Source organism: Muntiacus reevesi, chromosome 5 (assembly GCF_963930625.1).
Source record: "Muntiacus reevesi chromosome 5, mMunRee1.1, whole genome shotgun sequence".
NCBI classification, from domain to species: Eukaryota; Metazoa; Chordata; class Mammalia; order Artiodactyla; family Cervidae; genus Muntiacus; species Muntiacus reevesi.
Genome location: NC_089253.1, coordinates 90,489,224 through 91,642,656, shown reverse-complemented (window position 1 = coordinate 91,642,656; position 1,153,433 = coordinate 90,489,224). Strand labels below are relative to the sequence as shown.

Below are 1,153,433 nucleotides of genomic sequence, written 5' to 3'. Positions count from 1 at the left end.
ACATGGAAGCAACCTAGATGTCCATCGACATATGAATGAATAAAGAAGTTGTGGTACATATACACAATGGAGTATTAGTCATAAAAAGGAACACATTTGAGTCAGTTCTAATGAGGTGGATGAACCTAGAGCCTATTATACTGAGTGAAGTAAGTCAGAAAGAGAAAGATAAATATCATATACTAATACATATACGTGGAATCTAGAAAGGTGGTACCGATGAATTTATTTGCATGGCAGCATGGAGAAAAGACTGATGGACCTGGGGGAGGGGGAGGAGAGGGTGAGATACATGGGGAGTAACTTGGAAACTTACATTGCTGTATGTAAAACAGACAGCCAAGGGGAATGTGCTGTGTGAAGCAGGGAACTCAGACAGGGGCTCTGTATCAACCTGGAGGGGTGGGATGGGTGGGGAATGGGAGGGACATGTGTATACCTATGGCTGATTCATGTTAAGGTTTGACAGAAAACAACAAAATTCTAGAAAACAATTATCCTTCAATTAAAAATAATAAAATTTTAAAAAAGACAATTAGGAATAGCTGCCATCCACCATCCATTCACCCATCAAACCATCAAACCGTATACACTTCAACCATCAATCCACCCACCTACCCATAATCAGTTAAGCTATTTCAAATCCTGAAAGATGATGCTGTGAAAGTGCTGCACTCAATATGCCAGAAAACTTGGAAAACTCAGCAGTGGCCACAGGACTGGAAAATATCATTTTTCATTCCAATCCCTAAGAAAGGCAATCCCAAAGAATGCTCAAACTACTGCACACTTGCAGTCATCTCACACGCTAGTAAAGTAATGCTCAAAATTCTCCAGGCCAGGCTTCAGCAATATGTGAATCGTGAACTTCCAGATGTTTAAGCTGGTTTTAGAAAAGGTAGAGGAACCAGAGATCAAATTGCCAATATCTGCTGGATCATCTAAAAAGCAAGAGAGTTCCAGGAAAACATCTATTTCTGCTTTCTTGACTATGCCAAAGCCTTCAACTGTGTGGATCACAATAAAGTGTGGAAAATTCTGAAAGAGATGGGAATACCAGACCACCTGACCTGCCTCTTGAGAAACTTGTATGCAGGTCAGGAGGCAACAGTTAGAACTGGACATGGAACAACAGACTGGTCCCAAATAGGAAAAGGAGTACATCAAAGCTGTGTATTGTCACCCTGCTTATTTAACGTATATGCAGAGTACATCATGAGAAACCCTGGGCTGGATGAAGCATAAGCTGGAATCAAGATTGCCTGGAGAAATATCAATAACCTCAGATAGGCTGATGACACCATCCTTATGGCAGAAAGTGAAGAGGAACTAAAAAGCCTCTTGATGAAAGTGAAAGATGAGAGTGAAAATGTTGGCTTAAAGCTCAACATTCAGAAAACTAAGATCATGGCATCTGGTCCCATCACCTCATAGGAAATAAATGGGGAAACAGTGGAAACAGTGTCAGACTTTATTTTGGGGGGCTCCAAAATCACTGCAGATGGTGATTGCAGCCATGGAATTAAAAGAAGCTTACTCCTTGGAAGGAAAGTTATGACCAACCTAGATACCATATTAAAAAGCAGAGACATTACTTTGCCAACAAAGGTCCGTCTGGTCAAGGCTATGGTTTTTCCAGTGGTCATGTATGGATGTGAGAGTTGGATTGTGAAGAAAGCTGAGCACCAAAAAATTGATTCTTTTGAACTATGGTGTTGGAGAAGACTCTTGCGAGTCCCTTCGACTGCAAGGAGATCCAAGGAGATCCAGTCCATCCTAAAGGAGATCAGTCCTGGGTATTCATTGAAAGGACTGATGCTGAACCTGAAACTCCAGTACTTTGGCCACCTCATGTGAAGAGTTGACTCACTGGAAAAGACCCTAATGCTGGGAAAGATTGAGGGCAGGAGGAGAAAGGGATGACAGAGGATGAGATGGCTGGATGGCATCACTGACTCAATGGGCATGGGTTTGGGTAGACTCCAGGAGTTGGTGATGGACAGGGAGGCCTGGTGTGCTGCGATTCATGGGGTCGCAAAGAGTCGGACGCGACTGAGCGACTGAACTGACTGACCCATAATCTATCCATTCACTTACCCACTCATTCATCTACTCACCCATCTATCTGCCATCCATCTACCAACCTACCCATCCATCCACCACCTATCCATCTACCTCTCTATTCATCTTTCCATCCACCTACTCATCCAACATTCCAAACATATATCTACACTTCATCTATTTATCTATTCACCATCCACTCATCCACCATCCATCCACCATCCACGTATCCACCATCCATTCATTCACCATCCACTCATCTACCATTCATCCATCCCTCCACCCATTAACCCATCTATCCACCCACTCACCATTCATTCATTCATTTACCCACACATTTTTACTCACCCACCCACCCTTCCACCATCCATTCACCCATTAGTTCATCTGCGGAAATGAAACCTCATTTGAAATGGAGTCAGGAAGCCCTGAATGAAGAGCTCTCATATGGGCACCCACTCATGGCAAACCACATAACCAAAAGAAAGACAGAAGAAGAGTTATTTTGACAAGAAAGGACATTTTCACATAGGGATTTCATCTCCTTTTAAAGAAAAAGAAAGATCCCTCCCTGCCCCAGTCCAATTGCAGCCAATGAGAAACCCTCACAATCTCAAATTTTTGTTTTTCACCAGTGAACTGTTATTCAAAGCAAACCTCCACTATTTCCTCCTAAAACTTAATAAAAGCTAACCTTCCTTTTGTCTCTTCGGACTGTCCTATGTCTCCATTCACCATAGCTTGTTTGTCACCAATTGTAATTTCTCCACTTATTATTGCTGTTGTTGAGTCATTAAGACATGTCCAACTCTGCCCAGCCAGCCAGGCTCCCCCTGTCCTTCACTATCTCCTGGAGTTTGCTCAAATTCATGTTCATTGAGTCAGTGATGTTATCTGATCATCTCATCTTCTGTTGCCCCTTTTTCCTTTTGTCTACAGTCTTTCCCAGCACCAGGGTCTTTTCTAATGCATTGACTCTTCTTATCAGGTGGCCAATGTATTGAAGCTTCAGCATCAGTACTTCCAGTAAATTTTCAGGGTTGATTTCCTTTAGGATGGACTGGTTTGATCTCCTTGCCATCCTAGGGACTCTCAAGAGTCTTCTCCAGCACCACAATTCAAAAGCATCAATTCTTCAGGGCTCAGCCTTATGGTCCACATCTGTATGTCACTACTGGAAAAACATAGCTTTGACTATACAGACCTTTGTTAGCAAAGTGATGTCTCTGCCTTTCAATAGGGTGTCCAGGTTTGTCATAGTTTTTCTTTCTAGGAGCAAACGGTTTTTTAATTTTATGGCTGCAGTCACCATTCACAGTGATTTTGGAGACCAAGAAAATAAAGTCTGTCACTGTTTCCATTGTTTCCCCATCTATTTGCCATGAAGTGATGAGACTGGATGCCATGGTCTTTATTTTTTGAATGTTGAGTTTTGAGCCATCTGTTTCACTCTTCTCTTTCACCCTCATCAAGAGGCTCTTTCTTAAAAACCATTACAATATTGTAAAGTAATTAGCGTCCAATTAAAATAAATAAATTTTTTAAAAAGAGGCTTTTTCTTTAGTTCCTCTTGGCTTTCTGCCATTAAAGTGGTATCATCTGCATATCTAACGTTGTTGGTATTTCTCTTGGCAATCTTGATTCCAGTTTGAGTTTCATCAGCCCAGCAGTTCACATGATGTATTCTGCATGTAAATTAAACAAGGTGGGTGACAATATACAGTCTTGATGTACTCCTTTTGATCCAGTCAGTTGTTCCATGTTAGGTTCTGTTTCTTCTTGACCCATATACAGGTTTCTTAGGAGACTATTTCCAATTAAATTTGAGTCTGCTTTAATAGTTTGTCAGTTATTTTATTTAAGTTTCACATTTTCATTCATCCATCTACAACCAGCTTTTCTGGGTTTGTACATCATTTTTATTCAGAAAGTGAATATCTTTGGAAAGTTTCCCAAAGTGAGTTTTTCTTTCTGTTTCTTCCCTGTCTGTGTGTCCACATGCTGGGCGGTCCCTTTGTCAGGTGTTTGGTTAACACCTGGGCTAGGCCAGTGGGTCAAGGAAGTCAATAATGGTGGTGTAAGACTGGGTTTCACTCAAGTCTTGCTAAGGATGAGATCTTCTTGTCCTCGAAGTGCAGAAGACCAGGCATAGAACAACCTCGGGAGCAGAGCTGGGAAGGGAGACTTGGGGTCCACAGGAGGGTGCCACCACCTGCACCAGCAGCCAATGCCTTGGCACGGAGTTCTTTAAGCCAGGGTGGGGCAGTGCCTGGAATGGGCCAGTCTGGAGGCATGTCGATATATGTGAGCATAGTGGAGCCTGGCAAAACCTGGCCAAGTCTAGGCAGCATCTGGAGTGGTGGGGTGAGGGCAGTGACCCAATTGGGCCAAAGAACCAAGGCTCAGCAGGATCTGTTAGTGGTGCGTGGTATGATGAGAGGCATAGCCCAGTTAAAAGAGGTGGGGCCAATGCCGCAGTGATCACAGGTCTGAAAGAGGTCAGTTTTCATTCCAATTCCAAGGAAAGGCAATGCCTAAGAATGTTCAAACTACCACACATTTGTACTAATCTCACAGGCTAGAAAAGTAGTGCTCAAAATTCTCCAAGCAAGGCTTCAACAGTACATGAACTGAGAACTTCCAGATATTCAAGTTGGATTTAGAAAAGGCAGAGGAACCAGAGATTAAATTTCCAACATCCGTTGGATCATCCAAAAAGCAAGAGAGTTCCAGAAAGACATCTACTTCTTCTTTATTGACTACATCAAAGTCTTTGATGAAAGACTGGCACAACAAGGTGGCACTGATCACAACAAACTGGAAAATTCTTTAAGAGGTGGGAATTCCAGACCACCTTCCCTGCCTCCTGAGAAATCTGTGTGCATGCCAAGAAGCAACAGTTATTACTGGATATGGAACAACAGACTGGTTCCAAATTGGGAAAGGAGTAAGTCAAGGCTGTTATACTGTCATCCTGCTTATTTAACTTATATGCAGAGTATATCATGTGAAATGCTGGGCTGGATTAAACACAAGCTGGAATCAAGATTGCCAGGCGAAATATCAATAACTTCAGATATGCATATGACACCACCCTTATGGCAGAAAGCAAAGAACTAAAGATCCTCTTGATGAAGGTGAAAGAGGAGAGCAAAAAGGCTGACTTAAAACTCAATATTAAAAAAACAAAGATCATGACATCCGGTCCCATCACTTCATGGCAAATAGATGAGGGAAACAATGGAAACAGTGAGAGAATTTATTTTCTTGGGCTCCAAAATCACCTCAGATGGTGACTGCAGTCATGAAATGAAAAGATGCATGCTCCTTGGAAGAAAAGCTATGACAAATCTTGACAGCGTATTAAAAAGCAGAGACATAATTTTGCCAACAGAGGTTCACCTAGCCAAAGCTATGGTTTTTCCGGTAGTCATGTATGGATGTGAGAGTTGGACCATAAAGAAAGCTGAGTGCCAAAGAATTGATGCTTTTGAACTGTGGTATTGGAGAAGACCCTTGAGAGTCCCTTGATCTGCAAGATCAAACCAGTCCATCCTAAAGGAAATCAGTCCTGTGTATTCATTGGAAGAACTGATGCTGAAGCTGAAGTTCCAATATGTTGGCCACCTGATTGAAAGAGCCAACTCATTAGAAAAGACTCTGATGCTGGGAAAGATTGCAGGCAGGAAGACAAGGGGCTGACAGAGGAGGAGATGGTTGGATGGCATCACCGACTTGATGGACATGAGTTTGAGCAAACTCCTGGAGTTGGTAATGGACAGGGAAGCCTGAACTGGAATTGCCACAGTCCATGGGGTCACAAAGAGTCAGACATGACTGAGCGACTAAACTGAACTGAATGCAGGGATGGAAGGGAGCGTGGTCTTGGTGGCGGGAAGGAGCCAGGTGCACCAAGTCAAGGCTGGATGAGGCCTCCCAGGACTGTGTGGGTAGAGAAAGATTCGTGGTTGGGAACACAGGGGGCTTGTCAGGCCAGAGGTGGGGATAATATGGTGAAATCACAGCCCCTGACTGGTGGGGCTGGATGGGCCCCAGTTTCATGTTCCATTCCTGAGATCAAGGGCTCTGTCTCTCGGGCCATCAGGAGTCACCTGCCCCGCACCTGTTCTGAGGTCTAAGGTGCACAGGATTTATGTCTCTGTTTCTGCAGGCCGAGCTCTCCCTGCCCAGGTGTGACACTGAGTGCTTCGTGCCCATGCTGGCTGCCTAGGAGTCAGAGGCTTTCAAGCCTCTACCCTTTCCTGTGGTCTGGATCACACACTCCAAGCTCATCTCTGCCCAGACTGAGGAAACAGATGGCAGTTTGCCCCAGATAACACCAATGGCTGTGTGTGCTTGCATGATGAGTGGCTTCACTCATATGACTCTTTGTGAATGTAGCCTGGGCTTCTCTGTCCATGGGTTTCTCCAGGCAAGAATACCGGAGTGGGTCATCATGCCCTCCTCCAGGGGATCTTCATGACCCAGGAATAGAACCCATGTCTCTAAATCTCCTGCATTGACAGGTGGCTTCTTTAACCACTAGTGCCACCTGTGACACCAATGGCTAATATTTATCAAATTGAAAAAAGAAAGATTTTTTTTTTGCCATTTCTAGGTAACTGTATCCTAGACAGTATCTGAGTGCCTCAGTATCTGAGCAACTCAGACAGAGATGCTCAAGATGGTTTAAAGCTAGTGTTAATTTTAAATAAAGGTAGCAGAAATTATTTCCATGTTAATTCATAGGCTCCAAACCCAAGCTGGATCAGTCAATGCTGGATCAGACTGAGGGCTTTGAACAGACTTGTCATTTACAAGAATGCCCAGAATAAAAGAAATGGATTCTAATAGGGCTCCCTTATATCAGATTTTAAACAACTCCACAGTTTTATCACAAATAAACTTTTTTTTAAAGGAATTAAATCAGTATTATTTAGAAAGTTAATTCTGAAGCCCATTTCTGGATTTTGTAATAGAAGTTAAGTATGGTCGTAAGAGTACTCTATGGCTCCTATAATTGAAGGTTAATAAAATGGATTAATTTCACAGTCTGAATTACAGGACGATGTATTTTTACCTTATGAAAGAATTTTTTTACTTGATATTTAGTTGTGTTTTTGCACCTAATTAAGATTTTGAGTCACCACATGGGAATAAAAATTCTTTTTGAGAAATTGCTGAAGAAAATTGTATGGTTTTGTTTGGCATTGAAAAGACATTGGTATATAACATATTTTTTAAAGTATTCAGTACTTACAACAGAGAAGGACACGGCAACCCACTCCAGTATTCTTGCCTAGAGAATCCCGTGGACAGAGGAGCCTGGTGGGCTGCTGTCCATGGGGTTGCACAGAGTTGGACATGACTGAAGCGACTTAGCATGCATGCATACATTGGAGAAGGAAATGGCAACCCATTTCAGTATTCTTGCCTGGAGAATCCCAGGGATGGAGGAGCCTGGTGGGCTACCATCTGTGGGGTCGCAGAGTGTCAGACACGACTGAAGCGACTTAGCAGCAGCAGCTGCAGCAGTACTTACAAATATTCCCATTTACAAAGTATTGAGAAATATTTGTTCTTAATGTTCTGAGTCATTTAACGGGCTTATGTTTTCACACACAATTGGACACAGTTGCAGACTAATTCATGGTCATCCCTGCTGGAAAGCCTTATATACAGGACACGCCCCTGAACAGATGTACATCGATCTAATCTACAGTTTTCAAAACAAAATGCTGCTCCAACATTCAAAGAAAACAGCTAAAATATGCTTTGACCTGTTTGTCATTCCCTGCTGAAGATGGAGATGTCTGACAATAAGGAAATTTTATTTCTGCACTTGATCTATATTTTGCTTTTTATATTTTTATTTCAGGCACAGGGAATGAATGTAGGGATTTTAGTAGCCCTCCTGAAATTAAAAAAAAAAAAAAAAAGATGCTAGAATGATCCAAAGTTTAACGCACTCTGGAGGGAGAAATTGATGATACATGTTATTTAAGGAAACTTGACATCACTTTACTGACCTCGTGAATATTTTTCTTCTGAAAGGAAATATCCTATTTTATTCTGCTTTTTTTTTTTTGCCTCTCCAGGCAGCATGTGGAATCTTAGTTCCCCCCAACCAGGGATCAAACCCATGCCCCCTCCATTGGAAACCTGCTCTTTTAACCAATGGACCGCCAGAGATGTCCCTCTCCTCTTCTTTAAAAAAAATCCATTGACAGCTGTTGACTGTATTAGTATTTTAATAATATGGTACAGAGCATTAATTTCCCTTCTTTATTTTATCAGAATAAAGCAATGACGAAAGGAAATTTTCTCCTGTGTCCTTGTTGATTTAGAACTTCTCTTTTGCAGTCCCCACCATCTTTTGAAACTGGACTGACAGTTCAGGTTGCACTCAGATAAATGTGGAGTTCTTTATATTTTTTCATTTCTCTGATTTTGAATTAACATGTAATGAAAGATTTTTGCTGTACAGTTCTATGACAGTTGACAATTTGATAGTTGTGTAACCACCACCATAATCAAGGTGCGGAATAGTTCTATCCACACCTCAGGATCCCTTCATGCTGACCCTCTGTGGTCAGTGCTTCCTCCCACCCACATCCTGGAAGTCCCTTTCTCATCCCTAATGTGTGCCTTTGCAAGAATATCATCTAAATGGAATCATGCAACAGAGAACTTTTCGAGTCTAAATTCTTTCATTCAGCGTAAAGCATTTGAGATTCATCTGAGTCAATATTTCAGTTTTTTCATTATCTTGAAGTATTCCATTTACTTGCGTTCCACAATTTGTTTATTCATTCGCTATTGGAAGAGCAGTCTCTGATGATTATGAGTAACACTGCTGTGAATGCCAACATACAGACTTTGTGCAGATCTAAATTTTTCCACTTGGGAGTAGGAGTATATTATTGGCACTATAGAAATGACTCTGTGTGATTTCTATTTCATTTGTTTGCTGTTTTTTGTGGGGAGAGTTGGGAGGTGTTTGTTTCTTATTGAAGTGTAACTGATGTACAGTGCTGTGCTAGTTTCAAGACTACAGCAAAGTGATACAGGGCTTCCCTGGTGGATCAGTGGTAAAGAATCCTCCTGCTAACGCAGAAGACACAGATTCGATCCCTGGGTTGGGGAGATTCCCGTGGACAAGGAAATGGCAACCCACTCCAGTATTCTTGCCTAAAAATCCCATGGACAGAGGAGCCTGGCAGTCTACAATCAAAGGAGTCACAAAGAGTCAGACATGACTTCATGAATGAACAGCAATTATATATATATATATAATATATATATATATATATATATATATATTCAAGGGCAAGCATTTATTTATGTATTATTTATTATTATTTATTTATGTATGTATTATTCATACATAGACTCAGAAGATCCCTTCCCCAACTCTCTTCTCTCTCTGCTGATTCCCATGGATCCCTTTCTCAGTCCTTCGGCTAGAAATCCAGCTGCTTTTCCTTGCCACTTTATACGTCTGCTGCTGGGGGTCTCAGGGCAGGGCCTGGAGAGAAAAAAAGAGAGAGAGAAAGGAAAAACAAAACAGGAATTCTTCTATGCTGTGGTTCATATAGGCCCCTTTTCTTCGTTCTTTGGCTCTCCCCCAAAAAAGAGTTGACCTATTCTATGATGGGGCTTTCCTTGGCCCAAAACCAGAAAGAAAAGGGCGGTGGGGGGGGGGGGAACAAAGACAAAACAGAAAATCTTCCACCTCTCCTTCAAGTTTGATTTCCCTACCAGTTCATCTATCATTTACTTCTCAGAGGTCCCAAATAGTTGTTCTTTATACTTTGATTTCTTCCCTTCCAGATGAGTTGCTATGGTTCAAAGGGATACAAGTACCCCAATGTTCATTGCAGTGTTATTTACAGTAGCCAAGATAAGGAAGCAACCTAAATGTCAGTGGACAGAGGAGTGGATAAAGAAGATGTGGTATGTATATACAATGGAATACTACTCAACTATTAAAAAGAATGAAATAATGCCAATCGCAGCAACGTGAATGTACCTAGAGATGACCATACTGAGTGAAGTAAGTCAGAAAAAGAAAAAAAAATGGGGAATCTAAAAAAAAATGATACAAATGAATTTATTTACAAAACAGAATCAGACTCACAGACTTATAAAACACACTTAGGGTTATGGGTGGTAGGGGGACAGTGGAGGAGTGGGGAAGAAGGGGAGGGAGAGTTAGGTATTTTGGGATTGACCAATACACACTGCTACATTTAAAATAGATAACCAACAAGGACCTACTGTATAGCACAGAGAACTCTGCTCAATATTATCTAACAACCTAAAGGGGAAAAGAATTTTACTAAGAATACTGCTGCTGCTGCTAAGTCACTTCAATCGTGTCCGACTCTGTGCGACCCCATGGACAGCAGCCCACCAGGCTCCTCTGTCCACGGGATTCTCTAGGCAAGAATACTGGAGTGGGTTGCCATTTCCTCCTCTCTTAAAAAGAATAGATACTTGTATATGTAACTGAATCACTTCCCTGTAGACCGGAAGCTAACACAACATTGTTAATCAATTATACTGTAATGTAAAATGAAGATTTTTAAAGAAGGAGGACTTGTCACTGGAGTTGAAACTCTGTCTAAATAATAACACAAATTAGGCTAAAAATTGTTCTTTTCCTCCTTTTTTCTTCATAGATATCTCATTGTCATACTTTAGGCCAATCTTTAAATAGTAACATTTGCATTCAAAACACCAATGAACACACCACACACAACTTCAACCTCTTTTCCCGAACTGTAGACCAAATTCAGGCCCTCAGTAGAAGCATGCAAGGAAATATTCTCCTTACGTGAACAGTTTTTAAAAACTAAGCCTGGAGAGTGTGTCTGTCATTCTTTTGACCTTCACAGCGTTGATATCATGGTTAGTCTGTATCCTATACTCTTCATCTTGTTGGCTTAAATATATGGGGCAGTATAACTTAATCAGTGTGAACTGAATTGCATTTTAGAGAAAGCATTTTGCTGGCAGTAGAGTGTAATTACATTACAATGGGAGATTCCATTTTCATTAAATACAACTTCTACTCTTACGTGAGATCTGTCTTAAAGTCTCTACCATGTAAGTGTTAGGATTGGAGATTCACCCTCTGGACTCTCTGTAGGTAGATTCTTTCTGCTAATTTGGGAAGACCAAAGTTTTTAGAAGGAAAGTTATTTTCATTGATTTGAAAATGAGAAAGGTTAGATTGTAGCTGAGGGAATTTGATGATTTCTTTCCTAGTCAATGAGACTGGAAGTTTCTCAGTGTGGGTAGGTCTTACAGTTTAAAGAATGTCCTTCAAATTGATCTATGACTGAATTTTTTTGTATACATTTTACAGAAAGATGAGCTAAAGCTGTTATGAAATTGATTTTATTGGGTTTTATTCTTTCTTCCTCTTCTTTACCACTGTTAGTATGGCACACATTAATAAACTATTGTTTAGACTCTGAGACATTGTTTCTTTTTTTTAATTAATTAATCTATTCTTCTGTTGTTGTTTGGTTGTGCTGGGTCTTCATTGCTGCAGGCAGGCTCTCTCTATTTGCAGTGATCAGGGCCTACTCTCTAGTTCTGTGTAGGCTTCTCATTGTGGTGGCTTCACTTGCTGCGGAGCAGGGGCTCTAGAGCCCACGGGTTCAGTAGTTGTGGTACACGGGCTTAGTTGCCCTGAGACATGTGGAATCTTCCTGGACCAGGGAATCGACCTGTGTCCCCTTCTTTGGCAGACAGATTCTTAACCACTGGACCACCAGGAAAGTCGAGACATTATTTCTTTCTAAGAATCATGACTACTAGATATTGTTTTACTTGGATCGAAAATATAGAATTCAATATAGAATTGTGGGAGCAGCTCAGGTTCTGGGGTCTGACGTATCTTGTGAGGGGGTGGGTGGTCCCTCTCATAAGCAGTTTTTGACAGGAAAGAGCTCTCTACAGGAAAGACTTCTCTGCAGAAGCCCCTTTCTGTCCTGTCACTTTGGCAAAGTTATATTGTCACTGACCTTAAACCAGGCATCCCCTTGCTCTACTCATCTCTAGTCCAAAACACACCTTTCAAATCTTTTGATCAAGCAATATCTTGCCTAACCCCTTGGTTCTCTCCAAAGATCAAAGCAGTAGAGATGAAGAATAAGTAGCTAAGAGATCACCAGATCCCTTCTCTAGCTTCCCCTTCAGTAATCTCAAGAGCCAACTGTATGAACAAACTGTGTGAACAAGATAGCATCTAGGGACTTCCCTGGCGGTACAGTGGTTAAGACTCTGCACTCCCAATGCAGGGGGCCAAGGTTCAATCCCTGGCCTGGGAAGATACCACGTGCCACGTGGCAACTAAACCCATGAACCACAACTACTGAGCTGAAGCTCCAGAGCTGGGCAAACTCTAACCTTAACCCTAACCCTAACCCTACTACTGAAGCCTGCAAGCCCTAGAGCCTACCTGCTGCTACTACTGAAGCCTGCGAGCCTGAAGTCTATGCTCCGAAACAAGAGAAGCCCGCATACCATAAGGAAGAGTAACCCCACTCTCTGCAACTAGAGAAAGCCTATGCAAAAAGCAGCGAAGATCCATCCCAGACAAAAATAAATAATTAAAAAAAAATTTTTTTTAAGGAATACCTTATTTAAAAAAAAAAAAAAAAAACGCTACTGGGACTTCCCTGAAACTCTGCACTCCCAAAGCAGGGGACCCAAGTTTGATCCCTGGTTGGGGAACTAAGATCTCATATGCTACAGCTAAGCCCGTGTGCCACAACTGGAGAAGTCTGCCACCGCAACAAAGACTCAGTGCATCCAAAATAAAACAAAACTCCTCCACCGCGTGACTTGCAACAGACGTAACGTGGGGAAGAGACCCTGTGTGATTTCTGCAGTTGGGTCATAAAAGATAATCCATCACTGGGACACTCACCTCTGGAGACCTAAGTCACTGTGTAAGCAGCTACTCCTGAAGCCACCATACCATGAGAAACCCAGACCACAAGGAGAGCCACACATAGGGATTCTCACTGAGAGCCCCAGCTGGGTTTCCGCAGACCACCAGGTGCCAGCGTGGCATGGCAGTGAGGGTGATTCTGGGGTTAGTCTAACCCCAGCTATGGCGTTGCCTTCAGGCACCAGGTCTCTCCAGCTAAAGGTCAAGGCTTTGTGGAGCAGGGACAAGTCACCCTTGTCTGAATTCCATAATCCATGAACATGTTACAATTTTTAACCCTCGAAAGACATTTAATGTGCTTAGAACAAACTCTTTACCCAAAGCATGAACACTTTTTTTGTTTGTTTTGTTTTGCCAATGGGTATTTTTGCTTTTTTTAATTTTTATTTTTTATCTTTACTTAGAGGATAATTGTTGTTGCTGTTGTTCAGTTGCTCAATCATGTCCAACTCTTTGCTACCCCATGGACTGCAACATGCCAGGTTTTTCTGTCCTTCGCCATCTCCTGGAGCTTGCTCAAACTCATACCCATTGAGTAGGTGATGCCATCCAACCATCTCATCCTCTGTTGTCACCGTCTCTTCCTGCCCTCAGTCTTTCCCAGCATTAGGGTCTTTTCCAATGAGGAGGATCTTTGCATCAGGTGGCCAAAATATTGGAGCTTCAGCATAAGTCCTTTCAATGAATATTCAGGACTGATTTCCTTCAGGGTGGACTGGTTTGATTTCTTGGCATTCTAAGGGAATCTCAAGAGTCTTCTCCAACACCACAGTTCAAAAGCATCAATTCTTTGTTATTCATCCTTCTTTATGGTCCAACTCTCACATCCATACATGACTACTGGAAAAACTAGACAGGCCTTTGTCGGCAAAGCAGACCTTTGTCTGCTTTCTAATACGCTGTCTAGGTTGGTCATAGCTTTTCTTCCAAGGAGCAAGCATCTTTTCATCTCATGGCTGCAGTCACCATCTGCAGTGATTTTAGAGCCCAAGAAAATAAAGTCTGTCACTGTTTCTATTGTTTCCCCATCTATTTGCCATGAAGTGTTGGGACCAGATGCTATGATCTTCATTTTTTGAATGTTGAGTTTTAAGTCAAATTTTTCAGTCTCCTCTTTTACCTTCATCAAGAGGCTCTTTAGTTCTTCACTTTCTGCTATAAGGGTGGTGTCATCTGCATATCTGAGGTTATTGATGTTTCTCCCAGCAATCTTGATTCCAGCTTGTGCTTCATCCAGCCTGGCATTCCACATGATGTGCTCTGCATAGAAGTTAAATAAGCAGGGTGACAATATACAGCCTTGATGTACTCCTTTCCCAATTTGAACCAGTCCATTGTTCCATGTCCAGTCCTAACTGTTGCTTCTTCACCTGCATACAGATTCCTCAGGAGACAGGTAAAGTGGTCTGCTTTCCCATCTCTTGAAGAATTTTCCAGTTTGTTGTGATCCACACAGTCAGACTGTAGTGTACTCAATGAAGAAGTACATATTTTTCTAGTTTGCATTGATATACAATATTTTTCTTTCTCTTTCTGACTTACTTCACTCTGTTTAATTCATAATTTTTTATACTTATGACTGATTCACGTTGTTGTATGGCAGAAACCAACACAACTTTGTAAGGCAATTATCCTCCAATTAAAAACAAAAAAAAACTGGAAAAAACCAAAAAGTAATTTTGGACACAGTACACAAAATAATGATAACAAAACACAGTCACATGGTCTGATTCTCTAAAGTAGAACTTTGGGAATCTCCAATCAATTTACTAATATTCTAAATGTTCATCCAATGAGCCTTGCTATGTTTCTACAGATTTGAATGTTGCACTGAGAATAGCTGCTCAAAGATAGTTCCTTCTGTAAATCTCCACAGTTTTCTAAAATCAAGTTACCTGTGAACCCATTTGAGTTCTCACTCCCTAAAAGCATGCTATGTAGTAAACTAGCAGGAAGTAGTGGGCAGAGACTGATTCCCAGGACGTGTAATCCATGAATATATTAAAATGATTGTTTTATGCCATCACATTTTGGGGCTGTTTGTTACACAGCACTAGTAACCAATCCAGGGTCAGCCTCCAATGAGTGCCCTGGATTTGCTTTTTCCATGAGTTCTCTCTGGCTCTTTACCAGCTCCTTTCCTTTGTCCCTTGAATATTTCCAGAATAGCTATATATAATATAGTGGCTGCTCTAGCTTCTAAACTCCATAGAGAAGAAATCTTGCAAATTCTAGCTCAGCCTTCTTCATACAATAAGCTCAAAATCGATATTGCTGTCAGATTTAAGTTTTATTAGATTCAAAATTAGATAAAAGAACTTCTCTGGTGGTCCAGAGGTTAAGAATCCACCTTGCAATGCAGGGGACACAGGTTCAATCCCTGATTGGGGGATTGATCAGGGGGATCACATGCCATGAAGCAGCTAAGCCGACATGCTGCAGCGACTGAGCCTGCCTGCTCTGAAGCCTGTATGTCACAACTAGAGAGCCTGAATGACACAACTATGACCTAATGCAACCAAATGAATAAATATTTCTTAAAAATCATTTTTAAAAGTTGTTAAATTTTTTTAAAACTGGAACAGTTTTCCTTTTTTTTCATTCTCCATTTTTTAACAGACCCACACACTACCACCAGGAGTCCTAGAGCCCATGCAGACAATCACATGTGTGAGAACCCTGAGAAAACCAACCCAGCCACAGTGGACTGATCCCGCCTTGAACACAGTGCAGAGGCAGTTACTGAACATTCTGCCTTTGAAAAAACAAAAGCAGTAGTATTTGCTTTCTTAAAGATCTAGAGGAATCAGCATTTTAGAGTTACAGGTTTCCGTTAAAAGGCAGAAGTTTCCGAAGGACTTGGGAGCAGGTGGTACCAGGTGGCAAAAGAACTGACATTTCACAAAGGACCTACTCACAGCTGCCAAACACAATTAGGTCTTCCGGATTTCAGCATTAACCCTGTTGTTGTTGTTGTTTAGTCGCTCAGCCATGTCTGACTCTTTTGGACCCCATGGACTAAAGCCCACCAGGCTCCTCTGTCCATAGGATTTCCCATGCAGGAATAATGGAGTCGTTGCCATTTCCTTTTCTAGGGTATCTTCCTGACCCAGGAACCGAATCTGCATCTCTTGCATCTCCTGCATTGGCAGGCACATTCTTCACCACTGAGCCACCAGGGAAGCCAGGCATTAACCCTAGAGTACAATTTTTCTTACCCTTCTCTCACTTTGGGCTTTAGCTCAATACATCAATACAGCCATTATATTTACACAGTAACTCTTCTGCAGCTTTAAAGTCCAAATTTGGCCATTCTTACAGGCTGTATTTCAGCTTTTATTTCTTTCTCTCTGAGCTGGCCCTGTTCTTGACTGCCAAGTAGCAGGTGGTATGATTCCATCAACATGACCATGGCAATATCACAAAATCGTCATTCTGTTTTTTTCCAGTTCTTAAGAGATTCCATAATGGAATTAAGTTGCTGGAGTGGCCTTTTCCATTTGTGGGGCCCTGCAGTGGCCTTTCACAATGGCAACACCCTATAATGAGTTTCTCACCATAGCGTAGGGTCTCACATAGCAGGGTGCCAACGTCCAGAGGGACTTCTATGTTACCTTTGGGCTTGGGGACATACTTACAATCTGGTTGCTAAAGCAGAGGTTGGGGAAGCAGAAGGACAAAATTCTTCTTCCTGATAATGAATGTGATCACACATAGCATCAAGTTGAAGCATTAACTTTATCCATAGCAATAAACACATTACTTTAAAAATACTTGAAATTTATTTTTTATTTTTTTATTTTTTTTTCAGTGGGTTTTGTCATACATTGATATGAATCAGCCATAGAGTTACACGTATTCCCCATCCCAATCCCCCCTCCCACCTCCCTCCCCACCCGATTCCTCTGGGTCTTCCCAGTGCACCAGGCCCGAGCACTTGACTCACTCATCCCACCTGGGCTGGTGATCTGTTTCACCATAGATAATATACATGCTGCTCTTTCGAAACATCCCACCCTCACCTTCTCCCACAGAGTTCAAAAGTCTGTTCTGTACTTCTGTGTCTCTTTTTCTGTTTTGCATATAGGGTTATTGTTACCATCTTTCTAAATTCCATATATATGTGTTAGTATACTGTAATGTTCTTTATCTTTCTGGCTTACTTCACTCTGTATAATGGGCTCCAGTTTCATCCATCTCATTAGAACGGATTCAAATGATTTCTTTTTAACGGCTGAGTAATATTCCATGGTGTATATGTACCACAGCTTCCTTATCCATTCATCTGCTGATGGGCATCTAGGTTGCTTCCATGTCCTGGCTATTATAAACAGTGCTGCGATGAACATTGGGGTGCACGTGTCTCTTTCAGATCTGGTTTCCTCAGTGTGTATGCCCAGAAGTGGTATTGCTGGGTCATATGGCAGTTCTATTTCCAGTTTTTTAAGAAATCTCCACACTGTTTTCCATAGTGGCTGTACTAGTTTGCATTCCCACCAACAGTGTAAGAGGGTTCCCTTTTCTCCACACCCTCTCCAGCATTTATTGCTTGTAGACTTTTGGATAGCAGCCATCCTGACTGGCGTGTAATGGTACCTCATTGTGGTTTTGATTTGCATTTCTCTGATAATGAGTGATGTTGAGCATCTTTTCATGTGTTTGTTAGCCATCTGTATGTCTTCTTTGGAGAAATGTCTGTTTAGTTCTTTGGCCCATTTTTTTATTGGGTCATTTATTTTTCTAGAATTGAGCTTCAGGAGTTGCTTGTATATTTTTGAGATTCATCCTTTGTCTGTTTCCTCATTTGCTATTATTTTCTCCCAATCTGAGGGCTGTCTTTTCACCTTACTTATAGTTTACTTTGTAGTGCAAAAGCTTTTAAGTTTCATTAGGTCCCATTTGTTTATTTTTGCTTTTAAAAATACCTGAAATTTAAAACAGATTAGAAGTGAACTCGGGATATTCATTGGTGATCAATTTTCTTTTAACACGAAACCATTTAGATTGACATTTTATAGGTTTGACTGCAGCTAGGCTAAAAAGTAGAAATGACCTGCCATGAGTAGCCTAAAGTGGACGTGTAGAAAGAAGATGCTGAGAATTCTTGCCCTGGATCGAGCATAAGGGGCCTAGGAATTTAGGGCATCAACGAGGAAATGAGCACATTTAAGGGCTTCAAATGTTAAACAGTTGCTTCTCTCCATCAAATGAAGAACCTGAAATAGTCCTGACTCTTGGATTCATTCATTGCTTTGTCAGGCTAGCCTTGAAGTTTAACTTATACATCTATATTTATGATCCACATCTGTCTCTTTAATAACTCTTTTCACCTAAACCACACTTCCAGCTCACAATTCCCTTTCACATAGACAGCACTTTCCTCTGAAATGCAGCAATTCCAGAAAAGCACTCAGCAGTCTCCGCTGTCTTCTCCCCACTCTCAGGCAGGTTCTGTTCCCTGCCCCCACCCCCACCCATAGGGACCAGCCTTGACCTTTGATGCATCATCTCTGAGTCACCGCTCTTCTGTTCTTTCAATAAGAAGGTTGAGGTAGCTCTTCCCGAAAAAGTCTGTACTCTTCTCTTCATTCCTTCTCCATCCTTAGTGCTGTCTCTACTCCAAGGTTTTCATCAGCTGCCAGAGCCAACAGGACGAACCGGCTGCTAAAAATCCCCCAGCCATCTCATCCAAGACTCAATGTCTAAGACGAAGGAGGTGAAGGGCTGTGCTTCTGCCTCACTAGACCACTTGTTAAGTGAGAGGTTTAGGCATGATTTTTTAAAAAAATTAATTTATGTATTTTAATTGGCGGTTAATTACTTTACAATATTGTGGAGGCTTTTGCCATACATTGACATGAGCCAGTCATGGGTATACATCTGTCCCCCCATCCTGAACCCCCCTCCCTCTTCCCTCCCCACCCCATCCCTCTGGGTTGTCCCAGAGCACCGACTTTGAGGGTCCTACTTCATAGGCATGACTTTTGACCAACTGACTTGTGTCCAGAAGATGGCTGGGTGTCTGGGAATCATTTCTGGGATTGAGGAATAATTGAGGTGACAATTAGCTGGGGGAAGTTGAAGGGACAGAGGCTCTATTTGCTAACATTTTGAGGTTTGATCCATGAGGCTCAGGGTAGACTTTCAGGAAGGGAATCCCACCTTGCCTCTGGACATTTTTCTTCCTTCTGCTTCTCTGTTCCTTCATTGACAAATTGGGGATGATGACACCACCCTTATGGCAGAAAGTGAAGAGGAAGTAAAAAGCCTCTTGATGAAAGTGAAAGAGGAGAGTGAAAAAGTTGGCTTAAAGCTCAACATTCAGAAAACTAAGATCATGGCATCTGATCCCATCACTTCATGGGAAATAGATGGGGAAACAGTGGAAACAGTGTCAGACTTTATTTCTTTGGGCTCCAAAATCACTGCAGATGGTGATTGCAGCCATGAAATTAAAAGATGCTTACTCCTTGGAAGGAAAGTTATGACCAACCTAGATAGCATATTAAAAAGCAGAGACACTACTTTGCTAACAAAGTTCTGTCTAGTCAAGGCTATGGCTTTTCCAGTGGTCATGTATGGATGTGAGAGTTGGACTGTGAAGAAAGCTGAGCACCGAATAATTGATGCTTTTGAACTGTGGTGTTGGAGAAGACTCTTGAGAGTCCCTTGGACTGCAAGGAGATCCAACCAGTCCATCCTAAAGGAGATCAGTCCTGGGTGTTCATCGGAAGGACTGATGCTGAAGCTGAAGCTCCAATACTTTGGCCACCTCATGGGAAGGGTTGACTCACTGGAAAAGACCCTGATGCTGGGAGGGATTGGAGGCAGGAAGAGGAGGGGACAACAGAGGATGAGATGGCTGGATGGCATCACCGACTTGATGGACGTGAGTTTGAGTGAACTCCGGGAGTTGGTGATGGACAGGGAGGCCTGGCATGCTGCAATTCATGGGTTCGCAAAGGGCCGGACACGACTGAGCGACTGAACTGAACTGACGTTGCTTACCCCTAGGTTTGGTGTGGGGATTAAAAGTGTTAATATAGCAATGTGCTCGACCAGTGTTAGGTGTGATAATGATGGTGGTGCTAATGGTTTTTTTTAATTATAAAGAGACACTTGAAGGGGAAAATTTACATGCTACTCAAAGAAATCTACATATTTAATGTGATCTCTATCAAATTACCCATGACATTTTTCACAGAACCAGAATTTAGAATTCTAAAATTAATATGGAACCGTAAATGATCCAGAATCACCAAAGCAATCCTGAAGAAAAAGAACAAAACAGGAGGGTTGGTTAAAAAAGAATAAAATAATGCCGTTAGCAGCAACATGGATGGATTTAGAGATTATCATACTAAGTGAAATAAATCAGAAAGAGAAAGACAAATACCATTACTTATATGTAGAAACTAAAACATGTTACAAATTAACCTATCTATGAAAAAGAAACAGAATCATGGGCGTAGAGAACAGACTAGTAGTTGCCAATGAGGAGGGGGTTGGGGGAGGGATGAAGTGAGGTTGGGGTTAGTAGAAGTAAGCTTCTGTATACAGAATGGATAAACAAGGTCCTACTGTATAGAAAAGTATAATCAATATCCAATGATAAACCATAGTGGTTTATCACAATGGAAAAGAATATTTAAAAAGAATGTGTATATATATACCCGAATCACTTTGTTATACAGCAGTAACTAACGCAACATTGTAAATCAACTATACTTCAATTTAAAAAATTTTTTAAATAAAAAATAAAGTGTATATATTTACTGACATATAATTGATTTACCGTGTTAGTTTCAGGTGTGAAGCAAGCTGATTCATTTCCTCCTCCAGGGGATCTTCCTGACCCAGGGATCGAACCCAATTTGATCATTATACATATATATTTTTTCAGATTATTTTCCATTATAGGTTATTACATGATATAAAATATAGTTCCCAGTGCTATGCAGTAGGTCCTGATTGCTTATCTATTTTAAAGCAGTATGTATCTGTTAATCCCATACTCCTAATTTATCCCCCTCACCCCATTTTTTTGCTCTTTGGTAACCATAAATTTATTTTCTATGCCCATGAGTCTGTTTTTGTTTTGTAAATAAATTTATTTGTGTTATTTTTAATACTCCACATATAAGTGATATCACATGCTATTTGTCTTTCTCTTTCTGATTTACTTCACTTAGTATGATAATCTGTAGGCCCATCCATGTTGCTGCAAATGGCATTATTTTGTTCTTTTTTAACCAACTCTCATCATTATTCAAGAATCATTAGAGTTCATTCAGGAATTATGTTTTGTAACTGAACTAAAAGAGTTGAATGTTTATCACAGGATGCTCTGTTTTTCTGGGCCCACATTTGAGATGCTAAATCTCAGAGGCAGCAGAGATTTCTATATCAGTGCTTAAGTTAAATGACATTTTGTGCTTCTGTCATCCAGACAATAGGTGGAAAGTGAGGTGGGGTGGGGAAATGCCATCTTTCCTTATTTCAGTTTATTCTGAGAACTTTTTCCAAGGGAAATATCACAAGTGCTGAATGGAATCTTCTATTTAATTAAGATATTAAATGAAGATATTTAAAGCCTTTAATTTATTTGATAAATTAAAGACTTTATTTGAACGTTAATGTGTGAATTAAGCCTCCAAACTGTGTTTTCACTTCATCCATAAGTAGATATTTGAGTTTTCAAAAGTAATATTGCAGGCCATTTCCTGGTGGCCCAACGTTGAGACTTCTCACTCCCCATGCAGGGGTCCCAGGTTCAAGCCCTGGTCAATCCCACATGCCACAAGTAAAGATCCACACATCACAATGAAGATTTAAGACCCCACGTGCTGCTATGGAGACCTGGCACCTCTCCTAAAATAAGCAGCATTGCAAGGAATTCCCTGGTGGTCTAGGGGTTACTCTATGTTCTCACTGCTGAGGGCCCTGGAGTTCAATCCCTGACTAGGGAACAAGATCCCATAAGTTGAGTAGTGTGACAAAAAAAAAAAAAAAAACACCAAACCACTTTGCAACTAAGTGGGGAATTGCTGGTTATCTATTTATAAGGCTTCCCTGGTAGCTCAGCTGGTAAAGAAACCGCCCGCAGTACAAGAGACCCTGGTTCGATTCCTGGGTTGGGAAGATCCCCTGGAGAAGGGATGGGCTTCCCTGGCAGCTCAGACAGTAAAGAATCTGCCTGCAATGCGGGAGGCCTGGGCTCAATCCCTGGGTTGGGAAGATCCTCTGGAGGAAAGCATGGCAACCCACTCTAGTATTCTTGCCTGGAGAATCCCCATGGACAAAGCAACCTGGAGGGCTATAGTCCATGGGGTCACCTAGAGTTGGACATGTCAAAGCGACTAAGCACACACACATTTAAAAGGAAAAATAGAATCCCTACCTCACACCAAACATAAAAGTCAGTTCTAGATGAACTAATTAAAATGGTAAAAACTTCATCAAATTAAACCGTAAACCTAGATGACTTTACTGGTATAATGCTATTCTTACCCTGTAGTCTCATTTTACAACAAAGTTCTATAGTATACAGAATCAACCCTAGTGATTACAGGCATGCATGCATGCTCAGTCTCTCAGTTGTGTCTGACTCTTTGTGACCCCAAGGAGTATAATCTATCAGGTTCCGTTGTCCATGGAATTTTCCAGGCAAGAGTACTGGAGTGGGTTGCCATTTGCTACTCCAGGGGACCTTCCCAACCCAGGGATCAAGCCTGCATCTCTTGTGGCTCCTGCATTGGCACGTGGATTCTTTACCTCTGTGCCATCCAGGAAGCCCCATTACAGGCATACATACATACTGCAGTTTGGTTTGAGACCATTGTAAAACTGTGAATATCCAAATGAAGTGGGTCACACAAATTTTTTGGTTTCCTAATACATACAGTTTTGACTTCCTAATGCAACATAATGCAAAAGTTATATTTATACTATCCTATAGAATATTAAGTATGCAATATCATTATGTCTAAAAAATAATGTAAATATCTTAATTATAAAAAAACACCTTCTTGCTAAAAAAATGGGAACCATCATCTGAGTCTTTGGCAAATTTTAATCTTTTCACAATAGCAACATTAAAGATCACTGATCAGAGAGCACCATAGTAAATATCATACTATTAATATTATTAATAATAATAAAATTTAAAATATTGCAAGAATTACCAAAATGTGACTTGGAGACACAGAGTGAGCAGATGCTGTTGGAAAAATAGCTTCAATAGACTTGCTCAACACAGGGTTGCCACCCACCTTCAATTTGAAAAATGCAATTATCTCTGAAGCCCAGTAAAGTGAAGCACAATAAAACGAAGTGTACCTGCATCTGACCAAGTAATATAGGTTACTTTAAACATCATGTGGACCGTGGATGAGAGTCAAGTTGGAAGCCTGCTGAAATAAGCCAGGCAAAAGAAATAATGACATGAATTAGGAAAGTGGTTGTCAGGATTGAATGAAGAGACTGGATTCTGGATGCACACACTGGGATTTTTTAATGAGTTCAATATAGATGATGAAAGATAAGCAACATCTAGGAATGCTTATCTGTTATCTGCCTTGGGAAAGGAAGTGAGAGGAGTTGGTTTATGGGGGAAGATGCTATTGCTTTCCAACTGTGGTGTTGGAGAATACTCTTGAGAGTCCCTTGGACTGCAAGGAGATGAAACCAGTCAATCCTAAAGGAAATCATCCCTGAATATTCACTGTAAGGACTGATGCTGAAGCTGAAGCTCAAGTACTTTGGCCACCTGATTCGAAGAGCCGACTCATTGGAAAAGACCCTGATGCAGGGAAGGCCTGACATCAACAGGAGAAGGGGGCAGCAGAGGTTGAGATGATTAGATAGAATCACCAACTCAATGGACGTGAATCTGAGCAAACTCCAGGAGATAGTGAAAGACAGAGGAGCCTGGCGTTCTGCAGTCTAGGGTGTTGCAAACAGTCAGATACGATTTAGCCACTAAACAATAGTAGCATCATGCTATAATTTATTGTGAAGTTTGTCATTCATTGAGGTATTGAGTTGGCCAAAAAGTTCATTCAGGTTTTCTATAACATGTTACAGAAAAACCTGAATGAACTTTTTGACTAACCCAATATATTCTATGGATCAGGCCCTGTGCTACATGATTTAGATGTAAAATTTCATTTAAATCCTCATAAAAAGCCTGTAATGTAGGTGCTATTGTCTTCGTTTTATAAATGAGGGAACAGACCCAGAGAGGCTAAATAACTTTTCAGCCATCATAGTGGAGGAACCAGGGTCAACGCAGGGCTGTCACACACAAAGCAAGAATGCATGACGAGGTTGGAATATTATGAGCGTGACCCATCTGTGAGGACTCATGTAATGGGTGACACATCCAGCAGGTAATTGAATGTATGAGGCTGAGCCTTTGGGGGTTAGTTCTGGTGGAAAAGCATTCCAGGCAGAACAAACAGCAAATTCAAGTGCCGTATAACAGGAAAGAGTTGAGTGGGTTCAAGGAACAGAAAGTCAGTGATCCTAGAGCATAAGGGATGAAAGGAAGAAGTGAGAGATGAGATGGGAGAGACCTGGAGAGACATGGGGGCAAGGCTCTGTCCTTTGGGTTGAGAGGACTGCAGATGGCAGCCGTCCTACACCTGGTCCAACAGCTGCGGCTGGGATCAGGCTGGGAGCCTTTGTGTCTCAGGCTCTCACTGTTGCCCTCCATATGGGGGTAATAAAGACCTGACATTTTCATGCAAGTTTTGTCCTGATAGAACTAACATGTGCCTCTACCCCACTCTTACCCAGTGCTTTTTAAATGAAAGAAATTATCTTCCAGTCTCTTTGGGCTCCAGGTTAGATTCTCCTCTTCTGAAGAGGTCCAGCCAACTGGTTAGGGAAGAGGGTTTTTGCTGGAGGTAGGGGTGCGTGCTAAGTCGCTTCAGTTATGTCCGACTCTTAGTGATTGCAGCCTGCCAGGCTCCTCTGTCCATGGAATTCTCCAGGCATAAATACTGGGGTGGGTTGCCATGTCCTCCTCCCAGGGATCTTCCCTACCCACGAATCAAACTCACATCTCCTGCATCTCCTGTATTGGCAGGTGGGAGGCCTGGAGCTAGGGATTAAGTGCCAACAATTTTACCACTTTGGTAAAGGCCCTGGAAATCATTTCTATTAACATCAGGTCATATGTACCCTAAAATGGCCTTGGTCAGTGTTGCTTTTCCTCTGTTCTTATATCCTGCCCATGAGCACATATTTTCTTTCTTCTGGTGAGTTGTACACAATCATTAGACTAAATTATTGGAGAAGAGTATCCCTAATAAGTTACCCTCCTTATGGCAGAAAGTGAAGAAGAACTAAAGAGCCTCTTGATGAGAGTGAAAGAGGAGAGTGAAAAAGTTGGCTTAAAGCTCAACATTCAGAAAAGTAAGATCATGGCATCCAAGCCCATCACTTAATGGCAAATAGATGGGGAAATAGTGGCTGACTTTGTTTTTCTGGGCTCCAAAATCAGATGGTGATTGCAGCCATGAAATTAAAAGATGCTTACTCCTTGGAAGGAAAGTTATGACCAAACTAGATAGCATATTAAAAAGCAGAGACATTACTTTGCCAACAAAGGTCCGTCTAGTCAAAGCTATGGTTTTTCCAGTGGTCATGTAAGGATGTGAGAGTTGGACTGTAAAGAAAGCTGAGTGCAGAAGAATTGATGCTTTTGAACTGTGGTGTTGGAGTAGGTTCTTGAGAGTTCCTTGGACTGCAAGGAGATCCAACCAGTCCATCCTAAAGGAGATCAGTCCTGGGTGTTCACTGGAAGGACTGGTGTTGAAGCTGAAGCTCCAATGCATTGGCCACCTGATGCGAAGAGTTGCCTCATTGGAAAAGCCCCAGATGTTGGGAAAGATTGAGGGCAGGAGGAGAAGAGGACGACAGAGGATGAGATGGTTGGATGACATCACTGACTCAGTGGACAAGGGTTTGGGTGGACTCCAGGAGTTGGTGATGGACAGGGAGGCCTGGCGTGCTGCGGTTCACGGGATCACAAAGAGTTGGACAGGACTGAGAGACTGAACTGAACTGAACTATCTCATTCCCTGGTGGCTCAGATGGTAAAGAATCTGCCTTCATTGCAGGAAACCTGGGTTTGATTCTGGATTGGGAAGATCCCCTGGAGGAGGGGATGGCAATCCACTCCAATATTCTTGCCTGGAGAATCCCATGAACAGAGGAGCCTGGCCGGCTACAGTCCATGGCATTGCAGAGCTGAACACGACTGAGCAACTACCACACACTCACCAACACTATTTCCTTCTCTTTAATTTAGGGGCCTGGCAACCTCTGAGGTTAACAGACCATGGCAACCAGCTCCATGGCCTCAAACAAGCCAGGTTCTTTTCATCCACAGAAGGGGAGGCAGGAATTCATTGATCTTTTGTTCTTTTCCACCCAGCACTCTGAGCACCCGCCAGACGTCTGCATCGAGTGGTATTTACTGCCCTCTGGTGGTAGAGGGAATTTGCTCTTTCCAGTTGATTGACATTTTTTTTTAGTGAAAGCTAAAATATCAAGTTTTGCAAGAACACAGGCTTACATATTATTATATTTATATCTGGGTGACATCCTTAGTATAGAAAGAAAAAAGGGAGAAGGAAGGGAGAAAAGGAAGAAAAAGGATGGAGGGAAGGAGAGAGGGGAGAGGCAGAAAACAAGCCACAGCCTTTTAGAATCTGAGTAGGCTAATCTCTGACCCAAGAACCAAAAAAAAAAAAAAACTCCAAACCTATTCCTTATTCTCCTTGACTAGTACTCCAAATTTGGATTTGTAAAATGAGCCATGTGTTTTACTATCCATTTGATATACTTTTCACATAAGAGTTAGGTGAAAAAAGTTTGCTGCCCACAAACTACTGAAATTAGAATCTTAGGGTTTTGTGATTTTTTGTTTTTACTTTTTAAAAATACATCTTAATCTACTTTTCATTGGAGGATAATTTCTTTACAATGTTGTACTGGTTTCTACCATACATCAATATGAATCAACCTCAGATATACATATGTCCCCTCCCTCTTGAAGCTGCTTCCCACCTCCCACCACATCCCACCCCTCGAGGTTGTCACAGAGGACGGTCTGAGTTCTCAGAGTCATAATACAAATTTCCATTGGCTATCTATTTTACATATGGTAGTGTACATATTCCCATGCTGCTCTCTCCATTCATCCCATCTTCTCCTTCCCCCAACATGTCCACAAGTCTGTTTTCTATGTCTGCATCTCCACTGCTGCCCTGCAAATAGTTTCATCAGTACATCTTTCTAGGTTCCATATATACACCCATTGGTATACGATATTTGTTTTACTCTTTATGATTCGTTTCATTCTGTGTAATAGGCTCTAAGTTTCTGTGATTTTTAAAGTTCAAATCTTAGAGTAAAATTTCCCCTAAATTTATATTAGAATCTGTTTGGATCAATTTCATTATAATATAAACTTTATGACTCTATAGAAATTTTTATTTTAGGCTTTTTAAAGAATGTGTTTAATGTGTAATTGTTTTTATTCTAGTACTTTAAGAATGCATTCTTATTATCGCTATTTACTAGTTACTCTTAAATTTCTATATGCAGTATTTGCTGTGCTATGCTTAGTTGCTCAGTCGTATCTGACTCTTTGGGACCCCAGGGATGGTAGCCATGGTTCCTCTGTCCGTGGGGATTCTCCAGACAAGAATACTGAAGTGGGTTGCCATGCCTTCCTTCAGGGGAAGGGGCCATTATTCAGTCATCCAAAATTCTGTTTGAGGTTTCCTGCTTTTTTCAATGAAATAACAGGGTTATCAGCTGAGAGTGAGAAGCAAGCAGAGGTTATTGAAATTTGAGAAGCCAGGGGAAAATTCAAGATGGTCATCTGGACATGGCAGAAAGCCACCTGACCAGGGAAATGTAGGGCAATGGGTCATGATGAGGAACCCTGGAGGTCTCCGGTAGGAAGTATGATGAGAAAGCAGGCCTCTCATTGAGCTTTTCTCCAGCCCCGCCAGCTTCTGGAGTGCAATCAGGGAGTGGAATTTAACTGGGGTGAGATTTTCCAGTGAGCTTGTTAGTAGAAAGGGACTGGAGGGACAGTACATCATAGAATCTAAGCTGGGGGAAGAAGAAGCAAGAATGTGCAGCTAAGACAGAGAAAGACAACTATTATCTGGTATCACTTATATATAGAATCTTTAAAGAAAGTTATACAAATAAACTTACAAACAAAACAGAAATAGATCCACAGACACAGAGAACAAATTTATGGTTACCAGAGGGGAAGAGAGGGTCATGACTGGAAGTTTGAGGGACTTCCCTGTGATCCAGTCGTTAAAAATCTGCACTTCCACAGGTCCAATTCTTGGTCAGGGAGTAAGACCCTGCATGTCATGTGGTGTGGCCAAAATTTTTTTTAATTTAATAATAAAAATAAATGATACAAATTTAAAATGAAAAAATATAAAAATGAAAATAAATTTTAAAAATTGGGAATTGGGAATGAACATATACACACTACTATACAAAAATGGATTCTATTATACAGCTCAAGGAATAACTGTGAGGGAAAAAATCTGAAAATGAATATATGTACTTATACATATATATTATATATATGAATCACTTTGCTGTACACTCAGAACTAACACAACATTGTAAATCAACTATACTTCGATTAAAAAACAACTATAAAAAATAGAATGGACTGCTAGACAGGAAAATGTGATCCAATCTGCAGATTACAAGCTGATGAAGAATTTGGTGTTGTCAGCAGTAGAGAATGTAAGTTGGAACTGAACAGTGCAGCCACGGGTTGGGGGGATGCTTAAAACCAGAATTTTTAAAGATGGTGCAGTTATTGGAAGAGACAAGTTCTCTCTAACCTTGACAAAAGAAGTGGCGACTGAGGTGTTAGGAGAGAGGAGGCCAACTTTAGATGGGTCATGGATAGCTTATAATAAGAATACAATGCTTGGGACTTCCCTGGTGGTCCAGTAGTTAAGAACCCAGACTCCCACTGCAGAGGGCATGGGTTTGATCTCTGGCTGGGGAACTAAGATCCCACAAGCCATGTGGTGTGGCTGGGAGAGTGGAGGGGAGAATACAATGCTAATGGGCTAATGGTGGGGAGGAAGCTACTGAACCTGATGCTAAAATGTTTGTTACAGGAAAGGAAGGGTCCTAGAGGTGATGCTACCTCAAATCCAGCCTGTAGACTTTGATTCTGCAGCGTGCACAGGGTCCTGGGTGGGCAGCCAGAGGACCACTAAGCAGGACCAGGAAGACCTCACCCAGGGGGTTTTGTGACGATGACCTTGGGTTAATTCCACTCCCTGATTGCACTCCCTGATTGCACTCCAGAAGCTGGCGGGGCTGGAGAAAAGCTCAATGAGAGGCCTGCTTTCTCATCATACTTCCTACCGGAGACCTCCAGGGTTCCTCATCATGACCCATTGCCCTACATTTCCCTGGTCAGGTGGCTTTCTGCCATGTCCAAGGAAGACAGTAGGGGCTTGGGAAGCTGGGTGTGATTAAGACTTGATACACAGGGCATGGAGAGTGAGGTTTGAGATGGGAAGAAGAAAACCATGTTACTCTGTAGTCAAACACTTCTGACATCAGATGGATGTGTTTTTGTGGTTTTTTTCCTCCACACCAACCAATTCACTAACCTGAAGTCCTACAATGCAGTTCAAATCTGGCAGTAAATACTGGTGTTAGAATAGACCTCACAAGCCAAGGGCTCAGTCCCATAAGACTGCCTCTCTTCCAATGCCTATCACAAGTTCCTTCAGTATTTCTGACTGATGAGCTATAAATTGAGGGAACCCCTTAGCCCCTCCATCAAGTTTAATAATTTGCAATAACAACTCATAAAACTCAAGGAAACAGTTTACTTATTACTACCATACCCCAGATAGGCAACTGACACATGGGCAAATGATCATAAATGCAGAGAACCTTCCCGATCAGTGAGGGATCTGAGCTCCACATTTAACTCCTCAATCTGGGAATATGAGCCCCCAGTACATCTGTCTTTGAAGGCCAAATCAGGCCAGGAGCCAGCTAAAATTCACATAATAGGGATCCTAGAAAAAGAAGAAACAGAAAGAGGCAGAGAATTTATTAGAAGAAACAGTAGCTGAAATGTTTACTAATCTAAGAAAGGAGACAAACATCCAGACACAGAAAACACAGGAGTCCCAAACAAGATGAATACAAGGAAATCCAAACCAAGACACATTATAATTAAAATGACAAAAATTAAAGATAAAAAAGAATCTTAAAAGCAGCAAGAGAAAAGTAACTACTTACATGCAAGGGAAGAAACCCTGCAAGCATGAGGGAAGTGTCATGATATATCAAAGTGATGAAAGGAAAAAACCTATGACCGAGAACACTCTACTGGCAAGGTTATTATTCATATTTGAAGGAAAGATAAAGAGTTTTACAGATAAGCAAAATCTAGAAAAGTTCAGCACCACTAAACTGGCTTTACAAAAATGTTAAAGGGGTTTCTCTGAGTGGAAAAGAAAAGACCACAAGTAGAGATATGAAAACTATGAAAGAAAAAAAATCTATATATAGATTCAGTTACATATATATATATATAAAAACAGAATCACTCTGCTGTACACCTAAAACATTGTAAATCAACTATACTTAAGCTTAAAAATGTAAATGGAATACATGTTCTGATCAAAAGACATAGAGTGGCTGAATGGATAAAAAAATCTAGACCTGATTTTGGATGCACATAGCAGTAAGTGGTAACTTGAAGCAAGCAGCAGCAAGCGGTAGCTGAAAGCAAGTTCCTAGATCTGGAGTCCTAACCCCTAGATCACAGGAGCCAGCAGTTAGGGCTAAGGTCCCTAGTCTTTGCCTGCCTAGTCAAGAATTCAGGTGAGGAGGCCAAAGGTAAAGAGTAAAGTAAGAAGTTTACTGAAAAGAAAAGTACATGCAGAAAGACTCATGGGTGAGCTCAGAGAGTCATGCCTTTGGGAATTTAAATCCTTTATAAGGGGGCGGTTTTGCCTGTCTTTGTCTTCCCTCAGACCAAGCATCTTGCTTTGTCCCTCTCTGGTTAATTTGTCTCAGGACCCTCCCCTGGGGTGTGCACGCAAGTCTTATCTAAGATGGATCTCGAAGTAAAGGCTTCTGGGACAAGCAAGACTCATTATGACCTGGAATTATCCTCTGACCTTTTATTCCAAGGAGTCTTTATGCACATATATAGTGTCTCCAGGATCTTTTACTCAGACAGGGTTTTTGTCTCTCTGTGTCCTTGCCATGATTATTCCGTTCAGGTGTTTACAAAAGACAAAGACTAGCTATTTACCTTGTTTATAGTGTTACTTCCACTAAGGACTTCCTTGCTTCTCAGCTGGTAAAGAATCCGCCTGCACTGCAGGAGACTTGGGCTCCATCCCCGGGCTGGGAAGATCCCCTGAAGAAGGGAAAGGTTACCCACTCCAGTATTGTGGCCTGGGGAATTCCATGGACTGTATAGTCCATGGGGTCACAGAGAGTCAGACACGACTGAGCAACTCACTTTCACTTTCTCTAAGAGCAAACAGGAGGCTGATTGTAAATTCCTTAACTGGAATCCATCTATCTCGTCTCAGGAAATGCAAAGAGGAGGCTGGCTGATTGTAAATATCCAACTGGGAGCTCAGTCTATCTCCTACCTCAGACCCATATAAATGCTGCCTCAAGAGACTCATTTCAAATCTAAATACACACCCAGACTGAAAATGAGAGATTGGAAAAATGCATTCCAGGCAAATGAAAAGAAAAAAACAAAATTTCAAACGAAAAAAAGACAAAGAGGAAATTACATAATGATAAAGGATCAATCCAACAAGAAGATATAACAATTTTAGATGTATATACACCCAGTATAGAAGCATCTAAATACATACAGCAAATATTAACAGACATAAAGGAGATATTGACAATAACACAATAAAAGTAGAGAACTTTAACACCCCACCTACATCAATGGACAGATCATCCAGACAGAAAATCAATAAGGAAACAGTGACCTTAAATGACATGTTAGATCAGGTAGACTTAATAGATATAATATACAGAATATTCCATCCAAAAGCAGAAGAATACACATTTTTTTCAGGTGCACATGGAACATTCTCCAGGATAAATTACATGCTGGGCCACAAAACAATTCTCAATAAATTTAATAAAACAAATCTTAAGAAAATATTAGCAAACCAAATTCAACAACGCATTAAAAGGATCATACACCACGATCTAGTGGGATTTATCTTAGAGATGCAAGAATGACTCAGTATCTGCCAATCAATCAGTGTGATATATCACATTAACAAATTGAAGAATGAAAATCATGTGATCATCTCAATAGAGGCAGAAGAAGTTTTTGACAAAATTAAACATCCACTTATGATAAAAACTCTTGACAAGTGGATATAGAGGATAAAAACCTCAACATAATAAGGGCTATATGTGATAAACCTGGCTTCCCCAGTGGCTCAGTGTTAAAAAAAACCTCCTGCAATGCAGGAGATGTGGGTTCAGTTCCTGGGTTGGGAAGATCCCCTGGAGGAGGGCATGGCAACTCACTCCAGCATTCTTGCCTGGTAAGTCCCATGGACAGAGGAGCCTGGCAGGCTACAGTCCAGTGGGTCACAAAGAGTTGGACACGACTCAAGTGACTAAGCATACACACACATGATAAACCTACAGCCAACATCATACTCAAATGTGAAAAACTGAAAGCATTTCCTTTGAGATCAGGAACAAGCAAGGATACCCACTCCGGCTACTTTTGTTCAACAAAGTATTGGAAGTCTTGGGGTTCCCTGCTGGCTTAGTGGTTAAGAATCCGCTTATCAATTTAGAGGACACAGTTTCGATCTCTGGTCTTGGAAGATCCCATGTGCCTTGGGGAAATAAGCCCATGAGCCACGACTACTGAGCCTGTGTTCCACAAACTATTGAAGCCTGCAAACCTAGAGCCTGTGCTCACCAGCAAGAGAAGTCAGTGCAGCGAGAGGCTCGCATACCGCAATGAAGGGTAGCCCCTGCTCACCTCAACTAGAGAAAGTCTGCACAAAAAGCGGTGAAGACCCAGAGCAGCCAAAAATAAATAAATAATAAAAACAACAGCAACAAAGTATTGGAAGTCTAACCCATAGAAATCAGACAAGAAAAAGAAATAAAAGAAATCAAATTGAAAAGGAAGAAGCAAAACTGTCACTGTTTGCAGATGACATGATACTATAGATAGAAAATACTAAAGACAGCATCAAAAACAATTAGAATAAATAAATTTACTGAAGTTTCAGAATATAAGCTAATTTACAGAAATCTGTTGCATTTTTGTATACCAAAAATAGCAGAAAGAGAAATTAAGAAAACTGTCTCATTTACAATTGCATCAAAAAGAATAAAATATCTGGGAATGGATTTAGCCAAGGAAGTAAAAGAGTTGTTAGAACTGGATATGGAACAATGGACTGGTTCAAAATTGAGAAAGGAGTACATCAAGGCTGAATATTGTCACCCTGCTTATGTAACTTATACACAGAGTACCTCATGAGAAATGCCAGGCTAGATGAAGTACAAGCTGGAATCAAGATTGCAAGAAGAAATATCAATAACCTCAATATACAGATGACACCACCCTTATGGCATAAAGTGAAGAAGAACTAAAGAACCTCTTGACGAAGGTGAAAGAGAGTGAAAAAGCTGGCTTAAAACTCAACATTCAGAAGACTAAGATCATGGCATCCGGTCCCATTACTTCATGGCAAATAGATGGGGAAACAATGGAAACAGTGACAGACTTTATTTTCTCAGGCTCCAAAATCACTGCTGATGGTGATTGTGGCCATGAAATTAAAAGACTTGTTTCTTGGAAAAAAAGCTATGAGCAACTTAGCAGCGTATTAAAAAGCAGAGGCATTATTTTGTTGACAAAAGTCCATCTAGTCAAAGCTATGGTTTTTCCTGTGTGAGAGTTGGACTGTAAAGAAAGCTGAGTGCCGAAGAATTGATGTTTTTGAACTGTGGTGTTGGAGAAGGCTCTTGAGGGTCCCTTGAACTGCAAAGAGATCAAATCAGGCAATCCTAAAGGAAATCAGTCCTGAATATTCTTTGGAAGGACTGATGATGAAGCTGAAGTTCCAATACTTTGACCACCTGATGAGAAGAACTGACTCCTTAGAAAAGACCCTGATGCTGGGAAAGATTGAAGACAGGAGGAGAGGGGAAAAACAGAGGATGAGATGGTTGGATGGAATCACCAACTTGACGGACATGAGTTTGAGCAAGCTCTGGGAATCAGTGATGGACAGGGAAGCCTGCTGTGCTGCTGTCCATGGGGTCACAGAGAGTCGGACATGACTGAGGGACTGAACTGAACTGAAAAGACTTGTACTCAGAAAATTATCAGACACTGATGAAATAAACTGAAGACAATACAAATAAATGGAAAGTTTTACCTTTCTTACTGATTGGAAGAATTAATATTGTTAAAATGACTGTACCACCCAAAGCAATCTATAAATTCAATGCAAAATTTGTATGGAAATGCAAAGACCAAATAGCCAAAGCAATGCTGAGAAAGAAGAAAAAAGTTGGAGGTATCATCCTCCCTGATTTCAAACTATTATTACAAGGTGTATGTAATCAGAACCATATGTTACTGGCACTAAAACAGACACATAGATCATTGTAACAAAATAAAGAGCCCAGAAATAAACTCATACATATGTCGGCAATTAATCTGCAACGAAAGAGGCAAGAATATATAATGGGGAAAAGACAAGCTCTTTCATAAATGATTTTGGGAAAACTGGATAGTTATATGCAAAAGAATGAAACTGGACTACTTTTTCACATCATACGCAAAAATAAACTCAAAATGGATTAAAAACTTAAATGTAAAACCTGAAACCATACAATTCCTAGCAGAAAACATGGGGAGAACACTCCTTGACGTCAGTCTTTGCAAAATTTTTTTTGTTATATCTCTCAGGCAGAGGGAAACAAAGCAAATATAAATAAGTAAGACTACATCAAACTAAAAAACTTTTGCATAGGAAAGGAAACTATCCACAAAAGGAAAAGGCAGTCTATTGAATGGGAGGACCAATTTGCAAACAATACATCCATTAAGGGGTTAATATCCAAAATACACCAAGAACTCATTCAACTTAACATTAAAAAAAAAAACTCAAAAAATTCAGGCAAAGGATCTGAATAGATATTTTTCTAAAGAAGACATAGAGATATCCAGTAGACACATGAAAATATGTTCAAATCACTCATTATCAGGAAACACAAGTAAAAACCACAATAAGGTATCACTGCACACCTGTCAGAATGACCATCATTAAAAAGAACAAATACCAAGTACTGGCTAGGCTGTGGGGAGGAGGGAACCCTCCACCACAGCTGGTGGGAATGTAAATTGGTGCAGCCGCTGTGGAAAACAGCACAGAGGTTCCTCAAGAAATTGAAAATATAACTGCCATATGATCCAGCAATTTCATTTCTTGGTATTTACCTGAAGAAAACAAAAATGCAAATTTGAAAAGATATCTGCACCCCAATGTTCACTGCAGCTTTATTTACAATTGCCAAGATAGGAAAGCAACCCAAGCATCCATCAATAGATAAATGGCTAATGAAGATGTAGCATATGTACAGTGGAATATTGTTGTTGTTCAGTTGCTAGATCACGTCCAACTGTTTGTGACCCTGTGGACTATAGGCCGCCAGGCTTCTCTATGCAAGGAATTCCCCAGGCAAGAATACTGGAGTGGGTTACCATTTTCTTACCCAGGGGATCTGCCTGCCCCGGGGTCAAACCTGCATTTCCTGCTTGACAAGCGGATTCTTCACCACTGAGTCACTTGGGAATGGAATGGAGTATTCCAATGGAATATTACTGGAATGGAATATTACTCAGCAAAAAAAAAAAAAAAAGAGAGAGAGAGAGAGAGAGAGAGAGAACATCGCTCCATTTACAGCAACATGGATGAATCTAGAGAGCATAATGCTATGTGAAATGTCAGACAGAAAGACAAATCCTATATGATCTCACTTATACATAGAATCTAAAAAGCAAAATAAAAACATACAGATACAAAGAACAAATATTTGGTTGCCAGAAGGGAGGGCACTTGTGGGGTTGCAAAATAGATGAAGAAGATTAAGAGGTACAAACCTCCAATTATATGACAAATAAGCAACAGGTATGTAATAGGTACAGCTTAAAGACTATGGCCAACAATATTGTTATAACTTTACATGGGAGAGATGGTTACTAGAATGATTGTGCCGAACATTTTACAATGTATGCAAATGTCAGATCATTACAGACTACACCTGAAACTAACATAACACTGCAGTTAAGTATAGTTCAATAAAAAAAGAAATGGAGGTTTCCCTGGTGGCTCAATGGTAAAGAATCTGCCTGCCAACGCAGGAGACTCAGGTTCGATCTCTGGTCCAGGAAAATGCCACATGTGGTGGAGCAGCTGAGCCCCAGAGCCACGACTACTGAGCCTGAGCTCTAGTAGCCCTGCTCTGCAACAAGAGAAGCCATGGCAATGAGATGCCCTTGCACCACAACTAGAGAGTAACTGCCACTCTCTGCAACTAGAGAAATGCCCACGGAGCGACGAAGACCCATCACAGCCAAAATAAATAAATAAATAATTTTTTAAAAAAGTACAGTCAATAATATTGTAATAACTTTATAAGAGGAGAGATGGTTACTAGAATTCCTGTACTGATTATTTTATAACATATGAAATTGTTACGCAGGACACCTGAAACTAACATAATACTACATGTCAACTATGTTTCAGTAAAAAAAGAAATGATTGAATTATAGAATATTGTATTATAAACATGTCATTAGAAAACTTTAGAGGGAAAAATGAACATTCACAGTGTTGTGTAACTATTGCCACTATTTCCAGAACTTTTTCATCATTCTTCCTGCCAGCCCCTGTTAAAGGACAATTTTGCAACAACTATAAACATTTTTATTTTATTTTAAAATGCAAAATATTTTGATTCGTTGTTTTAATCAGTTTAGAACATGTATTGAAATTGAAAATAAATGTTAACTGTTTCCTCTCGATCTGTATTTATATAATAACAAATCTGGATAGCACATGAAAGATGGACTCTTTGAAAGTAATGACGTAGATAAGCCAGGTTATTTGGTGTTTGAAATACCTTTCAGAAAATGTTTGTTAAATTCTGTGAAGAACACAAAATGGTAAAAATTTTAATGGAGCATCACTGAATCTACAGGTCAATAGCTTAAAATATTACTTTTTTTATATCAGAAAACACGACTTTATTTTTCTACCAAGATGTGTCACTTGTGTACCTTTTATGTTTTTTGTTTTTATTGGAGTCTAGTTGATTTACAACGTTGTATTGGTTTCAGCTGTAGAGCAAAGTAAATCTGTTATACATACACATATATGCACTCTTCTTTAGATTCTTTGCCCATATAGGTCATTACAGAGTATTGAATAGAGTTCCCTGTGCTATATAGTACCTATAAACATTTTAAATTTACATGCCCTGCCATCTAGCAGTTTCACCTCCAGGGCTCTATAAAACTATCCATGAGAATGAGAGGAGAAATTCACTGCTGTATTAATATTCAATTTAATAGCTAAGAAGTATATATAGTCGAGTGGAATGGCCTAATTAAAAAATATCATTGAAAATGTGTTATTGAAAACAAATTTGTTTTTACTCATTATCTGTGGCAACTTAAGCATTTATCATTTGAGATTGTTTTAACACTCTTATTCTATATCTTGATTTAAAATTTTGTATCTCAGGGACTTCCCTGGTGGTCCAGTGGCTAAGACGTCACCTTCCAATGCAGCAGGTACAGGTTCGATCCCTGGTTGGGGACCTAAGATTTCACATACTTCGAGGCCAAAAAACCAAAACATGAAACTGACGCAATATTGTAACAAATTCAATGAAAACTTTAAAAATGATCTACATTAAAAAAAACTTTACAAAAATAAATAAAACCTGTAATATTAAAAATTATTAAACTTAATCATTGATACGTAAACATTTTAATAGAGAATGATTTTTCCATAGTATTCTCTATGAACATTTAAATTTACTTCAGGAATGCCTTATATTTGAGATCTATATGCCAGAAGAAGAATTCCACTTTTAAGAACATGTTCTTCAAACAGTGTTCTAGCGACACAGGAATAAGCGAGCGTGGGGTAATTTCAAGCACCGAACGTGTATTTGTTACCCTTACACAAGCCACGTGGGCTTCCCTGGAGGCTCATACGGTAAAGAACCTGCCTGCAACGCGGGAAGCCCAGGCTGGAAGATCCCCTGGGTTGGAAAGATCCCCTGGCGGAGGACATGGCAACCCAACCAGTGTTCTTGCCTGGAGAATCCCCATGGACAGGGAAGCCTGGTGGACTACAGTCCATGGGGTCACAAACAGCTGGACACGACTGAGTGACACAGCACACAAGCCATGCAGGATTTTGTCTTTTAAAATAAGGAAACACTGTTTCACTGTCAAACATATACTCAGAACTCACTTGTAAAGTTTAATAAATGGAATGTTTTACAGCAGAGGGAAGTGCATGCAAAGACTCCTGTATGTGTTTCAGTGAAGGAGGAAGAAGTGAAAAACCGCAGTGGTTATCAGACTGCCAAGTAGCACAGAGGATGAGCAGGCAGCCCCACTTTGGACAGTTTTTCTAGGATTGATTTCTTGGGACCTCTTAGGACCAGACCAGTCAGTGTCTATATTTGGAAACACCATGACTGCAGGATGTCTGATTATAATTACACTGAGTTATTGGCATTGACTGCAATCAGGAATGCTAAATTGCTCAAGAGAAGTGCTATTGCATTGAGCACAGCTAAACGTGTTTTTCGTGCTTATTTAAGAAGAATGTAAGATCGTTCCTTGAGTGCTTGATTTGCAAAGGGGATGGTGCTAAATGTTGTATTTATGTCATCTATGCAACTGTCCCATGACATTTTAGGCAGGAGGAAACCATTATCCTCATTAAAGAATTATGTTGACTCAGCCAAAAGGGATGGCGACAGGGATCAAACCTCAAACTGGCTGAATCCAATGCCCATGAACTGAACCCAGATACTGTATGGCCTCAAGTTGTCTATTAGGTGTATCAGATGGGAGAGTTCACTAAAGATTCTGGCTTGCTATATATCTTTAATAATAGTGAAAAGAAATCTTGAAAGAGCACAATTTGGGATTTCTTAGAGATGGTTAGGCTTCCACGGTAGTGGAAAAGAACCCATCTGCCAATACAGGAGACATAAGAGACTCAGGTTCAATCCCTGGGTGGGGAAGATCCTCTGGAGGAGGGCATGGCAACCCACTCCAGTATTCTTGCCTGGAGAATCCCACAGACAGAGGAGCCTGGCAGGCTATACTCTATAGAGTCACAAAGAGTGAGACACGACCGAAGTGACTTAGCATGCATGAATGCATAGAGATGGTTAGATAGCATTGCTGGCTCAATGGACATGAATTTGAGCAATATCTGGGAGGTAGAGAAGGACAGAGAAGCCTGGTGTGCTGTAGTCCCTGGGGTCACAAACAGCTAGATACGACTGAGCGACTGAACAAGTATGCCAGCCTGTGTGCATCTAATGCCACCTCATCTCAGTTCTCTGTGTTTGACAGGTTAAGTTGTCTCTTCCACACTGGGGTAAATTGTTTATTTCCCAGTTTCCTACCAACACCAACAGCAGAAACTGAAATCCCATCCAAGTCTCAGATCCTCTGAAGAGAAGCAAAGTCAGAATGCAAAGGGAATGATATGCCTCTCAAATGGAAGGTAAAGTCTTTTAAGTTTCCCCCCAATTAGCCCAAAGTGTAAAAGAACACTTAGATGGTGCTCAGCCAATGGAAAAGAATTCACCTGCCGACACAGGAGATGTGCAGGTTCAGTCCCTGGGTGAAGATCCCCTGGAGAAGGAAATGGCAACCCACCCCAGTATCCTTGCCTGGGAAATCCCATGCACCAAGGAACCTGGCAGGCTAGAGTCCACGGGGTCACAAGAGTCAGACACGACTCAGTAACTAAACAACAGCTGTCATGCAATTCCCTCTCCCTGATGGTATGAACAGCAATCATGATCAAAGCTCAAAGAAAATACACCACCATCAATCTTAGAGTTCTCAGGAACCATAGTGAGCAGCTCACCCAACCTGGCTTCACTGGGTAAAAGGTAGGAATTTTGGCAGGATTTCTTACAGTAAGAGAAGAGAGTTGATGTTGCAGGAATATTTTCTTGCCACTCATTCGATAAATGGCTGGCTCCTAGTGTGCCTCCTTGATGTCATTCATTCACTCATTCATTCAACCTACAGTCACAGGCACTTTCCAAGGATCACAGCAGAGAGTCAGTGGTAGGCAGACAATAAAGACAGACATATACAAGGTGATGTTAAGCAGTGAGGATGACTGGTGACAGTGAGTTCTCTCCAGGTTACAATTTATACAACAGTCTGTACAGCCCAATCTCTGTCATGATCAAAGCCATTTTCTGGTATTAAGATTCTGAGTTCCTCTTAGCCCATAGAGCTGGGGTGTGGGGTGGGGTAGGAGGTGAAAGTGGGGAGGGAGGAAGGAAGCACTTTTTCAGCTGACATCTTTCCTTTGCTGACATCCATTTCCTTCCTTACAAGTTCATTTCCTTTTCGAAATTCCCATGCACCAGAAGAGCTTGTTTTGCAGAATACTGTTGCTACTGGTGCCCTAACATCACCCATGAGTTTGACTGCTTCTGGTAACCTGTCTTCAGAAAGATTGAGTGATGGATTGGAATGGCTTTTATATAATAGTAAGTACATAGTTAATGTGTACAACTGGAACTTGGAATCTTTTTGAAACTCTTGCCAACATCAATTTCCTTCTCCCGCTGACCTCTGTTTCTCCTGGAAAACCCCGGGGTGGAGGGCAGGATGGGTGTGAGGATGGGAGGAAGTGCACTCCCCCTATTCTGAGCCTTTAGAGGAACTTCAGCCCTAGTGGAGCTGGACTGCTGCCCCTGCAGGGTGAAGCTGTTACCTGAAATGAGCTCTCCAAGCCTCCAATCAAATGGGTTCTTTATCTCCCATCCTCCAGCCTTCCATACATGCCCCACCACCCCAATGCTGGCAGAGGATCCCAGAGAACCTGGTGGCAGGCAACCCCCTCTCCCTTCATGGGGCCCAGAAATCTACCAGCCTCTGCATTTGCCTGGCCCCGCTGGATACCTCCACCCTCATTACCTGTGCTCCAGCCACACCTTGTCCACCCATCAGGGTGCCCCCACCTGATTCCCATCTAGACTCTCTCCTTAACATCTGCACATCACCTTGCTCAGGCCTCTCCCACTGAAAGAGAACCAAATACTCCGCTTCAATGAGGTTGGCCAAACTTAGCAGTAAAGATACAGAACACCCATGGGCAGCCCCTGGTGGTCCACCTGAGCTCTCACTGCAAGGACTCACTTTCAATCCCCGGTCAGGGAACTAAAATCCCACAAGTCCCTCGGCGTGGCCAAAACAGGAAGGGGAAAAAAGGCACCTAGCTAAATCTGAATTTCAAATAAACCCCAGAAAATTTTTGCTAAAAGCATGTCCCAGATAGCGGGACCTATTATAATGAGAAATTATTCATTGCTTCTCTAAAGTTCAAATTTAACTGGGCATCGCTGTTTTATCCCAAGACCCCACAACTCCATGTGGCTCCCCATTTCTCACCCCAACACTTTTTTTTCCACTAACTTTTACAGGTTTGAGTTCACCTGCTGTCACTTACCATGAATTCTCAGTTTCCCATACTCTACCTTTCCCCTGAAAACCTCTCATTAAGGTTAATACCTTGTAGCTAAACCCAGTGTATGTTTCACTGTCAATTGTCATGGCATCTTGGTGACCTTGGATCATCCTGAGTCTGCCATCATCTTCTGGATGCTGGAGACCCTGCCCTGAGCCTCTGCCAGGTCGTTTTCCCTGTCCTCCATCTCCTCACCCACCTCCACCCATCCTTTGGCCTCTCCACTGAGGTATCCCAAAGGGTCCAGGGCTGACTTTCCTCTTCTTCTTCCAGGGTTTATTGCTTCTGCTGATGGTACCACTGTCCTCCTAACTGCCCAAGCCAGGAATCAGGGCCTCATTCCCCACCACCCCAACCAGATGAGTCTCCCACCTGGAAGAGTTCCTGATCTCTTTAATCTATTTTCCTTACTGTAGTCCAGGAGATCTTTCTAAAATGCAAAGCACATCAGGTCCCTTCCCTGACTCCCTTGTCAGTGTCCAAAGTTGAAAATCTGAGCTTCTTAACTTAGGTTCTAAGATCTGAGTATGTGGTCCCTGCTAGCCTGCAGCTTAGAATGGTAAAGACCTAATAGAAGTAGAAGAGATCAAGAAGAGATGGAAAGAATACAGAGAAGAACTATACAAAAAGATCTCAATGACCTGTGTAACCAAGACAGTGGTCACTCATCTAGAGCCAGACATCCTGGAGTGTGAAGGCAAGTGGGCCTTAGGAAGCATCACTACAAACAAAGCTAGTGGAGGTGATAGAATTCCAGCTGAGCTATTTAAAATCCTAAAAGATGATGCTATTAAAGTGCTGGACCCAATATGCCAGCAAATTTGGAAAACTCAGCAGTGGCCACAGACCCATAAAAGGTCAGTCTTCATCCAGTTCTCGAGAAGAGCAGTGCTAAAGAATTTTCAAACCACCAGAGGGTTGCCCTCACTTCTCATGCTAGTAAGGTTATGCTCAAAATCCTTCAAGCTAGACTTCAGAAGTACTTGAATTGAGAAGCTCCAGATGTACAAGGTTGGTTTAGAAAAGGCAGAGGAATCAGAGATCAAATTGCCAACATTCGCTGGATCATAGAGAAAGCAAGGGAATTCCAGAAAAGCATCTACTTCTGTTTCATTGACTACACTAAAGCCTTTAACTGTGTGGATCATAACAAAAGGTGAAAAACTCTTAACGAGATGGGAATGCCAGACCATCTTATCTGTCTCCTGAGAAACCTGTATGTGGGTTAAGAATAAACAGAACCAGACGTGAAACAATGGACTGGTTTAAGATTGAGAAACGGGTACAACAAGGCTGTTTATTTTCACCCTGCTTATTAAACTTATATGCAGAGCACATCACATGGAATGCCGGTCTGAATGAGTTACAAGCTGGAATCAAGATTGCTGGGAGAAATATCAACAATCTCAGATATGCAGATGATACCACTGTAATGGCAGAAAGTGAAGAGGAACAAAAGAGGCTCTTGGTGAGGGTAAAATAGGAGAGTGAATAAGCTGGATTAAAACTCAATATTAAAAAAAACAAAGATCATGGCATCTGGTCCCATCACTTCATGGCAAATAGAAGGGGGAAATGTTAAAGCAGTGACAGATTTCCTCTTCTTGGGCTCTAAAATCACTGCAGATGGTGACTGCATCCATGAAATTAGAAGACGATTGCTTCTTGGAAGGAAAGTTATAATAAACCTAGACCTCATATTAAAAAGCAAAGATATCCCTTTTCCAACAAAGGTCCATATAGTCAAGGCTATGGTCTTTCCAGCAGTCATGTGTGGATGTGAGAGTTGGACTTTAAAGAAGGCAGAGCACCAAAGAATTGATGCTTTCGAACTGTGGTGCTGGAGAAGACTCTTGAGAGTCCCCTGGACTCAGTCAATCCTAAAGGAAATTAACCCTGAATACTCACTGGAAGGACTGATGCTGAAGCTCCAGGACTTTGGCTATCTGATGTGAAGAGCCGACTCATTGGAAAAGGCCCTGGTGCTGGAAAGATTGAAGGCAGAAGGGGAAGAAGGCAACAGAGGATGAGATGGTTGAATGGCATCACTAATTCAATGAACATGAACTTGGGCAAACTCCAGGAGATGGTGAGGGACAGGGAGGCCTGGCGTGAGATCTCAAAGTGTCTGACACAGCCTGGTGACTGGACAACAACCTGCAGCCTCCTTCATCTCCTCTGCCCATCCCCTGACCCTGACCCTCCCTCCTGTTTACCTGGGTACCTTGCTCCTTCTGGAAAACTCACAACCTGAGTAGATATCACCTATTCCTCCCAATTGTCCTCACCCTCCCCCAAGGAAGCCCTCCCTCCACCCTTGTTATGTGTATACTTCCCCACCAAGCATTCAGGCTCCCTAGCACACAGCTGTCTCTTTACCAGCCTGGAGGCTCCAGGAAGGCTGCACTCTCGCCTCCTAGTTCCTGTTCTGTTCCTAGCACATAATAGGTCCTGGTAACATTGCATTAGTCAGTCCCCTGGACTCAAAGCTGACAAGAGGGAGGTGGGTCTGTTGTCTTGGTGTCCTAGCATGGGGCTGATCAGAGCACATGGAGGATGCAGGTCCAATGAAGAGCCCTTGTATTTCATAGTCATCCCTTCCACGAATTTGTCAGAATCAGCCACTTCCATGAATTTGTAAAAGGTGTGTTGTTTGAAAGGTTGAGCAACCTAATTTGAAACATAGCTATCTGAATGAATATTGATATAAAAAAAACAACATTCATTTTTATATGTGAATAAAAGGTAAGTTGTTGGAGTCAAAGAAATCCCAGACTCAAAATCTTTCACATAGCTTGACACTAAAGTCTGTTTCCGGTGTTTACAAAGAATAGCACATCAGGGACTTTCCTGGTGGTCCAGTGGTTAGGAATCTGCCTGCCAAGGTAGAGGATACAGGTTTGAGTCCTGGCCTGGGAAGATCCCATATGCCTCAGAGCGACTAAGCCCGTGTGCCACAATTACTGACTCCATGTCTGCTCTAGAGCCTGTGAGCTGCAACTACTGAAGCCCACGTGCCCTAGAGCCTGTGCTCTGCAACGAGAGAAGCCACGAAATGAGAAGCCTGTATATCGCAGTGAGGAGTAGCCCCTGCTTGCCACGACTAATTTTTTTAATTTTAATTAAAAAAAAGAATATCACATCAATTCACTATTAGCCTTTATGATTTGACATTGCAAGGGGTATAGAACTTTTTTAAAGTAGGAATTTTCTTAGGTATTCCTTTTTCCTGTGAAAGCAATCAGTGTATGTTTTATTACAGAGTCCTTTTTATTTTATGCTTTTTATAGAGCCCTTAAAAAAAACATAGGTAATGATTGTGTTGCTGGTCTCACCACACACAGACCGCACATAACTCACACCCTCTGTCATCTGAGTGCACACCCACCCACAGTGGAAAGCTCTGCTCCGCAGAGGAGGGAGGCACGCATTAGAGCCACCCGGTGCCCCTCATATCAAAAGTTTCCATCAGACCAACACCTTCCACCAGAGGAGAAAATCAAAATTTGCTTCCGAAGTCACCAAGGCTGTTTTGAAGCACCTGGAAGACTGTTTCCAACTTGTCCATCCCTAAATAGGTTTTTTCTTTTGACCAGAGCAACTTCTATTCAACTTAACTAGTGGATTTCCTAAATTAATCCCCAAAGGGGATCATTGAGTTCTGTCTTGATTTTCATTCTTCATTAACTGTCATTTAGGGGGAAAGATGACTCATACCCCCAAGTTCCTGTGTTTTCATTTATACCATTTAGACTTTACGCCAAGATATACTATGATAAAAGTGTGGTACAGTCTGTGTAATAAATACAGCCCAGGTCAGATAAGTAGAATGAATTGTGGATTTTCTGTGTTTATAATCTAGGACAGATGAGCTATCCTGGGTGACCCAAGCCTGTGGGGGATGATCAGTTCCTTTGTGTTTATGGATAATGGGCAACAGAGAATTAAACACAAAGGCGCCAAAGTGGTGAGTGAAAGCCATGTTGGAATTTAGCGTTGTAGTTTGGAAGAGAGAGAAAAAAATTACACCTAACTCTGTTCTGAAGCAACACTGGTAAAATCCCTCAGCTTTGCTTTGCCTCTTATTTTACACCACTTTGTTCATTTATATCTTTTGGCCACACGGCACAACATGTGGGATCTTAGTTCCCTGACCAGGGATCAAACCCATGTTCCCTGCTGTGGAAGCAGGGAGACTTAACCACTGGGTTTCCGGGGTGTCTCTGCCTCTTATTTTCAAAGGATTGTACCACCAATGACTGTTCTCTTATTCTTGCCAGAATACTGGGTTAACAGGACTCTTACCTGAAGCATCCTCGTCAGGTCCCCAAAATTAACAGCCAGAGACTGCCTATGAGCCATTCAGAGTTGGTCAAAGTGTTCAAATCAAATCCCAAATGTTCTCATTCTGGAAGACTAATCATGCCCATTGTTACTTTTTCATGTGTTTGATGAGATTTCCTAGAAAGTTTCAGAAAATCCTCCACAAACATTACAGTCTTTTGCCAGAAACAACAAACTCTTACCAAAATAGTAAAGAAAAAGCTAATGAAAGGTACTTCCTTGACTTAAATTAAAATAGCAAATGTTTTCTGAACACATATTCTGTGCTGTGTGCTGGGTTCAGTTGTATCTGACTCTGCAACCCCGTGGATTGTGGCTGCCTAGCTCCTCTGTCTATGTGATTCTCCAGGCAAGAATACTGGCAGTGGGGTGCCATTTCCTTTTCCAGGGGATCTTCCCAACCAGGAGTCGAACCTGCATCTCTTGTGTCTCCTGTATTGGCCGGTGGATTCTTTATCACAAGTGCCACCTTTATTACATCCTACTCCAAAGCAAATTTTAAGGTGGAAGAAGGAATACCTAGTGTTATACCTGTTGCTGCACTAAATTTCTTTCAGGCAGAAATTTTCTTGGAATGTGACTGAAGTTTAGATCCAAATCAACATGACAGAACCATTGGCTGAGTTATCTACAATCAAATGCTTTTTTTCCCCAGAAAAATCATTTGATGTAATTCAACACCCATTCCTGATTACAAAATGGAAACTAGCCCTCGTCACAAACCAGGAATAGAAGGGAACTTCCTTAATTTGATCGAGTATATTTACCAAAGAAATAATAATAATACCCTGAAAGTATCCTCTATAAATAAGACTTTAAAAAGACTATCACAATGTTCTGGAGGTCCTGGCATGAAGCCAAGCAGTACATCAAGCAAACGAAATAAAATATAAAAGACTAGAAAAGGAAGAAACTATTATTATCACAAATAACATGATTGTCTATAGAGAAAACTTTAAAGAATCCACATACATGCTCTTAAAAATAATAGGAAAGTTTAGGAAAGAGACTGGTTAGAAAGTAATATAAGAAAATCACTGACATCGCTCTACTCCAATAACAAACAAAATCATTTAAAAAGCAACAAAAATGAATCTAGAGATAAATCTAACTAAAGCTGTACAATTTATAGAGAAATTTTATGAAACTTTATTGAAGGACATCAAAGACTTGTCCTGCCAAGTATCGAGAGCTATTATTAAACTAATGTAACAAAGACAGTGTGTATTGGTGCAGGACAGACAAATTGGCCAATGGAATAGAATAGAGATCCCAGAAAACACTCATAGATAGAGGGAAACTTGGGAAATGACAGAGGTGTACTACAGATCCATAAGGAGAAAAATGGCCTATTGATTAAATGATACTGGAACTAATGGTTATGCATATAAAAAACTCAAAATTGGATCATTACTCAGCGCATACACAAAAAATTTTCCTGATGGATTAGAATTAAATGCAAGAAACAAAACTTAAAACTTTTAGAATAAAATGTGGGGAAAGATCTTTATGATATTGGGGGAGCAAAAGATTTCTTTAACCAGGACGCCAAAGAAATGTTAACCATATAGTAAAAGAGTTGTAAATTTAACCATATTAAATTAAGAATGTTACCTCTTATTAGCGTCAAGACAAAGAGAGACACTACAAAAAGAGAAAAAATTGCAAATAAAGCAGATATTTATAACACATATAAGTAATGGAAGATTATTATCAAGACTACATAAAGAACTTCTATGAATCAATAAGAAAATGACAAATAATCAAATCTTTTTAAATGGTTAAAAACCACCACCTAGCATTTCTCAAAAAAGAAAAAAAAAACTGGTATAAAAATGTGACAAGATACCCATTAGTAATGAAGGAAATGCAAAATAAGAGCATGGTGAGATGCCATCCTATACTCCCTGGGTTGGCAAAATTAAGACTCTGAAAATACCTGAGGGTGGCAAGGATGAAACATAATGGGGTGCTTGTACACTGCTGACAGGAGCACAAATTAGAACAACCGCAGTGAAAAGCGGTCCAGCCCTGCAGAAGACTCTTTATTGCTCAGAAATATTTGCTGCCCCTCCCTGTGTGAAGATTGTACTTTCCGCCCTATAGTCGCCCATAGTTGGCTGCATGACTTTTTCTTAAAGTTAGAATCTAGTTAACTATATATGAGCAAAGTGACCTGTATTCCTTTGCCACAAGATGGTCAATGTTCCAAGGAGAAGCTGCTCTGGGATTTATACACCTAAATCCCAGAGTGAAATAACATGTGACGGAACCACAACCAGCCTGCTGTGGGCATATCATGAAAGCCAGAAGCGCACCCCTTTTGTGTGGTTGTGACCCATTACGACTTTGGAGGTGGGTACACTTGTTTTTTCTGCATAATTTAGCACATCCTTACTGATACGGGTACTAGCTCATAAAGTTGAACATTCAAATGCCTTAAGATCCAGAAATTCTTACTATAAGGAAGTTTCCCTAGAGACACTCATCAATGGGAAACACACAAAAGAACATTCATAGCAATATTTTTCATAATTATAAAAAAAAAACCTGGAAACAACCCAAATGTCCTGTAGTTCAAAGTGGATTTGATAAATAATAGTATATTTGCAAGACTATACAGCAGTCAAAATGAAAGCATTCTAGCTACACAAAATAACATGAGTGAGTCTTATAAATATACTTTCCAGTGATTAAAGCATAGTAAGACTCCACACAGCACAATACCATTTTCATAAAGGTCAATAACAAACAAAAGTAAGTAAACTAATTGTGGGGTACATAGTCATATGATAAATGGGTTTTTTTTTAAAGCAGAAAAATGATAGACAACATTCCTGTGAGAAGTTTCTGGGTTTGGGGTGGGGAAGTGGATTGGAGATGAAGGAAGGAAGGAGCACAAGGATGGATGCTCTGATCCTGACTTTGACCCTATATGTCAGTTATTAAATATTCTAGGCTTTGTGAGCCATACCGTCTCTGTCACAACTACTCAACTCTGTTGTTGTAATGCAAAGGGCACCTGAGGGTGGCTTGTGTTTTCCCAAAAAACCTACTTACAGATTCCAAAATTTGAGTTTCAGCTAATTTTATGTGTCATGAGATAGTATTCTTATTTTGATTTGCTTTTAACTATTTACACATGCAAAACCATTCTTAGCTCATAAACCGTACGAAGGCACACAGCATCTCAGATCTGGCCCATGGAAGTTTGGCAACTCTTATTTGGTTGGGTGATGTGTTCATGGGTCTCCTAGTTCACGTGTATCAAATATTATGGTTAAAGTGTTTTAAGAATATAAAAAAGTAAGTTGTGACTCAGAGGGTAGTAGGACAAAGGCAGAAGATGTGAAGATGGAGAGGACCACAGGATACCCACAGACTCTTTTCAAAACTCTTCACCAAGGTCTGCTCTTTTTCTTTCTTTTTCCCCTTTTTGTTTGTTTTTGACTGCATCACACAGGATGAGGGAATCTTAGCTCCCCAACCAGTGATCAAACCTGTGCCCTCTGTATTGGGAGTGTGGAGTCTTAACTGCTACACCACCAAGGAAGTCCCAAGGTCTGTCTTTTTTTTTTTTTTTTTTTGCTTTTGACCCCAAACTTGGGCCATGATGATGACTGTCATCATTCTCTCCCCCAACAGTGGAGGAGGCCCTTATGGAGGATGCTTGAACCAATGGAAAATCTGGTCAGGGATATTGTCTGAATCTTACGGCTTATTGCCACATATCATATGAGCACCAGAAAAAAAAATAGAACTGATTTTGATTATCATTTTAGCTGCACCATTGGATTCCATGATTAAATTTAAAATATATGTCTCTGGATTTCAAGAAAACTAGCCTGAACCTCTTAAGCAGTATCTACAAAATGCCCCCATTATCACCAGTTCTGTCCCATTTTTTGTTCTGTTAAAAGTGGTACATCTTCAAAGGCCAATTCATTAGCGTTTAGGAAAAGTTTGTTGGGGTAATCTTGGGTGTGAGCTGGAATGATGTTTTAGAAAGGTACAATAGTGGGATCCTTCATATTTCTCCTGTGATTCTTCTCAAGAGAGTCCCAACACATCTTCACAGTTCACACTCTCCTTCCTCTTCTTCTGGAAATCGGCAGCTACAGGCATCTTCCTCTTGGGCTGTTTGTACTGGTCTCATAAATGCTAAAAGGTAATTTAAAATAGTTATCTTTCATTGTCTATTTTAATCATTTAACATCCATTTTCCATAAACCCCATTTGCAGAACATCTCTAAGCAGCAAACACTCTCAACTTTAGTTTGAACAAACTCACCAGCAAGAGAGGTAGTAGCAAATATAAACTTTTTTCAGGATTATTTAAGATTTTTTTTCTTTTTACCTAATACTGTTTTATTGGTCCTGAACAAACTAGTTTCTTTAGTGTCCACAAAAGCTAAAAACAGTCTTGAGCATGAGTCATTATAGCATAAAATTAGTCATGCGCCAAACATAATGGCAGTTTCAATTCAGCAGCACATGTTTTAGTCTTGAGGGTTACTTAGATTACACATTAGACAGTTTCATTTGAATGAAATGCTTACAGCTCTGAGATGTTAAATATACTCCCACTGCTTCCATCGATTAGTAAGTAAAGAACTGATTTATGCACTAGCTTCCAAATTTTCATTTATGTGTTAAAGTATTTGTGCTATTGTTGAGTAACTTGCAATTCTAAAATATATATTAAACTTTATATATAGCTAACACACACACACATATAGCTGTGGCCTCACACCCAAGTCCATCAGTTAAAAAATATATATATATATATACATATATAAAATTATATATGTCATGTCTGACTCTTTGCAACCGCATGGTCTGTAGCCTGCCAGTCTCCTCTGTCCATGAGATTTTCCAGGCAAGAATACTGGAGTGGGTTGTCATTTCCTTCTCCAGGAGAACTTCCCAACCCAAGGATTGAACCTGTATCTCCTGAATTGGCAAGCAGAGTCTTTACCACTGAGCCACAGGGGAAGCCCATATACATAGGCATATCAATTTAAATATATATATATATACATATAAATACCATATATAATATAATATCAGTTAAAATATATATATATATAAATATATATGCAGGTATGTTTTTATACCCTGACAAAGCAAAAGGCCCTTCCCCAACTTTACATGCATCTTAACTGTAAAAAAATAACCAAAGCTCAACAAGCACACCATCTCCAAGATCTTAAAAAAAATTGGCAAGATACTCAGAATTCCCAATAAGATGTCCTTTTCCTTTTGAAATAACATCAAAGATTAATTTTTAAATGAAAATTTGATTCTGGAAAGACAGAGTAATCATACTTTCTTCTATTCTTCCTGCTAAGTATTGCTGAAAATGCTGGACCTTTTATATAACAAACATAAGAAGAATCTGAAAGGTGGCAAGAAAGTAAACCAGTTAATGATCTTGGAACCCAAGGAACTATGGCCTTGAGTTCCCTGAGTATTCTTTCTGCTTCATATGCCCTGGACTGGGAACTGTAAAAGTGGACTAATAAAAATGGTCCCACATCCAAACCCACCACTAAGACCCAGTAGAGCATTTAGACTTATACCCTTGCCAAGTGCTATCAAGGCTCACTGGACCATCCTCATTAGGGTGGCATCAGAGGAGTCCTAGTGGAGAGTTAGGACTTCATCACCACTCACAGTATCAAGGTCACCCCAAATCCCATCCATTTATTATCAGTGGAAACCATGTGGGGAGCATGAACAAAGTACCTCAACCTAGTCATATCAGTGGAGGCTTAGTGGGGAGCCTGAACCCCCACACATGTCTAGCAATAACAAGGATCCCATCCTGAGGAGGTTTAGGTGATGTAGATATTAGAGGTATCGGGCAAGGACATGAAAGTAGCCATCGAAAAGATGGATGCTTCAACAAACAATTGGAAACACACTGGAAACAAATGAAAAATAAATACAAGGTCTTAGGAAAGAATCAGGTGGCAATTTTAGAACTGAAAAATTACAATAACCAAAATTAAAAATATCAGTGAATGAGCTCAGCACAAGAATGGAGAAGAAGGAAAGGAAAGAATCATTACCCCATCTGAACAGAGAGAAAAGATTGGGGAAAAAGTGAACAGAGCTTCAGGGACATGTGGGACTATAGGAAAAAAAAAAAAAGACTAATATTGATGTCATTGGAGTCCTTGAAGAAAAAGAGAAAGGGAGTAGGGCTGAATTAATTTGACGAAATAATGGCTGAAAATTTGCCAAATCTAGAAAAAGGTTTAAATCTACAGATTCGGGAAGCTAACTGAATCCTGAACAGGACTATCCAAGGAAATTCACACATTTCAGTTTAAGTTTTGAAAACAAAAAGAAATCTTGAAAGCAGCCAGAGAGAACTAACACATCACTTAGAGGGGAAGGGCAAATTAAATGACAGTGAATTTCTAATGAAAGCCAGAGAAAGAAAACACAGAAAACAAAAATAAAATAACATCTTAAGTCCTAACATATAAGTAATTATATTAAATGTACATTTTTAAAATATACCAATCAAAAGACAGAAATTAGTAGCATGATGATTATATGTTGTCTATAAGAAATTTACTTCAGATATAAAAATGTAGGAAGTTTGAAAGTAAAAGGATGCAAAAAGATATACACATAAATTTTTAGAAAGCAAGAGTGGCTATATTACTATCAGATAAAGTAGACTTCAGAACAAAGAAAACCAGCAGACACAGAGAGGGAACTTACATAATTAAGAGTCAGTTCACCAAGAAAGCATGGCAGTATTACATATGTATAGAACAAGCAACAGAGCTACAAAATAGGTGAAGCAAAACTGATCAAACTGAAAAGAGAAATATACAAATTCACAATTATATTTGAAGAATTAAATGGCCTTCTTCCAAGAGTTGATAGAACCACTTGACAGGAAATCAGAAATGATATAGAAGAATTCAGCAACATCATCAATTAATGGGATTGAATTGATATTTATAGGACAGTCTATCCACCTTTTCAAGAGTCTAAAGGAGGACATCAAGGCTGTATATTGTCACTCTGTTTATTTAACTTATATGCAGAGTACATCAAGAGAAATGCCAGACTTGATGAAGCACTAACCAGAATCAAGATTGCCAGGAGAAATATCAATAATCTCAGATATGCAGATGACAGCACCCTTAGGCAGAAAGCAAAAAGGAACTAAAGAACCTCTTGAAGAAGGTGAAAGAAGAGAGTGGAAAAGCTGACTCAAAACTCAACATTCAAAAAACAAAGATCATGGCATCTAGTCCCACCATTTCATGGCAAATAGATGGGGAAACAACGGAAACAGTGACAGACTTTATTTTCTTGGGCTCCAAAATCACTGCAGATGGTGACTGCAGCCATGACATTAAAAAGATGCTTGCTCCCTGGGAGAAAAGCTGACAAATCTAGACGACACATTAAAAAGCAGAGATATTACTTTGCTGACAAAAGTCTGTATAGTCAAAGCTATGGTTCTTCCTGTAGTCATTATGGATGTGAGAGTTGGACTATAAAGAAGGCTGAGCACCAAAGAATTGATGCTTTTGAACTGTGATGTTGGAGAAGACTCTTGAGAGTCCCTTGGACTTCAAGAAGATCAAACCAGTCAATCCTAAAGGAAATCAATCTTGAATGTTCATTGGAAGGACTGATGCTGAAGCTGAAACTCTAATATTTTGGCCACCTGATGTCAAGAGCAGACTCATTAGAAAAGACCCTGATGCTGGGAAATATTGAAGGCAGGAGGAGAAGGGGATGACAGAGGATGAGATGGTTGGATGGCATTACCAAGTCAACAGACATGAGTTTGAGCAAGCTCCAGGAGATGGTGAAGGACAGGGAACTTGGAGTGCTGCAGTCCGTGGGGTCACAAAGAGTCGGACATGACTGAGGGACTGAACAACAACAATAGAACAAAGACCAAGACAGACCATGACCTGGACCATAAATCAAACTGCAGCAAATTTAAAAGAAATCACACAGAGGGTGTCCTCTTACTATAACAGAATCAAAATAGACATCAACAACAGAAAGAAAAACCAAAAAATCACCAAATACTAGGAAACTAAAAACCACACTATTAAATAATCAAGAGAAATACAAAAAATACATTGAACTGAAGGAAAATGGAAAACAACATATCAAAATGTGTGGACACAGCTAATTTAGTACTGAGGATACTTATAATATGAAGTTCTTATATTAGAAAGAGGAAAACTCTCAAACCAATAACATAACTTCCACCTAAATAGAAAAAGAACAAAATAAATCTAAGGCAAGCAGAAGAAAGGAGATAATAAAGGTAAAAGCAGAAATTGGTGAAACTGAAAATAGAACAACAAAGAAAATCAATGAAACAAAGAGATGGTTCTTTGAAAAGATCAATAAAATTGACAAATCTCTACCAGAACTTATTCAGAAAAAAGGAGAGTGGCACACATTACCGGTATCAGTAGGTGACATCACTACCGACCTGTATACAACAAAAGGATGGTAAGGGAGTAGTATAAGTAATTTAAGCACATAAATTTGACAACTTCAATGAAATGGACCAAGTCCTCAAAAAACATAAACTACCATAATTCACTCAATTTGAATTAAATAACTTCAATGGCTTATTAAGGAAATTGAATTTGTAATTAAGGAACCTCAAAAAGAAAACTCCATGTTCAGATAGCTTCACTAGACAAAACTATTTAAAGAAGAACTAACACCAATTCTACACAATCTCTTTCAGAAAACAGAGGGAATAAATCCCAACTTATTTGAGGAAGTCAGTATTACCTTGATACCAAAACCAGACAAAGACAGTACAAGAAAAGAAAACCACAGGTCAATATTCTTCATGAATATAGCTGCAAAAATTCTTAACAAAATATTAATGAAGAGAATATAAATATATATATAGAATATATATATATATAAATAATTATATAACTAAGTGGACTTTAATCCAGGGATGTAAGGTTAGTTTGAAATTCAAAAATCAACATATAGGATTCACCATCTCAACAGGCTAAAGAAGAAAAACCAGATAATCAAATCAATGGATACCAAAAAAGCACCTGACAAAATTTAGCACTAATTCATGATTTTAAAAAGATCTTCAGAGCACTTTCTCAACTTAATAAAGAATATCTACTAAAAAGTCTGTAACTCACATCATACTTTATGAAAGACTGAATAGTTTGGCCCTGGGTTTTTTTTTGCAGGCAATGATATCCACTCTCACCGCTATGACTCAACATAGTCCTGGACACTCTAGTCAGCACAGTAAGGCAAGAAAAGAAATAAAAGGCAAATAGATTGGAGATGAAAAAGCACAGCACTTTTTTTCTGCAGATGACACAATGAGCTACATAAAAAAATCCCAAGAAATCTACACAATACCCTAGAACTAGTAAGCAAGTTCAGCAAAATCATAGGATAAGACTCAAAGTACAAAAAAACCAATTGTATTTCTATATACTAGCAATGAACATGTCAAAAAACAAAATTTAAGATACAATATCATTTGCAATTGTAAAATTTAAATATTAAGGCCTAAATTAAAAAGGCATGTGCAGGACTTGTATGCTGAAAACTACAAAGCACTGATGAAAGTAATCAAAGAAAATATACATGAATGGAGAGACACACTATGTTCATGGATTAGAATAGTTAACATAGGAAAGATCTCAATTCTTCCCGAACTGATGTACAGATTTAACACAACTACTATCAGAATCCCAGCTGACTTTTTGTAGATAGAGATAAGATTATCCTAAAATTATCTTCATGAACTAGAATAGTCAAATGAATTAGAATAGTCAAAACAATCTTGAAAGAGAAGAATAATGTGGGAGGACTCATTCTACTCTATACCTAATTTCAAGACGTTTTTACAGCTACAGTAACCAAGACTGTGTGGTATTGGCAGAAGGGAAAACACACAGATCAATGGAAGAGAAGAGAGAAACCAGAAATAGTCCCCACACAAGTACAGCCAACTGAGTTTTTACAAAAATGCAACATTAATTCAATGGAAGCAGAATAATCTTTTCAATAAATGATGCTGAAGCCACTGGCCACCCATAGGCAAAAATAATAATAGTTTTAAAATATTGATCTGAAACTCTCACATCTTATATAAAACTTAACTAAAAATTAAACATATATTTAAATGTAAAACATTTAGCATACGTCATGGGAGAAAGTCTAAATCTTTGAGATCTAGGACTTAATAAAGAGTTCTTAGATGTAATCCCATAAATTAAAAAAATTGGCCAGTTGGACTTCATCAAAATTAAAAACTTTCTCTGTGGAAGATCATGTGAAGAGGATGAAAAGACAAGTGACAGACTGGAGAAAATACTTACAAGCCTCATATCTGATAAAAGACTCATATCTTGGAACTTTAAAAAATAACTCAAATGTCAAAAGTAAGACAAGCAATCTAATTAGAAAATGGGTAAAAGACATGAAGGAACATTTCACTGAAGAAGACTGACAGATGGAAAATAAGTACATAAAAAATGTTCAGCCTTTAGGGAAAGGCAAATTAAGCCCACATTAAGATATTAGTGCATAACCATTCAAACAACTGAAATTAAAAATTGCAACAATGCAAAATGCTGACAAAGATGAGGAAAAACTGGATCTCTCACACCTTGCTGGTGGAATGTTAAATGGCACAACTCCTGTGGAAAAGTGTTTAGCAATTTCTTTAAAAAATGAACACATACTTATCATATGACCCAGTAATTGCACTCCTGGGTGCAATCTTGAAGATAATTACATTTCTTCAAGATATGTAAGCTTATGTCCACATAAGTCCTGTACATGATTATTCATAGCAGCGCTAATGTAATAGTCATGGAATAGTTCTGCATTTTGATTGTGCTGCTGGTCTCACCAATCTACTTGTGTGATAAAATGACATACACTAAACACAGGTGGCTCATGGTAAAGAACTCACCTGCCTCTGCAGGAGATGCAGGAGATGTGGGTTCGATCCCTGGCTCAGGAAGATCCCCTGGAGGAATAAATGGCAACCCACTCCAGTATTCTTGCCGAGAGAAGCCCTTGGACAGAGGAGCCCAGTGAGCTACAGTCCCTGGGGGTCACAAAGAGTCAGACACAGCCGAGCAACTGAGCATACACATGCACACAAACTAAACACACAAAGTGTGTGCAAGTCAACTGCCTGGTTTGGATATTACGTGCTGTGTGCTGTGCTATGCTTGGTCACTCAGTCATGTCCGACTCTTTGCGACACTAAGGACTCTAACCTGCCAGGCTCCTCTGTCCATGGGGCTTCTCCAGGCAAGAATACTGGAGTGGGTTGCTACGTCCTCTTCCAGGGGATCTTCCCGACTAAGGGATTGAACTCAGGCCTCCGGCATTGCAGGCAGATTCTTTACCATTTGAGCCAGCAGGCAAGCCCAAGAATATGGGATTGGGTATCCTATCCCTTCTCTAGGGGATCTCTAGGGTCTCCTGCATTGCAGGAGGATTCTTTACCAGCTGAGCTACCAGATAGTTAAATATGATGCAACCCCATGAATGGCACATACGACTTTTCCGGACTGTCTTTACAACTTCCTGTGAATCTCTATTTCAAAATAGAAAGTTTTAAAAAATAACCTAAAATTTTTTTAAATGGATGACAGTTCCATTGAAACTCCCTAATTACTCATAAATACTTTTGAAAACCATTTTATAAAGAACTTTATTGCCATTTGGGGTAAAGCTGGGACAGATAGTTGTTTAAATCAGAAGTTTCGGTGAGAATTTAGAGGTTTAAATCATAGGTTAAGACCTCAAAAAGAGAATCAAAGAACAAACCACAGGGTCGGAAAATATATTTGCAGCCCATGAACTGTAGACTAAAAAATTCCTATAGGTTAGTAAGAAAAGGACAAACAACCCAATGGGAAAAGGCTTAAAAGATCAGATGATTTGCAGGAGAGGAAATCCAAGTGACCAAACATAACATGAAAAGATGTTCAATCTCACCAGTAATCAGGGAAATGCAAATTAAAACCACGAGATACTACTACACACCCACCAGACAGATAAAAATTATAAAGTCTGATAATGCTAAGTGTTAGCAGGGATTGGCGCAAAAAGAATTCTCGTATGCTGCTAATTGGACTCTTATCACTCTCAAAAAGTTTTATAAATCTAGTACTATGGACCAAGATGGATATGAGTTTGAACAAGCTCCGGGAGTTGGTGATAGACAGGGAAGCCTGGTGTGCTGCTGTCCATGGGGTCACAAAGAGTCAGACATGACTGAGCATCTGAACTGAAGGACCAAGATACATACTCCAGTGCCTTTATTCCTAGGTTTAAAAAAAGTAAAGAAAGAAACGTGCTTATGTACACTGAGATACATAGACAAAAATATCCAAATATTATTTTCTCTAAGAGCCCCAAATTGAAAGTAACCCAATTGACCAGGAATATTAGAATGGATAAACAAACTGTGATACAGTCCTTCAATAGAAGAACATTTAACAATGGAAATCAACTCAAGATAAATGCCACACTTGGATGAATCATAAAGATACAATGTTGAGTGAAAGGGGGAAGGAAAATATAGAACAGATATAGTGTGATTCCACTGGTCTGAAGTTCACAAGCAGCCAAATTAAACCATGTTCTTGGGTAGCAAAACTATAAATAAGAGCAAGGAAGTGAACACCGTAAGAATCTAGTTGTGGTTAGCACTAGCAGAGGGAGGGTTTTTAATCTGGAAGGAACACAAGAAGGGCTTCCGGGGAGCAGAGTGTGTTCTATTTCTTGACATGGGTAGGGTTCCACAGGTGTTCATTTTAGAGTTGTTAAACAGAGGAGCCGGGCAGGTTGCAGTCCATAGGACTGCACAAAGTCCGACACAACTGAAGCAACTTAGCTCACATACATGCAAACTTTACGTGCGTGCATTTTTTTTCTGTGTATTTAAAAATGTTGAAAAGATTTTATATTGTTTACAAAAAGAACCTTTATACAAATCAGTGTTCTGCATCTTTAGAGAAGACTTTACTAGTACTTTCCCTCCTATATTTAAAAAAAATTTATATAAATATTTGACATTTTCTTGAAACAATGTAGGACTTTATGTCATTATTACTGATATTTTGTCTCCAGGGTCTTTGCCTTTTTTAAGAAAAATATTTATTCTTAATTGGAGGATAATTGCTTTATTTGAGTCTGTTCTAGTTAACTGGATGAACCTAGAGCCTATCATACACAGTGAAGTAAGTCAGAAAGAGAAAAACAAATACTACATACTAACACATATACATTTCGTACGTGAGTGCTTAGTTGCTCAGTCTATCCAACTCTTTGCGACCCTGGACTGTACCCGTCAGGCTCCTCTGTCCATGGAGTTTTCCAAGCAAGGATACTGGAGTAAGTTGCCATTTCCTCCTCCAGGGGATCCTGACCAGGATCAAACCAGCGTCTCTTAAGTCTCCTGCATTGGCAGATGGGTTCTTTATCACTAGCACCACCTGGGAAGCTATGTATGTGGCAGCTAGAAAAATGGTACTAATGAACCTATTTGCAGGACAGGAATAGAGACGCAGACAAAGAGAACCGACTTGTGGACACGGCAGGGGAAGGAGAGGCTGGGATGAACTGAGAGAGTAACATTGAAACATACACACTGTGCGCATCCACACTTAGCTGCTCAGTCTGTCCAACTCTTTGTGATCCTGGACTGTAACCCGCCAGGCTCCTCTGTCCATGGAATTTTCCAGGCAAGAATACTGAAGTGGGTTGTCACTTCCTACTCCAAACATATACATTATCATATGTAAAACAGATAGCTAGTGGAAAGTTGCCGTGTAACACAGGGAACCTGAGAGGGGAAGGAGGGAGTGGGGAGTGGGAGGAGGTTGAAGAGGGAGGAGACGTTATACCTATGGCTGATTCATGTTTTTGTATAGCAGAAACCGACACAAGAGTGTAAGGCAATTATCCTCATATTTTTAGCAACTTACAAGTAGACACTCTCTAATCATATTATGATGGTCTGGGCTACATTACAGAGCTCTTGGAGCGACCCTCTTGTATATGAATTCCTCTTAGTAAGTCTTTCCTGTTATCTAAGGTTCTGTCCTCCACAAAGTAAAAAATGCAGATTGCCTCCATCTATATGCCCTTTGGAATAAATATTAATAGCTTTTATTTAGTGAATATTGACTCTACTAGACACTTGCTGAATTCCTTATAGAAATAGAATCTTGTGTAGTGAGCGGAACCCATCATTGAAATTTCTCATTTAATCCAGATCAGTGTCCTAATAACTCATCCCATTAAAACCACTTCAAACTCTGTTTTAGTTCTCTAGGCCTACTTCTAACTGTGAGTCTAGCTCAGGTCAAGGTCATTCATCAGCCACAGGAGTCATGCTAATGGGGCAATGTTGTTTTTCATTGCTCTTTGTCAGTGTCCTGTATTCACAATTGAGTGGACACACACACACACACACACACAGAGTTGTCCAAGGCTGCAACGTACTTAGAGTGGTAATTTTTCCAGAATCTTTGGGCTATGTTCTGCCATCACTAATCTTTCTCCAACTCAGCCATGGACCTTTGAGGCTGGGCCACTCTTTGTTGTGGGGCTGTCTTGTGCATATAGGATTTTAGCAGCACTGCTGACCTCCACTCACTCGATACCAGAGCACAGTACCCCCTCCACCACCTCTTAGGCTGTGACCATCAAAACTGTCTCCTGACACTGCTGAGTGTCCCCTTGGTGCCAAATTGTCCCACTGGATACCCACTGTGCTATACTAACCTAACTTCTGTAATTAAAAAAAAAAATCATCTTTCTCTTTCTACTGCAAAACGTCTAGCCTCAGAAAGCTCATATCTCACACTTTTATATTCATCTTACGTTGTTTGAATATATACAGGAGCTTCTTTCTGCCCTGTTTAACCACAGAGAAACGGAGAATCACGAAGGACGCCAGGCACAGCATGGCAGCTGATATCAGGGCAAGGAAGAAGATGATGATCTTGGAGGTGAGACCTGTAGAAAAAGACGAAAAGGAGAAATATCATCTGACATCCCTCATATGTGGAATCTTACAAGTAATGATACAAATGGACTTACTTACAAAACAGAAAGAGACTCACAGACTTAGATAACGAACTTATGGTTGCTGGGAGAAGAATGGGGGAACGGATAGTTAGGGAATTTGGGAAGGTCATGTATGTACTGCTATATTCAAAATGGATAACCAACAAGGTCCTACTACATAGCACATGGAAGTCTACTCAATGTTATGTGGCAGCCTGGATGGGAGGGAGGGTGTGGAGGAGAATGGATACATGTATATATGTATGGCTAAGTCCCTTAGATGTTCACTTGAAACTACCACAACATTGTTACTTGGCTATACCCTCAATACAAAATAAAAAGTTTAAAGTTTGAAAATCAAAAAAGAGCAAAAGGAAAACTGAGGCAGAAATATAATTTTCCAAATATGCTGATGTAAACTTGCATTTGTAAACTCTTCACCATGAGAAGAGGTGCTTCGGGCATCTCCCACCAGCTCTCTTAGTAAACTTGCCTGCTTGCTTGTTAAGAAAACTTAAAAAAAAACCACATACACACACCAAAAAAACCCTTAATAATGTTGTTCCTTTGTTGTTGTGTTTTAGTGACTAGAAAACACTGTCCGACTCTTTCGACCTCATGGACTGTAGTGTACCAGGCTCCTCTGTCCATGGAATTCTCCAGGCAAGAATACTAGAGTGGGTTGCCATTTCCTTCTCCAGGGGATCTTTCTGACCCAGGGATTGAATCCACATTTCCTGCATTGGCAGGCAGATTCTTTATCACTGAGCCACCAGGGAAGCCCAATAATTTTCCTAGAAACCCACAAAATTAAGTGGTTTGGTCTTCTAGGATGTAGGAAACATGGGACTCTATCACCATTGTTATTTGGCAAGATCAAAGGGGTTAGTGTCTGTTTGGATCCAATCTCACCTTACTCTGTTCACTAATATGTAGCCCAGACTGAATAATAAACACTGATGAAAGGAATGGGTCCCTTGAAGCCAGGCTAAGAGAAAGAAGGCGTGTCGGAGGTGCCTACTATAGATTGACATGCAAGACATCAGGACATTGGGGTGATTCAGAGACCAACCAGAATGGCCATGATACATTCACTTATTTAACAGCAACAAACCAGCTACCTGGCTCTCTCCCAGGGGCAGGCACGATGGTGGAGGATGCATCTGGAGAGACGTCAGGTGACGGTGGTCCACATACTACGTCACTTTCCTTCGTCCCGTTTACAAGGACAGCCTTTCCATTCAAAGAACAGCTTAGAGGGTCCAATGAAAAGAGTTCAAGTAATTAATTAAAGTACAGATCACTCTAATTTTAAAAGACTGACATTTTCTACTTGATTAAGCAGTTCTAGTGACAAAGGTATGTGGATCTGGGTTTATAGGCAAAGCAAGGATATTTTTAAAAACTTCACTGAGCATTGGGCTTCCTCCAGTGGTCACCTGGCTTTCATGGCCCTCCACGATCCATCTCACTCTACCTGCCTAACTGGCTGCTTCTTCCTTCCTAGTCTGGAGGGTCCTGGCCCAGGATAGCCTACATCAGGCTGTTGCCTGGTTAGTCTGTCACCTCCACCTTCTTAAGTGCATTTGAGCATCTCTGGCACAGACAGGACTGACAATTTAGCACAGGGTTGTGGTAGTGGTGTGTGTGATAGTTGCTCAGTCATGTCCGATTCTTTGCGACCCCATGGACTGTAGCCAGCCAGGCTCCTCTGTCCATGGGATTTCCCAGGCAAGAATACTGGAGTGGGTAGCCATCCCCTTCTTGAAGAGATCTTCCCAACCCAGGGATCGATCCCTGGGTCTCCTTCATAGGGTTAGGATCTCCTAACCCCATGATGTGTTGGCATATGACAGATCAGAGTTTGAGTCCTGAGTTGGTCTTTTTGCAGAATGATCTTGAGCAAGTTAGGAAATTTCTCTGCAGCTCATCTGAAAAATAAGATATCCATGTCCCAGGGCTGTTGTGAAGAGTAAATGACCCTATGTGTCTGGTTCACTCCCTATTAATGGTAGCCATAATCATTGTTGGGGCTTCCCTGGTGGTTCAAATGGTAAAGAATCTGCCTGAAATGCAAGAGACCTGGGTCCAATCCCTAGGTTGGGAAGATCCCCTGGAGGAGGGCATGGCAACCCACTCCAGTATTCTTGCCTGGAGAATCCCCATGAATAGATGAGCCTGGTGGGCTACAGCCTGTGGGGTTGCAAAGAGTCAGACACGACTGAGCAACTAAGCTGTTTGTGGTCATCATCAATATCATCATTATTGTTCTATGTCTCTCCCCTGTCCTTTACTTAACATGAACCCACCCATTCCCCAAAGCCAGTTCAATCCCACTTTCCACACAGACTCACTTCACTGCTCAGAACTATTTGTGTCAAAAGACAAAAAACAAAACTTTCTAATGTTCTATGAATCAATACTTTTGTAAAACACAATAAGAATGTAAATGTAAAATAATAATAAAAATGATTTTGTAAGAAAATAAAATGCAAAAAGAACAAAGGCATACAATATACACTGTTGGCTGTTTGACTGCCTGGGATGGTCTTATTTGCCCAAGTCTAATGATTCTAAGGAAAGGAAACATCCTTTACCCTCTTCTATATCATTATCAGTGCTGGCACGAGCACTTGAAGATGGACTGATCAATAAGGAAAGATTAGAGGCAGCAAAGAGATTGGAGGGAGACAGAAGAACCCTTGGGGCAGACAGTAACTAAGTTCCACTGGCAAATCTGACTTAGTTGTTCTGGGCATTACTCCTGGAGAAAATGCCCATTTTGGCAAACCAGTCACAATGACCTCATACCATTCCCGTGCTGCCTATTTGCACAGTTACTCTATATTTACACTTGACTGGTTTAAAAAAGCATCAGTGAGTGGGAGAGAAGTTCAAGAGGGAGGGAATATATGCATACCTATGACTGATTCATGCTGATGCATGGCAGAAAACAACACAACGTTGTAAAGCAATTATCCTCCAATTAAAACAATTAATTAATTTAAAAATTTTAAAGCATCAGTTAGAAAAGTTAACCCAAACACTTTACTTTGCAAGCAAAAAAGAAATGATACATACTCTGTCCAAGGTCGACAGATGCCATGTTCACGATCATTAAATGTCCCAAAAGAGCAGTCTTTACAACCTTTTATAAAAATTAAAGGAATAATAAAAGGAAGCATTTTTATCATTTTAAACTTTCCCTGAGATGAACATGATCTCATAACAATAAAGTCATTAATTTAATATGATCTGTGCTGATTATCCAACAATTCTTCCTGAATTTCATTAGTGATAAACAACTCTTCTCGAACAGTATATGATAAATATAACCCTGTAATAAAGTTATTAGCTTAATACAATCTACACAGATTGTTGAACAGTTTTTCTTGAGATGAAACCCTAATAGGACTAAAGGTTTTACTCTAATTATATGTATTGTATATGCATGAAAAAGCGTGCTTCTGGTGAAAAATGTTGTCATCTCAAGTTATTTCCATTGACTGAAAAGTAATTTTGCAAATATCAGATATGTGACTCCATGGTTCATTATTTATCACTTAGAGGTTCTACAAATCTGTTTTATAATCAAAGGACCATGAAATAAGCCAATGATGTAAATCTAGATAATAAATATGCACCCTACAAGAGGAAACTTACCCTCATTTGTTAACTCTTGACCTTGTTTACAGTCCTTTTCACACATGGTACATCCTACCCCTTGGCAGTGGAATCCCGAAATGCATTCACACTCTGCATTGCTGGTGGGGGAACATGGCTTCTTGATCCTGAAAATACCTACAAAGTCCGTCAGGGTTACACCGACACTTGACCTCCAAATACAGGAAGCAAATTCATGTTCTGCAATAAAAACTATGCTCGTTCTACTTATAATGTTCCTTAATGACCTCAGGGGCTTTCCTGGTGGCTCAGCGGTAAAGAATCATCCTGCAATGCAGGAGACTCGGGTTCAGTCCCTGGATTGGGAAGATCCCTTGGAAAAGGAAATTGCAACCCACTCCAGTATTCTTGTTTGGGAAATCTCATGGACAGAGGAGCCTGGTGGGCTACGGTCTACGGGTCATATAAGAGTTGGTCTAGACTTAGCAACTGAACAAACAAGGACCTCAGAGTACAAAGCTCACTTTTAAATGAGCTAAAATGAGTTTCTTTAACTAAAGAAGACATTTTACATTCTGCTATTAAAAAAATTCTCTCTTGTCCAATGAATGCTTCCTCTAATATTTAAAAAGCTCAATCCACCAGTGTTGGCTGTTACAGTAAATTATTTTACTGGACCCTCCCTGCCTACTGACAGAGGAATCAGTCGACCTTACACTTCAGACTTTCAAACAAGATCAGTACACTAGGGAATAAAAACTTGTCTTCCCAACATATATCGGCATAAAGACTACATTTTTAAAATCATACCTTCACACTTTCTGCATATGTCACAGGACTTCTGTCCACTTGTGCTGGAGAAACTATTTAAAGGACAAGAAATGCAAGACTCCTGACTGCTTTTCCCACAGAAAGTACCTAAAAAGGGAAGATAAGAGCTCTTAATGTTTTTCAATGGACAGTCATCACCTGAAGTATTATGAGGTTCACAAGAAAACCAGAATACGAAATAAAGATTCGATTTCTATGTTGTAACATAGCAACAGACTTTGTTAATCGACTATTTTAAATTATCCATTTGGGGCTTCCCTGGTGGCTCAGCGGTAAAGAATCCACCTTCCAATGCAGGAGATATGGGTTTGATCCCTGATCCGGGAAGATCCCGCATGCCTGGGAGCAATTAAGCCTGTGCGTCACAACTGTTGAGCCTGTGCTCTAGAGCCCACGAGCCACAACTACTGCAGCCCAAGCACGCCAGAGCTCATGCTCTGCAAAAAGAGAAGCCACTACAATGAGAAGACTGTGCACCGCAACTAGAGAGGAGACCCCGCTTGTCACAACTAGAGAAAAGCCCACACAGCAACGAAGACACAGTACAGCCAAAAAAAAATCCATTTGCACGGTTGCCCTAGGTGTAATCATAGAATTAAAAGTAGCAAAGTATGGATATAGCAACAAACAAATCAACAGAAAAAAATGGTTTTCTTTATCTATTGAATAAAACAGAGTTTCTCTTGATTGATCTGGGAGACCAGTATGACTGGATTAAGGGGGAGATCAATGTCCTTTATTGGCACACTAACATTTAAATGTGTCTGCCTTTTCCCACTCTGTTAAGCCACTTGCTTATTCCTTGCTGCACTTGTCCTCATACACCAAGCTATTTGTTGAGGTCTTTTCCTGTACCGTGCACTGATCTAAGCCCATCATACAGTCTTTCCAGCAATCAATCCTATGATAGGTCCTCATACCAACCCCTCATGACAAAGCTGAGGCACAAGAGATTAAGTGACAAGGCTATGTTCACATAGCTAAGATGCAGCACCCAAGAAATATTTGTAAATGAATGAATAAAAGATATTAATGGAAGGGAGGGATAAATTAGAAGTATGGGATTAATAGATACACTGCAATATGTATATGTATATGTGTATGTGTATATATATATTTATATACATATATACACATACATATGTATATAAATATATATATATATAAAGATCCCCTGGAGGAGGGCATGTCAACCCACTCCAGTATTCTTGCCTGGAGAATTCCATGGACAGAGGAGCCTGGTGGGCTACAGTCCATGGGGTCACAAAGAGTTGGACACGACTGAAGCAACTTAGCATAAACAAGCACAGATATACATATATGTGTGTGTGTGAATCATGGAAGATTCCCCTGGAGAAGGGAATGGCTACCCACTCCGCAGTCTTGCCTAGAGAATTTCATGGACAGAGGGGCCTGGCCGACTACAATCTATGAGGTCAAAAAGAATCAGACATGACTGAGCAGCTAACACACTGAAACTGATGCAATATTATAAATCAACTATAGTTTAATTTTTTAAAAGGATCATTAAAACAGAGCTCATTAGCTCTGACTACCAGACTAACCAAACCATGTTTTCAACAGATCAAGCACACGTGATAATTTGGTTCTTACCTGCTGAACAGTTACAGAAATCCTGCAATGATCGTGTCCTCTCAAGATTCATGACCAATAGCACAGTAGCCACTATGTTGTAATAGCCATTTCCCATGATGAAATCTTGCATAGATTAGCCAAGCAGAGTCCAATAGAATTTTAATCAAAGTATCTGGTTTCACAAATACCCACTCTGCAGAAGGTAAAAATTTTCAAGGATGAGGTGGTTTCTCCTTTCATAATTATCAACAGTTCACCTATTTATTACCTGTGCATTTCTACAAGCTCACAACTCAAGGGTTTTCCAGAGCAATTAATGACGGAATACCATAGAAAATGTAGCGAATTCATAAAAACTTCTATGATAAGAACTGCATGACTAAATACACAGCTTTGTGCAGATTTGCCAAAGTCTATGAGTGCACTTTCCAACATGCTTTGCCAAAATGCAGAAATAACAATAGCAAGAACTTTGGGGACTTTCATAGTTATTTAGCATTAGCATCTAGATTTCAACAACAGCAGTGGCGTACTGTCCCTGAAATAACAGTCCTTAAAAAGAGAATCCGACAGTTCAACTCCATGAGAGGACACCTCATTATTAAAATTCCTTTGTCCAAACAATATGTAGAATTACACCTAACTGCTGAAATGTTGAAAGATTGCCCTGCTGAACTCACTATCACACTTTTCTTAATAGTTATGCATTTGTTCATTTTGAGATTTGAAGTCATAAAACTAGAGTCAACAATCTCTAGAGACTAGGTTCCTGGCCTTTATTTAATGGGCTGTGGAGTGAAATTCATTAGAAATTAGAAGGGAAGAAAGTCTAGAAATGTACAAAGGGAACAAAGACCCCATCCTCATCCCTATTCCGTTCCTCCCTCCTCCCCCCACCATCTGCCCCAAATGGACAAACCTGGAGATTGCAGGGCTGCTGAAGAACTTTCCTTCTCCTTGATCTTCAGAGCAGTGAGATTCTGCAGCTGAGAAGAGCTGCAGGTCAAAGACTCTCAGAGGGGAGTTTGGTGACTCAGCCGGGGGCGGGGCCTGGTGGGAAATCCCCAGAGATGGCTCTGTGAGGTATAATAGCTCGCTTGGTATTTGCTGACCTTAAAGTCCTCTAGAGCGTCTCTCCCCACTTGATAACGCAATTCAAACTAAAAGCAGCCCCCTACTGTTAGGGTATTTTTGTTTGTTTGTTTCAGATGACTTTGGCAAACGGATTTTTGTCACTTTTAAGGCATCCTCAATGTAATTGAAGCCCTCAACCGGCTTCCCTTGTAGCTCAGTTGGTAAAGAACCTGCCAGTGTAGGAGACCCAGGTTCGATTCCTGGTTTGGGAAGATCCCCTGGAGAAGGAAATGGCAACCCACTCCAGTATTCTTGCCTGGAGAATCCCATGGACAGAGGAGCCTGGCCGGCTATAGTCCATAGGGTTGCAAGAGTCGGACACGACTTAGCAAGTAAACCACCACCAGTGTATTTGAGATTAGAGGGAAGAAACCCACTTCTAAAGAAAGATCAGCATTCCTGTCAATTACTACCCCTTAACCCTATAATAACAGGGTTAATCACTATAGTACTAGTGATGCTATAGCTATAATTTATTTACTGCAGCTGATGATCCAGGCACCAGAGAAGTAACTAAGCTGCAAATGATCCCTAAGAGTTGATATGATGATGAGGAGGAGGAGGAGGGCATTATGCAAATAAGAACGTTGGAGCTATGAGTCTGGCCAGATTATCAGCAGGTTGAACCAAGGAAAACTCGACTCCTTTTGACTGTGCGCCTTGCTGCATGGGTGAGATGGAAGAAGGAGAAAGAAATGGAGGGGAACTGGAGACAAAGGAAACAGAATTTATGTGGCCGGTGACTTCATTGGGTGATGCTGTGATCTATGAGAGTTTTTGTTGTTATTGTTGTTTGGTCGATAAGTTGTATCTGACTCTTTGTGCCCCCATGGACTGTAGCCTGCCAGGCTCCTTTGTCCATGGAATTTTCCAGGCAAGAATACTGGAGTGGGTTACCATTCCCTTCTCCAGGGGATCTTCATGACCCAGGGATCAAACCCATTTCTCCCACCCTGACAGGTGGATTCTTTACCACTGAGTCACCTGGGAAGCCCAAGAAGGATTTTAGAAAATCGTTATTTCAAATTAAAAAAAAAAAGAATAAGAGGATCAGGAGAGGAGGAGGAGCAGGAAGAGGAGGAAGATGCTTTCAAAATGCTAAAACACTGAGTCCAGGTAGGGGCCCTCAGGAAGGCAAGTAAAGCAACTAAGAGGAAAAGTGATTTCCAGTAAGACAAATGTTTTTCTATCAGATCCAAACAGTTTCCATCCCTGGGTCAGGAAAATCCCCTGGAAAAGGAAATGGCAAACCACTCTGGTATTTTTGCCTGGAGAATTCCATGAACAGAGGAGCCTGGTGCACTATGGGGTCCATAGAGTCGCAAAGAGTCATACCTGACTGAAGTGACTTAGCATGAATGCATGTGTGCTTAATATATGCCCTCTTTCAGGGGATCTTACAAACATCAGGCGTCAAATCCAGGTCTCCCGCATTGCAAGTGGATTCTTTACCATCTGAGACACCAGGGAAGCCCCTTACATGTTTCCACAACTCCTATTATGCCATCAACCTCCTTAGAAATGTTCATGGCTCCCTGTTGTGTACAAAAGAAAACCTGGACTCTGTAGTCCAGTATCAAGGACTTTCCAGATCTGATCTGAAGTTGTTTAAAAAAAAAAAATATATATATATATATAGTCACCCTTTGTACATAAATTACTGTACAAAAATTACACCTGTTTAAATGTGCACATTTCAGTGGAGTTTAGAATATTCACTATATTGTGCAGCCATCACCAGTATATCATTTCAGAACATTTTTGTTAGTCCAAAAGGAAAATCTGTATATCCATTAGCATCACTCCTCAATCCTCCTTCCCCTAGCCCTTGGTAGCCACTAATCTACTTTCTGTTTCAGTGAATTTGCCAGTTCTGGACATTACATATATTTATACATAAAATCATATGCAAGCTGGTCTTTGGTGTTGGACTGCTTTCACTTAGTATAGTATTTTCAAGGTTCTTTCATGATGCAGCATGTATCAGTAGTCCCTTCCTTTTTCAGGGCTTAATACTATTCCATTCTGTAGGTTTACCACATTTTGTTGATCCATTCATCAGTTGATGGACATTTGAGTCATTTCCACTTTTTGACTGTTACGAATAACGCTGCAATGAAGATCATTGTACAAAGCTTTGTAAGAACATGTTTTCAGGTCTCTTGAGTGTGGAATTGCTCCATTCTGTGGTCATCCTGTTTCACTTTTTGAGGGATTACCAGGCTGTTTCCCACAGCAGCTGCAGACTTTTACATTCCCACCAGTAATGAATAAGGGTTTCAAATTCTCCATATCCTTGCTACCACTTCTTGGTTTTCTGTGGGTTTTTCTTTTTCAACAACAACAAAATTTTTTATTATAACCATCCAAGTAGGTGTCAAATATCTCATTGTGGTTTTGATTTGTTACTCATGCCCCAATTTTATCAACCTCACCCACACCCCATGAAAGGGGAATAGTAGAGTATAGCATGTGGTTAAGAGTCCAGGCTTTCTTGTCAGGGTGATCTCGATCAAATCTAGGTTTTGCCATCTTGATGGTCATGCAAATTTGGGCAAGTTTCTTGGGTTCACTCAGTCGTGTCCGACTCTTCACAACCCCATGGACTATAGCCTGAAAGGCTCTTCTGTCCATGGGATTTCTCAGCCAAGAATACTGGACTGGGTTGCCATTTCCTCCTCCAAGGGATATTCCTGACTCATGGATCGAACCCATATCTCCCGTGTCTCCTGCATTGGCAGGTAGATTCTTTACCACTGTGCCAACTAGGAAGCCCCCACACTACACTTAACCTTAGCCAAAATGCCGAGAACCTCCCTAAATCTCAGCTTTTCCAACCATACCTTACAGATACAGGAACATTGTACCTCATCTTCATTTAGAGAGGATTAAATGAAACAGTGAATATGAAGTGCTTAGTTCAATGCCTGGCACATAGTTCTCAAGAAAAGAGTAACTGTGATTATAAGACTTATTGTTACAAAAATTTCCCTCCCTAGTATCCCATAGCAATGATCAGTAAAGCAACCAGGGCATGTGGCAAGAGAGAAGAAAAATGCCTGGGCTATTTACGAATTTAGTCCTAGATTCTGAGCATCATCTGAGGGTCATTCTCCCTGTGATAACTGTGGGAGCCCCTCCACCAACTTCAGCAGAGTTGGTCAAATGTAGGAGCATCACAATGTAGAAATTGCACTGCTGATAGTTTCCTAACACTTTCAACGTCACAGCCTAACCTCATTTACATGTGGGGTTCTGGGTTTAACACAACAGTCTGACATTTAACTGGACTTATATTTTTATTTAACTCAATGCTACTTGCTAATTTACATTTTGGATATTCTGTGGGCAGAGGTATTACCTCCCCTGAAAGTGATTATGTTTCGTTTCCTAGCACAGGAATTAGCTCACTTTTTGAATCTTGGCCAATGACATAAGACTTTTTACTGAGCTCAAAAGATTCTCAAGATTAGTTTTACCAGCCTACAGTTAAACGAAATCAACCACTTCAGAATTATTCTACCGAAGACTGTGCACAGATGGCTTCATTCAGATGTGTCAAGAGGTTTATAATGTTCACATTACTGCATTCTTGTTTGATAAAATCATAATAGGAGGCTAAAGCAATTCTATTGCTAGCTAGATGCTCATAATGTTTAAGCTAGCCAAAGATATAATACTCTTTAGTGCAATTTTCATTTGCCTTAAAATATATATCACATTGCTTTATTTATTTTAGCCTTCTAAACTGTCCAAGGCAACAACAAAAAAACTCTTCCGAAAAGCCTTCCCAAACTAAATCAGAGATAACCCCAACAAAGTATCAACACTAACAACATCAGCAAAAATATTTGTTTCATCATATTGTAAACATCTCATTCTAAGCCAGAGCAGAGATTTTAATTTGATTGGTTGTGGATCTAAGACTGAATATCTCAAGTAAGTATAGTTTGAGGCTAAACAGCATGAAGGTTCAACTACTCTAAATAAGATAAAAGATGATACTTAGAGAAAGAGAAATAGACCCTCAAAATAAGCTTCCTATAAAATATGCTCCTGTCTTGCCAGCACACATATTAGATGTAATCTCAACCATAGATTATTCACTATCTGCACTTGTTATTTCTCCAAAGTGAAAGTGAAAGTCATTCAGTTGAGTCCAACCCTTTACGACCCCATAGACTATACAGTCCATGGAATTCTACAGTCCAGAATACTGGAGTGGGTAGACGTTCCCTTCTCCAGGGGATCTTCCCAACCCAGGGATCAAACTGGGGTCTCCTAAATTGCAGTCAGATTCTTTACCAGCTGAGCTACCAGAGAAGCCCCTATTTACCCAAAGGTGAATTTTTTAAAGGTTCAGTGTCCCCACCCCTCCCCCAAGCATCTATCCATCCAGCACAGGGAACAGTCTCTGTTAGGGATAGTCGAGGCTCGTGATGCCAATAGGAGTTCTGACACATGGGAAGGGGTCAACTAAAAAGGAAATAGAAAAGAGAAAGTGACTGGGAAATCAGAGGAAGAAAGCAGAGTGGAGCAAAGAAGGAAGCACATATTGTAAAGAAAAGTGGGACGTCAGCAGCCATCAAATATGCTGGCTTTTCCTCCCTCTTCACGCTTTCTGTGTGATAGCCAGGTCTCTGTGAGTGACCCATAGATCTGTGCCTCCAACCTCAGACCACCTCCAACGATGCAGTGCCCAGGACAAGAGGGCAAATGAAGGCCTGTATTGCATATGTCCAGACACTCAGAAGAAACACATCAAGCTAAACACACTGTTGCATAAAATCCATTCTGTCCAGGGCAGGGCCCCACAGATCCAACACAAACAATGAACACACGGTGCTTCATGCTGGCACAGGGAACACATAATGGTACCAATGGCTCTACCACCCTCGGAGATAACACTGTCTGGCCCCAGGTAAATACCTCCCCACAGCTCTTCTCTCCATCCTAAAACCCAAGGGGACACAGTCTCTGTGCTGTGCTGAGCAGCCCCACCTCAGAGAGTGTGAGCTACTGAGGTACAAGGACTAGGAAAGGCAATCAATTTGTCAAATCCTTCTCAGAGACCCATGCTGCAACACATTCTTGAATAATAACAGATTATGCGAGAATATTATGTGAAATAAAAAGCAGAGACATCACTTTACTGACAGAGGTCCATCTAGTCAAAGCTATCATTTTTCCAGTAGTTATGTATGTTTGTGAGAGCTAGACTATAAAGAAGGCTGAGCGCCGAAGAATTGATGCTTTCAAACTGTGGTGCTGGAGAAGACTTTTGAGAGTTCCTTGGACAGCAAGGAGGTCAAACCAGTTGATCTGAAAGGAAATCAACCCTCAATATTCATTGGAAAGACTGATGCTGAAGCTGAAACTCCAATACATTGTCCACCTGATACAAAGAGCCGACTCACTGGAAAAAACCCTGATGCTGGAAAAGATTGAAGGCAGGAGAAGGGGACGACAGAGGATGAGATGGTTGGATGGCATCACCAATTCTATGGACATGAGTTTGAGCAAACTCCAGGAGATGGTGAAGGATAGAGAAGCCTGGCATGCTGCAGTCCATGCAGTCACTAAGAGTCAGACACGACTTAGTGACTGAACAACAACAACAAATAACTTCCCAGAAGTCCCAAGTGTCTATGATCTTGACGTGACTTATGTTCCGATTTGTGGTTCTCAAAGTCCTTGTGAATTACCATGGAATTCAAAATAATTGCACAAGGGACTTCCCTGGTGGTCCAGTGGCTAAGACTCCATGCTCCAAATGCAGGGGTTGTGGCTATTGTTCATCATTCAGTCACTAAGTCATGTCTGACTCTTTGAAACCCCACGAACAGCAGCATGCCAGGCTTCCCTGTCCTTCACTGTCTCCCGTAGTTTGCTCAAACTCATGTTCACTGAGTCAGTGATGCTACCTAACCATCTCATCCTCGGCCACAATGCAGGGGGCCTGGGTTCAATCCCTGGTCAGGGAACTAGATCCAGCATGCTGCAATTAAGACCTGGGCAGCCAAATTAATTAATTAATTTAAAAATATTTTTAAAAGAAAGAAATGTATTTTGAAAAGTAATTGCACAAGAAATCTGAAGAAGGCTTGCAATATTAAGTGGTTCACATCACTCAAATCTCCATTTATGTAGTAAGTAGCATGAGAACTGTAATATTGGTTCCTTACAGGAATATACTAGGACACTGAATCCCAGAATGCCAGACATTTTTACTTTTTATAAAAGTATTTAATAAAATTTAATTGAATTTCATAAAATAAAAAGGTTAGATATATTTAAACAGTTTTAGATATTTGGCTTTTAACAAGTATCCTATTTTAATAGATAATTTTGAAACTTTTAGAAGAAAAATGACTTTTTAAAAAAATGTGACTTATGTATTTACTGTTGGCTGTGCTGGGTCTTCATTGCTCTGCTTGGGCTTTATCTAACTCCCACCAGCAGTGGCTATTCTTCATTGCAGTGTTCAGGCTTATCTTTGTGATGGCTTTTCCTGTTGCAGAGCACAGGCTCTAGGGTGCACAGGCTTCAGTAGTTTTGGCTCCTGGACTCTAGAGCGAGGGTTTAGTAGCTATGGAGCACGGACTTAATTGCTCCACCACATGTGAGATCTTACCGGACCAGGGATTAAACCCAGGTCCCCTGCATTGGCAGGCAGACTCCCATCCACTGTGCCACCAGGCAAGTCTGAAAAAGAACTTTAAAACAAATGTGAAAAAAATTTTAACTTAAAAATTCTTCATACTCACATTACATTACACACATACATTATACTTCAAGTACAATTATATTGCATTTTTTAATCCTTTAAGTCAACAAGTTGTCATCAAAACACAAAATCTCAACTATAACAAATGAAAATGAAGGCAAGAAAAATAAATTTTACAGACCAAGTGTATACTAATTTTTGAATTATATGTCTTTACGGCCCATTCAAACATTTCCAGGCCATCAAAGAACACTGATATCCATAGTAATGAAATCCAGTCATCTGTGATATTTTCCCCACCTTTGTCACATAAAAGCGATAACTTTTTTATTTTGTTAAGTCTGAAGATTTCTCTGTTGAAGTAGGAAAACAGAACACATTTAACACTGGCTGGATCTGCCACCTTTAAATGATGTAGGGTGTGTGAGCTCTATTTCTACACTTGCTTAAGGCCCACAAGTGTTAGTGAAAATGTTGAGAGGCATGTAGTGGGCAGTCAAGAAACCTTTATTGAATGAATGAGTGAGGGAAGTAATGAGGGAATGAGTGAATGAGTGAGGGAATGAGTGAATGAATGAATTACTCCAGTCTCAGAGCCTGCCTACTTCTTCATGACCTAAAATTTTACTTCCCTCTCTCTTCCTTGGAAAATTGTGCTCATGTATAAACCCCAACTGAAGCTGTACAGTTTTCCTTTCCCACAATTGCTTTTCTGCAAATGGCTCACATTTCCTGAGGGTATACTACCTGCAAGGCAGTTTTATATTTACATAGTTCCTTCAGTTATTCCTCACAATAGCCTTCATCCTAAGGGCACCAAGAGGGCTAAGTAGACCGCCCACTGTCCCCTTGCTGGAAAGGAGCTGAAAAAGGGGTCAGACTCAACTGTCTGACTCCAGAGCCCATGCTCTTACCGAAGACTTAACCTTTCATCTTGTAGCCCCAATGCCTGCGGGACTCCACAGAATAATGCTCTTGAGTTTGTAAATATAATACAAAGGGTTTTAAAGGAGACCAATCATATCAAAATATGCTTACCAAATATTTAAAACTGACTTGTGATATAATACATGGGCTTCTTCATGATCACATTACTGTCATAATTTCAGATTCACCATGAGCATAAATGGTATTTGGGGGTATCAGCAAGAACCTTAATGTGATATGGAAATAACTAATTTCTTTCAGTGCAATACCACAGGACTGTTTCTTTGGCTATACTTTGTGAAATTTTAAATTCAAAATTGAAGGTTAAGTTTCCATTAGAAATTAGTGAAAATGAAAGATGTGATTTTCCTCATCCAAATCCACAGACCCCTGAACTTTATCTGTGCCCCTTGGGCAACTGAGGATCCACAACCAAGCATCACAACTCCCGTATCAAATCTCTTTGCTACCTTTCATGCATGCTAAGATAAATGTCTTGTTTTGAGGCAGGTACTCAAAGCTTAAATAGGTTTCAGTTCAGTCGCTCAGTTGTGTTCAACTCTTTGCGACCCCATGAACTGCAGCATCAGGCCTCCCTGTCCATCACTAACTCCCAGAGTTCACCCAAACCCATGTCCATTGAGTCAGTGATGCCATCCAACCATCTCATCCTCTGTCGTCCCCTTCTCCTCTTGCCCTCAATCTTTAGCTCTGGGAATTTGCTTGTTCTCCAAGAAGAGCTATCTTCACTTCATTTTTTTCAAATTCTTATATGAAATCCTATCACTGAACCTTAAGGCAAAAACTCTACCTATACATTCTATCCCTCACCTTCACTAAGATGGTACATCTTCATGGCATATCGTTTTCTCTGTTCCTCTCTTGTGGGCCTATCAGCATTGAGTTTAAACAGATTTCAACTATTGATAAATAAATGTTTTGTAATTCCCAAGTGTGCAGTGGTGAAGAATCCACCTGCCATGTCCAGGAGACAAAGGAGACCTGGGTTCAGTCTCTGGGTTGGGATGATCCCCTGGAGAAGGAAATGGCAACCCACTCCAGTATTCTTGCCTGGAAAATTTCACAGACAGAGAAGCCTGGTGGGCTGTAGTCCTTGGGGTGGCAAAGAGTTGGACATGATTGAGCACACATGCACAGTCTTAATAATGGCAAATACAGGTTGCTTCCTGCATTGCAGATGGTTGTGTTTCGGCACATTAAAAACTTTATGTAGCCTCTTACCAACTGTAGGAGGTAAGAATTATTGTTACTCTCCTAATGGTAAAGAAATAGAAGCTGAGAGAAGTTCAGTTAACAGCCAAGTATTAATGGCAGTATTACTCTAGGCCAATGGTCTAGCTTTTTCTCTATTTACTCCTTTAATCCACAAGAACCTTTGAAGTTATCCCTGTTTTGCAGATGAGGACCCCAAAGCATGAAGGATAAGTAATTGGTTCAGGATCACTTAGCTAGCACAGGGCAGAACTGAGCTGGAACCCAGAGAGGTCACATGCAGAGCCAATATTTTTGCATCACACACACACACTGTCACATTTAAGGAACAGAGAAGTCAGGGTTAGAACACAGTCTCATTCTAATGCTACCTTAACATTTGACTACCTGTTGTGACTAACTCGGAGCTACATGTAATGGAGCTACTCATTTCTGTGAATGAATAAAAAGATGTGTTGACTCAGCACTGAGTCAACTCAGTTGACTGAGACTGTCAACTCAGTGGTTTGCGAGCTCAGTCAAAAACCACACTTGATCTCATCTACGTGAATGATTGCCAAGAAACCAACTTTGAGAAAAAGAGCTGCATCAATAGCCCGTAGTAGCCACTTTTTGTAGGGAGCCAAACTAACCAAAATAATACTAAAAAATTTTTTTTAATTGAAGAGCTTATCACCAAAAACTATTAAGTAAACAAGGGCTCTGTATCTTTTAATTTTGCTGGAGAGAGAGTTGTCATGAACCATGAAGGCTTGGGCTGCAAATGAAGACAGTTGCCACAGCTATATCACTCTAACAAGCAATATATCCTTGAAGTTTATGACTTTAAAGCCAAAGGCCAAGTTCTGCTTACAGGGTATTGGCTCCCTGCCCCTAGCATTCACTTTAGCCCTTGGGAAGGTAGAGGTTTTTAAATGTATCTGATTATTTAATAAACTCAACTTTTTTCAACAAATATTCAAGTATTGTTCCTGCAAATGAAAAGCAGGACAACATTAGGAGATGGTTTTGTTTCCTTTCGAACTTTTTTTAAAAAAATAATTTTTATTGGACTATAGTTGATTTAACATGTTGTGTTAGTTTTTTCTGTACAGCAAGGTGAATCAGTTATACATTCATATATTCACTCTTTTTATCTTTGATTTATTTTTTGGCTGGGCCACATACCATGTGGGATCATAGTCCCCAGATCAGAGGTCGAAATGCTTAGTTCCCAGACCAGGGATCCAATGTCTAGACTTGGAAGCATGGAGTTTTAACCACTGGACCACCAGGGAAGTTCCCTATCCATTTTTTAAAAAATTGCTTTCCTATATAAGTCATTACAGAGTAATGAGAAGAGTTCCCTGTGCTATACAGTAGGCCACTGTTTAACTATTTTACATATAGTACTGGGTGTATGCCAATCCCAGTCTCCCAACGTATCCCTCCCCTCTTTTCCCCCCAGCAATCATAAAATTGTTTTCTACATCTGTGAATCTATTGCTTTTTTGTAAATATGTTTATTTCTACTCTTTCTTTTAGATTCCACATATAAGCAGTATCATTCGCTATTTGTCTTTTTCTGATGTACTTCACACATTATGTCAATTTCTAGGTCCATCCATGTTGCTGCAGATGACATTATTTCATTCTTTTTTATGACTGAGTAACATTTCCTGGTGGTCCAGTGGTTAGGACTCTATGCTTTCACTGCCAAGGGCAAGTCAATCCCTGGTCAGGGAACTAAGATCCTACATGCCTTGCAGTTCAGCCAATAAAATAAATAAAAGCAAAAGTGCATTCCCTCTGAACTTTCAAAAAATGATCAGTATTATCTATCCTAATAATTCCATGCACTGGAGTGGTATAAATTCATTTCTTCCTCCAGGAAATCTGCCTCCTCATCTTCTGCATTTCCATTCTAATGAAAAATCACTGCAAAAAACACTGGTTTTCATTAAGATTTTTTTTTCAGTGAAATGTCACCACACTGAATAAGAGTTCCAGTGTATTTGTGTGCAGGTTGTGAATACTCTATACATATGTATTGGTTCTATCCCACCCAAGCAATCTCCACGTTTCCTTGTTAGTGTTTTAATTCTCCATCCCTTATTGATTCAATAAATTCAATCCAACAAGCATTTCTTGAATGCCTAATGCAACTGTGTCACGATCTGACCCACAATCTTCTCCTGCTTTGCATCCCACCACTCCCCTTTGGCCTGACTCCTTTGCTGTTCTTTAACATACTAAACACATCTCTGCCTCAGGGCCTTGCCTTTGCTGCTCTCTCATCTAAAATCTCTTCCTCCCTCTTTTGTAGGTTTCCCCAGGTTTCCTCCTCAGAAATAAAAAGCCTTCTCCTGATCACTCTCTCTCCATCTCCTTTGCACCTAGAGTACAGCTGGGCACATGACAGGCACCCAGTAAGTGTTTCTTGAATGGCTTCTGCTGTTCTGTGTTCAGTTCAGTTCAGTCGTTCAGTCGTGTCCAACTCTTTGTGACCCCATGGACTGCAGCACGCCAGGCTGCCCTCTCCATCACCATCTCTTGGAGCCCGCTCAAACTCATGTCCATCTAGTCGGTGGTGACATCCAACTATATCATCCTCTGTCGTCCCCTTCTGCTCCTGCCTTCAGTCTTTCCCAGCATCAGGGTCTTTTCCAATGAGTCAGTTCTTCCCATCAGGTGGCCGAAATATTGGAGCTTCAGTTTCAGCATCAGTCCTTCCAATGACTGATTTCCTTTAGGATTGACTGGTTTGATCTCCTTGCAGTCCAATGGACTCTCAAGAGTCTTCTCCAGCACCACAGTTCAAAAGCATTAATTCTTTGGTGCTCAGCTTTCTTTATGGTCCAACTCTCACATCCATACATTACTACTGGAAAAACCATAATTTTGACTAGATGGACCTTTGTCAGCAAAGTAATGTCTCTGCTTCTTGCTGTCTAGGTTTGTCATAGCTTTTCTCCCAAGGAGCAAGCATTTTTAAATTTTATGGCTGCAGTCACCATATGCAGTGATTTATAAAGTCTGTCACTGTTTTCATTGTTTCCCCATTTATTTTCTATGAAGTAATGGGGCCAAATGCCATGATCTTCATTTTTTCAATGTTGAGTTTTAAGCCAGCTTTTTCACTCTCTTCTTTCACTTTCATCCAGAGGCTCTTCAGTTCCTCTTTGATTTCTGCCATAGGGTGGTGTCATCTGTGTTGAGGTGATTGATATTTCTCCCAGCAATCTTGATTCCAGCTTGTGCTTCATCTAGCCTGGCATTTCGCATGATGTACTCTGCATTTAAGTTCAATAAGCAGGGTGACAGTATACAGCCTTGATGTACTCCATTCCCAATTTGGAACCAGACCATTGTTCCATGTCCAGTTCTAACTGTTGCTTCTTGATCTGCATACAGATTTCTCAGGAAGCAGGTAAGGTGGTCTGGTATTCATATCTATTCAATAATTTTCCACAGATCGTTGTGATCCACATAGTCAAAGGCTTTGGCATAGTCAATAAAGCAGAAATAGATGTTTTTTCTTGAATTCTCTTGCTTTTTCTATGATCCAGTGGATGTTGGCAATTTGATCTCTGGTTCCTCTGCCTTTTCTAAATCCAGCCTGAACATTTGGAGGTTCTCAGTTTATGTACTATTGAAGCCTGACTTGGAGAATTTTGAACATTACTTTGCTAGTGTGTGAGATGACTGCAATTGTGTGGTAGTTTCAACATTCTTTGGCATTGCCTTTCTTTTGGATTGGAATAAAAACTGACCTTTTCCAGTCCTGTGGCCACTGCTGAGTTTTCCAAATTTGCTGGAATATTGAGTGCAGCACTTTCACAGCATCATCTTTTAGGACTTGAAATAGCTCAGCTAGAATTCCATCACCTCCACTAGCTTTGTTTGTAGTGATGCTTCCTAAGGCCCACTTGACTTCAGACTCAAGAATGTCTGGCTCTAGGTTAATGATCACACCATCATGGTTATCTAAGTCATTAAGGTCCTTTTTGTATAGTTCTTCTGTGTATTCTTGCCACCTCTTAGTATCTTCTGCTTCTGTTAGGTCCATACCATTTCTGTCCTTGATTGTGCCTCTCTTTGCATGAAATGTTCCCTTGGTATCTCTAATTTTCTTGAAGACATCTCTAGTCTTTCCCATTCTATTGTTTTCCTCTATTTCTTTGCTTTGATCACTGAGGAAGGCTTTCTTATCTCTCCTTGCTATTCTTTGGAACTCTGCATTCAGATGCATATATTTTTCCTTTTCTCCTTTGCCTTTAACTTCTCTTCTTTTCTCAGCTATTTGTAAGGCCTCCTCAGACAACTATTTTGCCTTTTTGCATTTTTTTTTCTCTTGGGGATGGTCTTGATCACTGCCTCCTGTACAATGTCCATATGAACCTCCGCCCATAGTTCTTCAGGCACTCTATCAGATCTAATCCCTTGAATTTATTTGTCACTTCCAGCTTATAATTTTAAGGGATTTGATTTAGGTCTGTTCTGTGAGGCATAGATAGAAAAGGCACCATCCCAAAGTGGCCACAATGCAGAGAGGAAAGAAGAAGCTTATACATGTAATTTTTTTAAGGTCTCGTAGCCTTATAAATTCTATATTAGGATGACAAAATAATATGCGAATATAGTTTCCTGGAGGGATTGACAATGCAATTGGGTTTTGCATTGAAAGTATGGTACATACTTTCAGAAGGGCATTCCCATTACAGGGAACTGCTCTGTGGAAGCGCGAAGAAGCCAAGTACAGAGTGTATTCGAGGAACAAAAAAATGACTGAGGGAGAGTAAGAGGTCAGAATATGGAAGATCAGGCAGAAATAAGGTTTGAAGCAGTGTGGAGGGATCCCAATGTCCTCCACAACTCCTCTATGGATTTTAATCCCCTATATAGTGGCACACTGCCTAAGTCAGCACATCCACAGACCCACACAGACATGCAAAAGTCTCCAAAATATTTTGTTCTCACCCTGGTGCAGCCATAGTTTAACAATCTTCAGAGTAAGTGGGCCTCAAGAAAAGAAAGGGACACAAGATGCAGTCAACCCGTAAGAAGTCAGGAAGGTTCTGCTAGTTTCAAATGTGTTGCTGGGTGAAAGCTGATTACCTCGCCTATTGAGAGAAACACTAGCATGGCTCCTGGATTATCTGAAGACATTACTGAAGCAGAATTAAAGGACTACCATAGGGAATAACAAGAAGGGATTCAACATTTCAATTCCTTTGAGCTTAGAGAGACCTAGGGCGTCGCCAAGCTATGGACAGGTGCTGTGCAGTCCTAAGTTGCTTCAGTCGGATCTCTGGGCATGAATACTGGAATGGATTGCCATGCCCTCCTTCAGGGGATCTTCCAGACCCAAGGGTGGAAGCCCAGTCTTTTACATTTCCTGCATTGACAGGCATGTTCTTTACCACTAGTGCCAAGTGAGAAGCCCAATGGACAAACGTTACTTTTCACATTTTACAAATGAAAAGGGTTTTTTAAACTTAAGATAACCCATATTGAAACCATTATCAGATCTTACTCTACTTCCAGAAATAAGATGCCAATAGAGGAGAGCATGGTAGCAACTATTCTGCAGGGGAAAATGAGAAAAAACGTACAGTGTTGCTTTTCACAAGGCTCTGCAGGTTTTCCAATAAGCTATCAATGAGGTGAATTCACTGGATGCTGCAAAGCCCGGGTTTTGATTCTTCAAAACACCACGACTCAGAGACCGGGGACAGGGTCAGTGTCGTCGTTCCCTCGCGCACCCACTGGCCTCGGCCACCAACCGGTCACCAGAGCCCATCTGAGAGCATGAGGTGAGGAGCGTCGATTTCCTGTCTCCCCCTCGCAGGCCGCAACTTTCCCCGGAAGTCCGCAGGGTCGCTAAGGGGCAGCGATCCCACGGGTGCGGTAACCCCGATGTGACCGGTCGTGGCGCTCAGACACTTTTCGCCGCCCACAAGGAAGCGGCCCTGAGGGCGCAGCTAGTGCAGCCGCTCCACAGCTGCGGGAAACACGGCCAGAGTCCCCGCCCGAGCTGAGAACGCACGCCGCCCCGCCCCCCTCACGCCCCACCCACGGCAGCGCGGTTCGACCAATCCAAGCGCCGCGCGTCCGAGTCGACGGAAGTGGGTCTGACGTCACTGCGGGTCGGCTGGCCGGTTTCCGGCGCCCGGCTGGCCGTGGGAGTTGTGCTAGGTGGCCCACGCTTGGGGGGGCTTTTCACACGGGGTGGGAGTAGAGGCGAATCTTTCTCGGGCCCCTCGCAGACCTCGGTGTCAGAATTTCCCCCCTTTCGCCAGCGCTGCCTCAAATGTCAGGGCTCGCCCACTCTTCTCCGGTCTCGCCAGCCTAACCTTTTGGGGGCTCTCAGGGGAAATTCGCCATTTCTGCTGGACCTGTCTAGGGAGTGCCCTGACCCCAACCTTTACTGGATGTTGAAAAATACAATTATTTAATGCCCCAAATGGCCTTTTTATGCCCAGTAACTGCAGTTAGCACCCCCATCCCTGTCCCCAACGCTGCACCACCTTTTGGTGAAGAGGAAACAGGTTAGGTTAGTATAGGGTAGTATTACCCATTCACCCTCTGGTGAAATGAATTTGACGTAGGAAATGAGGTTAGAATAGGAATAAGAAATTGGTTGAAATCACATCGTAAACTGCAGTATTGTACACATGTAAAGTATATCAGTCCTGAATATTCATTGCGAGGACTGATACTGAAGCTGAAACTTCAATACTTTGGCCACCAGGTGCGAAGAACTGACTCACTGGGAAAGACCCTGATGCTGGGAAAGATTGAAAGCAGGAGGAGAAGGGGACGACAGAGGATGAGACGGTTGGATGGCATCACATTTTTTGAGCAAGTCCAGGAGTTTGGGACAGGGCAGCCTGACATGCTGCAGTCCATAGGGTTGGAAAGAGTCCGACACGACTGAGCAATTGAACTGAACTGAACTAAAATTATTTAAATCTGTGGCTATCGTCAAAGAAAGGAAAGACTGTCTTATAGGGTGAAATTAGGATGATATTTGCAGGTGTTTATTGAACACCTGCTATGTGCCAGGCCTGCAAGAGATGCTAGGGATTCAGTGATGATCAAGACAGAAAGGTCCTATCATGGAATTCACAGGGTTAAGGGGAGACAGATAATAAATAAGTAAACAAAAGACAGAAAATGCAGGAATAAGTGCTATCAATGAAATAGAAGGATATATTCATAGAAAATTAGTTTTATTAAGATGAGATGAATATATAAGTGACCCATGAAAAAAATAATAAACCTGGCAACAGTTTCTTTTCTATTTATTGTGATCAGGCTAATTCTAAGAAGTTGCTTTTTAGAACCAGGATCAGAAGGACTGTGACTGGCTGCTGAGAATGTAGGGAACCTTACCTTCTTAAGATCTCTGACTGGACCTGAGAATTAAATTGGCATAAGACTTAGGAGAAAAAGCATACAAATTAGTATAAGCTTTACCATGACCTGGGAGACTTCCTAAGGAATTGAGGACTCAAAGAAGAGGTAGAAAGCCTAAGTGTGTATACACTGGATTGTGCTGAAAGTGGGAATTGTGGGAAAGTAAAAGAAAATCAGAGGAAGACAGCAATTATTTTAAGAGTCTCTCTATGCAAATTCGTAGACTCGACTCCCTCTCTGATATTAAGAATGTTTCTTTCTTTTTGGTGCATAGGGGGCACTTACTACAGAAGAGTATCATCTGCCTTGGGGAAAAAAGAACTGGGAGTGTGGCTTTCCTTGCACCTATTGTTTTTATGTCCCTTTAACGCAAAATAATTGATATTTTGAAAGGGCATATTTGGAAGTGGCACATCCTACAGTCCTTCACTCACATTATCAACATCATTTCTCGATTGTTGGGTTGTGAGCTCCACAAAGCAGATCAGTATCTCTTAAATACATATTGCAACAGCTGCGAGAAACTGAAAATTTTAAGCTCCTTGAAAACAGGGAGAGTGTTTTAGTTTCTACTTGCCCCAAGGCCTAAAGACTTGTCAAATGTCAGAAAATGTAGTGGATAGGATGGCATGGTTTTACCTGGAAACAAGGGACTGAACTAGGGGACGTCTTTATTTCTCATACTAGAGCAAGGTTTTTAGGGGAAATGGTTTAATTTTTTGACTTTGTTTTGTAAATGTGTAATGAGAAATAAGTATGAACTATAAGGTTGAAGGGTGTCAAGTTGCTGACTTATTAATAAGTAATATTGATAGATTCTATGGTGAGTAGAGTGTGAAATCTGACATCAGAAATCTGATTTTGACCAAGACTCTGCAGGACTTTATACAGTCATTTCATCCCTCTGGACCTCAACCTCAGCATCTGTGAAATGAAAATTATGTTCATACCCACCAGGAAGTCAATATACGATGTCTAAAACCAACATGTGAGAAATAACAGTAGTAGTATATTGTTTTAAAATAATCACCAGAAGAAATCATTTAAAGAGTTGAAGAGAGGAGGGCTGGAGAGCAGGGCTGAGGGGTATGAAGAAAGGAGTCAGGAAGCTGTTTTTTCATGATGAGTCTTTGCAGGGGGTATTAGTGGGCTGTGTAACAAAACCTGGGTACTGCTCTCTGTTCCCTGGGGAAAAGGTCTTCCTTATGACAAGGCGAAAGTACAAGCAAGCAAGCCTCATAATCACATCACTGCTTTACAAGGGTTTGATCAGGTCATGTCTGTTACCATTCCATTAGCCAAAGCAAGGACAAGCCCAAAGTCAAGGGGCTGCAGGTGAAGAGGAAAGAGAAAATATTTCTGAAAAATAATCCAATCTACCCTAAGAAACACTTGAGTTTTGAAAACTGTATGCAGTGTATTCATTTGGTGAAAATTCACACTAAGGTCCATTTCAGATCCTAATGGTGATGTAGCTAGGAGTGGTAACTCAGATTCTCTCTCTCTTTTACTAAGCATTATCTTGCCATTTTTATTCTGTCACGGCTGTCTCGTGCTGCAGCAGGCCACCAGCACAGTTGTCGCCTTACACGTTTGCTATGGACACTGGAATAAAACAGCTTGTTTTCTCTTCGTTTTCCTTCCATCTACCTAAATCCCTCCTTTGTTTTTGAAGCATGTCCTGATCACTTGCCTCTTTTCCCTCTCTGTCTCTCCTATTTCCCACACTACTTCAAAATGAAAAGGGGGCAATTTTTGCCTGCCTCCTTTGCAAATAGCCAAAGGTGATGTCATTCAAGGACTCCCCAAACCTTTTCTTCTTAAAATGCAACATGATTGAAGACACTTATATTTTTCGCATGCATGCAGAAAATAGTGTTGCATTAACAGCATTGCATTAATCTATTCACCTTTTTTAAGAAACTAGAAACCACTCTCACCACCACTGTAAGGGTCACATGAAATGTATGGAAGTGTTTTGTAAACTTAAGAAAAACAACCTCTTGCTTCTTGAGAAGATACATGTTTTTAATATTAATTTAATTTTTAATATTAATATTCCATTTAAATTGAAACTAAAAACACTGATGTTTAAAAATCCTTTTTGACCTCATATTACTGGTGAGAATGCTAAGTGATTCAACTTGTATGGAGTCAATCAAATGTACTTCCCACTTCTGGAAATTTACCCTCCAGTTATACTTGCACGAGTAGCACCTAAGAATATGATCATTCAATGCAGTGCTTTTGACAGAAAACAATTGGAAATAACCTAAGTGTTGACAGTAGGACACCAGTAAATAAGGGCTTCCCATGTGGCCCAGAGGTAAAGAATCCACCTGCCAATGCAGTAGACTCAAGAGGTATGGATTCAATCCCTGGGTCGGGACTATCCCCTGGAGAAGGAAATGGCAACCCACTCCCATATTCTTGCTTGGGAAATCCAATGGATAGAGGAGCCTGGGAGGCTACAGTCCATGGGGTCAGAAAGAGTCAGCCACAAATGAGCATGCACGTGGCAGTAAATAAGATATGGAACATGCCCACCCACAGTGGCATACTATTTTATTCAGGAGAAAAATAAAATGAGAAACTTCTTTTTGATATGGAAAATCTTCAAGGTATTCTTACTATGGCAGTGGCAGCAGGAAGGGAAGTATATAACAAAATAGTCTGCTACATTTCTATGAGAAAGGAAAACAATAGTATTTGTATTTGCTTGTGCATGCATAAAGAAACACTGGACGTATGCCCAAGAAACTAAGAATGTAGTTACCTAGAAGGTGGGAATGGAATTGGATGGGAACCCAGCTAGTTCTATGGAATCATTATCATTTTGAATTTTGAAACTAGTAAATGTATCACTAATCAAAGACTTCTAAAAACATAATTTGAGATTGTTGACCTTAAAAAAAATAAGACATTCAAGGGAAAGTCAACATTTATTAGATTTTAGAATGAAATTGGGGAGGGCTGTGGTGGTTTTTTTTCATTGGCTGCAATTATGGGCAGCTTGTTGCTGTGTCAGAAGGAAATTTTCTTTCTTTCCCCGAGCCTGTGAGGTGCAGTGAGTGATATGTGTATTAGGCCCTCCCTTCATGGTTTCTGCACTCCACTCTGATTTAGGTTTCTTTTGTGCATTTTCACAAGATTAGAATTTCAATAACTTAATTAATCAGGCATGGACATACATCAATTTATTGCATTTAATTGTGCTTCACAGACATTTCATTTTTACAAATGGAACGTTTGTGGCAACCCTGCATCAAGCAAGCCTACCAGTGCTATTTTCCCAATGACATTTGCTCCCTTTGTGTCTCTGGGGTACACTTTGGTAATTCTCCCAGAACTAGAAGTGGAGCCTGAAGATGACTCAGTTGCTGCAATCTCATGATAAAGCTTTATCTTCAGGAGACGAGATGTAACTTTTTAACTGATGAACAAAATAAGTGGTTTCTTGAGTGGGAATCTACTCCTGGTGAAGATACTATGAAATTGAAATGACGACCAAGGATTTATAATATGACATAAACTTAGCAGACAAAGCAGTAGCGGGGTTTGAGAGAATTCCCATTTCAAAAAAGCTTTACTGTGGGCAAAATTTTACCAGATAGTATTGCGTGATAGAATGTCTCCTTTCTGTAAGGCAAGTGCAGAGAAAAAGAGAGCGAGCCGGGCATTCAGGCAAGAAAAGAGAAATTTATTAGAGGGAAATGAGAGGGTGACTGGCCCTTGAGGAGAACCAGCGTCCTCCCTTTCTGACGGGGTCTTTCTTATACCCCACCAATGAAAAATTTTCTGAAGGGATGGTTAATTTTAGCCTATAGTTGAGTCCTGTGATCATAGCTGGAGGTCTGGAATTTGGTGGTCTTGCAGCTTTGAGAAGAGAGGTGCCAGTGAGAAAACAGAATGTCATTTGGGCAATTTGGTCAGTCTCAAGGATCACTGTGATTTTATTCTTTGTTTGAAAGGTCTACATAATGAGCCATGTTAATAATGAGGCTCCCCCCGCTGCCCCCCCTCCACCCCCGCAATGTGGGCCTTATCACTTCAGGAAAGAGCCAATTGACCCAGCAAATTTTATTAAGAAATTGCTACAGCCACCCCCAAACTTCAGCAAGCATTGCCCTATATTGTCAGCAATATCCCAGGTTCCACCAGCAAAACCTTTTCATCAGGAAAAAGATAGGACTCACTAGCTCAGTTGATGGCTAGCATTTTATAGGAATATTTTTTAAATAAAGCATATACTTTTATTAAGACATAATCCTATTGCATACTTAATAGGCTACATATAATTTTCATTATGCACTGCTGCTGCTGCTGCTAAGTCACTTCAGTCGTGTCCAACTCTGTGTGACCCCAGAGATGGCAGCCCACCAGGCTCCCCCGTCCCTTGGATTCTCCAGGAAAGAACACTGACTGGAGTGGGTTGCCATTTCCTTCTCCAATGCATGAAAGTGAAAAGTGAAAGTGAAGTCGCTCAGTCGTGCCGACTCTTCACAGCCCCATGGACTGCAGCCTACCAGGCTCCTCTGCCCATGGGATTTTTTTCCAGGTAAGAGTACTGGAGTGGGGTGCCATTGCCTTCTCCGTCATTATGCACTAGAAACAAAACAAAACAAAACAAAAACTGTTGTCTGAAAGCCAATCTAGTGTCCCTGACTTCTGTGTTCAGCCCCTATTCTAGTCCTGTGGGTGAAGCATTAAACTCTATTAAAAATACTATTTTGAAAACAAAATACACATGAAATTAGCTGAAGGAGGAAACAGACAGAACAAGCTCCATCTTGAAAGCAGGACTCCATCTTGGGCCAGACTGTGGACTTTGAGCTATATGCCCAGTATCTATGGAAACGACATACCAACTGGAAAACCAGGCCCCTTGGATGGAAGAGCCCCAGGGCTCGTACCTAGACTCTCTGTTGCCTAATACCCTAATTATCTGTGTAACCGAATAGAATCATAAATTCTATTATGCTTATTGGGGTACGACCACAGACCTATTGATAATTGTCCACTGTTAGCTACCTAGGCTTAAGGCATATGAATCACGGGTAAACTTTGATTGTATCTTTCTTCTCCTTTGTTCAGACTAGTTTCAGGGAATTTGGGGAGGTGGGTTTGGGCACTTACACTCAGGGTATATAAGATTTTCAGAAAAACTGGTCAGGATCCTTGGCTAAGAGGAGACTCTTCCTTGAGCCCGCCTGTGTAATAAACTGCACTCCACTATCTGCATTGTCCTTCTGAGTGAGTTTGTTTCCCAGAACGTGTGGCTACAACATTTGGAGCATTGGCCGGGAAACTCCTCACTTTGAGGAGACAAGTCACATTTGGGGCTACTCCGAGGCCTTGCGGCTCGAATCTTCTAGAGGGGGGAAGGCACCTCGCCCTTCTGGAAGGATTCTGCTTCTCAATGTCCGGACCTTTCATGTTATCAGGTAGTGGATGGCAGCAGGGGAACTGAGCACTCAGTTGAGGAGGAACCCACCTGGTAGAGTGGAAGAGGGGGCGTGATCACTCCCCTGGGAGGGATTAGAAGGGGCACAGACCCACAGGAGCCTGGAATAGGCAGGCATCCCTGAATGCCACAGTACCTTTGTTAGGAAGAGACTTGCTATCTAAATTGGGGGCACTTGCTGTCTAAATTGACCTTTCTCCCCACAAAAGACCCACTGTTCGAGCGGACTCAACCACCTATTTACTCTTCCTCTCAGGAACCCCTCAAGATGAATGGAGGTTGCACAGTCTCACCGGACGGGCTAAATAGTCAAGAGAGAGTTAACTCAACCATTTCCTGAGGTCTGGGCGGAAGACCACTCCCCTCCCCCCAGGCTTGCAAAACAAGTCCCACTGTTAATATAACTCAAACCCGGTATAATTATGTCAGCACCCGCCTTGGGCCTGCCAGAACTTGCTAAGCCCCCGTTTACTCTTCACGTGACTGAAAAGGACAAAGTGGCTATGGGAGTGTTGTCCCAGATTCCGGGGACATGGGACAGATCAGTGACTTATCTCTAATCAGCTGGACAATGTTCCACGGGGTGGCTGGGATGCTTATGGGCATTTGCTGCAGTTGCCTTACTGGTCCGGGAGGCAACCAAGCTGAGTTTGAGCCAAGATTTGTTCGTAAATATCCCGCATGAGGTCAACACTCTCCTGCGAGGGGACCCCCATAAATGGCTGTCAACATCCTGGATTACTCAATACCAGGGACTGTTATGTGAGAACCCGCATGTTACTACTGAGCGTTGTCAGGCCCTGAATCTGCCACTCTCTTTTTGGGCCCTCACATGATTACAAGGAAATATGCCAGCAGGCCTGACTTGAGAGACCAGCCAATCTCGGACCTAGATTCGGTTCTGTATACCAATGGCATCAGCCTGGTGAAACAAGGACAATGAATGTCGGGATACGCAGTGGTCATGGGAGAAACCATCGTTGAGGCTAGCTCTCTGCCATCACACTGGTCCGCTCAACAGGCCGAACTATATGCTCTAATCCAGGCCCTCCAGCTGTCAAAAGGTAAGAAGAGAAACATTTATGCAGACTCCAGGTATGCTTTTGCCACACTACAGGGCTCTGTATAAGGAGAGAGGCCTTTGACAGCTAGTGAAAAAGATATTAAACATAAGGAAGAAATTAAGACCCTATTAGATGCTGCCTGGGAACCAGAAAGGGTTGCAGTCATACACTGCTGAGGACGTCAAAAAGAGGATTAACCCCCCCCCCCCCCCGGGCTCAGGGAACAGACTAGCAGATAAGACCGCTAAACAAGCAGCCGAGGGCTTAGGGGTGACAAGTGAAGCCCCTATTAAAGCTCTCATATTGGTGGAGCTACCTGAGCTAATGCTGGACTCTCCAAAATACCCTGAAGCCCAAAACCAACTAGCCAAAGTGGAAGGAGCCATCAAGACTGAAAAGGGATGGCGGGAATCACCAAATGGCAAATTATTGGTACCGGAGGAGTTGGCACCCACTCTGGTCAGCCAAACACACCAAGCGACCCATCTAGGCCATGATAAACTGGAAGAGCTAATTTGAAAATATTTCTTGGTTCCCCACCTCTCTTCCCTATGCAGGACAAAAATCTCAGAACTGCACTGCCTGCTCACAGGTCAATGCTGCCTCTCAGACAGAGAGGCAGTTTCTGCCACAGACAGAAACTTCCAGGGATTCAGGTAAAAGACACGCTGCCCTTTGAACACCTGGAAGTGGACTTCACTGAAATGAAACCTCACCGACACTACCATTACCTGCTGGTCATAGTATGTATGTTCTCGGGTTGGATAGAAGCTTTTCCTACCTGGACTGAAAGAGCATCAAAAGTGGCCTGGTGCCTGCTTAGGGAGATATTTCACAGATTTGGATTTCCTACCAGCATTGGATCGGACAATAGCCTGGCTTTCATAGCTGATTTAGTATAACAAGTAAGCAAAACTTTAAACATCAAGTGGAAATTACATACAGCATATAGGCCCCAGAGTTCTGGGATGGTGGAAGGAACCAACCGGCCACTTAAAGAGACACTCTCCAAGTGGATCCTAGAGACTGACTGCTCCTTGTTTGGAGGACTTGCTTGGAGGGACTTGTTTCTGATGACTCTGCTCAGACTCAGGATGGCCCCTCGGTCCCATGGCTCTTCTCCATACAAAATTGTGTATGGGAGGCCCCCTCCCATAATAAAACAGTGTCAACAAATTTGCCTTAGGTAAGGGGAAATGAGATTTCACAGCAGATGGAACAGCTGGGTGAGGTAATAAATCAGGTAACTAAGTTTGTACAAGAAAGGGTGCCATTTCCCCTTGGGGAACAGATTCACGAATTTGTGCCCGGGGAGCAGGTGTGGTCAAGGACTGGAAACACAACTCCTTGGCCCCACACTGGAAGGGTCCATATACTGTTGTTTTAACCAGCCCGACTGCAGTTAAAGCTGCAGGTGTCACCCCCTGGATCCACCACAGGAGGGTGAAGAGAGCATACCACGCAGACCCCGAGGACGCCGAGTGGACTACACAAAAGGACCCCACTGATCCCCGTGAAACCAAGATCATCTCAAAGAAGAAAAAGAGATGAAGCTCTACAATCAACTGCTGCTACAAGGACTTGCTGGTATCATCTTGAGACTAACCATAGTTTCAGTATAAACAGGGACCTGTGCTATAATCAAAGTTGAATGTGCGTATATATTCCTGATTTATCTGGCTATATATCAGCCACCCTAGGTGACATGAAAACTCTGGTAAAAGTTACATCTGATGATAATCTTCCTGCTTGGACTTTGGTACTATCTTGGGTGAAGGGTGATTGGTGGAAAACTATATTTACCATTGTTATAGTTGCCTTGATAGTTCTGCTTTGTGGACCCTTTATTTTACAACATATTACGAACTTTGTAACCCAAAGGTTGATGTCATTCTCCCAAATTGAAGGTCAGAGAGTCAGGGTGCAATATATCCCTATGAATGATGCTCATACTATGAGTTAGGAGCATCAGGAGTGGGGAATGAAGGAGGAAAAGAGACAGACAGGCTCCATCCTGAAAGCAGGACTCCATCTTGGGCAGAACTGTGGACTTTGAGCTATATGCCCAGTATGTATGGAAACAACATACCAACTGGAAAACCAGGCCCCCTGGATGCAAGAGTCCCAGGGCTCGTACCTAGACTCTCTGTTGCCTAAAAGAATACCCTAATTATCTGTGTAACCAAATAGAATCACAAATTCTATTATGCTTATTGGGGTATGACCACAGACCTATTGATAATTGTCCACTGTTAACTACGTAGGCTTAAGGCATATGAATCAGGGTTAACTTTGAATGTATCTTTCTTTTCCTTTGTTCAGACTAGTTTCAGGGAATTTGGGGAGGTGGGTCTGGGCACCTACACTTAGGGTATATAAGGTTTTCAGAAAAAACTGGTCCGGATCCTTGGCTAAGAGGAGACTCTTCCTTGGACCCGCCGGTGTAATAAACTGCACTCCACTATCTGCATTGTCCTTCTGAGTGAGTTTGTTTCCCAGACTGCGTGGCTAAAACATAGCAACTAGCCAAATCAGTCACAGAGGAACTGGGGAGACCTTAAAGAGTCATAACAGAGCAGAGGTGACTAGACAACGCGCGCCAAAAAACAGAACCATGCAAAGAGAGCCCCGAGGGCACAAAGGAAGTATGAAGGAACTATTTTATTTTGTAAAAATGCGGGTTTAAAGCAAGCCTAAGCAGCTCTTCAGACGAGCACAGCGAAAAACTTGGAGCATGAAAAACGGGTTAAGTTCAGCGCGCGCTGGGGGCACGCTGGGCCGTCCTTCAGATGCGGGAGATTTCGGGAGAATGCGTGAGTTTAGAGGATTCCGCTTTCGCTTGTTGGTCCAAATGGAATCAAGCCTAGGCATACAATCTAGACGCAGAAAGGCACGAGTTACCGTAGGTTCCCCTAGGTGAGTTCGCCCGGATATGACATCACGTGAGGCGAGCTACGTGGGTCTGCGCAATGCGGGGCTAAGGAGCCAGGCAGGGCGGCGCGCGCCTGCGCAGTGCGGGGCTGAAGGCCAAGCCTGACGGCGCGCGTGCGTGCGGGCGTGCGCGCTTGCGTGCGTCCTGGTTTAGTGCGGTACCGGCCCAGTGGTCACCGGTGCAGAAGTGCTGACGGAACGGGCCGAGGCTGGCCGTCTGTGGGAAGAGAGGCGAGGTTCAGGTCTGGGCCATGGGGAGCGCGGCTCAAGCTTAGGCCGTGGAGCGCGGGCCGCCCGCTGTACCCCTAGAGGATCCCCGAACCGGGGCGGACCCGGCCGGCGTCTAGCCGCGTCTGAGGAGGGGGAGGTCTCCCAGGGTTCGCAGAGAGCGCCGTTCGCTCGCCAGCGTAGTAGCAACGCTGAAGCTTCTAGAATTTGCGTGCATAACATCGCACCAGCCTGCAGCTAGTTAATCTTGTGTTTGTTGACATCGTTTACTAAAATCTGTGTTGCATGGGGAACAAAGTGCAGAAAAATAGGCTAAAAGCGATTCAGACCCCGGCATAGCGGCCGTCGTTTACAACGAGAGAGCTAAGTGCGAAGAATCTTATCAGGATTGAGTGTAGCGTGGGGGAATTACCATTTTTCTCCGTTATTTTTTTTGTAAAGCGTGTTCAAATATGTAACACTGTTAACCGCCCCCGAAAATTTAGTGCAGTTACTGGAACTAAAAAATAAAATCCCCTCCAAAAATCTCAGGGGGTATTGCTAAAGACAGTATTTCTTCTTTTATCCATTAGGTTTAGTCGTTTTTCTGTGAAATAGTACTTGAAAAAAGGCAGCTTTGTATTCCCCTCTCCCTGAATTGTGTGAAATGAAAGGCCTATGTGATTATGTCTTAGAAAGCTTCATTTTCAATATATTAGAAATTAGATTTTTATAAACGTGATGAAATCTGAACAGTAACCAATATGTTGGCAATCTTGCTGTGATGTCATATCAAAAAACAGGAACTGAAATTGTTTTAAGTCAATATTAACCAAGAATGCTGTTTTATTGTGTTTTGCCTATCAAAATCTTTTTCCCTGGGAAGCACTTGGTTACTCTGCTTAAAAGTGTTCCTTAATCTGGTTTTTAGGTCTCCTACGGTTGCAGTGAAAGTTTCTTGAAAATCTTGTTTTGATTGAGTCTTTAATAAATATAAAAATGGCTTCAAAAAGAGCTCTGGTCATCCTGGCTAAAGGAGCAGAGGAAATGGAGACGGTGATCCCTGTAGATGTCATGAGACGAGCTGGAGTAAGTCCCTCAAAGTTTTTTAGCCCTCCTCCATTTGAAAGCATTTTTGGATTCTTATAAGTGATTTTGGATAGAGTATTGTTGAATGCACTTTCTGAAATATTTCAAACATACACAATGGTACAGAGGCTATGTAATAATTACCTGTTTAACTGCTGTCCACATTTAATATTGTTAACGTTTTACTATATTTCTTTCAGACCTGTTTCTTGAAGACAAATGCTTAAAAGGAATAAACATTGCAAAGCTCTCTTTGTTTATTTACCTAATTCAGTTCCCTTTCTGGCCCCAGAAATAACTGCTCTCCTCACAGTGATGTGAATTCAGCCCATGCATGTCTAAAGTAACATTAGACTGTGGTTCTCACTCTGCATGTCTGCATTATAAACCTTTATACACCCACATAACCATAGTGAATGCTTAAGTATCCTTTACTGAGTTGTGGATACCATTCTAAGCACTTTTACTAGTTTTTAAAACGTTAAAATCACCTTAAGAGTTACTGCCATCCTCTTGTTACAGTTGAAGAAACAGGCGGAGAAGCAATCAACCAGTGAATCAGATATTTAAATAAGTGAAGTAATCACATTGTAGTAAAGAATGTAGATACAGTTTATTTAAAATTGCTGCTTAGTATTGCATATGGGAATATGCCCAGTCTCCATTCCTCTGTTGTATTGTTTTACAGCATTATAGTGCTGTAATACTTTTTTTTTCTTTTGTCCCGGTTTTATTGAGATATAATTAACAAACAGCTTTGTGTAAATTTAAGGTGTACAGCATACTTAAATATATCATGAAATGATGACCACCATAAGGTTAGTGAATATCTGTCATCTTGTATCAATACAAAATAAAGATGTAGAGAAAAACATTTTTTTTCCTATGATGAGAACTCAGGAATTACTCTTAAAAACTTTTGCATATTATATACAACAGTATTAATTGTCCCTATCCTGTTGTACATTCATTTCTAATGCTTATTTATCTTATAGCTGAACATTTGTAATATTCCTGTGCAGGTTTTTCTTGTTTAAAGATATGAAAGTTTTTCTAGGCTCTGAGCTTAAAAGGAATTGCTACTTGCATATATGACGTTACTAGATTTTGTCAAATGACTCTCTAAAGTACTAATATGTGGGCCCACCAGCAGTGAGGAAAATTCCTGTTGTTCTCAGTATTGTCAACTTTGTGAATTTTTGCAGGGCAGTGGAGTAGTATTTCATCATCTTAACTTGCATTTCTACCTTATGAAAATACCAGGAGGGTTACAGGGCAACAGCAACTTTGCAAGGTGTTTTATAGATAGGATGATCATATGATTTATCTTGCAGACAGGAACACTTGTGGAAGAAAGGAGGCTAAGCAGATGGGGTACTGGGACAGCATCTTTAATTCATACTGTCAAGCAAACTGGGACAGACCTAGTGGTTAAGTATATTTAGCCAACTTAATAGCCTAAAGTCAGCATGGTTTTGTTGCAGTATTTCCTGCCAGGTTATTTTAGAACACAGGCCAGCTGTGAAAATGTTACTCTAAATTTATGTTTCAGTTTTCTTAAATATCATGATGACGTCTTCCTCTTAGATTAAGGTCACCGTTGCAGGCCTGGCTGGAAAAGACCCGGTACAGTGTAGCCGAGATGTTGTCATTTGTCCTGATGCCAGTCTGGAAGATGCAAAAAAAGAGGTTTGTTCTCTAGACTTGGAATCGTTCCTTCCTACCACTTCTTTATCAGTTTCTTGAACTCTCTCTTAGCTACATCTAAAACTGTCATTAGCACAGACTTATTTTAAGAAAGTTACTTTGCTTAGAGGTCTTCAGCACTAAATTAAGCCCTGGGGAGTGGAGAACTTTGCCTTTTTCACTCTGTATCTTCGGAACTTGGCAGGTCCCGGATACCTCATGTGCTTGGTGTGGGTGGATGGGCAGGACACCGTCACTAGTGTTCTGGCTCATACGGGCAGCCTTGCCTCCTTCTGTAACTACATTACTTAGTATGAGAGTCACCTGCACATTTCCCATTCATTTCTTACCCTTTATTCGAAAGCTGCTTCTTATCTTTTCTTTATCAGTGACACAGGCGTGGGGTTGTGTGATTCATTTTACACGGAACAACTCATATTTGATTCGTGGTTGGATTAAAGGAGGAGTGAGTTCTCCTTAAATTGTGTCACCTTTTCAGTATCTTCAGAATTGAGGTTCTTCCTTTTGTGGGGGACCAACACTTTTGGGAATCCGTCAAGAGCTGTGGTCCCTTTCCTCAGAAGCATGCCTGCCCACACGTACCAGACACTTGAGCCTGCGCTTTCACAGGGCTCAGGCTTCAGGGGCCAGTGTGACAGAAGTGTGGGGCACACCCTCTTAGAGCAGGGATGGGGCAAATCACCACCCATGACAGCTTTTCTGTGCTATGAGGAGCCTGGGAGTAGAATTCCCCATACCTAGCTCTCCTCAAAAGCGTAGAAAAATGCATTCCTCTCTGATAAATTCACATATCTCACTGCTAGATTGTGAAGTATAAGAATGTTGATATTTTGTAGAAGTTGTTGAATCTCTAAATAGCAGATTAAAAATGAGAGAGTAGCAATATGTGTTTCTTGCCTGTTCTTTTTTGTCCTGTAGGGTCTTTCTGGGTGTTCTAGAATAGTGGTTACATTTTGTGTCTGTTTATTGTTCAGTTTCTAAATGGAGTGAAAGAAATTTTCATACTTGACAGATTTTAAGTTTTGCTTGGCTTTGGAACAACATAGGACATTTCATAGTCTTTAAAAGTAACTAAATAGTATATGTTGGAGTAAAAATGTACTAGATTTTCATTTTATTATTTACTTAATGACTAAATTTTTTTAAGCTTTTTTAACATTTGAAGATACTGTATTAAATCAATTTCTATTTCATAATTTAAGCAAGTTTGAAATCATTAGATTTCTAGGGTGTTTTGGTATCTGAGATAATAAAATATTGTGTCATTTTTTTAATACCCGAAGTTCCATTTTACTTAAGGTTAAAACATTCTTTTGTGTCTTTTAAAGTTTTTTTTTTATTACTGTGTACATTCTTGTTGAAAAATATCACATACAGTGTAGACAAACACAAAGTCACGTGTTATTATTAATGTCCCTTTCTCATTCTTCCCTTCCATGCTCCCTGCATCAGTTGGCAGTTTCCTTTGTCCATGAGTATCTATACTGTTCATGTGGGTGTGGATGTGTGTGGGTGTAGACACACACATATGCATTCACATACATTGATTCTTTTTACAAGAGTGAGATCATGCTACACCTGCAATTCTGCAGCACAGACATCATTTCGTGTTACTAGTATATGGAGGTTTTCTGCATTGTTGGCTAGTTACATTATTCCGTTATAGAGAAACGCCTTGATTTATTTAACTTTCTCTATGAGCAATATTTTTGCTGTGACCATATTTAACATATGAATGTGTTGCTGTTTAATGCACATTTCAAATAAAACATTTTCACTTTCTTATTTTTTGAATTGTTACAGGGACCTTACGATGTGGTGGTTCTGCCAGGAGGTAATCTGGGTGCACAGAATTTATCTGAGGTAAAGTGTGTAAAGAGAGTATTTCAACATCTTGTATTCTGTTGTTTTTGTTATTAAAATACTTCAGGAAGAAGGCTGTGACTAGAATAGGAAAAGATGAACAAAACAGTGTTCTAGCTTAATTAAAAAAAAAAGTCATTTCTAATAACATTTACTGTAGAAGTAAGCAGAATTGGTGGAACAGTTGTGAATAGATTCTGTGAATAGAGTCCAAATGTAAGATTACTTTTTCCCCCCCTAAATAGCAACAGAATGGTTTATTTTGTGCTTGTGAAGGGATAAGCATTGAAAGTTAAGAGACTGGCTGTCTACTCAGCCATTGGAGTAAGGGAGATTGCTGGAGCCTAGAGCTGCCAGCTTGAATGAGAAATGGTATAAAGGAAGCCACTGCTTCTTCATTCTGTTATGTGAAGCGTCAGCCTGCAGGAGGGACGAGAGAAGGAGGTGAGCGGGGCAGGGACTTCCTGAGACAGAAACTCATGAACCAGCCCGGTCAAGTCAGACATTTGGGACCTTGGGGCGCTCTCCTCACTTTGCTGTCTGAAAAAAAGAAACCTAAGCAGCACCTTCCCTCTTTTCTGTATCCCCAGAGTACAAGATGGCAAAGGTTAGCATGCCCAAGGGAAATAGCTTTTCTCATCTCATCTTTAAACATCTTTAAGGAGAGGGTACCCTTTTCTATATAAACGTTGTGGTTGGGTTTAAGCCTGTAGAAACACTGAATTTGGTAGTTTCCGTATTGATGATTTAGCAATACTGTTGAAAAACAGATGGAAGATCTTGTGGTTAAGCTAAAACCAGATTCTACTGAAGTTTCTAGCTGAGATTGGCTGTGGCTTATTGACAATTTGATGTACTTTGGTTCTTTGACTAGTCCGCTGCTGTGAAGGAGATACTGAAGGAACAAGAGAAGAGGAAGGGCCTCATCGCTGCCATCTGTGCAGGTAACCTCAGGCCGGCCCCTGTCCAAGTGTGTCTTCAGCTTGCTTCAAAAAACACACGACAGGGTTGTCTTTGAGTACGAGATTGTGTTCCCAGTACTTCATCCACTTCCTAAAGCATGAAGGGCTTCTCTTTCGGTGTGTTTAGTTGGGGGCGTGAGGTTGGTATCATGGCAGGAGTGACTGCAGTTCCTCCATTTTCTGCCTCTCCCTGCCTTTGGTGTACCTTCTGTGGAACCTGTTGTTTTCTGTGTTTGATGGACCTGGAGGAAAGCAAGGCCCCTCTGGAATTGAGTAAACAGTTGTTATAGCCAGTCCCATTGCCAGAGAGGACTTCTGCCAGCACAAGGTTAGCAAGAATCAGGCCAGCGTTAACAATCACAGATTTGCCCTGAGCTTGCCCCGGGGGCTTCCCACCTGGTCCGCAGTGTTGAGCTCCAAGTCTGAGGTACTGTATATTCTCTGCCACATGATTTAGGGTAAAGGTGGTGGTGCTTTGCAGGGGTCCTCACATCTTTGAAACCTAGTAATACCAGTCCTTTGGTTTTTGATACCATTTTAAAGTCCATTCTTTTTGCTCTAATATGAGATGATATTTCGCCTTCTTCCATTTTTTTCATAGTGCAATATTGGCAGGTGCCTTCCTTATTCATGGGTCTTCATTAAATGTTTTATCAAGAGAGCAGATAAGCCAATGAATGGATGGTTAGACAAAATGACACACTATTTTGTTCAATATGGTAGACTTTTTAAAAGAGATCGTAGTCATAGGCTGGGGGTCTGGGGACTGTGCCTTAGAGCAGTGGTTCTCACAGTCTTTCCAGAGGGTTTGCAAGGGCAGAGCAGATATGCTCACACATTATTTGCCTTTTTGCTTTTAATTCTCACAGGAATTACATCAGAGAATGACAATGACATCATTCAGGCATGGCTTGCGTGCTAAGTGTTCTTAGCTCATAAACCTTTCAAGTTTTAATTTCTGGCATGGCAGTTACTGATAAATGTAACTCACACTAATAGCTGAAGGGACCCTAAGACTTGAGTGTTTGAGAACCCCCGAGTAAGAGACCAGGAAGGACTGAGGGGCATCCACCTGGCAGTCCTCGTCTTTGGGTTCCAGTCAGCACTGACCTCTGACCTGCCCTTGTGGCTTAAGGATTTCTCTGCTAAAGGACACTGCAGCCAAGTAGCTGCACTGCTCCTTAAGGAGGAAGACATCAGTTAGTTCAGTCACTCAGACATGTCCAATTCTTTGTGAACCCATGGACTCTAGCACACCAGTCTTCCCTGTTCATCACCAGCTTCCAGAGCTTGCTCCAACTCACACATGTCCATTGAGTTGATGATGCCATCCAACCATCTCATCCTCTGTTGTTCCCTTCTCCTGCCTTCAATCTTTCCCAGCATCGGGGTCTTTTCCAGTGAGTTAGTTCTTTGCATCACGTGACCGAAGTATTGAAGTTTCAGCTTCAGCATCAGTCATTCCAGTGAATATTCAGGACTGATTTCCTTTAGGATTGGCTGGTTTGCTGTCCAAGGGACTCTCAAGAGTCTTCTCCAACATCATAGTTCAAAAGCATCAGTTCTTCAGCACTCAGCTTTCTTTATGGTCCAACTCTCACATCTATATATGACTACTGGAAAAACCATAGCTTTGACTAGATGGACCTTTGTCAGCAAAGTGATGTCTGTGCTTTTTAATATGCTGTCTAGGTTGGTCATAGCTTTTCTTCTAGAGAACTCTTCAAGAAAATTAGAGATACCAAGGGAACATTTCATGCAAAGATGGCCATAATAAAGGACAAAAATGGTATGGACCTAACAGAAGCAGAAGATACTAAGAAGGAGGAGGACATAGGTGCTATTAGTTATATAAGGACTTAGTCCAGTCCACCCTCACCCCACCCCACCCCACATGCTGACCCCTCACCTCTGTCACATTCTTAGTGCTTAGTGCTTTGACCAAAGGAAGAAAGGAAGGGTTTGTATTGGGTTTCCCCCCTTAGGATTGCTGAAAGTAAAAAATCGCGTGTCAGTTTGTCATTTTGTGTCACTAAGGTAGCAGAATCATGAGCTGCTTCCAGTTCCCAGTGTTGTGCTGAGGCAGGATTGACTCCCAGGCTGTTAAGACGTGCAGCCCTTGTCATCATTTACATCCATGCTATAAACGGCGCTGGTAACATGTCATCTGGTTGAATGTCCTGCACTGCTCTGCTGGGTGCTATAGAAGACCGGAGAAGCACGATTGTGTGTTGAGGAGAGATTCGAATGAGCAATGGCAGAGATTGGGATGTTTCAATCAACAGATGAGAACAAAGATGAGGCTTAGATGTTACACTTATGGATTGGGAATGGTTTACTGAACTGAAGGAATGTTAACTTAACCCCTAATAATGAGTGAGAGCGAGAGAAAGAACCTGGAAGGGAGGCTTTCTGGAGAAAATAAAATGAGACTTGGGGAGAGGGGGGAGGCGTGAGGGGTATGGAAGCTAGTTGGCAGGTGCTGGGCTCCAGGTACAGGCTCAAGCTCTGGGACACCTGGAGAGGCTAGGACCCTTTCCATAAATAACCACATGGTGGCGCTGTTGACTTCCCCTCTGGTCCTCCCTGTTCACTGTGATTCTGTCCACTGTGCCCTCTGCTCCCAGCTCAGAGCTGGACCCCTATATATTTATTTATTTATATATATATATAATTTATTTACTTTTGACTGTGTGCTGGGTCTTCATTGCTGTACAACCTTTTCTCTAGTTGAAGAGAGCAGGGACTACTCTTGGTTGTGGTGCACAGGCTTCTTATTGCAGTGGCTTCTCTTGGTGTGGAGCACAGGCCCTGGGCTTCAGTAGTTGCAGCACGTGGGCTCAATAGTTGTGGTTCTCGGGCTCTAGAGCACAGGCTCAGTAGTTGTGCACTGACTCAGCTGCTCTGTGGCTTGTGGGATCTTCCCAGACCGGGGATTGAACCTGTGCCTTCTGAAGTGGCAGGCGGAGTCCTTACCCCTGAGCCACCAGGGAAGCTCCCAACTAGGATTTTCATGCCCCAGAAAGCCATAATTTTGAGTTTACCATACATTTATTAACATCATTGTAGGCAACAGTTTTATCACCTGGAGGGAGCAGCCTAAAAATTTCTGACTCACCGTATCACCACTGTCCTCAAGTATGATCCATCATCTCTTGAAATTTGCTCTAAAATGTACTGGAGGAAATGATTGTTTCTTAAAATCTTATAAAATAAGAAAGATAATGAATCCATTCAAATAAAATTGAGTGATAATTATGACAGACTTAAATTTTGCTTCCAAACACAGCTCTTGAGTACAACAGATACAAGTAAGGAGGGAGGAGACATCAGGCATGTTTAAGAGGCTTTTGATGTAAGGTATAAATGAGGACTTGGTCTGAAACTGACACCTGATGTTAGACCGACAACTTATGTAATTAGGTGATATTGTTTGATCTTCCTGTTAGTAGCTGCTAAGATCTTGAGTCGACCATAGGTCTGTTATGTAACTACTTTTTCCTTGGACCTGTGTTGAAAAATGAAAGGTCAAAAGAGCAAGTGCTTGGGTTTGCTGGAGCTGAAGTGCGCGAGTCTGTCTTGGGACCTTAGCTGCAGTGCCCTAACCATTTAGAAGGTCACAGTGTTCTTCTGAAGTTTTTCTAGGTTTGACATGAGGCATTAGAAAGTTTTTCTTTGTTGTTGTTTTTTTTTATTTTTGACTTAGAGAAAAAAGATAGAGGGACTCCTTTTAAAAGAAAAAACAGATTTAAAATAACAAAAGGTAAGAAATCTTTCTGATTTTAGTCTCTATTTGAGAATTGTTACAAAATGATTATCAATAAAGTTGACCACTCATTAAAGTCTCAAGTTGGCACCTGCATTTTTTTTTTAAGCTTCGTTTTAAGAGAGACAGTGTAGAGGACCACAGCGGGCATTTGTGCTCTTCAGTGCGTGGTTGTAAGAAAGAAACGCCAGCGCCTCTGTGTCTCAGCCATGTAGGCATTTCATGGGTGTCTCCTCTGGGGCTGGGAAAATGTCCCATTCAATTTAATATATTCATTTATTATATGCCACCTGATATATTTGGGTAGATGGGTGAGTGCTGGTCTTTCATTTTCAAGTAGAAAAGTAAAACTAGTCCATGAAATAGCAGTCAAGCCCAGAGATTCAGAGCATGCTGGTTGCGTTTAATGTATAACTAAGTCTTCCATTTGCAAAGAGGCAAGAGTTTAACCCTCAGTGGTCTCCCATTCTTTGTACCCCTGTTACACTTGCAACCTGTTCCTTGAGGGGGCATGGTTTGTTTATCTCTTTGCTCCTTAGGTATAAAGGTAAATCTTTCTGATTAAATGGTTATTGAGGTGTTTTGAGTTTGTACATTTTTGCCACACATGTTCTGCAGATGGTTGATTATAAACATACTTTACCTGTCATATTAGTAAGTGTTTAGTTTCAGAATCATAAGTATATTTTTGGGTAAGAGCCCCCTGATTCAAAGAATGCTCTTGTTGCTGCGGTTTTTAAAACATGGGTTTTTCTGTGCACACACTTAAATCTCTTTATTCATCTTTTTAGGTCCTACAGCTCTGCTGGCTCATGAAATAGGTTTTGGAAGCAAAGTTACAACACACCCACTTGCTAAAGACAAAATGATGAATGGAAGTAAGTACATACTTATATTCTAACGTGCAGAAAGACCTCCGAAAGCTGTGCTGTGGCATTGTCTCCCGCTTGGAATACATTTTGTACATAGGGATTCTCTGTGGGTTGGGGTGTGATGTGTTCCTCACTTTCTTTGCAAGTGTTTTAATGACAAAGACCGGCTAACGGGGTGGGTCTCTGTGTGTAGGTTGCCTAATGGGGTACAGGGGCTGATCTAAAGGCCAGCCAGGTTCCTCATGGTCAGATTGAAGTGGTTCCACGATGCCACTTTAACTAGTTTATTAAATACTTTGCCAACAGTCTGAGGATAAAATTTAAACCTTGATGGCAATTTCAGAGGGTGCCCTTTTGCCCATAGTCCAGAGTAAAATGGACATTGCTCCCTTCCTGCAGAGGAGGCCTGCTCCTTCATTGACAGGTTCCTTTGTAAATATTAACATCAGCCAGACATTTAACTTTTGTACATATATTTTTATAAAAACAATTTTCTATTCTTGGTAAAAGAAAAAAACAAAAAACAAGCATTACAGAAAGGAATGAAGTAAAAGTAAATGATTCCCTTCTCTGACCTCCCTACCCCCTTTCTACTTTTCAGAGGTAACTTCTGTTAGGTTTCCTGTGTAACTCTAGAATTTTCTTTGCACATACTCATTATCCTTTGTAGTTTAATATTTTTACTCAAATGAGAGCTAGTAAATATGTTCTGCAGCTTGCTTTTCAAACCTAACGTTATACCTTTCTTCTCCCCTAACTTATCATTTCTCTTATGTTACTTGGTACTTGGAGGTTATGTTTTTAAAAACATTGTCCCTGCCCTTCAGGAGTTAATAGCTTGCAGAGACATGTGCACCAAATTTAAAAATACATCAAATTTCAAGTTATGAGGGCAGTGTATAGTTAGCGGCACAGCAGGGTCACTGTGCTCCTGGATGTGCAGCTGTGTCGTGATGGACGCTGCCTCAGAAACAGTGCTGCTTGGCGTGTGGTTCAGAGCGCCAGCCAGGCAGTGTCTTCCTCTGCCACCTGTGCCTGGCGTGCATATCGAAGGGAGCAGAAACCGAAACCAGTGTAGAGAAAGGGACGTCACACTGGTGTGGATATGTGCAAGGGAATCAGAAATTCCCACTTGGAAATCATGAGTGGCTCAGCTGGCGTTCAACCAGTGGGGAGACTTGGTGACCAGCTCCATTTTTAAAACACCCACTAACCAGCAGCCAATGGTTACATCAAAAGACTGATAATATCAAGAGCAGATTTGAAAACAGCTGTGCTGCTGATACATTTTCTCGCCGTATCAGTTCTGCTCTGGACTTACTCTGAACTAAAAGTAGGGCAATTCATGTTCTTTCTTCGTTCATCTTTTCATAGCAAAGTAAAGTGATGCATTTTTCATTTTACTGCCTCATAAAACAACACCTTATTTTTTAAAGGAATGTTAGGTTTGCAGCAAAATTAAGCAAGGAGTATAGAGTTTCCATAAACCCTCTGTGCCCCCATCCCCACCTCCCTCCCCATCCGCTTCCTTTCCCACACAAGACGGTACCTTTGTAACAGTCGATGAACCCGCACTGACACATCATCACCACCCAAAGTCCATAGTTTACCTTAGGGTTCACTGTTGGTGTTGGACATTCTGCATATTCTTAGATTTGATCCAGGGTAGTATGTTTTTTTGAAAAATCTATAGTTTTATTTTAGTTGATAGATACTAAATTGTCAATAAAACCATCAGTGTGAAAATTGATTTTTTTTTTTAAGACTCTGACTTTTGGGCATTTTTTAACGTAGGGGTTTAGTTTACTTTGAGCAAATGGTGGGATTTTGGAGGGTCAGAAAGAGCAGAATCAGGCTTCCATTAGCAGTAACGACTCGTGAGAAGGAGGAAGCGAGTGGAACGTGTTCCCCGTTATCTGCTTGTGTATCTTTGTGGCTCTTTCCTTGTAACACCTCAGGAAGACGAGGCTGATCAGAAATAGAAGAATATGAGATTGTTGACTCTTGGGCACTTACAGGGTACATTCACATGTGTTTTCTTGAACCTGGCAGCCCCGGTACCCAGTAAGGCACGTATGGGCTTCACCGATGAGGAAACAGGCCGCTTGCCTGAGTCGGTCCGGAACTGGGGCCCCGTTTCTGTCCACATGAGGCCCACACACACTGAGGTCACCAGGTGTTGGGTTCAGTCAGCAAGACCTCTTGTAAGAAAAAAACATTTGCAGTGTCTGCATTCTGAGAAGTGGAGCTGTAATCACTTCCTGGGTGAGGAGGCCCTTCTGCTTGTCCTCATCGTGAACTTCAAATTAAGAGCAGTGTGACATTTTTCTACTCACATAAGCCATCCAGTCTGAAGGACAGAGTGTTTCCATTTCTCAGCTTTAAAATAAAGAAGGGGTGACTTCAACTTTTTGTTCAGTTCTCGTTTCTGTGGTTTACTGAGCGGCTGGATGCCAGCTCCCAGGGACGACCAGGGACTCCGGAGCAGGTGACTCCCATGAGGCTCCAGCCCCACCCCTCCCTGCCCCCAAGGGCTGGTCCCGTAACCTCACTGGGCCTTGATTTCCCCATCTGCCACCTGAGGAGGACCGTAGGTAGCCCCTGCCTCTCGGGGCTGCTGACAAGGCTCGGTGAGTCAATGTGTGTGACACACCTGGACGTCTGTGGGTTACTGAAGCTGTGTCAAAGGGCCCACCAGTCAATGCCTGGCTGTGCCTGGCTCTGGGCTGAGTGCTGGGGATGCAGAGCAGACAGACTGCTACCACCAGGCCTCAACTTGTTGGGTTGGCATCATGCCCATTTTACAGAAGAGAAAAACAGGGAGGTCAGACAGCTGTTAAATAGCAGACAGAGGTTTGAATCTGGCAGACTGACACCTGAGCTGATGTGCTCAGGGGTCAGTGGCTTTTCCTGGAAGGGCTGGATAGTAATGATCTAGGGCTATCTGGGCCGCCGCGTCTCTGGGGCTCCCAGACCACAGAGGTGAGGGTGTGCAGGTGAAAACGGCTGTTGGTTACTACCCTGTGGCCCCTAGCCTCCCCCGTTGCTTCGTCTCTGCGCTTTGAGAGAAGCTTTGGGGTGGGTGTTTGCTTAAAGTTAAAAAGGAATGAACACCTCCTGCAGGTTGACCAGGAATGGACTGGTGTGCAGGTGTTGTTTTTCTCCATCTTCACCGCTAGGTGGAAGTGGTCTGTAAGCAGACCTTTAGCTCTTGGCTGAGATTTTTTATAAGAACCGGAATTTTTAAACATTTGTAACCAGTGTAAGCTGTATTTGTAGTATTTTACCAACAAAGAGGTTGTTACCTGAATCATTCAGAGCCGTGCCTTCACTGTCTGTGTCTCGGTGTCCATCTCAGCTCCGGGTTCTCTACTTCAGTACTTGGGATGATCTCTAACCAACAGTAAATGATGTTAGCTTAGGTAAACCTCTCCCCTGCAGACCAGGGATACCCTTTTTTTCTGTCGAAGGGTAACTGCGAGTGCTCACGGACTGTCGTCAATTGTTTCACTGGGTGACTTGATTTGTGATGAGGAGAGGAAGCCTTGAAGCAGGGCAGTGGTGTTTGTCCCTGGGAAAGGACAGGCACTTTGGGACATGGTCTCTAAAGCTTGCTGGTGCAGCAGGAGCATCTTGCTCAAGCGCGCTCTTCTGTGTGAGCATCAAACAAGCATTTCCTGAGCTCTTCTTTGGGCTCCAGGGACAGAAAAGGGGACAAGATCAAGCCATGTTCTCAGGGCTTCTCAGATGGGGAGGGGGTAGAGGTTGTGTGGTGCTGCAGACCCGACTCTGCCTGCAGGGACCAGATGTGGCAGGATTGCACAGAGGACCGTTGTGGGCTTTTGACTCCAGCCCTGAATCTGTTTGTCCTTCAAGGCCTATGTCATTGAGCAGTGTCATCATGCAGCCAGGCGGCCAGGAGTCCTCACTGGTGTCTCCCCATGTCCAGTTCCTCCCCAGGGTCTTGGCATTTTATCTTCAAGGCACACCTCGGACCTCCATGGCCTCTGTCCTGTCCAGGTCACTGTTTACTCCCAGTGGGTTCTTCTTCGTCTCCCCTCTGCTGCTTTCTGCCCTGTCTTTGTGTGCAGGCTGGGTCCCAGGGCTTGTGTACCATGATGTGGAGTTGAGGGTCACTTCAAGTTGCCAGAGAAAGTGGCGAAGGCTTCTCATGGGGGGCACCTGGGTGTGCTGTGGTTTGCACTGTGGAACGTACCCTGTTTGGTGGCACTGAGAGTGGAGGGAAAGGCAGGAGGAAGGGGGACTGCACGCAGAGGCCCTGCATTGAGGCAGCGGGCAGGGAGTGTTCATTCACTCTTTGCTTCACCTGATACTCGGGAGCACCTCCCTGGTGCCATTAGCATTCTAGACTGGACGGGTAGGTGAGGGCTCAGCATTTCACAGACCAGAGGTAAACAGGAGCCAAACGGTTTCCTGGGTGCTGGGAGGGTGCGTGATAGGGTGACCTGGGGGGCCTGGTGAGAGAGGGGTCCATGCTGAATTCAAAGGTCTATGCTGAGTTGCTGAGGGGAGCTTTCTGGGCAGAGGGAACAGCCGGGGCAGCTCCTCCAGGGCCGAGAGGACTCCAGTGCCCTCTGTAGCAGAGCTGCAAGCTTCAGGCGGGAGAGTGGGCCCTGGGGCGCTGCAGGATCAAGGGGCCAGGCCATGTGGGGTACTGCTGCATGAGAGGAGTTTGGGCCTGGTGCTTGTGCAGTGGGAGGATTTGGTGACTGTCTGATGTGGAATGTGAGGGTGGGGGGTGGTTCAGGGAATCCCAGCTTTGAGCCCTCAGATCTCCTCGGAGGTGGTAGTGTTTACTTCATGCGAATATAGGAGCAGCCTGTTTCTTACTACATTTGCAAAGATACAGCCAGCTGTGGCCTCCGAAAGCAGGCAGTACCTGATGAGAAAGTAGGTTTCTCCCCACTTGCACCTCTCTCTCCCTACCCATGACACATTGTGCGTGGTTTCTGCTTGTTTGCTTTGGAGGCAGCAGAAAGTGTGCATCACCCAGGGGGTCTGTATATTACAGGTCATTTCTACCTTCAGCTCTGGTTCCCCTACATCCCCCTTCCTCCAGCATTTTATAGGGAAGGAAAAATAATTTTCCCTTGTATCCTTCTGAGTTCTTAGTTGAGACCCTTGTTACAGAAGACAGGTTGATTGGAGAAGAACAAAGTTTATTAACATGTATACTTTGTTTGGGCTTCCCAGGTGGCGCTAGTGGTAAAGAATCCGCCTGCCAATGCAAGAGACCTCATTGGGGGCTGTGGAGGCTACTGCGGAGGCCTGGCAGGCTACAGGCCATGGGGTCGCAGAGTCAGAGACAGCTAAGCAACTGAGCACTGTAACTCGTGTTTACATGGAAGAGCCCCAGGGGAAAATGAGTAACTCCCTGAGATGGTTTAGAATTCTGGCTTAAATTGCATCTTAATAGGGAAAGGGGAGACAGGCCTCTCAGGGGAAGGTAATTGGGTTTTTGGAAAGATGAAAGGGCCCTTTGAAGAGTAGATGGGAGGAATGATAGTTTATGACAAGGTTTGTCTGGGTGTAGTATCAGCTCCTGGTTTTCTCTTCTGATTGATAGAACTTCTGGGAGGGGGTTTCTGATAGCTGAGTTCCTTTTGGACAGTCAGTGTTTAGGCAGGAAAGGGGATTCAGAGAAACCCTCTCCCTTTCTGTCCTGCTGTGCTCTGAGAGCTGGGGGTGCCTAGTGGAGTTATGAGTGACTGGCTACAGTGTTGGTGTTGTGAGCTTTTGCTTTTTTTTAAATCTTGGCTTGTTTGTATTTTCATTTTTGTGAGACAGTAGTGTGCAGTAAGAGAATGGAAGTGTAGAGTGGTGTTTATGGCTGTCCTGCATAGCCCACAAGGACGTAACCCTTCTTTGTTTTTATTTCCCAGGTCATTACAGCTACTCCGAGAACCGTGTGGAGAAAGACGGCCTGATCCTCACCAGCCGGGGGCCAGGAACCAGCTTCGAGTTTGCTCTGAAGATCGTCGAGGTGCTGGTCGGCAAGGAGGTGGCTGACCAAGTGAAGGCCCCACTGGTTCTTAAAGATTAAAGTGGAGAGGCTTGATGATGGTCAGAGAGACAGGCCATTTGTAATCCAGCCTCATTGTGTTCACTTTTAAAAGGGGGGCAGTCATTGTGCAGAGTAGCCGTCTTCCTCACTCCCTCCCCGTCCATTTGTGGCTCTGAAATGATAGCTATGGAGAGATTCCGTTATATCCTCCCATTTCTGAGCCTTGATTGCAGAATAAACAGGGCATTTAGCAAACTACCGACTGTTCCTTCTTTTCTCCCTGGTCTCTGTTTCCTTGTGTGAAACCAAGTGGTATCAGCTTTGTCTGCAGCTTTTAACTATTGTTCAGTTGTGTCCAACTTTTTGCAACCTCATGGACTGTAGCCAACCTGGCTCCTGTGCCCATGGAATTCTCCAGGCAAGAATACTGGAGTGGGTTGCCGTGCCCTCCTCCAGGGGAACTTCCTGACCCAGGGATCTAACTCCGGTCTCCTCCATTGCAGGCAGGTTCTTCACCATCTGAACTATCAGCAAAACTGGTAACTTGTAACTATTGATCTAGCTGCTGAAATAACTGAACAGGGGACATGGTTCACACAGCAAGATGAAAACACATAAAACAGATGAAAGAGGCTTGTGACTTCTCTCCGATTCATTAACTGTATCCCTAATGTGCTATTAAAAATACCAGCGCTGTTGGCTTACTGGTGAATTTTTGTAAGTCAGTTCCTCGTCTCCCATTGCAGAAAAAGTCCTGAGATGGGAGTTGAGAACCTCTCAAGGCTGATTTCCCCTCGTGAGGGAACAGCACCCAGCTCTTTAAGCTGCCCAGGTTTCTAGGTGGGGTGGGTGAGTTGAACGCCAGGGCATGGGCCCATCCAGTCAGAGCTCAACACACTTGATCATGCAGCTCAGGTGAGACCTGTCAGTCAATGAGATTCTGTTCTGGGAGCTGCCCTGCCTCCTGCGGCTCTATCTGCCAGGTGCTCAGGAGGACTGGCCCTCGCATGGCACTAGAATGAGAGACAGGAAGCTGAGGACGAGGCTTGACCCAAGATCTGTCTACACCTGAAGCAGGACAACTCCTGAACTTTTGAACACGTGTCAATTCCCTTGACTTTTGTGTTGGTGGAATCATTTTTATAAATGACTGATGAGATGGGAGTGAACTGACGGCAAAGGGCTGAGCTACTAAGTAAAGCTGCCGGACAGAGAACGTGCGTTGCTGGGCGGCCCCATCGTTGGCTGTCCTTCCTCTCCTCCCATTCCTCCTGGGCACAGGATGGACAGAAGTGAACTGTCTGAAAAGGCCAGGCCAGCTGGTAAGTGCTTGAGGTGTGTGGGCTGTCACGCTTCCATCACAACTGCTCAGCTCTGACCAGGCTGCACAGAAGCACCCACAGCCAGCCTTCAGGACCACCGGGCAGTAAACCCCCCTTCACCAAACCAGGCAGCAGCTGAGCTGCTGTTGGCAGTCCTCAGGCTGCAGTTGGCAGATTGACTGGTGAACCAGAAGGCAAGGTGGATGTTCATTACTAAAAATGCAAATAACTGCTTGTTGAGCTGCTTGTTTTGATTAGCTCTGTGATGATGTAAACAGGATGTGAGGAGGGGGAACAGGAGAGACCTCGAGGGGTGGGGGCTGCTGAGGCTTCAGCTGAGACCTGAGGGCAGGTCCGGCTCCATCAGCAACTGCCAGTGGTGCTGCACCTACAGTGTGCCAAGCCTGATCCTGGGGCTGGAGTAACCATGGGGAGACACGGTCTGCTCTAGGTCTTCTGTGTAGAGTTGTTCAGTCGCTTAATTGTGTCTTAACTCTTTGTGACCCCATGGACTGCAGCACGCCATCATCAACTCCCTGAGCTTACTCAAACTCGTCCACTGAGTCAGTGATGCCATCAAACCTTCTCATCCTCTGTCATCCCCTTCTCCTCCTGACCTCAATCTTTCCCAGCATCAGGGGCTTTTCCAATGAGTTGGCTCTTCACATCAGGTGGCCAAAGTATTGGAGCTTCAGCTTCAGCATCAGTCCTTCCAATGAATATTCAGGACTGATTTCCTTTAGAATTGACTGGTTTGATCTCCTTGCAGTCCAAGGGATTCTCAAGAGTCTTCTACAATACCACACTTGGAAAGCATCAATTCTTCGGCGCTCAGCCTTCTTTATGGTCCAACTCTTAACATCAATACATGACTACTGTAAAAACCAAAGCTTTGACTAGACTGACCTTTGTCAGCAAAGTAATGGTCTCTGCTTTTTAATTTGTCATAGGTTTGTCATAGCTTTTCTTCTAAGGAGCAAGCATCTTTTAATTTCATGGCTGCAGTCACCTTCTGAAGTAATATTGGAGCCCAAGAAAAGAGTCAGTCAGTTTGCATTGTTTCCCCATGTATTTGCCATTAAGTGATGGGACTGAATTCCATCATCTTTGTTTTTTGAATGTTGAGTTTTAGGCCAGCTCTTTCACTTTCATCAAGAAGCTCTTTAGTTCCTCTTCACTTTCTGCCATAAGGGTGGTGTCAATCTGCATATCTGAGGTTATTGATATTTCTCCTGGCAATCTTGATTCCAGCTTGTGCTTCATCCAGCCTGGCATTTTGCATGATGTACTCTGCATGTAAGTTAAATAAACAGGGTGACAATATACAGCCTTGACGTACTCCTTTCCCTATTTGAAACCAGTTGGTTGTTCCATGTCTGGTTCTAGCTGTTGCTTCTTGACCTGCATACAGATTTCTCAGGAGGCAGATAAGGTGGTCTGGTATTCCCATCTCTTGAAGAATTTTCCACAGTTTCTTGTGATGCACACAGTCAAAAGCTTTAGCATAGTCAATGAAGCAGAAGTAGATGTTTTTCTGAAATTCTCTTGCTTTTTCTATGATCCAAAACGAATGTGTGGGGTTGGGAGAGAGGAAAAGATCTACATTCTATGTGGAAAAGCAGAGAGAAGAGGCAGTGACAGACTGTTCCGCAGGGTGTGTAGAGAGGCCTCTTTGAAAAAGGGCCTGGGGGGAGACTTGGTATCTGCTGAGAGCATTCCAGGAAGAAGAAACAGGAGGAGCTAAGGCCCTGCAGCTCGAGTGAGGCGGAGCACTGGGTTGCAGAGGGCTTGCTCGAGGGGTGGGGTTGGAGAGGGAGCTGGTGCCACCGGGAATGGTCAGAGGAGGGCCCTGACCCTTTTTGGTCTAGAGGTCAGCTCTGTTGAGAGAGGACCCCGTGGGGAGCAAGAATGAGGACCCCAGAGGTGGGCACCCATGTGGGTAAGAGGGAAACCATTTCCAAGATTCCATCTTGAACACAAAGTCACATGGAGACTTGGTGTCCTTAGCCAGAGAAGGAGCCCTTGTAGTAGGTTGGTGAATTTGGAGTTCAGATCAATGAATTTGAAAGGTCTATATATACTTTCAATGAAGAAAGACTCAAAATCTGTTATGTTGAAAGTCACAAATTACTGACATTTATTATTATTCATTATTAACAGTGAACATTAAAAACTCTTGAAGTACTTCCCTGGCAGTCCAGGGGTTAAGAGTCCGCAGTTCTACTGCTGGGGGTGTGGGTTTAATCCCTAGTTGGGAGAGTGAGATCCTGCATGCCTTGGGGCCAAAAAAGAAAAAGGAAACAAATTGATTATTTGGTTTAAAAAAACAACAAAGCTCTTGCAAGTCACAAGCATATTGTACCAGCAACCCCCACCTCTGATTCAGCTCCCTGAAATTTGAGTTGATCTGCAGGAAGGGGGCAAGGAAAGGTGATTCCAAATGGACAAAAGGGAAAGAGTATTTTTAAGAGGCTCAGGTTATCAGAGTCCAGGAGATGTAGTGGTTTTTTCCCCCTGTGTTTGGGGTGGGGGTTCCAGGATCTGTTTTATCTAAACCTTGGGCCTTTTCTGGCCAGGTCAGGAATTACTGGCTTTAGGCATATCGATAACATTTAGCTGCCTCCAGCCTCTCTATCTGCCAGCTTCTTTCCTAGGCTAAACACACCTAATCTCTTCCTTCTAGGAAGTAAAGGTGGGAGGGGGCCATGTTGCCCAGAAAGAGAACTTGGAACTTGAGGAGGGGTGCTGTCCACATTTCCAAGTGATCTGGACTTGGAATTTAGGTGTGTGGTCCATCCAGCTGGACAGGCTTCCTCCTCATTCAAGGGTCACCCCACTTTGGGCATCACTTCCTTCACTCTCGACATTACTTTGCCAACAAAGGTCTGTCTAGTCAAAGCTATGGTTTTTCCAGTAGTCATGTATGGATGTGAGAGTTGGGACCATAAGGAAAGCTTATGGGGCTCCTTAAGGAGCACCGAAGAATTGATAATTTTGAACTATGGTGTTGGAGAAGGTTCTTGAGAGTCCCTTGGACTGCAAGGAGATCAATTCAAACCAGTCAATCCTAAAGGAAATCAGTCCTGAATATTCATTGGAAGGACTGATGCTGAAGCTCCAATACTTTGGCCATCTGATGCAAAGAGCTGACTCATTGAAAAAGACCCTGATGCTGGGAAAGATTGAAGGCAGGAGGAGAAGGGCACATCAGAGGATGAGATAGTTGGATGGTATCACCAACTCAATAGACATGAGTTTGAGCAAGCTCCGGGAGTTGGTGATGGACAGGGTAGTCTGGTGTACTGCGGTCCATGGGGTCACAAAGACTTGAGGTGGGGTACTGTCCACATTTCCAAGTGACCTGGGTTTGAGCAATTGATCTGAACTCCTTCATGCTCACCTTTGTGGCTTTGGGAGCCCCGGTGCCTGCCCAAGACCGCTTGCAGAATTAGGGAGGAGGTGAGGTCTGGAAATCAAGTCTCACCCAGAGTCCAGTCCCCTTGACTGAAAGGAGCAAATCCCTCTTGCAGAAAGTGGCTCTGAGGCCCTGACCTAGCAGCTCTGGGCCACAGCCTTCCCAGCCGCTTCACTGGTCTGGAGGTGGCCAGGCTGCAATCCCCGAGGCTCTGGGCAGTGGTGCCCCAGGGAAGTGACAGCCAAACTGCTCTTCCGCAGGGGGTTGGTGATTGTGATTTGGATTCTTGGTGAAAGCCTGATGAATGAAATGAAGGAAGGGCTGTGTCCCAGGTGCTGAATAGAGCAGGGAGGGCCCAGGGCTGACTGGATGGCTAACTCTGACTCTTTTCAACTCCATGGAGTATTAGCCTACCAGGTTCCTTTGTCCATGGGATTATCCAGGCAAGAATACTTGAGTGGGTACCCATTGCCTTCTCCAGGGGATCTTCCTGACCCAGGGATCTAACCTAGGTCTCCTGCATTGCAGGCAGATTCTTTACCATCTGAGCCACAGGGAAGCCTTAACCTTTCACAACTGATACAAAAGGAATCCTTACATTTGTCACTATTTTGTCCTTTTTTTTTTTTTTCCACTGATTATCTCTCTTAAAAAAAAAATTATTTATTTGCTTTTGGCTGTGCTGGGTCTTCGTTGCTGCATGAAGCCTTTCTCTAGTTGCAGAGGGTGTGGGCTACTCTTCATCACTGTGCTTGGTCTTCTCATCTCGGTGGCTTATCCCGTTGCAGAGCACAGGCTCTAGGGTACTCGGCTCCAGTGGTTGCAGCACAGCAGTTGCCCTGCGGCTGTGAGATCTTCCTGGACCAGAGATCAAACCCGTGTGCCCTGCATTGGCAAGCAGATTCTTAACCACTGGACGACCAGGGAAGCCCTCGCTGATCACGTCTTAGGTAAATTTTCTCTACTGATTTACAGGCTGGCTACTACATTATGCCATCCCTGGTGGCTCAGTGGTAAAGAATCTGCCAGCAATGCAGGAGACATGGGTTCAGTTTCTGGGTTGGGACGTTCCCCTGGAGGAGGAAATAGCAACCCACTCCAGTATTCTTCTCTGATAGCTCAATTGGAGCCTTAGTTGGGGCTTCCCTGATAGCTCAGTTGGTAAAGAATCCACCTGCAATGCAGGAGACCCTGGTTCGATTCCTGGGTTGGGAAGATTCCTGGGCTGGAGAAGGGGAAAAGCTACCCTCTCCAGTATTCTGGCTTGGAGAACTGGGTTTCCAGGGTTGCAAAGAGTCAGACAGGACTTAGTGACTTTCACTTTCATTTGGGCTTCCCTTGTGGCACAACTGGTAAAGAATCCACCTGCAATGCAGGAGACCTGGGTTTGATCCCTGGGTTGGAAAGATCCCCTGGAGAAGGGAAAGGCTACCCACTCCAGTATTCTGGCCTGGAGAATTCCATGGACTATACAGTCCATGGGGTTGCAAAGAGTCAGACACGACTGAATGACTTTCACTTTCACTTTTCCAGTATTCTTGCTGGGAAAATATCACAGATAAACTGAGTGACCAAGCACACTTGCTTGCTTGTTACTACATCATGAAACTCAGTTCTCCCAATATCCCCACAAAGTTGTCATCATCTGTTGTAAAAAGAAGAGAAGCCGTCTCTTTGTCCTGTGCTTTAGGTTGCCCATGGATCAAAGGCAGCCATAAAGGGGGAGTTACGTTTTTTAAACTGTGAAGCACTAAATGTAAAGTATGATTTTAGCGTGACCAGCACTATCATCTTAGAGTCTGGATATGTGTTCTATATTCTAGGCTGTTGCTTCTCCAAGGAATGAGAAAGACATTCCATTTTTCTGAGGAATCACTTCATGTTGTTTGGTTGCTAAGTTGAATCTGACTCTTTTGCGACCTCATGAACTGAAGCATGCCAGGCTTCCCTGTTGTTCACTGTCTCCCAGAGTTTGCTCAAACTCATGTCCATTGAGTTGGTGATGCCATCCAACCATCTCATCCTCTGTCACCTCCTTCTCCTTTTGCCTTGAGTCTTACCCAGCATCAGGGCCTTTTCAAGTGAGGTGGCCAAAAGTATCGGAGCTTCACATCAGGTGGCCAAAGTATTGGAGCTTCAGCTTCAGCATCAGTCCTTCCAACAGATATTCAGGGTTGATTTCCTTTAGGATAGTTAGTTATTTTTTTAAAAAAACCTCCTTGCCTTAGCCTTCGGTCAGGGACCTGGGTACCTACAGAACTACCTACTACTGCAGGTCAGGGCCACTGCGCCTCCCCCCACACAGACAACGTGGGGCAGAATCAGTGAGGTGCATGGGAAGGGACTGAGGAGCGCCTGGGCTGGACACACCCTGCTAGCCTCTCCCCACAAATCCCAGCTCCAGCCTCTAGGTGCCTAGGGCAGGAGGGCTAGGGCTCTCACATGGCCTGCTGCCGAACAGGATTCACCATCATCACCATCATTATCACCATTGCCATCAGCATCGCCATCTGGACTTCCTGCAGCCCGCAGGGTCTGTTTCAGGTTCCCCGAGTCCTGGGCCAGCTGCTATCTATCCCAGACTAGCTGCAATCTCCCCCCTGGGCCTCACAACTCAGCTGCTATTTTGCTTTTTCAGTTCTACCTGGGATCACATTCTCAGGTCTTCACTTTAAACATTTTGTTTTGTATTTTAATTCAGCCTGCTCTTGGAGATTTTTCCTTGGCTTGAAAATAACATTAGGAAAGTTCATTGTCTTAAAAAAGAAAAAGAAAAGTTGTGGGGAACAAAGGAGCCGTGTGCAGCCACAGACGTTGGGTTGATGATGATGGGATACCAGGCACTGCCTTCCAGGAGAGCAACCAGGGTCCGGCCGTGGGGCCTCCGTTGATGTCCCAGCTTTGCTTGAGAGGTTTTCTTCAAAACCAAGCAAAAATGAGAAAGCCACAAAGGCATGTTTGACTCAGATTTCTTTGTTCAAGTGGAGAATAATATTTCACAGAGTTTACTGAAGAGTGAGTTGTGCTTTGTTTTAAAAGACACATGGAATGTAGCCGGTGTCAGTCCTGAATGCCTGTGTCCTGAGGGCTGGCCCCTCCAGCCCCTACTCTGCTCCAGCCTGTAGGGTGGAGGCCTTGGACCCACCTGCCTTGATCCTCAGGTCACCAATGTCATGTGTAGTCTGTTTCATAAAAGTAGGCTTCTCCTTTAGCCTCGCTGAATGACTAGCCCTCGGGGTGTTAGAGGCAGTCTCGTGGCTCAGATGGTAAAGAATCTCCCTGCAGTGCAGGAGACCCAGGTTCGATCCCTGGGTTGGAAAGATCCCCTGGAGAAGGGAATGGCAATCCACTCCAGTCTTTTTGCCTGGGAAATCCCATGGACAGAGGAGCCTGCAGGCTACAGCCCTTTGGGTCCCAAATAGTCGGACACAACTGAGCGACTAACACCTGCCAGGTGAGAGACAGGAAAAGATGATGATACGGAAACTGATAGTCATGCCTTAGAGCCTTAGCCCCTCCCCTTGATTTGCCTTAAGCAGAGAATCAACTCAAGAATAATGGACAAGTTGGCAAGCAGGAATGAGCTCACCTTTTTCTTTAATACTTGGTTATACTTCTTTGAAGCCAAAAGGAGAAGGGGGCGGCAGAGGATGAGATGATTGGATAACATCACTGACTCAACAGAATTTGAGCAAACTCTGGGAGATGGTGGAGGACAGGAGCCTGGTGTGCAGGAGTCCATGGGGTCGCAAAGAATGGGGCACAGCTTAGCAACTGAATGACATAAGCTTGTTCAGCTACATATGTTTCTCCATCCCTAATACAAGCATAATCAACACTCATCGTACTTACAACAGAGTAAATTACCTCTGGATTGTGGATAATACTATGCTATTAGTCCATGAGGCATCAAGCTCAATGCCACCTGAGTCTTCAAGTACTTTAAAAAAAAAAAGTAATTATACTGCAGGCACGTTCCACCGTTTATCCATTGTATTGCCGATGAATATTTAAGCCCTTTCCAGGCTCACAGCATTTTGCTCACATCTCCTGATACATATGGGCGAGAGTTTCTCCAGCTGTTGTTGTTCAGTTGCTCACTGATGTCTGACTCTTTGCGACCCCAGGGACTGCGGCACGCCAATCTTCCCTGTTCTTCACTGTCTCCTGGAGTTTGCTCAAACTCATGTCCATTGAGTCGGTGATGCCATCCAACCATCTCATCCTCTGTTGTCTCCTTCTCCTTTTGCCTTCAGTCTTTCCCAGCATCAGGAGCCCCTGGTGATTCAAATGGTAGAGTCTGCCTGCAGTGTGGGAGACCCAGGTTCAATCCCTGTATTGGGAAGATCCCCTGGAGAAGGAAATGGCAGCCCACTACAGTATTCTTGCCTGGAGAATCCATGGATGCCATGGCTATCTTGCCATGGATGGAGGAGCCTAGCAGGGGTCCATGGGGTCGCAGAGTCAGACACGACTGAGCGACTTTACTTTCACTTTCCCAGCATCAGGGTCTTTTCCAATGAGCTGACCCTTCGTATCAGGTGACCAAAGTATTGAAGCTTCAACTTCAGCATCAATCCTTCCAATGAATAGTCAGGGTTGATTTCCTTTAGGACTGATTGGTTTGATCTCTTTACAGTGCAAGGGACTCTTAAGAGTCTTCTCCAGTACCACAGTTCAAAAGCATCCTTTCTTCAGCGTTCAGCCTTCTTTATGGTCCAACTCTCACATCTGTACATGACTACTGGAAAAACCATAGCTTGGACTATATGGACTTTTGTCGGCAAAGTGATTTTGAGATACCTGCAACAAATTCAATGTGATGCACAAAATCTGTATTCTTTTGGTTCATAGAAGTCACAAGTACTAGTGACACAAAGGTTTACTTGGTAATAGAAGGAAATGGAAAGTCTCAGTTACAGTTAGTGAAAACACAGCCATTGTTTTTTGCCCATTTAAGTACATGGACCCCCCTGAGTTCTAATTACATACCTAGGTTAAGAACTCCTGCACTAGGAATTGCTAAACCATATCCCAAGCAGTTCTGGTAATTTATTCTCCATGAGCAGTGAGCAAGAATGACTGTTGCATCATATCATGAGGCCATTAGTTATTATCAGACTCTTAAGTTATTGCCAGTTTGGTGCATGTGAAATAGTTATCTCCTGGAGGCTTTACTTTTCATTTTCCTGGTTACTCAGGAAGCATTTTTCTTGGGGTTTCTTCTATGTAATGACTCTCTTTTTCTCATTTTCCTATTGAGTTTTTGTCTTTTTATTTGTAGGGTTTTTTTGAAATACATTCTGGATATTAATCATTATTGTTTTGACTTTAATTTAAATAAAGAAGAAAAAAGCAAAAGCCCTGTTAATTTATGTTTTGCAGATATCATCTGGATTGTGGCTTGCCTTTTCACACTTCTTAAAAAAAATGATGTATATAGTTGATTTACAATGATCTGTTAGTTTCAAAGTACAGCAAAGTGATTCATTTACATATATATACTAGATTCTTTTCCTATATACCTATATTCAAAATATATATATTAGATTCTTTTCCATTATAGATTATGAGATATTAAATATAGCTCACAGTAGGTCCTTATTATTTATTTTATATATGGTAGCTTGTATCTATTAATCTCAAACCCCTAATTTATCTCTTCCCCCAATTTTCCCCTTTGGTAACCATAAGATTGTTTTCTATATATGTGAGTCTATTTCTGCTTTGTAAATAAGTACATTTGTATCATTTTTTTAAGATTCTATATGTAAGTTCAGTTCAGTCGCTCATTCCTGTCCAACTCCTTTTGCAGCCCCATGGACTGCAGCATGCCAGGCTTCCCTGGCCTTCACCATCTCCCAGAGTTTGCTCAAACTCATATTCTTTGAGTCAGTGATGCTATCTAACCATTTCATCCTCTGTCACCCCCTTCTCCTCCTGCCCTTAGTCTTTCTCAGCATCAGGGTGCTTTCCAATAAGTCAGCTGTTCCCATCAAGTGGCCAAAGTATTGGAGCTTCAGCTTCAGCATCAGTCCTTCCAATGAATATTCAGGACTGATTTCCTTTAAGATTGATTGGTTTGTCATATGTTTGTCTTTCTCTGACTTACTTCACTTTGTATGATCATTTCTAGGTCCATCCATGTTGCTGCAAATGGGATTATTTTATTATTTTTTTTATAACTAAGTAGCCTTATCATTATGGCATCTGTGATAAAACAACATTTCTTAGTTTTAATATTGTAGAATTTGTCTTTAGAGTTCATTCTAAATTCTTCCCTATCTGAAGATTGTAATTATATCCAGTTGTATAGTTCACTAAATTATTTAGTTTTGCATTCCACTTGTAAGCCTTTAAGCCATTTGGAAGCAACTTCGTGTATGTGTGAAGAGGGTTTCCCAGGTGGTAAAGAATCCTCCTGCCAATGCAGGAGACACAGGTTCAATCCCTGGGCTCGGAAGATACCCTAAAGAAGGAAATGGCAATCCACTCCAGTATTCTTGCCTGGGAAATCCCGTGGACAGAGGAGCCTGACAGGCTACAGTCCATGGGGTTGCAAAAGAATCAGATACAACTTAGCGAATAAACAACAATAAAAATGTGTAAGGTAGGGCTCTGATTTCATTTTTTCCCCTAAATGGTTAATTAGTTGTCCCAGCACCAAGTGGTGAATTATCTCTCTTGCCTCCACTAATCTGCTACTCTAGTTCTGTCCTAAATCAAGTTGCCATAGTGTTTATCTTAGTTCCTGGGCTCTATTCTGTTTCATCAGTCTGTCGGTCTGTGTCTCATTAGTACCATGCAGGCTAGTTTCTTTCCCTGGTGGAGGTGATTCTCCCAACTTCTTCAGAAGTTCCTTGGCAATTTACAGCCTCAGCTCTTCCAGATAAATGTTAGAATCAGCTTATCAAGTCTCACAAAATATGCTGTTGAGATTTTTTAAAATGGAATTGTATTGAATTTGTGGAGCAATTTAGGAAAATTTGACATCTTTCTGATGTTGATCCTTCTTAACCAAGAATACAATATTCTATTTACATCTTCCTTTTTAAAAAAGATTGTTTATTTATTTATCTAATTTTTTGGTTGTGCTGTGTCTTCTTTGCTGTGAGCAGGCTTTCTATTCTCTAGTTGTGGTGCATGGGCTTCTCATTGTGGTGGCTTCTCTTACTGTGGAGCGCAGGCTCTAGGTACGTGGGTTTCACTAGTTGTGGTTCACAGGCTTAGTTGCTCTGTAGCACATAGAATCTTCCCAGATCAGGGATCCAACCTATGTCCACTGCATTGGAGGTGGATTCTTATCCACCGTACCACCAGGGAAGTCCCACTTATGTCTTCTTTAATATCTATCTTCCATAATCTTTTCTAATTTCCCTATCAAGAGCTTGTACTTCTTTCATTAAATTCATTGTTAATCTAATCTTTAATCTTTCTGCCTTTCCTCCCTCTCCTTCCTCCTCTTCCTTCTTTTCCCTCCTTCTCTCTCTCTTTGTCTTTTCTTTCTTTTTCTTTCTTCTGATACTGTAAATACCTTTGAAAAATTGTTTTCTGATTTTTGCTGGTATATAGAAATGCAGGTACTTTTATATATGATCATGTACTCAGACTTTTAAATTCTCTCATTCTACTATAATTAGCTATAAATTATCCTGGATTTTTTTATGTAGACATTCATATCATCAGCAAAGAATGACAGTTTAGTTCTCTCTTTTTGGTCCTTAGATGTTTTACTTTTCTTGCCATTCTCTTCGGGTTAGGATCTGAATTTAGTAAAATTCTAAATTCAGGTGATCACAATAGGCATCTTAGATGGTACTGTATTTTAAAGGGGATGAAATAGAACTTTTTTTTTTTTTTTTTTTTTTGCAGTTAGAACATTTACTGTGGACTTTTTGGTTTTGTTGCTGTTGTTAGGTTTCTGTTGTTGTAACAAATTATCACAAATTTAGTTTAACAACCTGAATATATTATCTTGCAGTTCTGGATGGTCAGACATTCAACATGGGTCTCACTGAGCTAAAATCAAGGTGTGGGGAGATGTGTGTTTCCTTCTGGGAACTCCAAGGGAGAATCCATCCCTGTGCCTTTTACAACTTCTGGAGGCCCCTGCACCCCTTGGCCCAGGGTCCCATCATCCATCCTCTAAGCCAGGAGGACAGCATCTCTCTGACTATTCCATAGTCACATTGTCCCCTCTGACTTACGGCAGCCAGTCAGGAAATTTTCTCCACATCTAAGGATTTGTGTGATTCTTTTGGGGCCACCTTGTTGTTGTTCTGTCACTAAATTGTGTCCTATTCTTTGCAACCCCATGGACTGCAGCACACCAGGCTTCCCCGTCCTTCACTTTGCTCAAATTTATGTCCACTGAGTCAGTGATGCAATCTAACCATCTCATCATCTGCTTCCCTCTTCTCCTCCAGCCCTCAGTCCTTCTCAGCATTAGGATCTTTTCCAGTGAGTTGGCTCTTTTCATCAGGTGGCCAAAGTATTGGAGCTTCAGCTTCAGCATCAGTCTTTCCAGTGAATATTCAGGGTTGATTTCCTTTAGGATTGACTGGTTTGATCTCCTCGTTGTTCAAGGGACTCTCAAGAGTCTTCTCCAGCACCACAATTCAAAAGTATCCATTCTTAGGCACTCAACCTTCTTTTTGGCCCAACTCTCACATCCATATGTGACTACTGGAAAAACCATACCTTTGAATATATAGACCTTTACCCTAAGTTATCTGCCATTTCAAGGTCCTGAACCTTAATCATATCTTCAAGTCTCTTTTGCCATGAATGATAATCTATAGGTTCTGGAGATTAGAACAGTGGCATCTTTGGGGGAGGCAAGGTGGGGGTGGGAATATTATTCTGCCTGTTGTAATAATATTCTTTATTAGTTAAGGAAATATACTTCCATTCTTGGTATGTTAAATTTTTGTCATGAATGTTGAAATTTATTAAATGTTTTTCCCATATCAATTGAGATCATTAAAGCTTTTTTCCTTTAATCTGTTAATATGGGGGATTTTATTAGTGGATTTTGTAATCTACTAATCTCATGCATGCCTGAGTTAAACCCAACTTAGTCATCATGTTTTATCTTTTTTATACATTACCAGATTCTGTTTGGTAAGTATTTAATTTAGGATTTTTTTTGCATCTCACATGTAAGGTTGAACTGGAATTTACCTTTCTTGTAGAATTTTAGTATAAAGATTATGCTAAGGTCATAATTTGAGTTGGGGAATGTTCCTTCTTTTCTTTTCTGTAGAAACATTTGTAAATGAATAAAATTATATATTCTTTGAATGTCTGATGAAATTACCCTCTAAATCAATCTAGATCTGGTGTTTTCTTTGTGGTGAGATTTTTGTTTTAAACTGAACTGAAATTCACATAACATAAAATTAACCATTTTAGAGCATGAAATTGCTGGGTGTTCTATGGGTTTGTAATTTCCTATTTAACTTTTTGAGGAACCATCATTCAAATTCTTTCCTGGCAATAAGATTATTCAGGCTCTTTTATCTTCCTAAGATGGTTTTAGTTAAGTTATATTTTGTCTAGGACTTCATTTACATCATCTAAGTTCTCAAATTTATTGGCATAAGATAGTTTATAATTTCTTAGAATACTTTTAATCTTGGCAACCACCTGTAATTTTGTCCCTGTTTTCATTCTTATTATTGTTTATTTGTGCTTTTTTCTTTTATTGCTATTTTCTTTGATCAATAATCATGCAAGGGATTTGTCTATTTTATTAGTCTTTTCAACAAATCAACTTTTGGCTTTGAAAATACTTTATGTTTTATATTTTATCTACTTATGAGAAACTTCTTACTTTTTCCTTTCCAGACTTTTCAACCTCTAAAGTTGGATGCTTGGCTCATTAATTTTGAGATTTTTCTTCTTTTCTAATGTAAACACTCAAGGCTCTACTTTAAAAGTATGTGTGTGTGTATATATATATATACATATATATATATATATTAAAAATATATATACACACACACACACACACACACACACACATACATTTTATTTTAAATATATATAAAGTTCCAAATTGGGAAAAGAGTATGTCAAGGCTGTATAATGTCACTCTGCTTACCTAACTTATATGCAGAGTACATCATGCAAAATGCAGGGCTGGAGGAAGCACAAGTTGGAATCAAGATTGCTGTGAGAAATATCAATAACCTCAGAAATGCAGATGACACAACCTTTATAGCAGAAAGCAAAGAGGAACTGAAGAGCCTCTTAATGAAAGTGAAAAAGGAGAGTGAAAAAGTTGGCTTAAAACTCAACATTCAAAAAGTGAAGATCACGGTATCTGGTTCCATCACTTCATAGCAAATAGATGGAGAAACAATGGAAACAGTGACAGACTGTATTTTCTTGGACTACAAAATCACTGCAGATGGTGACTGTAGCCATGAAATTAAAAGACACTTCTTCCTTGGAAGAAAAGCTATGACCAACCTAGATAGCATATTAAAAAGCAGAAACCACAAAGATCTGTCTAGTCAAAGTGATGACTTTTCTAGTAGTCATACATGGATGTGAGAGTTGGATCATAAAGAAAGCTGAGTGCCAAAGAATTGATGCTTTTGAACTGTGGTGCTGGAGAAGACTCTTGAGAGTATCTTGGACAGCAAGGAGATCAAGCCAGTCAATCCTAAAGGAAATCTATACAGTCCATGGAATTCTCCAGGCCAGACTACTGGAGTGGGTAGCCTTTCCCTTCTCCAAGGGATCTTCCCAACCCAGGGATTAAATGCACATCTCCCGCATTGCAGGCAGATTCTTTAGCAGCTGAGCCATAAGGGAAGCCCAAAAATACTGGAGTGGGTAGCCTATCCCTTCTCCAGCGGATCTTCCTGACCCAGGAATCAAACTGGCATCTCCTGCATTGTAGGTGGATTCTTTACCAACTGAGCTATTAGGGAAGCCCCCTAAAAGGAAATCAGTCCTGAATATTCATTGGAAGGACTAATGCTGAAGCTGTAGCTCCAATACATTGGCCACCTGATGCAAAGAACTGACTCATTGGAAAAGACCCTGATGCTGGGAATGATTGAAGGCAGGAGGAGAAGAGGATGACAGAGGATGAGCTGGTTGGATAGCATCACTGACTTAATGGACATGAGTTTGAGCAAGCTCCAGAAGCTGGTGATCCACAGGGAAGCCTGGCGTGCTGCAGTCCATGGGGTTGCAAAAGAGTTGGACACAAAGGAGCGACTGAACTGAATTGATAAATACAGTACATATATATATATATATATACATCAATTCATGTTAACATTTGACTCTGATTATTTCCAAGTGCATGCATTTCTTTTCAGTTTATTTAGCTGTATTTTTGCTATTGATTTCTCACTTAATTATAAGGTGGTAAGAGAACCTGATTTGCACAGTAACAACCTTTTGTATTTCGTTGAACCTTAGCAGTTCATTGGTTTTGTAAATATTTTGTATGTAATGGAAAAAAAATGTGTCTTCTCACACCCATCAGAATACTAAGATGAAGAAAGTAGGATGAAGCTGAGCAGTGATGATGGGGGAGCACCTGGAATGCTCCTGGTGGGAACATAAATTGCCACAATCAGTTGAGCAAACTTATTGGCAACATCTGCAAACAATATAGGCTCAACCTACTCAACAAAAATATGTACACGTGATCGTCAAAAGACATGTCAAAAAATTTTCATCTCAGCACCATTTGTATTAGTGGCGAGGAGGAAACTAAATGTCCATTAGTGAAAGAAGGGATAGACATCCTGTGATTTATTCGTATAATGGAATAAAAACGAAAAGACTTTTCTGTGTGCACAAGTCTCACAAGCATGATAATGAGCAAAAGAGATACAGAAGAGTTTCACTGTACAATTTCTTTTACACAAAGTAAAAAGGGACACAATAAATCTGTAGTGTTAGGATCAGGATGGTGGTTACCTACAGGATGGATTGTAACTGGGGAGGGGACAGCAAGAAGGGGGATATTGCAGTGCCGAGAAGTTTTATTTCCTGGTTTAAAACAAGTCCTGGCTCTATAGTGTGTCCATTTTGTGAGAAATCATCGATTGAAATGTTTTTGCCTGTTTCTTTATTTTTGGCTTCACTGGGTGTTCATTGCTGTATGCAGGCTCTCCCTAGTTGTGATGAGTGGGGGCTTCTTTACAGTTGTGCTGCACAGACTTTTCTTGGCAGTGGTTTCTCTTGTTGTGGAGCATGGGCTCTGGGGTGTGAGGGCTTAGTTGCCTGGTGGCACATGCCATCTTCCCAGACCGAGGATCAAACCCATATCCCCTGCACTGGCAGGCAGATTCTTAATCACTGGATCACTAGGGAAGTCCCGAGTCACAGAGATATTTTTTATTAATTTTTTGGCTATGCTGGGCCTTCATTGCTTTTGCACAGGCTTTCTCTAGTTGCAGACAGCAGGGCTACCCTTCGATGTGGTGCGTTGGCTTCTCATTGCACTGGGTTCTCTTGAAGAGCACAGGTTCTATGGTGCACAGGCTTCAGTAGTTGTGGTTCACTGGTGTAGTTGATCGAGGCATGTAGAATCTTCCCGGACCAGGGATTGAACCTGTGTCCGTCCCCTTCAGTGGCAGGCAGATTCATATCCACTGAGACACCACGGAAGTCTTTGAGTCATATATTTTTGATCTGTGTACTTTTCTCTATGTTCTCATTCAGTTAAAAGTTTAGTTTAAAAATGTCTATTCTTGGGAAAAAATCTGAAAAAGAATATATATATATATGTATAAATATATATATATATATATAGAGAGAGAGAGAATAACTTTGCTGTATAGCTGAAACGTTGTAAATCAATTATGCTAAGTGCTATGTTGCTTCAGTTCAGTTCAGTTCAGTAGCTCAGTCATGTCTGACTCTTTTTGACCCCATGAACCACAGCACACCAGGCCTCCCTGTCCATCATCAACTCCTGGAGTTTACCCAAACTCATGTCCTTTGAGTCAGTGATGCCATCCAACCATCTCATCCTCTCATCACCTTTCCTGCCTTCAATCTTTCCCAGCATCAGGGTCTTTTCAAATGAATCAGCTCTTCACATCAGGTGGACACAGTATTGGAGTTTCAGCTTCAACATCAGTCCTTCCAAAGAACACCCAGGACTGATCTCCTTTAGAATGGACTGGCTGGATCTCCTTGCAGTCCAAGGGACTCTCAAGAGTCTTCTCCAACACCACAGTTCAAAAGCATTAATTCCTCAGTGCTCAACTTTCTTTATAGTCCAACTCTCACATCCATACATGACTACTGGAAAAATCATAGCCTTGGCTAGACGGACCTTTGTTGGCAAAGTAATGTCTCTGCTTTTTAATATGCTGTCTAGGTTGGTCATAACTTTCCTTCCAAGGAATAAGCGTCTTTTAATTTCACGGCTGCACTCACCATCTGCAGTGATTTTGGAGCCCCCCAAAATAAAGTTTGTCACTGTTTCTACTGTTTCCCCATCTATTTCCCATGAAGTGATGGGACAGGATGCCATGATCTTAGTTTTCTGAATGTTGAGCTTTAAGCCAATTTTTTCACTCTCCTCTCTCACTTTCATCAAGAGGCTCTTTAGTTCTTCTTCACTTTCTGCCATAAGGGTGGTGTCATCTGCATATCTGAGGTTATTGATATTTCTCCCAGCAATCTTGATTCCAGCTTGTGCTTCATCCAGCCCAGGGTTTCTCATGATATACTCTGCATATAAGTTAAATAAGCAGGGTGACAACATACAGCTTTAATGTACTCTTTTTCCTATTTGGAACCAGTCTGTTGTACCATGACCAGTTCTAACTGTTGCTTCCTGACCTGCATACAGGTTTCTCAAGAGGCAGTTCAGGTGGTCTGGTATTCCCATCTCTTTCAGAATTGTCCACAATTTATTGTGATCCATACAGTCAAAGGCTTTGGCATAGTCAAGAAAGCAGAAATAGATGTTTTTCTGGAACATTCTTGCCTTTTTGTTGATCCAGCAGATTTTGGCAATTTGATCTCTGGTTCCTCTGCCTTTCCTAAATCCAGCTTAAACATCTGGAAGTTCACAGTTTACTTATTGCTGAAGCTTGGCTTGGAGAATTTTGAGCATTACTTTGATAGCGTGTCAGATGAGTGCAATTGTGTGGTAATTTGAGCATTCTTTGGCATTTCCTTTCTTTGGGATTGAAATGAAAACTGACCTTTTCTAGTCCCATAGCCACTGCTAAGTTTTCCAAACTTGCTGACATATTGAGTGCAGCACTTTCATAGCATCATCTTTCAGGATTTGAAATAGCTCAATTGGAATTCCACCACCTCCACTAGCTTTGTTTGTAGTGATGCTTCCTAAGGCCCACTTGACTTCACATTCCAGGATGTCTGGCTCTGAGTGAGTGATCACACCATCGTGATTATCTGGGTCATGAAGATCTTTTTTGTACAGTTCTTCTGTGTATTCTTGCCACCTCTTTTTAATATCTTCTGCTTCTGTTAGGTCCATACTGTTTCTGTCCTTTATCGAGTCCACCTTTGCATGAAATGTTCACTTGGCATCTCTAATTTTCTTGAAGAGATCTCTTCAGTTGTGTCCAACCCTTTGTGATGCTATGGACTGTAGCCTGCCAGGCTCCCCATCTATGGGATTCTCCAGGCAAGAAGTAGGTTGAAGAATACTGGAGATTATTTGAATGGGTTGCCATTTCCTTCTCCGGGGGATCTTCACGACCCAGGGATCAAACCCGGATCTCTCACATCTCCTATATTGGCAGGCAAGTTCTTTATCACTATCGCCAACTGAGAAGCTCCCCAAATCAACTGTACCTCAATAAAAATGCTTTAACTGATGGATACAGTGTTTATATATCAGTAAATCAAGAATGTTAACTGTGCTAGTCAAATCTTCTCTATCCTTATCTACTTCTTACACACTTGATATCAGTTACTAAGAGAAGCATGTTCGACTTTCCCGCTGTAATGGTGGCTTTGTCAGTTTCTTCTCACAGATGTGTAAACAATTGCTTTATATATCTTGAGCCTATATTATTAGATGCATGTAAGTTTAGAATTGCTATCTCCTCCTGGGAAACTGAGTTTTTAAAAGCCTTGTGTAATAGTCTTCTTATTGATTTTTGCTTTAATGTCTATTTTGTTTTATGCTTAGTAAGGTATTCCAGGTTTTTTTTGGCCACTACTTTCTGGTTTACTGGTTTAATTTTTCTACATTTTCAAATTTTTAGTGTCCTTACATTTTGGAAACACCTCTTGTGGATAACATATGGAAGAATTATTTTTTAAAATCTGGCACAATATTTTCTTTTAACTGGCATCTTTCTTCTGACTCCCATTGTTGCAGTTGAGAATTTAGTCATCTAATTGCTATTTCTTTGTAGGTGATTTTTTCCCCTTCCTGCTGTGGCTGCTTCTAAAACATTCCCTTTGCTTTGGTGTTTTGCCCTGCGAATCCATGATTTGTGGATTTATTTCTTCCTTCCCTCCTCCCCCCTCCCTCCCTCCTTCTCCTTCCCTCCCTTCCTCTTTCTCCCTCCTCCTTCCTTCCTTTTAACCTGCTGGGATTCATTAGAATTTCTGGATTTGAGCCTGGGTATATTTCAACAATTCTGGCAAATTCTCGCAGATCAGCTTGTCAAATATTGCTTCTTCCTCATTCCCTTGTCTCTTCTTCCAGATAATGTAATTTGCCTCCTTTTTTTAAACAGTATCTTTCATACTTCTCAAGCTCTCTTTTCCAAGATTTTTGTATTTTGGTACTGCATTCTTCATAATTTCTTCAGATCCATCATTGAGTTCATTAACTCTTCAGCTGTTTCCAACCAGGCGGCTTACATGTCCTTTTAATTATTCATTTTAATCATTATATATTAATTTTATTTTAAAATGTTTTATTCTTTTTCAAATCTATTTGTTTTATTCATGTTTATTTATTTAAGTATACCAAACATATATGTTTTATGTTCTATGTCTGATAACTCTTTTTAAATTAAATTTCATATTGAAGTATGTTGATTGACAATGTTGAGTTAATTTCAGGCGTACAGCAAAGTGATTTACTTTACTTAGGGTTAGGGTTAGGGTTAGGGTTAGAATATATATATATTCTTTTTCAAACTCTTTTCCCACTTAGGTTATTACAGAGTATTGAGCAAAGTTCTCTAGGTCCTTGTTGTTTATCTGTTTTAAATATAGCAGTATGTGTCTAATAATTCTAGAATTTAAAGTCTTAGCATTTCTGTCTATGCTGTCTGTGGTTCTTCTGTTTTTACTTATGGTGCTTTGTTTCCTTGTGTGTCTTATGGTTTTTGCTTCAGAAGTGTTCATTTTCCTTCATTTTTAATTCTGTAGGATTCTTTGAGGTTCAGAATAATTTTGAGTTCCTCCCAGAGAGAGTTTACACTTGCTTCAGAAAGTCACCTGAGGGACCCTATCATTCTAACCTGAGTGTGTGTGTGATCAATTTCAGAGCTCAGTGTAGGAAACAGAAACAACCTACAGCATTTTAAGACGTTGTTGTTGAGTTGCTAAGTCACATCCGACTATTTGCAACCCCATGGACTGCAACATGTCAGGCTTCCCTGTCCTTCACTGTCTCCCGGAGTTTGCTCAAACTCACATCCATTGAGTCTGTGATGCCATCCAACCATCTCATCCTCTGTCACCCACTTTTCCACCTGCCCTCAATCTTTCCCAGCATCTGGGTCTTTTCTAAGGAGTCAGCTCTTCGCATCAGGTGGCCAAAGTATTGGAGCTTCAGCTTTAGCATCAGTCCTTCCAGTGAATATTCAGGGTTGATTTCAAAGGGGTTTAAAACAGGAAATTAGTGAAGTGAAGTGAATTCGCTCAGTTGTGTCTGACTCTATGTGACCGCATGGACTGTAGCCTACCAGCCTCCTCTGTCCATGGAATTTTCCAGGCAAGAATACTGGAGTGGGTTGCCATTTCCTTCTCCAGGGGATCTCCCCAACCCAGGGATCAAACCCAGGTCTCCTGCATTGTAGGCAGATGCTTTTACCATCTGAGCCACCAGGGAAGTCTCCTAAAACAGGAAATTAGGTGCTTATAAAATCACTGGAAAAACTGGAGTCATGGTAATTGGGAAGCATCCCCCTGATCTGTTGAGTTGAAGACCATATCACCATAGTTTTGATTCAGGCATAAAGAAGCCAGGGTTAGGAGGCTACTGCTTTTGTAGCTGTTACCACAACAACCATAATCTACCCACAAAGCTGCTGATAAAACCCTGAAAGGCCGAGTCTGGCCACCGCCAATCTTTTATATTCATCTCCATGAACTTAGTTGTCAGCAGAACAGTCTCTGCCTCAGTTGCAGCTACCAAACCTAATGTAGGTCCATGCAGCTGGCCGAACCTATTTTACATCTGGGCTCATCTGCTGGCTCAGTGGTAAAGAATCTGCCTGCAGTGTAGAAGACCTGGGTTTGATCCCTGGGTTGGGAAGTTCCCCTGGAGAAGGGAATGGCAACCCACTCCATATATACATGTATGTATATGTGTGCATGTATATATATATATATATATATATATATATATATATATGTATGTATTCTTTTTCACATTTTCTCTTATAGAGAATATGTTTTGATACTACACTCAAAATATTGAGCATAGTATCCTGTGCTATATATTCATAGTAGGTCCTTGTTGGCTATCTGTTCTATATTTAGTAGTGTGTATCTGTTAATTCCAGCCTCCTAATTTATCCCTCTCCCACTTTCCCCTTTGATAATCATAAGTTTGTTTTCTATGTCTGTGGATATATTTCTGTTTTGTAAATAAGTCCATTTATATCTTTTTCTCCTTAAGATTCCACATATAAGCAATATCATATGATATTTGTCTTTCTGCGTCTGGCTAACTTCACTTATTATGACAATCTCTGGGTCCATCCGTGTTGCTGCAAATGGCATTAATTCATTCTTTTTATGACTGAGTTATATTCCATTGTGTATAATTATACCACATGTTCTTTATTCATTCATCTATTAATGGATATTTAAGTTGCTTGTAAGTCTTGGCTATTGTAAATAGTGCTGCAGTGAACATTCGGGTGCATATATGTTTTTGAATTAGAGTTTTCTCCAGGTGTGTGCCCAGGATGGAATTGCAGGGTCATATGGTAGTATGATATCTATTTTTAGTTTTCTAAGGAGACTCCATACTGTTCTCCATAGTGTCTGTAATTTACATTCTTACCCACAATGGAGGAGGGTTCCTTTTTCTCCACACCTTTCCAACATCTATTTTTGGTGAGGTTCATTCTGACCAGAGTGAGGTGATACCTCATTGTAGTTTTGATTTGCTTTTCTCTAATAATTAGTGAAGTTAGCCTGTTGGCCATCTGTATGATTTCTTTGGAGAAGTGTCTATTAGGTCTTCTGCTTATTTTTGTTGTTGGTGTTTGCTTTTTTACATATTGAACTGTATGAGCTGTTTGTGTATTTTGGAAATTAATTTGGAAATTAACCCTTTGTTGGTTGTGTGGCTTGCAAATATTTTCTCCTGTAGGTTATCTTTTCCTTTGCTGTGCAAAGCCTTTAAGTTTAATTCAGTCCCATTTGTTTATTTTTGTTTCTATATTTTGTTTTTATTTCCATTGTTGCAATTTATGTCAAAGAGGGTTAATGGGAATTTAACTTATTCCCCTTCTGTGATTACTGAAACGTTTTGACTTATTCTTGCAATCTTATGTTTGCTTTTTACCATGATTTGTCATGTTAAATCTCTTCTCTTTCTTACCATTTGTTGGATTAATCATTCTCTTAAAGTTTCATTTTCTTTTTCATTAAGGGTTTTAGGAGCCATACATCCAGTTTCTGCCATCCCTCCTGAGACAATTTTGTAGCCTTGTTTGTTTTCGTGCTGTAGTTTGAATACCATGTGTGCGCATGTGCATGCTCACTCTCTCAGTGGTGTCTGACTCTTTGCAGCCCCATAGACTGTAGCCCAGCAGGCTCTTCTGTCCACAGGTTTTCCCAGGCAAGTGTTTTGCATTTCCTCCTTCAGGGGATCTTCCCAACCAGGGTTTGAAACCCAGTCTTCTGTGTCTCCTGCATTGGCAGGTGGATTCTTTACTACTGAGCCATCTGGGAAGGCCCTTGAATACCTTCTGCTTACCTTAGAGTTTGTTTTCTTGTTCACATTAAAAATCCTTTCTTTTGCAGTATTTAATCTGTTGTCAGACTCCTGAAGTTTTTTTCAGGTATAGCATTTTTCAGGTCTAAGATTTCCATTTGGCTCTCTTCTTACAATTTCTATATCATTCCTAAAAAGTTGTCCCTAGGGACTTCCCTGGTGGTCCAGTGGCTAGGACTCCCCACTCCCAGTGCAGGGAAACGGGGTTTGATCTTTGATCAGGGAACTAAATCCCACATGTGGCAAGTTAAGAGTTTGCATGCCACAACTAAAGATCCCAAGTGCCTCAGCTAAGACCTGGCCCAGCCAAATAAATATATGTTAGAAAAAGTCAACCCTAAATCTTTACCCATTATATCCATCTTTTCCTGTCAAATCTTTAACATGTATAATAATTATTTTCACATCTTCACTAAGTCTGGCATATGGCTTTTCTGTGGGACTTCTTCTATGGACTGCTTTCTTCTCTTGATTATGGGATGTACTCTCCTGCCTCTTTGCAGGTCTCATAAATTCTGATCGTACCCTGAACATTATGGGCGATGCACTGTAGTACAATGGTTTCTGTCATCTTCCTCTGAAAGGTGATGAACTTTGTTCTAGAAAGCAGTTCAATTACTGGCAGATAAGCTTTGATCCCATGGCAGCTTAGTTCTCTGCTTTGTTCGGGTAGGTTTACTTCCGTTTTGCCCTCAGTCTGGGATGTGGACCTCACTTCTAAAATATCACCCTTCTGGGGTTTTAGTAGAAAGTCCAAGGGGTTTACCAAGCACCTCGAACTTGAGTGGACTTAAATCCCAAACTCTGTGCATGCAGTTGGGCAGCTGCTGAAATCTCAGCTCCATCCTTTGCCGCTCCAGGTATCACTTTCAACCACGCTCCCTGGAGGCATGACCCATACACATACTGTACCGGAGTCAGCCGAGGACTGAAGGGGTGTTTGTACACAGATTTTGGGGGCTCCTCCTTTTGGGATCTTCCCTCCCTCAATTCCCAGCTGCTCTGGCAGACCTAAAACCCAACTTCTATCTTTTCAGTCCTGTAAGACGGCCTGCCAAGCAAGAGATGTGGGTTCGATCCCTGAACTGGAAAGATCCCTGGAGAAGGAAATGGCCACCCACTCCAATATTCTTGCCTGGGAAATTCCATGGACAGAGGAGCCTGGTGGGCTACAGTCCGTGGGCTCACAAAAGTGTCAGGCGCGACAGCAGCTAAACAACAAGACGGCCACTTTCTGTTTGAGTTCTGTTTCTTGTGTGCAGAGAAAACTAAGAACTCTCAGGGGAAAGCTGGTTAATCATGAATCACCCCTGGATTCCTTCCTTCTAGGGCACTGGTTGCTTTCTAGCACCTTCACATAGTTGTTTTTTATATTTTTCCCGAGTTTATAATTGTCACAAGTAGGCTGGGTAAATTTGACACAGATTCTGTGTATAATCTGAAGCGAAACTTATCCTGTAGATTTCAAAAAACATTTATTTATTTATCTGGCTGCACTGGGTCTTAGTTGTGGCATGTGAACTCCTAGTTGTGGCATGTGGGCTCTAGTTCCCTGACCAGGGATTGAACCCAGGCCCCCTGCATTAGAAGCACAGAGTCTTGGCCACTGGACCACCAGATTTTTAATATACACTGTGCGTGCTCTGTCGCTCAGTCATGTCTGATTCTCTGTGGCCTCATGGACTAAAGCCCATTGCATGCTTAGTCGCTTCAGTCATATCCGACTCTTTGCCACGCTATGGACCGTAGCCTGCCAGGCTCCTCTGTTCATGGGATTCTCCAGGCAAGAATACTGGAGTGGTTTGCCATTCCCTCCTCCAGGGGATCTTCCCCCGCTAGGTGATCGAAATTCGTGTCTCTTACCTCTTCTGCATTGGCAGGCAGGTTCTTTACCACTAGCGCAACCTGGGAAGCCCATAGCCCATTAGGCTCCTCTGTCCATGGAATTCTCCAGGCAATACAAGAGTGGGTTGCCATTTCCTTCTTCAGGAATCTTCCTAGTCCAGGGGTCAAACCCATGTCTCCAGGCAGATTCTTTACCACTGAGCCACCAGGGAAGCCCCATGTATACTAACAGTATTCAAAATATCCAGAATTAATCAACTCTATCCTCTTCTCCAAAAAGACAAAAACATGCATTTGATTTCACTTCCCCCATCGTTCTTTTCCTTGAATTAATCTGGGATCTTAGTTCTCTGTTATTATTAATTTTTAGCTATGCAATGAAATGCATAGAAATTATTTAAATTGCACTAGAAGTTGTAATGGCTGTCCTGTTTGTCTCTGCCCATTGGATAACACAGTTTCCTCCTTCTTGGATTCTTTCTTTCTTGTTCTGTTTCACCTTGAGGAATTCCTCCAGAAAGCAAATCTGAAAGTTATAGACGTCCTGAGGTTTATATGCCCTAAATACTTCATGTGACCTTTCACCTGAATGCTAATTTGGCTGGGAAAAGGACTCTGAGATCAAAGTCATTTTTTCTTAGATTCTTGATATTGATATTGCTCCATTTTCTTCCAACATCCTGTGTTGCTAGGGCCCATATAATTCCTACTTCTTTGTAGATAAGTGTCTCCTTGTTTTATATTGGAAAGGATTTCCCCCTCCTTCCTTGGTATTCTGAAGTTTTGGGAAAGGTGTCTGGGTGTGTTTTATTTCCCAGGTAAGTCATTTGTGACTTGAGAGCCCTTCCCATGTGAAGACCTGTATCTTTTCTTCAGATCTGGGAAATTTTCTTCTATTATGATTTTAAAAAAAATATTTATTTATTTGTCTATCTTAGCTGCAGTACACAGGATCTATCATTGTAGCACATGGGCTGAGTACCCATACACATGTTCAGCCACCTGATGCAAAGTTTGGACTCATTGGAAAAGACCATGATGCTGGGAAAGATTGAAGGCAGGAGAAGAAGGGGACAACAGAGGATGAGATGGTTGGATGGCATCACCGACCTGATGGATATGAGTTTGAGCAAACTCTGGGAGATGGTGAAGGACAGGGAAACCTGGTGTGCTGCAGTCCATGGGGTCACAAAGAGTCAGACACAACTTAGTGACTGAACAACAACAAGGCATGGGGGATCTTGTTCCCCGACCAGGGATTGAACACTTGTCCCCTGCATGGCAAGGCAGATTCTTAACCACTGTGCCACCAGGGAAATCCCTGTTATGTTTTAATAGTATTTCTTTCATGCCATTCTCCATTCCTGCCTCCTCAGATTCTAACTGTGTCTTTACTTTTCTTCCCCTTTTCTATTCCCTGAATCTTTTTTTTCCATATGTGCTTAGGTGCTCAGTGGTACCTGACTCTTTGTGACCCCATGGACTGCATGCAGCCCATCAGGCTCCTCTGTCTATGGGGATTCACCAGGCAATAATACTGGAGTGGGTTGCCATGCCCTCCTCCAGGGGCTCTTCCCAACCCAGGGATCATACCCAGGCCTCCCACATTGCAGGCAGATTCTTTTACCGACTGAGCTACCACGGAAGCCCAAGAATACTGGAGTGGGTAGCCTACCCCTTCTCCAGGGGATCTTCCTGATCCAGGAATCAAACCAGGGCCTCTTGCACTGCAGGTGGAATCTTTACCAGCTGAGTTACCAGGGAAGTCCCCCCCCTCCTTTTTTTTTTTTAAATGTCTTGTTTTTGTGTCATGTAATACTGTGTCTAATCTCTGAGGATTATTTTCATGTGTTTGCTTTGTGAAATGTTTGCACGGGTGCTGGTTTCTATTTATAGAGTTTTGTGCTCTTCTTGATATTAATTTTTTCCCAAAGGCTCAATGATTTTTCATTTTATGCTCATGTTTGCGTTTGAAAACTCCCCTTCTTCTGTTGGTGGATCCAGGATCAGATCTCATGTCCTAGGAAGAGGAAGGGTCCATGCTTCTGGACAGGGTGTGCAGTGGGGATGGGTCTTTTTCATCAGGTAGGGCTTTCCATCCCACCTGGAGACTTCCTTGCCACCTGGGGCCTGTCTCTTGGACACCAGCGCTCTAGCCTGGAGGCAGACACTCACTGGCACGGCTTAGCGCAGGGTTGGGGGTGGGAGCGGCTGGCCAGCAGATCCTCTGCAAGTGGTTCCGCAGATAATCACCCTGACGACTGCCCCAGGGCTGCTTCCTGTTCTGTGCCCATAAACACAGAACTTTCGCAGAACTCTTGGAACAGCTTTCACAGAAGTCATTGCCTGCGAATACTTTAACCTTCCTTTTCCTTTGATCCGATTGCTCCATCAGACCACATCTATCTGCTCTGCATCTTTCATGAATTCCTGAAACAGTCTACTCTGCCAAGAGGTATTTTTGGCTTTTATTCTTCATTTCGGGAGATTTCAGGAGATGTTTGGCAGGGAGTCAGGAGGGCTATATGTGTTAGGCCGTGGATGGACTCCCCACAGCCCTGCTGTGTTACATCCCTGGCTGTGAACTACCAGAGGGGCTCTGACAACTGCTGAGACCACGTGCCGCAGTTGCGGAAATCTGTGCACTTAGAATCCATGCTCTGCACCAAAAGAAGCCACCTCGACGAGAAGCCTGCGTACTGCAACTAGAGAGTAGCCCCCACTCTCCACAATGAGAGAAAGCCCGTGCATAGCAGTGAAGACCCAGAGCAGCCAGAAATAAACAGAGGCAGTTAAAAAAGAAAATTAGGGGCTCTGCACCACTCCAAATAAGCTAAAAGACCTTCCAACGTCAAAATTTGTAACCAGAAAAGGAGTTGAAATCATAGCCTCAAAATTAAACGACAAAATTTTAGAAGAAAACCTTTCTGTGAAATTCCCACCTAGAACCAGTTACGGGGAAGTGGGGTGATTGATAATTTCAGAGAAGTATAAATGGGCTCTTCTAAGTCAGCCACAATCTGCGTCAGTACACACTGATGTATAAATAATACGGCGAAGTTTTATGTGCAACTCAGGGCGTGGCACTTATGTATGATTCAGAAAGAATAATATGAGTTTGCATAGCTGGAAATGAGCATTGGGTGGGGATGAAGCAAGGACAGAATTATAATGCACACTGGGTGGGATGATGTGTGTGCGTGTTGTCACTCAGTCACGTCTGACTCTTTGCGACCCCATGGACTGTAGCCCGCCAGTCTCCTCTGTCCATGGGATTCTCCAGGCAAGAATACTAGAGTGTGTTGCCATTCCCTCTTCCTGCGGATCTTCCCAACCCAGGGATTGAACCTGGGTCTCTTGCACTGTAGGCAGATTCTTTGAGCCACCAGGGTAGGAAGAGAACACCCCTTTTTGCCTATAAGGTTGTTCAGAGGAAGCTCTGTATCCAGAAAACTGTCTTGTTAGGATTACTGAATACATAGACTCATTAAGAATAGGATTTGAGAAAAAAAATAGACGTAAATAGATGTCTACAGACTGATCAAAACTTCAGATAAGCAGATGATACCATTCTAATGGCAGAAAGTGAAGAGGAACTAAAGAGCCTCTTGATGAAGGTGAAAGAGGAGAGTGAAAAAGCTGAGTTGAAATTCAGCATTCAAAAAACTAAGATCTTGGCAACAGGTCCTACCACTTCATGGCAACTAGAAAGGGAAAAAGTGGAAGCAGAGACAGATTTTGTCTTCTTGAGCTCCCAAATCACTGCAGATGATGATTGCAGCCTTAAAATAAAAGGTGCTTGCTCCTTGGGAGAAGAGCTATGGCAAACCTAAACAGCATATTAAAGAGCAGAGACATCTCTTTGCTGACAAAGGTGCGTCTAGTCAAAGCTATGGTTTTTTCCAGTAGTCATGTACGGATATGAGAGTTGGACCCTAAAGAAGGCCGAGTGCTGAAGAACTGATACTTTTGAACTGTGGTGCTGGGGAAGACATGAGAGTCCCTTGAACTGCAAGGAGATCAAACCAGTCAATCCTAAAGGAAATCAACCTTGAATAGTCATTGGAAGGACTGATGCTAAAGCTGAATGAAGCTCTAATACTTTAATCACCTGATGTGAAGAGCCAACTCATTGGAAAAGACCCTGATGCTGGGCAAGAATGAAGGCAAAAGAAGAGGGTGGCAGAGGATGAGATGGTTAGATAGCATCACCAACTCAATGGACATAAAATTTGAGCAAATTCCAGGAGATAGTGAGAATTGGGAAGCCTGGCATGCTATAGTCCATAGGGTCACAAAGAGTCGGAGACTGAACAACAACAACAGCCTGATACTCCTAGCTTTAGAGGAGAATATTTAAAATGAGGATTTCACGGACTTTCTTGCTGGTCCAGTGGCTGAGATTCTGTGCTCCCAATGCAGGAGGCCTGGGTTTGATCCCTGATCAAGGAAGTAGATGCTACAACAAGAGTTCACAAGCTGTAACTGAAGACTGAAGATCCCATGTGTCGTGGCTAAGACCAGGTGAGGTCAAATAAATGAAACAAATATTTTTAAAAAGATAATAAAATGAGGATTTCAGTTTGATAAATCAATTTCTTTGTAAGATCCTTATCAATGACCAGATAAGTGGCCATTTGCTTAATGCCATTAAACTGTGTGGTTTCTTGCAGAAGGAACAATCGAACTGATTCAGCATCCAGTGAGCTTGGAAGAAGGAAAAAAAAACAAAACAAATAACAAACCTGGAGCTTTGAAAACAAAAACAAAAACAGATTTCTGGCTGCTCTCCTCAAAATCCTCCCACACGGCTGACTGACAACAGGATCAACACCTGTTGGGTTACCCCCTCCCACGGCTCAGCTTTCTTTCCTGAATAAGCTGCTGACCGGCATGTGTCAGTTGAGATTTTGGTCTCAGTGACAGTGACTTTGTTGCTTGGCTCTGCACAGGTGTTTTTTCTTTTTATATATTCAATTTTTAAAAAAAATATGTATTTATATATTTGGCCATGCCAGGTCTTAGTTGTGGCCTGTGGGGTCTGTCTAGTTCCCTGATCAGGGATTGAACCTGGGCCCCTGCATTGGGAGCACTGAATCTTAGACTCTGGACCACCAGGGAAGTCCCCAAGTGTCTTTTCTTTTGAAGAAGATGGCTTGGTTGTAAGGTGGATGCTGCTGATGTCTTCACAGAAGATTTCAGCGTGCCCTGCGAAGCCCCTGGGAAACAGAAGTTTCTAACTGTTGGCTGTCAATATGATCCAGGAGCTGCAGGAACAGGGTCCATCAGTCAAAGTAGCTTCCCATGATCCACCTCGTCGTGGGCCACAGCTTCATCATATGGAGGAAAACCCAGCTGCTTGTGGACCTCATATTGTGTTTTTTGCATTGGTGCTGCTGCAATGGCCAGCAGTTTTCTGCCATGCAAGTTGGAGGTCTGGAGGAGGTGGAAAGTTGAGCTGGAAAGACTGAAAAGGTAGAGCTTGGTCAGAACCTTGCTGGGAGGATACAATGGTGGCAATGCTTGGAGAAGAGCCGCCTGGTGAAATGAACTCTTGTTGTCTTTGGAAGGCGGTTGTTATAATTTATATTGAAATGACGCACGGTGCTCGGAGGAGCCTCGCCCACCCGGCTGCTGCGAGGGCAGTGAGAACTGTTCCCGCAATCTCTTCACAGTTCTGGGATCATGTGAGCCGGGCCACCTGGTCTCCTGCGAGCCCCAGACGTGTAATTAAAGGCTCCTGGGCCGGGACGATGCGTGGACAAGTCTTATCATGCATCTGGGCTGCTGTGGGTGCGCTGAGCTGGTCTCCCAGGCCTCCCTGTGTCTTGGGATCCTGCCTCAGCTTCTGCTTAGCCAGGAACTGTGATTGGTTACTATCAATAGACAGAAAACCGTGTACAGGACACTAGTACCTGCAGGAACCCCAGCACGGCCAGGGAAACAGGCAAAATAAGCTTCCTGCGCACCAAGTTAGGGGCTGTTCCGGGCTCGGTCAGACAGATGGACTCGTCCTGCCTTACACAAGAGGGGAGGGGACAGAAGTCACGCAGTCCCCAGAGGAGGCACTAGGCTCATCCCTCATGACTGCGATCTTTGAAGAAGCACGCCAGAAGCATGTGATGAAGATGTTTATTTGACATGGATCCAAAGTGATTGCCAAGGAATGAAGCTGCTGCCTTTCTGCATCGGGGCAAGAAGTCAAGATGATGAATGCTCCTACATTCCCAGGGATTGGTCCCTTGATTATAACCAGTTGGTTCCCCCCTTGCTGGCTTCTGCTTTGGTTGTGGGAAGGGGAAGGGCAGGCTTATCTGCCATCAGGGATGCTGTTTTAGAGGACTTGCTACAGGTGGGCTTGCTTGGGGTTCCTGGCCATTTTATGGGATCATGGGGTGAAGGACGACGGCATAAGGGAGGCACGTGTAAGCCTAGTGGCCTGCCAGCAGCTCTCTTTCTAGGCAGGGGAAACCTTCCCAACCAGCCCCACCCGCCAGGTGGCCATGGGCTGAGGAACAAAGGGCTGTCAAGGGCTGCTCTGACGTGAGAGCACTTCTACAAGTGTGGGGAAACATGCGCGGTGTACGTAGGTTTGCCACTAAGTTCTGGGCATATCATGTGAGAGCCTAGGTGCACTTGTTTAAACACGCTCTAGTCACAGATCTGGGTGGCTGAGGAAGAAGTACCTTGAAATTTGATACATGCAAGTGAAAAGCAAGCATGAAAATTCACACCCTTAGATTGCATTACGCATGCTTGAGTTACATTATTTCACTCAGTCTTTTTTTTTTTTCTCCATTCCCTGAGCTCTTTTAAAAAAAATATCATTTATTTATTTGGGTCTTCGCTGCTGCGCAAGGGTTTTCGCTAATTAAGGTGAGCAGGGGCTACTTTCTAGATGCAGTACGAGGCTTCTCATTGTGGAGCACAGGCCCTAGAGCATGTGGGTTCAGTAGTTGTGCTCAAGCTTAGTTGCCCCAAAGCATGTAGGATCTTCCCAGACTGAGGCTCGAACCCATGTCTCCTGCGTTGGCGGGCAGAATCTTAACCACTGGACCACCAGGGAAGCCCCTCACTTGGTCTTGATAAAAGGAGAGGCAGCCAACTTTGAATGGATTTGAATCCTCTATCCTGTTCTCACTTCTCTCTACTTTATCCAAATAAAACTCCAAAACTTCTCTTAAAAAGTGTAAGGTTTGAATGTGGAGAGGAGAAGGGTTAGAACATTTGTCAAATGGCCTAGTCTGCAAAGCAAACAAGTCTCTGAGTGTGTTTTAGTTTGACCCAAACTTACTTTCTCAAGAACAAGAATTCATACACCTACCCCTCAAGCTCTAGGACTGGTTTAGGAATTCACAGTGTGCCTCCTGGCTTGTCTCAGGTTCAGATTCAAAGATATGGAACATTAAGTCTCTGTCTATCTGAAGGCCTTTAAAGGAAAAATCATTCAGAATCCTCAAAGTTTGAAGTAATATTTTTACTCGAGTTAATGAAAATTAATCTTGCAGAAAATCTTGGCAGATCAAAATGAACATGAGTCAGTTCTGTCTTCTCAACTACCATTACCAAAATGTAGAAATTTTTACAAGGTAACATATTTTTAAAGCTTATTGGCTTTTCACAAAATGCCTAACAGAATGACAGAACGAATTTTTAAGTTAATTTTTTAAAGTAGGACCTAAGTCTATTTTGATGTAACTATTGCTAAATAAAATACTGTATTATGTGTGTTGTGACAATGTAGTCAGCTTCCTGGGGTTATTTTTGGCCGTACCCCGGAACTCCCCGACCAAGAATTGAACCCACGCCTCTTGCCGTGGAAGTGTCCTAGCCACTGGACCACCAGAAGTCCTCACTTTCCTGGTTTTGATAATGGATGATAATTATATCTTATTGTTGGGGAATCTAGGTAATGGGTCCAGGGGACCTCTCTGTACTGTTTTTGAAACTTTAGAATCTATAATTAATCTCAAAATGAAAGTTAAAAAAAAGAAAGAAAAGCTATATATGAAATAACCAGGAGCTTATTTTTGAGAAAAAGTCTCCATGTACTATAAAATAATAGATTATGTGATGAAATTAAGAACTATTACTGGGACTGCCCTGGCAGTCCTGTAGTTAGATTCCATTCTTCCACTGTAGAGGGCATGGGTTTGATCTCTGATCTGGGAAATAAGATCTCATATGCCTAGAAGTGCAGCCAAAAAAAGGAGAACTAAAATACAGAATAGCATAATAAATATTTTGATTCTTGAACCAGTGGGCAGAAGTAGTTCTCTTTTCTATGAATTGCTCTAGAAAAATTGACAACTTTCTTGTTTTGACTCAGGGCCCTAGCATTGAAGAAACATCCTCTTAATCTTTTCATGAAACAGTTAAGACAGCCCTTGAGACCTAAGGAGAAATAAACAACATATAAACCAGGTTAAACGTCATTAGAATGTGGAATTTTGTGAGACTGGCAATGCATATTTGATTGTTGCAGCCTAGAGAGACTTTGAATTTAATATCATTCAGATTTGGGGTTGACTTACAAGAGTCCTCTTGAACTTAGTTTCTGTTTTCTACCATGAAACAATCCCTAATAATAAATTCCTTCTATTTTTTATAGGGCTGGGCCTTGCTCTGCTGTGGTCTCCCATGGATGGGAAACAGAGACTGTGGGAGGCTGAGAGGCGCCTCCATTTCCTGACTTAAAGCCAGAGCTTTGTTACTGGGTATGATCTGTCTTTAAGAGAGACCTCAATAGTGTGTTCAGTGGTTGCTAAGAGTGGCTATTTCCTCGACATAACGGCCTTATCAACACTAAGATAGCAGGCCCAGGGCTGTCCTAGGCCAGGAAGGGCTTAGCATTCGCCCTGCTCTGTGTGCTGGCCGAGGACTGAGTTGGCAAATGGATAGCATTCTGGTTGCTAGTGGCAATGGCCAAGAAGAAACAGCAAAAGATAATACTTTTGCAGGACTTCCCTGGGAGTCCAGTAGTTAAGAATCCGCCTTCTAATGCAGGGACACAGGTTCAATCCCTGGTCGGGGAGCTAAGATCCCACATGTCCCAGGGCAACTGAGCCTGTGGGCTGCAACTAATGAAGTCTGCACACCACAATAAACCCAGCGCAGCCTGCCCCCCGCCCCCCACCCCGACCAAAAAAAAAGAAAAGATAACATTCTTGCAATCAAGGAAAAACTCAAACGTGAAGAGGAAAGCAAATACACAATGAATTAAAGATTGTCTTGACCACCGTGGACTTCCCAGGTGGCTTAGCAGTAAAGAATCTGCCTGCCAATGAAGGAGACATGTGCTCCATCCCTGGATTAGGAAGATTCCCTGGAGAAAGAAATGGCTACCCACTCCAGTATTCTAGCTTGGAGAATCCCATGGACAGAGGAGCCTGGCGGGCTTCAGACCATGGGATTGCGAAAGTCAGACAGGATTTGGAGACTAAACAACTTGACCACTGTACAAAGAAAAGTCAGTGCAGAAAGCTGGGGGATACTTATGGCGGCCCAGACCACATACCTGGGACTGCCTCCCACCTGAGGCCCTCAGCCTGCTGTTTCTACCTTGAAGTATTATCTTCAAAGCCAATTTTTCTTCTTTCCCACCGTCCGACACTCAGATCTCAGTTCTGACAGCCTGTCCTGAAGTCTTCTTGTTTCCAATCTGTTCTCCATACCACTGGCCTTTTGAAAACACATCCCACCCCCATCCATCCTCCGCTTGGACCTCTGGGTGGTAGCCACCACCCTTTCCCATTGTCCATCTCACTGTATAACTTCTGGCCTCTGGAAAGCACCCAGCTCTCCTCTGGCCTCAGTGTCTCCTCTCCTGTCCCTCCTTGTTCACTCTGCCTCCTTCAGCTCAGATTCTACCCCTTCAGACCCTATCACCTTGGGAGATGCAGCGAGGGGAGGGGGTGCTTTGTCATCCTGTCACCACCACCATTCACGCCTTCCTAGGGTTTATCACAAATTGTCATTATGTACTGCTTCAAATTCCTGGGTGTGTGTCCCAAGGATGTAGTTACTCAATGAATGTCTTATAAATGAGCTCAAATCCATTTCTTCATTTGTTAAATGCCAGAAATAATGCCCAACTTGTGGGCTTAGGGGGAGCAACAGAGAATCAGAAAACCAACTCATGCACCAGGCCCTCATTGTGTGCATTAATGGTTTACAGGTAATTGTCAAAGGTAATTCCCGTAGGTATCAACCCCCGCTCCCCTACTAACTTTACCAATGAGAAAACCAAGGTACAGATTTTGAAGAATCCACCTAATGGGTCATTAGAAAGAGCCTGAGCTGGACTTTCAGCCCAGATTGTCTGTGTTGAATCCTCACTCTTGACCCTGGCAGGAACCGAGTATAGGCAAGAATGCAGCCAACGTCAGCGGAAGCTTTGCTGTCATGTGGGAAGCTGGAGGGCAGAGGAACGCAAAGAGAACTAGGCGAGTGACACTGGACGGGAGGGCGCCCTCCCCAACAGCATCCCCGTTTCCTCCTACTTCCCAAAACTGTGACCGAGAGGCCGGGGCAGGCTGTACTTCCTTTGGGGGCTTCAGGTCAAGCAAAAAGCAGGGCCTTCCAAAGGACCCAGGGCAATCCAGACCTAGTCCTCAAGCCCAAGATGAGACATGTCACGTCCACGTCAGAGCCGCTTCCTTCCTGTTACAGTCCACTTGATGGGGACATCCCTCCTCACAGGGAAACTGTTTCCACGACAACATACCAGCATCAATTCAAAAGGACCCTTTTAATTGTTACAGGTCAATACAAACACAAACAGCTCAGTTTTGCTGTTGTCTGTATACTACTTAAATCTAAATTACTCAAATTATTTGTGATTTTAGGGAATGATGGTAAATTTCAAGTGTATATTAGACCCTAAAACATCTTCCTTTCTGCTTAAAAGTGGTCAGGTTGTCATATTACTCGAGACACAAAATTGTATAAGAGTGTAGGCAAGAAACATTATTAACGGTGTCATAAATAAGTATTATAACTTTATTAAAATGAAAAGACAATATTCAAAATAATGCAACAAAAAATGAATAAAATCCTTTGTCCAATACTGTACACATAAATGCAGAAATCAGTGCCTTTTTCTAAAGCATGTTTTAACCTTCATTTAGTTCATACTAAAATATAAGCTTTAAATAGCTCAAATAACATCACTCAGCAGTTTAAACTGTAAACAGCTTGTTTAATGTGGAGAACATTGCAATAAGGTACTTCTGTTAACGAGCACCATCTCTTCTGTGCTGCTCTACACAAGATAAACACAGCAAAGCATGTGAAAGTGGAACATGAGCTTTATGTCTCACCAGATCTGAGCGGAGCAGCCTGCCGTGAGGATTTCCAAAGTAGATGATGTGACCTCCGGTCTTAAGACATACTGGGCTGTTGGTCAGAAGGGTTTTACTTAGAAAGCAAATAATCCCCAGGAAATACTGAAGAGGAACCAGCAACACAAGGCCAGCTTGTGTTGTATTTGTTTATTCATATGCAACTAAAATAGGGGAGGGAAAAAAAAGAAAAGAAACCCACAACACACATCTCCACACAGATACTCTCAACCCAACAGCTGACTGCTTCATTATTGCTTCAACTGACATCCTCAACACTGGCCAAGAGTCTGTTTTTCCCCATGCGTCCTGCATTTCCTGGGGGTGGGTGGAACAGAGAAGGAATGGTAAGGAAAAATGACTTATTCTGTTACCTTCCCATTTTTCATATGAGACCCGGACAGGTGAGAATACGGTACCAAAGGCGCTGCCATCCCTCCAGCAAGACCTACGGGATTTAGGTCTCAGGACGACTTAAACCAGGCACGTGAAGTCACGGAAAGAATGTATGGCCTGCCCTCCATGGAAAAACTGCTTGTAAAAATAAATGAAACAAAACAGAACAGGCCTCAGAGCTGGCAATCTTCAACCTTATTATGCAAAAAAATAATAATATATATATATAATATTTTATGATTCTGAGCTAAACAATACTGTATTCTCTCCCATTTGCTCAATTTTCAGTCTCTCAGGAGCCATCCTCCAGCTTGAGTTTTATTGTTCTAAATATATATTACTCTAAAACAGGAACTACTGGGTTAACTTGCAACTAGAATCTATGATTTTATCACAAGTGTAGATGCAGGCGTCTAACGTGCACACATATGCGTGTCCCTTGTCCTTCCTCCCTGCATTGCATCTTTAAATGACAGGCTTGAGCAGACTTTTCTCTGACGCTCACACGGTCAGGGATGCTCAGCACCTCAGCACCTCCTGCCTCTCTAAGCCCTTCCCGTTCAGACGGAGAGTTCGACACTCTGAGCCTGTGATCTGGACTATTTTCCCGGGGAACCTTGACGGGTCTGGGGAACTGCGAGAGAACCACTCGCTCCCATGGCACCTCTGCTGAGCTGGGACTCCAGGGTCTAAGGAGAAACCACATAGGAGAAATGTTTGCGCTTCACATGGCCTCCCAGGTCCACTCGTGGCTTTAGGTCCAGCTTTTCTGGGGCTGAAGAGATACTGCCATTGGCCAGGATGGGGTGGACGGGGGTGTTCCCGTGTGTTTCTTCTGCTTCCCTAAAAAATTTTTCGAATCTGTCCAGGTAGGGCGGCCTCTCAGGGAGCAGGTAGTAATGCGTGGAGCTCACCTTCTTCCCATTTTCAATGATGGGCAGGATGCAGGGCGCCTTGCCGGCAGCTCCCTCACTGTGCTGTCTCTGCAGGGCTTTGCTGCTCACGTACTTGGGGTCGGGGGCAAAGCTCTGCGTGGGGGGCATGACCCCATTGAGGTAAGATGGGAGGCTTTTGGGGCTTGGGGTGCGGGAGTTGCTCCGGGACAAGGGCTCTCTCGGTGGGACTTTGGGGGGCCTGTCCTCATCGCTGTAGGTGCTGGAGGTGACCTCGGCCGACCACCTTCTGTAGTCTGGCTTGGCTGGCCGGGGAGGGATGGGGACCCGAGGGGGAACTTCGGGCTTGTCGTCGTCGGAATTGGGGGAAGCCCTGTGCACGGAGCTGGAGATCCTGATGGCTGGCTTGTTGAAGGAGCCCGCGGGGCCTGAATGAGACCTCCTTAGCCTCCGGTGGGCTTGAGGCGGAGGGGGGTTGGCACTCGGCACCCCAGCCACCTGGTCGGGTTCTTGGCTGAGATCCACGGCGGAGACGGTTGGGGTGTCGAAATACGCATAGTTGATCTGTCCGCATCCCCGGAAGCTGCGTCTGCCGGGGCCATCGGCTCTGAAGTCGGAGAGCCCGCAGTCTTCCAGAAGGAAGTCCGTGTCCGAGCTGGTGAGGAACTCGACCTCGCAGTCCGTCTCATCCAGGGCAAGGTCCTCGGAGATGGGCAGTGGTGGCAGGGGCCGGGAGCCCCGCTCGCAGGGCACTGGGCCAGAGAAGAGGGACAGGGGACTCTTGACGGGGGTCAGCGGGGGTGTGGCAGCACAGACCCCGTTCACCGCCAGCTTCTTCAGTCCACACGCCACCCGGTCCTCCTCCTGCTGCACCCAGCCTTCACTTGGGGGGATGATGAGGGGAGGCAGGCGGGACTTCGGAGGGGGGCCGGGCTCTGCACAGTGGCTGCTGCTCATCGGGGTGGATCTGGAGGTGCGCCCTGGAAGGAAACGAGGTTATGGAGGATGGCCTGTGCTCTCCCCACGGCGGGGACCAGACCCCACCCCAGCAACCCGCATTCCTGTCGCCTTCGGCTGGGTCACTCGTGGTGAAACACCAGCTGCTGGAATGCTGAGCACACCCAGGCAACTGCCGCGGGTGTAATCAAGGGCCTGGAGGTGGGGAACGCACCTGATCTGGTTCAAAGAACAAATTATCTCTTCCATCGTCTTGGCCGTGTGCGCGGCGCACGCCCACACGCCCCAGACAGGTTCTGTGACGTGTGCGAAGTCCATGGAAGGCAAGCAGCATGTAATTTGGGGAGCCAGGCCACACCAACCTGGCCATTTGCAAGACGGGCCACCCAGGACACGCGGGGCAGGCCTGAGATAACGAGGCCTTACCCAGTCCATCACGGTACCCAGAGCTGGTGGACTCACCCGTGATGTGACAGGCAGCCCTTGGCAAAAATCTAAGGGACATGATGTTCACACTAGAAGGGCTGATGATACACAAATTCGTCTAAGTTTCTGTCAGTACCTGTACTATTCTGTTACTTTCAAACGTGTTCGAAGCTAGTAAGGAAGAAGAGAGCTCGTGTCTGAGGTCCCAGAGAGTTCAGTGTGTTTCCTGGCTGGGGTGGCCTCACGCCTCCACACAGAGACCCAGTGACTCCAGCTGAGCCACCGAGAGCCTGACAAGAACACGCTGACTTCAGGATCTGCTGCCACTAGGGGTCAGACGCCTGTCGGAAATGGCCTCAGTCACTTCCTCATTTAGAGAAGAGCGCTGGGGGACAGGCTCCCCCGGGGCTGCCAGCCTCCTCTCCCCATGCCGAGGGCACCCGGGTTCTCAGGACGCTCTGGACACGTACCGATGGAGGTTAGCTGCTCCTGCGCCCGCGAGTTCAGACTGTAAGCCATGGTTATTGGGTCGATGTTTAAAAAGCCGCTGAAAGGGAAGGACGGACATCTGGGTCACAAACAGGTAGCAACCACATCCCCTCTCTTGCTCCGACGTCACCCGCTCGGGGGCTCTGGCAGCCCCACGTCCTGCACTTACTTCTCAAACTCGCTGCGGCCACCCCAGCAGGCATTCAGGCTCCCCAAGGCTTGGCCATCGTGCAGAAATCCAGTTTTTAATGGGACTCTGATCTCCTGAGCAGCCACTCCTGCCATGGACATTGTGCCTTATTCTGGGACGTCTTCAGACTTGCGATGCCCAGGGATGCGTACAGTCAACCAGTGGCTTTCATTCCCTGGTTGGGGGGGGTGGGCACAGAGGAGGTTAAGAGCAGCATAAACAATCCCAAAGCATGAGGAACTCGAGGGGTGAGAATTTCAAGGCCTGCAGAACAGAAACATCCAGTTACAAACTTCCACCCAGTCATGTTTACATTTGCTGCTGCTGCTGTTCAGTTACCATGTTATGTCCGACTCAGCGACCCCACGGACCGCAGCACGTCATACACTACTGAGTTCTTACTTTTCACAAGGTTACGTAAATGCAGACATTAGAAGTCTTTTTTGGGCAGTGGTAGTGGTGGTAAACACAGGCTTCCCAGGTGGCACTAGTGATAAAGAACCTCCTTGCCAATGCAGGAGACATTAAGAGATGTGGATTCAATCCCTGGGTTGGGAAGATTCCCTGGAGGAGGCAATGGCAACCCACTCCAGTACTCTTGCCTGGAGAATCCCATGGACTGAGGAGCCTGGCGGGCTACAGTCCACAGGGTTGCAGAGAGTCGGATATGACTGAAGCGACTTAGCATGCATGCGGTAAATACTAAGATGTTTTCAGCCAATGAGAAACAGTCCGTCTCTGGCCAGGGCAGACCCTGGGGGGTTGGGCGTGGGGGGCAGACAGGTGCACACAGAGAGGCCTCACACAGATGTCTCTCCAGTCTCCTAGCAGACCGACCTGCCCGTGTGTGGTTGTGCTGAGCGTGGAGCTCATTCCCTACTCCCTGCACCCCACCTCACCCCACCCCACCCCACCCTGTCCCAAGCTAAGACAGTCATTTCAGGAATTACTGTGTTCGATATGGCAGCACCACTGATCAATAAGACCCGATGCGTTGATGAAGCAGAGGGTCTACAGCTGTCACCTGATGACCCCACAAGCCCAGCACTTATTTAGATTCTGTATTTCAGGATTGGGGGGTGGTGGTGGAGGGTGGGGATGGGCCCTGGGAAGACAAATCGTCCAGTCACTATTTGTGCAGGAATCGAGAAGTGCTCACGCACAGAGGACACTCACTCCCGTTCTCCTGTAAAAAAATCAAGTTCTGCAGGATGACCGGCTTCGGGCAGAGGCCTGGACAGCATCCTCCTCCTTTTTAAAGGCAAACTGATGTCTGCATTCTCTGCATTCTCCCTGGTGGAGTGCCTAGTAATTTATGTGCTGCCTTGCTCCGAGGCATGGGTGAGAGAGGCCAAGTCAGTGCAATTTCTCCTAATTCCCCTCTCTTCAGACTCCTCCAACCCCAGTGGGATGCCACGTTTCTGGAGCCCCCCTCCCCTCAGCACCCCCTCCCTCTCTTTAGTTTCCTGTATTCGTTGGCGAGGTGTATTCCTGATTAGCACCCATCTCTGCCCCCTTTTCAGACACTCCCATCTGCTTAGAACAAGTCGAGAACATCCCCTGTCGACGCTGTGTGTCACAATGACCCCTTCTGTGATGTGTACATACACTTCATGATCCCTTCTCGTCCTCTGGCCAACTGTGTTTGCAGAAACCAAGAGAGCTGGGTGCTGCGCTGAGGACTGTGGGGGACACGGGTGTGAGAGAGGGGTGTGCGGAGCAGAGGGAGGCGGCACACGGGTCAGGGTTCTGTTTTAGGGACCAATCTGTCACCTCCTAGGAGACTGTGAGCTCAGGAAAGAAGCTGTGTCCCAGTCATTAATTATCACCATCTGAACAGGAGCAGGTGCTATGTTTGTACAACGCCATCAAACTATTAGTATTGTCAATATCAACTGAATGTATACAATATGTAAGGCACAGAACTGTCTTTAAGTTAAGGGTCTAAAAAAACACTCTGCAAATATTACTATTTTTTTTTTCATAAAAAGGAATGTAGAGACAGTAGTTTCAGTGACAAAGGACCAAAGGGCCCAATTACCACTTCTCAGCTTTTTTACTCTCCCAAAGTCAGCTGTTTGAATATACTAGGCAGAGACTTAATAGGTTTATAATATTATTTCTAATAGTCAAACTTTATCTTTCATCAGTCTCTAAAGATAAAGAAAAGGGGGTGGGAAACCCATCATTTCCGAAATCTAAGTTATTTAGGGGAAGTCTTTTCTGTTGTTCTTTAGGGTTGGTTTTTAGGTGAGGAACACAGAGAAATGTGTTTTTACTTCCTTTGAATTCAATCTAAGCTCTAAGAAAAAAATTTTAAAGACAAGCTTTAGAAAAAGATTTGCTAGACACTTCTCTGTCCCTGCCTGGTGGTTTAGAGTGCTTTTCCTAAGAGATCTACAAGCGCTGGCAGGACGACAGGGAGCGTATCTGCGGTGATAGAAAAATGAAAGGCCAGAGAGGAAGAAGAATATGGTATTTAAGTGGTTTGAAAGCACACGTTTGAAGATCGCCCATCCAGATTACAGGAAAGTGCTGCGGGGGACTGTGCAGGCCCAGCCCCCACCTGTCTGCAGGCCAACAAGAACTACCAGTAATTACTGTGTGTCAGACTCCTAATGCCATCTAAATCTTCGCTTTCAACAGAGTGATTGTGTAACCATCGCCTCTGCTGAAATGGCCTCGGAATCCTGGCCCTCCGTATCAATGGTCCCTTAACATTCTGTATATGTTCTAGAAAAAGTTATTTTTCGGTCATTGTTTCTATCACCTACTTGTTAGCTTTCTTAAAGGGGAAAAAAAAAAATTTTTTTTCAGTATAAAAAGAATTGTGTTCACTGAGGCAGCTCGCTTGTGACCACAATAGTGTCTTTGTGCATTCATCGAAGGTGACCTGCCTCTACATTTCAATGGGGAATTGTGAATGGGCTGTGTTATGAAACTGTCCAAACCTCCCACTGGCTCGCACGGGGAGCTCCGCGGCAGTGTCACTGCTCTCTCTCCCTCCTTCTGGAGAATAACTCCCCACGGCGGACTCCCAGGAGGGCAGCCTGCTCCGGCTCCAGAAGCCAACTTCTACAGGGTGTTCCTCCGGCAATGAACTGTGGGTGGGGGGCGGAACCACCTGGAATTCTTTTATGCCTCTCAAAAAACTCTAGAAGCATTCAACATGTGTACCTCTTGGAGTGGGGGTGGTGGATCCATCCACTGGTCAACCCCAAGTTAAAAGAAATGTGTGCGGAGCTCAAGGAAACAAGCTGATGCTGCTGCGTTGTGAATTTCGTCCCCGTACATGTGTAAAATGAGCTCTGCCTTACGATTAATTAGGAAAACAACTGCAAAAAGATACCCCCCTCCCCCGCCCCGGGGAAAACCAGGATTGACAAGTCCAAGATGGCACTAGGTGATGAAATGCAGAAACACAAAACCTGATGGCAATCTGGGCAGCCTAGCACACTGCCCAGGGTCTCCATAGTCTTGGGTATGGTAGCTCTTCTGAAATACGTGGACTAATCTTTAGCCTTTTAGGGTCCAAAATGCTGTTCAATACCAATGGCAGGTGTGAACTCCTTTTTCCTATTAATATCATTTTTTTTTTTCTTAATTCAAAGAAAAACAAAGGACAACCCTAAAACCATCTGTTTCTTGAGGTTGCCTCTTTACTTTCTCTCCTAACAACCTGGGCCCCACCTTGAGTTCTGATCCCTGGAGAGGGCTTCAGCCCCGCATCACAGCTCCTGAATCCCAGGTCCAGCCCTGGCTCAAGCCTCCACTTTGCATGTCCTATTGTCTGGTGATTGCCTTTCCACTTGGATGGTCCCCTGGCATCTGGAACTCCACAAACCAAACCCCTCTTGCCACACTCCCTTCCCAAACTAGTTCACAGTCTAAGCAGATCACACGTCTCCCAAAGGCACCATTTTTATCCTGAGCCACAGCAGAACTGCGTTGAATCACCAAAGGCCAGAGCTTATTTCTATGCTGTTTTTCTCAAATCTATCTTCCTTCCGTCCTAAGCTGCCTTGGCTATGAAGATCCCCAATCCATCCTACATGCTGGATCTCTGTCCCTGACCTAGCCTAAGCTCAAGCTTAGATCTTCCGCTGCTCAAAGACCTTCAAAGGCTTCTCCATACATGCCGCTCAGCCTACCATTGAAGGCCTCCAGAACAAGGCCCCAGTCCACCTTTTTCAAGCTCTTGCTTCTCCTTTCCCCAAACTGCTGTTAGAAACCAATATGTCCTTCAGGGCAGCTTCTCACGCTACCTCCTCTGTGAACCTGCTTCCTCCGGAAAAGCCAGAGAAGTGTCTCCAGGGCCTGATTATTCTGTGCTGTGCCCCAGTCCCCTTCTAGCATCCTGATTTTCTACAACAGGACTCTCCGCCTCCCCTCCTCCAACAGATCCTGGTCTCATTCATCTCTAACACGTGCTTATTAACCGGACTCTGAGAAAACATCCATCTCATTTTTTTAAAAAAAGTAATTACACGAAAGACTCATGTAATTTATAATATAAATCAGTGAAGAAGGGGAAAAGCACAGATTTGTAAGGGATAAACTTAACATTTGATGACACTGCTCAATTATAATACAAGTCTAGGAACATGGAGCCGGCAAGGAATGCTCACTAAATTCATTGCCAAAACCCAAAGTGGACGGTTCTGACACTGGGTAGTAAAAAGATTAGAAGCTTAAATGGTTAACACTGTAACTTTCCACACTGGCAGCTGTTACTACATGCTTGGTTAAAGCAATCAGGTGGGGGCTTCCTAACAACAGAAACAATGTCACCTTCTCTTCTGGATTATAAGGCACCTACTGTGTTTTTGCTGCTAAATTTAAGTTCATTTTCCTAAAAAAAAAAGGGAGGTACACCCAAAAGCACCTTCCACATTCTTTATTAAATAGGTGAAATCACATGCTTTTTGTTTGAGGATAACCTCTTTGATACTGTTCTTTAAAAAACCAGGCTACCTTAAGACAGTAACCTAGATATGCTTACCTGGCCACAGATCTCATTAATAAATCTCAGAAGCAATCCACGAGAGGGGGAGGGGCACATTTTTGTCACACGACTCATCCAGTTCTGCTCAGTGCTTCCTTATTTAAAAGTGTGATGTAATTTCCTTCTTTCAATCTGGTTTAAGAACCTGATTTCTGTTTATTCAGGGTGATAAATGGTCTTCTCAGCTGCATTTAATAATTACCTCCCTAACAATTTCCATATCCAGGGAGATATCAGGTAACTATATTTAGAGCCAAAATTTGAGAAAAAAGAAAGACTTCAGACTGTGACAAATACCAGGATTTTAGATTCCACCCCCTCCCCCCACCAAAGAAACCAATTAATCTTTCATTCTGAAAATGTCTAAAATAGTCACCTTTGGGAAAGTTAAAAAGAAAACAAAACCAAACCTCACTATTTTTCCTGTGATCAGTGTCTATAGCACTAATGGCCAAGCGATCTGCACTGAACATTCATTCAGTCTGGCTGTTCTAGAGGGTTTTCACTTTTATTAGGAATATGAGAAAACTTACTGATTTGCTCTCACCTAACACATTCCATGTTCACATCTGCTGTGGTGTTGTGTGGTCTGAGTTGATTTATTGAAAGCAGAAGGCTCTTCAAAAATCACTGGCTCTAATTTCAGGGTGTTTCTCAGATTTTAACAGGTGTGATCTGGCGGGGGCGGAGGAAGGAGGAAGAGAGGGGGTTGCAAGGTACAGGCCACTCTGTGGAAGCATCAGCAGCTTCACTCTGAATGCCCAGATGACTTACAAGGGTGTTGAATGAAGTTAATAACATGGAACGAAACTCAGTGGTTTCTGTGAAGGCGTAAGTGGCCCAGTGCAGTGGGAATGGACATATTTTGTCCTCCTGCAGCTCCAGGCCTGGTATGTAACAGCCCATTGGTAGGTGGTAAAAACCAAGGCGACCAGGAGAATATTTCACCTTCATACTGTCACAGTCAAAGCTGGATGACCTAAGTTCAGGAGCAATTCAGAACATTTTCTAGCTAAGTATTTTAAGAAATGGCAAGCCAATGGAAAACCTATTTATTCAACTCCATGGTCACTGCCAGCCTCTGGACTCCCGCCGTCTCCCACACAGCCCCGGTGACACAGCAGAAACACCCCGCGGCAGGAACAGATGCTTTTGTCCTTTGTCCCTTCCCTACAGAGCACCGCTAGTATCAGCAGAACACACAGACACACTGGAGGGAAAAATATTATTCCTTTCAGACACGTGCATGGTAGGTTTCCAATTGTAGGGGATACAGCATTTCTATTCAAATCTTAATGACGATGAGCACAATAGTCTAATGATGGGAAGCGTGTCTTTCAAACTTCAAATTTACTTAACGAGCGTTTAAGTCACCCAGTGGGTAACCTGGGATTGTTACAGTGAACAGAAACCCAGCAAGCATAATCACTAGTTCCCTGGATGCTTAGCTGACGGGCATTGTTCTAAGTGCTTTATGTGTATCACCTAATTTAATCCACAGCCCTGGGAGCTGGGTGCCTGTGATTACCCTCATTTACAGACAAGGAACTGGAGGCACAAAGCTGAGGGACCCAGGTTCTCCCAAACACCTCGCTGACGGATGATCTGAGCCACTATGGAGCCCAAGTCTTCCGGGGGCTCAGACAGACTGTCCTGGGGCTCTGTTGACTGGTAACAGTTTTTCTTGGGTAACCTTTAGTGTATCAAAGTTCCTATTTAACCTCCAGTCTCTCAAATCTCCAGTAAGAGTTATTACTTGCAGTTCTGTCCTATCTATCCTCTAAAAGGAGAGGCGGGATTAAGGTATTGATATATTCTGTGACCACCTCAAACAGTTCTTTGAGACCCTCGACCTTTAGTGACACAGGGACGCTCTGCCGTCATATAATCCGTTTGATAATAATGCAGGTCTGTCTTCACCCATAAAGAGGGGTCACAACATACACCCAGAGAGCCTCCTTTGAATCTACTCCCAGTCTGGATCTCTGTGGGGCATTATTACAATACAGTCTTATAATCAGGCTCTACTGTAAGATCCAGAATATAATGATAGAATGTCTGGTATTTGGAAAGTGTTCCACAAATGACAAAACACTTTCTAACGTGTCATCCCACTCGATCCCCACAACAACCCTGTAAGAAGAGGCAGGGATCATGATCTCCATTTTGCAGAGGGAGTGAAGTGAGGTGAAGCATCCTCCTATCTGCTAAAGGTCAGCACGGTCCAGCATCTTCCTCGCTACACTTTCCTCACCTCTCCTTTCTAGAGTGTCTGGTTTCTCCTCCTCTTGGTTACAGGTGGGGAGACTGATGCACAGAACAGGACCTGAGCGCTGGTCCACTGGGTAGAGCAAGACTGAACTCAGCTTCTGTGTTTAGCTCATGGGTTCTTAAGAGGGCAGGGTTTCACTGATATTTTCGCAAATAGTTACCAGATGCTTACTCTTTTTGACTGGATACGACGCTCATTGAAAAGGACATGGTGCTGCCTAAGGAAGGCCCAGTCTAGTGAGGAAAGAGCTAACAGGCAGGCACGCAGTTTCAGATTGTGGTCACTGCCAAGGGACCAAATGGGGAACAGTAAGAGGACAAGGAGGGATGAGGACCTATTCATGCAGGCAGTGAAGGCAGGCTTCTCTTGCGTGATTTTTCAAATGCGAATCTAAAGGATGAAGAAAATGCAGCCGTGAGAAGACTCAGGAGGATAGCATTTCATGCAGAGGGGAACAGTATCTTCAAAAGACAACCTGTGATCGTCGAGTTTCATATTCTGGGGGGGCCTTTATGTAACAAGAGCTCTTGGAACAGTATCTTCTCATCCTTACCTTCCTACTGTGTCCTCTGTTAGACTGTAATGTTTTGTGGAATCATGGCACTCTGGAGTTGAAAAGGGCTAACTCATGTAGCCAGAGCCCCATATTTAAAAAATATATTCGATGGCCTTTTGGTAATATTGCCCAATTTGATGGTACAAGGGACTGGATTCAAGTATCAGCAGTGACTCCAAATGGCAGAACTCTTTTTTTCCCTCTTCTGAAATCTGAATCCCATGCTAATTCTCCCTTACCTTAAAATAATTGCTGTATGAAGCTAGTCAATTAGGTTCAGAACCCTCGAAACTCACCAATTTTATCTATCTTTACAAAGCATGTGTTTATGCTGTGCAGATAATGCCAGAATGCCACAACGAGATTTTGTTTCTCTAGTGGGTTATCCATCAGCTTTTAAAATGCGTGACCAAACAGCAGCACCAAAGGATACTCCAGAACCCTGATGCTGCAGCACTGATTCAACTGTATTTAGATCAAGAGTTGTGCCTCTGCTAGAGGGAGCCTGTGACATTCAAATTCCTGGAATTACCCTTGGCACCACCTTTCCCCTCCTCTGTTCATCTTTCTAAAGAAACCTGATGGTATGCAGACATTCAGGTCAGTTTCCAGCATGTTAGATTGCACCTGTAATTTGGGTGGCTTGCTTTTAAAAGCTACCATTACTACCAGCAGAAGGGAAGAACTACCTGGTTCGGCTTCCGAGGAGCGGCAGTTAAGAGCGCTTTCCACACAAAAACTCAGGTGTACACTGTAATTAAATCTCACAGAACCAAGCGACTAGCGTCCACTGTGAACTTAAAGGAGGAAACCCAGTGCATGACAATGCCAGGTCTCCCTATCTGTCAAAAATACGAATAATTCAGACTTTTCATAACAGCCATTCGAAAAAAGCAGATTTGCTTTCTGAGCTTTATCAGTGACCGGTGCAATCCTGCTGAATTTTAAAATGTAAATTAGCTTTCCTGCAACTATTTATCAATCATGAATTAACGTACAAAGCTGCCTAAGACAGAAGCTGTGCAAGGCAGGGTTCCTGCCCTTAAGGAGTCTACAGTCTAGTATCTGTTGAGTTATACATTGTTAGTCCCAGTGAATGTCCACAAGAACACACAGCTGAAAAGGAAACCTCTGTGTTTGAAATGAAGGCAATGAACTCCATGCTATAACCAATTTGTAATTCTCTTCAAATTTGCTAATACCTGCAAATGAGCCTGACTGATTGATAACATACTGATAACCAATCACCGTCAGCCTGTTAACAAGGACCTGATTTCTTTCATTTTGGTCTTAACAAAATTTGGTCATTTCCTGAAATGGGTATCAAAATGCCTTTAAGGAAGTCTTCACTTACAGCTACATAATTCCAGTGAGGTTGAAAAAATAAAAGAAAAAGGAAAAACAAACAAAAAAACAGAAATGCAGTTTAAAAAAGAAAGCAAGACAAGGTATGGTGAACTTAATCAGATGCCTCAGTCTCCTCAACAAATGCTTTCTCACTGCATTCTTAACAGATTTATAAAAGCTTGCAATTTTGCAGAACACTTGTTCTCCAGAAAAGAAGGGGGGGAAAAAGCATTTTAACCTCACCTTTCTTCACCCCTGACAGTTGCCTAGAAACCAGTCTTGCCCTACCTGTGTTGCAGGTGTACCTAAAGTCACCAACACATCTCTTTTAAAGCTACAGTCTCTATTCTGGCTGCACTTAAGTTTATGACTAACAATCTATTCATATTTTTTATCAGGTAAGAGACTGGTTTCTTTCAAGCAATGACGAAATCCTAATAAAGACTTTGAAAGCACCAATACAGTACTAATCCTGGTGAAAGAGTCATCTCATTTGTACAAGACTACGATATACATATAAATACCCACACGCACACAGGCGAAATATCTAATAAGCGTTCACGTTTCGAACACAATTCTGCAGTTCTTGAGACAGCATTTAAGACGTTCTAGCAAAGAATCGCGTTCCTGGGAGGACGAGGAGGAGGGCACCGGGCTGCTCGGATGAATTAAGAACACCGACTGGGGATGACTGTCGTCTCTGAGACCAAGCAGTGGGACCGCGGGTCAGAACCCGCGCCGATCCCGGCCCCCAGCAGCTCTCGGACCCAGTCTGCGGGCGCGCGGTGCGGAGCAGACTCACGCAGCCCCGGGAAAGTGGAGGAAAGAGCCCGAGGCCGCCGCCAACCCGCAGCCGCAGGACCCGGCTCGCCGCTCCCGGAGCCGCGCGACTCCAGCGCGCCGGGCTGGCCCCTCCCTCCGTCCCGGGAGACTCGCGTCGGGAGACCCTCTCCATGCCCCGGGGACCCGCCCCGCGTCGGGAGCCGCCCGGAATCCCGAGGGGCTCGGCGCCGCCCTTCCCGCCCCGGGCCCATGGGCCCCTTACCCCAGCAGAGCCGCGGCTGCCCCACGGCGCCCTCCCGCGCATGTCCGTCCCGGCTGTCTCAGCGCCTCGGGCTCAGGGGCCCGACACCGCGCAGGCGCCTCGCCCCACGCCAGCCGCTCGCTCCCGCTCGCACTCCAACCTCGCACTCGGCCGCCGTCGTCGCTACCGCCGCCGCCTCAATATATAGCGCGGGGGGCGGGGCCGTGACGTCATCGCTCACCGCCCCACCTCCGCCGCGCAGCCAATCCCGACCTCGATCCGCTTAAAGGGGCGATGTCGCGGTCAAGGTGCTCGCGTGGGGTCCACTGGCGTCGGGTGGCCCCTCGCCAGGGAAGCAGTCTTTGTCTCCCGAGGGACGTGTTTTTGGCCTGCTGCGGCCCGGGCGTCCTTGCTCTGCCGAATCCGGGAGGCCGCTGCCCAGCTCCGGGTACTCCTTCCTCTGAATCTTCCTCTGAAGAGTGCAGGCCGCCCGGCCTCGGCCGCGGTTCCTGTGCGAACCAAAGGCGGCGCCATGCCTCGCACGGGGTTTCCTTCGTTTGCAGCCGTGCGGAGGGTTTTTTCTTCCACGGTCCGCGGGCCGCGTGGGTGGGCCGAGGGCACCGCGGGGAGGCGAGCGGAGCTTCTGCGGGCCGGCCTGGGGAGGCGGGGGTGGGGGTGGGGCGGCGCATCTCCCGCCTGCAGGACCCGCGCTCACCACGAGGCCCGCGGGCCGAGAGTGGGAGGGACAGCGCGGGGCATCAAGGGTCTGCGCAAGATAAGGAAGGACAGAGCGGGGCATCGGAGGATAGAGTGGGCGGAGTGGCACAGTGTGAGACAGCGAGGGTCAGCGAGACCACGTTCGTGAGGGTGTCTGGCCATCTCTCCTCTGACCACACGTCTGGACATGGAGGCCAGGCCCGGCTGGCTATTGACCCGGATAGGGCCGCCCGTGGGCTTCCAGAAGGTGTCCCCCACCCTCAACCCGGTGTCCACTTGAGTTCCAATCTCTTGTTTATATAATAGACCCACACAGACCTCAACATCTCTTGGCATCAGGGCAGCCACTGATGTCCAAGGACAAAACACCAGCGAGCCGGCGGGAGGAGGTTTCTCAGGGCGCCAGTGATGCAACTTAGGCTTATAGTTTAACCGTAAAATAAATAATACAAATGATAACAAACCAAGAGTAACTAAAGTAAGAAAAAAAGCAAACAGACGGAAACCCTCCAGTTTTAACTAGAGCAAATCCCCTGAATGGTACTCTGTTGGGTAGAGGCCGGAGACCTCCTGCTGACCTTTTTGGTCTCTTCTGCAGAGGCCGTTTTGCATTTCAGCAAGTAATGCCGGATAGTTAGACATTTAGCGCTGCCTAATTGGGGTAGTTTAACATATGGAATGAGATGGCGACCTCATTATCAGGTTAACTATTAACTTTACACTGCATGAAATGATTTGCTTTCTCGGCACTGTTATTTACTTTCTTTTAAATTTAATTCAGAGGCCTAATTTTGAATTCAAGGCCTTAAACACCAAAAAAAAAAAAAAAAAAGAAAGAAAGAAAGAAAAGAAAGAAAGATAAAACAAGAAAACTCTTTTATGTGCAAGATGTTTAGCCAAGAGAACACTATCCTCCCATTTTGATGGGCTCCTTTGGGTCATTTTCTTGGGTCATTTTCATGTCTAGGCTACTTATCAACAGTTCAGCTGTTCCATCTGTTAAGTTTTCTTATTGCCATTTGGTATTATTTTAGGAAATGATGGCAATTAGGCATAACTAATCGCTAACTTTTTTTAACCAAATCAACTAGGTTTTTTGATTCACAGTTACACAGATTCCCCCCCCCCTCCATTTTGGTTTCACTAAAATTTACAGCTTACCCATACAACAATTATCAGTGTAAAAAAGGGATCAACATGAGAACTTGCCAGAGAACGTCTTTTCAGACCTCACAGTCCAGCATTTAATGAATGGGGACTTAGCTGAGCTCAAGTTTCACCCAAAAGGAACTCTAGTTGCACTATTTCAACTCGCCACAATACAGCTGTAATTTGTGCTTTGGCCTTATTGGCGAGCTTTTACATTCTCCCATTCATTAAACAGTGATAATCACTAGAGCAACCATCAAACACACCCCTTCTTTGGAGAAAGAAGATCAACAGGATACTCACTATAGGGCTGGGAGTTGGGAGCCGAATGAGGGGCTAATGTTTTGGTAAATTATAAAAAAAAATAAACCCCACAAAATCACAGGAGTCATTCCTCATGAATCCAATTTTTTTCTTCTAATCTATTTAAAACTTGCAAAATAAACATCTTAAAATTTTTTCTTTATTGAAATAGAGTCGACCTACAATGTAGTGTTAGTTTCAAAAATACAATGAAGTGATTCAATTATATATATATGTGTATATATTATTTTTTTTTAACATTCTCTTCTATTATATGTTATTATACTGAGTATAGTTTCCTGTGCTATACAGTAGGCTCTTGTTGATTATCTATTTTAGATATAATGAGTATATTTTAGTTCTAAACTCCTAATTTATCCTCCTCCCCAAAATAAACATTTTGATTTATTCATTTTGGAGGAAAAAACTGATGGCTTACTGAATTTTGCTTGTAATGATATTCACATAATATGGCTTTCTCAGCTGTGGATGGATTACATGAGAAGGCTTAACCCCACAAATCTTTTATCTAAGACTCTATTAATGATATTTTGTAATAGCACTAGCATGTCAATAATGCTGTGGAATATTTGGGGAAAAGTTTAAAAGGAAAATGCTAAGCAAGTTGAAATGAGCCTTTTGTGTTTATCAAGTGATCATTTGGTGACTTTTCACAGATTAGAACACTAGTCTAGAGGTTTAGGGGAAAAAGTACCTTCTGTGTACTGAATCTAGCATGTTTTAAATTATCTCCAGTAAGGAAGAAATTTAAAGTCAGGATGTTTTTTCACATCTCTCCGAATCCATCTAATTTTGAGGTCATCTCCCAAGGAATTTATATTATCTGATGTTATTTAATATAAAAGATTCTAAACATAACATCTAGAACATTAGACTTATATCACATTGACCCAGATTGTCACTTTGCATTTGTGCTTCTTTCAGAGGAAGAACAGGGGGAGGTTCTGGCTCAGAAATCTTAGGATCACAATCTCTGCTCTCCTGAGGACATTGTTCCTGTCTGTCCTCTCCCAGCATCCTTGCAAGTCGTGTGTAAGCTCACACTGTGCCAGAGGGAGGCCTTGCGACCCTTCTGAATTTCTGTTTTGATTTTACATGAATCCTGTAGAAGAGGATCACAGTTTGGCATTTGTTCATCTTGATGACAGATGTTTTGTGTTTTGACTTGTTTATAGAGACATATTTTAAAGTGAGACACTTTCTGCATCACCTGCTTAGTCCTAGAGCCTTTTCTATTCATGATATATGTAGACATGCACTTTCAAAAAACTAATTTATAGATGTGTGCAACTAAAAAATACATGACACTAAAAGAATGGCATTTCGTATAGGTCATTTGTTTAGTTGTCACTTTATGTTTTGGAAACATCTGGGGACACACACACACATAGATACATGCACATATATATGTATTGGAAATATACATGTATATATATATATATATTTATTTATACAGTATTTCCAGTAAACCTTGTGGATTATTTTAGACACTCACACTGATAAGGACTGAGATTCACCCATGAGGGTTGCCTCATCAAATCAAAGTCTGCATGGAGCTTTCAAATTTAGCAGTCATTTGAAGTTTCACAGAAAAAGATTTTCTTTACAACTTTCATTTTCCCCAGGGATATTAATGAAGGATATTACTTCACCTTCTTAACTTTCCCCCTAAATATATATATATATATATGCAATATATTCAGCCTGGGAAAAGACCAAACAGGTTGGTTTTAATTTATCTGTCTACTGGTTTAAGTGTTAGGGCCAGGGCTTACCTGTCTTTGCTTAGTATGAGTTTCGGAGGGCTGTTTGTATACTTTTCTTTTAACTGGGCCACTTTTTCATTTAATGCTCCCTTAACAAACATTTGATGCTATTGGCAGTTATTATATTTCTAGTTTTATCCCATTTCTAGAACTTGAAACCTTTTTTATTGTCCCATAGATACATTAATGTATAGATTTTTATAAGACAATTTTTTTCAAATTTCTTTGAAACACTAATCTGATTTTTATCTTCAAATTTTAACATGACATTTTCTTCCAAGTAAATGCTGTATTTCCCATGAGCTGGCCAGTAGGGTGTGCTCTAGCCCCTTGCCAAATTAATTAATTAATTAAAAATATTAATGTCAGCTCTTCATTAAGAGATTTCAGAAATATTTCACTCCTACACTGCCACCAACATAGATGAGGTATGGTTATATAGATACAAGCTAATAGTCTAGCACACACAACATATATGGAAAGTTACATCATCGTATGAAAGCAGGAAAACAGAGCTGTTTACTTCTTTGGATTTAGTTCTAAAATAACTTGATATGAGGACTTCCCTGGAGGTCCAGTGTCTAAGACTCCTTGCTTCCAGTGCAGGAGGCCTGGGTTCGATCCCTGGTTAGGGAACTAAGATCCTACATGCCACAACTAAAGATCCCACGAGCCACAAGTAAGACCCTACAGAGCTAGTATGTAGCCAGTGCTTGTGTGTGTGCTCCGTCATGGCCAATTGTTTTGCAACTCTGTGGACCAGGCTTCCCTGTCCATGGAATTTTCCAGGCAGGAATACCTTAGTGGCTTGCCATTTCCTTCTCCAGGGGATATTCGTGACCCAGGGATTAAACCTATGTGTCTTGGGTCTCCTGCATTGGCAGGCAGATTCTTTACCACTTTGCCACCTGAGAAGCCCTCAGATCTGAAATAGCCAAAAAAATAAAAATAGTATTTTTTAAAAGGCTAACATGGTGTGATTTTACCAAGTTGGTTCCTTGGTAAGAGATATTTTCTTTTCTTCAGGATAAAAGAAGGAAAATGGTGCAGTGATGAAGGGTCTGTATTTGGAGGGATGAGTTTGAATCCCCACTCTGTCACTAGTTATGAGGTGGGGCTAACAGTACTTCATACTCCGTAGGGTTACTGTTCAGATAAATAAGATTATACACCTAAAAGTATTTAGATCATGGTCTGGTCCCAGTCAGTATTCAATATGTGTTGTTATTCAGTCACTAAGTCATGTCTGATTCCTTGCGACCCAATGGACTTCAGCCCTCCAGTCTGGCCTGTCCTTCACCATTTCTTGGAGCTTGCTCAAACTCATGTCCATTGAATCAGTGATGCAATTCAACCATCTCATCCTCTGTCATCCTCTTCTCCATTTGCCTTTAATCTTTCCCAGCATCAGGGTCTTTTTCCAATGAGTCAGCTCTTTGCATCAGGTGGCCAAAGTACTGGAGCTTCAGCTTCAGCATCAGTCCTTCCAGTGAATATTCAGGGTTGATTTCCCCTAGGATTGACTGATTTGATCTCCTTGCAGTCCAAGGGATTCTCAAGAGCCATCTCCAACACCACACTTGGAAAGCATCAATTCTTCAGTGCTTAGCCTTCTTTATGGTCCAACTCTCACATCCATACATGACTACTGGAAAAACTATAACTTTGACTATATGGACTTTTTTTGGCAAAGTGATATCTCTGCTTTTTAAAATGCTGTCAAGGTTTGTCACAGCTTTTCTTCTAAGAAGCAAGTGTCTTTTAATTTTGTGGCTGTAGTCACTGTCTGCAGTAATTTTGGAGCTCAAGAAGATAAAACCTGTCCCTGTTTACACTATTTCTCCATCTATTTGCTATGAAGTGATGGGACTGGATACCATGATCTTCGTTTTTTGAATGTTGAGTTTTAAGCCACCTTGTTCACTCTCTTCCTTCACCCTCATCAAGAGACTCTTTAGTTCCTCTTCGCTTTCTGCCATTAGATGTTCAGTTCAGTTCAGTCACTCAGTCATGTCTGACTCCTTTTGACCTTGTGGACTGCAGCAGGCCAGGCTTCCCTGTCCATCACCAGCTCCTGGAGCTTGCTCAAAACTCATGTCCATCAAGTCAGTGGTGCCATCCAACCATCTCATCCTCTGTCATCCCCTTCTCCTCCTGCCTTCCATCTTTCCCAGCATCAGGATTTTTCCAATAAGTCAGTTCTTTGCATCAGGTGGCCAAAGTATTGGAGCTTCAGCTTCAGCATCAGTCCTTCCAATGAAAATTCAGGACTGATTTCCTTTAGGATTGACTGGTCTGATCTCCTTGCAGTCCAAGGGATTCTCAAGAGTCTTCTCCAACGCCACAGTTCAAATGCATCAGTTCTTCAGTGCTCAGCTTTCTTTATGGTCCAACTCTCACAACCATATGTGGCTACTGGAAAAAACCATAGCTTTGACAAGATGGACCTTTGTAGGCAAAGTAAGGTCTCTGCTTTTTAATATGCTGTCTAGGTTAGTCATAGCTTTTCTTCCAAGGAGCAAGTGTCTTGGATGCTATGATCTTAATTTTTTGAATGTTGAATTTTAAGCCAACTTTTTCACTCTCCTCTTTCACTTTCATCAAGAGGCTCTTTAGTTCCTCTTTACTTTCTGCCATAAGGATGGTGGCATCTGCATATCTGAGGTTATTCATATTTCTCCTGTCTATCTTGATTCCAGCTTGTGATTCATCCAGCCTGGAATTTCACATAATGTACTCTGCATATAAGTTAAATAAGCAGGGTGACAATATACAACCTTGACATACACCTTTCCCAATTTGGAATCAGTCTGTTGTTCCATGTCTGGTTCTAACTGTTGCTTCTTGACCTGCATACAGATTTCTCAGGAGGCAGGTCGGGTGGTCTGGTATTCTCATCTCTTGAAGAATTTTCCACAGTTTGATCCACATAGTCAAAGACTTTGGCGTAGTCAATGAAACAGAAATAGATGTTTTTCTGGAACTCTCTTGCTTTTTCAATGTTCCAACAGATGTTGACAATTTGGTCTCTGGTTCCCTTGCATTTTCTAAATCCAGCTTGTATATCTGGAAGCTCTTGGTTCACATACTGTTGAAGCCTGACTTGGAGAATTTTGAGCATTACTTTGCTAGCATGTGAGATGAATGCAATTGTGACGTAGTTTGAACATTCTTTGGCATTGCCTTTCTTTGGGATTGGAATGAAAACTGACTTTTTCCAGTCCTGTGGCCACTGCTGAGTTTTCCAAATTTGCTGGCATATTGAGTGCAGCACTTTCACAGCATCATCTTTTAGGATTTGAAATAGCTCAGCTAGAATTCCATCACCTCCACTAGCTTTGTTTGTAGTGATGGTTCCTAGACCCACTTGACTTCACATTCCAGGATGTCTGGCTCTAGGTGAGTAATCACAGCATTGTGGTTATCTGGATTCATTAAGATCTTGTTTGTGTAGTTCTTCTGTATATTCTTGCCACCTCTCTCAATATCTTCTGCTTCAGTTAGGTCCATACCACTTCTGTTGAATTGTGCCCATCTTTGCATGAGAAGTTCCCTTGGTATCTCTAATTTTCTTGAAGAGATCTTTAGCCTTCCCATTCTATCATTTTCTTCTATTTCTTTGCATTGGTCACTGAGGAAGGTTTCTTATCTTGCCTTGCTATTCTCTGGAACTTTGCATTCATATATGGATATATCTTTCCTTTTCTCCTTGCCTTTTACTTCTCGTCTTTTCTCAGCTATTTGTAAGGCCTCCTCAGACAACCATTTTGTCTTTTTGCATTTCTTTTTCTTGGTGGTAGTCTTGATCACTGCCTCCTGTACAATGTCATGAACCTCCATCCATAGTTCTTCAGGCACTGTGTTTATCATATTTAATCTATTTGTCACTTCTGCTGTTCAATCATAAAGCATTTGATTCAGGTCATACCAGAATGGTCTAGTGGTTTTCCCTACTTTCTTCAATTTCAGTCTGAATTTTGCAATAAGGAGTTCATGATCTGAGTCACAGTCAGATCCTGGTCTTGTTTTTCTGACTGTATAGAGCTTCTCCATCTTTGGCTGCAAAGAATATAATCAGTCCAGTTTTGGTATTGACCATCTGATGATGTCCATGTGTAGAGTCTTTTCTTGTGTTGTTGGAAGAGGGTGTTTGCTATGACCAGTGCTTTCTCTTGGCAGAACTCTGTTAGCCTTTGCCCTGCTTAACTTTGTACTCCAAGACCAAACTTGCCTGTTACTGCAGGTATCACTTGACTTCCTACTTTTGCATTCCCATCCCCTGTGATGAAAAGGACATCTTTTTTGGGTGTTAGTTCTAGGTCCTGTAGGTCATCATAGAACTGAAGTTCAGACTTGGTGCTAAAAGAGGGGAGAGTGGGCATTGAAAAGGTTTAAGTTTGCATGTTAGAGATGTCACTCTTACTGCCATGGATATTGTGTGACCAAAAGAGTTTTAATTGGGGGCTGTGGTGGTGGCTAAATTATCTTCCTAGTTCTGCATTATCATTTCATGTTAGGGCATCAGTTCTTCTAATCCTGGGACATGGAGACCTGCACCAATACTTGGCAGCGATTACAAAGTGAATGCGAAATAAGAAGAAAAGGGAAAGACAAATGCACAGATTTAGGGTCAGCTCCTTGGTTTTCAGCTTCCCTAGAGACTCAGACAGTAAAGAATCTGCCTGCAATGCAGGAGACCTGGATTGGATTCCTGGGTCGGGAAGATCCCCTGGAGAAGGGAATGGCAACCCACTCCAGTATTCTTCTCTTGGTTTTCAGTACTTAGGGTGACTCTCTACCCCTAGCACCACCTAATAATAATAACTAATATAGCTAACAGTTTTATAACATTTACCAAGAATTAGTAAGCAGCATTACTGCATTACCAGCATTACCAAGATGCTGTCTTAGGGCTTTGCGCTCAGTCACTCAGTCATGTCTGACTCTTTGTGGCCCCACGGGCTGTAGCCCACCAGGCTCCTCTGTCTATGGAATTTTCCAGGCAAGAATGCTGGAGTGGGTTGCCGTTTCCTACTTCAGGGGGTCTGCCCAATCCAGGAATCAAACCCACGTCTCCTGCATTGGCAGGCAAATTCTTTTTCATCTGAACTATCTAAGAAGCCCTTCTTAGGATTTTATGACTATTAATTTAACTTTCACAACAATCCTATAAGGTACATGTTATTCCTATATCTAGTTTATGACTGAGGTTAAATAATATGCCCAAGGTTGCACAACTAATAACTGTGGATTCAAACCTAGGGCAGTTAATTTGCTTTAATCACCCCCCAGTACTTCCACTGTCATGTACAGTGAAAAGGGGAATACAAAATCAAAAATAGAATAGCTATCCTCATGCTATCATTTAGAATTTTTTAATTTGCTAGTGAAAGAGAATCCAACTCACTCTTGATTAAAAAGGGAAGACAAAAAGGAATTCAGTGGTTCAGTAACGGAAAAGTCTGAGGTTGTGTAGCTACATGCACAGTTGTATTCAGGTGCTCCAATGATGTCACCCCGATTAGGACTTTATCTCACTTGTGGCTTTGTCCTCTTTTGTACTGACTTCATCTTGAGGTTCCTCAGTGGTGTGGTGGCTGCCAGCAAACTATAGAGTCAGCTGATTAAAAAAAAAAAAGCTCATTTCACAGTTTGAACAAAAGCCCTGAGTCTTACTCTCACTAGTTCAAACTGAAGGCCAAGGAATGCAATGCTCAGATTGTCCAAGCCTGAACAAGAGCCCACCTTTGGAGCCAGGAGTAGAATCCGTGCCATTCAAAGCACATCAGGTAAGACTAGAGGAGATGGTCGTCCCCACAGTAAAATGAGAGAATGAACTAGTTTTCTACAGTAAAATTACAATGACGTGTCATTACACATCATGTGCAGTTGCTGCTGTATTGCGTGCTCAGTCGTGTCAGATTCTTTGTGACCCTTTGGACTGGAGCCTGCCAGGCTCCTCTGTCCATGGAATTTTCCAGGTAAGGATCAGGTTGCCATTTCCTACTCTTGGGAATCTTCCCTACCCAGGGATTGAAATCTCGCCTCCTGCATCTCCTGCATTCACAGGCAGATTCTTTACCACTGCACCACCTGGGAAGCCCATACACATCACATGGCCACAACAATTTTCTTATCTATAAGTTAAGCATTTAACATTAACTTGCAAATATCTTCATGTTTTCTGTCCTTCGACCTTGATGATATCACATTATCACACTTTTATTTATTTAAAATTTTATTTATTTGTTGATTGATTTTTGACTCCACCAGGTCTTCGTTGCAGTGTGCAGTCTTCTCTTGTTGTGGTGCATGGGCTTATTTACCCTGTGGGATGTGGGATCTTAGCTCCCCAATCAGGGATTGAACCCTTGCCCCCTGCATTGGAAGGCAGAGTCTTAACCACTGGACCACCAGGAAAGTCCCCTGTGTTATCACACCTTTTTGACGCCCCTCCTCTGTCACCCATCCTTCTCTTTCTTGAACACTTAGCTGTAGGTATTCTCTGAAACTGTCTTTACTTGCTTCTAATTTAGCCATCTCATTTAGTCCCTGAAGTTTTGTGATCCCCTCTGTAGGCACTGGACCTAAATCTAATGGTAACCCTATCTTCCTTCCTGACCTTTCATTCCATGTTTTCAATTTTTTACTAGTGCTTCTCCCTTGGGTACCTGTTGCGGATTTCTTTTCTTGGGAAGGTTTTGAGATTGAGGATGTTTTTTAGAGTTTGCTCTTGGGATCTATTGAAGGGAGGAAGAAGAAGCAGACTTGGGCAGAAGACATTGAGCAGTGATACAGACCTCTCCTGGACCTGTGGAAAACTTTATAGACAGATTGTCCCAACACGGGCAAGGGAACTGGGCTTGTATTCCTTCCGTCCTCATCAGTCAGTCATTGGATGTGAGTTGCCCTTGGGAGTAGAAGTAACCTTGGGCAAGATCGTCTTCTTTGGCTGCAGGTAATCTGCAAAGAGAGTTGACAAAGACCATTTTCTGGCAGCAACCTAGATGTCTGAGGACTAATCCTAGAGGTATGGGTTTCAGTGCTCAAGGGAAGTCCGGGTAGCTCATCAAGCCTGGGTAGCCTTCTTTATGCTACCTGCTCTTAGCCTCTCCTTCCTCTCTAGTTTTGTTGGTAGTTTTGTTGATGTTTTTACTTAGATATTTTGAGACTATATTATTAGGTGCATACAAGTTTGGGATTGTTTAAAATGCCTGGTAAATTGAACATTCTGTTACTATGGAATGAATCTCTACCCCTAATTATAAGTTTTGCTTTCCAGTTTGCTTTGTTTGATATCACTCTAGTCATACTGGCTTTCTTTTACTTAGTATGTCAGTGAATCTTTTTCCAATATTTTCTTTTTATCTTTGAGTTCCCTTAAGTCTTAGATAAAAAGTCTTGTAAAAAGCACAGAGCTACAATGAAAAAATAATCTTTGTCTTCTAAGTGGGGGTATAGTTACTAATAATTATTGTGATTACTGATATATTTACTGACAAATAGAATTCATTTTTACCATTTTATTCTGAACTTTCTATTTGTCTTGCTTTAGGGAGTTTCTTTTTCTTCTTTCTTGCTTTTTTGGTACTTATTATATTTTTCTCAGCCCAATTTAGAAGTTATACCCTCTGTTTTTCTTTTTTAATGTGTTTATATAGACTGTAAAATGCATACTTGACATAGAAAAGTCTAAAACGATTATTTTTATCCTCCTGAAAAATGCAGTGAATACTTTGGGAATATGTTAACTCAAATCGCTGCCTCCCATGTTTCAGTGCATTGTCTATAATTGTATTCCCTTTCTCCATCACCACTAATTAGACATTGTTATCATTGTTTATACAGTCAATATTTATTTAGATTTACTTTATATCTTTTCTGTTCATCATGCCTTTTTGTCCCTCAGATGTTATTTTAGGGCTAGTTTTCTATCTCCCTACTATATATTTCTTTTGAAAGTTCCTTTGAAGGTGATATTTTGATTGAAAACTCTATCAGTTTTTGTTTGCTGATAATGTTTTTCTTTATCACCCTTCTTCTCAAGAGATGGTTTCATGTATGTACAACTGTGAGTTGACAATTTTTTCCTCAGAAATTTGAAAGTGTTATTTCACTGTCTTTTAATATTATCATTATTGATGAAAAATTATTTGTCAGTTTAATGGTCTTTTCTTGCAGGTATCATCTTTTCTTTCTGTCTTTAAAGACTTTCTTTTTGTTGATCATTTCTGGTTTATGGAAGTTCTTTCATTTATATTTGAGGAATGTTGTATTTCATTTGTTCTGGGAAAATGTTAGGCATTATTTTTTTTGCCTCCTCCCCATTCTTTCCTCTCCTTCTATAAGTTTGATGGGTAATAAACCCTCTTACTCTGTCCTTTACGTCTCTTATCTCTCTTGTACTTTCTATTTCTGTCTCTCTGTGTTGGAATTTGTGTAATTTTTTCACATCTATCTTCCAATCTGTTATTATTCTCTTTCACTGTATCTGCTGCTTAATATTAATGTGCTTTGTAATATCAGTGTTATTGCACTGATGCATTGGACATGAACTTGGGCAAACTGTGGGAGATGGTAAGGAAAAGGGAGGCCTGGTGTGCTGCAGTCCATGGGGTTGCAAAGAGTCAGACATGACCGGGTGACTGAACAACAACAATATCAATGTCATATTTGTCATTTTTAGATATTGTATTTGGTTCTATTTCAAATATGCTTGTTCAGTTTTAATAATTTCTTTTTTCTTCTCTGATATTTTCTTTTATTTTTAAAATTATAGTAGACATAATGATTTACATTTGGTATCTAATAATTCCAATGTAGGCAGTCTTTGTGGGTCTACTCTTGATGTTTGTTTTTTTCTGCTTACTTTTGCTCTCTCTCTGCAATATATTTCTTTTGAACATTCCTTTGGGGCTGATATATTAATTAAAAGATCTATCAGTTTTTGTTGGCTTGTCAGTTCAGTTCAGTTCAGTTCAGTTCAGTTCAGTTGCTCAGTTGTGTCCGACTCTTTGTGACCCCATGAATCGCAGCACGCCAGCCCTCCCTGTCCATCACAAACTCCCAGAGTTTACTCAAACTCATGTCCATCAAGTTGGTGATGCCATCCAGGCATCTCATCCTCTGTCGTCCCCTTCTCCTCCTGCCCCCAAATCCCTCCCAGCATCAGGGTCTTTTCCAGTGAGTCAGAGCTTCGCATGAGGTGGCCAAAGCATGGGAGTTTCAGCTTCAACATCAGTCCTTCCAATGAACACCCAAGACTGATCTCCTTTAGGATGGACTGGTTGGATTTCCTTTCAGTACAAGGGACTCTCAAGAGTCTTCTCCAACACCACAGTTCAAAAGCATCAATTTTTTGGGCTCAACTTTCTTCACAGTCCAACCCTCACATCCATACATGATCACCGGAAAAACCATAGCCTTGACTAGACGGACCTTTGTTGGCAAAGTAATGTCTCTGCTTTTTAATATGCTATCTAGGTTGGTCATAACTTTCCTTCCAAGGAGTAAGTGTCTTTTAATTTCATGGCTGCAATCACCATCTGCAGTGATTTTGGAGCCCCAAAAAATAAAGTTTGACACTGTTTCCACTGTTTCCCCATCTATTTCCCATGAAGTGATGGGACCAGATGCCATGATCATGGTTTTCTGAATGTTGAGCTTTAAGCCAACTTTTTCACTCCCTCTTTCACTTTCATCAAGAGGCTTTTTAGTTCCTCTTCACTTTCTGCCATAAGGGTGGTGTCATCTGTATATCTGAGGTTATTGATATTTCTCCTGGCAATCTTGATTCCAGCTTGTGCTTCTTCCAGCCCAGCGGTTCTCATGATGTACTCTGCATATAAGTTAAATAAGCAGGGTGACAATATACAGCCTTGATGTACTCCTTTTCCTCTGTTGGCTTATAGATGTCCTTTATTTTAACCCTCCTTCTTAAAAGATAGTTTCATGTATATAAAACTCTTAGTTGACAATTTTTTCCCTTGTGTAACTTGTTTCCTCATGCATTTCGTACTTTTTGATTTGAAACTTTTATTCTCTGGAACTTTATCTATTGGAATTCAAGAATTCCTGTTTGTTTATGCTGGACACCTAGGGGCACTACTGAGATAGGATCACTTGAATAAACTGAAGTTTCGCCTAAGATCTTTTTTTGGACCACCTCAGAGATAATGTGGGTTCTGACCTATGTGAGGATGGACTTGGGCTCGGAATTCTCAAAGAAAACTTTTTCCTTTCTACCGCAGCTAAGATGTGAACAAGCAAATATCCCCTTCATCTCCCTCTTCAGACAAGCGTTCTCCTAATTCATCTACAGAAGGTGTCACCTTTTAGGATCCCAGTTTTATTCACTCTTTCATGAGGTATCTTACTCTATGCACATGCCTGGTTTTGTTTCCCCAATCCCATAAACTCAACCCATGAAAACTCAAGACCAGGAGTCAGCAAACTTTTTTTGCAGAGAGTCACAGAGTAAATATATTAGGCTTTGCAGACCGCAAGGTCTCTGTGGCATCTACTTATCTCTGCTATTTTAGAGTGAAAGCAGCCAGGGACAACACATAAATGAATGGGTAGTATTGGGTTTCAATAAAACTTTATTTACAAAAAAAGGTGATAAACTAGATTAGTCCCTGGGCCATAGTTTTCTGACTTCTGGTCTAAGCCATCAGGAAATGGCTGATGCCCTCAGAGCAAATGCCAACTTCATCATTTTCTTACCTGCCTAGAGTCAGACTTTATTCTTTTGTCAGGTCTTTGAAGATTTTACTTACTTTTTTGCCTGTTCAGCAACGTATTTATTAGGATGTTTTAGAATATTTTGCTTGCAGTTGCATTATTCTGCACTGGGAATGTTTCTCTGGATGGAAATCAGCAATGGGAGTCAGATTCATCTTGAAAATGAAAGTGAAAGTTGCTAAGTCATGCCCAACTCCTTGCAACCCCATGGACTGCAGCCTGCCAGGTTCCTCTGTCTACAGGATTTTCCAGGCAAGGATGCTGGAGTGGGTTGCTATTTCCTTCTCCAGGGGATCTTCCCGACCCAGGGATTGAACCAGGGTCTCCTGCACTGCAAGTAGATTCTTTACAGACTGAGGTAGCAGGTTTTCTCAGACTTTCAAATCACTGGGAGAAACTTTAATAACTACTTTTGCTTAACATCAGCTTCCCTGGTAGCTCAGTTGATAAAGAATCCACAGGCAATGCAGGAGACCCTGGTTCAATTTCTGGGTCAGGAAGATCCGCTGGAGAAGGGAAAGGCTACCCACTCCAGTATTCTGGCCTGGAGAATTCCATGGACTGTATAGTCCATGGGATTGCAAAGAGTTGGACACGACTGAGCAACTTTCACTTCACTTTATTTAACATATTAAGTTCAGACTTCTCAGATAGGTGTTTAAGGCTTTTAAATCTCTGTCTTTAGTGAAACTTTCCAATCCTTAGCTCCCTCTACTCCCTTTCTTTCTTTAAAAACATTACTTATTTATATTTTTGGTTGTACCAAGTCTTTGTTGCTGCACTATGGCTTTCTCTAGTTGTGGTTTTTGGACTTCTCATTTTGGTGGCTTCTCTTGTGAAGCATGGGCTCTAGGGCATAGGCTTCAGTACTCAAGGCTTAGTTGCCTTGCAGCATGTGGAATTTTCCCAGACCAAAGATCGAACTTATGTCTCCTGCATTGGCAAGCAGATTCTTGACCACTGGACCACCAGGGAAGTCCTCTACTTCCTTTCTTGAATAAGCCTTTCCCCCATCTCTCCCATTTCACTCTGTTCCCTGTACTATCCTTGCACATTCCATCCCTACTGTTTCCCATGGCAACGGCAGCCAGTTAAAACCTGAGTCTCTTTGCAGATCTCCTCTCAGATACCCTGTCCTAAATTTTCATCTCGATTGGATATGCTCTCTTGTCCAGTGTTGTGCCTTGTATTATAGTTATTTGTAAAATTGTTTTGACCATCCCTGCTAAATTGTAAACTCGTTTAGGACAGAGAACATCCCTTATCCAACTTTGTAGATTCCTCCACTTCCCTCACAGAACCCCTAGCACACGATTTTGACTAGAGCAGTTACTTAGATATTTGCAAAATGGATGAATATATAGGGTTTTTTCAAGTTGGGAAAATTCAATATTTTATTGTGAAGCCCATATCATTTCTCATCTTCAGCTCTTCCTAAGGCTCATCAGCCTCCCTGAAAGCAATTGCATTCCATCAAGAATAGAATTGCAGCTGTGCTTATATCCTACAACCCATGTTGAATCTCTTTTCACGGTATCTGAAAGTTACTGCCCACAAAATCATGACACCACCCAAAGATAACTGCTGTTGACAAGACATGTATTGTTAACAATGATATTATCCCCATTGTCACTAAGCACCCTTTCACAACAGGATATTTTCATAGCTACTTCATAATCCATCATATGGATACAATATGATTGTATCCGTATGATGACCAACCAGTCCTGAGTATTAGACTCTGAACATAATATTATTATAAATAATGTTTTTTCCGTAAAGATTTTTTGATGTGGACCATTTTCAAAGTCTTTATTGAATTTGTTACACTGTATTGCTTCTTTTTATGTTTTGTTTTTTTGGTCAGGAGGTATGTGGGATCCTAGCTCCCTGACCAGAGATTGAACCTGCATCCCCTGTATTAGAAGGCGAAGTCTTAACCACTGGACCACCAGGGAAGTCCCCTAAATAATGTTATAATGGACTGCCTTGTATGTAATTTTCCATCTCTCTGCTTCTTTCCTTAGGATAAATTCTACCAAGTAAAGAAAATGTTGAATCAAAGAGACGGATGATCTTTCAAAACTTTTTCAATTGTTAAATGGCAACCAGATTGTTGGGACACCTAGTAGAAGTACAGTGTTAACAGTTAGTGATATGCTCTTCAACTTTGGAGTTTTGAGTTAATTTCAGATTTTTTTTTCTTGTTTCTGAGGGTTGCTTTATTAGACAAAATTTTTGCATAGCTCTCAGAAAATGTGCACTTCTCCTATTGGTACTGAAGTTGAATATATATACACACATATATGTATATATATACATATACATTGAATATATGTGTGTATATATATGTATATATACGTAAACATGCACATGATGGTTAGCTCTCATATTTCCTTTGTGACTTACTTGCTCATTTCTCTTTTTTATTGTGGCATTTGTTTTCTCTTATGATTTATATATTGATGAATTAATTCATTGTATATCACACATGTTACATATATATATATGTATATATATATATATATACATTTTAGTACATATCTCTTTTTTTAATGACAATTATTTAAAATTTTAACATAATTTCAGACTTGCAGAAAAGTTGCAAGGTTAATGCAAAAATTCTCTAGGACCGTCACCCAGAGTCCTCAGATGTTAACATTTTAGTACTTTCATCTTATTCTTTTTCTTCTCAGTTTTCACTATCTATATAAATTTTATTTGAACCAATAGACATGAAGCCATGGTATATAAAAAAATAGCCATATATATGTTTAAAATAGACTTTATGGTACTTAGAATTAAAGAACCAATGTTGATAGGTTATCAGCTAAAGTGAACCATTTATTCAGATTTTCTTAGTTTTTACCTAATGTACTTTTTCTGTTCCAGGAGTCCACCTAGGACACTATGTGGCCTTATGTCTTCATGTTCCCCTAGGTTCCTCTGTACTGTGACAGTTTTTAAGATTTTTCTTGTTTTTGATGATCATTGAGTTTTGAGGAGGACTGGTCAGGATTTTGTCTAATCTCCCTCTAAAAGTGTTTTTCTCGTGATGTTACTGGTTTGGGGGAGGAAGACCATGGAGAGAAAGTGGTATCTTCATCATTTCCGATTAAGCCTGAATTTATGTCAAAAGGCTATTAACTTCGTTCGTCACTGTTGATGTTGACTTTGATCTCAGGAATCCAGAACCTTTTAATGTCTATATATAAACATCCTTGGTTATGAGCTTATTTACAAAACAGAAAGAGATTCACAGACATAAAAAGCAAACGTATGGTTACCAAAGGGGAAAGGTTGGGAGGAGGGATAAATTGGGAGTTTGGGATTAACATATACACACTACTGTAGTGATGAACAACTAGAGTGATACACTACTGTATAGTGATGAGCAACGAGGATCTACTATATATCACAAGGAGCTCTGCTCAATCTGTAATAACCCAAATGAGAAAAGAATTTGAAAATGAATAGACATACATATACGTATGACCAGTTCATTTTGTGTATGCCTGAAACTAATACAACATTGTGAATCAACTATAGTCCAATATAAAACAAAATAAACATCATCAGTGACGTTTAGGTCAGGTCAACTAGTCTGAGCAAAATTTGGAGGTTCAAGTTGTCTTTTATTTTTATTTTTTAAAAAGTGTTTTTCTTTCTTTGGCTGCTTTGGGTCTCAGCTTTGGCATGCAGGATTTAGGTTGCATCATGTGTGATCTTTATTGCAGCTTGATAACTCAGTAGTTGTGGAACTTGGGCTTAGTTGCTCTGCAACGTGTGGGATCTTAGATCCTTAATCAGGGATCAAACCCAAGTCCCCTGTATTGCAAAGCAGAGTCTTAACCACTGGACCACCAAGGAAGGTGCCTCAAGTTATCCTTTAATCATCATGAAAGCTATACAATAGCTAGAGGGCTGTTATATTCATTGCAATTCATGAACCTGAATGATACATTGATGATAATTCCTTGACTATAAGGTTATTGTTATACAGTGTGTTTTTGGTAACACTACAAATTAGGAATTAATCTTAGAATAGAAAGTCTTAAAATTGGTTCTTCAAAACATTTAGCAAATTATATGAAGGACAAAAATACTTGTGCACATTCCCTGTTATGTGATCTGTACACCTCTGTGTCCCAGATGTAGCCTTTGACTTTCTAGTATTGTTTTGCAGAAGACCACATCTTATCTATTATAAATGATTTCGCTGTCTCCTTTTGACTACTCTTGTTTTCCCATTCACTGAATAAACCTTTTGAATGTTTGAGCAGTTAGATTCCCACACCCTACGTTTGATCATTTCCAGGAACCAATAAGAAAGTTTAGCAAAGTGAATCTGAATGATTTATTTGTGCAGAAAGAATGAATTTCCTCTTAGTTGTACATCCGACACCCACACGATACCTCATCTGTGATGCTGGGAAGGAACATTTTCAGGAGAAATTTGATGCCCAATTAGTGTGTTTTAATTTAGTCAGTGGAATTTCCATCTGGCTGCAGCACATATCCTGGAGGGTAGACCAGCGCTGAGTGTAACACTTGATGAGTTTGAGACGGGTCTGCAGATACAAAGGACACGTTACTCAAGCAGGATTTGAGTCTGAGTTCCCCCACCCCCACCTCTATTTGTTAGTTACAGGATGAATGGGGACAGAGATAGTGCATGCTACTTCTTTTGCAAATAAACAACTTAATATATAACTAAGTTTATATATAAATTAAATTAACTGCCACAGGAAAGTCTGAGATTAATTAAACCTATTATAAAAAGTCAAGTTTTCATGGAAGGTTTTGGTTCTTATTATGTCTAAAAATAGAGGGGATTCCAGAAGTCTATAATCCTTATCCAAAAATTTTGTTTTCCATTTTGTGGAAGGTATCTTTTCATTCCATTTCAAACAGTAATATGTTGTGTTTTCTGGCCTTTGGTTGTTCTGTTTACATACACTTAGGAATGAGCTTAGCTGACATTGATCTTTTCTACTTTCCTAAGAATCATACTTGCTTCCTGGACACCTTTATCTCTGAAGGTCCTGTAACACTATTAAGTGATGTCCAGATTTGGCTAGCTCCTAACACTAGGAATTCATTATTTTTAAGAGGGAAAGGTGATCATGTACCTATAAGACTTAAACATTGACCTTTGCTAATACAGTTCAGATTGTGTTTAATCGTGACTATTGGGACATCATCGAACAAGCCCCAGGCAGAGACGTTTATGACAGAAACACCCTGTCCTTCCAGGACAGAACCAGAAATGTCTGCAATGTCTGTAGACTCTGGACCTCGGACTGTGTGAACACTTTCCTGGGTTCCACTGTACCCTCAAGTTTGTTTCCCAGTCATGGAAAATGGCTGTGAGAAATGATTGTGCAACTGCAAACTGTTAGTCACTTTAGATTTCCTGAATATTCCCTGTTTAATTTCTCTGGTAGCTGGCAATCGCATCGAGGATTTAAGCTGCTGAAGGGAATTCGGGAAAACCCACATAAATGTCCTGGATGAGGTTTGGCAAGCTATGTGTCTTGGTGACATAACAATGTCATAACTAGAGATTTCATCAAACACAGCAGGCAGGAAATCCCTCTTGCTGCCAGACACCCACTTACAGTCACTGGAGTCTGAGAATCATTGTTGGTTAGAATGGATTCTACACAGTTTTTAATTTGATTATCAGGCTGCTGGAATACAAATTTGGACCCGGAGTTTAGATGCAATGAGATTTTGTTAAAAATGGGCATCTTCAGAGACTTTTTAGAAAAGGAAAAGAAAAAATAAACTGTAGGAAAGTTTCTGTAAAGGGAACAACAGCTTCTCCAGGAAAAACTCAGCCTACTCCCTTGAGATGAGGCCTGAGATCTGGGGCCGGAGCTCTGCACTCAGCCTGAACAGTCAGCCAGGCCAACCACTATAGACCGTCTTCCCAGGTAACCTTTCCTCACTCCCAAGAGCCTAATGAACAGGACCTTTCATATGAGACCCCATGGACTGCAGCCTGCCAGGCTCCTTTGTCCTTGGAATTTTCCAGACAAGAATACTGGAGTAGGTTGCATTTCCTACTCCAGGGGATCTTCCTGACCCAGGGATCAAACCTCCGTCTCTTGCATCTCCTTCATTGGCAGGAGGATTTTTGTTTACCACTGTGCCACCTGGGAAGCCCTAATTTAAGACAGCATTTTGTAAATTGATGTGTTATCTTAGTCACTCTGTTATATTAGTCACTATGAAAAATAGTCTGATATGAATTTTATAACCTTCTAGAATGTTGTTTCCCAGTGTGTGGGTTTAGATTACTTCAAGATACCTTTTCTTTTCAATCATTTTTGGGGTTTTATTTAGATCTAAGACTATTACCAAATTCTGTTCTAGAATTTGGAAGCTTTTAGGAGAGAGATTGTATACAGTTAAAGGAAGTTGACTTTGACCTTCCAGTTTTCTCCATTTATACCTGCTCACTGTCACATTTTTGTATCACCCTGGGTTACTTTCTCTGACTAATTCTGTCACTTGGGTAAGCATTGAGATTCCAGGTACCACTACATATGTTTATTGGTCCCATTTTCAACACTGAAGACATTTTTATTATATTCATTGGAACATGAATTTAGTGTTATGGTTTTTTTTTTGCTTTTAAAATATTTATTTATTTTGACTGCCCCAGGTCTTTCTTGTGGCATGTGGGATCTAATTCCCTGACCAAGGATTGAACCTGGGTCCCCTTCATTAGGAGCCTGAGATCTTAGCCATGGGACCACCAGGGAAGTCCCCATAGTATTGTTTTTATTGTCTAATGATTTACCATCATATGGTGATTTTTCTGCTTTGCTCTTGCTATGGCATTGACTTAATCTGATACTATGGTGATCACTCTGCTCTTAAATTTGTGTAGGTGTCTTAGAGTATAGACCATCTTGCTAATTCAAAAGTTGACCTCTGTTCACATATGTATAACTCCAGTCATCTGTTTGTAGCAGACTAGTGGATTTTTCTCTATAGTGAAGTCCAGTCTATTTGCTAATGGTGTTCTAATTGTATCTTCAAACTGACCTCTAAGCCACAGACTCTCCCCTCAACTCCAGACATTGAATTTCTAATAGGCATTGTATTTGTTTCCTGGGGTTGCTGTAACAAAGCACCACAAACCGGGTGGCTTAGAACAACAGAAACGTATTGGTGCACAGCTCCAAAGTCAAAGTGTAGGCAGGGCCATCCTCCTTGGATCTCTAGGAAGGATTCTTTCTTGCCTCTTCCAACTTCTGGTGGTGGCCAACAGTCCTTGGAGTTTCTTGACTTGCAGCTGCCTCCCTCCCATCTCTGCCCCCATCATCACATGATCTTCTCTTAAGGACATTAATCATATTGGATGAAGGGCCCACCTAGCTCCATCCACTATGATCTCATCTTAACTAATTATTTCTGTAAAACCCTTTTTCCAAATAAGATCACGTTGTAAGGTTCTGGGGGTTGAGACTTCAGCATATCCTTTTGGAGGGACACAACATTAAAAAAAAGAAAAAAATGTTAATTTTGTACTGGGTATTGGGTATAGCCAAATAACAGATGGGCTTCTCTGGTAGCTCAGCTGGTTAAGAAACCTCCTGCAATGCAGGAGACTCCACTTTGATTCCAGGGTTGGGAAGATCCCCTGGAGGAGGGCATGGCAACCCTCCCCAATATTCTTGCCTGGAGAATCCCCATGGACAGAGAAGCCTGGTGGGCTAAAGTCTGTGAGGTCGCAGCAAGGAGTCGGACATTACTGAGCAACTAAGCGCAGTACAAGTAGCAAACAATGTTGTGATGGTTTCAGGTGAACAGCCAAGGGATGGAGCCATACAAACACATGTATCCATTCTCCCCCAAACTCCCCTCCCATCCAGGCTGCCGCATAACATCAAGCAGAGTTCCCTGTGCTATGCAGTAGGTTCTCGCTGGTTATCCATTTTAAATATAGCTGTGTGGATCACAACATTTTTAATGGAATTTTACATGACAGCTTTGTTGAGATAGCGTCCTGTGTTGTTGTTGTTGACTTTTTTCATTTGGCTGCACTGGGTCTTAGCTGCAGCATGCAGGATCTTTAGCTGCAGCATGGGAACCCTGAGTTGCAGCATGTGGGATCTAGTTCTCTGACTCGGGACAGTACCCAAGACCCCTGCATTGGATTGGCATCTTAGACACTGGGCTGCCAGGTAAGTCCTTGCATCCTGCGGTCTTCTGAAAGATACTTTCTGTTTTAGGACTTTGAATTTGCTGTGTTTCTGCCTCCACTTTCCCCCACCCACTCCCTAGTCTTCTCATGGCTTACTCAGATCATGCAGCTCCCTGCTCAAACTTTATTTCTTCAAGGAAGCCTCTTCTGATCACCCTACCTAAAATAGAAACTCTCATCCTTTTACATGTACCACTATCTGACATTTTATGTGTTTTTTTTGTTTGTTTGTTTTCTGTCCCCAAGTAGACTGTAGGATCTGTGAAAGCAGGAAATTAATCTTGCATCTGATCAATCTACCCCCAGGGCTTGAAGCAGTACCTGGCACACAATAGATGCTCAATCAATATGTGTTGAATTAACACAGGAAGGGATATCATGGTAGCATCATTACCTTATCGAGCATAGATCTGAGTCAAGTGAACAAGTAGAGTGCTGGAAGACACTACAGGCAAAGAGCCTGAGGCAAGAGCCTGCTTGGCATGTTCAAGGACCAGTGAGTCAAGGCGAGTGGTGAGAGATGCCATCAGAGGAATGGACTATGTGAAGTTCTTCCCTTGGTCATGCTGTTCTGGCCACCTGTGCTCTTTCCCTGGCTGTTCTGATGGTTGCCTTCTCATTCTTGGTGGTTTCAATGTAACCTCCCTCTTATTACTCTATGTCACACCACCTCATAGCATTTATCACCAGCAGTAAATCTATTTACTGCTTTATTATCTTGTCCTACTACCCCACTGGGCACAGAAGTTCCACGCGGGTCAAAACCAAGTTTCTTTAATGACTGTTGTGCTCCTGGAAGCTAAAACAGTGTATGTTCCCACAAGTGTTGGTTAAGTGAGTGAACAAAGATAACCTTATACTGGTAAATGAATTCCCCAGAGTAGTTTAATTCAGCTTATGAAAACATGTCTGGCTTTTACTGGAAGGAGAGAAGGAGGAGAAGAGAAAAAGGCAGCCATATCTAAATATGTTTCTACCTCCCATAATGATTACCAAATAATATAAAGATATTTCAGGCATCTTCCTATGTGACAATTCTCTATTCCCATGACCTTAAAACATATCCCCTATGAATACTAAGGCTCTGTTTTTTCTCTTACCACATGGATCAAGTTTTTACCCCACATATTTTCCCAGTGTTTCTTAATTTTCTTTTCACATATTCTTCAAAACAGTAACCATATAAAGCATATAAATATTTCTAGTCAGAGTATAAACAAGAAAAAGGTGAAATTAATGGGCTACAATTAGTAAGCACATTCATTAGCTTTTTTTTTGCCAATTCTTCATCTGTTTATTGTGTGCCTACTGTATACATGCTTCCCTGGTGGCTTAGACAGTAAAGAATCTGCCTGTGATTCAGGATACCCAGGTTTGATCCTTGGGTCAGGAAGATCTCCTGGAGAAGAGAATGGGTACCCACTCCAGTATTTTTGCCTGGAGAATTCCATGGACAGAGGAGCCTGGCAGGCTCAATAGTCCATTGGGTAGAAAAGAGTCGGATATAAATGGACAACTAACACTTTCACTTTACTATATACAAAGCACTGGGCTAGGCTCTGGGGCTTCCAGGGTGAGACCTTCCCACCTTCCTGAAGTTTATGTTCTATTGTGAAAAGGACCTAACAGAAGCAGAAAAGATTAAGAAGGGGTGGCAAGAATACACAGAAAAACTATACAGAAAAGGTCTTTAAGGCCCAGATATCCACAATGGTGTGGTCACTCACCTAGAGCCAGATATCCTGGAGTATGAAGTTGAGTGGACCTTAAGAAACATTACTACAAACAAAGCTAGTGGAGATGATGGAATTCCAGCTGAGCTATTTCAAATCCTAAAAGATAATGCTGTTAAAATGCTGCACTCTATATGCCAACAAACTTAGGAAACTCAGCAGTGGTCACAGGACTGGAAAAGGTCAGTTTTCATTCCAATCCCAAAGAAAGACAATGCCAAAGAATGTTCAAACTACCTCACAATTGCACTCATCTCACATGTTAGTGAAGTCACGCTCAAAATTCTCCAAGTGAGGTTTCAACGGTATGTGAACTGAGAACTTCCAGATGTTTAAGCTGGATTTAGAAAAGACAGAGGAACCAGAGATCAAATTGCCAACATCTGCTAGATCATCGAAAAAGCAAGAGAGTTCCAGAAAAGCATCCACTTCTGCTTCATTGACTAGGCCAAAGCCTTTGACTGTGTGAATCCCGACAAACTGTGGGAAATTCTGAAAGAGATGGAAATACCATACCACCTGACTTGCCTCCTGAGAAATCTGTATGCAGGTCAAGAAGCAACAGTTAGAATCGGACGTGGAACAATAGACTGGTTCCAGATTTGGTAAGGAGTGCGTGAAGGCTGTATATTGTCACCTGGCTTATTTAATTTATATGCAGACTACATCATGGGAAATGCCAGGCTGGATGAAGCACAAGCTGGAATCAAGATTACCGGGAGAAATACCAATAACTTCAGATAGGCAGATGATACCATCCTTACAGCAGAAAGTGAAGAAGAACTAAAGAGCCTCTTGATGAAAGTGAAAGAGGTGAGTGAAAAAGCTGGCTTAAAACTCAACATTCAAAAAACGAAGATCATGGCATCCAGTCCCATCACTTCATGGCATACTGATGGGGAAACAATGGAAACAGTGACAGACTTTCTTTTCTTGGGCTCCAAAATCACTGCAGATGGTGACTGCAGCCATGAAATTAAGATGCTTACTCCTTGGAAGAAAAGCTATGACCAACCTAGATAGCACATTCAAGAGCAGAGACATCTCTTTGCTGACAAAGGTCCATCTAGTCAAAGCTATGTTTTCTTCAGTAGTCATGTATTGATGTAAAAGTTGGACTAGAAAGAAAGCTGAGCACTGAAGAATTGATGTTTTGAAACTATGGTGTTGGAGAAGACTCTTGAGAGTCCCTTGGACAGCAAGGAGATCAAACCAGTCAATCCTAAAGGCAGTCATTCCTGAATATTCATTGGAAGGACTCATGCTGAAGCTGAAACTCCAATACTTCGGCTACCTGATGTGAAGAACTGACTCATTGGAAAAATCCTGATGCTGGGAAAGATTGAAGGCAGGAGGAGAAGGGGATGACAGAGGATGAGATGATAATGGCATCAGTGACTCAATGGACAAGTTTGAGCAAGCTCCAGGAGGTGGTGATGGACAGGGAAGCCTGGACTGGAAGTGGTGCACTCCATGGGGTTGCAAAGAGTCAGACACAACTGAGCTGAACTGAACTGAATTGAACCTATCTGCCTTCTGAGAAACCTGTATACATGTCAAGAAGCAACAGTTAGAATAGGACATGGAACAACGGACTGGTTTCAAATTCAGAAAGGTATGTCTAGGCTGTATATTGTCAACTTGCTTATTTAACTTAAATGCTGAGTACATCATGCAAAATGCCAGGCTGGATGAAGCACAAGCTCGAATCAAGATTTCGGGGAGAAATATCAATAACCTCAGATATGCAGATGACACTACCCTTATGGCAAAAAGTGAAGAAGAACTAAAAAGCCTCTTGATGAAAGTGAAAGAGGAGAGTGAAAAAGCTGGCCTAAAATTCAACATTCAAAAGACTAAGATCATGACATCCGGTCCCATCACTTAATGACAAATAGATGGGGAAACAACAGAAACAGTGACAGACTATTTTCCTGGGCTGCAAAATCGCTGCGGATGGTGATTATAGCTGTGAAATTAAAAGAAGCTTGCTCCTTGGGAAAAAAAGACAAACATAGAGAGTGTATAAAAAAGCAGAGACATTACTTTGCTGACAAAGGTCCATCTAGTCAAAGCTATGGTTTCTTCAGTAGTCATGTATGGATGTGAGAGTTGGACTATGAAGAAAACTGAGTGCTGAAAATTGATGCTTTTGAATTGTGGTGTTGGAGAAGACTATTGAAAGTCCCTTGGACAGCAAGGAGGTTAAATCAGTCAATCCTAAAGGCAATCAACCCTGAATATTCACTGGAAGGACTGATGCTGAAGCTGAAGCTCCAATACTTTGGCAACATGATGTAAAGAACTGACTCATTGGAAAAGACCCTGATGCTGGGAAAAATTTTAGACAAGAGGAGAAGGGGGCTGGAGAAGATGAGATGGTTGGATGGCATCATAAAATCAATGGACATGAATTTAAGCAAACTCCAGGAGATGGGGAAGGACAAGGAAGGCTGGTGTGCTGCAGTCCATGGGGTTGCAGAGAGTCGGACATGACTTAACGATTGAACAATAGAAGCAAATTTAGACATGTAGAGTTGCTTGCTCTATGTTTTTAGGCCCTGCCCCAAATTCTACTGATTTTTCCCAGTTGTGATCAAAATAATTATCCCAGTCCATGCAAGGCTCATCCCAGCCCCTAGACCTTCTCTATCTGTGCACTGCTGCTCCTTCTACAATAACCAAGAGCCTGCCCCTTAGGTCTGACTCTAAACAACTTGGAGAGTAGTCCACAGACTACAAGTTCAAAACTAGTCTAAAAACTATTACAGTCTGCAACAGGATGAGCAGAGAATAGCATTTAAAGACTTGGGCAATTTGGCATTACCCCAGCATCTAAGCACGTGACTAATGAATTCTTGTTGACAAAGCATAGAGCCCCTGAGTGCTGTCAAACTCAAGTGATGAGTTGGATGTGGCCCCAGATGTTCTATAGGTACAGGCAACAGGACCACTTCTTGGTTCATGATGGATTGAAAGTTAAAAGTGTTCCCTCACCATAGAGAATTTGAGCATTATTCTTGTTGTTCAGTTGCTAAGTCGTGTGCAACTCTCTGCAACCTCATGGACTGCAGCACACCAGACTCCTCTGTCCTCCACTATCTCCAGAGTTTGCTCAAATTCCTGCCTATTGAGTTGATGATGCTATCTAACCATCTCATCCTCTGCCACCCCCTTCTCCTCTTGCCTTCAATCTTTCCCAATGTCAGGGTCTTTCCCAATGAGTCAGCTCTTCACATCAGGTGGTCAAAGTATTGGAATTTCAGCTTCAACATCTGTCCTTCCAATGAATATTCAGAGTTGATTTCCTTTAGGATCAACTGGTTTGATCTCCTTGCAGTCCAAGGGACTCTCAAGAGTCTTCAGCAGCACCACAATTTGAAAGCATCAATTCCTCATCATTGTTCTAACCCACATCGTTCTTCCCTCTTGTGCGTCACCATGGTGATTCTGTCAGTATCGTCTCATTTCATACTGGATCTTTTTTTTTTTTTTTTCTAGTTGCTTTGTCTATGGAGATCTCACTTTCTTATTGGTATTTCAAGACTCATGAGGACAGAGATCATCCTTTTTCTGTGTTCTTGTCTGTCCTAGCACTTAGCATGATCCTGGTCCCATACAGTAAGCACTCAAGTTTTTTTGTTTGGGGTTTTGCAAGGGTGAAGAGGAATTGGCAACCCACTCCAGTATTCTTGTCTGGGAAATCTCAGGGACAGAGGAGCCTGATGAGCTACAATCCGTGGGGTCAGAGAGAGTCGAACACAACTGGGCACGCGTGCAATCACACATTTGTGGTGTATGCCAGGCATTGTGTTAGAGGCTTTATTTATTTACATGTATTCTTTCATTTAATCTTTGTACAATCTCTTGAAAGCTGTAATTACATGTATCATTTCCACCACTTTGCAGATGAAGGAAGTGATGTGTCAGAGAGGTGAGTAACTTGCCCCAGGTCACACAGCTCCAAAGTGGTGGTGGTCCGTCTGCCTTCAAAGCCCGTATACTTTTTTTTGTTTCCATTATTATTTAGCAAGAACATTTATTGCTAAAAGGGCATGTTACTGGATTTAGAAAAAATACATGTACTCTTGTCATTTTTCTGAACTTGCTTTGTCATGGCTCTGATGTCTTATATTTCCATTAAGGCTTTTCCCTTATATACTTTTCTCTTACTGTAGAGGATGGAGTTTTAGGCCGCCCAGTAAATTACAATTCCAGCTTTACCTTTGTATCTCTTGGGAGAAGAAAGAGACAAAGCCCTCTTCTCTGACTCTAATTAGGCTGTAATTCAGCCCCCTGTCCTCGGAGGTCGGGACACACAGCTTTAGCAGAGATCTGTGTCCTGTCTCTGAGAACAGTGGATTTGTTACATGCTTCTCTGGTGTGTCATCCTTACTGTGTCTCATATGGGGTTTTCAGATGCCGCTCTCTGGTTGTCAGGAATAATCATTTTTTAGTGTTTTTAGTAGTTTTCAAAGGCTTTTATCATTTATGGTCAATGTATATTCCTTTGTTTTTAATTTTATCAGTCTTTGACAACTATTTGGATAATTTGCTTTCCTGGGTTAGAACAAAATTGCAAATTTGATGAGACAAAGGCACGTTTACTCTCTATTAAGATCCTCAAACTAATTGTTTAATTATACTCCAGAACATAAATGTATCATTGTATTCCTTTAGATGTATTTTAGGAAACTGACTACTTAATGGATAAAATTTGAAAAAGGTCAAATGGAGATTTTTTTTTATGATATTGGCATTTCTGTGTCAGAATCAGGTCTATACTTTAAAAACAACTTTTATGTTCTAAAAACAAGGTTACTAGGGATTGTCTGAATTCAGTGTGATTCTATCGGTCCTTAATAAGTTCAAAGGAAACTTGATGATGGAAAGATGATTGAGAAACCAATTCTTTCATACTGTATTTATCTTGAGGTGACTCAGTAATTAAAAGTGAAAACAGAACAATGTGATTCAGGATGTTATTATAAGGAGGGGAAATACAAGGAAGGAAAAAATGTAAATTCCCCTCTTTGGAACTTATGTGGTCTTCTGAAAAGTCGTTTACTCAGCATGGTGCCTCTAAAATACATGCATGCATATGTATTTAGGTAATTTTTCATTAGCCAGTTATCTGTCACATCACTCTTCCTTTCATCTCTCACATCTAATTGGTGACCAAAGCCCTGAAGTCTGTCTGGTAAATGAAACTCTTCATCTGTTCCTTCCTCTCAATTCAGCTGCTCAGCAGCTGCTTTCCCTTCTTGACTTTTAACTGGTCTTCTTCTTCTTCTTGTTTAGTCACTCAGCATGTCCAACTCTTTGTCACCCCCTGGACTGTAGCCCGCCAGCTTCCTCTGTTCATGGGATTCTATAGACAAGAATACTGGAGTGGATTGCCATTTCCTTCTCCAGGGGATCGTCCAGACCCAGGGAACAAATCAATGTCTCCTGTGTTGGGAGGCAGATTCTTTACCATCTGAGCTATAGGGAAGTCCCAAACTGGTCTTTATAACTCCCAAATCTTCCATTCTTCAACTGCCTCTTACGCTGCTGCCCAAGTGGTGGCACCTTGGAAAATGCACCTGGTCATGTCGTTCCGCCACTTAAATTTCTTTCATCTTTATTTCTCCCAGAAAGAAAAAAATAATAATAAAAAAAGCAGAGACACACACACACAGAAAAGATAGAGACAAGCTAAAACAGACCTTGGCTTCTAATCCTTGCCCACCCTTCTTTCCTCCTCATCACTGGTATTCCAGCCTCAGGGACAAGCCCATCACTCCTGGGTTTGTCTTTTTGATAACACGGTGCTGTCGGCCTAGAATATCCTTTGCCAGTCACCTCCCCTCTGTGAGGACCAGTGAAGGGTTTGGCATCATCACCTCCTTGATAAACCTTTTGTGATCAACTCTTCTCTCCCTCTTCTGCTTCTTTATACATGTATATATATATATATATATATATATATATATATATATTCATTTATTCAAAATACATATATATATATTCATTTATTTGGCTGCACTGGGTCTTAGTTACAGCACATGGGATCTTCAGTCTTCATTGCAGCTTGTGGGATCTTAGTTCCTTGAGCAAGGATTGAACCCAGGCCGCCTGCATTGGGAGCGTGGAGTCTTAGTCAGTGGATCACCAGGGAAGTCCCTCTGCCCCCTCTGCTTCTGTGTTACCAAAAGCCCACTGTGTTCTCAAAATTAATCTAGGTTATATAAGTTTTAATTACTTCATTTGTATGTAATCATTGTATTTTAATAGCAATGTGGTTGAGGAGGTTGAGACCTCCATGCTGATTGCCCGGTTTCTAATTCTAGCTTTGCCATTTCCCAGCCAGGTTATTGGGTGAATTACTCAAGCTCTCATGCTCATCTGTAAAAGGGGATAATAATAGCTCCCACTTCCTCCACTGCAGTGAAGTCTCAGTGAATCAATGCAAGTAAAATTCCTCGAACACTCACTGGTTGTGACAAGCTAGTTGTCACATTGCTCATTCCTCGAGGAAGTCATTATGTGCATTGCATAGATCTCATTAGAGAAAGTGCTTTAAAAATACTTTATTTTTTATTATTCATTTAATTATATTAATTAAATGTTAATAAAGAAATAAAAGGGCTTCCCAGGTTATGGCTGTATTCATTTATAAGATAAAGAGTTGGATCATGTTAAAGGCAGTCACAACAAATTGCTGTTTGTTGGTAGGGTTCTTACTCAGGAAAATAAAAAAACTTTTTCAATAAAGGACTTGTACACTCTTGGGCAGAAAAGTTTAATGCAGTTCTTGAATTTTAGTTATTTTAGTCAGCCTTGATTGATTGGTAGATTGCCTACAATTTATTGAACTCAGTGACTCTGTTCCTGAAGAATGCAGTGCACAGATTAAGCTACATTAATGTATAGTATTCCCACTCCAGTATTCTTACTTGGGAAATCCCGTGGACAGAGGAACCTGGCAGGTTATAGTCCATGGGGTTACAAAAGAGGTGGATATGGACACAGCTTAGCGACTAAACAACAAATCTTACTAACGGTGTTAAAAGTGTTCATTTTCTCTATATTTTGGCTCTCTAGAAGTAGGAAGTAAAGACTTCTGGCAGGTCTCTTGGCCACTAGTGGTCAGGGAAATACAGTTTCATTTTTCAATTCTCCCATGGATGATCCCAGTTTTCACTGTTATAAATGATGCTGAAATGAACATCTTTTATCCAAAACTTTTGTGCACTTTTAATTATTTCCTTAGAATAAATAGATCAAAGCACAAAGCAGAATGATCAAATCAAAGGAAATGATTGAGTCTTTGCATACTAATTGCTAGCTTATTTTCCAAAAAGGGTTTTACTCATGTATACTTTTTTTTTTTTTTAACTCATTTGTACTCTTACCGAAGGCATCCCTTGTGAGTCAGTGGTAAAGAATCTGCCTGCCAATGCAAGAGACACAGGTTTCTGCCTGGGTCAGGAAGATCCCCTGGAGAAGGAAATAGCAACCCACTCCAGTATTCTCACCTGGGAAATCCCATGGACAGAGGAGCCTGTCGGGTTACAGTCCATGGGCTCGCAAAAGAGTTGGATACTACTTATCAACTAAACAACTACTCTTACCAACAGTGTTTTAAAGTGTTCATTTTCTCTATATTTCGGCTATCAAAGAGTATTTGCTTTTTTATCTTTCCTAAATTCATAAGCAGAGGAAAAAAAAAGAAAATAGGAAAAACAAGGAAGGTATAGCTCATTCTTGCAGGGGAGAAAACATTTCACTCTCACTTACATTTCTTTATTTGTTTCTAATTTAAAAATGTGTGCTTCAGATTTCTCTGTTTTTCTGTTCACAGGATTTTTAACTCCCAAAACTTTTCATATCTAATACTTAAAAAAAAAAAGCTACATAAATTAAACAAAAGAAGAGACAGAGATACTGCTATTACATGTTTTAAGTGAGATTAAGAAAGATGACAAGACTTTAAAGTTCAGAGCCTAAAGACTGACTTTTAAAAACGGCAACAGGATTTGCAACCATTGGAATCATTGAAACTCAGTTTGGAACTTGGTATTTTCAATTACTAGATAGGAGTGTGTAAAGTTTTATTAATTATAGAGAGGATTTTTGGTGACTTAAGAGACATCTGATCTACATTATTTGTGTGTGCCTGCTTAGTTGTCCGACTCTGTGACCCCATGGACGGTAGCCCACCAGGCCCCTCTGTCCATGGGATTTCCCAGGCAAGATTGAACTCACGTCTCTCTTGTCTCCTGCATTGCAGGCCGATACTTTATCAACTGAGCCAACAGAGTGGCTTTTATTATCTGTGAACTAGCTCAAAATTTTACAGTGATTTAGTGTGAAAAATGATTGGAACTATTACTCTTTTTATCCAAAAAAGTATGTGAATTAGAAAGATGCATATATAACTTTATAGTGATTGGCAGTACTTCTTTTTTTTTTAAAAGATTTTTACTTCTTTATTTTTGGCTGTGATGGCCTTCATTGCTGCTCAGGCTTTTTTCCTCTCCTTGCAGCGAGTGGGGCTCCTCTCCAGGTGCCGTGCGGGCTCTTCTCACTGCCATGGCTTCTCTTGTTCCAGAGCACGGGCTCCAGGTGCTCGGGTTTCAATAGTTGTGGCTCTCAGACTCTCGAGCATAGGCTCAGTAGTTATGGCACACAGGCTTAGCTGCTCCGAGACTTGTGGGATCTTCCCGGATCAGGGATCGAACCCATGTCTCCGGCATTGGCAGGTGGATTCTTTACCACTGAGCCACCAGAGTAGCCCTGATGGTATTATTTCATTTACTGTCTCCTGCAGTGTTCTCACTTGGTGTTTGGGTTGATGATGTGTGTATGAGAATGGGATTCATGCTTCTATCTAAAAAGTAGTCAGAGGTGAGGATTCTCAGAGATATACACGTATTTTATACACAAATAGTCTTCGTGGTATTTGCAGGCAGATTTCTGGGGACCTACAGGAGGGAAGGAAGGGGTTAAACAGAGTAGGAAGTTGCTGGGCCTGCGGCTGGGCTGACTTCTCATTAGGAAATCTGGTATTTCAGGTTGGACTGGGCTTGAGGCATGGCTGCTCCTTTGTTCAAGAGAAAAAGTGCTTGGATCTGCCTGCCCTGTCACAAGGGACTTGTAGAAAATGAACTCCAGCGCTTTCTAGCATTAGAAAGTGAGGCCGGGCACCCGAAGTCCCTTGAACACATTTCACCCCCATAAATCTAAGACCACATCGCCTGATTTCCTACGCTTGTGCATAATAACTGACCTTGCAAAGTCGAGCCCCACTGCACACCCACGCGTCCTGGGAGTGCATTTGTAAATATTAGGGATCTAGTTCACCAACCTGTGAATTCCTTTCACATCTCTGATGAGATTACCCCTTAAGGAAAAATTACCTTGAAATTGCCATTTTTGTTTCAGGTGAATTTGTTTTCCTACTTTTCATAGGTGGCAATTCATGTCTTTCTTTTTCTCTGATGACCAGCATCAGCGTGTGGATTCCTTCTTTCCATTTTTTTCCCCCAGTTGCTTTATTTAACCTGTGACTGATTAGTTAAATAGAAACAACATGTACTCCTAGAATTTAGGAGTACATCTTGTTCTCGGCCTGATAAAAAGGAGTAGACTGCACTGTTCATTCCTGTCGTTCTTTCTCCCTCCCTTCCCTTCAAAATTACCATCAAGGTCTTGTTGGAAAGTTCTTAATTAATGATAGTGTGCCCAGGGCATGTTTGTTTTGAATTAAATTGATTGGTTCATTTACAAATGTACCTACCTACCTAACTTATCTTCTGATCATATGTGAGTTATTCTGTGAATGTTCTCACCAGCCAGCTCACAGGCCTGAGGGCCGCAGTTTGTACACAGTGCCTGAAGGAAAGAAAGTGGTCAAGAAGCAAAGAATGTCTTGTCTACACAATGGAAACAGGGTTGACCAGAAGTATAGAAACCTGGGTTCTGACTGAATTCTCTGCTTGGTTGTATGATGTTGTACAATGTCATCTAAACTCTCCAGTTCCTGTTTGTTCCACTTATAAAATAGAAATTATAACCCCTCGGTGGCCTGTTTCCCCAGGATAATTGTGGAAATCCAATGAGATACTGTGTGCAAACTCACTTGGTAGAATCTCTTTCTAAAGCTCTTTCTGGAAGTAACTTGTAGTCATTATTTTGGTAAGAAAATGTGATACAGGCAGGAAAGTGCTTCCATGTTGGGAATTCATTCTGGAGTGAGGTTTTAGTGATTACTGGAAGACCCATCTTTGAATAACTCGTATGACAATTCCTTAAGGAAGTTTTCCCTGACCCTACTCCTTCCCACACCCAGATGTGTGCTCCCCAGACATGCCCTAGCCATCCTGTACTCTTGTGTCCTTTAGCATTTTGCCGACAGTGTTATCATTGTCTGTTTATAAAGCTGCAAGTCCCTTGAGGTCAGCATCTAGTCTTATCCGTCATTGTGTCCAGGGAGCCCGGTGTTGTGCACGAGTTGTTGTTGTTGTTTAGTCACTGTCTTGTCCAAGTGTTTGGTGACCCCGTGGACTGCAGCCCACCAGGCTCCACTGTCCATAGAATTCTCAAGGCAAGACTACTGGAGTGGGTTGCCATTTCCTTCTCCAGGGGATCTTCCTGATGCAGGGATTGAAACTGTATCTCCTGTATTGCAGGAAGAAAAAAAAAAATTTTTTTTAACCACTGAGCCACCTGGGAAGCCAGTTGTGCACATAGGGTACACTTAATAAACAAGTGAAATTATTTCTAATCAATAAAATCCTGAAGAAGGCATTAAATCAGAGTCATACATCAAAGGACTCTGATGGACTCTGTATGGAAAAGTCAGTGGATTGAAACCAGGCTGGTGTCCAAAAGCCTAGGTTAAAGTCCTAGCACTTATCACTTCTTTGCTATGTTACCTTGGGAAAGTGATTTAACCTCTCTGACCTTAAATTTCCTCATTTGTAAAATGAAATAAACTACCTTTCTGGGCTTTCCCTTCTTCAACACCATTAGTAAGTCATTTTTGTACTTTGCTAATGGCACATTTAATTTGGCAAATGCTCTAAAATATTTTGTTTTGATTACTTCTGCAAAATAAATACTATTAAGATACTTTGCAGTGTTTCTAAAATAATACATACAATTGTATTAAAAAAGTCATTTTGATCTTAGCTCATCCTTAGCTCTCTTCTTTCATTGTTTAGGTTTTTGGGTGATTTGAATCATGAAGGTTTGAGGGACACAGAGTATCTAAGTAAGGGTGAAGTTTTTATATAAACTCATAAACTACATTGCTGGTATGTCTTTCCTACGACCACTAGCCTAGTGGAAGCTTCTATCAGCTCTGGCCACCTAAATTATTTGCCCACATCCATTCTTGCCTGTCTCCCAGTTCCTTTCCATTAATATAGAGCAAATGTTAAAAACTTGCAAATCTGATCATATCACTTAAAGCCTGACTTCTTCCTGCCCCAAAATCAAGTCCAGGATTCTTCTGGAGCTGCTGTTCCATCTTATGTCTCTCTGTCTCTGTCGTTGTCCTCTCATTACCCTTCAGTGAGCTGGATCTAATTTCCTCAACCCCAGACTTTGTCCTGCTCTTTCCTCTGCCTGGAATACTCCTTCTTCTCTTTGTATCTGGCCAATGGTACTGTCAACCGGATTTCAGTTTCAATATCACTCTGTGGCAGGTCTTTCCCGACTCCTTAGGCTAGACTGAGGGTCGTTCTGATCTGCTTCCTGAACATCTCTATTCCTGACACTTCCTGACACTTGCTGGTCTAACGTCTCCTTCTCTAGACCAGACTGTCAGCTCCACGAAGGCAGGATTGGTTTCTCCCTATCACCTCTACACATCTAGATGCTGTGGAGTAAGGCGCAGGAGGTGCCAGGTCTGTGTTCACTGAAATAGAAGTGAACCTAGCCCAAAACAGAACATTGAATCTATCACGGTTCTCACTTGTTCAGATACTGATCCCCTTACTCTGGGTCTGGCACTGTTCTGGGGGCCGGGGATACAGTGATGAACATGCAGCTGCACATTCTTGCTCTCTTGGGGTTTACATCCTAGTCAGGAGAGTCTATTAGTAAACAAAGCCAGATGTGGAGTATGTAAGCTGATGGCAAGTGTTGGAGAATAAGAAGGCAGAAGAGAAAAGGAACCCTCCTACACTGTTGGTAGGTAATGTAAACTGGTGCAGCCACTATGAACGGCCATAAAAAAGACTAGACACATAGTTGCTATGTGATTCAGCAATCCCACTCCTGGGTATGTATCCGGAGGAAACTCTATTTTGAAAAAATGAATGTACTCCAGTGTTCATTGCAGCACTGTTTACAATAGCCAAGCCATGGAAGCAGCCTAAATATCTACCAACAGATGAAATATTTATAAATATAGATATATATAAATATATATATTTATATATATATAGATATATATAAATATCTACCAACACAGTGAAATATTACTCAGTCATAAAAAGAATGAAATAATGCCATTTGCAGCAACATGAATGGGTCTAGACAAATATACCATACCATATCACTTATCTGCATAATCTAAAAAAAATGATGGAAATGAATTTATTTACAAAACAGAAACAGACTCACAGAAATAGAAAACAAACTTATGGTTACCAAAGGGAAGAGGGGAGGATAAATTAGGAGTTTGGAATTAACATGTACACACTATTATATATAAAATAGACAACCAAGAAGGACCTATTGCGTAGCACAGGGAACTATATTCAATATCTTGTAATAAACAATAGCGAAAAAGAATCTGAAATAGAATATATGTATAACTGAATCACTTTGCAGTACACCTGAAATGAACACAAGATTGTAAATCAGCAATATTTCAATACATTTTTTTTAATAGGTTTAAAAAGAAAAAAAAGAGGATAGGAAACGCCAGGTGAGGTGGTAGGGGGTCTGTTTCTGATTGCAATAGGTTAGTGAGGAAGACTTCCTGGAGGTGGCATTTGCATCTGCAGGAGGTGAGGGAGTGAGCTAGAAGGATATTTGGGGAAGAACTTTCCAGAGAGAGAGGACAGAATTGCAGAGCAGACATTTTCAAGGACCAGCAAGAAGGCTAGTGGGCTGGAGCAGAGTGAGCTGCAGGGAGAACATGAGGAATTGAGGCCTTTGAATTTTATTCTGCATGAGAAGGGGCCATGTGAGGGTCTGAGCAGAGGAGGGGTGTAAATCCATTGTACATGTGAAGAACTGGAAGAGGGAATGGCAACCCACTCCAGTACTCTTGTCTGGAGGATCCCGTGGACTGAGCTTGGTGGCTGCAGTCCACAGGGCCCCACTGAAGTGACTGAGCACATGGTGGACGGATCCCTCTGACCTGAGTATGGAACTGGTTCAAAGGAGCAAGACCTAAAGCAAAGAGGCTTGTTGAGAGGCTTTGTGATAATCCAGGTGAAAGACGGAGGCGATTTGACCGAGTGTTGGTGGCAGGTGTGCTGAGACGCAGTGAGATTCTAGATCTATTTTGAAGGAAGGGCCAAGAGGATTTGCTGATAGGTTGGATGTGGGATGTCAGGGAAAGCAATGATTCCCAGGGTTTTAGCCTGAATGGCCAGGGGATGGAGTTGTCAATAAGGGGATGGAGAGAGACTTCTGGGAGAGCAAGGTTGGGGAGACAAGCGAGGACACTGGCGTCTACAAATGTGAGACAGGATGTTTTTTAATTCTACATCAGAGAGAGCAATTTTCTTTCATCTCTCCACGTAGTAAAGACATTGCTCCATAGGAGTGGAAATTAAAATGGCCCTTTTGTGTAAATTTCTGTGCATGCTTAGTCGCTTCAGTCACATCTGACTCTTTTGAGACACCATGGACTGTACACTGCCAGGCTGCTTGGTCCATGGGATTCTCCAGGCAAAAATACTGGAGTGGATTGCCATGCCCTCCTCCCAGGCAATCTTTCTGACACAGGGATCGAACTAGCAACTCCTGCATCCCCTGCATTGCAGTCATTCTTTATCATACAGATTTCTACATCTGGCCATTTCCTGTTGTAGCAGGACACAATTTCATTGCTCTTAGACAACACTTGGATTCTGTTTTAGAACCAATAGAACTGCTGTCCAGGCCTGATGTTTACTTTATTATATAAAAAGCTTTTCGGAAAAAGAAATTGTAAAGTGTTGTCTGCTTCTGGCCATACCTGTGTGTGTGTGTGTGCTAAGTCGCTTCAGTCATGTCCAACTCTTTGTGACCTCGTGGTCTTCTGGATCCAGGAATCAAACCCTTGTCTCTTACATTGGCAGGTGGGTTCTTTACCACTAGCGCTACCTGGGAAACCTCTCTGGCCATACCTAAGTAGAATTAAATACAACGATCTCATTACTAAGGTCTTGGGTCATTATTTAGATCATCATTAAAACAGTCATTTTCCATGGACTTCCCTGATAGCTGAGTGGTGAAGAATCTGCCTCCTATGCTGAGGATGTGAATTTGATCCCTGGTCGGGGAACTAAGTTCCCATGTGCCCTGGGGCAACTAAGCCCGCATGCCTCTTCTGAGTCCACTTGCTCTACATCTTGAGCGCCACAACTAGAGAGAAACCTGCATACCACAACAAAGATCTTACTTGCCACAAGCTGAGACCCAACTCAACCAAATAAATATTTTTAAAAAGTCATTTTCCATCATTCATCAAATAGGCATCCTGAGGACCTACTGTGTGCAGGTGGCTTTTCTATCCCATTATAAGGATGGCATGTGAGGTCTCTGGAGAGACTTGGAGCTTTTTGCCTCCAAACTGGCTTATTTTACAGTGGTTCTCTTTCCTGCCCCAGGCAGTCACCACTTCTTGTCCTTGTGTCTGCTCCTCGGTGCGCGAGGAGACTTGATGGACTCCTTGTGTCACTGCTTTGACTGTTGACCAATCTTTCTCTTCTTCTCTGCAAAGCTCCAATTAACTGTAGGTGAGATATTGCTGATTTTGCATTTTCTCTTCTGCAGTGTTACTCCTTCATTTTAACAGAGCTGTAGGCCAGGAAAACTACAGAGGGTGATGACAATGCTTATCTAGCTGGATATTACCTCTAGGCGTAATTAACTTGTTTGCTTCTCCTCAACTAGATTATGCATTTTGCAGATTCTCTATAAGAAGATCATCCTTTCCATAGGAATGCCCCCAATGCATACGGTTGATAACTGACATCTCACAGGAAGAACCAGCTCAGGAAAAGTGTTACTGGAACTATAGGACTGTGTGCCACAAAGATGAATGTTAGTAAAGGAAAATGTGTTGTTAGACCTTTGAATCAAAAAATGGATTAAAAAAATTTTTTTTAATGGATTTATCACTGAGTTAAAAAAAAAATATTGCCTAGCCATATAGAAAAAAATCTTTTAACAATAAACCATATTTCCTAAAACATATGAGTTCTTCTGACAGCTGGTTTACTCCAATTATTCAGGGTTTTTCCTGGAATTCAAGTGGTTTTCCAAGAGAATTGTTTCCCGACAAAGCTGTTGACCCTCTCTTGAAATCAAGAGAAGGAGTGAGTGTTAATTTGCATTCTCTGAGGCTTATAGAATTCTCTCTCTGTCCAGTAGTGTTTGATGGGGTTCAAATACTTATTTCAGTCACACAGATGACAAGAATCATATGAAATTAGGAAACTGCCTTTATATTAAGAGGTAAAATTGTGCCAGCCTACAAGCTAACAAATATTTTATATCTGGGATCTCAGAATTGCTGAATAAGCAGTGTTGTCAGGGAGAAAAGAAAACACTAAGATGGAAATGTCTCTAGCTGCTTGTTCAATGATATATTTTTGTCATGTTTCGTGTTACAAAATAGAGTCCGAAGCTCAGTATCATTTTAAAGGAGTGGGGGCTGTAAAGTGATAAGTGAGGCAAAAGAAATGAACTTGAAGGACAGGAAAGCACACATCCTTGTGGACCCCTGTCTCTAGGACGGAAAGGGACTTGGCAGGAACAAGCTTTCTGTGGAGTCAGAAGGGAATTTGTTTCCCAGCTGTTCTGCTGTATTTTCCTTTGCTCCCACGGTCTAAAAGCAAATACCGGATCTTAGCGCCTACAGTCCTGGTGAAGAACTGCAGTTTCCCTCATGGGTGACTCATAGACCAGAGCGAACCACCTACTGTACCAGCTGGACATGTACCAGGCCTGCTGCCCAGAGCTGCGTCTGCTTCCACTTGACCTGGCTCACTGTGCTTTGGACCATTGCTAGCACCTTCTGGGGATGATAACAATGGGGTTTATTTTATTCTATTTTTAATTTAATTTATTTTTATTTATTTATTTTTGGCTTCCCTGGTGGCTCAGATGGCATCTGCAATGCAGGAGTCCCCGGTTTGATCCCTGGGTTGGGAAGCTCCCCTGGAGGAGGGCATGGCAATACACTCCAGTATTCTTGCCTAGAGAATTCCATGGACAGAGAAGCCTGGCAGGCTACTGTCCTTAGGGTCCCAAAGAGTCAGACACTACTGAGCAACTAACATTTTTATTTATTTGATTGGACCGGGTCTCAGTTGTGACATATGGCGTCTTTTAGTTGTGGCATATGGGATCTAGTTCCCTGACCAAGAATCGACCTGGGCCCCCTACATTAAAAGCGTGGAGTCTTAGCACCAGGTAAGTCCAACGGTGGGGTTTAGACACGGATACTTTGATTCATTTTTCCTCAAATGTAGTTCTCAATTGCCACCAAGAGATCTTGGAAGACATATTTTATTTTAGCTTTCAACTGAGGATGCTTTGAGGCCAGTGCAGTTGACGTCATTGGTTGAAAATTCTGATGTGTGTCTTTGGCACATAAATAATGCATTCCTTGGAAAAGAAGGGCTTCCCTGGTGGCTCAGACAGTAAAGAACCTGCTTGCAATGCAGGAAACCTGGGTTCGATCCCTGGGTTGGGAAGATCCCCTGGAGGCAGGCATGGCAACCCACCCCAGTATACTTGCCTGGAGAATTCCACGGACAGAGGAGCCTGGTGGGCCACAGTCCATGGGGTCAGAAAGAGTCAGGACCGACTGAGCAACTAACACTTTCAGTTTCAGTTCACATTTCTTTAAATGGGGTGACCTCTTATCCCTTCTGTATCCACTTTCCCACTCCTCCATTCCAAGACCAGTTCTGAGGCTTCTTTAGAAACAGGGAAAACATTGTTCCTACACTCAGAAAGCTTTCTGAACCATCTGTGAGTATTTAGTACATAAGAATCATAGAACCACAAATGAGTACAAATACGGTGCAGTTTTGGAGAAAGGAGAAACTATTTTTGGCTCTGCTTGGACCTCAGTGTCTGTGTCTTTCAACTTAGCATTTCACTTGGTTTTAGTCCTGTTTCTGAAAATCTGTTCTGCTGGATGATAGACACCTTGAGTTGGAGGCTATGTTATTTTCACCTTTCTTTCTCCTCTCTATTCTAGTACATTCAGCAGCCCCCTTTCCTCACCACCATTCTTCCACAGGACACATAATAGTAAAAGAAAGTGAAAGTTGTTCAGTCGTGTCTGACTCTTCGCTACCCAATGGACTATACAGTCCATGGAATTCTCCAGGCCAGAGTACTGGAGTAGGTAGCCTTTCCCTTCTCCAGGTGATCTTCCCAACCCAGGGATTGAACCGAGGTCTCCCTCATTGCTGGCAGATTCTTTACCAGCTGAGTCACAAGGGAAATCCAAGAATACTGGAGTGGGTAGCCTATCCCTTCTCCAGCAGATCTTTCTGATCCAGGAATTGAACCGAGGTCTCCTGCATTGCAGCTGGATTCTTTACCAGCTGAGCTACCAGGGAAGCCCGTACACATAATAGGGCCTGTAAGCATTTGCTGACATGGTTGAATTGGGGAATGCTTTATTGAGAAGGTGGAGCTTGAATTCTACTTGAGACAGAGACAGGTCTTTGGATGGTGACAGACTGCCCCTACATGAGTCATTTGTTCTGGACCTTGAGAAGAGTTTGAAAAGCCAAAACAGAGTGGAGACACACTCTTGGTGGAATGACCATAGCAGAGCTGATGGTTAGTCTGACAATGTAAGGAGTCAGGGAGGAGGCTCACCAAGATGTTTTGGAGCTAATTGTGGTACTGCTGTTTAGTTGCAACTTTTTGCAACACCGTGGACTGTATGTAGCCCACTAGGCTCCTCTGTCCATGGGACTTCCCAGGCAAGAATACTGGAGTGGGTTGCCGTTTCCTTCTCCAGGGCATCTTCCCCAACTCAGGGATCAAACCCACGTCTCCTGCATTAGTAGGTGGATTCTTTACCACTAAGCCACCAGGGAAGCACAATTGTGATATTAGGGTGGCGCATAAAATAAGAGGACTTCCAGAGGTGCTGTGGTCAGGATGTGGGCCACATTCATGGCATTTCTTTTTTTCCCCCAATTTCATGCCCAGGACACTCTCTTCTTCTTCATTTGTTCCTTAGCACATTTATTATATTTTTGGTAGATTGACAAATGGGTGGGGTCTGTTAATATGATTTCATCTTTCCTTTCTTTGCATCTCTGTGCTTTATTGATTCATTAGTTTTAGAATTGGTTTGTTTTTAAGAAAGAGATGGAGTGCCTTTTGAAAAACTGTTGGAAAAATTGGATTGATTTCTCGGAAACTAACACAACATTGTAAGTCAACTATACTTCAATTATAAAAAAACAAAAAAAAAACCCCAAAAATTGGATTGAGAAAATTAAAGTTTTTTTCTTTTTTTTTTCTGGGAAGAATCTTATCTGGTTTTGTAGAAACACCATGGATTAAAAAAAGATACTCTTTAAAATAAAAAAGATATCTACTTTGGGGCAACTGCTTGAGATGGGAAAAGCAGGGGAAAATAGCAGGTTTGAAGAAAGAAATAAGAATTTCCTTCCTGACAGTGTTTGTAGGTCATCTGGGAAGCAATGGGAAAAATGAATTGAAATCAGGGCTTCATTTCAAGAATTCAGAGCCAGAAGGAAATTTAGCAGACAGACAGTTGTTGGAATTGGTAGATGGTACCAGGAGAGCAGGTGGAAAGGGGCCCTAACTGGGATCCACAGTGGTTCCGTGATTAGAACTCAAGACTCTACCCTCAGCAGAGACAAACAGTGTTTTCTGTGAGTTTCCACTTGTCATGCTGCGATGGAATGTGTCTGTAACTTTGATCAGATCCCGAGAGGTATCCAAAGGTCAATGAATAGATAAGGATAGATTAGAGCAAAAAGGTCAGACTCTGAGGGGAAGTCAGCATTTAAGGAGGAAGTGAGAGGAGTTTGGGAAAGAGGCCAAAAGATAAGGAGGGCAGAAACCTATTCTGGAAGTCAGGAGGACGTGGAGAGCGTGGTGTCTCGAGAGCAGAGAGTACTGACCATTAGGAAGTCATCCATGTGACTGGAAGGGCTATGGCGATGAGCAGAGAATGAGAATCAGGGAGTAGGGACCGTAAGTCCAGCCTTCTCTTTCTGAAGGTGGTTGTTGTTTTTCAGTTGCTAAGTCATGTCCGACTTTTGTGACCCCATGGACTGCAGAGTGAAAGGCCACTTTTTTTAAAAAAAATATTTGTCTCATAGGGCTCACAGAAATATGATTTAGTTTCTCTCTTCCTATGTTTACTGGTAGTGTATTGGTGGTGCTTTACTCGCTAAGTCATGTCCGGCTCTTGCGGGACCTTGGACTGTAGCCTGCCAGGCTCCTCTGCCCATGGGATTCTCCAGGCAAGAATACTAGAGTGGGTAGCCATTTCCTTCTCCAGGGGATCTTCCCGACTCTGGATCAAGCCCCAGTCTCCTTCATAGTAGGCAAATTCTTTACCAGCTGAGCTATGAGGAAATGGCACCCCACTCCAGTACTCTTGCCTGGAAAATTCCATGGATGGAGGAGCCTGGTAGGCTACAGTCCATGGGGTCACAAAGAGTCGGACACGACTGAGCGACTTCAATGTCATTGTCAATGGACTGCAGAATACCATGCTTCCCTGGCCTCCACTATCTCCCAGAATTTACTCAAACTCATGTCCATTGAGTTGGTGATGCCATCCAACCATCTCATCCTCTGCCATCCTCTACTCCTTTTGCCTTCAGTCTTTCTCAGCAACAGGGACTTTTACAGTGAATCAGCTCTTCTCCATCAGGTAGCCAAAGTATTGGAGCTTCAGCTTCAGCATCAGTCCTTCCAATGAATATTCAGGGTTGATTTCCTCTAGGATTGACTGGTTTGATCTCCTTGCAATCCAAGGGACTCTCAAGAGTCTTCTCTAGCACCACAGTTTGAAAGCATCAATTCTTCAGTGCTCAGCCTTCTTTGCGGTCCAACCTTCTAAAAGATTGACATTTGACAAAAGTATTTACTGAGTTCCCGAGAAGGGCTGGGACCTGTACCATCCATTGTAAACATGAACTTGAGCAAGGGGGCAGAAGCTTTGTGTTTGTGGATCTTAGGGTCTCGTGGGAGAATTAGGCACTGATTTTCGGAACCCAAAGTAAGTGGATCAATCATTACAAACTGAGTCAGCACTTCAGCAGGAAGAAGCAAGGTGCCCTGCATGGAATATGACCTCATCTGAGGTCAAGGAAGGATCCCTGGGGAGGCTTGAGTTCAGACCTGAAGGTTGAATAGGCGTGAAATAGTTGGGGGTGGGGGCAGAGAGAAGAAGATTCCAGGCAACTCGGAAAGTGGGTGGAGAGGGCCAAGCAGCAGTAACGGAGTCTATGCTGTTGTTGTTGGAATTTTTTTAAAATTTTTATTTATTTTTAAAAATTTATTTTTAATTGGAGATAATTGCTTTACAATGTTGGTTGGTATCTGCCATACAACAATGTGAATCCGCTATAAGTTATACATATATCTCCACCTTGAGCCTCCCTCCCACTTCACCCCCATCCCACCCCTCAAGGTTGTCACGGAGTACTGAGCTGAATTCCCTGTGTTATATTGCAACCTCCCACTGGTTATCTATTTTACACACAGTGCCATGGAGTTGAAAAGAGTCAGACACAACTGAGCAACTTTCACTTACTTACTTAGTGTATAGTAGTCCAGAACTAATGAAAACTTGGACCAGCATCCTGGCAATGAAGATAAAAGAAGCAGACAGACTCAAGAAGTGGGTTGGAGCTGAAATGAGCACCAGAAGAAAGGAGAACGCAGTGATTTAGGGACATCCTAAAATCTTTTTCTTCAGGTGCCATGTGATGGAGGCTTTTGTAAAATAAATGAATGTTTTTCATTATTTTTTATTGGAGTATAACTGCTTTACAATGTTGTGTTTCTGCTATACAACAAAGTGAATCATCTAGATGGATGATTCCCTTCCCTCTGAGCTTCTCTCTTTACCCCCTCCTACCCCACCCCCTAGGTCATCACAGAGCGTGAAGCTGAACTCCCTGAGCTATACCGCAGGTTCCTACTAGCTCTCTATTTTGCATACAATAGGGTATATACGTCAATGCTTCTCTTGTTGGAGTTTAATTGTAGACAAGAGAAACAGCAGTGGAGAGAGGGAGAGAGAGCTTGAGGAAACCAAAAACAGCAGGGGATTTATGGCAACTGGAATCAGAAACACAGATCCTATTAGGCAAGGAGAATGTATAGATACATTTATAGTTAAATAGGAGGCAAGTTGAGGCTTGAAGGCTTGATCCACCAAGAGGGGTTCTGATGTGTTAGGGGTGAGGCTGTGGCCCACAGAATAGTAGGGTCAGCTCTGGAGGAGGAGCAGCATGAACTCCAAGATGAACCCTGAAAGGGACATGGTTGTCATTTGTGGACGTGCGTGATCCTTGCCTCCTAGTCCCTTGCAAAGTTCATGTTTGAAAAAAATTTTTGTTTATTTATTTTGGGTTGTGCTGGGTCTTTGTTTCAGTGCACAGGCTTCTCACTGCAGTGGCCTCTCTAACTGCAGAGCTCGGGCTCTAGGGGACACAGGCTTCAGTAGGTGCTGCTCGTGGGCTCTAGGGTACAGGCTCCGTAACTGTGGCACACGGGCTTAGCTGCTCTGAGGTATGCGGCATCTTCCCGGACCAGGAATGGAACCCATGCCTCCTGCATTGGCAGGCGGATTCTTTACCTCTGAGCCACCAGGGAAGCTCGAAAAGTTCAGTTTTAAATTTTACAACTGGAGACAGAGTCAGGGAGTTTAAAATGCCCAAATGTCAAGTGGCTATCTTAAGCTCTATTAAACAAGCATCTTTTTCCTGAATCCACGAGGCGGTTCACTCTACCATTGGGAACAGAGCTGGTTGGGTGGTAGAGTGAGGAAGGGAGACACTCGCTTTATCACTTGGGAGAACGGGTCATCTTCTTACAGACGAAGTACCTGCACAAGTCTGTGCTTCACAGGGCATGTTAGCAATCCTCACAGTGTGGTCCAGCTGTAGGAACAGAACGAACACCAATCCATCTTTAAAAACAGACTCGTTTAATAAGAGAGACACAATGAAAAATCATGTGTCAGATATATTGAATCAAAAGTGCTTTAAATTTTTTTTTTATATTATATTGGAATATAGTTGACTTAGGCTTCCCAAGTGGCTCAGCAGTGAAGAATCTGCCTGGAATGCAGGAAACCTGGGTTCTATCCCTGATCTGGGAAGATCCCCTGGAGAAGTAAATGGCAACCTACTCCAGTATTCTTGCCTAGAGAATCCCATGGACAGAAGAGCTGGATGGGCTACAGTCCATGGGGTCACAAAGAGTCAGACTTAGCAACTAAACAACAACAACGTGTGTTTATGTTAATCCCAACTAATACACTTATTAAATGTCCTGATTCAGAAAAAGAATTAGAGTTCATTGGCTTTTGAAAAAGATGATTGGAAAAGGATTAATGTTCACCTCCCCTCCTTTTAGTTTTTTTAAAAATTATATGAGCAGAATACCCGTTAGAAAGGAATATTCTTTAATTGCTTTTTAAAAATTATTATTAATAGCGCATCAGGTTCTTATTGCAGAATCGGAGTGAATCTGCATATCACTGTTCTTCTTATATCTCATATTCTTTTCTAGGTTTGAGTATAGCTTTGTCACAAAATGGCTTTTCTCTATAAATGCATGTTTTTTGAAGATCAGAGGGAGACATATGGTCTGAGTGAGCCATGTTGGTTTATAAATGAATAGCACAGTACTGCCTGGAGGAGTGGCCCTACTTGGCAGTTTTTAAATAAATGCAGCTGGATTCATTTTCTATTCAACCCTTGGCAAACCTTCAGTGTGTACAAGAAAAAAAAAAAAAAAGCAAGCTGTGGAGGAGTCTCAAAGACTATGCTCACGGTCATCACTCTATCTGCTAGAATTGCCAATAAACGATAGATCAGCTCTGTGTCCTACTGGGGTCCTGCTAGCACTTGGGGAAGAAATTATTATTATTAAATGGATTAATACATCTAAACCCTGAGTACAGGGCACTTGGAATTTAATGAATATTAGCTATTATTGTTTTTTAAAATTATTAGTCAGAATTATTAACTACTTGGAATTCAATTGTAAACACTGAACATCCCTTTTACATATGAAATCAGGTGTAAGAAAGATTTCCATTTGGACCCTAAAAGAGGAGGAGGGTTTAGGAAAATTTTCACCAATACTGCATCTGAAAGTGTCATGATCATGGATTAAATTTCCTTCTCTGCACATATGGTGTGTTGGTTCTATACCAAAATATCCAAGTTTTATACTACACATGTTCAAAGACAACCTGGGAAAGTGTGTTTCAGTTCCATTTCAGCTTTGAAATGGATTTGTGTATTACAAAGTTTTCAAGCTCTCACAATTCGCTTGTAGGATGAGACACATTTCACACCCGATGAAGACTCCACCTTCTGAGTCCGATTCCTTTCTGAATTCCCAGGAAGACTAGGTTTTGGAATTACCCTCATAGGGCCAAATTGGACATTTGGTGTTTCCTGTTCTGTACGTGGAACCAGACAGAAGCTTTCTGAATTATCTCTAGGACGTTTCCTGATCTGTGAATATTTAGAGCATGAAGATCATGTTCTTCCCTGATTCTCAGTCTCCAAGGAACACGTGTGTATCTCATTACAACTCCACCATTTCCCGAGTTCAGTGATAAATATGTGGGTTACAGTATGTACATACATACAGAACACCAAAGGTTACCAGTACAGATTTATTGCTTGTTACATCATTTTACTGTGGGGCTGATTCACTGAATCAGTTTATTTAGCAATTAAATAATATTAAATAGGGCAACTGTACCAACTTACACCAGCCCTGACTTGGCCGGTGCTACAACCTCCTCCCTCTTCTAATCGGCAGCTTGATAAAGACGATCTCAACTCACAGGATAGACCTTGACTAGGACATGCAGCGTGAGCTTCTTGATGAGATTGTGTCTCTAAAGTGACATCTAGAACCAGAGGATTCTGTGAACCTAAAAATGTAGGCAATCCTTTTCATGAACCTAAAAATATAGGCAATCATTCCCCTTTTACGTACAGGATTTTGGATGTTCTCCTCTTGTTCTTGTTTACTCGATTCTTTGTTGTTGAGATTAGATTTCTTTGTTTGCTTTTGTTGTTTTTGACTGTGCTGGGTCTTCACCGTAGCGCACAGGCTTCTCTAGTTAGTGGCGCGTGGGCTTGGTTGTCCTGCAGTATGTGAGATCTTAGTTCCCTGCTGTTGTTTTTCAGTTGCTAAGTCATGTCTGACTCTTGGCGACCCAATGGACTGCAGTGCGCTTGGCTTCTCTGTCCTTCATGATCTCCTGGAGTTAGCTCAAATTCATGCCCATTGAATTGGTGATGCTATCTCACCATTTCAAGGCAGATTCTTAATCACTGGACTTTCAGGGAAGTCCTGAGATTAGATTGCTTTGATTACTAACTCCAGATCGTGGGTCTGCTTCTCTGTGTCGTCTTGATCAGCAAGTCAGTTTATTCCACTTTACTCAGGTCAAATTTACGATGACAAAGGTCTTTATGTTCAGTTAAGACCAGATACATTTAAATTTAAATCAAAGTTAAATTCAGTTTGTTAAAAATTGAATGTTTCCATTGCTTTATTTTTACAAGTTTCAAATTTACAGAAAAGTTGAGAAAACTGTACAAACTGAACACATTTGTACTTATCACTTAGATTCGGCAATTAGCATTCTAATATATTTATTTGTCATGTAACCACCTATTTATCCATCAAGCTGTCTTATTTTTTTAACTTTTCATTTTGAAATAATGTTAGACTTAAAAAAATGTTGCAAAAATAATACAGAGAGATCTCAAATACCCGTTACCAGCTTCCCCTAATGTTAGCATGTCTTGTAAAACATAATACAATGATTGAAGCCAGATAATAAAACATTAATATAATGTTATTCATGAATCTACAGATCTTATTTGAATTTCATCAATTTCCCCACTAATGCCCTTTGCTGGTGCAAACTGCATTTAGCAACCCACATTGCATTTAGTTGCTGTGTCTCCTTAGACTCCCCCAATGATGACAGTTCACCAGTCTTTGTCTTTAATAACCTTGACTTAAAATATATATTTATTTATTTGGCTGTGTTAGGATCTTTAGTTGTGGCATGGGGGAATCCAGTCCCCTGACTAGGGATGGAACCAGGGCTCCCTGCCTTGGGAGGGTTGAGTCTTAGCCACAGTGGCAGTTAAGAATCTGCCTGCAATGCAAGGGACCCAGGTTTAATCCCTGGGTCAGGAAGATCCCCTGGAGAGGGGAATGGCTACCCACTCCAGTATTCTTGCCTAGAAAATTCCATGGACAGAGGAACCTGGCAGGCTGCAGTCCATGGGGTCGCAAAGAGTCAGCCACAGCTGAGTGTCATAGACCAAATATGTTTTCCAAAGTTCCTTCACTTAGTCCTTTTCTTCACCACCCTCTTCAGTGTGATTGTGTTATTCATTACTAATATAATTAAGTTCATTTGTTACTGTTTGTATTCCATTTGGGGTTTCCTTCATATCTTGATTGATTTAAAAAATTTATATTTATCACTTGGGAGCAGGTAGCAATTAGGGAAACTTGGCTGATTCTAAAGTCAGGGCTAGGAACTTCCCTGGTGGTCTAGTGGTTAAGACTCTGCCTTGCAATGCAGGGGACATGGGTTTGAATCCTGGTCAGGGAACTAAGAATCCACATGCTGTGGAGCAACTAAGCCTTCGTGTCACAACTACTGAGCCTGTTCACCACAACTAGAAAGTCCGTGTGCCACAATGGAAGATCTGACAATGAAGATCCCACATGCTGCACCTAAGACCTGATGCAGCCAAATAAATAGATGAATAAATAAAAGATTACTATTAAAGTCAGGGGTATAAAGAAATACACTTTCTTTCCACCAAATTTCATCTACTCCTTGCAGAAAACCAGTCTCACTTGTTTCTCCTTCTTTTTGAAACATGTAATTAGTTAATTAATTAATTTTTGGCTGTGTTGGGTCTTTGCTGCCGTGCACGGGCTTTTCTCTAGTTGCTTCGAGCAAGGGCTACTCTCTAGTTGCAGTGCTTGGCGTCTCACCGCAGTGGCGTCTCTTGTTGCGGAGCACGGGCTCTAGCGCATCTGGGCAGCGCGTGAGCTCAGCAGTTGCAGCTCCCAGGCTCTGGAGCACAGGCTCAATAGTTATGCTGCACGGGCTTTGCTGCTCCACAGGAGGCACGATTTTCCTGGACTAGGGATTGAACCTGTGTCTCCTGCATTGGCAGGCAGATTCTTTACCACTGAGCCACCAGAGAAGCCCTCAGCTGTTTTTGATTTATCCTTCCTGTATTTCTTTTACAGAAATGACCAGATCCATGAACACTTTCACATATCTTTCCTTTCTCACACAAATCTTACTTTTTTAATTTAATTTTTCTTCCTTTCTTTTTTTTTTTTTTCTCCCACAAATCTTGCTCTTTTATGCACTTCACAGTGAGTTTCAGCCATCAGTACATTTGCCCCTACACACTTCAGCATGTCCATCATTAACCAGAGTTCAGTTTTCATGTATGGTTACTTATTTCTTTTAAGGTAAGACTCCACATACAATAAAATGCATTAATCCTAAGTGTACCACTGGATAAATTTTGACAATGCATGCACTTGTTTAATGCAAATCCCTAGCAAAATGTAGAACATTTACCATAACCTCACAATATCCTCTGACTCTTACCCAATTACCTCCTGCTTCAGCCTCTGGTGACAATTGCTATTCTAATTTTTTTCCACTGTCTATTGGTTTGGCCTGTTATAGAACTTCATAAAAATGGAAACATCTAATTGAACTCTTTTGTGTAAAGCCTCTTTCACTCAGCACAGGGTTTTTGAAATATATCCATGTTGTAATATTTATCGCTGCTATTGTCTGTAGAGTTCCATTGTTTAGATACCACAGTTTATTGGTAATCAATGTTTGGAATACAGGGATAAAAAGTGAAGGTTTCTTGTGGCTGTGAAGTTAGCCTTTTTTCATCTGGTGCTTCAGATTCCTCTGGTGTTACAATGGCCATGGCTCATGCATTTTAAATTATTTTAAATAATTCAGCTTTATCACACTTCCTTTTGCATAAATGCATAGTGCTTTTCTTTCAAAAAGCTCAGTGTTGAAAGATGATTAGGCTCTCTTTATATGGACAGATAAATATCCCTTCAGATATTCAATGTTGAAAAATTCATCTAACAAAAACCTGGTTCAGTGAACATGTATTATTTGTAAGTTACTGTGTTAGGCATTTGGAAACACAGGCATGAAGAAAACAGAGGGTTGTTTGGTGTGTATTTTAGGGCACTCAAGATATATGAGGATGCCATTGGAGAGATTTTCCATGAAGACTCTCAATCATCATCTCATTTGCTTCCTCCAAATCTCATGAGATATGCAGGGATCTTCAAATCCAATAGTTCTGATGGGTAACACTGTGCGTTGGTTTTTGTAGCTGTCATGAAAGCTGAGGGTTTTGGACTGGGATCAGCAGGAACAGGGAACAAGTAAGACCAAAATGGAAACCGACACAGGGCCCAGAGCTCTACTGCCAAACAGAAGATGGCACTAGGAAGGATTTAGTCCACTGGTGCCAACTCTCATCTCTGGAGGCAGCTGCTAAGATGCAGATAGGAGCAGAGTTAGGGCTAAATTGGCAGTCAAGTGCTGTACCCACCTTGATTTCATGGGGTAGAGGGGTATACACAGTCAGCATCTGTATAGGTGACAGACCCCTTCAATACTTTTTTTAAAAGATTTTTTTTGAATGTGGACCATTTTTTGAAGTCTGTATTGAATTTGTTACAATATTGCTTATGTTTTATGTTTTGGTTTCTTGTCCCTGAGGCATGTGGGATATTAGCTCCCCAACCAGGGATTGAATCCACACCCTCCTGCATTGGAAGGCAAAGTTTCAACCACTGAATGCGAGGGAAATCCCCACTTAACTCTTATAGATGCACAAAATAAGGCAAAAGTGTGGCTAAATAATTTGCTTGGGGACACACCATGGAAAGCACTCAATGGATGCTGAATTTAGTTGAATAGTTGAATTTAAACCTCTTCTCCATCCTACACCCCAGCCATCACCTCATCACTCTGCTCTCAAGCTCCTTCTCTTTTAAAAATCTTTATGAGTAACTTATAAAAATCTTTTTGGTAGAATACAATAACTACTAAACTTGGAAATAGTACGTTTCTTTAAACAAAAAAATATGAGCTGAAATGGAAATGACTTTCTTCTAAAACACTTTAAAGAAGCATATTATCATGTGGAATCTCATTCTGAATGAATCAGAGTACAGTAAATCTCCAAATATCTACTGAGCTGCATACTGTGGTTTCCTAAACAGGAAAATGACTTCAGCAGCATAGCCTTTTCCCCCTAGATCCAAAGCAGGCAGCTTTTTGTGCTGCTCTGAAAACATTTTAATTCTCCCCCAAGCACCATGTTTCTTGGAATTATTCACCGGAAACTAATAGTATTCTGAGTTTTAAAGTAGTTCCAACCACAAGTGACTTTGTAATAGCGCTTAGCAGTAGTATAAAAGGGATAGAGCACAATTTATGATAGCATTAGTCACATTTGCTCATAGTGACCCTCACAAAGAGAAGTGTGTTTCTATTCCACTGTGCTCACTGGTCGGATGTACTGGGTCATGACAACACATAAGAGAAATCAGTACAATGTGTTGGATAGTGTTAAGTGCTGGGGGGAAAAAATAGGCAAGGACAGGATCTTAAGCATTCCAGGGTGGAGGCAAGGAGGCAGTTGAAATGATATATCAAATGCTCAGGGAAGGCATCATGGAAGAGGTGACGTTTGAGTCAAGATATTTGTAGTATGTGAGTCATATGGACGTCTGGGGAAGAACATTCCAGACAAAGGGAAGAGTGTGTGCTAAAGCCCTGGGGCAGGATTTTGCCTGAGGAAACATAAGGGCATAGCTGGAACATACTGACTGATGGGGAGAGTAGTTGGGAATGGGCCTAGAGATGGATCTGGGGCCACATCATAAAATGCCTCACAGCAAAGACTTTGGCTTTCACTCAGTGATAGAAGATGCCACTGGGGGTGTTTGAGCTAAGAAGTGATGTGATTTGAATTGTTTCTTAGCACCCGAAGTAGAGAGAGCTGTTAAGCTCTATTGAACCAGAGAAGGAAGCACACGAACTCTTCTGAAGAAGAACAAGAGTCTCCAAGTTCTGGAGACAGGTCAGGTCTCCCCAGACAAGAAAAAATAACACAGTAATTTTTCAGATAACCGAATGTTTAGGGATTAAATGTGTAATGCTATTTTTAGAAAATAGCATTATTTTTTAAAAATGTTCTGCTCCTGGTTTCCTGTTGTATCTTTCAGAGCACACCATGAGCAAAGATAAGGAAGCATCATTTTCCAAGTATAGCACTGAATTAAAAGACGCTGTTTTCCAGTTACGGTCTTATTTTGACCTTGTAGTATCCTAGGGATAATGATGTAATCTCTCGGAGCTTTAGTTTCCTCAGTGGAGAGCATCATTGTTAATTACTTTATGGAATTACCATGTCAATTAATAACACATTAATAATCTGATGGTCATAAAGTAACTCTGAGTGTCTTTGAAATCCACATGACATAGAACTGTGGTGGGGACCAATTAGTGTCGTTATTACAAGAAACACATGGTGTTTTAGCACTAAAATGTTCATGGACAGGAAAAACTGTGGGCGACTGAGAGAAGACTGGTGTGAACTTGGAAAGAGATGAGTGGTAAGGGGGAGATGACATTTAATTTCAGGACATTTTGATGTATTTGACCAGAGATTTTGCAATGTTACTTATGAAGGGATGGACATTTTAGGAGGATGAAGGAAAAAGAGAGCATGTGTGTTGAAGTATGTCACCTCTTGGTGCTAGGATATGGTACTCAGTACATGTGACACCTTCTCCCTTATTAATACTCCATTGTTATATCTGACTAGGATAGCTTGTATTTTTAAAAGTTTAAAAGATTTCTATATTGGATATAACCAATTTATAATGCTGTGTTAGTTTTAGGTGTACAGCAAAGTGATTCAGTTATATATACATCAATTATTTTTCAGATTCTTTTCCCATATAGGTTAATACAGAATATTGAGTAGAGTTCCCTTGTCAATTATCTATTTTATATATAAGAGTGTGTATATGTCAATCCCAAGCTCCTAATTTATCCCTCTCCCCCACCATTCCCTTTTGGTAACCATAAGTTTGTTTTCAAAGCCTATAAGTCTGTTTCTCTTTCCTAAGTTAAGTTCATTTGTATAATTTCTTTTTTAATTTCACATCAAGTGATATCATATATTTGTCTTTGTCTGACTTACTTAACTCAGTATGATAATCTCTAGGTCCATCCATGTTGCTGCAAATGACATTATTTCATTCTTTTTTATGACTGAGTAACATTCCATTGTATATATGTATCACATCTTCTTTATCCATTCATCTGTCAAAAGATACTTAGGTTGCTTCTATGTTTTGGCTATTGTAAATGATCACTGGGGTGCTTCAATGATCATTGGAGCACATGTATCTTTTAAAATTATGATTTTCTCCAGATGCATGCCCAGGAGTGGGATTGCTGGATTGTATGGTAGTTCTAGTTTTAGTCTTTTAAAGAGCCTCCATACTGCTAAGATAACTCATACTTTTGAGCAGCGTGTTCAAAACACTAGCGGTTGACCTCTAACATGTATGTGCTGGATAATTATAGGCATATTGAAATGTGTGATATTTATTTTCTTTATTACACATTAATTTCTGAAACAAAATTGTGAAATCTCATATAATTGGCCACAACTTCTGATGAATAATGAGATGAACACTGGTTTATCCTCCTTCTTTCCTGCTTCCTTCCTTTCTCTCTCTCTCCTTCCTTGTCTTCCTTCCTTCTTTTCCTCCTTTCTGTTTTAAATCAGAAAACTTTTTAATATAGAAAATAATAAATAACATAACTTATTATAAATTTAATAGTAATTTATTATAAATTATAATTTATTATCAATCATTATAATTTATAATAAATTATCATTTATTTTGATAATCATTTATTATAAATAAATTTATTATATGTAAATTATAATATTATTATAATAAAAATAATAAAGAAAACTTTAAACTTTTCTGTTTTGCTACCTTTCAAAGCAAGATTATCTGTCCAAAGAATCTAGGAAATTACCTCTACTGCTTCCAACTGATTTTGTCTAGACTGCTTCTGTGAAATGGTGGCTCTTTCTTAAAGTCAAAGGATAACCAGAGTGGCCTTGGCTCTATGGAGAGCACCAAGCAGTTCTCTGAATTGGGGTCAAGATGTCTTGCTCTGGCAGGGCCCCTTAACTGCTTCGTTTATTCCTTCAACAGATAGTTTTTCAGTCATATACTGCCTTGGCACTGCAGGGCGTGGAAAGATGAGTAAGGCGTGGCCCCTATCGCCAGTGAGCTTATAATCTAACAGGGAAGTAGCTCTCGATCAGGCAGTTGGTGATATGCGTGTGTCACAAGCGGTCATGAGCAGTTAGGGGTGGGGACAGTCCCTCTGGCTCAGAGGATCAGGGCTGCTTTGTGGAAGAGCTGGTGTCTGAGTGTGTGGCCGACAGTGCGTTCAAGTCTAAAGGATGAAGAAGACAAGTGATGGTTGGGTAAGGCTGCTCAGAGAGGGTGCACTGGGAAGGGTACAGAGGAGACTTTACAGGCCAAGAGCCAGGCCTGAAACTCAGTGGGTATGTTATGGAGGGGCAGCCATCAGTTATCTTGGAGCAAATGAGTTTCAGGAGAAAAATCTGGCTAAGTAGATGTGGGCTGGATTTTGTCTTTGAAAATCAGGTCAAGGAGTTTGCAGACAGTGGAGGGTACTAGTAATCTCTGAGCTGAGCCATGACATTTGCCAAGAGCATTTTGGGGATGCTAAGCTGGCAGCCATGTAAGGGATAAAGTCAAGAGTGAAAGAAAGCCAAATGGGGAGCCTTATCAAAATAGTATCAGAGGTGAAGAGAGAGGATCAGTGGGACAGAACATAATGGAAGAGATGGGTGGAGATGAGATGTCAAAGAAGAAAATTAACACAACTCAGGGGTCTCTGCACCATGAAAAAGCTTCCAAATAGCAGGAGTTATTGAAGGGAAAGAAGAGGTAACGATTTCTCCAAAGGGCTGAGTCAATGTGAAGCTGGAAAATGGTGACATCACGAATAAGGGAAGTTGAGAGATGTCATCTCAACGTGGGGAGTTATCATCCACTCACACTGCCTGAGTTGTGGAGAGCAGCTTGCTGGCAGTTGGGTCCCTCGCGCCCCCTAGGTGTGTGATTAATGGGAGCGTGGTGTTTCTCAACTCCTCATCTGCTCAGAACCATCTAATCTCTGGGAACATATCAGATGTCTGGCTCCTGTCTTTTGGATGTATTTCCATGGGTTGTCTATGTCAGGTTGGAAGTGAACGTTTGTGCAGCTTTAGTGGAGAATAAAGGTCATGTATATACGTGCTCATTTCTAAATGGGCTGTAATTATATTCACAACCCGGGACTCCATGACTCACCTCTGCCCTTATTAACTCCACCCAATGAACTGCCTCTTTCATTCAAATATGAAGTCATTCCATCTACTTTACTTTTTAAATCTTGGGAGAGATTTAATTTTATATATATATATATATATATATTTTTTTTTTTTTTTTTTGAAGGGAATCTAAATGTTTGAATGCCACACTCTCTTGAGAGCCCCCAGTGACTCATAGGGAGACACATCCACTCCCCAAACATGAGCTGATTTGGTGTGTCTCTCTGAGATCCAGTGATTTGCACACCATCCCTGTAGGTGAGGAGAAGGGCAAAGGGTCCTTAGGTGGTGAGTAGGTTGACACATTGAACTTCAGCGAAATATCAAACAGCATAGTGGAGATTTTGGTTTCTTAATCTAAGTAGATTTAAACTCCTGGTGAGAGGGGAGAGGTAAAACAAATATGAACATAACATCCTGCTTTTAGCGCTGAGAGAGGCAGTTCACAGGAAAAGGCCATAAATCAAAAGGGGCTGGCAGCTCACCCGTGGTCAGTAAAAGCCACGTTTTCCACAGGGGAGTGAGCTGAAGTGGGGGAGGCTGGAAAACATCGGAATCCCTTTGAGTTCCTTGTAAACACTCGTCTCCATGTGTACTTGTGTTTACTACAGTCAGAAGACTGTGATCAACACAGAGACACAGTTGCTGCTCTCTCCATATAATAAAACCTATTTATTTACCCATCACAGTTGCTAAGGTAATTACAAGGGTTTGCAGATGAGTATTTAGAATCTTGGCTATGGCTGTACAATGCTGTCTTTGGGCTTCCCTGGTGTTTCAGTGGTAAAGAATCCACCTGCCAATGCAAGAGACTCAGGAGAAGCGGGTTTGATCCCTGTGTCAGGAACCTGGCCTGGAGAAGAAAATGGCAACCCACTCCAATATTCTTGTCTGGGAAATCCCATGGACAGAAGAGCCGGGCAGGCTACAGTCCATAGCTCCCAAAAAAGTCAGACATGACTTAGTGACTAAACAACAATAAATGCTCTCTTACAGATACAATCTTTGAAACTAATATCTTTGGTAATGACTTTGAAAGTATAGTTTTTTCTCTTAATAATCATGATTTTTAAAAATAAAAATAAAAAAAAAATTATTAAGAGAAAAAACTATATGTTTGCTTTAAGATTCACATCGGCTCAACATTCATGGTATGCCCACATGGGATTTTCACATATTTTACACTATTCAGGGATGTGAGATGTTTTAATTGCCTTCATTTTTTTTTTTTTTTTTTTTTTTTTTCTTTTTTGGCTGGGCTGCTCAGCTTGAGGGATCTTAATTTCCCAACCAGGGATTGAATCTGGGCCCCTGGCAGTGGAGGCTTGGAGTCCTAATCACTAGACTGCCAGGGAAGTTCCTATTGCCCCCATTATAGAGGTGGAAACTGAGGCTCAGAGAGGTTGCATAACTTTCTGAGCCTTCTACTAGTAAGTGGCAGAATAGGGACTGAAACCTGGGTTTTCGGGGTGTAAATGCTCTACAATTGTCCCATGAGAAAAAACAGACTAACCTTTAGGTTGATTAAAAAATATTTACATCTACTTTACCTCTACCCTAAAGTAAAGAGAATTTAAAATCCTCTTGGCATATAGACTTTGGAGCTGAGGACCATTTGGTTTCAGGATCTTTTCTTATCCACCCTTCCCTTTGGGGGGTTTAAAATCCAAAGAGGTTATCTCTTGGACATCCAGCAAGCAAATCTTAGGAGATATTCAGGTCAAATTGTAAAACCCATGATGTTTACATGGTCTAGATAAATTTTTATTGTTTATTTATATTTCAGTTTCCTAACTACTGGTAGTAAAACTGTCCTTACATAAACATGAAAAAAGTTCCCAGCACTCAATATAATTTTTATCTGCCTTCAAACCTTTCTGGCAATTAAATAATATGCCATCTTTGCTACTACTGTCCTTCCTCATTTGGTCCTGAAGTTGGACAAAAGTCTAAGGTTACTCTGAAGTTAATAATTAAAATCATCTCCATGTGGACATTATTCACCACGTCTTGGGAGCCTTCTTGGGTCATCTGTTAGTTTCCAGTTCTGAAAGAGCGTACTGTAGATTCTTCAATATCCTGTGATAGTGTAGATTCTTAAACAGTGTGATAGAAATTCTGATGTCTTGAGAATCCCTCCCATGCCTAATTTTTTAAAGACCTTTTTAGTTTACATTGACGAATAGGTGATTACCAATGTTGTGTTAGTTTCAGGTGATTAGTTTCAGTAAAGTGATTCAGTTATACATATACATGTATCTATTCTTAATGACTTTTTACTTAATGAACCACCTTGTCCATCTCTACTTTTAATACTTCCTCCTGTTAATCGGTAGCTGTGACAGTCAAGGTCACTTCTTCTTTATAATGTTGCTCTTCAACTAGCATCTTAGTTCAGGGGAACTGCCTTCTGAAGAAAGATTCAGAAACACACAGATTTCTGCTAAAAGAAATTTCCAATATTCTTCTATCCAATGCCTGTTTTAATACATTTTTCTAAACATAATTCTTTTTATCATCCAGACTCCTATGAGTCATTCAAAAGAAATCTAGAACCCAAATCAGGTTTTCAAACATGTATTTCCAAGCACAGTTTTGCAGAAACTGATCTATTTAAAGATCACCCAAAGGTTATTTCAGGTCGGTGAATGAGAATATGTTAATGAACAGCAGAGGCTGCGTTTGTTAATTTTTAAGGGAACTCAGATTTGTGGAGATTTTAAGTTTTTCTTCAGTGATTCATTATCAGTTTTGCAATTTGAAAGCAGTTTATGAGTCATCTGGTTTATTAATCTGTTGTCATTTCCTAGGAAAAGGACTGCCTTTCCTTGTGACTTTTTAAAGTTTAGTTCAGTTATCTGAAAGCTGTCATCCTACCCTCATTTGTCCTACTTCTTGAAGAAATTTCCTTTGTTAGTGGGTAAGGAGGCCTAGAGACTAGTGATGTAAATTATCTGAAATATTGCTGTTTGGGAGTTTATAAGTCACAGCAGAATGGATAGTTGTTTTGGGAAAGAAACACAAAAAACCTATTAAAATACCACTGTCATTTCCCCCCTGCAAGTTCTAAATATGAGTTCTCTGTTTTCAGTTATCTTGTTTCTGCTTCCCATGCAATAAATTCTAGTCACCTGTAGGACCACTGGGCCATATGATCTTTTGTTAGGATGAAAGAGCAGCTTTAACTGAAAGTCTTAAAAAAAAAAAAAGGCAAAATACCCTCAGTTAGTCAAGGAATAAAGCCAGTAGACTCGTGTTGACAAGGCCCTTGAGCAAAGAAAATAGGCCTGCTTTCAGGTCCAGACAGATCATCTAAAGTATTTTTGGATTCCTTTTTGATCAGGAAATCAGATCAACACCCTTGTAGGGAAAGGTTCACTTGGTCACAGGTGGGGCACTTTAGTTAAAGTGTCAATTTCTTAGTCCATATTAGGCAACAGGAACTCGTTGTAAGGCATTTATTCTTCATTCTGTGTCATTCAACCATAAATGACTCAGTTCTGATATTATTTACCAAGCTCCAGTGAACTCCTAGGAGAGACAGCTGGACAACACATGAAATACTGATTTTATACTCTGAGCAGGGAAAGTAGTGAGTGACAAGGGAAGGGGGAGCTTTTTCCTTAAGATGTTAACTTAATAGCTGATTCACATCCTGGGGATTTGATTGAGCTCTTAAAATGCTTCATTTCTGAAATATTATGGGCTTAATCTAAGTAATTTTGCTGTCACTCTCGGCAAAGCTTATTGAAGTTTAAGGGGGAATTTTTTAAAAGTCACATTTGAAACCATATGGGATTAGAGAAACTGAAATGATTTAGTAGCAGAAAAAAAGATGCAAAAATAGTATGGAACATTAATCTAGCATTTGGAGTGTCACCAGATCTTATTACTTTTTAAAAATAGACTTGATTTGTTACCACAGTTTTAAGTTCACAGCAAAACTGAACAGGAAGTAGAGAAAGGTCATATGCCCCCACCCTCCCCACCCCCCACCATGCACAGCCGCTTTCACCGTTAGCATCCCCCTCTGGAGTGGTACCTTTGTTAAAATCAATGAACCTGTTTTGACCCATCATAGTCACCCAAAGTCCATAGTTTACATTAGAGTTCACTCTTGGCGTTGGATTAACGTATATAAGGGTAAGTATCAAGCAAAGCACATAGAGTAGTTTTGTTGCTCTAAAAACCTCTGTGTTCCACCTAGAGATTTTTTTGTTTGTTGGAAATTTAATGATCCAAATAGCTAAAATTCAAAAGTTTTAAAAAGCACAAGAACCTGAGTGTTTAAGTGTAATGGTTGTCAAAAATCATTAATATTTTAACTTAAAGCATATAATGTTAAATGTTAAGTGTCAGCATTCATATTAAGATTTCATTAATTCAGAATATGTGTCTGAAATTTACCTTTGCAGCAGCCATGAAAAAAAAAAATCTGTTGACTAAGTAAATTAAATAGTTTAATAGCCAGGGTATCATACTAACTTTTACCAATACCCTGTCTCTGGAACTTAGCTAAAATTAAGTAATCGAACAATAATAACATAAGACAGAAAAATCTCCAAAGAATCTCTAGATATTAGGAAGATAAAATTTCTAGTATTTCTTTTTTTTAATTAATTTATTTTTAATTGGAGGATAATTGTTTTACAATATTGTGTTGGTTTCTGCCATACATCAACATGAATCAGTCATAAGTATACATGTGTCCCCTCCCCCTTGAACCTCCCTCCTGCCTCCACCCTATCCAACCCCTCTAGGTTGTCACAGAGCCCTGGGTTGAGCTCCCTGTGTCATTCAGCAAATTCCTACTGGCTATCTATTTCACATGTGGTAATACATACGTTTCAATGACACTCTCTGAATTTATCCCATCCTTTCTTTGCCCTACTGTGTCCACAAGTCTGTTCTCATGTCTGGATCTCTATTCCTGCCCTGCAAATAGGTTCATCAGAACCGTCTTTCTAGATTCTATATATGTGTGTGTGTGTGTGTTAATATATGCTATTTGTTTTTCTCTTTCTGACTTACTTCACTCTGTATAATAGGCTCTAGTTTCATCCAGCTCTTTAGGACTGACTCATGTTCTTTTTCATGGCTGAAACTGATAACAGGCATTGTAGAGAACAGTATGGAGAATCCTTAAAAAACTAAGAATAGAATTACCATGTGATCCAACAATTCCACTCCTGGGCATATATCCTGAGAGGAACATGATTGAGATATATGTACCCCAATGTTTGTTGTAGCACTATTTACAATAGCTTGGATATGAAAACAAATTGACAGATGAATGAATAAAGAAGTTGTGATGCATGTATACAATGGAATATTACTCAGTCTAATATTTCTTAATTACAAACATTTCTAAATAAACATAAGTCACAGAAGAAATCATAGCAGGAATTAGAATATATTGTGAGCTAAATAATATTAAAACACAATATATCAAAATTTGTGTCATGGAACTGAAGCACTGCTTAGAGAGATGCTTATAGCATTTAATACATATATCAGAAAAAATGTCTAAAATTAAATATCTAAGCTTCTACCTTAAGGGGCTAGAAAAAAGAGCAAATTAAACCAAACATAAGCATAAGTGAAGAGTAGAAGCTCAATAAAATAGAAAATGGTAAAAACAATAGAGAAAAATCAATGGGGCTAATAGCTGCTTCTCTGAAAAGATTAATTAAATTGATAAACCTCTGGAAAGAATGATCAGGAGGAAGAGCCAAGAGGGAGGGGATATATGTTTACATATAGCTAATTCACTTTGTTGCACAACATTGTAAAGCAGCTATACCCCAATTTAAAAAAAAAAAAAAGATTAAAAAAGAGGGGAAACACAAATTACCAATATCAGGAATGGTATCACCATGGATCCCACAGATAATAAAAGGACTATAAGGGAATATTTTGAACAATTGAATGCCAATACATTTAAAAACTAAAATGAAACACATTCTTTGAAAGATACAAGTTCCTGAAATTGATTCAAGAATAGAAAAATCTTGCATCTATTAAAGAAATTAAATTTGTGATTTAAAAACCCTGACAAAAAAATACACTCTTTCCAGATGACTTCATTGGAAAATTCTATCAAATATTTAAGAAAGAAATAATTCCTATCCTACACAAATTTTTAGAAAACAGGAGAGGTAGCATTTCCAGCTCATTTTGCAAGGCTAGGATAACACTGATACTTAAACCAGACAAAATTATTATTAATAAGGAAAACCATAGGCCAATATTCCCCATTAATAATACATTAACAATCTCTCTTTCAATATATATAAATATATCTCGAGAGGAAGAGAGAGGCAGAGAAGTTAATACATAAGGAAGATATATATCAAAATTCCAGAAATTCAAGGTTGGTTTAATTTTTCAAAATCAACAAATATGACTCATAGAATAAAGGACAAAACTATGCTCTGTTGGTGGTCCCCAAACTACCTTCAGTTTCAATAATTCTTGAGAACTCAGGGTTCAGCATATAGTCATACTCATGTGCTTAATTCCTAAAGCAGTGTGTTGTCACAACATGCAATAAAATACTCTTTACTGGAGAAGCTCAGGAGAGACTCTACCCAGGGTTTTTCTTGGGGGCTAGCCACATAGGCATTCTGCTTGGCACATACCAAAATTCCAGACTTCTAGAACAAAAGGAGGTGTTCGACATAAACCACATTGCTTATAAAAACAGTTTAGGCACAGTGAACCACTCATCAGTTCTGGGAATGGTGGGAAACCTCCCAAAACCTGTGTCGCAGCTGACAGCCAAAGGGCAATCTTACAAACAGACCTTTCAAAGTACAGCAGTTTCAGGACTGCCATGTTAACTCTTTTCTACGTGATATCTCCACGGATGCATTCCCCAAATGAATGTCATACATTGCCAAAAAATCTTTGTACAAAACTTAGTACCTATTCATAACTGATGGAAAATGGGGAATAGAAAGGAATTGCATCAATGTAATAAAGGATATCTATTTAAAAAAAAAACAAACACTTAGTGCTAACTACATCCTTCATAATGAAACACAGAATGCTTTTTCCCAGAGATTGGGAAAAAGACAGGGCTGTCCACACCAACCTTTCCTATTCAGTACTCTACTAGAGATCCTGATCTGTGCAATAAAGCAAGAAAAGGAATTTAAAAGTGTACATATTATAAAGATGTAAAATTAGTTTTATTCATGGACAATAAAATGTTTTATGTAGGAAATCCCAAGAAATCTACCAAAAAAATGTTATTAGATGTAATTGAGGTTAGTAAGGTGTTAGGAGAGCTTCCCAGGTGGCACAGTGGTAAAGAATCCGCTTGCCAATGCAAGAGACTTGGATTTGATCCATGGGTCAGAGGATTCCTTGAAGTAGGAAACAGCTACCCACTCCAGTATTCTTGCCTGGAAAATCCCATGGATTGAGAAGTCTTTGCAATCCCATGGGGTTGCAAAGAGTCAGATATGACTAACTAACTGAGCATGATGACAAAGGTTACAGGATTCAAGGCCAATATATTTACAAAACTCAACTGGATTTCTATATATTAACAATACACAATTGAAAATTCAAATGTTACTGTTTACAATAGCTATTTAGAAGCTATTTATAGTAGCTAGTAAAATCATGAAGCACCCAGGGATAATCTTAACAAAATACGTATGAGATCAGCACACAGAAAATTCCAAAATATTGCTATGAGAAATTCTAAAAGATATAAATAAATAGGTAGACCATGTGCATGGATAGGAAGACTCAATTAAAAAAAAAAAAAGATGTCGATTGTCTCCAAATTGATTTATAGACTTGTTGCAATCCTAGCTAAAATTCCAGAAGACTTTTTGTGGAAATTGGCAAGCTGATTCTAAAACTTATTTGGAAGTGGAAAGAATCTAGAAAAGCCAAAAAGATTTTGAAAGTAAGGAGCAAAGTTGGAAGACTTACATTATTTGATTTTAGGATATAATATTCAGCAACAATAACCAGACTGTGGTACTGGTATAAAGATAGACACATATGTCAATGGAATAGTATAGAGTACTAAAAATAAACCCACATAAATTTAGTCAATTGACTTTTGACAAAGTGGGCAGGATAACTCATTTGGGGGAAAAGAGAGTCTTTTCAACAAATTGTTCAGGAAAAACCAGATATCAACATGGAAAATAGTAGCCTTGATGTTTACCTTACATCCTACACACAGTTAAGAGATATGATTGAAATGGATCATGTCTCTTAGCACAAAACTTGTAGATGAATATATAGAGAAAAACCTTTGAACTCTTGGGATAGGCAAAAATTCCTTAACTAAGACACAAAAACATGAACCATAAAATAATTTAAAAATTAACTCCATCAAAACAAACATAGAGAACAGACCTATGGACACAGCGGGAGGAGAGGAGGGAGAAGATGAGATGGATGGAGAGAGTAACCCAGAAATTTCCAACACCATGTGTGAGATAGATAGCCAATGGGAATTTGACTCAGGGAGCTCAAACAGGGGCTCTGCGACAGGCTGAGGGGTGGGAGGGGGAGGGAGATGGGAGGGAGGGCCGGGAGGAAGGGGACATGGGGGTACCTATGACTGTTTCTTGTTGATGTATGAGAGGAAACCACAAAATTCTGTAAGGCAATTATCTTTCAATTAAAAAAATTAAAGAAAATAAAATAAATTTTTAAAAAATGAACTCCATCAACTTTAAAGCTTTTTCTCTTGCCACAATACTGTTAAGAAAATTAAAAAGTAAGTCACAGACTTGGAGATGGTATTTACAATACAAAAAGCGGGTGAAATGCTCAACATCACTAGACATCAGGGAAACACAAAGAAAAACTACACACACTCATTGGAATGCCTAAAATTTGAGAGTATGATAATACCAGCATTGATGAGAGAGTGTAAAAATTGGAGCTGTCACATACTGCTGGTTCAATCACTTTGGAAAGCAGCTTGGCAGTTTCTTATAAATTTATGTATATGATTCAATTCCACTCCTAGTTACTCATCCAAGATAAATGAAATGTAAGTCTATAGAAAGACTTGTGCACAAATGTTTATAGCATCTTATTCATAATAATTGCCAAAGAACTAGAAACAACCAGACTGCCCATTCACGGGTGACTGGATAAATAAATTGTGATATATCCATGCAAACATTATTACTCAATACAAAGAAACAAATTAATGATTCACATAAATGACTTTCTAAAAAAATGTGCTAGGTAAAGGAAGCCAGGTGCAAAAGAGTATCTACTGTATCATTCTATTCATGTGACACTTTAGGAAGGACAACTTGAGCCTAGAAAGCAGATCTCTGATTGCCTTGAGTCAAGTGTGTTTGCTCCAGATTCACTGGGGAAGAACACAAGAGAAGTTTGGAGTGATACAAATGCTCTATACCTTTTTTTTAATGAGTTTTTTTGATATGGATCATTTTTAAAGTCTTTATTGGGTTTGTTACAATATTGTTTCTGTTTTATGTTTCGGTTTTTTGGTAGAGAGGCAAGTGAGATCTTAGCTCCCTGGTCAAGTATCAAATCTGTATCCCCTGCATTAGAAGGTGAAGTCTTAACCACTGCACTACAAGTGAAATCCCCTGATACAGTTCTATATCTTCTTTGTGATTGTAGTTACATGGATATATTATTAATATATATTTGTCAAAAGTCATCAAATTGTACATTTAAAGTATATCTATTTTATTTTGTATAAATTCTATCTCAATAAAATTCATAGTTGATTTTTTGACTGGTTTGATCTCCTTGCAGTCCAAGGGACTCTCAAATATCTTCTCTAGCGCCACAATTCTGATGGAAGCTCAAGGACTGATGTTGAAGCTGAAGCTTCAGAACTCTGGCCACCTGATGCCAAAAGCTGACTCATTGGAAAAGACCCTGATGCTAGGAAAGATTGAAGGCAAAATAAGGGGCTGGCAGAGCATGAGATGGTTAGATAGCGTCACTGACTCAATGGACAGGAATCTGAGCAAACTCTGGGAGATAGTGAAGAACAGGGAAGTCGGGCATGCTGCAGTTCATGGGGTCACAGTGAGTCGGACACAAGTTAGTGACTGAACAGCGACAACAATTACCTCAGTAAAGTTGCATTTACATCTCCAGAACTCTATTCATCTTGCAAAACTGAAACTATATGCCCTTAAACAGCTCCTCCTTTCCCCTCCCCCACTCCTGGCAACCACCATTCTACTTTCTGTCTCTATGAATTGGACCACTCAAGTACCTCCTAGAAGTGAAATCGTACAGTGTTTGTCTTTTTGTAGCTGGTTTATCTCCCTTAGCTCAGTGTCCTCAAGTGTCATTCATTCAAACATAATTGTGAGGGGCCATTATAATGACTTCCTAAAAGCTCATGGAACCTCCTCTTTGCCACATAGATCTGTGTTTGCAGATGTCTTGCAGACAGTACTCAATGCAGAGAGATGTACTGCATTGACAGTACTCTTTGTGGTCCTAGCTGTCACTCCTGTCATTTCTTGGTACCACCCTCTCTACCCTTGTTCTACCATGGCTATCTTGCAGTGGGGATGTTTCCTTCCCCGTCCTCCCACCCCAGAGTTTGAAACTGGCTGCAAAATAATGAAACCCACTGTGGCCTTGATACCTTGCAATGTGGCCTTGATACCTTGAAGTTTCAAGGTGAAAGGGACCAGTTGCAAGGGCAGTCTGAGTGACTGGACAATTAGTAGGTGAGTACCACGTGGATAAGTACAGGGTGAAAGTGTGAAAGTTATTTGTTTCAGTCATACCCAACTCTTTGCAACCCCAGGGACTGTAGCCTGCCAGACTTCTCTGTCCGTGGAATTTCCCAGGCAAGAATACTGCAGTGTGTAACCACTTCCTTCTTCAGGGGAACTTCCTTACCCAGGGATCAAACCCCAATCTCTTGAACTACAGGTGGACTCTTTACCACTGAACCACCAGGGAGGATCTTAAGTGTATGGTACATATATTTACAGAAATATAATCTAAACTCTTTTTAGGAAGAAGAAGTAGATAAGATGTCGATTATATTCGAGAGACAAAATCTGTAAATCATAGTTACCAAGTCAAATAGAATGCTTTGAGTCCTCTGGAGGGATACTGGAGACAGACACATTATATTGTCATTATTTATATTACATGAATACATGGTGAGTGAGTGAATAAACATATTTAGCTAATTACTTGTCTTCCTGGCCTGCATGTCAGATTAAAAAAAATCGCCTTTCTATTTAAAATGGATACCTTTTCTTTTTCCCTGAACCAAGACCCTCAGACCATGTAGTCTATCTTCTTAATTTCATTTCTAGGACATGATTGATTAATAAATGAATTATCTAGTCCAGTGGTGATAATATTTTTTGCATGAGGTCAAGTCAGGAAAAATGAAAACTTGGAGGGGGGGGGATATTTTCCTCCATTTAAATAAGAGAAGACTTTGAGCCTCATGGAATATATGTAGACTTTCAAAATTTAGATTATCTTCTTATTTAAAATTTTAATTAATTAAGTTTTTGGCTCTGCTGGGTCTGTGCTGCTGCGTGAACTTTTCTCTAATTGTGGCAAGCAGGTTTCTCATTGCAAAGGCTTCTGTTGCTCTGGTGCACAGGCTCTAGAAGCTGCGTGGGCTTCAGTAGCTATGGGACGTGGGCTCAGTAGTTGCCCCCCACCAGGCTCTAGAGCACAGGCTCAATAGCTGTGGCACATGGGCCCAGTTGCCTCGTGGCATGTGGGATCTTCCCAGACCAGGGGTCGAACTCACGTCTGCTGCATTGGCAGGCAGATTCTTTACCACTGAGCCACTGGGAAGCCTAGACTATCTTCTTGATTCAGTCATCAGGTGCCCTTGTGAAAATGGAACTGTGTTGTAAAGATCCGGGCAAAGTTGCTATGCAATAAAATGAAAATTTTTCTTCTAATCTTTTATCTGAAAATTAGATCCTGTCCTGTGTAATGGCAAGAATTGGTCTGTGAGCTCTACATCATTGATACATACCCTTGGAGCTTAGGGTATCGATCTGTAACCATAACCAGTGAGACACAGATAGTATCCACCTTACATATTCTACTCAAACAGCAGTGTAGCTTAAAATATGATATTTAATGACTGGTACAAAATATAATAATACTTTAGCCATATTGTGTATAATATAGCTAACCATATGTATATAACTATAATATGCACATGAAAATTACAGGTGTGCTGCTATAGGAGAATTATTTATTATTCTTTATAAATACTGTGTATGCCATGTGCCAAACACACACCCCATAAAATTGATCAAGGTGGGAAGACAGAAGGTGCAAATCAACAGTACTAAGACTGAACTGGGGCACATAAATACAGATAGAGCAGATAAATAAAGATACACAGAGCTTAAAATGGTCAGAGAACATTAAAAACATCTTTAGGATCACAAATTGATAAATTCCTAGAAAAATATAGCTTAACAACAGTGACTCAGGAAGAAAAAGTAAACCTGACTGGTTCTAAACTCTTTGAAGAAACTGAAACACAAAACAAAATTTTCCTTTGAGAGAATGTCAAGTCCAGGTGATTCTGCTGATAAATTTTACCAGACATCACAGAAGAAATAATTCCAACTTTGCACAAACTCTTCTAAGAGAGAAGAAGTGAACATGCCTTAACTAATTTATTGAAATTCGAATAGATTTGTATAGTCGTGATAGCAAAGCCAGACAAAAATGGCACAAGAGGAGTGTCCTTTGTGGAGCTTCTTCCTACAGCTGGAAGAACTGAGGTGTAGTTACCACAGTCATTTCTCTCCAGGGACTCGTGTCTTAAGTGCCAGATTAAAGTTCTCTATGTGGGGCACTCTGTGAGAAAGTCAAACTAGACTAAATACCAAGGAGAAAAAGGAAATTTGACACCCCCTGGTTTAGAATAGTGTGTGTCCTAGCAAATGACCAAAGGCTAGCCAAATCCTTGTGGAGAGAACAAGAGTCCCCAACAGAGGTCTGTGAAAGGCAATGGAGAATAGATCAAACACAGGCTTTGGAGTGGGAGCACTGACTCCAAGACCCTAGACTACCAGAGAACTAACGCTAGGGAGTATCAAATAGTGAGAACTCTCACAAAGGAAACCCCCTGAATACAAGTCCTGCCATCACCCAACCACCAGTAGCACCCTGTGCAGGATGCCTCACCTAAACAATAAACAAAACAAAAATACAAACCCAATCATCAGCAGACAGGATTACCACCTCACTCAGCCTTGCCCATCAGAGGAAAAGCAAGCAAACAAACAAAAACCCAGCACAAATCCCACCTGATACAAAGCTTACACAAACCACTGGACAATTCTTAGGAGGGCAGAAACCAAAAGGAAGAAAGAATTCAACCTTGAAGCCTGGGAAAAGGAGACCTCAAATGCAATAAGTTAAAAAAAAATAGTGAAAAGGCAGAGAAATACTACACAAATGAAGGAACAAACTAGAAACACAAAAATCCAAATACATGAAGAGGAAATAGGCAAACTACCTGAAAAAGAATTCAGAATAATGATAGTAAAGATGATCAAAAACCTTGAAAAAAATGGAGAAAATGCAAGAAACAGTTAACAAAAACCTAGAAGAATTAAAGAATAAACACAAACAACACAATTACAGAAATTAAAAATACTCTAGAAGGAATCAATAGCAGAATATCTGAAAGAGAAGAGCAAATCAGTTAGCTGGAAGATAAAATGGTGGAAACAACTTCTGAAGAGCAGAATAGTGTAAAAAGAAGGAAAAGAACTGAGGATAGTCTCAGAGACCTCTGGAACAATATCAAATGCACCAACATTCGAATTATAGGGGTTCCAGAAGAAGAAGAGAAAAAGAAAGGGTATGAGAAAATTTTTGAAGAGATTATAGTTGAAAAAGGAAATAGTCTCCCAAGTCCAAGAGGCACAAGAGTCCCATACAGGATAAACCCAAGGAGAAACATGCCAAGACACATACTAACCAAACTAACAAAGACTACACACAAAGAAAGAATATTAAAAGCAGCAAGGGAGAAGCAACAAGTAACATACAAGGGAAACCGCATATGCTTAACAGCTGATCTTTCAGCAGAAACTCTGCAGGCCAGAAGGGAATGGCAGGATATATTTAAAGTAGTGAAAGGGAAAAATCTACAACCAAGATTATTGTACCTGGCAAGGATCTCATTCAAAATTGATGGAGAAATAAAAAACTTTTCAGACAAGTAAAATTTGAGAGAATTCAGTACCACCAAACCAGCTTTACAACAAATGTTAAAGGGACTTATATAATCAAGAAATACAAGAGAAGAAAAAAGATCTACAAAATCAACCCCAAACAATTAAGACAATGGCAATAGGAACATATATATCAATAATTACTTTAAATGTAAATGGATTAAATGCTCCAACCAAAAGACACAGACTGGCTGAATGGATACAAAAAGAAGACCCATATATATGCTATCTATAAGAAACCCACTTCAGACCTAAAGAGACATACAGACTGAAAGTGAGAGGATGGAAAAATATATTTCATGCAAATGGAAGCAAAAGAAACCTGGAGTAGCAATCCTCATATCAGACCAAATAGACCTTAAAATAAAGAAGATTACAAGAGATAAGGAAGAACACTACATAATGATCAAGGGATCAATACAAGAGGAAGACAACAATTGTGAATATCTATGCACCCAACATAGGAACACCTCAATATATAAGACAAACACTAACAGACATAGAAGGAGAAATTGACAGTAGCACAATAATAGTAGGAGACTTTAACACCCCACTCACACCAATGGAGAGATCATTAAAACAGAAAATTAATAAGGAAACACGTCTTAAATGATACATTAGATGAGATGAATCTCATTGATATCTTCAGGACATTCCATCCAAATGCAGAAGAATACACCTTCTTCTCAAGTGCACATGGAACATTTTCCAGGATAGACTACATCTTGGGTCACAAATCAAACCTCAGTAAATTTAAGAAAATTGAAATCATATCAAGCATCTTCTCTGACCACAGCACTATGAAACTAGATATCAATTACAAGAAAAAAAACTGTAAGAAACACAACACATGGAAATTAAACAACACATTTCTAAATAACCAGAAGGTTACTAAAGAAATCAAAAGGGAAATAAAAAAATTTCTAGAAACAAATGACAATGAAAACATGACAACTCAAAACCTATGGGATGCAGCAAAAGCAGTTCTAAGAGGGAAGCAATACAATCCTACCTCAACAAACAAGAAAAACATCGAATAGACAACCTAACTTTACACCTAAAACAACTGAGAATAGAAGAACAAAAAACTCCCAAAATTAGTAGAAGGAAAGAAATCATAAAGATTCAAGTAGAAATAAATGAAAAAGAAATGAAAGAAACAATAGTAAAGATGAATAAAACTAATAGTTGGTTCTTTGAGAAGATAAACAAAATTAACAAACTTTTAGCCAGACTCATCAAGAAAAAAAGAGAAAAGAATCAAGTCAACAAAATTAGAAATGAAAAAGGAGAGGTTACAACAGACAATGCAGAAATACAAAGGATTATAAGAGACCATTGTGAACAACTATATGGCAAAAAATGGATAACCCGGAAGAAATGGACAGGTTCTTAGAAAAGTTCAACCTTCCAAGACTTAACCAGGAAGAGATAGAAATTATGAACAACCCAATTACAAGCATTGAAATTGAAGCTGTGATTAAAAAAATCTCCCAAAAAACAAAAGTCCAGGATCAGATGGCTTCACAGGAGAATTCTATCAAACCTTTAGAGAAGAGCTGATGCCTATTCTTCTAGAACTCTTTCAAAAAATTGCAGAGGAAGGAGCACTTACAAACTCATTCTACAAGACCACCATCACCCTGATACCAAAACCAGAAACAAAGACAACACACAAAAAGAAAACTACAGGCCAATATCACTGATGAACATAGATGCAAAAATCCTCAACAAAATTCTAGTGAACAGAATTCAGCAACACATCAAAAAGTTCATACACCATGATCAAGTTGGGTTTATTCCAACAATGCAAGAATTCTTCAATATACACAAATCAATGTGATACACCATAATAACAAATTGAAAGATGAAAACCATATGATAATCTCAATAGATGCAGAAAAAACTTTTGACAAAATTCAGTACCCATTTATGATTAAAACTCTTAAAAAATGGGCATAGAAGGAACCTACCTCAACATAGTAAAAGTCTTATATGATAAGCCTACAGCAAACATTATTCTCAATGGTAAGAAACTGAAAGCTTTCCCCCTAAGATCAGGAATAAGACAAGGGTGTCCACTTTCACCACTATTATTCAACATAGTTCTGAAAGTCTTAGCTACAGCAATCAGAGAAGAAAAAGAAATAAAAGGAATCCAGATGAGAAAAGAAGAAGTAAATCTCTCACTGTTTGCAGATGACATGATACTGTACATAGAAAGCCCTAAAGGGAGTATCTGAAAATTACTAGAGCTAATCAGTGAATTTAGCAAAATCAATACACAGAAATCACTTTCATTTCTATATACTAACAATGAAAAATCAGAAAGAGAAATTAAGGAATCAATCCCATTCACCATTGCAACAAAAAGAATTAAATATCTAGGAATAAACTTACCTGAGGAAACAAAAGAACTGTACACAGAAAATTATAAGACATCAATGAAAGAAATCAAAGACAACATAAACAGAGAGACATAAACATGAAGAGATATTCCATGTTCCTGGGTAGGAAGAATCAAAATTGTGAAAATGACTATACTACCAATCTACAGATTCAATGTGATCCCTATAAAATTTCCAGTGGTGTTTTTCACTAGAACAAAAAATTTCACAATTCATATGGAAACACAAAAAACCCCAAATAGCCAAAAGCAGTCTTGAGAAAGAAGAATGGAGCTGGAGGAATCAACCTTCCTGACTTCAGATTATACTACCAAGCTGCAGTCATCAAGACAGTACGGTACTGGCACAAAAACAGAAATATAGACCAATGGAACAAGATAGAAAGCACAGAAATAAAGCCATGCACCTATGGTACCTTATTTTTGACAAAGGAGACAAGAATATACAATGGGGCAAAGATAGCCTCTTCAATAAATGGTGCTGGGAAAACTGGACAGCTACATGTAAAAGAATGAAATTAGGACACTTCCTAACACCATACACAAAGATAAATTCAAAATGGATTAAAGACCTAAATGTAAGATCAGAAACTATAAAACTCTTAGAGGAAAACATAGGTAGAACACTCGCTGACATAAATTAAAGCAAGATCCTCTATGACCCACCTCCTAGAGTAATGGAAATAAAAACAAAAGTAAACAAGTGGAACCTGATTAAACTTAAAAGCTTTTGCACAGCAAAGGAAACTATAAGCAAGGTGAAAAGACAACACTCAGAATGGGACAAAATAATAGCAAATGAAACAACTGACAAAGGATTAATTTCCAAAATATACAAATAGCTCATACAACTCAATGCCAGAAAAATAAACAACCCAATCAAAAAGTGGGGGAAAGACCTAATTAGACATCTCTCCAAAGAAAGCATACAGATGGCTAACAAACACATGAAAAGATGCTCAACATCACTCATTACTAGAGAAATGAGAGTCAAAACTACAATGAGATATCACCTTACACCAGTCAGAATGGCCACCATCAAAAAGTCTACCAACAATAAATGCTGGAGAGGGTGTGGTGCACTGTTGGTGGGAATATAGTTGATACAGCCACTATGGAAGACAGTATGGAGATTCCTTAAAAAACTAGAAATAAAACCACCATATGAAAAAAAAAAACAAAAACCACCATATGACCCAGCAATTCCACCCCTAGGCATATACCCTGAGAAAACTAAAATTGAAAAAGACACATGTATCCCATTGTTCATTGCAGCAGTATTTAAAATAGCTGGAACATGGAAGCAACATAGATACCCATCAACAGATGAATGAATAGAGAAGTTGTGGTACATATACACAATGGAATATTACTCAGCCATAAAAAGAAATACATTTAAGTTAGTTCTAATGAGGTGGATAAAGCCAGAACCGATTACACAGAGTGAAGTGAGTCAGAAAAATAAAGATAAATATTGTATTCTAACGCATATATATATGGAATCTAGAAAAATGGTACTGAAGAATTTATTTACAGGGCAGAAATGGAGAAACAGACATAGAGAATAGACTTATGGACATGGGGAGAGGGGAGGAAAGGGTGAGATATATGGAAAGAGTAATGTGGAAACTTACATTACCATATGTAAAATAGATAGCCAATGGGAATTTGCTGTATGGCTTAGGAAACTCACAGGAGCTCTGTATCAACCCAGAAGGGTGGGATGGGGTGGGAAATGGGAGGGAGGTTTAAAAGGGAGAGTATAATTGTGTACTTATGGCTGATTCATGTTGAGGTTTGACAGCAAACAGCAAGGTTCTGTAAACCAATTATTCTTCAACAAAAAAATTAATTAAAAAAAGTTAGTTACAATTTAAGAATATACTACCAAAATCATTAAGTAAATAGATTTAAATATGATTTAAAGAAAATAAGATGGAAAAGAAAAAAATGGTACAAGAAAGGAGAATTTCTAATCAATTTCACTGATGAACATAGCTGCTAAAAGCAAGTATTAGCAAATAGATTCAAGGATTATATGAGAAAGGTAGAGTTTATTCTGGAAAATCTATTGTAATTTTTCCCATCAGTTGATTAAGGGGAAAAAATGATGTGATTGCCCCAATCAATGAAGAAAAGCAAGTTGTAAAATTTAATATTCATCTGTAATTTAAAAAAAACTTAAACTCAGTAGAAAAGAATATTCTTAATTGAATAAAGATGATTTATTTAAAACAAGCAAGCAAAACTACAGCAAAACTCAAACTTAGTGGTGAAACATTAAAAACATTCTTTTTAAGATTAGAAACAACTCAAAGACACCAAGTCTAGTCAGTGCAATGAGACAATAAAGGAAAGAAACATTATAGAATTGAAAAGGCAGACGTAAAACAGAAACCATTCTGGATGAAAAACAAAGTCCTACTGTATAGCACAGGGAACAATATTCAATATCCTGTGACAAATCATAATGGAAAAGAGTATAAAAATAATATATGTTTGTGTAACTTGGTCACTTTGCTATATAGCAGAAATTAAACACAATAGTTTAGATCAATTAGATTTTTAAAAGAAGAAAGAAATCATTCTAGATGTATTTGACTGTCTTCTGAGAAAATCCTAAGGAATATGCAGATACATTAATAAAGGATTTTAAAAATGTGGCTACATAATCAAAATCCAAAGATCATTCCTACAATGTTGCCACACCACCAACAACAGTGACAACCAGGTAATAAAACAATACCATTTGCAGTAGTACTTGGGAATAAACATAATAAAAATGAGCAAGACTTTTGTAGAGAATGTTATAAAATTTGCCTAGCAGATATTAAAGATTTAAACAAATGGAGAATTATAGCATGCTTTTGGAGACATAACCTCCCTGTTTTTCTCCCCCAGCTTTATTGAGCTTTATAATTGACATATAATGTTGAGTAACTATAACATGTTGATTTAATACACATATATACTGCAATTTGGAGGTTACCACCAAATGTTAGCCAACATCTCCATCATGTCATATAGTTGCTTTTTCTTTTTTGTGGTGAGCACATTTAAGAGCTAGTCTCTTAGCAACTTTCAAGTATATAGTCAGCATTGTTATCTGTCATTGCAGTGCTGTACATTAGATGGCCAGATCTTATTCATTTTCTAACTGAAAGTTCGTACTTTTGAAACAGCATCTTCCCCACTCCTCCAATCCCTGGTAACCATCATTCTACTCTCTGTATCCACAAGTTTGGTTTCTTTAAGATTCCACATAGAAGTGATATCATACCATATTTGTCTTCTTCTGTCTGACTTATTTCCATAACCTGTTAAACATATCCATTCTCCCCTAAGTGACTTATAGATTTAATGTTATTCCAATTAAAATTTCAACAAGGTGTTTGATTAGGCAGAATTTGGCAAACTGAACATTTTGCTGGTTGTAAAATAGTACATACAATAAGATTTCATTTTGTAAAAGGAAAACATGCACATTCACTGCATGCATAAGTGGTCTCGAAAAATTTTGGGTGGAGAGAGTATTTATTTTCTATCACTATGTATCTAGCAGTGTAAAACAGCACCTATTTACTAACTCAAGGGTCTGTAGGTCATAGGTATGGCATGGTGTGGCTGAGTTTCCTGCACAGGGTATTACAAGGCTAAAATCAAGATATGGACTGGATTTAGTTCTTGTTTGGAAGCTCAGCAGAAACATCTGCTTACAGACATAAGCTGTTTCTTGTTGGCAATTTTTTTTTCCAACTCCTTGGGGTTGTAGGACTGAGGTGCTGCTTCCTTGCTGTCAACTGTGAGCTATTCTCAATACTTACAAGTTGTGTACGTTCCTTGCCATGGAACTCACTCCATCTTCAAACCAGCAATGGTGCAGTGAACCCTCCGTGCTTCAAATCTCTGACTTCCTTTTCTGTGAACAGTCAGAGAAAACCCTACTTTTAAAGAGCTCATGTGATTAGGTCAGGCCGACCTGAATATTTTCCCTATTTTGAGGCCAGCTAGTTTGGTACCTTAATTGCATCTGCAAATCCTCTCCCTGGCAGTACCCAGTATTTGATTGAATAACTGGAAGAAGGTATGTATGTACCAGAAGCCTGGAATTTAGGTGGGAGATTGCATCTTAGAATTCTGCCAACCACAGTGAGATTGCAAATATGTGTGTATGTGTGTATTTATATATTTTACAATTGTTTGGCGTTGACTTGTTGGATTTCAAATTCTTTATTAGGCATAATACTTGTTTTATGTCCTTGGTATACAACCTTACCAATAAATCATTTTTAAATAACAAAATTGTTGAACATTATCAAATGCTTTCTCTGTATCTATTAAAATGATAATACTATTTTCTCTACTAAACCAGAATTATAGTGAATTACATTGGTGGATTTTCTGATATTAAACTATCCTTATGTTTATGGAACACAGTGTTTTATTATTTAAATATTTTAAAAATTAAATAAAATTTAAACAGGGGGCAGCATCCTTGTTTCTCCTAAAGGAATAGTTGTAACAGTGTCTTTGAGTTCTTCAGTAGGAACTAAGGCCCCCATCCAGGTGGAGGATGGTAACTTCAGGCTGAGCACAAGATCCCCGAAGCACCGCCCTGTTACCTCACCACTAAACAATCAGGGGAAAGTCCACACATAAAGGAAGATGCAAAATTCTGAGCCTCTCCCCAAATGATTCTTCCTTTAAAAAGTTCATAGTTGAGCAGAATCTTCAGAGCTGGTTTTTGGACACAAGTCTACCTTCTCCCCATGTTATTTTTCTAAATAAGGGAAAATTTCTAGGAGCTTCCCTGGTAGCTCAGATGGTAAAGTATCTGCCTGCAATGCAGGAGACCTGGGTTTGACCCCTGGATTGGGAATGTCCCCTGGAGAAGGGAATGGCTACCCACTTGAGTGTTCTTGCTTGGAGAATTCCATGGACAGAGGAGCCTGGCAGGCTACAGTCTATGGGATGACAGAGTCCGACAAGACTGAGCAACTGTCATTTCCTTACCAACAAATACTTGCCTCTCAAATATTGACCTTTAAGCCACAAGCAGCCAAACCTGAGTTTGGTAATGGTACGTGCCTGACCGCAGGAAGTTCTGTTTGACCTGTTTGTCACCACATTCCTCTCCACAAGATCGTAACTTGTGTACAAATAAATCCGTTTGAGTCAGCCATCAGGCTGTGATTCCAGGCTTCACCTGTTACATTCCTTCTGGGCACCTCCATCACTTTTCACACCCTTCCTGCAAAGACTGGGCTAGTCCTTTCAAAGAAATTTTGTCAAAATTTTAATGTAACAGAAGATGATACCAGGGAACTTAAAACTGGATGCCAGATATATTGACTCGTAAGTCATGAGGCCCAAGTCTCGAGATTTGGTTGCTCTAGAGTGTTCTGGTGTCAATCACACTTTCTTTAACTCTCCAACACCAACTACGAGCCCTGCAATTCAATTCAGTTCAGACACTAACTGCCTGAAGTTAATGCAGACCCCACAACTTAAGGGCTCAGTGTTATAGGATGGTTCCCACATTAGAAGCCAGTGCAAGTCCTGGGCCACCTGTACTTTTGACCAACTGACCCCACAGTTGCAGGAGAGAAAGTGGGGCATGAAAGGTCAGTCACGTCTCAGGGCTTAGGCTAGCCCTGGGATTGGCTGCTGAAAGTGGGTTCTTGGTTTTGAATTCTTGGAAAGAATTTAAGAGCAAGCCATAGTAAAGTGAAAGCAGGTTTATTTGGGGAGATGCACACTCCGCAGACAGAGTGTGGGCCATCTCAGAAGGTGAGAGACATCAAGATACAGTGTTCAGTTTTTATAGGAGTGGGTAATTTCATAGGCTAATGACTAGGAGGATTATTCCAACTATTCTGGGAAAGGGATGGGGATTCCAAAGAATTAGGCCACCACCCACTTTTTGGCCTTTTATGGTTGGCCTGTCATGGTGCCTGTGGGTGTGTTATTTAGCTTGGTGATATATGACAATGGGCACATGCTGAGCATACGTGCTCAGTCACTAAGTTGTGTCTGACTCTTTGCCGCCCCAGGCCAAGTAGTTGACTCAGGCACTATCTTGGACCTATGTATGTGTTCAGTCACTAAATCAGGTCTGATTCTGCCATTCCATGGACTGCAGCACATCAGGCTTCCCTGTCCTTCACCATCTCCCAGAGTTGGCTCAAATTCATGTCCATTGAGTCTATGATGCCATCCAACCATCTCATCCTCTGTTGCCCCTTTTCTCCTGCCCTCAGTCTTTCCCAGCATCAGGGTCTTGTCCAGTGAGTCGGCTCTTTGCATCATCTGGCCAAAGTATTGGAGCTTCAGTTTCAGCATCAGGCCTTCAGTGAATATTCAGGGTTGATTTCCTTTAGGATTGACTGGTTTGGTCTTGGACCTAGTTAGTTCTAACCAGTTTATGTCATGTTCTCAACAGCAGCGTCATTTTTCTTAAGACTGTAACCTGCCCCCTTCCTGTCTCATCACCACTCCCTCCTAAATTTTGATTGTTTGCTAGAACCCAAGAAGGCACTTTTCCTATGCTTATCAGTTTATTATAAGGGACACAACTCAGGGATAATGAATGGAAGAGATGCCCAAGGCAAGACCTGAGGGGATGGTGAGTGAGGGGAAGCTGCTGGGAGCTGCTACTGCCTTCTCTGTGCACACAGCTCTCACAGTTTTCCCCTGTATTCACCAACTCAGACTCTCACCATCAAAACTTGTTATTCAAGAGTTTTTATAGAGTTTAATCTTCACCTCCCTCCCTTCCCCACTATGCACACACCATTTGGTCCTCTGGTGACCAGCTCCATCAGAGGCAATCTAGGGCCCCCACCCAGAGTCACCTTTTTAACAAAAACTCAAGTGCGATCAAAAGGAGCTCACACCTTTTGTTAATGAATGGCAAAGGACACTCCCCTGGCTCAGGAAAGTACAAGGGTTTTAGGAACTCAGTGCCAGAAACAGGGGGCAAAGACCAAATGTATTTCATATTGTTGTAGGAAGGGGGACCCCTTCCAGAGCCCAAGAGTGGGCTCTTGTCTAATACTCAGAAATGAATTGTCCGAGGGGACACACATGCTGGCAAAGAAGGAGACTTTATTAGAAAAGAGTGCCTGGAAGGAGAACAGTAGGGTAAGGGAATCCAGGAGAACTGCTCTGCCAAGTGGATCCCAGTCCCTGGATTTTTGGTGATGGGATTAGTTTCCGGGCTGTCTTTGGCCAATCATTCTGACTCAGGGTCCTTCCTGGTAGTACACGCATTGCAGGAATTGAACTCATGTCTCCTGCTTTGGCAGGCGAATTCTTTATCACTGAGCCACCAAGGAAGTCCTTAATTAGTTTTCAATATTTAAAATTTGGAGACTTTGGGTTTCTCTTAAAACATGAGAAAGGACCATGATACCAGTGCATTGGCACCAGTTGTCTGGAGGTAAACAGAGCTGTCTTTGGAGGCAGACCTGTCCTCTCCAGTTTATCATTGTCCCCTCCCCATCCCATAGCTTTCCTGACCCCAGGAGATTAACACCATCTACACATGGGTTTTCTGTTTGAACAACTCTGGGTTCATCAAGTGTTCCTGAATCAGAGGAGCAACTAAGGGAAAGATGAGTTCAAGCTCCCACTTTTGGCAACACAGTTAGTCTCAAAATACCTTTGGAGTCCCTTTCCCATAATAGTGAATTTAAAGATTTTTTTTTCCCTCATGTGTGCAGACAGGGATGGGGCCAGTGGAAGTCCTAGGAATCCCTTTTGGAGCACAGGCCATCATATTTCCCCTGGTATACACATCAATGACAGACTATAGTATAAATACTTATAGTATGTAGGTAACATTCTGTCTTCATGCCATCACTGTGTTTTCATTTTTTAAGTTCCATGTTCAGGGTGTTGGGTGTTTCTAACTTAGCAGGTGGCACCAGTGGCCAGAAATATTTCTCAGTCACATAGAATGTTTCTGAGCTCTTCCCATTGCCACTCGGGATAACAATGACTTCCATGCTTCTTTTGTGAGTGTTCTGCTCAAGACTTTTGGCTGTTGAATTCCTTTGTTAATAGCTGTAAAAATATCATGGTGGAAATTTTCAACATCACTAAAGAGCTCATAGCAGTAGAAAAAAAAAAAAGGTGCCTTTTTCATGGATGTTTCAGAGTGGACTAAAAGAAAAAAAAAAATACAAATCCGAATTCCTCAGAGAACTGACTGTGTTGAAATATTTACAGAAGGTCAAGGAGTTCTTTCCCCTAGCCCTGAGTGGAGACGTGAAGCTGCGGCCGTGGTGAAGCGAGGCCGGCCTTTCCTTCCAGCCTTGTTTATTCTGGAAATAACTCTGGAAAATGCCTCATACAGTTCCCCAGAGACCTGGAGGTGGGCCTATGTCAGTTCATGACAAATCCTAACAAACCGTTCCTCTGAATCGCTGAGCAAAATGTATAAAAAAGATCTTTCTTAGAACTTCCAGACAGACCTGAGGGACTAGAAACAAACTTGAAAGTGTGAGGAAGTCAGAGGACGGAGCTAGACCAAAAAAACACATTTAACCCAACTTTACAACTGCGTTAGATAGTGGAAATTTTACAAAGTCACTGAAATCCAAGGGTTTGAAGTGGATTTTGAAATGCTTGTTTTCATCAATTTCTAGCTCAGTAATGAAGTCATTCCTTGAGGACCAGACCAGCTGTCCCCTCTCTGTGGGTCTCTGTCTTTTGAGACTCTCCCACCTCCACCCCCACTTGGCAGCTTGTCTTTTACACCCGGTGCCTGCCCCGGGCCTGGTAGGAGGGCAGCACCCTTGGTTGTTGGATAAACAAAACTTTACATCCAGTGGGCCTCTTGGGAATGACGAAGGGATGGATGGTCATGAACAAGTCTGTCCCCAGAACAGCCGAATACAGGCTGTTGATCATGAATATGATTTCTTCCTATAAAATCTTTAAATTTTTTTTAAATTGAAATATGGTTGACTTACAATATTGTGTTAGTTTCAGGTGTATAGCAAAGTGATTCAATTATACATATATACCTATTCTTTATCAGATTCTTTCCCATGATAAGTTACAGTTGTTGTTCAGTTGCTAGCTCGTGTCCGACTCTGCAACTCTGTGGACCGCAGCACGCCAGGCTCCCCTGTCCTTCACTATCTCCCAGAGTTTGCTCAAACTCATGTACGTTGTGTCAGTGACGCTAACCAACCATCTCACCCTCTGCCACCCCCTTCTCTTTTTGACTTCAATCTTTCCCAGCATCAGGGTCTTTTCCTATGAGTTGGCTCCTCACATCAGGTGGCCAAAGTATTGGAACTGCAGCTTCAGCATCAGTTCTTCCAATGACTCTTCAGGGTTGATTTCCTTTAGGAATGACTGGTTTGATCTCCTTGCTGTCTAAGGGACTCTCAAGAGTCTTCTCCAGCTCCATAAGTTAATGTTATTATAAGATATTAAATATAGTCCCCTGTGCTATAGAGTAGGTCTTTGCTGTTTATCTATTTTATATATAGTAGTGTATATATATTAATCCCAAACTCCTAATTTACCCCTCTTTCCTCTCTCCCCTTTGGTAACCAAGATTATTTTCTATGTCTGTGGAAAAAACCTAAGTGTCCATCGACAGATGAATGAATAAAGAAGATGTGGTATATATATATGATAGAATATTACTTGGGCATAAAAAAAATGAAATAGTGCCATTTGCAGCAACATGGATGGATTTAGATTATCATATGAAGTAAAGTAAGTCAAGACAGAGAAAAACAATATCATATATTACTTATTTGTGGAGTCTAAAAAATTATACAAATGAACTTATTATTTAAAATCATTTTAATTCAAAGGCGCTCTGACTCATGCTGCTGCTGCTGCTGCTGCTAAGTCGCTTCAGTCGTGTCCGACTCTGTGTGAACCCATAGACGGCAGCCCACTAGGTTCCTCTGTCCCTGGGATTCTCCAGGCAAGAATACTGGAGTGGGTTGCCATTTCCTTCTCCAATGCATGAAAGTGACAAGTGAAAGTGAAGTCGCTCAGTCGTGTTCAACCCATGGACTGCAGCCTACCAGGTTCCTCCTCCCATGGGATTTTCCAGGCAAGAGTACTGGAGTGGGTTGCCATTGCCTTCTCCGACTCTGACTCATAAAGCACTTATAAAAGTGGGACTGGTCCTCCAAGAGTCGTTGAGGTCACTGTGGACACCTGGTGCTTTCCTTCCTCTCCTTTTCTCTCATTATTCTGATCAGTCTCTGTCCTCTTCCCAGGTTTTAAGACTTGGTGTAGGGTTAGATGGGCTTCTCAGGTGGCACTAGTGGTAAAGAGCCTGCCTGTCAATGCAGGAAACACAGGAGAGCCGGGTTCAATCCCTGGGTGGGGAAGATCCCCAGGAGTAGGAAACTGCAGCCTGCTTCAGTATTTTTGCCTGGGAAATCCCATGGACAGTGGAACCTGGGAGGCTACAGTTCACAGGGCTGAAACGGAGTTGGACACAACTGAGAGGCTGAGCAGCTATGCATGTAGGGGTAGGTGACCCAAAGTCCATCAATCTTACTTCTTCCTCAAGATTTTCCTAGCTGGCTGGATCTGAGAGAGAAAATCAATTTTCCTCCACGCTTTCGGAGTTACTAGGATATGGGACTGGAAACTGCTGGCAACCAGAGCTCCTGCTACGTGGAGAGAGAGGATCAGTAGAGAGATAAGATTTAAGCAGCTTCAAAGCCAGGTGGTCTGACTGATGGCTCGGTAGGTGAGAGTGAGGGGACATTCAGGGGGCATCAGAAGCCAAGGATCCTGTCTGCCTCTTAAGACAAACTCCATCCTTGCCTTCTGCAGTGTGCTTACCTGGGGCTGCCCAGACATCCTCTTACTAAGTTAGTTTGAATGCAGTTTGCATCACTGACAATGGGAAAAGTCTTGAAAGTACCACTAGGAAAGCCACAGTGGACTCCTCCTTGTGACCTGAAAATGCAGGTCAGACTTTAATGTTCATTAAAAAAATTATTTCAAACTTGAAAGTGCACATTTTGGTCTATGTGAGGATTTGCCCATTTTAGGGTTTTGGTGACTTTAAATTTTTTTGTTGCTTCTCTTCTCTCTTTTTTAACATTCAGTTTCTTTCCCAAACACAAGATACTTTCTGAAAGTGCTGGAGCAACACAACCATGATGAGTGTGGGCATTTACTGAGTGTTTACTGTGTACCAGGTGTTACTCTATTTGTATTAACCCTTTTCACCCTCATAGAAGTCTATGAAACAGATAGTGTCACTTCCCCCATTTAACAGGTGAGGCACAGAATGATTAAGCAGTTAACCCTGAGATCACGCAGCTAGTTAGTGGCAGAGAGAAGGTTTGCACACAAGTTTGTAAGTTCAGAGATAGAGCTCTTTTTGTATTGAAAACCATTGATTCTGTTCAGTTATGATGATCATGTTTACAACTGAATTATAAATTTCTAAGTTTTGGAAATAATTTTGTGCTATTTTTCAAGGCAATGAAAAAGCTACAAATGTCCTTAAAAGTATTCAACTCTATAACTTGAACTCACATATTTTTTTAAAAATATGTATTTGTTTATTTAGCTGCTCCTTGTCTTAGTTGCAGTATGTGGGATCTCTAGTTGCAACATGTGAACTCTTAGTTGCAGCATGTGGGATCTAGTTCCCTGACCAGAGATCAAACCTAGGCTCCCTGCCCTGGGAACTCAGAGTCTTAGCCACTGGCCACCAGGGAAGTCCTTGAACTGGTGTATTAAGAGACTCTAGCCCACAGAGGTTTTCCCCTACTTTTCTGTGGTAGAGATACATTCCCATTTCTGTACCAGCCGGACCATCCTAGGGATGGATCTTCACGCCAAGTACTGACTTCGCCAAAAAACCAAACTGGTAGCAGTCTGATCATGAGGAATGAATCTGAAACAGAAGAGGGGAGTGTTGTGAAGTCCCCAGGCCTCCTTTCCAATTCTTAACAGCATTGTATCACCACCCCATGTGCATTTGGTGAGTAAGGAACCTCATCTCTCTGGTCAGATTTTCATCCCGCAATGGCATATGATGGATCAACAGAAATGGTTAAATTGTTTAGCCCCATTTGCTAATGTCCCAGAAGCACATCGAAAGCAGGAAAAGTTCAACCAAGGTTCATCCCTCTGTCATTCCAGTGAAACATTTCACACAGTTGCTGGGGAATTAGGTTGAAACTCATAGTTGTCATCCGGGGACTTGGGTGAAGTGTTCATTTCTTACCTGTTACCATTTCCTTTTTGAGCAACTGCGAAAACAGTGATCTCCTTAAGTCTTGAGCAGAAGGGAAGAGGGGACTCAAACACCCTTGACCCTCTCATTTCCTGTGAGATTGTGAAACAAAAAGGTAAACATTTAAGGGGATGTGGTAACTGGGAACAATTGTTCCCATTGTGGAAAGAATACTGGTTTCTTTTTTACACAAACTCTTTCTAGTGGAAAGGCTGAACGAAGAAGTCAGCTCTGCCATGGGCCCTCGAGGTTGCCCAGATTCGAAAGGAGAAAATCCAGGGAGATTTGCTTTATGGGAAGTGTGTAGACTTTGAAGGGGTTAGGCTGCAGCATCCTTGAGTCACATAGAACAGTTGTCTTTAAAGTAAGTCCTTCTGAGTGCTTCGGGCCTGGCATCCTTCTACGAAGATCCGCATCACTCAATAACCTCATTACTGAGAGCCTGAAACTTGAGTGACCGTGCTGTAATCTGAGACCCCTTGCTCAGAAGCTCTTGGCAGCTCTCTGATTTTCTTCCTTTTTAGGTTTCCCTACTGCGAGCCCTTCACAGAACAAGGTCATGGTAATCTATAGCAGTGACTCACGCCAACCCTCTCCAGGCTCCTTGGCCAAACACAAGAGTCTTTTTGCAAAATCTCAGGATGGTTCCGTGATGGAGGGCAAAGGGCTCCAGCAGAACCAATTCAGTAGTGTCCCTTGATCTTTATTTTTTAATTATTCGACTGAAAGAATTCCACAGGGACTTCCCTGGTGGTCCAGTGGTTAAGACTCCTCACTTCCAATGCACAGGACATGGATTTGATCCCTGGTCTGGGAACTAAGATCTGACATGCTGTGTGGCATGGTATCCCTGTCCCCCAAAATAAATAAAAGTTAAAAAAAAAAAAAAAAGATTTCCTTCATGGCTCAGAGAATCTGAGTTAAAGAATCTACCTGCAGCTGCAGGAGAACTGAGTTCAATTCCTGGGTTGGAAGATCCCCTGGAGAAAGGAAGGGTTACTCACTCCAGTATTATTGCCTGGAGAACCCCATGGACAGAGGAGTCTGGTGGGTTATAATCCATGGGGTCACAAAAAGTCAGACATGACTGAGCGACTACACACTTAACTTCAAAAAAGAAAAAAACAGTTCCATAACTACAGGGAAAGACTTCTTTGGGGTCAGGGTGAACTATTTTTTTGTTCATTCAGCAAATGCTTACTCAGGAATTACCATGTACTTTGTGTGTGTGTGTTTCTGCCCCAGGTTCTACCATTTTATCTTTGACTTTGGTTCTTGACACAGAGCTCCTAAAAACCCTTGTAATTTTCTGAGTGAGAGAAGCACCTTTTGTTCTTAAGAGGGGGCTCCTGGATGGCTCCAGTATAGGTCAATCACCAGAAGACCAAGCCAAGATTAGAAGCTAGGCATTTTCAGCCTCGCCTCCCATTCTCTAGAGAAGAGAAAGGAGCTGGAAAATGACTTAAGGATCCATCGTGCTGCCATGATGGAGTCTCCATAAAAATCCCCAAAGTACAGGGTTCAGAGAGCTTCCTATTGGTGAACACATCCCCAGACCAGGATGGTGACACATGCAACCCAACTCCATGGGCACAGTAGGCTTCTGGGCTGGGGACCCTTGGGACCTTGTGTACTTCTTCACTTGTACACGTTATTGTTTTTTGTATAACAAACCAGTAAATGTTAGTGTTTTCTTAAGATCTGTGGTTCATTCTAGCGACTGCTCGAATCCAAGAAGGGGTGTGTAGGAATCCTGATTCATAACCAGCCAGTCAGGAGCACAGATGACAACCTGGATTTGCAGCTGGCGTCTGGAGTGGGGGATGTCTTGTGGGACTGAGTCTTTGCCCTTTGGGACAGAACAGAACTGAGTTGAATCATAGAACATGCAGTTGGTGTCTGCAGGAGGGCTGGACTATTGTCTGGTGTGGGAAAACCCACACACATCTGGTGTCAGAAGTGAAGAATTGAGAGTAGGGGAAAACAGTGTGTTTTTCCTAAACAACCTGGAATTGTCCTAATCTCTGGGCATACACTATTGCTGAAGCTGAAACTCCAATAATCTGGCCACGTGATGCAAAAAGCCAACTCATTAGAAAAGACCCTGATGCGAGGAAAGATGGAAGGCAAAAGGAAAAGAGGGTGGCAGAGGATGAGATGGTTAGGTAGCATCAGTGGGCATAAATTTGAGCAAACTCCAGTAGATAGTAGAGAACAGAGTTGCCTGGTGTGCTGTAGTCCATGGAGTCGAAGAGAGTTGGACATGACTTAGTGACTAAAAAGCAACAACTGGGCATATAGTAGTGACCAAGTCAGACAATGTGCTCAGTCTCATAGAATTTATAAGGAAATGGGCAGTAACAATTACAACTTGATAAATACTTCGATGGGCAAACTCCAGGAGATAGTGAAGGACAGGGACGCCTGGAGTGCTGCAGTTCATGGGGTCACAAAGAGTCGGACACAACTTAGTGACTGAACAACAACAGCGATGGGCCAAGCTGAGAGCCATGCAAAAATTCCCAAGCATAGTTTCTGTTCTAGGGTTTTGGTTGGGAAAGGCAAAAAGAAGGAATGATTCATCCAGACCAGGGAAGGTCTCCCTCTTACTGTCTGTTTCCTTCTAGACTGACTTATTTGAGGTGGTAAATGAACTCCTTTAAGACATATATTTAAGAGAAAATAATATGATGCCTTATTTATTTAAATTTTTGATATATTTTTACTAACCACACAGATCTACTGAAAAGTTGCAAATACAGCAGAAAAAAAACATTTTTCCTGAGCTATTTAAGAGTAAGTTGCCAATCTGATGACCCATCAAAAACAAATACGTCAGCGGATATTTCTACAAACAAGGACGTCCTCCTCCATAACTGCCATGCAACCATAGCATCAGGAAATTAGCTCTTACTCATCACCATCACCGTACCCTCAGACACCACTTGAGTTTGGTCAGTTGCCCCAAGAATGGCCTTTATGGTGAAAGGATCCAGTTCATGGTCATGTACTGATTGTGTCATATACCCTTCCTCACTGTTTCCTTGACCTTTGTGACCTTGTTATTTTTGAAGAGAATGGGACAGTTGTTTTGTAGAATGTTCCTCCATTTTCCTTTGTCTGATGTTTCCTCATTCATCTGTGTGTGCGTGCTCAATTGTGTCCCACTCTTTGCAATCCCAGGGACGGTAATCCACCAGGCTCTTCTGTCCACAGGATTTTTTCAGGCATGAATACTGGAGTGGGTTGTCATTCCCTTCTTCAGGGGATCTTCATGACCCAGGGATTGAACCCATATCTCTTAACCTCTCTTGCATTAGCAGGAGGATTCTTTACCACAGCACCACTGAGGAAGCCTGATATTTCCTCATGGTTAGATTTAAACTCTGCATCTTTAGCAGAAACATCTCAGAGGTGAGGTTGTGTTCTTATGGCATCATCACGTGTGGTGCAGGATTTTGAATTGCTCCATCATTAGATAAAATGGCATTTGCTAGGCTTCTTCAAAAGAATGAAGCCATTCTTTTGCTCTCTGCGATTAATATATATTTTTTTAAAATTATATTTATTTATTTATTTGGCTGTGCCAGGCCCTACTTTGAAGCTGCAGCATGAAAACTCCCAGTTGCAGCTTGTGAATCCAGTTCTCTGACCAGGGATAGAACTAGGGATGGAACCCAGGCCCCCACACCCCCTTGCTGGGAGCTTGGAGTCCCAGCCACTGGACCACCAAGGATGTCTCAATATGTATTTTGAGGGAGGAACTGAAAAACATCCCATTTCTCATAAAGTCCTTAATTTAATATGGATTCATGATTTTCTGTTTTATTCAATGGGTTATGTATGTGCTCAGTCACTCAGTCGTGTCTGACCTTCTATGACCCTGTGGACTGTAGCCTACCGGGCTCCTCTGTCCATGTGATTTTCCAGGCAAGAATACTGGAGTGGGTTGCCCAGGGATCAAACCTGAGTCTCTTGCATCTCCTGCATTGGCAGGTAGATTCTTTACCCCTAGTGACACCTGGGAAGCTCTCAATGGGTTGTAATCTGTTACAATTCTCTTTATGCTCAAATTGTGTTATATTTGAGCCCCTTCAAGCTGACTTCTGTGTCTCTGTGACATTTCCCTGTCATCCTTTGAGCATTTCCATATTTTCTTCTGACACAGACAGATGTTCTAGGTTCAACTTCTACATACCCTGTCCTAGCCCTAGAACCAGCTGCTTCTCCAAGGAGCTTTTAGTGGAGAATGGTACTTAGAAACCAAAATCTGGGCACTAGGTGTGCTCATGGCTATGGCGCTATTGCTGCACCAAGAACCTCTTGGTAGACAGAGCTAGAAAATACATGAATATGTCAACACACACATTCATTTCTATGTGTATTTTTATTGACACCCTTGAGTTCACACCAACACCTTCAATTTCAATCCAATATCACAGGGTTCTTTCTCATTTTCTCTCTTTCCATATTTGCAATTCCTTTCTCTTACAGTGAGAAATCTAGATCCCATTTTTCTAAGAATACTTACTTACTTGATCCACGCCCTGTATGGAATCAGTCTCCACCCCTCCTCTCCCATGTGGATTTCCTCCCTCTATCGGCTCTGACACCCCATCTGGATCTACAATATGCATAGAATCCTGACCTCTGAGTCCCCTCTCTGGGCCACCTCTCCTCACACACCTCCTTTGCTCTATCGACCTTCATGAGTTACAGACTTAATTATCGAGAAAGGGACAAGATGCTAAGGGAAGGAAAAAGGGAGGAAAAAAAAAAAGGAAAGGAAAGGGGAGACACGTGAAGGAGGTCAGGAGGGGTCATTTGCAAGCTTTTAGCTTCCGTTTCCTTTTGCACCTTTAAAGTACTGTGTTATCTATCATCACATCAGAATTCATGTTTACTTTGCACAAGTGCTCCTGGTTCAGCAGCCTCTCCATTCCTCTCTCTACTTCCCTATCTGTATCCAAGAATCCATCCATCTTAGTCTCAGCTGCTCGTGGAATTAGCTCCAGAGTGTGCAGTTCTGGACTATCTGGTTTGTCAGCGTCTTTGAAGAACCAGTTGTCTGAAAAGAATGAAGGGTCTTAGCTTCCCTCCAGCAGAGCACGTAGAAGGTAAGCACAGGACATCTGATATCTCAGGTGTGATTCCATGCAATTATGAGATCATATCTCTGACAGGGAAAAGGCAGATAAATATATCCTTTAAGGTTTTGTTCACTTGTTAAAATTCGAGTTAGCACCATTGTTTGTTTTTCAGATAATTTTGTCATTTAAATAGGTTTTCAATACCTCAGTATTGCTCAGTTCAACTTTCCTAAAGCTAATTAAGAAAGTCAGAAAAATACAACTCAGTTAATACTAAGAATTTGAAAGTCTAAAGGTACTCCTTCAATTTAAGTCTAACATTTCAAGAAGAAGATTCAACCTTCTTTAATTAATCAAGATTTAATATCTGCTTCCATTAAAATTAATTAATAAACAAAACAAAAAAAAAATCCTCAGAATAAACTTGAGCTATAACATACTTCAGTTGAAAATTTAATTTTACATTGCCTCTGCCTTGAAAAGTGGTACATCTTAGGGATTTTTAAAATAGAAGTAAGACCAGGGCAACTACAGAAAGTTCTAATATAAATGTCCAATCTAATATAAACGATTCTCATGCATAGATTATATGAGCACCTCAGAGCTCAAACACGTCAAAGATAAAAATTATCTTATTTAGGGTAATCTGGTGACTCAGTCCAGTGAGATATGCTTTTGTCAGTGCCACAGGAAAACGACAATGCTGGAATTTTAGTATTTATTTCAAGTAATATGAAATGCCATTTTTTAATAACATCAGAATTCTATTGAAAGGTTTTCAAATTCATTAGACGGTATAACTGGAGATGAAACCTGAACCTCCATAAGCATTCCATCTCTTGGAGTCTGGTTTGTCCAGGCTTTGCACCTCCTTCACATCTACACCCCTCCCCAGGAGCCGTTGGAGCCCCGTGAGCTCACAGATCACAGACCCTAATCACTGTCCCTGAGTTGGGGGGATTTGTCTTAGGATGGTGGCAAGAGGACTTGGTGGGGAGGTGAAGGTGGTAAGTGGTGATGAGGATTGGGAGAGCTTGGAGTAAAGATGTCCAGATTGGGTGGCCATCAGGAGGGTTTCAGGGGAGAAGTGTTGAAGAGCCAAAAGGCTAAGCTAATTGCCAAAAATAAAGTCTAAAATGCAATGACGTTACATTCACAAACATAATTCAGTACCTAAAAGTACTATAATATCAAAACGGAGTGAGGAGACTTTAGGAAAGTAATGGTACTGTTCACTATTTTGATTAGAATGATGGTTTCATGGATGTATGAACAGGCAAAGCTTTTCTAAATGCACACATTTACAAAAATTTTTAGTTTGGCTGTTTGGGGTCTTAGTTGAAGCCTGTGGGATCTTGGTTCTTCAGTCATTGTTGAGACATGTGGGATCTTTAGTTGAGGCATGTGGAATCTAGTTCCCTGATCAGGGATGGAACCTGAGCCCCCTGCATTGGGAGCGTGGAGTCTTAGCTACTGAATCATCAGGGAAGTCCCTAATTGTATATTTTCTAATGTGCGTTTTATCTTTTGTCTGTTTTACTTTATGCCTTAAAATGTGTGTGCTGTCCTTTCAGTCGTGTCCAACACTTCGTGACCCTATGGTCTATAGCCCACCAGTCTCCTCCGTCCATGGGATTCTCCAGACAAGAATACTGGAGTGGGTTGTCATTTCCTCCTCAAGGGGATCTTCCCAACCCAGGGACTGAACCTGGGTCTCTTACATCTCCTGCATTGGCAAGTGGTTTCTTTACCAGCACCACCTGGGAAGCCCTTATGTCTTAATAAAACTCTTTAAAAAAATATTGTAAACAGTAATGGTAGGAACCTGTACTACCATTGCTAGCTGTGTCAAAATCTGAACAGGTCAACCTGATATTCGGCTTTCTGTTTGAACCTGGGAAGGGTCTGGGCCAGTGATTTATTATAGAAATAAATTTTTTTGCCAGGTCATGGTGGCCTCACAATCTTAACTGCCTTCAGTGAATGTTTTCCATGGGGGCTGGGAATTAAGCAGAGGGCTCTGATTTACTTTTTAACTTTGATTAATCCTTGCATGCAGGTGTCGGGGAAGAAAAAAATGTTTCCTCCACCCTCTTAGGTTCTGTGCTGAGGGACTTAGAATTAAACGAAAAAAGATAGTTTAAGGAGGGCGGAATATGCAAGTTTAAAAAACATTTACATAGATGAGAGTTCACAGGAACAAAGTGGAACTCAAAGAATCAGTAGATTTGGGGATATCATAAAAGATGTAATTTTTAACCAAGGAAGGAGAGTTTGGGCTTCAAGAGATGATAAATCCTGGGAAAGAAAGTAGAAAGCATATGGGGGAACTAATGGAAGATAAAGGTTCTTATAGTCAGGGTGTTGCATGTTTGTTTAAATATTGATTTATTTATTTGGCTGAACCAGGTCTTTCTAGGTGGCACAGCTGGTAAAGAATCCTCCCACAAATTCAGGAGGCACAAGAGATTCTGGTTCGATCCCTGGGTTGGGAAGATCCCCTGGAGGAGGAAATGGCAGCCTACTCCAGTATTCTTGCCTGGAAAATCCCATGGACAAAGGAGCCTGGCAGGCTACAGTCCATGGGCTTGCAAAGAGTCAGATATGACTGAACCCATGCACACGTGTGTGCACACGCACACACACCCCAGGTCTTAGTTTCAGCATGCGGGGTTCCCTGACCAGGTACCAAACTCATGCCTCCCGCACTGGGAGCGCAGTCTTAGACACTGGACTGCTGGGGTAGCACCCAGTCAGGTCTGTTTATGCCACTCTGTCTTGCTGGCACTCTTCATCGCGGTTATGAGTTCTCTCTTCTTCTGGTACAGGGGTGGGGTGGGACTGTGGGATTTGGGGAGTGGGAGTGGGGGCAGAGGACACTTTCACCCTTGCAAATGTGTGCCCTGCTGTTAGGCAGTTAAGGGGAGAGCAGAGAGCTTCTCCTGCAGTTGCTGATTCTCAATTGCTTTCAACTCAAAATAGTTCTTATGCCAAAGAGGAAGATTTTGGGGTGGTGAATTCTGATCTTCTTCCCACCACTTTTCTCCTTCCCACTTTTAGAAGACTCTGTGCCTTGGCTCCCCACTCACGTTATTGTCACTTGATCGTGGGACAGAGAGTTACAGGAGCCTCATGCCAGCCTCGAGGACAGAGCAGGTGCCTCCTCTGGGGTTGGCATTTTGCATCTTGACTATCTCCTTGTCTGTGTCTCTGAGTCTGCACCCTGCTCCCTCCGTCTTGCCTGAGGCACCCTGTTTTGTCTGACTTTCCAGCTTCCTCTCTCTCTGCTCTCACATCTTGAGCTGGGGCTCCAGGAATGGCTTTTATCACTTTAAAAACATTGTGCATTATTTTCCCTCTTGATGTTGTTTCTGTCAGATGCACGTTGTGTCTGAGTTCACTGACTTGATGCACTTTACAAACACTGAGAATTTAGTTTTCCAAGAAAAAAAAAATCTATTTTCTTCTGTTTAATATTGTCCATATAACATCCTCATACTTAAATAATATCCTCTTCCCCCCTTTTTTTAAAAGAAGGAGCTTGGCTCAAAAACCTCAAAAGCTGTGGCCACCAACTGAGATCCTAAATTGACCTAGAAGTGGAGCTGGGTCAGCGTGAAACAAAATAAACCCCTTTCCAAGAAGTTCAGCCTTGGAGAAGAGCGTTCGTGAACAAAACCGCAGGCCCCTTGCCATCCTCCCCGCCTTTCTGCTTTGGTTGGCTGCAGTCCTGTCATCTTCCCTCCTAACCAAAACAATGCCTGAGATGATGCGGATTTTTGCATTTTTTCCCTAAAAAAAAAAAAATCTATATCTCAAATATTTAAGAATTCAATATAGAATGTACCTTTGAAAAAGTACATACTGATGTCTGAAACACAGTCCTCCAGTCACCATTAAAAAAGATTCAATATCTGACACACGTCTCAGAATTCCAAGGTCACAGATTTCTTAAACTTTGTTTTTAAGAAAAGCCAGACCAGCTCACACATGTTAAAATGTATTACTCACGGTTTAAAAGGAATAGGAAGACTTAAGTGGTTTTCTTTGCTTTTCTGGGATGTGAGTGTGTTCCTCAGATTCCTGTCCCTCTTAGTTTTTTCTCCTTCTTTTTAATCCTTAAGAAGAATTGAAGAATTGGCCAGTTCTTACCCCACCCTGCCCACCACCCCATTTTATACTTTCATAGTCTGGGAAGGGGGTCTTTGGGAGGGTTTTCAGGGTCTTTTCCATTTCCTTAACTCCCCCTTCCACCCCAAATTTTATCATGAGCACTTTCAAACAAACTAGACACACAGTGAATATAGCAAGGCCCAGTCAATTCAGTTCAGTTGCTCAGTCATGTCTGACTCTGCGACCACAAGGACTGCAGCATGCTAGGCTTCCCTGTCTGTCACCAACTCCCCAAGCTTGCTCAAATTCATGTCCATTGAGAAGGTGATGACATCCAGCCATCTCATCCTCTGTCGTCCCCTTCTCCTCCTACCTTCAATCTTTCCCAGCATTAGGGTCTTTTCCAATGAGTCAGTTCTTTGCATCAGGTGGCCAAAGTATTGGAGCTTCAGCTTCAGCATCAGTCCTTCCAATGAATATTCAGGCCCCCCATCCAGCTTATTAATCATCACTGTTTCTCAGTGCTGTTTCATCATCCTGCACACAGGGCATAATTTTGCCCATTAACACTTCAGTATGTGCCTGGGGCAGAAGAAGACTTTTTCTTTTTTCTGTGGTTTTTGTTTAGTCCCTAAATTGTGTCCAATTCTTTGTGACCCCTATGGACTACATCATGCCAGACTTCCCTGTCTCTTGGAGTTTGCTTAAATTCATGTCCACTGTGTCAGTGATGCTAACCAACCATCTTATCCTCTGCCACCCCCTTCTCCTCCTGCCTTCAATCTTTCCCAGCATCAGGATATTTTCCAGTGAGCTGGCTCTTTGCATTAGGTGGCCAAAGTATTGGAGCTTCAGCTTCAGCATCAGTCCTTCCAATGAATATTCAGGGTCTATTTCCTTTAGGATTGACTGGTTTGATCTCCTTACTGTCCAGGGGACTCTCAAGAGTCTTCTCCAGCATCACAAGTCAAAAGCATCAGTTCTTCTGTGCTAAGTCTTTCTGAGGGCAACATCATTATCAACCTAACACAACAAAATACCTGTAAAATATTAAAAAGCAAGAGAGTTCCAGAAAAACATCTACTTCTGCTTTACTGACTATGCCAAAGCCTTTGACTGTGTGGACCACAACAAACTCTGGAAAATTCTTAGACATGGGAATACCAGACCACTTGACCTACCTCTTGAGAAATCTGTATGCAGGTCAGAAAGCAACAGTTAGAACTGGACATGGAACAACAAACTGGTTCCAAATAGGGAAAGGAGTACATCAAGGCTGTATATTGTTACCCTGTTTATTTAACTTAGATGCAGAGTACCTCATGAGAAACAATGGGCTGGATGAAGCACAAGCTGGAATCAAGATTGCTGGGAGAAATATCAATAACCCCAGATATGCAGATGACACCACCCTTATGGCAGAAAGCGAAGAACTAAAGAGCCTCTTGATGAAAGTGAAAGAGGAGAGTGAAAAACCTGGCTTAAAACTCAACATCCAAAAAACTAAGATCATGGCATCTGGTCCCATCACTTCATGGCAAACAGATGAGAGACAGTGCAAACAGTGACAGACTTCATTTTTTGAGGCTCCAAAATCACTGGAAATGGTGACTGCAGCCATGAAATTAAAAGATACTTGTTTCTTGGAAGAAAAGCTATGACAAACCTAGATAGCATGTTAAAAAGCAGAGACATTAGTTTGCCAACAAAAGTCTGTCTAGTCAAAGCTACGGTTTTTCCAGTAGTCATGTATGGATGTGAGAGTTGGACCATAAAGAAAAGCTGAATGCCAAAGAATTGATGTTTTTGAACTGTGGTGCTGGCAAGACTCTTGAGGGTCCCTTGAACTGCAAGGAGATCAAACCAGTCCTCTTAAAGGAAATCAGTCCTGAACATCCTTTGGAGGGACTGATGCTGAAGCTGAAACTCCAATACTTTGGCCACCTGATGCGAAGAGCTGACTCACTAGAAAAGACCCTGATGCTGGGAAAGATTGAAGGCAGGAGGAGAAGGCGATGACAGAGGATGCAATGGCTGGATGGCATCACCAACTCAATGGACATGAGTTTGCGTAAACTCTGGGAGTCGGCGATGGACAGGGAGGCCTGGCATGCTGCAGTCCATGTGGTCACAGAGAGTCAGACACGACTGAGCAACTGAACTGAACTGTAAAATAGTAACTGCTTGGGTCAGAGTGAACCACAGCCAAGCATCTGGGGATGGGATCAGGACCACCATAGGCTGGCAGAGTTGGTGGACTGGGAGAAGTGTTGGGTGGGGACAGAGGAAGACAAGCTAGAATCCACTGATTCCTCTGTGCCTCTGTCCTGCTGGCATCATCACAACCTTGGAGAGCCTCTGTCTCCCAAGTCTGGTGAGAATTCCTCTTTTGGCTTCTACTAACCCAGAACTACTTCAAGAAAGGGATCTACAGAAATATAGCTCCAGCTTGGCCAGCATGACACGGTACAAACTGCTGCAATCACCCGATACCCAACTGACTTCAAACTTCCCCCAGGGCCTCAATTGTAAAACCCTCAGGGTTTTACAGTTTATTTGTTCAAAATTGGATCCAAATAATATCCACATATTGCATTTGACTGTTAGATCTCTTATGCTTCTTTCAAGCTGAAATAACCCCTTCCTCCTTTTTTTCCATGTTTGTTTGTTGGAGAATGTGGGTTGTCTGTCCTGTAGAAAGTTCCCATATTTTATGTAGGCTTCTTGAAAAACTAAAAATAGAGCTACCTTGTGATCCTACAATCCCACTCCTGGGCATGCATCCGAAGAAAAAACATGATCCAAAAGGATACACACAACCCACTGTGCATAGCAGCACTGTTTACAATGGCCAAGACATGGAAGCAACCTAAATGTCCATTGACAGAGGAATGGATAAAGAAGAGGTGGTACAGATATACAATGGAATAGTACTTAGCCATCAAAAAGAATAAAATAATGCCATTTCCAACAACATGAATGGAACTAGAGATTGTCACACTGAATAAAGTAAGTCAGAGAAGGAGAAATATCATATGATGTTCCTTATATGTGGAATCTAAAAAGGAATTGATACAAATGAACTTACTTACAACACAGAAAGAGATCCACAGACTTAGAGAAGCAATGTAAGCTTGCTGGGGGAGGGAATAGTTAGGGACTTTGGGAAGGTCATGTACACACTACTATATTTAAAATGGATAACCAACAAGGACCTACTATATAGCACATGGAACTCTGCTCAATGTTATGTTCCAGTGGGAGTGGGAGAGGGTTTTGGGGGAGAATGGATACATGTATATGTATGGCTCTACTGTCCACTTGAAACTATCACAACATTATTGATCAGCTATACCCCAAGACAAAATGTTTTTGGTGTTAAAAAAAAAAGACTGCATCATAAAAAAAAATGAATGATATTACAGTAAAACAATGGCCAATCTAATTAAAGTCCTTGATGCTGGGAAAGATTGAAGGTAGGAAGAGAAGGGGGCAACAGAGGATGAGATGGTTGGATGGCATCACCGACTTGGTGGACATGAGTTTGAGCGAGCTCTGGGAGTTGGTGATGGACAGGGAAGCCTGGTGTGCTGCTGTCCATGGGGTTGCAAAGAGTCAACGTGACTGAGTAACTGAACTGAACTGAACTGAATATAATTAACTGATGAAAAATATACTGAAGCTTCAAAGCTAAAAATAAATAAATAAAATGGATAACCAGCAAGGACCTATTATATAGCACATGGAACTCTGCTCAGTATTACATGGAAGCATGGATGGGAGGAGGCTTCAGGGGAGAATGGACACATGTATATGTATGGCTGAGTCCCTTCACTGTTCACCTTAAGCTACCACAAGATTGTTCATCAGTTCTACCCCAATATAAAATAAATAGTTAAAAGTTTTGGGGGACAAAAGAAAGTCCCCACATTTGGAATCTGGTTGATCCCGTCCTCCTGTGATCATGGTAGTGAGATCTAGAAGCTTGAGAGGGTTTTGGCTTTTGTTCCTATTGTTCTGTTTTGGCAAAATGACCCGAGGTTCCTTGGGTTTTTGACTCCCTCTGAGATCCAGAGCTGTCCCACATTCCAGACTGATAGGGTTGGGAAAACCAGGAAGCAGTCAGGGGGCTACCCTGCCCTAGGTCAGCTTCCTTTGAGTCATCACTGATCATGAATGGTCTCCTCTAAGGAACTGGGTAAATTCTACAAGTATAATTCTTTCAACTACCCTTGGCCTCATACCATGGGCTCATCTGTTTCCTTCTTGGCAATAGTTAGTTCACTGGCTCTTCTTTCAACTGGCTGAATATTGTAAGAATGGTGATGCCAATTTCATTTTTGACACCATCTTAGTACGTTGGTTGGATTAGCATTTAGTGGGAAGAGCCCGCACATATGCCTTCTCTATAAGATTAGGTTAAAGTCCTATTTTTTGAACAAAAGCTACTGAAGCTCATAGGAAGTGGGGCAGCCGTTCCTTCCCAAGGGTGGAAGCAGATGTACAGTAAGACCCTAACATATGAATGAGCTCCATTTTAGGAGTACTTTTGTATGTCCAACAAATTAGCTTAGATACTCAACTAACACTATCAGCTATATAGTTGTTGCCTGAAGCATGCCAGGCTTCCCCATCCTTCACTACCTCCTGGAGTTTGCTCAAACCCATGTCCATTGAGTCAGTGATGCCATCCAACCATCTTGTCCTCTGTCATCCCCTCTTCTTCCTGTCTTCAATCTTTCCCGGCATCAGGGTCTTTTCCAGTGAGTCCATTCTTTGCATCAGATGACCAAAGTATTGGAGCTTCAGCTTCAGCGTCAGTCCTTCCAATGAATATTCAGGACTGATTTCCTTTGGGATGGACTGGCTTGATTTCCTTGCTGTCCAAGAGACTCTCAAGAGTCTTCTCCAACACCACAATTCAAAAGCATCATTTCTTTGGCACTCAGCCTTCTTTATGGTCCAACTCTCATAGCCATACATGACAACTGGAAAAATCATGGCTTTGACTGTATGGACCTTTGTTGGCAAAGTGATGTCTTTGCTTTTTAAAATACGGTCTAGGTTTGTCATAGCTTTCCTTCCAAGGAGCAAGCAGCAGCTATGTGGTACTATACTGTAATAGGTTTATAATACTTTTCACACAAATAATATATAAAAAGCACAAAAAATAAAGGAAACATTTTTAATCTTACAGTACAGTATCTTGAAAAGTATAATAGTATAGTCCAACAGCTGGCACACAGGGGCTGCCATCGAGTGAAGAGGCAAGAAGAGTTACGGACTGGGGAGGGATAGGAAGTGGAAGATGGCAGAGCTGAAGGATCATCAGCAGTAAGAGATGGAGAACAAGCTGCAATGTCTGTCACACCTGACACTGATGGAATGCATGTTGATATCTTTGGAAGTTCAAAATTTGAAGGTTCATATGTAGGGGACATACTATATTCTGAGATACAACTCAGAGCAGCTTCCCAGGGACCAAAGTGGACGCCTCCATGGACCCAAAGTGAAAGTCGCTGAATCATGTCTGGCTCTTTGCAACCCCATGGACTGTACAGTCCATGGACTTCTCCAGGCCAGAATACTGGAGTGGGTAGTCTTTCCCTTCTCCGGGGGATCTTCCCAACCCAAGAGTCGAAACGGGGTCTCCTGCATTGCAGGCGGATTCTTTACCAACTGTGTAATCAGGGAAACCTGTGGACAGAAAGGGGCTCATCAATGCAGTCCATGTTTTTTCTGTGTCCTTGAACTTTTCATACCCTGGGCTCATTATCCTCATTGAAGAAAAACTTGCTCCAGCAATCACGGTGGTATTCAAGAAAGTGCTTATCAACATTGGACTCTCTTGTTTCTTGAACCAAACTCAGTTTCAGGTCATGTCCTCACTGGGTAAGAGAAATTGAAGTTGGTGCCTGGGTTTCTGTGAACTCTAGCTCAGGTTCCAGATGCCCAATGTTCTGGATACTTTGTTTCCCAGCATTGACCCCAGGACTCCGGATGAAGGCTCCTTAAAATGAATGTTTCATGCAGAGTTTGGTTTGAGGCCCATAATCCCATTGTAAGAAGATTGTATTAATCCTTTGAAGATTTTCATGGAAAAGAAAATAATTAAAATATTTTAGTAAAAACAACTGCAGCTGTGTGAGGATGCATCTCTGGGACAGACTTCGAGGAGGTTTGAGAACATCTCATCAGTACCTAACAGGTCCACAGGTTTTCTGACAGAGAATATATATCAATGCATGCTCAGTCAATCAGTCGTGTCTGACTTTTTTTGGCCCTAAGGACTGTAGTCCACCAGGTTCCTCTGTCCATGGGATTTTTCAGGCAACAGTTCTGGAGTGGGTTGCCATTTCCTACTCCAATATATATCAGTATTTGAGCTAAAGCTAATTTCTGCCCAGAATTCTGACTGGAGCAGACAGGGATGGGCTCTTGTGGTTTATACTGGGGTCACTTGGTAGAGGTGGCTCAGCTGGTAAAGAACGCACCTGCCAATGCAGGAGACATAAGAGACATGGATTTGATCCTCAGGTCAGGAAGATGCCCTGGGGGAGGACATGGCAACCCATTCCCCTATTCTTGCCTGAAGAATCCCAAGGAGAGGAGCCTGGCAGGCTACAGTCCATGGGGTCGCAAAGAGCCAGACATGACTGAGCGCGCGCACAGCAGTAGCACTGGTTAGAATTGAGTTTAAGCAAAAGGGAACGCATTAGAAGGGCCATACTGACTCTTAGAAGGGATGTGTGGTGTGGGCCCCAGGTTTGCAATGGAAATGATGCAGTTCCGGTTGTGGTTCTGGGAGTCCTGGAAGCATATCCCTTCATACCCTCAGTGGGAGGCCTGAGCCAGGGTTTTCAGTCCCATCAGGTTGCCCTGAAGGGGAAGAAGCAATTCCATAAAAGGAAGTTCGTCAGCCATCAGGATGGCAGGGTGATTACAGGGCGATTGAAACCTAACCCAGTCCACTTGATTGTTCCATAAAGCAGGAGAACCACGACCAGCTTCCTCTTAGGAAAAAATTTAGTTTCTGGGCTTAAGGGAAAAAAGAAAAAAAATGTCTAAAACCTTGAACCTAAAGGAATGCATTTGCGAAAATCTAGCTCCATAAACAATGCCATGAAAGGCCAGAAGGAAGGCTGTCAGATTGGGGTGTTTGTGTTGAATTTCTCAATTTACCACATTCCAAGAGCAGAATTTGTACTCATTGGTGGGGAATGTTTCCGAGGACACCCGGGGTCAAGGAAATGTGGTCGTTTGCATGTTGAAACCCAGAACCGTATGTTTCTACAGCTGCTGTATTACCAGCTCTCTGGGGGCGCAGGCTTAGTTCATCTTGGCCGAGGGACAACACGGCTGAGTGTCTTCTCTGGTCACAGAAATTACAGGACATCTGAGCAGAGTTAGACAGAGGAGCAGTCAGTGGGCTGGAAAGATGGGCCCTGAGCTCGAGGATCTGAGATACCAGCAAGAGATTCGGGAGGAAGTGAAGTTTGTAAACCTTGGGTGGACCCAAAGGATTACATCCTTAAAGACAACAAAGTGACATGCTTCCATTTCTATTTTTAAAAGTAAAACAATGACTAAACTTAACCTTTGGTTGGTTTTCTCTGAGCCCTGAGTGGTATCAACACCTTGGGCCCTCAGTCTGGTACACAGAAATCATTTTCACTTTTAAATTTCTTTTTTTAGAGCAGATTTTGTTCTATTTTATTTTTTGGCTGTGCCACATGGTATGCAGGGTCTTAGTTCCCCGAGCAAGAATAGAACACGTGCCCCCACAGTGGAAGCTCCTAGCCACTGGACCATGAAGGAAGTCCCCATTTTTAAATTTCTATCCATAATGCTTCTCAGATTAAAGAAAGCTTAAGGAACACTGATGGTGAAAAATAAAGGCTAAATGGCAAGATGTGTGTGTGTGCGCGCGCGCGTGTGTGTGTGCTCAGTTGAGTCTGACTCTTTGCGACCCCGTGGACTGTAGTCTGCCAGCCTCTTCTGTCCATGCAGTTTTCCAGGCAAGAATACAGAAGTGGGTAGCCATGCCCTTCTCTAGAGACTCTTCCAAACTCAGGGAGTGAACCTACCTCTCTTGTGTCCCCTGCATTTGCAGCTGTATTCTTTACCGCTGCAACACCAGAATGATAAAATTTCCACAGACTGGCTATAATATGGTTTCCCAGCTTTCTTAGTTGTTTTCATCAGATCCAAATTAAAATTTTCCAAAATTAAAAGCTAAAAATATAGGACAATGACGTCCAATCTTGCTTGTCATTTGTTAGGAATAAAGATTATGCACACCCAGGTCGTGTTTTTGCTGAGGGGTGCTTTCAACTGGCAGTCTGGAACCTTCCCATTTGTCATTTAGAAGCAAAAATAGTGTGATTTATCTATAAATAAAAACCTCAGCTATTAAAACCCAGTTTTAAAAGTGCAACATTCCAAATAATCCATAAAATCAGTTCTTTTCTGATGCCATCAATACATACTTAACTTTGAATCTACATTTGTCACAAAATGTATTGCTTTAAAATTTGCTGATAAATTATACTTTTCCTAAAGGAAATCATTTAGCATAAATTAAGCATGAGGCTCCAGGTTCAATCCCTGGGACTCTCAGTTGGAACTTAACTTCTTGTGTGGCATTCTCTGGCCACACGACCATAAAGAATCTGCCTGTTAATGCAGGAGACCCGGGTTCGATCCCTGGGTTGGGAAGATCCCCTGGAGAAGGGAATGGCAACCCACTCCAGTATTCTTGCCTGGGAAATTCCTTGGACAGAGGAGTCTGGTGGGCTACAGTCCATGAGGTCCCAAAGAGTAGGACATGACTAACTCTAAAGAGTATGTCTTTCCTTAAATGTGATAAAGTTCAAATAAACATTTTTAATATAAGTTGAGATTCGGTGATTGTGTTTGAAATTTACCATTAATCCCCCACTACCATTACAGCAACCTAAATAAAAATATTCTGCAAATGCTAGCATCTTGCTACGCAAATCCTGTCTGGCAACTTTGCTGTGTCTTTTCACCTCACTGTCTGCCAGAATGCTGCCCCTTAGGCCCTGCACATGGAAGATCTGAGTCTGCCACTCAAACCAGCTCTGGCTGATGGAGGCACAAAGGCACAGGTGGTCCTGTTGTTCATTCGCTAAGTCGTGTCTGACTCTTTGCAACCCCATGGACTGCAGCATGCCAGGCTCCCCTGTCCTCCATTAGTTCCCAGAGTTTGCTCAAACTCATGTCCAGCGGTTGTCCTGAGGGAGCTCGAGAAATGGGCAAACAGTCTGAGTCACCTGGGCTCAGAATAACACCAGAACCTGGGTGGAGCTATAATCTGAGCTGAGCTATAATCAGCCTCTTTAAGAAGTGCAAGTTCCCATTTTCTCAAAGCTTTTGAGATGAGTTGCCAGGTGCCCTTCTAGAGCAAATTTGGAAAACTTGTGCATTGGTCCATGTGCTCTTTCCTTCCATAGTGGCTCCACACTGGGCTCCCTGATGGACCCTTGTCTGTGGTCTCAGCTCTACCCCAGGTTCCATGTTCAGGTCCATCAGAACCTTGACCGGTCAGTAGCACCTGGTGTGGACAGTCACTCAGGTGTGATTAGGCACTTCACGTGACTCATGAATCCTGGGACCAGGCATCCCTAGGAGTTATTGCTCTTGGCCCTTGCATGTGGCAGACACTGTTACTTGCCTATTTAATAATCGCTATCTCCTTATCTCTAATTGCTGTTGTTATTCATTCACTCAGTCGTGTCTGACTCTTTGAGACCCCATGAACTGCAGCATACCAGGCTTCCCTGTCCTTCACTACCTATCGGAGTTTGCTCAAATTCATGTCCATTGAGTCAGTGATGCTATCTAACCGTATCTCATCCTCTGCATTCCCCTTCTCCTTTTGCCTTCACCTTTCCCCACACCAGTCTTTGTCAAAGAACTCAGTGTTGACCATTCTAGGGCTGTTCCCCATTTGAAGCAAACTGGAAAGGTGAAAAAGTGGGTGCCTCATGAGCTGACCACAAATTTTTTTAAAATGTCATTTTGAAGTGTCTTCTTCTCTTATTCTACACAACAACAATGGACCATTTATCAATTGGATTGTGATGTGTGACGAAAAGTGGATTTTATATGAAAACCAGTGATGACCAGCTCAGTGGTTGGACAGAGAAGAAGCTCCAAAGCACTTCCCAAAGCCAAACTTGCACCAGAAAAGTCATGGTCACTGTTTGGTGGTCTGCTGTCTGTCTGATTCATTATAGCTTTCTGAATCCCAGCGAAACCATTACCTCTGAGAAGTATGATCAGCAAATCAATGTTGTTGTTTTTGTTGCTGTTGTTCAGTTGCTCAGTTATTTCTGACTCTTTGTGACCCCATGGACTGCAGCACACCAGCATCCTTGTCCTTCAGCACCTTCTGGAGCTTGCTCAAATTCATGTCCATCGAGTGCATGAGGCAATCCAATCATCTCATACTCTTGTCCCCTTCTGCTCCTGCCTTCAATCTTTCCCAGCATCAGGGTCTTTTCCAATGAGTCAGCTCTTGGCATCAGGTGGCTAAAGTATTGGAGCTTCAGCTTCAGCATCAGTCCTTCCAATAAATATTCAGGACTTATTTCCTTTAGAATTGACTGGTTTGATCTCCTTGCAGCCCAAGGGACTCTCAAGAGTCCTCCAGCACCACAGTTCAAAAGCATCAATTCTTCAGCGCTCAGTCTTCTTTATGGTCCAACTCTCACATCCATACATGACTACTGGAAAAACCACAGCTTTGACCAGATGGACCTTTGTCAGCAAAGTGATGTCTCTTTATTCTAATTCACAAATCAATTAGATGTACCAAAAACTGTAATGCCTGCAGGCAGCAACGGTCAACAGAAATGGCCCGATTCTTCTCCATGAGAACACCTGACTGCACAGGGCACAATCATCACTTTAAAAGTTGAACAAATTAGACTACGAAGTTTTGCCTCATCCTCCATATTCACCTTACTTCTCACTAACTGACTACCACTTCTTCAAGCATCTCGACAACTTTTTGCAGGGAAAACCCTTCACAACCAGCAGGATGGAGAAAATGCTTTCCGACAGTTCACTGAATCCCGAAGCATGGATCTTTACACCACAGGAATAAGCAAACTTATTTCTCTTTGGCAAAAATGTGTTGATAATAATGGTTCCTATTTTGATTAATAAAGATGTTTGGACCAAGTTTTAATGATTTAAAATTCACTGCCTGAAACCACAGTTATCTTTGCAATCTAAATACTTTGTTTTTGTGATACACCACCGCCTTATCCTCTTCCTCTTTGTTTTCATCTTCCTCCTTGGAATACGGCCATGAAACTGGAGCTGGAGCAGCCACCTTGAACCATGAGGTAAGAATCCACAAAACTGAAAATGACATGCTAAGGATGGTAGAACATAAAGATATAAAAGGAGTCTGGAGTGGCATGTTGTGGAGGGTAGGCCTGCCCTAACCTTTGTGGGGCCTGGGCAAAAGTACAAACAAAGCCTATATATTGTACCCAATTTTAAAAATTATCAATCAAGTGCACAAACTGTTAAACAAAATATGTTCTATTCTCTTACCTTGACAGTATACTTCATAATGAACTTTAAAGTATGCATAAAGATACAGCTTTTATATGGCTTAAAAGTCAGCAAATTATTCAAGAAACCAAATACTTTGGTGCTCTTTTCAGTTTTCCACTGCAAATTAGTTCATCATGAATTATGATTCAGGATGTACTGGGCCTTGGAATCAGCATTCTGAGCATTAGATATCATTGTAGAGGGATGTGGACATAGTGACGTTGGATGATGCATGCCTAATGAATCACCCAAGGAACACCAGAACAAAATCTGGCAGTTTTATTATTGTTTTTTTTTTTTAATAAAGTAGATTTAATTTTGGGCTTATTTCATGATATTTTAGGCAAGAATACTGGAGTGGGTTGCCATTTCCTTCTCCAGGGTATCTTCCTGACCCAGAGATCAAACCTGGGTCTCCTGCATTACAGGCAGATTCTTTACCATCTAAGCCACCAGGGAATCCCCATGATATGATTTACGTTCTTTTAAAGAAAAAAAATTACCAACCCCTTTTATTCTTGTTAGTTTGGAAGATTTTTTTGGCTTGATCGTAAAGGATCTCATTTTTTCTCTCTTTGTACATCTTGTGCAGTGCTCTGGAAATGGAGTGAAGTTAAATAATTATGAAAACAGTTTCATAAGATAAAGTTTAGAGAAGTTCTTTATAAAGACACATGACGGATGACAGCTTTCCCTCTCCTAAATGGCAGTTGCACAGGTCAAGCAGAAGGCAAACTTAATAGGTAGCTATTATGTCAAACCACGAAGGACTTTGAATTCCGTGGTGGCAGATCCTCTAACCTCACCGCCAACACTCAGAGACTTAAATCTTCTTGCGGTTTCAGATTCAGAAATGCAGTATTTCCATCATCCTCCTCCAATGAGTTATCAAAGGGAAATGCTTCCAGAATCATCAGTGTGAAGGCAGTTATGCTTCAGAACAGCAGTTGAATGTTTACAAGGGTTCAGCTGATTTCAAAAGCATTAATGTGCAGCAAGCAGACACTGGGGCTTTCAGGAGGCAGTTCATATTGATATCCCAGAGTCTGGAAAGCTCCCCCCAAGCCCGGGAGATCAGCTTGGCCATGATCCACAGCTTTAATTGTGGAAATTCCAGTTTATTTCTACTTCTGGTCTAGACTAGACTCTGGCTACAGTCCCAGACACTCACCTTTTCTATCATTGCTCATTCAGGAAGACAGAACCCACATGTGAGAGGAGGAACTGAATTGTGTCCCCCTGAATCCATAAGTTGAATTTCTAACCCCCAGTAAGACTATATTCAGAGACAAGGCCTTTAAGGAAGTCAGGTTAAATGAGGTCATAAGGGTGAGGCCCTAATCCAACAGGACTGGTGTCTTTATAAGAAAAGGAAGAGACAATCTGACTCTCTTCCCATCTCGTGAGCACACAGACAGAAGGTGGCCATCTGCAAGCCAGGAAGGGTGCTCTCACGAGAACCTGACCATGCTGGACCTTCAGCCTCTAGAACTGTGAGAAAATAATTTCTATTTCTATCTTTCATGTTGTATCATGGCAGCTGGAGCAGACTGCTACAGTGTGGCTTGCCCCCAGTTCATTTCTAAGTTAAATGTAGTGCATGTGTGCATGCTAAGTTGCCTCAGGTGTGTCCAACTCTTTGCAACCCCATGGACTGTAGCCTGCCAGGCTCCTCGGTCCATGCACTCTACAGGCAAGAATACTAAAGTAGATTGCCATGCCCTCCTCCAGGGGATCTTCCTGACCCAGGGATGGAACCCAGTCTCTTATGTCTCCTGCATCCTTAGGCAGATTCTTTACCACTAGCACCATTTGGCCTGATCCCCTAAATTCTTCCTTCCCAGGATGTTGTGTAGGAATTTAGCCACACCACTTGTTTAAAAATAAACTATTTTAGTTTGGACTTTGCTTTTTCTGATCCCCTGGCAATTGTTATTTGAATGTGAAAGTAGAATGAAACTTTTAATTTATCTATTTAGGTCATGCAGAAGGATATGTCTTGGGCAAGGCTGCCACCCAGTTGAGACTTCCCTCTGTACTTGGAAGAAAAAGGATTGAGTGAATTATAATGGTAATACCCGTGATAAATGCCTTTTAACTCACCATATGTGATCAGACCAGTACCTCATATTAACTCTTAGAGGCATATGACACACATAATAGTATGTCTATTTCAAAGATGCTAAAAGTGAGGCTTAGAGAGGTTGAAGCCTTGGCCAAGATCGTGTAGCTGCTGGTGAGTGCCCAAACCTAGACCCCCTGCTCACGTAGGGGAAGATGAATGATTATGCTGTGTGGTGATGATTAAAGGGGTTATTGGGGGAAGTCGCCATAATAAACTGAACTATATCATGTCATTTAAAGAGGCTCCATAAGGAGAGAGTCTGTCTGTGTTTCCCTCTGCCCTATGCTGGTGCCTGTAGTCTGGGTACCACCCACCTCCACCACTTGTGACCTAAAAGCCATCCACTCTTGGCAGCAGATGCTCAGATCCTTTATCTGTTACTCCTTTTCAAAACAAGAAATATTTTCAAAGACATAGAACCATTCGTTATTTCTCTGAGTCATTTCTAAAAAGTGTAAGAAAAGCTCTTGGTAAAAGAAGTCGTTCAATTGGGCTGTGCCCCATGGTTTGTTTTTGAGATGGCAGAAAGCATCTTTTATTCCCCCTTCATCCACGCGTGGAAATCTCTCTCACAACAAGAAAAACACAAAACCGAAACACAAACTCAGTCCTAGTGAAACAGGAGAGAAACATGCAACTGAGCTGTTATTGGTGATAAAGGGGGAGGAGGGCAGGATTGTTGATATAGGGGAGGAGGGCAGATGGAGGCAAGGAACCCAAAGTCTGTGTGGTAGAGGGGATGCCAGGTGAGGAGGGGGCTAAAGACAGGAGCCCTTAAAAACCGCCTGTTCACTTCTTTTTAGACTGCATCCTGGGGCATGTGAAATCTTAGTTCCCTGACCTAAAGAGGCTCCATAAGGAGAGAGTCTGGCTGTGTTTCCCTCTGCCCTATGCTGGTGCCTGTAGTCTGGGTACCACCCACCTCCACCACTTGTGACCTAAAAGCCATCCACTCTTGGCTTTTAGTGGAAAGCCTGTAGTGGAAGCACAGGGTTTTAACCACTGGACCTCCAGGGAATTCCCTTTTCCCCCCCTTTCTTTTCTCCACCTGCTCACTTCTTTTTTCTTTTTCTTTTTTTGCTGCACTGCAGGGCTTGCAGGATCTTAGTTCCCTGACCAGGGATCAAACCTGTGCCCCCTGCAGTGGAAGCGTGGAGTCTCAACCACTGAATCGCCAAGGTAGTCCTTTTTTTCTTCCAACTTGTTTACTTCTGCTTAGGCCAGAGCTTCTTGCCCTGGCTACATCCAATCACCCAAGGGACTTTAAAAATGCTGATGCTCAAGCCTAGCCACAACCCTCCCCCCTCGCCCCCCAACTCACGCCTCCTCCCTGGGATTATGACTTGCATGGCTGGGGACACTGGGGAGAAGGATCTGGACTCCATCGTGCTTCCCTCCCTCTCTGCTTCTCAGGCTCTGCCAGGCTGCGGAGAGCAGGTGTCCCATCGGTCTCGCCCATCTGGGGAGGCTGCCGCTTTCCGGCACAGCTGGGTGGGTGCACTTAATTCTAGGGTGCAGACGGAGGATGCGCCCTTGGCTGGCAGACAGGGAGCCGCCTCCTCCAAACAGGCCTGGCGGTGAGAAAGCTGATGTTCTGACCTTCATCTCTTACTCCAGCACCCACCTTTCAGCTGGCTCTGTATACTTTCTCAGGAAGCTGCTGGAAGATGTGGTCCAAAAAGGGGGGGGAAGAACCTGAATAGCCAAGAACGAGGAAGAGGAAGCCCCAGGAAGGCGGGCTTAGAGGAGCAGAGGGAATTTCCAGGGTGGTGGTGAGGGGAAGTCCAAGGACAAGTTTATGGCACCTGTCAGGGGAACGGAGTTTAGCCACAGTTGGTGAGCTTGGGTTCCAGGAAGGAGTCTCTTGGAGACAAAAATGGAACCAACAGATTATCAGCTGGGAAGAAGGAAAGTTAAGGGATGAGGGGAGAAAGTACAGATATGAATAAAAGAAAGGAAATCCAAAATATAAGGCAACTATTTTTAAAAAGGGAAAGGAACTTGCCTGGCAGTCTAGTGGTTAAGACTGCACTTCCAATGCAGGGGGTGCAGGTTTGATCCCTGATCAGGCAACAGTGATCCTGCATGCTGTGTGGCCAAAAAAAGAAGAAAGGAAGAAAATAAGGAAACTATTAACTTTGAGACAAACAAGAAATTGCAAAAGAAACTATAATCATAGTTTATTACTTGACTCAGCAGTGAACAATATTTCACATGGTCTTAATAATATAGATTTTAAAGACTGATTTAACAAAAAGTAATGTTGTAACAAATGTAATATTGTATAATTGGGTGTCAAAGCACTAAATTCTCAGCTACCATAATGGGAAGACAGTAGATGGTATCTAAGTTGGATTAGTCAAGACAGAGTTGTAAATCAACTGTGAAAGAATGAAAGTGTTAGTCGTTCAGTCATGTCTAACTCTTTGGGACAACGTGGACTGTAGCCCGCCAGACTCCTCACTCCATGGAATTCTCTAGGCTAGAATATTGGAGTGGGTAGCCATTTCCTTCTTTCTGATCCAGTGATTGAATCTGCATCTCTTATGTCTCCTGCATTGGCAGGTGAGTTCTTTACTGTTAGGGTCACCTGGGAGCCTGTAGAAGAGTGTGTGTGTGTGTGTGTGTGTGCATGTGTGTGTGTGTTAGTTGCTCAGTCATGTCTGATTCTGTGGCTCCAGGGACTGTAGCCTGTCAGGCGCCTGGGTCTATGGAATTTTCCAGGCATGAATACTAGAATAGGTTGCCATTTCCTCCTTCAGGGGATCTTCCCAACCCAGGGATTGAACCTGCATCTCTTAAGTCTTCTGCATTGGCAAATGTGTTCTTTACCACTAGTGCCAACTGGGAAGCATTGTAACAAAATGCTAAATTGCTTCAGTCATGTCCAACTCTTTGTGACCCCATGGGCTATAGCCTGCTGGACTCCTCTGTCCATGGGATTCTCCAGGCAAGAATACTGGAGTGGGTTGCCATTTCCTCCTCCAAGGGATCTTCTGGGCCCAGGGATCAAACCTGGGTCTCCTATGTTGGGCAGATTCTTTACCAATTGAGCCTCCAGGGAAGCCCTTGTAAACCTATACTTAAAAGTAGGGAAATAACTATCAGAAGAATCTGCTAAGAGTCGGAAGTATCCACACAACAGTCTGCCCGTGATGCAGGGGACCCAGGTTCAATTCCTGGGTTAGGAAGGTCCCCTGGTGCATGGCAACCCTCTCCAGTATTCTTGTCTGGAGAATCCCATGGACAGAGGAGCCTGGTGGGCTACAGTCTATATGGTCACAAAGAGTCAGACAAGACTGAGTGACTAATACTTTCACTTTTCACACACACAAAAATTAGATGTAGACATGATATCAAAAACAGTCTTCTTGTGGGGAGGAGGGTAAAAATGCAGGGTTTTGAAAATGCATTTGAAATCAAGAGATTAGCAACTGAAAACAACCACATGTCTATAGAGACTTCTATCCAAAAACATCATGGCAACTGCAAACCAAGAATCTAGAATAGATACGCACACAAAAGACAAAGAAATCCAAACATAACACTAAGGAGAAGAGAACAAAATTGCAATAGGAGAGAACGAAAGAAGAAAGGTGTAGAGGGGGAAAGATCTACAGGAGTTGGAAGTATCCAATGAAATTAAATGGGGCAAGTGACCACTCTTTTGGTTTTGTAATGAGCCTTTTAACACTGTTTGACAAGACAAGCCTACACACACCCAAACCAGACACTCATGTTTCATCTTAATAAAAATGTAAAAACAGTTTGGGTTTATATTCATTTCGCACCTCCTGCTCAAATCTCAGAGAAGGCAAGTGTAACCCAATATACACCCCAAGAAGAACTTGTACTGTCTTTTTAATCTCTGGCCTATAACCAAGCTGTGCATACTCTACCTGCATAATGCCAACGTATTGTTAGGAAAAACAGTTAGCTATGTATTAAGAATTCTGGAGTGTCTTGAATAGCAGAAAGTGCAATTCTGTCTGCTTATTTCTGATAAGCAGCTACTTTAAAAATTTTTTTATTTTATTGTAGCTAATTTACAATATTGTTAATTTCTGCTGTACAACAAAGTGACTCAGTTATACATATATGTGCTCCTTTTCATATTCTTTTCCTTTTATGATCTATCACAGGACATTGAATATAGCTCCCTATGCTATACAGTAGGACCTTGTTTATCCATTCTCTATATAATAGCTTGCATCTGCTAATCCTAAAGTCTCACTCCATCCCTCCCCAATCCCCCCTCCACCCTTGGCAACCACAAGTCTATTCTCTACATCTGGGAGTCTTGATGAACAGCAGTTTGGATTTTATTCCAGCTAGGAAGCAGGAAAATTTGGTGTCTGTAATTTTTGTGCATGTTGAGGTAAACTCCTGCTGAGTTCTCTACCTGACACAGCAATGCCTGGCCCACATCGTACTTAGAAAGTGCGTGGGATGCTCTAGACTCCCAGAGTTGGAGGTAAGAGTCAGCCCACAAGTCTGCTCTGTTAGCCAGATCTGTGGTAAACCTTGATTCTACCTGGCAAGGTTTTAAAAAGTGAACTTTGTAGTGTGAACTGTTATGCATATTAAAATACAAACTTGTATTCCTGTTTACTTCCAAAGAGGCTTAGAGGCAGCTTTCAATAAAGTGATAGTAATGAAAATCAGTAAAAATCAGTTTCTTTCTTCTTCTTACTAATCAGTAAAAATTGGTGGCTCAGGGGCAAATAATCCACTTGCCAAGCAGAGATGTGGGTTTGATCCCTGGATCAGGAAGATCCCCTGGAGAAGGAAATGGTTACCTGTATCCTTGCCCGGGAAATCCCATGGACAGAGGCGCTTGGCAGGCTATAGTCCATGGGGTCACAAGGGTCAGACACAACTTAGTGTGACTAAACCACCACCACTAAAAATCAAAAGCAATCAAGATATTCTTTCGTAAGCAAATGGATAACCAAACTGTGGCACATCCATACAATAGAATATTATTCAGTGATAAAAAGAAATGAGCTCTCAAGCCACAGAAAGGTATGGTGAAGCCTCAAATACATATTACTAAGTGAAAGAAACCAGTCTGAAAAAGCTACATACCGCCTGTATGATTCCAACTGCATGACTTTCTGGAAAAGCAAAACTAGGGAGATGGTGGAACGATAAGGGTTGCCAGGGGTTATAGGGATGGGAAAGGGTATGAATAGGTGGAGCCAGGGGATTTTTATGGCAGTGAAATTTTTCAGCATGATACTTCAATGGTGGACACATGATATTATGTGTTTATCAAAACCCTTAGAGCACAGCACAGAGAGTAAACCCTAATATAAACTATAAGCTTTAATTAATAATAATGTATCAATACTTGCTTATCAACTGTAGTAAGTGTACCATGAATGAAAGATGTTAATAATACGGGAAACTGTACACAAGAAGAGGAAGGGGAGATATGGTAATTCTCTGTATTTCTGTGCAGCTTTTCTATAAATCTAAACAACTGCTTGAATGAATGAATGAATTCATTAACAAAGAATGAGTACCTCAGTGAAACCCAAAATCATTAAAATAAGAGTCAAGAGACAGGTAAAATTACAATGAAGGACTCAGGGTAAGAAAAAGAACTGAACTGAACACTGACCTTTACTCTGAATTCTCCAACAAGAAAAGGATGGATTGCACAGTGTATTGTCTGCGAAGAGGAAATGGACCAGTTTGTCAGGTGAGACAGACTCAGAGATGAATTTATTCTTAAGAGACAAACAACATAATGGGGGATGACCTTGATTGGACTTTCAAAGAAATTTTTAAGTTTATTTTTAATTGAAAGATAATTGCTTTACAGTGTTGTGTTGGTTTCTGCCATACAACAATGTGAATCAGCCATAAGCATACATATGTCCCCTCCCTCTCGAACCTCCCTCCCGCTTCTACCCCCATCATACCCCTCTAGATCATCACAGAGCACCAGGTTGAGCTCCCTGTGCTATGCAGAAGCTTCCCACTAGCTATCTATTCCATACATGGCAGTGTATATGTTTCTATGATACTCTCCAAATTCATCCCACCCTCTCCTTCCCCTGCTGTGTTCACAAGTCTGTTCTCTATGTCTGCATCTCTATTCCTGCCTTGAGAATAGGTTATCAGGTAGAGGGCGTAAAGAAAAGGGAACCCTCTTGCACTGTTGGTGGGAATGTAAATTGATACAGCCACTATAGAGAACAGTATGGAGATATCTTTAAAAAATTGGAATAAAACTACCAACAGTTCAGTTCAGGTCAGTCACTCAGTTGTGCCTGACTATTTGCGATCCCATGCACTACAACACACCAGGCTTCCCTGTCCATCACCAACTCCTAGAGTTTGCTCAAACTCATGTCCATCAAGTTGGTGATGACATCCAACCAGCTCATCCTCTGTTTTCCCTTTCTCCTCCTGCCCTCAATCTTTCCCAGTATCAGGGTCTTTTCCAATGAGTTGGCTCTTCACATCAAGTGGCCAAGTTGGAGTTTCAGCTTCAACATCAGTCCTTCCAATGAACACCCAGTACTGATCTCCTTTAGGATGGATTGGTTGGATCTCCTTGCAGTCCAAGGGACTCTCAAGAGTCTTCTTCAACACCACAGTTCAAAAGCATCAATTCTTCAGCGCTCAGCTATCTTTATAGTCCAACTCTCACATCCATACATGACTACTGGAAAAACCACAGCTTTGACTAGGCCTTTGTTGGCAAAGTAATGTCTCTGCTTTTTAATATACTGCCTAGTTTAGTCAGAGCTCTTCTTCCAAGGAGCAAGTGCCTTTTAATTTCATGGCTGCAGTCACCATCTGCACTAATTTTGGAGCCCAAGAAAATAAAGTCTCTCACTGTTTCCATTGTTTCCCCATCTATTTGCCATGAAGTGATGGGACTGGATGCCATGATCTTAGTTTTTTGAATGTTGAATTTTAAGCCAGCTTTTTCACTCTTCTCTTTCACTTTCATCAAAAGGCTTTCTCTTTGCTTTCTGCCATAAGGGTGGTATCACCTGCATATCTGAGGTTATTGATATTTTCTCCCTGCACTTGCAATCCCCTACTGGGCATATATCCTGAGAAAAACATTATTGAAAAAGACACATGTGCCCCAATGTTCACTGTAGCACTATTACAATAGCCAAAAAATGGAAGCAACCTAGATATCCATCGAGAGATGAATGGATGAAGAAGTTGTGGTACATACATACATAGGAATATTACTAGACATTTTATACCAACACCCTGATTAAAAAAAAAAAAATCCTAGAGTGTCTGATATCACACAGTAGTTAATAAAAGCAGATTTGTGAGACCAAGTGGAGTAGAGAACAGAAACATTCTTCTGCTGGGTGAATGCTTACTATGATTCAGTCTTATGAATACCCAGTTGCCCTCAGCTTCTAAGTTGAGTCAAGGCTGAGCCACACGGTTTTGTATGCACACACATTTCCTTATCTGCTCAATTGTTTTTTTAAAGGGCTGCTTTAAAAATCAACACACAAGCAGTGTTCTTGCTATGATAGATTTAGTCTTTTATAATATAATCCCCTTGCTCCTTTACTTGCTTCTGCAAAGGAAATCACAGTACCATAGAGGTTAGAACGGAAGGGACTTGGCCCATCAAGGACCTTCCTGCCCCCCACTATTACAAATGAAGGAACCCAGACAGGTATAAATGGTTTGCTCATTGGCACAGGGCTAGTTACCAGCAGAGCTGGTTCCAGGATCCAGATTGATATCAGTTAAGTGATATGCCTGACCCTTCCACTCACAGGAAATTACTGCTCTGGGCCGGGCCAGATTCTAGAGCATTCATCATGATGTGGGCGGGGACACCACCCAAGAGGAGGAGAGCCCGTGACTGCCTGCAAACAAGCTGCCTGATTGCTGTCCGCACCGCCCACCATCCTACTCCAGCCAGCTCCCCCCTCCAAGACAGGAGCTATTTGGGCTGCAGGGTTTTGAGCAGCCACACAGAAAACCCCGTTTCACCAGACGGCGGCAGACCTAGGAGTGGTGAGATGGGTGTCAGCTTATAGTTGTGTACAGGGCTAGGAAACTCGGATCTCCTGACCCTCTTCACACCCTGCACCCCTAAGCCGAAACGACGACTTTCTACCATTCAGCCTGAAAGGAAAATCTTGTCACACATCCTGCTGGCCTCATGCCGTGAGTGTGGACAGGGAGGAGCCACAACTCTGTCAGCAGAACCCCAGCTGCTGTGACTTGGGTCTTTGCCACCGGTGGCCTGTGCTGATGGCCCTGGTGGGTGTGCTTAGTTTGCCTGGCTGGGGAGAAACCCCACCAGAGGCACTTCCCGGCTGATGCTGGTTTCAAACTTTTTTTTTTTTTTTTTGTAGCTAAGAAGTGGTAAAGACAAAGTGAATCTTAAGGTTAATGAATCAAGCCGGATAAAGAATGCCGATTCTCTATCAGTAGGTTTCCTGCTATTGTAATATACAAAGACTGGCAGATTCTGTTGTGGGTGGAGGCTCTGGGGTAAACAAAGCCTGGGATTTTTTCCATCCCTGAGGACAAAGAACTTTTCAGAAGCATCTCTGGCCTCTGGGGAGCTGAGCTGCCAGGATTGATGGATGAGTGGCATTTCTCTGTCTACTGACCCTGTGGACTCTGTGTAGGAATTATTATTGGAGCTGCTGACTCTATCTTAGGATGGGCAGCCCAGGGAAAGCAGGCTGTACATAAATACAAATGTCATTTTGTGAAGACAAAATCCACACTACATGTGAAATAATTCTATGGTCAGAAGTGAGAAATATAAGTTTCATTTTTATCTGGGAAACAAAGGTGGATGTGATTATGTTTGCTCTTAGGGATCTCCCATTTCTTTTTCTTTTTCAATTTTTTGAGTTCTTTATGTTTTTGTAAAATTTTTTATTGAGGTATAGTTGACTTACAATGTTATATTAATTTTATGCATACAGCGAAATGAATCTGTTACACTATATATGCATGCATGAGTGCTTAGTTGCTCAGTCGTGTCTGACTTTTTGTAGTCCTATGAACTGTAGCCTGCCAGACTCCTCTGGGATTCTCCAGGCAAGAATACTGGAGTGGGTTGCCATACCCTTCTCCAGGGGATCTTCCTGACCCAGGGATCAAACTCTGTCTCTTATGTCTTTTGCATTGGCAGGTGGGATTTTTACCACTGGAGAGCTACCTGGGAAGCCCTATACTATATATACTCTTTGTTATACTCTTTTCCCATATAGGTCATCATGTAGTATTGAGTAGAGTTCCCTGTGCTATACGGTAGGTCCTTATTAGTTATCTGTTTTATGTTATAGTCATGTGTATGTGTCAATCCCAATCTCCAAATTTGTCCCTCCCCTCCTACCGCAGACTGCCCCATAACCATAAGTTTATTTTCTACATGTGTAGCTCTATTTCTGTTTTGTAGATAAGTTCATTTGTAACCTTTTTTTAGATTCCAAACATGAGTGATATCATGTGATACTTATCTTTCTCTGTCTGACTTACTTAGTATGATAATCTCTGGGTCCATCCATGGTGCTGTAAATGGAATTATTTCATTGTTTTTTATGGATGAATAATATTCCATTGCATACATGTACCACATCTTCTGTATCCATTTCTCTGTGGACATTTAGGTTGCTTCCATGTCCTGGCTACTGTAAATAGTGCTGCAGTGAATATCGGGGTGCATGATTCTTTTCAAATTATTATTTCCTCTGAATTTATGCCCAGGTGTGGGATTGCTAGGTCATATGGTAGCTCTATTTTTAGTTTCTTAAGGAGCCGCCATACTGTTCTCTGCAGAGGGTGCACCAGTTTACATTCCCACCAAAGTGGAAGGGCTCCTCTTTCTCTACATTCTCTCCAGCATTTGCAGATGTTTTGAGGATGACCATTCTGACCAGTGTGAGGTGAGGCCTCATTCAAGTTTGGATTTGCATTTCTCTAATAATTAGTGATGCTGAGCATCTTTTCATATGCTTTTTAACCATCTGTATGTCTTCTTTGGAGAAATGTCTGTTTAGATTTTCCACCCAGGCTTGACAAAAGAAAATGGTTTCAGCCTCCACCTGCCTCTCTAAGAGTATGGTTGGTGGAGCAGAAGGGAAGGAACAGAGAGGGTCCCTGGAGTGTGCTTTGCAGTGTGGGCTGGTCTTTCAAGGGCCAGACAGCCTCTCCAAGCTCCTCCTCCCAGTCACCCTGCCTTCATCCTGTGGCCTTCAGAGCAGCTGCCTTTCCTGGCCTTCCCCTTGGCTAGCCTGACTGGCTTCAGTCCTTTATGCCTGGGCCTTCAGCCTCTACAATTGATAGACATTTGTTTTGCTGTATGATGGAGGACTCTTATCTGGAGATTGAGTTCATTCTGGTGGAGGGAGGTTCCTTCTGTTATCCCTAAGTCAATGATGCTCTTCTGTAAGTCTCAGACTTTTCTCATATTAACAGAGCAGTGCCACATCCCCTCACCTGTCTCCCAAGACACCTGTATGGGGGTCAAGAAACAACAGTTAGAACCAGACGTGGAACAACAGACTGGTTCATAATGGGGAAAGAAGTATGACAAGGCTGTATATTGTCACCCTGCTTATTTACCTTATTTTCAGAGTACACCATATGTAATGCAGGGCCTGATGAATCACAAGCTGGAATCAAGATTGCCAGGAGAAATATCAACAACCTCAGATATGCAGATGACATTACCCTGACGGCATAAAGTGAAGAACTAAAGAGCCTCTTGGTGAAGATGAAAGAAGAGAGTGAAAATCCTGGTTTAAAACTCAACATTCAAAAAACTAAGATCATGTCATCTGGTCCCATCACTTCATGGCACATAGATGGGAAAAAAGTGAAGCAGTGACAAATTTTCTTTTCTTGGGTTCCAAAATCACTGAAGATGGTGACCGCAGCCATAAAATTAAAAGACACTTGCTCCTTGGAAGGAAAGCTATGAAAAACCTAGACAGTCTATTAAAAGGCAAAAACATTACTTTGTCAACAAAGGTACATTTACTCAAAGCTATGGTTTTCCAGTAGTCATAAAGAAGGCTGAGCACTGAAGAATTGATGCTTTCAAATTGTGATGTTGAGAAGACTCTTGAGAGTCCCTTGAAGGTCAAACCAGTCTATCTTCTAGGAAATCAACCCTGAATATTCACTGGAAGGACTGATGATAAGGCTGAAGCCCCAATACTTTGACCACCAAATACAAAGAACTGACTCACTGGAAAAGACCCTGATGCTGGGAAAGACTGAAAGCAAAAGGAGAAAAAGAAGACCAAGGATGAGATGGTTAGATAGCATCACTGACTCAATGGACATGAATTTGAGCAAACTCTGGGAGATAATGAAGGATAGGGGAGGCTGGCATGCTGCAGTCCACAGGGTCGCAAAGAGTCAGACATGACTTAGCGAACTGAACAACAACAGCAATCCGCTTGGATGACTGGGTTAGGTTTCTCTGTTAGGAAGGGAGGTGCAGACTGATTAACACAAATATTCAGTATACTTGGTGTGGCGCAATGGGAAATAGATAAATGATTTTTTGTCTTCGTACTTGGAATACAGCTTCTAAAACCCTTGGCATCTCTGGAATGATGACTCTTTTGAATGAGATGACCCTTGGCTGGAAGTCCCTAGGTAACTTCAGGTTGGGGGCCGGTTGTCAACACGATCAAGACATGATTAGACAGTTAAACTTTCAGCAGCACCCACGAACTCTCAAGCGTACACATGCACACACCAACTTCTAGCAAGGAAAGAGGGACTGGAGATTGAGTTAGTCACCAATGCCCAAAGATTTCATAAGTCATCCATTTGTAGTGAAACCACCGTAAAACCCTTCAGTGATTGAGTGTGGGTGGGTGAACACGTCCAGGTTCTGGGAGGGTGGTACTCCCAGAAAGGGTACAGAAGCTCCCCATCTTTCCAACAGACTTTGTCTTGTGTATGTGTCTCTTCCATCTGGCTGTCCCTGAGCTGTATCTTTTATCATAAAAACAGTAATAATAAGTAAAGTTCTTTCCTCAGCTCTTTGAGGACTGCCCAGATGGCACAGTGGTAAAGAATATGCCTGCCAATACAGGAGCCACAGGAGATGCTGGTTCGATCCCTGGGTGGGAAAGATCCCCTGGAGGAGGAAATGACAACCATTCCAGTATTCTTGCCTGGGTAATCCCATGGGATTGATGCTTTTGAATTGTGTTGTTGGAGAAGACTCTTGAGAGTCCCTTGGATTGCAAGATCAAATCAGTTAATTCTAAAGGAAATCAGTCCTGAATATTCATTGGAAGGACTGATGCTGAAGCTCTGATATTTTGGCCACCTGATGCAAAGAACTGACTCACTGGAAAAGACCCTGATGCTGGGCAAGATTGAAGGCTGGAGAAGAAGGAGATGACAGAGGATGAGATGGCTGGATGGCATGATCAAGTCAATGGACATGAGTTTGAGCAAACTCTGGGAGTTGGTGATGGACAGGGAAGCCTGCTCAGGCTGACACAATAACCATCATTCTGGCTTTTTTTGCATATCCAAGTTTATGATTCTGTTTAAATTCACACTTGAGACAAATATAGTGTATAATCACACATCCTGATGCTTCTGACGGGGCACACCGAGACTCTTGTATGAGGCAAATCCCCATTCTGTCCACTTCCACTTTTGGGGGGGCCTGGCTCCCCATTTTCTCTTGACAGGTGGGGGAAGGCGCAGCAGCTTCGCAACAGCCAGACCCTGTGCCCTCCTTCCCCAGACTCGGGAAGGTTCTATTTTGTTGCTGCTGTTGTTGTTTAGTCGCTCAGTCATATCCAACTCTTTGCAACCCCAAGGACTAAAGCCCACCAGGCTCCTCTGTCCATGGAATTTTCCAGGCAAGAATACTGGAATGGGTTCCCATTTCCTTCTCCAGGGAAGAGAGAAATATAATTCACAAACCATAGAATTCACACTTTTAAAATATATAATTCAGTGGCTTGTAGTATATTTACAGAGCTGTGCAAACATCATTACAATCTAATTTGAGAGCAGTTTCATCACCCCCTGAAGAAACTCTGCCCCCATTAGCAGTTATTCCTTGTCTCTCCCTGACTCCTCCAGCCCAAGGCAACAATTAATCTGCTTTCTATCTCTGCGGATTTGCCTGTTCTGGACATTTAGTATAAATGCTTAGTCACTCAGTTGTGTCTGACTCTTTGCAACACTTTGAACTGTAGCTTGCCAGGTTCCTCTGTCCATGGGATTTTTCAGTCTAGAATGCTGGAGTGGGTTACCACTTCCTCTTCTAGGGGATCTTCCCGACCCAGGGATCAAACCCATGTCTCCTGTGTCTCATGCATTGCAGGCAAATTCTTTACTGTTGAGCCATCGGGGAAGCCCTTTGGAAACACAATCATCCAATAGGTGGTTTCCTATATCTGCTTCTTTAACGTCACAGGATGTTTTCCATCCACATTGTAGCCTGTATCTAAATTCCATTTCTTCTTCTTGCTAAATATATTCCATTGTACAGACCCAGTGCATATTCCTCATCTGTTCACCAGTTGATGGACATTTGGATGGTTTCTGCGTTTTGTCTGTTGGGAATAACGCTGCTGTGAACATTTACATGCCAGCGCTTGTGTGGACGTATGTTTTCATTTCTCTCGGGTGTCCACCTCGGAGTGGAACCACACAGTCATATGGTGACTCTATATTTAACCTTTTCAGGAAGCCCCTGACTGTTTTCCACCGCAGCGGCTCTACTTTTACCTCGCCATCAGCAGGGTACGGGCTCCAGTTACTCCACATCCTCACCAGCCTGGGTTTTTCCATCTTTTTGATGAAAGCCATCCTGTGGGTGTGCCTTAGCCTGTTTGTGTTTTTGTATGGCCTGTAAGCTAAGAATAGTTTTTCTATTTTTAAAGGGTTATAACACACAGAGAGAGGAAGAAAATGTGACAGAGATGGTATGTGACCCACAAAGCTTTAATTAAACATTTACTGTCTGCCCTGTCACCTTGACCATCCTTACAGACTTCTCGCCTGCAGGAAAAAAACACTTACAAAACTTTACATGTTTCTGCTCACCGGTCTCCCACATGTGAATGCTAGCATTTTCCTTTTATACCTGGGAGATGCCTTCTACCCACCCCCCCTTTTTTTTAATATGTACATTTTATTTTTTTAATTAAAACTTTTAAAATTGTATTTATTTTTGGTTGTGCTGGGTCTTCGTCATGGCACACAGGCTTAGTTTCCCCACAGCATGTGGGATCTTAGTTCTCCAACCAGGGATCAAACCCACATCCCCTGCATTGGAAAGTGGCCTTCTTAACCACTAGGCCACCAGGGAAATCCCTCTTCTTCTTTAAGACCTGAAGCCCATCTCATTTTCTTGGGGAAAGTTTCTGGGTTGTCTTCACACTCCCATTTGCCTTTCCACGCGTTTGGCAAACACCTTCTCTGGCAGGATGCTGACCCTCAGTACACTGTTTATGTTTTTAGCCATCTGAGACCCTGAGGACAGAGATCAGGGTTGGTGTGTTGATTCTCATCTTTCTTTCAAAGCCAAGTTCTGAGCACAGCATTTGGTTATTGAAGGAGCGAAGGCCCAGAAGGACAAGATGAAACCCTTGCCCTCAGAAAGCTGAATGTCTCGTGGGGTGACACACCTTGCACATAAGACCGTGACAAGCTGCCAAGGCATTCGTGCCTCCTGCAGTGTTTTTTTAATTGAGGTTTTAAAACTTATCATCAAAATGTCCTTATTTTTTGACCATACTGCACAGCATGTGGGATCTTAGTTCCCCAACCAGGGATCGAACCCGTGCCCCTTGCATTGGAAGTGCAGAGTCTTAACCACTGGACCACAAGGGAAGTCCCAGCAGGGTTTGCTGACTGCCTTCTTGTGCCAGGCCCCATGCAGGTAGCAGGGGTACAACCATAGAAGGGAAAGAACTTTGTGTCCCCATGGAACTGAACGTGCCGGTTGCAGACTCTGTCACGTGGACACATGGCCTCAGCTGGCAGGTGGGCTCCCCTCCCTCCAGCCAGGGGTCTCCAGGTGTCGGCTAAGCAGGGACCACCTGTAACGATCCAGTTCTGGGGAAGTCCCTAGCATTCTTTACCTGAACCTCGGGTTTCCTCTTTCTAGGTTCTTAATGGGCTGGCATCTCCCTCCTTGTGGCTGGGGAGGCTGTTTGACTCAATGAAACATGAGCAGAAGCAAGGTGTGTCATTAGGGGGTGGGAGGACCTTGAAGGACCAGGGAACACTGTCCTGTTTCCTTCTCCATCTGCACTGACCGTGGGAGCACATGGCCAGTGGAGCCTCCTTCTGCCTGGATGACTCTGCAGATCAGAATTTTCCAGACAGTGCTGGACATGTCTCATAGGACTCGGAGGTCGCACAGGACTGTGGCCTGACCTAGCCTCTCCTATCTGACACAAAACCCATGTCCATGGGAGTTCCCCCACAGGAGGGTCTGGAGTGGCTACTGTCAGAGGTGGTGTTGACCCAGGCCATACAGGATGAGTGGGGCAGGGGTGGGCAGAGGGCCAGAGAGGACTCGAGGAGGGATGTGTCGCCCCTGGAAGGTTTCAGCTGAGATTGCTGCTCACAAAGACTCTGTTCCCTGCCGCCACCAACACCTCGTTTTCCAACCAGGGTTAGAGCCACTTTGCCAATGTCCCTCCCTCCCTCGGAAGAGATTCCATTAGTGCACATTTTATACTTTGTGAGTGAATACATTGATCCTTCCTTCTGCATCTTGTTTTACTTCAGAGCAGATGCATCAGTAAAATATTTCTGCTCTCTTTGGCTCACAAAATTATCCAATTCGGCAGGCAGGTCAGAGGAGAGATGAAGCAGCAAGAGTGTTTGCAGCCAGTTAACAAGAGTCAAGACCTCTCTTACGGAATCGTGCTCTGGTCCAAAGCACCATCCATGAGTCTGGGTGATGGTGGCATATGGTCTGTTTTATTTCTAAAATCAAGGACTCACTGCTGAAGCTGGGCTGGAATTCTTTTTTTTTTTTTTTTTGATTGGAGGATAATTGCTTTACAATGCTGTGTTGGTTTCTGCCATACAACAATGTGAATTACTCATAAGTATATATATGTTCCCTCCCACTTAAGCCTCCCTCCCACCTCTCTAGGTTGTCACAGAGCTCTGTGTTAAGCTCCTGGTGTTACACAGCAACTTTCTGCCAGCTATTTATTTTACATACGGTAACGTATATGTTTCAATGCTACTGTCTCAATTTGTCCCACCTTCTCCTTGTCTCACTATGTCCACAAGTCTGTTCTCTAACTTCTGCATTGTTATTGCTGTCCTGCAAATAGATTCATCAGCACCATTTTTTTCTAGATTCCATATATATGTGCTGTTGCTGTTGCTGGTTAGTCACTAAGACATGTCCAACTCTTTGCGACCCCATGGACAGTAGCACTCCAGGCTTCCCTGTCCTTCACTGTCTCCCAGAGTTTGCCCAAGATCATGTCTATTCAATCAGTGATGCATCCCAATCATCTCATCCTCTGTCATCCCCTTCTCCTCCTGCCCTCAATCTTTCCCAGCATCAGGGTCTTTTCCAATGAGTTGGCTCTTCACATCAGGTGGCCAAAGTATTGGAGCTTCAGCTTCAGCATGATAGGGTACAAGAATATGTGCATTAATACATCGTATTTGTTTTTCTCTTCCTGACTTATTTAACTCTGTAACAGGCTCTAGGTTCATCCAGCTCACTACAACTGACTCAAACTTGGGCTGGAATTCTTAACTGAAGTTTGAAAAGTATTCCATGTTTGCTTTCTTGTTGCAGGTCATACATCACTGTTTTCTGTCACTTTCATGAGTCTTGTTATTCAGAAATAATGACATGAATGATTTTAGTGCTGGGAAGAGTTAATTTACTAAAACAGTGTCAGCATAGAGGTGTTGATGGGATTTCAGAAAAACACCATAACAGCATCATTCCTTGCTCGTCCAGGACAGCTATCTTCACTCCTTTTCTCATGGGCTGCAAGATCTATCAGAGAAGCATCTGGTGAGGGTCCCCAGTAAGCTGTCCACTGCCAGAGCTGGATTGTTTTTCTTCAGTGACAAGGGAGGGGAGGAACAATGATGCCCTTTACTCACCAGTGACTAAATAGCAACCTTCTGGGCCAAGAAGCCCAGGTGCAGGTGTTTTCTCTACAGGGAGTGTGCGAGCTGAGTTTTATGGGCTGCAAACTCCTATCAGAAGTTGATAAGAGAACTTCTGGGCCATTGGTTCTCCACTGATTGAACATGGATTTCCTAAGCCCCAAGTGTGAAACAGCTGAGGATGAATCATCCCCATGAGCCATGTTCTGCACAAAAAAAATCTAACTATTGCCAACAAAGGTCCATCCAGTCAAAGCTGTGGACTGTGAGAGTTGGGCCATAAAGAAAACTGAACAATAATGAATTAATGCTTTCAAACTATGCTGCTGAAGAAGACACTTCTGAGTCCCTTGGACTGTAAGGAGATAAAACCAGTCAATCATAAGGAAACCAACTCTGACTATTCATTGGAAGGACTTATTCTGAAGCTGAAGTTCCAATACTTTGGCCACCTGATGCAAAGAACAGACTCATTGGAAAAGATCCTGATACTGTAAAGATTGAAGGCAGGAGAAGAAGCGGACGACAGGGGATGAGATGGTTGGATGGCATCACCGACTCAATGGTCATGAATTTGAGCAAGCTCTGGGAGATAGGGGAGGACAGGGAAGCCTGATGCTCTGCAGTTCACGCGGTCAAAAAGAGTCAGACGTGACTTGTTGACTGAATAGCAACAGCAACTACTGTAAACGCGCACACACACACACACACACACACACCTTCAACCTGGTAATCAGGGCCCCTGAGGAAGTGGTGATATCAGACAGATAGTGTGTGCCACTCCCTACCCCGACTCAAGTTACAATCAGAAAGTGAGATCTGATAGAAGGGAGGAAAGAGGGAAGCCCCAAGAGACTCCTCAGAAGGAGCCAAGACATGGAGGGGATGTGTCAGGAATCATGGGCAGATGTGTAGCTGTAATTCCGTGTATGTGTGTACATCCCAGGATTTAAGTCTCAGGGGGTGAGCCACCTCCGGGTACCCTCCCCACAGCCTCCCTGCTGCTCCTGTCACCTGGGCCCTTCAGAGGGGCCCCTCTTACAAGACAAGCTCCCTTACCGGGCTGGTGGGTCCCCTGGTCACACAATCTCACACAGCCATGGCTTTTCAGAGTTAGGATACAAAGGTGCCTCTCTGAGAGCAGACATTGCAACGCTTTGGGGCTGCCAAAGTTCTGAATGTTTTATAAGTCATACTTCACGGCCATTCATCTTCTGTCCCAGGAACACCAAGTTCTTCGAGGTCGGGATCTGAGTCTCACTCCTCATGGGGCTCCCCGCGTACCCATGAACCACACGTGCAACATCCTTTGGCTCTGTGTCTCTGTCTCTCTCTTTGTCTGTCTCTCTGATGGAACTGCCACCAGCTGATCAGAGTCTGTGCCTCCGTTCCTTTTTCTTTTTGAGGGCCAGTCTTCATGGAAAGCAATAAAATTTAAAGCTCTTTAAAATACCTAGGATACCACCCTCTTCAGGGACTTAATATAATTACCGTGTGTGATGAGTTAGCACAAACGTAACAGGTGAAGGTGAGTAGGCTGGGGCACTCACTGGAAAGTTCAGAGGGGCTCTCCAGCTTCAGGCTGTGCTACCCCCAGGGGCGGCGGAGGTGGCGGGGGCGTTCCGGCTGATTCCTCTGCAACCTCTGAGCTGTAGGCAGGTGGTACTGCCTTCAAATGGCCCCTGCAGGCCTTCCCCCCTTATGTTTGAGCTGTCTTCACCTTATCTGGTCTCCACTGGCCCCATCCAGAAGTCAGGATAAAATACTTCAGTGGAAGTGGGGGAATCAGGTGCTGTGAGCAGTAACACCAATGGGGGTCAGTGGGCAGTCTTAAAATGGGTGAGAGAAAGAGAGGGAGGGAGGGGGAGTGAAGAGGAAGAGCAAGGGAAGGAGAGGAAGAAAAGAAAGGAAGAGAGGGAAAGAGGAAGAGAGGGTGTGAGGAAGAGAGATAGAGAGGTAGGGAGGGAAGGAGGGGGAAGAAAGAAAAAAAGAAAGAAGGAAAGGAAGGAAGGAAGAGTCTGGCACTCTTCCCAGGCATCTCACCCACAAACTGGTTTAGGCCAGTGGGACGGGGTGTTCTGCAGAGCAAAGATCATGTGATCACACAGTGTGAACAAACAGATGGTGTATCATTAACAAAATGCAAGGCTGCGTCTCACCATCTCTGCAGGGTGTCAGTGACCCAGGCAATTTAATTAAAAACATAAAAAAATAAACTAAAAGTGACAAAGGCCAAAGTTTCATCCTGTTCAGATTCAACCTTGCCAACCATGTGGAGTGGCTGCCTGCCATGCAGGCCAGCACATCCGGCCCTCTGTGAAAGGTGGCCAGTCTGCCTTGTCCCGTCCGTGTCATCCAATCTTTGTTCTAGCTCAGAGCAGAGGGAGGGGCTCCAGGACAGGGACCTGTCCCCTACTTTCTCCTGGGGAGTCAGAATGGCAAGCTGCAGAGAGGATCAGGCGGTGCACATGGTGAACCTTGAGTCCACACAAGCAGGTGTCACCTTGGTACTGGGATGCAGGTTCCAGGTGGGCTGGGAGGGCTCAAACACAAGTTGGCATCCAATGCCCCACTCTGCTGTAGGCAGCCTAAGGTGATGATGTCAGGGCTGCGTACCTGGGGCTCTACCATCCCCCAGTGGTGGGCACCTTATTGAAGCCAGCCTCGGTGTTCTCACCTGCAGCATCACGGCAGGGTTCTTTCTTGGGAGAATCCATGCGAAGAGCAGATAAAGGCCCAGGACTGTGCCTGGCATGGTGGCCATCCTGAATCCAACTCCTTGTGCGGAGGCTGCCTTAATCACCATGGCCAAGTTGAGCCAGGATACGCTGGCCTCACAGGTGGATGGGGCTCTGTGGGTATCATCAGCAAAGAAAGGGAGGGCTCCCCTGGCGGCTCAGTGGTAAAGAATCTGCCTGCCAATGCAGAAGATATGCGTTTGATCCCTGGTCTGGAAAGATACCACATGCCACTGAACAGCTAAGCCTGCGAGCCACAACTACTGAGCCTGAGCTCTAGAGCCCGTGCTCTGCAACAAGAGAAGACATTGTCGTGAGAAAAGCCTGCACACCACAGCTAGAGAGTAGCCCCCACGCACTGCAACTAGAGAAAAGCCCATGCAGGAACAGAGATCCAGCACAGCCAAAAATAATAAAAAGGAAGGGAAGGGACAGACAGGGACAGGGAGGGAGGAAAGAGCAGCCAGGACTTCCTTGGAGCCGGCTGGCGGTGGCACGGTGTGGAGCTCTAGCAGGCTTGCAAAGGCACCAGCAGGCACAGAGCTGTGTGGCTCCAGGCCTTGCCTCCAGGCAGAGGTGCTCCAGCAGGAGCTCTTCTTTGGGGACCTGATGTGATGGATGCGTGTTTTCAAAGGCTCCTTTGCCGTCATGGGGAACTCCTGTCCAGCAGTGGTGCTGGGCTGCACCAAGGCAAAAGAGCCTCAGAGCAGACACAGGGAGAGGTTGAAGGGAGTTAGGGACAGGGTGGGAATCTATGAGCAAGAATATAGAGGTTTTTAGAAGGGCATATAATTGTGGGCCTCTGAGAATGCAAATGAAAGAATTGCTGTTAATCCTAAGTCCAGATCCAAAGAGTTTGGAGGGCTTGTTTGTATGTCACCATCTATGGAGAGCAGTTGTTTAGTTGCCAAGCTGTGTCCCTCTCTTTTGTGACCCCATGGACTGGAGCCTGCCAGGCTCCTCTGTCTATGGGATTTCCCAGGCAAGAATGCTGGAGTGGCCATTTCCTTCTCTGGGGGATCTTCCTGATCGAGGGATTGAACCCACATCTTGTGCATTAGCAGGCAGATTCTTTACCACTGAGCCACCAGGGAAGCCGTGGAGAGCAATAGCTTTCTAGAAATTCTCAATAAAATGTAACGTGGATAAACCTTTTAGCCCAGGGATGCATCTAGAAGAAGCACAAACCTAAGATCACGAGGCTTTCAAGAGAAACATTCATCTGTTACGCTCAAGCTCTTTTTGAACAGATGGCAGAGAGCATCAGACAACACAACCTACACAATGAACTGTTCTGAACCAGGTTCCCCACCTCTCCCCTCAAATTTGTTCGTCATTTACTGTAAGCACCCAATACATGCTCTGCTCTAGATGCTGAGCTGGCCAATGGGACCCTGAAGGTCTCTGGGCTCTGCCTTGTTTAAACTGTGATCTGAATGACCAGAAGAATCCAGTCACACAGAGAACTGAGGGGAAGACTTTAAGGGAGAAGGAATAGCGTGTGCAAAGGCCCTGAGGTGGAAATGAGCCTGACACGTTTCTGGAAAGCCAATGTAGCTGGAGATTGGGAAGCAGGATTGCCAACACCAGATACAAGGGTTGTGGGGAGATGGGAAGGGGCTAGGTCACAGAGGACCTTTAGGGTTAGATAAAGGGTCTGACTTTTACTCCCAGTATGTGGAATAGTCATCAGAAGGGAGTTTGATTCAATTTACCTTTTTTTGTCTTTATTGAATTTATTACAATACTGTTTCTGGGTGTTTTTTTTTTTTTTTTCTTTTGGTTTTTGGTCCTGAGGCATGTGGGATATTAGCTCCCTGACCAGGGGTCAAGCCTGCACCCCATGCCTTGGAAGATGAAGTCTTAACCACTGGACCACCAGGGAAGTCCCTCGATTTACATTTTAAGAGAGTATCCTGGGTCCTGGTGAAGGATGGAGTCTGAGTGTTGGTGGTAGATGTGGTGAGAGCAGAGAGGAAATTATTACAGAATCCTGGCTTCAGGGACTTCCCTGGTGGTCCAGTGGCTAAGACTCCACACTCTCAATACAGGGGGCCCAGGTTCACTCCTTGGTCAGGGATCTAGATCCCACATGCTGAAACTAAGAGTTCACATGCCACAACTAAAAATCCTGAATGCTGAAACTAAGACTTGATGCAGCCAAATAAATAAGTAAATATTAAAAAAAGAAGAAGAAGGAGAAGAATCCTGGCTCCCGCTGGGGTGCGGGCAAGGAGATCCACAGACATGAGTGACTGGAACACGCTTCAGACTAACAGGACTCTACTGAGGGTTGGAAGTTGAAAATGAAAGGATCATTTCTGTCCTCACAATGTGAGAGTGAATTGAGAGTGTGGTACATGGGAAGGTGGCGATTCCTGCTGTGGTAGTTTCATTTACTTCTGGGTTTTTGTTTTCATTTGTTTTTGTTTTGTTTTTTTTCAGGGAAGGTTAAGAAAGGATGCTCTGTTGGAAGGGAGGGAGAGTTCAGAGTAGAGAACTGTGGTTCTCAAATATTAGGGTGAGTCAGAATCACAGGAGTGAGTGGAATGAGTGAAAGTCACTCAGTTGTGTTCGACTCTTTGAGACCTCATGGACTATACAGTCCATGGAATTTTCCAGGCCAGAATACTGGAGTGGGTAGCCTTTCCTTCTCCAGGGTATCTTCCCAACCCAGGGGTCAAAAGGTCACCTGCATTGTGGGCAGATTCTTTACCAGCTGAGCCACACAGTCTGCCCTCTCACCTCCCCCCCATCCCCGAGTTCCTGATTCAGCAGGTCTGGGACGGGGCCTGAACATTTCTAACATGTTCTCAGGTGATGCTGAAGCTGGCTTCCTGGGCTCCTCTTGGAGAAGGAATGGAGTTGATTAAGGAGAGTGCAGGAGGCATGTCTTGAAGACTGGGAAAGCAGTGTGGTGTGTGCTAAGTCACTTCAGCTGTGTCCGACTCTTTGCTACCCTATGGACTGTAGCCCACAGGCTCCTCTGTCCATGGGATTCTCTAGACAAGAAGACTGGAGTGGGTTGCTATGCCCTCCTCCAGGAGATCTTCTAAATCCAGGGATCTAACCCGAGTCCCTATGTCTCCTGCATTGGCAGGTGGGTTCTTTATCACTAGTGCCACCTGGGAAAGCAGACCCAGGGGCATTTCTAGACAGAATGAGTGCCCATTGGAGATGTGTAGCCACTGGGACTCTGTAGATGATACAGCGCTGGGGGTCCATGCAAAACCCAACTGATCTTTAATAGCAGGTCCATGTGCGAGAGAAAGCTTGGTGTGGCCCTACATCGAAAGAAGATTGAACAACTCTACACTCACTCACAAGCTTTAAGTTGTAATAAAAAATGTTCAGAACAGAATCCCCTTGGCATTATTATCTAAACAAACTTTATGCTTGACTTTGGGATTATAGAACTATTCCACTTTGGAAACCAATTTAGTGATACCTCAAAACTGAAAATATACATTATCCTAAAACCCACACACAACAGTACAGTAAGCCCCCTATATACAAACCCACAAGTTGCACACTTTCAAAGATGTGAACATACACTCCATCAGTGTCAGGTGTGAGGGACATTGCAGCTTGCCCTCCAACTCCTGCTGCTGACGACCCTTCAGCTCTACCGTCTCCCACCTCCTCTCTCTCCTCCAGTCAGTAACACTTTTGCCTGGTGACTTGATGCCAGCCCCTGTGTGCCAGCTGTTGGACTGTACTACTGTTTACCTTTTCAAGGTACTATACTATAAGATTTAAAAAATGGATATTTTTCTTTGGGGGTTTGTTTTTTATGTATTATTTGTGTGAAAATTGTTATAAACCTACTATAGTACAGTACAGTACTTAACAGAAGCAGAAGGTATTAAGAAGAGGTGGCAAGAATACACAAAAGAACTATACAGAAAAGATCTTAATGACCCAGATAACCACAATGGTGTGATCACTCACCTAGAGCCAGACATCCTGGATTGCAAAGTCAGGTGGGCCCTAGGAAGCATCACTATGAACTAAGGTAGTGGAGGTGATGGAATTGCAGTTGAGCATTTTTAAATCCTAAAAGATTATGCTGTGAAAGTGCTGCACTCAATATGCCAGCAAATTTGGAAAACTCACCAGTGGCCACAGGACTGGAAAAGGTCAGTTTTCATTCCAATCCCAAAGAAAGACAATGCCAAAGAATGTTCAAACTACCTCACAATTGCACTCATCTCACATGTTAGTGAAGTCACGCTCAAAATTCTCCAAGTGAGGCTTCAACGGTATGTGAACTGAGAACTTCCAGATGTTTAAGCTGGATTTAGAAAAGACAGAGGAACCAGAGATCAAATTGCCAACATCTGCTAGATCATCGAAAAAGCAAGAGAGTTCCAGAAAAGCATCCACTTCTGCTTCATTGACTAGGCCAAAGCCTTTGACTGTGTGAATCCCGACAAACTGTGGGAAATTCTGAAAGAGATGGAAATACCATACCACCTGACTTGCCTCCTGAGAAATCTGTATGAAGGTCAAGAAGCAACAGTTAGAACCAGACATGGAACAACAGACTGATTCCAAATTGGGAAAGGAGTACTTCAAGGCTATATATTGTCACCCTGCTTGTTTAACTTATATGCAGAGTACTTCATGCAAAATGCCAGGCTGGATGAAGTACAAGCTGGAGTCAAGATTGCCAGGAGAAATATCAATAACCTCAGATATGCAGGTGACACCACCCCTATGGCAGAAAGCGAAGAGGAACTGAAGAGTCTCTTGATGAAAGTGAAAGAGGAGAGTGGAAAATGTTGGCTTAAAGCTCAAAATTCAGAAAGTGAAGATCATGGCATCCAGTCCCATCACTTCATGGCAAATAGATGGGAAAACAATGTAAACAGTAACAGACTTTCTTTTCTTGGGCTCAAAAATCACTGCAGATGGTGACTGCAGCCATGAAATTAAAAGACATTTGCTCCTTGGAAGAAAAGCTATGACAAACCTAGACAGCATATTAAAAAGCAGAGACATTACTTTGCTGACAAAGGTCCATATAGTCAAATCTATGGTTTTTCCAGTAGTCTTGTGTGGATGTGAGAGTTGGACCACAAAGAAAGCCGAATGCCAAAGAAATGATGCTTTTGAACTGTGGTGTTGGAGAAGACTCTTGAGATTCCCTTGGACTGCAAGGAGATCCAACCACTCAATCCTAAAGAAAAATCAGAATATTCAGTCCTGAATATTCATTAGAAGGACTAATGCTGAAGTTGAAGCTCTAATACTTTGGCTACCTGATGTGAAGAAGTGAATCATTGGAAAAGACCCTGATGCTGGGAAAGATTGAAGGCAGGAGGAGAAGGGGACGACAGAGGGTGAGTTGGTTGGCTGGCATCACTGACTGGAGGACATGAATTTGAGCAAGATTCAGGGGTTGGTGATGGACAGGGAAGCCTGGCATGCTGCAGTCCATGGGGTCGCAGAGTTGAACACGACTGAGCGATTGAACTGAACTGAACAGTACAGTACTGAATAGCCAGTTGTTTTAGTTGGGTACCTTGGCTAACTTTGTTGAACTTATTGGACTAAGGAACACACTCTTGGATCAGAGCTCACTCATAGGTAGGGGACATACTATAATCATTGCTTCTTTTTTTTTTAAACAAAAACTTCTTTGTTGTAATGAATTCAATAAACACTTTAAAACTGGTCCACATTAAAAAAAATCAAAAAAATATATACAACTCAGTGGTCTTGAACATATTCACAATTTGTGTATATTAATATTATTAATATTAATTTATTAATATTAATATTCTTAATATTCTTCAGAAGATCAGTGCATGTGGTAGGTTCATATGAAAGAGTACAATGCATGTCAATGAGAACAGATCAAATCTGTTCTCTTCCTCCTTATGTGGTTGTTTGATTTTTATCAAATGCCTTTATGCATGTTGGATTAGTTATATACTTTTTCACTTAGTTCAAATTCTGTTAATCTCTCATTGAGATGATTATATGAATTCATTTCTAATGGGAGAGAATTCTTTTACATATGAATAAGCTTGGTCATGAAACCCTAATACAAATAAAACCTCTATTTCAAAAAACAAAACAAAATGCTTAGGATTTGCATATTTTACTTTTTAAAAAATAATTTTTATTTATTTGGCTGTGCTGGGTCTTAGTTGTGGCATGTGGGATCTAGTTCCCTGACCAGGATTCAAATCGGGGTCCCCCGCATTTGGAACACAAGAGTCTGAGCCATGGACCACCAGGGAAGTCCCAAGTCTTTGCTGTTGTTTTTTTTTTAGATTATAAGACTTCCCTCTATGTTCTGTTTTTAAAAAATTTGAAGTATAATTTATATATGAAAAATGTGCAGATTTTAATGGTATAGTTTGATGAGATTTGGAAAATGTTTACACCCATGGAACCACTATCCCATTCAAAAAATATATTTCCATTTCCCCAGAAAGTCCCTTGTATCTTCTTCCAACCAATAATCTCTCCCCGCCAAAGGCTGCCACTATTCTTTCTTCTGTCTCCATAAATTAATGTTGCCTGTTTTAGAATTCCTTATCAATGGAATCATACAATGTTTACTTTTTTGAGGGCAGTTTTTAATTATTGTTCAGCATAAAGTTTTTGAGTTTCACCCATGGTATTGAGAGTATTCACAGTAATATATTTGTTTTTCTTGTGGAATATTTTATTGTGTGACTATAAGGGGACGACAGAGGACAAGATGGTTGGATGACATCACTGACTCAGTGAACATGAATTTGAGCAAACTTCAGAAGATGATAAAGGACAGGGAAGCCTGGCATGCTGCAATTCACAGAGTCGCAAACACTACTTAGAGACTGAACAGTAACAATATGATGTTGTGGTTACTCATTTATTTGTTGATGAATATTTAGTTTGCTTCCAGTTTGAGGTTGCTACAAATGATACTATGGTAGATATTCTTTTTTGTGTACCTCATTGTTTTTTAAAATATAAAAACATTTGTCTCCAATGTATTATTGATAGTTTATATAGTTTTGCTGGCCTTTAAGCTCTTTAGAAATGGCATTATGTTTCAGCAGGTCTTCTGGGACTTATTTTTCCCTTAGAATTTTGTCTTTAGGGTTAATATATCATATGACATACAACTGATTTTTTAACATAGCTCTTACAAGCCATCGTGCTAAATTATCTTACTATTTTAAAATGTCTATTTATCTATCTTTTGGATTTTATTTATAGAAAATCATATAATCTGCAAATAATAACTGTCCTGATTCTTCCTTTCTAATGTTTATGCCTTGAATTTATTTTTCTTATTACATCTTCTAGAATGCCAGTAAATTTAGAGAAAGAGCAGTGAATAGTGACATTTGTGATTTGTTCCTGACTTTAAAAAAATACTTTGAACATTTCTATGTTTATAGTGTTATTTACATTCTCTGTATCAGGCTACAGAAGTTTTATCCTAATCCTAGTTTACTAAGGTCTTTTTTTAATCAAAATAATTATAAAATTTTATTAATATTTTTTCTAGATCCATTGAGTTTACCCAATTTTTTTTTTCATTCATTCGACTACTAAGAGTTAGCCAAACTCAAGGTGATGGGCACAGTCCACCAGGCTACCGAGTTGGCCTGAGACTTCTGACACCAGTCTCAAATTGAGGGGTCTCCAAGGCCACCTCTGCTCAGAGCATCTGGCTACAAATTCAGGGGCCTGGACTCTCTCAGGGTCACTAGAACAATTCATCAGGCTCAGGGACATGTTATATGTAACAGTTACTGTCTTATTATAGTAAAAGGATATAAAACAGAGCCAGACAAGGGAAGAGATACAGAAGGCAGAATATGGAATTGGGAGGGTCAGACACAAAGCTTCTGTGTCCTCAGGGATGCACAGCCCTTGCAGCATCAGCGCAAGCAATACACAGAGTGTTGTAAACCCACACAGCTCCCCAAAGCTTTGCTGTCCATATTTCTTTTCCCAATTTTATTTATTTATTTTTGGTTGTGCTGGGTCTTTGTTGCCGTGCGGGCCCTCCCTAGTTGCCGTGAGTAGGGGCCATTCTCCAGCTGTAGTGCCTGGCTTCTCATTGTTGTGGCTTCTCTTGTTGCAGAGGATACGCTCTAGGGGCTTAGCAGGGGTTTAGCATAAGGGCTTTAGCAGTTGCAGCACGTGGGTTCAGTAGCTATGGCTCCTGGGCTCTAGGACAACAGGCTCAAATTTGTAGCACAAATTTGGCTTAGTTGCTCCACGGCATGTGGAATTTTCCTGGATCAGGGATCAAACCTGTGTCTCCTGCACTGGCAGTCAGACTCTTCACCACCGAGCCATCAGGGAAGTTCTGCTGATTAAATTATTGTCCATGTGGTTAACTTCAGTTTCCAACAACTTTCTCCGTGTCCTGAGGTCAGGCTGGATTCAAGTGCCCCAAAGCCCCAACTCTCTCATCAACCTGGTTGGTCTTTCTGGTGCGGCCAGACCCCACCCTGAGTCATCTTATTAGCATAAACGCTCAGGTGTGTCACAAGGGGCCCACCGTGAATAACAAAGACACTCCTATTACTCAGAAAATTTCGAGAGTTTAAAGGTTACCTCCCAGGATCTGGGACAGAAGCCAGATCTGTCTTTGGGCAAAGTTAATTTTTCACTACACAATGACATTCACAGATTTCCTCATTTCAATCCAACCTTGCATTCCTGGAAAAATAAAACATCATCTGTATTAAATATGGTTGGATACATTTTGCTAATTTTTAAAAGAATTTTACACCAATGTTTATGAATGACATTAGCGTATTTTTCCTTTGTTTTACTGACTTTGCCTGATTTTTAAAATTGATATTGTACTGAACTCATAGAATAAGTTGGAGAGCATGTTTTCAGTCTTTCTGTGTGCTAAAAGAATTTTTGTTGGGTTGGAGTGATGAGTCTCCTGAAATTTTGAGGAACTAGCCTGTAAAACCAGAGAAGGCAATGGCACCCCACTCCAGTACTCTTGCCTGGAGAATCCCAGGGACGGGGGAGCCTGGTGGGCTGCCGTCTATGGGGTCGCACAGAGTCAGACACGACTGAAGTGACTTAGCAGCAGTCTGTAAAACACTGTCTGGTGTTTTGCTGTGGAAGGTGTTTTAATACTGCTTCAGTGTTCAAAAATAATGATAGGATTCTTCAAGCGTTCTATTACTATTTCTTCTTGAGTCATGATTAATAAATTATATTTTTCTAGAAATTTGTTTCATCTAATTGTCAAATATATCAGCATAAAACTTCATTGTATTCTCAAGTTTTGCTTTCTTTTTTTATGAATGAATGAATGAATGAATGAATGAATGGCAGTGGTGGGTTTTCCTTGCTGCACTCAGGCTTTCTCTCTAATTGCGGTGAACCAGAGCTACTCGTCACTGTGGTGTTGATTATTCCTACTGTGTGATGTTTCTTCTCCTACTCATTGATGCCTGCTCTTTTCTTTATGATTTTCTCTTTTCTCTTTCTTTAGATTTTTGCTGTGATTTTTGCCATAGCATTTTTAGTTAGGAGTTTGCTCATTAAATTTCAGCCTTTATTCTTTGCAAATGTAAGTATTTAAGACCATGCAATTCCCTCTGAGAGCAGTTTTTACCATAATACACAAGTTTTAGAGAACCTCATGGGCAGTATGGTTTTATGATTATTCCAACCATTTCTAAATTTTCATTCTAATTTCTTTTTGGAGTCATGAATTACTCAGAATTCTGTTTTTTAAGTTCCAGTGTATAAAACATGGTATCTTTTTGTTATTGACACTACTTAATTAGGTCTTGGCTTCCCTTGTGGCTCAGATGGTAAAGAATCTGGCAGCGATGCAGGAGACCTGGGTTTGATCCCTGTGTTGGGAAGATCCCCTGGAGAGGGGAATGACTACCCACTCCAGTATTCTTGCCTGGAAAATTCCATGAACAGAGAAGTCTAGTGGGCTACGGTCCATGTGGTTGCAGAGTCTTGGACACAATTGAGCAATTAACACATTCACACTTTCACTACTTAATTACATTTTGTTCAAAGAATGTGATAGGTATGTGATTTGTTTTTGGAAATTTGTTGAGATGTGCTTTACTTTATTTTTTATTTATTTATTTTTTGCCACACCATTTGGCATGTGGGATCTTAATTCTCTGTCCAGGGATCACAATTGACCCCCCTGCAGTGGAAGCACAGATTAATAACCTCTGGATTGCTAGGGAAGTCCCCTGATTAATTTCTGTACCTGTTTCATATGTACTTAGGGAAAATGGATTTGGTTGTTATATTCAGGATTTTACCTGTGTCCATTATATCAAGGTTTTTAATCAAATTGTCTAAATATATTTATTGATTCATTTTTGCTGCTCGACTGACCAATAATTGAGAGAGAGAGATGTTGGATTTGTTAATTTCTCCCTATACTACTAATTTATAGTAGTACATATAAATTTTTGATTTAAATGGTGTGAGACTTTACTGGATGTGTATCCATTTAGAATTCTTATGTCTTCCTAGTAAATTGAAAAATTTTCCATGATTTAGTAACAGTTTTTGTCTTAAAGATCATTTTTGTGTGTGTGATTTTGATGAAGGTATGCCAATTCTCCTTTCTGGTGTATCTTTTTTCGTCCTTTTAATCTCAACTTTTCCACGTCCTTTAGTTTTAGTTGTCTCTTAGGCAGAACTTCTCCCAGTATGTCTGCCTTTTAACTTATGGGCTTAATCCACTTATATCTGTGAGGATTATGACTACTGTGAATATAAACTTTCACCATCTAAATGAGGGCACAGAGGAGAATGAGTCTTGAGGTCATACATCTTCACCAGTCATTAAAATGAGTGATCTGACAACTCAGTCCTGTTAATTGCCTTCCACTTTTCCTCAAAAGGGCTTCTATTAAGTTTCAAATCTTGAGAAAATGTTACTTTCTGATTAGGCATAGGAATGGAATCAAATCTTTGGGAAATTAAAGAATCCACTTAATTTCTCAAAAGATTTCTCAGGAAACTCTGAGACGTAGCAGAGAGTTGAGTGCTGGACAGAACTGACTGCTAATCTTTGCTTGGTCCTTTTCTAGCTATGTGATTTGGGGTACATTCCTGAATTGCTCTGAGGCTCATCCTTCTGCTGGAAATAAAAAATCACCACACCAGTTTCCCCAGGATTCTCTGCCTGTGGATGGGATCACCTGTCATAGAGTGGGTGCCCAGACTATGTTTTCACTCTCTATGTTCCTCCTTCCTCTTTCCAAGGGCATGGCCTTAATGATGTCAAGAACATTTTGTAAATATTACAATAAGATGTGTCACTGTGATTATTACTTATTAAAATCACTTTGCTTTCTGACTTAGGTGATTCATTTCAACTTAAAGAAAGATTTGAACAAAACAATAACTGCCTCATTTCAGCAGCCAGTTCTGTGTTGATCATGATGTCAGTCTACACTGGCATAGATTTCAGGTAATTACTGAGCTTTCTGAAGCTGTTTGTTTGCATATTTGTCTGAAGGCAGTTAAAGTGTGACTTAGGTAATGTGATTGTATTCTCAGGTATTCACAGAGATCAAAACACAGATTTGAAAGGTGCCAGAAGGAATAAGAAGTTCCCAGTGTGTAAGAGTAGAAAAGTACAAGAAAGTGAACACACTCAAGGTTGGCATTTTGTAAAAATAAGGAACTTAGACATCTCTCTTTTCTAGGCTCCTTTGACCCATCAGATGCTGATAAAACAGGGTATTTATTATCTGTCACAAACCTTGTGTTGTTCCTTTTCCCACATTTTTATCATCATCAAATTTTTGAGTGTCCGTGAGTGTTACATAGTTTTGATGTGATTGCCATTTGACTGGAAGGTATTTGAGTATCACTCTGTGCTCAGTTTTCTTTTTTGTTTTGTTTTGTTTTTGTTCATGCTCTCCAGCAGCTTGGAATCTAGCATGAAATCTCATAAGGAAGATGACACAGAGGAAGTGTGAAAATGCACACAAAAACTATGCTTATACCTTTGCGTTTTTCATGCATGTCATGGTTTGGCTAAGGAGGAAACATGAGATAATCAGAGAAGCCTTACTCGAGAGGCTGTACAGAATCTCCTCCCAATGCTGATTGCCACTTTGTGGCTGTGTGATCTTGGGCAAGCTGCTTTACATCTCTGTGACTCAGGTTCTTCAACCCTGAATACAGACCGATCATGCCTTCTTTATAGGGCAGTTGTAAGGATTAAATGAGTCAGTACCTATGAAGCACTTGCTGTGGTCTACAACTTCCCAACATATTTGCAGATTATATAGACTTCACGTGAGTGACAGAACTATTGGTCCCAGGTACCTGGCTGCAGACTTAATTTTCTTGGGCTCCAAAATCACTGCAGATGGTGACTGTAGCCATGAAATTAAAAGACACTAGCTTCTTAGAAGAAAACCTATGGCAAACCTACACAGTGTTTTAAAAAGCACAGACGTCACTTTGCCGACAAAGGTGCATGTAGTCAAAGCTATAGTTTTTCCAGTAGTCATGTATGGATGTGAGAGTTGGACCACAAAGAAAGCTAAGCGCCAAAGAATTGATGCTTTTGAACTGTGGTGTTGGAGAAGACTCTTAAGAGTCCCTTGGACAGCAAGGAGATCAAACCAGTCAATCCTAAAGGAAGTCAGTCCTGAATATTCATTGGAAGGACTGAGGCTGAAGCTGAAGCTCTAATACTTTGGCTACCTGATGTGAAGAAGTGACTCATTGGAAAAGACCCTGATGCTGGGCAAGACTGAAGGCAGGAGGAGAAGGGGATGATAGAGGATGAGCTGGTTGGATGTCATCACACATGAACATGAGTTTGAGCAAGATCTGGGAGTTGGTGAAGGACAGGGAAGCCTGGTGTGCTGCAGTCCATGGGGTTGCAAAGAGTTGGACTGAGTGACTAAATTGAACTGAACTGATTCTTTGGAAAGACTGATACTGAAGTTGAAGCTCCAATACTTTGGCCACATGATGTGAAGTGCTGACTCACTGGAAAAGACCCTGATGCTGGGAAAGATTAAGGGCATGAGGAGAAAGGGGCTGGAGAGGATGAGATGGTAGGATGGCATCATTGATTCAATGGACAAGAATTTGAGCAAACTCTGAGAGATAGTGAAGGACAGGGAAGTCTGACATCCTGGGATTGCAAAGAGTCAGACACGATTGAGTGACTGAACAATGTTTGGCTATGAGCATCCCCGTCTGTTCCCCAGTATGCTTGAAACTTTGCATTTTCTATGATGGTCATGAGATGACAAAGCCTGAGGCCTCTGTTAGGTCTGGTTCTCTGTTCCTGAGGATGTGGGTATCTTGGTGACAAATGCACGGGTGAAGTAATACAAGGCCACCATTATGAGTTTGTACTTGGGGACTTCCTCGGTGGTCCAGAGGCTAAAACTTCACCTTTTAACGCAGGGGGAGCAAGTTCAATCCATGGTCGGGGAGCTAACATCCCATGTGCTGTAGGGTGCAGCCAAAAATTTTTTAAAAAGAAGAGTCTGTACTTGATCTATTGACATCAGAAGTTTTTGAACTTTTATTTGATCTGTTGGGAGCAAAAGTATTTGCCACTTGGGAGCACAGCCAAGACCAAAAACAACTGAAGTGACTTATGCCTCTTTAATTATCAAGAGGCAGAATATATTTTAAATTAAAAAATGTGAAAAATGATTCTTGAGAGTAAACATTTGCTGTAGGGGCTAGATTCCTACTTCCTCAGATAAAGTAAAAGCTGTTACTCCTTAAGAAGTCTGATTTTGCAGGACTGGCTCTGTGCTGTGCTGACCACCACATGACCAGAGGTGCTGGGGACGTGGGGCATCGGATTGAATGTGCTCAGTTAAACATAAGATGGCATGTTGCTCCTTGTGAAATGTGGGTCTGGACACATATGCTTCCTTACATGAATCTCCCCACTTTTATATAGGTCTGACAATTTCCATAATTAAAAGTTTTAAACATTCACTCAGGTAAATAAAAGATCTTTATTTAGGATAAAAAATGCTATGGAGTCATGATTAACTCTTTTATTGATATTTATATACATTTTTAAAGCTTTTATTTATTTTTTTGGCCACAATGGGTCTTTGTTGCTGTGCTGGCTTTCTCTAGCTTTCTCTAGTTGTGAGCGAGGGCTCCTCTCGAGTTGTGGTACTCAAGCTTCTCACTGCTGTGGCTTCTCTTGTTGCCCAGCATGGGAACTAGGCCCAAGGGCTTCAGGAGTTGCAGCACATGGGCTCAGTAGTTGTGGCACACCAGCTCAGTTGCTGCATGGCATGTGGGATTTTCCCAGACCCAGGATTGAACTTGTGTCCTCTGCACTGGCAGGCAGTTTCTTAACCACTGGACCACCAAGGGCATCCCCATATTTGTATTCTTAAGAAACTTTCTAAACCATCCAGAAAGTCTGATTTCTCTCTTTTCTGTCATTTTGAGACCAGAGTTCATGAAAAGTAATAAATCATGAGTTAGCTTTCATGGGCACTAATTAATAATTGATAATAATAATAATAATGGCTTCCCTGGTGGCTCAGATAGTAAAGAATCTGCCCGCAATGTGGGAGACCCAGGTTCAACCCCTGGGCCAGGAAGATCCCCTGGAGAAGGGAATGGCTACCCACTCCAGTATTCTTGCCTGATGAATCCCAGGGACAGAGGAGCCTGCCGGGCTACACTCCATAGGATCGCAGAGTCAGACACAACTGAGTGACACTTATTTAATAACAGTAATAACAGCGAACACATAAACTTCCATTTATGATAAGAAGGGCACACTTTTGACCACTTGGCACATATCAGAGAGTTCTCACCACAACCCAATGAGGTGGGTATTTCATTATCCCCATTTTATGGAAGAGGAGACTGAGGCACAGGAAGTAACTTGTTCAAGGCCACCAGCCAATATGTGGCAGAAAAAAAAGTGAAAGTATTAGTCATTCAATCATATCCAACTCTCTGTGACCCCATGGACTGTAGGTCACCAGGCTCCTCTGTCCATGGGATTTTCCAGGCAAGAATACTGGAGTGGGTTGCCATTTCTTACTCTAGAGGATCTTCCCAACCCAGGGATCGAACCCAGGTCTCCTATATTGCAGGCAGATTCTATACTGACTGAGCCACCAGGGAAGATAAATTAAAAGCAGAACATCAAAGCTCACAAAGAGAAAAGTCTCAAACTCCTGTATAATATATCAGTGATAAACAGTAACCTATCCAGACACAGTACAGAATACAAAAAGTGAGAATAAGTGGAGAAGGTGTTAGGGAAAAGTCAGGAAAGTTAAACTGTTTTACTCTTCCATCATTATATGGAAAAGCACACCTATTTAATATTTTAACTGTGCTTACAGGAGTGACATAGTTGATAGCACTGAGAAATTTTTCTATACTAGAATGTTAAACGTTTAAAATATAATTATCTAATTTTAAAAGTTCTAATTTTCAAATATTTAAAATAAAATTTTAGATAGTTTATTATATCTTAGAAGTTTATTTTGTGAGGATTATTTATCTTAGGTCAGATATTGACTTCTGTTATTGAACATTCGCTATTGGACCAAACTCTGCATTCACTGAACCTCTAGTAGCTAAAATTCTGTAAAACAGGAATGAAATCAAACTTTATCTTAAAAATGATAAAGTCTAGCAGAGACTTACCAGATAGTAGTTACAGAAGAAGTAATCATTCAAATATGGGATAGGGAAGAATTTAACTAGATCCATGGAAGAAAGATAAAGAGGTTGGGATCAGTGATGAATTCAGGTTGAGTGACAGTTGGCATTTAAAACAACAACCGGAAGTCCATTCTCTATGAACATTGTAAATCAACTAGACTTCAGTCAAACAACAATGACAACAACCACCACACTGGTATGATTTGGAGAGTCTCTGTGTTTTGCATCTATCAGTTATGAAATGTTATACCAAGTAAGAGCTGACATGACATCAGACCCTAGACAGGGTGTAGAACTGATCGTAAAAGTAGGTTTTTTAGTAACTAAATACACAAACTGGAACTGTTCCATCAACAAAACAGTTAATCAAGAGGCATCTGGATTCCTTTTTCAGGAATGTGAAAGTTTAATAGAAGTTTGCAAATATATGTTCTTTGTGTTTACAGCAATCTGAAAAAAAGGAAATATCACACTTGTTAATAAGATTTGAAAAATATGAAGACTCCTTAAATCAATCAGTCCAAAGATACTTAGTGAGGTCAGATTATTTGTCAGGCACTGTCTTTGACATTATTGTCACCTCCAGGGCTGGGGCTCCCGGCCTCTGAGATGATCTCAAGCATCTTGAAACATTGTACTCAGTTGCTCAGTTGTGTCCAATTCTTTGCAACTCCATGGACTATAGCCTGTCAGGCTCCTCTGTCCATGGAATTTTCCAGGCAATACTGGAGTGGGTTGTCATTTGCTTTTACATCTTGAAATATTGGGGTCCTGAAAAATTGTATTGACTACTAAATAAAGGAGAAAAGGTCCTGAAATAATGTTTGGATACCTCTGAAATGTGACACATCATCAACCTTGTTGGTTTATAATTTGTAAGCATCTCATTTCATTAAAAAACCACCTGGAGGGTCTTCCCTGGGGTCCAGTGGCTAAGACTCCGTACTCCCAAACCAGTGGGCCCAGGTTCCATCCCTGGTCAGGGAACCAGATCCCACATGCCACAACTAAGACCTGACACAGCCAAATAAACAAATATTTTTTTTAAAAAGCTATCTGTAGATTACATATCTTCCCTCTTTCACTATGTCCCAGTTTGCGTGATAACTGCTGAGAATGTCACAGCTAATCATAAGTAGTTATCTGGAGCCTAATCATTTCAGAAGCAAAATGATCAAAGCTGTTTCAGATATTTTCATGGATAGAAGCTTGTGGGGCTCAGGTGTTTTTTATTGTGTCTGGTACAATGTGGGTGGGGTCCCCACCTGTAAGAGTCCTCAGGTCTAAGTCCTGGAACAGACAGGAAACTTGTTTTGTTTCTCTGACTATTGAAATACACACTCTTTGCAGACTTCAAAGGATCCTGGAAGGAACACAGATGGAAATTTCAGATAATCCCCCACTCAGAGACACCCCCTATTAACATTTTGATTCAAAATAACTTCCAAAGTTTGCTCTATGCCTCAATCCACATAAATGGATTTTTAAGTAGCTTGATTGAGATAAAATTCACATTTTGTTTTTTTGGCTGCATGGGGTCTTAGTTGTGGATGCATGATCTTTTTCAGCTGCAACATGTGGGATCTAGTTCCCAGACCAGGGATCAACCCAGGCCCCCTGCATTGGCCACTGGACCACCAAGGAAGTCCCTCACATGCCATTTAATTTACCCGCTAAAAGTATACTCTTCAATGGTTTCTAGGATATTCACTGAGTTGTACCACCATCACTACAATCAATTTTAGACCATTTTTATCATCCCCATCAAAAAAACCTCTATCCATTAGCAGTCACACTTTCCACTCCAAATCACTCCCAAACCAGCCCTCAGTTCAGTTCAGTTGCTCAGTCATGTCTGACTCTGAGACCCCATGGACTGCAGCACACCGGGTTTCCCTGTCCTTTACCAAGCCCCCCCGAGCTTACTCAGACTCATGTCCATTGAGTCGGTGATGCCATCCAACCCTCTCATCCTCTGTTGTCCCCTTCTCCTGACTTCAATCTTTCCCAGCATCAGGGTCTTTTCCAAGGAGTCAATTTTTCACATCAGGTGGCCAAAGTATTGAAATTTCAACTTCAGCATCAGTCCTTCTAATGAATATTCAGGACTGATTTCCCTTAGGATTGACTGGTTTGATCTCCTTGCAGTCCAAGGGACTCTCAAGAGTCTTCTCCAACACCACACTTCAAAAACATTAGTTCTTTATCGCTCAGCTTTCTTTGTAGTCCAACCAGCCCTAGGCAACCACTAATATACCTTCTGTTTCTATGGATTTGCCTATCCCAGACATTTCATATAAGCCAAATTAGACAACATGTGGTCTTTTGTATGTGGCTTCTTTCATGAAGAATAATGCTTTCAAGTTTCATCCACGTTGTAGCATGTATCAGTACTTCATTTCTTTTTATGGTAAACAATATTCCATTATTTATAGACAAACCACAATTTATTTATCCATTCATCACGTGATGGACTTTTGGGTTATTTTCATTTCTTAGATCTTTCAAATAGTGCTGTGAAATTTGTAAACAAACTTTCATGTGGACACCTTTTTATTTCTCTTCGGTATATACTTAGGTTTTTCCAGTAGTCATATGCAGATGTGAGAGTTGGACCATAAAGAAAGCTGAGTGCCAAAGAATTGATGCTTTTGAATTGTGGTGCTGGAGAAGACTCTTGAGAGTCCATTGGACTGCAAGGAGATCAAACCAGTCAATCTTAGGAAATCAACCCTGAATATTCATTGGAGGACTGATGCTGAAGCTGAAGCTCCAATACTTTGGCCACCTGATGTGAAGAGCTGACTCATTAGAAAAGACCCTGATGCTGGGAAAGATTGAAGGCAACAGGAAAAGGGGACAGCAGAAGATGAGATGGTTAAATAGCATCACTGACTTAATGAACATGAGTTTGAACAAACTCTGGGAGATAGTGAAGGATAGAGAAGCCTGGTATGCTGCAGTCCATGGGGTCGAAAAGAGTTGGACATGACTTAGAGACTGAACAACTGCCAACTGCAATAAACCTAGTAATGGAATCACATCAGATAATGACTCTAATCTTTTGAGGAACTGCCAATCCATTTTCCAGAGCAACTGCACCATTTTCATTCCCACTAGCAGGGTCTGAGGATTCTAATTTCTGAACGTCCACATCGACACATTATTTTTTATTATAGCCGCCTTAGTAGTGAGAAGTGTTACATAAGTAGGTTTGTAAGAAGGAAGAAGAGGAGGAGAAAGAGATGAGATCATTTAATATGCATTTTTATTTCTTTTTCAAGTAACATTTAATGGTAGATATCACTCCAAGTCAGCAAATATAATTTTAAATGCCTGTATGCGATACCATTGAAAGGTAACCCAGTAGCTTAATTAATCCTTCTTGTTGGACACTGTCCATGCTTTCACTTTTTGCTATTATACACAGCAAATTTGGAAAATTCAGCAGTGGCCACAAGACTGGAAAAGGTCAGTTTTCATTCCAATTCCAAAGAAAAGAAATGCCAAAGAATGTTCAAACTACTGCACAATTGCACTCATCTCACACGCTAGTAAAGTAATGCTCAAAATTCTCCAAGCCAGGCTTCAGCAATATGTGAACCGTGAACTTCCAAATGTTCAAGCTGATTTTAGAAAAGGCAGAGGAACCAGAGATCAAATTGTCAACATCTGCTGGATCACCGAAAAAGCAAGAGAATTCCAGAAAAACATCTATTTCTGCTTTATTGACTATGCCAAAGCCTTTGACTGTGTGGATCACAATAAACTTTGGAAAATTCTGAAAGAGATGGGAATACCAGACCACCTGACTTGCCTCTTGAGAAACCTGTATGCACATCAGGAAGCAATAGTTAGGGATGGACATGGAACAACAGACTGGTTCCAAATAGGAAAAGGAGTATGTCAAGGCTGTATATTGTCACCCTGCTTATTTAACTTATAGGCAGAGTACGTCATGAGCGATGCTGGGCTGGAAGAAGCACAAGCTGGAACCAAGATTGCTGGGAGAAATATCGATAACCTCAGATAAGCAGATAACATCACCCTTATGGCAGAAGGTGAAGAAGAACTAAAAAGCTTCTTGATGAAAGTAAAAGAGGAGAGTGAAAAAGTTGGCTTAAAGCTCAACATTCAGAAAACTAAGATCATGGCATCCGGTCCCATCACTTCATGGCAAATAGATGGGGAAACAGTGGGAACAGTGGCTGACTTTATTTTTCTGGGCTCCAAAATCACTGCAGATGGTGATTGCAGCCATGAAATTTAAAGACACTTACTCCTTGGAAGGAAAGTTATGACCAACCTAGACAGCATATTAAAAAACAGAGACATTACTTTGCCAACAACGGTCCGTCTAGTTAAGGCTATGGTTTTTCCAGTAGTCATGTATGGATGTGAGAATTGGACTATAAAGAAAGCTGAACGCCGAGGAATTGATGCTTTTGAACTGTGGTGTTGGAGAAGACTCGAGAGTCCCTTGGACTGCAAGGAGATCCAGCCAGTTCATCCTAAAGGAGATCAGTCCTGGGTGTTCATTGGTAGGACTGATGTTGAAGCTGCAACTCCAATACTTTGGCCACCTGATGCGAAGAGCTGACTCATTTGAAAAGACCCTGATGCTGGGAAAGATCGAGGGCAGGAGAAGGGGATGACAGAGGATGAGATGGTTGGATGGCATCACCGACTCAATGGACATGGGTTTGGGTGGACTCCGGGAGTTGGTGACGGACAGGGAGGCCTGGTGTGCTGCGGTTCATGGGGTCGCAAAGAGTCAGACATGACTGAGTGACTGAGCTGAACTCAACTGAACTGCGCTTCAGTGGCTAACCTTATACTTCTGTGACTTTGTACATTTGTCCTTTTATGGCTCCTTATGTTAAAACACTGACTTTTCTTAAGATCTTTGATGGATATTGGCAAGTATCTTTCCAGAAAGATTCTACCAGTGTATTCCCCACTCCTATCCTTATCCATAGTGGTTTTATATTAATTTTTTTTAATGTAATAAGCTAAAAAGTCTCGTTTTAGTTCAGATATCTTTTGCAGCTCGTCAATCATTTTTTAAAATTGCCTAATCATAGTCTGTTTTTCTGTAGGAAAACTTTTTTGTTGCTGATTCTTTGTATGATTTTTATTTTTATTTATAGCGATTTTTTAATTTATATTTATTTATTTTTTTATTTATAGTGATTTATTTATAGTGATTTTTATTTTTAATGTTGCAGAAGATATATTGTCATCAGTCTTTTAACTTTGATTATGGTATTTTTGCATTCAGATATGTGCTCAGTTGCTTAGCTTTATCTCACTTTTTGAGACCCTGTGGGCTGTAGCCTGCCAGGATCCTCTGTCCATGGGATTCTCCAGGGAAGAATACTGGAGTGGGTAGCCATTCCCTTCTCCAGGGATCTTACCAACCTAGGGATCGAACCTGTATCTCCTGCTTGGTAGGTGGATTCTTTAGCACTGGACCACCTGGGAAGCCCACTTCACACATACACAGAAACACACACACACACACACAAATTTAGTCGAAGTAAGGGAGATTCCACTCCCAGGGCCCCTCCCTCAAATTTTACTAAGTCCACAGCTATTATTGGGCTGGGGGCCCTTCCTGTAAGAACCCTTTTTGCTTCCTAATCTTGCCTACCTTCCTCACTTGTGGGTGCCAGATTTAACAAATATAAATACAGGACACTCAATTAAGCATGGATTTAGATAAACTATGCGTCTTTTTTTGTTGTTAGCATAAATTTGTCCCTTGTAACTTCTTACCTGATGGCCCTCCCCCTCTGGGTCTGGGCTCACAGACCAGGTGTCATGGCCCAGTCCTAGAACATAATCCAGCTTCCACTGGTCTCAGTTGATCAGAATCAGTAGCAGTTTGAAAGCCACTAGTGGGGGTCATGTTTATTTAGACCCAATTGAAACCAGAAGAAGAGGGGAAGTGGGGGAGGGAGTATGGGGAGTATTTTATTTTATTTTTCAGTTCAGTCACTCAGTCGTGTCCAACTCTTTGCGATTCCATGGACTGCAGCACACCACCCTTCCCAGTCCATCATCAACCCCTGGAGCTCATGTCCATCAAGTCAGTGATGCCATCCAACCATCTCCTGCTCTGTCATCCCCTTCTCCTCCTGCCTTCAATCTTTCCCAGCATCAGAGTCTTTTCCAATGAGTCAGTTCTTTGTATCAGATGGCCAAAGTATCAGAGCTACAGCTTCAGCATCAGTCCTTCCAATGAATATTCGGGACTGATTTCCTTTAGGATTGACTGGTTTGATCTCCTTGCAGTCCAAGGGACTCTCAAGAGCCTTCTCCAGCTCCACAGTTTAAAAGCATCAATTCTTTGGTGCTCAGCTTTGCTAGGTGGTATTTTTACCCATGGCCCCTGCAGTGGAAGCACGGTGTCTTAACCACTGGACTGCCAAGGAGTCCTTATGTTCATGTGTGTGTGCTCAGCCGTGTCTCACTCTTGGCAACCCTTTGAACTGTAGACCAGACTCCTCTGTCCATGGGATTTTTCAGGCCAGAATACTGGAGCAGGCTGTTATTTCCTTCTCCAAGGGATCTTCCTGACCCAGGAATCGAACCTGCATCTCCTGTGTCTGCTGCATTGCAGGCAGATTGTTAACCTGCTGAGCCATCAGGGAAGCCTTAAGTCCCTATAGGAGTAGTTTAAATTTATTTTAATGCAGCCTATAAACTTGTCTTTGGTGGTCCAGGGACACGATGGGATGGAAGAGGGTGTGAGGATGGAAGCAACCTCTCCAGAAAGGTTGAAACCACCTGGGACCTAGCCCAGCTTCCCATGGCCACAGTGATGTCCGTTCTGCTAAGCCCCTATCTGGTGGACTTTCTCACATAGCTTTGATCCAGGGGCCTCTGTGGCTAAAGTTATGAGTGGCCTACAATTGTCCCAGTTACATTTGTTGGGTGAGGGTTAGGGTTCAGCAGAAAATCCAGGAGGATGACGAAGTCAAACGCATGGATAACTCTGGACATGCCTCTTTCCTGTGTCCTTTAAAGACCGTAACTGTGGATGATTTTGGCTTCCATAGAATCCCACACAGGAGAAGACTGAACCAGAGAATTCCTGAGAGTTCTTCCTTTTCTGTGATGGTTGAGTCTGTGAAGGGCTCACTAAGCCATGGGTTCTGAGCCTGAGGTCCGATGAGCTTCAGTTCAGCCTTCTGTGGCCAAGATAGTTTTCTTCCCTCTGAATCCGTGAATAGCCAGCATACGTCTTCAATTCGAAAGGGAACAGAGAAGAACTTGGGAACGAAGGAGAAAAATGCATCGCACCTGGACAAACAACTCAAAGCAGATGGTCCATGAAACAAAGATCAGCCATGCTATGTTCATATAGAAATGCTCACATATTGTTCAGAAAATCATGATGAACTGCTTACCATCTCCCCCAGGAACTGAAGGAGAGGAAATTGGTCCAAATCGCAACAGGAAGTTTACATTATAGTAAAAAAAATTTTTTTTAATCCACCCACAGTTAGTGGTCCTTGATAATGTTATTGTGTCTCTGGGAGGATGTACGTGTTCTGGTACATGCTCGCTCAGTGATACAGAGATTCTCACATGTACATCTTGTGTGGGCTCAAATCCCAGTGCTTTGAAATTCAGATAGATCAAAATCTCACTGAAACCTGGGTAGGAATCAGCATCTCAGATGAAAACTTAAATAGTGACAGATGTCTGAATGTTTGCCTGAGCAAATAAGACTTCGGCACTCTGCCCATGTTTGGTGTCACTTCTCGAAAAGGCTACTCTGGCATTTATTAGGCATGACATCATTTTCTCTTTTATGAGCTGAAAGGATGAAATATCAAGAGAAGGAATTAAATATACAGAACTGGGGGCTGGGAGACATTTAACTACAAGGACCTTCCTTATGACTGTGACATAAGGAGGCTGATCCACCCAGCCTTTGCCTTGTTTGGACAGTGACTAGGCCATTAAAATTGTTTTTGAAGCTACTAGAAATAGAATCAATTGCTGTTTGCTGTGATATCAAAAACATATGTCTTGGGCTGGGAAAAGAGAGAACGAGGAAGCAACAAACAATTAGGGAGTATGTTTTAATCTGGGTTGAGCTTTGGAACATTTACATTAGCAAATGTATATTCTAAAAACAATGCTATACTTTAGAAAAAAATCCTTTCTATGAGAAACATGAAAATAAAAATCCACCCAGAACGGGCCTTTCTGCAGCGCTTCATGGGTGATCCTAAGGTCTGACATTGGGGTCTACCTAATGAGGGCTCCCCAAACAGCCCTAGTGTCCTGATTTTATCCTTTTAATCACACCTATTGTCACTCCAAACACGGCAGGGGAGCATGAGAATTTCTTTGCGTGTAACTGAAAAACCTAGAAAGACTGGGTAGCTTAATTGACTAGGTAGCTATTATTCTCCTGCTGCTCTGCATCCAGCCTCGAAACAGGGTTAGTGCCTGCTTCCAAGGAACATGATGAAGCTGGAAGCTAAAACAAATATCCATGAAAAACATCAGACCCAAGAGAGCATTTTTTTTTTCAATTTATTTATCTTTGGCTGTGCTGGGTCTTCTTTGCTGCAGGCGGGCTTTCTCCAATTGCAGCAAGTGGGGGCTACTCTAGTTGTGGTCCCAGGGCTTCTCACTGTGGTGTCTTCTCTTGTTGTAGCGCACAGGCTCTAGGGCTCTCAGGCTTCAGTAGCCGTGGCATGTAGGCTCAGCATGGTGGGCTTGTGACCTCCAGAGCACAGGCTCATTGGCTGTGGCACACAGGATCGGTTGCCCCGTACATGAGATCTTCCCAGACCAGAGATCAAACCTGTGTCCCTGGTGTTGCAAGGTGGATTCTTAACCACTGGACCACCAGGGAAGCCCAGAGAGCATTCTTGAGTTACAGGAAAGTTGGGTCACAAATGTTGGTGAGTGGAAGACCCACACCCAGGAGGCTCCTATCATCCTCAGAGAGATTACAGGAGCTGGAGCTACCTGAAGAGAAGAGGAACAGGAAAGGAAGAAAGAATAAGATGTGGACCAATGAAGAAAGGTGAGGGAGGAGATGGAATCTGGAGTTGATGGCCTTGGAGGAGATAGGTTTGGTTGCAGGGGAAAGAGAAGAGCTTTAGAGTGGGTTATCCTGAGGGGTCCCGTGCCCAGCAATTCCAAGTACAGGACTGGCCAACTGAGCAAGCTGGAGATAAGGTCTTAGGGGTCATCCTCCTGGAGATGCAAAGTTGAAGTCCTAAGAATGGAGGGATCCAGTCAGGAACAAGAATGCAAGGGACCCCAAATTCCTCCTCTCCCCCTCTTTCTCTGTTCCCCTCTTCCTTCCTTCCTTTCTTGGCTGTCCCCTCCCTAATTTTTTTATTCTCTTACCTCTCCCTTTCCCACTTGCATCCCCCACCTTCCCATTCTTCAGTATTTGATGGGTGTTGTTTGGTTTTTTAGGGCTTCCCTGGTAGCTCAGACAGTAAAGAATCTGCCTGGAATGCAGGAGACCTGGGTTCAATCCCTGGATCAGGAAGATCTCTTGGAGAAGGAAATGGCAACCAACTCCAGCATTCTTGCCTGGGAAATCCCACAGACCAGGAGGCTGGCAGGCTATCGTCCATGGGGTTACAAAAGAGTCAAACATGACTTAGTGACTGAGCATGCACACATGCATTTGATTTTTATAAGATCTTGCTATTTGTGTACTGCTATTTCAGTGCATGTACTTCTGTTAAATTTTATTTTGGAATAATTTAAAATTTCCTGAAAATCTGCAAGAATAGTTCAAGGTGTACCCTTTGCTCAGGTTCATTCATTGTTTACACTTTGCTCTGTAGGCTGTGTCTACCACACACACACACACATCTGAAAGTGTTAGTCACTCAGTCATGTCCAACTCTTTGTGACCCCATGGACTGTAGCCCACCAGGCTCCTCTGTCCATGGGATTTCTCAGGCAAGAACACTGGAGTGGGTAGCCCTTCGGATGAAACCTGGGTCTCCTGCATTGCAGGCAGATTCTTTACCATTTCAGCCACCAGGGAAGCCCACACCTAGATTCATACTTTTTCTGAACCATTTCAGAGTTAAGTAGGAGGCACTGTGCCTCTGAACACTTCAGCGTGTGTTTCCCAATCACCAAGACATCCTCGGATACCACCACACCACAGTGACCAAGATCAGGAAATTTAACGTAAAGAGAAAGCCAGGATACAGTCCACAATCTAAACTGGAATTCCACCAGCTGTCCGCATGTTGTCCCCGCAGCTCCTCTCCCAGGTCTGAGACCCAATCCTGGATGGCGGGGGCCTTAGTCATCCTTTCTTTTCCACCCACGCCTTGTACACCTGGGCCTCTGATCTCCCAGGTCTTAGAGAAAGGTCACCCCGTGACGCTCCTCCTAATACGGGTCCTGAGCCCTTCCTGCAGCACTTTGCTCCCTGGCTTTATCAAGTTATCTCTTGGTCCACATCCTCTTTTATTATCTCTTCCTTTTGATAGCCGCGGATACAGCCTGGGGGCAGGCGGGCTGGACTTCCCAGTGGCCCTTCTGGGACTGTGTGACCCTGGGCATCTTAGCCCCAGCTCAGCCATTTGTGGAACAAGGATGATGACTGCATCCATTTCACTGGGGTTTCTGGGGGACAGACGGATAGATCGATTGTGAGAATTGAATGACTCCAAATGTGTGAGTGCTTGGCACACACTAAGTACTCAGGAAATAGAAGCTGTTCTCCCTTTCCTCCATCCTTCATCATTACCATCCTTGTCATTGTTTAGAAAAAGCGCCTGGCACAGAGTAGATATCCAATAAAATATTTGTTGGACAACTGGGTTTAGGCGGAGGTGGTGGGAGGCAAGGGGGGAAAGAGAGGAGGATGCCAAGAGAGCATGTGGAGCTGGACCCGTCATTTCATCAAGTCCTTTCATTCTGCAAATCCCACCTTTGGGAGATGCATGGTTCCCAATGATGCAAGAATCAATTACACACAAGGAAATGGGATGCACTGTAACTAGACTCACTTGCATAAAAGTGTTAGGGTGCAGGTTCCTTCACCAGCAGGACTGGTGGAACAGGGATGCGTGTTCAGGGAGCCCCTTCTGGATTGAACTGTGAATGATCAGGAACAGATCGGTCTTTGTTGTTATCATCACAGCTTGGCAAATTGAGCACTACCGAGCTCACAAACAGACAGGATTATCCTTACTTTGCAGGTATGGAGTCTAAGGCTCTGAGAGATGATAATAGATGGAAGACCTCAAGTTCAGCCAAAAATCTGGGAAGGTGAGGGCAGAGTCTGTAGTGGAGAGTGAGAAACATCTTCCGCTAAAACTGGGAGCAAGAAGAGACAGGGAGAAGCAGCAATTCTCAGGGATTACTGGAGCGTGACTGGGGGACGCAGCTGTGGATTCAACTGCCTTGTCCTATTCAGGTTTTCTGAGAGAGGATGGAGAGAGGTCCTGAGGCCAAAGAATAAGCCTCCCCATCATAGGAGCTGGGAAATTTTGCTAGGAAGAAAATTAGAGGTGATCAGAAGGTCTGAGCTGATGGGGCACCTGGCTCTGTGTCTCCAGAGGACTCTGTGATTGGGATCAGGAGTAGGGGGGCCCAGGGAGGAGGCTCAGTGAATAGCAGGGGTTTCCAGAGCTGTAGGGGGGGGGGGGCGGGTGCATGGAGGTGGTGGACTCCGGGCTTCGGGGTGGAGAGAGGCTCCAGTGCCCGGATGGACTCCCACGCGCTGAGTCAGTGCCCCTTGTTGATTCAGGCAGGAGTTCGTGCCCTCGGTAAACTAGGAGTGGTCATGACCCAGGAGGGAGGGGGAGGGAGGTCCAAGGCCAGAACCTTTGGACGTGTCCACGTGCAGGGAGGAGGGCGGGGAAAGGAAGCCAAGTTAAAGACAGGCAAGAAGCAGCTGGAGAAGCAGGAGATGGCTGTGCTCAGAGCCCACCTGTGGGGAGGGGTCAACTCCAGAGGGTGATCCCAGAGGTGGGGTGAGGGAAGGTGGGGATGGGGCCTGGGGACCCCAGGTGTTTTGTTTACCCATCCAATGTCAAGGGATGAAGGTCTGACCTGGAAAAGAGGAGGTGGTCGATACTAGTTAACATGTAAAATCGGGGAAAAGCAAATTGTTTGAATCATACCCATATTTTCCCAGTTACCCCTCCCCAGCCCTCACCTCTCACCTGATGACAGAGGAGTGGGGGCTGCCCCCACCCAGACCAGACTTCACAGGGTCATCACTGAATCGTCCATCGAGCAGTTACTCCAGATATTCTTGAATGTCACTGAGCCCCCGGGAACAGAATCATCTCATGGTCTTCTGAGCCCTGACAGCTTTACTGATTTTTTTTCTTCTTAACTGACAGTTTTAGCTGATCTGATTTGATGAGGGTGAAGAAAAGCCCAGGACCCACGTCTTCTTCCTTTAGCGGTTGTTTTGATCTCACCCTGGCAGAGGTGCAGAGAAATGCAAACCACTTCCTTCCAGCATCGCTTTTTGATTTTGGAGAGTCCCTTGGACTGCAAGATCAAACCAGTCAATCCTAAAGGAAATCAACCCTGAATATTCACTGGAAGGACTGATGCTGAAGCTGAAGCTCCAATCCTTTGGCAACCTGATGTGAAAAGCCGACTTATGGGAAAAGACCCTGAAGCTGAGAAAACCTGAGGATAAGGGGGTGGCAACAGAGGATGAGATGGTTGGATGGCATCACCGACTCAATGGCCATGAATCTGAGCAAATTCCAGATGATGAAGGACAGGGAAGCCTGGCGTGCTGCAGTCCATGGGGTTGCAAAGAGTCAGACATGACTTAGCAACTGAACTGAACTGAGCTTCTTCAGCACCCACTAGAGAAAAGAGCTAAAAAGCTTTTTTTTTTTTTTTGACTGAGCAGCATTCAGGATCTTAGTTCCTGGATCAGTACCCCTTGCATTAGAAGTGTAGAGTCTTAACCATTGAACCACCAAGGAAGTGCCTAAAAAGCTTTTTAAATTCAGGTCCATGGAAGAAGATTAGCTGGATTGTCCTGTGAAGAGGGGGCATGGCTCACCCGAGGTGACAGAGGGCAATTTGGCAAAAGCTTCTGTGTGCCCCAGGAAGTACCAGGCTTCAGAGTGAGCACTGAGAGTGCAAAGGGGGTCCTGGCTGCACACATCACCTCTGTTGGGAAGGTTTGGACCGCACTTGACCTTGAGAGTGGCTGGAGGGTGCCTGAGGCCAAGTCCTCAGAGAGCTCGAAGATTTGGGGTCCGCAGGGCCTGGAGGGTGACAGTGATGTTCAGCCAGACGGCTGGGAGAGGAGACCTGGGGACCAACCCTGGGGCCCCTTCTTTTTGCCTCAGATTCTTGGGTAAGCTCTTGGAGGAACAAAGTGTCCTGATAGTAACTGAGGGTGCTGCCTTCCTCGTCCTGTAGAACAGGATGTGGCCATTTGGGTACCCAGTTCACCGCTTGCCCTGCCCCAGAGCTGCTAAAAGGAGTCTACACATGCGTCCTGACTTATACTCGAAATGTTCAGATCACTTTTCCCACATTTTAAATGTTTCCTGCATTTCTATTCTTTTATTGTGGAAAATTTCAAACACACAGAAATACACTAGAACTCACCCACCTCACAGATAATGTTGTTTCAACTGTAACCCCCGCCCTTTATGTCTTCTTCCTCTATGATTCCTTTTATATGTATATAAACTTTTTAACGAAGTCAACTATCAATGGTAACTCACTCCGGTATTCTTGCCTGGAAAATGCCATGGACAGAGAAGCCTGGTGGGCTACAGTCCGTGGGGTCGCACAGAGTCAGAGATAACTCAGCACAAGCAACGTTAGAGAAAAGTACACAAACCATAAGTGTACAGTTCAATGAACTTTTGCATCCTCCCGCATCATTTCAAAGCCACTGTGTTATATTATTTCACCTACCTATTTCATCCTTAAAGATTTTTTTTGTTGTGGTAAAAAGTGCTGCTTTGAGTTTTAGCATCTTAATTATTTTTAAGCGGACACTTCGGTAGTATTAAGTGCATGTGCACCCTGCAACAGAGCTCAGAGAGTCTTTTCACCTTGCAACACTGACACGCAATTGCAAATCCTTTTTAACAAGCATCAGGGAAGAGCTAAGCTGTCTCAACTGCCTGAAAAAAAAGTGCATGCATCCTTCTTATATCACAGCACCTGCCAAGGAAGACAGGGAAGGAACACACGGGGGTCATGATTATATATACCTGACGCCAGAAAGGCTCTGTAAACAGGAGGCCGACAGCATGTGCTGCTTGGCAGGCATGCTCCCTGGAGGCACAATGATTACGGGGTGGACGGCACGTAGGAAATGAGATGAGGTCAAGGCTCCTCGGCCTGGGGGCCGTCACCTTTGTTCCTGGGGAGTGACTTGTCGCTCGGTTAGCAGTGCGCTGCGGCCTGCAAGGAATGAAGGGAAAAGTTGATTAATGTGTTTCTAAAGGGAGTGGAGGAGAGTGCAGAGCCTTGGCCGGCTTCCCCACTGAACCAAAGGGTCTTTGACCCCCACCCCCACCACGTCTGGGCTGGGCAGTGGGAATGGCTGAAGCCAGGGAGACTGTAATTCCTCAACCCGATTCTATCATTCTTATTTACATTCTATGTCCTCTCTTTCAAGAATATTTTTCTGACATTTGCCTTCTGGCAGAGCTGGGGCCCGTGCGTGGGAGTTGTGGGGAGGTGGACTTGGCTGGAAGCAAGGAAGAATTTTCTTAGTCAGAGTTGTCCAAAAATGGAACGGCCTGACTCAGAAGGCAGTGTGTCCCCAGCCTGGATAAAGTCCCGGAGAGGTCCTTTCAGGGGAGCACTCCCTCTGCTGCCACCGTCGTGTGCAGAAATCAAGGATGACCACTGCTTTCTGAGCACCTACTGTGTGCCAGGCATTGCTCTCCTGTGTTTGTGTGGACTGACCCACTTTATCATCAGATAGCCCATTGTAAAGATAGGGAAACTAAGGCCCGAAGAGGCTTACTGACCTGCCCAAGCTATGGGTCACGACTGCTAAGTCACTTCAGTCGTGTCTGACTCTTTGTGACCCTATGGACTGTAGCCCACCAGTCTCCTCTGTCCATGGGATTCTCCAGGCAAGAATACTGGAGCGGGTAGCCATGCCCAAGCTGACGCACTGCAAAGTGAGGGAGGCAGGATCAAGAGCCAGGCAGTCTGCTCCCCTCCCTCAACCCCCCCACTGTTTATAACTCTGTGAACCGTGACCTCAGGTGAACACCCAGCCGGGTGACCAGCTGTTGTCTGCTAAAGTGAGCTGAAACGGCAGTTGACTCAGCATGCAACATCCGATGAGAAGGCCGGAGGACTGCCACATTCCAGACCCCACAAGTAACAGGGGCTGGGTTTGCTCAGGACTGTGTCTAAGTGACAGGTGGACTCCAGGGCCCAGACCTCCCAGCCCAACCGTCCAGCTAGCAATGCCCTTCTTGACCCCGAGGCGTGTAAACTGGCTTCTTGCCTCGTTCCTTCAAGTTTATCCTCCGGTTTCAGGAATCCATCCCAAACTACCACTGCCCCTTCCCCGAGGCTGAGTCCTTGCCTTGGTCATCTGCCCAGGTCGTGGTCGCTATGAGGAAGCCTCAGGGTCTGGAGAGGCAGGCAGGCCAGCCTTGGAATCTGGGCGTGAATCCTGATTCTCCCACCCCCAGGGGAAGGTTGCTTACACATCTGATTCCTCGGGCAGGAAACCGATGCCTGTTTCATAAGACTGCGGTGAAGATTACCAAGTGATCACATGGGAAGTGGCCAAGCGCATGGCAGCCTCTATGGACGATGGTAACCTCCATCATCTCCCTCTATTGACGGAGGGTCTTGTCCTGAGCTCAGGGCTTACTGAGCCCCTAGGGTTGTTGTTCAGTTGCTCAGTTGTGTCCAGCTCTTTGCGACCCCGCGGACTGCAGCACGCCAGGCTTCCCTGTCCGTCATCATCTCCCGGAGTTAGCTCAAACTCATATTCATTGAATTGGTGATGCCATCCAACCATCTCATCCTTTGTTACCCACTTTTCCTCCTGCCCTCAATCTTTCCCAGCATTAGGGTCTTTTCCAAAAAGTCATGTGGCCAAAGTATTGGAGTTTCAGCATCAGTCTTTCCAATGAATATTAGGGTTGATTTCTTTTAGGATTGACTGGTTTGATCACCTTGCTGTCCAAGGGTCTCTCAAGAGGCTTCTCTAAAAGAACTCACATCCACAAAGTCTGAGGAAGAAGGTTCTTGGGTATGAGTTTGCCCTGCATTGGGAGCAGGGAACCAACTGCTACGTGGGCCATAGCTGGGTGGAGCTAAGCGGTCCCTTTGAGCAATTCTCAGAATCAGAAAACTCGGCTCTTAGCTCTATGGTCCGCTGTTTGTAAAACAAGAAATAACTAGAAAATCCCTAAAACTCCTCCTAGCTATAAAAGTGTTCTGGTTCATGATCAGGGGAAGGAGGAAAATGTGTATGTGACAAAATAAAAATACTTTCTGCAGTGGGCCAAGAAAAGAGAACAGAAGTAATTCACCTTTCAGTTCAGCCCCACACTGTTGAAAATTCAGGCTTCTGCACAAGGCACCTCCTGGTTTCCTTCTGTTCAGATTGCACTATGGCCCCCGAGGGACATTTCTGAAGTCCCTGACAACAGATTCCAATCAGGTGAATTGGCTGTAACTTTACACCATGTAGGCTTCCCGGGGGCCTGGAAATCTTAAACATTTATGAGACAGTTAACAACAAGTGAATACTTCTCAAGCTTTATCCAAGGTTGTGTTTCCCCTGCAGTATCATAAAATAGGTTAAAATAATTTTTCTGATTTTGCACTTGGGATAACTGAGGTACAGAAAGGTTTAGTCATTTTTCCAGAATGTGTCTAGGGAGAGAAACCTTGGGTCTTGGAATTGGCTAGATCCTTGCTGGCTAAGCAAGCTGTGGGATCTTTACCCATCACATCTTTGAAGAGAGGAGAGTTTCTTCTTGCTTTCCCTCAAATATTTTCTCCACATTGCTGCACCTGCTATATTTGGAGAAGATTTCTGAGGGGTGAAGTTATTATAAAACCTCTGTCTCCTCTCTGCATTTCAAGACCTCTTAGCCCTGCAGCCAAACTTTCATTTGCAGTAAAGGAGTAGCTTCCTTCATTGCTAAATTCACTGTCTCAGGACATAGTTTGGGCCAGAAAGAATAACAATATGGGTGTTTTTAACCACTTGAAGCATCTGTTGTTATGACACAATCTTTAAAGCCTTTGTTAACTTTTCTGATTACGATCACCACGGTACATTCTTTCCCACGTGTCTGGTCCTTTATTGGGCCAGCCCGACCATCCAAAATTACAAGATTTCTGAAATCCCAACCATTCTCTGTCCCAAAAGACGATGAGCTTTAGGATTCATCGGTGGAACTGGGCAAAGAACTGAAGGACAACTGGTCAGGTTGGAAGGACACAAGATAGAAACATTGATACCTGGATTTTCCCCAAACCCTTTCCCAACGATACAAATCAATGCAGCCTTGAGTGTAGGAAGCACTTGCCCAGATAGGGAAATCTCACAGGCAAACACTGCCTGTCCCCTGTGTTTGCTAACTTTCTCTCCCAAGTTTTAAAACTTACTGACACATTTAATGAGGTGATAATACTCCGTCTTAGAAACTGTGCCCCAGTGGGGGAAAAAGCAAAAATAATTTTAGGGAATTTCACATTTGAGTCTCTTATGGAAGGAAAAATCTCCGTCACAGATGTGGATAGGAAAAAGAGGACTTGGCTGTTAGATGTGGGTCATGTTCTCCACATGGGTTTGGATGGGCCAAGGCACCCGGGAAATCCACTGTCTGAAATCAGTAAGGTTACAGTGTCCTGAAGATCTCCTCACTGGGAAATTTGACAGTGTCAAGGACATGGAGTAGAGTCGGTATTTTCTCAGCTACTTTGGATTTATGTGATGGTCTAGAAGGGGAGATTTCAGTCACCACTCTGGAACTTTCTTATATCTTTTCTAAGCATATTCTGTGATCTTTTGGAGAATGACAACCAAGAAGGCTCCCAAGCTCACCGAACTCACACGGCTCACTATCAGTCACATGCGATCCACATGATCCCAGGATATGATTTAGGTTAATTTAGGACATGATGCTAATTTACGCTATGATGCTAAATTAAGCCTCATGCTTTTAATCCATTTCCCAATAATAAAATTTTTTAACTTTTTTTTTTTTATTGAACTATAGTTGATTTACAATGCTGTATTAGTTTCAGGTACACAGCAAAGTGATTCCATTATATGTATTATTTAAATTAAAAAAAATTTTTTATAATGCTGTGTTGGTTTCTGCCATACAAGAATGCAAGTCAGAGATAATTATACACACACCTCTCCCCCCATCCCACCCTTCCAGGTCACCACAGAGTGCCAGACTGGGCTCCTGTGCCATACAGCAGCTTATATTCTTTTTCATATTCTTTTTCCTTATAGGTTATTATAAGATATTGAGTATAATTCCCTGTGCTGTATAGTAGGTCCTTATTGGGCACCTATTTTATATATAGTAGTGTGTATCTGCTAATCCCAAGCTCCCAATTTATCCCTCCCTCTCCCCCCTCTCAGTAACTGTAAGTTTGTTTTCTACGTATGTGGGTCTCCTCCTGTCAATAACACAAAAGTTTCACAGAGGAAAAATCACGGCACATTGTCACAGAGACGGTTTGGTCATTCTATACATGGCCTTCCTTATTCAACTCTGCCCAGCAGCAGAAGGGATGTTCACTAACCTCTCCTTTTATTGTACACCAAGCCCAGGATCTGAGATGCTGTGCATTCTCATGCAGTAAGTCTAGATCCTTTTCTGCTGTTTTCCATCGCCAATAATCATAAAAGCTGTTTGTTGCCAGGAAGCCATGGGATCTTGTATCTCCCACTCTGGGTTTTCAGATCATAAAATGGGCTTTGTCATGTGCTTAGAATCATAAGATGCTTTTAGAGCTAGAAAAGATCTTGAAGATCACATTGCCTAATCTCCTTTCACAGGTGAGAAAGTCAGGCTTGGATCAGGTGACCCTAGGCCTCTGGCTGTGGTGGCCAAGCCCACAGGACTACAAGGACCCCGGCAAGTGAGCGTGGTAGACCAGTTCACTCCAGCAGCCCATGTGCGCTGAATGAGGAGGAGCGCACAAAACACAGACAACTCTAAAGTACACAAACCTGAAAGCATCGGCCAGGCCAGGCTCTTTAGCCAAGGTGAAATGACACCCGTTGTAGGGAGTTAGGGATTTATGAGGCCCCAGGGCAAAGTAACAATGCAGGACTCCTTGTTCAGAGAGCAGAAAAGGGATTTCCCTGGCGGTCCAGAGGTAAAGACTTTGCCTTCCAATGCGGGGGATGCGGGTTCAAACCCTGATTGGAGAGCTAAAATCCCACATGCCTCATGGCTAAGAAACTTAAAACCAGAAGCAATGTTGTAACAAATCCAATAAAGATTTTTAAAAAAAAGGGCAGGAGGAAAACTTTGTCCTTTCTTCCATGGTCTCTGTCTGCACCTGCCATGGTGTCTTCCATTTGCTGTTTAATGAGGGTACTTATTCAGATGGGGGGTAGGGGTGGTACAGACATCTCTGGGAGTACAGACCATCCCCTACCAGGGGTCTGGGAACCCTTTGACTTTGAGAGGGGGGTGAGTGTGTGTCCCCAACGCTGACTCTCCTCCCACCTGGGACCAGGCCCCACTGGTGGTAGAGGGTATCAGTTGTCACTGGACAGGGGCAGAGAAGGGGATCTGGGTCCCCCAGGGCACCAGGGAACCAGGCAGGAGGCAGCCAAGGACCCATAGGAAGTGGACCGGAAGATCATGTGTGCGACTCCAAGCCTCTGACACGCGTGCTTCATCATCCCACTGAACTTCATTCACAAACCACAAGATCAAGGATAAAATTAGTAAGTTCAAGACCATAGTCACAGAGCATGAAACCCTGTGTGCTTGGTCTCCTCTGAGCATCGGAGCCAGTGTGTCTGATCCTCACATATTCAGGCCAGGGGTGAGTAGGCTGGGACCTCTGCCATGGCCCTGGGCTGACAGAGGCCCAGGCCCTGCAGGGATGCAAGCTTGAGTCTTTCTTATCTGCGGCCTTTATCTACAACCTTTCCTGAGAGGGTAGGGGATAGGGCTCCAGCTCGGACCAGCATGACTTGGTGATGGAAGATTTCGGGCTGGACTCTGTCTCAGCTTCCTTGGTGGCTCAGATGGTAAAGAATCCACCTGCAATTTGGGAGACCTGGGTTCCATCCCTGGGTCAGGAATATCCCCTGGAGAAGGGAGTGGCTACCCACTCCAGTATTTTTGCCTGGAGAATCCCATGGACAGAGGAGCCTGGGGGACTACAGTCCATAGCGTCGCAGAGTCAGACAAGACTTAGCAACTAACAAACTTTTTCTGTCTCAGGTGGTGGCTGAAAGAATTCTCAGGTTAGCAGGTGAATAATATAGCTTATTAAAGTTGATATCACCCTTCGAAGAAGCACTCTTCTGAGAGGTGTAGAAACGGGGCTGCCAAGGGCCCCATCCCATTCATCTGAATCCTTCATTGGGTAAACACAGGTTTTGCCATTCGACCCAGGGATTGAACCTGGGTCTCCCACATTGCAGGTGGATTCTTTACCATAAGCCCCCAGGGAAGCCCGAGTTTTGCTATTTAAGATGGCATCTTCTGACAGCACAGACCTTCCCTCCTCAGTGTTGCTGGACCCTAACCTCTCTGCTCTTTGCTGGGCTGTCAGTGTTAACACTCATTTGATGGAGCCATGGGATTTAACCCTGAAAGACCCCACTGAGAAAGACTCAGACCGTAGAATGGGGAACTCCACTCCTGAAGTCCCCACCTGCCACAAAATGTTCCCTGGGAAAGAATCTTGCATTTATTTGTTCATTAAACATCATGGAGTCCAGGCACTGTTGTAGGTACTTTACAAAAATAGTTTGCCTTGATCATAACCCTGTTATTATTCCTGGTTTTCAGGTACAGAGAGAGAGGATCAGTGATTCCCAGAGATGTTAAAAAGTGAGCTCAGAGAATGGGGAGCTGGTTGGGATATTGGGATTGGTATATATACACTGCTTCCCTGAAGGCTCAGAGGTGAAGAATCTGCCTGCCATGCAAGCGATGAGAGTTCTATCTCTGGGTCGGGAAGATCCCCTGGAGGAGGAAATGGAAACCCGCTCCAGTATTCTTGCCTGGAAAATCACATGAACAGAGGAACCTGGTGGGCTACAGTCCATGGGGTCGCAAAGAGTCGGACACAACTGAGTGACTAAACAACAATACATACACTACTAGGTAAAAAATAGATAACTACAAGCAGGAGACTTGGGTTTGATCCCTGGGTCAGGAAGATCCCCTGGAGAAGGAAATGGCAACCCACTCCAGTATCCTTGCCTGCAAAATCCCATGGACAGAGAGGCCTGGCAAGCTATAGTCCATGGGGTCACAAAAGAGTCAGACATAACTTAGCAACTAAATAACAACAGCAACTGAGAACATACTGTATGGTATATGGAACTGTACTCAATGCTCTGTGGTGACCTAAAGGGAAGGAAATCCAAGGAAGAGGGGATACACTGTATATGTGTGGTTGATTCACTTTGCTCTACAGCTAAAACTAACACAACATCTTAAAGCAGTTATATTCCAACTAGAAAAGAAGAAAGAAAGAAAGAAAATGGGGAGCCAGGAGCCAGTCCTGGTCAGCTCCAGACCCTTAGCCTCTGGCTCCACTCGGCTGCTCGGTATTCATGCTGGGGGCTCTAGGCCCCCAGGGCTATCTCCTTATCAGCTTAGTTGCCACATGGGCACAAGGCCTTGGGTCACGGAGCAGAGCCACTTTCAAGGATGATAAGTTTAGGAGATGCTGCAATAGGCCGGCCACCTGCAGGAGGTAGAGAACTACAGTGCCCACCTGCTGCCTTCTCAGCTTCTCATGACAAAGGGATGTTTGCTTGGTGAGCATCTCAGGGACCCTTCAGAGCCTGTGTTGCACCCACCCCACCTGCATCTGGTGGGTGTGAGGGTCTTACTGGCGACCTTGGGGAATCTGAGTTTTCTTTCTTGCAGATGAGTTACTATGAGTTTGTAAATAACTCCTGAGGGGTGTCCACTGCTCAACATTGCTTTGGGCTATTGGCCTTGAAACAATGACTACCCACAGGCTGCAAAGGGGATCCTGCCTAAGGGTAGAACAGGGGGGCTGGGGGCTAGAGAAAGCCACTGACAACCTCTGCCCAGCGAGGCAGGCTGGTGACTGGTCCCATCTCGCTGCTCATGAGCCCTGTGGCCAGGCGCCCAGAGGTGGGTGGAGTGAACAGGTGGCTCTACTGTGGAACATTACAAAAAAAAAAAAAAAAACCCTGCAAAGCATGTGTTGTGCCTTCAGGGAGAGTTGCCAAATTCTTGCCCTTGGAATAATGTTTCAGGTCTTTCTATTAGAAAAAGGCTTAATTTGGAGAATGAGGGAGGAAGAATGAAGTCCAGGAAGGAATAGTCAAGTTAGCATAAAGCCCCAGGGTCTCTGAAAATCAGAGAAGAACTTTGTCACGGGAGCCTGTTCTAAGGACAGAGCCCCCACCTTCCCTCACCCCTGTTTCCGCAAAAGGAATAATCAGAACCACAGCTGAATTCACAGAGTTCAGGCTGGCACATCTGATCATAGACACAAGCACCCCGTGGACCTCTCACTTCAGCTTTGAGAAAACAAGATTGTGTTTATGTGGTTGGTCTCTGCACGCCCAGTGCCAGGGCAGCCCCCAGACTTGGGGGACCCGCCGACTTGGCAGCAAGCGCTCTCCGCCACCCTGTCCTCGTTAGCCCTGCTCAGGCTCAGCAGCCCAGGGAACTGTGAGTCATCCGCCTCCTTCTCAACCACGACGTGTTTCTGGGAATGTGAGAGTACTCAGCGACGTGACATTCCTTAGCTCGTAGTAGGAAGGCAACTCCCCACTTCCTTTCTCGTCACGTTGCATCATCTTTCCCAACAGGACCGGACAGATTTACTTGAAACTTACATGCCTTTAGGAAAGAAGGACCTGAGTCCACGTCCAAGCCCCACCCTCTCTTTATAGCTCAGCCCGGTTATCCTGTCCTAGAGGAAGAGGGCAAGTGTCATGAAAGACATACGTGACGTACGTTCTGCGCTCACCTCGCCATCATGAAAACAGGGATGCGACAATCAAGGCACCTGTGTGTCGCGACACACAAGTACATGGTGCCTAGTTCACTCATATCAGTTCAGGTGGGGGTATCTCAGTTTTTAAAAAATTCTACGCACTTATCATCTCAGAGTAAGTCTCGGAAAGGTAAATGATCTCTGCGAAACTTTGGCCTGTGGGTAAACTTTTGAACACTGAAATCCTGGGAGAATGTTATTTATTAACAATGTGGTTAACAGGCAAACACTGGGGGTTTGTGGACAGGAGATGGGGCGGGGGTGGTGGATACAGAGGTGACAGAAAGTGAATCTGTTCCCACGAGGGCGCAGAGTCATGGTGGGGAATGGACCTTCCATGGCATGCAGTCAAGGGCAGTGAGGTCGGGGGAGGGCAAGGGTGGGGCTCAGGGGAGGGGGCACTGAATGTCCTGGGGGAGGGCTGGGAGGACCAGCTGCAGGAAGGATGTTTGAACTGGGCTGGGAGATGCTGAGATGGGGTACTGGTATCCATTTGGGTGATAGGGCCACCACAGAGAAGGTGGGAATTGTGCAGGAGAGATGGACAGGAAGTGGACACAGAGATGGGGAGGTGGCAGGCAAGGTGGGTAAGCGCAGGTGACAGAGTGACCAAGCTGGAAATAGGCACAGGCCAGGGATCCATGCAAGGACAATTCAGGTTTTAGTTTGTAGACGGTCACAAGCCATTGAGAGTCTCGAGTAGATGAAAGCTCCAGAAATTAGGCCTGGGAAAGGCTGAAGGTGGGAGGCCATGTCTGTGCCACAGGTAGGCTGGGACTGCACTCAAGAGATAGCAAAGGCCAGAGAAGGTGAGAAACAGTAGTCATGGTGACAGAGCGCATCGGAGCTCATCCCTTAGACATACTAAGCACTTCCTGTCTCCTTTCACCATCAGAACCTCGGTCCTAAGAGACAGTTCTATCAGCCCGTCTTACAGATGAAGAAATTGAGACTCAGAAAAGGGAGGGAACTGCTTCCGGACACATCATGTGTCAGCAGCAAGGCCAGCATTTCAATCGAGGTCAGTCTGACTCCAATCCCACCCCGTATCATGGAATAACAGAACTGTTTGGCACCCAGTTGTGGGAGGGGTGGGGAGCTGTTCTGGCGGTTTCTGCCTGGGTGCCTCTGAGGAAAGATGACGGTGGGTAAGATGAGGGCAGGCATGATAAAGAGGAGGAACTCATAACTCATCTGATTGGGACCAAAAGAAAACACCAGCAAAATACCACGGGTGGTATTCATAGTCTGGGATCAGACCTAGAGGCCTGGGGCGCATGTAAAAGGTGAGACCAGAATTGTCCACTTGATACAAGGGAAGATTGTTTATATCTCGGGGGCAGGAAAGCAACGTGCAAGCAGAAATGGAGGAGCACGGCTTCAGCCAGGGGCTGAGCTCCTTCCTGCCATTTGTTGCTACTGTTATTGTTTAGTCGCTCATTTGCATCCAACTCTCTGCAACCCCGTGGACTGTAGCCCGACAAGCTCTTCTGTCCATGAAATTCTCCAGGTAAGAGTACTGGAATGAGTTGCCACTTCCTTCTCCAGGGGATCTTCCTGACCCAGGGCAAACCCTTGTCTCCTGCACTGGCAGATAGATGCTTTACCGCTGAGCCACAAGCGCCTGCTGTGCATTCTGACAACCAGCCCTTCTGCTATTGCCATCTTGAGTTACAGGTGAGAAAACAGAAGTTTGGAGACTTAAGTCATCACCTGAAGCCATACTGTCAGTAACGGTAAACCTGGCACTTGAGCCACAGTCTGACTCCCGAGGGCATTCACATAGACAATTGTGGGACAAAGTTACCCAACAGGGGTTATCAAGCAGCACCGGAGTGGCAGGCTACCCACAACTCCTCTAGCTGCTTATCTGCCTCCTGTCGCTAGTTCATAAGCACTATTTTTATAACAGAGACAAAAGGAGTTTTATAAAAGCAAAATGGTGGATGTGCAATTGGATAGGCTTTTTGGAAGACAATTTTCCAACCTCCATCAAAACTGAAAACTTGGCTTACTCTTTGACACAACAGTTCTATTTTTAGAAAAAAATCAAAGGAGACCCGCAGAGCATCTACCTAGAGACGCATATACAACGCAGCAGATTAGAGGCAACTTGAAAATACCATCAATGTCTAGTAATAAAAGGTTGAGATAAATTTTGGCTCAGTCATACAGTTGAATTCAACACCAGGTAGCATTAAAAATGATTACACCGATTGAAATGGGTGTGTAAGGATTATTCACAATGACGGCACTTCCCTGGAGGTGCAGTGGGTAGGACCCCGCACGTTCACTGTTCGGGGCCTGGGTTCGATCCCTGGTTGGCAAACTAAGATCCTGCATGCCATGTAGTATGGCCAAAAAAATTTTATATGATATATTAACATATGAGTAAAATACACTACAAAACACTATCTACCAGTTGGTCTTATTTTTGTTTAAAGAATTCATTCATATGAATACATTCATTAAACAATTCAGCTTTTTAGAAAAATAGCATGCAAATATCTAGTTCTAATTGTGATAAATGTTCATCAGAAGAGGCTGCACTGAATGTATGTGACGGGGAGGAAATTCAGTAAGAGTTGTAAGGGTGTATGTTAAAATACTTTGTGGCTTTAATTATTCTTTTTGAAACATTTTTTTCTTTTATATTGGAGCATAATTGATCTACAAGTTTGTGTGTTTCAGATGTACACCAAAGTGATTCAGTTATACAAATACACATATCTATTCTTTTTCAGATTCTTTTCCCACATGTTATTACAGAATATTGAGTTAATTTTTCTTTCCATGGTGGGTGGTGGTGTAGTCACTAAGTCATGTCCGACACTTGTGACCCCATGGACTGTAGCCTACTAGGCTCCTCTGTCCATGGGATTTTCCAGGTAAGAATACTGAAGTGGGTTGCCATTTCCTTCTCCAGGGGATCTTCTCACCCAGGGACTGTCATCCCCTTCATTCCAGGCTGTCTCTTGCATTGCAGGCAGTCTTTACTGACTAAGCCACCATCTGTATTTTCTAGTTTTTTTTTCCCGACAGCAAAAATGGATTACTTGGGGAGAAATATTTAATTTTAAATAAAATTTAAAACAGAAAGGAAAAAAACTGAGGTAGAAAGAAAAGATGAAGGGTATGTGAGTTCAAGGGCTGATGGAGGAAAGACTTTCCAGAAGGTAGTTGATAGCATCAGCTGCCTCTGAAAGATTCAAGGGGATGAAGACCAAGATGAAGAAAGGAGGTATGTATAGAATCCAAAAAGAAATGATACAACTGAACTTACAAAACAGAAAGAGACTCACAGACTCAGAGAACAGATCTGTGGATGCTGGGAGAAGGATGGGGGAAGGGTAGTTAGGGAGTTAGGGATGGACACGTACGCACTGCTATATTTAAAATGGACAACTAACAAGGACCTATGTACAGCACAGGGAACTCTGCTCAGCCTAGATAAAAGGAGAGTTTGCAGGGGGAATGGATACATGTACATGTATGACTGAGTCCATCTGATGTTCACCTGAAACTACCATAATATTGTTAATCGGTTATACCCCAATACAAATAAAGTGTTTTTAAAAAATGAGGTAAGAAGGGAGACACACATGACCTCACCCAACTTACAGAAAATGTTTATTTATTGTTACTTATCTCCCGCCACTTTCCTCTCTCAGCTCAGACCTCCATTCTCCACCGAGTCCTTTCAGCTTCCATTACCTGGTTATGGAGCTTCCCAGGCGGCACTAGTGAGAAAGAACCCCCTTGCCAATGCAGGAGACCCGAGAGAGGCAGATTCAATCCCTGAGTCAGGAAGATCCCTTGAAGTAGGAAATGGCAACCCATGCTGGTATTCTTGCCCAGAAAATTCCACGGATAGAGGATACTGGTGTGCTACAGTCCATGAGACCGCAAGGAGTAGGACACAACTGAGTGATTGAACACTATGCCTTTACCTGGTTATTCTGTGGGTGATTCAAACTTGGCATTAGAACTGCCTGCACCCTCCACCCCTTCACTCCAGCCCCCGAACAGTCAGACAGGCAGAAAGACAGAAACCAGACTCATTCACCTACATTCTCCATCTTTCAAGCTACGCCACCATCCACCCAAACAGAGCGTCATCCTAGATTCCTCCCTCCCCTCTCACTATACACATGTAAATGATCCTTAAATATCTCTTTGACTAAGCTCTCCTCTCTAACCTTGAGGGGACAGCCTTAGTCAAACCTTCCTCATCTCTTGTGTATACTGATTCACCTACACCTTAATCCATCCTCCACACCTTCATCAATTCTAAATGCCATTGGACCATTTGACTCACACCTGACACCCTACTCCCATTCTGTCAAGAATAAATCTAACTTTAAAATATTGCAGATAATGAAGCAATAAGCATCTGTGTGCAAACAATTCAGTTTTTTTCATCCAAATTATTTCCTTGGGATAAATCCACCCCTCTGATATTGAATACTAATGCACCCCACTGGCATTCTTCTTCAATATAAATGTTTTTAGAGTTTGTAGGGAAAGTAAATTTTAATTTCTGTGCCCTGACTGCCAGAATTTTTTTCTCCCGTTTATGTCAGGTCCAAGTTACCTTTTTATCAAGAAAGAAATTATTTTCATTTCAAAGCATGGTATATATAAGCACCTTCCTCCCTCTAGTTTTTGATTTTGCTTTTACACTCATACGGCTTCAGGTTATAGAAAGTGAAAGCTGCTCAGTGGTGTCCGAGCATGGACCCCATGGACCATGCCATCCATGCAATTCTCCGGGTCAGAATACCGGAGTGGGTAGCTGTTCCCTTCTCCAGGGGATCTTCCTAACCTAGGGATTGAACCCAGGTCTCCCACGTTGCCAGCAGATTCTTTACCAACTGAGCTATCAGGGAAGCCCCTGAGGTCACAGAATCTTTTCTCTAATTGGCAGGCATTTCAAAAGCTTTGCAATGTGATGATTTCTCCCCAGTGAGCTCTTAAAAATTGGGGCAAGGATGAAAAGGAGGTTGGGCTTACTTTCTTCGAGGTGCTCCAAGTTAATAGTTTTTTAAAAATGGGGAGAGTCATCTGTATTCAGAGAGTAGTTGACTCTTACTAGCCTAGTGGGTCATTTTCTCTTTTTGAAAACGAAGAATGTCATGGGTGAGGTCCCTAGATGGGGAGATATGGAAAATCTCTTCTGAATTGACTGTAGCCATTTTGGGCAAACTTTAAACTGCTTGGGATTGACATCATGATAAAATGACAATTGAATGAATGACTGAGCCATTCTTCCTCGCCCTCCATAGAATTACCCAGGAATATCCTGAGCAAGGAGGCCAGGACCATGAGTGCTTATACCTGCTGGGCAGATTTAAATGATTGTTTTGGGGGTAGTGGAGAGATTTCAGAACCTGGTTCATCCATATAAATCATCAAATAGATCTTACCATCTCTAGATCAGATACACATTTTTAGTGACATAACTTTTCCTCAGATCAGGAATACTCTGTGAAACGGTGTTTAAAAATGCCTTTCTCACAATAACAGACTCACAGAGGTCAAAAACAAAATTATGGTTCCTAAGGGGGAAAGGGAGCGGGGACAAATTGGAAGTCTAGGATTAACAGATACACACCACTATATATAAAATAGATAAACAACAGGACCTGCTGAAAAGCACAGGGAACTATAGTCAGTATCTTATAATAACCTGCAATGGAAAAGAATCTGGAAAAGAATATAGATAGATAGTGTAGGATAGCTTGATAGATAGCTCTTCATTTGAAGGTCTGATGCTAAAGCTGAAGCTCCAATACTTTGGTCACCTGATGTGAAGAACCGACTCATTGGAAAAGGCTTGATGCTGGGGAAGAGTGAGGGCAGGAAGAGAAGGGGGAGCAGAGGATGAGATGGTTAGACAGTATTATGGACTCAATGGGCATGCATTTGAACAAACTCTGGGAGATAGTGGAGGACAGATGAGCCTGGTGTGCTGCAGTTCATGGGGTCACAGAGTTGGACACAACTTATCCACTGAACAACAACAGAGAGAGAGAGAGATAAATTACTTTGCTGAACACCTGAAACTAACATAGTGTTGTAAACCAACTATAGTTCAATTATAAATATCTTTATCAAACGCCCACAAGCCTCTGACCTCCTTTATCATCCTCACAGATGACCCAAACATCAGCAAAGAACACCTCTCTCTTCTGAGACAAACAAACCCACCTACACTTGGCCCTCCCTACCTTCCTTGCTCTCTTGCTCAGTAAAGGTCCCTGCCCCAGGGCCTTTGCACAGCTACTGACTCTGCCCACAGGCTCTCAGGTGACACTAGTGATAAAGGATCTGCCTGCCAATGTAGCAGACATAAGAGATTCAAGTTGGATCCTTGGGTTTGGAAGATCCCCTGGAGGAGGAAATGACAACCCACTCCAGTATTCTTGCCAGGAGAATCCAATGGACAGAGGAGCCTGATGGGCTACAGTCCATAGGTTTTCACAGAGTTGGACACAACTGAACGACTTAGCACACACACCTGTGGGCTAGCTTACGAAGCAGATCTGTCACTTCTTGTCTCCAATGCTGTTACCGTGGCCAAAGGTAGACCAGCTCTTTGGTGGACCACTCAAACACCTTCCCCCTGTGTGACCTGCCTTCACTCCAGCTCTGCAAAATTCATGTTCCACTCAGCAGTGGGGATAATTGTCTAATAAGCTAAACAGAATTACATCACAGGCCTGTTCATAGCTGGGCATGGCTTACAGTTCCAACCTCCCCATCTGTGCCTTCCTGTGCCACCTGGTCCTGACCTGGTTCTCCTATCTCTCTCCTCATCCACTCTGCTCTGGCCACTCCGGCTGCTTTGGGGGACCTCAGTTACTCGAACCCGGAGGTTGTTCTCTCTGCTGGGAAAGCCTCACACCACCACCCCCTTTCTTATCCAAGCGAAAGAAAAGTGAAAGTTGCGACTCTAGGACAGAATACTGCAATGGGTAACTTTTCCCTTTTCTAGGGGAATCTTCCCAACCCAGGGATCAAACCCAGGTCTCCCTCATTGCAGGCAGATTCTTTACCTGCTGAGCCACAAGGGAACCCCAAGAATACTGGAGTGGGTAGCCATTTCCTTATCCAGGGGATCTTCCTGACCCAGGGATCAAACCCACATCTCCCGCATTCCAGGTGGATTCTTTACCACTGAGTCACCAGGGAAGCCCTATCTCTGACTTAGTGGTGTTTATTTTCTTGTTGATGTGTGTTTTCCTCCCAGTCTCCTTAGTACTCAGAAAGGACTGGGACCAGGAGGCACTCAGCACAGGCCTGCTGAGTGGGAGAATAAAACTCCCTGAATGATCACCAATGAAAACGTCCCAGTTGAAGAGGAGGAGAAATCCAGCATGTTAGGCTTGGGAGGGTCTTGGACAGCATCCCTAAGGTGGGCGTCCAGACTCTGCCGGACCTCTTGCATGAACCGAGAGCTAATTCTCATTCAGGGCACAAATTTTCCATGGCACTAGTGATAAAGAACCTTCTTGCCAATGCAGGAGACTTAAGAGACACAGATTCAATCCCTGAGTTGGGAAGATCCTCTGGATAAGGGCATGGCAACCCACTCCAGTATTCTTGCCTGGACAATCTCATGGACAGAGTAGCCTGGCGGGCTACAGTCCATGGGGTCGCAAAGAGTCGGACACAACTGAAGCAACTTAGCAGAGTTTTCAAGAGTTTATTTAATAACCAGGGCTTTCCTTGTGGCTCAGCTGGTAAAGAATCTGCCTGCAATGTGGGAGACCTGGGCTCGATCCCTGGGTTGGGAAGATTTCCTAGAGAAGGGAAAGGCTACCCACTCCAGTATTCTGGCCTGGAGAACTGAGTCCCAAAGAGTCGGACATGACTGAGCGACTTTCACTTTCACTTTCTATTTAATAACCGCACTCTGAATCACCACTTAGTGTAACATTTATTAAGCACATGCTAAGTGAGGGAGTATTAATAAAAAATTAATTAAAAAAAATAATCCAAGCCGGTGCTCCAACTTAGAAGAAAGTGAAAGTGAAAGTTACTCAGTCGTGTCCAACTCTTTGCACCCCATGGACTATACCATCCATTGAATTATCCAGACCAGAATACTGGAGTGGGTAGCCTTTCCCTTCTCCAGGGGATCTTCCAACCCAGGGGTCGAACCCAGGTCTCCCACATTACAGGCAGATTCTTTGCCAACTCAGTAGAATAGGTCTAAAGAGGTCTTTCCCAGCTGTCTCAGTGTGAGTAAAGGATTGTGAACATTAAAAGATAATGTAGGTAGGGACTCCCCTGGTAGTTCAGTGGCTAAGACTCTGAGCTCCCAATGCAGGTTCAATCCCTGGTCAGATAACTAGATCCCACATGCTGCAACTATAGATCATGCAGCAACTAAGATCGGGAACAGCCAAATAAATAAATACCTTAAAAAAAAAAAATGGTGGGGAAGACCTCAACAGAGGCACCAATGCTGAACTGCACATTGAACGATTAACGTGAAATTTATCAATAAAATTTCCACAGATTTCAGAAAGAGGGACCCACACTGAACGCAGAAGTCTGGAGGTGAGAAAGCCCTTGGCTGCTTCTAGCCTAGTGCTTCCCTATTAGACTTGTCTGCTTGTTAAATACAGATTCCTGGGCTCCCTCCACCCCCATCCTGACTCCACAACTCAGACCTTTTGAATCAGAATCCACAGGGCAGGAGCCAATGAGCCTGGATTTTTACCTGGTGCCTCGGGGCACTCTTGTGACCAGCAAGTTTGGGAAAGCTGGACTGAGCTGCAGTAAGTGGCTGATGGTGTTTTGGATTCATCAAGACTTTGAATCTTAACACAAAACCCTTTGGTTCTTTTCTTTTAGAGGAGAGGCCACAAATTCTTTTTAAAACGTGATGAAACAAACAAGCCTTTTCTGAGAAAATGCTTCTCCCTGACACACAACATTTGAATACCTTTTCAGGAACCCAAGGGTCTGCTCTTTGAAACCCAGTGGGAGAAGCTTGAGGGCAGTGATTGCAATCAAGAGAGACCTTGGATAACATCGAAGGCAGTTCTCATAGCGGTGCAGAGATGATGGCAAAGGGCTCTAGGTGGGAAGTCTAGTCAGTGGGTAAATGAGGATGGAGAATAAAGGATGTAGATGAAAGTCAGAATGAGGTTTCCAGGGCACGTGACCAAGAACTAGGCAAGAGCCTGGAGGGGGCAGAATTCAAAGGGAGGGAGGTTCACCTTGGAGAACCCTGCAAAGAGGGACATGGGGGTAGGGGTGCAGAGACCATGACCCAGTTCCTTGTCATGTCCAGTTTACAAGGAGTGGAAGGATTTCAAGGAATCAGGCACTGCTTCAAGGAATTTCAAGGAATCAGTGGACATTCAAGTAGAAGTTTAGAAGGGGGCCCAGGCTAAGAAAGTCAAAGCTGTGGTTTTTCCAGGAGTCACGTACGGATGTGAGAGTTGGATCATAAAGAAGGCTGAGTGCTGAAGAATTGATGCTTTTGAACTGTGGGCTGGAGAAGACTCTTGAGAGTCCCTTGGATAGCAACGAAATCAAACCAGTCAATCCTAAAGGAAATCAATCTTGAATATTCACTGAAAGGACTGATGCTGAAGCTAAAGCTCCAGTACTTTGGCCATCTGATGTGAAGAGCCAGCTCACTGGAAAAGACCCTGGTGCTGGGAAAGATTGAGGATGATGGCGCTACCTACTCAATGAACTTGAGTTTAAGCACACACCAGGAGATAGTGAAGGACAGGGAAGCCTGGTGGGCTGCCATCCATGGGGTCGCAGAGTCAGACCAGACTTAGGGACTGAACAAGGAACTACAGGTAAGATTCAGTGCTAGAAGAGGATGGGTGACAGCTAATGCTGTGAGAGCCCTTGGCCTCCTCCGGGAAGAAGTGGTAAAGTGAGATGAGAGGCAAGACCCTGGAGAGATTACCTATGAAGGGAGGGAGGAGAGGAGCCAAGGAAAGGGGAGAATCAGAGTAGGAGGAGACAGACAGACAGAGAGAACAAGGAACAGAAGGGTCAAGCAAACGAACTCTGCCAGGCCATTGGACTGGGCAGCTCAGAGGTCACTGGGCATCCTCAAGACAGTCTTTTTCTTTAGCTAACCCTTGTCCTTAGTGATAAGGAGACAGGCAGTCTGCAATTTACCTGCAAATGGTTTAGAAAAAAACACAGATACATAGAGAGAGAATGATCAAGCAAAGGTGATAAAATATTCCCAAGGGGAAAAGCTGGGCAAAGAGTTTGGGGAACCTTTTTGTAGTATTCTTGCAATGTTTAAGTTTGAAATGTTAGAAACATAGAAACTCTCTTGTTTAAAAAAGAATAGTTTGCCAAGAGTCAGGCAGTGTGGGTTAGCCTGTGAAGATTAAGCTTTGGAGAAATCTGAGGCTGTGTGTGTTAGTCGCTCAGTCATGTCAGACTCTTTGCCACCGCATGAACTGTACCCCACCAGGTTCCTCTGTCCATGGAATTCTCCAGGCAAGAATACGGGAGTGGGTAGTCACTCCCTTCTCCAGTGGATCTTACCTAACCCAGGGATCAAATCCAGGTCTCCTGTATTGCAGGCAGATTCTTTATGGTCTGAACTACCAAGGAAGCCCACAGTTGAGGCTGAAAGAAAGAAAAAGGAGGGTGGGATTTTTTGGGGGCGGGGGGGGGGGGGTAGGTTCACTGAAAGGTATCTGGGATCTTAGTTCCCCCACCAGGGGCGGAATCGGCGCCCTCTGCGTTTCCCTGGTGACCCAGTCTTGGAGTGGCACGTGGGGCCCTTTGCAAGCTGGGGCCATTTACCCCCGTGGGAGTTAGGTGGGCCCTCCTCCAGTCGGCCGCCGGAAGCGATTGCCCTTTTAAGGCGCGGGCCGCCGCGGTGAGTCACGCGGCCCGCCCGGTGGGGCTGCCCCGCCCGCCCCCCTCGTCCCCGCGCCGTCAGCGCGCCCCGCCCCCGCGCCGAGGGGCCCGGCGGCCGCGGCGCAGGAAGTGGGCTCTCGGCGCCGCTCCATTCCTTTCTTCTGAGCCAGGCGTCTTCGCGCCTTTATCAAAGTTATTTTTACACGTTGAGAAATGTTCGAGTGAGCACTTGTGCGGTGCCACCTTCCCCTTGTGGCACTGGGGCCTTGAAGAAATTCCCCCGGCTTATTTATAGGCTCTGTGTATTTTTACTCGGGTCCCAAACTTGTGCCTCTTGGAAGTGGTGATCTGAGTGGCCCGCAGGTCTGGAGGGAGTCCCGGCTTTCTGATCAGGGATCCAATAACAGGGATTGGCCTGTGACCTGGGGGAGCCCCTGCGGGTCGAGAGGAGGGACAGACCCAACCAAGTTCAATGCTACAGTGCAGGGTGGTGTTGGAGACACTCTCCCCGTCCGCCCCGTGCGGGCAGAAAGTGACCTTGGCCACCCAGCCCTTCCTGGGTGCGCTTTTATTTCAGCCCCCCACTCCAGGTGTAAAATCAGACCATCTTCATCCTCCCTGACTGGTTGCCACCTGCTGAGAGCTTATCAGTGACATCAGACCTTTTTAAAAATATTTTTTTATTTTCATTTATTCAGCTGCTGGGTCTTAGTTGGGACATGCACATGTGTGTTTAGTCGCAGCATTTGGACTCTTAGTTGTGGCATGTGGGCTCTAGTTCCCCAAGGAAGGATGGAACCCCCAAGCCACTTACATTGTAGCTTGTAACCACTGGACCACCAGGGAAGTCTCAGACTTTTGAGAAAAGTGATGGTTTAGCTTTTGCTTGACTGTGAGGCTCAGATATACACATCCTGTTAGTCTCTTGGGGCTCCATACGCTTCAGTGGAGCCCCACTTCACAGGGAATCCCACTTCAGGGAGCCAGAGAAGCTTCTAAGGTGGCAGGAGTTACCCCTTGCAGGGTAGGGTGGGATCCTTGAGGAGTTGACTGCTTAGCACCCTGTTGGATGGGCGAGCTCACAGCCAAGGACAGAAACACTTTGGAAGTAGAAGAAAGTCCAGGTGTGACATAAAGAACAGGTTTCAAAGCCACCACATGCGTCCCCCCTCGTATGTATTGTTGTTCAGTCACCAAGTCGTGTTGGACTCTTTGCAACCCCACGGACTGAAGCATGCCAGGTCTCCCTGTCCCTCACCATCTTCCCGGGTTTGCCCAAGTTCATTTCCATTGAGTCGGTGATGCCATCCAACCATCTCATCCTCTGTGGCCCTCTTCTCCTTCTGCCTTTAATATTTCACAATATCAGGGTCTTTTCCAATGAGTCGACTCTTTGGATCAGGTGGGCAAAGTATTGGAGCTACAGCTTCAGCATCAGTCCTTCCAGTGAGTATTCAGAGTTGATTTCCTTTAGGATTGACTCGCATGTATTAACACAGTGAAGTTTCCCAGGGATTGCCCAGAGAGGGTGCAGACTTAGAATCCTGGAAGACACCTTTGGCAAAAACTCCGAAGTTGTCCTTGAACGTTCAGATTCCCTGTGTAACTGATTGTCTTAAGCCTGATGGAGCCAAGCTTTTGAGGGCCATCTTTGGGGCTCAAAACTCAGCACTGAGTAAACCCCATCTTGGTTCTTTTACATTTCCCTGGAGCAGTTAGATTTTCCATTCTTATGAGTCAGGGCCTGTTGAATTTATTTTACATTTATTCTAAAACAGCCTGGATTTGGCTGAAGTCATCCTCATTCAGCACTAGACTCTAAAACTGCATTAGCCCGGCAGTTGATTTTGCTCTTACTCTTCCCAGAAAATGGGTCTGTGGGTGGAACCTGGGGGATTATAGACCCGGGGTCCCAGGCAGATATTCTGCAGCCTCTGGTGACTCGCGGGGGCCCCTGCTTCCCGAACCAGCAGCCTGGGGGGTTCCTCCCTGTGTTTTGTTTGCAGTAGATGGATGGACGTGCAAAGGACAGGAGAATCATTAACGAAGAGAATTGAAGCAAAAGAGACTTTCTGCCTAAACTAGTCTCCAGCTAAGAGACAGCCCTCAGCCTGCATCCCTTTCAACCCTCAGTTTCTGGAACTTCGTAGCCACTGTTGGGGAACCATTCTAGGCAGGCATATGGTTAGTGTTAAGTGCTTCATCTTTTCATTTCTACCCTATAGAAAGCGAATGTCTACTTTAGCCAGCTGGATACTGACCCAAAGCATCCACTCTGTGCAGTCACTTGGTCCTGACCTAAGATGTCGACCCATCTTAAAGCAGGTAGACAAACACCCATTCTAAAATCTGATTTGAACTTTTGGTTATTGAAAGCATTGCTTTCTTCTCTTGACTTCATTACTTTATACTTCATTAATTTAAAGAGTTGTTGGGAATTCTCTGGTTGTCCAGTGGTTAGAACTCAGTGCTGTCATTGACAAAGGCCGGAGTTTGCTTCCTGGTCAGGGAACTAAGGTCCCACAAGGTATATGTTGTGACAAAAAAAAAGCTTTTATTAAACAGTTATGAAAATTACAAAGTTCCTGAGAGCAAAAATGCAAAAAGTGTTTTAAATGTTGAAGTAGGTATTACTGTTTACTTTAGCTGTCCAATTTTCTATGGTTTTGGCCTAATTTGCTTATGTATCTTGAGATATGGGCTTCCCTGGTGGCTCAGTGGTAATGAACCGCCCTGCCAATGCAGGAGATGTGGGTTCGATCCCTTGGTTGGGAAGATCCCTCGGAGAAGGCAACCCACGCCAGTATTGTTACCTGGGAAATCCCAGGGACAGAGGAACCTGGAGGGCTACAGTCCACAGGGTTGCAAAAGGTCACAATTTAGCAACTAAACAACAGCATACAGGCATACTTTTTATTGCAATTCATGTTATTGTGATTTACAGATATTGCGTTTTTTACAAATTGAAGGTTGTGGCAACCCTGTGTCAAGCAAGCCTGTCAGCACCATTTTTCTAACAGCATTCGCTAGCTTCATGTCTCTGTGCCACATTTTGGTAATTCAACATTTCAAACTTTGTCATTATTATATTTGTTATGATGGTCAGTGATTTTTGATGTTACTATTGCAAAAATTTTATAACTCCCTGAAGGTTCAGATGATGGTTAGCATTTTTTTTTAAATAATGTAATCAAGTTATGTATATTGTTTTTTAGACCTCATATTTAATGGATGACAGTAAACCTAATTTTATATGCACTGGGAAACCAAAAAATTTGTGTGTTTTGCTTTATTGGTATTCTAGTTGATTGCAATGGTCTGGAACCAAACAGACAATCTCTGAGATATACCTGTAATGAAATTAACTTCATTTTTCTACTTTTATGCTTCAGGACATGGGAAGAATATGTTTAATGTGATTTTGAAAATCACCGGGCTTTTGAAGGAAACATGCTAAACAAGCATTGCTCATCGTGTATCTAGATATGAACAAATATGCCAGTCTCAGCGTCCACTGAAGTTCATCAACAACGATACTGCAGAAAGTGGCTAGGTCTGGAGTTGATGCTTTCTGTCTAGTGAGTGAAAGTTGCTCAGTCATATCTTTGCAGCCCCATGGACTATACAGTCCATGAAATTCTCCAGGCCAGAATACTGGAATGGGTAGCCTTTCCCCTCTTCAGGGGATCTTCCAAACCCAGGGATCAAACCTAGGTCTCCCACACTGCAGGCAGATTCTTCACCAGCTGAGCTACAAGGGAAGTCCAAGAATACTGGCGTGGGTAGCCTATCCCTTCTTCAGCAGATCTTCTCGACCCAGGAATCGAACCAGGGTCTCCTGCATTGCAGGCGGATTCTTTACCAACTCAGTTATCAGGGAAGCCCTTCTGCCTAGAACTATTCTCTTTAACTGATTGATTAATTTGGCTGCACTGAGTCTTAGTTGAGGCATGCAAAATCTTCTGGTTATAGCATGACTCTTAGTTGCAACATGTGAAATCTGGTTCCCTCACTAGGAATTGAACCCTGGCCCTCTGCATTGGGAATGTGGAGTCTTAGCTACTGGACCACGAAGGAAGTCCCCAGGGCTATACTATTGTACCTTCTGTGCTATTCACAGTTCCAGAGGGGACAACAGACCTGATGAGAACCCAGGTACCCAACCCTGGGGCTGAGTTTGCAAGATTATGAGTTAGCCACCCAGAGGTGTCATGGGCTAAAGACACCTGGAAGGTCCCATCTATTCATGGGGGTTCTAAAACCTAGCTTCTCAGAAAACCTAGAAATAAGATGTTTTTTCCTCCTAAATGATTTATTCTTTTAAATAATGGCAGTCACGTCAACTGTAATTTATTTTAGCCTCACCAGATGGAAGTATATAATAATTTACATACATGTTGTAAAAGACGTTTTGCTGAGCAGTAAAGATCAGAGAGAAAATATCTAATTTATGTGACACAAAAACATTTTTCTAGATTTTAGAAGCCCTCCTTTGTATATTATAAGTTTAATGTTGATTTAAATGATTCTTCTCTATTCCCTAAATAAAGCTGCCAGGGTGTCCAGGGGGCAAGCCTCTGTTTTCCCAGGGACTTCCTTGGTAGTTAAGTGGTTAAGACTTTGTCTTCCAATGAGAGGGTGTGGGTTTGATCCCTGGTTGGAGAGCTAAGATCCAGTAGCCTTGTGGTCAAAAAACCAAAACATAAAACAGAAACAGTATTGTAATAAATTCAATAAAGACTTTTTTTTTTCAAGAAAAGAAAAAGTTCCGCATTTTAAAAAAATCTTTAAAAAAAATTCTATTTTCCCCTATTTTGAGTTTCTGTAGTTTTGAGGGCGGTAGAACTAAGTTTCGTTTAAAATATCACAGAAGATCAAAACACACCATCCCAAAGCACACCACTTTGGCATAAGGATTGTTTTGAGCTGAAGACAACTGAGAAAAAGCAGACACAGGAAAGGCAATCTGCTGTCCTGCTCTCTGCCTGAAAGTAGGTCATAAATTTCCCTGGTGAAGATGTTCTTCCCTCCCTCGTACCAGGAAGACAGGAGCAACCTTTATCACTGGAGATGGAGATGGCGCCAAGATGAGTCTGTATAAACAAAACCTCCTTTATCTTGTAGTACTTTCTGCAGTATATTTACTTTTCCACCATTTACCCCTCCTAGAGACCCAAATCCATTTTCCTGTCTTTTCTCAAAAATGTATTGCCCTTTGCTAAAATGGTATATAAGCCCTCTGAGTTTAACCACTTCATTTCTTTTCTGTGAAGTCCTCCATGCATGTTAAAATTTAAATATTAACCCATGCACGTAAAAATTAAAATATTAACATCAAATTAATATCAAACAAAATTTGTATGCCTTTTTCTCTTGTTAATCTGGCCTTTATCAGCCTAATTTGCAGGCCCTAGCTCTGAAACTTAGGAGGGAAGAGTACAATTTTTTCTCCCCCAAAAGTATTTTCTAAACAGACTAAAATGGATGGTCCTATAATCTAATCCAATCTGTAAGATTTTATAATATAATTTTTGAGAAAGAAATGTCCAATTTATCACCATAGCTGGAAGCATTTGAAAATTCTTTCTAGGTTTGTTTTCTCTCCAGAAGCCCCAAGAATATTCATTTCCTGAGTCTGGAAACAAACAGATAAGAGATTCCAAATGCAGAGATTTGAAGTTTAAAACAAACATGAATTCTTTTCCCATTTGCCAGGTGATTCACTACCTACCTGTTCTTACTGGCTGTGCTAACTGGTCATCATTTGCTAATAGTAGCCAAGCCTTTATTCCTGATCATGGGTAGGAAAAAATGTGAGTGTGTGTGAAGGAAGTGGCTTATGGCTTTCTTGGAATAGGGGTGGTAGTGGGGTGGTGGAGATGAACCAGAGTCCGAGAAACAAATGCAGTTTAGCTCAGCATCATCACCTTTGTCATCACCATCACCTTTGTCTTCTTTCTTGTCTTCCTCCTCTACGTCGTCATCATCCAGTCATCCTATCTGCCCCTGTACACCATGCCCAGCACAAAAGCAAGCACTTCACAAGCATCATCTCACAGTCACGGAGAATCACAATCTTTCTTGGGATTCTACTCGCCTACAAGACACTGTGATGATCGTTCCAAGGACTGACAATGAGCAGTGTGCATTTTCCTGAGTAGAGCCACAAATGCAAACTGGTTACTGGGTCCAGAGAGACAATGGATCAGTTCAGGACCAGGTTTACTTCTTAGAAGGAAGAGTTCCCAGAAAAAATTGATTCACTCATTCAAGTAAGATCTGGAACGCCTGTAAGGAATGGAGACTGTGCTCAGTGCTGGGGTTCCAGGGATGAACCGGGCAGAGATGGTCCTGCTGTGAGTCTTCTGTTTCTAAACAGACCCAGTAAGAACCGAGGAAGCAAGCAGTTGAAGATGCGGATCCTCTCAAAGCCAGGACATGATCAAAGAGAGCAGAGGACTGTGATGTCAAAGAGAGAAGAAAGCCTAGCTGCTCCCTGAGATGGGAGAAACCGTATCTTCTGGTGAAACGGGGACCAGGAAGGTCTCTGGGAGAGGGATGAGTCACGGGAGTGGAGTACTCTCAGTCAAGGGGAGCGGCCAGGCCAAGTGGACCTGACATGGCCGTGGGAGATGAGCTGTGTCCCCGAGCCCCCACCCACCCATGTGCCCACCTGCTGCAGTGTCCACCCAGGAGCCGCTGGTCCATGTAGCACCTTCAAGAGACTGTGAGGGCCTGGGCCTGACACAGAAGGAAGCAGGGGAGAGTTTCTCCAGTTTCCTCCTGCTGAAATGGGAACAGTGGAAAGAGAAGATGAGGGAGGTGAGTGACCGGTTATTTGGCTTTTGACTTCCTGGATCTTGCACATCTTAAGATACAAGAGAAAAAAGGCCTTTAGCTAGAAGTGATCGCATGGGGCAGGGTCAAGAATCTGTTTTCCCAACGACCAGCTGCATCCCAAGCAAGCTTGGAGCTGAATATTGCAGAGGAGGGAGGAAAACTCCCAGGCATCAGTGACTTGCTGTGGAGGATGGCAGGGTGGTGTAGAAAGAACTGGAGGGCAGGAAGTGCCCAGTGATTCACGAGGGGAATAGTTAGGACAGGCAGAATAATGCTCATGGCCCGGAGATAGGATCTCACAGAGAAAAGCTGTGCAAGACTCACCCCATCCCAAAGGGAGAGACCCGGCTGTAAGCCTGAGGGACGCAGGGAGAGGAGGGACTCATCAGGAAGGTAAGAGAAAGCCAGAAGGTGGTTGCTGTCATGGCATCTGGACCCAGGAGGTATTCCTCCTGGGACAGAGCTCCCCAAATGGGCAGGGAGCAGCATCTAGGTGTGACATCTGAAGGAAGCCTCTTCACGTAAATCAGATTCTTTTTGATTTAATTTTAATTTTATGTTGGCGTACAGTTGATTTATGGGCTTCCTGAGTGGTGCTAGTTGTAAAGAACTGACCAGTCAAAGCAGGAGATGCAAGAGATGCGGGTTTGATCCCTGGCTCAGGAAGATCCTCTGGAGGTGGCCATGGCAACCCACTCCAGTATTTTTGCCTGGAGAATCCCATGGACAGAGCAGCCTGGTGGGCTATAGTCCATAGGGTCTCAGAGAGATGGCCACAACTAAAGTGACTTAGCATGCACACATGCATAGTTGATGTATAATGCTGTGTTAGTTTCAGGTATATAGCCAAGTGATTCAGTTAAAGGTATACATATATCCACTCTTTTTTTGGTTCTATTCCCTAATAGCTTATTACAGAATATTGAGTAGAGTTCTCTGCATTATACAGTATGTCCTTGTTGATTCTATCTATAGTAGTGTGCACATGTAGTCCCAAATTCCTACTAATTTATCCCTTCCCCCACTCCACATTTCCCCTTTGGTAACCATACATTTTTTTTTGAAGTCTGTGAGTCCCAAATCAGATTCTTTCACAAACTAAAATGTATTGAGTATCAGCCCTTAGTCAGGTCTAGGCTAGACATGGGGTACACAGTGGTGAACAAGACAAATATCAGAGTCCCTGCCCTCTCAGAGCTGACCTTTCAATGGCAGGAAGCAAGTGAAAACTGAAACCAAAACCGACAAGTAAGCAGACTAATAAATACAATCATTGCAACTCTGAAGAAATAAGAATAACCACAGGGGACCTTATCCTTGGACCTGATTAACCAAGGATAATCAAAGGAAGCCTCCTGGAGGATGTGGAATTCAGCTGGAGACTTAAAAAGGAAGAGAAGAGATGAAATAGCAGGTGCAAAGGTCCTGGGGCAGGAAAAAGGTGGACCTGTTCAAAGGCTAGAATTCAGCTGAGACCTAAAGGAAGAGAAGAGGAGACGAAGTAGCAGGTGCAAAGGTCCTGAGGGTAGAAAATAGTTGGACCTATTCAAAGATTGGAATTCAGCCTGAGACCTAAGGGAAGAGAAGAACAGATGAAGTAGCAGGTGCAAAGGTCCTGGGTCAGGAAGGAGTTGGAATACTGGAAGGAATGGGGCAAGAGTTGCATTGGATGAATTTGGTGAGAATGCCAGGGGCTTTCAGGGTATTCAGCAAGGGATGACATGACCTGCTCCACATTTTTTAAGAAGCCCATTTTCACTGCCATGTGGAAACTAGATTGTAGGAGCTTCTAGCAAGCTCTTGACCTGCCATGTGAACCTTTTCATGTCTCTGAGAAGCTATCCCTAGGAATGGCCACCACATTGAGGGGCTTTACCCAAGCAGGAATGACAGAAACCCTGGAAATAAGCATCTTGCAACCTTTAGTGTTCATGATAGTTGAGAAGGATAACAGTAGGTGTGTTTTCTGATCTTTAGCTTGGGAGATTTCAAAAGACATTGAAGAGCCTATGATTCCAACATGTGCATCTCAAAAGGCGAGATCAGTTCAGAAAAAATTGAAAATTCCAGCTGTGTGATTACAAATGACTTTCTTTCTAATGAGAGGGACATGGGCAGTGGCTACAGATATCATTCCACAGCAGAGCTGAGATTTTTAAGGGACAGGTACCTAAAAGGAAAGGTGACCTAACTGTGACCTAACTAAAATACAAGAGACTGATACGACCTCTGAGAATAATCTCAGGAATGCAAAGCACAATAGAAAGGAAAACTTAAAAACAATGAGCAAAATCCACTACAATATTGTAAAGTAATTAACCTCCAACTAATAAAAATAAATGAAAAAAATAAAAACAATGAGGACAGCCATTTGCAGCAACATGGATGGGCCTAGAGATCATTAAACTAAGTGAAGTAAGTCAGACAGAGAAAGATAAATACCATGTGATACCACACATGTGGAACCTAAAATATGCCGCAAATGAACATCTCTATGAAACAGAAACAGACTCACAGACATAGAGAACAGACTTGTGTTTGCCAAAAGGAAGAGGGAGTGGGGGAGGGAAGGATCAGAAGTTTGGAGTTAGCAGATGTAAATTACTATATATAGGATGGATAAACAACAAGGTCCTACTGTATAGCTGAGGGACCTATAGTCGATGTCCTGTGATAAATAATAGAAAAGAATATAAAAAAGGATATATGCGTGTTACTGAGTCACTTTGTTGTACAGCAGAAATTACAACATTGTAATCAACTACACTTCAAGTAAAAAAGTAAAAACAAATAAGGGACTTCCCTGAGGTCCAGTGGTTAAGAATCCTCCTTCCAATGCAGGGACACACGCTCAATTCCTGGCTGGGAAACTAAGATCCCACATCCTGCAGGGCTACTCACCTGCATACCAGTCCTGAGCCTGCGCTCTGCAACAAGAGAAGCCCAAGCACTGCAACTAGAGATAAAAGCCCACGCTCTGCAACAAAGACTCAGCACAGCCAAAATTTAAATAACAATAATAACAAAATAATTAAAAAATAAAAACAGAGGGCAAGACTCCTGGGAAGTGCAACTGATAGTAAAGGTGCAGTGTGGCTGGCAACCAGGGAAGTGGAATTCGTCACTTCCTGTATTGTCTCTGTATTTTCGTCCAGGGGGAAATCTTTAGCCCAAGAAAGAGGAAACCTGCTGGACGCGGAGGACAGCCAGGACAGAACTCTGGGAGGGCAGGGGGTCCTGCTTTCTTTGTCATCTGCAGTATCCCCTGGGCCCAGGTTGTTGTTCAGTCACTAAGTTGTGTGCAGCTCTGCGACCACATGGACTACAGCACACCGGGCTCCTCTGTCCTCTGCTATGTCCCAGAGTTCGCTCGAGTTCTTGTCCACTGAGTTGGTGACGCTGTTTACATTCGTTGAGTGAACGAAGCATGTGCACAGGCAGGCATCAGTGAATGAATGACATTCAATCAGTGAATGACATTCAATCAGTGAATGAATGACACGAGTGCTATGGTGTTGCTGTGGTAAAGATATATGCCAACTATCCAGGCTGGGGTCACAGACTCTTCCTGAAAGAGGACTTTGTCCTTTTCTTTGGTTTCCCAACATCTGTTTGGCAGCCTCTGTGTAGGTGGGAGTGTTGCTGGGAGGCAGCCTCATCCACCTATTCAGCAGGTGAGGGGATGAGAGATTCTGTTTCTGGCCAAGCTACAGATCTGAGACCTGCAATTGGCTTATCATGTGCAGTTGTGGAAGCAGCAGGGACTGCTGAGAGATTTTGCCAGCCAAGATTCTGCAGGGTGGCCTCATTAGAACACAGTATTGATGGGCAGGCATGGCATGGGCTCTGTCCCCTGCTTCCCTATAGCCAGCACCCCCACCCCATCCTTGCCTACTTTGTCGTTCTTTCTTTTACACTTTTTACCTTGAAATAAGTATGTTTGTTGTTGTTCAGTTGTTCAGTCAAGTCCAACTTTTTTGCAACCCCATGGACTATACCCCCTTCCCCTCTCCCAGACTCCTCCGCCCATGGGATTTCTCAAGCAAGAATACTGGAGTGGGTTGCCATTTCTTACTCGAGGATCTTCCTAACTCAGGGATTGAACCTGCATCTTTTGCATTGGGAGGTGGATTCTTTACCACTGAGCCACCAGATATGCTGTGTAAAGACGTGAGGGCAGATTATTCTAGGTGCGATGTGGCAGCAGCTAGGGGCTCTGGGCAGGCGTCCAGTGGAGAAGCAGGAGAAAATCATGCTGAGAGGAGGGAAAGAGCAGTCCAGGGAGAGACCCAGATGGCATGTGCAAAGGTCCAGTGGTAGAAAGGTTAGTCTGCCCAGAGAGCCAAAATAAGACCAGAGTGGTGGACAATTGTGATTACAGAGGAATGGCCCAGCCGAGGGCATTGAAGAGGCAGGAAGGGCAGATCACTTTTGAATTTTATTCTAGATCCCCTGGGAAGTCATCAGAGAGTTTTAGGTAAGAAATGAGAGGAGGCGCGAGCAATAGCTCAGGTGAGAAAGTCTGATGACTTGTACCTGAGTAGTGGCAGTGGAGACAGAGACAGGATGCCTCTGAGAAATCTTGGCGATCCAATTGGTAAGCTTTGCTGCTCAATTTGACAAAGGGTTGGGGTGCAAGGGGGAAGGAAGTAAGAAGCAGGACCCCCAGGTTTCTGTCTGAGCAGCTAGGGAAAGGATACTGCTCACTGAGAAAGAGGCAGGTGGAAATGGGTGGCCTTAGGGAAGAGGTTGGATATCTCAGGAGAGCAGTCAAAGGACTGATTGGAGATGCGGGTCTGGGGTGCATCTGGATCAGATGCCAAGGCCATTGGTATAAGTCTGGAGAACATGAACCACCAACCATAGTTAAGGTCTTGGGGATGAGGGAGACAGAAGAACTCTTAAGAGTGGTTAGAGAAGACAGCCCAGGATCCAGCTCTGGGTACCCCACTATTTTAGAGAGTAGGTGGAAGTATCTTCAGTGAAGGAACCCCAGGGGTAGTTGAAACAGTGAATGTCTTAGGGTGAGGGTTGGGTGTAGTGGCAGTGGTGCTGGTTGTCCTGGAGAAATGGGTAGGATGCCTCTAAATATTTGAGGAGTGACCACACATAAGGGTATAGACTCCAATTGCTGTATGATCTTTGGCTTAACCTAATGAAAAGTTGCCCATATCCAGAGCTGTGCAGAGATGGCCAAAAGGATCTAGAGGGAATTCATTTGCAGCTGGGCACTTGGAGATAATCTTCTAATCTGAATTTTATGATTCTAGTTCTAGAGTAGGTCTGCACCAAGGGAAAAAAGAAGAATGCTTTATTTCAAAGTTAGTCTTTTTAATAAAATGTAAGCCATTAGGATTTCCCTCGTGGTCCAGTATGTAAAAAGCCACTTGTCAATGCAGGGGACATGGGGTTGACCCTCGCTCTAGGAACATTCCACAGGCTGTGGGGCAACTAAGTCCACGTCCCACAACTACTGAGCCCATGTGCTCTAAAGCCCACGCTCTGCAACAAGAGAAGCCGCTGCAGCGAGAAGTCCGAGCACCACAACAAAGAGTAGTCCCTACTTGCCGCAACTAGAGAAAGACCCAATGTAGCCAAAAATAAATAAATGAGAAAAAATGTAAATCACTAGGCCATTTGACACACATTTGGTGAGTTCCTCGCAGCGTGCCAAGCTCTGGAACACCGTGGTTAGTGCCGGGGGCAGAGCTTCCCTGCCCTCAGGGACTGTGGGGATGGACACTTTTAGATCTCTGTAAATGTGCATATTTATCTTTTATTCATAAAGTGCAAGTCAGGGACCATGTCCACATTTTCCTGTTGGTCCCTGAAGAGTAGCAAGAGATCATGAGTTCGTTTTACAACTGATTTAACAACTCTTGACACATTCAACCAACAGGTGAAACACAAGTCTCCAGCATTTAGAAAAGTATTAATTTTAGAAAGTTGAGTGGATAAGGACCTGTTCCACATGCTCACCAGTAACATGTCCCCTTTTACCAAAAGAAAAAACCATAGATTGGCCACTAGTATAAGCCACAATGGTGAAGCTGGTCAGATTGGACATGTCAGTACTGAGTTGTTTACTGTACACACACTTCATCTTTTCCTCCTAGACCCTTCCTGAAAGCCATGTCTGTGCCAAAAGAAACAGTGTAAACAAAACCAAGGGTGTGTGATGCAGGTAGTAGTTCATGGTGTTTGCACTTTTCTCTAAAGGCCTGGCTCCTATTCCCTTGTTATATTTTTCCTCCCTTAGAAAGTGCCAGGCATTTGTTATCAGCCTGTGTTATTCCTTCACAGGAATATTGTGAGAGGACAGTATTGACAGAGGACACTGAATGAACAGGAAGTGGAGTGGGAGAAGGGCTTGAGGAGGGAGATGTCGGAGGGTGGAGAATGTCAGGTGGGAACAGAAACCCAGCCAGCTAAACGGATCTATTTGCCATCTTTTCATGGCAAATAGAAGGGGGAAACTGTGGAAGCAATGACAGGTTGTATTTTTTTGGACTTAAAAATCACAGCAGACAATAACTGCAGCCGTGAAATTAGAAGATGCTGGCATGGCAACCCACTCCAGTATTCTTGCCTGGAGTATTCCACGGACAGAGGAGCTTGGTGGGCTACAGTTCATGGGGGTCACAAAGAGTCAGACACTGAGAGACTGAGTGTCAGACACAGAGTCAGACTGAGCGACTAACACTTTGCTTCTTGGAAGGAAAGCTACAATAAACCTAGACAGAGTATTAAAAAGCAGAGTACATCACTTTGCTGACAAAAGTCCATGTAGTCAAAGATATGATTTTTCGAGTAGTAACGTATGGATGTGAGAGTTGGACCATAAAGAAGGCTGAGCGTCAAAGAATTGATGTTTTTGAACTGTGGTTCTTGAGAAGACTCTTGAGAGTCCCCTGGACTGTAAGGAGATCAAACCAGTCAATCCTAAAGGAAATCAACCCTGAGTTTTCATTGGAAGAACTGATGCTGAAGCTGAAGCTCCAATACTTCGGTCACCTGACATGAAGACCTGACTCATTGGAAAAGATCCTGATGCTGGGAAATATTGACGGTAGGAGGAGAAGGGGGGCGACAAAGGATGAGATGATTGGATGGCACCACCGACTCAATGGACATAAATTTGAGCAAACTCTGGGCAATAGTAGAGGACAGAGGAGTCTGGCATGCTGCAGTCCATGGGTTTGCAAGGAGCTGGACATGACTTAGCAACTGGACAACAACAACAAATGGGTCAGAGAGGGAGGCTGGGGGCAAGATGAGGGGAAAACAGATTGAAAGGAAAAGCTGAACAGGCAGGGGTGGTGAAAAATGGATAGGCTGTCAAAAGAGCAGCAGCTAAAGGTGATTCTCACCAGGGCCTCTCCTTTGAAATAGATCTGCTCCTCTGTTCTGCTATTGTTGTGCATTCTCATATCACGAGCGTCAAAGGTCAAATTCCAGAGGTGGGGCAGGTAGTCTTCTGGGCTGAGCTTTTGCTACACTTGATGAAAAGGTGGGGCAGGTTGGTGGACACCTATTATGGAGGACAGGTACTTCCTCCAAGAAAAATCTAGTAGGGGAGATGTGATGCATTCATGATAAAGAAAGAAGGGAGGTGTCCTGATAAAAAATAACACCTACTTTTAATAGGGTGGTGAGATGCTGGGGATGAAGCTGAGCTTGCAGAGAGATGGAGGAGGATGTATCCAGCAGAAAGTGAAAGTGAAAGTTGCGTCCGACTCTTGCGACCGCCATGGACTATTCAGTCCATGGAATTCTCCAGGCCAGCATACTGGAGTGGGTAGCTTTGCCTTCTCCAAGGGATCTCCTCAACCCAGGGACGGAACCCAGGTCTCCAGCATTGCAGGCGGCTTCTTTACCAACTGAGCTATCAGGGCATCCAGCAGAGAAGGTAGAAGGCAGCAAATTCAGAGCCATGAAGGGAGACAGAGCAGAACAGAGCAGGAGCTGAAGCAGGTAGTACTTGAGCATTTTTTTCCCCCTCAGTACATTGAGAAACCATAAAAGGGTCTTTAAAAAGAAGGTAACATGATCTGATTTTTGCTTGCAGAGATTGCCCTGACTGTAGGGTAGAGAATAGATTGGACTGTTAAGCATAATCTGTGGGTGCTCAGTCAACACTGGGTTGTGGATGAGAGTGGGGCATGGGGCATGTAGGGGAGGGAAAAGTTGTCCTCTATCCTTTAGCTTCTGTGACTAGAGTGTGTGAATTAAATTGACAAAAGACAGACTCATAGGGAAGATAATTGAAAGCCCAAAGAAATGGCTAGACTTGGGGGCTTATATACCACTTTAACAAAGGGCAGCATGGCAAATAGAGGAGGAAAAGGTGGGAGTAGTGACAGATTTCGTCATCTTGGGCTTTCAGATCACTGCGGATGGTGACCGCAGGCATGAAATCAGAAGACGTTTGCTTCTTAGCAGGAAAGCTGTGACAAACCTAGACAGTGTGTTGAAAAATAGACATTACCCTACCAACAGAGGTCTGTATTGTCAAGGCTATGCTGAAGTTGAAACTCCAGTATTTTGGTCATCTGATGCAAGCAGCTGACTCATTGGAAAAGTCCCTGATGCTGGGAAAGATTGAGGGCAGAAGAAGAAGAGGGCACCAGAGGATGAGATGACTGGATGGCATCACCAATGCAATGGACATGAACTTAGGCAAACTTCAGGAGATGGTGAAGGACAGAGAGGCCTGGCATGCTACAGTCCATGGGGTCACAAATAGTCGGACACAGCTGGGCGACTGAACAACAGCAATAATATATAGTGGAGAAGTACCAAGACAAAGGAACCCCAGTTTCTTCTAGGGCCAGTAAATTACAGAGAGGTAAATATATGGGGGCTTCCATTGTGTCTCAGTGGTAAAGAATCCACCTGCCAATGTAGGAGACATGGGTTCAATCCCTGGTCTGGAAAGATCCCCTGGTCTCATAGAGTCAGACACAACTAAGCAACAACAAATACATGGGTAGAGCTAGTGTCAGGTAAAGTTCATTTAGTAAGGCCTGTTTGTGCAGACTCAGTTCAGTACTGTCTCTGTCTCCGGTGATAATGTTATGCCTGATGTCCGAATCCCTGAGCGGGAAGAGAGAAGGCTTCCAAGACAATGCAACTCGCAAAAAAAGGGAAGTTTATTGCTGACTCGAGTCAGGGCTCCTGCCGCGCGTCCAACGCAGTGGTACGGGGTCAGAGAGCGCTGAGCTCAAGCTGCTACCCAATTTATAAGGTGTGCATAAGCCGTTGGTAGCTGGCTTAAGCGGATTGGTTACATGTTTGCAAAGTAATCTTATTGGCCCAAACCTTCACGGGCTTTTTTCAAACTTGGGCGTTTGCGGGCTTTTCTGCTTTCCCCTGATTGGTTCCCTTTTTCTTGCTAGGCGCATATTGATTGGCTGGCTCCAGGTGGCCTGATAATCATGTTACCCTGGAAAACCAGGCTTACTCCTAATCTAGGCTGCCTATCATGGCGCAGCCTCACATTAAGAGTTGGTCTAGCATGGGAGAAGGGTAGGGGACAACCTGGCAAGGGGAGTTTATGCCTTGCTTTTAGGCAAATATTGAGAGCACAGAGAGCCCTTCCTGTGGCTACTTTTTCTCAGTTGCCTTCAGCCCCAAATAAACCTGTGCCAAAGCACCTGATTGAGGGTGGCATGTTTTGATCCCCTTTGAAGGTATGGGGATAGGATCAAGCAGACCAAGGAGTAGGGGGATATCAGTTATTACAGGAAGGAGACAACAAATATAGCAGATGCAGGAGGCCCAGAGCAGGACTTTGAGAATCCTTTGGTAAAAGGAAGAGCTAGCAGATACCATGGAGCCAAGTTCAAGACCCAGGGTGTCCTTGAAGGTGGAGAGAACCTCACAGATACCAGGCACCCAAGTAGGCAGGCCATGGAGGAGGAAAGGGCAGAAGGCACTGTGAGTCTAGATAAATAATCAGGTCCAAAGTCTGTGGAGGCTAAATGGGCCAAGAAGAACCAATGGGTCCATGGGAGAAGTGCCAGCAGGCTGGCTGTCTGCCCTCTGTCCCCTTGGTTCATCATCTTACCCAGGAGGGAAGGAGCTATGAAGAGCCATGTGTCCTGGAGGGTCTTGATGGAAGAAAATACAATCCTCTTAGGTCTTCTGCAGTGAAGGGCAAGGTGATTCAGGGAACAGGGTCTGGCGGTTAGACAATGGTGTTCACAACTAGAACTTTTCCTGTTTATCCTACAGGTTTACTTGTACAAATGCACAAAGACATATGGTCCAAGGATGTTCATTAAGGCATTATTTGTAATAGTAAATAGAATTGCTGTTGTTGTTCAGCTGGCTTTGGAGCAATTAACTCACTGCCCCACAACTACTGAGCCCATACCCTGAAACTTCTGAAGCCCACACACCTAGAGTCCAAGCTCCACAAGAGAAGCCACCGCGATGAGAAGCCCACACACAGAAATGAAGAGTAGCCCCCACTCACTGCAACTAGAGAAAGCCTGAGCACAGCAATGAAGACCCACCACAGCCCCCCAAATTAAGTAAATAAATCTTAAGAAATAATAAATAAGTCCAATGCAACACCAATGAAAAGCCCCAAAAGGATTTTTTGAGAAATTGACAAGCTTATTCTGGAGTATAGGTGGAAGAACGCATGGCCAAAACTAGTTAAGACCATTTTCAAGAAACAGGACAAGGTGGAAATTTTGTGGGTTTGTCTTTTTAAATGTCAGGACTTATTATAAATGTACAGAAGTTAAGATGTGGTGTATTGACTCAGAAAGAAACAAGCAAACTAAAGGACAAAGCTATGACAAAGCTAGGTAGTGTATTAAAAAGCAGAGATATCACTTTGCTGACAAACGTCCATATAGTCAAAGCTATGATTTTCCAATAGTCATGTGTGGGTGTGACATTTGGACCATAAAGAAGGCTAAGTGCTGGAGAATTGAAGCTTTTGAATTGTGGTGCTGGAGAAGACTCTTGAAAGTCTCTTGGACTACAAGGAGATCAAATTCATCAATCCTAAAGGAAATCAACCCTGAATATTCATTGGAAGGACTGATGCTGAAGCTGAAGCTCCAATACTTTGGTCACTGATGTGAAGAGCCAACTCACTGGAAAAGACCCTGATGCTGGGAAAGATTGAGGGCAGGAGGAGAAGTGGGCAACAGAGGATGAGATGGTTGGCTGGCATCATCTACTCAATGAACATGAATTTGAGCAAACTCTGAAAGATAGTGAAGGACAGGGCAGCCTGGCATGCTGCAGTCCATAAGGTCACAAAGAGTCAGACACAACTTAATGACTGAACAACAACAAAGGAACAGAGCTCAAAAATAAGCCTGCAGGTTTATGAGTATTGATCATGCAATAGAGATGGCATTGTCCTGACAGGGTTTGGGCATACTACTCCAAAATACAGCACCTCAACATATTGACTGTTTTTATTTTTATTTGTTTTGGCTACACTGAGTCTTCTTTGTGGAGCACAAGGGTTTTCCCTGGTTGCAGTACACGGCTTAGTTGCTCCCAGGCATGTGGGATCTTAGTTCTTCAACCAACCAAGGATTGAAGCCATGTCCCCTGCCATGGAAGGCAAATTTCTAACCACTGGACCTCCAGCGAGATCCCTGGCATATTGAATATTTTTAAATGAAAAGATTTGAGAAATGACAGGTGCCAGAAGGACTCTGACTTTCCCATGAAGCAGGTCATAAGACCCTCATGTGAGAGGTCCCCTCCCTGTACTTGGAGAAAAGGAGCCTTTTCGACGCCAATGATGGACGGATACTGAGAGGAACCTGAAAGAATAGACTTTGCTAAGTTCTCCCCAGTTCACTACCCTGGGCTCATACTCTTTTTTTCTATTACATTTTCCCACAATTTTCCACTCTTGATCAAACTTGGCATAAAAAAAAACACTGAAGCTTAACTGTTTCTTCAGGTCTTCCTTTCCTTATACTGGCTCCTGTATCTCATGCAACTTGTATTTAATGAATTTGTCTGCTTTTCTCCGGCTAAGCTTTTGTTACAGAGTCCCAGTGAGAGCACAGAAGGGTAGAAGGAAAGGGATAATTTTCCTCCCTTAATAGTAGATTAGCAATAAAATATTTGATTGTATCAATTGGAACTGAGCAACTGATTGTGTATATGAAAAAAGTAAATTAGACCCTCACTTTGGGTGTTGTTGATAAGCTTCTGCTATAGCTGTGGCAACCTTTTCAATTGCATGGATTTGTATATTGGGGAAAGAAACAGGATTCCAGTGTCCCTGGGGCAATGGGATTAGGGGAACCAGGAAGTGGAGGGTCTTTTGAGTTATACCCAAGTGCGTGTCAGCAGCTCTTGAGCACAAAAAGCAGAGGAAATAAACTCTGACTCTGCTGGCTGACATTGTAGCCTAAAAAATAAATTAAATGAAAACCCTGGGAGCAAGTTGGATGTTGAGATTTCTTGTGGTTTTGATCTAGTCCTCACATGAGGATACAGTAGCTTTGCTTATTTCACAACCAAGTGAGTTTGTTTCCAACTGTAAAAATGATTTGGTGCCGGATATCAATTTTATGACCTTTCCCTGGGTGTAAAGACTGGAAATGCTGGAGGAAAATCTCTCTCAAATACAAGTGCTCACCACATACCTTCCTGCCTCCAGGAGTGAGAGCTAGTGGAGAGCTAGCAAATGATTACATTATTTATGCAATAAAGCCTGATACATCCATAATAAAAGTTAATGATTATGCACAGACTTTCAGATACTTCCAAAGAGTCTAGACTAAAAAACACTAAATCTTATGTTCACTCTTGCAAATTCCATGGCAGTAGGATTTTAAATTTGCTTCAGTAACAGCCTAAGGCTATTAGCAAACATATTTTTTCTTTTGTCATCCAAACAGCTTCACTTAGGAAAGCTCTGTCAAAACTCTCAGAATAGGTCTAGGCTGTAAACTGTGTTTCAAAACATCAAAAAGATATAGTGCATGCTCAGTTGTTTAGTCATGTCCGACTCTTTTGCAGCCTCACAGACTGTAGCCCACCAGGGTCCTCTGTCCATGGGATTCTCCAGGCAAGAATGCTGGAGTGGGTTGCCATGCCCTCCTCCAGGGGATCCATTGGCAGGCAAGTTCTTTACCACTATTGCCACCTGGGAAGTCCTTGTCTTTTGATGGTACCATACTGTTTTGATTCCTGTAGCTTTATAGGAAGTTTTACAATCAGGAAGTGTGAGGCCTCCAAATCTGTTCTTTTTCAAGATTTTTTTGGGCTCTTCTGAGTCCTTTGAGATTCTGTATGAATTTTAGGATGAATTTTGTTTTGCACAAAATATTGTTAAAGATTTTGATAGAGATTGCATTGAATCTGTACATGTTACTACTACTTTTTAAAAGGCTTATCAAATGGGCATATTGAAATGGTATTTTGCTGTATTTTGTTGTTGTTTATTTGGCTTCACCAAGTCTTAGTTGCAGCATGTGGGATCTAGTACCCTGACTATGAATGGAACCTGAGCCTGCTGCATTGGGGACACAGAGTCTTAGCCACTGGACCATCATGGAAGTTCTGAATTTTGCTGTATTTTAATATGCATTTCTCTTATTACAAATAAAACTGGCTATTTGTACCTCCCCTTATCGAATTGCCTGCTATCCTTTGCCCACTTTTTCTATTAGAGTTTTACTATCACATAAATAGAGGGTGTTACAAGTAGCAACACTTCTTTTGTTACATAAAATCACCAAATACTCATTGGGCACCTTTTTAGATGAGGCCCTGAGTTGGATGTTGGGCTACAAGTTGAGGTTGGAAACAAGATCAGAATCCCTGCAGTCGTGGGGCAGGAAGGTAGATAGTGTGGAAGAATTACCCAAATACATAATAACGACTTGGGATAAGTAATACAGAGGTAAGGACCAGAGTGTGATAAAGAGGATCAAATCTAATCCAGGGTTCAGGGAAGTCTTTTCTCAGGAAGTGACGCTGTAACTATGATTTAAAAGATGAATAGGTAATAGCTAGGGCTTTCCTGGTGGTCCAGTGGTTAAGAATCCTCCCCCCAATGCAGGAGACACAGGTTTGTTCCCTGGTCCAAGAAGATCCCACGTGCTGTGGAGCAACTAGGCCTGTGTGCTACAACTACTGAGCCCGTGCTCTAGAGCCTGCAAGCAGCAACTGCTGAAGCCCAAATGCCTAGAGCCTGTGGTCCACAAGAGAAGCCACTGCAGTGAGAAGCCCAAGCACTGCCAGGAGCTAGAGAACCTCACTCACTGCCAATAGAGAAAGTCCTTGCACAGCAATGAAGATCCAGCACAGCCAAAATTTAAATATTTTTTTTAAAAAAGGAACTAAAGATGGTGTGTGGAGTTGGAGAGCATTCCTGGCAAAGATATTAGCAGGTGCAAAGGCCCTGAGGCCAAAGAAGCTGGTTATGTACAAGGACATGAAAGAAGGTGGTTTGAACTGAAATGTGAAGGGAAGTGGGAATCAGGCTTGGAGACTAGAGATCCAGGTGAAGGCATCTGACCATTGGTCAGAAGCGATTTCCCCTTTCTTAAGTGAAGTAAAGTGAAAATCGCTTAGTCGTGTCCCACTCTTTGCAGCACCATGGACTAATTCCCCAGGCCAGACACTGGAGTAGGTAGATGTTCCCTTCTCCAGTGGATCTTCCCAACCCAAGAACTGAACCCAGGTCTCCTGCATTGCAGACAGATTCCTTACCAGTTGAGCCACTAGGGAAGCCCAAGAATATAGATATATCGACAACCACCTGAGGCGTAGGCTTACATCTTGTGGTTTTGCTTTTGCTTCAGAATAGTTTTATTGGTTTGGATACACTTTTTCCACACTCAACTTTTCCTCTTCTACTTTGACACACATATTCACTTGGAGTCTTCATTGAAGTCTTCGTCACCCCATAACTCGTGTATTGTAATGTTATTGTGTACGTCAGCAAGTACCTCGAAACTGGGAAGACTGAAGTTACTGCCGGTTGCCATGGTGAGTTTCAGATTCTGCACCCTGGACACAAATTTCACAAGGTCCATCTCAAGCTGGTTTAAGGTATCGAACATATAGTCTTCGTTGGGGGAAGCCTTTTTATTTTTCTTTCCCGAAGAGGCAAGTGAACCACCCCGAAGGGCAGGAAGAGTCTGCACAGTACTCTCGTCACTGTCTCCTGGAAACTTCTGTATCACAAACAGCACAACGAGGAGAAAAAACCAGTGCAACTTGCTTCCAAGCCAGCCTCGATCATGCTCTGGTAGATTCTGCTGAATTCGAAAGTGCCTTCCGCAGGGCACCTTCCCGGGGAGTTCTATGGTGTCATCTCTCAGACAGAAGAACACAAAAGCACAGAAGGAGGACACACACGTAAACCAGAAAAGGAACCACATCACAGACCGCATGGTGAGCAGCAAGGAAGTGGCTCCTGGCGCGCTGGTCTGCCCTGGCATCTGGAGACTGAGGACCAGGCAGGGCGGGGCCTTGGTGACGTCACAGAGGGCCCCGCCCTGGCCTGAGCCCGGCTGGCCATTGTGATGACTTCAGGGCAGAGAACAAGGAGGCTTGCGGGGGTCAACTGGGAGTAGGGCTTAAAGGGAAGTGGTGATATTTCCATCGGGCAATCCAAAAAGAGGCGGGGAGTGATGGAATGCTATCTCCTTGCCAGTGTATTCTTTCTGAACCTGGTGCTCTACTGGGAGGGTGGGTCCATCTTTTATTTTTAGTTTTCCCTTTGTTGAATCCAAACACTGTCGTGAGCAGAGCAGACCCCCAGGCATGTGCCCCTGTAAAGTAGAGAGCCAAAGGGAAAGAAAGATATTAAACCAGAGGCTGCAAATGGGGAGCCACTGATGTGTTTTGTATGGCCTACACTGTTCCTACAGATGATTGTGCTCAGTCATGTCTGAACCTTTGAGACCCCACGGACTGTAGCCCACCAGGCTCCCCTGTCCATGGGATTTCCCAGGCAAGATTACTGGAGTGGGTTGCCATTTCCTTCTCCACATCTTGTGGTTTTCTTCTCCCCTCTCCGCTCTGCCATTTTCTTGGATGAATTCACCTTCCATCACCCTGGTGCTTTCCTTAATAGGTTCATCCATTCAGACATTTATTTATTCCACAAATATTCACTGACCACCTTTGATGTGCTGGCTAATCAATAAGCCAATCTCAGATACTGATAAGTTCTTAGAGGTGGATGAAGAGGGGAAAAAGTAGAGGAGAGTCAACTGGGTGGCCGTTGTAGGGCCAGTGTGGCTGGAGCTCTGGGCGGACACCATGGGGCAGAAGGAGGGATGCTGGTGCAAGCCCCTCCTCCTGCCAGGGTGGAGATGGGATCTTCTTCATGTTCAGGACAAAGGGAAGTCACAGATGATTTTCCATCAGGTTTGTGTTTGGGAAAGCAGTCTAGCTAGGTTGGGGATAATGAAGACAGGGCAGCAAACCCAGAGGTCCTGGGAGGTCATTCAGTGGCCCAGGTGGAAGATGAGTGTGTCCTAAGAAAAATGGGCTTCCCTTATGGCTCAGCTGGTGAACAATTTGCCTGCAATGCAAGAGACCTGGGTTCGATCCCTGGGTTGGGAAGATCCCCTGGAGAAGGGAAAGACTGCCCATTCCAGTATTCTGGCTTGGAGAATTTCATGGACTGTACAGTCCATAGGGTCACAAAGAGTCAGACACGACTGAGCAACTTTCACACTAAGAAAAAGCAGCGAACACAGAATGACATGAGTGGATGACTCTAAGGTGTTCAAGAAGGTGAATTCACAAGACCTGGCGAAGGGCAAGTCAGGGAGGGCGGTGGGGGGAAGCCCAGGATGTAGACTCAGGTCCTGGGGGTAGATCCAGAGAGGATGCCTTTTAGTGAGAAATGGAACTCTGCAAGGGTCCCACTGGCAGGGAGGACCTTGAGTTTGGTTTTGGTGAGTTAGTGCTTGGAGGCGCCGATGCAAATAGCAAGTTGGAGGAGGCAGAGAAAGGGCAGTCTGTGGATTTGATATATTTCTAGGGGGAAAACAATAAGATCTTTAGATCCATTGAACACTGGGAATCAGAGAGGCAGAAGTGATGAGGAGGAACTGGAGTCTCCAGCTTGTATCACCTGGAAAGATGGTGGTGGTGTTTATGATAAATATTTTTACTTGTTTGCCTTTTACTTTTGTTTGGGGTGAGATTAACTTAGCTGACCATAGGAGAATAGTTTGCCTGTACATTTTAAGAACATTAAAGTGAAATATATGTTGGTCACAGAAATTTGGGGCCATGCTAAACCAATATCCTAAAATAAAACCCTCATTATCTCCAAGAAAAAATATTGAGTTGGCCAGAAATTTCATCTGGATTTTTTTGGCAAGATCTTATGGAAAAACCCAAACGAACTTTCTGACCAACCCAATACAAATCTTGTGCATTAACCCAGAATAATCAGAAGAACTGATTATTCATTCATCAGTTCTTCTTTTATCAAGAGAATGTGAGTTTGCTTATAATATTCCCAGACCATTGTCTCTCAAAAATCATTGAATTCCAGTAGCGATTAAAAAAAGTCCCAGATTGTAGGGGAGCGAGGGACTGGGAGCTTGGGATTAGCAGGTGCAAACTATTACATATAGAATTGATAAACAACAAGGTCCTACAGTAAAACACAGGGAACTATATCCAATATCCTGTGATAAACCATAATGGAAAAGAATATAAAAAGAGTGTATATATAACTAAATCACTTTGCTGTACAGCAGAAATTAACACAAACTTACAAATCAACTATACTTCAATTTAAAGAATGCATCCCTGACTTAAAAAAAGGAAAAGTCTCAGGTTATAAACTGACAATGTAACCTGAAAGTCGCTCAGACCTGATGAATCGCTTTTTAAGCACACACGAAAACAACAGTTTCTCTTGTTCCCAGTGCAGCTTGGAGCCACAAAAATTAATTACATCACCTGCGAAATTAGTCCTATGTTTTGCATCCAAAGGTCAGTGTTCTGACTGAGAAATGGTTTAGTGCTTTCAAACACAGGGCTGAGCACATAAATATTTATCACAGGAGGACAGGAACTCACTGTACACGCGTGTTTGCCTTATCAAGCAGTTACCTGGGGCAACAAGTAAGTCTGTCTGCTTCCTGTCCCAATTTCTTTTGCCCAAGACCTTGGGCAATTGTTTATTGGACAGAGTGTTCTGTCCCATTTCTCTTCTGGGAATAAAGGCATAGAGTGCTAAACAAACACACCTCCTGGTCTACCAATACCTGATTTCTGGAGAGGAGAGGGTTCTAGGTGTTTGCTAGAAAAATCAAACACTTATGAAAGAGAAAACTGTTGGCTACACCCAGCAGAGAACAGAAAGCATGCATTTCCCCATTCCTGATTTGCTTGTTTTCATTACGGTTTTGAATGCTTTCCATGGACTTTATGGAATGTTCAAGCTTTTGATGGTGAAGATGATGCAACAGAGATACGGGCAAGCAACAGTTCCTAATCGTGATTTGTGGTAAATGCACAGCCTTGTGTTTTATTAGTTTTCTATGTTCATAAGATGAAAATGTTAAAGAAACATTGGCCAAGTCAGCTTGAATCTGGCTACATATTTGTTTTGGCCACTCTGAGTTTTCATTTCACAAGTTCTCATACAAACCAGCCGAGGCCATTGTTACATAAGAAAGTTTAGCTGGACCGGGTGCCAACAAGTCAATTCAGCATTTCTCTGTCTCCTCACAGTGGTCTCAAGGAATGGCTTCGTGAATCTTCCGGCTTAAACTAAATAAACTCATATGCAGGGAAACTCTGACAACAAGTTATTTTTCAAGTGTTCGTTTCCATATCCTCCAAGATTCTGGTTCTCACTAATGGATCAGTAGACACCCGGTGTAGATTTATCATAATCAATTTCAAGTCTATTAGTCTCTTCCACCTGCTGACCTACTAACTCTGAAGGTTTATTGGCAACTCCAGATTGTTGTTTGCATTTAATTTTGCACATATTTTAATTTGCATTAAATTCAACAGGCCATTTATATCTCTTTCTGAATTGCCTGTGGAGTTTTGATATTAGCTATGTAAAGGATAGGGCTTCTCTTGTATCTCAGACTGTGGAGAATCTGCCTGCAATGCAGGAGACCTGGGTCAGGAAGATCCCCTGGAGAAGGGAATGGCTACCCATGCCGGTATTCTCACCTGGAGAATTCCATGGACAGAGAAGCCTGGCAGGCTACAGTTCATGAGGTGCAAAGAGTCGGACATGGCTGAGCAACTAACACACACCTATAAAGGATATTTTGGAAGTAAAGCTATAACAAACCTAGAAAACATAATAAAAAGCAGAGACATCACTTAGCTGACAAAGGTCCATGTAATCAGAGATATGGTTTTTCTAGTAGTCATGTATGGCTGTGAGAGTTGGACCATAAAGAAGCTTGAGGGCTGAAGGATTGATGCTTTCAAGACTCTTAAGAGTCCCTTGGACAGCAAGGAGAGCAAATCAATCAATCCTTAAGGAAATCAACCCTGAATATTCACTGGAAGGACTGATGCTGAAGCTAAAGTTCCAATGCTTTGACCACCTGATGCAAAGAGCCATTTTATTGGAAAAAACCCTGGTGCTGGGAAAGATTGAGGGCAGGAGGACAGGGAGTAACAGAGAATCAGATGGTTGGATGGTATCACCAACATAATGGATGGACATGAATTTAAGCAAACTCTGGGAAATAATGAAGGACAGGGAAGCCTGGCATGCTGTGGTCCATGGGGTTGCAAGGAGTCAGATATGACTTACAGATTGAACAACAACAAAATGTAAAGAATATCAAGCGTATCAACATTTCTTTGTTACATAAAATTACTAACTATCCTTTGGGCATCTCTCTGGTCTTGGGCATTGTGGGCAGATTCTTTTGTTAGTTCTAAATGTACCCCTGCCAAGCTTCATGAGATAATCCTTCCAACCAATTTCCCAAAATTTGGTAAACAAGCTCATGTTGTTATTTAATGACTGCCTGAGGACAGGGCTTGGTCTATCTTCTGCATTTTGAGTGCTAGATGTGCCCAGACCAAGTAGGCATTTGGTAAATATTTGTCTAATGGACAGAAAATCCTTCAGAAATTATTTTCTAGTTTCCCTTGATCTATCCTCTTAATAGGTAAAAAAAAAAAAAAAAAAAAAAAATTAACTTTTTTATTCTAACCCCAACAACAATTTCCCCTCCTTGTGATTATTTTCATGGTTCTCCTTCAAGCTATTTTCTTGACACAAATAATTTTAAATGTGGACTTCCCTGGTGGACCAGTGGCTAAGACTCCATGCTCCCATGCAGGAGTCCTGGGTTCTATCCTTGGTTGGGGAACTAGATCCCATATGCCAACACTAAGAATTAACATGCCACAACTAAAAAAAGAAAAAAAAAAATCTCTTGTGCTGCAGCTAAGACCTGGCACAGTCAAATAAATAAAAATTTTTACAAAAATAGTTAAAAGTGTATATGATGTCCCTGGTTGTACACAAAAATATGGACATATTTTCATAAAATCCTGCCTTATGTGTTTTATGGGCTTTTGGCCACAGGGATCTATTAGCCAATATGTTCAATGGAATAGTCTGTTGTAACTCCCTGAAAACTGATATAATGGAGCTTATTATCCTGTAATTATCACTTGTGTTATGATGCCAAGTTTCACTGATTCATTAGCTTGTGCTTGTCCTTCCTGAAACGAGTTTTCAGGACTACACAATCCTACGCACGTGTGGCATAGGTGACGCATCACAACTGTGAATGAACTGAGAAATTCTGGGTGGCTCCCTCTTGTTCCAGAACCTCCCCCATGTCCAAGTTCAGTTGTGCCTGAGTTCCAGTCCTGTTCATCCATTCCCTGTTTATTAGGAATATCTGTGTCAGATATTACATGAGGCACCAGCAGCAGAGATTTTTGCCTGGGGCTAACGATTTCTTTTCAAAAGTAGGTTCAACCTGGGTAGATATCACATGAATCACAGATGTCTTGGTGTGAATTGATTTATGAGGTCCCTTAAGTTCACCAAGTCCGGAAGGGGTGGAGTCGAGCTTCCCACCCAGGCATTCTGGCTTCATGTATTCCAAAAGTGTCATCCAACCACGTCATCATCTGGGGAGGATACACATTTACTGGGATGGGTCTGCCATTCCCCAAACATGTTTGGAATTACTCTCTTGGAATCTGATGAGAAGTTGTAGAACTCGGGGGGACTTCCCTAGTGGCCCAGCGGTTAAGACTCTGCACTTCCAGTGCAGGGGGCGTGGGTTCCTTTCCTGGTTGGACAACTAGGATCCCAAATGCCAAGCAGCACAGCCAAAAAAAAAAAGAGAAATGGAGAGAATCTAATTACAGCTCTACTAGCAAGCAGATAAGATATTATAAGTGAATGGCTTCAGTTCTCCAACTCCTGTTTTCTCCTTTGTAAAATAAGGAGAACAGACCCATCTTATGAGATTCCTTTCAGCTCTACAAATCTGTGGTCCTGTCTCAACAACAGCATCTCCTTTTGTCATGAGTTTGATTTCTATATAAAATGGGGAGATATATAGGCTTGCTTGGCTTATTGTACTGAGTTGTTGGGCAGAGGATGTGAGATAAAGGCTGTGAAGACAAAATGATGAAGTGTGAGCTAGATGTAAGTTGCAGTCTTATGATGATATGTTCTCCAGTCTTCAGATTGCTACTTTCTCTAGCCTGCAACTCATATTTTAAAATTAATTTTTATTGGAATATAATTGCTTTACTGTGTAGTGTTAGTTTCTACTGTAGAGCAAAGTGAATCGGCTATATGTATATAAACTCTTTTTTGGATTTCCTTCTCATTCAAATTACCACAGAGCACTGAACTATACAGTAGGTTCTCATTAGTCATGTCCAACTCTTTGCAACCCTATGGACTATGGCCTGTCAGCCTCTTCTGTCCATGGGATTCTCCCGGCAAGAATACTGGAGTGGGTTGCTGTGTCTTCCTCTAGGGGATCTTCCCAACCAAGGGCCTGAACCCAAGTCTCCTGCAGCTCTTGCATTGCAGGCAGATTCTTTACCCCTGAAGCACTGGGAAAGCCCAATTATCTATTTTATACATAATATCAATAGTGTATATATTTTGAAATTCATGAGTAAAAATGCATGGTGCATCAATGTCATGCCTATACCTTTCCAGACTCTGGAGGATGAGCAGCCGTATGGACCCAGTGCTCAAGGAGCTTAACTTACATTCAAGTGAAAGGTGAACACAAAGATAAGACAACTGAGCGCATATGTTCATCTAAGTTGAGAAGACTGCCACGGAAGCTGGCTAAAGGTTGAGCTAAAGATGCACAGCTCACCCTGCAGAGCTCTGTCTCTTGGAGGAAAGAGGTCTAGTCTGAGATCTGAAAGCTGCTACTAGAGGTTGAATTGTACCTGCCCACCCCTCAAGATCTGTCAAAGGCCCAACACCTAGTACCTGTGAAAGTCACCTTATTTGGAAATAGGGTTGTGATAGAAACTGTTAAAATGAGGTCATACTGGAGTGGGACTTCCCTGGTGGTCCAGTGGCTAGTTGGGTTTCCCAACTAACAGCTGTAAAGAATCCGCCTGCCAGTGAAGGAGACACAAGAGATGCCACTTCAATCCCTGGGTTAGGGAGATCCCCTGGAGGAGGAAATGGCAATCCACTCCAGTATTCTTGCCTGGAAAATTCCATGGACAGAGGGGTCTGGCAGGCTACAGTCTCTGGGGTTGCAAAGAGTCAGATGCAACTGAACACACAAGCTGGAGTAGAATGGGCCCTCACTCATTATGATGTATCCTTAGGAAAAGAGACAATCGCAAAGGAGAGTGCCATGAGAAGATGGAGGCAGAGGACTTCCTTGATGGCCCAGTGCTTAAGAATCCACCTGCCAGTGCAGGGGACACCGGTTTCACCCCTGGTCGAGGAAGATTCCACATGCTACAGGGCAACTAAGCCTGCCTGCCACAACTATCAAGCCTGTGCACTCTAGGGCCAGTGCTCTGCAACATGAGAAGCCCATGCACTAGAGAAAGCACATGTGTAGCCACAAAGACCCAGCACCGTCAAAAATAAGTAAATAAAATTTTTTAAAAATGAAGATGGAGGCAGAGGCCAGAGCGATGCAGCTACAAGCCAAGGACTGCAGGTGACACGAGAAGTTGTACCAGACAAGGAAGGAAGCTCCTCTTTAGGTTTCTAAAGGAATGTAACTCTGCCAACATTCTGATTTTGGACTTCTTACTTCCAGAACTCTGAGAGACGAAATTGCTGTTTTAAGTCACTCAGTTTTCAGTCATTTGTTTCAGCAGCCCTAAGAAACCAATACCAGTGCAAAGGAGCTAGGCACACAGAGGATGAAGGCAGAGGGTCCCAGGGCTGCAGATACAGCATTCGCATTGTCTCTAAGGAGGCAGAAACCTCAGTAAATGCAAGGAACCAAGACAAAGCTTAGGAGGTACAGCTCTGCCAGGAACAAGTTCCACCAGGGAATTTGTCTGTATGCTTGTGATAGTGATGGGACTTAGGAAGGGTGGTCAGCCGGAGAACAGCAGAACATGCCTGGTGAGAAGGGATGGAGGGAGCTGGAGCCCACAACCTCATCAGGAGGTTGGTGACCCATAGCTTGACATGGGGCAGTGAGAGGATGGTGGTGCTGGGTTCTGGAGTAAATAAGTAGACCAGGAGTGGATTAGGTTTGGGCAGGCAGAAAGGAGAGGAAACACACATATGACTGAATTTTAGATAAATACTTTAGTGAAATTAGTTTTCAGGCTGGTGGGTGGTGATGCTCTTCATGAGCAGGTTTTGGGGAGGAAAAGGTTCAGGTGGGGTATGAACACCACGGGTTTGCTGAACTGATGTGACTTGGCTCAGTCTTTGCTTTTACTCATCAAACTTGGCATCAGGTGACTTGGCCGATTCCAAAATTTAAGTCCCCTTGTCCTCCTCAAAAAGGTTGCAGGAATCCCTGTAGCAGATATCAGGAGAGCCTCTTGCCTCCAAAAGGAGTTTCAATGACGTCGTTCCAAAGGGCGTGATCATTTGACTAATCCTTGCGCTTTGAAGAGGAAACACCCTTGGAATACGTAAGTTCTGGTGTCTTTGTAAAAACAGTAGATCTCATTTCTTCAAAGCCAGACCTCCTTGAGTCCAGATGTAGAAAGATCGTGTCAGAGCACGTCGTAAAGATGCCTCACTACAAAGACCTTTTTAAGTTAACATTATCAAAGACTGCTTAAAAATAAATAATAAATGTATTTTCCCATTCCCATTTAATGAGTACCTTTTTAAGTTTTAAGTTAATCATGAGCTAAGAGTCTCATGATTGAAGCAACGTGTAACTAGAAGTTCGTAACCATCATGCCAATGGCATTTTCAGCTTGTGACTCGGTTTTTCTCGGACTTTGGATGATGCTTATGATCATAGAAAAACAGACTAGCTTTTGTGGTGGTTATTTTTATATGAAATGCTCTGTACTATAAGGCTGGGGAAAATGACTATAAATACAGTATTTGGGATGGCAATCAAAGGGCAGAGGTAACAACATTGTAAATTACCTATATGTCAACAAAAAATTAAAATAAAATAAATAACCATTAAAGACATACTGTACAGAACATAGAACTATATGTAATATTTTGTAATAATCTATAAGGAAAAAGAATCTGAAAAAATGTATATATAATAAATATATAAAAAACTAAATCACTTTTCTGTACGCCTGAAACTGACAAGCATTATAAATCAACTATATTTCAATTGAAAATAAAATAAATAATCAACAAGGACCTACTATATAGTACAGAGAATTATATTCAATACTTTGTAGTAATCTCTAAAGGAAAAGAATCTCAAAAAGAATATATATATATATACACATATATATGTATATATGTATGAAAGTTGCTCAGTTTTGTCCGACTCTTTGAGATCCCCAGAATACTGGAGTATTCTGGAAAGAAAAAAAGCCTTTCTCTTCTCCAGGAGATCTTCCCAACCCAGGGATTGAACCCAGGTCTCCTGCATCACAGGCAGATTCTTTACCAGCTGAGCCACAAGGGAAGCCCATATATATGTATATACACATAAAACTGAGTTACTCTGCCGTACACCTGAAACTAACACAACATTGTAAGTCAACTAGACTTTCATAAAAACAATTTTTAAAGGTAGAAGCAGCCAGTTCAAACATAGAGCTTTATTATTACTGTTGTTATTATGTAGCCACACCTCATGACTTGTGGGATCTCAGCTCCCCGACCAGAGACTGAACCAGGCCACAGCAGTGAAAGTTTGGAATCCTAACCACTCGGCCACCAGAAACTCCCGATACAGTCTAAAACCACATGAACAGTCATGTCTGGTCCAAGGTCCCCTTTTCTTCTGGCTTTCCCTGGGTGATGTCATCAGCCCAGGGGCTTTATTTATTATCCACATAGCCTGATGATCCCTCAGTTGTGTAGTCAGAGCCTGGTCCCACTCAAGAGCTTCAGGCTGGGTCCCCCCAACTCCTGCTAGGTCCCCACAGTCAAAGGCTCTGGAATCAGACATGCCCCAACAGAACTCTCAGCTTCCCACACACACCTGCTCCTCCTGAGTCCTTCCTGAGAATAACCAGCACCACCTCCCCACCGGGGCAGCATCAGACTGCAGGTGTTTTGCTCCTGGTCTCCCCAGCACCCGCCCCATGCCCATCACCCTGGCCCAGCCTACCTTCGTCAGTCACCTGCCTCATCGCCAAATCGCCTGCCTTCCGATCTGTTGTCTACACCACAGCCAGGATCATCTTTCAAGAACGCAAGTCTATTTATTCAAGTCACATCCCTTCAAAGAAGGAAAACAGTCCTTCGATGTCTCCCCATTTATTACTACAAAGGTGAAGCCCTTAACTTGACATCCTGTTCTAAGTGAAGGGTCCTCTTCATCCTTATGGGAACACTTCATCCTTCAGTCCTTCCTCCCGAGAATACTTCCAATACTTCCTCTTTCAGTCCTCCCTGACCTGCCTGAGTGGATATGGTGCCAGGTCACTCCTCTTTAGGGCACACATTTTACAATGCACCGAGATGGCTGGTTTACGATGTGACGTTTACCCACACATTCAGATGCATGGAAATGTCTATTTCCCTAGTCCTTACCAGTCAAGATCACCTGTGAGCCTCTATCCTGTCAGCAAGTGGGAAGGTCAATGTGGCTCATTCTTGGAGCTCCTGCACCTCTCTCCATCCCAGCCCAGTGCCCTAGCCAGATGAAATGTCAGCAGCAGTCCCTCCCATCCAAGGGCCACACCTGGTAACTTAGGACACCCTCATCTAGCCCACTGTCATTCCTGGACATGAGTGTCGTGGCCCAGACAGGTGTCCTGGTGCCCAAGCTGCCCCCAGGAGTAGGCACAGGGCCACTCTCTTCATGCAGTTGTTCTCCATTCACTTACCAGTCTCAGGGACTCCTTCCAACCAGGGGCAGCCACCTCTCTCTCCGCAAGGAATTTAGGTTTTTCCAGAACACAAGGAAGAGGTGGCTTCCAAATAACTTGTGTTCATCCGCCCTACCCCCAACCCCAGGGGGACTCTCGGGAAGGGAGAGGGGAGAATAGAGGGAACTCACCACAAACTGGTGCCCATGGCTCATCCTGGATTGCATCCCTTCGCCCAGCAGTGACTCTAAGACCGCCATGTCCCTCTCATGGAATTGCCCCACCCAGTGGCTGGTCATCAGGGGAAGACCAGAGGAAGGTGTGGGGAATCAGAGGCCTGGAGACACTACAGTGACTTTGTAAATGGGGCAACCACTTCAGGGACCAAGTCAAAGACATCTAGTAAAGTTAAAATGCTCATTCCAGCCATCATTAAAATGTCTACAAATAATAAATGCTGGAGAGGGTGTGGAGAAAAAGGAATTGTTGGCGGGAATGTAAGTTGATGCAGCAATTATGGAGAGCAGTATGTGAATTTCTCAAAAAACTAAAAATAGAGCTGGCATATTGTCTTCCAAGCCTGCTCCTGAGCACATATCTGGAGAAAAATGTAATTTGAAAAGATACAAGCACCCCAGTGTTCATAGCAGCACTATTTCCCAAGACAATAGCCAAGACATGAAAGCAATCTAAGTGTTCATGGACAGATAAGTGGATAAAGAAGATGTATAATATACATATACATATAAACATACCACATATGGGTTTCCCAGGTGTCACTAGTGGTAAAGAACCTGTCTGCCAATGTAGGAGACGTAAGAGACTTGGGTTCAATCCCTGGATCAGGAAGATTCCCTAGAGGAGGACATACCAACCCACTGCAATATTCTTGCCTGGAGAATCCTACGGACAGAGAAGCCTGGCAAGCTACAGTCCATGAGGCTGCAAAGAATCAGACACAACTGAAGCGACTTAGCACACACGCATGCACACATATAGTATATATATGTACAATATACATATACAATGTACACTACATATACAATGGAAAGGGCTTCCCTGATGACTCACTGGCAACAAATTCACCTGCAGTGCAGGAGACGTGGATTCAGTCCCTGGGTGGGGAAGATCCCCTGGAAAAGGAAATGGCAACCCACTCCAGTATTCTTGCCTGGAAAATTCCATGGACAGAGGACCCTGGCGGGCTACGGCCCATGCAGTCACAGAAGAGTTAGACAAGACTTAGTGACTAAATAGCAACAATACAATAGAATAATACTCGGCCATGTAAAAGAATGCCATTTGCAGCAACACGGGTGGACCTAGAGATCATCACACTAAGTGAAGTTAAGTCAGACACAGACAAACATCGTGTATCAGTCATATGTTGGATTTTAAAAAATGATACAAATGAACTTATATGCAAAACAGAAGCAGACTCATAGACATAGAAAACAAATTATGGTCACCAAAGGAGATAGTTGGGGAAACTGGGATTAGCAGATACAAACTACTATATATAAAATAGACAAAAAGAACCTACAGTTTAGCACAGGGAACTATAACTTGAAATCTAGTAATAACCTAAGGATATATATTCTTTTCCACTTTGTTGTACACCTGAAACTAACACAACATTGTAAATCAATTATACTTCAAAAAAAAATTCTAAGCAGAAAACAAAACCCCAAAGCATCTGTTTATTCACCAGTCAGTTCCACATGTCTACAGTGAAACCTAGAGATGTGAACACACTATGGATATTCCTGGTAGCATAGTTCCTCAGAGTGAAAAGCTGCAAAGAATCTGAACATCCTTCAAAAGGTAAAAAGATAAATCATAAAATATCCTTATGTAAAATAGCATACAGCTGTAGTCTTTCATGTTTGCTTATATAATCCTTAATGGGATTTTGTGAAACTACATTCCCTTCAGTTCAGTTCAGTTGCTCAGTCATGTCCAACTCTTTGAGACCCATGAAGCATCACATCAGGCTTCCCTGTCCATCACCAACTCCCAGAGCTTGCTCAAACTCATGTCCATCAAGTCAGTCCAACCATCTCATCCTCTGTCGTCCTTTTCTCCTCTTGCCTTCAATCTTTCCCAGCATCAGGGTCTTTTCCAAGGAGTCAGTTCTTTGCATCAGGTGGCCAAAGTATTGGAGTTTCAGCTTCAGCATCAGTCCTTCCTTCCAAAGAATATTCAGGACTGATTTCTTTTAGGATTGACTAGTTTGATCTCCTTGCAGTCGAAGGGACTCTCAAGAGTCTTCTCCAACACCACAGTTCAAAAGCATCAATTCTTCAGCGCTCAGCCTTCTTTATGATCCAACTCTCACATTCATACATAACTACTGGAAAAACCATAGCTTTGACTAGACAGACCTTTGTCAGCAAAGTAGTGTCTCTGCTTTTTTTTTTTTTTTTAAATATTATTTTATTAGTTGGAGGCCAATCACTTCACAACATTTCAGTGGGTTTTGTCATACATTGACATGAATCAGCCATATAGTTACACGTACTCCCCATCCCGATCCCCCCTCCCACCTCCCTCTCCACCCGACTCCTCAGGGTCCTCCCAGTGCACCAGGCCCGAGCACTTGACTCATGCATCCCACCTGGGCTGGTGGTCTGTTTTACCATAGATAATATACATGCTGTTCTTTCAAAACATCCCACCCTCACGTTCTCCCCCAGAGTTCAAAAGTCTGTTCTGTACTTCTGTGTCTCTTTTTCTGTTTTAAATGCTGGAGAGGGTGTGGAGAAAAGGGAACCCTCTTACACTGTTGGTGGGAACGCAAACTAGTGTCTCTGCTTTTTAATATGCTGTTTAGGCTGGTTGGTTATAGCTTTACTTCCAAGGAGCAAGCATCTTTTAATTTCATGACTGCAGTCACCATCTGCAGTGATTTTGGAGCCCCCAAAAATAAAAAGTCTGTCACTGTTTCCATAGTTTCTCCATCTATTTGCCATGGAGTGATGGGATTGGATGCCATAGTCTTCATTTTTTGAATGTTGAGTTTTAAGCCAGCTTTTTCACTCTCCTCTTTCACTTTCATCAAGAAGAGAGAATAGCATTAAAACATTGATATTACCATATGTGAACTAGATCACCAGTCCAAGTTTGATGCATGAAACAGGGCAGTCAAAGCCAGTGCACTGGGACAGCCCTGAAGGGTGGGATGGGGAGGGAGGTGGGAGTGGGGTTCAGGATGGGGGACACATGTACACCCATGACTGATTCTTGTCAATGTATGGCAAAAATGACAATATTGTAAAGTAATTAGCCTCCAATTAGAATAAATAAATTACTTTAAAAAAAAAATAAAGAGGCTCTTTAGTTCCTCTTCACTTTTTGCCATAGGAGTGGTGTCATCTGCATATCTGAGGTTATTGATATTTCTCCCAGCAAACTTGATTCCAGCTTGTGCTTCATCCAGCCCAGCATTTCAAATGATGTACTCTGCATATAAGTTAAATAAGCAGAGTGACAATATACAGTCTTAACATACTCCTTTCCCGGTTTGGAACCAGTCTGTTGTTCCATGTCTTATTCTAACTGTTGCTTTTTGACCTGCATACAGATTTCTCAGGAGGAAGGAAAGGTGGTCTGGTATTCCCATCCCTTGAATAATTTTCCACAGTTCGTTGTGATCTACACATTCAAAGGCTTTGGCGTAATCAATAAATCTGAAGTAGATGTTTTTCTGGAATTCTCTTGCTTTTTCTATAATCCAACGGATGTTGACAATTTGATCTCTGGTTCCTCTGCCTTTTCTAAATCCGGCTTGAACATCTAGAAGTTCATGATTCATGTACTTGAAGCCTGGCCTGGAGAATTTTGAGCATTATTTTGCTAGCATGTGAAATGAGTGCAATTGTGCAGTAGTTTGAACATTCTTTGGCATTGCCCTTGTTTGGGATTGAAATGAAAACTGACTTTTTGAGTCTTGGGGCCACTGCTGAGTTTTCTGAATTAGCTGGCATGTTGAGTGCAGCACTTTCACAGCATCATCTTTTAGGATTTGAAATAGTTCAACTGGAATTCCATCACCTCCAACAGCTTTGTTTGTAGTGATGCTTTCTAAGGCCCCCTTGACTTTGCATTCCAGGATGTTCCTTCTGTAGGGGATCTTCCAGACCTAGGTGTCAAATCCATGGCTTCTGCATTAGGAGGATTCTTTACCACTGAGCCACCAGGGAAGCCCTTTTTATGACTTATTGATAATAAAAAAGTTGAATTCTTTAAAAATCTCAAGCAGTATAAAGACAACTAGAAATAAACAATGTTATTGCTATTTGTTCAGTAGAAATTGAGAGAGGATTAAGCAGTAGCTCAAATGGTAAACAACCCGCCTGCAATGCAGGAGACCCAGGTTTGATCTCTGGGTTGTGAAGATCTCCTGAAGAAGGAAATGGCAACCTACTCCCGTATTCTTGCTTGGAGAATTCCATGGACAAAGGAGCCTGGCAGGCTACAGTCCATGGTGTCGCAAAGAGTTGGACACAATTGAGGAAGTAACACTTTTCACCTTCAGCATCTTGACCAATATCACCAACGTTAAGAAAAAATCTCTAGTTGTGGAAATGATAGATAACGCAACAGCTATCTGTTTAACGGAGAGAGCCTTGGAAGAATCTGATGTCGTTTCAAAACATCAAAAATCTTAATTCATACAGATATTAGATGAACACATGTCAAAGGTTTCGATGGTGGTGGTTTAGTTTCTAAGTCATGTCCAGCTCTTATGACTCCATGGACTGTAGCCCACCAGGCTCCTCAGTCCCTGGGATACTGGAGTAGGTTGCCATTTCCTTCTCCAGAGGATCTTCCCAACCCAGGGATTGAACCCACATCTCCTGCATTGTAGGGCAGATGCTTTACTACTGAGTCACCAGGGAAACTGTCAAAGATTTCATTGTTGTTGTTCAGTCGCCCATTCGTGTGCAACTCTTTGCGACCCCATGGACTGCAGCACACTAGGCCTGCCTGTCCCTCACCATCTCCCAGAGTTTACCCAAATTCAAGTCAAAGATTTTGCTGTGCTTTGTCACTCAGTTATGGCCAACTTTCTGTAACCCCATGGACTGTAGCCCACCAGCCTCCTCTGTCCATGGGGATTCTCTAGGCAAGAATACTGGAGTGGGTTGCCATGCCCTCCTCCAGGGGATCTTCCCAACCCAGGGATCGAACACGGTTTTCCTGCATTACAGGTGGATTCTTTGCCGTCTGAGCCACCAGGGAAGATTTTACTTAACTCATTAATTGAAGAAGGGAGCAGAAGGACATTACAATCAGCTCAGAGGAAAATCCAGAGAACTCACCCTGTATAAAAATATCAGGAATGCTGAAACAAATAGATGTGCAGTTTGAGGCAAAGCAGGTCAATATCCCTAGGGAAATAGTTTATTTGTATCTCCATTGGACAATATTTGTTTGCATTTCTATCAACAAAAAGCAATTGTATTTCTATTGGTCTCTATAACTTACAGAGCTGTGAGCTAACTGCACAGATGGTGCATCTAAGCCAGGAGTGAAGACATCCACCACTATTTTTTTGCAGATTTCGAAGTTTCTCACAATTTTTCTTGGTAGTGTCATTTCCAATATCAAATCATAGCTCAGAGCTGCTAGTGGTATTATATAGCTAGTGATACTCATGCCCAAGAAACAACCAAAATTATACCCACAATGTGTAAAAATCAACAAATAATTTCTTTTCATTTATTTTTATTAGTTGGAGGCTAATTACTTTACAATATTGTTGTGGTTCTTGCCACACATTGACATGAATCAGCCATGGATTTACATGTGTTCCCCATCCCTCTGGGTCTTCCCAGTGCACCAGCCCTGAGCACTTGTCTCATGCATCCAACCTGGGTTGGTGATCTGTTTCACCCTTGATAGTATACTTGTTTCAATGCTATTCTCTTAGAACATCCCACCCTTGCCTTCTCCCACAGATTCCAAAAGTCTGTTCTGTACATCTGTGTCTCGTTTTCTGTTTTGCATATAGGGTTATCGTTACCATCTTTTTAAATTCCATATATATGCATTAGTATACTGTACTGGTCTTTATCATTCTGGCTTACTTCACTCTGTATAATGGGCTCCAGTTTCATCCATCTCATTAGAACTGATTCAAATGAATTCTTTTTAATGGCTGAGTAATATTCCATTGTGTATTCAACAAATAATTTAGATATTGCTAGATCTACTTGATGAATTGTTTATGCTACAATGTATCACTTTAAAATCAATTTTATTAAAATATATAATTCCATTTATTTAGAAATTTAAGATGTATATTTTAAATTCTCATATAGTATTTAAACTATTTACATATTTTATAAAATGTCATGTTTAAGTTTGTGCAGTGGTAAAGAATCCACCTGCTAATAGGAGACACAGTTTCAGTCCTTCAAACAGGAAGATCTCCTAGAGAAGGAAATGGCAACCCACTCCAGTGTTCTTGCCTGAAAAATCCCATGGACAGTGGAGCCTGGCGGGCTACAGTCTATGGGGTCACAAAGAGTCGGACATGACTGAAAGACTGAGGGCACACATTATCATTCTATTTATGTCTAAGACATTATCAATTATTTCTAGTACGGCTCCTGCATTTACACACACCAGTACACACATTCACATGTGTAAGAACTGGATACAGTGCAGAGAAGTGCTGATGAAATCTTCCAGAGATAAGGAACCAATCTACAAAAAAAGCCCAAAAAAAAGCCCATCAGTTCTATTTCCAAAACATATTCATCTCCCTCCCCTTCTTTCCAATCTCTGCTCACCAGCATCTCTTGCTTGTGTAGTCTCTAGTTCCCTGCTTTCTCAGCTACAATCCATTGCCTGCCCTGCAGTAGGGTGATCTTTAACAAAGCAAATCGGATGTTATCGCTACCCTGCACACACATTCACTGGTCCCCTTTACACCTAGGATAGACCCTGAATGCCCTCCCTTAGCCAGAACAACTGTGCAAATACTGAGTTGCCTCTGATTTTATATCCAATTAAAATTATAAAGGACTTACTTGCCTGGCAGTTTAGTAATTAAGACTCCATGCTTCCAATGCAAGCAGCACAGGTTTGATCCCTGGTCAGGGACCAAGATCCCGCATGCTGTGTCGTATATATATATATATATATATATATATATATATATATATATATATATATGTATAGATAGATAGATATATTTTTTTAATGAAAGAAAGAGATGCCTCATCTATCAGAGCTGACATTATGGTAATGAATGATAAAGTCCTTGAACCCGTAAAATTAAAATAATTTATGATGGAGAAGAGAGAAATATTATAGGAACAAGAAAGGATATGTAACCATTTGAAAAAAGCTTAACAATTCTTGACACGGCCAAGAAAAAAATTTTTTTAATTATAAATCTTTTCCCCTATCCCATCACTTCATAGCACACCCCTATTTCATTCTTTCCATCATTTGTCAATTAAATATAATATTATGCTACATAATATAAGATTTTATCTCTATTATTTAAGATTTAAGTAGGTTTTTTTTCTTTTCTTTTTCTTTTTTTGGCTGCAACATGCCATTTGTGGAATCTTAAGCCCATGAATAGGGATTGAATCCAGGCCCACGGCAGTGAAAGCACCAAGTTCTAACCCCTGGACCACCAGGAAATTCCCCTATATGTCTTTCTTGCAATAAAGTCTAAGTTCCATGAGTTCAGGAATATTTGAGCACTTTATTTAATACTGTGTGTTCCAAGTACTTAAGGCAGAGGCAGGCACATAGCAGGAGGATGATGAAGGGCCTGAGACGTTAAGCCTGCAGTTTCATAGATGCTGGCGGAGGATATAAGGCATCCAGTTCAGAGATAAAGGGCTCTGTCACTCACACTACAGCAGGCAGCAGAGTTTCATGTTTGCCCTGATTTCTGTTGCTCCTCAAGTCCCAGGCAGCTGAATGGAGCAGTCCAGGGGCAAACTGCCTGCTCAGTGCGTTGGAGGCACCCTGACTTCAGGGAACCCAGATCTGTTATAATGGGCGCAAACACACCTGCCTCATCTCTGCCCTAAGAGTGACTTTATCACATCAGAGAGTAAACAATCCTGCCCTTTGCCCCCAAGGGACACACTATCCCTGTCTTCCAGGGTGTTGACTAAACAAACATCCTTGCAAAGAGAATGCAGGGCAAAGGCTGCCCCTGTTCCCAAGACATGCAGAAATGCAGGACATCTGTGGAAATTGTCTCCCAGCAACAGCCCTATTGTTCTCTTTCACATCATCCTGGGTTGGTATTTTTGGGGGAAGGAGTCTTTGCACACTTGTCACTCTTTGCAAAGATCTTGCTCATGTATGTATTTCCTGATTGCCAATCTACTGCACCAACTTCCACTAGAGCATAGATTCCTCAAGTACAGTGACCTTCTCTGTATTGCCCAGGACTGGATCTCTAGCCACCGGGAAAGAGCTGGAATAGGGAAATAGCACATACATCCATGACATAATCTACAAGGAAAAAAATGAACAAAATACTTTCAGATTAAGAAGGTGAGAACTATGACAAAGAGTGTCTGGTGTGAAGGAAGTGGATGGTCTCAGAGAGGAGGAGATGACAACGTGGAGAATGGGCTTGCAAAGAAAAGAGAGAAGGCAGAGATGTCAGTTAGGAGTTGTTGTAATGAAGAAAGGAGAGATGAATGGAGGTTGAGTGAGGTGAATGGAAGATGAATTTCAAGTGTTGACGACTGGGAAAAGCCAGAGGAACAAGGGGAGGATGGCCAGGTCAAGAGGAAAGGCTTGGACTTAGTCTTACAGAAAGTAAATGAAAGTAAACGCAGGAATTCCCTGGCTCTCCAGTGGTTAGGACTCCATGCTTTTATTGCTAAGGGCATGGGTTCAATCCCCAGTGGGGGAACTAAGATTCCACAAGCCATGCAGCTTAACCAAATAAATAAGAATACAAACAAACAAAAAGAAAGTAAAGGCACCTGCAGCAGAAGGTAAGGAGTGAGACAAATGTCAGCCACACCAAGGCAGGCAGGCCCAGCAACTCCCAGCGCCTCACACTTTGATTAGTATGGGGTACTTCGTGCTCATCTGCCTAGCTGTGTCCAACTCTTTATGACCCCATGGACCCCAGGGGCTTCCCTGGTGGCTCAGATGGTAAAGAATCTGCCTGCAATGCAGGAGACCCTGGTGGGATCCCAGGGTCAGGAAGATCCCCTGGAGAAGGAGATGGCACCCCACTCCAGTACTCTTGCCTGGGAAATCCCTTGAACAGAGGAGCCTGTCAGGCTACAGTCCATGGGGTTGCAAACAGTCAGACATCACTGAACAACTGACACTAATACTTGAAGCTGGGTACTTTACACGCACTAACTCATCCCTTGATGGGTGAGGAAACTGAGGCTGAGTAGCTTCTCCTGGGCCACACTCAGTGGATCCAGGGAGCTCCCACCATCTGGCCTGGAGTCTAAGTTCTTCACCCATCACAAGTTATGGTGACATTCTCTGGACTGGGAATTTACAAGTCCAAGCCATAATCTAATATAACCTGAAAAAGGGCATTCACCTTCTTTCCCGAGAAAACACCTGGTCTCTTCTCCTGCCCATCAGGCATCTGAGGTCATTAACTGCTTCAAGGGCCATCACTCCAGGATGAGGTTCTAAATGTCACACCTGGGAAGAAAGAAAACAGGGCTCTGGCCAACTAAGCAGGTGCAAGATGCTGAGGCTTTGGGAATTCCAGTGACCGAAGGTCAAGGGCCCCAAGGAAGTAGCCATTTGCCACACACGGTGCCCTGTACCCGCCAAGTTCTCCATCAGCCCTGTGAGGTGGTACCACTGGGGGACAAGACAGGCAGGTGCCACCTGGCTCCCTGGAAGATGACAGAGCATGAGGCACTGAGTCCGTGCTGGTGTATCTGATCCCCGTTCCCCAAAGGAGGGGGGATTGTCTGCCATTGCCGAAAAGTGATCGCCAGTATTGACCACTACACCACTTCCACCAGGAGAGACCTGGGACGCCGAGCTATATCTCAGCTAAGGCCACCTTCTCTACCACCTCCAAGCAAAAGCCATGTTATTTCTCCCTCATGCACCCAGGAATTCAGACAAAGAACCAGGCTCCTGCTCTCTGTGTATAGAAGGTTTTAATACAAGCTATTAATCCACCCTCCCCCCCAAAAAATCAACTCATTTTTAAGGGGATAATTACAATGTATGCATCTTATTGGAATATTCTGTTTCGACTGAAAGAAAGTGAAGTTGCTCAGTTGTGTCCGACTCTTTGCGACCCCGTGGACTGTAGCCTACCAAACTCTTCCGTCCATGGGATTCTCCAGGCAAGAATATTGGAGTGGGTTGCCATTTCCTTCTCCAGGGGATCTTCCCGATCCAGAGATTGAACCCGGTTCCCCACATTGGAGGCAGACGCTTTAACTTCTGAGCTACCAGGGAAGCCCCAACCAATGGCCAAATATGAGCTCTAATAATACAGGGAATTCTTGTTAATTTGGGGGGAGTGTGCTATTTCATTTTTTTTTTAAAGAATCTTTATATTTTAGAGGTATATATTGATACAGCATGGAGATCAAACCAGTCAATCTTAAGGGAAATCAACCCTGAATACTCATGGGAAGGACTGATGCTGAAGTTGAAGCTCCAGTATTTTGGTCATCTGATGCAAATAGCCAACTCATTGGAAAAGTCCCTGATGCTGGGAAAGCTTGTGAGCAGAAGAGTAAGACGACATCAGAGGATGAGATGGCTGAATGGCATCACCCAATGCAATGGACATAAACTTGGACAAACTCCAGGAGATGATGGGGGATAGGGAGACTTGGCGTGCTGCAGTCCATGGGGTCGCAAAGAATTGGATATGAATGGGCGACTGAACAACAACAGTGAAAAATTAATTGAGGAAATTGTATCTGGGGTTTGCTTGACAGTAATGATAGGGGACAAGGTTTTGTTGAGGTGCATGTTGGGTATATCAGTTCGTGACATTTTTCTCTTATTTTTATATTTGTCATTTTTCACAATAAAAGTTTTTAAAGCACCTCAACAGATTTTAAAACAAATTTGCAATGTGATTTCCCCACATTTGTCCTTAATTACTATCAGTTCCTCTCTCAGAGCTTTGTCAGGGTATTTCCCTTCCACATTTGCCCTCCCGAGGATGGTTTTGGGGGAGTCCGTTGCTGTGATCGGCCTTTGCCTGTAGCTCTGTTAATCTTCCAGTAGCTTTTCTTCTTGGGTAAGAATAGGCTTCTCAAATGGCCCCAACCAATCAGAGAAAAGACAGTGATTTTCCTTTCTGGGTTTCCTTCACTCTTTCTCCAATGTGAGAAAGAAGCCAAAAATGAGAAGAATTATAGTGTGCCGCCACACCAAGTAAGGAAGGTCTCTGTGCTGGCTTTTGTGTTCAGAAAAGATGGATTTTCCCCTTTATTCTTAAAAAGGAAACAGCATGTCTGTCTTCTAACAAATATTATCCGCTCCTGGGTCCTACTTAGGACTTACACCCATTGCATTCACTCTGCTGTTTTCCCCAGGAACTATCTATTATCTCAGAAACAAGCCATCTATTATCTCAAGTACAAACTAGATTAGAAACCAGAGTTCACTGGACTGCCAAAGGAATTTGGCTCCTCCTAGCAAAAACCTTTTTTAAAAATTTAAACAGAAAATTTAGTTATTGGGTGTATTAAAATGTCTGAAAAGATACTCATCACAAAAATTAACATCTTAAAACTCGTTCATGACAACTTTTGTAAAATCAGGACCCAAACATGACTCTTGCATCTGTGCATAAGGATCCTGTAATGAAATTTATGCTTCTCTGGTGATGGGCAGCCATGCGATGTTACGACAGTGGCTTCAACATGGATGTGAAATTGTGCTTCCCATTCTCCCTTGAGAATCATTTTTGTTTGTTCCACAGGATATGAATAGTCTCATTGTGGAGGTTAGGAAATGCTTAACATGTGATCAGTCATGAAAACTTTGATTACTTCAAGAAGGGGGAAATATTTGTAAACTCATAGATGAAACTTTAGAAATTGAAAAATGGGGCTTCCCTGGTAGTCCAGTGGTTAAGACTCTGAGCTTTCAGTGCAGGATGGTATGGGTTTGATCCCTGGTTAGGGAGAGAAGATTCTATGTGCCAAGAGCTGCAGCCAAAATTTTTTGTAAAAGATTATAAATTGAAAAATACAAAGTGTATCAACTGCCAGAATCTCATAATAGGAGAGAATGTTCCCAAACTCCTAACCTCAACACCCAAGCAAAATATTCAATGTGGCAGACTCTCTTCTCTTCTGGGGCTATAACTCTTTGCATTCTGATGAAAGCAGCATTCTGGAGGACAAGTAGAATGGGAATAAATCTGTCCCTTTCTCTCTTCTCTCATTGAGTCTACCTCTGGTGGAGTCAACCGCTTTCACCCGGTTCCCCAGCTCCTCACGGGAGGGGATAACTCAGAGCCTCTCGTAAACTCGGATCAGCGCACCATGGGGACGGCCTGCCATAAAAGTGTCTTCTCTCATTTTCAAGGTAAACAAATGTTATTGCCACCAGGAAATAGACCACATGAAAAGAATCATTGGGAACCTGAAAGAGCTGCCCAGACAGTAATTCTTTTCAGTTTCCAAGTTCATTACCCTCATTAACTCAACTCAGTGGGACAGAACAAAAGCCTTCTCGAAAGCCCCATAAACAGGAGGCAAATGTATTCCAAATCTGTGATGGTAAAATTAGGAGAGTGATTCTTCTTCTTGCTCACGATGCTTTTCAGTCTTTCTCTTTTGATCGGTTTGCCTTGTCTTCAAATTCTTATGCCCTGTATTACAAAGTACTCTTTAAATCTTGAACTCATGGATGATTTGGATGGATGGGAGGATGAACAGTCATAACCCCACATCCCCCAGTTTAGACAGTAACTGCGGGAGGTAGCAAGTGTCACAGACAACTTGGTGAGAAACATAAGTGACTGATGGGGGAAGATGAAATCCGATGAAGGCACCAGGGTCTGTGAAATTTCTAGAGGTCCTGTGGTCTGTGATATGCCAGGGTTTGCCCTCCAAAGTGAAGGTTTTACTGAGTCCAAGCTCATACTGCTCACTGCAGACAGGCCAGTAAATCGAGAGACAAGGTACTGGGTAAAGAAACAGCAATTTTATTCGGAAAGCCATCAGACCAAGAAAATGGTTGACTCGTGTCCCAAAGAACCATTTTCTCTGAGTTAGAATTCAGGCTTCTTTTATACTGAAGTGGGAGGGAGCAAATTCAAACACTTCCTGGTTCCAGTCAAACTCTGGAGGGGATGTGTTAATTTCTTCCTTCCTGCAGCCATGCATAGGTTGGTCTGGTCAGGGTGTTCCTGTGAGCTAATCAGAGGTGTTTTAACTTAATGCTCACTACATGTGAGGCAGGGTTCTCAGAGATTGGCCATTCTGTAATTACTGTTGTTCTTGTTCAGTCACTCAGTCTTGTCCAACTCTTTGCAACCCCATGGACTGCAGCACGCCAGGCTTCCCTGTCCTTCACTATCTCCCAGAGTTTGCTCAAACTCATGTCCATTGAGTCAATGATGCCATCCAACCATCTCATCCTCGGCCATCCCCTTCCCCTCCTGCCTTCAATCTTTCCCAGCATCAGGGTCTTTTCCAATGAGTCAGCTCTTTGCATCAGGTGGCCAAAGTATTGGAGCTTCAGCTTCATCATTAGTCCTTTCAATGAATATTCAGGGTTGATCTCCTTTAGGACTGACTGGTTTGATCTCTTTGCAGTCCAAAGGACTCTCCAGAGTCTTCTCCAGCACCACAGTTCAAAACCATCAATTCTTTGTTGCTCAACCTTCTCTATGGTCCAGCTCTCACATCCATACATGACTTTTGAGAAAACCATAGCTTGACTATATTGACCTTTGTCAGCAAAGTGATGTCTCTGCTTTTTAATACTCTGTCTAGATTGGTCATAGGTTTTCTTCCAAGGAGCAAGTGTCTCTTAACTTCATGGCTACAGTCACCTTCTGCAGTGATTTTGGAGTCCAATAAAGTCTGTCGCTGTTTTCATTTTTTCCCCATTTATTTGCCATGCAATGATGGGACCAGATGCCATGGTTTTTTAAATGTTGATTTTTAAGCCAGGTTTTTCTCTCTCCTCTTTCATCTTCATCAGGAGGTTCTTTAGTTCCTCTTTTCTTTCTGCCATTAAGGTGGTGCCATTCTATATGATCTAAGCTTATAAGTAACATCAATTTAGTGATTCAGTTTCAGTTCAGTTCAGTCGCTCAGTCATGTCCGACTCTTTGCGACCCCATGAATCGCAGCACGCCAGGCCTCCCTGTCCATCACAAACTCTCAGTGATTAACTTGTAGCAAAAGCAACAGAAGAAAATGGTTAAAGTAAAAGAAACAGATCCAATATGGAGTCAGCTTTGTTCTTCCTTGTTACAAAAGAACAGTCACTGCTCTTTGAGTCCCTTCCATCAAGTGAGAATGAGGAACATGCTTGGAGAATTGCTGGGTTTGGGAGACTACATATGTCATCTTTAGCTTCCCAGTTGCCAAAAGCCACCAGTTTGGAAAGAGCCAAAGAGCCAGAGAAGGCACTTCAGTTTGGACAAGCTATAATGTGGTGGCTCTGACCCTCAATGTCTGTGGCCCAGCCTCACCCCATTGAGAGTTGCCTGTCTTATCGCGTGGACAAGCCCCCCTGGCTTTACAGGATGCTATGATGGTTAGTTCTGTGTCAACTTAACTGGGCCACAAGGTGCCTGGATGTTTTGTCAAAACATTATTCTGGGTGTGTCTGTAAGGGTATTTCATAATGAGATTAACTTTGGAATTGGTAGACTGAGTAATGCAGATTGCTTTCCCCAATGTGGTGGGCCCCATCCAATCATTTGAAGACCTGAATAGAACAAAAGGGTCAACCCTCTGGCAAGTAAGGGAGGACTCCTCCTGCCTGACTGCTTTGATCTTTCTCGTGATTTTGGACTCAGACGGATTCATTGACTCTTTCTGGGTGTCAAACCTGCTAGCATTCAAACTGGAACTACACCATCAGCTCACTTAGGGTCTCCAACATCCTGACTGCTGTAGATCTATGGTCTTATGAGCCTCCATAATCATCTGGGCCAATCCCTTATAATAAATCTCTGTACATAAATATGTACATTCTATTGGCTCTGGTCCTCAGTAGAATACCAACTATTGCAGATGCTGACATGGTTTTCTAAGAGCTCAGTTACTGCATCAGATGGGAGTCCAGAGCTTGTGAAAGTGAGTGCTGTCAAGGAGGTTGAACATCCAGCTTCCATCCAGAGGTTCATGCTTGCTGCCTTTCTCCCTGTGGCAGGAATATGCATGTCTGGAGACCCAGGAGTGGAGGTAGGAGTATTCACCCCTTCTTTTTCTTTCTTTACTTTTCAGTTACATATAGAATTTGTTTGTGGTGCTAAATTTACCTTTTAACTCATAGTCTGTATGCTGCTGCTGCTAAGTTGCTTCAGTCGTGTCCAACTGTTTGTGACTCCATAGACTGGAGCCCATCAGGCTCCTCTGTCCATGGAATTCTCCAGGCAAGAATATGAAATGGGTTGACATGCCTTCCTCCAGGGGATCTTCCTGACCCAGGGATCAAACTCACATCTCTTACATCTCCTGACTTGACAGGCAGGTTCTTTACAACCAGCACCACCTGGGAAGCCCAGTCTGCAGCACATCCACATGGAATTGTGACAGAACCAGAGGAAAAACAGACTTTCCTCCAGATTCTGAACTTGAAACTGGATACATTTGTGTATGAGTGTTGTTGTATGTGTATGAGGGTGTTGAGGTGTTGTATGTGTATGAGGGTGTTGGATAGTAAAGAGGTTCATTTTCATTTGCACATGTAATAATTGTGTTTTATTTCAGGCTGTTCTGTAATTATTTGCATATGAAGCAGAATGCATGGTTGTTGGGCAGAGGGGGATGGTTTGGAATGACTGTCTTATTACTTTTGTTTGCTGACACTCAACTTTCTGGGCTTCCCTCATAGCTCGGTTGGTAAAGAATCCACTTGCAATTCAGGAGACCCCAGTTCAATTCCTGGGTCAGGAAGCTGGAGAAGGAATAGGCTCCCCACTCCAGTATTCTGGGGCTTCCTTTGTGGCTCAGCTGGTAAAGAATCTGCCTGCAATGCAGAAGACCTGGGTTTAATCCCTGGGTTTGGGAAGATCCCCTGGAGAAGAGAAAAGCTTCCCACTCCAGTATTCTGGCCTGGAATATTCCATGGACTGTATAGTCCATGGGGTCGCAAAGAGTCAGACACAACTGAGCAATTTTCACTTCACTTCACTTCACAGTGTGACAATACAGGTTGGGAATCTAATCCTCTCTAGTTGGATGCAATCCTGATAAAATTGTCCATTAAAAGGCTCTTCCTTCCCTTGCCAAGGACTGGGTTTGTGACACCAGTTAGATTGATCAAGTATTCTCTCTCTCTGAAACTGAAATGCTTAGCAGAATTGTGCAAATATTTCAAATGGCCAGAACTGGGTTATCCCAGAGGGGACAACCTGATGAAATTATCACTTTGTTCCTGTTCCCCTGGTCCCTGTTCTTGTTCTTTCCAAGTCTGGTGCTTCACTTCTATTTTTTAAGTTTATTATTTACTTATTTATTTATGTTCAGCTGTGCTTGGTCTCTGTTGCTGAGAGCAGGCTTTCTCTAGTTGCAGCAAGCAGGGGCTACTCTGTAGTTGCGGTGTGTGGGCTTCTCATTGCAGTGACTTTCTCTTGTTGCAGAGCACAGGCTCTAGGCACTTGGGCTTCAGTTGTTGTGACATGCAGGCTTAGTTGCCCCAGGGCATGTGGAATCTTCCTGGGCCAGGAATTGAACCTGGGTCCCCTGCATTGGCAGAAAGATTCTTAACCACTGGACCACGAGGGGAGTCCCTGATTCTTTACTTTTACTTCGATCCTTGGAACTACTCCATCTCCTCATCAATTTCATTTTAGCTTAAACTTGCCAGAGCCATTGTCTCTGATGGTTGAATGCATGGCAGCGGAGAATCACTCTGGGAGGGTGCATGGTGAAAACAGAAGAGATCAGAGAGCTGGAGGAAGGTGCGAGAGTGTATGAGACAGAGGCCAAGGCAGAGATGACGATCAGCAGGGGACCCAGGGGAATGGTCAGAAACTGCAGGTTGTCCAATAATGGACAAGGGCCTACTGGATTTTGCTGGTGGTTTCTCTGTGACCTTGATGAGAGCACTTTCAGCCTGATGGTGGGGAAGCTTGGTTGCAGTGGGTTGAGGAATGAGTGATGGAAGAGAGGGGTAGACAGTGAGCAGAGACAATATTTTTTTTCTCCTTGAGAATTAGGTTTGGAAATTACATTCCTCTTTTATTTATTTATTTTTTGAAGTATAGTTGATTTACAATGTTGTGTCAGTTTCAGATATACAGCAAAGTGTTTCAGTTAAACATACACATACATATTGGGTTGGCAAAAAAATTTGTTTGGTTTTTCCGGAAGATGGTACAAAAACTCAAATGAACTTTTTGGCCAGTCCAGCATATCTATATCTTCATTTCTATATCCTTTTTCAGATTCCTTTCCTTTATAGCTTATCACAAAATACTGAGTATAGTTCCCTCTGCTATATGGTAGGTCCTTGTTGTTCATCTATTTTATATATAGGAGTGTGTCTGTGTTAATTCCAAGCTCCTAATTTAACCCTCCTTCCCTAAGGGATAACCATGAGTTTGTTTTCTGTGTCTTTGAGTCTGTTTCTGTTTCTTAAATAAATTCATTTCCATCATTTTTTTTCTAGATTCCATGTCTAAGTGATATTATATGATATTTGTCTGGCTTATTTCACTTAGTATAATAATCTCCAGGTCCATCCATGTTGCTGCAAACAGCATTATTTTGTTTTTTCTTACATCTCAGTAATATTCCATTGTGCATGTTTGTATCTCACATCTTCTTTATCCATTCATCTGTCGATGGACACTTAGGTTGCTTCCATGTCTTGGTGACAGTATCTTAGTTAAGACAGAGGTTGGGCTGCTTTCACATACATGACAGCCGCTCAGACAAGACACGGGGTTACGATAATCCTATGTGCGAGACGGCAAAAGAGACACAGATGTATAGAACAGTCTTTTGGACTCTGTGGGAGAAGGCGAGGGTGGGATGAATTGAGAGAGTAGCATTGAAACATATATATTATCATATGTGAAACAGATCGCCAGTCCAGGTTTGATACATGAGACAGGGTGCTCAGGGCTGGTGCACTGGGATGACCCAGAGGGATGGGATGGGGAGGGAGGTGGGAGGGGGTTTCAGGATGGGGAACACATGTACACCCATGGCTGATTCATGTCAATGTATGGCAAAAACCACTACAATAGTGTAAAGTAATTAGCTTCCAATTTAAATAAATAAATTTTTTAAATTAAAAAAAAAAAAGACACGGGGTTTATTTCTCTCTCCTGTGCAAGCCTGGGGTACATCGGGTGGGCGGCTCCATCCCACCAAGTTATCCAGTGGCTTCTTCTACAGTCTGCTCTGCCCCCACGCCACCCCTCCCCAGGTGCCACCTGTGTCCATCCGGTCAAGGGCAGCTCACAACCTCAGTCCACGGTCCAGTCCTCAGGGAAGGAAACGAGGAAGCGAGGGTAAGCCTCTCCTCTGAGACACACTTCAGAGCAGCCCACACCACCCCATGCAGACCCCAGGCCAGAGCTCAGTGGCATGGGCTCCCCAGCTGGCAGGAGGGCAAGAGAGGCTGACCACATAGTCACAAGCGCCCGACCAGCCAAAGCCAAGGGAAGTTGTTTCCAAAAGAAAGAAGGGGACTGGATGACGAGGAGCCAATAGCAGTCTCTGCTACAGACAAGCGTGCCCTTCGGTTGACTTGTGAGGGAAGATGGGGAAGTGGCTGGAGGAGTGCTGGTCCCAGGACCAGGAGACAGAGATGCTAAAGACACAAGAAGAAGAGATGAAAATGAGGGGGATCTCGGAGAGGAGGGGGCTGTAGACCAGTGCACAAATGGAGAGCTTGGCCTTGGAAAGGATGAAGGGAAAGATGAAAAAGGAGACAAAGCTCAAGGAGGCTGGCAGACTTGGTGGCAGCCAAGGGTGACTATTGGTTGCCATTTTCTGCATAAAATAGGAACCCACGTCTCCTAAAAATTGAGAGGGAAGGAGGGCAGCTTAGTTTTTGATAGAAATGGTCCTTGTTGGAAGTTCTGATTAGGTGAGGGTGACTGGATCACTTGGCTGGACTGAGAATGCAGATGAAGCTGATGACCAACCATAACCCCAGTCTTGGTGACTGGGAGATTTCAGCCAGGGGTGCAAAGCAACCAGACACAGGTTCTGAGAACGCATGAAGTTGGGCTCCTCCAGTCTAAGACCATCAGAGGAAAGAAATAAGGATGCTTTTCTTGGAATGATGACATAGCCATTTCAATGTGTCTCCCAGAATACAGTACAGGGAAAAAAAAAAAAGCTTTTTTTAAGGTTTATTTTCTTTGTTTTTACAAACATAGGTCTGGGGAAGGGTACAGATGCTAATCATCACTTCCACAAAGTCCAACTTCTTTTTTTTTAATTCCTTATTTATTTTTAATTACTTTTATTTATTTTTATCTGAGTTACAATGTCATGTTAATTTCTGCTCTACAGTAAAGTGACTCAGTTATACATGTATATGTATATTCTTTTTCATATTCTCTTTCATTATGGTTTATCATAGGATATTGAGGACAGTTCCTTGTGCTATACAGTAGGACCTTGTTGTCTATCCATCCTATATACACTAGTTTGCATCTGCTAATTCAAATTCCCAATCCTTCCTTCCTCCACCCTCCTCCCTGCTGGCAGTCACAAGCCCGTTCTCTGTGTACTTGGACCTTTTAAACAAATGTATGCATTTCCCCTGAATAACAGGCACCATCCATAAATGCATGACAAGATGTTCTTTGTAACGTTGAGAAAGACTGGGACGTGAGCAGTGACCACCCCCCCCACCCCCACCCCTGCGCCTGGGGGCGGTGGGGAAGGCTGGCCGCCCTGCTGCGTGGGATGGCGCAGGAAGGATGTCAGCGTCCTGGCTCACCAGTAATTGGTGAGCGTCATGGGTAAAGAGTTTTATGGCCTGTAATAGTTTTCTGTAAATGAAAATTGCTCCTCCTCGCTGGGCAATTTAGTTCTATCTGAGTTAATCCAGGAAAGTCTTATTCATATGAACTATGACACACATGAGTCAAGGGCTCAGTGACACCCAGAGACTTAACAAGTCTCTGTCATCCTTTCAGTCCTGGGACGGCCGCTTCCAGGGGCGATTTGAGGTTGGTCTTGCTCTGTGTTGACCATTTCTGGATGAGTCTTTTGGGATCACTGGTGGTAGGATGGGGGTGGGCAGGGGTCTTCCATAGGATTTTCCCCTCTTGGATTTGACCAAGTTTATCAGCTACAGGCAAGTGCAGCCAAAAGACTTTATGAGCATCATTACTGGTTCAGTTTCCATGAGGAACCAGGTTCCTGAGAAGTGATTATTACAATAATCATAACAGCAATGACAGGTTTCCTCTAAGGGACGTTCCCAGTTAGGTCTTCTGTAATTTTCCACAGGGGGACTAGTAAGGCAGAAGAAAACTTTTCTCTTGCTTTTATATGGATTCTGGGGTCCACTTATGTTCTTGAATTTAAGCCTATATTTCATAACCTTTTCCCTGAAAGGCTCAGAACTGCCAAAAAAATATTATCTTTCGATAACATGATAGAACACAAATGGTTTAAGGATAAGCCTCATGGGCAAATAATCCTCTCCCCTGTTGGGGGGCCCCCAAGGGACAGGCAAGTGTAAGACAGGCAGTGTCTTCCCTGACTCGCCATTTGCTGATACTAACAGCACCTTGCATTTATAAAGTAACTTCGAATTTCAACTTGATGCTGTCACACCATGCTATATTTGTATGAGCGGGATAAAAGAACTTTCACATTTTATTGTGAATGAAATGACTCCAAGCCGTTTGTTTCCTGGGGAGAGTTAGGCAGATTGCACCAAGCCTCTGAATAGAGAACAGAAAATGTGTTAATATAATGTGGAGTAAGCTGTTTGCTGGACATTATTTCATTGCCTGCATTACTGGTACAAATGAGTCATAAATACTATCAAGATATGTGTAGATTTTTAAACATTAACCTAGAATCTGAGAGTAAGAATAACCATGAGTTGAGGATAAACTTATAGGGTAAGAGATTCTATTTTATATGTATATACACGTCACTAAGTTCTTGATTGGGTGGGTCTCCACTTATTCTTAAAAGGATAAGCTAGTTAGGAGGAAAAAAGCACGCTTACTAAAACATAGCTCCTGGGGGCTTCTCTGGTGGTCCAATGGTTAAGATTCCATGCTTCCCCTGCAGGGTGCACGGGTTCGATCTGTGGTCAAGGAACTAAGATTCCACATACCATACAGAGGAGCCAAACATTTTTTTTAAATTAAAAAAACAGCATGGCTCCCATGTTTCAAGGAAAGTTCTCTGTCAAGGGAGATTCTCATCCTTTCATTTTATCCTTTATTTATAATCAGGTCTTTGCTGGCAGCCTGGACATCTCACCCTGATACACACACACACACACACACACACACACACACACACACACACACAATAACGAATACCCACAAGAATAAAGAAAACTGAGTAAAACAGACCTTACTCCCAGTTCGTAATGAAATTCTCAGAACCCAATCCATTATGATAATGGGTCATTCCTATCAAAATAGGGATCCATAATTTTCAGTAGATCCCCAATTTTGAAGATTTGCATCAAAACATGTTTGTTAAAGTGCCTACTTGCATTGGGCACTTCTTTCTGGCTTCCATTTCAAATCCTCTCCACCTCCCCTGTTTCTGTAGTTAGTTCTGAGCAGACTTCTACCCACTTTGCTCAGAGCAGGGATTGGGGGTCAGGAGGAGGACTACACCTGTCTCAAACCCAGGTGGAATGCCTCTGGTAACAGGTGATGCAGGGGGACCATTTGTTCTTGATCTATGCCCAGCTCAGAGATGTGGGGAGATAGAGTCTAGTGAGTGATAGTTATTCAGTCAAGTCCAGCTCTTTGTGACCCCATGAACTGTAGCCCGCCAAGCTCCTCTGTCCATGGAATTCTCAAGGCAAGAATACTGTCGAGGGTCTACCCCTAACCAATGGTGGACAGGACCTGGTGGATATAGTCTTCCCCCGTTTCTCCCTGGGAGGACAATTCTGAGAGTAGTTTTGTTTGATAAGGCTCCAGAGAGAGTCTCACAAAATGGAACAACCTGGATGAGTCAATAATACATCACTGACTTTCTCCCCTTTCATGTCTGTGACCCTCACTTCTGTTTTCTAGGCTTATACACTCCCAGGTAAACTACTTTTACACAAGCCTTTCTCAGAACCCAGATCAACAGCGACTTGAGTTTATTTAAAGAAAAATCCCCCACTTAATTATTACTTCTATCAACATTTTAATCTCCTACCCAGGGAAATTAAATTTTAATATTCCATGACAGTTTTAACCATGAAGCTTGACTGTCTCACTGTGACACCTGCTGGAATTGTGTTGGTGATGATTAAATAGTGTAGATACCTATGGACCTTAGGGGCAGGTTAAGACTGTGGAAGGGATGTGGACTTTGAGTTTCCAGTCAAGCCCCACCTCTTGCTAAATGTGTGACCTTGGGCAGATCACTTAACCTCTCTGAGCCTCTTTTATGAAATGACCTAACAAGCAAACTAGAAGTTAATGACAAATGAAACATGAAAAGACCTTTCACCTGGAAATTTTAAAACTTCTGATCTGTCAAGTTAATGAACAAATATCAAATGAAATTATACAATGTCTTGAAATAACAATGGTAAAAACACAATAAAATGCCTAAGATAGAGAGCAAAAATTGTAACATTTAACCCCTGTATAAGTACAAATAAAGAGAAGAAAACGAATGAGTTAAACACCCAACTCAAAAGACAGGCAAATAAGAAAGGACAAAAGTTATTGACAACCCTCGGGAAAGCTTGCAAATTCCTAGAAAAAAATATAGCCTGTCAGAACTGATTGGAGAAGAAATGGAAAACCCAGTCTTCCCTAAGTTAGCACACTCCCAATGAGAATATTATCATATTTTTTTCCTAGGACAAGATGTGTTCATTATAAAGGTCATTTGGAAGAATAAACAAGCAAAATAGCCAGGAAAATCCCACCTCCAAAGAAGTACAATGATGAAGGGTTAGTTAGCACAAGCAGATATGAAAATATATCCTAAAGCTTTTCTAATTTAAACATTGTGGTGTCACTGCATACATAAACAGACAAACCAAATGGAACAGAAAATCGAGAAATAAACCCAACTGAGCATAGAAATTTATATACATAAATGTGACTTCACAAATCAGTTTAAAAACTTAAATATATGATATTGAGATATTACATAAAAATATAAAAATTACATAGCCCAAAACACCACAAAATATGTAAAAATACAAACAACAAAGTGGGGAAAACATTTACAAATTTTATTGCAAATAAGAGGATTAATACATTAGGTTCAATTATCTGAAATTGCTGGTATTAGACCATTTTAGACCTAACAAGATAGCAACTTCATGTGGTTCAAATTAATAACTAGTATACAGAGAATTTCTAAAAAATGAGCAATAATTCCACAGAATAATGAACTAGTGATATCAATACACAATTTGACCAAAATGCAAGCAGATTTTAGCTATATGAAAAGGTACTGAAAGTGAAAGTCGCTCAGTAATGTCCAACTTTGTGACCCCATTCTCCAGGGCCAGAATACTAGAGTGGGCAGCCTTTCCCTTCTCCAGGGGTCTTCCTAAATCAGGAATCAAACCCAGGTCTCTCACATTCCAGTCATATTCTTTACCAGCTGAGTCACAAGGGAAGCCCAAGAATACTGGATTGGGTAGCCTATTCCTTCTCCAGGGGATCTTCCTGACCCAGGAATCGAACCGGGGTCTCCTGCATTGCAGGCGGTTTCTTTACCAACTGAGTTATGAGAAGCACACTCATAAAAATCTATCCCAAAGATTGCAAAAATGCCCAAAAGATATGCAAAGGCAATTCAATGCAACACTGTGTGTAAAGCAAAAGACTGGAAACAACCCAAATCTCTTGACATCTGAAAGAGTAATTTCTCCAACTTTTATTTTCTGGGACTATCTTAAACATTATTGGATCTTTATATTTCTACACACATTTTTGTTTGTTTTGGCTGCTCTGGGTCTTCGTTGCTGTGCACAGGCTTTCTCTAGTTGTGAGGAGCAGGGACTACTCTCTAGTTGCGGTGTGTGGGCTCCGCATTGTGATGGCTTCTCTTGCCTCAGAGCATAAGCTCTGGGCCCACAGGCTCAGTAGTTGTGGCATGTGCGCTTCTGTAGTTGTGGAACAGGGCCTTAATTGCTCCGAGGAGTGTGGGATCTTCCTGGACCAGGGATTGAACCTGTGTCCCCCGCATTGTCAGGCAGATTCTTATTCATTGTGCCACCAGGGAAGTCCTCTATATACATTTCTGAATCTATTTTTCAATACACACACACACACATACACACACGCCCTGCTGAGAGCTCTGTGTTGGGATTACATTGAATCTTGTAGATCAGTTTGACAGAACTGACATCTTTACAGAACCGAGTACTTAGTCCATGAACATTTAGTTAGATCTCCTTTAATTAATCCCAGTAATGCTTTGTAGTTTCCTGTGTAGAGAATACAAGCATCTGTTTTTAAGATTTATTCCTGTGCCTTTGGTGTTCTTAGGAATAATTATAAATAGCATCTTATTTTAAAATTTCACTTTCTAGTTGTTCAGTTCAGTTCAGTTGCTCAGTCGTGTCACATTCTTTGCGACCCCATGGACTGCAGCACGCGAGGCCTCCCTGTCCATCACCAGCTCCCAGAGTTTACCCAAATTCATGTCCATTGAGTCGCTGATGCCATCCAACCATCTCATCCTCTGTCGTCCCCTTCTTCTCCTGCCCTCAATCTTTCCCAGCATCAGGGTCTTTTCCAATGAGTCAGCTCTTCGTATTAGGTGGCCAAAGTATTGGAGGTTCAGCTTCAACATCAGTCCTACCAATGAACACCCAGGACTGATCTCCTCTAGGATGGACTGGTTGGATCTCCTTGCAGTCCAAGGGATTCTCAAGAGTCTCCTCCAACATCACAGTTCAAAAGCATCAATTCTTCTGCGCTCAGCTTTCTTTACAGTCCAACTCTCACATCCATACATGACTACTGGAAAAACCATAGCTTTGACTAGATGGACTTTTGTTGGCAAAGTAATGTCTCTGTTTTTTAATATGCTGTCTAGGTTGGTCATAACTTTCCTTCCAAGGAGTAAACGTCTTTTAATTTCATGCCTGCAGTCACCATCTGCAGTGATTTTGGAGCCCCAAAAAATAAGTCTGTCACTGTTTCCACTGTTTCTCCATTTATTTGCCATGAACTGATGGGACCTGATGCCATGATCTTAGTTTTCTGAATGTTGAGCTTTAAGCCAACTTTTCCCTCTCCTCTTTCATTTTCATCAAGAGGCTCTTTAGTTCTTCACTTTCTGCCATAAGGGTGATGTCATCTGCACATCTGAGGTTATTGATTTTTCTCCCGGCAATCTTGATTCTAGCTTGTGCTTCATCCAGCCCAGTGTTTCTCATGATATATTCTGCATATAAGTTAAATAAGCAGGGTGACAATATACAGCCTTGATGTACTCCTTTTCCTATTTGGAACTAGTTTGTTGTTCCATGTCCAGTTCTAACTGTTGCTTCCTGACCTGCATACAGATTTCTCAAGAGGCAGGTCAGGTGGTCTGGTTTTCCCATCTCTTCCCATCTCTTTCAGAATTTTCCAGAGTTTATTGTGATCCACACAGTCAAAGGCTTTGACATAGTCAATGAAGCAGAAATAGATGTTTTTCTGGAACTCTCTTGCTTTTTTGGTGATCCAGAGGATGTTGGCAATTTGATCTCTGGTTCCTCTGCCTTTTCTAAAACCAGCTTGAACATCTGGAAGTTCACGGTACATGTATTTCTGAAGCCTGGCTTGGAGAATTGTGAGCATTACTTTATTAGCGTGTGAGATGACTGCAATTGTGTGGTAGTTTGAGCATTCTTTGACATTGCCTTTCTTTGGGATTGGAATGTTCTAGTTGTTACTGGAATATAAAAAAATAGTTTCATTTTTTTCCACATTGATTTTGCAGTGACCTTGCTAAATCCACTTATTAATTCTAATAGTTTATTGGTATATTTTAAATTCTTTGGTACCCAGGCCATCATGAGGTCTGTGAATAATGATAGTCTATACCCTACATTTGAATTTTCATATTACTTTTTTTTCAGTTTACTGATCTGGCTAGGACCTACAATATTTGCTACAGGTTTTTTTGTACATACCATTTACAATATTCAAAAAACAAAAATCATGGCATCCAGTCCCCTCATTTTATGCAAATAGATGGGGAAACAATGGAAACATGACAGACTTTATTTTCTTGGGCTCCAAAATCACTTCAGATGGTGACTGCAGCCATGAAATTAAAAGACGCTTGTTTCTTGGAAGGAAAGCTATGACTAACCTAGATAGCATATTAAAAAGCAGAGATATCACTTTACCAAGGTCCATAGAGTCAAAGCTATGATTTTTCCAATAGTGATATATGAATGTGAGAGTTGGACCATAAAGAAGGCTGAATGCCAAAGAATTGATGCTTTTGAACTGTGGTGTTGGAGAAGACTCTTGAGAGTCCCTTGACAGCAAGGATTTCATACCAGTCAATTGTATAGGAAATCAGTCCTGAATATACAATGTAGGACTGATGCTGAAGCTGAAACTCCAATACTTTGGCCACCTGATGTGAAGAACTGACTCATTGGAAAAGACCTTGATGCTGGGGAAGATTAAAGGCAGGAGGAGAAGGGGACAACAGAGGATGAGATGGTTGGATTGCATCACTGACTCAACAGACATGAGTTTGAGCAAATTCCAGGAGATAGTGAAGGTCAGGGAAGTCTAGTGTACCTCAGTCCACGGGGTCACAAAAAGTCAGACATGACTTAAAGACTGACTAACAACAACAAGCCTTAATCTTCTTGCTTATTAGTTATTGAGAGAAGTGCATTGAAAAATTTTCACTCCCACTGTAAATGCAGGTTTGTTTATTTCTCCTTGTAATTCTGTCCATTTTTGCCCTATTTTGAGTTTGTAGTATTAAGTATGTTAAATTTAGCATTCTTTTATCTTTCTGACAGAAGTGACTTTTTTCATTATGAAATGTTCTCCTGTATCTGTAACAATTCTCTTTGACATAAAGTCTACTTTGCCTGTTACTAAGATTGGTACATCAGCTTTGTTTGGTTCTTTTTTTCATGGTATATCTTTATCCATCCCATTTTGCTTTCAACTTTCCTATAACATTCTATGTAAGCTGGGTCGCTTGTCAACAGCATATAGTTGAGTTTTTTAATCTGGTTTGATAATTTTTAAAATAGTGACAGTCTTTTAATTGGAACTAGTGTCTTTACATTTGATGTACTTATTAAATACATAAATGGGCTTAATCTTTTCCTCTTTTGTTTCCTTATTTTGGATTAGATATTATTTATTATTTCATTTTCTCTCTCGATGAACTTGGTTATAGATTCTTTTACTGTTCTTTTGTTGGTTTTCCTAGCAATTACATTTTACAACTTTTATTTATTAAAATCTAGTATAAATGGTACCTTTACCCCTTCTCAGAAAGTGCCAGGGGAAAGAATGTCCCCCTTACCTTCCTAGGCTTGATAGTTGAGTCTGTGAAATAAACAGGAGAAAAATTATATATATTTATTAATGTTTAATATTACCTAATATGATTAGGTACACACATATATTAATTTTAATTAACAATTAATTTTATATTAATTTAATATAGATAATTAATACCATACCCAAAATGGAGGTGATATTTGAAAACTTACATACCATCTTCATAGGGGAAAGGGGAGTGAGAGGTGGATGTCTCAGGATAGAGTTACTGCTCTTTCAGGAAAGATGAAGGGCTCTTAGGAAACAGGTTAGAACGTGCTTCCCAAGTGGCGCAGTGGTAAAGAATCCACCTGCCAATGCAAGAGATTTAAGAGATGCAGATTCGATTCCTAGGTTGGGAAGATCCCCTAGAGTAGTAAATGACAACTCACTCTAGTATACTTGCCTGGAAAATTCCATGGACAGGTGAGCCTGGTGGGCTGCAGTCCATGGCATCACGAAGAGTCAGACACAACTGGGCGCACACACACATAACAAAATAATGATGACAATTTTAAAAACTAGGAGTGAGAAAACAGATTGGAAGAATGATAGTTGGTGAGAAACTTTGTCCAAGTATACTGTCACTTTCTACCTTCCTCTCCTACGAAAAGAGTCCATCTTCCTGGTTCATGAAACTCCCAGAAAGAAGAAGGGAATTTAAGACAATTGAGTTCTGTTCCTTTCAGACACCTGTTTTTAGATAGATAAGGGGGCTCCAGAGAAGCCTGCTTTTGCTATTTTTTTTTAAATGCTTTCAGCTCAAAATAATCAAGATAACAAAGTGGTGTATTTGGAGGTGGCATGTACTGGACTTAACTCCTTTACTAGTGATGTATAAGATGGAACTTAATAGAAATTATTATTTTACATCTACTTTCTTGTCCTGAGTTTCAGGAAGGCAGGAGATGGGAGAGATGATGTGCTGAGGAACTTCCCATTTCTCTTATGATGCTCAGTTGTTTGGAAGATCTGTTATGCTGTGGTGCCTCCAAGCTGTCCACACCTCTGTCCATGTGTCTCCCCAGATGTCTCCTGCCATTCTCGCCAGACCTGGCCCCATGTGGCTCCATTACATCTACCCACACAGAGCTGGCATCTTGGCCATGTTACATCTGGCCAATTTCATCAGAAGTGTGCTGCTTTACTTGGAATTTTTATAAACTTGTTTTGTTCATGGCTTCCGACTCACCATGTATTCCATACTCCTCCACAGGGCAAATGGAAATGAAGCCTTTTACGAAGCTTCCCTTTTTTAAAACTGGAAAATTGGCAGCCAAGGTGGCTTAAGAGTGAATCGGAAAGTCTGTCAAACTCACAACATGACCCTTTGGAAGGTGAGGGACATTTATGAGTTTGTTTATAGAAAACAGCAGAGCCAGTGCTATGTTTACTTGGCTCCGTGCTGGGATTCTGACCCTTTGATCAGATAAGATCTCATCACAGAGTGTTCTCACTGGTTTTCCTGCAAGAAACAGCACTCAGTTGGGAAGGCGTGAAGTTCCATGAGACAAGCCAGCATTCTGGGGGCAGGTGGACTGAATCCCATCATGATAGGTTACCTTCCTTTCCTCATAACACTTGACCTCCAAAGCAAAAGTTCTCCAGCGTGGTCCTTTCCAGAAAGATCTGGTGTTGGAACATCATGGTATTTCTAGGGAGTGTGGGAGTTTCAGGAAAGAATAAAATCTGATTCCATGTTGGATCTGTTCCTTTTACTTTAAGCTTTGCTTCCCATTGCTTTTGTTCACTGAAAGGATACTGTCTATATGGAATGTCCTGCTTTGGGGAACCCTTCCCCTTTGACTGAATATTAAACCAAAATGCCTTTGTTCAGGGAAACCTCCTAAACCTATCCATCTGTGGATAGGAAGGAAGAAATGAACACATCCCTCCCCAAGGGCTTCCCTGGTGGATCAGATGGTAAACAGTCTGTTGCCTGGAGAATTCCATGGACAGAGGAGCCTGGGAGACTACAGTCCATGGGGTCACAAAGAGTCAGACATGACTGAGTGACTAACCCTTTCAATAAGTATTATCAACCTTTTCCCCTAGGTTGACCATTCCTGGAGCTATTTGCAAGGTTAATGGCCTTCTTACTTTACTTCCTTACCTCCTCCCTCTCTCTGTTCTATAAAAGAACCTGGCATCCAGAATTCAATAAGATGGTTATTTTGACATTAGTCTGCCATCCTCTCAATCTGCAGGCATTCTGAATAGTCATGTTCCTTGCCTCACCACTTTGTCTCTGATTTATTGGCCTGTCATGCAGCAAGCAGAGCAAGGCAAGCTTGGACTCTGTAACTTGCTGACAGCTGACAAAGTAGGTAAGATGTATTTGACTCATGTAGGTCACACACAGTGAAGACAGAGAGAGAGAACCATAAAAGTTGGCCAGAGTGAGGCAAAAATGGAAGTGAAACCCTTTCCTTAGAGCTTGTTTCTTGGAACCAGGGTAGAATAAGAATGCTAAGCCGATTCAAGACCAGCTCATTTGCTCACTCTGTGTCAGGCACAGCTCTGGATCTGGGGACACAGAGGTGCTTGCGGTCCCCTCCTTAAGTTCAAGGGGCTCCCAGCCCAGGAAGACAAACAGGGCATGGGAGACCAGCTCTGCAGGGCTGAATAACTGTGTGGAGGGTGGGACAAAAAAGAGGTTCCAAGGGTGAAGGCTGAACTGAGCTGAGGATGGGCTCCAGGGTGGGGAGAGGGGTTGCCTACAAAGGCCTTACAAGCATCAGTAGTGACCTTGGCAGGAGCGGTTCCCAAACTGTGTTGGGTGATGCCACCATTTGAAATATCTATACTTTACAAAGAGGCAAGAATATCTCTAACTTCACTTTCTGAAAGGGAGATGGAGTTCAGTGGTGAGGTGTCCTCGTGAGTACGGTCAGGCATAGTCTCTGATGGTCACCGGCCATGATGCTATCAGGGAGCTGGGATTAATGGGCATTCTGGCCAAGCTGGAAGCAGGAAGGGTCTCCTCCCAGCCTCCTCCATTCCCATGCTTTGGGCATTCACCCTGCATGGTCTGGATTCTGGAAATTTCCTTATAACAACAGCTGTGGATTTCCCTAGTGGTCCAGTGGCTTAGAATCCACTTTCAAATGCAGGGACATGGGTTCCATCCTTGGTCAGGAAACTAAGATCCCACATGATGCAGGACAGCTAAGTCCATGTGCCGCAATGAGAAGCCTGAGCACCACAACAAAGAACCAGTGCAGCCAAAAAGCAACAACAAAAAAGGTATTGAACAAGAGCTGAAGGGGTATGCTTTCTAAATGGGGTGAGGTGGGGTCATGCTACAATCACTCTCCAGCAGAGACAACCTCTGGGTCAGCAGGAGACAAAGGGTAGGACACAGTTGTACTTCATTTCCTTCACATTTTCTACCTCATAGGGCAAGACAATATGATTTTTCAAGCATCAATTCCTTTGGACTTTAGCTTGCAAAGGAAATTAACACCTGTACTTCAGGGACTCCCCAGAAACATGAAGATGGGAAAGGGGTTGGTATTCAGATGTGGAGCCTTTCTATTTTGCTGGCTTGGACCTTTTATGTTGTCACTTAATCTGACAGGGCCTCTTATTAGCTATATTGAACATATTGCTGGGCCTTCTGGCAGTCAAGTTGTTAAGTCTCCTTGTTTCCAATGCAGAAGGCAAGGGTTCAATTCCTGGCTAGTGAACTAAGATCCCACGTGCTGCATGGGGAAGCCAAAAAAATGAAAAATAAAATTTTAAAAAGGAAAGCACTGCTGGAAATAATTAGGATAGAGACATAGTGGATGATGTGTTTTCTCATCAGGAAGGATTCAAAGTGCTCTGAGCATTATCTTCATAAATACTCTTTTTAACTCATTTCAAAGTCTGCAGAAACTAAATCTACTGGAGAAGATCTTAGGACTCTGCAGCAGTCCTGAGGTTCCCCCAACAAGAGCAGAGAATGGTATATGGTGGCGGGGGTGGGGGAGTGGTGGGTGTTAGGACAGCCCCACAGGCCAAGAAGTGAGTTCTCTGATGAATACATTTGGAGAAGGAATGAACATGCTCAGCTGAGCCCCTCTAGCTTTGGAGAGCTGTGTAACCAATAGCGGCCAACTATTCACATGGTGATCAACAACTACCAACTGTGGTGGAAAACAAGTCCTCCTCATTGTCTTCATGACATGAAGTGTGGCGAGCTCTGACTCTTCCCTTTGATGCCTTCTCAGATCTGAAATGAACACTGTGAGCTGGCTAACAGTGGGGACTCAGTACCTAGTTGCTGACTGAGTTGCGAGATCTCTGAACCTCCAAGAATTGCACTCTAACCACTAATGTTAATGAGATGGTTCCAAGAAAAGCTGTTCTCATTGGTTATTGATGACTAGATTGATAACAGCCAAGGAGGTCTCTAGGGATATAATGCAAGATTCAGACAACTAAGTTCCCTTTAACCCCTCTGAAAGTGTATTCTCTTAAGTGTGTTATCATCAATAGGTCACAAATAACCCCAAAGCTCAGGGGTCAAATGCAACTATGAAAAAACAATCCAGTAGAAGTTGTCCTCCTCCAACCCTCCACTAGTAACTCAGGGATCCTTTCTGCTTTCATCTTCCATCTCTGGCATCTAGAAAGTCTTTGTTAACAGCCCCTGAATAAGAGAGAAAGGATGCAGGGAGTTCACACCTGTTCTTAAATGCTTTGAACTGATAGTAACCAGTCCCTTCAACTCACATTCCCATTGGTCAGAATTCAGTCACATGATCCCACCCCACCCCAAAGGATACTGAGAAAGATAGTCTTTCTGGGTACCCAATAAGAAGTAATGGCTTGGTGAATGTTTTCTAACATTCTCTGCTGCTAAGTCACGTCAGTCGTGTCCAACTCTGTGTGACCCCATAGACGGCAGCCCACCAGGCTCCCATTCCTGGGATTCTCCAGGCAAGAACACTGGAGTGGGCTGCCATTTCCTTCTCCAGTGCATGAAATTGAAAAGTGAAAGTGAAGTCGCTCAGTCGTGTCTGATTCTTCACGACCCCATGGAGTGTAGCCTACCAGGCTCCTCCGTCCATGGGATTTTCCAGGCAAGAGTACTGGAGTGGGGTGCCATTGCCTTCCCCAACATTCTCTAGATCCCATATATATAGACAATTGTAGAAAACAGTTGTCTTTGTTGTTTAATTGTACTAAGAGCTATCAGGAGACACACAAAGCTTTGTAAAATCAACTCACTTTTGACTACATACGACAACTTTGCTCAAGATGAAACCTGGATCTTCTGTGGATGAAAATTTTCCTCTAACCAGTTCTCTGCCTGTATTAATACAATTGCTTGTTTCTAAGTCTGACCCAAAGTAAGAGGTTTGGTCCTGCACAGATGGAATCTTACGACTCAAGACATTTTTAGATGAACACAAGAAACAAATGGGTCCACTATAATTTACACATTTGCATGTGTGAAGGTCTTGATGGCTAAAGGATGAGGAATACATGTTTCCAAGGACTTCTCCAGCACATGAAAGAAGCAGAATGTTTCCAATAATTATAAAGCTGAAAGCTTTATAATGCAAAAAGTTAAAGTTCTTTAACTTTTAACAATTATTTTAAATGTCCAAACAAATACCCAGTGATAAAAACCCATGTTTAATTAAAAAAAAGAAAATCCTTTGCAGGAGAAGCATTTGTTCCTTGGTAGGATTATGCTGATTAAGCAATCATAAACCCATCCCCTGAAAGTGGTCTGCCTCTCTGTGCCCTGGTGCTGCCTGGAGATGACGTTGAAGAGGACAAATGATGGAAACTAGGTTGACATGGAAAACAGAGCCCATGCAGATCTTTAAGAAAGGCCTGAGTGTAAGATGTGTATATTCTTTTAAAATCCTTCAGTGTAAACAATGGCTCAATTCCATTGGTCTGCAGAATCATGTGACTCATGGTAAAGGGTAACTGCATTTATGAGATCAGGAGCCCTTTTATCTCCAAGCACAGTTGATGGAATGAAATAGCTAGTGGCAAATGAAACAAGAGATTTGCATAAATCAATACAAAAATGCCTTTCTAGCAAAATATTTTTTTGTAACATATAAAGAGCCAGAAACTGCATGTACTCACCCAGAAGAAACTGAAGGTTGGAGCTTTGGCATAATCATATCAAAATGCATGGATGTCATCCTGAGCTCTGAATACAGAAATCAATCCATTGGAATGGTAAATCTGATTCTTGTAATTATGCATAAAGAGACCCATCCCATCTCAGGAGAGGAACACGGCAGGCATGGTACCCCAAGGCACTCTCAGGGGATGCCCCTGCCCCTTGTGAGAGGCTTCGGTACAGTGGTACACAAAGGAGGCAATCACTGCAGGCACCAAGTGGTGTGCATTTGCACAGTTAACAGGAGGAAAACTTTTAAGCAGAGAAGCAGCAAAGCACATGGAACCCTCTGAACTCTGGCTGTGCCCTGGAGAGATGAGCTTAGGGCAGGTATGATAGAACTGGGAGCCTCATGGGAGGGTGCTGGGAGGGGCTCCAAAAGACTGACCCCGTCCCACTGATGTCCAGATATTCCCAGGGAATGGGGTAGGGAAATGTCTAAGAGATTCTATAACAAAGGACTTTTCTGGTTGAGGAAAATGGCCTTGTTTTATTCCTCCTCGATGTCATAACTAGGTCATTATACTGATTGAAATTAGTTACATTACCTGTGAATGGGCTTCCCTTGTAGCTCAGATGGTAAAGAATCTGCCTGCAATACAGGAGACCTGGGTTCAATCCCTGGGTAGAGAAGATCCTCTGGAGAAGGAAATGGCTACTCACTCCAGTATTCATGCCTGGAGAATTCCATGGACAGAGGAGCCTTGCGGTCTACAGCCCATGGGGTCACAAAGAGTTGGACATGACTGAGCAGCTAACACACACACACACACACACACACACACACGTACCTGTGAATGTCATCAGGAGAATAAAGGGGTATTGGGTCTATTGGGGTCGAGAATCTGAGAATCATTAGTGTCAAGGAATAAACAAGGGGCTCTAGAGGGAGAAGATAATTTGGAGATCTTTTGCTGGCTTTGCTGTTCTTTGCAGCACTATTTTCAATAGCTGGAACATGGAAGCAACCTAAATGTCCATTGACAGAGGAATATATAAAGAAGCTGTGGTACAGATACACAATGGAATATTACTCAGTCATAGAAAGGAATGAAACTGTGCCATTTACAGAGACATGGATGGACCTAGAGACAAGGATCATACGAATGAAGTAAGTTAGAAAGAGAAAGACAAATATTGTGTAATACCGCTTATATGTGGAATCCAGAAAAATGGTACAGATGAACTTATTTGCAAAGCAGAAATAGAGTCACAGATGTAGAAAACAAACTGACAGTTACTGAACGGGGCATGTGAGAGTGGGATGAGTTGGGGGATTAGGATTGACATGCATTCATTACTGTGTATAAAACAGATAACTGGTGAAAACCTACTGAATAGCACAGGGACCCCTGCTCAGTGCTCTGTCATGACCTAAAGGGGAAGGAAATCCAGGAAGAAAGGATATATGTGTATATTTGGCTGATTCACTTTGCTCTACAGCAGAAAATAACACAACACTGCAAAGCAACTATATACCAATAAAAAAATGTTTTAATGATTAAAGTAAAATAAAAACCTAGTGACCTTGGGCAAGTTACTTCTTCTCTCCAGATCTGGATTCCTCGTTTGTGATGTACTGAGGCTGTACTATTTAATACATCCATTTGTAGAACCTTCCTATTTGGGACTATGTGATGCATGAGCAGAGTTGTCTGTAAGACCCAAAGCCCTTGGTCGTGATTGAAATACAATTAGAAATAGATCTGGAAATAACTTTTAAAAGCAATTTAAAATGTTAGATATGATATAGTAGACCTCTTGAAATATATGACCAGAAACTTTACATTTTCAGTTTTTCAGCAAACACTTTGAATGCTATTTTCCAAGAAAGAGTTCTTATAACAAATCAGTCAGGTGTCTGAAGACTGACTGCATCTCTAGAATTCCCTGGGGATGCCAGTTTCATTTTTTTCCCAAAATGAAGAATCCTCTCTGCTCTTCTACTCTGAAAAGATGACTCCATCCCAGCTCCAACTGTTGTTGTCCAGTAGCTCAGTCATGTCTGACTCTTTGCAATCCCAAGGACTGTCCTTCATCATCTCCCAGAGCTTGCTCAAAGCTCCTGAGTGTTCAACAAAAGTCCTTACAACCTTCAGAAGCTTCTCTCACCAGCCTCTGGAATCTTCTGTGTCTGGAAACAAGTCAGCAAATTGCCTTACAAAGTTCTCCAGTGTTGATTCTTAGAGGAATCAGCAGAAGGTGGCCCAGTCCTACTGGTGAGACTGAGAGAAGAGGTGGATGGGCCGCAGGCTGAGCAGCTGAAGTCGGTCCCCTGTGGACAGATACTCCAAGATGAAGACAAGAGCACGAGGGAGGAGAAGCTGAGCCCTGCCCAGATAAGAGAAAGAGACCACGTGTTTCTCATTCTCAAGGTCAGAGAGAACTTTCTGGCTATACATGGACCAAAAGCCTTCTTGGAGGTCAAAAGGGAGGGGGGCATCACCCCATAGTAAGCAATGTCAGCTACCTATAGGTCTCTTTGCTAGAATCTGTCTTGGCTAAGAGATGAGCGTGCATACATGGGAGAATCCTGAGATAAACCAAATATGTGCTCAGAGCCAAGCAAAGCAAAACGATTGGTCAAAGGAAACCTGGAAGAAAGGTCCCGTAAAAGGATGCAAACTACCACAAAGGTACGATTCTTCAAGTCCACCCATGTGTCTATCCACACATACTCTTTTTCTTCCTAATAAACACTTTACTTATTTCACTACTTCCCATCTTTGTAGAAAATCATTTCTACGAAGCCAAAGGGCCCAGGGCCTTGTCACTGGCCACTGTCCCTGGTGGTCTAGTGGCCAAGATTCAGTGTTCTCACCGCCCCAGCCTAACTTCAGTCTTTGACCAGGGAACTGAAGTCCTACTTCAAGTCACTGCAGGCTGAGGCCACCAGAGATCAAGACCAGCAGCAGATACTGTCTTGGCCTCTTTGGGGCTCGAGCTGTCCCAAGCTGAGCGGGCTCATCACCTTCCTCTAGCTGCCCAGAGGCAGACCTCAAGGTTACCAAGTTGGCTGTTTCCAAAACATGGGCCCTCAAGTAAAGAATCTAATTTTATTTGAAAGAGACAACTGCTTCTGACCAGATGCTTCCTGAATGGTTAAGGATGATCCACTGAGCCTCGTTGAAAAAGCAAGTTTAATGGAGTAAAAAAAATCTCTTTAAGAACAAGGACAACGTGGGCTGTGTTGAAGACGTAAGTGGAATTTCGCTCAGCCGGAGCAACTGTTTTCATCAGAGAAAGGATTATGGCGCTCCTGAGGGAGGTTTCCAAGAAACAGAAAAAGAGTCCCGATTCAAGTTGGGTAAATAATGAGGTGTCTGTCTGTTGGCAGCTGAAATGTTGGGCCAAGTGTAACTGTAAATACAGGCAGGATGAATGCGCTTTAAGAGGCAGATTCATTGAAGGGGAAAGCAGTTAATTGATATCAAATGGCTCACAAACAGGGATAACATCATGGTGGGAGAACCAAGAGGAGATTTGTGGAGGTGGGAGGGTCCCCACACACCCCAGTTTGTCAAGTTTAAATTAAGACAAAGCCCTTTGCGTCCAAACCCTAATTGTGGATACAGTGATACAGCGAGTGATATTTGGAGAGCTGTAACTTCTATTCAGCACCTGACTGATGTTGCTCAAAAGCAACTGACTGATATTGTTGGGAAAATGAGAAGTCAGGAGACAATACTTTAAATTATGCAAAAAAAAAAAAAAAAAGAATGAAGAGCCCAGAGTCATCATCCAGAAATCTTTCAGTTCTACTGCCCTATAAATTATTGAGGGAGTTCCTTCTCGGACAATGAGAACTATTTAATAGTACCCTTCCAAGCTCATAATTACTTCAAAGATCTTTCTTTAGTCACAAGACATCTTGGGACTTGGTTCTAAATCAGAGCTGGATGTTAAAGCGTCGCGGTAGTGCGTAAATGCAGTAGTCCAAGGGAGAAAACACAATGCTTCACTTCTTTATCACACAAAAAGAACGCTGAGTACTTGTGTTGGATGTTTTGTTTAAAGACTGTGCTGGGGGTTTTGCTCTGGAACTTATTTTTATTACAAAAGGAGCACATGCTCGTTGTAAAACAATCCCCCTCCCCACCTCTCTGTGGGTCTGAGTTAAAAGGTTAATGTCACCTGTCCCATCACAGCACCACCGCCCAGGGGTAGAAAACACTACTGTAGTTCAGTGTGGGTCATTCCAGACTCAATCTTGGCACATACAAACTATATGAATGTGCCCCTCTTTTTCCTCTAAGCTTCCAGCTAGAAAATTAAGAGCAACCTTTAAGCATTCCTTTCTCTTGAGCTGTATTTGACCAGCTAAGTACTAGTTCAAATCATGATCTAAACCAGAAGGCTTCTCTCAGGAGGTCATCTGCTAAATGCCAAGTGCTGGGGTCAAAGTCACATTTTCAACTTTTCACCCCACAGTTGTTGAGGTGACCGTGCTTAGAGAACCAGGATCCCAGTTCCACAGCTCTGGTCTTGTTGGAATCTTACAGCTTCATCAGTTACTTCAAGCAATTGTAAATGATACCCGGGAGCCCACGTAGACCTGGGACTATAGGTTTTAACCCACCTCTATAGAGAGTACCTGGGGGTCCAAAGGTGGTTGCTTCAAATCTGTTCAAGGTTTGGTGATCTTTGGGGGAAATCTAAAAGGAAATACAGTACAACAGTATCACTTAAAACTATAAATAGTAGGATCGTTGTTGTTGTTCAGTTGCTAAGTCATGTCCAACTCTTTGCAATCCCTGGAACTGCAGCATGCGAGGCTTCCCTGTCCTTCACTATCTCTCAGAGTTTGTTCAAATTCATGTCCATTGAGGCAGTGATGCTATCCAACCATCTCATCCTCTGTCGCCTCCTTGTCCTGCCTTCAACCTTTCCCAAGATCAGGGTCTCTTCCAATGAATCGGCTTTTTGCATCTGGTGCTCAAAGTATTGGAGCTTCAGCTCCAGCATCAGTCCTTCCAGTGAATATTCAGGGTTGATTTCCTTTAAAATTGACTGGTTTGATCTTCTTGCTGTTCAAGGGACTCTTAAGTCTTCTCCAATGCCACATTTCCAAAAGCATTACTTCTTCGGGGCTCAGCTTTCTTTATGGTCCAGCTCTCACATTCATACATGACTCCTGGAAAAACCATAGCTTTGACTATGCAGAATTTTGGCAAATAATGTCTCTCTTTTTTTAATACGCTGTCTAGGTTTGGCATAGCATTTCTTCCAAGGAGCAAGCATCTTTTAATTTCATGACTGCAAATGGACTAACCCTAACCCCAACCATTCAAAACTCACAGGGGTTTGGTTTCTTATAGTCACAGTTCCATCTACCCAGGATATTCGCTTGCTTAATATTAATTTTATTTATTTGGCAGTGCTGGGTCTTAGTTGCTTCCATCTTCATTGTGGCATGCAGGATCTTTAGTTGCAACATGCAAACTCTTAGTTGCAGTGTGTGGGCTCTAGTTCCCTGACCAGGGATCAAACCTGGGCTCCCTGCATTGGGAGCGTGGAGTCCTAGCCACTGGACTACCAGGGAAGTCCCTGCCAACCCAGGACATTTGTTAAACTTGCCAACCCAGACGTACTGAGTTAGAATCTCTGGGGGAATAGTAACAAACTTTTAAAAATATATAATTTTATTTATTTAGTTTTGGCTGTGTTGGGTCTTCATTGCTGTGCAGGCTTTTCCTCTGGTTGTAGCAAGTGGAGGCTACACTCTAGGTGAGGTGTATGGCTTCTCCCAGTGCGGAGCACAGGTCCTAGGGCACTCAGAGTTCAGTAGTTGCTGCACGTGGGCTTTGTAGTTGTGGCTCCTGGGCTACAGAGCACAGGCTCAATAGTTGTGGAACATGGGTTTAGTTACTCCATGGCATGTGGCATCTTCTACAACTAGCGATCAAACCTGTGTCTCCTGCATTGGCAGGCTGACTCTATCACTGAGCCACCAGGGAAGCCCCAGTAGCAAGCATTTTTAAAAAAAGTATCCAACTGGACTTGCATCACACCAAAGTGTGAAAACTGTTGTTCAAGAGAACAGAAGAAATAAGAAGAAAGAAGCCCTGTTTACTCCTTGGGGCTTATTTCAGGCCACACTGCGGCAAAAAAAAAAAAAAAAAAAAAATCAAGGCCTAAAGATAGGACTGGGGACCCAAGGAGACTCATGGTCTTGTCCAGTCACTGTGCAGGCAGAAATCAAATGCAAGGGCCAGGCCTTCTATGCAGAGAAGATGAAGATTTCTAAGGCTAGAATAAGTAGTTTTTTATGTTCTAAATCAATCCCTATTCATTAACAATTGGAGAATATTGAGAACTGAAAATGTGTTAGGTATTGTAGGAGGTGAGTGGCAAACTTATTTAGTGACAAAAGATAAACATAGGTGACATAATATTGAACAATGTAAGCCACTGTACAATTATCTAAATTATGTGGCTTAGGCAAGCAGCTATGGACCAACCTAGAGAGCATATTAAAAAGCTTTGCTGACAAAGGTCTGTCTAGTCAAAGCTATGGTTTTACCAGTAGTCATGTATGGATGTGACAGTTGAAGCATAAAGAAAGCTGAGTGCTGAAGAATTGATGCTTTTGAACTGTGGTGTTGGAGAAGACTCTTGAGAGTCCCTTGGACTGCAAGGAGATCAAACCAGTCAATCCTAAAGGAAATCAGTCCTGAATATTCATTGGAAGGAAGGACTAATGCTGAAGCTGAAGCTTCAATACTTTGGCCACCCGATGCGAAAAACTGACTCCTTGGAAAAGACCCTGATGCTGGGAAAGATTGAAGGTAGGAGGAGAAGAGGACAACAGAGGATGAGATGGTTGGATGGCATCACCGACTGGATGGACATGAGTTTGAGCAAACTCTGGGAGTTGGTGATGGACAGGGAAGCCCGGCGTGCTGCAGTCCATGGGGTTGCAAAGAGTCAGACACGACCAAGCGACTGAACTGAACTAAGTCAAGCAAGTTCACAGGAGACAGATGATATTTGAAAAAGTAAGACAAAGCTTTAAAACTTGGTTTTGAATTTGATTTGAATACATCCCTGGGAAAGGCAGTCAACCAGGGAAGAACAGTGTATATTCATAGACGAGTGTGGGTCCAGGGTCATGGGGCAGATGGTGCAGGTTGAAGAGGATGATGAGTCTGACTGAACAGTGGGATGATAATGGAAGGCCCAGAAAATAAAGCAGAAAGTCTAGGTTTCATGATGTGTGAAATGGTCATAAGTACTTTCCGCAGACATTGGGTTGGCCAAAAACTTCATCCGGGTTTTTCCACAACATCGTATGGAAAACCCTGAACAACCTTTTTGGCCAACTCAATATTTAGAAAGTGTTAATCCATCTCGCACTAAGGGACTCCCCCTGGAGAAGCAACTAATCTTCATCTATCTTCCAAATCTCTATGGACTCTTAAGAGTGACTTAAGTTTTCCTTGGTGATTCACTGAGCAAAGAGAAGAGCTAGGAGAAAAAATCAAAGGTTTTGGTTTAGGACTTGGTAAGTTTGAAGTGCCTATTGGATATCTAAGTGGAAAATTCAGTGGGCAGCTGAATTTAAAAGTCTAGAGAGGGACTTCCTTGGTGGTCCAGTGACAGACTCCACACTCCCAGTGCAGGGGGCCTGGATTCCATTCCTCGTCGGGAAATAGATCCCATGTGCCACAACTAAAAGATCCTGCATGCTGCAGTGAAGACCTGGCACGGCCAAATGAACAAATAAATAAAACTTTTAAGTCTAGAGAATGGGGAGATGCCAACCGGGGAAGAGATAGTGTGGAGACAGTATTTAAGTGGCAATTAGTGTATCAAAGGACCCTTTCAGTTTGCCCTGCTCCATTTTCACTGGTTAGCAGAATGGTACCTGAAATCATACCTGTTCCATTGTTCAAAACTCATTTCCAAGGCTTTCCTGGTGGCTCAGTGCTAAAGAATCCGCCTGCCAATGCAGGCAACATGGGTTCAATCCCTGGTCCAGGAAAATTCCACACACAGCAAAGCAACCAAGTCCATGCACCACAACTATGAGCCTGTGCTCTAGAGCCTGGGAACCTCACCTACTGAGACTTCACGCCACAACTACTGAAGCCCGAATGCTCAGCCCATGCACCACAAAAGAAGACACCACAAGGAGAAGCCCTCACACCACAACTAGAGAGTGGCCCCTGCTCACCACAGCTAGAGGAAAACCAGCACAGCAACAAAGACACAGCCAAAAGTAAATAAATAAATACAATTATATATATATATATAAATCCCCAAATACCAGAATCCAAATCTCAACATGGCTGAGCCCCACATCCATGTCTCTAACTCTAAGCCATATTTTTTCACTTGGCTATCTTAAGAAAATGTCTACCTCAATGATAGTGAAAATATGACACGTCAAATTTGTGGGATGCATCTTAAGTGATGCTTAGAGAAAGGCTTATATTAGAAGAGGAACAGTCAAAACATCAACAATCTAATTACTCATCTCAAGTAGTTAGTAAACAAACAGCAAACTAAATCCAAGAAAGTTGAAGGGAGGAAATACAGATTAAAATAAAAATTAATGAACTAAATAGTATAAAAAAGATAGGATCAACAAGGTGAGTTCTTTGAAGAGACTAATTGATAAAACTCTGGCAAGACTTATTAAGAAGGCTAAATAATTTATATCAAGAATAAAATATGGGACTGCACTAGACTGCTGAGGCAGTCATAACGTAGAACCACTGAATAGATTGCTTAAACAACAGAAATGTATTTTCTGTCATGGAGGCTAGAAGTCCAAGATCAAGGGGTTAGCACGGTTGGTTTCAGGGAAGGTCTCTGTTCCAGGTCTCTGCCCTTGGCATGTAGGTGGCTTTGTTCTCCCTGAGTCTTGACATGGTCTTCCTTCTGCGGATGTCTGTGTCCTAATGTTTCTTCTTATAAGTACCACCAGTCGTATTGAAATAGGGACCACCCACATGACCTCATGTTACTTTGAATGTGAATGTGAATGTCACTCAGTCATGTCTGACTCTTTGCAACCCCATGGGGTGTAGCCTGCCAGGGTCCTCGGTCCATGGGATTTCCCAGGCAAGAATGTGAGGTGAGCAGAAGTAACGCAACTTAGATTAGGAGTAGGCCTTCCTACTATCAGGTAGCTTTCGCTTAACAATGACCACTGTTTGCCAATTAGGACCAATTAGCTTTCACCGATGTTTGCCAATTAGGAAATTAGGAACGGGGTGGAAACCCCTAGGAAAGTCCCGCCCGCGCGAAAGTATTGACCAATGAAATTGTTTTGCAAACGTGTAACCAATCCGCTTCTCACTCTATAAATTTGTGTAACAGGTTGGGCTCGGGGCTCTCTGACCCACACCACTGCGTTGGTTGCGGCAGGGAGTCCTGATTCGAGTCAGTAATAAACTTCCCTTCCTGCGAGTTGCATTGTCTTGGAAGCCTTCTCTCTTCCCACTCGGGGATTCAGACATCGGGCATAACAAAGAACACTGCAATATTCTGGGAGGTGGGTCATAGAGGATCCTGCTGTGATTTATGTCAGAGAGTGTTTTGCCTATGTTCTCCTCTAGGAGTTTTATAGTTTCTGGTCTTACATTTAGATCTTTAATCCATTTTGAGTTTATTTTTGTGTATGGTGTTAGAAAGTATTCTAGTTTCATTCTTTTACAAGTGGTTGACCAGTTTTCCCAGCACCACTTGTTAAAGAGGTTGTCTTTTTTCCATTGTATATTCTTGCCTCCTTTGTCGAAGATAAGGTGTCCATAGGTTTGTGGATTTATCTCTGGGCTTTCTATTCTGTTCCATTGATCTATATTTCTGTCTTTGTGCCAGTACCATACTGTCTTGATGACTGTGGCTTTGTAGTAGAGTCTGAAGTCAGGCAGGTTGATTCCTCCAGTTCCATTCTTCTTTCTCAATATTACTTTGGCTATTCGAGGTTTTTTGTATTTCCATACAAATTGTGATGTGCACCCCAATGTTCATCGCAGCACTATTTATAATAGCCAGGACATGGAAGCAACCTAGATGACCATCAGCAGACGAATGGATAAGGAAGCTGTGGTACATATACACCATGGAATATTACTCAGCCATTAAAAAGAATTCATTTGAATCAGTTCTAATGAGATGGATGAAACTGGAGCCCATTATACAGAGTGAAGTAAGCCAGAAAGATAAAGACCATTACAGTATACTAACACATATATATGGAATTTAGAAAGATGGTAATGATAACCCTATATGCAAAACAGAAAAAGAGACACAGATGTACAGAACAGACTTTTGGACTCTGTGGGAGAAGGTGAGGGTGGGATGTTTCGAGAGAACAGCATCGAAACATGTATATTATCTAGGGTGAAACAGATCACCAGCCCAGGTTGGATGCATGAGACAAGTGCTCGGGCCTGGTGCACTGGGAAGACCCAGAGGGATCGGGTAGAGAGCGAGGTGGGAGGGGGGATCGGGATGGGGAATACATGTAAATCCATGACTGATTCATGTCAATGTATGACAAAAACCACTACAATATTGTAAAGTAATTAGCCTCCAACTAATAAAAATAAATGGGAAAAAAAAAAAAGAATACTGCAGTGGGTTGCCATTCCCTTTTCCAGGGGAACTTCCTGACCTAAGGATCAACCCTAGGTCTCTTTCATTGCAGCCAGATTCTTTACTGTCTGAGGCATTAGGGAAGGGCCTTGTTACTGGGAATATTCCTTTAAAAGGTCCCATCTCCAAATACAGTCATATTGTGAGGTGTTGGGAGTTAGACTTTAACATATGAATTTGGAGAGGGAGGGAGAGACAGAATTCAGCTCATAACAAGGACATTACTACAGCTCTTATAGACATCAAAAAGGTCACAAGAGGATATTATAAACAAATGTGTGCCAAAAAGAGTTTTAAAATTAAGATGAAGTGGACAATTTCCTTGGAAAACACATATTCTGAATAACAAAAAGTAATAGAAAATCTGAATAGCCTATAACTATTAAGAAATTGAATTCACAATTTTAAATTTTCCAACAAAGAAAACTCCAGGTAAAGCTGGCTCACTGGTGAGTTCATCTAAACATTTAACAAAGATATAATGCCAATATTAACCAAATTCTTCCTGAAAGCAGAGGAAAAAAGAGGAGAGAGAAACACTCTTTAATCTGTCTTATGAGGCCAGCATGACCTTGAAACCCAAACCTGATAGGACATTATTTAAAAGGAAACTTACAGATTAATCTCTTTCTTAAGTAAGATATTAGCAAGGCAAATCAGTCACTACATAAACAGAACAATATATCACAACTAAGTTGTGGGGGTTTTCCCAGAAAGTAATTTTAAGTCAAATTTGAAAATTAATGTTAACAGAAAAAAGAAAAATTGTGAACTTATCAATGGATTTTTTAAAAAACCTTTGATTAAACTCAATAGTCATTCATGGGAAAAATTCTTAACAACTAGAAATAGATGGGAACTTCCTTAATATGATAAGAATGTCTACAAAAACCCTATTGCATACATCATGCTTAAGATGAAATGTTAAAAGCTTTCCCTTTGAGATTAGAATTGGATGAGGATGTCTGCTAACTCCAGTTCTATTCAACTTTGTTTTAGAGGCTCTAGACAATGCATATGGCAAGGGAAAAAAAAAGACATTAAAATTGGAAAGAAAGAGGGATATTGCCATTATTCACAGGCAACATGTCTGTTAATATAGAAAAGCTAAAAGGAGCTAAGCAAATTAATGTATTTAACACTATTGCTAGATATACGGTAAATACATAAGAATTGTATTTCTAGATACTAGAAACAACTTGAAAATGATACTATTTATAATAGCATTAAAAAATAGCAGTACCTGGGAATAGATAAAAAGAAATGTAAGTCCTGTATATGATGAAACACTAATGAGAGAAATTTTAAAATTTAAAATTTAGTTAAAATTTTAACTAAATGGAGCTATTGATCTCTCTCTCTCTCTCTCTCTCTCTCTCTCTATATATATATATATATATATATATATATATATTACACACACACACACACACACACACACACACATATATCATGTTCATAGATTGTGTGTTAGTCGCTCAGTTGTGTCTGACTGTTTGCGACCCATGGACTATAGCCAGCCAGGCTCCTCTGTCCATGGAACTGTCCAGGAAAGAACACTGGAGTGGATTGTCATTCCCTTCATAGATTGAGTATTGCAGATATTTCAATCTTTCCAGATCAATCTATCATTCTAAAATTCCAAGTTTAAAAACCCAAAAGTTTTTAAAATAAATATATGTTATGGATATTAAAAGACTGAGTCTTAAGCATGCATAGTAAAGGGTTAAGAACAGTCAGAAAAGTTTTAAAGATACACACAGTTGGAGAACTTACTCTGCCAGATGGAGACTTATCATAAAGCTATGTACACATACAGGCTAATGAACCAACTGGACAGCATAGAGTCCAGAAGCAGACCCCACATATGGGGACTTGATTTGTGACAAAGATGACACCTTAGAATAGTGAGGAAAGTACACTCTTCAATAAATGGTGTTCAGCCAAGCAGATATTCATATGAAAAAAATTAAGCTTGACACTTACCTTAAACTAAAAATGAACACCAGTTCTTGATAAATTATTGGCTTATAGCTGATAATTCAGAGGGTCAGAAATCAAATTTCTAGAAAATAACAAGGGAATGTATTAACAATTAATATATTAACATAAGGTAAGGAAAGATTTCTTAAATAGGACACACACACACACTCAGGATGGTACAGATGAAACTATTTGCAGGGCAGGAATAGAGACAGAGATGTGGGGAATGGACATGTGGACACAGAGCAGGAGAAGAGGAGGTGAAATGAACTGGGAGAGCGGCATTGACATGTATCCACTACCGTGTGTAAAATAACTAGTGCGGAGTGCCGTGGAGCATGGGGCGCTCAGCTTGGTGCTCTGTGATGGCCTAGAGGGGTGGATGCTGAGCAGGGAGGAGATGTATGTATACATATGGCTGGTTTGCTTCATTGTACAGCAGAAAATAACAGAACATTGTAAATCAATTATACTCCAATTTTTTTGAAGTTAAAATTAAGAAGCCATCTAGAACATATAAATACCTATATTTTAAACCAAACAAACAAAAATCAGTAAGAAGACACCAGTGGATTGTTTGAACTACATTAAAATTGAGAATTTACAAAAGGTTTAACTTTCAATACAAAACAAATGCTTATAGATCAACTCCTAACCCAATAGAAATATAGGGAAAAGATTTGATTGGGTATCTTAAAGAGGAGATACAGAGATGACTAGTGAACGTATGAAGAGATGCTCAGCCTCATTAGTCACAGGGAAATGTAAATTATAACCACCATCATGTACCAGTATATTTACCAGATGGCTAAAAGACAAACAATACCAACTTGTGCTAAGTATGTGAGCAATACACAGCGTCATTATGGGTGTACATTTGTATAACCTTTTGGAAAACTGAGTTATCTACTAAAGCTCAATATATTTACCCTGAAATGCCATTTCTGGATGTATATCCTAAAGAAAGGGCTTCCGTGTGGCTTAGACAGTAAAGAATCTGCCTGCAACGCAGGAGACCTGAGTTTGATTCCTGGGTCAGGAAGATCCCCTGGAGAAGGGATGGCAACCCACTCTCAGAAGTCTTCTCCAGAACCACAGTTCAAAAGCATCAATTCTTCAGTGCTCAGCCTTCTTTATGATCCAACTCTCACATCCATACACAACTACTGGAAAAACCATAGATTTAACTATGGACCTTTGTCGGCAAAATGATGCCTTTGCTTTTTAACACGCTGTCTAGGTTGGTCGTAGCTTTCCTTCCAAGGAGCAAGTGTCTTTTAATTTCATGGCTGCAGTCACTGTCCATAGTGATTTTGAAGCCCAAGAAAAGAAAATCTGTGACTGCTGCCACATTCTCCCTTCTATTTGCCGTGAAGTGATGGGACCAGATGCCATGATCTTAGGTTTTTGAATGTTGGATTTTTTTTTCATTTATTTTTATTAGTTGGAGTCTAATTACTTTACAATATTGTAGTGGTTTTTGCCATACATTGACATGAATCAGCCATGGATTTACATGTGTTCCCCATCCTGAACCCCCCTCCCAACTCCCTCCCCATCCCATCCCACCCTCGCCTTCTCCCATAGAGTCCAAAAGTCTGTTCTGTACATCTGTGTCTCTTTTTCTGTCTTGCATATAGGGTTATCGTTACCATCTTTCTAAATTCCATATATATGTGTTAGTATACTGTATTGGGTTTACCTTTCTGGCTTACTTCACTCTGTATAATGGGCTCCAGTTTTATCTTTCTCATTAGAACTGATTCAAATGTATTCTTTTTAATGGCTGAGTAATATTCCATGGTGTATATGTACCATAGCTTCCTTATCCATTCGTCTGCTGATGGGCATCTAGGTTGCTTCCATGTCCTGGCTATTAGAAACAGTGCTGCGATGAACGTTGGGTTTTGAGCCAGCTTTTTCACTCTCCTCTTTCACCCTCATCAAGAGGCTCTTTAGTTCATCTTTGCTTTAGTTCTTCCTCTTTCCAGTTTCTGAAGAGACTGAAAGTTGGTAAATAAATGTCTCAGTGCTCCATCCTGCAGCAAAACAATGATAAATGAGTTCCATTTGGCTTCTTGGGCACCCCAATACGACTGAGCCCCTGCTGCCGACTTTGGTGGCCTGCTCATTCATGCATTTGTCATTAGCTTCTCTCCTTACCCTCCTTACTCTGGCTTCCTGGAAACACTTCCTACCAGCTTGGGCAGGAGTGGAAGGGGGAGCAAACTAAGACATGGGCATATCTGTTGCAGCTATTTTTTGAAAAGCCTGAAAACAATGAACATAAAAGTCAGAAAAGTGATTACCTCTGGGCAGGAATTGAGAACAGAAGAGATTCGTGATAGAGACTGCAGAAGATGGATTTCTAGGGAACTGGCAAGTATTCTTATCTAGACCTGGCTGTAGTTCTACATGTGATAAATCATTGTTTTGTGCACTGTTCTGTGTCCTATTTCATAACACAAAATACGGGCATGAAGACAAAAGATTAAAATCATCTGAAAACTTAATAGGTCTTAAATGTATTAGTTGTATAAATTGTGGTTAAGTGTTAGAAGGTTTTGTTTAGTAGATTCAGCATTTTAATATATTGAACAGATAGATAAAGCACAAAAGCACCAGAAACTTTCAAGATCCCAGTGAGTACAATCCAGGAGTTTCCACTCTCAAGACCCACCCAAAGATTGGCTGGCACTTCTCCTGAATGTTCGATGCTTACTGCTCTTTCAAAGTAAAAAAAAAGTGAAAGTGTTAGTCGCTTAGTCATGTTGACTCTTTGCGACCCCATGGACTGTCACCCACCAGGCTCCTGGGTCCATGGGATTTCCCAGGCAAGAATACAGGAGTGGGTTGCCATTTCCTTCTCTAGTGATTCTTCCTGAACCAGGGATTGAATCCGGGTCGCCTGCACTGCAAGCAGACTCTTTCCTATTTGAGCCACCAGCATGGGGGGACAGTAAATCAAATTGAACTTGGCCAGCACTGGTCAGAAGCCCAAGTCTGGGGGTCCTGATTGCCTAGCAGTTTCAAGAAAGAAGGTCTTGGGCTCCCCAAGGTGGCTTCCTCCACTAGGGTTCAGGAGCTGACCCAGCAGGGCTGCCAGGTGGGGCATATCAAAATATTGGATATCAAGTATTGCCTGGAACTCACCCATACATGAGAATTATTTGCTGTTTATATGAAATTTTAATTTAACTGGGCAGTCTGCATCTTCTTAAACAACCCTATGTTCCTGTGAGGCTGTGTCTTAGCCCAAAGATGGAGTCCACAGCCCTCCTGGGTGCCTCGATTCTAAAACCTGAGTATAAACACCCTTCTGCTCCAGCACTCCTGACATCCAGACCTGGGTTCTTGGTCTGGCTGAGCTTAGACACCAGACACGCTGCAGCTCCCCCCCGAACCCACTTTGTCCAGCCTTTGGACGGCCCAGAGTCCAGGGTTTGGTTTGGTGTCACAGGCTCCTTACAAGAAGGACACATGCTTGGAAATAGTCTGATGAAGTTCCCAGGCTGCCCATAACAATTTGTTTTAACCCATAATCTACCTGTGTAGACACAGAGATAACCACACAACTTCAGCTGATCCCATTCTGTGTAGATCAAATAAATGTGTTTAAAGTGTCCACCCTGGGTTTGGCCCTCTGCCTGCCAGGCTGCGCAGGAGGACACAAAAGGAGTCAGATTCTCCTGTCCCCCTGGGTTCTGCAAGGCAAACTCTGTGCATGGGTGTGCACGCGCACGCGCGTGTGTATGTGGAGGGCACATCAGATCCACAGATGTTGCCCAGAAAAACTAAAAGCAGTGTTGACTGAAGGACACCAGTAATCTGTTACTGTGTAATAGAGAAGAGAAGGCACCTTTCTCTACAACACATGTGGAAGCACACGCTTTCACACACACACACACACGTACACACACCTGCGGCTCTTTAAGCACCCAGTCCTTCTGAACTGGGAGCCAAAAGGCAGCTCCTGGGCAAACCATCGGCGGGGCTGCAGTCATGGGGGAGGCTGAGAAAGGAGGGTGGCGCGCAGGTGGTGAAGGTCTCCAGATGGTTTGTTTATATATATGCATGTTTATTTGGCTGCACCAGATCTCAGTCGCAGCAGGCAGGATCTTCCGATGTTTGTTGCAGCACGTTGCTGCTGCTTAGTCGCTCACTGTGTCTGACTCTGTGTGACCCCATGGACTGTAGCCCACCAGGCTCCTCCGTCCATGGGATTCTCCAGGCAAGAATACTGGAGTGGATTGCCATTCCCTTCTCCAGGAGATCTTCCCAATCCAAGTATTGAACCCACGTCTCCTGCTTGGCAAGCAGATTCCTTACCCTGGGCCACGTGGGAAGCCCTTGTTGCAGCATTCAGGATATTTAATTGCAGCATGCAGGACCTAGTTCCCTGACCAGGGATCAAACTCGGGTTCCTGCACTGGGAACTCAGCTGCTGGACCACAGGGGAGTCCCTGGGCTGGTATTGATGAAGCTGCCTCCCTCGCTCTCCTAGACCGACTGGTGGAAAGCAGGTGCTCAATAAACACCCAAGCCAGACAGCAAACACTGCAGCCAAGGCCCTCACATGCTGTGGGAGGTGTGGGCCCCAGAGTCACTCAGTCCTGGGTCCAAGTCCCAGGTTGAGTCCAGCTCCAAACCTGCCTGCCACGTGGCTTTCGCTCACCAAGCCTCAGGCTTCCAGATCCTAAAAACATGGTGCAGGTAATGCCCACTTCCTAAAGGGAGGATGATTAAGTGAGGTTTCAAGTCCATAAAAGTACTAACACAAGGCCTGGCAAGAGATCTGTTATTTAAAATAATGTTATTCATTAAAAAAAAAAAATGCAGTTGTGTGTTTTGCAGGAAAAGTCTGCTTACAAAGTTAAAAAAAAAATGAGCCTGAGCACCATGAATCCTTGCAAGGTGGGAAAAGGCTTTAAAAGCACCATCTCTTCCCTTTTGTGCCAGAGAAACGCTAGAAATGCCGCTGGCTCCCCCCACCGGCCCTCCCTGTTCTCAGGCCCCTTGCAAGTCTGGACGGTGGGGCTCTCCCACCACCTGGTGGACGACTTGGGATGGCAGGCAAGTGAGCATGCCATGGGGACCCACCTGAGGTCCTCTCCCACCTTCCCCCTTCTTCCCTCTCTTAGCGCTGAAGCCCCAGCCCATGGGCTGAGCTGTTCCTACCATTTTCTGGGTGCAAAGGACTGGTATCCAGTTATTTATTTGTGGCTGAACTGAGCTTTCTCATGAACCATCACCAGCGGTGGGCCTTCGAGGGTGTGACGGGGAGGCACTGACTTTGATACAAACTTGAGTTCAATGGGATTCTTTGAACTGTCCTTTTGGGTCTAAGTCTCTTGGCAGGCTTCCCAGGTAGTTCTTACTGGTGGGCTACAGTGCATAGGGTCTCAAAGAGTCAGACATGACTCAGCATGCACCCACGCACCAGGCTCTTTAGGATAGTGGCTTTGTCCTCCTGTTCCTCTCTAGGGGGATCTGGGGGCAGGATGGGGTTTGTGTGACCTCCTGGCTGGAGGTCTGGTTCACCAGTGTGCACTGCAGGGACCAGTGGGATTTGGTAGACCCCTGATTCCCGGGTTCTGCTGTGAAGTTAGTCACTAAGTCTGGTCTAACTCTTTTGCAACCCCATGGACTGTAGCCCACCAGGCTCCTCTGTCCATGGGATTATCCAGGCAAGAACACTGGAGTGGGTAGCCTTTCCCTTCTCCAGGGGATATTCCTGACCCAGGGATTGAACCCCAGTCTCCCGCATTGCAGGTGGACTCTTTACCATCTGAGCCACGAGGCCCTGTCTGCATCTCTCTGCCAGCCTCCACCTACCTCCCGTCCTGACTGCCCTTCCACCCCGAGGTGGAGGGTCACCCCCTCCAGGTCATTCCTCCCAAAGGGCCACTGCAGTTTTCAGCCTGGAGTAGAGCAACTCAACCCATCCTGCTCATCCCTCCAGCCAGGCAACTCAGCCCCTTATAAACACCTCCCAAGGTGAGGTGGGCTGAGTCTTTACCCCAGGGGTCCCCTCCTCATGGGTCCCCATCAGCTTGGCCATCTCCCAGCCTCCTGCCTCTTCTTCCTCCCCCAGGGCCCAGGGACAGGGGGTGGGCTTTGCCCATGTTTCCTCCCTGCCCTGTCTCTCTCCTCCCACTTTGGGCTCCTGTCTAGACCCAATGATGAGATGGAGAACCTCGTCCACAAAGAGGGAGTAACACCGAGCTCTGGTCTGGCCTTGGAGGGTTAAGAAAGGAAGCTTCTAACCTTGTAAAGTTAAAAAAAAATGTCAGTGGAATTTTTAAGTCCTTTCTTTTTTGACAGTGCCCAGATTTCAATCCTTTTCTCTGGCTGCAGAACCTTCCTTTGAATATCAAAAACGAGATAGTAGCTTTTGCTTTCTTAGCATCCCCAACTGTCCCCACCTCCCTTCCCCTCCTCCAAGATGATAAAAGCTAAAGAAGCAGCGGATGTCAGCTTCCCCCACCCTCGCCCCCCCGCCCCCCCCCCCCACACACACACACTTCCTCCAGGTCCTGGGCAGGAGCCATGGGATCCCAGCCTCCCTTTAGTCACTGAGTCCTGGCCAATGGAGTGAGTGGGATGTGGGCCTCTTGCAAGAGCGAGGGTCTCTGAATGACCACGTGGAAGTCCCCATCCATAAGAAACACCGCCTTGGACTTCACCAGTTGCTCAGTCATGTCCAACTCTATGCGACTCCATGGACAGCTCCTCTGTCCACGGGATCCTCCAGGCAAAAATACTGGAGTAGATCACCATTCTCTCCTCCAGGGGGATCCTCCCCACCCAGGAATCAAACCCTGGTCTCCTGCATTGCAGGCGAACTCTTTACCACTAGGGAAGTCTTGGACTTCACAGGAGCCAAAAATAAGCATCTGTTGTGTTAAGCTATTGGGATGTTGAGGTTTATAAGTTACAGCTGTGAGCACTAAGCTAACAAAATAGCAGGTCATTTGTGTGTAAATGCAAAATAGAAAAACACGTCGGTATTTTTTCCAACTGTTATTCCTGTTTGGAGATATGATAAGATAAACTCTGTTCTCTCATTCCCCTCTTCCTGGCCAGGGACCAGTGAGTCTTCTTTGCTCTGTGCTACACCCCTCCCTGGTGATGTCACTGTCCATAGTTCAGCTTCCGTGTGCAAGTGATTCTCAAAAGACTGTCTCTGATCCCCAGAACCACAACTCTAGTGTCCTCTGTGCCTCAAAGGCCCTGGAACTCATCCTGTCTCAAAGGCAACCTGTGACTCACCTGTGACCAGCCTCCTCTCCTTTGCCCAGGTGTTCAAGCTGGAAACTTCTTGACCCCTCCTTCCCTCCTCCCCATACCCTGCCCGCCTCCACCTGTCAATGAATCTTCTTGGTTTTACCTGCAAGTACCTGGGCAGCCACCACCTCTGTCCCTCCAGTATCACCCTCATCCTCTCCCACCTGGACAGCTCGGTAAGCTCCTCCTTGGTGCCCCAACCTGGGCCCTGATCCAATCCACTGTCCATTCCGAGCTCAGGATCTTTGCCAAATGTGGACATGATTTGTGTCACCCACTCTGATGCACATGCACGCAGGCTGAGTCGCTTCAGTCAAGTCTGACTCTTTGCGATCCCAGTGACTGTAGTCCGCCAGGCTCCTCTGTCCATGAGATTCTCCAGGGAAGAAAACTGGAGTGGGTTGCCATGCCCTCCTCCTGTGGATTTTCCCAACCCAGGGATCGAACCTGTGTCTCTTGAGTCTCCTGCATTGGCAGGCAGGTTCTTTACCACTAGTGCCACCTGGGAAGCCTGCTACATAGGACTTAAGTTTTTTCTTATTCTTGAAAAATGACGGCAGACCACAAGGTCTGAGGGCTGAGTCCAAGCTGCCTCTCCTGCCCATCCCTACTCACTGCTGCATCCCAGGCTCACCAGCTCACCCTGCGCCCTCCTGTCGCAAGAGCTCTGCACACATTGACCCCTCCACTCAGTGGTAACAGACCTGTCCCGTGTCATTCCCTCAAGGACAGCCAGCCCTTCCATCAAGGTCACATCCCCCTATTATAAGCTTTCCTAGAGCAACATGTCTGCCCCCAGAAGCTCTTTCTGTGTTGTGATTTCACTGCAGGCTGAATAATTATTTGCTTTGTCATTGATTCAGTCCAGCTCCACCCCACAGCTTTTGCATTTGCTCAGCCTGGCATGACCTCCCCCAGATACCAGCACAGCTAACCCCCTCACCTCATCGGAGTCTTCTTCAAATGTCACCATCTGAGTGGGGACTCCTCAACAGCCCTATTTAAACCACAGGAATTCCCTGGTGGTGCAATGGATAGCACCACCCAGGGAACATGGGTTTGATCCCTGGTCTGGGAAGATTCCACATGCCAAGGATCAACGAAGCCCCTGCATGGCAACTAGTGAGCCCAGGAACTAGAGTCCATGAATCACAGATACTGAAGCCCATGAGCCTAGAGCCTGTGCTCCGCAACAAAAGAAGCCACCACAATAAGAAGCCTGTGCAGTACAGCCAAGAGTAGCCTCCACTCCCTGCAACTAGAGAAAGCCCACGCGCAGCAGGGAAGACCCAGTGCAGCCAAAATAAATAAATGAACTGCAGTGCCCCCCACCACAACCCACTGCCACTATCCCTAAGCCCCTCCTCTGGGGATGACTATCTTCTGCCCTTTGTCTTGTTTAATGTCTCTCTCACGACAATGTCATGCTACAGGGCCAGGAACTTTGGCTGGTTGGTTCACTGTCTTATCCGCTGTCCCTGGGGTAGAGCCGGCACAGAGTAGCGCCTGAGACGTGTTAAGGGAATAAGTGAATGCAGTATACTTCTGGGCAAGACCAACTTATCCCATCTGCACAGTGGGCAGGGTCCAGGGCACACAGGACTTCGAGGGCTCCTCAAAAATGGTTTCATTTCTTTTAAAATAAGAAGCAGCGAGGGAAAAAGAATTCTTAGGGCAGGGGAAATGCTTTAATATGTAGTATTAATATACTCATCTTTAAATCGACACAGCCGTAAAATAAAATTTTAATATTTTTCTTCATGGAGGAAGACACCTACCAAGGCTAGAATGCTTCAGCTCAGAAGTCATAGCAAAACTGTTTCTGGCGCTTTCCTTGCAGACCCTGCCGGCCTTTAAACTTGGGAGGATGCGCAGCTGGCTGAGCTGGGGGGCCCTGTGAGAGGTCCAGAGCCTCCGCAGCGGCCGGCTGGCCAGGCGGTGCCGCTTTAAGGATGCTCTGCGGGTACCGGCCGCGGGCGGCGAGGATGCAGCCGTGACGTCACGGCCCCGCCCCGCGGGGTGATGCTGCAGGAGCAGCGGCGGGCCGGGGGCGGCCGGGCCGGGACCCAAGCTCAGCGCGTGGCAGGCAGGAGCCCGGCCTCCTCGGAAAGGGATGCCTCCTGGCTGGAACCACAGGTACCTCCCTTTCCTCCTGCGCCCTCCGCAGTTTCCCGGCTTTGTGCTGGGAGCGCCGTGGCTTAGGCCCCAGGGTAAGCAGTGTGCCAGGATTGGGGCTGGAGGTTGGCACGGAGACCTTTGTTCCTCTTGTCTAATTAAATGAACTGTCAGTGGAGCCCCCCTCCCTACCCCCCCATCTCGCCCCCTGAGTGTGCAGAACTCTCCCGCCCTGAGAAGGGTGGGTAGCAGTTGGGTGAAATTTATTTCACAGTTGCAAGGAAAGCGATCAAACACACACTGGGATTTGCCCCCAGGCTTACGCGGCGCTTATTGGTGCCTGAGGCCTGTTCCCAGGTCACCTGGGCAGGTGTCATCAGCTTCCGGTCCACCTCCCACCAGCGACTGAAAGCTCTGAATGGCTGGGGCCCTGGTGTAGCCTCTCTCAGCACCCCAGGGTTAAGTTTATGATGAGCACCAAGGATTTCTGCTTTTTTGTCAAGGGCAACATGCTGAGGTTGAAACGAGAGGGTGATGGCAATCCATTCATCCTGCCCTCGACAAGAAATAACTTCATAAGTTATTACTGGGGTTACCATAATGTTTGTGTTTTCTCAGCTTTTGTAGGGAGGTAGGACCGGGTGCTGATGAAACTCAAGTTCAGTGTGTGCCTCACCAGGGCTTTGGGGATCAATGGGCTGCCAGATTGCCACCGATCAAAAATGAGAAGTGGGCTAGGATTCAGTAGCTAGTTCACTAAATATATCCCCTGAAGTCCACCTTTCTCAGATGGTGGCTGAGACAGTAAAGAGTCTGCCTGCAATGTGGGAGACCCAGGTTCAATCCATGAGTCAGGAGGATCCCCTGGAGAATGAAATGGCAATCCACTCCAGTATCCTTGCCTGGAAAATCCCATGGATGGAGGAGTCTGGTGGGCTACAGTCCATGGGGTCGCAAAGAATCAGACACGACTGAGCGACTTCACTGAAGTACACAGAGTCCTTCACTAGTCTGGGAAGATTTCCTTGAAATATTAACTTGGAGAAATAGTAGGAGTGGGTGATTTTAAGCATTCAAATTACATGGACATTGTTTATCTTTGTTAATCATTTGGCGCCTAATCGACTTGAGGGATTTATTCTTTTAAACATCCTCTGTATTCTAGAAGGACAGTGGACCCAACATACAACCTGTGGGGGTCCAGGAATATGTGCAGATCTGGGGGAGCGGTCTGAATAGTGGTAATATAGTATGATCAAGATGTCTGGTGAATATTTGTGTTAGTGTATTAAAATTCCATTTACTAGTTTACATTTTACTTTCATTTTTTAATAACATTAAAAAAATGAAAAAAAATTTTTTCAAAAATGTTTTAAACAGTCCTTAGAATAAGCTTACCTCCCCCAGTGGCTCAGACGGTAAAGCATCTGCCTACAATGCAGGAGACCTGGATTCAGTCCCTGGGTTGGGAAGATCTCCTGGAGAAGGAAATGGCAACTCACTCCAGTATTCTTGCCTGGAAAATCCCGTGGATGGAGGAGCCTGGTAGGCTACAGTCCATGGGTCGCAAAGAATTGGACACGACTGAGACACTTCACTTTACTTTAGAATAAACTTTCACAGGCAACTTGTAATACATGTATTTTAAAATAAAAGTGGTAAGCCTGAAACTTGAAAATGAATCCATAATGAAGGCTTTTTTCAAGTTCTGATGTAATTCTGATTTAGATGAGGGAGGAGAAGTGTAGGATGGGGGGAGGTGTGAGGGTCTTCCTTTTGCTAAGACAGACCGCAGACTGTGTTTTAAAGCTGGGGGTGGTGGGCAGGTGATGGTGAAACTGTCACATCACAGGTAGAGACATGGGGTATTTAGGTAGCCCATTTTAAGCATGTGTGCTCAGTCATGTCCAACTGTTTGTGACCCCATGGACTATAGCCTGTCAGGCTCCTCTGTCCATTTTAAGTGGGTTACAAAGTTTCCCCTTTTCAAAAATATACTTCTACCCTATGCATGTAAGGCTAAAATTCTTCCAAAGTGGGCTCATGGTCCTTCACTCTAAAATGAAAGGATTTCTAATATATTTTCACTGAAGTTCACTTTATGGAAGTAAAATACCAACAGGAAAGAGAAGTGTCACATGCCTGCAGGGGCAGGGAGAGAGGCAGAGAAGGAGTTAGCCACTGAGGCAGGTGTGAGGCTGTGACCAGACAGCTGGAGTCAGGTTAAGTCTTTAACACACCTGGGCTAAGGTCTTCCTCTGACTTCTAAGGAGACAGTCTTCAGTGTTCCAGAAGGTCCTCTACTTCTGTGACACTGTAAAATGTGTTTATTTTTAATTGTAGGATCATTGCTTTACAATATTGGTTGGATTTCTGCCATACATCAACATGAATGAGCCATAGGTGTACATATGTCTCCTCCCTCTTAAACCTCCCTCCCACTTCCTACCCTTTCCCATCTCTAGGTTGTTATGGAAATGGTGAAGGACAGGGAAGCTTGGCATGCTGCAGCCCATGGGGTCGCAAAGAGTCGGACACGACGGAGTGACTGTAACAACACGGTTGTTACAGGTTACAACACGGTTGTAACAACAAGGTTGTTAGTTTGAGTTCCCCGAGTCATACATCAAATTTCCAGTGGCTATCGATTTTGCATATGGTGGTGTATAAGCTTCCATATTACTCTCTCCATCCATATCACCCTCTCCTTCCTCCCTCACTGCCCTTGTCCGTAAATCTGTTCTCTGTCTATGTCTCCAGTGCTGCCCTGCAAACGGGTTCATCAGTACCATATTTCTGTCATCTTAATGAATGAAGTTCCAGGGATAGCTAACAACCACCTGGGTTTTTTAAGGCAAGGCCAGCCAATTTTTCTGGAGTATTTCCTATTTACAAGGGCCTGAGTGAGACCTGTAAGGAACATAAACAAGATGCTTAGTTTAAAATTTAAAAAAAATCTTGACTTAATCTTCCTAAATGGATCATGTTTTTAATGAAGTATTACTTGTCTACATAGTTCTTAGGTGCCTCTGCTCTTACTGTAGAAGAGAGCGTGGGATTTTTTTTAAGGGCATGAGATAAGCCTTTTCTAGAAATGAGAGCAGACTGGTTATGTCATTCCCTGTCACCTTGGTGTGAAATCCACCTCCTACAAGATCTTGCTGATCAGCTAATCCCTTCTTGATGGGTTCATCTCTCACCATCCGACCACCACTGTGCCCAGCTGCTGCACAGAGCTCCTTTTCATGGATGGTCCCCACTGCTTAGAATGTCTTTCCTCCACTTTTTCACCTAACTTGAGGGCAAGAACTGTGTCGTCCTTTTATCTCTATAAATTCAGTATCTTGGTATTCAGTACTCAGCCAAATGGTAAGATAGGAAGGTAGGTGGGCAAGTAGATCATAGGATGGATGGATGGATGGATGGATTGCTGGATAGATAAATGTATGAAAGAGAGGATGGATAAATGGATGGATGGATGCATGGATGCATGGATGGGTGGAAGGGAGGATGAATGAATGGATGGGTGGAAGAGAGGATGGATAAATGGATGGATGGATTGGTGGATGGATAGTTTGTTGGATTAATATGATGTTCTGAATCCTGCTGGGACATCTATAGAATAAAACATTTCTATCACGATGTGTTCTGAAGAGAAGGAAGACAATCCCCGAGTGGACAGGATAGGTTGGGAGGAGTTTGGGGTGCAAATCTGACATAACAAGAGATTTCAGAGTGATTTGTAAAGAAGTTATCGACTAGCAAGAGTTTGACAGAGGGCATACAGTAAGTTAAAGCCAGAAATAAGGGCCTCATTTCTAAAGCTTAAAAACTATTTTGAAAGAAAGCCTCTACTGTTTATTTTGGTAAATAACAAGAGTTCTTGTTAGGAAACCTATCAATGTTGGGAATGACATCTCAGGTTTGGGGCCTACTTCTCAGGAAGGATTCCAAGGGAAACTTAAGGGCACTTCCCTGGTGGTCCAGTGGTTAAGGGGCACGGGTTCAGTCCCTGGGGCATGGGTTCAGTCCCTGGTCAGGGAATTAAGATCCCATATGCCTTGAGATGAGGCCAAAAAGTTAAAAAAAAAAAAAAAAGATGAAACATAGGCATCGGTTTTCTGTGAGGCAGATGGAGTGGGCTATGTCAGAGAGGTCAACCCCAATCCAGGACGTCCCCCTCTTGTATTTTTATCTGTCTCTTTCCCTCTGATCTTAGCAGCTTTTCTCTCCCTGTGCTTGGTAAAATTGACATTGGCTAAAACACACAGGTCAACAAGCTAGAATCTATTCCTGTAATATTTATAATCTAGATTAATTTCTAAGCAATGAAAACTGTTGGATGCCCAGGGGTACAGATTGCAAACCCCAGGGGGTGATGGTGGGAAACAGAGTGGGTGGGAATGTCTGTAAGGTCCGCAAGCCTGCTATTTCTCTACTGAGGCTGAGGGTGTTACACAATTTCTCAAAAAAAATAGCTTGAGGATGGAGGAAAATCTATTTCTCACCCTCCCAAATTCTTCTTGTCGCTCATTTTCTTTTTTTGTAAGCTGTATCCCTGTTCAGTGTGTTGTCTGTGACATGCAGGATTCAGGAAGTTCTGTTTATTTCTTTAAAGAGAACATTTTCAAACACTGCAAAAGTCTCAGTTCTCCTGGCTCAACTGAAAATTCATTTGTCCAGTTGATGTAAAAGGAAAAGACTTGAGTTAAACTCATTCAGCTCCTTTTAGGCTCAGATCCTTGGTTTAAGGTGGAGCATAAACTCGGGTGTTAGGGAGGGTGCCCACTGTGGCCCTCCATCCTGAGATGGAGGGGCTGTCCCCTCACCACACACTAGCGCTTGGGGTGCCTGTGGGTCCTTCTCCCTGCCTCCCCCCACCCCAGGGTGTCTGGTCTCTCTTCTCTGCTCCCCTGGGGCCTGCAGGGGAGGGCAAAATTAGCCACAGGTCCTAGAAGAGCCCTGTGTCCTTTGGGGCCTGAGAACAGCCACAGGGCTCTTGGTGGCCCCCACTCCTCCTGGTTCTTTGCCGGACCTCCCTGATGGAGCCTGTTTGGGGAACTGTCCCTTTGCGTTTTAGCGTGGGGACAAGCTAAAGGACCTGAAGGACCAACTCTTGTCCCCTTGGGAAGGTAGGCTGCCCCGATGTGAAAGCCAGGTCCAGGAGCACCGTCCATACTGAAGGCTCCACTCTGGGGGCTCAGTGTTGGCTCTAAGGGGCGCCCGTGTGAACTCCATTCCCACGTGGACAGGGTAGCAGGGCCCCGGGGTTTGAAGGCAGAGCCACCTGGATAAACTCGCTCTAATAGCAGAGGCCCTGCGGGTGACGGCTGCCCCCTGACTGGGCTTTCCCCACAGGAGCACCCACCGGCCCCCCCTGCGATGATCCCCCCGGCCAGCAGCACCCCTCCGGGAGAGGCCCTCTTCCCCGCCTTGGCCCCCCAGGACTTCTGGAGGCCCCCAGTCACTGGCTACTTGGGCTCCGTGACCCAGCACATCAGCCACCGGGCCAACAATTTCAAACGACATCCCAAGAGGAGGAAATGCATCCGGCCCTCACCACCCCCGCCCCCCAACACCCCCTGCCCGATCGAGCTGGTGGACTTCGGGGACCTGCACCCCCAGAGGTCCTTCCGGGAGCTGCTGTTCAACGGCTCCGTCCTCTTCGGCATTGAGTTCAGCTACGCCATGGAGACGGCATACGTCACCCCTGTGCTGCTGCAGATGGGCCTGCCCGACCAGCTCTACAGCCTCGTGTGGTTCATCAGCCCCATCCTCGGTGAGTCCTGCACAGCCCGCCGGCCTCCGGAGCCTCCCTAGAAGCTTCCAGAAACCTCACTGGGGGACAAGAGAGGGGCCAAAGTCGAGCCCACTCAGTTGTGTGGGGCTCTAGGTAAAGAATCCGCCTGCCAATGCAGGAGACGCAGGTTCCATCCTTGGGTCGGGAAGATCCCCTGGAGAAGGGAATGACAACCCACTCCAGTATTCTTGCCTGGAGAATCCCATGGACGGAGGAGCCTGGTGGGCTACAGTCCATGGGGTTGCAAAGAGTCAGACACGACTGAGCGACTGAGCATGCACACACGCAAGAAAACCCAGGTTTGGCCAGTCAGATCCCATCTTTTAAGCAATTTTATTTGAATCAGGCAGAGGATGTGGTGCCACATAGACTCCAGGCTGTCGCTGGAGGATCCAAGCAACACAGCAGGGGGTGGTTTGGGTCTAGGAGACTCTGCACTTCCTCGGATTCCCAAGGAGGTCACAGCAATTCCATGCCTCACGGGGGCTTGAGTTGAAAATTTAAGGAGAAGCTCAGTGATTCCAGGAGTCTGTTTATCTTTCATTTTCTAGCTTAGGGTTTTGTTGCTGGCTCGGAGTTTCATCATCTGATTCTTTAGATGCCCTGGAGACGGGTGAATGCAAGTGTTTCAAGACTCTGGGGAGGCTGTGTCCGAGTCAGTCGTGGGGACCCCAGTGTTGACTGCTGACCTTCTCGGTTTCAGGATTCCTACTGCAGCCTCTATTGGGTGCTTGGAGTGACCGATGTACCTCAAGGTTTGGAAGGAGACGCCCCTTCATTCTTGTCCTGGCTATAGGTCTGTTGTTTTGGCATCGAAATAAAATGGAAAAAAAGAAAAATTTTTAAAAATGCCCCAACTGCTTTCTCTTGGGAAAATCTAAGAATATTAACCAAAACCAGTAATCCAGCTCATATCACTGGTGTGGGAGCCGGGAGTTCCCTGTAACCTGGCTCTGGTTAACTGTGGAAGTCTCTCTGATCATATTTTTACAACAAGTTAATAGAGGAGTTCCCTGGTGGCTAGTGGTTAGGGTTCCAGGCATTCACCCCTGTGGCTGGGGTTCAATCTCTGAGTGGGGAACTGAGATCCGAAAAGCCACACAGCTCAGCAAAAAAAGAAAAAAAGTGAGTTAATAAAATCTTCTCTATTATTCCAGCTATGCTTGATGGAATAAAAACCCTGATCTAAGTGCTCTGTTTGAGGTTTGATTAAGAAGGAATTCTTGGGGCCCTCAAGATTCTAGCCTTAAGTGGCGGCTGCCGGGCCGGCAGGTCTGCGTTCCCCGAGTGACTCTGTTCTCCGTCCCCAGGGGCGCTGCTGGGCCTCTCGCTGTTGCTCAATGGCAGGGACATTGGGACGGCGCTGGCCGACACAGCCGGTGACCATAAGTGGGGCATCCTTCTCACCGTCTGCGGTGTGGTGCTGATGGACTTCAGCGCGGACTCGGCCGACAACCCCAGCCACGCGTACATGATGGACGTGTGCAGCCCGGCCGACCAGGACCGGGGCCTGAACATCCATGCCCTCCTGGCAGGTAAGGGAGGAGCAGGGAAGTGATTGAAAGTGTGTCTCTCAAACCATGGGTATCAGTAATATAGCTATATTAATATATACAGATGTTATATATCTTATCTCTATTTCATTGTATAGTTGATTTACAATGTCACGTTATTCTGAGGTGTGCAGCAAAGTGACTCACTTATATATACTATATATATATTATATAATGTACATTCTTTTGCAGACTCTTTTCCCTTAAAGGTTATTATGATATGAGTATAGTTCCCTGTGCTATACAGTGGGTCCTTATCGTTATCTGTTTTATATATAGGAGTGTATATATGTTAATCCCAAATGTTAATCTATCCCTCCCCCATCTCCTTCCCTCTTAGGTAGCCATAAATTTGTTTTCTATGTCTGCAGGTCTGTTTCTGTTTTGTAAATAAGTTCATTTGTTATCATTTTTTTTAGGCTCCACATATAAGTGAAATCATATGATATTTGTTTTTCACTTAGTATGGTCGTCTCCAGGTCCAATCATGTTGCTGTGCATGGCATTATTTCATTATTTTTAATGGACCATATTTTTTATATATATGCATATAAGTGTGTATGTATCTATGTATGAATGTGTGTGTATATAGCTGTGTGTAGATATAATTTTATAGTGTTGGTTCTTGTTGTTCGTGTAGTTACGTCCTACAAAAGTGCCATAAGTCCTGAATTAGCCAACCCCAAATCCTAGCCCCATGGAGACATACAGGGTTAGTTTGCTGCAAACATCCAATCACATCATTTTGGCCAATGGATTAATACATAACCTTGTTTTATGTGTTTCTGTCTAAAGACAGCTTATTTTGTATATATCACTGATGCATTAACCTTGAACTCACATCCCTGGTCAGTGAACTAAGATCCTGCAAGCCTTGTGGCACAGCCGAAAAAATAAGATAAAATAGCAATGGAAAAGATTTCTAAAAATCAAGGGCAAGTTGTCACACATGGGGAGCCTATATGAAGAGACTGGGTGGCCCAGCAGTTAGAAAGTCTGAGCTCTGGGAGCTAAAATCCTGAATCAGGTTTGTCTTTTTCCTCCTGTTCATGGTGGGACTTTGGGTAACTGCTTGACCTCTCCAAGCCTCAGTTGCTTTTTCTAGAAAATGCAGTTGTTTATCACTCTCTCTTTACACTGCTTTATGCATGTGGGCCCAGGGGGCTTCTGCATGGATCCAGGCAGGTAGGGTTTGGAAGGTCAGAAGAACAAATTCACTTTTTACCTTACATATATATATATATATATATATATATATATATATGTATGTATGTATGTAACCTTTTAACCCCAACTTATGATGGCTTGACTTACGATTTTTTGCCCTTTGACAAAAGCTTTTAGATTTTCTCTCTTCCCAGGTTACTGATACGCAGCCCAGTCCTCTCTCATGGGGCTTCCCAGGTGGCGCTAGTGGTAAAGAACCCACCTGCCAATGCAGGAGACATAAGAGACATGGGTTCGATCCCTGGGTCAGGAAGATCCCCTGGAGGAGGGCATGGCAACCCACTCCAGTATTCTTGCCTGGAGAATCCCCATGGACAGAGGAGCCTGGCAGGCTACAGTCTGTGGGGTCACAAAGAGTTGGAAGTGACTTAGCGTGCACACACGCCTCTCCCATGATGCTGGGCAGTGGCAGCCACCACTAAGGGTCGACATCCCTACACTTAACAGCTGATCTGTTTTTTCACTTTCAGGACAGTCTTCAGTCAGTTATATGAGATAGTCAGCACTTTATTATAAAATAAGCTTTGTGTTAGATGCCCAACTGCAGGTTAATGGAAATAATCTGAGCATGTTTAAACTGGGTGGGGCTAAGCAATGATATTCAGTAGGTTAGGTGTATTCAATGCATTTTTTTTTCCTTTTTTAAAAACTTTAAGTATAGTTGACTTACAATGTTGTGTTACTTTCAGATGTACAACAAAGAGACTCAGATATACACATATGGGCTTCCCAGGTGGCTCAGCAGTAGAGAAGCCCCTGCCAAGCAGAAGACTTGGGTTTGATCCCTGGGTCAGGAAGATCCCCTAGAGAAGGGAATGGCAATTCACTCCAATATTCATTCCTGGTGAATTCCAGGAAAATTCCAGGAAAATGGACAGGGGAGCCTGGCAAGCTACCGTCCATGGGGTCGCAAGAGTTGCATGCGACTTAGTGACTATATATATTGGAGTATAATTCCCTGTGCTGTATAGTAGATGTTCAGTTCAGTCACTCAGTTGTGTTTGACTCTTTGTGACCCCATAAACCACAGCACACCAAGCCTCCCTGTCCATCACCAACTCCCGGAGTCCACCCAAACCCATGTCCATTGAGTCGGTGATGCCATCCAACCATCTCATCCTCTGTCGTCCCCTTCTTCTCCTGCCCTCAATCTTTCCCAGCATCAGGGTCTTTTCAAATTAGTCAGCTCTTTGCATCAGGTGGCCAAAGTATTGGAGTTGTAGCTTCAAAATCAGTCCTACCAATGAACACCCAGGACTGATCTCCTTTAGGATGGACTGGTTGGATCTCCTCGAAGTCCAAGGGACTCCCAAGAGTCTTCTCCAACACCACAGTTCAAAAGCATCAGTTCTTCTGTGCTCAGCTTTCTTTACAGTCAACTCTCACATCCATACATGACCACTAGAAAAACCATAGCCTTGACTGGATGGACCTTTGTGGACAAAGTAATGTTTCTGCTTTTTAATATGCTGTCTAGGTTGGTCATAACTTTCCTTCCAAAGAGTAAGCGTCTTTTAATTTCATGGCTGCAATCACCATCTGCAGTGATTTTGGAGCCCAGAAAAATAGTCAGTCACTGTTTCCACTGTTTCCCCATCTATTTCCCATGAAGTGATGGGACCGGATGCTATGATCTTAGTTTTCTGAGTTGAGCTTTAAGCCAACTTTTTCACTCACCTCTTTCACTTTCATCAAGAGGCTTTTTAGTTCCTCTTCACTTTCTGCCATAAGGGTGGTGTCATCTGCATATCTGAGGTTATTGATATTTCTCCCGGCAACCTTGATTCCAGCTTGTGCTTCCTCCAACCCAGTGTTTCTCCTGATGTACTCTGCATATAAGTTAAATAAGCAGGGTGACAATATACAGCCTTGATGTACTCCTTTTCCTATTTGGAGCCAGTCTGTTGTTCCATGTCCAGTTCTAACTGTTGCTTCCTGACCTGCATACAGGTTTCTTAAGAGGCAGGTCAGGTGGTCTGGTATTCCTATCTCTTTCAGAATTTTCCACGGTTTATTGTGATCCACACAGTCGAAGGCTTTGGCATAGTCAGTAAAGCAGAAATAGATGTTTTTCTGGAACTCTCTTGCTTTTTCGATGATCCAGAGGATGTTGGCAATTTGATCTCTGGTTCCTCTGCCTTTTCTAAAACCAGCTTGAACATCTGGAAGTTCACGGTTCACATATTGCTGAAGCCTGGCTTGGAGAATTTTGAGCATTACTTTACTAGCGTGTGAGATGATGGGTGCTTGTTATCTATTTGATATATATGAGTATGTATTAAGTGCATTTTTTTCAGCTCATGATATTTTCAACTTATGATGGACTTATCAGGATTTAACCCTGTTGTAAGCACAGGAAGATCTCTACATGTCTGCTTTTTTTTCTTTCTTTTTTAAAAATTATGTTAGAATACAAGTAACATAAAATTTATCATTTTAGCCATTTTAAAGTGTTAGTTCTATGATACTCTCACACTGTTGGGTCATCATCACCACTGTCCGTCCCCATAACGTTCTCATCTTGTAAAACAAACTCATGACCATTAAGTAATAATACTCCAATCTCCCCTCTCCCCAACTCCTGGCAATCGCCATTCTCCTTTCTCTGTCTATGAATTTGACTACTTGAAGTAACTCTTGTGAGTGAAATCAAATTTGTCTTGGTGATGGTCTTATTTCACAGAGTGTAATGTCCTTAAGGTTCACCCATGTTGTGGCATATGTTAGAATTCCCTACTTTTTAAGACTGAATAGTGTTTCATCGCATTCATAGACCACACTTTGCTTACCCATTCATCCTTTGATGGACTCTTTGGTTACTTCCACAACTTAGCTGTTGTGAATAACGCCGCTGTGAACATGAATGTACAAATATCTCTTCAAGACTCTGCCTTCAGTTCTTTTGGGGTCTAGACACAGACATGGAATTGCTGGGTCAGACAACAATTCTATGTTTAATTTTTTGAGGAATTTCGTACTGTTTTCCACGAGAGCTGCACCATTTTACATCTCCACCAACACTGCACAAGGGCTCTAATTTCTCCACTTTCTTGCCAAATGATCGTTTTCTGAGTTTTAAAAAGTTGTTTTAATAGTGGCCATCCTGATGGATGTGAAGTAATATCTCACTGTGGCTCTGAGTTGCATTTCCCTAATGATCGGTCATATTGAGCATCTTTTCATGTGCTCACTGGCCATTCACAGACCATGTCTATGAATGTCTATTCAAGTCCTTTGCCCACTGTTTGAATCAGGCTGTTTTTTTCTTTGCTGTTGAGTTGATGGTGTGGTTCCTTAGCTGTGCAGATGTATCACTTTGATTATTTTTAAAAAAACTAAGTTCTCGCAAATCTGACCTTGATTAAGGGTCACAAATCTGCAACTATGTCTTCAGAAGGGGTGGGAGGAAGCTAGTTAGGACCATAAATATGGGAAGTTAAGAATAATAAAGGGGGGATGAAATTGGGTCATTTGTAGAGAGATGGATGAACCTGTCGGTTCAGTTGCTCAGGATTTTTGCAACCCTGTAGACTGCAGAATGCCAGACTTCCCTGTCCATCACCAACTCCTAGACCTTGCTCACACTCATGTCTGAGATTCTGTCTAGAAGGTCGACCCCTGATGTGGCTAGGTCTCCTCACTCGGAGGGTAGCCCAGGACACGTGATGGTCAGATGCAGGCTCCTGTGCGTCGCTAGGAGTAAACCAGTAGCCTAGTCAGAATACAGCTGCACTCAAAGTCAAAGGGCACATCTTTAGAAACCCAGAGGTGGGCTGGAACAAACAGCACTTTCTGGAGGTGAGAATATTCATTGCTGCTGGCTGGTGGCAATGTGACTTCACCCACATTTTTACATCGTGTTGTGTCAAATATTTATCATTTGCCGGATTCCCAAGACCATGGAATTGGTGAGGGAGATCAGAGGAAAGAACTAGATCCCTGCAGCCTTGCTGTTCCCCAAAGGCTCCAGGGCCTAGAGAGCTGGCCACCAGGGGCGACCCATTAGGGGTGACTCTTAATGGTGGTCATGCCTGAGGATGATGTCATAAGATAAGCAAGACGGGGGTGGTCCCTGGAATTCCCATGTGCACTTGTGCCGTGGTCTGTGCTGGGACCAGGTCTCCGAGTTTACACGGTCCTGGAGCTGTGGGAGGAGTGGGACCCCAGGGGGAGAGGTGACCTGGTGTCGACACTCACTCCTGGTCTTCCTATAACGCTGTGTGCAGAGGGGAACAGAATGAGGCAGGTGGTCATCATGCCCTGGCAGGTGACCCTTGAGTGCAGGTAACCAGGACAACCACCCCCCCAGCCATTTTCTTCTTCTTCTTCTTTGGGGTGTAGGTGGGACAGATAATCCATCCAGGTCCTTGGAGTGGATTTTTCAAGTCGAGTAAGGAAGGAGACACCTTCTTGGGGGCTTTCTTCCCTAACCCACAAGGAAAATTGACTGTTGCTTTTCTCCCCAGGTCTCGGAGGAGGGTTTGGATACGTGGTCGGGGGGATCCACTGGGATAAAACCAGCTTTGGGACAGCCCTGGGCGGGCAGCTGCGGGTAATCTACATCTTCACAGCCATCATCCTGAGCATTACCACCGTCCTGACCCTGGTCAGCATCCCTGAGAGACCCCTGCGGCCCCCAGGCGAGAAGAAGCCAACCATGAAGAGCCCCAGCCTCCCACTGCCTCCGTCCCCGCCTGTCCTGTGTGAGGAGGGTGCGGGCCAAACGGTCCCCTGCCCACCCCCAGCTCCCAGCCTTTATGCCAGCTTCTCCAGCCCCATCTCCCCGCTCAGCCCCCTCACGCCCAAGTATGGCAGCTTCATCAGCAGAGACAGCTCCCTGACGGGCATTAACGAGTTTGCCTCGTCCTTTGCCACGTCCAACATCGACAGTGTCCTCATCGACTGCTTCACAGGTGGCCACGACAGCTACCTGGCCATCCCCGGCAGCCTCCCGAGGCAAGCCATCAGCGTCAGCTTCCCCCGGGCCCCCGATGGCTTCTACCGCCAGGACCGCGGCCTCGGGGACCGGCGGGACGTCGCCCTGGCCACTGGCCCTGATGGGGATGTGCTGAGGGTGGGCTCCCTGGACACCTCCAAGCCACGGTCGGCCGGGATCCTGAAGAGACCCCAGACCTTGGCCATCCCAGATGCGGCTGGAGGAAGCGGCCCCGACACCAGCCGGAGAAGGAACGTGACCTTCAGTCAACAGGTAAGAGCAAACATCGGGGCTGGGGCAGAGCGGGGGACGAGGAGGGGGAAGAGCCAGGGGTCAGAGGGGACCATGTGCATGGTCCTCTCTTCATTTAGATAGATGACCTGGAAGGAAATTTGCGACCCTGGGTGAACCATTCAGGAAAGACTTGGGGCTAATGGATGAACCTCAAGGACACGCCCAGCCCCAATAGCCTGGTGCTCTTCATCCAGTCAGTGTGGGGATTCTGGGGCCCACATGAGCCCAGGTGCACTCAGGGTCCCTGCAGTGCTCTAAGAAACTGGCCACAGCAAAGGGGTGGCTCTTTCAAACACCCTTACGTTTGCCCAGAGGTGGTTCCGTGAGTTCAGCATCATATGTGCTGTCGTCATTTCTAGTCTTTTCCCCACATCCAGCCCACTTCGGCTATGTGCACCCACGGCAATGAGCCCAGACTTCCTGAAGGACAGAAATGAAACCTAAACCCTGGTGGCTGTTTCTGGGGCCTCCCTGGGTGGGCAATCTTAACTGGCCAGCCGGGAGGCTGTCAACACTGTGGATCCCAAAGGGTGCCGGAATGTTCTGGAAAAGCAGAGAACCTTCCAGAAGGTTGTCTGTGTTGTATGAGGGATTTGGCTGCAAGGCCACCAGCCGATATGTGGGATTTTAGCCATTTTCAGAGTCTGTGATCTTGAAGAGAACTACAGCCTTGCCACAGCAAAGGGGCTTCTGTAACTCAATGAAGCTATGAGTCATACCATGCAGGGCCACCCAGGACAGACCGGTTACAGTGAAGAGTTCTGACAAAATGTGGTCCACTGGAGGAAGGAATGGCAAGCCACTCCAGTATTCTTGCCACGAGAACCCCATGAGCAGTGTGAAAAGATGAAAAGATGAGCCCAGTACTTCCCAGACCGGAAGATGAGCCCCCAAGGTCGGAAGGTGTCCAGTATGCTACTGGGGAGGAATGGAGGGCAGTCACAAATAGCTCCAGAAAGAGTGAAGAGGCTGGGCCGAAGAGGAAAGGACACTCAGTTGTGGATGTGTCTGGTGGTGAAAGAAAAGTCTGATGCTGTAAAGAATCATACATTAAAGACAGTTATTCTTAGGATAAGAATATCTGGTGGTCCAGTGGTTAAGACTTTGCCCTTCAATGCAGGAGTTGTGGGTTTGAATCCTTGGTGGGTGAGCTAGGATCCCACATGCCTTGGGGCCAAAAAACAAACATTAAAACAGAAGCAATATTGTAACAAGTTCAATGAAGACTTAAAAAGAGAGTTATTCTCTCATTTAAAGTAGATGTGAGGGCCCTGTGGCCCCTTGCCCTCAGGGAACCCAGGGAATGGAGTTTCCTGAGCAGAAATCAACCTGCACAGGCCCCCAGGAGGGCAGTTCTGAAGCAAGTGACCTGGACACGCCCCTTGGACACAATTGCCCGTGTGACCGGAAGTGCCAGCCTCATCTCAATCAGGCATGCCCCCCGACCCTGTGCCTGAGAAGACACCTGATCTTGTAGGAGGCTCACCAGAGATGTTGGGAGGTGACCTCTCATGCTGCTTTTACTGTTAAATTCTGAAGTTTGACGCACCTCTTTGCATGACCGAGAGTCGATCCTAGGGCCTTCTTTTATCGTATCTTAAACTTAATGCCATCCCACCTCAAGGAAGCACTCTGCACAGGTGGTTGCCCGTCCTGCTGAGAAGTGTCCAGGCCCCGGTGGGCAGTGTCCGCCAGCTCCGATCCAGAAAGGGTTTGAAGCACTCAAAGTCACTGGAAGAAACCCATCATTGGCAGAGGGAAGTGATTTCTATAAGTGCTCAGGTCAAGGGCATGTCATGCTCACTCTTAATGACCATAGAGCAGTTCATCAGGCCTTTTGTCAGTACACTGGGCCATTCTATCCAGTTGCCCCAAACCCCACCTGGCTTCTGGATACAGTTCTTAAGTTCTAGTGGAAAGTCTCTTTTTCATCCTTTTTAAAACATTCTATTTTCAAATCGGTTCTGGGAGGAAAGTAAAAATCATGAGCTTAGTGTGAACACATCTGGGCTCAGCGGGGACGGGGTGTCAGGTGAAGTCTTGCTCCAGCAGTTATGGGTGACAAACTCTGTTGGCATGGTGGTTGCCCTCAGAACTGGCATCATGGGCTATTTCCTTCCTTTTCATTCTTCCACCTGGAGCATCCAGGTGCCGCCCCAACAAAAGCTCCTGCGTGGACCCACAGTAAGGTACCTTCTCTCCTCTCGAGATGTGTACCTCCCAAAGCCAACAGCTCACCTAGGTGGTGTCTGCACCTCCAGCCCTATGGGGGGGGGGGGGGGCTTGTCCTTCTGGGAAGAGGCTGCAAACGGAGCCATGAGTGTATTTGTCCCTGGAGCATTGCCCTGAACCCACTCGTCCCCATTTCAATGCTGGTGACGTGGGGCTGTCTGGGTACCCAGCTCCCTACCTGGGCTCCCTGGGCCCCCCTAAGCCCCCCTGTAGGCAGGCGTCCATCAGTCATGTTGAAATCTGCCTTTTACATCCTCTCTTCTGGAAAAGTCGGGACTTCATAATGTATGCTTTTGAGCCAATCCATATTTCTCTTCTTTCAAATGTATTTCACATTGGGCAAACTTACCCTCTGTGGCCGAAAGGCAGGCACAGCGAAGGGAGATTTTATGTTCAGCTGCCCCCGTCTCTGAAGAGACTAACGTTATGTGTCTCTTAAAATGTCATAAAGTCATATGACATAAGGTCATTTCTCTCATTTGGACCACGGGCCTCAGCAGGGTGGCCGGAGAACAGTAGGATGGTGTTTGGTGCCTGGTTCACACTGTCCAGGAAGACAAACCCTCACAGCCTCTGGGTCTGTGTTCCTAATTCACTTTCTCACTGAAGCAAAAGGTGGTGCTACTGGTAAAGAACCTGCCTACCAATGCAGGAAATGTAAGGGACGTGGGTTCGAGCCCTGGGTTGGGAAGATCCCCCGGAAGAGGGCATGGCAATCCACTCCAGTATTCTTGCCTGGAGAATCCCATGGATTGAGGAGCCTGGCGGGCTACAGTCCATAGGGTCACAAGGAGTTGGACATGACTGAAGCGACTTAACACACACGCATGGAGCTCCAATACTTTGGCCACCTGATGGGAAGAGCTGACACATTAGAAAAGACTCTGATGCTAGGAAAGATTGAGGGCAGGAGGAGAAGGGGGTGACAGAGGATGAAATGGTTGGCTGGCATCACTGACTCAACGGATATGAGTTTAAGCAAGCTCTGGGAGATGGTGAAAGACAGGGAAGCCTGGTGAGCTATTGTCCGTGGGGTCACAAAGAGTCGGACATGACTGAGCGACTTAACACGCACACATAGGGTGGCTGCGGTGTAGTGCTCTGATGAGGGATTTGGGGGGCTTCTCTTGCAGGTGGCAAATATTTTACTGAACGGTGTGAAATACGAGAGTGAGCTGACAGGCTCCAGCGAGCCGTCCGGGCAGCCGCTGTCCATGAGGCACCTCTGTTTCACCATCTGCAACATGCCCAGGGCGCTGCGCCACCTCTGCGTCAACCACTTCCTGGGTGAGCTCGTGGCAAAGCTTCCTGCCTGTCGTGCCCACCTCAGGTGGCCCTGCAGCGGGGGCACAGGCCCTGACCCAGGGCTAGGAATGCCCAGAGGCCTCTCCAACCCACCGGGCTTCCCCAGACACCACCAGGGGCAGGATGAGGTGGGGATGGAGCAGGGAGGTACCTGCTCCAGGTGTTCCCAGATTAACCAGGTCTCCTGGGTCTCCACGGAGCCCAGATCCTCAGGACCAAAACCTCCTCAGGCAACTCACAGTCAAGTGGGCTATCACTTTCCCACTGGAGGAATTTGTGTCTTAAGCCAGTCTGGACCCCTAACTCGTAGAGCAGAGATGTAGACACACCCAGACACACATGTATCAGGGGCTGGTCTCAAGTTCACAGGCTCAGCTTTCAGATGAATACCAAGAAGCCCCAGCTAGCATGCCATTCCCTCCAGCGTCTCTTCACTGTTGGGCTGTTGACCCTCTGATCTTAACCTAAGCTCTCAAACAATTGTGGGATGTAAAGCAGAATGACTTCCTGGAAGGCAATTTGGCAACAGACAAGAATCTTAAAAAATGCCCATAGCGTTTATCCCAGGGATCCTATTTGGTATTCGTTGCAAGGGTGTAGTCAGAGGTTTGATCATGAATCAAACCTGTACGAGGTATTGATCACAGCATGATTTATAACAGTCAAAGATCAAGATGGGCAAAAGGGTAAGCACCTAGCAATGGGGGAAGGGGTAAGTATATTAGGGTGAATCCACATTGTGAAATATTTTGCTGCCATTGAGATGGGGTTCTTTAAAAGTACTTAATGGCATAGGACACGTGCATGATAATTATTGAGGTTCCAGAGGCCCAGTAAACACCACCTCCTTCCTCTGTGAGAGAGAAATGGACGTGGAAACCAGGGGAAGGACCCCTACGGTTTTCTTGGTAACAGAGCAAATTAGGTTTCCATCAACACTTGCCCTTCCTAAGGTATTTCTCCCAGGTAAGCAGGCGATCCCCTGCCCTGCCTGTGACTGAAGCCCCACTGGCATTTTCTTTCTCCAGCAGAGGAGCGAGTGGAAAACCAGAGGTGGGGTTAACTTTCCTTCTGGTGATAGGATTCAGAGATAGAACAGAATGCAGAACTTCTCACAACAGGCCTTGTGTTATAAGAATATATATTTACTTTAAAAAGAGACAGGTAGGGGAACTTTACTGGGTGGTCCAGTGGTTAAGACTCCACGCTCCCAATGCAGGGGGTCTTGGTTCAAACCCTGGTCAAGGAACTAACTAAATAATTAATTTTTAAAAAAGGAAGGGTAGGAAACCTACAAAATTTTAACAGAGGTAAAGGCATCTCTGGGTGGTAAAGGTAATTCCTTCATATTTTTAAGAAATATTTTTTATATTTATTTTTACAAAATTAAAACATTTTTATTAAAATATTTTAAATAATTTTTAATCTTTATTTACTTCTTTGACTGCTCGGGACCTTTACTTGTGGCACACAGGATATTTTTTAGCTGGGGCATGCGGGACCTAGTTCCCTGACCAGGGATGGAACCCAGGCCCCCTGCATTGGGAGCTCAGAGTCTTAACCCCTGGACCACCAGGGAGGTCCCCCCTCTTCTTTAAGTTTTGAATCGACAGAACTCACGTGCTGCACTGGTGGTGGGTCAGAACCTGCTGGGGCGTGGGTGAGCGAGTGCCTGCCCCCCGGTCACCACCAGTGTCCCCCCCAGGGTGGCTCTCCTTCGAGGGGATGCTGCTCTTCTACACGGACTTCATGGGCGAAGTGGTGTTTCAGGGGGACCCCAAGGCCCCGCACACATCAGAAGCATATCAGAAGTACAACAGCGGCGTCACCGTGGGCTGCTGGGGGATGTGCATCTACGCCTTCAGCGCCGCCTTCTACTCAGGTACCCACGGGCCGGGGCTGGGGTGTGGGGGGGCAGGCTCGGCCGGAGTTGGGGAGGCTGGGCGGGGTGGGGGCAGGCTCGGCTCGGGGGGTGTTAGGGGCAGGTTTTGGGGGCAGGCTTGGCGGGGGCGGGTGTTGGGACAGGCTTGGGGGCAGGCTCATGGGGGAAGCAGGCTCGGCTGGGTGTTAGGGGCAGGCTGGGGGGGCAGGCTCGGCTGGGGGGCAGGTTGGGGGGTGTTGGGGGTAGGCTCGGCAGGGGTGGTGGCCTTCCAGAAGGGTGGCGAGCGGACAGGCATTGAAGGAAGCCCAGTTTGGGGGCAGACAACGTTGTGTTTTTCTCTGTTTTCAGCAATCCATTGTGGGGGTCAGTCGGGGGCAGAACAGGGGAGGGTGTGTGTCCAGACCTGAGGGAGCAACTGGCCAGAGGGCTCAGGCCCGTAGGCAAGGGCCAAGTGCGGGCCCGGGGCCAATCCGTGAGGTCACGGATGGGTGCGCCATCCACCGGCCCCCCTCAAGTCTTTCCCACGTCAGTTCCTATGGTAGCTGGTCCAGAGGGGATGGAGGTGGAGGGGAGACCAGAGAAGCAGGTGGAGTGACATGGAAGTGGGCGGTGGGGACGGGGAGCCCGCGATGATCCTGAGGTTTGACCGTGGGTGACCCACAGCCCTAGGACGCTGTGCTGGATTCCTGAGGGTGCCAGGGCCATCCCAGCGGGGGTGTGACAGGGCAGTTTTGGGGGGTGCAGCCCCCAAACTTCATCTCAGGGGTTCACCCACGTTATCAGTAAAAGGCCAGAGAATTCAGCCTTCTGGCTTTTCTGGCCACAGGCTCGGTTGGAGCCCCTCGGGGCCACCCTTGAGGTGGATGAAACGTGATGACCACATGGGGCTAAATTCTGGCTAACCTTCTCTGATGTTTATGGGGATTTGGATTTTGTATACTTTTTACATGTCACAAATTATTCATCTTCTTTGGGTTTGTTTTAAACATTTGAAGATATAAAAGCCATCTTTAACTCCAGGTGGTACAGAAACAGGCTGCAGGCTGGACTCCACCTGAGAACTGTAAACTGTGGGCCCTGTTAACGAGTTCCAGCCCCACCATCGGGACCGTGACCTTTTGTGGGGGTCGAGAGACCATATTAAGAAAGAATTTCTTGGCTCTCAATGGCAGACACCGGGGGCTTGGGTGTTTGGTGGCACCTGGACGTGGGGAAGTGGCCCTAGGGCGTTGCGAGGGGTGGCCTGTGGAGTCTCAGCTCCCAGGCCTCTCAGGGTCCTTCAAGGCTGGCCCACTGGGGTGGGGCTGTCAGGGTCCTCACATTAGGAAAGAGGCAGAGGCAGTAGGATTTGTGCAGGAATTCAGGGCTCAGCTCTAAACCCTAAACTCTGGAGCCGCTGGCCTTTCCGCCCGAAGACCCCTTCACCTGCTGCAGCACCTGGGGGCCTGGCGCCTGGGCCGATGTGAACAGGGCTACCCCGGGTCCTGCCACCCATCTGGACACCCCGTCAGTGGTCCCTGAGCTCCCCGGGTCCCTGAGCGGGATGAGCTGCCTGCCGGTTGGGGGTGCCCGGGGCGCCGGGTGGGTTGTGCTCACCTTCCTCTCCCCTGACAGCGATCCTGGAGAAGCTGGAGGAGCACCTCAGCGTCCGGACGCTGTATTTCATCGCGTACCTGGCCTTCGGCCTGGGGACCGGGCTCGCCACGCTCTCCAGGAACCTCTACGTGGTTCTGTCCCTCTGCGTCACCTACGGCGTCTTGTTTTCCACCCTGTGCACCCTGCCCTACTCGCTGCTGTGTGATTACTACCAGAGCAAGCAGGTGAGCGCCCCGGCTTCTGGCTGCAGGCCCGGCGTCCAGGCTGAGCCTCCACCTGGGCAGGGTCCCGGCCCTCCTGCGGGGCTCGGGGGCCGCATTCAAAGGGGAAGATTATCAGGATGTGTCCGCAGAGCATAAACCCCAGAGGGAAGCTGCCCACATAGGGACTCGGGAAGCGGCGAGGGAGGGGCAAGGAGAGACCCACCCTGGGGTTCCCCTCTGCCAGGCTTCAGGGTCACCTGGAAGCACCGGGCCTTGGGCACCAACCACTTTGTGAACGAGGTCAATAATATGTGAACAGTTTTTTAAAAAATGAGAATCAATGCCAAAAGTCCACACTGAGCGGGAGACAGGAGCTTAAAGAGGATAACTGACAGGACCGAGAAACGACCTGGTGGTGTCAGAGGCAAAAGGAAAAACCAGGGGAAAAGATCCTGTCTTTATGTAAAAGTTGTTGTTTTGTTCAGGGTGGGTTTTCCTTTACCAGCTTAACTGAGGAAGAATTCAGCATAAAACTACACCATTCACCCATTTCCAGTGTACAATTAAGCAGTTTTTGGCATACTCATGCCATCAATTCTAGAACATTTTTGTCACACACACCCTGCCCTTCCCTGATAGCTCAGTTGGTAAAGAATCCGCCTGCAATGCAAGAAACCCTAACTCTCCTGGTTTGGGAAGATCTGCTGGAGAAGGGATAGGATACCCACTCCAGTATTCTTGGGCTTCCCTTGTGGCTCAGCTGGTAAAGAATCTGCCTGCAATACAGGAGACCTGGGTTTGATCCCTGGGTTGGGAAGATCCCCTGGAGAAGGGAACCCACTCCAGTATTCTGGCCTAGAGAATTCCATGGACTGTATAGTCCGTGGAGTCACAAAGAGTTGGACATGACTGAGTGACTTTCACTTTCACTTTCTTTCACCTCGCCCCCCACACCCCAGCCAAAAGAAGCCTCCAAGTATCACCCCTCCAGGCCTCCCCTCCCCCAGCCCTCTATAGTCACTGATCTGCTTTCTGTCTCTGGGGATTGGCCTGTTCTGGACATGTCACATCCATGGAATCACATGACATGTGGCCTTTTGTGCCTGGCCTCTCCCAGCCTTGCCTTTTTCAGGTTCATCCATGCTGTGTAGAGTGGATCCTTGCCTCCTCATTCCTCCTTGTGATCAAGCAATATTCCCATCAGAGATTTTTAGCTGTGACTTTGAGATTTTAAAACTCTGCACTGAAGACCACTGTGATACCGGCCATTCCTGCAGCCCCTCTAACCCTGGACCTCATCACCTCCCCCAGGCCTGGGCCCAAGGGCTGGCTCTCCCCCAGGACGGCACAGGGACCTCGGCCTGTGAGCCGTGCACATGGCCTGAGTGTCACTGTCCTGCTTGTCAGCTCCCCGGAACTCCTTCACCAGATACGCGGTTCTTGGTGGAGGGAGGCCCTGCCCCATGGGAAGGGACGTGGGGCCTCGGGCCACTTTTGATGGATCAGGGTGGAGCTGGCTGGGTGTCTCAGGCCTCTGCTGCCCCGCGAGTCTTACAGACACACTGTCTCCGCTGGGTTGCAGGTCCAAGGCTCACCTGTGACCTCCCCACCGCAGTGGCCCCATGGGCCAAGATGATGTCCCCAGGATACACGCAATGCCAATTTACAGACCCCCTTGCCAGGCTGTGGGGACAGAGCCTTGGATGGGACTGGGCGGGGTAGGCAGCATCCCAGAGGTGGCCACATCTGGTCGTGGGACCAGGCCAGTCTGGACCCCAGGTGGCACCCAGCAATGGTCCTCGCGATGCGGGTGGCCCAAGCTGGGTGTAGGGTCACTCCTGCCACCCCTCGGTGGCTCTGCTCAGAGTCCCTGTGTCTTCCATCCCCCAGTGTGGCGCTGGGTGGGGCCGCAGGGAGCCCTTAGTCCAAGGTGGAGGCCACGGGCCAGAGGAGCAGGCGCTGTAGACCCTGTGGGGGTCTCTGGGTGTGACAGGCATTATAGCAACAAGGGTTCAGAAAGGGGAGGAGCTAGGGTGGAGGGGGCGTGGCCTGGCGGGCCTTGAGGGGAGAGAGGCGGGGAGGAGCCTGTGTGTCCGCCTGTACCTGCTGGTCGCGGATTCCTCTTCTTCTTGTCATCTCTTTTCACAAATATTATTAACGTCTTGGCCAGACTCCCTGTGCACCGGGGCCTGGAAACAGGGAGCTGTCGGGCGTGGGGTGCCGGGTCCCGGGCCGCAGGGGGCCTGGTCTGGCTGACATGCGTCTCCGGTCAGTTCGCAGGGTCGAGCGCCGACGGCACCCGGCGGGGGATGGGCGTCGACATCTCCCTGCTGAGCTGCCAGTACTTTCTGGCCCAGATCCTGGTGTCCCTGGTGCTGGGGCCGCTGACCTCGGCCGTGGGCAGCGCCAACGGGGTGATGTACTTCTCCAGCCTCGTGTCCTTCCTGGGCTGCCTGTACTCCTCGCTGTTTGTCGTCTATGAAATCCCTCCCGGTGACGCCACCACCACCGAGGAGCACCGGCCCCTCCTGCTGAACGTCTGAGCCCGGGTCTGGAGCAGGCGGGTTGCGGAAACCCAAGGGGCCCCAGTGGACGGAGGCGGGACAGGTCTCCTGTCGGGATGTAAATATGTGATAAGACAATAAATGGCCACAACAGAGCCTATGGTTTCTAGTGTGGCTCTTGTGAGGGGCAGTAGGTCACCTGGGCACTGGGCCACTCATCACAGCGACTTAGCGGGGGACTTTAAGAGTCACTTGTGTATACACGTATAACCAGAGGCAACCCTGCACCCTACCTCCCACTCCTACCCCCTGCCCCAGACACTGGGGCAACATCTGGAGATATTTTGGATTGTCACATCTTGGGTGTGTGCTGATGCCCTGGAATGCTAGAAACACCCTAAGGTACACAGGATAACTGCCCACAATAAAGAAGGATCTGGCCCCCAAGTGTCTACAGGGCGGGGCAGAGAGAGCCTTGCCTAACTGTACATTGCTTCCCAGAACAGAGTTAGAGTAGAAGATGCTTTGGGGTCAGAAGACCTCATACCCATTCATTCTCTAACTTATTCATTCATCCATCCACTCATCCTTCCATCCATTCACTCATCTATCCATCTATCCATCATCCATCCATCCATCTATCCATCCATTCACTCATCTATCCATCTAGCCATCATCCATCCACTCATCCATCCACTCACTCATCTATCCATCCATCATCCATCCATCCATCCATCCATCCATCCATCCACTTATCCATCCATCCATTTACTCATCTATCCATCCATCCATTCATCCATCCATCCACACATGCACCCTACAGATACCCACTGAGTGTCCTGGGAGTAACAGGCAGTGGTAGGTCCTGGACGTCTAGCTGTGAGGTCTCTGCTGTTGTGGAGCTGATGTGAGGAGGAGAGACAGATAATACCCTGTCTAGGCCTGAGGATGACATTAGGTGCTGAGAGAACATGAGCAGAGGAGGATGGGGTGACAGAGTCGGGAGTGAGCTATGCTAGAGAGAATGGGGTTGATGTGCTCGATAAGGTGGGAACCTCCAGGAGCCGATGCCCCCCACTGAACGCCCATCCTGCCCTCAGACTTGACCCGCCCACCAGTGCCTGCTCATGGACCCGGATGGACCGACTTCTTGCGGGTGTCGAGGTCCTTCACCACGGGGCTTCTCGCCATCCTTCCGTCGGCGGACACCACTGGCTGGGCCCCTTCCTGGCGCACCTGGGCAGAGACCCTTCGCCTGTGCTGTGCACACCAAGTGGAGAGGAACGTGGCCGGTCACCGTTACACCTGCTGTACTGGGGCCGGCTACTCGTACCCTCAGCGCATGGTGTGGCGGACACACAGGACACTCCGACCACAAGTCCCAAACAAGCAGCAGGGGCCCTGGCCCCTTGGCAGCCTCTGAGGAGAGTCTGGTCTCTGGGCAGCTGTGCCCATCATCTTGCTCTGACCAGTTAAGGCCAGTTGGGTGGCGGGGTGCGGGGCTGGTGGACCCAGAGGGATAGCGCCTGGGCTTTGGAGGCACTGCCACCTGGTGGCAGGACCAGGTATGGCAACGAGGCCCGAGTTCCATATCTACTTGGAGTTAGGATCTGCAGCAGGGGCCGTGAAATGAACAAGAGGAGAGGAGGGGCCTGGGAGTGATAAGCAGTGGTCGGGTTCCCAGAAGAAACCAGCCGGTAAACAGTCTGCCAGCCTCAGGGATGGCCCCTGGGCCAAAAGGGGCTGCTAAAAAGTGCCTCAAATTGCTGTTTTTAATCTCATTCCCCACACTGGCTATCCACACGGGAGGGGTTCACCAGAGATCTCTGTTGTAAAGCAGATGCCCCCTCCTCACCCAAACCCAATGAATTATGTAAACCAGAACTGGAGCTGGAGAGGCTAAGAGACCCTGAAGCAGGCACAGCTGGGGCAGGGGTAGCAGTGGGTTCAGCTCCTGGATGGGGCTGAAGTCCCTTCCAGTTGCTCATCTGTGCCCACATTTCAGCAGCACATTTGGCTGGTGCACCAAGGAAACTTCTCTGCGGGGCCTGTCTGTTCATCCAGCAAACAGGATGAAAGAAGCCAGCACCTCCCTCTGCTGAAACCTGGTCCAGGAACGAGGTACCTGGGTAGGGGGAAGCGCAACGCCTGTGCAGGCACAGGGTTGAATCAGGGGGGATACAGGGGACTCAGGCCAAGAGGAAACAGTTACAGAGGAAGGGAAGCTTGCTGGGGCAACTGGAACCCAGCAATGACCCAGGGGAAAAAAAGGACCCCTCAGATTCTGAGCCCTCAATGAGGGCAGGTGAGTCCCAGGCAAAAGCCTGCACTGCTCCATCCACAATGGCAACTGCAGCCCTGCCAGACCCAAACCTGAACTGCAGGGCCCCAGAGACAGCGCACTGACTCCTGCAGCCTCAGAGCCCAACTGGGTGGCCACATTCACTGGCTGCCTCCCCACAGGCTCATCTGGCTGTCCCTCCCTGGGAGGGGGCAGGGAGGCCAAGGGCCCCCCGGTCCCTCAGGGTCTCCACAGACCTGTGGGAGGACCTGCTCAGGGCTCTAGTGCAGGGCAGACGGTGCACTGGTCTCAGAGCCCATCAGCTTGATCCCAGGCTTCTGGGTAACCGGTTCTGTTTTGGTCCCATAGCTCTGAGTCCAGAAACACACCTGCACCAACTGGGTCAGCCAGGAGAGGCTGACAGGGGGAACGGGGGCCTGTGCTGGTGCTCTCACACCACCCTGGGTCTCCCTGTGTGGGCAGAGCAGGGATTGTAAGGCCTGAGGTTGGCAAAGGGCTCCCGGCTGGGAGGCGGGTCCCTGACACTCTGCAGCTGTTCACAGCCACCATTGCACAGCTGTGCTTCCAGCCCTGGAATTCGATGTCTGCCTGGGAGGTCGCAGCCAATCTCCTTGCTGTACCTCCTGGCCCTGCAGATAAGTGGCTCTGATTTATGTAAATCCAGGTGATGCCTAAATAACATGCCCCGTACACATGAACTTACCCTGGACCTGTATCTACGTGGCAGCCGTGCACCCGGCCGTGCCAAGCGCTACTTTCCTAGCTGTGGGGAACCAGAGGGGTTGCTGAGCCACCGTGCCCAAGTCGAGGGGCCCCCCACAGGGCCGAAGGGACACCTGGGGCCAGTTGGTCTGGGCAGCAACAGAGTGGAAACCCTGGCTGGGGGCACAGTTGTGAGACGTGAGACCCTTCCTCTCAGGCTCACAAATCCAGCAGGTTTGTTGCAGGAGACCCTCTGCCTCAGGACAGATACATGGCCTGATGGGGACACTGGCCATCGGCATCCACACCTGGCAAACTATTACAGCCTGTGCAGCTCTGATGAGGCTCCTTTCTGCAGTATCAATCTATTATCTTCATTCACAGACATGTCTTATCATTCAACCTTCCTGAAACTTCCACCTCATAAACCTGTGACTACTAAACACTTCAGCTTCATGAAAAGCAACATCTAGATGAGAGACTGCCAAAGACAGCACCCAAATTCCACCTACTCCCCCCTCCACCCACCCCATCTTCTCATACACAACCCAGAACCACAGTCACACGTGGTTGTGTGTTAAGTCATTCAGTTGACGCTTGGCAACCCCATAGGCTATAGTCCGCCTCTGTCCGTGGAATTCTTCAGGCAAGAATACTTGAGTGGGTTGATTCCCTCCTCCAAAGGACCTTCCCAACCCAGGGATCAAACCCAGGTCTCCCGCGCTGCAGAATTTTTACCATCTGAGACACCAGCGATCCTGCTTGAGGGCAATTTACTAACAAGAAGCGCTCCAGGTTGCTCTTGCTCATTACTGAGTCCAGATCCCAGATAAAAAGGTAAGTGAGTGTACAATTTCCAGAGACAGTCTTGAAACTTCAAGAAACCACACTCTGGTCGCTGAAAAACCACAGGCTGAACCCACCCTGGTGACTGCTGCCCCCTGGTGGTCACGCATACTCTCTACAGGTCACCTGGAGCAGGAGGCTAAGATCCCCCATCAGGTTCTGGATGCACTGTCGTCCTGCACGGCGCCTGCAGCGGCTGAAGGCGGGGTGGGGCCACCGGCAGGTGTCAGGGGTAGAGATGGAGAGGGAAAAAGACAGGAGCGGCCAGAGCCAGAAGCAACTGTCCTGGCTGGTGGCTCGGATATATACGGTCCGTGGAATTCTCCAGGCCAGAATACTGGAGTGGGTAGCCTTTCGCTTCTCCAGGGGATTTTCCCAACCCAGGGATCAAACCAAGGTCTCCTGCATTGCAGGTGGAGTCTTTACCAGCTGAGTCACAAGGGAAGCCCAAGAACACTGGGGTGGATAGCCTATTCCTTCTCCAGCAGATCTTCCTGACCCAGGAGAGCCAGGGTCTCCTGCATTGTAGGCGGATTCTTTACCAACTAAGTTATCAATCAAGGTGCCCACAGATTAGAGGTGTGGGGCAGAAGGTAGGGGGAGGATCTGAGAAAGAGTATAGTGGTTCCAATGCCATCACCTTTCACCCCCAACAAAGGGCCTATTGTGCCTGGGGAGTCACTGAATCTCCCGGGCCGTCAGCAGGTAGAAGCCTTCCCCAAGGGCAGTGTGCCCACCGGAGACCCTTCGTCCTGGACGATAAGCCAGTGTGCTGGAAACACCAAGAACCCAACCTTCCCTCTGCCCCCTCCCCACCCTGGGAGCCCCAGGGCAGGGCAACTGCCGACACCCCTGTCCACCCCAGGAAAGAGATACAGCCCACGGAGGACACGCAGCCACTGTAGTGTAGCTTGTTTTTATTTATGTCCACAAATATTTCAAAAAAATTACAAAATACTCAAATGGAGAGAACACAGAAGTCACAATTCTGGGTGTCTACTGCTTACACTGTGTTATCTCATGGCAAACTACTCATATATACATTTAGCTTCAAGATATATATAAACGTAGCAAATCAGAATGTACACTCCGCTCTGCTGCTGCCGCAGTGAAGCTCAACCTCGACGACGTGAACAAGATACACGTGAAACACGGAAACGCAAAACTCAACTCCCAACCAAGGCAGGAAACCCAAACGGAAACCAGGGGGTTGGGCTTCAAAGACACCACGAAGGTCTGGGGCCTCCTACACACACTGGAGTTGACCAGTGAAGGTTTCAGGTTGTGGGTTTTTAAATGGAAGAATCTCAGTGCTTCACCTGGGGACATGAGGAGAAAACCAAAACCAAACGAGAAAACGCCTTCAGACAGTTTTCAAATACAGACTCCCAAGTACTTCACTCTCTCTTCTTTGGAAAAATGGACGATAGAGAGAGGAGATCAAGAAGGTGTAACTAAACGGTAGGCATCATGGTCTACCAAAAGGGAGAACAGGAAGGGTGGGCAGGCGGGGGTGTCCGTGCAGGAGCCGGGGGCAGCAGGAAGGGGCCTGGCTCAGAGGCGTGGAGCCTGAAGCATTGAACCTGCCCCGATGGCACATTGCTAGCCTTGGCAACATGACTGCTCCTGGCCAACCGGCCATGAAAGTGATGACAAAGTTTCCATCTGAGCCTGCCTCCCCTCAAGGAGCTAAAGTTAAGGCAGAAATGGAATGAGAGAAAAATCAAAGAAAAAACCTACTACTACAAACATTTTCAACAGACCAAACAACCCCCTATCTGTCCCAACTGAAACTGAACATGGTTTAATAGACACTGGAAATGCCCTGACCACAGGTCTGAATCCAGAACCTGAATCTGAGTTAATACCTGCTGGTTTCTGGGTCAAAGTGCCAGCCTCTCGTTCGACCCCTCTGTGGTCTGGGACATGCTCCATGCCCGCTGACCCCAGGTGGGACTCCTGCTCTCTTTTTACTCTTGGCTGTGGCCCCTGCACATCATGGCAAGAAAGGCCCTCAAGGGTCTGAGAGAAGAGGGACAGACAAGGTCATGTCCAGGCAGAAAGTTTGATAAACAGGTGCATAACGGCCCCCTAGTGTCCTTACCCTCTGTTCTGGAGAAAGGGCATCACGTGGGCACCTTGAAGAGCAGAGGCAGGCTCCGGGCTTCCTGTCCCCTTGGAGAGGCCCCCACGTGGAGCCTGCCTCCCACTCTATGTCCGCGACTCCTGTCCTGCTTCCATGAGGCAGAGCGGGACAGCAAGTATGGTGATACAAGGACACAACACAGGACTGCCACCCACAACTGGACACCTCCGGGATGCTCTGACCCCAGAGCAGCCTCTGAGCGGGGCAAGGACAGCCTGGCTTCCCCACTAGGAGATCCAAATGACCACACACACCAGAAAGCAGGCTTCTGACAGATCCTTTGGCAAGCACACGTGCTTAGTGAGAATTTGTTTTCTTCAATTTTCTAGGATGTTTATGAAATAGTCCAAATATTTGGAGGGGAAAAAAAAAGGCAGTTCATCCAGACCAATCAAATGAGCGTGTACAGAAATCTACAAGGAAATCTACAACCAGACACACAGGAACATGTGCTTTCGCGCCCGCAGAGACGGAACGGGGGACACTCAACTCCTGCGCTCCCGGGGCACAGCGAGTCAGCTGAGCTCACCGCAGTCTGCACCACTGGCAAAGCACGAGCCAGGGACAGACAGGAGCGAGAACCAAAGCAGCAACACAAAGAAACGGCTTGTAATGTTGTCCCTGCAAACCCCTGGCTGCTCCCAAACCAAGCCCCTAGCCTCCTCTGCCCCTTTGTAACTAGTAACGCCCATCTGTTCCCTTTAATTAAAGGGATAATTATATATAACTTTTTATTAAAAAATCAACTCTGTATTCTGTCAATAGCTGGTAGGAATTCACAATTAGTGACATGGCTGGAAAAAATAGATCAGAATAGTAGTTCGTGGAAGGAAAAAAAAAAAGGCTGTTCTAAAATTATTTATTTACAGACGTAAAAAGCCATGCACAGAACCTCCTCAAATTATGAAGATCTCCTACAATGTATTAAAATAAAAGATTTTTTAAAAATTATAGCTCTTGGATTCCAAACTCAGATGCTGCAGACCGTGTGGGTTCTGGGACACACGCAATTGAGTGTGTCTGCACGCACTGAAGGGTGTGAACTGGGATCTAGCACCTACTGAGAAAAATCAAGGAAGGAAAAGAAAGCTAAAGCCAAACCCCAAGACTGCAGGGGCACTTTCTGGGTGTTCAGTCCAGTCCAGGACTCACTAAGTTTCTGGGGGACTGTCATGCAGGGAGACCCAAACCAGTCTCAAGGAATCCTCTCTACAAACGAACACTATGTATGCTGATACATTTTTAGTTGTGGGGTTTTTAAATATATAAAGAAATCTTTAGAAGATATTCCTTTTGCTTTTAGAGCTCCTATTGTATGTAAAAAGTCCTGTTTCTCTCCCCCAAGAATTGGGGTTTCCACAGCCAGCGTTAACAAATAAATAACTTATAACTGCTTGTCACCTTCTTTCTTCAGTCGACTAGAAAAGAAAGGAAAAAAAAAAAGGAAAAGTCATAGGTATCAGGCCTGCAACTAACTGGAAGGGTCTGGACACCCAAGCAGCCACCACACTGCTAACCCCGCCCCCCTCCCCCCGCTGTCTTTCCTCCTCAAGGCCCTCAGGAGTCCCCTGACTGGCAGGGGAACAGCCTGGCACTTGCTGATATGGGGTGGGGAGCAGGTGGGGGCCCGGCCTCCCCCAGCCCCGCCGCGCCTCACCTGTAGTAATCCTCCTGACTGGGCAGGTGGCCGCCATGCATGTGGGGGTGTCCGTGCAGCCACTGCTGCTCCATGGCCAGCCTCTGCAGCTCGGCCGACTGGGCGTGCATGGCCTGCAGCTGGTGGGCCGCCGACATGGGGGGTGGGATGGCCCCAGGCAGGTCTCGGGGGTAGGGGGTGCCTGCCAAACACCAAACAGCCTCTGCTACAGAAAGGCCAAGGCAGTGGCCGGGATGAGGCCGTCAAGGAGGTCAGGTCAGGAGAGCGCCTCCCGAGGGGAGGATCAAGAGTTCACCTACTGGGCAGGGACCAGCAGAGCACAGCCTCCGCGGAGAGGGAAGTGCAGTCCCTGCATGCCTCCCCAACTCCCGTGGGGCCCCTCCTCCCCACCTGCTGCCTGCACGCAATGCTCCTACTCCCTCTGGGCTCCTGCTGTGCATCTACAGCCCCACCCCCAGCTCCCCAGGGGCAGGGGTCTGGCTCCCAGGGCACCCAGGTATCTTCCCCCCCCACACACACAGGAGAGGCCTGCGCTGAACACAGAGTAAATGCATGAACGGGACATCAGATCAGACCCCTGACCCAACCCTCCCTGGCCCCCTCCTTCCCCAGGCATCTTCTTACCAAAAACTGGGTGACGGAGCATCTCGTGCTCATGGGGGGGCTGTCCAAGCAGAGGGTTGGGGAGGGTGCCAGGGGGGTAGGGAAAGCGCGCCAGGTGAGGGCCAGCGGTCAGGGGGTCGACCAGTGGGTGAACGGGGCCTGCTGAACCTAGAAAAAGGGGCAGAAGCACAGGGCTCGGGGGCCGCTCCCCCTCCTGGGTGGTATTCACAGCGACTTCCTCCTCTCCACAGCTGGCTTCTGGTCACCAGGCCATCAATAACCCTGACCTGCTAACCCAGAGTGGCTGTCGCCCTCCCTGCCTCCCCGCACCTGCATGGGGCTCCAGAAAGTGACAGAATGAAGAGCTGACCATGTCTTTCTTCCCCAGTCTCCTTAGCAGCCCCAATCTCATTTTGGCAAGGACACTGCATCTGCAGCGCCCCGGAGCCAACTGCCCCAGCCCCATCCTGGGCCTGGTGATGTCCACTGCCCCAGGCTGCCTCCCTGGCTCTTCACTCACAGGACCAAAGTGGGTGCTGCCTGACGGGTCTCAGAAAGTCCTGGCCTCTCCCAGTGGCCGTCTCAGCATGTCGCCTGTCTGTGCCCTGGAGTCACCCTCTCTGGCCCCGGGGCCTCTGCACCCACACTCTCTAAGCCTGAGGACGCTCCTTCCCTGGCTCCAACACCTCCCACCCTCCAGATGCCTCTCTGCAACAGTAGCGCTGCGGCTCTCAGCTCTCTGCTCAGTCTTCCTCCAGAACAGTAACTGCTCCTCACAAACTCAGACACATTTATCGACTGCCCCCAGTGGAAGGTGAACATGAACAGGGGTGTCACCAGCTTCTACAGCTGTGCTGGGAACACTGCGGGTCCTCAGTAAACACTTGTTAGGTGAACAAACATGCTGAGAACACTCGCCTGTCCTCTCGCAGGACTGAGGCCCACCTCAGTGGGCTTAACCACAAACGATGGTTGGGACCATGGGGCGAACGTGACAGCTCCTGGTTCCCGCGTCAGGTGGGGCTGGGAATGTGTGTAGGAAACTGGAGGTTGCCCTCCTTCCCTCTGGGGCCCACCCTGTCTGTTGTCTCCCTCCCTGCCCAGAAGGGGCCCAGGCCCCCACAGCAGGCCCTGACCCCCCCCCCCAACCCTGTCTGGCCAGTCTGCAGAGTCGCCCAGGGAGTGGGGCTCCAATTGTGCCGGTGTCAGCCTCAGACCAGCCTGCAGCCCTGGCCACGGACCAGTGCGCCTTCCAGAGCTCTTGCTCCTGGAGTGGACAAGACTGGGCGGTCCTGGCCAGGTGAGCTAGCTCAAAGCCGGCAGAAGCCCAAGCCCTGTTCCCCGAGGGGGAGCAGAAAAGCTCGCACTGATGACAACCCCCAGCTTCCCCGGGGTGTCCTAGTTGCCTCCATGTGGCCCCAAAGGCTCTGCCCTGCCTCTTGCTCCCAAGCAGCCACAGTGAGCACAGGCCACCTCCTCCCTCCCAGCTCCATTGCAGACACAGAACTGAGAACCCAAGCTTCATCAAGAGATGGCGAGCAGAGGGCCCCAGGTGACTGTGGAGCCAGGGGGGACGCTGGGTACCCCCACACGTGCCAGGAGCTGCAAACTCTGCTCCGGACAGCAGCCCCACCCGGGGTCCACAGCCCCCCACCCCCGAAGACCCGCGGTGGGCACCCACCTTGGTGGAGGGGGTCCTGCTGGTGGAGGTGCAGGTGTGAGTGGATGTGGGAGTGCTGGTGGTGGTGCGGGGTCACGTTGAACATCTGCAGCCGGGCCAGGGGGTCGCTGGTCAGCGAGGCCATGCGCTCAGCGTGGATGCGCTCGGCCGCCAGTCTGTCTGGGTAGCTCATCTCGGGCCGCAGCTGGGGCCCGGCCAGGGCCAGTCTCTCCCTCTCCAGGGGGTTCAGGCCGGGATGGAAAGACGCAAAAGGGTGGGGGCCGGCGGCAGGGGGGATGGTGAGGGCGCCGTGCCGGGCGAAGTGCTCCATGGGGTTGGCGGCCGGGTGCAGGGGGTCCAGCTCCGGGGGCTTCACCTCGAAGCCCGGCTTCATCCGCTCCCGCAGCTCCCGCTCCCGCAGCTCCCGTTCTCGGATCTCACGCTCCCGCAGCTCCCGCTCGCGGATGGTGGGGTCGACGTTGTAGAGGCCAGGCATGTGGTAGGCCAGCAGCGGGTCAGTGGGGTTGAGGGGCACGTAGAAGGGGTGGTTGCGGTTGGTGGGCGACATGACGTGGGGCCGGGCGTACTCGCTCAGAGTCCGGAGGGCCGGCGTGTCAGGCCCAATGTAGGGGGGCACGGCCGCGATGGTGGTGGGCGGGGGTTCAAAGGATGGCCGCATGTGGCCGGGACCGCCAAGCTGGGGGTCACTGAGGCGGCCTTCATGTGCTGAGCTAGACGCCTTCTGCAAGAGGAAAGAGGCTGTGAGGGGTGGGCGCCTGGCCCCTGGCCCAACCGACTGGGTCCCCCACCCCACCCCTGGTTCAGACCTGCCGTGACAGGGGACTGGGGCCCAGAGGGATCAGCATTTCGTGGACACAGAGGTAAGGCAGGTGGGTGCTGAGAGATAGCAAAGGGGTGGCCCACTCAAGGCGGGCGCGGGGACCAGCCCTTGACACCCACGGAACAGGCTACCCTCCAGACTCACGGCCGCTCGCTCGGCCTCGCGCTCCCGTTCCCGCTCGCGTTCTCGCTCCTTCTCCTTCTCCTTCTCCCGCTCCCGCTCCTCTCGCGCCTTCTGCTCAGCCTCTCGCTTGGCCTTCTCGATGGCCTCCTCCCTCTTCTTGGCCAGTTTGGATCCCGCCAGAGGCATGAAGTACAGGTCGGTCCGTGCACACGAGTTGTAACCCCGGTCCAGGTGTTTGTAGAACCTACAAAAGGCCCGGTGTCTCGCTGGGTCCCAGGCGAGGCCCCTGCTACCCCTTCCCTCGACGCGCCTGGGTTCCCGGGACCTCTACCTGGCGGACTGGCTGGCGTGGCTGGGGGTGTCCACCACAGTGGGCTCAGGGGACGGGCTCCGAGGCGGCGGAGGGGGGCTCTCGGGCTCCTCAGCATCGTCCAGAGCCTCTTCCTTGATCTGGACAGTGGGGAGTGGGCAGGCTGCCCCCCCAGGTACGCTGCCTCCCGAAGAAACAGCAGCCGAGCAGGGCGGCTGGGCCGAGGGGCCAGATCCCGCCGGAGGAGTAGAGGTGGGGGGACAAGTCGGAGGGGTGATGGGAGGGGGGCCCCCAGTGACAAAGGGGTGTTGCGCAAATGGGGGCTGAGGGGGCACCTGGTGGAGGCCCGCAGCGGGGTGGGAGGTGGCGGTGGGGGGCAGGCCCTGGCTCTGGGTCAGCACTGGGGGCTGTGCAGGGGACGAGGGCAGTGGCTGGCTCTGTGGCATGAGCTGCAGGGGCGGGGGGTGGGCTGAGGGCGGGTGGTGAGTGGACAGAGAGCTCAGGGGTTTCAGGGCGGGAGGGGGCGGGAGGTTGGCGTTCATGGAGAAGGGCGAGGGCCCGGAGAGGTGAGGCGGGTGCTTGTGGGCCTGGGGCGCTGGCAGCTGGGGGATGGGCGTGGTGGGCGGGGGCTTGATGTGGGGCATGGCCAGGGGTGCTGGGGGCAGGGGCTGCTCCCGGGGGGGCTGCTGGGGCTGCAAGGCCGACTGAGGGGCAGGGGCCTGCAGGGAGGTGTGAGGGTGGCCTGCTGCCTGGGACACCTGGGGAGGGAGGCCAAAGGGCTGTGGGGGCCCCGGGTGCTGCAGTAGGGACCCAGCCTGGAGGCCATGAGGGCCGGGCGGGCCCTGACTGTGCAGGGGAGGCTGGGTGTGAGGCGGGCCGGTGGTCTGGCCAGCCGGGCCTGTCAGCGGCTGCAGTGGGGGGTGTGGGGAGGCCAGCCGCTGTGGGTGGAGAGCAGGCGCCTGCTGGATGTGGGCATGGGGAGCAGCAGCTGAGGGGGCCTGTGGCTGCGTGGGGGGCTGGGAGGCCGAGGGGGACCCCTGTGAGGGGGCAGCAGGGGCAGGCGTGGGCCCCGGGGTGGGCAGCTGGGCAGTCCCTGGCAGGGCAGAGGAGGGGGCTGGGGCAGCCCCTCCAGGAGCTTGCAGGGCAGAGGGCTGCGTCGTCTGCTGGGCCGAGGAGTCCGAGTCACTCTCGTTGTCCTGGGGGCTGGGAATGCTGGGGGACGTGCTGCGATTGTCCTGGTCGATGTCTTTGGGGTCACTGCTACCCTCATCGTTGACACTGCGGCTGTCCGAGCTCTCCCCCTCACCTTCGGATGGCGAGTTGGGCCGGCTGATCTCCTAGGGTCAGAGAAGGAGGACGGAAGGTCAAGGGGAGCCAGATGCCCCCTGCCCCACCACACAGCAAGGTCTGGCTGAGGAGGCAGCAAGCAGGGACCACAGGTCCTGCCCTGACTTCGCCAGCCTTGGAGGTGCTCTAGGCCCCTCCCTGGAAGGCAGGACATGGCCACAGCCCAGGGGGCTTCTCAAGGGACAGGAGCTGCTGGGGGCAGTCAACATGGTTCAGCCTCAAGCCTCACCTGGGTTTTTGTCTTCTTGGAGCTAGCCCTGTCGGCCTCTTCTGTATCCGAGGTCCCCTTCTCCCGCTGGCGCTTGGTGCTCTTAAGAGGGGACGTGGCTTCCTCCTTCACCTTCTGTAGCAGGAAAGCCCATGAGAAGCCTCAGGCCAAGGGATGGCCCAGCAGTCTCAGGGAGTGACAACCACTTGCTGACCACTTGGACAACCTCAGGGAGTGACAACCACTTAAGATTCCCCCTACACCATGCTCCACCCCCAGAAACAAGAAAGCTCTGGAAGGGGCCAGTGGGGCCAGGAAGGAACAAGTATCTGAGGGCAGGAAACTCAAGGCAGAGGCGGCCCCCATAGGTCTGTGCTGGGAATTACGTAGACCTCTTTTTCCAGGCCCCAGTCTGCAACCCTAGGCAAGGCCTTGCTGGTGCCCATGAGGTTCCATGAACGACTGAGAGACTCAGGGGAGCTGAGTGCCGACTCCAGCAGCCCCCTACCACCTGCCCTCCAGGCAGCTCACCTTGGCCGACTTCTTCACTGTCTCTGATTTACTATCGTTGCTGGAGGTGCTGGCCGCGCTGGGAGAGTTCCGGCCACTGGAGCGGATGTCTTCATTGATGGGCGAGGCACGACCATCAGGGCTGGCTGGCTGCTTCTTCCGACCACTGCGCAGTGTAGACATCTGCCCACCCCAACCGGAGGCTGGTGAGACTCGACCCCAGTTCCCACAGAGGCCACCTGAGCCCAGTTCCCAGGCAGGAGCCTCCAGAGTAGGTCAAATCCCAGCCCCTGGCAAACCATAAGCACCCCTGGCTGTCCCTCACTGCACAGGAGTCAACATGGAACGAAGCAAGAAGGGGGTGAATGGGTGAGTTTACATGGAAAAGAGTGATTCTCAGCTTAAACTCGAAGCTCTCATCTCCTCCAGGGACTGTCCTGAATGACACAAGCTGGAAGTGGGCAGGGCTGTCTGAGGGGCAGAGGTTCGCCCAAGTGATGTTACACCTGAGGTCGGCTTTAAGTCACTCCCCCTGTTCCGTCTGCTCCATGGAACTGCCTGCTCCTCCCACCAAACACACACGCACACTGGAAGATTTCACGTGACAGGATGGGAAGTGACCCAACGAGATGAGCTGTCAAATAATGCAGCTCCGCTCCTAAAACTCCCAGGCCTTGAGGACATTTCTGCAAGGCCATGGGGCTCAGAATGGAGGGGGGGTACAACGACTCATGCTGGTCCACCAGCTCCCTGAGGAGATGCAAGGGAGGAGAGAACCAAGAGCTCTCCCCCACAGGCCAGGCATGTCCCCTCCAGGGTCTGTTCCTCTGCCTGAAATGAAACACTCCCAGTTTCCTCCTGGCAGATGCGGCCCCAGACTCCAGAGATGCATGCAGGCTGCCTAGCCGAGGGACTCACCGAGCCACGACTCCGCCGTGTCCTCATGCTATGCTTCCCGCTGAGCCCATCGTCTTCCTCTTTGACAGGCTTGAACATAAAGGGTGGGGGGTCCACAGGCTTCTCAATGGGGGGCAGCTCGCCGTACTTCTTGAAGTGGATGCGGCAGTCAGTGCACAGCAGGATGTTCTCCCGGCCCCCGTGGTGCCAGTCCTTGGAGGCTGCAGGGGGGAGGGGCGGCAGTGTGGTTGACAACCTCAGACACCAAGGTCTGGGGGTATAGACATCCGAGCAGGGAGGCCCTTCTGTGGGCTTGCCTGATGCTGGTACCACAAGGACCACGTGGCCCTGGCCTCGGCCAACACCTGTCACTCAACAGCTCAGGTGCTGCCGCCCTGCTTCTTCCTGGAAGGAGAGGATCTCAGGACTGTCTACCACCCCACCCCATCTCAGGATGAATTGGCAGGATGAGCTGGCAGCAGGCTCCCCGGAAACACAGGCACCTCCGCCCTGACCCTGAGCAAGTCTGTCCCAGCCCCTGGTCAGTGCTCCAGCCTGACTGCTAACAGGAATCTTCCACTTTCTAAATAACCCTGAAGACAATGCAGATGATCAAGTCGCCAATTCGATTCCCCAGACATTCAGAACCAGGAAGTGCCCGAGCCTGGCTGCTCCAGCGAAGGCCCCCCCTCCCACCGGCCCCACTTACTGGTGGTGAAGCAGTGGCGGCAGGCGTAGCCCTTCAGCTCCTGCTCACTGTCCTCGCTGTCGAAGTCATCCTCACTGGCAGAACTCAGGTCCACTGGGCATGATGGGCACATAAAGGGGTGGGGGAGACACCATCATGCTGGGCCAAGACTGGACCCCGTATTACCTCTGACCTGCCCCAGGCTCTGGGCCAACAGTCAGAGCGGCTCAGTAGGTTCACAAAGGACCATTTTTAATTTCTCAGGGCCAGTCATCAGAATGAAGAACTCGTGTATGAGGGGTGGTACCCAACAGTCTGCTCTGTCATTCTGGAGGTCTACTGTCACCCCTCAATCCTGGAGACGCTGGCACTGATGCCCACAGATGGTGGATCTGAACAGGGTGAGTGCATCCATGATGCCCTTCCTGACATTCTGAGGGGTTTCCTCTCCATCAAGGCCCAGTGCCCTCAAGGCCTACTGTTTCCAATTTGCATAAGCCATGTCTGTGACCCTCAGGCTGAGTGCCCTGGGTGAGGACAGGATCACAAGCCATGAATCTAGTTTTCTTTTTTTTTCTTTTTTTTTTTTATGAATCTAGTTTTCAAAGGTTAAGATGTGTGGCCTTCACTGTCATATCAGACTGCAGGTCACATGGAACCACGAGGAGGATCTCACAAAAGTAGGAGGAAGAAGAAAATGTTAAATTGGCTGTATTGTGACCACAAGTGCAGTACACTGTCTGCTAAGGGAGATCATCCTCCAAAGTCAAAAACTGCCTCAGGCAAAGGCCAGGACTTACAGATGATATTAAGTTTCAGAAAAATCTATATGCACAAGTAGTTTCTAAAACTCTTAGATCAGTCTTTGCAACACACACACACACACATGCATGCAGATAAATCACCACCCCTCCACCCCCGTCCCAACACGAGCTCTGCCAAGGACAGCTGTGAGAGCAGGCCCACCCAGAGCTGGGACATGGAAGCTTGCGGCATGTGCAAAGCCCCCACTTACAGAATTCACTGGACGGGGGTCTGGAGGGCGTGTTGACAGGCGTGGACGCAGTGCGGGTCTTGATCCTCCGGAACACGGCCTGCCTACGGTGCCTGCGGTGGGCCCGGGAGCTGGCTGCTTCTGGGGTTTTCTTCCAGTAGTAATAGAAGGTGATCAGTTCTCCCTGCAGGAGAAGGGTTGGCTGTGAGGCAGACGCACAACCTTTATCAGGGCTTTGTCACAGCAGCCCTGGAGGCCTGGGCTCACTTGAGACACACCCATGGAGCAGTCTGTGCAAAGGGCCAGTGGAGCCTGTCTGCCAGCCTGTCAGAGCATAACTTCTAGACATCAAGAACATTTATTCACTCAACAAGTATCTGCTGGGTGCCTACTATGAGCAGTTCTAAGCACTGGAGGTGCATCAACAAACCATCGACAGAAAGGAGAACCCCTGTCCTCCAGCTGTGTGTTTATGTGTTTATGTACATGTGTGAGTGTGCACGAGTGCACACAGGGAACATCTCTGTGCACACCAAGTCGGTGAATCCACACGGGGCAACATGGAAATGCCCAGCCAGGGAGACCATTCCAGAAACAACTGAAGCAAACGACTGAGGTGGCAGGAACTGGGGCCAGGAGGGAGGTTGGGAAGAAGAGAGCCCAAGTCCAGTGCTATACAGCCCCCAGACAGGCCCAATGCCCACCCCGGATGAGCCAGCACAGGGTGCTGATGGCAAAGCCGAGGCCTGGCAAAAAGACTGAGAGTGGATGCGGCAGACAGTGGTGCTGGGCAGAGGAGACACCACGTGTCATGAGGTCGCTGTGTAAAGGCCAAAGGAGCTCCTCTTTTCACGCAGGGCCCCGAAGAAACAGAGCCAAGACAGCTTTGAAAACAAAGCCAGCAGAAATGAGTCCCAATGCAACTTTTTAATAAAGGGCACTTGCGGTACTCCCAGCCTCAAGGGGTTCAACCATACGTTCACACGTATACACATGTACATACACACAATATGCACATACCTACACACATGTACAGAATACATGTGCGCACACAAATACTTGTACACACACGTGTGCATACACATATACATGCACATGGGGGTTGGGGGTAGCAATGGCATGTTCCACTAACGCTGGCTGACGAAAGACCAGTATCTTTGGGGTCTATGCTTTAAGAAAAAGTGTCTCTACTTGGAATTAAAATAGTTAAAACAGTGTGCCTAGATCAGAGAGCCTCGATCACACTGATCTTCCCTATTACATCACTACTGTGGAAAGTCAGCACCCTATCTTGGGGTGTGTTCCTGAACGTGGGAGGGTCCCCACATCTGAGAGTTGGAGCTACTTGCCCAAGGCCCACTCTGCCTCATGGAAGGCTCTCCGCTTTGTGAATGCAGGAGCCAAAAAGGAAAAGCAAAGACTGTCCACCAGTGACCTGAGATCTAGCTGGAAAGACCAATGCTGAGGAGACTGAAGAGACAAAGCAGTGCAGGTACCCCATGACACATCCGTGACCAATGGATGCCCAGTCACATGCGGTTTCTCTGAAAACACCCCCAGGAGTAAGTAAGCCACTCCCCATCCTCTTTCCAGTTCCACACAGTGGTACCTGAACAACAGGAAAATGCAGCAACTGCCCTTGGATTTCTTCCTTGTTTGCCTACTACATGTTAGTCCACAAACACAGCCTCCAATGTCCCCATAGTGAGGGGAGCGTCCTGAGCCTCTGAGGTCCCGACCTGAGATACCTCCTGAGAGGCTCCTGCCTCTTACTTCCTACCTTCCTGACATTTATCTATACTGATCTTTTGCTGTTGGCTGGCTGGAGGGCACAAACTCATAAATCCACTACGATTAAGAGATCTGTGCTGACATAAAAGTGACCTGGTTCCAGTTTTCCTATGAGGAAACAGACCAGAAGCCAAGGCAGGTCACTGTCACCCTTCAAACACTGTCAGAGCTGCAGGTGCCTCGTCAGTTCAGAAGGGCAGCTGGTGCAGTAAATCACAGCCCAGTCCCAGGGCTGGAAAGAAGAATGAGAAACCCAAAGAATTCCTGTTCCTCCCACCTCTACCTTCAGTGGAAGTTGTTTCAGGGGCCCAGGGACAGGTCTGAGACGTGAGGGGAAATGGTAAGCTGCAGGAGGCGAAACGAAATAAAAATGGGAGAGAAACCTGGAGGGGAAGCACGATCACCAGGTCTCTGCCACACCTCAGTCTGACCTGTAGGCTGTGAACAAGTCACCCTGACAGTTCTGGGCAGTCCTAGTCTGCAATTCATGGTTACAAGGGATCAGTTCTGTTTCTCAAACATGAACGAGTTTCAAATGGTATTAAGAAATGGTAAAACCTGCAGATTCAAACAGGAGAAGCCAGAGTTCAAGCCCAACATCGGATGCCGGACAGAAAAGACTCAGGAAAAGCCCAGGTTCACAACCTGAGCCCTGCACTGGTCCTCCCCGAGTACATGAGAGAGATCGGGACACACACACCTAACATTAAAATAAGTGTCAACTTATGTCAACCTTAAGTAATAGCTTGTAAACAAGGAGCCTGGGACAGATGCCATCTTCTGAGTATCAAAGATCAAAATGACCAAGTCTGAAGGACTGCTGTGGTAAAATGAAAGAATATCAATTTCCAAATTCAGGGAAGACAGGGGAGTGACAAGAAATCTCAAATACCACTGTGGACATGTAAAATGGTCGAATCACTTTGCAGAACTCTTTTGGCAGTTCTTAGAAAGCCGAATGGGCTTCCCTGGTGGCTCAGATGGTAAAGTATCTGCCTCCAGTGCGAGACACGGGGGTTCAATCCCTGGGTCAGGAAGATCCCCTGGAGAAAAGGCATGGCAACCCACTCCAGTACTCTTGCCTGGAGAATCCCATGGACAGAGGAGCCTGGCGGGCTAGTCCGTGGGGTCACAAAGAGTCGGACACGACTGAGCGACTAATACACAACACACAGAAAGCTGAACATGGACCGCATGGCTTAGCAAAGATTTCACTCCTAAGTGTTTACCCCAAAGGAATACAAGTATGTGTGCACACAAAGACTTTTACACAAATACTCATAAACACTTCACTCTTCAAAGTCCCAAACAGCACCTTAATGGGAGAACGGACAAGCATATCCTGGTACACCCACTCACGAGAATGCTACTTGGCGGTAAAAAGGTAAAAATAACTGAGAGCTACAACAAGCGGGAGCACCTCAGACATCATATTGAATGGCAGCAGCCCACACGGAAGGGCCCAGGCAGGATGAGTGGTTGTCTGCTGTCTGGTGCATGAGGCGTGGGCGACTGCCTGTAAAAAGACCTGAGGAGACCTTCCGGGTGATGAGGCTGTCCTACAAATTGACTGTGGTGTTATCACATGGATGTGTACAGTTGTCAAAACTCACTGGACCTGTGCCCTCTGAGTGCATTTTTATGATCCATATGGTATACACATCAGCAAGTTGACTGGGGGGAAAAAAATTCCAGACCAGGTTTTATTAGCTGCCTTTCATCCACTGTAATGTCTAGGAAGGGATTAAACATTGGAATGGAGCAAATCTAGGAGGATTAGAAGCAGCATACTGGTGACTGCATGGGTGGCTAGGTCTTGAGCACAAACAAAAGAGCATGCCGGGGAAAGCTCTGGTTCTACAAACAGGAGTGAAGCAGCTCGAGGCCTCCCCAGGAATGAAGTCAATTGAACTTTAATCAAACATGCATAGCGTGTGCTGTGGAGACCCACTGCACATAAATTCAGGGAACAAAAGCTGCTGCAGAAATCAATAGCTTACTGAAACATTAACACAGGCAATCATTGATCAAAAGGCAGCTCCACAAAGGCAGCCTTGCAAATTAGCTCCTGCTTGTGCTTGCAAGCAAACACAGAGGCACAAATGTTGTCGACATGAATAGCCCGTAATGATCATTTTGTCCCCAGTGCTCTCAGCTCGTCTCCCAACAAGGCCTCATAGTCAACACGCCTCTCATCTCGGGGCAGTGGTCTAGTGCCTGGGCAAAGCAGCAGAAGGGGTGAAGTCATCTTCAGGGGTTCCGTCAAGGCTGCAGCTCTTGCGGGAGGAGTGTTCATGGCCCGGGTCTGTATTTAGCAGATTCACTCGCCCTCTCCAACTCCCCTGCCTTTTCTGTTGCTGCAGGGGTGGGGTGCGGGGTATCCTACAGGTCAGATGCAGAAAGCCACTGGCAATGAGACATGTGGCCCTAGATTAAGGACTCACTTTCCTCCCTGAGCCAGGTTCCCATACAGCAGGTCTTCTGTGGGGGTTAGAAAACTAGCTGTATTAGGTCTTTCTGAGTTTCCACCAAGAGAAAAACCGGGGGCGGGGAGTGTCAGGCACAGAAGAGAAGGGAAGAAACAAGCTGCTCAGGGCAGCACTCTGTCTGGGTGGATCGGGGGCCTGGGGGAGAGAAAGAAACCAAGACACAGAAACGAGTCAGGCAGACAGAGGCTCAGTCACAGGCATGCATTATAACCAAGGCTTGGTCACTGGGAATCACGAGGAGGAATCATGGCTCCACTTCTGTGCTCTCCCCACACCCTATCCGCTCCCCACCCCTCTGGACAAAAAACCATCAGGGCAGGCTCCCCTCCCTGCATTGCCCTGGGCAACCAGCTGAAGCGCAGGGCTGGGGTGGCTCAGTGGCCTCTGTCCGATCACCTCTCACAAGGAGCTTCTCGGATGTGAACCAACTTCAGGAAAGCTCTGCTTTACCCGAGGTGGGGTGGGTGGCGGGGAGACGATAAGCCAGGAGACTTGTTCCAGGGCCCGAATGGACACCACTGGATGTGGGCCACGGGCTGGAGTGGGAGCTGACAATCCTGCTGCTGGAAACCACCTTACCAGGTCAGTTTACCTACAGGCGGTTGGTAAGCTGAAACACTGCCCGTGAACCCAGCTGCTGCTTCCTTTCCCTCATTCAGCCATCGTACTGCTAAGCCAGGAGAGGAGAGCCTGTAACCTGTCCTGTACAATAAAAGGATAATCTCTTTTCTAAAGTAAGATGAGCTACGTGTGTTCTCTGTTAACGGACCTTGGGGAAGCAGAAGTACAGACAGAACACTTAAGAGGAAGGTGCTACAGGCACTGCCAGTATCAAAGGTTCCTTCTCAGGGGCCTGTTTGTCTCTAAGACCGTCAAGGAGCACACTCCCCAGCCCCAGGGTCTCTCCCCCCCTCAGCCCGGCACTAAGTCCTCAGACACAGGCCCTCTGGGAGGCTGGTGCACAGGCTGAAAAAGGCAGTCAGCTATTTTTCACCCCAATACTGAAGCTTAAGGGCACACCCAAGATTGAGTCCAATTTGTTGTGATTATAACAAAATTATTACTGCTAATAATCCACACAAGTCTCAACACCCCAAGGTGGTGGGAGAAGAGGTCCAGGGACCCTGGCTCAGAGTCCAGGGCTGACATCTACAATTAGGTTCTCTCTTTACAAGCCAAGGAAGGCCTCAGTCTTTTATAAATAACCCATGCAGCACTGCAGGGGATATGCAGCACACCCTGCACTCAGCTCAGGGTACAGAGAGTGTTCCTTTCTCTTCCACTCCCACAACATGGTTCCATGAATCAGCAGAAACAATGCTGACCACTGGTCTTCTGTTAAGCTGTGTGAAGGAGGGCCTTGGAAAACCAGTGTCCTCCTTTCTGTACATGCAGGGAGGGGCAGGGCAGGTACAGGAGACAAGAAGTAACCCAGGTCCCTGCACACTAGGGAGAACCCAGCACCAGCCCCAGAAGGTTCCCAGTAGAGCCACCCACAAATGCCCTTCTGCTGTGAGCGGAAAGGAATTTCCTCTTTACCGAAGTTTTAACACTGCCTACACTAAGAAGTGGGGGGAGCAAAAGAGATAGCAGTGGGGAGGCAGGCCTGGAAGCTGCTCCTGAGAAGGGCATTAAAATACAGCCTCTTTCTGACCTCCAGGCCCACAGTCAGCGTGGTGGGACAGGGGCCACGAAATGGCAAGTGACCTTAACATGCCACTGACATACCCCACTGCAGGGGTCAGAAAGTGAACATTTAGAAGAAGTTCTCTTCTTTCTCTAAGACCTATTAGCAACTGTTCAGATGCTAAATATTTTAACTTGAGTACACACAGAGACTGCAGTTAAGTGATCACTACAGAAGGCCTCAAGTCAACATGCCAACGGACAGTAAGAAGCAGAGCAGCCGTTTCTTTGCTAAAACTTCTGTTTAGAGAATGCCCTTCAGTCATGGACTGGCTCCTTCTTTGGTGGTCCAGGTAAAAAGGGTGAAGAAACTCACCACTTACTTTCTGCACAGAACAGAGATATAAAGCTTAAAAGCAAAAAGCAAAAAAAAAAAAAAAAAAAAAAGTTGTGTTTCTGCAAGGAGAAGGTGCAGGAAGCAGTGACTGGTGACGAAACAAGGCCCCAACGCGGGCGGGGGTGGGGGGGTGGCAGGAGGAAAAGGATATGCACACAGCACAGAGCCTCGAAGCATCTATGCTTCGGTCCTCAGGAAGAGACAGGGAGGCCCCTGGAGCTGGAGCCAGGGAGCCTGCCTGGGATGTCCTCTGGGAAGAGCTGCTCTAACCCCTTTGATTTCCACAGCCACCTCTGCCTGTGCATTACAGCTGCACTGTTTCTTGGCAACAATGACTGACTGATTCAAGGGTAGTGAAACCAGTTTGTAAAACTTCCTGGCACAGACTCTCATGCAGGTCACTCTTCTCCTGCTCCCTGAGGACTCCAGGACGGGACCTGACGACAGAAGGGCTGAGGTGAGAGCCGGGCACGGGGAAGGACCATCCACTGAGTGCAGCGGGTAGCTGCTTTCGGCGCTCTCTCTCCAGCAGGCAACTGCTCCTCTTCCAGCAACGAGTCTGGTAATTAAAGCAGTGCTCTCCTGATTCCTGCTTTTGTTAACCAACCAGATCACCTCATCCCTGAAGGAGCCTGGACACTGTCAGCCTGCTCTCCTGCTGACGGGTATTTCCACCTCTGTGGTCTTGGGGTACATTCAGGAGGAAGATGACAGGCTCGAAGGTGCAGCAGAACCACAGCCACCTGACCGCGTGGCCACACCGAGGAAGACCCGCGCCCAGGGGCAGGCTCCCGACCCTCCATACCCTCTCCTGCTATCCAAGGTGCAGCTCCTCTCCTGGAGACAAAGGGAAGGGAGGAAAGGGAAGACTCTGGAAGTCTCTGAAGGTCTCCTAGGTTTAGTTGGTTATAATGATGAGGCCACGCAAAGACACTCGGAGACACTCCTGAACCAGGCACTCTCGCTGCCCTTTTCGTAAATCCCAACTCTGCAGGGTAAAGGGGAGGAAAAATCTTTTTTTCTTTCTTTTTAAAACAATTACCACCGCTACATTTGAACACTGTGAAGGAAAGGGGACAAGCCAAGGTTTTTTTAAACTCAAAACCATGAGATTTCCTAAGCTTTATGCTGCTTCAGTTGCTGATGTGGCCACCTGTGCTCCCACCTCTGGTCCCACACCTTCCCTCGGATGTTCAGATCTGAGGTCCCAGGCTGGCCTGTCCCCTCCCACACAGAGACCAGGCCAGTCCTCTCATCTTGTCAACTTCCGCCTCCAAATCACCGAAGGCGCCTCAAGGCCTGCAGGGAAATGCCTGGCTGCTTCGCAGCCTCCCCCAGGCGCTCCCTCTGTCCCCAGAAGACAGCGCACTATCTCTGGCTCACACCAAACAGGACGGCCAGCACGTTCCTCAGTGCTCTCTTTCTGCCGGCAGGACGCAGCCCCGTGAACCCCCACTGCTCTGTTTTCTTGACGTCTGCCCGAGTCCTCCTCACCACTCAGGGCTCCGGCCGCCACAGACGTTGTCCCACTCCTCTGTCCTGTACACACGGGCTCTCACCTGGGCTGGAGCCACAAACAAGCCTGTCCAGCGGTAAGTCTACACCCACCCCATCTGCAGGCCCACCCTAGAGTCTGGGGCACCACCTCAAACATAATGAGTGTTCAAAAAACAGCTGACGGAATGAGTATTTTCTGAGAACTAAAATTTACCTGAAGTGAACACTAAAAGCATAAAACTTTAGAGAAATGGAAGCAACACTGCCAGCTTTTGAGAAATGGACACAAGATTGCTAACATTTTATTTTGCCAGGTAAGGTCATTAAAAATAACTACCTGATCTCAACATTATTTCACAAAAGAAATGACATTTTATCTTTTCTAAAAAGTATAGTAAGATAGACAATCTCTAAACTAGAGTTCCTTAATTTGATATCTAGTGTTAACATGAACTGACTACAGTGTCCTTGCTTTTCATTTCCCACGGTCCGATGAAGACAGAATCCTTGCACCTGCACAGCTGCTTGCAATTGACTGCTCTCGGGTAGGCATCACGGCTGGTGAGAGGACGGGCTTAGGAACCCAGTGCCCCCACTTCCTCACCAGTGGCTTTATCCACAGACCAACTCATCACCCTTTTACTGGGCTGTTGTCGAATCTACAATAACGATGGCTAGGCACTATAAACATGCATTTTCCATACCTTCGTATGTTTAGTCGTCATAGTGCCCTAACATTGTCATTATCCCTGCTTTATAAATAAGATGACAAGCCACAAGGAAACTGGTCACAGCTTCAGTCGGCAGCCCTGGGGGTCTCACTCGAGTCTTATGCTCTTAATCACTCTGCTATGAAGTAAGGGGAAATAATCTTTGAAGTCTGAGGCTTTAATTTGGGTTATCTTTCTTATCTAAAGAGCTCAGTTCAATAGTATCTTAAACCTACTAACTGGACCCTGGGTAGTGGTGGCTAAAGAGCACTGTGCATCCCTGAGCACAACAGGCAGCCAGCCTTCCTACCCCAGCACCCATGAATTATAGTACCGTACCCACCTGAAGCGATTCTTGGGGGACCAAGGTCAGAGACACACATGGCAGGCACGTGTGCACAAGCCCAGAGAGGCATTGCCTTCCCACACATTTCAAGAACAGACTCCACTTCTTCGAAGTCTTGTCCCTGGACTCTCGATGGAGGCCATGGGCATGAGCATCCTTCCAGACCTGCTCACCACACCTGGGCCACCCAGTGGCTCCTGCTCAGAAGTCCTTGGCCACTTCAAGCTCTAGGCTACAAATGTCATGGACATGTGCCAAGCAAGGGGTCATCGCATGCCACTTCATCCTAAAGTCCTTCCTGGACTCTTCCTCTAGAAGGAAGTCTGAGTTTAGATCAGGTTGGGGCCCTTCTGCGCACGTAACAAAACCTCTCTCAAAATGAGCTTCGGCTAAAGTGTCTAAGTAAAGGACTGAACCAGCTCCAGCTAGAAGCATCTAAGTAAAGCAGTGACGACCTCCAATGGCGCTCAAAACCACAGATGTGATTCACGGCTCCTGGATGCGACCCCCTGAACCTCCACACTGTGGCTGCTCCTCTCCAAGCAGCTCCATTAGAAAAATCTATCTATTAGGCTTCCCTGGTGGCTCAGTGGTAAAGAATCTTCCTGCCAAAGCAGGGGACATGAGTTTGATCCCTTGTCCAAGAAGATCTCACATGCCATGGGACAAACATGCCCATAAGTCACAACTACTGAAGCCTGAGAGCCCTAGAGCCTGTGCTTGCAACAAGAGAAGCAGAGAGTAGCCCCTGCTAGCCGCAGAGAGCCCTGAAGCAGCAACGAAGACCCAACACAGCCAAAAATTACATACATAAATTTTTAATGTATCTATTTACATAAATAATTTTTAATGTATTTATTTATTTGGCTGCACCCTGTCTTAGTTGAGGCATGTGGGATATAGATCCCCAACCAGAGACAGAACCCAGTCCCCAGGCACTGGGAACATGGAGTCTTAGCCACTGGACCACCACGAAGTCCCAAATAAGTAATTTTTTAATGTAGTTATTTTTTTTTTTTAAGCTATCTATCAACTGAGCACCAGGCAGAAGGTACTGCCACTTAACAAAAAACAGTAACAAAAAAATAACAGATCTGAAAATAACTGATTTGAAGACACAGATCAAGACCATCACCAATTGGGTCTAAACTCCGACTGAACCGAAGGGCTCCCAGCCATGTGTGGGGCCCACACCAGTCCCTGGCACAGAAGCCAGGCAGTCCTAACGCAGCCACGTGATGGGCTTTCACTTAACACAGGCCCCCACCAAATTGCCCACCTTGGCGGGGGTGGGGGGACGACACTTTATTTTTGGCTTTACTGTTTGTTAACATTTTAAATATAATAATGTCAACACCAGGAATCTTGTTTTCTCTGTAAAACCTCAAGAATTCATTCACTGAAATCAGTTTTCTTTCCCACAAGCTGAATACTTCATTATTTCCTGAATTTATTTTATTGGAGTTCAGCAACAGGGCAAGTGGGATTTCACTGCCGTTGGTTCTATCACAGCATCACCCTTCTTAATGTTTTCTAGTTCCTGTAACAAAACCACAATTCTGCCAGCAAAGGGAGAGAGAGAAGAGTGAGGGGGAAAAAAGAAAGCCATAAAACTGTTAAAACCGCCATTCTCCATCTCGTAAACATTTTTCTATTTATTGGCCTTTCATTGTGTGTGCAATCTTATTATCCCTGCACAGTATCAAAGTGACACCCGTCAGGGTCACCCTATAAAATATACGTTGGCAACATAACGTTCAATGACGGGAACGGGACAAAGATGAGGGATGGGGGAGAGTGGCAGCTGCAGGACATTTTAAAGGGATCATCAGTTATAGCTGTGCATTTCCCGAGGTGGTAATTGAATATCAGGGGCCAGAGGGAAACCCATTTTTGAGTTCAGAAAGGATAGTTAAGAGAAAAATGTTTTTGTATTGGAAGCATGTAATGACTGCCAGGAAATGAGAACAGCTACTCCAGCAACACTGCCTCTTGTATTTTACAGTTTTTATGGATGCATGGCAAGTTATCAAGTTCAATCCATTTCTGCAAGTTGAATTTTGAAATAAAGGGCAGACTTCCTCATTGCAAAGAAAGGAGGGAAAGGAGTATTTAATTTTGTCACTGTATCACATTTGTTTAATAAAAGGAATGGGGCAAAGATGACTCTTCAAAGCACAAAAACACAATTACAGTACTGCATCCCTCTTCTCAGAGGTGAAATGTGTCATGTCTTTCACCTGAATTTTCGAAGATCTTGGAAAAATCCAGACAGGCTTGCAACCCACACCTGTGCTTCTCTGTGCTCCTGGCTCTCAAAAGCAGCCAGCAGTGGCTTCGTGGCAGCTTTCAGCATAGAAGATCTCCAGAAAGGAGGTCAAGGAACAGTGACTTCCCACATGCAAGTTGTTCAGGCTGGGGAGTGCCCCCCCAGTTCCTGTGCCCAAGTCCTTCATGGAGAGCTCCCAGGGAAGGAGACGGGGAACCTCCAACCCCTTATCCGTGAGAGAAGCTGACAATCAATCACCGGCAGGGGAGGTGGGGGACCCCAGATTTTGCTTGCAGGGGATGAACAGGTACCAAAGAGGGGAAAGTGGTGCAGTCACCGGCCTCTGAGGTCAGTGAGGCCACGGGTTTCCTCGCAGCTGCTTCACTGTGACCCAGGACAACTAGCCCAAGTCTGGAACACCTGATGGATACTTGAGGTACAAGACACCGAGCTCACCTGGGCGGGCGTGGTGGAGAGAGAGGGGACCACAGGATGGACAGAGAGCTGTCCACAGAGCATCAAGGAAGCCCCCACAGTAAACAGCCTGTGCCACTCCACATGGCTGCCAGCAGATAAGCGAGAGGTCACATGGTCTGCACTCCCAGGTTAAGCGAAGGTGCCAGGCACCGTTGACCACAGCTGCTCTGGGGCCGGCGGTCTCTGAGCATCATGCTGGTGACTCACGTGAACCCACTCACTGAGATTCAGAACACACGTGTGATGTGACCCCCGGACTTTGGGCTGCAGTTTATGAAAACAACTTGTGGATTTCTCATCACAGTTCATGGTGAGGGCTCCGAGGGCTCTCTCCCCCAGTTCTTATCTAGGTCTCCTGGTCTGGGGGTGCTGGTTCCCACAGGAGGCTGAGGAGTGCATGGGTGCTATGGTTATGCAGCCTGTGAGGGTGCATGGACGGGTCCTCTTGCGGGGGGTGGGGGGGGGGGGGCGCGCCTCCTTTGGCTCAGCTGCTTAGGGAAGCTGTTTTCCTGGCAGCATCTCCCACCCTAAAGGGAACCTGCAAGGTCATGCTGCCACTATGGGGCTGACTACCCAGAGGAGAGTGGGGGTGTCCCTGGTGATCTCACACACCTCTTCAACAAGCTGGGTGGAGCCAGGTCTCTAAAACAAGCTATGTGGTAAGGAAAACTACCCAGGGCTGACCAGGATATTTTCCCTCTTGTGTAATGTGATGCAGACTTACACAGCTCTTGTTCTGGGGACAAATCACCAGTGTCACCATCCTGGGTGGCTGCAATCACCCCACTCTAGCTTCCCCCTCTCCCTCAGACTGATGTGGGTGTGGCTAATAGGTGGGGCAAAGTGCTCCCGGGGGATATCTGAACCTGAACCCCCAACTTTATGTTGAGATTGGCCTGGGACATGTACATGTCCTCTGTCCACACTTGGGAAAAAATCTTTCCTTCATGCCCCACGTGTTGGTAAAAGGTCACTCTTGTGCACTGGCCTGGACTTTCCCACAAAGGGGACACTGACAGATGAGCTCTGCATTCCTACTACCCAAAACCCAAGTTCCAGAAATGACCCTAAAAAGTCAACAAACAACATCAATTCAAGAACTTTAAAACCATAAGCATTTCCAGTTGCAGAAAGTCTCAGAAACGGCCTTTATCCAGTTACCCAAAAGAGGTTAAAACCCTTTGCAGTGAAGAAGAAAGGCAGGCATTTCTCTGTGAGGTGACTTCAGACCTGAGCCCATGACCACAGGGCTTTCTGCTGAGAAAGCTGTAGAGTTGTGGCAGAGCAGGGTTTCCAAAGAGATGTCCCTTGAGCCCTGGTCTCTATTTTAAAACAGAGAAAAATATAGCATCCCACTCACTGAATTTTGACATTAAGAAGAGTCGATGCATACAGAGTATTTAGCACAGTGCTTGGCCTACTGTAAAAGACACACAAATGTTTGTTAGGACAATAGAGTTGGGTGGTGGTGGCTACAAATGTCTGTTCTTTTGCCTGAGTGGAAAATTACTGTATCACAGTCACAAATGAAACACAAAGTCCTAAGTAAGAGAAAGCAAACAAACTCAGTATTTTTAGAAACAGCAAAAGTATTAAATATTTTTTAAAATTCAAATTCAAATTTTTTTAAAAAAGCAGAACTGAGTCGAACTGGATGGAGAGAAGAGTGCAACTGTATTCATAAAGCCACAGAGATGTGTATGGTTCAAGTGCATGCACTGGCCTAAGAGATGAACTTGCTGTGTTTGTGGGGCTGACCAGGCCCATCCCTTTGAGCCACAGGCACACAGTCAAGCCTTGGTGATGCCAGTAATAACCTCACCAGTATGACAAATGAGACCCATGTATCCCAGGTCAACACCTTCTGCCACAGAGAACCACTTCTCACCTGCACCCATTAACCTATGATCAGTACAAACCAAAACAGTACAATGAGCCAGAATCCAGCCTCTGGGGACTAGTAACGCAACACAGGCTGCAGCAGCTGGGATCACGAGTGCTGTACTGAGTTCTTCCCAGTCCTCCACGACTAGTTATGTGTCCTTGGGAAGGCTAGTTAACCTCATCTGTAAAACAGGGGTGGTTCAACAGTAGCTCCCTCCTTTAATGAGGTTGTGGTTAGGCCTGAAATGCTAAGAGGTGTTTGGCACATACACTCAATAAATGACATCTATGATGTTTATTCTCTTTCCATTTGGGAAAAAGACTAGAAACTTCAAACTAAGTTCAACTCAAAGGGCTGGTTTAATTAACTGAATTAAAACAAAAAACAAAAACAAAAACAAAAGAACCACAATCTTCCAAAGAATGTTTCTGTAACTGACTTCTTTCATCTGTCATATCCCCCCGAAAACTACAGGCACATTATATTGTCAAAAAATAAGGGACTGTTCAGTTCAGTCACTCAGTCGTGTCCGACTCTTTGCGACCCCATGAATCGCAGCACACCAGGCCTCCCTGTCCATCACCAACTCCTGGAGCTTACTCAAACGCATGTCCATCGAGTTGGTGATGCCATCCAGCCTTCTCATCCTCTGTCGTCCCCTTCTCCTCCTGCTCCCAATCCCTCCAAGCATCAGGGTCTTTTCCAATGAATTAACTCTTTGCATGAGGTAGCCAAAGTATTGGAGTTTCAGCTTCACCATCAGTCCTTCCAATGAATACCCAGGACTGATCTCCTTTAGGATGGACTGGTTGGATCTCCTTGCAGTTCAAGGGACTCTCAAGAGTCTTCTCCAACACCACAGTTTAAAAGCATCAATTCTTCGGCGCACAGCTTTCTTCACAGTCCAACTCTCACATCCATCCATGACCACTGGAAAAACCATAGCCTTGACCAGACAGACCTTTGTTGGCAAAGTAATGTCTCTGCTTTTTAATATGCTGTCCAGGTTGGTCATAACTTTCCTTTCAAGGAGTAAGCGTCTTTTAATTTCATGGCTGCAATCACCATCTGCAGTGATTCTGGAGCCCAAAAAAATAGAGTCTGATACTGTTTCCACTGTTTCTCCATCTATTTCCCATGAAGTGATGGGACCAGATGCCATGATCTTAGTTTTCTGAATGTTGAGCTTTAAGCCAACTTTTTCACTCACCTCTTTCACTTTCACCAAGAGGCTCTTTAGTTCCTCTTCACTTTCTGCCATAAGGGTGGTGTCATTTGCATATCTGGGGTTATTGATATTTCTCCCGGCAATCTTCATTCCAGGTTGTGCTTCTTCCAGCCCAGTACATCTCATGATGTACTCTGCATATAAGTTAAACAAGCAGGGTGACAATATACAGCCTTGAGGTACTCCTTTTCTTATTTGGAACCAGTTCGTTGTTCCATGTCCAGTTCTAACTGTTGCTTCCTGACCTGCATACAGGTTTCTCAAGAGGTGTGTCAGGTGGTCTGGTATTCCCATCTCTTTCAGAATTTTCCACAGTTTATTGTGATCCACACAGTCAAGGGCTTTGGAATAGTCAATAAAGCTGAAATAGATGTTTTCCTGAAACTCTCCTGCTTTTTCGATGAACCAGTGGATGTTGGCAATTTGACCTCTGGTTCCTCTGCCTTTTCTAAGACCAGCTTGAACATCTGGAAACTCACGGTTCACGTATTGCTGAAGCCTGGCTTGAAGAATTTTCAGCATTACTTTACTAGCATGTGAGATGAGTGCAGTTGTGTAGTAGTTTGGTAGTAGTTTGTAGTAGTTTGGGACTGGAATGAAAACTGATCTTTTCCAGTCCTGTGGCCACTGCTGAGTTTTCCAAATTTGCTGGCACATTGAGTGCAGCACTTTCATAGCATCATCTTTCAGGATTTGAAATAGCTCAACTGGAATTCCATCACATTCACTAGCTTTGTTCATAGTGATGTTTTCTAAGGCCCACCTGACTTCACATTCCAGGATGTCTGGCTCTAGGTGGGTGATCACACCATCGTGATTATCTGGGTTGTGAAGAACTTTTTTGTACAGTTCTTCTGTGTAGTCTTTCCACCTCTTCTTAATATCTTCTGCTTCTGTTAGGTCCATACCATTTCTGTCCTTTATTGAACCCATCTTTGCATGAAATATTCCCTTGGTATCTCTGATTTTCTTGAAGAGACCTCTAGTCTTTCCCACTATTGTTTTCCTCTATTTTTTGCATTGACCGCTGAGGAATGCTTTCTTACTTCTCCTTGCTATTCTTTGGAACTCTGCATTCAAATGGGAATATCTTTCCTTTTCTTCTTTGCTTTTCGCTTCTCTTCTTTTCACAGCTATTTGTAAGGTTCCCTCAGACAACCATTTTGCCTTTTTGCATTTCTTTTCCATGGGAATGGTCTTGATCCCTGTCTCCTGTACAATGTCAGGAACCTCCGTAGAGTTCATCAGGCACTCTGTCTATCAGATCTAGTCCCTTAAATCTATTTCTCACTTCCACTGTATAGTCATAAGGGATTTGAATTAGGTCATACCTGAACGGTCTAGTGGTTTTCCCTACTTTCTTCAATTTAAGTCTGAATTTGGCAATAAGGAGTTCATGATCTGAGCCACAGTCAGCTCCCGGTCTTGTTTTTGCTGACTGTACAGAGCTTTTCCATCTTTGGCTGCAAAGAATATAATCAATCTGATTTCAGTGTTGACCATCCGGTGATGTCCATGTGTAGAGTCTTCTTTTGTGTTGTTGGAAGACAGTGTTTGCTATGACCAGTGTGTTCTCTTGGCAAAACTCTATTAGCCTTTGCACTGCTTCATTCCGTACTCCAAGGCCAAATTTGCCTGCTACTCCAGGTGTTTCTTGACTTCCTACTTTTGCATTCCAGTCCCTTATAATGAAAAGGACATCTTTTCTGGTTGTTAGTTCTAAAAGGTCTTGTAGGTCTTCATAGAACCGTTCAACTTCAGCTTCTTCAGCATTACTGGTTGGGACATAGGCTTGGATTACCGTGATACTGAATGGTTTGCCTTGGAAACGAACAGAGATCATTCTGTCATTTTTGAGATTGCGTCCAAGTACTGCATTTCAGACTCTTTTGTTGACTGTGATGGCTACTCCATTTCTTCTAAGGGATTCCTGCCCACAGTAGTAGATATAATGGTCATCTGAGTTAAATTCACCCATTCCAGTCCATTTTAGTTCGCTGATTCCTAGAATGTCGACGTTCACTCTTGTCATCTCCTGTTTGACCACTTCCAATTTGCCTTGATTCATGGACCTAACATTCCGGGTTCCTATGCAAAATTGCTCTTTACAACATCGGACCTTGCTTCTATCACCAGTCACATCCACAACTGGGTATTGTTTTTGCTTTGGCTCCATCCCTTCATTCTTTCTGGAGTTATTTCTCCACTGATCTTCAGTAGCATACTGGGCACCTGCTGACCAAGGGAGTTCCTCTTTCAGTGTCCTATCATTTTGCCTTTTCATAGGAGCTACCCCACGTCCAGGGAGCGGTGGCTGTGCGGGTGGAGAGGAGCTACTCCACGTTCAAGGTCAGGAGGCAGCCGTGAGGAGATACCCCTCGTCCAAGGTAAGGAGCAGCGACTGCTCTTTGCTGGAGCAGCCGTGAAGAGATACCCCACATCCGAGGTAAGAGAAACAGAAGTAAGACAGTAGGCGTTGCGAGAGGGCAAAGGGCAGACACACTGAAACCATAATCACAGAAAACTAGCCAATCTGATCACAGGACCACAGTCTTGTCTGACTCAATGAAACTAAGTCATGCCGTGTGGGGCCACCCAAGATGGATGGGTCAGGGTAGAAAGCTCTGACAGAATGTGGTCCACTGGAGAAGGGAATGGCAAACCACTTTGGTATTCTTGCCTTGAGAACCCGATGAACAGTATGAAAAGGGACTGTTAGGTGTAGTAAATGATAATGGTGTTTGGGGCAAGCTCAAGGTACAAGAGACAGCACAGGTCAAAGGTGAGCATTCTTCCCAAACTTTCCAAATAGAATCATCAAAACATACAGTCACTTAAAAGCCCCCCTGAGGCAACTTACAAAGCCTTGTATCTGCTCAACCCCAGGTTCTAGTCTTAGACAATCATCAGGAGAATGAGAACGTGTGGCATCTCCACACAGTTCAGCAGGAATGAGCTAAGAGAATGGGCCTGCTAATCTGCAGGTTTATCAGCTGTCCCCACACTTCAATGTAGAATTACCTTTGACCGACAGGATGGGAAAGTCCAGTTTGGAGGACTTGGAACATCCCATTATTTAACTTCATGACATTATAACTCCACTCTTAAAAGCGCCAAAAAACATTAACTACAATGAACTTCGTTAGTGAACTTTAAGAATAGTCTCTTATGAAAATGTGGAATATAACTGTCACAAACTGCTAACTGAAAACTGCTGGCTTATACTGGTACTAAAGCACCTACATCCTAACACAGTTAATAACAAGAGTAGGGATCCTCTCCTGGGAACTTAGGAAATCACCTCCTCAGTGATTCACATAGGGCAGTAAATAAAGATGCAAGCGTTAGCTGCTCCAGACAACAGCAGAGATACAAGGTTACAGACTAACCCCAGACAAGAGGAAGGCTGGCCTGATCTGTACCACTTTAAAATTCTTGTCATATGTGATCCGAAAAGCTGATGTCACAACCAGATGCTCTGAAGACATTTCCTTTGCTCCCTCTAGTGACAGGAAACAGCACAGCTCTGTACACTTCCACTCAACTGTTCCAAAATGTGCTAATAAAGCACTCAGGTTGTCTGAGTTTTAGTCCCATGACTTAGTTTCTAAGGAGTCCCAGCTGAACTTCATGTCTCACTCCCCTGGCAGGAGTGAGAATGAAACATGGTTAGTGCTCCCACGTAACAGGTTAACAACTGACCATCAACATGTCAATCATGGGCTTACTTCTCAAATGATGAAACCACCACAACCACTTCAACAACAATCTAAAAGCGAACCCAGAGCCAGAACCGCAGAGCCGTCTCTGCGCACGTTCTCCCAAGGGCCTGCCTCCCTGCCAGCAACTCCTCAGAGCTGTTCCCACCAGCCGTCAGGTTCTCGATCCAGTACCTTCCATTTCCAGTATTCCCAGCAAGTCTACGTCAAGTGTGGTCTCAGGCCTATGCAGCGCTTCAGAGGAACCAGGAGAAAATTCTCTCTGAAAGTTCTAACTATATTTTAGAATTCAACATACCCACTCTCTAAAGTCAAATCAAAAGGAATTACACACACAAAGAGTTGAATGAATATTACCAATACCTGACACAGTATAATGACTGAGTTGACTGGTCATTAAATAACTAACTTTAATGATGCCCCATGGACCCTCTTTTCAGAGTCCCTGGCAGATTGCTTGCCCTTTGCCCTGATGGAAGAGTCAGGTCCCCCAGGAAGCCTCGGGTAAAAGTACAGCTCCTGGTAAGTCAAAAAACATATAAAGAAGATCTAAACAAATTGTTAAAAATCAAGTGGTAGTGGAACAGGTCAACTAGAACATTTGTTAACTAGACAAATGTTAAAACTTGCTTCTTGTTAATTCACAAAGGAAGTGCAGGAATTCCATGGATGCCAAAAGGACCCTTAGGAATATCAGATAAGGTTGTATTTCTAGGTCCTGGTGGCAAAACAACACAACACAACACAAACCATGGCCTGAGGAAGCCTGAGAAGCTACTGGGTGAGCTTTTATCTCCAAAAGGGAAGATTTCCACCCCAAAAATCCTGATTCAGAGGAGTCAAAAGAAATGCAAAGCAGCAGCAGGTTTCAAGCCTCTAAGCAGGAAAGCCAAGGAATTTTTTTGAATTTAACATGCACTTCTGTCCCGACTGGTCAATACCAGCATATTTGAGAAAACTTGTGATACTATAGTTAACTAATCTCTCCTTAAAAATTATTCTTGAGTTAGAAAGACAGAAAAAAAAAATTTCTCTTGTGTCCTGAATAAATCTTAAGGAGAAAACAGAGCCAAGAAAACGTCCCAGTAAGCTTTCTAATTGCAAGACAAGATTTACTTCCCACATTTGGGATTACTACTCCTGAGCTCCCCTTAGTTCCTGAAACACTGTCCCACAAAGATCCTAAAGCTGCACAAGCAAGTCCTCTCCAGCCACAGGACTAGACTCTGAAACACAGACAAGGCAGAGTTCCCAAGAGCCAGTTTCCTTTCTGGAGGCAGCAAACTGAGCAGTGGCCCCAAATTCTTAGGGCTGAATTTTCAAAAGCAAAGTTTACTTCAGAGACATTACATAAGAGACAAAGGTTTTTGAAATCTACAGAGGGGCCCGGCAGGCCACAGGTCCATGGGGTTGCAAAGAGTCAGACACAGCTAAGCAACTAAAAAACAACTCTATCCTTTCCAGTGACAGAGACACATTCTATTTTCTTGGGTTCCAAAATCACTGTGGACAGTGACTGCAGCCATGAAATGAAAAGATGGTTGCTTCTTGGAAGAAAAGCTATGACAAACCTAGACAGTGTATTAAAAAGCAGAGACATTATTTTGCCAACAAAGGTCCATATAGTAAAAGCTATGGTTTTTCCAGTAGTCATGTACGTATGTGAGAGTTGGACCATAAAGAAGGCTGAGCAACAAAAACTGATGCTTTCAAACTGTGGTATTGGAAAAGACTCTTGAGTCCTGTGGATTGGAAGATCAAACCAGTTAATCCTAAGGAAATCAACTATGCATATTCACTGGAAGGACGGATGCTGAAAAGATGAAGCTCCAATAAATTTGGCCACCTGATGAGAAGAGTCCACTCACTGGAAAACACCCTGATGCTGGGAAAGCTAGAAAGCAAGAGGAGAAGGGCATGACAGAGGACAAGATGGTTGGATAGCATCACCGACTCAATGGACATGAGTTTGAGCAAACTCCAGGAGATGCTGAAGGACAGGAAAACCTGGCGTGCTGCGGTCCATGGGGTCACAAATAGTTGGACACGACTGAAAGACTGAACAACAATCCTTTGCAGGGCAGCCTGCAACTTAGGACACAGGAAACAGTGTGTAGAAATGTTTCATAATGTGACCTGAAGGGACTGCCGGAAAAGTTAGGAAAAGGAGTAAGGACAGCCCAAAATGCAAATGGACCTAGAGACCCAATCTGATGTAATTTCATTCAAAATGCCAAGGGGTGAGGCTTTGCAGCAAGACAAGCTGATTCTAAACATGTTAAAGAAGAGTAAAGGGCCAATAACCAAGATATTCTTGAAAAAGAACAAGGTGGGACTTGCCACACCAAACATCAACAATTATTCTAAAGCCAGACAGTGAGGTGCTGGTCCAGAGGCAAACAGACCAGTGGAGTCCAGAAATGGACTCATGCACTTCTGGAAATTTCATTTCTGACACAATGAGCAATATAAATCAGTGGAGAAGGGCTGGACTTCTCAAAAGGTGGTACTGGGACACCTGGTTATGTGAATTAAAAAAATAATAATAAAAGTTGTCCCCTAACATGTACAATAACCAATTCCAGGGGATTAAAGACATATATAAAAAGCAAAATTATACCTAAACTTGTATATAAATTATATAAAACTCTTATAAGATGATAAATATAGAAGACTACATATAAACAAAGAAAAAGATTCCTTATATACAAGCTCAAAACATAAAGACTGATAAATTTAATTACATAAAAATTTAATAAAACATATAGTTCTACCATAAAGAACATGGTAAGTCATAAACCGAAAGTATATTTGCAACACAAACTTTTTGTAAATATAAGGTTCATCTAGAACTCTTCCAAATCAAAAAGAAAAATTCAATTGAAAAATGAGGTTCTTCACGGAAGACGAAACAAATGATTAATAAATATATGACATGGTGCCCAGTAGCAGTACTAATCAGGAAAATACAAATTAAAACTACCCTGAGATATTTTAAATTCACAATATTAGCAAACATTTTAATGTCTGACTCTATCAAAGCGTTGGCAAGGATGTGGAATTATTGGAACTAACTGGTTTTAGTGAAAGAGAAAATCAGCACACCTATTACCCAGACTTTTGATTCCTAGGTATCCCTAAAGAATTCCTTTTATACACATACGGGGAGGCATGGACAGCAAAGCTGTATGCAAGAACAAAAAATCTGGAACAAATTGAAATGTTCATCAACAGCTGAAGAGTAAAACATGTCATGTTCATACAATGCTGGGAAATCCTGCAGCACTACCGACCCGGGGAAAGCCCAGGATAGAGGCGAGTGAAAAGAACAAGGTGCAGGAGCATCTTCTTCCTTCAAGAGTCCACTTACACACGGGGCAGAACACATGCAAAACAACACACTGTGGAAGGACACAATTATCTGAGGCAAAACCATAAAGAAAAGGAAAGGGATTCTAACAGACTGCTCAGGACCTGGTCGCCTCTGGGGAGAGGAGGAGGGGAACTGGACTGGGGAGGGACCGCTCCCGTGTCCATCAGCTTTGTGGGAGTTCACAGGAATGCACACGTTCTTATTTTTATACCTAACATGTATTTTATGGAGATTCTTTGGTAACTCCTCAATATCAAATAGAACAAAAGTTACCCAGAAGATTGTCAATCACTCCAACTGTGCCAGATTAGAAAGGTTTCTCATCCTGTTTCTAAGACAGCTGGGTGAGGCCTCACCTGCTTAGCACTGCTCAGAGCTCCTCCTCTGCCCGCTCCCACTTCCCGTCCCCAAAGGCCCTTCCTCACTAGGGATCTGTAAGAGCCGCACAGCAGATCCACTGCAGGGCTGCTTACACTTGACTTCTGGCACCTGCATGTGCGAGCTCTTCTAAACCAAAGGTGGGCCTGGGGTCTGAGACCTCTCCTTCTCTTATTCCCCAGTGTTGGATTTGTTTCCCTGAGTGTTGTCATGTCTTAAGGAAAGTTCAGTGCTTATAAAACCACACTCCCTAGAAACCACGTGAGAGCTGGGAAGGAGGACATGAGGGTCCTTCTCCCCTAGGTTAGTCTTTAAAATGATACAAATCAGCTTACAATAAGCGGAGCTGTGCTTCTAGATAAGGCCCCAAATGACTACTCTGTAGCTGTCAAAAGTTTCCCAATTAATCTACAGGATAAGTAGGCTCAAGTGGTGTGAAGAATATGTCTATGACCTCAAGTCAACCCAGAAATGTTTGTGCAAAACCTGGAAAACTCAACATGCACCTGGAGAGACAAGCTCCTAGACCCTCACCCCCAGCATTTCTTGGGTGAGGTGTACCATGCCCTGCTCTTCACTCCCAGACCATTCAGAAACCTCGCCATCCCATTCACTTATTGAAGGTGCTGTTTTCTGGCTCAGTGGCTACACCTACTCTAGTGAAGCCCAGGGTGGCAGACAGGCACACAAGGGCCAGGCTGCTGCCCGGCTTCTCAATGTCCACTCTTGATCTGCTACACCGCATTTTCCATCCTGCATCTTATAAATAAAAAGGGGAAAACTCCAAACCTGAGGTTAATTCCCTGTTTAAAATTCTTTAATGGCTTATCATGTTTCTTAGCATAGAAACCTAACAAAGAGTTCAAGAGCAGGGAATATGAAGCCAGACTGAGATCAGATCTTGACCATGTCACTTTATAAACATGGACAAGCTGCCTGGCCTGTTGCCCGTGAGGGCCATGAATCAATGCATGTAAAGGACCAAGAGGACTTCCTGGTGGCTCAGCAGTAAAGAATCTGCCTTCAATGTAAGAGATTCAGGTTTGCTCCCTGGGTGGGGAAGATCCTCTGGAAAAGGAAATGGCAACCCACTCTAGTATTCTTGCCTGGGAAATCCCACGGACAGAGGAGTCTGGTGGACTACAGTCCATAGGGTTGCCCAAGAGATGGACACGACGTAGCAACTAAATGACGACAACAAAGGACCAAGAAGCGCCTAGCACCTCAGAGGCCCCTGGAACACACTACTCTTACTGCCAGGTTGGCAAGGTCGCTGTCACCTGACCCCTCTCCCATCACTACTATTGCTCCCTTCCATTCTCATTTTTGCTCAAGGCACCACCACTATATCTGTGTTCTTGAAGATCCACTTGAGTTCCAAGTTCACCCTGTTTGAGTGCTTCTGTATCAGCTACTCCTTTGGCCTGAGTGGGCTCTTCTGATTCCATCCTTCACTCATCATCTCTGGGTTGGGAAGAACCCCTGGAGAAGGGAAAGGCTACCTACTCCAGTATTCTGGCTTAGAGAATTCCATGGACTGTATAGTTCATGGGGTCGCAAAGAGTCAGACACAACTGAGTGACTTTCACTTTCACTCTTCATCCCTGGGGTCCTAATTTAAATGAAACATCTTCAGACATATCTTCCCTGAAGTCAGGTCACTCTGTTATATTTCTACTACTTTCCCTTCATAGGACATATCAGGATTTATACTTATATAGTTAAAGGATTATTTCACTTAGTATGTCTTCTTTCAGATTTAAATTCCATGGAATGGGGGACATACCTTTTTGAGTGCTATACTTCTAGCATCTAACGCAATGTTCAGTATTCTACATATCATCAATAAATATTTGCAAAATGAATGAGTGTAAGAGACACTAATGTCAATTTGACTTCTCTTTTAAGAAACAACCTAAAAAACATGCTTTAGTTAAGGTAATGCTTTGTTTTTTGAGATTAAAAAAAAAAAAATTTGAGTTCACTATAAGAAATAAAATTCGGCAAAATATCAAACAATTGAAAAATCCAAAATCTAAACTAACCAAATCCTTTATCCTTTTAGTCTGATATTTTCCCCAACTTGGACACTGAATATATATAACCTGCTGAGAAAGCAACATTTTCCCTCTTCCCTGGGTCTCATTTTTCTTTTCTAGCTTTCTGAAAATCCAGCAAAGATAAAAACACTGGCTTTCCTATCAACACTCAATACCTGCTCTGACCACCATCCACATCATCCCTGTGCTTCCTTTCAGTTCAGTAGCTTTAATTATGGACCCAAATTATCCATAATTCCACCAGCAGTGGAGGCCATCTCTGAGATATGTGGTGACCCTACAGAGTTAGGGGCATGTTAATAGGCCAGCATGCGAAGAGGAAGGTTGTGGTGAAACATTTTTATCATGCATGCCATCCTGTCTGAAAAGTTAGCCCTTCGTGAAGCAGCTGTCTGACCAATGCAATGATGTGCATAGACATGGCTGCGTAGAGTGTGATGTGCCGTCTCAATGATCATTTTAAAGGACCTTTACTTCATAGAGAATAACATAAGAATCCTAAACTGTGTAGCATATGGACAAAAACAACAGTTTGATATCACTCAGTGAAAGAGATGCTACCCACTACACCCAATGAGGATGTACACTAAGAAAAGGAATGACGTTTAATTTATCATGAAGTATGAGAAGGAGCACGTGGGGGGCGTGTTCAGAAGAAGGAAGCGGAGACGCTCAGACAGGACCTCCACAGGACTGGCCGCTCAGTGACCACTCAGCCCCCCAAGATGATACTGCTTTGCCAGAAACTGTCCTACACTTTGTGCTGCTTTATCTTACTTTTCCAGGCATTTCTGTGAACTTTTTAGTCTTAAGCCTTTTCCTTAATTCACCAGTTGTTCTGAAAGGATCCAAATACAACAGTTCTTATCTCTATCCCCATTAAGGCAAAAAAAAACAAAAACAAAAAAAATTGCTGAGGAAGATGTGGCGTCATCTGTGGGGAGGGCTGAGCCACAGCACCTGCATTTTTGGGCTTTTCCAGTGGGAGCCACAGAGTGGCCACAGGGCCTCCTTTCAATACCTGCTACATTGCTCCAGCTGGACACTCCTTCACATCTCATTTAATTCTATCTATGAAATAGGGTTGATTTCTAGTCCTAACAGGTCGAGATGCTTTAATAATAACATAAAATATTCTTTATCACTGGCATACTGGGCCCCTCTTGACAAAGGGATTCAAGCACAAAGACTTTATTAATTTCTGTTATTAACATCAGTTGACTAGCACAGGTAAGAAAAAGCAATAACCCTTAACTCTGGTGCATCCAGAGCCGAGCAACCAAATAAATCAGGGAAGATTTCATCTATAAAAGTTTAATGGACTCAAATTAATTATGGATACTAATGTCCTGTTAAAAATGGAAACCACATTCATGAGACAGGGTGCTAAAGGCTGGTGCACTGGGATGACCCTGAGGGATGGGATAGGGAGGGAGGTGGGAGGGAGGTGCAGGATGGGGAACACAAGTACACCCATGGCTGATTCATGTCAATATATGGCAAAAAACCACTACAATATTGTAATTAGCCTCAATTAAACAAAATTTTAAAAATGGAAACCACATAAATTGAAGTTTAAAATATCTCAAGAAAAGATATTAAAAATGGAAGGCAACTTTCTCAAATGCCCTTCATTTTTCTGTGTATAATTTGAAGGGCGATTGGAAGCTTTGGTAAACAGAAACTCAAGGCTCCATCTTCTGCCCCGAGGACTGAAGTCAGCCGTGTCACCTGTGACAGGCAGACACGATACTACCCACGGGCAGCCCTTGGCATCTCATTCCGAAATTCTGCATTTCAACGTCTAATTCAAGCTCAGTGCTCCACCTGCACAGGCAGGACAGAGCCCAAATCCAACACAGGTTCACACAATTCATCTTGGGCACACAACACTGCTGCGCAGAGCTTTCCCCTCAGTGGGTAGCTAAGGAGTATAATGGAAATCCTGGTTAAAAGCAAGCCAGGGGAAAAAAAATGAGCCAGCTAAATATACTAGACAGAATTCTGAATTGCAGTTCTGAGTCACATTTTTTTGTTTTTCAGAGTCTCATAACATTTCAGATTTGACAACTTGATACAGGTAAGATCATTTTGACCGTCAAATGCTCAATTAGGCCTCACAACTACGCCAGGATGTAAGTCCCACTATCTCCATTTTATAGATGAGAAAACTAAAACACAAAGCCATCAAGTAAATTGTCCAAGGTCAGAAAGAATGGAAAAAGAATCTACACACATGTGCCAGAAATTTTATGTAAGAAGGAAGAGGTGGTTACGGAAGAGACAACAAACTCATCAGTCAAGGAATCTCATACCAGGAAGAGACATGTTTCTATTAACAGCACTCAGTGCCTGAGAGGTGGCATGAGCAAGTCAAAGCAATGACAAATCTCAGGGCTGGGTCCCAGTTTGGCCAGTCACCTAACTGCCTCAGGAGATTGTCATTAAGATGAAATAAGATAAAATACGTGAAACTGGCCTGTAAACCATAAAACCATTAAAACAAGCATATTTATTTCATTTCCACGTAGCAGTTACCACATGGAGTTACACTGGTTTTTCATAGCAAACTATGAACATTTTAAGAGTAGAAGAAAATATCTTACCCATTTTTATACCCTCAGCATCTCCCTAAAAAAAGTCTTCTAGATGGGAACTCAAATGTTTTTTGAGTGACTGGCTGACTGAATAAATAAAAAGTAAAATTTATACATTTTCAGGGCCAGTCAGAAAGCATTCAATGTGGAGAGTTTGTTAAGTTAGTAACAAACCTTTAGATAAGGTGTCCAGTACTTCCCTTAATGAGATACTGTGTTTTACCCTGTCCTCCCTCCAAAATAAATCAAGTACTAAGAAACTAAAAATAAACTTAATAATACCAAAGAATGAGCAATTTCCTCTTTGGCCTTGTTTGCATTACTAGTTTAGAGAAAAAAGGAGTCTTATTTCCTGCTCAGCTGTGCAGCCATCTGAGGACACTTGGGGCTGAAGAAGAGGAGGTTGGGGGAGGGGGTAACGGTGCTTGATTTAGAAGGGCAGAGTATTTGCTGAAGACTTTGAACAAGGTACTTTGAGACAACAATGTCAAACTTGCCTGGAGCCTTCTGTAAATAGGTTAATTTCCAAAATTCTTTTGTGGGGGGATGTAAGACATCTGTGTTTCTAAACTGGGAAGGAAAAACAAAAAAGAAAACCAACCTTCAAATGAATGCTTGCAATGGAGTGCACAGAAGGAAGGATTAGAGGCTCAACTGGTTGAGCCGATGAGTTGTTTGGACAGAATTAGACAGTGAAGGCTGAAGCAAAACAGGGACACAGACTGGAGAAGAAAGGCTCCAATGATCATTTTAGCACTTACAAGTCTGCTCTGGGGACCACCATCACCCTCTCTATGCTTAAAGGACAACCACTCCGTTAACTCCCCACCTCCAGTGGATTCCAGACAAAGAGCTCACTTCCGGGAAGGTTAGCAGAAGCCTTGAAGCCAGGGCTAAAAGCCTTAATGACTCATGAGAAGGCATAGAACTGGGTGGAAGAAAATCTCCTGGTAAAACATCACTTCTTAACTCCTGTCCTCAAGGACACATGGACTCCCAGCAGAGTCTGCAGGGAGGTCCAGGGGACTAGGCTCTGGGGTCACTTGGGCTCCACTCTGTGATGATGCGGTTTCTGTGTGGCATGAACCTGAAGCCCAGCTTCTAGATCTATATGTGAGGTTTGTTGCCCACACCCAAATTCAAAAAGTCAATCAGGTTGAAGACTGTGATGTGAACTCAATTTGAGGCATATGAAAACTCACATTAAAACATGCCTGTCCTCCTGGAATCAGCCCCCTGTTCACCTCTTCCTCTGACTTGAGTGATGGAGTCTGGAAGGAATGCAACAGACATCTACACACTGCTCAGCCACAAGCAGAGTGCTCCTGTCCTTCTCATCAACGTGGACAACTAAAGCAGCCAGCAGTCTAATAAATTGAACTTAATTCTAACAATATAAAGTACCACCCATTGCTCCTGTTTGTAATTATACAATTCTAAATGCAAAAAATCAAATTCAAGCTAACTCAAAAAAAAATTTAAGGTGAGATTTGCTTAACATAAAATTAACTACTTTAAAGTAAACAATTCCAAGGTATTTAGTGTATTCACAATGTTTGCAGCCATCGCCTCTATCAAGTTCCAAAACGCTCTTATCACCCATCAAAGGAGACCTGCACCCCTTATGAAGTAGTCCAAGTTTAAGAAAAAGGAGGAGAAAGCCGCAAGATATTCACTGTCATTACAGCATTGCTTTCTCCATGAAGTGTCGGTTTATTCATTTTCAGTAGCATCTTCTCATTTTAAAGGCATGGAGAAATTCAGAAGGTAATGACGACAAATACCTACAAGTGTGCTTTCCAATGTGCCATGTGACTGTACATGCCCAGTGAGGCAGCCATGGCGTGTCCTCCCTGGGAGGAAGCACCGGTGGCTGACACTCACGGAACACGCACCACGTGACAGATGCTGCAGCAGAAACAGCCTGGCGCAGCGGCGGACTGGCACCCTGAAGCCGCACTGTCCAGGCTCAAGTGCTGATTCAGCGTAAACTGTGCTGCCATCTGCCTTGATTTCCTCATGAGTAACGTGAAAATAGCACTTACCTCAATAGTACACACACCTCAGGAGCTGTTCTGGAGATTCACCTGTTTAAGTGCTTAGAATAGTGCCCTCACAAAATGAGAGCTCAATTCATATCACCTGTAATCACTGCTGCCTGCCTTATTTAACTTCCACTATGACTCCTTATGGAGAAGGCAATGGCACCCCACTCCAGTACTCTGGCCTGGAAATTCCCATGGACGGAGGAGCCTGGTGGGCTGCAGTCCATGGGGTCGCTAAGAGTCGGACACGACTGAGCGACTTCACTTTCACTTTTCACTTTCATGCACTGGAGAAGGAAATGGCAACCCACTTCAGTGTTCTTGCCTGGAGAATCCCAGGGAGGGGGGAGCCTGGCGGGCTGCTGTCTCTGGGGTCGCACATAATTGGACACGACTGAAGTGACTAAGCAGCAGCAGCAGCAGCATGATTCCTTCAAAAAACTAAGATCACAGCATCCGGTCCCATCACTTCATAGCAAATAGACGGGGGAAAAGTGGAAGAAGTGACAGGTTTTATTTTCTTGGGCTCCAAGAAATCTCTTGGGAAGGTGACTGCAGCCACAAAATTAAGACAACTGCTCCTAGGAAGAAAAGCTATGACAAACCTAGACAGCATATTTAAAAAGCAGAGATACCATTTTGCTGACCTGTATAAATCAAAGTTAGGCCTGTATAATCAAAGTTAGTTTTTCCAGTAGTCATGTATTGGATATGAGAGCTGGACCATAAGGAAGGGTTAGTGTGGAAGAAACGATGCTTCTGAATTGTGATGCTGGAGAAGACTTACAAGAATCCCTTTGACAGCAAGATCAAACCAGTTAATCCTAAAGGAAATATACCCTGAATATTCACTGGAATGAAGTCATTCATTGGAGGAGAAGCTCCAAGATTTGGCCACCTGATGCAAAGAGCCGACTCACTGGAAAAGACCCTGATGCTGGTAAAGACTGAGGGAAGAAGAAGGGAGGGGGACAGAGGATGAAGTGATTGGATGCCATCACCAACTCAATGGATGTGATTTTGAGCAAACTCCCAGAAATAATCAAGGACAGAGAAGTCTGGCGTGCTACATTTCACGGGGTCACAAAGACATGGACACTGACCAACCAACTAACAATAACTCTTTGAGGGAGATTCTGAGCCCCCATCTTACTAGGTGGTGATGGTTCAGTTGCTAAGTCGTGTCCAACTCTTGAGACCCCATGGATTGACTATATATAGCCTGCCAGGCTCCTCGGTCCATGGGACTTCCTAGGCAAGTATACTGGAGTGGGTAGCCAGTCCCTTCTCCAGGGGATTTTCCCATCTTACTAGGGAGGAATCTAAATTGTCTAATACCTGAGAGACTTACCAAAAGCCCCCAGGGGATGAGTGGGAGAGCTGGGCTATGACCCAGACTTCAAGTTTAGTTTGCTTAAAGACTAGGCTTTCTACCACAGAAAATATTTACCAAAATCATGTATGAGAATGAAAATGTAAAAAACTCAATATATCTGAAACCTTGTAACCAAAAGGCAGAGAACCTAACTTTGCTCTTCAGTTTAATGCTTGCTCAGTTTTCTAAGGGCTTCCCTGGTGGTTCATACAATAAAGAATCTGCCTGTTCAATCCCTGGGTTGGGAAGACCCCCTGGAGAAGGAAATGGGGACCCACTCCAGTACTCTTGCCTGGGAAATCCCATGGATAGAGAAGCCTGATGGGCCTACAGTCCATGGAGTCACAAAGAGTCAAGATATGTCTGAGAGACTAACACACACAGTTCTCTAAGCCATAGGGACTCGTGGTCCTTTGACATTTATTGCCTTTCTCCTTCACGTGATCAGTTCCTGGGTCTTCTAGTCTTTTCCATCTGCCCTGAGCACTATCCACTAACTTCAACATGCACATTTCCATCCTCACAACCGTCTGAAACTTGTCCTTTCTGATTTCAGGCTCTTTGTTCTCCAATTCATACTGATCTTCAAAAAGACTGACCTCAGCCTTCAACTTTAAGGCAGTATTAGATATTTCTCGAGCAACTATGTGCAAGACAATATGACAGAGACAAATACATATGAGCTAGACAGTCCTACCCTTCAAAAGTTCAGTCCAAAAAAGAAGGCTAAAGATGTTAATTCTGTAAGACCAAACAGAGCCAGACAAATGCCCTAAGAGGGGCACATAATTCGATGGGGGCCCTAAGGAGGGAGAGGGCATAGGAATCACATGCTCCTATACAGCAGGTCCTTGCTGGTTGTCTGTTTTATATATAGTGGTGTGCATTTGTTAATCTCAAATTCCTGATTTATCTCCACCCAAGCCACATTTCCTCTCTGGTATCATAAATTTGTTTTCTATGTCTGTGAGGCTGTTTCTGTTCTGTAAATAACTTCATTATCATTTTTTAGATTTCATAACAGAGATCATATGATATTTCCCTTTCTGACTGACTTCACTTAATATGACAAACTCTAGGTCCATCCATGTTGTGGCAAATGGTATTAATTTTTATGGCTGAGTACTATTCCACCGTGTGTGTGCATACCACATCCATTATCTGTTTCATCTGGCAATGGACACACAGGATGTTTACATATCTTGCCTATTTTAAATAGTGCTACTCTGAGTAATGGGGTGCGTTTATCTTTTCAAATTAGTGTTTCTGCTTTTTCTGGATATATGCCCAGGAATAGGACTGCTGGGTCATATGGTAGCTATTCTTAGCTTTTCAAGGAACCTCCATACTGTTCTCCATAGTGGCTGCACCAATTTACATTCATACCAACAATGTAAGAGAGCTCCCTTTTATCCATACCCTCTCCAGCATCTATTATTTGTAGACTTTTTGATGATGGCCATTCTGACTGGGGTGAGGTGATACCTCATTTTAGTTTTGATTTGCATTTCTCTAATAATTAGCAATGTTAGGAATCTTTTCATCTGCCGGTTGGTCATCTGTATGTCTTCTCTGGAGAAGTGTCTATTGAGCTCCTCTGCTCATTTTATGATTGGGTTGCTTTTTTCATATTGAGATTGGTATTTGATATTGACATTGGTATTTTTAACCTATTACATTTTCTACTTGGTTACTGTTGGTCCACAGGAACATCGATGATTTTGATCTTTTAACTATAGCAGTTCCCCTCTATTTTCACTTGTTCTAAAATTAAGTCTAGCTTTTCGATGTAGTTAAACATAGCTGCAAATCACAGTTTTGTCTCTTCTATTCCTTGTGTCTAGGTGTCTTGTACACTTTGTCTGATGACATTATATACAAATTTGAGTACACTTCTCATCTTAGTGATGACAGTGAGCATTTTTATTTTAAATGAAGTACTTATAAAATTATCACCTCTAAATATGATGCTCAACGTAGGTATTTGGTAGGTACTCCTTTTCAGATTAAGATTTCTTACTACAGTTGACCCCTGAACAACATGGGTTTGAAATACATGGAGTCACATATACGGGACTTTTTTCACAGTAAATATTACAGTACATCATCATCTGAGAGTGACTCAGCCCACAGATGGAGAGGAACTGTGCACATGGAGGACCAACTATAAGTCACACACAAATTTTCCACTGTGAGGAGGGCTGTTGCCCCTAACCACCTCCCCACTGTTCAAGGGTCACCTGTCTTCCCAGATGCCAAACGCTGTTACTATGCAGAATGTTATAATTTACTGCATGCCTCTTCACACAACTGTTTAATTGTATCTTCCAGCCCACATGCTCTTCTTTACTGTGACTCTGTCACTCCTCCATCAAAAGATAGTCTATTTCCCTCTTCTGAATCTGAGTTGGCCTCAGTAATTTGTTTGTAACCAATATAATGTGGTAGAAATGATGACAGGACATCTAAATTGATGTCAGAAAGGGCCATGTAACTCTGCCTCGCTTTCCTGAAGAGCCAGCCAGCACACTGCAAGAAGTCCAAGCCCAGTATGACCACAGAGGTACTCCTGCTGGCGGTGCCCACCAAGACCAGCCTCAGAGACAATTCTGTCACCACAGCCAGGATGAGCTGTGAGCTCCCGGCATCACCCCCAGCCATCTACTTCTTCCCAGCTGAAGGCTCAGAAAGCATAGAGCAAAGACAATCACCCCTCACAGTCTGCTGAACCACAGGAACCACGAACACAGTCCAACGGCTGTTTTAAACCACCAAGTCTGGGTGGGAAGCTACGTCATGCAGCGGTATGTAACTGAGGTGAAACTATCCTTGCATTCCTGGGATAAATCCTGCTGGATCACCATGCAGAGCTTTTAATACACTGCTCAGTTCTGATGGGTAATCAGAACATTTTGTTTCTATTTATGAAGTGAGAAACTGGGCCCTTTTTTAAAGTTATTGACACCAGCACACAGGTTACTCAAAAATGAGCACATCTTAAGCAGAACCTCTTGCCTGTCTCAAAGTGTCTAACCTATGGGTCCTTCCATTGCAGAAGGGGGAAGGAGGGTCTGGGCTGGGTGGGGAAGCAGGCAGTTAATATCCTTTCCACAAATCCTGAGGGTGCTATAAGGCATTGTCAGAGAAAGCGGGCAACAGGTCTGCAACTTACCCTCAAATAGTTCAGGGTGAAAAAAACCACACAGGCTTTTAAAGGAAGAATGAAAAAGGCAGAGTTGAAAGCGATGCAATAAAATGTTAACATCTGGGAAATCTCTGTAAAGGATATATGGGAATTCTTGATATTATTCTTGCAACCTTTCTTTGGAAGTTTGAAAGTAATTCAAACTAAAAGGTTTAAAAGGGAACTGTGCATAGAATAACCCTAACATTTTATATATGTGATACTGCAATTTAAAAACTGTGTGTCTGTGAGAGAAGAAAGGAAGAGCTAGAAATAATTAGAATAGTTGGAGATTTCTATTTCTTTTAGTCCAAATAGATTCTTTAAGAATCTAAGAGGTACTGTTTACATATATAACTTTAGGCCAAATTTTCAGCTCGAGCAAGAACGAGTTCACAGGACTCTGGGAGAAGGAACGAAGAGAAACACAATCACCCTACACAGTCCTCCGTTAGCTCCAGAGACACTTAGACACAAAAGCTAAGCCTCACAGATGGGCTTCATCAAAGCGGGACAACAGCGACACCGGTGAGGAGCACTACCCTACTGGCAAGTTCCTGATCAGGACGGACCGGTCTGGGGGTGCTGTCTGCGGAGTCCAGGGGGACCAGGGTAAGCTAGACGCAGGCTCACACGGGTTCAGCGCACAGTCTGGAAAAGATGAAGCTGTGTGGCTGTGAGCAGGCTCCACCTTCTCCTGTGACAGGACTGACAGGCTCCCAGGACCTAACCCAGAGGGAAGCAGGACCAAATTCTTCCCAAGAGAAAGAGACTGAGCATATTCTGGGGCAGCGATCAAAGAGCACCTTCAGCACAGGGCTGGCGCCAGCTCACCCAGGGCTGCATGCCAGCCGCTCCTGGACACAGGGGGATTTCAGGTCCCCATGCTTCACCACTGCAGGCTGGCCAAGGAACCCTGCTGTGAATAAAGCTCCTCTATGGTAATAAAGTCTCCCTTTCCTCCTATAAAAAGCAACCATGGCCCCAAAGGCAAGCACCCACACCACCAAGGCTCTGCCCTGGCCTCACCCCAGCTCCTGCCCTGCCTGCAAGGGCCCCCTGTGGTGGGGGCGCCTCAGTTTCCTTCCCTGCAGCAACACTGTAGCCCCCCCTCCCCGGCAGGGGTAATGGGGGAGTCAAGCAACGATGTCTGTAAAGTGCTCTCATTTGTAAGGATGAAAAGAGCTATAAATCCACAGTCACAGGGGCACTAAAGCTGCAACCACTCCTTTCTTTTGAAACGGAGAACCACAAGGAGGATCAAAGGAGGGTCTGTTGACTGCTGCTCTGGGGGCCTCCTCCCCCTGCACCTGACAGAAACCCCAGGGAGGCCTACCGTGATTTTCAGCTCAACAAAATCTCAAGACAAGTTGAACCATGGTTTCCTGGAACACCCTGAGTAGAAGAAACGGGGGCAGCAGGCGAGGGGACCGAAAGAGCTTGCACATGTGAAAGCAGGAGTTAAAAGGAGAAGGCTTGGGAAAAGTCTTACGAGGAAGAAACGGAAACACAGAGGGAAAGGTTGCTTCCCCGGGTCTCTTTCTTCACAGAAGCCTGGCATGGTGACCCAGCGAAGGCTGCAGCAGCTTGCGCAATAAAATGCTTAACCTTGGCTAAGTTAACCTTCTTAGCCATAAAAACGGGGAGGGGAGTGGGGACAAAAATCAAGCTTACGGGAAATAAACCTAATCAAAGCTGAACCGTAACAAAGGGCACCAGAAACATTCCTACTGCAGCACATCCCACAGGCTGGCCAAGAGCCCGGAATTTTCATCACAACTTTTCAAACAGGGAGAGAAGGAAAAAAAAAATACACAAAAGCATTATCAAGGCCCCAACCCAGGATACCTTGCTGTAGAACCAAAATTTGTGAGAGGTCAGCCTTTCAGGGAGTCAAAAACCCAGCGTGTGGAAACCAGCAGGCCTTTATATAGTGGGAGGGGCTCTTAAACCAACTACTGTTCCGCACTGAAGTCTCAGAGCTTCACAGACCATTAAAGGTTTCTGAACCACAGAGAAAGGAGGGCAAAGTTAAGGAAATAAATCAAAAGTTCCTCTGGGATGCACAAATGCCTACTCGGGAACAGGCTTTCAGCACGAATATCCTCCACATTAAACAACAGGGAGGACTTTTCAAAATAAAAGCAGAAAAGAGATTAATTCTGTTATAAGCAATACACTTTCTTTCCGGCTTAAAGGTTATGTGTGCTATAAAAAATGACTCCCGCAGAGTAATGGGGGGAGGTGGGGCTGGGCTGAAGGCAGGGGGTGCAGTGAAGGAAAACAAGAAGTGAACAGAAAGTCAAACAGAGAAATGCCCCCAAACAAGCTACAGGGTCCGGTAGTATTTTAGGAGTGGGATGTGAGGCAGAGGAATCTCTACCACATCTATTCTTGGCTAGCCCTGCCTAAGAAACTGAAGGAACTTTCCCATAGCCAGAAGTTTTCTTGCTTTTCCTGTGCTACATACACAGCTGAAGGCCCAGGAAATGGACCATGTCATCTTCATTGCGGAGCCGATTACATTTCTGAAGGAAGCATCACCTGTCTCAAAACCAGCAGAGGGAGTACAAGAGTACAGCATCTGAGAACAGGAAATGGTCAACCTGATACCTAAGGATCTGTGTTTATCCAAGAGACGGGCTGTGAAGCCAGATGACAGACCTTGTTGTTGCTGCTGTTCTGTCGCTAAGTCGTGTCTGACTCTGTGACCCCACGGGCTGCAGCTTGCTAGGCTTCCCTGTCCTCTACTATCTTCCAGAGTGTACTCAAATTCATGTCCACTGAGTTGGTGATGCAGCAGCAGTGAACAGATCAAATGCTGGCTTCTTACTCAGACTGGGTTAGCAGATTACAACAGATGAGGCTGTCACCCTGGGGTCAGGGTGCACTCACCATGGAGCACACTGTTGGTGTGTGCCCCACCCAACTTGGCTTCCCTGGGTCAAGTCAGTAAGGAATCTGCCCGAAATGCAGGAGACCTCAGTTCCATCCCTGGGTCAGGTAGATCCCCTGGAGAAGAAAATGGCCTCCCACTCCAGTATTCTTGCCTGGAAAATCCCATGGACAGAGAAGCCTGGCGGGATACAGTCTATGGGGTTGCAAGAGTCAGACAGGACAAGGCTCAATGAAAATCAGAAAGTCCAACGTGGAGAATGGACAGCACTCACCAGAGCAATAATTTACCTTGAAACACAGGGCTGGCAGTTTAGTGCACAAACAGCCCCTTTTCAGGCTTTATTCCCTGGAGGGACGGGGGAGACCTTCAGCTTTGCTTTCAACCCCTGAATCTGTCTGCTAAAGGCCTGCTATCTCATCTCTAGCCGCGGTTTATCACACATGCAAGAATGGACTTGAGGGGTAGTTCAGTGCTGACAGGTTCCTGTGGTGGGATCTGGGGCCATGACTGAAGCTAATGGTTTTTCCCACAAGAGAAGAGCCTACAGCTTCATGCATGATTATGCTGTGGTTTGTTACTGGACAACTCTGCTCAAGTTTACTCTGGGTGTTACAATGGCCTCACCATGGCTAGTCTCAGTGTGCACTGCTGTATCAGGTAATCTTAACACCTTCTCATTGTGGGAAATGAGAGCCAGGGTAAAGATGCTAACCTCAAGACGTGCACAACTCAACAGACTAAACAAAGCCTGCAGTGTGGCTTTCTGTTAAGCTAGGAAGCGTGCCCTGAAATAAGCACAGGTACCTGCCTCCAGGCAAGAGGGAGGGGCTGGGCAAAGACAGGACAGCCCCTCAGCTCCCCAAGCTGAGTACCCAAGGTACGGGGTGGACCCAACTTGCAGTCTGGAGCCCTGACCCATCTGAAAGCCCTCTGAGAGGGAGGGTCAACCTCCAGGAGGTAAAGTGATTCCGAATTCTGCTCAAGAAAAGGAGGGCATTTCAAATGATAGAGCTGTTCAAAACCACCTTAAACCGCATTTAAAGGGTCCACTGTCACTGGGCTCTCAGGAGCAATGAAGTACAGTCTTTGGGAAAGCTGCAGAGGGACTTGGTATTTGGAAAATTCCTCAGCAAGGATACTTCAAGGACTTCCTCTGGCAAGACATTTCAAACAAGTTTTTTAACATTTAAAACACCTAGCCCTCTAACAGCTTCCAGCCCTCCAGGCACATCTTCCAGGAGGCATGCTCTTCCTGTGGTCCCACGCAAGGTCCATAGCATGCAGGCTAGCACTGGGGTTCATGCTGACATGCACTACGGTGGGAGTGACCACCAGGACGGAGCAGAGCCCCTGCCTTCATCTTCTCCTGACACCCAGGGAGTTGGCGGAACAGGCTGATCAACTGTGTGAGGACTAAACCACAAACTGTATACATTCTCACTAGCCAGAGTCGGAAGTCACCGATTTCTAGAAAAGTGTCGTAACAATGTTAGGTATTTATAGACAAACAGAACACAGTACAAAAGAAAATAGTATGCTTTAGTCTGAGTCTAAGACAAATAGACTGGATAAATGGGTGCATATTCTTAAATTTTAAATATGTACACTTTAATATGAAGTCTTGTATAGCCATACAAGATGGCTATATAAGAATCACTCTGTCCTTTAACTGGATCATTCTGCCTAAACATCTGGTAGACATAATATGGTCAGAGAAATACAGGGACTTTTCTCCTGAGTCACCTGACAGGATTAGACCAAAAATAGGGCTTCAAGTTTTGATAAGTAAATTTCAGTCCAGAGGACAGAGCAAACGTAGAAATTTATTTTAGAAGTTTTGGGAATTCCTTGGCAGTCCAGTGGTTAGGACAGAGCCTGGGTTCACTCCCTGGTCAAGGAACCAAGATTCCTGGTCAAGGAACTGTAAGCCTTACAGTGTAGCCAAAAAAAAGTTATGTTTTGCTTTTTATCCCACTCTCTCCAGAATGTCTGCAGTTTACTTGCTGCCGGTTTTACTCTGCTACTGGTGTGTTTACAGATTCACAGGGCTGATTTGCTTTTGAATTCAGTTATCACAGAAGTTCCATATTTTCCCTCCAAAACTTAAACACTTCTCTTGACAACTTAAGGCTACAAATCTCTGACCTGGCTCAATGTACCTCATTAACACATTCCCAAAACAGAGCATTTGTGGGAAAATGAACTGAGTTCTGATCTTAGGAGGCATGTGCCTAAATCAATAATCACCAAATCCCAGAGGCACGAGACCTACACTGCTTCCAGCCCTTGAAAATAATCAAACACACCAAAGTTACCATTTCTTGCCAAACTCAAGAAAAGTCCAAACTCCTGCCCTTGGGAACAAAAGAGACAATGGCTGCAGCTGAAAATACATAACCAAACATCACAGGAAAAACTTCAACTTAATACTGTTCAAAACATCCCCAGTGGTGTTTCACTCATACGGAAAAGACACAGGATAAAAATTCCAGACTGTTTTCAAGATAATAAAATAGCATATGACGGTGACTCACTAACTGACTAAAATGAAGGAGAGAGAAAAAAAAAAATCCACCAACAGTCACTGGAACCATGCAAAGCTGCAAAGACCTGGCAACACTGAACCTCCTCCACCTCACTTGGCTCTCACCTCTAGTACACACACATACACGCACAGACACACATGCACAAATACACACAGGCACAACTCTACGTTTTGAAGCCAAGCTCCAATTGGCTAATGGCTTACTCTACTGCTTAAGACAATATTTTATTCTTGACTCGCTCGATAAACCTGCTGAGAAAAATAAACAATGGGTTTCAATCTTATAAATAATCTAGAAAACAGAATTGCTGTGCAAATAGTAGAGTTGATTTACTGCCCATGATAAACAGAATAGGAAAGTCCAATGTGCACAGTGAACCCCGAGCCACAGTCTTACTATCCTGGGACAGAGTTAATAAGGATTCCTGTCCCTTATATGGTGGAAGGCCTGGAATGTCCAGGGTTCACCCGGTCTTTAAAAGAGCATCTAAGCAGATCATGAAAAGCAACACAAACAGCAAAAGATGAGGAGGACTTTTCTTTTAAGACATTGAGGAGTTTTAAGTTTTTAAGACATAGGTACACACACAATGCATTTCAATCCCAACATTCACATATGTGTGACTATATCTACACACACACTTCATTTTGAATAAATATTAAATCAGGGCCTGTTATAGGGCACTAAAGGTGAATAAGGAGGTATTAAAATGAGATCCCTGTCCAGAAGGCCTTACATTCTATATAAATATACAGACGCATGTACATGTGCAGAAGAGAAATGCAACAGAGAAAAAAGAAAGCAGAGTCTACAGGCCAAAACTAAAACAGAAGAAATGAGTATCTTTAAAGGGCAGAAAGACACAATTTCACTGAGAGAAGTTGGGCTCTTCAGGTAACGGCCGCCAACCCACAGAGAAAGAGGTCCGTGTGGCTTTTGCAGATGTGAACCGCATGCAGAACCCCACAACCAAGCTCAGGATCTTGGCGACAGAAGCCCTAGAGCCCTCCAGGGAAGAACACAAAGCCACCGACCTCTTCACTAGGCTGTGAATCTCAGGAGTGCAAGCATCTGTTCATGCACCCCAGATATCCCACAGCACACAGGTTTTGGGTACCAAGGTTCCCCCAAACCCTTCTCTCCAAACACTCTTAATCTTGCCAGCTTGTGAGGGTAGTTCAGTCTCCTCAAAGGCCAAATCCTGGGAATTACAGAGCCACCATACAGAGGATTCAGAAAGATCTGAACATAAGAATCGTATTTTCAAAGTGGAAAAAATAACAAAGGTCATTAAAATGGAAACTCAAAAATTAAACATCTCAAAGAAAAAAAAAAATTAAACATCTCCAAAAGAAAACAGAGCTTAATGGAATCTTGGTGTCCCAAGGCAAGTCTCTCGGGCTTGCCTTTCCTATTTCCATAATACAATTGGCTTTCAAATTACACACAACAGAAAACATTTTTCAGGGGCAAGGTATCCTGCCCACCACTGGTGAGCAGCTGTGAATGAGACTAAGGTGAAGGCTTTGCATCACGTTTCAAAACAATACAATTAATTTTTACTCTATTTTCCTGAGTGTTACTCACTGGCATAATTTCAGGTAAGATTAAAATGAATTTAAAAAACCCAATTATTTAAGAATTATGATTGCTGATACATTTTAAAATTTATTTTTGACAGACAATTTATTTTTTAAAAACATCAGCAAACTGAATTTTCAAAGTTAGGATGGGGTCACGTCTTATTAAGGCTTAAAAAAAAAAACCCACTTAAAATATAAAATATGAGCTCCAAGGAGATAAACACACTGACTATAATCAGAACTTTAAAGTCTTCTTAAAGACCATTTCAAACCTTCCATTTGCTTTACCAGCTAATAAAATAAATGAGTCTATTTAGGCCTTAAAAGTGACAAATGTTTTCATCTTAAAAGTCAGCAGGTAACCAAGACCCACCAAATCATAAGAAATATATGTCAGCAAATGCCAACAGCAAATGAACAACTGATGCTTACAAGCAACGCTGCTCAATAATACCAGAAGTCCACAGTGTTTTTCATTTGAGTGCAGTTTCTACAAGCAATAGATCCCACGAAACTGAAGCACTCTCATGTCATTCCCACCAGTCCTAATAGTCCCAAAGACCAGTCTAAGATGTTTACACTGAGAACAGCAAATATCCAAGGCCCTTGGTTTAAAAAGTCATCTAATTCTCTGGGAGTCTTGATATAATCTGTTTAACCTGATGCCACATAAAACCGATTCAAAAAAAAACTAAAAATAATTACTCTAAAAATAAGTAAATAAAAATTTTAAACTCTTCTAATTTTTAAAGACCTCCCTTCCCCCACAACATCATCAGCAAAAGCTTCTTACAAGCAAATTTCTTAACTGCTTCACTCACACAAGGGCATCAGCCACTCTTCCTCAGATTTCCCTAGTCAAAACTGCCCAGTCCAATAACAATACAGTTTAGACTCTCAACGAAGAGAGTCAAGGCTCTGCTCCATTTTAATGGGAACAACTATAGGATCAAAGTACTTGCTGCCAAAATGCACTGCCTGTTTGTACGGGAGATCACTTCTGCCTTGAACGGACAATCCCAACTATGTGTGTCTACCCCAGGACAACTTATTAAGGGAAAGAAAGGTATGGCACACATCAGTCCTCACACTCACTTCCTGCCAACCTTGCAAAATATTTATGTTTCTCCTTCATATATTGGAGTTCCAGAGAAAGAAACACCTAAAAACACTGTAGTATTAAACATGCATACTGCATCATATTAATAGGCAATGGTCATCTTTTCAAATGAAAAGGTTTCTATTTGAAACAAGTAAGGGTTACTCTACGTAACTCACTATGACTGCATGTCAAAAGATAAAGAGGACAACAGTGTTTATATGAAACATGGCATCAAGACTTCCCTGAAGGTCCACTGGGTAGGAATCAGCGGTTGGATCCCTGGTCAGGGAACTAAAATCCCACAAGCAGCAAGATGCAGCCAAGGGAAAAAAAAAAAAAACTAGAGGAAATATGGCATGAGTTACAATTGTGTTTCTAGAGGAAAAAAATGACAGATGGGAAGAGGGAAGCTGTATCAGGAAATTATATTACTGATAATGAAAATAAGCCCAGATACTTTTCATTTTTAAAATTCGTTTATTTGGCTGCACCAGGTCTTAGGTGAGGCAGATGGGATCTTTAGTTGTGGCATGTGAACTTAGTTGTACAAGTGAGATCTAGGAGCCTGGAGTCTCAGTCATTGGACCACCCAGGAAGTTGCCAAATACTTTGAAATACTCTACAATCCTTTGAAAAGGGAAATGAAGCTCTACTTAATAGTGAAATAATCTACAGTTTTAACAGAATGAAAAGAACATTATTTTAAGAATGAATCTGACAGATAGGATTGAGATTCTGCAGGGCCTCATCACTGTAAACAGCAGGGCTTCCTGAACTTTACTTTGCATTCGAATCACCTGGGGAGCTCATTACAATGCAGATTCTGCTTCAATAAGAAGGGACTGGAGGCATCAAGGCTGCAATTTTAACAAGCTCCAGGTGATGCGGATAACACCGGTTTGAGGACCACACTGAGAGCAGCGAGTATATACAGCATTTGCAGTCAGAGATCTCTGGCTTACAACCAAGTATGTTATGCAACTGTAACACATTTGTGTCCTCAACAGTATCAACCAATTCAGGAAGTCCACACTTTGCTATATAACATTAGATTAAGCATTAATGAGGCTAGAAAATTGTTTATCTAAGGTTATAACCTGAAGTTAAATAAAACTTCATGCTCAACGCTGAGAGTCAGTTTTAACTTCTTAACATTAACAGAATCCAAATTACTCCATCTTAAAGCCCTCTCTCACAAGTGGTTATTCTTTGCTGAGGGAATGTGCCCTATGCAAAAGAGACTTTGCCTGAAGAAAGGAACAACTTAACGTTCAGAAGTTAAGCACATACTCAGTAAAATTCATTCTCAGAAATGCAGCTGAGAAACATGGTTGATTTTTCATATTATTTCTCAAACTAAAATGTTAAACCCCCTACATCCTATCACCCAAGGTTAAAAAAGTTCAAAGCATCAAACCCAGCTGGTCCTTTAGTCCTCTTCAAAAAAAAAAAAAAAAAAAAACACCTAAGTTTTCAGTAGAGAAAAGTCCAGATAAAATCCTTCCATTTCTACAAACCATTTTTGGCTCCCCACTTTCTGTCCTACTACTAGACTGAATTAACAAGAACCTTCCTCTCTGGTCTCCACCTTCTTGGTACTGCTGCTGGAGAATGCTCAGCTCCCATGCGATCACCTCTTTTCTCAGAATCCTTTGGTGGGTCCCCAAATTTCACCCTTTGGGGAAAGTTCAAGTTCCCCCTAGTTCCACCTCCAAGCCATAATTCTGGCTCACGTGCCATGGCATCAGCTCTTGCAGCCTTCTCCCCAACCGCACTCATGGACTTGCTGGACACGTTTTGCAATTTCCTGTCTCCATGCCTTTGCTCATGATATTTCCTACAGCTGGAGAGTTGCTTTTCCTCCATCCCCCCAACCTCGGCCTGTATCCTTCCTTCAAAGCTCAGTTTAAATACCAAATCCTCCAATTAGCCTCCCAGAAACTGCCAGCCCCCATGGTCACTGCAGGGCCTGGACCTCCCCCAGGGCCCTGAGCACACACTGCCAACCATGCACATGGCTCACTTTTCCTGCTGCAGGGCAGGCTCTTTGCTTCTCTTTACAGACACACCTCGCCATCACCATGCTCAGTGGTATACAAAATTTTCTAAAACTGAACTACACAGAATGTTTAGCTAGCTTTGAAAATGGGAAGTGGATGAAAATGAATTTCTGGTATAGTAAATATTAATGTACCAGTAACTGGGTTGACAAATAACATGAACTTATCTCTGTTGGGTGAGGTACTCCAAAATAAAACTCAAGAGATGAGAAAGACAATCAAGAGCATGTACCTGCTCCCCTTCTCTGTCCAGAGGCCAATAATCCTCTAGGGTCACCTCTTCTCTCTACCAAGTCAGGGTGGATCAAACTGTCTTCTCAGTAAAGTTGGCTGCAGCTGAGACAGGTCACTAAGTTAGTGCTCCCTCCCTGTCTAGATGCAATGCTGGCTGAACTTGTCCACACCAACAGCAGGTAGAGGTTTACACAAAGGCCAGCCACAACTCCAGGGACAACCACCCACGTGTCAGATACAGAAAGTCCTGGGTTCAAACAAACAAAGGGATGTGCTCAGCATGAAAGATATATATGTCACCTGAGTAATCATCTCATGATTTTGAAGAAAACTACAATGTGTAAAAATCAAACAAAAAATTATTTTGGGACCACCTATTATTTTGTATTATATACAACATGGATTCCTCTCCTAGTAATTAAGATTCAATTCTATTAGAAGGTCTCTTGTTTCTTCAGTCATTACCTTAGCATCAAATATCATGTGATTCATCAATCCAAAGATGACGCAGCAGTGCTTAAAGCAGAACCCAAGAGGCCCCGTTCCCCATCCATTTCTCAGAAGTTCAGCCGTGGGGCACTTGCTGTGATTTATACAAACGTACTCATACCCTAGACTCTGATGTGGTTTAGACCAAACAGTATCTTGAGAGAGAAGAGGCATACAGCCAAGGGGAAACTGAGATGCTCAGCAAAAATTCCTTACCATATTTTACTGCTTATATACATCTCATAAGCACATTGAGGGAGGCAAACAGTTCTAGAGAAAGCAAGAACTGGAAGAAAGATAAGAAGCTACAGGATATTTGCACGACTGTGACGCTAAACTACTGCAATTATTCTCCTGCGAACCATGAGGTTAACATGTAACACCCACTCAACTAAGCCTCTATAAACAGTTGGTTTTCCACAATCACAGCCACTATTCCCACTTCAGTGGGCAGCAGTATTCAGAGAAAAGACAGATTTAGCTCCTGAGTAATCAACACCAGAAACCAAAAGAGCTGGGGAAGCTGGTCATGACCACCAGCAAGCTCTGAATGTGTGACGGCACTGAATGGCCTGACGGGGATGGAACACTGCTCACAGAAGCTCCAAGACGGAGGGCTTACGCCCTTTAAACCAGGTTGTGCCATCCACACACTAGTTTTCAATTAAAGCGCTTTTCTGTAACACAGATGAATGAAAAACAGGTAACTTCATTTTATATAGGTTCAATATACCTACAAGCAGAAAACAATTCTGTACTTCTCATAGCATTTAGCCACTTTAATTGGAGGTAGACAGGAAGAACGATTGTTTTCAAGTGTTTTCATGCACACTTCATAGACGTTATCTCATTTAAATTCTCAGAACAATCCCACGGGTAGAAGGATCAGCCCATTTTACAGACAAACAATCAAGGACAGAGAGGCTGAGTAATCTGCATAAGGCCCTGTGGCAGGTAAGTGGCAGATGACTCTGGTCTCTGGCACAGCAAAAGCCAAAGATGTGCAAACATTTTATAGAGAACAGAATGCCTATAAAATTCTCATGCAAAGACACATCATTTTAGAAAAAATAATTTCCCAGGCCTGGTCAGGATTTGACCTCACAGGATTTGAACCTCCCAATGAACAACTCAAAGCAGATTGCTCAGTTAAAAGAGATCATCAAGTACTATAGTTACCAGTAAGGCCAAGAATAGAACACAGGTCTGCTGACCCTGAGCCCATGCCCAATCAGGCATGTTCTTTTGGATGCTGACACCCTTCTGAAGTTTCCAGTCAGTTGAGAATAGCAAAGAAATGAGTTAATAATTCTGGTAAATAAAACAGAATATGGAAAGTATCTAGATTAGCAAGATTTGCTACACACACACACATTTTTTTAAAAGGCATGACCATATGAAGATTTCTACGTAGCTAGTTTTGAACCAAGAACATGTACCTGAAAATTTTCTCTTCTACTGCAGCAAAAATGAAAAACTAACCTTTGCCCTCCCCTCCCTATGTGTTGTGAATGATTAGCTGACTAGTGTGGCCATGTTGATAACTAAGGAAAATACAAGATGAGTGACTCTTGCAGCTGACTAGAATACTTACATTTATCCTACTACCAACCTCTAATTGCATGCAAAAGCCAGCAGAACACCAGGAACGGTTTGCCAATGTCAGCCCTAATCCATTCTCCAATGCTGCAAATGACTCTCCCATGATGGTGCCCAGAGGAAAAGGCTGGAAACAGGAAGACTGCTGAGTGCCAGAGAAGGTGGGAGGTGAGGAGCCACATGGCTGGGGAAACAGGGGTGGCAGAGAAGTGATGGGGAAGGGTCTCAGGAAAGAGGCACCTGGAGAAGACCAGAAAGCCTGCTCAGAAGGTGGCTGTTCTCAGAACTCTGAGTCAGACATCACCAATAAGAAGGGTCAACCAAAAGCAAGAGGAAACACAGATCAGAAGACCCTACCCTAGATTAAGGGTCAATCAGCTCCCTTTCCTCAAGGGAGATAAAATGCAAATTGTTTGGCATTTCCAAATGTTAAAGACACTAGATTTTAGATTCAATGCCTAATCTTACTATTAAGTTTATTTTCTAAGAGAGAAATAAAATAATTGTCAAGGAATAACATATCAAATTTTTCGTGGTTTGAAACTTTTTTCGCAGAGCACAAGGAGAGAGAAAACTCAGGCTGAGAGGTCATAATCTGGGCCTTCACATCAGATCAGACCTATCTCCTCAGTGATCTCTCTCATTTTCATTACAATCTGGCCAAACCAAAATTCCTGTACTTGGATAAAGTCTTTTTAGTTTTTACTTCAAATAACTGAAATCCTCAGAAAACATATAAGTATTTCATTCATAGCTCCACATTAAATACCTTTTTCCAATCTGTTCTGGAAAAAGTAAAATGTAAGTTGATTATATAGGTTCATCCCTTATTTTATTGTCCATAAACAGCTTTCTTCCACCATCCTCAAAATAACCTATCTCAGCATATTCAGATGTATAATAAATATTGAAAGTTTCATCTAATTATGATTGATGAGTGCAAACCACAAATGTATATACATGAGGCTATACCTGAAATCTCAGAACCTTCTTCCCTATTATGAGCTCTGTTTATAAGGTGTTGTACAGAAAACATGTCCAGAAACATTTTGATTTTTAAAAAAAAAACCTGAAAAGAATGAAAATTGAATAAGAGGAAATCAATAAACAATACCCAACTAGGAAACCAAAATTCAAACTGCCCCACAGCTTTTGGCATGGATGTTGCTCCCAGAACAGTCTCTTCCTTCCACTCCCAAAAGCAGCTGGTGGGGATGGAGGGTTTGGGGAAAGCAACGTCAAAACCTAAATATTCACCTCCCATCCCCAGGTCCTGAAGTCACTCCTAAAGCCCAAAGACACTGTAATGAGGCTGGTCCTACTCCACTTCCTGTCTCCCCTACTCCTTGGCCTAGCCAAGGGCTCCCCCACTCTCCTCCAATACCACCTGTAGGAAATTACAGGTACAGTCAGGTAAGACTGAATGAACCTCCTACTGGCCTTCTTTTTTTAATTTTAAAATTTATTTATTTATTTTAATTGGAGTGGCATTCTCTTCATGTAACCTCACTCCCAAGATTTCTCAGCAAACCCGCTTCCCCCCCAATTTAGCAAAAGCCGTCATTAGATCTGACTCTCAGCTTTGTTTAGTATCAAAGGAATTTTTTAAGCCTCATTTCAAGCAATTTATAGGACTCTTGATATCTCTCCAATAAAAAGTACACACTTAAAAAAAAAAAGTACAAACTTTTAGGACTGGAAAATTAGTTAAAGCTACTCTCCAAAACACAGCAACCTTAACTAAATAAAAGTCCCAAGAGAATTTAAAGTATACTGAGCTACAAACCTCTTAGCTCTATTATTTGTTGATGACTTTTGATAATAACCAAATCCAAACTCGTGATAAATGGTATCTTCTATTTCAGCCACTGTATTTAAAATTAGATGTTAACTTCCCAACACCAGAGGCTTCCCTCCCCCCCACTAACCCTCTGATGCCAGAGATTCTTCGGTTCCGAAATCCACTTTCTTGGGGGTGGGGTGAGGGTAAGCATAATCTGTCACTTCACTATCTAGAATCGTAAGCGAAAACCGAAAGTGAAGTAAAACGAATAGGATCCTAGAGACCCGCCTGAGTCCGGACACAACACAGGGTTAAAGGAAACCATTTCATAAGATCAAGTGCGGAGAAGCAGCAAGAGCGAAGAGGAAAAAAATCAAGTTACATAAAGTCCAATTGTACTCACTGTTTCCTTATTGGGAAGCAGCTCCTTTCTAATTCTGAAGAAGTTCTTGCCGTACTGCCTAAGCCCCTTAACGAAGCGTTTCTGTGATAAAAAAGAAACAAATGGGATGTAAAAACCAAAAACAAAACAGGATGTCAGCAAAGCAAAGCAATCTGCAATCAGCAGAACAACAACCGCAAAGTCTGAGCGGGAATATTGACTCCGCTGGGGGAACATTTCGGCAACACAGCTGGGACCCCCGCCCACGGCCTCCATCCGGTCCCCGGTCCCGCACACCAGACAGGTCTAGGAGGACATCCTGTGTCTGAGGCCACAGGCGATCTGTGCCCTGAGTGCCTCCAGTCTCCGCAGCGGTTCGCGGAGGTATAAACAACGGAGGTATAAATACGCTCCGGGTTTCTTAATCAAGCAGCACAAGTGGTCTCCACCTGAGAACGAGGCTTCCCAGAGTGTCGAGCAAAAGAGGGAAACACAACCAAATCTGGAGACTTTCCTTCAGAAGGGCACCCTAGAGGGTTAAAAGGCCTTTCGTTAATCCCAGAAATTCACCAGCGCGGCGGAAGACCACCGGGGCCCGGACCCCGCCGACCTGCCCCGCCGTCTTGGGTACCAGAAACCGAGCCACCAGAACCCCCCGCCCGCCGCCCCCCGTTTCCTCAGCTGTCCGGGACTTTGACTTTGCCCCATTCCTCCCGGGCAGCCCCTCCCCGCCGCAGCCGGGCCCTGCAGGCTCCCCGGCCCCCACCTCGGGCGCGAAGCCGGGTCCCGCGCGCCGACGCCGGCAGCCACAGGTACCCGGGCCGCGGCGGGCCGAGCTCCGGGTCCCGGCGACGAGAGGCCGCGCCTGTCACTCGGCTCGTGCTCCACAAAGCGCAGGGCGGAGGCGGCCGGGCGGCTCGGCGTGTGACCGCGGCAGGGCCGCGCGGCGCGGGGCGCGGGGGGCGCGGGGCTGAGGCCGCCGCCGCCGCCGCCGCCGGGGGAGGAGGCCGGAGCGGCGCGCAGAGCCCGGCGCGGCCGCGGGCGGCTGCAAAAGGCGGCCTGGATCGCCGCGCCGCCCGCCGGCCCGGCTCTGGCCCCCGCCCCGAGGCTCCGCGCGGGGCCCCGGCGCCGTACCTAGGTTTCCTCCTTCCAAACAGCGGGATCCGACCCGGGCGGCGGAGCACGGAAACTTCCTCCCCGCCACGGCGGGCAAGAAGAGAGGGCGCTCGGGGCCCCTCCCGGGCCGCTCAGTCCTTGGGCTTCCCCAGGGCGGGCCGAGGCAGCGGCGCACGCCCGTCGCCCCCCGGGCTGCGAAGCTGGGGGCTGGCCCCGAGGACTCCCGCGGTCCCTCCCGCCCAGGCGTTAGCCGGCACCTCGCAGGGCGCCGTTTCACAACTAAGTCACCGCGGAAGCTTCCCAGCCAATAAATCACCTGCCCACCGGGAGGAGCGTCCCTCCCACTCCCCGCGGTGGAGACCAGCCGGGCAAATTCAGCGAAGAGCCAGAGTTGGCCTGCAAGACCGATCTGCAACCTCCTACTCCATTCCTGGAGGCTCTGCATTTTCAGATTTCACCCCTTTCTAAGATATGACTCATCACTGTCAGTTTTCAACATAATTCGTATAGTTCAAAAGGAACAATCTGTCAAGGCACAAGAAAGAAGCCAGCTCTTTTCTAGTCTGAAGAAGAGTGACCCTTGTTACTTGAAAAAAGTGTCATCCGCATGCTCAGCACGCCTCCTGGGCTAAGTGCAGAGGATCTCCTTTGGGATCTGGAGAGGAATGAGACCGCCTGCCCTCAAGGAGCCAGGCTGGCAAACAGGTAAACACATCAATCTCTGGGCCCCAAAGAGAAGCCTCAGAGGAACAAAGGGCTGGAGGTGGGGCCAGGAAGAGGAAGCACTCACTCAGTGGGTGTTTTAGAGGAAGTGACAGGAAAAGCAGGAGCCTGGCCGGTGGGCTCCAGTGGACTGCCAGCAGGGCACAGGGAACATTCTGGGAACTGCAAGGAGGACAGGGTGTGCAAAGTGCAGTGTCACAGATAAGACCGAAGAGGCACGAGAGGGCCAGGCTGAAGAGTTATGGTCCTCACAGTGAGGCCAGCAGAGAAGTGCCGGCATGACTGTTCCATGAAAAGACTAGACAGCAACTGCACCAGGGGTGGGGTGGGCCTGTGACGTGCCTGAGGGACAGACTGGCTGCGATGCAGTTGGAGAGGCTGGTGAGGGAACCCAGTGTGAGCTGGGGATAACCAGAACTCAACCTCAGCCTTCGGAATGAACACTTCTTAATCTACTTTCAGGAGTTGAGTATTTAGTGAGCACCTAACACTGGGAGGAAATTTTTAAATAACAACAAACAGGCAGTCATGGACCTTTATTCAAATGAATTCATTTTTAGCAGGTAAGATAAATGTGTCCGAGGTTATTAGATTAGAGAATGATCTGAGTCTCGGGGAAGCCAAGCATGAAGCAGTGAATGGCAGCTCACCAGTGCTGCAAGGAAGCCGAGAAGAGGGACAGACTGTCACGGTCACCGAGGTCAGATCTCAAAGAGTAGAGCATTTGCAGGTGTGGAAGGGTGAGAAGGGCCTCCAGAAAAGACAGGGGCAGGGTGGGAAGTGGTAACAGAGTCTACAGAAAGCTGAGGTGGGGTCTGGCATGAGTCAGGTGGTAGAAGAGCAGGGTCATGCAATCCAAAGGAGGGCCTGATGCCAGAGGACACACAACAGATTCACTGGGAGAAGGAGCAAAGAGAAGCACCTGAGAAAGGCTGAATCTGGAAGAGCAGGGAAGGAGCTTCCACAAACTTGAGATCAGACCCTGAGTCTTCTACTTGTTATAATCCTCTGAACATAGCTATTAAATACCTACTGTGTGCCCAGAGCCTCAGAGTCCTCATACCCTACAAGGAAGTACTGTTATCATCTCCATTTTACCAACAAGGAAGCTGAGGCACCATCAGTTAAGCAGGCAGACCAAGGTCACCCAACTCTGTGGTGAAGGCAGAATTCCAAAGCCAGGCTCTGAAATCCATGCCCCGTGTCACTGCCACAGTCTTGGTTAAAGAGGGCTAATAAGGGTCTACAGAGAATCCATTTTCAGTCATGGCACTGTCATCTGTAACTCTGCCCTTCCTGTTTTCCCCCAAATCAAATCCAGTCCCCGCTGTTCTTCCAAAGAAAGGTCTTCCGTGCCCTCCTTTCCCACCCATACAAGCACCAGTCCCAGGCCAGACTCTTGCCCTTCTTTCCTACCTGCCAATCTATGAATCCATCTCTCCCATCAGGCCACTTATGAGGCTCTGCCAAGGAACTGTCAAAACCACAGATTCCATCATGAGTCCTGTACCATCATGCCCTTGCGCACTAAAACTAGCTCTTGGACCTCTTCCGGGGTGGGGTGGGGGTGGTATTTAACCCCTTAGACCTGCATTCTCAAATGCAGGTGCACCAGGACCCCGCCCCAACCTACCCTACCACACAGACATCCACTAATGCCACCTGGCCAACACCGCCACCATCCTGGGCTAAGCTCTGACTCTGCGGTACCTTTAATACTTCTCTCCACAGCCTACTCCAGTTCACCTCAAACTTAAGCTCAAACCCCTCCTACTCCAAAATGAGACTTCCCCGACTATCCCCTTGATTCACTTGGTGTTTATTTGTCTAAGGGCTTGTATACTCATAGTCTATAAGCTCTGAAAAGACAGGCATGGAATCTTATACCACTCTGCCTCCCTAGAGCATTAGATGGGTGGAACTCCCAAGTGTTTAATACACAAATGAAACCATGAGATGACAGGGGCCTGGGCTAGGGTGGTCATGGTGGAACCAGATGGTTCAGTGCCAAATGGTCCGTTTTGAGCTTTGGTAACAGAGTTTTGATCTTATTGGCTCCATGACACCAAACTCTGCTCTTTTTCCTCATTTCACCTTAACCGTAACCTCCACAACCTCTAGAAATCTGAGTCTTCCCAAGGCTTTGTTTCAGGGTTCCTGTTCTCCAAACTCCCTCCCAACGCGATTTCCACTGTTCCTTTGACTCTAAATACCATCCAAGATTCTCACCACTATTTCTAAGGCTAAATCTATGGTCCAAGCCCATGGGGAACACTTGTCTTATAGACATTTCAAACTAACTACTTCCAGAAATATGGATCTGACATCTGGTGGTAAACACAGACCACTGCTGTCAATGTATATCAAGCACTATGCTATCAAGTGCAAAGCACCATTAGCCCACTTTTTTAAAAAAAAGGAAGTAAAAGCTTTGTGCGGCCTCTACTGTTACTTCTCTATGGAAAGCCACAAGGCCTCAGAACTGACAAAACATCTGCTTCTCAGAGACCAGCCTTTACCTTGTGGTTTACCAGAAATGTGGAGTAGCCTTTAAAATCGAAACAAAGCCAACCCACTCAGAGCAGTCAATGATTAGAATAGGTCAGTATGTTAAACAGGCTACTGATGCTGCAGTCTCCTTCCCTCTATTAACTTATGTCTCTGCAAATAAAGACCTTGAAGCTTTTGAGGTTTGAATTTCATAATTAACGTGATTGACTTATAGGTGCTAGAGGCTTCTAAAGGAAAGTTAACAGACACAGTCTGCTTAACAGCATTCTAGCAGTTGAGCTGAAATTCCACATTTCCAGTGCTTAAATTCAAGGTCTCGTCAACTGGCCTCATGAGTTACGTCCCTCTCCATTAGCTGTTCTGTCCCTGATGGAGCATAGATGCTGGAGTGCTAAGATGTCAAACCTGAAGGAGAACGAAGGCTGTTCATTTAACAGGCAGGCGCTATGGCTGGGTCACCGCCCCCCGTGCCAGGCGGCCCTGCTTATCATGTGCCACAGGCTTGCAGTCCAGCCATTCACAGATCCATGAGCCGAGGTTCTCGGGCTGCTGGCCCTGGTTTCTCTGGTGCTGTTTGTTTCCAGTCAACCTGGTGTGTTCCTTCTGAGCACAGAACAAGTCCTCTTCTATGTCTCAACCCCCAAAGCCAGATGAGATCCAAATATAAATACAGGTTTATTTATGGCAAGGAGTTTGTTCTTTGCTTTGTTTTACAACTAAGTGGGTGACTGTGTTTCAATTTTGATTTTATATTATTTACTGAAATATATTTTGACATGTATCATTCTGTTAAAGGTGTACAACAGGTTGATCTGATACGTTTATACACTGTGATATGACTGCCATTGTCTGATCATTAGCACTTCTATCATATAACATAGTTATTTACGCTGCAGACTTGAGACACAGTGCCACGGTTTTCTATGACTGAGCTGAAATGCCATATCACCATCAGAAGTTACTACATATAAGCTCTGGTTGGTGTTTAGTTGCTAAGTTGGGTCCAACTCTTTTATGACCTGATGGGCTGTAGCCCTCCAGGCTCCTCTGTTCATGGGATTTTCCAGACAAGAATACTGGAGTGTGTTGCCATGCCCGCCTCTAGGGGACCTTCCCAACCCAAGGATCAAACCCACCATGTCTCCTGCATTGTAGGCAGATTCTTTAGCACTGAGCCACCAAGGGGGGAAGCCCCCTTAAGTTCCTGACAAAGAACATTTAATTCTTGGCTTTTAAAAAAAGTGAGTTACCTGAACACAGTATTTAGTAAATTTGGATTTTAGTAGAATCTGGAGAGTTCCATTTCTCATTTTTGGTCAAATGGAAAGAACATGAGATTCAAACTTAGAAGCCCTAGGTCTGGTCTGCTCCTCTGTTCCAGAGAGGAAATTATGACATGGCTGTTTAGGGACAGCCACTTTTGAAATGGAAGATACTTAACAGGGATAAACGTAATTGGGTCAAAATGCAATAATGTTCTCTCTTACGATAAAGGAACCAGTTCAAAAGTTCTGCTCATCACTGCTGAGCCTGCCCCAGGTCTGAGCCACCCAAGCCTGTGCCCACGGGCGACGACAGCCTCACTGGCTGTCCAGATGCTTATCCTCCCCACGCGCAGGGCTGGCCTAGGGCAGGCAGCGTCACTGTTATGTGTCAGGATGTGAGAAGGGTACGGAGATACCACCCTATTCAACAATGATGGCAGCCAACAGCTGGCAGTGTCTGAAGGGCTCTATAGGGACTCATTTAAGCATCACAATAGCCTTGCGAAGCAGGGGCTCCTAATATCTCCATTTTACAGATGGGGGGGTGGGGGGGGCGGAATGTCTGTCACCAAATCCTTGAACCAGGGGAGGAGGATCAAGGGTGACAAAACTAAACCATCCGGAAACTTCAGGGATGGACTGAAGCCTGAGAATGGAGTCCAAGAGAGGGTGCGGGTCAGGAAGATGATGGGCACCTGCTGCCTGCACTTGAATTTCAAGACTTTAAGTGTTTCCCATGGATCTCTGAATGCACAGGTAAAGGCTACAGTCTCCAAACTTAGTTTAGTCTTGTCTTGGTTTGTTCATCTTTTAAATTGGCCATAAAGATACTTGTCCTACCTATCTCCAAAAAATTCTTCTTAATATCGGATAGGATTGCACACAGAAGAGTACTGGGGGGATAAAGCCAGAGAAGGAGGTGTACGCGCATCTCCCCTATGTATATATCCAACTCCCCGCGCAGCTGGTCCCAGTTGCTGGACCTGACCTGTGTCTGTGGCAGAGAAAAGAAGTGATGCTACAGAAATGGTAAAAGACAACTCCTTGGAATTAACCCCTGGCTGAGAGCTTTCAAAATTAACTCCTGCTGCTGAATTTTAACTAGTGCATCACAGTCAGAAACTCACCAGGACTTCTGAACAGTGACTTCTCCTCAGTCCTCTTATGTAACTGTTGGGAAAACACTGTAGGTATTAAAATGAGTCCCACTGTGAAGATGGCTCCTTCTCCTCTGCCCCGCTTTCTGCATAAAATTTTATGTTAATAACTTGCTGCTTCTCAGAGGGCTGAAGAGCAGGCAGATCTGCAAGTAAGCAAACCACAGTTCCCCCCAACAGAGAGACAAAAGTGTAGCCCATGAGTCAGGCAGGGGGAAAAAGAGGAAGTCCACTGCTCTCCTGAAGGCAGAGAGCAGCCGAAGAAAACAAGATGGTACCTACATGTGGGCCTACATTAAGGAGGGATAAGGGGACAAAAGAGAACACTCATACCCGGAAGAAATCAAGGCCTTCAAAACATCTGTATTCCAAGACCCCTACCTGTCCATCAATGGCTCTCACTGACCAACCACCAGATGAGAAGAACCTACTGATTTTCATCCATATACTCCTGTCTGTTACAGATTCCCATCACCCCAGACCTAAAACACACCTCCGGCTGGAGGTAGACTATTGATACTGTTTTGAAAAGTGTCATTTGGATTTTGGTTTAAAATATATAAGACATCAATGAAAGGGTGACCGGAGTAAAGCAGGATGTTTTCAGTAAACAGCCACAGAAGCAACATATCTGAGAGGAGATGTGCCAGCCAGCCAGGTGGGCCTTCCCAGGCTTTCTTGTATATTGTTCCTGATTCCTGACTCTACTTCCTAAGTACATCTTGAATTTATACACAGTATTCCAGGATGACTAGTTAAGTTCCATTCAACTAGTTATAGTTGAAAAACAGCAAACAGGACAACAATTTAAAACAATAACCACATTTTACTGATGACTCTTAACTCTCTCTCGAGACCTGGCATTCTTCCCAAGGTCAGACTAGTACCTACACTCTCTATTCCAAGTAACATCTTCTGTTCTCTCAGGACATCACAGTCTCAACGTGGACACTGGGGGCTCCCAGACCACATCCTCCTTGAAGTTCCTCAATACACTCTCCAACAAAAGGGTCACTGAGTCCATGCCACAGATGAAGAAACTCAAGTTTTGGTATATATCCTGCCCCAATCCATAGCTAATAAGGAAGGGTGAAGTAAAGAGATAAAAATTAGAAATAGGATTAATTACTTGGAATCTAGGTGCAGAAAACATTTTCTTGTATGTCTACGTATCAGAGGAATTAAAAGGTATTTGTTGTTGTTCAGTCACTAAGTTGTATCTGACTCTTTGCAACCCCATGGACAGGGTATTATCTATCTTTTCTTAAAAAAACAAAAAAAAAAAACCTCTGAAGGAAACTATACATATTAGACCACAGGACCCTCTGTCCATGGGATTTCCCAGGCATGAATACTGGAGTGGGCTGCCATTTCATTCTCCAGGGGATCTTCCCAACCCAGGAACTGAACCCAGATCTCCGTCACTGCAGGTGGATTTTTTTTTTACCATCCGAGCCACCAGGGAAGCCTGTATACCTAGACACACTTGCTCTCCGAAGCAAAAGTATCAGAGACTGAATGTTGTATATCCATGTTAAAAATTTTCCCACCAAAATCCTTGGCTTGGAGTACATGGCTCTGCCACTAAATAACTACATCCCTGATTAGGTCACTAGGCCTCTTTCAGGCTTCTGTATGTTTGTGTGTAAGATGATTGTCGGGGCTTTGTACCATCCGTCTGTAAATTCTCAGAAGTGGATGCCTCAAGTTTTCCATCACTGGGAGCTGCAGGCAGGCAGGCAGCCTCTCTCCTACCCAAAGACAGGAGGGTGACTAAAATTCTTCCAAAAAGAGACCCTGTTAATGCATGATACACTGTCAACTGTCTTACCTGGAAACTGGATAATAAATGATCATTCTTGTCTTAAGTTGGGGTGATCTTTATTGTTGAGAGTAATTTGTTATACAGCAGTAGAAAACCAATACAAGATTCATTACAAAAACCACTAAAAGCTTTAACCTCAATGGTAGTCAACTATTAATTAAATTAACCATCTTCCAATTAGACTTCCTCAGACAGTCCACAGGCCCTACAGTCCTATAACCTTCCTCTATGTTAACACCTAGCTCACAATGCCATAGGACATGACATGACAAGCTATGTAGGCTACTGAGTACACGAGGGAATCCCCAGCACCCTGAACACCCCGTGACACCCAGAGCAGGTGACCACTATCACTGGCTGAATGACTAAACAAATGAAACCGGGAGGTGACCTGGCTCGGCCTTCTCCCAAGGCTGTTTACTTTCCAGCCATTTGCCCTCCAGCTTGACTTCTGACCTGTGCTCACTGCTAAGTTTCTGACTCTAATTACTACTTACAGAATGATTTGACACCAACTTTCCTGTCCATTTAAATGTACAAGTCTCACTAGAGATAACCACACCATGCCATTCTGTGAGGCTGGTTCAGCACCCAGAGTGGAGCCCACAATGTCAAGCCCACAATCCCCTTTTCAACACACCTCTGCTCGAAAACTTCCAAGCTGATCACAAACGTCAAAAAAAAAAAAAAAAAAAAAAAAAAGTCACTCCTTGGAGAAGGGAATGGCAACCCATTCCAGTATTCTCACCTGGGAAATCCCGTGGACAGAACAGCCTGGAAGGCTACAGTCCATGGGTTGGCAAAAGAGTTGGACATGACTTAGTGACTAAACAATGACAATATTCAAACAATAGAACATTAGCTGGCCTTAGAAAGGAATGAAATAGTGATACATACTACAACATGGATGAACCTTGAAAACATCAGGCTAAGTGAAAAAAATAAAACATATGATTCTATTTACATAAGACATGCAGAATGGGCAAACATAAAGACAGAAAGGAGATTAGTGGTTGCTAAGAGGTAGAGTCATGGGAGGACTGGGAAGTGATTTCTAAAACTACGAGGTTTCCTTCAGAGCTGCTGAAAATGTTCTAAATTTGATTCTGGTGATGGATGCACAACTCTGTGAATATGTTAGAAACCACAGAGTTGTCCATTTTAAATGAGTGAATTGTAAGGTATGTGAATTATATCTCAATAAAGCTATTACCAAAAAAAAAAAAAAGAAAAGGTCACTCCATTTTCCATTCAAAGACCACACGCCCAACAGGAAAAGAACCTCATGTTTGGTTACACAGCTACTGTGCCCATGAGCAAAGGCCACTGAGCCATCCTGCTCTCTGCCTACGTGACCCTCTGAGTCTCGATGATAACGCTGAGTAGCTGAAGTCCTTTTATTACTGAGGGTCTAACAAAGCATCGCCACAGGGTGAATATCAGAGCAGCACGCTTCAATGCACTTTCAAGTCAAATGAGAACTGGCTAGTTAAGCAGCAGCATTAACAGATGTAGAAATACTGCCAGCTAAATACCTCTCACCAATTATGGCTGCCCAACTACACCCATATTAAAAATAACCCAACACTAAGAACAAACCCAAAGGGGCATTAGCGACTCCTTCTCTCCCTACCACATCACCATAATGCCCACATAAATGTCCTTGTCAGGTGGCTCATAAATAATAAGTCACTAAAAAGTTCACCTTCTTTAACAAAGTAGATCTCAGCAAAGCAGGAAAGATGATTCAACTGAAGAAAGGAATGTGGCTTGTCTACAAGTTACAGGAGAACAAAGAAGTAGAGCCTTTTGCAAAAATGATAATGAAAGGCATTTAGATCAATGGCTGCCCAATAAAAACTGAATGTGAGCCACACCTAAGCTGCTTTCTAACTGTCACTTTCTAATAGCCATATTTCAAAAAGAAATATGTTAAAAAGAAAGAAAGAAGCATGTAAAATAATACATTTTAACACAATATATCCAAAACATTATCATTTCAATGTGTAATCAATATACAAATGACTGATGGAATATCTTACAATCTCTTTTTCTTACTTGGTCTGTGAAATTTAGTGTGTGTTTTACGCTAACAGTGTCTGTTTAACACCAGCTCGGACTAGCACATTTCAAGTAATCAATGGTCACCCGCAGTCTGAACCTCCAATGATCTCTGCTCCCTTTTGATAAAACATTAAAGCGCCTAAAGCACTAAGAGTTTTCTACTAGGGAGGTAAACTAAATATATTGTTAGGATTATGGTCGATGATATCATATAGTCCTAAATGAAGTGAAAGAGTACCGGACTCTTATCTCAAATTTGGTGAAACCTGTCTTTCAGAAGGACTCAATCAAATCCAGAAGCTGTAACAACACACCCCTGCCCAGCTCCCACACGGAGGAAACTGAGGCCCTATCTGGCCCCAGGGCCATGGAGGCAGCTCCTGGACTCTGTCTCCCTTTCTCTGAAACATGACAAGGGCTGGGATTCCGTATTTAACTTCGGTCACTTTAAATGCTCTCCAAATCGGGAGGAAAATCAAGTATCCTTTAGGAAACACAAGGGGTGGAGGAGGAAAGGAAGTGTATTTCAATCACAAACGGCAAAACTCCTCAACAGGCAGATCCCAGTCTACCAGTCTAGGACAGGCACCTTCTGGTCCCACACCATCCCATGAGGGTTGCCTGTCACAAGACAGGCCATCAAGAGAGGGTCCCACACCAGGGCTGCTCTGTTGGGTTTTGTTTGGAAGAACAGTGCTGCCATGCTACCTCACTCTCGCTGCAAATACTGCTGTTAAGGGAGTGTGAACACAGCTGTGTGTAAATCACACACACAGATTTAATCCGTGTATTTACAAGGAATGTGTGTATGTGAGTGTGTGTGTATGCCTGGGCCAATGTGTGCACTTAGTTGCATCTGACTCTTCGCAACCCCATGGACTGTAGCCTGCCAGTTTCCCAAACAAGAATACTGGAGTGGGTAGCCATTTCCTACTCCAGGGGATCTTCCTGACCCAGGGATCAAACCCAGGTCTCCTGTCTCCTGCATTAGCAGGCAGATTCTTTAACACTGCGCCACCTGGGAAGCCCCATTTACAAGGAACACAAACACACAAATAGCGCATTTACATACACAGTTGGATACAGTGGGCTGTAAGCAGAGTAAGGTTTGAATTCCAAAGCTTCCTTAAAGTCTTACAAAAAGAAATGCTTAGGAAATGCTTAGCCTGCTAAATTAGGCTGAGGCTCTTCTGTCCCCTCCCCCATGCAGTCTGCCCCTCCCCCCATATTCTTCACTTGCAATGCTGCTGCAGCTAAGTCGCTTCAGTCGTGTCCGACTCTGTGTGACCCCACAGACAGCAGCCCACCAGGCTCCTCTGCCCCTGGGGTTCTCCAGGCAAGAATACTGGAGTGGGTTGCCATTTTCTTCTCCATTCACTTGCAATACTGGAAAGTATTTGAGACTTTATGAAGGAGAACTGTCAAAAAGAGCTCTAAAACTCACTTCTATAGCAAACATTAATGAACATGAGATAATTTTCAGAGCTACAAAGTTAGAAAAGAGGGGGAGGGGGCAAAGAAGGCAGAAGCAGAAAGCAGGAAGCCCTTGAAGTTCAGAACTGACTTGTCCTACACCATCAGTTTTCCCTGGTGTGGATCACTTCCACACTTAGGAAGAGGAGGACATATCTAAGGACCCACTAACACAGCAGACACTGATGCAGGATCTTGGGAGTTTTCGGCTAATGTTGAAAAATTAAGGAGCAGAGCAATCCACATTTTATGCTCACTGCATTAAATGAGAATACAGACAATACAGACCCAGGCAACAGGCAAGGTGGGCTCTGGTTCCAAGCCTGATTGTCTCAAGGCTTCACAGATGAGCCCTGGCAGGCCACGAACATTGCCTGGGCTGGGTTTCTCCCAAATATCCTAATTTATGCCCCCCGCCCCACCCCCACAAAGCATTAACTTGTAAAATGTTCGGTGTTGCAGTACAATAAAAGAAAGCAAAGGGTAATGTGTGACTAAATATCATCCTATACACATGTTGACACAGAATGACAAGTTCACTATAGGTCTTAATTTTATGCTTAAAAATGTTTACAACTAAACCTTCCAATTGATATATTTTTCTTTTAAATTTTTTCTTGATGTGGTTTGTATAAACCCTTGGTTTAAAAAAGAAGAAAGAAAAAAAAAAATCCATTTCTGAGGCTTGGGTTTACTGTTCTTACTGTTCCACCTATAAATCATCTCCCAGTCTGGGCTTGGAAAAGCACTGGCCACGGTTTGATTGCTCCAGCCCCAGGTTGCCAGGCAACCAACACAAGGGGGAAGTCTGAGAACTGCTGACAGATAGCCAAGTGGCTGAAACAACAGACTTCTCTCTGTCAAAAATGTGTTTCAGAGGGCCACTTCCCTACCTCTGCTCTCTCCTAAACACTACACGATTGTAAAATCAAAATCAAAAGGACACTGTAATAAAAACACACTTCCTGCTCAATTACTAATTGTTAAAAAGTGGTGGGGAAACCCAGATCACACAGTGTATGGCAACAGAAATGTGATACTGTAAATGAGATAAAGTCAGCAGTGTGCGAGAACCCTGACCTAAATGCAGCTCTGCAGCTTCCAGTCAGGGGACCTGGTGCGTGGAGCAAATCAGTTGGTGCAGAAAGCTCCGGGAAGAAAATAATGAATGTTGAGAAGTTAAAAGAAACAAACCAAACAATAACTAAGCAGTCACAGGCTCACATCACTTAATAATAAAACCAAGAGCATTCTCAATTGTTGTGAAACACAATCCGGAGTTGACGATAGTTTTCCCTCTTACATGGATTTCTTGCTGTGGAATAGGGAGGGCAAGGAAGGCCAGTGACCCTCGAGAACCACGCCCCCTGGTGGCTGGGCTGGGAGGGTTGGTGGTGATTCCCTAACGCTGGGCTGTAAGCTGACTTACAGTGCCCGAAGATACAGCTGTCCCTCAGCATCCTAAGAGGACTGGCTCCTGAACCCTCCAGGATATCAAAATCCTCGGATGCTTATAGAAAATGGCGTAGTATTTGCACATAACGTAGTATTTGCACATAACATATGCATGATGTCCTCCCCTATATTTTAAATCATCTCCAGATCACTTGTAATACAATATAAGTGTTATGTTAACAGTTGCTAGTGTACAGAAAATTCAAGTTTTGCTTTTTGGAAGTTGTTTGGAATTTTTTTCCCCTGAATATTTTTGATCTACAGTTGGCTGAACCCACTGATGCACAACCGGCAGGTATGGAAGGCTTACTGTACCAGGTCTGAATCTGAGAGTCTAAGGCAACATGGTAAACACCTAAGGGGCAGGCTCAAGTCAGTCACCTCACATCACAGTCCCACTGAGAACTCTGCATCATCCAGAACTCTTTGGGAACTGACTGATGCAGTGTTTGGAGAAGGTCAGCGCTCAGAACACAGCTCTTCATCTTTTTTGTGCCATAGATCCTGCTGGCAGTCTGGTAAAGGCTAACCTCTTAAAAAACAGTTTTTAAATGCCTAAAATAAAGTGAGGGCTTCCCTGGTGGCTCAGCAGTATAGAATTGCTTGCCAATGCAGGAGACATGGGTTCACTCCCTGGGTCAGGAGAATCCCTTGAAGGAGGGCCCATTGCAGTATTCTTGCCTAGGAAATCCCATGGACAGAAGAGCCTGGTGGTCTATAGTGCACAGGTTCACAAAAAGAGCTGGATGCAACAACAACAAATAAACAACAACAAATAAAGTGATATTACAATGGAAACCAGTTATCAAAACACTAAAAATGCAAACATACACACATTATTTAATAACATTAAACAAGAACTCACAGAGGGTTTTTATTTTTGTCAAGTTTTTTGGGTGGACAGGGGTGATGTTTTGTTTTATACGATGAGCTCAGATTATACACTCTTGGAGAGCAAAGACAGTAATTTATTCATCGTTAAATCACCAAGCAATGCGTGGCCTGGTTTCCTGCCCAAGGTTGACCAACTGAAGGCTCCCAGGCCGGCCCTCACCACAAGGTCAACCCAGATCCTACGGGGGCCTGACTCGATGGGTTATCCCAGTGCCTAGAAGTGGGCCTGGCAAGCAAGATTCGTATGTAAGCCCAAAGCTTACAAAACAGCGTATGCAGACACCGAAGACTTTTCCCCCTTAATTTTATTATTTATGTACTGGCTGCACTGTGCAGCCAACCAGGGATTAACCCTGCATCCTCTGCACTGGAAGCGTAGAGTCTTCACCACTTGACCACCAGGGAAGTCCCCCCAAGACACTCCAATAGGTATGTGGATTCAGTTTTAAGGGAATTCATTTCCAGAACTTCAACTTTCATACATTTTCTTTCCTAAAATTCATCTGCCTGAGAATACACCCTTGTGTGCCTCCTCTTTCACAATCATCCTCCTCTCACTTCATCACAAAGGCCTCCCTCTCTCCCATCCAGATGGCTAAGAGGCAGCACTGCCTCATGCAGGAACTCCGGGCTAGGAACAGAGGGTCAATTCAAGACACCATGAGCAATGCCAAGGTCACAACCGGAAGCCTCATGCAGGTCAGGTACTTTCCAGTAGAAGCCCACGGAGGTGTCATCTGATACATCAATGAAAATCATGTCTAATGATAAATTATAGTTTCTGATTATGGAAGGAATTTAATAAATGAGTGACAAAACTATCAATCCTATTTATGTAAACAAGGTTTCTGAGCACTTACAAATAAGTGAGGAATGAGAATAATATGATGCAGAATATGGTCTCATCCTAACAATAAGTAATATTCCTACAAAAACTAATATTTTTAAAAAACTAAGTTATTTAATTTCCAATAAACATTAAGCAGAAACTAAAACTTTTATCAACTAATATCTTGTTGTTTTGATCAACTGTGCACTAATAATTATTACAACATAATCAGAGAGGATTTTCTTTCAACACTTAGAGCTTTATTGCTAAAGAAAATAACAACACGCACATTTCTGTCTTTGGGAGTATGAAAAGGTGATCTGACAACACACTCTCAAGCACAAAATCCTTTACATCAAGGGGAAGCAGACTGGAAAATTACTAGTTACAGGTTTAAAGTGGGGAAAGATAAACTGTCAAATATTACTGCTAAAAAGGAGCCCATTTGTGTACTTTAAAAAATATATGATAATGGTTATAAATAATGATGGCATTCAAATGAAGTGGATATATTTAAAAGAGTGATGGGACAGTCTTATTTCCAAATGTCAGTATTTATGATTTGTAAGAAATCACATGCTTATGATGAAAAGAGTACATGCCAATTTAAACTAGGGAGGGAGTATATGACTTTTTAAGCAGAGCTTTTTTAGGGGCTTTATGGGGAAATTTTTTCTAACTTTGTACCTAAAAGAAAGACCAGAATTCTTCGGGTACCGGGCATATGCCACATCTCAACTAGGTTTTGTTTGTTTGTTTTTTCCCTCTTCTCTTCCCTTTTTTTCCCCCCAATTATTTTTATTAGTTGGAGGCTAATTACTTTACAATATTGTAGTGTTTTTTGCCATACATTGACATGAATCAGCCATGGATTTACATCAACTAGGTTTATCAGACTCTGGTTTTACCTCACAGAATCGAGTGTTTCTAGGGTTATTAGAAACACTTTCTAGAACCCAAAGATATGGTACCACTGAAGACCCTACATATGTGACTGCTGTTCCACTGAGACAAAGGCCCTGCTTTCTCTGAATTCCAAAACTGCTAGGGCGCTTCTCTGTTCAGAAGAATGAGGAGCTCAGACCCCTCAGGGCTCAGTTAGAGTGCTCAGGGACCTCCGTCCGATCACTCGGGCCTCAGACCCCACCAGACACAAGTGCCTGAGTTAGAGGCTGTGTTAGAGTGGGTTCTGAGGTTCCATTTCAGCTCAAGGGGAACACAGTGCCGTGTTAAACAACATCTATGAGAAATGCATGGAGAAGGAAGGGGTGCTCCCTGTGCTGCCCCTGCCCCAATGAAAGCCAGGCCCCCGCTGCTCCTGAACATGCCCTGCCCTCTCCCACGTCTGCATCTCCCGCCATGAAGGGATCCTAGGCAATGTTGCCATGAAGCTGCTCTGGGGCTAGACTACGGGGTAGGGATTCCTGAGTATCTTCACTGACCACTGGCGTGACCCTGAGCACATATTTTCCACCACTGCACACCCATGTTCTGTCACCTTCCTCCATTCTTCCATCATTTTGCGTACCCCACGACAGAACGTCCCACATTCTGCCTGGCACAAGGCTCTAGGCACCCACGTCCATCACTGAATTTCTCTCCATGCAGTGGGGAGGTCCTGTGGGGCCATCTGGCAGAGTCTTTTGCACGTACAAGTCAGGCATTTTGTTTCTTCAATGACAAATCCTATTATCAGCACCTGAGCCTTTCAGGGCCAGAATAGCTCTAATTATTTAGTTAATACTTGATTTTTCAAAAGAAAATCAATGAATCTCCAAGGAATGAAAACTGGTTCCAGACACAGACTCAACCAGAAATGGGCAGGCTTACCCACACTAATGCTTTTTCCCACCAAACTTTAATGATGTCACAAGTGGGTGGTTTTCTTTAGACAGATGGGGAGTCATCTGAGAATAGTAGAAGTGATGGGAGGGGGTAGGAAAAAAATAAAGAGAAACTAGAATTCCTTGGTTTTCTTCAAATCATGAACCAAAAAAAAAAAAAAATCACAGGACACAATGGCAGTGAGCATTCAGATGAAATCTTTCCCACCAGCAGCGGGTTTCTTTTCCTGGTTAATCTGAGGACAGCTCGAAGACCTGGGGTTGGCTTTCACAGCCTCTCCCCCAGTGCCTTGACCATGGGAAGGTATGATTGGGGGGGACCTTCCACTGTCCAGGATGGTGAACAGAGCAGAAGAAACTCTTGTAGTCTAATAAAAGGATGAAAGAAATGTTCTCCATGATGAGGAAATGAATCCTTTACTTATTAAGCTCCCTCATGCCTTTTTTCCTTTTAACGCCTGTTTGATAAAATACATCATATCAAGGAGCCATCAAAGAAAAGGAAACCACAGTGACATGTGAAGGGAACTCCAGAGACTGGACGGAGCTGCTGGTTGGGTTTAGCCACACCAACCTAGACAGCAGGTTAAAAAGCAGAGACATTGCAGTGCCAACAAAGGTCCATCTGGTCCAGGCTATGGTTTTTCCAGTGGTCATGTATGGATGTGAGAGTTAGACTGTGAAGAAAGCTGAGCGCTGAAAAATTGATGCTTTTGAACTGTGGTGTTGGAGAAGACTCTTGAGAGTCCCTTGGACTGCAAGGAGATCCAACCAGTCCATCCTAAAGGAGATCAGTCCTGGGTGTTCATTGGAAGGACTGATGCTGAAGCTGAAACTCCAATACCTTGGCCATCTCATGCGAAGAGTTGACTCACTGGAAAAGACCCTGATGCTGGGAGGGATTGGGGGCAGGAGGAGAAGGGGATGACAGAGGATGAGATGGCTGGATGGCATCACCAACTTGATGGGCATGAGTTTGAGTAAACTCTGGGAGTTGGTGATGGACAGGGAGGCCTGGTGTCCTGCGATTCATGGGGTCACAAAGAGTCGAGTGATTGAACTGAACTGAACTGATCCCCTATTTCCCTCCCAGACACAGAAAGCATTCAACCAAAGTGGCCAGAAGATCACCAGGGAGAAGTTTCAACAAGCACCAAACCCCTGTCGTCTAGTCTTTCCCCTAATCCAAAGTCATGAATAAAGGTTTACAGAATCTTTTTGGCATTTGAAAATACTCTATTATGTCCTCCATACTAGAAAATACACATCTCTGCATGACAAACACATGGACTTCCATGACAAATGACTCTTGCTTTTGTAGCAAAGTTCCCACTTCTCCTTTCAGCAAAACTCAGTCTGTCCTAAGCTCACCGAAAGCTCCTGATTCCTGAGGGTATTTATGTAGTTCTGACAAGGAACAGTTTACAGGCAATTAAGACATAACCCTGAAGATCACCAGATGGGGGACAAGTAACATGAATTATTAGAAAAACACCTATCGCTCTTCCTGAATTGACCTGAGCTCTCAGGGGCATGGTCTGCCCAGACTTGCTCAGCAGAAGGTGCTTCGGAACAAGAAGCGATGCCCCTCTGAAGAAGGTAGAGCCTGGGTGCCGCTCATGTACCGTCTTCACAGCATCTACCCAAATCACCTTACTGGTGTCCATTTATTTGTCTCTGTTCCCCACCAGGATGTAAGCACCATGAGAACAGCGTGTCCACCGCTAACTTCTATCTGGAGAACACAGACAGGGCCTTGTGCACAGTTCAATGCCCAATATTTGTTGGGTGACCAAGGAAACAAACAGCACGATATATTCTGAAGCCAACAATCCATTCTGTGATCTTACATTCTAGATATTTTTCTAGTCATAGAATCCTGCCTGGTCACCACTTGCCTCCATCTTCAAGCTCTATGTATTAATTCAGCTCAGCTCAACTTATCACCCGCTGGGCCTCACTGCCGAGGAAGCCAGTGTAAGACATGCACTTAGGAAGCACATCACTCAGCAGACCAGCACTCAGGGGCCATGTCTCAGTCTCCCCAGCACCATCACCCACAGCACAAGCTTCCTTCCCACCCCTTCCCCATTACTCTCCTCCCAACCCCTACCTCTGGCTTGGGACATCTCACCCCAGCATCCCCAACTGGTTCTTTATAGCCTAGAGAGTTACTGTCTCTTCTCCCACCCCCGTTCTCCAAGTGCCCTAACCCCCAACACCTCCCTTCATCAACATCTTCACACAAGGTGCACACAGCATCCATCTCCCTGCTCCAATGATAGGGCCAGCAGCTTGGTTCTACATGTGTTCCTCAATTCCAGCAAAGACAAGCCCGTCTGAGAGCATCATCCACAACCTTTCCCCTCATCATAACATCAACCAACGAAGCCGGCCTCTCGCTGCCTATCAGCGAACCTAAAAGGCCCTATACAGAGCTAAAATACCCTTTCTCTACCCTGCCTTCCGACAGTGCTCTCAGGAACGTGAAAAACCCTGCCCAGAGCTGCTCGCAGCCACAATTCCTGACGCCCCCTCTTACCTTCCAACCTAGCCATCCACTTATGACTGGACATCGGTGAAAATGTCTAAGATATAAAACCAGAAAACTTCTTTTCTTTACTAGTGCACAGTCACTGTGAATCCCACAAAAGCCTCTCTCTCCTTGACTGTGACTTCCAGCCCTTCAACTCCGCTGCCCTGGTTCCCCGAGTTCTGGATCCGGCCTGGACTACCAGTTACTTCAGCAACACCATCAGCACTGCCATATATGCCTCCACATCCTGACCTTGGACCAACTTTCTACCCAATTTTCCAATTAAGTTATTACGTCAACGTCAACCCCAGTTCTATCACTGCCCACATTAAAAAATACGTAACCATTTCTCACATCCTACCAAGTCAAACATAATGGTTAACAAATGAAATAGCACAGGACCCAAATCTTTCTCCTGCTTTTTGAACTACTCCTTTTCTGACTCTGTACTAAGTGGCTTTATTACTTTGTCCAGTCTTCCGCACCTCAACATAAAAATTCCCTCAAAGTCTCTTTTCTTGCTGCACTGTCTTCCCTGACAACCTCATCAGATCCTGGCCTTGCCACTTACTAGCTCTGTGATCCTCAGCAAGCTAATTAACCTCTTCAAGTTCAGCTTCCTTAACTATGACCCCCTCTATAAATGAGAAAGTTCTTCTATCTTTAGACCTCCATACCTAACTGCTACACCCACCTGTATCTTTTACAATCACTTCAAATTCAACATAAACTCTCCTCCCCTCCCCGAAGCAACTACCCTTGATGGCATGGTTTTATCAGCTGTACCAGCAGCCGCCTCCCTTGCACCAAAACACAACAGTGTCTGAGCAGCATCTCTCAACTTTTTCCTTGCTCCCTATTTCCAATCAGCTGGGCTTCTCCAAAGAGGCCATGCAGTGTAGCAGGTGAGGAGCTGGACTCGGGTACCACAAGGCTGGGCTGGAAAGCAGGCTCTATGAACCGCGCTGTGACCTCAGGAAAGTTCTCCCTCCATGTGCAGAATGTTCACAAATGAGTCACCTCAAGCCAAGTGCTCAGTGAAGCACCTGGCGCATAACAAAGGCCTTACTATAGCTCCTCAGGCCTCTGTTTTAATCCCTGCTCTTGCTTCTCACGGCCTCCACCCCAATCTTTCTCAATCTCGGCTGCACAGCAGAAGCCCAGCACCCTAGCTATATCCCAGGGGGGAGTAAAATCGGAGTCTCTGGGGCGGACCCATGTGTCCTGTGTCTGTGTGTGTGTTAAAGTTTCTTGTGTGGTTCCAGTATGTGTGTGTGTGGTTCCAGTGTGTGTGTGTTAAAGTTTCCTATGTGGTTGCAGTGTGCAACCAAGGTTGAGCACCACTGCTGGAAGCTCAGAGCTCTCAAAATCTTCCACCAGGATTGCAGACTTCACCCAGTCTTGTGGTTCTCAGGGCTGAGAATATGGGCGCCTGGGTCCCACCTCAGACAGAGACTCTGACTCAGAGCGCAGTCTGGGCACTGGGACGTTTCAAGTTCTCCAGGTGACGTTAATGTGCAGCCAAGTCTCAGAACCACGACTCCCTCACTACCACTTCTGTTCCCCAGTCCCTGTCATTGCCAGATGAATTTTCAGTGACGGTTCCAGTCCAGCCATTCCCCACACTCAAATATATGTAATTATTCCTTATTTCCTATTAAATTCAACACAAACTTCTCTTCCCATAAAGACTGGATGGCTTCAAATCAGTCACCTTATCCACTCAACCACCTATAGCATCCTTCAAACTGGGCAACCAGCTACTGACCAGCCACCCACATTCTTTAAACCTTTGTTCTTCCATTAAGATCGAGGGTACCTGCCTGCTGAAACCCCATCTATACTTCAAGGTGCCTCCTCCTCAGAGCCTCACCCAGTCTCCCTGCTGGAAAACAGAGCAGGCCGGGCTCACCCCTTGGTCTCCCACGGACGCAGCTCATAGTATCAGGAGGAGACAAGGCACTAGAAGCGGGCCTCCACTGTGGGCCAGCTCTCTCCTCTCTGGTGCCTGTGGCAACAACGTCCGACTCAAGTGCCCATTTATACCAGCGGCCAGGATCAGTCAAGGATGCCACACTGCCAGGCAATTATCAAGGTGAGTGGTGCCTCCTGCAGAGATCTCAGCAGTTAAAGAACAGATGATGTTTATTTGTCTAAAGTCCCCAAGAAGTTCCCCTCCTGTTAGATAAAGAAATCAATACCATTTTTAAATCATGTTTCTAAAAATCTCAGCTAAATAGAAAACACATTGCTTAACAGTAAACAGAGGATGAAGGGGTCTCACCAGTACCTAGCAGAGCCTTGTACATAGCAGATATGGAAACGCAGTGGAATTCAATTTGATAGAAGGTGAAAAAGAAGCCCTTTGCCTTTCCTATTCCCTGTATAATATTATCTAAGGAACATCTAAAGTTGGTTACCCAGACACTGATGATGATGACATTTGGTTTGGGGCTCTAAGAACCTTTTTATATTCATCAGAAGGAAAGGGCCTCTCCCATACATGATGTCCTCATAACAATGGAATCCTCCACTGCCTAAAATTATTCCAAACCAGCTGAGGATAACATAGTGTGATGCTTAACAACTGAATGATCCCTCTGAAAATTAGCCTAAAAGCAAGAAAATAGACCCTTGGAATGTCTGACATGGGGTTTTAAAGAAAGGTGAGAGGAGGAGACAGAACGAGGAAAGAATGAAAAATGGGAGCTGATTACAAAGTCAGAGAGCTAATGAGGAAAACAAACCACTAAGGTCAGGCTGCTCGGGCTCAAAAACTTGGGAAGCTGACAAAGAAGTTGGGCTGTCCTTGAGGACGATCTGAAAGTATCTTCTAACCTTTGCTATATTACTGCTAAAGACGAGAGAATGTTATTTCCAAGCACTGGAAGGAAAGTACCAAGTACGCACAGTCCATCCCATTCTTTAGCAGCTTCAGGAGTGTGAACAGCTTCGTCTGATGCCATCAAGGGCCCCAGGTGGTGTTCTGCTGGGGACACAGGAGAGCAGAGAGCCCAGGGCCTTCCACAAGCAAAGCCTTTTGACTTGTAGGTGAATGTCATATGGGTCTGGGGTCTGGGTCAACTGATTCCCTTACTAAGACCATAGTTAAATTCATTTTCTAAAACTTTCCTTTCAAAAATAGATAACCAAGCCTCTTTAGCTCTGTTACCCAAAAGTTGAGAGGCCCAGACAGAAAAAGAAAATGGCTAATTTAGGCTAATGGTGCCTGTATGGAAAGCAGCTTACTAGTAAATGTGACACCTCCACAGACTATAACACCAGAGGCTCCCACAGAAGACTTGGGGCTGTTCAGAGGAGGAGGGAGACTGAAGCAATGTGAAGCAGAGCCACTGAACACGGATCAGACTTTCCTCCCACTCAGAGAGAGCACATAATACTCATTACTGTGCATCTCTGTAGTCTAGAATAGTCTAGATACTGTGCATCTCCTTTATTACTGCTGATGGGAAAGGTTAGGAAAAAAATAAATTCATAATCAAAACCTACCTACAAATTAGCTGCAAGGGGAAACCAAGATTACTTAGTACTAAGAGGACACATGAGTACGCAGGTGTCCACCTTTTCACATTTCTTAACCAGAGATGATTTAGAAAAAAATATCTGCCCAGTTTTTCCTGGAAGTAAAAGGCTAGAGGTAGGCAGTAGGCCGAGACTGGCATCAGATCCAGTTTCCCATCACACAAACCTGTCAGCCATCACAAAGACCCAACTTCCTCGTGGTTACCAGTCTAAGGACCATCACCTTGGCCTTCTGCTCTCGGGCCAACATCTTCTCCCAAACCACCGGGCCTCCTCATGCCTGTGCCCCCACTTCCACCCATAGAGAGTGACCAGAGAGGAGGGGGAGCCACCCTGAGCTTCCACCTCCCCCAGCATCCAGGGCCTGCCTCAGTTGTGCTCACAGTGCCCCCGGAAGATGTGGGACAAGACAGCAAAGCAGCAGTGACTCTCTGTGTCCAAGGCATCCTCCTCCTATCTGTAGGATGGAGATCTTCCTAGTTCTGCAGGGTCCTAATTTCTGACCATTTAATAAAATGATCCAGAATGACAAAGTATACACAGTAAAAAAACAAAACAGGCTCTAGGTACAGATTTTAAAAGTTGAATGCAGTATTGGTGGGATTTCAGCCCTCAGGCCACATGATGTAATTTCAGTATTCAGAAGGATTCTCTGACTGTGTGGTTCTTTCTCACTTGCAGCTTTCTCTGCCTCCTCCTCCTCCTCGTAGGTTCTGTGGCATATTGACTCGACAGTTCTTCTGTTTCCTACTGCTGGGATTAATTACATGGAGTCTAGCTCTCTAGCAAGGGAAGAAAACACTCTTAAAGTGCCCAAATAGTGGGAGCACACCTGAGGTTTACAGGAATCCTGAGAGGAAAAATATATTACCCACATCTCACATCTTCGGGCTTACAAAACAAGACCGCCCAAGACACAGAATTCTGAGGACAGGTGGGTTAGTCCAAGTGATCAGACGAATACTGGGCAGTGCCCTTCTCTCCCTCTGTCACTCACTCACAGTAGATGCTGCAACCACATGTGTCAGTAAATATTAAGTGATGCAAGGAATGGGCTCTTAAAATCAAAGTCTATAAAGTTAGAAAATGATTGCTTCTTGGTAGGAAAGCTATAACAAACCTAAAGAGTGTGTTAAAAAGCAAAGACATCACTTTGCCAACAAAGGCCCATATAGTATTTACAGTAGCCATGTACAGATGTGAGAGCTGGACGATAAAGAAGGCAGAGCACCGAAGAATTGATGCTTTCAAACTGTGGTGCTGGAGAAGATTCTTGGAAAGAGTCCCTTGGAAAGCAAGGAGATCAAACCAGTCGATCCTAAAGGAAATCAACCCTGAATACTCACTGGAAGGACTGATACTGAAGCTGAAGCTCCAATACTTTGGCTGCCTGATTAGAACCAGCTAACTCACTGGAAAAGACCCTGATGCTGGGAGAGATTGAAGGCAGAAGGAGAAAGAGAGCAACAGAGGACAAGATGGTTGTATGGCATCACTGATTCAATGGATGTAAACTTGGGCAAACTCTGGGAGATGGTGAGGGACAAAGAAGCCTGAGTGCTGCAGTCCATGGAGTCACCAAGAGTCAGACACAACCTGGTGACTGAACAACAACAACTAGAAAATAAAACAACAGACAACCAGAAGGAGTTGGCTGGTCCTTCCAAGGGAAGCTACCAAGAAGAAAAGAGCAGGGAAGTGTCCACGTAATACTGCTGGAGTGGAAAGATGCTCTGGCCTCACGCAGGATGACTGAGAAGTCCTCCTTGATTCAGTATCAGGGACCAGCTCCACTGAAGTGGTCTGAGGATCTGGGGACTTGCGGGGAGGGGGAACATCCTCTACTAGGCTTTTCTCTTCTATTCAAGCCAGTCAAACAATGTTTTCTGACGACCAACTTTGCTCCAGGCCCTGGGCTACATTCTGGGGATACAAGACTCTAGCACTTGGCGAACATACTAGGTATGTCACTTAAGGTCTTGTTTCAATTTGTCTTCCCCACTAGAATGTCAGCTCCATAAGGACGGGGGTTTGTTTGTTCTGTTTCCTGCTGTATCATAAGAATAAGCACACAATACTACTGGGGAATACAAAAACCAGCCTGGCACTTCAGTGAACACAGCAATGGGCGGCCACCAAGGCTATTACTACTTCTACCTCAAAGAGACTAGATTTAAGACACAAGTGGGCCAAGAGGAGACAGCTTTCACGAGTTACTTCCTCTCAATGTAGGGTTCCCCCCACTGCAATCTTTTTTTTTTTTAACCTCCTGTTTCCTTCCCTAATCCTGAATTCTGGTTATCAGGCTAATAAGGTGTTTCACCTGTGAAAATGTAAGGCTCCAATGTCACTGTACACAAAGTGTTCCATGCATACACAACAAAAATTGACTTCAGTTCTGTTGCTAAGAAACTGCAGAAGGAAAGGGTTTTTCCAGCCTCTTCATTTATAAAGTAACCACTTTGTCTATCGGAGAACAAATGCAATCTCTCAAGTCCCTTCGTGCCTTGCTCTCATTTTAAAAATGAACAGAGAAAGATGATGGAGAGTGGCTGAAAGTGCATGCTATCTTCATTTTTTTTTCACGTCCTTGAAAATGAGATGGAAACATGGTTTCAATAACCCACTGCTCTCATATTTATTAATCTTTCAGGCTGAAGATTCTCCCCAACACTCCACTACTTCAAGCAAAAATGAAAAATGTCCCATAGAAATTACTCTTTGATTTTAAAAGGTTAGCCTGGGCAGTGAGAACTAATTTACGCTATGCTTGTATTCCATGTGGGGTTACTTCCCAGGTCTCTGTTCTATCCTACATTGCCCCAAGGCCCGAACATGTACACATGCATGAACATGAAAACACACACACACAGAGCCCAAGAGAATAGCACAACGCATCGTTAGCTTTCTTAATAAAAAAAAACAACACACACACTAAAATTAGGGCTTGGGATAAGGAACTTGAAAACATACTTGTTAAAGAAAATGAAAAAAAAAAGTTCTTGTTTAAAAAGAGAGAAACAGGCATACTAACTTTGAGCACAGCATAAAGAGGAAGCCTAGAAAGCAATAAAGCCATGTATGTGAAAGGCAAGGTCACAGCTGAATTTGTAGATTTAACCCAGAGGCAACTTCTACTGATATGAAACACTGAAATAAATTTTTGAAATATCTCTCCCCTTCCAATGCTTGACTTATTTCATTTACTAAAGGACTCTAAAGTACAGTTCTTTTCACAGCTTGTTACACAGTAGAATCTTTCTGCAAACTAACTGACAAAATTGATTGCCTTACACCAACTTTTCTACACATATAATTGATTTTTAATTTGGTGACTCATTTCCAAAAGGACTTGACAATAAATTCCACTCTATCCACACTATTGACTTCTTCAAGCAAGAGTCTGATTCAAAGGCTGATGGGAGTCAATTACAGAAAAGATAGTTTAGTTTCACTAATATCTGAAACATTAGACAAATTTTACCCAAATTTACATCTTCCTTTTTTAATAGTAAGGCCTGATTCTTACCATGGACCATAATAAGAATATGTAACATGAGCAACATGCATATTACTTATATGTACAATGTATGGAACATACATTATATGCAACATACATTATAATTTTTCCTTTTCTTTTTTCTACTTTCATATCTAAGGATTAAGCTGTTCATAAGAAATAGTTACCAATTTAGTTTAAAATGGGAGGAAGGGTAATCAATAGAGAGAAAAAACTTTCATCCAATTTAAAATTTACTGAGTACCTATTATGAGTTGCACTAAATACAGTATATCTATATTTTGGGTTCTAAGCAAACTGCAAAAATTCTCAGATTAAGATTTCTTTAGGAAGTGAGAATTTTAATGTTATGACTCAGTTTATATAAGTTTACAATGACATAAAATGATGTAGGTACATGAAACAAAGTGCTTTGAAGAGAGTATGAAACAAGGAAAATGTGAGACAGTGGGGAGGTCAACTTCCCATTAATGTTTTTATAATAATGTTTTCACAAAAGAGAAAGAGCCACATAAAATTTAAAAAAGAAGAAGAAAATGAATGGATTCATACTGGATGACCTACAGGTTCATCAACATTTCTTGAAAGATAATATAAAATGTTCCACAACTCTGGAAACTGGACCATCCCTAAAATAAATATAATTCAATTAAGCCTTCTCCTATATTGAATATATAACATTTAAAACCGAACACGAAGATTACAGACATCCTAAAGCTTACATGTGCAGGTTGGTAATCCTGGGCTGTAGGCGCCCCGCCCCCCACCCCGCCCCCCGCGGCTTTCACCTCCACCACCTCCTGCGGCTGTAGGGCCTTAACTTCGGTTCTGCTGTGAATTCCATTTTCTACAGCTGCCACACAAACAGTAAATAAAATTCATTGTATTTTTGCCCCACTAGGCAGCTCTGTCTTCTGGCACATCCAGATGCCTGGCTTGAAAATAGTGAACAATGAAAACAATGTTTTCTTGAGCAGACAGTCCAAAACGGGCAAAACAAAGGCCGTGGAAGGTGCTGCTGTGGCAAGGGCCCTGTGTACTCCATGTGAGTAATTCCTTGACCAGTGGCCCGGGTTCACTGGATTACAGATATTCAGAGAATTAGTCTCCCATGTCATGTCAACTTCAAAAGAAGGGTTTCTACTTATGTTTATGATAAAAAGAGTTTTAACTGAAAGATGGTTCAGATGTTTTAAAATTTATGAATCTGTAAAATCCATGTACGTGACCAATTAAGGTTTACTGTCACCATGGATTAACTCTTTTTGGATAAAAAATTTCAGAGGTTATCTGTATCTAGGTTGTTCACCTCAAAGTATTACATCAAAGTTGGTATGAAATATTTAAAGGGAATCATATTTCAAAATGGGGCTTTCTAGGTGGCGCTAGTGGTAAACAATCTGCCTGCCAATTTAGGAGAAGCAAGAGACACTGGTTCCACCCCTGGGTTGGGAAGAGCCCCTGGAGTAGGAAATGGCAACCCACTCCAGTATTCTTGCCTTCAGAATTCCATGGACAAAGGAGCCTGGCAGGCTACAGTCCATGGGGTTGCAAAGAGTCAGACACAATTGAGAGACTGAGCACACAGATATATTTCAAGATAAAAGTTATAGCTTTTGAAAGTGAAAGTGTTGGTCACTCAGTCGTGTCCGACTGCTCGCAACCCCTTAGACTGTAGCCCACCAGGCGCCTCTGTCCATTGAATTCTCCAGGCAAAATACTGGAGTGGGTTGCTATTCCCTTCTCCAGGGGATCCCACCCAGGAATTCAACTCAGGTCTCCCGCATTGCAAGCAGATTCTTCACCGTCTGAGCCACCAAGGAAACCTCCAAAAGTTACAGTTACCCAAGATGAAATAGAAGCACTCTGCAGGGACATCCAAAGCAACACAACCTCTCCTTTATGTAACACCTGGAATTATGCTGAAAGTTATTTCAGCACAAAAGTAATTCCTGAAACACAGCAAAGTGGATGGGAAGCAAAGGGTGAAACGCACAGCTCAGTGAGGCACCCAATCTTACAACCTTGCAAGGCAGGCCAAACTCCACAAGGAAAATGCAGGCCCTGAATTTTAAAAAGAATTCAATTAGCACCCCCAGTATTTCCATAATCAACAGCTGAATGCTAATTAAGAGCACAGCACCAAGCAAGCAATGGAATCCCAGTGCAATAAGCAACAACACAAGGGCGCAAATGCTCCCTTCAGCTTGCATGCATAAACAAACAGAATTAATAACTACCCGAGCATGGAAGGGTGGCTTAATCTGTTTCGATTAGGCGCAGTTCAGCCCTGGGGCCTTTGTGTTATATTTAAATGTGTTCATCATGTTTAATTAAAAACCTAATAATCTAGGGGCTTTGTTTTTTTTTTAAGTTCTGATCTGTACTTTCCTCCTCTTTCTCTTCCTGAGTTCTACTGATTTGGATGGTTTCCTGAAAAGGAACACTATTTTTAGCATGCTGTAAGTGAAACTGGTTAACCAGCAACATCACTCTCCAAGGCAGCAGCCAGTCACTGACGTGGGCTCCATCCTTGCCCATGTCAGGGGTTCAATAGCTTCATGAATTAAAGCAAAAACGCTCCTCGGATCTGACCTGGTTTATTTAGCCTGAGAGACTTCCCCACGAGAGAGCTACGAAGGTGTTTCCAGCAGTCTCTCCTCTAAAACAGAGTTCTTTTGTCACTATCTGGCTTAGACCTTGACAGAAATTGGCACAAATCTGGCATCAGTTCAAGAGAACTTAAAGTATCTCAGTCCTAAGGCAACCTCAATAAGAAATACCATATCTGTAACAACACACCAAGTGTCTAAGGAATTACTGAGAGGAAGTGTGAAATGAAAGGCCTCCTGTTGTTTAATTCTGAGGCCTAAGAGCTCAAGAATTAATGGTTATCTGAAAGACCTCGGAAGAAGAGGTCTGGTGACAGTATTAACCATAATTTGGGAACTTTTCTCAAAAGTAAACTTTTAAGGTTTCCTTTTATATGCATCACTGGATTCATATAAAAGTTTTTCTCCTGGTGCTGATGCATAATTATTAACCATTAAATGCTGGATTGAGGACAGTGTCAATTAGAATGAAGTTTAAAAACAATCATCTTAAATAAAGAGTTGTCAATACTCAAGTGCCTCAAAGGCAGAGACATTACTCTCACCATCAGAAAGTCCTCACTCTTCATTAGTCTACGAACTAGAAGGAAAATCAACTCAGAAATAAAGACTGTGAGGAACAAAGCTGGTGATGGCAGCACAGAGGCTTCAGGAGCAGCAGATAAAGGATGCAGACCTAGTTCAGCAGGGGAGTGCCTTGATGCTGAACCTTAGGGTCTGGGTTGGCAAGAGAGAGAGAGGAGTCTGTTCCCAGGGCAGAAGGCCCTCAGGGTCAGGAGGTTCCCACTCTCAGCACAGCCAGGGGTCCTAGGGCAGGTTCTCCCTGCCAACCCTCTCACACGGTGCTCCATTCATGTCTGCGCAAAGGAAAGCAAGTGCATCGATGCTGGAGTTGGGTCAGATGCTTGGCAGCTGGTCAAACTCATATACTGGAGCCAATGAAATTTAAACATAACTAGAGCATCCAAGTATACAGAACATTGAAAAGGACAAAAGAGGCAGGTCCATGTATTTATTTGAGTTGGGGCCCATTTATTTTGCTTAAATCTTCTGATTCCTGGGCTGAGAAAATGTGGGAATTTCAGTAGGAGGGGTGCACACACAGAGCAGGTATTCACTCACTGCTAAAACCAGGCTCCAGGTTAAGAGCAATGCTGGTTTATGTGCCCTACTGCCACATAAAACGATTCAGAGAGATGATCTGGACAGTTCAGGTGAGGCTTCCCTCAGCCTATCAATTACTCAATCACCCTCCCTCATTCCCTGTTGAGATTTTAGAAAGTGAACTTAACTTCCTATGAGTAAGGGAACCATTTGATCCCTGGGCTCTGTAAGGGCTGGATGACTGCCAAAACATTTCTTAAAACTTGCACTAAAACAAACATGGTAAAAATGAGCCCAGACTGACAAGGATGTATGTGGTTAGAGATGATTATCCCAGGCTGGGAGTGAGTGGCACTCTGGAGTCCTGTTACACTTTTCAGAACTAAGCCGGGCTTTTCCCCATGTGTCAGGTTCCTGATCACCCTTCACCCTACCATTTGCTCCAAGTCCCCAAGAGGCAGCAGAGGGGACACTGCCCACACTGTGTCCGATATAAGCAAATGCTGTCAGGGAAGGAAGCCAGCTCTTCTCAGCAGGAATGTAAAAGGCCCAGAGGGAATGAAAGGTCAACAGAGGAGTGAATGGAGGGGGAAAGAGAAAGGGGCTGGGGAGGCAGGAGTGAAAAGTGAGGGATGATGGCGGGGCGGGGGTGGGCACATGAAGGTGGAAGGAGAGGAGAGACCAGACCAAGCGAGGAGCCTGAGTCTGGAAAGCAGCTGTCAGGGGACATCCATGTGGACAGGCCCTAGGGTGGGCCACTGTCCACGACTGTCCCAGCCTTTTCATCTCCTTATGTCTGTCTTCCACAAAGGCGTTGTGTAGAATTTAACATTTTTACCCATCAAATCTCTTACTTCTTCTCACATAAATAGGTCTACAATGGGAAACAACATCCATGACTTTTTTTTATTTATTTATTTATTTATTTTGACTTTTTTTTAAAAACTGAAGTATACTTGATTTAAAATGTTGTGTTAATTTCTGTACAGCAGTGATTCAGTAATAGAAACATAAATATTTTTTCATACTCTCTTCATACTTGTTACAATTTATCACAAACCATATCACTTTCATACCATACTCATGGTTTATCACAGCATACTGAATATAAGTTCTCTGTACAGCACAGGGAACTATATTCAATATAGTTTTTTGTTGTTGTTGTTCATCTTTTTTATACAGAGTAGTTTGTGTCTATTAATTCCAAACACCTAATTTATCCCTCCCCCATGCCATGTTCCCCCTTTCGTAACTATAAGTTTGACTTCTATATCTATGAATCTGTTTCTGTTTCATAAATAAGTTCACCTGTGTCATATCAGACTTTACCTATAAGTGATATCATGTATTTGTCTTTCTCTGACTTACTTCCCTTAGTATGATAATCTCTAGGCCCATCCATGTTGCTGGAAATGGCATTATTTCATTCTTTCTTTAGGCTGAGTAATATTTCATTTTATGCATATGCATACACACACACACATCTTCTTTATCCACTCATCTGTCTATGGGCATTTAGGTTGCTTCTGTGTCTTGACTATTGTGAACAGTGGTGCATGTATCTTTTCAAATTAGAGTTTTCTCTGGATATATGCACAGAAATGGGATGGCTGGATCATATGGCAACTCTATTTTTAGTTTTTTAATATGTGACTTTTCAACACTGTTGAGTTTAACATTTTTACTTTGGCCACTGTCTCAAGGACAAAAGTTTGAGCTATCTGCATCTCTTTACTAATTGGGTAAACTTTCACATTCTCCATTTCAAAGCTGCGACATCGACTTCACCAACACTCTGACGAACTGAGGGACCGCTGGGAAGGCTGGCACTCTCTTATGGAAGCTTCAAGGACCATCTCGGCATCTCGACCCCTCCTTGCTGCCTCCTGATTTTTCCCTCACTCCTCTCAACCCCTGCTGCCCTCATCCACAGCATGCCACGGACAACCTCCCTGGGCACACACCCAGGATTTCACCACTTCTCACCACCACCCGCTGCTGTGCCGCTGGGTCACCAGTCCCGGGCCTAGGCTCTCACATAGCCCTGAAGCCACTCTTGCTTGAAGCAGCAGCCAGAGAGCCACTGGCAGATGGAGTCCCTGTGCTCGGAAGCCACTCATGCAGAGCAAACAGCAAGACTCTGAACACGGGTCCACAGGCCACCCAATCTGTCCTCTGGGGGACCCTCCCTGCCCCCCACCTCTCCTGCTGCTCTCCCCTCAGACATATTCCTGCATATTCCTCCAAATGTCAGGCGTGCTTTCACCTTAGGGCCCTCAATATACAAAAGGCTTGCCTCTTCACAGAAGCTAGGCCCCTGCCCGGTTACCCCCACCCCCTGCCCACTGTTTTCCTCAGCACACACTGATTTACAGGTGGTTTCCCCTCTTGAGGTGGGGCCCTGTGTTTCCCTTGATGGTGCCTAACACAGCACCTGGCATGTAACAAGCACTTGATAAATACTGCTGAAAACATGATCTAGCGGGACCAGGAAAGCCATACAATTTCTAAACACTCTCCCTTAGGCTATTTTTAAATACAGGCAAGGAACTCACAATCAATCAATATGTGTATCAGTGCCAGCTCTCATCTTAATCTCGGTCAGCCTCAAGGGCAAATGTCAAGTGGTGATGCTCATACTGAAGACTATATTTGCAAAAGCACAAGAAATCTCCCCGCCTTGTGTGGCAATTCTTCTCCCCAAAGTCACAAGGTGGGGGATGGAGAGCTCCAGTAGACCTCTTTCTGCTGGGATAAAATCCATGAGTTTGAAAACATGTACTTCTGGGAACATTTCTATCTTCCCACCTTCTTTAATAGGCTGCAGTAACAGAATGAATATGAAAGATCCGATATTGACTTAAAAGTCTGTGTTTCCTGCTCTTGACTACTGTCTTTTTGCAGGTTAGAGACCCTACCAGACTTCACAACAAAAACAAGGTGCAGCCCTAATCTAAAGAGAGTATCAACTGGTTCTAAGATAACTGAGTCTTAACAGGAGGTATCAAAAGCTAGCCTGCAACCAAACAAATCAACCAACCCAAACTAATTTTTTAAAAGAGCAACTATTAATTTCTTCTCTCTTTCCATGACACCTGGGGAAATCTTTCCCATTTTCTACGAAACCAATGCTGACTAAACTCAAGTCTTTCCATACAATTATGAGGTTCAAAGCCTCCTTATCCTGACTGACAGATGCCATGGGCAGAATGCAGCCATGACCGGATCCTGGGGACGCGGTGAGCAGCAGGCCCAGCCGCCCCTCATGCCCCACAGCAGACCCAAGGCCAACTCCCGCCCGCTCACCACTTCATCCTCGGTCCAGCTCTTCTCAATCAGCTTGGGCACAGGCTTCTTCACCAGCCGCTGCAGAGCTTTGCCAGCATCATAGCCGCTTTCATGGAGCTAAAACAATAATGACAACTTTAGTTTGTTCATTGCACCAAATAACAGAGCTGGAAGCAAATCAATAAAAAGGGGATCCTTCATTTACTCTAACAGGAGAGTCATGAGACGAGCACACGAGACTCAGAGTCACTTTAGCCAGTGCCATAACTGGCTTATATCTAACCACCCCCCAGATTCAGCTGTTCTATGAGAAGGACACAAACAGGGGAGAGAACATTCTGGCAATGACAGGAACAAGATGAAGACCAATAGTAACATTTATGGAACATTTGGCCTAGGCTGTTGCTAAAGCACCTTCTATGCACTCATTATCTTTCTTAATCCTATGAGGAAAGTATTCTCTCAGTTAATCTATGGAGTAGGAACCCTCATCACCCATTTTATGGATGAGGAGACGGAGGCATGGAAAGGTCGAGTAAAGGTACTCAACCATACTAAGCCAGCAGGCGGTGGAGCTAAAACTCAAACCTAGCCTATGTGACCCCTACTCTTGTCCCATTTCCCTCAAAGTGGCCTAAAGGCATGACAGATTATGTTCTTTCCCATTAACACATCTTAAGTCTTTCACCTGTAATTTCACTAAAAAAAAAATTTCAAGTATATAAATATAAAAACTTCAAATCTAATTATGTAACAGTATTACCAACTTCTCAGCACATATAAATGAAGATGCTGGTTTATCTACATGGGCCTTTTAAGACTGGACTTTCTCTCTGGTCTTTTTTTTTTTTTAAGATTTATTTATTTTTGGCTGTGCTGGGTCTTCATTGTTATATGCAGACTTTTCTCTAGTTGTGGCAAGCCGGGGCTACTCTTGTGGAAAGTGAAAGTGAAAGTCGCTCAGTCATATCTGACTTTTTGCGACCTCCTAGACTATACACTCCACGGAATCCTCCAGGCCAGAATATGCTCCCGACCCAGGGATCAAACCCAGGTCTGCTGCATTGCAGGTGGATTTTTTACTAGCTGAGCCATAAGGGAAGCCCCTTGTTGTGGAGCACAGGCTCAGTAGTTGTGGCTCACTGGCTTAGCTGCTCTGCAGCATGTGGAATCTTCCTGGACCAGGAATTGAACTCATGTCCCCTGTATTGGCAGGCAGATTCTTAACCACTGGACCACCAGGGAACACGGAATGTTTTTATACTCCATATCCTTTTCAACCCTGGGCAATGCCTGGCACCCCTGGCCCCTCTCCATCTTGCAAAGATACGCCTGCGTTGGCCCCTATGACCATGTCTACCTCTGGTTCCTGAGTCTCCACCTGTGGACAATGAAGAGAAAGAGCAGAGAGAATGATCCTTCTGCTCATATCGACCTCCCCAAATTGTGGCTGTCTCTCCAGATTTCTCACCGAGAACTGCCCTTTCTTTCTAAAGTCTACTTCTCTGATAGGAGCATTTGTTCTGGCTGAGACCTATACCTCCAGGAACTAACACCATCCATAGCATAAGGTGATACACAGAGATACTTGTTGAGTTAATAAATAAAGGCCTTCAACTACTGTCCCTTGATAGACTCAACCCAAATGTCCACCTCAGTGTCTTCAGGTTCATTCAGTCTGATGTTAGCTGAATACCTATTATGGTGCAGGCCACACACCAGACCCTGGGGACACAGCAGTGAACACAACACCCGCCCGCAGGGGACATGCTGATCTTTCCACAAGTGCTTCAATCCCTCATTTGAAAAATTCACCAGCATTTGCAAATCCTCAGTACAAATAAGGTGCAAACTTTACTAATTTAATGGATGAATAAATAAAAATTTTGGATATAGCAAATCTCTCCTACAACTATTTGACTGCTATTGGAAGTTAAATATCCATTTTTATTGCTCATTCATCAAAACAGAAAGTTATTAAAAATCAAAATTTCCCAAGTTAGTCTCACATTTTAGAGGATCCCAAATTACTCTAAGTCCAGACTACCCACAGATATCCAGACTAGAAATTAATTAGGAAGACAACTATCTTAAAAAAAACCAAAAACACCTCCAATCAATGATTAACACTGAATCTTTTTTTTTTGGTGGTGGTTGGGTATGGATATGGGTGAGTGTACACAAAAAATATGGATGCTAGATATGAACTTAAGTATTTTTTATGATATTCACTGTTAGAAGATTTTTAAAATAGTATACTATAAATATTATACTAAATAAATGAAATACTATACTAAAATATTAGAATTTGCAAATGTTTGAAAACTGTTCAACTGGCCTCCTTTCAGAAGTATATAAAATAAAAAGTTAGATTTTCATACTTTGCCTAAGATCCAGAACAAGCAGATATTTGCCAAGTTCTATAATATAATTAGCATCTATAATGAGAGCTTAACAGCAAGGATCAGAACTGAATAAAGGGAAAAACTGCATAGCTATTTAATTTTTTAAAAAGCACCAACCAGTCGATCCTAAAGGAAATCAACCCTGAATATTCATTCATTGGAAGGACTGAGGCTGAAGCTCCAATACTCTGGCCACCTGATGTGAAGAGCCAACTCATTGGAAAAGACCCTGATGCTGGGAAAGATTGAAGGCAGGAGGAGAAGGGGGTAGCAGAGGATGAGATGGTTATATAGCATCACTGACTCAATGGACATGAGTTTGAGTAAACTCCCAGAGATAGTGAAGGAAAAGGAAGCCTAGCATGCTGCATTTCATGGGGTCACAAAAAGTCAGACATGACTTAGCAACTGAACAACAACATGTTAGTGATACTCTGAAATCAATTCAAGTTGATCAAATCATGAATTCTGAATAAAAAGCTCATGGCAAATTAACAGAATTTTATAAGAGGTAATTACAGTAAAAGGGGTAATTATACAGAAAGTGATGAAAAACAATGGACTTTGGAGCCAGATTATCTGGAGTGGAATTCTAGCTCTACCACTTACTAGATGTGTGGCCACGGACAAGTTACTTATCCTCTTTGGGCCTCAATTTTATCATTTTTTAAAAATGTATATAATAATAGCATCTGCCTTTCAGGGCTACTGTGAGGATAACATTAGAAACTACATGTAAAATTGCTTATAAGTACCTGGCACATAGTATGCTAAATGAGTGTTAGCTATTTATTTTTAGAAGGAAGGAGAAAAAAATGAAGGAAGTTGTCTCTATCCAATTTTCATTAATTTTCTAGATTAGAGAGTAGCCTTTCCAGAGACAGAAAAAAATTGTTAAACTATAAACAAAACCACTTATGTTTCACATAATTATTCATGTTAATAATTAATGAAATTTGATTAAAACTCCAGTACAGCACACAGAAAAAAAATTAAATCTTACATGGCTGATAACAGGAAATTACTCTTAAGAACACAGGGCCCATTTCAAAAGTGAACAAGTGAATGAAGTTAAGTCATTAATCCCTATGACATTCCTGCCTTTTGGTGAACCAAGAAGAGCTTTAAATGAGCTGGAAGAAATGTTCTGAGGGACCTGCTGCACTCAGGGTTGTTTAGTTTTTCAAGGAGGGTGCTCCTGCTTGCATGGCGCCCCCAGTCTCATGAGGTGCTTTAGTAGAGAGTTTCCCCTCAAACACATCCTCGCATATGTGATTCCTTTGTTCAGAACACACTTTCCCTGACAAAGCTGTTGTGATGTATGTGGTAAGCTGAATAACAGCTAATTAATTCCCTCCGCTCATGGGATCCACTGTCAGCCTGTCTTCTACAAATAGGCCTATTCCTGACCTTTTCACACCATGAACCCAACAAGTATCCAGAGTGTCCACCTCCTCCGTCTCTGCCAAAAACACACCTGAAAAGTAAAAGTGTGGGACTATTTAACAACAGTGACAAATAGTGATTGAACACATGGAGTCAGGAGTGACTGTGCTGTCATCAAGAATTCATGAAGGTCAGTACAAGGTTCTGTCCTGGCATGCCCTCTTCCCAGAGAACCCAAAGGGACCTTTCTCAACAAGCTCCTTCTTAGCGTTGCAAACAGTTATTCCCACTTTATAGCAATTGAATCTGAGGACGTTCTGAGAGCGTTACATTTTTAAAGAAACACTTCAGTTATATTTACTAAAGATGGGCTTTTAACATATTAACAGTTGTTTCAGCCCACATTGTTTCTTTGAATATCTATCAAGCACTTTGGGAAAATTACTGGGAGTTCAGGACATCCTTCACTCCTTCTGCAAACATGTACTGAGGGCTAAACGGTGCCAGACGCTCTCCTGGGTGAGGGGGACAGATAGAGCCAGGAGAAGCACAGGAAACGGGCATCAGAAATGCTGGGCTGAGAAGCAGATTAAAGAACTGTTCTCATGTGACACGTTCACCTAAAGTTACATCTATACCCTAGGGCCCTAAAAGGCTGGGTTGCTGGGTTCCACCTTCTTTGCTTAATATACAGTATCAGGCACAAAAAAGCACTTCTTAAAAAGGATTTGTTTTCCGGAGGATTATGAAGATTTGTTTTTCTTCAGACTGGGGCCAAAATAATGTTTGAGCTAGAGCTTAACTAGTAGTTCCAACTGTATTCCTCATGTAAATTAAGAGTTTGTAAGTTTACCAAAATACTGGCTATCTCAAATTTCTAAAGATTGTCATTGAAAATATTCCGCTCTAATACTGTGTCCAACTCTGAAGAACTGGAACAATCTGAACCTGTGAAAAATATGTGGGTTCCAAATTTGAAAAACCTGATTACGACCACATGGGTACATCAGTATGGGAAATTCAGTGCCCAATATGGCTAAGGTAAAAGGTTCTTCACTGTGAATAAGATTTTCTATCATTACCCTAGAGAAGACTGCTCAAAGAAATTGCAATGAAGACCCTTAAACAGCTTCACTCTGTAGTCTTAGAAGAGCAATTAAAAAGCAAGGTAAGTAGACCTTTCTGTTCATTTTGCAGCCAAGACATATTGGGAAAATCTGGGATTAAAGCAATTTTAATATACAGAGAAATGTACCATCTTGGAGCTACTGGGTCAACATCAGTGCAAAAAGTAGGCACCAGGACAGAGCATTCTTACTCAGTCAGCTTCTAATCTTCACAAGCTCCCGTAGAGAGAAGAACCTAGACTTGTCACCATGACCCGCCAGCCAGGAGCGCAGGAAGTCATTCCACAAACCACTGTTTTCAAATTCATCATCACAGGGTGTGCACATGCACATGTCTGTATGCATACATGTGTGTGTTTTAATCCGATGATCAGTGAAGCATGCACTTGTAAATCTGCCGCTTCCACATCACTGAACTACAGGTCTGCACTTAGGCACATAAAAGGCACACTTTTAGCGATAAAAGTCATCTTCCCCTAAACCACAGGTCAGTATCTGGGAGATCTGATAACAAAATGGTGACTTTTCACCAGTGCACTAGCCTCTAAGTCACCCCATCATGGAATGGAATTCTCTTTGCTTTGCTGTTTCCCAGCAGTCTGTCAGCTGGTTCCCAGAATTTGCTCCACAGAATGCTCAGCTTGGGCTCTTCCCTTCAATTCTGGTTTGTTCACTGTCAGAGGTCCAGGTGGCTCTTCCCCGACCAGCTGTCCACTCTCCTCGGCCATGCCTTCTGCTGCCCTGAGACCCAAGGGACACCAGAGCCCCAGAGGGAGGCTGCTGTCATCACATTCTCTGTTGTCCTTCCATTCATTCAACAAGAGCTCCTGAGCAACTCTAAATGTCATGTAAAGCGCCTAAGATGGCCCTAGCGCACTAGCAGAGTGGACCGGGGGTGTGACGGTGCTAAAAACAATAGCAGCTTCTAGTAGCAAACCCCTAGTTTGGTTCTGCTTAACAAATTGAGTGGCAACACCGAATGACACAACACCAGGGACCTGGTGCCCTCTGTAACTGGACACAGCTGGCTGCTGCATAAAATGCTCTAAACAACTCAAAGATTCCAGCTGCTCAGCAGCCCGCCTGCACAACTACTCCCACAGTCAAGGGCTCTGCAGCCTCATGAGTGTGAGCACAGAGCCAGGTCAGAGCAGGGAGACAGATGCCTATTAGGTGCTTCACCACAAACCGGCTGAGTTGAGGTTCTCATCTCTGTCAAGTGGGACTAACAACATCAACCCCTCACTGTGTCAAAGGACCATGAAAAGCAATAAACGAGACACCAAGTGACAAGATACTCTGAAAGGCCAAACAGCTATAAACTGTCCAGCAGTACCAGCATGGGGAGTAATAGTTTAGCGGCACAGTTATTACAAAAGATTCTTAAACACTTGCAGGTTCAAGGTGCACACGGCGCTGGGGACTATACAGCCTCGAGTGTCCTGTGACAGCCCCTGACCTCTCTGTGATTAGTAGGAAGGAAGGGTCAGGCCACAAGAAGAAAAACACATTTCTGCGTAATTGCCCAAGTTAAACCTGCTCCTCTCACTCAGCCTGACAAATCATTCCCTGCTTATTACTTTCTATAATTTAATATATATAAGTGCTTTACTGGCAAGCTTCTCGAAAGAATAAATAATACTTAATGACTGCCTACAGTTTAATTAACTCATGATTGAACTTCTCATGGATCGCTATAAACACTAAATTATATCCTTCCTCAAAGCTGCCATGGACAGAATTCTTGTTCCAAGCTTTAACTCTCCTGCCTAAACAATTCCGAAATTTCAGCAAATCTGTACACTGGACAGGGAGGTGAGAGAATCAACCTTAATGCCTGGTTATAAAGTGTGTTATTTTATAGAGCAAGGACGAGGTCTTAATTTAAATAAGATTGAAAATGTGCACATGTCCGAACATCTCATTTATATTACAGCAATCATTAAACATCACTGGATCTGGGGCAGTCTGATTAGCATAAACTCTGCGTTATTACCACAAGGTTTCGAGTTTCTACTCCAGCTTCTCATCTGAGCTGCCATTTTCTGTCTGCGTGATGCTGCAAATAAATTCTCCCCTTGGCACGGCTCAGCTGTCAGGCACCTCTGTTCTATAATGAACCCATGAATTACATCTCCTGCTCTGTCATCCCTGGTCTCACACATCAAAATATTGTTCTTCAATTGTAATTTATAACTTAATTTAAATGTCCCTTTTACTATGACCTTTTTAGATCAAATGGCATTGCAGCTGGCAGCTACTGCCACGCCAAAGTATTCTTCTGCAATTACAGCCATTATAATAACTGTAGAAAAAGCCTATCTGAGGTTAGATTGCGTTCATGTTAAATATTAAATAATTGTAGTCTATTAGGGATAATGTTAAATTTCAAAGTCTTTTGCTCTGCAAAATACACTGTTTATTTATAAGAAATTGCCAAAATAACTTAGAAAGGGGAAAAAAAGTGGAATTTGGAAACGATCTTAAAATTCCTCACGTAGTTTTAAACATTTGAATTATTCCTAACATGAGAAAGCTGTCTGAAATCCAACAACTGAAAACGTCCTCCCATAATATATAATTCACAAATGCCTATATATTTTCATTCATTCCTCTGTCACCAATGATCTCATTCAGTTCAGTTCAGTCGCTCAGTCATGTCCAACTCTTTGTGACTCCCTGGACTGCAGCACTCCAGGCTTACCTGTCCATCACCAACTCCTGGAGCTTGCTCAAACTCACATCCCTTGAATTGGTGATGACATCCAACCATTTCACACTCTGTCATCCCCTTCTCCTCCTGCCTTCAATCTTTCCCAGCATCAGGGTCTTTTCTAATGAGTCAGTTCTTTGGATCGGGTAGCCAAAGTATTGGAGCTTCAGTATCAGTCTTAGGATTGATTTCCTTTAGGATTGACTGGTTGGCTCTCCTTGCAGTCCAAGGGACTCTCAAGAGTCTTCTCCATCAACACTTCAAAAGCATCAATTCTTCAGTGCTCAGCTTTCTTTATGGTCCAACTCTCACATCCATACATGACTACTGGAAAAACCATAGCTTTGACTAGATGGACCTTTGTTGGCAAAACAGTGTCTCTGCTTTTTAATATGCTGTCTAGATTGGTCATAGTTTTACTTCCTAGGAACAAGCATCTTTTAATTTCATGGCTGCAGTCACCATCCACAGTGATTTTGGAGCCCAAGAAAATAAAGCCCGGTGATCGAGTACAAAGCTCAAAACATGATACACACATACATTCAAAAACTAGAGTTAAGACTGAAAGCACAATGCTTAGTTTTGTTTGACCACTGTCACTCCTAATAATGCTACTTAAGCACTGGAGAGGATAAATTTCTCTGAATACTCTTATGGGTGCACATTTGAGAGATGAAGGTAAAGACACAGAATTTAACTGCTGAGAGTAAGGGCTGAAGGAAAGATTCAGTTAATTTTCAGAAAGAAATACATTTTCGCTGGAAAATGTATTTTCGCTCCCCCATAACACATTCTGAATAAGTACAACGTTCTAGAAATTATGTCAGCCCCTGAGGTCACACAGGAGAAGAGAGGGGGAAACCAACATTTTTGAGTGCTGCCTGTGCTAGGAACTTGTACATCTGTGTGTGGGCTCAGTTGCTCATTCGTGCTCAACTCTATGAGACCCCATGGACTGCAGCCTGCCAGGCTCCTCTGTCCAGGCAAGAATACTGGAGTGGGTTGCCATTCCCTTCTCCAGAGGTGCGAAGAACTTACTCAGTATATAACTTTATCATTTCACACCACTCTTTTGAGGCAAGAGTGCTACATATAAGGAAACAAAACCAAGAGGTTCAGCCTCGTGCTTGGGGCCACCTCCCTACGAAGCAGCAGAGCAAGGATTCCACATTAGCCCAGTGTCCAGGACCCCTAAGACTCAGCCCCTGCCCCTGACACCTCTACTGGACCACATCAGGATCAGCGATCTGCTGGGAACAGTGAAGTCAGGGACTCTTCCAGCTGCAGGGATGGGGCAAGCACAAGGTCTTTTCTTACACTGGGGTGGCTAGTCAGGAGTAGCTCAAAGTAGAGAAAACACACATATAAACAAAATAATGAAATAAACGTATGATAAAAACAGAAAAGTGTCAGTGACTAGGGTGCTGTTTGCTCTGTTGAAAGAGCAAGATGATTCCACAAAGCAGATTTTAAAGATCAACAGTATACATAATATGATTGACCTTGTCTATACTTAGGGCTTCCCTGGTGGCTCAGCAGTAAAGAATTCGCTGGCCATGCAGAAACCACGGGTTCGATCTCTGGGTTAGGAAGATCCCCTGGAGGAGGAAATGGCAACCCACTCCAGTATTCTTACCAGGAAAATCCCATGGACAGAGGAGCCTGGTGGGCTACAGTGCATGGGGTCACAAAGAGTTGGACACCACTGAGGGACTGAGCATGCCTATACTTAATAAAGAGCAACAGTCAAATTAAAAACACTATTCCAGGAGGAAGTAATAAAAGGCAGTTATTATGTCTAGGCAATAATTCACTTATAACAATTTCCAATGGCTAGTTCAACACTGTATCATTTCTCATTTGTAGTTCTCACACATGTATCTAGAAAACAGGTCACAATCTCCTGGCTACAGTGCTTTCGAAGATATTCTAAACCCACAGAACAGGGGCCTCAACCACAAGGTGATTAGAAAGCAAACACCAAAGGCTGGCACATCAGCTGAGGTCAGTAAACTATATTTAAAATATAGAACAAACCAAGTCTTAGCCATTACTGACCATTTGTCTGTTTTTAGCATCTAATCTGACATTGTGTTTACAAACATAAACACCTGGACAAGAGAACCTGAGATGACGCTGGCACCAAAGATGCAGGTTTGGGGGTTCCACAGAGATGAGATCTAAATGAGAGAAAGCTCCCGGCTCTGGCTTAGACTCAAACACTTGTCCTGCCACTAGCTGTGTGATAAGAAGCAAATTATTTTTCTAAGCCTCAGTTTTCTTAGCTGTAGAAAGGAAGAACATAGAATCTATGCTGAAGACCTGTTTAGGATGAAATAAGATATGTGGTCATCACTGAGCCTGATTCCCAAAGGAGGAAATGTTTCATTAAGGAGAGCTGGCTGAGAAGGGATGGGATGCGACGAGTGTCACGGGAAAGTGCTCTGGTGCTAGAAGAGTGCGTATGCCTCAGAGCACCACAGGGGTGAGCTTATCCTACAGTACAAAGAAGACAGGACTGAAGATGCGGATGAGAAGGGAAACAATGGAGAACCTGATGACCTGGGGGGCTCTCAGGAGTGAGATGCCAGGCTGTCCTGGGGGGGAAGTAACAGCATGGGCAGAGGGGCCTGGAGGACCCTGCTCTGAGCAGCAGTGTGGCCTCTGGACTCCTCCTCTGTAACAGAGGGGCTGGACTGGGTCATTTTTCGGAACCCCTCAGTTTTTAATCTTCTTTCTCTTTATATATATATATTTTTTAATGTTTATTTATTTTTGGCTAGACTGGGTCTTTGTTGCTGCATGCAGATTTTCTCTAGTTGCAGCACTCAGGTTTCTTATTGCAGTGGCTTCTCTCATGGAGCATGTGCTTTTAGCATGCAGGCTTCCGTGGTTGTGGCACACAGGCTTAGCTGCCCTGCAGCATGTGGGATCTCTCCCAACTAGGGATCGAACTTGTGTCCCCTGCACTGGCAGGCAAATTCTTTACCACTGAACCATCAGGAAAGTTCCATAGATGTTTTAGAAAGGTAAAACTCTAAAGGATATTCTATAGACAAATGAATAAATAAATGGAAATATTAATACACTCATTTAGAAAAGTAAACAAACGATATAGCCACTGAACTATACCAAACTGCCCAGGCCAAACACTGACCAGCTATTGCAGATGCTTCACTTACACCTTAGGGATTTAAGGTTAACGTCTTAACTTTCAGGTTTCTGTGAAAGCTGGACTAGCTCACGCCATGGGTCTTTAAATGAAATTATGCATAATTATCTACACAGCTCATAATTATACACACAGCTCTACATTATCTCACAGTATATAACCTCGCTTCCCTGAAACAAAACCTTTCCTCCTGCTTTCTGCGTGAGTTCCAGCGCAGGACATGAAGGACGCTGGACCGTGGCAGATCAAAGCCACCAGTCCAGGGCATGGAAAGGGAGAACAGCTCCTCAGAACTTAGCACACAAACCCACGGATGAGAAGACCCAACTTAATGATACAGAATGAGGAGTGTAACTCCAGACTCAGAGAGAAAAACTCCCAGCAGAGTCAGGAATCGCCATTATTTGTCAGCTTAGAAAGACCTATCTCAGATCACAGGCAGAAACTGTTCAGGGCCACAGTGGAAATTAAAAGACTTTTTTCATTTACTCCTAGAATCTTCACAGCCTTGAAAACAGAAAAATGGCAAGGGAAGCACTAACCAAGAGGGTGACAGAAAAACATAGCTTTTTTCCCTTATGCAGTCATTAGTGAACCCATTCCTAAATGCTCAAGTGAACTAGGAAGTACACATGAAAGATTAGCCACAGGTCAATTATAACCAGATTCCTACAAACAATTAAATTTTTTTAAAATAAAAACAACCTCAAGATCAACTGCATCAGTATTAAGAGAAACCATTTACAAAAAGTCCTTGAATTCCTACTCAGTAGAATTTAAATACAGAAACGACTGCTTCCCATCCACAGGGCTCAGTAACCTTAACCTTAGTGATATTTGAAGAGTAATTTTAAGGCTGTGTAAACAATGGTGCATTATTCTTCCTGGCTGCAATGATCAAGTAATGGAACAAAGAAAATCAAAGAGGCACACAGCAAAGCATGCAAGACTACAGAGGTGGGAATGCTTCTGAGTGACTGCTCTTTTATCTAGAAACCTCATCCAAGAACAAAGTGAGTGACTAAGAAATAAACAACGAGGCTTTGGGCAACCCCAGCAATGCCTCCAGCTAAGGCCCTGGAGAACCAAGAAGCCTCGCCCTGAGCCTTAGCTTAGCCTGCTTAGCCTCCTCACCATTCTGGATTTCTCAGTCTAACAAGAGGTCTGAAAGAACAAAGGAAAAAGACCACACAATTTCAAAACACAGCAGCAGCAGCAGAGAGCCTGATTGTGGAAGACTACCAAGCTTGGCAAATACTATACAAACCAAAGACCTCAAACTCTCAACAGTCCCAAAAGATTCTGTGTGATGGCAGCCAGCATGATAACTCAGAGGCATCAAGTGAAGTCAGACTGGAGAACACATGAAAACGTGTATCTCACTGGTGAAATGGTTGGGGGAAGGGGTAGAAAGGGGAGAAAAATTTAGAGCCATCCTTCCCCCAAATCCTTGAAGAACTAGTATTCCAAAGTACTGGAGTAGGCTGGAACACTTCTGGCTTCCCAGGTGGTGCAGTGGTAAAGAACCCACCTAACAATGCAGGAGACCAAGACCTGATCCCTGGGTCAGGAAAAACTCCTGCAGAAAGGAATGGCAACCCATTCCAGTATTCTTGCCTGGGAAATTCCATGGAAAGAGGAGCCTGGCAGAGCTACAATCCAGGGAGCTGAAACAGTTGAACATGATTGAGCACGTGTGCATACACACACACACACACACAGCTGGAATACACACTCAACCCATTCTATGGTCAAGGAGGAAGCTAACCAAAGCCAAGCAGCAAGACAGGCAAGGGTGGGCAGGTCATGTGGTGATGTAAGAAGCTCTGAGAATGACTGGCTATGGGGAAATGTCTGTCTCTTAGAGAAGAGATGGCCAGGGCAGAGCTGAAGGATAGGAGATGGAAAAGACAGCAGAGACTTTAGAAAGGAACAGCTTGAAAGGTAGCCAGGACTGATCCCAGGCCACCGCAACCAGATCTATCAGCAGCACAAGACCTTGCCCAAGAGCCCCTGAGGGACAGGGTGGGACCATCTAGGGTAGAGCCAAGGAAGAAATACTCAGCAACCTGACAGGTCAGAATAAGTCAGCTAACATGGTTAACCACAGATGATAATCTATGGTTATCTATAGATTCTATAGGTTATCTATAGATAATCTATGATAATCTATAACCACAGATGATAATTCTCTTATCTAAATAAATATATTCTTTGTATAAAGAAAGCCACATACATGGTATATTATATCAATAAAAATGTGACAGTATTTTAGCAATCAAATGTCCTTGGATTTTACAGAAATATCACAGTCACTATTAGAATACTTTTACGTTCTCAAGATGATAATGTTCACACTTAAATCTAAGTAAGTTATAACTGATAGAAAGGGGTAGGAAATAAACTATTACAGAAAATTAAAAGTAAGTACTACAATTTATTTTAGTAACACTGTATATAACATTAAAACCCAGCTGTTGGGGGCTGAAAAACCACCACCAGAAGACCTCCACATCAAACCCCGGCAATATGCAACTGCAACCTTATTTCAGAAAAGGTCTTCACAGACATGACTGTGATGAAGTTAAGGATTTTAAGATGAGAAGACAATTCTAGATTATTCAGCTGGGCCCAATATCCAATGACTAGCATCCTTACAAAAAGAGGGGCTGTGGGAAAACACGGGACAGAGAAGACCTAGATACACAGAGAAGACGGCGAAGTGAAGGCAAGCAGAGAGAGAGTGACCACCAGCCCTGCGGAGCTCAAAGCCACTCAGTGCTGGAGGAGGCACAGGATGATTCTCCCTGAGGAGCTAGAGGGAGGCATGGCCCAACTGACACCCTGATTTTGAACTCCTGGGCTCCAGAACTGTGAGAAATCTGTTGCTTTAAGTTCTGAAGTTTATGGTACACTATTTGCCAGAGCAGTCACAAGAAACTACTACACTGACCTTCAAACTTTGGGGTAAAAAAATTTATCTAGGAGAGTTGCGAGGAAAAAAAACTTATTCTGAAATATATTTCAAACTAGTATTAAGAAACACACATACTAGTACAAACACTATAAATCTTAATATTCTACATTTCAGAAGTTATGTTAATATATGAGCCCTTTTAAAACTCATGGGCCTACTTTATTCTAAGATTAAACGCTTACTTAGATTTCAACACTCATCAAATGCTCTCCCATAAGGACTTTGCAAAGAGCAGGGACTCCATCACATTTATTGCTGAATAAATAAATGAATGAATGATTGTATTAAAGCCTCTTCTTCAATGTAAAAGGGCTAAGGGCTTTTATCTTGACTTGCTAAATACTCACCATATTGATATTAATGCTTCATACTGGTTCACAGGTGCTAAAATTCCAACTGACTGATGCTATAGTAGATATTTTTCAAACCACCACGGAAGTCTCAAAACATTTTATCAGTATTTAGCACGGAAAAAAAAATCTTGTGAGACACAAATTTTTTTTAATTAGCAAAAGAACTTTCTAACTTTGGCCAAGTCAAAGTAAAAGCTTTTGTTTGCTGAGACCCTGAGAGGACAGAGGGAGACACGCAGCCAGGGGGCAGCAGGAAGGGTTTTCAATTGGCTGAATAATGAATCACCCAAAGTGCAGATTCTCAAGAGGACTGCGATGAGGCGCTGGGCTCAAGTCGGACTATCCTCATTGTCCAACACATAAAGTTTAAAACATGTGTATACGTCAGAGTGTGCTTAATAAACTGCAGGTGCTAACCACACTTCTCTCACAGAATTGTTACAAAGATCAAATGCAATCATTCATAAGAAGCACTTAAACTTTCACCTAACATATAAGCACTCAATCAACAAGTACATTTTAATTTTATTACAGCTTATTAATATTGTTGTTATTAATGACATCAGGCAGCTGACCAATAGCTGATAACTAGTAAAATGAGAGTAACACTGGTAAACTTAAGGTTCGATGTCTGGTTGAAAATTCAGTCAAAAAGCTGAGCGGGGGAGAGAATGGCTTAGCAAAGGCATTTACATACAGAAAAATGAAATAAGACAAAGACAAAACACAACGAAAAAAAAGCACATGATGTGTACATTTTCATAAAAGCTTACTGCACTGAGGTGAGCTTTCAGGGTAACTGAAGATAACTTCTTGTCACCATATGCTGATCAAATCTGGCAAGTATTGCTTTAGTGTACATGCCACATTTTAAAAGACATACAGACAGAGCTGACCACAAGGAGAAATAAAATGGTTATGAACAAAAATGGTTATACACGTGTGAATGTGAAGTCACTTAGTCGTGTCTGACTCTTCGTGACCCCATGGACTGTAGCCTACCAGGCTCCTCTGTCCATGGGATTCTCCAGGCCAAAGTACTAGAGTGGGTTGCCATTTCCTTCTCCAGTATATATATATATATATTTTCACATATTAATATACATAGAAATATACATATATAGAGAGAAATGTTCATTAGATACTGAGTTCATAGATGCTTACTGTACTATTTTTTTCCAATTTTCTGTACACTGGAATACTTTTCAAATTAAAAATGAGAATATTTTTATTATTTGATTTATATAAATATTTTATTTATAGGAAAAATATAATTTTTCCTATAAAAAACTATATTCCCTTCAATTTAAAATTTAAATTTGAGACAAAAATGCAACAAGAGATGAGAATACACAGTGAAAACTGAGGCCACTTAAGTAAATGGAACAGAAGCTTTCCAACATTCAAAGTTAAAAGAAAAAAAGATTTTTAAGTCACATATGTATTATATCTCTGAACAAAGGCTTACTCAGTCCTATATTAAACTGCCTTTCTAACCAGGTAAACTTTATTATTTCAGAATTCTAAATTAAAAGAAAATAGGTCCACATATGCACACCAAAGGGTGGTAACTTCTGATACAATTATCAGATAAATAAATGACTTACCTGACAAAGGATATGATTCTGAATTACTTACAGAGGTATTTCCACTAAGTAGACATTCCTTGCACCTGCTAATACTCAAAAATATCTGTTGACTCACTTAAACCTCTAACCCCTCCAAAACCAAGTTCACACAGTCCAAAAAAATAATTGTGAACAATTCAAGTGAGGTATTTTCTCTACAAGTATAATCTAATATTTGCCAGCATACATTAAAGTAGTAAGCATTTAATTATATTATACATGTAATTCTTTCAAACAAAAACAGAATCATACTTCAGTTTTGTAACTTGCTTTTACATTTTTCTTAATTTATGACAAGACAGTTTATTTCATGCTATCCAAGATTAAACTAGATGCCGAAAAGATTACCTACAACTGCGAGATCAATATTTGAGAAATTCCTACAAATCACTAGCTAATTCACTTTTACAGTAATACTTTCTATATTTTAGAGAATATGTTTGTTCATTCAATGAGTACTACCATGAATGAACAGAAGTATTTTTTATTCTATACATTCATTAAGTCTCTCTAGATAAAGAACTGTAAGTCAGAATATGCAGAACTAGGAGAAAAGCTGATAGCTGATAGACAACTGCTTAGTTTTGGATATGGCACTAGCTATATAATAAAAAGCAAAGCAGTGACCTACCTATAAACACACCAAATCTACCAAGGAAGATTTCAAATGACTACCTACCAAGATTTGCTGTGAGTGTATTTTGTAAAGTGTAAAGAATAAGTAACTCCAACCTATCCTACCTACTTTTCCTGACATTTTCTTCTGCCTCTAATGGACTAATTCCCAATTGATAATATAAACAAGTCATTACCTGTTGTGTGTGAATACAATGATTTTTCCATGCCAAATATGCCATGTATTGCTCCTAGAATCATTGCCTGGGAAAATCAATGGCAAACAAAAGCTCTATGGCCATTTCCCAAGTCCAAAAATCCTGTTTACTTGAGGCCACAGTCTCTACAGTCCAAGAACTGTCTCGGACAACTTAACAAGCAAGTTCTGGAAAAGGTGGATGACAAACATTAAAAGTAGATACTACTGTGTGACAGCAGTGCATCCATCTGAGTTTATAAGCATGTTGGCCAAACAGTACTAAGTTTACTGCATTACTCACACAAGTTTATGGGAAAATGTTAGGTTCTGCCATTTTTAAGCCAAATACATATCATCAAGATCCACTACCTAGTACTAGACTTTCTTGCACTTGACGCAGTGGAAAGGGGGGCCTCCAGACAGAATTTCAGGTGTGACCAATGATGGTGTATGTTTCGGTTTCCCAGCCACAAAAAATACAGAGCTGCCTAAAAGAAGGAAAAACGAAAGAAACGGCACCGGGAACTGGCTAGACTGAGAGATTCAGGTAATGGACTCACTCATCTTGTTTTCTTTGTACAAACTTGTCGCCCATACTGCAGCAAAATTGAGGTCCCAGTGTCAAAAGTGAGGTGTGTATCTGATGAAGTGCAGGGCCTGGTTCTTGCGAAGTTAAGTTATTTTATAACCATGTTAGAGAAAATACTAATGTTTCAAATAAGACAGAGAAAGGTATGGTGAATCATTACTATTTGTAAATATTTGTAAAGAACTTGATGTCACGGCTGTAAGAATTGTGAATTTCAGCAGTTACTAAGTGTTAACTACTCAGTTGATGTTTTCCCATGTACTGGTCAAGTATATTAATTAGACATTGTTCAGCTTTTTCTCAAACTGAAATAGAGTAAGGTACCTATATTGAGGCAAATGATAACTGAAACTATTGTTTTTCTTTTAACTATTTACAAACATAAAACTAGTGGTGGAACTTGACTGTAAACATACATAAAGAAAATCAAATAAAATCACACAACCCATTCACATCTACATAAATGTAATACTAGGGATTATATGGAAAAAAGTCTTAAAAATATTTGCACTGATAGCTGGTACTGGATTATGTGGTGTTTGTAGTACTTTATTATTGTTGCCTTATAGTTGTTAAACACTTTTTTTCTGTTGGGAAAAATAGTGGAACCTTAATTTGTCCAATGATGATGATATGTATTTGGTTATACACATACACGTATATAAAAACTATACCATGGACAGAGGATGAGATGGTTAGCTAGTATCACAACTCAATGGACATGAATTCAAGCAAACTCCAGGAGACAGTGGAGTACAGGGAAGCTGGGCATGCTGTAGGCCATGGGGTCACAGAGTCAGACACGACATAGCGACTGAACAACAAATGCTGACAATCAGTTGAAAAGGTCTTGGTTATATGACAAAGCTTCAACTACATGGTCTCTTTCTACATCTTTATTTATACTACCATTAACAATATGAGGAGGATTCCAATATCCTGCTATGATATAAATACAACACTAGCAAAAGTGCTTGTCAAAACTGATTTAAGTAAGATGTTCTTAAAAATTATTGGAAATAATTGGAAAAAAATATTGGATTTCCATAAATAGAAAGCATGTAGCATATCAACTAATACTCTTTTGATCCGAAATCCTGACAGACCAAAACTACCACCCTCTAACCAAGTAATCGTGACTAATCCAAATGGAGAATAATAAAAGGAGGAGAATTTAAGTAAAGGGTGTTAGCGTGGAATCAATTTAGGAGAATCCTGATCATATAATTTGTGTGCTTAGTCACTCAGCCATGTCTTTTGGACTCTCTGCAACCTCATGGACTGTAGCCTACCAGGCTCCCCTGTCCACGGGGATTCTCCAAGAAAGAATACTGGAATGGGTAGGTGTTCTCTTTTCCAGGAGATCTTCCCAACTCAGGGATAGAACACAGGTCTCCTGCACTGCAGGCGGATTCTTGACCGTCTGAGCTACTGGACAAACGATATTAAAAGGACCTTTTGGCAACACATTATTTGGGAGCTGGGTAATACTCAACATCCATTTAAGTCTGGAGCACTGCAAAGCTAATTCAGGGCCAAGTGCTTCAGGGAAGTCCATTTATAAAGAACAAACAGAAAATCTCTGAGAGAAGTTCTATAGACTTAAACGTTTTAGAATGAAAGAGAAGAACATGAAAATGATTCTGAGTGTAGGCTTACTCTGATGTGCCAACTTTACAACACCAAGTTCTGGGTGATCAAATGTGATTTGGACTTGAACCTGATTTACTTATTCCATCATTCAACAAATATTTAGTGTCTCTTTCCACCATGTACCAGGCATTGGGTTATAGCTCAGAAAACAAAAATGATTAATACTCAATGGTTAACAAACAGTGATATTTATAGATCAGAGATAAAAACAAACTATTAAGTGATTGGAAGCCTTTAATCCTTTGTTGAAGGAGATGTGGGTGTGCATAAATAAGTAAGCAAACACATACATACTCTCGTGAATATGTAAAAAGCTTAATCCAAATATCTAACAGCCACCCATATTTCAGGGAATAAAACTGTCCAGGCAAAGGTGAAATCTTTGCTGCATGATTATAAATTTTACTTATATATAGTGAACATACATATGTTTAGTGTTAGTGAAAGTAAACATAAGAATGCAAATAAGTTTCTGAGAAAGAGAAGTCAAAGAATCTGAATTTTACTAGGAAATGGGAAAGATATCTGAGCTCAAAGAATAAAATCCAATATCAATTTAGTAAAAATAAGTCAGAATAGTATCTTCCAGGAAAACTTACCCTCAAGCTATGGGGCTCTGCTGCAGCTTCCAAGCATAAATATAAAGGTCTACTTTGTATTAATAAGAGACCAAATAAATGTAAGCATTTAAAGATGGCTGAATTAATCTCATTAGAATACTATGGGCCATTTATATATTACACAGCAATTATGTTCAAGAGTTACATATAAGCTAAATGTGTACAGATAAGCCTAAAAAAACTGATAAGGGGCTTCCCTGGCGGCTCAGTGGTGAAGAATCCACCTACCAGTGTAACAGACACAGGTTCGATTCCTATTCCTGGAAGATCCCACGTGCCGTGGAGCAGCTAAGGCTGCAGACCACAACTACTGAGCCATTCCTGCAGAGCCCATGCACTGCAGCAGAGAAGCTACAACAATGAGAAGGTCACACACCACGACTGCAGAGTAGCCCCTGCTACCACAACCAGAGAAAAGACTGTGCAGCAAGGAAGATTCAGCACAGCCAAAATAAATAAATAATTTTAAAAAATATTTTAATTAAAAGAAAACTCCTTAAAGAGAAATACACAGAAACATTTCTATCTCTGATCTTTCAGAGACAGCATCATTGCTTTGTCATATTTTAACATATTATTTAACATATGCTATGTATGTTTATAAATAAAACAATTCTGCATTTTTAGGCATTCACAATTTAAAATAAAATAGTAAAACATAATAAAATATATTATGAGCAATGAAGAATTGATGCCTTTGAACTGTGGTGCTAGAGAAGACTCTTGAGAGAATCCCTTGGACAACAAGGAGATCAAACCAGTCAATCCTAAAGAAAATCAACCCTGAATACTCATTGGAAGGACTGATACTAAAGCTGAAGCTCCAATACTCTGGCCAACCCGATGTGAAGAGCTGACTCACTGGAAAAGACCCTGATGCTGGGAAAGAAAGGCAAGAGGAGAAGAGGGTGACGGAGGATGAGACGGTTGGATGACATCACAGACTCAAAAGACATGAGTTTGAGTAAACTTCAGGAGCTGGTGATGGACAGGGCAGCCTGGCATACTGCAGTCCATTGGGTCGCAAAGAGTCAGACACGAGTGAGTGACTGAACAACAACAACAAAAACATATTTTTGCTGACATACATTAAGAAGTATGCCCATAATTACTAAGAATACCCTCTTGCAGTAAGAGAAGCCAACATATTTATTACGCATTCTTCCTTTAAAACAGTACAAAACTTTTTTATGTAAGAAGCAAAAAGATAAGAAATATATATTAATGATAATGAGCAAACAAAGAACTGTGTACCTAACTATTTTACAAGTTCACCACTAAATCAAAAGTAACATCGTGTGGCCATAAAAGTAACAATATATTAACTACTTCTGTGATCCTCCAATGACACTAGCTGTGCTATTAAAAAAGTAAGTGGCTTAAGTTTCATAGGACCTGAGAATTATCTGCACTGTTAAAATGGACTAAACACTCCAAACAAAAGGTAGAGCTTGCCAGATGGGATAAAAAAGCAAGAAACAACTAGAAAGCTAAAGTACACAGGGGAGGTACTTTAAACAAACAAACAAAAAATCCAAAGTAAGAAGCTGGAAGAAGACATACCAGATGCAGACAAGAGGCATAAGAAAGCTAGAGCACTGTATTAATTTCGGACAAAACTGAATTCAAGACAAAGGGTATCACTAGGCACAAAAAGAATCATACCAAAAGAGGAACAGGCTTAGTACATGGAGCAAGATCAGTATTAGAAATGTTCATACACCTAGTAATACAATTCCCACACACGTGAAGCAAAACTAACAGAGACAAAAGGAGAAATGACCAAATTCACAATCACAGTGAAAGACTTTAATATATCCCTCAGTAACCGACAACACAACTAGATAAAAGACTGAACTTCCCTGGTGGCCCAGTGGTTAAGAATCCACCTGCCAATGCAGGCAACAGGAGTTTGATCCCTGGTCCGGGAAAATCCCACAAGCTGCGAAGCAAGCTCACCATGTTCTAGGGTCTTGCTCCACAACAAGAGAAGTCACCGCAATGAGAAGCCCACATACCACAACTAGAAAGTAGCACCCACTCTGTGCAACTAGAGAACAATCGGCATGCAACAAAAAAAGAACCAGCACAGTCAAAACTAAAATAAATAAATAAGGCAGAGAAGATCTGAATGATAATATCAACTATCCCAAAGAAACTGACAATTATAAAACTGTACACCTAATAACTGCAAAATAGAAGTTCATTACAAGTGCACATGGAACATTCACAGGATAAATCACATGCTGAGACAAGAACTAAGTCTCAGATCTCAACAGATTGAAATCTCACTGGGTACTCTTTGATCACAACAGAACTAAATTAGAAATCAATAACATTCCAAAAGGAAGGAAGAAGAGAGGGAAAAAAAATTCTAAGTCCATGTTAATTATACAATTTAATTCTACACAATTCACAGATAAAAGAAGAAATCACACATAAAATTTTTTAAAAAATTTTAACTATAAGGTTATAGAAGAACAACAAATTAAAATTTGTGTCAGTTATTTAAGACCCCACCTTAGGAAGCTAGGAGAAAAAATATTCAAATTAACCCAAAATAAGTGGAAAAGAAATAACAGAAATAAGATTGAGAGATCAATGGAATAGAAAACAACAGAGGGGGGGAAAAAATTAAAGAAACCAAACACTACTTATCTGAAAAGATTAATAATATTAATAACCCTCTATGCAGAATGACTAAGAAGAGAGAAGAAGCACACTGCTTTGTCTTCTTTCTGCTGTCCTTTCCACTGTCTGGAGAACTTTCTCTCCCTGGGCACAATGGCAACTCTTATGGAAAAACTGATTGTATCAGTTGCAGAAGAAGAGGGAACGGTTCCAAACAATAAGATCACTGTAGTGGGTATTGGACAAGTCAGTATGGCATGTGCCATCAGCATTCTGGGGAAGTGTCTGACTGATGAGCTTGCTCTTGTGGATGTTTTGGAAGATAAACTCAAAGGAGAAATAATGGACCTGCAGCACAGGAGCTTATTCCTTCAGACACCAAAAATCGTGGCAAACAAAGATTACTCTGTCACTGCCAATTCCAAGACTGTGGTGGTTAAGTGCAGGAGTTCACTAGCAAGAAGGGGAGAGGCACCTGAATCTGGTGCAAAAGAATATTAACGTCTTCAAGTTCATCACTGCTCAGATTGTCAAGTAGAGTCCCAAACTGCATCATCATTGGGGTTTCCAACTCAGCAGATATTCTCACATATGTTAACTGGAAATCAAGTGGATTGCCCAAGCACTGTGTGATTGTGAGTGGATGTAATCTGGATTCTGCTAGATTTCGCTGTCTTATGGTTGAAAATTAAAAGATGCTTCCTCCTTGGAAGAAAAGCTATGACCAACCTAGACAGCATACTAAAAAGCAGAGACATTAATTTGCCAACAAAGTTCTGTCTAGTTAAAGCTGTGGTTTTTCCAATAATCATGTATGGATGGGAGAGTTGGAGTATAAAGGAAGCTGAGCACCAAAGAATTGATGCTTTTGACCTGTGGAGTTGGAGAAGACTCTTGAGAGTCCCTTTGGCTGCAAGGAGAGCCAACCAGTCAATCCTAAAGGAAATCAGCCCTGAATATTCATTGGAAGGACTGATGCTAAAGCTGAAACTCCAATATTTTGGACACCTGATGAGAAGAACTGACTCACTGGAAAAGACCCTGATGCTGGGAAAGACTGAAGGCGGGAGGAGAAGCGGATGACAGAGGATGAGATGGTTGGATGGCATCACAGACTTGATGGACATGAGTTTGGGTAAGCTCTGGGAGTTGGTGACGGACAGGGAAGTCTGGAAGGCGCCAGTCCATGGGGTCACCAAGAGTTGGACACAACTGAGTGACTGAACTGAACTAATGGATGAAAAACTTGGCATTCATCTCAACAGCTGCCACAGATGGATTTTGGGAGAACATGGCGACTCAAGCATGGCTGTGTGGAGTGGAGTGAATGTGCCCAGCATTTCTCTCCAGGAAGTGAATCCAGAAATGGGAATAGAGAATAATAGTAAAAACTGGAAGAAAGTACATAAGATGGTAGTTGAGAGTGCCTATGAAGTCATCAAGCTAAAAGGATATACCAACTGGGCTACTGGATTAAGTGTGGCTGATCTTACTGAATCCATGTTGAAACATTTATTCAGGAATCATCCAGTGTCAACAGTGGTGAAGGGCATGTATGGGCATTGAGAATGAAGTCTTCCTGAGCCTTCCATGTATTCTGAATGCTCGGGGGTTAACCGGGTTAACCAATTTTACCAACCAGAAACTGAAAGATGAAGAGGTTGACCAACTCAAAAATAGTGCAGATACCCTGTGGGGCATCCAGAAGGACTTAAAGGAACTGTGGTTTCTGATGGCAAGGCTGTAGAAACTTAAAACTACAGTGTAATTAACCACAAGCCTTTAGTTTGTGCCTGTGTACAAGGAGCACAGTTCTCTTTTGTCTTCCTAAGTCTGTGAATCTGGGCTCCCAGAATCAAGTCTTGTGGAGGATGCTAAATAAATGAAATTCTAACACACTACTAATGGGAATGTAAAATGGTACAACCACTGTGGAAACTTGTTTGGTAAGTTTCTAAAAAGCTTACCAGCACTGCCAGGTATTTACTCAAGAGAAATGAAAATGTATGTTATTAAAAAAGACTTGTGTAACAATTCATAATGGCCAAAAGCTTGGAAAAAATCCAAATGTCCATCACCAGGTGAAAGGATAAATTACTATGGATATCCATAGACTGGAATACTACTCAGCAATAAAAAAGGCATGCACTACTGCTAGTGTGACAACATACATCTACTATAAAATTACTGGGCTAAAAGACTCCAAACCCCAAGTATTACATATAATACTATTCTGATTCATGCAACATTCTAGAAAATGCAACTGATCTATAATGAGAAAAATGTATCAGTGGTTATCTGAGGCTAGAAGCAGCACAGGATTATAAAAGAGCAGGAGGCAACTTTTGGGAGATGCTGGAAATGATTTCTACCTTGAACACTGTAGTAGGTTCATTGGTATACACATCTAAAAAAACTCATCAAATTGTATACTTTAAATGAGAGCAGTTTATTATACAAAAATTGCACTCCAATAAATTTTTTTAATATACACTAAAATTCTCATTTGGGAATAATGAAGAAAAATCTCAATTAAATAACCCAAAGGAGCTTATATTTAAAAATAGGTCCATATAATGGTAATATGGAGAAGGAAATGGCAACCCACTCCAATATTCTTGCCTGGAAAACCCTAGGGACAGAGAAGCCTGGTGGACTACAGTCCACAGGGTCATGAAGAGTCAGACCTGACTGAGCATGTACACTCAAAATCGTAATAAAGAACAAACAGTTCAAAAATGTTCTATTAGTGACTGCAGTTTTAAACATTAAACTCTTTATTTGGGGAGTTGGTGATGGACAGGGAGGCCTGGCGTGCTGCAGTCCATGGGGTTGCAAAGAGTCAGACATGACTAAGCAACTGAACTGAACTGAACTGAAATTCAAACAGTCCTACTGGGCTACTAAATATCCTATAACGCAGCCGCACTGCAGATTCCATATACTTTAAATTTCTACACTGTCCTGGGAAACAGGAAATAGACACAGGTTTATTCTAAGTTGATAAATGCTTTACATTGTTTTGACTTTATGTTATACTTTAAGAAATAATAAATACTTCTCACATGACAATGAATTTATCTTTTTAATTTACTACTTAACATAACTCAAAACACTCTTATTCCAAGGAATGTGAAATAAACATTAACTTCTCTCAAGATTTTTCCAATCACTTCACTTCTCATTAAAGAAAGTGCCTGCAACTAAAACGCTCCATGAACCAGTACAACAAAAGTATAAAAATTAAAACAGCCACTAAATGTTTCCATTCATCATAAAATGAGCACCCAACTCAGTCTTTTGATGGCTAAATGCACTTGTATTGCATAATCCGACACCTGAGCCACCCTGGGCTCGCCTAGGCAGGAAGAATTTCAAATGATGAGAAGGTAGCTTCACAGAAACAAAAACTCATAAACCAAAACCCTCCGGCAATGCTTAAGAAAATTTCAGAAGGAACTTGCTACAAAGGACCACAGGCAAAAATAGCTCAAATTATTTCTGTACAAAAGTATGTTCCACAGAATCTTTAGACGCGTGGAATAAGACAGAGAATAAATCAGATAAATTCAGAAAAAGTGTCAAAAACAGACATTTAATTAAATATGGCAACATTTTTGTTACTCAAAATTCAACTGATCAGCAGAGTCATGAAAGGAGAATTTTTTTTCATAAAGCTTTTATACCAAAACCCAACAGAAAACTAGCTCATTCCAAAGAGTTACTTTGAATATACACACATTTTTTAGGGTATTTTGAATTCACAGACATTCACAGCTACATCTGCCATAACCACTGTTGGCAGATTCATCATTTCTGAGTCTCAGTTTTCTCATCTGTAAAATAATCTGAAAGGCCCCCTCTGGCTCTATCACTGTATGTTCAGAATAAGGATTCCTTATAACCACAAAAATTCTAAGTAGCAAATAGGTGAGAAAGTAAATGGGAATATGAAAATCATTCACTTATTTGGAACATGGCTTATGCCCAAGCAAGGTGATTCAACCTCCAATATATAAGAGACTATTATAATGTCATGTAACACTCAAGAAACACAACTAGACCAGGAATAAAAACCGGCTATGTCATTCAGATATCTACATGTTTCCCCAACAAAAAGTTGCACAGCAGGAAGATCCCTAAATTGGGGTCTGTTACCAACTTTTTGGACTGTTGACAACAATCATACAAGTCACCTGGTCTTCCTGTGCTTCGGATTCTAATCTATTTAGAGACTGGAACTGATGAGTGAAAGAAGTTCCTTCCAATTACAGTAACCTCTCAAGAAAAAGACAGACAAAAAGGGTGCTTAAATGAAACTTAATCATCACCAAGAGTTGCTCAGCCTCATCTTAATATCCTATCTAAGTATATAGAACCATGCAGACTCTTTGTGAACAGATCAGAAATCCATAAAAATTCGTTATTATTTCAGATCTGATCGTTCCACATTAATGAATACACAGGAGAAGAACTGTTTCAAGGAACTATGACACACTCATTGTCCTGTGCAGCCCCACAGGATATACACTCTGAGGTCAAAAAGGAGCGTCCACAGAAGAAAACTGGTTTCAGGAATCCTGCTGCTAGCAGCGGCTCAAGCTGGGTTATTCTGAGCTGCCGTGGAGTCACAGGATTAAAGCAGATGACTGCTCACACAGGATATGTGATACAACCAACTCAGTACTGTTATGCTCGTGGGTTACATTTTACTTTTGTTTTTTTTAAGGATTATTATTTTTTTTAATTTAGCTTTGCTTTATAAACATCTGAAATATTTACATGGCTCCAAAGCCAAATCTATAAAAACCAAATTTGTTCAAAGAATATACTAAGGCTTGGAAAGCAGGGCCTCTGGATTCAGACCTTGAGTGTATGACCATGGATTGTGACTCCATTGCTCTCAACTCACTTGCCTGTGTCCACATGGTGGTGATAATGGAGCCTTCCTAAACGGGGTGCTGTGAGGATTCAGTAAGATCACTGTGCCTACTACTGGGCTTGTGAGATCTCAGTGAACTCTGACCACTATCACCAGGCTCTTGGCAGAGGCTCGCCACAGTCCTGGAGCGCAGACGCAGGTCACAAGGTCAATTTGGAGGTGCCGCATCACTGGCCAAGGTCACGGAGCCCACCACCGGGACCACGACTCCCACCTTTCAAGCCCAGCAGCACCCCACAGCACTGCCTCCGGAGACTTCAGACCCTTCATGGACCATCACCACAGACTCCCTGTGGCCGGCACAGGAGAAAGAATTTGCTTCCCACCTAGGGAACTTCAAAGGTCTCACCGTATTCAGTGCGTTGAGGGTGGTGTCATCCCGCGAGGCCGCCACACAGCCATCTTCCGTGGAGCCTCCGTCACACATCCCGGCGAAGGCTGCCATGCTCCTGTGGAGACGGGAAGAGAAGACAGCAGAGCAGACATTTCAGCCCTCGGTTCTCAGAGCACAGCTCTAGCCCAGCCCAAACTCCACCACTATACGCGCAATTAAGCCAGAGTTCTCAGGCCTGCTTCTGCTCTCATCTTAAAGATTTTTTTTTTGTTTCTCGGCAGTTCACTATTTACTCACTGAGAAAGAGAAATGTTATTCTCATTCGATTCCATTTGTTTTTCTTCCCATGCTTTATCAGTACTTAGATTTTAGTTTTGAGGGCATGAATAATCTAAAACTATCTACCAGAATGGTCAGCTGGATTATAAACTTTTGAAAGGTCAGTCTCCAGAAAATATGTAAAACTGAATCCTTTGAAATTTTACTTAATTCTTCTCAGGCTGTACATTAACCATCTCTAAGCAAACGTGGAAGAGGTGAAAAAAAACTCTCAGTAGTCACCCCTGCCCTGAAGCCTCCATCTCTGCTGTAGCCTCCAAGTTACACTGCTGACCGCACAGCAGCCAGAGTTACACCTCCATCACTGCCTTACTTCAACATTTCTGTTGCCTGTTGTTGATACTGCAGTGAGTGAGTCCCAGAAACCCCTGCAGACAAAGGAAGGCCCTGCCTGCACTGTGACATGTCTGGGACAGACGTGAACTTCTCATTTTGTAATTTAGGCATTTTTAGGTTAGCAAGTATTCATATAGGTAAGCCCTCAAAATGTAAAGTTTAGGTCGGATACCAATGAACAGCCATGGAACAAAGAAATATGGAATGGAATTTTAAGATGCACTGAATGAGCCAATTACTCAATTGTATTAAGAAGCGTTGATACTGGAATGTGTGACTTACGATGTTTTCTTTCTGAAAAGTTCTAAAATCTATGTTGGGGCAAACATCAAGGAGAAAAAAGTGACTTCAACATCGAAAGTTGTGTTTCTCCAGTAAGAAGGAGCAGGGCTCTGATTACAGAGAGCATAACAAGACGTAAAGCCAGAGAATGCCCAATATATAAACACAACTTCAAGGGAAAGGGGAAAGTTTACTGACCACTCATCAATTCAGAAAGAAGGAGGGTGTGGATTCCTATTACCTTGCTGCCCTCAAGTACATAAGGAGGTCACAGTCATTAACACCAGGCATCCAGACCAGTTCCTCATGCTGGGTCACAGTGTCTCCATCGGGAGAAGGGAATGGTTGCAAGTCGGGCAGTTTGGCCTGTAAGACAGGGATGAAGAAGTCACAATCAAGGTATGTTCAAAGAGCTGCCTGTGCAGGCAGGCCTTGGGGACAGACACAGTAGCTAATTGAACCTCTTTCTTTCAGCAGTACTGAAATAACTGAAAACTCATGAGTCACTGAAGCTGGCCCATTGCACACTCTGGGATCGTTTCACCACAGGAGATTTCATAATGGACATGATCTCTACTTAAGGAACCGCTAACAGAGTCAATGTAAACTGGTGCCAGCATGGTCCATAGAGTGAAAAAGAACTGGGCACATGTGAATAAAGAAGTAACAAAACAAAAAATGTTTTGGGAATAAGAGCTCCTTGATAAAGAAAAAGAAGGGAGAACCACACACATCCAATAAAACATGTTTACCAAGATATATATGTGTGTGTGTGTGTGTGTGTGTGTGTGTGTACATATATATATAAAATAATAGAGTCTCACCTAAGGATGTGTACTAAAACAGTGAGTGAACTACTCTACAAACCAATGCTACTTTTAGGAGTCAAGATCAATGGGTCACATATTAGTAGACATATTAATACAAAAAATCCATAAAGGTAACAACAATAAAACCAGGAGCACTAAATGATGGTGACAGAAATTGAATGAGCAGTGGTTCCAGGAGGAGAGGTCTGCTGGATAAGGGGCAGGCAGGAGCTTCTGAGATGACCCATGTTCTGTACCTTGAAATGAACTGTCACAGAGGACTGAAGAGTATACCTAAGATACAAACAGGTCACCATACATAAAGGACACCTCAATTAAAAAAATTTTTTTGGAAAGATTTGAAAAACACAGCTCAACAACCAAGATTCCAAGTCAATTTTGTTAGAAATAAAAATATTGGATTGGCCAAGAAGTTCGTTCGGGTGTTGGCATGCTGTTACGGAAAAACTGAAACAAAGATTTTGGCCAACCCAGTATTTTCAGCATTGTCTCACCCTCTACTACTGAAGCAGATCAAGTATAAACAGGCCTCATGACTTCTCAGAGGTCTATGAAAAGTCACCCATTTGCAAAACACACACGTTCTTATTTTCTCAAATCAAGAACATAGTCACACTAATTTAATATTTTAAATTAAGAGCTGCAGTTTAAAAGCTCCAGTGTCCACAGAAACTTAGGCAAAACTGTAAACGACTGAAGCAGGCAGAATGTACAGCCAACAAAAATAAAATGAGGGCCTCATGTTTCACTTTAAATGTTCTGCTGTCCACAGTAAACAAAATGCGACATCCCAGTTCAGACTTGCCACATTCCAAGTGCTCAAATCCATCCACGACAACGGCTCCCACTCTGAGCATGCACGTATTAGGTGTGAAGGGATCGGGGTGAGATGGAGAGAGTCCCATCTGGAGAACGCTGCCAGGCAAGAGTGGGAACCAGTGCTCATACATCCTATGGGTTTCCCCAAAGTCCAGAAATCTTGACTTTCATATGAAAGTTCATGGCTTTAAATGTTTGTTATTCAAGTTTTAAAAACTACTGTGTGGCAAAACTCAACATGAGTCAGTCATGCAGCTGGCAGGCTACTGTCTACACTTTCTGCTTCAGTCTATCTCCCAAGCTTCTCACTGTGTATCCAGTGCTGACCACACCCCTTCAAAATGGTGTGCTTCCTTAATTCAGTACTGAATTGGGAGCCACAGTGAGTTCTCCTAAAATTAAAGCACAACAGCAACTCATACCAAAAGGTCTCAGACATTTTGTACCAAGCTGTTTCCCTAGCACCACGTACAGTAGTTGGAGCAGTAACTCTCAAATAGTTGTTTGTGAAATTAATTAAAAAAAATACTACTGCAGTGGAGAAGAACCAACCCCTTCTAGAGAAAAAGGGACTAGAAATAGAATTTTCTTAGAGAAAAGAACATACATGCAGGTGGCTCTGAATCATAGGAAAAGATGGCCAACTGTGCTGACAAGAGAAATGCAAATTAATGACACCAAGATACCACTGCTGATCTATCAGACCAACACAGTGCCAAAGTGTGATGACACACGAGGTCATATGCTGGCACGTGTCAGCACGAACACAAAATGGTCCAGTCTCTATGCAAGGGAACGCTGTAATAGTCTTAGAATTACATGTGCCCTCTAAGCCAGCTATTCCCCCTTCTGGGGATAATATAATATCCCAAAGACAACTGGGTAAAATATAAATTTCCATGCATAACCTGTTCATCACAGCATGACTTGTAACAGAAATGACTGGAAACAGCACAAATTCCAGATGATGGGGGCTGGAAGAAAAAGCTGTTTCTCCCATGCCAAGGGCTCCCAGGAGGTGGCAGAAGAGAATGAGGAGGGGCTTTGCATACTGTGGCCGAGGGAATGCCAGGATAGAGTGTCAGAAGGTAAAAGAAAGGTGGCGGAAGTGTTTATGTTATACTACCATTTATCTAAGAACAAGGGGTGGGGGGGAATACAAATAATGATAAATCAAAACCTTTAAACACTAACAATTATCTATCAGTGAGGGAGGGAACAGTAAAAGAGGAGACAGGGAAAGGTGAACTTTCTGAACACAATTCATCTGCATGTTTGACTTTGGGGATGTGTATTTTACGTAATTACAAAAACAAAGCTTAAAGAACAATTCCCTAAAACTCTAAAGCAAAATCAAATAAACCCACCTAACTATGTTTTGAGTTTGCTCCTCTCCAAGAATCAATGGAAACAGTGACAGACTTTACTTTCTTGGGCTACAAAAGCACTGCAGATGGTGACTGCAGCCATGGAATGAAAAGACGCTTGCTCCTTGGAAGAAAAGCTATGACAAACCTAGACAGCATATTAAAAACCAGAGACATTACTTTGCCGACAGTAGGAGTCAAAGCTATGATTTTTTCAGTAGTCATGCATGTATGGATGTGAGAGTTGGACCATAAAGAAGGTTAAGCACTGAAGAATTGATGCTTTTGAACTGTGGTGTTGGAGAAGACTCTTGAGAGTCTCTTGGACTGCAAGAATATCAAACCAGTCAATCTTAAAGGAAATCAGTCCTGAATATTTACTGAAAGAATCGATGCTGAAGCTGAAGCTCTAATACTTCAGCCATCTGATGTGACCAGCCAAGTCATTGGAAAAGATCCTGATGCTGGGAAAGATCCTGGCAGGAGGAGAAGGGGATGACAGAGGATGAGATGGTTGGATGGCATCACTGACTTGATGGACATGAGTTTGAGCAAGCTCAGGGAGTTGGTGATGGACAGGGAGGCCTGGCGTGCTACAGTCCATGGGGTTGCAAAGAGTCGGACATGACTGAGTGACTGAACTGAACTGAGGAATCATTTCAGGTAACATTAAAACATACTAATTTGCTTAAAGAGCCTTAGTGGGATACATTCTAAGGCCAAAATAAAAACCGAATGCTAAGCTATTTCCAATAATCATATTGTTTATAGCAGTGTGAGTACCATTATTCTAAGCTGCTATGTAAGTATTACAGGACTAAAGCAAATGAACAATTATTTTGATGTCATTTAAAAATTGGTTTTCTGACATGGGGAAAAGATACAGATATGGATGATAGAACATTTCACCTGTAAGATTAAATATAAGGCCTAGATTATTAGAAAGAGACCATGATATATTTTATCTCTAAAACATAAATAAATTAAGGATAAAAGAAAAGGGGTGAGGGGGAAGCATATTTCCTAATCTGTTCTGAAATGGCCTGAAAACAGTATCTATCCCAGTAATAATGAACAGGGTAGCAGCCAACCAAAAAATGTCACTTTCCACTAACCAACCCAGGGAACAAAGCCAGTTCTCCTGCATTACTGGTGGATTCTTTACCATCTGAGCCAGTAGGGAAGCCCTATACTAAAACAATGAGGGATCATTACAAAAGTTTACTTCTAGATCTAGGGCAGAGAACATATACAAGGAGACAAAAAAACACCATGTCATACTAGGTAATATACTCTAAACCAAAGATCATGGGGATCCAGTGAAAAGGACACAGAAGACAGCAGGAAAAGGCACCTACTAGCCCCCAAATGGATAATTTAATCTCATCAGTAAGAATAACATTTGATTAGCATGTGAGTAATTTTAAACCCATTGATGACTACTGGAAGTTGTTAGAGAACCAACTGGTAAAAAGAGGGAAAGATTCAAGCATTTATCCTGCCTTTCCTATGTGTTTCAGGGAATCAAAAATTGACAAGAGAAAAGTTGATCAGCCAATAAAGGAAGGGATGACAGGATTAGCATATCACCATCTTAAAGTGTGAACCTAAGTAACAAGTACAATTAGACAATGAATCTACATACAGAAAGTCCCCTACATATGAATCTTCCAGCTGCAGACTTTCAAAGATGAGAGCATGCATCTGGTTCCAGCAAGGAACAAGAGCCATCAGTGGCAGGTGTACTGACATTGCAGCTTCCCCTCCATCCCCTACTGATGACGATCCTTCAGCTCTACCGTCTCCCATCTCCCCCTCTCCCTCCTCCAGTCAGTAACTCTTCTTGCCTCTTCACTTGACACCACATCATGTCTCTAGGATGTAATGGCTACCATGGCTCAATATCAACATCCATTTCAACTCAAGGGGCAAGCCAGTCATGCTAAAATACAATTTTCCCAAGTCTAGATATAGGCACATGACCCACCCATGGCAATGACATGTGGTGACTAACAGAGACTTTCCAGGAAAATCTTCCTTCTTCTAAGGGGAAAGAAGAGCAGGTGTGTATCCCTTCCCTCCTCTCAACATTTGCTGCATTTTCATTCACTGTAAGAACCACTATTAAATGCATTCAGAAAGAAGAAATGCTACCAATTAAATTACAATCACACCCCAGAATGTACAATGAAGCTTGATATCAGAGATAATGTGAACAGAAGAAGTATATCTTATAATCAAGTTCAGCTTCTGGCCTAAGGAAGAAGGCAGCCCATGGGTATAGCTGAACACCAAATCACAAGAACTGGAGAGGAGGAGAGTGGAGCCTGGTCCTCTCTGACCAGACGTGATGATATGTGAGACCATGAACAGCCATGCTCAGCCAGAGTGTTCTGGCCCTACCTGTCAAAGCATCCTACCTGATATAGAGATCAAAAGACAAGATGACAAACAGAGAAAAAAAAAATTAAAAAAAAAAAAGATGACAAACAGAACAGCAGAGTCTTAGTAAGCTCAATAAAACATGGAAGAGCACAGGTCATGACACAACAAGCTTATGGCTGACAAACATCTTAATCACTTTGACTTTTCTGAAGGAAATGGGGTTTTTAAAAAGCTAAATGAAAGCATGAAGTGAAGTGAAAGTTACTCAGTCGTGTCCAACTCTTTGCGACCCCATGGACTATACAGTCCATGGAATTCTCCGGCCAGAATACTGGAGTGGGTAGCCTTTCCCTTCTCCAGGGGATCTTCCCAACCCAGGGAGCAAACCCAGGTCTCCCAGGCAGATTCTTTATCAGCTGAGTCACCAGGGAAGTCCACAGTGACCAAATATTCACTGACAGATTAACAACCATATATACAATGAATAATTCAGCCATAAAAAGAAATCAAATTCTGACATATGCTACAATGTGGGAGCTCCCTGAAGACGTTATGCTAAGAAAACAAGCCAGACACAGGAGGGCTGATGCTGGCTGATTCCACTGAGATACGGTATCTATAGCTGTCAGATTTGTGGACACAGTAAGGATAAGGGAGGTGGCCAGGGAATGAGAGGAGGGGAGAACGAAGAGTTACTGTTTCATGGGAACCAAGTTTCAGATTGGGAAGCTGAATAGGTTCTGGGGATTGGCTGCACAACAATGTGAAGGTACTTATGGGCACTGAACCATTTGCTTTAAAGTGGTCAGAATGGTTAATTTTAGATTGTATATACTTTACCATAATTTTTTTAAAGTATGTGGTAGTCTTTAAAAAATAAATCTCTGCATTTATATAAAATTCCAAATAGCATAAAAACAGTTCTAAGTTGCTACTCAACAGAATAAAGGACCAGTTGAATAATAAGAAATAAAAACCTATTAAAGAACTTACTAAAATTCACTTTACCTGATGGCTAGGACCAACACGAATTTCGCCCTGGGTACTGTTCAGCCTCCTGTCATGAAAAGAGTACATCAGGTTAGCAGAGTACAGTTCTGACATAAAAAAGCACATGTTTTCAAGAGGCATGACACAGGAAGAATTAGCTTCCCCACTATGTGTAATCTTGCCTGCACATACACACTCCCGCCCCAACCCCACATGCAACCTTTTTCTTCTAAAAGCCTTTTTACTACAGCTTCCTGCCTTGAGTATCTGTATCATCCTTCTTTCATCCCACAGAGAGATGGACATTCCTATAGTACAAATCGCAATACATGTGTCTTCTTTTCAAAATATTTCAGGGTGCCCTACTATAAATTTAATTAAAATATAAACAAGATAGTTTATGATTCCTAGTGTACACACTGGGTCATTCATTCATTCTCTCATTTAACAAATACTAAGTACCTACTGCGACAGGAACTGTCCTGGGTATTGGGGATAAAGTAATGAAAACAATATTCCTGGCTTATGGGAATTTTCATTCTAATTTGGATTAAAAAGCAAAAGAACAAATAACAGGTCAGGTGTTGATATGGGTCATCGAACTAAAGGGGTGGTAAAGAATGAGCTTTTACAGTTCCTTATACAGGGCAGTCAGAATAGGCCTTCTTAACGAAGTGAAGTGGAGCAGAGATGTTCAGGGATGTGCGGGGATGAGCCCAACAGGCCCAGGAGGCGAAGGACCGTCTCCTTCCCATGACATTCTCACTGCACTGCTGCACTTACCCTCCCTGGAGCCAAACCCAAACCGCCCAGGCTCCTTCAGAAAACCAGCATTTCACCGAAACCATTCCTTATCTCCTCCCATGTCACCTCACACATCCTAAAAAAAGTGTGGGGTATCTTCCCCTTTCCACTCCTGGAAACATTCCCTGAAGGTCTTTTCATGCCAGGCCCTGCACAGGACCTGCAATGCGTATATACTGTGGGTGAAGAAATGCAGGCCCCGCCTCCCAGAGCTCTGGTACCTGTTGACTCCAGCCATCTGTTGACTCTCTCGGGGAGACCCTCGCCCTGCCCAGTGAGACACCCTAACTGAGTCTTACAGTCACCTGTGAGTTTTCATTATTGGGCAGAGAAGGCTTTTCTGCAACAAGAGCTGCTCAATGACTATCTGCTGACTTGGACTAAGCTGAAGAGCAGAGCAGCCAAGACCAAAAGGCAAGCCCAGTCTCTGGCTTTTCTCCCATGAATCTGATACCCCCACCACCCCCGCACGCGCGCGCACGCACACACACACACACAAACACACACACACCCATTGGCTTTGAAGCTATAAAATGAATTTCGGAAAAACTCTTATTTCTTTCAGGTCCAGCACTTCCTTCAATCTGACAATTTTTCTCATGAAGTCTTATTTTGGCAAAGAGGGCAGCAAGTATGACAAAGTCAGAGAGAAGACCAACAAAAACAAGTGGTCTGATCCTTAAGATCATCACAATCCACAATCCATCTAGCTAGGGAGGAGCAGGTGTGCCCCAGACACCAGAACAGGTCCAATCAATATGTTCATAAGTCCAATTCATTTCAGGAGAACAGTAGAAATGCTCAGGGGAGTGATCAGAATTAGGCAGGCTTCAGGAAGGGGGGAAGTTCCAGAGAGAGTCCTAAAGCAGATGAGGAGCCCAAAATCAGGGTAGAGGCGGATTCCCAAGTGGGACCAAAACCCTGCTGAGGCAGGAAACTGAAAAACAGGGACAGAGGTAGGGGTGGGAGAAAGGCTCACATGACGGGCTGCCTTCAACTCACTAGCCACCCGAGATGCAGAGCTGACGTCCCAGGGGTTTTACGTAGGATCACGAACAGCTGTTTTAGGAAACATGTAGAGGAGCCACACAGGCCATGAGGCTATTTTAATCTGAGTACTTCTTTAAGAAAAAAAAAAAAAACCAGTCAGTGTTACCCACCAGTTCTGTTCTGTAACTAGCTAAAAGCGAAAACTCGTTGCCAAAAGCTCTCTCCTCTATTTCTAAATAAATAGTTTTCAAAGACTTGCCTGCCTAGAAATAGGTCTGGCCCAAATGTATCATCTCAGAAAATTTCAGCCACAGCCCGCCTAGCAACGTGTATCCCACAGCTCAACTTTCAGGTTCTTCTAGAAGGTCTATGTTGGGCCAGGGTTCTCAAGTAGTTGGTTATGGAAGCATCTTCCCATCACTGCCACACACTGCTAAGTCCTGGATAATTTCAGGACAAACAATCCTGGTTCCTTTTTATTTCAAAGGCAGGGGTTTTGCTTGTTTCTTTTAGTATTTTAATAATCCAGTATTATATTTAGCTCAAAACTGTGCCACAGGGACTTCCCTGGCAGTCCAGCAATTAAGACTTTGCCTTCCAACACAGGGGCTGTAGCCTGGATCCTGGTCAGGGGGCTAAGATCCCACATGCCTCACAGCCAAAAAAACAAAGCATAGAACAGAAGCAACATTGTAACAAGTTCAATAAAGACTTTAAAAATGGTCATCAAAATCTTATAGAAAAATAAAAAAACCAAAAACTGCATCATAATAACTGAAAGTTACATATATATATATAAAGTTATATATATATTATATATATATATATATTCAGTTATAATAACTGAACGTCTGACTCTTTGCAACCCCATGGATGATAGCCTGTCAGGCTTCTCAGTCCATGGAATTCTTCAGGTCAGAACACTGGAGTGGTTAGCTGTTTCTTTCTCCAGGGATTCTTCTCGACCCAGGGATCGAATCTAGGTCTCCCACATTGCAGGCGGATTCTTTACCATCTCAGCCACCAGGGAAGCCCATGAATACTGCAGTGGGTAGCTATCCCTTCTCCAGTGGATCTTTGCAACCCAGGAATTGAACCAGGGTCCCCTGCATTGCAGGCAGATTCTTTACTAGCTGAGCTACCGAAGAAATCCCCAATACTAAAACCCCACAAATACTTCATAAATAACTCCTTATGTCCCACTTATTTGTATAAAAACAGAAGACTAAGAATTGTTAATACTGCTAATAATGACACAAGTGAGAAAAAAAATGTTGGGGTCTCTTAGGAGCCAAAGTGAGAAATCTATTTCTCTCTTTTATGTCAACGAAGGGTACTTATTAATGAGCAGACCGAAAAGCACAAAATAAAGCAAAGAATTCTTTAAAATTAAAAATCAAATTTTACAAAAAGGTATTTATAACATGCATTTTTTAAACATTAAGGATTCCCAGCAAGAGATACAACAAAGTTGTATTTCAGCAAGATTAGGATCCAAGGTAAACAGACAAGATAATGGCATGAGCCTACCATCTCCAGAAACTCACAGATAGAGAATACATTGCAGAAATATTTTTAAGTCCAAGAGAAAAAGGTAGATAGTGATATACCTTATTAAAGAAAACTGGATGCATCTAACATAAAAACTGTCAGAATATGAACTAAAATGAAGAGAAAAAGTAGTGCTTCCTCCTGGGAAACTGCCAGTATTCAGCTAGATCTGGAATCCCCGGAACATCTCAGCCCTTCCTTCTCCCAACAGAAGCCAAGCTCTGTGTTCAACGGTCCTCGGCTGCCAGTTCCCTGCCCGACTGCTCCTTCTGAGGTCCCCACCTCGTGCCAGCAGGTGACATTCTGCCATGAGTAATGGACATCTACCTCCACCCATTCTGGAACTGTCTAGTACAGAAACTGAGATTTCATCCCTTTTCTGTATTCTCCCAGTATCGAATACGGTACCTGTCTGACATTACTACTCATTCAAGGCAAATGGGAAATTCCTTGATTACATGAGTATTTCTACACTGCTAGAATGCACAACTTGATAAAAATCACCAGAATTATTTAAATGCAATATCAACACCATGTAGGAAACATTCAGTTATCTTATGCTGACTACTACATTTTTCCTTTTACTTAATACAGCAAATCTCAAACTTTCTGGTTTTAGGTAACCTTTACATTCTAAAGTTATTGAAGTCTTAAGGAAGCTATATTTTTGAAAAATTTCAAAATATTTGCTTATTTATTTTAGTGTAATAACAGACTTATAACACATTCTTATGAAAAACAATTTTATTTAAACAAAAAACCAATGAAAATAGAGGCACTGTTTTACATTCTCACAAATCTCCTTAAGATCTGACGTAATAGGAGACAGCTAGATTCTTGTATCTGCTTCCACATTCAGTCTGCTGCAATGAGTTCTTCTGATTAAAGTATATGAAAAAAAATAACACTAATCTCACACAGATACATAACTAAGAAAGGAAAGACCATCTGACTAGTCTTTTTGACATTATGGATATTCTTTTTGATACTACACCAAAACTCAACATGAGACTGTTACTCTAAAACCTTATCAATGATTTTTTGGACTTTTGTATGTTAAAATCTTATTGGTCTTTGAATGGATTTTCCACTCATGATCTTGTCATACATTTGTTAGATGGAAAACAGTCAGTCAAGAAGCTCCAGTACTTTTGCCAACTGATGCAAAGAGCTGACTCACTGGAAAAGAGCCTAACACTGGGAATGACTGAGGGCAAGAGAAGGTTGAGGATGAGATGGTTGGATAGTATCATGGACTCAACGGACATGAGTTTGCGCAATCTCTGGGAGACAGTGAAGGACAGGGAAGCCTGGTGTGCAGAAGTTCATGAGGTCGCAAAGAGTCAAACACAACTTAGCGACTGAACAACACAAAGGTTTGCAGATCTTCCAAATATTAATAGATATTTTTTTTAAATCACATTTATTAGTATTACCATACATCTCGTAAGAAAAGTCTGTTAATGTATAGAAGCTGTTAAGCTCAGAGTGGTGGGTAAAACTTTTTCTAAATTCTATTTATTATTTGAAAGCTCCAATCTCGCATTGGGAAAACAGCTGTTTTCCTTAAAATGGCAGGTTCACCAAGATCATGATCAAGAAAATGTCCACCAAGTACCCAAGGGAGTAACCACAGTCTATCAGTTATTCTTTCAAATAAAAATGGTGTTCCATGAAAGAAGTGGCTAGTTAAGTTTTGGACTGAAACAAACAAACCGAGTCCTCTGGTATGCACCTTCTGGTCTTTCATGTTGCTTCCCATTTCATCATAAGGAACTCAAGGGCAGGATCTGATAAAAGTAATAACGAGGCCCACAAACCAGCTTTGAGAGGAATTGTTATTCATATCATACATTATGAAATTCAGAAAATTCTGGGGGCTAACTAATTACGAAGACTGAGTTGTTTCCTGTTTTGTATTACCTGTTACGCTGTTCACTTACACTTCTTCACTCCAGCCCATCAATGTGAAATATTATACTTTTGTTGAAGAAAAGAGATGTTCACACATATAACTTGATTTAGAACTCTGACACTGTTACACAGAGAAATTCACAGGAAGAGAATGGATGCTGCATCCACATTAATGGAAAACAAAGCAAAGTTTGCAGCCACTTTCTGAGGTCATGGGGACTAGGATTAACCTGAGTGTAGAACAACAGATGCTTTTGAACTAGGGTGCTGGACAAGGCTCTTGATAATCCCCTGGACTCCAAGGAGATCAACCCTGAATATTCATTGGAAGGACTGATCATGAAGCTGAAGCTCCAACACTTTGGCCACCAGATAAGAAGAGCCAACTCACTGGAAAACACCCTGACACTGGAAAGATTGAAGGCTTAAGCAGAGGGGGCCGGCAGAGAATGAGATGGTTAGATAGCATCACGACTCAATGGACATGAACCTGAGAAAACTCCGGGAGATGGTGCTTGACAGAGGAGTTTGGCAGGCTGCAGACCATGGCGTTACGAAGAGTCAGTATGACTTAGAGAGTGAACAACTGATCAACAAGAACAACAACACTGTCCAGTGAATGTTCACTGGGATAAATTCTTAAAAATATGCTGGCGGCTAAAACTCAAAAGGGTCCTAATCGAGAAAATGACAGTTTAATCCTTCAGTAGGTAACAATAGCTAATATATAAGTAATAAATCTCACATGTAGGTGATGGATACTACACATGGAATAAGAAACCAAAGATGGAAGTCATATCCCAGGATAATGCAAGACACATCGATGTACATCTTTATCTTTGACTCAGGGTTTCCCCTCATATTACCATAAATTTAGGTAACTTATACTTGTATACCCCTTCACAAATCACAGCTTTGTTGTGGAAAAAGGGCTTGCGTAACTCAACGAAGATATGGGCCATGCTGTGTAGGGCCACCCAAGATGAACAGGTCACAGCGGAGAATTCTGACAAAACGTGGTCCACTGGAGGAGGGACTAGCAAACCATTCCAGTATACTTACTGTGAGACCCTCATGAACTGTATAAAAGGACAAAAAGATATGACACCGAAAGATGAGTCCCCCAGGTCTAAAGGTGCCCAAGATGCTACTGGGGAAGAGCAGAGGAGAACTACTAATAGACCCAGAAAGAATGAAGCGGCTAGGCCAAAGTGGCAACAACGCTCAGTTGTGGATGTGCTGATGATGAAAGTAAGATCCAATGCTGCAAAGAACAGTATTGGATAGGAACCTGGAATGTTAGGTCCATTAATCAAGGTAAACGGGAAGTGGTCAAGCAGGAGATGGTAAGAATAAACACTGACATCTTAGGAATCAGTAAACTAAAATGGATGGGAATGGGGGAATTTAATTCAGATAACCATCTTATCTACTACTGTGGGTAAGAATTCCATAGAAGAAATGGAGTAGCCCTCATAATCAACAAGAGAGTCTGAAATGCAGTATCTGGGTACAACCTCAAAAATGAGAGAATGATCTCAGTTTGTTTTTCAAGGCAAGCCATTAAATGAACGAATACTCATTTGAGGAACTGCTGCTGAAGCTGAAACTCCAGTATTTTGGTCATCTGATGCGAACAGGTGACTCACTGGAAAAGTCCCTGATGCTGGGAAAGATTGAGGGCAGTAGGAGAAGAGAGAGTCAGAGGATGAGATGACTGGATGGCATCACCGATGCAATGGACATAAACTTAGGCAAACTTCAGGAAATGGTGAGGGACAAAGAGGTCTGGTGCGCTACAGTCCATGGGGTCACAAAGAGTCGAACGCGACCGGGCGACTGAACAACATAGTTGTATGACAAATACAAGAGAAATAATAATATTAGTTACTACTTACTAAGTGCTCTCTATGTCAGGCACAGGCTTTCCTGGTGGCTCAGTGGTAAAAAATCCACCTACCAATGCACGAGAATGTGGGTTTGATCCCAGGGATGGGATGATTCCCCTGGAGAAAGAAATGGCAACCCACTCCAGTATTCTTGGCTGGGAAATTCCATGGACAGGGGAGCCTAGAGGGCTACAGTCCGTCGGGTCACAAATAGTCAGACATGACTTAGAGACTAAACAAACACAACAACAATGCCAGGTATACATTATTTCATTATTCCTTGACAACTCTATGAGGCAGTAACCAGACTTAATAGATAATAGTAATGGTAGTAATTGTAACATCAGTAACGAAACTAACAAACACACTGAACACTTTCAATGTACCAGGAATTTTGAGCTCAGCAAATTTCAGACATTGTCTTATCTAACCTTATGGATGATGACCCTGTACAGTAGGTGCTATTACTACCTGTCCAGATAAGGAAACTGAAGCTAAGAGAGTTTATAAATTGACCATGATTACACAGCTAACAGGTTGGAAAAACCAGGATTCAAATTCAAATTTAGCTGATTACAAAGTCAGAGCTCCACATTCCATATGCAGAGTGATTAAGTTACTGAACCAATATTACACAACTAATTATAAACAGAATTACTATGAGAAGACATAGCACTTTCCATACTTCAATTCTATGTTCATTTCCAGTATCAAACTAAGACAAAACATCAAAAAGCGTTTCTTAAATCTACAAATCATGTTAAAAGAGAAAAATCCATCAAAGTTCAAGGTCAACTTACATAACATTGTCAAAATGGCAAAATTATAGAGATGGTTGCCAGGTGTCGGGAATGGTGGGAGGAGAAAGGAAGGAGTGGAATACTTGTGATGACAGAACAGATCCTGATTAGGACTGTGGTGACACAAAGTTACACCTTCGGTAAGATGTGACAGAACTATACACACGCTGTACCAACATCCCAGGTCTGGGTTCTGACGCTGCCCTAGAGTGCTATACATACCCACTGGGGATGTCAGTGAAAGGTACATGGGAACACTCTTCCTGTAAAACTAAAAAATTAAAAGTTGTTTTAAAACAAAAGAAGAGGTTAACCGAATGGTGCATCACAGATAGACTATGGATAAGAAAGAAAGCCAGACATGAAAAAGATGAACAAATAACAGATAGAGTCCCTCAGAAGAGAAAGTAGAGGGTCTTTCCTGGTGGTCCAGTGGCTAAGACTCTGCATTCTCAATGCAGGCAGCCCAGGTTCGATCCCTTGTTAGGGAACTATATTACACATGCCACAGCTAAGATCCACTGCAGCCACATAAATAAATATTTTAAAAATAAATTTTTAAAAATATACTGCAAACAGCTAAAAAATTACTGAAGAAATAATGCCATAGTTAATAAGCAATGAAATTCATATTCCTTTTTTTCTTTGTATTTACTAGAGATGCCTGGTGTGGGGTCATTCTTTTTGAGACATACTTAGCTGTGAAGCACACTACAAAAAAAAAAAAATCCACCATCCTCACCAGAAAGAATTTCTCTGTGCCACTAATGTAAATAATATACATATTTCCAAACAGCTGAGTTTAATTCCCATTATTCTACACATCTTTGCTCTGGAATATGAAAAAATAGTCCCAGAAGCCAAATTACAACAATAATGGTAAGTCATTGTGTTTAGTCCTTGAGTTTAAAAAAATAGAAAGAAATTCATTGTATATGAAATCTGACACAAAAGAAACTGATGTGACAAAGCAGTGTCCATGGCAACTACAACTTAATATTTCAGTCCTCTTCAGCTGCAGTGGATTAAATAAAATGACAAGATGTTCCCTTTGAAAAGTAACCTGTTACCATGGAAACGTTTTAGTCTAAGAAGTAAACAGGGAATGGACAGAAAGGAGCAGGGAGCCTGCGACTGAATATCAAACAGGGAGAAGCATCTATGCAGAGGAGATGAGGCGGGGTGCCTGGCTAGATGCAGGAAGCTCCTTGAGAAGAGCACACCGGCTGTAAAAAAAAGAGCTGCTGGGACAACACCACGCCTTCCCCCCCAAAAAAGGGACGCTGTGAGGAAGGCCAAGGTCTGTGAATGTTTGCTTAAGATCCCCAAATATCTCTATGTGATCATGATGACTGCTTAAGACAAGAATCTGCATCTACAGATGCAGGAAAGAAGAGGGACAAGAACCTGGGGTCCTGGGGAGAAGACACAAGCTGGTAGAACAGAGGCCTTAGACAGGCAGCCTGTGTGGCTACTTTCCATCACAATCCAAACCCAGAATATAATGCACGGCCGCCCCCTGGCACATTCCCCAAAGGCTGGGACCAGTAACTCTCAAGTCAGACCCTGCTCTGTGGCTGGTGCTGTGAATGAATGAAATCACAGTGCCATCTTCCTTCATCCATCCTTCAGATCAGAATGCTCAGACAGTAGATCATTCTCATCTTTTCTGGAGGGTGTCAAGCTGAACAGGAAGACTGACATGAAATCAACAGAAGAAAGACAACAGAATCTCTAGCTACTAGCTCATTCAGAAAGTGACTACAGAGATAGGCTACGAGTCCAGAATGAAATACATCAAATTTTAGGAAATCAAAAGACAATTTACCAGAATCACTTCTCAGAAAGGTGGTGGGCAGGAGTGAAAAAGGACTGATAAGAAGGAAGACTACAACAGCATGCTGGGTGTCTCCGATTGCTTCAGCATGAATGCATATTTTTAAAGCAGTCTTTCCAGTAAGCCTGAAATTTCTTTGAAGTCTGACATAGTTTCTTTAAAAAAAAACATGTAAATTTTATATTCTTGTTGTTGTTTTTGTTGTTGTTCAGTTTCTACATGTCTGACTCTTTGCTGCCCCAAGGACTGCAGCACGCCAAGTTTCCCCGTCCTTCACCATCTCCCAGAGTTTGCTCAAACTCATGTCCATTGTGTTGATGATGCCATCCAACCATCTCATCCTCTGCCAATTCCTTCTCCTTCTGCCCTCGATCTTTCCCAGCATCAGGATCTGTTCCAATGAGTTGGCTCTTCACATCAGATGGCCAAAGTATTGGAGCTTCAGCTTCAGTATCAATCCTTCCAATGAATATTCAGGGTGGATTTCCTTTAGGATTGACTGGTTGGATCTCCCTGCAGTCCAAGAGACTCTCAAGAGTCTTCTCCAGCACCACGATTTGAAAACATCAGTTCTTCAGTGCTCAGTCTTCTTTATGTCCAACTCTCACATCTGTACACAACTACTGAAAAAACCATAGCTTTGACTAGACAGACCTTTTTCGGCAAAGTGGGGTCTGCTTTTTAATACACTGTCTAGGTTTGTCAGCGCTTTCCATCTTTTTTCAGTCTCCTCTTTCACCTTCATTTATATTCCACTCCATGACATATTACCATTCAGTGTAAGATCCAAAAACCTGAGTAAAATCATTGTGCTCTGCATGTCCCCAGGATGCCCCATGATTTGAGCACCTGAGTCCAGATGCCTGGGTGCAGGGGGGAGCATAGACTTTAGAGTCAAACAAAGCTGGACTGAAATTTCACTATCAAGATTCTGTCAGCTCTAAGTGTAATCTTCAGGATACAATTCAATCTCTCTGAGCCCATCTATGAAATCAAATTCATAAAGGCTACTTTGCAAGGCTGCTATGAAAATGAAAGATGATCCATGAAAAGAAGTTGATACATGTCTGTCACACAGGAGTCAGGACTATTATTAGCTGCAAGCACTGGCAAGAGTGAGAAAGGGAGGCAGTTCCTTTATTAGGGGTTCCCAAAGCATCACTGACCTCTCCCTCAGTCTCTGTCACAGTCAGGATTTTATATTTCACTTGTGTAATTATTTCTCTTGATGGCTATCCTGACTGAAAGCACCATGTGGGTAGGAACCAAGTCTGATTTTAGCTCAACTACTACTTCCCAGAGCCTTTGGCACTCACTAAATTTTGTTTTATTAGAAATTTTATTAAATAAAACTTTATTAAATATTTATATAAAATTAAAATTTTATTTTAATAAATGACTCCAATATTTTAACTGAACTATCATTTAGCCATGAAAGTGAAAGTGTTAGTTGTTCAGTTGTGTTTGACTTTTTGAGACCCCATGGATTATACAGTCCACCAGGCTCCTCTGTCCATGGGATTCTTCAGGCAAGAATACCGGAGTGGGCAGCCATTTCCTTCTGCAGGGGATCTTCCTGACCCAGGGATCGAACCTGGGTCTCTCGCATTACAGGCAGATTCTTTACTATCTGAGCCACTAGGGGAGCCCCTCATTTAGCTACTAAATAGCAAATCAGTGCTTCACTGGAAGTTAAAATTCATTTGTGAGAGTATACTCCCCTCCCAAGCAAATTAATCTAAGGCTTGATAAACTTTCCAGAAGGAACAAAAATCAGGATTCATTCAAAGTAAATTAGTCAACATTTCGAAGAGTCAACATTTCAAATCCATACACAAATGCAAAGGTCAAGACAGGAATTCATTAAAATCCAGAATCATAATATTTGAAATTTTCTCTGATGGAAGCTTCCTAAGAGGCCCCCTGATCCCAGCCTTCTAGCTGAACAGAAGAAACCAAGGTGGAGGAGATAAAGGTGCTTTTTTTTTTAAATAGATTCCCCCTAAATATAATTTAAAATTTAGAACCAAGAATTTAGTCACTGGCTAAAGGAATAAGAATTTCCATGCTGACAACAAGATGCAGTAAATATGGCCTCCACACAATAATATGAATATCAGGAAAACACTGGTAAAAAATTTTTTTTAAATAACATGTGAGACAGTGCTACATTCAAAATGGATAACCAATAAGGATCCACTGTATAGCATAGGAAACTCTACTCAAATGTCGGGTAGTAGGCTGGATGGGCGGGGAGTTTTGGGGGAGAATGAATAACATATATAGGTAGAGCTGAGTCCTTTTGCTGCACATCTGAAACTACCTCAACATTGTTCATCAGTTATACCCCAACACAAAGTAAAAAGTTTAAAGTCTGGGGGGGAGGGGGGAAGGATCAGAATACTAAGAAATGGGAAAAACATAATCCCAGAATAGTATCAGTTTTTTTTAATGGAATAAACTTAGATTAAAGAAAAAAAATAAGTGAGAAAGGATCTAGTTTCAAATCACTACCAAGAACCTTGTTCCACTGTCTAAAGTTCTTATTTGTCTGATCCACCCCTCAACCCCCACCAGGCAGCATATCTGTCCACAGCATGTGATTCCACCCTACCTCAGGCTCCTCGTGGGTTTTACTGTCATCATCTCCTGTGACGATGTGAAGGAAACAGATGTAAGGACCACACTCAACACACACCCAACACATACACACAGACACACACACACACACAACACACACACGGCAGTTCAGAAAACAACTTTATTTTAAAATCCCACCATAATTTTTAATGAGCAGTATTCAAAGATCAAGTCTATTTCCTGACCAAAAATGGTGCTGGCTTTCCATACACTGATATCAAACTATAATACATAGGAACAGAGTGTCCCCAGAAAAAGAGAGACTTTGGACCAAAGAAAATGTGTCTACGACACACATCTGAATGTCTCTCTGTTCCTCCTGGGAAGTCTCTCGAAAATGCTATTTTTTAGAAAAGGACCATCCCCTGTTCCTAGTCACTGTAGTGGTGTGAATATGGGGATGGAGAGGCAACAGTGGTGGCAGCTATGGTGACGACACAAGTATTAGCCTACACACACTCCTCCCTCTTCATTACAGAAATTGGTAAGAAAAGAACAATGTTTAATACTGCATGCACCAAATGCTACATGATATGAAAGTAAAGCCTTTTTTAAAACTTTAAGAAGTATGAAGGAAAACATTAACACCTAAAGAGTCTGGCCAAACATATTGGTCATTCATTTAATTACCATAATTGCTAACACAATTCCTCAGATGGTCTTAATCGAACATGTTGACCAACAACTACAGATGTTGTTAAGCTAACCATACCTACAAAAGATTGGAGACTTGAACTTTGAATTAATAACAAAAATACACTGAGCAATTATGTGTCAGGCACTTTCATATGGCTTGCTTCCAATCTTTATAACAACTGTGAGGAATATTTACCCCCATCACCCATGAGAAAACAGAAGTTCAGTTTAACAAATGTCACTTACTAAGTAGAATCTGAACCGTATCATTCAGCTCCAGATGGAGTTTTCTCTCTTACCACAGACGCCACTCATTTAATTCAGCATATTCATGCCAGAGGCCCATCTCAGGCACTCTACAGTCCAGTAAGGAAGACAATCAATCAAAGAGTCACAAACAAACATACAGTTCAGAGAACTCTGATAGAAAGTCTAATTATCCCAACTGAATTAAAATGAACTGTTTTAGTTTAAATCCAAAGTTTCACAGAGCATAAAGAGATTCAATACATTTTCTTTCAGATTTGCTTTAAAGATATATTCAAGAACCTGACTCCTTGCCTGTCACAAACTGCTCAGGGCAGATGACCATCAGTTTGGGAGGAGATTCACAAACACACGTATAATTTCAAATCTCCCTTTTGCCCATATCTGTTCTTTTTACTCTGTCAAGACAAGATGCTTTATAGCTTTAGAATGAATGTTTTTCTGTTTGAAGGACAACTTAGTTCAGTAATGACCAAAATATAAAATGAAAAATTAATTCAGAAGGAAAAAGAATCAGGACCAACAAATAACTGAAGATTCACAGACAGAGTGGATATCAGGTCCCAGGTGTCAGGGTCTTTCGATTAATTCTTAGGCTAACACAACAGAGTCTAGCAAGTGGTCAAAGGCAGGAATCTATCATAAGCAGATTCTCAGGCTCTACAAAATTTATGTTGACAGAGGAACACTTTAAATGTAGGGATCAACCTCTGACTCTGATTCAAGATGCTGACGTGATGACAAGAAAAGCTAGTAACATGGTAATATTTGGGTGAGTTTTTACTTTCATGTTCTTCTGGAAACATACAGTGTCTTCACCAGCATCCCTGATATGCAGCAGGATGGGAACAGTAAGTCATAATGCAGCTCACCAGCCTCCTTTCCAAGTCCACACCACCCAGGGCTGAGACAACAGCCCCAACAAGGGGACAACTCCCTGTGTATTTGCACCTTCACCTCCACAACCACCAGACAAGTCTCAGAGCAGAAGGTAGCTGGTCAGCAAGTAATCTCCCAAAAGCATTTTCCCAAGATGGGAACATGTGGTACAAATGCATACCACATAAGACAGTGCTCTAATGACTGACTTCAGTGGATTAGAAACAGAAATTCGACTGTTAACAATAGAGGGTCCCCACAGATCCCAGTAGTTACTACAAGACCTTGTGGTCTAATAAGCTGGCCACACACGAGCTCCACAGACCAGCGACCAGCCGAGTGGGAGGACCCAGACAGAGGTTGTCTGGCTGCCCCTATGGCTTCTTGTACATATCTGATCTGCCAAAGGTAAAAAAAGTTTAAGGAGAATTAAAGAACCACTGACAGAAAGGCAGTTCCGCAACTGTTTTCCTAACAAGTGTTCCCCTAATTCAAACAGTGGATTTTCTGAAATGAGGCAGAAACTTGAGTCCTGCAGGGCTCCCACATGTGAAACACCCAACAAGGCTGAAGCATCCAGCTCTTTCAGTTTCAAGAATGGGGGACTCCACACTCACAGGATAGGTGCAAATGGAAGAGTAGAGGTGCTTCTAAGAGAACTGAAAGACAGCAAGTCCCTGAAGCAGTGCTACCTGGGATGGGGAAAGGTCAAACTGGCCATCGGCCCCCAATTACCAAAACCAATGACAGACCTCAAAGGAATGGGGAAAGAGAGTTAAAAACGGCAGGTAATAAATGCAATAACCCTAAATCATCCCTCCTTAATCACAACCCCAAAGTGAAATTGCTAGGAGCCAGGTTATACCTCAATAATATTTTTGTGAACTGGAATGTACTGTCAGCCCTCCTAAAACCCTGCCACCCAAACCAGGGCCTCCTCACACAGGCATTAACCATGCACAGCTCCACGCTCACATAGGAGGAGCTCACATGGAGAATTTCTCCATCACCGATGAACAGGACAGTCTTCCCGTTCCTACGGGAGTCTCTCATCTGCACGGTCTTCTCTGTCCTATGGTTCCTGTCATCCTCACAAAGGCACAAAACTTAAGTGTCACTTCAAAATTTTTTCCAACTTCTATCAGAGGGAAAAAGGGCAGAAGAAACAAAAAGGGATGATTGATAAAATTCAAAAAGTTCTTATCTACTTAGGTCAGAATTCAACTTGTCCTGTATCTGCTTATCATGACTGGCTCCTTAAGTCAACAATAGTGAGAGCCATCCGCCTTGAGCCTGGTCTGAAAACAGGACGCACAAAAAGGACAACCACTCCTCAGAGGAAAGGCTGGTGCCCAGGGCCGTCAAAGAGGGAGCACAAAGCCTGGCCTTGTCGATGCTTCCACCTTCTCAGGCAGTGACTCCTCCTGTCCTCCTTTCCTACAGAATTCGAAAGTCACACAACAAAATACACATAGAGAACAAATGCCATCTTTTCCAAAAACAAAGATTACAAACAAAAAACCTGGAACCTCAATTTCTAACACAAATGTCACTGAGTATGATTTTTTTTTTAATTGCCAAGAAATTTTCCACTAGCTCCAAAAGAAAGAATGGATTGCTTCCTTTGGAAGCAACAGAAAATACCATGCCATAACCATTCATTTCTTTAAAAATCCATTTTAAGCTGATACTGTTGCAACAACAATCTAAAACCTGCATATGTCAAAATGTACGCACTATTTCAGACTTTGGGAAAAACTCGCCAGAATTATAATTTGTTCTGGCAAACAGGCTCTCAATCAAAACAAGTTCCACCCACCTTCAAAGCAACCAATAGCTGCCCACCTACCACCCTCCCTAAAACATCCAAACAGAGCGGCTCTTGGGCCCAGGCGTCCCCACCAGCCACACACAGCCTGGCAGCCTGCAGGTCTGCTCTGCAGGTGCCGAAGGTGAACGGGCTCCCCGCAGCAGGGACTCAGTGAGGCTCCCTTTAAACCGGCACCAGAGAGGAAGGGGTGAGGGAAAGGGGAAGAGGACAGAGATCTACGACACTCTACATCTGCTTCATGCGTCTCTGAGCAGACCCCACTCTCAGCTCTGATCGTACACTCTGCACTACCACCTACACGGCCAGCCAGGGCTGAATGCAAGGCTCTCAGAAACATGCACTAGGAATGATGAGATGATTCATACACATCCTCAGAAGTGAGAGACGGCAGCCCAAACCATCACACTCCTTCGGGGAGGCCAGAGAGAGAACGCCTACCTGCAGGGGCTGAACGGATCATCCATGACTAAGAGAGGCTCTGGTGAGTCTAGCTGTGTCCCTGCACCTCCACTTACTGTGGAAACTCTGCCCTTTTCTACTCTCACAACTCAAAATGGAGGCACATGCGGTCTGAGAGCCCTCGCAGAGCTCGCACTGAGCTTGTGCTATGACCTAAGCCTTCACGCAGAACGCAGAAACTTCCCCCCACACTGACAGGACTGAGCATGTGCTGTGACCCTCCCTCATCCACACACTGTCTCTCCACGCAATCAATCTCAACCCTGCTGTTTCCGTAAATAAAGCCCAGCCAACAGACTGCAGCTTCTCCCGCATACCAAGCTAGTGTGCAGGGAAGTGGGGCCGCGGGAAGGGGATCCCAGACAGCCAACCCCAGGGGCCTCGCCGGCCCGCCACCCACAGGCTGCAGACAAACACCCTGCGCTGTCTAGACAACAGTAAGTTCTGTTTGGTCTTTAAAAAAAAAGAGAGAGAGAGAGAGAAATTATGGTTTTAAATAGCAAGATGAAGAAGCAGAATTAAAAAGCACAGATATGCATGACTATACATGAGACTAATGAACAGAATACTGGCATCTACCTAGAAACAGAGTAGCGACTACATAAGGGAAACAACCCCACAAATTTCTTGTGGAAAACTGTAAACGTTTGGGGAAAGGATACATGAGCAGTTCTGGCAAGTTCTGGAGTACTGGGCATCATTGCAGCCACAGGCATAGAATGGACAGTATAGCCGCAGAGCGGCTCAACAATACTGGATTTTATACAAAGAGAATAAGCTCCCTTAGATAAGAAGTTCTAAAATTGTCTAAATAAGACATAAAATATCTCCTAAAGTGACACAAACCCAACCAGGGGTACTTAACAAAAGGAATGTACTGCTAACAATAAAAACACCACAAAGGTTCAATTCAAGAGGCCAACGAACACCCAGCCACCTAAAAAAATCTCAGTTTAGGTCTCTTGATTCAGAACTGGAGGCAAGTCTTTGGAACACTGCCTGTGAAGCAAAATTCATGTAAAAATTTAATCAGAAGCGATTTCTAAAGTTGCATAGACATACTGAGCACTAAAAAGTATCCAAGTCTGTACCAGCCCAGACGTTTTTTGTTAAAATCCTGAAAAACACATTTTATGCCTCACCCTTGACCTTCACCTCCAACAAAAGAAAAGCTGGGCTGTCAGTCATATAAGAAATGCTAGTTCTGGATGTGTATGTGGGCTTAGTTTCCATTTGTAAACTAAGAAATGATTCTGCATGTTATTACTTAGTTATAATTTAAAAGGAAAAGGAACACCATGAAACTCCCCCAAATTTATAAAGGACAAGAGAGGGTAGGAAAGAACAGTGCCAATTCTGTTTGCCATTAATGTAATAGAGTGTGGAAAAATTAAAAGCTGCTTAAAAGGATATACAGGGTCCTCAAGATTCCCAAAGTAAACGCAGGATCCATTCCATTTCCTTGGATCTCCTGTTTATGCTTTCAGATAAACTGAACTGAGACTAGGATTAAATTAAAAACTCTTGTCATGCTAAGAAAATTATAACACGAGAATACACTTAGACAAGTTTTACCTTTGACCTACAATGTGAAGCAAGTATCTACAGGTTGGAAGATCATCTTCCCTACGGGTATGAAAGATAACATGTCCCCCAAAGTATGTGCCTAGAAACTGCCTAGAGAGAAAAAAAAAAAAAAAAAGCCTTCTAAAGACAAGAGCAACTGAATTAAAACTCAGCTGTGCATTTAATCTCTAAGTCATGTTCAACTCTTTGCAACTCCAAGCCTGCCAGGCATCTCTGTCCATGGAATTTTCCAGGCAAGAATATTAGAGTGAGTAGCCATTCCCTTCTCCACAGGATCTTCCCAAACCAGGGATGGAACCCAGGTTCCCAACATTGCAGACAGATTCTTTACCGACTAAACCACAAGAGAAGCCCCATAAAAGCTCCTAAATTGCTTACTTGAAGAAATCAAATAAAATAATGATTTAATAAATTCATCATTACTCTGAAAAACCACGGAAACCATTCCACAGACCACAGCACAAACCTCAAACTGAGTCTGCGGAAGACCCAGCTCTAAGTTCAATCCAACCTCAGAATATGGAGTCAGCCCTCCTCCTCAACAGAGAAAATTAAGGAGCCCTGAGACCTGAAAAGTAAGTAAGCTAATGCACCCCTTTTAACCACACATTTCAATTCTAAACATGGTCCTGATTTCCACTGACCAAGCATGGTCCTATGCTGGGGACACCTTGGAACTCTGCTCAGTCCTTACTGGCCTCCAAGACCCAGGACTTATTTTCTCCCTCAGCTGTCTTGAACACTGAAAGTCGCTTAGTTGTGTTCAACTCTTTGTGCATACATGGACTATACAGTCCATGGAATTCTCCAGGCCAAAATACTGGAGTGGGTAGCCTTTCCCTTATCCAGGGTATCTTTCCAACCCAGGGATCGAACCCAGGTCTCCCGCATTGCAGGTAGATTCTTTATCAGCTGAGCCACAGGGGAAGCCCAAGGACATTGGAGTGGGTAGTCTATCCCTTCTCCAGTGGATCTTCCCGACCCAGGAATCAAACCCGGGTCTCCTGAATTGCAAGCGGATTCTTTACCAACTGAGCTATCAGGGAAATCCTACTAGATGCTTCCTTACTGCTGACAACCTGCCTGGACCTCAACTTCTGCCACCATGCTTCTCTAACTGGTCATCTGGCTGCCTGCAGAGCAATACACGCAACTTGCACAACAGACGCCCTAGCACCGGGTCTTCCCAGAAGCCCTGTGGCCCTGGTACCTCTACACTGTCTCCAGATTCCAGAACTCCTAGTCCCCTCTCCTCCAATTAATCCCTAGTGAACAACAGGTCAAAGATGAACACTTCTAAACAGATTAAAGGGGCGCCAAGCAGGTGAAATGCACATATTACACTAATAGAGTCTCTCTAAAACTAAAAAGGCTTATTAGATAAACACTGAATAACCACTCTGTCCACCATAATACTAATTTTTGGTGAGCAGAAAATTTATGTTTATCAAAGGTATATCAGAGCTATAACATGGAAATTTCTTATACTTTTAAAGTGCTTGCTACTCTCCAGAAATAGAAAAATGTCTTCTTTACAAACAAGAAGTTAAAAAGCAAAAAATAGCAATGAAAAGTTAATATTCAGGAAACTCCACAGAAGAACACTCACTGGAAGAAAGATACCGTATTTGACATTTAGTCAGTACTACTGATTAAAGTACTGAAGAGTACTACTACTGCTACTCTTCAATACTGTAGTACTGCTACTCTTCAGTACTATAGTATTACTACTCTTCCCTACAAGAGATGAGAAGGTTTCAGAGAGAGCTTGTTTAAATTTTATTCTGAAGTCGTCCCTGGTGTGTGGAAATGGACCTGAGTTTTATATGTTTGTTGATCTTATAGCCAGCATGCATGCAGATTTATTTTACCACATCTAATCATTAGCTCACAGATTTTCTCTGGTAAAAATACTGCTCCATTTTAATAAAAGTTCATTTATTCATTTCCAATCCTCACATAGCTTCTTTTTCATGTCTTAATGGTTATGGGAGTCTTTCTGTTGTTTCTGATTTTAGACAAAATACTTCCAACACTTTACCTTTAAGGATGGTGTCTTGCAGTAGGTTTTCACTAACTATTCTGTCAGAATGAGGGAGCTGCATTCTACAGTTGACTTGCTAAGAGATCCCCCCTTCCTGTCCCCGCAAATACTGAATGGGTGTTGAATTTCATCAAGTGCTTTTTCTCCATCAAGATGATTGTATATTTTTTCTTCTTTAATATGTTAAAAAAAAATAGTAAAATATGTTACAGATAAATTATTATTAAACTATCTGTGTATTCTATAAACCCAACTTGAGTAAGTATTTTTTAATGTTTTGCCAGATTCCATTTCCCCACATTTTATTTAAGCATTTTACATGCATGTTTGTGACCTATAAATCTTACTTTTTTATCTGGTTTTGGAATAAAGGTTTCACTTGCCTCATAAAATAACTTGGGGAACCTACACCACTTTTCTCCATTCTCTAGAATGCTGGAAGAATTAACCTGTAAAGTGTGAGTTTAATTTTTTTTCTTGTTGTCCTAATAAGAACAAAAGGAGAAGTTCTGTACAAATTATGAAAATTGCCTTTAAAGGGAGAAGGCATACATTTCTTACCTACTTCTTCTTTCTTATAGCCTTAAATCTGGAAGAAAACCAGTCTTAAATCTACAGCTACCATTCCATCACCACCTTGAGCACAAACTAACAGCTAAAGTTAAGGATCACAGAGGTGATACATAGCCCCATACCAGCCTAGGATTGCTTCCTTTCAGACTTCGCTTACATAAATAAAAGTTCTATTTTGTTTAAGTCTAGTATACAGTCTCTTTCTGACAGTTCTGCAATGACATTTTTACCATTTATTTTATCTGATTCAAGTAAATGACACACAGTTTCTTCCAACATTTTGTAATTTTTGACAGTTAGCTCAGCAGTCAAAGATATTTTATCTGTAGACAGACTACATGTTTGAATTAGGGCATGTCCTTCCCCCAAATTGCACTTGCTTCTCTCAGGTGTCCAGGGTGGCTTTTTATATTATCTTCTCATGCTGGAGTTCTTGTATTTTTCAAGAGTGCAAACTTAAGCCTCAACTGTCTTGGGAGCAAGGCCTAAAGTTACAAATTATAAGAGGACTTCTCCATCTCTTCCTCCTGTTTCTTTTTTGGTCTGGAGTCCCAAACCTAGACATGTTTCTCTGTCATTTTCCTCTAGTTCCAGATATGTTATCTAGTTTATCCTTCCACCAAAAGAATAGACCTTTGATGACCCTAACTTTACACAGGCTCTCAGCTCCATCTTCCTAAACCCTTGAAAGCAGAATCTCATCTCCTATATCTGCTGAGTGTCAAAACCAAAGATTTGCGTGAAGAGCAAATGACTCAATTCCTCTTACTGCGACTCCTGAACTTTTCAGTTTCTCTTCACTCTTGTGAGCTCAGCTCTGCATTTTAAAAGTTCTGTGGTATTTTATGCAGTATTTGTAGATGTTCATTGCAAAAGGGCTTTTGGAATGATCAAATCTGGGTTTTGGTCCTATTTTATTAAAGTTCTTCAGTAGGCTATGTTTCCAAATACATATGCTGTCTCTCAACTGTCTCCAATTCCTGCCACCTCTGGTGAATGTTTCGAGACCTCAAATGTGATGACACAGGAAAAGCAAACCAGAGAATATTTATATGCAGCTCCAGCTTTTTGTCCCCCAAAGCTGTACAAAGACCATGAGCCGTGATGAGTAGAAAAGATAACTTCACTAAGACAGAAGTGAATTTTAAGATGTCTCAGATCCAAATTCGCTAAAATAAGGAAAATCCACTCACACTATCACTTTTCAACTGAAGTACAAATATTTATGTTGAAAAAGGATGGTCACAATGTTATTTGATCATGCTATTTAAATAATGAAAAAAACCATACATGTCCAATAATATGAATTGAATAGAAAAATGACGGCACACCCCTAGGATGGTATAAACAAGCTGCTGATCACAGCAGTTTGTAAAATGTTTCATAACATGGAAATATGTTCTTAACAGAAGAAGATGAACGAATAGAGGAATGTGTGATTACTTGTACATTACGTATAAACAACGTATTAATTATAATCTTAATATACACACAAATATCTACATAAGCACAAAGATATATATTTAAGGAAAAACACAAATATGATTTACAGAAGTACCATTATAACAATTTTGCTTCTTTAATTTTTGAATTTGTCAAGTTATTCTCTAGTAAGTACATGTTTTTCTTTATTAGAAAAACAAAGTTACTTCCCAAAACAGCCAGAAGAAAATATGTTGTGTATGAATCAATCTATGATGAAACCATAGAAATTAACAGCACAAAGTTTTGAGTCAAACAGCATTAGGGTTTCCTGTTTACTAACTGTATGCCTTAGGCATCTATTTAATATAATATCAATTTTTCCTCATTTATAAAATAAAGATAATGCCAACCTAACTGAGCCTTTACAGGAACGAAATAATTAATCTAAGACAGAGTAAGCATCACTGCATGGCAGTAGTTGTTGGTATCCCACACACCTTGAACAGATGATATTACAAATTTGATTCCTAGAGGTCACATTAAGAAATATCAAATGATAAACCTACTAAAATTACAGCTCAGGAGGTCAAAATCCATCCATGTATGGGAGAGAGTAAAGTCTGGAACAGGAAACTGGAACTAAAGATAGGAACTGAGATGAAGTTTTCTACTGTTAAAGATGAGAGAATTACAAGTAAGAAAAAAGAAAAAAAAATTAGCAAGAACCTTGTGGTATTAGACTAGAACTGGAAAGTTTGGTATGACCTCATGGACAGACAGACACGCACACAGAGATACACACAGAGACACACACAGAAATGCAGATGTAAACACAGCATGTGTAATCTCCCTGACCCTCAGCCTCCAAGCCCTGTTCACTCTGAAGGCCTGAGAACATGGATACAAAGCAGTGAGCACATGGAGCACCTGATCCGGGTTCCTAAGTTTTATTCACCAAAATCTGACCTCAAAACGAGTGATAATAACAAACTATAACCTTAGACAGCAAGGAGATCAAACCAGTCAATTCTAAAGGAAATCAACTCTAAATATTCACTGGAAGGACTGATGTAGAAGCTGAAGCTCCAATACTTTGATCACCTGATGTAAGCTGACTCACTGGAGGAGACCTTGATGCTGTGAAAGATTGAGGACAAGAGGAGAAGGTGGTGGCAGAGGATGAGATGGCTAGATATCACCACCAACTCAATGGACATGAATTTGAGAAAACTCTGGGAGATATGGAAGGACAGAGGAGCCTGGCTGCTCTAGTCCATGGGGTTGCAAACAGTCACACAAGACATATCAACTGAACAACAATGACAACAGATTAACTGGCAACCATTAGTCCACCCTGATATAAATAAGTGAATAATTCAAATTATTATGAGGAAGAAGGTATCTACCGGGTCTCAAAGCAACTACCTTACAAAATGATCATCAATTATAAAAGAAAAAAGAGAAACTGTACAATTGCAAAACCTGGCAAATACCACCTTTTTCAACAAGTGAGAATGAACAGTACCAGTAATGGGACAAACTTGAATTGTTAACACTGACAGGATGTAGAAAAAAGAACACAGGACATTTGCAATATCCCTGTCAAAGATATATGATGTAAATCTAATGAGAAGGAAACATCATCAATGCAAAGTGAGCAACAGTCTATAAAACAATTAGCTGATATTCTCCCAAAGCACCAACGTCATGGTGAAGGAAGGAGAAACTTGTCCAGATTGAAAGAGAATAAACAGACCTATGACAACTAAACACATAATGCTGCACTAGATTCCTTTTGCTATAGCCTTTTGTTGAAAACCTTCAGAAGGGTCTGAGAACTCCAGGGCAATAATATTTCCTTGACAATTTCCTGATTCTGAAGGCAATATTGGGGTTATGTAAGAAAATGCCCTTGTTCACAGGAAATACACAGACTATTAAAATGTGATATAGCCTCCTGGTAACAATTAATTTCAAACGGTTCAGTTAAACAGAGGTTAAAAAAAAAAAAGAAAAAAAAGGTTTTCTACTGCACTTGCAACAGTTCTATATGATCAAGACTGTTTCCAAACAAAGTAAAATAGAATGAATCATGCAAGTAATACTCAGGACAGTGTCAGGTAAACAATATCGCTATGATTAACAACATGACTGTCACCATCATGGGGAAGATTAAATATAAATTCTTGCAAGTGCCTCTGTTTATGATTACTACTAAATGTAAGGATAATAATACTTAAGCTTCAATATTGCTTTGGGAAAAAAACCCTGCTTCCTGGAAAAAGATAAACAGAGAGGGCGCAGGTGAATTGAGGTGATCTACTTGCTTTCTACCTAATTACCAAGAGATGACTCGTGTTCAAGAAGCAAAGAACCAAGAATATAATCAGATGTTTCATGCTACAGCCAAAGTCTTGGAAGAGTCCACTGATGCTTGTATAAAACAGTATTACAGAGCTGGATTGCCCAGGGGCCAGCAGATACACAGAATGCTACAGAAAAAGAGACACAGAAGTACAGAACAGACTTTTGAACTCTGTGGGAGAAGGTGAGGGTGGGATGTTTCGAAAGAACAGCATGTATATTATCTATGGTGAAACAGATCACCAGCCCAGGTGGGATGCATGAGTCAAGTGCTCGGGCCTGGTGGGCTGGGAAGACCCAGAGGAGTCCGGTGGAGAGGGAGGTGGGAGGGGGGATTGGGATGGGGAATATGTGTAACTCTATGGCTGATTCATATCAATGTATGACAAAACCCACTGAAAAATTAAAAAAAAAATTTAAAAAATAAATAAATAACATGTTCGCCTTACTATCCCTTTTTCCTTACTATTCCTAAACACACCTGAGAGACCCAAGGTACTCTTATCTAGCAAGGGGAAACAAAGGGACTGGATTCTGGGAAAATCCATGCTTAAGAATTTAAGAATGAAGGCACCGCTTTCACATGGCCACTCTGCAAACTTGTTCTTCCTAGGACTCCACTCACTATTTCCTCCTTCCCCTCCTAACTCACTGGTCTGAGGCAGAAAGGTAAGGAAAACTTTTCCAAGAAATGAAAGGTATAGACTCAGAAAAGGTCAAAATTCACACACACACACACACACACACACACACACACACACACACACACACACACACACACACACACACACACACACACACACACACACACACACACACGGCACTGGCCAATAGGTTGAACCTACAGAGGTGGGGGGATGGGGAGATGAGGGAAAGAACAAAAATTCAATAATCCCCACCCCGAGTTACATGGAGAACAAGCTCATTTGCTATAAAAAGCCCAAATCGCTCTCTCAGTATTTTTTTTTTTTTTCAATTTTGCCTGGCAAATTTTTCAGTAAAATATTCTGACTGTAGGAATGTATTATTTCACATCAACATCACTCACATACTTACTGTAACTGTTGAGTCAGTTTCATCATGGTCAATGAAGGAATTTACCATACATTTTTTAACAACTGTATGTTTTTCAAAGATTTTATAATATTCCAAACAGAGGCAAGAATCCCCAGTGCTCGGACTTCTACATGTCAGCAAGATCAATCTCACAGTTAACAATCTACCTGGTAGAAGGGAGACTTCTTAGGAAGTAGCTCATGCTTTGCTTTTGGATTTAACATTTTACAGGGTTTTTAAAAAGATATTTCTCAGTCTTTTCTTCAAAAGAAAATTTATAATTATTTTTTCAATTCCTGAGAAGCAACTAAAAATCATGACAGTTTACAAAAGCTACCCTGTTTTTGTTGTCCACATTTTACTAAAGCTGAAATCAATCCGGTAAGTACAAGCTTTACCTATGGACACAAAGATGAACTGGCAGCACAGATCAGAACCCAGGCTGCCTGAGTCCGAAAGGAGAGATCTTTCCAGGCTGCTGGTCTTAACAAAAGGATCAAGCAGTCAGATTAAATGGCCACGAAGTACTGGACAAACAAACAACAGGGACAGGAAATGGATGGATGGTACTAGGTCTCTATGCCGGGCTCTTTTCCTAAGCAAGGACCAATCCTACTTTAGTTCAACTAAGGATATTGGTGTTTTGGCCAAATACATATATACGGGCAACTTGGTGTTATGTACTAGGACCTCTGAGCTGAAATTTACTGACTTTATTTAAAGTTTCTAACCAGATTTTAGATAAGACCCTTCAAAGAAAATGAGAACATAATGACATTATGTTGCAGGGCATGCTGACTGCAGAAGTAAATTTGGAGTGAAACTTATCTATGGAGCAGAAGTGAACACTCCCTGAGTACAGAAACATTACAACAAACTCCAAAAGGAAACTCCAGTTACTGAAGGTTCCAAGTTCTCTCTCAGCTGCCAGCCCCCTGTAGTCTGTGTTGTTCAGTTCAGTTCAGTCGCTCAGTCGTGTCTGACTCTTTGCGACCCCATGAACCACAGCATGCCAGGCCTCCCTGTCCGTCACCAACTCCCGGAGTCCACCCAAACCCATGTCCATTGAGTCCGTGATGCCATCCGTACTTAAAGCTAAAAGGATTTCTCTGGTGGCTCAAATGGTAAAGAATCCGCCTGCAATGCAGGAGACTAAGGTTCAATTCCTAGGTCAGAAAGATCCCCTGAAGGGAATGGCTGCTGCTGCTGCTGCTAAGTCACTTCAGTCGTGTCCAACTCTGTGTGACCCCACAGACGTCAGTCCACCAGGCTCCCCCGTCTCCGGGATTCTCCAGGCAAGAACACTGGAGTGGGTTGCCATTTCCTTCTCCAATGGGTGAAAGTGATAAGTGAAAGTGAAGTCGCTTAGTCGTGTCCGACTCTTAGTGACCCCATGGACTGCAGCCTACCAGGCTCCTCCATCCATAGGATTTCCCAAGCAAGAGTATGGAGTGGGGTGCCATTGCCTTCTCCACTACCCACCCCGATACTCTTGCCTGGAAAAGTCCATGGACAGAGAAGCCTGGTGGGCTACAGTCCATGGACTTGCAAAAAGAGCCGGATATAACTGGATGACTAACAACTCTTCACTAAAGCTAGAAACATCTACTCCCGTATTTTTTGCTCGTTTAGTTCCTTAAGTGTCACGGTTACAAGAACACATCACAATCCCTGAGATAAGATCCTTAGGACTAGAGGATTTTCAGAAGTAAGAACTTGGATTTAGGAAGTTCCACAGTTTATACATCACGTAATACTCCAGCAGTGTCTGAGCAATGACCCCTATACTATCATACTGGTTATTTGTAGTAAAAGTTGTGCAAAAAGCAAAGTGAACTATATTAGGAGTATAAAAAGTCTCCTATCAGTTCAGGCCAACTTTGACTTCATGGTCAAATGAATTTCAGCACCCAATATAGAAATTTTTTTTGATTTTCAGAGCTTTCAAGAATGTAATAATCAAGTTAGGGAGGAAAAGTAGCCTATAAAAGGACCTGTAATAAATGTTAGAAAAAGAAAAAGAAAAAAAAAAACTTAACATTCAGTGCTGGCCAAGATGCTAAATAAATTACGGAAAATTACATAAATCGACTGTTAACTACTATCAGAAAATTTGCTATGGAAATAACTTCATCTTAAACTTCAGTTTTAGCTGCTCACTTAAGAGTTCCCACACTAATTAAGGGGAGGGAAACAGTCATCAAAGTTAGGCGTCACAGAATCATTCTTTAACCTCCAGTGGTCTTACTGATCAGTCAGTGCACCATCTCACAGGATTATTACAACGGAATCATAATCCTCCCCAGATGACTCAGGGCACTAAGACAGCACACAACACCTGACGGACACCATCCCATGCTGGTCCCGCTCTTCCAATGATAGATAACCACACCAGAAACCAGCTCATCACACTGCCCCCTCCCTCACAAACCTGAAACAAAGGCAGAAACAAAGAGAATGCGCCCTGAGCATTCTAAAGACTGGGTTGTACATAAGGCAGGAGAAGAAGACACACAGTTTTCTAAACTCTGCTAAATCACACACACACACTTCTGATGATTTGAGAAACTATGGGACGTGTACATCAAACCTAGAACTTCAGAGGGAAAAAGTAGTGTTCATGGTGAAACCAGTGAGCTTGGGTCACATTGGTTTACCACTGGAAACATTCACACTCACTTTTTGAGACCTGCCACCAACTTACCACTTACTAGGACACATTAAAATTTTATTTGATGAACTGCTCAATTCATCCAACAACCCCCAAGCTCTTACACTACACCAAACACAAGCTGGACACAGGGAACAAGAACAGAAATGAACAAATGGGACTAAGGCCAAAGCACTAGAGTGATTCAGGATGCAGAGCCTGTAAAAGTGCTGCTATAGGGATGGTTTGGTGTTGCCTTTTCAGCTGAAATAAATAATAATAGATTTCTCTATCACATGCCTAACTCAGGTTTTAAAGCAAAATTGATGGCAAGTATCAATCAAGTATCACGACTGCCAGCAACATATAAAAAAATGAGACAAGAGTTTGTGTTTGAGTCTCCAGCTTAACACAGGTAAGTTACAAATCACTCTAAATAAGCATTCTGCAAAAATAGGTGCAAAACCAAAACTAGTGAAAAAAGAATCTGTCTGGCTGTTAGACAAGAGCTAAACACTTAAAACACAAAATTCCCTCAAACAATCTAACTTGTGCAATATGACAGCTAGTATCAAAAAGTTAAACACAACATCACTGTAATAACAGACAACTGTGCATCCAGATAGAAGACCAAGTTCAACTGTCCCACACGTCACTGGGGTAACAAAAAGATATGACCAGGCAGCTAATTAACACATATGTAAAATAAACATTCTGAAACAGAAGGCGATATTTAAATATTACCGCTGATCAGCTCCTCTGTCATTGGAAAAGAGCACACTTTTGAAAATGAAAACAAAGCTCAAATTCATTGCTTTTTTTTTTAAAGGTAAGCAAAAAAGGTGACTATTACCCCATAGTTGTTGTCTAGTACAGATATGGAGAGAAAGACTAATATATATGTTCCAACAGAGCTTAATGCAGCCTCTTAGAACCACAAAAAAGAATACATTGCCTTTTATTGACCCTAGTTTGATGACCTAAACAGCAACATTCTAAATGTTATCTATCATTTCTCAGCATCTCCCAGAAACAAGTTTTCACTAAAACAACACATATTGTACAATTACACTTAATGTAGTTCTCCCACTAACTTCCTTGAACCAAGCATCTTTCATTTCTTTCTCAATTGCTATACTTGCAGATTATGTCTTGACTGTCCTGAGCAAGTATAGACTACCTGGTCATCTAATGACCTTCTCTCTTTTTTTAAAATCCTTAATAAAACACAGTCACATGAGTGATACAGATAAATATGAATACATACAGTCTTACAGACATTCTCTCATGGGATGAATTAAAATTACAGCCTATTAGAGACAATTTCTTCTGTTAAATTACAGTATTTTGACTCTGTTGCTTTTCATTCAAAAAGCAATAATTCTATTTACCAAGATGGCTGAGAAATGGATGTATCCATCTTAAACTAGCAGTCTTACTAGAGATATTTCAGTGAGTGTTCCTGGGGATTTATTAAGGGAACAAATTACTAATCAACACAACCACAATGCCCTAGTATTTTCAGTATGGTGTAATGGAAGGTTTGACTGAATGTGCATGAGAGTACAGTTCATAGTAAGTTCAGAATACAGACCAACGAAACATACATCTTTATCTTGCCCTGTGCAAACCCAGATTTCTCACTTTTCCTTTTCTTAACAGTGAGTGAGGCGGGGTCAAGAGGGGAGAAAGCAACCAATAAGCTGCTTTAGATACCACAGACATTAATTACAGCTCTTTTCAAAGAGATTTACTACAGGACTTGGTGTCTCTCTCACTTTCTTTTTCATCTTAGGAATATACGCCCAGAAGTGCCAACACACACACACACACACACACACACAAGACCAGAAGTGCAGACAAACGCGCACGCGCGTGCGAGAGAAGTTCTCAATCTAGGGGCCCATGTGATGCACTTACCTTGTCTCAGGGTTGTAGCCTAGTATGTAGAAGAATGAATCCACTCGGGCTTTAAACTCTCTAGCAGCAAATATGTCAGAAAAATGGGAGATGTTACACTTCCCTCTGAAAATAAACAAACAAAAAATGTTAGCAATACCCTCAACTGCTTTGTAAATCAAAATACTGCTGGAAAGGTAGGAGTGAGGGAGATGTAACTCAATCCATAGTACTCCGAGAAAATGCAGAATATGGTGACAAACTCATTAATTATCTATTCAGAAAAATGGGAGTTTCCCCCCAAAATAAGAAAATGTCCAATAATATATATATTTTTTGTTTCATGATTGCTTTTACCTACAAGTTAACAACATAACTGCTTTTATCTCAGTCTTTGAGTCTTATAATAAAATTAAACAACAAAAATAAACTAAGGGCAGGATTGGGATAAAAGGATATGAAACATTTTGGGAGAAAATTTAAACCACAGTCACACTACTTTACCAAAAAATCCATCTAAAGTCTTTGTAATCATCAAAGCAAAATGGGCCTTTTCCTCCTGCTGCCTTAAGACAAGGAGAACATGTAACTGAGTATGGAAGAAATTCACTGTCTTGGAAATTAAAACCTGGGGAAATTTTAACTTTTTAAATATATACATGTGTTTGAATACACAAATACATACTTCCCAAATTTTCAGGTAACATTAAATGACTGGAAATCACTGGAAAACACTTTTCCATTGAAATACTGCAATAAAGAACAGTAAGGCAGGTTCATCTACTAACCTTAGTAACCTTAGACCACGATATAGTTTAGAGTTCTACATTACTTAACTCCTAAAGCAGAGTTTCCAGGGACCAAATGTAAATGTCACATACATCACACCATGAGGTACAGCCCACCTTCCCATGACACACACCTGTGCACACACTGGAGTATTGGGAGAACTTCCGGGATTCCCAAGAAGGCAGGTAGGTTTTAAGAATTTCAACTCCCTCAGCCATTTAGGCAACTTTAACTTCAAGTGGAAGCCAAAGGCTAAGATCAGAGTAGAGAGAACTGGTGGGTCAAAGGTTCATCAACAACACATGTGAGACACTTGCAGGGCTGTGACCTCCCACTGCTTGAGCAGGCGTTCCATTCCCACAAGGATCCATCGGCTGGCATGGTAACAACATGCACACACTTGCTGCTGGCCAAGGTGTTAGTGAAAGAAACTGAGGGATGTCAACATGGCAGTAGACGTTCATTCACTTCCTGCCAAATCAAAAAGCAACACCCTCCTTTCCCACAGAGCTTAAGTAACCTGTGACCAAAGCCTCAGTACTGGGCAGAAGACAAGATGATCTCAGATAGTTGCCATTTTAAAATTTAATAAAAATACTACTGAATTCCTGAAGTTCCTTTGGATACAACTGATTAGAAGACAGCATAGGGTTACTGAACACTTAAAATCCTTTGTTGACAACAGCTTTCCTGTAGTTAGCAGCATCCCTGGCCTCTGCCCCAAAGCACCCACATGCGCCATCACTGTGACACCCAAAAACACTGCCAAAACACTCCCAGGGAAGGATATGGCTGTGCTGTGCTTAGTCACTCAATTCTGTCTGACTCTTTTCGACCCCATGGACAGTAGCCCACCAGGTTCCTCTGTCCATGGGGATTCCCCAGGCAAGAACACTGGAGTAGATTGCCATGACCTCCTCCAGGGGATCTTCCCAACCCAGGGGTCGAACCCAGATCTTCCACATTGCAGACAGATTCGTTACTGGAGGGGCAAAACAAATAGTTTAGGGAAAACCCAGAACAGTGAGAAGAGAAGGCTGTCATCTGATAAATGACTATGAAACTGTACCAATGGGGTTTTATCTACCACTATGTCCTTCACCTGTTTCCTGTTTAATTATAAGAAGAGTATGGATTTTCATATCTTAATTTTATATTCTGCTACTCAATTTTTAAGCATATGATATAGTTTAATCATTGATTCTCTGAGGTTTTCCTATGCTATACACAGGAATGCATATGCTATGCATTCTTATACAGAATGCTAACTGTATATGCAAATAAACATAGTTTCACTTCTTCTTCATCCTTTCTTAAGCCTCTAGTGAGGGCTTCCCTAGTAGCTCAGTGGTAAAGAATTCACCTGAGAAGAAGATAAGGGTTTAATACCTGAGGTGGAAGATCCCTGAAAGAAGAAATGACAACCCATCCCAGTATGCTTGCCTGAAAAATCCCATGGACAAAGGAGCCTGGAGAGCTACAGCTCATGGAGTCACAAAGAATCAGTCCAGACTTAGCGACTGAATAACAAAAGGAAGTCTCCAGCTGCACTGTTCCGCTAATAAATGAAAACGTGGAGAGTAGTGGAAACTGAGGACATCTTTGCCTTCTTCCTGATCTCAATGGAAATGTCTCTTGGGTGTTCCCATTAAACATGACACCCACTTTAGAATAACTGTATCACAACCATAGTTTTGGGGATAAGCTTTTCCCCTAGATTTATTAACACGGTATATGGTATTAACAGAGTCTTGAGCAGTAAACCTACCCTGCATTCCTGGAATAAATCCCAGTTGGTCGTAATGTACTTTTGATAAAATATCAGAATTCTTTAAAGTACTTGATTAATTAGATGTAATATTTTTTTCTCATAAATTTCTGCTTCTATCATTACTGCTTCCTTCATTGTGCTTCTGTTGTTTTAACAGTTTGTTCATACTAGCCTTGGTACAAAATGTCCACCAACAACGAAACAGGTAAACAAAGTACTATATATCTTACAATGATATTACTAAACAATATCACACAGACACAAAATTATATACTGTATGATTCTGTTTATATGAAGTTCTAGAAGAGCATAGATGAATTGATGGTGGGAGAAATCAGAACAGTGGCTGTTTTGGGGCAGGAAGTTTAGCGAGAAGAGCTGCTAAAGGGAAATTTCTGGGATGATGGGAACATCTCGTGTCTTGTTTGGGGTCAAACAAATTTGCCAAAATTTATGAAAATGTAAACTTAAATTCTGAATTTTTGTGTATATATATATATATAAAAAGTACTGGGAGAAAATAAAGCAAGTGTCATCAGCATAGAGCTGCAGCTGTCCGTGCTGGTTCAGGAGCCCTGAGTACTGGGCAGAGGTGAAGACAGGGCTGACCTGAGCAGGAAGCCCCTCAGCCACTCAGTTGGTTCTAACTGGCTGGCATCCGTTCTGAAATAAGTTTCACATCACCTGGTATTGAAGAGCTTACGTTTTAAAGTGTGTGTACATATGTACCTTTTAAGTACTCAGTATTTTTTCCCCAGCGCTCTCCTTTCTTTATGCTCTAGCTCAGAACAGTACATTATTTGACAGTGTTTGTGAAATGGAGGCAGAGAGACTGCTAGAAGAAAACTGCCATCACGCCCACCTTGCTGAAACAGTTGCTTTCACAGCCTCCTCAGTTCTCCATTCCCCATATCTAACGTGATGCTTCTAAAGACAGGGAAGCACCATGTTTGAGGGTCCTTCTGTTCAGCAGCAACAAGAGTTTCCTGGAAAAGACTTGCTTGGGAAGTGGTTTGCTGTGATGCCCCACAGGTATGCCCTGGGCACCAGGTATGCCCTGGGCACCAAACCACCTACACAGCTCTGTGGCTAGTGGGAGAGGGCCATCTTAAGGGGATGAAAAAGAAGAGAGAACCTCCTCATACAAGCAGAGAAACAAATGGAAACCCTGGCCAGAAATTCATTCCCTCAAACTATACCCAGAATTGAGCAAGTTTTCATATACCCCAGATATGCAAACCTCAGAGAAACTCCTGAAGAGAGAGGTACACAAGCTTATGCAGACAGCTCAGAGTAGCATGCTCGTTTACAGCTCTCACTGCCACTCAACCAAAAACGAGGGGGAAAAAGACTGTGAGAGAGAGGGATTATCATGTCTGTGGCACAGGCATAGAATTTTTTTCTTTTTTTTAGGTTTCTTTTCTGTTTCTAGTTCTTCCATTTCCTTTGCTTTCCTTTATGGGTTATATGAAGGTTTCTTAGATTCCATCTTGATAGTGTATTGAGTGTATTGCTCTATATAGTTTTACAGTCAGTTCAGTCGCTCAGTCATGTCTGACTCTTTGCGACCCCAAGGACTGCAGCACGTCAGGATTTTCTGTCCATCACCAACTCCCAGAACTTGCTCAAACTCATTTCCATCGACTCAGTGATGCCATCCAACCATCTCATCCTCTTGTCATCCCCTTCTCCTGCCTTCAATCTTTCCCAGCATCAGGGTCTTTTCCAATGAGTCAGTTCTTTCCATCAGATGGCCAAAATATTGGAGTTTTAGCTTCAGTGTGAGTCCTTCCAAAATTCAGGACTGATTTCCTTTAGGATGGACTGATTTGATCTCATTGCTGTATAAGGGACTGTCAAGAGACTTCTCCAACACCACAGTTGAAAACCATCAATTCTTCAGTGCTCAGCTTTCTTTATGGTCCAACTTTCACATCCATACATGACTACTGGAAAAACCATAGCTTTGACTAGACAGACCTTTGTCAACAAAGTAATGTCTCTGCTTTTCAATATGCTGTTTAGGTTGGTCATAGCTTTTCTTCCAAGGAGCAAGTGTCTTTTAATTTCATAGCTGCAGTCACCACGTGCAATGATTTTGAAGCCCAAAAGAATAAAGTTTCCCCATCTGTTTCCATGGAAATGCAAACTATTTCCATTGTTTCCCTATCTATTTGCCATGAAGTGATGGGACTGGATGCCATGATCTTCGTTTTTTGAAGATTGTTTTCTGAGTCTTAGCCCAGCTTTTCACTCTGTTCTTTCACTTTCATCAACAGGCTCTTTAGTTCTTCTTCGCTTTCTGCCATAAGGGTGGTTATCATCTGCATATCTGGGGTTATTGATATTTCTCCCAGCAATCTTGATTCCAGCTTGTGCTTCATCCAGCCTGACATTTCGCATGATGTACTCTACATATAAGTTAAATAAGCAGGGTGACAATATACAGCCTTGACGTACTCCTTTCACGATTTGGAACAAGTCTATCGTTCCATGTCCAGTTCTAACTGTTGCTTCTTGACCTGCATACAGATTTCTCAGGAGGCAGGTAAGGTGGTCTGGTATTCTGAGCCCTTTGAAGAATTTTCCACAGTTTGTTGTGATCCACACAGTCAAAGGCTTTGGTGCAATCAACAAAGCAGAAGTAGATGTTTTTCTGGAACTCTCTTGTTTTTTCTATGATCCAATGGATGTTGGTAACTTGATCTCTGGTTCCTCTGCCTTTTCTAAATCCAGGTTGAACATCTGGAAGTTCACAGTTCATGTTCTGTTGAACCATGGTTCAACAGTTTTAGTGGTTGCTCTAAATACAATATACAACATTACTGCCAATAAATCCTCTCTGCCTTGCCACTTTTAAATTTTAATTGTCTTAAGTGCTTAAGGAACATTCTTAAATACTCCTCAAAGACACAAAAGTAAACACAAACAAATGGGAAAACATTCCCTATTCATGGATAGGAAAATTCAACATGGCATTTTTCCAAACTTCTAAAACATACTATAAAGCCTCTATGGGCTTCCCTGTGGCTCAGTGGTAAAGGATCCACCTGCAGTGCAGGTGACACAGGAGATGTGGGTTCAATCCCTGAGTCAGGAATATCCCCTAGAGAAGAGCATGGCAACCCACACCAGAATTCTTACTGGGAGAATCCCATGGACTGAGGAGCCTGGCGGGCTGTGGTCCATGGGCTGCAAAGAGTTAGACATGACTAAGCACACACATAAAACCTCTATAATTAAGAGTGTGGTACCAGCACATAAACAGACAATAGGAAACAGAACAGCAAATCCAGAATACATACTGGAAATAAAGGGGGCATCTCAAACCACTGAGGTAAAGACAGTAAATGGTACTGGGTGGGTCAGTCAGGTAAAATGCCTCTATAAAACATGGGGTAAGGGGGCTTCCCTGGTGGTCCACAGGTGAAGAATCCGCCGTCCTGTGCAGCAAATGCAGGTTCAATCTCTGCACAGGGAACTGTGATCCCACCTGCCACAGGGCAACCAAGCCTCTGAACTGCAACTAGAGAAGCAACAAAGACCTGACATAGCTCTCCTACCCCCCTAAAAAGAAAAAAATGGTGTAAGTAAGTACTTTCTAACTACGACTCAAAGTCTTGAGGGAATGAAAGAAAAGACTGGTAAGTCTGGCTAAACAGAAATAAGCTTTGCATAGTTTTTAAAATGATAAAATTAAAAGAAAACTGATGGAAGTAGGAGAAAATATCTGCAATAGGCATATTAAGAACTTTTAGAAAGGGAGAGACAAAGATAAAAACCCACAGAAAAGATATAAACAGATAATTCATAGAAATATAGACAAAACTATCCTTCAGAAATGAAAATATGCTCAAACTCACTCACTGTTAGCAAAGCAAAGTAGAACAACACTTAGATACTATTTCTCATCTATCAATCAGGCAGGCAAAGGTTTTTAAAATAACATAACACATTCTGCTGGGAAACAGAAAGCCTCAGACATTGTTGGAGGAAATACAAACTGGTATACGCTCTCAGGGCGGGAAACATACATACGTAAACTTTTCAATTCAGTAACCCTTTTCCTAGGAATCCACCCTGAAGATACTCATCCAATAATAAGGACTCGCATATGCACAAGGATATTCACAGCAGCATTGTTTATAATTGAAACATCTTGGAAACAACCTACAGAAGAGAGCAGGTGAATAAACCACAGCACAGCCACACAGTGGAATGCTACATAACTGTGAAAAAGAGTGAGCTGAATGAACTGCCATGGAGCAATTTCTAGAACCACGAAGTAAAAAACAGCAAAGTGCAAGAGAGTATGCCATCCTTCACATAAGAAAGAAGAAGGTACAAGAAAATAGACATGTACTTGCTCATCTATGAAAAGAGTACAAGAAGGATAAACTAAGAAGTAATGGGATCAGTTATCTATATCAGGTAGGTAGGCAAGAGGACGGAAGAAATGGGGAATGGGGAACATGGCATTGGGGTTCAAGACTGGATCTTCTTACAGCTCTGAACCTTGGAGCCACAGCAGTAGTCCACAAACCCTCCCTCACCAAACAACTAAACAGCTCAAATCAACGAAGAGCAACCAAAGTTGGGATGAAAGTCTAACAAAGGTGGACCTAGCTATACCATAAATAAATAATACAAGCACACCTAGGGAGCTATGAAAAACAGAACTGACCTGAATAAGTTGAGAAAACAGGCTCTTGTCCATAATATACACTATGTGAAAAAGTGTGTTAGTCACTCAGAAATGTCTGACTCTTTGTGACCCCAGGGACTGTACATAAGACTAAAGACTAAGATACAGTCAGTAAATTTGTTTCTCACAGGTGCATGGGTAACAAATTCTGAAACTAAGTGCATCAAAGAATTGGATAAAAATAAGCAAATATAAAAAAAAAAAATAAGCAAATATAAATATATTAAAAAAAAGTAAAATAAAAGCTGAGTATTTCACTGTTGAAGAAAGAAGTTATCGGTAAAGGAGAGGAGAGGGACTTCCCTGGTTAAGATTCTGTTTTCACTTCAGAGGGCGTGGGTTTGATCCCTGGTTGGGGAATTAAGGTCACACATGCAGTGAGCAATGGCAAAAATAAAAATAAAAAATAAAAGGGGAAGGTACAAGGAATCTTGTGGTGGTAGTCAGACCACCCCCTCTGCTCTGGGCCACGTGAAGACAAAGGGAGAAGCCATCAGTCTGCGCACCAGAACCAGATCCTCACCAGAACTCAAACACATGGGCAGCCTCAGACACAAACAAACACACTTGGAACCTCTAGTCCCCAAAACTCTGAGAATGAAGTTTCTGTTGCTTATAAGCCACCCAGTCTATGGTCTTTTTTTTCTAGCAACCCAAATGAAGTAAGGTGACCATGAAAACCAAATAAAGTCTTTGGTTCAATGGCATTGTTCCAATGCTATTTCTTGGTTCTGATAACTATACTGTAATTACATAAGATGCTAATACAAATGAAGACTGGGAGAGAGATACATGGAAATTCAGTATTTGTAACTTTTTTTCGTGTCCAAAAGTAGCTCCAAACAGTAGAATTTTTAAAAGACTATGACGTGTTCAAGGGCAGAGACAGCATACTATTCACTGAGGTGTTCCCAGCAACTACAGAGTCCTCCCCCTATGAGTAGCTCAATAATGTGTTAAACGATGAATGAATAAAGAAATAAATGGCTGGCAAGTTATGGTATCTAATGAAGTTCTAAGCATGTACAGACAGAACAATAAAAACAATAAAAATGCTGGAGGTGAGAGTTATTTCACATACAAAAAGAACTGCGGACTGAAGCTGGAAAATGGGTCTTAAGTTGCAACACTAAGAGCCCTGAGGGAACTTGCAGGAGCTAAAGGAACTTTGTAAACTCTAAGGAAGGGCTGAGGAACTGTACCACGATGATATTAATCTGTTTCAATTACTATACACATGTGATTCTAGCTGCCCATAACAAAGTAAGCAGATAATTTGATTTGGGTTGAAAAGGGGGCAATCAGAAGCCCAAAAGACATAGTTCAAGGTTTCTTGGTCCAGGGCTTCCAGAAAATTCACTCTAAAACATATTCCTATGACAGTGAATTCCTAGGCTAGATGACATCTTATAACCTGACCTAGTTTGGATATTTTTTCCCCAATAGGACACAGATAATCAGAAGGCTGGAAAATAGCTCTCAAGCTGATGAGACAGCTGTGACCTCCTGTCTGCCCTCCTCTATCAATACTTGAGAATCTTCTGTTACAAGTGACCTGAAAATGTTGTCCAGGACACATGTTCATAATCCAATCACAAAACAATCACTCTTGATCCTTTGATGTCAATAAAATATTATCCTTAGAGAAAAAAAAAAGTATAACAGCAAACAAACTGCAAGCTACATTTTTTTAATTGAGCTTAATCTAGCTAATCTGCTGATTCTCAGAACATCTGGAGATGACTCCTGGGGCTGAACACTTCTCCCCATGCCTGAAGTGGTCAGAGAATCCACTCAAGCCATCCCAGAGGCCACAGAGAAATGAAGTAACTGTATCTCCAAGAACTCAACACAGAACAGTACTTCATTTCACTTTTTACTTTCATCCTTTTATGCCTTTAAGAACCCAATTCAGATTCATGAGCACTACTCAGGCTACCGAGTATGAAATACTCTGTGAGAGACTTCTTCATGCTCTGTACCTTACTGGATATAGAACCAGTTCAGGGTTCTGTCGCTTAATCACATGACCTTTTTTTTTAAGTCTGTTAAAAAGAAGGCACTAAGGTTAACAAATGTGACCTTCATCATGAAACCAGGGAGCAGAGCCAGGATTCAAGCTGAAGTCTCCTAATTTCCATCTGGATCTTTTCCTATCGCACCAGTGTCAGCCAAAAATACATACCTGGGAGTAAGGAGAATTCAAAAAGACTATTAACATAATATTACCAACTGGTTAGTGATCAACGTAAAGAAGAAAAGAAAATAAACAGTTGCACAAACTTAGCCTCAAAGGTAGGAATGGGGGATAGCCAAGGCAAGAATTCAAAAACAGCAGCACAGCAATAATGCTGGACCTCAAGTCAGATTTCTACTACAGTAAAGATCCCACCATATCTTCTGGGAATAAATCTGGTTGGCGGGGGGACACGGGGGGAATGCTACAGGCTCCATTTACACAGAGAGGCTGCCTAGGAGTTCTGTTTTCCTTTTGATTTGTGATGGTGAAAGGACAAAGCTCTCTGGGCCTTTACAGCCCAACCCCAGCACCAGCTTAAAAGAGAAAAAGTTATACATCGGTTTCCTCCTGAGTGAATGGAAGGGCCAGAGCCCCCTCAGAGGCTCTATGAGCCCAAAGAATCCACACAACTGAGCACTTTGATCTCTGAGAAGAATGGTGCTAAGTAAGCACTATCGCCCTTTTTCTTTCTTTTTTGTCCTCCATGGTTTTTTTCAGAAGATTCATTTGATCCTCTTTCATGTGCCTATGGACTATTTTATTTGTCCTCTTTCAAAATTGAAGTTTATTTTTGGCAGTACTGCTTTTTACCTGTGGAGAATGAAAAAAATTCTTTCAATGGCCAAACGGTGAACAAAGAATTGGAATTAAAAAATGAAAGCCTAACCCCCACCCCCATACTTTAAAATTAGAGTAATCTAGCTTTAGTGAAGAGAAAAGGAATAGAGATTCCTGGGGCACTGCTATTCACCTTTGCTTTTATCAAAGATGATCCTACAGTGAGCACTCTGCCACTGCATACCAGGATTATTAAGCAAAAGCAAGAACCCCCAGATGAGCCTCAGATGCAGACAAATGTCAACACACCCACAAGGGTTACAGAGCAGCTACTAGAACAGATCACCAGTAACCATGTGGTGATGCTCACATTCATCTGGTGTCCTTGGGAAAAAAAACCTAACTGTCAAGTCACCCAAGAGACGCTCTGTTTGAAGCAGACAAAAATCAAATTTAAGATGCCAGTTTTATAAAACCACCTCATGATCTCTTTAAAGGAAAATGCCACACGAGAAAAAAAGCTAATCAATAAGGGTTCTAGTCGCATATACAGCAAAAAGGAGATAAGGAATCATCACCATAGCACTCCAGTCCTTTGCTGGCCACTGAAGAGATGATGACATATACAATTACAGAAGATACTGATTATAAACCGAGTCAAAGTTCATTCATCTGGCTCCACCTAGAATTATCTGGAACAACTGGTTCTTCTAAAAATGCTAAAATAGTATAAAATGACTGTACAGATCTGACTATCAGTCTCTGATAAATTTTCAAATAAATTCACTGTAAGCAAAAATATAAAAGTCCACTTAATAACCAGAGTCACTTATCTCACATACTTACCTGTCTTAACTTAAACTCTAAATTGATTAAAAATCATTCACCTCAGTCAAAGAAATAAGATTGTTGGGGGGGGGGGGGGGGGGGTGCGGGGAAGCATTCAAAACAGGTAAGAAATTACCCCAGGATCAATCCACTTGTCTTGGCTAACCGTTCAATGGTTCCATCAATCTGTCCAATCTTCCATTAATTCACTTTGTTCAGTGTGCAAGTTTAAGATTGGAAAACTATCCCCAAAAAGACATGAAAAGCTTGGGGGAATTTTGAAAAAAATTTATAAAACACTAGAGGAATTCTCCAAATGTATCTCAAGTTCTGTAAGAAGCCGAATCTAACCCCATACATGCCTTTCCTTACAGCAGGGGCTGGCAGACTACGGTCTGCAATCCAAAGCTGGTCTACCACCTGCTCTTGTACAGCCTGAGAACTAAGAATGGTTTTTCCATTTTTAAATGGCTACAAATTAAATCAGAGAAGACTTGCATCTCCTGACATGTGGAAATTAAATGAAATTCAGATTTCAGTGTTCACAAGTAAAGTTTTATTGGCACACAGCCATCTCACTTATTTACACATTGCCTCTGGCTTTTGCACTACAATGGCTGAACTGAGTAGCTGCAATTAGAGACCATGAAAGACTATCGGACCAAAAAATTTGCCCAAACCTGCCCTGTGTTAAAAGTTGCTACACTTTGCCTTGAAATAACTGACTTGAGCTATGCAGCTTTACACAAGAGGCTCCAGATGGTTCTGCTGAATACCATCTGAGCAATATAATAGAGAAATCACTCTATCTCATTGTAGCTAAATGCCAGCAAATCCCTATGATTTGTTTTTAAACTGTATTCTTCAACAAAGAAAGTGGTTCTTTCACCATTTTTGTTATTTCCAATACTGGAAAAGGTATAATAAAATCTCCTGTCTTATTTCTTTACCACTTAAGAAGCCCCAAGTCTTCCTCTCATAAACAAAATATACCAGAATAAATAAGTGTCTTTTTCTTGAAAGGGACAGAAAATACCAATGGGTTTGAAGTTCATGGTCACTTTTTTGGCGTTATTACTGAAGACATTAAGACTAGCAGCAACATTACCTCATAATAAAATCTTCAATATACTTTCCACATTCTCAAGTAATGGGCTTCCTAGGTGGCACAGCGGTAAAGAATCCGCCTGCCAAAATGCAGGAGACACAAGAGATGTGGGTATGGGGAAGATACCCCGGAGGAGGAAATGGCAACCCATTACAGTACTCTTGCCTGGAAAATCCCATGGACAGAGGAACCTGGCAGGCTACAGTCCATGGGATCACACAGAGTTGGACACAAGCAAGTGACTAACACTTTTCTAGTGGCAGAGACTGAATCTTCAGGCAGTAATCTATATAATAATCAGTCATGTCCGACTCCTTGTGACCCCATGGACTGTAGCCCGCCAGGCTCCTCTGCCCATAGGATTCTTCAGCCAAGAATACTGGAGTGGGTAGCCATTTCCTCCTCCAGGGGATCTTCCCAACCCAGGTATTAAACATAGGTCTCCTGCATCGCAGGCAGATTCTTTACCATTTGAGCCACCAGGGAAGCCCAATCTGTGTAACACCTCACCGTAAGTAATTCAGCAATAAATTTTCAAAATAAAATACATAACTACAGGGATGGGGGAGGAAGGAAGGAAGAAAAAGATATAGATTTTCCCTCCACCCAGATTAGTGAAGACAGAGGCCACCTCTGAGACCCCAACAATCTACAAAGTTCACGCGAGTGCCAGCTTGCTGAGACCACAGGTGGAGTGTGACTGGTATTACGATATCAATTGAGATCCAGATAGCTCAGACTCTACCTGCATGCTTGACGACTTCTCCTCCACAGAAGGACCACGCATCTTGGGCACTTACCTTAGGGCGGCAGCATGGTAAGTGTCAACATAATCAGAAATGAAGAGCTCTCGGTTCTTGATAACTGGGTCTGTTATGACAAGTTCTCTTCCAGAATCTGTCCAAAAAAGAAAGCAAGAAAAAATTAATTAGGAAAATATTATAACTGAGTTTCCCCAAATAGGAAAATTCTACAAAATTTTTCTTTCAGGTTCAACTTCTACAATAAAAAGGAAAATAAATAACCAGTCCTAGTCAGCAAAACCAAGAAGAGGAATAACATACAGCAGAAATAACAGGAAAAAGTGTCCTGCTGAATATGTTTTTGCCCGTAAGTAAGTTCCCACCATTTGCTGAAATGCTTAAGCACAAAATGAAAGAAGGGAAAAGAAACAACTATCAAACTTTAGCAACCTGCTAATCACTAAAATAAAAAAATCTTACTGATCTTGTGCATCTTATATTTTATTGCTATTTTTTAAAAAGAACCATCATTTAACTGCTTTAACAGAACTTTTAATAGTTTCAAAAAAGAAAAAATGGTAAAACATAGAAGACTATTATTCTTCAAAGTTGTTTGCATATTATTGCACTCACAGATTTGACCTCTAATGTGAACTTAATTTAAAAAAAAAGGAAAAGAAAACTGTTTGTGACCACTGGTTTGTTGACTCAAAACTCATCTCCCAAAGCACTGTGACGGAGTGAGACAACCACAGATATAAAGGCCAGAGAGCTGGACCACTGCCCTGGGGCCTCCACTCAGAAGACAGGCAGTCTCGGCAACTCTCTTAGCCTCTCTGAGCCCTGATTTCCTCATCCAGAGTGGGGAGTGACAACCCCTAAAGCATATAAATAATGGGTAACAAATGTCAATCAGCTAGAATGAGGACTAGCACCTTTCAAAATAAGAAGTCAATGAAAAGAAGCTACTACACATCTGAACAAATGGAATGTACATTTATGTAATGTACATTCATATGTCCACTACATATGTATATATTACATATGTATACTCATATGTCAATAGTTATTGGGTAGAAACTACAATGCGAGTGGAAGAAAAAAATAAAAGATGCTCTGAACTACTATTCTAAAAGTCAATACTCAAACTAAATTTCAAAATACTCAGGAAAGTTCTGCTTTGAAAACTGAAGTTCACAACCCTGAATTCAGAGAAGTTAAAAAATACAGTTATTTAAAAGAAACAATGCAATTCTATAGGATTTTAAATGTCATTAGTTCAACATTAGGTGAGAAAAAGGAATAAGAAGATGAAGCTACTTTAATTTCTGAAAATGTATCTTTACTCCAAGTTCAAGGAGAAGATGCTACCTGCACATGATCAGTTTGCTTCTCTTTTAAGGCAGAAACAGTAAAAGAAACCAACAAAAAAGTGAACACTCCAGTAAAGTCTTTATTTATAAAATGTTTTTTCAGTGAAAATTTTGGACAGTGGTTATCTCCATTTAATGGAATGTTTTTAGAAAGAACTTTGCCCAAAGCTAAGAAAGGGTAAGGATCAAACCAGAAGGAGATATTTACCATTTTCATTATGTCGATCCTGAACCAAATGCTGGTACACAGAATCTGGGACTTCAGACTGACGGTAGTACCATTTGACGTTCATGAGTAGATGGTCCCTCTTACTCTGAAAAGGAAAATCTAACAGCATTAGGAACAGGACTTCAGGCGCCCACAGGCGCATACCATACCCATGATCAAAAGCCCCTGGGAACAGGCGGACAGGCAGAGGAGGGGACACACAATTACTACCAGCACCACAAAAATATGGACAAGTTAATTATGAGGTCAATTTTTACATTTTGAAAAATCCCAGCCAAAATACCCTTATGACTCTATCCCTCAATTTCAGGAAACAAAGGAAACCAAACCTGAATCTATACATCTCCCCAGTTTAATTAACTAATTCATTCAGTGTTATTTTTTTTTAATTTAACATTAACTACACAGTACTACATGAATACATACTTTTTCTATCTTAAGATTTAATTGTTTTTCAAATATTTATAAACTGTTTTCGGTACACTGTCAAGGCCATTAAGGGCAATAAATCAGAAAGAATTTACCCAGCAAGACCTAACACATCTCTTCAAGGACTGCCAATCACCCAGACTGAATTATATCCTCCCTCCCTTTTTCTGTCATTTATTGCTCTATTGCAATGAACACGGCAAACTATCACTGGTGAGGAAGGTACTGAGTCCGTGGAGGGGAGATCCTATCTCATTTATCTTGGAATGTCCTGAGAACAGAACACCTTGGACATAAATATTTATGAATAAGGAAGAGTCCGTTGATTATCAGGGTTCTATAGATGTGTGTGGCATACTTAACCATGTTATCCATGAAAGTTAGCTTGTTTCTAGTTCATTCAAAGAGTAAAGGACCAAATACTGTCTCTTTCCATTTGAAGGCTGTGGAGTGCTTGAGGGGACCACCTCCGTGCACCTGGTCGAGAAGCATCTCAGCATGGCAGTAAACGACGGCTTCCAGGACCTCAGAAAACACTTCTTCAACTGAGCTGAGGGTTGTAACAGACCTCCCCAAGGTGAGTGCAACACCAGTCCTCTCAGCAGCCTCTACCTTCTCATCCCAAGTCCACAGTCAGAAATGAATGAGGGCTAAACATCGAGAAACGCTTCATGTTTATAAAAGAGATGGCCAAAGCCTAAAGTATGTCAGAGGAGCTTTCTCTAATGAAGTCAGATCCTTCGGGTTTAATAAATGAGAAGATATGACATCTTCACTAAAAGGCCAGGATGGCTCTAAACTATTTTTGCTAAAATAGCTAAGCCATTTGAAGAACCAGAAAGAAAAAAGAAAACAACTGCCAGAAGTCTTGATTGAACTCAAATGTGAAAAACCACTGTTCCAAAGAAAATACCATACACACTAGGATTCTTACTTCCACAATTAACTGTGTCAAATACAGGGCATCATTACAGATTGCATACAAAGAATAACCCTACATAATGGGTATTTTTTAGTTTTTATCCATTTTGCACTTTTATATTCTATACTATTTATACTGCAGGTGAGAAAAGGAGGACAAATCAGTAGGCTGCATTAAAAGAATACATTTTACATATAGTATAGGAGTTTGTATATAGACAGGAGTTTACAGACAGAAGCAATTACTTCCAGCAAGGGATTATGAAGGAAGGAACATCTGACCTGGGGGAAAATGGGAAACATTTCAATGAATTTTTTTCTAGGCAAAGGAGGAGATCTAAGAAAGACACAAAGATAGAGAAGCACAAGACATATATAAGACACACGCACATGGTCCACCTGCCTGCAGCCCAGGAAAGCATTCTGTGTGACACTGAGGAACCTGAACCTCACAGGAGTTTGGCCTTCGGTAGCTTCTAACAAGTGGGGTCTTCTATCTGCACAGCTGACCAAAGCCACAGGCAGTGAGATCCAAAACGGTGGGCCGTGGGAGAATAGTGGGATGGCTGCGGTTTCTTCCCAAGGCAGGGTGATAAAGAGCAAGACCAAGACGAGAGCAGGCGCCAGGGACAGAAGGAGACACATCAGAGGAGGAGGGGTTGAGTCTGGGCAGCAGCTCTCAGGGACAAACCCACTTAAGTAAATACACTGTCCACTACAGGGTCTCTTGAGCTAGAAACCATGGACACTGGACCCAGATGAGCCTGTTGCACAGCCTGCCCGGCACCCTGTTAGATGTGAGGCAGCATCCTTGGGCCTCCAGTCACTGCCAGCAGCACCCCTCCCTCCTCACTGTGACAACCACAACGTCTTCAAACACTGCCAAATGTCCCCTTCCAGTACAAAATACTCCCAGTTGAAAACCAATGGTCCAGTGGTTTTCTTTTCAAGGAAAGCTAAAGCATAATGTTAAGACTAAACACTGGTTCAAGCACTGCTGTGCTGGGAACATGGACTACAGGGAGGGGGAGGAATGTCTGTCGCGGTTCAAATCCCCACTCCATCACTTCCCTGGCATATGACTCTGAGCACATTACTAAGATACTCTTCACCTACTGTTTCTGTAAAACAGGATTATGGAAAACGACCTAAAAGGACACATAAAAACACTGTAGCTGAGCAGGTACCCAAGAGTACTATTTCCTCTGATAGCAAGTGACTCCAACTAGTGCTTCACAGAAAACATCAAGAACTTTGCTGAGAATTGTCAGAGTGATGTCTTCTCCAGAATATGGATTCTTCCAGGAGATGACAGTGATGTCTACCCACTCAGCTACTAACAGATGCTTCAACGCTCACAGGAATGAATTACCTGATAGAGCACAAAGGAATTCAGATCAACCAGTGATTCTAGCAACACTAATCTAAAATTCATACTTTTATGTATTTCTGCAACACATCTAAGATGTATGAATACCAAAACCAGACAAAGATACCACAAAAACCGAAAGTTACAGGCCAATATCTTTGATGAATATAGACACAAAAATTGTCAACAAAATATTAGCCAACCTAATCCAACAACACATAAGAAAGATCATATACCACGGCCAAGTGTGATTCATCCCAGGTTCACAAGAATGGTTCAACAAATACAAATCAATCAACGTGACACAACCACATCAACAAAAGTTAAAAACCACAGGATCATCTCAGAAGATGCAGAAAAAACATAAGGTATTTGAAAACGTGAAGGCAATGGAAATAACTTTTTAAAAGTATTAACAATGGGCAATCAGACAATGCCTCTTTTTCAAAACGAAGCCAGTGATTCTGGTGATGCCCTGAGGTATAATATCTGTGTTATCTTCTGACCCAGGCACACTTAATGACTCCACCCACACAGAATTACCACTCTGGTATGTTTGCACTTGGATTTACTACTCCTATTATCAGCCTTTACAAAGGGAGCTGAAAACCTACCGGGTTTCCCAGTGCAATACTACCTGATAACCAGGGAGTGGCGGCATTGTGCTACCAAAGCCTCCAGACTCCACATTCCACAGACGGAACACAACAAAGGGAGGCAGGCTCGGTGTAAAACAGAAGTTCTGAATGGAAGTAAATAGCTGTAATGGACACAATCTTCCTAAATAGGCTGGGAATTTAGTTGAAGATGAAACGTCTATAAAGGGAGGCACTGTGTTGCTTCAGAGACTCTAGACTAAAATCAGGTAACCTAGGATTTTGGTGCTATCCACAGTCACCAGTCAGCTGGGGGTGACCTTGGTGGAGTCATCTGCCATCTGACAAGTGAGGGACAGAACAGGATGATTCTATGGTCTAGTTCCATCCTATTTGCTTATGTGTAGACGTCTTCCCCCGGAGAAGACAATGGCACCCCACTCCGGTACTCTTGCCTGGAAAATCCCATGGATGGAGGAGCCTGGTAGGCTGCAGTCAATGGGGTCGCTAAGAGTCCGGCACGACTGAGCGACTTCACTTTCACTCATTGGAGAAGGAAATGGCAACCCACTCCAGTATTCTTGCCTGGAGAATCCCAGGGACAGAGGAGCCTGGTGGGCTGCTGTCTATAGGGTCGCACAGAGTCGGACACGACTGAAGCGACTTAGCAGCAGCAGCAGCAGACTTCTTCCCCAGACAAAACCAAGTGGCTAAAGTGGGACCGGGAAAGCACCCTCGTGCTTCCTTTGTATCACACAATGGTGTTACCTAACACTACCATCCTCAGGAGTCTCAGAAATTAAAACATGCTTTCCCACAGAAGCTGATGCTGTGCACTGAGGAAGAGCAGCAGGGAGTAGAGAGCACAGGACTCGCTCCCTCAGCCGCCTCAGATGCATGGGTACTGCTCAACCAGAAGTCTCCATCTTCTTTAACCTTTCACTAGGCTAAGACCTGCTCAAAATCACAATTAAAGGCAGCCATGAACTTGGAGATCATCTGACTGAACACAAACCACCTGGGTTTGAATCATGGCTTTGCAACTCACTGCGCTGTGTGACTTAAGGCCAATTACTTCTCCAAGGCTCAATTCTCTCTCACATAAAATGAGGGAAAATAATAGTTTATAACTCATTAGATTGTGAGAATTAAATAAATGAATATAAGTAGGATGTATTGGCTCTCAATAAATGCTGGATATCACTATCACTGTTTTACAGATGAAGAGAGAGGTTATATTAAAAGGCTGGTTATAAATTTTGCTTTTCACAGATCCAAAATTATGCTCCTAACAGCAATACAAAAACACACCAAATAGCAAATTGGGGGAAAGTTCTTCACTTTTGCAACAATTCAAGAAACATATCAAGTATTTCTAACAAATATGCCTCATCATTGACTCTGGAAGTCTGCATCAAGGTCAAAGTGCATATGAATAAGACATTTTAACACAATGCTGAATGAAGAAGGAAGCGGTGAAAAGCCTCCCAAGTGAAGGCGTCCTGGGGTATACTTCTGAACACAGGGAAGAGGTCACTGGGAAGGAAATATTTCCACTACTTTTTCTTTAAGGAGAAAGAAATGTATTGACTGCTTCCAGGTGCTGGAGGCACCAGCATGAAAACCAACAAACAGCAGCACATCCAGTCTGCTTACAGTGAAGTCTCAGTGGCTCTGATCAGGAAAGGAGACAGGCCGATTCTGGGTTGAATTATGGATCTGTCCACATACCTGGTCCAGATTTCTTGACATGAGGGATGCATGTAAATTTAAGGAGGTAAAGAGTTTAAGAGAAGACAAAACTCATCACCGTGTGGGTTTAGAAAAGACAGTTCAACTGGAAGGTTTTTGAAGGAAATGGCAACCCACTCCAGTACTCTTGCCTGGAAAATCCCATGGACAGAGGAGCCTGGTAGGCTACAGTCCATGAGGTCACAAAGAGTCAGAGATGACTGAGCGACTTCTCTCTCTAAAGGGAGGATTTCCAGATCTCTGCATGTCAGGCAATAGGTTTAGAATTAATGAATGTAAAAGTCAAAACTGAAATTAAACATTCAGAGTAAGATCACTGACAAATGCTGGAGAGAAAGGCAGACACCAGACGAGAAAGGCAAACAGGAGGCTCTGCTGAAGTGACACTGGTTCATTCTATTAGCAGTACACAAGTAGCCCAACCTAATGTAAATATATGTGATTCAAGGTCAAGAAGTCAATTTCCCTTCCTAGTGATCTTTCATGATTGTTAATACAGTACTTTTGTTGTTAGCCAATCTGTGTCCTTCCTAGGACCAGATTTTTCCTGGGAGAAATTTTTACACAATATAAAAACATAAGAAGGGACGGGGTGGATGGCAAAGGGCAGGCGCTCACTAATGACCAATTAGACAAGTACAGAGATTCCCTTTTCAATATTCCTTATTCCCAACCAGAATGGGAATAAGGATAACTTCATACTCACCTGCATTACAGAGGAAGGACCTTCTTTGCCCATCAATCACCTACCAGGCCTTGGCAGGTATCAGAACTCCCAGAGCCCTCCAAACAGGCCATTCTAGTTCCCTTCCCCCCAACTGTTATCAGATATGACAGATGAATCAAGGACAAAGACAACCTAACTAGGATATGAAGGTGGATTCATCAAATGAACAATTTGCAAAGTCAAAATAATCTTCTGGAGACAACAGAGCACTTCCTTCAAAATTTTAAGTGCTTAGTTCTTGGGAGCTCACATTTCCAACAATGGAAGGTCCAGATTCAGAGTCAGGTGAAATCAGACCAAAATCCTTGTTGTATAAAAAGTTAAAATAGTCAGGTTTTTCCAGAAATTTGGGAAATAAAAATAGTTAACATTTGTATATGATGTGGCTTAAGAAGATTCCCTCTGAAGAAACTTGTCAGGCATTTCCTCAAAATGGAGACAGTACAGTTAAGAGTTACCCTCCCAGGGGGCTGCATGGCCAATACGGAGTGGAATGTCAACCCTGCTGAGGCCACTCCACCACAGGTGATGCCTGTTGGGAAGATCGCCCACATAAGACCTTAGGACACAGTCTTAGGAGCTTCAACCATTCCTGACTGGGGGAGGGGACGAGGGGCAGAGAAAGGGATCTAAGATTACTCTTCTTCAAAGGTCAAGCACAACTCCAGGCAGGCTTCCCAGGTGGCTCAGCAGTAAAGAATCGGCCTGCCATGCAGGAGAGATGGATTCCATCTCTGGGTCAGGAAGATTCCCCTGGAAGAGGAAGTGGCAACCGCTCCAGTATTCTTGCCTGGAAAATCCCATGGATAGAGGAGCCTGGCAGGCTACAGTCCATGGGGTCACAAAGAGTCGGACATGATTCCAGGCACAAGCACAGGCGAATCAGTCCATAGGTAAGCTTTCCGTACCAATCACAAGATCATCATTACTCAACTGTGTAGATAAACACCAGGACTAAGATTAGTCCAACTGAAGTCAGGTAGGAAATATCTTGTAACATTATTTCAAACCACTACTCCGCTTCTAATATAAGACACTAGCAATGTAAAATTTTCTATACATCTATATCTAAAGAGCTTTATAGCCATAACAATTCAAAATGCCATCAGAGTTACAGGAACACATAAATGCCACCAGGGCTCAGGCCATCAAGGTCCACACATCTCAGACTTAGGCTCTGGCACGGGTCCCAGGAGGTTAGGAAAAGGCTGCAACACTGACTTCAGAGTCTTGTTCTCAAAGGAGAAAGCGCTTCGAGTATCTCCTACAGATAATCACACAATCATGTACAAATCGTGATGTACTGAGACAGTAACTAAACATTTTGCTTCATTTTATTTGAGAGGGTAGAGGAAGGGCGAGCACTTCTGACACTGAGTAAACAAAGCATCCACATTTGTTCTGTCCTAACATGCCCTTCTTCCAACTTTCTCAGATACATCCACTACCCAGTGGTGACTGAATGGAATCTGTACAAGAACTATGACTGCGCACATCTCCCTTATAGAGGCCACAACACTTGAGCTTCTAACACAGAAATCTGTTAGTGGTGTTGATGCTTAACTTTTATGTGTCAACTTGACTCTGCTAAGAGATGCCCAGATAACTGGTAAAACATTATTTCTGGGTGTGCCTGTGTAGGTGTTTCTGGGAGAGCACAGAATTTGAGTTAGTAGACTGAGCAAAGAGATTTGCCCTCCAAAGGGGACAGGCACCATCCAAATCTCTTAAGGACCCAAAAGGAACAAAAAGAAGAAGGAAGAGCAAGTTTTTTCTCTCTTTTTGAGCTGGCCATCTATTTTTTCCTGCCATCAGAGCTCCTTTCTTGGGCCTTTAGACTCTACAAGCAGCTATTTACCATGTACTGATTGGCATTTGCAAATGGACATAACCTGAAACTACACAGGGGTCTACTCAGAACTAGCATAGTGAATAAAATATATAAAAGAAACAGAAACAAACAATAGTCAAATGGATATAAGCTGCTTACTGCTGGAAGCCCTAGAATCAAGGTTGTGACAAACTCAATTCACAAACCTGTGGCACTCAATCCAAAAGACTGTTTTCAAGAGATTGCATCAGCCTCTGGGCCTGTGTAAGAGGATGTTAATCACCTGTAATCAGATGGTGAAGCATGACGGTAGAACTCAGGGAAGGCAGAAGACTTTTTACAGTGTTTACAACCAAAATGTGTGGATGACTGGTTAATACGAATCCCCAGAAAGATGATGCAACTAAAAATATGCTGAAACACTAGCTCCGATGATCAGAAATAAATCTTCAAAATCACTGCTTCTTAATGATGATTTATTAATGGTAGAACCAAAAAGATGCATGAAAACACAATTATCTCTCTCTACTGCTAACTATGGAGTTCAAAACTTAAGGCAGTTTCTATGGAGGATGACATGTATGAACAATGAAATCTGCAGCATTGAGACCAAAACTGAATGCAGAGGGTAAAGCTGGGGAAATTTGTCTTTCTTGGCCTCAGAAGATAGCACATAGCATCCCTAGGTAACCTCTGCTGTCCTTGTCCTCTCAAACTGAATAAAGAGTTTATGTCATACACTCATACATACACACACACACACACACAGATAGATTCCCCCAAATCTGCAGCAAAAATCCCTTCCTAAAAGCCAGTATTCTTTCCAGCAGCTTTGATTACACCAGAAAAATCCATAACCACAAATTTTCTATTTGACCCAAAAGATTTCACCCACCAAGAGAAAAATCGCTGTTTGTAGACAGCACCATAAGAAATTGCCAAATTGCTCATAATCCATAATTAAAGAGAATTAAGTATTCCACTGAGTTTTTTCTTAAACAATCAAGCCCCCAAACTACAAAGCTGAACACATTTGCAATACGTTAGTTGTTGTTTGATGGTGGTGGGGACAGTGACAGCGATCTTCCTCATTCTGGGGGAGTGAATCACTTCTTGCACATGACACGGCCAGAAAAGTTACAGAACTGGATCACACATCAGTGGTGGGGCAGGAGGGGAAAGGAAGTTCAAGGACAGGGTGGGGGCCTGCAGACCTCCAAAATTCTCCAGAAGTTTCACAAATTAAACTATCACATTACTTCAGAAATAAAAATCGCTAGGATTACTATGGTTAAAGAGACATCACAGATTTTACTACTAAAAACTGATGCTGAAATATCTTGAAAAGATTTCACCGAGTCAACATGTGGTTTATGAAAGTGGTTTCTCAAACTTGTTAGACTCAAGATTCCTTAAACTCATCAAAATTAATGAGGCATTCAAAGATCTTCAGTTTATGTGGGTCATATCTTATCAACATCTGCTATATTAGAAAATTAAAATAAAGAAAAATTTTAGACATTTTTACTAATTCATTTAATGATATAACCTCATTACGTTAATATAAATAATTACAATAACTAACTACTCTTTTAAAGCAAATGAGTAATACTTACATTTTTACAAATCTCGTACATTTGACTTAAGGAAAAAAATTCTCACATCTGAATCTGCAATCATCTGAATCTGCAATCACACCTCATTCAGCCTCTGTGAAGCTCCACAGTACACTCATGAGAGAACGAAGAGTAAAAAGGCAAATGATGTCTTGGTGTCATCATGAAAGCAGACTGACCCTGCAGACCATGGACCAACCACATATGAGAAGAGCTGCTCTACGGGAAGAAGAGAACAAGCTGCACAAACAGCCCCAGATGCCTCTCTGACTCTGGTAGTTGAAACAACTTTATTAATAGCAAATGGAACCATAGCTGGAAATGTTTGAAAAGCACACATGTAGTCAGAAATCAGATATTAAACAGATTTTATTTTTACTTATACAGAAATCCCAGTATTGACCAGGAAGTTAAACTCTGTTAAAAAAAAATCTAGGTAAGAAGCCTCATTTCAATCTAAGATGTTTTTCTTGCTAAAATTTGAACTCATGACACTGAGAAATATTTAAAGCTTGATTTAAACAAGAATATAAACAGGTCTATACTAAACAGTTACACTTGAAACCAGTGGTGAACCTATTAAGCTGAAAGCCTGCTAGGAAAAAGTAGGTAGAGTAACTTGGGTAACTCATTCAGCAATTTGCAATTCCAGGCAACTCTGTGGCCATTTCAAATATGGTGCTGTCTCTTACCCAAGAAAACTGGCAACACGAAACATCAACTTTTAAGAATCAAAAAGAAACCTTCTAGCTTACCATACTATGTTGAATCATCATCTTTTATCAAGATGAACTGTTTTACATGAATCCAGCATTTCCTCTTTCTAGGTGAAAACTTTTTTGTACCATCATTTTCTGAATTAAACTGCAAAATGTATAGCTGGTAACACCAAAAAATAAAACACCTTTTAGTAGCACAAAGATTTTTAGAACTGAGTATCTGCACTTCTAAGGTACACTAATTTAGGTTCAGAAATTATTTAATTCAAATAATATCAGCCTACATAATAATACAAATCCAATTCCAGCTAATACATTCTGCGTCTATGCATATAAGTCGCTTCAGTCATGTGTGATTTTGCGATCCATGGGCTGCAGCTCCCCAGGTTCCTCTGTCCATGGGATTCTCCAGGCAAGAATACTGGAATGGGTTGCCATGCCCTCCTTCATGGGATCTTCCCAACCCAGGGATCAAATCCACTTTTTCTCGTAGTTTCCTGCACTGGCAGGCAGGTTCTTTACCACATTTATTTAAGCTTGTCAATAAACAACCTCAAATAGTTTGGTTTAAAAGGGGAAAAAATCAACAGGAACCCTAAAAATTCATGTTTTCCTATTTCATTTTATGTAAACCAGTCTGTCTTAAGTATCGATCATATTTATTTTTCTTTCCTTTTGACTTAAACCAAAACAAAGACTGCAACCTTTAATACCTACTAGTCTATTTATAACTGTTCCATCTACAACCATTCTTCTAATACAAACATGCCCTGAGAGCTTATCTCAGTCCACATGCCAGACAACAAAGGCTCACTGGCCTGTTGGAAGAGCGATGGAAAGCAGGAAATGAGAGGGCTGAGTTAATCCCAGATAATCGATCAGGGTATTCAGTCAAGTACAGCCACTCTGAGGAAATGCTGCTTTAAAAAGAAAAGAAAGGAAGAAAATCAAAAGAGCCTATGACCAGAGTTACAATTCACTTCGAAATGGGTTAATTTTTGCCAAGAAGATTCCCCATCATGCTCAAGCACCAATATAACTTATATAAATGTTAATATCTTTTGAAGAAAGATCTTTTAAAATCCTTCATCCTCTATCATTTTTCAGAAGTGTTTTAATTTGGGGATTTTGCCTTATTGTTTTGGCTCATCTTTTTTTCCCCTAAACCAGCTTTATTGAGGTATATTTCTTACACAATAAAACTGTGTTTGACAAATGTGTTGTGTAACCACCACCACAATCAAGATAAGGAATATTTCCATTATCACAAAAAGACTCACTTCCTTTAGAATTAATTGATGAATCTGCTCTGCTGAAAAAGCTTTCGTGCCAGAGAATGCTTAAAAACAAACAAACAAACAAAAAACATTCTAAGCGCCTTCCTCCATTTAACACACAGAGAAATTAATATGGAGAAAGACAACTCTGAGTCAGCTGTGACACTTCTTTCTTCCAGCTGATGCTGGAGACCATAGAGACAACAACCCAATGCTCTTCAAAATCAAATAATTTACTAGATAAAATTAGGTTGAGGTGTAAAAGACTTCCTAAAAACCCAGTATATGATAACAGTTACAGAAACAATAGCGCTGAAGTGAATAAAATTTTTCAAATTAATTTTACAGCATTTCCTCAAATCATGTAATCCATATTTAATGAGCTTCTTCCAGGTATCAGGCTGTTCTTATGGGGACAGGCACTAAGGATTTGGGAGAGGAAAAGAACAGATAAAGACTCAGTCTTGACAGAACATTCCAGTGTAGGGACAGACCCTCTGGTCAATCTCTCTACCCTTCCCCAAAAAGGTCTAGGGTGGGCAGCCATGCTCTTCTCCAGGGGATCTTCCCAACCCAGGGATCAAACCCACATCTCTTGCATTTCAGGCAGACTCTTAGCCCTCTGAGCCACCAGGGAAGCCATCTCCCCTTCCAATCAAAGGTCAGAGAATAGTTAACTGTTATAAAAAAGCCACTAGCAGTAAAATCTGCCACTTAGTAACCATACAATCCAAGGCAAGTAACATTTTTTTATACTGCATTGAGTCTTTTTGGGTATCATTTTCCTTAAAACTAGCTGTCTTCTCAAAAGCACCTGAAATTGGCAGGAAGAAGTGTACTGTGACTTGACTGCATCATACAGAGAAAACCTTCATACAGAGGGCTTCACTTGTGGCTCAGTAAAGAATGTGCAGGCAATGCAAGAGACCTGGGTTTGATCCCTAGGCTGGGAAGATCTTCTGGAAAAGGAAAAGGCTACCCACTTCAGTATTCTGGCCTGAAGAATTCCATGGATTGTATAGTCCATGGGATTGCAAAGAGTCAGACATGACTAAGCAACTTGTTCAACTGAGCGACTTTTACTTTCATAAACTTTCTTTCTTTACAGAGAAAGGGGCTAAATAACCTTGATAAATCCACACACCCATCTCCCCACCCACAGGAACAGAAACCCAAGTCTCTCTCTCTCAGCCATAGATAGCTGAGCTTTGTTCACAAAAATTCTGGAAATTTCTTTTTTTTAAAAAACCTTCTTTACCTTTGTCTTTTATAAAATTTATTAAGAAAATTTCATAGGCATAAAGGTATAAAAAAGTAAGAAACTAAGGGCCAAACATATTTTAACAAATAAAACAACCAAACCTGAAGCAATTGCCTGCACAGTCCTTCTAGACAGGTTTCATGTCACTCTCCCAGAGGTAACCACTATTTGAATTTACTGTTGGTCATTCCAATGCTTTATTTATGCTTTTACTTCATATGTACGTATGACTAAAATTATAATGTATTGTTTTGCAGTTTTTATACTTTACATAAACAACACCATATTGATTTCCCCTGCAATCTCTTTATTCAGTATTATGCTTGCATGATTCTCCATTCCCTAGTTCATCCATTTTAAATGACACATATTACCTCTATGTACAATACTGCATGATTTGTTGAAAAATTTAATGCTGACAGATTACTTGGGTCATTCCTAGTTTTTCACTACTACAACCTAGGCTGCATTTTTTTTGGGGGGGTGGGGGGGCCCAAACCACAAGGCTTGTGGGATTTTAGCTTCCTAACCAGGGACTGAACCCAGGACCTTGGCAGTGAGATCACAGAGTCCTAACCACTGGACTGCCAGGAAATTCCCCTATAAGGATCCTTATTCATGTCTGTGTAAGTCTCCAAATGTTTGGTGCCACAGCTGAATATTCAAAGATAACAGTATACCACTCTTCATAACATCCTCTGATATCAACGCCTGTAGGATCTATACTGCTGTCCCAGTTTTATTCTTCGTATTGGTAATTCATTGCCTTTTCTCTGTCCCTTCTCTATCATCTTTATAAGAATTTCACTAGTCATTCCAAAGTTTCATTAGTCATTCCAAAGGAGCAAGTTCTGATATTATTATCTTTAATGCACACTTCCCTATTAATTCATTAATTTGATCTCTTATTTTCATTATTCCCTTCCTTTTCCTGGGTTTAAATTATTTTTAAATCTCTCTATAAAGATACTGGTTTTATTCTACCTTTCTTATTTTCATATATATTTAAGGCTAAAAATTTACCTCTGAGCATATCTTTAGCTATATCCAATAATTCTGACAACTCATAGTTTCATTAATCATTCAATGCAATGTATTTTCTAGTTTCCAATGGACTCTTTATTTGGCTTACAGACTATTTTAGAAGTGCACTGCTTTATACCACACATATCTAGATTTTCCAGATAATCATTTTGCTTTTTTTCTACCAACTTAATTCCATTATGCTCAGAGAACATGATCTATGTGATTTCAATCCTCTAAAATATGTTAAGACTTGCATTAAGATCCAACACAGTCATCTCTGATTAATGTCCTATAGGTTCTGAGAAGAATGCATATTCTTCGGTAACTGAGCATGGTTTCCTCTGTTAGTGGGTACAGTTTCTTTTGTTACTGGGCACAGTAACTGTATTTACAACAATTAACTCAATTTTTTTTTAACTATGCTGTTCAATATTCGGGCATCTCATGATGGTTCAGTGATTTAAAAAACAAACCACCTTCCCATGCAGGAGACTCAGGAGACGTGGGTTCAATCCCTGGGTCAGTAAGATCCCCTGGAGTTCCAAGGACACCTATGTTCTTACTCATTTATAATCTACTTGTTTGCTCAGTTACTGAAGGGGATCTTTTAAAATCCTTTTAATTTTCCAAACAGTCCCTAACAGTTTAGAATTAACTGCAGTATATTCATACAATGCATTGTTACATAGCAATCAAAATAAGTTACTGCAACATACAAAAACACAGATGCATTTTACAAACAATATGCTAAGCCAAAGAAACCAGACACAGATAAATATATATCAAATGATACCCTTTACATATAAAGTTCAAAGGCAGGCAGAACTAATTTATGATGTCAGAGCTCACAACAGGGTTAGTGTCTGGGAGGGAGCATGAGAAAAGTTTCTGGAGTGCTTACAACATTTTATTGCTTGATATGCACAGAAGTTACACAGAACTTAAACATACATATAACCCCATACATGGTACATATACAAGCATACCTTAATGCTATTGCAGGTACACTTCAGATCACAGCAATGAAGTAAACTGTGCCATCAAGCAAGTGACATGAATTTTCTGGTCTCCTAGCACATAAGGGACTTGAGCACCTGAGGATCTGGGTACCCATGGTGGGCCCTGGACCAGTCTCCTGAGGGACAACTGTAGAAACACCCCTACATGTTTCCAACTGCTTGTAGAAGAAAGTCACGTACTCCTTTGTCCTCCATGCATGCCACACCATCCTTATCCAGGGACCACCTCACCTCAAAAATGCTCATAGTGTTGCTGATATTAGAAGGCACAGAGCCTTTAAAGATGAAATCTAGAGAGACTCTAATTGAATATATTAGTAAAATGTTACATGCAATGCTACCTTCTAAAACCAGCCCTGAAATAAAAGTAGATTATGACCAACTCCTCTTGATCCTGTGATAATCAAGGCTGTAGACACACTTAAAAAGGGAAGATGTCATTCATTAAGGTGTAACTGAAGCCTCTCCTGAAAGAAAGTAGTGAACACTGTTTTTTATCATAACATTTTTTTGTCTATGTTTGCTATTTCCACAAACTCCTCTTTGATTACAGATTATGTCTTTCCTAGAAGACTATTTGGCAGCGAGCTGCTGACAAAGTATTGATGGCAGCCCTCCCTACCCACAGCCTTATTAGCATTTCTATTGCTGCACTGCACACACTGGCATTATAAATCACACACACTCAGTGTCATGCACAATAATCAAACAGTTACCTAACAACGAAGGGTATTACAAACGCATTGAACTAATCTTTGAATATATGTTCTAATAATTAAATTCCATTATGGTTTGTTTCTACCTTGAAGCCTAAGGCAGCAACATAGAAATCGAGAGCCATCCACAGTGCCCTCACATTTGCCATGAAATGTCACTTACAGAGTTCACATCCAATTACTGAACACGACCAGCCAGAGCATCTATCACTTACATTAAAACAAGCAGAACCCAGCAGTAGGGCTGGTCGGTAGCCATCACAAGGCTTAAATGGATTTCTCACCTTTCAAATATCAAGGGGTCCTCTTTCCCAGAACATCTCACTAAGGGGTTTGGCCTTTTAACAAAGAGAGCTGCCCAAGCTGAAAGAAACATTCAAAAGGCAGGACATGTTGCAAAGCCCAGCTCAGAGCCGGAGACATCTGCCCCTTGTGTTAAAATACAAAATAGTAAAAGATCCTTTATGAGAAAAATAAATACACATAAAAAGGAAGCTTTTGTCAAGGCTACTAACAAAGAAGCAAAGTTATATTAATACCATTAAGTCCTTGTTTTTGGCCAGCATCCCACTGAAATTAAGGAGCCCTCCCAGAGAGAAGATCTATTAATTTCCTAGTTTTTAAGAACAGAGAAACTGCCCCTGAAGTCCTTACCTGGAGCCCAAATCTAAGCCTGTTAACCAAACTCAAGCCTGTGAGCTCCGGTGTCGTTGCGTTATTCATGCACAGTCACCTGGACCAGGGCAAACTAAATTTCACAGATTTACAGAAAGACACATAAGAGCTTTCTACCCATCACAAACAGTGACCTTTAAAACTAGGATCATGGTAACTCCCCTAGTTCTCTAAGCCCAAAAAGCTTTTATTGTCAAAAGAAGCTTAATAGCTGACTCTACGCAATTACCACATAATATAGTCACCACTTATCTATTAACAACATCACCATATTCTATAATTTGATGGAGGGAATCACTACATACAAGGTGAATTATGGGAAAGCATTCTCAGCTCTCCTAACGTGATGTCAGAGAAAGTGTCCTTAATTGGCAGTAAATAACTATTGGGGCACAAAATGAAACAGTGCCAAGGAAAATTTAATATCATCATAGAAACGAGGAGAGTGTGGAATCAACTGCCTGGGGAACTGAGAGAGGCAACTGCCTTTTCACATTTATGCAGAAATCGATACCTGGTAACTACATCTCAAATCAGGCTCTAGAACAGTGGATCCTAACCATTGCTAGACCTTCTGTCTCTCAAGAAAACGTGCACACCATGCAAACTACTGCATGAAATGTCTGAACATTCACAGGCTCCCAGTTTAAGCACCGCTACACTTACCACCCCACCATGGAACATTTGTTTCTGTACTGTCTGTACCCCACTCAGCATTTTACATGAATGATGTGACTAACCCAAGCAACAAAACATCAAGTTGCCCTCAAGAGGTAACTTACAATACAAAATCTGAAAACCTTCACCTGGCCATAATTCAGTGAATAATATGGCACTCCTAGGCACTAGCTAGGAGAAGGCAATGGCACCCCACTCCAGTACTCTTGCCTGGAAAATCCCATGGACAGAGGAGCCTGGTAGGCTGCAGTCCATGGGGTCGCTAAGAGTCGGACACGACTGAGCGACTTCACTTTCACTTTTCACTTTCATGCATTGGAGAAGGAAATGGCAACCCACTCCAGTGTTCTTGCCTGGAGAATCCCAGGGACAGGGGAGCCTGTTGGGCTGCTGTCTATGGGGTTGCACAGAGTCAGACACAACTGAAGTGACTTAGCAGCAGCAGCAGGCACTAGCTAAAGGCAGGTCCTCACCCTCCCACCCACTTGTTATAATAGCTGAACAGGGAGGAAAAGTCCTCTAACATTATCCTAGCAACATGAGGTCCTTTCCTCTAAGCAAATCATCCTACGGGCAGATTATCCCTAGACAAAATGCTGACTCCAACAAAGCTAGTTTCAAATAAAATAGTAACTAAAAATAAATCACAGTTTCTGAACAACAGTACTGAATGTTAGGTGTTCCATTTGTGTGTGAGTTACATATAAATTTCCCAGTCTATGATATCACAAACCCAGATTCGGCTATTATGCAAAAATTTCATTATTGCACCTCTGTTACATAATAGAGACAGAGAAATAATGACCACTGTCTTCTATTATAAGCAGAAAATGGCATGAATCTTGGTCCCCTTTCCCAAAGGTGTCATAAACAGAATCTAATTTATCTTTAGTTGATCCAGCCATGATGTTCCAACATGTAGTCTATACTCTGACATGTCTCTGTATCACAGATACAAGATAGCCAGAATTACATAAGAAACGTGAAACACATTAAAAGAAGTAGAGTGTACAAAGATTCATATTTTAATGAAAGTTCATAAAAACTACATTCAAATCGCATCAACACTGAAGCTTCTCACACAGCAGAAATCCACTGTCTTTTAAGAACCTGGCCATATTTATCCTCCATTTTTCCTAAGGCAAGATATAACATACTTCCTAACTCACAGCATTTCAGAAAAAATAAACATTGCCATGACATTTTCTTGTGAATACATTTGAATGAACTCTTAAGAAAATCTTCCTGTCATTTTTTTTCCCATAAAGCAGTCCACAAAAATGTAAAAGCATGAACTCAGAGTACAAATTCATACAATTCTCCCAATTAACTCTGGGAAAAACATATTATTATCTAGATATAAAATTCTACTTCTTATGAAAAGGACACATTCATAAAGTGGACTATGTGATATATATATATAAAAATTTATGAATAAACTGTTCTTCATGCACAGTTGAATTTTTATATAAAAAATCAATAAAGTAGTGAGGATATGAAATCTAGAGGTTGACTATTACAAAACAAGATAAAAGAGGCAAAAAATAACCAAATATAAATAGTAAAATGGAAAGACACTTCAAAAATTAACAAAATAATGTGATGTAATTTGGCAAGATCTTTTCTTTTAAGTCCATCAATCTATCACAGAACCCTATGTAAATAGCCTCTTACAGAGGCTAACAGTAGCCAAATTACTAGGAGCAGGTATTAGATATCCTAAACATGTAGAAAAAAAATTCACAAAAACCAAGGTGACTTGAACAGTTCACAGCATAATCAAATAGCCATTACCACGTAATCTGACTCATTTACTCTGGAACTCATCTCATGCAATACAGTGAAACCAGCTTGATACAGGTGAACAAAACCAAATGTGAAACCTTTAAGTTTCACTCTAATGTATTGCACAATAAAATTAAAATGCAATGCAAATAAACTTTGGATGACATCCAAAAAAAGTAATTTTATAAAACAGCATTACCAAACTGTATAAAATGTTTTTTAATCTGCAATGTTTTAAAAATTGATGTATAATTTACATAGAGAAAAATGCAGAGACCTTAGGTACACTGTTCAGTTAGTTTTTATGAAGATGTACATAAACCCCTTATAATCCAAATCCAAAATAATTCTACTCTTTCATAAAGTTCTCTCAAGTACTTTCTCAACCAATCTCTACCCACCTGTAGAGGCAACCACTGATTTCTATTTCTATTTTAGAGACCAGGATAGATTTTTATATTTAATTTTTTAAAGAATTGTGCAAGTGATTGTATGGTTTTCATTCCCACCAGCAAAGTAGGAGAGTTCCTAGCCAGAAAGGCATCCTTGACAATCAATCAGTTGTCAGTCATTTCCATTTAGCCATTCTAGTGGCTCTATGGAGGCATTTATTGTATTAATAGTTTTAACTTACATTTTCCTGATGACTAATGATATTGAGTACTTTTTCATGGGCTTATCCTCCAATCATATATCTTCTTTCCTAAAGTGTCTATATTCAAGTCATTTTTAAAAACTGAATTGTCTTATTAAGTTGCAGCAGTTTTTTGTTTGAAGTTTTTAATGTATTCTAGATTCAATTCCTTTCTTACAAATGTGTTGTAAACATTTTCTGACTGTCTGAGGCTTCCTCTATGAATATTAACAACGTCTCTTGATGAATTTTTCTTTTATGGTCAGTATCATTTTTTGTTAAGTGTTGTGTTAGTGGCTCCTTGCAACCCCATGGACTGTAGCCCACTTGGCTCCTCTGTCCAAGGAATTCTCCAGGCGACAATTCTGGAATGGGTAACCATTCCCTTCTCCAGGGGATCTTCCTGACCCAGGGATTGAACCCAGGTCTCCTGCACTGCAGGCAGATTCTTTACTGTCTGAGCCACTAGAGAAGCCCCTAGTACCTTCTACCTACTCTTTAAGAAATATTTATCTACCTCAAGGTTGTAAAGATACATAATTTTTACTTCACATTTAAGTCAATGATTGTTCTCAAATTAACTCTCATGTATGGTGTGAGTTAGGGTTAAATTTTGGCTTTTGTTTCTGTTTGCCATATGGATATTCAATTGTTCCAACCTATCAGTTGAAGACTTTCTTTTCCCATTGAAAACAGTTTGACAGTATATGTATAGATTCATTTAAATTTACACCCTAGCCCTTGAGATCACTGGCATCTTAATCTCACTTTGTATGGTATCTTCAAAACTGGAAAGCAGCATTTCCTCTTATTAACATACTGTATGGTAAACATATGAAAAGGTTTTATGTAAAGAAAACCAATATAATGTTGACGCAATGGTTATATTTTTTGAGATTTTCCCCATCTGAATTATAAATATGTTTTAAAATGTATACTTATTTAATATGTATGCATACACAGGGAATTGTTGTGACACTTATAATGGCTAATGTTTGTTAGTGAAACATGTAAAAATCCCAGCTACCATTGCATGCTGATACATTATATCAGATAAATGTATATAACAGAAATAATGACACAAAACATTTCCTCAAATCTCCAATCCCAGTCATCAAACCAGTTGCCCCTTTTTGCTCGAAATAAAGAATTTCTGAAAAGTTGGTGTTTTAAGTTACGTTCTAAGAGCTACATCAAAAGGGAAAATGCAAACTTATAAAACTTACATTTGGGGTGAGGTGGTGACAAGAAGGGGGAGAACAATAGCATCTTCTCACCATCAATGGTGAGATTTCACAGGTCAATCTGAGTATTTATTTAGGAACAGACTTCTTATATGCCTGAACCTGGACTAGAAAAAATTTTAGAAGAAAGCTGAGTATCTATTGTCTCTGATATGACTGAGACCAGAACATGGGGAACTCAGTGGGGTTAGGGGACCAAATTCAGCTGGTAATTGATAAACTGCTCCTTCATTCTGGTATTCTGTACCCATCCCTCCCCTCAGAGCTTATACAGGAATGGGGCAGCCATGACAAACAGCAGGTCACATTTTAGGAATTCATGTGTTTGTGATCTTAGGCTTAGAGAAAACCATTTCAATAAAAACTAAGATACCAAGACTTGTAGGAGGATGGCAGCACAATTTACTTCCTCACTCCCTGCCATAAAAGCAGATCGACTAGAAAGGCAAACCAAACTCCACAAAATGGGGTGTTAAGGTATCTTCATGAATCCCCAAATATAAGCAGGTGGGAGAGCATAAACCACCCCCAACCATAAGACCTGTGGAAACTACCATCTGTAGGGCAGAAAGCCGAAGGAATGGTATACCTCACAAACCTAAGACCTGGAGGGTCTCAAAATCTCTGACAAATAATAATGTGAGTCAATCTGCTAACAACAGCTTGCGACTGCAGGGGATGTGTCATGGGGATGCAGGTTAGCACAGAGAGACCAGAAAAGGCTAAGCAGTCTAACCATAGATGAACTCTAAAAACTCACACAGCTTCCTCCGGGAGAATGCCCCATAACAAACAAGAAACTACCAGGAATGGAGTACAGATCGAGGAGAACAGGAACAACAGGAAAGGAAAAAGAAGAGCCAAAAGAAACTAAAGGAGGGGAACAGAGTCAGGAACTCACAAAATCTAAGGGCCCTATTTTTAACATCACACAACAACAGAAGAGGGAGCTCCATGAAGCCAAAAGAAACGACCTGGAACCACACACACCTTATAAAAGTTGAATAAAACCGTATGTGCATAAAAATAAGCAAATGTACTGAGGTTAAACCTCATACAACATTACTAATGGGGGGCAGGGGATAATAAGGAGTAGGACAGTTACCCTACAAGGAAAGCACAGCAAAAAACACTTGTGCACACGCGCATGTGCACACACACACACACACAAAACCAACACAGTAACAAACTTTTTCAAAACAGGCTAGCAGAGATAAAATAAATGATAGAAGACACTGGAAAGCAATATATATCAGACACAGGAAAACTCAGAAATAAAGACTCAACCAGAAGGAATATAAGAGTGAATGAACACAGCTAGCAATGCCGTACAAGAAAGAGAAGGCAAGAAGAAGAAAATTTTAAAATCAAAAAAGAAATTAAAAAAAAAAAGGATTCAGGAGAAAATGACAAATATTAAAGACAGGCAAGGAACAACTAACAAAAATTAGAGAGCAGAAGCTCCTAGAAAAGAAAACCAAATCAAAGGAAAACAACAAACACTAAAACGTGTAATTCAAGAAAATTTTCCTGAAATTAAAAGATCTGAAACTTCACACTTCACAAGGACACCACATACTTACACACACCAATCCAGAAGACCAAGCTTAAGATACATTCTGTTAAAATTATTGCATATGACAGGAAAAAAATTTTCTTCAGGCATCTAGGAAAAACTAACATGTGAATAATAAAACAAAGACAATTAAATTTTCAACAGACTTCACCAGCAGTCCTTTATGCCTGAAGAAAATGTAGTTGCGTATTTAAGGCACTCAAGAAAAGAAAACGTGCTATGGAAACTATTGTTACTAATACTGTATCGCAAACTTGAAAGTTGCTGAGAATTGATCTTAAAAGTTCTCATCAGAGAAAAAAAAATTTGTAAATGTATGGTGACAGCTGTTAACAAGACATACTGTGGCGATCACTTCACAATATATTCAAATATTAAACTGGGCACAAACAACCCGTTTTGAGCATTTGAGAAGTCAGACTATGCTTCTCCAGACAACTAAAATGACTAGAGAGACATCCAGGTAAGGACTAGTGGTTAAAGATAAAATAAAGAGTTACTTGAAGATCCAAGACCAAACAAGGGTTATGCAGAAGAGATTACAGTATGCACTAGTTATGGAATGTGAAAATGCAGACAGAGTACTATCATTTAAAACATGGGGGGGATCATAGTGAGGGCACAAATTTTTTTTTAATTCTTTTCAGTAATCATAATTGGTGAGGGTGGTATTAATATTGCTACTCTGAGACAGCTGTATAAGTAAGATGAGATAAAGAAAGTAATCACAGGATATTCTGTACTCCTGTGTTCCTGGGAATCAGGAAGCTCTGTGCAGAAGAAAGGAGATACGGATGGAATATGTGCTAAGTTGCTTCAGTCATGTCTGACTCTTCGCAACGCTATGGACTGTAGCCCTCCAGGCTCCTCTGTCCACAGGATTCTCCAGGCAAGAATACTGGAGTGGGTTGCCATTTCCGTCTCCAGGGGATCTTCCCTACCTGGGGATTGAACCAGTGTCTCTTATGTCTCCTGCTTTGGCAGGCGGGTTCTTTACCACTAGCACCAGCTGGGAAGCCCCAGATGGAATATGGATGATGTAAAAACTCTGTAATCCTGAATCTGAATTAGAAATATAAAATAGATAATATTTCCCAGCTCTGTTCACTGAAATTTTAGAAATTCTTAATCAATATATAAATCAAAAGATCTAGATATAATGACCAACCCAGTAGAAATGTGATCCAAATGGCCCTGAATGTTTTCTTGAAGATCACGTCTCACTAAAAGAAACCTGCGCAGTCTAGAAGAAATGGTAACTCCAAGTCTGCTGTGGAAATATGCCAAATGTGGATGGAGCATCTGAACATACCGACAGCAGGGACATGATCAGACCACTGGGGTCACATCAAACGACTTGGAAACCACCTGAAGAGGTTGTTCCAGTGGCCAACCATGGAACAATCTGGGCTTCAATAAGGATTAACAACTGCAATTATTTGAAACCCATCAGTATGTTTAAGGGTACCCCATGTAATATTTGAAAATTGGGTAAATAAAGAGAAAGAATCAAGCTTTTACCCGGTCTTTCCTAAATAAATGGTAGGCATTATAATTGGGTAGGCAAGTTACAGATGGCCAGGAAACACTGCCAGACAAAGTCATCCTAGCCAATAAATGAAAATGAAATGATGGAATCTCACAGTTTTGCAGCTCCCAAGGAATTACTGGATAGAGGCAATGACCCGGAGGTGGGGTGCGGGGAGCAGATAGACACACTGTGCCTCCTGGTGTAAGCATAATTACGTTACTTGCAATCTTGCCCAAATGGATCCGAAGTCTGAACAAACCTCTGGATTCAGCTATTAACGTGCAGGAAATGCAGTAGACGGAGGCACATCGTTAATGTCCTAGCAATCAACAACATCTAGTTTGTGGGAGATTCTTCAGGTCAAATAGCTTGACTTCTTCAATGAAGTGTTTGGAAAATAAAGGGATGAAGGGTGGCAGGAAATCTACAGATTATAACAGACTTAAAAGACATATGTGAATGCTCAGTTGCTCAGTCATGTCCAACTCTTTGCAACCCCATGAACTGTAGCCTGCCAGTTTTCTCTTTCTTGCCGTGGGATTTTCCAGGTGAGAACACTGGAGTGGATTGCCATTTCCGACTCCAGGGGATCTTCCCAGACCAGGGATCGAACCTATGTCTTCTGCATCGCCCAGTGGATTCTTCACCACTGAGCCACCAGGAAAGTGACTTAAAAGACACTACAGGGAAAACAAAACTATAGTATCCAGAGACCACACTTGAGAGATAAAACTGTATAAGAACATAAAGAAACCACTACTTCAAAAATCAGAGCAGTGGTTAATTTTGTAGGGGACTGTCATCACAGAGGAACTGGGAGATGGCTGGTGAAGTCCTCTATTTCTTGACCTGTGAGGTAGTTGAACATTATAATTCATTACACTATACCATATGCTTTGTGTGGTTATTTGTATTTGTGATTTACAGTAAGGAGTTTTGTTGTTGTTGTTGTTTTAAAAGAAACCACTAAGCCAGCTCACCTGCCTTCTGCTAAGAAAAGGCAACAGCTGAAAGCTCCAGTAACTAGAGGAGGAAACTGAGGAAAAGGGGAGCACACCTAGAGCACAAGTCTCATCACGATGAAGTAAAAGAACGCTGTCTCGGACAGATTTCAGCTGGAGACCAGATGCTGCAGATGCACTATGTGCAGCAGATAAAAGATGCATTTTACCAATGTTCACAAATGTATGCATTTCATAATTATGTGGTTAGTCGTTAAAAGACAAAATAGCAACCAAACCAAAAGAACTAAATTAGAAAATGTATGTAAGGAGCTAGAGATATAAGAAAGCAGATGGAATTGTCACAGGAGTCTACAAATGCAATGAATAGCTGCCGAGCACAAAACAGACAACAGACAGATGAGAATGTCATCCCTGGACTAAGAACACAGGCCAGGAAACTAAGGTTGAAGAACAATTTTAAAGTATAAACAAGTAGAACGAAACTCAGCATTAAATTACTTTCACATACTCATAACAAATGCCAGAACTCCTAATGGTACAAGCCCTTTCCAGTGTCTGGATCTCTTAACCCTTAAAGGACTCCTTACCCCTTCTCACACACCCAGCAGCTAGTCAATGAGCAGAAAATCTTGGACAACCTGTCACTCTGTCTTCCCAATGAGTTCTTCCTACCACTAATCTAACTTTCTTAAAACATAATTTTGATCATGTACTCAACAGGTTAAAAAAAGAAAAAAACCAGCCATGGTTCCCTGGGCTTCTCTGGTGGTTCAAATGGTAAAGAATCTGCCTGCAATGCAAGAGACCAGGGTTCAAGCCCTGGGTTGGGAAGATCCCCTGGAGAAGGGAATGGCAACCCACTCCAGTATTCTTGCCTGGAGAATTCCATGGACAGAGGTGCCTGGCGGGCTACAGTCCATGGGGTCACAAAGTGTCAGACATGACTGAGCGACTAACACTTCTATGGTTTCCCCAACCACAAATCCAGTTTCTCAGCAATACTTTCAGAGACAGGCATATCTTTCCAGCTCTATCTTTGACCACTCCCTTCACCAAACCTAGCTAGACCCCAATATTCAACAAAAAGACTGTTTCTATCTTTTGTCTAAAAAGCTTTTCTGTTTTCCCATCAAAATCCTTCAAACCCTTTGAAGTTTGACTCAAAAGTTACACTTTGAGGGTACCCTTGCCAAGTCCTGCTCATGGGAAGCACTCTAACACTTCCAAGTCCCCATTCTCTGCAAGTTTGTGGTGATCCCTCCTGCTCATTTCAAACCACATGAGCACAGAGGCCACACCAGATTCATATTTTTACATTCAATAAATTGAAAAATTTATTAAGCTCCCACTATGTGCCAGACACTGTATGGTCCTAAGGCTGTTGTTCAGTCACTCAATCATGTCCGACTCTTTGCAACCTCTTGTCCAGTCCATTGGTAAGCGGGTTATTAACTACTGGACCACAAAGAAAATTCCAGAAACATTTTAAAAGAGAAATTAACACACTTGGGGTAATTTAAAATAAGTCAGTAAAAATCCTCATTTAACTTGAAGGCATTAAAAAAAAAGAAAAAAAAAAAAGACCATCCAACCTGCAAATCTGACATATTCCAGTACTTCTCTTTTTCAGAAACATGTCTGTCTCTCTGAAATTGTATCAAAAGTCCCAGTAAGGCATCTTGGCTAGAGAAGTCCCCAGACCCACCCTCCCTACACCCACCGCTAAGGGCAGCTGCCCCGTCCAGTCTCTCAAGGAGGCCATGCTCTGTTTCACATGACTCTGGCCTGGAGCCCACAGCCGGCATATGAGGTGTGACACATGACCCCATTAAAGTGGGGCTCCGGAGGCATAGACAACAGACAGTAGAGAGGGGCCTTTTAGTTATCTTTTCCAAACAGAAACTTTAAAAAGTGAAATCCAAATCACCCTTGCACTAGAAGCAGGCCTGAGCTTCTCCCTTTGATCATCCTCCCTGCCAACGACCAAATGCACCATCTCAGAACATAGCTTAAGAAACCATGGCTCCAGGTTAAACCCAAATAGAGCATGCTGAATCGCAAATATTTACTAACATTTTCATTCATTCACTCATATCCATTCAGTGACTTGTACTGAATGTCTAACTGAGTGTGCTAGGTCCTGCAACAGTCGCAAAGTAAGAAAATTGAGGTTTTTGTCCTCAAAGAGCTTTTGTTTTCTGAGAAAGGGAAACCAAGCAAACTACTGAAAAAATTCTAATGTTCTATTGGCAATAGGCAGTAAAAAACTAGTCACACCTTATTTCATTGCATTTCTCTTTGCTGTACCTGGCAGATAATAGCATTTTGCTTTTACAAATTGAAGGTGTGGTAAACCTGCCTCAAGCAAGTCTACTGGTGCCATTTTCCCAATATCATTTGCTCAGTTCACATCTCTGTTCACATTTTGGTAATTTTCACACACTATTTCAGACATTTTCATTATTATTATATTTGTCATGGTGATCTGTGATTCGCTGAAGGCTCAGGGAATGATTAGCACTTTTTAACAATAAGGTATTTTTTAATTAAAGAATGTACTTTTTAAGACATAATGCTATTGCACCCTTAAAAGACAATCACATACAGTAGATATAACTTTTATATGCACTAGGAAACCAAAAAATTGGTGTGACATTTGCTTTACTGCAGTTGGAACCCTACAATACCACCGAGATCTGCCTATAAACCAACAAGATAATTTCAGGTAATGATCAGTGTTATAAAGATATTAAGTCTGGGCAACATCTTAGAGAATGACTAAGTAGGGGAAAGGATGAAGCCATGAGTGGGGTAATCAGAAAAACTGTCTGGAGTAGACTACACTTGAGCTGAGACCTGCAGGGTGGGGAGTCAGTCACTCAGAGACAGAGAATAAACCCATCAAATCAGGAAACAGCCTACAGTCTACACTGAACAACACAAGGGACCATGCTTAAAAAACAGCTGGTTCCCTCAAGGAGCTTAATATCACTCAGGGAGCTAAATGAACTCAGGAAACAAGTTTCATGAATCTGTACAGAATGAAGTGGAAAGCCAGGGGAGTCCTAAGGACTAGGGAAAAGTGAACTATGATGCGGCCTGCAAGTCACTCACTCAAAGCCCATGCCAGTAGAGCTGGAATTCTGATGCTGCTGCAAAAGACATATAACCATGCCTTTAAACTTACCAAAGTGAAAGCTGCAATTCTTCCCATCTTAATGAGTTCACACTTAGAAGGCGAGATGAAGGCAATGATTCCAGGCAATAGGGTAAACACACTGTTAATTTGCTGGTCTGGAAAGTCTAGTCCTCAAATTGCATTTGCTCCCCTTACCTGAGTCAGTCTCTAAGGTTCCTTGACTTCCGCTCCTGCAGCCTCCTCAGCCAGGCTGACTCACACTCCCTGCCTCCCTCCCACCGACCACATGCTCACCCAGAAGACTCCAGCAGTTTCTTTTTCTGGAACAGTGGAAGAACTGCTGAGTAGAAAGAGTTGCCAATCAATTACTCTCCAAACCACCCAGACTCAACGGTATTGTTCTGTCAGTGTCCGGAGCAACAGCAAGTCATTCAGCTATCTCAGATGTGAGGGTTTGAGTGGAGCTTCCCAAATGTTTGTTCTCTACAAAGGAGGAAGCCAGCAGACCTCTTCCCACTGAGAGCTGAAGAGAGGGCTGCAAGAGGGCCCTGCAGCGCTGCCATCAGAGTCACCATGTCTTGTCCCCACTTTCACAGGGCAGCAAGAAAGCAAAGATCAAGACACCTGTGATGGCAGTTAAGCCAAGTTCTTCTCTGTGAATAACTTGGTGGTGTGAAGAGGCTTTTCTGCGATAAAACAAGAGGAAAAGGTACATATGCTTCAAAGAGAATGGTCAAAACAACAGATGGTCTGAAAGCAAGAGAAGCCCTGACCTTCCCAGCAGCCATTGACCGTCTGTGACCAAGGCAAGCATCCTCGCTGACAGTGAACAGCAAATCCACCACCGGCACTACCTTCACTGATTAAAGGACAAACAAAAATGCCAAATAATCCCTTCGGATGAAAAATCAAGCACAATCACCAGTTTTTGATGCAAAACTGTCTCTACCCGTCAATGATAGGACGTCGTTCATCATCTTGCCATGTCCAAATTCAGCCTCTGTGACTGCAAAGTATCTACCTAACGAGAACCGCTCTAAGCCAACAAGCCATCAGTGGAAACAGTTTCTCTCCCTCGAACCCACGGTCTTCTCCCTTCTACCACACCTATCTGTAAAAGCCAATCCCAAATCCATCGGTTCATTAGGACACATCCTCCTTAGACCAATGGTCAGGGTTCCATCATGTGGCGCATTCTCAGCAATGCACACCGACCACGGCAAACACAGCTTTTTAGCTACTTTAAAGACATTCACTTATGCCTTGAACCTCTCACAAACAATTGCAGGTAAGAACTCTGATTTTCTCTTAAAGATGCAGCTATCATTCTTTTTTAAATCCCTGCCTGGAAATGTGCTTAGTAGCAAATACTACACAATAAGAGGACTTAATTCACTGGAAGGAAACACAGACTTTTATAAAAGGAAGAAATACTGTAATGCCAACATGAAGCATTACATTCATAGTGAAGACATTTTCCATACCTCCTCTTCTCAGTGAAAGAGGACAGTGAAATTAAAGTTGGAAAACACAAACAAAATTCAACTAAATAACAATCCACTTCATTTTAATAAAGTGAAAGTGACAGTCGCTCAGTCACATCCGATTCTCCAGGCCAGAATACTGAAGTGGGTAGCCTATCCCTTCTCCAGCAGATCTTCCCGACCAAGGAATCGAACCAGGGTCTCCTGCATTGCAAGTGGATTCTTTACCAACTGAGGTATCACGGAAGCCCTAATTGTATTTTAAAGCCTTCCCTACTTGGGACTTTTCTGGTGGCCCAGTGGTTAAGACTCCATGCTTCAACTGCAGGGGTCACAGGTTTAAGCCCTGGTTGGGGAACTAAGATTCCACATGCCATGCAGCATGGCCAAGTAATTTTTTAAACTTTTAAAATTAAAAACAAATAAATAAACCCCCCTACAGCTTCCTGCCTGTGTACATCTGCATACATACATACACACACACATACACTGGTATGCACTACAACATATGAAAGAGGATCATGCCAATTTCAAACCAACGAAAAGATACCTTTAAAAAGTCATCTTTGTAAAGAGTCCTACTTCTATATCTTACCCTAGGAGAATCAAACAATCATATTTGCAAGAAGATAATTTATGTTGGTTTAAGGTGAACTGTAACAAAACATAACTAAGTTCACAAATTTAGTTCTAAGTTATAAAAATATAAGTAAATTTAAAATCTGTTGCAAGTATTCTTTTCTACAAATGATCACTATATAATCTGTTAAGTCACTGTACTCTGCTTTTGGCATCCTAGATATGTTTCCCCACCTGAGATATGCATTAATTCTCCTAATCCCCAGAAATGACATCTGGAAACTGGGTGCATCTGTGGATATGATACTGTGCTGAATGGTGTTGCAGCTTCAGACCTGCCTAACTCAGCTTCCACTCTCCCTGTTTTGCTTACTAACAGAACTCCTGTGTTACTGGAACACAGTAACACAGCTGTGTTACTGCCTCCCCTGAAGCAACTGCCTCCCCTGAAGACCTGCACAAACTGAAGTCGTCAGGCAGTGGCACTAGATCAGCTCTGATGGGCCCTCCTCTCTCTGCGCCTGGCCAGAGTGGAGAATGTTTCTCCCAACCCACAGCAGGGTGACACTTTGATAAAACACAAATAAAATGGTGTGGCAATGTGAAACGGCTCTAAAAGTTTCTGAATGGTTACTTTCTGCACTCAATACATGGTGTACTAGTAACAAACACTTCAGTCTGTGGACTGTGATTTGAGTAACACCGACCGAGAACATGGATCTGACCGCAGTAGCTGCAATGGCCACCGGTGACCACAAGGAAACCTTGAGAATGGAAACCACACACCAAGGACAATGGTGCAGACAGTGGGAAACTACACACCTGACGGTCATGGCCACTCTCTCAACTTTGGTTGGCACATCCAGGACCTGCTTTCACATAAGAATACAGGCTTTTCACTGCTATGATTTGGGTTTTCATCATATACAGCCAGTCGACAGATTCTCCTACATTTGTAGACTACCACAAGACTTCCAAAGTGCTATGTTACCTCCTGTTCTTACAAGAGAATAAGCCGACTGTGAAGTAAGCAAGACAAAGTTATTACCTCGATTTGACAGACAGATGGCAACTTACGTTCTAAAATATTAAACAGCTTGCCTAAAGTAACACACCCATGAAGCACTGATAGCAGAGGTGAAAACAGAAGCCAGCTGGCTACTCCTTCTGTAAGAGCAACCTACCTCTCAGCGAAGGGAAATTATTAACACTTAGTCATAATCACAAGTAAAAGAAATGAGCAGGAGTGTGTACTCACGACAAATTACATGAAGTATGTATGACACTGGGTAGTAAGATACAGCAAAAACACTACGGTCAACTAGTGAAGACAAAGCCAGATCTAATGGCCATGGTCAGAGTGTACCACTTCATTTATAACAAAGTGTATGTGAAAAGGAGATATTGGGGCGGGGAGGGAGGGCACGTGCAGAAGTCACAGACAATTATATAATAATTTAGCCTGGCATGTTGCAGTCCACAGGGTCACAAAGAGTCGGACACGCTTGGTAACTGAACAACAACAACAAAGCCAGCACTGTAGCAACTAAGAACAAATAATACATAGCGCATTTGTTTAAGCTATGACATAAATCTTCAAACCCTAGTCTCAAATAAAATTTGAAACTCTAATATTCTATCTGTTTATGAACAGAATCTGTCAATAATTAATAATGTTTTTTAAAAACAGTTTCCATACTTATGTCATGATAATAACAATAGTGTCCTTTAAACTAGACTTGCAAGAACCATTGTCAATCAGATGAGTTTCCATGCTGTTCTTCAATGGTGAAGAGAGGTTGGCATAGATCCATCCCCACTCACTTCCCAGGATGCCTTGTGAGCAAAAGCATATTTAAAAGCTAATGGCTAGAATCAGACATGTCACCTGTGACTGTGGACTACATTTTATTTGGGTAAATTTCCTTTGTCTATGTGGCTTTCAAATGTTTTATTTCATTAGCAACAAATATTAAAGTATTTGCCCATATCAATATTTATCTGTTAAATACTAAATCAAACAGAAGCCCTATTTTTTATTAAGTAGAGATAGAAAGGTTTTTCTGCTGTCCTAATATTTTGCTGCAGTATCTTTTAATTCAAAAAATAAACCAAAAAAGACCCACAAGAAAAATTAGGACATGAACTTCAACTTCTTTTATTATGCACATTTACCTTTCAAAATTTCTCTACAGGTATAAGCTAATTACCAAAGAAGAAACAAGCTGAAAAAAACATTTAATTGCTCCTCGTATGTAAACATACTGCAAAAATCCTCCAGAATCATTAATGAGAATGAGTTCTTGCTAGGAATACCTATTAGTGTACTCTACAGAAATCATTAAGGTCAGGATGGGGGCGGGGGTGGGTATAGAGAGAAATTAAATAAATAACATATTCACCAGTTCAAAATAACAGAGGAAAGAACAAAGGAACTGCCCACTAACTCAGCAAACCACACGCCCCTTACATAGTCCTGAGGCCACAGAGAAATGCTTTGGTGACTCAGGATTAAAGCATCCACCTGCCAATAAGGTTGATCCCTGGGTCGGCAAGATCCCCGGAGAAAATGTTAACCCACTTCAGTATTCTTGCCTGGGAAATCCCATGGACAGAGGAGTCTGGCGGGCTATGTATGGTCCATGGGGTCAAAAACAGTTGGATACCACTGAGCAACTAAACAACAACAGGGGTCAGCAAACAACGGCCCACAGGCAATTATCCAGCCCACCTATTTCTGTAAACAAAGCTTTACTGGAACACAGCAACATTGTCACAGATGGTCTGTGACCAATATGACTAGAGGCCACAGAGAAGACAAAACTGAAAACATTTCTTATCTAGCACTTTACCGAGAAAGCTTGCCATCCCTGGGAGCAAAAAGCACCTGTCAGTAAGTAATAATGTTACTAGTCAGCTACCTGAGCGGTAACACAAAATAAGATGATGCACTTCTCTGGGAACCGAGCCTCTTTTTCATAAACACCTGTGTGCATAAATATGTAGTTTTAGTTTGCGAGATGTAAAATTTGCCTAGAAAAAAGCTGACCCAAGCACAAAATGTCTCCAACCTGTATTCCGGGCACAAAACAGCCTATGCCTTAGAAATCTAGTGAACTACCCTGTATTTTATCTCCCTTATAGAGAAAACCCAATTTGAATAAGAAAGCAAATTTCTCTAATGAATTAACAACCCTCAGGGATTTTTAATCTGGAGTGATGTATCTATGAAAACAATGATGACAGAGTATGTGATAGTGCTTTAGCACCACCCCACCTCCCAAAGACCTAGGAGAAATTTCAAGTTCAGGACCCCAAAGGTCAAAAGCATTATTAAACTCAACAGATGCCCAGGGCATGCGCCAGTGGAAAGGGAAAGCTAACCAAGTTTCACCTCTCACTGCTTCCACGAGGTGTTAAAATAGCAAGCTCATAACCATTTAATTTCCTCTGTTGCTCATTTTTAAACAGGCATTTGAATTTTCAAAGACATTCATGTTGTTTCTTGTTAAACCAGATACCTAAAATGATAACCCAAACAATAAGCCAATGGGCAGAAAAAATGCACAGAACTAGAAAACTGGGTAGAATAAAAACCAGCATGCTAAAATTCCATGACTAAAAGATTTAGATACGAAGATATTTTGCCTGAAATCTCAGTGTTACAAGGTTACTGTCAGAGGGAAGCACTAAGGCCTGCAGCATACCACTTCTCAGTCAGTTATATATTACAGTGCACAGTCAGTTGACAGGACAATTGACCAGGACAATTGACCTGGACAATAACCAGGCCTTCAAGGCACAACAGTTACACTGTTGTTTGTAAATAAACATTTCAGTGGGTTTTTTTTTAATGACCAATCCTTTTTTCTTTAAATGATCCATCCTGCTGATGGTTTTCTAGTCCATCTTCCAAAAGAACACATTCCTCTGCTCAACTAACCGCCTTGGGTTCACCAATCACTGTTAGGATAATGACATTTCCTCAAGAGAAGCAGAAAGGCATCTTTTCATTCAACCAAGAATAAAACCAGAGGTTGTCTGGGTCTCAGCCCTTCAGCCTTTCTCCCCAAACATAAAAGGGCAATGTCTTTTTTCTTCTAGAGAAAGCAATATGATCAGAAGAATTTCAACTGCACTCAAGACAGCTTCATAAAACAAGCTGAAAACCTAGCCTGTATTCTCGAGATGACCATTATGTGGTCATCTTGAGATAACAGGACACAGTGCATTACTCTGCAGGTTTCCTCACTAGGGTCGGCCAGTGGACAAAGAATCAGCCTCACCACCACCTCTTTTAGGCTCTTGGACAGACTACCATCCATGCCCTGTAGTCACTCACTCAACCAGAACCAACTAGACAGAAGCTGGAGCTGTGAACCTGGTCCAGGAAACAGAAAATCAATGACACAAAAAGGCAGCACAATAAAAGATGATGGCGGAAGAAGAGACGGCACAGAAGAGAAAATAATTAACCACCAGCAGGAGAGAGACTGCCGGCAGCATGACAGGTGGCACCTGGAAGGTACCCCTGCCCTGCAGCACCTGGGGAGCTTCGGGGCTGGGCCGTCATGTCCCGGAGTAGCAGCTCTCTCCGGAGAGTCGACCCCCAGGAGCCAGCCTGTGTCCACTGGACCCATGAGCTTTCCTGCAGAGGAGCCTCTCCAGGGCAGCCATGCGCCCAATGAGGCCGGGTGCCATGCACGGCAGCCACTTCCCATCCCGTCACTGAGGTCAGTCATGTACTTTCATGCTTTCTCTCTTTCCAGACTTTCTTCATTAGCATCCCTCGCCTCTCAACCCTCTCCCCTCCACACAAGATAAAGGGATTCTCTAATCTGATCCGTTTTTCCAGGGATACAGAGTTGTGACTGTTACAAGGGTTCCTTTGCCTTAGCTCACAATTCTGCAACAAGGACTAACATCTCTCAACATGGCTTCATCCGGCTAACTGGACTCTTTCTGAGACTGAATAAAAAATCTTTATAAACGGTTCTGTCTCCACCAAGAGAATACAAATATATTTAATATAAATATTAAATATAAATATATAGAACCAAAACATACTTTGGTTTTCAAAATCACCAATTTTGAGAAACTGAAGCAGAGTCTTATCTCCCCTCAGAGAGACTGCAGAAGGGCAGAAGGCTTCGAACTTCACCCAGGTTCCAACCCCACAGACAAGTTCAATGGGACAGTCTTCTTGTGCATCCACAGGACGAAGCCACATTAGCAACCCAGTCTGCTGGATATGGCAAAGGGCCACCCGTGAGAGCTCTGCCTCATGCCCTGGCCTTTGCACTATCCTGGGACCAGGGACACTCCCAGCACTAACAAGAGAACCAGGGCTAGTTTCTTTTTTCTCTCCCTGAAGCTCACAATATGGGGCTGCATTCTTTTCCACCACTTTGTTTTCAGATGGTTGGTTGGTTGTCAGCCACCTAATAATTAATATCCTCCTTCTCATTAAAAAGGCTTCCCTGATGGCTCAGCAAACTACCTCTAAAAAACAAGTCAATTTCTTATATAATTTTCTTCATAAGGGAAGAATACAAAATTCAGCATACATTAATCAATGTGTCAGGCTGACCTAACAAGCTAGAGGCATTTGATGTTTGCTATGGGTATCACTAAAACAATCCGTTAACCACCTGCCCACAGCTACAAAAGAGAAAACAGAACAAACAAGGTTTTGAAAAAATGTGAATATATCCCCACCACTTTGTTTAATAACTCCAAAAGATACAAAACCACTTAGGCAGAAGCAAATCACAAATCTATTCAAGAGCACTGTAAAGTGGAAGGAAATTATCCAAAGGGTTCCACCACCAACAGAATAATTTTAACACAAAATGCCTAGCAAATAAATACCCATATGTTGCCAGCAGATCACCAGCAGGGGCAAATCCCAGATAATGAAACAATGTCAGAAGGGCTATTTTTTAATAATTTAGCCCATCAAGGAGTGAGTATTGATTCTTGTCTTTAACAGAAGGAGAGAGTGTTATCTTCAGCCATACAGCTCAGGGACGACATCGGGGAATTTAATCACAGTCCCTTTTCTGTGATGCAATCCTTAAACTGTCACCCCTGTATTTTCTGTCACTCCTCATCCATTTCTAGAGAATCCCTAGACACCTCATAGAGGTTTCTTCCCCACTTAACCCACAGGACCCAATAGCAGCATTTCAAGTTTACAGATTAAGCATAACTATCATCATCTGCCAACTGTTTTTCTTTAAAATAATTTTAACAGTGCATCAGGTAACTTTGTGAATTCTGATCTTGGGAACAAATCTGCTAAATCTCTTAAGAAGAGACTGATATTCAATCATCATGGTTAGTGTACTGATGTCTGGACATTTGCAGACACTTTAATACATCCAAGAAGATGCTACTAACAGAAGGAAAAACCAGGAGGAAGCAGTATAAGTATCAACCCCTATGTCCCCATTCCAACATAGAAGGACATAAAGTCCCTAAACTTTCAGGAAAATTTAACCAAAAAATAAATTTAGTGGTAATACTACATTTAAGGGTATTCCTGCATTTTTATGTACCAGGAAAATATTCAAAACCAAAACAAAATTTAGACTGAAAACAAGCCGGCGATTTCCAATTGAAGTACAAATCCAACTGTTCCTATCTCAGACAGAATGTCCCACATTCCAGTTATACTATATCCCAGGGCTCCCCTAATGCCACTCAGCTTTAACTGTGTTGCTACGGACAGCGAGCCCCACCTTCCACCCTGGATGTGAGCCTGGGAGCCAGAGTGGATGTGATACCAAAGCACCTCTCCAGGATTCTCTGGATCAAGGCACTGTGATCCCAAGGGCTGCAGCCATCCAAGGTCACCACACACATCTTCCATTAGGGGACCCCAAGGCATTTTACAGCTGCCTTTTTAGGTCCTTCCGCTTTCCATCCAAACTATAAATTGTTACAGGCCCTGGGGCAGTGCAGCAGCAGCAGGGTCCATTCCCTTAGGGCCTCAAGGAGGGGCAGCAGTGTTAAGAGGCTAGAACCAAGGGCAGCAGCCCCACAAACAGCAACGCCTCCCTCTCTGTAGCAATGAATCCCTTTTCCATTGTAAGAACACAGTAGTGAAAGTGTGAAAGTCACTCAGTCATGTCTGACTCTTTGCAACCCCATGGACTGTATAGTCCCTGGAATTCTCCAGGCCAGAATATTGGAGTGGGTAACCTTTCCATTCTCCAGGGGATCCTCCCAACCCAGGGATCAAACCCAGGTCTCCCGCATTGCGGGCAGATTCTTTACCAGCTGAGCTACAAGGGAAGCTCTCCTCTAATGAAGATTCGAAGAGCAAAAGCCAGCATCATAGATCAGACACCAAATAAAAAAACAAAAAAACAGTCTCATCCTATGTTAGCTGAAAACCTGATACATGCCTGTGTAAAGGTGTATTCTATATGCAATCCACAAGCCCATGAGAATTAGAGCAGGTGAGGAAAGAAGCTAAACTTGAGCCATATACTGATATCTAATCACTAAAACTATACCCAGGAATACTCTCCTGGTCCCACAACTCTCTCATTTTTAGGGGAAGTGGCAAGCAAAGCGGAAAGATCCCCAACAGTCACTTGCTTCTAAAAAATACAAGCATGCAAACGAGGTTTCCCTGCCTAGTGCCAGTCTCTTAACTGTATTAAATGCTACACTTCATGTCAATGTTCCCTTTCAGTCACATTTAATATATTCCTTTTTGTGTCTCTATTTATCTGATAAAAAATAATAATAATGTGCATGCTTAGTCACTCAGTCGTGTCCAACTCTTTGCGACCCCATGGACTGAAGTCCACCAGGCTCTTCTGCCCATGGGATTTCTCAGGCAAGATTACTGGAGGGGTTGCCATTTCCTCCTCCAGGGGAACTTCCCAACCCAGGGATCGAGCCCACATCTCAGTATTGGCAGGCAGACTTTTTTTTACCATTGAAGCCAATAAGGAATCCTAATAATAATGTGCTTTTGTCGTATCTTTTAAATGAAGCAAATTATTAATTTAATGGTTAAGAAGCTTCCTGGAGCCAAGAACTGCTCTGAGCACTGCAAACAAAAAGATGAGTGCAACACAACCCTTTGATTGAGGGGGTTGGGGGCCAAAGTGGGGAGCCGCCACACTGCTCAGCTTGTGGCATCTTAGTTTGCTGACCAGGGACTGAACCGTGCTCTCCGCAGTGAAAGTCCTAACCACTGAACTGCCAGGGAATTGTGGACAGCTCCTTGACTGAGTGCCGAAACAACTGATTATGCAGTTGACCCTTGAACAACAGGGGTATGAACTTTATTGAACTGTGTGGATCTATGCATATGCAGGACTTTATCAAAAGACATACAGTCAGTTCTCCATGTCTAAGGATGTGGAATCGTGGATACAAAGGGCTGATGATGGAACCTGAGTGTCTAGGATGCTGGCATCTGAGGCGGGTCCCAGAGACAGTTTCCCATAGATCCCTTGGGGACACTGGGCATACAGAGAAGCCCCGCATGGTGTCAGGGACGCTACCTGACTGACTCTCTCAGAGAGAAGCAAGCGAGGGGAGGCTGGAAGCAGGAAAGGGCTAACTCAGTTTCATTTCAATGTGTACCTTAAATTTTGTAACATGATTTTGACTCTGAATGTTTACATACAATTAAAAACTAAGTAGTTCCACTGGGCAGTGGTTGAATTGGGAGACTGGGCAAATATACACTTATGAATTGAATAGGCAAATATACACTTATGCATAAAACAGATAACTAATGAGAAATTTCTGTAGAGCACCGGGAACTCTACCCAGTGCTCTGTGGTGACTCAAATGGGAAGTAAATCCAAAACAGAGGAAATATATGTATACATACAGTTGTCACTTCGCTGTACAGTAGAAACTCCACAATATTGTAAAGTAACTATACACCAATAAAAATTAATTTTATAAAACAGGGGTATACTATTAATAGATAAATCTAGATAAAGGTTGTATGTGCTAATTTTACTATTAATATTGATGATACTTATTTGTATATCTGAATTTATCTAAAAATAAAAGGGAAAAAAGTAAAGTATCAAATACAAACAACCTTCCCTCCCAAAAAACTAAGCAGTACTAGTATAACTACCACAAGCTAAGTATGTCAATAAAATAAACCTAACATGTCACAGTGGTACCAGGTGAGGGCACAGTCACAACATGGCAGTTACACTTAAACAAAAAAAAACACTTAAACAAAACTTAAACAGGTTTGTCATGAGAGAAAAATTGAGTCACCACAAGGAACTCAGTAATCTAAATGTCATACACCATCCCCTAGCCCCCAGTAACCTGGGCAATAAGCAGTCAGTAACAAATTTATGTCACAAGTGGCTATTTCATTTCAGCAAAATACCATCAAACCAATTCTATCAAATTAACATTGGCAGTTAGAATTTCATTGGTTTTCTAAGTTTGGTTTGAACTTATTTATAAATTATCCTTTAATGTTGTTTTAGAGATATAATTTGCTGGGGGAGGTAGGACATTAAGTAATATGGGAGAACCACAAAAAATTTTAAGGACATAAAACACTGAAGTTTAAGAAACACTAAGGGATCCTGGAACTGTACCAGAAGTTTTGCATCCTACACAGGGACGCCATCGGCTCTGCCTCCACAGCAGTCACTGGGGGCAGACTGCCATGTGTTGAAGCTGGCTGCCCATCACAAAATCCTGGGGAGCGCCTGGAAAAACTGTGCATTGCTGGGCCTCACTCCAGAACTACTGAAGTAATATTCTGGCTTTACAAGTGAGGAAACCAAGGTGCAGAGAGAGGAAGTAACTTGATCACTAGTAAACGCTGCCAACATGAATCAAACCAACACCATTATTTGCGCACGCGCGCGCACACACACACACACACACACACACCCTATATATATGTGTGTGTATATATATATATAAAACCACAGCCATGATATATTACTTCTAAGCAGCTTTTCTCTCTTCTGGAGTGTAAAATATGGAACAAAATACCATCACAGGTTTTTCCTCTTTCTACAAAAATAATGAAAATTCATAAAGCCCTTGTATTGCTAAAAACGGAAAGACCCTAAGGGCTCAAATGTTCTGAGGGCTTCCTCCTCTCCCTTCCCACTTCCTTAGTCTCTTCTTTTCTTTCTTTCACTTTACTCAAAAATTCCACATCTGAGTTGATGATAGGTAAATTCTGATGTATTTTTCAATGACAGAGTTTGAGGGAAAAGAGAAAACGAGTCCATTCCATAATCACCACAATGATTCAGGCAAAAAATAAAATAGGTGTTAATACCGTATGCCTGTGTATGCTCAGTCATGTCCGACTCTTTTCAACCCCACGGACAGTAACTCCCCAGGCTCTTCTGTCCATGGAATCTTCAAGGCAAGAATACTGCAGTGGGTTGCAATTTCCTACCCCAAGGGAGATGTTAATATTAGTGGGTGAAAATTCGATGGCAAACAGGACATTTCCTGCAGGCAATCTTTCTAACCCAGATATCAAACCCATGTCTCTTGCATCTCCTGCATTGGCAGGTCAATTCTTTACCATGGCGCCACCTGGGAAGTCCCAACCCATTCCAAAACTCTTGCCTGGAAAATTCCAATGACAGAGGAGTCCATGGGGCCACAAAAGTTAGACAGGACTGAACAACTGGGCACATACACACAGGACATTTACATGGTCTCAAAGTTTCTCCATATAAATTACTTCTTATTTACAAAGGAAAAGTTAGTAACTCAACCAAGTGATCAAAGTTCCCATTACCAACAATGTGACAGGTTAGCATCATCTGTCCTCTGATGTAGAGACTCAGAACACAATATAGACAACTCTGCCAAAATTAATGCATAACCAAAATCGAATAACTAGGAAGCAAGGAACTATGGGAAACTGAGCTGGACACTAAAAACAGGTCAATGTCATGAAAGGCAGAGACAGACTAAGGAGTTGCTTCAGAGTAAAGGGGACTACAGAGACACGGTAAATAGAGGTGTGATGCTGGTCTGGATATCAAGTCAGAAAAGCAAACTGCTGTAGAGGGCATTATTGGGATGTACAACAAAATGTGAATGTCTACAGATTCCCTCAGTACTGTATTGCTGTCAGATTTTCTGATTTTGATAACTATATAGTAGCTATATAAACGAATGTCCTCGTTCTTACAAAAAGAATACACATCTAAGTCTTTAGGAGTAAACAGTCAAGATGTCTGCACTTTACTCTCAATTTAGAGCAGTGTAATAGATTAGCAAGCCCAGAAACAGATCTACACAGTCAACTGATGCTTAACAAAGGTGCAAAGGCAATGCAATAGAGAAAAGAAATTTTTTTCAACAAATGGTGCTAAACAACTGGACATACATGTGCCAAAAAAATAATAATAACCTAGACACAAAAATCAACCCAAAATGGGTAACAAACCTAAATGTGAAATGAAATGCAAACTATAAAATCTTAGAAGAAGAAAACACAGAACGAAATTTAGATGACCTTGGGTTAGAAGATCACTTCCTAGACTCAACAGTAAAGGCACAACCCATGAAGGAAAGAACTGATAGATTAAAAAAAACCTCTACTCTATAAAAGACACTGTCAAGACAAGAAAAATACAAGCCACAGACTGCAAAAGACATGTCTCATAAAAGAACTGTTATCCAGAATACACAAAGAACTCTTGCATGTGTACTAAGTCACTTCAGTTGTGTCAAACTCTTTGCAACCCCATAGACTGTAGCCCACCAGGCTCCTCTGTCCATGGGATTCTCCAGGCAAGAATACTGGAGTGAGCTTCGATGCCCTCCTCCAGGGGATCTTCCTGACCCAGGGATCAAACCCAAGCCTCTTATGTCTCCTGCCCAGGCAGAAGGGTTCTTCACCAGTAGTGCCACCTGGGAAAGACCAAGAACTCTGAACACTCAACAATAAAAAATAAACAGTATGATGTCAAAACAGACCAGACAGCCTAACAAAAGATACTCCACACAGAATGTCATCAAGAAAATGCCAATTTAAACAACAGTGAGATACCACTAACACACCTAACGGAATGGCCAAAATCCAGACCAACATCACCAAATGTTGCTGAGGATATAGAGCAACAGGAACTTTCCATTCATTGCTGCTAGGGATGCAGACCTGTACAGCTACTTTGAAAAATACTGTGGTTGTTTCTCAGAAAATTGAACACACACTTGCCATACAATCCTGCAATTAGGCTCCCAAAATAGTTGAAAACTTATGTCCACACAATACCCTGCTGCTAGAGCAGCTTTATTCATAACTGCTAAAACTTGGAAGAAGGATGCCATCTTTTTCAGTAGATGAAAGGATAAATAAACTGTGGTGCATCCAAACAATGGAATTTTGTTTATGGTGAAAAAGAAACTGTTATGCATGACTTTTCATATCTTTACATGGAGGAATCTTGAGTGCATACTTCTAAATGAAAGGAGTCAACATGAAAAGGCTACATCCTGTATGATTCCAACCATATGACATTCTGGAAAAGGCAAAACTAAGGAGAGAGCAAAGAGATCAGTGGTTGCCAGGGTTAGGAGGAAAGGGAGAGCTGAACAGGAGAAGCACAGAGGGCTGTCAGGGGAGTGAAACTACTCTGTGTGAAGCTGTGACAGTGGATACATGGCATTGGAAACTTGTCCAAACTCAAACAATGTACAACACACTAAAAGTGAACCTAAAGCATACTGTGCACTTTGGATGATAATGATGTGGAGATTCATTGACTGTGAATACATGCACCACTCTGATGGGAGTATTGCTAATGGGGGAGGGTACTCATGTATGGGGACGTGCCAGGTGGCATGAGTGGTAAAGAACCCGCCTGCCAATGGAGCGGACATCAGAGATGCAGGTTCAATCCCTGGGTCGAGAGGATCCTCTGAGGGAGGGCATGGCAACCCACTCCAGTATTCTTGCCTGGAGAATCCCACGGACAGAGGAACCTGGCAGGCTACAGTCCATGGTGTTGCAAAGAGTTGCTACAACTGAAGCAACTTAGCACACACACATGCATGCATTCATGTATTGGGTAGGAAGTATATGGGAAATCTCTGTACCTCCCACTCAATTTTTGCTGTGATCCTAAAATTGCTCTGAAAAATAAAGTATATTTACAAGGAATAAAAAAAGGAAAAAATTATAAATATCTGCCATTCGATCTAACAGTACAACAGGAGATCAAAGATAAAAAACAGAAAATGCTAACTTAGAGGAGTTAGGCATAACAATTTTCAGATTCTGGAAAGGGCTGATTAAGTGAGTTACTTAATCTTCACACCAGGCACTTAGAAAAGCTGAAAACCTTGATATTTATTTGAAACGCTGTCACTAAAAATACTATGATATCCTAAAATGACGGATAACACTACAAACAAAGTTAAGCTAGACAAACTGCATGCTCTACCTCCACATCCTGAAATGTCTCTTAGTAAAACTACTTCCTGAGAACTTGTAAAGCCTGGACACACCACGTATTTGCTTATACATTTTTCAAACAGCATGAAATAGCCCTTGAAAGAAGTTAAAGGGTCTCATAGTGCCTGTAAGTAACCAAGGGTGATGCATTATCCCTGAAAGAAGGGAGAGCTCAATAAAACTTAAAAGTAACCATTACATTTCAGACAGATCTATGGTAGCAAAGACTGCTTAAACAGTGAAAGTGTTTTAAAATCCTAAGGTTATTCAAATATATGTTCTGAAAATGTGGCTCGAGGCCTCTTTTGTATAAAAGGAGCAGATGAGTATAATGGAAGATAGCCTTAAGAACAAATTAGCTGGCATTCAGCTTCTAAGGGAAAGCAGGGTGCGGAAATAACAGCTTCAAAGGAAAGGAATTCACCTGGAAGTGGGTATGTGCTCACTAATACTAACACCGGTCAACTGGGTGTTTTAAGAATTTTTTAAACTTGCTACATTAAAATTCAACAGCTAGTAATCATCTTTCATTCAGGGTAGATGGACTAATCCCCAAATTAATACAGCATCTGTACTGGCATTTTTTCTGAAAATCTGGTTTTAACACTTTTACCACAGTCAAACATAAAAGGCTTATTTTGGGCATAGTTGAAGGCAACTGGAGAAACTACAGTAAACTCTGAAAAAGCAGGATATCCTTAAAACCTCCTATAGGGCAAAACAAGCAACCAGATGACAACTCTTTATAAGCATCAAGCAGCTAAGAAATGTAATTGCGTGCTCAGGCCTTCAGTCATGTCTGAGTCTTTGGCAACCCCAAGGACTGTAGCCCCACAGGCTCCTCTGTCCATGGAATTTTCCAGGCAAGAATACTGGAGTGGGTTGCCATTTCCTACTCCAGGGAATCTTCCCAGCTCAGGGATGGAACTTGTGACTCTCGCATCTCCTCCACTGGCTTTACTTTTAAAATAGCATTTTATGATAAATATTTACTTTTAATTATTAAATGGTACCCCAAATCGCAAGTCCGTGAAGCACCTGTTGTGGAGACCACATGGGGAAAGCTACATAAAAAGACCAGCAGTGTGCCTCAGCACACAGTGACTGTTCCATGTTAGTTTACCTCCTTAGCAAACAGTTAGCTGGTTTGAGGGTTGGTTGTTTGTCTTTTGGGGGTTTTAACTATAGCCTTTATTTGAAAAATAGCCTCAATTAAAGAAATTTTTTTAATTTTTATGTCATTTTAAAGGTTACTTTCCTGATTTGAGGTTTCAAGTGACCCATACCTCAAGAGACTTTAGAGAACAGCAGTTTTTAAACTTAATTTTTAAATCTTAGGAATCTACTGATTATCATTCATAGTTGAAAAATATAAATTCTCTCCAGGAAAATGCATGTGTGTGTAAGGCTTTGCAAGCAATTTTAGGAAGTTCACAGACCCTCTTAAACTCAACAAAACCATCTAGGGACCTAGGGACTTTAGATTAAGAATATCAGAAAAACCAATCAATTATTTAAACCTGAATTTGTACAATAAAATTCTATGTGATAAGAGAGACTGCTTAATGAATGCTTATTATATACTTGACATCAGGCAAAGCAATTTAATGAATTATTTCAATCACCTTTGCAACAGCCCTTTGCGATCAGTGTACTATAGTAGCATACCCATTTATGAGTGAGAAAACTAAGGGTCAGATGGTTAGTTAACATGTCCATGTTACAGAGGAACTCATCATGAGAAAAATCTGTTCTCTGAAGGATAATGCACGAAAAACAAAACTAGTAGCTAAAAAAAAAAATAATGACTTGGTTTGATCATTCACCCATCAAAGAACATTTAAGCTATTTCCAGTAATTTTCTATTGTGAATAAAGCTGCTGTGAATATTTTTTAATGACATAAAATAGCTTGACCGACTATCAAAACATGGTCATATTTGTAACAATATCTGTTAGCTACCCCCACAGAGGTCTTAAATGCACAAAAAGATAAGAGTAAAGAATAAAAATGCTAAGTAACTAAACATCCTAGTGAGGAGCACTGAACTTCCAGTGAGGAGAGGATGGGTACGCCTGACAAGCACTCCAGCCTGCAGAGCCACACCTACAGTGGACGCGAACATGCATTCAAGTCCCCTTTAAATGGCTGCACCTCTCTGCTCTGGACAGAGCCTTTGTCACACAAATTAAACCCCAATACGATAAGGGGAGCAGCTAGGGGTGCAGAACATCTCTTCCCAGTCTGGGGAGGATCTGGACAATGCTTCCTTTGCCTTCTCACCTACCCCCCTACCCACTACCAGTAAATCAGTACTTTTTGCTAGAAGGCATCTGAGCTAACAGATTCTCAGGAATGAGTAAAAATGTTGCCTTTCTGACACAGATGCTTTTAAAATGAACAGATAAAAATTAATAAAACTTAAACCTTATGAGTTGATGCTATCATTAGTATAGAAACAGAGATCACAGATACCTGAATATGCAAAGAAAAGTTAAATTATGATGCAATCAATGCTATCCTATAAAAACTAAATTAACAAAAATAGTCTATTAGAGAAGACATCTGGTGTATCATGGCAGGAAACGTTAATGATATTGTCTGCAGCCCTGTAATCAATTTTTTCTCCCAGCAGCTCTCTCATTACACTGCATCAGATCTGTGGGCCTGCAGAATTTATGAGAGCTCCACACATGGAGGGGAGCTTTGCCAACTGGATCCGATTCAGATCCAGCTCAAATGACTTTGGCAGCATGAAGCGTTGTTAAAGAACAATCAATACGTTAGCTTTACACAGCATTGTCTGAAAAAAGATCTGTCATCTTACTACAGAATCTTCTCCAGCTTTCACAGGATGGTATCTGAGTATACCACTGATCATGGACTTAATTAAATTCCTGGTGGACATAATATTTTTACTGCTAAAAAATTAAATAAATCAATACTAGGCATCACTAATGCTAATATAAAAAGTTTACCAAAAATCAATGTTATTATGGGCAAAACCTTAAATCCATTCAGCAAATCCTGGTTAGTGAGTATTGCAATAAACGAAACAGTTTAACAATGACATCCACACTGATTAGAGAATATAGTATCGGTCTAACAGATAAAAACCATTTCATACACACACACACGTAAACAAACAAGATGGTAATTGATAAAGGCTGGAGCTTCTGAAACAGGCAAGTCAGGACTGCTAATTTGTTCCTTAAGATGCCAATATCTCTCCAGGAATTAAAATTAGATTTTTATCCACTACACTGGGTTTGATCTTCCATTGTGATTGACTATATTATATATCAGGAATTTCAAGGTTTCCATATGTGAACTTTTTTTCTGGTCTCATTCTTGATAAATCACAGTGGCAACTATCTAAACATGAAAATGTTGTTTTGACAATTATTCCTGATTTTATTACAATTATTTATACCCCATCTCCATTGTCTTGGCCCTCTTCATTCCATGCATGGATGACAGCCCTAGCCTCCTAACTGGAACTTTCAGTATTTCCCCCACTCCACACTGCTACCCAATGAATCTTCTTAAGCAGTGATAGGCTTGTCTGGAATGAAAAAGTCTGCAAAGGCTCTCTTCGGCCCAGCACGTAAAATCTTGCCTTTTCTAACCTTCTACAATTCGGCCCCGTTTCACATCCCCATGTCTGCCTCCCAGGACCCACTAACCTGTGCTCTTCTTTGATGTTCTGCAGTCATCTTCTCACAATCTTGGCTTCACCAGGCTCAATGCCTATGTTGCTTATAGGGACAGGCTGGCATGCACACGTGCAGGGCTCCTCCACTCTGCCCGCCCTACATTACCAGTGTATCAGAAACACACCTTGCTCCTCAATACCTATCTTCCTTCCCAAAGCTTTCCCACGTGCTGCTACAGCCCATTTGGAGTGCTCTCTTCTCTGAGTCGCAAGGTAATAATATTCTACAGGGAAACTGAATGAGTCATTACATAGTGCCAGTATCCTGAATCATGTGAGTACGTGCGGTGACTACTCCCTTGTGTTATTTTCTAATTGAGCATGAGTACGAGCCCCCTGGCGAGATCACATAAGACAAGAGAAAGACAGGTCTTAAACTTCTTTAGTGATTAACAGCAATCAATCAGAACAAGAAGCACCAGTCTTTCAGAAATCTTTAGCATTAAATCCTCATAAAGGAAGGAAAATGAACACAGATGTGTACACACAGCTCTCAGAGAAGGTAAGACATGAAAATAACCCTCGTGGACCACTAACACCAGGCCCTGTGCTCCAAGGGATAAAGCGCTAAAAACATTTCATCCTGCTCTGCCTCACAGCAGGCCCCGCATCACCACCAGGGAACAGAGGATTTCCGGGGCACAGCTGAGAGCACCACCTCTACACGCCAACCCAAGCCTGTCACACACTGATTCTATATCTGGCATTGCAGAAAAGCCCAGCTACCTCTGCGCAACACTCTACCAAACATCCCCCAGGAGGGCAGCACCCCACACAGTTCAGAGCCACGGGCCACAAGTCCCTAGGATCCTGGGGAAAGGCACACTCCACACGTGGACCCACTTACCCCCTTCTCCCCCATTTCAGTTGCCAACATCCATACTCGCTGCTGATTGCCAGCTCCTGCTCCTTGCAGCAGCCCAGCGTGCTCTCTGCTGGTGCCAGAGTCCCCTACACCACCACCCCCCAGCGTCTGGAACTGTCCTAGAGGGGTAAGGCAAGTCCCGTATTTGCTTCCTCTGTGCATGTACTTGTTACTCCTTTAAAAACACAGACAATACAGCACATTTTTAAAGGGGCTCTGGGGAGGGAGGCAATGATCCTATTTTATACCCTATGGGATATAAAATATTGATAGCTTTTAAAAACGGGATTCTCCTTACCCCTACAGGCCCTCGCCCGGCTTCAGAAAGATGCTGTGGTGGCTGTGATGCCACCGGCAGAGAGCATGCTGGGGGGTCACACAAAGCAGGAGTTGGAGATCTGCAACAGGCCTGGGAGTTGTGGACCTAAAAGAGAAAACAGTCTTCAGTTAACATGCCTGATGTCCCTTCAGACCCTGGTTATTAGGGGCACGCAGCACACAAGCGGGTTTCTGCACAAATCCTTTAGCAGATGGTCTCCAAAATCTCAGAGAATCTGTTTTACCACTCAAGTTAAACTTTGCGCATCCATCAAAGCTGTTTCTCACTCCGGCGTGAACAAACATATGCCCCTCTGGCTCCACACTTTCGTGTGGGCCTGTTGTAAGGCAGTATGGTGTGTGCCCCTCGAAATAACCAAGTTAAGATGTGACACAGTGTCAAAATGCAGTGACAGTGGCATGCTTTGCTTATAATAGAAACAAAAATGCAACGGTGTCAGATAAACACAACTATAAAATGAACCACAAGCGGACAAACTGAGCTTTCAGAAGAGTTTTCTAAGGACAGATGTTAGTGGCATAAGACACATACTTCATAAGGAAATGCTCAGAGTATGGGGGGTGAGGGGGCCTCAAGAGATATCCTACCATTTTCTCAAAGTCCTAGTTTCATTTTGTAAAGCTGAAGACAGAGGCTTAACACCAGAGAAAAAGACAACATCCTTCAAACAAGCTTGAGTTTGCTCACAATGCCCACAGGGTGAATATAATGAACAGGCTGGAGCATAAAGTTCAAGAAAGACATTATGTCTTTTAGGAGCCAAACCAGTTTGGTGCATATCATACATGTCTTTCTTTTTCCCCAAGAAACATTTAAAACCAGCAAAAGATTAGGGAGCAACTTCTGAAAGCCAGCACAGTCCTGGTAAGTATCACAAAGATAGCTCAGGTAATAGTTTGAACATGTTCCTTTTTCGAATACTCTAGGGAGTATATAACATTTCCAAAAATTTAACCGATCCAATTTCATGTAGTTTTTAATGAACTAAAAAACCCCATAAAACCCAAATACTTAAGCGAATCTCGGTTCTTAAAACTGCTTAGAAATTACAGGTAAGCAAACTTTTCATATTAAATCATTTTTAGGGAGTCCTATTACACATAATTCAAAGAAGAAAAGAATCCCTAACAGCTTCTTATAGTCCAAGATTTTAATATGCTCCATTAACTACTTGTTCTTTTTAAATGTCTCTGAAAACAAACAAAAGGACAAATCCCAAGAAAAAGAACTAATACGGGGAATGTCTTTATCATGATGCTTTTCTCACTCGTCAGATGACCCTCCAGAGGACCCTGGGCTCCCACACAGTATGCTTTCTGGGCAGTCAGTCTCTGACTCATACTGCCCTGGGAACACTATATAAATGACCTCTGCGAACATCAAGTGTTAATAGCCACAATCATCACCACCACACAACTCCCTCCTCCCCATACCAACACTGCAAATTTCAAATCAAAGATTCAACTGGGCACCAGGATGTACAGTACAGGCAAGAATTTTTAATGTAAGCAACAAACATTTTTGAAAAACTGAAATTCCTGTTAATCTCTTGCACTAGGAATTAATCAAACCACTCAAATCCTTATTCATTCAAATCAAGTGTTTTAAGCAAAAAACACCTTAGTAAAGCATTTCTAAACATGGCATTATTTAATATGCAAAAGTTCAAGTAATTATTAAAACATTTTATAAAGGCATCATTTCAAAGCATTTCATTACTCTCATTTATGAATCAAAAAACACTGATAGTATCTCAGTTGTCCTAATTTTTTCTTTCAATTCTTCTAATGAGTTTTTCTTGTATAATTTTGAGTTGGCCCTTAACGCAAACATCCACATATACATTAATTACAAATTTCCACTTCTAAGAAACAGAGTTGGAATGACAGCTATTTACCAGTCCTCTAGCACAGTAGCTCTCTACAAACATCAAATTGTCTCAAACTTCCTTAAGCTCCTATTAAAAAAAAAAAAAAAACAGAATACCCAGAGTTTTCTGCATTGAAAAAATTTCACATATATAGAGCAGGTTTAATAAAGTAACATTTTTAGGTAAGTATTTTATGGAAGTAAATATAATAAAACTTCAATGATTTCCTACACAGAGTCCTAAAAATCCAAATACATTAGGAGAAAATGAATTACCCAATCACACAATAATCATGAACCATTAAAACTTTAAATCCCATGAAGCCTACAATGACTGTCAATCATGAGTGAAAACACACCACTCAGAAGCTGGGTAAATGGGGCCAATAAGATACCCTGAGATATTTATTCCCAAAGCCTCAGTCTGATTTTCACTTGTGTCACCACTTTTCCCACTTAAGAACTGACACATATCATGTGAAAATGCTGTGATGATTCAAAATAACTTTCAACACGACTGCCCCGTAACTGGGGTGAGGGTGGGGACAAGCACGGCAGGTTCCCGCAAAGCTGCATCTGACTGACCATCACACTCAGGGCCAAATGACTTCATCCCACTCTTAAATTATAAACTTCATGCGAAAAGGACATTTAGTCCTTGCACACATATTCATTACTGGTGGCTCACTTCAAACACAGCATGGAGGAAGGCCACTACCCCATTACAGTTTATCACAAAACATATGGATGGCAACTAAGTGACCAAGACCTTTATTTTAAAAAAAGAAGTGGGGAAGGTGTGGTCTTCAGAAGAGTACTCTGGCATCAAGTCAGTAACTCAACTCTCCTCCTTTTTCTTTGAAACCTTTTTTAAATTGAAGTATAGGTGATGTACAATATTACACAAGATATAGGTATACAATACAGTGATTCCTAATTTTTAAGACTGCATTCCATCTATAGTTATCATAGACTGTTAGGGATATTGTACTATGCAAGATACCCCTCTACCTTATTTGTTCCTCTTAAGCCTCTACCCCTATCTTGCCCCTCCCCTCTCCTCACTGATAACAACTAATTTGTTCTCTGCTTCTTTTTAATTATATTCACTAGTTTGCTTTCTTTTTTTTAAGATACCACATATAAGTGAGACCACACAAAATTTGTCTTTCTCTGTCTGACTTACTTCACTTAGCAAGGTACCCTCCAAGTCCATTCATGTTGCTGCAAATGGCAAAATTTCCTTCTCTCCACCTTTTCTTGACCTAGGAATCACTGTATAAGAAGGGCACTGAGGCACCCAACTCCTGACAGTGAGAACAACTAAACTGACAAAAAGGAACAACTCTTTAAAGAACTGTCTCTGCTGTACTTTCCATTATCTAAGATGTGACTCCTCACTCTATAAGCAGAAAATACTTAATAACAAACTTCCAAGGTTTTCACTTCATTATCCCATACAACACCTAAGTCACAAAGCTGTAAGCAAGTGGTACTGACCTTCCTACAGGGAATGAACGAAGAGGGTACAAAGAAAAAGAAACTACAGAAAGACTCAATTTGGCAGGCTTAACTTGAGAGACTACAAAAAACCTAGAGAGAAAACAACCACTGCTTCATACAGAAACAAACCATCACATCCAAAGGCATTTTTTCTATGAACTGCCTTCTCTGGGATGTTTACATAAGACTAAGACATCATTTATCTTTGCTAAAAGTCAGTGATACAGAAAATTCAAAGCAGAACATAATAATGCCTAAAAAATATTATGACTTTGGCTACATTCACATAAACTTCCTGGAGAAAATTTTATAAATGAATTTTATAAAGTACTTTTAGAATTATTTAAATATATAAAATACCACACACTGCAGGCTATCTCAAGGTAAAGAAGCAGATCTCTTTGGGCTGTTTAATAAATGAAAGGCTAATTTGTAGTTAACGCAAGCACTGTATCAAACCACTACTAAAGTTTTTTAATAACTTTATGCAATTAACTTTTTCCACTGAAGTGTAACTTCATTCAATATTCAGTAAATATTTATTATGGATCTTACATGAGTCATGCAATATATAAATCAATGAATAAAAAAGATGAAGTATGTGCTTTTACCAAGCTTAAATCTAGAGTACCAACTAAATGTCAATGTCACAATCATCACTGCACTGTCCAGTATGTAGGCTTGATCTTCTCATCTAAAAACAAGCCATGTGCAAGGTGGGCGGGCACTTTACATCCCAACTTTACAGGTAAATAACGCAAGGTGAGGAGGGTGTAATGTCTTGCCCAGTGTCATGGAAAACAACAACTGATGAACAGACTAGCTGATGTCTAAGTGGAGCTCTCCACCCAGGCACTCTACCATCCCCCAAAACTAAATCCCAGGATAACATCTAATCTTCTCAATTAGCCATGTTCAAATTAACGTACATTTCCTGCCTCCCCTATGAGTTTTCAATACAAGGTTGACCTAACATTACAATGAACGCCCATACACCATATATTCTGTGCTGAGTAGTCACATCAGCCAAGCTGGGATTAAATAACTGTGGTGTATAACACATGTATGCACACAAGGTTGCCTGTTAGTGAAGCCTCCCTTACCTCCCAGTATTGTCTATATAAAGGTCTCTAACAAAAAACCAAGAAGATAAAGCCACTTATTCTCAGTTAAGCTTTCATTTTAAAAAAGGAAAAGCAGCTAACTGCTTTCAGTCTTCTGAGAAACTTAATTTTGGTGGAGAGAGGGCAATTTCAACAGTAAGTGGAGCTAAGCTGAAGCCCCTGACTGTTGCACTGTGGCGATCAGCTTTTGGGGTAGGGTTATGGGTCTAGACCAGGAACTAGGAAGAAATTCCAAACATTCCTCCCTCAGCTACTCACATTTGGCTACGAAACAAAGAGACACCAGATACTAAATCTTACATAACTCAGTCCCCACATTCACAGCAGTAATGGAGGTGTGTCTTTGCCAAGGTAAGGAGTGGGAGGCATCCTTAACTATTCCACATGCAGGATCAGCACTGAGACTATAAGTTGTTAGGGATGACAATGATACCAGAGCATATGCATCCATGAAGAGTTGTAACAACACCCTGAACTCTAAAAGTCAACTGGAAAAAGCGAAAATTCACTACAGACAGGTCCCAACTCCAAGGAGTCTCTATTTAATAAACCAAATAGGAGCAAAAATGGACCAATGGTATCTGCTCAAAATAATATTTGCAATAATTATCTATCTGACCTGGAAATTAATTTCATGTAACAAATAGCTGAAGAATTGATAACTGTAATAACTCAAGGAAACAAGCAACATAATTTTTATATTTAATGAATAAGAGAAATTATTAGGAATCCACACAGAATTCCCATGCAGGATATTAAAAGAATGGCTTCAACCACTCATCAGGGAGTGAAGGATCAGGCAGAAAGCACTACTCTTAGAGCCAGATGAGGAACTCTGTGGGGTCACATTGAATGGAATCTACCAATCTCAATAATCTCCATCCAGCATTCTCAAAATCCATGATTATTTCTAGAAGCAAACTAATTCTTACTATGCTAAGGCCTGGGTTCCTATAGAAATATAATTTTATTGCTTTTTTTTGTAAAAGAAGGGAATCCTTCCTCCACATCAATCCCACAAGTGTTCTCCGACAAAGGCTGACATCCACTTTACCGCAGCTGTCTGTCCAGGCAGAACCCAAGACCCCTGAGGGGAGGACCTTTGCCTTACATTCCTCAGTCCCCTTATAGCTGTACTCAACAGAGAACACAAAGTAGGCTTGCCTGTCGAAGGCCCTGGCAATAACCCAGAACATCTGAACTCACCCTGGCACATAATGCCCCTGGGGATACCGACTGGCTTGGAACAAAACCCTCAGTGCACGCTCAGCCACATGGTGACAGAAAAAAGCTGGTGGAGTGCAGGAGAAGAAAAGGCTTGCCGCTGTGAGCCCAGGCTCTTCTGGATACAGTCACTGGAGAGCTCCTCCAGCTGGCCCAAGAAGGGGGCCCTTCACTGAAAGAAAACAAGGAGGGTAATCTAAGAATCCAACAGGAAGAAGCACCAGTGCAGCAAGACTCAGGGAGAGAGTTCACTTTCTCTCTCTCTCTGCACAGCTACTCCAAACCTCTGCTTCAGCTTCCTCCCCTACAAAAGGCCTTCCCCCAGTGCCTCTGATGGTCCCCAAACACACCTTTCACTCAAACTCGCCATGATAAAAGAACTGATTCTAATTTATGTTATAAACAAAGAAAGACGTCTCTCAGTTAAACCTCAAATCCAAAAAAGATAAAATAAGTAATTAATCAACAACATGTCAAAGCTGTTGGGTTATTCCTTTCCACGGTTCCACCTGCCACATTTGGCATTTGCTGTGCACAAAACCAACCCTGCTTTCTTCTTTGCAAAATTTTGCAAAGAAACAAAGCACATTTCCTTCTGCTCATCTTTTTGCCTATTAGTTGGGTAAGCTGAAGGAGAGAAAGTCTATGATTATTCTCATCTGTGAGGTTACCTTTTCATAAGTGGTATTCAGAAACAAGGAAAGAAAGTGGGTAACCAGACAATAACTATATTTCTTCTAGAAGCACATATTTCTTCATCATCCTTGTTATTCTTACACAAAAACTATGCATACGTGCTGAATACAGAACTCAATCAGAAACACATGACCATAGCATATGTGACTTAGAAAAAGGCATCTAAACCTACAGCACCCCACTTTCCACACCATTTTAATGTGCTGCACTAGACCAATCCTGACAAGAGAAGCCTCAGCTTTTATTGTTGTTAATACCCTGAGCAATTACTGTAGCTCAGCAGGAACCTCTGCCCCAAACAGCAGCTATCACACTGTAATCAGCATCTCATAATAGACGCCGTTCAAACATGAAGGCACCTGCTAACGTGCAAAATCTGTACAAAAGGGACTCAGACTCTAAGTTAAAAGAAAAATTTTTGCAATTTGATTCCACAGCTATCTTTTCCATGGTGCACTGGTGTCACACATTTGGTGAAAATCACACACAAAGACAGTGAGCAGAGAGCGACGGCAGCACCACCAGCTAACTCTTCAAGAAACGAGGCCGCCACCCAGACTCACAGATGTCGCTGCAGCGTCTGTAAAAAAATCTCTGGAAGGCAACATATAATAAACAGCAGAAACCTCTAAAAATGGTAAAACCTCACGTTGACATAAACTCTGAACAGAAAGCATTTGATTTACAAGATTAAACTGCAAGGCCACCTTGTAAAACAACCAGAAGGTAAAAGCGATCTATCAAGAATAAAGAAATCTTAGATGTAAATGGCCTGTTTTACTTTGTTTTAAAGTAGCAAAACACATGTATTACTCAGGTGATAACTTTTGAATAAAGAAAAGTAAATGGCAGGCAACTTTTTAACTCAATAGGATATACTAATTGGACATTTGGAATCATTCAAAATGTGTTATTTTTTTTAAAAAGAGATGCACAGTTCAGAATATTATTTTCCTTAGACTGAAATATCACATACAGTGTATGTCAGAGCACAAGTATTATCAGAAGTGACAGAGGGGTTTGGAAATGGGGCATTCATAGACACTGATGTGTATCTCTACAAAGCTAAACAATTGGCATGCCTCTAAACCTAAGAATGTACAAATTGGCTCATAACCTTCAAGTACAAGAATCCTTTCTTATCATGTTTCAAAAGATCCCCAAATTACAGTATTACACATAACAATACTTTGAGGAAAATACTAAACAATAATAGTGATTCTTAACTATGTCTTGTCATTAAATAAGTTAATTTTAAAAATCACAGAAGCATACTGATACATTTGAAAAGGAGTTATACAGACATGTGTAAGGTACATTTATTGAACACTGAGAATGTTTATTTACAGACCTCTGCAAACTATCTACGAATATTGAAGGATCCAAAGTGCCCAGTCTGACAACCAATGGAGTGAAAGCAAGATTTCATTTCAGACAATCCCAGCACTTCAGTACTTGTGAAAGTTTTTCAGTGAGAAGGTATTGTAGCTATTCCATCACCAGGCAAGGCTTCCTTCTAGCAACCCCCACTCCTGGGAGACTCCCCCAAAAAAGGTTCAAGATACTCTCCATATTTGCTTAACATACCTAAGAAAGTATGCCACAGAAAATCAAAATCTCTGGCCCATTTATATTCTTTTTCCCTCCCCAACTCATCATGAAATCCCAAATTCACTTCACTTCAGGTCCTTCATAATGGCTGAGAAAAAAACTACTCAAGGGAATCTCTAAAATTATTGTCAAAACAGTTACTAAAGGAATAAAATTTTCAGAAATATTTGTTTGCAGGATGAGCTTTCTAACACTAAATGTCACTAATACAAAACCGCTTACTGCCTTATTGGAGTGTTGTAGTCACCAAGCGGTCAGCACTTTAGAGGTTAGCAGGTTACCAAGTCAACACGGAGAGCAGCGATCAACAGAGACAGCTGATGGAATCAGGAGAAAGCACAGAGCAGAATCAACAGCACACGGAAAGATGCTTACCAGTTTGAAGTCTTGGATGCTACAGATGAAATACGGTGTGTTGGGCCTCCGACTCTCGATATACACACAGTCTTTAAAAGAAAAAGAAAATTTAAAACAATGGCATTTACCTTTAAGGGAACAAAGACAGGGCCCATAAAGCCACTGCATAAATAAATAACAAAGCACGTATCTTTTATAGAAAAAATTTTATAGGTGATATTAAATTACAAATAATTTTAAGTTAAAGGGAAACAGATCTTGAGCTCTTTTTGATCACTAACTGATGATTTAAAGAATTGGTAAAGCCTCAGTTATTGTTCCCAGCAGCCCTGAAGAAGGGGAGTGGGAATCCCATGGGATTATCCATAATCAGATGAAGAAACTTCGATAAAGGGAATTACTTACTCAAGTAATTACATAACAAAACAAAATTGTGAATATCTTATTCAGACAGATGCTCCCAATCTTCATAAAGACAAACAGCTTTGCCAACTACTGCTTTATTTTTAATACATATTTTGTGAGGAAATGAATGAAATATGTAAAAAAGACTAGCTTGAACATGCTACTGCAATAACCTTTTCACCCACACAGAAAACCATCTACTAACTCATGGGTAACTTTCTATTAAATTTAAACCTAAACATGTTTTACTTTCTAATCGTAAAGAAAACGAAGGCAGCCAATCAGAGATGGAATGAAGTAAACCAAATTAGATTTTCCTCGCGGAAGAAGAGCACTTTCTTAAATTACATTTGACAAGGCGGTAGCTGGGTAATTATTTCTGATGCTCTTAACAGCTGGAGTCTAAAGGTTACTTTCTAAAATGACAGGCTAAGATATATTTGTTTTTCTAGAAGTAATGATTTTAAGAGAAGCAGCAGCTATAAAGGAATGTAAAAACTCTCGACACTACAGCCCAAGATCATCATAAAGCATAGGACATAAAAGTCTGTGCATTATTTACTGAGAAGTAATGGCATCTGCTGTCAATCACATTTTCCAGGGAGAGTGACCATAATGCCCACACTTAAAATGTCATGTTTTATCTTCCTCATGACCCGTCACAACAATGTCTTAGAATTTTCTCAAACCAGGCAGATTCCTCCGTTTCTCCAGTTCATTCATGTCAACAACACACTATACCCAGCCCCCCAAAAAGCAAAGGTCTGGAGTCCCCAATCCAGTGGAAATCCTAGTCCCACCACAGGCACCAGCAAGACCCAAGAGGCAGCCAAGGAAGACAGAGGGGCACTTCCTTCCATGAAACTTTCTGAAAGACAGCAGGATTTTTGAGGACCACAGTCATTACAGAAAAGGAAAAAATCTGAAAGTCAAACACTGAGGCATCCAGAATTTCCCAACTGATTTCTCTACTCAGATGTAGGCTCCAGAACAGCAATTCGATCTCTGAATGCAAGTGAAATGGCAGTTGAGGAATGAACTGCTGACTGAGCTTTCTATCTTGCTCCAAAGTCCAGGATGCTAGGGGAAAAAAAAATAAATAAATAAAAAGCTGTTCCATATTCAGACAACATCCAGTAGCATGCTAATCACCTGAAGGGATGAAGAGAATTCTTCCCACTGTTGTAAATATTTCTCTTCCTAATCCTAATTTGGTATTCAAGTAAAAACTGAAGAAATCCACTCCTTAAATAAAAACTGTAGCTCCAACTTGGGCAAATTTGGGGACAATCCAAGGTTGTTAATTTCCATGTTCCAATCCTTGTTTTATCCACTACCAGCACTTCAAATCTCCAGACATCTATTATTTATTCACCTCACTCATTCTGAACACAAATCACAGCCCATACACCTCTTCTTCCTATCACCTCCCACAAAGGAACTATTTTTGGTCGTTCATAATGTGCACTGTCATGCACGCTCAGTTGCTCAGTCATGTCTGACTCTTTTCGACCCCCATGGACTGTAGTCCGCCAGGCTTCTCACTGTCCATGGGATTCTCCAGGCAAGAATACTGGAGTGTCTATTTCCTTCTCTGGGGGATCTTCCCACCAAGGAATCGAACCCGAGTCTCCTGTATCTCCTACATTGATAGGTGAACTCTTTTACCACTGCAACACCTGAGAAGTCCAACACTGTCATACCTAGCTTCTAATCACTGACTTCAAAACTAACAGGTCCCTTCTTGACTAATGATCTCCACTTTCTTAAAGCTCATGTGACAAAAAAGCTTGTTGCATTCGATGCTCTGATCCCATATAACACCTTACCTTCCCTAGGCTTCACTGTTCAATTGCACCAAAGCCCACAGCCTGACTACATCAAACCCTCTTTACTATTTTATTCTTAAAGACACCTGCAGCCATAAGTGGCAGTAAATTCTCATAGCTCCTTTATAAAGAAATATCTCCTTACCCTGATAAAAAAATGTCCTTAATATTGTATAAATATATTGACAATTTAAATCCACTGTGTGGTCAGTTATTTGGCAGTCAAGATGGTCTACACTGTCCACTATCAATTTTGAGCTCAAAAAGACATACTCATTTCTGCCATCTCTGTACTCCTCCAAAGGACTGATGTATGATACTGATGTTGATAAGACTAGACAGAATTGAAGTAAATGACAGATGGTTAGATAATAAGGATTAAGAATAGCTACTCTTTTTACACAAAGAAAAGCTTTACATATATATATACATTATAATCAACAGAATCATTATTACTATAAACCCTTTACTTATAAAGACATAAAGTAGCTATTAACATATATTTAAAAAGCTTTCCAGAAGAAGAGAAAGAATCTACATTCTTTCATTTCTCACTACAAAGATACATTCAGGAAAATGATTATCTGTAAATACAGTGGTGTGTGTGCTCAGCTGTTTCCAACTCTTTGCAACACCACGGACTGTATCCCACAAGGCTCCTTTGTCTAAGGGATTTCCTGGCAAGACTACTGGGGTGGGTTGCCATTTCCTGCTCCAGGGGATCTTCCCAACCCAGGGATCAAAAGGGCATCTCCTGCATTAGCAGGCAGACTCTTTACCACTGAGCAAACTGGGAAACCATTCCCCCATCCATGGGATTTTCCAGGCAAGAGTACTGGAGTGGGTTGCCATTGCCTTCTCCGATCTGTAAATATACCTGAAATTAAATCTGTTAGAGAAGGAAGGAACATACATGATGTGAAGGACAACTACTAATAAACCTTCACCTAAACACTTCTCTGTGGTCTTACTGGAGGCTGCCCTGAGGAAGAGTGTTATCTGGAATTTGCATATCAACACCTTATTACTAGATAGAAAGTTACCTCTGTTTAAAGAGCTATCATGGCAAACCAAATTGATCCAAAAATTATAAATCTAGACATGAGATTTCAAACTACAAGGTAAGTTATATGTAAAACAGGTCATTGAATTCAGTTCAGTTGTGTCCGACTCCTTACAACCCCATGGACTGTAGCACGCTAGGGTTCCCTGTCCATCAACAACTCCCGGAGCATGCACAAACTCATGTCCATTGAGTTGGTGATGCTACCCAACCATCTCATCCTCTATCATCCCCTTCTCCTCCTGCCTTCAACCTTTCCCAGCATCAGGGTCTTTTCCAAGGAGTCAATGCTTCGCATCAGGTGGCCAAAGTATTGGACCTTCAGCTCCAGCATCAGTCCTTCCAATGAATATTCAGGACTGATTTCCTTTAGGATTGACTAGTTGGATCTCCTTGCTATCCAAGGGACTCTCCAGAGTCCTCTCCAACATCACAGTTCAAAAGCATCAATTCTTCAGCATTCAGCTTTCTTTATGGTCCAACTCTCACATCCATACTTGACTAATGGAAAAAACATAGCTTTGACTAGACGGACCTTTGTTGGCAAAATAATGTCTCTACTTTTTAATATGCTATCTAGGTTGGACATAGCTTTTATTCCAAGAAGGAAGTGTCTTTTCATTTCATGGCTGCAGTCACCATCTGCAGTGATTTTGGAGCCCAAGAAAATAAAGTCTCTGTTTCCATTGTTTCCCCATCTATTTGCCATGAAGTGATGGGACCAGATGCCATGATTTTAGTTTTCTGAACGTTGAGTTTTAGGCTAACTTTGTCCCTCTCCTCTTTCACTTTCATCAAGAGGCTCTTTAGTTCTTCTTTGCTTTCTACCATAGGGTGGTGTCATCTGCGTATCTGAGGTTTTTGATATTTCTTCCTGCAATCTTGATTCCAGCTTGTGCTTCATCCAGCCCAGCATTTAACATGATGTATTCTGCATATAAGTTAAAAAAGCAGGGTGACAATATATAGCCTTGATGTACTCCTTTCCCAATTTTGAACCAGTCTAATTGTCCATGTCCAGTTTTAACTGTTGCTTCTTGACCTGCCAATAGGTTTCTCAGGAAGCAGGTAAGGTGATTTGGTATGCCCATGGCTTTAAGAACTGTCCACAGTTTGATGTGATCCACACTGTCAAAGGCTTCAGCATAGCAATGAAACAGAAGTAGATGCTTTTCTGGAATTCTCTTGCTTTTTCTATGATCCAACAGATGCTGGCAATTTGATCTCAGCTGCAAAGAATATAATCAATCTGATTTCAGTATTGACCATCTGGTGATGACCATGTATAGAGTCATCTCTTGTGTTGTGGAAGAGGGTGTTTGCTATGACCAGTGCATTCTCTTGGCAAAACTCTGTTAGCCTTTGCCCTGCTTCACTTTGTACTCCAAGGCCAAACTTGCCTGTTACTCCAGGTATCTTTTGACTTCCTACTTTTGCATTCCAGTCCCCTATGATGAAACAGACAGGTTTTTTTTGGTGTTAGTTCCAGAAGGTCTTGTAGGTCTTCAGAGAACTGTGAAGACCTTCATATCAACTTCAGCTTCTTCAGCATTAGTGGTTGGGCCATTAGACTTGGATTACTGTGATATTGAATGGTTTGCCTTGGAAACGAATAGAGATCACTGTCATTCTTGAGATTGCACCCAAGTACTGCATTTCAGACTCTCTTGTTGACTATGAGGGCTACTCTATTCCTTCTAAAGGATTCTTACCCATAGTAGTAGATATAATGGTTACCTAAATTAAATTCGTCCATTCCAGTCCATTTTAGTTCACTGATTCCTAAAATGTCGATACTCACTCTTGCCATCTCCTGTGTGACCACTTCCAATTTACCTTGATTCATGGATCTAACATTCCAGGTTCCTATGCAATACTGTTAATTACAGCATCAGACTTTACTTCCATCACCAGTCCCATCCACAACTAGGCACTATTTTCGCTTTGGCTCAGACTCTTTATTCTTCCTGAAGCTATTTCTCCACTCTTCTCCAGTAGCATATTGGGCATCTATAAACCTGGGGAGGTCACCTTTTCATACTGTCCATGGGGTTATCAAGGCAAGAATACTGAAGTGGTTTGCCATTCCCTTCTCCAGTGGACCACGTTTGATCTCTGTCAGTATTTTGAAGTTTATATGTGAAAAAGATTGAGAATATCTTCAAAATTATCCTTGAAACTAAGTGACAAAACTTAAGAATTTATTTACATAAATGATCATAACACAAAGAATGACCAAGGTCAGAGGTCATGAAATTCCTGACATGAACCAAAAATTTTAACACCATGTAAAACTTGCCATATGAATGGGGGGAAAATACACTGCTTTGATCTGACTTTTCTAAATCATTTTAAAAATAAAAGCATGAAAAATTATTCTTTTAAATTTTTTAATTTTTCTTTCTAACCCTTCCAGTAAAAAGAACAGGAGAATCCAACTACAAGAGAATGTATTGTAAGAAGCAATTTGGAATTTAAGTCTCTCTCTCTCTCTCTCTCACACACACACACACAGATCTACTTATTATTGCTTTTAATGATTTTCAAACAAGGTTGCGTACATGCATGCTAAGTCACTTCAGTCATATCTGACTCTCCGCAACCCTATGGACTATAGCCCACCAGGCTCCTCAGCTCACAGGATTCGCCAAATAAGAACAGTGGAGTGGACTGCTATGCCCTCCTACAGGGGATCTTCCCGACTCAGAGATTGAACCCACATCTCTTATGTCTCCTACATTGGTAGGTAGGTTCTTTACCACCAGTGCCACCTAGGAAATCCTTCAAATAAGGTTAAAAAAGGTCAAATAACTCAGAAGTATTTCCCAATTGTCTCATTAATTAAGCAGCTATTTAAGAAAGTAACTTTATATGTGTGTTTACAGTTAGCACAAAAATAAAGTGGTTTTATTTGGGAAGGAAATGATGAGAATGTAAGTCAATAGCAACGTTAAAATCTCAGTTGTATGTATGCCCAGTAACCTTTTAAAGCCAAAATGATTTGCCAAAAATTTTCATGTAATTTATGAGAGCCTGGATTGTCTGAAGCTGGTTATAAAACTGGTTTCACTCCGTTAGATCAATGATCCTCAACCTGAAAATTCCCCATGGTCAACACAAGTACTGTAGATACCTTTTTTGAAAAGAGAATAATAATTTAAAAAGAACCTTTAAAGAAGGAAAAGCAAGCTAGCAATTCTGAAAGAACTGAGCAAAACTGATGCGATCCATTAAGTGCATAATACACATTTTCAAAACTGCCCAGATGAAAATGCATATTTACCAGATTAAGCTAATGGCTGTTGCACGGCAAATATATATATATTTTTTAATCTTAAAATCAGCAAGCCTGAAATGGGCCAGAAAAAAACGAGTGACACTATTACCATCCATATCAATTATTCCAAACAACACATGATGACAAATTCTTCTCTTTACTAGAGGGTGTCTGGAAATGAAACCATGGGTCGAGGTTAAGATTTATTTTCTAACATGCAGCTTCTGCCTGGAAATTGATCACACGACCAAGTGACCTCAAATCCTGTGTCCATGATTTGGGCAATGATACTGAACGGGGCGATTATGGCCATCTTTCACAACATCAGTGTAGCTTTGTGTCCAAGAATCTCTTGAGCCATCTGCAACAGCACAGCATTTGCTAAGCAGGAGAAGGAAGTCAGCCAAAACGAAAAGGCGGATTCTAGAGGCAAAGTTCCCTCTGCTTTTTCAACCCTCAACAAATCAGCAGGTCTATGAAAATAGAGCAAGAGTAGGGTCCTCTCAAGGGTAAAAACCACAGCCTGAAGCATCAGGCAGTTTGTCATCCTGAAACACAAAGAGCCTGCCAGCATCTTTCTTGATAGCCCCTCACAAGCACAGTGGACGCTGACTGCTCACTCATCGGGCACGCAGAGGGCAAGGCTCAGACTGGGGCTCCGGCCCGGGGAAGAACTTCCTCTCTGGGAACATATTTCTCCCTGTTAACCTTTGAAATACCTTCTCACCCCTCTGCAAAGCATGACAATGCCACCCTAAATAATCTCCAAAAGAAAATCTTTCCTTATAAAGAGTATACATGAACAAAGCCTTTCTCACCAACAAATTCCTGAGACCCCAGCTGGGTGGCAGAGCAGTGGCCAAGGAGGTTGACCCTTGCGACTGCTCAGCTCTCTGGCTCTCCCCTCTTCTTACACAAGGTTCCTCCACCCCACACACTCCGAACCACTTCATCAGCCAAAAGCAGTGGGTCTAACACTGCAAAATAAAGTCCACAAGCATCTTGCTAGTTAATAAGGTTGTTTCCAAATCTCCAACATACAGAAGTGTGTGTGTTTGTACACCCACACCCATGAAACAACTCTGAAACCCCAAGACCCAAACCTCAATCCCAGCATACCATCTAGCCTCCTTCAGAGCCTCTCACCTTGGTCCCCTAGTCAAACCTGTCACCATACTTCACCTCTATAAACAATGTACCACCTTTGGTATGATAAACACTTAAAAACTATAGAGGAATAAATGAATTGAATGAAAATATTAAAACAGAAAAGAAGCTGTATGAGATCCTAGCACTAAAACTATGCTCTTAAGCAACATAAACATAAATGATGCTGTTTTCTAATAAATGCTTCTCTAAGGAATAACTCAATTGCAGGATGACCTACTTCTAGCTTTTTGCTAGATTCTTTTGTGGAGAAGGAATACTAGCATTGTCTGGGAATAGTGGGGAACTTAAAAGGGAAAAGGAAACAAAAACTGGAAAAACGGCACCTCTGTTAAAAGGAAATCTTATTAGTCATTACCCTTAGCCTATGTTTGACCCTGAAAACAGTCAGCAAAATTGGCTTAATAACATCTTAAAGATTCTAAGATCTCAGGTAACACATATCCTTGGTTCTTTCCTTTTCAAACTCCATGTATTCATTTGTCTACAAATTTCCAACTAGAACTACAAAGTTTACACAGATTTTTGTCTAAAAACAACACTGTATACATCTAGCCAATATTTACCTGTCTTTATCTTCATTGCTAACAGGGAATTATCAGGCCAACAGGAAATTAAATTGAGAAGAATCAAGCTGGCAGATAGGAGGGGGTAGAGAAGCAGGTGAAAACAAACTAATCGCAAATTTGTTTAAATTTTCCATTTCTCTCTCTCTCTTCTTCTCTAGGAGTTAGAAAATCTTCTAATGCATCAAAAGCTTAAAGACTGATTTCAAGACAATTATCTTTCTAACACTAAGAAGTAATGCTGATTGTTCTGAAATAACTGCCGTTGCAAGACCTCCCCCCATTCCCAAATCAAACCCATGCAACTTGGACTTGAAAATTCTGTAAAGCAAGAAAACAAGCAAGACGATCCTGCCAACAGCAGAAATCTTATTAGTTATTCTGATATGCTAAATAAAAGCCATGGTTTGACACCCTTACTACTCAAGTAAAGAATATTTTAAGCACTCTCATCACTACATTTTATACCAAAAGTGTTCCTTAAAAGCCCTCCTTGTGACCCATACTGAATCCTTACTATGGAAAAGATTCTAGCCAGTCTTACGTCCAAACTCCAGTTAAATGATGTGGATCTCTCTAGTGCATGTGTAAAGAGCTTAGGTGCTAGAAGAGAACACAGGAAATCTAGAAGAAGGGGAAAGGCGTGCAGGATTGGGAGGAGGGGGTGTCCCTTTTCAAAACCAGTGAGGGACATCTGCCTTATGAAGCAGTGTCTCACAGCAGCAGAGACGCAAGGGAAAGGAATTCCAACACCACTCTCACTCTTGCTGCTCCCCCAACCCCGTACCCTTTCTATTGCTTGAGAAGGCAGGTAACAAGTCTATTCACTCCAATTCAGTAAATCCTGTCAAAAATAAATTCTGCTATAAAATCCCTATTAAGCAGAGGATGACTGCTGGTGGAAATGTCCTTGCCATAAAGATTACAACTAAAATGTAGCTGAGATATGTACATTTAAGAAACCAACACAGAGAGACGAACACTTTCAGGAGCTCTATGCCCAGCATTCACAGGAAAAAATAGCCAGTCACAGGTAGGTTGGAGTGAAGACGCTTCTCTTCCCACATGGCCGACAACAAACAAATTGCTAGTCTGATCTGCTGGGGTCACATCCTGCAGAGGATTTCGAGCAACACTGCCTGCTCCTTTCCAGAAAACAATGAGCTGGGAGTCTAGGCTTTACAATAAATGGTTCAACCAATTTGCAGTGCTCACTGGAAATACACAGGAGAATTCACAATGCCTGGCTATAACTCTTATTTGGCAAATGATTTTATTATAAACTGGTATCATAGTGAATCCATTTTCTTTACGGATTTTCTGCTACTGTTTAATGGACTGTCAGTATAATTTAGATTTCATCAATTTAAACTCATTCAAGCCTGGCTCCTGATTGTACAGTAAATGGAACATATTTCTACTCAACGAAATTAATGACAGTTAATTGTAGTCTGCAGTTCTCAATTTTGTAAAAGCAACTGTTCCACAATTCAAACATCAAGCTACAAAATTTCCCACACCAATTATTCTTTGTACTTTATAGGCATCTACATCTTATAAGCCTTCCTGGCAAGACTAATATATGTGTTCTTTTAATATTTTTTCCCTCTCAAATATTTACTACCAATTTTCCAGAAAGAGTTAGGACCTATATTATAATTAAAGAAAATTATCAGTCTGAACAGAGAGATATTCAATTATTACAGATTTCTTTAAGCTAACAAAACTGAAGATTAAAATTTTCTACCTTATATATTCCTTTGTAAACTGCTGGACAATTTTCTTACATATTTCAAATCAGTCACAATGTCAACAATAAGTGAAATTTATTGAAAGAAGGCTAAACTTACCATATGGATTTGGACATACAAATAATGCACACAGTGCACAGTAATTACTGAACTAATACTCTGTTTAACAGAAATTTACTTCTGAGCTTTAATAACCAGATAACACAACAGTCCCATGAGTGATTTTTCTTTTTGAGTGACTTGTCTTTCACCTAAGCACCCACACAGCTGTGTAAGAGATGTTTAAAAGAGAAAAACCATGCAAAAAAGCACCTTCAGAAAAACTTATCAAATCAAAACCCACACAGTAATAAGGCAAGCATCCAGACTCTGCTGCCCCAAAACCATAAACACCAGGTCACAGAGTGCCAGACTGCAACTCATGCAAAAACAAGAGAAGGAAAACCACAAGCTATCCTTTTCAGTCCTTTTTTCAGCTCAATGTCTACATCCGCTCAGCTGGCTTTTAATTCTCCTCTAACCATGTTCCAATCATGCCCCATCCTCAGGCTGCTGCCCTATTAGACATGCTCAAATGCAATTCCATTCAACCTCAAGTCCCAAATCAAGGTTCCCATGGTCCTTCATGTCCTCCCCAATTCAGGTGGTAACGCCCACTTACTGCCTGTTACTGACAAAGAACATCACTTGAATGAGTGTAATTTCTTCCCATAAAGGATCCCCATGAAGAATCCCATAAATTTCTCCCCATGAAGGATCAGGGACTAGCATCCTGTCTCCTTTTGGGTCTTGCCTTCTCTTACCTCCATAACAACTTGCCCAAAGTTAAAGAGCATGCTCTTCCATTATCAGCTGATTAATAAAACACTCGATACCACAGGTGACATCTAACAAACCCCAGGAAATTCTACTACCTCACCCAAAGAATATTACCATTTCAGCGGGCCTCAAATTTAATTGTTTGCTTTGATTTATATAAACTCCTATGGGCAAGTGAAGACTGTTCCCTGACTCTCTTACTCTACCAATACCTCTTCCCTTTCTCCCTTAAATCATTACAGCTTTCATGTGGGGTTTTACTGTAGTTACTATTGGTTGAGCATGTGTTTCTTCAAAAATTAAAGTCAAAGACTGAAGATATTTTAAGAATAATTTAAACTATCTAGTCACTTTTATGTGACTGAAATACTGAGACCTCATATTTTCATTAAAGATCTTTAACTCACTGTGAATTATAAATAGCATTTTACAAGTATTCAACAGATATGGGGGAGGGGGGAGAAGAGTTTCACCTACATGACAATTTCTAATTATCACCTCAGGATTCTACATGTAATAATTTTGCTTTATAACAATATATATCATTATTAGGCTAAAAAGTATTGGGGGGAGGGTGTTGGCAGGATCTTGCCTGGTAATCTGCCATCCACCTGTCACTTTTATCATCAAAATTAGCAAAGATCTGAGCAAGGTGGCAGGATTTACAGTATCTAAATGCCTCTTGATTCCTGAAATGAGATGAGAGATTTCATTTATTGTTCAAGATGTAAGCAGCTCTGGATGCTCCATATGAAACTGTACTCAACACACTTCAGCAAATGAGTGCAGCTGCTCTGGGCCAATGTAACAGTTAATGAGAGTTGTGCTTTTTGTAATTTGTACCTTGAAAAAAATCATGTTCTGAAACATCTGCTGAGAAAAAATAAATCAGAACTTTGCAGGGGAAGGGGGCGCAGATTAAGACTTCTTCATTTTAATCAAAGTTGGGTTGTGTGTATGCATGCTCAGTCGTGTCTGACTATTTGTGATCCTATGGTCTGTAACCCACCAGGCTCCTCTGGCCATGGGATTTCCCAGGCAAGAACACTGGAGTGGGTTGCCATTTCCTCCTCCAGGGGTCTTCCAGACCCAGGGATCCAACCTGCACCTCTTGCAAAGCAGGTGAATTCTTCACCTCTTGAGTCATGGGGGCTTCCCTGGTAGCACAACAGTAAAGAATCTGTTTGCCAATGCAGGGGACATGGGTTCGATCCCTGGGTTGGGAAGACCCCTGGAGGAGGAAATGGCAACCCACTCCAGTATTCTTGCTGGGAAAATCCCATGGACAGAGGAGCCTGGCGGGCTACATCCCATGGGGTCGCAAAGAGTCAGACATGACTTATCTACTGAGTGTGCACGCACGCTCTCCACAAGATTTTTCCCCAGGGATCTTCTTAAGCTAGTTTAACCAAAGTGGCAACAGGCAAATCTTGTCAAGATTACATTTAAGCTAAGAAAAGAAGACAAACATACTCTAAGGGAACAAAATCATAAACTCGTAACACATTCACACAGACTTACTGACACCACCAGCTAAGTGCTACAGATACTGAGGTGAATAAAAACACTATCTTTCCTTTGGCATGTTCACCATCTAATATTAGAACTAGTGAAAGTGAAAGTAGCTCAGTCTTGTCTGACTCTTTGCAACCCCACGGAATACAGTCCATGGAATTCTCCAGGCCAGAATACTGGAGTGGGCAGCCTTTCCCTTCTCCAGGGTATCTTCCCAACCCAGGGATCAAACCCAGGTCTACTGCATTGCAGGTGGATTGTTTATCAGCTGAGTCACAAGGGAAACCCAAGAATACTGGAGTGGGTAGCCTATCCCTTCTCCAGCAGATCTTCCCAACCCAGGAATCAAACCAGGGTCTCCTGCACTGCAGGCTGATTCTTTACCAACTGAGGTATCAGGGAAGCCCATTAGAGCTAGACATCAAAACAAATAATTTTATGTCTTTGATAATTCTAATTGTGCTTGTGTCTTACTCCCAGTGACAAAGACTGCTAGCTGTGTATAATTTCATCCTTGCCTTCCTCCTTAAGAAGAGCTGATGGTTAACAGGCCAATAGCCTCTCAAAAAACAGATCACATTTGCAAGCCTCCCTTAAAGGTGGTATGGTGACCTGACTAGATTCTGGTCATGGGCTATAAGCAGGCACAGTGTTTCAACTTCTGGAAACTGAATCCTGAGAAGAGGAGCCCCTTCTCTTCTTAGTCTTCTCGGTGGCCTGAAGACAAACACACCATCTTAAGGTGGAGGACAAGATGGATCACAAGATGACATGGGAACAGAGGCCACTCAGAACGGAGAAGCCAATTCTTTGACATATCTAAAGAACCAGAGCAAGAATTCACTAGTTCACAATTCAGCACTTCCAGTCACTGTATACAAGTATCTCTAAATTATTTTGAAATTATCTCTAATTTATTATATATTCATGGGGAACTCTCAGGCAGTCCAGTGGTTAGGACACCTTACTTTCACTGCCAAGGGCCTAGGTTCAATCCCTGGTTGGGGAACTAAGATCCCACAAGCCATGTAACGCAGCCAAAAACAAGTCAAAGAATGTTGAAAAATATAAACAAATGAACTACATTCACGAACAGAGTGACATCCAAAACAATTATTTAGGGGAATATTCTAATTTTTTTGAATAAGGAAAGCTAGGAAGAAACAGATGACCCCAGGAAATGTATAGAAACACAACACTTAACACTCTTGCTGGAATGACTCAAACAGCCTGACTGGACAGCATAAACGGTTACGTTCCAGTGGGATTACGAATCAGGTCCTAAAGGCAGATGACATAAAGCAGAACAAAGCCCACAGCTCCGGCCCTAGAGAGACTTCTCAGCTAAGGCAAGTTCTCAGCATAACGTTATCCCCAAGGAATCACAAGTAGGAATAAAAGATCGTTGCTTCTCCTACAAGATGACTGGCATTTTGTGTGGAGGGCAGATTCATGGTGTCCTAAAGGCACCACTCAGGCCCCCTCCTTTCTCTTCCACTTTGATTTTAGGACTTCTTTAGAGAGAATATGTGGCTGCTCCTCCAACAAAAATACAAGGACCACTGATAACCAAATTTTCTGGAACACTACATAATTTATAAAATTTAAGGCTGACCAGAATTCATACTACACTAAGTTCTCAGAATAAACGTGATATTTTACTTTACACTAGAAAGAAGACACAATGTCACAGTTTTACCTCTTCCTTTCCACACCATTAACTGTGGATAAAAAACAGAATGCACAAATGTGTCAGAGCCGTTCTCTGAGGTGAAGATTTACTACCTAAAGATGACGATGAGTCTCCTAGAGAACATTTTTCCAACTTCAAAACCACAAACTCAGTCACTTGCAGAGGTCAAAGTCCTACGGTACATCGGGGCTAGTTAAAAAGAATTGTAATAGCAATTCATTAATAATCGCTACAGTCCAGATACACCCTTTAACTCAGAAATTTCACTTCTAAGAAAGTGAGCAGAAATGGATAGATAAATATTTAGCAGTGTTGTTTTATAATGGAAATAGCCTAAAATCCAACTATATATAGCTAGTTATACTATGGTATCTATCGACTGATGTGGGTATGTCTAATGTTTCTGTGCATCATGGATGCCTTCAGCAATCTATACAGTCAATCTCCACCAAAAAAAAAGTTTTAAATTCACAAAAACATGTATTGAAATATTTGTCACAAAATGAGAAAAAAACTGCAATGCAATACATGTATTTCTTTATAGATTTGTTAAATACTAACACTAAGTTATTCCCCTAATAGCCTCCATAATTTCAAAGTAAACATTATTTTCAGATGTTTCTCTCTACATGATGTCATAAAAATATCTGTAATTTGTATTGGTATAACAGGTACTGCAAATATTACTATGGTTTACTGCCTACCTTCATAATTGAAATGAATGCTAAAGGTCATTTTAAATGCAATAAATTAGGGAAAATAAAGATACAATTTGTTTATCCACTCAAGTTCACAGTTTCCTGAATTCTATTCACAGTCACCTAGGTCATGGACCTCAGGTTAAGAATTCCAGTTTCAATGAGAAGCAACAATGACTGATAATTCTTGACATGGCAATAAGCTCAAGACATGTTAAGTTAGAAAGCATTACTGCAAAATAGTGAATAGCATAATCCTACACATGCTTATTAAAGAAAGTGACTATACAAAAATATATTAACGATTTAGTGGCTTTACTTTTACTTATCTGAATTTCAATTTTTTCCCTTAAAAAAAAAAGTATTATTCGTTTGTCTAAAACAAGGGGAAAAAATGCAGGAAGGAAAATATTGGGGAGAAATAAAAAGACAACCAAATATTATAAATGCATTCATGGGGCAAAGGCGAAAAGCAGCAGGTAAATTCCAAGGAGAAAACATACAAATGGAGTCCCTCTAATCATTACAGAAGTTGAGTAACGGAAATGATACTGAAAAGAGAGCTGAAAATCTGTACGTTGGTTTATCAGATGCCACAGCACTGATATTCCTGGCAGCTGGGAGATAACAGAAGTAAAACACATGACAAAACTGATGGTCGCTACAACAACTAGCCTCCACCAATCCTAACCTGAATGCCAAATGCAATTTTTAAAAAGACTGCTCTCAGTGATGCCAAACATGTATTTTTCGGATAGTTGTGGCAGACTCTGAAAGCATTCTAGCTTACGAGCCTGAAAGCTAGCCCAGGTTTTTTCTTCCTCAAAATGCCTTTCTTGCCTGTACAGAGAGCAAACTGGAAATCAGGTCTTCATTGTCCAACTGGAAATATAAAGCACAAAATTCCTTATAAGGAAGGAGCATAATTTCCCCAAGTCTAAGTGCTGCCAGAGTTAACTCTCAGATACAAACTTGAAAACTTCAGGTGTGAACAGAGGTAATTAAATCATAAATCACTACTTTTCAGTTCAACTGTTCCTGACAATATAAAAATGCAACATATCTAGTGTGACTTTTTGTGATCTTTTCTTTCCCTCTACTGAAGAGAAAAAATTATAATTATACAAAGTATTAACATTCCCTCATTCAATTTGGTAACTGTACAGTACCTATGTTTTATAATACTAGCACCAAAGGGATGTTCAGGACAAGTAAAGTCTAAGAACTAAACACCCCTAATGATAATAATGGCCTGCTCCAGAGTGAACAGCTATACATAACTTCACAGATTGAAATGTTAATGTAAAAGCCAAGAATGATGAAAAGCAACATACTAAAATAATATTAAAAGCATGTATTATAAACTCAATCCATTTCTCCTTTTTAAAAGGAACTTATAGCCACAATCTAATGCCCCCCAAAACCGTATTTTCACCACATCTCTACTGATCAGTCTAAAGTGACAGCACACCATCTGTCAAGCACAGAAAAAAAGCAGAACATCTACAGCCTTCCAACAGAACATAAAACAACCCTATCTGTGCCTTTTACAGTTTGGTTTACACTTTTACACATTACACTTACACATTATCACACTGGACATCATTGAAAAAGGCATTCCCTGAAAAAGCAGATGAATAAGAAAATTTAGACGTATGTGAGAAAATAAATTTAAGGGTTAAATGAGTAAACAAATAGTGGAATATACTTCATATGTAACATATAGCATGTTGCTACCTAGCCAGTTTGAGTACACATTTAATGAAATAATGAAAAATGAAATAATGAAAAAGATTTAAAGGTACTGGATAGTTAACACAAACATAATGATAAAGAGTCACTGTGTATGAATTTAATAGACTCAGTAAAGTGACTTTGGAAGTTTATCCATTTCCATGCATTTTAAGCATTAACTTAAAAAAAAAAAAAGGTGACTTAAGATCTTCCTCCATCTATTTTGTGCTCCTTAAAACCCATTCTGAAGTGTATACTAACACAAGAGTATTAAGGAATAGAAAAGAAAAGCCTGTAATATTTTTTTCCTGATATTTAGGGTACTCAGCTCCAAATCAAAACTCAGGCACCCAAGTATCTATTCCGAGATATTTAAACCTTTTGCAAAAGGAAAAGAAATCATTTTACACACACACATTTTAAAGTAATTCCAAGAACAATATACTGCTTCCTCTTTAAATTCACAGACATTATTTTTAATTGTGGAAAGTCTGGTTTTCTCAGCTGGTGAAGCTGTCAGAATAAATAGAAGGCAATATCTGGAAACATGACAAACACATGGGTCAAAGTCAAATACAAGCCAATCTCTGTCAAGAATGAAGCCAAATTCCTGCATTTGTATTTAAATGATGTTATCCAACCCAAATACCACCATGCCACTTCAAATCAAAATTGTTTCCTTTTAAAAAGAGCGTTTTACAAAACTGATAGAGTATAACAGATTAAACAACTTTTTCAGCAATTTCCTCAGCTACCACAAAGCAAGGCATCAAAGTATAATTATAAAAAGGGAACATTTAACAATTAATTGAGCCAGGAAAAGCTAAACCTCCAGAGCTTAAGAGTTCAAACACTTGCTCACTAAGCAAAAGGGCAGAGGATTTTAACAGAACTGCAGGAAATCTCAGTCCAATTAGACTCCAGGTAAATATAAATCTTGCTCCACTGTGATTGGGGCTCTATTCGTCTCAGTCCACCAGGCTGATTCTAGTATCCAGCTTGGAGATTCAAACAAAAGAATCCCCACCTCCAAATGGATCTCTCCCTACACTGCTGAGTTATCCAGTTTTTCTAGGGTCCATTGGAACAGAAGTCACCACAAAGCTCTTAGCTTGCTTTACACTGGACCAGTGAACAAGACTCCCCAACACACAGACACAGCTTCGAGGTTGTTACACAACACCTCTGAAGATAGTCATGGTCTGTGCCAGAATATAATGATAACATCTTAACTAACTGGCTTTCTTTTTCTCATTCAGTTTCTATTTAGATTCTTTACAGAGGATACCTACATACTTTCTTTAAAAAAAAAAAGAAAGAAAGAAAGAAACAAACACAGTTTCAAAATGCCACCATCCCAACAAACAGCTTATTTCTAAGGCATCATTTCATGACTTGTAGAGTTTGACAGGAAATACAAAAAGTTCAAATTTAATACCTAAATGGTTTCAACAATACAGACAAGTAAAAATTATTTTTTAATTTAACTGGATAAGTGAAAGTAAATAATGCTTTTTAATGTAGCATAAAACAGCAGGTGAGGGAAGAATTTTAAGGATTATAGAAACAGGCAGAACCAGAGGCCAAGGCAGGAAATCCACACAGGTCAGCACCAAGGTCACCACCATGGCCTACAGGTCAAATCTGACCCACAGCCTGTTTTTGTAAGGCCCACAAGCAAAGAATGGATTTTACATTTTTTAATGGTTGGAGAGGAAACAAAAAGAATATTTTTTGACCTGCGAAAATTACATGAAATTCAAATTTCAGTGTATATAAATATAGCTGTATTGGAAAAGCCAGCTCATTCACTTATACCTTAGCCATTACTGCTTTCATGCCACAAGGGCAGCTCAGTACTAGTAACAGAGACTGCGCAGCCTACAGCGAGTTTGAAAATACTTACTCTCTGGCCCTTTACAGATAGAGTCTGCCGACCACTAATCTAGAAATGCTCGCTAAACAAGTTAAGCAGCTCAGCTGACAATGTAAAATCTACCCCACAGAAGACTATCTTGCAAAACGTCTCTTATTTATTAATGACACATATGCTCAGAACTGTGGTGTTGGAGAAGATTCTTGAGAGTCCCTTGGACTGCAAGGAGATCCAACCAGTCCATCCTAAAGGAGATCAGTCCTGGGTGTTCATCGGAAGGACTGATGTTGAAGCTAACACTCCAATACTTTGGCCACCTGATGTGAAGAGCTGACTCATTTGGAGAGACCCTGATGTTAGGAAAGATTGAGGGCAAGAGGAGAAGGGGAAGACAGAGGATGAAATGGTTGGATGGTATCACTGACTCAATGGACATGAGTTTGGGTAGAATCCAGGAGTTGGTGATGGACAGGGAGGACTGGCATTCTGCGGTTCATGGGGTCGCAAAGAGTTGGACACGACTGAGCGACTGAACTGAACTGATGCTCAGAAACCTCCTGCTATAAAATGCTCGAGAATTCTTCCAGTGGTTAGTATCAAGCATTCTGACCTGAAAATAACAAAACCATCTTTCAGGCAATGCCTATGAGGATAAGAGAGCACCTCTAGCACTGCCTCTCTAAGTTTCTTGTCACATTTTCCATCTGGGCTGAAAACTCAGCTCATTTTATGAATCTAGATCAGAAATGGCAAACATCCCTACATGTGCACCCAAAAACAATGCTATCAACTGACTGGCGCACTCCTTCCACATGGACTGAATTCAGCCTGGATCACTTGGAACAGGACATGAAATCCATCTGCCTTCTAATATCCAGGTGATCTATTCTTTTTGAACTTCTTTAACATTCATTTCTCCTTTATCAGTTTTCTTATATCTCTTCTTTTGTGAAAACCATGTTGCGAACCTAACAGAACAACAGGGAAATGGAAGTGGAACAGGTATGCCTGCCCTCTGACGCATGAACAGGGCACTAACAGGCAAGTGACACACCATTAACTTAAAAAAAGAGGGTGTTTGTAAGTCTCTTCATCAAAATATTGAGTACACCTATGGCTGATTCATACTGTGAACATACTGTAATGCGTGACAGAAACCAATACAACACTGTAAAGCAATTATTCTCCAATTAAAAATAAATTTAAAAAAATACTCAGTTCAAAGGCATTCTTGATAAGCCCTGCATCCTACTCCCTTTTATTTACCTTCATATGAAAGCTTTAAAGGGACTTCCCTGGCCATCCAGTGGTTAAGACTTTGCCTTCCAATGCAGGGGATGTGGGTTCAATTCCCTGGTTGGGGAACTAAGATCCCACAGGTCTCACAGTCAAAAAACCAAAACATAAAACAGAAGCAATATTGTAACATGTTCAATAAAAAGACTTTAAAAATAGTCCACATCAAAAAAAAAAATCTTTTTTTAAATAAACATGCTTTAAATGAACTAGAAAAATGAAGATTCAACTGAGACACGGCCCCCCTCCCCACCTCCCGCAAAAAGGCTTTCTGTGTTTACCACAACACTCAGAGAGGGTCTGAAGGAGCAATAACTAAACTTGGTAACCATTTCCACCAAAATAAAAGCTCTCTATCAACCATGGCAAACAAACCAATTGGAAGCAAGTCCAATTTGGATTCAGACACACAAGTACACAGACCTGGGACTGCACTGTGACCGATCCATCCAAAAGGAGCCCTGAACAGCCAGAGCTTAAGCTCAATGGTAGCCACATTAACCTCAGAGCAGAGGTGTTTGAGAGCAGAGTAACGTCCCCTCTCAAAACAACCTTTGCCAGAAGTTCCGTGTGGCTTCCACACTTCACTATTTTTGAGCTTTTCCACAAGCAAAGCAGCTTGCTAGGAAAGTTTCTGACTGAGCCCACTCTGTGTCAAGAATAACTTCATGAGCTGTCATCACCACCAGCAGGCAAACATTTCTGTGAACATTTTAAATATCCACGAGGTTAACAGAGTCCTAAGAAAAGAGAACATGAGATCCTAATTGGGATCAAAGTCCCTCATCTTTGGAGGGGAAGCATACATATCTTAGGGTCCTGTTATGTTTAACAGCTTTTACAACGAAAAGTGAAATTTTTCAAAATAAATTTTTTAAAAAGTCAGGCAGTCATCCATAAAAGAATTGCAGGCTTTTCTGAATAGTCAAAGAATTAGATTATGTGAGATAAGAAGCCATCTCCTTTTACAGTTTTGAAGATGGAGACTTAGTGACTATAAATGTCTTCCATTAGTAGGTACTATCTTTTCAACCTAGGAGGATTAAAAATTAAGTAACCTCAATTTGGTGGTAATTATCTCCTTAAATTGATATGCATCTTCTGTCCCTGAGAAGATTTAGAATTATTTAAAGAAAGATTTAAGAGAATCAAAACTATATTAACATTTTGGAAGCTAATAAGAAATCAGGACTTGATATTTTTATTCTTTTTATAGTTGAAAGAATGTGGCTTGGAACAATATTCTTGAAATTACAATTAAAAAAACACACAAAACAAAACACACTACCTAGGGCCATTTAATTGCATAAAATCTTACAGGAAACTCAAACAAACTTTTGGCCAAGGCAATATATGCTTGCCCTTTCTAAAGAAGCCCCGTGTGTATGTGTGGGTATACTCATGTAATTCCCATTACGGCTCTTGAGGTGGGTACTTGAATCCCCGTTTTAGTGGTGAAGAAACAAAGGTACAGAGGTTGTCCCTTGCCGAAGCCTGCCTCTCCCATGGTAAAACTAGACTGCCCTGCACTGCTTCTTTGTAAGAAACTGATTCAGAAACCTAAGTGAGTTTACGCACAACCCTGAAATATCTAAGGCACCTTTTTAGGTCCACTTCATTGGTATATCATGATTAATTTCATTTATAAGAAGTGTTAAGTACTTTAAAGGTTTGTATTAAAAGCCTCAACAACAGAAATCAAATATTGAATTTATTTTACTTAACAAGCAACTCAATGTTGAAACTATTAACTATAAATAAGACCAATCACAATTCAAAAATCTCTTAAAATTAACTGTTAAAATTTAATTTATAAAAGGGGTAAGTTTTATAAGCTGAACTTTTTTAAAAAATAGAGCCATGTCTTCTAATTTATAACTTTTAACCAACTGAATGCCAATTTTTTAACCCAAAGTAAACTTTCTCAATAGCTCAGGACCCCTCTCAAGAAAGTCCTGATATCAACGATTCTGTACAAGTGTTTACTGCCCACCTCCTAAAGGCAGTACAGCTAAGACAGTGTTACTCAAGAGGCTGTCCATGAAACACAGCGTGAGCACATGTGGAGTCATCACCCTGCTTACGCTGTTAAGTGTCTAAGGAACAAATAACAGAATGCCTAGAATGTCCCAGACTGGGGTATATCAATGAGCTAAAAGGAAAAAAGACTCATGTCCTTCTGGAGTGGACCAGCAAGGAAAAGACAAGAGAAATGAGAATGGTGGTATTTAAACCAGGTATGAAATATCTAGGGGTAAAGGGACTGTGAGATGGGGAGAGACCCCAGAGGGGAAGTCCCGTGGGGAGGAGGTGTCAAAGCATTTCTGGATTCAGACTACGACTGGGACCCAAGAAACCGAGGTGAACAGATGACCAGGAAGCTACATCTCAGAGTTTGATGATTAACTGCTCATAAAAATGCCTCCAAGGGATTACTATTTAACACATACCTGCCATGAGTAAGGGTGATTTTCATCAAAAAAAATGGCCACATACAAAACATTTCTATTTCTTTTGGAATATATGGGTTAAGGATACACTGTGGTTCACTGCTTGTCATGTAGACACTTCAGGAATAACTGTGTGTGTGTGTGTGTGTGTGTGTGTCTGGGGAAATCTTATATTTCACTAAAAAATGTATATTAAAAATAAAATACAGGGTAAGTAAGGAGCAGCTTCAGGAATAACTGTGTGTGTGTGTGTGTGTGTGTGTGTGTGTGTCTGGGGAAATCTTATATTTCACTAAAAAATGTATATTAAAAATAAAATACAGGGTAAGTAAGGAGCAGCTTCAGGAATAACTGTGTGTGTGTGTGTGTGTGTGTGTGTGTGTGTGTGTGTGTGTGTGTGTCTGGGGAAATCTTATATTTCACTAAAAAATGTATATTAAAAATAAAATACAGGATAAGTGAGGAGCAGCTTACTCAAACTTTTGTGATTCTAAATTCAGATTTTTTTTTTAATCAGTAAGCATATCCTCAGTATGCTTAATCAGTAAGCATAATCAGTAAGAAATAACATAGCGTCGTCCAAGCAGGGACCCAGAGTGGCTGAAGAATGTCTTAGGGAATATTTAAAATACATTAAAACAACAGGTGCTGATTCAAAGGTACCAAAACAGTGCAGGTTAACCTGTGGCTTCTGTGCAGGCAAGCACAGCAGGCATGGAAAGTGGGGGCGCCTCTCTGGAGAGGGAGCCCCAGGTCAGGCATCACTTACTCATTGCACTTTAGAAAGAAACAAAAGGGCTCTCACCAGGGCAACAGCAAAATTGAAGGTTTAAATTCTCACCTACTTTTTCCTTTTCTGCTAAAATGTAACCTATATTATACCATGTAATTGCACACTCTAATCCCAGTCCCTCTATTCACACACCTCTTGCCTAGAAAGTTGCATATGAACCAGCACAAATCACACATTGTGCTGACACTGTTCCTCTATTTACCCAGCACATGCATAGCAAAACAAACTATTTATAAATATCCATATGTCGTTAGAAGTTCTCCCTGAATCTGGAGCCACAGTGACAGTCTCCTGATGAAGTGGTACATGGGGACCTCTCTCATCTATGCCCCCACCACTTCTGTATTCCACTGAGGGAAATTACCATAGCCCCAACAGGTGGAGTTTAGGGGGAGAGATAAATCAAGATATCTGTCTTTCTTTTATACAAGACACAGACATGAAATTCAAGTTCCACCAACCAACCTACTCTTCTGAGACTGTGACTGGAGCTGAGTGACAGCAAGACATGAAAGTGCTGAAGGACACTATTCTGGGGGTAGCACCTAGATGGAATGGTCAGGAGTTTCTGCTGACCCAAAATCCGAACTGCCCTCGATCCAGACAGGTGTGCACCCAGTCTGTGAGTTACTCTACCAACAAATAATTTTCATGTGAGATGTGGCCAATGTTCTCAAGTTTCCATCAAAAAACAAACAAACAAACAAACTTAATGAATACAATACGCTACATTTATCACATAAACCATGTATTTTCCCTTTCAGTTGCTGAGTTAAGGTTTCAAATTCAGTAATCAAAATTTATCCGAAATATTCTGCAACACCTCACCTCACCCTGCTCAACATACTTCTCATACTTGTTAACCATCTGTACTTGCAACAATTAATCCTTATATATACCTAGCAAGAGAGAGAAACAATTTTCGGAAGCAGGCAAGATGTACTGACTTCAGGAGTAAGAGAAAGAAAAGTAGCAGATTAATTATTTCATTTGCATTTTCTAAGAAATAGGCCTATCCCTTCTTTATGTTTCACCATAACTGTGTTTCTCATTTTCATTATCTTCAGTAATTTTTGCAAGTTTGGTTCAGTTCAATTGCTCAGTCATGTCCGACTCTGCAACACCATGGACTGTGCACACCAGGCTTCCCTGTCCATCACCAACTCCCAGAGTTTACTCAAACTCATGCCCATTGAGTCAGTGATGCCATCCAACCATCTCATCCTCTGTCATCCCCTTCTCCTCCTGCCTTCAATCTTTCCCAGCATCAAGGTCTCTTCAAATAAGTCAGCTCTTCGTATCAGGTGGCCAAAGTACTGGAGTTTCAACTTCAACATCAGTCCTTCCAATGAACATTCAGGACTGATTTCCTTTAGGATGGACTGGTTGGATCTCCTCGAAGTCCAAGGGACTCTCAAGAGTCTTCTCCAACACCACAGTTCAAACGCATCAAAGGTCAATCCATTCTGGGCTTTAACTAATTCTCCCAGGCCCATGTGGACTTACAAACCAGCTGTGTGGCCTGTTTCTCCACAGATACTACAGGAAAACAATAACTCATTTGTGCAGAGATTTTAAGGAACAGAAACAACACATGTAAAGCAAGTCCAGCATTGGAAAGGAGCAGGTGCTTTAAAAACAGTGGTCATCCATGGTTATAATGGTGTATCCATCCACGGTTACAGCTCCCTCTCTCCCTCACAACTGACAATTTGTACTCAAGCTCATATATCTGAGGTTATTGGTACTTCTCCCAGCAATCTTGATTTCAGCTTGTGCTTCACCCAGGCTGGCATTTTGCATGATGTACTCTGTATATAGGTTAAATAAGCAGCATGTCAATACATATCCTCGATGAACTCCTTTCCCAATTTGGAATCAGTCTGTTGTTCCATGTCTAGTTCTGTTGCTTCTTGACCTGCATACAGGTTTCACAGGAGGCAGGTAAGGTGGTTTGGTATTCTCATCTCTTTCAGAATTTTCCACATTTTATTGTGATCCAAACAGTCAAAGGCTTTAGTGTATTTAGTCAGAAGTAGATGTCTCCCCTTTTTAGATCTGCCTAAACTCCAGTTTGCTGTGAGTGTGCTGGGATGCTGGGCCTCTTAACCCTCAAGGCAATGCACTCATTTTCTATCTGTGCGCTAACTTGAAAAAGACAGGGAAGAACTGGTCTACATCAATGATTCTCAAATTTTAATGTGTATATAAAACACCTGGGAATCTTATGAAAACAAAATTGCTGACTGAGCAGATCCAGAGTGGAACCTGAGACTGCATTTCTAACAGGCTGCCGACCTGTGGCTGACACCAAACACTCCAGCAAGCTATGGGGTATACGTTTCACTATATTCAAAGACAGACCCTTCTTTTCCTTACAAAATAGAAAAAGATATGGTGAGCTAGTCCCCAAATTTCTACCACTTCCCATTCTTTTGGTTAGAATAACTTAAGAAGTTTCTCTTGTTTCTTCTACCCTCATAAAGTCATAACTTTTTATATGCTAAAATTCTTTCCTGTACATATGCAGGATTTGAATAACTTCCTAATAGATACTAAAAGGCAATCATTTCTTGAGGCTTAGGAAAAGGCAAAGTAAAATTTCAATAGAAACAGAAAGAAAAAAATTAATGCGATCCACAACTAAAAGTATACTAAAACGTGATTAAAAATAAATACACTTTGACAGGTGTTGCAAGGACACACAACTAAGGAAAGATGAAGTGGTCGTTAAGACTCAGGTCACTCAAACCTGAGTCCTCCTAGCAATAACACTCTTCCTGCCTGTTATGTATTGAACTGCATCTTCCCAAAATTTATACATTCGAGTCCTAACCTTCAGTGCCTCAAAATGTGACTGACCTTCTTGAAAAAAGTGATCACTGCAGATGTGATCACTTTTAATTAGAATGAGGTGGGGCTCTAATTCAATGATTTGTGTCTTCAGAAAAAGGATAAATTTGGTGAGACCCAAAACCGGGCACACAAAGAGATGCCATGTAAAGACTGAAGCTCTGCTCAGACAAGTCAAGGAACTCTCAGAAGCTAGGAGAGGCATGGAACAGATAGATCTTTTTCCAGTACCTTCAACGGGAGCACCAAACCTACCAGCGCCTTTACCTTGAACTTGCAGCCTACAAAACTGTGAGCCAATTCATTTCTGTTGTTCGGCTGTTCAAGCTACTCAGCTTGTGGTACTTATATATTATGACAGCCCTTGTAAACTCACACACTGCCTATGTTTCTTTCCTCTCAAAAAGTATCTAAAGACGACGCACAGACAGGCAATCTTATCACAGTCTAGTGTGCCATGTGAAGGTTTTGGACTCCGACTAGCAAAAAGGATCCACTGAAAAGCTTTAAGCAGATTAATATTAGGTTTATTACGTGCAAATTATCTTGTCACACAAATCAAATCATTATCAACCCTAAAGGTGCCTTTATGCCAGGATTCATGTTTCTTCTGACACAAAAAATATTCTTGCAACACAAAAAATATTCTTGTAATCATCAGAAAAACTCACACTCCCTCCCAAATAAGAATGCCTCAAGAAGACACTTTCATTTTCATGTCAATTTCACCTAAAATTCTTCTACAGATAGAAGACATGGATAAAAAGCTGCAGATAAAATGAGCTTTTATTTTCTCCAAAAATGTATGTCCTGGAACACCAAATGCCAGGGTTTTCTTTAGTTTTACTTTGAGAAGGAATGTTTGTCTGAGTGACTGCAGAAGATAAGCTTTCAATTATTCAGAAAAGCAAGACTTTAAAACCGAATTCAGCCTCTTAACTGGTCAGAGATCAACCACTCAGTGAAGAATCAGGAGTGAAAAGGTAGGACATATCATTTGCTAAAAAGTTGGTAACTCCCTTCCCCTCTTTAAACAGAAACCTGAACCAAAGGGAAACTATACATTTTTTAAAGTTCCATGCTTTAACTTTTTTTTCTAAGTAAGTACAAAATTGTAACTATGTGTCATGATTGCTATACTAACCTCACTGTGGTATAATCATTTATATATATATATATATATATATATATATATATATATATAAAAAATCACTAATTTTGTGCACACATTTGTGTGTGTGTGTGTGTGTGTGTGTGTATGTTACATCCCTTGTGGCTCAGCTGGTAAAAAATCCACCTGCAATGTGGGAGACCCGAGTTCAATCCCTGGGTTGCAAAAATCCCCTGGAGAAGGGAAAGGCTACCCACTCCAGTATTCTGGCCTAGAGAATTTGTGTGTGTGTGTGTGTGTGTGTGTGTGTGTGTGTGTGTGTCCTAGAGATTTGTGTGTGTGTGTGGCCTAGAGAATTTGTGTGTGTGTGTGTGTGTGTGTGTGTGTGTGATGTGAACTTAATCTATTTACCTAGTATTCTGGCCTAGAGAATTTGTGTGTGTGTGTGTGTGTGTGTGTGTGTGTGTGTGTCCTAGAGATTTGTGTGTGTGTGTGGCCTAGAGAATTTGTGTGTGTGTGTGTGTGTGTGTGTGTGTGTGTGTGTGTGATGTGAACTTAATCTATTTACCTAGTATTCTGGCCTAGAGAATTTGTGTGTGTGTGTGTGTGTGTGTGTGTGTGTGTGTGTGTGTGTGTGATGTGAACTTAATCTATTTACCTAGCAACTTTCAAATACACATAGCAGTATTTTTAACTCCCATCACATGCTGTACATTACATCCCCAGAACTTATTCATCTTTTAACTGGAAATTTGTACCCTTTGACTGCCTTCACCCACCTCCCTGATTCCTTATCCCCCACCTCCCCACGTGTGACAACCACTGATCTGTTCTCTGTTTCTGAGTTTGGTTTTTTTAGATCCCACAAGTTAGAGAGATCTTGTGTTATTTCTCTTTACTTTTTCACTTAACATAATGAACTCAGGTTCATCCATGTTGTGACAAATGGCAGTTTCCCTCCTGACTGAATTAAGTTCCCTGTGTAACTACACATTTTCTTAAACTTAATGTCATTTATCAGTTATATCTCAATAAAGCAAGGGAAAAGAAGGAAGAAAAAAGCAGAAAGAAATTTATATGCCACTCACAGCAAACTTTAGAAACCAATACTCTATGCTGAAAAGGCCCATAAGAGAAATCTGACTGCACACAGCTGTGTAAAAAATCAATTTGTCACCGTGACAGTCATCTCTGAAGTAGAGTAATGGCTGATGGACAACACAGAAGTTAGATTAGACACAGATGCAAAGTATACACAGAGCTCCACAAGGTTTTGATTTTGGTTTTTATAACAAGCCTGTTAAATCATCCACTGGGAAATAAATTATTCAAACTGGACTTCCAGAAGCATTATTCTGTGACATCATCAATCAGTCAATATATTTTTGAATAAAAATTTCAGAAACTTATTTATGCATCAAGTATTGGAATTCCTGGTGGTCCAGTGGTTAGGACTCCATGCCTTCACTGCCGAGGCCCCGGATTCAGCCCATGGTTGGGAAACTAGGATCCCACAAGCCATGCAGTGAGGCCAAAACAAACAACAAAACACAAGCATTATGGAATACACGCTACGTGTACACTCTTCTTGTAGATCTCAGGAATTCAATGATAAGTAAAAACAGAGCAGGTGCCTTTATGGAGGAGAGAGGCATCCTAAAATAGTAACAGAAATAAACAGAAAATTATTACTGCTACAAGTGCAAGAAGGAAAGATACATGACTCCCGGACTGTACCTATTAAGGAAGTCTGGATAATCGGCGCGTGGGAGGAAGGTGACGGCACTGGAATGGAGTACTAAAGACAGGATAGTAGTTCGGTGTGTCTGTGTGTTGGGTTGGGGGTTGGGGGGTGTGACTAACCTGAGGCATCAGCAGGTGCAAAGACCCTGAGGCAGGAGGTAACGTGAACAGTGTAACTAAAAGTTCATCAAGCTTGCTTCTAAGATCAATATAAAGCTGCAGAGATGAGGACCAGGATCAAAAAGAACTGGCTGTAACCAAGCATGAGACTAAACCTTAGCTACAACAAATTCTAAATGCTCATTTCCTCAATAAAACCTCACTCTTCTCAGACCGAACTGTATGAACATAGGACTATCTCCCAAGGACAAGCATGTATATTACATAACAGTCTATTTTTATCCTCATGTTATTGCTCACTGCTAGGCTCATTCTTAATGACATTTTGGGAGGTATTTGTAATTTAGACTTAATCTGAGTATTGAAACCAATTCAGAAAATGAAAAAATTTATCTGTGATTTCAAATGAGCATAAAAGGTCTGAAAAGACACTGTGCTCAGTTGTGTCTAACTCTTTTCAACCCCATGGACTGGAGTTTGCCAGGGTCCTCTGTCCAAGAAATTCTCCAGGCAAGAATACTGTAGTGGGATGCCATTTCATCCTCCAGAGGACTTTCCTGACCCAGGAATCGAACCCATGTCTCCTGCAACTTCTGCACTGCAGGCAGATTCTTTACCACTGAGCCGCCAGGTAAGCCCATAAAAGGTCTACCACTCAAAAACTAATGATACACTGAAGAATCCCTTATGATGCCCCATAAAGTCCCTACTGAAACCCTTAAGATACAACTAACAAAAGAGAATCTCTGCAGTTGGGTGTATGTAAGGGTTTTCATCTCCAAGAGAAGATGTTACTGTAGTACTCTGCACCAAGAAAGACAAAGACCAGAGAGAAAAAAGACAAAGAAAAGGAGAAGAAGAAAAAAAAAACCAGTTCCACCTGGGAATCTAATCACAGTAACCTACCTTCCAATTCTTCAGTGTGGGTACACCTAAAGAAGCAATATTTTAACATCTTCCACTGAGAAAGAAGCTATTGGTAGAAATCATTCACCTTCAAATGCATAATAACCCCAAATGAAACAAAACCACTGAGAAGGTCAAAGACCGTCTCCTTACCAAAGAGGCAAACATCTATGGACCTGGCAGTTTGCAAACCCCAGGCCAGGCAGCACAGGGGTATCTCCCAGCAAGTGGTTCTGCTAGAGCGCCATAGAAAATTTTCAAACCATTTTTGTTGTTTTCAGTCCTTTATAACAGCTTCCAGAGAGGCTGTATATCTTTTTCACATTTCATAAAGGTCCTCAGATTTACTGAAACAATGTCTGCCTCCCTTAAGTACACAGATCCTCCCCAAAACAAGAACCTACTGTTTTGAAAATAAGCCATTACCAACCTCCCTCCACACAGTCTTCCGAACATCAAGAAGAAAAGATTTACCACCATCCTGTAGAATATGCAATATGAATGTGCACAGTTCACAAGCTTGTTTTTCTCAAAAATGATTTTTCTCAAGGAGATATTCAGCTGAAACAGGATGCCACAGCCCCACAAATCGGGGAAATGGCAGGTTTTTGTTTTTGTTTTTTTTTTTAATGTTAAAGAAGTTTCCTTAATTGCAGTGCTTCTCCAAATCATGAATTATGACAGTCTCACATAAGGGACAGTACATGCAGCACTTCCCATATATGTTCGGCTACAAGTATTTTGGAGAAGCATTTTGGGAAAAAAAGAAAAAAAGAGTAACACTCCACTGAGAAAGGCTGGCCCTCAGTTCTGCATAAGACAGCCAGCCTTCTGACACAATAACAAATGAGATTGTCCCTTATTTTTAAGGTGTCATCCTGTAACCTATATCTAAAGAAGTTAATGCATTCTGTCCCTTTCTCATGATCTAGAAGTACACAGGTCCGTAGCAATCACTGTGCGGTTGGTCTATACTGATATATGTTCCTCGGTGGCTAAGACATTTTGACTGTCCAACATGTTAAGGGTGAATCAAAGACCCTGACAGTATGGTAACCTACACACTACCAAATCTCCACAACAGAGCTCTAATTTCCCCCAGAAACTTCAATTTTGATAACTTTATATCACATAAATATCTTCTCAGTTAATCATAAGCCAAAAAGTAGAGTGAATACAAGCTAATCTATGTAAGTTTGAAAATAATATTTTTCAAAATTCAAAACTAATTTCTATATGGGGAAAAAAATCAAGTACTTTATATGAAGTTCAGCACAGCTACAGTACAGCTCAGCAAAATAACTGTACCAGGTTAATGACATACTCTCTTTAATCTCCAGCTCCTAGAAAAACATCAAACTGGGAGGCTTCTAACTTGTTAATTACATCTCATGCAACTCATGTCATTCCTCAGCACTGTAAGCAATTCAAAGGAACTGATTTCAGCCAGTTTTTTTGTTTTTTTTTTTAAACAGACTTCTGTAAGGAAAGTACCTGAATATACACAATGTATCAAATTAAAAAGGAGGATATTGCTGGTGTTCAACAGGTTCTGAACCACCTGCTTCCCTACATCCTATCTGCAAGCTGGGTCTGTCTCTCTCTGAACAGTTGCTACAAATAACCTCAATATACTGAGTGGACACAGTCCCTTTCCTGGAAAACAAAGCAGGTTAGTTGGCTTCATCTATTATCATTGCAAAAGGAGAAGCTTAATTCTATGCAAAAGGAGATCATCAGGAGGCCATAAACCTTGGTCTGAAGGCCACTAAAAACGCCTATCTAGCTTCTGGTCACTCCTGTAGCCAATGAAAAATGACCCGTTCCCCTAAACTTGAAGGCTGACTTGTCCCACTGTGTACGCCACTCTGCAAGGCCTCTCCACAGTCTAATCTGTGCTGAAGACAAAAGGCAAAGGAGGACGTGAAAAGGGCAAAGTTCTGGGCAGACGGTGAAGTGTGAGAATGAGCAGCAGAAGACACAGACAGAAGGAGAGCCTCACGGGCAGGCCCAGAGGTGGGCACAGGGAAGAGCCAGCACACCAGCGGACTGAAGCCTGGAGCTGTTGACTACCTGGAGTTTTCCTGCCCCAGACCGCCACCCACTCTTTTGGGTTCCACATCCACCTGCATCCACAGTCTGACACCGTTTCTCAACCATAGACACCGTAAAGACCCAAAGGCACCTCACCTCCTGGTCTATAGACGACATCGTCCTCCGTGATGTATGATGTTATCTCGCCGGTGTCTGTCCTTTCGTAACGAGATTTTTTTTTCGGGGGCTTCTTTTTGTTCTTCTTCGTGGACTCCTCTGTGGTGGCACTGTTGTTGTCATTGTCCTCGTCTTCGCTGTGATCACTCTCGGCGTAATTTTTGGCTCCTCCTTCCAGGGTACAGCTCCTGCGGGGCCTAGAGTTCTCACTCTCACGCACTTTGTCTCGCTTCTCTCTCTCCCGGTCCCGATCTCGGTCCCGGTCCTTCTCTTTGTCTTTGTCTTTGTCTTTGTCAGCTGTCATGATTCGCCACGTGCCTTCTTCTGTCCTCTCACGGCTGGGCCTCCGTGAAAGGTAGACAGTAAGCCTGGGCTTCAGTCTTCTGAATTTCTCACTCAATTCCAGGGAAAATCCAACCACTCCAACAACCCCAACGTTTCAAAAATGCTAGGAAAAAAAAAGAGAGAGTGAAATTGGTTTTCCTGTAACATTTTCCCATATTTCCTTTCCTAAAATAATATTTTGTTCAATGATTCTCTTCCTTACTCATGCTTTAGCACTGGAAACTTCTTACTGGCCACAGGAAAAAAGTTAGGACAAGGGATACGAAATTTAAACATAAACAGTTGCTGGCCTCAGCTAGCATATGGTTGGGATTTTCTATCACACTAATAATGAACAATATCTGAATGCATAAGGACAAATGATGCTTTCTGTATACAAACTGTTTTTTCTTTTTAAAATGAAAAAGTAAAGTGTATCCCAGTAAACAACATATAAGGGGTACAATCATTGTGGTGCTGGAGAAGACTCTTGAGAGTCCCTTGGACTTCAAGGAGATCAAACCAGTCAATCCTAAAGGAAATAACTCTGAATAGTCACTTTGGAAGAATGGACGCTGAAGCTCCAATACTTTGGCCACCTGATGGGGAAAACCAAATCACTGGGAAAGACTGAAGATTGAAGGCAAAAGAAGAAGGCATGGGCAGATGAGATGGTTAGAGATGGTTAGACCCCATCACCGACTCAATGGACATGAATTTGAATAAACTTTGGGAGATAGTGAAGGACAGGGAAGCCTGGTATGCTGAAGTCCATGGGGTCGTGAAGAGTCGAACACAACTGAGCAACTGAACAACAAAAATACAAAAGGAGATTTGTGACCCACAATATTAATTTAAAAGGGAAAGAATCTACTATAGTAAAAATTATTTCCACCTGGAAAAACAAGTATGTAATCTGGATAGCCCTGGAAAACGTCTTAGGATGTCTCACAGTGCACTGTCTTCTGAAGACTCTTTCTAGTCACTTTTCCAAATTTCCAAAGCTTCTCTCAAGAATAAACATAAGAATTGACTCAAAAGTAACAACCTCAAAGCAAGATTCCTGTGCCTTCAATTACAATTTTCTACATCTTCTAAGTCTATTGTTCTAGTTATTTTCCAAGAAAAATGGTTTCTTAGAGATATATTATCTCTGTCTTCACAAAACAAACAGGTTCCCAAAACAACCTTTCATCTTTAGAGATTATTAGGTGGTTTATACATTCTTCCAAATATCCCCTATTAATAGTCTCCATAAATATCTCTCTAAAGCTAAAGCCCAAAAGGAAAGTTTGAACAGTAATATAATGAGAAGAGTGAACCCCACATTCCAACCCAATTCTTATTAAAAATTTTAAATTTTTAAATTTTATTTACAAGTCAGTTTTGGAGCAGTCATAATAACCAGCAATTTTTCTTTTGCAATCTTTTATCATCTTCCCCAACATCTCATCTCACTTGTTCAAGTTTGTACCAAACATTGTCTATGTGCCTCAGAAGTAAAGATACCACAAGGGAACAGCCCGTGGTCCCATCCCTCGATGCTCCAATGCAGAAAGAGAAGACAACTGGTCAACAGGAGAACCATCTGTTTCTTGTGCTACTCAGGCCAGATAGGAACATTACATGCAAACAAACAAAAGACTGTCCTCTTTACTCAGACAACAAACAAGTCAGTTTGTAATTACAGGCCTCAAATGCAGAGAAAATGCTCTTTGGTCATGCCAAAGTCGTAAACATTATCATGTACTCTCTCCAAACCTCTTAGGTCAAACTTGATACCAGAAGAGACCTTCCTATTAGCACTTCAAATATCCTTAGGCATTCAGGGGGAAAAAAAAATAAGTTAACAACCACCTTTGGGAGAGAGACCCATGAAGGAGCAATAATGCCAACAATCTATAAGCAAAGTCAGAAGTGTGAAAGTATGGAGCACAAACCTAAATCGCTTCCTTCTACAGAGGAAATGCACTCTCAGATAGGATTTCAATTTTCTAAACATATTTCCAGAAAATGAAAAATTATTCTACTGCCTGCAAAAGTTCTGCTTCAATGAATCATCTGCTAAGCAGACAGTAATAAACCCCCAAGTCCCTGGAGGCCGCTAGTGTTAGCAATTGAAAATACACAAAGAGACATATTACTTTCTCCACTGGGCTTAAGTTTAGAGCCCGAACAAGCCAATCATGCAAGAAAGAAAACCATCAGCTAACATGGTTGTTAAAACATTTCTCTTTGACACTGAAAACATACCAAGGTCTCCTGAGAGTCTAAAAAGAACAACGAGTTTAGGCTGAAAGACTCTCAGATTCAGTTCAGGACAGACATACTTCAGGGAAGTTCAAGAAAACATCATTTCCCCAAGGTTAACAAGATAACTGCTCCAGAAAACTGTGTAAAAATATTATTTCAGCACTTAAAAGAAACAGTAAAAAAAAAGTAGTAAGTCCAAATTGTACATTCAACATAACTCCCTACAAAATCATATACTGTACTTCTACTTACAAAAAACTTTTGAGTTGTTTCTGCTAAGAGTTAGCAAGAAAAAAATCAGTAATCGGTAGATAAAGCATCCACAAAATGAAACCCTGTGTGTGTGTGTCTAACTATCAGACAACTAAGAATACTGATAATCCAAAGCTAAAGTCAATTCAACTTATGTTCACATTTGTCTCTGAAATATAGCACAGTGGGGATTTTTTTTTTCCCTCTGCATTTACCACAGTAATCATCATTTTTCTGAGCTTCACTATAAAATGACCAACATGCAACAACAATGCAACATCTGAGGTAAGGGATCCAGTGGCGCTGAGAAAGGTAACTGTCATCTCAGGACACTAGAAATGTTCTACTCGATAGGTAACACTATAGAGTCTTCACTGTATAACAGCAAGGGGTTCACGAAGCAGGTCCCTGCCATGATCTCACTGGATTCTGTCTACTACTCAGTGATGTGAACCAAACAGGAGTTATCCCCCCACTTTTCAGGCTACAGAAGGGGAACTAAGAAGAGAGCATCTGTAGTGGAGTCTGAAGCAGCCCTCGCCTAGGTGAACCCACCTGACCTGATGTCAACCTACTGCTCAGGTTACAATCTATATCTTCACAGAGGCCAATTTTTCCTACGTATATCCTTGCTGATAATTAGCACAGACACATTTAAGAAACAAACTCATTTTAATCTCTCCCACCCAAACAGAAGGTACTCTTCCCCAGTAAGAAAGAAGAAAATATTGAAAATATCAGGTTGATCCATTACTCAGCCCAGTTCAACAGGAAATACGGCAAAAGACAGTTTAACAGTTAACAAAAGGAGAACTCTAATCTAAAAGACATTTTAGGTTCAAAACAATCTTCATTTATTCACTGAACAAATGTCAACTGAATGCCCACGATGCTAGTGTGTTGAATGCCCAGTGTGCTAGTTATGTGTCCACGTGTGGGGAAAATAGCTGAGAACCACATACAAACATCCCTGGCCTCTGGACCTGATGTTCCAGGAAGTGGAGAAAGATATATACACAAACATATATATATATATATCTACTATACTAAAAGAGTTTACGTAGGGAGTCCAATGGGAACAAGGGAGTATAAGAGGACTGCAATTTTAAACAATGGTCAGCGAGGCATCTTTGTCCTGAGTTAAGAGTACAGAGGAGATACGGAGACCACTGCAGCAGAGAGGAAGCAACAGCAAATGTCCAGAGGCTGGAGTGATTCAGGTACGTTCAAAACTCAGGAAGCCAGAGGGGTTGGAGTGACATGAGAAAGAGGACTGATTTTTTATAAAAATAAATGTATAGTCCTCTCACTAGTTTTCAGATTCATCAGATTGCACTTGATTTTATCTTAACTGATAAAATTTGGTAGGCTGGCTTAGTTTCAGTGTAATCTAATCAGTGTTAAAGGCATTCATTCAACAGTCAATGATACAGAACTATTCTTCACTGTTTCAGGTTACTTAAATAAACCTCTACACAAACATCGTTTGCCTCTTCAAAATGAAGCCAACAACCACATACAAACACCTTACACTACTTACCAGAAGCAATCTGGATAAAGTACTCAAATTTCAATCATGCTCAGGGCCCAAATCTCATTTAAGGAAACCACTTCTTGTCACTATTTCAGCGGTCCCAGGAGGTTTGGCCCCTTGGTAGAATTGCAAGCATAGTGGACTGAGAAGTGAAGGTTCATGCTTTGGCACTGCCAGGGCTAGTGCCTTGGGGAAATCGCTCTCTCTCTGAGTCAGCTTCACTGTTGTAAGGCTGGGATAATAACTGGGCTTCCCAGGTGGCTCAGTGGTACAGAATCTGCCTGCAGTGCAGGAGACCCGAGTCAGGAAGATTCCCTGGAGAAGGAAATAGCAACCCACTCCAGTATTCTTGCTGGGAAATCCCATGGACAGAGGAGCCTGGCGGATTACAGTCCATGGGGTCAGAAAAGAGTCAGAGATGACTTAGCGACTAAAAAACAACAACAAGGAATAATAACTAGCTATTCACAGAGCTGCTGTGAGAATTAAGTATATGCATACACAGAAAACACACTTAAGAGACTGCAAAATGCTTTATAAATGTAAACTATCAATAGTATATACCTAGGTCAGTCATGACTTATTCTTGACTACATCAGATAATACCCAATCATATGTTGTACTATGCAACATATAAACATAGCCAAACATCACCCTTACCCTCAAGAATTTATTTCCTACAAGGGAGGAGGGTGGATTCTATTCCATGATTAAGAAATAAATCATGTAAAACTGACCACAAGTGAAGTAAAGAATTCTAAAATATCTCTTTTTGCATCATGTGAAACCCACTTAGCACTGAAAACTTGCTTGTCCCACCTGAGTGCCCGATCCCTGGGTTCTACTCATTTCAGCTGCTCAAGCCAGATTCAGGAGGACACTTGACCCTCACACCAAATGCAGTTAGTGAATCCAATTAATTCTTCCTCATTCAACCACAGCAAGAAATGCTAACATTTGTCAAATACCCAACCAACCATGCACTAGGCATTTTGTTCAGCTCTCAGGGTCTACCAATCACCTCCTGAATAACTGTAATTCATCCATTGCTCCAACTGACGCAGAAAGTGCCTATTTCAAGCCATCACCATCTTTCACACAGATAACTACAACTGCCTTCTAACTGGTCTCTGTGACTACAAAATTTTGTTTTTTCCTTCCTTCCAATTCATCCTCCAATGCAGCCAGCCAAGCATCTGACCCTCCACCAGTTCTTTTTAAAAAATAGCTTTATTGAGCTATAATTCACACACCATACAATTCACCACATAATGAACAGCTAAGTGCCCACCATTCCTTTTCAAAGAGCACAGAGGCCTTCCTGTCCTGACACCCCTGCTCCTCTCCAGCCCACCTCACCCTTCTCGAATGCTCCAGCTGACCCTTCCCCTTTGTTGGCCTAATCTCTACTCACTCTTAGGGCCTCTGGATTCCTGCTGCCCAACTCCAGGAAGCTCCCAGACCCACCCAAAGTCCAGCCCCTCACTGTTTCCCACCCTGCCTGTAAAATGGCCCTCACTGACCCACCACTGGCACCTGCTGTTAACTTGTGTCCCTTCTCCACTGACTGACAAGGAGCATGACTACAGTATAATAGTCACTGGAACAACTCCTATTGACGCAATCTCCTCTCTACATCAAATCCACTAGAGTTTTCATCCTTCTCATCATGTGACCATCAGGCATCCTCTGACACACCACCTCCTTCTGGAAAGGCTCTTGTCTTCAGCCATTCCCAGCATAGTCATCTCCTAGAGTCTATTCCACTGTTCCTCCACCTCTAGTACTGGACCTATATTCATGGAGTAGTTATCTAGGCACTGTGCAGAGCCCTCTTTTCTCATCCTCTACTTTATCCCAGTCCATCTCATTGTGTCCGTCAGCACTCAGGTATCACGTCCACACAGGCAATCCACAAATGAACATGCCTACCAAACTTCTGCAGAGGCAGGTGTCTGTGAAAACTGCCCACCTGAAGTCTCCTCTGGGATGTCTCAAAGGTACCCCAACATGTCAAAACCAAGGCAGGCTCTGGTCCCACATGATCTGTCTTATGACTGGTGTCCCTGCCCATCCTATTAGGCAAGCTGGACACCAAAGCCTCATGTTCAGCGCCTCCACCATCAACAAAGCATGACACTGTCACCTTATAAATTTCTCTCAAACGCAGCTACTTGGGAGCAACCCCAACACCTCAACCTTAGTCAAAAAGCTACTAGTGTACCCTTCCTGTAACACTTCAAACTGGCTCCTCTTCAAATCCACTTCTCTGAATCCTCACAATTCTCTTTTTACACTGCAGCCAGGTCTCTGCTTTCAAAAGGTTAATGTGATTAGGTCAATCCTCACCTTAAAATACTCAGTGACTTGTCACTTCTACTAACTAAAACCCAAATCTGGGACTGTTTACTAGAAACTCAAAACCCAATACAGGGGACATGGGTTCAATCCCTGGTCTGGGAATTAAGATCCCACATGCTGCGGGACAACTAGTCCGTGCTCCGCAACAAGAGAATCACCATAAAGAGACGTCCACACACTGCAACAAAGAGCAGCCCCTGCTCACCACAACTAGAGAAAAGCCCAACAGCAACAACAAACAAATCCTCGCCTTGATCCTTTCTTTCTGCCCTTTTCTTTCTATCTGGCCTTACCCCCACCCACTTCCTAGACTTTGCCTGACCCCACTGCCTTCCCCGAGGTTCCCTGAACACACTCCCCCACCTGGAGTGAGATAGCTCCAGTCCTTCCTTCTGTCTGTGATGCTCTTCTCCTCTCCTGGTCTAGGTATCTCCTACACTTCCTTCAGGTCCAGTGCAATAGCAACTTCCCCAGGATGGCCTTTCTTGCCCAAGAGGACTAGATTAAATCCCCTTGCAGCACTTTCCACCACTGTAACTTCACATTTCTTTGTGTGATTTGACTAACATCTGCCTCCACCTCTAAGCTAGAAGTTCCATGAGGGGTTGACCCTGACTATTTTTGCCCTGTGTTGTACTCTCAGATCCTAACTCACCACCTGGCACATACAGGCTAGTAATAAATTACTTTTCTCTCCCTTCTCTGACACATAAGCTGGGGCAATTAAGAGGGCATTATGATGAGACGATGATTTGGGAAACAAAGTATTCCATGAGTGATTAACTGAGGGGCTGCTTGAGCTGGCTTATAAACCATGAACAGGAAGAGAAGGAGCCAAAAGGAGGAGGAAATGTTACAGGTTCGGCAAAAACAGTGACTGAATCCTTGTCCTTGATGGCAGACACAGGGTAAAACTAGCAGGAGCAAGCTTATGTAGAGAGGGAGAGGGAACGTATAATAGAGGCTCCTAAAACAATAAAGCGGCTAATACTCACTGAGCACTTACTATGCGCTGAGCATTTCACATATTAATCCATTCAATCTTCACTATAGAGAGAATGAGAATACAATTTATCATCCAAACTGGGACACATCTGAGAGCAGAAAGATTAATAATTGCTCAGGAAAAACATAAAGCAGGCCACATGACCACCCTAGCTATAGCTCTATTCAGTAGATGCTGTTGCTGTGTGCGTCTTCCCTGTGCAAAAGCAAGCACTGAGAGGCTGAGCAAGCAGACCCAAACCACCCAGCTCTGTGTTAGACCCAGAGTGTGGACTTAGAGCCCATCCTCTTAACCACAAGGCTACCTTCAATTACTGCCTTCAATTACACAGCCTTAAAAGCCAAGTAAGCCAATACACTTGCTAAGACTCTTAAGATGAAAATAGCATTTTGGGCAACACTCATCTCATCTGGCAGGAGATACTTTCCATCAAGAGCTGTTGTGCCATTCCAACAAGTTTGCTTTCAAATCTACTACCTCCAAAAGTATAAATTAGGAACCAAGATCCTCTAGAACTTCTCCCTTTGCCATTTCTACATTTATTGTGCCTCAATAAATGCTCTTACTTTCTCCTTTAGGAACAAAACGGATCGGTCCAAGTATACAAGACCTCAGAGACCTACCCACTCCGCGGGGCCGCAGGCAGCAGAACACGCAGAAAGAAGGCGGCGGCTGGGTGAATGCTTTCAAAGGAAAATCAGTGTTCTCTTCCTGTCCCTTTCATACCAGCAGCCTGGGAATGAAAATGGACTGACTTTTGCTCTGGAAAGGAAAGGTCACTCTAACACTTGACTCCCTGGATAAGAACTCATCAACAGCAAGCTGCTGCAGAGAACATTTCAAAACAGGCCGGGGAATCACTGACAGAGATGTGCGGGAAACAGGAGGTCAGCAGATCTGGGAGCCCACGCAGAAGTCAGAGGGTTTTACCTGAGACAGATGTGGTCCTGAGAGCAGTTCTCCCACACGAAAATAAACCAGTGTGAAGTTCTCCCACCCGAACAAATTCAACCATTTACAAGCAAACAGCTGTATGTGCACCTCCAAAGATTCTCTACATATGGGGGTAGTAAATATTTAAACTCGATCCATTTAAATATTCAGTGAGTTGAAATACTCATTCCTGGAACACGTTTTATTAAGAGAACCTAAATCACCAAGATGGGATGCATTAGTCAAATTCAGAGCGCAGCCTTTGTGTTATCAAAACAGAAGAAAGCCCAGAATGAACACGCCTTAATCACAAGTGGGTATAATGCTTAGAGCAGCTCTTCTTCAACTCCCTGAGAAGACTATGGGGAAAAAACAGAACTAAGATTGGTGAACTCTGACAAGTATCTTAATTTCTTCCAAAAAGACACAATAACAACAAAACATACAACCTGCAAAGGTGGGGAAAGTACCCAGAACAGCAAAGCGCCAGGTTATGATCAACAACCCAATTAGATAACAAACAACACATAATCTTTTTATTTGAAGCAACAGTAAGGAATTCCCAAAGATGAGATGCCCAAGTGGCTTCCCCCGCATCCCCCACCTTATAAAATTAAAAACCCTCCCTTTCTTTAAAGAACACACAAATTGATCCACACAAGCAACTGATTTCTATACCGTTAAAAAGTGAAGTTTTTCCTAATTACATATGAAATATTTTGCCTTACATGTTGCCTATAGTTGTGTCTCTTCTATTATGTAGCTAAGGAATACTCACTGCTTACCCTAAAACCATGGCTTCTCAATGGTGGTACAATTAACATTTTCAGCCAGATTATTGGGGGAGGGGAGGGCAGGAGGTTGCCTACTCTGTGAACTATCCCTAGTCTCCACTCACACAGACTCTAGTAGCACAACCCACTGCTCCAATTAGGACAAAAAAGAATATCTCCAAATACTGCCACACAGTCTCTGGGATGTGGGGGAGGGTGGGGCAAAGTTGTTCACAGTTGAGAACTGTTGCTTTAAACGAATAAAACTGTTGGTTGATCATAGAGATTTGTAAGGGTTAAGCAGCTGTGCTGCTTTATTCAGAATTATGCTTGACCAATATTGAATCCATAAGCGAACATTGTTATGAAAACTACATAATATGGCATGTTCTTCATTCTCTGAAATAAACTGGACTCTTCCTGACACAGAAATTACACAGATGTGTGAAGCTGAATTAGGAAAACAGAAGTAAATATTCTGAAAATCTTGATGCTTCCTGGCAAGCCCTGAAGGTTATCAAGAGTACTATTACTCAAGTGGAGACCTGCTCTGGTCCTGGGGCCGAATGGATGTTTCTGTTCGTACACAACTAACTGAGAAAAACGGGTGCCCTCGATGCCAAGAAACAAATGCCCATGAAGCCAAGCCCCTAGTGGGAAAGACGAAAGAATTCCTGAACTCACGCTCTCAAGGACTTCCCTGGGGGCGCTAGTGATAAAGAACCCGCCTGTCAATGCAGGAGACAATCTCTGGGTCAGGAAGATCCCCTGGTGAAAGAAATGGCTTCCCACTCCAGTATTCTTGCCTGGAGAATCCCACGGACAGAGGAGCTTGGCAGGCTAGAGTCCATGGTGTTGTAGAGTTGGACGGACACGACTGAAATGACTTAGCACACACTCTCTCAAAGCATGGCCACAGATAGAAAACCAAATGGATAAAAGAGAAACATAAAAGTCAAGTAGATGGATAAGTAAAATATGGTATAACCATAAAACAGAACATTATCCAACAAGAACAAGAAAGGAAATACTGATCTATGCTACAGTATGAGTAAGCCTGGGAAGCACTATGTGACGTGAGAAGTGCCAGTCACAAAAGACCACACACTGTATAATCCCACGTATATGGAATGTCCGGAGAAGACAAATCCATGGGGACAGAAAGCGGACCTGGAGGTGGGGGTGGGGTTTGCTATGGTTATGAGTTTCATTTGGAGATGATATAAAAGTTCTAGAATTGATTATGGTGATGCCTGCATGTACCTGCAAAAATATGAAAAGCCATTAAATTGCACACTTTAAATGGGTAAGTTATGTGAATTATATTTCATTACATCTGTTAAAACACAAACACACACAAACAGTAACATTACAAAGTTACTTAAAAAAAAAAAAAAACAACAGCTCAGGCCTTGCTATAGCTTAAAAAAAAAAAAAAATGCACCTAGCTATAAAATTCACAAGGGTTGGCTCCACCTCTGCAATTGAGAAAAACACCCTCTTAATGCTGTAAAAGCAGAGGGGTTAATTAAACACAAAGGAGAAGTTTTATTTCATGTAACACTGAGAATGAAAGAGAAACTTCCTTGAACCATAGTAATCTTTAATATGCAGGAATGCTTAGTCAGGCTTACTACCTCTGTACAACATGTTCCAAAGCAGATAAATTGGACAGGGTTCTTTCAGTTTGCAGAGCCCCCAGATTCTGAGTTAATTTGCAACCATGGCACATAAACTCTCAGAGGCTGATGAAAGGAAATGACAGGGTGGATTTTATACTTAACTTAATACAATTACACTTCACACATATATGAAGAGCCAAAAGCATTCATAATACACTTCTAATCCATGGGTACAAATTATATCAGGGGAAAAATAAAACTATAAAACCTACCAGAGCAGTCCTTCTAAAAACACTTAAAATCTGAATCTCAGATGAAAAGGAAAAGTAGCTCTGACCAAAAGCGTAAATCTAAACCAAAAGTCAGTGTGCCATTTTCCTGGACTGAGCTGTTCTAACTGCGCATGATGTGCTCTTGGTTGACCAAATGTGTTACCCTGCCATCTTTGTTAACCTGATGTCTTTCAAAGAGAAAAGCAAAAGAGTCACTAGTTCTTGGCATCTTGAATTATTCAATTCAAGATGCCAAGAACGAGCAAGTGACCAGGTAGTGATCAGGGAAGGTGGGGACACTGGTCCACAACACTTAAATGCTGTAGTTCTAACAGTGATCATCAAAGAAACACCAATGTCCAAAGTTGCTGTGAATTCCCCCATTCAATAAATATTTATTAAGCACCTACTAGGTGCCAAGCATTGCCACAGGAGCTACAGACACATGCACAACCAGAACACACACAATCTCTAACCACAGAGGCTTACAGTACAGTAGGGGAGGGGGCAGACAACACACGACAAGAAAATATACAGTATATTAGCTGGTGATGAGTGTTAAGTGCTATGGAGAAAAACAAAGTTGGGCAAAAGGGAATAGGAGGCTGTGGATTTATTCAAGGTAATCAATGATAAGGGGTCATTTGACCTAAAGGAAGTAAGGCAGCAGTAAACGTGGTTATCTGGGGGAAGGCATTTCAAGCAGAGAGAAAAGTAAGTACAGATGCCTGAAATGTGCATGCTGGGCACATCCAAACAACATCAGAAGGCCAAGGTGGCTGAAACAGTGACAACAAAGAAGAAAAGCCTCTGTGGGGTTTTGGCACAGAGACGTAGTGATCTGAGTTACATTTGAACAGACTCCCTCAGGCTGCTGAGGGGTTAGGAAACTCTGAGATCAGGCCAGGTCTCAGTCGCTCAGGGGCTAGCAGAGGCCTGACTGTGGGCAGGTTGTGCAAGAAGAGCCCTGGGAATCTGCTATCACACTGCATGCGACGTGAGACAAAGAGAAGAGGCAGAGTGGAGGCCGTAATTTGGGCTGAGCAGCCAGAAGAGCAGAACTTCCTTCACCGATAAGGAAAAAGGAGAACTGCAATTCTGTTTGGAACATTTGAGATGCCTAGCAGATATCCAAGCAGAAATGCAGGTTCAGGTTGAGAGGTCAAAAAGCTGTGGACTAGAGATTGAAACCTGGGAGTCTTCAATATGCAATCCCTACACCAACAACCATGAGAATGGATGATGTGGAAACAAACTACAGGAGATGAAACATTCAAGCTGGCAAGAGAATACTCAGAAACAAGTTAAGATATTACAGACAGACCAAATACATCAGTGAAGTGAAGTGTCAGTGACAGGATGATGGAAAGACTGTCTCAGACTACCTTCTGGAAATCCTGAGGTAAAAACAACATACTGTTTAATTCACAGAGAAGCCCTCTACATCTGCAACAGCTGCCTACAGACAAATTACATATTAATGATGTTACCAAATGCTGCATTTCATAAAACCCAGCCTGCTACAGTTTCACCTGTTTCTACTTCAGGAGGACATTTAAGACAGGAACACCCTCTCCACTTCCCACCCCATTTCAAAGAACTTGGGCCGGGTGGGGAGGGGAGAACCCTTTTCACCCTGCAAATTAATAAAAGAGAGTTAATGGATTTTAAGAAGTTTTCTTAAGTCAAATTTTTGAGGCCCTAATTTGAATACTGTAGGCTCCGCATGAAAAAAAAGAAAAAACATAGTAAATAAGTATATGAATCCAAAACAAAAGTTCAATTCCAGAAAGGACAAAAAAGTGAGATTTAATAGTCTCACTAGTGATGTTTCAGTTCAGTAGCTCAGTTGTGTCCGACTCTGCAACTCCACGGACTGCAACCCACCAGGCCTCCCTGTCTATCACCAACCCCTGGAGTTTACTCAAACTCATGCCCATCGAGTTTGAGTAACCATCTCATCCTCTGTCGTCCCCTTCTCCTTCCACCTTCAATCTTTCCCAGCATCAGGGTCTTTTCAAATGAATCAGCTCTTCACATCAGGTAGCCAAAGTATCGGAGTTTCAGCTTCAACATCAGTTCTTCCAATGAATATTCAGGGCTGATTTCCTTTCCTTTCTGGAGTTATTTCTCCACTAATCTCCAGTAGCATATTGGGCACCTACTGACCTGGGGAGTTCATCTTTCAGTGTCCTATCTTTTTGCCTTTTCATACAGTGATGTTTAGTTGGTGTCATAATTTGAGTCCTAAAGAAGTGCTGAGTCAAATGGGGGTCAGGGGATGAGAGCGTTTTGTTTTTAAATACTTGATGTGAAAAGGTTTAACTGGACTCAAAATATATGTGCATTATCAAGAAAATTATGTCAATATTTGACAATGAAAGAATGAGGGGGAAAACACATAATGAATTTTTCACAAAGTCCTATACAGACATTCCCAAAATATCTCCGGTTTACCCAGTACACTATACAATTATCTTCTGTGTATGTGGAGGGGGGCTTCCCTGGTGGCTAAGTGGTTAAAGAGTTACCTGCCAATGCAGGAGATGAAGATTCGATCCCTGGGTTGGGAAGACTGGTTGGAGAAGGAAATGGCAACCCACTCCAGTATTCTTGCCTGGAAAATCCCACGGACAGAGGAGCCTAGCGGGCTACAGTTTATGGGGGTGCAAAAGAGTTGGATACGACTTAGCAACTAAACAACAAATTTATGTGTAACAGCAGGAAGCATAAGCTCCAGGTAATTTTGACAGTGCGAGCATGTTTTTCTGTAGTTGACTGTTGCAGATTCCCCAGACTTTTTGGCACATAATGACTGATCACATTAACACTCAGAGTAGGAAGAGCCAGAAAAGGAGAGGCAGGGTCATTGCCCAGAAACAGAGTCTAGATTTCTAAAGAAGGATACTTACACGTAATTACCTAGCTGCTATCATTCACCAGCAATGAGGGCAGCACTGGTAACTTTTTCTCAGCACTAAGGTCCCTCCATGGCCAAAGTGGTACCCAAGACTGCCAGGAGCAGTCAAATGATATGTGACACACACACCAAAAAGTGCTGCACCAATAAGCTGAATGTACATTTTCCATTCTGGAAACTGAAAATGAGGAAACTGTAGGTAGAAAGAAGGAAACTGTGACGGGAAGTACAGGACAGCACAGACCTATGGAGTGTCACCTAAAGTTCCCCCTGCAGGCATCAGCAGTGACCTCTCTGGACACTCAACTTGAGATACACCTGGCTTCTGACCCCAGTAAGTTAACCCCATTGTAAGTTCACATGTGTGTTAAACCCATTGTAAGTTCACATGTGTGTGTGTGTGTGTGTGTGTGTGTGTGTGTGTGTGTGTATAAAATCAGCAATAAGTAGAATAAATTCCTATGGAGGGGTAGAATGTTCTATTTTTACCTTCTTGATAAGAGGACCAGTCACCCACTCAAGAAAAAAGCAGTCCCTATTACAATGTAGCAGCTTACTTTGTTTACTACAAGGAGCTTCAGAGGATGATGTAAAGGCCTCACACCACAGATAACATACCACAGCTCAGTGTGTAACAGATTCTCAAATAAAAACTCATTTACCTCTGGACCAGACCCTCCTGAGGAGGAGAAGAGAATGCCATTAAGACGGTATCGGGTTTCCAATACCCCTCTAAAGCAAGTTATCAGTCAAGATCTTGGAAAGAAGGTCATTAACGAGAAACCCATTAATCTGTGAAACAAAGGGCTCCAAAGATAAGTGTCAAAATAAGAAAAATTAATTAGCATGTTTCTCTAAAGAAGGAGGTGAAAGAATGTGATGTTCTAGTTTATATTAAAGCACATCCAAATTAAATCTATTGCCGTATCATTTAAAACACAAACTGTTATTAACTAATATGTACAAAAGTTGAAGCTTTTCCTATAGACCACTGGCCTTAGAGAGGGCTCATCTTGACATTTATAAATTATTAACACTGCCCTGTAACTACCACTAGACTATAAAAGAACCTTTTGACTTATAGACCTGAACATTATCATCAGAAGGAAAGTAATACAGGGAAGGGGAAAAGAAGAAAAGCTATATATTCAGAGCTTTCCAAATTAAATTTTTAAAAGTATGAGAGCAACTATCAAGGTCACATCTATGGACAATAACCGTGATAATACTGAGCAGAACTGAAGGCAGAAACGGCACTTCTTCAAGAAGCAGGTACATCTGTTAACAAGATTTTATTGGCCATGCACTGGCAGGATTAATCAATACCACAGGTATCCTTTTCTAAGCTTTCATCTCATATAGTGCAAGATAAAGATGGTAGAGCAACTGAATTGCCTGATTAAATAAGGTCTGTATTCAGACTGTTCAAAGTCAAGTTCCCTTGGCAAGTCTCAATTTTGTTTTCAAGGAAAAATTAAACTTACCAGCAAAATACTCATCCCATACTCCACAACCACAAAAGCATCAGAAGCTCAGTTTACTGTCCAATGTAAACGAATAATATATTGAAGAGTTCTAGTCTCTAGTGACCTTTATGAACACCTGGAAAATGCAAGCAAGGCAATATGCAGCATGAGAGAACATAAATTTCAAAAGCAACTGACGAATACAACCTGAAAGGCTGAAATGTAAATGGAGCATAGGGTTACAACCCCATTCTCAAAAGGAATCTTCGTTCTCACTTCAGAAAACAGAGAAATTTATTCTCAAATGTTATCAATGGAAAAACTGTCACTTCTGATTCAAGTTAATTTTATCTCATCTATAGGACCTTGGGGAAAAGGCACAGATCCCTTTATTCTCCTCCCTGCTTTATTCTGCAATGTGCAAATTGACTAACAATACAACTAACTACCTAGAGACACATGTGCCATTTTCAGCAATTGGTAATTTACAGTTTTGTTTTAGATTGCTTTTTTTTTAGCCAGATGGATATGATGTGTTGCTTCTTCCCTCTAGGTCTGTCACTTTTGATTTTTTTTTTTTTTAAACACAAATGATATGATAGGAACAGGTAAGAAGCATTTTTAAGAATATTACAGAATTTCAGAACTGTGTAGAAAACACAGTAAAACTACAGAGTAATTCATCACATTACAAAATATATAAACAATGCCAATTCTTGCTCTTCTTTAGAACAGAATGAGTTGTGGATAAGAGTAATAGAAATTCTACAACTTAACTGCACTTAACTGATATCAGGAGTTCTTGATAGGAATCTGATTGCCCAAATACCGGCCATATCAACATATGCCTTAACCCTTGATCAGGCTTTAGAAAATAATCTTGAATCCATGAACTCTCTAAAGGGCTCTCACAGTACAAGCATGGTCTCCTGGTTTCTGCTCAGATTCCTGACAGCAGGAATGTGTGCCATGTTAACTTTGAAAGCAATCAACTATCTGATGAATGAACAAAATCCATTTATTAATTAGACTTCAGTTTTCATTACCCACTAACAAGTTTTCTTCTTATAATCAAACAGCACAGATTCTTAGAGCAGAATAATGTGGTTCTCATTAATGGTCTTCTTAAATACATTAAAAAGGCTACCTTTGGGGGTTTTGTTTGAAAAATTAAATTGTAATTCTCCATGTCACACACCAGTAGATGTACCTTTATACTCCCCCTTTCATTCCAACTTTCTCTGAAAAAATAAATAAATAAAAGCTTACGTTCTTAAAACTATTAACATGTCTGTACACAAGAGAACACCCTCTGATATTATTCACTGACAGCCATGCGAATCGCTTAAGAGCTTTAATTTGGAGCTGTGTTGTTTAATATGGTAGCCACTGGCCATATGTGGCTATTTTAATTAGTTTAAATAAAATAAAATAAAAAATTCAGTTCCTCAGTCACACTAGCTGCATTTCAAGTACTCACCAGTTTTGTGTGGCTAGTAGTACCCTGGTGGACACCACAGACACAGAACATGACCAACATCAAAAAAAAAAAAAATTCTATTAGCACTGATCTGGATCTAAATGCATATAAATAAAAATATTAAGACTCCCATTTCATCAATAAACCACTCCCTTTTAATGAACTCTGGCTGCTTTAAGAACAATAATATGCATAAATATGAACCCAGAGACTTTCACCCTTAACAACAGATCATGATTCTTAGAAGAGATGGAAGAAGGAAAAAATTCCTGAGCAATCTAAGGCTTTAGATTCTAACATCTATCCTAACATTCCTTCAGCAATTTACACAACCTGACTGGAGGAGAAAACAGAGCAAGAACACGCTTTTCTCCACTGTGTGGTAGCTTTCCTCAGAACGGTCACAGCTGCCAAGTCTGAGGATCACAGGTCCCATTACCTTCTGTCGTCAGCACTACCTCTTTGTAAGCTCCCTTTCCAAACCCGCCTCCTCTGACTCACTCCACATACTATGCCATTACTCTCAGTTCGGAGCCTGCAATTTCTGGCAGACAGGCCCAACGTAATGACAGTCTGGATAAAATCGTAAGTCTATCTGCTCTCAGAGGATTTTTCCAATCCTGCACAACTGCCATGCGGGCATGTGAGAGGCTGCAAGTATTTCCTCCTAATAAAAACAAAACCCCAATTTCTGCAAAGTTGATAAGTTACCTCTGAATTTATAACACAAGATGACAGGCAGAGTTCTGTTTTTCTGCAAAACTAGAGCTTTTACGAGCATATGTTTTCAATCACTTATTTCTCAATAATGATTGAAATATCTCAAACCATCCCAAGTGCTTCGCTAGCTTTACCTGTTACCTGCTTGTATTACCACTGGCTGCTCAGACACAGGAAAGAGGCAAATGGGGGGAAAACTCAACCTTGGGTGGGGACAGTTTAATAAAAATTTCTCTAAAACTTGAATCCTAAACATCCTTCCATAATGCAATACTAAAGTAACTGCTTTAAAGCAGTAATCAAGGGAGACCTGTGTTTCTGAGTGATGTATGTTGAAGGGGGTGTTTTAATAAGGATGTGGCAAACGATTTAATGCTGGAAACACCCTTTTCGAAGAGACCTGGGGGAGAGGGGCAGTAGGGAAGGCTAGGTAAACTTGTTCAGTGATGACCATTCTGGGTTTTTGGTTACTATTTCATTACCCAAAAAAAGGAAGGAAAAAGAAGAAATGTGAGTGAATGTATGAGCTGTGTTTCTCTGGGGCACTTCCTTCCATCCTGTGAGTCCCAGGTATCAGTGATCTCTGGGGGAAAGGTCAGCCATCAGCCATGCATGTGCATGTGTGCTAGGTGACTTCAGATGTGTCCGACTATGGACTGTAGCTCTGCAGGCTCCTCTGTCCATGGGATTCTCCAGGCAAGAGTTCTGGAGTGGGCTGACATGCTCTTCTCCAGGGGACCTTCCTGACCCAAGGATCGAACCCACAACCCTTAAGCCTACCTGTATTGGCAAGCAGGTTCTTTACCACTAGCAGCACCTGGGAAACCCCAGGAAAGGAGGTCAAAATGAGAGCAACTATTCCTTCCCAAGGAAAGCATTCAGGAATCTAAGAAAGCAAACAAAAGTAGGGTGGTGGGAGAAACTTTCCCCCAGGGAATTCTGGCTTGAATGCAAAGGATTCCAGAGAAAATGTTTCCAGAAGGACTTTGACAACAAGAAGCAGCAATTCCAAAATAAGGACATTAAGTCCTATGGATAGCAGAAAAGTGGGTAACTGGGAGGAGGATTCTGAAAATTTTAGATCTTGAGGCATGATAGAATTCAAGGTAAAAAACACAGACAGACTGAAATAAAGCATCTATGCTTAAATGGATCCTTGGGAGAAGGGGAAAGAACTAAGCAGGATAAAATGAAAAGACAAAATTACACCATCTCACTTCCCCACCTGGGTGTGATAAACCTTACCCATTTAGAAGTGAGAGAACACATTTTTAGTTCACATCCAGTCCAGATCAGGAATTGCAAACATTAACACAGGAAAAGGAAACTGGTAAATAAAAGAACAAAACTGTTTCTTACTAATATGGGTCAACTTTGCAGGAATACAATCAAGAAAAATTACATCTGCTACAAATGGTAAACATAGAACAAAATTGCCAATACTGAAACACCTGAGAAAGGAAATAGGAAATCATGCAGAACAAATGCGAAAATGGAAATCTGAAAAGTCATCATAAAATAATTAAAAGTACAGACAGAAATGGGGTTCCCTGGTAGTTCAACTAGTAAAGAATCTGCCTGCAAGGCAGGAGATCTCGGTTCTGCATTCCCGGCTCTGGAAGATCTGCGCGCTGGAGAAGGGAAAGGTTACCAAGTATTCTGGCCTGGAGAATTTCATGGACTCTACAGTCCATGGGGTTGCAAAGAATCGGACACAGCTGAGCTTTACTTCACGTGACTTTCACTTCACTTCACAGACAGAAATGCTAAAAACAAGAGTTCTGGGGAGGGGAGGTCTCTAGAAACACATTTCCTGGGCTTTTAAAACTATTTGTCATTTCTAACCTACAAAGAAGCAAATAGAAACCATCCAGAAAGAAAAGGGGGGGAGGAGAAGGAGGAGTAAAATGAGATCTAAGCCACAATAAGTGACACTCCTCTCCAACAGCTCTTAGAATATGCAAGCGCTTGCAAACCAAACCAGAAATGAATATTACATAAAAGGAATAAATTAGAAGTATCTCATAGATTCACTGTTCATACACTAAATTATTTATGGTAACCAGGGAGTCTTTCCTTAATATTTCTGTCAGGTACTTTGAAAATGAAGTTTTGGAAATCACATCTTATCCATCTTAAAAGGTAAAATAGCTGGTTCTTTAGCTAAGCTTTAATTTCTATAACAAATATTTGACTTTAGAACATCTAGCACTGTGGAAAGTACAAATATTTACACAGCTTAATCATTCTCTATACATTATTCTACTTCCCCTGTAAATATAAAATGGGAGATAAAACCTAAAATCATTAATACCTAAGTTCAATCAGAAATTAAAATGTGCTACCAAACAAAATTTTAGATTGGATAACATTCAAGGTTCTGTATCATAGGCCTTCTAGTAAATCAAGAATATAAAATAGAATTTATCTATACTATAAGAGGAGCACAGACAGAAGTAGATTTTCACAGACTCCAAGGAAAAAAAAGACAGTCACAGTGGAAATTTTAAGAGTACCATTAAGGAAGTAGACTAGGAATGGAAGAGGAAACAAACATTTTTTCACATCCCAATATTCATATTACTTTGCCAACAAAGGTCCATCTAGTCAAAGCTAAGGTTTTTCCAGTAGTCATGTATGGATGTGAGAGTTGGACTATAAAGAAAGCTGAGCGCCGAAGAATTGATGCTTTTGAACTGTGATGTTTGAGAAAACTCTTGAGAGCCCTTGGACTGCAAGGAGATCCAACCATTTCATCCTAAAGGAAATCAGTCCTGAATATTCATTGGAAGGACTGATGCTGAAGCTGAAACTCCAATACTGTGGCCACCTGATGCAAAGAACTGACTCACTGGAAAAGACCCTGGTGCTGGGAAAGATTGAAGGCGGGAGAAGGGGACAATAGAGGATGTGATGGTTGGATGGCATCACCAACTCAAAGGACATGAGTTTGAGCAAGCTCCGGGAGTTGCTGATGGACAGGGAAGCCTAGCGTGCTGCAGTCCATGGGGTCACAAAGAATCAGACACGACTGAGCAACTGAACTGAATTGACTGAATATTCATATTGAGAGATTTGGACAAATACAAAAACTCAATTTGTTCTAAGTTTGAAAAGTAGGCACTTTGGTTCAATAAATTCTGCACCAGAAGTACTTTCATACACTCCACTCTCATTTCAGCACAGTCATGCAAAGTCTAGTGAGACTGGGGGCTTATCTGGGTCACAAATCTCAGTTACTCTGAATCCTAAACTATTCCAGCTCAGTGACAGAGACTTCTGCCTGAAGTCTTCCTTCCTCACCCCCAGGCTGTCCCCTGTTACTGTGACTCTGTCACATGGTGAGATTAAGTCTGTTTACTCATGTGTGAAACAGGGCCTTGTTCCTTTCACTACACTACAGAAGATCAAACCAGTCAATCCTAAAAGAAATCAGTCCTGAATATTCACTGGAAGGACTGATGCTAAAGCTGAAGCTCCAATTCTTTGGCTGCCTGATGCAAAGAACTGACTCATTGGAAAAGAACCTGATGCTGGGAAAGATTGAAGGTGGGAAGGAGAAGGGGATGACAGAGGATGAGATGGTTGGATGCCATCACTGACTCAAGGTACACGAGTCTGAGCAAGCTCCAGGAGCTGGTGATGGACAGGGAATCCCGGCGTGCCACAGTCCATGGGGTCACAAAAGTTGAACCCGACTGAGCGACTGAAGTGAACTGGACAGGATTGTTTACAGTCAGGCTCTGTATTCTTTGTAATTTCGCAACTAATAACAGCAAGTAAATTACATCTCACTTCCCTTACCTCATTTATGGAATATAAGAAATTCCTCATATTTTAAAACAAATTTCACTATCAAAGGCACAGTCTTTGACCTTGCTCCTTAAGCTGTTTGGGGGCAGGGGGAGAGGTCAGCGTTTAAAAGCAACTTCCCTATGTACATTTTTGTTGTGGTATTGATTTCAAAAATCTGTTGAGTATAATCTGTCAAGAACTCTCTAAACAATTGTGACTATGTTGTGTCTTATGAATACATTTCCTGGTTTCATTGAGATCAAAATGTTCACTATTTATTGACAATAAGCCTTCTAATACATAGATGATGACAATTAATGCTACCTATAAAACAGAGAACAGTATACTAACTCACTAATGTTTCTATATCCAGGAACATGAAGCAAGCAAATGATTATTTAAGAAAAATGCTGACTCTAAAAATATAACCTAGGACAAAAATTACAGAAACAAGTAATGATATACACTTCATAGGTACACCAGCCTCAATCAGGCTTTGTTAGCCAAAAGTTTATTAGAATGATGAGAGATTTTTTCACATGCCTTAACTCAATTCAAAGAGAAATCAAGAATCTGAGTCTCAGGAAGATAACATATTCAAAAGTGGGAAATAGGGACTTCTCTGGTGGCACAGTGGTGAAGGATCTACCAATGCAGGCAATTCCCAGTCCCAGAAAATTTCACAGGCTGCAGAGCAGCTAAACCTGTTCACCAAAACTACTGAAGCCTGTGTGTGCTCGACTCCAGTTGCCTCAACTACTGAAGCCCTGGCACCCTAGACCCTGTGCTCTGCAACAAGAGAAGCCCCACTCACCTCAACTAGAGAAAGCCTGCACAAAAGCAATGAAGACCCAGTGCAGCCAAAAATATTTTTAAAGGAAAAAATCAATTATTAAAAAGTGGGGAATAAAACTACTCAGTGCTATGATGTGGTAGAATGAGCATTGCAGAAGCCCAAAGATGCCAACCAGAAGTGCACCAACTCTGAACCTCACTTTCTTTACCTTAAAATTCTTCACCTTAAAGAACAAAAAATAAATACAACTATAAAACTCACAAACACCAACTGAATGACTTTGTAAACCAAATGCAACACATGTTACAAATTAACAATATTTTAAGTCTGTGGTGTCGCAAAGAGTCAGACACAACTGATTGAATGACTAACCCTTTCACTTTAGAGACCCAAAACCTGTAGGATTAAGAACACTGAAGCTTGAACATTCAAACAGACAGTGATATGGTGGCCCAAAGAGGCCACATGGCAAGCCTTCAACACACCATATGTTTTACAACTAAACATCCCTCTTGTGCGGCTTCCCAAGGGGCGGCACAGTGGTAAAGAACCCTCCTGCCAATGCAGAAGCCACAGGAGACATGGGTTCGATCCCTGGGTTTGGAAGATCCCCTGGAGAAGGGAACAGCAACCCACTCCAGTATTTTGCCTGGGAATTCGATGGACAGAGGAGCCTGGTGGGTTACAGTCCATGAGGTTAAAGAGTCGGACATGACTGAGCATGTAAGCCCCTCTCACGCACCTCTGCCCCCTTGTTGTCCCTTTTTCTGCATGCCTCTCTTCAGGCGTGTTCTGCACTTCTCCCGTAATTCTTTCCTACAGCATGGCACCAAAGGGCACTGCTCATATCTAATGATTCTACATTAAGGTCTAGAGAAATTAAACTGCTGAGCCCTGCTAAAAAGGAAAAAAGAGGGGGGGGAAATACCTTTCCACAAACCTCTTCAGTAACACACACTGAACTGTGCTATAAACCATGTGCTGTAGATCACCTCAGGGAAAACCAACCCCCAGAGTTACTGCTGCTGTTTTTGACAGAAAACTAGGAAAGGTATTTACAAAGATATAAAACAAAAAATACTCATTTATGCCAGAAAATAAAAACAAAATGTACTGGCATATCTGATTTTTTTTAAATCACAACTATAACTATGGAGTTATTAAACCTACTCTTAATTAAAAACAAAGAACTCTTTTTGTGCAGTGAACAAGAAGGGGCGGCCTTGGGGTCCCACCCGGCAGTTGTACTCCAACAAAAAAATTTTTAAGGAAAACAATGCTATATTAGCACTAAGTGTCAGATTTACAACAACAACAAAACACTATATTTCAACTAGGAAATTTAAAAAAACAAACAAGAATGATAAACTAAGCAATACCTAAGTTCAAAAGTGCTTGATTGTCCCTGGAGAAGCCACAATCTTATGCCCTGCAGTCCTACCCACCCATTATGACAAGGGCTATACACAGTACCTCTCCTCCTGCAACGTCAGTGAACACAGAAGACAAACTGCATAAAAAGCAAAGCTGAATTAGAAGCCCCTTCACTAGTCCAAATATAGCGCTGATCTCCTGAGTTACAATACATAATTCACTGGTGGGTTCCATTTAAGCAATCAGTTTTTTATTAAAGCCCATTTCTAAATTAATCCTCTTCAGATCCCAACTGATAAATCTAACAAATTCAGCTTTTAGCTTCTCAATAAATTGTTATCTGTTTCTAATGCTATGAAAATCAGAAAAACATTTTTATCAATTTTTTAAATAAGTATTACAGAAGTTAAAGGAAACTGAACTTAATTAATAATTGAGATAACCAAAAATTGCACATCAATATATTTAGATTTGATTTTAATCTTAGAAGAGAAAGCATTAGAAGATAAAGGCATGGAAATCAAACCAAGTACTGAGGGGCAGTGAATAAGATGACTTGATCTCTCAGCTGTTTTTCTCCTCTGTTAAATGGGAATTATGATCCTGCCTCAATATGCTGAGGATTAAGTTAAGAGTATTTTAGAGTTATAAAGAAAGGAAACGTATATTGCCATACCTGTAAACCAAGGATTCTTGCTCTGTGACTATTAAAAACAGATCCCACATCAATGCACTGGATGTAAAAAGGAAACTCCATTCATTAAAAAGTAAAAACTTCAGGCAAATTCCTTCTCCTTTTCCCATCTATCAAATGTCAACCAAATTATTCACTGATGTACTGGGTAATCTTGGCATAGTCTGATCACAATGCGATTCTCTTTATGACACCACCACTGCACTAAATTAGCTAAACACGATTGTTCTGTTCCTCTACTTGTTCCAAAAAAAACAGAAAACATTATTCTGAGTTTCTTTGATCTCTATCATTGAGGGAAATGCAATACTAAAGCAAATATGAATATAGTAATATTCAACAAATCATAATTTTTACACCTAACAAAGTCTGCTTACAGTGCCTGGGCACTGTCCTGTAAACTACAACATACATTTTCTACAAGGATGAGATTCTTTGAAAGAGTTTCATAGGCAAGAAATCTCATGATTTCCTGGTAGACAGTAAACCTAATTGCCAACTGAAGTCCAACTGGAAGAAATCAGTCTCATTATTTATGATGCTGTAATAACGATCAACATTTACAGAAGAGATGTCATTAATTCCATGTCTCGCTAAAACAAGTTCCAGGTTTGGATCTTAAGAAGACTGATTTGGTTCTCCCTGAGAGGAACTTCTAAGTACCCATTTCCTGATTCAGTAGTTTACCCACTACACTTGGAAAAGCTTTCTAAAAAGGTATTTTATATTCACTAAGCAGATCACAATTATAAATCAAATTTTCAGTAACAAGTATTCTTACTTCTTTACTTTGAAAGCTAAAACCATATTTCCAAGTATCAAACATCAAAAAGCTAACTAATGGTTCTATGGAACAGTGGAAAAAACAAAGAAGTCACTGGTTAAATTAATAAATCAATTAATGGACACTGACTTCATTTGTACATGACTGTTTAAAATTTCTTTCAATATTTTAAAAAATGTAACTGCTTTAAAGGTGCCAGATGAAACTAAACAACCCAAGAAAAGAGGTGATAAGTGATGAAAGAAATCAAAGAGGACACAAACAGATGGAGAAATATACTGTGTTCATGGATTGGAAGAATCAGTATTGTCAAAATGGCTATACTACCCAAAGCAATCTATAGATTCAATGCAATCCCTATCAAGCTACCAATGGTATTCTAGTTCATAGAACTAGAACAAATAATTTCACAATTTGTATGGAAATACAAAAAAGCTCGAATAGCCAAAGTAATCTTGAGAAAGAAGAATGGAACTGGAGGAATCAACCGGCCTGACTTCAGACTCTACTACAAAGTCATAGTCATCAAGACAGTATGGTACTGGCACAAGGACAGAAATATAGATCCATGGAACAGAATAGAAAGCCCAGAGATAAATCCATGAACCTATGGACACCTTATCTTTGACAAAGGAGGCAAAGATATACATTGGAAAAAAGACAACCTCTTTAACAAGTGGTGCTGGGAAAACTGGTCAACCACTTGTAAAAGAATGAAACTCGAACACTTTCTAACACCATACACAAAAATAAACTCAAAATGGATTAAAGATCTAAATGTAAGACCAGAAACTATAAAACTCCTAGAGGAGAACATAGGCAAAACACTCTCCGACATAAATCACAGCAAGATCCTCTATGACCCACCTCCCAGAATATTGGAAATAAAAGCAAAAATAAACAAATGACCTAATTAAACTTAAAAGCTTTTGCACAACAAAGGACACTACAAGCAAGGTGAAAAGACAGCCCTCAGATTAGGAGAAAATAATAGCAAACGAAGCAACAGACAAAGGATTAATCTCAAAAATATACAAGCAACTCCTGCAGCTCAATTCCAGAAAAATAAATGACCCAATCAAAAAATGGGCCAAAGAACTAAACAGACATTTCTCTAAAGAAGACATACAGATGGCTAACAAACACATGAAAAGATGCTCAACATCACTCATTATTAGAGAAATGCAAATCAAAACCACAATGAGTTACCATTACACGCCAGCCAGGATGGCTGCTATCCAAAAGTCTACAAGCAATAAATGCTGGAGAGGGTGTGGAGAAAAGGGAACCCTCTTACACTGTTGGTGGGAATGCAAACTAGTACAGCCACTATGGAAAACAGTGTGGAGATTTCTTAAAAAACTGGAATTAGAACTGCCATATGACCCAGCAATCCCACTTCTGGGCATACACACTGAGGAAACCAGATCTGAAAGAGACACGTGCACCCCAATGTTCATTGCAGCTCTATTTATAATAGCCAGGACATGGAAGCAACCTAGATGCCCATCAGCAGACAAATGGATAAGGAAGCTATGGTACATATACACCATGGAATATTACTCAGCCATTAAAAAGAATTCATTTGAATCAGTTCTAATGAGATGGATGAAACTGGAGCCCATTATAAAGAGTGATGTAAGCCAGAAAGATAAAGATCAATATAGTATACTAATGCATATATATGGAATTTAGAAAGATGGTAATGATAACCCTATATGCAAAACAGAAAAATAGACACAGATGTACAGAACAGACTTTTGGACTCTGTGGGAGAAGGCGAGGTTGGGATGTTTCGAGAGAACAGCATCGCAACATGTATATTATCTATGGTGAAACAGATCATCAGCCCAGGCTGGATGCATGAGACAAGTGCTCGGACCTGGTGCACTGGGGAGACCCAGAGGAATCGGGTGGAGAGGGAGGTGGGAGGGGGGGATCGGGATGGGGAATACATGTAAATCCATGGCTGATTCATGTCAATGTATGACAAAAACCACTACAATACTGTAAAGTAATTAGCCTCCAACTAATCAAAATAAATGAAAAAAAAAAAAGAGAGAGAGAGAGAGAGAGGTAAGGAGAGCTGGGGACCTTGAGTGCAGAAAACTCATGTTGCGCTGTTTTGCTGCAAGGCAGAACAGAGAAATAAGAGAACTGAGGTCAAAGAGGGGAAGATTTTGATTTTATATTTGTCTTAAGATGGGAGAAAAGCAGAAAATCTATATGATCCAACAGAGTTCAAAACATGCATGATGTGAGAGACAGAAAATGACTGTGTGAGGGAGAGGATGGGTGCTCTATCTCCGGGCAGTAGGGAAGGCAAGGTCTGTGCTGCAAGCTGGGCCTAAGGCGTAGTAGTGTCAGCAGAAGTCCTCTTTGGACTGGTTTGGTTTATCTCACTGAAGCAGAAAACCCACCACTAAGACAGAGAGGAAGTATGAAACAGTCATCTAGGAAACCAAGCAAGTGAATGGACTAGGAGAGGAAAAAAGCAGCCTTAAGGGCCCACTTGATTTTCATGAACTAACTGGGAAACAGCATGAAGAAAGTCCCATAATCTAAGAAACACCGGCCATCAGCCTTTCTACTAACAAATGAACACAAATTGCTCAAGATGGAAAATGTATAAACATATTTTGGGCACATCAAATGTAGAAACAAAGCTCTGGGAAAGTTGCAATTTCTCCAGATAATATGCTGAAAGAGACTACAACTCTTTTCACATTATATTCATAACTGCTTATCATCCCCTTGAAAGGAGTCATCAGTCACTGAAGGATTTAATAACCTTGGGCTGAAGTTAATTCCCTTATGTCAGACCAGTATAAACAAGAGATGGGTTTGAATGCCTTAAGCCAATTATATACTGTAATAGTAAATCATACAGATAAGTTATATTCTTATTCATAGAACAAATTTACACATAAAAGATTATCTAGGAACATTCAATTAATCACCAGAAACTGCCATATAAAACCTATTCCTAGTTATATTATGATGCTGCTGCTGCTGCTTAGTCACTAAGTCGTGCCCCACTCTCTTGCAACCCCATGAACTGTAGCCCACCAGACTCCTCTGTCGATGTGGTTTCCCAGGCAAGAATACTGGAGCAGGTTGACATTTCCTTCTCCCGGGGATCTTCCAACCCAGGGATCAAACCTGCATCTCCTGCACTGAAGGTGGATTCTTTACGAGGGAGTCACCAGTGAAGCTAGCACAAGACTGCAAATACACTAAAAACCGTTAACTTGTACAATTTTTTAATAGATCTGGTAAGGAAATTTTATCTCAATTTTTTTAATCTATTCCAACTTTTTGATCTCACATGAATCATTTTATCACCAGAAAGTAAAATTTTGTCCTTTTTAATCCTACTTTGTTAAAATTTAACAGGAAATAGAGCAAATACAGTATGTTCTGATGGCTCTTAAATATTTTTAGGGCTTCAGAACTCATTCAGAATGAAGGACAGAGTCTGGGTGGAAGTTTGGAGTTGAGGGTTTCCCCCCCGCTTTTAACTAATTAAAGTTTTAGGTTCTAACCCTCCCGTTTCATCCCTTTGATCAAAACATACTCAAAACACCTTGACCAAAACAAAAAGCAATCTTTTGACCATGGATAAGCCCAAATAACTCCTACATATTAGAATCTCACCAGCAAGACTAAAAGGTAAACCTATATGTAGACCTATAGAAGAATAAAATGTGCTAATTATGAATTCAGGTAATATTATTTCTTAGAGTTAACTACTACTTCACAGGAATTTTATACTTCAAATCTAACTAGCAGGCCAAACAAAGAACTGATAAATTCTATTTTTCTCTCTGAAGACAGTAAAGATAAATAAATTCAACTACTTCACCACTGAAGTTTCAAAAGTTCTCATGTTGAAATATAAAAAGCAGAAAACTCCCCACTTTGAAATAACATCCCTGTAAAGACTAAAAGTAAAGGTTATATTCTTCTAAGCAAAAGAATTATAAGACTAAACTGACAGTATTAAGGTGTTCATGGAAAGAACAATGGATATAGAGTCAGAAAACACGGCTATTAAAAGAGGCTTAGAAACTTCCAAAATGGACATTGTGAACATGAGCAGCTCAGCTGACTTCTCCTGACCTGGCTCTGTCACATGAGAAGCCAGCATCTGTTCTGCTGCCTTCTAAAGGTATTGTGAGAACCAACCAGAGGTCAGGAAGGCCAGGAGGGGTAAAGCCTTCTGCAAACAGAAGCATCATCCGCATTTCCCTCTCAAAAATCTGTCTCTGTGATAAGCTAACGATCACCTTCTACTCTTCATGTATGAAATTTACTGTGTTTTAGTCTGCTCAAGCACAATACCAGAATACCACAGACTGGGTTGCTTAAAGAAAAGTAATGTAAAAAAAAAAAAGAAAAGAAAAGTAATGTATTTCACCCAGTCTGGGGACTGGGAAGTCCAAAGTCAAGGTCCCAGCCAATTCAGTTCACTCAGTTTCCCACCTTCTCATTGTGCTGTCACATGGCAGGGTGAGACGTCACACTCTTTCTCTTCAAACAGGGACACTATTCCCACCAAAAGGCCCCACCCACATGACCTCACCTAAACATGATTACCTCCCAAAGACTCACTTCCAAATACCAAAATATTATGGGTTAGGATAAGCATATGAAATTCGGGTGTGTGTACTCATACGCTCAGTTGTGTCCGATTCTTTGCAACCCCGTGGACTGTAGCCCACCAGGCTCCTGTCCATGGGATTCTCCCAGCAAGAATACTGGAGTGGGGTGCCATTTCCTCCTTCAGGGAATTTTCCTGACCCAGGGATCAAATCGGCATCTCACGTCTCTCGCACTGGAAGGCAGATTCTTTGCCACTAACGCCACCTAGGAAGCCCATCTGAAACTGGGGAGAACACAATTCAGCCCCTAGCACTCTCCTTTGTTGTTCAGTCGCTAATTCACTCTCTTCCATGACATGCTTAATGACTGTCTTCAGGCAGAAATTAAACCTTTGTATAAATTTTATATAAAAATACATAAAATGTCTATTTATACAAATACAAATCTTCAGGGGAGTATAAAACATGGCTTACTTTTAAAAGGGCTTACTTAAGGCAGTTTACTGATAATCATAAAATATAAAACTTTAAATAGATGAGGGAACTGGATGCATAACTAAGTAGCTAAGATGTAGTCAGCATTTACCTGGACCAGTTACTGCTCTAAGCACTCTCTGGTATCACCCTCACGGCAGCCACACAAAGTAGGAACACTTTTTAGAAGAGTACTCTGAGCACACAGGGCTGACTCTGGCTCCCTCAGGCCACACTCCAAGTCTCAGGGATCATGTGGGGTACAGCGCCTGTATTCTAACTGTACACTACTATATTGTTTCTCTCATTTTAGGGACAAAGGAAAATTGAAGGGGGAGAGGGAGGACTGAGAAAATGAAACCATGAGAAAGATGTTCGGTTCATTTATGCCTTTTGTTAGATGTAGACAATATTTTATAAGCAGATAACTTAGAAGAAACTTGATTCATCACAGGACTCTAAATCCAGAAGTCAGAAACAAACCACAGGCTCAGGAGGAGGTCAGTTCCTTCTGACTGAGAGCTGAGAAAAGGCTCTCTTCTTGTGTCCTCATAGAGACAGCAGTCTGCCGTGGCCAAAAGCACCCTCAGGAAGTCCTGGATAAACCGTTCAGGACACACAAACAGCAATTCCACAGGCTCCAGACAGACCAATGAACTCACACCACACTATTCAAGTAAAGCAAATCTACCCAAAATAAAAAATACACAAGATTCTTGGTAATTTAAACAGAGACGTAAGGCTCCCTAGAAGAGGAGTTCCTAAATGAGCTCCCATCTATGGATAGGCTGCAGGAGCTCCATAAATGACTTGCAACTGTGTACTGAGGACATGCAGGCAAATGTTCACAGCTCGCTCTGCAGGAAGAACCACAGCTTACACCAATACTCAACGGAGTCTCTGACAAAAAGAAAGTTAAGAACCCTTGATAAAGGGATGAATGATCTGCGTAACCTCCAGGAGAACCTATTCAAATCATCTTCAGAACCAAGACTGTGGGGAGGCACAGGGCACAGTCAGGTTGATGTTCATCTCCAGTAAGTAACTATCAGATAGATGCAAGTATCTAGCAAGTAAGATTCAATGGATGTGAATTTGAGAAAACGCCAGGAGATAGTGGAGGACAGAGGAGTGTGGTGTGCTGCATGGCACTGCAAAGAGCTGGACACCACTAAACGACTGAACCACCACCAAAAGCAAATAAGGAAGGACCTTAGGCCAGTTTATTTTTTAAAATTCTAAGTATCTCTTTCTCTCCGTAAAATGAAATCTTTTGCCAAATGAGGAACACAGGTAACCAAGAGGTTCCACGTTTTGTTGTGATCCACACAGTCAAAGGCTTTAGTGTAGTCAATGAAGCACAAGTAGATGTTTTTTTGGAATCCTCTTGGTTTTTCTATGACTCACTAGATGTTGGCAGTTTGATCTCTGGTTCCTCTGCCTTTTCTAAATCCACCTTGTACATGTGAAAGTTCTTGATTCACATACTGTTGAAGCCCAGCTTGAAGGATTTTGAGTATTACCTTGCTAGCATGTGAAATGAGAAATGGTGCGGTAGTTTGAACATTCTTTGGCATTGCCTTTCTTTGCGATTGGAATGAAAATCTGACCTTTTCCAGTCCTGTAGCCACTGCTGAGCTTTCCAAATTTGCTGGCATATTGAGTGTGACATTATCACAGCATCATCTTTTAGGATTTGAAATAGCTCAGCTGGAATTCCATCACCTCCACTAGCTTTGTTCATAGTGATGTTTCCTAAGGCCCACTTGACTTCACACTCCAGGATGTCTGGCCCTAGGTGAGTGACCACACCGCCGTGGTTATCTGGTCATTAAGACCTTGTTTTGTACAGCTCTTCTGTGTATTCTTGCACTTCTTCTTAATCTCTTCTGCTTCTGTTAGGGCCTTACAGTTTCTGTCCTTTACTGTGCCTATCTTTGCATGAAATGTTCCCTTGGTATCTCTAATTTTCTTGAAGAGATCTCTAGTCTTTCCCATTCTATTGTTTTCCTATATTTCTTTGCATTGTTCACTTAAGAACGTTTTCTTATCTCTCCTTGCTATTCTTTGAAACTCTGCATTCATTTGGATAAATCTTTTCCTTTCTCCTTTGCCTTCTGCTTCTCTGGTTAACAGTAAGGTATCAAAATTGTGTCATCAACTCTACGTACCACAGTAACATAAGATGTTAATGAGAGGGACAACAGGGTGGAAAGAGACTGTACAAGTGGGGACTCTGTACTTTGCACTCCATTTTTCTATAAAATTAAAACCGTTCCCTGTAATAAATTCTATTGATTTAATTAATTTATTAAACAGTGGCTTAATTTTTAGTATTTTATTGTATCACATAAATAAAATATTTACTTATCCAATAATAAATGTTCATGCAATCAATTTAAGCCTGTTCACAAAACTGAAGAAAGCATTCCCCAAAAAAGGCGGGACTGCTTTAGACATTACTTTCTTCCAGCACTTTCTAATCTTCCTTTCCATTCAAAGATCAAAACTTACCCTGCTCCTGCCCCCCCACACACACTTCAGAGTGAATACTAATTGCTCTACTTCCTTCCCTGCACATCTAATGTGTTTTTTAAAAAGGTGAACATTCCATTGCTGAACACTTACCCTTTATCTATTCAATGTGAGAATTATGCCCTGTGGAAAGAGCACAGCCCATGAAAGAGATACTGCCCAGATAGTCAAAAGAATACACTGTTATTGAGTCACTAAGTCATGTCCGATTGTTTGCGACCCCGTGGACTGTACCTCACCAGGCTCCTCTGACCATAGGATTTCCCAGACAAGCATACTGGAGTAGGTTGCCATTTCCTTCCCCAGAGGATCTGGCTGACCTAGGGATCAAACCCATGTCTCCTGCATTGGGAGGCTGATTCTTTACCACTGGACCACCTAGGAAACCCAGTCAAAGAGTATACACTTAGGTAAAAAGTAGTCTACATAACTTTTCTCATTACAAGATATCCACACACACAAAAAGACAACAGTAAGAGCTAATATCTAGAATCAAAAGGAGAAAACAACTGTTTAAATGGTTTGATCTTGGTATGTTTTTCTACATAACTTTGGTCCATTAATAAAAAATGTGCTTGTCTTTCTTACCATCCCTGCTCACATATTTAAAATTCCTAGATAATGTTTCAAACTATTTGTCTACATTTTACATCTAATTTATGAAAACTGTTTCTTCCACTAAGCACACATACAGTAGGATGTGTGATCAAAAAAATTAAGACTTAGTAATCTGAGTTCTTCCAAAATAACTTTTATTAAATCCTTGTAAAAGAAAAACGCATTTATATTGGGAAGTAGATGTAAGTACTAAAAGAGTTTTTCTCTTTTTTTGTTGTTGGTTGGTAACATCAAAAACACAGAATGCTCACCATACTATATATATAAAAGTATCAACTGTATATATTTAATATATTAAAAAGGTTATTAGTAAGACAACAAAAAATATCTTTTAAAGCTAATCAAAAGTCATTCTCCAATCTCATCCCCGAGACCACGTGAAAAGAACCTGGTCGTTGGCAGCTATATGTAAGCACTAAGGCTGTCTGTGCAAAGCACAAGTCAGCCCAAGAAGAAATTCTGAAAACAATGCAAAAGGAAGGAAGGAAGCAATTTCACGTGGCATTTTACTAAAGGCATATAGGTCACGCTACTACTGCTGCTGAGGTTCAAAACCAGCAGAGACTTGACAATATCACTGTTTCTAACCAGCTATTCTTAAATTATTAGAAGATAATCTGGTGAGCTTGAGGTAAATACAGCTGTGAACACAGCAGCACACACCATCTGGAGGCGTTTGATTTAAGCAATTTTTCAAGTGTACAATATATTCAACTCTATTTTGTTCCTCTGAAGTGAAACAGTCACACACAAACTGACTTTTTTTTTCCAACTGCAACTGCAAAAGCTGATTCACTTTGTGGAAGCAAGACATGACAAACAGATCCAATTGTTCATCTTTAGAAGCAAAAGATTATTTCTGATCTATACTGGCAAAAATATTTTAGCTTTATAAAGGATCCCCCCACACTTACCTACCATATTCTTAAAACTCTTCACAAGTAACATCCGACTAATCCTCTAAAATCAAAATGTTTTCTTCTTTCTAAAGCAATTCACAGCCATTACTTCATTTTACCGTGAAAACCTGAAGAAAACTGTCATATGAATCATCATAAAATCTTACCTACAGACACAACTGCCATTAACCTCCTTAATGCATCAACCAGTTAATGCCATTAACCTGTAACCTCTTTCAGCCACCTTCCATCATTCCTTCAGTGGCTACCAAACTTCTCAACATTTCCTTACCAACTGCAAACAAGCTTCCACCATCGTAGGCCATCCTCCACCTCTTGGGCTGCTCTGTTCAAAAACTCCTCAGTAGTACCACTGACTCCTGATTAAGTAATAGATTAGTACTTTTTTTCAATAGTGTTTTCTCAGTTCTCATTCTCTAGTGCAAAACCTAGAACGTGTGATTCTACTGTCACCCCCTACACACTTTGAAGCACCATCCTCCTCCCTTTATCCCCTTTGTATTACTTTACCTTTCAGACCTCTTTCACTCAAATCATTCTTCCATTTCCTCCTCTTCTCATAACATCAGCTTTCCCTTCCTAATAACTTCATGCACAGCATCACCTCAGCACTGGTTCCTCCTGTGTGAGATTCAGTGAGGGCCCTCTGGTAGCAAAAACAACTGTCAAAGCTGGTTGGGCCACGGGTGTGAGCAGAAAGGTCAGGGGAAGCCCTTTCACAGAGGTCACCTCTAATAGGATGAAATGGAGTCTAGGAAAGAACAGGGTTCAGTCTCTGCTTTGCAATCCTGACCTCCCCACTGACCAGCTGCAGGCCTTGGTCAAACTGCTCAACTCCTCTAAGCCTCAGGTCTCCTCCCTCGTACCTCAGAGGCATTTAGACCTGCAAGAATTACACAATTCATTCAAAGTCAGACTATTAAGGAAATGAAGTCACCCCTAATCCCATCATCCAGGGATGAGCACTATTAAGGTTTGGTGTATTCTTTTCTAATCTTTTTTCTTATTAGCCTCTGTGAGTAAATGTGGATGTGCACATAACTGGAATCACACTGCAGAACAGTTTGGCATCTATGGTTTTTTCCCACTGAGCTTTACATTAAATTTTTATATCATGATGATTTTTAGTGGTTGCGTAATATTTTTTCTTATGGATGGACCATGATTTAACATTTCCCTTCTACTACTGGGTACTTAAACTGACAAATCACTATGTTTCTTTTTTGTTCCCTTTTTTTCCCTTTCCCAGAAAAAGTCTCTTCCTCCTTCTCTATTCCACCTGTGAACCAAAACGTGTTAACAATGGCTATATCATCAAATAGTATGAGAAACAATTTTATCAAGGAAAAATAAAACAATGGCTTAAAGAGTAAACATCTCATATTAAACTAAAACTCACTGGCATGACCTGAAGTTATCTTTGGAAGTTTTGTGAATCATCACCCTCTTTTTAATTTGTAGGGTCTTCCCTCACCGGAACGTAAGTGCTGTTGAGAACAGGGGCTTCTAGTATCTAGTTTGTACCTTTAGCCACCAAGGCAATACCTAGAGCATAGACAGTGTTCACTATATTAAGCACCAGCTGTCGTCATGTGTCAGGCACTTTCCTAAGCATTTTGCACATCCTCTGAGGTAAACATCATTTTTCCCACAAAGAGGCTAACAAATAACTTATCCTAGGTCTCACAGTGAAAGAGTGGTAGAACTGAGATTAGAACACAGTTGAGCTATTTACCACCAACTTATAATGAATAAATTGATTAATTATACCAGCAGCACTTCCAAGTGACAGCATTAAAATCTGAATATGCTGATTTTTCCTACTAATTAAATCTAACTACTGCTTTTCTACCTTTCATTACAAATATGTAAGTGTATCAACTATATCGAGAATTAAAAAGATTCTGGAGGGCAAGTCTATGATGCTAATCACCATCAAAATTTGGAATTTAAAAATACGGTCAAATACATATGAGTAAACTTCTGAAATAACCTGTATGGATTTAGGATACTTACTATACTTCTATTTTTCCTTTTATTCAGAAGTCTTCGGTGCCAATCTAAATGTCTTGATTTCTTTTAATTAAGGAAAACATTTTCTGATGTTACATTGAAATTATTATATTTTCTAGAAGACGTTGCAGTCTCTTTCCTCATTTCAGGTTATTTTAAGAAGGACACATTTCTACAATGAGTTAAAGAAATATCTCAACCTGAACCAGCTTCCTTTCTCTGCTAACTATACCCCAGTCCCCAACACTACCCCCACAAATCCCTCCTACAACACATCCCCCATGTTCTTCCATCAGTAAAATGGGCCACTAAAAAGGCCTCACATTAGCTTTATATATAAACAGATTTGTCAATTTTGCTTTTTGACTTTTTCTCCTTATTTTAAAAATATGGTGGACAGTCTTTGAAACCATGGTGGTCAGCACCTCTTCAAGACAAAGGCAGAGAGTAAAAAGACCAAGCCATTAAGAAAATGTCATTCAGATCACAGTCTACTTTCCAGCCTGAAAAGCCAGAGACGCAAAGCTACTCAATCTTAAAGTAAATACTTTCCAGTAACTTAGAGCCAAAAGCACATTTAAAAATAACACAGGTAGCCACACACAGCCCTGAACAGAGACATTTCTGAATCTTTGTGTTAATCATCTAGCCCCTGGCCAAACTGCTATGCATCAAAGGTTCTCTTAGTCCCCTTGGTAAGTGTAACAAGAGGTAAGAGACAGGGAGAAACATTTTAGCCATGTTATTTCCACTGAGCTAACATTTATTCTGAGTTTTACAAACTAATCCTAGAATAGCAAACAAAGACCCAGTTTAAAAAAAAGCAGGCTTCCTATGTCATTATAAAATGGATGGTTCCATAGGCTACTCAGACTAACACAATAGCAAGCAAAACCCTTTGACCTTGGAAAAGCATAGTAAATGTAATACCTACTGCTAAATTACATGGTTTACCAATTTTCTCAAAACCAAAAATAAATCCCTCACAAGTAAACTATTACACGAGTAAACAAAAGCTTGTCTTGTTCTATCATTTGCTTAAAAGCAAGCACAGTGGCGGTGGGAGAGGGATTAAGAAACACAGCCAGACAAGTCCATAAAACCTCCAGTGTAAGATAAAACTACCCTGCAGGAGCAGCCAATGCAGTCTGACCCAACAGCTGTACACAGTTGCACTAATTAAAATGAAGAGCTAGTCTACATAACACACAGGCCATTCACTGGACCTTCCAGATAAGTTGGCTGGGGTTCACCACTACACTCCCCCTCAGCAGACCTACAAGCTAAAAAAATAAATTGGCACATGGCTCAGGGCACTTGCATGTGAAAATACATACACATTCTAGCATTCAGGAATCATCACAACCACGTAGACTGGAACATATCCTATAGGCTATAAAAACCCACACACACACAAAGGAAGTGGTACGACTACATTACGTCAGCTCTCGCCTCAATTCATAAATGCAAAAACCACAAAACAAGACAAAAACCTAAACGGCCTTTTGCTGGAAACCTTCTAAGAGTGAATGGATGTAGGTTAAGTCTTTAAATATGTTACTGAACAGGACTCGTTGATGCATTGCTTTCAACAGCCACAGGGAAGGCAGAAATGTAATCTTAGTCCATTCTCTCATGCAACCAGATCAAATAACATTTCAAGCACAGCCTGCCAAGCACCAGGGCCTGCCAGAATACAATGAGCACTCAAGTGCTCTGGACTGAAAACCACCTTTCACTGGTCCCAGAGATCTTTATAAAATAGTTTAAACACTACTAAATTACAGAGTTGGAAAAAAACAAACACAAGGCTTCTAACTGCAGCTCCCATACTACTGCGAAGTTGCTGTTAAGCCTCTAAAATGTCTGCCTTCTGTTAGTTAACTAGGCAATGTACATTTTCAGAAAGGCAATTGCCTCTCACAGCCCAAGTCTAACACGCACATAAAAATGGAGAGTTTTGGTTGTGCATCTGGAAATAATTGCCCCAGATCAACGGGCTTACATGGGGTATTGTTCCCGTCTGTATGGTTTCAAATCATGTCTACTTTAAATTTGGAGCTCCTAGGAAGGAAAAAGAAAAAGTAAGAAAGGCTAGAACTGTGGGCACACGACTTTAAGGGCTCTGTCAACTCTGTTCTCAACATGCACTCAGGGTCTCAAACTTAAAGCACAGACACACATACCAAAGGGGAAAACTAACCTACTGACCTCAGTGCTCATTCACATCCTTTTTTTAAAAAAATTTCCATATGATTGAGAGGACGCCTTCGGCCAAACACCACCCCGCCCCCCAAAGAGAGCATAGGCACCAGTGGGCCAGGAAGGTGAAAGGCTGAGAGAGTAAACCCAAGGGACCAATTGCAAGTTTCTTCCTCAGCAAACAAAAAGTGGTCAAGCAGGTCTCCCCACAGCTTCAACCACAGAGCAAGGTCTGAGCAAACAGGGGAGGGGTCGGGAAGTCATCACCTCAAACCCGGGGAAGAAAAAAATAACAGTTTAAACTTAGACCAATCTTCTCCAAAACCATCCTTGCATTTTAGCTAACCTGGTAAAACAAGAGTATTTTGGATCCAGGAAACAAACTATTTTTGTCACCTAAGCAGTCCTAAATTACTTTATAACCAAGTCCACCCAATTCACTTTAGTTTTAAACCTAAATTTGCTCCACTGTAAGCAGTGAAGTTCCTAATCAAACAGCGGCTTTTGGATTACACACTGCTCATCTTCAGTTTTCCTTTTAAAGAACACACACACACTCTTTAAAAAAAAAAAAAAAAAAAGATATCTCTGCCCTAAACAAGTTTCTTAATTGGTTTATTTAACTGGGATTTCTAGAGTTTTGACAATTTAAAAAACAAAACAAACTAGTGAGCCCAACAGAACTGCCATGGGACACAACCAATACCTATTCCTGATTCCTGGAAAGCCACCGCCATTCCCGGTAATGCCCGAGCTGTTCTCCTCTCTGGGGTCATCACACACTGGGGTAATCCAGAGACTACCGTCCACCCACCTCGAGAGCCCCTGTGCCCGCAGCTGTCCAACTTCCTGGCCCAAGACCCGCGTTCCCCTAGCAGCCAGAGGCGCCGGCCACTTGCCTGCGGCGGGTCGCAGCCGCAGCTGAGCTCTCGGGCCTCCACTCCTCTCCTCCTCCTCGTCCTCCGGTGCAGAGCCCCCTCGCAAACTCAGGCCGGCGGGCACCGGCGGGATGGGCAGGTGCTCAGGGCGTGAAATGCACTTGCTAAACAAAAGGAGGCCAGGGCGGCCGCAGGGCAGCCGGGCGCGGGCTCAGGTCCCCGCGGCGCGCCGGCTCCGGGAGGCGGTGGCCGCGTCGGGCCCCGCCCGCGGCTGGAGGAAGCGGCCGCCGCGGCTCAGGCTCCTTCAGCCCGGGCGGCCGGGCCGACACTGCCACATGCCCGTGACCCAGACGCCGGGAGAGAAAGAGCAGCCTCCCCGCGGCGGCGGCGGCGGCGGTGGCCGGCAAAACCCGGGCTGGAGCCCGGCCCGCTCCGCGCGAGCCCCTGCCCGCCGCCACCGCGGGCGCGCGCGCACACACAAAGCGGCGGCAATTGTATCTCCGGACCAACTCAGCCGGCCTCCCCTCCCTCCAGACCTCCCTTCCTTCCCAACAGCCGGAACTGGGAGACTGTGTGATTGATGGCAGCTCTTAATAGCGTGGTCAGCTAGAAAATGCATCTGCAAGCAAGATATTAGAGGCAGCGCATCCCCGTGAGTGATCAGCAGTTCACACATCCTAGAGCTGCCTCTGCTTCTGCCAGGAATGTTAATGCCAACCACCTCTGACGTCTAACAAATGCAGACGAAATAACCAACAATCACAGACACGGTGAACATCTGTTTCAAAGCAGCACAAGAGGAAGAATCATCCTTTGATGTCAAACATTTCTGACCCCAATTTTCCTTACAGGTTAAGAATTCTCTGTAAGTTATTTGTTTAAAAGTCTTCTCTCCAATCTTCTTTCCCCAAGAAAATAAAGATCCATCTGCTAGACAAGGCAGAGCTTAAACTGGACTTGATTGAAATCCATCTAATAAAGAAGTAAAATAAATACACATACCTTGCCATGTGGCCTTAAAAAAACATACAATCCACCAGCCACCAGACACCTTATCAATTCCATTGTTATGGGCATCTAAATAGAACTACCAAAAGTAAATTTCAAATGGTTTCTTCTTCACCCACAATCTGGTAAATATCTATCAACTTGCTCAAATTTACCCAAGTTTAAACTATGTTCAAAACATGTATTCCCTACCAGCAACAGCCACAATCATTTTGTCCTGCCGAATAAGATACTCTACAGCAAAATTTTTTAAAATACATACCTATGGAACATAAATTCAAATTATTAAACTCACCCAGTGTCAACTCAAATTTGAAAGCTACAAGCTCAAAATTTAACTGATCACTTTTGGTACCTTTAATATTACACCTTTCACCTTCCAGGCAAGTTTCATGTAACTCACAAACAGCTTTATACATGTTATTGGATCTTCCAAGGTCCAACTGCTGAATTACTAGGTACCCTTTCCAATTGGCAAATGTTAGATTAAGTGATTTGCCCAAAGCTTCTCAACAAGGGGGTGGCATTAGGGGTGGAGGAGAAGCACAGAGAAGAACCTAGATCCTGCCCTCACTGGCACAGATAACCAAACTGACTTGCACATTTGCTATTAAACATCATTCTGTGGAGAAGGAAATGGCAACCCACTCCAGTATTCTTGCCTGGAAAAGTCCATGGACAGAGGAGTCTGGCGGGCTGAAGTCCATGGGATTACATGACTGAGCATGTGTGCACGAGGGTGGAGGGAAATGGGTTGGTAGCAATAAAGTGGGAGAACTTTAAAAAAATAAATAAATAAACATCATTCTGATTTCTTTTAAAGAAAACTCAGGTTGTTCTACAGGAGACAGAAATCTCTCTCTAAAACTACTAACAGAGCACATGTCCTGAGAGCGAGAGCTAAGGAGGCATAATGCCTTTGCCCCCTGAAATGTTGTGATGAGGACAAATCAGAGACGGTCCCCACACAAGGGCAGATCGGCTGTCTATCAGCTCCCCTTAACACCATCCTCGCTAAGATCACCTGAGGGGACCTGCAGCTTGAAACCCACCTCCTAACTAAGCGGCTCTAAGATCACTCCATCCATGTCAGAAATGAAATCAATCCTAAAGCCTAGCAACAAAAGCCACTCCTGTGTTGGGACACACTTCCATTTTCCCACCAGCTCTGTCCAGACAGAAGGTAGCACCAGAAGAGACAGGTGTTTGCTTTGCTTTGTTTCTGGTCTGCAGCACTTCAGAAACTGCTGGTTTATCCCAAGTTGGAAAAGGCTAGTGAGAACAACCGAACTGCTCTAAATTCATACTGTTCCTAGTCTCACGAAAATTCTAAATGCTTTGACAGCACTTTATGACAGCACTTCTGTTCTGTCCCAGGCTTGCACCCTCTGCTAATCCATCCACACCCAGCCCCCCCACTTTCTAGTTACACCAAGTCTTTCAATTTCCCCAAGGTGTTAGGATTTCTACCAAAGTCATCACTGCCTACACACACACACACACACACACACACAGTTTAAAGCCTACTCCTTCAGACTTCAGGTCAAGTATCAAATGTCAAATGACAGAGAAGGTTCCTCTGAGGCCCCATTCTAGGTCAAGTTCCTTTGTTATAAGTTCAAGTCATCACTGCCTTCACACACACACACACACACAATTTAAAGCCTACTCCTTCAGACTTCAGGTCAAGTATCAAATGTCAAATGACAGAGAAGGTTCCTCTGAGGCCCCATTCTAGGTCAAGTTCCTTTGTTATAAGTTCTCAGGGAACTGAGTTCATTCCTTGAGAGCATTTATCTCAGTTTGTAACTCATTGGTGTGACTTTCTGATTAATGTTCCATCAGAGAAAGTTCTGTATGTTTGCTCATCATCAAATACCCGGCATCAAGCACACACATCTTTGAAATGAATAACTGAATTGAGGGCAACAACCCTGTTCTACTCATTTTGCATATTCTCTGCACAGTTGTTGGCAAAAAAAAAGCCTCTCTCAAATAAATAGCATCTATGCAAATCAAAAAATTAAAAGTAGAATAAAGATTTTTATCCCCACTTTATAGAGATATAAATAACTTTGCCTAGGATAACTCACAAAAACACTAAGATCTAAACCTATCTGCAAGCCATACTGTTTATCTTGAGTCAGTGAGGTACAGATGTCATCATTAACATATTCAAGACAAGTTCTTCCTACTTCTGTGGCATTTAAGGAAGGGGCAACCACAAGGGGTAAGCTGCATAGACTACCAAATCCTGTACGCACACAGAGAGCAACATAAACAGAATATAACAGTTTGAAAGTACATTATACACTAGTTTGTCTTTAAGTTTCTCTGAATGCAAAAGTACCACCAAATTCTATTCTAAGTGGGGGAAAGGGTATGATCCTGACCCCTCAGTTTACACCTAGCTTTTTCTTTATTTTCAGTTATCTCCTCTCTAAAACAACTCTATTTCCCTGATAAGGGAGCCTTTGTAAAAATTCTTTTGCCCTAAGGACTCCCAGTCATTGATGACAGACATTCCAAAATTGCCCTCCCCAACTCCTCAAAGTAAAGAATTCATTTTAAACATCATTAATGTGAGCTTGTAAATTAAGGGATCTGTAGATAAGAAAGGGAAGTTCTTACAACAACAGTTTCTCAGATGTCCTGCACACCAGCACAAGAAAAAGCCAACGTGTGAGATGAATGAAAAAATATTGAGTATTCCCCATCGTCACCCCCAAATTAAGCTTCATTGTTATTTTCAGCATTTCACAAGGCACTGCTCGGTTCCCAGAGTTTACCTCAGCCTTGTCTATGTCACAAGTCTTGCTTCCTTTTGTTCTAAGTTCCATTCCATGTAAATTCCAGCTCCGGGTTTTAGAACACTCTTCATTTATCAAAACAACCCTGTCAAGTTGAGTACCATTAACAGATAATGAGAGGAGACAACAGATGTGGTTAGAAGCAAAGCACTAGTATTCTACAGGCCTCAGCATGCAGCAAAGTGAGCTGACATCTGACTTTACCCCAACATTTATAATTAAATACAGAGTCTAGTTAAACTAACATTAAGGCTATGACCGGGTACAGTAAGCAGGGGAAATGTCAAGTATAACCTTAGCAGGTAACAGTTGAACAGGGCTCAGGTTATTCCAGAACCTTAACCTTGAACAACTACCATGCCTTCCTCTCTCTGCCACCCTGCTTCTGTCATAGACAGAAGACTTGTGGTCACATGGTCGAAAGACAGAAGCTTTGGACCACTCCTTAAAACGACCAAAGGGAAAGGAGATGACATTTTTACATGAAAGTTTAAAAATAACATTCATCTAGCAAGAATTAGTGAGGTCTGTCTCAAGTGGAGTCAATCAACATCCATTCTTATAGCGTTCTTTTATAAAAAAAATCATTCAGATCAAGTAATTTGGCTCACCTAAGAGTCAAAGTGTCAAAAGATTACCAAAATCAATCAAGCAAACAAGGACCAAGGCAAGGGCTGTCTTGGTATTGTTAGCAATGTGTGCATACTCTCCTAGGATGCAGAGGTTTTGCTTTGCATGACTATGGTGACTGTGGATATATGATGCTAAGCAAACGTCTGCTTCTTTCCCTCTTCCAATTCACAAAATGGCACCACACAACAAAACTTTTCAAAACAGTTTTCAAAAGAAAAATACCAATATATAATTCTTTTTGAAGCCCTTTTGGATGTATTGATTATTACATGTTCCTACAGAAAACCCAAGCAATCCCATTCAACAAGCTGAAGTCTCTCCGGGGACTCTCTTCTAGAACATTTGCACACAAACTTCCACAAATATTTAAGAATATATATATATATTCATTCGTCTAGAGGCTCACTCTATTGATTTTTATTTCATGATAATAAAATTCTACTGTTTTTCCTATATGGCATCTTGCTTCCCTCAGATTGCAACAGACCATTAACACAAAATTCTATTGTGTGGAAGTACCGTAATTAACAAGTCCTTAATTACTACAACACACTTTGTGCTGTCACTTTAGTATAGCCTTTCTATACTAAAATCTCTAGTTCAATGAATGTGCACTTTTCAGTCAAAAAGACTGGGCCAAACTGCTCTCCAAAAAAAGTAGGCCAGTTTCCAGCACTCCTCCCAAGAGCAGGCCCCACTCCCCTGTGTGCAACCTGGTGGTTTGCCTGAGCTTTGCACTACACACTCTCCTGGATCTCCTAAGACCTGATGGCTCTCTGTTTCTTGCCATGACTGCTCCTAAATACAGGCAGTCAGTGTCCAGTCTCTTCTTATCACACCCTGGTATCTCTCATGGGTGAGAAGATTTACTCTCAAGATGCCTCTATGACAAGATTTCATTTTTCTAGCCCTTAGCTTGCTTCTTAGTCACAGATTCAGTTTGTAAATTCCCTCTGGACTCAACCACACAGCATTCCACAGACACTCTCAAATCATCCTCAACAAAATCAAAATATTCCTCCCCAACAAGTCCTGGCTTCCCCAAATTAGTCTCAGGAACTCCCATTACTCTATTGATATAAGAATTAATAGTATGCCCTTTCTTTTTAAAGGAAATCATGACATACCTTAAAATGTATGTGATATCAGAGTTAGCACATTAAACATAATATACTTCTCAGTTTTTAGCACTACTGAATAACATATTGTTTAATAATAGCTAACTACTATCTAATACATACTTTGCAAGTCTTAACTGTAAATCAAGGTTTACTAACACGGTTTTTTTAAAATACCTTTTGTACCTAATTACCTATGTGTGCAAGTTCAGTTGCTGAGTTGTGTCCTACTCCTTATGATCCCTTGGACTGTATCTCACTAGGTTCCTCTGTCCTTGGGATTTTCCAAGCAAGAATACTGGAGTAGGTTGCCATTTCCTTCTCCAGAGGATCTTCCCAACCCAAGTATTGAACCCACATCTCTTGAGTTTCCTGCACTGACTGGCAGGTGGATTCTTTAACCACTATTGCACCTGGGAAGCCTCCCTAATTACCTACCCCATTCATTAATCACATCACTTTCCATTCAGCCAACATTTAATGACTAAATCACACAGTTGCTCCATAGTTAAGGGTACTGAAGAACAGAAACATTAAAACAAACCAACTAGGATGGTGATGATCATTGTACACACAGAAAAAGACTCACACAGAGAACCATTCACATGTGTGATGCAATAATTAGGCAAATATTCCAGATTATTAGGGGAAAGTGAATTCTTATGTCTCTAATGCCAGAATCTTAATACCTACTCTTTTACATTTCAGAATAAATCTGAGTTAATTTCAACCTAGATACTGTTGGAAACTTAATATGCTCTTTTAAAATAACTAGAAATAAATCATATTCTACAAATCAGGAAGGCTAACCTTGGGTAAAACTATGAACATCACACACTCCAAATTAAATGCATAGGTACAAGATTAAGAGTGGACATTAAACTACAGGTTTCCTTTTGTTTTACACTTCCCAATACAGACTCAAGTATATGTTTGAGTGATAAATTGCTAATAAATATTTAAGGTGCTATTTCATAAAGAACAAAATCATCAACATTATTAAAATATATTCCTAGAAAGAAAGGAGGAAAAAAACAAACAGCATGCAGCACACCAAATCCTGCTTTTCTAAGAACAGTGAGCAGAAATGAAGCACTGGCTCCAGTGTGCACTCACTGCAAACTCTTCTGACACAGGAAGCTGATCAAAGGTCAGATATGGAGGTTTTAGTTTTTGCAAGTGTGTGGCCCTCTCATGGATGTGGGATGTGAAACATATCTTGAGAGAAGACAGACCTCCTAAGACAGCATCTGCTTTAAATATTTTTAAGGACATTTTCATCTCTATTTTTAAAACTTACTAGAGATCTCAGATTGTATAAATGAAATTATAATGTTCCATCAGAGTGATACTTTGAGAGGACAAAAATACAGTTAAGAGGAGAGATTTCTCATTTGGAAAAGTGTTATGAATAAGAAACAAAGAGTTCTGTAGAAGAAACAGCTCAGAATCTCAGGACCTTGACAGGATGTTTACAATAGGGCCTGACAATATGTGATAAAAATCAGTGTGGAGATCCAGCCAAGTTTATAGGAAGTAATCTTAAAACAACTAAAATCTCCAGCTGGAATCACCATATCAAGAATTTAAAATATTAAACAGACAATGCTTACAAATCCAAAACACTGTTTTGCCCTTTTCCTAAAAAAATTTTTTTCTTTGCAGTATGTTTTCTCTTGTGCTATTGCCACCAATAAACTGAACTCTTTTTAAATCACCAAGTTATTGAAGGAAAAATATAAATGCAAATGTTTCAAAACATTAAATAAGTACCATTTGCCAGATTCAACATCGCAAGTGGCATTAAAGATCCAATACTTTTCTGCTTAAAAAACAATCACTTCTCTCTAAAAGAGGTCAAAAGACTCTAGTTCAAAATATCTACTCAAACATCTAATACATCAATTAAAACAAAAATAAAAAGCCAGAGTCTAAGCATGTTTGCCCTTAACAATACAGGATGGTTTCCTTCCTTTTCTTTGGAAGGAGACATTCATTTGAACATCCATTCGAGTTTAATTTTAACTGACTAGAAAAAGCAAATATTTGGGCTGCAGGAAATACAACTTAGGACAAAGGAAGGCATGGGCTAACTTTCTAACATTTACTTCATTTGATTCATTCTAACAATAAAACCTAAACAGTGAACATTCTCTCTAATCTTCAGAGCAAGTTAACTCTACAGTGAAAACTATGCATGCCCCATCACCAGACTCTATGTTTAAACGATTATAATGTAAAGCATGTTCATTCTCACAAGTGAAAGGAAATGACTGCCAAATGCTTCCTTTACAAATTCCCCAGAATAGGGTAGGTCCCTTTAATGTGAGATTTTCCTGACACTCCAATTACAGCAGACCTTGAACAAACAGAGACGCATTAAAAGCTGACTAGGTTCTATTATCTTTTATTGAAGGCCTAGCAAAGATAGCACTGTCCAGTGCTATCTACATTTTTTTGGTGCATTAATCATTTATACACTTGAGAAAAATGCAATAGTTTTTGTTTTTTTTTTTTTAATGATAATAACCACAGGATGTAACCTCAGCGGTATTGGTCTTTTTCTTAGGAAGGTCAGAAAAGCTTTAAAAACAGGAAGTCTCTGCTATAAGGTTGAGAAATGTTTGTTTTAACAGTCTAAGGCTTTATGGCTGCAGTTTGCAGTCAGGTGTTATGGAGAACTAGAGTTTATTCTTTTCAGCCAAAGATTAACATCCCTGAGGAAAAAGCCAAAAAGGTGCCCAAACAACTAGAAAAGCGCATTATCCTAAAATAAGACTTGTTATAGAACCTGAACTATAAATCTTAGATACCTCTCTTTCAACAGTACATAGGAGCTAGGTGTAGGATGAGAAACAGTTTATCTTTCGTGATCATTTATAAAGGCAAGAGGAAAGCCATAGTAACCAACACTAAGACAACCACTTAGCAACAATCAGCAACTGGGTTAAGAACTGACACTTGCAAAAAAAAAAAAGAACTGACACTTGCCATTTAATATGTGTTTTCTGTTGATTACCTCATTTATATCATATTAATTATTGTAAACAAATATAAGAATCACCATCTTTCTTAAATGAAAATTCCTGCTAAAAAACCAAATCAGCGCAGATTAACTAAAAAACTTTTTATCTTCAAGAAAATGGTTGGTTTTTGCTTTTAAAGCCATTATAGCTTTTTTAAAAATTCCTAACATATCCAACATCAAAGATATTTTATTTATATTTTATATAAAATATCCAGTTTCATGATTCTAATCTTTATTTAGCAATTTTAAAAATGGCTTTATCAACACAATAAACTGTGTGGAAAATAATTGTTTTATCATTTGTGAATTCTATTTCATATGTAATTAAGGGATTTTTATTTTTATTGGAGTATCAGTTCAGTTCTGTTCAGTCGCCCAGTCGTGTCTGATTCTTTGTGACCCCATGGACTCCATGCCAGGCCTCCCTGTCCATCATCAACTCCTGGAGTTTACTCAAACTCATGTCCATTGAGTCGGTGATGCCATCCAACCATCTCATCCTCTGTCGTCCCCTTCTCTCACCCTCAATCTTTCCCAGCATCAGTGTCTTTTCAAATGAGTCAGTTCTTCGCATCAGGTGGCCAAAGTATTGGAGCTTCAGCCTCAACATCAGTTCGTCCAATGAACATTCAGGTCTGACTTCCTTTAGGATGGACTGGTTGGATCCCCTTGCAGTCCAAGGGACTCTCAAGAGTCTTCTCCAACACCACAGTTCAAAAGCATCAATTCTTCGGCACTCAGCTTTCTTTATAGTGCAACTCTCACATCATTACATGACTACTGGAAAAACCACAGCCTTGACTAGATAGACCTTTGTTGGCAAAGTAACGTCTCTGCTTTTTAATATGCTGTCAAGGTTGGTCATAACTTTTCTTCCAAGGAGCAAGCATCTTTTTATTGGAGTATAGTTGGTTCAAAATGTTTTAGTGCCTACTGTACAGCAAAGTGAACCAGATAAACATATATCCATTCTTATTTATTTTTCTTTGGCTGTGCTGGGTCTTCACTGAGGCATGAGGACTTTCTCCAGTTGCAGCAAGTAGGGGCTACTCTCTAGTTGTGGTGCACGGGCTTCTCACTGTGGTGTCTTCTCTTGTTGCAGGCTCTAGGTGCTCCAGCTTCAGTAGTTTTCATTCTCGGGCTCTAAAGTGCTGTGTGCTTCAGTTGTAGACCACAGGCTTAGTTGCTTCTCAGCATATGAGATCATCCCAGACAAGGGGTCAAACCTGTGTCCCCTGTATCACAAGGTGGATTCTTAACCACTGGATTACCAGGGAAGTCCATATCAACTCTTCTTAAAATTCTTTTCCCACATAGGTCTGTGCTGTGCTTAGTCACTCAGTCATGTCCGACTCTTCACGATCCCATGGACTATAGCCCACCAGTTCATGGGGTTCTCCGGGCAAGAATATTGGAGTGGGTTGCCATGCCATCCTCCAGGGAATCTTCCCAACCCAGGTCTCCGGCATTGCAGGCAGATTCACTACCATCTGAGCCACAGGGAAGCCCCCATATAGGTAATTAGAGGGTATTGAGAAGGACTGTGTGATACAAGAGGTCTGAATTAATTATCTATTTTATACATAGTAGTGTGTATTTGTCAATCCCAATCTCCCAATTTATCCCTCCCAACCAGAATTAAATGTTATTTCACAAAAACTTTAAGGCAAAATTCCATATATTATTATATGTATCCTGTCATTTAAAATCCATTCGGCTTCTAAAAGGCACTGCTTAGAAAATCATAATATCAAGATAAAATACTTTAAAATATGAACATAAAGTGTTATTACCACAAAAGTTTGTCATTTACCCCGAGGTGTGTCAAGAAGGGAAATTAAAAAGTTATCTTCTACTTGACAGTTGCAGCTACCTTAACACTTTTAATGTTTACCTCCACAATATAGCTATAGGGGATTAAACTACCTTCTTTTAACATATGGAACTAAAATGGCATTCCTTCCCTGTTAGCTCAGCTGGTAAAGAATCCACCTGCAATGCAGGAGACTCTGGTTAAATTCCTGGGTTGGGAAGATCCACTGGAGAAATGGTAGGCTACCCATTCCAGTATTCTTGGACTTCCCTGGTGGCTCAGCTGGTAAAGAATCTGCCTGCAATGTGGGAGGCCTGGGTTCAATTCCTGGTGGTTGGGAAGATCCCCTGGAGAAGGGAAAGGCTACCCACTCCAGTATTCTGGCCTGGAGAATTCCATGAACTTTATAGTCGATGGAGTCACAAACAGTCGAACATGACTGAGCAATATTCACTTTCAACCAACTAGGTGTCCTCCTTAACTTTCAAAAGGCACTCCTTTAATAACAACTTAAGCCTAGTTTTCAGTTTAGTGTACATGCTATACTGATCAGGCTTTTTTTTCCCTGAATACTTGAAGACAATAAAGCAATGCTTTCAAAATTTTGAGGAAAAATAGTATCCAACCTAAAATTCTATATCCAACCAAACTATGAATCAAGCATGAGTAAGAAATAAAGGGATTTTCAGACATGCACAGCCTTGAAACATTTACTTTCTAGATATTGTTTCTTAGGAAGTTATTTCACAAATGAAAAGGAACCCCTCCACCAAAAAAAAAAAAAAAAAACTACAAAAACTAGCCTCTAAGATGATATCCAGAGTGACACAAAAAGGAAGACCCCTTCCAACAGCCATGTGGCAGTTCTAGACATTAAATCAAGAGAAGGGGTTCCAGGAGGGATATCACCAAGAGTGATTTATAGGTATCCTATAGTTTCCATTACATTGAAAGGAATTTTATATAGTATTGTTGGAAACTATGATGCTGATTTCAAGGTAGGAATCTACAAAATTAAGCAAAGGAACAAACCAAGAGGCAGGAGGTACATGGAGTCGGGGGAAAGAAATGAATTATTAGTAGCAAAGAAGATGATGTTGTACATGAAAGAAAATTAAATCATAATACAATATGTGCTTCAGCTATAATAATATATACATTGTCATTGTAACAGAAATATTCTATGATTTAATTACAAACTGCATTTAACTGCATTAGGAAGATGAAGGAAGACAAAGTAGGTGATATAAAAAGGATAAACCCTCATCTCTCATTGGGCAAGGTCAGCAAATAATACCTAAAATATAAAATAAAAACATAAGCATATCCTTTCTCAAAACTGAGTTAACAAAAGAAATGCTTTAAAAAATTACAGTGGGCTCTCTGGGAAGTTAAGACCCAAGGATGGAAGAGGAAAGTGTTAAAAAAAATTAATGAATAAATCGTGTACCACAATTGATTCATTAAGTCCATGTATATATATTACCTAAATTGAAGGTAACAAAATGCTGCTGAAAGACAAACATTAACAAAAATGCTGCTGAAAACCTTAGTAATTTAAGAAATTCACCGTCACATACCAGTAAAGTTTCAGGATGTACTCTGGTCATCTGGTGAACATAGCTGCAAATTTCAGAGGGCGGGAGGGAAAGAAATCCAGCCAAAGAAGCTGAAAGATAGATCCTAATACACATGAAACAGAACTGAAATCTGTTTTCCTTCATACAGAAAGGTGTACTACATTTTGCCACCTGCTGGCAAGATTCCTGAAATTTAGGCACAACATTTAAACAACAAAAACTCAGTTTTTTGTGTTTTAAAGGAAAAACACAGAAACAATCCAAGAAATCAAAAAATGAATGATAAAACAACCAAATTCAATCACTATAATTTTAGTATACATAAAATGAGAAACATATCACTACCTATAGTAAAAGCTTTTAAAAGATAAATGCCATAAAAGCAAAAGTACAAACACATTATCTAGTTTCAAAGAATTTAACATAAATTTTCTAAACAATGTTTAAGCACTTTACCCATTTGTTTATTCAAAGATATGCTCTATAAACAGCTAAAAGTTTTCTTAAAAGAGAATAAGACTGATAAAGGAATATAGAGAATGTTTTCAAATACTAGTTAGAGGCAAAACTGCAAGCTTATCATCATGTTAACAGTGGTGTTTTTCAGTATCTCCCAAACACCACGCTTTCTCTTTTCTTGATAATAGTGCTGAATTTTAATGCCACTGTTTCGTCACTAAGAAGTATTCACATACCCTTCACAAGTTCATTAATAATCCTCTAAGAAGACCTAAATTAAAGCTTGGCAAGCAGTTTCTCATGAAACAAAATTTGCTTCTAGTTTGTGAGAACTAAATGTGCCAAGTGGCAAATTAAGACGTGGGAACCCACTTTAAAGGTTATGTTCTGGAAGTAATCGGTGACTCAAACAGAGGTATCATTAGGCGGCAGCAAAACAAATACTACTGGGACACCGTTTCACTTGCAATCTGCTACTTTTCAGAAGAGTAATTTTAGGATGACCACCAAGAGCTATTAGGATAAACTTTAAAGGGAGACTGACATACACTCCCTAGATTTCCATTAGAAAACTAGAAGGAAATCAGAAAGGACCCCACTTTCAGCATTAAAAGCAAGCGAAAGAGTCCAGTAATTCACAGAGAACCTGCCTTTGTGCCAACTACATTGTGTGTGCTTAGCGTCCATGGGAATGCTGACATGTGTACTGCAAGTGGTGACTGAAGAGTCAATTAAGTAGTGGGAAAGGGCTTGCAGCAAAAATTTAAACTAAAAATAATCCATTTACAGGAGAACAGTACAAAAATAAAGCTGGTTAAGCTATAATCAAATCTGTATTTCCAGTTTCAATAGTAAACACAGTTGTTAAGAGTGGTTAACACATAAGACCGTTAAGTGCATCCAATTTCAAGTATGAAACATCTGTTTTACTAATACTGCCCCTGCTATAACCTCCATTTCTTTGCTCAGAGTGTGAGAATGAGAACAAGAGCAGGTATGGCACATGAAAGGAAAAGAAGTGAGCTTACCTTAGGGAGTACTGGCCTTTCACATAAATTCCTAAAATTATAAATTCTAAAGCTGTCAGATTTCTACAGTTTTACAGACTTTCTTAAGAAATAAGGTCAGATGAAAAAGCAGTCTCTCCCCCTGCTGCTTTTCAGTCCCCACCAGCTGAGGCAGTGGGCCTGTTTCCACACTGAAGAGTCACAAAATTCAGAAAGTCAAGCCAGCTGGATGGGTAAAAGCAGAACGGCCTTGGAGTTCATGAGAAAAAAGCAATGGTGGAAGTCAATCACCTCTGACCTTCAACAGGGTACCAAGTCAACTGAACTGTCTTTGGCTCTGGGGGCTAGCACAGTTCTTTCACCAGCAGTGAGAAGGAATTCCAGGTATTTTTCAAGGGGATCTTAGTAGTGAGTGAGGCTCTCTCCTCACCTGCTCCCCTAAGAGCAGGAGGCAACATTTCAGACCCAGCTCTTGACCAAGCTGTCCAGAATCTGGTACTTCAGTCTGATGGTGAAAGGTGCCAGCTCTGGAGTCAGATGGCCAACACTGTCCCTGCTCCAAAATTCACTCACAGAGTGTTCTTGGACAAGTATACGCTCATGTGTAAAATGTGACTATAACAGTACCTCCTACATGTGATTATCACAATGATGAAATGATTCAAGCAAAGCCTTGAGCCAAGTGCAGGGCCCACAAGAAATGCTCTAATGAACACTGTGAGTTTGTGAGCACAAACTCCACATGGACTCATCAGTAAGAAACCGATGAAAACAATCAGCCTGGGCCTAAATCGCCCCATTGTAGTTCAGTCACTAAGTGATGTCTGACTCTCTGCGACTCCATGGATTGAGGCCACCAGCCTCCTCTGTCCATGGTATTTCCCAGGCAAGAATATTGGAGTGGGTTGCCATTTCCTTCTCCAGAAGATCTTCCCAACCCAAAATTAAACCAACGTCTCATGCACTGGGAGGTTGTTGTTCAGTCACTAAGTCGTGTCCAACTCTTTGCAACTCCATGGACTACAACAAACCAGGCTTCCCTGTCCTTCACTATCTCCCAGAGTCTGCTCAAATTCCTATCCATTGAGTCAGTGATGCCATCCAATCATCTCACATGTCATCCTCTGTCATCCCCTTCTCCTCCTGCCCTCAATCTTTCCCAGCATCAGGGTCTTTTCCAATGAGTCAGCTCTTCACATCAGATTGCCAAAGTACTGGAGCTTCAGCTTCAGCATCAGCCCTTCCAATGAATATTCAGGACTGATTTCCTTTAGGATTGACTTGTTTGATCTCCTTGCAGTCCAATGGACTCTCATGAGTCTTTTCCAACACCACAGTTCAAAAGCATCAACTCTTCGGCACTCAGCCTTCTTTATGGTACAACTCCCACATATGTACATGACTACTAGAAAAACCATAGCTCTGACTATATGGAACTTTGTTGGCAAAGTAATATTCCTTTTTAATACACTGTCTAGGTTTGTCATAGCTTTTCTTCCAAGGAGCTCAGTAAGGTTAGCAATTCATTATTTGTTTATAAAGAACAATACTCAATAAAAGTGGGGAGGAGGAATGCGAGAGAGGGCAGGAAAGGCAGCATTTTGCTTTTCATTCTGTTACCACTGCTGCTACTTTATTTGAACGTAGGAGGAGTGTCTGGACAGGCACTCAGCTGAGTCCTGCAAGCAGAGCAACCATCACAACAGGCAGTGCCTGTCTCAGTAGGAAGCCTATTCTTTGGCTCCTCCCTCTCAGTCCTCCTCATCCCATGGACCAAGACTGCAGTGGCATACAGAGGCAAGCAATGTCAACATGCTATTGTCTAAGCCTTCCAGCCAAAGATCTGGATAAAATTAAGTGATGTGATTCTTTGTACTCCCAATTTATGTCCTCAAGGTATTACTAAATACCCAAAGAAGTCTAAGGTATATTATAGACAAGGGTGGAGGTAGGAGGGGAGGAGCAGATAGATACACTTCCAACAGGCACTCTTCTACATACCTACCAAAGCAGAACATATTAAATTATTAAAATAATACCAGTTTACTTAAAACAAACACAGGAACAAACAATGGAGATGTGCCAATCTGCTTCAAGCTAGAGAAAAGACATGTGTCTATCAAAGAAAGGGCCTCTACAGAGTCACAAGTACTGTATTCAAATAATTTTCCATTTCCTCTGGACTAGTAAAAGCAGGCCTATCTATCGTTAATGGATTAAAAACCTCTGATTTTCTTTTTCTAAAACACTTATTTAAATGTTTACCCTTGATGGGGGTAGGGCGCACAATTAACTGGCCAAGGATTTTGCTGTTGTTTTCATGAGATCAATGTATTTCCAGTAAGCAACAAGATGGTTGGATGGCATCATCAACTCAATGGACAAGAGTTGGAACAAGCTCCGGGAGATGATGAAGGACAGGGAAACCTGGTGTGCTGCAGTCCAAGGGGCTGCAAAGAGTAAGACCTGACTGAGTGACTGAACAAACAACAAAGCAATTTCCACCCCAACATATTTTCATAAAGAGATGCTGCTCTTTTTCTAATTAGAGTGCTAGATACACAGTGAGTTTTTAACAAATAAATATTTATTGACTGATCAATTGCTTGAAATAATTATGATTTGCCCAAGGCTTGGAAAGTACAGAATGAAACAGGGGGAAAGGAACTAAGAGTTGGTGGATATTGTGTACAGAAGCACTCTGGTTAATACCTTGCCCAGGAAAAAACTATGCATTTGAAAATTTCTACGAGATCCTTCTCCAAGAGGGGACTATTACTAATCTTATTCTTTAAAAACAAAAAATAAAATAGTAATCTTGATGTTAGGAATCTTCCTCCTCATTTCACGTTGGACAAACAAGCTCTGGGTTTATGCAGGTTCCTGCATGGCTAAGGCTTTTAAATTTACACTCATCCCTTTCAGGGGCTCTGATTTTTAAGTATCTCCACCCCCGGAGAGTTAACCACAACTTATTGCCACCTCTCTAACCCTCCACATATTCTACTGCTACAATTCTCACAGGTTTAAAGTTATTTTCTTACATATTGGTCTCCACTGCTACCTGGAACTACTTAAGGGCAAAAAGCATGTTTTATTCATTTTTTGTATTCCTGAACTTCCTAAATATTTTATTCATGCCATAAAAAAAAAAAAAAACCCTACTGAGCCTACTATGTGTCAGATGCTTTAATCAGTCAACAAAAATGTATCGAACTGACACTGTTCTTACAAGTATTTGGAACACACCTGTGAACAAAGCAAAAAGAGAGTCCTGGCCACATGTTCTGCAGGGAGAAACAGAGGACCATAGATATACTACAGTGTATCCAATGTGCTAATAAGGGAGAAAAACCTTAGAGCACGGCTAAGTGTGCAGGGGGCAGGGCACCGGCTACCACATTAAAAATGGTGCTCAAGCTAGGACTCGTGCCGAAATGACACCTGAGCAAACCTTTTAAGGATGTCAGGCAGTTAGCCTAAAGCTCCAAGGGGATCTTGGAGAAGGGCATTCCAGACAGTCAGAATCTCCAGGGCAAAGGCTAGTATGTTCAGCAGTGTTTAAGTAACAGCAAAAGGGCCAGAGGAACTGGGCAGGGAGATGAAGATGAACTAATAATAAGAACAGAGAGGACCTCACAGACTATTATAGAAGTGTGGGGTTTAGGGAGGGAGGGGCTGTTTGTTTTGTTTTTGCCGTGCTGAGGGGCACAGATCTTATCTCCCCAACCAAGGCTCAAACCCATTCCCCCTGCACTGGAACCATGGAGTCCAACCACTGGACTGCCAGGGAAGTTCCAAGAGTGTTCTTAAAGTAACTGCATACCTGCAAGAGCAGACAAGAAGCACACATCCCAAGATACATATATCTGTACATGAAATTTATCCAGGTGCTACTAAAATTTTAAAACAAGATTTTTGCTGCTTCTCCTGCACCCCAATGGGTCGATCATCTTGCACATCTTGTTCCTTGGAGAAGCAGCATCCCCACTCTGAAGACCACTACCCTAGGCTACCATAGCTTGGACAGCTAACCATATATTCTTCTGTCACCTGTGAGCCATGCTTTCCTAAGACCCTCAACACAGTCTGAGAACTCTCTGTAGGCATTACAGACAACCCCAGGTTGTAGGAGGGTTGAAATGGAACGGTTTGGGGGTTTTGTTTTTGTTCCCCTATCCAAGCGTTTCTTAAAACCTCTTTCTCTTGGGTAGGAAAGAGGCACCTGACCTGGGTCATACCCTTTTCAGTACTCATCATTCTCAATCTTGGCTGCCAGGAGGTGTGGACTGTTTTTTAAATTTAGAAAACTCCTCGGGTGATTCGAATGTGCAACCATGGGGGCCACATCAGTGTCCCACACAGCTCTGCCTTCTTAATTGAACAAGCAACCACAGTCAGGAGTGATCAGTATTATTCTGGGACAGGCATAGTAAGTACCCAGAGCCAGGCAAGCTAAACCTATTTCTGAAAGCTCTTGGAACAATTAAATGAGAATTAAAAGAAGAAGAAGGAACTAGCCCATTCTGGTTTGAGGGAACAGCAGGTGCAAAAAGGCCCAGCAGTAAGAAAATATCTACTAAATTTTTAAATTCACATTCTTCATGAAAGAGATTATACATGTATGCATAAATGAACCACTTTGCTATACAGCAGAAACTAACACACCATTGTAAATAAACAATCCTTCAATAAAATACATTTTAGTTTTTGAAAATTCACATTCTTCCTTTCTCTCCCACCAACTGTCCCAGGATTGAGAGGGTCTCAGGACACAGGATTTCTCATTTTAAAATAATAAAGGTCCCAGGGACAAACTGGTCACCCCACCACTCTACCCTGACCAGGGAAAAAGAACTGCTAAAGTGATCACTCAGGTTCCAGGGCCCTGATTATACCACATTTACTAACAGGTGGAATGATCATCACATATTAAGAACAGTTCAGTCTCTTTGCACATGCTAATTTTATAAAGCAGGATTCCTAAGACATGACATGCTATGGTCGCTGCCACCTTGCATTCACTCCCACTGAGTGCTGTGGAAGTCATCGAAAGGCTTTAAGTAAGGGAGTGAAAATTAGATTTGATACTATTAACTGAGATGTGATAAGATTACAGGATCAACAGGACTAGATGATGATTAAATTGGAGGAGGGTTCCAGAGAAAGATGTAAAAACATGACCACTTTTTAGATATGACATAAAACACAAGCTGTTCTCAATTTATAACCTCAGTATGATCCATGAGTTCACTTGCGGATTCATAATTTAAACTACACATTTCCACAGAAACCATTTTATAAATTATTGTTACATTTCTAGGTCAGGTCACTAACTTACTAAATCCTTTAAGAAGTTCACTGTATTTTTCCAGTGAAAATTTTTCAGAAACAATACTGTTGATACCTGTAAAACTCTTGAAGTGAATTAAGTCATTTTCTATTTATTTTGAGGCAAAAATGTTTAATTGACAAAGGGGGAGATATTGACACTTGCACAGGGTTTAAATGGGTCTTCTGGGTATTTTCAAGGGCTGAGAAGAGGCTCTTTCTGACAACAGGTTTTACTTTGTAAATGCAAAGCCTTCTCTTACTTAGTGCAGATATGACTAGTTCAACTTTCTATATTTAACCTGCCATAATCAGAGTCAGGTTTTGTAAAGAAATATTTTCTTGAGATAACCAAGGATAAATTAAAAGAGAAAAAAAAGATGGACACTAAGCACTGCCTGAGGTAGAATGAAGTGGGTAAGAAAGACTGAGGGGAGGGCACTGCTGAGATGATGTGTGTCAAGTCCGGTAGGGGTCAAAGAACAGGAGAAGGGGGCAGGCAGCTCCTCTGGGACACAACTGAGGACAGAAATGACAGATGGATCACAAAATACTCAACTGTGTACAGCTTAGAGGCAAAGAAGAAGGGGCAACAAATTCTAAGCCACTTACTTAAGTCTCAACCATCTTTATTTGTTGAGGTCCATTCCATCCTCAGGACAGCTTCCCACTTACTCCAAGGGAGAGCCAACTTGCTGGGTTTATAACTTGATAGGTTCAACAACAGCCATCAAATGCTCTCTAATGGCCTCAGGTAACTCCAGGTCCAGCAAAGGCCAGCCATCTCCTTAACACTCTCCCTAGCACATTCAATTGTCTCACCTCATCTTTCTTTGGTATTTTTCAGGTTTCTGCCTCACTAAAATCCACCCACACAGTATATCTTAAGGCTACTATAATATTTGGTGAAAATGCCTAAGTAAAAAGAGAAGAATATTAGAGTTGAGAAAGGGATTCAGATTATACAAAGCAGACCCAAGTCCTCTGGAGAGTCATAACAAAATAAGTCAGTTCCAAAGCACTTTTGTATGTTTTAACTTAACTGACTAAATGAACTGTATAATAACAGAAAATCTCACAATTCAAATATAAATCAAAAAAACTGAGGCTCAGCTTCCTCACCCACTCTTCTTGAAAGTTACTGAATGGAAACAAATTCCACAATTCCTCATGGAAATCACCAGGTCTCTCAAAAAGGGTATTTCATACTTCCCACCTTGGAACATGGTATTGCCAAAAACAAGTATCTGCATATCCATTATTTGGTACATAGTACTATTTCTCACAATTGAGCAAGAACAAAATGAAGAGGAGGAAAAAAGAAAAGAAAAGAAAAGAAAACCTCCTACAAATGTAGGGAGTACTCTATTAAAGAAGAATCTTCAGCAAATAGGAAACTTGCAAAATTTACTTTCCTTTATACCTTCTTCTTAAAAAGGTGGGCCACAGAACTTAACCACCTGCCTTGTCCCTCAAACACTGCAAACTTCTTAAACAGCCCACTGATGCTAAAGAATGAAATTAAACTTTGGGGAAAGCGATAGTTTGAGCCAGTTTTTGCTTTGATTAAGAAGTCACAGTGCTCAGCACAGTTCAGGGCAAGTAACATCCCCATCCTCCACTCTCTGAACCTTCGAGGAAATGATGAGGCTGCCATCAAGCAAGACACAAAGGCCTCAGCTCTGACCCATCAGTCTGTGGTGCAGGAGACAAGCTACTTCTGTTCCTGTACTGGAAACCCTGATTCCAGGTCACGGCAGCAGTCCCTGGTCGAGTAATTTGGCTAGCTTTGGGTACAAAGGCACTGATGTATCAGATTTGAATGGATTTAGTCAACTTCATCCAAATGAACTACTTGGAGAGAGTCATCCTGTCTTTCCAGGGAGACTTCATGAACATCCAGCTCATGACACATGAGCTTGCCTTGCTAAATGACACAGATGCAGCAGTCAGAGAACTGGCTAAGTGGGAAACTTTTCCCTCAGGAAATCATCAAAGTCCATCCTTAATTCAGCCAAGAGTGCCACACAATGGCACACAATGGCAGAGATGAAGATTATTTCTGTTAAAGGAAGCCTTGCCAGAAACGTAACTGATAAAATTGGCCGTTTTTTTAAAAAAAAAAAAAAACTCCCATGATTTTAAAGCTACAATTCAAGCCAATATTCCAACATCATTACGAATATGAAATATTAGAGGAACCCTGAATAAAGCAAGGATGTATACTAGCGCCACCTTTAACATTATTTCTGTTTTTTATTTGTTTTTGGCCATGCCACATGGCACTTGGGATCTTAGTTCCTACACCAGGGGTAGAACCCACACCCCCTGCATGGAAGCATGGAGTCTTACCCACTGGACCACCAGGGAAGTCCCCTCCCCGCTTTTTTTAATTTAACATTATTTTTGGAAGTTCCAGTTAACTGAAGTAAGATAAGAAAAAGAGGTTTAAAAAGAGAGAGACAGACAATTACTATCTGCAGAAAATATGACTGCCTATCTGGGAATGATCCTAAGATAATAAACTAGAAAAGTATCAGAATAAGAGTTTAGTAATGTTACTATGCAATAAATAAAACTCAAGCACATCGACTAGAAATTCAGGGCAGGGGTTCACAATACAAACAACAGTCTTAGGAATAAATTTAAGAAAAAACACATAGGATGTCATAAACAAAACAACTGTATTTGTCTTATAAACATTTCATATGTGTGCAAATATGTGTGTGTGTGTGTATATATATATATACATACATACATACATACATACTTCACTGAGAACTTGAACAGAGATATACAATATTTCTACAAGAAAGTTTTCTGCCTTACTCCTCAAATTATTTCCATCAAAATCACAATATATTTAATTCCATTTGCTCACTTCTACAAGTTGAGGAGGTTAGCACAGAAACCTGGAAAAAAATATTTTAAGCTCTTGTTTCAGGCTTCGGCTTCAAGCATTAGTTATAACCAGTAAGAGAGGCCATAGGTCCATGTAACTTTTGCCAGCACATTTCCTGCAACCTCAATCTTTCCCACCAGCTTCCTGGCTTTCAATGAGAACCCCAACCACTATTTCTGACACAAAAGTGAACATTCCATTTGTATTCCACTGCTCTTCCTAGCATTCTCATCCTTCAGCGTCCTTTGCTCCTGCCTCATATCTAGCCAGAAAATCTTCAACCTGCTTCTGGGTTAGGAGGCATCCTGGTCAGTATGTAAGAATTCAGGTTCAGGAGACAGCCCACCTAGATTTAAATTCCAACTATACAGCCTACTCCCTGTGTAATCTGAGGAAAATTAATTAATTATTCCATGTGTCGGTTGCCACATCTATAAGAATAATAATACCTAGCTTAGAGTTGTACTGAAGGTTAAATAATCTAATGCATATGAAATCTTGGCACAGGAACTGACACTTAATAAGCACAAAAAATATCAGCTCCTACAGATGGGCTGCTGAGCACTGTGACAACATCACCTAAACAATGCTACATACTAATGTACGTCCTCCCATTTAAGCACCATCCTGTTGAAAGTCTCTAGTCAACACCTTTTTCTGTTCTACAACCACCCCTCTTTTGCCTGCCACTTTTAAATCTGAGTATTCCTCAGAGAACCTAGTTACATGCTGTCTTCAGAGATTTCACTGTACACTCTAAGCAATTTCCCCCCAAAGTCCTCAAGTCCTGCTTCCATAAATGATCATTAACAGATCCAGACCCAACCTCCCTCCTGAACTTCAGGTGCAGAATCATCCAACCGCCTGCTTTGGCCCCACCCTCAAGGTCCTACATGCACGTCAAACCCAACTCCGTTCCTCACACCTTTTCTTCCTCAGTATTTTCAGTGTCACTTAATGGTTAGCATCATCCACTCAAGTAAAACAATCTCTTACTTCTCCCACCTCCTCACAGTCTACCAGTTACTAAGGATTACTGGTTCCTCAGGCTTTCCAAGTGGCATTAGTGGAAAAGAACCCGCCTGCCAAAGCAAGAGACATAGAGACTCAAGTTCAGTCCCTGGGTCAGAGAGATCCCTTGGAGGAGGGCATGACAACTCACTCCAGTATTCTTGCCTGGAGAACCCCCAGGGACAGAAGGGTCTGGCAGGCTACAATCCATGGCATCGCAGAGTCAGACACCACTGAAGTGACTTAACGCACAGCACACACTGGTTCTGCATTTTAAACACCTCTGTCTCCCTCTCCTCAAGACCACCACCACTGCCTCAGTTCAGAATGTCACCATCTCCCTAACTGGTTGTATCAGTTTCCCAGGTCTCTGCCCTCAGAGTACCACAAGCTGAGGGGCTCAAACAATAGAAAATCTTCAATCTCTAATCTCTAAACCAGAGGTCAAGGTGTCCATAGGGTGGGCTTCTGAAAACTGTAAGGGAAGGGTCTGTCCCAGTCCCCTCTCTCTGGTGTGTGGATGGCCTGTGTCCCTCCACATCATTTTCCTCCTTTGTGTTTATCTCTGTGCCTCAATTTCCCAGTTAATAAGGACACCATGAACTTCCCTCATAGCTCAGTCAGTAAAGAATCTGCCTGCAATGCAGGAGACCTGGGTTCGATTCCTGGGTTGGGAAGATCCCCTGGAGAAGGAAATGGCAATCCACTCTAGTTTTCTTGCCTGGAAAATCCCATGGACAGAGGAGCCTGGTGGGCTACAGTCCATGGGCTCACAAGAGTCGGACATGACTTAGCAACTAAACCACCAACCACCAAGGGCACCATGCATGTTGGATCTGGGCTCACTCTCTTCTTAACTAACTACACTGGAATGGTCCCATTTCCAAATAAGAGCACATTTGGGGCAAGTTACTTAAATATTCAGTCCTGGCTGTCTCATCACGTGTATTTATGATTTGCAACATGAGATTAACAATATACTATATTTACTGTCAAAATTAAGTAGGATTCCTATTCAAGAAAACAAAACTTGGGGAACACATGTAAATCCATGACTGATTCATGTCAATGTAAGGCAAAAACCACTAGAGTACTTTAAAGTAATTAACCTCCAACTAATAAAAATAAATGAAAAAAAAGAAAACAAAACTTGCCCCCATGCCTGGAACCTAGTAAATGATGAATTAAAAATTAGCTGACATCACAATGATGCCAATGATGGTATTTTTGAATAAAGTTACACCTATCATTCAAATATTTTCTGAATGCCAACTGTAAGTCCAGCAGTATTTTGTGTCCTTGGGGGACATTCATGAAGATAATTATATATACATACATAGGTGGCTCAGATGGTAAAGAAACCATCTGCAATGCAGAAGACCCAGGATCAATCCTTGGGTCAGGAAGATCCCCTGGAGAAGGAAATGGCAACCCACTCCAGTATTCTTGCCCAGAAAAGTCTATGAACACAGGAGCCTGGAGTCCATGGGATCACAAACAGTCAGACATGACTGAGCAACTAACACACAATGAGCTATGGGGTTAGGTCTTGAACATGCTAATCTGGAATGGATGTAATTCAACCTTTAACACTGGCCTTACTGTCTCTACCATTGCTCACCTGGCCCTGCATCCAACTTCCTCTCACCTACTAAAGCTATCTTTCCAAAAGCCAATCCTGATAATGTCCTTCTCCTGCTTAATATTCACATTAGCTGTTTTTCATCCAAACTGTAATGATGATGGCAATAATACAAGCATTTACTGAGTGCTAACCAGGTGCTCAGGATTACTCTAAGTACATTACATACATGACACTATCCCTAAACAATGACTACTATCATTCTCTCCATTTTATAAATGAACAAACACAGCAAGAAAGGTACTAAATGACATCTGTCCAAGAAAGCCATGTGGCTGGGACATTTCAGAACCAGGACTTAAACTCAGGCTCTGCACCCCAAAATAAAAAGCTATCTAACAGGGAAATTCAATTTATTATCAGTCAATATAGGTTTCTTCTTTGATCCTTAGCTACCTCTCACAAACTACCCACAGTTCAACCCAATAAGAACTTTCACATGAGGAAAAAAATGCTTAGAAGGGATCGCTGATTCACACTAAGGCAGCCATCAAATCCTGAACACCCCACAAACATCAAATCAGACAACCATTACACCAAATTGAATGAGGTCGGGGAGGAAGTAAGGGTGAGCATGCAGAGAAGGCTGAAACTGCAGAAGGAGAACCCAGAGGAAAAAAATCTAAATACTCATCCAGAACATACCCTCTGGTGAGAAATAAGGATGAATAAACAAAGTGTGTTTCAGTGTCTGAAAGGGCTTTTACTAAGAGATGAGTAATTAGATTGCATGGCTATGGTCCAACATAATAAATACAAATATAGGGTTTTTTCCCTCTAAACAGAGCATAGGGACAACCCCAGAAGTCCTTCAAGAGAATTCTAAAAAGGAACAATATAAACTCTGAAACAAATAATATTTTAGGTGCTAACCATTTTTTTTCCCTTGAATTTGTTTTAAAATACTCTCCAACAAGGTCTTTAAAGGGCTCACTGTTGATTAAACCATTTTCATGGCCTAATGAGTTTGAGCCCTATTAATTCAGGCTGTGCTGTGTACATTGATTTTTGTCATAGCAAGGATCAACAGCAGTAACAGATCTTCAAATTAACCAACTGCTCACAGTGTTAAGTGGGGAAATGTCTGCTGTGAAATATGCAGTGTCCCGGCACTATTCAGTGCCGACAAAAGCCAACAAACAGGCTGTACTTTTAAGTTTAAGCAGGAGGAGGAAAGCAATGCCTACCTGGAGAGACAACAGTTTGGTTTTTATTTCAGATTTAAAAACCAAAAACTCTAATACTAAGAAAGCATAAAAATTAGAGACAACCGACTTTTGAGCTCTGAATTATCATCACCGGATTGCACAAATCATCAGGTAGGGACAGAACACAATAAGATCAAAACCACAAGCTAAAACAGCCTGGAAGACAGTTCTTTCCCTTAAATGAAACCTTCATATCAAACAAATATATGCAGTTCTTGTGTATGCTAGTCTTTTGACAATGGTTAAGTGAAAAGTTTTATTCCATAGCTCATCACAATTTTCCACATTTAATATGTGAAGGAGAAAACCACCTTTAATCTTCTATTGTAACTAAACCCAAACGGTGAAGTTACCACTAAAAATGACATCATTTCTATCTCCTCTCATATTAAGAAATGTATTTATTTTTTATGTATTTATTTTTGGCTGTGCTGGGTCTTTGTTGTGTGGGCTTTACTCTAATTGCAGCGCATGGGCTTCTCCTGTTGCAGATCGTAGGTTCTAAAGCACAAGGGCTTCAGTAGTTGCAGCTCCCAGGCTCCAGAGCACAGGCTGAATAGTTGTGGCGCACAGGCTTAGTTGCTCTGCACCATGAGGGATCTTTCTGGACCAGGGATCAAACTCATGCCCCCTATACTGGCAGGCGGATTCTTTACCACTGAGCCACCAGGGAAGTCCCATTTATTTTATTTTTGATAGTAACAAAAGCAACCCTGGATATCTGCATGAAATTAAGCAACCAGTTCTATGTGCCTCCTTTGCTTCTCAGGGAGTCACAAAACATGGATCAAGGGTCAAACAGCCTACTGTCGGCTTTTGTACAGCAGATAAATGAAAGAATGGTTTCCATAATAATAAACGGTTGGAGGGGGGACAAATCAAAAAAAGAACATTCCATAGCACATGAAAATTGTGTAAAATCTGATTTCAGTGTCCATAAATAAAGGTTTACTGGAAAGAGTCACATCCATTCACTTGCATAGTGTCTTTGGATGCTTTTGTGCTACAAAGGCAAGGTTGAATAGCTGCAACTCAACTATACTGCCCACAAAGCCCAAGATATTTATAATCTAGCCCTCTTCAGAAAAAGCTTGCCCGCCCCGTTCTAGCTCCTGCCAGAGATTCACAGAACATGTTATTAAAGAGAAGTGGACAGTAACATGGTCAAAAGGGGTGTGATTATTGAAAGGACACTTTGATGGGCAGATCCGGATCTGGGAAGTAAATTCCTGCTGGCGTTGACCAGCTGACATCTCCATTTCATGAAATATCCCAGATCTGAGGTTGTCATATAACCATAACACGTGATTCTCTTAAGTAAAACCAAAGGTGTGTATCCATGTAAAACAAGACAATTCAAGACATTTTATAATCAGACTTGAGAAATCTTTTCTCCTGAGCAAAAGGAGCTACTGCCATCAAAGAAAACAAACACAAAACCAACAAAATGGAGAAATGATATTGAGAAATGGGTAAACTGGAGAAACCAAAACAATGGATTGGATGAAGTCGGGAGAAAACAGTAACTAAAATTTATTCCTAAGGCTGGGGTGAGTTATTCTATACAGGAAAGTTTTCAAAAGTGTGAGTAATAAATTGAGTGCATATATTGAACAGAATATATAAGTTGAACAAAATAAATAAATTGTATTTTAGATTAAGGAAAATTAGATTAAGGAAAATTTCTCATATATATTTCATAATAGACAAGACTTTGACAAATTACATTTAAAAAAATAAGGAGTAATACTATCTACACCAAAGTAATAGTCTGTTAATTTGCTAGAATAAAACCGAAAAAAATTAATGTCTGTTAATTTCAAATTTTGAGAATTAAACAGATGTCTTGAATCCTTTGTAAAATCAAGGATTTAGTTGCTTTCTCTACATATTAAAGCTCCTATTTCTAGATACAGCATAAACAAATATTCAACCTCAAACCTTCTTCCCCAAGGAATATTCTTTGTAACTTCATATAATTTTTTAAAAAAGCTCTTTGGCTTACCTATATACCATAGAAATTCTTAGAAAATTTTTAAATACCAATTTCAGGTAAAAGTTCTGATGTGTTATATATTTTATATACATGAAGAGCATTTTATATTATTCTCCATGATTAAAATGGAAGAAAGATGCATTCAGGTGACAATACAGGTGAAGAAGCTGCTATCCAATACCAGTAATCAAATCTAATACACAGTGCTCATGCCTATTTTCCTTTTTTCCAAATGTATTTCAGTTTCAACATTACTGAAAATGTGGGGGACACTGTCATTTAAATAATTTCTGATTTGTTTCTTTCCAAAGAGCTAGGTTGAAATAAAGATTTTTCCAAAACTAAGTAAAGATCAATGGGGAGATAAATAACTAGACAAGACAAAAAGAAGATACTCTTGTTTATTAACACATACATATGGAACCTAGAGAAATGGTACTGATGAGCCTATTTGCAGGGCAGCAAGAGAGACAGATATAGAAAACAGACTTGTGAACAGTGAGGGGAAGGAGAGAGCAGGATGAACTGAGAGAGTAGTACTGAAACATAAACATTACCATATGTATTAATAAAATAGATGGCCGGTGGGAATTTACTGTATGATGATGAAGGGAACTGAGTGCCCCATAACAACCTGAGGGGTGGGATGGGGTCGGAAGGAGGTTCAAGAGGGAGGGGACATATGTATACCCATAGCTGATTCATGTTGATGTATGGCAGAGATCAACAAAACATTACTAAGCAATTATCCTCCAATTAAAAATAAATTAGTTTTTTTAAAAAAAGAAGATACTTTAGTTAGTATCTATAAATCAATCTGAACAAATATTAGAAAAAGAATCCCCATAATGGTATGTTTCTTAAATTTGTAGTATTGCGCTTACATAAGGCCTTTCATCCTAGAATTTCACAGTGCTCTAGCAAACATATTCATTTCAATCATGAATGGAAAACTTGAATTATCCTAGATTAGATAAAGAAAATGAAAACCTTAAAAAAAAAAAGTACATTTTTAAGGTCATTCTAATCAGGTCAAAATTAAAAGTTCCAAGTTCCAAATGTACATCTGTCACACTTAACCACTAAATATACTAATTTCCACAGTGTAATAACACCAGGAAATGCAATCACAAAATCCATTTCCTACATTAGCAACTAATAGTTTAAAACCTCAAATCTGAGACTTCCCTCAAGGTCCAGTGGTTAAGACTTCAGCTTCTAAGGCAGGGGGTGCAGATTCAACCCCTACCTGATGACTTATGCGTATATGAGTACAAAAAAAAAATACAAATTTCCCCAAAATATGTGTTAAGTTTAAAAATTAGATAAAAATAATGACTGACCTTTGGATCTAGGTAAATACAAACATTTGAAGAGTTTTGAAAAGTTTAACCTTGATTCAGACATTTGCCAATCAAGCATTCAACTTTCCGCTTTCAAGAAATGTTTAAAAAACTGTCAGAATAAGTCAAACTCTTCTCACTTGTCTGAACTCTCTAATAGAGGGTATATTACTTCCTACCCAAAATATTTGAAAACACAAGATATACCATTCATTTTGCTTAATGTTTCACAAATGCCTGAAAAGCAAATTCAATTCAATTTAGTTGAATCAGTAAGAGAATTTCAGTTTTTTTAAGCCAATATGTTTTAAACCAAGCACAGATATTCTCTAGGGCCAATAATTATGATATATTCTCTAAGCCAAACCTCTGGGAGAACTGTTTCCAAAACTCACATTCTACCAAATCGGGACACAGTGTGGTGGGGAAAGAGTTCAGAACACATGGATTGTTTTTCCAAAGCTCAACACCAGAAGCATGAACAAGCTGAATTATACTGCCCTCTAGAGTCTCCTTGTGATATTCTTTTTAAACTAGTAATAATGAAATTCTAACCATTCGACCCTTTCTAATTAAGCAAGCTTTCAGTATTCCAATACCACAGACTTTTTTTTTAATGGATTGGTAGTAGTCTTTACTAAAACCTATACTATTTCAATTACCACCATTATTAAAGGTCAGTAAAGAACAGCAAAGAATCCAAAACAGAATTTTATAATTTACATTTTTTAAATTTTTAAATTTTTAATTAATCCCAATTGCAGAGATTTCTAAAACAAAGATGATGTGTAGCATATACTAGTTAGCCCAGTTACCAGGAGTTCTCTTTAGCAAAACTTGAAGTTCATGCCTTTGACACAGCACACAAACCTTGGTCCCATATAGCCAGTGCTCCCTGGGACTGCTTCTCAGTTTGCATCTGTCCTCAACTCCCAGCAATTCTTGCCCTTTCTCTAGCCAAGCAACCAGAGCCCTAAAGGGATCTTAAGGAGCTAATGAGAAGCTGTGGCAACCAAGACCTGTATCAGCTGCAAAGCACAAACACCAATATCCACATTTTCTAAGCATGCAAGAAGCAACCTACACCAAGGACTCCTAGTAAATTAAAACCATCCCTCTAACCTAATAACTCTGTGGGCACCTATAACACACCATAACTTGAGAGTTTCTAATATTCTTTAGGAACTTATTAAAAGACATGCTTCACCGTTCACCACTAGTAGTATAGATTGTCTCAGCTGTTACAGTAAATAACTGGGGGCTGGGTTTTGTTTTGTTTTTCCTTGTTTTAATCTAGATTCTCACAAGACCATAAAGTAGCAACCCTACTCAAACCTTCAAGAAAAAAAAATCTGTATCTTTTCAACATCATAAATGTATGTATTAAAAACCCAAAATTAAGATGCAATGTTCCACAACAAAATACCTACTATAACTTATTACATTTGAAAGTAATCTAATAAAAATTATCCAGCGGCTCCAATCCAGTAACTAATAATAGCCTCCTTTGGGATATAAAAATGAAAATACAATTTCTATAAGCTCTGGAACAGAGCCTGTTTTTGAAAATAAAGTTTTACTGGAACACAGACATATCCATTTGTCAAAATACTGCATATTGTTGGCTGCTTTCTCATTAGAAGAACAGAGCTCAGTAGTTGCAATGGAGATCACATGGCCTGCAAAGGCTAAAATATTATCTGGCCCTGTCAATTTCAGGTCTAGAACAAATATTCCGAGTCTTTTCCAGACAGATGTTAAGAAGTATGTCATGTGCACAAGTGCAGGAAAGGGGTTGGATTGCAGAAAAAAGGATTAGAGCTGCTATCTACTCCATACTAAAAATTTTGTTGTTGTTCAGTTGCAAAGTCATGTCCAACTCTTTCCAACCCCATGGACAATAGTGCACCAGACTCCTTTGTCCTCTACTATCTTCTGGAGTTTGCTCAATCTCATGTCTATTGAGTCAGTGATGCTATCCAACCATCTCACACTCTGCCATCCCCTTCTCCTTTTGCCTTCAATCTTTCCCAGCATCAGGATTTTTTCCAATGAGTAGGCTCTTCACATCAGGTGGCCAAAATAAGGGAGCTTCAGCATCAACCCTTTCAATGAATATTCAGGTTGATTTCCTTTAGGATTGACTGGTTTGATCTCCCTGCAGTCCAAGGGACTCTTTAAAAAAGTCTTCAACAACACAGTTCAAAAGCATCAGTTCTTCAGCGCTCAGCCTGTTTTATTGCCCAGCTCTCACATCCATACCTGACTACTGAAAAAAACCATACCTTTGACAATATGGACCTTTTTTGACAAAGTGATGCCTCTGCTTTTTAATATGCTGTCTAGGTCTGTCATAGCTTTTCTTCCAAGGACAGTCTTAATTTCATGGCTGCAGGCACTGTTCGCAGTTACTTGCAGTCCAAGAAAATAAAATCTGTCACTGCTTCCAGATTTTCCCCTTCTATTTGCCATGAAGTGATGGAACCAAATGCCATGAAGATTAAAGAAAAATCCTCTAGTAATTTGGGCCATTTTGAAATAGCCCAGGGCATTCTCTATAACAAAGGCCTGTTCTGTTCTCTAAGGGATACCAGAGCAAAGGCAATTAGTCAACTCCTGTCAACTCCCTCTCACCTTCTGGTCTTAACATAAAAGGAGGGGAAAAAGGCCAAGAAACTTCTGAAGGTCACAGACCATGAATTTAGGATCCACTAAAAAACAGATTAACATAAGATTATAGAATATTTCCTCTCCCCATTGCGGTACCACCAAATCAACTGGGTTTCAGTATAAATAACAGTGGCTTAGAGCTTCAGGACAAGGTCTATTTAAGAAGGAATTCTTAGGGAAACCCAAAGAGAGCAGAGGAGAGAAAAAAATCAAGAAAACTACCAGAGGCTAAAATACCTTTCACCTTTACCTACATTACAGCAAACATTAAAAACAGCATGGCTATTTTTTATATAGCTAAATACAATCTTACCACATAATTCCACAACTGCACTCCTAGGTATGTATCCAGCTGACTTGAAAACATGTTCACATAAAAATCTGTGCACAGATATTTACAGTTGCTTTAGTTGTAATCACCAAAACCTGAAATGCAATCAACTGCTGAAGGTATAAGCAAACCGTGATACATCCATATGATGGACCGTTATTCAGCAATAAAAAGAAACAGGTACACACACATACATACACACACAACTCAAAACATGGAGCAAGGTTAAATGCATACTGCTAAGTGAAAGAAGACAGTCTGAAAGGTTATATACTGAGTGATTCCAACTACAGGACATTCTGGAAAGGGATCAACTATAGAATGTAAAAAGACCACTGGCTGCCAAATGTTCAAGGGAGGAAAAGAGGGAGATGAATAAGTGAAGCTCAGGGGAGTTAGGGCAGTGAAACTATTCTGCATGATAACCTAATGGTGGATACATGGCATTATGCATTTGTCAAAACCTATAGAACTATGGGGTTTCCCAAGTAGCACTAGTGGTAAAGAATCTGCATGCCAATTCAGGAGATGTAAGAGACATGGGTTCAATCCCTGGGTCAGGAAGATCCTCTGGAGTAGGAAATGGCAACCCATTCCAGTACTCTTGCCTGGAAAATCCCATGGAGAGAAAAGCCTGGCGGCCCACAGTCCATGGGGTTGCAAAGAGTCAGACATGACTGAGCGCGTGTGTGTGTGCATGCACACACACACACAACTATACAACAGTAAATGTGAGTCTTTATGTAAACTATGTGCTTTAGTTAATACTAATGTTATCAATATTGGTTTATTAACTGTAACAAATATATCGCCACACTAATGCAAGATATTGGAAAACCTCTGTGTGAGTGCACACAGTGCCCAGACTATATAAGAGAATTCCCTTATACTATCAGCTCCATTTTTCTATAAATCGAATAAAACTGTTCTAAAATATAAAGTCTATTTTTTTTTAAATTGTTCAGTTCAGTTCAGTCGCTCAGTCGTGTCCAACTCTTTGCAACCCCATGAATCGCAGCACGCCAGGCCTCCCTTTCCATCACCAACTCCCGGAGTTTACTCAAACTCATGTCCATTGAGTCAGTGATGCCATCCAACCATCTCATCCTCTGTCATCCCCTTCTTCTCCTGCCCCTAATCCCTCCTAGCATCAGGGTCTTTTCCAATGAGTCAACTCTTCACATGAGGTGCTGGGCATCACTTTAAGTCTTTATTCATCAGGTCAGATTCCGCATTTTTAAGAAGTCCAAGTGACGCAGATTCTAGGTCCACACTCTGGAACCACCGGGATAGGGCTCCTTCAAGTTCTTACCTTTTTTTGAGGTGTATAGTTTGTATACAATATTATATGTTTCAGGTGTACAACACAGTGATTCACAACTTTTAAAAGTTATAGTTCACTTATAGTTACTATAAATCACTGGCAATATTCCCTATGTTGTACTACATACTCTCATAACTTATTAATCTTACACATAGTACCTTATACCTCTTAACCCTCTACTCCTAACTTGCCCCTCCCCTGGCCTTCTCCCCACTGGTAACCACTAGTTTGTTCTCTGTATCTGGGAAAGTCTGTTTCCGTTTTGTTATATTCACTAGGTTGCTTTATTTTTAGATTCCACACAAGTGATACCATACAGTATGTGTCTTTCTCTTATTTATTTCACTTAGCATAATACCCTCCAAGTCCATCCAGACTGTTGCAAACGGCAAAATTTTGCTCTTCTTATGGCTTAGTATTCTATACTGTGTGTGTCGTGGAGTGGGGGGGCGGGGGTTGGGGGGGCATAGCTTCTTAACCCATTTGTTGATGCAAACAGGGTGCTTCCATAACTTGGCAATTGTAAATAATGCTAATCAATACTGGGGTGCATCTTTTTGAATTAGTGTTTTTGGGTTGTTTTTTTCCCAGATAAATACCCAGGAGTGGAGTTGCTGGGTCATATGGTAGTTCCAGTTTGAATTTTTTGAGAAAGCTCCATACTGTTTTCCACAGTGGCTGCGCATTCCCATCAACAGTGAACCAGGGTTCCCTGTTCTCCACATCCTCACAATTGTTATTTGTGTATTTTTGATGATAGCCATTCTTTCTGAAAGGTTTTAATTTGCAGTTCTCAGAAGAGTAACAATGTTTAGCAACTTTTCGTCTACTTAATCAAGTCCTAACTTTTACTATTCTATTCAATCATGTTTTCATGGGAACTATGGTGGTCTATTTACAAAATGGCTCCCACTGACCTCTGCCTTCTGGTATTCACACCTGTGTATGATGTCACCCCATAACTAAATAAAGCTGATCTAAATAGGGGTTCCCAGGTGGTGCAGTGGTAAAGAATCCACCTGCCAATGCAAGAAACTTGGGTTCGATCCCTGGGTTGGGAAGATCCCCTGGACAAGGAAATGGCAACCCACTCTGATATTCTTGCCTAGGAATTCCATGGACAGAGAAGCCTGGCAGGCTACAGTCCATTGGGTCATGAAGAGTTGGACACAACGAGCAACTGAGCACACAAATAATCAATGCAATGTTGGAGAAATTACGTCGTCTAGGCTAGGTCATAAAAGACATTGCAGCTTCTTCTTTCTTAGATCCCTACCTCTGGAATATTATGAGGACACTCAAGCAACCCTATGAAGAGGTTGCAAACAGCAAGGAACTAAGACTTCTGCCAAAAGCCAGCAGAAACTTGCCAGCTAGGACAGTAAGCAATGTTGAAACCAGATCCTCCAGCTCCAGTCAAGTCTTCCAACCTCAGAAGAGACCACAAGCCACAATCACCCAGGTAAACCACTCCCAAATTCCTGACCCCAAAATAATGTGTGAAATAGTAACACTGAAGGCTGTTTTAAGCTGCTGTTTAGGGGTTATCTGTTACACAAAAATTGATAATACAGGAGCTTAACCCAAAATATGTACATAATAGGATGTGTTATTTTTCATCCTTATCTTTATTCTAAAACAGCTGGAGAAATCTTAAAACTATTTCCACATTCATTAACAAAGTGAAGATCAGTTTAAAGAGCTTCTCCAGTTTTCCTGAAGTACTACAATTTACAGTACAATTTCTTCAGAACATAAAGGATATGGGATGGAAGGAGAAGGGCAAGAAAAGATGAGCAAAACTTTCAACATCTCCCCTAAACCACTGCTGTTCATTCTCAAGCACAAATCTGAGGAGTTTCACCTTACTGCTTAGAACTATCCTTCAATAGTTTCCCAAAGTTTGTTATAGTGAATTCAAACACTGTTCAAGGTCTGCCCTATTCCTAGCCACTAGAGTTATGGGTAGAATGAGTAACAGGTACACACAACCATGGTCTTATGATTTTATATGATCTTGGCAAGTAACTTTACCTCCCTGCCTCAGTCTCCTCATCAGTAATATCAGGTTAACTCCAGTACCAATATCATGGTTACTACAGGGATTAAATTAAAACATAAAAAGCACTGAGACCAGGACCTTACCGAAGTGCTTGATAAAGATTAGCGTCAGCAGCAGCATCATTATCATCAGCATCTGCCATTTCCCCTCTCATACCCTAGACTGGTTCAAGCCATTAAGGACTACTAGTTTTCAACTCACTCACTCTGTTTTTTACTTTTGTATAGAGAGAACTTATATTTGGAATGGCTACCTGAATTTATCTTACTCTCAACTTTTTAAGCTTTACAAAATACCTTCTTTATATAGCCTTCTCTTGATTTCCCTTTCACTTATATCCCCATAGAAACATCTATATAAAATAACTAAATTTATTCTTTGCCTTGCCTATAAAATTGTACACTTCTTGATAATATCTAATATTTATTGGTTGTTGAGCACTGTGTGCAAGTCCCTGTGCTTATATTAGGCACTTTACATGGGTGACCTAAGCTTAAACTTCTTCATAACTCTATAACAAGTATTACTATTTTTGTTTGACTGACAGTTGAATTTATACTACACATACACCAAAAAGCAGAAATTCAAACTTGAGCTGTCTGGCTGCAATTGTTGTTTATTATTATTATGCATGCATGCTCAGTCATGTCCAAGTCCTTTCAACCTCATAGATTATAGCCCACCAGGCTCCTCTGCCCATGGAATTTCCCAGACAAGCATACTGGAGTAGGTTGCCATTTCCTCTCCCAGGGGATCGTCCCAACCCAGGGATGGAACCCACATCTACTGTGTCTCCTGCACTGCAGGCAGATTCTTTACCTGATGAGTGATCTGGGAAGCCCCAATTTTTGTTACTGCCTAAAATCTAACATCTTGACATCCTGAAAATAGGTGAGGGAGGCACACAAAATTCAAGTTAATATAAGCAGGTAATAGTTTCATATACATATATATATGTACATATACACACACACACACACACACACACACACACACACATAAAACTGTAGGGGGCTGCCAGACATATACCCATTTTTATCAGCTTCTTGTTTAAGCTTTCTGGATAAGTATAAATATCTTTTTTCCCCTATACAAATAAATCGTAGTATGCTTCACATAACCTTTCACAATCTTTTTGTTAATTTCATTTATCCTGGAGGCTGTTTCAAGTTAGGGTATACAAAGTACCTCATTCTTTTTAACTGCTACATAGAATTCCACTGTATGGGTATACCATGTTCATTTAACTATTAGCCTATATTTGGAACTTTTGCTATAATGCTGCTATGATACTTCTTCAACACAAATAAAGGTATGGATAGAGGATATATGATTACAGTATAGTAAATATAGTAAATGCATATCATATAGCAAATAGATGTTCCTTGGTATCCTCAGGACTTAACCAAATCCCTTAAATAAAATAGCACAGTATTTGTATACAATCTACACACACCCTGTATACTTTTAATCTCTAGACTATTCATTAATATTTATATAATATAAATGCTGTTTAAATAGCTGCTGGGTGAGAACTTTATGGAATTATTTTCCAAATATTTTGAATATTTCCATAGTTGGTTGCAACCTCAAATGTAGAAGCCACAAAATACAGGAAGCTAATCATACAATAAAATGCAACTGCAGAATCTAAGTGGAAGGTATGAGGTGTTCACTATTTAATTCTTTCGATTCTTCTATATTTCAACATCAAATTTATACCTGTTCCTAAAATGAGTATATTTTTCTTTCAACTTTTCAATAAATCACCAATATAAAATGGCAACCCACACCAATATTCTTGCCTGGAAAATTCTATGGACAGAGGATCCTGGTGGGCTACAGTCCATGGGGTTGCAAAGAGTAGGACACGACTTAGTGACTGAGTACATGAAATAATTCCAAAAATATAATAACCTAGAAATTGCTCTTGCCCTTGGTTTGTATCTCAAAGAAGTAAAAGAGGTAACTATCAGAAGAATCACAATTCAACTTCTGTTATTTTATGCAAGGAATAGTTAAGCAAAGTAAAACTGTCCCAAGAATCTTTTCTTTGGTCTCTCAACACTTGTTTACAAAAACACTTCGTCTTCACCAAAAACAAACTTCACTATAGGCTACATCTAAGTGAAGCAAGGGGAAAACAAAAACAAAAGTTGTCCAAGGGTCACAGCTTGACATCTTTCCTTCTTAGATTTCTTCCTGTATAATTCCCAAAGTCCTACCCAATGAAGAATGATTTAACTCTTCTTTCTACAGGGGGCAAAAAAAAATAGCCAACGATGCATCTTCTAATCTTTCCATAGAGAATATGCTCATGTGTTGTTAGCTGGGTTTTGCTGTTTGTAGTAAGGGTCTGCATGAAAATATTCAGTTCAGTTCAGTTCAATCACTCAGTCGTGTCCGACGACTCTTTGCGACCCCATGAATCGCAGCACGCCAGGCCTCCCTGTCCATCACAAACTCCCGGAGTTTACTCAAACTCATGCCCATCGAGTCAGAGATGCCATCCAGCCACCTCATCCTCTCTCATCCCCTTCTCCTCCTGCCTCCAATCCCTCCCAGCATCAAGGTCTTTTCCAGTGAGTCAACTCTTCGCATGAGGTGGCCAATATATTGGAGTTTCAGCTTCAGCATCAGTCCTTCCAATGAACACCCAGGACTGATCTCCTTCAGGATGGACTGGTTGGATCTCCTTGCAGTCCAAGGTACTCTAAAGAGTCTTCTCCAACATATTACACCCAATTTATCTCAGGACGGTGCTTTGGTAGGACCAAATATTCACAAACTTTGGGGAAGGACTTTTTTTCCCTCCAAGGAATCCAAAATTAATCATTAGTATTTCCTAAATCTCTGAAAATGTAAGTTCTTGAAAGAGTAGTCATATAATTTTGAGGAACTTATATTTATTCAGTTATTGAAATTTGCAAAAAGAACTGCAGGTAAAGAAAACCCATGTGAACTATAAACAGTTGTGAGCTTTAGCAATGTCCAGGAATCAGGCAAAATTATTCAATCTTGAGAGTAAAATCCAATTAAGTGGCACTAGTTGAAATATCCCAATTTCCCTTCCAGCACACTTCAACTTACAACACTCAAAGCTCATGGTCCAAAAAAAAAAAAAAAAAAAGAAACTCATAGTCAGAGAAAAGCCTCTGTGAAATGCTGGCACCAAATAAATGTCTTAAATAGTTTTAGATTGTTGTGAACTACCAATGGTTCAGCAGAAATAAAATTTTTTAAAAAGCAATGAGTAATAAACCTAGAAACAAGAGTGAGAAACACTATGGAAAACAGGGATGTGAACTGGACACCTATTCTGAGGGTGTTATGTCCAAGCCTGTTATCACCCACCTCTACACCAGGGCCAGCCAGGAACCCCCTGCTAGGGGACTGCGGTACTTCAAGCACTCTCCTTCCTCCACTGCCAATGCTGGTCCCTCTGCTCAGAGCCGCCATCCCCCTGTCGCAGGGCAAAAGTACACCCCTTTAAGGTCCAACTGAGCCTTCACTTCCTCCATGACTCCTCGTCAGAATCCCTCTGGCACCTTATTCAGGCCGTCACTGGACACCTACCACTCACTGTCTAATAATAATAAGCCTCTTCCCACTCCCCATGCCCTCAGGGTAGAGCCTGGAGTCCTGGTCATCTCTCCCATCACGCCAACAACATCAGTCTCACCCAGCAAGGTAAGTGTGCCTGACACAGTGCTCAGGGCTTTACATACATTAACTCATCTCACCCTCGCTACAACCCAAGGAATAATAATGTATCATTTCAGCCCTGGGAACAGGATATTATTTCATCTACACACAGATGGAATAGGAGCAGAGGGTGTAATAAACCATCTACACAGCTAGTAAGTGGTGGAACTGGCATTCTCACCCAAGCAGCAAGGCTCCAAAATCCACACTCTATATATGCTAACAGGAACCAAGACCCTTGGTAAATTTAGTTGGATGGAATTTCCAGTGATACTTTGTAAATAAACAAGCAAATAAATACTTTGAAGGCTACATATGCTTTTGCTAGTTTTGCTATTTCTGGACAATTTCCATTCCTTCTATTATTTGACCTTCCAGTAACAGTCAACACTGATAACTATTCTCTCCTTCACTGATGCCTTATTCTCCTATTTTTGTGGCCAGTCTTCCTCAGGCTCCATAACAGCTCCTCTTCATCTGACCAGCATCAGGACAGTGATCTCCAGGACTCTATCATGAACCCTACTTTCATCTCTCTCCTCACATACTCCCTGAACAATCTCTAATGCAGTCTTCTGTCCAGAGCTCCACAATCCACATATACCACCAGCTCTCGGCTATCTCTGCATAGGGGTTCTGTACTCAAAACTTAGCATGTCTCAAACCAAAACAAATTTCCTGTCTGTCCCTCTTGCTGGGATCACATCAGAGCACTCCATCAGCCAGAGTCCAATCAGAACAAAACCACATACCAATTTGAACAAGAAAAGTTTTTCAAATAAAGAATGATTATTCATTCAACAAAGGATTGAAGTAATAAGAAACTGGCCAGTAAGAAGTAAAAAGAATTCTAAAGAATAAAGGAACAGATGGCACAAAAATACAACCGCACATCTTACACAACACAATACATCATCACCACTGAGACTGGTGATGGGCTGAGACAGGACACCCAGGAGAGCTCCCCCAGTCCTCAGGCTGAGACGCAGCTCAGCAAGGCTGAGTCCTTGCTGTAGAGGGCTCATATCCAGCAGAGCTTCTGGAAATCCATCCTTCAGAATGACCAAGAAACTTGTTTAACTGGAGGCACTCTGCTACCTAACTACCCGAGGGGCAGGGGTGAGGGTGGGGGAAGCGGCAAGAACCTGGACAGTGAAGAAGCCCACAGGCTGCAGAAGGTTGCCAGGCAAGACACTGGAGCCAGCAAATACAACTCCTTCCTCCTTCAGTCACTCTCAACACCTCGCCAGCTAGCCAAGGGAAAGTATTTAGAGGGTTCACATTCAGGGACAGCTTAAAGGTGCGTGGCGATAAATGGCACAAGTGGCGATAAGTGGCGATGGTGACACAAGTACCACCACCATCATCACCATTCTGGCCCAAGCCGGAAACCTAGGAGCATCTCTGATTCTTCCTTCAATCGAGTCTTGTAGGTTCTACTTTCTAAGTTTTCTTACATCCATCCGCTTCTCGCCACTCCCACTGTCAATATCCCAGTCCTGGATCACAGCATCTCTTACCAGCAATGCCATCGGAGCCATAAGCCTCCTACCACAGATATATCTTCTTTCTTTCCTGCAACTGCAACCACTGTGATCTTGGTAAAAGGCAAATCCTTCTGTCAATCCACTGCCTAAAACCTCTCAGGCATTTATCAAGTGTCCATAAGATGAGATCCAAAATCAGTAATGGTTTTGAAAATTCTCTGCATCTTTCCCCCTCAAACTCTATGCTCTGACAATAGGAACTTTTTGTTGTTTGCCATGTGAGGAGATCCTGTTTGGTCGCTTTGCTTTGCATCTGGGTAGCTTCCTCTCCCTGGAAAAGCCTTCCTTTGTCCCCATGCTGCCACACCCACTGCTCAGTCCTTTTTCAGGTCTCAGCTTAGATGCTTCCTGCTCCAAGCCAGGTGCTTCTGTGAAGTATACCCAACAGAACCTTCTTCCATATTCAGAACACATACTGAACATTACTGTAACTGTTAACTATCTTTCATACTTTTATTTCTACAAAGACCAAAAAAGAAAAATTTTCTTCCTTACCAGTGATCACAAAGAGATGTATAGGACAAAGCAGGCACTCAATGAAAATCAGTTCAGTTAATGAATCCTAAAAGAAGTAGGAAGGTGAGCTTATGATGTGAATAATAGTTTAAAAGGAAAAGATTTTGGTTTTGACATTATACCTGACATGCTGATCAGTGTACACATGATAAGACTGCCCATATATCATTCCAAGCATGAGAAAATGCCTTTGTTACATGCTTAACAACTAAGTAAAAAATAAAGTCTATTCCTCTTGGGGGGGGGGGGACCTAATTCAACCAGCTGTAATAGAAATTGGTATGGCTATATTGTATAAAGTAAGGGAAAAGACTGTTAGTTTTCAAAGTGAGCAGTGCAATTCCAATGTAGTGTGTATATCAAAGGATTCAGTTTATTTACACCCAATAATGAAAATCAAATATTACAACACAACATTCCTAGCACATCATGCTTCCACAGTAGAAAATCAATACATCATATTCCTTTTCAGTAACTTGTTTACCCAACCATAGTTCTAGAATCATTATGCAATGTAAACAGTCTTCTCAAGCACTTTCAATCCATCTGAAATCAAAACTAGGCCTTCTCTGACACCCACTCCAAAAGGGAATCTCTCTGATGACTCTCCAAAACCTTGATGGGGGCCATAAGGAGCAAAAGCCATAGAGGCAAATTGGAATATCAAATTATTTCACCACTATGAAGGATGTTTCCTCTATTTATACAGACGACAGTCTGGCCAACCAGAGCAGAATACTTGTACTTCTCCATCCCCCCACCCCGTACTCAGTCCTCAGTCCTCAGTACAGTATCACTCTAACAGCAAAAGCATAATGAACACGGGCTGGCTGTTGAGCTCAAACGACCAATCAGAACCTCCTCTGGGGGAACACTCCACAGTATAATCACTAAGGCTGCCTTGGTAAAACCTTCACACACACGCATCAAGGGTGCGCATGCCCACACACTCCACACATATCTTTAATTCTTAGTCCAAAATAACAAGGATTCAAGTATCTACCAATGACATACATCCATGTCCTTGTTTTTAACTATTTTACACCAACTGATGTAGTTCATCTTCTATAGAGTTTCTTAATACATGCATCCATAGCCTAATCAAGGAAAGCCGATCCATTAAGACGAAATACAAAAGACTTCAGAGCTATTCTCTCTAGCAAGAATGCTCTTTCCTCAGGCATCTGCATGACTCACTTCTTTGTTCAAATACCCCTTCCAACCAGCCACTCTTCAAACCCACCACTACCACACCCTCAACCGAACCCTAGCACTCCCTTTTCCGTTTCCAGCCCTTTTTTTTTCCACAGCTCTTATTACCATCAAAAACATGTCTGTACTCCTTTGTTCACTGTCTGTTTTCTGTTTATTTAAAAATAAAACAATGTTTTTGTTTTATTCAACTCTGCTTCCTCAGCTCCTGAAACACAGTAGGTACTCAACAGATATTGGTTGAACAAATGAAAACACAAATTGATCTTAATATACTGAAGCGGGAAATGAAAAGCTCTCCAAGTGGAAATGGACATATATTTAAGAGGTGATTCTCCTTAACTTAAAGACCAGAGGACTTTACAAATCAAACTGCTTCTCAAGCTGTACCCAAAAATCACTGTCTCAAGTACATTTTAACAAAAAGCAACGAATTCCATTCTGCTTTATCACGAGAAAAAAACCCTGAAGTGGAAAATGTAAATTATATATGGCTAGTTAGGGATATTACATCATACCTCTCATAACTTTACAAGGTCCAGACTAACTATACAGAGAATCCTGGCCTTATATTTGTTTGTAACAGAATTTTTCCTCCAGATACAACTCTCTTGATATTACAACTCTTTATAAACACTAAAGACTTGGTAGCTGTGTTCTTAAATACTCTCATTACCTAAAGTCCTGCACATTGTATTGTTAATGGGTACATTTTGAATCAACTAACTCTGATGGAGAAATTAGACTACTGGGTGTGCCACTTGGCCGTTAAAACAAAATAGGGAGGGGCTTCCCTGGTGGTAACAACTCCACCTGCCAGCCAGGAAACACAGGTTCAATCCCTGGTCCAGGAAGATCCCACATGCCCTGAAGCAACTAACCCTGTGCACCACAACTATCGAGCCTGTGCTCTAGAGCCTGGGAGCCACAACTGCTGAGTCCATGGACTCCACAGCCCATGCTCTGCAATGAAGAGTAAGTCACCCCTGCTCACTGTAGCTAAAGAAAAGACTGGGCAGCAATGAAGACTCAGCACAGCCAAAAAAATAATAAATAAATAAAATTATTTTTTAAATAAATAAGAAGGATTCTCTGGTGGTCCACTGGTTAAAATTCGGTGTGTTCAATGCAATGACTCGAGTTCAATCCCTGGTCAAGGAAGTATGATCCCCCATGCCCCATCGTATGGCCCCAAATAAAAGTGGGGGGTGCAGAATATAGACTGAACAAATAGCTCACAATATTTATTTAGTCAAGAATCATTTTCAGATTTTAATGGAGCAATAAAATAAAATAAAGAAACACAGAAGTAGGGGTTAACAAATTTATATTCAATATTTAAGGAAACCAAATGAACAATTCTATACGGATTTCTGTGGGAAGAGACAAAGGAAATAAAACATACGGCCTCCACACTAGAAGACTTTTAAAATCCAGCTGAGACAAAATAAATAGGAATCACAGCATCAATGAGAAAAATGTACATAGTCTGAAACGGAAATTCTTTTAAATCACCCAGATGCCAGACAACAGACACCACATATTAGAACAACTTGACTGTTTTTTTTTTAATCAACGGTACTGTTGATGTCTCACCCTAGGTTGTTATAATTATTGACAGGATGATATTTCCCCAACTACTGATACACGGCATGTCCAGCTATTACTAAGCATTTTCGTTTCTATCTCCCAAATGTCTTCCAGCTTGTCCCCACCCCCCTTCTATATCACACTAGCTGGCCTGGTTCAGCCCTTCTGATCACCTGGCTAAACCCACTGCAAACACAAGTCTGACGAAATCACTCCTCTACCAGCTTCCACCTTCCACTGACTGAAGTCTGAACTCCTTGGCTCTCTTTTAAGGATAAAACTTCTGGTCTCAGACATTACTTCTCTGTGTTCCAACTGCCTCATCTTGGCATCCACACTTTCCCACCACATAAAGCACATTTCTCTTCTTGCCTTATTTTTCAACATCTCTTACTTTTGAAAGGCCCAGTTTAAATGACATCTCTGGGAAGATGATTCCTTTGATCCTCACAATCAGGATTATCTATAGTTTCCTGAGCATCATGACAGTACTTTGGTTGTACTTCTATTGAAACAGATTGTATCTCTGTCATGTCAAATAACAGTCTGATGATAGTTTTTGTTTGTCCACCTTCCTCCTGCCTCTTTCTAAGAAAAAAATCTCTTTCTCTTTTGTGGACTTAATAATACGGAGTTTAGGTGGAAACAGGGAGGGCCAGTCAGGGTGCTAAACCCTCCAGGCCACCACGACTGGTGCAGGAATGAGCCCGTGTCCTGAGCAGGTCCACCTGGAACTGCCCCTAGAACTTTTACTAGAACCAGGAAAAACAATCATCTCTTTTTCCGGAGTCCTCTGGCTATTGGAAGCTGCAGGCAGTCAGCTCCGCTACAATGTGAGGAAAGCCTAGTGAGAGGGAAGCTAACACAGAGGAAAACAGGAATAAGATGGGGGAGGAGAGAGTCTCACTGCTTCTCTGAATCGCTGGATCCATCCAGGTTCCCCCACCAAACTTGCAGATTACACAAATTTCACAACCTTTTTTGTCTGTGGTTGATTTCTGCCACCTGTCAACCAACACAGTAACCAACATAGCAACCTGTCAACCAACAACTAATACAAGTTGTAATCATGACATGAGTTATAATTAACAGCGCTCAGGGCAGAAGGAAGACAGAGCAGCAAGAAAGTCAGTATGGGGAGTGCGCAAGAGTGATGGGTAGGGATGAGGGTGTAAGGGCTGGATGCCATTCTAAGGATGCTGGTTTTTAATGAGTTACCAAGTCAGGCTATTGCAGAGACTCATGCAAAGGAGGCACAAGATCTGCCTAAGGTTTTTAAAAGACCACTTCGTGCAATGTTGTGAAAACAGTGTGTATGTATTGGGTGAGGTGGGGTTGGGGAGGAGAGGTTGTCTTAGGAGCAGAAGACTTGTTAAGAGACTGGCTCAGGCCAGAAAATGTTTGTCTTTTTAAAAATCCATTATTTTTGTTACCAGTTACAAGTTAGGAAAGAAAGAGAAATCAATCTATGATATATATGTCTGATTTCTTGAGTATCTCTATATGCAACCCTGGTGGGCTTCCCTGGTGGCTCAGATGGTAAAGAATCCGCCTGCAATGAGTTTGATCCCTGGGTTGGGAAGATCCGCTAGAGAAGGAAACAGCAACCCACTCCAGTGTTATTGTCTGGAGAATTAAATGGACAGAGGAGCCTAGCAGGCCACAGTGCATGGGGTCGCAAAGAGTCAAACACAACTAAGCAACTAACACACACACACACACAAACTGTACCCCGCCAGGCTCCTCTGTCCATGGGATTCTCCAGGCAAAAATACTGGAGTGGGTAACCATTTCCTTCTCCAGGGCATCTTCCCGACCCAGGGATCAAACCCGGGTCTCCTGCATTGCAAGCAGATTCTTTACCGTCTGAGCCACTAGAGAAGCCAGGTACTGTTTTACTTTGAGCAAACTAAAGGAGAAGAAGGACAGGGGAGCCTGGTGTGCTGCAGTCCATGGGGTCCACAAAAAGTCAGACATGACTTAGCAACTGAATAATAACAATTACTACTTAATCATCTACCCCTGTAAGCATCACAAAAACCCCATGAAAAGGATATAATTATTATTCATCACAACTTTGGGATATGGAATTTGAAATTTGGAGGATTTAAGGAGAATGTCACACATGTCCTAGGTCACACAGTTAGTAAATGGTGTCAGGATTAAAAACCCAGAACCAATGCTCCCAACCAGCTCATTACTAACAACTCCACTCTAGTGGCTGACTCTAACAAGAGATACACGGAGGAGATCACTGTAAGTTTATTCACTTTCAAAACACTTCTTGAGAGCTTACTATTTTTTGAGAAATATACCTGGCACGAGGTACTCAATCCCAGATAATTTTTTTATGGAACTTAGAGTCAGAGGAAGGGGTCAAGCAATATATAAGTAAGTAAGCAAACAACATAATTTCAGACAATAAATGACTTGAAAATAATAAACAGTAAAAGAAAATCAATCCTGAATATTCATTGGAAGGACTGATGCTGAAACTCCAATACTCTGGCCACCTGATGCAAAGAGTTGACTCATGGGAAAAGCCCTTGATGTTGCAAAAGGTTGAAGGCAGGAGGAGAAGGGGGCAGCAGAGGATGAGATGGTTGCATGGCATAACCGACTCAACACACATGAGTTTGAGCAAACTCTGGGAGAGAGTGAAGGATAAGGAAGCCTGGCATGCTTTGGTTCACAGGACTGTAAAGAGTCAGACATGACTGACCAACTGAACAAGGTGATGTAGCATGACGGGCTAGGTTAGGCTGGGGGCCGGGGGGGGCCTCCCTAAAGGAGTAATGCTGAAGGAGGGCCTCAATCATATAGGGAAGCAAACAACAAAAATCTTAGGTAAAAGCATTCCAGACAGGGGTTAGGATAAACACAATATGTCCAGGGTGAGTCGGCTTGCCGGTTCCTGAAACAACAGAGCAGACAGGAGGCCAACGTAGCTGAAGCTAACAGAGTGGGAGCAAAGTAGAGAGTGGTCAGAGGTTACATCAAAGACTTGGAAGAGCCAACTATACCAGCATCTGGATATGGCCACAAGAAAAAATCTAGATTTTACGCCGAATAGGATAAGGAATACCTAAAGGATTTTAAGTAAGAGACTGATGTGATCTATATTTCTGAAATCACTCTCATTGCATCAAGAATGGGTTTCAGAGGGACTAAAGTGGAAGACTGGAGGGTTTCAAGGAGGTCAGCACTCCTAGAGCCACACTGGGCATACACACGGTCATTAGTTGATACAGATCTGCTGAAAGAATGAATGAATGCTGCAGGTCCAGTGAGAGACGATGACTGAGCAGACCAAAGGGCACAGTGCTGCCTCTACAACCCAGGGAAGAGCCAGAACCCTAGTGGTGTTTCAAGAACCAACAAGCATTCTTTTAGTGAGCAGTGTTCAGGCTTTTTCAGGGGCTTCTTTTCCATTCAGGTCGTGGATAAGGGCCTGGATTCTGGACTCAAAACTGCCCAAATAGGTCTTGCTTCTATCCTCTATCAGTAAATTATATACTTCCCTTCTCTGAGCATCATCACCATCCTACTCCTAGCATGTTGTCCTACTCCTCTCCCCTTCTGGCCTTTTCAACAGTCTGCCACTATAGTCTTCTTTCTCTAACTATGAAATGCCACTGGTATCTAAAAAAGACCCTAATAATGGTGAACAATCACTTCAATCAGGTAAGTCTGCAATATTCCTTTATACAACTGTTAACATCTGCAAAGAATTTAACTAAAGCAGCTCATTCTTACCCACACTGCCAGTTTAGCTTTAGTATTTGATCTTCTTTAACTTCAGAATTCTATGACAGCTGACTGACAAAAATGAGTCTGCCAATGGCTGAGATTTCTTGTCAGGGAATGAACAATGTTGAATTTACTCCAGTATAATACTAATTGACAAATTAGCTTTTGTGGTTTTCTTTTTTTTAAGTTTCCACACTAACCAAACCTAGTCCCTTTTAGAACTACTAAATAGTCCAATTAAACTCTAAAATGTTACATCATTTTGTGCCATCAAAATACCTACTCTCAAAATAACATTCCCTCCTCACAAGCCAAGGACTTAAAAAAGAAAAATACTTTAGGGCTAAACAAAATACTTTCCTATCAGGGATCATAACAAGAAAAACACCCATTCATTGAGGTTGCAGTGGTCATCTACAAACAGTCATGGTGACCTAGCAGGCTCAGCCTCTGGTTTGTATAATTCTACCTTCTCTTCCCCTTTTTGCCATAAAACTTTAATTTTGGCCACCATATATAATCACACTCTGGCCACTGACTAGCTCACATTAAATAGCACGGACTTTTTAATAATATATAAATACTGCCTCTAAAAGTAGAGTTGGAACAAAGATATATTTTACCTACTGCTAGAATCACATAATTTCTTCTATCAAATGCCTTAAGTTGCTAGAAATACATGCTATGGTTAGGCACAGAATCTTAGGATACTGTTTTCCTTGCCTGTGACAGCTCAAACTATGTAGGCACCAAATAGACAGAAACGTAACAAATGTTTCTTTGAGTAAACTGCCAAGAAACAGAACAGAAAAGCCTCAAGCTGGGAACACAGCGATGGGTGCAGGAGCCCCAGCTTCGTGCAGCTCACAGCCCACAGATCAGTGTAACTGCGCAACCAGGATCCATCAGTCAGTCACCCCAGGGAATTTCCCCAGAGCAGTGGATTCTGTGGAAACCTTCTATAACTGCCAAAAGCTACATATAATAGAAGGAAAGAAAAAAATACTAAGAAGATGTCATGCCAATTACCAATAAGGCTTTCCCACTGTAAGGGTATCTGGGGGCAGCAGGAGTGGGAAGAGGACAAATAATAATTTAATTTCATTTTTCAAAACTGAATTTAAATACTGATTAATATATGCATACATTACTGAAACACAGTGGGGCTAAGAGAGAAGGAGAAAGACAGCAGCTAAGGACAGAAAACTTAAACATTTTAAACAGGAATACAGTCTGCAAACTGGATTGTAGAAAAGATATACTCAGTCTGTGCTTTTCATATAATTCTTCCTACACATCTTTTCTATATTATCTGCCAACATTTGTGATCCTCCATGCTTTCAGGATTAATGGCTACGTTAAACAGGAAAAAAATCTCAAGTTTTTCATTGTTAAAGAATACTACTGAATGCTTTAGAATTATGAATAATTAGGATTTTAAGGTCTCATTTAATTTGGGGAGTTTCTTTTAAATAACACCTTTATTTCTCAGTGGGAAAAGGTCACAAATATTAGCTGTGATATTAACACAGCCCAAGAAAGCTTGCTTAGAAACCCTCCTTTTGAAACTAATTTAAAAAAATAATTTTTTAAGTATCCAGAAGTAAGAATAAAGACATACTTTACAAAATTGCTTTTGCTATAAAGGTGTTTTCTCACTTATCTGTAACACTGAGAAATACTTGCTATTTTAAGGTTTCTGGCAAAGGCAAACTTAATATTATTTAACTGGAGACTGGGAAAACTGGCCATTGTCACCACATAAAAACAATTTTTCTTTCATATTCTGAATCCTCTTCTCTTGATGTGACTTTATATATTTTCATATGCATAATCAACCTGCTTTTTTCCTATTCCCTCTGAAATTAATCTCTATTACTTATCAAATATGGAATGCCCTCAAGTAAGTTTTTCCGTCACAGTATGTCTTTCATAGCATCAAGCGACTATAATACTGAACATATCATTTCAAAAGCAATGATCAGTGATGTCTGTCTCCAATAAAAGGTGCTCTGAAGTGCCTGAAATACCTGAGCACACTTCCTGAAAGAGGAGGCCTTCTGCTGCCCATCAGGACCAATCAATTCCCATTAACCCTGAAAGGTACAGACATTCAAGCAGCCCTTGCTTATAAACATCCAGCAACCCCACCTCCGCCCACCCTCTGGCTGCAAAAACCAAAACAGTTAAGATGTGCCTGGAACTGAACCAAGCACTTTGTTTCAATCTTCTCACTTGCCCCTTACTGCATCCTAAAAGTATTAGGTATTAGGTATTACCGTTACGCCCATTTTAGAAATCAGGCAGCCATGGTTGGAAGAGGTTAAGTATACTGCTCAAAATTATACGAAGTCTTTAAATCAAATGTTCTCTTAACCAGATATTTAGAAGAATACGAAGGGAAGAAAGTAGGACAAGCAGGTAAATTGTGGGGAAAAAATGATCTCAGGCAACACTGGGCAGCCTAAAGAGGAGAAGAGAAAGCAAAAAGCCTCCACACCTCTCTTCCTATCCCTCCCTAACACACACATTTAATATACACACAGTTGTCACCTCGACAACTGTAACTCCACCAATTCAAAATCCATGCACACTGACAGAAAGGCAGCTCAGCACAGGGATGCAGCGTTGGGTCTACGGATCCCAACTCCCAGGGTCTGAACCCCTGCTCAACGACCTACTTACCACTGCTATAACTCTATTTAAATTACTACTCTCTGGGTTGGGGAGGGAGATGGGAGGGAGGTTCAAAAGAGAGGGGATATATGTATACCTATGGCTGATTCATGTTAAGATTTGATAGAAAATAACAGAATTCTGTAAAGTCAATTATCCTTCAATAAAAAAATTAAATAAATGACTACTCTCTCTGCCTTGGTTTCTTCATCTGTAAAATAAAGAAGTAACAGTATCTCCTTCCCAGTCTTATCACAATGATAAATGTCCTAACACACTGTCAGGAAGCACAGGACAGCGCCTGTTACAGAGAAGGGATGCAGTGAGGGCAGCCTGTTATTTATTTATACCTTATTTTACTGATACCTGGTGACTCGTACAGTCAAGAACCTATCTGCCTGGAATGCAAGAGACCCGGGTTCAATCCCTAGGTCGGGAAATCCCCCTGGAGAAGGAAATGGCAACCCACATCAGTATTCTTGCCTGGAAAATTCCATGGACAGAGGAGCCTGGCAGGCTACAGACCATGGGGTTGCAAAGAGTCAGACATGACTGAGTGACTAACACTTAAACTGCGAGTAATTCTGGAAGTTACAGGTAAGACATCTGAATGTGTAACGGTTCAACCAGATGACTGAGAGCAGAAAATGCCAAGCCCTCAAATCTGGTCTCCAGAAGCTGAGGTGGAAAAGCTGCCGTGTGGAGGCCTGCGAGGTACGCAGGTAGATATAAGGCAACAAGCTGCCAGCATCAAGCTGGGGTAGAGACAGTGGCTTTGGGCTGGTGGGTGAAGTAAGAAGGTCACATAAAAGGAATTGGGAGGATCCCAAGACAAACTCAGTTTCCTAACAATACCTAAGGTCAGGATTGTTCCCAAGGAGAAAAGAAAAAAAAACTCTTCTCCATAAGATTTCTTCAGACAAAAGATCATCACACAAGACAGTGGACAGGGGGACTAAGAGAGCATTAATAAAATACTACTGATTCAACTAGAAATCGATTCTTTTATTTTCTCATAATACGCACTCCTTCAGCTACTATGAACAGGTAAAACAGTAAGAACAAAGAATTCTCCTACCCTGGAGCACCCAGAGAAACCACAGCCTTAGTTGGTCTTGGTTCTCAATGTGTTGCCCCTGCCAGGGTCAACACAAATTAGCAGCCCAGGATTTCAGGAGCAATCAGCCTTGACCACATGTAATTTACTGTTTTGTTTTTGTTTAATTAAAAAACAGCAGAGTCATTTTATTTCCAGATAAATAGCAACACAGCAATGAAGGCAGTTCTCTGATTGTAAGTATGTTTTCATTACTTGGCCCCTACCTGCAAATGTCTCTGACAGAGAATTGAGAGGGCAGGAGAGAGATGGGCAAATTCCATGTTTCTGGCCAGGATTCCTGAATGATAACAAACTTAAAATTATGCTAACCTGGCTAGTTTGGCTCAGCTGATTCCTTCCTATCCAGGATAAAAATCTGTCAGGCCAAAGCACATGTACAATATGTGTGGTTTTATTCTAAGATCCTACTGTGCTTATTCCTGTAGCAATTAGCAAGCTGAACACAGTCCTCATGATAACTCCATAGATCAAGTCAGAGAAGGTCTGACTAAATCTTTAGCTGAGGGTCCCTTTCACTGAAAAAATTAAAAAGTAACTATATGATCAGTATCACCATAGAGTGATGCACAAAGCACTAACGATGTAAAATAAAAGGCAAAGCCGGAAAAAAGAAAACTTGATTCCCAGAAGGCATAACAGAATTTCCCCTATTCGACTGTAACGTAAGAACACTCCCCAAATAACTTTTCTTTAATCATTGCAAAAAAAGTAAAAAAGACAAAATCAAAATAAATAATACAGTAATAGCCAAAAATAACAGAGCTCTCTGGAGTAACTCAAGTAATCCTCACAACAGCCTGAGGAAGGGCCAGCATTATTATCTGCATTTTACAGACAACAAAAAGAAACAGAGGCCGAATAATGTGCCTATGGGTCACACAGCTGGTAAGTGCTAGAGACAGCCTGCCTCCTAAGTGTGCTCTTATGCATGACCATTGTGCCATTTTTCCAAAAAAAAAAAAAAAAAAAAAAAAATGTTCCTGGCTATCACCGAAAAGATTATCACGTGGTGCTGAATTCTGACTTTGTCTTGTGTTTCTTATCCTACTACCTAAGAGAAGAATTTCCTTACCAGTTTTATATTCTTGAACTAAATCTTTTAGCTTAGGAACATTCTCATTTTTAAAACAAAAAGGAAAGCAACACCATCAGTATCATTCTCCAGTAGTATAAGATGTGGAAGGTATTAAAGCACACAATCCCTATGACCCTGTTCAGAGAAGAGTCTTCAAAATAATAGACAACTGCAAAGTGGTAATTCAGAAGATTTCAAGGTAACCTAACACATATTTTATCTCACCGAGGGACAAATTTAAAAGTAAAAACACTGATTATTGATGGATAATGTGATTAGCCTTTAGTCATGAGGGTGTAAGTAAACCAAGGTTTCTTGAAATCTAGCCAGTCCCCTTTCCTAAGCTACAGTCAAGGTTTTAATTAATAAATCTATTTCCTTTGTAGGAAATTGATGTGATCAAAAGAAATAAAGGGAAACAAATGAAATTTACTAGAGATAGTTTATCTTGAAAAGTATTTAAAGCACCAAACTTTAAACCAAGTCACAATACTTAAATTTCGCTTTCAGAGCTATTACTTAAAAAAATTTTTTTTAAAAAAAAAAAAAAAAAATTTTTTCAAAAAGTCCAAAGTCCAATTTAAAGAAACTTCTGATGAGAAATTATTAAACTATGTATGTACTAGTAAAAATAATAAGAATAACCTGTCCTGAGCTACTAGAAAGAGATGCATAACGTGCTATTTTAATAGGCCTAAATGAGGAAGGATCAATATTATTTTAATTTTTAAAGGTCTGTTTATGAAATGCAATCATCCTTCATTAAAAATGCAAGCTGTGCTTCAGCAAGAGGTTAGCGTGAATGATTCATAGAGATCTCTCTCTCTCTAGCATAATCTTCCTCTCCTGGGACTTTCCTTTGGACGCTTTATCAAACCACTCAAGCTATTATTAAAAATGCTTCCCCTCGATAAGAGAGAAAAAAACACGTGCCCATTCCCAGTCCCCACTGCCTCTTCCATCTGAGTGATTTATACCTTTTCCAGTCAAAAGTACAATTAATTCTTCATCCTCCACATGTTTTTGTAACCATTTCTTTTCACAAAGCATTTAAGATTATTTTATAGTATTCAAAACACAGAATTCCTTATTTTAAAAGTTAGAGGCTTTCATTCACTTACCTACATTTCAGGGTGAATGTTGGTATTTCACTGAGATTAAAGGAAATTTACCTTTTGCTTGATGGATTTTTAAAAGATTTTAAAATGTTAACTACTCATCAAAGTCAAGGCATTCCAAATCTAAATTCAATTCTCTTCGATTTAAAAATGCTAATAAAAATGGCTATTTCAATGCAGCAGCATCTGGCTCATTACAACATTCAGTTTTAACTAATAAATCCTTAATTATTAAACTCTGGTGTTCAATTTCTTTCACAGGGATCAGCCAAACACACACTGCTACAATTATAAATACCTGGGATAAATTAGTTACAACAACACATCATAGAAAAGCCTTCTTCTTGCTTCTCCGGCTGTTAAATATGATCCCAAGTATGTCATAAGGAACATATATTTGAGAGACCACCATTAAACATTTGGGCTCTGTCGTGCATAGGCGCTGCATTTATTGGCTAGCAAATATTTAACTCTGCTGGGTACTCAACATTAATGCAGAGAGCAATTTGTCTGCTTGTGCAAACGGACAGGTTTTTTCCAAGTGCCTTTCCAGATAAACGTGTCAAAACTGAATGTAATCATATGCCCTCATTCTGGCTTTACAAAGCTGACTCTGCCTCCCCCAGCTTGATGTTTTTATTAAGGTGCCCCTGGATACAGACAAGCAAGGTATTATTGCATATCATGATGTCTAGTAAAGGCTGAAATCCCTGAGAGAATACGTTTGATTTTAAGCTTTAATGTATGTTAGGAAGTTTATCATTTTTCTCTCCCACTCCTAATTCTTTTCTGTTTTGGCTCTTTTTTTTCCTCCCTTTTTTAATCAGCAACATCGACAGGACTGACTGAATATTTTACAATGGAGTCGCAGAGTACGTGTGTTCAATCGTTTGGCTTCCCAGAAGATTCATTACAGTTACATTAGAAAGTCAAATCAGGCAATTCTGCAGTCTGGTGAAAGCTAGCATATGAAAGGAGGTTAATACAAAAGAATTTCATTTTAAATAGAGGACATTTAGGACCTTAAAAAGCAGCATTATGATAAAATTTCCAAGATATTTGTTCTGGCCTTAGCACAGGCTTTACAGGTCTAATTTCAGAGACGTCTAAATGCTTTTCTAGGAAAGAGTGAGCGCATGAATGGGAGGAAATTGTTTGATCTGCAGGGTCTGCCATTTTAATGATCGTCACACGGAGAGCACCACAAATATATGGTTTACCCTCACTCTTGGGAAGAGAATCCATGTGTCCTCTGATTACGCTGATGAAGCAGGAATCAAGTAAAAGTCAAGGTGTATTCATTTAAATCCTTATAAAGGTTATGAGTGATTTTTAATACACATCTTTCTGAGTGTAAATAAAACTAGGGGTTTTCAGGTCTCGATATGTATTTATATGACAAAATCTATAAGCTGATTTTTTTTTCCATGATTAGTAGCAGGTACAGAAAAATCTCAGACATACATGTGTTTAACTGTTACTTATGTATAAATGACTTCTCTCTCACTAGACTTCAGACCTCAATAAACTCCTAACTAACCTTATTTATTTGTTTCCAGTGGTTTATGGATAAGCAAAAATTAAAAATGACTACCTATTGGAATGAAAAGAGAAACACAAGCTCCTTGATTCAATATAGCAGATTTACAGAATACAAATTTCAAATACAAAGACTCACCTTTTTTAAGAGCTATTCGGAAGTCTAAATATCAAGGCAAGAGGGGAAGAGTGGCTAGCAGAGGTGACAGCCAGGAACGGCACTGTCTTTAGCGATACCTTTGGCAGCAGTACAGATGGACTTCAGAGGCCACTGGCTATGCTTAATTTAATATGAAGCTAAATACAGTCAAAACATCTGGTGCACTATTGATGGTTATCATGATAAATTAAATCTGACATCACACACAAACCCATTCAAACATTCTATTCAAATCCTTTTTAAAGCTAACATACACTTAGATGTGTCCTTCATCTCCTTTAATAGTCTTTTATTTTAGAAAAGGCAGGTTTTGTGGGGTCTAATGTTTACATAATTGCAGGGACTTCTTTAAGGAGAAAGACTACAAAATGTGGTATATAAAATGCCTAGAGGCTCATGCAAGTGAGGGTCCCTTTGGTGTAAGCTTCATTAGCTCCATGGACAATCCACCACTGGGGAGGGTTGAAAAGCAGTGTAAGGCAAAAACAAAATGGTACATACCAAGTGGCAGATGAAATTGGTAGGAAGAATTTAAAAATCTAAAAGGCAGACCCTTTAACTGACAACCTGCAAAGGAGTTAAAAAAAAAAAAAAGACTTTCTAAGCAGGCACATCAGCAAAAATAAACTGCCTTCGTAGAATGGATTTATCACATATTCATAAAATGCAGAACCCCCCAAGTCCGTGGCAGACCACTGGAACAAAAGTACTATATTATAAAGGAGAAAGTAAATAAAAGAACTTACCATTTTATAATAGCTATAGGACAAGGGACAAGTATTTTTATGAGCAACCATTTCATAAAACAGAATTAGATCATCTCTAACAATTTGCTGTTTTAAAAGGCAGAAGACCACTTGTAACTGAAATAACTACTGCTTCAACGGCTCTATTCCAATTCTTGTATTTTTTATTGCGCTGTTGTGAATGATCCCGTGAAAAGAACTCTTAATCCCACTGCTACAGAAAATCAGCCCCACTCACCTACACTCTTTTAAACAAAATAGACCTAAACCCCAAGTCTGAATTTGAAGGGAGGAGAGCATTTTATATAATAAATTCAGTACAATCAAAATGAGAACTATATTTCTGTTTAACTTTTCTCATCTTGACTCAAGAACTATGGGGGGAAAAGTTATTAAAATTAACACATCAAACTATCATAATTCTGTCCTTTTTATTACTGGTAATATTCTCTCTAAAATATTAGTCTGCTTTGCTGAACTAGTGTATCTTTTTGAAAGTTCTCTTTGACGATCAGTATCACTTTATCACTAGGAAAAAAATGTGCAATTTATATTAATTTGGCACTGAAAATAATCTCTTTAGTTTTAGTGGGTTTGAAATTTTGAAAATTCCCTCAATAGAAAGTCACTTACTTTTCTTCACTGCTTTCAGTGATGAAAGATAATGAAGCTACTTACCAGTCAATATAAAACACACATACAAAAATAAAATGCCAAGAAATGGCAAGTGCCACAAGGTAAATATTTTCCTACTGCTATTAAGTGAAATTTATTTCTAATAACTACTATTCTGTATAATCTTTCTATAGATTAACAAGTTACTGCTCCATTTTTTTCTTCACTAAATAACTTTTTCTAAAATTAACACTGAAGAAATACCACTGGAAATTCTCACCCTCTGCCCATAACTAAGTGAAAGGCTGCCAAAATCAAACTCTCTTTAGCATCACCAATCTAACACTTAATGTGATGCTCTACCAAAAGGGACCAACAGTTCACAGATTTCCCATAATCTTATCAGAAAAGCACATATAAAACAATGAGAAGAAAACAGGATAAGCTCATTGTCCCTGTCTGTGTTCTTAATTCTCCCCTACTGATCAAACACTGGATTAAGAGAACTAGTAGAAAATACTGCTAGCTGTTTAGCTGGACTTCAGCTCTCTTTTTTTCCACTCCTAAGTAGAACTTCAACCAAAATACACTCTATAAAGATGCTGAATATTTAATACCATATAAAACACAAAATGGGTTATTCTCTCAACAGAAGGTACAATCTAAGAAGATATTTAGTGCAGATTATCAAAGAAAACAAGTATTTATATCACTGAAAAGTTATAATTTTTCCTGAGAAAAACTAAAATTTAATATATTACTGTTAATTATTGCCTCTTCCTGACACATTAATTTAAATGCAGTTTTTTTAGGGTTTCCCAGGTAGCGCTAGTAGTAAAGAACCTGCCTGCCTATGCAGGAGCATGAGAGATAAAGGTTCAGTCCCTGGGTCAGGACAACCTCCTGGAGGCTTTTTTATAAGAGGAAAATTATTAGATCAGGCTCCGCATCTCAGGACTGACTCGTTGGAATATGGAAAGGAAACGTTATCCTTTCAATAGGCAAGGAGGAAAAACATATTCAACAAAGAGAAAGAAAAGACTAAAAGCACACAGCTAAAACCAGTGTACCTCAGGCCTTTGTTGGTATAGGCTCAAATTAGAGCTTTTTTTTTTTTTTAAAGGAATGAAAAGACTTTTGCAGCTAAATTTTTTCAAATCAAATCATGAGTCAGCTAGGTAAAGCTCTGTGGTCCCCATTCTCCACCTTCCCTTTCCCTTATCTCTGCCACCTTCAGATCAAAGAGCAACTGCCAGCCCCAGCCCCAGGGCAGGCAGGCAGTAGCCACTGCCACGGAGCAGAGAGCACAAAGGTTTCATCTGGCCTCTGTCTGTGCAGAGCGACAGCCACGCATCACTGCTCTCTATATGATCCTACCCTCGAGTCACCTGTAAAAGCATGAAGAGAAACAAAGCATGCACAAAAATTATGGGATACTGATTCCAAGGTAGAATTTTTTTTTAAACTTTGTGTTTTTTTTTAAAAAAAAAAACTACACTCATCCATGTATTCAGTCCTTCAATCAGCCATGTGTCAGGCATAATCCCCACTGACTACTGGGAAAGGAAGTGAAGATAAACAGTCACAACATGATGGGTGGAGTGCTAATAAAAGGGGTCAGGAAAGGCTTCCTGAAGGAAATGACATCTAAACTGAAGCCTGAAAAGTTAAATAACTAATAGCTGAAAAGGCAAGGAAGAAGGGAAGAACATTTGCCACCAGAGAAAAAGCTTTACCCAGGTAATTAATACATCCACGTTTGTATTTTTAAAAGCTCAAAAGGCTCCCAAGAAGATAGGAAAGAGGTAGTAAGTACAAGAAAAGATGCTAAACACCATTAGGGAAACACATACCAAAACTAAGATCAGTTCACACCCTCCGGAACAGTTACAATCCAAAAAAAACAAAGAATACAGGACTTTCCTGGTGGTACAATGGATAAGAATCCGCCTGCCAATGCAGGAGGCAAGGGTTTGATCCCTCGTCCAGGAAGACCCCACATGCCGAGAAGGAACTAAGCTCCTGTGTCACAATGACCGAGCCTGTGCTCTAGAGCCTGGTAGCCACAACAAGAGAAGCCACTGCAAAGAAATGAAGAGTGGCCCCCACTCACTGCAACCAGAGAAATCTCACACAAACCAAAAGAGACCCACTGCAGCCCCTCAAAAATTTTTGATTAATAAAAAATAGATTAACAAAAAGTGTTATCAAGGATGTGGAGAAACTGGAACATTCATTGTTGATGGGATTGTAACATGGTTATAGACACTTTGGAAAACTGTTTGGCAACTACTCAAAATGTTAAACATAAAGGGGCTGTATGACCCAGCAATTTCACTCCTAGGTGTATAAACAAGAGAAATCTAAACCATGTTCATACAAAACTTTGTACGACAATGGTTACAGAAGCATTTTTTACAGCCAAAAAGCAAAACCAATCCAAATATCCATCAACTAATGAATAGATAAATATAAAGTGGTATCTCCATACAACGGATGGTTATTTGGCAACAAAAAGGAATGAAGTATGGATATATGTTACGACATGGATGAATCTTAAAAACATTATGGTAGACAAAGATGCTGGTCACAAAAGACTGTATGATTCCATTTATGTGAAATGTCCAGAACAGGCAAACACATAGAGACTGAAAGTGGCTGGTTATGGCTGGTGGTGGGGGTGGGAGGGGCAGTGGTGTGGAGAATGGGGAAGAAATGGGAGTGACTGCTAATAAGCACAGGGTTTCTTCTAGGAGTGATTATACGCAGGTCAGGAAGCAACAGTTAGAACTGGACATGGAACAACAGACTGGTTCCAAACGGGAAAAGGAGTACGTCAAGGCTGTATATTGTCACCCTGCTTATTTGATTTATATGCAGAGTACATCATGAGAAATCCTGGACTGGATGATGCACAAGCTGGAATCAAGATTGCTGGGGAAAATATCAATAACCTCAGATATGCAGATGGCACACTTATGGCCAAAAGCAAAGAACTAAGAGGACAGTGAAAAAGTTGGCTTAAAACTCAACATTCAGAAAACTAAGATTATGGCATCTGATCATATCACTTCATGGCAAATAGATGGGGAAACAACGGAAACAGTAACAGACTTTATTTTGGGGGGGTCCAAAATCACTGCAGATGGTGACTGCAACCTTGATATTAAAAGACACTTGCTCCTTGGAAGAAAAGTTATGACCAACTCAGACAGCATATTAAAAAACAGAGACAATACTTTGCCAACACAGGTTCATCTAGTCAAAGCTATCATTTTTCCAGTAGTCATGTATGGATGTGAGAGTTGGACTATAAAGAAAGCTGAGCACTGAAAAATTGATGCTTTTGGACTGTGGTGTTGGAGAAGACTCTTGAGAGTCCGTTGGACAACAAAGAGATCCAACCAGTCCATCCTAAAGGAAATCAGTCCTAAATATTCATCAGAAGGACTGATGCTGAAGAAGCTGAAACTCCAATACTTTGGCCACCTGATATGAAGAACTGAAAAATACGACTTATTGAAAAGACCCTGATACTGGGAAAGATTGAAGGCGGGAGAGAAGGGGACGACAGAGGATGAGATGGTTGGATGGCATCACTGACTCCATGGACATGAGTTTGAATAAATTCTGGGAGTTGATGATGAACAGGGAAACCTGGCATGCTGCAGTCCATGGGGTTGCAAAGAGTCGGACACGATTGAGTGACTGAACTGAACTGATATGTTCTAAATTGATTGTGGTGGTGGTTGCATAACTCTGTGAACATACTAAAAATAATTGAATTGTATGCTTTAAAAGAGTGAATGGTTTGCTATAGGGCTGTTATAAAACGAAACAAAAATATCAAAAGGACTACAGTGGTGAAGAATACATCAGAAAGGCACAAGATTTGAACAAGTAACCTGGTTTACAAGTTGTAAAGTAACTTGGCAGAGAGACAATGGTCTGAACTAGAATAACAGAAGTGGGAGGAGATAGAAGAAAAAGAAACAATACTTGGTTTACAGACAGTGGGAATACAAGAGGGTGTTTACACTACGCAGGGTTTCTAGCTTAGATATATGAGAAGCACTTCTTGAAACAGGAAAACAAGGAAAGACATGTTTGGGTTAAGGGAAATTTACTGTAGTTTTAAGTTTAACTATTTCTATAAAAGTTGTATAAGCACTTGGAGAAGGTTTTGTTTCAAGAGGTTATAAGCTTTCCCAGTCAGGCACGTGTTTATTCAATTTTTAAATGCAATTTACTTCTAGTTATGTTTATAAATGGAACTGGATGTTAAAGGGAATTAAGTCTGTTCAAGTTGAATTAATCAATAGTTGTCTTGAAAGTTATTTTTCGTACATTTTTGTATAAAATGTACTGAACACATGAATAGACTAATGAGATTTATAAATTAAATTTGGGGCTTAAGGAAAACCGGGTTTTACATTTTTTAACTTTAATAAAGTGACTATTAATGTTGAACACCACTCATTGTAAGTAGTCAGGTATGACTGACATGTAGCACTGGTGACTAGAAATGGAGAAGTTCCAGTCTGATGGCTTTGATTTTCTCTGTGAAATTAAGCAGTGAGGTCACCTGTTTAAAAGATGGAAAGAAAGGATAAGAGGAAGGGGAACAGAAATGCTAGGTCTAATGATCAGTTGAAATAAACGTGACGGGTAAGGGAGAAGGGGACAGGAGGACCACCTGGCATTGGCACTGGCCTGGTTTGGATGTGGAGACCATGACCTCACAGAGGCATTCATCAGCTACATGATGCTTTTGTCTTTACAATTACTTAGTATGACTTTCTTCCAAACAATGTTACATGAACTTGGTCACTCTAAGGTATAAACATGCTTCCAGACTTTTGATTTTCAACTGTACTTTAAACACAGAAATAACTAAAAGGAGGGAATTCCCTGGCAGTCTAGTGCTTAGGACTCCACGCGTTCCACAGATGCAGGTTCAATTCCTGGTTGGGGAACTATTAATAAGATCGCACCAACACAAGACATGGCCAAAAAAATATAAAATTTCTTTAAAAAACAAAAGGAATAACTAAAAGGAAAATTTGCTTATTTTCTGTAGGTAAAGAGAAGTACTTCTGGATTCTAATCCTAACCATGCAAAAAAATTCTTTCCAGTAAAGAAGTTTAAAATGTAGTATCTCTTCTAGAGGATAATAAAAATATCATTTACTGTTATGCTTTAATATTATTCTCATGCCTTTTTCCCTCTAACTCCTAAGTCAGGAACCTAGTCCAGTGTTGTTCAACAGAACCTTCAGCAATAACAACATTCTGTATCTGTACTATCCAGTACGGCAGCTACTGGTTACATGACTACTGAGCATCTGAAATGAGGCTTGTAAGAACTTAGAAATTAATTTTTTATTTTTATTAACTTAAATTTAGTAGCCAATGAGGTGAGTGGCTACAAATAGACTTTTCTATTAAAGAAAGGAAGAAATTTATGGACCAGCTTAGAGCCCGAGTCCTAAGCTTATAGCACAAAAGATAAAACAAGTATGTGAATCCACTCATCCACTAACTTGTGAATACATGTAACAACACTGATCCTTGGTTTTATTTCAATTCTCATAATGCAAGAGTTCTAAAAATGGGTGTGGACAAAATGGGTGTGGATTAGAAGGAAAAAGGAAATCCATCTTATACCCCAAGACTCAATGGAATACTTGAGAGAAGGAGTCAGCATCGTTAGAATAAAAGTATTTATCAAGTATTGTTTAAAGACCCTGGTGGCTCAGAGGTTAAAGCGTCTGCCTCCAATGTGGGAGATTCGGGTTCAATCCCTGGGTTTGGAAGATCCCCTGGAGAAGGAAATGGTAACCCACTCCAGTATTCTTGCCTGGAGAATCCCATGGACGGAGGAGCCTGGTAGGCTACAGTCCACGGGTTTGCAAAGAGTCAGACACGACTAAGCGACTTCACTTTCACTAAGGGTGGACAAATCTGGTCTGAAATCAGTTTCTGTAAATTGCTGTTGTTCAGTCACTCAGTCATGTCTGAGTCTTTGTTACCCCATGCACTGCAGCACACCAGACTTTCCGGTCCATCACCATCTCCCGGAGCTTGCTCAAACTCATGTCCATCGAGTTGGTCACACCATCCAACCATCTCACCCTCTGTCGTGCCCTTCTCCTCCTGCCTTCAATCTTTCCCAGCATCAGGGTCTTTTCCAATGAGTCAGCTCTTCACATCAGGTGGACAAAGTACTGGAGCTTCAGCTTCAGAGTCTCCTTCCAATGAATATTCAACAGTAATTTCCTTTAGGATTGACTGGTTTGATCTCCTTGCAGTCCAAGGGACTCTCAAGAGTCTTTTCCAACACCACAGTTCAAAAGCATCAATTCTTCAGCACTCAGCCTTTTTATGGTCCAACTCTTACATCCGTACATGACCAACGGGAAAACCACAGCTTTGACTAGACAGACCTTTGTCAGCAAAGTAACGTCTCTGCTTTTTAATATGTTGTCTAGGTTTGCCATAGCTTTTATTCCAAGCAGCAAGCATCTTCTAATTTCATGGCTGCAGTCACCATCCGCAGTAATTGTGGAGCCCAAGAAAATAAAGTCTGTCACTGTTTCCATTGTTTCCCCATCTATTTGCCATGAAGTGATGGGACCGGATGCCATGATCTTAGTTTTCTGAATGTAAAACATTATAAAAGTCAAGTACAATTGTTTACATATCATCCATGGTAGTTTGGGAGCTACGAGGGCAGAGTTTAGTAGTTGTGACAAACACCACCCTACCCACAAAGTCTAAAATATTTACTATAAAAAAAAAAAAAAAAAAAGAAAATAAAATATTTACTATATAACCCTTTACACAAAAGTGTCTACTGACCTGTGCTCTGGCTAAGGGCTTCAAAAAAGCTGTCTGGAACAGGTAAGAGAAAAGGAAATTCCATAAGCTACAATCACTAAGTGAAGAAAGAATTCCTGATATTTAAACCATCTAGGTTATAAGAAAAAACTAAATCTTAAAACTATTTTTAAAAACCTTAAAACTCTAGACATTTTTTATTCATTTGTGGCAATGGTTTGGTAAGAGTAAAAGACTTTATTTACGTGGGAGAAAACTTCTGTTGGGTTTTACCCTTAGGAAAGAAGCAATTACAAAGAAAAAAACTAAAAACACATTCAGCAGATTTATTTAAATACTTCACTTCAAAATAAAATAAAATACTGCACTTCTAGTCCCATCTCACTGGAGAAGGAAATGGCAACCCACTCCAGTATTCCTGCCTGGAGAATCCCAGGGACAGCGGAGCCTGGTGGACTGCCATCTATGGGGTCGCACAGAGTCGAACACGACTGAAGCGACTTAGCAGTAGCAGCAGCAGTCCCATCCCACAGTGATTCCCAGGAACTCCTAATCCATTAAATGACTGCCGGGGCACAAAATGAAAACAAGCTGCCTAACTCATAGTGAAAACCTTCAGACACTGAATTCTGAATTATTCTAAAGGGTAAAAACATTATTAGTATTTTTAAAGTATGCTACTATGATGAAGATTTTCTAAAACAAAATCTGAAACAACCACTACCAAAAGCTTCTATGTCCTGTAGTCCAGAGTTGGCACCACTGAGCACAGTGTAGTCATCTGTAACAGAGAACATGCTGGCCTCAGAAGATTACTGTGAAGATTAAGGAAGGTTTTGTTACCAGGTACTGTACCTGACTCAGAGTGGGTATTTAATCTTTTATAAACACAATTGACTGGAAGAGGTCATTCCCAAGGAATTATGGATGATGAGGGTTTTACTTTCTCAACAATGCAAACCTACATTTTGAACACTATAGAAGCATTTGGTCTAACTTGGATCTAAGATGAAATGTCACCTACTGATTCAGGCTCAGGACGAAGACTGCCTCAGTTTACTTACAGCCCTTCTCCTTACTTTTGAATTACCAAAAAGTTAAAACTTTTTAACTATAAAAATTTCTCTACTACTTGATATCTTAAAGATCTAAAAGTCAAATATCTCTCTAAACAGAATGTCTAAGAAATACTATATTCTTTGAAATGCTATAGCTACAACGTGAAATTACAGTAAATCATATCCAGATGGTATGCCTTTCATAACAAGTCTCATCCAAAGAACACAGTTAATGGATTAAGTTGTCACTTTTCTACAACTCACTATTAACTGAAGGCAAAAGAAAGAATATAGTCACTACGTAAAACTACAACAATAGCATCATTTCCAGAATTTATAACACACCAAATAAACTTCATTCACATTTTATATTATGAATCAAGTTTTTTATATCTTTAAATTTTTCCATGAAATGTTTACAATATATAGACAAGCACTAGAGATTACAAGAGACACCCATACACTCACTTTGTTGTTGCTATTGTTCAGTAGTTAAGTCATGTCTGACTCTCTGTGACCCCCTGGACTGTAGCATACCAAGCTCCTCTGTTATCCATTATCTCCTGGAGTTTGCTCAAATTCACATCCACTGAGGCGGTGATGCTATCTAACCATTTCATCCTCTACCATCCTCTTCTCCTTTTGCCTTCAATCTTTCCCAGCATCATGTACTAACTACCCAGATTTAACAAATGTTAACATTTTGTCATATATGCTTCAGATCTCTTTTCCCTTAAAGCACTTAATAGTACAGTTATGGCTAGATGCTCTCCACACACTTTTCTTTTTTAATACTCCAAAAGGACCAGACATAGCCAAACTTCAGGGTTCCTGGATTTTTTTGGAGGGGGAGGGGAGTCAAACTGTGCAGCTTATGGGAGCCTAGTTCCCTGACCAGGGATTGTAACCAGGCCCTCAGCCATAAAAGTGCAGAGTCCTAACCACTAAACAGAATTCCCCCTGGAATTTTTTTTTAATCCATTAACATCGCAATTTTATTACCTTGTTTAAATTCTCCACCAAATCAATGTTCAGCCTGCAGCAAAAAATTACTATTTTACTATTGTTACACAAACCTAATGACACTAAATAATCTTAAAAAAAAAAAAAAAAAAAAAACCCTATTAGAGGAGTTCCCTAATGGTCTAATGGTTAGAACTCTGCACTTTCATTGTCTGGGCCCAAGTTCAAGGGATCTACAAGCCATGTGGTGTGCCCCACTCCACCAAAAAAATAAAATTAAACAATAAAGCTATCCTCAGAAAGACTATAAGATGGATGTATTTGCCATCACCTATATTATTAGCATTCTCGTTCACAGTTTGGTTTTTAAATGATTCCTTAGATCTGCACTGTCCAATATAGTAGAAACAGCCACACATGGATACTGAGCACTTGCATTATGGTAATCCAAACTGAGACATAAGTGTAAAATGCACACTGAATCTCAAATACTTAGTATGAAAAAAAAGAATGTAAAAAAAGCATTAGTTTTACATTATTTACATGTTGAAACAATCTTTTGGACCCAATAGGCTAATTTCACATCTTTTTTTAAAATGGTTACTAGAAAATGTTAATTACATATGTAGCTCATAGTTAACACCCACTATAATGTCTATCACACAGTGCTGTCCTAGATACACCAAAGTAGCGCCAGAATAAGAACTACAATTTCAGAACAAGACAAGAATGTCCACTCTCATCACTTCTATTCAACACAGTATTGGAAATCCTAGGTACAGCAATCAGACAAGAAAAAGAAAAAAAAAGTATCCATTTTGGAAGGGAAGGGGTAAAACTGTCATTATATGCAGGTGACAAGATACTATATATAGAAAACTCTAAAGACTCCACACAAAAACTATTAAAATGGTAAATAAATTCAGTAAGGTAGCATGATACAAGACTGACATACAGAAATCAGTTGCATTTCTTTACACTATGAACTATGAAAAAGGGAAAGAAAAAAAAATCCCTTTTAAAATTGCATCAGGAAATAAATAATATACTTAGGAATAGACCTGACCAAGAAGGTGCAAGATTTATATGCTGAGAACTATAAAACACTAGTGGTAAAGAACCCACTTGCCAATGCAGGAGATGTAAGAGACAAAGGTTAGATCCCTGGGTAGGTACGATCCCCTGGAGGAGGAAATGGCAACCCACTTCAGTATTCTTGCCTGGAGAATCTCATGGACAGAGAAGCCTGGCAGGCTATGGTCCACAGGGTCACAAAGGGTCAAACATAACTGAAGCAACTTAGCATGCACACACACACATAAAACACTGCTAAAGGAAATTGAATCTGCTTCAAAAAAATAGAAAGATATCCCACACTCTAGAAGAATTAATATTGTTATAACGGCCATACTACCCGAACCAATCTACAAACTTAATGCAATCCCTATCAAATAACTCAGGACATTTTCACAGAACTAGAACAAATAATCCTAAAGTTTACATGGAACCACAAAAGACCCAGAATTGTCAAAGCAATCCTGAAGAAAAGAACAAAGTTAGAAGACATAACCATCCCAGACCTCAAACAATACCCACAAAGCTATAGTAATCAAAACAACACGGTATTGGCACAAAAACTGATGTACAGATCACTGGAACAGAACATAGTGCCCAGAAACAAACTCACACACCTACAGTCAATTAATCTTCAACAAAGATGGCAAGAATACACAAGGGAGAAAAGACAGTTTGTCAACAAGTGGTGCTGGGAAAACTGAAGAGTCACATGTAAATCAATGAAGTTAGAACATTCCCTCACATTATACATAAAAATAAACTCAAAACGACTTAAAAACTTAAATAGAAGGCATGATACCATAAATCATAGGAGGACAACCCCAGCAAAACATTCTCTGACATAAATCACAGCAATGTTTTCCTTAGGTCAGTTTCCCAAGGTAATAGAAATAAAAGCAAAAATAAACAAACGGGACCTAATCAAATCTATAAGTTTTTGTACAGCAAAGGAAACCATAAACAAAACAAGAAGACAACCTACAGGAATGGGAGAAAATATCTACAAATGATACAACCAATAAGGGCTTAATTTCCAAAACATACAAACAGCTCATACAACTCAATAACAAAAATCAAACAACCCAATCAGAAAGTGGGCAGAAGACCTAAACAGACCTTTCTCCAAAGAAGACATGCAGATGGCCAATAAGCACATGAAAAGATGCTCAACATCGCTATTAGAGAAATGCAAATCAAAATCACAATGAGGTATCACCTCACACCAGTCAGAATGACCATTATCAAAAAGTCCTCAAAATAAATGCTGGTAAGAGTATGGAGAAAAGGGAACCTTCCTACACTGTGGGTGGGATATAAACTGATACAACCACTATGGAGAACAACATACAGATTCCTTAAGAAAACTAAAAATAGAGTTACTATGTGATCCTACAATCCCACTCTTGGACATATATCCAGAAAAATTCAAAAAGAGTCAGACTAAGCAACTAACACACACACACACACAATGAACTTATTTACAAAACAAACAGACTCACAGACACAGAAAACAAATCTATGATTACCAAAGGGGAAAAGGGGCGAGAGGTAAATTAGAAGTTTTGGATCAACTGATACAAAATACTATACATAAAACAGATAAACAACAAGGTCATACTATATAGCATGGAGAACTGAATTCAATATCTTGTAATAAACTATAATGAACAGGGAAAAGCACAGGGAAAAGAATGTTTATGTATGTGCATATACATTGGCTCATGTATATATATGGGCTTCCCTTGTGGGGAAGTTGGCTTCCCTTGTGGCTCAGCTCTTGCCTGCAATGCGGGAGACCTGGGTTCGATCCCTGGGTTGAGAAGATCCCCTGGAGAAGGGAAAGGCTACCCCTTCTAGTACTCTGGCCTGGAGAATTCCATGGACTGTGAGTGTGTGTGTGTATATATGAATCACTCTGTTGTATACCAGAAAGCAACACAACATTGTAAATCAACTATCAGTTCAGTCACTCAATCATGTCTGACTCTTTGCAACCCCATGGACTGCAGCATGCTAGTCTTCCCTGTCCATCAACAACTCCAGGAGCTTGCTCAATCTCATGTCCATGGAGTCAGTGATGCCATCCAACCATCTCATCCTCCGTCGTCCCCTTCTCCTCCTGCCTTCAATCTTTTCCAGCATCAGGGTCTTTCCCAATTAGTCAGTTCAACTATACTTCAATTAGAAAAAAAAAAAACCTACAATTTCAGAATGAAGACAGAGAAAAATATGCGAAAGTCCAAATGGTCAAAATGGTTGTTATCTAGGTGATTTAGAGAGAAGAATACTATTTAGGAAAAAGTAGGACCCCCAGATTATTCTTCTACATCACTAGGACACCCCAAATAAAACTCTTTGCTTCATTTCATTTTATTCATGTGTATCTAGAAAATTCTTTCTTTTCAGAAGTGAATTTTTTAGCAACTGAAATGGACTGAAAATAGATCTAATACAATTCATTCATCCATTTCACAATTTTTATTAATCAGGACTGGGAATACTCTGGTATCCCTGGTGGCTCAGATGGCAAAGAATCCACCTGTAATGTGGGGGACCTGGGTTCAATCCCTGAGTTGGTAAGATTCCCTGGAGAAGGGAATGGCTACCCACTTCACTATTCTTGTCTGGAGAATCCCCACGGACAGAAGAGTCTGGTGGGCCACAGTCCATGGTATCACAAAGAGTCGGACACGACTGAGCGACTAAGCATAGCACAGTAGATACAGCAGCTACCATTGTGACTTACTTTCTGGTGTCTGGGGGGTGGGGGGGAAGCAGTGATATGTAAACAATGAACAAGTTAACAAATAAGTTAAAAAAATTTACTTCAGAAAACTGTTTTGAAGAAGTTATATGAAAAAAGTCAGTAGTCATTTTTTCCAGTCCAATCCTATCTTTAGAATAAGCTTCTAGGAGTGCTTGGAAGCTGTAGACACTGAGATTTATTTTAGTGGGTGATAAATTAGTTATTTCAATGTGTTCATACTGCAAGCTCATTTTCTGTGTAAATATTTTCAATCAAAGCATTCTGCAAAACACGTGTACTATTCCCAAGGACAACACACAAGAAAATGCAAGGCAATTTATGTCATTGTCATGATTCTCATAATACTTAAATGCCCAATTTGACTTTTAATGCTTCATTAAGGGGGGAAAAAATCAGTGATTATTTACCCTTTTCCAATGAAGAAAGGCAAATAAGAATATCTTGCTGTAAACATAGCAAAATAACTTCCTAATTGTGAAGCACCCAGCATTCTTCAGTATAAATCTTCTGGTCCAGGAAATGGCACAAAGACCCAGGCTGACAAAGTCAACTTCCTCTCATGCAAAAAAAAAAAAAATCAACTGCTCAAATCCTGAGAGTTCATACTCACAGAAAATGTTTATGTACATGGCCATTTAACTGCACAACTGAGTGCACCTTCATAAATGATGTGTCAGTCAGGTCAACAGTTAAAATCACCCCTTCACTACCGCCAACTCTCAGTGCAGCCACATTCCAAAACACTATGCAGCCATTATAAACCATATTAACTTCAAAACACAATATACATTTGGGTGAGGAAAACAGAAATGTCCAGAATGTTAGAAATGTCCAACAATAATTGAATTCCGTCAGTAAATTATAGCAACTTCATACCACAGAACACTGCACAGTTACTAAAAATAATCCTGAAAGTAAATTTACTGACACTGGATGACATGAAAACATTCATATTTTACTGAATAAGCAGTAGTTGCAAAACATATCTAATGTGATACCATTTTTAAATGGATTAATACTGCCTATGAAAAAATTTGAAGAGCATATCACAAAGAGTTAAAATTAAAAATGGTATATACGTGTGATATCAATGGTATTCAACCAAATGAGATAAAGAGAAAAGGGAATTACAGAAAAGTCACAGAATGCTAGCAGAACAATCTCTGGGTGGTCTTTCTCCCTATTTACAGAAGTCTTTGACATCTGTTTCAGTCTTCCTTCTTGCCTGGGTCCTACCATAATCTAGGTGATGCAACAAGACAGACACCTGCCTAACAGCCAGGTGCCTGATCCCCATTGTTGCTGTTTAGTCACTAAGCCATGTCCAACTCTTTTGCAACTCCAAGGACTATAGCCTGCCAGGCTTCTCTGTAAGAACCAAGAGATTCCCCAGGCAAGAACAGCAGACTGCCATTTCCTTCTCCAGGGATCTTCCTGACCCAGGGAAGGATTAAACCCATGTCTCCTGATTCCTAGATAACCTCAACTCCAATATTCTCCCTCTTCACTCCATAAAGTCATTCACTTATACAGTCACAACTTGCTCTGTTGTCTGAAATCAACTAATTCAAAGGCATTCTATTCAGACCTCAGCCCTCAGTAATCCTGAATAATCGGATAAATTTGTTCAATTCCCTCCTCTGGTCCTGTTTTCTTCCTGTCAGGATGGTTCAGAGTTCACTCCTACTTACTCTCGTTCATACTCCCTGTAAAAAGTAGGAATTTCATATCTCCCGCCTCGTTTTGGTAACCAATTTAAAAACCAAATTAAAAACTTATTTAAAAACTTACCCAACTTATTGAACTTCAGTAAATTAAAAAATGAATCAAAACAGATTACTATCCTATTACATCGAGGAGAATCAAACTTTACCTTATCTTCTCCAGGCTCCTGCTGCTAAGTCCCTTCAGTCGTGTCCAACTCTGCAACCCCACAGACGGCAGCCCACCAGGCTCCCCCGTCCCTGGGATTCTCCAGGCAAGAACACTGGAGTGGGTTGCCATTTCCTTCTCCAATGCATGAAAGTGAAAAGTGAAAGTGAAGTCGCTCAGTTGTGTCTGACTCTTAGGGACCCCACAGACTGCAGGCCACCAGACTCCTCCATCCATGGGATTTTCCAGGAGATAAATCATAAAACTGCTAAAGTATTGGCATGCATTTTAACTCACGTACGGTCCATCCCTCATCTCCTGCTTTTTCCTCAAAATTATTTCATTATTCCAACAGAGCAAGATTCAATCATGTAAACGATCTAATCCACATACCTTCTCTTATAATATTCATCTATTCTCTAAATTCTTTTTATATCTTTCCTACATCTGTATTTCCCAGCACTTTATATCAAATATACAGGGTAGGTATTCAATAAACACTGAAATGCTTGAATGCTTTCGTCATTTATGCTTTGTATATTTTGTATACAAAGTATATATATTTTTGTATGCTTTTTAATTAATCTAATTTTCACAGCACTCCTACAAGATAGGTACTATTATTATCTCTACTTTATAGACAAGGAAACTGAGTCCTAGAGAAGTTAAATAATTCCCTCATTAATATAATATACTATCAGCAGAGCTGAGATTTTAACCCAGGCATCTGGCTTTCAGTCTGCTCTTGACCATCATGTCACACTGCCTCTTAAACCAAAGTTAACCTTTTGATTCCTTAACTGAGAAATCTTTCCATTGAAAAATGGTTAATAATTTCAACATATGATTTAAGTAAACATCAATTGGTACATACTTTTCATACCAACTGTAATAATCCCAAAGGCCTTTCAGATATATCTGCTTATTGTTCATAACACAATAATACATTCTTTCTAGATTCATAAACCATATCGTATACACAATTTCCTAATTTGAGTTCACTTTAAATGGTTCGGTGACTTTCTAAATTTTTTCATTTACCTGAAGTTATAGGTACTTTCTTCCCCCAAGATTGTCTCATTCTATTTTGAGTATGTAATGCACAATTCAGAGAAGGCAATGGCACCCCGCTCCAGTACTCTTGCCTGGAAAATCCCATGGACGGAGGAGCCTGGTAAGCTGCAGTCCACGGGGTCACTAAGAGTCGGACACGACTGAGCGACTTCCCTTTTACTTTTCACTTTCATGCATTGGAGAAGGAAATGGCAACCCACTCCAGTGTTCTTGCCTGGAGAATCCCAGGGACGGAGGAGTCTGGTGGGCCTCCGTTTATGGGGTCACACAGAGTCGGACACGACTGAAGCGACTCAGCAGCAGCAGCAGCAGCAATGCACAATTTGTCAGATTTTAAAAATAAGTTTTCCTCTTTCCAATTCCTCTAAAACCATCAATATTTGACCTTCCCCTTAAGTATGTTCTCTTTTATTGAATGTTAAAATAACATCAAAGTCAAAAATTAGAAGTAACACATATTAGAACTATTTATTCTTAGTGAAGCCAGTAAGCACTTAAACCTTTGAAGGAATTCTAAGTGGAGCAAGAAAGCCATCAATATTTTATCTGCTAACATTTACACGGCAACCTACTTGAAACAGTAAGTTGTATGGCTGTTTCCATTTCTGGAAGGTATTGGCTTATCTAAGAAATCCAGATTTCCTCTTTGCCCTTCTAGGAAAAAAAAAATACTGTCACGTATCACTGAATATGTTTCTTGTGTTTTATATCATCAACATTTAATAATAGAACTAACTGAAGGAAAGAAAAAAGAGAGACTGAACTTAGCTTCAATTTTTAGAACTTCTTAAAGAAAAATATCAATAAAATGGGAAAATAAAACAGAAGAGAATATTTTATTTTCTAAATGAAAGAAAAATACAGTTTTGGGGGATCCCTTGTCAGTCCAGTGGTTAGGACATAGCACTTTCACTGCCGTGGCCTGGCCTCAACCCTGGCTGGGGAACTAAGACCCTGCAAGTCACCCAACACAGCCACAAAGAAAAAGAAAAATACAGTTTCAGACGGGTCACTGTAAAACAAAATTCGTCATAATTTTAAGGAAAGGTGTAGGAGGTAGAAAAAGTAGAAAAAGCTGCAACTACCCAGACCTCAATTTGAACCCCAAATCTGCTATCACTACTAGCAGTGATGAAACAAAGTGAAAAAGTGAAAGTGAAGTCGCTCAGTCGTGTCCGACTCTGTGACCCCATGGACTGTAGCTCACCAGGCTCCTCCGTCCATGGGATTTTCCAGGCAAGAGGACTGGAGTGGGTTGCCATTCTCCAAATCTCCATTTCCCCACCTGGAAATCAGTAATAACACCTCTCTGGAAGAATGGGGTATTAGATGTAATTACAAAATACAGCAGCTAAAGCAATCCCCCTATTGCTAAAGCAATTTCACCATACTAAGCTAAAAGCAAAGAACTGGCTCACGTCAAGTTATCAGCCATTATATAAAACTTGTCTAATGTATATACTATTAGACAACGTATCAAAATAACTCCTGATCACCTGCACAGACCATTGTTTTAAAGTCCCTCTGCTCTATTCAGCTACAGGAAGCTGGTTCTTGATATGTAGTCTGAACAAGTCATCTACTTTTTTTCCAGCTGAGACTTGGTTATACCTTTTTGAACAGAAAATTGCTTTGTAAGGCACACTTCAAGTGAAAGTTCAAACTGGGGCAACTCAGAGCAGACTGGATCACATCGAATGCCAAGCATCCACATAATCCAGTTTTATGACAGATGCTGTCAAGTCCCTAGAGAATTACTAGACATGAAAGAAGGATACTGCAAGGCATGAGAAATTACTAGTCACCTTTATAACCTAAAACTTAACCTTAATAGTCAAATTTATAATAAACTGACTGAAAAATTTCTCAACTATGCCAAAAATCATGACTTATTAATACATTTTAGCTGATTAGTGGGAAAAAAGCAATTAACCAAGTTCCTTAATTATCAAAAAGTGATACTTAAAACACTTCCTTTTAGAGATCCCTATTCATTTTAATTTTTGATAGCACTTATGTATAAGGGGGCAAACAAATCAGAGAAAATAGTGTAGAAGACTTCAGTTTTTTACACAGAATTTAAAAGAAAGTTTGTTCTAATGTTTAGAAACGCAGCTACTGAATAGTTTCACTTATAATATCAAAACTCACTTACACTCTATCCTAAGGAAACAACTGTAAATATGAGAAGACACATCTTGCTACAACACAAACTCCATGAGAGCAGAGATTTTCTTCCTATTTCTATTTATTCATTACCATATCCTCACTGCCTAGAAAAGTGAAACAGCGATTAGATATTTATTGAATTTTTTTAAAGATCCATACAGTGTTATTTAGAGTAGTAAAAAATTGATAACACTTACGAATAGTATACATTCATTATAATGATGAAGACTATATAACTACACAGAAGTGCTTTTACTTTTTTAAATGACTTTTTTTTTTCTGAACCACACTGCGTGGCTTGCAGGGTCTTAGTCCCCCAACCAGGGGTGTACCGCAGGTCATGACAGTGAAAGCACCAAGTCCTAATCCCCACCCCACCAGGGAATTTCCAAAATAACATTCTATTAAGTATTAACTTAGACATTAAGAAAACTGGGTTCCAGTATCAACTCAGTCATTACTCTAACTTGTGCTCTGGGGTAAATGATGGTCTGTCAGGGCTCCAGTACCTTCTGTGAACTGCTTCCCCTACTTCTCGGCCCTCACTGGTCCATTCTCAAGCAAAGATTACAGGGAAAAGAACACACCCGAGCTACCTCAGCAAGCAGAGACTGACCACACAACACAGAAACGGGTAAGCAACCTGCACCAAATCAATGAGATCTGCCCTATCCACCCAGACTGAGAGTTTCTTGGTGATCAGCTCTTCAAGCCACACTGACATAGAACCACCCATTTTAACTCTAGGGCCCAAAGGCAGACTTGAAGCACCCTACAATAAACAGAGCCAGCAATTTAGGTCATCTGATCCTAGAGAACAATGCCATCCAGGGTGCACCAAAACATCAAGCCCAACTGTCAGAGCAACAAGAAAACACAGTATAGGTGGAAAGGGAGCAACTTCCAGCAACCTGCTGGAAATGGAAAACATGGGTCTTCATGCCAGCCAACAACTCTTATACAAAAGAATAGGCTGCTCACCAATCTGCTGGAGGAAAAGCAGCTGTTCTCAAGTCCTTGGAATAAAAACCACTACCGCCTTACTCTATTCACCTGAGACAAACCCGTAAGGACACTATTTTACTATTTTACAGACTCTTTCTGATGAAAAGCTCAAAGATTTTGCAAAAGCATCGTTTGCCCTTCACCACCTACCTCCATCCCACTTCCCTCACCCCACAGCCACACTGTCAGCAGCCGTTGTAGAACCCCCAGAGGAAGTGCAGGGCGATGCTCAGGAGCACAGACTCTGGAGCCAGACTGCCTGGGTGCAAAACTTGGCTATGTCCCTTCCGAGCTGGGTGACTTTGGGAAAGTTACCTGAAACTTTCTGTGCCTCCACTTGGGGACAATAAAATAACATAAAGGATTATTATAAAGGTTAAATTCACGTAGAACAGTATCTGAGTAACTGCTGTTGCTGCTGCTAATAAGTCACTTCAGTTGGGTCCGACTCTGTGTGATCCCATAGAGGGCAGCCCACCAGGCTCCCCGTCCCTGGGATTCTCCAGGCAAGAACACTGGAGTGGGTTGCCATTTCTTTCTCCAACGTGTGAAAGTGAAAAGTGAAAGTGAAATCATTCAGTCGTGTCCGACTCTTAGCGACCCCATGGACCACAGCCTACCAGGCTCCTCCATCCATGGGATTTTCCAGACAAGAGTACTGGAGTGGGGTGCCATTGCCTTCTCCGATCTGAGTAACTACTTAATGTCAAATCAAAAATTTCTAATGTAAGTAAATGATTTGTGACAAGGTCTATTCCTTATAAGGAAAACTAAAGACACTTAGGAATTCTTGTAGTTAATAATTACCAAACCACAAAAATTCTTAACACAAAAGAAAAATCTCCAGGGAGAAAGTATACTGGTGCCCTATAGTTTTACTGGCAAGCTATAAGCCAGGAATTTCTAACCTGCAGGTTCATGGGGGGATTCAGGCAGCCCCTAACTCCCCTGAAATTACACAAAATTGAGACATTAAGATACTTCTATATTCTTATACCTCCCGTCTTAAAAAAATTTTTGTCTCTTCACCAAATGTCTACTACCTGCAACTATTTAATTCTCCTTTCATTCTCTCTTAGATGCACTCCAAAAAGGCCCTTGACTCCACTGAAACGAGCCTTGTAAAGATCATCTCTGACCTCCACCATGCTAAAATCAGTGATCAATTCTCTGTCCTAATCTGACCTGGTTTAGTAGAATTTTCCCCCAATACATCTCCCCCTCTTAACTTGATATACTTTTCCACTCAGTTTCCAGGATGCCATCTACTATCTGTTACAGTTTTTCCTGGTTTTCCATTTTTGCTGATCTCTTCTCAGCAATTTCTGTTGCTGATTCTTCTCACCAGTCTTCTCATTTTAGTTCCTGACACCACCATCCTTTCTAGCTGCTCAGTTTCAAAATCTTGCAATCATTCTTGACTCTCCCCTTTCACCCCAAACCTACATCAAAATCCATCAGAAAATACTGCTGCTCTACCTTCAAAATACATGCAGAAGCCAAACACTTCTCACCCTCTCATTGCTACTATCCTGGCCTAAGTCACCATCATTTCTCACATGGATTATTACTATAATAGTCTCCTACCTATCTCCTTATTTCTACCCTTTTGCCCCAATCTATCACTAATACAGCTGAATGATCTTTTAAAAATACAAATCATATGTCATATCTCTGCTCAAAACCTTCCAATGCCTTCCCATTTCAATTTAAGCCAAGATCCTTAACAGGACTCCTGGGGCACCAGAGATCTACTTGCCCCTACTCCCTTACCAGTACATATTACACTTTAGCTTCAGAGTCGATACAGATGAATTGTTGTTCAGTCACTCAGTTGTGTCTGACTCTTTACGATCCCATGAACTGCAGCACACCAGGCTTCCCTGTCCATCACTAACCCCCAGAACTTGCTCAAATTCATGTCCATTGAGTCATTGATGCCATCCAACCATCACATCCTTTATCGGCTACTTCTCCTCCTGCCTTCAATCTTTCCCAACATCAGAGTCTTTTCTAATGAGTCAGTTCTTTGCATCAGGTGGCCAAAGAAATGGAGTTTCAGCTTCAGCATCAGTCCTTCCAAAGAATATTCAAGGCTGATTTACTTTAGGATTGACTGGTTGGATCTTCTTTCAGTTCAAGGGACTCTCAAGAGTCTTCTCCAACACCACAGTTCAAAAGCATCAATTCTTCAATGTTCAGCCTTCTTTATGGTCCAACTCTTACATCCATACAGATGAATGGTAGTCCCCAAAAATTTAAGTGAAAGTCCTAAACCTCCAGTTCCTGTGAATTCGACCTCATTTGGAAAAATAGTCTTTGTAGATGTAATCAAGTTAAGAATGTCAAGATGAGATCTTCCTGGATTTAGGGATGACAGACAGAGGGAGAAGAAACAGCGAAGTGAGGACAGAATCACGGACTGGAGTGGTGAGTCTCTAAGCCAAGGGCTGCAGGCAGCAACCAGAAGCCAGGAGAGAAGCATGGAATGAACAGGACCTCAGGGCCTCCAGAGGGAACCAGCCCTGCCAACAACTTGATCTCAGACTTCCAGCCCCAAAACCATGAGAGAATACATTTCAGCTATTCTCAGTAGCCCAGCCTGTGGTACTTTGTTACAACAGCCCGGAAGCTAACACAGCACCCTTCCCCTCTGGTCCTGCTCCAATCACCCTGTCTTCCTGGCTCCCACCTTTGTGCTGTCCTTTCCCTTCTGCCTGGAATGCTCAAACTCCAGAACTCCAAATGGCTAACCTGAGCGCCACCTTTATCAATAAATCGCAACAATCACACCCTTCTCTTCTGAACTCTGCTTTTTCCACAGCATTTAACACATTCTAATATACTGCACAATGTTCTTATTTATCATTTTTCTGGCTAGATGGCTCCACTAGAACATAAGCTTCACAAGGGTGAGGTTTGCTGGGTAGGGGGAGGAGGATGGGCGGGAGCTAGGGGAGGAGGATGGGCGGGAGCTAGGGAAGCATGGGAGTTTTTTCTCTTTTGTTCATTGATGTCTCCTAAACATCTATAAATATGTCAGATAGATAGCAGCCATCTGGTATATATGCTGAATAAATCTGTTGAATGAATGATGTCTTTTTCTGGAAAGAGAGTCCAGTTTTCCTCATAATAAAGTGACCTGACACCCCAGAGGAAGAGTTTAAGTCTTTGTTTTAAATCTTTAAGTGGCTAAGGAAAAGAGGATTCTAAAATTCTTACTGAATTTTAGACCTGAACCCTTAAAAAAGCAAACAAAAACCAACAAATACTCAATACTTACTATCTTGCAAACAGCAGATATCGCAAGTTTAAATTCCCACTTCAAAAGCTAAATTTTGTTTTAAAAAGAGAGAGAGATGCAATCCACTTCAATTTAGTGGCTTGTGAAACAATTTCACCCACTTTTCACAGAAGCTTCTACACTAAAGGGTGTCCCTGGCCTAAGCTACTTCTCTCTATGGCTAAAGTAATAAAGAAGAGCAGCCATAAGTGTGAAGCACTCACATAAGTCAATGTCATTTCGCAAACCTGAAGAACACTGTCAAATACTTTTCTCTACCTGGCTATAACTCTATGCAGAACACAGGAGTAGAACCAAAGCAAACCTTAACTGTCTAGCATTAGTATGCTGTAAACAAATATTTACCCAAAATACAACATCATTGTTTACAAGGCCTTGAGAAACTGTTGTAGAATAGATGTCATTTACATCTACAGCTTAGTATGAACCATAAAGCATAACGACGGGGAGCAGTCGAGGAGCAGCCGAGCACAGCAAAACTTGTTAATGGATCTGATAACAGCAGAAAGGCACCTACCGCATTCCTTATTATTATTGCTACAGCGTATTTCACAGTTAATACTAAACAGTCCTCCTTGAACACAAACCATACTAAGCACTAGAATTCAGCATACAATTCATCCAAGTATATACTCTTCAGACATACTTTTTATATTACATAAATGACTATTACAGAAGGAAATCTGAACATCTGACATTACGGAATTTGTCTTGTTCCATCAGTAAATGGATTAATAATACAATCAAGTCCCGGGCCTTACCTTTCCTGGTTCCTTTCCCCACTTCACCAGTTTAAGTTAATTTCTACAAGACCTACCAAATACTCAGAAGAAAAAGGCATTCTGAATACTATTAACTCATGTTCAACAAGAGGATTACCTTAAACTGTTTTTTAACTAGTGGTAAAATTTTCCTCTCTCCAGACACAGCACTTCACTGAGTCCAAACCTGACCACTCACATGATCCACACCACCCCTACCCTCTATCCAAGTCCCAGTGCTGCCTCTCCTGGTTTCCTGCAACAGCCTCCTCCCCAGTCTCCCTGCTTCCACTCTGAATGGCAACAGTCTTCTAAGCAATAGCCTTTCAGGATCTCTTTAAAAGAGAAATCTGATCCTGCTACACCCCTGACCAAAACCTTCACTGGCATCCCTTACACTTAAGAGCAAAAGCCAGAGGTCTCACCGTGGTCAAGGGTGACCTGTAAGACCTGCCCCTGACTGGTCTACTGATCCTTAAGTAGGACTCAGGACTTGGGCATTTGGCGTGCCTTCTGCCTGAAATGCTCTGTCCCCAAATCTCTGCATGGTTTTTATCATGTTCAAGGCGCAGAGAAGCTGTCCCTGAAAACCCTACTTCACAGGATCCGCCATCCACTCCATCACTGTCTCTCCCCTGCCTAAGCAACATAGTTGTTTCACTTTATAATTTGTTTAATTTGAATGACAGAGGTATATTTTCCTTATTCAAAATGAGATCTGGGCCAAAAAATGCGATTTTTTATATGCCACTCCCTAAGAAGTTGGACACAATAGATAAATATTTTAAATACCCATCTTTTAAAAAATAACTCTGTGCTTTGTGTATGGTTTTTCCTTATCATTTTTTATCTAAAAGCACTGAAAAGTAGTACAGTATGTACAAGAAAGTTTATGGTAGTAGTACTAGATATAGTAGGAAAAATAATGGAATAATGAAAATAATGGAAATAACCTAAAGGCCCAGTACTACACACCAATACTACATTTGCTGCTGTTTAGTCACTAAGTTGTGTCTGACTCTTTTGCAACCCCCATGGACTGTAGCCCGCCAGGCTCCTCTGTCCATGGAATTTTCCAAGTGAGAATACTGGAGTGGGTTGCCATTTCCTTCTCCAGGGGATCTACCCAACCCAGGAATTGAAATCCCATTTCCTGCATTGGTAAGTGAATTCTTTACCACTGAGCCACCTGGGAAGCCCCACCAATACCACATATTGATACCACAGCATGGCCCAAAAAAAGCAAAAAACAAATTATATATATATATATATATATATATATATATAAAGAAATAAATACATTAAAAAACAATACAACGATCATAAATAATAAGTATTCAGAAATGAAGAAGTGCTTAGGAGATATAAAGGTTTTTTTTCTTTAATGACAACAACAAGCAAGCCTAACCTTTACTCTGCTCAAGTATTTACTAATAAACACGTGCCCTGTGCCTGACTCACTGGGCAGACCAAGACTGGGCGGGAGCTCTGAGCTCTGGGGGGCAGGCTGAGCAGGCACTTTCAGTGTGGTGACATGTCCCGGGTAACACAGGTGACAAGGGAGAGCGAAGCTGAAGGCAGCCCTGACTGAGGAAAGGCTGTCAGATAAAATGTTCCCTAAATATTGAGACTTGAAGAAGAAAACAAGAGGAAACCAGGAAAAAAGGAGGGAGGGGTGGAGGAAAGAGGAGGATGAAGCAGAGTGGGTGTCTGGTGTGAGAGGCAAGAGAAGAGATGAAACAGAATCATATATATGATTTGATTTTTTTTTTTTTAGAAAACTAAAATAACTTCTGCATTTAGTGACAAGATTTTGGGTAAGAAATTTTTATAAGATATGATACTAAATAAAAGCCAACCGTGACTCTTCACCAACTATTTGGCCTTCTAAGAGCCTATTTTGTCCTGCAGCTATTTCTCTTTTCTTCAGTCCATCCCACCATCTGACCAAATTACAAGCAAGGACAGGAAGCAGCTTTAACAGCACATGAGCACATACATGTCCTTCCCAGGACTGCCCAGTGCACCTCCTACGGTCACATTACAAATCTGGGGCCCAAAACACTAAGACAGTCCTCCACAGTCTCTGGAGGCCTTGCGACTTCTACTGCCTCACCTCCATTCCTGTCAGGTGTCGGCAGGAATTCTATACCTATATCATTTGGTCCTCCTAAATCAACCCACTCCATCTCTCCACAGACTCTTTACTCTGACTAGGCTCTCTTTACTTAAACCTGTACAACCATCCTCATTCCTGCCTCAGGCTGACCTGCTAGGACTTTCCTAACCTGCTCTCCCAGTTCCTAGGCAAACAGCACCCATTCTTCAAGCATCCCCTCTTAAGCTTCTCAACAGATCCTTAGTTAACTTCTTTAACCCACAATAATCTCTAGTTAGCCTGAATCTGAACTGTATTTGTTATGCTATACAATAAGCAGTTTCACTTTTTGAACTAGAGAATTCTGTTACATTTTTGCAAGGCTTGCCTTCTAAACTGTGAGACCAAAGTTTATATTCCATTTCCTTCAGTATTAATCTTGGAAACACACATCCAATACCTGCTGGCTGGCTGAGAGATCCTGGGTGGAACGTTAAGCCAGGCAGAATTCAGTGCCAGCTGCTTCTCTCTGGAACTTCAGGTTTAAGCACCATGATTAGGATTGAATTTACATGACCCTTTAGCACAGGAAGCAGATTTACTTCTTTATTTATTCACTCATTCACTCACTCATTCATTCATTTCTAATGCAGGCAAATATCACCATCATGCAAGTCTCCCCAGCATCTTCCACATTATCTAGCAAATAAATAATAAATCTATTTGGTGAATGAATGGATTTAATGCCAGTATAAGAGAAATATGGAAGTCATAGGTATGACTAACACTTGGAGTTTAATTAATAAAGCCCCAAGGTGATCCTTGTGTCATTCTTTTTAACGCTAATACATTTATTTTTAAACAATGCTTCAAATCCTCCATACAGAGATAATGTAATTTTTCTAAAAACTAAGTAAGTTATTTTCTAGGAAGAAAGAAAGGTCAGGATTTACTTCATATTTAGGAAGGAAGGAGAGAATGAATTGAAAAACTAAGTATTGTGTCCCCCACCACTCAAAAGAGGAAAATATGTAAAACAGTAACAGCACCTAAGTTACTAGTAGCATGTAACCATAAAAAAGTATGCAAGTTCCCAAGGCAGAAAAGTCCAAGGGCAATGCTAAGTCCTTCTGCTACAGGACTCCTCTTTCTTTATTTGAAAAGAGTTACCCCCTCCCAAAGAAGAGGCTCAGGAAAAATGAACAAAATTATTGTCATCTCAGCTCTGAGTAAACAAAACACATAGAAAGGTATTTGGAATTCAGTATAACACAGGGTTAGGATGTCCAACCTCTTCCAAGAGATGTACATTCTGCTCGCCAGAAACCATCAGTGACAAGGAAAGCCCCACCCACTTACACCAGATCACACATCCACAAAACATGCAACTGCCAGAAGTGGGGCTGAAGGATCAACTTGTCAAGAGACAGGCAAAGATATCCTGTGTTTTAAAAACTAAGTGTTAAATAAATAAATTAAACTAAATAAAAACTAAGTGCTACATAAATGTCCTGGGTGTGTGTACACTTCTCACTCTGGGCTGTCAGAACCTGATGTTTCTACTTCTTCCACAGTTCTTTTCAGACTGTATTATACTGATTTTTCTCCCTATCTGTTTCTTCCTTTTGGTCATGAACTCTGTTGACAGGAGGGACACATCTTATTCATTTTTGAGCTCCCAGGGCCTAGTACAGCAAGAGACACTAGGATAACTTACTGTCGACAAGCCCAACGAACCACTCAGATGCTCCCTTACCAAAAGTCAACCTCCCAGAAAAATGGAGCTTAGCTGAGAGCAACCTCCTAAAAGCTATGGCCTTAAGTTACAGATATTTTCCATGATAATCATTGCTTCACTTATTTATCACCTTATCTATCATTTCAGAAAAACAAGACTGTCCTTTCCTTTTTATCATTGCTATAGGTACTTGGAGAGTATGATTCTCCTGAAATCTTTTGTTTTCAAATTAAACACATCCATAGGAATCATAGGAGAAGATAAGGGAACATACCGTATTTAAGAAAAAATGTTATTTTCTAATAATCAAGTAAAACAGAAAGTATAAAGGGAAAAAAACTTTGTCTGAAACCATCTACACAAGTAAAGTACACCATTCCTTGGGCTTCACTCCTGGCTCAGACAGTAAAGAACCTGCCTGAAATGCAGGAGACCTAGGTTCAATCCCTAGGTCAGGAAGATCCCCTGGAGGAAAGCATGGAAATCCATGCCAGTATTCTTTTTATTTTTTTTCTTTATCCATTCACCCATTTTTTTAATATATATTGTAGTGATTTTTGCCATACATTGACATGAATCAGACATGGATTTACATGTGTCCCCCTTCCCGATCCCCCCTCCTGCCTCCCTCTCCATCCCATCCCTCTGGGTCTTCCCAGGGCACCAGACCTGAGCACTTGTCTCATGCATCCAACCTAGGCCGGTGATGTTTCACCCTTGATAGTATATGTGTTTCAATGCTATTCTCTCAGAACATCTCACCCTCACCTTCTCCCACAGAGCCTAAAAGCCTGTTCTGTATATCTGTGTCTGTTTTTCTGTTTTGCATATAGGGTTATCGTTACCATCTTTTTAAATTCCATATATATGTGTTAGTATACTGTATTGGTATTTATCTTTCTGGCTTACTTCACTCTGTATAATGGGCTCCAGTTTCATCCATCTCATTAGAACTGATTCAAATGAATTCTTTTTAATGGCTGAGTAATATTCCATAGTGTATATGTACCACAGCTTCCTTATCCATTCGTCTGCTGATGGGCATCTAGGTTGCTTCCATGTCCTAGCTATTATAAACAGTGCTATGATGAACACTGGGGTACACGTGTCTCTTTCAGATTTGGTTTCTTTGGTGTGTATGCCCAGGAGTGGGATTGCTGGGTCATATGGCAGTTCTATTTCCAGTTTTTTAAGGAATCTCCACACTGTTCTCCATAGTGGCTGTACTAGTTTGCATTCCCACCAACAATGTAAGAGGGTTCCCTTTTCTCCACATCCTCTCCAGCATTTATTGCTTGTAGACTTTTGAATAGTAGTCATTCTGATTGGCATGTAATGGTACCTCATTGAGGTTTTGATTTGCATTTCTCTGATAATGAGTGATGTTGAGCATATTTTCATGTGTTTGTTAGCCATCTGTATGTCTTCTTTGGAGAAATGTCTGTTTAGATATTTGGTTCATTTTTTGATTGGGTCATTTATTTTTCTGGAATTGAGCTGCAGGAGGAGTTGCTTGTATATTTTTGAGATTAATCCTTTGTCTGTTTCTTCATTTGCTATAATTTTCTCCCATTCTGAGGGCTGTCTTTTCACCTTGCTTATAGTGTCCTTTGTTGTGCAAAAGCTTTTAAGTTTCATTAGGTCATTTGTTTATTTTTGCTTTTATTTCCAATATTCTGGGAGGTGGGTCATAGAGGATCTTGCTGTGATTTATGTTGGAGAGTGTTTTGCCTATGTTCTCCTCTAGGAATTTTATAGTTTCTGGTCTTACATTTAGATCTTTAATCCATTTTGAGTCTATTTTTATGTATGGTGTTCGAAAGTGTTCTAGTTTCATTCTTTTACAAGTGGTTGACCAGTTTTCCAAGCACCACTTGTTAAAGAGGTTGTCTTTTCTCCATTGTATATTCTTGCCTCCTTTGTTGAAGATAAGATGTCCATAGGTATGTGGATTTATCTCTGGGCTTTCTATTCTGTTCCATTGATCTATATTTCTGTCTTTGTGCCAGTACCATACTGTCTTGGTGACTGTGGCTTTGTAGTAGAGCCTGAAGTCAGGCAGGTTGATTCCTCCAGTTCCATTCTTCTTTCTCAAGATTGCTGTGGCTATTCAAGGTTTTTTGTATTTCCATATAAATTGTGAAATTATTTGTTCTAGTTCTGTGAAGAATACCGTTGGTAGCTTGATAGGGATTGCACTGAATCTATAGATTGCTTTGGGTAGTATAGTCATTTTGACAATATTGATTCTTCCAATCCATGAACATGGTATATTTCTCCATCTATTTGTGTCCTCTTTGATTTCTTTCATCAGGGTTTTATAGTTTTCTATGTATAGGTCTTTAGTTTCCTTAGGTAGATATACTCATAAGTATTTTATTCTTTTTGTTGCAATGGTGAATGGTATTGTTTCCTTAATTTCTCTTTCTGTTTTCTCATTGTTAGTGTATAGGAATGCAAGGGATTTCTGTGTGTTAATTTTATATCCTGCAACTTTACTATATCCATTGATTAGCTCTAGTAATTTTCTGGTAGAGTCTTTAGGGTTTTCTTTGTAGAATATCATGTCATCTGCAAACTGAGAGTTTCACTTCTTCTTTTCCTATCTGGATTCCTTTTATTTCTTTTTCTGCTCTGATTGCTGTGGCCAAAACTTCCAACACTAACTATGTTGAATAGTAGTGGTGAGAGTGGGCACCCTTGTCTTGTTCCTGACTTTAGGGGAAATGCTTTCAATTTTTAACCATTGAGGATAATGTTTCCATGCCAGTATTCTTACGTGGAGAATCCCATGGACAGAGGAGCCTGGTGGGCTACAGTCCATGGGGTCGCAAAGAGTCAGATACAACTGAGTACATCATCACTATGATATAAACTTCAAACAATTCTCTCCCTGAATTTATCATCTACAGGAAAGGTGAAGCTTCACAGAAAAATATATACCAGAAAGGTGCCTTCTTCACTTAATGAAGTCTAAGTTATATCTTTTTGTAATGCATTAAGTTTATAATAGAAAAAGTACCAAACTGTAGAACTTTTTCTGCACATCTAAAAACAAACATCAGGTCAGTAATTCACAGAAATCAGTACAAAGCAGGTAATCACAATAGGTTTACCTAATCTCTGAAATATACTCTTACTTATGCTTTTGACAAGTTTCATAGCCATCTGTTATCCTTTCTCTTATAGCCTCCACTAAAACAAAGAAATTCAAAGACTGACTGCTAATTCAATATAATAAAAACAACAAGTCTCCTGTCCAGATTGCATCAAATGGCCACAGTTCTTTTGTCAGTAACACCATGAACCAGAGGCTAAAGTCCTCACAAAGCGTCTCTGTAAGTGGTCCTGTGGTGACTGGGCCACTCAGTTACTGCTAGACAATCACCTCCTAAAGGAAGGAGGACATGTCCTACAGGACATGACTGTCACTTCATCTAAAGTAAAACCAAACCTCAACAATGCAGCCATATGCCTAGTCGGTGTCACTGGTGCTTTCTAAACTAAACAGGTGTCACAGATTAAGCTCAAAATAGGCCCACCTCCTCCATTCTTGATGCTTTAGCAACATTCAATTCTCTAACACTTCTCCCAGAGGCTGGATTCTTTTTAGTGGTGTCTTACAATTGAATTCTTCTTCTCAAGGAATGATAAAAACATGACTCCTTCCTACAGATTTTTATTTTTAAGCAGAGAAATTATCTCAAATATCCAAACCAAAGGAGAAAGCAAACTGCCTGATCACCTCATGGGAAAAGTAAGCACTTAACCAGACAACTTTCCCCTGACTCAGGGCCTTTCTTTCTTTTTTTTTTTTTTTTTAATAGAAGGAGGGAAAAAAGACCCTATTAACCTTTTTAATTACAAATTAATCTTTGACTCCCAGAAAGTAAAAAAGCTTCAAAGCTTCCTTCCTGAGCGATTAGACTGGAATAAGCAATCTAAGAAAAAAAAAAAAAACAGCCTCTTAAATCACTTCAGGGGATACATGCCAACACCAGATCACTCTAGACCTTAATATGAGAAGTTCAAGGGGCTGCAACTGAGGTGGCAGGAAAAACACTTCTATCCCTAACCTAAACAATAACCTACTGATGCCATCCTCATTATATTTTTTCCACCAAAACATATATTTACAGTGGCAGTGGCAAATAGATTCAAGGGATTAGATATGATAGAATGTCTGAAGAACTATGGATGGAGGTTCGTGACATTGTACAGGAGACAGGGATCAAGACTATCACCAAGAAAAACAAATGCAGAGGCAACATGGTTGTCAGAGGAAGACTTATGAATAGCTGAGAAAAGAAGACAAGCCAAAGGCAAAGGAGGAACATATCATGCAACAATGAGCACAATAAAGGACAGAAATGGTATGGACCTAATAGAAGCAGAAGATATTAAGAGGTGGCAAGAATATACAGAAGAACTATACAAAAAAGATCTTCATGACCCAGATAACCATGATGGTGTGATCACTCACCTACAGCCAGACATCCTGGAATGCGAAGTCAAGTGGGCCTTAGGAAGCAGCACTACGAATAAAGCTAGTGGAGGTGATGGAATTCCAGTTGAGTTAGTTCAAATCCTGAAAGATGATACTGTGAAAGTGCTGCACTCAATATGCCAGCAAATTTGGAAAGCTCAGCAGTGGCCACAGGACTGGAAAAGGTCAGTTTTTCATTCCAATCACAAAGAAAGGCAATGGCAAAGAATGTTCAAACTACCACACAATTGCACTCATCTCACATGCTAGCAAATAATGCTCAAAATTCTCCAAGCCAGGCTTCAACAGTACGTGAACTGAGAACTTCCAGATGTTCAAGGTGGATTTAGAAAAGGCAGAGGAACCAGGGATCAAATTGCCAACATCCGCTGGATCACAGTAAAAGCAAGAGGGTCCAAGAAAAACATCTACTTCTGCTTTATTGAGTACGCCAAAGTCTTTGACTGTGTGGATCACAATAAAATGTGGAAAATTCTTCAAGAGGTGGGAATACCAGACCACCTTAACTGCCTCCTGAGAAATCTGTATGCAGGTCAAGAAGCAACAGTTAGAACTGGACATGGAAAAACAGACTGGTTCCAAATTGAGAAAGGAGTATGTCAAGGCTGTATATTGTCACCTTATTTAACTTATGTAGAGTACATCATGCAAAATGCCACGCTGGATGAAGCACAAGCTGGAATCAAGATTGCCAGGAGAAATATCAAGAACCTCAGATATGCAGATGAAACCACCCTTATGGAAGAAAGCAAAGAGGAACTAAAGAGCCTCTTGATGAAAGTGAAAGAGGAGAGTGAAAAGTTGGCTTAAAACTCAATATTCAAAAAATGAAGATCATGGCATCCGGTCCCATCAAAATGACAGACTTTATTTTCTTGGGCTCCAAAATCACTGCAGATGGTGACTGCAGTCATGAAATTAAAAGACACTTGCTCCTTGGAAGAAAAGCTATGATAAACCTAGACAGCATATTAAAAAGCAGAGACATTACTTTGCCAACAAAGGTCCACCTACTCAAGACTATGGTTTTTCCAGTGGTCATGTACAGATATGAGAGCTGGACCATAAAGAACACTGTGTGCTGAAGAATCGATGCTTTTGAACTGTGGTGTTGGAGAAGACTCTTGAGAGTCCCTTGGCCTGCAAGGAGATCCAACCAATCAATCCTAAAGGAAATCAGTCCTGAATATTCATTGAAAGGACTGATGCTGAAGCTCCAACACTTTGGCCACCTGGTGTGAAGAACTGACTCACTGGAAAATACCCTGATGCTGGGAAAGATTGACTGAGCGACTGACCTGAACAGATATACTTACAGATTTCTGGGATTTTAAGACTGCTCCATTTGTCAAAAAAGAAGAAAAAGACAATGCACTATCATTCTCCAAAAAAAAAAAAAAAAAAAAATGCCTTTTTGATGTCTCTTGTCATAAAATGAAAAGAAAAATTTTATTTTAGGACAAAACACCTAAGTTCTGTAGTACAGCTGAGTGCTAACTGAGCACTCAGTAGTACCTGCTTAAAGATATTTGAAACAAATACAACTGCCTGTAGTGTTTGTATGAGAAACACACCAAGAAAATAGTGGATTTCTCTAGAGGTAACATTACAGAGGATAAATATTTCTGGATTAAGTAAAGGTTGTGGGCTGCAATTGCTGAGTTTCCTGAGAAAGAAAAAGATAACTAAAGCACTTCAGGTTTATAGGGTTTGTATTTTCAACTTATTTCCATATCCACATTTTCATTTCAGTTGATGTACTATAATCCCCATTTGACAGCTAAGGAAGCAGGTCACTTCATCACACTTCAAAGCCACAAGACAGGTCCTCTCACGCTAACTAGTCAAGCTTACTTATTAATATAATGCTCATTGGTTGTCATGGTTCAGGACAGTGTGGTGAAGCAAGAACCACATAGTGTATTTAAAAGACCCAATTATTCTCTCCTATCAAATCAACATCGCATCTCAGCAAAACATTGTTTCTAGAGTAATAAACACTGTTTCCCTCATAGGTCACCCAGTTCTCATGTCTCACCTGGACCCAAATGCACACAGCACAAAAGAATTTTATTTTTGTATTTTTTCAGGACGGTGCTTCTAAGCCAGAATATTGTCCTCAAGTGGAAATGGAAAGATCCATTAACTAAGCTAAATGCTATATTCAAGCCATTCGGTGCTCACATTAGTTTCATCCTAAGTAATCATACCACTGACCCAAGTGTCAGTCAGCACCATCTTCAATCTTCCTGTGGTTGCTCAGTTGCTCAGTCATGTCTGACTCTCTGCGACCCTATACATTGTAGCCCACCAGGCTCTTCTGTCCATGGGATTCTCCAGGCAAGAATACTGGAGTGTGTTGCCATGCCCTCTTCCAGGGGATCTTCCCAACCCAGGGATCAAACCTGCATCTCCTGCCCTGAAAATGGATTCTTTACCCACTGAGTCACTGAGGAAGCCCATCAGTCTCCCTATGAAAATCCAATTTAATCAAAACTACAAGCCAAAGCCCAAGGGACTTTATGATAGGAAAAAATCTAAAACTTGAAAAAAACCGGTAACATGAAAAGAGATGACTGTCAAAGGAGAAAATGAGGAGACACTTTAAAGGACTAGAATCAACTTCAAGAATAACCTTCCAAACAGAACAAGCATAAAAATATGGAGAAATAATAGAAGATGATGAGATTAAAATGCAAAAGAATCACAGTTTTAAGGATACTTTTACTAGGAAGAACAGGAAACTAAATGCTTAAAGTATTACTTTATAAAAATCAAAAGGAAAGAATTACTTCTACCAAAATCAACAGAAAATTACTAAGAGCCTCTATCTATACCTTTCCCCAAGTAGACAACCATATACAGATAAGGGTCCCAGACTTGGTCAGGAATAGGAGCTACTATTCTGTAACAGTCCTCAGACAGGGGCTGCCTGGGGTCCCACTAGATGGGAGACAACGCTATAGAAGACAGAAAAGATTTCACTCAAAAACTTAGTCTTCAGTTTTTACTTATCAGTATGCTCTTTTCAACACGAAAACACCTATGTGAAACATAACAGAAACACACACAGGTCAGATCACCACCACTCTCCAAGTGAAGTGTGTAATCATTTTATAATACACACACACACACAGACACTTCAGTAGATATTAAGAAATCTCTGAAATAAAAAATGAACATAGTAACTACAAAGCAGTTGAATCACCCCATAAAAAAGAAAAAAACTGTCTTATTAACCTTACACTTACCATATCTTTTAAATCTTTTTACCTCAGAAGTTTTTTCACTCCAGATTTCATATCTTTAATATGTCAGGATAAGTCAACAAGTTTGCGTTGCCTTTACCAGTTGGGCATCAGTTTCAACTACAAGTTATTTGAAAGAAATTGCTCCCCATCCAGTACCAAAGCACTGAGATTCCAAAGCAGTTGTCATGCATAATTCCATCTCAGAACCTAGCCAGCCCGACTGCACTCTCAGGTGAGACATACCTACAGACTGGAAAAATAACAAGAGAAGTTGCAGTCCCCACTTCCTATTTGGGGCCTAATATGCTGATGAACTTGGAAACAAAGAGAGGACCTCAAGTTCAGCATGACAGCTATTTACTACAAATAATACAGCAATGGTTGGCACTCAATTTTAAATGATTAAAACTCACATATGTATACTTGAAAAGGACAAATTTTATAGTATGTGAATTATGTCTCAATAAAGCTATTTTTAAAATAAATAAATGGTACTTCAAAAGAAGTATTCCATTTAATATAAACCACCCAGCTCTATTACCAAGACACAACAAAACATGTATTTTAAAATTATGATGCATAAAAAGATCATTAACTTCACTCATGGTCGAAAGTTATTTTAACAGAAGTTAAAATACTGTACAGTTTTCACCTATCAGGTTAGCAAAGATCAAGAGCTTTCAAATGTCCAGGGCTGGTGATAAGATGGGTAAATCTGAACCCTAAAACTCTGTATACACTGGCACATCCTGGAGGTCAATTCATTAACAGTTTGAAAATGAAAAATGTACACAACTACTGCTGCAGCAATTCCACTTCTAAGAATTTACCCTACAGATACACCAACACAAATTGCACAGGTATAAGGATTTTTTTAAGTCAGAACCAATTTAAGTGTCCATCAATAGGAAATTAAAGCATGCATCCACACAATGCCCCACTATGCAAATTTTATCAAAAAAAAAAAAAAAAAGACCTGAATTATAATTACAACTGACTTGAAAAATGTGTGCTTGGAATATTAAGTAAAAAGCAAAATTCAAGATAGTATGCTTAGCATGTACATAAGTGCTTATTAATGTCTGGAAGAATATTGGTAAAGTGGCCATTGCTCTGAACTGTATGAATCGATTACAATGAGTATATATTAATTTTACAATTACAACTTGTATTTAGTTTGAATGCATCAGACTCTCAAATAGTCTCACCCTGGTGTTAATCTCCCCATGCTGTGACCCCAACCTGTCTTTCCAGTGCCTTGCAGTTCCAGCCAGACCAGTCTGTTCTTCCTTAGAGAAATCAGCCTGAAGCATTCCTCTCCAAATTTGAACTACCAGCAACAGCTTCAAACATAAACCACCTGAGGTTAAAGAACAGCATCTGCCTGCATCTACTACAGAACATTTTTAAGATTGTTTTTAAAAAAGGAAATTGAAATACAATTTAATAATCTTCCTCACAGAAGCAGCAGAAGTACTCACCATTCCCCATGTTTTCCAGCCTCTGTGCCTTTGCTCCATGCAATTTCCTGCCTGAAATCCTCTTAGCTACTTATCACATGTCCAAATCCTGCCAATCCTTCAAAACACAGGTTAAACACCGCCTCCTACACCAAATCTTCCCTAAGGCCTCCAGCCAGAGCTAATGCTCTTTCTTAAACCACAGGACCATCATCTCTTAAGGCACTCTCCTCTATGGAGCACTCCATGTCTTATTCTCTATGGTGAGAAAATTCTTCAAAGGCACACAATCGTTGTCTAGGTCATTGTGTATGCCCCACCTCATACATAAATTAAACTCATGTGGTACTAAAGCATCTAATAAAAAGAGCATGGCAAGAATCTAAAAATAAAAGGCACAGATTTTTCTTCTGTATTTATATAATATTTACACATGACAAACGGCGCTGTGTACTGTGCTTAGTCACTCAATTGTGTCCGACTGTGACCTCATGGACTATAGCCCGCCAGGCCTCTCTGTCTATGGGGATTCTCTAGGCAAGAATACTGGAATGGTTTGCCATGCCCTCCTCCAGGGGATCTTCCTGACCTAGGGATCAGAACCCAGGTCTCCCACATTGCAGGCAGATTCTTTACCACCTGAGCCACCAGGGAAGCCCATGACAAACTGTAGGAGTATGAAAAGGTAAGGCTCCCTCTCTCTCCAAGCTCCTCCCCAGTGCCCTTCTATGTCTCCCTAAAAAGGAATCAGTATGATCAATTTCTTAACACTTCAGGGGTTTAAGAAGTTCCTGGACACTATAACTTTATAACACATTCACAATTTGGGGTCTAAGTTGACAGAAATAATCACTATGACAATTTATAACTGCACACTGTGTACCTGTATGCTGGAGCAAATAAAATACAACAGATGGAAAGATTAATTGTGTCCTATGAGTTACAAAACTAAAATTATCAAGAAGCTTATAGATTGTTTCAAGCATAACTATAAACCAAGTTACTAGAACTTTTTTCTTGGTGTAAAAACTGCTTAAGGATTCCATAGACTCCAAAATTTCCACTAAGCTAAGAAAAAGGTGCTAAGCCAAAACAGATAAAATACTAAAGAAAAATGTGAATGTTTTATAAAGCTAGATAGGAATATTACTAAAGTGTTTATAAAAGTATTTCTCAATATCATATTAATAGCAACAAGATGTCTACACAGTTTTCTAATTTATAAATAAGAATTAAATGTTTCTAAGAGGTCTTTAATCATGTTTAGTGTATAGAAACTTAGGAAATTTCAGTAATTATTTCTACTATAATGGATCCCATGAAAACTTGAAAACATGCAGAGTAGATTATGCTACTAAGACCAGAATGTTCAAATCAAACATCTGTTCATCTTGTTAAAAAAACTAACCTAGCAATAAAAATCTGAAATCATCATTAGATCAAAAAAACATTTTAGGAAAATTTCTATACTGAACTCATTACAGTAGTATGATATTCTTCTAAACAATATTAAAGATTGAATTACCAAATGTGTTACTACATTATCCCTTGGGATTTATGGTACAGATTGACAGCTGTCCTGCAATACCTGTCTTCCAAAGTAACAGAATCTCTGATTTTTGACTAGGCACACAGCCATCTCCAGCAAAGACTAAATTTTCCAGCACACACTGCAGCTAGCTGTGCCCTGTGATTTGGTTATAATTAGAGGGACAAAGCAGAATTGATGTGTGTGACTTCTGGGAGGTGTCTTCACAGGATGGGGATGAGATCAGTTCTCGCCCCCTCATGTCCTTCCTGCTGGTGAGGATACAAAACTGATGACAGGAACTACAGAGGCTCTTTGCCTACAAGGAGAACGCTGGATCCCCTAATGAACACGAAAGCCCCACACTGGCTCAGGGCTATCCATGATTTATAGGAGAGAAAGGAAACTTCCATCTTGTTCAAGCAGTTGTTTTGGGTTTCTGTCACTTACTGTTTTGTTAAATCTTACTTAATACAAGGCAAAACTAAGAAGAAAGGATACTATATCTATTTACTAAGTACTACTTTATTAAACAATTTCTAATGCATATTTTAAACTTACTAGGATTAAAATAAAAACTCATTTATGATTCAAATAACTATGAACCTTTAAAATGTTTTTCTATGCTATATAAGAGATATAAAAATGTCACTATGAAGAATTTATCCAAAACTTTGCTTTGGCCACCTGATGCAAAAAGCCAACTCATTGGAAAAGACTCTGATGCTGGGAAAGGTTGAGGTCAAGAGAGAAGGGGGCGACAGAGGATGAGATGGTTGGATGGCATCACTGACTCAATGAATGAGTCTGAGCAAACTCCAGGAGATGGTGAATGACAGGAAAGTTTGGTGTGCTCCAGTTTTTGGGCTCATTGTCAGACACAAGTTAGCAACTGAACAACAACAGTCAAAAATCAGACTTCCTGGGGGTCCAGTAGTTGAGAATCCACCTACCAATACAGAGGGACACGGGTTTGATCCCTGATCTGGGAAGATTCCACATGCTGCAGAGCAACTAAGCCCATGCACCCAATCACTGAGTCCATGCTCTGGAGCCCATGCTTTACAACAAGAGAAGCCACCACAACACAGTAGCCCCCACTCATCACAACTAGAGAGAGCCCACACACAGTAACAAAGACCCAGCACGGCGTGGGGGGGGGGGGGGGGGCTGGTGGCAGATAGCATTTATCCAAAAATCAGCTTCCTGAATATACATTGGGATCCTAAGATTAAGCCAAATCTCCTTTATCATGAACATCAATACTACTACCCAATGAAAGTATTCATTCAGTCATTCAGCAAGTGAAAAATGAAAGCCTACTGCGTTCCTCACCGAACACTGAACTCTGAAGGGACCAAAGCCGACGTGGCCTCTGCCCTCCTGGAGTTTACCTGAACAACGTACAGGAGCTTGCAACACCACAGGGAAGGTTCCAGGTGCCTCCTCTCTAGCGTCCAAGTTAATCATCCTCCCCTCTGTCGCCACAGTCATCTCAGACTGACTGCAATATGATCAGGTTTCAGTTCTGCTGTGCTAACATAATCATATATAATAATGTTCCTCAGAGATTACATTCCTGTTATCAAAATTAAAATCAGCACATTACCAGAATGCCACAGTAGCTATCATTAATGGTGGGCCACTTTTCCAAATGGCAAATCTTATTTATCACACGACATTTCTCCTTAGTTTCATCTCAAAGAGTAATCTTACCCTTAAATTAGAAAACTACTTTGCACCTTTCCCCAGGACCCAGGGGCTAACCTAAGAAAAGTCAGAATGTAGGGCTGCTAGACAGACAACCTCAGGCCAAGCTCACCAGAGAGCTGAAGCTGGGCCCACAAGATGCCAATCTGATCGGGTCACAGTTCAAAACACTGATCAGACTTGTTTATGTGTCTGAATATTAACTGCAGATTAAAGGTCACACACATATATACACTAGGGATGGTGATCTTGCTCTTGCTTATTTCTCTCCTACAAGTCCTAAAAGACTAATGTTTGGGTCTTCGCAGCCATAGGAGAAAGCAGGTCAGATTTAGGAGGAAGGGAGACCCCTTGCCTAGGCTTTAAGTTTTAGCAATACACATCCCAGTTTACCAGAATAGCTCTCTACTGGTATTTTGACCAAAAGCGCAATTAATAATAAAATAATATGCTGAATCTCCCACTTGCCATTGTTCTACTTACATAAAGTTCCTTTAGGAACATCACTAGAAAGAAGGACAGCTAAGCTATGACATCAGTTTACTCATTAACACGCCAAACCTCACCATTACTCTATGGTCTGGGTCATTCACTTTGTATTTAATCATGTCCTGTTCTGTAGCATTTCCTATATTCAAGGAATAGTAAAAACGTGACAGTTGCTAACTTAGAGCTTATTTGAACCCATTGCTCCCACATGATCTCCTCGCTGTCGAGAGCTGCAGATGAAGAAAGGGAACACAGTCAAAAACTAGACCTATGGATAACAATGATGACAGTAACAATTTTTTTAAAATAGGTAATATTTACAGATCACTTCTTATTTACCAGGGGGTTTCCCTGGTGGCTCAGACAGTAAAGAATCTGCCTGCAATGTGGGAGACCCAGGTTTGATCCCTGGGTTGGGAAGATTCCCTGGAGAAGGGAATCACTCCAGTATTCCTGCCTGGAGAACTCCATGGATAGAGGAGCCTGGAGGGCTACAGTTCATGGGCTCACAAAGAGTCAGACATGACTGAGTGATTAACACTTTCACTACTATTTACCAGAGGCATTTTAAACACTTTATATGTATTAATTACATTGATCCTCAAAATAAACATGAGTACTATTATTACCCTCTCATTACAGATGAGGATTGAGCCACAGAAAGGTAAGCAACTTGCCTACAGCCAGAGATAATAAGCAGTAGGCTGGGAATTGAGTCTAGAGTTCTTAACTACTTTGTTGCAACAGTACAAGGATGGACAAATACAGATTGGTAAATGTTGAGGCTCAGTGCCCAGAAAACATCCAAGGAGACAGAGTGCAACATGAGTGTGGATCTCAGAAAAGAGATCAGGGCTGCATTTATAAAACTGCAGGTTGGAAGCATGAGGTAGAATGAGGACACTCTGGAAGACAGCGCTGAGGGAGGAGTTAATGTACAGAATCATGAGGAACACCAATATTTAAGATAAAGGTGACAATTTAATTCAAATTGATAATGAAGTAAAGTGGTGTATTTATACTACACACACACACACATATATAGCACATTACAAATCAAAATATATGCTAGTTCTACCTGCTCTATGGGAACTAGAACTACAATGACTACAGGTTTATGGTAACATCCGTTTTGTTTGTTTGCTTTACTTATTTAATTTTTGGCGGTGCTGGGTCTTCATGGCTATGCAGGCTTTTCTCTAGTTGTGGCGAGCAGGGGCTGCTCTCTCTAGTTGTGCTGCATAAGCTTTTCACTGCAGTGGCTTCTCTTGTTGCAGCGCACCAGCTCCAGATCAGTGGGCTTCAGTAGTTGCAGTTCATGGGCTCAGTAGTTGCAGTTCCTAGGCTCTAAAGCACAGGTTCAACAGCTGTGGCCCAGGGCATGTGGGCTACTCCTGGACCAGGAATCAAACCCATGTCTCCTGCATTGGCAGGTGGATTCTTTACCACTGAGCCACCAGGGAAGCCCTGGTAGCATCTGTTATTAATGTACTGTTGGTCATAGCTAAGTTTTTCATGCTAACTCTTCAGGCAGGAACACCACCTCTAACACCATTCCAATGGGAGGAAATAATGTGCTCTAAATCTGAGTTCAGAAATGCTTCCCAAGGAATACACAGTTATGAAAAGAATGATGGCCTGAACAGATGACCATATTTCAATAATTCTAAGGTGCACAATGTTTTTACATTTGTGTATCATTAGAACTGGGACAGGTCTTACACAGTTTAATTGCCAGCATTATTTTCCTTCTTAGAGGTACATAAAATACGGTGCATCTTACTACTGATGGCATCTTAAAACACAATGAAATACGTATTTTAGAATACATCCAATTCTCCACATGAGTATACACACTGGCGTAGTCAAAGGAAAGCCTTCTGTCTTCCAGGGGTTTACAATCTAATAGAAAAAATATGATTAACAATATGATATAAATGCCAACAGTATGCACTATGAAGTGATAAAAGGAGTGGCAAGGCTAAAGAACTGAAGGTACTTAACTGGTGGGAAATATGAGTAGCCAAACCAAAGCAACTTAAGGCAGTGTGTCCAAAGCACAGTTTTAACTGAAATAGATAAAATGTCATGTAAGAACAACAGAAAGGTAGGAAATCAATGATATCTCAGCAAAGGCAACGGAAGAAGATGAATAATGTGAGGTTATGGTGACATCACTCTTGTCTTAGAACCAGCAACTACCTGCTAGTTTAAGTAAAGCACTGCTTGAAGATAACTAATCAAAGGGGAAACATTTTTTTAATCTTCTACCTCTCTCTCCTTTGAACGCCTGTGGCAGTTTTAAAATCTACACATTATTTGATACTCCTCCCTTCAAGAACTGAACTTAATTCCCTTCTCTTTGCCAGTAGGTTAGACTCAGTGACTTGATTCTAACTAACAGAATATGATGGAAGTGACAGTGGGTGACTTCTGAGTGCTGTGTACTAAGTCACTTCAGTTGTGTCCGACTCTGTGATCCTGTGGACTGTAGCCCACCAGGCTCCTCTGTCCGTGGGATTCTCCAGGTAAAAATACTGGAGTGGCTTGCCATGTCCTCCTCCAGAGGATCTTCCCCACCCAGGGACTGAACTCAAGTCTATTGCATCTCCTGCGTTGGGAAGAAGGTTCCTTTTTTTTTTTTTTTAAATGCTTACTTGCTTTATTAATCACCATATGTTGCCCTATTTTATTTTTATTTTTATTGGAGGCTAATTTACAATATTGTGGGTCTTGCCATACATTCACATGAATCAGCCATGGGTGTACACGTGTGAGGGAAGATCAGGATGGGGAACACATGTACACCCATGGCAAGGAGGTTCTTTACCACTAGTGCCATCTGGGAAGCCCTGTGACTTCTGAGACCAGGTCATAAAAAACCTCCTTCTTGCTTCCTTGCTCCTCCTTCCCTCCCCTCTTTCTGGGGGAAGCCAAATGCCGTGCAATGCAGTCACCCAAGTAACCATATGGAAAGGTCCCTGCGGCAAGCAACCGAGGCTCCCTGCAGGCCTTTCTGCCTATAGCCGAGTGTGTGAGCCACCTGGACGCAGAGCCTCCAGCCCCAGTCAAGCCTTCAGATACAGCGGCACCAGCTGCCATCTCAGGAGAGACCTCTGGGCCAAAACTGCTAAGCCACTTCCAGACAACCAACCACAGAAACTGTGAGAGGATAAATTTTACTGTGCTGTCACCAAGTTTTGAGGTAATCTGCTACGCAACAACACATAACTAATACAACCCAATAGGACTGTGTGTCTCTAAAACATTTATCCTTTTTTAAACTTATTTTATTGAGGTATGATCTGCAATATTTTGCTAAGTTCTGCTGCACAACAAAGTGATTCTGTTACATATATACATACACACACACACATATTCTTATTCACATTCTCTTCCTACATATATACATACACACACACACATATTCTTATTCACATTCTCTTCCATTACAGTTTTAAAGTGTTTTTTTCTTGTTTGTTTGTTTTCTGGCTGTGCTGTTCTTCGCTGCTGCACAAACGAGCTTTCTCTGGTTGCAGCGTGCAGGCTCATCACTGTGCTGGCTTCTCTTGCTGCAGAGCGCAGGCTCCAGGGAGGGGCTCAGTAGTCGTGGCACATGGGCTTAGTTGCTCTGCAGCAGGTAGATCTTCCCAGAACAGGGATCAAACCCATGTCCCCTGCATTAGCAGAAGCGTTCTTAACCACTGGACCATTAGGAAAGCCCTCCATTATGGTTTATCACAGGATACTGAACACAGTTAGTTCCCTATACTATATAGTAGGATCTTGCTGTTTATCCCCTAAAACACTATCTTAACTTCTAACAGTATACAGTATACACCAATGGCCAGTATAGAGAAAATTTCTAGAAGGCTGTTCTCTTCATCTTTACATGTAAAGATGTACACGTGTAAAATGTACACGTATTGTAAGGCTTACCTCAGCGAACTACATAGTTAAGTACCTGTTTTTGTTTATTATTTGTTAGGAGAGTCTTGCCAGTGCTTATGCTTATAAGCATAAGCAGTTGTCCAAAAAAAAAGTGATATATCTTGAATAAGAGTTCAGTTATTGGAGCAGAGTTAAAAAAGAAAAATATTGATTTGATCCAATTAAAAGATGGGATGAGGAATAACAGATACAACAATCAAAAATAACTCCAGAATGACAACTGTATAAGGTGGAAACAGCAGTTATGTGGTACCCTTGGAAGTACTAGAGTGCAAAACTTGCTTGAAGAAACACAGTACAGAGCAGGAAGGCATAACAGTAACACCCAGAATTTACTTCATTATTAAGGAAAAAAGGACAAGCCACCTGATTAACAAAGGATTAGCTTTACATGTGTTTCTCAAACTGTTCTACAGACTATTGGTTCTCATTAAAACATGATAGTTATTCTTCAGGGAAGAGGGGAGAAAAAGAAAAAACCTTTTACATACCACAGTCCTGTTTTTTAAGGCTTCAGAGTGCTAATATGCATTATAAATCTATGTGACCTCAGAAAACTTAAAATACTTGCAACATATTAATATGTCATGACTACAGTTGGGGAAACACCAATTTGGGCAGGCAGCTAGGTAGATGGGTAGATTAACAGGAAATTTTTAAAAAAGATAAATGCAATGAAATGATCTCAGCTGAAAGAGTGTGACTGACTACCAGCTATGACTCGGTAGAGCTTCTTAAAGCAAAATAAACTGTTAGATAAGCTACCAAAAGCAACAACAGCTGTACCAGATGTCAGGGAAAATGAATATGGAAAAAACGTGATAGGAAAAAACCAGAAGAAACAATTTCCCTTTGCACAGGCCACCATTCAGAATGCCTCCCATAACCTCAGCTTCTAACAGCTGGGGTGAAGGGTGAGCACTCTACCAACTAGAAGGCAAGTGGGTAGCTGAAGAGGTGGTCTGGCCCCAAACCCTCTATCAATAGTAATGGTAACTTACAACCTATCAGATCTTCTTTCCTGGGAAACTGAATATATTGAGAGTCCTTAGTGGAGGTGGAAGCAGAGACACAGACACAAAGGAACCAGAGATAAAACAGCTGAGTGAAGAGCAGAGGATTAGGTGGGTCAGCTCTGGCAGTTTAGTGCCTTGTGCAGAAAAGGAACGCCTTCTTTTGGTAGAAACTCTAAGCTAGTATGTTACTGTTCAACCTGAACAATCTTCTGCGGTGGCCCAGCCAGAGCAGCCGGACGACACCCGTCAGCCACGTTCAGTGACCCACCGAGAAAGACGGGAGAGAGGAAGGAAAGGGAATGGGCAGGAGCAACATGGTCTCTGGCTTTAACAAGGAGCATCTAGTTTAAATTCACTGGAATGAGGTTTTCATACATCAAACATGTTTTTAAATCAGTGGCCAGAGCCTCCCCATCCCACGAGGAATGGAGCCAGGTTCCATTACGTACTGTGTCCAGTAAGGACACACTTCCCCAGGGGAGCCAGGTTCTCCCAGGGGGCTAGGTTTTCACGGCCTCCCCAGCAGTTTCTTCGAACACACATGTAGACACATGCCCACACTCCCGCCGGCTCACACTCAACATACACAGTAAGTGCCACCACCGTACCACCCGCTCCCGCTTCCCACCCCCAGGAGTAAACGCATCAGGAATCAGGCCTCTGGGAACCGCTGGACACTGCAGGTGTTAATGAGCAGACACACGCGTGCTCCGCCAAGCGTGTGTGCTCCAGTGGGTTTCTGCAGGAGGGGCTCTCCATGCTGTCCAGGGATGCTGTGTGGCCGTGTTTGCTCACAAGCTCTGCTCCAGGTTAGTCCAGCCCATGGTGTAAATACTGCCCTCTCCTGAGGGGTGTCCTTATGCTACAGAGTCTGGACAGCTACACACTGCCCTGAAGTAGGGTATATGGCCAACAAACTCTTCCCACTAAGAAGGCAGCGAGGTCATCTGGTCACGAAAGCTAGCCAATATCCGCACTCCTAACAGTGCTCAGCATTCACAAGGCCCATCTGAACCTGAGGTGCTTCTGTTAGGCCTGGCCCTCACGGTTCACATTTCTGTTCCACTTCTGCCTAATACGTGAGAATGACCTGGAAGACTTCCTGTTCCTCGTCCTAAACCCTTACAGTAAATCATATGTATAACTAGTTTAAAATCAGGGCATGACCCACGGCTTCTACTTCTGATGCAAAAGCCCAAGACAAATAAGCAGTAAAGATTCCTCAAATACCAAGTGATCTATGAATTAGAGGTCGTATCATTTTGTAACGTAACCATATAAGGAAACAGTCCACAGTGAGGTATGCTGCTGACACACTGGCAGATTTTACCAAATAGAAACAATTTTACACTGGCACAAACAGGTCACCTTACCCAAAAAACCTTACACAGTATTAGCAGTTCTATTGACCTAGTTACCTAATATACAGACCCATATTACGTCTTACATTACTTGCCAAACCAACGAGTAATACGAATCATAATTCCAAACAAAATCCAGTCTAGTACATATATTTTGTATTTCAGCATGTTTGAGTTATTTGTGACCAAATGTTCATGAAAGTGACTTAAGCAAACTTAAGCATTTTCTCTTTATTCTTTAAAAAAACACTCAAACTCTATTAGGCAAGAAACTAAGCACACGCCAACAAGCTCCCCAATCACACTCAGAGAGGACAAGCAGAGCTACAAATACGGAATAATTGCCAAGCTATCAATAATTAATGACCACTTAACTATGATTCGAGAGAAATTCCTGGTTGTCGAAAAGCCCTGTGATAATGCTGATGAAAAGCATTATCAGAAACTGATTATCTCAGACAATGGTGCATTGTTTGAGGGTATATATGTGTGTGTGTGATGAAGTTCACAGCTATGTTACACTAGTGACTTGAATTTTCTGCTATCTTAACCTTCAAATCAACTGCAAAAGAAACTGCCAAGAGGAGTAAGTAGAAGAGCACAAAATTCCTCAAAGAATTTGGCATATACAGCTTATTTTACTACTTAATTTTTTATGATTATTGAAATTTGAACATGATGTCAAAGAGTCAAAACCAATTTTAAAAGCAAAGGGTCCTTACTAAATCCATAGTAATACTCAACATACGCTGGTTTTTAGAAGGGCACAAGTCATATTCTTGTACGTGTGTGTGTGTGTGTTTACAGGACCTGGCACATTTCTGTTCACTATTACAAAGAATTGCTGCAGGACCTGACAGTGATTACTGTCTCACTTTTTTAAAACTTTTGGCCTAAACAATAAATCAAAGTTCAGAAAATAACTGATGCATTTATTTCTTGATTTCGATTACATTTTTGTTGTGAATTGGTTCTGTTACTCTAGTTACCTTGCAATAAAACACTGGCAGAGAACATATTGGACTGAAATTACCTGACTCTATCACTGCTGAATAAATAATACATTTGACCTGTTCACATTTCACCGTGAAAGATCCACACCTTTAGAGATTACACTCTAAGCTTTGAAAGCAAAATGAGTCAGAAATCACATTCCTAAGAGCAGCCAGTTTGGAACAGAAGATGTTTATCTTACACCGAGTCACCCTTGCCACGGCAAACTTCTCTACCAGTTCACTTTGTTTAAAACAATTGAAATGGGTAGGATGTGCAATGATAAAAATTCTCTGAGGCATTTATCAAGCAGATTATCTCTGAAACTACACCTTGGCTTAGAGCCTCTGAGCAGGAGTTTGGCCTTCTGTGCTAATCTGTACACTTATTTCCCATTTTCTCTTGACTCTGTTTTTTCTTTTTTACTCTAACCCATAGAATAAGTTAACCTAACAGATGTAATTTTATTTATGTTTATATGACTGCTGGAAACACTACTGACATGTCACACTATTACATAAGAAAAACTGCTGATTTCAGTGAGTTCCTCTCCTACCCTTCCATCCCCACCCACCCACCTCTTTCATTAAATCTCTGAGGAAAACCTCTGGGTCCAGGGCTGGGATTTTTCTTTTCCGTAGGCTAGGTCTACTTGACCTTTTACTAATGATACTGAAAACTTTTTTAAAGACTGTTAATTATGTAGAGCTTCCAATACCAAGAATACAAAGCAACTCCTTTTTTAAAAAAATATTTCAAGACAAATTGCATTTCTCATAAAAGACAGGGAGTCCTTGGAAGTCACAATGCATAAATACTTCTAATAATAGAGCAAATTAATGTCAAGGCAGCCAATAGTGGAAAAAGTCTCAATGCAGCCATCCCTGTCAGAGGGCATCTGTATGAGCAGCTCGGGGAAGTGGCATTTGCAGGAAGGCACTACAACTGTGTTCAAAAGAAAATCATTAGGCCTCAGCCGTTAATCCCCTCCCCCATCCTCTTCCTCTGGATCCTTCAAGGCAATTAACCAGTAGAAGGTGCTATTTTGCACCCATCTAATTCACACCAACCTGCATCCTTGGCCCAGAGCTGGTTTAACCCAGCTGAACTCTTATCAGCCTATTCCCTGTCCAGTGTTCCAAGAAGCTTCTACATTAGCCCCCGAAGCAGAAAACCAGATCTTTTCTTATAACCCCTATTTACAAACCAATACACAGTGATAGCTCACTAGCTATCAAACCTTCAGATCACGAATACATCAAAACATAACACACTTTGTTAACTATTAACCTCAAAGACAATCTTTATTATCTTACCTGAGACAATCTACTTCTACCTAGAAAAGATGACCCTGGTCACAGTCACTACAGTAACAGTCGACTGAACAAATCACTGTCCCCAGCAAAGTCAGGGGCAATGAGGAATTCAAACACTGACTATAAGGCCACGACATATAATAAGGGATTTTATCTTTACAGACACAAAAAGAGAGAGCAGTTGAAACCAAGGCTGCAAAGGAAAGAAAGGGCGGTGGGTAAGAGGCGTCTCTGAACATGTTTTTGAGTGTCCTTTAGTTTCCGACATACTCTTCTCCCTCTTACAAGGCTGCGATAAAAAAAAAAAGAAAAAAAAAAAAGGCCAGACAGGAGATAGGTGAGAGAAAGCTGAAGAAGAAAAGCACCCACCCTTCCCCCATCTCCTCTCCCCTCTCCCCAAAAGAGCCGTGTTTGTCTGTGCAAACCTAGTCCCAAATACAGGAGAGAGAGAGAATGAATGTGTGTATGGAAGAACAATGAGCCCTCTGCCTGGTATTGTGTCTGTGTGTGTGTATGTGTGTGTGTGTGTCTGCCTCTTTTCCCTTCGACCTCAACAACAACAGGGAGAGCTGGAAGCCAGCTTTCTATCCAGCCCAGGCCAACGAAATCAAAACTGGTTTATAATTTACGGTGGAATTAACTCAGCAATCAGATCCAGGAAAGGCAACAGCTACTCAAAGATGATTTTATTACTGTCTAGATCCGTCCTCTCTCCCCTCCCCCAACAGACTGAGCCGAAAGACACCAGGGTACAACAGACAAAAAGGTCTCACTTTAAATGGAAAGTAATTATCAAAATTGTTTCAAATCTTAAACATAGAACTGCATTAATCTTGTGTTACAATGTTTGTTTTGCAATTCACTGTGAGTTACCCTTTTACTAGTTATCTTTCTAGTGTTTAAAAAATTGCTTTGGAGAAAGCTATTTCAGGATTCATACAAAACTACTTTCTAAATGTACCTCAAAATAGTAACACATACTGAAACATTTAAAGCGCCCAGTTTCTCAAGGACACATTCTGCTTAAATCAATGTTTGAAGTCTGTAATCCAGAAAAATTGTAAGCAAACCTTGGAAAAGAGGCAGAAGAAAATGACAATTCAACAATGAATCATTTTGTTTTCCTTTCAACAACTTCTCAAACAAACCAGTTTCAAAGCAAAGGAAACCTGCAATGCTTTCCCCCTCCCTACACACACACACAATCTATGTAAAACTACTTTTTCTTCTTTCCAAAAGCTTAAAAAAAAAAAACTACTACTACTAATAAACATGAAAGCCACTCTCCTTCAGAGAGACAAACTAAAACAGGATAAGAATCTTTTTCTACTGCAAGTGAATTTTAGTTTTAAAATTCAAGCAGCACGCAGAGAATTAGAGATTTCAAACACAAAGAATCTTCCCCTAATGGGAAAATGATACTTTAAGTCCTCCTACCCCTCACGACCCCCCAAATCCTCAAACATTCAAGAAATTCGCAGTTTCGGTCCTGGACTTCCTCCCTCCTCGCCCCCGCCCCCAGTTCAGCCCACGATTTTAGTCACATGAAAGAGTTTAACCTCAGACAAGTCAAAACAGAGCAAGACCGAGAAGCAAAGAAAGAGCCGGGGTCAGCAGGCGAAAGAGACAGTTACCTGGCCGGCACAGGGTCGAGCGGCCCCGGCCCTTGATTCCCGCCTGCCCCGCCATGCGCGGCCCCCACCCGGGACCCTGGCTTCCAAGCCGACTCCTCGGGCCCGCCCCACCCCCGCGCCCAGGACGAGGGGCCACAACTGCAGGCAGACGCCGCGCGCGGGCCACTCGGAGACTCACCTCCCCCGGATGCGCTACACCATCAATGGAGGTGTGTTCGGCCGGCTCCCGGGAAAGTGGGGGGACGGGGCTGCAGGCCCGCGGGGCTGGGGCCGCCGGACTCGGGCCGAGGGCGAGCCGGCCGCGGGAACAGAGCCAGGGGCTACGGGGGCTTCCCTCCCGTGACCTTTCGTGCGGGCCCCACCAGCCTCTGCGCTCGGCCAGTCCTTCAGGAGCGAGAGCCCAGGCTCATGTCTGGTTTAGTTTTTCTGAGGGCGAGGGGGCTCCCGGAGGATGATGGTGATTTTTTTTTTTTTCCCCTCTCAACTAGGAGAGAAAACGAGGCAGAGACAATGTGGGAGGCGAACGAGGGGAGAGGAGCGGGGAGGCGGAGGCGGGAGCTAGACCCGAGCCGGGCGAGCGTCTCGGGCGTGCGGGAAGAAGAGGAGGCTGGGAGCGCGGGGGGCGGCTCGCGAGCGTCTGTGGGAGCAGCGGCGCCTCGGCGATGGTGGCCGAGCCGCTGCGGGGCTGCTGCACCGACCCACCGCCCACTCCGCGCTCGGGTCCGGCCCACCTCGCAGTATCGCGCCCTGCCATTGGCGCGACCTGGAGTGACGCGCAAGGAGGCCTCGCCAATGGGAGGCGGAGGGCGGGGAGAGGGGCGGGACTTCTTTGAGCTTTTTATCTCTCTCTCTCTCTCTCTCTCTCTCTCTCTCTCTTTTTTTTTTTTTTTTTTTAATTTCTAATAAAATGAGCAGAAGAGAAGGAGGGGAGCGGCCGAGCCCCTGCGACGCGGCGGCCAGGCTCGAGCGCGCGCTCCAGGCGACGGCTGGGCCGTGGGCTGATCTCCCCGCTGGCTGCGTCTTTGTGCGGGTCGCGGGCCGAGGCGCGCAGCGGGCAGGTCCCAGGGGCCGGGGTGGCCGGAGTCCAGTTGCTCCTGTTATTACCAGGGTCACGGTTTGCTTTTTCAGCCACTTAAAACGCGAATTCATATCCCTGGGAGATCCGGAGTGGGTTCGAAAGATTCGCTCCAAGACTCGAAATTCTGATGCGCATTTACGTCTTCAGAATAAGTCTTTGGCAAAAGACTATTTAGAAGAAAAAAGAAATTGGTAGATTGCACTGCTAGTATGAAAAAAAAAACTATAAAAATAGCAAGCCTGAAAAGAAAGTCTCATCAAGGAAAAAGAAGGGACACAGACACAGAGGAGATTTCGGAAAGCGAGGAGTGTACACAACTCTAGGCCGTAAGTTTGAAAAATAAAATCTAAAAACAGGGAAAAAAATCCAAGTATCACCTTTTCTTTGAGAAATATTGTGTCCCACTTTCCCAAAAACTGATAATCACAGGGTCTCCACTGCTATAAGGGAATTGCGGGGCAGGCCAAACGTTCAGATTCCATTTAATATAATTTATAGGATTGAGGGGTTTGGAATTTTTAATTATGATTAGCAGTTTTTGAAATGCATATCATGCTTATTGAGTTCTTTCACAGACCCTGGCAAGAATCCAGGGTGAATCATCAACCTATTGTTGGTTTGTTAATACACTGAAATGTTTATTGGTCCTTATATCATACACTCTTCCTGAAGGAGCTCAGATCTGTATATAATAGAATAATTAAGGGATAGAACATAGCACAAAATAATTCACTCATCACTTTCAAATAAACTGATAATTTTCTCTTTGCAATATCTATTCAGGTTGCAATTTCCACATCCAACAGTTTAAAAAATAATAGGACTAATAGATACTATTTGATGGTGACCCAGACATCTAAAATCAAATGTGTCTTTATCACTACCTTTCAGAGTAACTTTCAGCAGGAAAATTCCTTTCTGCTGCAATTCCAGCTATGAAATGGGGAAACTAGTTAATACCACCATATCTCTAATAATGTGAGAACTGAATTTTACAACATCATAAATTTGATAAACAGTTCTCAACCACCTAGATACAGATGGAACTATTCCACATCAGTTTGGAAATGATGAAAAGTAAAGTGCGTTAGTTAGATGGCTTCGCTTGCCATCAAAGTCTACATTTACAGCAGCACGATTTCTAATAAATGTTCAGCTCTGTAGTGGAGGAATGGACAATGGTTCTAAGAGGATACCCAGAGGATCCTGCAGGGCCATTCAGCAGGGAAGAGAGAGGTTCTCGAAATCTGAAAGGGACTGACATCATTTTCACTTCTTTTTTTTTAAATGTAGATTTAAAAGTCTTGAAATTCCACATTGCTATAAAGCATAATATTATTGTATTGGGCCAAAAATTAGCCAACGAGATCTGTTTAACTGTAACAATCCCATGCAAGAATTGTAGTCCAGCCATAAAGTCACAGAATACAGGCTTCCTTCCAAGGAACTTAGAGAATGATAAGGTAATAACAATACACTGTAATAAGAACAACGATTAAACCACTGTTTGAAAGCTTATTACGTTCCAAGCACCAGGCAAAGCATGTTGCTTTCTTAGCCTACTTAGTCCTGACAGCAGTTCATGAAGTGTATTATTAGTATCTCCATTTTAAAGGTCAAGAAACTGGGGCTTAGGAAAGTTAAATAACTTGCTTAAGGTGAAAGAGTTCAAATATCTAGTAGGTTATTTTTCACACGATGAAATTAGAAAAAGTTTCCTTATTTTCTTTTTGGCAAGCTTTAGAATATAGGGATCACTTATCTGAACCTGATAACATCAAGAAGGACTTTTGTTAGTTATTTTATATATCTTACTATGAGTAGAGGTGATTTAATTTGTATACAGAAGTCAAATCAGACATAATACTATTATTTAAAAGAAGCCAGGAGAAAAAGAGGTTATTTAATAAATGGTGTTGAGTAATCAGATAGCTCTGTGGATAAACAAAAACAACTCAGAAAAACAGAATTTTTTTAATTAAATTTCTGTTATTCCTAAACCTCTTTCCCTAAATTATAAATGGATATTTTTTAAATGTAAAAATTGAAACCACTAAACCACTATTTCTTAGGTTGAGTTTACTTGTGTTTATTATTGTCTTCTATAACCTACATATAGGTTATGCTCATTTTTTGTATATGTCAGATATTTTGTTATTTTTTAAAATGAAACAATAAAAGTATTAAAGGAATACTAAAACTTTTTTCAGTCATAAATTGGAGAAGTTCTTTCTAAGCATGAAAGGAAGCCCAGAGGTCATAAAGAAAAAATATCAATAAATTTTGCTGCATAAATATTTTATATCACTATAAAGCATAAAAAATACCATAGCACTGCAAGAAACAAGCTAACAGGGGAAATATTTTCAACACTATGCAACAGGGCTAACTTCCTGAATACGAACAGCTTGTTCAAATTTGTAAGAAAAAAAAAAAATCAATGGAAAAACATTGATATACGTTCGTGCTCATACACAAAATATTGTGTTTGAGCAAAAAAAAAGTCACAGAAAAAAATGTGTTCAGTAAACATATACTCAAAATGAAATAAAAGCAAATTAAAATCACCTCTTAGGAATTTTTTCTAACTTCAAAAATATTGATGAGAATGTGGGGAAACAGGCCCTCTGATGCACTGTTGGTAAAAATGTAATCATTCCATTTTTTAGAACACAATTTGGCACAATCTATGAAAATGATAAATATCCATACCCTTTGATCCAGTGACTCTGCTTCTAGAAAGCCATTCTACAAATAATTTTTCACAAATGTACAAAAATATATATAAAAGACTTGCAACATTATTTATAATGGTGAAAACCAAAAAAAGCCCAACACCCATCAACAAAAAATGTTTAAATGAATTATGGTACAAACATACAATGAAATACCTTACAACTTTCAAAAAGAATGTAGTAAATCTGACAACTAATAAAGAATAGTAGCCACGATTCAGAGTTAAATGAAAAAAGCCAGTCACAGAACAATTATGTAAAGTATAATTCCATTTGTAGTCTAAAAATAACTATTTTGTATCTGCTTCAAAACATCTAGAAACTTGTCCACCCAGAAACATATCCACCAGGCATGGAAGGAAAATGAGGCAGGAAGAGGAGATTGACTTTTGACTTCATTCAACTCTGTTCTGTTTTTTTTTTTTTCTTTTTATATCAAACATGTATAATTTTTAAAGAATTCAAATTATTTGAACATATGGCCAGTAACTAGCCTTCATAATTCACCAGAAGTACTCAAGCTTTAGAACAAGTAAATTATTTTCCCCTAAAATGCCTTAAGCAAAACTGGGGTACTTTATCCAGTCTGGTAACAAACTGAAGCTCATTTCTAGGCATTTTCTTTGAATCTGCCTTTCAAGTTTATGTCGTACAGATACCAGCCAATAATGAGCTTCAGCTACCTCCACACACACATCATTGTACTTTTTAGGTCCATCCACCAGCAGTAATGGCTACTTACTCCTTTCTCGTTGCAGCCCCTCTTTCTGCAGGCATTCAGCACTCACCTTACATACCCACAGTGGGTTTGTACTTTATTATCTCCTGTGAACCAGACTTGCTCCCTCTCCAGCCTCCTTCCTCAGGACAAGAAACCCATGGCAGCCTTTGAAAGTCCCCCCGCTGAGATGGAGCAGTGGGTGATTTCTGGAGGCTTATTGCAAATTGCTGGAAGCACATGTCGTGCGTGCAGACACATACAAAAATGAAACAGATTTTCCTCCCAAAAAAGGATCAAAATCAGAAACCTCTTTCCTTTGTTTGGACATGGCTTATCGTGGGCAGCAATTAAGGTTCTCAATTTAACTCCTGACTTGATGAATTTTCTTTCAACCAGAATGAGTACAAGTGGAGCTTGCTCCTCTCTGAGTCACACTCAGCCAGCCAATAGCACTGCATGCTGTCCGAAGGCTCGGGGATTCCTTTTGGGTGAGATCTAAACCCCAAATCTGACTTCTGACCACGTGTGGCGATTGAAAAGTCACACAGGGCTTTGTGAAAGAATGAAGGGGAGGAGATGCTGATTTTCGTTGTCTTGGCCCAATTCCAAGTTTGATCATTAGCTATCCTCCTCCTTTGTCTGCCTGCCGTCTCGTGCTATTCCACACTTCCTGTTGTAAACAGCTGTCCACTGTTAACTGAGAGAGCCAAAGAGCCAGTGGATTCCACTCTGGGGAAAGCTGCATTTCAAGATTAACATTTCCTCTGCATCTATTGGTAAATTCCTTAGGTTTACCTTGGAGGGAAGGTGTAGTTTTCTAGGGAGAATAAGGTCATAATAATGGGGACTTGAAAATTATCTGCAAACCCTATTTTGTCTAAATGGTGAACAAAGAAAGCTGGCGTGGATCACAAAGGGGCCCTTGGAAGGAAGAGGCCAAAGGAAATATATTTTAGATCCTACCACATTATTTGGGTTATCAGAATTTAATCTTATAACATTGATGTGGCAGTTGCTATTAGCCACCCAAATGCATTGTCTTTTCAATCCAAGGCGTATATACACACAGAGGAAACAGGCAAGTAACTCACAATCCTGCAAAATTCACCCTCGGTCATCCAGCTTTGGTGTCTAATTTGTACATCTCTGAGTCAGTCACTTTAATGCCTCTCTCTCTTTGACACTTAAGGCATCTCAATTTCAAAATATCCACATTCCTGATCCTCTCAGCCCCAAATGTCTCCTAGTACTCCAACTTCCAGAGTAAATTCTTTGCTTACTTTTTCATCTTGAGAGCATTTTAACTTGGAAGCATTCAGAATGTCCTTCAATAAGCAAATGAAGGACTTCCCTGGTGGTCCAGGGGTTAAGAATCCAACTTGGAATGCAGGGGATGGGTTGCCATCTCCTTCTTCGGGGTATCTTTGCAACTCAGGGATTGAACCAGGGTCCCCTGCATTGCAGGCAGATTCTTCACCTTCTGAGCCACCAAGGACACCCTCTTCATTCATTTGCAATGCAGGGGATACAGGTTCGATTCCTGGTCCAGGAAAAGCCCACACGCCCATAGGGCAGCTTATCCCATGTACCACAACTACTGAGCCTGTGCTCTAGAGCCCACAAGCAGAAACTCCTGAAGCCCGTGCATCCTGGAGCCTGAGCTCTGCAACAAGAGAAACCACTGCAATTAGAAGCCCGTGTACCGCAACTAGAGAGTAGCCCCTGCTCACCATAACTAGAAAAAGCCCACACAGCAACAAAGACCAAGCATAGTAAAAAATAAATAATTTTTTTAAATAAGCAAATGAAAAACAGGTACATCATTCAATGAAATATTATTCAGCAGTAAAAAGAAATAAACTGTCAAGCCTGGAGGAACCTCTTTAAGGCATTACTGAGTAAAAGAAACCAGTTAGAAAAAAGGTTACATACATAATGTGGGATTCCAACTATATGATATTCTGCAAAAGGCACTGAAAAAGACGTTCTGGAAAAGGAATTAGAAAGATCAGCAGTTGCCAGGAGTCGGGGAGGGAGGGATGGCTAGGTGGAACCAGGGAACTTTCAGGATAGTGAAAACTATTCTGAATGATACTCTAAGGTGGATACAAACCTTAGGGCAGATACAAACCCATAAAATATGCAACAAAGTAAACGCAAACTTCAGCTATTAACTTTAGTTAACAATAATGTATCCATATTGGTTCATCATTGTAACAAATGGGCCATCATTGTAACAAATGTAACATTAAGGCAAGATGTGAATAATAGGGGAAACTGGGTCGGAGGAGGCAGATGAAAGGACACATAGGAGCTCTGTGCTGTGAACCTAAAACTGCTCTGAGAAATAAAGCCTATTAATTTAAAAAAACCAAGCATTTTAGTTCTCTTCTTTGTGTTGCAAAGAGCAGAGACTCACTCAGCATCTCAAGTAACAGCGTGCGGCTGTTCCCATAGGATGTTCCCATATGAGCAAAGCTGAACCATGCAACCTCGGGAAAAGAAGGGACTAGAAGCAGGGCTGCAGGAAGGTCAAGACCCCCAACTCTCTCCACAGATCAGCATCACTGGTCCACTGGTCTCATCTTTCCCACCAGCTGACCTCCTCACCCCTCTACACTTTAGCTTTTCTTCACTTCAAAGCGTCCGCTTTCTCATAATTTCAACTCCCTCATAATTGCAGCTTGCGTGGGGCCTCTCCCAGCTTCTCTGGTTTTTCTGGAGCTTATGACTTACCAGCTACAGCTGCTTCTGCCAGCTGCCTCATGACTTTAGTATTTCCTACTTAAAATTCCTAGGAGGGAGAAAGCTAATTGGCCCAGTTCATCATTTTAGACCCAGCCCTGTCCCCATCACTGCCCGACGGTGAGGTGCAGGTAGTAACAGCGGGGTAAACAAGGGTGAAGGATGGCAGTGAAAACCCCAGGAACTGTGGCTGAGCAGCCTGTCTTTGAAAGGGCCGGGGGGAGTTGGGGAGTGTACTGGGGGCGTGTATATCGGGGGTGGGGGAGGCAGCTTTCTAGATAAGCCTAACACCCAGAGCCTGCTTTGGAATGGTGAGTGGCAAAAAAGACTAGAATTGAGTTACTTGGCAGCTAAGTGATTCAATACATTTTTTTCATAGTTACTTTTACAAGGGACATTTGGTCTTTTTTTAAATTTTATTATTTCTATTTGGCTTCACCAGGTGTTAGTCAGAGCATGTGGGATCTAGTTCCCCTGAGAGCACAGAGTCTTAGCCACTGGACCACCAGGGAAGTCCCGCGTTTGGCCTTTCTGATGGAGAAAAACCCAAAAGGAGCAGACCGCAAGCGACAGAACGTTCATGTTCTCCTGAATGATAGAAATTTCATGAGAGTGATCCCAGAGCACAGCCCAGCAAAGACCTTCCAGCCAACCTGCCAGAGAGCCCACGGCCTTCAGACTGACAGCAAATTCCTACTGTAGTCACCCGAAGAAACAGAAAGCCAAGAAAAATGAAGACAGATCACTGTACACTGAAACACCATCTACTCCATCTGACCTAGTAATATGTGATTAATTTTCATCCCAGGGTGAAAGAAAGAGACCAGGGTTAGTGAGCCAGCAAGAGGTGACAAAATGACTTTCTCCTCAGACATAAAAACTTCGGGCAAGCTGTTTTTACCACAAATAAAAAAGGAATTTAAGCCCCATTAAGGAAGAATAAAATGAAGGGAAAAGAAGCTAATGGGAAAAGAATCTTAAAAAGAATGGAGAGTTGATGAGTGTTTGAAAGTATTTTTTTTTTAAGTATTTTATATGGAAATACTCCATCTTAAAAAGTTTAAGTGTGGGGGTACTCTTTCTGCCCCCTTCTGATACTTATGTCAGAAGCTTTCTCTATCTCCTTTAAAAATAATAATAATAATAAATAAAAAAGTTTAAGTGTGAATAGATGACTATAAATAAACTTATTCTCCTGGAGGGGGGGTGGGAATGGATACATGTGTAAGTATAACAGATTTACATTTTTATACACCTGAAGCTAACAGAACATTGTAAATCAACTATAGTCCAATAAAAATCTTTTAATAAATAAATTAAATATTCAATTTAAAATGGTAGTCCTATGAAAAATAAAGACAATTTTGATTTTTTTTAAAGTCACTTCCCTAGTGGTTCAGTAGCTTTGACTCCTTACTCCCAATCCAGGGGGGCTGGGTTTGATCCATGGCCAGGGAGCTAGATCCCACATGCCCCAAATAAGACCTGGTACAGCCAAATAAAATTACAAAATAAGTTAAAAATAATAATTAAAAATAAAGAAATAAACTAATAAAAGCAACAGGCTCATAGATCATGTCCAGCAGAGATAAAGACATATAGTATCTCCACAGAAGGCGATACTGTGATAGAGAAAAACCAAAGTTGATAGTCACCCAGTTGTGTTTCACAAAATAAGTGTTGTGCCTTAAGGGTGGTGTCATCTGCATATCTGAGGTTATTGATATTTCTCCCTGCAAACTTGATTCAACCTTGTGCTTCATCCAGCCTGGCATTTCACATGCTGTACTCTTCATATAGGTTAAATAAGCAGGGTGACAATATACAGCCTTGACATACTCCTTTCCCAATTTGGAACTAGTCTGTTGCTCCATGTCTGGTTCTAACTGTTGCTTCTTGACCTGCATACAGTTTTCTCAGGAGGCAGGTCAGGTGGTCTGGTATTCTCATCTCTTTCAAAATTTTCCACAGTGTGTTGTGATCCACACAGTCAAAGGCTTTGGCATAGTCAGTGAAGATGAAGTAAATGTTTTTCTCGAAATCTCTTACATTTTCTTTTTCTGTGATCCAATGGATGTTGGCAATTTGATCTCTGGTTCTTCTGCCTTTTCTAAATCCAGCCTGAACATCTAGAAGTTCACAGTTCACATACTGTTTAAGTCTGGCTTGGAGAATTTTAAATATTACTTAGCTAACGAGTGAGATGAGTGCAATTGTGATGTAGTTTGAACATTCTTTGGTATTGCCTTTGAGATTGGAATGAAAACTGACCTTTTCCAGTCCTGTGGCCACTGATGAGTTTTCCAAATTTGCTGACATATTGAGTGCAGCACTTTCACAGCATCATCTTTCAGGATTTGAAATAGCTCATCTGGAATTCCATCACCTCCACTAGCCTTGTTCATAGTGCTGCTTCCTAAGGCTCACTTGACTTCGCATTCCAGGATGTCTGGCTGTAGGTGAGTGATCACACCATCATGGTTATCTGGATCATTAAGGTCTTTTTTGTATAGTTCTTCTGTGTATTCTTGCCACCTCTTCTTCATATCTTCTGCTTCTGTTAGGTCCATACCATTTCTGTCCTTTATTGTGTCCATCTTTGTATGAAATGTTCCCTTGGTATCTCTGATTTTCTTGAAAAGATCTCTAGTCTTTCCCATTCTATTGTTTTCCTCTATTTCTTTGAAATGATCACTGAGGAAGGCTTTCTTATCTCTCTTTGCTATTCTTTGGAACTCTGCATTCAGGTGGATATATCTTTCCTTTTCTCCTTTGCCTTTAGCTTCTCTTCTTTTCTAAGCTATTTATAAGGCTTCCTCAGACAACCATTTTGCCTTTTTGTATTTGTTTTTCTTGGGAATGTTCTTGATCACTGTCTCCTGTATAATGTCACAAAACTCTGTCAGTGGTTCTTCAGGCACTCTATCAGATCTAATCCCTTGAATCTATTTGTCACTTCCACTGTATAATCGTAAGGGATTTGATTTAGATCATACATGAATAGTCTAGTAGGTTTTCCCTACTTTCTCCAATTTAAGTCTGAGTTTTGCAATAAGGAGTCTATGATCTGAGCCACAGTCAGCTCTCAGTCTTGTTTTTGCTGACTGTATAGAGCTTCTCCATCTTTGGCTGCAAAGAATACGATCAATCTGATTTCAGTATTGACCATCTGGTGATGTCCATGTGTAGAGTCATCTCTTGTGTTGCTGGTATGTTACGGTGTTTGCTGTGACCAGTGCGTTCTTTTGGCAAAACTCTGTTAGCCTTTGCCCTGCTTCATTTTGTACTCCAAGGCCAAACTTGCCTGTTATTTGCCTGTTACTACAGGTATCTCTTAACTTCCTATTTTGCATTCCAGTCCCCTATAATGAAAAGGATATTTTGGGTGGTGTTAGCTTTAGAAGGTCTTGTTAGTCACCGTTTCTTCAGCTTTAGTGGTTGGGGCATAGACTTGGATTACTATGATATTGAATAGTTTGCCTTGGAAATGAACAAAGATCATTCTGTCATTATTGAGACTGAATCCAAGTAGTGCATTTCAGACTCTTTTGTTGACTATGAGGGCTACTCCATTTCTTCTGAGGGATTCTTGCCCACAGTAGTAGATATAAGGGTCATCTGAATTAAATTCACCCATTCTGGTCCATTTTAGTTCACTGATTCCTAAAATGTCGATGCTTACTCTTGCCATCTCCTGTTTGACCACTTCCAATTTACCTTGATTCATGGACCTAACATTCCGGGTTCCTATGCAATATTGTTCTTTACAGCATCAGGCTTTACTTCCATCACCAGTCATATCCACAACTGGGCATTGTTTTCTCTTTGGCACCATCTCTTCATTCTTTCTGGAGTTATTTCTCCACTCTTCTCCAGTAGCATATTATCCACCTACCAACCTGAGGAATTCATCTTTCCATGTCATATCATTTTGCCTTTTCATACTGTTCAATATAGAATATCTATATTAAATATATATTCAGTGAAAGTGAAAGTTGCTCAGTCATGTCTGACTCTTTGCAACCCCATGGACTATACAGTCCATGGAATTCTCCAGGCCAGAACACTGGAGTGGGTAGCCCTTCCCTTCTCCAGGGGATCTTCCCAACCCAGGAATCAAGCCAGGGTCTCCTGCATTGCCAGCAGATTCTTCACCAGCTGAGCTATCAGGGAAGCCAATATTTAATATTGAATATCAAAAATATATTTTTGCCTTTTCATACTGATCAAAAATCCAATATGGAAAGCAAATAATATGGTTTAGAGACTCAAATGTGAAAACAAAATTAAGAAATTTTGAAGTGAAAAAGCAAGAGAGTTCCAGAAAAACATCTATTTCTGCTTTAATGACTATGCCAAAGCCTTTGACTGTGTGGATCACAATAAACTGTGGAAAATTCTGAAAGAGATGGGAATACTAGACCACCTACCCTGCCTCTTGAGAAACCTGTATGCAGGTCAGGAAGCAACAGTTAGAACTGGACATGGAACAACAGACTGGTTCCAAAAAGGAAAAGGAGTATGTCAAGGCTGTATATTGTCACCCTGCTTATTTAACTTATATGTAGAGTACATCATGAGAAACGCTGGACTGGAGGAGGCACAAGCTGGAATCAAGATTGCCAGGAGAAATATCAATAACTTCAGGTATGTAGATGACACCACCCTTATGGCAGAAAGTGAAGAAGAACTAAAGAGCCTCTTGATGAAAGTGAAAGAGGAGAGTGAAAAAGTTGGCTTAAAGCTCAACATTCAGAAAACTAAGATCATGGCATCTGATCCTGTCATTTCATGGGAAATAGATGGTAAAACAATGGGAACAGTGTCAGACTTTATTTTTCTGGGCTCCAAAATCACTGCAGATGGTGATTGCAGTCATGAAATTAAAAGACACTTACTCCTTGGAAGGAAAGTTATGACCAACCTAGACAGCATATTAAAAAGCAGAGACATTACTTTGCCAACAAAGGTCCATTTAGTCAAGGCTATGGTTTTTCCAGTGGTCATGTATGGATGTGAGAGTTGGACTATAAAGAAAGCTGAGCACTGAAGAATTGATGCTTTTGAACTGTGTTGTTGGAGAAGACTCTTGAGAGTCCCTTGGCCTGCAAGGAGATCCAACCAGTCCATCCTAAAGGAGATCAGTCCTGGGTGTTCGTTGGAAGGATTGATGTTGAAGCTGAAACTCCAATATTTTGGCAACCTGATGCAAAGAGCTGACTCATTTGAAAAGACTCTGATGCTGGGAAAGATTGAGGGCAGGAGAAGGGGCCAACAGAGGATGAAGTGGTTGGATGGCATAACCGACTCGATGGACATGGGTTTGGGTGGACCCCAGGAGTTGATGATGGACAGGGAGGGCTGGCATGCTGTGGTTCATGGGGTTGCAAAGAGTCGGACACGATTGAGCGACTGAACTGAACTGAACTGAAGTGAAATATATGAGAAGTTTTTGAACAAGGCTCGAAAAGAACAAAGTGTTCAAAGACACATTTGACTATAATATAAAGACTCTTTATAATGTTGTGTCGAAATAAGTGAAACTCACAGATTGGTTAGATCACTGTAATTTCTATTACTATGAAAGGATTAGTGATTGAAATATATAAAGAAAGATTGTAAGTATATGTGAAAAAGGAAAAAAAAAACAGTAGAAAAGTGGGAAGAGAATAAGATCTGTAGGAGAATCTGTAAGTCCAATAACCATAAAAAGATTCTCAATCTCTCATGTGTTAATTTTTGTTGTCTTAATAGTTTCAATATACACACACAGATGACCTTTCTAACAACTTAGCTTCTTTTATGTGTGTATGTGGCAAAACATACCTAACAAAGAATTTACCATTTTAACTATTTATAAATGCATAGCTCAGGAGTGTTAAATACCTTCCCATTGTTGTGCAACCAGCCTCCATTTACAAGATGAAAATCTTACAAAATTACAGCTGTATAGTCATTTAATAATAACTCTCCACTTCCTCCTCCATGTAGCATGTGGGATCTTAGTTCTCTGACCAGAAATCTAACCTGTGCCCTCCTCAGTGGACGCACTGAGTCTTAACCACTAGACTGCCAGGGAAGTCCCAGGTCTATTGACTTTAGGTATCTTCCATAAGTGAAATCAAATAGTATTTGTCTTATTGTCACTGGCTTATTTCACTTAACATAATGCCCTTATATTGATTTGCTAGGGCTGCCCTAACCAAGTACATAGAGTGGATGGTTTAAACAACAGAAATTTATTTCCTCATGGTTCTGGAAGCTACAAGTCTAAGATCAAGGTACTGACAGAGTTGGTTTTTCATGAGGCCTCTTTCCTGACTTGCAAACAGCCATCTTCTCCCAGTGTCCTCAGGTGGCCTTTCTTCTGTGCAAGCATCCCTGTTGCCTCTTCATCTTCTTGTAAGGACACCAGTCCATTGGATTAGGGCCCCAAACTAATGACCTCTCTTAGCCTTTGTCACTTCCAAAAGGCGCTATCCCTAAATACAGTGAGATAGGGGATTAGGGCTTCAAGATAGGATGATATAATTTTCTAGGGCACACGGTTCAGTCTATAGCACTCTTCATGGCTTATTCATGTTGCAGCATGTGTCAGAACTTCCTTTTTAAGGCTACATAGTATTCCATTGTATATACTTACCATACTTTGTTTATCTATTCATTGGTCAACAGATATTTAGGTTGCTTCATCAAGTTGGACTTTTGGCTATCACAAATAATGCTGCTATGAATGTAGGCATACAAACACACTATCTCTTTGAGACCCTGCTTTCCTTTCTTTTGGGATATATACAGAAGTGGAATGGGATTCCCTGGTGGCTCATTGGTAAAGAATCCACCTGCAATAAAGGAGACACGGGTTCAATCCCAGGGTCGAGAAGATCCCCTAGAGAAGGAAATGGCAACCCACTCCAGTGTTCTTGCCTGGGAAATCCTATGGACAGAGGAGCTTGGCAGGCTACAGTTCATGGGGTTGCAGGAGTCAGACACAACTTAGTGACTAAACCACCACCACAGAAATGGAATTGGTGGATCGTATGGTAATTTTATTTGTAATTTTTTGAAGAAACACCATACTATTTTCCAAAGTAGCTGCACCATTTTACATTCCCACCAACAGTATATCAGAGTTCAAAATTCTCCACATCCTCACCTGCACTTGTCATTTTCTTTTTTTTAATAGCTGTCCTGCTAGTGGGTGGGAGGTGATACCAAACACTTAGCTTCTTGAACTTGCACTTCTTTCCTCCAATGCTCTTTGTCCCAAACTTTATATTTCCAAACGCTGCCACCTCAACCTAATTTTAGTGTCAGGTATCTCATCCTATAAACACCTCCTTCTAGCTCTGTTGTCATTCCTCCATTATCCCATTCCAACAATACTTTGACTCCAGTGGGATATCTAATCCATTGATCCTAACAACTCTTCACTTTTAAGGACACTCTAGGTCCTTAAATTCAGGAGGACTTACCCCTTTCTGAAAGAGAGTTGACCTATATAAACAGTCTGTGCTCACTTACATTTCTGTTTACCCATTTCTTTTACCTTTATCCCCCCACCCCCACCCCCCACCGAATTGCTCAGCTTACAGGATCTCAGTTCCCTGACCAGGAAATAAATCCAGGCCACTGCACTGAAAGTCTGGAATCCTAACCACTAGGCCACCAGGGAACTCCTCACCTTTTAAACTGCTGAAATTAATCTAGGAGAACAAGCATAATTACTTAGCAATAGTTACTAGAATACACTGAATCATTTTCTATCTCACCTAAAATAAGTGCTTTGCCCTGTGATGTTTACAATAATCAAGGTTAATACAGATTAAAATAGACATACAAATATTGAGTATGCAAAGTTACAGTCATTGTTTGTTTTTTCTTTTAATTAATTAAGTTTTTGGCTGTGCCGGGTCTTCACTGCTACACGGACCTTTCTCTATATTCGATGAGTGGGAGCTATTCTCTAGTTGCCGTGCACGGGCTTCTCTTGTTATGGAGCAGGCTCTAGGGTGCTTGGGCTTCAGTAGTTGTGGCACATGGGCTCAAGAGCACAGTCTCAATTGTTGTGGTGCACAGGCTTAGTTGTTCTGCAGCATGTGGAATCTTCCTGGACCAGGGATCAAACCCATATCTCCTGCATCATCAGCTGGATTCTTTACAACTGAGCCCCACCAGGGAAGCCGGGCATTGTTTTTATTTTAAATATTTTCTGAGACCATGTAGTTAGGCTGTGTGTGCATAATGGCAAGTATCTGTGTGTTTGAGAATTCGGATTCTTGTCTTTCGCACCCAAATCCGGATCAGTCCTAATACCATATCTCCAGTGACCTCATGCTCTCTTTCCTTTCCATCCCTGTTTACATCCCACGGTCAATCCCTCGACTCTCTCCCTTGCATGTTTCCTCAGCAATATCCCTGCTGTTACTTCCTAGTGTTTCCTGGGCAAACTGACAACCTTGGTGATAATTCCAACTTGCAGCCTACGAGGCACCTGCACCTGTCCAGCCTAATGAGGCTGACATCACACTGCCTGTTTTCATTTTAAATTCATGACCGCAAACCTCAAGTGGCCTCTTAATGCCCTTGGCAGTCATACAATACTAACCCAGGTTCATTTCCCTCCCAATTTTCTTGCCTGTGATTTCATATCCTCTCCTATCTCCTCAAACCTCCAACACCTCATTCCTTCTTTCCAGGTTCATCTCAGATGTGGATGCAATTAGCAGAGAAACTCTGCAAACTGCCCCCTCCCCACATCCATCCATCTATCCTTCTCTAAGCCCCCACATCCTGGCTTCCTGCCAGCTGTTACACATGCATCACCAGTGGTCCTGTCAAAGCCCCACCCTCTGCTCCTGTCCTTGATCCCATCCCCCATCATTACTCAAGGATATCACTCAGCAAAGAGTGAAAGAGCTAACTTAAAACTAAATATTAAAAAAACCAAGATCATGGCATCCGGACACATTGCTTCATGGCAAATAGAAGGGGAAAAGGTAGAAGTACTGACAGATTTCCTCTTCTTGGGCTCTAAAATCACTCCGGATGGTAACTGCAGCCATGAAATCAGAAGATGTTTGCTTCTTGGCAGAAAAGCTATGACAAACCTAGACAGTGTATTGAAAAGCAGAGACATTACTCTGTCAACAAAAGTTCGTATAGTCAAGGCTGTGGTCTTTCCAATGGTCACATGCACTTGTGAGAGCTGGACCGTAAAGAAGGAAGAACACCAAAGAATCGATGCCTTCGAACTATAGTGCAGGAGAAGACGGCTGAGAGTCCCTTGGACAGCAAGGAGATCAAACCAATCTTAAGGGAAATCAACCCTAAATACTCATTGGAAGGACTGATACTGAAGCTGAAACTCCAGTATTTTGTTCATCTGATGTGAACAGTTGACTCATTGGAAAGGTCCCTGATACTGGGGAAGACTGAGGGCAGAAGGAGAAGAGGCTGTCAGAGGATGAGATGGCTGGATAGCATCACCGATGCAATGGACGTGAACTTGGGCAAACTTCGGGAGATGGTAAGGGACAGAGGGGCCTGGCATGCTGCAGTCCATGGGGTCAAAAAGAGTTGGACATGACTGTGCGACTGAACAATTTACCCTTCATCTCTCAGCAACTTACCCTTCTCCCTGCTACATCCATTTCTTGCTGTCTGCTAACTCATTCTCATTAGAATAAAGCTAAGATGTTTTTTCTTCCACCTTAGGCCTTCTGTTGACCACACTTTACATGTTACGCATTCCCTCATTTCTTTGCTCCCTTTAGAAGCAAAACACCCTTGAAAGAATGGCCTATACTTGTTTCCTTCAGTTCCTCTTTTCCCATTCTCTCTCATTTATTTGATAAATCTTTATTGAATTTGTTACAATGCTACTTCTGTTGTTTATGTTCTGTTTTTTTGACCGGGAGGCATGTGTGATTTTAGCTCCCCAACCAGGGACCTAACCCACAATCCCTGCATTGGAAGGTGAAGTCTTAATTACTGGACCACCAGGGAAGTCCTTCCCATTCTTTCTCTCTTTTATTTATTTATTTTTGGCTGTGCTGGGTTTTGCTGCAGTGTGTGGTCTTTCTCTAGTTGTAGCGAGTAGAGGCTACTCTCTAGCTGTGCTGTGTGAGCTGCTTATTGCAGTGACTTGTCTTGTGATACATGGATTCTAGCATGCAGGCTTAGTTGCTCCATTGCAAATGGGATCTTCCCAGACCAGGGATCAAACTGATGTCCCTTGCATTGCAAGACAGATTCTTAACCACTGGACCACCAGGGAGTTCAGTTCACTCCCTCAGTCGTGTCCGACTCTTTGTAACCCCATGAACCACAGCACGCCAGGCCTCCCTGTCCATCACCAACTCCCGGAGACCACCAGGGAAGTCCCTCCCCTTCTCTTTTAAATCCACTCCAATCTCATGTTGATTCAACCTCTGCACCAAAACTTTTCCTCTTGAGGTCAACATGAACTCCACGTTACTAGAAAGAAGAGGCGATTCTGTCCTCCACTTTCTTTATCCATCAGCAGTATTTGAGACAACTGATCACCACGTCTATCCTGGGGAAAAGTGAAAGTGTTAGTCACTCAGTTGTGTCCAACTCTTTTTGACCCCGTTGGACTATAGCCCACCAGGCTCCTCTGTCCATGGAATTTTCCAGGCAGGAGTACTAGAGTGGGTTGCCATGTCCTTCTCTAGGGGACCTTTCCGACCAGGGGCTTGAACCTGGGTCTCCCTCATTGCCGGCAGATTCCTTATTGTCTGAGCCAGCAAGGAATCCAGGAACTAAAATCCAACAAGCTGAGTGACCAAAAAGACAAAAACAAATGAAACAGAACAAAAACCTGAAGCAAATATGAAGAAAAAAATTTTTTTTCAAAATCTATTATCTCCTGTATTAACAAAAAGTTTTTTAAAAAATATTCAAGGAATCATTTTGCTGTATACCTGAAAATAAAACAATATTGTAAATCAACTACAGTTCAATTTTTTTTTTTAATTTAAGGAAACAAACACTAATCACAGACTCCTCATAGTATTAGGAAAAGCCATTTTCTTTCTCCTCCACATTTTTAAACACAAATCCCAGTGCTCAGTTTACAAAGACTTTTTCACCAATCTAGATAAGCTCAGCAACAGATAAGAGAAGTGTCAAGTGCCCTTCCCAGTAAACAAAGGTTCCATATGCTTTGCATAGAATCTCAAAGCTGAGCTGAATCGGATTTAAGATACAGTTTAGGAAACAGCTCTTTGAAATGTTTGATTTGTGTTGCTCAGTCACTGAATTATGTCCAATACCTTATGACCCTATGAACTGTAGACCACTAGGCTTCTCTGTCCATAACATTTTCTAGGCAAGAATACTGGAGTGGGTTGCCATTTCCTCTTCCAGGGTGTCTCAACCCAGGGATCAACCTGGGTCTCCTGCATTGACAGATGGATTCTCTACTACTGAACCAGTCTGTCCTAAAGGAAATCTGTCCTGAATATTCATTGGAAGGACTGATGCTGAAGCTGAAACTCCAATACTTTGGCCACCTGATGCAAAGAACTGACTCATTTGAAAAGACCCTGATGCTGGGAAATATTGAAGGCAGGAGGAGAAGGGGATGACAGAGGATGAGATGTTGGATGGCATCACTAACTCAATGGACATGAGTTTGAGTAAACTCTAGGAGTTGGCAATGGACAACTCCAGCAGTTGGCGTTCTGCAGTCCATGGGGTCACAAAGAGTTGGACACTTCTGAGCTACTGAACTGAACTGAACTGAGCCACCTGGGGAGCCCCTTTGAAATGTATCCCTGTTCAGAGTAGAGAATCTTTTATCTGACTTCAATCCCTATGAAAAGACTTTGGTATCAGTGCTTCTAATCACTGGGGGCACTGTTGACAGCTATACATTCAGTTTATGTCACTTTTTTTTTAACTGATATTTGATCTCTTAGGTAAATACAAACACCTACAAATCAATAAAATGGTTCCCATGAATGATAACAGCAATTGTCTCATCTAGTCAAGGATGTTAGCACTGATCTAGATCCTCAGGATAATGTAAACATACAAATATCCCTAAAAGCAAGATGTTGTTGTTGTTCAGTCACTAAGTCCTGTCCCATCTTTTCAGTCCCATGGACTGCAGCATGTCTTTCACTGTCTCCCAGAGTTTGCTCAAATTCATGTCCATTGAGTCCGTGATGCTATCTCATCCTCTGTCACCCTCTTCTCTTCCTGCCCTAAATCTTTCCTAGTACCAGAGTCTTTTCCAATGAGTCAGCTCTTCTAATCAGGTGGCCAAAGTATTGCAGCTTCAGCTTCAGCATCCATCCTTCCAATGAATATACAGGGCTGATTTTCTTTAGGTTTTGCTCTCCTTGCTGTCCAGAGGGCTCTCAAGAGTCTTCTTCAGCATCACAATTTGAAAGAATCTATTCTTCGGGGTTCAGCCTTCTTTACGGTCCAACTCTCATATCTGTACATGACTACTGGAAAAACAATAGCTTTGACTATATGGGCCTTTGTTGTCAAAATGATGTCTTTGCTTTTTATTATGCTGTCTAGTTTTGTCATAGCTTTCCTTCCGAGGAGCAAGGGTCTTTTAATTTCATGGTTGCAGTCACCATCTGCAATGATTTTGGAGCCCAAGAAAATAAAATCTGTCACTGTTTCCACTTTTTCCCCATCTATTTGTCATGAAGTTTTGGGACCAGATGCCATGATCTTAGTTTTTTGAATGCTGAGTTTTAAGCCAGGTTTTTCACTCTCCTCTTTCATCTTCATCAAGAGGCTCTTTAGTTCCTCTTTGCTTTCTGCTGTTAAAGTGGTATTATCTGCATATCTGAGGTTGCTGATATTTTGCCTGGCAATCTTGATTCCAGCTTGTGATTCATCTAGCCAGGCATTTTGCATGATGTACTCTGCATATAAGCAAGGTGAGAAAAGTACAAACTTAACAGAAGCCAAGTATTTCAAATCTGTGAAAATTTATCTTAGAATCTCATAATGCTTCATGACTGTAGAACCCCCACAATCACCTCATCAGACTCTGGTTTCAGAACCTTAAATATTATCAGTGACTGTTTTGGGTTGAACTGTGTCCTTCAGAAAAGATATTGAGATCCTAACCCCTGCCACCTCAGAATGTGACCTTGTTTGGAAGAAAGGTCATTGCAGAGATAACTAATTAAGATGAGGTCATATCACAAGACACTGCTTTAGAAAAGCTCTGTGGTGGTAGTGCTCTTCCTTGCTGTAAGTACTAATAAATCCTTCCTTCTCCTGGAAAAGAAAAAAGAAAAAGATGAGACCTCACTTTGCTGACAAAGGTTTGTACAGTCAAAGCTATGGTTTTTCTAGTAATCATGTACAGATGTGAGAGTTGGACCATAAAGAAGGCTGGGTGCCAAAGAATTGATGCCTTCTAATTATCATACTGAAGAAGACTCTTGAAAGTCCCTTGGACAGCAAGGAGATCAAACTGATCAATCCTAAAGGAAATCAACCCTGAATATTCATTGGAAGGACTGATGCAGAAGCTGAAGCTCCGTATACCTGATGTGAAGAGGCTACTCATTGGAAAAAACTCTGATGCTAGGAAGAATTGAGGGCAGGAGGAGAAGGGAAAGACAGAGGATAAGATGGTTAGATAGCATCACCAATTCAACAGACATGAATTTGAACAAACTCTGGGAGATAGTGAAGGACAGGGGAGCCTGGAGTGCTGCAGTCCGTGGAGTCACAAAGAGTCAGACACAACTTAGTGACTGAACAACATACTGGAGTAGGGTGTGTACATAGTACAATATGACCCATGTCCTCATAAGAAGATGGCCATGTGAAAGCACAGATACTCAGGGAGAGTGTCAGGGAGATGGAGGCAGAGGGCTCATGCAGTGTTTACAAGCCAAGGACCACAGGGATTGTTGGCAGTCACCAGAGCTAGAGGGAAGAATGGAACAGTCTCTATCACAGCTCTCAAAGGGAACCAACCTGGCCAATACCTTCATACTGGACTTTTGGACTCCAGAGTTGCAAGATAATAAATATCTGTTATTTTAAGCCACCCAGTTTGTGGTCCTTTGTTGCAACAGTCCCAGGAAACTACTAGAGTGATGCTAAGAGCTTTTGTTTAGTTAGGTTTTTTCTCTCCAATATGAATTGTATCCAGTGTCTTTGAAACATCAGTGCAGTTCAGTTCAGTTGCTCAGTCGTGTCTGACTCTCTGGGACCATGAATCACAGCACACCAGGCCTCCCTGCCCATCACCAACTCCTGGTGTCTACTCAAACACATGTCCATTGAGTCACTGATACCATCCAGCCATTTCATCCTCTGTTGTCCCCTTCTCCTCTTGCCCCCAATCCCTCCCAGCATCAGGGTCTTTTCCAATGAGTCAACTCTTCGCATGACGTGGCCAAAGTACTGGAGTTTCAGCTTCAACATCAGTCCTTCCAATGAACACCCAGGACTGACCTCTTTTAGCATGGACTGGTTGGATATCCTTGCAGGCCAAGGGACTCTCAACAGTCTTCTCCAACACCACAGTTCAAAAGCATCAATTTTTCAGCGCTCAGCTTTCTTCACGGTCCAACTCTCACATCCATACATGACCACTGGAAAAACCATAGCCTTGACTAGACGGACCTTTGTTGGCAAAGTAATGTCTCTGCTTTTTAATATGCTATCTATACTGGTCATAACTTTCCTTCCAAGGAGTAAGCGTCTTTTAATTTCATGGCTGCAATTACCATCTGTAGTGATTTTGGAGCTCCCAAAAATAAAGTCTGACACTGTTTCCACTGTTTCCCTGTCTATTTCCATGAAGTGATGGGACCAGATGCCATGATCTTAGTTTTCTGAATGTTGAGCTTTAAGCCAACTTTTTCACTCTCCTCTTTCACTTTCATGAAGAGGCTTTTTAGTTCCTCTTCACTTTCTGCCATAAGGGTGGTGTCATCTGCATATCTGAGATTATTGATATTATTCCTGGCAATCTTGATTCCAGCTTGTGCTTCATCCAGCCCAGCATTTCTCATGATGTATTCTGCATAGAAGTTAAATAAGCAGGGTGGAAACAAAAAAAAAATAATAAGCAGGGTGACAATATACAGCCTTGATGTACTTTTCCTATGTGGAACCAGTCTGTTGTTCCATGTACAGTTCTAACTGTTGCTTCCTGACCAAACATAAGAATACACAAATATGGGACTTCCCTGGTGGTCCAGTGGCAAAGATGCCATACTCCCAATACGGGGGGCCGGGTTCAATCCCTGGTCAAGAAACTAGATCCCTCACATCGCAATGAAGATGGAAGATCACAGCCAACTAGATAGTCAAAATATCAAAAGAAAATTTGAATTCAAAGAATCTACAAATGCACATTTCTTTGGCTATCAGAACAAGAGCATCACCACAGGTCACATAGCCTCCGGGAAAACTCTACTGCATACTCCCCATTGGATGGGACTAAAAAAAGGCAAATCACATCCTAGTTTGTTGCAAAACTAGTTTTAACCCCACAGACCCCAATAAGGGTCCCCATACCTCACTTTAAGAACTGCTGACTAATCCAAATTTTGTCTTTTTTCTCAATGAGGAAACCGAGGCTCAGTAATGGGGAACTGGCCTCCCTCATCAGCTTCCCCACTCCCTGGTGAGTGTTCCTAGAATCACAGAGCCACAGAAAAATATTGTTTACAGAAGGGCAAAAGACAAGTAATGGTGTGAAACCACCTATTAATCCAGACTAGATGCTAGTCTAGACTTTGCAACATCGTTAAGCAGAGGTCCTTTCTTTTTTTAATTTTATAGGGGTATAGTAGATTTACAGTGTTGTGTTAATTTCTGCAGTACAGCAAAGTGATTCAGTTACACATATGTATTCTTTTTCGTATTCTTTTCCTAATGGTTTAATCACAGAATATTGAATATGGTTCCCTGTGCTATACAGTAGGACCTTGTTGTTTATCCAATTCTATATATAATAGATTGCATCTGCTAAGCCCAAACTCATCCACAACCACAAGTCTGTTCTTCATATCTGTGAGTCAAGCACAGGTCCTTTAAGTGGGCTTGTGCACAGCACTCGGATATTTTAAATATTTTATTTATTTAATTTGTCTGTGCTCTGTCTTAATTGCAGCACATGGGATCCAGTTCCCTGACCAGTGATTGAACCAGGGCCTCCTGCATTGGAAGCCTGGAGTCTTAGCCACAGGACTACCAGGAAAGTCCCACACTCATTTATTTTAAAAAGTGATTTAAAGAGTATGGTTCACATTTTAAGCCAGGAACAAATGCTTTTCTTCAATATCTAGGAAACATCTGATTCTTGTGGTTTTTAAAAAATATTTATTTACTGATTTTTGGCTGTGGTGGGTCTTTCTTGCTGCATGCAGTCTTCCTCTAGTTGTGGTGAGCAGGGGCTACAATTTGTTGCTGTTCACGGGCTTCTCGTTGCAGTGGCTTCTCTTGTGGAACACAGGCTCTAGGCACACAGGCTTCAGTAGTTGTGGCATGTGGGCTTTGTTGTGGGTGTGGCACACAGGCTTAGTTGCTCTTTCGCATGTGGAATCTTCCCCAACCAGGGATCAAAATGGTGTCCCTTGCATTGCAAGGCGATTCTGAACCACTGAAACACCAGGGAAGACTGGAAATATCTGATTCTGATGTCACAGAGCCCCAGATATTATATGAAGAAAATGTGAATGCACACGTGTGTGTGCATGCATGTATGTATGTGTGTGCCTGACATATGCACTTTCTTGTAGTTGTTGTTCAGTCACTAAGTGGTGTCCAACTCTTTGAGACCCCATGGAGTGCAGCATACCAGGCTTCCTGTCCTTCACTGTCTTCTGGAGTCTGCTCAAACTCAAACTTACTGAGTTGATGACGCCATCCAACCATCTCATCCTTTGTCGCCCCCTTTTCCTACTGCCCTCAAACTTTCCCAGCATCAGCATCTTTTCCAGTGAGTTGGCTGGTCACATTAGGTGGCTCCATAATGCTCCTTGGGTTTTCAAAGGGGGTCCAAGACTCAGAAAAGGGTGATACACTACTGCATGAGGGCAAGGTCATCCAAGGGGTGCTGACTTAGAGGCTTACTCTCTCTGCTGAGTGAGAACTTTGAAATCAACCTGCTTCTCTTTTTCCTGCCAAGAACAAGGCTTTCTGCATGACTCTCGCTGATGAGTGAATGGGACCTCCCTCAGCCTTGAACCTTTCACTCCACTGTCTCATGACATGAAAACAACTGTGCATGAAACAGCCAATTCATTAAAAAGTCATGTGAAGAAGGACCTCTGCCTGCAGTAGCCTTCAAGTTACAGAATAATTTAGGGCTGGAGGTGAGGGAGAGGGCACCAAGAGGCAGAGACCCTGCCCCTTTTGCTGTCTCTTCCCCAGAATCACCAAATGTTCATATAAACATAAACCCTGAAACAATGACATATACAATCTAAATATTGTAATATTTAAATGCAAATAGGTGAACCTTCATGGACTAAATTCAGTTATAGGTAACTAAGATATTTATGATTGGAAATAAGCAGTAAATATATATATATATATATTTATATTCATAGAATATATGAAATTTATAGGGACTTGCCTGGTGGTCCCATGGCTGACTCCATGCTCCCAATGCCAGGGGCTCAGGTTCAATCCCTAATCAGGGGTCTAGATCCCACATGCTACAGCTAAGACCCAGCACAGCACAGTAAATAAATAAATGAATTTTTTTAAAAGAAGATATGAAATTTATAAATGCTATTGTTTTCCCTCCAACTATCTGACATTCAATTTCATGAGAATCAAGTATCAGTTGTTTGTCCTTGCAAGTTCATGTTCATTAATCAGCTACACCTCCCCAAATCATGTTATTTTTAGAGGATTCGGAGCAGTGAAAATTAGCAGATTGACTTCTCAGCTAAATGCCAAACTATGCAGGATGAAAACATTTTTTTTTTAAACTTCAATTGAACAAATGTTTGAAATAACTCATCTCTTATTTTTGTATATTTGGTGGCACAACAAAAAGAGGTCCTGGCTGTTTCTGGAAAAGGAAATTTCTCTTTCAAGAAGTGTATTGGTTCACCTTCAAATTCACAAATGCAGAAACTGCTTCCAGTCAATGAAGCTCTTTCCCCCTGAGTGTGATTTAATTGCATATTCCTCAAAATCCCTTCTTATGAATTCTGTTTATACCTCGCAGCAATAAAAAGTAGTTCATTCTTGGTTTTTATCTGGTAAAATATTAGCATTTAATTAAAGTATTTTGGTTTGAGTCCAAAACAGTCTCTTCACTATTCATAGAAGTTATAGGTTTTCTGATGGATGCCAAGACTGTTAAGAATGTTCATTATAATCATTACCCATCTATATATTATGGTTCTCTCTGTTTTACAGTTCATTATTTAATAGTGCTCATCTAAAAGGTTATAGTCTTTATAGGATCATTTGGCTTATTCTTAACTTGGGTAATTTATAAATAATTTCACAGATATCTTTGTGTTGTATTTGTCGACAAGGATCTGATTCAGGATATGGAATCTTTAGATTACAAATGCTTCACTGGTTTGATCAGATGTGTGCTAGGTTGCTTAAGTCATGTCTGACTCTTAACCACATCCCCTTCAGCATTTCCTTGTTTCAAATAATTATCACCTTGTCAGATAAATGCTATATCCATTCTAATGTGGCAAACTGATTTTTAAAATCATGTTACCTTCAATATAAACCTCAGAAATCAATAATCCAAGTTGTATATCCTTGTCATTAATGTACATTCATAAGAGCCTTCATATTAAAAAAAAAGGAAAGCTGAAGAAATGTAAAAAATCTTAGAAGGTATTTTCTGTAATAAAATATTTTGTGTTTCTATTGAAATCAATCAAAAGCACAAAAATTCTAAAGGAATTATATAAATGCAATAAATCATCCCAAAGAATAAGGTGCAGTTAACATCTATAGGATGGCTCCTGGTACTGAGGAAATGCACAAGGGATACATTAGCCAGATCATTGAGATTCTGGCTGATATCCCCCTTTGTCAACCTGTCCCTTATGGAGGAACACAAGTCGACTTTTGAGGCTCATTAAAAAGAGCATCTTAACTCTTAAGAGTTAAGATAAAGAGCATTTTTTATTCACATCTTAACTCAAAATCAGAACTTTTTCACTTATTCATAAAAGATAAGAATGTCTGAACCATCAGTAACAATTGGTCTATTGCACAAATATTTGTTCCCTTTCCATACCAGCCTTTTTCCTGGGAGCAGAGCATCACTTAGGATCTAGCAGTTACCTTGGAAGCCTGCTGATGCTTGCCATTTCACTAACTGCATGGCACTCCTTTGAGGCTGGTAAATAAGCCACACTGCATTTCTGAGAACAGATTTGAATGGGTCATCTTGAATTACTTTGGTCCAGTACTGCAATTTTGCCAGTGAAGACATAGATGCATGGCAGAATGGTCCATCCATAATTATTAAGCTGGGGGATTAGACCTGGAAGAGTCCTTCCAGATAAAAGTTATTTACTGTGACTTTCTAGGGGGCAAGGAGGTGGAAATCAATGTGGAATCTTATTTCTCACCCCACACAAAATACAATTTCAATTATCTAAAGAGTTAAATATAACAAATACAAATATTTAAACTGGGGGGGAATCTGGGAACTGCTTTCCTTTTCAGTCTCCCCATCTCCAAACATTGGATTGCCCAAGGTCCAGACCTCAGCTTTCTTCTCTTGTCTCTATACACTCACAACTTGGGTGCTACATCTGCACTAGCAACTGTAAATGAAAATATATAAGAATTTCCCTGGCGGTACAGTGGTTAGGGGTCCAGGCTTCCACTACAGGGGGCAAGGGTTTGATATATGGTCAGGGAATGCCATAAGATCCTTCATGGCATGGCTGAAAAAGAAACAAATGAAACTATACACTAACCATTGCCAAATGCATATATCCAGCCCAGACCTTTTCCCAGAACTGGAGACTCATATATGCCTACGTGGAAGTCAAATGGGCATCTTACACTTACAAGGGTCAAGATCAAGCTAAGCTGTCATTTCTTCGAGCCTGTTCCGTTCTTGCATTTCCTCATCTCACTTGATAGCTACTGCATCCTTCCAATTGTTCAAGGCAAGAATCATGAACTCATCCTTTTGTTTTTCTTAATCAGGAGAAAGAAGGATTTATTATTACTTGCAGCAAAGAGAACATAGGAGATGTCTCCCAAAACAGCATAGTATCTCTTGGAGTCATCCTTTTCTTTTTCTCCCCCTCAGCTGTGTATTGAGGCATGTGGGATATTAGTTCCCCAACCAGAGATCAAACCTGCACCCTCTGCAGGGGAAGTACAGCGTCTTAACCACTAGAACACCACGGAAGTCCCTGGAATCGTCCTTGTTTCCCTTCCTTACATACCCCACATGGACTATGTGGGTGAATCCTACCTTGACTATAGACACAGGCTCCGAGCATGTCTAACAACTTCCAGGGCTTCTGCCCTTGTCCAGAAGCTGCCACTTCTCACCTGGATCTTGGTTTAGTTTCCTCATACTTGTCTCCTCACCTCTGACAGTCTATGCTCTTTAGAACCAAAAGATAGATGGTTTTAAAACTTAGTAAGATTTTGCCTTATTGTTCAATCGCTCAGTCATGACTGACTCTTTGCGACCCCATGGACTGCAGAACACCAGGCTTCCCTGTCCTTCACCATCTCCCGGAGTTTGCTCAAACTCATGTCCATTGAGTCAGCGATACCATCCAGCCATCTCATCCTCTGTCACCCTCTTCTCCTTTTGCCTTCAACCCTTCCCAGCATCAGGGTCTTTTCTAATGAGTCAGCTTTCCTCATCAGGTGGCCAAAGTATTGGGGTTTCAGCTTCAGCATCAGTCCTTCCAATAAACTCCCCCACTGGCCTCCAAATAGGTCAGAGAAAATCCAGAGGATTAACCAGGGGCCTGCAAAGTGCTCCTTGATCTATATGTGTTTTATCTCCAAATTCATTCCTGGCTTCTCTCATTCTGGCCCATTTTGCTCCAGCTAAACTGGCCTCCACGATGTTATTCACACAAGCCTAGCCTGCTAGACTGGGTGCCCCAGGACACTGACATCTGTCATCTTCTCCCTGAAGGACCTTCAGTTCAGTTCAGTTGCTCAGTTGTGTCCAGTGTCCAAGTCTTTGCAACCCCATGGAGTGCAGCCCGCCAGGCTTCCCTGTCTATCACCAACTCCCAGAGCTTGCTTTAACTCACGTCCATTGAGTCGGTGATGCCATCCAACCATCTCATCCTCTGTCATCCCCTTCTCCTCCTGCCTTCAAGCTTTCCCAGCATCAGGGTCTTATCCAGTGAGTCAGTTCTTCTCATCAGGTGGCCAAAGTATTGGAGTTTTAGCTTCAGCAGGGCCCTGAAGGGCCCTGGTGTAGATTAAATTGTGTTCCCCTCCCCCAAAATGCATGACCTAGTCCCAGCCCCCAGAACCTGTGAATGTGACCTCATTTGCAAATAGGCTCTTTGCAGATACAGTCAAGTTAAGAGGAGGTCATATTATGGTATAGCATCACTTATATGTGGAATCTAAAAAAAAAAAAAAAAACAAGTTAGTGAATATAGCAAAAAAAAAAAAAAGAAGCATACTCACAGACATAGAGAACAAACTAGTGGTTACCAGTGGGGAGAAGGAAAGGGGAGGGGCAATGAGGGGTAGGGGTTTGACATGGTATGTGCTCAGTTGCTCAGTCATGTCTGACTCTTTGAGACTCTACGGACTGTAGCCCACCAGTTCCCTCTGTCCATGGAATTTTCCTGTCAAGAATTCTGTAGTGGGTTACCATTTCCTTCTCCAGGGACTCTTCCCAAGCCAAGGATCAAACCAACGCCTCTTGCATCTCCTAGCAGGCAGATTCTTTACCATTGTGCCACTTGGGAAGCCCCAGGGGCTTAAGAGATACAAACTATTATGTAAAAAATAAGCTATAAGGATGTATTATACAACACAGGGAATATAGCCTATATTTTATAATAACTGCAAGTGGAGTATAAACTTTAAACATTGCAAACCACTACATTGTACACTTGTAACTTATATAATATTGTACAACAAAAATATTTCGATTTTTGAAAGTCTTAAATTTTCTTTTGCTAAATGAGGTCGGGTGGTCTGGTGGTTAAGACTCCATGATCCCAGTGCAGGGGGCCCGAGTTTGATCCCTGGTCAGGGAACTAGATCCCACACAAGAGCCTGCATGCCACAACTAATACCCAGTACAGCCAAATAAATAAAAATATTTGAGACTTCATGCTTCCAAGGCAGGGGGTGCAGTTTCCAACCCTGGTTAGGGAACTTTGATTCCCACATGCCTCTCGATGAGTCCAAAAAATAAAATAAAAACACATTAAAAAAATGAAAGTTAAAATGAAGTCATACTGGAATAGGGTGGGCCTTAAATCCAATGACTGGTGTTCTTCTAAGGAGAGATTTAGAGATGTCCGTGAAAGAGAAGGCCTTGTGACGATGGAGGCAGAGGTTGGTTTGGGTGATGCAGCTGCAAGCCTAGGACCACCAAGGATGCTAGCATGTAGAAGAGGCCAGGAAGCATCCTCCCCAGAGCCTGAGGTAGAGACCACAGCCCTGCTGACACCTTGACCTCTGACTCCTGGCCTCTAGAACTGTGAGACAATCTGTTTTGTTTGAAGATACCCAGTTGATGCTCATCTATTATGGCAGCCCCAGGAAATTACTGCCGTCCCCCCTCAATACCAAATGCTTCACACTGTCAACTGAGGGGGAGTGGGGGAGGGGCAATACTTGCAGGGAGGGTCTCCCGGGGACTGACCTGCTCTGCACCTCTGCTCCACCGCCTCTGCTCAGGTCACCCCCATCCTTCCCTCCTGCCCCAGCACTGGTGGACTCTCCCATGGTCTGGGCATACCTCAGGGGGAGCCTTCTTTCTCCATCCTCTTGCCTGAGTCTCTCAGTGTGACTCTGCTGCTTCCCTAGCTTTTCCCTGCTGAGTCCGGACCAAGGGGCTATTGATTGTTTCTCTGCCTTTGCTCTCCTACTGTGCCGCCAGCAACTCAGATGCCTTCTCTTAAGGGAGGAGTTGCAAAGGAAGCCGGAAAAAGAAAAGCGAAGATATAAATAGTTCAAGACTTTCAAGATCTATCTTGCTTCCTTAACTAGTGGACCAGTTCACCCAAAGGCGGAACTACAGAGATCACAAACCTTAACCCATTTGTAACTAGTTCAACTCCTCTGTCATTCAATTCCTTCAGCCAATCCTCCAGGAAAAAGAAGCAAAAATGGTAGGAACAAGTGGGCAAAGTAGAACAGGCAGTGTAGTGAATGAGCTTTGTGACCTGTCAATATCTGAACAAAGGTAAGTCATGCTGTTGTTCAGTCGCTGAGTTGTGTCCAACTCTTTGCTACTCCAGGGACTACAACACACCAGGCTTCCCTGTCCTCCACTAAATCCTGGAGTTTTCTTAAACTCACATCCATTGAGTCAGTGATACAGTTTAACTGTCTCAACTTCTGCCTCCCCCTTCTCCTTTTGCCTTCAATCTTTCCCAGCATCAGGGTCTTTTCAAATGAGTTGACTCTTCCCACCAGGTGGCCAAAGTATTGGAGCTTCAGCTTCAACATCAGTACTTCCAATGAATATTTAGGACTGATTTCCTTTATGATTGACTGGTTTGATCTCCTTGCAGTCCAAGGGACTCTCAACACGGCAGTTTAAAAACATCAGTTCTTCAGGGCTTACCCTTTTTTATGGTCCAACTCTCACATCTGCACATGACTACTGGAAAAACTATATCCTTGACTATGCGGACCTTTGTCAGCAAAGTGATGTCTTTGCTTCTTAATACACTGCCTAGTTTTGTCATAGCTCTCCTTCCAAGAAGCGGTTTCTTTGAATTTCATGGCTGTGGTCACCATCTGACTTGCACACATTGTTTCAGGGATGGTGCCACTGCCTTGCACCCCCACCCCCAGCTGTGGACTGAGGACAGAGGTGGCAGAGAGTTGGTGGGAGGCAACAGATGGAAAGTCATGAAGTGGGTCCCAAAGACCAACAGTTAGAGGGCCGGAGGCTGAGTCCTCTGGGAGTCATACTCTGGCAGCAGACACAGTGAGCTCAGCAGAGCAAAGACCCCCCTAGTGACTGGAACCAAAAGGGTGGTCAGTTTTTCCTTCTTGAATAATGGTTCATGTTTCCATGTATTTTCTGTTCTATTTTTAGTCATAGTGTGATGGCTTAGGGGCTTCCCAGGTGACGCGAGTGGTAAAGAACCTGCCTGCCAGTGTAGGACACAGAAGAGACACAGGTTTCATCCCTGGGATGGGAAGATCCCCTGGAGTAAGAAATGACAACCCTCTCTGGTATTTTTGCCTGGGAAATCCCATGGACAGAAGAGCCTGGCTAGCAACAGTGCATGGGGTCACAAGAGTCGTACATGACTGAGTAATGTAGCACGCAGCATGCATGCATGTGATGGCTAATGCCTGTGCAGGAAAGGTCACTCTGATACACTTTGAGAGTAAAAACTCTATGGGAGAGGGGATGGATAAATTGGAAGATTGGGATTGACTGGGATTGACATATATACACTATAATATGTAAAATAGATAATTAATAAGGACCTACTGTATGGCACAGGGAACTCTACTCAATACTCTGTAATGACCTATATGGGAAAAGAATTTTGAAAAGAGTAGATATATGTATGTAGAGCAGATTCACTTTGTTGTATACCTAAAAGTAACAAAGCATCGTAGGTCAACTGTACACCAATAAAAATTTTAAAAAGTAACTCTGTAGGAAAGTGTGATAAGCATAACAGCAAAGAAACCCTACTATAAGTGATGCCGGGAAGAGAAGAGAGAAGTTGGGAGGAGTAGCCGGGAGAATCTGGGGCTTTATTCACAGCTCCAGGCAAACTGGTTTTGAGTCACTGGGAAACACTTCTTCTGAACCACAATGCATCCAGCCTTGTCACCAGCAGAGCTGTGGCAAAGAAAGGTTACTCATAAATAGGCCAGCTGCCAACCGCATACAGGCCAGCCTCCAGCAGTGCCCTGGGGGCTCCAAGGGAAAGTAGCCACCTCGCACCACTGTGCTCGGGGACCAGCTGTGCCTGGGACCCTGAAACCAACATGCTACCTCATCCAGATGCGGTCCAAACAGGTAAGGACCCCTTGGCTTGGGCCTTCCCAAGGAGAACAGAGGGCCAGATGGAGGTGCCAGACTCCATCTGTGCTCAGCCCTGAGTGCTCCAAGGCCCCAGAGGGCGAACTGAGATTCTAACACAAATTCAGCCAGGCCAGGACCTTGACAGTGCTGCCTGCTCCCCTGTGGCCTGAGCTGGGCCTCCTGCTCATCCAGGCTCCACTTCGCCCTTCCCTTTGCTGAATGCTTCTAAGGAAATGTAGGGGGACGTAAACTCTGATGTTTTGCCAGGATCATTGTTTTCCATTACTCTTCCTCATCCTTTGCTTATCAGGGTCAAAGGAACTGAATTCTTAATAAATCACCTCATAATCTAGTCCAGTGGAAGTTTCAAATACAATAGGAGCCCCAGGATACCTCTGTCACATCCTTGTTTTTATAAAGGAAAGGACATGAAGACCGAAACAAGTTGTGTTTCCAGCTGAAGCTCAGAAAAGGTAAATGGCCTGGACAAAGTCACACAGCCAGGTGGTGGCAGAAGTTGCTGCTCTGAGAGAGTGGGTGTGAAGTTTTTGCCTATCATCCATTCACCCTTTTTCTAGTTGCATCTTCCTTTGGGAAATGCCCCTTAATTTTAGTTCATATTGTGTGGGCTTTTTTTTTTTTTTTTTTTTCTTTTAATATTTATCTATTTGGCTGTGCTGGCTCTTAGTTGCAGCATGCAGAGAATCTTTAGTTGCAGTGTGGAAATTATTAGTTGCATCATGTGAGATCTAGTTTCCTGACCAGGGATTGAACTCGGACCCTCAGCCTTTGGAGCCCAGAGTCTTAGCTACTGGGCCACTGGGGAGGTCCCAGTTCACATTGTTGAGTGAGGCTAACTTGGTCCCAGAATCTGGGGTAAACATGTGACCCAGGCCCAAGCAGTAATTTCACCCTCAATGATTGGCTTAAGGATGGGCACGTGACCCAATTCAAGCCAGTAAGAATCAGGCTTAGGATTTTGGCTCAACAGCTGGGAGAGGGACTCTGGGGCAGCTGAGCTGAACATAAACAGATGAACATAAACAGGCCTGGAGAGCCTGACTTGACTGTGGGAAAAGCCAGCACAGAGGACAGCAGAGTGGAGAGATGGAGAGCTACTGAGTCCTGGTGACAGTCTTTCAGCTTCTGGATCCAGTCCTGCCTGAAGTCATACGCCAGTAAGTGTTCCTTTTGGTTTGAGCTCATTTGAGTTGCTCACTGCCATTTGTAAATGAAAAGTCTTGAACCAAGTGGACTCTAAATCCATGCTCTCTCCAGACTCCACACTGCCACCAGCTGATCCATCAAGCCTCTGAAGCACCATCTCAGCCCTCCCCAGGATTTCTACTTCAGCAGTATTTTGGCTTGCCAGTTGACTCAGTGGTAGAGAATCCGCCTGCCAATGCAGGAGACTTGGGTTTGATCACTGGATGGGAAAGATCCCTTAGAGGAGGAAATGGCAACCCACTCCAGTATTCTTGCCTATAGAATTCCATGGGCAGAGGAGCCAGGAGGGCCACAGTCCATGGGGTCGCAAATGAGTTGGAGACAACTTAGCAACGAAAGAATACAGTAGTACTTAGCCTCGGCCTGTCTGTGCTACATAAACTGTGTTTACCTTTAAAACCCCCCTAGGACTTCCCTGGTGGTCCAATAAACCCACCTGCCAATGCAAAGGACATGGGTTTAATCCCTGGTCCGGGAATATCTCACATGCCTTGAAGCAACTAAGCCCTTCCACCACAACTAGTGAGTTCATGCGACCCAGAATCCAAGCTCTACAACCAGAGAAACTGCTGCAATGAGAACCCTGAGCACTGAAATGAAGAGCAGGCCCCACTCTCTGCAGTAAGAGAAAACCCACACAGCAATGCAGACCTAGCACAGCCAAAAATAAATACATATATGAATAATTTTTTTTTAAGGTATGTCTTAAAAAAAAAAAAATCAGGCTCCTGGTAATTTCCTGGCAGTACAGTGATTAAGACTCCATGCATTCACTGCCAAGGGCCCTGTTTCCATCTCTGGTCTGGGAACTAAGATCCCACAAGCCTTGTGATGTGGCCAAATAAAATAAAATTCAGTCCCTGACAAGGTCCTGACCCAGGTGCTTAAAAAAACTAAGAAGGGGACTTTCCTGGTGGTCCAGTGGTAAAGACTCTATGTTCCCAATGCAGGGGGCCTGGGTTTGATCCCTGGCTAGGGAACTAGATCCCTCATGCTGCAACGAAGACCCAGCCCAGCCAAATAAATACTTAATTTAATTTTTAAAAACACTAAGAAGAAAGAGAGGGCAGGTGAACAAGCACCGGCTGTTACTTTCTCCTTTGGATCAGATTAGCCCCAGGGAGTGTGGGACCCTCAGCAGAGCCCAGGGTGCCCTCCAAGTGTTTCCTTCCACCTCCTCTCCAGTCACCCTAGGGGCTCCTCATCCTTCTAGGAAGGAGACAACTAGAGACAAGCGAACGAAGCTTCCATCCACCATCTCAGAGGAGGCAGGAACCATGACAGGGACTTGTAAGCAAAACTTTATAAGCTTGTTATCTTGTAAACTTTTATTATTTTTTGTTATCCTACAGATGTTTCCTCATAACGTCCAGGGGTGGAGGAGGAAGAAGAGGAGGTGGAGGAGAAATCCTTTATGGAGGAAAAAAATATCAAGGGAGGGAGCTAGTCTGTGGAAGTGCCTGCCTGAAGCTAGTCTGTGGAAGTTCTAGCATCACTGTTGGTTTGACAAATGCAGCTGCTCTGCTGTGGACTTGTGGGTGACAGACATCATTTCTTTTATAAATTAAAACAAAATTTTTTTGCCATTCTGTCCAGCAGACAGGATCTCACTTCCCTGACTAGGTATCAAATCTGTGCCCCCTGCATTGGAAGCATGGAGTCTTCACCACTGGACAGCCAGTGAAGTCCCAGACATCATTTCTGGCAAAAGCTGTACCCCAAGATCTCAAGGGCTGTCTCATGACATGTCACCCCCAGGCTATGTGCAGTTTACTGGGGGCTTTTGTTCCAAATCTCATGTGCCAACAACTTTGAAGAGCTCCCTACCCCCTTGTGTGAATGGGCAGTAAACTTTGTGAATACAGAGTCAGTTGCCTTTATTTGTCAGGTGCGGTTAAGACAAAGGACACCCACAAAGGCAGAGGCATTTCATTTTGGATTCCAACACTTGGGGTCAGTGGTTAATTACTAAGTCTCTGTATTCCAAGGTCACTTGAAGTGACATGAGAATGGAGACATGAATCCTATGTTAACCAGTGGATTAAGCTGAGCAAATGGCCTTCTTTCAACAGGAGGGGCCGCAGCCCAAACTGCGAGCCCCCATTACACAGCCTCCCCTGAGGTCAGAGAAAAGAGAAGTCGCTCAGTCATGTCTGACTCTTTTCGACCCCATGGACTGTAGCCTGCCAGGCTCCTCCATCCATGGGCTTTTCTAGGCAAGAATACTGGAGTGAGTTGCCATTTCCTTCTCCAGGGGATCTTCCCGACCCAGGAATCAAACTTGGGTCTCCTTCATTGCAGGCAGACTCTTTACCATCTGAGCCACCAGGGAAGCCAGATAAGCGAGGGTCAAGCCTCTGCTCTTTCAGCCGGTATCTCTATTTCTGCTTCAGGATTCAGAGTCCTCCAATGCTAATATTTCTAGATCTTATGGAGGAACTGGCCAGAGACAAGGGTCTTTTAATTTTTAATTTTTTTTTTCTATTTAGCCAGATTTTTAAAATTTATTATTATAATTTTTTAAAATGTATTTATTTTTGGTTGCGCTGGGTCTTCATTGCTGCCCATGGGCTTTCCCTAGTTGTAATGAATGGGGGCTACTCTCTAGCTGCGGTGCCTGAGCCCAAGCACCATTGTGTTGGCTTCTCTTGTTGCAGACCATGGGCCCTAGGGCACCTGGGCTTCAGAAGTTATTGCCCGCAGGCTCTAGAGCTCTGGCTCGGCAGTTGTGGCACACAGACTTAGTTGCCCTGTGGCATGTGGCATCAGACCCGTGTCCCCTGCATTGTCAGGCAGATTCTTGACCACTGGACTATCAGGCAAGTCCAGCTATGTATTTTTTATTGGGGTGTAATTGCTTTACAGAGTTGTGTTAGTTTCTGCTGTACAGTGAAGTGAATCAGCTCTATGTACGAGTGTGTGTGCTTAGCCGTTCAGTCATGTCTGGCTCTTTGCGACACCCTGGAGCCTGCTAGGCTCCTCTGTCCATGGGATTTTCCAGGCAAGAATACTGGAGTGGGTTGTCATTTTCTTCTCCAGGGGATCTTCCTGACCCAGGGATTGGACTCAAGTCTCTTGAGTCTCCTGCATTGGTAGGTGGATTCTTTACCACTGTGCCACCTGGGAAGCCCAGCTGTATGTGTATATACAAAAATATATATATACGTCTCACCCTCTATGGTCTCCATCGCACCTATCTAGGTCATCACAGAGCACCGAGTTGAGCTTCCTGTGCTTTGTAGCAGGTTCACACCAGCTATTTATTTTACACATGGGTGTATATATGTCAATCCTAATCTCCCAATTCATCCCACCCTCTCCTTCACCTACTGTGTCTACATGTCTGTTCTGTACATTTGCATCTCTATTCCTACCCTGGGAATAGGTTCATCTGTACCAGTTTTCTGGATTGCATATCCATGCTTTAATACACAGTACTACTTTTTCTGACTTACTTCACTCTGTATGACAGATCCTAGGTCCATCTACATCTTTACAAATGACCCCCCAAATATGGAACACTTCACCAGTTTGGGTGTCATCTTCATGCATGGGTCATGCTAATCTTTGTGTCATTCCAATTTTAGTGTTTGTGCTGCCAAAGCGAGTGCTACAAAAATCTTTTGATGCCACAGGCTCTTTCTGTCAAGTACTTCAGCACCTTTTGTCTGGAGGCTGGTGGCCTCTGATGTTGGCAGATAAGGTGGGACCAACATTCTGGAAAAGCTGGGGGAAGATGTGAGTGTGATGCCAGAAGGGAGAGACCGAAGGATATCACTGCCTCCCCACCCCACCCAACCCCAGACTGTCCCTCCCCAGACCAGGCCTCCCTGCCTCTCAAGTCACTGCTGATTCTCCCTGAATGAAATCAGAGAGGAACAGAGAGCAGGGCAGAGCAGACTTCAAGGCCAGAAACCTGACCCCAGAGTGCCCCTGGAAACAGGTGCTGTCACTCGGGGTGTGGGAAATTCCCAGCTCGAGCCGCTGTCTGAGCACAGAGGCGTCCAGGGGCCGGTGGTTTCCTCGGGGGCAGGGGCTCCTGGACTCACCCTCCCCATGCAGCCACCTGGGCCCTGCTCCTTTCCAGCCTGCCTGCCCGCATTGCCCAGAAAGAGCCACCCCGGCACTCCTGTGCTATTTTTCCAGTGGTGTCCAACATGGCCATGTTAGACTGCGGCCCCGGGAGGCTGGGGCAGGAGAGCCGAGGCCCACGGCTTGACCCCAGAGTTTGGTTTTAGGGGAAGCATAGCAAAGCAGGAGGCATGGCTCTCTGCCTGTTTCCTTCTTGTTTCCTTCGTCCCTGGAAAGACTGAACAAAAGTCCTCAACATTAATGAAATTGAAGGGAGGGACGTGCGTCCTGAGAAGTTCCTAGAGCAAAGCAAGCCAGGACAAGGTCCCTGGGGCCGTGTCCCCATGGTGCTGTGGTGGCCTCTCTGGCAGCCTCTGGAGTGGCCTCAACACAGCATCTGTGCAACAAGGGGAGAGCAGAAGGGACCTGCTGTCTGGGAATTTCCCTTCACCCAGTGACGGCTGGTGAAGGGAGCCACTCACCAAGCTTTGCCCAGAGCTCTGGACCACCTTGGCCCTGACCACGGGCCCCTGAGTCAGTCACAGAGTAGAGTCAACTGGGGCTGGAGTGGAGAGCTGGGAGGCTGCCAGCTGGTTAGAGCCAGTGGGATGGGCCCAGCAGGCAGGATCAAGCGGAGAGGCGAAGGGGCTCAGGGCAGCTCCCGCAGTGCCCCCTGGTGGCTAAAAGCAGCCCTAGCCCACCCCCAGGAGCCCAGACTGCTATTCAGCCGCTAAGTCCTGTCCAACTCTTCGTGACCCCCTGGACTGCAGCATGCCAGGCTCCTCTGTCCTCCACTATCTCCCGGAGTTTGCTCAAATTCGTGTCCGTTGAGTCAGTGATGCCATCCAACCAGCTCATCCTCTGTTGCCCTCTTCTCCTCCTTCCCTCAATCGTTCCCAGCATCAGGGTCTTTTCCAGTGAGTCAGCTCTTTACATCAGGTGGCCAAAGTATTGGAGCTTCAGCTTTAGCATCAGTCCTTCCAATGAATACTCAGGGTTGATTTCCTTTAGGATTGACTGCTTTGATCTCCTTGCAGTCCAAGGGACTTTCAAGAGTCTTCTCAAGCTCCACAGTTTGAAAGCATCAAATTTTTGGTGCCCAGCCTTCTTTATAGTCCAACTCTCACATCGGTATCTGACTACTGGAACTACTAGCTTACCTTCTGCCCATGGAGCAGACAGGATGAGAGAGCAGGATTGAGTCTCATTACATTTTTTGCCCTGCAGTCCTCTCTTGCCTCACCCTACCCTAGCCCTGACTTTCATCCTAGGATGATGGATGGAGGGTCACTTTGCTCTCATGCCAGGGGTGCTGAAAGCTGGGGGAGGGCTTGGGGTCCTTTCCACCCCTGTGGCCCCAGGTATTACACGTCTGGGTCCTCGTTTCACAGCAGCAGACAGATTGAAGTTTCCACACTGACACAGGAATTTTGTTTTCCCAATCCTAGCTAGATTTGAGCTCAGCTAAGGCAGCAGTTTTGACAGCCCTGACCATACCCTAAGGGTTTATACACACACACACACACACACACACACATATATATATATATATATATTTAAAGATAACAAGAAGCACAGCCAAGGGTGAGGCAGTGTGCTGGGTCGCCATGACATCTGAAAACATTCTCTAAAAACGCATTTCTGACAGTTTTGAAGTGATCTGTTGACAGTTGTTATGACTTAGGTGAAAATAACATCTTCTCAACCAAAGGTGTTAGGACAAGTGGATATCCACATGCCACAGCTTACACAAAAATCAACTCAGATGGATCCAAGACAGAAATATAAGAGCCAAAACTGTTAAACTCTTAGAAGGAAACATGGGTGTAAATCTTCAAGACCTGAGATTCGACAACTGTCTTTTAAATAGGACACCAGAAGCACAAGCACGAAAAGAAAAAAACAAATACATTTGACTTCACCCAAATTAAAACCTTTGTGTATCAAAAGACACTATCAAGAAAGTAAAAAGCAAGCTACAGAATGGGGAAAATATTTGCAAATCATAGATCTGATAGTATCCAGAATATATAAAGAATTTTTACAACTCAGTAACAAAAAGATGTAAACCAACTTAGAAATGAACCAGGACTTCCCTGGTGGTCCAGTGGCTGAGACTCCAAGGTCTCAGTGCAGAGGGCTCAGGTTCAATCCCTGGTCACGGAACTAGATTCCACATGCCACAACTAAGAGTTTGCATGCTGCAACTAAAGATCCCACACAGACAAATAAATATTTAAAAATAAAATATTTCTTAAATGGGCTGAATGATTTGAATAGACATTTCTCCAAGAAGATATACAAATTGCTAATTAGCACACTGAAAATATGTTCAACATCATTAACTGTTAAGGAAATGAAATCAGAACTTCAATAAGATAACACTGTTCAAAAAACCAGAAAATCAATGTTGGTGAAGACGTGGAAAATCCCCAGTGTATGTTCCCAGTGTTGGTGGGAATGTAAAATGGTGCAGCCGCTGTTGAAAATACTTCCGTGGTTCCTCAAAAAGTTAAACACAGAGTAAACATATGACCCAGCAATTTCATTCCTAGGTATATAAGCAAGAGAAGGAAAACATGTCCAGGAGTTCCCTGGTGGTCCAGGGGTTAAGGGTCCACCTGCCAATGCAAGGGAGATGGTTTCAATCACTGGTCTAGGATGATTCCACATGCCTCAAAGGAACTGAGCCCGTGTATCACAGCTACTGAAGCCTGCGTGCCCTAGAGCCCAGAGAGAAGCTACCACAATGAGAAACCTGTGCACTGCAACTAGAGAGGAGCCTCCACTCACTGCAACTAGAGAAAGCCCTTGTGCAGCAATGAAGACCCAGCACAGCCAAGAAAAAAAAAAAAAGAATTCCTGAACTCTGCTTAAAAAAGTTATGTCCACACAAAAAACTGTGCACGAATGTAGATGGCAGCATTATTTAAAATAGGCAAAAAGTGTGTTTCCACTTCTTGGACACTCAAATGTCCATCCATTGAGAACTCACCAGAGATCTTCCCAAACCAGGGATGGAATCTGGGTCTCCCACAGTGCAGGCAGATTCTTTACCATCTGAGCCACCAGCAAGTCCCCGAAATCCACATACAATACCTTACACAAAAATTAATTCAGATGGGTCAAAGACATAAATACAAGAGTTAAAACTATTAAACTCGAAGTGATTGGCCTCCAACTAATAAAATAATATTTAAAAAAAAAAAACAAAAAAAAAAAAACTATTAAACTCTTAGAAAGAAACATAGGTGTAAACCTTTGAAACCTTTGATCAAGCACTGGTGGCATATCCATACAATGAAATGTAAAAACAAGTGAAATATTTACAAGTCACCACATGGATGAACCTGGAAAACATCATTGTTTCTCGAGGGGCCCAGCAGCCCAGGCTGACATTTCTTGTCTTACAGCTCAGGGAGGTCCTGGCCTACAGGATCCGGAAACTTGGGAACACTCAGGTCCAAAGGGCTACCTTCTTCATGATCCCACCTTTTTAAAACATCTGAAAAAAAAAAAAAAAAAGAAAACATCTGAAGATCTGATGGACTCTGTTCTCCAGGTTTGCCCTCTCCTTTAGCTGATTCCTTCCGAGGTCATACTCTTGGACATCAACCACTATTTTTTTTTTAAATCTCTGCAATTAAAAAAAAAAAATCTTAGGTCTTCCCTAGTGGTCCAGTGGCTAAGACTCTGCACTTCCACTGCAAGGGGCACAGGTTTGATCCCTGGTCAGGGAACTGTGATCCCATCTGCTGTACACTGTGGCCAAAATTAAAAAAAAAAAAAAAAAAGTCTTCCTTTCTTTTTCATCTTCAGCACCCACCCAAATTTCTGAGCTTGACTCCTCCCTACAGAGGTGGCTGCATACCTCACGCATGGCCCGGGATGTGGCTAATGTGGACCAAGTGTCTGGTCAACACACTTGTTTATGCCTGAGGCCTCTGGTCTGTCAGGCTCCATTCTTGACTCCAGACACACTGCAGTGAGCAAAACTAAGTCCCTGCAAAATAAATCCTCATGGAATTTACGTCCTATTGAAGGAAGACCAAAAAGCAGATGCTGGACATTTTGAGTGATGTTTTTGGCTTTGAAGAAAATTCAGCACAGTAGAGGGATAGAGGGTCATCGGGGGCAGGTATGTGTGTGTGTGCATTTAAGGGGAGATGGCAGCACCCCTCTCAGCTTGAACTGTTTCTCAAAGAGTCATAGCCCCAGTGTCCTGACAGACAGGGAACTCACGAACAAGCAGACATACCCAGACTGTTGAGCAGGCCAGAGGGAAACTTTCTGGAAAGACCTGCCCAGCAGTATGGCCAGAGACAGGCAAACCCAAACCGCTCCAGGGTCTCTTTCATTTCTTTAATTTTTGTTTTTCTGGTCTTGGTTAAATAGCAAGCAGGATCTTAGTTTCCTGACCAGGGTTTGTACCTGCACTCCCTGAATTGGAAATGGAGAGCCGTAACCACTGGATCACTGGAGAAATCCTCGGTCTCCTTCTTTTAAGGTCAAGCTTAGCTGGGGTGCAAAGAGGGCAGTTTCAGCTCTTTGGGCAAAGGGAGTTTGTAAACAGCCATCGCCAGGAGGAGTCTGTAGCCTTTGGGAGGAAGTACCTCCTTGTCCTCACCTTGATGAGAGCTGCTCGAGATCACTTTTTTCCTCCTGGAAGATCCTGGTTTTGGGATCCTAGTGGCCAAAGGCCTGGTAAGACATCACTTAGGTATGGAGGATGTTTTTAAGGTGAAGATATGAGAATTCATACCTCTTGTATGTCTGTCAACCTGGGAGCACTTGCAATGTCACCTTGCAAAGGGCAACTTTCAACCCAACTTTGTGACTTAGGGTAAGACACCTAACATTTTAGGCCTCTAAGAATGATTATTAGTGCCTACTTCATAGTGTTTGGTGAGGAGTAAATGAAACGGTGAATGTAAAGGGCTGGGTCATGGGACTTCCCTGGTGGTCCAGTGGTTACGACTCTGCACTTTTGACGCATGGAACTCAGGCTCAATCCCTGGTGAGGGAACTAGGATCCCACATAATCATACGAGGAACCCAAAAACAAAAACAAAGGCTAGGTCATGTCTTAGAAAGCTAAAGTAATTGAAACAGTGGCAGTGGCATAAGGTTAGACATATAGACCTATAGAATAGAGAAACCAGAAGTAAGCTTGTATATATAGTGAGTTGATTTTCAACAAGAGTGCCAAGACTAGTCAATGCAGAAAAGATAGTCTCTTCAACAAATGGCATTGGGAAAACTGGATATCCACATGCAAAAGAATGAAATCGGACACTTAGCTCATGCCATATATAAAAATTAACTGAAAATGGATTAGAAACCTAAATAAGAGTGAAGACCATAAAACTCTTAGGAGAAAACATGGGGACAAATCTTCATAACCTTGGATACCAAAACATGATACCAAAAACACAAGCAACAAAAGAAAAAAATAAATTGTACTTCATCAAACTTAGAAACTTTTGTACATCAAAGGACACTACAAGAAAGTAGGAAACTGCCGCTCCCCCCCAAAAAAAAACAGCAAAACCCTACAGGATGGGAGAAAATATTTGCAAATCATATATCTGATAGAATTCAGAAAATGTAAAGAAATCTAGGGCTCAGCAACAAGGCAACCCAATTGAAAAACAGCCAAGTGCCTTGGAAAGAGGATAAACAAATGGCCAAAAAGCACGTGAAAAGATGTTCAACATCATTAGACAGTAGGGAAATGCAAATCAAAACCTCAATTAGATGCCACTTCTCACCTACTGGAATGGCCATAATTTAAAAAAAAAATTTTTTTTAAAAGGGAAGTAAGTGTTGATAACAATGTGCAGAAATTGGAATCTTCATACATTACTGGTAGGAACATAAAATGGCACAACTGCTGTGGAAAATGGTTTAGTAGGTCCCCAAAAAGTTAAACATAGAATTACCATGCAACCCAGCAATTCTACTGCTAGGTATCCATCCATACCCCCAAAGAATTGAAAACAGGGACTGAAACAGTTACCTATACATCCAGGTCCATGGAAGCATTATTCACAAGGTCAAAATATAGAAACCACCCAAATGTCTATTAGCAAAGTAATGGATATGTGGTATATCTATAAAATGGAATATTATTCAGCCACAAAAAGGAAGGAAGTATTGACACAGGCTTCAACATGTATAAACCTTCAAAACGTTACATCAGGGACTTCCCTGATGTTCTAGTCATTAAGAATCTGCCTGCCAATGCAGGGGACACGAGTTCGATCCCTGGTCTGGAAAGATCCTACATGACTCAGGGTAACTAAGCCCATGTGTGACAACTATTGAGCCTGTGCTCCATAACAAGAGGAGCCACGACAATGAGAAACCCATGCACCACAACGAGAGAGTAACCCCCTCTCGCCACAGCTAGAAAAAGCCCACGTGTCGCAACTCAACCAAGACCCAACTCAGCCAAAAATAAATAAAAATTTTAAAAATTATTTTAAAAGATCATTATCTTAAAAAAAAAAGATGACTATTATATGAGTCCCTTCTTCCCTGGTGGCTCAGATGTTAAAGAGTCTGCCTGCAATGCAGGAGACCTGGGTTCGATCCCTGGGTCAGGAAGATCCCCTGGAGAAGGAAATGGCAACCCACTCCAGTATTCTTGCCTGGGAAACCCCATGGACGGAGGAGCCTGGAGGCCTACAGTCCACGGGGTCGCAAAGAGTTGGACACGACTGAGCGATTTCACTTCACTTCACTTCCATGGTGGCTCAGATGGTAAAGAATCTGCCTGCAATGCAGGAGACCCAGGTTCGATCCCTGGGGAAGATCCCCTGGAGTAGGAAATGACAACCCACTCCAGTATTATTGCCTGGAGAATCCCATGCACAGAATAGCCTGGTGGACTATGTCCATGGGGTCCCAAAGAGTCAGACACGACTGAAGTGACTTAAGCGATGTAAGCTTTGCATGTACTTAATGCCCCTGAATTGTACACTTGACAGTTGTTAAAATGCTAAATTTTGCTATGTATAGTTTGCCACACACACACAAAAGATGAGGCATTATCTTTCACAGTAACTTGTCCATAAGAGCATCAGGGATCCCATAGAAGGACGGAGAGTCTGGGGAGCCTGCTCCCCTCAAGAATGTGCAGTCAGAAAGAAAAAAAAACAGAATGTGCAGTCAGGGCAGCAGTCTGGCGGCCAAAAGAGGGAGCTGGAAGGTGACTGTCATCAGTTGGATCCAGTCTCAGAAGTGGCGTCTTTGTGACAGTGATGTTGGAGGGTTTTAATTGCTCCTGAATTAATGTGCTTATTCCTCACCCCTGGGGCGCCTGGGTTTAATTACTGTCTTAGGTCACATATGCAAATGAGTCTGCAATCATTCCTGGTCCCCATGGATGGCAGCCCTGATTACCAGCCCTCACACTTTGCAGCGAGATGGGCAGGAAGAAGGGGAGGGGGGACGCCACTGGCCAGGCTGGCCTCCCCCTTTAGAGCTGACAAGCAGAATCGGATAAAGTGGTACCCTGCCTGCCCCATTTATGGGTCTTTGTGAGCTGACGAGTTCAAGGTTGTGTCTGGGGAGTCGTTGCTACCTGAAGGCACCGGGAGGTTGCTTGTCAACAGCAGAAGAGCCCTGGAGGACCTAAACTCCCGGAGCCCCTGGGGACAGAGGATTTTTACAGGAAAGGAACGGCATTGGGAAGATGTCAGCCTGCAGAAGAGACCGTGGACCCAGAGTGGCAGATTCAAAAGTAACTGCCTTCAGGAGACAATGGCCAGGGACTTCCGTGGCGGTCCGATAGTTAAGACTCCAGCCTTCCACTGCAGGGGACACAGGTTTGATCCCTGGGCAAGAAACTTCACATACTGCACAGTGAAGTAAAAAAAAAAGGAAGATGGTGGGCCCAGTGTTGGCAAGTTTTAATGTCTAATGTCAATTCATTAGAACCCAGAAATTGGAATTTTTACAAGAAATCTGTGTTTTAGATTTTTGACAACTAATTTGAATTAAAAAAAAAAACACTAGGTTGTCTGCTTTTCGGGGTGGGAGTTAACTGGGAAGGGACTCAAAGAACTCTTAGGGTGTTGGAAATGGTCTGGTGTGGTAGTAATGCTAGTTACCAGGTGCATTTTTAAAAACACATCAGACTGTACACTTAAAACAGGTATGTGTGGACTTCCCTGGTGTCTAGTGGCTAAGACTTCACACTCCCAATGCAGGGAGCCCTGGTTTCATTCCTGGTTAGGGAACTAGATCCTACATGCCACAACAAAGACCCAGAGCAGCAGATAAATACTTAAAAAACAACCACAGTAAAACAACAGGTACCTGTGACTGAAGGTAAATAAACCTCAGTGAATTTGGCTCAGTGGGTCCCCATACTTCTCTAGGGTTGCTATGAATGTTCTACTAAAACTGTTCCCTTTTTGTTCCTTCACGGCCACAGGTGCTTTCTAAGCTCTCAAGAGCTCCATCCCCTTTCCCTACGCCACGGACCTCTTCCTTTGTTATTCATGGACTGCAGCATGCCAGGCTTTCCCCATGTACCTCTTCCTAGGTAAGTGTATCAGCACTTGATGGTCTAATTCATTCTATTCTGGGTGGGAGCCTAAGTTGATGTGACCATTTCTTTTTTTAAAATTAATTTTTATTGGAGTATGTGTGCGTGCGTGCTAAGTTGCTTCAGTCTTGTCCGACTCTCCGACCCCATGGCCTGCTGGGCTCTTCTGTCCATGTGGTTCTCCAGGCAAGAATACTGGAGTGGGTTGCTATGCCCTCCCCCAGGGGATCTTTCTGACCCAGGGATGGAACATGAGTCTCTCAGGTCTCCTGCCCTAGTTGGGTGGGTTCTTAACCAGCTGAGCCATCAGGAAAGCCGCTTTATAAACTTGTGTTAGTTTCTACAGCACAGCAAAAGGAATCAGCTATATGTATACATATGTTCCCTCTTTCTTGGATTTTCATCCCATTTAGGTCACCACAGAGCCCTGAGAAGAGTTCCCTGAGTTACTCTCTAGTTTCTAAATAGTTAGCTCTTTTATGTACATTATCAGTACTGGATATGGCTATCCCAGTCTCCCAATTCATCCCCCCAACCCCGTGACCATTTATAGTACCTACTCTGTATGTGACCATTTATGGCAGGGGTCTCCAACCCTCAAGACAGAGCAATACTGGTCCATGGACCTGTTAGGAACCAGGCTCCACAGCAAGAGTTGAGCTGGTGAACCTTCATTTACTGTTCCCCAACACTTGTGTTAGCCTGAACCATCATCCCCCAGTCCCAGCGCCAGGCCATGGAAAAACTATCTTCCATGAAAGCTGCCCCTGGTGCCAAATCATGTAGAGAGCTGACTCAACTCGGAATTCTTAGTCAAGAAGCAGGCTCCTGTCCAGGCTTCCTCCCTGCAAATGGCTCAGCTTGCAGTTCTGTGACCTGTGTTGACTGCCTTCAGCTGGCATCTTCCAGTCTCAGCTGCATTCATTAAAATAAAATTACCAGTGCCAGAGGCACAGAGCATTACCAGGCTCAGAGCTGCATACTGGAGTCAGCTGGGAAATTTTTTTACCACTGAGCCTCTGGTTTCTGCTCTGAGGTTCTGATTTACTTAGTCTGGGAGGCAGAGGGGATACTTCCCTTCCAGTACAGGGGGTGCGGGCTTGATCTCTGGTCTGCGAACTAAGATTCCCACATGATGCAGGGTATGGTCAAAACTTTAAAAGCTTCTGAGGAGACTCTAGTGAGTGAAAAGTCTCTCAGTCGTGTCTGACTCTTTGCTGTATCAATTCAGTTCAGTTCAGTCGCTCAGTTGTGTCTGACTCTTTGTGACCCCATGGACTGCAGCACGCCAGGCTTCCCTGTCCATCACCAACTCCCGGAGTTAACTCAAACTCATGTCGATTGAGTTCATGATCTGAGCCACAGTCAGCTCCCGATCTTGTTTTTGCTGATTGTATACAGCTTCTCTATATTTGGCTGCAAAGAATATAATCAATCTGATTTCAGTATTGACCAACCGGTGATGTCCATGTGTAGAGTCTTCTCTTGTGTTGTTGTAAGAGGTTAGGGTTAGGGTTAAGGTTATAGTCCATGGAATTCTCCAGGTCAGAGTACTGGAGTGGGTAACCTTTCCCTTCTGCAGGGAATCTTCCCAACCCAGGGATAGAACCCGAGTTTCCCCCATTGCACTTAGTTGAATGCACCAGGGAAGCCACCAGGAAGACACGAGGGAAGTGAACTGGGGCCTCCTGCATTGCAAGCAGATTCTTTACCACCTGACCTACTAGGGAAACCTAGGGAGACTCTAAGGTATGGCCAAAAAAAGTTTGCAAATTACACTGCTTCAAATTTTCAGTTGAGTTTTGTTGCAGGAATCTGAAGTTGGGAGACAATCACAGGTGAAAAGCCAATGTTTGTATTATGAGGTTAACATTAAAAAAGGAAACGTATATAACACAAGTCCAGAGACTACTAACAAGTGCTACCAGAGATGTTTACTTCAAAAACACTTGGAAACTTAGAATCAACATTGCTTGTCCTGCTTCAGATAGAATGCCCAGGAAAAGACTGATGGTTTGTATTTCTTCCTGGCTTATTTCTGCCCATCTATGTCAGCAACATGCTTTGTTTCTGCTGGGTGAAAAGCTGTCAATCGTCCCCAGGGGCTCAGCATCCCCTGGGCCAGTGAGACCCCAGGAGCCTTCCTTCTGGGTGGAATAGATCTGAAAGGGCTCCTATCTGTCCTTTAACCTGAGTGACAAATGCCTTTAATTGCTGATCAGGAAATGTTGGGCTTTCCTGATGGCTCCTGAAATGCGGAAGACACAGGTGATGCAGGTTTGATTGCTAGGTCAGGAAGAGCCCCTGGAGGAGGAAATGGCTACCCACTCCAATATTCTTGCCTGGGAAATTCCATGGACAGAGGAGCCTGGCAGGCTTCAACTCAAAGACAGAGTCAGGCACAACTGAGCGACTAAGCGTAGGAAATGTTGACATGCAACCAAATTTAGCAATCTAAGTTTGGATGAACAAACAGTCCAGTCAGACTGTCAGGCCCAGTTCAATCACTTCCTTGTAGAATTAGTTTTTAGATGGGAACCAGTCATGCAAAGCTGGGATGGGTTAGTGGTTTTGGCTGTACACAGGAGGGCTGGACCACATTAGGTGAAATAGGGTCTTGTTATCTGGAGATGAAGGATGGCTTCAGACATTTGTGTGTGGTTGCCAAGTTCACAAGGGGTGATGGCTCTGTGATAAGATAGGAGTCCTGCTACTCAAATATTAATCTAGGTATTACTGTGAAGCTATTCTGCAGATGTAATTCAAACCACTCGCTGTGGACTCTGAACAAGGAATTTTCTTGGATGACCTGGGTGGGCCTGAATCAGGTGAAAGTTCTTAAAGCAGGGCTTACACAAGAGAGGATTTTCACCTGAACCCATGGAGTTCTTTTCTGATCATGCTCTCTTCTGACTGGCCAGCCTATGGACTCATGCCCCACAATCATAGGAGCCAATTCCTTGTGATGAATCTCAATATTGTGTACGTATCTTCTACTTGGAGAAGGAAACGGCAACCCACTCCAGTATTTTTGCCTGGAGAATTCCATGGACAGAGGAGCCTGGTGAGGCTACAGTCCATGGGGTCAGAGTCAGACACAACTGAGTGAATAACACTATCTTCTGGTTCTGCTTCTTGGGTTGATAGAGATGAGCAATGAACAAGAATGTCCACAAGGGGGCCTCACTGGGTTCAGTTCAGTCAGTCGTTTGACTTGGCGACCACGTGGACTGCAGTGCGCCAGGCCTCCCTGTTCATCACCAACTCCCAGTTTACTGGGTGATCCCCTTCTCCCTCACCCCAGCCCACCCCCTGCCTTCAGTCTTTCCCAGTATCAGGGTCTTTTCAACGGGTCAGTTCTTTGTATCAGGTCAGCATCAGTCCTTCCAATGAATATTCAGGGCTGATTTCCTTTAGGATGAACTGGTTGGCTTTCCTTGCAATGCAAGGGACTCTCGCCAGAGTATTAAAACACAATTCAAGGGATTTGTATCAAGTCGGGGAAGAAAATAAAATGCTAGTATAACACCAGACCTCAAAGGGCAGAGGGCAGAGAAGCTACAGTATTTTCACCTCTCGCTGGTGCTCATCCATTACTCCAGACGGTGCTTTCTGCAACGCTAGCACTTCATACCTGCAGTACCCAAAGCAGTGGGTATCAGCAACATGGAGCCTCTGAGCACTCGAGATCAGGCAGATGAAAATAAGGAATGAATTAAATTTTAACTTATTTAGCTGTCCTTGAGGTACCCTGTGAGAGCTCTGCATTTTTCTCTCCCAAACAAGAAGTTTGGTCCTGAAGTTGGGCCCTGCCTCCTGGCACCGGCCCACCGCTGTTGCAGGGTACCTATTGACCCCTCTCTCACCTTTTTCCCAACATGCCCTCCCCCAAGGACTCATACAACGTCCTCCACAAACTCCTGTTCCTTCTATCATGACACTTCTATCTGGTTCTTGTAGAGGTGCTTCCTGAATACCCAAGATGTGACGACAGACTCAGAGACCACTTCATACACATAGGGCATAAGTTTATGGGTCACTCAGGCCTTTTTATTTTGCACACGAACCCACTGGACACTTCAGAGATGACAATCTAGATACACATGGCTCTGAATACCTGGTGGAAGCGAGGTGAGAACAATGATTTGGGCCAAGTACGTGATTACAGAGCTAGGGTTTCCAGCAGGGCTCCAGATGGTCAGGCGTGGCTTCTGCAGCAGGTCTAAGGAAGCGGTGGGGACGTCACAGGACGAGAAGAGGGCAGCTAACTACCAGAGGCCCCTGTGGGCATCAGCCGGGGCCTCACACTGCCCGGTGACATCAGATGCAGGTCTAAGGAGCCAACGAGTGACTGCGGGGGCTCGCCCGCCCACAGCTTACTTGGCGAGCGGGTTTCTGAAGCTCCTGCCGGCAAACTTGGCCTTGCTGCCCAGTTCCTCTTCAATTCTTAGGAAGCAGGAAGAGAGATGGGGAGAGAAAGACAGACGTCAAACTTCAATGCAGTAAAATTTTCCCACCCAGAGAGATGGTCAAGGACACACTTGTTAAGAACTTCAGGACTCAACCCTCGTTCAGTCTGCCCGACTAATCCCTAAACTTGAACTTCTTGGAGAAGCCAGGAATAGAAAATATGGGCTCTTCTCATGCACCTGGTCTCCTTCCTTCCCTGCCTTCCTAATGTAAGAAATGGTAGGACTGTATTCTTAGAATACTTATACTAATACTGTATTCTTAGAATACTTAAAAAAGAAAAAAAAAAGATTTTAAAAATGAAAGATAACCCAGTTTCTTCAACCAATAAGTGGTATAGGGCAAAAAGGCGGGGGCACTTATCAGTGTGAACTGTTTGGATCCTGATAACAAAAAAAGAAATGGCCACTTTGCAACAACAGAGGAGACAGACTAGATGAACAGACCCGATGTTGGCACTAAGAAATTACCACTAATCATGGTAGAGTGGTTATATTAAAAAACAAAAGTAAATCTTTATCTGAAATATACACAAGTGAAATCACAAAATGCCTGGAATTTGCTTTAAAATTTGTCAGAAAAGGGTGTAGAGACAAAACACGGAGGGATATGAACAGCGGGTACATCACGTGATGGAGAGGGAGTACAGTCTACTATTCACTTATATTTTATATGTGTGGCATTTTCCAGGATAAAGTTTTAAAGATGGGGTAATGTGGGAGGACTTATGAAATGGACATTCCTTTTCCCTTCAAGACTAGAAGAAAAGAACAGAAGGGCAGGTCTCCTGGGTTAATAGGCAAAGCTTCCCAAGGACAAAAATGGGAGAGACTAGAGTGTCCGAAGGCGCTGAACGCTGGAAACCCTGCAGTTTACCCTTTGGCGATTTTTCTTCCTCTCCCTGAGCTCTGTTATCCTGTCCACAAAACAAGGCTGTGAAGTGAGAGAGTCACTAAGGCCCCCTTGTAGCCCCCCTAAATTCTAGGATTCAATTGTCCGGAGGGAAGTGGTTCCCTCTCCCCCCAGCAGCCACCAGGCAGGTCGTGCGGAGCAGGCCCGCTCCAGGGGAGGGCTGTCAGGTGCCTGACTGGCCCCAGCCTAACACCACTGGGGCCGGGCGCCTGCCCCACCTCGTACCGAGCAGCCTGGGGCTCCTCCTGGAGACCAAGCCCACTCTGTGCGGGCAGCCTCTTACCTGAGGATCTGGTTGTACTTGGCCAAGCGCTCGGATCGGCACGGGGCACCAGTCTTGATCTGGAAGCAGAAAACAAAGGCCACAGCTGCTTACAGTGGACACTGAAGCCTCTTGGACGCTTTGGGCAAGGGCAGGGTGCCAGGCAGAGACAGCAAGGCCTCAAGCAGGCTCTCTGACCTAGGAAGGGGGTTAAAAGGGGCACCCAGGACTCCATTCTCTCCACCCCCACCCCAGATCTGTGTTCAGGAGAGAAGTGAGGCCCGCCCTTCGTGTCAAGGAGCTCCTTACCTGCCCTGTGCACAGCCCCACCACCAGGTCAGCAATGAAGGTGTCCTCAGTCTCCCCGGAGCGATGCGACACCATGACGCCCCACCCGTTGGACTGGGCCAGCTTGCACCTAGGAGCCAGAGAAAACCAGATGGCATGGCTCCACGGCTCAGGCACCGCAGCCCCTCCTGGCCTCCCGAGCCCTCAACTGCTGGGAAAAGGATAACCCTCGACCTCCCCTGAAGCCCAAGGACATTCTCTGCCCTGTAGTCATGTTTGGAAAACTAGTGGGTTCAGTCTCCTTGACAGAGGTGTGTGTGCACCCGGGCTGATATTCTCCGTGTGATACGGAATCGTGAGTGCACGGACACCCAGTGGTCAGGACCAGGCCACAAGGGTCAAAAGTCGCAGGCCCCTGGGGGCCATCGCTAACTTTAAATGTCACCTGTAGTTCCAAACAGAAGCCCCCTCCCCACCACCAGGTTCAGGCCCCTCTCTTCACAAGAGCTGCCCCCAAAGGGAGGGCACTCACGCCTGCAGGGACTCGGTAACAGAGCCGATCTGGTTCACTTTGAGCAGGAGGCAGTTGCATGATTTCTCGCTCACGGCCTTGGCGATCCGCTTGGGGTTGGTCACCGTGAGGTCGTCCCCCACCACCTGGATCCCCGCGCTGGCAGTGAACTTCTGCCAAGCTTCCCAGTCATCCTGGTCGAAGGGGTCCTCGATAGACACCACTGAGGAGAGTAGAGTGTGTTTTATCAGGGTGGCCTCCCAGGCTGCTGACCACCAACGCCGCTGGAGCCCACTTCCCCTGACCTGAGGCTCACCTGGCCTCCCCCTCTCACCTGCAGACAGCCCGTCCCTAAAAGCAAGTCCTGGAAGGAGTCCGCCCTACCCAGCCCTCCTGTGACAGGGAGCACAGTAATTGCAATCCTGCAATCCCATGGTTGTGGAGGTAGAAAACCTACTGCCCAGGGGGTTCTCAGTTTAGTGCCACCGAGGGTAAGAACAGGGCTGTGTGGTGACTCTGGGGTTTGCGTTCCAGCCCCATCTCCACCAAGGTGCTCAATGTTAAGCGCGGGCACTCAGAGGCACTGTCTGGTGTGAACACCTGTGCCATTGTTGGCTGAGCGCCCCTGGGCAAGTTCTAACCCACTCTCAGCCTCTGTCCCCTCTCCTGTGCGCATCAGGTAACACAGAGCCTAGAGGAGTGCCTGGCAGTCCCAGTTCTCAAAGGTCCTTGCCTCACATCTGCTCATTCACGAGGCTGTTGTGACAGTGACACAAGGCGCTCACACCACATCACCACCGCAGGCCGGCAATACCCGCCACTCACACCCGCAGCCGCCTTGGGAACACTCACCTGGGTAGTCCCTGATGAAGGACTTGTACAGGTTGGCCAGTTCGTCGGGTGTGATGTACCTGTTGGGGTCATCAGGCGACTTGAAGTCCAGGTCATACTTGCCCGACCTGTAGAACTCAGAGGCAGCTACGTCCATGCCGATGACGACCTTGTCACTATAGCCAGCTTTGCCAATGGCATTCTTCAGCAGCTCCAGGGCTGGAAAGAGATGGTGGTGATGACTTTGGAGACCAGGCCAGCTCTGCCCAGTGGGAACCGTAACAGAGGGAGGATAAGGTGCTCCGGCCCCAACCACCAGCCTCAAGATTCCGTGAACCTTTTTATGTTCTGGGGCAAGAAACCTTTGTTCAGGGCCACGAGTGCATGGCCAAGTTGGAAACTGATTCTCAGAGGCTTTTTCACTGACAAATGCTCCCAAATTTAGCACCAAAGAACAGCTGTGCTGGCCAAGATACAGTTACAGTGACCAGCTGAGATCAGCTGTCCCAAAGAACAGGCTTTAAATAGAGCCAAGACAGAGGATAAGACGGTTAGACAGCATCACTGACTAAATGGACATGAATCTGAGCTAACTCCAGGAGAGGGTGAAGGACAGGAACCCTGGCATGCTGTATCCACGGGATCGAAGAGTCAAGACATGATTTAAGTGACTGAACAAAAGGCTGCGATCCCAGAGGGAGCCCAGTGGACTGGCAGGGAGCCCCGCCACTAGGCTCTGCTGTCTGGGTCCAGGCGCGGGGTCGGCCTCACTCAGAAGCACTGCCTGCAGGGAAGCGGACCAAGACACTGGCTGCTGCTGAACGGCAAAGGTGCCCAAGATTCAAACCACGTGAAAGGGCCGGTTTTTTATAAGTTAACATAGTCAAATGTCAGCTACTGTGTATGACTGACCCAAAGGTCAGGATAGACATTTCCTTTCACTAACCATCCCTGAAGCCCATGATACATGCTTGGAACCCTAGATTTTTCTTCTAAAACAAAAAATTCAGCCATGAATTCTTCTCCTAAGACTTCCGTATCCTCTATTCAACTCTCACATTTAATTCTGCGTCTAAGGATTCAAAGCAAAACAAAGCATGTGTGACATCACTGTGGCTGAATGACCTGAAACCTCAGCATGCCAGTATCCTTAAACAGGGAGTAGGCGGCACACTTTTGCCATCGCTGGGAAGCAAGGATGGGAGAACAAACTGCCTCTCAGGCCCACTGTCAGCCCAGTTTAAGCAAATCATTGGGCCATTTAGAAATCAAATAAATAAGAAAACTTCTGTTTTTTAAGGAAATGTTAGTTTCTTAAATCACAAATGGTTTTGCAATTTGGTACTTGATGAATGCAAAGTGGAAAAGCAGCAGACTGGGGGTGGTGGGGGGTGTGGCGTGGAGGGGGCCCACGGTGCCCAGGGTGGGGGCTCCCCTGGAGGCACTACCTTCTTTGTTTTCCAGGATGTTGGGGGCAAAGCCACCCTCATCTCCCACATTGGTGGCGTCCTTCCCGTATTTCTCCTTGATGACGTTCTTCAGGTTGTGGTAAACCTCTGCTCCAATGCGCATGGCCTCCCGGAAGTTTTCGGCCCCAACAGGAAGGATCATAAACTCCTGCATGGCCAGCTTGTTGCCAGCGTGAGAGCCACCGTTGATGACATTGAAAGCCTGTGGGGAGAGAGAGGAGTGTAGCTTCTGGCCTGGAGGGTCTCCCCGCCCCCAGCAGCCCCCCAGTGCCCAGCTCCCGCATGGAGCCTGTGCATCACTGCACTGCAGCCACCACCACAGGTGCACACAATCCAACAAGTACAGAGGCCCTCGCCCATCGACAATTGAGGAGATGGGTGCTCAAGGTCACTGTCAGCCGGTGCTGGCAGTCGTCTGCAGCCGAGACTCCCAGAGCCTGCTCGTACCCTCGTGCTGGAGGATCACATATGGATGAGCTGGAGAGGCGGGAGGTCTCGGGTCCCCACGAGAAAGCAAACACCCCCTCCTCCACACACGGGAAGCTCAAACCAGCCACTCACCGGAACTGGCAGGATGACCTCGGCATTGCCAGCTAAGTCGGCGATGTGGCGGTAGAGGGGCACCCCCTTCTCCACGGCACCAGCCTTGCAGACAGCCAAGGACACGCCCAGGATGGCATTTGCACCAAACTTGGCTGGAACAGAATAGAGTTAAATGAAGGCATGTCTTACCCACCAGCCTCCCTCCAGCTGGCTTTCCTGCCTGGACCACCACTGTGTGTGTCCTGGATTGTATTATGAACCTCTTCTCTATCACACCAGAAATGCAACAGCCTACTTCTCACATACACTCATCTGCTCTTTCCCCAAAAGAGAAAGCCCTTTCTTTGGTCTATGGAACTCTAGAAAGTTCTGCAAGTTGCTGGACTATCTGAAGCACAGGCCTCTTCTGAGTAACCCTCCACACCTGCTGCTGTCAGCTGGCTGTACTCCTGATATTTAAAAACATAATTTATGAACATGAGGCAAGGACCACAGTTATCTGGTCACATAACTTATTGTTAGGGACGACATGGCCTTTCCCCCCAGGGACTTAAAGAGTCTTCAGGAGAAGCTACGACCTTCCTGGCAAAGATTCCACTCTGGCCACTCACACTTATTTTCTGTGCCGTCCATCTCTATCATCAGCTTGTCGATCTTCTCCTGCTCCACGACATTCAGCTTCTGCAGGGAGAAGGGAGGGTGAGCTGCTTAGAGGGAATGGTGCTTCTACCCATATGCCCTGGGCCCTCCTGTCACAGAGCCACCAGCCTTGGGAACTGTGCAAAGCCCAGGTCGGTTCTGTGCTTATCCATGTCAGGGGAAAACAGAGACACAACACTGCCCTTCACAGGCTTTAAGAGCATCACGTACTTCTCCCAGCATTGTGACTTTGGGGGCCGTAGAACAACAGAACTCATTGTTCTTTATTTGAAGAGCTGTGCTCATCAAAGTCAGTTTCTGCTGTCACTCAGCTGTCCTCAGTGAGGACGTCTGAGTATCTGATGGGAGATACAAGTTTTGTAGGTAGTCCACAAGGCCAAAAAAAAAAATAATAATAATCTTTATTTAAAGTTTTAGGCCAGGTTGTGTGTGGCATGTGGGATCTTAGTTCCCTGACCAGGGATCAAACCTAGGCCCCCTGCATTGGGAGTGTGGAGTCTTAATCACTGGACTGACAGGCAAGTCCCCAAAATGTTTGATAACTGACCAAAATGAATACTTTCAGTGAGAGTATAAAGTAACCAAATTGGCATCTTAAAAACTGGCTCAAAGTAATGAAATAAAAGTCAACATTACTTTAAAAACTTCACAACAGCAAATTATTTATCATCTTTCTCATTAAAAAACTAAAATACAAAAAGAAAACAAAAATCTCTTTAAGTCCATCACACTGTGTTAACACTTCGGCATCTTTTAACTTTCGTGTCAAGGCAACTCTGGGTAAAGTTAGAGGTCACCCCAGCAGATGGCTTGGGGCCAACACTCACCAGGAGTAACTAACAAAAGAAAATGTCCAGGAAAGCTCTGCTCACAGTCAGCCGTGCCAGCTGAGGGCACCGAGGCACAACAAAGAACAGGGGTGTGCAGAGGGGGCCGGGAGGCTGGGATGGCAGAGCAGTGATGGAAACTCTGCCTGGGGACCAATCACAGCAGGTCACGTGGGCCGGCCACAGCAGGCAAGCTGGGAATAGAACCAGCAGAGGTGCCACTTGCCATGGGCACAGAGTGGACCTGGGAGAGGGACCACGCCAAGGAGGACACATGAGGCCAGGCTTGGCCATAGGAGTCTGGGAGGGAGGGGCTGGAGGGAGGACAAAAGCGACAAAAAATAACTGAGCAGGTTGGGCTGTGAGGTCCCTAGCTCCACTTCCTCTACAGCAGGTCCACTTATTTGCCATATTGAGGCTCCAAATAGGATTTTATTTAACAAGAGTTCTGCTCTTTAAACATATAGTAATTCCACAGCTCATGAAAAATGAGTCAGTTGCCATGGGTACTACATTCAACACCCCTGGGAGCCACCCTTAAAATCTGGATCTTAACTCCCCAGAGGTCAATATCACTGCTGGGAAACATCAAGGCTCTTGGAGCCTCCTGCCCCTCGGATCCAGTTCCATGCTCTGTTAGACATGGCCACGCAGGCAGAGGGCGGGTCAGCAAAGGCCAAGTAACTCGCATGCACGACAGGGAATCCCACCAGCTTCTTTAGCTCTCAGAATAAGCTCTTCCTTAAACAGGAAAGCCCCCCGGCCTGGACTGGGCGGCGCTCTGATAGCATTAATATACATTAGTCATCAGGAGACAGGTCCTACCTTGCTAACCAGGGCAGGCGCAATAGTTTTATTGATGTGCTCAACAGCCTTTGAGACACCTAGAAGGAATAATCAAATCAAATTACCAATGCTGATGAGAGAGGATTGAGCAGCGCTGCTGGAGAACCGCTCACCATATTCACCCAGATATTCAGAGCCCACCAGAGACCTTCAATGGGACCCCTGGCCCTCTCCCCCCGGAATCGGAGGGCTTTCTGGCCCAGTCTGAGTGCTCTTACCTAGGACCCCCACGGGTTAGAGCCACACAAAAAGCCGCCAAACAGACTGTCTGGAGGGAGGTTAGTTGGCAAGACCATGCACTGGACAGGCCAACCGCAGAGGCTAAAGGACGCCCCGTGTATTACCTGTGTGCACAAGGCTGGTGCCAGGAACTCGTTAATATACTTAACGGGTCTGGAGACACCTGACCAGCAGAGATTGACAGAGAAGGAAAAAAGAAAGACTCAGAAGAGAACAGGTTTGTGAAGGATGCCGAGTGAGAGAAAGAGAGAACAGGACAGGAAGGTGGGGAGACGGCAGTGGGGACCATGCAATCGTCCTCATCATAACTGAGGTGGGGTGCGCTCCTCCTGCCGTGGGCAGGCGTCCACCTGGGCTGCCAGTGAGACCCCTCAGGAGAGCTCTGTCCAGAAGCTGCCCCCCTGCAGTGGAGCCACTGTGACCCTGGCCCTGTGTCCCCCTCAACCTGACCTCGCTCGCTGTTGCCCCTCCGATGCAGTGTTCCTCATGGCCCTCCCCTGGAAAGTTGGCAGCCCACTCGTGCCCTCCACCTCCTTACAGTGCGGCCCTCGGGAGGGCCACAAACTGTGACACAGCCTGTGCTCCTGCCTTCTCTCCAGAACCAATTCCCATCCCCGGGGTGACACCGCTCCGTGGAGAGTGCAGTCCAGCCCCGTCTGCTTTCCTGTGACCTGGCCTCTGGGGTTCTATCTGCAGAAAGGTGAACATGTGCACACAGACCACCGGAGGCCGGCTCTGCCAGAGAAACAACAACTGATCTATCCATGATGAGTTGGAAGCCTCCAAGCCCTGAGACCACACCCCCGGAGGAGGCCTGCCGGCCAGGAAGACCCTCAGAGCCGTCCTGGAGGACAAAGGCTTCTCCTGAGCACTAGCTAACGTGTCTTCTTCTCCCTCATTCCCTGGTCCAACCAGGAGTTCTTCACAGACTGGAGACAAATCACAGGAGAAAGAATGTGAAAATGCCTGCCTTGGGTTACAGGTTCAGGGACCCTGGCATCATGCTTGCCGTCCACACCCTGGGCCAATCAGAGGTCTCCTGCCCTCAGATGCAAGCTGCAGGGAGGAGGGAGGGGGGTCTGCACTCACCTTTCCCCATGTAGCGCGTCTTATCATTGTCCCGGAGCTCCAGGGCCTCATAGATTCCAGTTGAGGCGCCACTGGGCACAGCAGCTCTGAAGAGACCTGGATGTTGAGAGAGGAAGGAGGGAAAAATGTTTACTAACGATTAAGCAATAGCTCCTAGATCCCTCCGAGCACAGAGGGCATCTTCCCTCAGGAAATGGTCACCTCCTTCCAACATCAGGGAGACTAAGATGGCTGTTCCTCCTGCGCTACTGACTTTATACCGAAGACGCTACAGCAGAGTTGATGAATTTCTCTAGTTTAAAGATAAAGGTCTAGAGCAGAGCTTCTCTAGTTTTAATGTGTGCACACAGCACCGGTGGGTTAAAATCCAGATCCTGAGACATGACAGGACATTTGAGTCCACATCCCTAAAAGCTCCCAGGTGGTGCCTTGCAGCTGGTCCACGGACCACCCTCAGTCACACAGTCCAACAGAAACACCATGAATCCACTTGTGGGATTTGTCATGTTCTAGGAGCTAGTAACCCACGGAAACACCAAGCTATTTTAGACAGTCCGGCTGGAGAGCACTGTTGCTAAGCTTCCCTTAGACAACTGAGATCGGGTTGCTACCTTTCACGTCTAGAAGGTGATGGGTTCAAGAGGAATCACTACAGCTCATGTGCCTCAGCTTAGGCAGCAGTGAATGCTATTTGGAGGTTCTCTGCCTAACAGGACAGGTTGGAAGAGAAAAGGAATAAGGACAACAGAGGCGCAGAGTTAATCACACGAGAACCCAATCACAGTCCTGCAGATACAGAATCTGGCCGTCTGGCTAAGCCTAGAATGTGGAGCAGAAAGTGGCAGCTGTCCTTGGAGGACAGATGGTGTCAGGAAAGGTACTGCAGAGATCCGGTTACATGGGGCAGACAGGGTTAGGGGAGCAGGAAGTGCAGGCAGCCTCTCGAATCTCCTTGAAATTGTCAGGGACTTCCCCTCTGAGAACTGGCAGGTGTGGGGATGTGAAGGCAACTCAACTCAAGAGGGAAAAAACCAACCACGTATCTCAGTCACACTTGGTTATGTGCTTGTGTTCCCACATGACTGTGTGAGCAGTGGGCCACATGTTTTTGTATCCAGGCCCTGGCTTTCTCTATATCCATCTGCTCTGGACGAGGTGAAGAAGCGATGGAAGTAAGAGTGACTCTAAGGTCAGCTATGGACTTTGGCTGATAACGTGTCAATGCAGGCTTGACTCTAACAAAGGTTAGTCTAGGTGAAGAAGGTCAATTATGGACTTTGGGTGATAACGTGTCAATGCAGGTTTGACTCTAACTACTACTGCTCAGGTGAGGGTGTTGATAGTGGGGATGGGAGGTAGATGGAACACTACTTTCCACTTGATTTTGCTGCGAACCTAAAACTGGCCTAAAAATAAATTCTAAGAAAGAAAGAAGTGATGAAAGGTTCTTAACAAATTTAATATTTTCTGGCGCTTTTTTTCTTCCTGAAAAGGATTAAGACATGTAAGAGAAAGTTCCATTCATTTAAATGTTAAAAGACAATAATTTTAGTCATTTTAAAGAGTTTCAAAGAAAATGTCTCCCTCTCAACAATCTTCTAGCATCCTGGGTCTTTTTTCGTTGTTCAAAGTCCGTTAATTTCCAAGTGGAAAGTTCCACTCTCTAAGTGAACCAATCTCATAAACTGAAAGGAAATTCTTGCAATCTGAGAATCCACAAGGCACATGCCCAGAAGGAATGGTGTTCTCATGGCAACCCCTACAGTTACCACAGGTAGACTTCTGCTGGATAAATCTAGACTTCAGGGGCCTTCACTTTCTGGGCAAGGGGGAAGGCAGGACAGGAAGGGATGGGCTGGAGGTTCCTCTGCCAGGCCTGTGATTCAGACCATGACTCAGCTCTGACTGGCAGGTTCCTTTCCAACTTCACACACTTGGGCCATTTAGAAAATGGCTGAGATGTTGCTGGAGGTAACACAGGGGCTAGGGAAGCACCAGATTTTCTTAAAGTAAAAAAGATTAAGGAGGGGAGATTTTAAGGGGGACCCATCCTATTCTTTTCAAATGTGGGCAAATTTTTCTTATGTGAACTTATAGCCAGGTAAAAATACCAGTCTCTGGAATGTCCCAACACCCCCAAGTAAAAACTGTCCCTGATCCTCTAAGAGTGATCTCTGGAAGCAGAGATAAGAGCACTATATATACCCTTATACTCCCCTAATCTCTTTCCTTTTCAAGGAAGATCCATCCTATCGCACTGTACCTACGTATTTGGTCACAACAAGCTGTGAGGCAAACGAGTGACAGGCCCTTTTAGGGCCTCCCTACCTCAGTAACCTTGGAGCTGACCTGTGTCCTTCTCTACATACCAAGAAGCACAAGGGCCTCTGGCCTCCCAACCTCAGAGCACAGCCTACCAGCACGTGCAGATCAGAAAGAAAGGCTTTCAAGACCACAAGCTGTTTCTTGCCTAAGGCTCTGTCATTTAAAGGTTTAAAAAATGGAATGTGGTGCCAGGGATTATAGAAACAAAAGTAGCACATACCTTTCGCTGTGAAGAGATCAACTTCAACAGTGGGATTCCCACGAGAGTCAAAGATCTCTCTGGCGTGGACCTTGAGGATGGACATGGTGAATTTCTGCAGGGAAACACAGTTCACATTTTCCATGAACCATAACAAAGCCTCAACTTGTTATTCAAGAGGTCACATCTGAGGATTCCTAGACTAGGAAAGAGTGCATATAACTAAAAATTAATGTAGGAACGGTGACTAGAAAATGCCTGCTGGAAAGCAGTGGGAATTGTTCCTAAAAAGTAGGTGGGGGGCAGCTCTGAAAGGCCCTACTAGTTCAGGGCTGGTCCTGCAGAAAGCCTGACCACGTGTGTGCTGGTGGGATTAAAAAAAAAAAAAACTACAGGAGGAAAATCTGGTTTGTAGCGGAACAGTGAATTAAAAGCTAGAAACACAATTCATTAGGTAACTTGAAGCAGCAGGAGGATATTTAATAGGTCGATATAGGATACTCAGAAATTATGAGTTTGGAAAGGAGTGACCAAGAGTGAGCCTCTTGGTCAGTGTGCTTTGCCAATTTCTGAGCCTTTCAAACCTCACAGTGCTTGGGTCTTTAGCAAGACAGGGCACAAAAATAACATTATCTAATTAGTGTTTCTTTCAATGGGCATTTCACCCCATCTAAAAATCTTAATTATGAAAGTCATGAATTGTACCTAGAAAAATGATTCTTTGAGCACCAGGATATGCCAAGGGAAGTTTCCTTTGAAAACACCTTAAAAAAAGGTGGGGGTTGCAGCTACAAAGAGTAAATATCAAGAGCTAAAAAGAAAAAAATGTCCTCTTTTTCTTGCTTTCCCTCCCAGAGGCTTTTCAAGAAATAAACTAATTGAACAACTTGTAAGACAGAGGTAGACACCTAATCACTGCTCAGAAGCCATTATCTAACTGGGCCCTCCTCCAGTATCTTCTCTGGAATGTTCTGAAGCAGCAAACGGCATCTTTTTAAGTTTCAAAATTAGACATGAAGTCACGTGTGTGGCTTTGTCTTTGTAACAATGGAGTTTTTATTCATTAGCCAATAAAAAGACATCTAGTTTTTAATCTTCTACCTTACAAAAAGGTAAATTTGCTTAAATTTTTTTTCGTTTTAAAATTCTAGTTAAAAAAAATTAAAAAATAAGATTCTAGTTAACTTTGGGGTTTGGGAAATCATACCTGTGTAACATTTATCACTGCCAAAAAGTTCCCTTAGACCATTTCCAGTCACTGTCTCCTCATCCTCAGGCCACCACTGATTTACTTTACAGATTTTAGATACACTTTTAAACACATCTTCATTTCACTACCTCATCACACAGTCGTAAGATTTCATTTTTTACTTCCTTTTAGTGATATAAGACAAAGTAGTCAACTTATTTCATGATGTGAAAATAAAATTCAATTTATCTTTAAATGGCCAGAAAAATTTTCTCCTAAGTCATTAAAATGCTATGAGCACAGAGAGAGGGGAAGGTGGGTCTGACTGGGAGCCTGCACGGCTTTTTACCGGCCTAGACTGAACCCCATACCAGGGGCAGCATGGGCAGACCGGGCAGCCGGGGCCTACACGTGCCCCGGAAGCAGGTCAATCGGCTGCCCACACCGCTCAAGGGGAAGACCACATTGCAGAGGAAGCAGCGAAGAGGAAGATTTCGTAAAATACATCCTTTTTATGTCAGATTAGGGGTTGACTGTTGGTGGCCAGCCCGGGGAGCCGAGAGCGGCTCGTGCCCGACCTGGGCGAGGTCGCCGGGAGGGCTTTCCAATGACTCCCCGGCTCCGCTGCAGTCTCTTCCAGGACAAGCGCCTTCTGAACCCAGATTAGTCCCTGCTCATTCCGCAGCAGCGACGGGCTGGACACCCAGGCGCCAGGCTGGGGGCCACCAGCGGGAGGTAGGGGCGCGGGGCCCGGAGGGGGGAGTTGCAGCTTCGCGGGAATCTCTCCTTTCCCGGCCCCTTGGTCAATTTTCGGAAGGGCCTGGCTTTAACGAGCACGCAGTTTAGACCTGGAGCGCTTCCCAAACCTTCTACCCTCGCCTCCTGTTGTCTTGGTGACCCCGTGCTGTACCCCTGATCTCCCGGGACAGTTACGCGGCCCCGTAACCCATAATCTCAGGCTGAGCTGCACTTTCCCCTCCGGAGAAACCGGGCGCTGTACCCCATTGTCGAGCCGCGACTCTGGCCAGGGAGGCCAGTCGCAAGCGCGGACCCACCCCTTCCCCATCCCGCCGAACCCCGCACCCGCAGTCTGACCGGCAGGAGCGCCCGCGGGCCCGGGGGACCCACGCGCCGCCCACCCGGGCGCTTTTCTCGGTAGCCCTTCCTCGAGTTCTCACCCTGCCGCCGGAGGTCGCCGCCCGAGAGAGAAGCAGAGGGTGCTGCAGACACCGAGGATGAGCGATAAGTCGCAACGTCCGAGCGCTCCGAGTACCCCGAGCTCTTCTCCCCGCCGCTGGCCAGGACTTCCTGCGTAGCCCGGAGGGGGCCCCGCCCACTTCCCGCCCCTCAGGCCCGCCCCCTCCGCGACGCCTTGCCATTGGCCCAGCGAGCCGTCACTCGGTCTCTCGTCCGAGGGAAGGGCGGGGCTGCGGCCGCTGCGGGTGGTTAGAGGGGGCGACATACCAGGGAGGTGGGGCGGAACCTGGCTGGGGCGTCCCCAGTGCCCCAGCAAATGGGTGGGAGTATGGACGAGTCCCAGTCCCCCTTCGCTCCACGTCGGGCTGAGGGCCCCCTCCCCCCCGCGCCGGCTGAGCGGAATCTGTGGCTCTGGGGCCCCGGGGGAGAGGAGGGGCGGGGCGGCGCAGCCGGCATGAGGACTCGGGGTTCCGTCACGTACTCCGAGTCCCGCACGCACGCAGCGTCGCTCCGGCGCCGCACGTCCGGCCCACGACCTTGGTGACGACCTTCGCGGCCCGTCCTTTCTGGCCGCCCCACCCCTCGCCCCGCTGCGCGGTGCTGGAGACCCCAGTGGCAGGGAGACGTTGGCGGCCGCGTGCCCCTACCCAGCTCCCGGGCCGCCGAGCCGGGAACAGGGCCACGTGCGCTCACCCGCGCCTGCGCCCTGCGCTCCCGGCCGCCCGCCAATGTGACACCGTCCCTTTGTCCTTGTGCGTCGGTCACACATGAGTTATCAGGCCAAGATAGAGGAAAGGATTTTGAGCACTTCCTACGGCCCAGGCACTCCTCCATGTGCGTGCCCAGGGTTGGTTCATTCTGAGGCTCTTGTTAATGTTGCATCTTAAAATGAGGCCCCATCCCTCTTTTTCTCATCCATGTGAACCATACTCGTCCTGGCTTGTGTGTGTGTGTATGTGTGTGTGTGTGTTAGTCGCTCAGTCGTGTCCGACTCTTTGCGACCACCATGAACTGTAGCCCACCAGGCTCCTCTGTCCATGGAATTTTCCCGGCAAGGATATTGGAATGGGTTGCTATTTCCTTCTCTAGGGTATCTTCCCGACCCAGGGATGGAACTGGGATCTCCTGCATTGCTCGCGGATCCTTTACCGTCTGAGCTGCTAGGGGAGCCCTGGTTTGGCAGTGGAATTTCACACAGATCCTGGGGGATTTCTCAAAGTTCAAAACAGGCAATATTCCTCAGTGGTCTGACGAATGAAAAATAGACAACAGTAGATGTAATAGTTTTACCCTGTGCTGAAGAAAGAACTGATTCCCGTTTTAAATCAGTTCTTCAGTACCTCCCCCCCACCCCCACCCCCAAACACTCACACTCAAGGGAGGGCTTCATTTTCCAATAAGAATTACATGTACTTTCTTAGCGCTCCTCTTGGTCTGTAATTCAGAGAGCTAAAATCGTGTCATACATCTTCAGGTTTAATACATTGCATAGAGAGATCAAAGTGTGTATTCAAATTATTATTTCTTCTTGTCAGCTGCAAAACCTGCTTTTCTTCCTTAATCACTAGATTTGGATAAAGCTGAAGGCCTACTGACTAAGAAGAAAGAACTTTAGGGTTAAATCCAGCAAGAAAGCAACAAGGAAATTGTAAAATGTTTGCCAGAGAATTATATGAATTTTGCAAGCAGAGTTTGTGATTTCCCCAACAATACACTGATGTTTAAGACTGCTTAAAACCAAGATCCCAGCCCCATGACTCAGCAGCTAAATCAACAGTCACCATCTCCTAAACCTTAAGAGTTCTACAGAAATCAGACACTTACAGCTCTTATTTTCAGAGCAATTCTAAGGTGTGGCCCTGAAAGGGCTCCAGAACAATCTCATTTTCTGTTAAAATGGTTAGAGAGAGAAAGATAGAAAGACATGGCTCTTATAACAGCTTCCTGGCCACAATCAGTGATTCTTCGCAGGAAATCAAATGTAGAACATGATCTCAGACTGCTGCTATTGCAAGATTCTTGGAGGCCACTCCAGAGCATTTTGAGCCACAGCACTTCGACCTCAAATAGGAGCTCAAATGTTAATGATTAGTAGAGATGTCCTCCTTTCCTTTCCAAAATTCACAGGCTGCCAAATGCCCTGCCTGTCTCCACGGCTCCTGAGGATTCGTTAGCAGGCTATGGAACTCATGGGTGCCTTCAGTCCAGTGCAGGCCATCTACTTTGTTACAGGCTTTTAGTTATTATTTATCACTGACAGTATGCTGGGTGAGCAGTTTTAATGCAGTGGCAGACCAAAGGCATTCGCCTTGCTGGTGGGCAAGGAGGAAAAATGTGTGTACAAGGCTTTTATCAGGAGAACACACTGCAGGTAGGGACTGCGTGATATTTGCAGGGAGGACACCAGGATTGAGGGAAGACAAATCTTCAGCAGCCTATGATCCACCTGGGTCATAGTGATTCTGTCTGTGGTCTGCACACCCCTGGTTGAAAACTGCTGGTCAGGAAAGGGGGCACACCTTTTTTGAAAGGCAGGTCTTTAGCCAGATAGGAAACTCCAGGGTTAGAGAAGAAGGCCTCAGGAGATAAAAGTTCAGAGGAGTGAAGAAGGACCTCAGGGGATCTAGGCGGATCCCCCCTCCTAACAGTCTAGGAAGTTTCTGTGTTTACCTCTGTGGACAAGGAATGTTAGCTGCCTTCTCAGTAACCAAAGGATGTTACTTTGCCAACAAATGTCCATATAGTCAAAGCTATGGTTTTTTCCAATAGTCATATACAGATGTGAGAACTGGACAATAAAGAAGGCTAAGTGCCGGAGAATTGATGCCTTCATACTGTGGTGTTGGAGAAGACTCTTGAGAGTCCCTTGGACAGCAAGGAGATCAAACCAGTCAATCCTAAAGGAAATCAACCCTGAATATTCATTGGAAGGGTTGATGCTGAAGCTGAAGCTCCAACACTTTGGTCATCTGATGCGAATAACTGACTCATTGGAAAAGTCCCTGATGCTGGGAAAGATTGAAGGCAGGAGAAGGGAATGAAAGAGGGTGAGATGGTTGGGTGACATCACCAACTCAATGAACATGAGTTTGAGCAAGCTCCTGGGAATAGTGGAGGACAGGGAAGCCTGGCATGCTGCAGTTCATGGGGTCGCAAAGAGTTGGACACAACTGAGCGACTGAACAACAAAGGATGTTACAATCATCAAGCCATCAGCCACTGCAGCCACCTCAGTACTCAAGAGGGGATTCAGGATGGAGAAGAATAGGATACCTGCTCTAGAGAGTTATGGTGCATCTCAAAGGAATAATTTCATTCAGCCTGGACTCTTGTATCTTCTTGTACATAGAAAAGTGCTGAATTCATTAACTTGAGATGTCCCATTTTTCTTTAATTAGCAGTAATCTTGATGTTTGGTTACCTGAGTTGTTTTTGTTTCTTCAAAAACTCTTATATATCCTGGCTCCTCCCATACCTCTTTGGAATAGTCCCTCAGAGCTATCTGAGAGGCTGTATCCTGGGCTTAAGTGCTTAGTAAATCCACTGAATAAAACATAATCCTCAACTTTTAGGTAGTGCATTTTTCCTCGTCCTACACACTAAGTATTTCACATATACCAAAGACTGTATAAAATACATTCAATGTAAAAAAATAATAAATGTCTTTGTACCTGACTTACCAGCTTAAAAAACGGGATACTGGCAACGCCATTTGTGTCTCCTGTATATTCTTCCCTGACCCCAGAGGTAGCCACAATCCTAAATGTTGTGTCTACTTTCACCTGGCTTTTCTCTGCGGTATTTAAATATTTATTGAACTTTATATAAATGGCATTGTACTATTTGTGGCCTTTGCTACAATATTTTTTTTGCTGCACTGGATATTTGTGAGCTGGAGACAGTTTGTTTCAGTGCTGAATAGTGTTCCATTGTGACTATCCACATTTTCCTATCAATATGTATTTGAGTTTCCTGATTCTTTCTGTCTTGTTAATAGCAACATTGCCGCTATGAACTTGGTTTTGAATATCTCTTGAGTACAGGTGCAAGAGTTTCTCTAGGACAAATACCTAGGACTTTGTTTTCCAAAGTATTCTTTTGAGACTTCCCTGGTGGTCCTGATCTCCAGTGGCCTCGGCATGTAATGGCTTGGAGCAGCAGAGCTTGGGTTCCCAGGGAGAGATTTAGGCCAGGTCGTGATGGTGTGAGCCCCAAATCCTAGCCACTAGACCAGTGGTCAGTGACAAGGACTCTGGCCCTTCCGCTTTGCAGAAAAGAAATTCCACAAAGACAGTAGTTAAGCAAGTAAAGTATTTATTAGGAGAAAAAAAGAGTACAGCACATATAGATAGACACATGGGCAGACTTAGAGAGAGAGTCACTGAGTTGCACCCCCATGGCTGTTTAAATCACTTATATAGGATATTTCTTCCAGTTTTCCTTTGGTTGCAAAGAGTGGGACATAACTGAATGACTAACACTTTTTTTTCAGAGCATCCTTAGACGTTGCTCCCCTTTTGACCTCCAAGGAGCTTTTCTGTGCATGTGTGGTCAAGGAGGTTTCCTGACTTCAGGAATGAGAAATATGTGGTCTGAGGAGGGCCCAACCTCCTCCCTTAATTGTCCTGCTATTCTTGTCTTGGAGTTTTGGCCCACGGGGAGTGAATCACTTTACCATGGGGCGACCCGTATACCTCCTGCCTCAGTCCAGTGGCTAAGACTCCACGCTCCTAATGCAACAGACCCGGGTTCAAGCTATGCCACAGCTAAAGATCCCCCATGCTGCAGCTGAGACCTGGTGCAGCCAAGTAAATAAATATTTTTCAAAACCCAACAAAGTATTTGTGTTTTCATGAGAGATGGAATATTTCCTGCCGTATCAGTGAACAAAGATGTCACAGTCACACCACGGATGGTAAGCCCTGAGGGAACACAGGAGGGAAAGAATACCTGCAATTGAGCAACCTTCAGACTACAGCGACTGCCTGGAGAGTCCTGAGTTAGCCCAGGATGTGGAAACAGGTTAATGGCCCCAGATAGCCGAGGTGCATATCAAAGAAATGATTTCAGTGAGACCAGACTCTTGTGTCTTCCCACACATAGTAAAGGACTAAATTCCTTTACTTGAGATATCTGGTTTTCTTTAATTAACAATAACCTTTTGATGTTCAGATCACTTGCCCTTTGTTAAAAAAACTTCTATATAACTTGGCTTCCTTCGTCACCTCTTCAGAGCAGTTCTCTCAGGGTCACTTGAGATGCTGTCTCCTGGGCTTGAAGTCCTAAAAATTCCCACTAAAGAAAGTGTAACTCTCAAAATTCAGGTTGTGAACATTTTTTAAGTCCACAACCAGAAGTGTACATGAGTTTTGACCTGGATGGCAAAAATAAAATTCAGCTCTCCCTTTGCAATTTTTTTCTAGAAATTTGATCAATTTTCAATAACCCCCTTTCCAAGTCTTTTGCTTAAGGAAACCTATGTAAACTCTGTAAATTACAGTCAGCATTCTACCCCATCATGGTTTTGAGGGCACCTCTTAGGGCTCCCTGCTGTCTGTCAACAGCCCCTCCTTTGCCTTCCAAAGTCAGCTGTGGAGGTAGGGTGTGGATAAGGCAGATGTTTGGGGAGGCAGAAGGGACAGCACAGTATGAGGCACTTATTAGTGGTTCCCAAATGAGGGGAGTAAGGAGCAGAGGGGTTAAATAAAGAAGTCCCAGGACTGAGGACTGAGGGCAGCTAATGAAGGTGGGGGAGCAAATGGGAACTCAGAGGAGTTCTGCACCAGCCAGAGAAAATCTCAGTGCAAGGTTGCTATCTTATGTCAAACAGTTCTGCGAGGATCTGCTGTGCCTCAGCGCCTTTATCTCTGAAATGGGTGTGAAAAGACCACCGTCTGGAGGCAGTTTTGAGCTGTCACTGCCCCAGGTGGCTCTTATCATCAGTTTGGGAGTCAGTTGCTTACAGCTGGAATGGAGGCCTGCAGGGCACTGATAGCTCTAAATAGCAGCTGCATTTGGCGCCCTGCCCCAGCGTTTTTCCTTTTCATCTCTATCCTTTCCCATCCCCTTTTCCTCACAGTTTTTAAGGTTTTCTCTTGAAGGGAGGCCCAGGGTAGCTGCAGCCCAGGGGCGAAGAAACCTCGATCTATCAGCCAGGCTGGTGGCCCTCCTAGAGGCTGTGATACCAACCAGAGTCCTTGGCCTTCCCCATCAATAGAAATTGACTAGAGGCCAGACAGGAAATTCAGGCAAGGCTTTATTGGGCTTTATTACATTAGCTGCAAGAGGGAGCAAAAAGAGGAAGCAGGGGCGAGCTTGTTTCTTACAAGGGATGAGGGTGGGGGTGTGCCCAGGGATCTGATCACAGTGGTGGCTTAGTTGCTCTGCCCACCCATTAGGTGGTGGTGTGTGCAAGAGCCATGTGCAGTGCTCTGTTTTTGCTCCCAACACCCAGTTCTTGCTCCTGGCTCTTCAGAAATGGCCATTGCATTTTTTTGTCTTTTTCTATCTTGTGGTCCTAAATTTGTCCCAATTGCCCATGCCCACAGTTATTTTCAGTACCATATAGTTTCCTTGTATTTTGTGGCTTGAGGAGGAGAGGATTGTCCAGGTACCAGCATTGCAGCACTGCTGGCAAGGGTCCCAGGTCCCAGGCCCGTCTCAACCAGGGTATGGGACCCTCAGATGGCAGACTCCAAAATGCCAGTCACTGTGAAGGAAAGAGAAGCCACGTAATAGGGAAGAACAAGTCTGACTCCGTATTAGATCTGTTTCTTTAAGTTCTATATTCTATTGCTCTGGCTTTGCTTTAAGAATGTTGCCTACAGGGGAGTCCCTGGCAGTCCAATGGTTAGGACTTAATGGTTGGCATTTTCACTTCCAGGTTGGAGATGTAAGATTCTGCAAGCCATGTGGCATGGCCAAAAAAAGAAAAATGTTGTCTGTAGCCTGAAATATTCAGGCTAGTCCATTCTCAAGTCTCTGACCTAAAGAATGTAACACTTTTTCATTTATACAGAGGTTAAAAGTTACAGAATAGAGACAAACATTTGTCTTATTGGACATTTAGAGGAACATCATGGCCTGACCTACATGGATAACTACTAGAACAAAGGATTCCTACAAGAAGAAGATCGGGTCAACTAACCATGCCCCTCCCTCACCTTGTTTTTATTTTTTTTTTTTTTTTTTTTTTGATTTTCCCATGTCCAGTTTTATTTTTTTTTTTTAAATATTATTTTATTAGTTGGAGGCCAATCACTTTACAACATTTCAGTGGGTTTTGTCATACATTGACATGAATCAGCCATAGAGTTACACGTATTCCCCATCCCGATCCCCCCTCCCACCTCCCTCCCCACCCGACTCCTCAGGGTCCTCCCAGTGCACCAGGCCCGAGCACCTGACTCATGTATCCCACCTGGGCTGGTGGTCCGTTTCACCATAGATAGTATACATGCTGTTCTTTCAAAACATCCCACCCTCACGTTCTCCCCCAGAGTTCAGAAGTCTGTTCTGTACTTCTGTGTCTCTTTTTCTGTTTTGCATATAGGGTTATCGCCACCATCTATCTAAATTCCGTATATATGTGTTAGTATACTGTAATGTTCTTTATCTTTCTGGCTTACTTCACTCTGTATAATGGGCTCCAGTTTCATCCATCTCATTAGAACTGATTCAAATGAATTCTTTTTAACGGCTGAGTAATATTCCATGGTGTATATGTACCACAGCTTCCTTATCCATTCATCTGTTGATGGGCATCTGGGTTGCTTCCATGTCCTGGCTATTATAAACAGTGCTGCGATGAACATTGGGGTGCACGTGTCTCTTTCAGATCTGGATTCCTCAGTGTGTATGCCTAGAAGTGGTATTGCTGGGTCATATGGCAGTTCTATTTCCAGTTTTTTAAGAAATCTCCACACTGTTTTCCATAGTGGCTGTACTAGTTTGCATTCCCACCAACAGTGTAAGAGGGTTCCCTTTTCTCCACACCCTCTCCAGCATTTATTGCTTGTAGACTTTTGGATAGCAGCCATCCTGACTGGCGTGTAATGGTACCTCATTGTGGTTTTGATTTGCATTTCTCTGATGATGAGTGATGTTGAGCATCTTTTCATGTGTTTGTTAGCCATCTGTATGTCTTCTTTGGAGAAATGTCTGTTTAGTTCTTTGGCCCATTTTTTGATTGGGTCGTTTATTTTTCTGGAATTGAGCTTCAGGAGTTGCTTGTATATTTTTGAGATTAATCCTTTGTCTGTTTCCTCATTTGTTATTATTTTCTCCCAATCTGAGGGCTGTCTTTTCACCTTACTTATAGTTTCCTTTGTTGTGCAAAAGCTTTTAATTTTCATTAGGTCCCATTTGTTTATTTTTGCTTTTATTTCCAATATTCTGGGAGGTGGGTCATAGAAGATCTTGCTGTGATTTATGTCGGAGAGTGTTTTGCCTATGTTCTCCTCTAGGAGTTTTATAGTTTCTGGTCTTACATTTAGATCTTTAATCCATTTTGAGTTTATTTTTGTGTATGGCCTCACCTTGTTTTTAAAAAAGCTTTTCTGAAACCCTTTGGTGGAGTTCCAGGTTTTGGGGGGCATGAGCCACCTGTCTCCTTGCTTGACCCTGCAATAACCGTCCTCTGTTACAAACGCCAACATTTCGGTATTGTTTGGCCTCACTGTGTGTCAGGCACCTGAACTTTCGCTTGGTAACAGTCAAGTGGTGCAGTTGTGAGCTCCAGATGGCAAACAGGAGCCAGGTTTTCCTCCAGAAGCAGGTGGAGGGACTCCCTTGGTGGTCCAGTGACTAACACTCCACATTCCCAAGGCAGGACGCCCAGGTTCGATCCCTGGTTGGGGAATTATATTGTACATGCAGCAACTAAGACCTGGTGCAGCCAATTTTTAAAAAAAGGAAGTGACCCTTTGTGACTCATGACAGTAGGGTTTCCGTGGAGGCTTTGCATGGATGGCCTGATAGTGAGAAAGTGCTTCCTCCTCCTATCAGTGGTTGATAACGATAGGGGAGGCCTTGTTATCTGCCAGGTGTAGCTCTGTAGCTCAAATAATCCTGTTCCATGCGGTCATTTATGCTTTTTGAAGCACAGAGAGGTGATCTGAGCTGACCAAGCCCCAAACTAGTGAATAGCCGCGGTGGGCGAACCTGGCTCCCGGCCCTCACCCCCAACCACTCAGCATCCTGCTCTCTCAAGATGAAGTTCCACTTGCCCTTGGATCTGAATGAGATGCAACGACATTCAGTCCAAAAATCCTTCCCTTAATTTGCACATCCACCCCATGACTATAAGCATGTGGTGGTGGTGGTTTATTCGCTCAGTCGTGTCCGACTCTGTGACCCCATGGACTGTAGCCCACCAGGCTCCTCTGTCCATGGGATTTCCCAGGCAAGAATAACAGAGTGGGTTGCTATTTCCTTCTCCAAACTATAGCCATGCACAGAATTTAACCACAGCAGCATCAGGTTTTGAGAAATAGGACTCAGGAAGACCTCATGTCTGCGGTGTTCTCTCTAAAGGTTTGCAACCGGAAGAAGACAGCAGCCTGCAGAGTGGGTGTGGCAGTTACACCATATGGCAGTTTGAGTTTCAGTTACAAAATGTCCCCAATCCCACACTTGTGGTGGCATTGCTAGCATTTCCTAAACAAAAGGGTAGAAACTCTGATTTTCTCCAAACCTTGACAGTTCCCATGAAGCAAAGTCTGCAGAGCTTCTATGTTAGAATTCCCTGACTGATGCGTTTGTTTGTTTGTTTCCCGGTAACCAGGAAAATAGGGAGGAGAGAGTAGATTTCAGGACAGCATTTGTCAGAGTCTGTTGGGATATTCTTGTGGCCAGAAGAGCAATGCAGATTGGGGGAACTGAGACCCAGCTGCATGGGTCTCCTAAGGGGCTGATCTCAGACTGAAGGCTTGCCCCTGGATGAGGGTGGCAAGAACAGGCAGCCGTAAATTCACAGATCAGCAGAGTTGGGCCAGACAGCTGCCCTAGTGAAGGGCTGACTCAGGATTTGCAGCAGACAGCCAAGCAGGCTGCCAGACCAATAAAGTGCCCCCTTTAGAGGGGTTTATGTGTGCCTGCCACTCTCACAGAGCCTTTGGAAGGGCTTCAAGACTAGTCAGGCTTTGACCACCTCAACACAACTGAATGAACCAAGGATTAGCACCACTCCTTTTCTCTCTTTTTATAAGCAAGTCACATTGGACTTAAAGCCCCCCTTAATCCAATATGACCTTATCATAATTTGATTACATCTGCAAAGACTGTATTTACAAAGAAGGTCACATTCACAGGTTCTATGCAGACGTGAAGTTTTGGGGGACACTATTCAACCTGGTACGACCTCCTAACTTGCAGGGTATCTCCCTGCAGCCCCTCCTCAATTGGTAGTCTAGCTCAGGAGTTAACAAACTATGGCCCATGGGTCAAATCTGTTTTTGTAAGTAAAATTTTATTGAAATACAGCCATGTTCCTTTGTTTACATATTGTCTGTGGCTGCTTTCAAGCTACAGTGGCAAAGCTGAGTAGTCACAACAGACTTGCAAAGCCTAATCTAAACTTTATAGAGAAATTTAGCCCACCCCTTGTCTGCCCCCACTTCTTTGATGGTAGCTGTAGCCCAAGAAGCATCCATTCAAAAGGACAAGTCTCAGTGTGAAGAGCTGATGGAGATACCTCTTGCTGATGTCCCATTGGCTGAAGCAGGTCATATGATCAAGCCTAGTATCAGTGTGGGAGGGGCTACCCACCAGAGTGGATACTAGGAGGCAGGCTCTTTGGGGCCACCAAGGAAACAGCCTTCCATGGGGGCAGGACTGGAAACAGGAGGCCTGTCTAGGGGAGAGATGATGGTGGCTCCATTGGTCTCTGGGCTGGTAGCAGTGGCGACAGGAGAAGCGATTGGATTCCAGATGTATTTGCAAGCCGAGCTGATGGTTTTTGCAGATGATCTAAATGTGGGCAAAGCACAGAATTATTTATATCTACCCCACCTACTTCCAAAAAGAGTCTGAGATTCCTCGAAGAGAGTTTGTGATAAAATCAATAACTACTAAATAAGACTGGGAAGATAAGAACCAAATATCAAGGAAGAGGGGCAAACAGGCATCAATGGGACAAAACTCGTGAGAGCAGGGCTGCCCTTGGGCCAGAAGGCACGTGTGTGGGGATCACAAAAAGTCACCTCTTCCTTGAGACTTTTTGCTTCCATCTTAGGATTCTATAGTCGTAATGAAAGTATCAAAATGTCAAAATAAGAAAGATAGCTGTAATGGAAACGATGACTCTTTAGAGGCAGTACCTTTGGGTGTTGCAGTCTGAGGGCATGTATGCGATGACCCTGCTTTCAAACTTAGTTCAATGTAAGCCTGGTGGGGGTGTGATTGGTCATCATAATACTGTTGCAGTAAGGGGGACTCCTTCCAAGGCCTGAAAGTGGGTTCCTGTCTAATATCCTGAAATGAATTGTCTGAGGAAACACATGTTTTGACAAAGCAAGAGATTTTATTCGGAAGGGATGCCTGGGTAGAAAGCAGTAGGCGAAGGGAACCCAGGAGGGTTTCTCTGCCACCTGGCTCACAGTCTTCAGTTTTATGGTGAAGGGATTAGTTTCTGGGTTGTCTCTGACCAATCACTCTGACTCAGGGTCCTTCCTGGTGGTGCATGCATTGCTCAGACAGGATGGATGCTGGCAAGAAGGATTCTGGGAGATGGTTGGACATGTGGTGTCACCTTTTGACCTTTCCCGAACACTTCCGGTTGGTGGTGGCTTACTCATTCCATGTTCCTTACCAGGACCTCCTGTCCTAAAACAACTCACACAAATGGTTACTATGATGCCTGGCCAGGGTGGGGGGTTGCAGAGTGTGCTTCTCCTAACAATAGTGTGCATATTATACAAGATTTGGAAAAGATTATTGATGAGGTTTCTTCCGTTACAGCCAGGAAAGTAAAATTATAATAAATTTTTTTGGTATAAGTAAAATATGTAAACACATCACATAAGTAATGTGAGTTTTAATATGCCTACTTTCCAATTTTTAAATATTTTTTCAACCATTTTGATATTTGGAAAACAATCAACTATTAAGAATACATTAAAACATACTGGGGGTTATATATATTTCCTCTTGCATCAGGTTCTTATTTAAAATTTTGATATTTTGCTCATTGTGGATTTTCGGTGTTGGTATTTCAAAATATGAACTCTCTTGATTTCTGTAGTTCTTGGCACTCTTAAATTTTTTGCCCAAGGCAAATGCTTCATTTGCTTCACCTTAATTCCTGGCCCAGGGTGATGTGGCTGCTAATATTTAAATATTTAATAGAAGATGCCCGTCTAGTGTGAAGGTCTGGGGAAGAGAGCTCAGGTCTGAGTAACAAGCCCACATAGACCTCTCAAGAGAAGTAGGACTGGGGGCTGAGGCTGAAGTACCATAGCCCTCCTCCTCCTCCTCCCTGGGAGGAAAGAAGATTTGCAGGGTCTTGAAAACCATAAAAGGTTTGGTTGCAGGATTATTAGGCAGCAAAGGGCATACATTTAATATCAGTGGCTCCAGAAATGAGGACGAGGATTACAGAGAGAATGTCCAGGGAGGCTGAGGAGCTACTCAATTTAGGAGAAAATAGAATCTTTTCCAAAACAACATGCAGTTCCTGCCACTGGGAGCTGTTTGGGGTAAGTCTGGGGTCTGCACTCGCTCCATGGTATGCAAATATACATATATATGTGTATATATATAAATTAATTTACTTTTATTCCTTTTGAGATTTTTAGAATAGCTTTAAATCATCTGTGAAACTTACCTTGAGCTTAAAAAAAAGAAAAAAGAAAAACCCCAAGGCTGATCTCAATATATATATTAAAAAAAAAAACCGACAACATAAAAACCGTTTTTAAAAAAGTTAAAAAAAAAAAAACCAAGAAAACCAAGGCTGAGAATTAATATTCCAGTCTCCTGCCTCCCATTCAATTCATTGCAAACAGCTTTTTGAATCAAGGAAAGACAAAGATGATTCAGCAAAGACAAAGATGCTTCTGTTTTCAATTAAAGTCCGCCCCATTTGGACCTGGTCCCGGGTCTTGCTAATATGATGCCAAGGGCATCTCTTGGTTCCATCTTAATGGTGTCTTTGGGTTTACTCTGGACAGAGTTTTACTCCTGCCAGACCCATAGATACCAGCTCCACAGACAGGGGCTTATGTCTTGGCAGTGCTTCTTGTACTATGATTTTAATTTATTCTTATTTCTCAGAAGAGTCAATATACTATGTCCCATTTACTGCAAAGCACAGTTTCTTAATCTGGGCGAGAGTCCCACAAACGAGCTGTCAGAGGTCCAAGGAATGCCCCAAACTGTGTACAAAAGTGAGGTGGCTGTGCATATTTTCTGTGGCTAAGGCTTCGGCTTTAAATTCCTGAAAAGGTTCATGGCCCTCTCTACTCCCAAGGTCACCCTGATTAATTCCTTCTTGGAATATCTATATCACTGGAACAAATGAATTAACTTTTCTGTGAGTTCTGTAAACTGTCACTATTCCCTCACCTCAGGTCATCATAGTGTTCAAACTTTAAACTCAGGAATTCTGTTACATGAGTCACAAATCTCTCCATACTCTCTGAAAGAACCCGTTCATTTTCTCTCCTCTTCTCCCAGTTTCTCAGGAGATGTCCATGGAAGGAGGAGGCGAGAGGCCTCTCACATGGGTTGTTCTGGCTCCCAGCCCTTTCCTGGGCCAAGCAAGTGTTGCATGTGTGTTGGGTGTAGGGTGTGTGTAGCTATAAGTGTACATCAAAGTCTTTGATTCCTGCATTTTACTCCCCTGAAAAACAGTCAGGACCTTAGCACAGCATCTTATGGAAGTAGGTAGGGAAGGGTCCCCCTTCTTAGCAGGAAGAATTACCCCTCTGCTTATTTGATTTGCAGCAATGCTTTGGGTCAGAATCTATAATAAATATGCTGGAAGAATATAAACGCAAGGGGAAAGAAAAGACATCAATTTCTACTGTGAAATGGAATATTTTCTGCTCTACCAGTAAACAAGGCTTTTCCAAATGCAAATTTCTGAGCCCAGGTGAAACAAAGCCAGCTATTTGGAAGCCATCAGCTCCTTCCTCCCTGGTAAGCACTGAAGAGCTGGGGGGTTGTGAGAGGTGGCCATCCGCTAACATTCACTGTCTCTAACGGTTAACAAGGAATTAGTATGTGAACAATAAAGAAAATAGGATTGGCCCCAGATAGCTACATGCATATGAAAGAAATTATTTCAGCAAGCCCAGATGCTTGCATCTTCCCATACATAAAAGATCGCTAAATCTCTTCACGTGAGAGATTTAGTTTTCTCTTAATTAAAAGTAACTTTTAATATTCAGATTACCTGCTCCTTGTTGCAAACTTGCATATGGACTGGCACCTTCCCTGCCTCCTCGGAGTCACCAAAGATACTGTCTCCTAGGCTGGAGTCCTAACATTCCCACCGAATAAAACCTAACTCGACTTTTGTGTTGCGCATAGTTTTTTAGTTGACACTACCAGCCAAACTGGTATTTTTTACCTTTTGAGGGAGGGTTTTATACCCCTTTTGAACTTGGGATTTTTGCCCAGTAAAGAAGTATATTTATGTGTATGTTAACAGAGTTTTAGGTTGTTCTTAGATGTAGGTAGGGAAGAGAGCATCCCTTTCTTGCTTGCCTTACAGATGAGCTATTCAGAAAAGCTTCTCACGCGGTGATGTTTATTAAATACCTTCCACCTACTAGCTCAGTGCTGGGGATTCTAAGATGAGTCAGATATGGTTCCTGCCTTCAGGGCCCCTGAGCTGGCTGAATGTACAAAAGCATACACAGCTGTGATGCAAAATTAAATGTTGAAGGAGTCCACCATAAGCCACTGTGGCATGAGAATTATTTTGAGCTGAAGGCATTTGAGAACAGGATTTTTTTTTCTTCTGAACTCCCTTATCTGTCCCAAAGCAGAACCTCTCCCAAATAACTCAGTTTTTCATAAATTCCCTCCTTAGGGTTAACCAGGGATGATCAACTCTTATAAACAGACATTGTCATAAAACTGTCATATATTCTATCTACTCTCCCTTCCCTCCCTTCTCTTTCCCTATTAAAATGGTATATAAGCCCCCAGTGCTAATCACTTTGAGTTACGTTTTTCTGCAAATTCCCTTATATACGGGAATAAAACCCTTTTTCTCTTGCTAATCTGTTGTCAGTTTTAATTTGCAGGACCCACTCCAGTATTCTTGCCTGGAGAATCCCATGGACTGTAGCCTGCTAGGCTCCTCTGTCCATGAGGTCGCAAGAATCGGACATGACTTAGCTACTAAACCACCACTACCACCACCAATCACAGAACTGGTGGCTCCGACATTTAAGAATCTGCCTGCAATGCAGGAGATTCATGTTCTGTCCCTGAGTCGGGAAGATCCCCCTGGAGAAGGAAATGGCAACCCACTCCAGTATTCTTGCCTGGAGAATTCCATGGACAGAGGAACCTAGCAGGCTACAGTCAATGGGGTTGCAAAGAGTGGACACAGCTGAGCAACGTTCACACACACAATCATAGAACACAAGAGAGTAAAGTTTTCCCTCCTGACAATGTCATTACTGGGGTAGCAAAATCTTTAATTTCTGATTTGTGATGAAATATGCAAGCTGCGTACCCTGAAGTTACCTTGCCCTTCCTCTGCTGGTCAAGGTTCATTCAACAAATGTTTACTAAGGTCCTGCTATAAATCAGGAATTGGAGTTAGAACAGAAAACAAAATTGTCTGCCAGAGGGCAAAGTTCTGGCCCTCAGGTTGCTTATACTCTGGTTCAGAAATAGAAAATACACCTGTAAATACACAGATGATCAGTTGATGGTAAAAACTACAGAGATCACTGAACAGTTCTCAGGGGGAAAGGAAGTGCTGGGGGTGGACAGCGTGTGTATGAGTAGTATGTTATGTGATCCATATGACAATTCTCAATATAAAATTCTAGCAGTTTATATTTTTAAAGATGCTCCCAGTTTCTTTTCGTTTAAGGGCAGAAAAGAAGCAATTGAGTGTCTTACTCCTGTTTAAAAAAATTGTTATTTCAAATTTATTTATTTTTAGCTGCACTGGGTCTTGGTTTCTGTGCGGGTTTTCTCTAGTAGGGGCTTAGTAGGGGCTAAGTAGGGGCTACTCCCGAGCAGCGATGTGAGGGCTTCTCATTGCTGTGGCTTCTCTTGTTGCTGAGCATGGCCTCTAGGGTGTGGGGGCTTCAGTAGTTGCAGCACATGGGTTTTTTGTTGCCCCATAGCAACTGGAATCTTCCCAGACCAGGGCTCAAACCTGTGTCCCCTGCATTGGCGGGCACACTCTCAACCAGTGGGCCAGCAGGGAAGTCCCAGACACTTGCTTTTTAAAATAACAGAAATACTCTATGCTGGTTATAAAAAATTTCAAAACAGAAATATACTTCTTCCCTTTCCTTCCTGCTTTTCTTCCCACTGTTAAAAGTCTGGTATGTGACCCTTCAGATATTTTTTCTATGCATGTTCCAAGAAACATATTCATATTCATACAGAGGTGGTTACCTACTTTAAAAAAAAATGGAAACAGAATAATGGGAGACACGTTCTACAATTTGCTGTCTTCCGCACACCCTCCATATCATTCCTATCTTCACAGGAACACCCCTGCAGTTCATCTGTCCTTGCTCTTTTAAAGGCTGCCCTGAAATCACAGTTCAAATGTCACTCAGGATTTAATTAGTGTGCCGACAATGGACAGTGATGTTGTTCCCACATTTTCATTCTTATGGTAGGGCTGCAACAAACCTCCTGCGTGCCCAAGTGTTTCTGAACAGCAGATTTCTAGAATTTGAACTGCTGAGTCAATTGGTCTGAATATATAACATTTTCACAGACATTGCTCAAGTGACCATGTTGCAGTGAAGAGGAAAAAGAAGAGGGTTGAGTTTTTTTTTTTTCCTTTTCTTTTCCTGAGAATAAAGGAAATAAAGAGAACAGTGAGCAGGCCTGAACATTTCTAGTTTGTTTTTTATTTTAACTGTTCCTAACTCTGAATGTCTATAAATAAGTTTGCTTTTCTGCCCCAGAACTCTGCAGGGGCTGCACTTCGAACCTGTTATCGTTTGACGCTATGCTAAATACATCCTGTATCTGGTGTTTACCCTTACAGCACCCTTCCCCTTGTAGTTACATATCAGAAGGAAGTTCCGCAGAGCCACCAAAATGCCAGACTCAATTACTGGGTGACTGAAGCCAGCCTATGACTGTCACTGAAACAAGGCCAGAGAAAGAAATCAAGAGCCTAAGTCTTGATATTTTTTATTTGACTTTGATGGGCAGAGAAAGTCAAAATTTTGGCCAGCAACAACCATATCAAATTCCATGACTCCACTGTCATCAAAAGCTCACATTTCTACATCTCTCCCAACATTTGGTAATGCCAGTATTTTATTTTTTGCTAGTCTGTGAGGTGAAAAGTCTTCCCTGATGGTTCAGCAGGTAAAGAATCTGCCGGCAATGCAGGAGACACAGGAGACCCGGGTTCTATCCCTGGGTTGGGACAATCTCCTGGAAAAAGGGAATGGCTATCCATTCCATTCTTGCCTGCAGAATTCCATCAACAGAGGAGCCTGGTAGGCTACAGTCCATGGTGTTACAAAGAGTCGGGCATGACTGAACGACTAACATTTTCACTTTTTTAAGAGTATATGGTAAGACCCAATAAGGCCTTAATAAATGTTTATTGACTGGTATCACATGAAGAAAAAAATCCTTTTGTTTTCAGAAAGCAGTCTGAAGGTTGTGAACCATAGTCAGGACAAAAGAAACAAAGCAAGAATATTAATGTGCATAGTCACTGTGAAACAATCTTTTAATTATAGCCCTTTTCCTTTTAAAAAGTAGTCAGAAATTCAGAAAATATAGACAAGTGAAAAGAAGCAAATTACACCCACACATCATCCTGTGGACAGTCCTATTAACAATTTGTGATTTTTTTTTTCTTAGCAACTTTACTGAGGTAGAATTTGCATAATAGAGAATTCATCCATTTCTCCAAAGAAGGCATGCAGATGGCCAATAAATACATGAAAATATGCTCAACATCACTCATGATTAGAGAAATGCAAGCTAAAACTATAATGAGGTATTACCTCACACCAACCAGAATGGCCATCATCAAAAAAAAAAATCTACAAATAGGGAGTTCCCTGGTAGTCCGGTGGTTAAGACTTGCACTCCCAGTGCAGGTAGCCTGGGTTCAATCCCTGGTCAGGGAACTAGGTCTCACATGCCACAACTAACTAAATAAATGTTTTTTAAAAAGTCTACAAACAATAAATGCTGGAGAGGATGATGTGGAGAAAAGGGAAACCCTCTGCATTGTTGTGGGAATGTAACTTGATACAGCCATTATGGAGAACAGTGTGGAGATTTCTTAAAAAACAGTAGGAATAAAACTGCCATATGGGGAGGAGCCAAGATGGCGGAGGAGTAGGACGGGGAGACCACTTTCTCTCCTACGAATTCATCAAAAGAGTAACTGAACGCAGACCAAACGTCACAAAACAACTTCTGATCGCTAGCTGAGGTCATCAGGCGCTCAGAAAAGCAGCCCATTGTCTTCGTAAGGAGGTAGGACAAAGTATAAAAGATAAAAGGAGAGACAAAAGAGCTAAGGATGGAGATCCGTCTCGGGAAGGGAGTCTTAATAGAGGAAGTTTCCAGATACCAGGAAACCCTCGCACTGGCGGGTCTGGGGGAAGTGTTTGAATCTCGGAGGGCAACCTGACTGGGAGGGGAACAATAAATAAAACCCACAGATTACGAGCCTAAAAGCAACTCCCAGCAGAAAAGTACCCCAGACACCCGCATCCGCCACCAGCAAGTGGGGGCAGAACGGAGAGGAGCGGGCGGCGTTGCTTAGGGTAAGGACCGGGCCTGAGTGCCCTGAGGACAATCGGAGGGAGCTCTTGTGAGTTACCAACTTAAACTGTGGGATAGCAAAAGAGAAAGAGAAAATTAACCGGCCCGAACACACTGCCGGAGAACAAAGGGACTGAGCAAATCCAGAGAAGAGCTCGCAGGCTGCGGACCGGCCCAACCCTGCCGGAGGCTGGAGGCAGGGGGGAGGGGAAGGGGGCAGGCTCGGCCCCAAGGACCGCATCCCTTGCCGCACTGCAAACAGGCCTCCAGTTTCTAATCAAAGACCTTCTGAGATTCTGGATGGTTGGCATCTGCCGGGAGGGTCGCAGCGAGACACAGGGCGCAGGTACCCGACCGGCGCGGGCGGGGACTAGGGCTGGGGATGTGGAGGGCAGAAGGCACGCCGCACCCGGGGAGAGTGCGCCGTCAAGCTTCTGGCGGCCTGAACCGCTCTGATGGGGAAGGCACAAAAAGCAGGCGCAGCTTTTTATTCCACGCTTTGTGGAACACCCAAGGGCTGGAACCGCGCGCAGCGCAGGGCACGCTCCATATAGAACAGCCAGGAGCCTGAGCAGCATAGAGGGGAAAGCAGCACCAGGCCCTCCCCGCAGCGCCAGGGAACTAGCAACCTGATTAAGAGACCACCTCCTCCTGCCTGTGTCAGGGCGGAAATTAGCCACTGAAGAGACCGGCAGACAGAAGCCAAATAAACAAAGGGAACCGCTTCAGAAGGGACTGGTGCAACAGATTAAAATCCCTGTAGAAAACACCGACTACACCGGAAGGGGCCTGTAGATATTGAGAAGTGTAAGCTGGAACGAGGAGCTATCTGAAACTGAACCGAACCCACACTGACCGCAACAGCTCCAGAGAAATTCCTAGATATATTTTTACTTTTTTTTTTTTTAAGTAAGAAAAAAAAAATTTTTTTTTAATTTTTTCTCTTTTATTTTCTTTTAAAATTCCCTATTACTCCCCCATTACTCCTTAACGTTCATTTTCATAGATTTTTACCATTTTTTTAATTAGGAAAAAATTTTTTTTCTTTTTTTTTCCTGTTTCTCTTCTATTTTCTATTTTTCTTTTTCTCTTATCTCCTTTTAAAGTCCTCTATTACTCCTCTACTACTCCTTAATTTTCATCTTCATTACACTATAACCTTACCAAAAAAAAAGAGAGAGAAACCCTATTTTTAAACCGAACTTCATATATATTTCTAAAATTTTTTTGTGTGTGTTTTGGTCTTTGTTTTTAATATAGTATTTTTAAGAGTCTAACCTCTACTCTAGATTTTTAATCTTTGTTTTTCAGTATATGATTCAAATTGTAGACATTTAAGAATCCAATATTCAGTTCCCATTTTTATTCAGGAGTGTGTCGATTATTCTCTCCCAATCTTGACTCTCTGTTTTCTACCTCAGAACACCTCTATTTCCTCCTTTCCCCTTCTCTTCCCAATCCAATTCTGTGAATCTTTGTGGGTGTCTGGACTACAGAGAACACTCTGGGAACGGACAACTGCGTAGATCTGTCTCTCTCCTCTTGAGTCCCCCTTTTTCTCCTCCTGCTCATCTCTATCTCTCTCCTCCCTCTCCTCTTCTTCATGTAACTCTGTGAACCTCTCTGGGTGTCCCTAACGGGGGGAGAATCTTTTTGCCATTAACCTAGAAGCTTTATTATCAGTGCTGTATAGTCGGAGAAGTCCTGAGACTACTGGACAAATAAAACTGAAATCCAGAGGCAGGAGACTTAAGCCCCAAACCTAAGAACACTAGAAAACTCCTGACTACATGGAACTTTAAGTAATAAGAGACTGTCCAAAAGCCTCCATACCTATCCTGAAACCAACAACCACCCAAGAGCCAGTAAGTTTTAGAGCAAGACATACCAAGCAAATTCTCCAGCAACGCAGGAACATAGCCCTGAACGTCAACATACAGGCTGCCCAAGGTCACACCTAACACATAGACCTATCTCAAAACTCATTACTGGGCACTCCATTGCTCTCCAGAGAGAAGAAATCAACTTCCATACACCAGAACACTGATGCAAGCTTCCCTAACCAGGAAACCTTGACAAGCCAATCATCCAACCCCACCCACTGGGTAAAACCTCCACAATAAAAAGGCACCACAGACCTCCAGAATACAGAAAGCCCACTCCAGACACAGCAATCTAAACAAGATGAAAAGGCAGAGAAATACCCAACAGGTAAAGGAACATGAAAAATGCCCACCAAGTCAAACAAAAGAGGAGGAGATAGGGAATCTACCTGAAAAAGAATTTAGAATAATGATAATAAAAATGATCCAAAATCTTGAAAACAAAATGGAGTTACAGATAAATAGCCTGGAGATAAAAATGGAAAAGATGCAAGAAATGTTCAATAAAGACATAGAAGAAATAAAAAAGAGTCAATTAAAAATGAATAATGCAATAAATGAGATCAAAAACACTCTGGAGGGAACCAAGAGTAGAACAACGGAGACAGAAGATAGGATAAGTGAGGTGGAAGATAAAATGGTAGAAATAAATGAAGCAGAGAGGAGAAAAGAAAAAAGGATCAAAAAAAATGAGGACAACCTCAGGGACCTCTGGGACAATGTGAAACACCCCAGCATTTGAATCATAGGAGTCCCAGAAGAAGAAGACAAAAATAAAGGCCACGAGAAAATACTCGAGGAGATAATAGCTGAAAACTTCCCTAAAATGAGGAAGGAAATAGCCACCCAAATTCAAGAAACCCAGAGAGTCCCAAACAGGATAAACCCAAGGCGAAACACCCCAGGACACATATTAATCAAATTAACAAATATCAAACACAAAGAACAAATATTAAAAGCAGCAAGGGAGAAACAACAAATAACACACAAAGGGATTCCCATAAGGATAACAGCTGATCTATCAATAGAAACCCTCCAGGCCAGAAGGGAATGGCAGGACATACTGAAAGTAATGAAAGAGAATAACCTACAACCTAGATTACTGTACCCAGCAAGGATCTCATTCAGATATGAAGGAGAATTCAAAAGCTTTACAGACAAGCAAAAGCTGAGAGAATTCAGCACCACCAAACCAGCTCTTCAACAAACGCTAAAGGATCTTCTCTAGACAGGAAATGCAGAAAGGTTGTATAAACGTGAACCCAAAACAACAAAGTAAATGGCAACGGGACCACACCTATCAATAATTACCTTAAATGTAAATGGGTTGAATGCCCCAACCAAAAGACAAAGATTGGCTGAATGGATACAAAAACAAGATCCCTATATATGCTGTCTACAAGAGACCCACCTCAAATCAAGAGACACATACAGACTAAAAGTGAAGGGCTGGAAAAAACTATTTCACGCAAACGAAGACCAAAAGAAAGCAGGAGTCGCAATACTCATATCAGATAAAATAGACTTTCAAATAAAGGATGTGAAAAGAGACGAAGAAGGACACTACATAATGATCAAAGGATCAATCCAAGAAGAGGATATAACAATTATAAATATATATGCACCCAACATAGGAGCACCACAATATGTATGGCAAATGCTAACGAGTATGAAAGAGGAAATTAATAGTAACACAATAATAGTGGGAGACTTTAATACCCCACTCACAACTATGGATAGATCAACTAAGCAGAAAATTAACAAGGAAACACAAACCTTAAATAACACGATGGACCAGCTAGACCTAATTGATATCTATAGGACATTTCACCCCAAAACAATCAACTTCACCTTTTTCTCAAGTGCACACGGAACCTTCTCCAGACTAGATCACATCCTGGGCCATAAATCTGGTCTTGGAAAATTCAAAAAAATTGAAATCATTCCAGTCATCTTTTCTGACCACAGTGCAGTAAGATTAGATCTCAATTACAGGAAAAAAAATTGCTAAAAATTCAAACATATGGAGGCTAAATAACACGCTTCTGAATAACCAACAAATCATAGAAGAAATCAAAAAAGAAATCAAAATATGCATAGAAATGAATGAAAATGAAAACACAACAACCCAAAACCTATGGGGCACTGTAAAAGCAGTGCTAAGGGGAAGGTTCATAGCATTACAGGCTTACATCAAGAAACAAAAAAAAAATCGGGTGGAGAGGGAGGTGGGAGGGGGGACCGGGATGGGGAATTCGTGTAACTCTATGGCTAATTCATATCAATGTATGACAAAACCCACTGAAAAAAATAAAAATAAAAAAAGAAACAAACAAAAAAAAAGCCAAATAAATAACCTAACTCTACACCTAAAGCAATTAGAGAAGGAAGAAATGAAGAACCCCAGGGTTAGCAGAAGGAAAGAAATCTTAAAAATTAGGGCAGAAATAAATGCAAAAGAAACTAAAGAGACCATAGCAAAAATCAACAAAGCTAAAAGCTGGTTTTTTTGAAAAAATAAACAAAATTGACAAACTATTAGCAAGACTCATTAAGAAACAAAGAGAGAAGAACCAAATTAACAAAATTAGAAATTAAAATGGTGAGATCACAACAGACAACATTGAAATACAAAGGATCATAAGAGACTACTATCAGCAGCTCTATGCCAATAAAATGGACAACTTGGATGAAATGGACAAATTCTTAGAAAAGTATAACTTTCCAAAACTGAACCAGGAAGAAATAGAAGATCTTAACAGACCCATCACAAGCAAGGAAATAGAAACTGTAATCAGAAATCTTCCAGCAAACAAAAGCCCAGGACCAGATGGCTTCACAGCTGAATTCTACCAAAAATTTAGAGAAGAGCTAACACCTATCTTACTCAAACTCTTCCAGAAAATTGCAGAAGAAGGTAAACTTCCAAACTCATTCTATGAGGCCACCATCACCCTAATTCCAAAACCAGACAAAGATGCCACAAAAAAAGAAAACTACAGGCCAAAAATCCTTAGATTGAACATAGATGCAAAAATCCTTAACAAAATTCTAGCAAACAGAATCCAATAACATATTTAAAAAATCATACACCATGACCAAGTGGGCTTTATCCCAGGAATGCAAGGATTCTTTAATATCCGCAAATCAATCAATGTAATACACCACATTAACAAATTGAAAAATAAAAACCATATGATTATCTCAATAGACGCACACCCATTTATGATTAAAACTCTCCAGAAAGCAGGAATAGAAGGAACATACCTCAACATAATAAAAGCTATATATGACAAACCCACAGCAAGCATCACCCTCAATGGTGAAAAATTGAAAGCATTCCCCCTGAAATCAGGAACAAGACAAGGGTGCCCACTGTCACCACTACTATTCAACATAGTGTTGGAAGTTTTGGCCACAGCAATCAAAGCAGAAAAAGAAGTAAAAGGAATCCAGATAGGAAAAGAAGAAGTGAAACTCTCGCTGTTTGCAGATGACATGATCCTCTACATAGAAAACCCTAAAGACTCTTCCAGAAAATTACTAGAGCTAATCAATGAATACAGTAAAGTTGCAGGGTATAAAATTAACACACAGAAATCCCTTGCATTCCTATATACTAACAATGAAAAAACAGAAAGAGAAATTAAGGAAACAATACCATTCACCATTGCAACAAAAAGATTAAAATACTTAGGAGTATATCTACCTAAAGAAACAAAAGACCTATACATAGAAAACTATAAAACACTGATGAAAGAAATCAAAGAGGACACAAACAGATGGAGAAACATACCGTGTTCATGGATTGGAAGAATCAATATTGTCAAAATGGCTATACTACCCAAAGCAATCTATGGACTCAATGCAATCCCTATCAAGCTACCAACGGTATTTTTCACAGAACTAGAACAAATAATTTCACAATTTGTATGGAAATACAAAAACCTCGAATAGCCAAAGTAATCTTGAGAAAGAAGAATGGAACTGGAGGAATCAACCTGCCTGACTTCAGACTCTACTACAAAGCCACAGTCATCAAGAGAGTATGGTACTGGCACAAAGACAGAAATATAGATCAATGGAACAAAATAGAAAGCCCAGAGATAAATCCACAAACCTATGGACACCTTATCTTCGACAAAGGAGGCAAGGATATACAATGGAAAAAAGACAACCTCTTTAACAAGTGGTGCTGGGAAAACTGGTCAACCACTTGTAAAAGAATGCAACTAGAACACTTTCTAACACCATACACAAAAATAAACTCAAAATGGATTAAAGATCTAAATGTAAGACCAGAAACTATAAAACTCCTAGAGGAGAACTTAGGCGAAACACTCTCCGACTTAAATCTCAGCAAGATCCTCTATGACCCACCTCCCAGAATATTGGAAATAAAAGCAAAAATAAACAAATGGGACCTAATGAAACTTAAAAGCTTTTGCACAACAAAGGACACTATAAGTAAGGTGAAAAGACAGCCCTCAGATTGGGAGAAAACAATAGCAAACGAAGCAACAGACAAAGGATTAATCTCAAAAATATACAAGCAACTCCTGCAGCTCAATTCCAGAAAAATAAATGACCCAATCAAAAAATGGGCCAAAGAACTAAACAGACATTTCTCCAAAGAAGACATACAGATGGCTAACACACACATGACAAGATGCTCAACATCACTCATTATCAGAGAAATGCAAATCAAAACCACAATGAGTTACCATTACACGCCAGCCAGGATGGCTGCTATCCAAAAGTCTACAAGCAATAAATGCTGGAGAGGGTGTGGAGAAAAGGGAACCCTCTTACACTGTTGGTGGGAATGCAAACTAGTATAGCCACTATGGAGAACAGTGTGGAGATTTCTTTAAAAACTGGAAATAGAACTGCCATATGACCCAGCAATCCCACTTCTGGGCATACACACTGAGGAAACCAGATCTGAAAAAGACACGTACACCCCAATGTTCATTGCAGCACTGTTTATTATAGCCAGGACATGGAAGCAACCTAGATGACCATCAGCAGACGAATGAATAAGGAAGCTCTGGTACATATACACCATGGAATATTACTCAGCCATTAAAAAGAATTCATTTGAATCAGTTCTAATGAGATGGATGAAACTGGAGCCCATTATACAGAGTGAAGTAAGCCAGAAAGATAAAGAACATTGCAACATACTAATACATATGTATGGAATTTAGAAAGATGGTAATGATAACCCTACATGCAAAACAGAAAAAGAGACACAGAAGTACATAACAGACTTTTGAACTCTGTGGGAGAAGGTGAGGGTGGGATGTTTCAAAAGAACAACATGTATATTATCTATAGTGAAACAGATCACCAGCCCAGGTGGGATGCATGAGACAAGTGCTCGGGCCTGGTGCACTGGGAAGACCCAGAGGAATCAGGTGGAGAGGGAGGTGGGAGGGGGGATCGGGATGGGGGATACATGTAACTCCATGGCTGATTCATGTCAATGTATGACATAACCCACTGAAATGTTGTGAAGTAATTAGCCTCCAACTAATAAAAAAAAACAAAAAACTGCCATATGACCCAGCAATCCCACTACTGGGCATATACCCTGAGAAAATCATAACTGAGAAAGACACATGTACCTCAATGTTCATTGCAGCACTATTTACAATAGCCATGACATGGAAGCAACCTAGATGTCCACCAACAGATGAGTTGTGGTATGTACATACAATGGAATATTACTCAGCCATAAAAAAGAACGATTTTGAGTCTGTTCTAGAGATGTGGATGAAGCTAGAGCCTGTTATGCTGGGTGAAGTAAGTCAGAAAGAGAAAGCCAAATTAACACATATATATGGAATCTAGAAAAATGGTACTGATGAACCTATTTGCACAAAAGATACAAACGTAGAGAATGGACTTGTGGACACAGCAGGGGAAGGAGAGGGTAGGTTGAATTGAGAAAGTAGTATTGATATACATATACTGCTGCTGCTGCTGCTAAGTCGCCTCAGTCGTGTCCGACCCTGTGCGACCCCATAGATGCCAGCCCACCAGGATCTGCCATCCCTGGGATTCTCCAGGCAAGAACGCTGGAGTGGGTTGCCATTTCCTTCTCCAACGCATGAAAGTGAAAAGTGAAAGTGAAGTCGCTCAGTCGTGTCTGACTCTTCACGATCCTGTGGACTGCAGCCTACCAGACTCCTCTGTCCATGGGATTTCCCAGGCAAGAGTCCTGGACTAGGGTGCCTTTTCCTTCTCCATATACTATCATGTGTAAAATAGATGGCTGATAGGAGGCTGCTGTATAGTGCAGGGAGCCCAGTCTGGTGCTCTGTGATGATCTAGAGGGGTAGGGTGGGAGATGAGAGGGAGGCTCAGGAGGGAGGGGATATATGCGTAATTACGGCTGATTTGTGTTGTATAGAAGAGGATGGCACAGAATTATAAAGCAGTTATCCTCCAATTAAAAAATAAATAAATAAAAATAGAGAATTCAACCACTTATATCCCAAAATCACTGTGGATGTTGACTGCAGACACAAAATTAAAAGATGCTTGCTCCTTGGAAGGAAAGCTATGACAGACCTAGACAGCATATAAAAAGCAGAGACATCACTTTGCCAACAAAGGCCCATATAGTCAAAGCTTTGATTTTTCCAGTAGTCCTGTACAGATGTGAGAGTTGTACTGTAAAAAAAGGTTGAGTGCCAGAGAAATGATGCTTTTGACTTGTGGTGCTGAAGAAGACTCTTGAGAGTCCCTTGGACAGTAAGGGGGTCAAACTAGTCAATTCTAAAGGAAATCAACCCTGAACATTCATTGGAAGGACCGATGCTGAAGCTGAAGCTCCAATACATTGGCCACCTGATACATTGAGCTGATACATCGGAAAAGACCCTGACACTGGGAAGGATTGAGGGCAGGAGGAGAAGGGGATGACACAGGATGAGATGGCTGGATGGCATCAACAACTCAATGGATATGAGTTTAGGCTAGGTCTGGGAGACAGTAAAGGACAGGGGAACCTAGCGTGCTGCAATCCATGTGGTCACAAAGAGTCAGACATGACTTAGCGACTGAACAACAGAAGTATTTGCAGTCACTACCATAATCTAATTTTAAAATATTTATTACTTTGTCAGCAAAGGTCTGTCTAGTCAAGGCTGTGGTTTTTCCAGTGGTCATGTATGGATGTGAGAGTTGGACTATAAAGAAAGCTGAGCACCGAAGAATTGATGCTTTTGAACTGTGGTGTTGGAGAAGACTCTTGAGAGTCCTTTGGACTACAGGAAGATCCAACCAGTTCATCCTCAAAGAGATCAGTCCTTGGTGTTCGTTGGTAGGACTGATTTTGAAGTTGAAACTCCAATACTTTGGCCACCTGATGCAAAGAACTGACTCATTGGAAAAGACTCTGATGCTGGGAAAGATTGAGGACAGGAGGAGAAGGGGACGACAGATGATGAGATGGTTGGAGGGCATCACTGACTCAGTGGACATGGGTTTGGGTGGACTCCGGGAGTTGGTGATGGACAGGGAGGCCTGGCGTGCTGCAGTCCATGGGGTCGCAAAGAGTCGGACATGACTGAGCAACTGAACTGACCTGAATCTCCTCAATTAAAGAAACCAACCCGGTAGCAGATAATCCCCATCCTCCCCAGCCCTAAGCAACCTATTTTCTATTCTCTGTCTCTGACAAAATTTGCTCATTCTGGATGTTTCATACACATAACATCATATAATATGTGACATTTTATGTCTAGCTTCTTTTACTTGTCATTATCTTTTCAAAGTTCATCCATGTTTTAGTATATGTCAATACTTAATTTATTTTTCATTGTAAAATAATAATCTACTCTATGGATATGCCACATTTTTTACTTATCCATTTAACAGTTGGTAGACATTTGGGTTATTTCTTCTTTCGGGCTGTTATGATTAATGCTTGTATGACCTTTCACATACTTGCTTTTGTGTGGACATCTTTTCATTTCTCTTGGGTGTAAACCTAGAAGTGAAATTCTTAGGCCATATTCATCAAAAATATGAATGTGACCTTCACTTACACATTTATATAGGAGTTCCCTCCTCCTACAAATGGACAGACATCTTTTTGAACATATTGTAAAATGTTAGGTGAACTGATGCAGGCTGTGAAAGAATTCACAAAAATATTAACAAGGGAAAAAAAGAGAGTTTTTTAATTCTCTTTCCAAGGGAGGGAAGGAGCCAGAGGCATCGAGCAGCCCTGAAGAATGAGGGGTTGAGTCTTTTATTAGGTTTTAAAGGACAAGGAGCAGGAATGAAGGGGTGGGTTCTTGTCTATTTTGGTCCCCAGTTGTATCCAGGCTGGCATTCCTCTATAGAATGTGGTTCTTCTGAGAATAGACTTGTTGTCTTCAGTCATTTTCCAGTTCTTGGATGTCTGAAAGAGACTTGATACTGGCCTTTGACAGGCATTACTCTATTTTGAACAATGTTAGATGGGTTTCCATTTCCCCTCTCTGAATATTAACTCATTCTTAAGTTTATGTGTAACCCAGTTGGCCCATTTATTGGGAATTGTAGTAGCGGTCATATCTTCTATAACTTCTTCCTGATGAATGGGGGTGTAGAACTCTCCCTACCTGGTGGGGGTCATGTAGGTCATTTTGGGTTGAATGATACTCTCCCCGGGAAAAAGGGAAAAGTATAGAGAAAAAGTACAGAAGGAGAAATAAGAAAACAAGGAGTATGACAGCCCATTCAAGCATATTAATTGTGAGTTGTGCTCACAGTTTGGTGGTCTGAGTTCTGGTAAGTCTGTAGTCTTGTGTCAGATAACTGCTGACAGGAGTAGAGGGCCTGTGTTGAGGGTCCCACTGGGGATCAGCAGGCTTGAGTCGTGGCAGATGGATCCAGGATGGGTGTCCTGAGAGCTTGTCTGCTGTCAGAGTTCTGAGTAGTACCTGAAATGGACCATTATACGGGAGTAGGAAGGGTATGGTATGTCTGGGGTGGTCCTTTTTCAGGATCCAGTCCCCAGTTGTAGGATGTAGATAGTGGCAAGTCCTGAGGTTGGGGTAGGTATTTATTAGCATGGGTTTGTAAAGACTGCAGGTCAGTTTTAAGGCTGGAAGGTAAGAGTCCAGAGGAGGCGGCTTTGTGGCAAAAAATGGAGCTGGGCATCCTTACATGAGTTCAAAGGGGTAGAGGTATAAAGGGGCCTCAGAATAACCTGGAGTTGGAAAAGGGCCTAGGGGAGGAGTTCTAGTCAGCTCTGATTATGTTCCAAGGCAAACTTGGAGGAGTGAGCCTTTTCTTTTTTTTTTTTTTTTTTTTTTTTAAGATTGAGGATGCCAGGCTGCATGTAATGTATATTTAATACCTAAACTTGAGACACCTGTTGGGTAATTTAAGAGGTGAAAACTGGGCCATTGCCATTCTGAAGAGAGGTGGGAAGAATGAATCTAGGGATTTTCTTGAAGAAGAACCCGAGTTACTTCAGAGGCCCTTTCAGGTGTGGTGGGGAAGGTCAATCCACCTAGAGAAAGTGTCTGTAAGTGTTAACAGCTATTTGCATTTTTAATGAATGGGCATATGGGTGAAATCTAATTGCCACTCCTGGCCTGGCAGCTGTCCCCTTAATTGGTGGGTTGGTTAGATGATGTCGTTGGGGGTTTATTTGCTTGCAAATAAGACAGAGCGTGGTGATCTTTTAGGGCCAATTCTACATTAGTGGAATAGAGAAGAGGGGTTAAGAGAAGCTTTAAGGGCAGTGAGGGGTTTGAGTCCCCTAAGAACTTCCCATCTGGGGACTTTCCTGGTGGTTCAGTGGTTAAGAATCTGCCTTTCAATGCACAGGATGCAACTTAAATCCCTGGTCCAAGAACTAAGATCCCACATGCCGAGGGGCAACTAAACCTGTGCGTCACAACTACTGAGCCCACGTGCTGCAGCTACTGGAACCCATGTGCCCTAGAACCCATGCTATGTAACAAGAGAAGCCACCACATTAAGATGCCCATGCACTACAAGTAGAGAGTAGCCTCCACTCCCTGCAACTAGAAAAAGCCCACATTCAGCAATGAAAACCCAGCACAACCAAAAATAAACAATAAATAAATCTTAAAAAAAAAAAAAAAGAAGACCCAGCACAGCCGAAAAAAAAAAAAAAAAGGAAAGAAAAATATAGAACTTCCAGTTTTATAGGATATTGGGAGTGGTGGGGAAAGTGAGAGAGGGGTCTCTCGTGAAAGTGACAGGAGTTAGGTGAGAGACCCTCCCGGTGTATCAACGTCACACAGCATTGAGGGAATCTGTATTTCTGGTGGGAGATTGGAGGGCTGAGCATCAGCGGGAAGGTCTCCTAAGACGCGGAGGAAGGAGGCTTGTGGCTGGAGAATTAGTTGAGTCCCTAGTTTGGTCATAAGGTCCCTGCCTAGGAGAAAGATGGGACAATTGGGAAGGACAAGGAAAGAATGAGAGATCTGATCTCCCAGTGAGCATGGTAAGTCAGAGGTTTGGAGCATGGGATGAGGTTTGCCTTCCATGCCAACAATGGTGATGGGTGAGGAAATCAAGGGGCCCAAAAATTCGAGAAGAGAAGCTTCCCTTAACCTCTCTTCTTCAGTACTGATTAAGAAACTGATTTTCTTACCTGCTATGGATAGAGTTACCCAAGGCTCGGCTGCATCAATCTTATGTCGTGGAGCCAGGTCCTAGGTCAGGGCCGTCAGTCTGGAGACTGTAGACGTCCTTGAAGATTTCTGGGGATGGAAGGAATCCTTTCAGGAGGGTTCCCTGGCTCTGGAAGGGGGTTCTGTTCCCTCTTATCAAGGAGTGGGCAATCCTGCTTCCAGTGCCCTGTTAGTTCACAAAGGGGGCACAGTCCTGGAGGTACATTTTCCTGGGAAAATCTCCACTCCAGGGCCTCGTTGTTTGCAGCTGAAGCAGGAGCCAGCACTGGGGCCCAGTTGGTGTTTTCCTTGTTGGTTGAGGGGACTCGGGTATGTATGATTCCAAAAGTTAGCCACTCAGTTGTGTCTGACTCTTTGTGACCCCATGAACTGTAGCCCACTAGCCGCTTCTGTCCATGGGATTCTCTAGGCAAGAACACTGGAATGGGTTGCCATGCCCTTCAAAGGGCACCTCTGATTGTGGAGGCAATTGTTTGAAAGATTGTTTCTGCTCTTGAGACCATCGTGGACCTTGCTCCCTCTTTTTCTCTCATCCATTCTCATCTTGGTTATCAAAGCCCTTAAAGATCAGGTTGGTTAGTTCAGGTTGGGAAGTCTGAGGGCCCTTCTCTGATTTCTGGAGTTTGTGACAGATATCAGGGGCTGACTGGGAGATGAAATGCATCACCAAGATTGTCTTGCCTCTTCAGAGGTTAAATCTAAATTGGTGAAAAGGCATAAAGCCTCTGAAAGTTATGACAGGAAAAGACCGGGATTTTCCTTTGTGCCTGTGTCATTTCTTTAATTTCGTCATTGTTTATGGCCTTGGTGGTGGCCCTTTTCATGCCTTCAATGAAGCAAGTAAGCATATGGTCCTATCGATGTCTTTCTTGGGATCCTTCCTGATAGTTCCAACTGGGGCCATTGTCAGGGAGCACTGTGGGTTCGGGTGCATAAGCGTTGGGTTGGTGCCCATTAAGTTTGTCCACAAATTCCTGAGCTTTAGTTCAGGTTCTAGGTCTTTCTATGGTATTCGTGCAAGTGGAGAAAATGATATATAAGTCAAGTCAAGAAAGGTCTTAAAGTAAGATATTCAAATTCTTTAGTAAATTTGGTGGAATCTTCTGAGAAATGGCCTAGTTTGAGGTCAGTGAGGGACAACTCAGACACATAAAAATGAACAGAAATGCAAAAGATTCCCTCAGAACCAGCCGGTTCATGTAAGGGCCACTGGTGGGCTGCTGGCTCCAGAGAAGCCTGAAGGGAACATCCAGACTGGGTGTGATGAAGGCGAGAAGGAGAACTAGAGGCCAGCAGAGGAGAGGCTGGTGATAGGGAAGGAGAGGGTGCTGGGGGTCCAGGAGGGGAATCCTGGCCGAAAGAAGGAGATTCAGTGAGGTGAAGGGGAGGAGGAGGATGTGGCTAAGTGGGGAGTTAAGGAGGGCAGGAGTGGAAATAGGGAGATGCTCAGGATCTGAGAAAGGGAGAAGTGAGTGAAGTGAAGTTGCTCAGTCGTGCCCAACTCTTTGTGACCCCATGGACTGTAGTCTGCCTGGCTCCTCCGTCCATGGGATTTCCCAGGCAAGAACACTGGAGTGGGTTGCCATTTAGGGAGAAGTGAGATAGGCATTAATAATAGCATACAGCAAGAGGACCACACTTGGGGTCTTGGGGGAGTTGAAAGAAGGCCTGGATATAAGGAATTTCAGACCATTTGCCAAGGCAGTGACAGTAAAGATCAAGTTGGAGAATAGCATCATAGTTGAGAGAGCCAACCTTGCTCCAGACCTCTTTGACACCCAATTTATATCAAGGCCAAGCTGTGTTGTAGAAGAAGACCATTTGTTTGGGTCTGAGGTCATCTAATTTGAGATCTTTCCAATGTTTGAGGAAAATATCCCAAGGGGAGTCTTTCACCACAGCAGATTGACAGTTGCACATAATGACAATTTAGGAAGAAGTGTAAAGAGAAAATTTTGAGGACAGAAGCCATTATGGGAGTCCTGGAGTTCAGAAGGAGCGTCTCCTACAAGGATTCATCCTGGAGTCAAGTGGCCCTGACTCTGAGATGATGAATCAAGGACAAGAGGAAGATGAACAGGAGTCGTCCCCCAAAGCCAAATTCCAACCTAGGTGGTGATAGATCCAACGTTGGACTTTTTGCCACCTTGATTCTGCCACTATTTTCCCAAGAAAACCCTGTCGAAGGAATAACTTACAGTTTGATGGATGTCTTGCTGGATGATGAAGAAGTCTGAGCTGGAGGTTGAGGTGAAAGGAATTTGGATAGTGACGATTTTCCATACAGCTCACCAAAAATCTTAGATTGTGAGAGAATTTGCAGAGGTATTAACAAGGAGAGAAAAAAAGAGCTTTTTATTCTCTTTCCAAAGGAGGAAAGGGGCCAGATGCATAGAGTGGTATTGGCCCTGAAGGGTGAGGCGTTCAGTTTTTTACTGAGTTTTAAAGGGCAAGGGGCAGGAAAGAGGGGGTGGATTCATGTCTATTTTGGTCCCCAATTGTACCCAGGCTGGCTGTGGCTCTATAGGATGTGGTTCTTCTGAGAATAGACTTCTTGTCTTCAATCATTTTCAGTCCCTGGATGTGTGGAAGGGACTTGATACTGGCCTTTGACAGGCATTACCCTGTTTTGAACAATGTTAGAGAAGTTTACATTAAGTAGCTTACTTTTATTTTTTTTACACTTAAAAACATACTCTGAAGATCTTTTCATATCACTAAGTATTCCCAACCTATAATCTCAAAAACAAATGAGTGTTTTGGGCAAAATACCACCTAAGTCCAGAAAACAATATTTAGGAGGTGGAATTGTCGGCAGTTCCCCAGTTGCCCCCACACCAAACTTTCCTGATGTTATTTTGATAATAAAGTCAAACAAAACACCACTGTTTGTTTTTGTGGAATGATGCATAATATTAAAATATTTTTTATAACTTATTTATTTATTTTTGGTTGCACTAGGTGTTTGTTGCTGTGAGAGGTCCCTCTCTAGTTGCGGTGCGTGGCCTTCTCATTGCAGTGGCTTCTCTCGTTGCGGAGCACGGACTCTAGGCTCATGGGCCTCAGTAGTTGTGGTGCATGGTCTTTAGTTTTCTGTAGCATATGGAATCTTCCCAGAGCAGGGATCGAACCAGTGTCCCCTACATTGGCAGGGGGATTCTTATCCACTGTACCACCAGGCAAGTCCTTAAAATATTAATAAAGCACTAATAAGGAATCATGAAAAGTGAAAGTGGCTCAGTCATATCTGACTCCTTGCGACCCCACGGACTGTACAGTCCATGGAATTCTCCAGGCCAGAATACTGGAGTGGATAGCCTTTCCCTTCTCCAGGGGATCTTCCCAATCCAGGGATCAAATGCAGGTCTCCTGCATTGCAGATGGATTCTTTACCTGCTGAACCACCAGGGAGCAGTAATTCCTTTTTGTTGGAAGTTTGGGTCACGTAGATGCCTTCAGCCCAGGATCCCTTCCCCAGCAAAGGCCCTGATGAGTGTAGGGTGTTTTTCTTCTGCAAGGAGCAGCTATTGTGCAGCCAATAGGGGCAGGGAGTGCTCCTGGGGTTCCACACTGTCCTCAGCTCCTCTGTGACCTGCTGACCCTCCAAGTGTTTTGAGGGCTCTGAACTGGCAGCAGCAGATTTCCTGAGGAAGAGTTTAGTGATTTTTTAATTCAATTTTCAAACACTGTGGGTATAAAAAGGACTAACACCAAATACAGAAAATACGTTGTGGTTTAGTTGCAAGTTCTGCCCAAATCTTTATGATCCCATGGACTATAGCCCGCCAGGTTCCTCTGTCCGTGGGATTTTCCAGGCAAAAATACTGGAGTGGGTTGCCATTTCCTTCCCCAAGGGAATCTTTCTGACCCAGGCATTGAACTCAAGGCTCCTGCATCTCCTGCATTGGCAGGGAGATTCTTTACCATTCTTTACCACTGTGCTACCTGAGAAGCCCCTAGAGAAAATATACCTAAAATGAAATTATTGGTTTAGAAATGATTAAAAATTAAAACAGTCCACTGGGACTTGATCCAGGACACAAGAGGCACATACCTGAAAACCACCGTGTCTGATCATGTCCCAGATAAGTAGACAAAGGTGGGACCTGAAAAGAAGGAGCAGGAGGAAGGTGTTGGCAGATACAGAGGCACAGCTCATATCTCTTGTTTTTCATCATTTTGAGTAAATTTGGAGTTAGGCACAAAACGGTGTTTTAAAGGTCAATAATGCTACAAACCATAAATGCTGGAGGGGGTGTGGAGAGGAAGGAACTCTCCCTACACTGTTGGTGGGAATGTAAATTGGTGCCGCCACTATGGAGAATTATCTGGAGGTCCTTAAGAAACTAAAAATAAAAATAATATGACCCAGCAATCCTACTCTTGGGCATATATCTGGACACAAACATGGTTTGAAAAGACATCAATCCTACTCTTGGGCATTTATCTGGAGACAAACATGATTTGAAAAGACATGCATCCCAATGTTCATTGCAGGTCTGTTTATAATAGACAAGACAAGGAAGCAACCTAAATGTCCATCAACAGACAAATGGATAAAGAAAATGTGGTACATATAAACAATGAAATACTACTCAGCCATTAAAAAGAGTAAAATAATGCTATTTGCAGCAACATGGATGGACCTGGAGATTATCATACTGAATGAAGTAAGTCAGACAGAGAGTGACAAATATACAATATCAGTTATGTGCAGAATCTTAAAAAGACTATAGAAATGAATTTAGTTATAATGCAGAAACTGACTCACAGACTTATAGAATAAACTTATGGTTACCAGGAGAGAAATGTGTGTGTGGGGGAGGTGGGGGAAGGATAGATTGGGAGTATGGGACTGACATGCATTCACTGCTGTATTTAAATATTTATAGATAACCAACAAAGACCTCCTATATAGCACAGGAAACTCTGCTCAATACTCTGTAATAACCTAAATGGGAAAATGATTTGAAAAAGAATAAACACATGTATACACATAACTGAATCACTCTGCTATACACCTGAAACTAGCTCAACGTTGTTAATCAACTATACTCCAATATAAAATAACAATTACAAAAATAAGTTCAGTTATGGGTGACTGAGATGCACGGAACACCGGGATGACCACTTGCTGGAGAAAAAGAATGAGACCCCTGGTTCTCTGATTCCATCCACGCCTCGCCCTCCTGGGCAGAACCCCATGGTTCTGAGCTGTGTTTCTGGTTCCCTTGCCTTTCTTGCCTGGAGAATTCCATGGACAGAGGAGGAGCCTGGCAGGCTACAGTCCATGGGGTTGCAGAGAGTCAGACATGACTGAGTGAGTAACACACTTTGCCCTTCTTTAAAGCTTTATTTCACTTGCTTGTATCCCTACATAATAGATTGTGTCATTTACGTCTTTGAACTTCATAGAAATGGAGTCACACTCTGTTTTCCTCTCACTCTGTCACCTGCTTCCTGCCCCCCACCTCTGGACTCCTGAGATTATTGTGGTTCTAACCCATTCATTTTTACAACACAATAGGGCCCTATTGTAGAAATAATCCAACTTTGTGTTTCCAGTCTACTGATGATAAATCATTTGGATGTCTCCTCATTTTATTTTATTTTATTTTGGCCACACTGAGTGACTCACTGTGGATGGTGACTGCAGCCATGAAATTAGAAGGTGCTTGCTCCTTGGAAGAAAAGCTATGAAAAACCTAGACAGTGTATTAAAAAATAGAGACATCACTTTGCTGATAAAGGTGCATACAGTCAAAGCTACAGTTTTTCCAGTAGTCATGTACGGATGTAAGAGTTGGACCATAAAGAAGGCTGAGCACTGAAGAATTAATGCTTTCAAACTGTGATGCTGGAGAAGATTCTTGAGAGTCCTTTATGCTGCAAGGAGTCAAACCAGTCAATCCTAAAGGAAATCAACCCTTAGTATTCATGAGAATACTTCAGCTGAAGCTGAAGCTTCAATACTTTGGCCACCTGATGCAAAGACTGAGGGCAAGAGAAGAGAATGAGATGGTTGAATGGCATCATCAACTCAATGGACATGAGTTTTAGCAAACTCCGAGAGTTAGTGAAGGACAGGGAAGCCTGGCATGCTGCAGTCCCTAAGTGTCACAAAAAGCTGGACACGACATAGCAATTGAACAACAACACATCAAGAGGCTTGAGGGATTTTAGTTCCCCAACCACAGTTTGAACCAGCACCCTAGGCAGTGAAAACACAGAGCCTCAACCACTGGACTCCCCCAGGGATTCTGGGGTGCCTCCTTTTGATGTTAGTAACAGAGCTTGGATGAACATTGAACATTCTTGTACTTGGGTCCAAGTGTTTGTCCTTTAATTCCTCACAATGGCAGTCCGTCCCATTCTCAGTCTTATCACCAAGTCCTGGTCACCTGCATGCTGGGGGAACCCCCTGAATGAGTTTTCTGCCCATCTTAACTGTATGTCTGATTTCTACAGAGCTCTGCCCTAGCCTTTCCTAACTGAGGTCCATGGTCATCTGGGTTCAGGCACCTTTGAACCATCCTTGGCTTGGTGATGACTGTCCTTCTGGGAACTAGCTGATGCTTGTTGTCTGGAGATGAACTCCTGAGACTGGGGCTCTGGAGCTGCCCCTACTTGGGACACACTTTCTGATTTTCAGTACTTCAGCTTCCCTATCTGTTAAATGGGAGAGAAACGCTTGCCCTGTCTAACTCAGAAAGTGAAAGTGAAAGTCACTCCATGTGTCTGACTCTCTGTGACCCCATGGACGTCCATGGAATTCTCCAGGCCAGAATGCTGGAGCGGGTAGCCATTCCCTTCTCCAGGGGATCTTCCCAACCCAGGGATTGAACCCAGGTCTCCCACATTGCAGGTGAATTCTTCACCAGCTGAGCCACCAGGAAAGCCCCAAAATAAATACCAAGCCCACCTCCAGGAGATCCGACCTAGGAATCAAACCTGAATCTCTTACATCTCTTGCACTGGCAGGTGGGTTCTTTACCACTAGCACCACCTGGAAAACCCCTCTAACTCAGAAGGTTGTCACAAAAAGCAACTGTTGAGTACTGGCTCCCCAAATATCACCAACACAGTCTGCTGGGAAGAGCAAGTTAAGTTTATTGCTTACCAGGTAAGGAGGAATCTCACTTTGCAAAGTTTCCCCAGGGCCTCTGAAGGGGCAAGGTAAGGTCAGAATTTATCGAGTTGGAAGTGTGGCTTCAGGCAAATCATTCAATGAGGAGACTTGATTGGGACTGGGTAAGAAACACGACACAACTTTCCAGGACTGGTGGGAGCAGTAAGACGAGGATTTTAAAATCAGCCAAAAATTCAAGGGATTCAAAGAATCTTAGGAGGCAAACTGTCCATTGGTACTTTCCACTGAAGAGTTGATGGGTGTTTCAGCAATTCCTTGTAATGATCAAATCATTTTCCTGGACAGAAGACTCTGGGAGCACAAAGGCAAAGACAGGGGAAGAGTGAAGTCACCTTAATGCAGAGAGAGGGGTCTGGTTCCCAGCTGAATGTCAGTGAAGATACTTTCCATTTCCTAAATCCAAGCATGGGCTAGAAAGAATAAAGGTCCTTGAAAAGTCAATGAATTAATGATATTAATAAATATATCTTTATAGAGAACAGACTTGTGGTTGCCAAGGGGGAGGGGGAATGGTGGGGGGTGCAGTGGGAGTTTGGGTTTAGCAGATACAAACTAGTATACACACGATGGATAAACAACAAAGTCCTACTATATAACCCAGGGAACTATATTCAGTATCCCTTGATAATCCATAATGGAGAAGAATATGAAAAAGAATGTATGTATATGTATAACCCAATCTCTTTGTCCTACAGCAGAAATGAACCCAACATTGTAAACCAACTATACTTTGATTTTTAAAAAGTCTCTAGCTTTCTGGAAAGCACTGTTGGCCAGGTGTGGAGTGAGATGACTTTACTTTGCACAACCCAGAAATACAGTACCTAAGAGGTAGAATCCTGAGTGCAGGGCCAGGGGGCCTGAGACATGAGGATAAGGAAACTTGATGTCCCCTCCTCTGTGCTCTGGTCATCACCCATGCCATTTGGTAGGGTCAGGGGATATGTGGGAAAGTCTGCGACAAAGATGTTTCTGTTGGTGGGGTTCCTGCCACCTGAGGCACCGACCCTTTTTGCCATACTGATGAAAATGACAGCACACCAAAGTCCCTTATGATGTTTTAAATGGAGTTGTAAACCAACTAGCTCTTCCTTCATCTCTACGCTGCTCCTAATCCCCCAGACTGTGGACCACGTGCTCCCTCCTCTGGGTTCCTGGCACCTGTATATTGTACACCCTAACACCCCCTGCTCACAAGGCCATCTCCCCCATCAGACTGGGAAGGCCAAGCTGGGACTCCAATTCACCGCCATGTTCCCATGTCCAACCCAAAGCAGGCGCTTAATAAGTTTTTGCTGAATGGATGAGGTGCTTCTCTGTAGGGGATGGTGAATTGCATTTTCCTTAGACCCACTCTCTGAAACTCAGATTCCTCTCATTGTCCTTATCTGCCAATGCTGAGATTTGCTGGTGACCTTCAGGAATCCCCCCTGTACGCATGAGAATCTGAAGAAGTGGACCCAGTCTTCAAAGGCATTCAGATCCCCTTTCCAGTGGGGACTGGCTGTGGGGATTGCAGGAGACCCCTCTATCTTCCTGTGGCCCCAGCAGGACCCCTCTGGGCTCTGGCAGCTACATGGATTAGCAGGCCAGCCACATCTCTCCCCAGTTTCCTGGACTCAGAGGATGAACCAGTTATTATAGAAACTCAGCAGCATTAGCCAGGCATTCACGACATGCAGGATTTGGCACCGCTCTGCCGTTTGGATAACGTTTTTCTCCTGTAATCAGCAATTGACAAAGCTCTCTGGCTCCAAACACAATGTCAGAGAAGGCGTGTGGAATAGGTTAGGAAAAAATGTTAACTCCAGGCCAGGCTCAGTACCTTTCTGCCAAGTGGGAGAGGTGCTGATTTCTCTGAGGCTTTTAGACAGACCTTAGTGGGGACATCAATGGAGGGTCTTTAACTTTCCTACAATCTGTATCAGAATCTCCCCCATGTCATCTCCCCAAACATGATCTAGATTAAAATGTGCACAAATGCTGTTTTTGTTTTTTTTTGTTTGTTTGTTTTGGCTACGCTGGGTCTTTGCTGTTGCCCTCGGGCTTCTCTTGTTGTGGAACACAGGCTCTAGAGCTCCCAGGCTCAGTAGTTGTGTTTCTCAGGCCTTTCTAGTTGCAGCTCTCAGGCTTAGTTGCCCTGTGGCAAGTGGGATCTCCGTTTCCAGACCAGGAATGGAACTTGTGTCCCCTGCATTGGGAGGTGGATTCTTAATAACTGGACAACCAGGGAAATCTCTTCACAAATGCAGTTTCATGGCAAATCTTTGAATCTCTCTTCTACCCCGTTGATGTTTTACCCAGGAATTCTGAAGCTTGTATCAGCATCCTCTGTGCCAAAGTTCTGCTTCCTGGCTGTTTGTTCAGCCAGGTTAGCAAGGATTCCAAATTGTACATGGTAACATTCCCCTGTGACTGTGAAAATAATTTTTTTTACTGATAAACAAATGATCTCACATGACTTCATCACACAGCTACCCGTTTCTTTCATTGCCTTTAACATCCATCTCAAATGTTTTCTTCTCTCTTTTCATCTCCTGGGACACTGCTGCCATAGTGTCAGACCGCTAGCCATTTTATTATGTATCATTTACTGCTTTTCCATTTCATAGTTGCTTGTGTCTCATGTCACTCCTCCCTGGAGGAAAGCCTCCTCAGCTTTACCCTCAGGGTTACTCAGACTAAGTTTAACTAAATACAGGCTAATGATACAATTTCCCAACACATAAGGAAACAAGTCATCATGAGTGAGAATCAGCAGAAACTTGAACAGCAGACATAGATCTCCTAAGATTCCAGATTGTGGAGCAATTAGATACGGATCACTAAATAATGGTACATGGAATTTTTAAAAAGCATTTAAAATGAACAATCAAAAGAGACTTCCAAGAATAACCAGGTGTGTGTGTGTGTGTGTGTGTGTGTGTGTGTGTGTAGGCTGCACTGTGCATGATGCAGGGTATTAGTTCCCCAACCAGAGATAGAACTCATGTCCCCTGTATTGGGAGCAAGGAGTATAACCACTGGACCACCAGGGAAGGCCTGACCAGGTATATTTTTTAAAGAACCAATTAGAACATGCTTGCCAATGCTGGAGCCTCAGGAGAAGTGGGTTCAATCCCTGGGTTGGGAAGATCCATCCCCTGAAGAAGGAAATGGCAACCTGCTCTGGTATTCTTGTTTGGGAAATCCCATGGACAGAGGAGCCTGGCGGGCTACAGTCCATAGGGTTACAAAGAGTCAGATATGACTCAGTGACTAAGCACAATGTTTGAAAAGATAATGGCTGAGAATAATCCAAAACATACACAAGTTACAGGGAAAAATCCACATGATGATCTTAAAATCCAGGAAAAAGCATTCAAGAAAAGTCAACAACAACAACAAAAGAAATGTCAACAGTCATCAATGCTAAGAAAGTTCAGCAAAACTAAGAATAGGAGGAAAATTCCTTAATCTGAGTGAATTAGTTTTTTAGAGCATCCTTTACAAAGCACCACAGACAAGGGAACTCATGACAGAAAAACTCTTTCTCATAGTTCTGGAAGCCAGAAGTCTGAGATCAAGGTATAAGCAGGTGGTTCCTGCTGAGGGCTCTGGTAGAATCTGCTCCAGACCTCTTTTCTTATAGATGGCCATTCTCCTGTGTCTCTTCAGACTGTCTTCCCTCTATGTGGTAGTTTCGCCTTTTTACAAGGATACGATTTATACTGGATTATTCCCCATCCTGCCCCTGCCCCTGGCCAGTTACTTCATTTTAACTTAATTATATCCATAAAGATTCTGTCTTCAAAACCAGTCACATTCTGAGGTACTGGGGGTTAGTACCTGAACATTTGAATTTGAAGGGAAAGCATAATTCATATAACATAAACTAGGAAACTCTTTCATGTGAGAAACCATCCCTTTTTTTAAAAAAAAGAAAAAGTTTTTTATTTTGTATTGGAGTATAACTGATTAATGGGCTTCCCTGGAGGCCCCAGTTCAATTCCTTGGTTGGGAAGTTCCCCTGGAGAAGGGATAGGCTACCCACTCCAGTATTCTTGGGCTTCCCTGGTAGCTCAGATGGTAAAGAATCTGCCTGCAATGTGGGAGACCTGGGTTTGATCCCTGGGTTGGGAAGACATCCTGGAGGAGGGCATGGCAACCCACTCCAGTGTTCTTGCCTGGAGAATCCCCACGGACAGAGGAGCCTGCCGGGCTGCAGTCTGTGCGGTTGCAAAGACTTGAACATGACTGAGTGACTTAACACAGAACAGCACATAGCTGATTAAGAATGTTGTGATAGTTGCAGGTAAATAGCAAGGGGTCTCAGCCAGACACATACATATATCCATTCTCCCCAGACTCCCCTCCCATCCAGGCTGCCACATAATATTAAGCAGAATTCTCTGTGCTATACAGTAGGTCGTTGTTGGTTATCCATTTTAAATATAGCAGTGTGGACATGTCGATCCCAAATTCTCTAACTATCCCTTGCCAGCTTCATCCCCCAGCAACCATAAGTTCATCCTCTAAGTCTTTGAGTCTGTGAGAAATCATCCTTTTACGTTGGGAAAGCAACTGGGATCCTCATCACTACTGCCTTATTTAATATGAAATGGGTGGTCTTAGCTAACGCAGACCCCATGGACTGGAGCCTGGTGTACTTCAGACCATGGGGTCACAAACAGTTGGACATGACTTATGACTAGACAAAGCTAATGCAGCAAGACAAGAAAAATAAATAAAATGTAGAATTAAAAACCAATGTCATCATTTGAAGATGATATTACTGTTTATATATGTGCTGTCCAAAAGAAATATAAGGCATATATATAAGTAAAAAATTTTGGTAACCACAATAAACAAGTAAAAAAGAAGGTAAAATTAATTTTAATACTATATTTTATTCAACACTGTATATTCAAAATGCTATTTCAATATATAACTAATATAAAGGCTTATTCATGAGATATTTTCACTTTTTCTTTGAAATCTAGTGTATATTTTAAACACGTGCACAACTCACTTTACCCATATTTCTGGTGCTTGGTGGGGGACCAATCCTACACGAAGTATTCTACTGCCAAAAAAGAAACTTAAATGAAAGCTAGATCTAGGTCTGTCCTTTCACAGGAAATACAAAAGAAAGCTGCTCAGTTGTGTCCAACTCTTTGAGATCCCATGGACTACACAGTCCATGGAATTATCCAGGCCAGAATACTGGAGTAGGTAGCCGTTCTCTTCTCCAGGAGATCTTCCCAACCCAGGGATCGAACCCAGGTCTTCCACATTGCTGGTTCTTTACCAGGGAAGCCCACGGGATACAGAGGAACAGTTAAATTACACCACAGGAAAGCAAGCCACATTCTCCATAGGACAAATGACCTGGTTTCTAAAGCACATTACAGTTGTAAAAAAAAAGAGGAAATCAGAAGGAAGGAGTGGTTGATAGAGAAAAACAGAGACTTAAAGGACCTGACATCCTACCACAATGTGACTTCAGATCCAAGCAAATTAAATGTAAAAAACACTTTCGGTAAAAATCAGAGAAATGTACATGTGAACCAGGTATAGATGATATTAAGGGATTACTGTAAATTTTGTTCATTGTGAGGATGGCATGGTCATTCTGGCCACTGAATAACGCACCCCAAAGATACGCCCATAACCTAATCCAGATCCAAGAGTATGTTACTTTCCATAGCAAAAGGCACTTTACTGATGTGATGAATTTAAGGACCATGAGATGGGGTGGTCGTCTTGGATGACCTGAGTGGGCCCAAGGAAATTATCATGACGTTTTAAATAAGGGAGGCAGGAAGGTCAAAAGCAGAGAAATGTGATTTAGAGGCTGAAGTGATGAAAGGCTGTAAGCCAGAGAATGAACAAGGCATTGGAAGCTGGCAAAGGCAAGGACAATGGTTCACTCTTAGAAGCTCCAGAAGGAATATAGCCCTGCCTACACCTTGATTTTAGACCCATTCTGGATTCCTAACCTCCAGAAGTATAAGATTATAGTGTGTATAGTTTTAAGTCACTAAGTTGGTGGTATTTTGTTACAACAGCAATAAGACATTAAAAATATATATATATATTTATTTATTTATTTATTTATTTTGACTGTGCTGGGTCTTTGTTGCTGCATGGGCTTTCTCTAGCTGTAGCGAGTGGGGGCTACTGTCTAGTTGTGATGAGTGGGCTTCTCATTGTAGCGCAGAGCACAGGGCGTAGGGCACGCTGGCTTCAGTAGTTGCAGCATGTGGGCTGTAGAGCATGGGCTCAGTAGTTGTGCCCGGGCTTAGTTGCTCCAAGAAACGTGAGATCTCCCCAGACCAGCTGTCAAACAAAGGTCCCCTGCATTGGCAGGTAGATTCTTTACCACTGAACCACCAGGGAAGCCCACAGTAAAACATTAATACAGTTGTTTTTTTTTTTAAGGCCTTGTCACTTAGAGATGTAATGAAGCATTTGAGGGTGGAATGACACAGGCTTTACTTTAAATATCCCCCAAGGGAAAAAAAGTACATGTGGTAGGAGCTAAAACAAAGTTGGAAAAACATTGATAATAGCTGAAGCTGAATGATGAGTTTAAGGAAGCTTGGCATACCATTATCTCTACTTTTATGCATGGCTGAATGTTTCCAGAAAAAAAAAATTTCTAAGTGTGTCAGAGTCTCCATGCAGATGAGAAAAATGAAGTGAAAAAAGCTTGAAAAAAAACAAAAAAGCTCAAAACATGTTGTGTCAATGGTGTGACCCTGGATTCTACCCCCAGACCCCTTCTGGGCTCTGCTGTGCTATGCTCAGTTGTGTCTGACTCTTTGCAACCCCATGGACTGTAGCCTGCAGGCTCCTTATTCCATGGAATTTTCCAGGCAAGAATATTGGAGTGGATTGCCATAGCCTTTTCCAGGGGATCTTCCCAACCTAGGGATCAAACCTGGGTCTCCAGCTTCTCCTGCTTCTGGAGGTAGGTTCTTTAACCACTGAGCCATCTGCGAAGCCCTGAACCAGTCAAAACTCTGGTGGTCTCATTTGCTTCCCAATTTTATATCTCAAGCCATACCCTCCTGTGAGCTCCAGATGCACATTCAACTGCCAGCTTGCTTCCCCCTTGGGGCCAGTGAACGTTCAGATTCAGCATGTCCACAGAGCGATTGCCAGGATCTACTGTAATGTGGGCAAAGCTAGGTGCATAACAGGGTTTGGAGCATGCTAGCTTTTAAGCCTAAGAGAGGGTGGCCAGATGTGAATACACAAAGTAAATACACATGTATGTATCTGCATTTATTTATGTATTTAAGAAGAAAACAGACACGGTCCCAGAAGTATTACTCTTAACTTACCTTACTCTCCCTTCTCTCTTCTTTTGCTTACTTGGATCACCCTAGGGTGAACCTCCACCCCCAGGTTCTTGCTGCCGCTTTGTCTTTGGGGGACCATGTCTTTCCCATCTTGGAAGATGGAGCTCCCATCTCCCAAGTTGCTCAGGTCACAACCTTGAGGTCAAGGTCAAACTTTAACTTTTCTCTCACATGCCAGATCCAATTCATCAGCAATTCCTGTTAGCTCTGCCTTCTAAAAAATAATAAAAAAGGAATCCACCTGCCAATGCAGAAGACACAGGTTCTATCCCTGGTCCAGGAAGATTCCACATGCTGCCAATGCAGAGCAACTAAGCTCATGCTCCATAACTACCACTTAATGGACATGAATTTGAGCAAACTCCAGGAGATAGTGAAGGATAGAGGAGCCTGTTGTGCTGTAGTCCATAGGGTTGCAAAGAGTTGGACGTAACTTAATGATTGAAGACGCACACTGCCTTCTAAATACACGTAAGCTGGGTTTCCATCTTCACTCTCTTGCTCCCCACAATGTTATGACCCACAAGATAGGTGGACTTTTTGGTGGGGCCCTGGAGGGTCTTCTCTGGCCCTTGGCCTTTTCTTCTTTTCTGGAGAAAGTTTTGTTTGAAGATGAGTATTCTTGCTCTGCAGGGTTGGCTCTGGGCTCCAGAGATGAATAAAGCCATGGCATTTACTTCAGTCTACTTTTGCTTTGCTTTCCCCAGTGCAGTGTTAAGGACAAGCCAGGGCAAGTTTCCAAAAATTCCTTTGATTATTTAGAAAAAGCTTTACACAATTTCACCAGAGGGACCCCAGAAATCAAATGCATAGTCAGCATAGGGACGTGCTGAACAGAAAGTTCAAATTCAGTGAATAGGGTTGTTTTGGTCAATTAACTAGTAAGGGGCCTTCAAGGCTTCCCTCATGGCTCAGTTGGTAAAGAATCTGCCTGCAATGCAGGAGACCCTGGTCTGATTCCTGGGTTGGGAATGTCTCCTGTAGGAGGGCTGGGCTACCCACCCCAGTATTCTTGGGCTTCCCTTGTGGCTCAGCTGGTGAAGAATCTGCCGGCAATGTGGGAGACCTGGGTTTGATATCTGGGTTGGGAAGAGCCTCTGGAGAAGTGAAAGGCTACCCACTCCAGTATTTTGGCTTAGAGAATTCCATGGACTGTATAGTCCAAAGGGTCGCAAAGAGTTGGACACAACTGAGTGACTTTCACTTTCACTTTCAAGGTGTCTTCAAAGACTGTAATGTCTTTGCTGGTCCTGGGGGGCCCCCAGATGATCTTACCCGAATGCAGGGATCTTGTGTGAGTCTAAGCTCTCGGGATGGGCAACTGGGTTAGGGGTGACTCCCAGGTCACCCTGGGCTGCTACTAGACAATTTGAGAATTTGCTGTTGTAATCTCTAAGGTTGGGGTGATTGAAAGTGATGCAAAGGTCCAGGGTGACTAAGGTTTCATGAAGATTCTTGTTATTTTCAATGAGTATTTTAAAGACATAATTTATTACATGGGGGACTCCTGAGAAATCACTCCCTTGTTATTCTTATTGGTTGCTCTGTGTGTATTCTAAAAGTGCAGATAACTTATCCTCAAGTTTATTTCTTTAATAAGTTCATATTGCCAAGCTTCTAAAGACCCAAGGGTCATTAATGCCAGACGCCATCCCTTCTTGGATAAATCCCCTTCCATAAGAGACACAGCTGCTGTACTTTTTACCTACCCTGGTAGGGAGATGCAGTGTTGGGAAGACTGCAAAGCCTTAGTTCTTCAAGAGGGAGAAGTTCCTAAACAAAGACTTTGGAGTCTGAATTGGGTCCTATTGTCTTAAACTGGGATCTTCCTAGGTGGTGCTTGTGGTCAAGAACCTGCCTGCCAATGCAGGAGATGCTGGAGATGGGGTTTGATCCCTGGGTCAGGAAGATCCCCTGGAGGAGGAAATGGCAACCCACTCCAGTATTCTTGTTGGGAAATCCCATGGACAAAGGAGTCTGGTGAGCTACAGTCCATGGGGTCATAAAGAATCAGACATGATTGAGCATGCATGCACAAAACACGTCTTAGACTGGGTTCCCTTGAAACACTGCAGCTGTTGCCTGGGGACTCTCTGGGGAGAGATGCCCAAGGCAGTGAGGAGGGCAGGACTGAGTACAAGGAGATGGCAACTCCATCTCCTGCAACTAAGGCCCATCCTGCCTGAAAACTCTGGTCCCAAATCGAGGCGAGAGGGCTGTGCCTACGCACCCCGGCATCACCAGTGGGGGATGGTTACCTGCCATGAAGGGGGGATCTGGTCTGTATTATCCACTACACCCGGCTGTCACTGGCTGACCTGGCTGCCACTGACACATTTACATCACCCGAGAAAGCTACTGAATCCCTGCAAGCCTCAGTTTGCTCATCTGTAAAATGGATTAAAAGATACCCTATCTTGTCTTAAGGATTAGAGATATAAAGCTCCTAGCATAGTGCTAGTGTGGCTAATAATATGTAAAATATGCACTGATTACCATGACTTAGTACAAAATATCTCAAATATTTTCACATAAGTTACCTGCTGAAATGACAATATTTTGGATATACTGGATATATACTGGATATACTGGGTTAAATAAAATGTATTAGTTAAAGAGTCACACACGAATGAGTGACTGAGCTGACTAACTGATTAGTCAAATTAATCCCACCATTTCTTTAAAATTTTTTTAAATTAAATTGATTGATTAATTTATTTTTGACTGTGCTGGGTCTTCATTACTGCAGGTGGGCTTTCTCTAGTTGTAGCCAGTGGGGCTTACTCTCTAGTTGCAAGAAGTATGCAGGCTTCTCTTGTTGTGGAGCACGGGCTCTAGGTGCCCAGGCTCAGTAGTTTTCGAATGTGGGTTTTAGTTGCCCCACAACATGTGGAATCCCCCAGGACTGGGGACCAAACCCATGTTTCTTTCCTTGGCAGGTGGATCTTTACCCACTGGACCACCAGGGAAGTCTTTTTACTTTTTATAATGGTGGTTACTAGAGAATTAAAATTACATATGGGAGGCTCATTAGATTAATACCCCCTGTTTATACTTAGGTAGGAAAGACTATAGTTCAGCTCCTAGACAATGTCCTTGGCAATTCCATTATTTTGTCAATGACATACTAGTTAACAAATCATCTGGAGTTGACTGGAGATAAAGAGAGCCAATGTGAGCTTTCGATAAGTCTTTTATTATTTTTTTAAATGAATTAATCTTTTTTAATTGCATTAATTTTAAGGGGAAAAAATCCTACCAACATTGGTCCTTCACAGTAATGAGTAATAACATGTTATTATTGGGAGATTAGAACTGACATATACACACTACTACATATAAAATAGATAACTAATAATGACCTACTGTTTAGCACAGGAAATTCAACTCAATGCTCTGTAATGGGAAAAGTATCTAAAAAATAGAGTGGATATATGTGTATGAATAACTGATTCACTTAGGTGTACACCTGAAACTAACCCAACAGTGTAAATCAACCATACTCCAATAAAATTTTTTAAAAAACCATTATATTACTCCCCAAAACTGGGTTCAACTCTTGGTGGGTGTTCAGCCAAAAGACACAACCAAGCCGAAGCCTGGGAGGAGGGAGGGTTTATTACCTGTAGCAGGTGAAGGAGGACATGGAGCGTCTTTCCCAAAGCAGTGTCTCTGATGAGTCTTTTGAGTGTAAGTTCTAACTATCTCTGGAAGTTTTGTGTTTCTAACTTAGCTGAACCGGTTGCCTGTAATTCACATGTTACAGACAGATTATGCTGAAAGGATTTTAAGGTAGATTGCAGGGCACTTCTCCGGTGGCTCAGACAGTAAAGAAACTGCCTGCTATACAGGAAACCCAGGTTCAATCCCTGGGTCGGGAAGATCCCAGGGAGATGGTAACGAGAATGGTTACCCTCTCCAGTATTCTTGCCTGGAGAATTCCATGGACAGGAGCCTGGTGAGCTACAGTCCATGGGGTCACAAATAGCTGGACATGACTGAGCGACTAACACTTTACTTTCCCTGGTGGCCCAGTGGCTAAGACACTGCAGTCCCAATGCAGTGGGCCTGGGTTCGATCTCTGGTCAGGGAACTAGATCCCACATGCTGCAACAAAAGATCCAAAATTTGGAAACTGAGACCCAGCGTTCCCTGGTGGCTCAGACGGTAAAGAATCCACCTGCAAAAAAAAAAAAAAAGAATCCACCTGCAATGCAGGAGACCCAGGTGCGATTCCTGGGTCAAGAAGATCCCCTGGAGGAGGAAATGGCAGCCTACTCCAGTATTCTTGCCTGAAAAATGTCATTGACAAAGAAACCTGGGATTGCAAAGAGTTGGACATGACTGAGCAGCTGACACACAACACAGCAAGACCTGGGGCAGTCAGATAAATAAAAAAATAGATTGCAGGCATTATCCCCACTTTGCAAGCCCTTTGCTCTTGAGACCACGGTGTTATAGCTCCAACGGAGTCTGACAAATATGTTTGTAATCACATTCAGAACATTCTGTTTAAGGAAATAAGAAATTAAGCGCTCAGTTTTAGAAAGCATTTCATCCAAAATGTTTAACATATTTATCCCGGGAGCTTAAAGGGAACTTGCATTTATGCCAAGCAGCTCCTTCTCCATTGATGTTAGAATTGAGGCTATTTTACTGTACAGAGCACCTAACAAACCCTCCCACTGTTTTCTCCTTTTAAAGAAAACATGACAAATTAGTGACCTGGAAGATCTGAATAAAAATCACATAAGGAAATCATTGTTTTGAGAGTTCTTTTCAGCTTAATTAATTCACTTTGGCTGTCCAAATTCTTTCTAGGTCTGCAGGCAATTTTCAAGTAAAATGTTATGACAAAGTTCATACCAAAGATCTGGGGCAAGGATGGGTGTTTGTTGAGCTGTCAGCTCAAGCTAAACAAATGCCAATAGAGAATCCTTAGGCAAATTAACTTTCCCCTGAATGGGTTCTTTTATGTCATCCATCTGCATTCATTTTCATGGGTACTTTCAGATGGGGCTAGCAAGTTAGACACACATGAATGATGGAAAATTGTTTTTTAAAAAAATCAGTGGGTCAATTTAAGAAAAGTTGATCCTGGTCTAAATAAGATTCTTTTTCTATCTATTTCAAGGATTCTAAAAATCTATTTCAATTTCCTCTCTCAATTTGCAAGGAGTCTGAATATTTTTTGTTCTCCAAAATCTTAAATGGAGAGGGAGTGATAAATTGGGAGTTTGGGGTTGACACATACACATTACTATATATAAAATAGATAATAAGGACCTGTTGTATAGCACAGGGAACTCTACTCAAAACTCTGAAATGGCTTATATGGGAAAATAACCTAAAAAAGAGTGGATATATGTATTTGTATGATAGATTCACTTTGCTATACACCTGAAACTAACAGAATATTGTAAATCAGTTCTACTCTATTAAAAATTTTATAAAAAGTTAAATGGAATTGCCATATGATTTAGCAATTCCACTCCTAAAGTATATATCCAAAAGAATTGAAATCAAGTACTCAAGCAGATACTTCAACACAAATGTTGAAAACAGTACCATTGTTGTTGTTTAGCTGTCAAGTCGTGTCTGACTCTTTGTGACCCCATGGACTATAACCTGTCAGGATCCTCTGTCCATGGGATTTCCCAGGCAAGAATGCTGGAGTGGGCTGCCATTTCCTTCTCTAGGGGAATATTCCCGACCCAAGAATCCAACCCACATCTCCTGCAATGGCAGGTGGATTCTTTATTGCTGAGCCTCCAGGGAAGCCCAGCAGCACCGTTAATATCAGGGAAATGGTAGGAAGACCAGAAATGTCCACCAACAGATAAATAGATAAATAAAGTGGACTATGACTCATGCATAGAAAGAAATGAAATACAATGCTACAAATGGATGGGCCTCAAAAAAGTGTGCTAGGTGAAAGAAGCCAGACATAAAAGTCATATACAGTATGACTCCATTTATATGAAATATCCAGAATGGGTAAATCAACATAGAAGCAGAAAGCAGAGTGGTGCTTGCAGGGGCTGGAGAAAGGATGGAATGGGGAGTGATACAGACAGGAGTTTCTATGGGGGTTATAAAAATATTCTGGGACTAGACCAAGGTGGGGGATTGCACATCACTGTGAACATACTACATGCCACTGAACTGTACTCTTTAAAAAGACTAACTTATGTTATGCAAATTGCACCTCAATTTTTAAAAATTTGTCACCTTTTCTGTAACCATATATTTGACTGTCTGGGAAATGGAATTTTCTGAAAATCCAAACCACCTTTTCTGAGCATCTGTCATTAATAGGTCTCCTGGTCCAACCTGGACTCTTAGACATCACAGCACCGAGACACAAACTCATCCCTCTTTCATTGTGAATCCTTTAATCCCTCCACTGATCAGCTATTTGCAGTTACTCTGGCTCTTGTATAAAGCTTTTAAAATTCTGCACAGTGTTTTTTTGACCACTGGATGTCATGAGCGCACAACATATGCTTCAGATAGAAAAACTGCATTCTTAGGGGAACACAGCTTCATCCACTATGGCAGCAGTTCTATGACCGTGGAGAGGGCACCACTAAAGTAATCAGGTTATGAGCTCTTGAAAAGTTTGAAAATACAGGCGATTGAAGATAAGCAAAAACACAGCACTGGCTTCCTCTTTGTTTTTTTCCAGCATATTTCAGTGGTTTAGCTGTTATGGGAGGAAAATCAAAGTCTAACATAAAATACTCTTAGGGCCACTTCTCAAGTATTTTGATCAAGAAAGGTGAGTGACCTGAAACTGTTTGGCCTCAAACAGTACAGGGCTCTGCTCAACCAGCAAATTAAAATGAGGATAAGTAGATGCCAGTTGTCACTATCTTATTTCCCATTGACTGGTCTTTTAATTGGGCTTCCCAGGTGACACAGCGGTAAAGAATCTGCCTGACAATTCAGGAGACTCGAGTTCAATTCCTGGGTCAGGAAGATCCCCTGGAGTAGGAAATGGCAACCTACTTCAGTATTCTTACCTGAAAAATTCCATGGACAGCGGAGCCTGGAGGGCTACAGTCCATGCGGTCGTAAAGAGTCTGATACAACTGAGTATGGTTTCACACAGGTCTTTTAATTTCGCTAGAGAGTAACTTGTAAATTGTCCCGAATACAGTTGATCCTACTTCAGAATCATATGATTATGGGATTTTTGGCTATATCTTGGAACCAGTACTTCCTCACTCATAAACGTACTCTTGATGTCCTCTCTAAGCTGGGGCAGCTGAGAGAGTCCTGAACGTGCAAATCAGCCCCTTTAGTTATTCCCCTTGGCTATGGGAAATCGCCTGTGTTAACGACATCATTAACATTCCTTTAATTAGGAAGGAAGGTCAATGAACAAAGGAGGAAGTAAATTGGGGCTCCAGAGAGGTTAAATCTAATACTTCCGAGGACACCAGGGTCATTTATCCCCTCAGTAGGTCTTTCTGCAAGTTACAAGAATTTTAATGGCTTGTGAAAACCTATTCATGTTCACGAAGGTGGAATTGTTGAGATGTGGGCTTAGAGAAATTGGAGCCAGGGCACTGGGAAAAAAATAAAATATCCACAAATTTAGATACGACTTCTCAAAATATATATTTTTATTTCTACAAGGTATTCAACAATAGGCATGCTAAAGCAGCAGCCCAATATCTGAGCAAACCCAGGAGTGAAGAGGAAGATGCTTTGATTTTGAGATTTCACCCCAATTCTCCCCATCCTTAACACTAATGACTTCCAGCATGGAAAAAAGAGCAGTCTCGGAATGTAAAAAGAAGATTTGGTCATTCTTCAGAACTATTGTACAGGAAGAAATATAGGTGGGTGTTTGGGGATGGGTGGTCAGAGAAAGCCTCTCTTAAGGGATGGACCTTGAGCAGTGACCTGGATGGGATGAAGGAGGACCCATGTGAGTATCTGGAGGAAGAGCATCTCAGGCGGGGGAACAGCATGTGCAAAGGCCCTATGGTGAGAGCTCATTTGGTAGGTTTAAGGAACAGCAAGAGGTGGATGGAGTGACAGGAGATGATGTTGCAGAGAGAGCAGGGCAGATGGTATAGGGCCTGGAAATCATGGTGAGCACTCAGTGTTACCCTGAGGGAGATAGGAGTCATTGGGTAGCTTTAAGCACCACTTAAAGCTTTTAAGCTTTAAGGACCTCTGGCAGATGGCTTGTGCTTTAGAAGGATCTCTGTGGCCCCTTGGAGAATAGACTTCAGAGACCAAAGTAGAAACGGGAAACCAGGTGGAGGCCACTGCAGGTGTCCAAGCAAGGGAGTTGGTGGCTTAGATCAGACTGGTGATGGATCAGCGTCTGCTAATGGCTTGAGTGTGGGTGACCCTCACATTTACTGAGTTTCTTCCTACCTTTGAGCTGCCATCCTGGTAGGCCTCCTTTGCCATTTCCATTCTTTGCTTCTTTCTCTGAAAGCTGTATGCAGGTAATTCCATGTGCCATTGTGGAAAAAGAAAACAACACCACTATTTTTTAGATTGGTGCTGGTGTAAGTAGCCACATTACTCTCTTGGATGTGTATTTTAAAAGGTTTTTGTTTGTTTGTTTTTAAAATTAATGCCAAAAGTCAAAGCATTATAATTCGTAAACTTAAATTATATGTCTTGTATCTTATTAGCTTAGTAGTTGGAACCACTTAGTCTTTAGGTGCAAGATTGTTGTTAGAGAACCGAGAGAAAATGTTTTATGGGCTATGAGACTGTACATTTTTAAAAATAGCAATATGCAATAAAGAGATGAATCCATTCATGGTCATACTGAGTGCATGTGGGATCTTAATTCCCCAACTAGAGGTATCTAACCTGTGCTCCCTGAAGTGGAAGTACAGAGTTTTAACCACTGGACTGCCATGGAAGTCCTCCCAAAATCTTACTTATTTTTAGTATTTGTTTCATCCAATCAGAATGTAAGCTCTGAGAAAGCATAGCTTAGAAAAGTGACAGAAATATTGTATATTTGTGAATGTATCATATGTTTTTATATGCAAGTGACAGGCCACCCACCCAACCCCCACAACTACCAGAGATTCACAAAAAGGGGTATTTTTTGGATAACAAACAGTGTGGAGGCAGTTTCTGATATTGCTTCAGCTTCTCTCTGAAACCACTGAGGACCCAACTTTCTGCTCATTCAACTTGGTCATCATTAGCACCCTGGCTTTTTATCTTCATGGTCACAAGATAGCTGCTGCAGCTCCAGGCATCTCACTTGATTTTAGAAAGGGGAAGAAACAATGTTGGCAAGCTCCCCTCTTGTCTGTTTTTATAACAAAGGTAAAGATTTCCCAGAAATGTCCCCACTTGACCAACTTTTATGTCTCAATGAAAGTCTTGACTCCTATTAGATACAAGAGACTCTGAGAATTGGGCAACGTAAAGGAGTTGCTTAGCCAGCAAGCATCCTTCCAGAGTTGAGTGAATGAACTGAAAGAGGGTCATCAGTAAAAGATGATACTCATCTAAGGGACCCAAAAAGCCCCATGGATATAGATTGAAAACTAGGAGAGTCTCAGAGAACCTTCATTCATTCATTCATCCTTGTTTTCTTTAGAATTTTTCTATCCAAGTTCACAAGTGACACTAGATTATCGTTTTTCTCTTGTACGCTGTCCTTGTTAGATTTTGGTGCCAAAGTTAGTCTAGCTTTATAAAATGGGCTGGAGAGAGTTCTCGATTTTTGGCAAGTTTTTTTCTGTGAAAGGCCAGATAGTAAACATCACAGAGTAAATATTTGGCTTTGCAGAGTCTACAATGTCTGTCCTAACGTCTCAACGCAGCCGTTATGGTGTGAAAGGAACCACAGACAATACGTAAAACAGTAGGTCTGGCCAAGTTTGGCCCACAAGCTGTGATTTACCTGTCCCTATTCTAAGCTATGTTTTGTGTATGTTTAGAATTATTTTTTTAAATGTTTGGAAAAACTCTCCTGTAATACCTCATGGGCCTGTTTCTGATTTGGACAATATTTTTAAATTGTGGATTCAATTTCTTCAGTAATTATAGGATTGTTCTGGTTGTCTCCTCTGCAGAGACATTACCTTATATTGTATTTTTGTAGAAATTTGTCTATTTGATCTATGTTTTCAAATGAACTGACAAAGAATTTTTCATTACAATTTCTTTTATTATGGCAAAATACATACAGAATAAGCATATTCATTCTAACCATAAAACTTAAAATTTAAAAAATCATAGTAAAATATACATAACATAAAATCTACTATCTTAATCATTTTTTACTACTAACACATAGTTCAGTAGTGTTAAATACATCTACATGGTCATGCAACAATTTCCAGAACCCTTTTCCTCTTGCAATCCTGAACATTTTAGCCTTTAAAAAAAATTTTTTTTTCTTTTTTGACTGTGCCACACAGCATGTGGGATCTAGGTCTCTGACCAGGGATTGAACCTGCACTCCCTGCATTGGAAACTCGGACTCCTAACCACTGGGTCTCCAGGGAAATCCCCATTTTAGCCATTTTAAGTGTTTGATTTGACGGCACTGAGTACATTCACAATGTTGAGGAACTGTCACCACTATTTACATCCAGAACTTTCTCAGCATCCCAGTTAGAAACTGTGCCAATTAAACAAAACCTCCCCAGCCCCTCTCGCCCTAGACCCTGGTAACCTCTATTCTACTTTCAGTCTCTATGAATTTGCCTGTTCCAGGAACCTCATGTAAGTGGAGTCATGTAATACTGGTTCTTTTATGTCTGGCATATCTTACATAGTGCAGTCTTTTCAAGGCTCATCATTGCTATAGCATGTATCAGAATTTCATTTCTAGCTAATGCTATGGTGGCAATCATTTTCCAGTATTAACAAATTAACATATTATTTACCTTAAACTTGCATTAAATGTCAACTATAACTTGATAAAGCTGAGAAAAATTTTTTTGAAAATATCTCATTCCTTTTTAGGGCTGAATAATATTCTATAGATATGGATCTACCACATTTTGTTCACCCACTCCTCTGTCAATGGGCATTTGGGTTGTTTGCACCTTTTGCTGATTGTAAAAAATTACTGTTGTGTACACAGGTGTGTAGGTAACTGTGCTTCCAATTTTGGAGGGTCTACATTGAGAAGAGGAATTGCTGGCTCCTATGGTAATTCTGTTTAACCTTTTGGGAAATTGCCAAACTGTTTTCCTTTATTATGGACACATAAATATTAATTTGTTTTTGGCTGCACTGGGTCTTTGTTGCTGTGCACAGGCTCTTTCTAGTTGCGGTGAGCAGGGGCTCCTCTTCATTGTGGCGCATGGGCTTTTCATTGTTGTGGAGCATGGGCAGTAAGGCAAGCAGGCTTCAGAAGTTCCAGCATGCCAGCTCAGTTGTTGTGGTGTACAGGCTTAGTTGCTCCTTGGCATGTGGAATCTTCTCAGACCAGGGATAGAACCCATGTCCCCTGCATTGGCAGGTGATTTCTTATGCACTGGACTGTCAGGGAAGTCCCTATTATGGACATTTTAATTGAAGGTTTTCATATTGAAAATTGCACAAATCTTAAGTGTGCAGTTCACTAAATCATGTCACATCAACACCCTTGGGTAAACTGTCACTAGTTCAAGATCATGACCAGCTCTCCAGAAGACCCATGTTCACTTCCATTCACTTCTCAAACTACTGGTTAGTTTTGCCCACTTTGGAACTTTGTAAATATAAAATAATATTTTATTTATTCTTTTGTGATAGACTTCATTCAGCATATTGTGAGGTTCATTCATGTTGTTCCCTGGAGCAGTAGCTAATTCATTCTGTTGTATAAGTATACCATCATTTACTTATTCATTCTTCTGGTTTTTTAAATAATATTTTTATTTTAAAATTTATTTTTAATATTTGTTTATTTGGCTGTGCCAGATCCCAGTTGTGGCACGCAGGATCTTTGAACTTTGTTGTGGCATGTGGGACTTTTAATTGCGGCATTTTTAGTTCCCTGGTAGCTCAGCTGGTAAAGAATCTGCCTGCAGGAGACCCGGGTTCGATTCTCAGGTCAGGAAGATCCTCTGGAGAAGGGATAGGTTTTTGGGTTTCCCTGGTGGCTTAGTTGGTAAAGAATCTGCCTGCTATGTGGGAGTCCTAGGTTCAATCCCTGTGTTGGGAAGGTCCCCTGGAGAAGGGAAAGGCTACCTACTCCAGTATTCTGGCCTGGAGAATTCCATGGACTATACAGTCTCAAAGAGTCAGACACGACCCAAAGAGTTGGACACGTCCCGAGGAGTTGGACACGTCACAGAGTCCAACACAACTGAGCGACTTTCACTTCTTCACTTTCACTTATGCCATTGTAAATGATATATTTTAAAAAAGTAAATTTCTTATTTTAGAATAGTTTTAGTTAAAAAAAATTACAAAGATGATGTAGAGAGTGCCTGTAGTGCAAGCACTTTTTAAATAAAAAAAAAGTTTTAGTTCCTAATTTTCTGTTGCTGTTACATAAAAATACAATTGCATCTAGGCTTCCCTTGTGGCTCAGATGGTAAAGAATCTGCCTGCAATGCAGGAGACTCAGGTTTGAGCCCTGGGTTGGGAAGATCTCCTGGAGAAGGAAATGGTAACCCACTTTAGTATTCTTGTCTGGAGAATCCCTTGGACAGAAGAGCCTGGTGGGCTTACATAGGGTTACAAAGAGTTGAACAGGACTGAGCAACTAACACTTTCACTTTCATATTGACTTTGTATATATTAACTTTATATGTGTGCTTATTAATTGTAATAATTTATCTATTGATCATTTTGAATGTTTTACCTATCCAGTTATGCCATCTGTAAATAAGACTGTTTTATTTCTTCTTTCCAAATCCCTAAAAATTTCCCCCTGTATTGTACTTGCCTGGACTTTCAGGAAAAAATAAACTGTGGTAGCAAGTGTCCTACTCTTTCTCAGACTCATGGGAAAACATCCAGTATTTCTTCTTTAAGTATGATGTTTGCTGTAGAATCTTTTTTTGTAGACATTCTTTATGTACAGTTTAGATTGAGAAAATCCACACTTTACCCTGTTTTTTTTTTTTAAGTGAATTTTGATTTTTATCTTTTGGATGATGAATTTTATCAGTTGATATTTCTCCATATGTTGAAATACTTTTGGTATCTTTTTCTCCTTAATTTTTGTTACATTAGTTTTCAAATGTTAAACCAACCTTGCATTCCTGGGACAAACCCAACCTCTGATGATATATTATTCCATTTATATAACTCTGCCTTAATGACCTCTGATGCTTTTAGAGAGTCTAAAAAAGAAAAAAAAGTAATTCGTCCTGCATGTCTGCAGTTATGTCCTGCATAACTGTCCTCTAGTTACCTTAGTGGAAGTATTGATAAGATAAGCTAGATTTCTTTTGCTGAAGACTTTTAATTTCAGTGTATTGTTCTGTCCTCCTTTTCATTTTTAAATCAGTGTGGCGGAGGTTTGTGTGGACACAAAGCGAAGGAATCTGTATCCAGTGCAGAGGTTTCCCATGCATGACTCAGGCCAAAAGCTGACTGTTCCCTCTCCTACACATTAAAAGGGTGTTAGCCCACCCACACCTGGCAGATCGACTACATTGAGTCTTTGACCCCTCTCCTCTCTACTATTAATATTTTTTTCAGGCTGCTGTGTTGCTGTTCCAGTCCAACCAGCTGATTCTGGTCCTACTATTATGGCCATTAAAAGTTCAATCAAGTGCCTGGCAATTGTATTGTTGTTGTTTAGTTGATAAGTCATGTCCCACTCTTTGCAACCCTATGGACTGTAGCCCACCAGGCTCCTCTGTTCATGGGATTTCCCATGCAAGAATACTGGAGTGGGTCACTGTTTCCTTTTTTTAAAAATTTTATTTTTAATTGAAGGATAACTGCCTTACAGTATTGTATTGGGTTATGCCAAATAACAACATGAATCGGCCATAGGTATACATATGTCCCCTCCCTCTTGAGCCTCCCTCCCACCTCCCTCCCCATCCCACCCCTCTAGGTTGTTACAGAACCCTGGTTTGAGTTCCCTGAGTCATACGGTAAATTCCCATTGGCTGTCTATTTTACACATGGTAATGTATGTTTCCATGCTACTCTCTCCATACATTCCACCCTCTCCTTCCCCCTCACTGTGTCCATGAGTCTGCTCTCTGTATCTGTGGCTCCATTGAAAGTGAAAGTGAAAGTGTTAGTTGCTCAGCCATGTCCGATTCTTTGTGACCCCATGGACTATAGCCTGCTAGGCTCCTCTGTTCATGGAATTCTCCAGTCAAGAATACTGGAATGGGTTGCCATTCCCTTCTCTAGAGGATCTTTTTGACCCAGGGATCGAGCCCAGGTTTCCTGCATTGCAGGCGTATTCTTTACCATCTGAGCCACCAGGGAAGCCATGTGTCTCCACTGCTGTCCTGCAAATGATGCCATCATTACACTCTTTCTAGATTCCATATATGTGCATTAGTATGTGATATTTGTTTTTCTCTTTCTGACTTACTTCACTCTGTATAATAGGCTCTAGGTTCATCCGTCTCATTAGAATGATTCAAATGCATTCATTTTTATGGCTGAGTAATATTCCATTGTATATATGTACCACATATATACCTTCTTTATCCATTCATCTGCCTATGGACATCTAGGTTACTTCTATGTCCTAGCTATTGTAAATAGTGCTGCAATGAGCATTGGGGTACATGTGTCTTTTTCAATTTTGGTTTCCTCAGGGTATATGTCTACTAGTGGGATTGCTGGGTCATATGGTGGTTTTATTCCTAGCTTTTAAAGGAATATCCATACTGTCTTCAATAGTGGCTGTATCAATTTACATTCCCACCAATAGTGCAAGGGGGTTCCCTTTTCTCCACACCCTCTTTAGCATGTATTGTTTGTAGACATTATGATGATTGCCATTCTGATTGGTGTTAGGTGATATCTCATTGTAGTTTTGATTTGCATTTCTCTAATTATGAGCCATCTTGAGCATGTTTTCATGTGTTTATTAGCCATCTGTATGTCTTCTTTGGAGAAATGTCTGTTTAGGTCTTTTTCCCACTTTTTGATTGGGTTGTTTGTTTTTCTGGTATTGATTTGTATGAGCTGCTTGTATGTTTTGGAGCTGTAAAGAATTTGCCTGCAATGCAGGAGTTGCAGGAGACTTGGGTTCAATCTCTGGGTTGGGAAGATCCCCTGGAGGAGGATATGGCAACAAACTCCAATATTCTTGCCTGGAGAATTCCTTGGACAGTGGAGCCTGGCGGGCTACAGTCCATGGGGTCATAAAGAGTAGGACATGACTGAAGCAACTTAGCATGCATGCATGCAATCCTTTGTCAATTGTTTCATTTGCTATTATTTTCTTCCATTCTGAAGGTTGTCTTTTCACCTTGTTAATAGTTTTCTTTGCTGTGCAAAAGTTTTTAAGTTTAACTGTCCCACTTGTTTATTTTTGTTTTCACTTCCATTACTCTAAGCGGTGTCATAGAGGATCTTGCTGTGATTTATATCATTGAGTGTTCTGCCTATGTTTTCCTCTAAGAGTTTTATAGTTTTTGATCTTACATTTAGGTCTTAAATTCGTTTTGAGTTTATCTTTGTGTATGGTGTTACGAAGTGTTCTAATTTCTTGCTTCCTTTGTAAAAAATAAGGTACCCATAGGTGCGTGGGTTTATTTCTGGGCTTTCTTTCTTGTTCCATTGGTCTATATTTATGTTTTTGTGCCAGTACCATACTGTCTTGATTATTGTAGCTTTGTAGTATAGTCTGAAGTCAGGAGGGTTGATTCCTTCAGCTCCATTCTTCTTTCTTAAGATTGCTTTGGTTATTCATAATCTTTTGTGTTTCTGTATAAATTGTGAGGTATTTGTTCTAGTTCTGTAAAAAGTGCCATTGGTAATTTGATAGGGATACATTGAATTTGATAGAGATTGCATTTGGTAGTATAGTCATTTTCACAATATTGATTCTTCCAACCAAGGACATGGGATATCTCTCCATCTGTTTATATTTTCTTTGATTTCTTTCATTAGTGTCTTATAATTTTCTGTGTACAGTTCTTTTGTTTCCTTAGGTAGGTTTATTCTTAGATATTTTAAAATTTTTGTTGCAATGGTGAGTAGGTTGATTCCTTAATTTCTCTGATTTTCCATTGTTAGTATATAAGAATGCAAGTCATTTCTATGTATTGACTTTGTATCCTGTGACTTTGCTAAATTCACTGCTTCGCTCTAGTAATTTTTTGATAGTATCTTTATGGTGTTGTATATATGGTATCATGTTGTCTGCAAACAGTGAGTGTTTTACCTTTTCTTTTCCAATCTGAATTCATTTCATTTCTTTTTCTTCTCTGATTGCCATAGCCAGGACTTCTAAAACTATGTTGAATAATAGTGGTGATAGTGGGCATCCTTGTCTTTTTCTTGATCTTAGAGGGAATGCTTTCAGTTTTTCACGATTCAGAATAATGCTTGCTGTGGGTTTATCATATATGGCCTTTACTATGTTGAGGTAGGTCCATTATATGCCCATTTTTTGAGGAGTTTCTATCATAAATGGGTGCTGAATTTTGTCAAAGGTTTTTTCTGTATCTATTGAAATTATCATATGACTTTTTGTCTTTCAGTTTGTTAATATGTGTATCACATTGATTGATTTGCTTGTATTGAAGAATCTTTGCATCCCTGAGATAAACCCAACTTGATCATGGTGTATGATCATTTTAATGTGCTGTTGAAATCCATTTGCTAGAATTTTGTTGAGGATTTTCGCATATATGTTCATCAGTAATATTATGATTTTCTTTTTTGTGTGTTGTCTTCATCTGGTTTGGTATCAGGGTGATAGTGGCCCTGTAGAATGAGTTTGGAAGTGTTTCTTCCTCTGCAATTTTTTGAAAGAGTTTTATAAGGATAGGCATTAACTATTCTCTAAAAGTTTGCTAAAATTCACCTGCGAAGCCCGTTGGCCCTGGGCTTTTGTTTTCTGGGAGATTTTTGATCACAGTTTTGATTTCACTGGTTGTAACTGGCTCATTCATAATTTCTTTTTTTTTTTTTCCTGGTTCAGTCTTGGAAGATTGAGCTTTTCTAAGAATCTCTCCATTTCTTCCAGGTTGTACATTTTATCAACATATAGTTGCTTGTAATAGTCTCTTATGATCATTTGCATTTCTGCATTGTCTGATGTAACCTCTCCTTTTTCATTTCTAATTTTGTAGATTTGACTCTTGTCTTTTTTTCTTGATAAGTCTGGCTAAAATTTGCCAACTTTGCTTGTCTTCTTAAAGAACAAGCTTTTAGTTTTATTAATCTTTTCTATTGCTTCCTTCATTTCTTTTTCATCTATTTCTGCTTTGATCTTTATGATTTCTTACCTTCTAATTTTGTTGTTGTTGTTCTTTTTCCAGTTGTTTTAGGTGTAAAGTTAGGCTGCCTGTTCAATGTTTTTCTTGTTTCTTGAGGTAGGATTGTATTGCTCTTAACTTCCCTCTTAGAACTGCTTTTGCTGCACTTGATAGGTTTTGAGTTGTGTTTTCTTTGTCAATTGTTTCTAGGAATATTTTATTTCCCTTTTGAAATCAAAAGGGATTTTTTATTTCAGTAACCTGTTTGTTATTTAGAAATGTATTGTCTAATCTCCATGTGTTTGTGTTTTTTACGATTTCTTTTCCCCTGTACTTGATATCCAGTCTCATAACATTGTGGTCAGAAAAGATGCTTGATACGATTTCAATTTTCTCAGATTTACTGAGGCTTGATTTGTGACCCCAGATGTGATCTGTCCTGGAGAATGTTCCTTGTGCACTTGAGAAGAAAGTGTATTCTTCTGCATTTGGATGGAATGTCCTGAAGATATTAGTTAGATTCACCTTCATAATGTGTCATTTAAGGTTTGTGTTTCCTTATTAATTTTCTGTTTTAATGATCAAGTCACTGGTGTAAGTGGGGTGTTAAAGTCCCCTATTATTATTGTGTTACTGTCAATTTCTCCTTTTATATCTGTTAGTGTTTGTATTGAGGTGTGCCTATGTTGAGTGCATAAATATTTATAATTGTTATGTCTTCTTTTTGGATTGATCCTTTGATCATTATGCGGTGTCCTTCCTAATCTCTTGTAATATTCTTTATTTTAAGGTCTATTTTGTCTGATATGAGGATTGCTACTTTGACTTTCTTTTGATTTCCATTTACATGGAATATCTTTTTCTATCCTCTCACTTTCAATCTGTTTGTGTCTCTAGGTCTGAAGTGGATCTCTTGTAGACAGCATATATATGGGTCTTGTTTTTGTAACCATTCAACCAGTCTGTGTCTTTTGGTTGAAGTGTTTAATCCATTTACATTTAAAGTAATTGTTGATATATATGTTCCTGTTGCCGTTTTCTTAATTGCTTGGGTTTGTTTTTATAGGTCTTTTTCTTCCCTTGTGTTTCCTGTTTATAGAAGTCCCTTTAACATTTATTGTAAGGCTGGTTTAATGGTACTAAATTCTCTTATCTTTTGCTTGTCTGTAAAGCTTTTGATTTATCCATCAATTTTTAATGAATTCTTTAATTCATTAGAGTAGAGTAATCTTGGTTGTAGATTTTTCCTTTTCAGTACTTTAAATATATCCTTCCATTCCCTTCTGGCTTGCAGAGTTTCTGCTGAAAGATCAGCTTTTAATTGTATGGGGTTTCCCTTGTATGTTACTTGTTGCTTTTCCCTTGCTGGTTTTAATATTCTTTCTTTGTGTTTAATTTTTGTTAGTTTGATTATTATGTGTCTTCATGTGTTTCTCCTCAGGTTTATCCTCTATGGGACTCTCTGCCCTTCTTGAACTTGATTGACTATTTCCTTTTCCATGCTGGGGAAATTTTTGACTATAATCTCTTCAAAAATTTTTTCATATGCTTTCTTTTTCTCTTCTTCTTCTGGAACCCCTATAATTTGAATGTTGGTGTGTTTGATATTACCCAGAGGTTTCTGAGACTATCCTCAGTTCTTTTCATTTTTTTCCCTTTATTCTGCTTTTCAGCAGTTATTTCCACCATTCTATCTTCCAGCTCACTTATCTGTTCTTTTGCCTCAGATATTCTGCTATTGATTCCTTCTAGAGTATTTTTAATTTCAGTAATTGTGTTGTTCATCTCTGTTTGTTTATTCCTTATTTCTTCTAGGTCCTTGTTAAATGTGTTAATTGATTCCTGAATTTTCTCCATTCTGTTTTTGAGGTTTTGGATCACCTATACTATCATTACTCTGAATTCTTTTTCAGTTAATTTGCCAATTTCCTCTTCATTTATTTGGACTTGTGTGTTTCTAGGCTGTTCCTTCATTTGTGCAATATTTCTCTGCCTTTTCATTTTTTTTTTAAATAAAAAGTTTTATTGGAGAAAAATAGAACCACCACGTACACAGGGAAAAGAGCACAAGAATTCAACTGATACAGAACTGAAAGTCGCAACTACCCAATGTTGTTTGCGATTACTTTTCAATTTCTTAAATGGCTTCCCTCAATTTTTTAAATAGCCTTGCCAATTTTCAGCTGAAATAGAATCAAGTTTTCAAAAAATTAAGAGCCTCAGCAAAGGGACCAGCTTTTAAGATAACAAACGTGACACCAAGAGTCTCCTAATAGGACCAATTCTACCGAAAAATTCCTGAAGCACATAACTACTGAGTCTGGTAGAACAGTAGCTCAGAGACCATCAAGGATTAGTTAGAACACTGACTCAAGATGGTCCAGTATGCAGAGAGGACAAACAAAAAAGCTGCATTTCCCTGTCAGATGAGTTCACGTAAGAAAACCAAGGAGGTGCTAAGAAAATACAGGCAATGACTGCTCAAAATAATTAAGAAGGCATTCTAAACACCACATATTATTAGAAAACAGTGTGTAAAGTGATGCAATTAGAAAACAGGCAACTTAAAAAAAAATATGGTCACAGGTCTTTGAGAACTCAAGAAAACAATCAATAGCAAACACAAGAGCTGAAAGTCTTCTCAGCTGAGGGTTGAAAGTGAAAGTGAAAGTGAAGTCGCTCAGTCATATCTGACTCTTTGCGACCCGGTGGACTGTAGCCCACCGGGCTCCTCCGTCCATGGGTTCTCCAGGCAAGAATACTGGAGTGGGTTGCCATTTCCTTCTCCTCATTTTTTTTTTAAACTTATTGTGTCTGAGGTCTCCTTTTCCTAGGTTTTAAGATCAAGTTCTTTCTTCCTTTGTCTGCTGGTAAGGTTGGTCCAGTGATGTAGACTGTGACATGTGCTTATGTTCTGGTGGAAAAGGTGAGGTGTTCTTTTTTTTTAACCTCTGATGGACAGAGCTGTGTGAGGTGGTAATCCTATATGCTGATGATTAAGCTTGTATTTTTGCCTTTGTTGTTTGGGTAAGGTGTCCTCACTGAGTGCTGCAGGCAGTTGGGGATACCAGATTTTGTATAATGTGGATGCCTATGTGGGAGTTCTTGGTAATTAATACACCCTAGGGTTAGGAGTTCTCTGGCAATCTAGGGTCTTGGAGTCAGCACTCCTACTCCAAAGGCTCAGGGCCCAATTTCTGGCCAGGGAATGGAGATTCCACAGGTGGTTTGTTATGGGATTAAAGGGGATTAAAACAAACACGCAAAAAGAAAAAACAAAAGGCAAACCCCAAACAAATGGCAAATACAAAATCAGGCAAATAATAGCAAAAACAGTGAAATATACACACAGCCATATACAACATTAGAAAAAAACATAACAATCTCCCCCACCAAAAAAAAGTACAATAGATTGGCCCAAAAAGCAAAAGAAACAAAAAATGATATCAACCAGTTAAAAATGAAACTAATAGCACAAACTGGAAAACAAAACCAAATCAAGGTGCCAACTGGGGAATAAAGCAATGAAAACAAAACAAACAAACATGGTGGGAAAAAAAAGAAAAGATACAAAGTTAAATAGAGATAGATAAAGAAAATTTACATATATTAAAGAATAACTGCAATAGGAAAAGCAAACAAAAGAAAAAATGTAGAAAAAGACAATAAAATTTAAAAAATTTAAATAAAAAAAGGGAAGCCCCACAAAATAGCAAAAGGCTAACGCAGAGGCAGAAGTATATAAAAGAAATAAAAAATGTGATTGAAAAAACATTCTCAAAAACTTAAATAGATTTAATAGTACTAATAAAATCAACAACTACAGCAACAGAGGGGGAAAAAATTAAAAAAAAAAAAAAATCCGGAAGCAACTACAGAACTAGTCAACATAAAAGAATAATAAATGTTTTTCTTGAATCTCAGCTGTCAGCATCCTTTCCCTTGCTGTGAGTCACACTCCACCTCGCCTCCTTAGGATGCCCTCCAATAGTGGGCTGATCTCTGGACCTGCTGTGGGGGCTGCTCAGACTCTAATCTGGTTCTACTCCTGTGTGTTCTTGCCTCCAGTGCCCACACCTGCCAGAACTATTGCATATTCTTTTGTGGGAGCTCTCATTGTCCTTTTATATAGTCCATAGACACAGAGTCTGCCTAGTTGATCATGTGGACTTAATCTGCAGCTTGAGCAGCTGGTGGAAAGGTTTTGGGTCCTCTTCCTTAGCCACACTGCCCCTGGGTTTCTATTGTGGTTTTATCTCCACCTCTGCATGTGAGTGTCCACAGGGCTTTGCTCCTGAGGCTTCCCTGGAGGACTTGGGTCTGCCCCAATGAGGCCCAGGTGTGGCGGTGGCATAGCTGCTTGGTTCACAGGGGCTCTGGTAAGCACCAGGTACTCAGGGGAGTCAGTGGCTAGGTCAGCAGGAAATATGGTGCTCTTAGGGTTTTTTGTAGCCTCTGGCAGCTCTGTTCCAGTGGGGATCAAGTGTGAATGTGGTGGGGTTTCTTGGATTGTGGGGATCCCAGCAGTGCCAGGTATTCAGGGGAGCCAGTGGGTATTGTCATGAGATATGGCACTAATAGGGCTTTTTCTAGCCTCTGGCTGCTTTGCACCAGTGAGAATTGAGCACGGAGGTGGCGCAGCTGCTTGGATCTTGGGAACCCTGATGGTACCAAGTCTGTATCCTGGGGACCCTGATGGTGCCAAGTCTGTTTGTATCCTGGGGACTGTGGCAGTGCCAAGTGTGCACCAACCGCCTTAGCCTCAGGAGCTGTAACCCTATCAGAGTCCTCTAGGCTCTGGCAGCTGGCAATCAGAGGGCCTCTTTGACTGATCCTTCTCTGCTGCCTGGTGCATCAGGTGCTTAAAGGGACAGCCTCTCTGGGGTCTTCATTGTTCAGCTACTGGTGCTGGTGTGTGGGGAGAGAGAGGCTACAGTAATGGTTCCACCCACTGCACTTGACTCAGCAGTATTGCCCTGCCTCCAGTGGCTACCTAGTTTTCCTCCACAGACATTTTCCATGTGATCTACCCCCTCATGCCCCCTCGGGCTGCCTCCACACAATCAGTAGCAGACCTTGCCCTGGGACTGCTCTCCAATCCCTACACATCAGCTCCCAGCCACTATGCTTTTTAGAGGACTTGCATCCTTGTCTGGGGTACATATGGCTGTGGCAAGGACTCTCTGTGTGATTCTTATTCCATTCAGACTGCCACAAATCAGCTGCTTCACTCTCAGCCTCAGATGCTTTTTCTCTGTCCTGGACAGTTGCCCCGATGTGAGGATCTGACCCCTGTTTCAGTTCCCCCACCCTCCAAGTGCAGGTCCAGTCCTGCTCAATCTCCTCTTCTCCCTCTGCTTCCTTCATCCTAGTGAATTTTTCATGTTCTATATATTCTTTTCCAGTGGTCAGGTACTCCTGCCTGCTCTCTGCTGGTGTTCTGCAAGATCTTTTGTCTCTGAAGCTGTATTCTTGATGTATCTGTGGAGAGAGATATACTCCACATCTGCCTACTCCTCCACCATCTTATTCTCCCTTGCTGTTTCCTTCTGCAGGGAATCTTCTCAACCCTGGGATTGAACCTGTGTCTCCTGCATTGGCAAACAGATTCTTTACCACTGAGCCACCAGGGAAGTCCCTGGCAATTGTATTGGGTTGGTCAAAAAGTTTCTTTGGGTTTTTCCATAACATCGTACCGAAAACCCTGAGTGAAATTTTTGGCCAAGCCAATGTATTCTCCTGACAGATCAGCTGTTGTCCATCTTGTTTTCCTGTAGTCCTCTCCATTTCTGGTATATTTCATGGCGTTGTGGATTTGTTTTGCTGTTCTTTAAAGTTTAAATCCCATTTTTAGCCACTCATGGTTTAATTTAATTTGATAGTCCCCTGAACCTTTGTGGTAGGCTGAACAAGTGCTCCCCTCAAAGATGTCCACATCCTCATCCCCAGAACCTGTCAAAGGTACAAAAAAGAATTGCAGGTGTGATTAACTTAAAGATTTTGAGATAGGGAGATGATCCTGGATTACCTGGGTGAACCCTAAATGTGATCACAAGAATCCTCGTAAAAGGGAAGCTAGAAGATCAAATGAAGAAGTAGGAGATGTGATGACGGAAGGGAGAGATCGGTGGGATTCAAGGAAGAAGCTGTGCGCCAAGTAGTGTAGGCAGCCTCGGGAGCTGAAAAGTAGGAGGTTCAGATTCTCCCTTGAAGTTCTAGAATGAACCAGCTCTGCCAACACCTTGACTTCAGCCCGGGCAGAGCAATTTTGGATTTCTGAGCTCCAGATCTGTAAGAGAAAAACATCTTGTTTTGAGTAATTTGTGGTAATTTGTTACAGTGGTGACAGGAAATGAATAATCTACTTGTGAAACCAGTCTCTTGGGTGTAAGGGGAGGGTTAGGACTCGGTATAGATCTGGAATTACTTATTGACCAGTTCAGGGTGGAGCTGGAAGCACACAAACCTGTCCTACAGAAATAGACCAGAGGAGAAGTACATAAAAGGGCTTGAAGCAAGACCTGGCCCAAGTGTCTTCCAAGCAGCTGAAGAGACAGCCAGCAGGAGAGGTTAATGGGACTTCCAACTCCAACAGGTCCTACGGTGAGTTTGCACAGACAAGAGCCACAAAATGGGGATGGAAGTCTGAGCAGTAAATATTTTTAGATATTGGATCCTATCTTGCTTGCATGTGTATGTGCTTGCTAAATCTCTTCTGTCGTGTCTGACTCTTTGCGACCTTATGGACCATAGCTTACCAGGGTTCTCTGTCCATGGTGTGAGGGTAACAGGTAGGAAGGCCAGGGGTCTCCAAACAGACGAAATAGGCTGCAAGTGTCAGACATTTTTCTCTCTCTTAAGCGGCAGGAGGAAACAAACTAGCGATAATTTTTTCCTTCTCTATACAAATTTAAAGGGAGGTTTCTCTTAAAATACTGTGTTGCCATAATGACACCTGGTTCCATCTGAAGTTAATAATTCTCAAACCTTGAGTCAACCTATGCATTTTTCTCACAGAAATGTTTGTCTTAAGTTATGTTAATGTACTATGCATTTACCCCAGACTCTGTCTTCAAGTTGGTTCCACCTAATGGCTCAGAACCTACTTGACAAACCATTATGTTATACTCAGACATTGTTTCCCTAATCTATGTAAACAAAACTATTTGTATGGTAATCTGCCCTTCTACAAGATTCAAGTCAATCGTTTTATGGCCCGGGATGACTCCTCTGATGCCAAGATTATCCCAAAATACCTCTTATGGATGAGGGGCCTAGTGCCATTCTGAGTTTTAAGACAGTCCTTTCTTTCATTAACAAACTGCTAGTGACTATATGGAGAAGGCAGTGGCAACCCACTCCAGTACTCTTGCCTGGAAAATCCCATGGACGGAGCATCCTGGTAGGCTGTAGTCCATGGGGTCGCTAAGAATTGGACACGACTGAGCGACTTCATTTTCCCTTTTCACTTTCATGCATTGCAGAAGGAAATGGCAAATCACTCCAGCGTTCTTGCCTGGAGAATCCCAGGGACGGGGGAGCCTAGTGGGTTGCCGTCTATGGGGTCGCACAGAGTTGGACACGACTGAAGGAACTTAGCAGCAGCAGTGACTATATAACATCCAGTTGAAGAATAGGAGGGGGGTACTCTTTCTACCCCCTTCTGATGCCTATATCAGAAGCTTTCTCTATCTCCTTTATACGTTAATAAAACTTTATTACACAAAAGCTCTGAGTGATCAAGCCTCATCTCTGGCCCTGGGTTAAATTCTTCTCCTCCAGAGGCCAAGAATCCTGGCATCTTTTTGTGGTTCAGCAACAACGTTTCAGTGGGATTTTCCATGCAAGAATACTGGAGTATGTTGCCATGCCCTCCTTCAGGGGATCTTCCCAACCCAGGGATTGAACCCATAAATCTCATGTCTCCTGCATTGGAAGACAGGTTCTTTGCCACTAGCACCACCCAGGAAGCTCTCTATTTTGCTTATTCCCATGTTAATAATGGAGAAGAGAATCTCCACAAGGGTTTTGGTCTGGATTTTTTTTTTAATATTTATTTATTTGTCTGATGGGTCTTAGTTGCAGCACATGGGAATCTTCATGTGTCATGTGAGATTTTTTGTCGTGCTACACAGACTCTCCAGTTGTGGCACGTAGGTTCAGTAGTTACAGCATGTGGACTTAGCTGCTTCCTTGCGTGTGGGATCTTAGTTACTTGATCAGAGATCAAATCTGTGTCCCCTGCATTGCAAGGTGGACTCTTGACCACCACACTGCCAGGGAAGTCCTAGTCTGGGTGTTTTTTGATGTGGGTTACTGGTACCCAGTAAGGAAGAAGGATAGATACAATGTAAGAAAATGCCTGCTGGTAGACGAAACAGTAGGTGCTGAATTCTAGGAGGACAGATGAAACTGGAGGTTCCCTGTAAGACTGGGGAATTCATCCACCAAGAGGCTGGGGAAAGAACTCATAGGCCTCGCTGAATCAGGGCTAGATGTGGTCGAATATTCTGCAAGTAGGTTATTTAGCTTGACAGGTTAGTAATGCTTCACTTACATGGGTATAACCAAAAGTCAGAAAGGATATAAACATTTCATGAGTAGCCAAAATGAATATTTCAGTGTTTGCATTCTTTGGTTTTACAACAGCCTCAGTGCTCTTGGTTCAGCTGTCTCCATTCTTCTTGTGCATGTAATTCTAAGGAGTGTAATTATCTGATCGCTGACCAACTAGATAAAAAGCAGCAAGAAGCCAGGAAGTGAGGGTACCAAATGGACAATTGAGAAGCAACAGCTGACAGCCTATGTTATAGGTTGTCATTGTTGTTCAGTCGCTAAGTTGTGTCCATGTCATTGCAATCGCACTGATTGTAGCCTGCCAAGCTCCTCTGTCCATGGGGTTTTCCAGGCAAGAATACTGGAGTGAGTTGTCATTTCCTTCTCCAGGGGATCTTCCCAGACCAGGGATCAAACCCATGTCTCAAGCATTGGCAGGTAAATTATTTTACTTCTGAGCCACCAGTAGGGAAGCATTAACTATTAAAAAGTGAACATACACATTGGTACCTCCAGATGCTCCAGCCTCCCAGCCTTTCCCCCAGCACTTCCAAACCTCTTTATAATCTATCAACTAAAGAGTTAACTTCTAGCAGAGCAGAGTCCTCCAGACCCTGCCTTAGCACCAAGTCTCATCTCTGTATCAATTGGTCTTCTATTGTTGTTACTGAATGGCTAAGTCATGTTCAACTCTTTGCAACCTCATAGACTGCAACAAGCCAAGCTTTCCTGCCCTTTACTATCTCCCAGAGTTTGGTCAAATTCACGTCCATTGAGTCAATGATGCTATTTAACCATCTCATCCTCTACTGCCCTCTTCTCCTCTTGCCCTCAGTCTTTCCCAGTATCAAGGTCTTTTCCAATGAGTTGGCTCTTCGCATCAGGTGGCCAAAGTATTGCAGCTTCAGCTTCAGCTTCAGCATCAGTCCTTCCAATGAATATTTCCTTTAGGATTGACTGGTTTGATCTCTTTGCAGTCCAAGGGACTCTCAAGAGTCTTCTCCAGCACCACAGTTTGAAGACATCGGTTCTTCAGTGCTCAGTCTTCTTTATGGTCCAGCTCTCACGTCCATACATGACTACTGGAAAAGCCGTAGCTTTTACTATACTGCCTTCTGTATGTTACATGCCTTCTGTATGTTAATAATTTGACTATTTTACCCATGAACATGGGTGTACATTGCTTTAATAATTGAGAGATGAAATTCCTCTCTCAACATCTAAAACAAGAAATCCTAAAGTGTAACAGTTAGGGTTGTTTCATGTAGGGAGAGGACTCATATAATTATAGGCCCACTGGGCATAAATACATTATGATAAAGGATAATAATTGATATTTAAATTAGTGGGTCTTGGTCATTAAGAAAAGTTTAATTGCGTTCAGCTTGACCTACTGCAGACAACAGACAAGAGCATGGTACACCTTAAAAGTTTTAATCCAAAGTGGACTAAGCATCTTAGAGGTGCTTATATAGAATTGAACCTTTACTTATTTAGACAACTAACTTGTTGAGAATGAGTCAGTCTTCAGGATTCCAGAGCTGGAACTCCTAAATGAAACAGAACAATGGCCTGTCTGTATTACTTACAGCCAAAATGTATGTGTTCTTGTGTAACCAAATTCATCTTTCCCTGCCAGTCCTGTGCAAACCCGAGCTTTGGCTCCCCTGGGATGACAGTACTTCCCTGTTTATGTGGGCTGATAGTATTTCCCCATACACCCGGGCTTATCACCCCTCCCTGCTCGCCTGGACCGACCATACCTCCTTGTTCACCTGTGTTGATCACTTCTTTCTGCTCACCTGGGCTGATCACCCCTCCCTGCTCATCTGAACTGATCACCCCTCTTTGACCCCTGGACTGATCACCAATCCCTGCTCACCTGGACTGATCACCCCTCCCTGCTCATCTGAACTGATCACCCCTCTTTGCCCCCTGGACTGATCACCCATCCCTGCTCCCCTGGACTGATCACTCCTGTCTGCCCCCTGGACAGATCACCTGTCTCTGCTCCCCTGGCCTGGTCACCCCTCCCTGCCTCCCTGGACTGGTGGTGCTTCCCTGTTTATCTGGGCTGACCGCACCTCACTGCCCTCCCTTTTTCTTTGCCTCAGTGGGTCTCCTTCACGCAGCTGTGGTGACACCAAGGAGAAACAAATCTCCTTTGTCATTTCTGACATTATGTTGTGATTAAAAATGGCATACTTGTCAACTCATCTCAGACAACCACTCAAATCACAGTATCCAGAAAAACAGGAGTTGTGAATAAGACACATCTTTGATGAGCTGGAGATGTGGTTGGATGAAAGAAGAAAAGGCAAGTTCAGAGTCTAATGTGGCACACTATAAAAATCGAAACAATGTGCTTTTCAAATACAGGGCGGAAACATGTTCAAGGTTAATGGAAAATTTTAGGGTCAAAGAAGACAGTGAGCTAGGAAGTAGGCAACAAAAGTGACCTTGACCGATTCTATGTGGATTAGGTCACTGGAGTCTTCTTCACAGCAGAGGGAGGAGACCCAGAATCCCCATCCCTCTCTAGTAAGGTGCCCTCATTAGCAGATGGGACTTGACTAGTCTGATCACTTTATTAACTTAATCATTCACCCTAACCACTTATTCGCAGTGTTAGCCAGTTGTACAGGCTAGTAGTTGGTCAAAGAGACAGAGAAACCTGGGCAAAGCTGCAGGTCTGATGGTTGGATGCATGTTCTGCAGTAGGGTTCCAGGCGAGGGATGTTAACATTACAGATGCCCAAAAGCAACTGTGCACTTACTTCAAAGATTTTGCGGGGCAATAAAAGCACCAGGGCTCTCTCAGGCATCCCAAAGGGCTGACCAGAGAACCACACTTCTCACACACATATGAGAGATGGAGCGTGGGAGCCATTGGAAGCGGCCGACACTCAGGCCAGACCATGTGGCTCCAGGAACCCTCCTTTCTCTGTAGGTCTATTCCCGTCTCCTTTCATTCTCCTTTCTGCCTCCCTCTCTCTGCAATTTCCCCTGTCTTACACTCTGGCTTACTTGAGTTCCTTCTCACCTCGGCAAATCTCCTTGGCTTCTCCACATCAGGATCTTCTGGCTCCCTCCGCAGTTCTCTAATTCCTTCTGTGATTCTTAAGAAAAGAGTTGAGATGGCTCAGTTTTTGTTTTCCTGCCAGTTGGGTATCAGGGCTCCCTGGCATGTCTAAAAGTCCTAAAGTTAGGTGCCCATCTCAGTGTCCTCAGCAGAACTGGGTCTTACAAGGTGGCCCTTTTAGCCAGACCTGGGCTCAGCAGGCTGGGATCTAACTTCCTTAGCAAAGACTGGGCAGTGGGTTTCCTATTTCTGAAAACCTGGAAAGCTGTTTCAGTTGGAGATCGAGTTCTGCATTTTCACCTCTGTTCCCTCCGCAACAGGCTAGGTGACAATGATGTCACTTCCTTTCTCCATAAAATGATAACAACCCTGTTTGCCACATACCAGGTGCTACTCTGAGTATTACATACAGATTTGTTGTTGTATCCTCAGGAGGAGGTTGCTGTTGTTGAGTTGCTCAGTCATGTATAACTCTTTGCGACCCCATGGAATGCAGCACGCCAGGCTTCCCTGTCCTTCACTATCTCCCAGAGTTTGCTCAAACTCATGGCCATCAAGTCAGTAATGCCATCCAACCATCTCATCCTCTGTTGCTCCCTTTTCCTCCTGCTCTCAATCTTTCCCAGCATCAGGGTCTTTTCCAATGAGTCGGCTCTCCACATCAGGTAGCCAAAGTATGGAGTTTCAACTTCAGCATCAGTCCTTTCAATGAATATTCAGGGTTAATTTCCTTTAGGATTGACTGGTTTGATCTCCTTGCATGAGGAAGTACTATCCTTAAGTCTTATTAAACTGAAGGAATGGAGGCAAAGAACAGTTGAGTGACTTGCTGAAGGTCACACAGCTAGTAAGTGGCGGAGCAGAGTTCTGAACTCTGTTGGTCTAGCCACAGAATCCTTTCTCTCCACCAGAGTTAAATCATGCTACTGTACTGCCATTGCAGCATCCCTCAGATTCCAGGGAAAAGTAGGCCATGAGATTAAAGAAGCTGCAGAGGGCGTTAGCTCTGCTCTGCAGAACAGGATGGTCCTTTGTTTCAGGCCAAGAACATTGCTGCCCTTTGCCTGTGTCCTCTCTGAAGGGCATGGGAAGTGCGAGCCTGTCAGCAAGTATAACCTCGAAAATTTCTCTCTCAGCTAATTTCAAGGACTGTTTACCCAAGTGGACACAGGAGGATTAGGCAATTCATTGATCCAGCGTGTTGGATGGGTTTGGGTGTGACCAAGCGCACTGTGGCTGTCAGAGCAAATCCATTCCATAGAGCAGCTCAGACACCCACAGCAGCTGGGCTAACCCAGGACACGTGTTGGGATGTGGCTCATGAGCTGGGACTCAGCATCCACCAGTGATTCAAGAGTTATGATGAGGAACTTCCCTGGTGATCCAGTGGTTAAAACTTTGCCTTCCAACACAGGGGGTGCAGGTTTGATCCCTGGTCTGGGAGTTAAGATCCCATATGCCTTGTGGCCGGAAAACCAAAACATCAAAAAATGGAAGCAATGTTGTAACAAATTCAATAAAGACTTTAAACATGGCCCACATTAAAAAAAAAAAAAAAAAGGCTTAAGAAAAAAAAGAGAATTAGAACAGGACAGCCTGCAGTTGGATCCTTCATTTTATGCTCAAACATGGGGCTTCCCCAGTGGTTCAGCAGATAAAGAATCCACCTGTAATGCAGGAGACAGAAGAAACGTGGGTTTGATCCCTGGGTCAGGAAGATCCCCTGGAGGAGGAAGTGGCAATCCACTCCAGTATTCTTACCAGAGAGAATCCCATGGACAGAGGAGCCTGGTGGGCTACAGTCCACGGAGTCTCAAAAGAGTCAACACGACTGAGCGACTGAGCATGCATGGGGCCCAGGCCATCTCTCCAGCTGTCCGGCTGAGGGCAGCCCTAAGTCTGCGTGAGTGGCAGGTGTCTACTGCTGAGGCAGGCAGGAAATACCACGCAGCATCCGGCTGGGGCTTTAGGCACTGGTGATGCTCCTCACTGGTTCCCTTCCTGGGCCCCGCTTGCCAGGAGCGAGGTCACAGAAAATGCCATTGTTTTGGAAAAACCTCCCCACTCTGCAGCCCTCTGCCTGGGGCCATCTGCTTGGCCTGAGGTAGTCGCTTGTCCACAAAGGCTGCGCTGTGTGACCCTCTGAGTGAGTTTTCATAAATCAGACAGCAGACAACCGAACCCTCAGGCCACGTGGACTCGGTGCTTGTGCCAGAGGTGATGGGGCAGGTGCGCATCACCTGGCCGGGGAAGCGGGTGTGAGGGGCGTGCTGTTTTTCAGTGGGCGCAGCAAAGGGTGGATCAGCCGGCCAGACCCGGTAAATTGTTATTTACAGTTTCTGAGCTTTTAAAAGAGGAGCCTCCGCAGCATCGGCCCTGACTCCAGACTTGCCGCAACATGATGCCTCTGGTCACCCTGCTATCCCTGCTCGTCCTGGGAGCCCAGGCCCAGCACGGGGCCGAGTGGACCTACTCAGGTAAGGCCCAGGGGCGGCACCCACTTCTGAAGCCTGGTCAGTCAGGGGTGACCACATGTGATGACTGTGTGCGGTGCTGTTTGGGGCTCCACATCCCAGGCTGGGGGAGACCTCGGTTACAGAGAGTAGGGCAGAGTTCTCCCCATTTCTGGATCCCTGAATCAACCACAGGGTTTCTGCTTTCCCACTCCTGGTGCTGGCTTGACAACTCACTCAGTGCTTCTGACAGCAAAGCCATTTGCACTCTGTGTAGATAAAAAATAAAGCGGTTATACGGAGTGAAGTAAGTCAGAAAAAGAAAGACAAATACTGTATATTAATGTGTATAGAATCTAGAAAAATGGTACCGATGAACCTATTTGTAGGACATCAAGGGGGATTCCCTGGTGGTTCAGACGGTAAAGAATCTGCCTGCAATGCAGGAGACCGGGGTTTAGTCCCTGGGTTGGGAAGATCCCCAGGAGAAAGAAATGGCTGCCCACTCCAGTATTCTTGCCTGGAAGATTCCATGGACAGAGGAGCCTGGCTGGCTACAGTCCATGGGGTCACAAAAAGTTGGACATGACTGAGCAACTATCACTTTCACTTCAGTAGAGATGGAGGCATAGAGAACAGATTTGTGGACACAGGAAGGGGAAGAAGAGGGTGGGATGAATTGAGAGAATAGCATAGAAACAAACACATTACCATAGGTAAAATACATTGCCAGTGGGAATTTCTGTGTGACTCAGGGAGCTCAATCCAGTGCTCTGAGACAACCTAGAGGGGTGGGATAGCGTGAGTGATGGGAGGGCAGTTTAGGAAGGAGGTAACATATGAATGCATGTGTACTAAGTCACTTCAATCATGTCTGATTCATGGACTATAGCCCACCAGGCTCTTCTGTTCAAGGGATTCTCCAGGCAGGAATATTGGAGTGGACAGCCAGGCCCTCCTTCAGGGGTTCTTCCCAACCCAGGAGTCAAACCTCTATCTTTTATGTCTCCTGCATTAGTGGGCAGGTTCTTTACTACTAGCGTCACCTGAGAAGCCCAGACATATGTATACCTATGGCTGATTCATGTTGATGTATGGCAGAAACCAACACAGTATTGTAAAGCAATTATCCTCCAATAGGAAAAAAAAAGTGGTTGAAGGGAGCTCCCTTCTCCCACTGAGAATGTGTGGGATTTGCAAGAACTTTCTTATTGGAAATTCCATGATACACAGTTTATCTAGAACATCTCAATGTGCCGAGAACCCAGTGACCACTACACGGCCTCCAGGCTGACCTCTGTCCGTTGCCTAGCCCTGCTGAGGCCCCAGACTCACATCTTGAACCGGAAAAAAAAAACTCTGATATTTACCACAGGTCCTGGCCCACATGTGAGCCAAAGAGAGGAAGATTGTGGGGTTCAGATAAGAAACACCTCTTCTGTGTGGCAGGAGAAAAAGCACCTGCCTGGTCCTCCTCCTGAATGTCCTGGAGGGAGGCATGGGGCCCAAGAGGATGCTCAGGGCTGCTGGAGTCAGGAGCAAGGAGGTTTTGAACCTGCTTTCTGCACAGTCCTCCCTGGCCTCAGATACTGTGGGGAGTGTCCACCGAGGGTGGATGTGTGTCCTGTTAAGTCAAGGGCAGCAGAGTTAGGGACATCATGGGAAGGTTCAAGAAGACTGGCAGCACAGGGCAGGACAGCCAACTGACCAGTCATTCTGTCTGACCCAGAGGATCCCTCCCTGGCTCAGCGCCATGAGACCCCAGGGTTTCTGCTTGGGCAGGCCCATAGATGATGAGGGTGGCTGTAGTGTAAAGACAAGCAAGGATTCCCACAGTGCAGACTGTCCCTCTCAGCTCAGCATAGCCTGAGACTGTGGCCTTCTGGAAGCCCCAGGAGTCCAGGAAAGCTACCGCAAATACCTCTTGGAAACACTTGAGAAACCCCCATGCTGGCAAAAAGCCTTTTGGCCCGTGAAGGGACTGTGCTCAAGACGTCTGGCCTTGGGACTTCCCTGGGGTCCAGTGGTTAAGATTCTGCACTTCTAATGCAAAGAGCCTGGGTTTGATCCCTGGTCCCAGACCTTAGATCCTGCATGCCATGCAGTGGACCAAAAAACAATTCTGACTTTGATGCTTGCATCTGCCTCTAGGAAAGACTTGCCTACAATTTGGTGTGTATTATTGAATAATGAGGAGAGGAGGAGAAATAAAGAATTGACTTTTTATTGAACCAGGAAACTGTAAAAGGCCTAGATATGATCATCTTTCTCAAAATAACCTGTGGATGACACAGCTGCCCACTGAGGGGGAAAGAGAGCTGGAGTCCCTGTTGCAAACGGGTGAGACCAGACTCCACAACTGATTGAAGGCTGAATCACCCATTACAAAGACTTGGTTTTTTTGTTGTTTTTTTTTGTTTGTTTAATTTTTTGGCTGTGCCACACAGTATGTGGGATCTCAATTCCCAGTCCAGGTATCTAACTGTGGAAGTGCACAGTTTTAACCACTAGACTGTCACTTAACCACTAGAATTCCTATGATTTCTTGCTTTTATCACTCTTTTCTGTGATTAGTAACTACCTTTAAAAAGATAAATTTCCTTTCTTTGACATTTTTTCAACTAATTATTCTAGGTCATCCTTGAACCTGATACTTCCCTTCTTGCCTTAAATCCACAGTGTAGGCACCCGGGTGGTCTTTACAATACTGGGAACCAGTGAACCTGGAGTGGGAAAGAAAAGAGGTGGGAAGGTTCTGCCGTAGGGTGTGGATGGGGCTTTCATAGTGTTGAGGGCTGGGAAAGGGAACTGCACTCAGAAGAAGTGAGGAAAGGCCCTTAAAAGTAACACAGGAAGGCCAAGGCCAAGGCCAAGGAGCCCTCAGGACCATTTATCAGCTATGTGCTGTGCCAAGTTCCTTTAGTCATGTCCGACTCTTTGTGACCCCATGAACTGCAGCCCACAGGCTCCTCTGTCCATGGGATTCTCCAGGCAAGAATACTGGAGTGGGCTGCCATACCCTCCTTCAGGGGATCTTCCCAACCCAGGGATCAAACCTGTGTCTCTTATATCTCCTGCGTTGGCGGGTGGGTTCTTTACCACTAGCACCGTAGCTAGATCCCATATTCATCAGCTGACAGTCACTCGAAGGAAAAACCAAAGCTGGTCTTACAGATAGCCATTGCTTTCAAAATACTAAGTCATGTTCTCAGGGCCAGTGGTTGCAACAGAAAAATTAGGAACCAGCCCCGAAGCCTCCCAGGGTCTGTGAAGCTGATTTACATGCCCTTCCTGCCTCCTTGGGCTTCCCAGATGGCTCAGTGGTAAAGAATCCATCTGCCATTGCAGGAAATGCGGGTTTGATCCCTGGGTCAGGAAGATCCCCTGGAGAAGGAAATGGCAACCCACTCCAGTAATCTTGCCCGGGCAATCCCAGGGATAGAGGAGCCTGGCAGGCTACAGTCCATGGGGTCACAAAAAGTTGCACAACTGAGCAACTAAACAACAACAACAACAACAACAACCCACTGCCTGGAGGCCCTGCCCTGCTTTCTAGAAGGCAGACCTCCAGGCTTGGTCTCAGCCTCTGCCAGCTTCCCTGGCCAGGCCCTGCTGTGAGCTACCAGCTCTGGCCTCTATACTGAGTGAGGTGCCCACAGAGAGGGCCCGGCTGGGCAGCACCTCTCACTGTGACCCCCTTGGCTCTCTCCCATGTCAGAGGGGGCACTGGACGAAGCACACTGGCCTCTGGAGTACCCGGACTGTGGGGGAACAAGACAGTCGCCCATTGACCTGCAGGTGAAGAAAGTTCGGTACAACCCTTCCCTGAGGGCTCTGAACCTCACAGGCTACGGACTCCAGCAGGAGGAGTTCCCTATGACCAACAACGGCCACACGGGTAAGGATGGGCGACAGACCAGCTTCTGTCCCTTGGGGGGTAGTGGGGGAAGCGGGCGGTGGGGGAGGCTGGCAGGGCTGCCCAGAGCTAGACACGCCGAGATGCAGAGTGTGGCCTGGGGGCTGCAGGTGTTGAGTCCTGGCACTTCGTTCCAGACAGCACAGAGTCTGTCTGTAGACTCGGTTCCCCACTCACTTCTTCATTCTGCACTGGCCTCTCTCCAAGCCCACTCTGACCCAACCAGAGGGAAATTCAGCGGACAGAGAGGTGATGCAATGAAGCTGCACGACCCACTGTGTGTTCTGTTGATCTGTGCCCTGGTCTGATTGGCCACATTTTCTATGTGTGAAGGTCAGATAGGAAAGGCTGGGTGTTGGTGCCCCTCTATTGTTGAAGTCTAGACTGGACACTTATAAAATCTGGCTATAGGTTGGCACACATCTTTCTCATTTTCACCAAGTGGGCTCGTCTCCTCTAAGCCTCAAGACAAGCCCAGAGGGAGGTTTTTTTTAGGCTGAAACCAGGCACTTTGAGAATCCAAGGGACTTCCAGTCATACAGTCTCTAATGGTCGAGCTGGACCCAGTTCCCAGATGTCTGATTCCTCCACTGTGTCCTCCTTGGAAACATCCCTTTCTACTCCCATTACTGTCCATTTGCATAGGCTTATGGGGGTAAGGTCATAGGACTCAGATTTCCTCTTTGCTCTATTGAGAAAATAAAACCCATTGCTCTTCATGAGGCTGGCGAAGGTAACAGCCCTCAGATACCTATGATTTGGATCACTAACCTCCACAAATAATTCATGAAAGTATCATTTTATCACAAATGTCAAGATTCTGCTTCCAACATCACTCTCTGAAGCATCTGGGAAGTTGGCAGAAGAGTGGGACCTTTTCAGATTGGCTTCTTTCACCTGTTGTGCTGTGCTTTGTCATTCACTCATGTCCGACTCTTTAAGACTCCATGAACTACAGCCCGCCAGGCTCCTCTGTCCATGGGATTCTCCAGGCAAGAATACTGGAGTGGGTTGCCATGCCCTCCTCCAGGGGATCTTCTCAACCCAGGGATCTAATCGGGGTCTCCTACACTGCAGGCAGATTCTTTGACAGCCGAGTTACCAGGAAAGCCCTTCTTTCACCTAGTCATATGCATTGAAGGTTCCTCTATGTCTTTTCACAACTTGATAGCTCCTTTCTTTTTTAGCATTGGATAATATTTCCTTGTCTGGATGCACCAAAGTTCATTTGTCCATTCACCAACTTAAGGACATCTTGGCTGCTTCCAAGATCTAGCAATAACAATAAAGCTGCTATAAACATCAATGAACACCAATATGTAGGTGTTTGTGTGGACATAAGTTTTCCACTCATTTGGGAAAACAGCAAGGAGCATGATCGTTGGATTGTATGGTAAGAGTATGTTTAGTTTTCTAAGGAACTGCTCATCTCTCTTCCAAAGTGACTGCACCGTGTTGCATTCCCACCAGCAATGCATGAGGGTTCCTCTTGCTCCACATGCTTGCCAGCGTTTGGTGGTGTCAGTGTTCTGGATTTTGGTTATTTTCATAGGTGTGTAGTGGCATCTCATGGTTGGTTTAATTTGTATTTCCTTGATGAACTGTGCTGTGGAACATCTTTTCATATGTTTATTTGCCATCTGTGTATCTTCTTTGGGGAGGTATCTGTGATGGTCTCTGGGTTATTTGTCTTATTGTTGAATTTTAAGGGTTCATTGTATATTTGGGATGGCAGTTCTTTATCAGATGTGTCTTGTACAAACATTTCTTCCCAGTCTATGGCTTGTTGTCTAATTCTCTTGATGCTCTCTTTTGCAGAAGTTTTAAATTGTAATCGAGCCCAGCTTATCAATTCTTTCTTCATGAATTGCGTCTTTGGTGTTGTATCTAAAAAGGTACCAAACCCAAAGTTATCTAGATTTTCTCCTATGTTATCTTCTAAGAATTTTATAGTTTTGTACCTTACATTTAGATCTGTGATCTATTTTGCATTAATTTTGGTGAAGGGTATAAGGTCTTTATATAGATTCTTTTTTTTTTTTTTTTGCGTGTGGATGACCAGTTGTTCCAGCACCATTTGTTGAAGGGACTCTCTTTGCTCCATTATATCACCTTTGCCATAGGCTTCCCTAGTGGCTCAGTGGTAAAGAATCCACCTGTCAATGCAGGAGATGAAGGTTCGATTCCTGGGTTGGGATGATCCCATGGAGAAGGAAATGAAAATCCACTTCAGTATTCTTGCTTGGGAAATTTCATGGACAGAGGAGCTGGGCAGGCTATACAGTTCATGGGGGTCACAAAGAATTGGACATGACTCAGCAAGAAAAGAACAATAACATCACCTTTGCTACTTGGTTAAAGATCAGTTGAATATATTTATGGGGGTCTATTTCTGGGCTTTCTTTTCAGTTCACTGATCTATTTGTGTATTCTTCCACCAAGACCACACTGCATTGATTATTGTAGTTTTTTTTTTCTTCCTGGCCTTGTGGAGAAGCATGTGGGATCTTAGATCATGACCAGGGATTGAACCCATGCCCCCTGCAGTCGAAGTGCGGAGTCCTAACCACTGAACTGCCAGGGAAGTCCCTACTGTAGCTTTTTAGTAAGCCTTTTAAAAAAAAAAAAAAATTATTTATTTATTTGGCTGCACTGGATCTTAGTTACTGCATGTGGGATCTAGTTCCCTGACTAGGGATCAAACCCAGGCTCCTGGATGGAGCGTATAGCATCTTAGCCACTGGACCACCAGATGTCCCAACTGTAGCTCTACAATAAGTTTTAAAGTTTGGTATCATTGGTGCTCCAACTTTATTCCCCTTCTTCAACACTGTGTCAGCTATCCTGGTCTTTTGGCTTCTCCATGTGAATGTCAGAATTAGTTTGTTGACATCCACAAGACAATCTGTTGGGGATTTTGTTTGTTTGTTTGTTTGCTTTTTCCTGTTGGTGTTTTGATTGGGACCACACTGAGTCTCTAGGTCATGTTGAGAAGAACTGACATCTGGACAATGACTCTTCCTATCCAGGAATATTGACTACCTCTCCGTTTTTTTATTCTGTGACTACTTTCATCAGAATTTTTCAGTTATCCTCATATAGATCTTGTATATAATTCACTAGATTTATACCTAATTATTTAATTGGGAGGGGAGTGTAATGTAAATGATATTGTGGGGGTTTTGTGGTTTAAAACACAGAATCTAAAAAAAAAAAAAAAACAAAAAAAACACAGAATCTTATTTTCTCACTGTTTTGGAGGGTAGAAGTCCAAGATAAAGTGTCTCAAGGTTAGTTTCTATTTCGAGGCCTTTCTCATTGATTTGTAAATGGTCAATGGGATTGTGTTTTTAATTTCAAATTCTGCTTTATATGTCTATTTTATATTTATATCCTTCCATTTTTATTATTAGATTAGAATACAGATATAAAATTACATTTTATTGAAAACACACTTGGGTATTGAGATAAAGTGCTGCAACAGTTCCTAAAGCTTATTTTCTTCTTTTTAAAAGAGTATTTATTTATTTATTTATTTGACTGCACCAGGTCTTAGTTGCAGCATACAAGATCTTCAGTTGCGGCTTGTGGGATCTAGTTCCAAACCAGGGATTGAACCCAGGGCCCCCTGCATTGGGAGCATAGACCACCAGAGAAGTCCTTCTAAAACTTGTTTTCAGTTTCTCTATTTTGTTGTAGATGTGAGCACAGAAAATGCTCAGATCATGTGGTTTTTCTGTGCTGATAAGAATCTGGTTAAATCAGTTCCAAACAAAGAGGAGTCAGTTCTGGAAGTTAAATCAATTGTCAAAACCCGGAAGGTTCAGCAAATCGATTTTGGGGAGGATGGGTAGTTGGCCTTACCTTTTCAAAAGCAGAGTGATAAGCCCAGTATTGCTGCCATTTTTCAATCTGTCCTGTGCGATCCTGTTGATACAGCTTGAGAACTGAGACATTCTGTCTGCAGGGGATTGTGTTTCTGGGGAAACACTTATTGGGATCTCTGTTACGGCTCGTGTGGTATTAACTGTCCTCAGCTCTGCCGTCTCTGGACACAGAAGACTGAACATTTTCTTTGAAAAACTCTTCCATTTTTCCCATGGGAGCACTGACTTAGAAGCTGGCCACATTTTAAGCACTGAACACAAAACACCTGTTCTGCCAAAGGGCATGTAAAACCTCAGAGGCCCGATTCCTGCCTCCTGGCATATTATGAAGCTGTCATCACAGCTTCCTGCTGCTTCTGGAAGGGAAGAAGGGGGGCATTTGACAGATATCAAATTTCTGATTTTTTTTGGCTACACTTTGTGATGTGTGGGATCTAATTCCTTGACGAGGGATCCAACCCATGCCTCCTGCATGGGAAGTAGAGAGTCTTAACCACTGAACCACCAGGGAAATCCTTAAAGACCTAATATTTGCTCTTTAAGAAAATGTACTTGTTTATAACTATCATTGATGACTTTAAATAGAAAAACCTTATCATCGATGACTAAATAGAAAAACCTTGTTAACAAGACAGATGCCGACTGTCCCTTTCCAAGTCTTAAATTATACTCTCATAGATATTTTTCTTGGTCACTTTTGGGGTCACTCTCCATATCTCTCTTTTGCTTGACTCATTCTGAAATATAGAGATTTCTCTCAGGCCTGAGTCAGTGGAATAAACAAGACAGCTGTCTGACCAGAGTGACTTCCCTGTAGAAAGTCTGTAGGGCCCAAGGCACGAGTTAACCAGAAGACTGAACCATTTTCTGTCGTGAAGAACCTAACATTTGAAACTGTTGATGATTACATCAAATTCAATCCCATGCTGAGAGTCCGCGTGCTCCCTGACATGCCGCAGAATTTGATCTCTTGTCTTCTGAAGACAAGTTGAGGCCTGAAGTGATAATGTCCTGTCCAGGCCTGGTTCTGCCTGGACCTACAAACTGAGTGACTGCAAATCCTTCTACCTCCCTGGGTTGGCTTTTTGGTCCATAAAATAAAAGGATTTCTCTAGCGGTCCAGTAGTTAAGAATCTGTCTGCAAATGCAGGGGACACAGGTTTGATCCCTGGTCTGGGAAAGTTCACAAGCCACGGGAAAGCTAAGCCCAAGCGCCACAACTACAGAGCCTGTGCGCTAGAGCCCAGAAGCTACAACTACTGAAGCCCGCGCGCCCTGGAGCCTGTGCTCCACAACAAGAGAAGCCCCCACGATGAGAAGCGAGCCCACCACAACTAGAGAAAGCCTGAGCAGCAATGAAGACCCAGAGCAGTCCAACAAAACAAAGTGTTGAAACCCTCAGGGATGCAGTGGAATGGGTTGTTAGTTGGGCTGGTTCTAGAAGTCAACATGGGTTGAAGATTTTAACCACATCGTGGAGAAGATAATGACCTCAACTCGGCCTTCCAGGGTATTCACGTCTGGTAGTAAAAGTAATCAAAACAGTCCCAAGAGGCCCCACTTCCTGTTCCCTATCCTATGGGCAAATTCCAAAATTGGCCACAGGTGGAGAGTGGAATTCTGACTTCCACACTCACTAGCCCTATTTCTTCAGGGATAATCAGCTGGACCTCCCCCTTGGTGTCCTGCGCCTGACCTACTGGTCCTGAGTGGGAAGGTGTGTGCCTAGGGACAAGTGCCTGCCCAGCCCAGCTCAGGGCCTGGTCCCCAACCGGCCCTGTGTGCCAGTTGCCTCCTCCCCGGGGGTCACCCTGCCCATGGCAGTCTAGGCCTGTGTATAGCACCAGCTTGCCCCAGGAGTGGGCAGGTGAGCAGGGATGCTGACTCACCTGTGGGCCTGCCCATCCCCGCCCATCCGCACCCTCCCCGCCCCTCGTCTTCTCTTCCAGTGCAGATCAGCCTGCCGTCCACCATGCGCATGACGACCTCCGACGGCACACAGTACGTAGCCAAGCAGATGCACTTCCACTGGGGCGGAGCCTCCTCGGAGATCAGCGGCTCTGAGCACACCATAGATGGGATGCGATACGTAATTGAGGTACCTTCAGGTTCCTCTTTCTTTCAAACCCCGTAGTCATGTTTGTGTTACTTTATTTTTTAAAAAATATTTATTTATTTTTTGGCCGTCCTGTGTCTTTGCCGCCGCGAGGGCTTTTCTCTAGTCTGCCACCCCATGGACTGCAGCCCGCCGGTCTCTGTCCATGCGATTTCCCAGGCAAGAGTACTGGAGTGGGTTGCCATCTCCTCCTCCAGGAGATCTTCCCAACCCAGGGATTGAACCCAGGTCTCCTATGTTGGCAGGTGGATTCTTTACCACTGAGCCGCCTGGGAAGCCCTGTTTTAAGAAATATTTATTTTATTTTTGGCTGTCCTGGGTCTTCACTGCTGCCAGGGCTTGTCTCTAGTTGCAGTGCTTGGGCTTCTCATTGCGGTGGCTTCTCTGTGGAGCCCGACTGTAGGGCACTCAGACTTCCTTAGTGTGGTGTGTGGGCTCAGTAGCTGCAGTTCCTGGGCTATAGTGAATAGGCTCAGTAGTTGTGGCATAAAGGCTTAGTTTGCTCCTCAGCATGTGAGATCTTTCCAGATCAGGGATCAAACCCAGGTTTTCTGCATTGGAGGCAGATTCCTTACTACTGAACCACCAGGGAAGGCCTGTGTAATTTATTTTTAATGTACTATCACTATCATTTTTTGGCGGCTCTTGATGCTTCTAGGCTTTCTCTAGTTGCAGTGAGCGGGGGCTACTCTCCAGTCATGCTGCATGGGATTCTCACTGCGGTGGCTTCTCTTGTTGTGGAGCACGGGCTCCAGGGTGTGCAGGCTTCAGTTGCTGTGCTGCACCGGCTGAGTTGCCCCTTGGCACGTGGGATCTTCCTGGACCAGGGATTGAACTGGTGTCCTCTGCATTGCAAGGCAGATTCTTAACAAGTGGACTACCAGGGAAGCCCTATTTTCTCACTAAAACAGCCAAAAACGCTTTGTGCAGTGGTGAGTCAGGTCACCCTGAGGTTAAATTTATTTTTCGTTCACTCACCACTCATCACTGCTCTGTGCTGGGGGTTCAGGCTGGGTCCCCGCTTTCACGAAGCAGGAGTGTACAGCCCACAGAGGGTGGCAAGCCCTCTTAGGTTTCAGCTGGGTTTCTGTCTGGTAGATCTGCTGGTTTCCTCTCTTGCTTAGGATGGGTGCGTGCCACGTCGCTTTAGTTGTGTCTGACTCTTTGCAACCCCGTGGACCGTAGCACGCCAAGTTCCTCTATCCATAGGATTCTCCAGGCAAGAATACTGGAGTGGGTCACCGAGCCCTCCTCCAGGGGGTCTTCCCGGCTCAGGGATTGACTCGTGTCTCTTAAGGCTCCTGCCTTGGCAAGTGAATTCTTTACCACTAGCGCCACCTGGGAGGCTTCATAAAGAAAGCCTATTGGATTCTACTTCTAAAGAGAGAACTGATGAGACACTACCTAAAAAGATATGGCTAGTGAAGATTATTACTGCTTCGGATGACCACGGGTTTACAGGGGACTTCTGAGGTAAGGGGGCACATGCCCACTCTAGGGAGACCTCAGAAGAACCCTGGCCTCATATGATCTCCTGGACTCTGCCAGCTTGTCTGCCTGGGGGAAGGTGAATTGCCATCACCCCATGAGAGATGCAGGTTTGATCACTGGGTCAAGAAGATCTCCTGGAGGAGGGCATGGCAACCCACTCCAGTATCCTTGCCTGGAGAATGCCATGGACAGAGGAGCCTGGTGGGCTACAGTCTGTGGTGTCACAAAGAGTCAGACATAAGAAAAAAAAGTCAGACATGACTGAAGCAACTTAGCACACAGCACACATAACCCTACTTGTGTTCTTTGCATTCTTGGAGAATTTTTTTTTTTAGGGTCAAAATTTTAATTTAAACTTGATTCACATATTTTATACATTACTCTTTTTTATTGATGTATATATATTATTGAAGTGTAGCTGATTTACAATGTTTCAGGTGTTGAGCAAGAGTATTCAGTTATACATATATACATATATTGTTTTTCATATTATTTCCCATTATAGGTTATTATAAGATATTGACTGTAGTTCCCTGTGCTATACAGTAAACCTTTGTTGCTTATTGTGTATCTCTTTTTTTAAAATTAGAAATCTAGCACTTATTCTTACTAAGCAAGCAAGTGGTATACATCATTTTTTTGTATTGAGTACAGGCTATACAAATTAAGCTGTTTCAATAAATAAAGAAATGCTCATTACTTTGCAAATATAAAGCAAAATCAGCTAATACAAGCAATACAAGCCTGCATTAATCAGAGCTTCTCCCCATGAACATTTCTCAGCCCTCTCCTCATGTCCTTCTCAGAACTTTCTGGTCTTAGATCTTGTAGCCCAGATGGAAGGAGATGGTGGTCAACAGTGTTTGTTGGTCAAGCAGAGGTGTCAGATGAAGCGTCTTTTTTTTCATTTTCCTCTTTCCAGAAAACCTGAAGCATTTGAAGGTTATAGGAATTGCCCTTGACTTGTCCTGATAGCTCAGCCTGTAAAAAATCTCCTGCAATGCAGGAGACCCTGGTTTGATTCCTGGGTTGGGTAGATCCACTGGTGAAGGGATAGGCTACCCACTCCAGTATTTTTGGGCTTCCTTGGTGGCTCAGTCGGTAAAGAATCCACCTACCATGCAGGTGACCTCGGTTTGACCCCTGGGTTGGGAAGATCCCCTGGAGAAGGGAAAGGCTACCCACTCCAGTATTCTGAGAATTCCATGGACTGTGTAGTCCATGGGGTCGCAAAGAGTCAGAAACAACTGAGCGACTTTCACTCCCTTTCTTGCTCCCACAGATTCACGTCGTCCACTACAATTCTAAATACGACAGCTATGAGGAAGCCCAGACAGAGCCGGATGGTTTGGCTGTGCTGGCGGCCCTGGTTGAGGTAGGCTGAACCTACACACTCGAAGTTATAAACTGGTGTCAAAACAAGGTGTTAAGTGTAGACAAAGCGTTTTCCTACTTGTCTCTCCTCATGTGTTCCCGAGCTCACGGTTCTTGAAAACACTGACTTGATGTACTCTTTTAAAGAAAAACATTTGCTTACTTATCTGGTCTTAGTCATGGCACAAAGAACCTTTGTCCCTTGTTGCAGCATGCAGCATCTGTGAGACATGTGGGATATAGTTCCCTCATCAGGGACCGAACCTGGGCCTGCTGCATTGGGAGTGTGGAGTCTTAACCACCAGACCATCGGGAAAGTCCCTGAAAGACCTACTCTTTCCCCAGTCCTTGCTTGCAGTTACTGTGGTGACTCTGGGTCACCAACCTCATGGATGATCTGGACAAGCTGAGTTAGAAGAGCTGATCCCAGAGGGGCTGACTTGACAGAAACTGTTCTGAGGACATAAGGAAGCCTGCGGCCCAGTAGACAGAGGCCACATCTCTGCATTCCTCAGAAAGCCTGGAGGGTGGGGCTTATGTCTAGGCAGCAAGAAATGGTCAGTGAATACGACCCCCTCCCAAAACAAGTATTATATTAGCTTCCCTGGTGGTTCAGTTGGTAAAGAAACCATCTGCCAATGCAGGAGACACAAGAGACACGGGTTCAATCCCTGGGTCAGGAAGATTGCCTGGAGAAGGAAATGACAACCATCTCTAGTATACTTGCCTAGAAAATTTCATTCCTGGAAAATTCCAGATAAGCCTGGCAGGCTACAGTCCATGCAGTCACAAAGAGCTGGACACGACTGATCACACACACATCAAAAACAAGCATATCAGTGCTCTGGAAATGGACCAAAGACAAATAACAAGGTAAAGCACTTATTTATGACAAATGGTGAGAATTTTGAGTAAGAACAATGGGAGTTTGTGGGCTTCTTGCCTGGCACTCTTTCCGTCTGCTAACTTGGTCAGCAAGTAATCCTAAAGGAAATCAAACCTAAATATTCATTGGAAGGACTGATGCTGAAGCTGAAGCTCCAACACTTTGGCCACTTGATGGGAAGAACTGATTCACTGTAAAAGACCCTGATGTTGGGCCAGATTGAAGACAGGAGGAGAAGGGGACAACAGAGGAAAGGATGGTTGGATGGCATCACTGACTCACTGGACATGAGTATAAGCAGACTCCGGGAGATGGTGAAGGACAGGGGAGCCCGGTGTGCTGCAATCCCTGGGGTCGCAAAGAGTCGGACACAACTAAGCAACTGAACAACAACAACTTGGTCAGCAAGGTAGTTTCATCAGGGCAGGTGAAGAGGAAAGCCAGCAGCTTCACTGTCTGGTACAGGGATTCATTAGATCTGAAGTAGAAACTGAAAGCCCGTGCCCAAGGGGCATTGCTGATAAAAGCAGCAAACAACAGAAAAGACAGAAAAGGAAAACTCGCAGCTCTGGGAGTCTATCACGTCCTAACTGAGGTGAGCGGCAAGGGGCAGACCAATCAGAAGTCTAACTGGGAGATGCTGAAAGTGAGAGACCCACAGAGCGCATGTGTCCGCTTCCCCAGGCCTGATGGAAAGTGAAAGCTGAGTCTGACTTGGTAACTGGCCGACCTTGGAATGTGCTCCTCAACCCACACACAGATCCATCAGCTTGGGCTCCTGGGGTCTGAGCACAACCTCTGCTAAAATCGCTGAGTGACTGTAAAATTGTGCTGACCAGAGATGGTCCTAGGCTAAAAAAATAAAAATAAGACTTAAGACCTGAGCAGACTCATCAGCTGATACACACTACTATGGACACATATTCTGCAGATAAAGCCCAGGCAAGTCACTGAATAGTTACGGGAACAACAACAAAACCCCCACAGGACAGTTTTTAAAAATCAGAATTTAGATTTGCTACCATATATTATGTAAAACGTCTAGTAATCGAGGAAAAAGTTCAGCATGCAAATAGGAAAATGTGATCTGTATTTAGGAGAAAATGCTCAGTTGTGTCCAACTCTTTGTGACCCCATGGACTGTAGCCTGCCAGGCTCCTCTGTCCCTGGAATTTTCTAGGCAAGAATACTAGAATGGGTTGCCATGCCCTCCTCCAGCGGATCTTCCTGACCTGGGGATCGAACCCAAGTTTCTTGCATCTCCTGCATTGGCAGGCAGATTGTTTACCACTGCACCACCTGGGATGCTCTCTAGCACAAACTGATGTAAGTTGCACATTGAAGTCACTAGAGCAACCATTAATAACTTAAAATTGTTAAATGGTACACTGTAAGTATTTGCTTACGTAAGGTAGCTAGAAAAACAGAGAAAGAGATGACACATTTAGAAAACAGATAAACAACAGTCAGAAATCCAAGGAAGGGGGTTGGGAGGAAGGAGAGGGGGGGATGTATGGGAGAGAGTAACATGGAAACTTACATTACTGTAAGTAAAATAGATAGCCAATGGGAATTTGCTCTATGACTCAGGGAACTCAAACCTAGGCTCTGTAACAATCTAGAGGGGTGGGATGGGGAGGAAGGTGGGAAGGAGGGTCAAGAGGGAGGGGACATATGTATACCTGTGGATGACTCATGTTGATGTTTGGCAGAAACCAACACAATTCTGTAAAGCAATTATCCTTCAATTAAAAAATAAATTTATGGTTAGAAAAAGAAGAAATCCAAGAAAGTCTGAATTTTCACCCAGTGGAAGAATGGATCAGCATCAGTGATTGAAAAGAACCATTGTCCATAGATCTTTTTCACCAAAAGCAACTTTTCTGACTTCTAACAAGTAAACACTCATTCAAAAAATAGAGGATGTCAGAGGTCAGCATTGGAGCAGTTTTGCCTTGGACATCTGGCTCTAGTCCATCCAGTCAAAAGTCCTGAGGATGAAGAAGGGAGCACTTGAGACCAAGCCCTCTCATCGTAATGAATCTGGGGGCCTCCCTGGTGGTCCAGCAATTAAGACCCTACGCTTCCCCTACAGGTGGTATGGGCTTGATCCCTGGTCAAGGAACTAAGATTCTGCATGCTGTGTGGCAGTGGCTAAAAGCAAAACCAAAAAACCCACAGTGAATCTGACTGTGGCTGACATTGCCCAAAATAAGGTCACTGGGGATATTTTAACAGTGACTCTGGCCATTCCATGAGGATATCACCAGATACTGCCAAGAAGGTCTTTTCCCAGGAAGCTGCCAAAATGCTTCAGATCTTGTCTTTCTGGAAGAAACTGATGAGCCAAGGCAGTTGGTGCAAAGAACAGCCAGACTGCCTCCCCAGATGCCTCCTTGCCCTCATAGTTCTGCCCAGTCAGCCAGGACACGAGCAGTTGAATTAAGGGAGAGAGCAAGCACCAGAGGGAGGCCCCACCTCCCTCAGGTTAACGGCTCCGTTTCTCCTGCAGGTAAAGGATTACGCTGAAAATGCTTACTACAGCAACTTCATTTCTCATCTGGAGGACATCAGGTATGCAGGTAAGAGAAACCACCAGAAGGTGCACTGGGGCGGAGGCCTGAGCCTGAGTGTGATGGGGCCGGGGGGCCGGGGAAGTCATGGGTGGGGAGGGTGGCAGAGAAGCCTTCCAGGGGACACTTCGCTCCCTGTGCAAGGTCACTGGCTCCAGCAGTTCCCGTGGTTGGCTCAGGCTGTGCACACCTCCGAGAGACCCGTTCATAAACTACCTGTCGATTTCCACGACTGGAACGTCTGGATGGCCAGAGTTCCATGAATGAGGGATATTTTCAATTAAGTCACCCTCACCTCTGGCCCCAGCTGGTAGTGATGATCCTGGTCCTTAGACAGAGATGAGCTCCTTGGTTTCTAGTTGAGAAGAGTCTCAAGAATGAAGCCTCTTGTCATGGTGTCTGTGAGTGCAGTCACGGCGCTGGTTTCCCTTCTCTCTGCCTCCAGAAGACAGGGTTCTTGTCAGAGCATTTGCCCGCTCCCACGACTGAAACAACTTAGCAGCAGCAGCAGCATGGTCAACTCTTGACCTTAAGCTGTAACCACGTCTGCTGCAGCCTTGGTTCTGGGCATCTCACTTTGCCCCATATTCCGGACTCCAGTTCCCTGACCTCAGTCCTCACTCTCTCCAGGAATCTCCTGACTTCCAATTCAGGGGCCTCCATGTTTTCACTACTAGTCACGCTTCTTGCCTCTCAATTCTCTTTACCTGGCTTGGATGCCATGGACCATCATTCTGACACACCCATGCAAATGCTCTCCATCCCTCCGCAAACTCACCAGATAAAGCCCTAGGCCAACTTCTACCTTCTCAGAACCTGTAGCCAAACAGCCTATAGAGAATGTGCCTGAGAGAAACACAGATATTTCTAATTGGTGTTACTTTCATTCCTAGCTAAAATATTAACAAGTACTAACACTGCTCAGAAATCCTAAAATACTCCTGTGGGCATTCTCTTTTCCCCTCTCCACAATGATTGCATCACCTTTTCTCCTCTCTCCTGAAGAACCCCCTCCCTGGCCCCAGCTTCTCCCCTGAAGGGGATGCCTGACCTCCCACTTCATGGAGAAAGTAGCCAGACACTCACTCATCTTCTTAACGTGGCAGTCCAGTGGTTAAGACTCCCAATTTCCACTGCAGGGAGCATGGGTTCAATCCCTGTTCGGGGAAGTAAGATCCTGCATGCCATGCAGTGCAACCAGAAAAAGAAAAAAAAAAAAAAAAACTTAGAAATTTTTGGCCTGCTCATTGGGCTATGCACTACTAGACTTCACAGCCTTGATTAAACAAGCCTGTTTATGTATATATCACAATGATATCCTCTTTGCCATTTAAAAAAAAAAATGCAGAAGTACTCAGGGAAAGAAGCAGAATTCCTGCCTTGTGCATCATTTTGAGTTGCAGCATGTGGGATCTAGTTCCCTGACCAGGGATCGAACCCGGACCCCCTGCAATAAGAGCATGGAGTCTTAGCCACTGGACCACCAGGGAACTCCCATGAGTGTCCCCTTTCTATAGACAGGTGAGTATTCAGCCAGGGCCACCCAGCCAGAGGAGGTATTTGAGAAGGTTTCTCCCCAGTCTTTGCTCTTAACCCTTTCCAGGAAGCAGCACACTGGGCGATGTTTCTCAATGATCAGATTCTAAGTTCTTCTGCTTAAATCAGGAGATTTACAGATGGTGAGATCTGAGCCAGAGCTGTCCTCCCAAGGGGCAGCAGTGGTCCCTGGCATTCCTTCTCATCCCCTCTATTAGGACAAAGCACAGTTCTGAGGGGCCTTGACATCCAGGACATGCTACCTGGGGACCTCCGCTACTACTACAGCTACTTGGGATCACTCACCACTCCTCCCTGCACAGAGAACGTCCACTGGTTTGTGGTAGCAGATACTGTCAAGCTCTCTAGGACACAGGTAATGTACGAGATTGCTTTAATAGCCAAGTCTCTCCCTTCCATGGCCTGATCAACAAGAGCTTTCCCCTAAATCTTACCTAATGCCAATAGCTGGGCTCCTATAGTGTCTTCTATGTCCAGGGCTGTAATGCCTCACCTGTATCACCATGCGTGATCTTACTAGTGCTGTGCTATGGCAGAAATGGGCCAACAGGCATCAGAGAATCCAAGAAATCTATAGGCAATGCAACAAAAACAAAAAAAGCTGGAAACTGATCCGAGTCATAGGAGAAAATTTGCATAGTGAAGGCAAATATTTATTGAGTGCCGCTCTCACCAGGTATTACATGTGCAAACTCCATGTCCTTATGGGGCTACATTCTAACCTCATAAGTGACTTTATGCAAGAAGGACAGCTTCAGATTTAGTCATTTACCATCTAAAAATGTCTGTAGCCCTTTGAGGGGAAGAGCTGTATTAATCGTCTTTTGTCCTTGAGCCTAGCACGGGTGCATAATAAGTATTTGTTGAGTTAAATAAAAGAAAAAATGTTACTGAGTTTGCAAAGCAAACCTTCTGGGTTCCTCAGAAGTGAATATTTTTCTTTTTAAAATTTCCATTTCCCTATTTCAAGAAAAAGTGCAAAGACCCCTCATTCTTACACCCACATATAAAAACAATGCCAACCAGGTTGAAAGTGCCCTAAGATACCTAAGAAAAGTCAACGTTAGTTATCTATGAATAATGCACCTTAAATTCAGATCTAGAAGAGTTTCTACAAATAAAATTATCTGAGATGAACTCAAACAAAAAAAAATCACAAAATACCAAGAAAAAGGCACTATGACTGAGTGTCAGCAGAATCAGACCTACAAAGATTTCAGATACTGTTTAATTATCAGCCAATTAATATAAAGTATGTTTAATAAATATAAAGAATGCATAATATGTATAATTAAACATATTTGATAAGTTTAATATGTAGAAGAGTTTGAAATAGAAGGAAAGAATGAAGTGTAAAAATGACCAAGTAAATTTGAAAAAAAGTAAATTGTTAATTTCTAGAAATGAAAAGATAGTAACTGAAATTAATAATCCAACAAATGAGTTTAATAGGACTTGTAGGACAAGTTCAAGAAAGAATTAGTAAGCTGAAAGACAGAGCTGAGACAATTATGCAAAATGCAGCACAAAGAGAAAAAGAGGTAGAAATATGAAAAAGTAGAGAGATATAGAGAAAATACTAGGAAGACCTGAAAAATGTCAAGCTGAAATTATAGTGGGAGAAGAGAGGTGGCATAGAGAAGAGGAATAATTTGAGAAATGTTGACTGACAATTTTCCAGAGGGTTGAAAGTCACCATGTTATATATTAAGGAAGCCCAATGAGTCAATGAAAACAAAAAGAAGCCCACACTAAACACATCACAGTGAAGCCACAAGCTATAAAGCAAAGAGGAGATTTAAATATCAGCCAAAGAGAAAAGATATATTTTCATGAAAGAAATACGATCAGACTGAGAGTTAATTCAACGCAGCAACAACGAAAGTAAAAAAGCAGTGCAACCACTTTTTCAAAGCCCTGAGAGAAATGAGTAGCTTACCTCGAGTCATATGGCAGCAAAAATGTCTCTCAAGAATGTAGACAAGGAAAAATAAAAAAATTAAAAAAAAAAAAAGAATGTAGACTAGGGACTTCCCTGGCGGTCCAGTGGTTAAGAATCAGCCAGCCAGTGCAGGGGACACAGGTTCAATCCCTGGATTCGGAGGATCCCACATGCCTCAGAGCAACTCAGCCTGTGCGCCACAACTACTGAGCCTGTGAACCTAGGGACTCGACTCCACAAGAGAAGCCACTGTGCTGAGAAGCCCTCACACCACGACAAAATGTGGCCCCCACTGGCCACAACTAGAGAAAGCCTGAGTGCAGCAGTGAAGACCCAGCACAGCCAAAGATAATTAAATAAATAGAATTTACTCTAAAAAACAAGGTAGACAAAAACACAGGAATGTTCAGAAAAACAGAAATTGAGCTTGCTACTTGGATGTCTCTGTTTACTTCTTTCTCTCTTCTCTGCTATTGGCTAAATACCCATAGAAAAAGATTGAAAGATATTGTCAAGAAGAATGATTGGGTGGATGAATGCAAAGGCACATAGTGTCCAGAACCCCTTCTGGACTTGAGATCTTCCTTATCAGAGTTATATAAATCCAAGCGCTGGTTCAGCTGTTAACTAAATTTTTTAAAAAAGTCGCCCAGTGCCTCTCCTCTCATTAATTCCTTTCATGTTGCTGGCAGGTTGAGAAGCTAGAGAATTCCTTGCTGAATCACCAGAACAAGACCATCCAGAATGATTACCGCATGACTCAGCCCCTGAACCACAGAGTGGTGGAGGCCAACTTCGTGTCTCACCCTCATCAGGGTGAGTGGGATCAGCTCTGGTTTGTTCTTTGCCCTATGCAATGATAATTTCCTGTTTCCCTCCTTCTCTGGGTAAGCCCATCTCTTCTGGCCACAGTAAGGGAAGGAGAGTCATCTGAATGGCAGGGGGCTCATGTGGACCAATCAGAATGGGGCTTGGGCAAAGAGGATGACTCATTTTCCCAGTCCAGGTAGTGGTACTACTGAGTAGGACAGAGGGGGTGATGAGAATGAACCAGCTCCATAATATTACCTAGTATTGGCCAGAGACAGTGGGAGGAGCAAGCTGTCAGTAACACAAGATGCTCCCATAGAGTGTCGGCTCATGTTAACCTCATCATATCCAACTCAGGTATTTCCCCCACACTTCTATCTTGGTCTGCATTACAAACCCATCCTCAACTCCTCCCATAAATGCCCTCAAGGTGGGGTTAACTAGACCACATACTGCCTATTACCTTTTCTTGCGGATCAAACTGGGGGTGGATTAGCCACCAAATGGCCTTTGAACCTCCAAGGTGGGTCAGTGGTAAAGAAACTGCCTACCAATGCAGGAGAAGCACAAGATGCAGGTTAGATCCCTGGGTCAGGAAGACCCCCCTGGAGGAGTAAATGGCAACCCACTCCAGCATCTTTGTCTGGGAAATCCCATGGACAGAGGAGCCTGGTGGGCTACAGTCCACAGGGTCACAAAGAGATGAACATGTCTGCATGCACACAGGTGAAGCCGCAGACGCCAGGACACTGGAAGAAGGTATAAGTGGTCCAGTTTCCCCTGGACCTTCCAGTCCAGGAGGTGGGGCTTCAACTGTGTTGGTTTGACTTACCTCATTTCTGTGGTCACAGGGATGTAAATATTCTGCAATTTCGCATCTTTATTTTGTCCAATTCTCTGCAAAGTGGTGGTGAACTACACACATTCCCTGAATTCATTGTCTTTACAGTATATTCCTATTAACCATTCCTGAGGACTTTATTGGAGTAGGAAATGACAATCTACTCCAGTATTCTTGCTTGGAAAAATTCCATGGATGACTTTTTATTCTCTAATAAATAGACCTGGTCTCCAGTCAACATTACCCTATCTCTACATGTACCTTGCAAAAGTTAAAAACTTCCATACATACTCCCCAGCACAATAAACCTCCATTTGTAGTTTTCTCCCCATCTCTCCTGGTTCATTTATTGTTTTCCTTGTATCAGTCTGCTCCTTTCATACAATACTAACAGGAAAAATGACACCAACTATAATTTTAATTTCCCCATATTATACTTTATACGATATTGCTGTTGTTCAGTCACTAAGTCATGTCCAACTCTTTGCGACCCCATGGATTGCAGCATGCCAGGCTTCCCTGTCCTTCACCACCTCCCAGAGCTTGCTTAGACTTGTGTCCATTGAGTTAGTGATGCCATCCAACCATCTCATGTCTGTCTCCACCTTCTCTTTCTGCCCTCAACCCTTCCCAGCATCAGGGTCTTTTCCAGTGAGTCAACTCTTTTCATCAGGTGGCCAAAGTATTGGATGTTAGCAGTCACAATTTCTTTTTCTAAAGGATGACACCCTCCTAAACAGGTCCAATCACTAGCAGACTCAACAAAGGGAGTTTAGACCCATTGATCTGTCTCCTTGTTCTAATTTTGCTATGGTCCCTATTTAACCATGGAGTCATAAAGAGTCAGACATGACTTAGCAACTAATGACAGTGATAACAATAGCAACAACATACTAACTCCCAGGAGATAGGAAGAGGGCTTCCTCCCAACCCCAGTCAAGGGATTTGAACAATGCCCTTCCTTTACTGAGAAGAGAACAGAGAACTGGGCATCATCTCACTCCAACTTTACTCAGACCCAGACTTCTATGTAGCAACCCAATTGCACAATCCACATGATATTTCATAGTTCTATAGAATCCATACCAGATGGGTTAATATGATCAACTCATCAAAGATGAATGACCCAAGAAACAAAGATCAGTTATAAACACAGGAGAATAGCAAAATCGGCCCTCTTGCAACTTATTTATTAGAAAACACCTGTGTATTTTAAGGTAAAGGCTACTGAGCTTCACATGAGAAACCAAGGGTCAAGAGTTGAACCATCTTTGACATGTCACCCCTTGGATTCTGGCAGCTTACAAGCCTAAATTCAGACATAGCAAGGATGCCTGAAGCCAATGGGATGGGAACATGGCGGGCGTATGAAGGAATCAAAAATATTTTTCCTAAGTATGCATGTAGGGAATGGTGTCTGGCAGTCCTGGGTCCCCTGTTTTCATGAATCTCTTCAAAGTTCTGACTTTTTCCTGTTAACTCTTCTTTTTATAGAATACACTTTAGACTCCAAATTCCACTTTTATCTAAACAACATTGACAAAAACCTTGAGTACCTGAGAAGATTTATTGAACAGCAGATAACAAAGAGAAAAAGACAAGGGTATTGGCATTGAAGAGTGAGCCCCGCCTTCTGTCCAAGAAGCCCTGGGTGTCCAGATTATACCACGTCTACCAAGGCAGCTGCTTAATTTACGATTAAAACGGAGAAACCATCATCTGTGAATGGAAGTGAGATGGCTTAAAAGCATGAGAAGGGTTTGAGCGAGATGATACCAATGGGAATTGACTGGAATAGAAATTTAACTACCCTCCTCTCGAATCATATGCATTAATTTGTCTTAATTAGAAACTAGCCTGAAATCCTGATAGCATTTAGATGAAATAAAATAACTTTGGAAATTTGTTATTTAAAAACTTCTCCTTTCTATTCCTTTGCTCTATCCGGAGGGACTCAGGAGATGGGGTAGAAATGAAGGTGGGAGGGATTTCCAGCTTTTTTCAAAAGTTCCCACCGACATTATTGAAAGGTTAAAAATGAAAGTTTCCAATCAACAACTGATATTTTTATAACTTTATGAAAACTGTAAGTACTATTGTTTGTTTGTATTATTATTGTTAATTTATGCTTCCAACTTTTCACTATTCCAACAATGCAGAGTAGGAATTTGGCTGAGTTTAGCTTAAAAACTGACTTCCCTGGTGTCTCAGACCAGGGAAGAATTCACCTGCTACACAGGAGACCCGGGTTCAATCCCTGGGTTGGGAAGATCCCCTGAAGAAGGGCGTGGCAACCCACTCCAGTGTTCTTGAAACTAAAAAAAAAAACCCAACCCAACAACAACAACAAAAGCCAAAAACACTCAAGGGAAGAAAGTAAAATGGTTTCAGGTGATATTAATTTGGGGCTAATGTTATTTCTCCAGATTGTCATTGTGAACATTTTAAAAACTATCTGCATTGGCAGGCAGACTCTTTACCACTACACCACCTGGGAAGCCTTTTAAAACTAAATTGCTGTCAACTTTGTGATCTAAAAGTTTTGTCCTGGGAGGGAGATGCGGAGGACAGAGGGCACATTGCATCCTAGTGACAGCAGAAAGTGTGGCTCTTTAAAAAGCCACAAAAACAGCCTCCTGCTGTCAGTGAGAAGAAAGCCACCTGGCCAACCGCCCCCTTCAGGGGCAAGCCTGGGTCCCCCCAGGAGCCGTTGGGAGGACCCCCTTTGCAGGCTCTGCGATTTCAGAATTCCAGAGCTGGTTTCCATGAGTTTGTGGTTCTCAAGAGAAGTTTTGAAAAACAAGATATCCCTTAGAAACAGCCCCTTAGTTGTCCCACGGTGCTCTCAGTAGACATTCCTCTCAAGAGTGCGAGAATCTCCCCAAAGGCCTTCTGTGCCGGTGCCATTTTGTGCAGGACTAACTAAAGCAGAGGTTTTTGTGAAGGACGGATTAGAGAGGTCTGAGCGGACCGGCTGAGTTTGAAGGGAAGCTGCTGCCCCCCAGTGGCCACTGCGAGAATGGCGGGGCCTGTGCCCAGGGGACCTTGGCAAGCCCCTCCACCCCTCCCATCTTTCCTGTTGGAAACCTGGGGCCCAAGGACCTCTAAGAGTTCTTCTGTAAGTTACAGGCGTATCGGGGACGAACATTACAGTGCAAGTCCCTGGACTTCATCCTTTTTCACACAATGAAAGACGTGGAGTTGCACTCACTGGGCTCTGGTCCCTCTTACTTCCATGTCCTGCTTTTGGAATTTCAAAGCATCATCACCCCTGGATGAGAGACACCCAGCCCTTCCCAACTACCCTCTTGCCACCTGGGGGGCCACCTCCCCCACCCCTGCTGAATGGACAGGCTGGCAACTCAGATGCCCCCTCTCAGGCCTGAGCTGGCGACTTGAGCCCGCTGACATCCAACCGAGGCCATGCAGAGGGGCCCAGGACGGCACCTGGCAACCCCGAACCTCACACAGGGGGAGCAGATGCCATGCCCTCCCAGGGACAGCTGCTGTCCTGAGAGAAGCTGCTGGAGAGAAGCACAGAAGGACCTCCCATCTCAGAGAGGTGGTTCAGCGTGGCTGAGAGAGGTGGGTGGTGAACGCTGGACTGGGCTGTACTTCCTGCCATTAGCAGTCCCTTGGCCACAGGCCTCGACTGAACAAGTTGATTGCATTTTTGCTCTCCACAAACACACGATCCCCAACTAAAACACAACATGTCTCTTATTTTGTTGGAACTTCAGAAGCAAACAGCTGGAGGACCTGGTTTGATTATCTCCAGTTGAGTAAACTGGGACCAGATAGTGTGCTCCGACACAGCGTCTTAGTGGGGAAGTAGGAACTCAACAGATGTGAAAGTTGAATCACAAAGAAGGCTAAGCACCAAAGAATTGATGCTTTCAAATTGTGGTGCTGGAGAAGACTCTTGGAAGTCCCTTGAACCGCAAGGAGATCAAACCAGTCAATCCTAAAGGAAATCAACCCTGAATATTCATTGGAAGGACTGATCCTGAAACCTCTATATTTTGGCCACCTGATACAAAGAGTTGACACATTGGAAAAGACCTGGTGCTGGGAAAGATTGAAGGCAAAAGGAGAAGGGATTGGCAGAGGATGAAAAGAACGGTAGATAGCAGCACGGACTCAATGAACATAAATTTAAGCAAACTCTGGGAGAATTGGACAGGACTTAGCAACTGAACAACATCAAGGAACACACCTCCAAGTCCTGTGCAATTACCACTTTCTTGTTGACCCCTTGGAACACTGGAATTGGCCTAGGGAACAAGTCAGGAAGAGGCAGGGGGTTATTTTCAGGAGTTCAATTCAGTGGCCTCAGCTCCATCAAGGAAGACCCCTGGGGTGAGTTTTAGGGTGTCAGTACCCAGAATCTTCCAGATGCATGGTAAATGCCCCATTGGCCCCTGCTCCAGAGCTCCCCACCCCACCCCTGACAGCATAACAGGCTGCTGGGGGGTGGTAGCCGAGAGAGAGAGGCCCCGCCAGCTCCATGTGGGCGCTCACACACTGGCCCCTCCATGGGGGACACGGGAAAGTCTGCTGATGTACACCTCGCTTAGAGGCAGACGGTGGGCAAACAGAGCCATCACTAGGCCCCGGGTCAAAAATGCCACCACATGGGACCACTAGCCTTTGCCAAGAATGAAAGGATCCAAGGAGGGTGTTAGATGAACTCGCTCTGTCACCCCCTCTCCACCTGGTGAGCTCCATGTCATCCTTCAGGGTGCAGTATCCTTGCCTACAAGACTGCCCACCCATATGATGCTGGGACCTGATGCTGGGAGAGGTTGAGGACAAGAGGAGAAAGGGGTGACAGAGGATGAGGTGGTTGGATGGCATCACTGACTCAATGGACATGAGTCTGAGCAAACTTGGGGAGACAGTGAAGGACAGGGAAGCCTGGTGTGCTGCAGTCCTTGGAGTCGCATAGAGTTGGGCATGACTGAGCTACTGAACAGCAACAATGATACACATTTAAGAGCAAAGACTAGAGATGAGAAGGTTAGGCGGCTTGCTTCAGTTGCTTCAGGTACCAAATGGGAGAGCAAGATCTAGAACCAGGTCTCCTGTTTCTTAGATTAGTTATCTTTCTACTAATTTCTCATTTGAGGAGAACCATAGGGCTCCCCTAAGAAGTTTATATCATCAGTGATTTAAAATCCTTTATAGTCAACAAGCTTCTCTTTGAAAATGAAAACACTATGGGGAGAATTCATAGATTAGGCTGTTACCAGTTATTTCAGTCTTAGTATGAATTAAATGAACAGTTCAAACCTGGTAAATATTTTCAGGATGAAGCACTGTGATACCTTTCCTTTAGGTTTAGAATGGTGCTTTCAATGAGGAAGAGCTAGGAGTAATCTGGGTTATCACAGGTTGCTCCAGCGGGGCTAGGATTGATGGATGGGTGATGGCCTGAGGTTGTTGACTTGAGGGTTCATGGATATGGTGATGAAAGAAGGTCTAGAAGGTGAGAAAGTGCTGGAAACTGTTTCCTTTGTGGTGGCCATGGTCTATCAGCTGAGCCAAGGGTTCAGAGGACTTCAGAACTGAGCTGGAGGGACCTCCACATGCAGCTAGTGGGCTCTGAGGCCACCATACTGAGCCTCATCTCCTCACTGGGCCCTGGATCTGACTCCAGGGACCACAGGAGGTTTGCTAGGGCTGTTCGTGGAGGGGGCGGTGCGGCGCACGCAGGGGAAGCACAAAGTGAAATGGGTGTGAAGACACAGTTGAGGTCAGAAAGCTCAGAGGTCAGGTTCTGTGGGCCGAGGCAGGGCTGTCTGTGACTGAGGGGGCCTGGCCTGGGGCCTCTGCGTGACCTGATTGCATGGATCAACCTGCGGGTCCCACCCTCTGTCATAGGGGGAAGGAACCACACCTGAGAGTGGTTTTGAGCAGCTACCTGGGCCTCAGGGGCTCTGTGGGCATTGTTAGTAACAGTTTGTTAAATTGTTAGTAAAATTAAAAGAGGATTTAAGGTTTCAAATTGTGGATGTAAAAATGAAGCACAGTAGGGACTTCCTTGGCGGTCTAGTGGTTATGACTCAGCTTCCATTGCGAGGTGCGAAGTTTCCATCCTTGGTCAGGGAACTAAGATCCCACATGCCCTGTGGTGTGGCCAAAAAAAGGAGGAGCAGATATTTGTATACATATTGTTCTTGTTCGGACACTCAGTCCCATCTGACTGTGAGTCCATGGACTGTAGCATGCCAGGCTTTCCTGTCCTTCACTGTCGCTCAGAGTTTGATCATTCATGTCTATTGGTTCAGTGATACATCCAACCATTTCATCCTCTGTTGGCTCCTTTTTCTCTTGCCTTCAATCTTTCCCAGCATCAGGGTTTTTTACCCAACGAGTCAGCTGTTCACATCAGTTGGCCAAAGTATTGGAGCTTCAACTGCAGCATCAGTCCTTCCAATGAATATTCAGGGTTGATTTCCTTTAGGATTGACTGGTTTGATCTCCTTGCTGTCCAAGGGACTCATAGAGCTGATTCAATTTTTTGTACACTAGAAACTAACATAACATTGTAAAGCAATTCTATTCCAATAAAAAATAAAATAGTAAAAGAAAAAGGAATTAAGAAATGAAGCAAAGTTACTCAGCATAGCAAGAGATTGGAAATTGAAAAAAAAATAGCAGGGACACATAAGAAGCAAACCATAAAATAAGATGTCAAAGATTGCAACAAGTATAAATGGATTAAACTCTGATATTTGAGGGCCAACTCTCAGATTAAATCAAAGAACGAAAAATCCAGAGCACATCTAAAATATAAGACACAGTGAAGTTAAAAATATAGGGGTGAGTAGATACATACTAATCAAATGCAAACAAAAAGCAAGTCTTGATGGCAATATCAATATTCATGTAGAATTCAAGACTAAGAGTATTAAATCTATTAATAAGTTGAATCAGTAGCTGTATGGATATTTGAGATGTTGAGGTGTGATCAAGTTGGTGCTTCATTAGCACTGGCTGAGGGCAGCAGGAATCCTGAACCAGATACCCTTTCCTTAGAGGTCTTGTGAAAATAAGAGCCGTTAACTCTATTCTTCCTCCCCAATGCTCAGTCCGTGAATTTTGGGTGGGGTGGTCAGTCAGCATACTCTATCCATCTTGCTGGCCACAAGAATTGCTTCCAGGTAGCCCATTCAGAGCCAATCCCAGAATCTGGGGGAACTCAAGCAAACACAGACAAAACTAAATTCATGATTTTCCTCCATAAAACCCAGTATTCTTTTTGTGACCCCAAACTCTAAATGGTACCACCAGCCATGCAATGAAGGATGTGAAAAAACAAAACAGTAAACATTTTAATATCTCCATCTTCTTCACCCACCATCCCTTTGATCTTATCTCCTAAATATCTCTTAACTCTCTCCATTACCTCTCAAGTCCATGGTCTCTTCCCTAGCCTTCTTAGTCTCCTTCCACACTTGATAGCTTGATTCCAATCAAGCTGCAGAACAACCTTTCTAAGATAGAACTCTGACAGGGTCCTAGGGTGAGATTTGAGTGAAGTCCCAGGGTTAGGTTAGCCTTGTTAGAACATAGATTCCTGGGCTCTGCTACAGAGTTTCTGATTCAGCAGGTCTGGGAGTGGAGGGGCTAGAATCTGTATTTCCAATAAGTTCCCCGGTTATGCTGACCGACACTGCAGTCAAGAATCACTGGCATTGCTTATGTAGTTTACCAAAAGCCTGCACTGGGGTGTGGGTCTAAACCTCCAGCCAACTGTGAAGAGTTTCTATGACTTGCTTTGTTCCTTAAGAAGAAAAGAACCTATTTCACTCAAGACTTGTTTTCAGAGACTGAAAACCCAAATCAAGTAGGTTCAGCAACAAAGGAAATCTATTGACTCACTGAACTGAAAAATTCAGGTGAAGCACAAAAAAGACGTTCAGCTGAAGCACAAGAGAAATTCAGGCTCAGTGGGATCCTAGCTCACATGATATCATCAGAACTGAGTTCATCCTCCCTTTGGCCCTGATCTCACAGCCAAAGTGGTCCCTCATGGTGGGTGCCAGAAGCGCCAGGATTCGGTCCTCTGGGCTTAGCAACCAAGGCAGGGAACGGGAATGGGGACCCCGTATCTACAGCGGGGCCCTGGGGAAAATGCCTTCAGCAAAAGGGAGAGAGGGATGAAGTCCACCCAATAAAGGGAGAAGGTGTTCAGGTCTCAGTTAGAAGTGGAGGGTGAGAAGGTGGGCCTTGAGCAAATATCCATAAGCACCAGCTGGCCCTTCCCTGACTTTAGTGTTCACATTCACATTATCTATATATTAAAAGGAGACATAAATGAAGACAATAGGGGAAAAAAACCCACAGCTAAACCAAAAAAGAAAAAAAGAAACTAAAAACTCAGTGGTACCTCCTGCTGCCTGATGGGAACAAACCTAGAAATATTTGGGGGGCCATTGCAGATATTTGAAAATGGCAAGAATATTAGATGATATGAAGGAATTATTTAGAATTTTTGTATTTAAAATAGAAGAATTTAATAAAGGGATTCCCTAGCAGTCCAGTGATTATGACTCTGCTCTTCCAATGCAGAGGACGAAGGTTCAATCCCTGGTTGGGGAACTAAGATCCCACATGTCATGAGGCATGGTCAGAGATGAAAAAACAAAAAAAAAGAATAAAAAAGTATTTAATAAAAAGATAGCTTTTATAAAAAGCCATAAAAATATTTAGGGATGAAATGGCATGATGTTTTTGTAATTTACTTTAATTTAATTTCTGTAATTTACTTTAAAATATTTCCACAAAGAAAATGGAGAAGAGGAAATATGGCAAGTTTATTTAAAAAATATCATTACTGGAATGTGTCTAAGAGTTTGAGGAGACTGGAGACTTTTAGGACCTAAGAATGAGGTGTAGGGACTGTAACAGGCTGCGAGGTGAATAAGGACTAAAGCCTGGGGCTCTCTTTGTTGTTGTTCTTCAATCACTAAGTCGTGTCTGACTCTTTGTGACCCCATGGACTACAGCATGCCAGGCCTCCCTGACCCTCCCAGAGTTTGCCCAAGTTCATGTCCATTGAGTTAGTGACCATCCAACCATCTCATTCTTTGTGGCCCCCTTCTCCTCCCGCCCTCAATCTTTCCCAGCATCAGAGACTTTTCCAATGAGTCAGCTCTTCGCATTATGTGGCCCAAATGAGTGGGTTTTCCAGTGGCCACCTGGCTCCATACTTTGAGTTTCTCTCTCTGGGTTTCAGCAGAGCTCAAACCTTGCTAGCTGTGCAATCTGCCAGCAGTTTCTGATGACCAGGGGCCATGTTTGCCCCAGGTAAGCTGTGATCCCACTGGAATGAGGTTCACTCCATCCTGCTCCTTCTGGGCTTGGGATTCTCACCTGAAAATGATGGAGGAGATGGGACCAATCTGTTTCCTCCACTGACAAAGTTCTATGACTCTGGGTTCAGACAAGGAAGAGGAGGCTAAGCTTCTAGAACAGTTCAGTCAATCTTGGTTCAGTTGAGAACAGCATAGTCTGAATTACAAAAAACCCCTAGATTATGGCATAATTGCATAATTGTATTATGGCATCACCGACTCAACGGACATGAGTTTGAGCAAACTCCGGGAAATAGTGAAGGACAGGGAAGCTTGGTATGCTGCAGGCCATGAGGTCACAAAGAGTCAGACACAACTGGGCAACAGAACAACAATGGCATAATTGTAATATAGTGAATGTTTCCTTCGTTCAAGCATACGACAAATGGCAAATTAATTGTTAATCAAGCATGTACAAGAAGAGGTTCTGGGAATTCCCTGGTGGTCTAGTGACTAAGACGCTGCACTTCCACTGCATGAGGATGCAGGTTCGATCCCTGGTTGGGGAACTAAGATCCTGCATGCTGTGACAAAAAAAAAAAAGTCCTATAGGTCTTGCTTTAATAAACAGTTTTCAGTTACCAATGTGTTTTCTTTTATGCATGAAAACTAAACTAGAATGGTTCTTTAAAGTGGAAGCACTGACAGATTGTATTTTCTTGGGCTCCAGAATCACTGTGGATGCTGACTGCAGCCACGAAATTAAAAGACACTTGCTCCCTGGAAGGAAAGTTATGACAAAACTCAACAGTGTATTAAAAAGCAGAGACATCACTTTACTGACAAAGGTCCATATAGTCAAATCTATGGTTTTCCAGTAGTCAAGCATGGGTATGAGAGTTGGACAATAAAGAAGGCTGCACTCTGAATAACTGATGCTTTTGAACTGTGGTGCTAGAGAAGGCAGATTCTTGAGAGTCCCTTGGACAGCAAGAAGATCAAATCAGTCAGTCCTAAAGGAAATCAGTACTGAATATTCAGTGAGCCAACTCACTGGAAAAGATCCCGATGCTGGGAAAGATTGAAGGCAGGAGGAGAAGAGGGCAGAGGATGTGATGGTTGGATGGCATCACCAACTCAATGGACATGAGTTTGAACAAACTCAAGGAGATGGTGCAGGACAGGGAAGCCTGGCATGCTTCAGTCCATGGGGTCACAAACAGTTGGACATGACTCAACAACTAAACAACACCAATGGTTCTTTAAGAGCTAGTTTTCTTTAGAGGACTTCCCATTCTTCCCTAAAAACTGACAACCATGGCACATCAAGTCCAAGTGTAAATGCGAATTCCAGAGAGACCCAGCCAAATGTAATTCCGCAGGGCCTCACCAAGACCTTGGCTCACTCTCTTCCTTCCTAGGAACCTTGACCTGGGCATCCCTCCTTATCTGCAGAGTCACATCTTTGCAGCAACTGGGCTTAGGAGTAAAGATCAGTGAGTTCCTGTAAACTAACTAACTTGTACTAAAGTACAAGTATTATGCTTCATTCTCAAACAAGACATGAGTCAAGGGCGTGAGGAGTGACCCAGTCTGAGCCCCACTCCTCAGAACAACATGATTGAGGCTGCAGAGGGAGAGACTGCAGCTGTTATAACTTGGAGCCACGGGTCACCTGACCTCAAATTAAACCAAACATAGAATAATTGAAAGTGAAAGTATTAGTTGCTCGGTCATGTCCGACTCTTTGTGACCCCGTGGACTGTAGCCCGCCAGGCTCCTCTGTACATGGAATTCTCCAGGCCAGAATACTGGAGTGGGTTGCCATTCCCTTCTCCAGGGGATCTTCCTAACCCAAGGATTGAACCCAGGTCTCCTGCATTGCAGAATGATTGTTTACCATCTGAGCCGTATATATCAGGATATATTATTATTATTATTATTATAACACTTTATTGTATTCTACTTATGAAAATTTTTAAATAATTTTTGTATCTATGTTTATGAGGGTATCAGTCTGTCGTTTTCTGTCTCTGGTTTTGGTATCAGAGAAATGATGGTTTCTAAAATGAGGAATGTATTCCTTTCTCTTAATTTTCTGGAAGAGTTCATGTCAAATTGGTATTATTTCTTCCTAAAATGTTTGGCAGAATTCACCTGTAAGTCCATTTGGGCCTTGAGTTTCCTTTGTGAGAAGGTTTTTTTTTTTTTTTTTAATTTTATTTATTCATTTATTGTTGTGCTGGGTCTTCACTACTTTGTGCGGGCTATTCTCTAGTTGCAGCAAGTGGGAGCTACTCTTCATTGCGAAGCTTGGGTTTCACATTGCAATGGCTTCTCTTGTTGTGGAGCACAGGCTCTAGGATGCTCAGGCTTCAGCAGTTGCAACACACAGACTCAGTAATTGTGGCTCCCAGGCTCTAGAGTGAGGGCTCAGTAGTTCTGGTGCATAGATTTAGTTGCTCCAATGGCATGTTGAATCTTCCTGGACCAGGGATCCAACCTGTGCAGTGGCAAGTGGATTCTTATCCACTACACCACCAGAAATGTCCTGACTTTAGTTGATGGAGATAACAGTTAATCTATTTCAGATTGAGAAACCTTTAGTACTTAGTATCTTTTAAGGAGCCTGTTTCATCTAATTCAGTTCAATTCAGTCACTCAGTTGAGTCTGACTCTTTGCAAACCCATGGGCTGCAACACACCAGGCCTCCCTCTCCATCACCAACTCCCAGAGCTTGCTCAAACTTTTGTCCATTGAGTCAGTGAGGCCATCCAACCATCTCATCTTCTGTTATCCCCTTCTCCTGCCTTCAATTTTTCCCAGCATCAGGCTCTTTTCCAATGAGTCAGTTCCTCGCATCAAGTGACCAAAGTATTGGAGTTTCAGGTTCAGCATTAGTCCTTCCAATGAATATTCAAGACTGATTTCATTTAGAATTGACTGGTTTGATCTCCTTGCAGTCCAAAGGACTCTCAAGAGTCTTCTTCAACACCACAGTTCAGCTAAGTTACCAAATTACTGGCACAGAACTGTTCATAATATCCCCTTCTTATCCTGTCTCCTTGCTGTATTCTGTCGGCTAGCAGTGAGTCAGCTTTGTTCAGGCCCAGACTATATTCGCACTCCAACAACGAATGCATCAGACTGTCTTCTGTTTTACTCCAGAGGCAGCTAGTGTTGGACGACCCTGGGATCATTCACCAACATTGTGATAGGTGTCTCTTTTATGGTTTTGTTCTTGCACCACTAACTGGGCCCAACACCATAAGACCTGAGCTTCCCTTTCAGGACGGGCTTATCTGTGGGTCCTGGGAAACGATGGTGGAGAAGACCTCTAGATGCGGGTATGTGATCTAGGAGGGAGGGATCATCATTTGGGGTTGGGGGGGAGTCCTGGTGAGCTCCTGGAATTCCTGCATGGAGTATCTGGGCTGGACGAGCCATAGCACCAGCTGGGGCCACATCTTGAATCTCCTGAACATTCCGTCACTGCCACAGGGCATTGAACACATCCTTGTAAAGAGAATGAGGCCTGGGGAGGTAGGGGGAAGGGTTCTATGATGAACATGCTGGGGGGTTCAGCTAGCAGACAGGCTATAATAGTAACCATAAATATAATCTCTGGGCTTCCCTGGTGGTTCAATGGTTCAGAGTCTGCCTTCCAATTCAGGGCACACTGGTTCAGTCCCTGGTCTGGGAAGATCCCACATGCCTCAGAGCAACTAGGCCCGTGTGCCATGGCTGCTGAGATCACTCACCTAAAGCCGGCGCTCTGCAGAAAGAGATGCCACCACAATGAGAAGCCTGCGCACCTCAACTGGAGAGTAGCCCCTGATCTCAGCGACTAGAGAAAGCCCTTGAGCAGCCATGAAGACCCAGCACAGCCAATAAATAAATAAATAAAAGTTTTAAAAATTACTTATGCTTAAAAAAAAATAGCCCCGACATTGGTAAAATGCTTCTTAACTTACCTAGCATTTCCACCTGGTTTATATGAGGCAAGAATGATCAGCCTTAACTCAGAGATGCACAGACTGAAGCCAAACAAGATTAACCTTCCTGATTAAGGACCAGAATAGGTAAAAATGTTGCCCCCCCCCAAAAAAAAAGGTCCTAAGATGGTTTTAAATGATTTTGGCAAATTTTTTGGCATGCCTCTGTTCAAAAGTTGCAGTCTGAGTCCACCCACCCTCAGGGTGGGCTGGAATTAGTGATGAGTTTCTAAACAACAGAATGTGGCAGAACTGATGCTATCTACATCTGAACCCAGGGGTGTGAGTGTGCCTACAATTTTGTTTCTCTCCTCCCATCCACAGGAATCCAGTTACCAAATATGAGGAAGCCAAAATCATGTGTCAGTTTCAGCCAGCATTAACCATCAGAAATGCAAGTGAACGAATCCTGCAATATGTAATGCTGACCCAGGTTATCTGCGTGAACCACAGCCACACAGAGAGAGGAAGCCACCCAAGAAAGGCAATGGAATCTAGAGCCTTGCATCTGGTTCTTTGATTCTCTAACTGACTGAATTCGGAGGAATTCTCTAAATTCTGATTGAATTCTCTAAATTCTCAAAATTTTTAAAACTTTGATCAGGATTTAGGCCTCCATATCAAACACTGAACTCAAAAAGTTATACTTTAAAAAAGTGAGTCCAGAACTTCCCTTGTTGGCTCAGTGGATGGGAATCTGCCTGCCATTGAGGACATGAGTTCAATCCCTGGTCCAACAGGATTCCACATGTTCCATGCACCACAACTACGGAGCCCGAGCTCTAGAGCCTGTGCTCTGAAACGAGAGAAGCCCACTCACAATAACAAAGAGTAGTCCCCACTCACCTCCACCACCACCACCACCGCAATAAAGAATACCGCACAAAGTGAGGAAGACCCAACACAGCCAAAAAGAAAAAAAATTCATCCATCACTTGTTTTTTAAAAATATATTTGTTAATATTTATTTATTTGGCTGCACTGGATCTTAGTTTCAACATTCGGGATCTTTAGGTGAGGCATGCGAACTCTTAACTGCGGTATGTGGGATCTAGTTCCCTGTGCAGGGTTAGAACATGGGCCTCCATCATTTGAATTTCTTGATGCTGCTGTAGAATCAGTGAGTCTCTTCTTGCTAATTAATACTCACATACCTGCCTGTCCTTCCAGGTCATTCCTCCCCAGGTGAGCGTTGGAAGCTAAGTGCTTCTCAACTAAATCAGGAACCAAACTTTCCAAAATCTTCTAGCCACCACTAGAGGCTCAGAAATTCCTCAGTGGTTCCCCTCCCTCGCAGCCTGGGGCAGGGAGTCCCTTCCTCAAAGAAGGAAGTCTTGAACATCCTCAAGAAGGAAGTCTTGAGGCATCTGGGGACGTGCACAGCCACAAAAGGAAGCCTCCGTGGCCGACAGGGACGGTACGTGAGGCTCAGCATCTGCGATTTCTTCTTTCTTCTCCAGAAACTCTGCTCTGCTTCTCTTGGCAAAAATTCTGTTTATCTCCACAGATGTTCGGCCCTTGGTCTCAGGAATGACCACGGAGATGTAAACAGGGGTGAGGAGGCAGATTGCAGCAGAGATAACGAGGCTGTAGGCACCAGTGACCTCCTGGGCCAAGAGACAAGAACACAGGAGGGGATGGAGGAAGAAAGACATTCCAGGGCCAGCGCCGGGTGAGGCCTCTGTGAGTCACACGGGAGTCTCAGTGGCTGGTTTCGCTTTACTCCCCGAGAGTGGGATAGCTAAATTAGATCCTGCCTCATGTCAGAAAGGACTCAGCCTTGTGACAATGGGGCCAGTATGAACAGTATGACCTCTAGATCTGACTGCACACCCTCAGAATTGGGGGGTGGGGGTGGGGAGGTGGGGGATCCCCCCTGGCTCTAGCTTGCTTGAACTTGGCAGACCAGAGCCCCTACATACTTAACCCTTCATAGTCTGAGTGCTCGAGCTCCCTTTAGTAGGTGGGAAACTGGAGTAGGTTTGACTGAGATGGTGCTATCTTTGTTTTATGGACCTTGGAGAGCTGCCCCCTCTCTTGTCAAGTTAACAGATATTCTTAGTAGAAGGGGCCCCCTGCCTATTTCGTAGAGTCCCATCTGCCTAGGGGCGGGGAGCAGGTAGAGCAGGAAGTCGGGGCAAGGGGCCGTGCCCCCCACCCCCGTGCTCCCTGCAGGACGCCTCCACTCACCTGGACGGACTGGAACACGAAGCCCACAGTGAAGGTGGTGAGCCCCTGCACTGCGCCCCCCCAACACACACCACAACCCCCCACACACACCGTCCACCATGAAGATAGGTGGCCGGCGAGGGCTACAGGAAGAACTTGAAGAGGGTGGGACCTCGGGGCAGAGAGCTGGGCCAGTGGAGCAGACAGGGGTGCGGAGGGCTCTCGAAGGCGCACATGTTCTGGATGGCCAGGAGGGAGCTCCTGTCTCTCAGCCCACTGCTTCCATCCCCAAACCCCACCAGCTTCTCCTGGGTACCTCACCACTGAGCTCCAAACTGAGCCTCTGAGGGCCTCAAGGTCACACCAATGCCATTCTCCCCCGTGTTGGAATCATTTTGAAATTCGCCAACATGGAAGGGGGAAAGTGAAAGTGAAAGTCGCACAATTGTGTCCAACTCTTTGCAACCCCATGGACTATAGGGCTCATGAAATTCTCCAGGCCAGAACACTGTAGTGGGTTGCCATTCCCTTCTTCAGGGGATCTTCCCAACCCAGAGATTGAACCCAGATCTCCCGCATTGCAGGCAAATTCTTTACCTTCTGAGCAACTAGGGAAACTCAAAATCCCACTTAAATATCCTTGAACTCAACTCTGTCGGCCTGGTTCATAGCTGCCTGAGCGTTCTGTGAATCAGTACCTTTATTTTGGTTTATGGACAGCTCTTTCAAAACCAAGATTCTGCAGGGACTGTTTTAGTCTTAGGAGTCAGAGGGGTCTTTCCCCAGGCAGTGAGAACTGTATCTGATTCTCAGGAGGACACAGAGAGGACGGGGATTCTAGAGTCTGCCTACAAGGTAGGTGCAGGTGAAGGCCCAAGGCTGCCAGCATATGGACCCAGGGCTGAATCAATGAGGAACTGTAGCTGGAGGCCAGGGGGCCAAAGACAACTGAGCCTTGTGTGGGCAGTGGGCTTGGAGGCTAATATGAGTGTGTAGAATGTTTGGATGTGAACCCTGGGTCCCCCAGTGGCATCTGGCTGGCACAAGCTCCCTCTCTGCAGAGGTTCATCTCCTTCTTGGGCATTGGACCTGAAGCTCGGCACCTCTGGGAGTCACAGGAGATGGGGTGGCCCCAGCTTGGTCATGGTACTGGCTTGCACTTAGGAAATGTTTGCTGAATGAGTGGATGTGAGCTGGAATGTCCTTTCAAGAAAAAGGTAAACTGAACTGAAAATTCCAGTGAGGGTGGGGCTTGTATAGGAACAGGGGAGAAGGTGGAGAGGACATGATAGTATCATCAGTCATGAGTATTCATTCACTCAGCAAATACCAGACACCTCCTATGTGCTGGGCCTGGAGGGCTTCTGGGCCTTAGAGGGCTGTGGGGCAGCAGGTCCTCACTGGGCCTGATGCCCCGATGCAATGTCCCAGATGTAGGCAAAGATGCATATGACACCGAGATAAGACAGCTCTGTGGGGAGAGGAAGGGGTGTCTGTGCCTGAGAGGACCAGGCCTGGGACCTTGAGGCCAAGAGCCCCATGTGCAGAAGAGCCCACCTGTGGGCCCCACCTTCCTGCCACAGGAAGGAGCCACGCCTGGGTTTCTGAGCACCTGCGTGGGCCTCCAGGGCTCTGAGGGCAGCAGTGTGAGTGATACCTAGCATTCTAGTCGACAAGGACTTCCATGAGCCATACCTGTTTGAGAGAACAGGAGGAATGTTATCTAATCTCTGCCCTTATCACTTATCTAATCTCTGCCCTTCACAAACATCGGCGCTGCCTATGTGGCACCCGTAGTAAAGAATCCGCCTGTCAGTGCAGGAGATGCAAGAGACGTGAGTTCAATCCCTGGGTGGGGAAGATCCCCTAGAGCAGGAAGTAGCACCTGCCCCAGTGTTCTTGCCCTGGGAATCTCAAGGACAGAGGAGCCTGGAGGGCTACCGTCCAGGTCTACCTCCTTCAGTTCACTTCAGTCGCTCAGTCGTGTCTGACTCTTTGCGACCCCGTGAATCACAGCACACCAGGCCTCCCTGTCCATCACCAACTCCTGGAGTTTACTTAAACTCATATCCATCGAGTCGGTGATGCCATCCAGCCATCTCATCCTCTGCCATCCCCTTCTCCTCCTGCCCCCAATCCCTCCCAGCATCAGGGTCTTTTCCAATGAGTCAGCTCTTCACATGAGGTGGCCAAAGTACTGGAGTTTCAGCTTCAGCATCAGTCCTTCCAATGAACACACAGGACTGATCTCCTTTAGGATGGACTGGTTAGATCTCCTTGCAGTCCAAGGGACTCTCAAGAGTCTTCTCCAATACCACAGTTCAAAAGCATCAATTTTTCGGTGCTCAGCTTTTTTCACAGTCCATCTCTCACATTCATACATGACCACTGGAAAAACCATAGCCTTGACTAGATGGACCTTTGTTGGCAAATTAATGTCTCTGCTTTTTAATATGCTATCTAGGTTGGTCATAACTTTCCTTCCAAGGAGTAAGCGTCTTTTAATTTCTTGGCTGCAGTCACCATCTGCAGTGATTTTAGAGCCCAAAAAAATAAAGTCTGACACTGTTTCCAGTTTCCCCATCTATTTCCCATGAAGTGATGGGACCAGATGCCGTGATCTTAGTCTTCTGAATGTTGAGCTTTAAGCCAACTTTTTCTCTCGCCTCTTTCACTTTCATCAAGAGGCTTTTTAGTTCCTCTACACTTTCTGCCATAAGAGTCGTGTCATCTACATATCTGAGGTTGTTGATATTTCTCCTGGCAATCTTGATTCCAGCTTGTCCTTCTTCCAGCCCAGCGTTTCTCATGATGTACTCTGCATATAAATTAAATAAGCAGGGTGACAATATACAGCCTTGACATACTCCTTTTCCTGTTTGGAACCAGTCTGTTGGTCCATGTTCTAACTGTTGCTTACTGACCTGCATATAGATTTCTCAAGAAGCAGGTCAGGTGGTCTGGTACGCCCATCTCTTTCAAAATTTTCCACAGTTTATTGTGATCCACACAGTCAAAGGCTTTGGCGTAGTCAATAAAGCAGAAATAGATGTTTTTCTGGAACGCTGTTGCTTTTTTGATGATTCAACAGATGTTGGCAATTTGATCTCTGGTTCCTCTGCCTTTTCTAAAACCAGCTTGAACATCTGGAAGTTCACGGTTCATGTATTGCTGAAACGTGGTTTGGAGAATTTTGAGCATTACTTTACTAGCGTGTGAGATGAGTGCAACTGTGCAATAGTTTGAACATTCTTTGGCATTGCCTTTCTTTGGGATTCGAATGAACACTGACCTTTTCCAGCCCTGTGGACACTGTTGAGTTTTCAAATTTGCTGGCATATTGAGTGCAACACTTTAACAGCATCATATTTTAGGATTTGAAATAGCTCAACTGGAATTCCATCACCTCCACTAGCTTTGTTTGTAGTGATGCTTTCTAAGGCCGGCCTGACTTCACATTGCAGGATGTCTGGCTCTAGGTGAGTGATCACACCATCGTGATTATCTGGGTTGTGAAGATCTTTTTTGTACAGTTCTTCTTACGCAGCCACAGAGTCAGACGTGACTGAGTGACTAAGCACACAAACATCACCATCTTCCCGACCCCCTCTGAGTGAGGGTGTTATAGTTTCAGTTCTGCAGCCATGGAATCAGAGCAGAGAGCCTGAACACAGACCGAGAGGACACTGGGTCCCTCAGGGGGTCAAGCAATGGCTCAAGTCAGATGATCAGCTGGCATGCAGCTGGGACCGGGACTCTGCCCCATCTGACCGGATCCTTCTAGAAGCCACTGGGCCAGGAGAGAGACCCCCATCTCTCCCAGCTCTCCACTACTAGGGCAACAGATGGCATGAACTCGGCGTGAAGAGACTGCAACCCAACTAACCGAGCAGGTAAGCCTTTTACTACAATTATGGAAAAGGCTGCAAGGGTGGGGTTGGCACAGGGCTAGCAATGGGGGTGGACTGCTCCTTCCATGAAGCTGTCTCTGAGCTGCAAGGTGGGGGATGAGCTGAGGGAGGGGCAGCCTCCCGGAATGGATGACCTGGGGATGAAGAGCCAGCGGGGCTGCTGAGCAGAGGCTCTGATTCTACAGACACAACTGTGGGCAGAAGCGGGAGCAAGCAGGTGAGCAGGATGGCGTCCATTTCAAGACTTGAAGCAAAAGAGAAGTTGGCTGAGACTGGAGGGGCCATTCTGGGTCTGGTGCCATCTGGGCAGCTGCTGGATATGTTTTCAGGCAGAGCCAACAGGACTGGACGATGAGTTGGAGAGAGGGAGAGAAAAGAAGACTCAGGGGACACCACTGAGGGTTCCAAAAGCAGCTGGCAATTATCTCTGTAGATAAAGTCTGGTTTTATTTACTTCTCTTCACTTGTCTAAAGTCCCCAAATGTTTTACTAGGGGAACTTAAATTGGTTTTAAAATGAGAAAACAAAGTCCTTAAAAAGGATGCTTTGGGACTTCTCTGCTGGTCCAGTGGTGAGAACTCCAAACTTGCAGCCCAGGGGATACAGGTTCAATCCCTGGTGGGGGAATATCCCACATGCCGCATGATGTGCCCCACCCCCCACAAAAGGGAAACATTGATTAAACCGAAACAGGACTGTAACTAGTATTTTCTTTGCCAGCTTCATCATCACCTTCCACCTCACCTGTTCCTCCACAGGCCCTGCTGTTCAGTGAACACAACCAGGCTTCATCCACCTGAAGGTCTTTGCACGCACCCAGGAATCAAAGAGGAAATCATGATAGAGAGGATGGCTTGGCAAAAATGGCAAGGCATGAAGACATTGTCTCTGAATTACAAGCATAATCTCTTGACATATTCTCATCTTCACATGTTGATAGTTTATGGTGAACAGTGTCAGATTCATGATCTCCAAAGAAAAAGATTTAGCTTTGAGACCAGGGACTAGGCTTGATCACTCAAGAGCTTTTGTGTAACAGAGTTTTACTAAAGTATAAAAAGGGACAGAGAAGGAGAAAGAGATGGCAACCCACTCCAACTCCAGTATTTTTGCTGGGAAATCCCATGGACAGAGGAACCTGGTAGGCTACAATCTATAGGATCTCAAGAGTCAGACAAGACGTAGCAACTAAACCACCACCACCAGCAAGGCATGAATGTATGCTCATGGCAGCTGGCTTCCCCTTGACTAAATGATCCAAAAGAGTAAGGTGGCTGGGTTAAGTGGTAGGATTTTGGATGATTCTTCCTTTCTTTCATCCCTTCTGTAGCATAACAGTAGTTACACTGATAGAATTTTTAGGTCACATAGCAGAATTTATATATATATATATATATATAAATTTATATATATATATATATATACACACACACATGTATATATTGTATTGCTTTAAACTTACTTTTCATCTTGCATAGTTTACATTTGTCTGGTATTTGATATTAAACATTAACCTAAATTAGTTCTTTGGCCCATTTTTTGATTGGGTCATTTATTTTTCTGGAATTGAGCTTCAGGAGTTGCTTGTATATTTTTGAGATTAATCCTTTGTCTGTTTCTTCATTTGCTATTATTTTCTCCCAATCTGAGGGCTGTCTTTTCACCTTACTTATAGTTTCCTTTGTAGTGCAGAAGCTTTTAAGTTTCATTAGGTCCCATTTGTTTAGTTTTGCTTTTATTTCCAATATTCTGGGAGGTGGGTCATAGAGGATCTTGCTGAGATTTATGTCGGAGAGTGTTTTGCCTATGTTCTCCTCTAGGAATTTTATAGTTTCTGGTCTTACATTTAGATCTTTAATCCATTTTGAGTTTATTTTTGTGTATGGTGTTAGAAAGTGTTCGAGTTTCATTCTTTTACAAGTGGTTGACCAGTTTTCCCAGCACCACTTGTTAAAGAGCTTGTCTTTTTTCCATTGTATATTCTTGCCTCCTTTGTCAAAGATAAGGTGTCCATAGGTTCGTGGATTTATCTCTGTGCTTTCTATTCTGTTCCATTGATCTATATTTCTGTCTTTGTGCCAGTACCATACTGTCTTGATGACTGTGGCTTTGTAGTACAGTCTGAAGTCAGGCAGGTTGATTCCTCCAGTTCTATTCTTCTTTCTCAAGATTACTTTGGCTATTCGAGGTTTTTTGTATTTCCATACAAATTGTGATGTGCACCCCAATGTTCATCGCAGCACTATTTAAAATAGCCAGGACATGGAAGCAACCTAGATGACCATCAGCAGACAAATGGATAAGGAAGCTGTGGTACATATACACCATGGAATATTACTCAGCCATTAAAAAGAATTCATTTGAATCAGTTCTAATGAGATGGATGAAACTGGAGCCCATTATACAGAGTTAAGTAAGCCAGAAAGATAAAGAACATTACAGCATACTAACACATATATATGGAATTTAGAAAGATGGTAACGATAACCCTATATGCAAAAAAGAAAAAGAGACACAGAAGTACAGAACAGACTTTTGAACTCTGTGGGAGAAGGTGAGGGTGGGATGTTTCGAAAGAACAGCATGTATATTATCTATGGTGAAACAGATCACCAGCCCAGGTGGGATGCATGAGACAAGTGCTCGGGCCTGGTGCACTGGGAGGACCCAGAGGAGTCGGGTGGAGAGGGAGGTGGGAGGGGGGATGGGGATGGGGAATACGTGTAACTCTGTGGCTGATTCATGTCAATGTATGACAAAACTCACTGAAATGTTGTGAAGTAATTAGCCTCCAACTAATAAAAATTTTTTTAAAAAGGGAAAAAAATAAACATTAACCTAAACTAAAAAAATAAAAAAATAAAAAATAAATAAAAAGGGACAGAGAAAGCTTCTGATATAGACATCAGAACGGGGACGGATTTGGGAGAATGGCATTGAAACATGTGTATTATCATATGTGAAACTAATCGCCAGTCCAGGTTCGATGCATGAGACAGGGTGCTCGGGGCTGGTGCACTGGGATGACCCAGAGGGATGGGATGGGGAGGGAGGTGGGAGGGGGGTTCAGGATGGGGAACACATGTACAGCTGTGGTGGATTCATGTCAAATATGGCAAAACCAATACAATATTGTAAATTAATTAGCCTTCAATTAAAATAAATAAATTTATATTAAAGAAAAAAGAAGAGGGACAGAGAGTGCCCCCCTCACTAGTCTTAGGAAAGGAGCTATATACTTTTTCAATTGATTATTACAGTAAATCAAAAGAATGTCTCAAGGTTGTAAAGGTCTTACCAGACCCACTCCCACAACATATACTTTAAGATGACCGAATTAGTCAGAATATTCTTAAGAAGGAGAAACATGTCCTAAGGCAGGATACATTGTTGTTATTTAGTTGTTGGCACAGAACTTAAGGAAAAACATATCCTTGAGCAAGATGAGTTGTTTAGCACTGGGCTTCAAGAAAAAAATGTTTTATGTGATTAAGATGGAGGAATGTAGAAAAAAAGGCTGTCCTTTTCTCCTCCTGAAGAGCTCCATACCCCTTTCTCCTCCTCAGGGACCCCGGATTTCTTATCAACCTACCTAAGAATCGATTCTTTCAATATGATTGTGTTTTCAAATACAGTCCCCTGACTTGAGCAGGTTCGACTTACAGCTTTTCAACTTTACAGTGGTGTGAAATGATACACATTCACTAGAAACTGTACTTTGAATTTTGATCTTTTCCCTGGGCTATCACCAAGCAGTACGATCCTCTCTTGTGATACTGGGCAGCTCCTGGCAGCCACGTGCTCAGCAGGGTCAGTGACAATCATTCTGTTTTTTACTTTCTGGACAATATTCAATACCTTACATAAGACAGTCAACACTTCATTATAAAATAGGCTTTGTGTTAAGTAATTTTGCCCAACTGTAGACAAATGTAAGTTTTCTGACCACGTTAAAAGTAGACTGGGCTAAGCGATGATGTTTAGTAGGTTGGGGTGTTAAATGTATTTTTGATTTACAATAGTATCAACTTATGATGGGTTTCTCCAATACTCTGGCCACCTGATGTGAAGAGCCAACTCATTGGAAAACACCCTGATGCTGGGAAAGATTGAGGGCAGGAGGAGAAGGAGGTGGCAGAGGATGAAATGGTTGGATGGCATCACCGACTCAATGGACATGAATTTGAGCAAACTCTAGGAGATAGCGAAGGACAGGGGAGCCTGGTGCGCTGCAGTCCATGGGATCCCAAAGCGTCAGATACGACTTAGCAACTGAACAACAACAAATAATGGTTTTATTGGGATGTAACCCTTTTGTAAGTCAAGGAGGAACTGTACATAATTTTTAAAAACAAAAAACAAACTCTCTCATCTGTGCACAGTTTTTAAGAAGGTTTTTAAGTTTTTATTTATCTATTTTTTTTAATTTTTGGCAGCGCTGGGTCTTCATTGCTTTGCTTGGGCTTTTCTCTAGTTATGATGAGCAGGGGCTACTCTATTTGCTGTGGGTGGGTTTCTTGTTCTGATAGCTTCTCTTGTTTTGGGGCATGGGCTCCAGGGTGTGTGGGCTTCAGTAGTTTTGGCACGTGGGCTCAATAGTTGTGGCTCCCAAGCTCTAGAGCACAGATTCAACAGTTGTGCTGCCCAGGCTTAGTTGCTCCACGGCATGTGGGATCTTCCCAGACCAGGATCAAACCCATGTCTCCTCCATTGGCAGTGGACCTCCACTTACCACTGGACCACGAGGGAAGCCCTGTGCATAGCTTTACTTGTAAAGGTTCCATTACTGCAAAAGCAACGACAGGGCAGAAGCAGCCAAGGATATAGAAAATGCTCGCTGCTTTTGGAATATTTCATACAATGGCCATCCTATGTATTTTCAAAACTTCTGTAGAACACAGATAATAAATATATGCTAAGAAAACGACAAATTGTTTGGAAGCCCTTCTCCAGGGGATCTTCCTGACCCAGGGATTGAACCAGCATCTCTTACATTTCCCCAGTTGGCAGGTGGGTTCTTTATCACTAGTGTCACCTGAGAAGCCCCATTTTATTCTTGAAATGAAGTTGCTCAATTTCATCTGACTCTTTGTGACCCCATGGACTGTAGCCCAGCAAGCTCCTCGGTCCATGGGATTTTCCAGGCAAGAATAATGGAGTGGGGGGGCCATTTCCTTCTCCAGGGGAATCTTCCCGAGCCAGGGATCGAACCCGGGGTCCTGCATTGCAGACAGACACTTAACCGTCTGAGCCACACCGGAATACCCAGTTACTCCATAGTTTCTCACTGTTTCTTTTCCCACTTCTTTCTGATCTGGGCTCCAAGATATTTTTATATTAGAGACTGACATACATCTTGACACGTGGTAGAATTTCAAATAAGAGCTCTGCCCCATTTATAACCTGGGGGTTTATTTATTTATTATATTTACTGACTGCACTGCTTGCAGGATCTTAGTTCCCTGGCCAGGGATCAAACCCGGGCTCTGGTGGTGAGAGTGCCGAGTTCTAATCACTGGACCGCCAGGGAATTTCCCCTTAAATTTTTTTTAAATTTTCATTTATTTTTTATCCTGGGGGGTTATTTTATTTTTTAATTTTTGGTTGTGTCGGGGCTTAGTTGTGGAGTGGGGGCTCTTTATTGTGCCGCGCTGCACATGCCGGGGCCGACCAGCAGGAGGCGCCGCCGCTCCCGTCGCGCGCCAGTGCCGGCCTGCAAGTGAAGAAGAGAGGGCGGTGATGGCACGGGGTAGGGGCGGAGGGCGCCCCGAATTCTTGGGCCTGGGCCCCCCACTCCCTCCTCAGCCCGCCTTAAGTGCCCTCTCTCCCCTGCTGCCTGCTCGGTGGGACAGAGGCCCTTATCCCGATGTGAACTGACGTCCGTGGCATAGACTCGCACCATACCCTTCCCTGTCTCTGGCATCCACAGACCCCGGATCTCAGCTCCGTGCCCCGCCCCACCGTAATTACTAAGTTTTCTAGTTTCCGCGTTTGAAGCTTTGGCATCTGAGGGCCTTGCTGACGCTGGAGGGACTGCCCTCCTACCGTTAGCCAGTTTCTAGAGACAGCAGACCACTCAACCTGTGTGTGCACCTTTCACATGAAACCAACCCAGAGCAGCCCCCTGCGCTCCATCGGGCTCTCGCCGCCACTCCCAGCCCCACCCAGTGCCCCTGCCTGATCACCCAGGGCAGGTACCGGACAACCAGGAACAGCCCAGCACTGATGCCCTGGAAATCTCTGAAATCCTTCAAACTAGCCAGTCCTAAACCTGCTTATCCTACCTTGCCTGTTCCTTCCCACGGAAACCACCATGAAGGTTCTTGCCCAGGTGCCAACCCACTACCTCCTGACCCCCCAGCCCCCACCCCAGGTGCTTCTCCATGTGGCCCTGTGTGCCCCTCTCTCCCTTGGGAGCAGTGAGCAACAAACTGTCTTTTCAGCGGCAACCATCTCACAACCCCCCAAAATAATAAAACCTACCTTTTAAAATAGCCCCCTCCTATAACCTGCGGCTTCAGTTCACACCGAAACCACCCAGAATCTGGCTTCCCAACATAAGGGTCTTGTTCACTCCATACACTTCCTCTTCCACTGCCAGGACATGTACCTCCTGCTCAGCCTATACCTTCTCGGATATTCTGAGCTTGGGCCACGCTCCAGCCCAGCCTGCCTCACTTCCTTCTAGTTCTAATGCTGTTATCATTCTACTCTATCCCCCCAGCAGCATCCACAACAATGCTGTCATCCAGGCATCACCATCTCCGTCATCATCATGTCAGGTCCTGTACTGTCACTTTACACGTGTCCCTTCCATCCTCCCCAAAACCCTACAGACAGGGATTATCACTGCCATTAGCGAGGGCCCAACAAGAGCCAAACAGCAATTCTGGAGGAAAACTGTATAAACAAGTTACAAGTTAAGACCAACTTCAGCTCCTAAGCTTAGTACCCAGACGCTGCTCCTCAGGGAGAGAGAGAGAGGGGGGTGCCCTTTCTTTCTTTTTTTTAAATTGCTTTTATTTTACTAATTTACTTATTTTGGCCTTGCCTGAGGCATGTGGGATCCTAGTTCACCTGACAGGGATTGAATCGGCACCCCTCGCCCTGGAAGCTGGGAGTCTTAAAACACTGAACCACCAGGTAAGTACCACGTGCCCTGTCTTTCTGGCTTGGGTTTTTCCAGGTCAGATGATGGGGAAGAGGGTCCTAGTCATGATGTACCCTGGAGGAAGGGGGCTATGAGGACAGAGGGTGGACCCTGCCCTAAAGGCAGGAGGAGGAAGGGGTAAACATACTCCAACAAGGGTGGAGAATTGGGCCTGGAGGTCTCCCACCTCCTCCAGTAATCCTCCCATTTCCTGCTCTTTTCCTTCACTTGGTCCTCCCCATCGTGCTAAATACTCTGAAAGTTGATTGGGGCTTAAACTGGCCCTGGGGAAAATACAGATAAGTATCAAATAATTTTCTAAAACACCTCCAAGGTAACTCAAGAAGCAGGAACCAAAAGCACAGTGAGATAACATGGAAAAGTTCTAGAGAAACGGCCTCATGGTCACTTGACCTTGTAAATGAGCAGACCTCTGTCAATTCACTTTTTTAATACAGGCAAAAGTAGTTCAGATTTTAAATATACAACTCTGAAATAGTAGTTTTATGCCAAAAATAAATAACACCTAACATCAGTATGCTAGGTAGTATTATCACCATAACTATTGTACAAAGAAAGAAATATGAATTTGAAGGTATTTAAGTGGCCTTGTTGGGCTTCCCCTATGGCTCAGATGGTAAAGAATCTGCCTGTAATGCAGAAGACCGAGGTTCAATCCCTGAGTCAGGAAGATCCCTTGGAGAATGGAATGGCAACCCACTCCAGTGTTCCTGCCTGGAGAATTCCATGGACAAAGAAGCCTGGTGGGCTACAGTCCATGGGATCGCAGAGAGTCGGACACGACTGAATGACTGTCACTTCACTTCAAGGGGCCTGGTCAAGGTCAGACAAGTGGTAAGTATGTGCACATCTGAAAGTCTATGTCCCCCCAGTAACCCCAGGACCAGCACCTCTCTGTGGACCCTGGGGTGCTCTTGTCTACCTGGGGGTGACTGGCTCAGAGATGCCCATTGGGGAGGACACTTTGGGGTTTCTCACCAAGATGCTGGTAATCGTTATGTTGACCACACCAGCACCCACTGTTACACGGGGTGAGTGGCCTCGACGCCAGTGGCTGTGTAGAGCATGTCCCTGTAGTAGCTGACCTAAAACAGAAGCAAGGGGGCTGTAAAGAGAGGCTCAAAGGCCCAGGCCGGTTCCTGACTGAAATACACAGTCCTGAAAGCCCAGGGGACCCCTTTGGCAGGAAGGAGGCAGCAGGTGGGAGAACAGAGCTGGGACCTGAGGTCAGGAGACCAGGATGGAGCCTGGCTCTGTTGGAGCCCAGGTTACAGCTCCTCCCCTCTCTGGGCATCGGGTTCTGCATCTGTGAAATGGAGCTGGACTAGCCGACCCCGAGAGGTTTCCCTCTGTCGCTCTGTTAGTCTACGATCTCAGGCCCCATCTTTTATCCTGGGCCTCGCCAACCCCAAGTTCAGCTTCTCCTCTGGCCCAGCCCTAAGGACGTGGGCAATGCAGCACTTCCGAAAGCCACAGATGCTATGATTCCTGCCTGTGCTGTGCGTCACTCAATGTCTCCTGCTGAGCATCCCTGAGTCCCCGGGGGCCGGTTGCCACCTCTTTCCGACACTTTCCTTGAGCACCATCTGGGTTACCTATCCAGCCTCAGATGTTTCTGGAAGCTGCCCCCATCTCTGTTTTGGGAGAGCTCCACTCATCCTCCCACACCATTGACAGACACAGTGATAGCAAAAGAACCACGTTCCCTGAGAGTGATGCCACCAATGGTCACGCCTGAGCCTGGCAGGCTCCTGACCTGAGCTGTGTCCACCAACTGCCCTCCCTGGGAACTTGAAATTTGTCCAGAGATCTTCAGCTTATCTCAAAGGAGAAAGGACTAGTGGCACCTTCTTCCATGGATGACCCTGAGAATGGCCTAGGGCTTCAGCCATCACTGGAGGTACCTGCACAGACTCCCAGCACCACTCAAGAAAAGACGATCAGCTTGAAAGCTCTGGCCACTTTGCTGACTCCCATCAGGATGGCAGGGATGATGGTGAAGACACTGTTGATCTGCAGGGTGCCTGTCTGCAAGGACAGCAGAGGCCAGAGGGCAGGGGGCTGGGGCAGCAGAAGCTCTCCCAACACCAACTCCTATTCTCCAGGGCATCAATCACACAATAAAAGTGTCGAGAATGTGCCGGAGAAGGGCTGATGGCTGGGAAGGACAGAAAGCAAGACGGTGGGCAGAGGTCCTAGAGAGCGAGATTTGGGGTCAGCGGGAGTTGGGTGGGGAGTGGGAGCATGCTAACAATTGGAGCTGATTGAAAATAGTAGGGAAAGAAAGAGAATGGGCTGTCTCTACAGGTAGGGAGTTTCCTGTCACTGGTGGTAATCAAGCAGAGTTAAGACTAGACAAGAAAGATTGCCAGGAATGTTGAACATGGGAGCCCCAAGACAGGTAGGAGACAGAGTTGGATTAGATGATGTCTAATGCTGAAGAGGCTGAAGAGAAACCTGTATGCAGGTCAGTAAGCAATAGTAAGAACTGGACATGGACCAACAGACTGGCTCCAAATAGGAAAAGGAGTATGTCAAGGCTGCTTATTTAATTTATACGCAGAGTACATCATGAGAAACGCTGGGCTGGAAGAAGCACAAACTGGAATCAAGATGGCTGGGAGAAATATCAATAACCTCAGAAATGCAGATGGCACCACCCTAATGGCAGAAAGTGAAGAGGAACTAAAAAGCCTCTTGATGAAAGTGAAAGAGGTGAGTGAAAAAGTTGGCTTAAAGCTCAGCATTCAGAAAACTAAGATCATGGCATCTGGTCCCATCACTTCATGGGAAATAGATGGGGAGACAGGAAACAGTGTCAGACTTTATTTTGGGGGGCTCTAAAATCACTGCAGATGGTGACTGCAGTCAAGAAATTAAAAGACACTTACTTACTCCTTGGAAGGAAAGTTATGACCAACCTAGATAGCATATTAAAAAGCAGAGACATCACTTTGCCAACAAAGATCCGTCTGATCAAGGTTATGGTTTTTCCAGTGATCATGTATGGATGTAAGTTGGACTACTAGGAAAGCTGAGTGCCGAAAAATTGATGCTTTTGAACTATGGTGTTGGAGAAGACTCTTGAGAGTTCTTTGGACTGCAAGGAGATCCAACCAGTCCATCCTAAAGGAGATCAGTCCTGGGTGTTCATTGGATGGACTGATGCTGAGGCTGAAACTCCAATACTTTGGCCGCCTCATGCGAAGAGTTGACTGATTGGAAAAGACCCTGATGCTGGGAGGGATTGGGGGCAGGAGGAGAAGGGGACGACAGAGGATGAGATGGCTGGATGGCATCACCGACTCGATGGGCATGAGTTTGAGTAAACTCCGGGAGTTGGTGATGGATAGGCAGGCCTGGCGTGCTGCAATTCATGGGGTCGCAAAGAGTCGGATGCAACTGAGTGACTGAACTGAACTGAACTGAATGCTGAAGACCCATGAGTCTATGAAGGAAAGGAGGAGGGTGTCTGAAAAATAGAACAATGCTGGATGTCCCCTGCTGGCCCCCCAGGATCCACCCTTATCTTCCCCACTGTGTTCTGTGCCCCATGCTGACTTGTGTCAGTGGCTCCCTTGCCCCCTCACACCTACATTTGGCTTTGGTTTTGCCAAGGGAGAAAATAGCAGTGGATCAGGAAGATGGCACCCCTGCTATAGGGGTGGCCACTGGCTGCACCACCCTTGGTGATGCCTTCACACACTGCCCACCTCTGAGGACCATCAGGCCCCTGACTGACACAGGTGCAGCAGCCATGGGGGTGAGCTCTGATGCCAGGAGTGGGGGAGCAGAGATCTCTAAACAGAGCCCCAGACACCACTTCTGGGGTGGCGGTGGGGTTAGTGGTGAGAGTTCTACCAAAGTTCCCTGCCAGGCAACACTGATGACTCATCAGATACACAGACTGGTTTTCTCAGGCCACTTTTCTCATCCTGGGGCGGCTGTACCCCTGAGACAGCTGCCACTAGAGCTCTAATTCAGAGCAGAGGATCAGTTGGCCCAGAGACCTGAGGCCCAGAGACAAAAAAGAGCCCATACGAGCCCCTTCCTGATGACAGGAAGGCTTAGCTTAGCTCGGGGCTTGTCCACACCCCGCTAGGACAAGGCCAGCTCCATCACACCAGTGGTCTCAGGGTCATCATCTGCAGAATGAGGGCGATGATAAAGCCATCTCTGAAGTTCCAAGTTCTGTGACACTGGGTTCAGACAAGGAGGAGGGGGACAAGCTTCTGGAACAATCCAGTCACTCCTGGTATAGCTGAGAACAGCACATTCTGAATTCCAAAAAGTCTGGATTATGGCATAATTGCAATATAGTGAATATTTCCTGCATTCAAGTTTACATCAAATGGCAAAGTAGTCAGGTTTTTTGTTTGTTTGTCTGTTTGTTGTTTTGGCTGTATCACATGGCATGTGGGATCTTCATTCCCCTACCAGGGATTGAACCCATGCCCCCTGCAATGAAAGTGAGAAGTCTTAACCACTGAACAATTAGGGAAGTCCCGAAAATTAATTCTTAATCAAGTAACTATAAGAAGAGGTGATATGAGTCCTGTTTCAATAAATGACTTTCAATTGCTAATATTTTCACTTTTTTGTTTTTGGCCACGCCTTGTCACTTATAGGATCTTAGTTCCCCAACCAGGGATTGAACCCTGGTCACCCGGCAGTGAGATGAAGGAATCCTAACCACTGGACTGCTAGGGAATTCCCCAATATTTTCTTTCATGTATGAAAACTGAATTGATATGGTTCTTTTTTTTTTTTAATCTAGTTTTCTTTAGAGGACTTCCCACCCTTCCCTTCAAAATGCCAACATGTCAACTCCAAGTGTAACTGTGAATTCCAAAGAGTGAGACCTGGTCAATGGAATTCCATGGGACCTAACCATGAGAGCTTGGCTCACTTCCTTCCTGGGAACCTTGACCCGGGCATCCCTCCTTATCTGCTGAGTCACGTCTTTGCAGCAACTGGGCTTAGGGGTAAAGATCAGTGAGTCCCTGTAAACCAAGCAAAGTATAAGAACTATGCTTCATCCTCAAACAAGACACAAGTCAGGGCCATGTAAAGTGACCCAGTCTGAACCCCACACCTCAGAGAACAACATGATTGAGGCTGCACAGAGAGAGACTGCAGCAGTTATAACTTGGAGCTATGGGTCACCTGACCTCGAATTAAACCCAATCAACAAGCATTTGTTGAACACCTGCTAGAAGCGCTGATGAGGCCCCTCTGCTGAGTACCGTCCAGACTTTGCTCTCAAAAGCTAAACCACCTCCACGAGGTGGATGACAGAGGGGCTGCTGTTCCCCTGCAACTGACAAGGGGGAGAAATCCCAAGAAATTCAAGGACTTCCTTTAAGGTTATGATATCTATGGCAAAGTGGGGGCTGGACTTCAGGCCTCCTGATTTTCAAGGTCACACAGTTCCCCACCACATGCATGATCACCGGAACATCATGGTTTACTGATGTGAATTTTGAGTGAGAATAGCCCCTCCCCCTCAACCTATCACAGTTGTCAACCAGCAGGCCAAAAACTAGTGCTGACCCCACCGAGCCACCCAGAGGAAATAGACACAGTGCAGGACCCCTGCAGTAGCATGACTTTCCTGTCCATGAAGGCTCCTTGTTGCTTGAACTAGATTTCGTTATAAAAGGACTTGAAGATCTGGAAGACATTGCCCCATCTACAGCCAAGAATACTGGGCAACTCATGAGAGACCAAGAGGTAATATTCTTAATTGCCTCCAGCAGCAGCATTGTACTAAAGAATGTTTCTGCCAGTACTCTTAGGACACAGTTGATTCTCTGCTGTTTGCTGGAGATTAAGAAACCCTATTGTACAATGGGGTGAGATGAGGAACCAGACTGCACAAAATGCTGTTAAAAATTCACTGCTGCGACTTCCCTGGTGGTCCAGTGGTTAGGACTCCACTCTTCCACTGCAGGGGACCTGGATTCGATTCCTGCTTGGGGAACTAAGATCCTGCAAGCTGTACGGTATGGTCAAAAAATTTTTTAAATTACAATATGTCTTGGTGTAGAGTTTTTTTTTTTTTAAAACAAATTTGCTGTTAAAATTCACTTCATAGAGCCTTACTGTACAAGAGGCAACATAAGAAATATTGTTATTAATAGTATGACTGTGTGAGCTCTGTCTTTATAAGCCTTAGTTTTCTCATCAGTTATAGAAATAATATGTATTTAATAGAGAATTTGACAGCAATCACTGTAATATATATAGTGATGGTACATTGTTTGAGAATAAGTGTTCCTTCAATGGTAATAATTAAATTAATATAATATATATAATCCTTGAGCAACTACTGCAGTAGCTCCTATAAAGCAGAATAAAGTGTAGCTAAAAACTAATAACATTGACTTTTATTTTTTTAGCCACACTGAGTTGCTTGTGAGATCCTAGTTCCCCAACAAGGGCTAGAACTCATGCCTCCTGCAGTGGAAGGACAGGGTCCTAACCACTGGACCACCAAGGAACTCCTGTAATGACAGTGATGTTTAAAGTACTGCAGGACTCATATACCCAAATGAATGGGAACAGACACTGGTTCCTCTTCTTGCCCTTTCAGGGACATGTTCCCTATCTGTCCTGCATCACTGGCCCATCTTTACTGCATCCTTCTCATCGCAATAAGGGCATCCCAAGTGGCTCAGTAGTAAAGAATCTGCCTGCCAATGCAAGATACTCAGGAAATGTGGATTTGATCTCTGGATTGGGGCTCCCCTGGAGGAAGAAATGGCAACCCAATACAGGATTCTGGCCTGGAAAATTCCAAGGACAGAGGAGCCTGGCGGCCTACAGTCCAAAGAATTGGCCACGACTTAGCAACTGGGTGTACACCCACCCACCCACACACACGTAACACAATACATACATGACTCTTGCCCTGTAAAAAGCCAACACAACCCACTCCTCTTTCACTAAGCTTCATTTTTTGCTCCCTTGTGTAGCAAAACACTTCCAAAAAGCTGTCTCTCCTTCACCCTGCTCATTCTCCCTGAATCTACTCCAGTCAAGCTTTTGTCTCCAGGTCTCCCCTTAGCTGCTCTTGTCAAGGTCAGTCATGCCCTCCATGCGGTCAAAGCCAGTGGTCAACTCTTGGTCCTTATCTTGACTCCTCACCAGGCCCTGTCCCCCTTTCCTGACTCACATGCTTTACCAGGCCTTGGAGACACTTTCCTTTGCTTCTTCTCACCACAACCCCAACCCCTAAGGGTTTAGTCTGACTCCATTCTCTTTGTCATCTGCAAGTGGCCTTCCCAGGAGGAAGAGCAGTGGGACTAAGGTCCAAAGCAACTGGGCGGGGAATCCATGTCCATCCCCTCCCACCCCCTTCCTAATGTGTCTGTAAAGGATGACATCCCTGAGGTGGGAAATGGAGGTGGGTGGAGGGGGATAACTCTAGTCATCCCCTGGTCTTCAGAGGCTAGCCTCCAGGGAGTATCAGAGGAAGACAGCAGTTTCCGGGGAAAAGACGGTGACTTCCGGAAGGAAGATGGCAGCTTCCACAGAACAAGATGGCAGTTTTCTCCTGCCCACCTTGTGTGGCCTGCTGACCACTCAATGTTGTAGCTGCACTGCAAGGCCGAGCCAAAGGCTGCGCCCAGCGTGTCCAGCACCAGCATGGGCTGCAGCCGCTGCCAGAGAGGAGGTTTATGGTCAGGAACTCCGAGGTTGGTCCTGGGAACTTCCGGAAGTGGAGAGAGGGAAGCTTCAGGAAAAATGTCCACCGTGCTCTGCCCGTGTGGAGCTTACATTCTAGACGGGGGTGTGGGGAGGAGGGGTAAAAATAAACAAAAAAACTGACCTTCACCCCATCCCCCCCTCCCGCCGGCCCTCAAACCACAAACAAATAGGAGACTTCCAAATAACCATAATACTGTGAAGACAATAAAACGGGACAGGACTGGGGGGAGAGGGACAGCTCTCTGAGGAGGTGCTGTTGAACTGAGACCTGAAAGGATGATATGGGCCTGTGATTATCTGAGGAAAGGGTATTCCAGACAGAGGGAGCAGCAAACAGAGCCCCTGACAGAGTAACATGGCTTGTCGGGAAAACCAAGGTAGTCACATTTCCATGGCTACCCGAACACCCAGGGCGGCTCCGGGACCTGGCCCCAGGGCCAAAGTCGGAGCAGGTGGTGACAGAACTGGGGCCAGGTGTGTGGCTCCCTGAATCAGTGCCGCCCAGGGCTCCAAGAAGCCAGCTGCTGCTGAGTCACTTCCCCAAACCATCTCCCCATGCCTCTGCGCCTCTGCTTGCCTGTTACCTCTGACCTCCCACCCCCGGCATCAGCTGCCTGACTGCAGCAGTCCTCAACTCTGGCAGCCCACAAACAGAATTCGGGCAACTTCAGAGGCTGGGAGAACAGGATCGGGACACACTTCACTACAGTTGGACTCACCCTCCACCCGACTTCATCTTGTTTCTGAGTCAGGAAGCTGCATCTCCCTATTGCTCTCCCAGGGCTGATGGCTCCCCAGGAAAGGCACAGCCAGTGTTGTCCTCATCTTCCCTCCACAGTCCCCTCAGCTGGTTGGAAAGGGACATTGAGTGACAGTTTCCAGGACTTAGCACCAACCCCTTCCCTGGGTGGGGTGGGCAGAGGAGTCCCTGCCTCTTTTTTTCTCCATGCTTGTTCAGCAGAAAAACAGGTGCACTCTGCCTCCTTAGCGACACCTGGGTCCTGCTCTGTGCTGACCGCCTGGGGCTTGTGAGGTTTTATTACTCCTTTGGTCTCTGAACTCTGCTGACTTTCCCCAGGGAACATTTTCCTTGGAAGTGTTGATAAGATAAAGGGTCACAGTGTGAATTTTGTCTTTGCCTCCACCAAGCCTCAAATTAGAAACTCTCTCTTGCACCAAGGAGAAGAAAATCACCACCTGCCCTGGGTCCCTTGAAACGAGGCATCTTGGAAACCAAGTGAGCCCTGATTGTCTGGATCTTTTATGTGTCTCTTGTGTTATCTATCCATATGTGCTTTCTCTTAGGAATTTGGACTAACTGTTCATTTTGGGGAAAGAGGATGCTAAATATTTTTAAAGAGATACAGTTTAATTATTTTTACTTACACTTATTAGGGCTTCCCAGATAGGGCTTCCCAGGTGGCACTAGTGGTAAAGAACCCACCTGCCAATGCAGGAGATTTAAGAGACTCAAGTTCAATCCCTGGGTCAGGAAGATCCCCTGGAGGAGGGCATGACAACCCACTTTAGTATTCTTGCCTGGAGAATCCCATGGACAGAGGAGCCTGGAGGACTATAGTCCATATGGTGGCAAAGAGTTGGGAAGGACAGAAGTGACTTAGCATGCATACTTATTAATACTAAACAAGTCACTAAAATATTGAACAAAGTTGCTCAATTCAGAAATATCTCTATTGGCAAAATAATTAGCGAATAACTGAATAACTTATGACAAATAGACTGATTGGAATGCTAGGCTGCCGTTTCAAGGGATAATTATGGAAATTATGTAGGGACCTGGAGACGTGTTATGGAAGTCATGTTAGGTGAGTAAAGCAAAATATACTCGTATGCCTGGGTAAAAACATGTTGGCACATGGACAGTAGCGTGATGGCCATAGGGAGAGGAGAATGTGGGGTCCTTATTTCTCTTAAAGGTCTGCTCATGACAGTTTAGGTATTCTCCCAAGTGCTATTAAATCTAAATGTTTTGTCTGCTGTGCCCTTCATCCGTTCTCAGGCCTCCCTTGCAGAGTGCTAACTCTTGGGACAGGTCTGGGCCTGGGACACTTCCTGCCAAGACGTGAAGGGCCCGCACAGCCTGTGCTGGGCTTTTCACCCGGGAGGGAGTATCTTTTCAGCTTAAGCTCAGATTGTGCTCCTGGGTTCTGCTTCAAGCACATGTGGCAGTGACCCCGAGGCAGGCCCCCAGCTTCTGCATTTGAGCCCCCACAGGGGAGAAGGTGGGATCCTCCCACACAGCCCAGAGTGGGGTCTGTGTAGCCACACTGCCCTCCAGGGGGGTGGACACTTCGCCAGGGGCTGCATCTGGCATACTCCTTCTCTCCTTTCTTGCAGTAAGTCGATGCTGTACCATTTGTGTTTGTTGTGAGAGGTTTGTCCTCAGTGACCTTGAATCTTAACATTCATCTCCCCCCTGGGGGGACACTTCCCTGCCTTAAAAAAGAAATTATTATTGATTGATTTATTTGTCTGTACTGGTCTTCATTGCTGCATGCATGCAGGCTTTCTCTAGTTGTGGTGAGTGGGGGCTACTCTCTAGTTGTGGTGGGTGGGCTTCTTATTGGGGTGGCTTCTCTTGTTGCAGTTCGTGGCTCAATGGATGTGACGCCCTGACTTCGTTGCCCCGTGGCACATGGAATCTTCCTGGGCCAGGGATCGAACCCAAGTCCCCTGCATTGGCAGGCGGATTCTTAACCACTGAGCCACCAGGGGCCCCCTCCCTTGCCTTTTTAACGTTGGTGGCACAGCTTGGTCACTCAATGAGCAGTGAAATCGTAACATTTCTATTTCTACAAGGTCTGTCCAAGGCAATCTAGGCTTTTTCTGTCATGGTCCTGAGAGCACTTCCAGCTTCTTTCCATTGCCCAAGGCCAAAGCCATTTCCATGTTTTTAGGTATTTGTTATAGCTTCCCCCACTTCTCAGAACTGTATCAAGATCTATTGAAGGCAGGAGGAGGGGATGACAGAGGATGAGAATGATTCGATGGCATCACTGACTCGATGGACATGAGTTTGAGCAAGTTCCAGGAGTTCGTGATGGACAGGAAAGCCTGGCATGCTGCAGTCCATGGGGTCACAAAGAGTTGGACGTGACTGAGCGACTGAACTGAACGATTAATTTCTTGTGGCTGCTGTAACAAATTACCACAAATTTATTGGATTAAAACCACACAAAAGTATTAACTTACAATTCTGGAGGTCATGAGTCTGACAAGGGTCTCAGTGGGCTAAAATCAGGTGTCAGCAGAGCTGTATTCCTCACTGGAGGCTGTGAGAGAGAATCCATTTCTCTGCCTTTTCCAGCTTCTAGAAACCTTTCTCCATCCTTAAGGCTAACAACATCAGGCTGAGTATTTTTCATGCTGCTGTCAACTGAATAAGATGTACAATTTGAGAGTTGCTTAAGGTTTTATTGGGGGCAAAATAAGGACTGCAGCCTGGGAGATAGCATCTCAAATATCTGAGAAACTGCTCCAAAGTGGCAGTGGGGGAAAGTCAAAACATAAAGTTTTGGTGAAGAGGGAGTTCAATACCATGAAGCACTCAATTTACAAAAGGTTTTTTGTTAGTCATGAGGATCTGATGTCACCATGAAGGGATTTAGTGCTTCTCTATGTATGAGGAGATGCAAGGATTGGTATCATAAAATCTTTTCCTAAAAACATCCAACTATCTAAAGACCTGTCCCACTAGATTCCCTGGAGCACAGAGTGCCTCTCTCCACCCTGAACTCCCTCTGGGGTTGTTGAAGGTCAACAGCTATAGCAGCATGGGGTTCAGTCTCCACAGAGGCAGATGGCAAGTGCCTTTGTTGTTCCCTCGTTGGCGATGCCCTTGGTAAGCGCCAATTTGTTTCTGACACTGCTGTCTTTCTGGCTCTTCCTGTCCCTTTTGTTACATTAATTGCACTTGAATAATCCACAACAATCTCCCATCTCAGGGTTAGTTGACCACAGTTATCTCTCCGTTTATTCCTCAAATGCTAGTCTACTCGGTTTTGTTTGCTTTGCTTTGCTTTATCACCTGGATTCTGTGTTCTTTTGGCAGAAATCACAATGTCTAGTCACAATGCCCCTAGACTAATAACACTGATTAAATACTATATGGTTCTCCTCCTTTTCTCTCAGTCAACTGCGACAACAAGGTCAAGCTGATGGCAAAACCAAGCTTCTTCCTGCTATTCCTTCTACTTGAAACATACCTCTCACAGGTCTCAAATCAAACGTCACCTCCTTGGAGAGGTCCTCACTAGGCCCACCCTTTTGAAAGTAACTGCTACCCCTTGCCCTGCACTCTCCACCACTTTATCCTGAACGCTATCTAAAATGACCGTGTTTACTTGTATTTTTTACCATTAGATACATTACATCCACTGCTCATAGTAGGTGCTCAACAAATATTTGTTGAATGAATGAATGTCCTTGATGCATGATGCTCCCTCCTCCAAACATCTTATGCTCCCTTCCTGTACAAATCTTACCCATTCTTTTTTTTTTTAATTGAAGGATAATTGCTTTACAATATGGTGTTGGTTTCTGCCATATACCAACATGAATCAACCATAGGTATACATATGTCCCCTGCTTCTTGAACCTCCCTCCCACTTCCCACCCAATACCACCCCTCTAGGTTGTCACAGAGCACTGGACATGAGCTCCCTGCATCATACAGAAGATTTCCACTGGCTATCTCATTTTACATACGGTACTGTATATGTTTCAATGCTACGCTCTCAATTCATCCCTCCTCTCCTTCCCTGTGTCCACAAGTCTGTTCTCTACATCCGTGTCTCTGTTGCTGCCCTGTAGACGGGTTCATCAGTACCATCTTTAGAGTCCATGTGTGTGTGCTAAGTTGCTTCAGTCATATGTGACTCTGTGTGATCCCATGTACTATATGTAGCCTGCCAGGCTCCTCTGTCCATGGGATTCTCCAGGCAAGAATACTGGAGTGGGTTGCCGTGCCCTCCTCCAGGAGATCTTTCCAACTTAGGGACTGAAGCTGCATCTCTTACATCTCCTGAATTGGCAGGCATGTTCTTTACTACTAGCACCACCTAGGAAGCCCTCTGGATTCCATATACGTGTGTTAGTATACGATATTTGTCTTTCTCTTTCTGACTTACTACACTCTGTCTAATAGACTCTAGATTTATCCACCTCATTAGAACTGTGTCAGATGTGTTCCTTTTTATAGCTGAGTAATATTCCAATGTGTATATGTACTACAACTTCTTTATTCATTCATCTATTGATGGACATCTAAGTTGCCTCCATGTCCTAGTTATTGTAAATAGTGCTGTGATGAACATTGGGGTACATATGTCTTTTTCCATTTTGGTTTCTTCAGGATATATACCCAGTAGTGGGATTGTTGGGTCATATGGTAGTTTTATTCCTAGTTTTTAAAGGGATCTCCATACCATTCTCAATAAAGGCTGTATCAATCACATATTTTTTAAAAATTATTTGTAATTGGAGGATAGTTGCTTTATAGTGTTGTGTTGGTTTCTGCCATAGAGCAATGTGAATCAGCCATAACTATATGTACATCCCTTCTCTCTTGAGCCTCTCTCCCACCCCCACCCCCCATTCCACCCCTCTAGATCATCACAGAGAACCAGACTGAGCTCCCTGTGGCATGCAGCAACTTCCCACCAGTTATCTGTTTTACACATGGTAGTGTCTATAACTCAATGCTGCTCTCTCAATTTGCCCCACCCTTTCTCCCCCCATGGTACATTTATACAATGCAATATTACTCAGTCATAAAAAGGAATGAATTTGAGTCAGGTTGAACTGAGGTGAGTGAAACCAGAACCTGTTATACAGAGAAAAGTCAGAAAGAGAAAAAATATATATATTGTATATTAACACATATATGTGGAATCTAGGAGAAATCTCACCCATTCTTGGAGGCTCAGCTTAAGGCAGGAGATAGATGGGTTGCAGATTAGGCATTTACAACTGGCCTCCTGTTGCATTTCATGGTGCAGGAAGAAGTGGGCTTCAGGGTGGATACTTAACAATTAGCCTCCTGTTTGCATTTCCTGAGACAGGAGATAGGTGGGCTCCAGGTAAAGCATTTACAGTCAGCCTCCTGTTTGCCGTCTGAAATAGAAGTAACAAGATAAACAGGGTAAGCAGCCAGGTTTTATCTCTTGTAAACATCTTAAGATAACAGCCATGGCAAGAACAAAGAGGGGAAAAATCCTGTTTGGGTAAAGGATTAAGTGATCTCCTCTCTCTCTCCCACTCCCCCACCCTCTACCCCTACTTTCTGGGGACACTACACACGTGCAGAAAGGCTCCTTAGGGGTCAAAAAGTCAGCTGATAATGCCAGGCCATGATGAGTCTTGCTCCTCCCGGAAGCCTTCACTTCAAGATATATCTTGGCTGAGGAGAGCCTGTACACCTCACATCTTGGGTGGGGATGTGTGTGCACATGCGGAGATGTAGAAGGCCTCCTTGAGTGATGGAGGTGGCCAGCCACGAGAGAACCTGCACAAGCACCAGCCTGATGCAAACATCCTCAAGTGAGAGAGGGCTGACGGTGGTTTGGGGAGTGACGAGAGGTCAGTGGAGCTGGAGCAGAAGGGGAGAGGAAGGAGGTAGCAGGCACATAGATACTGAGCAGGCTGAGAGGACTGGGGATTTTATTCTGAACATAATGGGAAGTCATTGGCTGACTTGAGTCAGACAGTCCTGGACTAATTTGCGATTTAAAGAGTCATTACATTAGAAAATGTCAGGAGAAGGGAGGTCTTCCTTCTAGGCATCTTTCATGTGAGATGAGCTCCCCATCTCAACAGGTCCAAGAATGTTAACTGTCTTCCCCCCAAAGCTGCCACTCAGTCCCCAAGCCACTCCCTGTTGGCCCCAGTTAGAAACCTAGCAGGGACCCCAGACCTATGGTGGCCGAGGTGCTCCTAAATCCCAAGTCTCACTGAATTCTTACTCGCATCTGCCCACCTCCACCCCCCTGCACTGCTGGCTTTGCAGCGCCCTCATTACTTTTCACCAGTAGGCCTCCCTCCCCCAGTCCCACCCAGTCTTGTTGCTGCCGTGGACCTCTGTGAAACTCAACGGTCATCTAAAGCCAGATTTATCTTGAGGACAAGGTTCAGGCTCAGTTTGGCTCACATGGACCCAGAGAACCTTGTTCAGGCTTTCTGCCTTCACTTTCACACCAAGCGATCCGGCCTTCCCCTCAACCCCTCTGCATCTCTCTGTGCCCTTCCTCACCTGGAACAACCATCCTTCTCTCTCCTATTGCATCTTCTCCACCTGGAGAAATCCTTTTCGTCTTTCCTAAATCCACATCTTCCTTCTGTGCAGACATAGCATCAGGCCCATACTTTTATTCTGTTGTATTTTACTAACCCATAAAAATCCACGGATCTGTAAATATTCTTATGTGTAGCCATCTGTGTCTATATTCAGTTAAACCACATCTCCAACTCTAGTCTATTACCATGTGGATCATCCTAAATCCTCTCTCTTGGCTCATCTGTAATTTCCCACTGCAACAATGAGATAGTTCCCAGCACCTGCCGTCCACTTACTTGTTAAATCCACAATTACGTGTATAGTGATCTCTCATTGTATTTTATCTGTGGGTTTATTTGTCTTCCAGATCAATGCTTATTCCCAAGCACTGAAAAATAACTAAATGCTTAACACAAGTCAGGCACTGGCTTCCCTAGTGGCTCACCAGTAAAGAATATGTCTGCAAGGTAGAAGACATGTATTCAATCCCTGGGTTGGGAAGATCACCTGGAAAAGGAAAGGGCAGTCCACTCCAGTATTCTTGCCTGGAAAATCCCATGGAAGAGGACCCTGGTGAGCTATGATCCACGGGGTTGCAAAAGAGTTGGACATGGTTTAGTGACTAAACTACAACTGATTTAAATACTACCAGCATATTATTTACTTCTCACAGTCAACCATGTGAGACATTTATGATTAGTTCAACAGAAGAAAGTGTTAGTTGCTCAGTCGTGTCACACTCTTTGAGACTCCATGGACTGTAGCTCGCCAGGCTCCTCTGTCCAGGGATTCTCCAGAAAGAATACTGGAATATTGGAAAAATGGAATAATACTGGAATAATGGAATAGGTAGCCATTTCCTTCTCCAGGGGATCTTCCAGACCCAGGGATCAAACCCAGGTCTCCTGCATTAGATTCCTTACTGTCTGAGCCACCAGGATTTCCCAGGTGGCACTACTGGTAACAAACCCACCTGCCAATGCAGGAGACACAAGAGACTCCGGTTCAATCCCTGGGTTGGGAAGCTCCCTGGAGAAGGAAATGGCAATCCACTCCAGTATTCTTGCCTAGAGCATGACATGCCCATGGACAGAGGAGACTGGTGGGCTATAGTCCATAGGGTCACAAGGTGTTGGACACGACTGAAGTGACTTAGCATGCAACAGAAGAGAAAGTCGAGGTACAGAAAAACCAAGGTGGTTGCCCAAGGTGCACGATTACTAAATGGCAGAACCAAGGTTGACTCCAAAGAATAGATACACAGAATCATGAACTCCAGAGCCTCTCCTGGGTTAGGGGTCCTCCAGGTAGCATGAGCTGGATTAATAACATCATAGTTCCTTAGCGTCTGACATTCCAGCCTTACTGCTCCTCAGTGTTGAGAGCTGCTATCTACAGTTGTTTTCTCTGACCCTCACTGTAGGTCCCTGCAGCAGAAGGTAAGGATGGTTCAATCACAGCATTGTGCTTTTTAATTCATTTGGGCCCTCACTACTTTTGTAAGTCAGGGAATGCACCACCTGGGGAATCCCCATTTCACCCCCAAGAAAGTTGCTCCCAACTCCACCTCTGTCCCGCCCTGCCCCTGGTCTCTACCTCCCAACTCCTGGGAGAATTCACATCCTGCCAGAGGCCTTTCAGTAGGTAGTCCCTCCACTTTCCTTTCCCATGCCTTGGTTTTATCCACCTCTTTGTATACACCCTCTTCACACACGCACACCTCTAAGAAAAGCCTCCAGCTCTGCCGTGTGTTTGGGGGCACTCCCTCCTTCTCCCTACACTCTTCTCATCTCATCTTCAGGACCCCTCAGTGCTTGCTATGCACCTGAAGACATGCAGAAGTTTCCCCAATCTTAAATTTTAAAAATCACAACTTTGTAACCACCCCATCTCTCACTTCTCCTCTTCTTTAGCAAGTACTGTTCGAGGGCCTCTTTCATGCCAGGCTCTTCAAGGCAGAGGGGATTCCAGGATAAACAAAACTGGTCAAACCCCTGCCCTCAAGGGGCTGACACTCCAGTGCAACAAAGCTACTTGGAGGAACAGGGAATGCCCCCACCTTCTACCTGCTCAGAGAAACACAGCACATCTTGGTGAAAAGTGATCATATTTGTTTTATTGAGTATACAGAAGCAATGCCATGGTCCTGTCATAATATAATTTGGGATCAGTAATCTCTGACTTGGTTAAAGTCTCCATGGGTACCTGCTTCCCAGACTCCTAGACATTATTTGTGACATCACACTTTCTAAGACTAGGGTTTCTGGAGATGGATCTGATGAGAGGAGGGATTCCACTCTGAATACATGCCTGTGGCTCCCGGAAGACAATGGGATTGGAGGAGAGATAGCTTCTTTGGCCACATTTGATTCCTTCTGTCTTGACATCATGGTAACGATTTTTGTGATAGGAGCTGGTGTTACCAGGAGCCACATAACGGCTGAACCGGCACGGTTGAGGGACAGCTGTCCACCATGCCTCAGGGTTGGTGGTGGGTCAATCTGGAAAGAGACAGCCTGGCTTTAAGAACTGCACAGAAGCCCTTTGGACAGTCCCAGCAGTGCCTGCATTCCACACCAGACTTGTCCTTATTCTGGATTCATAGCCCAGGAGAGAAGTTTTACATAGATCCTACTGATGGGCTCCTCCTCTCAAGTTACTGCCTTGTAGTCGAGGGTGGGAACTCCTTTAGCTCCTCCTTTTCTGGGTGCACCCCTGGCACTTTGTTCATCTTGAGGAAGATCTGATTGATTTCTATGAAGGTCTTGGACTTGGTTTCAGGGATGATCAGGAAGACGTAGATGGTGGTGATAAGACATATCAGAGCAAAAATGACGAAGCTGTAAGCTCCGAGGCCCACCTGTGGGAGGGGAGAGGGTCCACATTTTTGAAAAGGTTCTTGATTAACTGCTTGAGTATCTTGTGCCTCTGGGGCCCTGGGTCACACTTACTTGGATGAATGGGAAGACCAAGCCCACAGTGAAGTTGGAGAGCCAGTGAACAGTACCCGCCACCATGTAGGCAGCTGGCCGGGAAGACTGCAGGAAGATCTCAGTGACGAGCAGTGCGGGGATGGGACCTGGGGAGGAACAGGAATAGCTGACTTCTCTGCTGGCCAAGCAAGCCCACCACGGGTCCTGGAGCCCGGCCCATGTAAGGTTCCAGAGGCATCCAGCTCAAGGCAGAGCAAGTGTGTCTCCAGGACTCCTGACCTTGTGGAGAAGCAGTGTGAGAAGGCATCTACCAAGAGTTGGGCACAACTGGGGACACCTTGTGATGTCCCTAAAAGGGGCCCACGACCATCTGTAAAGATTTCTGCCCACCACATGGGCATTGTGTTCCAGCCCACACAGGCTGCTTTACTATCCTCCCTCTTGTCATGCTCTGTCCAAACCCCTCAGCTGCAAGAATGTAGCACAGAAGCCATTCAGGGCCGAATCTAGCCCTCCCTGGAGCCTCTCTAAGGAGCTCAGAGCAGAAGTTTCTAGGCTGGTGGTACAGAAGAGGGGCAGTGAAACCATTGAATCAGCTCTGGGGTACATACTGGGCCCAAGGGCATGCCCTATGACGTAGGAGATGACACAGGCGATGCTGACGTAGGGCATCCAGGATATCTTGTCCTGTGGAGAGGAAACAGAGTTGAATTACACCCAAAGCAGAGACAACCTGGGATGGGACCATCAGGACTCTTGTCTCCCAGAGGGCCAGTCGCTCTGCCTGAGTTGGGGAGGACGGCCCCTGGCACCTTCTTCAACAGGCAGCACCACCTGCATGCCTCTGGAATATCCACTGTAAATGAACAGTGGGTTGCTGGGGCAGGTGGAGGGCTGACCTCAAGCAGCTGACTCACTGCATGCACAGGAGGGCCCAGATAGAGGGCTGCACCCAGGCCCCGCCTTCCTCACCTGCAGAACCAAGGCACCAGTCAGCACGCTGCAGGCGATGAAACAGATAGAGAAGCCCAGGAGGAGCAGGAATCTCCTCCCCATCAGTTCCACTATGAAAATCTGGAGGGAAAGGGCGAGGAAAAGTGGGAGGTTCAGCGGGCCGTGCCGTCCCCTCCCCTCCCACCCCTGCCCCACCATATCGCTGCCTGGACCCGCCTTCCTGGGCACCCCCACTTTCATGCTCCACACAACACCTTTCTACAGGGGCAGCCACACTCCAGTATTCTTGCCTGGAGAATCCCATGGACAGAGGAGCCTGGTGGGCTACAGTCCATGGGGTCGCAGAGTCAGACACGACTGAGTGAGTGAGACACAATGAGAGCTGGGTGGGCTGTGCACCCACCTTCTCGTGTGTGTGTGTATGTGTGTGTGTGTCCCTGAATGGCCAGTCCAGGGGCCCTGATTATCACAGGCTGGCCCTGGCACAGGTAGTGACCCCCAATGTATGAGGCTGGAGAAGAGCCACCTCTCACGGTGGTAGCTTCCAGAGTAGTGGGTGGGGTCTCCATCTTTGGGAGTCATAGGCTGCCCATCAGGAGAGACAGGCTCTCATCTGAGGATAGCCCAGAAGTTAGAGATGAAGAGACCAAGGGGCACATTGCCACCTATATCTCGGCTCCTTTCTGGGCTGAGACCACCCGCCCACCCCCCAAGGTGCCCTCCATCCCTGGTGGCAGATGGGGACTTGGCTCCTGGGATACTCACGGCACAGACAGTTATCAGCACGTTGACAGCACCTGTGCCCACCGTCACATATTGGACATCGTCCTCATTCACCCCGGCGCTCAGGTAAATCTGGTCTGCGTAGTAGTAGATCTAGAAGGAAACCTAGGTGAGGCCTGCCAGGCCACTACTTGGGTGCCTCGGGGTGTCCCCTGCACCTGCCGTTGTCCAGGCCGAGCTCCACCCCCCACCCCCAACACCTGCTCCCTACCGCGTTCACTCCGGAGAGCTGCTGGCCAGCCATGAGAACGATGATGGAGATGACCTGCCACCGCAGGGACCTCATCTTGAATAGCTTCAGCACAGAGATGAAGCCTGCAGCCTTCTCAGTCTTGTCCTCCTCCAGGATCTCTTCTATCTCTGCGTCCACGTCGTGCCAGCCACGAAGCCTCCTCAGAGCTGGGGGGAGGGAGCAGAGGGTGAGTCACGGGCTGGACCATGGTGCCCCCCCCACCGCCCTTCCTGAAAAGATGCTGGAACTTCAGTCCCTTTTCCTTGTCTCAAGGGAAAGACTCACCGCTTTTGGCAGCTGCTTCATCTTTCTTCTGAATCAGCAGGTACCTGGGGCTCTCGGGGAAGAAAGGCAGGAAGAGGAGCTGCAGCACAGCGGGGATCCCGGTCAATCCGAGGAGGATGGGCCAGCCTGCAAGGAAACCAGTGTGACCTGAGAGCTGGTTCCAGTGCCCCAGACCCCGCCTTGGCTCCAGCTTGCCTCTGCCTCTAGCCAGATGGAGCCCTATTGGCCACTCTGGCCTTTTATCCTGATTGGTTACCTTTGGGTCTGGAACACAGGGGGCAGTGAGGGTGGGGATGGGGACAAGATCTTTGTCTTTCTCATCCCTGTGTCTGCCAACCCCTAGGATGGTACCTAAGGAAGAGTGGCCACTCTAAACACTTAGAGAATGGATAATGACGAATAACTACTGCCCACCTACCCTGGGGTCGCAAAGAGCAAAACGACCTGAGCAAATGAGCACAGAGCACACCCGCCAGCTGAACAAAGTGAAAAATGCAGATGATGTCAAGTGCTGGTGAGAACGTGGGCAGATGGGAAGTCTCCATATGCCGTATGGACACATGGCATCTTTAGGAGACAGTCTAGCAGGAGCTAGTGATGCAGAACACCACACAGGCTCTAACCCAGCAGTCGTGCTCAGGAGTGTGCCTGGGCCACCAGGATACCGGAAGGAGAATGGGCCAAGCAGCACTGATTATAGAAGGGAGACCCAGAAACAAGGAAAACCATCATCCATAAACGATGGTTCACTCATCAGGTGGAATTTTATACTGTGATGAAAATGAAGCAGATCAGGATAGGAGCCTGTCACACCAACGCGGTGTTTGGTGCAGCGTGGTTCTACACCATGTGATTCCACTGTATTAAATCCAGCAACAGGGATTAGCTCTATCTTCTAGAAAAGTGGTGACACTGCAGGGAAGAACAGGGACACAATGATAAGCGTTGGCGCAACGGCTCCCTTTGGGGGTGAGGAGTCCATGATTGAGGGGTGCACGGGAGGCCAGCCCAGTTCTAGTTCTGGATCCACATATATGGTATATCTCACAATAAAAATGGTTAAATAGGGCCTCCCTGGTGGCTGAGTGGTGGAGAGTCTGCCTGCCAAAGCAGGAGACACGGGTTCCCTCCCTGGATGGGAGGACTCCACATGCTACGCAGCAACTAAGCCGGTGGGTCACACCTGCTGAGCCTGTGCTCTAGAGTCCGGGAGCTGCAACTCCTGAAGCTCATGCACCCCATAGCCCGTGCTCCGCAACAAGAATAACCACTGCAATGAGAAGCCAGTACATCACAACAAGAGAGGAATCTCTGCTCACTGCAACTAGAGAAAAGCCCGAGCTGCAATGAAGATCCAGCACAGCCAAAAATAAATATATAAATAAAACTATTTAAAATAAGTGAATGAGTGGTTCAGGCTCCCTCTAGGAGCTGTGAATGCCCGACTCTCTCTTCTCCTAGGATTTGCAGAAGGTGACAACCTTGGACATCTGTGTGCCAGGCACTAGTCTGATGGCTTTTCACCTGTAGCCCACTCCCTGTCACAGCAATGTCAGGAGGCAGGCACCAGAGTCAGCCCCATTTTATACCTGCAAACACTGAGGCATGGAGGGTGCAGCTCCCTCGCCCCGAGATCAGTTATTTGGAAGAAAAGCTGAGATAGGAACTCAGGCATGTTGAAACCTGAATCACCATCCTCCCAAGCTCCTCCCACCTCTTGGCTCCGAATCTAGGGCCTAGCTGATCTGAGTTCCACTTCCATCACCCTTGCATAGATTACAGCAAGTGGGGAAGTGCCTGCCATTCCGGCTACTGCTGTCTGCCCTCTGGCACCGCTCCCACCCACTACGTGAAATTCTTCTCCCAAGGTCTCAGTGTCCCTAACTGCCACATCCAGACACCTGGTTCTGATCTTGACCTACCCTGGACTTCTTTGCAGCCTTTGTGCTATGGTTGCTCACCTCCTATGCCCCTCGCTTCCATAAACTCTGACAGTCTGCTCTTCTGGCCTGCCTTCCTTCCTTCCTTCCTGCCCTCCTTCCTTCTTCACTAAGCACCTATTATGTGCCACGAATTGTGCTGGAGATTCTAAGATGAGTCAGGCCAAGCCCTGCCCTCCACACTCTGCCTAGAGGAAGGTGCCAATGGCTGAACAGTCACAGTGAAGGATGGAGTGACAAAGTGAGAGGTCACCAGGACATCTGCAGCTCCCTGGTCACACAAAGAACTTCACACTCCTGGCCCCTCTGCTCACAACTGGAGTGCTGGTCCTACTTCTGCCAGCCCAGCCCTCTCTGAGCCCCTCTCCTTGGGTGGACCTATGGCTCTTTCCCCACATACCACAGAGTACTTGAAAGGTGCCAGGGGTTTTCTGGGTCCTGCTGGCTGGTTATGTGCCATCACTGGGAGACAGGAACCTAGCTGCTTCACTTCTAGTCCCAGATCCTTACAAGGGTGACCATAAGGTGGGAGAGAGGATAGTTAAAACTCCAGCCCAGGCCTGCACTGTCTGCATTTGTGTCCTAACGATACCTTGGACATGTGATGCAACCTCTCCCGGCCTCAGGGTCTACAGCTGTAAAATGGGTACAGTAACACTACATGCTCATAGGTTGTTTGGAAGATTAAATGAATTAATATAAAAGGCATTGTGTCTGGCCCATGATGAGTACTTTATATGTTTTGACTGGTGCTTTATTAGTGGTGATTTCCCTTCAGAGTTTTGAGACCTAAGACAAAGAAAGGGGAAGTCAAGCAAAAACAGTGACAATTATGAGTTACTGTGCACCTACTATGTGCCAGGTCCCAGGCTCGTGGGGCAGGGGATGTGGCTCTGGAGTCTAGGTCTGGGGTAGATGCTGGCCCTGAGACTCACCACTGCCCCCATGGGGGCTGGGTCTTCCGATCCTCTTTCCTGGTCTGCAATGGGATGACCACAAGTCCCTGGGCAGCTGAGTTGCTGCAAGGCCCCAGTGCAGGGGTGCTGGAAGCCTTAAACATAGAGTCTGGCACCCTGGCTGCCTTCATTACCGAGTCCCGGGACTAGCAGCCACTCAGACAGCAACTCATCCTGCTCCCTCGAAGCCCCCTCCAACGTGTTCCACGAGGGACTAGAGAATGTCCGTCTATGTGTCCCTACCAACTTGTTCAGGCCTGCTCGGCACAACCACCACCTCCGCCCTGTGGGGCCAGGACTCTGCAGTTCTGAGCCCTACAGAGCTCCCCTCTCCACTGCAGGGGCCTCACGGTTTACAGAAAAGACCAGCTCATAGGAGCGGGCTAGTGGTCTGAAGGCATCCCGAACTCACCTTCTTCGTTTGCCAGGAGACTCCGAAGACCAAAGATCTGGGCCACAAGGATTCCGATGGTGATGAAGAGCTGGGGCACCACCCCCAGGGCCCCCCTCCAGTTCTTAGGGGCCAGCTCTCCTAAGTACATGGGGACGACATTGGAAGACAGACCTGGGAGAGGGGGTAGAAGTAAAGGCACAGTCTGGAAACAGTAGTCTGGCAGGGACAAGCTGTGTCTTCAAATACATTTATTTTCCTTAGCAATCACATTGTTATTGTGCTCAGTTACTAAGTCACGTCTGACTCTTTGCAACCCCATGGACTGTAGCCGGCCAGGCATCTCTGGGATTTTCAAGAATACTGGAGTGGGTTGCCATTTCCTCCTCCAGGGGAACTTCCCCACCCAGGGATCAAACCCACGTCTCCTAAATTGCAGGTGGATTCTTTACCACTGTGCCACCTGGGAAGCCCTTAGCAATCATATTAGTTGGGCTGAAACTTTCTCAAAACTACAAGAGTAAGCAAACATCACCTTTTGCAATTCTTAGTCCTTTAGACATTAAGAGAAAATAGCCTGATAGAAGAAGTTTAGTGTCCTTGCTTCCAGACTGGTGTTACCTGGGGACACAGGCCAGGAATTCCCTCCCGACCAGTGTGGTTTCAGAGAGGAAAAGCCCGGGTGTGTTCTGGACACTCTCTCCTCTCTTGCTCCTTGTGGGGGAAAACCTGTTAATAAAAGGCCTGCCCACCAGCTTTACTTTCTTATTTATACAATAAGCTGATGCATACACACTGAAGCACAAGCTTTATTTTTCAATAAGGGGTGACAGTGGTAAAGAATCTTCCTGTCAATGCAGGAGACCTAGGTTTGATCCCTGGGTTGGGAAGACCCCCTGGAGAAGGGAATAGCAAACCATTCCATGGGGTCGCAAAGAGTCAGACACGACTAAACATAATACTCCATTAAGCATTTTAAAAAAAACTTAAATATTTATTGTGGACCAATATTTATTATGGCTTTCTTGGTGGCTCAGTGTAAAGAATCTGCCTGCAATGCAGGAGACCCGAGTTTGATCCCTGGGTGGGGAAGATCCCCTGGAGAAGGAAATGACAACTCACTCCAGTATTCTTGCCTGGAAAATCCCATGGATGGAGGAGCCTGGTGGGCTCCAGTCCATGAGGTTGCAAACAGTCAGACCCGAGAGTGACTAATACCCAATACCAACTGTATTCTGGGATTTGTGTAAGGTCTGAACTGTTTCTGAATCCTCAGTATTTGAACTTGTCGGTTCGGTTTTCCTATCTTACTACAGTCTGATCCCCTTATGAATAGGTGGAATTTAATTTTATAGACTCCAAAATATTTTCACATGTATTATCTCATTTAATTCTCAGAGAAGCCCAATGAGAGGCTGAGGATCTGGGAAGGTCAGATGGGTTGTTGTTGTTCAGTCACTAAGTCATGTCTGACTCCTGCAGCACTCCAGGCTTCCTTGTCCTTCACTATCTTCCAGAGTCTACTCAAGGTCATGTCCATTGAGTTGGTGATGCCATCCAACCATCTCATCCTCTGTTGGCCCCTTCTCCTCCTACCCTCAATCTTTCCCAGCACCTGCGTCTTTTCCAAAGAGTCAGCTCTTCACATCAGGTGGCCAAAGTACTGGAGCTTCAGCTTGAGCATCAGTCCTTCCAATGCATATTCAAGGTTGATTTCCTTTAGGATTGACTGGTTTGATCTCCTTGATGGGTTGGTTGTCACTGTTCCAAGTACTGTACACAGAGCCAGAGGCAAGCAGATGCTCAGCAAGATGTGGGGTCTGAGAGGGAGGCTCTGACCACAGGGAGACCAAGGGAAGCAGTGTGGGGTGAGGGGAGGCTAGAGCTGTTGGTGACAGGAGGGTGTTTGATAGCCCTGAGACAGAACACTGATGGCTAAGTTTTCAAGCATTGCATTCTGCCCAAGGACATCTCTGCTTAGTATTTTTAAAAGGACATCATCTTTCATTAATTAATACCAATTCTTTCTGATTTTCAGAGCAAAGAGGGACAGTCTTTAGAGCAGCTCTTAGATGTCTTGCAGGTGGGTGGGGAGGGACTCTGCAGGCCCAGTGCCCAAAGGGCTGTGGAGGAAGTGAGGCCCTGCAAGTGCCTAGTCATCATTCAGGCCCTAGTGACTGCATCTCAAGGCCAAGTGCTTCTGAACTTAATTAAGAGCAACACTGGAGAGACAAAACACTGGAGGCTGTGAAGAGATCGGGTTCCCCGAATGTTGATAGAGAACAGTCTCATTTTGTCTTAAAAATGACTCCACGGGGGAACCTTGGCCCGCCTGTTCTGACAACAGTCAGAGAAATGACTTTTACAGTTTAAATTCCATTAGTGAAAGTCTGCAGTGTTTTTACCAAAGATCTTGACTAACAGCAAACCAGCTAACTGAGCATCTGGGGGTCTGAGCTGCACTCAACCTGTACCGCTTGGTCAGAGTGGCCACTTATTTTTAGGGGTGTCTAAGTACCACAGACCTTGATGACACCCTTTCTGGACTTTTCAGGAAAAACATGAAGAAATGAATGGCAAATGGATTAGGCTTCCACTAGAGTTCTCCAAGTATGACCTAAGGACCCAGGGAGTTCCTGACACCTGAGGTTCTGTGAGATCAAAACTATCTTCAGAACCATCCTAAGATATTATTTGTCCTTTTCATTCTCCTTGTCTGATGAGTTTTTCAGCAATCACACACCCGCTGATATCACACCAAGAGAACACAGATATAGGTTTGAGAGACTGGCTATCTTCTATTTAGCCAGACATTTAAGAGATTTGCAAAAATGTAAAACAATACCATTAAATTTTTTTGGTCTTAGAAAATAGAATTATTTTCATAAAGACATATCATGGGCTTATTATTGCTATTAAAATGAATTAATTTAAATTCTTAGTTGCAATTTCTAATGTGGTAAATATTGATCAAAATAACACATGTGAGCAAAAACTCCTTAGAACTCTCAATAATTTTATGAGTGTAGAGAGATGCTGAGGCCAAAAAGTTTCACAACTGCCAACTTGAAGTCATACTCATTTAAAAGCAAAGGTTGGTTGGAAATTCCCTGGTGGTCCAGTGGCTAGGACTCTGGGCTTTCACCACCAAGGGCCAGGGTTCAATCGCTGGCTTGGGAAACTAGATCTCATATGTCATGCAGTGGCAGCCTGCCCCCCTCTCCACCGCCAAAAGCAAAAGTTGGAATATCAAACTGTGATTTGTAGAGCCTAATTTTTCTATTTTTGGAATCAACTCTGAATTGTTGGCTGTCAATAGTAACATAACAGCACCTACCCACTGCCAACGACTTCTAGGAATTGTCTGTGTTTCATAAAGCCGAGCCTGGCTGCAGGAAAAACCCACAGGAGCGGGGCTGGGTGCCTTGCGGCTCCTGCCCAGACCGCAGATAAATGTCCAGGCACTCTCAGGCACAGCCAGAATGAGGGCAGTTTGCCAGGGGACCCATCATCCCCTCTTTGAAGTGACTTCTTCTCTTTTTGGGAACCTTGTTTTCCTCTTTATTCCCCCAGGTCTGCAATCCCTTGCCACTTCCTTCAATACTAGGCTCCTCCTCATCTCCTCTATTGTCAGTAAACTCCAGGGAAGGGGTTTGCTAACCTCGGGGCAATTTATCCCTTCATCCCAATCCCCATGTTTGGAAGGAGAATGAGTCACTTGATGATGCCAGAACCTGGGGTTTAGGAGGGAGAGGACCGCGAGTGAGTGCCCATAGTGCAGCATTTCCAGGGGTGCCCACTTGTTGAGAGTCCTTTGGACAGCAAGGAGATCAGAAAAGGAAATCAACCTTGAATATTCATTGGAAGAACTGAAACTAAAGCTCCAATACTTTGGCCACCTGGTGTAGAGCCAACTCATTGGAAAAGACCATGATGCTGGGAAAGCTTGAGGGCAGGAGAAGGTGGGGGATACAGAATGAGATGATTGAATGGTATCACTGACTCAACAGACATGAGTTTGAGCAAGCTCCCGGAGTTGGTGATGGACAGGGAAGCCCAGAGTGCTGCAGTCCATGGGGTCGCAGAGTTGCACACGACTTAGTGACTGAACAACAACCACCCTTGGGTCCCCGCCCTGCAACGCATGGCTCGGAGAGCGGGCACCTCTCTCCCTTTGACGGCCCTGGCCCTTCTGCCTGCAGAAGACGCCAAGGTGAAGGGAGTCCATGGCACGGCCAAAACCATGTGTCTTCAGTCTGAGGCATCATGGATGAGGGACTTCCCTATAACCAGGGAAGCCCGGCCTGGGCAGAATGACTTTGAAGCACTTACAGTCATCAACTCTCTTCTGATAGAGGGATTCTATATTAGATTGTTTCTCAAGTTTTTTGACCACAACCCATACTGCACAATATAGAAATACATGTTACGTCCAGCTTGGTTCTCACATATGTATACAGAATTGAAACAAAGTTTCAAAAGACAGTCCTTACCTTTACTGCACATAACACACATCCCCATAACACAGGGGCTTATGTGTCTATCCACAGCAGAGGTGTAAGAATAGCTTGAACCTACATGCTTTGGAGACCCCAGATAGGTTCAGGTCCCAGAGGTCTGTTCTCCCTCCCCTTGACTATCCCAAGTCACAGAATGGTTTACCTGCACATATTCCCACCAAAACCCTGGCCACAATTATCATCTCAAATGACTTGGCGAGCTCACTGAATCCCATTAAGAACGCAGGCACGATGGAGAAGATGTTGTTGAACAGCAAGGTTCCTTTTCTGCAGAGGACAAAATACCAATTAGTTTGGTTTAAGGTTTCGCTCACTCCTTTGACAAGTGTTTGCTGGGCCTCTACTCCATTACAGCAGTTGCTGTTGTGTTATATGCTTTGTTGTTGACCTAAGACAGATACAGGTCAAGTGGATGGCCTGCTTCTCAGTGGGAGGAAATGTAAATGACTCCCAGGGGGAGGACATCAGTGGGGCACACAGGAAAGACTTGAATACTACAACACAGTAAAAGGGGAAAGGTGGAAGTACTGACAAATTTCCTCTTCTTGGGCTCTAAAATCACTGCAGATGGTGACTGCAGTCATGAAATCAGAAAACAATTGCTTCTCGGCAGGAAAGCTATGACAAACCTAGACAGTGTGTTGAAAAACAGACATTACTCTGCCGACAAAGGTCCACATAGACAAGGCTATGGTCTTCTCAGCAGTCATGTTTGGTTGTGAGACCTGGACCATAAAGAAGGCAGAACACCAAAGAATTGATGCCTTCAAACTGTGGTGCTGGAGAAGATCCTGAAAGTCCCTTGGACAGCAAGGAGAGCAAACCAGTCAATCTTATACTCGTTGGAAGGACTGATGCTGAAGCTGAAGGTCCAGTATTTTTGTCATCTGATGCAAATAGCCGACTCATTGGAAAAGTCGCTGATGCTGCTAAAGATTGAGGGCAGAAGGAAAAGAGGGAAACAGAGGATGAGATGGCTGGACAGCATCACTGATGCAATGAACATGAACTTGGGCAAACTCTGGGAGATGGTAAGGGACAGGGAGGCCTGGTGTGCTGCAGTCTGTGGGGTCACAAAGAGTCGGTCGGACATGACTGGGTGACTGAACAACAACAACAAAGGGTTTGAAACCATAAACTACTGTGCTTTTAGTGTAATCTTGAAATCCAAACTGGATAAGGACCTTAGAGGAAAAGTTTAGGTCAACCTCACTTATCAACACAGATGTGAAAATCCTAAATGAATTATTAGCTGATCGAATTCAGCAGTACAGATAAGAATCTCTCAGGACTTCCTTGTTGGTGCAATGGATAAAAGCCTGCCTGCCAATGCAGGGGACTTGATCCTTGGTCCAGACACATTCCAATGCTGAGGCGCAACTAAGCCCATGTGCCACAACTACTGAGCCTGCATGCTGCAGCTACCGAAGCCCAAGTGCCGAGAGCCCATGCCTTGCAACAAGAGAAACCACCACAATGAGAAACTCTTGCTCCACAATGAAGAATAGTGCCTGCTCACCGCAACTAGAGAAAGCCTAGGCAAAAACAACAAAGCTCCACTGTGACCAACAATAAATAAATAAAAGGAATATTTTCCCTTGCCTGCAATGCGGGAAGCCTGGGTTCAATCCCTGGGTTGGGAAGATCCCCCAGAGAAGGGAATGGCTACCCACTCCAGTATTCTGGCCTGGAGAATTCCATGGACTGTATAGAGTTCATTGTAAAGAGTCAGACACGACAGAGCAACTTTCATTTTTCCTTTTCAAGGTTGAAAACACCATATTAAACATTATACTGGGGAAAATATAAGATTATTAAGTGAAGTAGTAAAAGAAGTCAACAAAATTTGATACCCATTATGATTTTTAAAAACCTTGCATAAAAATAAAAGCTGGGGTTCCCTGGTGGTTCAGATGATAAAGAACCTGCCTGTAATGCAGGAGACCTGGGTTTGATCCCTGGGGTGGTAAGATCCCCTGGAGAAGGCAATGGCACCCCACTCCAGTATTTTTGTCTGGAGAATTCCATGGGCAGAGGAGCCTGGTGGGCTACAGTCCATGGGGTCTTAAAGAGTTGGACACGACTGAGTGACTAACACTTTCACTTACATAAAAATGAGGGAATTTATGTGCGCTGATAAAGGGTATCCCCTAAAACAGTGAGTGAGTGAGTGAAAGTTGCTCTCTCGTGTCTGACTCTTTTCGACCCCATGGACTTTACAGTCCATGGAATCTCCAGGCCAGAATATTGGAGTGGGTAGCCTATCCCTTCTCCAGCAGATCTTCCCGACCCAGGAATCAAACTGGGGTCTCCTGAATTGCAGGCGGATTGTTGACCAACTGAGCTATGAGGGAAACCCATTCCTTAAAAACTTATAAGAAAAAAACAAGTCCAACTTAGTGAAACTTACAAAGCATTCCCACTTAAGTCAAGATTGGACATGGACTTGGGCCCTGGAGAGCCAAAGGCAAAATGAAAGCTTCTCTTGAGCATCCCCTCGCATCAGGCTCCCGGGAGTCCCCCAGCCACCACTCCCATTACCCCCTGGGAAGGAGCAGTACCATTACAGGACACACAAAACAATCCTCCACATGCAAGAGGCTACACACACAGACAGTACAGCTTCAGACAATAGGATTAGATAGAAGCTACAAAATATGTATTAAATGAGCTGTGTCATAGGGGATACATGTACACCTATGGCTAATTCATGTTGAGGTTTGACAGAAAACAAGATTCTGTAAAGCAATTATCCTTCCATTAAAAATAAATTAATTAAAAAATAAATTAATTAAAAACAATAAGGAGTCAAAGCATAGTACACAAAGAACAAGAGTGTATATGAAACAAAACTATCCAAAATAATAGCAAAAAAAGATAAGATTTTAAAAACAAATGAATAAAAATTATAGAAATGAAAACTATAGTCATTGAAACAAAAACACAGAAGATGAACTGCAGTGGAGGAGAGAATTAATAGAAAGGCAAATCTGGGGAAGTTACATAGAAAGCAAGAAAGAGAGAGAGAGAGAAGGAGGAGGAGGAGAGAGAGGAGGGAAGTACGACAGATTAAGGTAGGGATGACTATTATATCATTGGGCTTCCCCGGTGGCTTAAACAGTAAAGAATTCACCTGCAATGAAGGAGACCTAGGTCTGATCCATGGGTTAGGAAGATGCCTTGCAGAAGGGAATGGCCATCCTCTCCAGTATTCTTGCCTGGAAAATTCCACAGACAGAGGAGTCTGGCAGGCTACAGTCCATGGGGTCACAAAGAGTTGGACATGACTGAGCGACTAACACTTTCACTTTCATAATATCATTAGTCACAGTGGCCAGAGGGTGGAAGCAACCCAGACATTCATCAATGAATGAAAGAATAAACTAAATGTGGTATGTTCATACAACTGGGCATTATTTAGCCTTAAAATGAAAGAAATCCAAACATGTGCCACAATAATATTGTATTTTGAGGGCATTAGGCTAAAGTGAGATAACCCAGTCACACAAGGACAAATCTTACATGATTCCATTCATATGAGGTCCGTAGAGTAGTCAAATGCACAAAGATAGAAAATCCATTGGTGACTTAGGGGAAGAGGAGAAAGGGGAATTATTGTTTAATGGGTACATGGTGTCCATTTTTGCAAGATGAGAAGTTATAGCGATGCATGGTGGTGGTGGTTACACAACAATGTGAATGCACTTAATGTTGATAACCTACACAATTAAAATTTGATTAAAATGTCATACATACATTTTACTGCTTTTTTTTTTTTCCCTGCAGGATCTTAGTTTCCTGACCAGGGATCAAACCCAGTCCTAACCACTGAACCACTGAGAATTCCCACCATAACTTTTTTAAAATAATTTTTTTAAAGAAGTCAAAAAGGCAACAACAACAACAAAGACATTGAGGAGTTTCCCAAAGAAAGAATATAGAAAATGGAGGAGAAAAGATATTCACAGAAATGATGGCTGAAAACTCTCCAGAACAGAAGACATGAAACCTCAGACAAGCAACTGGAGTAACTTCTGGGATAAATAAATTAGCCATAGATTGCTTGTGAAAGAGAAGATTCAATAGTGTAAGGATGTTAGTTTTCCTCCAATTAAATGACAAATCCAAAGTAATTCCAAGAACAATCCTTTTTCAGGGATTTCTATCAACTGATTTTAAAATTAACAGAAGAGTAAAGGAATATGAATAACATATTTTTGAAAGCAATTGATTTTTTTACACAACAAAAATTAAACTGGCTTTCCCTCACCACTCACCCATTAAATACAAAACAAAATTTCAGATCTATATGGGAAAGACAAAGTTGCAAAATTATTTTTTAAATTATAAAAGACTATTTGTATGATATCTGGTGCGTGCATGCGTGCTAAGTTGCTTCAGTCACGTCCAACTCTTTTCAACCCTATGGACGGTAGCCCACCAGGCTACTCTGTCCATGGGGGTTGCCATGCCCTCCTAGATATCTGGTAGGAAAAACTATTTAAGACACAAAAAACAAAAATCATGAATGAGTTAAATGTGACCACTTGAACATTTAAAGATTTTGAGGTGTTTTTTTTTTTTTAAAGATTTTGAGTTTTTACTATATGGGGACTTCCCCGGTGGTCCAGTGGCTAAGGCTCCAAGCTCCCAATGCAGGGGCCCAAGTTCGATCTCTGGTCAGGGAACTAGATCCCATATACTGCAACTAAAGATCCTGCATGCCACAAAGACTGAAGATCCCCAAGCTGCAACTAAGACCCGGAATAGGCAAATGAATAAATTAATTCATTAAACACAAAACAAAAGTAAGTTTTAAAAATACTACATGTACAATTAAAAATAAAGCAACAGATTGAGTGTGGACAGTACTTGCACATGCTTAGAGGTGCAATTTCCTCCCAGCTGTGTAATTCTGTGTGAGTTACAGCACCCCTCTTTGCCTCTTTTTCCCAAGTGTGAAAAGAGGAAGGGGCTTTTGTAAGAATTGGTGGAATTAATAACCCCTAAGCCAAAGAACTGATACTCTTGAACTATAGTATTTGGAGAAGACGCTTGACAGTCCCTTGGACTGCAAGGAGTCAAACCAGTCAATCCTAAAGAAAATCAGTCCTGGATATTCATTGGAAGGACTGATGTTGAAGCTGAAGCTCCAATACTTTGACCAACTGATGTGAAGAACTGACTCAATAGAATAAAAAGACCCTGTTGCTGAGAAGGCAGGAGAAGGGGAAGACAGAGGATGAGATGGTTGGATGGCATCACTGACTCTGTGGACATGAGTTTGAGTAAAGTCCCAGAGTTGGTGATGGACAGGGAAGCCCGGCATGCAGCAGCGCATGGGATTGCAGAGTCAGATATGACTGAGCGACTAAACTGAAGTGAATTGAATATCCCCTAAAAGCACTTAGGATAGAGCCTGGCACAGACGAACAAATCAATAAATTGTTAGCTTGCTACTGATATTTAAGGAACCCTGACAAATCTTTAAGAAAACCACAAACAACTGAACAGTATTTATCACATCTTCAGTTGGACTTGTAACTGTCAGTTCCATCTGCAGACCAGACGGCTAGTCCTTCACTCAAGGAGAAGCACCCTGCAGACCTGTGACCTGACTGATGTCCTGCCCCCTGGTGGTCCACAGGGAGATCTGTGCATCCAACACCAGACTATCAGAAAGACTTCAGGATCTTAGATTCACAGCTTGTATGTGTCTATTCTCAGATTCTAGTGTGTGTGTGTGTGTGTGTGTGTGTGTGTGTGTGTGTTTTGAATATATATATATAATTTGACATATTTATTTTTGGCTGTGCTGAGTCTTCATTGCTGCGAGCATTTTTCTCTAGTTGCAGTGAGGGGACTACTCTCTAGTTGTGGCTTCTCATTGCAGTGGCTTCTTTTGTTGGGAAGCACAGGCTCCAGGGCACGCGGGTTCAGTAGTTGTGGCTCGCAAGCTCTAGAATACAGGCTCAATAGTTGTGTCACATGGGCTTAGTTGTTCCTCAGCCTATGGGATCCTCTCAGATCAGGGATTGAACCTGTGTCCCCTGAGTTGGCAGGCAGCTTCTTTACCTCTGAGCCACCAGGGAGGTCCTTAGATTCTTTTTGAAAAAGACTGGGGAACGAATTAAGTTGTAAAGTCGGGCCTTGACTCTTGAGCTCCCTAGATCTGTGGCCGAGAAGGGAGCCCTGACCTCAACTTGCCTCTGTGTGCCCACCCTCAAAGGGAGGAGGTTGGAGGGGAGGAGCTCTTAAACATTGTTCACAACAAGGCTGCTATCTCATGCCTGTGGATTTTTACCAGGGGAGTGGGGGAATCACATACAGAATCTCTCATGTGTCTAGAGTTAGAGGCAAGATTCAAGCTCTGCTCTTGGCGTTCATGACACTCACAATGAGGGTCGCCCTGGGACCACCCGGAAGGGCTCGACATTGATCTCAGTCATTTCAGAATTTTGCAGGAATTTAACTTGGGCTACATTTTGCATATTACTGGACCCCAGTGTAAAAGAACAGAGCAAGTTATCTTATGTTCACTTAGGAGGCAGAGTTTAGGAGCATTAGGCTACAGTCCACATTGTGCCCCATGTCTTGGCCATGCTGTCCTACACTCGACTCTTCCAAAGGCCAGAAGGAAGTTGTGGTAATATTTCAAGGCAAGAGAGGGCAAGAGTGGGAGTGAGTCCTGATCTCTGAAGCACTCTCTGTTCTGTCCAAGCCCACCCCAGAGCCTCAGAACTGTCACCCCTACCCACCTCCACCCTTGATAAGTCCCCAGACACTTGGTCAAGGTTTGGTCTTCTTAACTCCATTAGGAAACAAAAATCATCACAGTGGTCATTACCTAGTTTTACAATAATGATTTCTGCTTTAAGTTTGGCTTTTTTTTAATTTTTTTTTTTCTTTTTTGAAACTTTTTCTTTTATATTGGCATATAGCCGATTAACAGTGTTGTGACAGTTTCAAGTGGATGGCAAAGGGACTGAGTCATACATATCCATGTATCCATTCTCTCCCAAACTCCCCTCCTATCCAGGCCGCCATGTTATGTGGCAGAGCAAAGCTCCCTGTGCAATACAATGTGTCCTTGTTGGTTATCCATTGTAAATATAGCAGTGTGTACATATCCATCCCAGACTCCCTAACTATCCCTTGCCCCGATCCTTCCCGGCTGGGAACCCTAAGTTTGTTAGTCTGTGAGACTTTTGTTTTTGGTCTGGGTTTTAAACTCTGATGGAGTCTATGAGTTTCACTGTCTCTTACCTGCCTAAATTATTCACCAAGGGGCCGACCATGAGAGAGCCGAGGAAGCCTCCGAAGGGGAACATGGACACAGTAATCGACCACAGCAAGGTCAAGTAGAACTCGTTCATGTATTCACCAATTCTGTCATAGTAGGTATAGTTGTAGAAGTCTTTCATGAACTGGAGAGCAGAGCAAAGCAGAACACCAGAATCATTTGAGCTGGTTTGCAGAAAAAATAATGGAAGTTGTTGGGCCACCTGATGGGATGAGCTGGGCATGTGAACATCAACACGATGAAGTGGAGGAGAGGGAGTAAGGATTAAAAGCAATTAGCAGGGGGCACCCACGAGCCGGGGGCAGGAGCTAGGGGGCTGCGAGGGCTCACCACTGCTCAGGATGTTTCTAACCCCAGAAAGGAATGACTCCAGCCTTTCAATCACAGAATCAATGTTGGATGATCCCTTCCCCATCCAGACCCTGCTATGGATTACCTGTCTGTAGAAGGTCAGAGCCCTCTCAAACCTCCCCCCGCCCACCCCTGAGGCCAGCCCGCCCTGTGTCCAGCCAGGCCTGGCTCTCCACAAGAATCTGAGGCCCGGGGACCTGGTGGAGCCCCACGGCCTTGTGCCTGCAGGTTGCTTGAGCCTGTGCTGTTGTCTCCTGGGTGTGACCCCTCCCTTCACTCGAGGCCCCACCGTGCACCCTCAACATGTGTGCAATCCCACCCTAATAGCCACCCAGACACCAGCTGCTCCAAACCCACCTCCCTGTTCCCTGGGGGGCTGCGCCTTGCCCACCACAGCGACCTACCTCTGAAGGGGAGTTAATAGCTGCCACATTGTACCCATACTGGAAGGACGACCCAAAGGCAGCTATCAGTGTCGCCAGAACAATCACGGGTGTCAGCCTCTGCGGGAGATGAGATCACAGCTTTAGGTCAGGAAGCAGCCCCGGGCTTCCAGGGAACTCAGGATTTACTCAAAGTCTTGTAGAAAGATGGACGTAATAGGACCTGAAGACCCACAATCTTTCAACCACTCCATGTCTGGAAACCTACCCACCACTCACCTGGGTGGAGCAGGTTTCCTGCTGGCGCTAACAATCCTAGCTTAGGCTTAGACAATCCTGTGTTATGGGAGGCTGTCCTATGTGCATGGTAGGGACAGCCCTCCCCCCATCTGTGACAACCTAAGTGTCTCCAGACATAGCTAAATGTCCCCAGGGCAGGTGGGGACTTACCCCTGGTTGAGAATCACTGGGTCAGAACAAAACTGAAGGGTCACCTGTTCCAATACTCCATCCAATGTCTGAGTTGCTTCTATGACATTTCTGCTGTGGAGCTGCCTTGGCCTACTGCAGCAAATGCACTCAAGCGCTGCCTCCAACACATGTGTTTGTGTGTTTAGTCACTCAGTCATGTCCAACTCTTTGCAATCCCAAGGACTGTAGCCCGTCAGGCTCCTCTGTCCATGAGATTCTCCAAGCAAGAATACTGGAAGGGGTTGCCATTTCCTCTTCTAGGAGATCTTCCTGACTCAAGAACTGAACCCACATCTCTTATGTCTCCTGCATTGGCAGGTGGTTCCTTTACCACTATGCCACCTGGGTTTCCCTGATGGCTCAGCGAGTTAAGAATTCGCCTGCAATGCAGGAGATGCAAGAGATGTGGGTTTGATCCTTGGCTCAGGAAGATCCCCTGGAGGAGGAAATGACAACCCGCTCCAGTATTCTTGTCTGAAAAATCCCAAGGACAGAGGAGCCTGGTGGGCTGTAGTCCAAAGTGTTGCCTCCGACACAAACTCCCTTAAAAATCAGAGAGGAGAACTGTGAAATTTTTTAATTATTTAGGGTCACTGATTCATTTCCTTTAACCTTTGGACTTCGCTGTAAGAAGCAGAAGGCACAGTGAAAAAAATTTAAATATAGGTTTCGGGGGTCTCTTTAAACACACACATTCCGTGATATCCCCTTTGACCCTTGGGAAACTGAACACTCATTTAAGACAATCTTTAATGACAAGTAGGGGTTCATTAGTGAAGGAATGAAAATCGGGAGGAAGTAAAAGTGGAAGGAGGTTTGCTGTTAGAATTTATGGATCTCAGTTTGAATTTGCTCACTGCCACTTTCTGGCTTAATTTCTTTGATCTTCAGTTTCCTCATCTTTAGCATTAGGATAATGACAACCCTTGGAGTTATTGAGAGGATTAATTTTATGGACGCGTCTAGTCCTGAAGGTGAATCCACTGACTGGGGGTGAGTCTGGGTGTGGCTGTCAGAACCCACTGTTGATGCACTTCATCCTGTCTTCCTAGTGAGGACCCTGGCACATGGGACTCAGTACCTCCTGTGCCGAGCTGTGGTCCTCACACCTTGAACAGCATCCCTGCTGATCTAAGGAGGACCTCTTGAGAAAGGCAAGTAGGAGCAGGACAGGCCAAGAAACAGTGGTCACCTACGCCTTGCCTAGTGCCCGGAAGGGGGCATGCGAGCTAGTGATACCCTTCCCCGACCTCACAGAGCAACTGTAGGACCCGCAAGGGCCCTGGTTAAGAGCCGAACCCTCCCTCCACCAAATGAATTAACAAATGTTTGTTCACAGAAGTTTCTGGAGAGGATGAGAAGAGCCACCAACAAGGAGCAGTGGGCTCAGGACCCAGCACTCCCTGGGGCCAGTAGAGGCAGTGGGTGGTGGAAGCCGGGGAGCAGGCAGTGGGGCCCAGGAGGGAAAAAGGGCTCCAGGGCAGTTGCTGCATGGTGTTTTCTAAAGATGGGGGCACACAGGTAGGCACACCCACCCACCACCCCCAAAACCCCACCCAGTAGGTAGCATAGGGCCAACTGAGCTCATCTCCCGAAGTGCTCTGGGTAATCATTCACTCATTCATTCATTCATTCAAAGACTGAGCACCCACTGTGAGTCAGGCATGGTTCTGGTCCTATGTACTAGGGAGACAGTAGAGAACAAAGCAAAGATCCCTCCCCTATAGCTGGAGAATGGATAGGTTCCCACTCCAGTATTCTTGGGCTTCCCTGGTGGCTCAGCTAGTAAAGAATCCACCTGCAATGTGGGAGACCTGGGTTCGATCCCTGGGTTGGGAAGATCCCCTGGAGAAGGGAAGGGAGACAGGCTACCCACTCTAGGATTCTGGCCTGGAGAATTCCATGGACTGTATAGTCCATGGGGTCACAAAGAGTCAGACACCACTGAGCAAGTTTCACTTCACTTCATAGCTGTCCTATTGCTTGACTTGATGGAAGGTAGGAAGGAAGGAAGAAAGAAATGAAGGAAGAAAAAATGTTGATTAAAATGTTTCCTCTTCCAATTCTCTTCTCAGTAAGTGACAAACTATAAATGCACCCAGTTTCATTCATTCTGCAGGGGCAACTCCGACATTCTGCTTTGATGAGTCCTAAGATTTAAAGTCCTCAGCAAAGCTCAGCCAGGGAGCTGGGTGATGCCCTGAGCTCATACCCTAAACTGGGAGGATCTTGCCAGGCACATGACTAGACAGCTCCCTGACTGCTTTTACAGGATCCTAGCAAAACTCATCAGAAGGATCTCAGGCTCTCAATTCTCTGGAGCACGTGCTTCAACTTCTAGTCCCTGGCTTCTTCCTTGAAGTCAAGCCACAGGCACATTCTAGGGACCCTTGGGAATCAGAGTTCACCCTTTGTGGAAAAAGCAAAGACATTCTGGGAAGTCCTCACTGACCTTCCTCGTCCAAATTCCTTCCTTTGGATGAAACAGAATTATTCTTAAGACAGGAAAAGAAAATTTTAAGGTAAAATTTTCTTCACTGTTTGGGTCAGTATCTCTTCCCCTTTAGGGTGCATTGTGCATCTGTGTTACACATTAACTAGGTCCCCTTAGAAAACACAGGAATGCCTACTCCTAAATAGATAAATAAATAATTTTAAAAAGCAATTTCCTTCTGGCCCCAGCAAGATAAAACCTTAGGAGATAACATTTCTTCTTCAATCCTATAAGAGGTCACAATAGCTCTCTACTTGCTTTGCTAGACTATGTAAACCATCAATATGTTACTTTAATGTATATAACCCTCTGTCTCAGAAATTACATAATTGTGCTTTGACATCTAACAGGAGGACCAGTTCCCAGAATTCTCTGAAAGGCTGTTTCCCAGGTTATAATCCTCAAGCTGGTGTGAATAAAAATTTCCATGTCTTTCTTAGATTGACTGTTGATTAATTTTTCATGTAATGCATTAAACAAATATTGACAGTCAACTATGAGCCAGATACCACCCTACAGTCTGTCGAGCAAAATACCTGCCCCTAAGAAGACTGTGGTTCAATGGGGAAGATATTTTTTTTTAAGTACTTAATAATTAAACTAGAACTGTAGCAAGTTTTATGAAGAAAATCCACTGAAGAGGTTGAAAAGGGAAGTCAGGAAGGTGACTGAGAGAGGGTGGGGGCTTGGGTAGGGGAGTGACTGACGCAGGGGCAAGAGGTGCCAGCTTTGAGGATTATTTTAGGAAGCAAAATCAAAGGATTTGGTACTCTGTGAGGAAAATGAAAATCAAACCCACAATGTGATACTACTGCTCACTCATTAGGATGATTAAAGCCAACAAAACAGATATTACGTGTTGATAAAGACATCGAGAACATTAGAACCCTGTCACATTGCTGGGGGAATGTAAAATGGTGCAGCCACTTTGGAAAACAGTCCAACAGTTCTTCAAAAAGTTAAATGTAGAGTAAGTATCAGTTCAGTTCAGTCGCTCAGTCGTGTCTGACTCTTTGCGAACCCATGAATCGCAGCACACCAGGCCTCCCTGTCCATCACCAACTCCCGGAGTTTATTCAAACTCATGTCCATCGAGTCGGTGATGCCATCCAGCCATCTCATCCTCTGTCGTCCCCTTCTCCTCCTGCCCGCAATCCCTCCCAGCATCAGGGTCTTTACCAATGAGTCAACTCTTCACATGAGGTGGCCAAAGTATTGGAGTTTCAGCTTCAGCATTAGTCCTTCCAATGAACACCCAGGACTGATCTCCTTTAGGATGGACTGGTTGGATCTCCTTGCAGTCTCAGGGACTCTCAAGAGTCTTCTCCAACACCACAGTTCAAAAGCATCAATTCTTCGGCACTCAGCTTTCTTCACAATCCAACTCTCAACATCCATACATGACCACTGGAAAAACCATAGCCTTGACTAGATGGACCTTTGTTGGCAAAGTAATGTCTCTGCTTTTTAATATGCTATCTAGGTTGGTCATAACTTTCCTTCCAAGGAGTAAGCGTCTTTTAATTTCATGGCTGCAATCACCATCTGCAGTGATTTTGGAGCCCCCAAAAATAAAGTTTGACATTGTTTTCACTGTTTCCCCATCTATTTCCCATGAAGTGATGGGACCAGATGCCATGATCTTAGTTTTCTGAATGTTGAGCTTTAAGCCAACTTTTTCACTCTCCTCTTTCACTTTCATCAAGTATATGACCCAGCACATCCACTCCTAGGTTTATACCCAAGAGAATGAAAGCATATATTCACACAAACTTGATCACAAATGTTCATAGCAGCATTTTTACCATACTCAAAAAGTGGAAACAACCCAAATGTTCATGATGAGCTGATAAGCAAAATGTGGAATAGTCATTCAATGAAATATTACATGACCATGAAAAAGAATGAAGCCTATAAAGTGAACAGACCTTGAAAATGGGCTACGTGAAAGAAGCCAGTCACGGAAGATCACCTGATTCCATCTGTGTGAAACGTCCAGAATAGACAGGTCCACGGAGACAGAGATCAATCAGTGATTGCCCAGGGTTGGGGGAGAAGAGGAGGAGATGGGAGAAATGCAGAGTGACTGTCAATAGGTACGGAGTTGCTTCTAAAGGTGATGAAAATCTTGTAAAATTGATTGTGGTGGACAAGTGGTTAAGAATCTGCCTGTCAATGCAGGGGACACAGGTTCGATCCCTGGTCCAGGAAGATTTCCCATGCCTCAGGGCAACTGAACCCATGTGCCATAGCTACTGAAGTCTGCATGCCCTAGAGCTCACGCTCTGCAACAAGAAAAGTCACCTCAATGAAAAGCCCTGTGTACCGCAACTAGAGTAGTTCCGGCTCACTACACCTAGAGAAAGCCTATGCACAGCAACAAAAACCCAGTGCAGCCAAAATAAATTTAATAAAAAATATTAAAATTTTTTAAATTGATTATGGTGATAGTTATTCAACTCTGTGAATATATATTGAATTGTATAAGTTTAAAGGGGTGAAATGGTCTGGGAGTTATATTCCCAATAAAGTTATTACATTATACAAAAGAGGGGTGTAAGAGAAATTCAGAGTTTAAGCTTTCCTTTTTGTCTCTCTTCTCTTCTTCCTTTTCTTAATACTTGTGAGGAGGACAAAAGGAAGAATTTGGTACCGGGTTGGATTAGGGCATGAGAGAGAGAGGAAGGCACCAGACAGGATGTGCAGGTCTCCCACAAGCTTGTTAAAAATGACAAAAGGGGTTTCCTTGGTGGCTCAGAGGTAAAGAATCTGCCTACTAGCACAGGAGACACGGGTTCGATCCTTGGTCAGGAATATCCCACATGCTACGGAGCAACTAGGCCCATGCACCACAATGATTGAGCCTGTGTTCTAGGGCCTGGGAGCTGCAATTGCTGAGCCCACATGCTATAACTACTGAAGCCTGTGTGCCCTAGAGACTGCTCTGCAACGAGAAGCCCCTACAAAGAGAAGCCTGTGCATCGCAGCAAAGAGCAGCCTCATTTGCTACAACTAGAGAAAAGCTCCACACAGCAATGAAGACTCAGCCCAGCCAAAAATAAATAAAGTTAAAAAAAAAAAAAAGACAAGTGGCTCAGCAGCCTCGAGACATGAGATGGGGCTCTGGTCTGAGGCAAGGGGAGCTGTGATTTGCACTTTGGAGAAGAGCTAGGGGTCACTTCCCTCGTCCCCACAGTAAGCTGGCTTCCTGTTTTTCAAGAGAGTGAGAACATTTTGAGACTCCAGCAGAACAGCAGTCCACTCTCAGGACAAGCCTTCTGACAGAGTGTGATTCCAGGTCTCTGGGAAGAAGGCCCCACCCAAACCATCTCTCTCAGGAATTTGTCTCCAATTTCTTTTCTACCATCAGGGAGACACTCTCAGCCTAAGACTTTTGCTTGTCAGGCATCTCCAGTCAAAACAAAAATATCCCGGGAAAATAAGAGTTCCTATGAATTATTAACACGGTAAGTCACTTTATCAGACTATGGAATGAATCCAGAGTTTCACAAACATTCCTTGAGGTCTGAGTGCTGAGCAGAGGAGAGACAGACAAATCGGAGGTGCCCTGTCTCTGCAGGAGCTCACAGCTGCCTTTCTTGCTGCTGGCTGTGTGGCCTTGGGCCAGCTCCTAAACTTCTCTGTTCCTTCATCTGTAAAATGGGGATGATGATACTGCCTTCCTCTCAGGATGGATGTGGGGAATAAATGAGTTCATACGTGTGAAACGCTCAGACTCACAGCTGACTTGTGGTACACACTACAAGTGTTACACATTACATCAGAGGTTTGCTATCAATATTAATTATTAACGATGCAGATCAGAGGGAAGTTACTTGCTCAGTGACACTCAACTAGTTGGTGGTGGCAGCATGCCACCAAAAAACTCTGCTTTCATCTTCCAAAGCATTCTGGCATTTTCTTTTTCTAATCCATTTTGTCTTTCAGCCCAAGAATCTTTTTCTCCCCAGCGGGAAGTCTTGAGGCACACCAAATTTGTGTCTTTTCTCTTTACGGGTGAGGAACCCAAAGGCCAGTGAGGCTGTGGTCACGCACACAGCCACCAGGGGGCAGAGAGCTGGGCCCTTCCCACCAGCCTGAGCAGCGCCCCCATCCCCGACGCCGGTGGTAGCCCAGACTCTATGGCCTCGCTCACCGCCCCCCCACTTCTCCTCAGCTCCTAAGTGCCCCCCCAGCTTTGCTTTGTGACTTGCAGGTTCTTTCTCACAGCCACCACCTGCGTAGTTCTGTTTTGATGTCCCCCAGCACGTATTTACCAAAGGACTAGGTCAGCCCTCAGGAGCCTGGAAGGGGGCAGCATGCATTCCCCCGGGTGGAGCCCTGAAGGAGGCCTCCTTCCTGGGGGGATCGCAGGAGCACATGACTATGATCAGCCCTTATGTTTTGTATGTAACCGTTTAATCATCTCCTTTCAAAATGCATGGTTCATTTCCAGGGACCAGCACGTGGGGAGTTTCTGTTATTTAGGAGCTGCACCTGAGGACACAGTCGGATGGTGCATTGCTCTCTGAAGAGACAGCACAGAAATGACCAGGGCTTCCCCTGATTCCTTAATCCCTAAGTTCTTGTTGCCTCACAGTCCCTTCTCCGTAAAATAGAGGAGATAACATTTGACCTAACACGGTCTTGTTACCATGAGGTCGCCAAGACTATCCCTGTGGAGTGATGCACTGATTTCTAAAGCAGGCAATCTCATGGGCAAGGGTGAGACTGGCATCTGGTGAGTAGACATCAGAGATGATGCTAAACAACCTACAACACCCAGGTTAGCCACCACCATCCTCCTCCCCGGCCCCATAGCCAAAAACCAACTGGCTCCGAATGTCAATAGCACCCTGCTCTAAAGGATGATCAAAAAATAATAATATGGGGACTTCCCCGGTGGGACAGTGGGTGGGAAACTGCCTGTCAATGCAGAGGACACGGATTTGATCCCTGGTCTGGGAAGATTCCCCCATGCCAAGGAGCAACTAAGCCTATGTGATGCAACTACTGAGCCCACACACCACAATTCCTGAAGCCTGTGTGCCTAGAGCCTGTGCTTCACAAGAGAAGCCACTGCAAGGAGAAGCCTGTGCACCGCAATGAAGAGTGGCCCCTGCTCACTGAAACTAGAGAGGGCCTGTGTGCAGCAATGCAGACCCAGTACAGCCAAAAATAAAGTAATTTAAAGAATAACATGTATGGGGCATCTACTCGGTGCCAGGTAATTTACATGCATCATCTCATTTAGTTGTTCCAGTAGCCCTCTGTGAGTGGCAAGGCTATCATTCCCATTTTATAGATGACAAAATGGAGGCAGAGTAGTTAAATAACTTGCCCAAGTTCCCACAGCTAGAACAGGTTGGCGCAGAAATGAACCCCAGGTATTTCTACCTTCCAAACCCGCTTTAATCTATTAACCCCAGAACATGTGTCCAACCTGCCCATGGCAAGGGTCTCATATCTATGAATAAATAGTAATTTGCACAGATATGTATCTCTTCCTGTCAATATAAGCAGATGCTGTTGCAATGAATAAAATGCAAACTTCTTAAAAGTGTCAGCATCTTTATGTGCATTTTCCTCAATCAAAAGATAATCAAAAGTACAGCAAAAGACAATCAAAAGTAACAATAGCAATTATATGGCAGCACCTGGGTAGGTCCTGATAAGTCCAGAAAAATCTTTTGTCTCTAAAAAAAGGAGCCTCATTATCTAAAAGGAAATCTCTGCTACCTATCCAAGTTACATTCAAATCCTGCAACATCCTTTCTATCTTCTTTGCATACTGGCTTAGCTAATTTACCTGCTGAAAAGATTAATGAAAATGTCTAGAAGCCAAAATCAAATCAAATCAGAAACAGTCTGGGGCCATGGGTAAGGATATTGTTGCTGACTTCAGAAACCTTTCACCTCAAGTTCTTAAGGAAGTTGTGATAAATTAATCCTTTGAGTCCCATCAATTCAGTTTTAACTACTTTGAAAAGCTGTTCCAGGAGCATGCTTCCCAAAGAACCTCTAAACCTAAAAGTCCCTAAATCTCTCCTCTCTCTAGTCCCTGTAAAGTCCAGCTGCTGGGTGAACTCTGAAGGGCAGGTCCCCCAGTGCACACGGCTTTGAAACGCATCCCCAGCAATGCTGAACAGGTCCTGTGATGGGGCTGCTCCTCACTGCCTCCCTGACAGCACACTTACCCCTTCCCTCTTGACTGGATCCTGCGGCTCCATCTTTGCTCTGGAAGCGCAGAGTTCTGCTTGTTTCCTTTCAGCCAAAATACCAAATGCACTGGGTGGCGAGAGAAGACATTCTGGATGTACTTTGGCCGAGCCAGGTAACAGCCAATAGCATTTTTATGGGCAGTCTAAGGCAGAATAACCCTTTCGGGAACCCAGACGTTTCCCTTGTTTTCACTTCTTCTTTTGAAAGGAGCTGTCTGGGGTCTAGCTCAGCAAGTGGGCACCCCCCAGGGACTGTAGGCACCGAGCCTTCCTGATTGGGACAGTCTGCGGTATTTTCTTACTGCGAAAGTCAGGCTCATGATGAGTGACTGGAAGGGTTATTTCTGTCACAAACACATGGAAAGCAACAGGTGCCACCGACCCTTCAATACGCCAGGTAGCACAGGGGCAAGAGACGGGGCCATTAGCGGCTTCTCAGAAGAGGTCCCTGCCAGAAATCCTGCAGAAATCTCTCCGCTGGAGACTCGGCTTTTGCCCAAATTACCATGCAACACTTTTCTCGGAAAATTTCTTATTTTTAAGGAACTCAGAGTGGCCCAAGGATGAGATTTTCTGTGTAATCATCACTATTGCAAAAGCAGTAAATATTTCAAATCCCTTTATCTGCAGGGCAGGGAAACTGAGTCGCAGTTGCTCGTCTGGGTCCTCACTCATGGCCAGGCCATCATTGGCCCCCTGCGCTCAGCATGGGTTCAGCCGTCATGGGGGCACACCAGGTCAAGCGGCCAAAATCCAGAGCAAAGCCTCACAAGGTTTTCACCCTTACAGGGCATATTCCCTGTTTTATTTGCTGTGGCACAAACCCCACAGTTAATATAGGCACATGGCCTGGTTCACCTGCAATAACAGTTAACCGGGGGCCCACTGTGTGTCTTGGCATCAGTGGCAAGCAGGGGCATTGTGCTCAGGTGCCTCCGTGTGGGAGGCTGCAGAGGAAGGTGACTGTGTGTACATGTGGTCCCTGCTTTCCCATTAACATGTGCGTGGGGTGTACTGGGGGGCAGTGGGGAGGTGGGCAGTGACCATTTTCTCTCTCTAACCTCACTTCTTGTTTTTTCCCTTCTGGGTCACAGCCCTAATCCAATGATTTCCAACTAAGGTTTGGCAAGACCAGAGGTTTCCAATTATTTCAAAAGAGTTTTGAAAAATTCTCCAAAGAAAATGCACTTTAGTTGGGGGGGATGGGGAGGGGAGAGTGAGGAAAGGGGACAGGTTGGGGAAAACAAAAGCAATGTCAGAAGTTCGCCATCATGGGTTTGCCAGGCCCAGAGGAAATCCAGAGAACCACTTCTTGGCCCAAAGTTTCCCCTTGGCCCCCTGCGGACCGCAAGGAGCTGAAAACAGAGAGGCGGACACAGACCTCTCCTCTTCCTGCGGCCTTGACCTCCCACCTGGAGTGGGGGTGGGGGAGGAGACAGCGGTACAGGCCCAGGATGGGGTGGGATTGGGGGGGCGTAGTACCTGCTCTGTAGGCCTCAGGCTGGCACCACCTCGGCGTCACCAACGCCTCAGCGGCGGGAGCGCGGCGCGAGCGGGGAGAACGCGCCGGGAGGCCGCAGCGGGGATGCCTCGGGTATGCTGGGCGCAGAACGCGGACCCCTCCTTACCCTTGCCCAGGGATCCCCCCACCCCTGTCTGGAGCCTCTTCAGCCCAGGACCCTTGAGGGCACCTGGGGACCCCGGAGGGCTTGGAACAGAATTATCCCCGCTCAGGTGGTCTGTGTCCCCTGCCAGGTCCTTCCCGCCCCCCGCCCTGCCCCGGGCCCAGCAGCCTGGGATCCTCAGGACCCTTTAGGCCCGTGGGAGGACGGCGGCCCTTTGGGCGTCCACGGATAATGGGGAATCAGAACGCGGACTGGCCCCCTGTTCCGAGACTGGGACTGTCCCTGCTGTGTGGCCTGGGCTGGCCCTCTGCAAGTGTCTGTGGTTTTCTGAACTTTCCATGTTTTATTACCCGCGAGAGCTGAAAACGGGGATTGGGAAGAGGAGACGGAGGCCCGGAGGCCCGGGGTGGGGGTGGGGGTGGGTGTCGGGGAGCTGGGAGGTGGGGAGTGCCTTCTTTACATCACTGGCCCTTGTTCTCCCGCCCTGCCCTCCTCTCCTTCTGAACTAGGAAGGGAAACTACCGATTGAAATCCGATTTTGCCTTGGGGTTTAAAATGACAATAATAAACAATACTGATTAACCCAAGGACATTTTGCCTAATAGCACATGCAGACCAAGGCGTGTCCGGGGAACACGTACTAATGTTTCCTGTGCTTGAAACTACCTCTGATGAGAGTCAAAGAATCATTTTTAAAGCAAAAAAGAGATAACTAAAAGAACCTTTTGTATAGCGCAGGAAACTTGCAGCCCTCTGTAATGACCTATATGGGGGAAAAAATCTAAAAAAGATGGATATAGGTATATGTGTAAGTGATTCACTTTGCTTTTCAGCAGAAACTAAGACAATATTGTAAATCAATCACACTCCAATAAAAGTTAATTTTAAAGAATAAATAAAATAAAAGGGAAAAGTAGCCAGACTTAGGTTCTGCCAGGACTTTCCTGATTTTCTCTTCCCCACCTTCCATACAGTTTGATTCATTACAGGGAAATTATATTAGGATTTTATCCAGAAAAGAACCCAAAACTAATTTGGGGGTTATTAAATAAATTAGTTACAAATAAATTAGTTTTGGGTCCTTTTCTCTAGATTAGGTACTCTCTAATCTCTCACAATGGAGAAAATGTTTGCTAAGAATACTTGTTTGCCAAGAATTCTGACAAGAGAATTTGGGTCCCAGATCTCATTCCCAAATCATTATTATTAACATATATTATTATTATTAAGCATCATTATTATAAAATGTAAATATATCATGTGGCTAAGAATCTAGCAGGGAAGGCAGAATTTAGGCCGGTAAAACACTTGATGAGTTTATAACTATGAAAGAACTCTAAACAAGGGTTGGGGAGCTGGTCAAGGAAGTCTTCCCTAAAAAGTGAGCTTGAGCTGAAATGGGAAAGAGAGATGAATAGAGCAGTGCTGAAGCTGAAGCACCAATATTTTGGCCACCTGATGTGAAGAGCCTGATGTGATTGGAAAAGAGCCTGATGCTGGGAAGGATTGAGGGCAGGAAAAGAAGGGGTGACAGAGGATGAGATGGTTGGATGGCATCACTGACTCAATGGACGTGAGTTTGAGCAGGCTCTGGGAAATAATGGAGGACAGGAAAGCCTGGAGGTCTTTGAGGTCGCAAGGAGTTGTGACCTTGAGGTCGCAGTCCTTGAGGTCGCAAGGAGTTGGACACAACTTAGCGGCTGAACAACAGCAAAGCAAAGGGGGATGAGATGGGGATGGGGTGCTGGAGAGATCCTTCCAGATAAGCAACAGTACACGCCAAGGCCCTGTGGCAGAAGAGAAATTGCAAGGTCAGTGTAACTGAAGAGCACCAGACAGGAAGAGTGAATGAAGAAAGAGGCTGGGGAAGTGGGTAGGGCCAGACTTATAGCCTGGGTGAGAGAGCTTGATTTTTGTTCTAGAAGAGAAAAGGCATTAGAGGGTGGAGGGTGATCAGAGTTGTATTTTTAAAAGTTCACTGTGGCTGCCTAGAGAAGTGATATGGAGACAAGAGACCAGTGGATTTGTGGTAGAGAAGATTCATTCTTTGCTGTTGAACAGGCAAAAGATGGGCTTCCCGGGTGGCACCAATGATAAAGAATCCACCTGCCAATGCAGGAGACACAAGAGACTCAGTTTCAATCCCTGGGTCAGGAAGATTCCCTGGAGGAGGAAATGGCAACCCACTTTGGTATTCTTGCCTGGAGAATTCCATGGACAGAGAAGTCTGGCAGGCTACAGTCCACAGGTCTGCAAAGAGTCAGACATGACTGAAGTGACTGAGCACAGACACAGGCCAAGATGCCAGTTGCTTGAACTGTATGATGGCAGAGATTAGAGAAATACATGCATTTGAGAGATATTTAGGATGGAAATTGACAAAACTTGATGATTGACACCAAGGGGAATTAAGAGGATTTTTGTATTACTGTTAATAATACAAACAAAAAATAAAAATGGTCTTTCTGAAAATGAAGCTTTTCAAAAATTGAAAAAGTTTATATGGGAAAATGTAACCAAGATGTGAGATGTTGAACAAGCATCATGCAGCAGGTTGGCAAATCCCTGGGCTGTTCTTGAAACTGAACAGGACCCTGTGCAGCTCCTGGGCACAAAAGCCTTTCTATGTACCCCGTTTCTTGTTTGTAGGGAACAGCCTCCAACCTCCATGACTTTCCCTGAGTCAAGGGTAGAATTGAGCTGTTGCTAATCTGGAAAGGGAGGGAAAGTATAGAGACAGCCAACAAATAACAATGCAGCCTTGGGGTAGGGTCCTGGTTCTGCCTCAAGGGATACACATAATAACATCTTTAAACTCTTTGTAGAACCAGAACTCCACAACAAATGGAAGATGTCAGCATTCTTCATTCCAGAAAAACTCTCCAGATTAAAGGAACCACTGAAACCCATCAGATTACCAGAGACTAGTTTAAAGGAGTTTAGGCACACACCCTAATCTTATCAGCAATCCCCTCCTTGAACTATTGCTGTAAAACTCATCATCCAATGCCACTGGGTTGGGACACAGTTTGTGAAGGGCACGCTCCTCTCTGTCCCTCTGCCTGGCAAAGCCAATAAAGCTGTTGTTTTCTACTTCACTCAAAACTCTTGTCTCTGATATTCAGCACTAGTGCAGAGGCCGAGTTATAGGCATCATTCTGAGATCAGACAATGATACCAGGGCTTCAGATCAGTGCTGACGTCATCTCTACTAGGAATGTTCTGGAGTGTTCAAAGTTTTGTTGTGGGGCTTTATTGCAGAGACTGCTATAGGTTCCCTAGTGAAAAGTGAACATTCAGTCATGTCTGACTCTTTGCGAGCTATGGACTGTAGCCTGCCAGGCTCCTCTGTCCATGGGACTCTTCAGGCAAGAATATTTGAGTGGGTTGCAACACCTTCCTCCAAGGGATCTTCCCAATCCAGAAATCGAGCCCGTGTCTCTTAGGTTTCCTGCATTGGCAAGTGCAGTTCTTTACCACTAGTGCTGCCTGGGAAGCCTATATATATGTGTGTGTATGTGTCAGTCACTCCGTCATGACTGACTCTGCAACCCTGTGGACTGTAGCCCACCATGCTCTTCTGTCCAAGTGATTCTCCAGGCAAGAATACTGTAGTGGGTTGCCACGTATATATGTATAAGCCTATATATATATACCTGTGTGTGTATATATATATGCCTATGTATACATATATATATAAGCCTATGTATATGTGTGTGTGTGTTTGTATAAAATGGGTTTTTGCTCTCAAGATGGCAAAGCAGAAGGACATGTGCTCATCTTCTCCTGTGAGAACTCCAAAATTACAACTTGCTACTGAACAGTCATCAACAGGAGAATGCTGGATCCCACCAAAAAAAGATACCCCATGTCCAAGGGCAAAGGAGAAGCCCCAGCAAGATAGTAGGAGGGGTGAAACCACATTTAGAATCAAACCCCATACCACCCTCCCCCCCGATGTTCAGAAAGTGAAAGTTGCTCAGTGTCCGACTCTTTGCGACCCCATGGTCTATATGGTCCATGGAATTCTCCAGGCCAGAATAATGGAGTGGGTAGCCTTTCCCTTCTCCAGGGGATCTTCCCAACTCTGGGATCGAACCCAGGTCTCCCACGTTGCAGGCAGATTCATTACCAGCTGAGCCACAAGGGAAGCCGAAGAAAACTGGAGTGGGTAGCCTATCCCTTCTCCAGTGGATCTTCCCAACCCAGGAATTGAAACGATGACTCCTGCATTGAAGGCGGATTCTTTACCAACTGAGCTATGAGGGAAGCTCAGATGCTGGGAGGGCTTAAACAAAACCTTGTGCCCACCAGGACTGAGACCCCACTGAGACCGAGCCAGACCTGCCTTTGAGTGTTTGAGTGTCTCCTGTGGAGGTCCGGGTCAGCAGTGGCCTGCTGCAGGGACAGGGGCTCTGGGTGCAGCAGACCTCGGTGTGGCATAAGTCCTCTTGGAGGAGGTCACCGTTAACCCCACCATAGAGCCACTGAGCAGACGAACTTACACAGGACTAGGGAAACAGACTCTTGTGTCTCATGCGCACCAGGACCCAGGAGAAAGGAGCAGTGACCCCACAAGAGACCAACCCAGACTTGCCTGTGAGTGTCCAGGAGTCTTCGACGAAGCCATGGGTCAGTGGTGGTCTGTTGCAGGGTCGGAGCACTGAGTGTGGCACTGTGAGCAAGGGACCTTTTGAAGGAGGTCACCGTTATCTTCATCACCTCCACCATAGTTTGGCCTCAGGTTAAACAACAGGGAGGGAACACAGCCCCACCCACCAACAGAAAGTTGAATTAAAGATTTACTGAGCACAGCCCCGCCCATCAGAACAAGACCCAGTTTCCCCCACAGTCAAGTCTCTCCTATCAGGAAGCTTCCATAAGCCTCTTATCCTTATCTGTCAGAGGGCAGAGAGAATGTAAACCACAATAACAGAAAACTAATCAAACTGATCACAGGGACTATAGCCTTGTCTAACTCATTGAAACTATGAGTCATGCCTTGTAGGCCCACCCAAGACTGATGGGTCATGGTGGAGAGTTCTGACAAAACTTGTCCACTGGAGAAGGGAATGGCAAACCACTTCAGTATTCTTGCCTTGAGAACCCCAGGAACAGTATGAAAAGGCAAAAGATATGCACTGAAAGATGAACTCCCCAGGTCAGTAGGTGCCCAATATGTTACTGGAAAGGAGTGGAGAAATAACTCCAGAAAGAATGAAGACACTGAGCCAAAGCAAAAACAATGCCCAGTGGTGGATGTGACTGGTGATGGAAATAAAGTCCTGGAATGTTATGTTCATGAATCAAGGCAAATTGGAAGTGGTCAAACAGGAGATGGCAAGAGTGAACATAGACATTTTAGGAATCAGTGAACTAAAATGGACTGGAAAGGGCGAATTTGATTCAGATGACCATTATATATGAATTATAATTATTCATTATATCTGAATATACTGTGGGCAAGAATCCCTTAGAAGAAATAGAGCAGCCCTCATAGTCAACAAAAGAGTCTAAAGTACAGTACTTGGGTGCAATCTCAAAAATGACAGAATGATCTCTGTTTTTTTCCAAGGCAAACCATTCAATATCACAGTAATCCAAGTCTATGCCCCAACTAGTAATGCTGAAGAAGCTGAAGTTGAAAAGTTCTATGCGACCTACAAGACCTTCTAGAACTAACACCCAAAAAGATGTCTTTTTCATTATAAGGGGACTGGAATGCAAAAGTAGGAAGTCAAGAGACACCTGGAGTAGCAAGCAAGTTTGGCCTTGGAGTACAAAATGAAGAAGGGCAAAGGCTAATAGAGTTTTGCAAAGAGAACGCATTGGTCATACCAAACATTCTCTTCCAACAACACAACAGACTAATCTACACATGGACATCACCAGTTGGTCAATACTGAAATCAAATTGAATATATTCTTTGCAGCTGAAGATGGAGAAGCTCTATCCAGTCAGTGAAAACAAGACTGGGAGCTGACTGTGGCTCAGATCATGAACCCCTAATTGCAAAATTCAGACTTAAATTGAAGAAACTAGGAAAAACTACTAGACCATTCAGGTATGACCTAAATCAAATCCCTCACGATTATACAGTGGAAGTGACAATATATTCAAAGGATTAGATCTGATAGAGTGCCTGAAGAACTATGGACAGAGGTTTGTGACATTGTACAGGAGGCAGTGATCAAGACCATCCCCAAGAAAAAGAAATGCAAAAAGGCAAAATGGTTGTCTGCGGAGGCCTTACAAATATCTGAGAAAGAAGAGAAGCTAAAGACAAAGGAGAAAAGGAGATATACCCATTTGAATGCAGAGTTCCAAAGAATAGTAAGGAGAGATAAGAGCCTTCCTCAGTGATCAATGCAAAGAAATAGAGGAAAACAGTAGAATGGGAAAGACTAGAGATCTCTTCAAGAAAATTAGAGATACTAAGGGAATATTTCATGCAAAGATGGACACAATAAAAGACAGAAATGGTATGGACCTAATAGAAGCAGAAGATATTAAGAAGAGGTGGCAAGAATACACAGAAGAACTATAGAAAAAATATCTTCATGACCCAGATAACCATATGGTGTGATCACTGACCTAGAGCCAGACATTCTGAAGTCAAGTGGGCCTTAGAAAGCATCACTACATACAAAGCTAGTGGAGGTGATGGAATTCCAGTTGAACTATTTCAAATCCTAAAAGATGGTGCTGTTAAAGTGTTGCACTCAATATGCCAGCAAATTTGAAAATTCAGCAGTGGCAACAGGACTGGAAAAGGTCAGTTTTCATTCCAATCCCAAAGAAAGGCAATGCCAAAGAATGTTCAAACTACTGCACAATTGCAGTCATCTCACACACTAACAAAGTAATGCTCAAAATTCTTCAAGCCAGGCTTCAACAGTACATGAACCGTGAACTTCCAGATGTTCATGCTGGATTTAGAAAAGGCAAAGAAACCAGAGACCAAATGCCAACATCTGTTGGATCATAGAAAAAGAAAACATAAGAGATTTCCAGGAAAACATCTACTTCTTCAGTGACTATGCCAAAGTGTTTGACTGTGTGGATCACAACAAACTGGAAAATTCTTCAAGAGATGGGAATACCAGACCACCTGACACGCCTCCTGAGAAATCTGTATGCAGGTCAAGAAGTAACAGTTAGAATTAGACATGGTTCCAACCATGGTTCCAAACAACAGACTGGTTCCAAATTGGGAAAGAAGTACGTCAAGGCTGTATATTGTCTCCCTGCTTATTTAACTTATATGCAGAGTACATCATGCAAAATGGATGTACTGGCTGGATGAAGCACAGGCTGAAACCAAGATTGCTGGGAGAATTATCAATAACCTCAGATATGCAGATGACACCACCCTTATGGCAGAAAGTGAAGAGGAACTAAAAAGACTCTTGATGAAAGTGAAAGAGGAGAGTGAAAAAGCTGGTTTAAAACTCAACATTCAAAAAACAAAAATCATGGCATCCGGTCCCATCACTTCATGGCAAATAGATGAGGAAACAATGGAAACAGTGAGAGACTTTATTTTGGGGGGCTCCAAAATCCCTGTAGATGGTGACTGCAGCCATGAAACTAAAAGACGCTTACTCCTTGGAAGAAAAGCTATGACCAACCTAGACAGCATATTAAAAAGCAGAGACATTACTTTGCCTACAAAGGTTCATACAGTCAAAGGTATGGTTTTTCCAGTAGTTATGTGTGGATGTGAGTTGGACTATAAAGAAAGCTGAGCGCCGAAGAATTGATGCTTTTGAACTGTGGTGTTGGAGAAGACTCTTGAGAGTCCCTGGGACTGCAAGGATATCAAACCATCAATCCTAAAGGAAATCAGTCCTAAACATTCATTGGAAGAACTGATGCTGAAGCTGAAACTCCAATACTTTGGTCACCTGATATGAAGAACTGATTCACTGTAAAAGATCCTAATGATGGGAAAGATAGAAGGCAGGAGGAGAAGGGGATGACAGAGGACGAGATGGTTGGATGGCATCACAGATTTGATGGACATGAGTTTGAGCAAGCTCCAGTAGTTGGTGATGGACAGGGAAGCCTGGCCTGCTGGAGTCCATGGGCTTGCAGAGTCGGACATGACTGAGCGACTGAACTGAACTGATATATTTGTTTGTGTTAATTGATTAAATCAGGTTTGTTTGACTTTTTGACTGAGCTGTGCAGCTTGTGGAATTTTAGTTCTCCAACTAGGGGGCTGAACCCAGGCCCCAGGTAGTGAAAGCATCCAGTCCTAACCACTGGACCACCAGGGATTCTCAATCAGATTTTAAATTATGATGAAACAGCTCTCTACTAGAAGCAAAGCACCTAAGGACCCTCATTTTAAAGGATCAAGCAAGAACCCTGTGGTTGGGTACAAACAACAGTGGAGATTTACTCAGGCAATTGCCTTTTAGACTGCATTTGCTTTTGTTTGTGTTCAGATGTTAAAATTGCCTAGTGGTCCACCTCAACCGTTTTCCTCTTAAGCTTTGTACTTTATTTATATGCTATGTTATAGAATGTGGGTTTCCTTAGGAACATGTGTATCGCATTAGAGTACCTACACATGTCTCAGAGGACACAAAGCGAGGCTGCTCCCAAGGTGTGTGTGCGCTGTTTGACTGGAAGGAGGGGCAGGAAGGCAGGAAATCCAGAGTTAGAAAAGGAAGGAGTAATTAACAGGCCCAGCTTGCACCCAGCCCTCCACACAGGCAGCACTCCTGGTGCAGGGGTCTGAGAGGGTGACATAAGACTTCCCAAGCCGAGTGCGCAGTGGGGTCAACTACACTTGCCCAGGCCTGCTGGGTTCTGGCCATTGGAACCCAACTCTGCAACGTGGGTGGAAGGAGGAGGGAGAGAACATGCCTGATCCAAGCTTTCTCACTCCGCAGGCCAGTTCAGACTGTCATTGAATCAGGCCCAAGATTTTATCAGATGCCCCCAAGGCAAAAAAGATGCCAATCATGCTGACACACCTGGTGAGTAAGCTTCAGAGACATTACAAGGTTCCTAAGTATTCTTTCCAAGAACAGAATTTGACCTCACCTATTAGGGTGCCCATGCACTAAAGGGAATCACCCTTGGGAATCACAGAGAAGATGGGTGAAAGCCAGGGGATCACGAGGCTTCTCAGGGACATGAGTGGCTTCTGTTGGTTACACGTTACCCTGGGTAGATGACTCTTTTTTTTCCACATCGTGGTAAAAATAAATACAAAACAGCAAACATATAATAAAATTGACCATTTTTAGGTGTACGGTTCAGTAGTGCTAAGTATATTCACTGTTGTACAACCAACTTCCAGCACTTTCTCATCTTGCAAACTAAAGCTCTGTATCCAACACACACTAACGTCCCCCAGCTCTGGCAACTTCCATTCTACTTTTTGTTTCTGTGACCTTGACTGCTTTAGTTGTTTCATATAAGTGGAATCTAGGAGGATTTGTCTTCTTGACTGTCTTATTCCACTTAGTATAATGTCTTCAAGGTTCATCTGCGTGTGGGCAAGGATGCAGAGAAATTGGAACCATTGTAGCCTGCCAGTGGTAATGTAAAATGGTCCAACTGCTGTTGGAAAAGTTTGGTGGTTTCTTAAGAAGTTAAAAATAGAATTACCTTATGACTCAGCAATTATACTCCTAAATATATTTTAATTCCAAAAGAATAAAAAAAAAACTGGCATTCAAGCAAAGATATGAATATGCATATTCATAATAACACTATTTACTATAACCAGAAGGTGGAAACAGCCCACACTTCCACCAGTGAATGAATGAATGAACAGATTGTGATATATACACACAATGGATTATGCAGCTATAAAAAGAAATGAAGTACTGACACAAGCTACATTAGCCTTGAAAACATTATGCTAGGTGAAAGAAGCCAGGCACAAAAATGTCCCATATTGTAGGATTCTACTTATACTGGAAATTCAGAAAAGGTAAATCCTTAGAGACAGAGAGCAGATGGGTGGTTGCCAGGGGCTGGGGGGAGAGAAGGAGGTATGACTGCTTAATGGGTGTGAATTTTCCTTTGAGGGTAATAAAAATGCTTTGGAACTAGATAGAGTGGTGATTATACAACACTGTGAAGGTACTAAATGCAACTAAATTGTACACTTTAAAAAGGGTAATTTTATGTGAATATCTCCTTAAAAAAAAACAACAACAACCAGGGAATAGGGCTTCCCTGGTGGTTCAGGGGTGAAGGATCCTTTTTCGAGTGCAGGAGACAAGGGTTCTCTCCCTGATCTGAGAAGATGCCACGTGCTTCGGGGCAACTGAGCCCACGTGCCACAACTACTGAGCCTGTGCCCTGGAGCCCGGGAGCCACAACTACTGAAGCCCAGACACCCTACAGCCCATGCTCCGCAACAAGAGGAGCCACCGCAGTGAGAATCCCGCATCCTAGAGTAACCCCTGCTCACCGCAACTAGAGAAAAGCCCTTGAAGCGGCAAAGACCCAGCACAGCCAAAAGTGAGTAAATATACAAAATTTTAAAAAATAAAATGAAAAGCAAGGGAATAAATGCTGAAATTATCTAGATTGGTATGCCACTGCCCATCTCTGACTCTGTGGTTTTGACCTCATATTAATAGTGTTAAAAGATAATTTACAGGGACTTCCCTGGTAGTTGCAGTGGTTAAGATTCTGCGCTTTCGCTGCAGGGGGCAAGGGTTTGATCCCTGGGTGGGGAACAAAGATCCGGCATGCTGTGCAGTCAAAAAAAAAAAGGAAACTTTTCAAAAAAAAGTGAAAATTATGACTTTTTTCCTTCCAGTTTTATTGAGATGTAGTTGACATAGAGACAGCACTGTTTAAGGTGTACAGCATAATGATTTGACTTACATACATCATGAAACAATTATCACAATAAGTTTAGTGAACATTTATCATCTCATACAGATGCAAAACGAAAGAAAAAGAAAAAAAATATTTTCCTTATGATAAGAATGCTTGGGATTTACTCAATTAACAACCTTCATGTGTAACATACAGTGTTATCAATTTTATTTACCTTGCTGTACTTTACACCCCTGGCACTTATTTCTCTTGAAACTGGAAGTTTGTACCTTTTGATCACTTTCATCTGATTCCTCTTTCTCCAGCCTCTGGCAGCCACTCATCTAATCTCTTTCCCCATGAGTTTGTTTGTTTTTGAAGTATAATTGAACCACAGCCTTGTGTTTGTTCGTGGGGCACAAGCCAGTGACTCTCTATTTCTCCACTTTTCGAAATGATCTAGTTACAGAATGTCACCCTACAAAGACATTACATAGTTATAGACTCTCCTCTCCACATTGTACCTTCCATGCCAGTGATTCATTCATTTTTTAACTCTTACTCTCCCTCACCTGTTCCTCTCTTCCTCCCACCTTTTTCCCCCTCTGGCAACTGCCTGTTTGTTCTCTGGATTTATGACTCTCATTCTCTTTTCTTACGTTTCTTCATTTGTTTCATCTTTTAGATTCCACATGTAAGTGAAATCATAAGAGGATTTGTCTTTCTCTGACTTGTTTCACTTAGCATTAAGTGAAATTTAATTTCACGGTATTATCGTCTAGTTCTATCTGCAAGATTCCATTCTTTTTTATGACTAAGAAGCATTCCAGTGTATGTGAGTGTGTGTGTGTGTGTACCTCCTCTTCTTTTTGGCCATGCTATAAGGCTTTCAGGATCTTAGTTTCCTGGTCAAGAATTGAATCCAAGCCCTTGGCGGTAAAAGTGCAGAGTCTTAACCACTGCAACACCAGTGAATTCCTACCACTTCTTCATCTATTCATTCAGTGGACACTTGGGTTGCTTCTGTGTATTGGCTATTGTAAATGCTGCAGTGAACATGTTGTTGTTGTTTAGTTGCTAAGTTGTGTCTGACTCTTTTGTGACCCCGAGTACTGTAGCCTGCCAGGCTCCTCTGGCCATGGGATTTCCCAAGGCAAGAATACTGGAGTGGGTGGCCATTTCCATCTCCAGGGGATCTTCCTGGACCAGAGATTGAACAGCCTTCTCCTGTATTGGCAGGCAGATTCCTTACCACCAAGCCACCAGGAAATCCCACAATGAACACAGGGATTCATATATCTTTTCAAATTAGTGTTTTCATTTTTGTTGGATAAATATCCAGGAGTAGAATTGCTGGATCATACGGTAGTGCTGTTTTTAATTTTTCAAGGAACCTCTATACTGTTTTCCATAATGTTGCAGTGAAAAGGAAAAAGAGGAATGAGTTTTTTTCTTTCCCTTCCCTGAGAACAAAGAAGATAAAGAGAACAGTGAGCAGGTCTGAACATTCCTAGTTTTTTTACTTTAACTGCTCTAAGCTCTGCATGTCTGTAACTGAGTTTGCTTTTTCTGCCCCCTGACTCTGTAGGAGCTACATTTCACAGCTATTATCTCCTCCCTTTGTAGTTCTTCTTTTCTACATACCATAAAGTAGGCTCCAGAGCCACCAAACTGCCAGACTTAATTACTGGGTTACTGACAGCCTAAGACAGCTTTTTAAACAATGGAAGAGGAAGGAGACAAGATCTTAAAACCTTTGTTCCTCATCACTGACCCCTGACTGTGAGCCCTCATCTTATATAAGCCCCTAGACTCCCCGTGGTGGGGGGCACAGTTCTTGAGGCATGAACCCCCTGTGTTCCCCTCTCTGCCAACAGAGAATGAAAGCCACTTTTTTATTTCCCCCACACTCTGTATTTTTTTTATTCAGCTTCGATAGGCAGAGAAAGCCAAGATTTTAGCCAGCAACAATAACTGTTGCACCAATTTACATTCCCACCAACAGTGCAAGGATTCCCTTCTCCCTACATCCTCATCAACACTTCTTTTTTTTTTTTTACATCAACACTTCTTTGTTGTCTTTTTACTAATAGCCGCTCTGAGAGGTATAAGGTGATATCTCATGGTGGCTTTGATTTGAATTTCCTTGATGATTAGCAACCTTGAGTATCTTTTCATGTGTCTGTTGGCCATCTGTATGTCTTGGAAATAAACCGTCTATTCATATCCTCTGCCCATTTGAAAATTTGGTATTGGAATTTTTTTTTTTTTTTTTTTTTTTGGATGTTGAATTGTGTAAGTTCCAGCATCAGGTACCTACAGCTCGCAGAACTGTAAGCTCAAAGGTAGTACAGGGGTAGAGCCTCGTGCCAACAGGAAGTACACTGTGAGCAATGCACGGCTTTCCATGGAAGCACATGATTTTTCTTACAGTTGTTTGAAATCAACCTTGGTGGGAGCATCACAGATAACAGTGTGAAATGAAGATATCTCCTGCCATATCAATAAACAAGAAATGTCACAGCCATCAGCGATTTCTGGCCTCCAAACGTGAATGAGGGCTCCATGGATGCTGCCACCCCCCACGGTGGTTGCTGAGGAACTGGGGGAATGAAAGAAGCAGCCATCTGCCACATCCTCACTCCTTAAGGTGAACAAGGAAATAGGATTTGGTCCCAGATAGCTGAGGTGCATATGAAAGGAATGAATTCAGTGAGCCCAGAGGCTTGCAGCTTCCCATATATAAAACGCTAAACTCCTTAACTTAATATCTGATCTTCGATCTTCAGATTGCCTGCTCCCTGTGTTACAAACTTGTTTGTAGCCTGACTTCCCCTCCTGCCTCCTTAGAGCAGTTTTCTCAGAGCTACTGAGATGCTGTCTCCCAGGCTCGGAGTCCTAAACATTCTCACCAAATAAAATAACTCTCTACTTTCAGGTTGTGACTGTAGTTTTTAGTCGACATCAGCAAAGTCTCTAAATCGGTGCCACCCTCGCTTCCAGTTGGTCTGTGGCTGGGCAGTTATAGCACCCCCTAGAATCTGGTGCCACATGATGTCCCAGGACCAGATAACACATTTTACATTCCCAACTGTTGCAGCGAAAAGGAAAAAGAGGAATGAGTTTTTTTCTTTCCCATTCCTGAGAACAAAGAAGGTCAAGACAATGGTAAGCAGGCCTGAACATTCCTAGTTTTTTTTTACTTTAACTGCTCCTAACTCTGCATGTCTCTAAGTTTGCTTTTCTGCTCCCTAATTCTGCAGGAGTTATATTTCACACCTATTATCCTTTGACTCTATGCTAAATACATCCTATATCTGGTATTTACCCTTATAATACCCTTCCCCTAGTAGTTACACATCAGAAAGAAGGCCGCACACCGGGATGGGGAATTCGTGTAACTCTATGGCTGATTCATATGACAAAACCCACTGAAAAATAAATAAAAAAAAAAAAAAAAGAAAGAAGGCCGCAGAGCCACCAAACTGCAAAACTCAATTACTGGTTTACTGGCACCAGCCTACGACTGCCTTGGAAACAATGGAAGAGAAAGAAATCAAGATCCTAACACCTTTGTTCCTCATCACCGACTCCTGACTGCAAGCCCTCATCTTATATAAACCTCTAGACTCCTCAAGCAGGGGGCACAGTTTTTGAGGCATGAACCTACTGTTTCCCTCTCCACTGGCTGGGAATTAAAGCCACCTTTCTATTTCCTCCAAACTCTGTCTCCAGATTTTTTATTCGGATTCAGGGGGCAGAGAAAGCCAAGATTTTGTCCAGCAACACAACTAGGATCTTAAGGAGCATATTATGGAAGCCAGCAGCCCAATGGGTGCTGCCTAGCCACTCAAGTTCCCCTGGAAGCTAAACCCTGCAAGCATCTGACCACACTCTTGAAGACCCCGCAACCAGAGTTCCTCTACGTCTCCCAGGTCTGTGGACTGGCAGCAGCTGTCTCACCTGGGAGCCTGTGAGAAGTTCCCAGACCTGCTCAAATCAGAACCTGCATTTTAACCAGAAGCCCAGGTGGTCCTGGCTCTCAGGAAAGTCAGAAGCACCACTTCGTGCTTTGCCTGAAGGCAAATGTGGCATCAGCGACCCTCCCCAGACACCCAGCCCCGAGCTCTCCCGGCTCTGTGCCCAGCCAGGGCAGGCTTACCCCCAGGGCTGACACAGTATTCCCAGTGCTCTCGTCGTCACTCATGTCTCTCATCTCAGTGATGGTTGGTTCACTTCAGATGGCACCTGCCCTCCGACTCTCCACAATGCTTTCAGCCTGCTTTTCCTCCCGCGGTGGTGGGGCTGAAGACCAGGACAAGACAAAGGCTGGCCGCTGGTATTTAAGGAGCTCTCCCAGGTGCAACAGGTCCAGGCAAATCCAGGGATTTGTTGTGTTCCAGGGAGAAGAAAAGCTGCAGAAAGATTAGAAGAAGGGAGAGTCTGCTCTCATCTCCGACATAATGGTCGTGAGAAATTCCCCAAACACTTGTTAAATAGGGACCGCTCAGCAGGAGTGAGGGTGAGATTGTTGCATCTGGAGCTGGGCCTGGGGCACTGGAGGGAGGGGAGGATCCAGCTGTGGGGGTGGGGCAGGAAGTAGTAGGATCTTCTGTGGCACTTAGGGACTTAGGGAACACAGACAAGCTAACTGATCACAGTGATGGGAGGGAGGGGGCTTGCAGAGCATTCCTTGGGCTCAGTCATTGTACTGAGCACTGGGTCTTGCATTAATTTCATGATTCTCTCCTTTTTTGATGAAATTGAGACGCAGAGAGGTCATGATTATTTGCCTAGAATCACATGATTAAGAATGGCAGAGTCTTGTTTGACACAGTTTCTCTCTTTTCGGTGCTTCATTTTTCACACCTGTCTCTCTCCTGACCCCTTTCCTTGGACGAAGGCTTGCCTGCCAAGATGTGGCTAGGTGAAGAAGTGACTGGCCTCATCAGTATTGCTTTACTATGCCTAGGAGCCTGGCCCAGAAAGATATAAGTTGCAAGAGTCAACTGGGGGGAAAAAAAAGCTCAATATAAGAGCTGTAAGTTGAATTTTACTCAGTAATCATACTGAGGACTATAGCCTGGGAGACAGTCTCTCAGCTAGCTCTGAGAAACTACCAGAGTTTGGAGATGGAGGAGAATGTATATGAAATTTTTTTGACTGGGAAATACATGTAGTCAAGCCTTGCTGTTGTTGTTTAGTTGCTAAATCATGCCTGACTTTTTTGCAACCCCATGAACTGTAGCCTGCCAGGCTCCTCTGTCCACGGGATTCCCCAGGCAAGAATACTTGAGTGGGTGACTATTTACTTCTCCAGGGGATCTTCCCAACCCAGGGACTGAACCTACATCTCCTGTATTGGCAGGCAAATTCTTTTACCACTGAGCCACCAGGGAAGCCTATATCTTGGTAAAAGGTGACTGCCAATCACAAAAACCAGATATCTCCAGTTAATGATTTTAGTGCTTTATTCTACATGGGAAGTGCAGAGAATCTGAGGTCATGAAAATTCTTCCTTAGATATGCATCTCAACTGTCTAGAGGCCCATGTACCCAGAACACAGGGTGCTTCATCCTGAATTCCTTTCAGGGTGTGCTGTCAGTCAGGGGCTAATGACTTGTAGAACTGGAAGAGTGGGCAACATTTTTTCATTTCCACAAATAACATCTAGTTCCCTCCAAGAACTTTCAAGAAACACTAAACATTCTTTAACAGAAAGCATTGTAACAGTTTACACCCAGAACTCAGAGAATTCTTTACCTTCAGAGCCTTACCTCACTATACCCTCTAATCCAAAACTGTGATATCATAATCCTTGCCCAATCTCAAGCACATTAAAAGACCCATTTCAAATCACACTTCAAAAATGTGCAACTTCCAGAGGTTAAGACAGTCCAGAGGTTAAGACTCTGCCTTTCAATGCAGGGGTGGTGGGTTTGATTCCTGGTCAGGGAACTAAGGTCTCAAATGCCCCTATGTGCAGCCAGAATTTTTAAAAAGTGCCACTGATTGTCTCGTGGTTAGGGTTCCGTGCTTCCAGGTCAGGGGACACAGGTTTGATTCCTGGTGAGGGAACTAAGATCGCATAAGCTAGGCTGTGCAGCCAAAAAACAAAAATGTCACTAAATATCCCACTAAATGTCCCTCCCACTCTGTAAAGTGAAGTGAAAGTCGCTCAGTTATGTCCAACCCTTGGTGACCCCACGGACTATACAGTCCATGGAATTCTCCAGGCCATAATACTTGCATGGGTAGCCGTTCCCTTCTCCAGGGGTCTTCCCAACCCAGGGATCGATCCCAAGTCTCCTGCATTGCAGGCCGATTCTTTACCAGCTGAGACCTACTAAGGCCCTGTTGAGAATGCTTTTCCTTATCCTGCCAGCAATGCATGGCTTTGTCTTATCAATAGGCACGGCTGGCTCAGTGGCAGACCTGCCACCCACGCAGTCACTAGGGACTCTGATGAAAAGGGCAACCTCATTTGGCCCTACTGTAATAAGATCTCAGTAAACACTAGCTATTAACTCCTACCAATGTCTTAACCCCATTTAACACCAGGAAAACTTTTTCCTCATGGAACCTGGATTCTGTTCTAATAACCGATTCTGAGTTGGAGGGTTTTTGTGGGTTTTTTTTTTTTTTTTTGAGGGTGGTACCTACATGCTTCATTCAGAAAGTCATTCATCTCTTCCCCCCAAACTTCTAACTTTTCATACGTGAAAGGCTTAGCTCCATGTACAGGCTGGGCTGATGCCAAGGTCTCACTCTGTGCCCAGAATCCCACTGGTTTTGGGGGAACAGGCCCAACAGAGTGGTCCATGGAACTTCTGGTCTCTATGGACACCATGGCATCTCAGAGGTCTGCTTAGAAGGCTATGGAGCAGAGGGGGGTGCACTTCAGGGTGTCTGCTGCTTGAGGGCAAGAATACTTGCCAGAAGTAGAGAGTCAAGTAAGAAGGGAAAAGGAGGGCTTTCCAGGGAGAGGGAACAGCATTATGATATTATGATTTATAATCAGAAATCTGTATTTCATCTTAATCTGTTCCTGGCACAGAGATGCTAAGATACTTGGAATTTCCTCAGCATTGAGGGTGTCTTTGTTATGTCAATGAGGTGACTTTTGAAAAAGCACTGTGTAAACAAAGAATGGGGCTGGTTGACAAGGGAACCAGTCCCCTGATTAGGGCATTGGAACTTTCAGTCCCACCTCCTCAACCTCCTGGAGGAGGAAGGGGCCAGAGGTTGAGTCAACCACCAGTAGTCAATGATTTAATCAATCATGCATGATGCCTCCATTAAAAGGACAGGAAAACTCAGAGGTTTGGGGAAAGTAGGACTCAGAGGCATGAAAGACCTGTGTCCTTTCCCCATACCTGGCCCTATGCACATCTGCCCTCGGGCTGTTCCTAATTGTATCCTTGGTAATAAGCAGTGATCTAATAAGCAAAATGTTTCTTTGACTTTTGTGAGTTAATCTAGCATATTGATCAGACCCAAAGAGTGGGTCTTGGAACCTCCCATCTACAGATGGTTGATCAGAAGCATAGCTGACAACCTGGACTTTGAGCTGGTGTCTGGAGTGGGGAGGCAGTCTTTGGGACTGAGCCCTTCACCTGTGGATGTGATGCTCTCCAGGGAGAGCTGACAGGTGGAACACCCAGCTGGTCCTACAGCTGGGGTCAGAGAATTCCTTGTTGGGGTTTGGAAAAACTGCACACATCACTAGCATGAAAGGGTGTGTTGTCTGCAGGGAGAGCTGAAAGGTGGAACACCCAGCTGGTCCTACAGCTGGGGTCAGAGAATTCCTTGTTGGGGTTTGGAAAAACTGCACACATCACTAGCATGAAAGGGTGTGTTGTCTGCTGGGATGAGACGCATGGAGGGAAACCTGAAGAGGTGACAGGTGCAGGTTGGAGGAGACTTGAGAGTTTGGACTGTTCCCAGCCGCTGAAGTTCTTCAGGCTGGGCTGCCTGGCCAGACTGTGCCTCGGGTGATCAGAGCCTCCCTGAGCCAGATGAGGAGGGAAGATCAGAGAAGGATGATGAAGGGTCACCAAGAAGAGGCGGGATGGACAGAGAGAGGCACACAGCACCTAATGAGGAGCAGAGGGTCTCTGGAAGGTTTCTCAGCACCAGTTGGGAAAGGCTTTTTCCATTTTCTCGCAGGTAAGCGCATAGTGTCTGGTTCAAGATGTGGGGACCCAGGCAAGAGAAAGTAGCTAAAAAACTCTCCCAAGTGGTTGCCTGGAAGAAGCAGGACACTGCTGATTTTGTATTGTAGAAGTTTGTGTGTGTTGCATCTTTTTTTGATCATTTTATTTTTTTAATTAAAAATTTTTTATTTTATATTGGAGTATAGCTGATTAACAATGTTGTTAGTTTCAAGTCTACAGTAAAGTGATTCAGTTATACATATACATGGATCTATTCTTTTTCAAATTCTTTCCCATTTAGGTTATTACAGAATATTCACCAGAGTCCCTGTGCTATACTGTAGGTCTTTATTATCTTCCCAAACTCTCAATCTATCCTTCCCCCCATGTTGCATCTTAATAACAAAATTAATATAAAAAAGATGCAAGCCATTTCTAGGGGCTAGTCTATGTATTTTTCAATTACTTAATTATATTAAGACTTTATTTTTAGAGCAGTTTTAGGTTTATAGCAAAATTGAAGGGAAGATACAGATTTTCAATGTGACCCTTGCTCCCACTCTTGCACAACTCTCTCCATCATCAACACCTCCCACCAATGGTTCACCTGTTACTTGGGATGAAGATGCGCTAACATGTCATTATCACCCAGAGTGCACAGTTTACATCAGGGGTCCCTCTTGGTGTTGGACATCCTGTGTGTTTAGATAAATCTGTGTTGACAAGTATCCATCATCACAGGGTCCATGTTGTGTCAAGTCACTTCAGTCATGTCTGACTCTTTGCAACCCTTATAGGCTGTGGTCCACCAGGCTCCTCTGTCCATGGGATGCTCCAAGCAAGAATACTGGAGTGGGTCACTGTGCCCTCCTCCAGGGGATCTTTCCGAACCAGGGTCATACAGAGTGGTTTCACTGCCCTAAAAACTTCCTGTGTTCCACCTCTCTTCCTCAGCCCCTGGCAACCACTAGTCTTTACTGTCTCCATCATTCTTGCCCTTTCCAGGATGTCTTATGTTGGAATCATACAGGATATAGCCTTTGCAGACTGGCCTCTTTCACTTAGGAATGCATTTAAGTTTCCTTTGTCTTTTTATGACTTGATAGCTCTTTTCCATTTAGTGCTGAGTAATGTTCCACTGTCTGGATTGTTGTTTAGTTGCTAAGTCATGTCTGACTCTTTTGTGACCCCATGGACTGTAGCCTGCCAGGTTCCTCTGTCCATGGAATTTCCCAGACAAGAACACTGGAGTGGGTTGCCATTTCCTGCTTAAGGGAATCTTCCTAACCCAGGGATCAAACCCTTGTCTCCTGCATTGGCAGTCAGATTCCTTACCCCTGAGCGACCAGGGAAGCCCCACTGTCTGGGTGCACCACAGTTTATCTATCCATTCACCTACTGAAGGGAATTTTGATTGCTTCCAAGCTTTGGGCAGTTATGGATAAAGCTGCTACAAACATTCATATGTAGGTTTTTGTGAGGACATAAGTTTTCCACTTGTTTGGGTAAATAGCAAGGAGCATAATGGGTGGATTGTACGGTAACAGCATAAGAAGAAACCACACAACTCTTTTCCAATGTGGCTACACCATGTTGCATTCCCATAAGCAGTGAATGAGAGCTCCTGTTGCTCCACATACTTTCCAGCATTTGATGGTGTCGTTGTTCTGGATCTTGGCCATTCTCCTAGGTGTGTAGTAATATCTTCTTGTTCTAATTTGTGTTACCTGGTGACACAAGATGTGGAGCATCTTTTCAAATGCATATTTGCCACCCATGTATCTTATTAATATTTGGTAGGCACCTGTTAAGGTCTTTGCCCCGTTTCTTAATCAGGTTGTTTTCTTCTTCCTGAGTGTTAGACAGCCCACTGTGTATGTTGGTAAGAGACAGATGTGTCTCCCCCTCCTCCCAGTTTCACTGAGAAACAGTTGACACATATCTTTAAGTTGTATCAAAGCGTATAGTGTGATGGTGATTTACCAATAGTGTGAAATGATGACAATAAGCTAACATCCATTATCTCTTTTGCATTTATTTTCTTTCAGTCTGTGGCTTGTCCTTTCATCCTCTTGATAGTGAATGTATTTTTAGCCTTGCAAAATCCGGGAAATCGAACTAATTAACAAGCAGCACTTTGGGAAGCAAAGTTCCCCAAGATATAGCAGTTTAAAAAAAAGGAGACTTGAAGGCAGGGCTGCATGGGCTGTGAGGGTCTGCATAGAGTGAGACAGTGGGCTCTGATGGTTGGTTCTGGAAGGCTGAGAGCGCTTGTGCTCCAGCAGTCCCCAGCCACCAGGGAACCTTAGCAGCCACTGCAGTGGGTCACTGAGCCTCATGATAAAATCATGCAGGGAGACAGGGCTGGTGGCTCAGTGGCTGAAGTGTCTCACTCAGGAGAGTTTAGCCTCAAGCTGTGAGCCCCTGAAACTTGGATCTGTTGATCCTCAGATGGGAAGGGGCCTGGGAATCTGTGTTATAAACACCACTACCCCTGTCCCCCAACCACCACCGACACCAGTGTCTCTATCAAGCAAACTTAGGAGCAGCTGGCTGTGCCAACCAGGTGGCCTCCCACTTGACTGCTTTTGCCCACAGACAAGGACCCAGACGTTGTCTCCAGGGCCCAACGGTGTGGAAGGTGCTGGACGTACCCCCACAGCACAGATCAGTCTGAGCCACCCTGCCCCGCTCTACCTACATCAACTCAAGGGCAATCAGTTTACCAAACACACAAAAGAAAAATATTTTATTTAAAATAGCCACTTTGGCCTTGACCCAGTCAGGGTTTTCATGACAACTTTGCACATGCAAAAAAAAACCTCTCCCAATGTCATTATGTTGCTACAGGAAGTCTGCAAAAACATTCTTTTTCTTGTCATGGATGTAGGCAGAGCTCTGTCTGCACCCTCAACCAAGGCTAAAGTCATAATCTTTATTAAAAAACAAACACACACACACACACACACAAACCAAAAACAGACACAATTCAGAAGCTCAGAAGTACAAAGAGGCAGAAAGTGCTTAGTAAACCTGAGAAAAAGACCAAGGTTCAAAAAGTGCCTGAGAAGAGCGGGGCTCGGGCTGAGCTCATAGCCCCTGTGCAGGCTGAGGTCATCCAGCGGTGCCTGGGAAATGAGGGTAGATAACCTTTAACTACACTGACACAGAGAGAGAATCCACAGGAGCCCCACCACGTGTAAGAGGAACGCACTTCTGTCTTGCTCTCATATGAGGCAGGAACCCTTCCTGGAGTTCAGAAAGGGGCTTTATTCTACTGGTTCTACTGCTCTGAACTCCACCCACCCAGCTAGACTGACCTGACTGAGAAAGGAGATGCTGCTGTTTGCCAGCCTCTGGGCACAAGAACGAGTCCCTCCCCTGCCCTCACCTATTCCCCACTCACAGGAACACTTTCACCCATCTACAGAGATGGGGTGGGGAGCAGAGGGAGGGAATGGAAATAGGTGCATCTTCAGGGTGGTTTTCAGAAGAGCAGAAGCACAGCAGAGGTGCTCTTCTCTGTGCCGGACTCCTTCTGCAGGTGTTTCCTGGCTGCATCCGGTCTGGGGAAACCCAGGTCTCAGGCTCGTCCTTAGAGGCCACGCCCAGCAGGCAGCAGTGTTGCAGCATCTGATCCAAGGTCTCTGGGGCCCCCTTGAGAACTGGAGGTAGTCCAGCATCATTCTCCCCTGGGGCCCATACTCTAACTCACCCATGACTGATTTTCCCCTTTGCAGCAGCAACTTCCTGAATTTCTGCTCCGTTCTAGAAGCTAATGTGAGGCTCTTTACCCTCTGGGTGCCCAAGGTGTGCTGTAACATCCTTAGGGGAACACCAACTCCCCCAGCATAGGCCATTTCTGTAAGCAGACTGCCCTCCTGCCAAGCAGCCCAGAACTTTCTCTGAATCCTAAAGGGATGTTCACCCTTTGCTGATTTTCATAAAATCTTTTTTAAAAAGGAAACCCAACAAGAGCGTTTCGACGTAATTCTGTAGAGGACTCTTCCTTCCAGTCTCTTCCTGTTACAGATTTTGCTTTTGAGAGTAAAAGAGGGATCAACAGTAGCTGTGGCTTTGATTTCAATCCAGAACCATTTTATGGGTTTAGAACATCTCTGCAGTTATGCAGAGTGCTCGTGGGACCCACGGGAGAAGCACCTAAGGGAGGGGCAGCACCTGTTGAGTTAAGTTCGACTCCTCCTCCTCAAGCCCCCCGTCCCAGTGACAGGTATACCTCCCTTCTTAGCCAGTGGCTTCTGTGACTTAACAGAGAAACTGTTTTCTGACCTAAAGAGGAAAGGGTTGGTGGAAGAGTCATAGATGATAGAGTTAACGGATGCTTCTTTTAAATCCTTTTTCTTTCAAATCACCCCAGGATGCATGTGTCATACCCCCCAACCAATCCCCCTAACTTTCCCCTTCAGGAAAAAATCAGTATTTGGGTGATTTCCTAACTCTCTGGTTGCCTTTCCTATAAAAAATTAACCTAGAAAGTGAGTAAATCAGCAATCTCCAGGCAAGAATTACCGGAGTGGGTAGCCATTCCCTTCTCCAGGGCTCCATCCCTGGGTCTCCTGCATTGCAGGCAGATTCTTTACCATCTGAGCCACCAGGGAAGCCCAATCCTTCCCCAACGTTAAGTGTCTCATGGAGGCAGGAGTCTGGATCCTGGCCACACCATCTCCATCAAGGGCAGGGAGCCCATGGACACAATTCAGGAGGCCTCTGCAGACTGGCCATCCTGAGCCGCTGTGTGCAGCTGTGCCCATGCTGGTCACTAAGGAACCTCCTGGTTCAAGGTAACTGACCCTTGCATTGACCAGTAAAGCCATCCAGGAAAAGCCAGGCTCTCAGGGGAACCCCGACGCTCTGACAAACCAGGAATCTGCTCTGTGTTATCTCGGTGGGGGCCCCTTTCTTTGGCACCCTGGCAGTTTATTGAGGATGGGTGCACGGTTGTACATGTATCTCTTGGTGCCTTTCCCACCCATGTGGGGCCCTCCAACTGTAAACAGTGCCGTGTGGTCAGGGGCCCCAGACTCCTGGACCACAAGGCGAATTGGCAGTGCTCATGAACCACTGGTTTCCCTGAATCTCAGTGCAGCCCTCGTGCTGACGGAATCCCCCCCAGTGCCGAAGGACGCGGCGTGAGGGGGACGTGCCTGAGGGTCGAGGAGGTAGACAAGCTGAGTTTGCGCTGCTCCCCATGGGGGTCAGGAGCTGCAACGGCAGGAGGCCCCAGGTCAGCCGCACCCACGCCTGGAACTAGGAGGGAAGCAGCTCAGGTGCTTGGAAGTTCGTTTGGGGTCCGCCTGGGCCTCTGAGACTCGCTCTTGGAGGGCGCAGGGGCCTTGGGGGGCCCGGCCAGGCTCTCGGCGGCGGGAGGCTGAGGGGTGCAGCAACAGCAGAGAGAGAGGAGTCGGGTCCTGACCGCGCGGGTGCAGAAGACGAACATGATGCAGTTGGCGCCTCCCTGGAAGGTGTTCCCGATGCCCTGGCGGGGAGAAAGGAAGACAAGTGAGTGCCAGGGCTGAGCGGGTCTGAGCAACACAGGCAGGGAGGAGCAGGGGACCCAGGACCTTGTCTCCACCTCTGGGGGCTGGTCCCTGCGGACCCTGGCCACCAGGATCCCCGACAGAGCACCGGCAGGCCTGAACTTGAAGGCATGCCTTGAGTCTTCTGGGTTTGGAAGGGCTAAGGGTCAGTCCACTGTCCTGGGGTTACTCCTAGGCCATGGGACAGCAACTCAATGCCCATGGGCTGCCCTGGAGCCACACTGACCTTCCACCTTCTCTCATCAAGGCTCCCTGTCAGGCAGGGCATGGAGGAGGGCTCAGGGGAGCAGGGCCCCCCACCCGCCCAGGCTGGACGGAGCGTTGGGGCCTGCCTGCCCCGCTGACCCTGCAGCCGGCCAGGCAGGGGAGGGCAGACCTACGTGCAAAACCACCAGCACCGGCATCCGCACTGCTGGGGAGTCACAGAGGGTCAGGACGAAGCGCACGGTGCTCCAGACCCGGAGGCAAATGAAGATGAGCGGGATGAGGACCAGCTTCTTATCGGCCACAGAGGTGTGGCGCTGGAGCCGGTTCACTTCAGAGACGATGGGCCGGTACTCCGAGAGCTCCTCGCGCTGTGTGGGGAAGGCAGAGAGCAGATGTGAGATGAATGATGTGAGCTGGGGCCCTCCTCCCCACTCCCTCCCCTGCCCTGGGCTGCTGTCTCCCCACTCCTCCTGGGGACAAACACTGGATGGAGCCGGAGGACGTGAGGCATGCAGTGCCTGAGGCTGGCAGCCCAGGTTCCATCTCTGGCCCGTCTTATCCACTCACTGGCCACTCCACATCCTCACGTGGGTGTCTAAAGCATGTCGGAAGCCTCTCATGTTCACAACAGATGCCTGACCTCGCCCCCAAGCCTACTGCCTGTTTCCCCATCTCAGCTAACAGGAGCCCTGTCCTTCCAGCTGCCTGGGCCCCAAGCTTGGGAGTGGTCTTGGGTTCCTATCTCAGTGCGACAGCTCACGTCCGCCCCAAAGGCAAGCCCTGCAGGTCCTGCCTTCAAAACAGACCCAGACCTGGAAGTTCTGTCCACGGTCACCGCCACCAGCCAGGTCCAGGCACCACCACCACTTCCCTGGACGGTTGCCACTGCCTCTTCACTGGTCTCCCTCCGTCGCCCTGACCACCCCAAACCCCTCCCCACCGCAATGCCACTCTCAACACAAATGCAGTATGGTTCCTTGAAAACCAACGTTCATTACTGCACTATTTACAACAGCCAGGACACGGAAGCAACCTAGATGTCCACTGACAGATGAATGGATAAAGAAGATGCGGTACATATACATAATGGCATATTACTCAGCCATAAAAAATCTGAGTCAGTTCTAGTGAGGTGGATGAACCTAGAGCCTGTTATACTGACTGAAGTAAGTCAGAAAGAGAAAAACAAATATCATATATTAACACATATATAGGGAATCTAGAAAATGGTACTGATGAACCTATTTGCAGGGCAGCAATGGAGACAAAGATACAGAGGACAGACGTGTGGACACAGTGAGGGAAGGAGAAAGTGGGACAAAGAGAGAAAGTAGCATCAACATATATACACTATCAGGCATAAGACAGACAAAAGCGCTAGTCACTCAGTCATATCTGACTCTTTGTGACCCCATGGACTGTAGCCTGCCAGGCTCCTCTGTCCGTGGGATTTCCCAAGGCAAAAATGCTGGAGTGGGTAGCCGTTCCCTTCTCCAGCGGATCTTCCTGATGCAGGGATCCAGGTCTCCTGCATGGCAGGTGGATTCTTTACCGTCTGAGCCTCTAGGGAAGCCCCCATAAGCTGGATGGCTGGTGAGAAGTTCCCAGAAGTAGCACAGGGAGCCCCGTGTGGTGCTCTGTAGTGGGGGACGGGAGGGCAGGGAGGCTATGGAGGGGGGGGATGTATGTACAATTATGTCCAATTCACACTGCTGTATGGCAGAAACCAACACAACATTGTAAAAATTAAAACAACAACAACAGACCTAAGTCAGATCAAGCCAGTCTTCCACTCCAAGCTCTTGGTGACTCCTCATTTTGTACGTTCCTTACAAAATCCCCAACTCTAGCTCTCTCTGACCTCATTCCTGCCACATTCCTCATGTTTATTCTGCTCCAGCCACACAGACCTCCTAATCCTCCAAACATGCCAGGCACACCTCACCCCCGGGCCTCTGCACAAGCTCCCTCCCACATACATGCCCCATCAGTTCAGTTCAGTTCAGTCGCTCATTTGTGTCCGACTCTTTGTGACCCCATGAACCGCAGCACGCCGGGCCTCCCTGTCCATCACCAGCTCCCGGAGTTTACCCAAACTCATGTCCATTGAGTCGGTGATGCCATCTAACCATCTCATCCCATGTCCTCCCCTTCTCCTCCTGCCTTCAATCTTTCCCAACATCAGGGTCTTTTCAAATGAGTCAGCTCTTCGCATCAGGTGGCCAAACCGCCAAAAAAAGAAAGAAAGAAAGACACAGGCAAGAGTTGCAGCTGTGTGTGTGGGGGGGGGGGGGGACGGGGGGAGTCCTGGGTAGAGCCTGGTGGGGCTCCTGGGAACTTCCATCTGGGAGCCCTGGACCCTCCTAGGGCAGTAGGAAAGAGGGGGTGAGAAGGGCACCCCAGCCCAGGCAGAAGACCAACTAAAAAGCCCTTCAAAGATGGAGAGGATCTCAGACCCATTGGTACACCTGCCAGCATCTCTGTCAGTGACTCCAAGTTGAGCCACAAGAGGGCGGCAGGGAGGAGTGAGAATCAGGTAGATTTTCAAGTAAAAAGAAAACCCGAAGTGTGTGTTTCAGGAGACAGACAGGAGTACAGGGTGGGGATCAGGTGTCAGACAGCTGCGAGGAGCACCTTACACACTTGGAAATGGCCATTGAGCCTGCAGCACACTCGAAAGATGGGGACATTCTCCCCTACAATTTCAGCCTTGAAAACGCAGAACAAAACAGAAAGACAGGCACCACATCGGCAGGATGAGCTAGGAAATCTGTCCCTAGAGCTTTCACTCTGCTACCGCTCCAGCCACGTGCCATATTTTATCTTCCATTGGAATTACACCTCTGCCTCCTCCTAGGAGTACAGGAACCATGCTTGAATTCTCATTAGAAACTCCCATTGCCACACAGAACTTTTATGTATAGTAGATGCTCAACAAAAATGCACTGAATGAATGCTTGAGCAGATCAATGGATGGGCTAATCTGAGCATTTCTGGGGTAGTAGTTTGCACATGACTGGCTTCCCTGGTGGGTCAGCAGTAAAGAATCCATCTGCCAATGCAGATGTGGTTTCGATTCTTGGGTTGGGAAGATCCCCCGGAGAAAGGAATGGCAACCCAATCCAGGATTCTCACCTGGGAAATCCTATGGACAGAGGAGCCTGGCTACAGGCGGGCTACAGTCCATGGGGTTGCAAAAGAGTCAGACACGACTTAGTGACTTAACAATCACAACAAGGACTTGGACGTGGCTAGGAGAACGCCTGTACTTTACATCTGCAGAAACGAACTGGTAGTCAAAGCGCAAGGAACAATTCGGTCAGATCAGAGGGAAAGCATTCTTTCCGAGAATTTCTGGCCAGAACTAGCAGACTTCTGATCAGCCCAGTCTATTGAATTCCTGAGAGCCCGAAAAATCTACCACTTAGGATATTTTAATCACCAAGAATAAGAAGTGAATTATTTGTATCACTGATTACGGAAGTCTGTGGCCTCCCCTCCCCCACCTCGGGGGGAGGGTGTGTGGGTGGGGCCCTGCCGGGTCAATTCTTATTTGGCTCGTGCTCACCTGCACGCAAGCATCTTTCATCTAGGTTCCTTTCAAGGTTAAACAACTGCATGGGTCTGTCCAGGAGGGGGCAGTAGAGAGCTGTGGCCCAGGCCGCAGGCTGCGCTCGTAGCCTCCTTAATTCCAGACACTAAGAGTCTGGGGAGCCCCTTAACCTTGGTGAGCCTTGTTTCCTTATCCACAAACGAAGGAATAAAAGGACCCGCCCCGACGGGGCTGTGTAATTAGCAAACAAGACAACCCACGGTGCTCGTAAAATTCGGCATGCGTCACGGTGAGTGATGCAGAGCAAACCCTCCCTCACTCTCGCCGGTCACTGGTCCTTCCCCTGAGATGGCCGGCCCCGACGCCGGGACACGCGGGCCACACAGAGCTCAGGCGGGCCCCCGGGGGCACCTACCGCCCGGTGAATGTGTTTCCGGATGAGGAGGTAGAGCACGGGCAGGGTGACGTAGGCCAGCAGCTCCCACAGCTTCCCGGTCAGCAGCATCCACAGCAATCGGTCCTCCGCCTCCAGGTTGATCCAGCACCAGCCCACCGACACGTCCGAGGCGTCGTAGCCGATCTTCTTCAGAGCCACGGCTGCCACGGTGATGGCCAGCGGAACCCCCCAGCTGAGGAGGAAGGAGCAGAGGCCGCGGTGAGGTCAGACCCAGCTCCCAGCAAAGCCAGGAAGGGCGCAGAGACCGGATGCTGTGCAGGCAAGGCCAGTGCTCCCCCAAGGCCGCAGCAGACAGGGTCCCTGGAGAGCAGAGGGGCGGAGTCCCCAAAGCACCCAATCCAGCCTGCTCTGCCCAAGCCCGGGGAAGGGGACACAGGGGATGTCCTGGACACACACAGCCTCCCAAGCGCTCGGACGCTGGGTTCAAATTCAGAATTGCCAGGCTCCTCAGAGCCTAGGGTGCTATAGCACTCTCACTTCCCGGGTGGCTCAGACGGTAAAGCGTCTGCCTACAGTGTGGGAGACAGGGGTTAGATCCCTGGGTCAGGAAGATCCTCGGGAGAAGGAAATGGCAATCCACTCCAGTACTCTTGCCTGGAAAATCCCATGAACACGACTGAGTGACTAAAATCACACACCATAGCACCAGAACAGCCAGCTCCTTTCCTGCATTGGGAGGCCTGGGCACCAACCTGCAAACATTATCCCACGCGGCCAAATATCATCCAGGCACTCCACTAGCAGACAGGCCCCCGTGGCCAGCCTGGGTCCGGGAGTGCATACATACACTGGTGGCTTGGGGCTGTCAGGGTCCTGTGCAGCTGTAGCAGGAACTAGAAGAGGGGGCGGGCTCTAGGCAGACACGTCTTCTTGGGCCCTGGCAAGGATCCAAGTATGTTAGTCGCTCAGTCTTGTCTGACTCTTTGCGACCCCATGGACTGTAGCCTGCCAGGCTACTCTGTCCACGGAATTCTCCAGGAAAGAATACTGGAGTGGGTAGCCATTCCCTTCTCCAGGGGATCTTCCCAACCTGGGGATCAAACCCAAGTCTCCTGCATTGCAAGCAGATTCTTTACCATCTAAGCCACCAGAGAAGCCCAAGGGGACCCTCTAAAGCATAGAGCAGGGGCAGAGCCCCCTCTCAAGGCAGTGCTGGATGGACTTTTCTAGAGTTTAACACAATGGCAACACAGTCCAGATTAGGGCTGAGCCCCAAGGCCCCTCCTCGGTGGTCCCCACACCAGTCTCCCCCAAAACCTTTCAAGTCGGTGAGAGGGACACAAACAAGCTAATGTGGAGGCCTGCAGGGTAGTTAAGAGCTTGGACGGCGAAGCAACATGCTGGGTCCAAGTCTCGGGCCTGCCCCGCGTGGCTGCAACACATCAGTGTTTTTCTGCACCAAGTGGGGATGATCACAGTGCCTGGAGCAGAGCATTGCAGTCAGTCATTACCAGAATAAACTGATCAGCGTGAGGTGCACCCGGGACAGGGTGTGTCCATGTTTATGTCAGGCAGGCTCATCCCTAGGTCCCAGGATCCAGGATCCAGGATCCAGTCCTGCAGTGCAGGCGCCAGGGAGGTGTGAGGCCTGTGACCCCAGCAGGACACACAGGCCTATGTCCCAGGTCAGCTGCCCAGTGACCAGGACAGTGTCATTAGGAAAACAGTGCAGAAAGCAGTTCTACCTCAAGGGCTCTGTGTAAGGGATGCCGGCTCTTTCTGAAAGTCATAGAACAGTGATGTGATCCCAGTTGCACTTGATCTGTTACCAGAAGGAGGCTAGAAGAGCAGTGTTTCTATCAAGGCCTCCAAAGGCTGCAGGATGGGGGAGGAGGCAGGGCGGGGATGGTGATGTAAAGGAGAAAGTCAGCTCCCTGAGCCTGGGGGAGGTTTGGTGTCCATCCTCCACTGACCTCTGCAGGAGCCCCACAGCCCTGCAGCTCCAGCTGTCCGGAGGCAGAAGCGACACGTCCCCCTTGAAGGCACAGAAGCACAGGAGGGGCCAAAACTCCACCCAAATCAAAGGATTATGGGATTATTATGTTACACTTACAATGGAGTGTGCTATTTTTTTTTTAAACTTTATTTGTGGTTGCACTGGGTCTTGGTTGCTGCGAGAGGGATTTCTCAGTTGTGATTGGCGGGGGCTACTCTCTAGTTGCGGTGCAGTGGCTTCTCTTGTTGTGGAGGAGGGCTCCAGGGTGAAGACTCTAGAGTGCAGACTCAGTAGTTGTGGCACATGGGCTTAGTTGCTCTGTGGCATGTGGGATCTTCTTGAACCAGGGATCGAACCCACGTCTCCTGCATTGGCAGGAGGATTCTTAATCACTGGACCACCAGGGAAGCCAAATGCTTGTCCTGTGAAGAATTATTGATCTATTAAGTTAATATATATTATTATCAAACTATTTTGTCTTAATAAACGTTTCCCATTTTAAAACTCAAGCCATTGTAAATAGTACTGCAATGAACACTGTTGTATGGCAGAAACCAACACAACATTGTAAAGCAATTATCCTCCAATTTAAAAAAAACAACCTCACGCCATCCTAGTAAAGGACAACACGTGTCCACTGTGAGCTCCAGAAGGCGATGGCCATGTGGGCTCACTGCTCCATCTCAGCATCCACACCAGTGCCTGGCATGTGGCAGGGCAAAACTAGGACCTCCTGAATGAATGAAGTATGAGTGCAGTGGCCAAGACAGCTTTTCCCAATTTACTCCTTAAATGTTCACTGCAAGGACATTACTGAAAGGAGGTGAAAGGCTTTTAAAGCAGCAGTCTCCAACCTTTTTGGCACCAGGCGCTGGTTTCATGGCAGAAAATTTTTCCACAGACTGAGGGGTAGGGGAGGATGGTTTTGGGATGTGGTGTTGGAGAAGACTGTTGAGTGTCCCTTGGACAGCACGGAGATCAAACCAGTCGATCCTATAGGAAATCAACCCTGAATATTCATTGGAAGGACTTATGCTGAAGCTGAAGCTCCAATACTTTGGCCACCTGATGTGAAGAACTGACTCATCAGAAGACCCTGATGCTGGGAAAGATTGAAGGCAGGAGGAGAAGAGGACGACGGAGGATGGCAACATCGACTCAAGGGACATGAGTTTGAGCAAGCTCCAGAAGATAGTGAAAGACGGAGAAGCCTGGAATGCTGCAGTTCATGGGGTCACAAAGAGTCAAGACACAACTTAGCAACTGAACAACAAAACACATTACATGCATTGTGCGCTTTATTTCTATTTTGATTACAGCAGCTCCACCTGAGATCACCAGGCATTAGATCCCAGAGGTTAGGGACCCCTGTTAAAGGGCTGAACCAGAAATCCTGAAGTTAGAGGTGGGAGAGCAGTGAGTCGAGACCATCCCCCGGCAGGACGGGAGCCAGGGATTCCCATCCTGGGGGGAAGACAGCACAGGCTTGGCAGGAGGAAGCTGCCTCCTTCCCTCCTCAGCATCCCCAGGGCCCCCAAAGGAAACCTGGGGACCACAGGGTGACATTTCCAGGTTTTACAACTTTTGGTCTGACAGACAAAAGCTACGTGATGTCTCTCCTCTGTGTGACTGGGGTGTGCCTGGAGCTGAGTCTGTGCTGGAAAACAGCCAGAGGGAAGACCAAATAGACAAAAGGTTTTGAAAGGGCTGAGACTGTGGGTTGATCAATCAGAGCTGCTCTTTGAACTTGAGCCCAGACAGCAGCTTTACTGGAGCCAGTAGCGGCCTGGGAGGTACCTGGGTGGAGGTGGGAAAAGGAGTGATCTCAGGGAGCGTGGGAAGGGAATGGGCGGGATGGTCTAATCACCCTGCCAAGCAGGCTCCACCAGATGCGTAATTTATAGGTAAAGACACTGGCGTGTTGGTGATGTTCTAACATCAGAAAGACATCTGCATACACACACACACACACACACACAAACTGATTATGAGTTTTACAAAGTAAAAGGTATGGAAACCAAGGGGAGTAAGGGAGAGTGGAATGAATTATGAATTGACAGATTGGGATTTACATGATTGATACTTTGAATAAAATAGACCGACTTCCCAGGTGGCCCAGTCAGTAAAGAATCCACCTAAGGATGCAAGAGACAGCAGAGACACGGGTTTGATCCCTGGATTGAACCCCTGGAGAAAAATGGCAACCTGCTCCAGTAGTCTTGCTTGGGAAATCCCATGGGCAGAGGAGCCTGGCAGGCTAACATACACTCCATGGGGTTGCGGAAGAGTCAGACATGACTTAGTGACTAAACAACAACACATAAAATAGATAACTAATGAGAACCTACAGTATAGCTCAGGGAACTCTACTCAGGGCTCTGGGGTGACCTGTGCGAAGAAAATCCAAAAAAGAGGGAATACATGTGTATTTAGAGCTGATTCACATTGCTGTAAGCAGAAACTAACACAGCGATCGTAGTGTGAGAAACACGCTCACCAGCCCAAACTCAAACGAATGGTCTTGGAGACATAACGTGCAGCGGCAAGTGAGGCTTTAATGATGGTCTTGCAAGATCATCTAGTGGATGTCTGGTGGGCAGGTTCACACAGAGTCGCTACATGGATCAAGTTATCCGCAAGTTATCCATAGCATGCAAGTCCCTCCTCCAGTTCCTCACTGGCTGAATACTGTGGGGTGAACAGTCTTTCTAGATGTCGCCTAGGTTTACTTCCTCTCTCTTTATGGGCTGGCCCCTCACTGACATCTAGTTTCCTCCTTTCCTGTACACCTATTTCTGTTCTTATGTTTTGAATTCACCAATAGAATGAGCCAGCGTGAAAAGCCTAGGCACCCAACCCTTCCTCTGTTTCCCTGGACTTTCTAGTTTTATAACTATTGCATCAGCAAGCTGTCACTCAAAACTAGCTTTTCTTGAAAATGGGCCACTTTAAGTTCTTTATTTCTTGCAGTAAAGCAACCATACTTCACTATTTTTTTTAAAACGACGTGAGGCGAGGCACACAATCTGTAAATAATAATAAAATATACAATACTCCTCATTGTACACTCCATACAGCCAATTGATTCTCACAGGATGCTCTTGTTGACTTTTTCCAAACTCTGGTATCCGCAGCCAACCTGTGGTTGCAGTTAGCCAATTAGAGTAGTTCCATGACGTGAAGGTGGATGCTATTTTCATTTTCCTTAACAAGTAAGATGGAAGTGAAATGAGGAAGACCTGGGGCATCAGACAAGTGCTGGGAACTTTACTGGCTTGATTTGAAGTTGATATGACGTTTGACATGAGCAGCCTCTTTGTAACTCAGGTAACACTTTTCCAACACCAGAAGATATTTCTTTTTTCCTGCTCTGGGACCTGGCCCATTCTCATCACCTCCCCCTGAATATCCGGCTTCCCACTTGCCCTGATGTGGGCCGTAGGCTTAGGTTCAGAGACAAGAAGCACTTTTACATTTTATCTTTACTACTAACATTTCCGGGGCTTCCCAGGTGGCGCTAGTGGTAAAGAATCCACCTGTCATTGCTGGAGACATAAGGATATGGGTTTGATCCCTGGGTCGGGAAGATCCCCGAGAAGAGGGCATGGCAACACACTCCAATATTCTTGCCTGGAGAATCCAGGCAGAGGACAGAGGAGCCTGGCAGGCTACAGTCCATAGGGTCTTAAAGAGTCGGATATGACTAAAGCACGCATGCACACACTCACATTTCCTAATCACTTTCTTAACTTTAGATCAGGGGTCCAACATACTCGGGCTCTCAGGCCAAATCCAGTCCAAAGTCTGTGTTTTATTTATTTTTCCATTTTATTTATTTTAAATTGGAGTATAGTTGATTTAGAATGTGTTCGTTCCTGCTATACAGCAGTGAATCAGTTATACATATACATATATCCACTTTTTATTCTTATTTTGTAGTCTTTTCATTGGAGAGTAAGCAATTTACAATATTGAGATGGTTTCTGCCATATAGCAACATGAACTAGTCATAGGTATACATATGATCCTCTCTCTTAAACCTCCCCATTCTGCCCCCCCTCCAGGTTGTCACAGAGCACTGGCTTTGTGTTCCCTGCTTTACACAGCAAATTCCCACTGGTTACCTACTTTACATATGGTAAAGTGTACGTTTCAGTGCTACTATCTCAAATCATCCACCTTGTCCCCCCACTGTGTCCACAAGTCTATTTATTTCTGCATCTCCACTGCTGCCCTGTAGATAGGTTCATCAGTAGCTTCTTTCTAGATTCCATATATGTGCTAATATACAGTATTTTCCACTCTTTTTTCAGATTCTTTTCCCATTTAGGTCATTACAGAGCATTCTCCTCCTTGGTGGCTTGGTCGGTAAAGAATCTGCCTGCAGTGCAGGAGACCTGGGTTCGATCCCTGAGTCAGGAAGATCCCCTGGAGGAGGAAGTGGCAACCCACTCCAATATTCTTGCCTGAGAAACCCCATGGACAGAGGAGCCTGGTGGGCTACAGGCCATGGGGTTGCAAGAGTGAGACATGACTTAGCAACTAATATATATATATACATTTTTATATAGTGATATATATGTCAGTCCCAATCTCCCAATTTGTTGTCTGTTCTTTAAAATAAAGTTTTATTGGCACACAGCCACACTCACTGGTTACATGTCACCTACGGCTGCTTGCAAGTTACCAGAACTGAGCTGAGCAATTGCACGGGGAGGTCACATGGCCTGCAGAGCTGAAAATAATCATTATCCTGTCCTCTACAGGAAAAGTTTGCTGACATCTGCTTTACAAATCAACAAAACTATAATTAGGACCAAAGGGGTTGTGAGTAGTACTCTTGTTTTTAATATAATTTATTTAATTGTATGTTTAAATAATTTAATTTTTAATGATCGTTCTAGCTAACAACCAGCCCAAAAAATACCCTGAAATTTAACAGTTGGGTCCCACAAACTGGCTCCAGGTCACCACTAGACAAGGGGTGAAAAGGATGGGGGCTGAAACTGCCCCGGGTTCTCACCTACAGAGCGTGGTGAAAGGCTGGCAACCTCAGATTAGCCAAGTTGCTCTCTGACCAAGCGATCACCCTGAGCTATTGGTGGTATGCGACCCTGGAAGGGACTCTGCAAAGACATGTATGACCTAATTGCCACTTTCCAGAAAAGTCTACTGCTAATTTCTAACAAGTATAGGGCTGGCCAAAAAGTTCGGTTGGGTTTTTCTGTAAGATGGTACAGAAAAATGAGAATGAAGTTTTTGGCCTACCCAATACCACATAACAGGCTTCTTTTCATCCCTGTAAAAAAACCACCATCAATCAAAAAAGAAAAATCAACAATAAAGCCAAAAAAAGTAAGATATGGCTTAGCAACAGCACACATGAGACAGACCAAGGGTTGCAGTTGACCGTGACCCAGAAGGTCAGAGAGCTCTCCCTGATGCCCAGATGTGGGTGATGGAGAGCGGCCAGCAAACTGTCCTCCCTCCATGTGGACACCTGGGACCCACATTCTAAACCTGAGCCTGTGAAGCTGGCGCCAGAGCGGGCATGTGAGGAGGTACTGGGCCTTGAGTGCTGAAAGACTTTTGAGGAGGTCTTGTGAGTGCAATAGCCATCAGGCGGCCAGAGGAAAGAAAAGGCAGGCGTGCTGCTCAAGTCCCAGAGCAGGGGGCTGAACTGGCAGCTCTCTCCCCTCCCCACTCCCACCAAGGGAAGGAAGTCGTGTGACCACGTGCAGGGGATGCTGTGAAAAGGCCTGAGGAGAGACACGGTTAGCACAGGTGACCTCTTCTCTCCAAACCTGTGATACAGGCTGAGGAGAAGCAGGGCTGGGGTCCCTTAGATGGAAGGCGCCTAAAGATCACAAAAAAGGCGGGGGGGTGGGGGGTGGCGGCAGAGGATGAGATGGTTGGATGGCATCACTGACTCAATGGCTATGAGTGTGAGCAAACTCCAGGAGACGGCAAGGGACAGGGAACCCTGGTGTGCTACAGTCCATGGGGTTGCAAAGACAGGACTGAACAACTGAACAACAACAGAAGCCCATCTGTGAGCAGAATCCCCTACTTGGAAGGGCACCAAGAGCTTGTCCCAGAGGCATCCAGCCCCAGCTCTCACCTGTGTTTGCCTGGAAACCGAGGCCAGACTCCAAGCTGGCTTCCTCCCCCTTCAGAGGCAGTTTCAGGGTGGGTATGTCTCCCCATCTCCCCTAGATTCCTGTGTTGAAGTCCGAACCCCTAGAACATTGGGATGGGACTATGTCTGGGGATAAGGTCTTTAAAGAGGTGATGAGGTCAAAATGGGGTCATTGGGTAGGTCCTAATTCAATAGGACAGGTGTCTATGCAAGAAGATTTGAGAGTCCCTTGGACTGCAAGGAGATCAAACCAGTCAATCCTAAAGGAAATCAACCCTGAATATTCTTTGGAAGGACTGACTCTGAAGCTCCACTACTTTGGCCACCTGATGTGAAGAGCCCTCTCACTGGAAAAGACCCTGATGCAGGGCAAGATTGAGGGCAGGAGGAGATCGGGGCTGAAGCGTCAATATTTTGGCCACCTGATGGGAAGAGCCAACTCACTGGAAAAGACCCTGATGTTGGGCAAGATTGAGGACAGGAGGAGATGGGGGCATCAGAGGATGAGATGGTTGGATGGCATCCCCAACTCAATGGACATGAGTTTGAGGAAGCTCTTGGAAATGGTGATGGACAGGGAAGCCTGATGTGCTACAGTCCCTGGGGTCACAAAGAGTCAGACATGACTAAGAGACTGAACAACAAGGAATGGCCTTGTAAGAAGAGATCTGGATGCAAACACTCACTGAGGGACAACCATGTGAGGGCACGGGGTGCAGACGGCTCTCTGCAAACCAGGAAGGGAGGCCCTGCCCACACCTGGATCTCAGACTTCCAGCCTCTGGGACCTGGAGGGGAGGATGTCTGTTTTTTAAGTGCCCCACCCAGTTCATGGGCTTTGTTAGGGCAGCTGGAGCAGACTAAGGCAGAGGCTGTCTTACCAACTGTAGGGGAGAGACACACAGGGGACCTCCCCTCTAATCACATCCAGACCTGCAGAGCTGGGGGCCCTCAGTAAGCTTAGGGAAGGTGTAACTGACAAAAGTCCTGCAGACTGGACATGAGCTTGGCTTGTGGAACTTGGCATTCACTTTGTTCTTTGGTTGCCCAGTGAGAAGCTGAACCAATGCAGGATCAGCTGGGCAGTGAGCAGGCTACATCCCACACCTGGATTCCCTGGCATTTGTTAGAGTCCCACAAGAGGCGGCCAGTGTCCACAAGAGCAACGCTCTGGGTTTCCCTCAAAGATCTCAGTCTGCCCAGTTGGGGATCTTCTGAAATCTGTCCCACCAGTCAGAGTGGGGAACACCTGGGGTGACTCGGCAATGGGAAGACCCTTCCCCCACGGGCTCCAAATCTCCTCAGTCCACCGTGGATTTCTGCACTGCCCCCTCACCAGACCTCACCCTTCCTACAGATCTCTGCTACATGGGTGGCCCTGCTAGGAAGGCCACAGGAGGGTCTTTCCCCCAAAACAGCAGAGCCTGGTCCCTGGGCCTGTGCCCGACGGAAAGCCGTGACTGTGAACGTGACGCCGAGATGTTCTGAGGACGAAACCACCAGGCAACAATGTGCCGATTTAGAAGCTCTTGGGAGCAGGACAGAGCCAGCTCGGAGGGAGGCAGCGGCAGGGAGCAGGGCCTGGGGAAAGGAATCCAGGCCTGAGGAGGCCTGGAGGTTTCTGCCTGGACAATGGGCTCTTAGTGTGAAGTGCCGGGCAGAGGGGCAGGATGTGGGCGTTCAGGGCGCCAGCCACTGGCCAGGCCACCACAAGGTCGCTCTGCAGCCCTGGCTGCAGAAGCGAAACACCCCCTGCCAGCACCAGGCTCTGCAGTCCTGGTTCTGGGGGCCGGGGAGTGCTCTGTAGCAGACAGGGATGCTTTCCTGCCCACCTGGGCCCAGGTAAGGCCTGCGGCATCTGCCCGTGCCCCAGCAGGGTCAAGGGGCAACCCACGGTGCCCCCACGAACATGCAAACGCAGTGCAGAGACCTCACTGTAGCAGCGCTCTCAGAAAACAAAGTCAGTTCAGCTCTTGTCATTTTGGGGAGCACCACCTGGCGTGGGGTGCTGTTCACGCAGCTGCTGCGTCCATCCCCATTCAGGCACGGCCCACCTGGGGCCTTGTCACTGGGCCCTCGGTGAGCGAGCCGGTGTCTGCTTAGAGAGCTCACAGGCTCTCCCCTTCAGGGCCTGAGGTTCCCCTTTTCTCTGCACGGGAACTTCTCCCTCCCCACAGCAGGGGGTTTTACGGTGACCCTGGGGTGCCCTAGATTTCTCTCTTCCTCCAGAACTCCCAGCCACTGCCAGAGGGTGGGTGGGCACCTGGGCCAGGGGTCATGCCCACATCTATCCCTACTTCAGTGGAGCCCAAAGAAATCCTAAGGCTGCTGGAGGCGGCCAGCTTGGCCCAGGCCCGTGGCGAGATGCGGCACCCCTGGCCCAACCTCCCCCTGCAATCACAGGACACACCAGCGGATGCCTGGCACGGCGGTGGCCCTAGGGCACATGTGTTGGGGACAGTTAAGGACCCTGTCCGTCTGGTTCAGAAGGAGCCCACCACTTGTAGGGGAAGAGGGGCTATTTTGAAAGGCAGGTTGCGTTCTGCAAGGCGACAGAGATGGTTTTAGGCTTATCTTATCAAAAGGGAAATGACCCCACCCATGGCCACTGGGCTGCCCAGCACTTTCATAGGTGAGAACTGCAAACAGATGGTCCCAGATGCTTATCCACATGCCTGTACAACATGGTTGTACCAAAAGGGAGAGGGGGTGGATAATTTAGGATCCTAACTGTTTGGGATTAACATGTACACACAACTATATATAAAATAGATAAACAACAAGGACCTACTGCATAGTACAGGAAACTCTACTCAGTAATTTTTAATAACTTATAAGGAAAATGAATCTATAAAAGAATATAAATATATAACTGAATCTGTGTTATACACCTGAAACTAACACAACATTGTAAGTCAACTATGTTTCAAGCAATCGATCAATCACGTGGTGTTGGTATAATGCCACCTCCACTGCTAAGACACAGTACAAAGGGACTTGATACAGGACTTGCCCTTGAACGTGGAATATTCTCACACCTTAGCTTCCCTGATAGTTTAGTTGGTAAAGAATCCACCTGCAATGCAGGAGACCCTAGTTCGATCCACTGGAGAAGGGATAGGTTACCCACTCCAGTATTCTGGCCTAGAGAATCCCATGTCCATGGGGTCGCAAAGAGTTGGACACGACAGAACAATTTTCACTTTCACTTCACTTAAAAATGAAGCAACAACCAGAAGATTCACCTTGGAACGCTATAGGAATCAATGGATATGAAACCCTTGAGTGAGACCTTGAGACTTCCAGGAGGTTTATCTAGATAAGATCCTTATTAATTACAAAAGGAAAAAGAGTAACTGCAGTGGAGACTGGTAGGTAACACCTCGACCAAGTGATCAAAGTGAACATCACTAGGAAACGTACAAATCACAGTTGCCAGCCACCCCCAGGTAGCAAGCGAGAACCAGTTTCTGTGAGATTTCAGCCCGAAGTGCTGATTCTGAATCTGTTAGGGGACACATGACTGACACTGCTCACTCCAGTAACCATCTGCATGAGTTATTTTTCACCAGGCGATTCTGGTAAGGGACAGGGAACTAACAAGCCACCACCAACCAGAAGAATTTGGGAAAGGTCAAAAGGAGACAGGAGACTCCAGTCCATACGTCCTCCCAGAATCCTCCTCGCTGGAATCCATCTTGGCCGAGCAATACTCACACCACCAGGAAAGGCCTTGAGTCACAGTGATTGGCCAGAGACTACCTGGAAATGAATTCCCTCATCATAAAACCCAAGGCTGTGAGCCACATGGCAGGGCAGTCCTCCTGGGTTCCTTTACCTACTGATCTCCCCAGGGACACCCCTTCCCAACAGTCTCTTGCTTTGTCAGCACGTGTGCCTCTTTGGACAATTCATTTCTAGGTGTTAGACAAGCATCCATTCTTGGGCCCTAAACGGGGTCCCCGTTTCTGCAACAGATCCACTCACAAGGAAGCATCAGGCAACCTGGGTGAGAGAGACATCCTACAAAATAGGGTGCCTGTGCTATTCCCAGGTGTCTCAGTGGTAAAGAATCTGCCTGCCAATGCAGGAGATGTGGATTCGATCCCTGAATTGGGAAGGTTCCCTGGAGAAGGAAATGGCAACCCGCTCCATTATTCTTGCTTGGGAAATTCCATGGACAGAGGAGCCTGGTGGGCTACAGTCCATGGGGTCGCAAAGAGTCAGACATGACTTAGCAACTGAACAACACTAACAACATGGTCATGCAAGAGACTGTCCTTGCCTTTTGAAAATACACCCTGAAGGATTGGGAGTTGGGGGCATCAGGTCTGCAACTTACTCTTAAATGATTCCAGAAAAAAATTATTGGAAAAGATAAATAACGCTAACGTGTTTAATTACATGTTAACAATGGGGGAAATCCAGAAAGCTAAAAATAAATGACCGCCAAATTACTTCTCAGTTTAAAAAATCATTGTCAAGGCCAAGAGACAAGATGGAATCCTAAAGGGGCACTGACCTTGAAGTTCTAACCCGGAGCCTCCACTCACAGCTCCGTGGCTCAGGCAAGTCTCATCAGCTGTGGCTGGAGGGTGACCAATCCTGGGTGAGTCCGCTGGGTTTCGGAGGATCAAGGCAGCACTTTGCAAGACCTCAGGAGCCTGACCTCTGAGGATAAAGTCTAAGCTGCCCTCCTTCCCCAATGAGATTTTTTTTTTTTAAGTCTTTCAGTAAAGGAAACTATGTCAGGCATTATCATAGGGCCCCAGGGGGCATGCAGGGACTCCTTGGGTACTTGCCTGCTGGCATGACTCTCTCCAGCCTCCTGCAGTGTATGGCTGCATTCAGCGCTATAGATGGCTTTTCCCACTTATCATGCCCTACCACTTAAAAAATATATATTACTTGTAGAGTTCATGGCCAGTATTTAACAGCATAACACTTCCAGGTGGGGTATAGTCTATAACTTACTGATCCCCTATTTTTTGGACATAAAGGTTGCTTTCAAATTGTCATCACTGGCTAACAGTGCCATGCAAACTCCTTTGTACATCCGGCTTTGCATGTCATTTGGTTGATCTCCTTAGACTAGATCCCTATAATAGGATTTCTGGGATCAAGAGGCATGAACCAAATACTTTCTACATGGATTATTCCAATTTACATGGCCAAAAATAATTAGGAAAACACCAGTTTCATCTGCATATCACATTAATATCCTGCCTTACTACTTTTTTCCTTCTAATTAAAAGAGAAAATGGTACTTCTTTGTTATTGCTTGTATTGAGTATTCACACTTTTACTATTTTGTCAGAATGTCCTCTGTCCATTTCTAAAGATACTTGTCAGTTTTCTTTGAAAAAATCAACTCATAAGAACTCTTTAGAGAATAGAGATTGACCTTTTGTGTATTCATATTTTAAAATATTTTTGGAGACTGGAAGGTCTGAAGAAGAGGACTGATTTCCAGTCATTTGACATGGTTAACGACTGGGTCACTGTGTAGCCTGAGTCTGAAGATGAGACTTCCCACTGCCAAGAGGTCCTTGCTAGTGGAGGTAATAGAATTCCTATTGAGCTATTTCAAATCCTAAAAGATGATGCTGTTAAAGTGCTGCACTCAATATGCCAGCAAACTTGGAAAACAGCAGTGACAATAGGACTGGAAAAGGTCAGTGTTCATTCCAATCCCAAAGAAAGGCAATCCCAAAGACTCTTCAAACTACCGCACAATTGTACTCATCTCACACACTAGCAAAGTAATCCTCAAAATTCTCCAAGCGAGGCTTCAACAGTATGTGAACTGAGAACTTCCAGATGTTCAAGCTGGATTTAGAAAAGACAGAGGAACCAGAAATCAAATTGCCAACATCTGCTAGATCATAGAGAAAGCAAGAGAACTCCACAAAAATATCTACTTCTGCTTCATTGACTACACTAAAGCCTTTGACTATGTGGATCACGACAAACTGTGCAAAAGTCTTCAAGGGATGGGAATACCAGACTACCTTACCTGCCTTCAGAGAAATTTGTATGCAGGTCAAGAAGCAACAGCTAGAACCGGACATGGAACAACAGACTGGTTTCAAATTGGGAAAGGAGTACATCAAGGTTGTATATTGTCACCCTGCTTATTTAACTTACATGCAGAGTACATCATACGAAATGCCAGACTGGATGAAGCACAAGCTGGAATCAAGATTGCCGGGAGAAATATCAATAACCTCAGATATACAGATGACACCACCCTTATGGCAGAAAGCGAAGAGGAACTGAAGATCCTCTTGATGAAAGTGAAAGAGGAGAGTGAAAAAGCTGGTTTAAAACTCAACATTCAAAAAACGAAGATCATGGCATCCGGTCCCATCACTTCATGGCAAATAGATGGAGGAACAATGGAAACAGTGAAAGACTTATTTTCTTGGACTCCAAAATCACGGCAGATGGTGATTGCAGCCATGGAATTAAAAGACACTTGCTCCTTGGAAGAAAAGCTATGACCAACCTAGGCAGCATATAAAAAAGCAGACATTACTTTGCCTACAAAGGTCCATATAGTCAAAGATATGGTTTTTCCTGAAGTCATGTATGGATGGGAGTGTTGGACTATAAAGAAAGCTGGGTGCCAAAGAGTTGATGTTTTTGAACTATGGTGCCAAAGAAGACTCTTAAGAGTTCCTTGGATAGCAAGGAGATCAAACCATCAATCCTAAAGGAAATCAGTCCTAAATATTCACTGAAGGACGGATGCTAAAGCTGAAATTCCAATACTTTGGTCACCTCATGCTAAGAACTAACTCACTGGAAAAGACCCTGATGCTGGGAAAGACTGAAGGCAGGAGGAGAAGGGGACGACAGAGGATGAGATGGCTGGATGGCATCACCAACTTAATGGACATGAGTTTGAGCAAGCTCCGGGAGTTGATGATGGACAAAGAAGCCTGGCGTGCTGCAGTCCATGGGGTCACAGAGAGTCGGACATGACTGAGCGACTGAACTGAACTGAAGAGGTCCTTCAGCAGCCATAAATTAATCCTTCAAAGAAAGACGCTGAAGAGTCCTTAGCAATATCGCCTGGGAGGATCCAGGTCAATACATGAACCTGCTGGACAGGTTTTTACCAAGTTTTAGACTAGCAAAGGGAGTGCTAACTTCTGGAAGAGAAAAAATTGTCAAAGTCCCTTTGACAGGAAAATTTCTTTTTTCTTTTAAGAAGAAAGTAGATAGGGACTTCTTTGGTGGTCCAGTAGTTAAGAATCCACCTTCCAATGCAGGAGACTTGGGTTCGAACCCTGGTGAGGTAACTAAACTACCACAACTATTGAGCCTGTGCACTGCAACTACAGACTGAATGTAGCCATGTATATATAAAGTAGGGGGATCACATACAACAGACAAGAGGAACAATCTGCTTCCTTATAGCCACAGAAGGACACACAGGCTTTCTTGGGAGGCTTTCCCTAAGCATCACAGAAAACATCCCTAGAAGTGAAAAGAAAGGTTCTTAGGGAATGTGTCTTTTCTATAGAAGCTCCACAGGTTCTCTTTATCACTTAAAAAATACATTGTATTCAGTACTTTTCAAAAGAGAAGGGGAAAAGAGAAGAGAACCTTGCAAAGAAAGTCTTGGGCACCTTCTCAGGTACACTTGAGCTCCATGCTGCCCACACCCAACCAGCCTCCCAAGAACAGGGTCCCAGAAATGGATGCAGAGATCCAGTGGGGCAGAGAGAAAGGAAAGGTCACCCCCTCTCTGTGGATCTCTGCAGCACCTGACCCTGTCTGAATGGCTCACTGCAAACATTTTGACTTGAACAGCTGAGAAGCAGGCCATTTAATTTCCCAGGGACCAGCTGGCCTCCCTCCAACAGCCGTGAGACCTGGAGGTCAAGTGACTCTTGCAGGCTTGTGACCTCACTGTTGTGACACCCAGGTGACTTGTCTCTACAAAAGTGCTGACCATCCTCTGTCCCTTGGAAAGAACTCAAGTATTTAACAGAGAGGACCTATAATTAGGGCAGCATTTGGTGCTCTTATTTGGAGGAGGGAGAAGAGGAAAGCTCTACAAAATTCCTGCCTTGGGTTCAGCAGAGGACCTCACCAGATGTTTGAATCCTGGGATTACACTGGGAAGGGGCCAACCTTGGTTCACAGGTGAGAGCTAGCTGGATGAGATACTACAATGCCAGGGCAGGACAAGGCCTTGGTTCTCGCTACCCAGAGACTCCACGCAGCTGGCAGCTGTCTTCCAGACCAGCCTCTGGCTCTGACCTCAATTTCAGAGCTGCTGAACTCTGGAAAGAAAGATTATCTAGAACAGAGATAGCAAGAGATTGGTGCCTGAGGTTTAGAGATGAGTAAAGATAAAATAAACAAGACTGTCCTTCCTAAATTTTAGCGCTGAGGCAGAGGGTTGGGTGGAGGGCAGCCTGAGAGTGGCCACATGAACCACATGTACTTTTCCATCCTGGGGCACCTAACTCATCTCTCAGGTGCCTGCCCCCATGCCCACCAGCAGCAGAGATGGCCAGAACGCAGTGAAACAGGAGGCCAAAGGTCCAGAGTGGCCTCACCAGCTCTCCAGGTGCTTCCAAGTTACCAGGGTCCGGCTCTGAGGGTGAGCTCTAGTCCCCCACGCTCCAGGGCCTGCGCTGAGGCACCCACCTCCCTGGGAGGCTTGAGCTGGGGCCACCTCAAAGGGACGCCCCCTGCGGCGATATACAGAACTAGTTCATCAAGACCATCATTCCGCTGGCCCAGGGCTGTCCCGGGACAAGAGCAGACACTGATGGCTGAGTGGCCGGTCAGAGGTTCGACCAAGACGCGTGGCCCTGAGCGTGGCGAGGGCCACAGGGACAGCACACAGGATCCGGGCAGGGATCAGGGAACCTGAAGGAAAGCGGCGTTGCCGCCACCCACCTGACGACATGGAAAGCCCAGAGCAGGCGGCCAGTCTCGGGCCCACACGCTGTGCGCACGATGCTGAGATACAGGTAGAGGGCGATGGCCACCGTCCAGAAGAAGGAGCTGGTGTTGGCGAAGGTGGAGAGCGCGCCCTGCAGCACGCAGTCCCACGAGGAGTCCTCGAAGTCCTGAAGGACCCCGTAGAAGTAAGAGGCGGCCGAGAGCAGGTCGGCCAGGGACAGGAAGAGCAGCAGGCGCCGCGCCAGGCTGCGCAGGTCGGGCCACAGGGCGTGCGTGGTTATCAGGAGGCCCGAGCCCACAGCGGAGAGCACGCACGACAGAAGCACCACGGCGCGCTCCGACGGCACCAGCACGGTGGGCGGCGGGGGAGGTGGCATGGCCGGGCGCGGAGAGGGTTGGGATCTGGGCTCCGCGTGTGGCCGCCGCCGCCGCAGCTGTCTGGGCACCGACCCGCGAGCCGCTAGCGTCCCAGAGCCCGCCCCGCCCGCGTCCGGCCCCTCCCGCGTCTGGCCCCTCCCGAGCCCTCGGGGCCCGCGGCCCACGCCCCGCCCCTACCCCTAGGCCCCGCCCCTACCCTACCACGCCCCCGCGACCTCCACACTCCGCCCCGTAGCCCCCAAGCCCAGACAGCGGGTGCGCCCCGCCCCCGCCCTGACGCCACACCCCTTCGTCCTCAAGCCCCGCCCCATGGCCCCCAAGTCCAGACTGCGGACCCGCGTCGGCCCCTGGACTGTCCCACGAGCCCCACCCCGTCCCCGGCGCGCGCGCCCCTAAGGCTGCCCGACAGCTCCGCAGCACGCTCCCCAAGTCCCCGCCGTTCTGCTCACACCACACCGGTGGTACCCTACATGATCCGGCCTGCAGGCCGCAGGTCTGCCGGACTCCCTCCCCACTCAGAGCTCGGAGTCCTGGGGAGGGATGTGTTAGCAATATTTTTAGGGCTAATATTTCCTTCCTTTTTTACTGCCAGGCTGTGTACGGGGAGGGGGGCTGGTGAGGGGGCAGTGGTATGCTGGAGGGAGGGGTGGAGGCATTCTTTCCACTGGTAACAAAAGCAACACTCGAAGTGATTCTCGTTCTTTAAGCAGTGATAACAGAGATGGGAGTTGTTTGGAAGGGGGTGGTGGTTCCCGAGGGGGATGCTTGCAATTTTTCTTACAATGAGCACGCTCACTGATTTGGTTTTTTCCTTTTTTAAAATTTAAGTTCAGTGGGTGAAATTTTAAAGAAAGGAAACAATTTCTAATTTATTAGTTTTTTTCCTGAAAATTCCATTAAGAAATTGGGGTACCATTCGTGGACCATAAAATTGGCCCTTATAAGTGTGCAGTTGGCTACCCTGGTGGCTCAGTGGTAAAAGAACCCACTTGCCAATACAGGAGAGGCAGGTTCAAACCCTGGGCTGGAAAGATCCCCTGGAGAAGGAAATGGCAACCACTCCAATATTCTTGCCTGGAGAATACCATGGACAGAGCAGCCTGGCGGACTGTAGTCCATGCAGTCCGGAAAGAGTCGGACACAACAACTAAACACAGGTACAGTGATTTATAGTGTATACACAAGCTTGTGCAAGCATCCTCCCTGTCAAATTCCACAACATTTTCATCACCTCAGAAAGAAACACTGATGGTTCAGCAGACAAAGAATCCGCCTGCAGTGCAGGAGACACAGGAGACGCAGGTTTGATCCCTGGGTAGGGAAGATCCCTGGAGAAGGAAATGGCAACCCACTCCAGTACTCCTGCCCGACAAATTCGATGGACAGGGGAGCCTGGCAGGCTGCAATCCATAGAGCTGCAGAGAGTCAGACGCAACTGAGCACATCCCACATGGTCAAAAGCAAGGTAAGAAGTTCCAAATGGGATCACATGCTAAGCTCAAGGGACAAAACCAGGACTTCATACCTAACCTAACTGTGGTTTCAACCTCTTCTAGGAATGCAATCTTAATCAGCCAGTCTGGAATTTCCTGCTCTGCAGTGGTGAAGTAATCCATTGATAGACCCCTGCAGTTCCTCAAAGGAAGGCCACCTCAGCTGACATAATCAGTTCTTTGCTGACTAATTTCCTTGTCCCACCTCTTTCTGCCTGTAAAAGTCTTCTATTTTGTCCGGTTCTTCAGAGCTCCTTTCTGTTTGCTAGATGGGCTGCTGCATGATTCGTGATGAGTGAATAAAGCCAGGAAGATCTTTACCACTTACTCAGTTGAACTGTGTTTTGTAACAGTAGTCAGTCCCCGTTTCTCGCTCTCCTCAGCTCCTGGCAACTATTAATCCACCTTCTGTGTCTATGGGTTTGCCTATTCTGGACATTTCACAGAGATGGAATCAAATAATAGGTGATCTTTTGTGACTGGCTTCTTTCACTTAGCTTATTTTCAAGGTTCATCCTTGAAAATGTGGCATATATCAGTGCTCCATTTATGGCTGAATGATATTCCATTGTACGGATATCCCATATTTGTTTTTCCATTTTATCAATTGATATTCGGCTCTTATAAATAATGCTGCTGTCAACATTTATATACAAGTTTTTGTGTGAACATTTATTTTCAGTTCTCTTGGGTATATACCCAGGAGTGGAATTCCTGGGTCATTTCAGTTCAGTTCAGTTCAGATCAGTTGCATCCGACTCTCTGTGACCCCATGGACTTCAGCATGCCAGGCTTCCCTGTCCATCACCAACTCCTGGAGCTTGCTCAAACTTATGTCCATTGAGTCAGTGATGCCATCCAACCATCTCATCCTCTGTCGTTACCTTTTCCTGCCTTCAATCTTTCCTAGCATCAGGGTCTTTTCCAATGAGTCAGTTCTTCGCATCAGGTGGCCAGGGTATTGGAGCTTCAGCATCAGTCCTTCTAATGCATATTCAGGGTTGATTTCCTTTAGGATTGACTGGTTTGATCTCCTTGCAGTTCAAGGAAATTTCAAGAGTCCAGTACCACAGTTCAAAAGCATCCTAGTCCAATTCTTCCATCCATACATGACTACTGGGAAAACCATAGCTTTGACTAGATGGACCTTTGTTGGCACAGTAATGTCTCTGCTTTTTTATATGCTGCCTAGGTTGGTCATAGCTTTTCTTCCAAGGAGCAAGTGTCTTTAATTTCATGGCTGCAATCACCATCTGCCGTGATTTTGGAGCCCAAGAAAATAAGTCTTACACTGTTTCCATTGTTTCTCCATCTATTTGCCGTGAAGTGATGGGACTGGATGCCACGATCTTTGTTTTTTGAATGCTGAGTTTTAAACCAGCTTTTTCACTCTCCTCTTTCACTTTCATCAAGAGGTTCTTCAGTTCCTCTTCACTTTCTGCCATAAGGGTGGTGTCATCTGTATATCTGAGGTTATTGATATTTCTCCCGGCAATCTTGATTCCAGCTTGTGCTTCATCCAGTCTGGCATTTCGTATGATGTACTCTGCATGTAAGTTAAATAAGCAGGGTGACAATATACAGCTTTGATGTACTCCTTTCCCAATTTGTAATCAGTCTGTTGTTCCATGTCCAGTTCTAGCTGTTGCTTCTTGACCTGCATACAGATTTCTCAGGAGGCAGGTAAGCTGGCCTTTCCTAAGGTAAATTCCCATCCCTTGAAGACTTTTGCAGTTTGTCATGATCCACATAGTCAAAGGGTTTAGTGTAGTCAATGAGGCAGTAGATATTTTTCTGGAATTCTCTTGCTTTTTCTATGATCCGACAGATGTTGACAATTTGATCTCTGGTTCGTCTGTCTTTTCTGGGCAATATGGTTACTCCATTTTTAACTTTTTGAGGAACTGTTAGACTTTTCCCCAAAGTGGCACCATTTTATCTTCCTGCAACAATCTATCAAGGCTCTAGTTTCTCCACAGTCTCCTAACTCTTTGATTCTAACCACCCTAGAATGGCTGGTGTTTCATTGTGGTTTTGATTTGTTGTTGCTCAGTGTTCTACTCTTTGCGACCCCATGGACTGCAGCACGCCAGGCCTCCCTGTCCCTCACCATCCCCTGGAGTTTTGATTTACATTTCTCTAATTAATAATTAATCATTACATTTCTCTTTTCCTATGCTTAATGACCACCTCCCCAATATCCTCTTTGGGGAAATGTCTGTTCAAATCCTTTGCCTATTTTTTAAATAAGTTGCATTTTTGTTACTGAGTGGTAAGAGTTCTTTATATATTCTGGATATTAGACCTATCAGATACATGATTTACAAAAATTTTCTCCCATTCTGTGGGTTGTCTTTTCAATCTCTTGATAGTATACAAGGAAGTACAGAAGTTTTTATTTTGACAGTGTTCAGTTTACCTCTTTTTTTCTCCCTCTGGCTGTTATGCTGTTGGTTTACTATCTTTGGTGTCATATCTAAGAAACCAGTGCCTAATCCAAGTTCAGAAAGATTTACAGCTATGCTGTCTTCTTCCCAGTGTAACACAGCATTGGTTATTGTAGCTTTGCATGAAATTTTGAAATGAGGAAGTGTGATTCCTGCCATGGTGTTTTCCTTTTCACTATTATTTTAGCTGTTTGGTATCCCTTGTAATTCAGTATAAATTTGAGAATCAGTTTTTCCATTTCTGAAAAAAAAAATAGGGATTGCATTGAATCTGTATGGAAATTTGGGGGGAATAATGCCCCCAAATTAATAATATTAAATGTTCTTATCTATGACCAAGGGATGTCTTTCCTTTTATTTAGGTCATCTTTAATTTCAGTCAATGATGTTTTATAGTTTTCAGTTTACATTAGATTTGATTTTGCAAGTGACTCATAAAAGGAACTTATCATCTGCATCAGTTCAGTTCAGTTCAGTCACTCAGCTGTGTCCGACTCTTTAGATTATCTTTTTTGCATCTAACTTTTAAAAATATTGTGTTATGAACTATGCATACTGACAAGTAGTTAAAACACAGATAAACAACCTGATAAATAGTTATGAAGCAAATACCCACCAAGAAATACATTATCAGCACACCAGAAACTTCCTCCCAGGCCTATTTCTTCCTCATTGGTCATTCTCTGGCTTTTTAAAAACTGTTCATGCATACGTCCCTAAACAAAGTAGTATAGTTTGCCTGTCATCTAATTTTTTTTTTTTTTTTTTTTTTGGCCACACCATGTGGCTTGTGGAATCTTAGTTCTCTGTCCAGGGGTTGAACACAGGCCTTCAGCAGTGAAAGTGTGGACCTCCCTGAAATTTATATAAATGGAATCACATGCTATGTTCCTTTTTGTATCTTCTATTTTGTTAACGTGTTTTTAAAATTTTAATTAGAGTTGACTTACAATATTGTGTTAGTTTAAGGTGTACAGCAAAGTGATTCACACACACATATATATACTTTATTTACATTTTCTTCCATTACAGGTTATTGTAAGATATCGAGAATAGGCTCAGATGGTAAAGAATCTGCCTGCAGTGCAGGAGATGCAGGTTTGAGCCCTGAGTCAGGAAGATTCCCTGGAGAAGGGAAGGGCAATCCACTCCAGTATTCTTGCCTGGAGAATCCACATGGACAGAGGAACCTGCTGGGCTACAGTCCATGGGGTTGCAGAGTCGGACACGACTGAGCAACTATGACTTTCACTTTCACTTTCTGTGCAATATAGTAGGTCCTTGTTAGTTATCTATTTTATATACAGGAGTGTATATATTTTAATCCCAAACACCTATCTTATCCCCCCCAGCCCGATCCCCTTTGGTAACCATAAATTTGTTTTCTATGTCTATGAGTCTATTTCTGTTTTGTAAATAAGTTCATTTGTGTCATTTTGTCTCTTGTTTTTTTGCTCAATTTATTTTTGTGAGATTCATCTATGTTCTCACTGAAGCTGCAATTCTTTCAGTTTCATTGCCTGCCATACAGTATTCCATCGTATAAATAAAATATCTATCCCATCTACTGTTTTGGGACATGTTGGATTGTTGGACAAGCAATGCTGAGATAAGCATACATTCTTTTTTTAATCGGGAAAAAAGTTACTGAGAACAATTCTCAGCAGCTGGAACAGTGTATTCATGAACTTTACTTTGCAGAGGTCAAAGAGCAGCTGCTTTCCTTCTGAGTCACTTAGGAAGCCCCTGACCTCCTCCTGAGAGGACCCAAGATCGTGAACAGCCCTGGGCTGTCAATGAAACGGCTCGGCTTTTTACTGGTGTGAATAGTTCTAAGCTTGGATTGTGCAACCAGCCTTGGCTTTGGCACATGGCCACGCAAGAGCCTGGAATGGACTCTCCCTGGATCATACTCATTTAAACCTTTAGAAGGTCTTGGAAGGACAAGGGGGGACAGGAGACATCTTCTGGCAAGCATCTCTGTCACAGATCAAGTCAGACTAGAACTTTCCCGATTTACTGACATGAAAACCCTTCACCCACTTCCCCAGACTTTTATTATATTTCATGTTTCTAGGGAAAAGCACAAGTGCCCCTCTCCCACTACCACAATTTGCAGTTGAGTTTCCTACATTTGGGGAAATTGCAGGGGTCAGCACATCTGAAGTGCAATGGATAAACCTCGTCCTGGGAAAACCATTTTTGAGATCATGGTATTTCTCTAGCCAGGTGAGCATGTGCTCAGTCGTGTCCAAGTCTATGCAACGCCATGGACTATAGCCTGCCAGGTTCCTCTGTCCATGGGATTTTCCAGGCAAGAACACTGGCCTTTCTCCCTTCTCTATTCCTTTCTCCACGGGATCTTCCCAGGCCAGATCGAACCCAGGTCTCCTGCGTCTCCTGTATTGCAGGAGGATTCTTTACCGCTGTGCCACCTGGGAAGCCCTTCAAGGAAGTATAGCGGTTGGTTACTTTACATGCAGGTTTGAGCAAGAGAACCCTTGGCATT

The 1,153,433-nt window shown here is 43.1% G+C and overlaps 10 protein-coding genes, 3 long non-coding RNA genes, 2 other non-coding genes and 1 pseudogene across 27 annotated transcripts; 5 read left to right on the top strand and 11 right to left on the bottom strand.

Annotated features, from left to right (window-relative positions):
- Nucleotides 1-50,280: 50,280 nt before the first annotated feature.
- TNFRSF9 (TNF receptor superfamily member 9) lies at nucleotides 50,281-68,356 on the bottom strand. The gene is made up of 8 exons (XM_065937003.1): nucleotides 68,324-68,356; nucleotides 67,423-67,597; nucleotides 65,788-65,895; nucleotides 65,017-65,154; nucleotides 64,435-64,501; nucleotides 62,475-62,605; nucleotides 61,168-61,302; nucleotides 50,281-50,418 (listed from the first exon to the last, which is right to left on the bottom strand). Exons 2-8 carry the CDS (start codon nucleotides 67,532-67,534, stop codon nucleotides 50,330-50,332), a joined length of 780 nt encoding a protein of 259 aa, XP_065793075.1. The 5' UTR covers nucleotides 67,535-67,597; nucleotides 68,324-68,356; the 3' UTR covers nucleotides 50,281-50,329.
- Nucleotides 68,357-94,356: 26,000 nt separating this feature from the next.
- Nucleotides 94,357-111,481, top strand: PARK7 (Parkinsonism associated deglycase). Of its 2 annotated transcripts, none has more exons than XM_065935834.1 (7): nucleotides 94,357-94,527; nucleotides 95,424-95,581; nucleotides 97,169-97,270; nucleotides 99,092-99,151; nucleotides 100,026-100,095; nucleotides 104,671-104,757; nucleotides 110,655-111,481. In XM_065935834.1, the coding sequence occupies exons 2-7, from the start codon at nucleotides 95,492-95,494 to the stop codon at nucleotides 110,813-110,815; spliced, it is 570 nt and encodes a 189-aa protein (XP_065791906.1). In that variant the 5' UTR covers nucleotides 94,357-94,527; nucleotides 95,424-95,491; the 3' UTR covers nucleotides 110,816-111,481. The 2 variants fall into 2 exon arrangements, with proteins under 2 accessions (XP_065791906.1, XP_065791907.1); XM_065935835.1 differs by having other exon boundaries at nucleotides 94,365-94,516.
- Nucleotides 111,482-147,485: 36,004 nt separating this feature from the next.
- ERRFI1 (ERBB receptor feedback inhibitor 1) lies at nucleotides 147,486-161,584 on the bottom strand. 2 transcript variants are annotated; one of them, XM_065935831.1, is made up of 4 exons: nucleotides 161,436-161,584; nucleotides 151,190-151,474; nucleotides 151,002-151,078; nucleotides 147,486-150,128 (listed from the first exon to the last, which is right to left on the bottom strand). In XM_065935831.1, the coding sequence occupies exons 2-4, from the start codon at nucleotides 151,309-151,311 to the stop codon at nucleotides 148,945-148,947; spliced, it is 1,383 nt and encodes a 460-aa protein (XP_065791903.1). In that variant the 5' UTR covers nucleotides 151,312-151,474; nucleotides 161,436-161,584; the 3' UTR covers nucleotides 147,486-148,944. The 2 variants fall into 2 exon arrangements, with proteins under 2 accessions (XP_065791903.1, XP_065791905.1); XM_065935833.1 differs by having other exon boundaries at nucleotides 151,190-151,385.
- A 153,416-nt stretch (nucleotides 161,585-315,000) lies between these two features.
- Nucleotides 315,001-317,844, bottom strand: LOC136169072 (uncharacterized). The gene is made up of 3 exons (XR_010663375.1): nucleotides 317,591-317,844; nucleotides 317,406-317,493; nucleotides 315,001-315,634 (listed from the first exon to the last, which is right to left on the bottom strand). It is a non-coding gene; the product is annotated as an uncharacterized lncRNA (long non-coding RNA).
- Nucleotides 317,845-326,340: 8,496 nt separating this feature from the next.
- Nucleotides 326,341-346,565, top strand: LOC136168409 (uncharacterized). The gene is made up of 5 exons (XR_010663311.1): nucleotides 326,341-326,412; nucleotides 330,485-330,610; nucleotides 331,138-331,266; nucleotides 342,678-342,777; nucleotides 346,444-346,565. It is a non-coding gene; the product is annotated as an uncharacterized lncRNA (long non-coding RNA).
- Nucleotides 346,566-362,165: 15,600 nt separating this feature from the next.
- Nucleotides 362,166-362,690, bottom strand: LOC136169145 (protein FAM209-like). Its single transcript, XM_065936921.1, has one exon. It carries the CDS (start codon nucleotides 362,688-362,690, stop codon nucleotides 362,166-362,168), a length of 525 nt encoding a protein of 174 aa, XP_065792993.1.
- A 72,384-nt stretch (nucleotides 362,691-435,074) lies between these two features.
- On the top strand, nucleotides 435,075-454,382 carry SLC45A1 (solute carrier family 45 member 1). Of its 4 annotated transcripts, none has more exons than XM_065935828.1 (8): nucleotides 435,075-435,471; nucleotides 436,196-436,288; nucleotides 436,803-437,027; nucleotides 442,739-443,481; nucleotides 446,868-447,021; nucleotides 448,745-448,921; nucleotides 450,536-450,741; nucleotides 452,994-454,382. In XM_065935828.1, the coding sequence occupies exons 1-8, from the start codon at nucleotides 435,075-435,077 to the stop codon at nucleotides 453,261-453,263; spliced, it is 2,265 nt and encodes a 754-aa protein (XP_065791900.1). In that variant the 3' UTR covers nucleotides 453,264-454,382. The 4 variants fall into 4 exon arrangements, with proteins under 4 accessions (XP_065791900.1, XP_065791899.1, XP_065791902.1 ...); XM_065935827.1 differs by having other exon boundaries at nucleotides 446,868-447,048; nucleotides 448,733-448,921; XM_065935830.1 differs by lacking the exon at nucleotides 436,196-436,288.
- A 3,592-nt stretch (nucleotides 454,383-457,974) lies between these two features.
- Nucleotides 457,975-865,172, bottom strand: RERE (arginine-glutamic acid dipeptide repeats). Of its 6 annotated transcripts, none has more exons than XM_065935816.1 (23): nucleotides 864,618-865,172; nucleotides 718,229-718,697; nucleotides 686,392-686,462; nucleotides 677,948-678,073; nucleotides 630,050-630,155; nucleotides 628,526-628,622; nucleotides 615,749-615,853; nucleotides 585,651-585,699; nucleotides 579,483-579,607; nucleotides 578,300-578,399; nucleotides 550,959-551,057; nucleotides 517,203-517,283; nucleotides 469,080-469,242; nucleotides 468,086-468,178; nucleotides 467,398-467,597; nucleotides 466,501-466,662; nucleotides 465,991-466,104; nucleotides 464,436-465,751; nucleotides 464,126-464,348; nucleotides 463,162-463,882; nucleotides 461,502-461,648; nucleotides 460,878-461,082; nucleotides 457,975-460,638 (listed from the first exon to the last, which is right to left on the bottom strand). In XM_065935816.1, exons 2-23 carry the CDS (start codon nucleotides 718,551-718,553, stop codon nucleotides 460,605-460,607), a joined length of 4,662 nt encoding a protein of 1,553 aa, XP_065791888.1. In that variant the 5' UTR covers nucleotides 718,554-718,697; nucleotides 864,618-865,172; the 3' UTR covers nucleotides 457,975-460,604. The 6 variants fall into 6 exon arrangements, with proteins under 6 accessions (XP_065791888.1, XP_065791891.1, XP_065791890.1 ...); XM_065935819.1 differs by having other exon boundaries at nucleotides 460,878-461,058; nucleotides 864,618-865,171; XM_065935818.1 differs by lacking the exon at nucleotides 864,618-865,172 and adding an exon at nucleotides 757,874-758,027.
- On the top strand, nucleotides 573,162-574,776 carry LOC136169071 (L-lactate dehydrogenase B chain-like; annotated as a pseudogene).
- CA6 (carbonic anhydrase 6) lies at nucleotides 864,329-1,029,336 on the top strand. 3 transcript variants are annotated; one of them, XM_065935825.1, is made up of 11 exons: nucleotides 909,153-910,046; nucleotides 910,658-910,768; nucleotides 942,574-942,768; nucleotides 1,005,967-1,006,107; nucleotides 1,009,802-1,009,981; nucleotides 1,015,836-1,015,984; nucleotides 1,018,776-1,018,868; nucleotides 1,022,266-1,022,335; nucleotides 1,024,081-1,024,238; nucleotides 1,026,518-1,026,641; nucleotides 1,028,971-1,029,336. In XM_065935825.1, exons 4-11 carry the CDS (start codon nucleotides 1,006,029-1,006,031, stop codon nucleotides 1,029,090-1,029,092), a joined length of 975 nt encoding a protein of 324 aa, XP_065791897.1. In that variant the 5' UTR covers nucleotides 909,153-910,046; nucleotides 910,658-910,768; nucleotides 942,574-942,768; nucleotides 1,005,967-1,006,028; the 3' UTR covers nucleotides 1,029,093-1,029,336. The 3 variants fall into 3 exon arrangements, with proteins under 3 accessions (XP_065791896.1, XP_065791898.1, XP_065791897.1); XM_065935824.1 differs by lacking the exons at nucleotides 909,153-910,046; nucleotides 942,574-942,768 and adding an exon at nucleotides 864,329-864,648; XM_065935826.1 differs by lacking the exons at nucleotides 909,153-910,046; nucleotides 910,658-910,768; nucleotides 942,574-942,768 and adding an exon at nucleotides 864,329-864,648.
- LOC136170088 (U6 spliceosomal RNA) lies at nucleotides 901,651-901,754 on the bottom strand. Its single transcript, XR_010663537.1, has one exon. It is a non-coding gene; the product is annotated as a U6 spliceosomal RNA (small nuclear RNA).
- ENO1 (enolase 1) lies at nucleotides 914,796-928,767 on the bottom strand. Its single transcript, XM_065935822.1, has 12 exons — nucleotides 928,611-928,767; nucleotides 926,265-926,358; nucleotides 923,720-923,815; nucleotides 922,370-922,428; nucleotides 920,669-920,738; nucleotides 920,076-920,209; nucleotides 919,494-919,716; nucleotides 918,067-918,264; nucleotides 917,236-917,437; nucleotides 916,725-916,833; nucleotides 916,437-916,495; nucleotides 914,796-915,217 (listed from the first exon to the last, which is right to left on the bottom strand). The coding sequence occupies exons 2-12, from the start codon at nucleotides 926,347-926,349 to the stop codon at nucleotides 915,148-915,150; spliced, it is 1,305 nt and encodes a 434-aa protein (XP_065791894.1). The 5' UTR covers nucleotides 926,350-926,358; nucleotides 928,611-928,767; the 3' UTR covers nucleotides 914,796-915,147.
- On the bottom strand, nucleotides 957,776-962,504 carry LOC136169693 (uncharacterized). Its single transcript, XR_010663428.1, has 3 exons — nucleotides 962,338-962,504; nucleotides 960,100-960,208; nucleotides 957,776-958,408 (listed from the first exon to the last, which is right to left on the bottom strand). It is a non-coding gene; the product is annotated as an uncharacterized lncRNA (long non-coding RNA).
- A 41,800-nt stretch (nucleotides 1,029,337-1,071,136) lies between the features above and the next one.
- On the bottom strand, nucleotides 1,071,137-1,099,334 carry LOC136169064 (solute carrier family 2, facilitated glucose transporter member 5). Its single transcript, XM_065936822.1, has 12 exons — nucleotides 1,099,226-1,099,334; nucleotides 1,090,085-1,090,183; nucleotides 1,089,293-1,089,453; nucleotides 1,082,169-1,082,293; nucleotides 1,077,528-1,077,680; nucleotides 1,074,220-1,074,345; nucleotides 1,073,914-1,074,101; nucleotides 1,073,685-1,073,795; nucleotides 1,072,938-1,073,039; nucleotides 1,072,577-1,072,652; nucleotides 1,071,984-1,072,111; nucleotides 1,071,137-1,071,892 (listed from the first exon to the last, which is right to left on the bottom strand). The coding sequence occupies exons 1-12, from the start codon at nucleotides 1,099,256-1,099,258 to the stop codon at nucleotides 1,071,689-1,071,691; spliced, it is 1,506 nt and encodes a 501-aa protein (XP_065792894.1). The 5' UTR covers nucleotides 1,099,259-1,099,334; the 3' UTR covers nucleotides 1,071,137-1,071,688.
- Nucleotides 1,099,335-1,122,549: 23,215 nt separating this feature from the next.
- On the bottom strand, nucleotides 1,122,550-1,147,072 carry GPR157 (G protein-coupled receptor 157). Its single transcript, XM_065935815.1, has 4 exons — nucleotides 1,146,601-1,147,072; nucleotides 1,129,562-1,129,775; nucleotides 1,125,767-1,125,961; nucleotides 1,122,550-1,125,325 (listed from the first exon to the last, which is right to left on the bottom strand). The coding sequence occupies exons 1-4, from the start codon at nucleotides 1,146,981-1,146,983 to the stop codon at nucleotides 1,125,113-1,125,115; spliced, it is 1,005 nt and encodes a 334-aa protein (XP_065791887.1). The 5' UTR covers nucleotides 1,146,984-1,147,072; the 3' UTR covers nucleotides 1,122,550-1,125,112.
- A 5,926-nt stretch (nucleotides 1,147,073-1,152,998) lies between these two features.
- Nucleotides 1,152,999-1,153,161, bottom strand: LOC136170170 (U1 spliceosomal RNA). The gene has a single exon (XR_010663608.1). It is a non-coding gene; the product is annotated as a U1 spliceosomal RNA (small nuclear RNA).
- Between the last annotated feature and the right edge of the window lie 272 nt (nucleotides 1,153,162-1,153,433).

Bases quoted from the DNA above. Each gene is read 5' to 3' on its own strand.
- SLC45A1 (XM_065935827.1), top strand. From the start codon at position 435,075: ATGATCCCCCCGGCCAGCAGCACCCCTCCGGGAGAGGCCCTCTTCCCC. The intron at 435,472-436,195 runs GTGAGTCCTGCA...TCTCGGTTTCAG, and splicing joins GTTCATCAGCCCCATCCTCG to GATTCCTACTGCAGCCTCTA. The intron at 448,922-450,535 runs GTACCCACGGGC...CTCCCCTGACAG, and splicing joins CAGCGCCGCCTTCTACTCAG to CGATCCTGGAGAAGCTGGAG.
- ERRFI1 (XM_065935831.1), bottom strand. From the start codon at position 151,311: ATGTCCATGGCAGGAGTGGCTGCTCAGGAGATCAGAGTCCCATTAAAA. The intron at 151,079-151,189 runs GTAAGTGCAGGA...CTTCCCTTTCAG, and splicing joins GGCCGCAGCGAGTTTGAGAA to CGGCTTTTTAAACATCGACC. The intron at 150,129-151,001 runs GTACGTGTCCAG...GTTTCCTTCCAG, and splicing joins GGAGCAGCTAACCTCCATCG to GGCGCACCTCCAGATCCACC.
- ENO1 (XM_065935822.1), bottom strand. From the start codon at position 926,349: ATGTCCATCCTCAAGGTCCACGCCAGAGAGATCTTTGACTCTCGTGGG. The intron at 923,816-926,264 runs GTATGTGCTACT...CTCAACATCCAG, and splicing joins TGATCTCTTCACAGCGAAAG to GTCTCTTCAGAGCTGCTGTG. The intron at 916,834-917,235 runs GTGAGTGCCCTC...TCTGGCTCCTAG, and splicing joins GTTACCGAGTCCCTGCAGGC to GTGCAAGCTGGCCCAGTCCA.
- TNFRSF9 (XM_065937003.1), bottom strand. From the start codon at position 67,534: ATGCAAGATTTCATCATGGGAAATGGCTATTACAACATAGTGGCTACT. The intron at 65,896-67,422 runs GTAAGAACCAAA...TTCCCTTTTTAG, and splicing joins TTTCTGTAACTGTTCAGCAG to GTACTTTCTGTGGGAAAAGC. The intron at 65,155-65,787 runs GTATGATTTTAA...CGGACTTTGTAG, and splicing joins CATATGCAGAAAGTGTGAAG to GTATTTTCAGGATCAAGAAG.
- LOC136169064 (XM_065936822.1), bottom strand. From the start codon at position 1,099,258: ATGGAGCCGCAGGATCCAGTCAAGAGGGAAGGG. The intron at 1,090,184-1,099,225 runs GTAAGTGTGCTG...CATCTCCCGCAG, and splicing joins ATCCAGTCAAGAGGGAAGGG to AGGCTGACACCCGTGATTGT. The intron at 1,074,346-1,077,527 runs GTGAGTTCGGGA...GTTTCCTTGCAG, and splicing joins TCTCCTGGCAAACGAAGAAG to GCTGGCCCATCCTCCTCGGA.
- PARK7 (XM_065935834.1), top strand. From the start codon at position 95,492: ATGGCTTCAAAAAGAGCTCTGGTCATCCTGGCTAAAGGAGCAGAGGAA. The intron at 99,152-100,025 runs GTAAAGTGTGTA...TTCTTTGACTAG, and splicing joins GTGCACAGAATTTATCTGAG to TCCGCTGCTGTGAAGGAGAT. The intron at 104,758-110,654 runs GTAAGTACATAC...TTTATTTCCCAG, and splicing joins AGACAAAATGATGAATGGAA to GTCATTACAGCTACTCCGAG.
- GPR157 (XM_065935815.1), bottom strand. From the start codon at position 1,146,983: ATGCCACCTCCCCCGCCGCCCACCGTGCTGGTGCCGTCGGAGCGCGCC. The intron at 1,129,776-1,146,600 runs GTGGGTGGCGGC...CTTCCTCCTCAG, and splicing joins TGGGCTTTCCATGTCGTCAG to CTGGGGGGTTCCGCTGGCCA. The intron at 1,125,962-1,129,561 runs GTAGGTGCCCCC...TTCCCCACACAG, and splicing joins GGAAACACATTCACCGGGCG to CGCGAGGAGCTCTCGGAGTA.
- LOC136169145 (XM_065936921.1), bottom strand. From the start codon at position 362,690: ATGCGGTCTGTGATGTGGTTCCTTTTCTGGTTTACGTGTGTGTCCTCC.
- CA6 (XM_065935826.1), top strand. From the start codon at position 1,006,029: ATGATGCCTCTGGTCACCCTGCTATCCCTGCTCGTCCTGGGAGCCCAG. The intron at 1,009,982-1,015,835 runs GTAAGGATGGGC...CTTCTCTTCCAG, and splicing joins GACCAACAACGGCCACACGG to TGCAGATCAGCCTGCCGTCC. The intron at 1,026,642-1,028,970 runs GTGAGTGGGATC...TTCTTTTTATAG, and splicing joins CGTGTCTCACCCTCATCAGG to AATACACTTTAGACTCCAAA.
- RERE (XM_065935816.1), bottom strand. From the start codon at position 718,553: ATGACAGCTGACAAAGACAAAGACAAAGACAAAGAGAAGGACCGGGAC. The intron at 585,700-615,748 runs GTAAGTGCATCA...TTTTCATGACAG, and splicing joins GGCTACAACCCTGAGACAAG to GAGGCTGAACAGTACCCAGG. The intron at 466,663-467,397 runs GTGAGTCCCTCG...TGGGGTGGGCAG, and splicing joins CACGGCGGAGTCGTGGCTCG to ATGTCTACACTGCGCAGTGG.